Raw genomic sequence first — 1153433 nt, 5'->3', positions numbered from 1 at the left:
TTCAATTAAGCTTAAGGCTAAAGTCATGTTTTCCTGTAGCCTAGCAGTTACCAAAAGAAAGTAGCCATTATTTTTTGTAGCTATCAGTAAAAAAAACAGCTCTTAATTTTCTCTTTTAATAAAAATCATTTTCTTTACTGGAAAGCATGGAAAATAGAACTGGTTCATAGCTGTTGTGGATTGACCTTGGCTGGCCACCAGGTGCCCACCAAACTGCTCTATCACTCCTCCTTCTCAACAGGATACAGAGAGAAAATACGACAATAAACTTATGGGTCAAGATAAAGACAGGGAGATCAGGAGATCACTTTCCAATTACCTTCATGGCCAAACAGACTTGACTTGAGGAAATTAATTTAATTTATTGCCAATTAAACAAAGTAGGATAATGAGAAATAACAAATCTAAAACCACCTTCCCTCCACCCTTCCCTTCTTCCTAAGCTCAACTTCACTCCCAACTCTTTTACCTCTTCCCCTGAGGCAGCACAAAGGGGTGGGTACCAGGGATATTGGTCAGTCCATGACATGTTGTGTCTGCCATTCCTTCTTTTCTCCTGCTCTAGTGTAGGGTCCCTCCCATAGGATACAGTCCTTTATTAAATTCTCCAATGTGTGTCTTTCCCATGGGGCTGCAGTTCTTCATTAACTGCTCCAGGATGGGTCCTTTCCATGGGATAAAGTCCTTCAGGAACAGACTGCTCCAGTGTTGGTCCCCCATGGTGTTACAGGTCCTGCCAGAAAACCTGCTCCTGCATGGGCTCCTCTCCATGGGCCACAGTTCCCGCCAGAAGCCTGCCAGAAGCCTGCGCCTTCCATGGGCTGCAGCTTCCTTCAGGGCACATCCACCTACTCCAGCACGGGGTCTTCCATGGACTGCAAGACTTGACACTGTCCCACACGATATCCTGGTCTCTAAATTGAAGAGACATGGATTCGACAAATGGACCACATGGTGGATAAAGAACTGGCTGGACGGTCACACTCAAAGAGTTGCAGTCAACAGCTCGATGTCCAAGTGGAGAGCAGTGACGAGTGGCGTTCCTCAGGGGTCGATACTGGGGCCTGTGCTGTTCAACATCTTTGTTGGCGACATGGAGAGTGGGGTCGAGTGCACCCTCAGCAAGTTTGCAGATGATACCAAGCTCTTTGGTGAGGTAGACACGCTGGAGGGGAGGGATACCATCCAGAGGGACCTGGACAGGCTGCAGAGGTGGGCGCAAGCCAACCTCATGCAGTTCAACAAGGCCTAGTGCAAGGTCTTACATCTGGGTCAGGGCATTCCCAAGCACAAACACAGGCTTGTCAGGGAATGGCTGGAGAGCAGCCCTGAGGAGAAGGACCTGGGTGTGCTGATTGACGAGAAGCTCAACATGAGCCAGCAATGTACGATCGCAGCCCAGTAGGCCAACCGTATCCTGGGCTGCATCAAAAGAAGTGTGGCCAGCAGGTCAAAGGAGGAGATTCTACCCCTCTACTCTGCTCTCGTGAGACCCCACCTGGAGTACTGCATCCAGCTCTGGAGTCCCGCATCCAGCTCTGGAGTCCCCAACATAAGAAGGACATGGACCTGCTGGAGCGTGTCCAGAGGAGAGCCACGAGGATGATCCGAGGGCTAGAGCACCTCTCCTATGAGGAGAGGCTGAAAGAGTTGGGGCTGTTCAGCCTGGAGAAGAGAAGGCTCCGGGGAGATCTTATTGTGGCCTTCCAGTACGTAAAGGGGGCCTACAGGATAGCTGGGGAAGGACTTTTTACTAGGGCATGTAGGGATAGGATGAGGGGGAATGGCTTTAAACTAGAAGAGGGCAGGTTCAGATTGAACATTAGGAAGAAGTTTTTCACTTTGAGGGTGGTAAGGCACTGCAACAGGTTGCGCAGAGATGTTGAGGCCCCATCCCTGGAGGTGTTCAAGGCCAGTCTGGACGTGGCCTTGGGCACCCTGGTCTAGTGGGAGGTGTCCCTGCCTATGGCAAGGGGGTTGGAACTTGATGATCTTCAAGGTCCTTTCCAACCGAAACCATTCTATGATTCTGTAATTCTGTGAAACCCTTCCTATTGGCCTTGATATCCCTCGCCATGTTCAAAGCCACAATCATTATCGTGAATGAACTATATATACATTAAATGCATTATGAATTTATAAAAACCAGTTCAGTTCGAAACTAAAATTATTTTCCTCACAATCAGCTCATGCAAAAAAAGAGACTATAGCTACACAGATGGTGCAAATATATCATAAGAAACTTATTCATAAGCATCTGCAGAGAAAAAGTTAACCAAATAAATCTGATGAAATATGAAAAAAAAATGTGGATTTTGGACACTTTTTGTTGGTTTATTTGAATTAAATATTTTATTACCCTGTGGTATTTCTAGACAGTGGCAAAATTACCCATTAATTAGAGAGCCTGGAAATATTCAAGTAAAAGTGTCAAAAATATAGGATTCATCCCTTGTCTCATATTTCATAACAATTTTGTTGTTAAAGCCAGAAGAGTAACAATATTTTAACATCCTTTTTTTACTATATATATAACATATGTATATATGACAAGAATGAGCAAACTGTGGTTTTGACATATGGATGTCTAGAACATGTATCTTCCCTAATAAAAGATTTGGGCAATGATTCTCAATCAAATATTCATAACTTTATAAAATAAATATCTGGTACAGATTTACATGATTCACATAGTGATAATCTTTTATTTTCAGGGTTATAGTTAAAAAAAATCAAATTACTAAATAGCGAATTTTGCCATCTTCTTTTCTGGGCTTTTTACTGATTACCTCAATGCAGTATTTCGGTGTCACGGGTAGTTCTTTTAATAACAGTGATTTCTAGCTGGTCCTTAGAACATTCTTTTCATGTGCGAAACAGCATTTAGTGACAGTATTTCCTTCTTCAAAATAATGGCTGTAGTATTTAGCCTAGAAATTATAAGACACAGTGTGATATCATTGTATTACTGATTTGCAGTGTAAGTTATTAGAGTGAATGACAAGATACTTCTATATAACAAAGGCAGAAAAAGAGTTTATGTGTGAAGAGTGACATATCTATAAATTATCCGGTTACTTCTAACCTTATCCCAATCCTGATAAATTTGACCTTAGTGAAGGCTGTTAGTTACTTGAAGATTTTAAAAATTAAAGTTGAAAATAGGCTTTCTTCATGTGCCTAAATATAGATTTAGAAGTATGTCTGGGCAGACACTGGTGTTTGCCTTCTACCCACGAATTGAATAAGAACCGTCTCAGTTCTGAAAAGTATTTGGATCCATAAAATGTGACTGTACTCATTTATAAGTCCTCCTTATTCTTAAAAGTCCATAACACTAGTGGTCACTACTATGGCTAAACAGATTCAGATTTACGTAATTTTTTCTTTAATTGAAGTTAAAAATAAAAATATCAAAAATCTGAAAAATTTAGAATCATAGAATAATTTAGGTTAGAGTAGATATTCAGAGATTATTTCATCCAACACTTGCTCAAAGCTGACCCAACTAAAGCAGCCTGCTCAGAGCCATGTCCAGCTGAGTTTTGAATACTTCCAGAGATAGAGACTCCACAACCTCTCTGGGCAACCTGCTCCAGTGTTTGACCACTCTCATGATGAAAAGGGGTTTCCTAATATGGTTTTTGTAATTGTCTGTGTTCCAACTGGTGTTTGTTGCCTCTTGTCCTATCACTATGCACTCTTGAGTAGAGCCTCACTTTATCTTCTCTGTACCCTTCTATTAGATAGCTGTAGGCAACAATAAACAACAATAAGATCCCATCTCAGCCTTCTGTTTCCCAGGTTGAACAGACACAGTTCCTTCAGCTTCCTTATACATTATTGTTAGATTATGCTGAATTTTTTAATGTAATTTCTAAAAATATATAAAGAAAATTGTATATGATGTTTGATATTTTTTTATTAAACTTCATATGCCTTTCAGTATATGTTGTTGAGTTAAGCAGATTAAAATGATCTCTCAGCTTTCAGAATGATTCTCTAATTAATGCTTATGTTGAGAATTGTACTATCATTACCAAATTACTTAATGAGTAAAAATTTGGTATGCCAGCTTATATCTTCAATGGAATGACAAAATCAGACAGTAACTAGTAAATAGTTAATGTAGATTTTGCTCTCTTTCAATAAGTTTTTCTAATAAATTTTGTTATTTTGGGTTTTGTGAAATCTATTTTAATAATTCTGATGCAGAATAATTCTAATTTAAGAGATACATAAACTGAATTTTTATTAATATTCTTTAAGCTTCTGATCATTGGCCATAAAGATTTACTGGTTATACATTTGAGAATGGCCTGCATGCAGGAAATGTTGATTAGGACACTTATAAACATATCAATTTTCCTCTTGTATTGCAGATTTTGCATCACAAACATTGTTTCATACCTACATATTTATATGAAGGAGTGTTTGAACTGAATGCACTCAAACTTTCAAGCACGTTTGAGGTAATAGTTCTCTAACCTTAATATTTTAAAATGTAAAGCCCTCATGTTAGATACTGAACATTAACATAATGCTATTGACCACAGAAATAGATAAAAGGTTACCAGTTCATCTACTGGGCCCTGCATTACCTGGCAGTCTTTATCTTTCATTCAAATGTTAATTATAATATTTTGGCCAATTTTCAGACGTGAACCACTCAGATGATACAATTTGGTAGAAGCCCATCAACCAAAAAAAAAGAATTCTTAAAGTAGCAGTGTATTTTATATGAACTTTTGTAAATATAACCTACGATAACATTGCCTTGCTTATTGCAAGGATTTCAGAACCTTTTTTCTTTCTAAGGATTTGCAAGTTCCTCTGAAACATACACAGTGAATAAGTGGAGAAATGAGAAGAGGGAGGCAGTTTTCCTGACATATTAGTACATAGCCCTGCCTGAGCCATAACAGTAGGAGAAGCAACTTTAACTGTCATTAATACAGTTTCATAGTTGTTCCCATACTAGAATGTCCAGTGTTTTCCTGTGCTATCCGAAAAGCAATTATTCTGTGAACAACTCGGTAACCAGTTAAAACGTTATCAATGAAAAAGGCAGCCAATGACATAATTCAAATTTTATCTTTTTAAAACTCTTTACTGGAAACAAATTTAAAACTTTTTTTTTAAGTTAAAAGTTATTTACTTTTAATTGAAATAGTTCAGTGAGCTCATGAAAATGGCCTAGAGCATCAATAAGGTTTGTACATCTGGTACTAGTTTTCTGTGAGTTTTGTGAAATTCATTTTATGAAAGTAATAATGAGACATCTAGGCTGAGTTTATCACTCACATTCCACATAGAGGTAAGAGACAGGGATGGACACACTGTGGAAGAACCTGTCACTTGGTAAGATGGCAGTCAATCCAGACTGGCAGTTCGTACTACATTGCTCATATATGTCCAAATGAGGGACATGACAGTTTTTTTTTCCTCCAACAAAAAGGATGAGACGTTGTTGATCTTTGAAAACAACTTACTTTTTTTTTTTTACATTACATTATTTAGATTAAACCAAATATTCTGTTAAGTCAAAAAGTTTCAATCAATCATCTTCACTCCTTATTTTGATGCCCAAGTGAACCTATGTCCACATGTTCAATAAGCAGTATGTCATGAAGAAATTTATATCAGGAGAAATATCCATTATTTGTGGAAACCTCCTTATGAGGTTTGTTTTATGATGTTATATAGAGAATACTGGATCAAAGAACACAACTGCCCAAGTATGACAATTATTGAATACCAAAAGGATAAAGAAAGCATATATAATGTGTTTATGCAGATAAATTGTTGTGAACAGATTTTCTTTTTTTTTTTCATTTTTTTCCCCAGAACATTTCATTTATTTCTGAAGAGCTCTGACTAACATTGAAATACATAAGTGGCATTACAAGTCAGTGAGTGTCAAAGGATTTTTATAAAGCTTTGAAACTTTAGGATGCTTGAATATTCCTTCTGGGAAAATTTCTGTAAATAACAGATTGTAAAATTAAGGTCACTTCATTCCAAAGAGCAATAGCAAACAGTGTGATGATTTATATATCATCAAATGTAGTTTTGTTTAATAAACTACTGCTTTGTATATTAAATACACAATAGTTAACAACAGCAGGCAAAAGTGTTGTTTACGCAGGTAGTCCTTACTGAAACTTTAATGTTTTGACTAAGAAAGGCATAAAGAGATGACATGGCTGCTGAACTCTTAGACAATAGTTAAACTTTTGGTCTGTCTGATGGAGAATATGTTCAGTTACAATGCTGGGCTTTCTATTATGACTGTGGGTAAATAAAAGTATATTGTTTGATTAGGATAATTTATTTGCAATCAAAGATATTAATAGCAGCTCATTAGGAAAGCAGGTTGAGTAGTGAGAAAAGCACGTGATCAAGGATAACTAAAAATTCAGACATCACCTCAGAAAATGCCTAGAGAGGTTGCAGATGCCCCATCCCTGGCAGTGTTCAAGGCCAGGTTGGATGGGGCTTTGAGCAACCTGGTCTAGTGGGAGGTGTTTCTGCCCGGGGCAGGGGGTTGGAACTAGATGATCTTTAAGGTCCCTTCTAACCTAAACCATTCTATGATTCTATGAAAATGTAAGTAAAATTTATGGATAAAATTCAATAATATTTTTCAGTTGACCAGTGCTTCAAGCTTATGTTTTAATTAAGGAATGGTCCATATTTTTCACAACTTTCCTGTTAACATAGTGATAAAGAAATCAGTGATGTTTCATTTTGCTATAAATCAAGGTGAATTTCATGTTTATCCTTCCCCCGCCTCCCCTCATTTTTTCTGTTCCCTGCCTGTTATCTCCCAGGAAAAAACAACCGTTTTATATCTTGAATACTTTTAGGTTGCCTGGTACAAGTCATATCGATAGGATATTGAATCTATGTGTCAAAACAGGATTTAAGTTTTTTATTGCAGTTAGGTGGGATGCTTTTTTTGTTTCCTTAAATCATATTTATGGAGGGCCGTGGTGGCCCCTTCCTGCAGGGTTCCCTGATAGTGCTGCTGGGGGACCAGAGCCAGGGCTGACCCCACTCCAGCCTCGTCCTTGTTCTCCAGGAGCTGCTTTCTGCTGGACTCCACCATGGGCCCAGCCTGAACTGCCAGCCCCACCACAACCCAGCAAGCCCATGAGCCAACATCCTAGCCTGTTCCACTGTCCCCTGGCTGCCCTGCTCCTGGCTGGGGTGGTGGGACAGGCCCTGGCTGCCAGAACCTGCCCTGACAGACCCCTCCATGGGGAGCCCCTCCTGCTCCTGGCCCCTGACCCCCAGTTGTTGCTGGCCACTGCTGCGCCCTGACTATACATAGCAAGGCAGCTTTCACTGAGGTAAACCAATGAGGCTGTAGCAAATTATGTTTTATCTGAAGAGCCCTCTAAAAGAAAGGAATAAAACACTTTGAATGATTTGTGGGTAGTTGCAGTGTGGTACGGGACCATTACCTCCTTCATCAGAATCACAAAGAACAAGGGAGGCATCTTCGCCACTGGCAAAGAATGGAACTCTAGGAAAAAAAAAATCATTAAAAGTTATTCATTGTGTACAAAGGTTAAATACCACACATCAAAGAGCTAATTAACGTGTTACAGTTTTTAACCAAAATTTGCCAGCTTTAGAGAGAATATTGAGAAATCTAGTGTAGAAATCATTCTTCCACATTGAGAAACCAGCATTCAGTGGCACTGGAAAAGCAAAAAAAAATATAAAAATCCAAGAAGACCAAATATAAATCAAGTAGAAATGAAAATATTAACATTATAGTGTATCTTCCCTAATGCACGTACAGGAAAACCAGGTTGCAAATCATTGTTTGAGCATTTGTGAGCAGTGATTTATATAATTACACTATTCACTCCACTGAGCTGCCCCTCCTCCTAGCATGAGTGAAAGGTTTATAACACAGCCTCTAATTATTACTTGAAAGACTTTTATCTTTTAAAGGTCAAAGTCAGGATTACAGGGTAGAAAAGATTATCCCAATTTTATTGTATTAGTGAATCATAGTAAAGTCGGCATAAGAACAAAACATATTAAACCTCGTTCTCCAAAAAATAAAACAAACTGAAGAAAAGAAGAATGGATAAAAGAACTGAGAGGGAGAATGAAACTGTAGAATGAAAATCAGATTATAAGAATGCCTTTTCACAGCATTAGTTCATTGGCTTTGTAAAATTACCGATTCACTATCTTATGTAAAATGATGCAAATCAGAATTAGCTTTCCTGGAATCAATGCATTTACAGTATCATTAACTCAATGAAAAGTGACCATTAAAGTCAATATCTTACTTTGGTGTTCAAATATACATTATAAAGGATATTTCAGCATCGTTTCCCTTTGGGAAGAGTAAAATTTTCACTTGCAATTTCCTGGTTCACTTTTACAACCGTGTACGTAGCTGTCTGCCTGCCATATTTGCAGTCTGGAACTTAAATCTCCAAGTATTACAATGACTACCTTTAGCAATAGGGAAAAAAAAAGATTACATTTGTAATACTAAAAAGATGTTAGGGTAGGAACAATATGTTTATGCTAGGCTGAAGAAAATATAACTAAACAAAGTATGTGAAACTTAAACTTCAAAAAGTTTGGTTTTGCTTTTTTTAATTTACAGATGAAACCTTGACTGTGTAAAGATTTGAAGAAATTTGGAAATTATTCCAATCAAGTCACAACTGCACCTGGAAAAAAAAAAATAGCCTCTTTTTATTAAATACAAAAAGCTATTTAATTTGCTATGTTACAACCAAGATCTGAAATTATTTTACTGAAAGTTCTACTTTGCATCATGCTTACAACTATTGCAGATCATGAATAAAGAGTATAAATAATTTATTTTTAAAAAAGAAAAATTAAGAAGTATTACATAAAACTTCAGAAGACATGTTTAATGCTGTCCTGTAAAGGGATACCTTTCCCAGACTGAGGTAATAACAATGCATCCAGTCCACTAAGCTTGATAATTGATTCAATATTTTTAAGAGCACAGAGAAAAGGTCAAAACCTATTTATTGTGTTATTTACTGCGACCTATTTTCAGTTCTAAACCTAACCTCCAACATATTAAATATCATAATTAAACTTCTAATTATCTAGGTGCAGGGAGAGGGCAGTTATAGAATACACAGCAGTTAATGTAACTGCAAAATTTAAGTGAAGAATAAAAATCCAAATACCATGTCATTAAATAGTTCAAATTAGCTCATACTCAAAGTTCAGTGGGATACTGTTAGTCAAACAGCACCCCCTTTTAAAAAAAAAAAAATTTTGCAAACGCAAGCATATTCTATTATTTATAACAAAACAGCATAAATGATAAGTTTCTCTATTGCCCTCTGGTGAAGTGAATTTAAGACCTGCACATACGTTCTAATGTCTGACTTACTACATGGACTATAACATAGATAAAAGAAAAATACATTATCTAATAGAGGTTTTCCAAATAATGTTTAGGTTACCATTGATCAGATATTTGGTCATCAGAGCCTGACTTTCAACAAGATGTTTATGGGCATTACAATTAAATCTTCCAATAGACATAAATTTATTCTTCTAAAAAAAAAAAAAAATAAAAAATCAGGAGTTCTTTTAGGTCCAGGTAAAAGGTGTTCTTTTCTTAGAAGGAAAATATTGAAATATTTTCCAATTTCAAATATTCCAACTTCATCATTCTGAATTTTTAATATTCTATATTATGGGGCAAAAGTTTGCATCAAGGAATAAACCCTAAGACATTCTAAAAATAGTAACATTGTAAATGCTGATGATTTTCAAAAGACTTCATTGTTCTCTAAACAAAAGTTTAAAAAAACCCAACAAAAAGATATAAATTCCAATTCAAGAAAATTATTCTATTGTATATCTAAGTTGAAAATCAACAACGAATCAAAGACTAAAATTACAGCTATGCTGTAATTCTGTTGTGCTTCTCGAAGAGCACTTCTTTGGTATTCTACAGGGGTCATTTTCAGCTATGGCTGGTGAAATAGTTGAAATATATATCAGTGAACACATTGACTCAGATATGTTTCGTCAGAAGATATACTAGAGATCAGCAATGCTGCGATAACCTGCACTATAACACAGAGCTAAGAAATCCCAAGTTCCAGTCCATGTTTAAATGCATAACTCCTACGTGATATGGCGTAAATGATTCCATTCTAGATCCTTCAGTCTGCTTAGGCACTCGCTTTCTAGGGGAGCTGTTGTTACCTTGCCTGTCTTTGAAATGAAGAAAATGAAAACAACAAAGTTCTGCATTATAGGAGAAAAGGTTACAAAGAACGTCTTTAAAACGTCTGTGAGAGATTTTAAAACTATTAACAGATGCCTGGGTAACAATTAAAACATGGACATTTTTTACTTTCTCTACTTCTCTAGCTTTCTGTAGATGTCCATGTACCTCTGACCTTTTAAACATTTACTACAACCAACTAACTGTAAAACAGATTAAGCCTTCAGCTAATGTGAATGAGTTTTGTCAAAAATTAGGACCTAATCAGATCCAGTTCAATATGTTCCTCTGAAATGTAATATACATGATTCACTAGGTTTTTCTTTCCTACAAGATCTTTCTTCAAGGAAACATTTCTTCACTGAAAGCATTGTCAAACATTGGGACGGGATGCCCAGGGAAGTGATTGAGTTACCATGCCTGAAAGTACTTAAAAGATGTGTATACATGGTGCTTAGGGACATGGTTTAGTGGTGGACTTGGTAAAGTTAGGTTAACTGTTGCACTCAATGATCTTAAGGATTTCTTCCAACCTAAATGATTCTATGATTCACTTATTATTTCATTTTATCTACATCCACCTTTTTTCTTTTCTCCTTTTTGTTTCCTTTCTTTTTCAAAGTATCGGAATTGTGTTCCTTTCTTTTATTTCTTCTGTAATTTTCTCTTTAAAACACTCTCGTAATGTAATTTACATACTTTTTTCTTTATATCCAGTGTCTTTAATACAGCTCGCCAGTTTACATGTTAACTAGTGAATAGACATAAAAAATCAGAATTCAACTTCTAAGTTAGTATTTTCCATTTCTCAATGTACTTTATCAGTGTGTAATACCAGCTGCATTACAGATAGTGTAACTAAAATCCCCCCCCTTTTTTTTTAGTTCTTCTCCAGGGTATGTTTTTTGTTTCCTTTCTCAATATACAGTTGAATTCTTTTCTCTGTTTCTGCGTAAAAGTCAGTAAGTTAAAATATTTCAGTTTCCATGCTGAAAACAAAGGTCTGAACAACGTAGGCAAGACTGTTATTCACTGTCACTCCCTGAAGCTCTGGGAAACTATGAACAACAGTAGAAGCATTGTAGCTATCCACTTTGTTTGTTTCTTTCTCACAGGAAACAGGAACCATTACTATTAAGATGAATAGTTATCATTTTAAGACTAGAGCAGCGTAAGTAACAAGCTGACCTTGGATACAGAAAAACAGTTCAAAACTGTATGAAATTATTGTTTATTTCCCAGAAATGTATATATATATATATATTTTTTTTTTTTTTTCCCAGGAATTTGAAACTGCAAAGAACTTTAATGAACAATAAAATCGACCTGGACAGGATGGAGAGTTAGGCAGAGAGGAACCTAATGAAATTCAACAAGGGCAAATGTAGGGTACTGCACCTGGGGAGGAATAACCCCACGCATCAGTACAGGTTGGGAGCTGACCTCCTGCAGAGCAGCTCTGTGGAAAGGGACCTGGGAGTCCTGGTGGACAACAGGATGACCATGAGCCAGCAATGTGCCCTGGTGGCCAAGAGGGCCAATGGCCTCCTGGGGTGCATCAAAAAGAGTGTGGCCAGCAGATGGAGGGAGGTCATCCTCCCCCTCTACTCTGCCCTGGTGAGGCCGCACCTGGAGTACTGCGTCCAGTTCTGGGCTCCCCAGTTCAAGAAAGACAGGGATCTGCTGGAGAGGGTCCAGCAAAGGGCTACGAAGATGATTAGGGGATTAGAACATCTTTCATATGAGGAAAGTCTGAGGAACTTGGGTCTCTTTAGTCTAGAGAAAGGAATACTGAGGGGGGTACTTATTAATGCTTTCAAATACTTACAGGGAGGGTGCCAGGGGGATGGGAACAGTCTATTTTCAGTGGTGCCCATTGATAGGACGAGGGGTAATGGGCACAAGCTTGAACATAGGAAGTTCCATCTTCCACATGAGGAGGAACTTCTTCACTTTGAGGGTGGCAGAGCACTGGAACAGGCTGCCCAGAGAGGTTGTGGAGACTCCCACATTGGAGACATTCAAAACCCGCCTGGATGCCGTCCTGTGCAACCTGCTGTAGGTGACCCTGCTCTGGCAGGGGAGTTGGACTAGATGATCTCCAGAGGTCCCTTCCAACCCTGACTATTCTGTGATTCTGTGATTCTGTGAAATTGTTTTAGTTCCACTTCTGAGAATGGTTATACTGATTTTAATAATAAATAATCAATCAAGTCAATCTTCTGAGTGCTAAAAGCACCTATTTAAAAAAATCAATAAATGTAATGAACTATGGAAAAATGCCATAGAAGTTAATGATTACTTACTTGCGTATTTTCTTAAATAAGCAATATTTATTTTCATCAGTAACAGTCTTTAGTCTTCATTAATTTAATACTGAATGTTGAGCTTCCAGAGAGAAGTAAACATATTTCTAACTGCAAATTTCTAACAGAATCAAAGAACCCTGTTAATTAAATATCTTTTTGCCACCTTGTCAATTACAAAAGTAAGTACCCTTGGAGAGTGCAAAAGAGAAGAGAACAGGTTAAGTAAGCTTTGGGTATTCGGAAAGTACTCCAAACCAAATTAATCTGAATAATGCTTCTTACAAAACAAGCAAACAACCACCAAGCTGGCTTCTATCATTTTATCTTTTCACTCTTGTGATCCTATAGTCTTATAAAGAACATTCCAAATTTGGACCAAAATTAAACATGTGCAAATAAACGTACATCTAATATGTAGGCATACTATGGATTCAGTCACAAAAGTATTTAAGTAACTGAGGTAAATCTTGCTAAATAGCATAGTCCTTAAGTTAAACTCGATGAAAGAAAAACACTGATTTGTTTGCACTAGGGTTTAAAATATGGTGAAAACTCGTTCATATTTCCAAATATATAAGTGTATTTAACAAAGCACATACAAACGCAGGAATACATCGAGTACCTTTGTGTGACACGTTTTGACTGTATACAACAAGACAAAGTTAGAATCAGTATTGTAGAGATGAGTTATCCAAAAATGTAATTACTGTAATACAAAGAGAAGACTAATAGGATAAGCCATCTGTACACAAAATATGCTTTAAGGATGGGGGTTGTAAAAGTATTATTGTCATTATTATATTTTTAGATATATATATTTCTGACTGAGTGCTTAGTGATAAACAAACTTCTAACATAGCTCTGGATAAAAAGGAAAGAGAATATTAACAAGCTAATGGGAAAATTTTATTGAGTCAAGATCCTACCTGAGGTAACTCCATGTGCCAAACAATAATACTGAGCATTAACGTAGTGCTTAAGTTTCCCACATATCATGTTGCATTCAAAATTATACTATAGGTAAAAGGGGACAGCCTTATATATGTATCCAGGAACTTACTGTTAATCTGACTAATATTTGAGCAATCAACAAAATACTAGTTAAAATATAACATTACAGTTATTAGTCCTATTACAATGATGTTAATACAGTCTGAATTATACCATTAATGAACTAATGTCCCTTAAGCAAAGTTTATCATTGTAGTACATAAGCAACCCTTTTCCTCTATCTACCCCTTTTTTCTCTGGTGCTACATTCCTTCCACTGCCTGTCTGAGTCCTGAGGTTGATGGTGCCAGTCTTACTACAGCTGAATACAATGGGTTGCAAAGGGTTGGAGATGCCAGAGGTTCGTCACTGAGAGAACACAGGATTGATGGAGGGGGATTTATTCATTCTCTGTCTTTGGTTTGCTTAAGGTTACTTTAATATGTTTGCTAATGCAGAGTGCTTACTTGCTCTTTCTTCACTGATCCCCTACACAGATTTGTTAAATTTTTAGCATTTACAGTATTCATGAAGATAACCAAAACCTCAAGATTGTCAATCATTACCTGACCATTAAATAATTGTTACAACAGCTTAAACAACCTAAAGTCAGCTCAGGTCAAGGCAAGTTTAGACGATCCTTCAGTCTCCAATGGTGGCAAAAGCCTTTGTCTTTTGAGTCATAGCAATGATATTTCTTGGGCTACAGTACTAAAATTTCAAATATTAATTAATCCTTTAAAACACCCTTTTTTGTTCATCAAGAAACATTATGAGAAAAAGAAAATACAGTACTAAATAGCCCACATCCACAGAGCAGTGCTTAGTATTTGGCAGGTTATGTTTTATACAGACAGTGCAAAAGAGTAACAGACCTTTGAAGTCACCTTGTTTATAGCACTATTTAGAGGTGATCTGGTGAATTAAGTCTGTATGAAGTGCTTTCAACTGAAAGTTCGTCTTATCAAACTTGACCTTCCTCACAACTGTCCCTGAAGTTTTCAGGTTTCTGGTAACAGATTCATGTGAGAACTAAAACTGAAGTTTTTGTCATAGTCTAGCAGTGATGGGATCATATTTTTAGGTATGCAAATACACATAAAATTTTTACTAACCAGAGAGAATGACTTATCAATCCTATCTCATCTTCCATGTCTTTTAATCTGTGGACTACAGTAAGAAATTAATCATTAGAGATAATAGTCTATCTTATTCTGTGCACAGAAAATTTATTGGGGAAGATAGAAGTTTTATGATGGCATCTAAGGAATGGTCCTTTAGGAGTGAATTACACTTTATTTTCAGTCTCTTTCTTTTACTATCACAGTTTCAATGCTGTGATTACAATTAGCCTTCTTTTTACTCTTGACAAATTATAGACCATATGAAATCTGATCTCCAGATCAGATAAAAAAAAATCCTACATCTCTTAAGAGTAAAACTTTTTACGCACAATTTTATATGATTAAATTCTCATGACTGATTGTGAGAAATCAAATTTAAGTTAGTCCCAGAATAAAGCTGTCCTGGGAGTAACAGGAATTTAAGAATAAGCAGACTTTTGTGGGTTTAGAAGCCTCTAGATTTATTTTTGCAATAACCTCAGAATTTTTGACCTCTGTGGTTTTTGTTCTGTAAGTTACATAGTCATGAGTAAACCATTATTATTTTTTTCCATAGTTTTATTTATCTGGATAATTAAGAAAAGATGAATTATTGTTGATTTAGTATTGGGTTATATATATATACTTCTATGAATCAGTGGTGATTATTTCAGAGTGGAGAAAAACTGATGTATATAAATAGTGAACTTAAGACTGAGTCTGAGTGCAATAAATCTGTTACATACAAAACACTAGTCCTACATTCAGCATGTTTAGCCTGTTTTTTTGTTGTGTTTTTTTTTTTTTTTATAATTAATGTAGTAGAGAAAAAAAAAAAAACTTGTTACGTGCAATAAAGATCCACAGAAGTGTATTATAATCAGCGGAGTTGATGGGCAATGAATCCTTCCCTACAAAAGAAGATACAGTGTATCAATACATGACAAAAATTGTATAAGATCATGTAAAGACATCAGCCTCATATTGTCTATATTCCATGACTTTTTATGAGAAATCTTCCCTCTTTTGTAGAACTAATGGATTTTTGATCTATTTTTAAAAGTACAACAGACCCATCTCTGTGTTTAGTCTATAGAACTACGTATTCTGGTGTTCTATGTGAGACATAGTGTGACATTGTCTCAATAACATGACCCTGAATTGTGGAAGCTGTTATCATCAGTGGATGATAACAAGCTATTGTGTTACAGTATCCAAGTATAAGACAAATTCAAGCATAAAACAAGTAAGAAACATTTTCCTTTTTCTATTTTTTTGTGTTCAGACCAATTGCCATCCTTAATAATTATGACAAAGTGAAAGAAAGATCTTATACATGATAGTAATCAAAATTGGTGTATTCAATCTCGTAAGGATAGTACTGATGTAAGTGACTGAAACTTGTTTCATGAAGCAAGAATGGAGAAAATACCTTTACCTGTTGCAGGACTTTGAACATTTATGGGTTAAAATTCTACATAATGCATTGGATAGAAAATTATTAGATTTTACTGGAAGATAAGATAAACTATTCCTTAAATATCTGTCCATGATATGTGACAATAATAACAGTAGTGAGATTTAATCTACTTCATGTAAATACATATCTTCTCCTGTCAGTCAATGAAGAGACTATAATGTCTTTGAAAGCTTTCAGAACTGGACTATATGGGGAATCATACAGGTGTTATTTAAAGAATATATTAACTGCAAATAAAGCATATAAACGTAGGAAAATTCTGCCCTTGTTTATGACTATTAGTTCACTAGGACTGAGATTTAGTGCCTAACTTAGACACTTAACTAGAGTGTTGACATGTTGCCCCTGCTTTCAGTTGGTATTTGTACTAAAGGTTCTTCTGAAGTCCATTCCAACTTGAATTATTCTATGAACCTGCAATTTTACTGTGCAGATTATGACCCATATTATAGGTACCTAAACCCTCATCATAGTCCATAAAATTCAGTCATTTCAGTCATTGGAGTCTAAAAGCTACTTATCTAAACCTAAATTAAATATCTACATTTGGTCAGCTTAATAATCTCTTGAACTCCATTGATGATATTGATTAGATCTCCACTGACCATAATAGGCAGATAAGGCTTCCAGATCCTTTATAGACATCTACATCTATACTTACATGTCTGCATGTGGAAATGAAACCCAATGGACTAAAAGGGATTAAGTTCTAAAGTTGAGTTAAGTTCTTAAGTTTTAAAAAGATTCTGCAGTAATCAGGTGTTGCTGGGATAGGATTTACTATGTTTCTTTGATAGTAGAGTTTGCAGACAGGGACAGATGAAAAACAACTAAAGAAAATGAGTATCAGTTACTGTTGTAAACAAAAGTTTCTTGGTTAAATGATCATAAACAAGCAACAGTGTGCTTTATCACAATTACATATGAGATAGAACAGGGTGAAGGGGGCATACAGTAGGGAACTGTATTGTGAAGTCGAGAGTCAGGGAAACTTGCTCTTGGAGTTTGAAACAGGAATACTCAGTGTAGAGCTATATATTTGACTCAGTGTGGAATTAATTAACAAAAATTATATTGTTGGATAGTCATATGAAACATTTACTATGGAATAGGAATAGCTGTTCAGAAACAATGAAACTAGCATATTTTGTTTCATAAATTTGTGTGTTTCCAAGAAATTCTAAGTAAGATACAGGATATTAATATTAAAGGAAAGAAAAGAGAGTAGCTTATCAAAGTCTCTCTCAGTGTGAACATATTTTCATAAGTATTACCCTACAGACATGAAAACCAGAAATCATACTGAGAGTAAGTCACCTGTGTACAGAAGGTTAACGAAGTACATGATCTAAGCATCTATTTCTGTGAAATTTGTGCATTTCTTTTACTTTATGGGTTACTGAAGGGTAACTCCTGGTAAAGGAAATACTAAAAATGGTAAGCATCTACAGAATAAAATTTTTTATGATCATTTAGCTTCAATAATAATTAAAACAGATGAACACATGCATTCTTGAAGACTCTGTTACTCTGAAAGCCCCAAATATTTGAGAATTTTTCATATATTTCTAGATGTACGTGAAATCCAGATCACTGTAAAAAAAAAAATCTTTCTTACTGCCATTGTGGAAAAGAGAAGAATTTATTCTCCCTGACAATGTGTAAAGAAAAACACTAAGATTGTGATCTGGTATGTAATCCAGCACAACTGTGAGAGCTTTTTTTTTTTTTTCACATTATTTCAATAACTTTGGCATTAGTTAAGGGAAAATTCCCTGTAGTTGTCACTGACATTCATGAGGGACATAAAAAATAAAAATTAATCTGATATTCAGTATGAAAATCCCACCAACACCCTCCAAAATGGAGGTCTTGGATTAACAAAACTAAGGAATACTAGTTAAGAAAATAGTAAGTAAAAGATGAAGCTCAATTCAGTAACAATAAATTACAGACAGATGCTGAATTGGTTGGAATTAAACTGAAATAAAAATATTTTAGAAGTAGTGAAATAAGAAGAGAAAAAATAAAATAAATAAGCAAGCAAAATTCTCTTGGTGTGAGACTCGATGACCTAGAGGACAGGTAAAATAGAAGTGATATTTAATTGCTAAGTATTTCTTAGGCCTCAAAATCTGTGTCCTTCCTAAAGGACATCTTATACTATGAAATGAAATGTAATAAAGTGAAGTGAAATGAAATGAACAAAATAAGAAGAAAAGAAGAACAACTGTGTCCTGGGACATTTCCTGCTCTACTTACTCTGACCCTGGTCCAGGGTAATTAAAAAAAAAAAAGAAAAAAAAACACCAAAAAAACCCACAGGCCTCTTGGTTGGTTGCTTTGATATTAGCTTTTCAAAGAAGCCTTTTGAAAAAGTCCTAGTTATATTTCAGGGAAAAAAAATAATCTCTAACAAAATTCGGTGTAATTTTAAAATATGCATTATAAAAAATTTAATAATAATTCTTAATATCATCAGCTAATTATGTCATGTCCTTTTAAAATCATTGCAAGGAATGGAAGAAGTCTTGTCCATAACCTCATTACAACGTCCAAATTTAGTTTAAATGTTTAAATATCTTGTTTCAATATAGATTAATATTGAAGAAGATGCCCCAGAACTATGTGGGTGGGTTTTGACATAAATAAAGCCTTTGACTATATAGAATTGATCCACTACTTAGAAATTCCATTCCAATAAGTATTTGAGATATTTACAGGATGCAGAGATTATCAGGACTCAGCTTGATCATTTATGTGATTAAAAACTTTTCTCCATACCCATTAGAAGGTGTCCAGTGGCACAATGGCAGGCAGGGGCACCCTGATGCCCCAGTCAGGGTCCATGGCATGCGTGCACATGATGTGACTGCTTCTGTCAGTATGTGAGCCTTAGGAACCATCAGACTGGAGTATCCAGTGAGCAAGATAAAAGACTTGGGAGCCAGAGTTGTGGTCAACAGCTCGATATCCAAGTGGAGACCAGTGATGATTCATTCCTCAGGGGTCAATACTGGGACTGGTGCTGTTTAACATCTTCATTGGTGACATGGATGTTGGGGTGCAGTGCACCCTCAGCAAGTTTGTTGGCAACACAAAGCTGTGTGGTGCAGTCGACACGCTGGAAGGGAGGGATGCCATCCAGAGGGACCTGGGAAGGCTTGAGAGGCGGGCCTGTACAAACCTCATGAAATTCAACAAGGCCAAGTGCAAGGTCTTGCACGTGGGTTGCTGCAATCCCAAGCACAAACACAGGCTGGGTGAGAGACTTGGGGTTTTTCAGCCTGGAGAAGAGAAGGCTGCAGAGAAAGCTGGCCTTCCAGTATCTGAACGGGGCCTACAAGAAAGCTGTAGTGGCACTTTTCACAAGGGCATGTAGTGACAGGACAAGGGGCAATGGATTCAAACTGGGAGAGGGTAAATTTAGATCAGATATCAGGAAGAAATTCTTTACTCCAAGGATGGTGAGGCACTGGAACAGGTTGCCCAGAGAAGTTGTGGATGCCCCATCCTTGGAAGCATTCAAGGCCATGTTGTACAGGGCTTTGAGCAACCTGAGAGCTGTCCCTGCTCGTGGCAGGGGGGTTGGAACTCAATGACCTTCAATGTGCCTTCCAACCTAAAGTATTCTATGATTCTATTATAATTCTGGGCTGGATACTGGAGAGACTAGAAGGCCTGCTTGTGGGCTATTAGAGGGACCAGGAGGTCCACACGACTGGCTAGGAAGACCATGGAGTCTGGCATTCAGAGGCCAGCTACTAGGTAGGCTGGCTGTCCTGGCTGTGTGTGTGCACGTGTGTGTGCCTACTGGAGCATATGCTCAACCTCATTGCTTTCTGAATGTGAGGACATGGAGCTGTGGCAACCTCATATCTGTCATGTTCCTGGGTTTGATATCTCCTAACACCACTGACCGGTGAAGTGACATAGAAAAAAATACTGTTTAAATCTTTATGAAATTCAAAATCTTTAGCTGATATCATCGTAAAAACGTACAATGAGCCTATGTTATTACACAGTAAAATATAGAGTACAATTTAGAACAAACTATTCTAATTCCTCTTTGGAGTTATAAAATCATACCCATTCAAAATTTTATTCAGGAATGGCTCCTTTACTGTGCTGTGCTGTTCTTTTGGAAAATTTTTAAGTCCATTTTTATTTTACGAATATGAACATAAGCACCTACAAGCTACAGCTAAAAGGACAGTGATAAGCTCTTGTCTTAACTCATCCACAGCTCGTGCATACATGTCCCATTTCAAAGCGTTTTATAAATAAGGAATCTCCATATTGCAACTGGGGACCTGTGTAAGTTCATTCTGCGATCAATAAAAAGTGAAACTAGAATATGGACTTTCAGAGTCTCTGTACATACTCAACTATCCTTTTAATCCTTAGGGTCATAGAAAACACAGCTGGCAGAGGTCTTAAGAAAACATATTATTAATTTACTTATTTTTTGCCAGTAAGCTAACATATCAAGAATTTGTATTCAACAAGCACAAAGGTCAGACCAGGAACTGAAAGCTAAATGTTTGGAAAGCAGCTGAGCAGTGTACTGTAAAGATATAGCAGGGATATTTAAGACTTTATTTATCAATAGAAGACATAAGCTGTTTGGCTTAAATTGGTGTATCTGTTATGCAAGACATAAAGACTGCTGCACATCAGACAATAGGTCCATAGGGACCAATATAGTCTCTCTGACAATGACCACCGAGATGGGTTAGAAAATGCCATAAAAGACAGAAATGTGATACATCATCAGAAAGTTTTCTCACTCTTAGCACTTTGTGGCTCATGAACATCAAGGACATCTTCTCTTTCTACCTGGGAATGATAAAAGGCTTTTCTTCTGTGTATTTGTCCAGCAGTTTTTTCAGAATTAATTGAAATTGCCTGATATTTTGGGGGATTTTGTTGTTGTTGTTATTTTTTTTTTTTTACATATAATAAAACATAAATGAAATAAGAAATGTGATTTTAAAATATCTCATGTTATTGCAATAGAATATCTCTGCTAAAACATGCTGGGAAGTTTTATGATGTTTGTTACGGGCAGCCCAGTTGGATACTTCTTTGGCTGCTTTAATAAACTCATGGGAGAACGAAGCTACTGAAAGAGTAATCTTCAAAGTGAAGAAAAAAAATCAGCGCTGTACAAACCCAATGAAATTAGTGTTACATTAATGAATGTGAGAAAGTTGCACTGCAGAACTGCTGGCATCAGTGGATGGGTTTGTGACTATAACTTCCTATATTTCCTTCATGTAGATCAGCTATATTTGGTGATGTGAATGGTTTAAGTGGAGACAACAAATGCTTCAGAAAATCTCTCCCTAAATCCTTCAGTGAAATCTTCTGTGCCTGTCTTGAATGAAGGCTGCATAATTTCTCTTTACAGAGGCAGAGAGCAAACATTCACAGCATCACAGAATAGCAGAGACTCAAAGAGGTCTCTAGAGACTGTCTGGTTCAATTCCTCATGCTGAAAGCAGGGTCAGCTACAGTAGGTTGCCCAGGAACATGTTCAGCTGGGGTTTGATTATCTCCAACAATGGGGACTCAACAACATATTCCTGGACAACCTGTTCCAGTGCTCAACCAACCTCACAGTAAAAAAAGCACCTTCTTAATTTAAACGGACTTTCTTGTGTTTCAGTTTGCGTCCATTGCCTCTTGTCCTGTCACTGAATACCACTGAGAGGAGTCTGTCTCCGTCTTCCTTACCCTCCCATCAGGTATTTATACACATTTTTCCATGCTTCTGTAAATCATTTTCTAATCATAAAAAAAAATTTAAGAACCTTGTTGCTTAGTGCTTTTGCAGGTTATTTTGTTGTTATTTTAAATAAAAAACATATGGTTTATTTAAACAGCTCTCTCCTGTTCAGCTCAGGGACTGTTTAGAATATTTAACAAGTGCCATGAGAAAATTATACTGGTCCCAGGATTATGTCCTATAGATTCTTCACTGAAGCTTTATTTCTATACTTACTATGCATTTATGTACATTTATTGATGTTTTAATTGGTGAAATATTTGCTATAATAATAAGTTATAAACATTAAAAGAAACTGTAATTTCTGCGGAATACCTCTGCCACATAAGGCTGAAAAACCCACATCCAGTTCAAAACAACCATGTTATTTCATTCATTTTATTTTGAAAGAAATTTAACATTGAATTATTCCAATTAAACAGATCAACCTTAAAAAATAGTAAAGTGAAGATGACTGACAGACTATTAAAATCCACAGGCTTTTCAAAATTTATATAATTATTTTTTGTGCTTGGGAAAGTTAAAGAATGCTTAAAATTGATTATAGCAATTTGAAGGTGCCATTTTGAAAGCTTCCATTTTGCAGTTTTTAGCATTTCATTTGTCTGAAGTGCACTAGAGTGCTGTCGTTGACATGAATGATGGAGTCATTTATTTAAATGTATTAGAAAGTGTATGCAAGTCAACTATATACATACGCAGATTCTTACCTATCACCCTCCCTCCACTGAAGTTTCTTTCTATTTACATTTGTATGAATAAGAGCAGAAGGCACTCTAAGAGGTGGAAAAAACAAACAGGTTCATATTTAACTATATACAATAAGTATTTATTTTTATTACAGAAAAATATGAGCCACGTTTGATTGTTGTTTCTTCATCTTAAAGCAAATACACAATGCATTTTTCGTGCCAGTGCTATTTTTTTCTAGACCCTCACTGTCTGGCACAATCTCATTAATTAAAATGTACAGCAAGGTGTGCTACAAATCGCTGCTCACCTTGCATTGCTTGCCAGATAATCACTAGCAAATATTTTTTATTTTTTTTAAAGGGCAAGCGGGGGAAGGGGTAGCCTTTCTAGTATTCACAGAAGGTAAAGTAGGCTTTAATGAGTCACAGTAAGGAACAAAATCTAACAGATGACATCCTGTCAGTAATTGCCTCCCACTTAAAACTAGAAACACCATCTCAGAAGTTGCCACTGGCATCAACTGCAATATTATGCTCATGAGAGAATGAGCAAAACAGTGGAGCTGAGACATAATATGTATATTATAGGTTAATACAAAGACTCCGCATAGCCTGCAGAAGCTTTTTGAAAGCCATTACTTTTCAGAAAGTGATGTGATGTAATCACAACATGAAACTGCAGTTAACAAGCACGATCCACATATTATATTGCTTCATTCTCCGAGTAGCCTCAAGGTGGTGACCAACGTATATTTCATTACACCTGTATACTAAAAGGATAACAAGGGCCTGGGAGCATGTAACAGGGTCTCAAATGGACAAGATGCATTCTTGTCACTGTACACAGATTAGAAGTTTGGGCTTGGCTACAGTTATTTGATCATGAAGGGGATGTCCTGAGTACCTCTTAAGGTACTACTTCATGATCAGCTTCAGTCAAAATAAGAATGTATTTTTGCCAAAATAACCCTCTTGCCTTTCTCAGCTACAGTGTTTGCTGCCTCCCTTCAGCAAGTCAAGATTCGCTATGAGTGAAAACTAATTGTGGGGAAAAAAATCCAGCACCAAAACTAAATGATCTGACTCACCTGATGGCAAGTGCCAATGCAAGAATGAGAAAAGGAAAGAGGCCTTTTCAGCAGCAGGCAGAGCTAATTTAGCTTAAACCAATTAGAAAACAGTAAGTAGCCTTTAAAATGGTATACTGTTAAAAATCTACCAACTCTTCCACCTGTTTTTCCCAAACTACCCCCACAATATCTCTGTTATTTCGAAACAGCTTTGTAGGTCTCTGGGAAGTTCATACAGTGTCAGGAAAGAATTCATAGTTACCTGAACTAAGTTGAATGAAGAACTGTCTAAGATATCTAAGTATAAATACTGAACAGAATACCTAAAAGGAACACATTTGTCTAACTCTTCAACAGGAAAAGGCATAAACCCAGATCAACATTATATATAAGCTAAGATAGCTATATGCCACAGAAAAAGAAAGAAAACAAAACATAAATGCATTCCACTATATATGCAGTGATTACAGAATAAAAATAAACACCTATTTTAAAATCCCCTTTTGTAGAATAGACATAAATTTAAGTCTCCTACATTCCAGGAAACAGTACTAAATATCAAATTTTGAGACTTTCATTCCTATCAGTCTTTCCTGAGGAACCCGTTTTACCTGAAGCGTGTATTTATAAAACTTGAATATGTGCACTTGCTAACTGTCCAACTTCTATGGGTGACAGCCCTGAGCGCTGAGCTACGGAGATGGCGTGTCAACTCTCTCTCTCACTCATCCTTCATCTTCCAGAGCAGTGAGCAGAAGTTTGAACTCTGCTACTATCAAGACCTAAGCAATTTTGCCTGTGTCGGCTGACATAGGTCCTCAGATCTGACATGCAGAAGTACTCTGCCATCTGACGCCAGGCAGCGAAGAATTGCATCCAGACAAATTTCTAGTCAAGGCCAACCTGTGCAGAGTCAAAACAAATCCATCAATATCCATTTTTAGCTGAACAGCAAACTGGTATAATTTACACAAGCCAATATAATGCTCACAACAATAATAAATTAACTATGCAAATTATTACATTATGTACACATATCAATTCACTTCATAAACAACCAATCTGTCATACAAACCTTGAGTTCCTTAGCTTTAATTGACCTGTCACAAGCCATTAAATTTGACACATAGGCAGTAGCAGAATGATGTGGGCTGATCAGGCCATGAATTCCACTTTTCTCTAAGCCACTAATTCTCAGTGGGGTCTCAGACATGACACTAAGGTCAAAACATAGAACTTTTGAACAAAATTGAATCCATATACAAGCATCTAAATGAATCTGTCAACTTTTCAAAGAAATTCCAGAGGTTCTACAAACTTGACTGATTTTGGTTTGAGTTTCTCATATAACTGTTAACCACTGGAAGCTCTTGGTATTCAAAAAGTTTCAAAAATAAAGCTGTTTCATGATATGATATGGATTTTAGTGGCTGAAATGAGATAATTGTAAGAATACTGATCTTATTTTTAAATCAGTATATGTATACACTACATACATTAAAAATTAATTTTAAAAATCCTTGTTTATTTGTAATTAATTTATTTTATCAGTATTTCATCTGTATTTCATTTATACATTGATTTATATCTGTATTTCATTTATGTTATCTGTATTTCTGAGGAACCTGTACATACACAGGTCCACAGGACTCAATGAGATGCATTCCAAGGTCTTAAGGGAACTGGCTGATGTAGTTGCCAAGCTACTCTCTATGCTATTCAAAAAGTCATAGCAGTCAGGCAAAGTCCCCAGTGACTGGGAAAATGGAAACAATACACTGATTTTTAAAAAGGGCAAAAGCGAGGACCCTGGAAACTATCAACCAGCCAGCCTCACCTCCATGCCCTGTAAGAACATGGAATGGATCCTCCTGGAAGCTATGTCAAGGCATATGCATGACAGGGAAGTGATTAGAAACAGCCAACATGGCTTTTGACGACTAACTAATTGCTTCCCACAAAATTTGTGCAATAAAGTAGTCACAGGACTGCATATATTTAATTTGTTAGTAGTATTTTTTTCCTCTTCTACAAATATACATAATAGATAAACTTTTGTTTAATGTCAAGGTATCAAACGCAATCTATAATCTAGCAGAAATCTTCTGCGCATCATGCACCTGAACAAAATTTTTTATTAATTTCTTCAGTATCACAGACAACTCATGTTTGAACTAAAACAGAAATAGGAACACTCAGGAGAAAACCAAAACATTTCACAGACTGTTCTGTATAACCTATATGCTTACAATTGAAGGCCTCACTGATGTAGTAAGCAACCAATGGGTTTATGTTAAATCTTTTTTTTTAAAGTTTCCTGTTTCATCCTTCTCTGCAAAAGTGTTTGCATTTATTAAATGGATTTTCTTATTTCTTTGCCTGCAATTTTAGATTTGTAAATTATTTGCTTCTATAAGGGCTATAGGCTGAGCAATTTAGGGAGTTAAATCATTGTTGCATCCCATTGAAAGATATATTCCCCCAGAGGCTGAAACCCTTTTGTACATTTTGGGTATGTGCAAATATGAAAGACTTTAAACTAGACAGAGAACACTTACAGAAGTTCTTTGTAGAGAGAGAAAACAGTTACAAAGCAATAGGTGGTTCAGTGGAGGGAAATTTCATCTCTCTCAGCTATCAGAGCTCTTCAAGTGTTCCCTTGGTACCAGCGCTCATTCATCAACTTCATTAATGACCGGAGGAAGACAGTGTGCAACAAAATCTCCAAGTTGACAAATGATATTAAGGGTCTTTTGGGAATTCACATTTTATATTGACGAGAGGTAAATGCACAGGACCTCGTGAAATGGAATGAAGAAAGGAAAGGTAGTGAATCATTTTTCATGAGTTTTCTAGGGGAAAATAATTTAAACCATGCTTACATGATGCTGGAGTTTCAGCTAGCAGTTGAAAAAGATTTTAGGAATGCTCTCGACAGTTCTCTGAAATCATCCCTTTAAAACACCACCACCACAAAGTCCAGCAAACATTGTACTTCATTAAAAATGATACGAAAATAGAGGCAGGATATAATCTGACCACATATAAGGCCTTTGCAAGACTGTGTAGTGCACTATGTGCACTTTTTAGCATCTCAAGAAACACAAGGCAGAGATAAAGGAGATACCACTACAATAGTTAAAGAGGAGTCACAGCTGCCTTATGAGGAAAGACAAAAAGTTTGGAACTTTACAATTTTGATAAGAGAAAGCTGAGGGATATGATAGAATTTTAGAAAATTGTGTGATAGTGGATAGGATGAAAACAAAACTGTTAATTTCCAGATCCCTCCATATTCAAGATAAATGGAATTCGCTGAAACTAGTAGGAGATTAATAATGAATTTAAAACAGAAAAATAAAGTACTTCTTTCCCCAGTGTATTTCTGGAACGTGGTGCCACAAAACGTTGTGGAGGCCAATAATATCAGTAGGTTTAAAAAAAAAAAAAAAGATTACTGTACAGCATATTCATACACAGTTACTAAGAAGTAGCAGGAATATCCTCAGAAAACAACTGTGAGTATTGGAGGAATACATGGGTAAAGAACTGCAGAAGGCAGCCATGCTCACATGCGCTTCCTAAAGGACATATACAAGTGCCAGTGTCAGAAACAGGATACTCAGCTAAATACTAGACAACTAGTTCAACCCAGCTGGACATTTGAAGGCTAGATTACTGAATATAAAAATGTGGACAAAGATGAAAGTGAAAGCTATTTCTTAAGTCACTTCTTGCTTCCCCTCCCTCTACAACTGCCATCAATAATTATATCAGTTTATTTTTTCATTGGACTTTCTATCTTAAATTTATCCCCATCGTATTTAAAATATATTTTATGTGCAGTCAAGAGCATTTCCACCTATGCTTTTAATGCTTTTCTTGTGCTTCTAGTGGTTTTAATGCTTCTTGTGCTCCCTCTCTCCTTTCCCAGGGAGAAATCAGAGAAAGGAAATAAGAAAACCTTAAAGATTAATAACCCAGAAGTTACCTATATTATATTTCTGTTACTGATTTTCTTATGCATCAAGACACGATTTTCTGTTTAATTCCTAACAAATATATTCACATCAATCAGATGTAGAATATAGAAGCCAAAATTTACTGTATGTTAGCAAGCACTGGAATCTGAGTTACTGCAGCTGTTTCAGATACCTGTATGTGTTTGTTAACCTGTGTCAGATATCATTGACTTTTTAGTGACAGCAGCATATATTTCAGAGAATAGGTCAAGCTTAAAATTTCAAATTGGCATTCTGTTTTGCATTTTGCAAGGCTTGGAAGGGTTAAAATGCAAGATATGGCCTTGGCAGATTATAAGGATGGTGTTCAAACACAGTAGCACAAGTAATCCATAAATTGAATAACTGGCTTTGGAACACTCTAGACAAATGTTGAATGATCCCTGTTGACTTACGCCTGTTGCTGAATCCCTTGTTGAAGCTGAAGACAAAGATTTTAAGATTGTTGTTGTTATTTTAATTACTAGGTTCCTCTTGGAGAAACCAGTTAAATTCAACCTAATCCAAAATTTTCTGGTCCTGTTCATAACAGAGTAAGTAATCCCTTATTCCAGAGACCGTTAACAGAGTTTCACTGCTGAGAGTAGGCTTGGATTTCTTATTTCTCTTCTCAGACTTATTAAGAGCTATGGTATTTATAGAAAATAACAGGTGAGTAAGAAGGAGACTTTCTGGCAGTGTGAGTTATGCATAGGATATGTTAAATTTGAAGTCACTCAAGTCTTGTTGGTAATAACAACAACAAAAAATCATTTTACAATACTTTTTTGTATTGTTTTTCAGATATAATTTTAAGTTGATGACCAACAAGTATCCTTTATCTAGGATATTGGAAAGGCCATGAAATAAAAGAATTTGTCATACCTGCTTCTCTGGTACATGACTGAGAAGATGTGGGCCCAGGTTGAATCCAAAAAAGTATCAATGTTTTTACCACTATATAAAGACTAAATAAACAGCAGTGGTCTTCTGATGAGCAAACTCTTCTTGCACCTTTCTGCAATGTCTGTGGTGGTAGTCCTCACCTCCACGCAAAATTGTTGTGGCTGTTTCCTGACGATTCTTGCTCATACAACTTAAGAGAAGGCTTTTTAGGAAAGAAAGATTTTGAGATTTTTATTAATCTTTTGCAGTGATCTGTGTCTCAATTTGTTTAAAGTACCTACAGCAAAATATATAGTTAAACAATATCCACTGCTGTTTTGCTTCTGCAAGGATTGCTTCCTTATCATGCCATAATGCACGATACTATTTAATTTACCATCCTGAGGAAATTATTATAACTTTTCTGTGATGAGTATAGATTACATATGGAAAATTAAGAATTTTAGCATGGTTGGGAGAACTTGCTCACGCAAGCCTGTGGGCAATACAGTGATACTATACAATGACACTCTGCATTTAATCATCATATTTTCTAACCTGTCATAATGACAGTTTTCATAGAAGTGTAGTATGTCCTAAAATCACAAAGAACTACAGGCAGAATATTATGAAACATTTTAAATAATTTAGGTTCAATGCTCCTTTACAAATTTAGGTTGCCAGGTTTGAAGGTTGAGCTTAAGGAGAGCTGATTCTTACAATACATCTACTGTATGCACAAACATATAGAGTATGAACAAATTACATTATTGCAAGTGCATTTTGATATAGGTCTGTTAAATATGCAGGAGTATTTTGTTATCCTTACCTCCAGCTCTGATTATACCTGCAAATGTTGATTTTTTTTAAAACTTAATATAATCAAAATACTATAAATGGATTTTCCATATATTTTTCTGACTTTTTACTAAAAAAAAAAAGCATTAGTGCAAACATACAATTATTGAACAAATTTTGATTCCCTCTACCCCCCTCTACAGAATATCTTGCTATAACTTGGCTGGTCATTAAAACTGTGCATGTGTGAAAGTGAATCTGTGAATCTTCTGAAATATATTGGCTGAAAAATGCAAACACAAACCAAAGGTAGCAGTCCCTAAACATAAAGCTGGCATTGAAAAATTAATAGTTGCAACCGAAACTGCATGAAGCCATTTAATATTGTACTGGACTACATGTAACTGAGGATGCAAAGATACAACAGGAAGGATTGATTTATAAGTTGAGAGCTTATGGGCAAGGATTAAGGGACAGGGTAATACGAGAGACACTGTTGTGGGTGTCTATTACAGGCCACCTGATCAGGATAGGGAAGTTGATGAGGCCTTCTACAGACAGGTGAGAATCACCTCACAATAGCAGGCCTTTATTCTCATGAGGGACTTCAATTACCCTGATGTCTGCTGGGAAGGCCACACAGCTGGGCATGTACTGGACTGGAGGTTCCTCCAGTGCATTGATGATAACTTTTTGACTCAGGTGGTGGAGGAGCCCACAAGGAGAAGTGTACTACTGGACCTAGTACTGAGAAACAAAGAGGGACTGGTGGAGGATGTTAAGGTTGGGGGCAGACTGGGCTGCAGTGATCATGAGAAGATTCAGTTCAGGATTAAGTGCAGTATACACAAGATGACAAGTAGTGTTGAAACCTTAAATTTCAGGAGGGTTAACTTTGCTTCGAGGAATTGCTTGGACAAATCCCATGGGAGAGGGCTCTAGAAGGTAAGGGGGCTCAAGAGAACTGGCTGCTCTTTAAGCATCACTTCCTTCAATCTCAGGATCAGTACATCCCGAAGAGCAAGACATCAGGCAATGGAAGAAGACCTGCACATCTGAGCAGCGACCTTCTGAAAAAGCTCAGGTGGAATAAGGGAGTTTACAGTAGGTGGAAGAAGGGGCTGACCACTTGGGAAGAGTATAAGAATGCTGTCAGGGTATGCAGGGAGGAAACAAGGAAAGCCAAGGCAGCCTTGGAATTGAACCTGGCTCCAGTGTGTCTACATTGCCAAAGAGCTTGGTATCATCGGCAAGCTTGCTGAGTATGCACTCAACCCCAATGTCCATGTCACCGACAAAGATGTTGAACAGTAAAGGCCCCAGTACCGACCCCTGAGGAATGCCACTCATCACTGTTCTCCACTTGGACATCGAGCCATTGACTGCAACTCTTTGAGTGCGACCATCCAGCCAGTTCTTTATCTACCGAGTGGTCCATTTGTCGAATCCATGTCTCTTCAATTTAGAGACCAGGATATTGCGTGGGACAGTGTCAAACGCTTTGCACAAATCCAAGTAGATGACATTGGTTGATCTTCCCTTGTCCACTGCCACTGTAACCCCTTCGTAGAAGGCCACCAAATTTGTCAGGCATGACTTGCCCTTGCTGAAGCCATGCTGGCTGCCACCAATCATCTCCTTGTTTTCTAGTTTCCAGGAGGATCTTCTCCATGATCTTTCCAGGCACAGAGGTGAGACTGACTGGCCTGTAGTTCCCTGGGTCTTCATTATTTCCCTTTTTTGAAAATAGGGGTTATGTTTCCCCTTTTCCAGTCGGCAGGAACCTTGCCAGACTGCCACAACTTCTCAAATATGATGGATAGTGGCTTAGCGACCTCATCTGCTAGCTCCCTCAGGACCTGTGGACGTATCTCATCAGGTCTCATGGACTTGTGCACCTTCAGATTCCTCAGGTGGTCTCATACATGATCTTCACCTGCAGTGGGTGGTTCTCCATTTTCCCAATCCTTGTCTTTGCATTCTGTGTCAAGGGCAGTGTGGCTGCAGTCCTTGCCAGTGAAGACTGAGGCAAAAAAGTCATTGAGTACCTCAGCTCTGTCTCTGTCCCGGGTAACCAGTCCTTGCGTTTCCTTCCGGAGAGGGCCCACATTTTCCCTAGTCTTTCTTTTCTCGCTGACATACTTAAAGAAGGATTTTTTGTTTGTCTTAATGTCGCTGGCCAGATTTAGTTCTATCTGGGCTTTAGCTTGTCTAACCTAATCCCTGGCTGCTTGAATGATTCCTCTGTATACCTCCCATGCTACCCGCCCCTGTTTCCACTCCCTATAGGCCTCCTTTTTCCTTTTGGTCATGTCCAGGAGCTCCTTATTCATCCATGCAGGCCTCCTGGCTTTTCTGCCTGCCTTCCTCTTTGTAGGGATGCATTGCTCCTGAGCGTGGAGGAGGTGGTCCTTGAATATTAACCAACTTTCTTGGACCCCCCTTCCCTCCAGCGCTTCATCCCATGGCAGCACACCAAGCATATTCTTCAAGAGGCCAAAGTCAGCTCCCCCAAAGTCAAGGGTGGTCAGCCTGCTGCGCACCTTCCTCGCTACCTTGAGGACCTCAAGCTTGACCATTTCATGGTCACTACAGCCCAGGCTACCCTTGAGTTTGACACTGTCTAACAGACCCTCCTTGTTGGTAAGAACAAGGTCCAGCATAGCTCCTCTCCTCATTGGCTCCCCAACCACTTGGAGAAGGAAGTTGTCCTCAATGCAATCCAAGAACCTCCTGGATTGCCTATGCCTGGCTGTGTTACCCTTCCAACAGATGTTGGGGTGGTTGAAGTCACCCATAAGAACCAGGGTTTGTGAACGTGATGCTACTCCTATCTGTCTATAGGGGGCTTCATCCACTCCGTCTTCTTGGTCAGGTGGCCTGTAGCAGACCCCCACAGTAATGTCCCCTGCTCCCGATTTCCCTTTAATCCTGACCCATAGGCTCTCAGTGGGCTTTTTATCCATCCCTAGGCTGAGCTCCATGCATTCCAGCTGCTCCTTCACACATAAGGCAACACCACCTCTTCGTTTCCCTTGCCTGTCTCTCCTGAAGAGCCTGTAGCCTTCCATGGCAATGCTCCAGTCATAGGAGTCATCCCACCAAGTTTCTACAATGCCAATGAGATCGTAGCCTTGGAGGCATGCACACATCTCTAGCTCCTCCTGTTTGTTTCCCATGCTCTGTGCGTTTGCATAGAGGCACTTGAGCTGTGTCTTCATTGAGGCTGACTTGGCTGGAGCAGCTGTAATTACTTTGCACTGCTCTCCAGGTGGCATTACTATGCCATGTATTAACGGTGCCTCCCCATTGGCTCCTATTGGTCCAGGAGGTCCTGGCTTTTCTGTGTAAGTCTTTGAGCATGCTGCAGCGTACCAGCACGTTTTGGAGTGAATGGCTGCAGGCCCTCACCAGCACCCTGTTCTTCTGTCCTTGGTACAATATCCCTTGGTTGGTCATGGGCAAACCTGATAATACCCCCTTCCCCCATCGAATCTAGTTTAAAGTTTCTTTAAGTATATAGGATACAAAAGGAAAACTAGGGAAAATGTGGGCCTGCTATTGAATGAGACAGGTGCTGTGGTGACAGGTGATGCAGAGGAGGCGGAGTTACTGAATGCTTTCTTTGCTTCTGTCTTCACTGCTTGGGCCAGTCCTCGGGAAACACAGACTTTGTGGGTAACAGAGAAAGTCTGGAAGAAGCAAGACTTTCCCTTAGTTGATGAGGAGCAAGTTAGAGATCAGTTAGATAAAATGGATATCCACAAGTCTATGGGGCCTGATGGGGTGCACCCACGAGTGCTGAGGGAGCTGGGGGAAGTCATTGCTGGGCCACTCTCCACTATCTTTGAAAGGTCCTGGAGAACAGGTGAGGTGCCTGAGGACTGGAGGGAAGCCAATGTCACTCCAGTCTTCAAAAAGGGCAAGAAGGATGACCTGGGAAACTACAGGTCGGTCAGCCTTACCTCCATCCCTGGAAAGATGATGGAATAGCTTGTTCTGGGTGTCATCTCCAAGCTCCTGGAAGAAAAGAAGGTTATCAGAAGTAGTCAACACGAACTCACCAAGGGGAAGTCATGTCTGACTAATCTGATAGCCTTCTATGATGGGGTGACTGGATGGGTGGATGAGGGGAGGGCAGTGGATGTTGTATACCTTGACTTTAGCAAGGCTTTCAACATTGTCTCCCACATAATCCTCATAGGCAAGCTTAGGAAGTGTGGGTTAGATGAATGGACAGTGGGGTGGATTGAGAACTGGCTGACAGATAGAGCTCAGAGGGTTGTGGTTAGTGGTGCAGAGTCTAGTTGGAGGTCAGTGACAAATGGTGTCCCTCAGGGGTCAGTACTGGGTCCAGTCCGGTTCAATATATTCATCAATGACCTGGGTGAAAGGATAGAGTGTACAATCAGCAAGTTTGATGATGACACAACACTGGGAGGGGTGGCTGACATGCCAGAAGGCTGTGCTGCCATACAGAGAGACCTGGACAGGCTGGACAGTTGGGCAGAGAGAAACCTTATGAAATTCAACAAGGGCAAGTGTAGGGTACTGCACCTGGGGAGGAATAACCCCACGCATCAGTACAGGTTGGGGGCTGACCTGCTGGAGAGCAGCTCTGGGGAAAGGGATCTGGGAGTCCTGGTGGACAACAGGATGACCAGTAGCCAGCAATGTGCCCTTGTGGCCAAGAAGGCCAATGGCATCCTGGGGTGCATCAAAAAGAGTGTGGCCAGCAGGTGGAGGGAGGTCATCCTTCCCCTGTACTCTGCCCTGGTGAGGCCACATCTGGAGTACTGTGTCCAGTTCTGGGCTCCCTGGTTCAAGAAGGACAGGGAACTGCTGGAGAGGGTCCAGCAAAGGGCTACAAAGATGATTAGGGGACTGGAGCATCTTTCTTATGAGGAAAGGCTGAGGGACTTGGGTCTCTTTAGTCTAGAGAAAAGACAACTGAGGGGGGATCTTATCAATACTTATAAATACTTAAAGGGAGGGTGCCAGGGGGATGGGAACAGTCTTTTTCCAGTGGTGTCCAGTGATAGGACAAGAGGTAACGGGCACAGACTTGAACATAGGAAGTTCCATCATAACATGAGGAGGAACTTCTTTACTTTGAGGGTGGCAGAGCACTGGAACAGGCTGCCCAGAGAGGTTGTGGAGTCTTCTACTCTGGAGACATTCAAAACCCACCTGGATGCCATCCTGTGCAACTTGCTGTAGGTGACCCTGCTCTGACAGAGAGGTTGGACTAGATGATCTCCAGAGGTCCCTTCCAACCCTGACCATTCTGTGATTCTGTGATTCTGGGATACCATTTTCTACACAAAACCAAATGCCACAATGCTATGAAGAACTTGTTTGATATAGTTACCAATGCAATCTTCCACTCCATATATTTATTTATTTTTTTGCATACAAGTATTAATTAATCCTTACTGTAATGAGTTAGCAATAAATGGAGAAATTTATGTTTATGCATTTTTGAAGCACAGTAAGTTTTCATTCTGGGTAGGTAATTATATATATATGTATGCATTCATTTAGTCATCTTTCTGGGACACAAAGAAATTAGACAGTTGAGACAATAGCAAAATATGGATTATATCCTCCATTCAGAACTCAGTGGGGCTTCACATAAGTGACAAAATCTGTGCAAGCGGGCCTGGTGAAAGGTCTAGGCCAAATTAAAAACAGTACAACCTAATAATATTGATTCAGTAATTCAGCAATGCCAAGTGCTCAACTGCTAAGGCTGGACATATAAATAAGACACTGACTCATGTATATATCTTAGGCAGCTATCAGCCACTGGCAATATAAATATCTGAATTAAAATGCTCTCTAGCAGTTGAATACCTATAATTTTCAAAGAAATTCAAGTCCCTGTGTAATATAGATATACATACATCTCACAAGAGAATCTTTCTTACCAAGACATCTAGAAGAATCTGTTTGGAAAGAAAATGACAAATTTTGCTCAAAAGGTATCCGCTATGTCCATTGTAGTCATATGGAATCCCTTTTGCAAGAATTTTATTAACAATATTAGTCTCTGTTATATTATATATATATATAGGATAGGGAAATTGCCCTTTTCACAGTCGTAAGATCAGAATCATTAGAAACTGCTTAACCTCTTGTGTCTTTTCTAGAGGAACAAGCTGTCAGACTACATATGTATGAATTTAATCACGGTCTCTAAAGATTGTATGTTCTATGACACAACATTAAAACAGAAAACCTTAGTACAGAACTGGTAATGTGAAATAGAAGTTTTTCCTGCAAGAGGCATCGGGAGAGGTGCATTATTACTGAATTTTTTATAATCTTGTTCGTTAGAAAAAAGGACAAAATTCTTCAGATCTGTGAAACATGATCTGAACCGTCCCTTTACTGACATTAAGAAAAAGAAAATGACCAAAGTTTTCAAAGAGATACGGGAGTTTTTCCATTGCTTGTATCATCTGCAATAAATACATCTACAGCTGTAGTTGAATCTCTGTCTGCCATCGTTGCCTTTCAGGGTTTGTTCTCGTTGCAGTGATTTGATAGACTGTGAGGATCTTTGTAATAGAGTAATGTACAAAGGAAGAAAGCCTCAAATCATCTTGGAAAGATAAAAGGCAAAAAAGAAAAAAAAAAAGGAAAATCAGCATGCAAATTAAAACCCCTGCATTTATTACTAGCAGATCGTTTTTACTTAGGAGCACAGTTCTGCAGGGAATATTGAATGACTGCGGTCTGCCAAACATGCTAAAATCACAATAAACGTTAGATAAAAGTTAAACTAAAAGTAAGAATTTATTTATTCATTCATTTATTTATTTTACTACAACATAAAATTTAAGAACATGGAAGATATATTGAATCATTCCCATCTCCTGTACACTGTTTAATTGTGGTAGTCCAACTGTTTATGAACTGTGCTGAGAAAAGGAGCAAGGAATAAGTGTGGTGAAAAACTGTTTTCCCCTTTTCTTGCAGAGTTTGTGGGTATACTTTTTAAGCTAAACACTCCTTTTTTGGGGGTTAGTATTCTAGTCTACAGGTGGAAGGTAGGCAATCTATGCATATGAGAGAAGTCATTTCAGCTTTTTGAGTTTCATTGAACACTGTAAATTGTTCACACATTTATTGATGTTGGGAAGTTCTCCAGAGGGGTGGAACTTCAGGCTTTCAGCTCCCTTTGGTGTTTCCTACAGTCTGTCTGCCTTGGGGAACCCCATGATCCTTTCACTTTCCTACTATTCCTGTTGGGAAGGCCCACCTAAGTGTTCATGCTCTTACAATTAGGTGCCAAAGGCAGCACTAATTTTTGTTGGTGGAGCTGAATGCTTTATTTTTATATATTCCACAGCTGAGCATCACCTTTCTTAGCCTTCTGTTTTAAATTCCTCTTTAATGTCTATTTAACTGGTTCTAGCTCCTGATACCAAATGGGAGAATAGGAATAGGGAGGTTCCATCCTGTTCTCCTTGTGAAATGAAAACAAATGGGGTGAGCCACTTTACCTGTAAGGGAAAAGACATAGGAGCCTTCACTGTGAGTTTAGGGTTAAAATTGTGCCTTGCTCTTCCATAGCACAGGCCACTGCTTGTAGACAGTGAGCTCATAATTTGTACACACTTATTTTTTCCCCTGCTAGTTTTAAAGTACCAGTTTACTCAATATCCATCTTATCATATAAGGCATAATTCTGCTAAAAGGCTGACATGGCAAAGGGTAGAGCAAATATCTGATGAAACTATTCTGTAGTGTACTCATCTCAGAGCCACCTGTAGAAGACTGTCCTCACAAAGCTTGTTAATGAATCAGACTGACCTCTCTGATAAAGAAATTTGTTCCATGTCCTCCCTGTAGCCTTCAGTTATTGGATTTTTTTTTCCTCCATATCAGCTGGTACCTCTCCTTTGGCAGAGTACATCGTGAATCTAAACACTGTACAGTAATTTATGTAAGTTATGTAACTTACATTTTTTTCTGGTTAGCACTTCATGTTCAAGGTCATTTGACTACTAGGAACTTTCTTAATGTCAGCAACAGCCTCAGCTGACAGCACAAATTGTACCAAGTGTGCGGTTTTTTTCAACATCTTAGCAGCAGAAATAACAGTGAACTTTTCTTGTCGTCAGACAAAGTAAACAAATAAACAAAACCAAGAAAAGGAACCTGGAGATGTCAGTCCCACCTCCCAACAGACACATTTGTTACCTGAATGTCCAAGATCCACCTGAAATTCTGCCTTGAGATTGGCAACACTTCACAAGTCTAAACAGCCCCTAAGATTTGTGAAGCAAATTCCCTCTCAGGGGAATCACCCTTTTCTTCACCTCATCACTATTAGCTGAGCGTTTATGGTATCAGAATAAGATGTCATTGTAGTCCAAATCCCAACCAACATAGAACTATGATTTGAACTCATGCGCCAGGCACAGAGGTTAAATTTCCCAGCACAACATTGCATGTAACTCTGGATATTAAAACAATTTAATTTCTTAAACTAAAAGTGATAGATTTTTTAAAACCCAAATTTTTGAGCTGACCCTTAATAAAAGCAAATCAGTATCTTACGGCTTAGAATGTACTATTATAGTGCAGGATCTTACAGAACAGCAAGCCTCCCCTGCTAGAATTCAGCCTTCATAAATTTTCCCTATTATGTGAAAGAGAGAAATTCTAGCAATACAAAATACATTAAGGAAGAAATTCTAATTTAATTTTGGTTGAGAAAAAAACCAAGGAATTAAGAATGTTTATAGTGATAAGTCCTTATGGATTTTAATTTTATGATTGACAAAAGTTTTTAGTCAAGAATCATTGCTACTAAAGTGACTGCAGCTGAACATTTGTATTATACAAAATGATTAACCAAAACAGAGTTTCATGATCAGTTTATCTGCTTCTGGAGTACTGTAAAGACATACCCTAAGGACATAGCTTCTTAGCTGGAGAGACACAGAAAACCACCTGTGAATACTTGATTAAATGCTTGCCTTACCCATAAATGCTATATATCTCAGTGTTTGAAAACATATATGTATCTGATATGACTATGCATGTAAAATAAACCTTTGTTTACACTAAATCAAATAAGACAGCACTAAAAATTACAAAACAATCAAAGCTACTTTTCCATCAGCTAACTAACAAGTGACGCTTTCCCCCAGCTGTTTTCTATTACATTAAATGCTTGTTGCCATCTGAGCATGATAGTATGTAATACTGAGGTGTCCTTACTCTTCTGTGATTTTTCTCAGTCATGCAAGGGGACAGGAGCAATTAGAAACACAAAGGACTAGACATCCTTATCATGCGTGTGATTGAAACCTTGTAGAAGGTAGGCTGTCCCACAAATCTCTAATTCCCCACCTGCAGCCTTGTCTGTGAACCCCATAGGAAAGGATGCCCAGATATCATACTGCATTACTGTCTTGCCACCATCAACTATGAAATGCCCCTCATCCAAGAAGATGAAACAGTCTTCCTATTTGTTTTCTAATCTTATTTCAGGGTTTGCTGCTCGAAACCACTTCTAATTCTGAGCTGGTCAACATCCATATGAAGATGCCACTGTTAGAGGAATGGTGGATTCTTGGAGAATACCCCAGGTACACAGATTCCGGTCATCTTAAACTGCCTTTCCTTGAGGATAAAAACAGACAATTATGTTACGGAAGTTCTTACTTCTGTGAGAGCTTTGCAGATGGTAAAGAGGGCTTCGGGTGTAGCATACAAATTCAGGTTGGTAAGATTGCATCAGAGTGGGAGAGGCCCCTGTAGTCATCAAACAGTTGGGACCCTTCTGCAGTATTATTTTCTCTCACACCATCTTCATCCCTACAGAGGATCTCTGTGAAGCAGGAACATGAAAAAGCCCCTGAGTAGACAGGACAGAGGTCTACCCTCAGGTTTGGGTCAAACTTCTTCCATATCTTCTTCTGGCTCCCCTGCGCCAGGGCCCACAGGTGCTGCCTGGAGGCATAGTTTGGCAGCTCTAAACACAGTCATTTGTGAATAGTTCACATTCATGTTCGGTACACACTGAAAGGCTTCATTTTGTTATGGATCACTCAGTTTTTCAGACTGTTCTGTCAAGGACTGACAGTACATTTGATGAAAATTGAAAGAATCTAACTTCTGTGCGTGAGAACTTCATGAATCAAGAGAAGTCTCTAAAAAAGGCAACTCAGGGAGTCACTTTAAAAATCTCCAAAACAGAACATAGATGTGGATAAACAATGAGAAAATGTTTTGGGTGGGCTTTTTTTTTTTTCTTTTTTTTTCTCTGAAGATGGAGTATTTATCTTCAGTAGTAAAAAATGCATACAATAATAAGCAGCTCTGTAAAGTTCTGTGAAACAATTCTGGTAAATTGAGGGTGAGATCACAGAATCATAGAATGATAGAATCATCAAATGGTTTAAGTTGGAAGGGACTTTAAAGATCATATAGTTCCAACCTCCCCTGACATACACAGGGACACCTCCCACTGGACCAGGTTGCTCAAAGCCCCATCCAACCTGGCCTTGAACACTTCCAGGGATGGTACAAGCACAGCTTCTCAGGGTAACCAGTTCCAGTGTCTCACCACCCTCACAGTAAAGAATTTCTTCCTAATATTTAATCTAAATCTACCCTCTTTCAGTTTAAAAGTGTTACCCCTCATCCTATCGCAACAGGACCTGCTAAAAAGTTTGTCCCCATCTTTCTTATAAGCCCCCTTTAAGTACTGAAAGGCCACAATAAGGTCTCCCTGGAACCTTCTCTTCTCCAGGCTGAACCGCAGCTTTCTCAGCCTGTCTTCATAGGAGAGGTGTTACAGTCTTCTGATCATCTTCATGGCCATCCTCTGGACTCGCTCGAACAAGTCTATGTCCTTCTTATGTTCAGGGCTCCAAGGCTGGACATGATACTCCAGATGAGGTCTGATGAGAGTGGAGTAGAGGGGCAGAATCACCTCCCTCGACTTGCTGGCCATGCTTCTCCTGATGCAGCTCAGGATATGGTTGGCTTTCTGGGCTGCGAGCACACATTGCCAGGTCATGTTGAGTTTCTCATCCACCAACACCCCCAAGTCCTTCTCTGCAGGGCTGCTCTCAATCCATTCCCCACCCAGCCTGTATTTGTGCATGGGATTGCCCCAGCCCATATGCATGACCTTGCACTAGGCCTTGTTGAGCTTCATAAGGTTCACATGGGCCCACCTCTCCAGCCTGTCTAGGTCCCTCTGGATGGCATCCCTTTCCTCCAGCTTGTCAACTGCTCCACACAGCTTGATTTCTTCAGCAAACTTGCTGAGTGTGCACTCAACCCCAACATCCACATCATGGGCAAAGATGTTAAACAGCACCAGTCCCACTACTGACCCCTGAGGAATGCCACTTGTCACTGGTTGCCACTTAGGCATCAAGATGTTGAACCACAACACTTTGAGTGTGGCCACCCATCCTTATCCACCAAGTGGGTAGGGTGGCTGACACCCCAGAGGGCCGTGCTGCCATCCAGCGTGACCTGGACAGGCTGGAGAGCTGGGCAGAGAAGAACCTAATGAGGTGCAACAAAACCAAGTGCAAGGTCCTGCACCTGGGGAGGAAGAATGCTAGGCACCAGTATAGGTTAGGGGCGGACCTGCTGGGAAGTAGCTCAGAGGAGAAGGATCTGGGGGTCATGGTAGACAGTAAATTATCCATGGCCCAGCAATGTGCCCTTGTTGCCAAAAAGACCAATGGAATCCTGGGCTGCATAGGGAAGAGTGTGGCCAGTAGGTCAAGGGAGGTCATTCTCCCCCTCTACTCTGCACTGGTGAGGCCACAACTGGAATACTGAGTCCAGTTTTGGGCTCCCCAGTTCAAGAGGGACAGGCAACTGCTGGAGCAGTTCAGACTTCTCTGTCACTTGGAGAAGGAAGTTATCATCAAGGCATACCAGGAACCTCCTGGATTCCTTGCGTTGCTTATGCGAGGTGCGTTAGAATGCTATATATCATTTAAAAATGTGGGAAGAAACAAGAAAAGTTGGAGCTTTTCAGAATTGTACTGTAAAGTATTTCCATTAAAAATCATCAAGTGGAAATAATAAGTAAGCATGTTCTGTCCTTATTTTCTTCTTCCTTCTTTCCTTTTTCTATAGTTTTTACTACTTGCAGTTTATGTATTATTTTCAGCACTGTCTGCTAAGGTATATTTCTATGTATGTCTTAGTTTCAAGTTTAATGAGTATTTCTGCGCTGTCACGATAACTTTATGGTCTAGATAACTTTTCAGTGATGCTTGTAAAATAGCCTAGGATTTGCCTTCACTTCAGTTGCATGAACATGCTGATAAAAATCCTTTAACCAAAATCAATAGCGAGACTGAAAAAAAAAATTACCAACAGTACAAATAGTTGACTTTTTAATTTGTTAATGTAGTTCCAAGAAACTCTCATCCCAAATAAGTATCCTCTTTATCATCCAGAACAAAAATTTTGTTACCTTGAAAAGACTGTATATTATGCATATTGATTGTGTACAATGAGAAGCAGCTGTATGGGAAAATACAGAAAAATAAAGAGAGTACATTGGTGAATGTGAATAGTGGTATCAATGAAGAAATTCACTAAATATTCTTTGTTTCTCTAAATACTGTTGCAATGGAAAATGTTGAAGAGAGATTTGTAAGAGGATACTGGATGCCTTTTTAAGTGTCTTCCAGAAATTCCACACAACTGCAAGATTCAGTATGAATCAAAGAACAACAGCATTTGAAATTAAAAAAAAGTGATAATTTAAACTAGAGCTCAGGCTCAATTGAAATAAAGTGATAAAGTATAATTAATACCAAATTATTTGAACATAAACCTTAAAAAAGATCTAGAAATCATAGAATCATAGAATATCTCAAGTTGGAAGGGACCCATGAGGATCATTGGGTCCAACTCCCTGCTGCTCACAGGACTACCTAAAACTAAACCATATGACTAAGACCATTGTCCAGACACTCCTTGAACTCTGACAGCCTTGGTGTGACCACTTCCCTGGGGAGCCTGTTCCAGTGGCCAACCACCCTCTCAGTGAAGAACCTTTTCCTAATGTCCAATCTGAAATTCCCCTGACTCAGCTTCATTCCATTGCCTCATATCGTATTGCTGGTCACCAGAGAGAGGAGATCAGTGCCCCCCCTCTGCTGCTCCTCTTGAGCAAGTGGTAGGCTGTGATGAGATCACCCCTCAGCCTTCTCTTCTACAAGCTGAAAAAAACAAGTGACCTCAGCCACTCCTCCTAAGGCTTGCCTTTGATACCTTTCACCATCTTGGTCGCCCTCCTCCGGACACACTCTGATAGTTTGCTGTCCTTATATTGAGGCACTCAAAACTATACACAGTACTCAAAGTGGAGACGTACCAGTGGTGTACAGAATGGGACAATCACCTCCCTCGACCAGCTAGCTAAGCTGTGCTTGATGCACCGCAGGACATGGTTGGCCTTTTTGGCTACCAAGGCACGCTGTTGACTCATATTCAAGTCACCATTGACCCAAAGCCCCAGATCTTTTTCCACAGGCCTGTTCTTCAACGTCTCATTGCCCAGTTTGTACATATAACAAGGATTATCCCATGGCAGGAGAAAAATCTGGCACTTGTTAAATTTCATATGGTTGGTGATTGTCCAGCTCTCTAGTCTATCCAGATCTCTCTGTAAGGTCCCTCTCTCTTGAAGCAGTACACAGATCCTCCTAATTTAGTATTATCAACAAACTTACTGTACATTCTATTCCTGTGTCCAGATAATTTATAAAAGCACTCAAGAGATATGGCCCTAAAATTGAGCCCTGGGGAACCCCACTGGTGTCTGGTCTCCAGCCTGATGTAACCTCATTTACTACAACTTTTTGAGCCCAACCTGTCAGCCAATTGCTCACCCAGAGTATTATGGACTTGTCTAGCTGTGTACTGGACATTTTGTCCAGAAGAATACTGAGAGAGACAGTATCAAAAGCTGTGCTAAAATCCAAAACCACCACATCTACCGGCTATCTAGGGTTGGTATTTTTTTAATTTTCGAGGAAAGTTAACACTTTTAAACATCCTTAACACTTTTGAAAATGTAGCTTTACCTAGATACCTTCCTGTACATCAACATCTTTCTTGTTCTGAGGAACCCAAAACTGGACACAGCACTCCAGGTGTGGTCTCACAAGTGTGAAATAGAGGGGAAGGATCACTTTCCTGGACTCACTGGCTTCTTGCTAATGCAACCCAGGATGTCACTGGCCTTCTTTGCTGCACGGGCATGTCCAACTTCATGTCCATCAGGACCCCCAGCTCCTTTTTTGCAAAGCTGCTTTCCAGCTAGTCACCCCCAGCCTGTACTGCTGTATGGGGTTATTCCTCTTCAGGTGCAAGACTCTGCTTTTGTCTTTTTTTATTTTATTTTATTTTATTTTTATTTCATAAGGTTCCTGTCAGCCCATTTTTTCAGTCTGTTCAGGTCCCTCTAGATGGCAAACCTGCCCTTCAGTGCACCAACCATTGTTCCCAGCCTCTCCACTCCCCTTCTCAGTTTTGTCTCAGCCACACACCTGCTAAAAGTGAACTCTATTTCACCATCCTAGTCATTAATAAAGACACTTAGTAGTATCGTCCCCAGTATTGGCACCAGTATCAATCCCTGAAGGACACCATTAGTAACTAGTTGGTGCTAGAGGATTTTGTAGCACTGATGACCATGGTCTGAACCAAGCAGTCCCACCACTTTTCCACCAATTTTATCATCCACTTATACAGTTCATGCCTTACCAACACAGCTATAAGGACACTATAGGAGACTGTGTCCAAGACCTTGCAAAAACTGAGGACTGCAACATCTACTGCCCTCCTTCTGACCACACAGCCAGCCAGGTCATCATAGAAAACAATCTGGATGATCACGCACAATTTCCTTTGGTTGCCCCATGCTGGCTGTTCTCATTCCAGTTTAGGCAATTCAGGTCTTTTGTGAATACCCTCCTCTAGATTTTACTGTGGACTCCTTCCTGGATCTACAATACTCTCTAGTTTAATGATTATAAATGTCTCATTCCCCTTTTAGAAGTGCAAATGTAATTTCTATACTTTATTCAGTATCCCTGTTGAAGGGCACCAGGCAAGTGATAGAATTTAAAGACAAAAGAGTTGTTTCCCTAGGCTAGAATATGACTATGCAGACATAGGTATAAAAAAAAAAAGTTTCAAGACAAAGAGCGATCAAGAGATGCAGTGAAAAACAAGTTTGCTTAGAGATTATCAAAATCATGTAAAAAGAAATGTAAGACATTAAAATGAGCTTTATATTGCTGTGCAATGTACAGTATTCATGGAGGTAGCAGAATCTTCAAACAGGTTTAGTCATGTGTTCATGTTAAGCCATGACAATTGGACACTTTTGTTTTAATTTTAGTCACTGAAGCATCCCAAAATTCCCTCTACAGTCAAAGAAAAAAAAATACTTCCAGAGGCTGTCTCAGATCTAGATTAGACCGATCATATTAAAGGTATTGGCAAAATTCTGTGACATGATTTCACTTAAACAGTCTATGAGACTACACAGGTTATCTGGGATGAAGGTTTTGTAAGGATCTGGAAGGTTGTGAAAATACTTCTGTGAACAAATGATGACTTTAAAGCAGTCCTTTATCTGAAAACGTGCTATTTTTTAATCAATCATATGTCCTTTTGCAACGTAAATTTGCTCCCTTCCAGTTTAGCAACAATTTAACTGCCATATTAATATATACTTAAAGAGAAGAGGAAGAGAGAGAGAGAAACCTATATGTAGGACTAAGAACTGGAACTGTGAGTGTGCTTATAAATCATAAAAATACGGTTACCATAGCACATTTTTTTTTCCTATTTATTCCTAGTTTTGTTCTGTATAGGAGCACACTGTCTACCTTAATCTGTCTATAAAGTTACTATTATAATAATGAAACTGGGCTACTCTTTCTATTTGTCTCTACGTGATCTATCCATAGTTACTGTATTAACACTTTCTGGGGCAAGCCTCTGTTGAATAAAAAGATGATTATAAAACAGCTTCCTATTTGCAGCTTCCCAAATAAGCCATAAAGGAAAGAAATTCACAATGACTTCATTCGTGGAGCTGCTGCTGAAATATATGGAAAACAAAGAAAAAAATTGACATTTAAAATTATTATATTCTATGTCTGCTTCTTAAATAATATTTTTATCACTATTTCACAATGAAATTGAGGGGGGATCTTATTAACGCTTACAAATACTTAAAGGGAGGGTGCCAGGGGTATAGGAACAGTCTTTTTTCAGTGGTGCCCAGTGATAGGACAAGAGGTAACGGGCACAAATTTGAACATAGGAAGTTCCATCATAACATGAGGAGGGACTTCTTTACTTTGAGGGTGGCAGAGCACTGGAACAGGCTGCCCAGAGAGGTTGTGGAGACTCCCACACTGGACATTCAAAACCCACCTGGATGCCATCCTGTGCAACTTGCTGTAGGTGACCCTGCTCTGGCAGGGAGGTTGGACTAGATGATCTCCTGAGGTCCCTACCAACCCTGACCATTCTGTGATTCTGTGATTCTGTAATTAGTAAATGTGCCAAAATATAACCAATCATAAGTTTTCCCTTTTGATAAGTTCAGTAATAAAAAATAGTCTCTTGTATAAAGCTGGTGCTGCATGTATGTGGTACGCATCACAGCAAACTTTGCTATAGTAAAAATTCAAATCCATACTAAAATAATAAAATCAACTAAATATTTTTGCTTTTTTTTTCAATATGCTGCAGACATATTTCACTTTTTCTAAACCGTTAAAATAAACACACACATATACATTCTCACAGCTATGACTATAGACTACAGAACTCCTGCATACTCTTGGGATGAGTGTGAAATAATACATCTCATCATTTTCCGTTGTTTTCATCTTTAAAATTTGTCATGTATGCCTTACCAAGAGCAAAAGAGAATGTATGAGTTTTCTTTGAGAGAAAACAATGAAGAAAAGTGGGCGGAGCATTTATTTTAACTAGCACAAATAGATTATTCCTACCACTGTCCCTGCAAAATATTTAGAAATCTCTTCCTCTTTTGTACGTGGAGTAATGAATGATTGTGCACATACTGAGTGATTGTAACGTAGGTCACTATAGCTGTGGCTATGTGGTTTGCATGTATTTTTTAAGGCGGCTAAAAATTATTCCTGTATTAAAAATTGTTTAGGTATATTTCTGCATTCCTTTTTTTTTGAGATGAATGCATATTTTTCAAAATAAAAGCATCTACCCAATGCAAAAAAAGTGAAGAGGAAAATTTCTTTAACAGCTATTGGGAGTTAAATAAGTTAGGACTAAAAATTTGATAAGAAGCTGGAGAGAAGAATTGAGGAGAAACAGAAACCCCAAACAAGGTTTCTTTCCACCCGTTAGAAATATAGCCAAGACAAACAAGCCATCGCAGTACACAGTACAGTAACACAGAGGAGTAGAGATCATCAGGAACTTGTTTTTTTCTCATCCTAGAGAGGACATCAAACAATTAATCACCACACTGCAGTACTAGTGAGGTCCTCGGGGAAGATGTGAGACTGCTGACTCATGTGTTCTGCTTCCAGGAGCAGCTTGGAGGACTCTGGTATAAACATTGGTCACACCAGCTCATGTAGCTCATGGTTCTTCCTGGCAAAACTTGTCAGATATAGACTGAACCAAATTCTATTCCAGCCACTGTATTGTCAATATTTCTATGAAGTTGCCTAAATCATATGTAAAGACGCTGACGTCTGTGATACTCTTTTTAAAATATATTTTGGGTTTATCTCTTTTCCTTGGTGGTCAGGTTATTGAATGCCAGCAGGCGGTCTGATATATGCATTGCCAGAAAATAACAGCCTTTGAAGGAGATGAGAGCTCACTACTTTATATTTTGCCAGCTTGCAACATATTTGGGATCTTCTTACCAGAACTCAGTAAACATTGTGTGAATCACTGCATTTTTTAAATTTGATAAAACCTCTCAAAAGCTGCTCCCCCCCCCCCCCCAAAAAAAAAAAAAGAAAGGAAATGTCTTCTGACAAATAGATATTTCTTTCAGCCCATGCTAAATGTACCATATATAGAGACTTCTTATTTGTCTTCCTTGGCAACATTGCCAATTTAATGATATCATTGTTTATTTTGCTTTGAGAATTATTTCCTCCCTAGAATAAATATTGAGGTATAAAATGCTGATGTCACTATAAAGCATGAAAGACATACAGCAGATCTGGGAAAAAATCCAAAGTGCTTCAGACTGACTTTTCTGCCAAGCTCAGGATTTTTTATCCAAAGTTCTCAGTCCTCAAAAACACAGAGTCATCTTTAAAGATAATGCAGGTCTAGTCTGAAAATATTAGACTTGTGTGATTGGAATGCAAGATGTCATCTCCTTTCATCACAATGGAAAAAAAAATCTTTCCAAAATCCACTGCTTAATAATCATGCAGCCATCTAGAAACATAATTTTGGGTTGTTTGTGTTTTCTTTTTCCCCATCAATACTAGATATTTATAAGTCTCACTGTGCATATTTCAGCGAAGGTGTGTATGGGGAGGGAGCAGGAACACATTTTAACAAGTGCTTTCTCTTTAGGAAACAGTTTCAAAGTGCAATCAGCAAAACTGAATGAAGAAAGCAGTCAGACATTTAAATTCTACCATTAGCAATAAAAGGGATGTCAAGTAGGTGTCTTCTGAGAGAATGGATGGCCTGCTGGATTTCAGTACTTTCGTTGTAAGTTATGTAGCCAGAGAGGACTTCAGATTTTAGGCTAACCTGTAGAAAACTGATGCAGAAAATGAGGAAAGGGTTGAATTGATTCTGAAGCAAGTACTTATTTTTCTAGCTTCATTGAACAAATGAAGAGAAAAAAAAATCCCTACTTAACTGTGAAATTAGGAAATTGCCTAACAAATGAAAAAAAAAAGCAAACAAAAAAAAAAAAACAACAAACCAAAACCAAACCAAAACAAACCACTACAAGTTCCATAAGGAGAAAAAATGGAAAAAGAAGGTTGAGACAAATATGTTCCTTTGGAGCGCAGTTCTGAACAGTGGATTTACAGCAGGTTTGGAGGTATTTGTATCTGTCGCTAACTTTCTTCTAAGGTATTCTGCTCAGAGATGTCTAACAGCCTACCAGGAACTCATGGGAAGCACTGCTGAAACCTGCCTCAGGTTAGCCTTAGTAGTCACGCCTTGAAGTGGTAGCATTTATTTTGCGTGCATCTGAAAACCACTTTCCGGATGAAGCTTGTTGTATTTGTAGTCAGAAAGGATTTCCTTTCTCATCCAGTAGCAGATTGGGTCAGGACATTTGTTTAATGTGAAACACACCGTAGCTTATAGACAGGGGACAGGGAGGAGCTCAAGCCACCCCTCTGCCTGTGGCAGTGCCACCATCACTCTAGCTTTTGCGTCCAGAGGGATTTCATCCATGTTTGGGAGGCATCTCCTGCTGGAACAAGGCTCCATGTTCTGAAATCCCGGGTGCGCAGTGGGCACTTCCTAGATTCAAATATACCAGTGTTCCTTGTATTTTGTGTTGACTGGCTTAAGTGGCTGAAAGTGTAGGCTTCCAAGACAGTTCCCAGAAAGAGTACAGTGCCTTTTTTATGCTGAATTGATCTACCAAGGCCCCTATATAAGCTTAGTTTACAAAGAACCACTAAACAAATGTGAGAACCTAGAGCAGGCTGCCTGCCTGGGCCAGGTACTTATTTTCTGGCATTGCAAAATCTGAGGTACTTAATTCATCTGGCCTCTGACCCCTCCAGCCATAAAATCTAGGGGTGTTTTCTATGTTCCTTGCTTCAGTTAAATAGTTCAGTGGTGAAAAAAAAAAATAGTGATGGGTGCATTTTAAAAGGTGCAGAGGTCTGGTTTAATTCCACAAAACTATCAAAAGTATACATCTTTCTTTGCACAATGAGCCTGTGCACGGTGAATAAGTATTTGGGAAGATGATATCTGAAGGGGAAAGGTTAGATTTGTTCTTTTTTTGCATCTTTATGATGGATAACAGAAAAATACAGGAATTTTCTTACCTTCTATTTGACTTTTAAATTAGAAAATCATGTATTTTATAGTTAGGCAACTAGCCAACCAGTGAAGTAACAATATCATAACAGCAAGAGAGTAGAATTTGAATTGCAAAGTGAAAAAGCTCTGGTGAGGAAGTTAAAAAGCAGATTTGTTTGTTTGGTTGGTTGGTTTAGCTGCCCTTAAATAAATTTTGGAAATAAAAAACTTCAGGAAAAGGTTTAGTACTCCAACTATTAACTTAAACAGGTAAAACTTGAGGTTTACTATTCTGAAGCTCTTAAGAAATTCTAAGGATAGAAGGGAATAGCAGAGCTGATTGGCATTCCTGATATATTTTAAGGATTAAAATATGAAAAAAAGTAATTTCTTCTTTAAAAATATCAAGTTTCCCAAATGTGATATAGAGAACTTTTAAAGGAAAAGACCTAGTTATAGCTATAAACTTTTGAGAGTTGACTTTCATATTCCTTGTCTGTAAAATCAGATTGGAAAACTTCCTTCAAGAGATTGTCATTGGACAAGCTGCAGTGATCAGACTGGTCAGACAAGGATGTTAACCAGCAGCCTGGTTATACCTGACTCGCCTTTTTATCCTCCCCCTCCCCCCCCCCTTCTTTTTCCCATGCTTTTTTTTCCCTCATCCACCCATCTTTCTCTGTCCTCATCTTTTCCTAGATATAGAAACCACCTCCAATTACTTTTTTTTTTGCCATTTGTACATGTTTTGATACATGCGTACCTGAATTTGATGCTTCTGTTGTGATTACTTAGGTAATCTCCTTTTGTGGTATTGCTGGTAGGTAATTCTGGTCTTATCAGATTCACCTCTCCAAAATGTCCCTAAGGTTCCATTTTATTATGTGTGTACTTTTGCCATCCCTCATAACTCCCCTGAACCATCTGTGAAACCGGCCATACCTCATGGCATTATCTGCAACTTCTGTGAGCTTCTCCCCCTGTTATACCCACCAGTTTCTTATACCAAATCCAGTAGTTTCTCATGGTCTTTTCACTTATCTGAGCCTCAGCCCAGGGTCATCTCTCTGTGTACCTGAAAAGTTTTCACAAAAGGGAACTACAAGACTGATTCTGACCCTTTCTGAAATGCAACCCAAACCCCATCACAAATATATCTATACAATGGGTCGACGTGTTTTTCTTCCTTTACAGTATTTGCATCCTCAATGGTGACAGAAACAATAACTGAAGAGGGGGTACTTTCATGTCCCGTACCCTCAACTGAACAGGAAGGGAAGGTTAGTTATACCTGTACACACAGAATGATCTGCAAACAAATCAAAACAATAAATATCTTGGCATACCTTGTGTGAAATTCAGGAGCCCAAATCAGAAGCCTTAATAAGAAGCCCTAAACAAGTACTTTGCTTAAGCGGAGGTATTACAGCGCTATATGATAACTACATTTTCTAAGATAACTAGCAGATACAAAGCAGGAAGGAAAGCCAGAACATCTCAAATGATACTATGTGTAGTCAACTGAATCAAGACTTGGTTATGTGGTGACTATACTGGTGGAGTTTAGACACTCCACTAACATGAAGGTATCTAAATCAGGGGCTGAAACCTTACCCTTAGCAGCTGACGGCTGAACTGCCCAATGACTGTAGTGGTATGTTACAGTTTCCACTAATTATAAAATAGTACATATGTAGACATCTCCATTTGGAGTCTTCCTCTCAAATTGAATTTCACCCCTTGAAGCATTATCTGAAGGTCTCTAGCACGCTTACCACCTTGGCCTCTTCCTCTGGAAATACTGAAGGAGTGAACAAATCCAGAGTCCTGGAAGGCTCCATATACCACATTGGTACAAAAGATCATGAGCAGATTCAGTTCTTAATCACACTGTATTTATATGAAGCTCAGTCCTAGAAGGCAAACTTCCATCAACCCATTTCAACCCACACTGTTCAGTTTTACACATAGAGGCTATTTTTTTCATCTGCCTTTCTCTAACCTCTATCTCTTGAGATCAGGCTTCTCATCATCTACTTTTTCAGAAGTACAAGAACTCTCTGACCAAAACCTCCTTTCCTCAAGTGAGCCCACAGACTACCTTTAGAGCAGTAAATTAAATGTTCCAGGTTATGTTCCCAGGCACTGAGTGCAGCCTGTATCTACGTCAGTAAAATGGTTTAGCCTCCAGAAGAGCGTGACTGCATGATAAATGCATTGGAAATGGTCTGGAAAGTATTCTATCTCCAAAACTATGTCCAGGAATCATTTTGGAGAGTTCTGGTTTGCACAGACTGTAAACATTGGACATCCTTAGCAGTTTAGCAGCAGAGACGATTGAGTTTCAGCACTCAGGAATATTTCAGGCAGTGCTTAATCCACAAGTAGAACCACAGCCATATGGTCTCCAACAAGAACTAGCACCTCATCATTCGTTCTCGTAAAACTGACATGTAAATCTGCTTAAACTGACCAGAAAAACCTGGAGCTTCTACCCTCATGTTTCAGAGTAGTCTTTGGAAGAGTAGGATAATCTTCGGCACCTGTACATGACTAGATAGACCTAAAAAGGCAATACAAATGTAGCACAGGAAGAAGACAAAAGGAAAGGGGTCATTTTTTCTACATATGATTTAAAAAAAAAAAAAAAAAAAAAAAAAAAGATTGCTCTGAAACTAATCTCCTGAACTGACTAGGAAAACTAGAAGATATTTTTCCCTTTCCTTGCTTAGCTGAACTTAGTATTTCACTGAGCTCATTAGAGGAATACAAAAATGCTTTGCAGTCTAAAAATTCACTGGCAATTTGTTTAGCTTTAACACACACATACAAAACAGCATATCTGAAAATGGAAAGTAAGCTTTCTATTTTTCAAAGGAAGAACATGGCATACGTATCCATACATAGTCAAAGGCTGTACTTTAAGCAGTTACATACCTGCCACCAGTTTGTCTGTCATATAGTTCACTTCAAATAAGCAGTACAGTTTAAGTGGATATTGGCATCATAAATTTGCTAATTGGTAAGCTCCATGCTAATGTGGTATTGGCTTCTAGTATCTAATAGAACTTATTTTGCTTTAAACATGTGCTACAGTTGTATAATAACTTAGTTTCTCAGGTCACCCCTGGGTCCCTGGGTGTCTGAAGTACATGTCTTTTCATTTACAAAAAGAAGACTTCTGCAATGAATTAATTAGTTCCCTACACAATGTGCGATCCTGGGACAATTAACTGCTTGCAACAGAAGTACGGACATAATCCTTCCAACTTTATCTCTCTCTGCTCTAGTCTTTCAACATAGGGGATGCAACATATATCTCTTTTTATGCTACAGAAATACTCCTCTTGTGAACAATAGTCTATTGTCATATTGACCAGGAAATCCCCTACACAGAATAGTAATTGCATTTTGGGGAACAGCACATAGGCTCTACAGGAAATCTGGATCAAGTGCTGTGCAGACTTCCTTAGTGCTATTCACTAGCCACATTTTAACATATGGAACTAAGAACCCCAAGATATCAACCCCTAGAATATAAATGTAGCCACAATATTGTAAAGTAGAATATAGATGGTTTACTTTCAGTAACGATGAAAGAAATTGTTCCTAATTCTCTGCCAGGCTGGTATTTATGGTCTAATAAGATACTAAATTTGCAATTTTTTTTTTCTTAGTTGTAATAAGACCTGTATTTTAAATGGCTGGTTCCAATCTGCTTTTCTATCAAAAACTTTTATCCAAATATGTATCAGACTGTTAACTTAAAAAAAAAAAAAAAAAAACAACAAAAAACAACAAACAACAAAACAAAACAATTGCAAGATATGTACTTTAAAAAGTTCAATTACTATCCTGACAATTTTAAAAGCAAATATTTAGGATATTTTTCATGAGACTGAGCATTTAATGAAACTCATTTTCATTACCCCTTTACAAAATACTGGTTACATTAGTTTTTTGAAATGCTGTATGATTTACAAAACCAATATTCCTTTTTGTTTTCTTTTCAGGTAATGCACGTATTTTTTTTGAAAGATCAAAATACATATTTTCTTTAAGACTATATCACTGAGTTGGGTTTGGGTTTATTTTTCATCATTATATGGATTTTTACACATTATTCATATTATGTAAAATTACCATATGCAGTAACAACACTAGTCACTAAGAAAGTCTCCTACCCTACAGGAAAAAATATCTCTTCTGATGTTGAACAACATGAGGTGACTACTGATGGAAAGGCAGTGTTTGGTTACCAGTGGCATTGCAAATCCAAGTAAATATGAGCAAGCAGAATTCCAAGTAACTTGCACTTTTAATAATAGTAATATTATAAAGTTATTTTGTGTTGGTTAGATATTTTTCTTGTGTAAAATCAAGCCTATCAAGGCTCTGTTCTCCTAACACATTTGTAATTTGAAAGGGAGAGCCAAATCCTAAACAAAGTATGTTGGCTTTTTGTTCTCATCCAATACAGGTGATTTGTTCTGATAGTTCATTGGAAGCCAGGAAGCAGAAGGTTGCCATTACCAGCATTTGAAGTAACCTTGGAGAAGCAGTCTTTACACTTTCCTAAATGCAGGGACTTCAAACGTGCTTCAGCCTATGGAGGAAGAACATGGAGAATTGAAGTCTTCCTCTCCTACACCCTGTTATGCCATACATGACGTTTTAGCCTCAACCTGTTTCTTTCCTACTAATCTACCTTGCAACTGACCAATACTTTTTACTTTATTTTTTTTGTGATACTCTTTTCTCTGACAAAAAGTTTATTGGTTTTTAGAATGTTCATACTTATGTAATTATTATTTACTTACTTTTAAGTAACATGAAGCACCCATCTAAATATTTTAGGCAACCTCCGAACAAAACTCAGAAATACAGTTTGTTTAGATGTATTTCTTAAGCCATAAGTTGATGGCACTGATTCATAAGGTTGATCTTGATAGAACAGCAGAAATACATCAGACAGATTATCAAGACTAAAAGGTTCTGTAGAATCTGTTGCCTGTTCCAAGTGAGAAATTCCAAAGACAGATTGTGGCATAGCATCCAAAACATGAATGTGGAGTGAAACTATATTTGTATAGACTTCAGTCTATATTCTTTATTTCAATCAGAGTATGTGAGAGATGAAGTTGACTCACAGTTTATGCCTTCGAATATATGAGCATAGATGAATTCTTGTACCAAGTGAAAGGAAAGCCATTCAAATGCATGTTGGCATTTCTCATATTGCAAAAGAGAAGATATGCCAAAGCGTAGAGACAAATACTCCTGGTTCAAAATTCATCTTAATTTTCAAAGCCTATCTGATCCTGTTTATTAATCAGAAATTATTCCACACATTGTCAACAATTTATTGTAGAGATGTACAGCCAGCTGATACGTGGGAACACTCATCACATAGATATTCTCTCTTAAATGCTATGTAGGTGCCTCAGTCCAGTCTATTAAAAAATTGTTGTACTGTATGCCTACCTTTCCCTACAGTTATATACCCTGAAAATAGTGTAAAGGAGCCCTTATTATCTTATTTTTCTCCATCTCATTGAAACTTTAATTTTCTTTGGAAAGACTTTTTTTGTGTGGTAAACAATGTCTGTTTTGACAGATTCTTATACATCATGGTTTCAGCTTCTTTTGGAATTTTCAACAACACAATGGAAAGTATCAAATGTCTCTTTAATGTTTCCTTGTTCTTATACCATACCTAATATCCCTGACATTTTGAAATGGATGCATGGTTTTGGTTTCCAATGTCTTTTTGTTCCTGGTAAATATTTTAACTTGTAAGATTTTCATACAGTGGATTTGATTGACTTATAGTCTTTAAAATATATATATATATATATGTTGAGGTTTGGGCCTCAAACCAGGACAATATATATGTAAAATATATTTTTAAAAAAATCCAGAAAAATAGCCATGTGTTGTAAGCATAAGAGAGTAGGTTCATAATATTGAAAGCATTTTAATAACTGACTTTATGAAGATTATTCATTTATCCTCTGACAAATATCACTGCGTTGGAAGACAGTATTTGCACTGTCTTCATAACTATACATAAGTGATAGAATCCTGTACCACTGCACCTCAAGAGAGATGGCAGAGAGTACACGAAAGTCATGCCGACAGTAGTACAACATCTGGGATAAATATGTTGGTGCTAGTGAAATGATACAGTTAGCAATGTGAAGAGGCAGCTAGCTCTATGTCCTGGTGCATGGGTAGTCCTCAAAGGAAAATCTGCAAGTTGAATCTCTCAGCATTTTCCTAATTCTCTCTCTGCATTTCTGTAATGCTGGGGAATAAATTGTGCCCAGTGGCTTGGCATTATCCATCATCCAGACGGTGTATAGTTGGGAATGACATGGATTTGGTGCCCAAAACCACTGTCTGACTAGAATAGAACCTGGTTTCCATTCATCAAATTCTTACAGCATTATCTCCCACTTACTGAGCAGGTGGGTGAAGTATAAAAAAAACATGGCACAATTTCTGTGGTAGTTGTATTTTTTGTTGTATTATAAATCCATATAAATCACTTTCATCTCTCAGTGTGGCAGGAACAGGTGATGGTGAGATAAATTGCCAGCACAGCTATTTGCACTTAAAATACAGCTTTACCACCATTCAATAAGCACTATAGGAGTTCAGTTAGAAACAAAAACAGAAGTGGGAGAACAGGTATAGGAAACAGCAAATTCTTCTTAAAATTTGTCTTCAAAAAAACAGGAAACTATTAGCGCATTTTTTGTGGGTAGGGAAACTATCTAAACCAATAATATACCAACAATGTTTAATCACTTCTTGATTTGGAATATCCAAGATGGAGGTTATTTTACCCTAAAGTAGCATAAAATGATATAATCATAGAATAGTTTGGGTTGGAAAGGACCTTTAAAGGTCAGCTAGTCCAAACCCCCTGCAATTAGCAGGGGCATCTTCAACTAGATCAGTTTACTCAGAGCCCCATCCAACCTGACCTGGAATGTTTCCAGGGCTGAGGCATCTACCACCTCTCTGGGCTATCGGTTCCAGTGTTTCACCACCCTCATAGTAAAAAATGTCTTCCTTACATCTAGTCTGAATTTTCCCTCTTTTAGTTAAAAACATTACTCCTTGTCCTATTGCAGCAGGTCCTACTATAAAGTTTGTCTCCGTCTTTCTTATAAGTGTCCTTTAAGTACAGGAAGCCACAATACAGTCTCCCTGGAGCCTTCTCTTCTCTAGGATGAACGCCACCAATTCTCTTAGCCTGTCATCATAGGAGAGGTGTTCCCACCCCCTGATCATTTCTGTGGCCCTCCTCCAGACCCTCTCTGACAGGTCCATGCCCTTAACTTGAGAGCTCCAGAGCTGGATGCAGTACTCCAGGTGGAGTCTTGGAAAAGCTGAGTAGAGGGGCAGAATCACCTCCCTTGACCTGCTGGCCACAATACTTTTGATGCAGCCCAGGATATGTTTGGCTTTCTGGGCTGTGAGCACACATTGTCAGTTCATGTTCAGCTTTTCATCCACCAATACCCCCAAGTCCTTGTCAACAAGGCTCCTCTCCATCCCTTCATCCCCCAGCCTGTATTGCTACTGGGTGTTGCTCCGACCCATGTGCAGGGCATTGACCTTATCATCTTTGCTGGACTTGCTCCAGTACATCCGCATCTCTCCTGTACCGGGGAGCCCAGACTTGGACCTGGCTTTTCTTTGCAAAGCTGCTTTCCAGATGGTTGGTCCCCAGCCTGTACTGGTGCATGGTGTTATTTCTCCCAGGTGCAGAACTCAGCACTTTCCCCTGCTGAACTTCATGAAGTTCCTATCAGACCATTTCTCCAGCTTATCCAGGTCCCTCTGAATGGCAGCACAGCCCTCTGGTGTTACCAACAACTCCTCACTATTTTGTATCATGAAAATTTTAAAACTAATTCCTATAAATATTCCTGTGTACAAGTTAATTTTTATTTTTTTTTACATGAATAGTCACAATCATAAAACTGAGTAACACTCATATCCCCCAGCGGGCAACAGAAAAGGAGCATAGGGAAACAACTTTTTAAAAATTCTGACAGACAGCAACGATGGAAAGTGCCTTGTTCTCCTGTGTTAACCATTAAACACCAAGCTGTGAGATGTTCTACCATGTTATCTCTCTCTGATAATTCAGCAGGAGTATTTGCATCAGCTATAAAGCTGTCACATTCTGGCTGAATTCACTCCAGTGTCTATAAACATCCACAGTGCTCTTGGTATGTGCTTGTTCTAGACATACAGGACTGTATAAAATCTGTATCCAAGTACATTAAAAACATGAAAATGGCACACAAGGTGAACATTTTTTCTTTTCTCATTTTTGTACTAAATAAAAGTAGGTTATCTACTTGAATAGGCTGAGGAACTTGGGTCTCTTTAGTCTAGAGAAAAGAAGAATGAGGGGGGATCTTATTAATGCTTTCAAATACTTAAAGGGAGGATGCCAGAGGGATGGGAGGAGTCTTTTTTCAGTGGTGCCCATTGATAGGACGAGGGGTAATGGGCACAAGCTTGAACATAGGAAGTTCCATCTTCCACATGAGGAGGAACTTCTTTACTTTGAGGGTAGTGGAGCACTGGCACAGGCTGCCCAGAGAGGTTGTGGAGTCTCCCACTCTGGAGACATTCAAAACCCTCTTGGATGCTGTCCTGTGCAACCTGCTGTAGGTGACCCTGCTCTGGCAGGGGGGTTGGACTAGGTGATTTCCTGAGGTCCCTTCCAACCCTGACTATTCTGTGATTCTGTAAAAGCTTGGAAAAATAAAAGCCACATAATTTACATTTCATATTGTCTTTGAGTAGAAGTCACCTATGTACAGAGGATTACCTCCAGGCCTATGCAGAAGTTCTTAAGCAAGGCATATAAGTGAAGTTGGTCATGCTCTGTGTCTGATCCATTAGTTATTTTGGTATCATATTCTTGGTGGTGATTCTTTGTTGTACTGTCCTGTTCTGTAGAGAGAACCTTGCTTTCCCATCACTTCCACAGTACAGAGAAGATGTAATTGCAGAGATTTCAGTAAAGGTACTTCTGATTTATCCTGCCACCGATAATTGTAGTTAAGCTTTTAATTTCCCTTACAAGTAAACAGTTGTCATGAGTTTTTTATCTACTAAATCACGGCTACTCAAGCTAAAAAGCAAATTGCAGTAGATCAAAAGGGTAGAGAGGATTCTTAAATGATGTTTGTATTTCTTCCCCTTTTTTCTTTCCAGAAAGGGCATGGGTTAGAGTAGTTCGTACTTCAGTAGGGAAATAGCAAGTATGAGAATAAAAGCTAAACATAATTTCCAACATAAAAATGCTGTAGTCTTTTTTTTTCTCAGTAAGCAATTTTAATGTAATAAACGCTTTCGGTTTTGTCACCTAAGTATGTAAAATGGTGGCGTATTAATTCATAACTTCAGCAAATGTTTTACAGTTTTGTGCCTTATAGTCATGACTTGCTGTTTATATTTCAAAATGTAGAATACCATTTATATATCTAGCAATATCACTGCTGACATTGAATGATATTAAGAAAGCTGGCATATAGAAAACCAACTGATGTTGCTGATAATTTGCTGATAATTTAGCAGAGCTTGATCCACAATAGCTTTTAACAAGAATCTAACTTGGAGTAATCTGACAGATCATATGCTTAATGTTAAGCATGTGTATAAGAGCTTTTCTGGAGGTGGTCGATACAACACTTCTGTACTCATACCCTGAAAGTTATTAGAATTACTTTTTTTTCCTTTTTTTTTTTCTTTCTAGAAACAAAACCTATCTCCTTTCAAAGTGTTTTCTTTTAAACCATTTTTGTAAACTGTAGCTTTTAATAAGCAAGGCAATATTATTCCTTTCTGAAGCAGGAATGGTTACAATTGAACATTTTTTTTTCTAGTGAAAAAGAAACAAATCTGTGAAATATCAAGTAATCAAATGACATCTCTGCATATTTAATATGCTGGATCTAAATATCAAAAGTACAAATATCTTTAGAAAAGTTTGCAACAGGCATACTGACTTAGGTATATGGAAGCCATTAGATACTACTAGAAATTGCATATATTAAAAATAGATATTGGAAAGTTTGTTTCTGGTATCCTTCTGACTTATCCTTGTGATTATATAATTTTTTGCAGCTTTCTTGCGTATCTTAAGAAGTCAATCAATGTAAGTTGAATGTAAGAAATCATAAATGTACTTGTTTCAAATTTTATTGTCGTTTATAATGTTTTGCAACCTAGTTTTCCCCCTGAAGCATATCCTAGACATCAAAGGGTGAACTGACAATGTGAAGTGTAGGAAATCACACCGCCATTCCCATTAACAGCAGTGGCAGTTGCACATTTAATTCCTCATTCACCACACTGAAAATTTCCCCCTCAAGAGTCATGAAAGCCAAGAAACTTACCGTGGGGGTGAAACCCTTGTATTGGACTACTTAACTAGATTTTGATACCTGGAGAGAAAAGAAAATGAAATTTCAGGAGCTGTATTTAACTGATAACATACTACATTCCAAAGAAGGCTATACAAGGAAAAGCAGTAATGTTAGAAAAATGGTGCTAGAAGCAGTGGTTGTACAGGCAGATAAAATATAAGGGATAAAAGGAACACGTTGTTACCCTTGGGACTGGAAAGGAACATTAAACTGCTGAGGGCAAAACGTAAGAGCAGCTATTCTTGGATCCCTATTCAAGACAGGAGGGTCTTCTAAAGGAGCTTACTTATAAAAAGACACGGAAAAGATGGAAAGCTAGGGAAGGAGGCATAGCAGCCTGTAATGATGATCCACAAAGAGGAGGAATATGAAATGATTCTGCCATTCTATTATAGGTACGTGTAGGAAGGAAAAGGGTAAGTGGCAGTGAAGGGCCTCACCTGCAAGTAAATGTGTTAGGATGGGTAATGGGAACCCACAATGATGTCTCCTGCTTTTACAGAGTTTGGGTGGAATGCTAGTCCTGTGAAGGTGAAAAGGCACTTTTGTAGGCAGGATTTCATCCCATCATTTCTTCTAAATATTTCCTTTGTCTACATGCTCGCTGCGTATTCACCTTGCGCTTTTGCAGCCATATCGGCACAAGGACCTCTCCTTTGCAGTCACATTTTTATGTATCATTTCTACCTTATCTCAATTTTTTACTGAGTTTCACTCATTTAAAATGGTGGTGGAAATATTCTTCCTTAGTCTTTGATTGTCTCTTCTATTGTATCGATATTGTTTTACATTTATTTATGATGCTTATGCTAATAAAGATTTTTATACACAGCGATCTGAAAGTTACTATAAAAATAAGTATAGATGTTCTCATGCATATATAGACATAATTTATTAAAATATATAATTAAGTTTAGGGTCCAAGACCCATGTTTAACCCACTGAAGTATGTTCTTTAAATCTTGAAGATCCTTGGAGTTAGATCCTTGGTAATATTTAATAAGGGCCTTAATAACCAGATTAAAGGTCATTTAAAATAAAGAAAGTACCCAAAATTGAAATTATGTAATCCATTTAAAAAAGAGAAATATCAAGTCATGAATATAGAAACTTCTGATTAACTCCTGGTTTATTTTCAATGTAGTGAAAGGTGATGATTACGATATTGTTTTTCTTTTGAAGTTTCCTCTAACGTAAGGTTTTAAATTTCCAGAGCAGTATGAGTATTTAAGGTAGAATCACAATCAAGAAAACATACAGATGGATATTTCCCTGTGGACTCTTAGCAAGTTAATCACATCACGTAATTTAAGGCATCTAATTTAGCTGCTTGGAGTCACCTACTGATTCTATAAGAAACAAGGACTTTTTATTTTAGGTATTCTTCATCACACCAGAGTGAAACACCTGAGGTGGGTGATAAGAATAACCTCACTCTTGAGCTCGATTCAGCTGCTTTTAAGAAGTCAGTGACATTCAATAAGATAATTAGCTGGCTTCAATCACACGTGCCCATTTCTGTAACAAAGCTTACTTCTTGAATTATCCTAATTGTGAAAATATATAGAATTATCTGTGTTACTTTTGGTGTTTTCTTTTTTTTTCTTTTTCTTTTGGGGAGCTCTTTTGGGTTTTAAAAGGAGAAAATCCAGTATTATATACAGTAATTATATACAGTATAATATTGTATATATATGATATATATATACAGTATAATATGTATATATATAATATATACAATACAATATAATAACAGTATTATATACAAGTAAGCAACCTCTTTAACACTTGTTCAACAGTGAGATTTTTTTTCTTCCTAAGAGTATGCAGCTCTTCTAAGTTTCTCCAAAGACAGGTATCTCACTTGAGGCCAGGATGGATTGGTTTATTTCCTGTTTTAGGTGATAAGTTACATGTTTTGTTTTTTCTGAATAAAATTCTGATTCCACTGAAGCCTCATGATTTTTGTCATTGATTTCACCTTCTGTGTTGAGCTTTGCTCTCAGTTCAGGTGTAAATACTTCCATTTAATTCCTCTGAGATCAAGATGGAGCTCAATATCTAATTCTTTCCCTGATATTAAAATATATTACTCAGACAATGGAGTTTTCATCAGCAAACCATAAAGAATTCAGCTGAGCCGCATGGGAATAAAAATGTTATTTTTTATTTTGGCACGTACTGTACAATCAGTTCCACTATTTTTGTCACAGACAGAGGGAAGAATCCCTGTATGGATACAAAATAAATCATCTCCATTAGGTAATCAAGATGGGGAGCTGATGCTGTTGCTTGTTTTAATCAATCCATGAAATGAAAGCGATTATAAACCACACCAGCACAATGTATCCCCATGAGCCTCTTGTAATTGGGATGATCATTTAATTGGCACATTCTGCTTCCACTGGGATGTGTCTTTTAAGAGGGATCTAGTTTACTCTGCAGTTACAGGGCTTGTTATGTGATCTCCTTAGCCAATATTATTCGTATTGTAAAGAAAAATGAAAAAGATGTATAGACTTTTCATCTTTATTTTGTCAACTGCACGAACTACAGAAGCTTTAGTTCTCACAATGAGCTGAGAGAAAAAAAAAAAAAAAAGACAATTATGCTGTTGGGAAGGAATGTACATTTTTCCACTGTGTTAAAAGGATCAAAGAAAAAGTCTTCAGTAGCTGCACTCTTGTGCAGTACAATTGACGTAGCTTTATGACAAAGACATGAACAGGGTGAAACAGAAAGAAAGCGTAATATAAGAGCAAAAATGACTGAAAAAGAACTCATTTAAAGTAAGTATTGATTTTGTGCATAAGTTTGGATTTATTTATTTATTAACAATATAAATTTAAATTTATAGAAATAGCAGAATCTATTTTAAGTATATTCCAATAATCACGATGAAGGCATAGTATTAGATTACTTGTTCTTGTTCTCCTAGTACGACGGGTAAGGAGGTATTAGTATAAACAAATTCATCTCACACATCAGCTTTCAACCCCCATTAAAGGTACAAGGACTTGTATAGCTGCTGTAACTCCAGGTATTCAGATTATCTTCCAAGAAGCTTCCAGTTGACAAAACAAAGAAGTAGCAGACATACATTTTCTGTTCTCTAACTTACAGATTAATTGCAAAATTAAAAAAAAAAACAAAAAACAAAAAACAACCCAAACAACAAACAAACAACCAAACCAAACAAATAAACAGAAAAAAAAATAATAGAAAACAACAAACAAACAAAAAAACTTCTTCAAGAACTTTTTTTCAAGGAACATCTTTCATTATATTCCCAAAGGTATAACTTTCTATAAAACTGGGTAACTTAACATTCTATTTGTGGTGGAAGCAAATTACAGTTAATAAGGGCTGGAATTTGGCTTATAGAAAAGGTAATTTACAAATAAGGGAAATAATCACACGGCTGTCTATGTTTCCTTTATGGATAAATTTTCATATTCCTTCAACTATTTCATTTTTAATTAGTGTTTTCTACACTTTTAGTTTGACAAATTAAAAGACACCTTTTCCAGAGCTCCAGTGTGAATTGGAAGTACTCCACAACAGTTTATTTTATCTGCAATCTGGATAACCTGTTTTCAGGAGTACTAATGGAAAATAGCTTAGAGGGATTTTTGGTAGGGCAAAATTTTAAAAATATGCTTATTTGACTGAGTAAAAATGCAAATTTCAGCTCAAATACAAGTTCAAATCAACTCTGGAAGAAACAGAAACTTAATAGAATTAATATGGTACTGCCAAACAGACTGTGAATTCCGGTTTATGAAAGGATAGATGTATCTTACAAATACATGTTTCATATACACATTTTAAATTTACTTGCTAGCATTTTCCAATGAAATTCAGTCCCTAATTGTCCCTGAAGCCTATTTATTACCAGGCTCTCACCAGAGCAACACTGTGTCAGTTGTGGCCACCGAGTTTCAGTGGCTCCCCGTAAGCCAGACTGCATGTCTCTTCCACTCTGACGATACGCTGGTAAAGAATCTGATTGCCCACACCTCCAGTAGCATCCTCTGCCCACATTTTTAAGCCAAGAAGATAAACCTACTTCACTTCTCAGTGTTGGCTTCTACCTACATATCAGTCACAGAGAGGACTTTTGCATTCCTTCTCCAGTAGATGTAAACCCCATTATATGGATTTTGTGTCATAGCAGCCTAGAGCCTTAAGTGTCATGTTTATGCAGAGGTAGGTGATATCTTAGCAACATATATTTAGTGGACGTTATTCACATGATTTTTACCTTCTTTGTCTAATTCTTACTTAACTGCAGAAGTCTCTTCTTTGTTGCCTTGTCACTTTCACCTTCCCTTGTTTCAGCTTCTCACTGCCATTTCCCATTCAGAGGCACTGCCTCTTGCTTTTTGCTTTGTTTTCCTTTCATTTAACTTGCTTCACTACACAGATGCTTTCCCAACTATCAGTCATTTTGCCTGCTCCTGACATTCATTAGTAAAGAAAACATATCTATCAAGGTCAGACTCTCACAATCTATGCAATCTAAAATTCCCAGTGCTTTAACAAGAATGTCATTTCAGAAATGTTGAATAGCAACACTGAAGTCGATAACATCTATGTCTACTCAGTAGCCAAAAATCAAGCATTGGAGGTAGATTTATGAGAATAATACTGTGTATATGGCCTTGTAAACAAAGAAACAAACAAGAAGACCAGAAAAATGTAAGATGAAAGCACAGAAAACCATCATTATTGTGTCAGCCTTCATTTATTTCTCAAAGTTATGCTACATGTTTGTTTTCTAAATGTTTTCTTTCTGACTGTCTTTAATTTCAATCTAATTTTTTCCTGGAGAATGATGACATCAATTGCCATTTGGAGAATGGTAGTTTACTGCTAGATTAGTAGCAATGTCAATATTATAAAAAAAAAAAAAAAAAAAAAATTTGGATTGGTCACATGAAATGTTGGGTATCTTAGAGATAGTGAATACAAAATATTTTCTCAGTTCATTTACATTAAAATAAGAAATACTTTTTTATTACTTAAATCAGGTATACCAATATTTTATTAAATAATTAAAAATAATTTATCTTTTGAGCTGGAATATTATTTCAGTTGTGGTTAGTTTGGATTGGCAGGAATTAAGTGGAGTCATGATGGTAAATACATCACATAAAAGACCTAATGAGATTGTTATAGAGCTATTGATTCAACAGTGATGTTCACGCTGATACTGGAAGGAACAATTTCCTTCGTGTTTTTGCATCTATTCCAAGGTACGGTGCCTGTTAGCAAGCAAATATTTTGCATTTTACATGTGGATACATGTGGATACATGTGATGTTTACCATTTCTCAATCTGTTATACACAGATGAGTACATTTATATCTGTACAATAATTTTTGTATAGCTAGACTTTCATTTAAATCTATGCTCAATTTTATTAGATAGCTGTTACAAAGTTTTATTAACTTTGACTGAACCTCATTATTTCTCCATCAGAAGCTGTCCATTGTTTTTATTTACTCAAACTCACTCTCAACTGTTCATGTAATTTAACTTTTTATTTATATATATGCAAAAAATACTGGCTGGCTGTGCCGTTCCTTCTTGTACTGCCTAACATACACATTGCAAATTGCAGAGGCCAATCAAAGAAATAGAAGAAAAAAATGAAATATTGAACTAGAGATTGCTTCAGAAAGTCCCCGCCCAGGGAGGGGCAGTTATTAATGCCTTAAAAACAATTCTGGCACCCTTAAATATCTGAGATAGACTTTGTAGCTGATAATATTCTTTCAATATACTTCTTTTTTTTTGTAAATTCCTAGGGCAATTTGCTTAAGGAAAAATAGAAAAAAGCAGATTCCATCCCACAGACTTATCCTGACAGCTCCTTTACTGTGCAGGTCATCAACAAGTTTTAAAGTTAAGCTTTCAATATGATCTTTTCCTTGTCAACTGCAACAAAGTTTTACTCATTCTTAATTATTGAGTAGACTGAAAAAGATTTTCCATCCAAATAATGCAAGGGTATGAGCAGTTTAGAAAAAAGACTGTCAATTGTCCGTCACTAGTCATACCAGCAAGCCAAAAACTTAGTCTCCTCCAGGATTTCCAATATAACACACCATTCTGCAAGCTGAATACCTAGCTGTTAACTGCTATAACTCTGCTGGAACTCAGGGGTAGCAATGGTTGAGAGCACGCCCTGTTCTGGTGAAAGTCAGTGAAGCCAGAATTTGCTCAACTGACTGAATTATCAGATAATTTGATTACACTTTTCTTGTGGAACACATGCAAGAAACAATTTTCAGACATCACTAACTGAAGGAAATTGGGTAGGTGTGCCATGGAGGGATATATTCTTTGCACTGGAGATATCCAGTGCCACATTCCAGATAAAAAACACAGATGTGCCAGAACTCCATGTATAGAGGTAAGAAATTTAATACTGGGAATCAACATATGTTTATGTGTTTTTCTTCTTACTTCATGAGCTTATAGGATGAAGAAATGTTTTGATTTTTTTTTCTTTCTTTTTTTTTTTTTTTTCCCTGTAACAGTGTGTGCTAGAGAAATAACATGGAAAATGTCAGCTCAAATTATTAAATTCTGGCAAAATAATAAGCAAATCAAAATGCATCTTACAGTTTGAAGTGGGACCCTTCTTAGTCAGTTATCATCTCAATTACAGAGTATATACTATTATTTGTTTAAGAAAAGAGGAAGTCATAGTTATGATTTCATAAATGTTTCAGTTGTTGGTGAAATTATTGAAGTTCAACCTATCAAAATTATTCAACAGCAAAGTGAGAATCTGGAAGCACTGAAGAGGTTAATATGAAACCTGAAGCTTTGAAGTCTGTTGCATTCTGGAAGGAAAAGTTTATTTAACTCAGGCATTGCTTCCTCTATGTTGAATATCCTTTAAGTAACAGACACATTTTAGATTTCATGCAGTTTTACCAAAGATCAGCATTAGTTGTAAAGCAACCTTTTACACTGTTGCTAAAATCACTTGAGCATAATTTTTATTGTTCTTGTTTTTTACATTTTTCGAAAATCAAGCTGTAGCTCAGAACTATTGTTGACTACCAAAAAAATCATTCCTAACTTTAAGAAAATTCATGAGGAAAGCATAGGCAAGCTGTAAGTTATGATCAGTATTGCTAAATAATAACTGTAGTGTGTAATAAAACCTTGCAAAAGAAGTATCTATATTTTATATTAAGTTTGTCTTGTTAGAAGCCATGGTTTAATATCCCTCAGAATAAATATGACCAAATAACTATGTTTAGTTTGCTTCTCCACAGGATCTGAATAAGCTGAACTTTCCTTTAAAATAACCACTAGAGATAACAGAGTTTCATTTATATACTTATCATATATATTCGTACATATTTATGCTCAGTTAAAATTCAGAGCTTCATTAGGCTTTCAGATCATGGAATAACAGTAAGAGAGGGTCTAAATTTAATGGACATTAAAGATCTTTATATGTGTCATCACCTATTAATTCATGGACATGTATCACTTTCATCTTCACCAACTAATGTGCGTGCCTTGCACTTTGGCCTTGTCCCTCATATTTTTCTTACCATAGTCCTTTTGATTACTTTTTAATGGGAAAGGACACTTCCTTCCATGGCAGCTTTGGCTGAGGTCATACACAGAGGGGAAAAGGAAGAATTAGCACTTAGAAATTCTTTTATTTTCTTTTCAGCATCTCGGCTCAAAGGCTGGGTTCACGGAATTGTGGAATTTTCAGAGTTGGAAGGGACCTCTAGAGATCATCTAGTCCAACTCCCCTGCTAAAGCAGGATTGCCAGAGCACATTACTCAGGACTGCATCCAGGCGCGTCTTGAAAATCTCCAGAGAAGGGGACTCCACAACCTCCCTGGGCAGCCTGTGCCAGTGCTCTGTCACCCTCACCGGAAAGAAGTTTTTCCGTGTATTTGAATGGAACTTCCTGTGTTCTAACTTGTGCCCATCACCCCTCGTCCTGTTACTGGGAACCATTGAAAAGAGCCTGGCTCCATCCTCCTTCAACCCACCCTTTAGATACTTGTATGCCATAATAAGGTCTCCCCTCAGCCTTCTCTTCTCCAGGCTAAAGAGTCCCAGCTCTCTCAGCCTTTCCTCATAAGGGAGATGCTCCAATCCCTTAATCATCTTAGTTGTCCTTGGCTGGACTCACTCCAGCATTTCCCTGTCCCTCTTGAACTGGGGAGCCCAAAACTGGACACAGTATTCCAGTTGTGGCCTCACCAGTGCCGAGCAGAGGGGGAGAATGACCTCTCTCGACCTACTGGCCACACTCTTCCCTATGCAGCCCAGGATTCCATTGGCCTTTTTGGCAACAAGGGCACATTGCTGGGCCATGGATAATTTACTGTCTACCACGACACCCAGATCCTTCTCCTCTGAGCTACTTCCCAGCAGGTGCAGGGTTCTCATCACTTATGAAGCAGTCTGTGAAAACACAGTAGAACTGCCTATAATATGGTGTTTACTAAGAGCACTTCCTTAGATGCCAACCTATTTAATTTTGGTTATGCTATTTATCCCCATAACACTAACATTTTTATCTCTCATTTATTGAGTTCCATAAGTAAATGGCTTTCTTTGCAGCTCTGGTGTGTGGGATCAGAGAAAATGGGAGAGAAAAAGTGGTATCTCTCCATCGCTTTTTTTTTTTTTTTTTTAATAATGAAGGATTCACCTGACATGGACAACTAATTTCAAGAACGGTTATTCACAGAACTGTGGTCCTCTTTTTTCCTTACAGAGTGCTTGTTACCAGTTTGGTAGCTAAACCTTGCAGAGATGTGATCTTTAAAACCAGCCATCTCCTTGATGTTTCCTATTTGTTAATTAATACAAAACTGGGAGGAGTGGCTGACATGCTATAGGGCTGTGCTGCTATCAAGGGGGACCTTGGCATGCCGGAGAAATGGGCTGACAGGAACCTCATGAAGTTCAACAAAGGGGAAGTGTAAACACTTACATCTGAGGAGGAACAACCCCTTGCCCACTATATGCTGGGGATCAACAATCTGGAAAGCACCTTTGCAGAAAAGGAGCTAGGGATCCTGATGGAACACGATCCAGCAATGTACCCTTGAGGCAAAGAAGGCCAACGGTATCCTGGGCTGCATTAGGAAGAGTTTTGTTGGCAGGTCAAGGGAGGTAATCACCTCACCCTCTACTCAGCACTAGTAGGGCCACAGGTTGTGTCCTGTTCTGGACTCCCCAGCACAAAAGAGATATGGACATACTGGACAGAATCCAACGAAGTGCCATGAAGATGATGCAGGGACTGGAGCATCTTTCCTATGACAAAAGAGAGCTCGGAGTCTTTAGCCTGGAGAAGATAGCAGAAGGCTCAGGGAGGATCTTATCAAAGGAAATAAATACCTGAAGAGAGGGTGCAAAGAAGACAGACACAGGCTCTGGCACCCAGTGACAGAGGTGATGGGCATAAAATGAAACACAGGAGGTCCTGTCTGAACATCAGGGAGCACTATTTTTACTGTGAGGGTGCCTGAGTATTTGAACAAGTTGCCCAGGGAGGTTGTAGAGTGTCCATTCTTGGAGGTATTCAAAAGTGATCTGCACATGATCCAGGGCAATCAGCTCTAGGTGACCCTGTTCGAGGCGGAAGGTTGGACCAGATGACCTCCAGAGATTCCTTCCAGCATCAACCATTCTGTGGTTCTGTGATTCTATAAGTACGAGGCTCCCTGATAAGTTTACTGTATATGTTATTGCTATAGTAGGGACCCAATTCTTTCCATGCATTGTATATGGAATTTCAAATGTGTATTTACCATGGTGGAGAGTATGTAAGGAAGATCTGATTTTCCATGAATTACCATCTTCTACCTGCTTAGTCTAGTTCTAGAAACTCATGTTTTTTTCCACCAGATCAGTGTGATTCCTTCTGACTGACCAACCTGCTTTTCAGATGTAGTGGACTGGTTCCATTCTAACAAAAAGTGTATTCAAGAGCTAATTACAAATGATTCCATGGAGGAAAATCAAATAAGGACAGCAAGAAAGACTGTCTTGGAAGGCAGACACTGAGACCTAACAATCTTAGCATAAGCTTCTACTTCAACGTTATGAGGGTTAATGAGATTCCTGGATATAGAAAGTAGGAGTAAAATTTACACACAGGGAAATACTCATTGGTCATTTTGTTGCAAAGCTATTGTACCCCCTGGCATATCAAGTTGTGTCTATTTTTTATGCCCAGTCTTTAAAGGAAATACAGAATAAGAATGTCAGAACAATTTACAAATATCATGAAAGAAAAGGCCCTTGAACTGGAAAATAGATCTTGTAATATGTCTTAAAAAGTTTGACTTTAGCAAAGAGAACTTCAAGAGGTGACTCAATAACTAAACAAAGGAACACATGGCAAAAAATATCTGTGAACAGAGGTTCTTCATGGCTGATGAAAAACACATAACAAGATCCGGGGACTGAAAACTAAAATTAGACAAACTCAACCTTGAAATAAGATGTAATTTCCAAGCTGTGAGGTAATTAGATATTAAATAGAGTGCTAGGGAGCTGGTATTACTTTCAGCTGAAATCTTCCTAGGAGAGATTAGATTTCTTTATCAAAGAGTAAGATTACTCTAGTTTGGGAAATAAAATCTTTAAAGGTCCAAAGGATCTAAAAGAATATTAAATTCACCTTAGGAACTGAACAAACAAAATTCTATGGGACCTGATGAGATGCATCCCAGAGTCTTGAGGGAATTGGCTGATGTAGTTGCCAAGCCACTCTCCATGATATTTGAAAATTTATGGCAGTCAGGTGAAGTCTCCAGTGACCAGAAAAAGGGAAACATTGCACCTGTTTTTAAGAAGGGTAGAAAGGAGAACCCTGGGAGCTACCAACCTGTCAGCCTTACCTCCGTACCTGGGAACATCATGACACAGATCCTCCTAGAAGCTATGCCAAGGCACATGGAGGACAGCAAGGTGATTTGAGACAGCCAGCATGGCTTCAGCAAGGGTAAGTCCTGCCTAACCAAACTTGTGGACTTCTGTGAAGAAGTGACTATATCAGTGGGCAAGGGAAGAGCTATGGATATCATCTATCTGAACTTCTTTAACACCTTTGACACAGTCCCCCACAATATCCTTCTCTCAAAATTGAAGACGTATGGATTTGAGGGGTGGACTGTTTGGTGGATAAGGAATTGGTTGGATAGTTGCATCTAGAGGGCAGTGGTCAATGGCTCTATGTCGTGATGGAGATCAGTGACAAGTGGTGTCCCTCAGGGGTCCATATTGGGGGGACCAGCTCTGTTTAGTATCTTAATCAATGAAATAGACAGTGGGATTGGGTGCACCCTCAGCAAGTTTGCAGATGACACCAAGCTGAGTGGTACAGTTGACATGCCTGAGAGATAAGATGCCAACCAGAGGGACCTGGATGAGCTCAAGAAGTGGATCCATGTGAACCTCATGAGGTTCAACAAGGTCAAGTGCAGAGTTCTACACCTGGGTCAGAGAGCCCCCTGGTATCAATACAGGTTGGGGGATGAAGGGATTGAGAACAGCCCAGTTGACAAGGACTTGGGGGTACTGGTGGATGAAAAGCTGAACATGAACTGACAATGTGTGCTCACAGCCCAGAAGGCCTACCATATCCTGGGCTGCATCAAAAGAATTGTGGCCAGCAGGTCAAGGGAGGTGATTCTGCCCCTCTGCTCAGCTCTCCTGAGACCCTGCCTGGAGTACTGCATCCAGCTCTGGAGCCCCCCACATAAGAAGGACATGGACCTGTTGGAGCAGCCCAGAGAGGGGCCACAAAAATTATCAGAGGGCTGAAACACTTCTCCTAGGTGGACAGGCTGAGAGCGTTGGTGGTGTTCATCCTGGTGAAGAGAAGGCTCTGAGGAGACCATATTGTGGCCTTTCAGTACTTAAAGGGGGCTTATAAGAAAGATGGGGACAAATTTTATAATTGTCACCTGTTGCGATAAGACAAGGGGTAATAGTTATAAACTGAAAGAAGATACATTTAGACTAGATGTAAGCAAGAATTTTTTTTACAATGAAGGTGGTGAAACACTGGAACAGGTTGCTCAGAGAGATAGTAGATGCTCCATGCCTAGAAATATTCAAGGTCAGTTTGTATGGGGCTCTGGGCAACCCGATTGAGTTGAAGATGTCCCTGCTCATTGCAGGGGAGGTTGGACTAGATGATCTTTAAAGGTGCCTTCCAACCCAAACAATTTTATGTTTCTATGCTTCTATGATTCTGATTCTATGATTCTATGATTCAGGTCCTTGGTTGTGATCATCCCCTGGTCTTCAGCTGTGTATGTCTGTACCTATGAATCAGATATTCATTGATTTTTATAAACATAATTACTGTGAATGAGTTTCCTGTTTAAAGGCTTCTTCTAGTTTTCCATAAGTTTGAGAAATTAGTTTTCTCTTGATGCAAAGTTGGTCAAATAGATCTTATTTTAAGACATTTTCTCCATCCTCTTTCATATCAGAGCCTAGTCATTGTCAGAGAGAAAACATGCTGGAGGTAACTTGTATATGAGATTAGGTAGACAATCCAGTTTCTCAGAAACCTAATCATGCTTACGTACTAAAGCTCATGTTAATTAGTTTATGGTTACGAAGAGATCTTTTGGTCATGATTAAGAACTTGTCTGCAACAAAGAATGTTTGTTGCAGGTTGGAATCATTTTGGCAGATCTCATATAAATGAAACCCTACCAAGAAAGATTCTGGGTGATTGGTGGCACCTTGATCTTTCATTTGGTGCTATTTTTTTTCTAAAAAGAATTTAAATTAAAATGGCTGGTCAAATGTGAGCACATTAGGGATCTTAGTATATAGGAAGTCAATTGGACTTTGATACATAGGGCATCAGCTTAGCTGATCTATAAATGCATTGTATTGAAGTTTTATGAACTATAAATTTATGAATTATATTGCTTGAATGGATTAAATATTAATATTAAAATATTAATACACTGAAGACCCAACATTAGTACAATGATTATATATATATAGTATATTGAAAGAATAAAAATGCACACATTTTCTAATAGAAAATTATGCAGAAGCTATCAAAACAATAATGGAAATATGTCTGATTCCATTAATTAAAATATTATTTTTTTATTCTGGGGGTAGCGGTGGTGGTTAAAAGTAAAGGACAGAAACAATAATTGGAAAGAAAGAGTGGAAATTAAAGGATAATTGCTCTAGATTTATGCAAGGATTTTTTGAATCTGTTAAGAATTTTTTTTGAAATGAACTTCTGACTCTTTAAAAGACTGTAAAATATGCCAGAAAGATCTTACTGGGTTTGATCCAAAATATAGTTAAGCCTTTACAAATGTCTTTTGTATTGACATTGACTTTTAATGGGTAACTGTTGGTTCACCATAGTTCTAAATGATGGCATGCATGCACTTCACAGTGTGCTAATTTTAGCTCACAAGCTTGCTGCCGCTAGGCCCTCAGGCTTACTTTTCATCTGGATTTTGAAGTGTTCTGTTAGCACTGTTATAAACAATCTGAAAAATGTAAAAAACATCAAAGCACTCAAGTGGCTGAAAATATAACTGCATAGAAGCGCTGCGCATATATATTATCAATGAGAGCTCTTTTTAAATGAGTATTTTTTTCTTTAGATTCTCAATTTGTGGCTATTGAGGCAAAATTGCATATTATCACATAGGAAACAATGCAAGAGAAGAGGAAACAGTGTACATCAACTGGTACAGAACTGCATCCTTTCACCTCATAGAGGTGTGCAGTAGAGAATTTGGAATTACTCGTTACAGAAACTTCAGGGATTACTTCAGACACAGGATTTAGAGTTATCTAAATTATATTTTACATACCATTTCGGGGTCGCAAAAGTGAAGAGTGTAGCAAATTGTTTTATCAGGAGCTGTAAGCTCCTTCTGTTCAGTCACTCTAAAGTGAGAGCAGAAGGAAAGAAAAGAGCTGAAATTAGTCCTTCTGATGTTTACAATAGGAAATTCTGACCACCTTTGATCTATCTATATCAGAATCTTTTTTTTTGAGTGAACATTTGAACCCTGTAAAGTAGATTACCTTTCTTCCATCATCAAGGAATTGACTACATTCTTATACAGGGATTCTCACAACAAGAAATAAAAAAAGGATGAAAAGACATAATGAAGGGATGTACCCTAACAAAGATTGAGAACTTTCTAACAGAAATATATAAAAAATAACATTGAATTTAAAAGCATGGAAAAGAAGGGAAAACATGAATTTTAACCTGGAAGCATTCACCAATATTCTAATATCTTCAAGTGAATAAGATAGTGTATTTCAAATGAGATATTCTCATTTTGAGAAAGAAAGAGGGAAGAAAAAAGGTACCAAACAATTTGTTGAAATTCCATACTCTCACTGTCAGGTAAGTATACTGAAGAAGGCAAAAGGAGGACTGGACTTGTTTCTAATTCCTCGAAAGGAACTAGGAGATCAACAATATTTGGAATATTAAACACAAATTTCATGGTACATCTCCCAGGGTTTAAAAATTTAGGAATTCTCTCTTTCCTCCTCTGTCCCCTATCAGAATGACATCTTCAGTTTAGTGTATTGACAGTAATAGCTACAGAACAGTAAAAGTTACCTCATCAAAAGCAGCAAGGGAGAAATATGCCTGACCTAAAAGCAATAGACAGCCAAGAGACTGCATAAATTCTACACCTAAAAAAAGACAGCAACAACTTACGAACACAGGTGATAAAACCCAAGAGCACGGTGTAACCACATCCGCAGCAAGGAAAGATGAAGGGACTACAAAGTGGCAAATATATCCCACCTCTGGTGGCAGCTGTGTGGGCTGTCAACCAGGAAAGAGGAATGCAAGGGGTGTCACTTAGAGATGCTCACCCTGACAGACACTTAACTCTTCCTTTCCCTTTGCAAATCCCTGGGTCCTGTCCGAGTGAAACAAATTTCCCCTTATCTACAGGTAAGTATGTGAAGAAGTTTACAAGCTTCTGTACATTTGTGGTATGTACCCAGTACTGACTGGAAAGGGAAGCCCTTTCAAATCAGTCACTCACTAAGGATAAGGTTATTTCATAGCCAAGGTATAGATTCAGCTCAGAGAGACACCACCTAACAGCTCAGCACTCAACCGAGCTATGTGACCTTAGGATTATAAGGAAAGGTTGTGCTTCTCCAAAGAGAAATGGTAATAGAGTTGCTCTCAGGAGGAAGCTGATAAAAGTGTGCTAGAGAACTAATAAAGCAGTGCTGTGCAGAGACTTTCTGTTGTAGAAATCATCCTTAAAAAAATCCTTTTTTTGGAAAGTCTGAAGAGAATATAGCTATGTATTCTCATTGCAATAATTTCATGAAAGGAAAATGTAGGGTGGGTCTCAAGGGCTATTCAATCATGACTTTTTTTAATATGCACTGAAATTGTCACACTTGGTGTAAGCTCATAAAATAATGTATACGTTTGGGATTGATGGTGCATTGTACTTGGGATGTAGGTTATTTGCCCGTGTCTCAGAGGGATCAGACGACGATTAAAGAATCCCTTGAGCATCTAAGCATCTCAGACGGCTTGGAGCTTTCTCTTAAATTTTCTTTATACACAATGAGCGGTTTGAGCCTGAATTATTTACACTGGATAGAGAAACAACAGGAAGGATATACAAGAAAGAAGTTTTTGTATACACATGGATTCTTGAACTGCACTGAGAAGACTATATTCACCTGGAGAGACTTCATTATCATGAAGATGGCAGAAAATTGATCAAATAGGTGTGCATTCTCTTACAAAGGCAAGTCCTCTTATTTCTGAGGTCAAATAGCTGCTGATCTCAAGCTCCATACAAAGCTCTGACAAATTAAAATTGTAAGTATACATTGCTGCAATGAGGCCTCATTTTAACTGATTGTTTGAATGCTGTCTTCAAAAATGAGTCTTCCCAAGACAAATACCCACTCACCCTAAGGAATCTTAGTCTGATCAATGATAGGACATATACACTCTGTCTTCCTCAATCACCGATGTCTACATTGACACCTCCAAAGGAAAACTTAACTACTAAATATCTTTATGGACTGGGCCCCTGGAGACTTAACATCTTGCTTTAAATCTAAAACCCCTCTTCCTGTTTGTATGTGCATTTCGGCCAGCTATAAATTGCCTCAAGGTCTCTGAAGTCATTATTTACAAAAGAGATTTTCTGGTTAAGCAGAGGTTTCTCAGCATCCACATAAAACCAATTTACAAGAAATTCTTCTGGTTTTTCTTGGAAGGAAGGTAATAACATTTAAATTGTACATTTGTCCCATGGGTCTTAACTGTTAGAAGTTGCTGAATCTGGTACTCCAACAGAGGCAAGGCTGCTGCAGCTCCATGTCCCCAGGTGCAGCTAGCAGTAAAGCTCAGTGTGTGTTCCCAACAGGCACAGGTACACATACACACAGTACATACACACATGGTTGGCTGCACAGATCAACACAGACAGAAAACACAGCACTTGCTTCAATGCAGACAGCACCAATGCGTTCATACTGAACAGCTGAGCAGCTTCATGCTGTTCCCTTCTCTCAGCGTAAAAGCCCATTAGCAGAATGGTATACAGATATATAAATATATCCAATGTGGATGTCTTCAGTAACTGGCCTTAAAGACCCAGCAGCTGGCCCTGGCTCCCCTGATCTCCCAGTTGAATGAACACATGTAAACAGGCCTCTCCAGTAGCTGGCCCAGAACTACGGCTACACCAGGACCTGAACCCCAGACCCAGTGGACTCCCCAGTCACTGGCTTGAACCTCCCGGTCCTTCCAGTAGCCAACAACCAGACCTTCTGGTCTCTCCATCACCCAGCTCAGAATTAGGGCACCTCCGATACCTGGGTCCCGAGTCTCTTGCTGAATATGCCAGTCTGATGTTTCCTAGTGTTCACACACTGACATAAGCACCCACACCACGCACTGGTATCTCCAGTTGCTGACACCCAGATAGGTGGCCCCTCTGACTCATGGTCCCATGCTAGCTCTCAGATCTACGCGCACACACACTGGCACAGAACAGAGTCCCTTACCCAGGAAATTACTTAGAAATGGTGTTTAATAAGAAGAGAGGACAGACTACATTGATCAGCTTCAGGACACAGCCAGGCACACATACTGACCAACAACTGTTAACATGTGACCAGCCCCGTTCATCCCCTTATCCCTTTATTTTACTCTTCCTGTTCTTTTCCAAATGAACTTGATCCCTCCCTTCCTCCACCTTCAGTTTCTCCCTAAACATCTCATGACCAGTCTTGTTCAATCTCCCAGTGCTGTTCCCTGTAGCCATAGGCAGTGACCCCACACAGACTTTGAGATGCCTTTGAAAGCTGTCTGTCGTGGTTTAGGCCAAATCCACCACTGGGGACCCGAGGGACCCCAGACGGGACCGACAGATGCTCCCCTCTACCCCTCTACAAAGAGAGAGGCAGAGGAGGAAAAAGAGACTTACGAGTTTAGAAGAAACTAAACTACTTTAATGAAATATTAATAATAAAATAAAAAAGAAATAATGAAAAATATATACAAAACCGTATCAAGCTCCCGAGATGACAATCACGTCACCGGCTGGCACTGGGGCAGTCCCAGGCTGGACTCAGTGGCGGACGGGAACTGGATTCCGGATCTGGAGTCAGGATTGGGATCACAGGCAGAGAGAGTCCTCCTCAGACGTCGGCCATTGAAGGAAGAGCCCGTGACCCTTTGATCCCTCAGCTTTTATACTGAGCATGAGGCAGATGGGATGGAATACCCTGTTGGTCAGTTTTGGGTCACCTGTCCTGTCCGCTCCTCCCTCCAGGTGGGACCCCACTATGCTTTTCCGCTTCCGACCCTCCAACGTGGCAAATAACAAAGTTGGTTGGCCTTGGCTGTTATGGCAATAAGTATAAGCAAGAGCCTCACTGCATACCATGCCTGGGCATCAGCTGTAAACATTGGTCTTATCACTCTGAGAGAGTGAACACTGTCTGCACAATATGCAGTTAATTTCAGTTGTTAGAAGAGGCCCAGCTAAGAAGCGAAGTTACTGAACAAAATTGGTTTTGTTTTACTTCAAACCAGGACATTGTCCCTGCTGACCCCTGATGTGGGGTGTCCCCCAGTCCACAGGGCTGAGGGTCCCCTAGGATAGACTTGGAGGTCCAAGGTAGGGGTTCATATCTCTGACTGTGGCATTGGGATGACCCTGCCCACCATTGGGACTGTGTTCTCCTTTGTGTGTGTGGAGAGAAGCCCTTTATGACATAACATATCATTAAACATGATGATGGCACAAGTAACCCGTTTGTTAAGGTCCCTAAATAACATGGCTAAAAAAAAATAAATAAAGCTCTTTTACTCTTATGGTATCTGACTTGCTCTGGATTCAGGATAGATTGTTAGCTGGCATATTATAATCACCATTCCCTTGCCTGCTATGTATTTTTTTCCTTATAAGTATAATAAATTAATTGAACATTCTATCTTTGAGTGGTTTTGGGGATTCCATTCAAGCTTTTGTGGTTCTGGAATAAAGATTTTTTTTTTTTTTAACATTGAAACGTTAACATTGAAAATTCTGAAAATTTTCAGAGGCAAATGTTCTTTTTTCCTTATACTATAAAGCTAAGACAGTATTTCTAGTGTGGGTTTTTAATATATTGTTTCCTACATTTGTCTTTCAATAGTCTAGAGATTAAAGCCCACACCACGATTAAGATGTGATCACAAAACTGAGACTACAAAAGGACCTTCTAAAAGTTTTGGGGAGGCTGAAAACACATCTGAATATTCTTACTAGCTGCAAAAAAATATTTTTGTACAAGAAGGTATTTTTGCACAGATTGTTGCTTCTCAGTGAGGCTGATACACTGTGTCACATTTCAGCTTCAGAAATGCATATACAGATGAAAGACTGGTAATGGCACCATCTCTGTCTCTGCAAAGCCTGCAATAAAGCCCAGAATAAAGGCTTCACTTCCATCCCAAAGAGAAAGATTGATTTAGAATTTCTGAATATGGTACATACGCAGAACAAAGTTTTATGTCTTCAGGAGCATGCATTTCAGATTATGTGACATTTCCATAGGCTGATCTATAATCTACCCATTGGGAGACAACACTGCCTTTAAATATCTTAGGAGACCCACACACACCAACAAGGACCACTTGACAGCTGTGTATAAGATACAGAAAGTTCTTTCCTTCCATATGTAGTGTATATAAAATGTTGTGCAACATTCCCACTATAATAAATCGATTAACATTCATCTGAAAAATATGTAACTCTAACAATCTGAGAGAATAGATCAGGTCAAAGGTTCAGCAACAAACACTCTATTGAATGGTAACCAATACAAACTACTTTAAAGGAAGTTGCAAGAAAGTAAAATTATTAGTTATGGAATAACATGTTCCCAGGGAATTTTAATGTAATCTCCAAGGTTTACATAACCATGAAGTTGAGCTGTAAAATATAAGCAAAATATTCAACATAAAAAGAGGCTTTAAAATATCTTACTTTTGTTTGTTTGAAAAACAAATCAAATATTCTAATCAAAATTAAATTATAATCAGGTTTCTTCATGTATTTAATTGACAGGATTACTAGATACTACCTTTGTTTTTCTATCACTGGGAGAAGGTAGAGGGCAAAACTAAGTCCAGTGCAGGAATGTTAATGTAGACACCTATCTCTGAAAATCAAGCAAGTGCAAGTTGAACCTACTTATCTATTAGGATCAGCAAAATCTTTGCATGCATTTCACTGAAATGCATTTTTCAGATCTTAGCTGCATAAAATCATGATTCATGCAGTTCTTATTAAAGATGCATATTTTCCACCATCTGAGAAGATTAAAAGGAGAGAATTGCACAAAAACACTTCAGCATAAGGATTTACTCTCTCTGTAGGACCACAGAGGATCTCAACAAAACCATTACCACTTAAACCTTCTCTTAAATCACTGCTACCTTTTTCTCCAACATTTATAGCGCAGTATCAATTAACAATAAATTGAATTAGGAATTGTTCTTTAGCTTCATTATCAAGTTGAAGCAGTTGTTAATTTTGTGTCGGTTTCTCTGTTTCATGGCAAAGACTTTTAAAAGGTTCGCAATAAACTCTTAAAGATAATGAATCTGAAGTACTGAAGCAGCTCTTTCCAGCAATCATGTTCATGATACTTGGAGGCATAAACTCCTAAAAATTGCTTGGTCTTTTGTATTTTCGTTGTCCCCTCAGTATAACACATTTAGGATTCACCACTAAGACGTTCTTATTTACCAGTTGTTACCATGGAGTTACTATAGTTACTTTTCGTTCATGAACTGCTACAGGGAAAAAAAACCACAAAACCAGAACTCCCTCAAAAAAAAATCCCCCCAAAAACCCACCCACAAAGACAACTTACAAGAACAAATGTGAGGAAATGTTGGCTTTTTAGCAGTGATGTTAAATGTTGCCTTTTTAAACAGTATTTAGTGGCTTCCAGAGGTCCTTGTTGGATTGGGCTGCATGTGTGGTGCTACGCGGGGGCAATCTGAGGAGTGCTCTTGAGTCACCTTCTTTCTGACACTTCCCAAAGCAGCACTAAGAACTAAAAAAGCAGGTGTTTTCTGTTCACTACCGCTTTCTGATACTCACCTAATAAGCACGGACAATTGATTTCCTCTTTTTTTTGGATGATACTCTAGATCTTAAAGAACAGCATCATAATGTCATCAATCAAATCGATTTTCTTACTGTGTAATTATTAGTTAATAATTACTACTTGTGTGGTTTTTAAATCACTTCCTTTATAAATCACACTTTTTTTATTTTTTTTCATTGACAATTTGATTTTGCTTTCCAACATGCACAAAAAAATCTTCTTCTAGGCCATCCTGTTTGTGGACAACTCTAGCTATTCCTGGTAAGGATTTGGGGATTTTGGAAATCAACATGTTGCGCGTGGGCCTCTCTCTCTCAGCTAGAAGAGGAAGTGATGCCTCAGCCGTTTTCCTTATCACTGACAATGCAGTCCGTGGACTGTGCCACCGAATTAATCAATACATATTTAATGCTGTGTACACTCCACAGTGGGCTATCGGCAGTCGGAGCCTGAGGTGCAAGCCAATGACTTGGCAGATTTCCCCTTTGCTCCCATGTTAGTCTGTCAGCCCCCTCATTCAAAGAGAGATACTAATAAATTATACTACTACTGACAGCTCCTTCTGCCTACTGCTAGGCATGTCAGACTCTGTTATATCATTGACAGATAAAAGAACTCTACAGTTTTCCAAATAGTTTCCTCCAAATAGAAACCAACCACCGCCACCCACTCGTCCTTCCTGATTTCTCGTCACCCTCCCCTTTGCAAACTAAGCAAGTGGGCAGAAATGCAAGGCAGTGCAATGACAGCTATGTTGAAGCACGCCCTTTTTGAGTCATTTAGCGCTGTGGGTAAAAAGAAAACGTACCGTTCTTATAAAATGGTGGATTTTGGAACAAGACTATCTGTCATTTAAGCCTTCAAGAGCAGGCAGGAGTGTGCATGTGCGTGAAAGTGCACGTGGCTTTGTGTCTGTATGCGTGAGAGAGAAAAAAAAGGGCACAACACAGACATGAGGGAAAAGACACCACATTTTACAAAATATCATTCTTCAGGAGGACTAATACATTTAGTGAAAAATTACTTTAGTGCAAAGAGGAGAAAAACCATACTTCTTTGTATAAACCTTCTCAAAAACATAATAATAATGCATCACTACAGTTGACAACTGCTTCTTTTTTACTCTTCAAATTTTTTTATATCAAAATGTAAGTGGAACAGCTAATATTTAAAGTGTCTGTTTTTCTTGAAAACCAGCCGAAATAATCCTAGCCAGGAATTCCCCAAAAGGAGCAATTTTTCACTGGAAAATATTGATTTGTCAAACAGAAAAGTGTTGTGAGAATGCTCTGGAGTCCATTAAATTCTGTAAAAGTAAAAACTGTAGACAAACCTATCCTGCTTTTCTCGATGTTTTCCTGACAGCTTTCTTGGGATGCTAGGCAGTTTCTTGGTCTCCTCCCTACAGGTGCCTCCCAGGTCCTCTGACTCTCAACAAGCCACCCTGAGAATTTTCTAGCCACAGTCACAGGAGATATGAGTGCAGATGTCTCATGCTGTGGAACAGACCTATGACACCTGAAGTGTGCTGAGGTTTCAAGAGTCCTGCTGTTTCAGTGGTACTACCTCATGATGGTACTTAACTTACGGTATTATTTATGATTTGGTAAATACTCTCCTCACTTACTGTTTTTATTTTATGAAGTCTTCATTTTTTTTTTTTCTCTAGTCAACTTGAATTTCCTGTTATGCTGATATTCTTTCATTCAGTGAGATGCAAAACAGATGGTTGGCTTAATTTTTCTTCCCTTTCCATGTCTATGTTCTTGCTGTAGCCGTTTATATTCCCTGCTTTGCTTGAGGGGAAGGTAGACATTAAGAACAGCCTCAGCCAGTTAATAACTTCTGTCTTGATTTTTAGTTTCGCATACTCTTTGACAATGTGGTCCATCTCCTAGGAGACAGTGAGCACTAGCAAGAAAACAAAGCGTACCAGTTCAAAAGCTGGTACTAGAAAAACTGTTGTAAGTTTTCTTATTATTATTTCCTGCAAAGCAGGAAAGATCTATCTTATTTGTGTTTCATCACCTAAATAAAAAAAAGACACCACTTCCTCTGAGAAATTATATTATAAAATGTTAGTGATACCACAGATTTTGAATCAGACCTTTTCTTTTCTTTCTTTTTTTTTTTTTCTAAAAGAATATTGTGTTAGTGGTTTTAGTGAACACCAAGTTCTGCTAAATATAAAATTTTCAAGCATTTTGACAATACTTGTAAGAAAAAGCAGAAAAACATATTGAAAATGCAGAGAAAAAAAAGAATTCTGGTAGCACAGACTTTTGGGAAAAAAATATATTTCTGAAATAGAAATTTTTGTTAAGATAGTTTGTTAAAAAATTCATAGAGTTGTTAATGATATTCATGTCTTTTTTTCACTTGCTTCAAGTTGCAGCAGGAATTCTAAAATGAAAATACAGAGTTATAGCCATCTCTCTTTTTCTTTCAGTATCTGGCTAGCAGATATTGACCAGACCCCTCATTGACAAGAAGTTTCATTAAAAAGGCATATTAGGACAACATTTTGGAGTCATGGTTATAAAGGCCACAAAGTATTTGCACTCCTACAATGTGAATGTTTCTACAAATAAGAAAATGAGGTTTCATTGCTTGCGAAGTAATTAGCAGCTGGAAAAAATGTCCCCAAGTTTTATCACCACAAAACCTACTTAAACTTTGTGGACCATTGTTCTGTGATTTTTGTTACCTAAGCAGCAGGGTAATAATAAAAATTAGAGAAAATTATGTTCAAACAGGGGAAAAAAAAAAAAAATCCTTTTAGTAATCAGGAAGGCTCATTCACGTAAGAAAATGCAGTACAGTTCTGTCTTGGATGGAATCAAACGTGTTATGAAACACTAAATATTTTAGGGGAGAGTTTGTAATCGGAAATGTACGTCAACCACAGAGGTTTACATAGATGTGTAATAACTAAAAATTATGGTTACTGTGTTCTCATGTACATGAAAATAATAACTTAGAGTTACAAGGTTGCACGGGGAAAATTTGTGTCTGTAGTATAATATAAAAGTTTACTTTTAAGAAATTAAAATCTTTTTTATGTCTCTTCCCTTCATAAGATACTGCAACTTAAATTGAAGATTCATTTATTGGTGTATTTTATAGCTGCCTTCTCAAATACTCAAATATTTTGGCAAGTACTTGAACATATTGAGCATATTCATTGCTATATGTAGAAAATACATAATGATGTGAAATGGCATACTGGGAGGCTTGTGGGATGAGTTCTGTACCGGTTTCTGTCTACAACATCTCACCATTTCAGAGTAAGCATTAGAATAGTAATAAGCACAGTAGTCTATAGCTTTCAGAATGGACTTGTGTAAATGGATGAAGGGTACCTGGATGAAGGGATAGAGTGTACCATCAGCAAGTTTGCTGATGACACAAAACTGGGAGGAGTGGCTGACACACCAGAAGACTGTGCTGCTTTACAGCGTGACCTGGACAGACTGGACAGTTGGGCAGAGAGAAACCTTATGAAATTCAACAAGGGCAAGTGTAGGGTACTGCACCTGGGGAGGAATAACCCCACACATCAGTACAGGTTGGGGGCTGACCTCCTGCAGAGCAGCTCTGGGGAAAGGGACTTGGGAGTCCTGGTGGACAACAGGATGACCATGAGCCAGCAATGTGCGTTGGTGGCCAAGAAGGCCAATGGCATCCTGGGGTGCATCAAAAAGAGTGTGGCCAGCAGGTCGAGGGAGGTCAGCCTTCCCCTGTACTCTGCCCTGGTGAGGCCGCATCTGGAGTACTGCGTCCAGTTCTGGGCTCCCTGGTTCAAGAAGGACAGGGAACTGCTGGAGAGCAGCAAAGGGCTACGAAGATGATTAGGGGACTGGAGCATCTTTCTTATGAGGAAAGGCTGAGGGACTTGGGTCTCTTTAGTTTAGAGAAAAGAAGACTGAGGGGGGATCTTATCAATACTTATAAATACTTAAAGGGAGGGTGCCAGGGGGATGGGAACAGTCTTTTTTTCAGTGGTGCCCAGTGATAGGACAAGAGGTAACAGGCACAAACTTGAACATAGGAAGTTCCATCATAACATGAGGAGGAACTTCTTTACTTTGAGGGTGGCAGAGCACTGGAACAGGCTGCCCAGAGAGGTTGTGGAGTCTCCCGCTCTGGAGACATTCAAAACCCACCTGGATGCCATCCTGTGCAACTTCCTGTAGGTGACCCTGCTCTGGCCGGGGGGTTGGACTAGATGATCTCCAGGGGTCCCTTCCAACCCTGACCATTCTGTGATTCTGTAAATGGTTACAGAAAATGCAGAGGTGTTTACAGTGGGAATTTTATGATTTTGCCACTGTTCACAAGCACTGAAGACAATAACAAAACATTAGAAAGTATAAATAAAAAATCCATCATAATCTTTGAAATTTTAAGTAGTTTAATATTTAGATGATGTAATTCGACAGTTCTGTATAATACAGGTCACAGAATGTAAAAGAATTATTTTATTTGAATAATATAAAAGAATCCTAGACTTGGATTTAGAAATTTAGAAAGGAAGAATATTCTATGGCCAGCTATTTTACTGGTCTGCTGTACTCATTGTTTAAAATGACTCTATTTTTAGTCTGAGATTATGTATTTCCTACCCGCAAAACTTCAGTCTTGGTGTGACAGGCTGTTTGACTTCTCAGATGAATGTTGTATCATTTCTTTAACACTGCTAACAATCAGGAAGGACAAGAGGTTGCGCCTGGTCCCCAGGGAGTGACTGAGCCTGCTTAGTAGGGAAATACTTCCAGACTGCACCACGGAACTTGACGATCTTCAAGGTCCTTTCCAACCTAAACCATTCTATGATTCTATGATTCTTACTGCAACTGATAGCTTCCTTAAGGATTAAACTACTGGTCTTGGGCATAATAAAGAATAAGGAACTCATGTTTAGTTGGTTGGCTTCAGACTGCCAAGTTCTTTTCGGAGTCTGTAACTCATTGGTAAAGCTGTAAGCACACAGTTAGGTACTAAACATTCTCCGATTGTGTTCTGTACTTTTTTTCTGAGGTTATGGCTTTCTGTTTGGCTGAACTGAAATTCATTTTCCTTCCTTTAGTTCATGCAAACAGGCAAACCACGTGTTTGTGTATTAGAACTAACAAAGAAAGGGGAAAAATTATATTATTAGGAAAGTTAAGTTCTACCTGGGAGAAGAAGTCTAAATAAAGTTTAGTTAGATTTACATTGTTTTTATCTTTCCAAAATAGTTTGACACAATTCCCAGTGTGTTTTTTCCAGATATGCTAACATGCTATCTTCTATATAACATTAAAATAAAGAATATAGCACAGAATCTGAAAATGGACTAAATAATTCACCAACACAGTTGTAATAAAGAAATCTTCTCACCAAACTCTTACATTTCTATTACACCTTCTTCTATGTATCTTCATAGAAAGTGTAAAGCTCATGTAGTTGAGCTCGTTCTAATCCAAAAGCCACCATATAAAATTTATTTTCTTAAAAACACCCACGATAAATGAAAGGTGGTGTTGTGTTCAGGCAGTCATGTAACATCATAACTTCAAAATTTGGTAGAACTGTCTGGTGTGCACTATTTAGTGTGACATCTGCTTTTCTCAACTACAAAGTACCTTTGTGGAATAAAAAAGAAAACCAAAACCTAAGCAATATCACAAAGTCTATTTAGGACTTTCAAATAACCATTTGACATTCTTAAAAATGGCTTTTATTTCTTTCAGAGGGAGAAAAAGCTCCAGATCATTTAAATTTACTTTAACAATAAGATATGGATAAATGTAGAGGCTATTCCAGGAAGGGAAATTTCACTCCTACCCTTTTAACCCATCTCACAGACTTTACTGCCAGATTTCACAACTAGCCCATAAAGGGTCCACTGTCTGCTTTGTGAAAAAGGCAGGGTCAAGACTTTAAATGATTCATTGTGAAACAACATTGCAAATATTCATCTTCCATTTCTCAAAGGAATATTTTCTCATTTATTCAACTAGTATGAAAGAGGAAAGGTTGATGAACCAGTCTTAAGATTTTTAGAAACTTTTTTGTATATGTCTAGGAATTTTCTCATAGTTTATATTTAGATAAATATAGCTCCCTCTGATATTATTCCAATACCCATTCTGTGCCATACATAAATCAGAAAATTTCAATTGATTTTAATAGACTAGTACCAGTTAAAACCAGGAACATTTTTTCTCAGTTTTGTTTAAGAATTGTTTCCTTAGAGTCTTAACTGCCACCATCCTCTCCTTACACCTGTCTCTAGGGTTCTTTTAAGTGGAATAGCTTTAGATTCAGAAGTTTGCAATTATCTAAATGAATTCTTCACTTTTTTAAAGGTTTTCAGAAGGAAACTGATCTTATAAATAGATAACCAACCAAAAGTCAATTATTTCATATATTCCACCCAGTTTTAGATTTAGCAATACCACCAAGGGGGATCTCAATGGGGTTTGTAATGACTTGACGCCACATGCTGGGACTGTTACTCATGCGGCTTTGATTCTTCTGCTCTCTTACTGCATTGACTTCCATGAGGCACTGAAGACAATTTAGTCTTGTTCATTTTTAAAGTTCTCTCCAAATGCACCTAGAGTTAATCATATTTTTAATATATATTTTAATTGTGAAACTGTCTATGTGTGATGTTCTTAATTCTCTGCTCTCTGTAGTACTGGATAGTACAAATTATCTCTTTCAAACACAGTAATACAGTTTATACAGGCGCATGTTGTTGCTCATGGTTTCTTTTATGAACAAAATTTTATTGTTTAATATCATGTATCCTGGGTGCTATACTAAATCATACTTGATATCTTAATAAATGGTCATGTTTCAACTTCCGTTTTCTCACTATAATACTGTTTATAAGTGCCAACTTCTGTTTGTATGCATACATTTCTGTCCACTGTTTTGCCATTTCTCAATATTTTTCAAAATGGATATGTGTATTTTTCTCCCCTTTTAATGCAGATAAAGTCAGTTAAATAAAATACCTCCCTGGAATATGTACAGGATTTATCCCTTAATATTCTCTGTGTCAGCTAACCTCAGTCCACATGAAGTATTTGCTGTTGCTAAGACAGTGAGAAAAAAGCTTGATATAACAAATGAGATAAATATGATAAAATAATTTCTTCTTCCTTGTTTAATCCCTCTCAGATTGTGTTATTATTGGTAAGTAATTATAGTGACCACAGCTATCTTGTTGGTGTGGGAATGGGGAACAGTTAAGGTATGTTGATATCCAGCCAGAAGCCTGATTATGGATTTGTCCTAAGGCCTACCATCAAATGACATAAAGAGAAATCCAGTCTTTCACTTACATATCACTAATTTATTTCTACTATTTGCGTTATTTATGTAAAGCCTTATGTTATACTCTGACTAAATTTATTGACACACTAAGAGATTTTTTGGGGCCACTTTTGGTTTTGATTTTTTTTTTTTCTTCTGGAAAAAGAAACAACTTTCTGCCCCTTTCTGACTCACTTTGACCATGGAACCTTGGAATTTGATTATTATGACCACTTTTCAATTTGAATTTCATTACAATCTATAAACTATTCTTGACTGTTATTTTTAGATGATAGCCTGACTGCTATGTGACACAGAATTTCTTGCCTGTCAGAGCTGGATTCAGGGTGCTTTATTTACCTTGCATAATTCTCATATACAATACGAAGCTGCTCCCTCAAGCAGCCTTTGGTGGGACATCTTGTCCCCCTAAAAACCACAATGAAATTATCCACAAAGCAGACAGAATGCAGAATGCAATGAGGCTCCAAGGAGCTCCTCAGTGACATCTAGTCTACCTACATGGGTGTCTGTGTCTCACCCCAACTGCAAGCATTAAGAAGTATTACAAGTCTTGAGAAAGCTTCTCTGCTAATGTTAATATTAAAAAAGCAGATCAAATTACAGTTATTTAAACAGTATAACAAGATGTAGTGACAGCATATATCAAATATATCATGGAGCAATGTCCAGTAAGTTTTATTGATTTTATTATGCAAAATCAACATAATATCAAGGCAATCAATGCATAATAAACTAATAAGAAAGGGACGAAAAATACTATACTATAACATAATATACTATAATAAGCTAGTGCAATAAAAATGTTCAGGACCAGGCATCATAACAATGTAAATACTGGAAAAGGAGATTCAACTTATTTTCTTTATCTTTTCCTTTTTTTTCTGTATAGCCATCAACCCACAAGATTGTTTCCCAGTCAACTCACTGTTTTACCTAACGGCATTCTTATAAACTTGTTCAAGGCTTGCTTTGTGGTTTAACCCCAGCCAGCAACTAAGCACCACACAGCTGCTTACTCCCTTCCCCCCTCAGTGGCCTGAGGGAGAATATCAGAAGAGTCAAAATAAGAAAACCCATGGGTTGTGATAAAGACAGTTTAATAGGTAAAGCAAAAGCCACACACACAAAAATAAGGAATACATTCGCTATGTCCCATTGGCAGGCAGGTGTTCAGCCATCTCTAGGAAAGCAGGGCTCCATCACACATAACAGTTACATGGGAAGACAAATGCCATAACTCTGAACATCCCCCCATTCCTTCTTCTTCCCTCAGCTTTTTATTGCTGAGCGTGACATCATATGGTATGGGATTTCCCTTTGGTCTTCTGGGGTCAGCTGTCCTGGCTGTGTCCCCTCCCAACTTGTGCACCCCCAACCTACTCATTGGCAAGGTGTTGTGAGAAGCAGAAAAACCCTTGACTCTGTGTAAGCACTGCTCAGCAATAGCGGAAACATCCCTGTATTACCAACACTGTTTTTAGCACAAATCCAAAACATAGCTTCATACAAGCTACTATGGAAAACATTAACTCTATCCTAGTCAAAACCGGCACAGTTCACCAGAATTAGCAGTGTTCTATTGTCCACCATTCTCCTATAAATTACTAGTATTGCTAATTGGGCTAGGTGCAAATTGTAAATAATTTAAGCAAAGAACATTTTATCATTTATCACCACCTGTAAGTTTGAACAAAACATTTCTATTTCCATGGAAGACTATATCTGTATGTAATAAGAACTGTAGGGTTTCTATCTCATATTCTGCTGACTTTTGCTGTTTCTGAGAAATAGCTGAGAACTGCAAAGACAAATCTGTCTTTCTATGGTTTGCATGTAAAGTTCCAAGCAATAATTGATTCACTTAGTAGTCCTTTGTTATTGAAACATAATCTTGAAATTCTGTTCTCTAAACTGACTGGAAATTAAGGTTAAATGTTTGTTTTTTTCTTTGCTTTTTCCCCTCCCCCCCCCTTGTATTATGGCACTGTAACCATTTCATATATCAAGACTACATCCAATAGCACTGTTTTATAGCTCTGTCTGTAAGGTAATCTGTGAAGTACAGCAAGACAGAAAAAATAGTAAGAGAAATCTTCTCTTCTGATCCGTTGATTTATACGGAGCCGCACAGAAGTAAATCATCATGCAGCTTAGTCTCTACTCATGATTAAATCAAGTAATATAGATTGACTGTAGTAATTAGAGTACTCTAGGTTCATTCCTGATATTAAAGAAGGAACAATATCTGGAAAGACAACCATTGAGAGGTTGTGGAAGGAAATTATGCTTTTCTCAGCTCACTGTTAGCAGTATCCAGAAATAAATATTTTATTAATAACTTAACTATGAACCAGGATGGGACTGTGGAGGCTGATGAGAAAGTTTGAATCAGTCATGTGAGCTACATCAGAAAGAGCATAAATTAATTTTGCAGATCAGATACAGATGAAAATCTGAATATAGTGTAGAGATACAATATATCACTACTGTGAAAGCAAAGAATAGAGAGGTATAGAGAGTTAAATATAATATAATGGCAGATTAGAGACTAGTAGAGGAGTTTTAATAGAAGATAGTATCATTCAAACTGACTGGCATGAGGTCTTCTGATGAGATCATTAGGTGGGGATAAGCTTAACTTTAAACACGGGTGAGATAAGCAAGATAGAATTTCCATTCACATTTTGATGATGTGAATAAACTGTGATGATTGTATCTTCAGATCTCAACACGGAAAAAGGCTTGCTCAATCCTCCCAGACTGAGTAGTCTGTCTTTTTAACCCACTTCACTCTTAACCTATGCAAATGAGAATAGAGTTTATATAAATTATCCAAATCATTCACTGTAAGTTTCTCCAGTTTATTTATAAAGGTAATGTTACCAAAAAAACCCCATGAAAACAAACAAAAAAGCAAACCAAAACAAACCAGGAAAAAAGAGAAGTGTCATAGAAGGAATTTTAAAAGAGTTCCTCAAAATCTTTAAGACCAGCCCTGACAATTCAATACAGCTGGTTTTGATAAGTGATACATAAGTCCTAGGGCTCTGTAACACTTTTTTTTTTTTCCTCTAGTTTAAGAAGTTATATAGATAGCAAGAAATAAATCTAATCTGTGACATAAGAAGAAATTTTGTGTATGATTTATATATACCTTGGAAAATCCCGATCGCCGGGATGGTCCCCTTTCCAGTAACACTTTTTGTCCTTCTCCTCCATTACATAGTGATTGAAATATAAGTATTGCTTTATATTTGAGCACTGGTTAGCTTTACACAGAGAAATACATCCTATCAATTATGACAAATCTACCTGTCAGTGAAATTCACTATTAATCCACAAAAGCAGACATATTCTAAATTATACATACCTTTTCTTGATAAATACCATGTGATTTTTTTTTTGTTTCTGACATCAATTTATTGTTTCATGTGTTATTGCTAATATACTATGTATAAAAATGTTCATTATTTGAAATTATATGAATTTTAAGTTTTTATATTTTAGTGACATATTGCTATCAACTGTCTACCAAATCTGATTTATTTCTTGACCGGAAAAAAATGACATGAACTTAGTGAATTCTAAACTGTCTTTTTTTGCAAAAGCATTTCATATACAGTATAGATGAAGAATAAATTGACAAAATTTTGTTGAGCATTATGAACTCAGCTAAAAGAAAAGGAAATTAGGCACATCAAAAAGTAGCTGTCTACCTTGTTCTTGAAACTCTTTCTTCATACAGAGGATTTTCTATTATCCTTTGTAAGGAAAGAAAAGAAAAAAACCCAACAGCTTACCAAAGATATGTGTATATAAAATAAATTCAATAAATGCAATTAATTTCTTCTTCCTTCTTCCATCTAATAATAGTCAAGGTAGACTTGAATGAAACTTCTTTTACAGCTCCTTTCAGCCTATGAATGGGCAGTAAGACAGGTATTTTTATTTTTTTTTTCTCCTAGTAGCTGTAGTTTACATTATGCCTGACATACAAAACTTATTTGTTTATTAGTCCAGGGAAACTAAAATATAATTATTCTTTGGTATATGAACATATTGCTGCATTTTCCTGAGTTTGTCCTTAAAGACATTGTTCTGCTATTTTATGAATTCCTAGTTGGTCTAAAAAAAAAAGAAAAAGAGAGAATTAAGGCTCCACAGACAGTTCTATAGTTGAGGAATTCCCTTTAAAAACACATTTACAAAAGTAAACACAATCCATTATGGTTATTTTGCCAGGGTAGGGTCATCTCATTTCTACTTTTTCTGGGAATTTGGCATGAATGGGTTCCTCTCTGGAATGTGTGTACACTAACACATGCAGCATGGGGAGCAAACAGGAGGCATTAGAGGTCAGAGTGTCGTGGCAGGGCTACAATTTCTTGGGATCATGGAGATGTGGTCGTACAGTTCACATTATTGGAGTGCTGCCATGGATGGGTATGAGCTTTGAAGGAAGGAGAGTCCAGGATGCAAGGAAGGGAGCTGCCCTTTATGTGAGAGAGCAGTGGGGATGCGTGGGCCTTTGCCCAGAGACGGATGATGAGCCAACTGAGAGCTTAGGGGTGGGTAATAAAGGGCAAACCAAGGTCTGGGTGTGTGCTATGGACTGCAGGCAGAAAAAATTGGATGAGGCCTTCTTCAGACAACTGTAAGAAGCCTCACGTTTGCAGGTCCTGGTCCTCACTGGGACTTGTACCACTCTCGTATCTGCTCAAAGGACAACACAGCAGGGCACAAGCAGTCCAGGTTTCTAGTGTACATTGGTGGCAGGTTCCTAATACAGCTGATAGAAGAGATGACAAGGGGACACTCGCTGCCGAACCTCATGCTTACAAATGAGGAAAAACTGATCAGGGATGTGAAGGTGAGAGGCAGTGTAGTCTGCAGTGATCAAGAGATCGTGGAGTTGAGGCTTCTGAGAGGAGGGAACAAGGCAAAACGCAGCATGACAGTCTTAGATGTAAGGATACAGACTTCGGCCTTTTCAAAGATCTGCTTGGATGAATCCCAGTTAGAAGAATTTTGTCTCTGACTGGGTTACAGAGGTTCCTCCGCCTGCCATTGTGCTTCTTGCCCCTGGTGTTTGTGGAGAGCAGTCTTTAAACACATAACTAACTCTATTTCCTTTTTGATAGGAAAAGTGATGTTCTTACACCTATTTTTTGTGGTAGAGAGACAGAAGAAATTCAAAGAGATTCCTCTCATTGCCTATCTCAGTTTTGTCTTTTTCTTCCTACCACGCTTTTAGGATTGTATGTTAAGAGAAAGAGTATTTCCCTGGCATATTTCAAGCCTTTCTGGATCAGCATCACATTTTATTGCTATCATTAATTGCTGTGCCAGGTTTCTGATGCTCTTATTTCCAGCAGTCTTGCCCAGCCAAAGAATGTATGAAGACAAATGTATGCCTTATTGAAAGGGTTTTCCCATCCTCAAATTTATCTCACTATTACTGTCTTTCCCAAGTTTGCGGTATAACTATTACCAGTCTTGTCTTTTCCATGAAACCTGTAGAAAATCAGTGCAGGCACTTCTACATTGTCTCCACCATGCTACACAGTGATCACACCTATTGCATGATGCCATGGCAAATGAATTCGTTCACTGGGGACATTGACCTTCACCAGAACTTACTCAATTACTGCTTCAGCTGTTCTTCATCTTCACCAGTAAAAATGGTGTGCAGGCATCCGAAAACAGTGTTTTTTCTGTCAGCCTTGAGGTTGGTTCTGTTAATTTGTTTTTTCCTGCAGAACAAAGGGAAGCAGCAGGCAGAAAACTGGGAGCAGGAAGTTCTTCTGAAACTACAACCTCAACCAGGGTCTGCTGTCACTCATTCTTGTGCCTAGAAGAACCAGCAGGGCCAAATTGTACTTAAGTCTCTGGCACATTATTGCATGTAAGATCCCTGAATATGGCTACATATTTTTTTGATTTGTAAGGAATCTTGATTTTTGACTGCTTTCTAGACTGTTCCCAGGGGTTTTTTTAGCCTAGCTCTGCAGATCTGTATTCATTACTTTCCTGCCCGTAACGATATCCTCCCTGCACAGCAGATCAGCCCCATAAACCTTTCATTCACTTAGATGTGTTAAAGGAAATTTATCTGATGGACAAAAGAAAAGTGCAAGCTTTTACAAATAAAAACAAAATGAAAAAAAAAAAAAACTGCCAAAAATGAATCTTATTTTCAAGGAACACTCTATTTAGAGGTATTTGCAGATGGTTGCAAATGTGCAGTGGATTAAAAATCACTGAGGGCTGGGGAGGAGGATATTTGAAGTCAAATCCTGCAGAAATATGTCAAGTTTTCCCATCACCTGCTATCATCTACATTATCTCTTGTATATTTTTCTTTATGCTCAATGCAAATATGCATTAGTTCTACTTCGGCATCTGAGGACTTCTGCTTTCTTCCTGTTTGCTATGACCTACTCTGCCCATTGTTTGATTGCATGTATTCACTGGATAGGTAGGAATAGCCACCAAGCCTAAGGCACAGTACTGGATATATTGTCAGCAAGAAAAATATACTGGAGAATAAAACGGCCATGTGGAGCAAGCCAAAGCCATGGGAAGGAATTCAGAGGAATTCAACTTTTGGGGCTGGTCAGAGTTTTCAAGGTGCCATTCAGTTGCTCTTCAAATCTCATCTGGTGCCACCTGTGTACCCTGCCACCACCCATGCATATCCTGCCTGGCCTCCATCCGATATTCCGAAATGGTTTAGGTCATGTACAGGTTATGTATCATATTTGCCAGTGGATGACTTGGATAATTTAAAGGGCCTATAAATGGTAATGGATGTTTACCTAAATACCAAAATCTATTTTGTACATGCAAAAATATTTGTAAATGGGACATCCTACAAGGTCTCATCTATTCTGTTGGGGGTAACCTGCTCAGTTTCTGGAATGTGGGCATCTTTTCAAGTTGTCTGCATTTCAATAAATTAGGGAAGATCATCAGCAGACTGTTACAATTTTTTAATATTTTTTTCCAAGCTAAAAACTGAAGGACTTTGGAGGCTGGGTCCACAATGGGAATGCTCATGCCATCACATCCAACTGGGGAATAAGCCAGGCCAACCAAAGCAGCGACAAATGTTCCTCAGCAGACTCCCAAGATGAGATCCAGAAGGCCAACCACGTCAAGGGTGTGTCTGGCTATGGTGGATCCTCTTGCACCCCTCCAGGGAAACCTGCGTGCTCGATCACCTCTCTGAAATGCCTGTACACCAACGCACACAGCATGGGGAATAAACAAGAAGAACTAGAGATCTGTGTGTGGTTGCAGGGCTGTGATCTCATTTCAATTACAGAGACATGGTGGAACAGCTCACATGACTGGAACACTGTCATGGATGGCTACGTACAAGACAGCAAGGCAAGGTGACACTGTTGTGGGTGTTTACTACAGGCCACCTGATCAGGAAGAGGAAGTCAATGAGGCCTTCTACAGACACCTGAAAGTAGCCTCACATCACAGGCCCTGGTTCTCATGGGGGACTTCAATCACCCTGACATTTGCTGGAAAGGCAACACAGCCAGGCACACACAGTCCGGGAGGTTTCTGCAGAGCATTGATGATAACTTTTTGACATAGGCGGTGGAGGAGCCAATGAGGAGAGGTGTGCTGCTGGACCTTGTACTAACAAGTTGGACTGGTTGGGGATGTGAAGTCTGGGGGCAGCCTTGGCTTCAATGACCATGAAATGGTGGAGTTCAGGATGCTGCATGGAAGAAGCAGGGCAATAAGTAGGATTACAACCCTGGACTTCAGGAGAGCTAGTTTTGGCCTCTTCAAAGACCTGCTTGGAGGAATCCCATGGGCTAAGGCTCTAGCAGGTGTACGGGTCCAAGAGAGCTAGTTAATATTCAAGCACCACTTCCTCCCAGTTCAAGACTGATGCATCCCTAGAAGTAAGATATCAAGCAAAGGAGGCAGGAGACCTCCGTGGAAGAGCAAGGAGCTTCTCGAAAAAATCAAACAGAAGAAAGAAGTTTACAGAAAGTGGAAAAAGGGACTGGCCACTTGAGAGTAATATAGGAACGTTGTCAGAGTATGCAGGGATGCAACAAAGAAGGCTAAGGCCCACTTGGAATTAAACCTGGCAAGGGATGTCAAGGACAACAAGAAGGGCTTCTTCGTGTACATCAGTAGCAAAAAGGAAGACTAGGGAAAATGTGGGTCTGCTGCTGAATGAGGTGGGTGCCCTGGTGACGGAGGATACAGAGAACAGAGTTACTGAACGCCTTCTTTGCTTCAGTCTTTACTGCTAAAGTCAGTCCCCAGGAATCCTAGATCCTAGAGGTAAAAGTCTGGACAAAGGAAGACTTTCCCTTGGTTGAGAAGGATCAGATTAGAGATCATTTAGGCAAACTTGATGCTCACAAATCCATGGGCCCTGATGGGATGCACCCATGAGTGCTGAGGGAGCTGACAGTTACTCTCTATCATCTTTGAAAGGCCATAGAGAACAGGAGAGGTGCCTGAGAACTGGAGGAAAGCCAATTTCACTCCAGTCTTCAAAAAGGGCAAGAAAGAAGACCCAGGAAACTACAGAATATTCAGCCTCACCTCCATCCCTGGAAAGGTGATGGAACTGCTCATTCTAGATGTCATCTCTAAGCATGTGGAGGAAAACAAGGTTATCGGAAATGGTCAATATGGATTCACCAAGGGGAAGTCATGCTTGACCAATCTGATAGCCTTCTACGATGGCATGACTGGCTGGGTTGATGAAGGGAGGGCAGTGAACATTGTCTACCTTGATTTTAGCAAGCCTTTTGACACTGTCTCCTATAACATCCTCGGGTAAGCTGAGGAAGTGTGGGTTAAATGAATGGACAGTGAGACGGATTGAGAACTGGCTGAATGGCAGAGCTCAGCAGCACAGAGTCTAGTTGGAGGCCTGTAGCTAGCAGTGTTCCCCAGGGATCAGTACTGGGTCTTGTCTTGTTCAATATATTCATCAATAACCTGCTTGAGGAGACAAAGTGTACCCTCAGCAAGTCTGCTGATGATACAAAACTGGCAGGAGTGGCTGATACACCAGAAGGCTGTGCTGCCGTACAGAGAGACCTGGACAGGCTGGAGAGATTGGCAGAGAGGAACCTAATGAAACTAAACAAGGACAAGTGTAGGGTACTGCATCTGGGAATGAATAACCCCGTACACTGGTACAGGTTAGGGGTTGACCTGCTGGAAAGCAGCTCTGCAGAGAAGGACCTGGGAGTCCTGGTGGACAAGAAGTTGACCATGAGGCAGCAATGTGCCCTGGTGGCCAAGAAGGCCAATGACATCCTGGGGTCCATCAAGAAGAGTGTGGCCAGCAGGTGGAGGAAGGTTATCCTGCCCGTCTACTCTGCCCTGGTGAGGTCACACCTGGAGTACTGTGTCCAGTTCTGGGCCCCCCGGTTCAAGAAAGACAAGGAACTACTGGAGAGAGTCCAGCAGAGGGCTACAAAGATGATCAAGGGACTGGAACATCTCTCTTATGATGAAAGGCTGAGAGACCCGGGTCTGTGTAGCCTGGAGAAGAGAAGACTGAGAGGGGATCATATCTACACTTATAAATATCTAAAGGGCAGGTGTCAAGAGGATGTGGCCAGACTCTTTTCAGTGGTGCCCAGCAACAGGACAAGGAGCAATGAGCACAAACTAGAACACAGGAAGGTCTGTCTGAACAGGAGGAAAAACTTTCCTTTGAGGGTGACAGAGAACTGGAACAGGCTGCCCAGAGAGGTTGTGGAGTCTCCTCCTCTGTAGATATTCAAAACCTGCCTGGACATGATCCTGTCCAATCTGCTTTAGGTGACCCTGCTTTGGCAGGGGGCTTGGACTAGATGATCTCCAGAGGTCCCTTCCAATCCTGACCATTATGTGATTCTGTGATTCTGGAACTAAACAGAAATCTATATTGAGGTTCCCACCTGCAGGGGTTAAGAGTCTTTTGCACCTTCCCAAGTAACATCTGCTGGGTAGACAAGCTTTAGCTCTAAGAGGACAATTACCTATTCATGTTTCTTAATATTTGTAATTCAGTATTAAGACCTTTTTTTTCTTTTTAATGTCTTTTAAAGTCAGAGCTATTTCTTTCGTACAATATTTCTGGTTGTTTTGTTTCACTGAATGACTTACAGAATAAATATGGTCCATAAAGTTATTTTTAAATCTTTTTTTAAATTATTTTTGTTTGTTTCTCTTCCTGGTAATAGTTCCTCAAACTCTTGGTTCCTGGCTCAGGTCATAAGGTCAGCAATCTGCATACCAACAGGGAATGTTCTTGCAATACAGACACAACATCCTAGCAGTCCTGATCTGTCAAATCTCTATTGTAATAACAGTGTATAGAGATGGCATAATATATTATCCCATCCTTCAAATTCTAAGAAGTTGTTGTCTTCAAGGAGGTTTTCTTCTGGCACCTGAGAAGATCTAATACTTGAGTCTAGTTGGAATTATAACAGCACACAAATCATTAAGTAGGCAATTTCTGTTCTGGATGATTCTGGTTGTTCATCTTGGCAAATCGAAAGTAGTATTATGTCTTTAGGTTATAGAGACATATAGGTCTGGCTGTTGAACTCTGAAGTAACAGGCGTCGAGACAGCTTAGAGAAGATAAAACATCATGCAACAGAAGGAAAGAACTGGACCTGAGCGAATGTACAGATGGGATATGTTCTCAGAAATGAGGGCAGCAATACCTTGCCGACTTTAGAGGACTAGACTTTTGACAAAAGACTAGGAAGTTGTGATGCAAAAGGCCTGCAGCGTACCAGAGAAGGTTCTCATTACAAATTAGGATAAGCACATAATGAAAAGGGTGTTGAACAAATCAACCCTTCAAAAATTTTGTATCAGTTTTGATTGATCAGAATGCTTTTGCCTATTTGCTTTTGTATCAGTGCTTTGATCAAATAGTCTGATGCCATGACAGTATAAATTGCAAAGTGAACTTAACAGCACATGGAACTATGACCTTACCGTAAATAATACAAAAGCCCCTCCTTTTTGCAGCTTGTATAATATTGATTTCTGACCAGTTAACACCTTAATTTCATTTCCAGGAACCTCTGAAATCATACTGTATGCTGCATAGGTTTTATTCACATATATTTTAGCTTCATATTTATTTATTCCTTCTCTACTTTAAAGAAAAATAACGCAACTAATACAGCATAATTTGTCTAAACTTCCATTATTAAGCATGTGGATAAGGTTTAAAATGACGGTTTTATTTTAGTTTTCAGTTATAAGGACTGATCTCATGGACTGGGTCAAATAAAGGCATATTGCAATTTAATTGGAAAAAAGCTTCCCTCACACCTCCTGTGACCTCAGAGTAAGTTGATTTTATTGCACTCATTAAAACCTGAGTACAAATTCAGTTAAGATTATGAAGCTATTGAAAATCCTGGATGAATACGGATGGATGCACCTAAACCCATGTTTTACTCTGAAATACTTGTGAGGAAAAGAAAATTAGGTTTTGTGGGTTTTTTTTTTCCATTTTTTCACCTTTGTTTTCCCTCTGTATAGTGATCAAAACATGCAGTGGTCCTAGGAAGAGTAGTTAAACATGTTGGAACACAGCTCTTCTAAAAACCCCAGCAGGGATTTATAGATGGAAAACACCAAGAATCACTTTCTTCCCACCCTTAGTAACCTCAGCAGCCTTCCCCACGTGCGTCTTAGCAAGTCTTCAGCGTTGTCTAGTTCTTACTAAGGGCATAAGCCATGTTCTGTGTAAAAACCTGTAATCTCATCTTAGTGACACTACTATAAACTGCTTTAGATGTTTTTTCAGTTGTTTCTGTCACACATTAATACATCTTCAGCCCCTCTTTAATTACCTGTGTCATCTGCGGAGCAGACCCTTGATCTAGTTTTTATCTGTCAGTCTAAGAAGGAACAGGGATCCACCCTGCTACCCTGGAAAGCCTACCAAAGCAGCAACCTGAAGGAAGTAGTTCCTTTCATCTCCTGCTTAAACAAGACAAAAATTAAATGAAAAATTACTTAAATACAGAAAATCTGACAATTGGAAAAGACTCATAAGGAAAGCAAAGGGAGCAGGAAGGAGAGATCTATAAAAAGCTTCAGGCAAACCCTGGAAGACTGGCAAAGCTCCAATCCTCTGAAATAGAAAAATCGATTAGATACACCAAGCAGAGATATGATGCACCAGGGGGGAAAGGGAAAAAAATCCTGTTCTACACAGAGACAGAGGCAGAGGCAGAGGCAGAGACAGAGAGAAGTAAATATGCACCCACATCTTTCTCATCAGAAGCAGTTTGAAGCAAATCCACACTAATCACTCCAAAAAACACAATCAGGTCTTTGTGGACTTCTGTGTGAGTCTCAATAAATTCATGGCTCAAGATTTCAAACCCCGAAATAAAGGCATTCCTCGGAGCCATCAAATGCTTACGTTCTTGAATCCACAAAAAGACAAGCTAAACTCTTTATTTGTGGAGGAGGTGGTAATAAAGGTAATTAGATCAGGCAGACAGAAAAATCACCCAGCTGGATAACTTGTATACCATGCAGAATTCTCTTTAACTCTTTCTCTACTCAGAAGCTTTACAGAACTGTGTTAGATCCATTATTCCCTGAAACTTACACAATAACAGAAACTTGGACAAAAACTTAGTAACAAGCGTTACTGACAATTGTTCAGTCAGATATCACAAAGAACTGAATGAAGAATTTGATATTAATAATTGACTCACTGAATTTAGCCCCCTTCTACATATTTAGAACAGCTGCAAATAAATGTTTTAACACTTTATATTCAATAAAGGGACTAGAAATGGAATAGATATGTGTAACCTTAGGAGGAACTCGGGGATAGAGTAGTGTCTGCTTATGGCTGTGGATAGTAACCTATTACAGATTTGAAACATCTAATGCATTCTGAAACTCCTTGGGTATAGTGAGTATTCATCCTTCAAGTAGTACGGAAATCTGCATAGAGATGCTACCAGTTCTTTATGAGGACTCTCTATGGAAGAAACAAATGCAAAAATTAAGATATAAATGCAGCACCTAAGTTTCCTGGGCAGAACACAGCTGCCTACAGTCTCCCATGGTGCTAAGCGGGTCAGATGTTCCTAAGAAGCATTCTTGTTAGGTGTCAAAGCTCTACATCAGCAGAAAACCTACCACACAAAAAATTGATGCAACTGTCTTCTCCATGGGGCTGTTTGACATTCATGGTTTAGGCATTGTTAGTGCTACGTTCCCTCATGGGCCCCATTGACCAGGCATGCTCTGAGCGAAGCTAACATGTATTGACAACACTGAGTTCAGGAGAAAATGCAAGTCACAGCCCATTTTATTCAAAAGTAGGGAGAGACGTCCTTGTGGTACAGGTCTTCCTGCCTTGTGAACAGAAGCAGTTTCTGAAATGAATTTAGTAGGAGAGCAAGGCACAGCAAAACAGTCCAGTTTTGCGGTATAAGCACTTTTTTGAGAAGGAGATAGTTCATCTCGTGCCTGTGTTATGGACTCTATCTGGTTTTATCTAGTATTTGCCTAACGTAAAATATAAAACCAGACACAAAAAAAAAACATTTACCACTTTTAACTAGATACGTTAACTTTTAGGTTTCTTTATCAAGCTTCCTTTTTCTGTCTGTGGCAGGTTGAACGTGACTGGCCTCCAGGGGCCCACCAAGACACTCTATCACTCCCCTTCCTCAGCTGGACAAAGGGAGAGACAATATGACAAAAAGCTCATGGGTCGAAATAAGGCCAAGCAGATCACTCAGCAATTACCGTCACGAGCAAAACAGACTAGACTCAGGGAAATTAATTTAATGCATTGCCAATTAAACAGAATAGGATCTTGAGAAGTAAAAACAAATCTTAAAACACCTTCCCCTTGCCCCTTCCTTCTTCCCGGGCTCAACTTCACTCCCGATATCTCTACCTACACAGCCTCCTCCCAGTCCTTGATGGACTTCTGCAATGCGGGTCCTTCCCAAAGGCTGTTGTTCTTCATTAACTGCTTCAGTGCGGGTCCTGTCCATGGAGTACAGTCCTTCAGCAACAGACCGCTCCCCCATGGGGTCACAGGTCCTGATAGAAATCCTGCTCCTTTTTATCTGTTTCTGGTTTTTGTTTGGTTTTTTTTTTTTTCTTCCCAATGTCCTAACTCACAGTTTGCAACTGTTGTTGAGAACTGTATTCAGTCTGGGGGGAAGTCAGGCATCCAGCTGAGGGCTGTGAGCTCTGTTACCAGTCCTGGAGAACTAATTAATAGTTTAGGTGAAAACAAGCATAGCGACATCTAAATCCCCTTTTATATTTGGCTCAAGGCATTGAGGCAAAGCAAAGTGTCTTGCTCCCTTTTGTAACTTCTGAAATTCACCCCTTAGTGTCTTAAGATAAAATGAAATAGCAGCAGGAATGCACTTTTGAACTCAATAGCATATAGAAAAAAAAAGCAGGAAACATTTCAAGGAACACTCTACTAGGCCTAACAGGCTGCCTAACATTCCCAGTCCTCCTCATTTTCCATTTGCATGTTAATATCATCCACAAGATGTACAAAATTATATATTTTCTGTCAGCTTTGTGCACTTTGCTGTTTAAGTGGCTTCTAGTACTAATGAGTGTATGATTCTTAAGCATGGTGGTAACTTTTAGCTTTTATTGTATGTATGGCATAATATTTTGCAACACTTTGCAAACAGTTAATTAAGAATTACACAAAATGAAATTCATTGTCTTGGGAGATGTAATGCTGAAACAATTTCCTATTTCTTTTTCTTTGTTATGCCTGTATAGATTCCAAACATATTTATTATATTTATAACTGAATATCTACACAACTATGTGCAGTGTTTGAATTCATTTAATTGGCATGTAAAATGTAAACTAAATATCTGTCAATTAACTCACCAAGCACCTTTCAGGATAAGGCCTGACTGGGGCATAAACCACTAAAGCTTTTGTCTTCCCACTTTTAATTTTCCCTTAATATCATATACTGTTTCTTTGTAGGTTTTTTTTCTTTTTTTTTTTCCACCCAAATAAATAACTGAAGTGAACTTTTTTGCAGGTAATTTGAGTTGACCCACCAGCTGTGAATAAATATTTACTGTCTGCTGTACAGAAATAGGTATATCTACACCTGCCCATCTGTAGTTTTATAGAATAAGTCCTTACTCATAAATGCGGCAGCTGGCTTGAGTAGCTAAGGTATGATTTTTTTATGACTTGCTAGGCAAGACAGAACATAAAACCTCCACATAAGTCACCAAGAGATTAGTTACTTCAGCTTCAGGCTCCAGCAACTTTTGTTACTAACTTTTGTCACTAACTTTTGTCACTAACTTTTGTCAGAATCTTCCCCCTCTTCCCCGTCTTCCCCACACACATACACATTTTATGTGGGAAGGAAGATGCATCTATTATTGATATCTTTCAATCTTGAGCATTAAATTTGAGCAGTGAATACATGATTTACATGAGTGTTGAAGACAATTATTTTGTGCACTGTGATAGATGAGGGGATCAAAATATGATTTTAATGAGTCATATTTTAGACCTCGTTCAAGGATGATTCACCAAAACTTCGTAATTAAATTAAATGTTTACAACGTTACAATGGCACTGCACGAGACATCCTCCCAGTCTGCCTGCCGTAGCCTCTTGCTTCATTGAAGACAAATTATATCTGTTGTCAAAATACATTTACATTGAATTGCCATAAAAGGAAAAACACAAAGCCATAATACTATGATCGGTGCAAACATACACTTGAATTAAGGACGCTATTTGCCCTTTAATAGCTAGTAAGGAATACTTTCAGGGAATAGAAGGTGTTAATTGATGATTTGGAATTATACTGCTGAATTACCATCAGAAAATGTGAAGTTTCCTTTTGCAAAGTTTGCACTAGTAGTTTGTCCTTTGCTGCTTTACATTGAATGATGTGGAGAGTGGAAAATGACTTTTCTTTTGCTGTTACCTGGCTCCCATTTAGCATCATCTCACACTCTTAATTTTAATTGCTCCCAATACAAGTTTAAAAGTTTGTTTCTAGGGAGGAATAAAATATTCTAGAGATTTTTTTTTTTTTTTAGGAAGAAGCTCTACAAAAAAGAAGCAAGCTAATCAGTTCATTTCTATCTTCTTTTCCATTATATTGGCAGATAGATTAAAAAGCTATACCAGCAAAAGCTTAGCAGTGGACTGCTTTTAGTTAAGATGGAGTCCATGTTTTCCCTGCTTCCTACACCACTGAATAAATGGTCCAGCAGTGCCTAGAAGTCTCTGCCTTTACTTCTGAACAGAATATTGTTTTAGCTAAGATTTCAGCACTTTTTTCTACCTGCTGTATAATACAGCATGTTATTACATCACAGCATTTTAAATAAAGCCATTAGAATATAGGGTACACACTTTCCTCATTAGCACTGTTTTTTTCCTCACATTCTTCTCTTTTTGCACCCTTTCACACCTTCCCTCCAACTTTATGATTATTTTCCCATTCATTTCATTACTTCTAACCAAAGACACGTATTCCTCAGGCATTTCCTTTCTAGGGTCTCCCAGTCAACTAAAAAGTAATACAGCCCCAAACAAATATCATACATCTCTTCAGTACTTTTTTCGTTAGTAAACTTCTGTTCTTGACAGCACTGAGCCTTCTCTGTGCTGTTAAGAAGAGTCTTCCAGCTGATTGGTCCAAATCCAGTTTTTCCTCTCTCCTCCCTTTTTGCACACAGTCTGTCCTTTTTCTCTGCCCTGCTTTGATTTGTTTAGGCTCTTATCAGGCTTCATATCTACTGTAGATGAACCTGTTTCCTCTCTGTCTTTCTTCAACTCCACTGTATATTATCTTTATGCACTGGGAGAAATCTTCCTACATAAATCAGTCTAAATAAGTCAGAATACTTTTTGGATCCATTCACTGACTTCCCCTTCACTACAGTCCATAATTTAAAGATTTCTTTGCTTGATTTCCAATGTTTAACTGTACCTCCTCCTGTCCAAGCCACTGTGCCCTTCATCTTGCCTCTTGCATGTTATTTGCTCTTTAGGGAACACAGCACTAAATTCTGGTAATCATTTTCTTCACCACGTATGCCAAAATTTTATTCAATATGGAATGCAGCTCTGTCATGCTGAACCCTAGATGGGTTGCTGATCACCTAGACCATGGTAGGGTGAGCTGATATTCTTCACTAACACCTCCCCTTCTCACCCCAGAGGAGGTATTTATTTTCTTTGTGTTTCATTTCTCCATCTATAAAAGAGGGATTAAATTTGTCCTCTGTATCAACATATATATACAGTATAAATATATATAGATTTATACATACATAGTATAGATATACTAATATGTATAAATATCATAAAAGAGGTCATACAGATATATTAGAATTCAGTTAAAATCTTTCCTTAACACCACATCTGACCCATTTTTTGGTCGGTGTCATGGCAACAAAAAGATTAAATTCTATATTTCTGTATTTCGAAGTAGAAAATAGCAGCATGTCATCCATTAATCTTCGGTTCTATAGAGGAGGATGGGATGTGTAAAATAAAAGAACCCCACTCAAGATTTCACCTTCTTTTCCCTTCTTCCCTGTTTGGAAAGTATCGATTTACTAACTCTTGCCCCTTTATGGAAACATAGCAATTAAATATTTATCAAGAATGCATTTTAGAAAGAGAAACTCATCAACAAACTAGTCTGTGGCCCTTTAGAGATCATTTGGATCATTCTGGATTAACCAATATTTATTAATTAAACCAGAGAGGGAATCTCAGTGTGTATCTCACATCCTAATTAACTGCTCTAACAGATCTATTGGACTTGGTTGGATTAAAGGGACAAAGAAAGGAAGAGATCTGTTTATTATTTGGGAACAGTGCTTGCTCATGTCAGAATCCTACCACAAAGTCTGAAAGATCTTGTGCATTTCAATGTCTTCTGTAGAGGAGTTCCTGTGTTCTTACCCTTCCCAAGGGTAACCTCAACGCTGGTGCATGCTTTAAACTTTTTCTGGTTCTTTTGTACTTCAAAATAGTATTTCTCCAAGGATATTTAAGGGAAATGACTGGATAAGTTATTGCCCCTGGAATTTTCACTTCAATATTTTATATAATTATTCTGACATTTGGTCTTTACACTCTGGCTGCTTAAAAGAAGTGACTTACAATTTTCCACTTCTTCCTGTTCTTAGTCATAGTCATAAATGAATGAGTTTATTCACTGAAAATTCAAAAATTTAGATAATTATTTACAATATCCAACAAAGTATAAAAAAGAAAGCAATAAAATACACCCAGTATGTTATTGGATGAGAGAAAACATTCCTGGAGTTACCATCATAAGACATAACTATTACACTCTCACTACTTTTGAGTTCTAGTACGTCCACATAAATCACGCTAGCACCAACAGCTTCAAGAGCAAACCTGAACTGCATTAGGAAAAAGGAGGTCTTGGATTTCCTAGAGGTGTCATTTTCTTTTTAATATATCAGCTGTTTTATTAAAAAAAAACAACAAAACAAACAAACAAACAAGAAAATAAACAAGAGGCGTGTCTAGATCTTTTCCCCTCTGCAGTAACCAACATCATAGAATTAAAAATACCCATTTTAATTCATTGCCAGGCTAATCAGCAATCCTTACTTCTTCTCTTGCCTCTAAGTCTACCCTGTAACTCACTCAAGCCTCTCTAGAGCTCAGAAACACTGTTTTTCCAAGCAGCGTTCAAAAAATAAGCAGGAAGAAAACAAACAAAGAGACAGGGAGAGAATGAGATTTATGGTAGTTCCTGAGACAGAATTTAGACACTCTATACTATACTTATGTCCACCTGAGTGATTTTAGTTCAACATAGAGCTGGTGAAAATTTGATATTAAACTGATTTATTTGGAGAATTGTGGTGAAACATTAGACCACTCTGTCGTTTTTGTTCATGTTTTTAGACTGTGACTGTCTTAAATGAGGGTCTATGTATGTTTCTAAGTCATACAAAGTGCAGAACATGTTTTTGGTCCTCAGAGACTTACAGCTGGAAAGGTACTCTAACCCTTCAGTTCTGGCATCAAGATTTTTCATCTATAATGCACTCCTGATAAGAATGTCTATATAAATGATAAACTTGCCTTAAGAACCCAACAATCAAGTGAAAATAACCACTTTTCATAGGTCTTCATTTTGGTCAAACTAGCAGGAGCTGTGGTATTTTAATAACTGGATGACATTTAGAACACAAGTTTACTTTTGCAGTGATATATGATTGTGTAATATCTTCTCATCTGAACTACAGTAGCCTAATGGCTTCAGAACACTTATCAAAAATCTGCCTGTGAGTGTTTCTATAATGTGTGTTGAACATTAAGCTGTGAAGCTTTTAAAAATCATTTTTATTCCCTAGGTGGAGAAAAAGAAGACAAAAAAAGGATAACACTGCTGTTATGCCCAGAAAGATTTGTGCTTTTGTAACGGAAAGAAAAAAGAAACATAAAACGGCTTTTCCATAAGGGAGTACTTTTTAAAATGAATTTTTAAATTCATTTGAGTAGATCTACACCTGTTATTAAGTAAAATGTTATTCCAGTATACAGTATGAAACTGGATTTGTTTTACTTAATCTCTATTGGTATATAGCCAGGGTTTTTTGGGGGTGGGGTGGGGTTTTCTCCCCCATTCTGTTCTTTGTCTTCACTTCAGTCTGTCAGAGGGTGTCAGAATCCACTCTGATGACCTGTTTCCAGATGGTCCTCTGCTTGGCAGATTTGATATGCCATGTCACATAAAAAGCTTATAAAACTGAAGTGGCATTCACTCCATACAATGCTTTGATTATCAGCATACATACAGGGAATGGCACAGCATCCCACTGCCAAGCACTTAGTGCCCACTGGTTCCATCATCCAAGCCGAGCACAACACAGTTTAACATTTTAAGCCTTTTTTGTCACACTTGTATCTGCTTGGGTTTTTTTGGAGTCTAAGAACAGATATGTGCAAATAAATGTTGGGCACATGAAAAAAAAAAGAAAGAAAAAATATATTCAAAAGAAATATCAGCTTAAACAATATTATTTAAAACATAGAAACTATGAAATTTCAAATATTATCTCCATTTTGATTTTTTTCTAATCTCTATTGTAATGTTTGGTTATACCTACATAGTCCAGTTTGGGCAGAACAGAATTCTGCAAACTTTGATAGAGGGCAGGGCTACTTTATTAAAGAACTTATTATTTTTACAGCTGAAACTTGAATTAATGTTTCAATGAACAGTATCAGTAAGGCAGTTTTTTGTTGACTTTAGTTAAGCACTATCAGCAGTAGTTGAATACAGCAGCACAGAATTGTTTAAGTAGTATAACTCACTACAGATATTTTTAAAATATAAGCTGATTCTTTATTTGCGAAATATACATTCTGAATTACCTTCTGCTGCTGGAACAATAGCAGGTTTACCCTTTTGTAGATTTAACATCACTGCTGGCCTTGTCAAAGCAAACAAGAATTAAAACAACAATGAAGAGCTGGCTTTCCCAGTGAATATAATACGTTCATAAGTTTTAATTTATCTGGCTTTTCTTCTTGTTTTATAGGTCTGACCTGGAAAGCAAGATGTTTCAATGATATAAGAGTGTCCCTTCCAAGAAACACATAGATTAGTAGCCCTAAAAACTTGGATACCTGCCTGCTTCTTTCTCTTTCCACCCTTCTCTTTAGGCCATGAGCAATAGCTCTAAAAATAATGTCTCAATTTAGTGGCTTTTTAGTGTTTCTGTCATTTTACCTTGGAAACAGACATAAACACCTAATCTGAGGAGATGGCCTACAGTTCCCCTGGAATCAACAGAGGAAGAGAAATTCTCTCGAATATTATTCAACTCCTAGGAAGTCACCCACATCTTTGTTTTTGTCTTGACTGTGCACAGCAACCGGGTTTCTAACTGGGGTATTTCAATAAAATGCATAAAGTTAGAAGCAATAAATCCAAGTCATGGAATGCGAAAGTTTAAGCAAAATTCTGTTGTTCTTAATCTTATTGTAATGTGAAACAGTCTGAAGAGGGAGAAAAATATTCAGTGTCATTGAAATTATGTCAGGTTCATGTTTATATAACTAAGAAGAACTAATAATTATTTATTTATTTAGCTATTTATTTTGAAAGGACCTACAGGGGATGACTTCTGAGTTCAAAACTAATCAATTGAGAGGTAGGGAAAATATGAAAAAGAGAAATTAAGGCTCTCAGATTCCTGCCTATTATGAATATTGGTATACTCACTTTTTTAGTTTCATGTTCTAAATTCATTTGTTTTCTCACCTATGAAAATATGAAGGTTGTTCATAGTAATTTAAGGGTTTTTTTAAAATAGAAAAAATAAGAATTTTATGTATACCCAGTCCCTTTTTAAACAGATGGATCCCAAAACATTAAGCATACATTGCTAAATTATTTTTGTTTGTTTCTGTTATTAGTGTTGTAATGATCACTCTTTCTTTCTCCTTCAGCACCCATTGCTGTAGCATTTGAAAATTCTATCAATGAAGTTAAAGCATATGGCATTTACGGGAACAGATCTACCAATCATTACTTCTATAGATCAATCAGCTGTTTTGTATATCAAAGAAGCTCTCATAGAGCCACAGTGAAACAGTTTACAAATAAGCGCTATATTTTGCCCAAATCCATCACAGTATTTTGAAAAACGTTCATGGTGAGTACTTCAAAGAAAATTTCTCCTGCTAGTTTAGAAAGCTCCTTAAAAAAAGTGAAATAATGACTGGGACAATAGGAAAAAAGAAAAAGCAGAGTCTTAAAAGACACTGAGAAATAATATGTGAGCGAGAAGCCAAACGCAAGACTAAATCTCTGAGTTCTCAGTTAAATGTATGTTCTTTTGAAATCACACAAGAAATTTTTATTGTAGTTACTGCACAGAACTGAGTGAAAAACTTTGACTGGTTAAAGTGGAAGGATTATGCGATTTCACTGAAAAAATAAGAAATCTGTAACTCCACAAGAGGTGGTGTCGGCAATGTTTAGAGCTCTATGCGCAATGAAGGCACCGTGTAGATATGAATCAATGCCTCATCCTAATACCTGTGTTGCTGTTATTACCATCTGAATGACTCTAATTCCAAAGTTCTGAAATCTATGTAGAGGTACCAAATTACATAATAAATTTCTGTCGTTAAAGATGAACTACCGATTTCTCCTCCCCTTCTTAGGTAATTTGATGAACTGAAAAAGAGCCATATTTGTTACATGAACAAAAAATAAAAATAAAACAATACACAGCTAGCAGTACCATCTGTGTCCATCAATTTTAAGGCAATCTAGTCTTTTCCCGAAAAGTCTCCAGTTGTGGATGATAGAAGGCAATCTGATGGTAGCTCAGTTATAAGCAGAGTAAGAGCTGTGGCCTTGGCTTGAGTGCTTAGGCTCTTACTGGGAAGAAACATTACAGCTACTGCCTACAGAAATGACGTTATTTCTGTCTGCATCAGCTCTCACTTGAAAATTTGGCCGTGTAAAAAACTTAAAATCAACCAGATAGGCACAACTATGTGTGCCACTGCTGATCCATCTGTATATTGTTCCTTCTGCCAGTAGTTTTTTATAAGCTGGGTTTGGTATCAAGAGACATAATAGGAATATTCTAATGAACAATTAAGAAACACAATTATTTCTCTTCTTTTATCCATAAATTCTTAATTTAACAATGGGTGTTTAAGCTGACTGGTATGCTTTAACTCCCTGTGCTGATAATTCCAGATGTAAGAAATACCTGTGGTTATTAATAAACCATTATGTGTGGGGGATTTTCCCTTCATCCTCTCTTTTTCTTCTTATTTCCTACAAGAACCATTTAGCATTAATGATGGTTGCCTCAAGAATTTTGGCAGAGAATACCCTACTTTATCAAATGTATATATAAGAGAAATCTTATGTTCCTGCCAAAGATAACCATCAGCAAAATAAAAAGCTTAAACAGGTCTATAGTAGTTTATTTGGCTGTTAGGAGGCAGGCAGCCATGCTTTAACTCTGGCTCATTATAGTTCCCACTTGACATTACCTATCTTTAGTATATCCCTTGTCTTGCATCAGTAATGACTGTCTTCAGATGCCTCAGGCTTTTCTTAGACTGCTTTAAACTCCCTTTTTTCTTTTTTCACTTCTTTTTTTATTTCTCTCTCTTCTCAATTTTTCATGACTTTCAAATTATCTATTGACTGTAATTTACATGACTTCAGGCCTTTTAGCCTGTTTTACCTGGAAAGACTTGTGAGAGTATACAACTACTTTACTTCGTTAGGTATTTTATAAGTTATAATGTATCGTCATAGATACCTGTCAACACAGCAGTTATTATTAACTTCACAAACAGAAAAAAAAAAAATGCAGTAGGATCTAAGGCCCTATATATAGTGAGTGACTTTTAGATACAGAATAAGAAATGTGCAAGCCAAATGCCCCAAATTTAAAAAGCAAGCCCAAAAAGCTGAGGGAAGGACTTCACAATTCAATGTTTCACTATAGAATATTTCACTCATGAACGTGAAATGCAAGGTAAATTAGTAAAAATAGTTCCATGTTTGTCATGCCTATCTAATGAATAATCTAAAAGAAATGCAATTGTGTCAGGGGGTAACCAGTAATATTTGAAAATTACATCAAAATTTTTTTCAGAAAAAAAAGTATATATATATATATATAAACCTGTGTATTTAATAAAAAGAATGACTGCAAACACTGAGAAAGTATCGAGTCATATCTATAAAGTCTATCACTTTTAAAAACCCAGTCTAGCTGCAGCGTTTTTTACCAACTCTTATAATTAAACTTTTGTGATGCAAGCATCACTGTATAACAGACTATGTTATGCATTGTTTGGAATTGACACCGACACAGATATGTTTTTTTCTCTTTTAAATCTGTGGAGATTATCTTCATTTTGTTTTGCTCTGTACCTGCGGAAAATGCTTCAGATTTTGAAGTGATGGGTCATTGTCTGATTATTATTGCTATTAATTGATTTTATGGAAAGACTGAAAGCATTTAGCAACATATCAAAGCCTGTTTGTGCTACACCCTATATATCATTGTCATTTAAATATATCCCTTGCCCCAAGAAGTTATGAACTAAGACTAAAACTGTAAAACTGGTGGATACAAGAAACAGATGAGGAGAGCACAAGGTAACAGTGCGACAATTATGAAAAGAGTAAGAAGCAGAGGTCACAGAACTCCAACTGGCTAGACATAGTTATACATATCTTCTTTCCCCAGGTTTCTTCCTCTGTCTTTTAATTAAAAAAAAGTGGCCCGATTTTCAAAGGTCTTGAACACCCAAAACCTGCACTGATTTCACAGGCAGCTGTGGGTGTCAACACATTAGAAAATTAGGCCAAAAGTATTTTTACCTTTGGAAACTTCATAAGATTTATCCTTTAAATGTGAGTGACTAAGGGAAAACCTTGATAGCTGTCACTTAAAAGAGTGGAATAGTACAGGCTTCTAAAAAGCCTAATAACCTTACTATGATACAGATATCATTTTTCTCAGGCCTCTCTTTCTTTCCTGGTGTTGCATCTCATGCTTGCCACCTTTCTTATCCATTTTGATTGAGGAAAGGGTCTAATAATTGTGGGCAATGTTTTATATTGTTCTCTCCCTATGTCAGGACAATGTGGTGCTAGGCTTGGAAATCTACCTCCAAATTGGGAATTTCAAGTAAATGTCAGGCAAACAGCATAGAAGTATCTACACTGTCCTTAGATTTCTTTTCTTTTGTATACCACATTTCTTTAATAATAAGATAGATAGGGGATCACAACCATTACAATGTGACTCACTTGCTTTGGTATATTGGAATTAAGAGTAACAAGAATTAAGGATGCTAAGCTTTATATAAAAAGCTATGTGAAATTTACATTCTTTTTATTATTATTATTATTATTATTTTTAGGAAAGGTTTTTTATAGGGTATTAAAAACCCATTTGCATTTAACTGCAGGAAAAACTACTACACTAGTGGTAACAACGAACGTTCAAAGATCTGTGAAGACCAGTAATAATGAAGTAAACAGTAATAGGTATCTGTACTCTCATTGAAACAAACCCAAAAGTGGCAAGCAAACTTTTGTATTTGAACTGAAATTATTTGTCTTCATAAAAAGATTAAGTTAATGTATCATGTCCTAGCTTCTTAGAAGGTTTTTGCATACCTATGCACTTACAGTTCTGGTTTCTTTTGACATAAATATTTAGAGATGTTCTACCAATTTCATCATAAAATCTTCCAAAAATGACCAATACTGTGAGTTTTCATATCAGACACTTCACACTGTGGGGCTGAATTCCCTGTTAGACTGTTGCATAGCCTTATTTCAGTAGTACTTTGTCCAGGAAGGGGGAAGAGCCATCACTATGACAAATCACTTTGTTTTACTCCTTTCTGTTTTCCAATGTTTTGTACTTAGGTGTGTATGACTTCTGGAACCTCCTTTTCTTAACTGACTTCGGTATTGACACTAATAGTGATAATACACTTCACTCATAGTCTACTGCATTAGTGTAGTCATCTTCATAGATTTTTAGGCTAGGATGTCTTCAATTCCTATAGCCCAGCTTGAAGCAACTCATCTGGTGGGCTGCAATAGGAACAGAGATCCCCAAGGGTCATCATATACATTTTCTAACTAGTAGAATGCACTGAACACTGACAATCAATGTTCATGAATATTCATGCAAGTAAAACAAATTAATTCATTTCAGCTGCACTTGAGTCCCTTTTGTGTTCACTTTCTCTAAACGTTGAAGTGACTAGTCATTGATTAATTTATGGCTGAGAAGATTACGGATAACCTGTCTAAACCGAAAAAGAGATGCATATTTACATTTCAGCATTATGCCATGTATTTTTACATTTTCATGTGCATTGATTATAAAGTACCTATTTTGCCTTCTTATTTCAGATACATAACAGTTAATTTAGTAACTTAAATAAATAATAATTGTTTGTTTATCGGCCTGGGAAATGCATGTGGCTTGTTTCTCTAATGTCTGTAATTAAGAAAGGAGCAGGTATTTCCCAGAACTGAAGATGACAAACACAAGTCTCTGTCTACAAAGTCTAATTCTGTGATGTTATTCAAAGTTATAAATGTGATTATTTTAAATATAAATTCTCTTGGCCTAATGGGAAATATGTTTTGCAAAGAATTTTTAATGTTGACATAAAATCTGTTGAACTCAGGCAAATAAACAGAACTTTGGCTTTAATTACCATCAAACTTTTTACATTGTTCTCTATTCAGTTATTAAATGTCATAATATGCCAGTACTCATTACACATTTGAATTTTTCTTTTTTCATCTTAACTATGAACAGGATATGTTGAAAGGTCACAGAAACCATCTGATCAGCATTACCAAAGGCCAATGTAACTCCTTTTGCAAGCAAAAGAACTTAGAAAAGGATGGTATTTAAAGCCTATAACCATTTATGATTCTCTGTCCATCCAAAATGAGCATCGACTATTTCCAATCAAAAAAAATGCAGAAGTCTAAACCACAATTTAAAAAATCTTGATACAACATGTAATATAGTGCTTTGAACAAAATATCAGAAAACTAGACAAAGTTACGAACATATTGATGAAATTTATATGTTCTGTGTCACAACTTTTGTAAAATAAGAATAAAGGGGTCACAAAGTTTGTTTTGATTCAGAAATCCTGTAGAATGGCTTAACATTGGAATGTCAAAAGCAGGTGGTGTATTCATGACATTAGTATAGAACTAATATTGTTTTCACTGAATTAGAACTATTTAGATATTTTTGTTTTGTTTGCCTCTTAATCTCCAGTCTGTCTGGAGAATGAAATGCAGATTAACAAACCGGAGCTAATGATGGATATTATATTGCCTTGTGCTTTGGCCATTTCCTCAGAGCAAAATGTTAAATTAATTTAATTAAAATGAAAAAAAACACCAAACCTCCTCTAGAAAAAGAGCCATGGATTCAATATCCCAAAACAATGAAAAGAGGATAGATTTAGAAAGAGGATAGATTTAGATTAGATATTATGAAGAAATTATTTGCTGTCGGGGTGGTGAGACACTGGAACAGGCTGCCCAGAGAAGTTGTGGAGACCCCATGCCTGGAGGTGTTCAAGGCCAGGTTGGACAGTGATTTGAGTAACCTGGTCTGGTGGAAGTTGTCTTTGCCCGTGGCAGAGGAGTTGGAACTAGATGATCTTTAAGGTCCCCCAAGCCATTCTATGATTGGGATTACTCACTTAGATATAAATCATTTACAATTAATGTATATAATCATTTGATTATATATGTCACTGACTTAGAGTCAAGCAATTCTTCAGTGGATATGATTGTCAGAACCCATTCTAAGTAGGTTCAGGAACTTAGACATTAAATGTGCATTCTAATAAACCATGTATTTTTCAAGAGCAGCTGAAATTCAAGCTATGTCACAGATATTTAGATCTACCCCTAGAACAAAGTTCAGGAAAAGTACTTTAACAGAAACTTGGACATTACAGTCCAACATAAAAAATGATTCCCTACATAAATAAGCTATTTCTGAAGATCCATTCTGTGCATAGTGCATATGTTGTGCATCCATTTAACAGGTACTCAAGATTCAGCAGGTTGTCTTTTTTCTCTACAATAGGTCGGAACCAAATAGCTCAGGTCTTCATGCAGATACTGAAAATATCCATTTTGACATTGTACAATAAAAACCTGTTTTCACTCTAAAAACAAACAGAAAAAAAAAAAAACCAACAAAAAACCAAACCAAATTTCATGTTTATAAGAAATATTAAGAATCAGAAAGCAAGTAAGCAACACAAAATTGCAGCAAAGCAGTGTCATATCATGATATCAGAAATCATTTGCATGTTTTTCTAGAATGTTCCTTCGGAGAGTAATTTGGCACATTAAAGTATTGCTCTTCGTTGCAACAAGAAATTTTGATTTTCCATGCAGATGCAAAGAATATTGCAATAAGGGAAAACAAAAATAAATAATAATTTTGCAAGCATCTTCTTTTCATTAACTGGTGTTCACGTAGCATTTAGTTCAGACACATAATTTAAATAGATTCTAATGTGTATTTTCAAATCTACTGTTACTTTTTTCATGGAAACTATCAGTAAAACTTCCATCCAGCAGTATTCCTAAAATTTAAGTTTTTAAGATGCCAACATGGGATTAGTTTGATTGCACTCAAAAGCCTGGATGCACTGAACTAAATAATTTTTAAACAAATAAAGGACCAAGAAGAAACCAAAGATTACTTTGTTCCTGTCTCAAGCACCTTTCTTAGCTGCTTGAAGAAGAGGTAGGATAAACTTTCACCTGATTTCTTGTAGTACCTGAAATTCCTCCTTTTTAAGTCTTGGCCTTATTTAAATGTTTTGTACTCTCCTCCTTTGATTTATCTGCTGTTAAATGCTGTCATTCTTAAATATATCTTTCCAATATCAGCTACTCCATCATAGTTACACCAGGATATCTTCCCACATTTCTTCACACATATATTGCTTGAGTACTGTTTTTATAGAAAAGGAGAAGCAGTAGATCTACTAAGTGCAGTAAGACATTTATTCAATTCTTTAAATAACACAGGATATTATAAGAATAAATGCAGTGATTTGTAATCTCCATAGTACTTCTGTTTTATGCCACAAGTTTGCACAAGTCATTATATACTTAAAGTTAGAGGAAAGAGAAATTGTCTGTTCTATGGCTATTTTTGTCCTTATACTAAGAGGACTGTGACAAAGTTACCGAGCAGCACCTGTATGTTACTGAGAGACAGTAAACAAAAAGTAACATCTTACACTGTCATAATTTGGATTAATATATGAATGTAAAAAATTGTGATACAGATCCAAAATACTCAGAAAACATATAAAAGGATCACTTTAATACGACTTCTTTTGGTTCGATTTTTTCCCATTTTTCCATTACATTGAACTGAATGACACTATTCTGAGGTTTTGTCTCATTAGTGTCACCATCAATATCCAGATCACTTTCTCAAGAAGAATAATTCTCACTGGTGCCTTTTAAATTAATGCAGGACTTCAGGAATATGCTTGAATGGTGTGTATTTCATCAGCAATAGATGCCTTTGGACTTCTCTCTTGGATCTTTAACTATGAGAATCAGACTAGTATTAAAAATGACATGGTGATTTATTCATGTTGCTCGATTAACTTTCTACCATCAAACTTGTGACAACTAGAAAATGTTTCAGCTTTGATGAAGATAATGATGAATCATTATGAGGTGGCAGGGATCCAATAAAAATGATACTATGAGTTTGTATTGATTTTCTTATACGTACTGGCTTGTGTTGTTCTACTTACTAATTTCTGCATGTTGGTCTGTGTCAATGTCTTCTACATTTTTATTTCTCCCCATGTTCCTATTCTAGCCAGAAAAGATTCTTGTAAAATATCACCCTTATATAACTCAGTAGCTGCTGAAATTATGGTTCCTGGTTCTTTGCAGGTGCTTGTCAAATCAATTACTTGAATTTATCTGTAAAGCCTACAGTCAGAAAGTGTGACATTTGGCAATAAATACTATACCCTCATTTCACAGTAGACAAGGTCGAGGAGGTGATTCTGCCCCTCTACTCTGCTGTCATCAGACCCCACCTGGAGTACTGCATCCAGCTCTGGAGCCTCCAACATAAGAAGGACATGGACCTGTTGGAGTGAGTCCAGAGGAAGGCCACGAAGATGACCAGAGGGCTGGAGCACCTCTCCTATGAAGACAAGCTGAGACAGTTGGGGTTGTTCAGCCTGGAGAAGAGAAGGCTCCAGGGAGACCTTACAGCACCCTTCCAGTACTTAAAGGGGGCCTACAGGAAAGATGTGGAGGGACTCTTTATCATGGAGTGTAGCAATAGGACAAGGGGCAACAGTTTTAAACGGAAAGAGGGTAAGTTTAGATTAGATATTAGGAAGAAGTTGTTTACTGTGAGGGTGGTGAGACATTGGAAGAGGTTGCCCAGAGAAGTTGTTGAGGCCCCATCCCTGGAGGTGTTCAAGACCAGGGGGTATTAAGTAACCTCGTCTAGTGGGAGTGTAGTTGGAACTATGTGATCTTCAATTTCTCTTCCAACCCAAACCATTCAATGATTCTATGATTCTATAATTCTATGTGATTCAGCTGCGTAGCCTCTAGATGCTTGGTTCAGTTGCTTGCATATTGATGTCTAACGCCATTTGAGCTACCCTAGACTGCCTGAGATATCACATAGGACAGTTAGATATGACACAGGGCCTGTGAGAGACTCATGTCCTTCTGAGGTTCTACCAAAGGCCAGGCAACATGCCTACAGTATTTCAAATGATACTAGACGCCTACACATGGGCAAATGAATTCCTCTATACTTGAGGGTCAGCAGAAATACTGTCTGGACTCCTCTGAGTTTATTGACTAAATGTCTCTTGACTATGACAGTATATTAAACACCTATGCATCTGTAAACCCCTATACAGAATTAAAAACTGCTTTATGGGTTATCTGTCTTTCAGTCATCATCCTAGTAACATTTTAATCTGCTTGTGTTGTTTTAATAGTCTGGATAGAGAGTGAATTCTTGAAAATTTAGAAAAAAATAGGTAGTTGGCTGAAAAAGAAAGATCCTATTACTTCACTACTGAAGAAAAAGCTTCTGTGTGCTTTCAAATCTTATTTGACATCGGAAAATCCTCACACTAAAGCACAATTCCACAGGAAACTGAGCTTTACTGGTTGTGCTACTTGTGGTCCTACTTACTTTCCACATAGTTCTGGAAGTGTTATACTGCACCTAGTTTTGTTTTACTGCTGTGTCTGCCTTGCAATCACTTCTTTAATGCTAGCTTCCCTACCACACAGCATAATGAATGGTGTCTCCAAGGCTTGTTGCCTTATTTGCAAAATGTTTGCAACCGTTGAAACTTCTTTGGATTTCTATGGTTTTCACGATAACAGTCTCACTTCAAATAAGTAAACCAAGAGCAATCGTTATTATGCAGCATGAAGAATAACAACTGATTTTTCTGTCACAGAGAACAGAGTGATGGATTAGTGCTCCTTCTTGGGTGTTTTGAAGAGTTCGTTCAACATGATGAAATGATTTTTGCACAACTTCTAAAATATCCAACTGTGTGTATTATTGAATCCCAGAGCTAAAACACTTTGCACAATTTTCCTGTATGAAAAACACTCAAGTGTTCTTTTATCCATTGTCTCACTTTAATACTTTTCAGAGTACAAACACTCTGCTAACTGGCTCTGCCGTTTCACAGAGAATTAATATGAAGATATTAAAAATCCTAATCAACCCACTAAAACACTAAGGTTTTTGAATAATGTCTGGCATTAATGCACACAGTAAGATGTGTCTAAATATTCTAAAACATGTATAGTCTGTGAGAATTTTTTTTCATAGGTCTGGTTACAGTAGTTATTAGAGTGATTCTCATCAGTGCTGCTATAACAGATTGGTTTCCTGTTTCCACCATGATGCCAGTTTTTTGAAAGTTTATGACCTGGCTTTTTTTTCCCCTGATTTCACACATATTGTCAGCTCCTTTCAAAACTAAGTGATAATCAGTTAAATAATTCCATAGGCAAAGAATATTAAAAAAAATTTATTGGTTTAAAATGTCTTTAAAGAAAAGAGATAACATTATTATATCGAAAAGCTTATTTTCAGATTTCAATAATTTCTTCTGAACCTCTGATTTTAACAGGTGAAAAGAATCAAGATGGTTGTTATTTAGTGTTGAAAATAGCTCCTGGGCATACCAAGAACATATGCTTTACCTACTGCTTTAATAGCTGTAATAAATCAGAATGGAACTGAAATAATTCCATTGACATTTGATTATCCTAAAGTCACCCACTTATTCTAAGTCTCAATGGGAAACATGTTTTCATTTTAAATTGCCATTATACAACTAGATGTACAAGAAATAATTGCCAATTATTCTGACAATATATGAACATCATATTGACTTTTTGGTTGAAGAGGGGTCATTATGTTAACAGTAAGAGAAAGCAGTTTTTTAATTGACACGTGAACATTATCACTTCAAAAGCTTTACTCTGAAACAGTTGTCTTACTTCCTTGTGTGTTTCATACTTTGGTATCATTAAGAAAATGAATAATAAAAGTTACTGCATAAAGTAAGATTGGACGTGACTTAGAGTGAAACAAATAAAAACACTCAGCGTAAAACTCTACTTTATCTATGATGCTTCCTTGCCCCAAATATACCTGTGCTCATGGTGACTGACTGCTAGAAAAAAAAGCAATACTGAGGTATTTTAACATATTTCTTAAGGTGGGGGTTAGGACAGTGTGTGTGTCAATTTTCAGTCTTTTCCCACCAGTCTTTTCTGTCAATTGAAAATTAAAAAAAAAAACAAAACACAACCCTTTTCTGAGGATAGGCCATATACTATTCTCAGCTCATTACAGTGTTCTACCTCCTTATCTTTTGCAGCAGAGATGTCAAACTGTGCAGATATTTTTCCTCAGCAAATGCTTTTGGTTTCCTGGCAGAATTCTCAGGCATCTGGGCTGGCAGCTTTGGTTTTGTCACTTGGACTGTCATGTAGATATGCTGCTGATTAGTTCTTCTTGCTGCTGTATTCACCTTATTGTCATTGTCATTTGTCTTGTTGATGTCATTTTTCTTTTACTATAACTTGAGCTCTTCCATTTTGTGATTGAGGCTTCCTTGCAACGACCTCCTCATAAGATCTGTGTGTGAGATAATTGTTATGTCAGCTTTTTAATAGCCTCTTACCAGCAAAACATAAGTAAAGGGGTCATTTGCTCACCTAGTTTCCTCAGAGTCAGGAATGCAGTCTTCCACTGTACAGTGAAATGCCTATGTCATGTATTGTGCGAGAAAAATCCATTTTGCTATGAGTAGAGGCCCAACTTTTAATAGATGTTATGTATTAAAATTCACTTTTGGGCCTGGATGAATAGTTTAATGTGCTTCCAAGATCCTCTGAAATTTGAAAAAAAAAGTTATTTGTAATGATCATTTGCAGGGAAAAACAGATAATACTACAAAACGTAAATAATGTAAGTTTACGAGTATGGCTGTTAAGTGAAACTGTACACGTCTGTGTTGTACAGACATGATGGAAAAGAAAATCTTAAGGGAAATATGGAAAGCTGTAGGTGTTTTCTTACCATGACTTAGAAGGTTCAGTCATCTTCATAATCGTCTCTAGATTTTATTCTTAAATATGTAAATTCTGTTCTTCTCTGCTTTAATAAATATATTTGATTGCTACATTAGATTGTTATTGCATTAGATCATTATTTACAGTTAAACTTGGCAATAAGAGGTAAATTGATGTGTGAATCCAGGAGAATAATAAAAAATTCTAAATAGTTGACTCACAACCCTTTCCACATCTTCTTTCTTAAACACAAGAAATGTCTTGTTAAAGGTTCGAGTAATAGCACATTCTGATGTCATAATCTGATTCAGATGACAGAAAACCATGTAAAAAAGATGATGACGATTAAATCTGCTACACAAAGTATTTTAAAAATGACAGTGAGGTAAACCAGACTTTTATTCTTCTGCTAGAGCTTGTCCTTCCTGTTTTCTCTGATTTACATAAATAAATTTTACTGAGAATGGCAAACCAGTTAAAGACAGTTAAAATTCTGTGGTAAATTCTGAAGTTTTGATATAAATCAGTATTTGGCTGAAGGGAAATATCTGAGACCATATCTGACGAGAAAGACAAATCATGGTAAGGTCTTCCTAGGAGAATCACTGAAGCTTATTAGAGAGGCTTTTAGCCAGCTGGTCCACAGGATTAGAGCAAAAGAACAATAACATTAAAAAAAGAAAAAAAAAGTATGGTCTCTGCAACAAAGTGAAGAGGTATAACAAGGACAGTAGATCTAAAAGGCTATGGAGGAATTAATATAAAGGATAAGGAGACTGCGACTATAGGTCACATATAGTTTACTCAGGAAAAAATTGTCAAAACAGTATTGTCTGACTGTGAGGTCCTAACACAAGGTTAAAAACGAGTATTCCTGCTACAAAACAGAAGGACTGCTTGATGCAAAGGAGAGATTGTAGAAAGGATTTGGAAATCTAGTAAAACAAAAGAAGACAGGGAATAGAGGGCAGATTAAAAGACAACACTAAGCATGAGCTCCAAAACTAATGCTATGAGCAAAAGATGAATTTAACTTTTTTAGGTATTGATGAGAAAGCAGCGTTTAGAAAGCAGGTCTTTTTGCTCATGTACAGCACTTCTGAGTTGAAATGGAAACTCTTTTAAGATCAACAGCAAAAAAATTGAAAAACCTGTGCTGCCACTAAGCAAGTCCATGAAGAAAAAAATTACAGGTACACTTCAGGGGGTAGAGGAAAATCCTTAATGTTGAGGAATTAAAAGAAATTAATCAGTTTATTTTTTAATAAGCACAATGTTTAGAAACATGATAGCATTAAAAGAAAAAAAAAAGAAACTAAAAAAATCCAGCAGTCAAAATCTATACAAAGTATTTCAATATTGTTTCTTACATTGTGTAGTGCAATTGTATTTGCTGTTTGTTTACATTTCAGACTCGGATGAAATTATTCTCCAGAATTTTTCAAAATTACAAAAACTTCTGTGAGATAAGAAAAAGAATTTCCCTGCCAGGTCCAATTATGATGCATAAGTACTTTCATGGGTAGAAAGCACTAAAGCTTTTATGAATGAAACAGAGAAAAGTGTAACAAGAATCAAGGGCTGGAAACTGAAGCCAGACAAATTCAAAAACGTGATCAAATACAGATTTTTAAGTAAGGATCATTGACTGCTGAAATAATCAACCAGCGGAAGCAGAATATTTTCCATCACTGAAAATTTTTTAAAATTATAATTGAGGGCCCAATTCAGTCTGCCTGCTTTGGTTTCCAAGCCTGTAAAGATGCCTGCCTCGTGCACCGTTTCAAAACACGCAGCTGATTGTCCTTTCTATAAAGAACATAAGGACAGAAATACTACGGCTTGGTATGATTTGATGGAGTTGACACAAGCCTTCATGTGTCAGTCTCATGAACCAGTGCGATATTCAACAGGAATATGTAGTATGCTGCATGACTTAGCTGAGTAACACAGTACTGATATGAAGTTTAATTTTCCCCATACTGAGAGGAGCTTTCAACAGAAAACACAGGGGAGCTTGTGAATGTCTTGCCAAACTGCAAGATTTTCCATCAATTTCAGATTCAGAAGACCAAAACCGGTCCTGAACATAGCCAACTAAATGATCATTATCCAGTTGTGGAGACTACTGCTGTATATGCGAACTCAATACTGTAACGAGGAGGTCAGTAGCCCAGAATGTGGGAACTTTGCGCTGAGCATGAGCTCTGCTTGATGTTTTTATTGGGTTTTTCTAAGTACAAATGCCTTATATGATATGCATAAATAGCTCTGGGAAACAAAGACCAGAACTAGAGATATCTTTAAGAGTGTTTTTAGCATGAAAACACAGCGCTACTTCTTTGCCTCCTGCCTAACACTTTTCCTTCCTGCCTAAATTAATTGGTAGGCCACTTACTGAACAACTTTTAAGTTTCACCTAACTAATTTTAGTGCCTTTTCTTTTTTTGTATCTCTGTTTTGATATGATTTTCTCTTGAGGCAAACACCTTCCGTCTTTCTTTAAAATTTATTCACTGATAGCATAACACTTTGATGTAGCTGAGGCCAGGTCAGCCTTCTGCATTCCTTTAACTACCTGAGCATTGTACTCCAAATTTTTGTCAGCTAAGTCCGCTGATCTGAGTATGTATCAAAATGCCTGTGCAATACCTTTAAGTTGTGTGTTACTGTGAATTAAAGGTTAGAAAGTGGAGTTTTTCAAAGAAAGTATAGGAAGCCCCAGTGAAGAAAAAAAGGTTAAATACTGCTTTTCTTTTTTTGCTAAATTATCGCTGTTTAAAAAAAAAAAAAAACAAAACCAAAAACAAACTGAATTGAAAAGTAGTCATCTTTGGATCATTCCAGTGAGGGCCTTCCACACCCAAAAGTTCAAAAACAATTCCAAACGTCTAAAACGAAAACTACCTTCAACAGAAAGGATGGCTCGGAAGCTCAGGCCTGACCTGCACTGCATATTCCTTTAATTTTTCAAACATAGCTTTTCTTTGTTGTTACCAATGAACATGATTACTGTAGGATGGTAGTGCCCAAAGTCCCCAGTGAGGATAGCGCTGCGTGCTGTACAAACACAGATAAATAGAGAGCTCTCGCCCAGCAGAGCTTAGGATCTGAAAGGCACAAAGGGTTTGAGGGTTGGGAATGGAGATATAACTTCCAAGCAAATGAAAACAGTGATGACTAGCAGAGGTTTGGTAGCTGAATCCTTTCTTGTTCATTTGTCTTTTCTAATAGGAGTAGAGGTCAAATAGAGGGAGTGGCCGGAATGTTGAAGTTAATAAGAAGAGAACAAAATACGAAATGGGAGGAATAATCACAGCTTGCTGTCTGTCCGGTTCTTTCTTACCTACAGGATTAGGTAGGCATGATATTAGAGGGAGTTTTAAGAGATTTAAAGAACTTCTCAAGTTGCTTTTCAGATGTGAGCAGCTTCTTTCTTTAATATTATGGAGGAAACGTGGGAACAGGCTATCCTGGGCCACCAAGTCTCTATGCAAATATTTCCTTAAATATATAACTTAGTAAAACAATGGATAAAAGAATGTGTCTAGCCAAACCCTCAAACTCTAAATATCGATTTGCCATACAGCTGAATAATATACTTCTCTTCAGGAAGCCATATACTACAACCCAGTCTATAACTAAAGTCGAAACCAGAATAAAATTTAGAACAGATGTAATTTTAATATGCTTGAAAAGGCAGAAACTATTCGCTTAAAAACACTGAACAAGGGGAAAACCTTCTAGAGTTAATTTAGAAACCTGTGGATGCCAGGAGAGATTGCCTTCTCTTCTGCCTTACCATCTGGGGTCTATTATAATTCCTTTAAAGACTCCCCTTCTGTTAAATTGCGGATGTGGATTGAAATTTGTAAAACAAGTACATCAGAAGTGGGAGAGCACAGTGCACTACAACCCACCTGGCATTCAGAGGAGAAAACTGGTTAGAGCTAGCCAGCAGAAAATGCTTAGAGACCACTTCCTTTCAGCACGTAGGTGCCTCCTTCTATTCAAGTGACAGTAGTGATCTTGTCCTTAGTAAAGGTCTATAATCCCCAAAAGTGCAGTTTATAATTTTTCAGAAGCTATCCATGCCTATCCTTTTAATGTGATAGTGGCCGCAGTACCCTTTTTTTTCCAGTGCTTAGAGTACCTGTTTAGGATTCAGTGCACAAGAGCTTAAGCCCCTCTTGTGTTTGAAGGGATTCAAACACACCATCCCTTCTTTAAAGAAAATACTGTAAATTGTCATAAAATTGGTTAGACTAATGTGATGAGAAGGTGATCTCAATACTTACTGCTAAACCTTCTTTATCATGCAAAAAATACTGTTTACTGGGACTGAAACTAGCCCCTGGTGCAAAATTTCAGGAGTCATTTCAATAGGTACACTATTAAAAAATAGATGACATACATTTTGAAAAATTATCTATGTCTTTCTTATACCTTAATGCAAACAATGAGCACATTGATTTATTATACCAAATAGCAATAATAGCATATTAGCTGTCTTGCCTAAGGTTCTGGCTTCAATTGTTAATAAAAATACGCAGTATACTAAAATATGTCAATGTCTGAAGTGTAAGCAGTTGCTCAATCACTATAACAGAGTTGGGGTACACTGAATTCCTAAACAAATTACTAAAAAAACCTTTCAAAAATATCACACTCAAACCTGAAGTAACACGTATTTCTGTATTTTTTCGGCTTTGGTACTTGAGTAATGGTAGCAGAGGAATGAATTAGGAGCTCCACTCTATACTAAAATTGTCTTTAAAAGGGATCTATTTCCAGAACAAATAAACAAAGAACTCTACCATCTTTTGTACACATTCCTGTGAAAATATATAGCATGTTCTGACACTTTTGAAACTTTTGTCATTGTAAGGTATTTCCTTATAGTCTTCCTCTCTCCATAGATACCACAAGCAGCAGGAAAACAGTTAAAAATTGTGCTACAGATACAAGGAAGAAGGCTTAGAGACAATAAAGATGTTAAGGGACTTGGACATATATCATGTTAAGTGCTGGAGAGTCTGAAAGTAGACATCCAGCTTAGGAAGTGAAATGCATAAACCTGAATTAAGAGCCTAAGGGTGGTGTTCATTGATACTTTCCTCTAGTGGCAAAAGCTGTAGGAACTTTCTGCTCCCTCCTCTCTCCCAGTTACTTATTCTTAGCCTACACAGCAGTATGCTGTTTTCTCAATCTGTTCTGATGCAGCTGTGTCCAGAGAATATTTTAAATGGTTTCACTGGATTTAAAAAAAAAAAAAAATCTTAACAGCAGCAACAACAGTAAAGAGCATTTTTTTTTTCAACCTAGCCCAGGCCACTTCAATGATCCAATTTATAATATAGATCCCATTTATAATATAGATCCCATTTACAATATAGCTCCACAAACCTTAGCTCATCTGGCAAGACAGTGAACTATGGTGTCAGGATGCATGGCATTTTTACTTTCTGAGCTGCCAGATAAAGTATGTTCCTGAATCCACACCTGAGAATAGGATTTAAAAGAGGCAGATCTATGAAAGTGTGGTCATGTAGTCATCTGTGTTATGTCATTTCATAATAATTTCATACTACATCTATTGCTGGATCACAAAGCACTGCAGATCAGCTTGGAGCATAGGATTGTATTTCTGTCCAGGTAATCAGAGCAGATGATGTGAATTTTATGCTGACTTCATACTTTTAACCAAGGTTTATGCTTGCTGTAAGTCGGTAGATGACACCTGAAGCAGCATAAAAACAGAGTGGTACAGACAGGTTATATTTTATCTAGCATAAGGCCAAAAAAAAAAAAAAAAAAAAAAGTTATTCCTTCAAAGGTTTATAAACCGGCTTGGTGAAACAGTCGTGTGGCTGAAGTCTTGATCCAGTAGCAGGTAGTCTAAAACCATACTTATTATTGCATCAAAACGCAGCATGAAATGGCTTAAGTTAACACTTAGCTCAGACAGTCCAACGTGTTAAAGAGGGATCTGGTCAACTTTTCCACACACAGCAAGATCAGTCTGCCCTTCGACTGTGAAGAATTTTCTCACTGTTTTCTTTATAAAAGTATCCATCAATGATATGCTGTTTCTCTGTTTTGTGTATTAGCCTAGCTGGTAAATGATTGGATTTGAAACTTGAAACTCTGTGCTCCAGTTTATCCTGGTGCTAAAGTACTAAAACTCTTTGGCTAAATGTTTACCTATTGCCCTAACCAAGATGCTACTGAGTATTCTGAGTGGACTGTTTCAGAGTGGGACAACTGGGTGGTCAGAAATTATTCATTCAACCGGAGACAAAAGCAGATGACATAACATGCATCCATAGCCTCAAGATTAAGGAACTCTCAGGAGCCACTTGGGAGTTCTTGTCCTTGCTCCTAACAGACTTTGTGACTTTTAATCCAGTGATTTTTAGAAGCATAAGGCAGTCTCTGGATTCCCAGCTTTCCTTTTCTGCAGTGTGTGAACTGCTAGTAAACCGGTATTCTCTGTACAGGAATCACAAACTCATACTGTGCCTGTTTTCTCCAGAAAAAAAAAGAATGACAAACTAAACCAAAAACCTTCCCCCACCCAAGAAAACAAACAAACAAAAAGCACAAAACTAAAACTAAACTAAACTAAACTAAACAAAAAATACCCAACAACCAAACACTTTTTTAAAAATTATTATTATTGGGGAGGTCCCTGCAGGACAAATGACTTACCACAAGGCAAACAGAACAAAAAACAATGATCTATTCTTTGTACAGAAAAAATTGCTATCCCAAATTGTATTCAGTGTTCCTCTGGACACAGTAAGGGTGGATACAGCCCCACATGCTTCATTTTCCTGGATAATCCCTTTCACAAAACTACAGACCAGCACAGTTATTTCAGCGAGAGCCAGAGGTGACTCCTTCCAGACCTCATTAGTGCCGTTCATAGGTTGGACAGGGATGATCAATAGCAATACATAGTGCTTATTTCTCACACAGACAATACAAAGATAACCCTTTTTCTTCAACAGGTGATTTATGACTGCCTAGAGTCACTATCTGAGACAGCCCACCAGGGCATTTGTAATATGATATGAAAGTTCTTTATTGACAGGATAAGAAAAACTTTATTCTACCTAATGTACTTACCTGGTCCCCACTACAGGAGTACAAGGGCCTCTCTCAACCTCACAAAATGTTTACCTACCCAGCTTTCTGGGGCAAGGAAATACAGTTAGCCCAGTTTACAGCTGGGGAATGCATATTTATCTCTGTTCCTACTAGAGTGAAATCCATAGCCTTGAGTCAAGTACCTAGGCTCCCTGCTGCCATAGTTAGATGCTCAAGATTAAATTTAAACATTAGCTTTGTACCTTGCATAGTAAACAGGAAGACATACAGGAGGAGGATAGGTCAGACAGGTCATGGATATTTGACTTTAGCATTAGCATGAACCCCAGTAACACGATATTCCTAATAAATTCATTTTACATTCAGAACATAACTGGATGAATGACTATTTTGTTTTAGAATAGAAGTAGTTGGTGTTCTTAACCATAAATTCAATGATCTGAATATGCATATAGTTTAAAAGAAAACTTGAGTCCATTGGTTTCCTCTACTGAGTATACAACTTTCATTTCCCAAAAAATAATGCATATCTTCAAAATGAGACATGTTCACCAAAAATGAGTTTAAATCTTCTCAGGTTTCAGTGAATGAATCTATGGTCAATGTCTTCTACTCACTAAAGGCTCTAAACAGTAGGTTATTATATATAGCTGTATTTCATTGTCTTCATTTCAACCTAAGTGTTAAACTGTCACAACCATAATACCATAATTTGCACTGTTCTCAGAGTAATCAGTATGCTTACTAGACATACATAACGTTAACATATGATAATAAAATGTCAATTCCATACTTTCTTGATCCCCTTCAGACATGCTTAAGAACTAATTGTCTAACTTCTTGGGTTGGGGTATTTTGGGATACACCTAGAATACAAAACATCAGAAACCAGATCATCTTCCAGGCAGGATTCATCCAGGAACCAGTAAAAAGGAAGCAACTGTGATAGAAAAATCTGTAAAGAGAAATGCAAGTGGACCCCAAGACACAGGAAGAAACTCCCACCATGAACATCATAAACCTCTTGGCAAACACCTCCAGCTATTGACCACTCATAGTAAACACCCTGCATCTCTTTTTTTTTTTTTTTTTTTTTTTTTTCAGGAAGATTAAAGAGCACCCAAACGGACAGTGTAAGGGTGAACATAACAGCAAATAAAATGGTAGAAACTATAAAGCAGTTTTGTTTGGTTGGTTGATTTTCTATAACTTTAGGAGTATTATTCAGTATCTGAGAATAGTATTTGTAACAGTCTACCAGAAAAGACTAGAAATAACCACTGGGAAACACTGAGAAGAGGGTCTAGGATTTAGGAACACTGTATAACCCTAAATTGAGCATGTGTCTTACAACTCACAACCCTCTCCATGTTCTCTTTGTTTAGTTAAAGGGGATTAAGTGGTTTAGCAAGTCACTTTAGAACAAGTATAGGGTACTAACATGGGCAGTTACCACATTGTAGCTTCTAGATGACAACTTGTTACGCTAGCTAAGCTCAATTGCTTTTGACCCTGTGTCCATAACTCACATCTTTTTGAAATAAAATTTCAGTTTACTCTTTAAGGAAGAGTAGGTAATGCTCCTTCAGTGAAACTTTTACCAGATGGCTAGAAGACTGTCCCAGGGAGTAGGATAAGGAAATATTGCTGAGAAAGCTGAATTGAGATTGAACTCCAGTTACTGAATTTCTGGACCAGGTCTTTCCAGAAATTTGAGCAAGAATATTCCCAGTCCTGTAGATCTCAAATGGACTTTGATGTTAGCTGCTGTCAGGGTTTAGGCTGGGCTGGCCACTAAACAAATGACAGATGCTCTCTTTAAACTCTCTCACTCCCTTCCCAGAAGAGAAGGGAGAGAGAATATGAGAGACAGAGACATGGGTTGAAAAGAAACTAAGTTACATGAATGAAATATTAATAATATAAAGAAAAATTAATAATATTAATAAGAAAATAATGAAATATATACAACATATATAAAATCCCTATCGAGCTCCCAGGATGATGATCGTGTCACCAGCAGGCACTGGGAATGTCCCAGACTGGACTCAGTCACAGACGGGAACTGGATTCTGGTTTGGATTCAGGAATGCACGGATCGGGATCAAAGGCAGATGAACAGACAGAGTCTTCCTTGGAAGGAAGCCACTGAAGAAAGATGCTAACCCCTTTGATCCTTCAGCTTTTATACTGAGCATGAGGCAGATGGGATACCCTGTTCGTCAGTTTTGGGTCACCTGTCCACTCCTCCCCACAGATGCGACCCCTCTACGCTTTTATGCTTCCAACCCTCCAAGTTGGTGCATAACAAAGTCAGCTGGCCTTGGTTGTTACAGCAATAAGTATAAGCAAGAGGCTCTCTGCATACCCTTCCTTGGTATCAACTATACACATCAGATGTTATCACTGGAAGAAGCAGACATTGTCTGAAAAATATGCCATTAATTTCAGTCAGTGCAGTTAGTTAGAAGAGACTTAACTGAAAAGTAAAATTACTGAACATAAAATTGGTTCTGTTTTGCTTCAAACCAGGGCAGCGACTCATGATAGGACAGTTCATACCTGGATTTCCATCTTTTCCTGCTTCCTGCAGCCACCCTTATTTCCTTGGTTTGATTCTCATATAACAAAACTATGTAATGTCCCAAACTTACATTAATGTGGGTGTGAAGAAGACATGCAATTTCTACTTCTGTGGACTTTTCACATCTTTATGGAGTGCTTCTAATGGAGTTAAGAATGCTTTCCCAGCTCTCAGACAGTTAAGTCGTGATACAGGACCCAAATTTTCCTGTCTGAAGGAAAGCCATTAACAGCGTGATAAGTTCATATGCATCTAGCTCCCTACTTATCTGCTTGTTTTACCTTAAAAACAAATTGGATATAATAAATGGCAAATTGTATCAGATTATCTGAAAATACACATTTCTTTCTGCTGTGGGTCAGTCTGCTCCCCCCCAACAGGGAAAGCTGCAACTAAGTCCAAAATACAATTTATCAGTCATTTTTAGGACTCCAGTTAGAATTTGTTCTGTAAGAGATACCCCTACAGAGGCAGAATTTAGTGAAAAGGGATGTAAAATCTGTTGGCCATGGGTGGATGAACGGAATAGCACCGGTAATAAAAAACCTGATCTGCAGTTGTTTATCTGTATGGTTGACTTACAAGTCACTTCAGGAGGAGCAGTGTCAGGCATGGGATGTTTATTATGGTTTCATACGTGTTTAAAAAGTCTTGCAAAATGAAGTAAATATGTTTCTTATCTAATGATTTACCAACTAAATGTTCTTGCAAGCAGCATGGTCTGACAACGCTTCTTCTGACAGAGACATATCCTTCCAGGGTGTGTTCATATGAAAGAGTGTATGTTCATGTCCAGTGCTAATTTTCACATACTGTAAAATTTATAGCACAATGCTTAGGTTTTGTACAATTAACCAAACACTCTTGTTAAAAATGGTTTTTAATTTTCACTAATTCTCTCATTTATTTTTTGTCTGCTTTACGATTTTACAGTGAATAAATAGTAGCTTAACCTTGTTGAAATAAAAACATCAGATTGTGGTTCTCGTGATATCCATGCTCCAGATGAGCTTTCTGTAACGTTTTAAGGAAACATTTAGAACAATACTAAGAGGGCAGGTGATATTCCCTTTATGAAAAAAGATTCACTATTTAAGATGTAAAACTATAACTGTTTAGAGTGCCCTAATTAATTTACAAAGGCTAAGGACTAGTAAATTCCACGTCATAAGGATTTGAGGTTAATTTGGCTTATAGTGCCCTATATACTTTAACCCAGTGTTTAATTTAATTCTAAAGAAAGCTATAATTGTATTTCCAACTAATTTTCTAATCTCAAATTTAATAGTCCAAAGTTTTATTCAAGGCCTGTTATCAAAATTAGAGTGCCTGTATGACACTGTGTTTATAAGCTGGACATCAAGGCCACATGTTCACATATGCGCATGAAATATATGAATACATGCATTTGGTTTAGTTTCTGTTCTCAATATGACTTCTATGTACAATGGAGAAGCATGGTTAAATTGTAGAATTTAATATTTTCTCAATGTCAATAATTAGTGTTCATTACCATTATAGTTTATTGATACTTATTTTATTGATATATTTATTTATTGATGCCAATAAATGAAATGAAGTATAATCTAAAGCAGAAATTAAAATGACTAACAGGACATATGAAACGCAAATAACAAAAGGCACAGAATGTGGAATCTGTCTGGGCAAACATAGATTCCTATAGTCACCTTAGACTATTTGCAGCAGTGGAGAGAAATTAGTACTTTCAAGTAAGTTTCATCTCATAATTACCACATACATGTAAAATACCACAGGTGATTCATCTTTTTACTGTGAGTCTAATGTGATTGGATCAGGTGTAGATGCCATCACTGTAGACATCTAAATTTAGCTGATAAGAATCATATGCAAAAGTTAATTGAAAAAGCACCATATCTTCTACTATTTCTAGTATAACTGATAACATATTATGTAAACATAACAGGATATTAAAAGATTGGCTGTTCACTTAGGCTACCGGAGAGAAAAATAAATAAGGAAAACACAGGAACACTACAGAGAATATAATATTGGAAATATGTAACACCTCAAATTACTCTTAGCAGGTAAAAAAAAAGTGGGCATTATTGAATATTGAATCAGCAAAAAATATTTACTGAGAGACATTTTCATTCATTTTTAATCATGATGTTGATGCAATTAATGAATTAGTCAGCACTGCTGATGTTGATAAATGACCTCCCTGGGCAACGATCATCCTTTTACGTGCCTAACGGGTTGCTGACTGGGGCAGAATCCCACTGTAGAATGAGGCTTGACAACTTTTCCAGAAAAATTCCAAAGAGGTTTGAGTGTCTGAAGAATGTGGATATATACACTTTTTTGTCTGTCACAAAAATGATTTCACAAAATTGTGGGAAAAAAAAGAACCAAGCTGGAATTTAATTACATCAGCATGCAGAAAAAAACAGAAGACAGAAACTTTATCTAGATAATTTCCAGAGCCTGACCATTTCCCACCACTTGGGTTTCACAGAGTAGAGCCACCTTCTAAAAGTATGTACTTTTGACATTTCTTTCAAATGAAAACCAAACAGTATTTGCTGGTGAGGTAGAATGGTAGATGGACCTGACATTAATGCTTTTATTTTTTTTTCCCCACACTAACTGAAGAATAACATTCTATTTTAGCTCAAGGAAATGTTGACTTAATATCTATCTTTACCTTATTGGATTCAAATCCAGTAACTCAAAAAGTACTTTGGCCACCAGCTTTGACTGTACTCTGGAAGAACAACCAGGGCATTCTTTGCACTTCCTTTGGAATTGATACAAAAGAATTTCAAAGAATAGCTTATTTTTTGGTGCTGGCTTTAAGGGTTGCTTGTACATTTTACCTTCTAATAGCCCTGATAAAATATTAAAAATTTGTGATGAACTGGAACCCATTAGTCCTCAGATGAACATACCGAACAATCATTAGACAAGACTGACAGGTTTATATACATCAACTCTGGTTCCAACGCATTCTTCTTTATCATATAGAAAAGAGAACAGAGTTGTTGGTGGTTTTTTTTTTGTTGTTGTTGTTGTTGACTAAATAGTATTGCCACCTTAGAATAAGACATTTGCAGATATGGAACATAAAGATTTGAACATCTATTCACAGGCACAAATTTTGCTCAGGCTTCTAATCTGATCATAGGGCCATGGTAAAAAAGGAGACCGCCATATCTTTGCCTTAAAAAGACAAGTTTACACCTCATCCACAGGGAAAAATATCTGCTTATCCTTTGAGAAAGGAAGAGAAATGCTTAGTTTAAACGAGTCTGGCAGAACTTACTTTTGATACAGCCAAGTTACTCTCTGTTGTCAAGACCATGGTATTTATATATGTAGAAGCAGTATTTCTGGAACCTAAGCAACTTCAATGTAAAACTGTGAGAACTTATGCACCTACCATATCTCTAGCCATCTGCGCAAAGACTCCTAACATAGTTTGAAATGCTTTGGTATCTTGAAATCAAGAAACGTAAACTTGAGTGACTATGTGTAGCCGCCTATTGTTTCACTGGATGTCTCAGTTTTTACTGATGCCCTTTTTCCATAATTGTAAATGTGTGATTAATGTAACTTCTTGCTCTGCTGGGAATTTTGCTCATGAGCTTTTCTTGGACAGAAACGCTAGTGTAGCAGTGTCGTTTCTCCAAAAGGGAGAGATCATCACCCTGTGTGTCCAGTCCGGTTTGTGAAGCTATACATCATATGTGAGGATACAAAAATGAATCTCTCATGGCCTTGCAAGCTGTTTTTTAACAGACTCAACCAGCTCCTAACTGAAATGCTCTCAAACTGCATTTGCTAAAACAGAGTGGGAAGAAGTCCTAGTAGATAGTCCTCAACCTCTTCACCCGTTGTTTACACGAGTCTTTTTTTCTTCCAGTGTTCACAGTGCACTTCAAAGATAGACAAATGAGCAGGGGTAGACTGAGGATGGGAGTGCTCCTCAGCCCACCCTGCAAGGAAAGCATAGCTGCAGTCTATAAAACTTCTCTTTTTTTCCCCACCTAATTTGTGTGGTGGTCTATTAATTTTTCCACACTGACGTACACTTCAGTAAGCCACTTAGGCTCAGTGTATTTCTATCCCCAAAGCTGTCGCGTTTAATGGGAAATAATTCATTTCATTCCAGACAGCCACACCAAATGGAAGTAAACTACCCAACATGCTTGCTGCTAAGTTTTTCATCTCAGCGTATTGATTTTAAAGCTTGCACCGATTTCTCCCAAATTAACCTTTTATTTTCTTGAGTTATATAAATAAATAATGTGAAGGAAAGCAAGCGAAACTGAAGAGAGAAAAATCAACAGCACTGCTTTAAGATCCTGAGCAAACCACTCTGAGCTTTCTTCAAGGAAAAACACTTCTAATTCTCTCATCTCGTTTTGCTGTTAGATGTGCCAGTATTACTGATTCCAATAACATTAACCCGATCAAAATTTAACAAAGATAAGTACAGAAATCACATACATAATACATAAAATAAAAATGCATGCACTAGTCTGCTGGAAATCTGTTATTTTGGTATAATTCTCTGATATTCCTTAAGATGCTTATTTCAAATGCAAAACAGATAAAGAATTTATGATCAAAACTCTAAACTTTGCCTCCTGTGTCTTCTGATATACCCTTAAAGAACTGATTAGCAACAGTTTAAGTAGTCACTGAAATGTAAACAATCAACGCTGTATTGTGTCCTGGTGGTGCTGGAAAGTCTAGCTATGAAAGAAATGGAGATTACAATCAGAAATGCTCTATGGCATGCCTTCTAGGAAAAAAAAAGTCACATACTCTGGCCAAATTAGTCTAACCTCTTACATTTAACTCAGTGGTGGATCCAAAGTTTCTGCCATTTCTTATAGAATTCCAAGGTCCCTTATCTTGCCTTTTCCCATAAAAGAGCCACAGCGTCAGCTGTCAGCATCTTTTTTCTCTTTCTTTGAAGTGAGTTTTTTCACTGCAGGGCAGTATGGTGCCTGACCTGAGATGGCCTGTATTGCCCTATGAAAACACGGCTTAGTAGAGAAGTGGGTAGGCAGTTTAATAGCTGGCAGTGTATCAGCAGAAGATACTGGACTGTTTGAAAGGCAAGCTCCCTCCCACACCATCCAACCTTGTTTTTCTTCACAAAGATATGGAGAAAAGCTGCAACCTGGGAGGGCAGAGAGAGAAGAACATTTGAAAGCTTGAAGTACTTAGTGATAATTTTGAGAGGGAGCAAGAGTTCAAGAAGAAAGTGAAGGCAGAAAAAAAAATGGGATTTACTTGACTGGCCAAGAATCTCTCGTATTTTATTATTTTTGTTCTCCAAATTACCTCATTTTTTCCCGCTTGTTTGTATCATCTGACAGTTCTGTCTTGTTCTTATAATTATTCCCCTGTAGAGTCTGCAACACTTTGCAGAATAGGGTTGGATACATATATTTTACCCTTTGGCTAATGTTCTGAAAACTTTTCTGCTTCTGGCTCCACTTCATGGCTTACAATCCCCATTTCCATTCTCATTTCTAGGGTCATTTCCAGACTTGCAACCACACTTCTGTTTACACTGTTGTACTCATTACCCTAAGTGGGATCACGACTCCTTGTGTTTGAGAAACCCTGTTCTAGGAACTACTGCGATATAAAGCGTAAGTAATAATGAGGCGAAAAAAGGGACTGAGAAAAATGTCATTGAGAAAAGCAAGGTCATATCAGAACAGAGAGAAGAAAATGACCAAATGAACAGAAAATGCAAGGAAGATGAACAAAAAAGAAAAATCAGATAGAAATTATATGGAGGAAGCTAAGTAATGTTTTTAAAAGAGTGCTTTGAAAATGTGTCTCGTAATGGAAAAGCCTTTATAATTAGTATCCAAAATGAAGAATTGCGTATCAACATCCATTAATATAAAAATTCTTTCATATTATTTATAAAGAAATAAAAAATAAACTGCATGACCTTGAATGAGCTTGATTCTTGCTCTGGAAATTGCTTTGTTCCATAAGTAAAATGCCTGTAATCCATCTTAATTCCATATCATATCACTTTTAAGAACAAATATTTTGAGTTTTATTCATTCTTTATTAACTGACACATACTTTATTGACATGTTTACAGTATGTTCCTGATTCTGAACAATGTCTAAAACACCCCTGGAATGTGTCCCCATACTAAATGCCTCCGTGTTCTCAATCATCTTCAAATACTGTTAAATGATAACCATAACTGAAAAAAAGCCATATCAGATTTCAGATCTTTTATTTGTTAGCATGCAGAGTCAAAAAAATATCACATTAATGTAAAAAAATCTGAAATATTTCCAACATAAAAGATTACTTCAGGTATGTCAGGGTTGAATTTGGTAGTAAAAATCATGTTAGAATGATCATAGAAAAGAAGCCCACACATTAATGATTTCTGCTATTACCAGATTTAATTGGTTTCTTAGTACCACATGCTATTTCAAACTGGTAGATAGTGGCTGTATAGCAGAAAGTAATAACAAATAAAATAAAATAAAATAAAATAAAATAAAATAAAATAAAATAAAATAAAATAAAATATCCCTTGCTCCTATTAATTCTGATGACACAAACAATAATAACTGAAAGCAAGAAATCTTTAAAATATTGCCTATCTAGTTAAAACAATGTTTCACTCCAACAAAAACCAAATCTCGTCCTGTAAAGGAAGAGTCTAATTTCCTCAGATATCCTGAAAGAAATAGCCCCTTAGCATCTTAATCTGCACCCTGTAAAAATGTATGTTGGTTCCTTTGTTTTGTTCATATGCATTTCATGCTGGACAGTGTGTTAGTTCTGAAAGCTGAGGTTCAGTATCTTAGATTGACTTTCTCTCAGAAACTGAAAGTTCAAGAACCTTGAAAAGGAGAAAAAGGATCCCATCAATGGTGTAGAGTAGAATTTCTAAATGAATTGTGGTGACTGTTCTCCCGACAGTACTAAATAACTTTCCAAAAGTGTGTGCGGGTAAGATTTTAAGCCTCTGTTTTTAGCAAAAGAACAGCTAGCTAAGGCAGTAGAAGGAAATGCTAACTGAAGGAAATCTTGCCACATCTTCCAAAGTTAGTTGAGCCTGTGTGATCCCACTAAGTAGCCCTATGCTTTATTTAAGGCACAACCAAAACAGCAGGGGAGCAAGAGCTGATACTATGAATAAATCTGTCATTCCTGCAAGCAGTTACAAGAAAGCCATATTCCATCCTCTGCTAATTCTATCAACAGCTACCAGCCAGCTCACGAGTCTGTCCCCATCCTCTATTTAACAGCCTTGGAAGAGAAGTCTGACTGTCCCTGTTGTGCACTGACCTGCAGAGTTGGATCCTAAATGCTAAGAATATTAGACAGGAAGCAAAAGGCTGAGATAATACATAAAGATAAAGAATTTTGTTTATGCTGGGAAAAGCTAGTCCTATTATCCATGCTGCTTCAGTTAGCAAAGCAAGAGAAATCATGATAAAAGCCCTGTCCAGCCTACAAATGAGACTTCTCAGATTAAGAGGTGAAAAATATCATGTCCAAGCCAAGCACGATAATTAAAAATTCTAGTCAAAGTATTGCAATAAGCACAATTTACAACATTATATGCAGCTCTCTCCATCTTCAAGTATTCAGATACTATTTAATTAATTCTTCTGGCAATCATCCCAACTAGACAAACAGCTCTGTGCTACATAAAGGGAAACTGGTGGACACAGAAATGGGGTACGATCAACCAGATACAAGTGACTGAGGTTTTGTAGTTTAAGAAGCTGTTGACACCCTCATCTCAGAAGAGATACTTTTCTTCAAGCACATTCCTCATCCATTACAAGTCATATAGTTTAGCTCTAACTCTCACGAAACTAAGATGATAGACTGCTGAACATGGTGGATTATTCACAATGCCAATAAACACATCTTAACTGCAGGGTAATAATTTCCATTTGAGGGACACTAACCCCCTGAAATAGTTCTAACCTGTTCCTTTAAATTCATTATGTATAACCTGTATCAGACTTTAGTAGTAAAAATAACTGCTATCCTTTCCTTTCACTATTAGACTATTTAAACAACAAATGTAGTTTTATAAATTATAACATAAATAAATAAATATAAATATAAATATAAATATAAATATAAATATAAATATAAAAAATAAATATAAATATATAAATATAAATATATAAATATATATAAATAAATATATAGAATGTATACATGCAAACATAATCTGAATACAAAACAAACCAATGCAGAGCTAAAATCTGTTCAATTGCATGTACATCATACACTAGGAAAGCTTCCAGAAAATCTTGGAAATTATGAGTTATGAAAGGGTATGGAGTATGCAGTATGAAATTAGAAATCACACTTAATTTCTATTGCGCAGTGTGTATTTCCATATTTACAGAAAAGGGCACTGTGCCTTGCAGCGTGGGTCATACAAAGCCAACTGTTTAATTTGGGGTTAAGCACTGTTGATTTAAAACTAAGAATGTGTTAAAGTACTTTCCTGTCCAGAGCGGAAACACATCTCTGTTATTTCAGCCAACAAGTGCAAAATCTCAGAGATTAGTAATCTCTTCTGTTATCTTTTTATGCCTTTCGAAACAAGCTCCCAGAGTGGTTCAGTGGCTAAACAGAGCCAAAGAGAGCTAAACAGGGTTTTACTTTGGGGACCGGTGTTAATACACAAAAATTATATTCACCTATGTTATGGTCAAAATCAGTACTGACCTACATAACACCTCAGCATTGTGCTATTGGTGACTGCTCCCCTGCAGGTAATTTATTTTGGAACAAGCACAAGGAGAAGCTTGGCATGCCTTGCTGTTTTGCCTAAGACGGAGTGTATTACTCATCGGTTCTAAGAACATTCTTGTTCAGAATAACCCCAAATATCTTCTTGATATTATGTCCCTGATTCAGCTGAGCAGAAGAAATCTGCCACATTTAACCTACATTTGGCTATACTTCAACTGCAAGTGAAGTGAAACTTAGATATTCTTTATGCAACCCAGAGGGATAATTTAAATCTCAATTAACAGATGCTAGTATGTGACTTTGAGAACATTAGGAACTATTACTCTACAGATGAAGAAATAATGACTAATTTTCCATAACAGCTTTAAATACAAAGGAATAATATGTTAAATATATAATTTTGATCCATATATCAAGACACTTGCAAGTAATTTATTTGAAGACACAAATTATATGTTGTGATACGTGTTCACCTACATTTTTAGTTATATATTAAAAACAAAACCAACCAAAAAAGCAAACCCCAAAACTTTGCAGCTATGTGCACAAAGTCAAAATTGCATTAGTAAGTACAGAATATGCAATCTATCTTTTTTTCTGCATACAGACATAGACTTTGCTACTATAATATTTGAGTGCTTTATATTAATGAACAAATGCCTTCTAATATTTTTTTCTAAGGAAAGAATGCTTCATTCTCACTGTTATAGACAGAGGAGACCAATGCTCTGAAAGAAATTGAAGAATGTCTCAGTCTTAACTATGGAAAAAGTCATGTTGACTACACTTGACTATCCAGATATGCAAAGTATGGATGCTCAAGAATCTTCATAAGTCACAGCCACGTTCATGTAACATGGTGTTTAGAGAAGGGCTTATTAATGTGGGCACATCTACACGGCTATATTGTTTCAAAGTCCAGAGTCATTGTTGCTGGTCTGATTTCAGTATTTGCCAATTGTCCTCATGACCAAATGGCAACCACACATTTAACTTTGCACTAGTGACTTTGCCACCCACTAATAGGAAAAAAAAAATCTGTATAGGTATAACAACCTTTGACATATTTTCTAGTGCCAAAGTCTTGTGATTTCTTGCTACTTATAGGCTTAAACCTCTTTAAGAAATACCACTAAAATACTTACCAAGTTTGGTGACCCACTGATGTGTTTTGCTCTCTGCTTGATAGGAAAATGTTACCTAAGGAAGACAGTGTAAGCTGTTTAGAATCATAGAATAGTTTGGGTTGGAAAAGGCCTTTAAAGGTCATCTAGTCCAATTTGCCTGCAATGAGAAGGGATATCTTCAACTAGACCAGGTTGCTCAGAGCTCCATCCAACCTGAACTTGAATGTTTCCAGGGATGGAACACCTACCTCCTCTCTGGGCTATCAGTTCCAGTGTTTCACCACCCTCATAGTAAAAAATTTCTTCCTTCTATCTAGTCTAAATCTCCCCCATTTTGGTTTAAAACCATTGCCCCTTGTCCTATCACAACAGGCCCTGCTAAAAAGTTTGTCCCTGTCTTTCCTGTAGGCCCCTGTAATAAGGTCTCCCTGGAGCCTTCTCTTCTCCAGACTGAACATCACCAATTCTCTCAGCCTCTCATGATAGGAGAGGTGCTCCATCACTCTGATCATTTTGTTTACTTTAGTATTGTCTTGTATCAATAACATTTCATTAAATAAAATTATTTGAAGGGGGTGTCAATGTTCTGATGCCTAGACGGCTACCATTTCTCCTTTATATAATTTTCTGCTTTTCTCCTTTATATGATTTTCTGTTGTGAATAGGTGAAAGACTCATTGAATTGAGAATTTGCCAAAAGACATACAACACATTCCAGCCTCTGGAAAATATATAAAATTTTAGGGAGTAATAATAGATTCTTCAGCCTCTGGAACAGGAGGTCCTGATTCTCTTTTCACTTGTGCTGATGTAATTAATAAACAGTTTAATTTTAAGGGAATTTAATTAAGCATTAATAAAAGGAGAGGAGACTGGCACACTTTTTCCCAGTTCCTTCTTTAGCCTATATACTTTCCCCTTCACTTTAAGACATGTAATATAGCTTACAATGTGTCGATTCCAAAGACCTAAGGCTATCTGGAAAATAAACCTTTTATTTCCTGTCTGATCTTGAAGTTCATTTTTATTCCACCTCAGAACAAAGTGAAGTCCCTTTGTAATTTTCTAAAAAGAAGGCACAGAGAGTATAAAATGGATATTCATACAGCAGCTCAGCAGATGTGGTGCTCTGAGATAATAAGGAATGTTTCACTGAAAACTCCTCTTCCAAAGTAAGTAGTATGGATTAATATCATCAGTTTGTTGAATAAGTCTTTGTCGCTCCGTGAGCATTTTAACTGTAGACCTGTAGCTGGTTTTGATTCATTGTCATTTGCCAGCACACATTTTTCAAAGAGGTCTCAGTGAGGATTTAAACTCTTCAAACTTCCCTCACAGTTAAAAGAATTTACTCACATTACAAAAGCTTTTAAGTAAGTATAATGATAACTTTCTCCTTAAATATCTCGTCTCTACAGTATGATGAGAAGGTAATTATTTATAATAATTATTTTATAATAATTTGAATTATTACTATATTTACATATTATAGTGTCAGATTAATAATCAGGGTTTTGTTTTGGGGGTTTTTGCTATTCTATATATAAATCCTAGGAGCTTTTTTTGCATTTCCCTCTGGTTTCCTCTGCAAATATATTCATTGGTTGCTTTGAAACATTTTGCTGCAGCAAAATAATACTCTTCAGTTCATGAATGAGATTCTATCAATGATGATGTTAAAAGACCTGAAAACTAATTTTGTGGTGGAAATGCATGGCATTCAGAAATGTCTCCTTTATAAAAGCTTTGTAGCTAAGCATATCTAGAAGAGCTATCCCTTTTGCTGGGAGTCAGTGTAATGCCAGCATGCTGCATTTACATGTGCTGCTCCAGCTTTTATGCAATAGCCTTTGGCGGGTTTGCTGTAGATAGCCAAACGATGCTCCAGGTCAGAAACAGAAAATTCAGAAGACATGTAGCCACCGTGTATTAAAAAAATACTCAAAAACATCCCAAATTCATTTTAGAATACCAATATTTAGAGTTGAGCAGATGAGTTAAATGAACTTAACACCTTAAGAAATTCTTTTGAGGCTTCTTTTATGGCTACATAAGAGAAGGTCTCCATACAGGGAGGAAGGTACAGGATATCACAGCTAAGACTGACTCAACACTACTTATTAAATAAACTACCCACATGTAAAAATATATGTTTCTAAATGGCACTTAAAAGATACAGAATATGATACAGACCATTAATTCCCTCCCCTGCACGGGCACTGTTCATTTGTGAAGCGGTTGTTTTTTTATGTGAGAAATACAAAACATTTTTAAGGATTTGCTTGTATTTATAAGCAATTAAATGATAAGGAATTGATTAATGATTTTCTGATTTATTTTTGTCTGAATGACCACACTGCCTTTGTCTATGACTGCCTTAAAAATATACTAAGAAGTGAAACATCTCCTTTTATTGTATGGAGATTTTGTTTTTGAGTCTTGTTTACCATCTGCTGCAGCAAGACCAGAAAAGTCAGAAAAAAAGGGAAAATTTAGAAAGAGAAGTATTGTTTCAATATTTTTGTTGCACTTTTTAATTCATGCTTAAGTGAAAGTGCCACTGGGCTCCAGTAAGATACTACGACTATTTATTTTGGTAGAAAAAAAACATTATGTTGCCATCTTAAAGATGGATGAATGCATAAACTGGAAGATTGATATGTCTGAGCCTTCATGATAGAGAAAATGATGGCCTGATGGTAGTTCCACCCCCACGCCAAATCGTATAATCTGAATAGTACATGTTGTAGCTCCTAGAGTCAGGCTGCAGGTCTTTAAGTACGCTGGTACACATACAGCTTGTAAAACTTGAACTTGAGAGGCACGAAGTGGGGAAAAAAAAAAAAAAGTTTAAACCAGCATACACTGAGATGTTCGATGCTATGCTATAGCCTTGTTTAGGGTAAGTTCAGTGATTCAGTGAGAGTAAAGTATCCAGAAAATACCAGTCAAACCTGTAATTGCAATTACGAAACAGTAAACTTAGAGAGAAAAAGAAAGGAAAGGGGAGATGTGTATCTGCATGATGATATGAATCTAATTTAAAATTTCCCAGAAAAATGAATACTTATTTTAAATATGCATCTTCTTATGCGTCTTTATTCATATTTTGACAATAACTTACAAGCCATAAAATCACCCAACCCAAACTCTTTGTTCCCCAGTCAACTTTGAACAAAACAGTAGTATCAGAAAATACTTTAAAAATCCTATATATTCTTTTGCTGATGTTTATAGGTTTATCAGCTAGCTTACAGTCTGATCTGTGCTTTGAACAGAGGATGAACATAAAGTTTGGAGGGGAAGAACAAGTGTTGGCAGCCTTATTTAAAGGGCAGAATTTATCTATTATGTAGTAATTGATCACTTGATATATAGCCTTTTAAATAAAGTGTTAAGGTGCTTCTCAGTCTTTCCATATAGAATGTGTTCTAGGAAAATATGGAAACACAAAACAAAACTACTGAAGTAATTCTATCGAATCAAAAGAATCTGGAATAGCACAGAGTCTAAAGGGCAATCAAATCTAAGTAAAAAACTCTTGATATACTCACGTTAGTTTTGATTTTTTGGGGGGTAAATGTGTAATTCAGGATATTTTTAAACTTCATAAGGAAGTAAACAAGCTCTCTCTGCTCCATTGATTTAGAAACAAACAAAAAACAAGTAAACAAACAAAGCAAAAGAATGAAACAACAAAACCAGAAAACAGTACAAAGACCTAAATAAGAATCCTGGTGTTAAGAATGGAGATTTACCAAATACATAATTATTTTTTCCCATTTTACAACTTTAGACAATGCAATTTATACGTTCTGTGTATCTCCATGGCTTTTCTTTGGCACTTCAAATAGATATGGCAGAAGTAGTTGATCTCCTTTCCAACCATCTGCATCCACAACCATGTGCGCTCCTGGAAGAGGACAGAGATGCTTCTCCATCATGCGACATGATCATGGTAGTGATCACATCCCTTCACCTGCTCTATTGCAATTTTGCTGCATCTGCTCGTTAGTATGGCACACTGTGAAATTGGCATTAAGCCAGCAGACAGAGAATGACACTGTATGAACTGGAAGTTATCTGCCAACCGGTTTGTACACACATTTATTATTAATATTGCTGTCAGTGATCCTACAGACAACTCTTCCAGCATAAGCAATCTTACTGATTGTCAGTAGGTGATCTAAAACTTGAAAATCTGGCTTCTATCTAAATAAATACATGGAATTTATTAAGCTATACTTGTTTGTACCAAATTTTACAGATCTATCTTTTTATATGCACACATATTAATATCTCTCTGGAATAAGTAGGGAAAGATATCACTTATTAGCTTAACTTCAGATGAACAGAGGTTTTCTGAAAGAGTGAAGGACTACTACAACAGAAATCTCCTTTTCTTCATGCTATGATCCAATAGATGATTTTCTTTTATTGTTTGGGATTTCAATAGAAGTCACTGGCACAAGTACCTGAAAGAGCTACATTAGATCAAGAACTTTTAAAATTATGATTGGCAAAACTCCCTAAGTAAATATTTACCATATGTGGCCATTTGGAACACAAAATAACAAATGACAAAAAAAAATCTTTTAATTTCATGCAACTTTTATAAGTTATTTTAGCAGAAGAACATCTTTAGCATTATAACTTTTATTCATAAAGGACAAGGGCTCATAACTTCAGTGTACAATCATATTTGTGCAAGCAAATTTTTTCTCATATAAACCTGGACTTAGAGCTCAGCCTTGAAAACACCTACATGCACAAGTAACTTTATTCTAGTTTTCATACTGCTGAACTCAGTATGACTGATCATGCTTTTCTTTTTTTTTTTTTTCCTGACTGAATATTTGGTGGAATCAAGCTTCAGTGCTTTTTTAATTATATCAGTATCTTAACCTGGGGAGAAGGGTGAAAAGTGAATTAAATTCTAATAAGTAATTTTGTTACTGGCACAAGTTATATATTTCAGTAAAAAATTTCCTCAGGAACAAATCAAAGAAACAAAACAGAACTAGATTAAACAAACAGACACATATTTTTTTAAGATTAATACTTAGATATTTTAAATAAATGACCTACTTATTATTCCTGAGGTTGTATCAGGCAGTATCTGAACCCCAGAGTGATCACATGGATGAATCTGCCCTTGTTGAAGTGTTGAAGTTTGAAGTGGCAATAATTTCCATATTTCTAGAATTAAACACTGAGAATAATTACAAAAGTGTTTTTCAATTCTGATTTTGTCAGTGTTCAATCTTTTTACTGTTACACATTTGCTAATGGGTGAAATGAGATAATTTTACCTTATTGAGAATGCATATTTCATGGATAGAAGGTGGACTTCTTTTATCTTTTACTTTGTAAAAAAATATTATTTCTTGATGAATAATTTTGCCAGCTTGTCATAGTTGACCTTTTTTTTCTTTTTCTTTTAATGTAGACCTCAACAATATAGATCCTAATTTGTATTGCATGATATATAATTAATGTTTCAAAGCTGTGAAGTGCATTGACTTGTAATAGTATGTTACTTATTAAATGACATTTTGTGAATATTCTTAGCACAACTATGATTAGGAAAATATACTTTACAATGTCACTATGTCCAATATAAACCCATAAAATTGTTCAATGAAAGCCAGAAGTACTACTTCCATTTGCTCATCCTCTGTGTTCCTAAGTAATACAGAAGCTTCCTGATTCTTCTAACAAATTTACATGCCAGCTGTATTACCTTATGTAAATATATCAGAAAAAAAAAAAAGAAGAAAAATAGTTAATGTGCATTAATATGTAGTAGGAAGGAATGATAATTACAAAACGATGTGAAATGAAACTGGCTGCGTACTTGTGTCAAGTGACATGGAGAAAAGGCCAGAAAGCCTAACCTCTTAACCTCTGGTGCTTGGAGATTAATGTGAAACAAGTGCTACATCTCTGTAGATCTGTGGACATCTGCTCTCTGCGTACCCTATTTGTCTCCTTCTCTCTCTGAAAGAGTGGTTGGCTCTGTGGCTACAGTGCTGTGGTTTCCAGTTCATATGGTATTCAACAGCAGGCAAGAGTTCAAAATCACCTCGTTTGACTCTGGTGTTCTGACTGTATTGCATTGCTGTGGCACAACAGAAATGTTTGAAATACTTAATACATGCAGTCGGACAAACTCCTGAGTATTATGTCAGCTGAGATATTCCTGGGTGAGGAAGAAAAACAAACAAAAAAAAAGCATCTGTTTCCCCTGTTAAAATCATCAATAAAACGTGAATGCTGCAAGAAGAAAAAAATGAAAATGAAAAACAATATTGGTTGATGTGTCTGGCAAAAATAATTAAAATGTGGGACTATTCCAGAACAAATAAACAGCAATATATTGCATTTTATTATTCAGGAAAAAAGTCAGTATATGTAGTACTGAGACTGAACTTTGAATTAGTTCGTCAGTATTATCCCTTGTGAATAAGTTAGACAGCTCCCTGAAATGTTTTTTGCCTTTGGTTGATTTAAAGTCCTAAACTGACATTTCAAGTATTTAATGTGTTCTGGATTTTAAGCACAAAGAGTACCGCAGATTTTAACATGTCAGTTAGGCATGTGTTTAGGTGTTTTATTGGATCAAAACTTCACATTCTGTGGCTCCATCGAGAAATTTCACCGGTTTCCTTCGAAGCACATTCAACTATGTTATTCAGTGTCAGACTTTTTTGCTCTAAGACCTATCAAACCAAACTTTTATTTTTAAATTACCATGAAGGTGAGTTATTTTCTCTTTGTCTAAGTGTTCAGTTGCTCACTTCACAGTTATGCTTCCCAGGCAGAGCAAATGGGGTACATTTAACATCCCGACCTTTTCATAAGGACTCCTTTAAGAATGCAAATTTCTAAATTGATGGTAGCTTTGTTCATACAGAGTCTCTGTTTCAAGTGCTGGTTTTGTGTATTGGAATCCCCCGGCCCCTCATCCTTGAGGAGTATTCACAAAAAAATAACGCTGGCCTCTTAATGCTAATTTCCCTGGATTTCTTCTTCAAGCAAGGGAAAAAGACATGTTTTCCAGAGGACAATTAATAGTCGTTGATTTAGATGCCTCCTCTGAATCACTCTTCCAAGGACCTATCTTTGTCCATGGATAATCAAGGAAGCCAAGGGAGATTTGCCTCATGAGGCCAGTTAGCCTTTACGATTACTGCCTGTAGCCTTATATTTTATCTATACATCATGAATCACGGCTGAGCCAGAGTTGCCAGATGATAAGACTTGGACCATTAGGTCAGGAGACAGTAAAATACTTCTACCTCAGATCACTTTCTTTATACGTTTTTATGAATGATTGCTAAGTAAAAAAAAAAAACAAACCACACATTTCTTTTATTAAAATAAATATATATTTTGTTACAGTTTACTCAGTAATTATAGTAATATACATTCTATGTCATATATTTGCAGTCCTGCATACCCACGCAGAGTATGCTAATAATGTAAATCTACTGAAAACATACAAGTTTGAATTTACAGCCACAAGCATGAAGGCAGTAGTCTTTTCTATTTAAAAGGCATGAGGATTTGGAGCATAGTCAAAAGCGGCAAGTGGCTTATCATCTTTGGAATGCGACAAGAAAAATTTTGCAATGATGACTAGTAAAATTGTGGGTATGGAATAAGCAGTACTATAGTAGGAGCATATAATTATTCTGTTATTTTAAACCTATTCAGTTTACCAAAATTATACATATATATTATTTGGACTAGATGATCTCTAGAGGTCCCTTCCAACTCTGAAATTACGTGATTATAAACATAGTCTTTTCCCTAAGCTTCATCCTTAAACAAGGGCGAAAAAAAACACCCTCATTTCAAAGGGGCAATTCATCATTGCTAAACCAGACACTTTTTCTGAAACGCCCTTCCCCAAAAACATGATTACTGAAGAAGCCCATCGATGGTAATCACAAACTTATTATATATGTAGCATTTTCTGTTTTCAGGTAGGTGTTTCACGTGGATCCAATGAAAAAGACTACATGCAGATATTTTGAATATAATTAACTAGACTACATTTTCCAAAACAAAATCAATATAATATATACAAAGTATAATTTAGATACAGAAGAATCTACCAACTATCAATTAGAAAAAATAACAACAGAAAATTCCCTTCTCATGTGTATAAGATCCTGATTCAGCAACACATTTCTAATATTAAGGTGCAGAGCAATCGGGAGAATTTTTACTGACTTTTTTGTCTTATCCTCTAAAGACAGCTCTTCTCTTTGAAACAAAACAAAACGGAACTAATCACAACAAAAGAAAACACAACAAACAGAACTTTCTTCCTCATTCTGTGTACACCTGCATTAGAGTTAGCAGTGCAAATTCATTGCCCAAAGACATATTAAGCTTTATCTACCATGTTTAAGCACCATTATTAGCTTGGTCATGGGACCTTACATTCGAGCATGGGCCAGAAAAGTGATTAGGAATCTTTGGCCCTGCACTTGCATTAAGCTTCATATCGCCATGGGTACGTTACGGGTTTCCAAATAAGGTAGTTTTACATGAAACTAAAAAATATCCTGTCCTTAAATATACATGTGCTGAGAACCTCACAGCAGTTGGTGAATATAAGAAATCTACATTCAACTAGAATATCTATTTTTCATAGATTGTGTTTAATTTAAGGGATAAAAACTTTATAAAAAAATGTTCCTTTGGTATTTGTCACTAGCCCTACAAAAATAAACTAATGATCCTACTAGAATCCTGCCAACCTACAGAACTAATGGAAGGAAAACCAAATAATGCAAAACCAAACAAGAAAACAAACTGCCCTTTGTTTCTTGCAGAGTCTTGGAAAGTACAATTTTTCATGCCATGACACAGATAGAATATCTTTATTTTTAGATGTTGTGTTGCAGCAACAAGCCACAAATGTGAAAAGTATTTATCCTATTTGGTTACCTGCAGGTTTGATTCAGATAGCTACTGACACAGGTCAGGCAATGTTGTCAATCAGTGTCATGTTGCCCATGCTGCCCAATGCTGATCTCTTTCTTACCCTCGTAAACTCGGGAAATAAGAGCCAGTGGAGACCATACTGTATGGTGACAGAAATAATAATAATGCACTGTAGTTACAAGATATTGCAGAAATAGGTACATCATTCACTCCTAGAAATATATCTTTCTTTTTTTTTCCACACAGCAAAGTTTCCTTTAATAACAATGTCCACATTCACCTTGATGTCCCTGTACTTCACACATCACACTGCTGCAATATTAATTTGGTATCAGAAAATATCAGCACATTGAAAAACAGTGTCTGAAAAAAAAAGATCAAATCATAGAATGATTTAGGTTGGAAGGGACCTTAAAGATCATCTAGTTCCAAACCCCCTGCCATGGGCAGGGACACCTCCCACTACATCAGGTTGCTCAAAGCATCAACCAACCTGGCCTTGAATGGTTCCAGGAATGGGGCATCCACAACTTCCCTGGGCAACCTGTTCCAGTTCCTTACCACTCTCAGAGTGAAAAATTTCTTCCAAATATCTATTCTAAATGTACCCTCTTCCAGTTTGAAGCAATTCCCCTTCACCCTGTCACTACATGCCCTTGTAAAAAGTCCCTCTCCAGCCTTCTTGTAGACCCCCTTCAGATACTGGAAAGCTGCTATAAGGTCTCCCTGGAGACTTCTCTTCTCCAGGATGAAGAACCCCAACTCTTTCAGCCTCTCTTCATAGGAGAGATGCTCCAGCCCTCGGATCATCTTCGTGACGCTCCTCTGGACCTGCTTCACCAGGTCCATGTCCTTCTTATGTTGGCGACTCCAGAGCTGGACACAGTACTGTGTGGGGTCTCACCAGAGTGGAGTAGAGGGACAGAAACACCTCCCTCAACCTGCTGGCCATGCTTCTTTCCATGCAGCCCAGGATATGGTTGGCCATCTGGGCTGCAAGTGCACATTGCTGGCTCATGTTGAGCTTCTCAACAACCAACACCCCCAAGTCCTTCTCCTCAAGGCTGTCCTCAATCCATTCTCGACCCAGCCTGTATTTGTTCTTGGGATTGCCCTGAACCAGGTGCAGGACCCTGCACTTAGCCATATTGAATTTCATTAAGTTGGTACAGGCCCACTTTTCAAGCCTGTCCAGGTTCCTCTGGATGTCATCTCTTCCCCCCAAGCGTGTTGAGTGCTACACACAGCTTGGTGTCATTAGCAAACTTGCTGAGAGTGCACTCAATCCCAACATCCATGTCACCAACAAAGATGTTAAATAGTACTGGTCCCAGCACCAACCCCTGAGGAATACCACTTGTCGCTGTTAACTGCAACCCTTTGAGTGTGACCATTCATCCAGTTCCTTATCCACCAAGTTGCCCATACATCAAATCCATGTCTCTCCAATTTAGAGACAAGGATGTTGTGTGGGACAGTGTCAAATGTATTGCACAACTCCAGGTAGATCACAGAATCACGGAGTTTTCAGAGTTGGAAGGGACCTCTAGAGATCGCCTAGTCCAAATCCCCTGCTAAAGCAGGATTGCCAGAGCACATTACTCAGGACTGCATCCAGGCGCGTCTTGAAAATCTCCAGAGAAGGGGACTCCACAACCTCCCTGGGCAGCCTGTTCCAGCGCTCTGTCACCCTCACCGTAAAGAAGTTTTTCCGTGTATTTGAACGGAACTTCCTGTGTTCTAACTTGTGCCCATTGCCTCTCGTCCTGTCACTGGGAACCATTGAAAAGAGCCTGGCTCCATCCTCCTTCAACCCACCCTCTAGATACTTGTACGCCATAATAAGGTCTCCCCTCAGCCTTCTCTTCTCCAGACTAAAGAGTCCCAGCTCTCTCAGCCTTTCCTCATAAGGGAGGTGCTCCAATCCCTTAATCATCTTAGTTGCCCTTGGCTGGACTCACTCCAGCAGTTCCCTGTCCCTCTTGAACTGGGGAGCCCAAAACTGGACACAGTATTCCAGTTGTGGCCTGACCAGTGCCGAGTAGAGGGGGAGATTGACCTCCTTCGACCTAATGGCCACACTCTTCCCTATGCAGCCCAGGATTCCATTGGCCTTTTTGGCAACAAGGGCACATTGCTGGCTCATGGATAATTTACTGTCTACAATGTCAGTTGCTCTTCTCTTATCCACCAATGCTGTAATGCCATCATAGAAGGCCATCAAATTCATATTCTTATCTGCAGGTAACATCAAATATCATCCCTCATCCTTTGAATTTGAGATATTAGTGAAAAGGAAGATTGTAATTAATTATTTCTTAATTTTATGCAATGCAAGTGCAATAAAAAATCATGTTCTGTACAAATTGAATTAACATGAACAAACTCGCTAGAACTATACTTGCAAAGCATCCAGTTAAAGTTTTTGCATTGTCACATTGATTAATGTCCAACATCTGTGCCAAGTAGGCTGCAAAACTGTTTTTTGTTTAAGTCCTGTTGATATGCTGATGTTCAGGATAAGAAAAAAGGTGCCATCTTATTCCCTGAAGAATAGCTTTATACACGGTCACTTGAACTGGAGTTTATTTCCTCACAGACTCTAGAAGTTGATGATAATGTTCCATATTACAATTCCAGATGGAACTTCACAAGTGGGAGTAGTAAAAACATTTTTTCTTCAACATGATCTGATAGCCTGACCTTTATTTAAGATGAAATTTACATGAATGACCTTAATATTTTGGGATTTCACTTTATTCCCGCAGCTTCTGTGCATATTTTAAAATCTAACTAATTCATTTTCTATTTCAAGTTATTTTGTCACATCTTGTAACTCTATAGGAAAAATGATTTATTTAAACATAAGCAAAAGGTAAACAAATTATTTGCAAGAATTACAATGATAAGAGTTTTAAATAACAAACTGTAGAAACTGTGGTTATATTTAATGGTCAACTCTGTAGGATGCAATTCAGTAAGTTACACAACTGTGTTTTAAGTTCCAGAAGTTTCTAAATGATTTAAAACTAAATGAAATAGAAGTAATAATTAACACTACAATTAGCATTTCCTTTGAAACACTAATATCCTTTGCAATTAATGTAAGTGTAGTGTTAGCCTAGCTTTTAAATTATCAATTATGCTGTTTGGTAAATGGTTACTCATTTCATATTAAATTACCGGTACTTTAGAAATATAGAAATTAAATTTGTGCATACAAAGAAGAGGTTTGCCTGTAAGAGAAAATTTAATTAAAAATAAGAGAATGATTTTGCTTTTAAGTCCTCTTTTGGACATTAAGACTGAATTTGCCTAGAATCTGCCAAGTACTTGCAGATCTATTTTATTTGCATTTGAATTTTTTTTTTCATACCAACAAGAGAAACCTGCTGAGTCATCTCCTCTTCTGTTTGCATTTGGATTTCTGCAGAATTGAATCCTGACCCTGCAAAAATTTCTAAGTTTAATAGAAGCGGTCACATTGATGACAGTGGAACCATTCACTCAGAAAGACCAGCATGTGCATAAACATCTGTAGATTTAGTGCTGTAAAAGGTCAAAATCAATCCCTCTTTAATTTATCAGCATTTTGCCTAGCAGACAATCAAACACTCAGACAGAACAAGATACAAAGCGTGATGCTGAAAAAAACAGAAAAGGCTGATTGCAGAATGTTTTAAAACCCTACACTAAAATAAATTTATATTCATAGCAACAGAAAATTACTTGAGAATAAAGAACCTATGCGATATGTTTGAAGAATCAAAAAGTAATGCTTTATTTAGACATCATCATGAATTTTACAGGAGTGTTGAAGTTGTTTTTTCTTGATCATATGAACTTGTTCCATGCTGGATGATATGAATTCATCTGTTAGCTGCCAAAAACTACATCAAATAAAAACACCTCTGAAGAACACACTTTTTTTCCCTTTGTGCTATCTTGCACAGAGTGAGACATTTCTAAAAACATAATGTGTTCTTCGTGCAGCGTCAGTATCATGATATATTACCAGTGTGTATGGAATAACTTAGAGTAATAAAATTTAGAAATTATCTGCAAATGGTCTTCATACCACTTCATTTTGCAAGTAATTCCACTTCCCACCTTAAGAAAAATAAAAATAAAAATAAAAATACTTGTAAGGACAACATTCAATTCAGCCCTGTAACCCTTGTTTGCCTAAATTTGCATCAGTAATATACAAAAGCATTACCAAATATTTAATTTATTTGTTATTTTTATGAGAACCTGTGTTGTATTTAAAATGCACTCAAGCCTCAAGGGTGGAAGGTTAAACCACAGGCATTAAAGATATTTCCCTTTAATGATAGTTAAATACCTAACATTAATTTCACATAACCAATTCTCGAGCAGTTATACCTGTATAATTAATTGTTGTTGTTGTCTTAAATATTTCCAACTATGCTATCAGCTATGGGCAGCTTCATTAGGTTGTTACATCATTTTGTATCAATAACTGACCACTCATATATATAGACCTGAGACCTCTGGCACCATTCTGTGCCTGTGTACTTGCAACGTCTCTGTTATTTTACATTCTGACTCCTCCACTACAGTCTTGAGACGGTTCACCTTCCCATACATTCTTCTGAGTCTTTGACTCCAGTTTCATTCTATACATTAGAGGTTTCTAAACTTATCTGTATGTGCATCTGTAGCCCTTTCTCAACTACTTCTTGTTGATACCTAATTACAGCAATATTAATGGCAATCATTAAAGTTGTTCATATAAATTCATTTGATACTTTTCAAGTTACAATACCCTTTATAAAAACATTGAATTCACAGTACTAATGAAAGAAATTATAATGATCCTATAGGAGTGAACATTAAACAATGAATACTGAAGCAGCTGCTATTTGTAATATTATACAACTAATGTCCAAAAGCTGCTGTTTCTCCATTCTCAAATGATTAGACTTATTCTCATTTCCAGATGATGAAACAAGAATTACATGACAAGCTAATGACACTTAAAGCTTCATATTTTAAAATTATAAAAAGAAGAAGTATCTCTGGTAAAAAAAAAAAAAAATAAAGGAAAACAAACATTAGCTAGATTTTATTTCACTTTTGCTACAGGACTACTCCAGTCCCTAAAGGGGGCCTACAGGAGAGCTGGGGAAGGACTTTTTTCTAGGGCATGTAGTGATAGGATGTGGGGGAATGGCTTTAAACTGAAGAGAGGAGATTTCGATTAAATATTAGGGAGAAATTTTTCACTTTAATGGTAGTAAGGTATTGAAACATGTTGCCCAGAGAAGTTGTGGAAGCTCTGTCCCTGGAGGTGTTTAAGGCCAGGCTGGATGGGGCTTTGAGTAACCTGGTCTAGTTGGCGGTGTGCCTGCCTATGGCAGGGGGGTTGGAACTCAATGATCTTCAAGGTCCCTTCCAACCTAAACCATTCTATGATTCTATGACTACCCCAAAGCATCCAGGATAGGCATTTGTGCTACATAACCATTCTAAGATATATTTTAAGAAATATGAGCAATATAATCACCTGACTAAATCCACAGGCTTTGCTTCTTTTCTTCATATCTGCATCACTTGTTTTGTGAAATAAGTGACCATAAAGTGCATGAGCTGTTGGTTCTACTTAGAAATGTGATTCAGTCCCTCCAAGGTTAGGAAGACCTATAGGTATTTGCTGCATAATTCTTGCTTTCTACAAGATGAAGCAACCTGAAGGTCAATTAGCTTCTGAATCTTATTTTATAGGACCACTATATACTGTATATTAGAACATATAACCTGCTTATCATAGGTCTAGTACTACTCCCACTGAAATAGCTAGGCATTTACCCATCAACTCCAGTGGGAGTTCAATGAGACTCTTAAAATCATTTCTATTCTATTTTCTTAATTTTTCTGTCCTCCTCTTAGGTCAGATCATCCTCCCTGCATAATGAGAAACTGAAATACCTACTGAAGTGTAGGAGAGACACTACTGATATTGCATAATTTAAACACTACAGTCCTCTAATTTTACATTAAAACTTAAGACAATGTCAAGTACTTATTGAAAAGAAGTAATTTTTACTCTTGTTTGTTTGAAGACATTAAGTTGACTAAGCAAAGATTTTATCATGTTTTTTTCCTGCTTTTCTGTTTTGTAAGCGTTAGTTCTTTTATATGAATTTGAAAAGAGTTTAAAATTAGGGTGCTTGCAATGTTTTCTGTTCACTTGAATCATTGTTAATTACAATACTGATGTAGAGACTACGCTGGTAGTCATTATCCCTTACACTGAATCTGATCATCATTTACATCATTTGCAATGATTCTGATCTCAGGGAAGCAGCTTTTCCATCTTTCCTGTCTACCAAAGTTTTTATATGGCACACCCCATTCCTGTTCTAGTTCTGCAGTATGACCTAGACATGGAGCGGTGGTTAGTAGAGGCCCAAGTGGTGAGCTGGATGCAGGTGCCTGTTTTGAAGGACTGGAGTTTAACTCACTGCCTGAAAGTAGCGTAGTGCCATTTGGTCTCACCATCAGCGAGCAGTACCTGAACCATTTTATGTAATAATTCAAATGCATCCTTTCGTACAACCTTTAAACAGAAGAGAAGAAATAACCTAAAGAGAGGGAAGAAATTCCCAAAAGATTTCCCCCAAAATACCTAAGACTTTTAAACATGGAAAGATGTGTCCAAGTCAAAAACCTGGTTCACTAAGTTGTCTAACTGTAGCTCTGAAGTAAGCTGTCTTGCTCACTGCAGACACCGTGTATCAGACACATCTTCAGAGTGCTTTTTTTAGCTGATTTAAGAATTGCAGGTTCTAAAGTGGGTTGTTTAGATAAGATTCCAAAAATTCTTGGTAAATTCTATAGAAAATTCTGCATCTTTGGTAGGATTCACTGTGATCTGCGGTGTAGTTGTCACATTTGAGAGTTGATTCTGGGCTTTATTTGTAGTAAGAAAAAGAGGGACATTTAATGGCATGAGCCATCTAATGTCTAGATTTGGATGTGTTGAATTGTACCCTAGAAATTCTGCTTTTGCTTGACTGGTTATAAATGGAACTTAGATTATCAGCTCAGGAATCAGTATCTACATCAATTGTAACTTAAGCTTTTGAAGCTAAGAACCTATATTCTAAATTTTACATGTCTTCTGTTACTTGTTGACTTTGTTCCACAAAGTTGACAAGAATCATCAATAAGGTCATGCACAGACCTTGGCTGTGACCATACCCATGTACTGTGAGTTGTGAAAATGTGAAAATAGTAATACATTTCTAGAATTTAAAAGAGTTTGCCATTTAAATTGAAATAATGTGCTTAGGAACAGAATTGGAATATTGGAATATTGGAACCTAACTGAAAATAAGAATACACAAGTTATATCTTCCATATACCGTCAAAAACAGAGCTGCTTAAAAAAAAAAAAAAAGCATTTTTATGAAAGTGTCAAATTTCATTAAAATTTTTTACCAAAGGTGGAGGAGGAGAAGAACCTATCTTGGGAATAAGAATGTTTTGAATAAAGTGTCCTGCTGGAAGTACATGCTGGTTTTAGTAAGAGAAGAAAGATTTAATTTTGGTGTTTGTATGACAATTTACTTAAAGCAGTGACAGGAAAATTTACACGTCTAATGTTTGAATTATGGGCGCTTTTTCCACTATATCAACCATATTATAATTCAGTGGTTTCAATTGTTTGGAGCAGCATTTTAAATTTTCAGATAATTGTATTTTGCATTGCATAGGTTATTTCATTTTTGAAAGGTCTGTTTCTGAGAATTAAAGTTGCTCATAAAGCCAATATCCATAAAGCACTGGTGCCAGTCATTCAGTCTTCTTGCAGAAGGATGCTTTCTTTACAAGGCATAAGAAAAATAGGAGACATTCGTTTGCATTACTTTTTTCTTTGCATTCTGTGGAGTATTTTGCCTCTTTCCCTTTGTGGCTCAGTTTTTACACATAACACAATTCACTGCTTTGGAGTCTACATTATCACCTTTGTTTCTTTTTAATGAGATTAATGTAAATGGGTTCATGCACGACTTGTCAATCTCCTGTCTCTTGTCCATCATTTGAATGGAAGATAAACCCTTGCATACATTTTATACTTTAGCTGAAATGGAAATATTATTGAGAATTCTGATTTTCACTTTTAATCCCTAGTAAATTACTGGTCTCTTTGGAAGACAAAATGGTCTGATAATCACCCTACAGTCTCATTAGACTACTGCACAATTTCCACAAGACTGGAAATTCACAGTTGCTTTCACTAATGAGCATCTTTGAAGTAGGCGAATGTATGCACCGTATTCTGTTATGAGGAAAACAATAGAATAAAAAGAACCCTTTGCTCATTCAAGAAATCCCCAGACAAGCTGGAGCCATGTTTTAAAAATACGTTGACTGAGACACAACTGCGAAGGACTAACAGAGCACTACATCTTTGCAGGGGGAATATAAAAAGGAAGTTTCACAACTTCATTTTGGAAACAGTGATGTTTTGGATGTGTTTCCAAAATGAAATCACTCAACCTTCTGCAGCTTTCTGTCATCCTGCGGCATGGCTATAGCCTCAAATACGGCCAATACTCATTTCACATCATTTTTATTTTCATTGCCCTACATAATTTCTGTTGGGATGATTAGCAAACAACAAATTTAGTCCTTCTCAGTCCCAGATCCTGTTTAAATTCTGTCTGAATATTTACAACGCACTTGAAAATCCAGAGGAAAAATTGTATTTACATAAGGAAAATGCCAATACAATAGAACTATAGCAATAGCAATACAGTAAATATGGCTATTAATAATGACACACTAAAGCCAGTTGTTAGCTTTGCCTATGAATTCTTTCAGTTAACTCACTTTTATTGGGCAATACGTTTTACCAACAATATCTTATCTAAAAGCTATGGTCATATTGTGGCATGGCATTTAATACTTCTAACCCCATGCTTGTTACATGTTACTTTGATAGCCAACACCATATCATTCAGAGATAAGTCCAAAAAATATCTTTCTCCAAAGCTTAATGTCTTTTTGAAGAATATAGCCTCTCCTTGATGCACACATTTATCTCCTAATAATGTTAATGGTATTTTATGCATTCATTGACAGAGAACATAATTTGAGGACACTAAATGTTTCCATACTGTATATATACAACAACCATATCTCAAAGTGTTCTGATTCCAACTTTATTTACAAGGCGGTTTTGAGCTTAGGGTAGTGTGACATTAAGATTCATTATTCAGCTACAGAGGGAAAAATACCAGCTCACATGCTAGGCAATCCACAGAAATTATCAGCCAGCTTGATTATAGAATCATAGAATTGTCTAGGTAGGAAGGAATCTTTAAGATCATTGAGTCCAACCATCAACCTAACACTGCCAAAACCACCACTAAACCATCACCTCCAGCACACCCATCTTTCAGCCACATTCTTAGTTTCATAAAACTGGGACATAACCTTAGCTTAGGTAAATCAAATTATTTTTCAACATAACACATTTCTCATGAGAATATAAAGGAGGGAAAAGGGAATCCAAAATATGGTAGTGTCTCATGTTTTCAATCCTTCTCAAATTGTTTCTACATTCAAAACTTTGGGTTTAGGTGCATGGATATTATTCCTGCTGAAGTCAATTAATTATACCTCTGCTGATGTAGCTCTGTTGAAATCATTGGAATTAAATCAGGAAAAAAATGGGCTCAATAGAAGCCTCAGCATGTGTCCTGGAGCAGAATATCCATCTTCTAGTGAACCCATCACTGCTGCATTTGTGTGCCAATTTCACCCAAAGGCTTATTTCACGTGTGCATATGAGTAAAAAAATTGGAATTGCAATCATAGTTCATTGTGTATTGAAATAAGTGATTCAGCAGGTGCTGCGTACCTATTTTGCCAGGTGGAAATACATGTATATCAATAAGGAACATAAAAATCTGAGAAAATGCTTACAGTCAATTACTTTGTTTAGCCACAAGGCTAAATCCTCTGTGGTTTATTTCATCTTCACAAACCCTGAGGAGCTCCCTTTGCTTTTTGTCTTATCTTCACTTCTCCAACTTTTTCTCTTCATATTACTGGATCTTTTTCATGCTTTTTACAATATTCCTTCTCCTATCCCCGAAACAGGAATTCCACTTCAATATTATTTAAAATAACACAACTTAAATACTGCAGGTAGCTTAGGAGAATTCCTTTGGAGGATCCATAATATACCTGTGCATGACTGTGCATGTGTGTGTGTCTCTGGTTGAGGGGAGCCTGCAACTGGAGTGGAACTGTGGGTCTTGTGGACTCATAATATTCAAGAGAAAACGACTGGGGAGTCCTGGCATCCAGGGGCCATTTACTGGGCAGACAGGAGGTATCCACATTGTAGACACAGATAGGTACTTCCCACAAAGGGACCTTCATTCTGATCAGCTAGAGAGGAGAACAGAATGAGGCCATTGGTGCTGTTTGTGTCTGAGTGCTTGGTGTGCCATCTGTGTTAATCCGTGTGCCCAGCCACCGGTACCTGGACTGCGTGCATGTGTGCATGTGTGCCTATTAGGAACATGACCAGTCTCACTACTGGCTGGACCTGGGGACATGGAGCCATGGAAGCCTCAGCTTTGTCATCCTACTGGATTCAACAACACCTGACACTTTGATTACTGATCTTGCTCTATTTCTGCATAAGCACCTGTAGCTCCCATCATCCAATCCTAAAGAGTTAAGATTTATCAATTAACCTTTGCAAGAACTGCAGCAACTTTTGCATTTGAATACCAAGCACTTTTCAGTTACCATTGGTTATTTCTTCTTCAGAAATAGCCATGAAGTATATCAAGAAGATTGCTTTTCCTTAAATTATTTTTCCTTTAAGTAACAGTTTTAAATTGATCTCATAACTCTGAACCTCCTGTAGTTATTTACGTCAATACAGTTTGAATGTGACGTGGATTATACGTGATGCTAGATCAGAATAGCAGCAGTCTACACTTATTTTGCACAGCAGAGGCAGAAAAATGGAAAACAGTATCTGCGTGTTCATATTTTGTATCATAATTATGAATCCAATTTACCGTTTATTTTAATAGTAGCAAGCAGTTTACTTAGCTATTGTAGCCTAATAGTAGTTACAAAAGAGACCTCTAACAGCATCTGTAAATATTTATGCATCTAGAATGAACTTGTGTTTGATGTAAACAGCAGTATCTCAAGACAGCCATGCATATTTGCTTCTGAAATAACATATTGTTTCACTAGTGTTTATAGCACTCTTGCAGTGAAAGCAGGAGCTCTTCTGAAAATACATTAAATTAACATTAAATCATAAGTATTTTTAGTAATGAATTGTATGGTAGCTCCCTACATAAATTTTACAGTGCGGTGAATTCTGTGGCTATGGCTGCTGTAAAAAGAACCACAAAACAAACAAAAAAACCCAACCGAGCAAACACAGAAACATAGAGATGTTGGGAGGAGAGCATACTCCTTTGAAACACTCTATACTGCTCTCTGGGAAAGTATGAGAAAGGTAAAGGACACATTCTTGAAATCTAATGTATTCAGGTAATATTTAAAGTGTCAATCCATTTGTAATACTTCTGCAAGCTTGCTGATATAAAGTGTTTATGTGGTTTCAGTAAGGTAGTACAGAAAGATAGAAACATGCTGTCACGGTTACTTAAAATATATGTTTGCCTTCTACATGACTTTTTTGCATCCATACCTATGTCTGCAAAGTACCAGCTTTTGCACCAAGCAGACAGGAACTTATGAGAAAACGTTCTAACTTCTCACAGTGTTCCAGAAACATGAAAGAGGATAGAGTCTCTCCCCACCAGTGAAGGCATACTAAGCCAGGAGACTGGTCTCAGAAACCTTAATGACATAAACTGTAGTTTCTCACGGCTGACTGGTGTATGCTGCTAGCAAGATCAAATAAAGAGCTAAGGCTTATACTGCTCGTTGTTCAGAAGACAAAAAGGAATATATATGCAGCTTGTTGAGACTTAAGACAGTTCAGGAAAATTCTGATTTCTTGCCTGTCCTGGAGAGTATTTGATGAAAAGACTGGACAACCTTACTTATTGTGAAAAATTCTGCCATAGAAAATCAGTTTCCATTGATTCCTGAAAAACATCAAACCTTTAGGAAGAGCCATTTTATTAAAAAGTTTCAAGACAAAACCAGCTATCTTCTCAATTATCTATTTGTTTGTTTGATTATTTATTTTTTACCATTGTAACTTCTGGATTTTTGGGAGACTGGCAAAGCCATTAGCTCACAGGTCTGTCCTGTGCCCTCTTACATTCCCTTAAAGTGTCCAGAAATTTCTATCTGTCCGTACTACAGTTGCAGAACTACAGACCTACAGCTTTTATGGACCCCCATTCCCCACCCCCCTGTGCTGCCTGGGGAGATGGGGTGAGGTAGAAGGAGTGAAGTTGAACATGGAAAAAAGGGGGCTGGGAATAAGGAAGAGGACGTGCTCCATGGTGGATCAGGCACAGCTCTTCCCCCTTGAAGGGACTGAAGCCTGTGAAGGACCAACACCAGAGCAGAACAGAGCATGAAGGATGGAGCAGCAGAGAGAAACATCTATGTCCTGCCCACAACCACCCGCCACACTGCCTATTGTCTCACTGAAAGCACTGAGCGTCACTTGCAGCAGTAACAAGCAGGGAGGAGAGGTGTCTGAAGTGAAGCTGAGCCCAGGAAAGCAGGAGGAAAAGCTGTTTTCCCTAAGTGTGCGAATGTTTGTTTCTGGGCTTTTTGTTTTTGTTTCCCACTAACTGAATCACTAATTAAATATTTATTTTAATTGGCAATAAGTTAAGTAAATTCTTCCAAGTTAAATCTGTTTTGTCTGCAAGAGTAACTGTAGAGTAATCTCCCCTTCTTTGTCTCAACTCACAAATTTTCTCACTCCGGTTCTTCCTATGTTCTCCCCTTGTCCAGCTGACGGGGAAGTAAGAGAGCAGCTGGATGGGTCCTTGGCTTCCAGCCAATGCTAACCCACCACAAAGTAAAATTTTGTTGTAGAGGAGGTATCATTTAAAAAGCAGATGTTGAAAACATCTTTCTGTTTTGATCGCCTGCTGAAATAAATTCAGCTACAAAACGCAAAGCACATGAGATCCTCTGACTGGGGAGCAAGTATTTTTCTTTGGCTACTTAAACTAATCAAAGTATTCTTACAATGATAAGGAATAGAAGAAAAAGAATCAAACATAAAAAAAAATATCTTTACACAATGGAGGAGAAGTGATACAAAATACAAATGAAACTTACTGAGATCCAGCTTCTGATTAGCATACAGTTATTAGACTGCCCCCAAATGTATACAAAACTCCAGTATCTTTGGACAGACTGAGAAAGCCTTCAGGTTTGGTCCTATAGATATGGATACAGGAAATAATGAGAACAGAAAGCACTCCAAATAACATCACCAATTACTAATTTAATTATGAGCACCTGGAAGATGGACCTTGCCATAAGTAGCCACAATATAAATGTTGCTTATATATACCAATGACACAGGAAAAGTGCATAGCTTTGCTGTAGTGGGATTTCCTATTGGTTTTGTTGCCCAGCTTATGCCTCCCGTCAGTCTTCACTGCTTCAAATAAAAGAAATCTGTTTTTAACCATGAAAAATATAACTATTGTACACATTTCTTTTATGAACAATTCTTGTAATGAATAAGTCTTCTATATTGTATCACCTGGCTGACTGAAGTTACAAGAAGAAAGACTCATCAGAAAGACCACAAGAAAAGCTGAGAAGATCGGTAAGGATATTTCCCTTAGGTTGCTGATGTTTTGCATTTTCCTTCAGTATTCAAAGCTGAGCTTCTTGATTCTTGTTAGTACATTAGAATAACCAAGTTTTGAAGCTAAATGCATAGTTTTCGATTGTCGTTGTATCTTCACTGGATAGTCTACCACTTTCCTTTTTTCCTTTTCGTTTATAGTTGATTATCTTGATAGCAACCCCTCAAAAAACTAATGTGTCCCATAAGACTCCCCCTTGACTCCTATGTGTACCTCATAACTCTTCTATATATAAATTTGAAAAAGAATGTTGTATAAGCCTTCAAATATATTGCACTAAATAATTGTATCAGTGAGACCAAGTCTTCAAATCTATTCAAAGATATGAGCGTTTTCCCAAGATTTTACTTGAGAAGTACCCTGTATGCCTTTCTTTTTACAAAACACACTATTAGAAAAGTGAGAATTTTTTCATGCTTTACTAATGAAAGAGTAGCCAAGGGAAGAACTATGGATGTCATCTATCTGGACTTCTGTAATGCTTTTGACACGGTCCCCCACAACATCCTTCTTTCTAAATTGGAGAGATATGGATTTGATGGGTGGACTGTTCAGTGGATAAGGAATTGGTTGGATGGTGACATCCAGAGAGTAGTGATCAATGGCTCTATGTCCTGATGGAGATTAGTGATGAGTGGTGTCCCTCAGGGGTCTGTACTGTGGACAATACTGTTTAATATATTCATCAATGACGTAGACAGTGGGATTGAGTGCACCCTTGGCAAGTTTGCAGATGACACCGAGCTGAGTGATATAGCTGACACCCCTGAGGGATAAGATGCCATCCAGAGGGATCTGGACCGGCTGGAAAGGTGGGCACATGTGAACCTCAGGAGGTTCAACAAGGCCAAGTGCAAGGTCCTGCACCTGGGTTAGGGTAACCCAGGGATGCAAGCTAGGGGATGAAGGGATTAAGAGAGCAGCCCTGCTGAGAAGGACTTGGGGATATTGGTGGATGAATAGCTGGATGTGAGGCAGCAATGCATGCTCACAGCCCAGAAGATCAATCATATCCAGGGCTGCATCAAAAGAAGCATGGCCAGTAGGTTGAGGGAGGTGATTCTGCCCCTTTACTCCTCTCTGTTGAGATCCCACCTGGAGTACTGTGTCTAGCTCTGGAGTCCTCAGCACAGCAAAGACTTGGGCCTCTTGGAGCAGGTCCAGATGAGGGCTGCAAAAATGATCAGAGGGCTGGAGCACCTCTCCTATGATGACAGGCTGAGAGAATTGGAGTTCTTCAGCCTGGAGAAGAGAACACTCTGCAGAGACCTTACTGTGACCTTTCAATACTGAAAGAGGCTTATCAGAAAGATGGTGACAGACTTTTTAATAAAGCCTGTTGTGATAGGACAAAGGGTAATGCCTAGATAAAAGGAAGAATTTTTGTATGATAAGGTTGGGAAACACTGTAACAGGTTGCCCAGAGAGGTGGTAGATGCCTTATCCCTGGAAACATTCAAGGTCAGGTTGGATGGGAGTCTGAGGAACCTGATCTAGTTGAAGATGACCCCACTCATTGCAGGAGAGTTAGACTAGATGACCTTTAAAGGTCCCTTCCAACCCAAACTATTCTATGATTCTATGAAATAGCTCAGGAAATACTCACTTTCACTCAATGTATTGTTCTTACCTGCTATATGTTCAGTTCTCTACTCACTATATTATTGCTCATGTTTATGATGTTATAGTACAGACTGATAAAAAAACTAGTTCTCCAAAATAAAAAGGTGTATATCCACCTGGTTTTGGAAGATAGCCTTCACAGACTGTGATTCTGAGCACAAATACCAGAAAACACACATGATCTCATCAAAAAGCGTACATTTTAAGTTTGCAAAGCAGAAACGTCTCTTTTCTAAGATGCAAAGCATCAAGCTATGAATACCAGGGAAATATGAAACATATGCTTAGACCCTCATCCTGCCAACAGTTCTGCATAAACTTAATGTTAAAATTGTGCATAGTTCAATGTATTGATTAATAGATTATTTTTTTACAGAACTGAGACCTTCTATTCCACTGCCTACATCATTTGTACACAGTGCTTTCCCTCCAATAATTATTCCATTTTTAAAAATTTACCATCTAGCACTTCTCTAAACAAAGAATTAGTCTGATTGTATTTTTACATTACATTCATTTACAGCAATAGACTTATTGCCAGCACCTAAAGCGATCTTTAAAGATAAGGTTTGTAGAAGAGTAGGTCTTTAAGGTTATTCTTTTTTCTCAGTACAGAAATCAAATTGTCCTCCCACTTACTATTCTTTTTAATACCCCAATGAGAGAATTACTATTAATTATGGGATGTAGTGATAGAAACAATGTAAAATGTAAATGTGTAACACAAATCATTATTATCCATAGATCAAACTGTTAGTCAGGATTTATGTTAATCAATAGATGTGCTTTATATAGTACCTTCCAATGTAAAATTGAGCATATTGCAATACATCACACTCTTTGTTAATTACAGGATTTTAAAGTTTTCTTCTGAGGCATTCGTCTCCGCAGAATGTTATCTTTATCATTTTGGTATCCATTAGTGCTGCCATTTCCCATGTATTATGATGCTGTTTTAAGCCAACATTCTTCATGGGGTTTATGAGTCAGCTAGACAAATTCAGTTCAAGTTAAAACCTACCACCAGAGTCATTCACCTGCTAGGTTATCTATTGTGCTTGTTGATTTTTGCTGAAATTGGCTTAAAATGTAAAATTCAGGAGCCAATCCTGACTGCATTTATCTCATACAATAGACCCTTCATATGTCAGTAGTTGTGGTTTAGGCCAAATCGGCTACTGGGGATGTGGGGGACCCCAGATGGGACCAACAGATGCTCCCCTCTACCCCTCTTCAACGAGAGAGGAAGAGGATGGAAAAAGAGACTTATGAGTTTAGAAGGTACTAAACTACTTTAATGAAATATTAATAGTAAAATAAAAGGAAATAATGAAATATATACAAAACCGTATCAAGCTCCCAGGATGACAATCACGACACCAGCCCACACTGGGGAAGTCCCAGACTGGACTTAGTGACGGACAGGAACTAGATTCCAGGTCTGCATTCAGGATCAGGATCAAAGGCAGATGAACTTCAGACAGTCCTTGGATGCCAGCCATTGAAGAGAGAGAGAGGGCTGACCCTGTGATCCCTCAGCTTTTATACTAAGCATGAGGCAGATGGGATGGAATACCTTTGTTGGTCAGTTTTGGGTCACCTAGCCTGTCTGTTCCTCCCCACAGGTGGGACCCCACTGTGCTATTTCCACTTCCGGCCCTCCAACAGGGCAAGAAACAAAGTTATCTGGCCTTGGGTGTTGTAGCAATAAGTATAAGCAAGAGCCTCTCTGCACCCCACGCCTGGGCATCAGCTATAAACATTGGTCTTATCACTCTGAGAGAGCGAACGTTGTCTGCACAATATGCTGTTAATTTCAGTAGTTAGAAGAGGCCCAGCTAAGAAGCAAAGTTACTGAACAAATTTGGTCCTGTTTTACTTCAAACCAGGACAGCAATCCATCTGATTTCAACCTACATTTTAAAACGTTAGAAGTAATTAATTCTCTTTTTTCTAGCTTTTCTTTCAATGCTTTTCAAATGTGAAAATGACAGATATGAAACATGGTATATTGTTGGACTTTTTTATAACATCACCATAAATAGGTTGTCATTTGGGGATTTTTCCTTTTTGTCTTCAGTAATACTGAACTTCAATGATAAACAGAAAATACCTGTCATTAGGAGTTCGTGAAACAGACTAGACAGGCTGTATAAAGAACTGAAAGGAGATCACATAGAAAGGATATAGTAAAAGTCTACAAATATGAGTGGCGTACTGGGCATGGAGGAACTATTCAGCTCTTTATTCTCTTCCATCGCTCAAGCTTGTGACCTTCATTTGAAGCAACTAGAAGCCAGATTCAGAATAATCAAAAGCAGCTGATTCTCCATGTCGTAGGAAGCAGATCTGTAGTACTCTTTGCCAAGGAATGCTGTGGATAAAAAAAGTGTATGTAAGTTCAAGGGGAGACTGAGCAAGTATTTAAGAAACACTGAAGAGTGCCGGCTGTCCCATTATAGCTGTACGTTTTCCAAATTTATGCAGGAAAAAACAATGCAAAGTCAATTGTCTTGGTTCAAGTGCGTTTTGAATAAATTTTCTCCATTATATCATAGCTGACTGCCATTTCACAAGCAATATCTGTTGTTGTATAATTTAAACATGGTATTTATAAGCTCTTCTTACTCTGAAATAGAGTAAGTAGATACATATTACTTTTAAAAAACATTAATGCTCTCAGGTTGTGACAGTTGGCTTATCTTATAAAGAATTATAATTTCCATGTTTAGCATACTGACACTACAACTACAGTTTGTAGTTGACTACTTCTTTCCCTTTGAAACCTGTGATTCATTTACAATCTAAAAGTTTTAAAGGGAACTCTATCAAAGCTTGAAAAGAGTAACCTTTCAAATCTGAAATTTTAAGGTTTTATTTTCAAATGTGAGTCACATTTTTCTGTATCATCATCTTGAATCACTTTCATCTGTAACAATTTTCATGTGGTCACCTATATATTCTTAACTGATTTGGAGGTTAAATTTGTTTTCCATTTCCATCTTCCATTTTCCTGTTATCCATTAATATTATTAACTAGGAAAATTATTTTTTCTGCATTGTGTCTTCTGAAATGCATAAATATAACAATCAGATTTTATTTTTTTTAATTTGGTAATCTGTACTTACTTTCTGAATAAATTTTTAAACATATTTATGTTAAATAATTCTGATTCATTGCTCAGGTTCTTTAAATTGATCATTTCTGGTTGTTTACTTCCCTTTGGTCTATTTACTTGTGACCAGTTCTGATTCTGCCTTTTTTCATTGGTAGTATTCTGTAGAATAGCCAGATAAAGACTTTTCTTATTGTCAAACCAAGACCTCTGTTTACAAAATCCAAACTTGTTTGACTCAGAATAGGGCTAGTCCAGTGTAATCATATAACCAGCACAAAATAAGCAAACTCTACAGCCTCTCTCCAAATCAGTTTTACTTTCCTCTTTATGTACCTGTTACCTGCTTTCTACCTTTCCTGTTGCCTCTGTGCTATAAGATTATTCTTTGTCCCATACCAGATTCATACACTACTGATTTCCTTCTGTTACATAGTATGTAAAATAGTGGTCTCCTAGGTTTTCTTTTTCCCTGGACTCTATAAACTTCTTGTCTTTGTAAATTTCTTAACAAAATCATGAAAAGAGCAGACATGGCAAAGGTCAGAATAATAATTTTCCTGACACTTTCTATTCATGTTTAGTGAGGGGTAATTAACAGAGTGTCTTAAAATTATCAAGATAACTATGATCAGAATGAGCTGGATATTTAATACACCCTAAATATAATCCTCAAGTACTTGAAACAGCAAGAACTAGGGCTTTTGCTAACCACCCACATCAGCCAAGGAACAGATTTCCTGATATTATCTACAAATCTTAGCCTGTGTTAGAATATGAAAGTCAACTAAAGGATTATACATTTGCTATTTCACTTAAGTATTCTTGATCACAAGCAATTCATACTACACTGTTCTCCAAAGCATTTTATGAGTGGCACTTTCAGAGATCAGAGCTGTTATTATTGTATGTCATGACCAGATTGTGATTTGTAAAAAATGTAGTCCATCCAACAGTATCAGTGATTGTCAAAAAATTGATTTCCTGCAATGTCAAAAAGGTAGATCAGCCTACTTCAGTTCTGTTAAATTCTGCGACTTCTGGCTGAGAGGCTGGAAAGGATGAGAAGTATATGAGATATAGCAAGAGACACTAATTACAGGCAGCAGACATTTCACATGGAGACTGCATAGTAAAAGGGGAAAAGTTGTAGGATATTTGATTATTGACTTCAGATTAAGTAAAAAAATTGGAAGACACAACATATAAGGGAAGAATCAATAAAGATGCAGATGTGAATCCTAGGTTGTGGTGCACTAAATGAACTGAAACAAAGCTAAGAATCTTTGGAAAAAATGGTTTCTAAACATCCTACAAAATTATATTTGATACTGTAGCAAGAAAGCATTGGGGATGTATTTTGACAGCTAAAGAAAAGATAGATGACAATTTCTTAGTTCAGGCTAGCTATACAGAAGAAAGCAAAACCAAAACCAAAACCATTGTTTATTTAATATGCAGAAAACTCTTTTTTTACCAAGAGGAAAAAAACCCTACAATTCTATTTGTTTATTTTTTTATTCCTTTATTTATAATTTTATTTATTCACTTTTACAATTTTTTTTCTGACACTGATAGAGAATATCTAGACTCTGTCTTTATTGATAACTTATGAGTGATCGTAGAAATCACATAGGGTTTTTCCCTATTTGAAATACCACCCTTAATGGTATTTCAGTCTTATTGCTAATAACTATCTCTCCAATCCCTAGTAAAACGTCAATCCACAGTCTACATCCAAAGAGATACATGCACTATGTCCTGCCCCCAACATAGATCCATATTTGTCTTGTGTCAGTCCCTTCTGTCTACTTGTTCTTTTATTTTAGTGTTGAGAATAGGTCATCTGCTGGCTGGTCCATCCCTATGAATACTTCCATACAGCTTCATATATCCTCTGAGAATATTTTGCAGCTGCTTTCAACTGCTGTTGCTTGTGTTGCTGCTAAACCCTTCTTTCCATCCAGTCTCTAAGGTAAGCTAAAATACATGTTTTCTGCTGTCCTCTGAGCTCCTTTTAGAGGGCCAAAGTGAAACAGTGATAGATATGGATATCAAAGCATTATAAAAAATCTACTGACGTATCATGTCAATATAGTATCATATTACATACATATATAGCCTCATATTATCTATTGAATGCCCTTACACTAACAACTAAAATTTGTGCATATGTGTAATTTATTATTTGTTGCAAAGAGATTATGTGTCACAAGCTTATTAAGATAACAGGATGAAAAATAGAATCTAGTCACATTTACTGGGCAGTCTGTTTATATGAGTTATCATTTTTAACTGCCAAGATTTTCTGAGCAATGAGAAGGATCACACTTGCACACATTGACAAAGAGTATCTCTTTTCATTGGTTGCACTTTCTAAGTTCAACCATTTGCTCCATAGATGTTAGGGGTGAATACTGAAAAATTCCAACCAAAAGATTTTATATACCATACATCTCAGTGTGATACATCACTCCGCCTCTTTCTTTCTTTATGTACTCAGTAGACTGCAAACTATCTGAATTTCTACAGCAACCCTAAGAATGTCCTTCTAGTTAACCAGTTTTAAGAGGATGATAATCTGTTTAGATATTCTGGACATGATTCTGTTTGTTTTTTTGTTGTTGTCCGCATGTCGTCTCCCCCCCAGGATATTCTGGAGCAACATAAGTGAAGCTAGAGAGGAAAATCAGTTGAAATAAGAATCAGCACAACTGGCGATATCCTTTTCTCTAAGAGCACGCATACATTCAATATAGCTTAGCTGACAAGTAACTGTTAACTTACAGTAGTGCAAGTAAACATCTGAGCTTTAAGGGGTAACAGTCAAAAAGGTTTATTTTTAAAATTAAGTCATATTACTTAGTTTCTAATAAAAGAAACAAATTAGTGACCTGAAACGTTGTTCCAATGAAGCATATGGCTTCAAGTGTGCATATATGCATACGTATAATCACACAAAACATGTGTGTCCGAAAGAGTCAATAATAGGTCAGCTGGTTCAACCCATTAGCCTGAAAAGATCAGCTAGTCTGTATTATTCCTATTTTCTTAAAAAAATCTTGTAGTGATAGAGGTCATATAGCTTCTTTAGCAAATCTATTTTAATGCTCAACTATTCTTACAGTTTTAAAAAAATAATCCTGACATAGTGTTTGATGTAATGCAAGTCTCTTACTTCCTAAGCTATCTACAGGCAAGATAGAGAAAATAGTTTATTACCTTTCTCTTGGCAGGTATCTTCTATATATAAAGGCTGTTATATGATCTCCATTCTTTCTTCTTTTGGTCTCTATAAAATAACCCAATTTCTTCAATAACTTAGCCAATTATTCTCCATCCTCATTTCATGCAGCTGATTATTTCCACCTTGCAAATGCCCTTGAAGAATTGCCTCTCTTTTTTTCTGATCGTTTCTGCATTTTCTCAAAATTATTCTGAATTCAACTCCAATGTGCTTACAGACTCCAGAAGGTTGATGTCATCTGTAAATTTAATCAGTGTACTTGCCATTCCATCAACCAGGCTGTTAATAAAACTGCTGAACATTACTAGAGCCATCACAAACTCCCTTGGAATTCTGCTCAGTCCATTCTTCAAGTTTTGCAGTAAACCTTTAATAACTGTTCTTTTTGTACAGCTTTACAGTCAGCTTTTTGCTCACCTGATAGGAATCCCGAGGGGAAAATATTGTAGGCACTATCAAAAGAATTGCAAAAATGAAGCTATATGGTGTCTCCTACTTCTCACCTGCAATTACTACCTTCTTCATCCTTTGAAAGAAAATAGGCAGAGTGTGAACAGTTCTTGACAAAGGAAAGTTAATGGCTGTCTTAGCCTGTCTTCACCTGGTCATCTTTGGAATGATCAAAAAGTTTCATTATTTTGGGTTTTTTTGCAATCATAGGCACAACACAATGACCCAAAACATTATTGTACTAAATATATTCCTCTAACTTAAAGTTATAACTCATAACATCCTTGTTAAGTAAATATACAGCTTCCAAGTATATATCTCAATAATATACTTCCAATAAGATAACTGTCCCATTCCTTTTTTAAAAATTTATTTCCTTTTAATGACATGCATTATGAATGCCTTTTCCAGTTTCTGCAGTTTTGCTAATCTTCCACATTACCATAGGTAACCATTAAGAAATATCTTATAAAGTAGCCTGTCAACACAATATGTCATATTTGACTCTTAATAGTGTGCTGTTATAATTCTATAATTAGAATTTATACTGCCAGAATTACAAATGCAGCAAATCTACTTAGCTTACGTATTATGTCATTATATGTCATTATCTTCTCTTTGTTGGTCTGTGTATAAAGCATAGAAATAAATTAAAAAATCAACTACATTAAATAATTAATATGACATAAATTTTATACAGACAGAATGTTCAATTTTTTGCAAAATTCAGTCTCGCAAAGTTAAAACCTCTTTTGGAAAATTCCAAGTTTTTTCAACTCTGTGATACCACGGACAATGTTGAGGTGGTATTTAGTCTTTTAAAAACATATTTATTTTTTTAAGCAGAGAAGCTAATAATTTATTTCTGTTTAATTTCTGGAGAATCAATGTAAAAATGACATAAAAATACACTATAATGTAAACATTAAAAAAAAAGCATTAGAATAAAGAAAATTGTTGAAAGTTATTGATGCAATGTTTGCAAGACTAAGAATAGATGTGTTTCTTTAGGAATTACTTGTGTGACTTAAATGCTTTTCACCTCATTAATGTAGCTTCTCCAGACTGGACTGAAGTTGTGTCCTGGTTTGAGGTAAAAGAGAACCAATTTTCTGTTCAGTAATTTTACTTTGCAGCTAAGCCTCTTCTAACTAACTGAACTCTCTGAAATTAACAGCGTATTGTGGAGACACTGTTCTCAGAGTGATAAGACCTATGTTTGTAATTTATTCCAAGGAATGGTATGCAGAGAGGCTCTTGCTTATACTTATTGCCGTAACAATGAGGGCCAGCTAACTTTGTTACTTGCCCTGTTGGAGGGTCGGAAGCAGAAGAGCATAAAGGGGTCCCACCTGTGGGTAGAAGGAGACAGGCCAGGTGACCCAAAACTGACCAACAGGGTATTCCATCCCATCTGCCTCATGCTCAGTATAAAAGCTGAGGGATCAAAGAGTCAGCCCTCTTTCTTCAGTGACCAGCATCCAAGGAGGGCTCTGTCTGTTTGGCTGTCTTTGATCCTGATCAATGCATTCTGGAATCCAGATCAGGAATCCAGTTCCCATCCATTGCTGAGTCCAGTCTGGGTTTTCCCCAGTCCCTGCCCGTGACATAACCATCATCCAGGGAGCTTGATACAGTTTTGTATATATTGTATATATTTCACTATTTTCTTTTTTTACTGTTTTATAAATTTATTAATATTTTCATTAAAGTAGTTTAGTTTTTCTTCTGAACTCATAAGTCTCTCCCTCCTCTCCTTGGAGAAAGAGATGGGGGGAGAGCATCTGTTGTTTGTTTCAGTGGCCAGTCCAGCCCAAACCATGGCAAGCTGCTAAATCAATTTGATTAAATCTTTCATTTGGGGTGGGGCAGGGAGGGAAAGGTTAAGGTCAATATGGGAATTCTTCACGCTATGGTTTAATAAAATTATTTTGTGCAATAAGTGACTAAGGAAGTGAACAGTAGATAATATGTTTCATAAATGGGGATTCACTTAATGTACTTTACAAGAAATAAGTTAATTGAAATATTAGCTTCAGATTTATACCAAACAGTCATGCTGCATAAAACAATAAATCTCAATCTCTGATAAGAAAAATGTCATTCATCAAGTCTGTCAAAGGTTTTTCAATATATTTTGCCTCTGTAGGGAGAAAATGCATGCTGCCAAACCTCGATTGGAGTTCAAGCTGGCCAGCACTGTGAAGGACAACAAAAAAGGCTTTTTAAAATATGTCAACAGAAAAAGGAAAATCAGACATAATGTTGGCCCGTTACTTGATGAGGTTGGTTACCTCACAAATACGAAAGTAGACAAAGCAGAGACAATTAATGGCTTCTTTGCCTCTGTCTTCAAGACTGATGATGGGCCCTGGGACCCCCAGAGCCATTTGTTGGAAGACCATGACTGGGGGGATGATAGACTCCCAGCTGACTCTGAACTTGTTCAAGACTTGCTGTTCCAGCTGGATGCGTATAGATCTATGGGGTCTGATGGGATTCATCCCAAGGGTACTGAAAGAGCTGGCCTATGTCATCATGGGACCTCTCGCCATTATTTTTCAATGGTCTTGGGAGTCTGGTGAGGTCCTAGTTGACTGGAAGATGGCAAATGTTGTCCCAGTTTTCAAGACAAATAAGAAGGAAGACTTTTGTAATTACAGGCCTGTCAGTCTCACCTCAGTGCTTGGTTAAATTATGGAGAAGGTTATTCTGGTAGTTCTTGAAAAACACTTGAGAGACAACATAGTCCTTGGTCATAACCAACTCTGATTCATGAGGGGAAAGTCCTGCTAACTAACTTAATTTTTTTTTAGGACACGGTTGCCGTGATTGAGAGACGGGAGGCAGCTTGATGCAAGCAGAAAGTCGTTTATTCTAAAACTTTCAGGGGCTATATAGAGATCGCATCACAATCTGGTTGGTTCTTTCAAACATGTACAACTAACCCTACTACTTCTAATTGACTAAAGATAACATCAGAAGGCCGTTGTTAGGGGCTTTCCTGGCACTTCTAACAGCCCATTGTTATCACCCCCGTAGGTGCATGTCCCAATTAAGACCTTAGGTGGCGCCTTCCTGCAACCTCTTAACCTCTTAGCAAGGTCTATGGCCCACAAGCTCCAGCAGATCTCCGCTTATCAGATGTGTAGAGCTTGGGTTTTGTTCTCTAACCCTTCTCTTCCCAAATCACCTCGCAATTCTTGTGCCACACACAGTCACGTGTTTAGTTCACCAAGGGAAACCAGTAGATGTGGGGTTTTAAGATTTTAGCAAAGCTTTTGAAACTGTCTCTCACAGTATCCTTCTGGACAAAATGTCCAGCACACAGCTAAACAAGTCCATAATACGTTGGGTGAGCAACTGGCTGACAGATTGGGCTCAAAAAGTTGTAGTAAATGGGGTTACGTCAGGCTGGTGACCAGTCACCAGTGGGGTTCCCCAGGGCTTGGTTTTAGGGCCAGTTCTCTTCAGTGTTTTTATAAATGATCTGGACATAGGAATCAAAAGTACAGTAAGTTTGCTGATAATACCAAATTAGGAGGAGCTGTGGACTCTTTCAAGGGGATAGAGGCCTTACAGAGAGATCTGGATGTCTAGAGAGCTGGACAATCACCAAGTGTATGAAATTTAACAAGAACAAATGCCAGATTCTCCCCGTGCCGTGGGATAATCCTGGCTATACGTACAAACTAAGTGACAAGAGCCTGAAGAACAGGCTTGTGGAAAGAGATTTGGAGGTTTGGATATGAGTTGAATATGAGTCAACAGTGTGTCCTGGTAGCCAAAAGGGTCAGCTGTGTCCTGGGGTGCATCAAGCACAGCATAGCTAGCCAGTCGAGGGAGGTGATTGTCCCACTCTACATTGCGCTGGTATGACTCCAGGTCAAGTACTGTGTGCAGTTTCGGGTGCCTCAATATAAGAAGGACATCAAACTATTAGAGTGTGTCCAGGGGAGGGTGACCAAGATGGTGAAAGGTCTCAAGGGCAAGCCTTAGGAGGAGTGGCTGTGGTCACTTAGTTTGTTCAGCTTGAAGAAGAGAAGGCTGAGGTGTGTCCTCATCACAGTCTATATCTTCGTCAAGGGGGCAGCAGAGGGGGAAGCGCTGATCTCTCGCCGGTGACCAGCAATAAGATACAAAAGTATGGGATGAAGTTGTGTCAGTGGAAGTTGAGATTGGACATTAGGAAAAGGTTCTTCACCGAGAAGGTGGCCAGTCATTGGAACAGGCTCCCCAGGGAAGTGGTCATGACACCAAGGCTGTCAGAGTTCAAGGAGCATCTGGACAATGCTTTTAGTCATGTGGTTCAGTTTTAGGTAGTCTTGCAAGGAGCAGGGGGTTGGACTTGATGGTCCTTATGGGTCCTTTCCAACTTGAGATATTCTATGATTCTATTTCCAAATTTTTTAGGGACAATTTGGAATGACTATCATTTAGGCATAAAATAAAAAGAAAAATCATTTTGCATAATGCATATTCCATAAGTCAGCTCATTGACAAGGTCCCCAATTTCACTACATGTAACACTGCTTACACCCCAAAAGTCTAACACAAGGAGTTGATCTGCTTTTGTGATGTTCCAGCTCTCAGGTATTTTCCACATTATACTATAGGCTTTCAAATTGCCTCGCAGTATTTTCTCTCTTCATCTGAACTCTACACCAAAATGAGTTCTGTAACTGGATTTCCACTGGTGTCTTCTCCTTTCCTTGTTCTAAAATTATTAACTTCTGTCAGAGAAACTGTAGGAAAAATAAGTTATTAGATAGCCTACTATTTAGTAAAATTGGATGTTTATTTGTTATATCCTTCAGAGAGCCTCACTGTAGATCTGAGAGCAGAAACAGCCCTTGAATTAAAGTCATCCAGGCACAGGGCAAAGGATTAACGAAAGAGGTGAAAACCTCTGCACTGGTCTGTGGCAAGTAATAGAATGTCTGAAAAAATGTAGTGTTCATGAGTCATGCTGGATAATAACCTTTACAACTTTCTGCATGAGATCAACTTCGCATTAGAACCTAAGTTAGGTTAAAATAAGGAAGCTGGATTATGGTAAATTATCAGTCCCTTCATTGCTTATTAAGGAAGCAGCTATTCACATCACCATCCTTGGTAAGGCTTGACTTTTTGATCAATATAATTCTTTCTAGTTTACTTGTATTGAGAATTTGTATGAAACAGACCTTTGTGATACAATTTTTTTATTGGTCAAGCAGGTTATAAATCCTTCCTGAATTATATGAAAGCCATTTTCTCTTAGACTAAGACAGAAACAAAAGTTCAAAGTCTTGCTTTCCTGTTTTCTTGAATAGTACTAATGCAGTCTTCTTAAAATAAAATCATGTCCATTAACTGATTATTCAAGATTTTTTCCTTCTTCCTAACTGTTTTTTGCCACCAGACCCTTTTAATAATATAATTCTTATAATACCAACACAAAGACTTACAGAAAAAAGTAACTAAAACAGTGTAACTCTCATAGTAAGTGCTTGAGATTTCTAACGCACGCTAAACTCTGTACAAACAGCAAATGTCAGTGAGAGTGTTAAATCTACTGAAACTCTTCAGGCATGCTGATATGCTCTAAAATTAAAGATATGGAGAATATAAAGAAAGTCTGAGGACTATAAGGACTGGAATAGACTGTGATGAAAGTCATTTTGCAAATGAGCTGACTCCAGTCAGACAACTCTCATTATATAGGATTATTCATTGTGAGCCAAAGCATCATAATGTGTTCAAAAGACAATGCACTGGATTTATAAAGGAACATTTTAAGCACTTCATAGCTAAATATAGAGAATAGCTTGTTGATACTAAATCATACAGGACTAATTTGGTCATGTCTCACAGGGCATCTGTATGAGGCATTAAATACACTCTTTACACGCTATTCAGAAGCCAGTGGAAAAAAATTAAAAGTCTGGAGTAACAAGAGATCCTATTCACTGACTTCCCACTGGTCAAAATATGTTATTGTCTGAGCATCACTTTAATTCCACTACTCCTATGCACTTGACAGTACAGCTACCCCAAAATTTAAGTGTGCATTAGATTAGACACAAATCTGTCAAAAAAAAGACTCCATCCAACAGGAGAAAGACCTCAATCTCCCTGAGTTAGCACTGCAAAAAATATGGTGGCCCTTACATGGAACACATAATAATCTTTCAGTCTAGCTAACGAATTGTAGAGGAATAGATCTGGGCATATATTCAGTGCTTTCTTCTGTGTGTATTGGCATGTGTTTTTAAACGTGTTCATTGCAACTGTTTTCCTGCCTCTGCCTGCAGAAATATTTGAATAATTAGTGAATGTTGAGCAAATATCAATACCATGAAAGAAGCAGACAAGTGATTTCATGAAATTGCCTGGTTGATAGCTCTTCCACTCAAGAAATTACTCTCATTAAACCTGAGAGCAAAATGATGTCATATGACCTAAATTATTGAATCAAAATTAGACAACATAAAACAATGTATGCAGTTAATAAATGAGACAGTACTAAAGACGTAACAGAAAAATACCTTATTGTTAAAAAAAAAAAAAAGGGGGAACAAGAAAAAAGAGCAAGAGAGCCATATGAGAGAAATGGACTTCCTGCACATAATGGGATCAAGTCCGTCAATGGGCCATGAAGACAATTAAGGATCTGGAGCATCTGTCATATGAGGAGGGGCTGACTGAGTTGGAAATCTTGAGCCTGGAGAAAAGAATGCTTGTGAGGAGTAAAGGAGTCAGAGCCAGACATTCCTCAGTAGTGCTCAGTGATAAAACAAGAGGCAAGGAACACAAATTGAAATATAGGAAATTCCACTTAAACTTAGGAACAAACTTTTTTACTGTAAGGGTGGTAAAACATTGGAACAAGTTGCCCAGACATATTCAAAACCCACCTGGACAATATGCTTTGCAAGCTGCTGTAGCTGACCCTGCTTGAACATAGGAGTGGGATGAGAGGATCTCTGGATGAACCATCCAACTTCAGTGATTCTGTAAGTGCAATTGCATCAGAGCTACCAAATTTACTGAAACAACAAAGAAAATAGGCCGGAAGTGGAAAACAGATATATTGTTGAAAATAAATGTCAATGAATAACTGTATTAACAGGTGCATATCTGTAACAAGAAGCAATATATAGCCTGCTCTGTTGTGTTGTACTGAAAACACAGTGACCCAGGTGGGCCACCACATTGTATAAGCCTAATGTATGGTTGAGAATCTCATAAGAGGTGGTGACTAAACATAGATCATCTAGATCTCAGGAATTATCCAGAGGGGTTGTTTTATGAAAAATTATATGTCACAAGAATTCTTTGGGCTTATTGTAGTTTATTTCAACTGAAACAATACCTGAAGAAGGATCTGGTTTTGTACAGTTCTCATCTCCAGCTCCTCACTAAGTTGTTTCAAAAAGAGGTACGCCACTTTCATATTTTCAAAACCTAATATTCCTTTTTCTGTTCAATAGTTCCCAAATTCAAAAAAACTGAATAGAAATAAGAAATAATTAAAACAGTAAAAAACAAAAGGATAATTTAACAGCTATCATTTCCAAATAAGTAGTATTTTAATGTATGTATTTATATTCGTTGTTGCCTGCTGCAGCTTACATTGCAGTTTTCATATAACTTTATTACATAAAAAAATGATATTGCAGAAAATCTATTTCACAGAATCACAGAATCACAGAATCACAGAATCACAGAATCACAGAATTACAGAATTACAGATTCTCTGAGGTTGCAAGGAACCCCATGAGATTCTGTAGGCCAAAACTCCAGCTCAAGCAGAGTCAGCTACAGCAGGTCACCCAGGGCTACAGGCAGTCAGGTCTTTAATCTCTCTTAAATGTGGAGACTCCACAACCTCTCTGGGTGGTTTGTGCCAGAGTTTGACCACTCCTATAGCAAAAAAAAAAAAAGTGTTTCCTTGTGTTCAGACTGAATTTCATGTGTTTTAATTTGTGCCCTTTGATGAGATCCCCCCAAGCCTTCTCCAGGCTGAACAGTCCCAGCCCTCTCAGTCCTTCCTCAAATTGAAGATGCTTCAGTCCCTTTATCATTTTAGTGGCCTTTTGCTAGACTCATTCCAGTCCATCCATGTCTCTATTGTACTGGGGAGTCCAGGCCTGGACCAAGCCCTCCAGATGTATCTCAGCATTGCTGAGTAGAGATGGAGGATCACATCACTTGACCTGCAGGTGATGTTCACCCTTATGCAGCCCAGGATGTTGTTGACCTTCTTCGCCATGAGGGCACGTTGCTGGCTCATAGCTTTTGTTTACCAGGACCCTCAAGTCCTTTACTGCAGAGTGGCTCTCCAGCCAGTTAACCTCTTGTCTGTTCTAGTGCCTGAGGTTATTCCTCTGCAGGAGCAGAACTTTTCATTTTCCCTTGTTGAATTTTGTGAGATTACTCTTCAATTTCCCAGCCTGCCCAGGCAGCAGATCTATTTGGTATATCAATCATAGAATCATAGAATAACGGAATCATAGAATTCCTGAGGTTGGAAGGGACCTTTAAGATCATCAAGTCCAACCATTAACCTACCCTGACAAAACCACTTCTAAACCATGGCCCTAAGTACCACATTTACCCTTTTTTTAAATACCTCCAGGGATGGCGAATCCACCACCTCCCTGGGCAGCCTATTCCAATGCTTAATAACCCTTTCAGTGAAAAAGTATTTCCTAATATCCAATCTAAACCTTCCCTGACATAACTTGAACCTATTTCCTCTCATCCTATCACTTGTCACCAGGGAGAAGAGGTCAGACCCCACCTCTCTACAACCTCCTTTCAGGTACTTGTAGAGGATGATAAGGTCTCCCCTCAGCATCCTCTTCTCCAGGCTAAACAACCCCAGATCCCTCAGTCGTTCCTCATAAGATTTGTCCTCCAGACCCCTCACCAGCTTTGCAGCCCTTCTCTGGACATGCTCCAACACCTCAATGTCCTTCTTGTAGTGAGGGGCCCAAAACTGAACGCAATACTGGAGGTGGGGCCTCACTAGTGCCAAGTACAGGGGGATGATCACTTCCCTAGTCCTACTGGCCACACTATTTCTGATACAGGCTAGGATGCTGTTGGCCTTCTTGGCCACCTGGGCACACTGCCAGCTCATATTCAGCCGGCTGTCCACCAACACCCCCAGGTCCTTTTCTGCCAGGCAGCTTTCAAGCCACTCCGCCCCCAGTCTGTAGCGCCGCATGGGGTTGTTGTGACCCAAGTGCAGGACCCAGCACTTGGCCTTGTTGAACCTCATACCATTGGCCTCAGCCCATCTGTCCAGCCTGTCCAGATCTCTCTGCACAGCCATCCTACCCTCAAGCAGATCAACATGCCCGCCTAGCTTAGTCATCTGTGAACTTACTGAGGGTGCATTCAATCCCTTCATTCAGATCATTGATAAAGATATTAAACAGAACTGACCCCAGCACCAAGCCCTGAGGGACACCACTTGTGACCGGACACCAACTGGATTTAACTCCATTCACCACCACTCTCTGGGCACAGCCATCCAGCCAGTTTTTTACCCAGTGAAAAGTACACCTGTCCAGGCCATGAGCAGCCAGGAGAATGCTCTGGGAAATGGTGTCAAAAGCTTTGCAAAAATCCAGGTAGATAACATCCACAGCTTTTCTCTCATCCACTAAGCGGGTCACCTTGTCATAGAAGGAGAGCTGGGGAAGGACTTTTTACTAGGGCATGTAGCGATAGGACGAAGGGGAATGGCTTTAAAGTGGAAGAGGGAAGGTTCAAATTAAACATTAGGAAGAAGTTTTTCACTTTGAGGGTGGTAAGGCACTGGAACGGGTTGCCCAGAGAGGTTGTTGAGGCCCCATCCCTGGAGGTGTTTTAGGCTAGTCTGGACGTGGCCTTGGGCACCCTGGTCTAGTGGGAGGTGTCCCTGCCTATGGCAGGGGGGTTGGAACTCGATGATCTTCAAGGTACTTTCCAACCTAAACCATTCTATGATTCTATAATAATGCTGTTGGGTTTTTTTCCACTTAACTTTCCATCTTAAGTTTTAAACAAAAATTTATTATTCAGCCAGATATCATCAGTTTCAATGCATTCCTGCCCAAAAATTCTGGAAGTTATTGTTCTATAAAGACTGCTGAAAATATAATCCCATACAAACAAATATTGCTAAAAGAGAAGTATTTTGAATTAAAAAATTTGGGCATTCCAGCTGGAAACATGGTGTGTAAAATATTCAGGTGAGGCAAAATTTTATTTTAAAAGGAATAAATCAATTCAAGGAATACGGGAACAATGAAAATAACAATATAAAACAAAACACACACCCCCCAAAAAACCCCAAAAACTCATAACCCCCAAAAAAGTAACAAACTCAAAACAAATAAACCCACAATGGGTTGTGGAACTCTAAATGGCTCTGGTGAGTTGACGCTTGCTGGACCTCAGGTGCCCACAAAAGCCACTCTATTGCTCCCCTCCTCAGCTGGACAAGGGAGAGAAAATATAATGAAAGGCTCATGGCTGTAGTTAGAGACAGGGAGATCACTCAACAATTACTGTCACAGGCAAAACAGACACAACTCAGGGAAATTAATTTGATTTATTGCCAATTAAAAGTCAAAGTAAGGTAATGAAAAATAAAACCCAAATCTTAAAACGCCTTCCCCCACCCCCCCTCCTTCTTTCTGGGCTTAATTTCTCTCCAGATTTTCTCTATCTTCACTCCCCCGAGTGGCGCAAGAGGATGGTTGTGGTCTGTTCATCACATGTTGTCTCTGCCACTCCTCTCTCCTCAGGGGGAAGACTCCTCACACTCTTCCCTTGCCTCAGCATGGGGTCCCTCTCATTGGAAAGAGTCCTCCACTAACTGCTCCAATGTGAGTCCTTCCCATGGGCTACAGTTCTTCACAAACTGCTCTAGTGTGGGTCCTTTCCATGGGGTGCAGTCCTTCAGGAACAGACTGCTCCAGCATGTGTCCCCCATAGGGTCACAGGTCCTGCCACAAAACCTGCTCCAACAGGGACTCCTGTCTCCACGTGGTCATAAGTCCTGCCAAGAGCCTGCTCAAGTGCAGGCTTTCCATGGGGTGACAGCCTCCTTCAGGCATCCATCTACTCCAGCGTGGGGCCCTCCACAGGCTGCAGGTGGATATCTGTTCCACTGTTAATCTCCATGGGCTGCAGGGGGACAGCCTGCCTCACCATGGTCTTCACCACAGACTGCAGGGGAATCTGTGCTCTGATGCCTGGAGTACCTGCTCCCCCTCCTTTTTCACAGTTGTTCCTCTCACTGCTCTCTCCTGGTTGCTGTTGCACAGGGTTTTTTTACTTCCTTCTTAAATATGTTATTGCAGAGGCACTACCACTGTCTCTGATGGGCTCAGCCTTGGCCAGCGGTGGGTCTGTCGTGGAGCTGGCTGGCATTTGCTCTGCCAGACATAGGGGAAGCTTCTAACAGTTTCTCACAGAAGACACTCGTGTAGCCCCACCGCTACCAAATCCTTGCCACACAAAACCAATACAATGGCAAATTAAAGCATAGGAAGAAAAATAAATATGATTATAATTATATAAAGGTCGTTCAGTGATTGGGGTAATTTACAATTGAATTATTGTCTATAGATATGTACACTTGAAGTTTGCTGTAAATTAAAGTAATATAAATCTGAAGAAACTTTCATACTGAACCAATATCTTCAGTGACAGATGGTGTCTGAGAAAAGAACATGCCCCACAGATTCATTTCAATGCATTTTTAGACTTGTGGCACACTGAAATGAAAGTATACTTTTTCAGAATTTAAACAAGATCTATAAAAAATCTTACTTTTTTATAGTATAAAATATTGGGTGTAAATGTTTCCCCAGATATGTACATTGTAAATGCTCTAAATTTAATGTTTTGATTTTTAAAAGGAACATGTCGTAGAAGATTTTTTGTTTTGGCTGAAATCTTAGAAGACTTTATCATACAGGTGGCAAGATAAGCTCAGATGAGTGATTATCACTGCCTAGTGAGTACCAGTGCTTATCAGTCACTTCTAATTCATGGTAAAATGTAAATTTGAAATAATTTAGCTTGATATGATCTTTTTTTAGGATTGTTTCTAAAGAGTTTGTCAAAGAAGTTATTTAAAGCTGGTTTAAGCATAACTTGGTGTTATTTTTTTTCTCTTCAGGATGACTTCAGATGACATGATAGCCTAGCACATTTCTATTTATAAGCACAGGTTTTCACATATCTAAGATCCACGGTATAATCTAATTTTGTTTACTTCAAATAAAAAAGAAAAAAATACAACAGAAACTCTCTTCTGCATCTTTTTTTTTTTTCATTTCCAAACATAATGTCAAAGAATTAAAACAATCTGTTACCAAAAAAAATAAGTCATATCATATTTCTATATCAATCACAAGTGGCAAGCAGTGACAAGTGGTGTTCCTCAGGGGTCGGTACTGGGACCAGTGTTATTTAACAACTTTGTTGGTGACATGGATGTTGGGATGGAGTGCACACTCAGCAAGTCTGCCGATGACACCAAGCTGTGTGGAGCAGCCAACACGCTGGATAGGAGTGATGTCATCCAGAGGGACCTGGACAGGCTTGAGCAGTGGGACTGTGCAAACCTCATGAAGTTCAACAAAGCCAAGTGCAAGGTCGTGCATATGGGCTGGGGCAATCCCATGCACAAATACAGGCTGAGTGGAGAATGGATTGAGGACAGCCCTGAGGAGAAGGACTTGGGGGTGTTGGTTGTTGAGAAGCTCAACAAGAGCCAGCAATGTGCCCTCGCAGCCCAGAAACCCAACCACATCCTGGGCTGCATGGAAAGAAGCATGGCCAGCAGGTTGAGGGAGGTGATTCTGTCCCTATTCTCTGCTCTCGTGAGACCCCCGACTTGGAATATTGCGTCTAGCTCTGGAGCCTCCAACATAAGAAGGACATGAACCTGGTGAAGCAGGTCCAGAGGAGCACCACGAAGATGATCCGAGGGCTGGAGCACCTCTCTTATGAAGACAGGCTGAAAGAGTTGGGGTTCTTCATCCTGGAGAAGAGAAGGCTCCGGGGAGATCTTATTGCGGCCTTCCAGTACCCAAAGGGGGCCTACAGGAGAGCTGGGGAAGGACATTTTACTAAGGCATGTAGCGATAGGACGAGGGGGAATGGCTTTAAAGTGGAAGAGGGCAGGTTCAAATTAAACATTAGGAAGAAGTTTTTCATTTTGAGCGTGGTAAGGCACTGGACCAGGTTGCCCAGAGAGGTTGTTGAGGCCCCATCCCTGGAGGTGTTTTAGGCCAGTCTGGACGTGGCCTTGGGCACCCTGGTCTAGTGGGAGGTGTCCCTGCCTATGGCAGGGGGGTTGGAACTCAATGATCTTCAGGGTCTTTTCCAACCTAAACCATTCTGTGATTCTATGATTCTATAAGATAGAAAAGACCTACCACATTGACCTTGATATCAATTGCACAGAGAAGAACAGGCATTTTGTCATAGGAATAAAGTGAGGTGGTGGTTTTTTCTAAATTTCTCTTCTAAGTGTATATAATTATTTTAATGGCAAAGGCAATCAAAGCCTACTTTCATCTGTGAAGATAAGTCCCCTCTCTTCATCTTCTCTGATTGTTTACTGTCCACCTTTAGATATGGATGTAGCATTCTGAAAATGTGATTAATGGTAGGAATGTATTTCTTCTTATTTTGACCCATTTGGAAACTAAATTGGCCCAAAGAGCACCACAACTGAACAAAAGCAGAGAGATACAAGAAGTCAGCTGATGAACCTGAGTAGCAAAATTAGTAACAAAACAGAAGCAAAAAGCATACTGGCTGCAGGGCTCAACAAATGATCAACCTTTGTTGAATTTTTATTTTCACTTGAGTTTATAGGACATATTGGACAAATGCCTGTGATTATTCTTTTTTTCAGCATCTCATCTGGTACCTCATTCTGGTGTCAAAGCTCTGTTCTTGTCTCTGATCCACTGAGTATCCAGTATAGCACACTGAAGTCACTGTCAACAGCTAGCAGATAAGCAGGTAGCCATCAAATGCTCTTTCTGCTCAAATGTCCATCTGGATTCTCTGTTTCCAGACTCTGGAAAACACTTAGCCTTATATTTTTCTGTGGGAAAAAGAAAGAGTGGAATTAGGAAGCCATAGGAGTTACATTTCTCAAGAAGAAGACGTCATGGAGAAAACATAAGGATAGAATGAGATATACAAGACAAAAGGGGAAAAATTTGAAAGGCAAAATGACTATCCAAATAGGAACAGGGCCCAAGATCTCATGGGAACAGCAACATAATATTTCTTTACATATTGATGTCTTCTCTGTTACAAAACAATTATAACATAGATATCAGTCAAGATTTCAGATATAAAAGTCGTTAAAGTTTTTGATATAGTACATGTAAAACATTTGAAAGACAGCACTGCCCACAAGCACAGCAGGCAACAGAAAGGATGGCAAAGAAAAAAGAAACCACAAACATTTTTGCTGTCCAGTACTGGGCTCTTTGTTTCCATATGAGCTACATTGATTCACTGCTATCTCTGCCCAATTTCATGGTTCATTGTCCTTGCTAAAAGGAGACTGGTTCCAACTTCATTGTCTTATACAAAAGAACAGTCCATCTTTCCAAAGATAACAAATGGCCATTAGCCCTTACTGTAAGTACAAATGCTAAAGATACTGGCAGGTGCACTGTTGTAGAGCAATTCAAATCTGTTACAGTCATCCTCTAACAGGGTGGTCAGTAGTTGCTAAATGTATATTTACTATCACTGTCAATCCTAGCTCTCTTAAGCAAATGATGACCAGACTTAGCCTGAAAGCAAGCCAACATTATTTTAGAGTTTCTCCTCTGTCTGTTTCTCTTCTACTACTACATCTTCTGCTACACAGTATGTATTTTGGGATAGAGATAATGGTTGGTGTGGGGATAGTATAAAATTTGGTTGTCTGAGGCTGGGTCACCATTATTATCATCATAGAACAGAACGGTGTCAGGGATAGCATGTCTGAAAGGGGTTCAGATAACACATGAAGAATGTAAGATCTTGGCCTATTTTAAGAAATACAAGAAAACAGAGACTACTGTTGCCTGGGAAATCCTTTTTCCTTTCTCATTCCTAAAAGAAACAGATAGACAGCATTACAGAATTGAAGCAAGGCTGGAAAGAAGAAATAAGAGTAGTAACACCACAGTGTGCACAGGAGAGGTACTGGAACCTGTCTCCACACACATGTGTTATTTCAATGAATAATCTGTTCCTTTCTCTCCAATTTGCATAGGACTTTCCAACATGACTAATCACCTGTATCCTGATTCTGCCCCTCTACTCTGCTCTCGTGAGACCCCACCTGGAGTACTGCATCCAGCTCTGGAGTCCCCAACATAAGGAGGACATGGACCTGCTGGGGCGTGTCCAGAGGAGAGCCACGAGGATGATCCGAGGGCTGGAGCACCTCTCCTATGAGGAGAGGCTGAAAGAGTTGGGGCTGTTCAGCCTGAAGAGAAGGCTCCGAGGAGATCTTAGTGTGGCCTTCCAGTACCTAAAGGGGGCCTACAGGAGAGCTGGGGAAGGACTTTTTACTAGGGCATGTAGCTATAGGATGAGGGGGAATGGCGTTAAAGTGGAAGAGGTCAGGTTCAGATTGAACATTAGGAAGAAGTTTTTCACTTTGAGGGTGGTGAGGCACTGGACCAGGTTGCCCAGAGAGGTTGTTGAGGCCCCATCCCTGGAGGTGTTTTAGGCCAGTCTGGACATGGCCTTGGGCACCCTGGTCTAGTGGGAGGTGTTCCTGCCTAAGGCAGGGGGGTTGGAACTCAATGATCTTCAGGGTCCTTTCCAACCTAAACCGTTCTATGATTCTATGATTCTATGATGATCCTAGAAAAATTCTCAGGCAGTATTGTATCCTGTCTCCCACCCTCTCATCTGTTATCTTGTATAATTAAATAACTTTGCGTGTGAGGGATAAATTAAGTATATTACTACCAAAAAAAAAAAAAAAAAGCAGAAGAGTAATGTCAGAGTTGCTTTTCTGAGGAGAGAGCAAAAAAAATTCATATTAGTAAAAATGAAAGAGTGTTTCAATAATATCAGATTCTTGCACTGAAGTGTCATTTTTTCTCATTGCATCAATATATTGCCTTCAAATCTCTGGCGTGCTAAGATTCCAAAAAGTTAATCCACACCAAAAAAAATGTAGAAAATGTAGAATAAAAAGGAGACTGCTTCTTCTTGGCTTCTAAAGAAAACCAAATAACTTTTTTAAACTCAATGATGCTAAGCATTGTCACTTGGCACCAATCTCTACACATAAAATGCATCGGATTTAGTAGAATCTTAATGAAAAAAAAAAGACTTCTGATCTTTGGGTCTGGTTAGGGTTTTTTCTTCTGAAAAGGAAAGAAGATCCAGTCTATGGTACAAGAGAACTCAGTCTCTGGTTTCAGGAAAGCAACTAATTCAATTATTTGTTGGGTAAACAAGGAGAAGAAAGGGAATGACTCTACAAAACATTTTAAAAATATCAGTCTTGAGGGAGATGTTCTGCATTTCAGTACTTGCTCTACTGAATACTTGATAATACTGGTAAAAGAAGAAGACATTCATTCCTCTTCTGGGAAGAGCTAATATCCAACAGTTGTGAAGTGAGGTGGAACTCCTTGGACATATGAATTTGCCTGCTTAGGAAATAGAATGATTTTATATGTGAGTCCCACACATCAGGCAAACGTTCTCATAATAGTTAAGTCAGTGAAAGAACTTGAGCTGAGATAGAGAATCACATTCATGTACCTCTATATTATGTGTGATTAGGTAGGTTGTGATGAGGCTTCAGAAGTAAAATAGGTGAAGGAAGTGTACATACCTACCAGAGAAATTTAGGTGTCGCTGGAATGATAGGGGCAGCTTTTTCAATAAGCAACTTTGAGATGTATGCTGTAGTTTGAGTAGGGGAAAATAATAAATCTAAACAGTGCCAGGGCTACACTCTGACTCACAAGCCTAGAAACAACGTGCAGATATGCTATTAAACTTCTTTACCCTCCAGATCAGGATGGCCATATGCAAACTACCTTTTGTGAATGATCTGTAGATCCAACTAACTCGCAAACCATACCCAGATTTCTTTGGAAGAGCACAAGTCAACCTAGGCTGAAACTGCATAAGGAACCAGCCTAAAAACTGATCGATTAGATGATTAAGGTGCAGCCCTGTCCCAAATCCTCTCACTGCTTAACTAATAAGGATGAAGACTAAGTGCCTACTTTCCCTTCATCAATATAACACTGCCTTTTTTAAATGTGTGTACGTAACACCAGTGAAAGAAGAATTGAATCAGAAATAAAAACGCAACACTGAGATTGCTTTTTAAAATTTTATTTTAAGCAAGGGAAAGAGTATAAACAGGAAGATATGAATAAGAAAGACGACAAATAGAAAAGATGGATGAACCACAGCAGAGATGAAAAGTTTCAGACTTAGTGTTTCCATTAACCTAAAAGAACCCCAACTCAGTAGCTCAGAAAATCAAATATTTTATGTTTTTTTCTCATCTGTAAGGATATATCAGAGATATTATCCTAAACAGTGAAGTGTAGAATGTATTTGCTCCCTACTGCATAGTACTACAACCTAATATATTCCCTGTAAAGGCAAGATCTGTGCCTAAACCAATGAAACAGAGTAAAAAATAATCCTACCCACGTTGGTGAGGTAGTTTCAGGTCCCCAAACAGATTCAGGTCTTATCTAATGAAAGAAATGAAGACTGCATAAGGAATTCTGGAAAGACAATATGATTCTTTAAGGAGTACGTAGTATGAGGAAAAGGAACAGGTGACACAGCAGTTGGCACAGTACTGGAAAAATCTGGAAAAATGCTGCAACATGATAATTACTTTGAATTTGAAATTGAAATACTTATTCTGACTTTGTCCTCTTTCACGTTAATTCTTTTGTAAACCCTTAAAGAAAACATTCACTTTCTCTGTGCGCTTAGATAAACAGTCCTTTTACATTACTATTTACTAGAATGGACCAATTGCTTGTCTTAGAATCATAAATATATTATTATACAATCAATAAAATAACATTTAAAATTTTAACTATTTTTTTATTTTATTTCCATTTTGTGGTCTCAAAAAGCAAAGAAGTGTTCTAACTCACAAGCTGGAGTGTCCAAACATGAAAATATGAGAACAAAGTTTTCCTGTTGCTGTTATTTTCATAATGTAATGCATACATCTCTACTGAAATAAGCACATCATTAAAAGAGGTGAGCTGCAAATATTTCTTCAACCTATTAACACTTTGGCTTGATATTGCAAGTAGAGGCACCATTGTTCAAAGACAGGATAGATTAATAAAGAAATAAAAATTTCTCTAGGTTTAAAGTTTCTACGTTGGTTAGTAGTGTATGTTAACTGCTGAACAGCCAAGGTAGTGACACAATCTTGCAAGCAGATATGTCACACTGGACTGGACAAGGGGAAGAGATGGTTATCTATGTCCCCTGTGGGTAAGGTAAAAGATATTTTAATTTGCCTTATAGAAGGTTTTAGTTAGAACTTCCAGTCACTGGCTGGAAGGACTGGTAATCTGTGGAGAAAGCTGCGTGAGGAATCACTAGGACAGGATACTTTTTAAGATTAGACAAATATCAGGCAGGAATTTATATCCAATGTGTTTGAATAAAGAGAAAGGTTTATGAAAAACACTCTAAGATCAAATGATGGGTCAGCCATCTCCTGAAATATTTTGCACAAGTTTGATAATCTAGGTTCATGGAACATGCATGAAGATCTACGGGGAGGATACAGTGAATAGACTGTTTCTTTTAAGAAGAAAGATTAAAATATCTTTGCTTGTTTAGCGCAACAAACAAATTCTGAGACGGGAGAAATCATCTCTACAAAGACAGGCAAAGTATACATCTTTCTCACTAGAGAAGAGAAGGATTGGGGGGATCTTATAAATGCATATAAATACCTAAAGGGAGGGAGTTAAAAGATGGAGCCATGCTCTTTTCAGTGGTGTCCAGTGACAGGACAAGAGGCAATGGGCATAAAGTAAAACACAGGAGGTGCCATCTGAACATAAGGAAACACATTTTTACTGTGAGGGTGACTCAGGACAGGAACAGGTTGCCCAGAGAGGCTGAGGAGTCTCCATCCTTGGAGATATTCAAAAGTCATCTGGACATGATCCTGAATAATCTGCTTTAGGTGGCGCTGACTGAGTAGAGGGGTTGGACAAAACAATTTCCAGAGGTTCGTTCCAGCATTCTGTGATTCTGTGATATAGATCAAAGACGAAAAGGAACTATTTAAATTAAAGAATTGTATATTAATATTCTTATAAGATCAAGCAAATAGCTATAAGAAAATGCACACTGAAAATAGTTGCCTAACAAAAAAAAAGAAAAAAAGAGCTCTGGAACGATCTTCCTTACTGAGCAGTACAAGCAAATGATCCATGTTAATTTTAAATGGAGTTCAACAAGCTTGGGAAAGAAACTATATAAAAAAGGAGCATTCTTTGGATTAGAAATTAAGATATCCACTATATGAGTATTATCAAAGGAATCTGTTGGGTTTAGCCATATTTATACTGCATTAAACCATTATTTGGGATTTTTATTAATCATGTATGGAGGTTAGAAAAGACTTTATTCCCCCTCCATAGTTTTTCCTGTATCTTTCAGCTTTCTCTGACATCTAAAGAAAGAATGTATGGACAGTTGCATGAGTATTTGCCATAGCATTTAAATTTCTAAAGTCTTTCTCTCCCACTAATATACGCAGGTTAAAATGTATCATTCTTTTGGGGTAAATTTTTGCCTCCCAGACAAAATTGACAGAGTACAATAGACTGTTTTGAGCTATTGTGCATTGCTGGACATGGTGTTCTTTAAGACCAAACTGCTCAGGATTCTTTAACATCTTTCTGGCATTTTACAGTTTGGTCTTGTACTATAGTTCTTAATGTTGCTAAAGGACCATAATCAACATTTTATGGTCTGTAATATATCTAGTAGCTATCAACACCTTCATAATGATCATCTATTTTGTATTGGATCTAATGGCAAAATCCCCTGACAGTCTTGTTGTTCCCTCCCAGTATTATGTTCCAAGGAATAGTTGCTCCTTCTCTGAAATATGAGGACTGGAGTAAATGCCCTCTGTTAGTCATCTCGAGCCTTAGTTTCTATGACTTCAAGGACATAAATGAATTTCAACAAAACCAAATTTTGGTCCTCATTCTGCAGAGTACTGCTTTGTGCTCTTCTTTTACATTTCCTTGAACATTAAATACCCGGGACAATCCTTCATTATTTCTGAATAGCATATGGAATACTGAGGCTTAGACTAAATGAGACATGTTCATTAAAAAAGACGTATCTCTGACCAGTTTGGAAACTCATATGCAAGTTTCTGTTGTACCAAACTCTACTGACATTACAACACCCCCACATATTTTTTATTTCTCCCTGGTCAAGATTATACAGCCGCTGTATCATACGTTGTACAAAAAAAAAAAAAAAAAAAAAAAAAAAAGGCACAAAATACAATTATGTCTGGATAAGTGAAATATTGAGCAATCAACATTAAAATGGTGCAATATCATCTTCCCACCAAACTCTACTCCCATACAGAACACTTCTGATGCATCCACAAGTGTTATTCAGTTAATGAATTTCAAATGAATGATTACTAACTGCCAGATTTAGCTGTATTTGTCAGCCTATTATTTTATAATCAGATTACAGCTACCATACTGACTCTTATGGCTGTATAAATGTTACTGGTTTTCAGTAACACAAAACTTACTTTGTGTCTATGATGTACCAAAGTACAACTAAGCTCAATTTTAAATGTGAACTACCTCATATTATCTTTCAGTATAAGCCATTAGCGTCATTCAGGAAGTATCACACTTTAGTGCTCAACACGATATCTGTAAAATGCTATCATCTAGTGAGCATAAAGCCAATATTGATTTACAGGTCATTGAGCTCACTGTGGGTCAGTGACGGTAAAACAATTTACATCTACCATGATTGTGTTTGGATACATATTTATATCCAACAGTTTATTGTTACAGTTATATAGCAGCTTTAAAGTTATGTTGACTTTAAAATAGCCTGTGTTAAGAAAATTCGGTTTAAAGGTGAAGGGATATCCTATCAGAATCTTACAGCAAGAACCTGTTATTATCCAATACTGTGTTGCTCCACAAAAAAAATGAAATCCATGTTTTAATCAATACTTTGTTTATTGACTAAACAAAGCTTAAAACTGAATTGACTGCTGTTGAAACCCCTGGATGATGGAGCATATTTTACAGGACTGACCTCTCACATACATTAAAGCAACCCCACAAAAGTCTAAATTCTGCAGGTTCTCATTGGTTTCTAAAAGTCCTTTTGTAAGCCAAATTAATGCACTAGAATAATAGGATTTGTATGTGCATCAGTGCTATATTTCTAGTTGCAAAAGACATTTGTGTGAGGAAAACTTAAAATATTCATTTATTTATTTGATAGGATTTTATATCACTACATAAAGTAAAGCTATTAGTTTACATATAGTTACACACAAAACTTACCCCAAATTTCAATAAGGTAGAGAAACAAAGACTACCTTCAAAGACTAATCCAGATAAAGTGTAATGGCCTTAGGAAGTGAAAATCAGTTAGATATGTAGAAAGAAATTATAAGGTTATCTCAACTGTGAAAATACTTTTTTTTTTTTCAGTTTCACCATCTATTTTATGAACCAATAATGCTTGGCTTTACTGATAGAGCTAATTCCAATCTATCAGCTGCCAAATCACAACATGAAAAATACTTTAATCTCAAAAGCTGTGTTTTCAAACTTTGGAGGGGTAAAAAAGGTAAAGCTTTAGCAGTGAGAAGCCTCACTTTGTTACTACACAGTTAGTCTGTACAAATGGACTGACTCAAATGTCTGACTCAGTACAAAAGTTATATATCCTTATAATTAACAAATGCAGGACCTGAATTCAACTCTCCTAAATTTAGTTGCTTCACTTAGGCATTTAAGTAAAATCCCTAATCTTACCTGGGATGAATCTAAGTTTGGTACACATCTTTAGGTATGTCTGGAAATTGAATGCAGATGAGTTTTACTTTCTCCTGTCTGTGCTTGATGGATTTTTATGTGTAAACTTACATAACTCATGTAACACTTACATATAGATTAAATGTATATGTACTACCATGCCCTTTTTCACCTCCTTTTCTTCAGTCAAGATGATCAAGAACAGTTGTCATGCCAATTCACTGAAAAACTGTAAACTGTGAAACTATAAAAGTGTATTCTAAACAAAAGAAGTAGACCTTTTTTGGATTTGTGGGTCCTCAAAATTCAGTGGAAGTCACTCAAAATTCATAGATTCACTCATGGAATTTTCCCTGGAAAAGGGCCATGGAAAACGTCCATGGTTCTCTATTCCTGCACTCATCCTCTGCCACAGAATAAAAATGACAATATAATTTGTCAAAATTTCAAAGTCTTAAGCTTTTTCCCTCATTTGAATGTCCTTGTATGTGTACCCATTCCAGTTTAAAGGCATAGTCTCATTTCCACAATTACAGCTTTGTATCAGTCTGTCCCTCCTAGATGGTTCCAGAAAACTTAATGGTCTGACTGAATCCTGAGCCATCTTTTCTCCAGCTCATCATTTATTTTCAATCTCACACCTGGTTGTTTACAAGCAGATATCTAACTGAGGGATAAAGCTGTATCATCATTACTACATCTCCCAGTAGGAGGTTTAAGCATCTCATCATAGCTGTCTCCCTACTGTCTGTGTAGCAGTCCAAAAAAAGGATTTTGATCAACCTCCAATGTTTAAAAAAAAAATTCTGGCAGAAAATAAAAATATCAATTTCTTGTTCCTTCTCCTGAGCTTTATAGATAAAAGTAATATTAGCGTTCTTCACTGAAGCTCTCTTTTCAAAGGTTTATTCTTTTAGAGAAAATTCCCCTCTAAGCTATAACTTGTCTCACAAGTTTCCAGTACAGATAGGAAATTATTCTTTAAAATCTAAACTATCGCTACATATTAGAAGTGAGTCTACTGTTGTTTTTTTTTTAAATGCCCAAAATCCACATAACAGAAAGAAAGAGTTGTTTCGATAAACTCCGTACATGCAGAACCTCATTCTATGCTCTTGCATTTTCAGTATTATAAAATCAGTTCTAAGGATGATAATAAGCTCAAGTTGGCATAGTGGCTAGTAAGTACCCATCACTGACCACTAGTTAAGAATTCTTTTTCTGTTGTCCTCATACCGTTTCTGCTGATTTTAATAAATACTGTTTCGATCACGGTACAGATCATAGATTAGACCGAAGCACAAGTCCTGCTGCTAACAGAATGCTTTCGGCTCTATGATTGAACATATTACCTTTTTTCAAGCAAGTTCTGACCTGCCTTGTCATGCCATGCTTTTCATTCACATTAATTCAGGGATTGAAATGTAGCATTTACACTCCCCATTGTCTGCCAATTGAATCTTCCTGCACTAGACTGTAAGAGCCTTGCACAGGTAAGTATTTTCTCTTGACTTCATTCATACCACTGAATCTTTCACAACTCACCGAGGTAATGAAAATTTTCACAGTCTAACACTGCTGAAATATTTTAAAGTTTGCTCATTTTCATGGTTCCATCTCATTCTACTCAATTTAGTCCATTCCTTAAAAAGAGGGGAAAAAAGTTCATTCATACTCCATCACAAAAACTGAGTTAAGTGGAATTATTGTCGCAGCAACTGTGCTAGGCACACAAGTATCAAAGAAAAAGACAGGCATATTGATAAACCATATTCATACTTATCCTTTATTTAACAGTGAAAAATTTTTCAATTCATAGCTGTTGACAATATTTGCATATTTAAACGTATGAATGTATTATGATGTGTATTTTTCTCAAGCACAGTGGACTTTCCTCAAATAAAAAAATCTATCTTGTTCTTTTTGCTTTGTATTTTTTCTTTATTAACTTTAAGGTCTTAAGCTTTTGATTATAGACAATAATTTGTAAAATCAGTAACTTATTTAATATAATCTTTCTTGGGTTTCTCTCTTTTTAAAATACACTTATATTTGCTTTGAAAATAGATCATGAATACAATTAAACATTTCAATGGAAGATGAAGATGTATAAAGCAATCTTTAGATTTTCTCAAATTTTTAGCATTTGCTCCTATAAAAGTGTAAAACATTAATAGGTTATTTATTTCGATGTATTTCTATTTGTAATTTTTATGGTTCTATAGTGATCTATATATTTCCATTTCAAATCTTTTTTTTTAATTCAAATTTTCAAGTGTCTTTCATATTGATCTTTAAGATCTATACAATTAGAAAATTAGTATTATTACTTCTGTATTGTAAATTAGTTGATATACACAAAGAAAATTGTGATTGGTTTGTATATATTTTAAGTTATAAATTGGTTAATATCATCCTGTTTCCGGTCACAGATTTCAAAATCCGGCACTGGATTACACAATCCTAACTAATGAAAGACTCAGTTAAGCAAGCAACATTTTGTAACTAATAGGTAATTTGAAACATGAGATCTGGCTGTTCTCCAAATTATCACCATATTCACCGTTTCCTCTTTGTGAAATAACTGATGGACTCCTTACTATATTGTCTAATGTTACGATTTGCCTCTTACTTTTGTCATTTGGACTTAGATATGGTTTGTAATAAGCAGAACCAGCCCAATTCAGTTAAAGGATTTTTAATGATTAAAATAATCCAAAGATTTTGTTGGGTTTTCTTTTTTTCTTTTATCCAGGTGAAAGAAAAGAATTTTGTCATATTATCTAAAAAATCTAATACATGTTAAGTAACTTATGGTAGGTAATGTAGAATTCTTACCTTTTGACCTCCACAAAAGTAGGTAAAATTCATTAATGCTATTTTATAAATACAGAGATTGTGACACAAAGTAAAGTGACTCATATAGAAAATGCACTCTAAAAATAGAATACACACTCCCACTCCTACTTACTGTATCACAGGGGACTTTTACTAAATAGTGTCAAAATATCCAGTCAGCAGGATTGTTTTAACATGATTTAAATGGTAATGATAAATATATTTAAATCATGATGAGCAGCTAACTTTTAAATCAAAAATCAGACCACTGAAAGCAACAGAAACAAAGTGCAGGCATGTTTTGCTGTTCACACATCACAGGAAGGACACAAGACACTCTAAAACCAATGAACATTTTATTTTCACACTGGCTTCAGTGCTACCAAAATTATGGAATGTGCTAATATATGGAATTATGGTGAAATGACTGAGGTCAAGACTTTCTGAGTTTTTGTTAGGACATGGTTTGGCATTGGTAGAGTGAGTACTGACACAGCAACCTAACAGCTGAAGTTTGTCTCCCATGTATCCTTTTTATTGTATTCTCTCATTACAGAGGGTTTACATTTGGGTTATATTGATTGGCACTATCCAAGTAGAGTTTTCTGACCTCTAATTATCTTCATCTTTCTGCTGTTACTGGTTTCTTTTCTTATGTCTATATTAGAAGTGTTTTGCTCAACTTAGCTTTTGAAAGCTCAAATACAAGATGTGTGCCACCTGTTCAGACAGGCTGTTTTACAGTCTGAAAGAGTGCCCTGTCTTCTGGGATGTTTCGTTATAGTCAGTATACTCTTTCCTTTGCTCAAGATTATCCATCTTAACCCTAAATAATCTCTTCTCTTTTCCACTGTTGTGTTTATACCCTTCAATTATATGCCAGTCTTGCTTCATTGATCACTGAGGTTTCACAGTGCAGGTGTTGTGATATAGTAAAATTGACCCCTATTCTGAAAATTCGCTCTGAATAATAAGTAACTCCAAGGCACAATAAAAATATTAATGGATTATTTCTTGAAACACTTTTGGAGGTTTGTAAATAAATATTATCATTGTTACTTTACCAAAAGAAAAGCTAAGACAGCAAGGGTCAGATGTTTGTTGAGTTCATCGAACAGAATTATTCATAACTGTGGATGGTGTGAACAAGACCAAAATCTGGCCCCAGGATCTTCAGTTACTGGCTCAAAGCAGTCAGTGACATAGACAAGTTGAGAATACTTATTCTGCGGCTAATTCACAGTCCATTTTATCATGCTGTCTCCAAAATGACTCACCAGCAAGAAAGCAATTTTAAAAGAGTAGGAAGAAGTGGAAAAAAGAGTCACCAACAACCAGTGTTGCTTTATCTTTGCAAAATATGCCTCTATCAGCACATTTTTGGACCCCCAAAAAATCTGAGATTTCTAAAATTGAGCATGTGAAGGGAGTTTGCTTATTTGTTTGTTTTCCTTTTTTGTTCTTATCTATTCTCATTGCATTATGGAAAGTATAGCAAATGTAATTTAAGTGATCTTTGGTTAGTTTGAAATATTTAATGAACTGACTCAAAGCAAGAGATTAAGGAGCATGCGTAGAGCTGCATAATCTGTTTATTTGCTTTTATTATATTTTTGATCAAGGCTTTGAGGTCCAGAACTTCTCCCTTGAAGAACAATTAGGTAGCTAGCTGTGGCAATTCAATGAAGACTAAATTTTGCATATAGACGGTGTCAGGAGAGGGCATTAAATTCAAGAATCTCCAGATTACTCTTCTCAAAGCAGAATTGAATTATTTGTTTGTCTGCAAACTATGGAGTTTCTGTACAATACTGTGGCATTATAGCACTTCGTAAGATTATTTTGTAGTTCCTAATAATGAAAGTTTATGTGCAGAGAGGTATTGAGGTAAAGCAGAAGAGGAGGAAACAAAGTAAGTGTGATCTTAACATATTACTAGTATTTTCCTTTGCAATAGTCTTGCTACTGTTACTATCTGCAGATCCTAACAAATTGTGTTACGTTAATGTGTTACACTTGTAAAGTAGGAGACCAAAATATGTAAAGCATTGTTATATTTTATGTTTGGATTGAAACAATCTACTTGGAAATTGTCGAGGTTTGGGATGGACTGGCCACTGAGAAGAATGACAGCTGCTCTCCCCCACCTTTCTCCAAGAAGAGAAGGGAGAGAGAGAAAGAGACTACGAGTTCAGAAACAAAACAAAACAAAACAAAACAACCCTAAACTACTTTAATGGAAATATTAACAAATTAATTGAAAGAAAATAATGAAATATATACAAAGCCATATCAAGCTACCAGGATGATGATCGTGTCATCAGCAGGCACTAGGAAAGTCCCAGACTGGACTCAGTGACAGATGGGAGCTGGATTCCAGATCTGGATTCAGAAATGCATGGATTGGGATCAAAGGCAAACAAACAAAGTCCTCCTCAGATGTCGGCCATAGAAGAAAGAGGGCTGACCCTTTGATCCTTCAGCTTTTATACTGAGCATGAGGTAGACAGGATGGAATACCCTGTTGGTCAGTTTTGGGTCACCTGTCCTGTCTACTCCTCCCCCCAGGAGGGACCCCTCTATGTTCTTCTGCTTCTGTAATCTAATCTATAAGCATCACAGTGGACGCAATTACTTTGTCATTCCATGAGCCTGATTGATGACTGTTGAAGTTTGCATTGGTGACAGAACTACTGAAATATTGAATGATTTTCTTTGAATTAGGACTCATACAGGTACATGTTGAAACTCTGTGCCAGTCTAAACTAGAAGACCTTGACAATAGCAGAAATTACTTTTGTGGACATTTTTATCCAGACAGAAGCAAGTATTCCTCCAAAGAAATTAGATGTCTTTCAATTATACAATTTCCTGTCACCTATGAATCTGTTGCACCAACAAAGTCAAGATAATAAAGAGGGTTTTTTTTTCCACTTAAGTACATATTTTCTTTTACAATCTTCTGTAATGCAAGAGAAGTACTATGAAAGACCAGGAATGTTGCCAGAAAACTCATAAATTGAGGATGAACTCATCTGTGATGACTCGGCAGCCTACACACAGTTGTCTAATGCCACTTGAGATGGCTAAGGTACTGTGCCTGGCCTTCAGGTTCTGCTTCACAAAGGAACAGTTCTCCCATCAGTTCCAAGTCATGTTTGTTAGCACTCCTGATACCTCTAATGTCCTATGACACCTCAAATCCCAATTAACACCAACATTTGGGTAAATGAATCAAGCTTGTCCTGTAGCCTGGACAAAAATTCCTGGGCTGAATGCTAAGTGCAATTTTGACTTCACGTTAGCACTAGTGTGATCATCATTGACTCAGGTTGAGACACAGTGATCAGCTCAGAACACATCATTTTGTATGTAAAGTGATATTTTTTTATTTATGTATGTTGTTTTACATCTGTTTATAATGAGTTTCACTTATTAATTAATTGCACACCACTATTGTAGGGACTTTTCATGACTTTTCACAGACAACCCTTGTGCCCTATCATGAATAACACAGTATCATGAGCAAATTTGTCATTTCACTGTTGTCAAAGGTGAAATTAGCATATCTCACACAGATTGTTGTGGACCTCCCCTGTGAACTTCCCCACTATGAAAATTGATCATTTATCCATATGTTCTATTTTCTATCTTGTAACCATGCAGGGACCGTCATTCTCATCTAAAGCCTGCTAAAGTTTTTCTAAGATTTTTTCCTTGTCAAAAGCCTTTTGGTAAACTAACAATACATTTCAATGGGATTGACCTTATTCTCAAGCTTGCTGACTGCTTGACAATGTGAGCGAGGCAAGAATTTATTTTCCAAAAGCTGTACTGATTTCTTCCAGTATTCTATATTTATGCACATAACTATTTCTGTTCTTCATCTACTAATTCACCTCATACACATTAGTTTTACAGACCTGTAGGTTATTGCATGTCTTATCAAACCTTTTCTCAGGGGAGCTGCATTTGTATTTGAATATTTCATTTCTTACATATAAAGAAAGAAATATTCTTAACTTTATAAGTGGAGCAAGCAAGCTGCAAAATAGCTACAATTAAACAAAGTTTAATATATAACATAAGATTATGAGATGAAGAGGAACCTTAATGGAGCCTTCAAGAGCCTCAGTGCAGAAACATAATTTGAACCACTGACTAGACAGAATCAAATTTACATTTAATATCTTAGTACTTTCTAGTTGAGAATTTTTACCCAAACATTTTAGCTGTTTTAGATTTCTAGTATGTTTTAGATTTAGATTCTAGTATGTTTTAGGTTTAGATTTCTAATATGCAATGTATTATTAATCTATAGGTAAATGAATCATCACTAGTGGTTTTACAAATACATGTTTTCCTCTCTGATGTCAAAGTAAAACACAGACCATTGCTCTGGATCAATTTTGCTCTAATCTTGTAAGGAGCAAAGCCAAGTTAATTGTACTCTACAAGGAAGAAGGAGAAGGACAAAAAAGAAACCAGGCTTGACATGCAGGGTAGCATATGCTAAATGTCCTCTGGTTCATTAAAAAAAGTCACAGTGTCTCCAGGAGGTGTTAAACTATACATATAATTAAATCTTGACCAGTTCATTTTTGTTTAGAAATAACAGAACGAGAATTCAGCTGTCTGGTGTGTTGTAGAACTTCTTGTTAATCCAGACTTGCATTTTGAACATGTACCTTTTGGTGGGCTATTTGGTAACTCAAAAGCTAACCTCTTTTAACATTCATGTTTACATTTGGTTAATTACTCTTACTCTTGGTTGTGCACCAAGGTCCTTATCAAGATTGAGACCTGATTCTTCCATGTTCTGTGCTATTACACAATAAGATGGACTTTGTCTTAAAGAGATGGTAGTATAAAGAGGAAGGACAGTATAAGGACAGGATAGGAAACTGAAGCTCAAACTAATGAAGAAGGGAATTAACTTCCTGTATCTTGAGATACCTACAAACTGAGCATCTACATATGATTCATACCACTTAGCTTTAGTCCCCCTGAAGTCATCTAACTTAATGAATCCATTAACTACCAGTAAAGAAGGATCAACCTTATTCTAGATCCATACTTACCGCATTTTCCCAAGGCTATGTTCACCAGGAGCAACTGAGTGTGCACTACTGTTTACCTCCAGGTACTACTTGCCTGGCCATTTAGTTTGGGGCATAAACTGGATTTACCAGAACTGTCAGACTTTTCCTTTCATAGGAACCTAGGTTTGCCCATAGAGAAGAAGAAGATGAAAGGGAATTTATGCATGTCCAAACCTATTCCAAATGTAGGATAAGGACATGGTTACAGAACATTCTTAGATTTATAGAATCATAGAATCATAGAATTGTCTAGGTTGGAAGAGACCCTTGGGATCATGGAGTCCAACCATCTACCCTACTCTACAAAGTTCTCCCCTACACCATATCCCCCAACACCACATCTAAACAGCTCTTAAACACATCCAGGGATGGTGACTCAACCACCTCCCTGGGCACTCTATTCCAATGCCCGACCACTCTTTCTGTGAAAAATTCTTTCCTAATGTTCAGTCTAAATCTACCTTGTTGGAGCTTGAAGCCATTCCCGCTTGTTCTGTCATTAATTACCTGTGAGAAGAGACCAGCACCAATCTCTCTACAGTGTCCTTTCAAATAGTTGTAGAGAGTGATGAGGTCTCCCCTCAGCCTCCTCCTCCTCAAACTAAACAGTCCCAGCTCCTTCAACCGCTCTTCATATGATTTGTCTGCTACGCCCTTCACCAGCTTCGTTGCCCTCCTCTGCACTCACTCCAGCACCTCGATATCTCTCTTGTATTGAGGTGCCCAAAACTGGACACAATACTCGAGGTGTGGCCTCACCAGTGCTGAGTACAGGGGCACAATCACCTCCCTACTTCTGCTGGCCACGCTATTTCTAATACAAGCCAGGATGCCGTTGGCTTTCTTGGACACTTGGGTACACTGCTGGCTCATATTCAGCCGCTTGTCAATTAGAACCCCCTTATTTAGTTTGATAATATTTGAGATTTCAACAGATTAGATGCAACCACTGCATATTTCAGCTTCAAACTCCTGTACTTCAGTGGTTTGTCTTAAAAAATCAATCTTGCCTGTCCATAGCTTCTAAAAGTCATCATTTCACAACCAGACAAATTCTTAACACAAATTGGCTGATTATATGTTATATGCTTATTTTTGGGTGTATTTTTATTTTCTTGAACAGCTTAAGGGAAAGATAAGTTTCCTGTTAGTTTGCTCATTAGTCATTGAAGTACTAAGTGACCACTGGAAAAGGGTGCAAAACTACACATTTTCAGTTTGATAGTTAAACTGAAATAAGTAAACCAAGGTACCTAATTCTGGAAAGAAAAAATACAAAAAGATTATTTCAGTTTAAAGTAAATTCTTTTAATCATTATGAAGCATTTAAAATATATATCCTTTACAAGTTAGGCAATTTTAAAATGGAAAAAAAATAATGAAAATATAAAATGTATTTAATGATATCTAAATGATTTGCTGCTTATTGAGTGAAACAGTATTTTGACTTGGAAAAAAAAACAGATAAATATTCATTAAGCCTATTCTTAGACATAATGTTTTGAACACACAATAGAGCTATTGAGTAGAATGATCATATGTGAAGAAAGTAAAATATATTTCTATATGCCTGAGGAAAAAATCACATTTCAGCTCACTGTGAAGCCAGACCAACTCAATTGACAGTAGATCAGAATTTGGCACTTAGTTTGGACTTTTTCAACCCCCAGTGGCATTTTTTATTTTTATTTTTAATTACAATTCTGATGAAAAATTTAATTCAGGAAAGTAATTATTTTGCTTGTTCCCTTGCCATCTGAATCTGTCATCTGACAATGGCTCAGCATATTCATCACAAGAGGTCAAGCGTGGGTAATGAAGCAGTTACGAGCTCGCTGGCAACTACTTTGCCAGCATTGTTACTGAAATGTAGTCCAATCCTCTGATGATAATTGTCTATATTAGGGCACTGAATTTGTTCAGAGCTGCTGTCTTAGCTGCATCATCATCATTCTCAATACTGCTACAAATGTTTTTCCTCAAATCAAACTATGAAGCCTTACTTTGTCTACCTGTCAAGATAAAGTCTTTGCCTCAAAGAGCATAAAGATACAGGACAGAAAGAAAAATGGTTGACCTACTCATGCAATACTGAGGCATATTCAGTTTCAACTTTTTGTCATTTCAGAATCACTCAGTCTTTTAATAATCAAAATTGTTTTCAGATCATTTACACTTATCTTCCTGAGTAATCTAATTAAAATAAACTTTTCATTCTGCAGAAAGCAGGGAAAGATTAAAGCAGGACATTTTTTTTTTTTTCTTGTGGGTTGAGTAGCAGGTTGAGACAGTCTATGTAAGATATAGATTCAGCAATCATCTCCTCTGAGCTGAGGACAGTACAGAAAGGTAGCCTTTTTATTCCCTAACACTACTATTCTTCTGAATGCTTTTTTTTGTTGAAACAGTTGTGGGGGACACGTTACTTTTACGGAGACTTTGTAGTCTAAAGCTTATGAATCCTATATATGTAGCTGTGTAACAGTATTTACGAGCATTCAAATTTTCTTTTGAACTTCTCCAAAAATTGAGGAATTTTTAAATGAAGTTCATAGATTCTCCTATAATATTAGCTATATTCTTGGAGGGGAAAAGACCATTTGAAAGACAGAGATAGATCATCTTTAGTGCCTCATCTGAGACGGCATCTGAGTTACCAGTTTTACTTAATCTTTTGTGAATAGTGATATATTTATTGTGTAAGTACTACAATATGACAATTCTACATTAATGCCGATTCTAATAATAATGGGTTTATTTTTATTTCATTATTTGTTTATCAGAGAATAAATGTATTTTATTTCATATTATGTATATAGTAATGGGTCTTGTTTTGGTTGCAACTAGTATTCTACGCAGATGATCAAGATGCTTAGAGCATGAAATATATTCTTTTAGTGGTTTCATTGTCTCTTCACCTTTGCATAATATAAAAAAAATACCCTTCATGGGAGATAAAAAATTATCTAATACAGTTCCTCTTTGAGTTCAGTGACAAACTCTCATAGATTTCAATGAAGGCAGAAAAGGTATAAAAAAATTTGTCTTTTGTTAAAGGTTTATACATCTTCAAAATCTTATGTGCTATAGTCTACTACCCTTCAAGAAAGCAGTGTTAGGAGTTATGGTTATCAGGCATGACAATGTGGTATTTCCCTATTCTTGATGAGTGCAAGCCATTATCCTTTGCGTTTCATGATGCTTCAACTACACTATTAGCTTCCTCAGAGGACTGAAATAACTAGTCTCCTTCAATGAAGGATTCCTAAAGGAGACAGAATACGAGTTTCTCTTCTTCTGGGAAACTGATTATATAACAGTGAAAATGTCAGACATAATTAAGATGAATGATTGTGTACCCAACTAAATGAATTTTATCTTCGCAAATTTGACATTTTTCCTATACTGTTCATGAGTCTAATAGGAAAAAATCAAATGCACATCTTCTTAGCAGGATTCAGAGACAGAATAAAGTACACAACATTGTTAAATAACTGCTAAAATTGCAGAAGTCTGCAAACCTCCTTCAGATATAATCTTTTCCTTCCAGTCTTTTCAACATAAATTTTGAAGGAACAAATTTTATATTTTGTGACTGAAATGTGATTTATATGAGAAATTTTGTCAGATTTCCTCATTTAGAGAAGATAGTAAAAAAATTACATAGACTCTCAGTCACATTAACAACTCATTAAAAAGTCCAACAAAGCATAATCTGATATTTTGTTCATTTTAGAGATAAGTGAATAAGACAAAAAATAATACCTACTGCTATTCTTTATTTTATCTTTTCACCACTTTGTCCCAGCAACCTTCAAAGTTTTTTTGTGGCTTTTTCTTTTTTAAGAACAAGCAGCTAATCCACAGAATCGCATAGAATCACAGAGAATGGTCAGGGTTGGAAGGGACCTCTGGAGATCATCTAGTTCAGCCCCCCTGCCAGAGCAGGTTCACCTACAGCAGGTTGCACAGGAAGGCATCCAGGTGGGTTTTGAATGTCTCCAGGGTGGGAGACTCCACAACCTCTCAGGACAGCCTGTTCCAATGCTCTGACACCCTCACAGGAAAGAAGTCCCTCCTCATGTTATGATGGAACTTCCTATGTTCAAGTCTGTGCCTGTTATCTCTTGTCCTGTTATTGGACATCACTGAAAAAAGACTGTTCCCATCCCCCTGGCACCCTCCTTTTAAGTATTTATAAGTATTGATAAGATCCCCCCTCAGTCTTCCTTTAAACTAAAAAGGCCCAAGTGCCTTAGCCTTTCCTCATAAGAAAGATGTGCCAATCCTCTAATCATCTTAGTAGCTCTTTGCTGGACCCTGTCCAGCAGTTCCCTGTCCTTCCTGAACCAGGGAGTCCAGAACCGGACACAATACTCCTGATGTGGCCTCATCAGGGCAGAGTTGAGGGGGAGGACAACCTCCCTTCACCTGCTTGCCACACTCTTCTTGGTGCACCCCAGGATGCCATTGGCCTTCTTGGCCACAAGGCAACATTGCTGACTCATGGTCATCCTCTTGTCCACCAAGACTCCCAGTTCCCTTTCCACAGAGCTGCTCTCCAGCAGGTCAGCCCCCAACCTGTACTGATGCGTGGGGTTATTCCTCCCCAGGTGCAGTACCCTACACTTGCCCTTGTTGAATTTCATTAGGTTCTGCTCTGCCCAACTCTCCAGCCAGTCCAGGTCATGCTGTATTTCGGCACAGCCTTTCGGCGTGTCAGTCACTCCTCCCAGTTTTGTGTCATCAGCAAACTTGCTGATGGTACACTCTATCCCTTCAACCAGGTCATTGATGGTTATTGAACAGGACTGGACCCAGTACTGAACCCTGAGGGTTTAGTGGTGAACTTGGCAGTGTTAAGTTTACAGTTGGACTCGATGACCTTAAAAATGGTCTTTAAAATGATCACAGTATGACTGACAGACTCAACTGGAGAAGTTGCTCCCCATAATAAGTATTTAAATTCTACTCTTTAAATTTTTAATGTAGAAATCTTCATTGCACTTAATGAAACCCAAGTTGTTATTCAAGAAACAAACACAAATGCCACAGCAAAGAGTCAGTATTTGCTGGGTGTTCTGTGGTACTGGCACAGGTATTCAACCTTGGCATGTGGTCTCATGGAGGTAACTGATGTGAACCTTTCTTTGCTTCAGTGGAAGATTCCATGACTCTGATGATCCATGGTGGGTAGTTATATGATACCAACTCATGTGTCTGGACCATAGAGGTCTTTTGGCTTTTTTTGTTTAATATCTAGCATTAAGTTAAAGTGGTCACACAACATCATTTTGGGCTCTGTCCAGTGGTCAGGAAGGGAAGACACATACAGAGATTTTGCAATTTAATAATGCTTTCAAGTGGATATAGCTAAGAATGTGATTCAGATTCTAACAGCTCTTTCTGTTAGATTCAGAGGCTCTAGTTCCTGCACATGGTCCAGCAAGGACCAGTTGTATTCATAAAAGTACCTCAGAATTAGCATACTGCTCAATACTGAAAACTTTTACAGTAAAAAACATTGGTAGATGACAATATAAAATATTTATAGTCAGCTGTCATTTTGATTTCAGTGGGACAGTTTGCATCAAATAGATCTCGTAAGTGTTTAGGATCAGCCCCAGGCTCTGTCTCTAAACTTTTGTTAGGAATAATCAGTGTCTCACACGCAGAAACATTAAGAGGTTTTTCAATTGCAGTAATGCGTGAAGTAGCATACATTATTTTTTAATCTTGTTTCTAAGAAGATTATAAAGGCAAGGTTATAAAGCTAAAATTCAAATAAGCGTTGAACAGACTGCTCAAGGAGGTTATGGGACCTCCATGACCGAATGCTATTAAGAATAGGTAACACAAACAAGCTTTGGTACAGCTGATTTTACCCTGGGACAAGAGGATGGACTACCTAGCTTCTTGAAGTCCTTTCAAAAGCTAATCATTATGATTCTGACATGTCATGTAGAGAAGCCAAGAAATATAAAGCACTTCTTGATTCCCTGACAGGCCTGCAAACCTGCAGACTTCAGGGCATTGAGGAGAACAATGTCTCTGGGTCAGCAAGTTGTTGTGAAGAAGCAAATAACTATCACAGCTATAATTCAGTTGCAGGCTGCTTCCTCCCTAAAGCAGGAAAGAAACAGAAAATTTATTGCGATTCTGAATCAGCACTAGTCCCCTAGCCCAGGCCTGAGCTCTAGACATAACTTCATTGCCGAAAGAAACTTTGATGTTGCAACCTATCCCCTAGAGTGAGTATAAGGGGATTGAGGATACATTAAACAATGGCTATATATGGCCTTATAAAAGATGAGAGTAGATATTTGATTACATCTGAAATCAGATTTATGACGATGGATGATTAGGAATTAGGATATGTACAGACTGTGTCAGGTATGGTTATGATAAGGTGAAATGGCTTTTAAAATTGATAGGGCCATGACCAAGCAGTGTATGTCCAAAAGGGTTAAGAAAGTAAGGAGAGAAATTGAAGAAGCTTTGGCAGACATTTTTTATATACTTCTGCTCTTCAAAATAGATCAAGTGGAATCTGAGAGGACTGGAGATTAGCCAACATAATGCCATTATTTTAAAATGACCTAAGGAGAGACAAGGGAGGTAAAGACTCACTAACTCATTGGAATTCTCACAGGATATGGCTGTCAACTGAGACAAAGGAGATATGCACATAGCATGCACTTTCAGAAAACGTTCAGCAAAATTCTGCATTGTAGCTGCTCTCTCAGTTGCAAAGTCAAGAAATGAATTAAAAGCAGACATATGAAACTGAATGGAGTAAACCAGCTATAATAAATGCATGCTGAAAATAGAAAATAAAGTTAATGAGGATGTTTTTGACCAAGAAGGCTGGTTTTAAAAAAATGTATAAATGAGAAGTGACACAGCTCGACTGCTAACAGCACTTCTCCTTTCAAAGAGTCTTCCCAAAGGATGTTACTTGCTTGAGATTGACTTGTTAATATAGCTCCTTTCAAGTTTGACATGTTTGTAACACTATTGTTCTACCCGCTGCTGTCAGAGCTCCCTCCACCATACCGCCCTTCCTCACTCTGTTAAAACAGGTGAATTTTCATGCTCATGAAAACATTTTCCTGTCATCCCCAGAAAAGAATTACTCTTTGTTTGCACCATGGGGAGCTGCAGCACAAGGTTCCCACACTGTCCTGTAAGACTGGGGAGAAAAAAAATAATTCTTTATCTACAGCCATTCAGTCCATGACAACTTTATTGAGACTACTAGCAGCTGAACAATTTTATAGGTGAGGACTGTGTCATAGGCTGAGGTCACAAATAAGTGTTACAAATAAGTATATTCCATTGAATTGTTATCTAGCAACAACCTTTGGTAACAAGTCAAGCTAGATTTAGATTAGTAGGAAAGAAAGAAAAGGCTCTGAATATGATTACTAATTCCCTGAGCCATCGACTCTTACTACGATTGTTATTTATGTTTCTAGGCTGCTTTTAAAGATGGAAGAGATGAGTAAAAAACTCCAGAGGGATATATCAAAAGCTTTTATACCTAGAGTTGGTATCACCAGCCTTGCTTTCCAAATGTAATAGCAACAAAGGAAGGAATTTATTATTTACTCAGTATCTTCTATAAAATTAACACGGGACTGTATAAAATAATGTTAATAACATCTGAGATTAACATGGGAATTAGTTGGGGATATTTTGTGATGTTAGTACAGTCAAAAAATACTAAGAAATATTTTTACATACTTAAAAACTTTTATTTGTTTTCAGTCTTGTTTTACTAAGTGGAAGATATCTTCAGCAGTGTCCTCTTTTCCTACTGATACTTGACATTTTAGAAGTGATTTTAAATACTTTAGCTGGCTTTGTGTTTTGAGACGGCTATCTGTGCTTTATACTGGTAACATCCTTTTTGAGGATGAGTGTAAACTGGTCAGAGAAGCGTGGTTTTGTGCAGGTCTTCTTTTAATAAGCAACAGGTACCTTTTCATGTTCTAGTCTCCATCTTTGTGAATTCTAGCATTCTGTTTCTATCAGAAACTCTAACAAGGTCAAATAACAATATAATATAATATAATATAATATAATATAATATAATATAATATAATATAATATAATAATAATATAATATAATATAATGTTATATAATATATAACATAATATAAATCAATTCCCATTTTAATGATAATTGATATGTTCTTCCATTCTATCTGAAGAAACCATATTAGTGGCACCAGCTTTGTTGATCAGTAGAGATGCATGAATTGTTTCTCTTGGTGCCCCACTCTCCTTAGTGTTTTCAGCATAGCAGACCTGTGTTAAGTAAGAAATTCTTTGATTCATTGGATGCATCCAAAAAATTTTAGGAATATTGTCTAGCTAAAATTAAATATTTCAAATATTTTACCAAAATTAACTCCTAACCAAAAAGTCATTTTAAACTTAACAGGAATATTTAGTTTCAACAGAAATGAACTCCTGTGTTAGTTTGACATAGTTTCTTTCTTTCACATTTTGCAATATTTTCAATCAAATTAGAACCTTAAATCCAGAAGAATATCAAGAATCCAGTCCACCTAACTTATAGAGTGCCTAGAGTAGGAGATTCCCTATATAGATTGCAGAGAGTGCTAAATACTGTGAACTATATAAGGAAGTCCAATCCATCTTAGGGACCTCAAAGGAAATATGTATTTGCAGGTCTGGATTTCCCAGTACACTCAATCCAAGGCCTGAAACACAAACTACAGTGCAGAAGATGTGAGTTCACATCTTACTTGTTATTGGATCTGTGTGTACATTTTTATTAAACCTCCAGAAGGTGATAATATTCTATTATCAGGTATTGTTACCAGTACTGTCTTTCACATTTTATACCATTGAGCACTAACCATTTAAGAGACTCAGTATCTGTAGTAAGTGATCTTATGGTCACATTTTTCCCAGAAGAAACTACTGGCTACTGTCAGATTGTCTTTAAGAATTTGGTTATTCATCTGGCGTTCAAATAAAAGCAGGTCTCTGTACTAAAATTTGGTCTAAGGTACATGTTCTTACCCTTAAAAACTGAGTTCTGAGTTCTCAACACTGACTGTTTAAACAATCCAAGGACAATTAATTTAAGAAAAAATAGTAATATTTAAATCAATAAAAATAAAACCATTAGGAAAACACAACTCAAAACTGAGAACAATCACCTACATGCAAAATAAATGTATGGGACAAAACTTTTAATTTGGCTTGAATCAGTTTCTTGTGGGGCTGTGTATGTGCTATACACATGCAAGTATAGTTCTGTGGTCCTAAAAAGTCCTCTCCACAAAAAACACCCCATCTCCTAGTCACGTTACCATCAAGACACGATGTTATACTGGGCATAGTTGGCAAGGCCCTGGCAGTGGGGAGCTACATGGCGGCCTCTGTGAGGAGAGGCCGGGGCTGCCCTGTGCCAAACACAGCCAGTCCCAGCCAGCTCCGACCGACCCACTGCAGGGCACAGATGGGCCCCGCAGCCAAAATCGTGGTACCTCTGAGAAAATGTATTTAAGAAAGGGAGAAAATACTACAGAGAGAGGAGGAGGGAACAAAAAGTGTGAGAAACAGCCCTGCAGACAACAAACTCAGAGAAGAAGGAGGGGCAGGAGGTGCTCCTGGCGCTGAAGCAGAGATTTTCCTGCAGCCTGTGGAGAAGACCACAATGGAGCAGATATCCATCCACACTGCAGCCTGTGGAGTACCCCACACCAGAGCAGGTAGATTTCCTGAAGGACAGTGGCCAATGGAGACCCCACTCAAGAGCTGGGGAAAAGTGTGAGGAGAAGGAAGCAGCAGAGAGGACTCCTTGTTATGCATCATTTGGGGTGGGGAAGGATGTAGAGAAGTTGAGAATGAAAGAGTGAAGCTGATCCTGGGAAAAAGGGTGAGGAGCGAATTGTTGTTCTAATTTGTCTTTGCCTTTCACTATCCAAATCTATTTTAACTGAGAAGAAATTAAATTAATTTTCCCTAATTTGAGACTGATTTGCCCAGGACAGTAATTGGTAAGTTATCTCCCTGCACTTATCTCAAGCTTTTGCACCTTATTTTTGCCCCAGTCCTCTTTGAGAGGGGTGGGGGTCTGGCAGCCAGCCAGGTTGACCCACCGCATACATACATAGCTTAAAGCAAACGTCCTCTCCTGTCAAGAGAGAAGCAACTCTGACCACATGAACAGACAGACAAAATGACTCCCTGAAGCATTTCTATCTCTTTTCATTGTCCCTAGAGGGAGCTAAGATTAAACAATCAATTTATAAAGTCTAAGGGCAGGTGAGATGAATTCTTCTGTGCTTGGCACAATGAGGGTTAGAAAGGGAACAGAGACAGAATTAGAGAAAAAAAAAAGTGCTTCAGATTTACCTGGCTAGATATGGTGTTATTTTCCTATATCTGACAAATATCATAAAATTAAATTAAGTAAACTGTGTGCCAGGTTTTGCATTGAGAAACGTTAAAAGTAGTAATAAATAAATCAGCAGATGAGACCTTCAGTCAGAGAACATATGCTGCATACAAGACATTGGGGAACCTTGACCAACAACTGAAAGGTAAAAGGGCCCTCAACTCCAAGCTACTGCATTGAATAGTAAAAATAAGAGTAGCTTGTGCTTTTTAAAATAGACACATCAAATACTGAAGTTAATGTTGCACTAAAACAGAGGATTCTGCTAAAAATGGAAAATGCAGACTCACTTCCATTTCAGTCTGTCTTTGTCATTAACTCCTCTCATTAAGTACAGGTGTTTTAGGAGTCTCACACAACCACTCATGTAGTTATTTATGTTTTGACCACCAGTATCCCAACACCCAACCCCAAATGAGAAAGGTCATAAAGGAAGTTATGTTGCTTTGCTTTTTTTTTTTTCCTTCGTTTGTTTAAAAGAGTTTCTCAAGGGATAATTTGTAATACTTTCTGACCCAAGTTATTATGTCTGCTTCCTTTCTTCTAATTAACTGAGATAGCCCTGTGTTTTTGCACCCAGTTTTCAGATCTGTCATCCCCTGAAGATCAATTCCCCAGCCATGAACTTTACTAATAGGAAATCCTAATTCAGTAATGTTGCAATACCAAAATGAAAACAACGGAAGAAATGAAGATGCTTTATAAAGAAGCTCATATTTCAAATAGTGTACTTCTTCACTGTTACACACAGCTTCTAAGGTCTGACTATTAAAAAAAATGTTTCTTTTTAAAGGATGTATTTTGGGTATTTACCCCGAAAGAGCTAGAATAACAGAATTTTCTCTCTTTACAGTTTTTCTTCGATGTGTTAATATTTGTTTATAACTTATTCATAAACATGAACTGTGAGTACACAACACAGAAAAAAATACAGAAAACCTCTTCAGCCATAAATATATATATTGTAAATCATTAATTCCCAAATGGTAGTCTTTCAGTGCTTGTAAGCTTAAAAATGTATCTGAACTTCAAACATGCACTCTACAGAATTAGAACCCTTGGGAAAAATATACTGACTTTTCATTTTGATAAGATATTGAATATTATAATTAAAGTAATGGCATAATGATATCAACTTTATTGAAATGAAAGCACTGAGCTGCAAAAAAGGAATTAGAAGACAGCAATCACCGTGGGGATTTATGTCAGGTATTTGTTTTGTTTTGTTTTCAGCTGCGAAAGAAAAAAATATAAATACTTGTGGTGTTGAATTGCTTAGGAAGAACCAATAAAGGGACTTGATGTAATATAAAACAAACATCGCAGATTTTTCATAACCTATAAATTACAATGAGACATATGAAAAATAAAAGCACTTTCTGGCCAGAATGATTAGAAAGCATCCTGAACAATGTTAATCTTCTGTCAGTGGCTGTCATCCAGCCCCTTCTCGGTCCTAAAGTACGGACTTCATACATCTTGACTGTGCCCCTGAATATTTTCAGTTGGAGCTTTGACTTCTCAGTTATTTGAATAGCAGGTATAAGGGTTATTCTCCACCAAACTAAAAGGTCCATGTGAGCTATAAGGAACTTCTGTATCCTAATAACACTCGTGAATTATTAGAAGACACCAGACAACATCCCATAAGGCAACTGGGTATCAAGGTGAGTCAGCAACCAGCTAAGCATTATGTATTTTATTTTTTTTTTCAGTGATGATAGTAAAAGAAATTGACTTAATCCTTTTTTCAGGAAGCTACTGAAGCTCTATGGCACTCACATTGAAAACAGAACTCAAGAAAGCCTATAAGCTGTTCTGGATTTTGTTAGCCATTAAATAATTTTACTAATCTTGCCTCCAATTAAATGAATCAATTCCTCCTTTATTTATACACTGCACATTTAAACTTTAAAAACTTTTTTTGAAAGCTCATAAAGTTTGCCCAAAAAAGACTGCACTAAAGAAATACTGTACTTGAAGTGAATTTCTGTAGAATATAGAACCCATTGCTTCATTTGTCCAAAATGCTTAACGAAACTAGTAATGTCCTATATTAAAAGTACACTGATATTCATTATATCCTTACAAAATAAGTGTTTCCTACATAGCTATAAAGTACAGAAACCAACCAAACAAACCAAAATCCACAAAAAAAAACAACTAACCCCCCAAAAAACCAAACCGGTTTAGGTACTTCTAGCCGTTATATAGATAGAACTAACTTTATTTCAGAGCTTGTTATATCTCTAATAGGTGAGTTTTGGACAACTAAAGACATTCATGCAGTCATTTCACGAAGATACAATTTTTTCCAAAACTTATGCATTTTTCTTCTTATTGCTCTTATTGCTGTCATATTTGTCTGTGCTTATCATAAAGCTTTTGTAAAAAGTGAGTCATTTATAGTTCATTGTAAATAGCCACGTCAGTATTTTCTGCTATAGCAGGCTGTTCTACAATGTCAAGTCACCCTCTCCTATAACCTTTCGTAAATCTTATCTTTGGTATACCTTAGCTGTCTACGTAAATCATCCTGAACATCAGCAATTACATACAAGGCCAGTCCATCGTCTGAATGTGAAGCTGAGCATATCCCACAGAGTCTTACACGTCTCAGATGTGAATGACAGAGGAAGTGGGAGATGTAACTGTTGTCTCTTTCAAGCCTTTCAACTCTTGCTCTAGCAGTGCAATTCAAAGGTTTGGCTCATCATCTGCTAGTCATACTTAGCTCCTCCAGAGTACATCCACCTCTTCAAAATATTCACATGCCTTGACAGAAGATTCATCCTTTATTTAAGCGAACAACAAATAAAAGTACTGGCACGCAACTAATCAAATGGAAAGATAAAGAGTTCAGTCATCCAGCAGCTTGAATCCAAAGATCACTACCGATGGCTTTCCTTATATACAATTAGTCATACATATCCTCTTAGATGAGTTTTCTACTACAGATTTTCATCTTTTTCATCTGTCTTCCAACATTTTGCTTCAATTACATGCATGGAAAACTTCTTACCTTCATCATTACTTGTTGCTTTTAAAAACTCCAGCTGCAAGCAGCTGGTTGGTTAAATGGATTTATAAGGAGTTCATCATATTTGTCATTCATGTCCTATCAGCATATACACCTCATGTTTCACAGACTATTAGAGGACAGCTTTTGATTTATTTTTTTTTTAACTTAGACAAAAAATGAAACAGCCTTCTTGTCTTTCAAGCACAGGTTTCTATAGCACAGGTGTCATATTAATACATCAATTTGTAATACATTTGGACTACACTAAGACTGTAACCACATCAATATGAAAATTTTATTCATATTCTTGTGACTGCTCTTTTTCTATTGTGGGCACAGCTATCAAACAACATTCTGTAACCAAGTAAGCTTTATCAAGTAAAAACATATACACTCACTTAAGATCAGTAATACATGAGAAGATTAACTAGTAAAAAAGAAATTCATTGAACAATAATGTGGTTGCCCTGAAGAGGAGAAACGGGCAGACACAAGATACATAATAGTGTGGAAGAGAAAGAAATCACCTGGAAAACTCTGGGAAAAGCTGGAGCGATTTCCCAGTTAAGCTTAATAAGTTGCTTTTAAATTTAAACCTATTTTTAATTAAACTTCAAATTGAGAAATATTTTCAATAATTGCCTACATATTCAGAGACAATAGAGCCTACACATTTCTTCAGCAAATAATCACTGAAAAAAAAACAACCCTGTCTTTCTTTTAGAGACAGTACAGAATTGAAGGGGTAATTAGTGAAAATGAATTTGTATTAAAGTGGTGGGTTGACTTTGGCTGGACATAAGGTGCCCACCAAGCTGTTCTATCACTCCCCTCCTCAGCAGGATGGTGGAGGCAGAAAATAAGATGGAAAAGAAACCCATGGGCCAAGATAAAGGCAGTTTAATAAAGCAAAACCAAAGGCAACACACAGAAGCAAAGGAAAACAAAAGATTTTATTCTCTACTTCCTATCAGCAGGTGATGTCCAGCCACTTCCCAGGAAGCAGGGCTTCAGTATGCGTAGCGGTTGCTCCAGAAGACAAATGCTGTAAATAACAAATACCCCCCTTCCTCCTTTCTCCTAGTTTTTATTGCTGAGCATATATCGTATGGTATGGAATATGCCTTTGGTCCCTTGGAGTCAGCTGTCCCAGCTATGTCCCCTCCCAAGATCTTGCCCACCCCCAGCCTACTGGCGAGGCCAGGCAATGTTGGAGGGACAGCATTGATGCTGTGCAAACACTGCTTGGTGGTAGCCAAAACACTGGTGTGTTATCAACACCATTCTAGCTACCAATACAAAGCACAGCAATATGAAGGCTTCTATGGGGAAAATTAACTCCACCTCAGCCAGATCCAATACAATTAAGAACACTGGAAAAAATTAAAATAAAGCCAAACCCAAGATGTTCAAACTTAAAAGAGAAAATGTTTGATAACCTGATATGGTAATTAAAATAATTGAGAATATGGAGCAACAGAGCTTGACTTTTCAAGGATGCTTTGAGTTTCCTAAAGATAAATGTCATAATATTACCAAGTATCTGTATTGCAGTGGGATGGATTTGTCTTATTTCTTCCTTATCAGCTTCTATGTTCCATTCTTTTAAAAGCAGGAGTTACTTGATAAAGTGAACTTTTCTGGAGTCGGGGGAGATTGATTCTGCTGGAAAAGAAATATATGTCCTGGGGAAAAAAAGGACCAGAACTAGCAAGATGTGTTCAAGTGAAAGGATCACAGCAATAGCAAGAGCAACTCACTTGCAAACAGAGATTGCCGAGAGGAGCGGAGAAAAAACACCTCGGTCTTAAAGGTGACAGAAAACAGGAATTTCAGGGTTGATGGCAAATGATTTATGTCATTTCATGATGTCAGGAAGGTATTATAAGATGGAGAAACTGAAAACTTTGTACCTTCCCTTGCAATCAGGAAAATTATGATCTGAGCCATTATATGTCTTTAAATTTAATCTCAGTAAGATTCAAAATCCTGGACTATAGAGAAGATTTTAAAGAGGAAGGTAATACATGGAGGTATACAGAAACTGGAAGAAAGTGCAACAGAAGTTTAGAAAGGTGAATTATGACAGATTAATGTCATAAAATTCTTCAATAAAATTATTTTTTCTGGAGGAAAAAAAAGGCAGGTGATAAACACCATCAACCGGAATTTCAGTAATTTTTTTAATGTGGCAAGACATGGGATATATTATTTTTATATGGAGAAAAAGGCCAGAGATTAATAGAGGAATTATAGAGTGAATAAACAGCTTTTAACAGACAGGATGTAAACAGGTAATACTAAACAGAAAAAGTATCACACTGGTTACAGTGATCAAAGATCAGCACAGGGATCAATCTTATTTCATAATTTCAGTAGTGATCTTGGCATGGATATTAGAAACATAATAATGAAGTTTGCCAAAGATCCTGTGTTGGAAACATCATCAAGCAGCAGTTAAGGATATTGTGGAATAAACTTGATGACCTTGAGAACTGTGGTAATAGAAATGAAATGAGATGTGTGTAGCATAGATGCAAAGTCACACACTTTGTGCTTAATAAGCAGAAGGTTTTGTCAGCAGAGTTATCAGCTGGAAATTGAGAAGGAAGACAAGGACAAGAGTTCGATCATAGAATGACTGTGAACTGCCAGTATTTTCCATCTGTGAAAGAGAAATGCAAGTGTAAGACACATAAATTTTTCGGTAGAATTAAAGAAATGTTCCTTCTATCAACTATATTCACCAGGGTACAGTACTGGTCATCCAGGTTTGAGAAAAAAAAGATGTCAAAGCAGAATCAAGCAGAGGAAAGAAATAATGCAACCAAGGAAATGGAAAGTGTGTTTTACAACACAAGAGAAGAGAAACTTGGCTTATTTAACCTCGTAAATGAAATCTAAGCGTTTAAGGTATGCCACACAGAGGTAAGATAATCATTTCAGCCGAAATAAAACAGTGCCAAAACCAACCATAAAAAAAAAGAAATCAAAACCCAGCTGCTTTTAACACAGAGATTTCTGTGTTTATGGAAAGGATAATAGTTTTTAATGCTAGATCAAGGATCTAGACTCAATGAATTAAGCTATTTCTTCCAGATCTGAGTTTTCAAATGGAGAGTCTGTAGAAATTTGAAACTATTAAATAAAACCATGCTGGATATATGCATTTACCCACAACTGTACAGTAAGAATGATAATCAGTTTTATATACTGAGTATGTGGAAGTTCTAAGTATATTTTAAGTCATGGTTTAAGCCTTAAGTAATAGTAATATCCATCTAGAGAACGTAAGTAAGAGATAGAAATGCACAGACTTTTGACAACCCTCTACAATGAATTCCAATCACACCAGACATATTAAACAAGCTTCAATTGAAAAAGCTTTTTTAGATTGTGTTCCATGAACACCTTCAAACTTTTCATTGAGGAATGCACCTTTTTAATTCACTTCATTTTTCTTTATATTTTCTATAAGAAGAAAGCTAGAGAGGTAAGTCAACAAGATATGTAATGATTTTATGAGCAGAGCCATAAAGAAGGTCTGTGGGGGAAAGAGTCATCTCAAATAAGTTTATAGTACTAAAACTATTCCTTTGTTAAAATTATTCAAAATGCTAAGCAATGCATTAACTGTATTCTGCTGGGTGCTACAAAAAAACCCACATGCTTCTAGTAGAAATAATGTTACCCACAACACACCAGTCTATAAATTGCAACCAGCTTTGTGAATGGTTATATGATTTGGGAAACATGAATCCATGCTGCAGTGAGTGAGTTATTTTTTGTTTTTATGGGTTTGCTGAAAAATGACTGCATGAAAAATACAGGTGGAAATAAATTGAGTCATAATGGCTTAATCTTATGGGATTGTCACGACAGCCAAAAAAGCTATGGGAGGGGAAGACAAGGTCGGAATACAACATTCTGCTAAATTTGCCAAATATTTAAGTAAGTCAGGAAATCTCAGTGTAGGTTTTACTGGAATACCAAATACATTCAAGTTATTTGTGTGATAGTCTCCTGCTTGAATGTACGGAGCACATCTAGCTCATTTAGGTGCCAGTTTACCTCCTTTGATCCTTAAAGGAAAGGCAAAACTAGTGTGGGAATAAGGTATCCTTGGTTCAACTCTATTTCCTATTTGGTTTCATTCTGTAAAAATAGCTTTCTATCACTTTCCAGAATCAGGACCTTTGATATGTCCTTCTGGTCTAAACAGAACAGATACCTCTAAGAGCCTGAAGTCTGAAAGAGAGCATTCGACAAAGGATTTGAGGGAAAGCGGAATGTATGTTAAAGGCAGTAGGCTGGGACTGCAAAAAAAAAAGGCATGGTAAACTTGCCTTATAGATGATCCCAAGTAGATATGGTACCACAGATATTTTTTTAACAGATACATTTTTAAAAAAAGAGCCAGGAACAAGAATAATATGCACACGATTCTGTTGATTTAACTCTTTGTTTTATGTGTTCTCCATCTTTTGAGTGACATAATAGATATAGTTTTGTTTTGAAGATATTGCTACACATTTTTGAATGCATAATCCTAGCAGGAGACAAGAACAGTACTTTGTCCAATAAATATCATCTAACCTTCAGGGAAGATCACTGCAAGGTGAGATCTGGGACTAGGAATCTCCTGTGCCAGGGACTTCTGAGAGTGAGCTCGAGTTGTTGGAGGAGTGAAGAAAAAGAGGAGCAGGAACAAGCCTGTTTTAGATTTATTTTATTTTTTTTAATAATCAGTCCTACTGTCCAAGATCAAACCACATTCAGTAGCTATAATTTGGCACCTATATATGTTAATACATGTATTTTAAACATATTTATCTGACTGAATGTATATCGTTCATCTCTGAGCTAGTCAGCATAGGCTCTTTTCTATATATATAGTGGTACTTCTACCTGAAAGCAGAGATCTAAATTGTATTAATCACATCTTAAAAGCAGTTACTTTTTACTTGACTACAAAAGGACTGTAGAGAGATGGACTGAAATATAAGTATTTATGTTTAGTCATATCAGTCCCACTGTTGTAGACCTTTGTGTTCAAATCTTGAAAAGTCCAGTATTTTTCTGACACACCTTTATTCAATCATATTTCTCCGTTAATACTGTGAAGATTTATGCTCTTAGTTCTAACAATCCCTGCCTCAGCCGACCCCTGGTGTGGACTTGGTTAAAAAGCTTTTTACATAAAACAGTGTAAATGGCATTTTATTTAGTAATCTCAGTGTGGCAATTTAAAAAAACAAATCATATTTTTAATGTCTGTCAATATTGGGATGGAGTTAGCAATGCCGTGGTTATAAACTTGGAATAAGCATGTGCATGGTGTTCCACTTACTCATATTCGTATCTGTATTTGTATTCGTATTTGTATCCGTATTCATATAAATAAAGTAGTAACAAAGCCTACACAATTTATTATATGTTGATGTTTTATGTATTTAAAACCCTAAACTTGAAAAATGTTTCCATGCATTCTTCCTTTTCAGTTCTTTCAATATGGCACACACTGGCTTTTCTTGTAGTAGAACTTGAAACAACTCATGATAGTTTTTTATCCTTTAGCTTGTTCACCTGAAAAACTGCCCATGCTACTATTGCTTCAAGCTCTTTAAAAGGAATGGTTAAGGGCCAGAAGAGCAAAGACAAGGACAAAGCACTATTGCTTCAGGGCCCTATTCAATTCTCTTTAATCAGGCAGAGCTGCCATTGAAATCAGTGACAGCTTTGCTTGAATAAGAAGGGCCGAATAGGGATTTCAGAACTTCTAGTGTGTAACTTAATAATCTGTCCTACATGGCAGGAAAGGACTACCACTAGGAGCAAAGGAAGAACAAACAGTTTCTCTCTTTTAAAAAATACTCTTTGTATCCCTTGTCTCTGGAACTGAAATAAAATTGTGTATTTTTTTTTGTGGAACATATTCTTTTCTTTCTTACTCCTCTCTACACACACAAGCATCCCATACGGTTCACCATATACTGTAACTCAGCCAAAACCCCTCATCCCTATCTCCATACATCTTTTACCCAATGCTATGCCCACTTTTGCATAGGTGAGTTGTCCCATCTAAGCAACAGTCCTGTCATGGCCAAAATGGGAACAAAGAGGAACTTAAGTGCGCTAATAACATGACCTAAGTAAGCAACTCTAAATTAACCAAAGTACTCTGATAATGTACACCATAAAATTATGCAGAAGACAGTTTTAATCTTTCATTTAAACAGAAAAATAAAAAGCCATTGAGTCATTATATTAGAGTCACTTAATTAGAACATTCCTAACTAGTACCATGGGAATAAAATGCCGATGATTTATTGTCAGAAAATATAAATAGATAGCAACTTGGTGCTTTCCTGGGTTTAATATATATATTTCTGGTATCCTTATATTTAGTCAGGTGTATCAGATTTTGGTGGAAAATACAGTAGCTGTAAAACACTGAAAAAGACCCTCAAGTGTGAATTTCCATGCTTCTAAATATATTGTCCTCATTTACTGACATGAAGAGTCACTTGGCACTCTCTGGTGCAATAGAATTACAGATTACACAATTCTTAATCAGCTGTGTAATGCACAAGCCTTCCTCACCCAATTGTACAAATTCAATTTAGGTCATTAAAACTGCCACAAGGCAGCTTTCCTCCTCTGGCATTGACTGACTGGAAAGCCGTGATTTTCTAGCAGTACAAGTCAGCAGTCACCTGCTGAGAGAGCTGGTGTGGTTTTTAAAAGCTGGTTCAGCACAAGAAGAAAAAGAGAGCTGACACTAACTGTGATTGTCAGAAACTCAAGCACTGTGCTTTTAAACATCTGAGAAAGCCAAACTGGAAAGGAGAAGAGAAAAAAAAAATTTGGAGAATAGAAAAAAATGAAAAAAAAAATGCTTAAAGAAGAAGGGAAAAAATAATAAAACAGGAAACAAAGAAAAAAGAAAGTCCGAACCTTAACTCCTTTATAGGAAGGTATTGAAAAAGAAAGCAGCAAAAAGAAAAAAAATGTTCATATTTTAATGAGTGCCAAAGCTTAGAGTAGTTGGTAATACATGTAAAGTAAAGTATATGTTTTAGGGTTAACATTATATGGAATTGATCTAAGTCCACTGAAATCATACTAATTTCTCTGCTTACCTCAGTCTGTATCAATTGCAGTCTCCAGTGAGCACAGAATTAGAACAGTATGACAAAAAAAAAAAAAGAAAAGAAAAAGAAGAAAAAAGAACAGTAGATGAGGAAGTGTAAATTTTTGTGATGTATATATAATTACATGAGTTTTCTAAGGATGCTTTTGCATCACTTTGCTTCAATTCTGGTTTCATATGTAATATGCACACTTGTTTAACCAGTGTATGGTGGCAAAAATTAATTTAACAGTACGCAAAGAGATGAAACTCATTTTACCAAAGAACCTACACACAATATGCTAACATTGTGCTTGAAAGTACAACTACAGCACCAAAGTACTTAATAACATCCATGAGTACTTGGCATTAATTGGAGCTAACATTTATTTGCCTAGACAAACTAAAAGTATTAGTAAATGTGAACTGCTTGTTTGGATATGTTGTTGATGGATTTGAGAGGAAAAGAAAAAGGAAGAACAGGCAACCATGGAGGGCAGCAGGGGGGGAGAGGAAGAAAGATTTAGGTTTGAAAATTCAGCCTCTGAAGTTAAAACACAAATTCTACATATCAAAGATAGTGGATGAGTTCATAATTAGTCTGGATTTCATTTTTTTGACTAATAATATCATAATAAGCACTAGAAAAGTTATCTTGCAAATCAATCTACTGAAATTATTTTTTAACGTAAGAATTAGGTCAAATGAATGGTTTGTGGGACATTGGTTTTCAGTGAGCAAGTTGTCCTGCCTCAAGGCTGATATTTTAATTGCATCTGTGTACTGTGGTAGTTTTCCATGATGGAAAAAAGTGTGAAGTTCTTGAGATCTCCTCTGAAACACAACATCCTAGAATAATGTTAATTACTAAAGGTAAAATGGATCTGAAGAGAGAATGGATTTTTTAATCTCATGCAGAACATTTGTGATAAATAGAAATAGGTAAACATGGAATACAGGTAGTATATCAGAAATTGGAATCAAAAAATCTAGTGATAACTGCTTTAGAGGAAGACTAGGGAGGGTGAAAGAATAACAGGAATTCTCAGTTTCTCATTCATTCTGGTGTACAGGTTTAAATATTTAAATGAACAGCTTATTCAATACTCTGGCTTTAGATCAAGGGCTTTCAGAAGCATGGTATGGGTAGACAGCAAAATAACTGACTAGAAATCATTGCATTTACAAGTGATCTGAGGTAAGCTTATGTCTGAAGTCAGAAATAATAGTGAACAGAAGTTATTATTAAAGGAGGCAACTTACCAGAGACAAATTGGTGACAGTATAATTTCTATAGGCAAGAGAAAGCTGACAATAAGCAGAAATTTTCAGTCTTCCACACTTCTAAAATGTGCAGAATTCTCAGGATTCTATATGGGTATCTTTTTCTCCCATTCTAGATAATTTGGAGTTTGGGTGAGAAATGAAAAGCAGTTCTGTCAACAAGATGCAACTTGTTTGTTTCAGACTGTGAAAATTCCTGCCTCAACTGACCTATTTTCAAACTTCCTTTCACAATGGACACCCATGTAATTCTAGCAAAGGACTTCAGAGGATGGTGGCTTCCTACAGCAAAATGTTTATGTTCCAGAGTCAAGTTTCATTATCCAAAGGGAGCCTCTGACTAGAAAGTTCATACTGCGCCAGGCCTAAGACCGTTCTTGACCCTATCTTGTGCACTGGCCAATACAAATTGTCACACTAGGAATGGTCTATTTGGTGCCACAGCTTGGTTTTTCTGTATTTGTCATTTTCAACAGTGTAACACTCACTCTCCTCCCAATTTTTTCATTTATTGTCCTTTTTTTTATAATTTGGTTTCCCCCAAGTCTCTTTTTCTGCTCTTCATTTGGGGACAGAAGACATTTAATATTTTGATGAGTTGATCGATTGTGTGTTGCTGCTTGGCATCAGAAAGATCTCTGGCCATTAGTAGTGGGGACTGTCAAGGGTGCTCTGCCTAGCTCCCTATCTGGCACCTTTTTGGGCGGGGAGGGTCGACCTTTTTTGTTCTCCTGTGCTCATTGCTTCCTCAGCCCTAAGGGCAAAATCAACGGGAACCCTGGGAGATGAAGGTGTCTAGGTGAATAAAACAGCACTATAACAAGGGTAGATGGATACAACTCTGGGCCTGTCCCTCCCTCTTTGCAAAGTCTGTGGCTTAGGGTCCTCCACCAACAATATCCACAATTTATGTTTAATAACCTGTATCAGGCTTCTCTCCTACCACCTTCCAAAAGTTTTAGATTTGGAGAGTGTTTGCATCCAACATTTATAGGAGAAAACTTCTCAAAACTTACACTAGCTTTTTCATTCAAGAATATTGAACAACAACATGCAAAGAAGTTCAAACAAACCTGTAAAGTTACAATTCTGTAATCATCCAGGAGACTTGGAAATGTACAGCATCTGATGTTTGCAGACAATGCACTAAGCTGAAGAGAATGGACTGGAGTACCCAAAGGAATTGAGCACATATATAAACTGTTCTCTTTGTTCTCCTGTTTGTAATTCATCCTGGTTCGTCCAGTGGATCAGTAGACATAGATTTGCTGCAGTGGGCTAGAGATAATAGAAGCTTCCCAGCGATGAGATCTTTTATTTAGAATAAAGTGCAATTGTAAGATCTATGTACTGTGGCAACTCACAGAATCACCATGGTAGCATTTTGATTGCAATAGATAAAAACCCTAATTACCATGTAGAAGATATTAAAAACAGACTTTGATAAGTACCAGTGTCTACTGCAAGGAATTCTCAGGTGATGCCATTTCTCAATATGTTCAACCAAATTAATACAATCACAGAGAAATGGAGAAAATTTCTCTACAATTAGATATTGTCTCCCTATATGTATACATACAGACAATTTTACCCAGAGAAGAATGCAGCAGTATCTTGTGTAACTAATAGAGTGCATTGCAGTCCATATGTTGCAACTTTTGCCTGAGAAGACAGCAACTTTTGTTGTAGTCAAATTTGTTGTTTCACAAAATGGCCTGCAGTTTACTTACTGACTAACAATCATGTCAATAGCAGCAGTTTAACGGATGAATTCGTCACCAGTTATGGGTTGTGAGATAATCAAGGAGAAATTTGGAGTCAAAGTAATTTGTTGGGATTCTAAAGAACAACACACTTACGCTATCCAGGAGGTAAAAATATTTAGCTGGACGTTGTGGTTTAACCCAATAGACAGATAGGCACCACACAGCCGCTCGCTCACTCTCCTGCAGAGGGATGAGGAAAGGAATCAGAAGGGTAAAACTGAGAAAACTCAAGAGTTGAGATAAAGAGTGGTTAATAGGGAACGCAAAAGCTGTACGCTCAAGCAAAGCAAAACAAGGAATTCGTTCACTACTTCCCATCAGCGGGCAGGTGTTCTGCCATCTCCAGGAAAGCAGGGGTCCATCATACATAATGGTGGCTTGGGAAGACAAGCCTTCGCTCCAAATGTTCCCCCCTTCCTCCCTCTTTCCCCAGCTTTAGTTGCTGAGCATGACACCATATGGTTTGGGATATCCCTTTGGGCAGTTGGGGTCAGCTGTACCAGCTTTGTCCCCTCCCAATTTCTTGTGCACCCCCAGCCCGCTCACTGGTGGGGCAGCATGAGAAGCAGAAAAGGCCTTGACACTGTGCCAGCACTGCTCAGCAATAGCTAAACCATCAGTGTGAAATCAACGTTGTTTTGGTGCAAAAACCAAAACATAGCACTGTGCAAGCTATTATGAAGAAAATTAACTCTATCCCAGCCAAAACCAGTATACTGGACTACAGGTTCATCCAAGTGCCTTTGTAGGACAGTACCAAAAACACTGGCTCCAACATCTCCCATCCCTACTAGTGATTTACAGAATACCAATAAATAACACTGAGTTTCTGAAGTTTTGGCTGTAAACTAATTCTATCAGATATTGGGAAAGACATAAAAGTTTCAGACCCCTGAGACTGTATAGGAATCCTTTAAAAAAAAAAAAAAAACAACAAAAATTAGAACAACCACTAATGTGGTAATATAATGTTGTCCTATAAAAAAATGTTGTCCTCCAGAACAGGCAACTGGCCTGACTCGTGACTAATCAGAACCCTTTCCTAGATAAACCATGCCAGTTATCTGGTACCCTACTGAGCTGAATAATTTGTGACTATGTTACACCTCTATTCATCACTGACTGCAACAGTTAACCAAGAAAACAGTCTAAGAAATTGCTAGATGGATGGAGCACCAACTTCTGAACTTGAGCTTGAATGACCTAAAAACTGTTATATTTCCTATTCTGACTAGAATGGATGAGATTTGTCTTATATAGATCACACAGAAACTGACATTTCTAGAAGCTTATTAAATTTTTCTCTTAGTCTTTGAAAACAGATTAGGAGGAGGAAAACATACAAAAAAAATTTTGTTTCCCAAGTGTTGACAGAGAAATGTTTTGGTAGAAAAAAAAATAAATAAATAGAGAAGATAGTATAACAGGTAAATCAAACACTTCTCTTTATCTATTCTAAGTTATTGAGGCTTATGTAATTTTAAACTCCAAAATCAGCAGATCTGTCATGATTGGTAACTGTCTATGGGTATATCTTTGGTATGTCCGATATACCTTTGATATTAAATAAACAGTCCTCTTCACAGTTAACTGAAGATATTGCAACTTTTTGTTCACTTTACACAGAAGAAGCAAAAATACATAAGCTATCCGGGGACTATATACACTTTTCTGGGGACTGTAAGAGACACTACCCTACACAACACATGATTTAGCCAATGAGGAACACAACAGGTTTCTCCACAAACTGGTTTTAAATGTAAGCCATACAGTTGTGACTGATTATATCTGAGGATATTAAAAGTAAAAAGCAACCAGCAACCCAAGACAATCAATCATGACCGGGGTACTGAAAAAAAGAAGAGCTCCTTGGTAAATTTGCTGGTAAAGTGTGTATGGAAATCATTAGGTGGGAATTGTTTGCTGTTTGTTCATGCAAATTCAAGGAAAAAGTACCTCTGGTGCAACACTGTTCTTTCACAAAGAAGGTGTAACAAAGACATGCCCAGCTCAAACAATTTCTTCCATTAAGAGAAAACTGGCAGTGATTCAAAGCTCTCTAATCACATTGGGCACAAGCAACAATTGTTTTGTTTTTTTTTAATTGCGCCATGGAAGAAAAATTTTAAACTTAAACTTCCTAAAGTTCAAAACAGGCATACAAATTTATACACGTAATATATATATAACCATAAAACTTGCTGATGGTTGAATGTGCTCATCAGGAATTGTAATTCAGCAGCACTACTTTCAAAAACAGAAAGCTGTGTTAATATGCAGACTTCAGCTGAATAAATAAATCAAATAAATCAAATATTTAGCTTGATACGTGTAGTCATTTTTCTATCTATGTAATATATTTTCAAATCACAGCTTCTTCAGATTTATTAATTATTCCAACATATTCCCCAAATGCTTTATGAAATTGTATATTATATGAAATAAAAAAAAAAAAGACTCAGAAGCCAGGCATATCTGGATCATAGATAATCTACGCATATGAAAGCTTTTGTCAAGAGAGCTGTCCCAACTCACTCATTCAAAATGAGGTTAATGGGGAAACCAGCATCAATACACCAGCAAAATCCCTTTTATACTCTTCTAGAATGTTCAACACCTCTGAACAACATAATTCGTTGTGGACAAAGAATGTCAGCCTGCTGATATCAATAGCTAGGCTGGCAGAGGAAAATATCCATAGAACGCCCAGTGGATTAGAACTGGTTATATTAATCTCTGGGTGCATACAGATAATCCAGTGAAACAGATTTAATGCTTTATATTTAAATTATCCTACTGACAATAATATAATTTAAAATAATATTAGGGGCATGGCAGCTGGGGAGGTAACAAAGTTAGAAGTCCTATCTGTGTAATTTACTTGCATTTACAAAGCTCTCAGTCTGCACTTTACTTATAATTGGTCACTCGCATTTGCTATCTAGGACACTTTCCCTGTGCTTCCTGTCAAAATATCTACTGATAAGTCAAGCACTCAGGAGCTTGATACTGTAACTGCAAGGCTTGTATTTTCGGTTTTACATTAAGGCATTGCAGACTCCTGTGTTCAGAGATTTCTTACTTTTGAGAAGACTCAAACTCAAAATGAAGGGAAGTAATTTAAAATTGTGGATAAAAACACACGGGTAAGTTTAACCCTGTGCAAACTACCCTGGAGTATTGAGCAATAGCATGTTGGCCCATCATGCTACACATTTTGGAGCAGGATTCTCTGTTAAGGTATTCCATTGGGAAGTTCTGTGAAAAAAATAAGCAGTGCAGAACATTTCAAGGTGGTCTCAGCAAGGAAGTTCAAGATTGTTACAGTGTAAGTGTATGCAATGTAATTCCATTATTTCCATGTAAATCAACTCATGATAATGAATGAAGGACTGTGCTGCAGCCTCCCATCTCCACCCTCCTCCTCCCCGTATAACTACCGTATGATGAGTTATGCTGTAACATCAGCTGCTGTAACAAGATTAGGTTTCATGAGGGATCAAGATCTTTCACAGAAATCAGATTCTTAAACTGTAAAGACTCTGTTATTCAATCGCTCTGTCCCAACAAATTTATTTCCTCCATATCAACCTCTACACAATCTGATCTATTGTGACTGCCTTTTCTTATTAGTAACCTGCATTTAAATATTGTGTTCTCTCAACGTCCTGAAAAATGTAAATTACCCTATGAAGAAAAGGAGAACAGAGACTGAAAACATGGTGGATTTGAAAGAAAAGACCTCTCCTACTTACATTGCTTTGATAAATGGTTTGCATTTAAGCTATTAGTTTCATCTTTAATAATCTCCTGTTTTCTTTCCCTAAAGAAAAGTTCAGTTACTGTGTCCCCCCTGCTAGTCAAATGCAGATTTAGTGTTCTCAAACAGTTAAGAGGACATAAGAGAATGTTGAACTTTTAGTTTCATAATGCTAATTTCTGTACAGGAACATTATCCTTCCCAGACATTAGTACAAATATAAACCAGCTCTCAGGCTACATTAAAATTTTAAGCCTTTATCTATTTCATTAGTAAGGGAGAAAGCTGTTTATGAACAGACTGCATTGCACAAGTTAAGGCATTTGTAGATAATACAGCAAACATTTCTCTTTTTGGTAAAAAGAAGCCATCTTCATAAAAAGTTGGCTCTATTTACTGAAAAAAGTCTCAAAAGATTATTAGAAGGAAATAAAGCCAACATTTCTGTTTACAGACCTTGTGGGGTACTAAGCATAAATCAAAACAAAATATTTTGTATAGATGTTCTAGTTGGTGCACTGAAACAACTCAAAAGGAGCTCTAACCAATAATGTCCAAATGGAAACATATATTTTGTGTAAAGAAACATTGACAATTAAAATAGAGCTTAAATAAAAGAAATCAGTTGTGACGCTTGCAAAATGCTCCCCAGGTGAGTGTTCTTCAGGACAAACTGTAGCAACCCTATGTTTCCAGGAGGGACCTTGATTCAGAGGAAATGGCTTTGAAAATGAAGAATTCTGGGGGTGAGACAACATCTAATGAGACTGTAAGGTCTACATTTTAAATCTCTTTCAAGTTTCGTTTCACTGCAACTGTGACAGGCTGTCTTGGAGTAAAGAAATACATACCTAGAGCCAAAAACCCCCTTAATAGCAGCAAGACAGAAAGAAATTGAAGAGGAACTACTGATTGCACAGCCACTCTGTGACTTGGAGACACTCTCTGAGAACGTCCTGTGCCAAGCACCTCTGGAATTACTCCAGTGGGAAACACTAACCCCTTCTCTGCACATGGACATGTTTGAGTCATCCTAGATATATTTTGTGATACACCATGGACTTAATTTTGTCAGATGACCAAATTTGAAAACACTTCCAAAAGAGAGAAACCTCAGACCATAACCACGTGTCTTAACTGCCTTATTTTTGTTCACTGACTGCATGACTTTGAACCTGCAACACTTCTTTTATGCTCCACAGAAGCTCCTTACCAGCAGGGTCGAAAAAGGTAGGTCCTTAAGTAGACTTCTGTGCTTAAATCAGGTATCAGTACATGGTTGCTGTGTTGCCCCAACCTTTCAGTGGGTAAGCAAACATGCATAAAAATAATAAATGATACTTGGTTATACAAATAATTTCGTCTAACTCTTCTCTGCCCTTTCACCTAAATTAGATCCTCCTGGGTTTTGTGGTCATTACATTTTCAAGCCGAAATGCATATCTATGTTTAAATAACAATGTTAACATTTAAAGAAGTTTACCAACATTACATTACAAATGTGTACAACACTGCAATGCAGCAAGTTTAAGCACGTACAAAGACAAGAGGACAGTTCTGAATCAAAGTATATTTATGTAAGAACTAGACCCTGCAACACACTTTAAGAAGAAATACTGCTGCATGGTGCTTTATTTTTATAAAAAAAAAATATTTCAAAGTTTTGTTACAGTGGTTTGTTATGGGTTTGGGTCATTTTTCAGACTTTTTAAATGATTTCTCATTTCATCCATTTTTGGATTCGTAAAAATCCCCACGGAATAGTTATAGGAAGGCAGCCTTGCAAGTGGTTCTTCTTCAGTCCCTATTAAAAATATATATGAGACCAGGAACCTGCAGATACTACCAGCTTTACAGCCTGGAATCAAATGAGTCTTCACTAATTTTTTATGAAGGATCCTCTTCTGTGATGCCAAGTCCCTCATGATTTCAGGAGCTTCTGAAATACATGCTACTAGTCCAAAAGGCATCACAAGCACAAAGCTAAAAACAAGGACCTTAAGACCCACCTTGGGAGTCTCAGCTTTATTGAGTGTATTATATGGATCAAGAGGCTTCTCTAGTATCCATGAATTTCCCGGGTGGTTTTTTGCTGTCTTAAGCCAAAGCCTTTTAGCTGATTCCTACTTATTAATTACAAAAATTTCACAACAACAAAACCCCCCACAATCTTTGGAAAGTTGATGAGAAAAACACAGTATTCTCTTCTGCACCTTTTCTGTTGGACTAGATCCAAACTAAGTCAAATGGCAGTTAAATAGTGGAATCTGTTTCTATTAAAAACATCAATATAGCAACTAAAACTATTAAACGTACTCATTAAGTTTTCATTGTATATAATCCTCAACCCTATTGTCAAGAGTATTAAAAGATTGTTAACCCCACATATGCATGTTTAAGAAACAATCCAGGACCGTAAGCTTGGAAGCAACACATAAGATTATTTATTTATTTATTTTGTTTATTTTGCAGAATCTCCTTTTTTTCAAGGACTTTAACACAGCTTATTCTTATAATGATGCTTTCAAGTAAGCTGTCAGTATGTAACTACTCAGTCAACACAGAGGCTCATTGTTTGCTTAAATTTAACGGATTGGAATAATGAAGAACCAGTAGTCCGACAATGATTTTATCTGTATGACCCTTTTTCTTGTCTGTTCTTCCATTTCGTGCCTTTCTATCGTTCATTTGTTTCCTGTGACTTGTGAGAGGTCAGACTGTAATCTTTTCAAGATGCAAACTAATTATTGTTGCCATTGCTACTCTTACAGAACTTAACCTCCAGTAACTGCATTATCTTAAACGTGTAGGCAAAAATTACAGAAGTTATTCATCATTCATTTCCTTTTCCATAACTGAATACATTTTCCATTAATATTGATAAGTATAAATTGTGTTAAACCTTCACATATGTACACAAAGACCTGTAGTGAATTTTAAAATTTAAGGTTCATTTTATTTTGTTTAGCTTTTTCTAAAAGATATTATCATCCTCGGTTGCAGGCTTAATGTAGGAATTTCTTATGTCACATTGTTTATATAACTTTATATATAGACCAGACAAGGTAACTTGTAACAAGGATCTTTTCTGGCTTTTAAAATCGGCCTTATGTTATATATTGTACATATATCAGAGATACTGATATATTTGCTTGCAGCACTGTATTTTATCCTGGAAGACTTCGGATATAGACATCTGTAAGAGTCTCTTGAATTCACCAGTTCTTGGCAAACCAACAAATAAAGACTGAAATTCACGTTCTCTCCCTGTGCTACAGGTAACTAGACTGAGTAATGGTAGACACGCTGTTATCATCAGTGATGCTAAAGTCCTAACAAAAAAATAAAATTATCCCAATAGACATTGTTTTTATATAGGAATGTTACCCCTGCAGAATCCATTCTTTATGTATATGTAATATTCCTGAACTTCAGAAAAAAATCAGATTAACATTTGAAGGCGGTCTCATTTATCTGACTGTATGTATTCAGTCAGCATTCCATGGCAACACCATATCCAAAAGCTAAATAATGAATTGCCCTGGTATCTGGAAATCAGGATGAATATAATCATCAGAAAATTTTTTTGACAAGAACGCCAATTAAAAAAATCCATAAGGATGGCGATAGGACATGTAATGCTCTCCATATGTTTGTACATATTGGGCAGGAAAAAACCTCCAATATGTATTCATGCTTAACAAATGTAAAGGAAAAAAAAAAGTGTGACTCAAAACTTAAAAATGGCAACCTAAAAATTTGCAGCTGTGGTGAAGCCTATATTTAAACTATGTTCTTTGTTTAGATACCATAATAATAACTGCTTGCTATTTACTAGAAACATTATTTTCATCCTTTCTTTTATATGCCATAACTAATCTCTTTGTTCTGGTTTTCTATATAAATAATTCATAGTTCTTTTAAATTCCAATATTTTATTTGTAATATTCCAAATTTTTTGTGGTTGATTTTGGAGTTTCCATTTGAGAGGTCACTACTGACTTGCTTTATGCAAAATATTCCCAAAATATGACAGGACATACTGTGACCAATTTCTTTCAAAAAATACAGACATTGAGTAAGGGGATTCAGTAAATAAAGAACTGAAACAGAAATGTGGGCCCAGTTCTTAACTAGTACAGACTGGCAGAACTTAATTGACTGCTGTCTCTATGTGTTAGAGGTGTCAAATACTTCATTAATCATAGAATCATAGAATCATAGAATTGTCTAGGTTGGAAGGGATCCTTGTGATCACCGAGTCCAACCATCTACCCTACTCTACAAAGTTCTCCCCTACACCATATCCCCCAACACCACATCTAAACAGCTCTTAAACACATCCAGGGATGGTGACTCAACTACCTCCCTGGGCAGTCTATTCCAATGCCCGACCACTCTTTCTGTGAAAAATTCTTTCCTAATGTTCAGTCTAAATCTACCTTGTTGGAGCTTGAAGCCATTCCCTCTTGTTCTGTCATTAATTACCTGCGAGAAGAGACCAGCACCAACCTCTCTACAGTGTCCTTTCAAATAGTTGTAGAGAGTGATGGGTCTCCTCTCAGCCTCCTCCTCCTCAAACTAAAAAGTCCCAGCTCCTTCAACCGCTCTTCATATGATTTGTTTGCTAGTCTTCAGCACACTTTATTTCTTTACCTGTGAAAGTATTTGGGAGTTCATTTCTACTTCAATGGCTAGTTCCCTGGATCACAGCAGCGTACTGCATATGAATTTGCTTTATGTAGCAGCATTTCATACATGTGACTGGACAACGGGCATAATGGCCCATGCAGCTGGAAACTGAATGAAATCTCTGCATAGTAATGGAGTAACAACACTCAAGGTGTTGTTGTCAATTGAACAGTCTGCAGAAGGTTGAAGAAGTGAACCCTGCAGTTTTGAATTCGTCAAGCCATTTCTCTCTCCATGCCTGGCTGTCTCATATTCTGTCCTCCTATGGAATCTCTTCTATTCATAGCACTCAGAGATGGAACTCAGTACTTTGGCACAAGTAATTCCTTCTGTAGACTAAAAATGTATGAATTGTATTCTTTTTTGAGGGTAAAATCCCAAACCACAACAATAAATAAACCTTGCGCAAACAGTGCTCCCTAGAGTAATAATTGCGATTACACATGTACACCAAAAGAGCAACTCAACTTTGGGAATAGAGGCAGAGCAGCTCAACTTTGGGAATAAAGGCTTCCATTTTTCTCTTAATATTTTCTATTTATGTTAATAGAAACTTACATGACGCATTAGGATGGAAAATGCATTGTATAAAACTGAAAGTAGAGTTGTAATAAACTGCAACTTTTGAAAAATACTTGCCATCATGCAATTTTCTTTATTGAACTTGTTACCCAACATATTCCACAAGCAACAAGTGCTTGATTAAAGGGAAAACAAAAGTTAAAAACAGCAAGCACAAAAGCACAGATCTGCAAAACGCTATTTAGGCACTTAATTCTGTTTGTTTTGACAGGTGTTAAGTGCTTTAACACTTGTGTGGATCTGAGTCTTAGTGTTTACTTTGCACTTTACGTGTTCAAAAAGTACCTCAGAATTTTCACCTAATTGATCCACGAAACACATGTATAATTCCCACTTGATAGACAGGTAAACTGTAGCACAAAAAATTACTTGCAACATACACAGGTAAGGAGTAGGTGCAGAATTAGGGCTCAAGACCCGGTTACACATCACCAAGCACATATTCTCCCACTCCACATAAATTCCTTGTAATTGAAAGAGACACCAATAAAACTTACAAACAACACTACGACACCTTCCCTGCTTCGACCAATATCTAAGCACAGCAGACTGCCATGTTAATGAATTTCATAATGTGTCTAATGACACTTACAAGTTAGAAGACATACAGAGCGTTTCATTCATAACTGTATTTCCTTGGGTTTGGGTTTGGTTTTGATTTGTTTTTCTGGCACTTGGCTTTAAAAGTCTCCCTCTGTGTTTTTTTTTGTGTGTGAATGTAATTACAGCCAGTTTCTGTTCTCTGGGACTTTATATTTCATGTTCTGTAATGCAATTCAATTTACAGTTCCTAACAGCAAGGGGTGAGTTTTCTCAGTGACTAAGTAAAGAGGCTGATAGACATGATTACTCCTAAAGAGAAGAAGGAAAGAGAGAAGTGATTCTGGGAGTGCAATTCTGTTTGTTTCTAAACAAGGGGAGTCATGATCAATAAAACTCATCAAACAAAATACTGTTATGAAGGAAATAGTTTTGATCATGTTCATGAAGAGTTTGCTTTAAAATTTAGAGCACCAACAGACAGAATCTCATAAAGCAGGAAACCAAGTTAATTGCAGCAAAGAGAATAAAAGTCTTCCTTGAACAACAAACGCCAGGAAATGGAAGTGGCATTTCCAGGCGCCAAGAGATTTGCCTACTCTGCAGTGTAAAGCAGAAATATCTCAGCTGGTAGAATACCTAGCACAGATTCCAGGGTTAGTACAGCCAGAACTACGCTAAGGTCAGAACAGGTTGCAAAACCTGCCTGTAAAGTAAGTATATCAATCCACACCCAGCTCCCTAATGCTGTGCATCTTATGTTTGAGACCACCAAGATATGTGGCTTCAGATGTCATCGTTACACTGATCTTATTGCTATGTAGTAAGGGTCTGCATGCCCCTTTTTCTAATATAAACAACCTTCTTTTCTTGCAGTTGAATTATTGGCAACAAACCATATAGTATCTACGGCATCATTAAATGACTGAGCCAAAAACATACTGAGAAAATATCATGGAAATCATCCATATTTTTTAGATCCTTCTGAATATTGCATCAATTATACTGAAAATTTAGAATTGCCGTCTTTTGTTTGTTGGTTGTTTTTTTTTTTTTCACAATAACAGCAATGCTGATCTGAAGAAGGATAAGGGGTGATCTGTGAGTGATACGGCTAAGCTGGCAGAAATTTTTAGAGAAGATAAAATAGTACCACCAAACTACACTTCACAAGGAGATCTTCTTCTATTTGAAGTGGTATGATTAACAATCACAGGGCAACATGAAGGTTTCCTAATAGAATTTTATCTATTTTAATATATAAAATTATTTATACTAAAAAGAGACTCCTTTTCTTGTATCACACACTGGTGTGCTACGACGCATTTCTAGTGTAGGGCTGTCCAATGACAGCAGATTCTGAAGAATGTAGTGGCTGTGAGGAGAAAGTATCAGAATACGGAAAAAAATAAGGTTTTCATTTTTGTAGTCCACTATTTCACGGTCCAGACAAACCACGTAAGCAGTAGTGATGATCTTATTCAAAAGGTATTATATATAATAATATAGAATACGTATAAATATATTATTATATATAATATATAATAGTTATAATAATATCCAACAATAACATATAATATTATAATGTATATATTTTATATTTTTATATATAAAATATATTTCATATATATAATATTTATATATTTTTTATATTGTGTGCATCCCTTACAGCACTTTTGTGAGAAAAGATCATGAGTGCAGTAACAGATTAAAGTCCTGATCCAAACAGGCCCAGTAGCTATCTTAAATGGGATTAATGATAATGTAAGTAAAAACACTTCATAAAAGCTTAAGAAGAGTGTGTCTATCCCAAAGTAAAGTCTTCTCTCTGACAGTGGCCAGTAGCAGATGCTTTGGGGAAGAAAAATGATACAGTGTAAGTAGAAACACATTAGTTTCGCTAAATGGTCTCCTTAGGAGTGGGCAGAAGGAACTTGTAAGGGTTCTAAAATGCAAACTCGAAGAAGAACTCTTTGCATGAGTGGTACTTCTACTAGACTGGTATAATGTATGCTGCCAAGTGAAGAGAAAAGCCTTATCTTATAAAATTTTGTAAAATATTTAGTAAATTAGGGACTACCTGTCTTTTTGAAAATATTTAAGATTCTATTTACTTAAAAAATTAAAGTCTTTAGTGCTAATTTTTAATATTTTATTTTAAAAATCGTGTAAAATACGATGTGCTCTGTACAAACTGCATATTGTAAATCAGCATCTATCTTATCGCATACTCATACAAGAATGATTAGTTCAAAGGAGCAAAAATGGTTGGACAAGGTGACTTCTCAGTCATTTGCATTTTAGTCCTTCTGCCACAAAAGCTAGGATTTCTTGCATTGGAAATAAATGGGGGAAAACACATGATCAACCCACTCTATTCACGTGTACTGCAGTTCAGAAAGAACCCAGTGTTCCCTGGGGCAAATTAATTGCTGTCAGCAATATGTGCTGCTGTTGTTGGTACAAAGGGCAAGGTAATGTAGTAATATTTTACTAGTGTCAGATAGTGCTGTGCAGTAAGAGGCCGGGACAATTTAATGCAATGCCATTTATTTATAATGGAAGCCTGAATCTCCATCCACTGCGCTATAAACTTGCATTTTGCTGGGTATAGAGTCTATTTCCCTAGATCACTGAAGCTATTAAAATCTGAAGACTAAGTTATTGATATGGAAACCTGTTGCTGAGTTCTTTAGATCTATCTAGTTCTCTAGCACATATATTTTGGAGGTCTTAGATGTTTGTTTCTTTTTTAGGCTTTATGGTATACTTAAGCCTGCCATATAGTCACTATTTATCTTATTGATGATGTAATAGAAAATATAGCTTTAATAGCCAAATGGAACAGTTCTTACATGGTATAAACTGATTTATTTTCAAAATCAGTATGTTCTCACTGACCCTGAATGTTTTAAGAACAAGGTTAGATACAATTTTGCATGACAAATTTTCAGTGTCAGAGTCATACTTGTATTCTACAGTGGAAATTGGCATATAATTGTCATCAGTAAATTGAAAAGTTTCATAGAATGAATAAAGACAGTCACATTTTGTTCTTGCAATTTGTAATAATTTAAGCTATGCAACATGTATTGTAACACTCTCTCTCTCTCCAAAACACATTGTTACAGAGCATTATTATCTGGATGTCATCTCCAAACACGCTGAGGAACAGGAAGTTATTGGAAGTGGTCAACATGGATTTACCAAGGGTAAATCATGCTTGACCAATCTGATAGATTTCTATGATGTTATAACTGGTTGGCTGGATGAGGGGAGAGTCGTACATGTCATCTACCTTGACTTCAGCAAGGCTTTTGACACTGTCTCCCATGACATCCTCATTAGGAAGCTGAGGAAGTATGGGCTAGATGAGGTGACAGTGAGGTGGATTGAGAGTTGGCTGCGGGACAGAACTCAGAGGGTTGTGATCAGCGGCACAGAGTCTCGTTGGAGGCCTGTAACCAGTGGTGTCCCCCAGGGGTCAATACTCGGTCCGATTTTGTTTAATATATTCATTAATGACCTGGATGAGGGGTCAGAGTGTATCCTCAGCAAGTTCGCTGATGATACCAAACTGGGTGGGGTGGCTGACACCCCAGAGGGCTGTGCTGCCATCCAGCGTGACCTGGACAGGCTGGAGAGCTGGGCAGAGAAGAACCTAATGAGGTTCAACAAAAGCAAGTGCAAGGTCCTGCACCTGGGGAGGAAGAATGCTAGGCACCAGTACAGGTTAGGGGTGGACTTGCTGGGAAGTAGCTCAGAGGAGAAGGATCTGGGGGTCGCAGTAGACAGTAAATTATCCATGAGCCAGCAATGTGCCCTTGTCGCCAAAAAGGCCAATGGAATCCTGGGCTGCATAGGGAAGAGTGTGGCCAGTAGGTCGAGGGAGGTCATTCTCCCCCTCTACTCTGCACTGGTGAGGCCACAACTGGAATACTGTGTCCAGTTTTGGGCTCCCCAGTTCAAGAGGGACAGGGAACTGCTGGAGCGAGTCCAGTGAAGGGCAACTAAGATGATTAAGGGCTTGAAGCATCTGCCTTATGAGGAAAGGCTGAGAGAGCTGGGACTCTTGAGCCTGGAGAAGAGAAGGCTGAGGGGAGACCTTATTATGGCGTACAAGTATCTAAAGGGTGGGTTGAAGGAGGATGGAGCCAGGCTCTTTTCAATGGTTCCAAGTGACAGGACAAAGGGTAATGGGCACAATGTAGAACATAGGAAGTTCCGTTCAAATACACGGAAAAACTTCTTTACGGTGAGGGTGACAGAGCACTGGCACAGGCTGCCCAGGGAGGTTGTGGAGTCCCCTTCTCTGGAGATTTTCAAGACGCGCCTGGATGCAGTCCTGAGTAATGTGCTGTAGGCAATCCTGCTTTAGCAGGGGAGTTGGACTAGATGATCTCTAGAGGTCCCTTCCAACTCTGAAAATTCTGTGATTCTGTGATTATCCAAGATCTCTGTTTTCTATGGATCTAATGTACTCATGCCCACTGGACGGTAAACTGTGGTTACAGTAAATCATATCCTGATATGATTAACTAAAAGAGTTCTTCTTTCACCAGAGCCTTAGCAATACCTACTGCTTTAATAATTTTTCTTTCTCACTGCCAAAGATACTGCTCCATCAGGTCAATTTTTTTTTTTTTTTTTTTACTCTAGGCAGGGTACACTTATTTAAAACTGCCTATATGAAACAGAATCTGTAACACAGTATCTAACAGGTAAAGCTTTTACTGAAATGGGTTTAATTCACAGAAATATTAAATATACCAAGGACACCAAATTTCAAAGAATGGTAGTAACACACACACGTATGGTGTGAGAACAAAATAATCCAAGATACTTTTCCTAGGGATAGTACAAAGGTTGTTCCAACAATCCCAGGCATATCATAGACAACAATGCTTTTTTGGATATTCTCCCACTAGTTCTGCTAACAGCTAGATAGAATTCATTCAAAATCTGCCAACAATCTTAAATTTAAAAAATCTGGCTCAAATTCCATCATGGCAAGACCAGAGGATACACTGAAAACTGAGCCAAAACTATCAATTATGACTACCTCTGATGAGCAGGTGGCAGATAGTCCTCAGATCCTATTGTAGTCTACACTGCTTCTCTGCACAAAGTAAGTGTGGATTAGAAGTGAAAACAAATACATACAGTGTATATAAATTCTCTTTTTTTTTTTCTCTAGTTACAAACTTTTTCCTATTGAAGACATGGAATCGGTAGGATCAAATTAATTTTTGGTCTAGGACCGTTAAAATCAATACAACTGAAAAAAAAAATAATTTGATGAAACTTTAGAAGCCTCTTAGTGTTGTGCCTAAGGCTGAATAAGTCAGTTGTTACAAGAGAAAACAGAGCTCCTATATTTATCATCCTTGGCTTTCAGCCAACACTATACACAACTGCCTGTTCCCCCAAATATTGGTTAATGGGCTTTTGTTTTCGCCAGGACTTTCCACGTCTGCATATCACATGTCAATGGTTACAGCTCAGGCAAATTGCCTAAAAGGCAGCAACATACACTGCTGGGTAATACGAACCTATGTAAACTATGGACAAGAGCATTAAAGGGGACAAATCATATCTGTGCAACTATGCCTTTTAATATCAGATAAGACCTAGTTTTATGTGCAATGATACTCCTAAAGGTGATTACTGACTGTGAATTAAGAATGTATATTCTGTTCAAGCAGCTCTTTGCTCCTTCAAGCAAAATTTGGGCTAACTGTGTTTTAAATACCTTTTTAATTGTTCATGGCAATTACAGTAACAGTGTTATTGACAAAAAGAAAAGCAAACGGAAATGTTATGACATCCAAGTGCAAATTATACAGGGAAGTAAAAGGACTAGAGATACCTTTCATAGAATCATAGAATCATAGGTTTGGAAGGGACCTCTGGAGATCATCTAGTCCAACCCCCCTGCCAGAGCAGGGACACCTTAGAGCAGGTTGCACAGGAACGCGTCCAGGCGGGTTTTGAATGTTTCAAGTTAACTTGAAACTTGAAAAACTCAATTTTGTGCCCTTTACCTCTTGTCCTGTCACTGGGCACCACTGAAAAGAGCCTGGCCCCATCCTCCTGGCACCCACCCTTTAAGTATTTATAAGCATTGATCAGGTCCCCCTTCAACAGTCTTTTTTCCAGACTAAAGAGACCCAATTCCCTCAGTCTTTCTTCATAAGAGAGGTGTTCCAGTCCCCTAATCATCTTGGTAGCCCTATGCTGCACCCTCTCCAGCAGTTCCCTGTCCTTCTTGAGCTGGGGAGCCCAGAACTGGACACAGTACTCCAGGTGCAGCCTCACCAAGGCAGAGTAGAGGGGAAGGATGACCTCCCTCGACCTGCTGGCCACACTCTTCTTGATGCACCCCAGGATGCCATTGGCCTTCTTGGCCACAAGGGCACATTGCTGGCTCATGGTCATCCTGTTATCCACCAGGACTCCCAGGTCTATTTCTACAGAGCTGCTCTCCAGCAGGTCTGCCCTCAACCTGTACTGCTGCATGGGGTTATTCCTCCCCAGATGCAGCACCCTACACTTGCCCTTATTGAATTTCATAAGATTCCTCTCCACCCAACTCTCCAGCCTGTCCAGGTCTCTCTGTATGGCGGCACAGCCTTCTGGTGTGTCAGCCACCCCTCCCAGCTTTGTATCATCAGCAAACTCGCTGAGGGTGGACTCTATCCCCTCATCCAAGTCGTTGATGAATATATTGAACAGGACTGGACCCAGTACGGACCCCTGGGGAACACCACTCGTCACTGACCTCCAACTAGACTCTGCGCCCCTAACCACAACCCTCTGAGCTCTGTCTTGCAACCAGTTTTCTATCCACCTTACTGTCCATTCATCTAACCCACTCTTCCTAAGCTTCCCTATGAGGATGCTGTGGGAGACCTTGTCGAACGCCTTGCTGAAGTCAAGGTAGACCACACCTACAGCTCTTCCCTCATCTATCCATCCAGTCACACCATCATAGAAGGCTATTAGAGTAGTCAGGCATGATTTCCCCTTGGTGAATCCATGCTGAGTACTTCTGATGGCCTTCTTTTGCTCCACATGCCTTGAGATGACACCCAGAACAAGCTATTCCATCATCTTTCCAGGGATGGAGGTGAGGCTGACCGGCCTGTAGTTCCCCAGGTCCTGCTTCTTGCCCTTTTTGAAGACCGGAGTGACATTGGCTTTCCTCCAGTCCTCAAGCACCTCGCCTGTTCTCCAGGACCTTTCAAAGATGGTGGAGAGTGGCCCAGCAATGACCTCTGCCAGCTCCCTCAGCACTCTCGGGTGCATCCCGTCAGGGCCCATGGACTTGTGAATATCTAATTGACCTAACTGGTCCCTCACTTGATCCTCCTCAACACAGGGGAAGTCTCCCTCTTTCCCTGTTACTTTCTCCAAGGCCTGGGACTCCTGAGGGCTCGGCTGGGTAGTAAAGACCGACGCAAAGAAGGCATTCAATAACTCCGCCTTCTCCGCATCCTCCATCACCATGGCTCCTGTCTCATTCAACAGTGGGCCCACAGCTTCTCTGGTCTTCCTTTTGCCTCCAATATACTTGAAGAAGCCCTTCCTGTTGAGCTTGACATCCCTTGCCAGGTTTAGTTCCAAGGCCTTGGCTTTCCTTGTTTCATCCCTGCACACTCTGGCAACATTCCTGTAATCTTCCCAAGGGGTTAGGCCATTCTTCCACTGAGTGTAAACTTCCTTCTTCCACTTGAGCTTGTTCAGAAGCTCCCTGCTCAACCAGGCAGGCCTCCTGCATCCCTTGGCCGGTTTCTTGCTCTTTGGGATGCACCGATCCTGAGCTTGGAGGAAGTGGTCTTTGAATACCAACCAGCTTTCTTGAGCTCCTTTGCCTTCCAGAGCCCTAGTCCACATGATCTCCCCAAGCACTTTCTTCAAGAGATCAAAGTTAGCCCTCCTGCAGTCTAAGGTTGTGATTTTGCTTCCTGTTGTTTTGTGTGTAGTACCCATGATCCTGAACTCTATCTTTTCATGATCGCTACAGCCTAGGGTGCCCCCAACCTTAATGTCCTCCACCAGTCCCTCTGTGTTGGTTAATACTAGGTCCAGGAATGCTCCTCTCCTTGTTGGCTCCTGCACCACCTGTGTTAAAAAGTTATCCTCAATACACTGAAGGAGCCTCCTGGACTGTGCATGACAGGCCATGTGGTCTACCCAGCAGATATCTGGGTGATTGAAGTCCCCCATAAGAACCAAGGCCTGCAATTGGGAGGCTATCTTTAGCTGTCTGTAGAAAGCCTCGTCAGCTACCTCATCCTGATCAGGTGGTCTGTAATAAACTCCCACAACAGTGTCTCTCATATTTGCCTGGCCCTTAATCCTTACCCATAAGCTTTCAACCCTCTCTACATCTGCCCCCAGTGAGAGCTCGATGCATTCTAGGTGCTTTCTCACATAGAGTGCAACTCCACCACCACGTCTTGTTGGCCTGTCTTTCCTGAAAAGGACATAGCCATCCATGACAGTATTCCAGTCATGTGAGCTGTCCCACCACTTCTCAGTAACTTCAATGAGATCGTGGCCTTGCGATCGTGCACAGATGTCCAGCTCCTCCTGCTTATTCCCCATGTTGCGTGCATTGGTGTATAAGCATTTCAGAGCGGGAGTCGTGTGTGTGGTTTGGACCCTGGAGATGTGGTGGGCCTTCTGGCTCTTAGGAATACTGGCAGACTTTGCCACAAGTGCGGAGCGACTACGCCCTGGCACCTCACCAGCTAGCCCAGTACCATCCCCAGCCCCCTTCAAATCTAGTTTAAAGACCTATTAATGAGCCCTGATAACGCTTGCCCTAGATTCCTTTTCCCCCCACGAGACAAGGTATGTCCGCCTGTTGCCAGCAGGCCTGGCACTTTGTAAATCGGGCCATGGTCAAAGAACCCGAAGTCCTGCCGGCGGCAACAGGCTCGAAGCCAGTCGTTGACCTGCTGGCTCCTCTTGTTTGCCCCCTCATCATTCCCCACAGCTGGGGGGATAGAGGAAAACACAACTTGCACTCCTGATCTCTTGACCAGCTGTCCCAGGTTCTTGAAGTCTTTCTTCATTACCCTTGGATTTCTTTTTGCTACCTGGATTTCTTTTTGCTTTCCTCTACTCTTAGTAACAATCATATCAATATTAGTGCTCTCAGAAATGTATTGTGGCTGTACCCACCAAGTTTTGCAGCTTTCCTTTTCTTGTATATATTACACCTTCATGTGCCCTATTATAAATCATAAAAATCATAAGTCACAGCCATGCCACCTATCAGGTACACAGACTTCAATTTGATAAGATCCAAGCTGTGAACCAGACCGTGTGGTCATCATGCCCTGCACTTTCCTAAAACTACCAAAGTTGAAAACTTTTCTGTTGTTAGCCTTGCAGTTTCCTTGGTGTCTGAAGTTAAGCACAATTCTCCAAAAGTGACAGTGGTAAAACGTTCGGGTTTCGTATGTGATTAGCACTTGTCTGAAGAGAAGGCGGCCTGACTTCTTCCTATCAATGGAGCTGAGACAACAGATATCGTACCTTGACAGGATGAAAAAGTATGAACACTGAGGGTATGTTAAAATGGAATAGTTACAACTACTCTGATTAAGTTAGACCATCAGGTGATCATCCATGCAGGGAGCATAGGGTGAGATGGAGAAAGGCAAAGAAAAGGCAAAAAGGAGCAGGGACTCATCCCTGTGAGTTAACTCCTTCAGTTGAACAATAAAGGTTCCAGTACCTTCTCCCTTTATGAGAAGGATGAATAGACGATCATGTTGTGGGGTTTTGTTTCTTTCTTCAGTGGTCACAGCCAAAAATCCAGGATTCCTGCCTTTTGGGCCTCTAGACATTCTAGGAAGATATGACTTAATATGGATATTATGAATATTATATCACATGGGGCAGACCTACTGTGTATTCAGACCTCTAAAAATCAAAAGCGCTTCATCTCTGTAATGAAGACTGTGAGGCATGATATAAATGATGCAAGTAACAAGTATTCAGCATTACACATTCATTCAGAAATAAAAAAAATCCCAATCATGTTCAGAGTTTTTTATTTGAGACACTTCTACAGATGAAGGCATATTCTCACAGGATCAAGAAGTTAAAGCCATTTTTGTTCATGCTTAACTGAAAATGAATCAGTTCATGCATTCTTAATTTTATTGGCAGAATGTAATAACTCTGTAATTTTAAAATTTACAAAACGTAATAATGCCAACTATTTAATAATAAACATCTCAATTGGCATTACAAATTTAAAGGCCAGAGAGCGGTATTCCATCAAATTTCATTTTGTATACAAAGAAAGATGTTAATAAAGAAGAAGAAGAAAAAAAAACAGTTTAAAATCAATGCCTGTCTAATTTTGTGAAACTATTGGGATCTCTCAGTACTTTGATACTTTATGCATTAAGTCACTCTAAAAGATTGCAATGCTGTGTGAGAAGTTTCAAGGACACAGTGAAGGAGAATTAAATTATCGAGTAACGTTACTGCTTGTTCTTATATTTACATTTATCCTGGATGAAGGTAATTTATTGGGGGGGTGGGGGCAAAGAGAACCATACATCACACTAAAGCAAAGTCCATGAAAAATTTGTCCTTCATGCTGTAACTGGACACTGTCAAGCAAGGTTTACAACCATTTCATCTGTATCTAAGCAGAGCTGCAGTACTTAGTTACCTCAGTTGTCACTAGTTACAATATTTTCCCCCTGTTTATATTTATGAGGAAAAGGAGGAAAACAATTCATCTGCTAAAAAGAAATAACCTCCAAAGCATAACCTCCAGAATCTGAGGTATTGATTCTCTTATGTTTCCCCAGATGGCAAAGTGGTGAAACAGAACCAAGAACACCCAGAGGCAGTTGCTGAGGCTGCTCTGTGGAGGATTTCAGGAAGCAGAAGCTTACGCTTTCATTGTCCATAATATTGCTAGGGTTCCTTTTACATTACGTGCATACAAATTCCACTGTGAAAGCTGTGAGAAATGAGATTTAAAATAGACTGCAGTCATGACTGAAGAGCTGTCGGTGAAACCCCTGGTCTTAGTGCAATGCTGTAGAGCGGGTACTCAGACTCAGATTGAAATCTCACCGAGGTAGAACAGAACTGCACTGTAGAACAGACTGCTGGACAATAAGATTAAGACAAATCCATGATGTTTTATTTTTGCAACAAGGAGTTAATTTAAATTCAATTTCAAGAAAATTTCCTGTGCGAAAAGGTAATCTTATTTTCACTGATATTCTACCTATTGTAGAAAAGGCCTAGAATAGAAGGTTTCCTCCTGAGGATTTACATTGTATTCTAAAACATATGAATAATCATACATTATTTGTCTTCTTGAAATTAAGAAAGTATTTTTAAGATAGTGTTTACATACTCCAGTATTCTAGATTGCAAAAGGAATTTAGGAAGGAACCAAAGTGAAATGAAACCAGAGGGGAAAAAAAACCCAAACCAACCCTTTGCAAAGACAGTGAAGTGTACAGTTATAGTTAATTCTGCCTCTAGCCACATTATTTCCCACTGTTTTTTTCCAGCAGTATTTCCATCTCTGTCATTTCATCTCAATTGTTCTGTCTGTTTCAAAGGCAGAGATGCTGTTTTATGCCTGCTGCACCACAGAACTCTCGGCCATATGGATTGTCCCACAGAGACCCCTATGGGCTCCTAGAAAGGCTTTGCAGCCCACATATGGTCCTTTTAAAGTTATTCTGATCCTTTCTAGACCCATAAACCTCATAGGTAATATGAGGAGAGGACTCAAAAAAAAATCCCAGTGCTGTTACAGACCATAAATTGAATATAAACAGACTGTCTTCATGAACATCCTGCTTATTAAGAGATATAGAATCAATAGGATCAGTGCATCTGAAAATTAACCTGGAAGCTTTGTTTTTTCTTCCCTCTAACACGATAAAGAGGATAGTAGCAATATTGAAAACATTTAGATATTATGCACTGGATATTTTTTTCTGGCCAGAATTATTACAAAGCTCTAAGCAAAAACTATTAAAATGTGGGAAAAGGACCAAAACTATACAATATGTCTTGTGAAAACACCCTAGGGAATTTATACTTTTAAAAAGGTTTTTCATTAAGATAGGATCACCTTTAATTGAAACATCAATGTTTAGTATATTTTCATATCTAAGTTTTATTTTGGCACATCGCTTTTGGAAATGGAGCATGTAAATGCAGCCAGATATCAAATGGGTGATACAGGGAGCTGCTCAAGTTGATAATTAGCTATAGAACTTGACAGAACCTGGCACCTCTGAAGTTTAGCTGATTCTCCCTTACCTTTGCTGGCTTACTGGTGAGGCAGAAGTACTATCATCTTTTCCAGGGGTTGCATACTTCTCTTACTAATTCCTTTCAGTTTCCTTCTTGAGTCAACATTTGGGTTCCTACTCCCTAATGGATGCAATACCTTTTATCCCAGCTTAATAAAATTTTATAACAGACTGTAGAGGTTCTCTGTGCAATTATACTTAAAAAAAAAACAAACAAACAAACTAACAAACAAAAAAAAACAACACACCACCCTGAAATTGTACCCTTATATTTCATGGTGTAAAGGCTTTCATAGGTATTTCAGTAAACTATACAAAAGAATAAAATGTTGGTCTTTTATCACTTTAAGTAACACTTATCTAACTTTAGATTACAAGTAATCTATCTATAAAACTCAAAATAACAATTGTACTGGCCAGAACAGATACATAGAAGTCTTGTGTCAGGAATGCTGGAGCAATTCTGCAAGAAGTATCAATAACCATCCATCACCCTTCTGGACAGACACGACACACACACGCAAATGTACATCACAATCTTCCGAGCAGTGCAGAACAACCTCATTGTCTCATGTGGCAGCAGCAGTAAAACCATAGGAAAGTATCAGAGTACAGACTTATCAAAGGGAAGCCATTCTCTGATCCTTCCTTGACCAAATTTCTTATTGTAAGAGTTTTATATCAGCAATGGCATCAAGAAATTCTGTTGCTGTAAAAGTAAATTCACCAGACTTTGAAAGTCTTTTTATGGATGTAGACCTACTATAAATTCAGAATATTCAGTCCAAGTTCTGCATTTACTTTTAATGCAACAGTACCACTGAAATCTTAGCTTGATATTGTTGCTGTCCATCACCTTTCAACAAAGTCCTGATTTGCTCTGCATCGCTTTATGTAGAGCACCGTTCTTTTATGGCCTATGTGCAGAATTACGTTAATAGAACGCATTCACTACTATCAAGAGAAAGTCCCCTTATAGAAGCTAATGCCATAAATGAATGATTGAAGAGTTTTGTCATCAAAATACTGGATAGGACATACAACAGTATACTATAATACTGCAAAAGTGTACTGTGCCATATGTAAGCAACGTTTTGTATAGTTAGCTGTCATAAAATTTGCATGTTTAAATGTAATTTTCTCATTGTGTTGGATTTTAAACTTGTGCTCTTCTGTGGTCTTCACGTATTCCCTTCTCAGATATGTGTTGAGAAAGTAATAGATAAGCAGATCTGGTTATTCCACGCCAGAACACAGATCTAAACCTAAACCAAGGTAGGTTTTTTAGTGTCCTGTTCTGTAACACCAAATTATTCTCCCTCTCTGTAATTTTGAACCTCGGATTTCAAGTAGGGTCTGCATGAATTAATTAGCTGAAAAATTGCCTCTGAGTCTCACTTTGTGGTTTGATTTTTTCTCTAATTACCCTTCAGGAAGAGGTATATTCAGATTAAAATTCCAATTTTTACAGATTGTTTTGGTCTTATTAATAATATAAGAATGATCTCTAAAATGAAGATGTAAATGATGATTGCATTGCAATATAATTTTACAAACCCCTAAAATATACTACATTGTTTCCAAAGTGTCATAGTGAGATCATATAGGGTTACAAGAGAAACCTTCAATGCTGTATCAGCAACTGAAGCAAAAATAGGCACTTTTTTCTCATAAATGTATGGTGGAATCCCATTTGGTATATCTAACCAGTCTGAGAATTATAACACGACCTTTTCCAACCTTATTAGATCTTTGTTAATAACTTTGGTAAAATTTCTCTATTCACAGTGCAATAGGTATGTCGGAACTTACATGCAAGCCATGTGAAGAGCCATGCAAAGTGATTTTTATGCAGGTATGTGGGTAACAATTTCAAAATGCAATTTATACTTCTCTGTAAAAAATAAGAGATAGATGCCTGATTATATAAACTCGTGTGATTACACAGTCAAGGTGAAGTTTTATCTATTGCTGTAAAATGCCAAAATAACTGCAGAAAATTTTTTCGTCATTCGCTCTATATGGACAGTGGTTAACTGCAGCCAGGAGGATATTACTTCTTCAGTTTGACACATTGTGCATTTCCATCAGAAATGAGAGAGCACATGTTAGCACAGGTTTCAGGGGAGCATCATTAGGTCTTTCACTGATGAGTGATCAATTGTCATGCCCATCTCTCTCATGTCTGCTAAATTAAAACATTCTAAACCCATTCTGACATAAATTTCATCATTAACTTGTTTAGATAAACAGAATCCTGGATATCCAGCAACCATCCAAACACTAAATACTATCAGAGCAAACAGCAAAATAATTCTGTATGGGTTTATGCTGTGCCTAACGCTACCTGTAACAAGGCCGCACTAGTGGGATCAGATAAGAGGAGGAAAACTTCAGAATTGTCAGTTTGACCTGATCGTCTCTTCTGAATTTCTTGTTCTCTCATTATTATGTAGATCTGAAGAGGAATTAACTATATTAACTATGTTCTTTGCTATATAATCCCAAAATATTGTTCAGGAATGTACACAGCTAAATAATTTCTACTACTGGTACTGAATGAGCATATAAACCAAGCAGAGCAAACATATCCTCACTGATTTACTATTGTACATCACATAATGCTGATGAATTTAACAGAAAGTATGAAAATAATTATTTGAAAACTACTATAGGGAAACATCATTTTATCTGAGACAGCTATACCGTGTGACTGTTACATTCCCACAGCTGCGCTGAGAATGCCAAAATGCCCTGACTTCATTGTGCTAAATACACAAGTACAGGACAATAATGACTCACACAGACAGGACAGGATTTATTTGTAAAACACAGGTGCCTAGAGCTATAAGGGAGCCTCTAAGTATCCAAAGTATCCATATGGGGCTGACAGATAAGATATGGGACCTGGGAATGACCCATACTTTTCAAGAGCGGCTGCTGGAATTGACTTTGGCTGCCCTAGAATACCTAAAATGGCATTGTATGTCCACATCTAGGCACCTGAATGATGCACAAGGTGTATGAAACGACTGGACAAGCTCGTCTACTAATAAAGTTCTTTATACATATAGCGGTTTGAAAATTTGAAATAATTCTATACAATTGCCTGAAATGTATCTTTACAGCTTCTTGACATCGTTACAAAAATAAACTTATTTCACCATACCTTTAGGAAAATATTTGACGCCTTTTTTACTTTTATAGCGGTTTAACTAATGAAAGTGAATACCAGACTTCAAATGCCAGAAAATCCCAAATTTCTCACTGAAAATAAAAAACAAAGTGGAGGGTTTATGGGATTTCTGTTTCACATAATTTCCTTGATGTTTCCACTTTTCGCACAACATAACTATTATTTTTGTGCACAGTTTACACAAAACCTGAATGTATTTCATCTCTGCTATGAAAGAAATATCTAAAATCTAAAACGCTCTATATCTAAATCTGCCAAACATTTAGTATTTATACCCCAGTTTGGTATCTATACGCCAATTCTAATTTTATTCAGAAATTCAGAATGTGATACCTTTTGCAAAGTATTAACTGAAGAAAAAGAATTTAATCTCCTAGTTGCAGACTGGAATAATTTCTTTTGCTCTCCTAATGGCACACAGACTCTCTCTGAACCTTTTTTTTTCTTTGGTAAAGTCTGACAAAACTCACAGTATGAAGACAGGGAATTAATGGTGCATCTACTAGCTCAGTTCCAAGTCTAGTTATTGTATTTATCTTAGATATATTTAATCATTGAACTCATTATGAAGACCTATTTAAAACTGTCATAATGGATATATAAGGACTGAATTTTCTTTCTGTATTATCCTGGTGTTTACAATAAAGAAAGAAGTTACATTTATTTGCTATTGCGTGCCCTATTTAATTTGTGCTGGTTATTATATATCTTTATTCATATACAATTATTAGGGAACATTTTCTGTTTCCCCAGCATAAATTGAGTTTAACTCCTCTTGCTTTAATAGATTTTTGCCTCACATACCATGGTAGCACAGAGAACAGTGCTTTGCTCAGTGACACTCTGCAGATGCTTTCAAATCTCTTCCTGTGTGGAATCAGGACACAGGAAGAACGTGCAGTCTGCATTTGGGGCTGGAAAGCTTTTGTGGTTTCTCCAGGAGAGAAAGCTTGAGTGCTCCAGTTGAACCCACAATCCTGACTGGCTTCAAGAGTGGCACGCCACTTAGAGGTCAGGGGTCCTGACACACTGAAAATGTCCAAAATATTACATAGAGTATGATATGCACAAAGACTAACCCTTGGAGATTTCTTTAGAAAAGAGTAAGACATGGGTTTATTCCAAAAGAGGAGTAAATTTTTTATAGGCCGTTTTCATTGATATAAAATGGAATTCAAATCGAAACAGGAATATCAGAGCTTCTTCCAGAAACTGAAGAGGAGCAAGTTACCAGAAGAGATTAAAAGGCCCTTAAACAATTGCAAAACGGCTACCTGCTCCGTAGGAAGGTGACCTCTTGAGATTTCAAAATGGTCGTGAAAAATGCAGCTCATGCTAAACAAATTTGAACTGAAACATTAATTTTCTAGTAGAATGCAAATAAACAAATTTAAAATAAATAAGAAAATAACTTAGTTACTGCAAACTTCTACATTAGCTTTAGGATTACTCTGGTTTTGTTGCTTAGTTGAAGGAAAGGGTACTTATGCTGCTTATGTTTATGGGATGACAAGAAACAAAAACAAAAACTAAAACACCTTAACGCCACCTTCCTTCTTCCCAGACTCAGCTTCACTCACTTCACACCTCCTCCCCACCCCAGGATGGGGAATGGGGGTTGTGGTCAGTCCATAACAGCTCCTCTCTTCCCCTTCTTCCCTCTCACACTTTTCCCCAGCTCAAGCGTAGGCTCTCCATGGGCCACAATTCCTTCAGGAGATATCCACCGTCATGGGGTCCTCCACAGGCTCACCATGATCTCTCCATGGGTTGTGGGAGAATCTCGGCTCCAGTGCCTGGTGCTCCTCCTCCCCCCTCCTTCTTCTCTGGCCTTGGTGTCTGCAGGGTTGTTTCTCTCACATATTCTCACTCCTCTCTCTCAAAACTCCATGGCATCATTTTTTCCCTTTCCTAAACACATTTACCCCGAGGTGCCCCCACCATGGCTGTGAGGCTCAGCCGTGCCCTGCATTGGGTCAGTCGGAGCCGGCTGGAACGGGCTGTGTCCGGCATGGGGCAGCCCTGACCTCTCCTCACAGAGGCCGCCATGCAGCCCTCCCCGCCAGCTCCTGGGCATCCGCACCCAGTACAACCCACAAAAACGTGCTTGATTTCCTCTGATAAAAAGGAAAGTGTTTTTTCAATGGACTCCTACTTAATAAGAACCAGCTTTAGATCTGTTCCTACCGTCAATGGAACCTCTTAGTAATCTTACCAAAATTAGGGATGACTTGAGCACCCAAATTGACATATAAAGCTGCTTCATAAAAACTACTTAAGTTTTGACTGCTGTAAAAAAGATTATACCCATTACAGTGAGCAAAGGAATCTCATGGAACTATGCATGTTTCTTGTAAGTCTCTCAACGGAGACCTGATTTATCAAGGTCCTTCATCCCATCAGCTGAGTCATAACTGATTGATAAGACAGAGTCAGGGAACCCTGTGAATCCCTTAGATACCTGGGATAATTGGAAAGTTCTTGTATTTGCTGATTAATTCCAGAAATGCATCATTACATGCAAAATTTTTTATTACAACCATAAAGTATAATGTTGACCTGTCATCAGAGATGAAGAAATATATTAAGTACAACCGGACAATCTTATTCTCCCTAGAAGTATCTTCTTCTTCTTCTGACATGTCTTCATTATACTTTATGGAATTAATTAGAGACACAATATAGAAAAATATTTCAACTGTCTCAGATACTAGACAAAAGCAATGCAATTTTCCAGCAATGTGAGCTAGCCTCTATATTGAAAGTGCCACTGGTGCGTATGAGAATACTCCCTGGACTGCCTATGCTCCTAACTATACAATACAGTACAGGATGTCACTGTTTTACTGGATGGATGTCTTGTATTGTGGAGCAACAACCAACAATATTTTGTATTGTAGATTATTGTAGATGGTTGAGTCACTATCCCTGGATGTGTTTAAAAGACGTTTAGATGTGGTGTTGGGGGATATGGTGTAGGGGAGAACTTTGTAGACTAGGGTAGATGGTTGGACTCGATGATCCCAAGGGTCTCTTCCAACCTAGACAATTCTATGATTCTATGATTCAATGATTACGGAGGAAGTCGGAATTGTTTTGGTTGAACTTAGCGTCTTTAATAACAATAGACTCCTCAAAACACTTATTAACAATAAATTGATTAAAAGTATTTTGAGACCAAGTTTGCTTGTCTTGCTCTGACTTGTGGAGACAGGGGAGTTACAGGTAAGTCAGAACAAGATAATGCACAGTTACCTAGGTGAGCTAATCAAACCTTCACATACAATACTCTTTCCCTTTAAAAAATAATTGGTCTCTAACTGTGTATCACACTGTTAATTGTCTGGCAACTAAGGTGAAAATACCCACAGGGCCAAAGAACTCTCTGCAATGAATGCTTCAGCTTTTTGCAGCTCTCCCCAGGCTATACCTGCAGAATAACACAACTAACAGCCATAGTCCAAGTGACCTTGATGTTGAATAGACTCAGCCAGCCATAATTGCTCTTTTGCAGCTGGAAGGCTTGGCTCACTTTTTGCTAGAAAACATTCAGTTATTTGTGTGGCAGATTTTAGGTGAAAATCAGCCTTCAGATGATCCGGACTGTATTGCACAGACACACACAAAGGGTGTGTTTGTTAAAAAGAAAATAGTCATTTTTGTGATCTTGGCACCAGACAACTTCTGCACAGGGAATGAGACTCTCAAACAGGACAATCAGTTGCTCTACAGGTGGAAGTGGGAATCTCTGTTGCATGCATCCTTGCAATGGTGTTTTCAGCTGGATCATATAAGTCTTCCCAAATTCCTGTTCTGCTCAGTTCATAAATTCCAGATGTCCCGTGGTCATAACTGACCTTTCCAGCTATTGGCTGTCTTAACTACACATAAAATCTCTCCTAACTGTCTTCCATATGTATAAAAGACTGGCCTACATGACTATTTCTGCATCTGCTGCAACAGTCTCTATTGACCATTTACGAGCGCCTTATCTATGTAAAATTTGGTTAGTTCTACAGCAGGAAACACCCAAGGGAATCTCTGGAAGGGCCAGATTCTCCACTTGGGATTTTAATCAACATATTTAGGCAGATGAAATTAGTACAGCCAGAGCAGGAGCTGCCTGGGGGAAATACTCTTGAAAACCTTCTTGAAAGCACCTTGAAACCTTCTGCAGCAATTACTCAAATACTTTGTTGTGAAGGATGTGGGATCTCAGTCAATCACCTTGTTTCATGTTCAGTGTGTTGTCCCTGCAGAAGAATAGCTGGGGGAGTTTCTCATTCCCCAGGAAGTTAATGATCCAAGTTAACTGCACATGTAAGAGGTACCACTCTGATACCCAGCTACGCAGCAATCACAACACATAAACTTGGAAGTTTGTGCTTTTAACTTAAATTCTATAGTGTTTGCCATAATTGCAATACCTCATAAAATAGACTTGAAATACCACCAGTAATTTAAGTTGGTTTATAAACTACACTGTAACTGCTTTTCCAGCAGAACTAGAAATAAGGATGTTCAGAATTAATTCTCTGTGCCATGTCCTAGAAACATTTAGCTTTCAATTGTAGCAGATTCGTAAAGTTCCCCAATCCAGTCATCATGTACCTCCACAGAGCCCATACATGGAGTCACTGCATAAAAATAGACACGTAGGAGACTTTGCAGAAGACGATGGACATGAAAGCAGTTTTAGCCCATACTTCGATCCCAGAAAACTTGGTACATGCACAACATTTCTAGAGGGACATGGTCACAACTCTGCAGGTCTTTTACTTCATGTCTTTTACTTCAGGTTGGTTCTTTGACCTAACAGTACTACTGCATGCTAACACAAATTTTGAACAATTTTAGTCCCAGTGCTAGTCAGGTACATATATAACTACATAAAGCATGGAAAAAGCAATTGAATTCCCTTTGTTAAGATGAGGAACTCTTAGATTATGGGAAGCTCTTCTCTATGAAATGGTATTTCCAGCCTGGAAGTATCTTCTGATCCTAACGCCAAATGCTTTGCCTCTCCCCAAAGGGATCTCTGGTCTCCTCACACAGAGAAGGTAGATCCAAGCTGGCTATTGAGAACAATCCTTCTCATACCATATCACTAGACTGTGCATGGGCATTGTCTCAAAAAGTGTGAATTAATACAACAAAACAGTACCAGGGACCATTTAACAGCTGAACATACACAGAAGTAACAATAAAAGAAAAAGAGATGGTAGTTTTTAGAAGACTGATAAATTAGGCCAGTTTTAAACTTTCCTGGACTAGCACTCATTAATAACACCGTTCCTACTAATGGCTAGTTCTTATTATCAGTCATTATCACTATTACTATGTATTCAGATTAGTCAATCCTTAACAAACACAGCCAACATTAGCTGCCAAAATGCAATACCAAGGACCTGATGCCACCTAATTAGCACTGATGGCTACAGTCTTAGGTGATCTTAGTCTCCACAATGAAGGTAAGATGGGTCTGAAGTAGATGTCTTTTCCCCACCTGCCAAATTTGATATCTTTTATGAGCCTAGTCAATTCCCAGCCCTCAGTCTCTACCACAGGCTACACACTACCTGGTGCTGGGGAGAATGTTGCTTTGCCAGGCTGTGGCAGGTACCTTATCCTGCTGTTCATCTGTTTCGTTCCTTGCTCATCTGCTCCTGCTTTTTCTAAAGTGAAAGAAGTCTCTTCTTTCTAGGCTTTCTAGGTCGCATCTTTCCAATGAGCAGTAACTGCCCATCAGTGTATTGTTAATAGCTGTGGGGGTGCTGCTCTCAACCCAGTGTTCATATTTTCAAGATCTTTGAGGTTAACCCACACTCAAACTGTGCATCATAACAAGAGACACCTGGCACCAAACTGACTTCACCTCACAATTTCTCATAGCAAATTGATAACAAGCCTGGCAGGACAGTACAGGAACTTCACTCAGTTTGCACGAGGCACAATAGGCGTAAGGCCTGTTGCAATGACAGTACTGTTTTTACTGGGCTATTTGGTAAAAAAAAAAAAAATTTAAAATGTTTGCACAGTCATGTTATATTTTGGGTTCAAAACAAGCTACTATTAAAGTATACTTTGTGGGTTTCTACATTTATTGGTGCAATATGCCTCTGCTTTAGCTACAGCTGTTTTATTAACTAGTATAACTAGCATCAGGGACTAAATACTACATAAGGCCAGGCAGTTTTGTTAAATTTATAGCTAGATAAGCTCCCTTAGGAAAATGAGCAGCCTCCCAGGCTGTGTTTTCTAGCAGGGGATCCCTCGCACATATTGATGGCATATTCTCAGCGTTGACTAGGTCAGTTTTGGAAATAAAGCCAATCTAATTTCATGTCTCCAGAAAATCCTGAAAAAATTAACTCTCAGTCCAAAAAACAACACTCTCCTCTAGGTGCTGTACCTTTACTAAGCAGCTACCTTCTGCCTCTCCTGTTACTCTCTATTAGGCAGAGAAGCTACCACAGTCATCCATGTACCCGTTAGTCTGCTTCACGGTACATTTCTGACTCCTCTGCCATGTTTTAGTGCCATAACCAAAGCCTGCACTGTACATACACTTTTGGTGACTGAAATTGTCAATAGATATTGAAGAAGAGACTAATGAGCTGCTATTCTTGTTTTTTTGAGCTACGTATACTTCATGACGGTTCTATCACTTAAATTTCAAGTATTCACTGGTTGGATCCAAGAATTTTCTCAGCCTCATATATTTAAAACTCTGTGGAATGGCTTAACAGTGTGCAGCTGCTTAGGACAAAATCCAAAACATCTATTTAGGGTTCTAAAAATAGGCATTTAAATTTACCTAATTATACAGTACTAGAAACCCCACAGTACTGCAGCTATGTAACCCTGAAGGCAACACAAATTCCCTATGCAGGTTAATTTGAATTCCCTCATCAGATCACCCAGGCACAAAGTATCTAGAGGAGCCCAGGTCATTGAACTCTTTCCTCTTGCTTACTTGTAGGCTCTCTTTTGCTCTTGACTGATTTCTACTTTCACACAAAACAACCACCTGGCTTTCGTACCCAAGACTGAGAGCATTTTTATACGCAGAGTCTTCTATTGCTTACTCACCTACATCCTGTGTACTGCCTCATCACTGAATTACTACATAATACTTGATTCTTTTGTTTTGTTTTACATAAAGGACATGGGGTTTCATCTAGTTAAAGTTCAGGACTTCAGGAGAAGACCTCCCCCATGCTGGCTTCCCAATAGACAGAAGTTATCTCCTGACAGTTTTTAAATCTAGGGTTCAGGCTCTGAAGTTCCATTTCTCTAAGTTCAATCACCCCCTGCTCTTAGTGGTCTTGGCTCACCTGGGGAGCTCACATATCAAGAGGGACAATTAATCTCTTAGAGGTATCTAATTGTCTCCATCAGCTATACCGGGAACTCAGCCACCTTATTTAATCGTTTCGCCCAGCCAAGATGGTGGGTTAACACTGCAATGCTAAATATAGATGTAGGGGGTACTCATTTTACAAGTTACATCATCAAACAGGGTACATGATCCCACTAAACGCAAGAACAGCCACAGAAATAACATGCTGCAAGCAGTCTTCCCATTAATCAAAGAATAGTGTACTGCATGTTTTCCTTTGCTAATTGTCGTGGTTCAGGATGCAGAGTCCAACTTCATTCCCTCCTAATGAGTGTTAATAGGGATATCTTCTTCACTATTTTATCTGCACTCTCCATTAAATAACACACCTTGGAAAACAACTATTCTGATTTTGATTAAACTCATGTATATAAAAATTATCTTGATTTAGAGTGGCAGTCCAGGAGAGACGTTAGAAGTTTAAGAGAACGAAAGGTGACGTTCAGCAAAAGTAATCCTTTCACTCACATATTTCACTGGAATTAAACCTATTTCCTTTGTGATCAGGATTGTATCAGAATCCTTTTCTTCTGGTTTTGTTCTGGCTCATCTTAATCAGGCAGTCTTTTTAGTATTCGCAGAGATCTAGTGTCAATGTTTAGTTCACGCCAGATGAAAGTAAATGGATTTCAGTTAGCTTCTCAGATGCCAATCTAATTAAACACTTACTGTAGAAAATGAAAGTGACATATGTAACAGAGCATAGAGGTGTTTATGTAGTTTACATAGCAGTTTTCAGGTGTAAAACAACAATGATTAAAGCACTACATTGTTTATTTACTCATTATAAAGCAACTGGGCTCAGTTTTATGCAAAGCAAAAGCAGAATTTCAGTTTAAATTACTCTTATGGGAGTTAAGTATCACTCAATAATGAGAGTAGGGGAAAAAAAATCTGCTAAAACAATCCAGCTGCAAATTAAACAATTCAATTATCCTTTACAATAGCTGGGGTAAGACCAAGTGCTAATGGGCACTAAATGAGAAGGTGACTTTTTTTCATTGGCTTTGTTGGTCATATTCCATTGCTCTTGTGCTTTGTCATTGTTAAGGGAGACTGAGGTTGATTGCTAGCAGGTAGTTAAGAGTTTAGGCAGAAAGGAGAGTATCTGGAGTCTCAGAGTTAGGTCACAAGCTGCCCAGCATGTCAAGTGGCCTGGGATGATCTAGCTATTTACTGGTTGTAAAGGAAGTAGAAACAGGAAGCCAGAAGAGACTAATAAAGTCTGTTTAGAAAGGAGTAGACTGGTTCTAGTTCACTACCATCTGGGTCTCCCACTCTTTTCAACTCACAAAATCTTTTGCATATCCAGTAAAATCCAAGCCGGTTAAGAAGCAGGCCACACTTCTGCATCTGTCAAACATCTTCTTTCCTCTTGCCTTCTCTGAAGCATGCTTTTTGTGCATCTCTATTAGGAATCCTACCTGTCTCCAGTGCAGCCTCTCGCTCTCCAGGAATGCATTGGGTTCGCTTCCACTTTCTAATCAGAAGAAGCTGTTCAGGACATCTGTTATTCTCTTCAACCTGTGTAACAATGCTTTGCTAGTTAATTTATTCTTTTCCTTTAGGGCTAAACATGCAACTCTATTCATACTTTTGTTTTCTGGATTATCTTAAATTCTGAATGTCATTGTGACCAGTTGTCCCAGAAAATTCACGTCTTGCACTCTGCAGTCTTCAAACAAAATCAAATGGTCTACATACAAACCTGACCTAGAACCCTCCATTAACCTTTCATATGAGCTATGGATGTCATCTATTTGGACTTCTGTAAGGCCTTTGTGTGTGTTGTCCCCCACAGCATCTTTTTCTTTAAATTAGAGAGATATAGATTTGATGGGTGGACTGTTTGGTGAATAAGGAATTGGTTGGATGGTCACATCCAGAGAGTGGTGATCAATGTCTCAATGTCCAGATGGAGGTCAGTGACAAGTGGTGTCCCTCAGGAGTCCATACTGGGGTAAGTACTGTTATATATATTTATCAATGACATAAACTGTGGGATCAAGTGTACCCTCAGCAAATTTCCAGACAACACCAAGGTGAGTGGTGCAGTTGACACATCTGAGGGATGGGATGCCATCCAGAGGGATGTGGATGAGCTTGAGAAATGGGCCCATGTGAACCTCATGAAGTTCAACAAGGCAAAATGCAGGGTTCTGCACATGTGCTGTTCAGCCTGGAGAAGAGAAGGCTCTGGGGAGACCTTATTGAGGCCTTTCAGTACTTAAAGGAGGCTTATAAGAAAGATAGGGTAATGGCTTCAAACTAAAAGAGGGAAAATTTAGACTAGATAGAAGGAAGACATTTTTTAAAATGAGGGTGGTGGCACACTGGATCAGGTTGCCCAGAAAAGTTGTGGAGGCCCCATCCCTGGAAATATTCAAGGTTGGGTTGGACAGGGCTCTGAGCAACCTGATCCACTTGAAGATGTCCCTGCTCCTTGCAGGGGGGTTGGACTAGATGACCTTTAAAGGTCCTTTCCAACCCAAACCATTTTATGATTCTGCGATTCCATGAGTGCTTTTTTTCTGCTGTAGCTTGTCCCTGTAGAAACAATTTTACATTTACATCTGTTGCTTCTTTCCTTTTAGAAAAACTGTTCCCATGCTGATCCTGAAATATTTGAGTTGGGCTATGCACACAGCCAACAAATCTGGGCTCTGAAGCCCTGTATTCACAGATGGTTATCTTCATTGCCTGGCAGGTCTGGCTTATCCATTTCTCGAGATCACCTTCAGTTTGACTGATAAACACATTAAATGTAGGAAAGTTAAGAATAAATTTTCCACACATTCTTATTTATTAATAGCTTCTTGCAGCAAACTGTCTAGCATAGTTTGGACTTTTAAACATTAGCATCCCTTCTTTTAGCATAAAATACCGCTGAAATTTGGTTTTATTCCTCTGTATATCAGCCTAAATTAAATATAGTCTCTGATCTGTTGGAGCACTTCCTCCTGATGTTCTAGATGCTTCTTTCAAGTAGTGCTAGTCACTAATCACTAAAATATGCATCTGTATACCTTTCATATCTCTTCAAAGGATATCCATTAATCAATGAAACATTATTGGAGTGCCTTGTAGTCCAAACGAGAGGACAGTAAATAAATAGTGCCCTTTCTTAAATCTCCAAGTTTTAAATGCTACATTAATTTGACGCTTGAGAGAAAGTAACCTACAAGTAATCTACCTCTAAATTCAGAGTTCAGGACCTCCAATCTATTCACTTATTTGTCTATAAAATGACATTCTATTTGAGGGTCTCTTCACCATCATAGTACATTTATATGTAAGCTATGCTTTTTAGGTTTTTTGAAACACAACTTTCTCATCCTTTAGTGCTCCATACCCCTCCAGGTTTTCATAATGCAATTGCTGTTTAAGTTTGCTTTCTTGACATGGTATGGCAGCATGTCAAGTTAACAAATGCTTCAAAATAATTTCTGATCCTTCAGGAATATTTCCTATGATTTTAGAGCTCTAACTGTCTAGTCCCTACAAAATGGTATTGTACCTGCTTCAGCTCCAGGTTCCTAACCTTGGACTAGATCTCCTTCATGACTTCTACTACACATTACAGCCTCCTGGAGCTTTACTTCCCTGGATACAGACAAACAGAAGAAGCAAAGAAACAGTATCTCCCTCCTTCCAGAAGGCTACGCATAGCCCCATCATTGTTAAGGAATATAATCTCTAACATGCTCGTAAAAAAGATGTCATTTACTACTGATGGGCATAGTGATGTTAATTAAATGTTCATTCTACTCATCTGGCCTTAGCCTCCAATTTTTTTCCTTAATCTTTCTCTTTTTTTTTTTTTTTTATTAATGATACCAAATAGGGTTGACACTTGCAAGCCAAAGATAAGTTCAAATAATGAAAAGCATGAGCATGCTTACACCTATTCTTATATATAACAGCCAGAAATAGCTTCTGCTTGTATAAGTTGATCCTGCGTAAAAAGAAAGTTTAGTAATTTTAATTGATTTACATTTCTACGTATGTTTCTGCTTGAAGAAAAATTAGATGATCTTTATGGGTTTTGGGGACACAAAGAGGCTCAGAACAGAGGTGGGGGGTTAGGTTCCCAAAATGCCTATACCATGAAAGTTTTCCATCTGATTTTTTTTTTTTTTTCATCATGCTGCCATCCAGCGTGACCTGGACAGGCTGGAGAGCTGGGCAGAGAAGAACCTAATGAGGTTCAACAAAAGCAAGTGCAAGGTCCTGCACCTGGGGAGGAAGAATGCAAAGCACCAGTACAGGTTAGGGGCGGACTTGCTGGGAAATAGTTCTGAGGAGAAGTATCTGGGGGTCCTAGTAGACAATAAATTGTCCATGAGCCAGCAGTGTGCCCTTGTCACCAAAAAGGCCAATGGAATCCTGGGCTGCATAGGGAAGAGTGTGGCCAGTAGGTCGAGGGAGGTCATTCTCCCCCTCTACTCGGCACTGGTGAGGCCACAACTGGAATACTGTGTCCAGTTTTGGGCTCCCCAGTTCAAGAGGGACAGGGAACTGCTGGAGCAAGTCCAGCGAAGAGCAACTAAGATGATTAAGGGATTGGAGCATCTCCCTTATGAGGAAAGGCTGAGAGAGCTGGGACTCTTTAGCCTGGAGAAGAGAAGGCTGAGGGGAGACCTTATTATGGCGTACAAGTATCTAAAGGGTGGGTTGAAGGAGGATGGAACCAGGCTCTTTTCAATGGTTCCCAGTGACAGGACGAGGGGCAATGGGCACAAGTTAGAACACAGGAAGTTACGTTCAAATACACGGAAAAACTTCTTTATGGTTTGGGTGACAGAGCACTGGCACAGGCTGCCCAGGGAGGTTGTGGAGTCCCCTTCTCTGGAGATTTTCAAGACGCGCCTGGATGCAGTCCTGAGTAATGTGCTGTAGGCAATCCTGCTTTAGCAGGGGAGTTGGACTAGATGATCTCTAGAGGTCCCTTCCAACTCTGAGACTCTGTGATTCCGTGATTCCGTGATTACTTAGAACATTCTCTGGTGCTCCAATCTGGTTAAGACTACCTCAACCTATTGGCAATCTGCCTCTCTCATAGGGTGTTCTTCTGAGTGTCAAATAATACAGGATCAGGAAGAGAATGGACAGGATGGCCTTTCAAGCTCACTTTTAGCCATATATGCTACAGATTATAGTCTCCATTTTCACACTGCGGTAACAGTTCTGTCTGAAACTTCTAAGAGAAGAATAGTGGAATAAGTTTTGCTTTCTGGGGCTGCTTTCTGATGCTCAAAATAATTTCCAAAGATCTATTAGTACAGGTATGTGGTGGGCCATGAAATCTTATATTTGAATCAGTTTCCTTTTTTCTCTATGTATTGCAAACAGAGAAGTGTATGTCCTCCTTTTTGTTTCTTTTGATTGTTTCTTTATGTATTTTTGTATGTTGCCATTGTGATGATGTTACATTAAATCATGCTACTTGTAGAACAGATTCTGGTTTTATAGCCTCATTTTTTATAGATTTTATTCATGGTATGAATATTTGTATTTTCATCACTTTGAACTGTTACAGGTTGAAGGGAGTAACCTTGACCTTAAAACCCTTCTGCTTGTAGTATCCGATTCCACAGAAATTCTGCTTCTATGTTTTTTACCTTAAAAAGCTTTTATTTATGTCCTTTTTCCTGTATCTTACTCTTTACCAGCTGTTCCCATATTCCCTCAAATGATGCTGGTTTAATTTGGTTTGAGCTTTATTTCTGTCACCATACAAAGACAATTTCTCTACTAAATGGAGGAAAATAATGTCCTAAAAAACAAGTCCTGTGGGAGATCTGTAAATTACAATCATCTGCTTAAAATATCACAGACTTTGAATGCAAAGTATTTTGGAAGTGAATAATGTACTCCAATCTTTAAGCATGCAACACAATTTCTTATTTCTCTCTTGTTTTAAGTCATTCTCAGGAATCCACTAACAGAACTCTGTTTCTACTAACTTGTCATTCAATTATAAGAGAAATGTCATTATTGTATTTGTGTAAACCAATATCTTCTTGGGTTGTGCCTTAAAACCTTTGATTTCTTAATAAAAATATCATTCCCTACATACAGCAAGAGCAACTAAACAATGCAATAAAAAACCTGTAGGTGCTTCAGTATACTGTGGTGTTAACAATGTTACTGAATATTTGAGAAAAATATTATAGGGCCTCATTTCTGACTTTAAGAGTGACTTTTTTGTGAAAAAAGTGTTAGACTGACATTATACAGATGGGCTACTACAAAGCAAAACTGATCAGGTGTATGTCTTTATAGAATGACTTTCTCATGGTGCCCACAACATAATTAAAGAATTTGTGATGGTGTCTGGTTACTGGCAGCTGCCTTCTCTTCCTTCCTTTTCTCCGTTGTTCTCTCTGACTTACCCCAAGGCTGTACAATTACTGATCTATTTTTCCATCACCAATCATTATCTATTTCTTATTAACAACTTTTTTGGCCATTACAACACTGCAGATGTCATAATATCACACAATCCTTGTTACTGAATTTCTTCCTGAAAGTTTCTTAGATTGAAATGGGTACTGAAGTAATTTAGGTTAAGGCAGTAACAAAATGTAAGAGAAGGTGAAAAGATATCATGAAGAGATAAATGAGTAATCCAGGGTCAGATTTATTAAAACTTAATTAAATATCCCAATAGACAGCAAAGAAACTTGGGCAAAACTCAACTTTTATTTGTGTTCTTTCTTAATTATCCTTGTATTGAATATTAAAATTTTCATAACATAAACCCTGAAGAGAATTTAATTAAATACACACATATTTATACATATTTAAATACACACATATTTATACATATTTATTTACATGTGCATTTATGTGTGTGTGTATCTACCTTGTTACTAAAGAAATCTATGTGCTTAAAAATAGTTGTCTGTTTCTCTGTCAAGTTTAATTCCTCTTGTCTTGAGTGAGACTTCATTCAAGATGTTCACCAGTGACTCTGTTGACTAAGTACAGAATGTTCTTATTAACCATTCCCAAAAGCTTAAGCCAACAGGGATAGCCTATATGCTGCTGGTTTGAAAGAAAATATAGACTCATTTTTAGAATTTGAAGAAACAATTGGATGAAATTCAACACAAGCAAGTGCCAAGTGATTAATTATCTGCATAAACTTGTTTCAAAGGCACCTGGTTAGGTAATAGTTCTATGTAAAAGGATGTAGGGGTTGTAGCAGCTTGTGATCAGCACATGCATCAAAATGCTGCCAAAAAAAGACCAACGAAAACAAACCACAACAAAAAAACCCCAAGAGATTATCATGAGATATATAAAGAGCAGCATTTCCTGTAAGATACATGTAGTAATTTTTTCCCTCTACTTGTTATTGGTAGGCCTCAGGGCCGAAACACTGGGTCCAGACAGTATAGGTGAGAGCAATGAGAATGATAAGAGGTCTAGAAAACATGACCTATGAGAAAACATTGAAAAAATTGGAATTGTTTAGCCTGAGGAGGACTGGGGTGGGTTGAACTACCCTTCAAAAATATAAAAGGCTGTTGTTGGAAAGAAAGGAATACTCTATTTATGACCACAGAGGAAAGAATAAATGATAACAGGTTTAAGTTTCAAAAAATTATAAATTTAAATTTTGGAAAAAAATGTTTTACAGTAATATTAGTAAAGATTTCTTGTGAGACCGTGGCATCTCATCACTTTTTTTTTTCTTGTGAGCTGAACTAACACTTGTTAGAAATAACTGAGGGAAAATTGCTGCTGTTTGGGGTATTAAAAGGACTAAGTGACCTACCGAAGTTCCTTCCAGCACTATGAATACATGATTACAGGATGATTATTTTTCTTTTTACACATTTGTTATGTTATTTCTGTGATTATGATAGAAATAGCACGCAGAGATGTTTTTAGTAGAGCAGCAGAGCCTTTAAAAAGTACTGCTGTGGGACAGGTAAATGACAGCAGTATTTAAATGTTTTTGCCAGATCGATATGGGTGAGTTTTACTTTGTGTCATACCTCTTATAAATCAAAAACATCAGGTTGCATCCACAAGGCTGGATAGTTCAGACATTAATGCACAGCACTAGAGCACGTAAAACTTTAAATAAAACAGAATTGACAGGAAAGAAGTATCAAGTCAATCCTTCCCTATCTCATGAATTTTCAAGCTTTTTTGAACTTCTTGAAAAGTTCACAAGTCTTCGAGCCAGGCTTACATGGCTTCAGTTAAGTCCCTGCTGTGTTGAGCATGTCAAAATCCATTGAACTGCTGACTGCAGCTGGCTTGATAAACTGAGCTGTTTATTTGTAGGAATTTTATGCATTTGACCAGTTTTGCATTTTTAATGAAATGCCTATGGCTTAACACAGCAGAAAACAATAAAGTAAATGGCACTGATTCTCACACTGTTTACATCAATTTGTGTTTGAATTAAGTTCACAAATGTCAGTGGAATTTCTTCTGGATTACACTAATGAAACCAACACAGAATCAGGCAAACTTTTTATAATAACATCAACCTATGTTTATTTAAAAAAAAATTCTTCATCTCCAAATGCTTTAAATACATAGTTAAACACCAAGTTAATAGCACACAGCATTGTTCTCCCAAGACCTGGCTCAATTTTCTCCCTCTGATTAGCTAGCAATTTCTACAATTACACCTAAATGGATGCAATGCTGATTTCACTGCTTATTTTATTATAGCACTAAAACAGGTACAGAACTATGTGCAATGCTTGTTTACAATATTACTCATAAACAATTTTTTTACACACTCTATTTCAATTTCCCAGCTTGATTAGCTACCAATCTGCACTAAAACACTCAAGTTAAAAGGAAAAGCTAATTGCTCTTGGTTTTTCAGATCATTTACACGCAACAGGATTTATTGGTGCTAATGAAGCTCCAGAACAGGATGGCTTCTCTCTCACAGCCTTTTTCTGCTTTTCTACTTAATAGTAAAATACATTAAAAAATATCAGTATGAGAAAGTGTTTTTAGACCTGTAGAGTAACTGATCAGTCTGACAATATCTTTAAGTCTGTAAAAAAACCCACTGAAAACAGTGGAACTGTAGGAACTCTAAATGGAAAACATATTTCAGGACTCATTATTTAAAAAATATATGCAGTCACAGAAAAAATATCCTCTCCTAATTCCAACACGAGGTTGCTCTTCCTAGCAAAATTCATCTGCAAATCAGACTTATTAATTTACGAGCTTACTGGCTCACGGCTCAATTTTACAGTGGTATCAACAAGTTTGGGGGTTACATTGTTTTTTCGTTTTCTTTCTCTTCTTTTTTTTTTTTTTAATACAGGGGAAAACAAAGTTGGAAGTGTTAAAAGAAGAGTTCATGAATATAATTTTTGCATAATTTAGTTGCTGTAGTTTGAAATATCCCCTGGTAATATTACGTTCACTTCAACACAGGCTAATTTTCACTGCTCAATGGTTCTTTTTTTTCCTCTGCCTTGCCTGATGTGCAATGTCCTGCAATGTGCAACATATTTCTCCTGCTGTGCAATTTCATATTTATTCAAGAGAAAGGACATAAGCCTCCTGCCAACCACAGCACAGCTCATGGCTTGAACAGGCAAGGCTTCTGAGACTGGAAAGGCAGAGGACGGGGAAACCACAAAAATCAGGTGTTGGACAAATAGCCTAATCACTGAGAAAGTGTGCTAAAACCTTGTACTGCTCAGTCTTGCGACACTCAACTCTATCTGTGAATCCACAGTCCAAAACCGACATAAAACCTAGTCATGTTTCTAAATGTTTCAGCTTGCCAGAGCAATGCACATCTCCAATAAGCAGTCCTGACGTAATGAGAGAGAAAAATGACAACAAAGTCCAAAACATGAAGGGGCTGATCTGCCTCTGAGGTGCTCCTCAAGGGAATGAGGAGGCCACCATTAGCCTGGTACCTATAGCACTTGCCTGAGAAATGTGAGACCTGACAACAGTCATCTTGGGCTGATGAAGTTAAAGGCCATAACTGCCTGAAAACTGTCTCAGCTATCAGTTATCGCTACCTTTACCTTTCCTACTGGAGATGGAATGATATGGATCAAAATTTTTAATAATCAGGCCCAGAAAATACAAGAGGGAATTTTGACTTTTTGACCTGGACCTGGCTGGGATGGAGTTAATTTTCTTCACAGAAGCCCTTATGGTGCTGTGATTTGGATCTGTGACCAAAACGGTGCTAACACACCAGTGTTTTGGCTATTGATGAGCACAACTTGCACAGTATCAAGGGCTTTTCTGCTTCTCACACTGTCCCGCCGAGAAAACCCATTGAGGTTATCTTTTTTTTTTTTTTCTTCCTTTTTTCCACTCTTCCCCCCAGGCAAATAGGCTGGGGGTGAGCAAGAGATTGGGAGGGGAAACAGCTGGGAGAGCTGAACTAAATTGACCAAAGGGATATGCCATACCATGTCATGTCATGCTAATCCATAAGAGCTGGGGAAAGAAGGAAGAAGGGGGTGATGTTTGGAGTTATGGCCTTGTCTTCCCAAGTAGCCACTACGTGTAATGAAATCCTGCTTTCCTGGAAATGGCTAAACACCTGCCTGCTGATGGCAACTAGTGAATGAATTCTTTATTTTGCTTTGCTCGCACATGCAGCTTTTGCTTTCCCTATTAAACTGTCTTTAACTCAACCCACAAGATTTTTCTCACTTTTGCTCTTCTGATTCCTTTCCCCATCGTGCTGGTGGAGAGGTGCGTGGGCAGCTGTGTGGGGGCTTAGCTGCCAGCTAGGGTCAATCCACCATAACTTTATAGCCAAGTCATGAGGGCTGAGCTGAATTTGAAAAGCATGAAATACTCCTCCACACTGGCATGAAGCAGATAAATTCCTTAAGGATCACACAGATCACTGACAGTGTTTTAAGTCCAAGAAAAAAGAAAACAGGATCGTTATAACAGAAATTTTAAGAGCTTTAGGCTATTGGCCAGATACCAACTAGCTCTGTAAAACACTTGCACTCACCAAGCTGAAAGTTGTTCTTCAAATAGAGAGGCTAGAGGTTTTTTTTCACTGATTTATTCATAAGTAGACTATGTCCCTGACATGTCAAAGTCACTGGAGAACAGTAAATAGAAATTCATAGGTGACATTTTTCAGAATTAGAATACAGAAGTTATAATCTTAAAATTGTCAGGGATATTTCTCAGAAAATGTATGAGATGGGATGCATGTATGAGGAAAGAAGCATCCTTTGGTATGTAGCTGATAACAAATGTTCATTAAGAGTTCATTGAACTCAACAATGTTACTCGTACATTGGCAGGAATAATCCTATCAGTAACTAAATACATGTTATGATACCTAAACCCTAGAAAAAAATATCACAGATGAAGCCCTGTCAGTTTATTTTGATATGAGCTCAGAAATATCTTACTTCACTCAGACAGACCAAATGTCAGTGGTTTACCAAACTGTTAAAGCTTTTCAAAAGAAATACTGTGATGGCATTAGAAATTAATGTGGTAAGCAAGTGGTTTCAGTAAATGCCATCCTGTTAAAATGTCAACAGCTAGGCAAGCAAGACCAAACTATACATGTTCTAACATGAATTTGTACCCAGAATGAAACTTTACAGTTTAAAAATATTGTAGAATAATTCTTTTCAAGCAAAGGAAATGAAATTCTATTTGACTGTTGAGAGAGACTCACATTGAGTCTTTCTCAATGTGAGACTGTTGTCAGGTCTCACATTTCTCAGGCAAGTGCTATAGGTACCAGGCTAATGGTGGCCTCCTCATTCCCTTGCAGAGCACATCAGAATTATCTATAGATAATTCTATATCTTTTTTTTTTTCCTATTTGTCAGACTTTTTTACTTATGTTAAAAGATGATTACTCTTTTAAAACTCCATAATAAAACTAAATAGTGATAAATATTCTAAGCAGAGACTAGTTACAGATGCTGTGAAAAAGAATTATATTACAAGAAATGGGCTATGGCCTCTGTTACAGAGGACATCAAAATAGATATTCTAATTATCCATCCAACCTTAAAAAAATCATGATTTTCTAAATCTCTTAGACAATGTAAAAGGAACTTAAAGTTCCAACATGTGATGTACACAGACAATTGTACAAGAAAACATTGGAAGCTGGTACTCTTTGTCAAGTAGTTCATCACAAGTTGTACAAAGCAACAAACTCAGTCTGCCAGTTATTTGAAAACTAGAGTCAGATGTAAGTACAACACAATAATACAAACACAATAAGTGTCAATAAGAAAAGCTGAAGAGAAGAAAAAAATATAAATAGAGTACTTGACTCTCTGTGATACTACCTGATGTTAGTCATATAGGGATTTGAACTCCCTGGGATCTGAGCTTTGTTCACTAAATGTAGAATTAAGACTTGGAAAATAAATACCTGCAATTCCCCCACCCCACCCCAAACCAGGGAAAATAATTATCATGTGTTCATAAAAAAAAAAAAAAGAAGACTATAATGAAAATAACTAATAATATTGAAGATTCTTGAATTTTTCATTTCCAAATAGAAAGTGATTATGAGAAAGCATGTTTATACGAGGAGAAGCAAAAGTCTAACAGGGAATATTATCAAAAGGCCTGTGTAAATTAACTGATGGCAAGCTCATATAAGTTTAGGAAGGAAAAGCTGGAACACATCACAGGACTGGGTGTGACAAAAGAACTAGATATTGTAATAGCAGTTTACAAGCATCTTGGTCAAACGGCACACATTTAGAAGCAGGGTTTTGTTTGATGACAGGCATTGTGGCATATTTCACAGACTAAGTTAAAGTTTGTAAATGAGAATCACAGAATCACAGAATTTTCAGAGTTGGAAGGGACCTCTAGAGATCATCTAGTCCAACTCCCCTGCTAAAGCAGGATTGCCTACAGCACATTACTCAGGACTGCATCCAGGCGCGTCTTGAAAATCTCCAGAGAAGGGGACTCCACAACCTCCCTGGGCAGCCTGTGCCAGTGCTCTGTCACCCTCACGGTAAAGAACTGTTTCCGTGTATTTGAACGTAACTTCCTGTGTTCTAACTTGTGCCCATTACCCCTCATCCTGTCACTGGGAACCATTGAAAAGAGCCTGGCTCCATTCTCCTTCAACCCACCCTTTAGATACTTGTACGCCATAATACGGTCTCCCCTCAGCCTTCTCTTCTCCAGGCTCAAGAGTCCCAGCTCTCTCAGCCTTTCCTCATAAGGGAGGTGCTCCAAGCCCTTAATCATCTTAGTTGCCCTTCACTGGACTCGCTCCAGCAGTTCCCTGTCCCTCTTGAACTGGGGAGCCCAAAACTGGACACAGTATTCCAGTTGTGGCCTCACCAGTGCAGAGTAGAGGGGGAGAATGACCTCCCTCGACCTACTGGCCACACTCTTCCCTATGCAGCCCAGGATTCCATTGGCCTTTTTGGCAACAAGGGCACATTGCTGGGCCATGGATAATTTACTGTCTACCACGACCCCCAGATCCTTCTCCTCAGAGCTACTTCCCAGCAGGTCCGCCCCTAACCTATACTGGTGCTTTGCATTCTTCCTCCCCAGGTGCAGGACCTTGCACTTGCTTTTGTTGAACCTCATTAGGTTGTTCTCTGCCCAGCTCTCCAGCCTGTCCAGGTCACGCTGGATGGCAGCACGGCCCTCTGGGGTGTCAGCCACCCCACCCAGTTTGGTATCATCAGCAAACTTGCTGAGGATACACTCTGTCCCCTCATCCAGGTCATTAAAGAATATATTAAACAAAATTGGACCGAGTATTGACCCCTGGGGGACACCACTGGTTACAGGCCTCCAACTAGACTCTGTGCCACTGATCACAACCCTCTGAGTTCTGTCCCGCAGCCAACTCTCAATCCACCTCACTGTCACCTCATCTAGCCCATACTTCCTCAGCTTCCTAATGAGGATGTCATGGGAGACAGTGTCAAAAGCCTTGCTAAAGTCAAGGTAGATGACATCCACGACTCTCCCCTCATCCAGCCAACCAGTTATAACATCATAGAAATCTATCAGATTGGTCAAGCATGATCTACCCTTGGTAAATCCATGTTGACCACTTCCAATAACTTCTTGTTCCTCAGTGTGTTTGGAGATGACATCCAGAATGAGTCGCTCCATTACCTTCCCAGGGACAGAGGTGAGACTAACTGGTCTGTAGTTCCCTGGGTCCTCATTCTTGCCTTTTTTGAAGATCGGCGTGATGTCAGCCTTCCTCCAGTCCTCACGCACCTCTCCTGTTCTCCATGACCGTTCAAAGACGATGGAGAGTGGTCTAGCAATAACATCCGCCAGCTCTCTCAGCACTCGCGGATGCATGCCATCAGGGCCCATGGACTTATGAATGTCCAGCTTGGCCAAGTGGTCTCTGACATGGTCCTCCTCAACTGAGGGAAAATCTTCCTCTCTCCAGACCTTCCCCTTTGCCTTCAGAGTATGGGATTCATGAGGGACAGCTTTAGCAGTGAAGACCGAAGAAAAGAAGGCATTCAGTAACTCTGCCTTCTCTGTGTCTTCCACCACTAGGGCACCTGTCTCATTCACCAGTGGGCCTACGTTTTCCCTAGTCTTCCTTTTTCTATTGATATACTCAAAGAATCTCTTCTTATTGTCTTTAACTGCAGTGGCCAAGCTGAGTTCTGATTGAGCTTTGGCCCTTCTCATTTTCCCCCTACATAGCTTGGTTATATCTTGATAGTCCTCATAAGTTGCCAACCCCCTTTTCCAGAGAATGTAAACTTTCCTTTTTTTCCTGAGGTCCAGCCAAAGTTCTCTGTTTAACCAGGCTGGTCTTCTTCCCCGTCTGCTCGTTTTTCGAGACAAAAGGATGGCCTTCTCCTGCGCTTTTAAGAGCACCTGCTTGAAGTATGCCCAGGCTTCCTGGGCACCTTTGCTTTTCAAAACTGCCTCCCAAGGGACACTCTCAACCATGCTCCTAAACAGGCTAAAGTCTACCCTTTGGAAGTCCAAGGTGGCAGTTTTGCTGGCTCCCCGCCTTAATTGATCAAGAATTGAAAATTCTATCATTTCGTGATCACTCTGCCCAAGGTGACCTCCAACCTTTACATCCCCCACAAGACCTTCTCTGTTAACAAACAGTAGGTCCAGTAGGGCACTTCCCCTAGTTGGTTCCTTCACCAGCTGCGTTAGGAAGTTGTCTTCCACACACTCCAGGAACCTCCATGACTGTTCCCTCTCTGCTGCGTAGTATTTCCAGCAGACGTCTGGGAAGTTGAAGTCCCCCACAAGAATAAGGGCAGATGATTGTGAGACCTCTGCCAGCTGCTTATAGAATACTTCATCGGCTCCTGCATCCTGATTGGGAGGTCTATAACAAACTCCCATCACGATGTCTGCCTTATTGGCCTTCCCCTTAATTCTTATCCATACACACTCAGTGTTGTCATCCACACTGTTAAGTTCCAGACATTCAAAGCTGCCCCTAACATAGAGGGCCACCCCACCACCTCTCCTTCCTTGCCTGTCCTTTTTGAAGAGTTGGTAGCCATCAATTACAGCACTCCACTTGTGTATGTCCTCCCACCACGTTTCTGTGATGGCAACTATATCATAGTTGAAATAATATTTTTTCTATTAATAACCCAAATAGTGTAGAAGACTATATGAATGTTGTTGGGCTATTTATTTCAGCACCCCAGGATAGAAATAGTGTTATTCTAGAATCTGTTTCAGGGCCTTTGTTTCAAGATCCAATTTATTCTTCAAACAGAAAGAATCCAGAAGGAATACAAATCAATGCAGTTTCCTTACAAAACAAGCAAACAAAAAAAAAGGCTGTAGTCTCTGCAAGGACTTTTCCACTTGTTTGTTTTTCATACATCGTCTCAAAATAATACCTCTTACTTTAAGATTTTATAGCATCCTCTGACAGACAGGGAGTACTTAATCTTTTTTTTGGGCTATTTTACTCTGCCCAAAAAGTATGTCCACACTGCAAACAAATGAAAAGGTGTGTTTTTAACTTTCAGTGTCTTATCTGTATTATGTAGCTTAAGCTAAATTAGGAAAGAAATATTATTTCAAGCTTACAGTATCCTCAAGTATTAAAGAAAGAATCTAAAAATAGAAAAGATAATTTAAATTAACTCTAGCCCTCAACCCCAGTAGATCATTCTCTAGTGAACATTTTCTCCCTGTTTGTCCATTTTAATTCGTACAGTCCAAAACACAATGTTTTTCCATTAAAACAAAGATACTATAAAAAATGTAGAGTTGTCCTCCTTTCTTAGTATACACCAATAGATGGTGAATTGCATCTCCATGTATTTCAGAGGCAGGTGGCTACAGATCCATGTACAGAATCTAATACCACTGAGAGGCCCAGTTCAGTTGGTCAAAGAGGCTCTTAGGCACTTGATTCTCTTGGACTTATTTGAACTTATATCACAATTTTTCCCAACTTTACAAAGAATTTATCTGATTTTCTCTCAGTACCTCCCCACCATTCACTTAGTACAAAATCAACAGAATCTGTCTGTGCAATGCACCTAGACACTGATGTGGAACTACACTATGCTCTGACTGAAGATCGTCTTTTTGGAGAAAGGGTATGCCAGTTCTTAAAATTATTGTGTGGACTAAGTTCTTGAAAACTTTGTCTAGCTACAGCTCACTGAAAAGTAGCAGGAACTCTAATGTGCTTGGCAATGAGCTGTCAGAGACTTCTTGGCATGATTCAGTGCACCGGGCACACAAAACATGTGCCTGTTAAGAGCCTGGTGCTGCTTGTCTGGTATTAGATGCCATTGAATATGATTAATGTGGGAACCTTATAAATGGGGAAACAAACACTTGGAAGATCTTGTCCAATTTATCGACACCCAGTCAATTAGCTCACTCCTAAAAATCTATCTAAAGATGGAAAAAGACACAGCAGAAATATCCAGAAGTTATATTATATTCTTTGCATTTTTAATCTGGAAAAAATAAAAGCTTTCAGGATGTGATGCAATATTATTCTGCAGAAACAGGGCAGTTGTTCAAAAGAAACATAACAACTTCCTTTTTGATCTTTGTCATTGTTATTACAGTGAAGGAGAGGGAGCAAAAGAATATGAAGTTTCTAGTTGTTTAAAAATAAATGCTTTTAATCATCTTTTAAAATGTTGAAATTCTAAATGATGTTGAAAAATAATGATCCAAAAAAATGCAAAATGTACACTGGGGAATAATTCTAAAAAACTGTTGACTGTTTTGTCAAGAAAATCAGTCACGCCAACATAGACAGGATAGTAGCAGAAACTACAGGAAATATAAGGCTGTAGATATATTTTTCCCCCCATTCAGACACATGAAATTTAAGCTTTGCATCCTCTGAAGCAAGCTGGACCTGCATTGTTTGGCCTAATCATGCTAAAATAATTGAAAAAAATTGCTAAAATAATTGAAAACTTCAGCATTATTTTCTTTTAAGAAGAGAACAGAAGGTTAGGAGTGGTCTTGTCTTTTAATAAATCTCGTGTGTAATGGAATGATACAACTACTATAGAAACCAAGCCATTTCTTTTGACATTCAATGCAACATATTTGTATTAATTTCATATTTACAGTTTGCTGATTATATTTCATATTTACAGTCCACTAATCTGTAGGTTTTATATTGACAATAAACCATTACATAAGAAAGCTTTTTTTAAAACTGGAAAACTGGAGATCTGGCAATGAAGTAGAAGAGTGATGGATTTTATGAAATTATGATTGTGTTATCCCAATGATAGTCTCAAAAAAATTGGCAGTAATTGAAAGTCTCAGCAATACAAGCCAGTACTGTCAAAGGTGGCACTTGGATTAGGCTCCAAGTTCCTACTGATACCCATATGTCAATTTTTTTCAACTTTTTTTGAAATTTTTATTATTTACAGTCAACTTTATGCAACAAATAACTGAAATAAATGAAGCATTCCATGAATAAATTTCAGGAAGGTGGCATTCCATTGATTTTTTTTCTTTTTTAATTACCATTTTTAATATTCTTTATACAACCAGAAAGAATTATGATTACAAAGGGGTTACAGTGGCAGTGGACAAAGGAAGACCAACTTATGTCATCTACTTGGATTTGTGCACAGCATTTGACACTGTCCCACACGATATCCTGGTCTCTAAATTGAAGAGACATGCATTTGAATAATGGACCACTCGGTAGATAAAGAACTGGCTGGACGGTCACACTCAAAGAGTTGTGGTCAACGGTTCGATGTCCAAGTGGAGCGTAGTGACAAGTGGCATTCCTCAGGGGTCAGTACTGGGACCTGTACTGTTCAACATCTTTGTCGGCGATATGGACAGTGGGGTCGAGTGCACCCTCAGCAAGTTTGCCAATGATACCAAGCTGTTTGGTGAGGTAGACATGCTGGAGGGGAGGGATGCCGTCCAGAGGGACCTGGACAGGCTGCAGAGGTGGGCCCAAGCCAACCTCATGCAGTTCAACAAGGCCCTGTGCAAGGTCTTACATCTGGGTCAGGGCAATCCCAAGCACAAATACAAGCTCGGCAGGGAATGGCTGGAGAGCAGCCCTGAGGAGAAGGACCTGGGGGTGCTGATTGACAAGAAGCTCAACAAGAGCCAGCAGTGTGCGATCACAACCCAGAAGGCCAACTGTATCCTGGGCTGCATCAAAAGAAGTGTGGCCAGCAGGTCAAAGGAGGTGATTCTGCCCCTCTACTCCACTCTTGTGAGACCCCACCTGGAGTACTGCATCCAGCTCTGGAGCCCCTGATATAAGAAGAACATGGACCTGTTGGAGTGAGTCAAGAGAAGGGCCATGAAGATGACCAGAGGGCTGGAGCACCTCTCCTATGAAGACAGGCTGAGACAGTTGGGGTTGTTCAGCCTGGAGAAGAGGAGGCTCCAGGGAGATCTTACAGCAGCCTTCCAGTACTTAAAGGGTGCCTACAGGATAGATGGGAAGGGACTTTTTGTCATGGAGTATAGTGATAGGATGAGGCATAATGGTTTTAACCTGAAAGGGGATAGGTTTAGATTAGATATTAGGAAGAAATTTTTCACTATGAGGGTGGTGAGACAGCAGAACAGATCACCCAGAGAAATTGTGGATGCTCCATCCCTGGGAGGGTTCAAAATCAGGTTGGATGGGGCTTTTAGTAACCTGGTCTAGCGGAAGGTGTCCCTGCCTATGGCAGTGGGGATGATCTTTAACGTCTTTTCCAACCCAAAACATTCTATGATTCTATGAAAATCATCCTAAAACTGCATAACAACAAAGGTTTCCATTTCCCAGTCACTTGCATACCCAACTAAGTCATTTCACTCAGGTGGTTTCAATGAAGTTAATGGAACTGTTAGCAGAAGTCGGTCTAGGAGACTGGGGCCATAGAGGGCAATTCTATTTTCTCTAATAGGCAAAGGGAGAACAATTTTATCACACAAGCAGGAACTGGTTCAGAAACAAGCAGGGCAGACTAATCTTCAGTTGCCGCCAATCAACATGTTATAAAGCATGTTGCAAGACTGATTTTATTTCCCTTTTTTCTTTTTGTAAATATTCTGTAGTTACTGTTTGAGATTTTCGAAGGCCAAACTCAGAATTTTTAGTCATGATAATTGTTGCAGAAAAGCATAAGGAGATTCAGTTCAAAGAGCGCACAGTCCTATAAAATGAAGAATGAAACAGAAGGAAAAAAGTACAAACATATGGGATGATACAAAATTGCCACTGCCTGCACTTAATAGAATAAAAACAATAAGTGACTAAATGAGTATGATTGAACAAAATATTTCTACTGGAATAAATATTTATTAACAATATTAAAAAAATCCAGAATTGATGCTAGAAATGGTTTGTTGCAGGATAAGCTGTAGGAACATATGATTAATTTACAGTAAGTACTTTTTTTCAGAAAATTTATGAAGGAAAGCATTAGAAGAGCCTTTATAAACAGTTTCTTTACTGGTCAATAAATAAAGTTGAGTTAATTCTACCATTATCTCCTGGTTTCCCTTTCCAGAGGGAAAACTGAATTCATCTCATTTAACTCGGTCATTTTGAATGATGAACATCAAAACCCAAGGCTTTAGTCATTCTGTCCTTTCAAGGTAGAGGAGGTAGAAAGCCAGGCCATGAGTAGCTAGTGCCATCTTTTGCTGAATTCTCTGCTTCCTAAAAAGATTAACAGTGCTAATTTCCAACAAACATCGAATTTTTGCTGGGGGAGTAAACAGTTTTTCTAAAGTAAGGGTCACAGAAAGGGTGAGTGTCACAGCCGTACCTTCTTAGTCCTGGTGAAAGTTCATTCCTCTGTGGAAGGTGTAGCAAACTGCCTGGGAAGTCACTGGGCCTGCTCCTCCTGGGTCTGAAGCCTGGAAAATGAAAAGCTGTGTCTACTGTTTTATAATGGAGATGAAGTTGTGCAGTGTACATAACTGTTTGGTAGTGCCGGAATGCAGCATGAGGACATATCATTGCTGCTTGAGTGCTCAGCAATTCACTGCCAAAAGTGTTTTTTTGTGAGAGCTCAGAAGGAGTGCTTCTCACTGTAGGTTATTCAACAAGGACACACAGATGTCCAGGACGGGTACTCGAGGTGTTACTCCCTGACATAACAGTAATGGTGTTTCTATGGGTATAGAATACAGCAAACATATAATTTGTCTGCAGACCCAGAAGCACCTTTGAAACTGTTCCTATAGGACAGACGGGAACAACCCTTAGGCCTAAATTCCAAAATCAGAAGATAAACCAGAGGGAAAACTGAATTTCTGAATTTTTTTGAAAACAATCTTCCCCTAAAGCTACAAATCACTTGAGAAAATCTTGACTCCCATCTTTTTTTTCCTGGGAATCCCAGGAAGCAGTATCCTGGCTTTGACACAGTTAAGCTATCTCTAATGCTCCCTAACCTCCAGGGTCTCTCTTGGCTTTTCCAGCTGTTCTCCGATTATTCTCAATGCTTGACTGCTGCTCTCAACTACTCACCCTCATCCTTTGTGACAGACCCTCTACCTTTGATGCTGTGATTTTCTACCATGTATTTTTTCACCTTTGTACCTTTCTCACCACTCTGAGTCTCAAGGACTAAACTCCTCTCTCAGATTTTATCAGCAGGGATTTAAGGTTTGGCTTCAAAGAAAATTATGCTCAGATGAAGCTGATGCATCACTTAACACAGTCTTAACACAGACTAAAGCCTACATATGTATAAAAAGATGCTTTTAGTAAGCACTGAAATGGGTAAGATTAATAGGTAACATAAGTAAAGCAGTAGAAATTATATGCTTTTGTTTCAAAAGTGCCATACAGCAATGGCAAGCTAATCTTTAATGAATTGTCAAAAAAACCTCAAAATCTCCTAGAAGACGTATCTTCCATCGGTTGTAAAATTTTTTAGTGTTTCTCTCTTTTGCAAACTTCTTCATCCAAGAGAGGAATCAATATCTCCTTCTCTTTACCCCTTCTTTCCAAATTCTCTACGTTGTCATGATCAGGTTGTTTCCTAAGATGCAGCCTTCAAATATTGATGAGCAAAGGCTGTCCCACAAAATGGTTATTACTGTGCAACAAACTAGGCCTAGGGTTACCTTAAAAATACTGTAGGGGATTGGGTTTGTTTTTTCAAGAAAACATAAGTAATTGTAGCATTGTTTACTGTGGCAGTTGCCACGTGCAATCAGTGTCAAAGGGAATTTTAGGGCTGCTACAAAGAAGAAGGATTGCTTACACTTGTGTATCCTTATAGCTGCTAGATAGAAGTTCAGTTTATGAGCCTTGTAAGTAACTACTGTACCTGTGCATGAAATTTCTTCATAAAAGAAGCAGATTTTTTTTTTTTTGTCTTGACCTACTTTAACTCTTAAGGAAAATGAGTAACTTCTCTAAACGCCCCTATTGCCTGTCTCCTGACAAACTGTTCTTGCATCTGCTAATCTTCAGCGAAACTTTTTTTTTCTGTGCCTTGGATGACTGCTTAAGTTTGTGTTTGAGAGATCAAATGAAGTCCTCCACAGCTGCACAGTATTCTTTTTTTGTTGTTTTTTCTTATTTGGTAGGTGTTTGTAGTACTGTATTACATACTTACAATTGACAGTTGTAGTGTACACAGGAACATAAAAGGTAACAGTGGCTCCCTTTTAGCCATTTTTTTTAGATTTAATTACTTCTTCTTAAAAAACAATACATTTGAGAGGCTTTTTTAGGTTTTGAACGTGACAGCACAGTGCTGCGGTTTTCATCCTTGCATCCAAAATTTCCTCCAGCTGCCATGGGAATTCTTAATTTACCATGTTAGCCAATGTCAGCAGTAGTAAAGAAAGGACCACACAGAGTCAAAATTTAATTTAAAATATGCACTCACTAGAGATTCAAGCTCTGCCAGACATCTGGGGAAAATAAACTATCCCTGGGCATGGTGAGCAGGCAACAGGTTCTCCTCGTCCTGGCACCATGGACCTTCTGTAGCGTACAAGCCATCACCATCAGAGATGTACTCTTTCAAGCAATGCACATGGGTTTCCTTATCCCTTCTTGTTTGCTTGATTCTTTTTTAAGCTTCATTTATCCACTTATACATGACTAAACTTCAATTATAGAGCATGTTAATTAGAGCGCAGTTGCCTTTTAGTAGGTATTGTAATATTTCAGGATCTCTATGGTCAGAAGCTACACTTGTTTTAGCCCAGATGCTCCCCTGTATAGTAGATCTTGCTCCTTTAAATGAAAATGGTCTAGTTAATGTATGGTTATAGATTGCTTTTTTCTATAAGAACTTTGGGTCACAAGATTACACAAGGAACGCAGATTAAACCACAAAAGTTATCACAGGTACTTCAAGAAAAAATACCATTAACATAACGGTATAGGAAAATGTTATTTTTAAAATGGAAATGAACTATAATTGCTAAAAGAGTAGGTAAGATGATCGGTGCAAAAACGTAGCAGAATTTCTGATCCAGAATAATTTAGTTCACTTTATCTTACTGCCTTGGGCCCTATTAAATAACATCACACGTTGTTAAAATTGGCCATTTTAGGATAGTTACATATTGGAAGAACTGAAAAAGGCAAAGAACTGAAAAAGGCAAAGACTGTGTAAATAACAGTGTCCTGGCTTCAGCTGGGATAGAGTTAATTTTCTTCCTAGTAGCTGCGTTGTTTTGGATTTAGTATGAGAATAATATTGATAACATATAATATTTTAGTTGTTGCTAAGCAATGTTTATATCAAGTCAAAGACTTTTTCGGCTTCCAGTAGAAACTCAGAGGGAGCACTGACACGACAAGCTGGCCAAAGGAATATTCCATACCATAGATGTCATGCTCAGTATATAAATGGGGGTTGGCTGGGGGGAAGGAATCCGCAATCACTGCTCAGGACGAGCTGGGCAGTCAATCATCAGGTGGTGAACAATCACATTGCATCACTTATTTTGTACATTCTTTTATCATTATTGTTATTATTATCTTCTCTTCCATTACTGTTCTATTAAACTGTCTTTATCTCAACACGCAAGGTTTCCTTTTTTTCTGTTTCTCCTCCCCTATCCCACTGGGGGAGGGGGGAATGAGTGAACAGCTGCTGGTTGCTGGTTAGGGTTAAACCACGACAAACAGCCATTGCTAAGTCTTCAGCAAAGTCCACAAAACTGATGAAGACATGTTTTTTTCCTGAACCCGTTTCTGTCTTCACTGCTCACAGATTTAGTCTCCTTCACGTTCATTGTTTCCTTTCTCAGATTTTTCCCCAACATTTGTCTTAGAAGATCATCTTGAATGAGCTACCCTCAAAATTCATTCTTGTTTTTTCTGTCTTGTGTTAACTTCAGTCTGTCCACAAACGTAAGTACAGTTCTGGACCTTAGAAATTTTCAATTTCCTTTGTTAATTTAATTCTGTCTTCTTGTGTGTACTGAAAATAATTTATTTCCTTCAGATTTTCCTCTGTGATATTCTTCCTCAGTTATTTGACTATGCTGTAAAGGTTGAATCTAATTATGAAGCAATATTTATCTATGCATCCAGTCTAATTTATAATCCCTATTTATGCAAATATTCCACTCATTGTCTTAAACATCCAAACCTGAGAGAGTAAGAAAAAAATATACAAAGAAAAGTCCAGAGTTTATGACCTTTACTTGAATTATAAATAAGCATTAAGAGTCTTTGATAGTATTTTTTTCATTTAAATGACACAATAGAATCTGAGCCAAGAAGCAAGCAAGGCATAAACAAAGAAGGAAAGCAGTATAGCTCTTAATTCTGGTAGCTAAGGGAAAGGAATACAAAATATTTGCCATTTTTTTCAGATAACTGTGGATTTTTACCCCATTCTGGAATAAGAAAGGAGACTGAGTGTAGACAGCGTATATTTCTACATCCATGGGCTTTGGGTTTGTGTACAGCATTGGTAAGAAGTTAAATATGAGAATGTGGTTGCAAGTCAAACAGAAAACAGGCAAATTTTCAATCCCCAGTTTTGTACGCCTTTCTTGCCATGAGTTTATATTCTCAGATATTGCCCTTGCTGTCTCCCTGCTTTGCAATAGGCTACAGGTGACCAGTCCCCCATGGAGGTGAAGACCCCTGTCGTGGTTTGGGCCAAACTGGCCACTGGGCAGAACAACAGATGCTCTCCCCTACCTCTCTTCAAAGAGGGGCAGGGAGGAGAGAGAGACTTATGAGTTTAGAAGGAACTAAGCTATTTTAATGAAATACTAATAGTAAAATAAAGGGAAATAATGAAATATATACAAAATCATATCAAGCTCCCAGGATGACAGTTATGTCACCATCTGGCACTGGGAAATCCCAAACTGGATTCAGTGATGGATGGAAACTGGATTCTGGATCTGGATTCAGGATCACGATCAAAGGCAGACGAATAGACAGAGTCCTTCTCTGACGCCGACCATTAAAAGAGAGGGCTGACCCTGTGATCCCTCAGCTTTTATACTGAGCATGAGGCAGATGGGATGGAATACCCTGTTGGTCAGTTTTGGGTCACCTGGCCTGTCCACTCCTTTTCACAGGTGGGACCCCTCTACGCTTTTCTGCTTCCGACCCTCCAATGTGGCAAATAACCAAGTTATGGCAATAAGTATAAGCAAGAGCCTCTCTGCATACCATTTCTTGGCATCAACTACAAACATAGGTCTTATCACTCTGAGAGAGCGAATAATTTCTGCACAGTATGCTGCTAATTTCAGTAGTTAGAAGAGGCTTAGCTAAAAAGGGAAGTTACTGCACAGAAAATCTATTGTTTTACCTCAAACCAGGACAACCTCACTGACTACGGGGAAGCACTTTCATTTTCTCCTGAAAATAACAAAGGAAAAAAAAAAAGGCAGAGTTCTTCAGAACAGCTAAACACATATACCAAATGATTTAAAAATGAAGAATAACTGCTATCACTGATTATGATTTGTAAAAGTTGCACATGTGATAAATATTGTGATGTTAACACAATAACCTAGTGATACTGGCATAGCTTACACCATTATCAAAGTTCAGCTTCTCAGATGTAAGAGTTTACTGGGGAGCTTCAGGTAATTAAAACAACATGTACACGCATGCCCACACAATCAAAACCATGCACACACGTGCATATACCCATTCCTTTCACTTTCCCGTCTATTCCTGTTTTCTGAGGAAACACGACTTACGTTTTGTCATGGAAAGAAGAAAACAATACTTTTGCAGGCTGACATGAGCCTTAAACGACTTATCAACAGTGACAGCAATATGTGTAGAGGAGATTCTAATGTGAGCCTGAAAGCAAGACGAGTGTGGGTTTAGCTGTTGGCTGAGTAAAAAGGAAACCGGGAGGCTGTGGCCCAGTGGCCTGCCAAATACAAGGCACGTGTACCACTAGGAAAAGAGAGCCAAATGTGGTTGACCTACTTATATCTGATCTGCTTTAATAATGCCTTATATCCAGTTCTTGAAAGCATTAGATGTTTTTCAGGGCCCTGCGTGCCTTTCCTGCAGCCCCCAGGGTTCGGCTGCTTGGGCTCGGGGCCAACTTTGAAGATGCTCCTCTCTGGCCGTGAGAAACCTCAGCGGTGACCTGCCCCGCTGTGTCTAGGAGCTGCTTTTAAGCTCAGGCTCCTGCCCTTGATCTCTGTCTGAACAATGCTGCAGGTATGCTTGTGCCCAGCCCTGTGCCTCCCAGACTCCAACCCAGAGCCTAACTTACCGATGTGACTTTGTGACTTTTTAGCTTGACCTCGGACCTGCCTCATCACTACGGACCTGTCTGACCTGTTGGACTCTTGGCTGAACCCAATGACCACTGCCAGAGCTGCTCGCCTGTGTTTATCCTGTGTGGCACCTACACTGCCACCACTGCCTGCCTCCAGGTCACCTGCAAGGGTGCTGCCTGCTCTTGCTGCTTCCTGGCAGCTCTAGTAGCCAGAGCAGCATAAGCATCTGATTAGCAAGTGCAACCACTTATAGTGCATAAATATCCTATAAATGCCAGGTGGAAGGTTAATAATAAATAAGCACACACAAAAATTAACCCTGTCTAATATAAGGAGAGCACTAGATGATTTGAACTCCTCTATACCTACTCTGTGGCTGCCTAGTCATTAGGAAAAGGGTTGGGTTGGTCTGATTTTGCTTCATTTTCTACTTGTTATTCTGCCTTGATAAAGGAGCCCGAGTGACAACGCCAGCATGGAAGTCATCTGGTAACTGGATGCTTTGGTGTCCCTGAAAGAGATGGGAGGACCCCGAAGCCGTTGGCCATTGCCCGGTATATGAACAGCTGTGCCCTGGAGTAGTCTGCAAACAGAGAGGTCCCTGCAAGATGCTGAAGGGAGCAGAAACAGCTTTCATATTAGAAAGGCCATATGTTGCTATGCATGGCACATTCTGCACCATGCACTTATATCACAACTAGAAAAAATTCGGAGATTCTGGCAGCCTCAACATTTGCAGTATCGGAGAGCTTATGACTAGAGAATTTATATGAAAACAGAAAAAGGAAATTTTTTTTTCCCCAAAGTGTGTAAGTCTGGAACACCCAGTGGCTGATTTGTCTCATTACGGTTGTATCCTTGATCCAGCTGTATAAAACTATTTAATTCTCAGGGAATTCCCTGCAGTTCTCTGCAAGCTCAAAGACTTTCAACTCGCGGGTCTTCTGCCAGCATACTGACCTGAGTTGTCTAGCCTGAATCTGAGCATTAGTCTTCATTAAGTTGCGATCACTGGCTGCGATCTCTGCTGCTGCACAACCACAGTGAGGAGTTCAGTGAGAGTGACAACCAGTTCTATGTTCAGCCTAAAAAGGAGAAAATATGAAAGAATCATCATAATGGGAAAAGAGTAGAGAAATCTAGGTAGGTGAAGCCTACAAGGGAAGGATTTTTGTTTCTATATTCTGTTCAGGGCTATCGTTTGGGAGAGAAGAGGATTTTTTTCTGCCTTTGGACAATGTTACAGTGCTGACTTATTAAAAAGAAAATTTAGTCATTCTCATGGTAGCGATTCTGCCTAGCAGGCTGACAGGTTGAGCACACATATATAATGCAGCCGCTGAAAAACAATCCTACTGATGTCAGATTACATGAATGAGTCATGAGTATTTATCAGTGTGTCTGAATATTTATAGTAGAAAAACAAGGTTTGTTTTATATGGTACTGTGCTCTGTGTCAAATAAACTTAAGAAACTAGTAGACGGTCTAATACTGTCATTGCTGTAGATACCTAATTTTACACACCATCTACGTGTTATATGTAGTACATTAAAAATAGCGTTCTATTGTCTTGCTTTAGATACAACTTCTGCTGTAGCCTGTAATGGATCTGTAGGAATTCTGAATGTCACTTCCTTTATTCCAGTAGTAATCATAAATTACCTCATGTCAAGTACGTTGAGAGTCCTCTATGGGTTTCACTTCATTATTTGGCTGTGTATATACCTGCAGCACAAGCGGTGTTCAGTTACCTGGGGTCATTTTCATTCATAGGTATTCTGTAGACCTGTCATTTATAAATACCTAGGGTCCTTGTACACTCAAGCATAAACTGTTCATTATAGCTCCGATCATTTCACACTTATTAAAGTCAATAAAATACTGTATAAAAGATATTGCCTAAGAAACATGTACACCACTAAAATACTTAAACTTATTTATAACCTCTTTTTAAACATTCATATAAGCACTCAGTGTCTGAATTAGATATATCTCGTAAAGTCTTCTGAGATTTTTAAATGCCTTCATATGAAAACCAGAAAATTCTTAGTTCAAATTTATTTATGCAGAAGTTCTCTAGGCTTGCCTTTGAGATTTAAAGTCATAATCTACTAAATTATGTTCAGAAAGTTCCATTCAAAGAGAAAAGAAATCAGCTGTAACAATTAAAAACTTCATAAGACCTTGCCATTTTTCCAATGCTAAAAGAAAAAAAAAAAAAAACAAAACTGAAAATCAAATATGCTGAGGGAAATATCAGAATTAGGGTAGATATGTTCAGCTCTTGCTTTGATCATTGAATTGTTTGTAAACATTATCCAAAACTCCCACATTTTATATCACTATTCCATCTACTATTATTTGCCTTAAAAAAATAAGAAAAGAACCTGAATCTTAAAGCAAAATAAAGTTTAAGTAGAAAAATATGTGAACAGCTTTATTTATTAAGCTTTAGACATACTGTCTCCAAGGTATCTGAAAACACGTGCTTTTGCAGGCTTTCTACAAATGCCTAAACAGATTACTAAAAAAATAAATAATCCCCATACTTTTATACTATATTCATATCTTTCTTTGGCTTAAGATAAACATTTCATACTACTCAAGTTTTATCCATGACCAACTGCTGATAACAGCCTATTCAACCTCCCCATAGATTTATCCTTAACATTTTTCTTACATAAAGGATTATCTGGCACATAAAATTTCAGTGTTTCTGGTTTTGTCTTAGTTTACTCCTTTTGATTTATAGGAAATAACCATGGTAAAGGGACATGGACACTTATGACTGCAAAGGTCCACCTGGTAAATAATAATTTAGTTGTTATAAGGACCATTTTAGGACATCTCATTTCTTCCACAGTAACAGAATTTTCTTATCTTGCTAACAACTGCTTTGCTACTACTATAAACAAGATACTTATCTTCTTCAAATATCAAGCTTAATTCTGCCTGAACACACATGTCCAAACCCTGTGTTCGGATGGGAAATGATAAATTAAACTCTAGATTTCTAAACATAATTTTTAGCATAATTTTGTTACATCTGTAAAAGCCTTGTCACAGCCAATTGCCCTTTATTTTATTTTCTTGGTTGTGGGGTTTGGGATTTTTTTTGTGTGTGTTTTTTTATTTAATGTGTCTGTCAGAAAATGAGAAAATGTGGGTGCGAAATGGAACACGTTTCTGGATTACCTTATGAATCATAAGGAAGACCTTATATCTTAACTTTCTGTGTGGGTGGTCAGTCACAAACATAATTCTTCTTGATCATGGCCTACCACAGCTCACATACTGATTTTTCTCTCAGTTCAAGTGACATTTTTCTAAATGTTCAGTTTGCCTTTGGCTATAGAGAATTAACATGCAGATGTTCAATATTTTTTGCAGGGCCTCATGCAATGTGACGATAACAACAAGAGAGGTTGTTGCAAAATCTTAAACACCTACTGCAAAAGTACACAATGATATAGCCTCTTCTAGGTTCCTAGAAAACCAGGAGTTATTGGTAAAGGACAGAAGTTGAGAGGAGTGAAAAATTCTGTTTCAAGATAAGAAGAAAAAAATAATATGCACACCAAAGAGACCGTGTCTACTATGTGTCTAGCAGCAGCTGCTAAACAGTGAAAAATTTGTTTGTGTTCTTAGCCGAGATATCAGATGTGTTTGTCTGACAAAATGTGGATGTTCCACTTTCAGGCTTGGTCTCCCTCTCTGATGTGAATTAAAATGAAATATTGTTGCTGTTTGTTGAAATGTCTCAAGGCATCTCTTAACTCTGTGTATTATAATTTGAAGAATCTTGCCATGGTTTCTTATTTTTGCTCTATTATTTTTCCTCTGTCTGCATCTCCTCTGATGTTATGTATCTCATTCTGTCCACACTTTAATTGTAAAAGCAGCTGTCACCATTAGCTTAAGAGTGTAGGTCAAAATAAAGTAAAACCTGTAATGATTAAATTAATACTGTAGATAATATCTGTGATTTGAACAATAGAAGCTGAGCATAAAGAATAACTAATCCGTCTTCCTCTGGCATTGCCTACTATGAAACAATAGAATTTTATATGTGGTATATGTGCAGGGCAGAAATTATTAAATTCTCTTCCATTGACACAAGGTCACCTGTTATTGTCGAACACAGAAAGGAAAGGAGTATGTTTAAATACCTGTGAACCCTCTCACACATACACACGCATTCCGAAAGGCAAATGTACCCATCTCCCGTCACAGCCTTCTCTTCAACTACTGAATCACTGTGTTTGCCTATAGGACCATTTTGATCCTTCTCTGTTCTCCATCCTAGTCAAGACCATGAATTGTTTTCCCCAAGAAAGAACTTTATTGTCCAGATTCACTGTATGACAACCTCGTTTTTAGGTGAGTTCCTTCACTGGTAAAGGAAACAACTCAGCTGTTACAAGAACAGAGACTGAAGCTGCTTTCAGACACTTCTCTGCAGAGAAGTAAGCAGCAAAACCAAGAAATCTGTCAGTACTGCTTCTAAGTGCATCATACAGAGATGTCTCAGTAAATATTGGAGTGTTCCAAAAGAGAATTAGATCGGAAAATCTATTAGATCTGTTTAGCTGCCTCTCAAAGACATCGCTTTTGTGGTTTCTCCAACTTCTTCTTTGATTGCAAGCTACAATTAATAAACAGTTCCTGTGTATTGTGTTGTTCATCCTACATGATTGTAACTGTACAGAAAGAAGATTCAGGGATCTTGTGACATCATATGAACAGCAGTTGGTGATTTCCAGTTTAAGAAGAATTTTTTTTTTTTCTTTCCTAATTAGAGTTATTTGAAAATGAAGTTCCAGTTGCTTATTTTGTCCAGTGTGCTGGATGTCAGTTGAGAGTCTGCCTCTGGCTATTCCTTGCTCCTTGACTGGTAGTCATCACTGGACAGTATTGAGGCCAGAAGGGTAACAGTTACTTATAGTGTGGCTCTGGATCAAGCTCAATTTATACAGACTATGTTTGAATTATGATGGTCTTCCTGAATGCATCACTACTGTTGGGGTCTTCCGTATTTTATTACTATGCACACACTATCAAACAAAGTAAAAGAGAATGAGGTATCAGCTAGACACTGAAATTGTCAATATTTTTTGGACATTTTTAAATTATTTGGAGATGCATACTTTTTTGGATTTGTTTTCATTAATATTGTGATTTTAATTATGAAAACGTTCGTGTCAGCTTTACACTGAAAGTAGCTTCCATTAAAACATGCTGCATGTTACAGAGGAACACACACAATGGTTTCTTCTTCTGTAGCTTCTCTGTCACTAGATAATAATCCATTAAAATAATATGGCATAGGTAGAAGTAATTAATATGTACAGTTATATTTTATGTTTAGGAAGAAGACTGAAGAAAAAAAGCCACAGCAAAGACATCTGTTAGATGCTGATGAGGGAAAAAAAAGTTCAGAATTTATATAATATGTATGTAAGAGCTAGGGACTAGAATTAAACTTTTCACTTTTAAGTTGTATCATCTAAAACACCCATAGGAGCAGATGATTAACAACTAAACTTCATAAAGCATCTCTGTTCTTTACATGGGTATCTGGCCATGCTCCACCCTAATAATTTATTTCTAAGTTTAGTCTATTAGGAGTTTATGTTACAACTGTGTCTGAAGATGGTTTTCAGAAACAGAACTCTTCATTTCTGCCTCCTACAGTTTCTTATCTGTGCAAGAAAATTCATGTTTTCAGGAAACGTTCACAATATTTCTGTAAACCAATGAAGAGCAAAGTAATTTTTCTTTCAATTGACTTTAGTGTCATTAGCTTAAATTTCAGTATATCTCTTTCGACAAAAAGAATGCAGTAATTTATTTTGTCGTTATTCCCTCTTTTTCTGCTAAATATGTGACTATTATCACATATTCTTATTAACGTTTTCCTCAAAAGTGCACAGGTCTTCCTATAAAGTAACCTATACAGTAACATATACATGTCTTTTCCTTCTTTGATGCTTGAAACTGGATTAAGTCATTGAAACTGGTGGGACTAATGGCTGCCCATGACTGAGGCTAAAAGCAGGGGGGAAAGCTTATGGAAATGGTGGTTAGCTTCAAAATGCTGGATACTATCCGCTGGAGCTGGTACTGTTTGTAAAAAAAAAAAAAAAAAGAGAAAAGCACAAAGGACACACATGGATAGAAATGCTGGATACAAATGCATGCCGACTTGAATAGTATCCTGAGAAAAGACCTTTGGGATAAGTGCTGGCTAGAAAGTGTCTTGGAATCTGAGCAAAGCAATGGTCTCCAGTTGTTTGATTCTTCTTATGTAGAAAGAAAAAGGATTTTGTATGTATTTTTTGCAAATATAATAAGCGCCAAAGACCTACCTACTTTTAGCCATTTGCTCCCAAAACAAGAGCAATGGGCAGAACCAAACACAGGTAACCCACCTGGATGGGCAAATAAGAAATCTTGAAGATAAATGCCACGTGTTCTTGTGCATTTTTTTTTGTTCTTTTTTGTTTGTGGTTTGTTTGGGTTTTTTTTTTTTTTTTTTTTTTTTTTTTTTTATCTGGTTTACTTTAAACTGTATTTAGTAATTAATCACATCTTACCAAAGACAAATTTAAGTACTGATTAAATGCAGTTGTACAGAAAATACTGTGATGATAGATTGCCAATGTCATCATGACTACTCCGAAAGTAAAGTCTAAGGGAACTGCAAGTGAGAGTGCTCTATCAATTTTCAGTGTACCTTCAACCCAAAGACTGATGGCTTGACCAAGACCGAAACAATAAACAAGGATCAAAGCTACGATCAAAATTCAGGAACCCCTGTTATTTTCATACTTGAGCAGAAAACTATAAAGGAAAGGAGATAAAAATAATAATTGCGAGTTTAACTAGGGTCTTATATATATTATGCACTGAATCTCTAATAAGTGGAATTATACTTCACATTCCAGATTGTAAAGCTTCATATGGCAATGGCAAAATCTTATTTCTAATTACATAAACAGTTTTACAGCTTTGTATGATACAGAAATAACTTTAGAAAGTCTATCATCTCATATATTTTTGATTATTCTGGACATCCAGTATCTATTGGACTGATTTGAGCTGCAAGTCTGACACTTTTAAATGGTTTACAATTCACACAGAAATTATGGATGCCTCTCAGATGCCTTGTTGTTGCTCTTTAGGTGGCCTGACTTCACAGATGTTTTTTGCTACCTCAGAAAAAACAGGGAATGATAGGGATTTTGAAGCAAGTGCTCAGAAGTTAATAGAATATTTTAGACCAGAGAAAAAATATTTCCTGTTAGAAACATGTGTTCAGGTCAGATAGCTGAACAACAGAACAAGACTACTGATTTCTTCGGGTATGCATTTCATCTCTGTGCTATTTAAGAGCACCATGCTCTATCACAGATTTGCACTAAAAAAAAAAAAAACCCTTAGATTTTGCTCTAATTAATCTTTCTGGAACAACGTTTCTGAATTTTAGCTATATTTTGTGAAACATAGGCCACACCTGATAGGAAAGAAAAAAGTAATATTTAAGTAGAATCATTGTGTCAGCGTATCATCCAATTACTTTCACCCAAAGTTTTCTGTCATGACTATGATGAATGGACAAGCATTAAGAAAATTAAAGGTGCAAGGTTGAATTTTGAAAGGCAAAAGTTTAAGTAAGTCCAGCATACCAGAAATGGCACTAGTTATTGTGTATCTTTTATAAAATGTGACATCAGAACAGAAAAGTTCAAGGTGGATGTATTAAGAAATGTTGAATAGCTGATGTTTTAAAAATGTGTATGATACAAGAGAAAAATATATCATAGTCCATTAAGAAAAACAGAAAATAAATTTGCGACTCTTAAAGAATATTACAGAATGCGTTTCAATTTGCCAGTTAACTCCTGTGTCTTTTTCAGCTCTGTAACTGATACTAACTTTTAGGAAATTCTATAAAGCAAGGTTTAACAGAATAAAGGAATGAGCTTTGGTGCCATTTCTTGTTCTCTTTCCCTTAGTTCCCTCTCTATCCTTTGTATCAAGTTCAATTTTCTTTTCCCTTCATTCAGATCACCCCACCAGGCTACTCTAGGCTGTCTATCTATCTGATGTGTTTCATTGTGTTCTTCTCCTCCTTCTTTTCCCATGAATCCAGGCTTGACTTCTCCTCTATTTTTTTTTTTACATTAGTAAGTTCACTGTAGCTTTTAGGCCATGGTCCTAATTTTGTGGTTCACAGGTCTTAAATTCTAGTTCCCCTAGCCAACATCTTCTCTTGATACAAATACATCCTAAAAATGGCTTTCTAAGTTATTCTTCAGTTAAATGACCAAAAAATAATACAATTAACTTTAACAGGATGATCAAGATGTGTACATAATATAAAGGTGCAATTGTCCTTTCCCCCTGGTTCCAAAATCCCTGGACCGCACTGATTCTTCCTCTGGACAGGACTGATTCTTCCTCTCGAAGGGAGATTGGCAGCTTCCTACATGTGATGCTGATACTATTACCTTCTTCGTCTGAATCTGTTTAAATTTCATCAGTGCAGATATGCATACATTTTCTAAGGAAACAAAATTTGGTAAGAAAATGATTCTTTGTTAGAAAATAATAGTTGATTTATTGCCTGCTATATTACAGTGAGAATACCTCGGCCCCAGAAAGTGTCCCCACATTCAGTTCAAGGTCCGAAGTTTAATATACCAGATGAGTATAGCTCAAAATGGGGAACTACCTCACCTCCTCAGCTATATATTTTCAGCTGATTAAATTTCATTTTCCTCAGCTCTTGAGTATTTGCTGCATCAAGTTATCATCTGCTGGAAGAGCAATTAGAGTGTCAGATGATGTAGCACAACTGGAGAGTCACGTGTGGTTACATGGTAAGAGAGGTTTTAAGACACACAGCAGCCAAACAGTATGTCTTCCAAGGGATCTTTTCATCATAAACCCTTCCCTGAAAAGCAGTGTCCCAGCTGTTGTGCAGAGCCCTGGTTTCTTGTCCATCCCTTGACCCGTGCGCAAGGAGCAGCTGGTTACCAGATTAACAAATCACCAACTAACTCTGTCTGGCGTGTGAAGTCATGGAAAAGGAGAAAGGCCAAGGTACCATGCTAGAAATTCACGAGGCAATTATGAGAATGGAGTCAACACTGTGCATCTTACAATCAATGCATGCAGTTTGACAGGTTTTGCGTTCTTGCCAGTATCACAGCTCAGAGCTCATTTCACTGAGCAGCTGCAAAGTTTGGGAAGCTTCCAGCTCACAGGAAATTCTAAATTTTTTTTTTATTTGTTCATTTTAGGGTGATTCAGAACAAAAATAAACTTTTTTTTTTTTTTAAAGAAATTTTCTGGAAACTGTAATGCTATTTTTTAGCCAGCTCTGCTTCACAAACTACTACATGGCAGCATGGTACACAAATTACTGACACTCTCAGTTTGGCTTGAAAGTAGAATCTAAATGCTGATGGGTATAAATGTCACTCTGAGGAAACATTGCCCAAATAAAATTATCCAAACATGAACTATCTAGGCTGTCCACTCAGTTTTCATAAATTTTAATAGGTGTTTTCTCTTGCTGATTAAAAAAAATACATTGTAGGGTGACAAAATGGAAAAAAAAATAATTATTTTTGAAATAACGCTCCTAACCTCTTTGATAAAAGAAAGACAGTAGTCTACACCTACAAATTTGGCTTTGCTGTAACTGGATTAGATATTTATAAGTACAATAAAAAATTGTATTTGGCTTAGATTCTTCAGCAATTTTGTCCAGGCCACACGGAAATCCAAAGCAGAAATGGAGAACTTTCTGGTATATCACCTTAAAATTTTGCAGGATTTGCACTGGAACTCTTTTTCTGCAATTCCATGCTTTACTGGCTTATAAGAGTAGATATGTTAATCAATACTTCCCACGTACAGGGTAAATTTAGTGTGTTTCATCACAAATTTAAAACAGCTCAGTTTACCTTTCTTCTGAAAAGTTAGTGGTGCTTGTAGCACCTATGTCATATATTACCATGAAAAATATTTTAAAAACCATGCATTATAGCCCCAAAGAACCACCACTACCATAACACATTGAAACTGTCAAAAGATTTTGACATGTTCACAAAAGTTGAATGAGCTAGTAATTTTCAACACAGCTCAGATGAACACAACTGAAGCAACAATTCTGAGGGTATGTCCTACAAATGGAAAGGAGAATCACAGAATAGTTGAGGTTGGACACCGTCTCTGGAGATCATCTAGTCCAGCCCTTTTGCTCAAGTAGGGTCAGCTACCACAGGTTGACCAGGACCATGCCCAGTTGGTTTTGAATATCTCCATGGATGGAGATTCCTTAGCCTCTTGGGAAAACCAGTTTCAGTGTTTGGCCACACTTACAGAGAAAAAGGTTTTTCTTATGTTTAAGTGGAATTTTCTGTATTTCAGGTTGTGCCTGTTGCCTCTTGTCCTATCACTGGCCACCTGCAAGGAGAGTCTCTGTCTTCTTTACTCCTCCCATCAGTTATTTATACACATTGACAAGATTCTCCTGAGCCCTCTTTTCTCCAGGATGAATAGTCCCATATCTACCCTCCTATGTCAGCTGCTCCAGTTCTTAAATACTTTAGCAGCCCTTTGCTGGACTCATTCCACTCTCTTGGACTCCACTGTTCATACCTCTCTTGTACTGGAGAGCTCAGAATTGGACACAGCACTCCAGATGCGTCTCACCAGTGTTGAGCAGAGGTAAAGGATCACCCCTCTAAAAGTGCAGCCAACAGTCTTCTGGTAGTTATCACAGTAGCATGTGTACCTCAGTTTGGAAACCTCTACTATTTCCTTTGTTGTAAAGATGTTCCTACAGCAGAAGTTTTCAGCACCAACTGGTATATAGTATTTTCATTAACTTTAATAAGAATTCAATGCCTATGAAAAGTAGGACTAAATACAATGCAACTAAACACGTAATTTTTGGAGTCTGGGCAGATCTAGAAAACTCATGTTTGTAGAGCTGCCCAATCCTCCAAACTCTGCCAGCTAATATTGGCTTTATTTTAGATTGAAAAATGAAGAGTTAGCTTCGAGCTCATGTAAGTCTATAAATTTAAATCAAATTTTGAAGTTAAAGTTTCATCCTTTTCTTCTCATCAAATAAAGCTATTCCTTCCACAATCTTTGAGGCATAGGAAATCTGCTCATTAGTTCTTCTGTTTTGACTGGAGAATGACCTCAGACTATTCACATCACTTGAAAAGTAAGGTCCAAGTAGCCGTGGGTCACACTACAGCCATAATACCACGGCCACTACTCTCTCCTGACATTGTCCCGGTCCCAGTCCCAAGTGTACACATGATCTCAGTCATCTCCTGACTTGCTGTTACTAAATCTAAATTGCTACATCAACAAGCACACGTCCTACATGCAAGGCAGAATTGACACTAAGCAGAGATGACATGTGAGTAATTTTTTAAACTTCTACTCAATTATCCTATCCTAAACTTGCCTGTGTGTATTAGAAATGCTTACATTATTAGACACATATCTGCATAGCTCAACATTATGTAGCAGATAAGGGGTGAGATGCTGAACCTGCCTCAGTCGTACTGAAGATGGAGAACATCTCAGCCTGTTGCAAAATCAAGTAGGTTTGCTTAAACTGATGAAGGTTTTTCTTCATCTGCCTTCAAAATATTAGATATTTCCTCTTCTACCCATTAGCTCTCAGGGAGCTGATGTTGTCTACCTTGACTTTGGCAAGGCTTTCGACACTGTCTCCCACATCATCCTCACATGCAAGCTTAGGAAGTGCGGGCTAGATGAATGGACAGTGGGGCGGATTGAGAACTGGCTGACAGATAGAGCTCAGAGGGTTGTGGTTAGTGGTGCAGAGTCTAGTTGGAGGTCAGTAACAAGTGGTGTCCCTCAAAGGTCAGTACTGGGTCCAGTCCTGTTCAATATATTCATCGATGATCTGGATGAAGGGATAGAATGTACCATCAGCAAGTTTGATGATGACACTAAACTGGGAGGAGTGGCTGACACGCCAGAAGGCTGTGCTGCTTTACAGAGAGACCTGGACAGGCTGGAGAGTTGGGCAGGGAGGAACCTAATGAAATTCAACAAGGGTAAATGTAGGGTACTGCATCTGGGGAGGAATAACCGCACGCATCAGTACAGGTTGGAGGCTGACCTCCTGGAGAGCAGCTCTGTGGAAAGGGACCTGGGAGTCCTGGTGGACAACAGGATGACCAGGAGCCAGCAATATGCCCTGGTGGCCAAGAGGGCCAATGGCATCCTGGGGTGCATCAAAAAGAGTGTGGCCAGCAGATGGAGGGAGGTCATCCTCCCCCTCTACTCTGCCCTGGTGAGGCCACATCTGGAGTACTGTGGCCAGTTCTGGGCTCCCCAGTTCAAGAAAGACAGGGATCTGCTGGAGAGGGTCCAGCAAAGGGCTACGAAGATGATTAGGGGATTAGAACATCTTTCATATGAGGAAAGGCTGAGGAACTTGGGTCTCTTTAGTCTAGAGAAAAGAAGAATGAGGGGGAATCTTATTAATGCTTTCAAATACTTAAAGGGAGGATGCCAGAGGGATGGGAGGAGTCTTTTTTCAGTAGTGCCCATTGATAGGACAAGGGGTAATGGGCACAAGCTTGAACATAGGAAGTTCCATCTTAACATGAGGAGGAACTTCTTCACTTTGAGGGTAGTGGAGCACTGGAACAGGCTGCCCAGAGAGGTTGTGGAGTCTCCCACTCTGGAGACATTCAAAACCCGCCTGGATGCTGTCCTGTGCGACCTGTTGCAGGTGGCCCTGCTCTGGCAGGGGGGTTGGACTAGATGATCTCCAGAGGTCCCTTCCAACCCTGACAATTCTGTGATTCTCTGATTCTGTGAGCTGCAAAACCATACATAGTCTTTCCTAGTGAAAACCTGGTTTCAGCGTAGTTTTGAGAGATGACATTTTCCTGTAGATTGGAATGACAAATGTGAGGTTTAGACTTGTTTTGTTTTCAAATTTTTGCTATGAATTATCAGATATAATGGTCAACATCATTAATAGCATCTATAAAGACACATCGACTTAAAGACACACGACTTGAAGACTTAAATTTGCTTATCACAACTCAACAAAAAGACCTGGATAGTTGCATGAAATCATCAGCTTTGTGTTCAGTAGCAGCCAAGGCAGCAAAGACAAAATACTAAGATTTTTAGGAAAAAAAATAACAACAACAAAACAGAGGCAAACAACAAAGAGAAGAAAAGATTAAGCACCACTACACTGTTTCAGCTCTTTCTATAGCAATATCTTGTATGTAGTTTTCTTTCTGTCCCAAAAGTAAACTCCAGGAGATGCAGAGAAATATTACACAGAGGATCAATGTTTTGATTAAGTTTTGATTGAATAAATTAGGATGCATTGTTCTGTAAAAAAAAATATTGGAAGGTATTTTATGAAAGGTGGCCACATTACGACCACAAGTGAAAAAAAAAATTGAATAGGGAGTAACTATTCTCTAAGGGTATCCAAGGGATGACAGATACAAAAAAAAAATTATTTTAAAGGAACAAAGGGAGAGCTTTCATACACAGGACACTCCTGAACAACAAAATTTGTTTCCACAGAATAGAAAGGAAAAAAAATATATACATAAAATTTATTTTAAAGGAATTAGTTGTAGTAACAAAAATCAGTTAAGTGCAACAAAAAATCAGTTAAGGGTTATCATTTAATGCTGCACCCAGACCCCTAAAAAAAAACCCTAATCTATAAGTTGATGGGTAATGTGAGAATTACCATTGTTTCTGTACCCATTTCACAAGTTTCAACAGGACAACAAGCCACTGTCAGACACAGGATATGTGAAAACAGTATGTCTAATCTTATGTTCCTGTGATTATAACCCTCCCTCCAGTCGAATCCACCAATGGCCATTGTCATATCAAAATAGTCAAGTGAATCTTTTATGCGATACATATTGACTATGATTTGTGCAGAACAAGGGGAAAAAAAAACACCTTAAAATAGCTCATCATGCTTCTGTTCAGATTTCAGACATCTTAGTGTTCTTTTTCCCCTTCCCCCCAAATGATTTTTCTTAAGTTTAAACAATGTTTGACAGACTTCATAGAAGCCTTTCTTTCCTTTTTTTTTTTTTCTTAATATATAAAGATTTAGTAAGGCACAGAAACATTTCAAATACTATCTTACCAACTACATGTGATAGAATATATTAAGTAGCTTCTAGAAATGCCATCTACAAAAATGAGGGGAAAAATTTTGTGGCCAGAACAAAAGTAATGAGATGAAAATGTATGGGTTGTGTCACCATCGCTCACCCTTTGCCAAACAGGCAGTGGAGAATGACTGTAAGAAAAGATTCCTTCACTTTTTGTGGCATGTGTTATTATCAGTGTAAATTGCAGCTTTATGGACTACTTGAATGTCAAATTCTCAAATCTGTTGTTACCAAAGGATTTGTATTCAACCCTACTTTATTTGGTTTCATTATTATGGTGAACTAAATCATGATTTCTCAGGCATGGGCTATTCTATTTGTAATGTTAGAAATACTTAAAATGCAACGAACACATTTTACTTTATCAAAGCACAGAATTTGAATTTTGGTTATATAATTGGAAACAAGTCACACAAAGCAGAAGTTAAGAAGGTACAAACTAAAAATATATCTGAGATCAAGTTTTCTTTTTTTTTTCTTGCTGACACACAAAGATCTCTAAGATTTTTCTCAGCTATGGAAGCCAAGGAACCAGCTGAATAGTATATCGCTACCAAAGTATTGCCTTTCAGAGTGGGATATGTTTGGGATTTAATAGGTAAGAGACAATTGAGTAGTACCTCAGACTTAGCATTTAAACTAACTGGGAGCCTAGCTAAGCTCACTACACCAAAAAATACCAGAATACATTGCCTGAAGAGGCCATGACTTTCCATAAATGAAGCTTTTTAAGAATATATAATAAGAAACATTTATCTATAATTAATCTCAAGTTGTGATAAGGGGAGGGGCTGTATAGCAGCTTAGATTCCCTTCCAAACCTGTTTTTCTATGAACTATTATTTTATCTGTGTTTTGCTGACACCCATGAGTAGCCGTTTGTGAGACCCAGACAAAGAAAAGGGAAATCTTTCCCCACATTTACAGTTTTTATCACCAGAAATACATAAGAGATTACTACTTCCTCTGGAAGATCTAAGAAATTGTTGTGACATAAAAAGTACAGTGGGAAATAATTTCTTGGTTGAAATTTGAAAAATTCATACCATGACTGTAATACTTTTTTGTGTGCGTGTGTGTCAGTGTGACTTGCCCACAATGAAAATGTTAGCTGAATCACAGTAATTACGTCCGATAAGCTTGACATGTGAAATATATTGTTCAACATTGTTCTTTGGATTCTCCCTAATTAATTACAGTGCTTTTCTTTCAGAATAATTACAAATTCTACAACATGAAACAAAATACACTCCAGATTTAATTTTTTACAGCAAAAAGCAGAAATAACCCCTTTTTTGTTTGTTCTGTTTTTCTAACGAATATAGTGATTTTTCACAAGTAAAATCACAGGAGTTCAGAGAGGTCAGTTTTATTTAATGGATTCTTATTTTATCACTGATAAGAAAGGAAATAAACAATTTTGATTTAGTTCAATTGTATTCCCATTGATTCTAGACTACACTCAAATAATTTCAATAAGCTTTTGTGTTGTTTTCTGGAAATCAAATGTTAAAAAAAAATTAACATATCTTTATAAGACCATAAGAAATAATACACCAGAGAAGAACCACAGTCAACTAATATAGTTGTTTGTTTATTCATGATAGAAAAAATAGTACTTTAAACCTTAAAAAGCCAAATTAAAAATACTAGTAAATTCTCAATGTGGTGCAAAATTACTGCTTTTCCAACGTTTTAATGCAAGAAGACTTGATCCAGAAATTTCTCTTATCTGATCTGACAGTTTTCAATACTGTTATAAATATTTATGTAAAGAAAAACAGGCTGATTTTTATAGTATTTTAATTGATCTAATGACTTCCAAAGTCTGATTAGACATTTTGTGAAAGACAAAAATATAGCAAAAATCCTGGTTTATTTTATAAATTTTATCTTTATTGCCTTTTATTTCCTTTGAGTGTACTCTTTAGTTCATACTTTACAAGAATAAATATCCAATTTGCTTCTCTGTATTTTGTGCATCAGCACTGTTATGTCCCAATTTATACATAAAATAAACAAGCTCTGATTTTTATGAGTCAGAGAGTAAAAACATTAAAATACTACTTGTCTTTATTTTAAAATGCCACATACATCCTTCTATATGCTAGTTGAGGACAACTTGGATGTGCTTTAATACAAGGTCAGAATTTTTAATTTTCTTGTCTTAAAGCAGCTTTCCATTACCATATGGTGTACAACTCAGAATGCAATAATTTTGGTAAAGAGTCAGAAAAAAAAAAGTCTTCAGCTCTGAAACTGAGTATTTAACACAATGAACCTAATTGGTAGAAATTAACTGAAGCAGTATTCCTATCTTAGGTTGTTAGCAGAACATTCTTGTTTAGAAATTTGCTAGTATTTCATTTCCTAGTATTTCAAATTCTGGGTGAACAAGCATTTGCACTAGACATGACTTTACCTAGTAAGGAAACAAGCCCCACTTCTTTGCCTTTAAATAGACAGATTTGTGCTACTGCTTGTTTCCCTGAAAAAAAAAAAAATCCCAGAAACACTGATAAAACCCCTGAAGCATTCACGTTTTAAGTGTACTACAATAAAATGTCCAAGTTCTCTTTTTTCATTTGTCAAATAAAAGCATATTTTAGTTTTTTTATTGTGCTTGCAGTAAAACAATAATTGATAAACACCAGAAGGGCTTTCTGGGGCATATTACACATTTGACAAAGTCTAAGTAAGCAGAAGAAGAAACCACAAAGGATATTGATTTTCTGTGAAAGAGAAAGACTGATATTTTTTCATTTGAAGGTTTTGCTTTTCCACTGAATGCCACAAAGAAAATCCAGCGTATAAAGAAAGAACTTAAGAAAACAGTATATCATAGAAAAAAATGAATTATTTCAGAACTAAACCACTTCACATGCCATCCTTCTTTCCATAATGGGAAGAAGCCCATTATGTACTTCAAAAAATACATTTAATACAGAAAAATAAAGTTATTTCACATGTGTAAAAATATTAATCCATTCTTCTCTGCTGCATACCCTTTCTCTGATTGTGCTTGGCTTGACACGCAAGAAGATGCTGCCGAAGTGTCCAGAAGTATTTTTTCCTTTGATGAAGCGAGCATCAGAATTTGCCAGAACACCTGTGTTGAACGGCAACTTTAACACCTCTAGTGTGTATCCCAGAGATGTACTTATTTCCTGGTAAAGGTTTCACAGGTACGGTAGAATGTCAGTGAAAAGAGAGAAATAACAAGACTGTCATATGTGATGGCTAGGGTATAAACATATGGAAGGCTGAAGATCAAATTCTTATCCTGCCCAGTTCAAAACAATTCAAAATCCCTCAAACACAAGGGGACAAGAGCACTCACCCCACACTGAAAGCCCTGGACTTGTCCTGAACATCAATATAATATCGTGCTCCACAAAGACTTCTGTTTTCCTTCCAGTGGAGAACAAAAGCAAATTTCAGAATCTAAGAGGTCACCATGCAACAGAATAGTCACCCTGCCATCAGCTGCACAGGGAACAGATTTTCAAAGTCAAAAAGTGGGACACCTTATGCCATTTCCTTTTATAGTAATGAAATACTTCCGTGCTTCGTCTTCTGGCTCTTTACTTTGACTCAGTTAAGGAAATCTCCTTCAGAGCAGCAAAGGCATCAAAAAAGTCTTAGCTCTACCATTTTTCCAACTTTTTTTCCTGTGTCCCTGTTGTATATGGGCTTCTCAGTCACAGGGAAGAAGAAAATAGAGGGCATGGAGACCTCTGTGTCTCTCTCTAGTCTAGTTCTTCCTTTTCCTTGCTCAAAGCCAAATCAGGAATTCTGCAGTGATTAAACTGAGCTGCATCACCATTCTCAAATGCTAATGGTTCCTGATAGGTATGAAAATTGTTGACCATAAGCTGGTGCAAAACTTAGACTTGTTACATGAAGAGTTGTTGCTGCAGCAGTGCGATAACACCATGGACAATAACCACAGCTAATTTTTAGGAAAAGTAAAATCAGATGGGAAGAAATAGAAACCTGGAACAATTTAGATAGCCTTTATTTATCATGACCTCATATGAAAAATGAAAGTGACCGTAATAAAAGTAGGACTTCTACACCTATAAATAAAGTTTCATATTTTCATTACTATTTATCATCAAAATGGCCTTTAAGATACAGATTAGGCTTTTTTGAAATATACAGCTCTGGCCTGTAAGTGTATAAAACACTTTCTTTAGTATGAGATCAAACAAGCAAAATAAGTTGATAGGGATATGGTGAAGAGTCACTTCTAGGTAGTCAAAGAGAATCATACTAATTCTTTTGTACCTGGCAAAACAGTGCATTATTTAAGACACATCTGAACGGTATCCATAGCACACTGAGTTGGTGTCTTTAACGAAAAGCGTGCTTTTGAAGTGAATCTCCAAATCTCCACTTACTGGGGTTGAAGACCATATCACCCTGTAGTCCTGAAATGCATGAACTGGATTCTTTTCAGATTAAACTAACCTACATACTCTAGCAGTGCACCACTAGTGCACTGAGTGGAAATCAGTCCATATGTACAGATTAGAGCTAGTATAAGCAAGACTGCTGGAACATATGCACACCATGGGTGTTGGCTACCCAGTCCCAAATATTTCACTCAGCAAATCAACTTCCACTGCATAGCCCAACTCCCTACTGCAGATATAGCCAGAGGCATTATTTCCTTATTTTCATGTCCATCTTAATGCAGCATCCTTTCCACAGCTTAAATCTCCATTGATCACAAGTGTGTTATGGGAATATTCCTTTATAAAAACATCCAAAGTATTTTTATACTATAGCACACGCTAGATTATGAAACATAAGAGTTTGGGAAAATGGTTTGCAAGCTAAACCTTGTCCTCTGTCTGTTGCTCTGTCATGACTCCCGTGGAAGATCATTTGATGTATCATTTTGACATATCATTTTTTTCATGACACCAAAAACCTTTTTATAAACCTTATTATGTGGAATTCCTGCATTATTTAAATTTTAATACATGGGGAAAAAGTTATGATCTGTATAAGTTTTAAGTTGTACATTTACCTGAAACTAGAAAAAAAAGTAATATAAAAAGAAAGAAGTCATTAAAATGCCATGCACTAACTTGTTTTCAGAACTGAAGAACATACTGCAGTTCACGCTGGTATAATGTTTACAGGTTTTTCTGTAAAACTCAGTAGCATCTGCTGAGTGCTTATAAGGATTTTCAAATCTACGCTCAGCAATATAAATTAAATATCACCAACTTTATCTTTAATAGCATTTTTTTTCAGACAGGTTCTATATATAACTCTATCATGTATGTATGTACATTTTTGTGTACACATAGAACATTGTAGCTCAAAATACTAGGTTATTTTTATGCAAGTCGTTTTGAAAAAGTTCATAATGTAAGTTACAAAAGTAATTACAAAGCAATACAGTATTTATTCCACTTCAAGGATTATATGATTTGAGACAAAAAATGTTTGACAAAATTAAAATATTTTTCTGCTTTGTCTATGTAAGTACTAACAGTTAACTACATTTCAAAATAGCATTTCATATCTCAGAATTCTCTTGGACAGTTTTAAATCTGAATTTAATTTTACTTAAAATTTAACAAGCTACATAGGTAGAAGGCAACTTCATGACCTTTCACTGTTGTAACAGCTAGCTTCAGTACTTCATTTTCATCATTGTTTATTAATATTACACTGATTTAACCTACAAGCACATCTCACTTCTCATGCCATATTTGCATGCGATGAGGTGCTTTGAGTCACCATCCCTGGAGGTATTTAAAGCACATGTAGACGTGGCGATCAGGGACATGGTTTAGTGGTGGACATGGCAGTATTAAGTTAACAGCTGGACTTGATGATCTTAAGGGTCTTTTCCAATTTAAATGATTCTATGATTTGATGAGCAAACTCACCTCATAATAAGGAAGAAAGGGAAGGAAATCTCTGTGAAGTCTTCAAGATTTCTACAATTCTTACCCTACTTTGTTTAAGAGTGCAGAGATTTCATGAGTTTTCAAAGTTTCTGCAAAAGACCCAGAAAAGTCTAAGGGTGTGGCACCTAACTTACTGTGCAAACTTATTTTGATGCTGTTGACATCACACTCACTTATCCCTATTACTGATTTATTACACACAGACGTGTACCACTATGTAACTATGTACATCTACAATAAAGTAATTGTGCTGATCCTCAACGAGCCCTTTCTTAAGGCTGCTTCTACATGTAGAAAGTACAAAGGTAACCTTACTTTTGCCTATAGGAATCGAAGAGATCTTCTACAAGTAGTAGTACTAAAAATCCCCATGACACTTAGAATTACAAAATTTACATGAAACAGAATTGGTTGTATTCCCTCCAGAGGAAGAGTTACTCACACTTAATATCAACATCCAGAAATGCATTGACTTGTGTTTACCTGGCTCTAAAGCACATAAAATTAAGGTAAGTATGTAGGACTGGTACCAGGACTGGAGAAAGTTGGACTAAAAAGAATCTCATTCAAAATGGCAAAAAAACGGAGTAAGATTTCACAGAAGTCTAGTATCAGACACCAGGAAAAGACATGACCTGAGACTCTACTTCATGTACAGAAATGACAAGAGGTTCTTAGAGCAGTCTAGAAGTAGATGCTATTGTATTTTGGGGTACGTAGACTATATATCACAAGAAACTGAGCAGTTTGACAACAGACCCTCCAAAATAATAAGCAAACTTATAATTACTCATATCCCAAGATGCAATTTGAAAGCAAAGAAAATTCTGCATGCCCAGCGCTCATAATTTGAAGTACTGCAAAACTGAAATAAAGAAATCAGATATGAAGTTCATAAAGTGAGTGAATAGTAAGATTCACAAGTCGAGCAGGTAAACTTGTGCAAAGCAAAGGCATGAACCTGAACTCACTGGGCTTATGACAACTTACATCAGATATTATCTTTTCTATATTTGGTTGTTATGGCTTAGACTGAGAACAGATTTTTTTTTCAACACAGAATAATGACAAATTTAGGGAAGACAATATGTACCCACTATTTTTGCTTAGTTTCATGCAGCATTTACGTCATAGGTTTTGATGGATTCATACTTGATAAATAAATTTCTTTCCTGGATAGACGGATGGATGGGGGGGGGGGGGGATGTATAGATGGATGTTTCTCTGTGAGCATGTGTGTGTTTTCATAAAGAAACTTAATACACTGCAATAGGCAGGTCTACTTAATGTGTTACATATAAAATATGCATACGAAAGTAGACATTATCTAAGAATGACAGTCAACTCATTAAATGGGGTTTTGACAAAAAATGTTAAGTCCTTTTAAAATTTACCACTAATACTCTTGTTATTTTCAGTTAAGCTTTGAAAATGTGTGATTATATTTGAAAACAATTTTTGCTGAGATTTTAAGTAGCATATAGGATTTGTGTGGATTTTTTTACATACTTAGGAAGAAATACGATCATTTTTAATAATAAATAATTCATGATAATGAACATCTCTTTAATCCAAATGAAGAGGGATTCTTTACTTAGGGAGAATGCCAGTATTTGGTATTATGTATTTTTTATATATATTCCCATTTTTTTTTACCAACTCTTATATCTGAATTCAAAAAAGACTTAGGTCTGAAGAAGCTACAGTGCATTGATCTTACCTTTCCCCTTTTTATGTATTATGGATATAGAATCCAGCATCATAGCTGATGGAAGTTCTTTTAAGTCAAGTACTTCATTGAAACTGTCAACCTGTTCAGGAATGAGTAATAGTTTACTTTGACTTCAGATTCTAGTAAACAGACATCAGGCAACTTATAAGTTGGAATAATTTTTATGCTCCTCTCAGTTCTTCCTCCAGCTACAACTGCTGGAGCTTTAAGTCACGGTAAAAGAAAGTAACTCTATTTCTGAAGAATTATGAACTGCTACTATTACTATGTGTACTGCAGCTACATATGTTGGGTTTTTAATGCTAATGACTACTTATATGCTCCATATTTTTCCTTACTTTTTTTTACATCTGAAAAATAGGAATTAGCAGAAACATTAGGATCCTTGCATTCTCTCATCTGTAATTGTATGGCTCAGCTGATAATTTTTTCTGCATATAAATTAGTGTATTGTGTCTTAAGCATTTATTAATTTCCTATATGTTCATTTTCCTCCAAGCACCTATGAATTATAAAATCATAGATTGGTGAAACAATTTTGGTTTGAAGCAACTTTCAGAAATCATCCAATTTCTGAGCGTAAAGTTCTCATTTTGAAATTGATTCTATTTCTCAGTATTAATTAGTATTTCAATATGTATACGTTTATGCTGTATATTGGGATGTTTTGTTGTATAATGCTATTTATTATAAAGTACCTGTAGGAAGAAGATATGCTTTCTCCTGATGATTATGCAATGTTTTATAAATATTCATACAAATAAATATGACAAAATCCCAAATCTGTCTTTGCCCTCTCTAGAATAATTTTTGTTTACAGACATTGTGCAAATATAAGATAAATCATTTTTTTAGAGTAAACTTAAGCATTTTAGACTTTTTTTGCTCCTAAGTATACATATACAGTTCTTTACACTTTACAGGTTAAATATGTGTTCCAGATTCACATGACAAACAGCAGAACTCAGACCTAAAATGTGTTGTGTCATTTTATTATACCTGTACTAATGATTTGGACTATTAGACAGTTAAAACACTAATTAGTAGAGTTAAAAAAAAATATCTTAGGCATGCTCATATTTTAGGTGTAACAAATATATTTGACCAAGTAAAATTTAGGCCTCTACTCTAGATTAGTCACCCCCTCACTTCTAGGTAACAGGAATTTTATCTGCAGGGTAAATATTTTTCACCAAACTTGGCATCTTTTGAGGTTGTTACTATTCAGTCAATGAACTCTTAATGGTACGCAGTGATATCATACCTGCTTAGCAATTTTAGAAATGTCATAGTGCGTCATGTCTTTGAAACAAAGAGGAAGACAAATTCATCATGTAGAAAAGTAAGTCTATTATTATCCATTTACAAGGAGTATATTGGCTTCATAGGGATTTTCCACAATATTGTTTTCAATAAGTTCTAATTACACCTGTTTATGTTTCTTATCACTGCCTCATCTTTACACATCAAAGACATTTGTAGATTTTTTTTCCTCAGTGGATTGTTTAAAGCAGCTGTTAAAGAAGTAGTAGTTAGTAAATCCACTTTTTCAGACAGGGAGCAAAAGTACTGGGTAAAACAGACACTTAGTCCAAAGCTGCTCTCATGTCTGTGGTTCAGCTGGGTATGAAACCTCATTTTTCTAAAGTCAGTAGTAAATACATTAATTTGCAAATGTCCCACTCTTTCTCCCAGGAGTTGAAAACACCATTGACAGTAATATCAAAGCAGGCTAAAACATGTTCTCATTTTAAGTCCTTCCAACACTTCAGAAGCCAAAGTAGAGAGAGCTACAAGGACGAGGCAGAAGATAGGCGCCTGTGAGTAAAGGAGGAAATTTCTGTGTGGATCAGTAGAGCATAGGAGACTCTGTTTATTTTTTAACATGTTAGAAGGTATTGGTTTCAAATTGAGTAAATCCTTCTTAGTTCATGGATCATTGACTGGGTAGATTGTAACAGCTCCTTTGGAGCCATTATGGTATGTCATTTCAATCCAGCCATTGAAAGTGTGTACTCAGCCTCTCTGTTCCAACTCCAAACAAAATGTCAATGAAATCATTGGTCTGTATGCTCAGCACATTGTTTTTAAACCTTCACCTAATAGGAATTTATTTTTTTTAAATATCATAAGCAGTTAGGCCACACTGTAAACGAACTCTTCGAAATGTATGCTTTAAAAGCAAAAGTAATGGTATAAGTGCAAAAAAATCCCTCCAGAAGTCAAACAAAAATTATCCAGAAACCTTTTAAAATTGATATGTAAATTAAAAAAAGATTATTACCGAAATAGAAACACCTTCTTAGACTAGACCACTTTGCCAGGCTACATGGGTATGGAGCTGGTTGCCATTAGCATGCTGAGCGTGCCATAGCTCTGACCTGTTTGCTAAACCTGCAAATAAAGTCATGATCAGATTCAACAGAGGAAGCTTAAAGTACATGAGAGAGGCCTCAGAGTTGATGAGCATTTGGGAAATCTTAAAAAAGGAACTGAACCGTGTAAAGCAATTCCATCTTTGCCTTTTAGGTGTAGTAGATGCGTTATCAGTCTTCAAGGTGAACAACAGCGGACAAAAATAATCATTAATGCTGAAAGCCAGATGCTTTTCTGGTGCCAAGCAGATCAGTGGAGCTGTAGCTGTTTACCACCCTCTGAAAAGACAGTTCCTTAACTTTCTCTTTAATCTGAAGGTGCTCTTTGACAAATACATATTTGCTATATATTTATACGCTATAACAAAGGATTAAATAATATTAAATAGAACAAGATGGCAATGGACTATGGAAGGCAATAACATTCATTGCCTTTTCAAATAACAAAAGTTACAGCATAGGGCAATTGCTAACACTAACAATCCACCTGCAATGCATAAGACATCAAAATAAATTCTTTAAATCTTCCAGTAATTCAGGTAGAAATAATGCCCCACTTGCAAGCAGTGAAGACTGTCCACCAAAGACAGTAATTCAGTCTAAACTAGGGAAACAATATGTGTTAAGTATATTGCATGTAATGATAATTTCCAATTTTAAATTTCTCTTCTAGAACACCTATCTCAGGGAACCTTTCTGTGGTTCAAGTTATATCACAGTATAGCAAATTTCCTGTTATGACACAAAAATCAATTACAGTCCAGAATTTAAATTAATATTTCCAAGTTTTAGCATATGTTATTTTAGGATCCTTTCATAGAATTTGAGTTTAAATTAATTTTCCTCTCTAAAGAAAAGGAAAAGAAAGAAAGAAAGAGCATTAACACTAGAAAATATGTGATAATTATGTTCTGCCCTGCATGTGTTGATTTTTTCAGCTGCAGCTAGATTCTGATTTCTGACTGACAAATATATCCAGTACCAAAAGAGAATATAAAATGATGTTTTATAATGTGAATGAATGTTTTCTCATAAAATCTGACAGCAAATGACAGAAAGTGTTGTCTTCAATGAGGCCAAAATAAAGAGAATTATGGAAAAAAAATCTGATTTAAAATTTTACAGCTTTTGAAAAACAACGCACCTCAACCAAAACACAGTTCAAATTCAACTTTGAAATAGTTCATATTTTCCATTAGCTTCCTCCTCTTTTTATAACCATAAGAATTGGCTTTGTGATGTGGTTCTAAACTGTTGTATTTACAAATGAATCATGTGTTTTTCTATTGATTACAGAAAAAACTCCTAATAGAACACAAGCTGAGACACAAAAAAGCAGCTGGCATAAGTGGTGTATGACCTGTCTGCTTCCTCTCTTCCTCCTGAACTTCCAGCCCCTGCAGCCTTTCACTGAACAAAGGCAACCCCATTAGATTCCTATTCAAAAGGGTTAACAGTGTACAAAATGTTATGCTCTCAAAAAAAAAAAAAAAAAAAAACAAAAACCAAAAAACAAACAGGGCTTTTACTTGTCTAGAATTTAGAACAACATTATAAATGTGGCTGCTTTTCTGAAGCTGTTAAGGATACAACTTCTAATATTCCTTTGAGACTACTGTATTATTTCTGCTAGATCTTAGAGCAGAAGCCCAGAGTCATTCATCATCTCTCAATATGACATCGCTCTGACCAACAAGTCACTTAGCAAAATCTCCCAGCTGGTTGACAGCATTATATGCAAAGAGAGCAGCAAATCCCAGGGGAGAAACAGATCCTTTCCTCTGCCTTTCCTCTTGTCTAAAGAGCATAGATCGCCTGGAAAACAGTTTTGAGGCATCTGTAATTGAATGTGAGATGAACTTCTACAAGCTTTAATGAGGAGTAATATTACTGCCCAGGCAGCAGAAGTTAGCGCGCTGCTCCATGTCCCAAATTATTTCATTAATATTAACCAAGGTTTCCAACTCTCCCCAGGCAACAATGCTGTAGCAGGGAAGAGAGATGCAAATAACTCTCACAGCCGCCCAACTAATCACTAGAACGTGCAGGAATAACAAGCATATGGAAGTGATGTTTGTCAGGTAAGGGAAATAGGGAAATTTTGTTACTGTAGTTACATGTAAAATCCTTTTGTACAGAATTTTAGCATTAAAAGCGTACTTTTCTTTTGTTGCCTTTGGCACTTTTAGGAATAAAAATAATTCCAAATAACAAGAAGGCATTAATATTACAAACTTTGTATTAGAGAGTATAAACAATAAGAAAATCCTTTGTCATGGCCTGACGAAGTACTCTGTTCAATGATAGATTAGTGCAACTTAATTCCAAAAGTAAATTTGAATGCAAGTATAAATGTATATAAGGAAGACAGGAAGTGTCATGAAGATCATTTTGAAGGGCAGGCAAGTGAGCTCTCAAGGGCAGTGGAAGACCTTAATTTGTAAAGTAGCTGTGCAAGTTGTTGAACATGGGGTTGAGACATCATAAGATTGTGAGGGCTCAAACATTCACTGGTACCATATCTGATTCATAGCAGCCTTTGAATACTTCCATACTAATCTTTGTGTGCATCAAAGTGGATCTAGAGACCCCCAGTAATTTATTAGTATAATTTCATACGCGTACTTCTTTAAAGGTCTCTTTCTCTTTTATCACCCTACCTAAACCAGGTGTTTGTATTTAGATAACAATATCACTGCAGAACATTTTTTGTGAAAGCTCTTAATATTTTACAATTTTGAATCAACATATTTAACGCTACTGGTCACCAACAATCATATGTTTGTAATGAAAAGGCTCAGCATGACAGCTGAAGCGTATCTATCCATAGCACATGGCTATATGCAAAATATATATTATTTGTATAGTGAAAGTTTGCATACATTACCAAAATCTGAGAATAACAGACTAATGTTTGTTCCATCCTGGTCATAGAGGGCTAATTTTCTTTGGTATTGTTATCTAATTATTTCCACTGTTTCAGGAGACTTCAGAAAGTTGTCTGGTGTCCCATAGGTAAGGATTTTTTAAATTATTTTCTTTTACCCAATTTGCCTGCCTTGGAGGAAGGAAGAGGTGACCCTGAACAGTAGTTGGCCTGATCCACAGGATATTTCCAAGCACAGAGCCTATTTCTTCAGCCATAAACTAAAACAAGACCTTCTTCCACCAGTTCCTGATGACTGTCCAAGTATGCAAAAAAAAAACCAAACTTTTTTTTTCTTTTCCCCAAAAAAAACCTGCAGGATTTCTCACAGCAGGCTTTTTTTTTTTTTTTTTTTTTTTCTAGCTTAATGCAATTGATGCCATGGTCAGAAGTTAAAAGTTTTACATTTTTTCCTGCAGTAATTTTTATTCTTAATTTATTATGAAGTTTAGCAATAATTTATAGGAATGGGTAACAAACTATTCTGTACTCCTACCCACAATTCCCATCTTCCAGGAAAATAGACTAGGTTTAAGAATAAGCAGGAAGGGGAAGGATTTATCCCCCAAAAGTTCTTCAAAATGGATTGTCAGATATATTAGATATATTGTCAGTTACTGTGGGGCCATGGTATATAACTAAAAGACTCTTGGCTGGAGCAGAAGCAGCAGGAAGTTGTTAAATTTGCATCTCATCTAGGGACAGTTGTGTGGTCTCCCACTGCTGTGACTGTCTCCCAATTTCCCCTTGACCCTTTGATTCCTACTCCCTTCTGAACACCCTTCACTTCCTTCTCTTCATCCTGTCCTAGCCACATTTTCATCATTGCCTCTCCCAGTCAATTTCTAGGTGCTCCCTGGCAGCATGTCACCCTTGTACAATTAATTTCTTCTCAATTTCTTAATGTCTGAAAACCTCCTTCTCGGAATACATTTAATAAAATCATTTCTTAAAACACAGACACATGCACATTAGAAAGGATAAATATGCGAGCAATAAAGAACATAATTTTTAGCTTAAAGCTATACAGGTTAGTGACTTGGTCGCTGCGACGCTGTTGTAATGCCTAACCTCTAGGATCTTCCCTCAGCATCTGAATCACCAGCTTTGAGTCAGGTGCAGAGACACGAAGCGTGAAAAGCATCTAGAGGAAAACTCTGTGCTAAGCTGGAAGCCAACAGTGAGGAAAAGCGTAAAGGAAAATCCTTTCCTCTTTGTGCCATAGGTGACTGTTCTTTCAAAGATAGGCTCCCCTCTCCCCCCAGTGGTACATCTTTCTCCCTCCCCCTGTATTTTTAACAGAATCAACCAAACAAATCGCCTCTGTTGTTCTTTTAAAGATCCTCTCACCTGGGGAGGGGACTGGAGGGCTGGGACACTAACTATCTTCTCTGCAGAAAGCTGCACAAGGCTCAGTGTGATAAAACTTGCCCAGGCTATGCTCTCTTCTTTCTGCAAGGCAAAACAGCTCTGATCCAAAGACCTGGAAATGTTCCCATTTCCTGAGCGGCCTGTAATTTGGTAGTTGGACTGCTCTCCAGAGGGTTAAAAGAAATAGAGATTTTCTTGCACATAAGACTTAAGCAAGGGACTTTTTTTTCCCCCTTGTCCTTTCATTCAGATTTTGGGTTGAGTATTTCCTCCTCTATGATCAAGCTAGCATCCTTGTCCTGTTTCATCCCACAAAATCTTCATTCTAAACCTAAGACGAAGCTGTTTCTGCAATACCCTTAACAGCTTTAAATCTATTATTTATTATTAAACCACATAATTGTATTATTTATAGCTTTTCTTGTAAAGTATCTTGGGATGCATTTGTATGAAATGCTATTCAAAATAAAATTGTATTGCACCAAAGAACAGATCTCATTTATTTTTTAATAATTATTTGATCTTGCCTTGATTTACTGAGTCACTAAGGCATCTTATTCCTGGTGATTTAAAGGATGCCGTGAAGTTAAAACTCATATAAACTCAGATCCTCAGCTAATGTAATCGGCAAAGTTCCAATGCAATCAATGGAGGTCTGCCAATTCACACTAGCTCTGTCCTACAGTAGTTTTTAAAAATCTCTCCTCATCTATGTTTTAAATGACACTTTAGATGCCAAAGAATTTCTTTTAATCTACATTACTTGTCACAATATACAGTTTATTTTTTCTATTTCATCTTACTTCGACAGGTAAATCAGACTGGTTTATTTCTAAAAGCCTTCCAGTTCTGCCTCTGATATAATACTACAATTTTGAAATGTTTTCACTGCTAACTCTGCAGGGAAATGTAATAAAATTGAAGCTATATGTTTTGCAAGTTTTATGGAAACCCTTTTGTCAAACTGTAGTCACTGAGAACTTCCTTGCTAATATAACATTATAGCAATCATTCTCAAATGCTATAGCAAGAATATCAAATAATATATACCTATGGCAACCTAAATTTTTGCATGAATGAGTGATTTTAGATGCCTTTATTTTCAGGCATGCAGATTGAGAAATCATGGGGACGCCTGATTCAGCAAGATTCTGGAAAGTGACATAAATTGTGCATGCAAAGAGAGACTCTCAGAGTGAGAAAAATACAGTGAGAAAGCCCTTCTTCTGTGTATGAAAAACAAGGTAGGTACAATTTCATTTTTTTTCACCTAAATTGGTTTCACATTTCTGTATTAATATAGGCAGTAAGCTGTCACTAGTAGAGATAGAAGAACAGAAATCCAAAGAATCAAGAACATCTAGTGATGTGAAGTACAGTTTTGCATCTTGACAAGCTACATAGCTACTTCAGCTGAGATCTACTTATCTCTCACTCCACTATTAATCCTTCACCTTCAGTAGGATTCCTAATTTTATCCTCTCGCACATGACTGTCTGTTCATAGTTTCAGGTGATATTTTTTTAATAGTTCCCTTGAATCACAAATAAACAATTTAGTTCAGGTACAGAATACATACTTCTCATGAAGATAATAAAAATTCCTCAGTAACAAAGTTGCTTCCTGGATGGCATTATTTTCAAACTTTTTACTATACTGAAGTACCACAGCCAAGTATAATAGGAGTTGGTGTTTCAATTTAATATAAGGCAGGACAGAAACTAAATTGCACCATATGTCTTCAGACTAACATCAATACAAAGATCTGAGGACTTTTTGCTTCATAGAAGGCATATTCTTGTCTTGAATTGTTATTATTTTTGTTATAGATCTGGAAATGTAATTTTAAAAACATTTTGAAAGTTTTCACACATTTCTTTGGGGATTTGCTTTTTTAAAACAAGGTTAATTTTCAGTTGGAAATGTGATCAATAGTGCATTTTTGGTTTTTGTTGCTTTTGTGGAGAAGGTTGATTGCTGGTACAATTTTGACAATTGGTTAACATCAAATATAAAAATCTGGTAAAAATCTCAGTAGGTCATTTTTCAAGTAAGAAAAACAGTAGACGGCAGAAACAGTAGCTCCTTTTGGTCTTGAAAGTTCTGTGGCAAGAAAAAAATATTTTAACTTCTCTTATTCTGCTTCCTAGCATACTAGTGCATTTGAGAATATTACTACATTTAAGATTGTGAACAATTCTAACAATAAAGAAACTGGGCAAACCACTAACATGGTAAATTTCAGGAACTAGTAGATATTAATGGCTGAGCTAGTCACCCCAGGGTCCCTTTCCAGTAAAAAGAGAGAAACAGGTACTTCTGGCACGCACTTCATCTAATCAAAAGCCGAACTCTAAAATGGATCTAAAATTTCCATTACTATAAAAGACCCGGGGGTGACTAGCTCAGCTGTTAACATCTAAGAGTAAATATCTAGGGCAGGACACAGTTCAAGATTAAAACATTTATATTTAGGTGTCTACATTAAAGTGTCTACAGATATATAAGGTTGACATTGTAGACAATGGAGATCTAATGAATGCAGCTGAGGGATCCAAGAGAGCAAGCTAAGCAGTAATATGGTGTTTACGTCAGGATCACTTTTATAGTGAGCCAAACTGTTCTCCACGCTCTACCAGCTACACTCTGCTGTCTGATATGGGAGCCTAGTTAACTAACTTACATAACTACCCACCATCACACAGGTACTTGCATATACATTACTTCAGACTGAATCTTGTATCTTGGAATAATGTTCAGTTACCTAAAGACAAATTTTTCGTGGCGTTAAAGCACCCTGGAATATACCTGTTGCTTCTGCTGGGCTGCAAGATGCAACACAGGAACTCTGGGGACCTATGCCCATTGGGAGCTGCAGCTGGAAGCCAAGGAGATACCCAACGGCATGTCAAATGATACTAGACATCTGTGTTTAGGCAAACCCTTCAGGTCTTTCACTTAACCTCATGCTGGATCATTATGTATTATTGATCCCCATATATTGTTGGATGACTGTAGTAAAGGATGACAGTCCCACTTCTGAAATCCAGTGGTATCGCTTCCCTAGGGAGAAACCTGAGTCTCAGTGAATCTAGCCTAGTCTATGGAAAGGGTTGAGCTGTATGGCTCACAACTGACCTTCAGTATTATGCAAATGGGTTTATATATATATACATATTTTCATAAATTTTCAATGATTTTTTTTCCAGCAAACTGTGGCTAAGTTTCTGCTGTCTGTGTACAGAAGACTGAAAGAATGAATGAATGCAAATGAGAGCTGTGCAAGGCAGCCACACACATGTAAAACCCAGCATATTAGGGTGGCTTTTTTTCCTAATGTATATCATAGCATATTATTTCCATATTTGAAGTGGGTTTATATCTCATCAACTAAGTCAAATATATTTTAGCTCTTCTGTCTCTTGAGAGGCAGCTAATTATAATTTCTAGAAGGAGGCAATAATGGAAAATCAAGTAAAAGTTTGCACTGCTAGTATATTTCAGAATTTTTTATTTAAAATTCATAGTAAGTGGGCATAGCCAGTTGTGCTGCAGAAGCAAAATGTCCAGTTGTATTGAGTACTGGACAGGAACTTTTCACTCTAGGCTTTTGTCGTGGTTTACGCCAAAACCCACTGCTGGGGACCTGGGGGATCCCAGATGGGACCGACAGATGCTCCCTTCTACCCCTCTTCAAAGACAGAGGCAGAGGAGGAAAAAGAGATTTATGAGTTTAGAAGGAACTAAGTAAGTTACCTCAAACCAGGACAGCTCTGTTTCTGCCTTTTCCTAAAGTGCTGAACAAACATTAACAGATTTACAAGGATCTTAAGCTTTTTTTCATACAATAGCATAACCTCTAGAGTAATCTTGAAGTATGTATGTGTATAAACCATGACAATACATAAAACATAGCCAGGGTTCCTTAGAAACTTACAGCTGAGTTGTTATCAGCTTACAACTAAACACTCTGTGTGATGAAGTCTAAATCCGTGATCCATAAAAATTAGCTTACTGAATATAGAGTTGTTAATCTGCAGAAAATATGGATGAGAAAGAGTGTTCCTTGCCCAGTTTTGCCTCTACCTGTTCTGATTTCCATGAAACAAATAACTGTCTTTCAGTATTCTCTACAAACAGAGGTGCAAGTCGGAGCCCTTGCAGACATGCCTGAGCTAACTTTCAATCAGCTAATCCAGGTACCAATTAGTATCAATGCAGCATAGTAAAACGAAATTTGGCAGACTTTTAGTGGGACTCCAGTTTGGTTTTTAGGTAATTATCTCATGACAAGTTCTTTGCTGATAGGCAAGACTGTATCTTGTACCCAGACCAATAAAAAACTAACTCAAGGTTCAGGCACACATTTGACTGGATCATAAATACACTTTTAATGTTTTCCACTGAATATGTTCCACTTCGCATGAAGTAATTGAACAATCTTTCAGCCACAGAAAGAGAACAAGTGTGAACTATTTCTCATTCCTTTAGAACAGCCGGCTGGCAGACAGAGGCACGGATCCCAGTCCCTGCCTGACAGGCGGGTTAGGCTGTGGGAAGCTTACTTTGTGGACAGGGTAGAAGTAAACACCCTGGTGCTCAAAATTTAACATCTAGTTATTCAGTTTGGCACAAGCTTAGGAGCATATAGTTAAGTGCTATAGCAACTCTCCCTTCCAAGGAAAAGAGAATGGCATACAACCTGTTAAGGTCTAGAGAGCACTTGGATGATGATTTTAAAGATCTAAATTTTGGACTTAGAAGCCCAGTTTGTACCACATGGGTACCTCCACTTCTCTCCCCCCTTTCATTCTCTGTCTAAACTATTTAAAAAGTAAAATCTCTTATTTAGTTAATCCTCATCATATCAATAGATATTACTGTAGTAGCTAAAACAGTAAGAGTTGCATTTATCTCTGGTAGTGCTCTAAGCTTGGTCCAAAGTGACCCCAAGGATGACTGCAGTCTGAAATCTCAAAACAATGTTATCAAAAAAAATAAGTGTCTACTAACTCCTAATTAATCTTTGATTAAAGTAGAACATCTAAAGAGATACATGTGGGAGCGCCATTAATACAAAATTAGTTCAGTCAGATCAGTTATTTTGCTATGCATATAAAATGAATTCATCATGACAGGACACTTAACTTGTTACCAAAATATTTCTGAACCTGATTAAATATATCAAGTAAACAAACGAGGCCACCTATAGTCTAAGAAGTAATTTAAGGTTTATCACCTAAAGAAAAAAAAAAAAAAAGAACAAAGGACCAACATCTGCTTTCAGTGATATCAGAATAAACCCACAGTAGTTACACCAACTGTATGGGTGCTATAGCTCTATTGCAGTAATGATTATAGTCTTCATTTTCTTATCATAGCAATGCAAGCAACACTTTAGTGTGTATCAGTTGGAGCACTGAGACACTCCATTGGGGTCCTTACCAGGACCTTCCAGGTCCCCTTTCCAATTTAGAAGGCTGGACTACTTCAAGAGGACTGAGTCTGCCCATCCGTAGTCCAGAGATGGCGTGAGCTGCACAAACTTCCATTGCTCGCTCACGCATGATGTCCATCTTCTAAAAAGTTTGTGGTGGAGATAGGATCAATGACATTAAATTATTTCTCCCATTACTTCAGGCAGGACTTGTTTTTTGTCCCAAAAAGGAGCAGATTATATTTCAACTAATTTTTTCCAGCTATTTTCCAAAGTTTTAATATGAAGGGGACATTGTTTCATTGTTTTTCCCTCTTCTTTTCTTCAAGAATGTATGTTTTCAGGTCAAGAAGTCTAAAGTTTCTTTTTCCAAGCCATTTGTACATCAAAAAACTGAGTGGGTACACTTTTATTTGTTTACTTCAGAAGAAAATTGTTTATGAATCAAAAGAAAGCTTGTTCAGAAATTACTCAGTGTTCACTGTAGAGTTATAATCCTCTGATAACAAGGAATAACAAAGCTAACTGACAAAATTTTAATTATAACAGCACTGCAAAACCCCCCACATATTTCACTAATGATCGTAATTGAAACAGTGTTTACTTTGCTCTCACTATAATTGTACTTCTAAATCCCAAGGAGCAACAGTCATTTGGCTTGTGAAGATGCGTTTTAATACCAAGAGAACATAATGTCAGAAAAATGAGTAATAAATTTGGCTTTGGATGGATAAGCTATGCTCAAAGAGCTGCCCAAGCCCAGGTTTAGCTTGGGTATTACAAGTGAAAATCTGCTGGGCCTAAAATATGTATACTTTTCTCAGTGCTCTGTTTTTAAAGCAACTGACTCCACCAATAGCTTATTTTACAGGCATGTTTGTAAAGTAAACTTGGTATGATGGAAGAGTGTATACTTTGCAATTTTGCCGTAAAATCATATGTTAGTAATATGTTTCAAACAATTTTGTACTCCTAAAACTCTCGGATTCCAACACCTCTATCATGTTCAAGACATTTGTAGATAAAGACAATGCCATTTGCTGATGTGAATTTAAGGGATTGTCCTAGTTTGAGTGACGCCAGACTAATTTAGCTTCTAATGCTTGGGAAAACAGCACTTTTGGAAAACTCCAGTGTCTGAATTTGTGAAAATATTTACTTAATAGCCAGCTATGGTATGTGGGTTTCAAGGTCTCAGTGGTTTTGAGTTAACCGGGTGGAAGGATGAGGAGGAGTGATCCCATCCGGTCGCATAGACTTGTGTTTGTCTAAATGTCGTAGCAGGTCGCTAACCATTTCCCTACTTAGATATTTATGAAAATGTATGTAGACAACATTTATGACTACAAAAATGCATGTCTTATTTTCAGAGTCTTTGAGAAGGTAGCATATAAGTACAAAAATACCAAAATGCAAAACTGTGGGGTTTTGCCTCCCCAGTCTATTCTTTATTTGGGATACAATTGCTGCTTCAATCTGTAATTCAGGCAGTCTTGATGGAAATACGTATCCGCCCAAAAATTCATTGCTGCTTTCTAGATACTAATGTATATCTTAAAGGCTGGCTTTTAAGAAACAGAGCAGCTAATTATGAAACGGTGGCTCCAAAACACTGATGACCGTACTACTCAATGGAAAGGTGTTTTTTAAGATCTCAAAATTATGATTACTACAGGATTGCAGACCTAGTCCTTGTCTCATCTGAAATAAGTATCAAAATTCTGCTGACAGTTAATGGGAGTCTAATCAGGTCCTAAGTCTGCAGCTTAGGAGATTGGTTGGGTCCAGAAAGTGCTTTTACGGAAGAGATAACAAAGCAAAGTGATTTTCAGAGACTTCAAGGAGTTAAATTCTAAATCACTTAGAAAATTCTGCCTTTTGGCATGGAACATTTTGTACTGGTTTGTAAAGGAGACCAAATCTCTAGTAAAAAAATGGATATTTCTGAAAACCAAACAAAAATGATAAATGCATACATGGAAAAAAATTGAAACTAGAGTTCTTTGTTCAGTAGCTTAGTGACTTACTGGCTCCCGTATGGTTCTCCTCATGTTTTTTTCTTCTCTCTTTCTTTTCAATTCTGCTAGAAGATAAACTCTTAAACAAAAATCCTTCTGTTCAGATTTTCTAGATAGTAATTTGCATCTGTCACTTTTTTTTTTAACAGAAAATAATATCTTACAGGCATTCTGGTTTTTGAAGAAGCCAAAATACCAGTGAACATATGTTGTGCAGTGCATCTAACTCAGTATTTCTTAAAATAAGGTGAAGTTTCTGCTTTTTCCTCTGTAGAAAAGCTTTCAGTGTTTCTAGCTTTTTTTGACTTTATAAAAAGCAGTTCATGTATTTTGCCATATTATTCTTGCACAAGGGATTTGATCTTTACACTTGTAAGGAACCTTTGAGCAAAAACGGAAGTCAAGATGAAAATAAGAGCAAGCTGGAATTCCTTGTAGGTGCAATTTTTGGTTTTCCTTATGACAAATTAAAGAAAAGAGTAGTGTAAATTGAAATAATACATATGCATGTTTGCTGATGTGCTACCAAAACAAGCAAAGTATCCTATAAATATACTTTAATTCTTGTACAATTTGTTCATTCATAACACCTTAAATTTCTTGCAATTGATTAAGAAATGTTAGGCAGACTAGATTTTAAGTTTAAGGAGGAAGAAAGACAAGCCCAACCTGCTGTTGAACTAATATTTTTAGACGCTATTTGCAAGCAAAGAAATACTATTTCTTTATGAGATACTATTTCTGTTGTTTTCCCTCTATGTCAGTTCTGTCTGTTACACAAACACATGCACATATGCGCTTACAAAGTCGCTTCATATAGTCCACCTTTCCTCAATATATTAATAGGATTTAGGGGTGATAAAATGTAACAGTTTTGTGTTCAGGTGAGGAAAATTGTATTAAAAAATGTAGAATAGATATCTATTTTACATATTGTATATTATCACTGAAAAAGGCTTTCACTTATTTTAGCCCATTTAAGTGGAAATTCACATATCTCGTTTCATCAAAAACTAACTGAAAAAGCCCTGCAGAGGTTATACCACTAATACCACTTGGCTCCAATCAGCCATGAGTACCATATTTCTTCACCCCACTCATAGTGAGACCCTTCCCCCCAGTTACCACTTCAGGCTTTTTTTCTAGTCATAAGGGCATTATTCACCTTGCTTTGTTCTTATACCAATTTATTGGTTTGTTTTATGCAACTACTATGTGGTGTATTGCCATTCTTATTTCACATTCCTCCTTGAAAGTCAGTTCTAGTTTTTATTTTCATTGCATCCTTATCAGGGCCCAGCATCAGACTAGGAGATGCAATGGAAAGCATCAAGGAAAGTCACATTATACTTTTCTTCATAAAGGTTTTAAAAAATACATGTGTGTGCTGAAGTTCAAGTTCTAGTCCTCCAAGTAAAGGCCAGTTTAAAGCAAAATCAGGTTTTATTATATTAATTTATTCTTATGCTTTCTTTGTCAATCATGACAATATTCCCACTGCTCATGAAATTGCTATTTTATTAAAACAAAAATACTCAGGTTCTCTCCAGGGGCATCTTTAATTAAAGATTTCCTGTATAACTACAATAGTAACGTATTGATTAATCACTTAAGCATAGTAACAGTATCCTTTTTTTTTATTTAATCTATTTCTAAATATGTTAACTTTTGGAATTGCTCATTTGTGATTTACTCTCAGAGCTGAAACTTCAGAAAGCTCCTCAAAGACAGGCACTTGATCTATTGATATTAAACCCTTCATCTGTAAGGGCTCAGAATTTGCATAAATTTGATTCCTGATGCTCAATGACAATAAAATATTTCCTGAATACAAATTTCAGATGACGATATTTTTCACTCCTTATGAATTGCCATTAAATTAAATCCACAATAGAATGGAATATGAGCTGTGCTGTCACATCAAAGTGAAAAGAGCCCAGGAAACAAAAAAAAGGGTATGAGATGGGAGACTGACATGTCTGATAACCCGAGTGACTAATTTTCAATTTATACTGCTTGCAATATCTCCTGGCAATAACACGAAATTATGCTCAAAATAAGAAGTGTAAATATAGTACAAATCAATGCAAATTCTCTGGTTTCATTACATTGTCCTATACTTCAGGAACTGTGCTAGTGAAATGGATGGAACTATTTGCTTAAGCAAAAAAGTGGAACTTAGCTTATAATACATACATTTCTGGCAGTGTGGGCTCTCAAGCAGCTTTGAAAAGAAAAAAGCTGGGGAAAAATAGAACAAATACAACCTGTGAATATACTCTGTATATCAAATACACTGTTATCCAAGAAGCCATCACAGCTGGAATGCATGACAAAGTACTTTGGAAAGATTGTTCCTCTACAAAAAAAAACAGTACAAGGGTTTATAAAAAATACTAAACATTGTTTCAGCGATATTAATTTCATTCAGTGTTGAGAGAAGTGTTCAGATTCTTGTCTTATAGGGTCATAATTCTTCACCCTTGTACAACACTAGAAAATAAGATTACAAAAGTGGAGTTCCATTATAGACAAGAAGATAATGAATCTCAGAAAGTTCTGCTTCTTAGTTAAAAATGTTGAGTTCATAAACTTTTTCCGTTTCCACACTTCCCTTCTGACACGCAACAGGTAGCTGATTGTCCACCCTCTGCAAGTGTATGAGGGAAGAACATCAGACTACAAGGGGAATAGCAATAATTTTTTTTTACCCCCATAACTCATCTTTCAAAATTATTTCCAGAGTTGAAGGTGGCCCTATAGCTGCAATGTAGATTGAAGAGTGCAAATTAGGAAAGTTTATGAAGTAAGGAGGTACTCAGTCACACAGACTGCTCCAAGCCTGTTATATCTGCCATATCATTGAGAAATATTGTGTTTTCCAAGCAAACCATTGTTGAGAAGCTGGATCGGCCATGTAAGTTGTGCTCATGACCACTTGCCGTGCTCCTGCCTCTGCACCACAGGTAACAGGCATATCTGAGAAGAAGGGAGCACACAGTGAGTATAGGACAAATATGGATGAAAAATGCCTGTCATGGTGCCCACTAAATCTCTCTAAAGCTCTGAGAGACTGTGAGACTAAATATAGAGGCTGTTCTCACTCCTTCCCTAGCAACTTCCCCTGTTCATGTATCTTCAGAAAAGGACTTGTGAAATCAAGCAATAACAATGCAAGGAGAGCTCTGTAGGAACATTACTGACTAATAAAGCAAAATGTTTTATCAGTTAAGAATTTAGAACAGGAATTTGAAGCATTGATATATAGGGAAAAAGGAGGAAAAGCTTTTGTTCTTTCAGAAGTGGAGAAGCTGTTTACTATAGAGATTTGTTTGTTTAACCTACTAAGTGACTCATTGCAGCAGAGAATTGAGACCTTAACCTTAAACCATCTGCAGTGTAATAGAGTGTAAGAATTAATAGCTGGGTGCTGTGATCCAAAGCGATACTTTTCTCTCTAGTGCCAATATATAGGAAAGTTTTTTAAGAGAATGGGTTTTAAAATAGCTGAAATTCTCACATCACAAAGTCTCCACATAAAAGAAATTTAGTGAGTACCCTAAGCACAGAATAGATAAAGGATATTCGAGCATTGCTTGAATATCATTTCTTGTCAAAAAAGAGCAAAGAATATAGAGGAAGGTAAGGCAAAACCAAAACCTAATCCTAATCTGTATGTTCTAAAGAAATGATCAAGATTTTTTTTTTTCAAAGATTGTGTCCATTTACAAAAAAAAAAAAAAGACAAAAGGAAAGCTTAATTTTAAGCTTATTTTTTAATTTCTCTTTTATTTCAAGCAACTATACACTTCATATAGAAAGTATACAAACAGTATACAAACATATACATTACAGGGAAAAAATGAAAAAAACTTATTTTGACTGTCAAATATATACAGCGTATCATTCTTTTTGTTTAAAGTTGTTGATTAAGTTAATTATTGCAACATTCTCAGTAAAATGTTTAACTTTTTTTCTCAGAATAGGAGCATTAGCCTGATGTTTTATCTCTCTATTTATTATATAGTTTGTATTTAATAAGAGTATCATGTAATAAGATTGTATCATTAACAAAAATAATATCCAGAGTAACATTCCTTCTTCAAAAAGTATTTCCATCTTCAGATGTTGATTGCTTTCCCCAAATTTGTCATTTTCTTACATATACTTACCTGTGTATTCTACTTTGTTCTAATGTGCTCTTCAGACATTGTCATTGTTAATTTCATCATTCACTCCTAGCAGTAAACTAGGAACTTTTACATGCAGAGAACTTGGAAATTTTCCTCAGCATGAAATCCAGTCTTAAAATACAATTGAGAAAGTCTCCTGTCTTTTGCCAATGATCATCAACTAACAAATTCTACTCTATGTTTTACCTGACTCAAAAACCACTGTAGCATTGCCTTTACAAAGGAAAAAAATGATCCAAAAACCTTAAAATGTAAAAAGAATAAATTCTGAATGTTTTATGTTTTTAACATAAGGATTGTGGCAGGCCTACTCCCCTTTCTGTTTCAGTGAAGGCCTAAACTTTTTCTCAAAATTAAATTTGATATAATTTATGGGAAGTCAGCTAAAAGAAGAGTTATTCATGATTTATGTACACACTTATAAGGATAATATACTTCCTCTTATGGACATGAACATATATGGACAGTAGGAAACAATATGAGCAATAATAATTCAACTGAAATTACTAAATCACCTAAGTTTTCAGAAAATAATGTTCTTACCCTGAACATCTGACACAGATCTTGTAGGAATATCACAATCAGGAACTGAACTGTCCTGGTGAAAAATCCGAAGGTTTTCTCCCAAAACATCTGAAACAGCTACCTAAATTTCCATACCTGTTCCACAGAAAATAACCTTTGGTTTCATTGTCTGTGATTGCGTAAAATAGATCAATAATTTAAGTTAAAAGGTTTATCTGATGTCTGGGTTGTCTGATTTTATCTGACTGAGACGGACTTTTCTGATGGAGGGTATAGATTTGCTGAACAGCCCTTGGAGAACTGGACAGATATGCAATGAGAACTGTAGTTAATACACAAACAAAAGGAAAAGTTTTAGTGGTATTAATTAACTCTTGAGAGACATAGCAACCAAACTTATAGAGGTGTACCTCTACAGTTGTCGCTTAGAGTCCCTATCCACCCATTCTAAATCAATCAACTCCTATTCTCTTCCAGGAGGGTGTGGCACTGTAATTTGGCCTTTATTATCGAAGGTTTCTACACATTACTGATGAGCTGTAGCTATACTGCTGTTAGGATATTACAAAACTGGCAGTTATTAGAGTCCAGGACTGTCTTGTCTAATGTATTGGGTGTAGGTGTCAAGGTTCTGGCAGTGGGGGGTGGAGAGCCCATGCTGGAGCAGGGGGAAGGCATGAAGAAGTAGCAAAGAAGCGCTGTTATGAACTGACCAGAGCTCCCGTTCTCCTGTGTTGCATGGTGGAGGGAGGAGGTAGAGGAGTCAGCAATGAGACTGAAGTTGAGCCTGGGAAGAGAGGGATGGAGAGAAGGTGGTTAGATTTTTGTCTGTTTCTCATCATATAAATCTATTTGAATTGGCAATAAATTAATCTTCCCCAAGTCAAGTATGCTTTGCCCATGGAAGCAATTGGTAGGTGATCTCTCTGTCTTTATGTTGACCCAGGAGCTTTTCCATCTCATTTTCTCCTCCTGTCTTGTTTGAGGAGGGAGAGTAAGAGAGCAGCTAGGTAGGCGTCTGGCAGCCAGCCGCAGTTAACCCACCAAAACTGCACAGCCAGCAAAAGCTGTGAACAGTTGACATGGGTGCTAAGTCAGCTGCCCGGCACTATGGCAATCACAGGAACTTTCTGGCATTACACTGTGATGACAGAGACACATCACAGACCCACAGGATGCCTAACGAACAGTCATGCCCCAAGGAAATTGCTGCCATTTCCTGTGACGCATGACTTCTCAGGCTGAAGATCCATTATACCACCTCTGACTCCTATTCTGAAAAATCTCTCAGCTTTGAGACCCTACAACCTCCCTAGATAGTCATCAAGCTACTTGGTAAATCCGTGCTAATATTAAAACAAACTAATGAAATAATTTTGTTGAGAAATAAGCGTATTATTTCTTGTTCTACCGTTAGTAGACATGAAGTATACTTAATCACCCCCTCTTTTCCTTTGCATTTGACATTTCAAGCCCAGTATCACTGCGCTGCCTCAGTTTCTTCTTTCCCTTGATGTTTTTCTTTCACATCCCTAATAATTTGTATTGCTGTCCTCTAAACTCTCTCCTATTAGTCTTTTTTTTTTTTTTTTCAAGTCCACTGCCCAATCCTAGCGGCATTATGCCAGATGTGTCCCATGCCAAACAAAGCATTATAATTACCTTCTATGTCTTACATGCATTATTCTGCTTAATGAAGCAGAGGTTGTAGGGAAAGGTAAGATGTTTTATTAGCCCCATGAATATAATTTAGATTATCACAGCTGCAATAGTACCATTATGCACTTTTGTAACGCACCGCAGATTTTTCCCCTATAAAGGAATTATTCCTGATTTATTTGGGCAGAAACATAAATAATGCTGCTAATTTACAGTAAGTTTGCAGTCCATTGTAACACCCAGTTCTTTTCTGCCATAATGCTGCCTCTCTAGTTAGTCCCCACTTTTTATTTTACCATTGTATTGTGCGTTTTTCCCTTTCATTGTTTTTTATGGTTTTGGTTTTTCTAAATCTTTTTAGTATTACCCCCCCGCCCCGCCCCCAGCTGTGTTACTCTTCCTTAATAATCTTTGCTTTCTTTTTATTTACAGGTCATTAAGAGGTCCTAATGCACGATTTATTCTCTCATTATCCTTCTTCCATGTCAGCATACTTTTCTAAGTTTTCAAATTTCTGAAACTTATTTTTTTTTCTGTAGTATTTGCTGATTTGTTTCTTCTAGATCACTTACAAGCAAATTCTCTTCAGACTAGATTTTAACCTGTTCTCCCTTCAATTTCAGGTAATTATTCTGCTTTCTGAAGTAAAGTTATCTCATATACAGTGCAAGAACTTGCTGGATAATCTTTTATTTATGCATAATGTAAAATTTTAGGAAACTAGCATAGGTCCTTGAGTTGTCTTTTGTAGCCAGTACAGTGAGTTTAGTTGCCATTATGCCTTCTGATTCATCTCTATGGTGAGTATCAATAGTGGAGTAAAATGTGTTAAATTCCATTCCTATTGGGCTACATTACTTTCATAACAAATATCCGTAAGTAACAGGTCCTGTCCTTTGGAGCTTCTGTTAAAAAGAAAAAAAGAAAAAGAAAAAGAAAAAGAAAAAGAAAAAGAAAAAGAAAAAGAAAAAGAAAAAGAAAAAGAAAAAGAAAAAGAAAAAGAAAAAGAAAAAGAAAAAGAAAAAGAAAAAGAAAAAGAAAAAGAAAAAGAAAAAGAAAATAATCATCACAAAGATTTTAGAATATCTTCTCCTGCATAGTTTTGTACTCAGAGGCATTTTGGTACCAGCAGCTTGGAGAATTTGGGAGGGAATACGGAAAAAAAAAAAAAAAAAAAGAAAAAAGGGAAAGCAAGCTTTAAAAAAAACCCTTGACAATGTGTCCGTCATGTCCTCTTCCATAAAAAAACCCACAATATTGGGTCCTTATTGTTTATATTTTATCCTTATTATGCTAAGCCATTACATGCCTTTTATTTTCCAATTCTTTTGCACATTTATTCTAACAGAAATGATGGGGGAAAGACATACCTTTTCAGCAGTGTGAACATAGGTGGATTCCACTGTGACTTTATTGTGGCCCAACCATTAGAGCAATAGTTTTCAGTAGTTTTCAAACTATCAGTGAAATGTCACAGAGCTATTTTCAGACATTCCTACTCTATACAGGCAAAAGCTTTCTTTGGCTTCAATTATTCGAGTACCAAAGGCAGATGTTTGCCTTTCTCATTGAATCTGGTATTTACAAAATTGTCCTTCTATGATCTCTTACATCCACTTTGACTCATCTCTATTGAAATTAATCTTTAAATATTTCTGTATCAGTATATAGTTAAAAATTCAGTAGGTATGACAAGCTTTCCAGGAACAGGCAAGACATTGTAAACTTCATCAAAATGACAACAGCTGTTTATAATTTTTCGCCTTTGAAATAGACTCCTTTGTGTCCTACTAGAGATACAGATAGTCACAGACAATTTATTGACTGTTATTTGGAAGTTAGTTTCCCTCAGTAAAACATGAGTGCTCCCAAGCATAATTTTATTTCCCTTTTCAATCCCAGTAGGAAAAAAAAACCCACCGCACCACACAGTTGTATTTCTCCTTCAACCTGAAGTATGGTACTTTTAGGGTAAAGAACACTAATCATTCTGACAGTCGTCTGTGGATGTCTTACCAAACCTTAAGTCTGTTCAAAGCAGTTAATGCTTCTTGGGTAGAGATACCATTTTGCAATACCCGTATGCTCTAGCATTACAGATACATGAAGCATTTACATCCGCAACTTTAAGCTTTAGTGGTTTTGTTCCGGAAGTACACTGCAAGCTTTTGGGTTCAGCTATAAATGTACCTGGAGAAAATAATTGAATATATATCCAATTTATTTTGAATGACTCATAATCTGGACCTATACATATTTTTCCTGTTGGAATAATTTAGCTATAAATTTATAGCAACCAATCTATTTCAAGCTTTCCTTCTCTTTAATACATATCTTAAAGTTTCTCATATTATAACTGTAAGATAATTAGTGTTATGCGTTTGCAATTTTTTTTAGAATGTTCAATCTGTTATGGATTATTCCTAGTCTAAGAACAGTTTGTCCTACTTGAAGCTTATGTTAAAGTCTCTCTTTTTAAAATTGTGATGTTTCTTTAATAAAGTCATGTTTTCAGAGATGCTTTCATATAACAAGCACTTACTACATTCATTTTGTTGGCATTAACTTTATATTAGATAACACATGTTTCAAGTAATATATTTATGATAATTTATACCAAAAATGCTGCTAAATAATATATATATATATATTAATTAACTATAGCACATCACTTTTCAGGGAATAGAAGTGCAGCCTGCCATCTTGTTGAGCTGTGACTCTTCCACTATTGTTGTGCTATTCCATTCAAAATTGTAGCTGCACAGATATGAATATACTAGGTTTATCAGCACTTGTATGTGCTTATTTCATCTAAACATGTGTATATTTTGGAGCATATTTTGAGAAATACATGCATTGTGAGGATTTTTTAAAAACATTTTAAAAACATTTTTAAATGTCAGCAAATGAACGGTTTTTGGATGCTTCACTATTATTATTTTAAAGGCAAATATTTAATCTGGTGGTAAAATTCCCTCGTTTCTATCGACTATTAATTTTTTTTATTATATTAGTATTTTTGTTTTCTCTTCTCATATAATTGTGATGTGCATCCACTTTTCATTTTTAATTGAAATGCTTTGAAAACAGACCTCTTCTCTGCTGAAAATTCTGACTCGTTGCACTTTCTGAAAGACAGCAAATTAATAAATTGCCTTGATAAAGTGCTAGGTTACAGCTACTGTATTCTGAATTTTGTCTGCCCAGAAACTGAACTTCAGTTCAAGGAATAACAAGGTAATCCTTAATTTCACCTTGCTCCAGGACAGAGAATAATGGGAGCTTGACATTTACCTAGCAGAGGTTGTTTCCCTACCTGTGCTGGCATCTGAGCTGTCTGGGGCACCTACAGCAGGGTGGAAGCAAATCCTAACTGTCCTCGTTCTTTCAGCTGCAAAAGAAGAGGAGCCCCACCATCACAGGAGCTGTAACTCACTGCAGAGCCTACAGCAGGGGCTGCGCTCAGAGCACCAAGACAACTCAGCGTCTCTGGCGTGCATCGTCCATTGGAGGAGTGCTTCTTACACAATCTTTTTGGTAACACATACAATCCTTCTCCAATGAGATGAAAACACTGGCCAGTAATTCAGTTGTAAATTCAGAGTGATGCCAGTAAAATGAGGACAGGATTTTTAATATTAACATGATCTGGCTGTATCTAATACAAAATTGTATCAATTTTAGTAAAAGCAGGATTACGCTCAACATCCACAGTTGCAAAGTCGCGCTGGCAAAATACAAGAACTTCAACTAGGAAGGTTAGTATAAAAATAGATTTTACATAAGCAAAAGATTCTATAATCTTATTTTTGATGCAGCCATTTTGTTGTTAATAAATATTGAAGTGAAAAAAATTCAAAAGTTCTGCTTTTTCATAACACTGTGCTATATTTAGACTCCATAAAATTTGGGACATATGAGAAATATGACATAGTTATATACAGTCATGTGGAGGCACAGAGATTTATATACATAATCTGAATGAGATGTAATATAACAAGAGTTAAATTTGTTAAACTCTGACCCACTAAACTTAGACTGATACATGTTACAGATTTTTCTATTAAGCTTAATTAAAAAAAAAATGAAAATAAGAATAGGATATTGATAAAATCTGCTACAAATGTTCAGACGTAGTTTTCTCTCTACTAACTTTAAAGATCTCATATTGTCCAAACCCAGAGATATAATCCTTTGTTCCGATAATGGATTTTGTAATCATTCTTCTCTCTTGCCTTACCTAGCTATAGAAAACAAATTCCAGTCTCCTAGACAATTGACAAAAGATCATATTTCCATATTTCACAAAGAAAAACCCTAAAACAAAACCCCCAAAACATGTAACATGGATCAACCATAAAACACAGCAACTGGGCTTTCTTCCATTTAAAAGCTCAGATAGTAATGCCTGTATTTTATATAAACAATGCTACCTGAAAAGAAAGCAGACCGCATAGCACACCCTCCCGAGCTTCAGTAGACTCAAATACATACGTTTGCCTTTTCAAGAGCGTTTTTCAACCACAAGATACAGGATAACACCACGTTTTCCATTTCTCCATTGGGACATCAGTCCTCTAGCTCTTGCCTCATTGTTTGTTAGACTACTTAGCTGACAACAGAAATCTCTAGTTTGAGAGCTCTTCTCATTACGTGGCAAAACTTGCCTATATAATCAGGGGATAGGACGTGGGAACACTCACTGGACTACAGTGTCACGCTCGCCGTTGGTTGTCCTTTCTCAGTCCTAAAGTACATCTTGAAGTACAAAACTATCCAACTGGAGAAGACGATTTTCAAATACCAAGAGTGACATTGTCTTTCCTTTCCAAAACTGGTATGACCTAGCAGGTAGTCTGCAGATTTTTCTTGTCTCTTCTTTTTCCTGTTTGTTCTCTGACCACACATATTTGTATTTCCTGCTGCATATTGACATATCATGTTCAGTTGATGGGTCATAGAGTTTATTCCACTGTGTAAGACAGACAGTAGATAGGAGAGAGTTTTTTGGACCTAAAATATATGAGGTTTACTGTTCTTCAATAAAAGAAGTAAGTGCTTGTCTACCAACTCCTGAGTAAAGGCTTTAACAAGCACATCATCATATAAAAATATATGCTCACAGAAATTTTTTTATTGATAAAAAAATGCAGTACAACTGTAATAGTAGACCAAATTTTATCAATGTATGTGAAACAGATAGTTTAATGGATTTACCCCTCTGGAAATTTAGGTTAAGAATAAACACTATGCCCGTTGAAAACAGTGCCACACAATGAGGATGTGCAGCACCCACAGTGGGGGGTGATTTAAAGATTCCTCAATTTACACATATTAGGATCTTGCAGGACAAAGAAAAATGTATCTCAGGTGTAAAGCAAGCAGCAGTGATAGTCTTGCTGGACTGAGAGAGCACGTAGGCACTTGAAACATGCTTCAAGTAGCACAGTATGAGCTCTGGATCTCTTCTTCAGTAGTTGTACTACAGAAAGGAAATTGACAGTAATATAGTTACAAAACTCTAGAATATGAGTTCACACCATGACTCCTTTCCCATGCAGAGCTGACCTGGGAGTACTGTGATTTCTCTGCTATGAAAGACGTAATTACAGAACTGTAGGTCCTAAGTGGACCAAGGATGCATCTGGAATATCTGTTGGAGCTTCTAGTGCGCTTGCCCCAACCCCCCCATCCTCCCCTAGCCACTGAAATCAAACTCACAATCATTCCTCTATAGACTCAGGCTCAAGCTGTCTTTAAATGGGAATAGGAATGCAGAGAGGGAAGAGGGAAGAGGAAAAACAAAAAGGCACTCAAAAATCAAATAGTCAGGACCTAGATAACTGCAAGCATTCTTGTTTCTCTCTAGTGCCTGGACGCTGCCTCTGTGCTGCACTTGACAAAGCTTGTGGGCAAAGCAGAATTAAAAATATTTCCCTTAAATTTACCCCCTTGCCTCTTTATTTTCTTCCTGAATAGTATCTGACAGCTGCATGTGGTACACTGATTTAAGGACTGAATTCACTTGCTCATACATAGATGTCTCGTGCTGTCAGAGATACTTTATGGTACCCCATCTGCTCCCCAACTGCTACTCCAATAGATCATAGGTTTTCACACAGGTGTCACTCTGGGGTACCCTAGTGTACCTCAAACAGCACTTACTCGTTTTCATTCCAAAGTGAAAATGTGAGCAACTGAGTAGAGCCTTAAACTACTTTCTTTAGGGGCTGATGGATAAATTGGATCCCATTCTGGTGATTCCAAAATACTCCCTATTTGTCCAGTGAGGAAAAGCCAGCTGAAAGTTACCCATGTAGTAGTTAGTCTTCTATATCCCTAGCAATAAATACAACAATTATAATTTGTAAACATATATAGGATTATCAACTTTACCATGTTAGTTATAAACCATAAACATGTCTTAGACTATAACTTAAATTAGGCAAGGTTCAGAAGATATTTAGTAATATGGTTTTGGTCTTAAAAAAGATAAACAATAGCTGAGCCTAACTGTTCTTGTACGTACATGAGAAACCAAGAAGCATATGAAAAATGTGTATAGTGAGAAGCAAATACAACATATTGAATTCATTATAGTTTTATGCATATATGTGTGTGAGCTATATCTTAAAAAGATAAGTGTAAAGTGTGTGATCAAGTAGTATTACTGTTTACGAGTATGTTTACCATATTATACAGAATATAGTTTTCAGAACAGTATCACTTTATTGTTGCCGCACAGGTTTCTCTGTGCTTTTAAAGAAATGTTAGTGTGCTAGCAAATTCTGTATAGTACTATTTATATCCTAACTAAGTGGAAAAATATCAGTATTTTTCTGTAGAACTCTTGGTTTATCAAGAGTATTTTAATTGCTCTTTTCAGAAAATGGGAGCATTTGCATATCTATGGCAAAGTGTCAGTTTAAGGCATATCAAATCAAGCTATGTGAGTCACACCGTGTCAGAATACAAAGCACAAAGTAACTTTAAGAAAATGCTGCAACCTGACATTATATGTCAGAATCAGATACATCATTACCAAGGTAATCCAATCTATGACAACTTCATTATCTAAAATTTTCAATGCAGAAAAACCATATTAACTATGGATTGCAAAGGTCTCTTCTAGTCTTAAAGGCTCCATTTCTTTGGTGCAATATTGTAAGTGATTTATATGTCATGCTCAGAACTACCCTTATTCAGAGGGAGGTAAATTTTTCTTTACACAAATAAACTTGGTAAAACCAAATTGACATAACATTGAGATAACATAACATTTGTCATACATGAAAAATCCTCAGGATCAGCAATGCAACACAAGGACAGAAGTCACTTCCGTGCTTGGCAAGATCATGGAATTTTCCTCCTGGAAACTACGCTAAGGCACATGGAAAAAAGGAGATGATTGGTGACCGCCAACGTGTCTTCAGTGAGGGCAAATCATGTCTGACTAATTTGGTAGCCTTCTATGATAGAGTTACAACATTGGTGGATAAGGGAAGAGCAACTGATGTCGTCTACCTGGACTTGTGCAAAGCATTTGACGCTGTCCTCCACAACATCCTTGTCTCTGAATCGGGGAGACATAGATTCGACAGATGGACAGCTCGGTGGATAAGGAATTGGGTGAATGGCTACACTCAAAGGGTGGCGGTCAACAGCTCAATGTCCAAGTAGAGACCAGTGATGAGTGGCGTTCCTCGGAGGTGAGTATTGGGACTGGCGCTGTTTAACATCTTTGTCGGCAAAATGAACAGTGTGATTGAGTGCACCCTCAGCACATTTATCGATGACACCAAACTGTGAGGTGCAGTTGACAAGCTGGAGGGAAGGGGTACCATCCAGAGGGACCTGGACAGGCTTGAGAGGTGGGCCTGTGCAAACCTCATGAAGTTCAACAAGGCCAAGTGCAAGGTCTTGTATGTGGGTCAGGGCAGTCCCAAGCACAAGTACAGGATGGGCAGAGTATGGATTGAGAACAGCCCTGAGGAGAAGGACTTGGGGGTGTTGGTTGATGACAAGCTCAACTCAACCCAGCAATGTGCGCCCACAGTCCAGAAAGCCAACTGTACCCTGGGCTGCATGGAAAGAAGCATGGCCAGCAGATCAAGGGAGGTGATTCTGCCCCTCTACTCTGCTCTCATGAGACACGACCTCAAGTATTGTGTCCAGCTCTGGGGCTCCCCAACATGAGAAGGTTGTGAACCTGTTGGAGTGAGTTCAGAGGAGGGCCACAAAGAAGATTAGAAGGCTGGAGCACCTTTCCTACGAAGACAAGCTGAAACAGGTGAGGTTGCTCAGCTTGGAGAAGAGAAGGCTCCGGAGAGACCTTACAGCAGCCTTCCACTACTTAAAGGGGGCCTACAGGAAAGATCGGGGGAGGGGGGGACGCTATTTATCAGGGACTGTAGTGATAGGACAAGGGGTAATGGTTTGTGTCTAAAGAAATTTCCACTCTCTATGAGGATGACAAGTTTAGAAATTTCAGCATGGCCAAACTCTTTGAACGTTAAACTGTTTAAGTATAGTGCTTCCCAACACTGAGGAAATTAGCATTAGGCAGAGAATCATAGAATCATAGGATACCTGGTTGGAAGGGACCTCAAGGATCATCTGGTCCAAACTTTCATGGCAAAAGCACAGTCTATAGAAATGCAGGAAAGAAAGTGCTGCTTGGGGGAGCTGCAGTGACTGGTTTGACAATGCTGGAGTTCCTGGGAAAAGGTGGAAGAATCTTAAAGGGCTAAAGCTAGCTGCTTTTTTTTAGGAGAGATACTTACAGGTGGCAATTATAATAGATCATTTTCGTTCATTATTTAGGCTATTGTTAGGTTCTTGATCCCCTCAGTATGACTATCAATGAACATGCCTCAAACCCCATCACAGACTGCATTGTTATATTCATGTGCCTTTTTAACACTTTAAAAGTTAACTGACCTTTTTATCTGGGTACATTTGGTACATGTGCCTATATCTTGTATAAACTGGTTGTCCTGTTGAGTGATGCTTACTCCCACTGACGTCTGCTGTGATAAGATGGAATGAGTCACACTAGGTGTTTGTAAAGGTTAATAAGTAATATATTCAGAGCTACAGATAAATCATGATGCCCTTCTATGTGGCAGATGCTACAGAGCAAATTGCTAAGAAATGCCTAAAAGTAGGTAAATAAATAGGTAGAATCAGCAGCTCTAAAATAACTTCAAAGGTGCACTTTCAGAAAGCTGAGCATTATCTCTACAAAAAATAGTGACACTGTGAATGACCACTGAATATTACTTTGCTGTTAAGGATCTGGATACATCATAGAAAAACCACTTTTTTAGTGTCTTGTCACTGCGTGCTGACAATGTTCAATGCTGTTCACATCCTGATTTTGCAGCTTTTACATCACGACAGATGTGCCCCCTCTCTAGAGGATTTGCTAGCCAAGACAAAGGAGCATAACAGTTCTGTTCTAGCTCCCAGTCCCTCTGCTACCAGAGTCAGAGACAGTCAAAATCCACTGTTGTTTTTTTTTTTTTTTTCTTTTTTTCCTCTTTAACTCTTCCTTTCTATATCAAAGGAGCCAAGGAAATCATTGATCATTCCATGAAGGATTTGGTAACTGAAGTGTGTGGTATCTCTCCTTTGAAGCACCGCTGAAGAAAGGCTTCAGCACAACCTGGAGAGGCACTATCATGTTTAGTTAGGCTAATTTTCACAAGTCATGCAAAAGTGATGTTCTTGTTGCAGTCACTACAGATGACAGCACAGAATCAAACTGAAGGTATTTCCAAGCCAAATTCTAGTTCTTCCCATTTCATTCTGTCAACCAAACGTTTTTATCAGGTTTCTACAAGTATGTTACCGGGTGCCCTTCCTGCAAGAAATCATATAGTTCTACCACTAAAGTACAAGTTGTTACATTCTGTCCTTGTGTTGGCTCTATGCATTAATGAAGTTCTAGCTCTAACCCTCCTCCATTCTTTCCTGACGTGGGAGTAAAACATATATAGTCAAGGCTCTGTATTTTCTATGCTGATGTAATGGCCCATAGAAAATTATTGCAAACTGGTAGGCATCTGTTCTCCAAGGCAAGGTCACCAGTAAATTCTGAGTGGAAGGAGGAATATTTACTCCATAAATTAATTCTAATATACTCAATACCTTGTGTTTCCTATGGGCTGGATCTAGACAGGTCCCTGTGCCGTCTATAAAAGTATTATATCACTCTGTGGATGTTTCTATCACTGAGACTGTCTAAAATTGTTCTTCAGAGGCACCTACTTTCTCTACTGATTGAGCAGGGAGTCCATCTGTTTAACTCAGGTGCTGTGAATCAGGCTGCCAAGCCTGCAGTCCATTCATCAGACAGTGTAGTATTTCCTTCAGGTGAAGATTTTACATTTCAAAATGCTGACTACTTATGCTGTATATAAAAGCTTTTACCTGTACAGTTATAGTATTGTTTATTGCAGTGAAACAGTCTAGCTCAAGCGATCATTACAGATCTGTACATGAACTCCACTGAATCAACTGATATATATATTTGTGGAAATTGTTGAAGCCACAGCTGGGCACCAGTGTTTAACTTAAAATGAGTTTCAGTGGATCAGGATAAAAGGCTGCAGTTTCGATAGTCGTCTTTAGGACAGTTTTGTTGCTAGGCACTGTTGGTGCTTCATGTTTCAAGTTGTTTCTGTTCAGTCTTTATAACTTTAGCCAATTTATGTTGGACAGCTTATCTTGTGTTTTAGTTCCTCATTGGTAGCCTGTCAATAATGTAATACCATTTTAATACAACATAGGTGAATTTATGTAAAATAGATATGAGCAACACAGATAATATTTCTAGATAAAAAACTGTATTTTTCTAAATTATTATTACATAAAATTACAGAATACAACTGAGCTAAAATTGTAAGAGTACAGTTCAACATAACAGTTGTATTGCTTTATATACAGCATAGTTCTTACAGAACACAAATAATTTTTCAGAAATGTATTCATGTTTCACTTTTTTTAGTATCGTTTTCTTAGTGTTCAGAATAGATATTTAAGAAATTTTATCCTGATAATGCAACCGAGTCATCTATGGCAAGTATAAATTAAATAAATAATTGTTTGATCATTCTTAAGAAGGCAAATATAACTGGGTTACTGCCCCATTGTAAAACGATGGGGTGCTAAAGTACTTATATTCTCTTATAAATCATTGACATGGTCCCTTCTCCTTACATGGAATTGTCCAATCTCTTCCATTTTCAAGCACTTTCTTGCTATTAAATGCCACCTGGTGCTGTTCCCCCAAAGCTCAGACTCTGAGAAAGATGAATTGTTCTAATGAACTAGAATCGTCCAAAAAAAGGGAACTCTGCTCGATTACAGTTAAAAGGGTCATCTTTTGGTCTATTTTTTGAGATACATGTTGCTGAAATCTTGGAGAACATGCTAGAAAAGCATCTCCAAAGGCCTGTCCCAGTCACACTCTTCCTGAGCCATCATAGACAAGATCCTTGAATAGATGGATCTTTATCTTTTTTAAAATCAAACCTTTCAAACTTGCCTTGTTTTAAGAAAACTTTGTCTTGCGTGTATGTTTGACATTTCCAGAAGTATCTAAGCCCTACTTTCAAAAACGACTTAGATATATTAGTCCTTAGTGGCATGCAGGTATCTAGGTGTTTCTACACAAGATAAACACTTTTGATTTTTGAAAAAAAAAAGAGTTTCAAAAAAATAGTTGCAAGTGCTCTATATGGGCAGAAATCTACCAAGTGGAGATAAATGAGCAAAAGGAAGGAAATCTAGAGCTAACTAACCTACTGCTTTGCTAGAAAAGCAATAGATTGTAAGAGATATTTGTTTTTCTTTGCTTTTCATATATGAGGAAAAAAAAGCAAAATCAGATAGATATGTAGTGGTTAAACGATTCTCTAAAGTTGAGCTGTGTCACTGAAAATACAGTCTGTATTTTGAAATCACGTCATTAATATATCCCATTTGTTATGACAATAAACAAATACGCCCAGGTAGATTTGTTAACTGCTAACTTAAGGCTAAACAAAAATTAAAGCTTTTTACCAAGAACTGTATTCTAGCGCCAGGTGTGAGCTTGCTCCCACATTATGTCCAGCAGTGCTTTACAGTATACCAGAAGAGGCACTGTCTTGCACACTTCATGCCCTATTTAAAGTAAAGGTGATCATGCTCAGGTTTACATTCCTTCTTCAGCAGGGGCAATCAGAGTTGCCACATAAGGGTCACAGTGTCTGCTGGAGATAAGCACCTGAGGAAAAAGTCATCTCAGCCAGGAAGGGTCTAAGTGTTACAATAAGAGATCCGCTTTTCAGGGAAGCTGTATAGATCTTGAGACTACTTCCTCTTCATCTCAACTCTCCTTCCTTCCCACCGTTCTCTATCACATCACATTTAATCCCGTGCCCCTGCTTAATGCCCATTTATAACAACAATGTCAGGTCACAGAATACAGTTAAAACTGTCTTGGCCCCTAAAATCAAGGCTACAATAAAGATTCTTCCCCTGTTAGAGAGGGTGATGAACTCTTCTAACAACAGAAGTTAACAGACAAAATGCTTGCATCTGCTCATAAAACTGTACCCAAAGCTATCATCAAGGCCAGTCAGAAAATCAAGTTTCTCCAGCATTGCAGATATCTGCCACTTCAGAGCAGAACAGGACACACCGTCAGAGAGTCATTTAGACCTTCTGGATCTAATGAAAATGTACAACACAAAAAGTCATCAAGGGCAACAAAGAAAGAAGTCAAAATTTACATTTCAGAAACCTGACTTCACTTGCTGTTAGAGTGAGCAAGGAGAACATCACTTTTTCCTGTCTGGGAGCAGAAGTCTCAATATAAAAAAAACCCCACACTTCCAAATTCATTACTGAATAGACAATACTATTACAGGCATTAGAAGGCTGTTAGCAGTACAGTCAGAGAGGATAAGTGATGAAGGCAAAACCAGATCAAACTATTGTGACAGAGTGGTTTTGGACTTTTGTAGACACAAACATGGGCTTGCCTATTTGAGGAAGCAGCTGATTCCACAAAAGAAAAAAAAAAAAAAAAAAAAATTGACACTCGAACACCAAGTCTGAAGGAAGAGGGGTAAAACAAATGCTATATCTTTTAAAAACTGCTGTCTCTCATTCTTGTCCCCATCATAGATGCCTTGAGCAGGTCATTTTGGGCTATCCTTTTACTCCTTTTGACCCAAGATATTTTTGGTGTTATGCTGTCATGCTTCTGTCATGCTTCAATTTGTACCCTGGAAATACCAGTCGCAGAGCTTGCTCCATTACCTTGATCCTGCGGATAGATGAACAGGACTAAAACAACCACAGATCATTCTGTAAATTAAATATTCACCTGACTATCTGACTTTAATCTCTGAAACAAAATTAATAAATTTTCTTTCTGGAGCATCTAGGGGCCTCATTCAAGGACTAAGTCCCAGGGCTCACACAAGCATAAAAATATTTAAATCTAAATAACATTAAAAACTTCTAAATCTATAATTTTCACAAAATAGTAAAAAAAGGAAATATATGAAGATGAAAAATAGTTTCAGTAGTCTCAGTCCATCATTACTAGCTCATCACCTTTTCTTCTTGGGAAATTTTTGGTCATGGATTTCTCTGTAGCTGTACTTTAAGACATAACTCTCAATAAGTATCAGTACCATTATCGCTACTTTTGACACTATCATCTGCTCCTCTCTCTGTTTTCTTTTTCTTCAATCCCTGAATATAGATCTATAGAAAATGGGTCAACAGAATGCCTCATTGCTCTGCCTTCATGGGACATGTTCTGAGCAGCTCTAAATGCTAAATTTAATACCATTTTTAATTTTCAGTAGTTAGGTATGAAGAATAGTATCTATTAATGTACTTATATTTTGATTTGTGTCACCCTTTTTACTCAAGCATGTATTTTAAAAAATATTCAGAATGTATATGATCTCTTAGAGAGGCAATTGTTCTCTTTACTTAAACCTAACAAACACATGTTTAATTCACAACATTATTATTTCAATGCACCTATAATAAAGCTGCCTATAATAATTAAAAAAAAAATCCTACAAGAAATCATTGGTTTTCCTTTATTTGGTGTACTTCATGGCAAGGAAAGCATTCACACTACACTGATTTGTATGAGTATTCATTAACAAAATATAGTAACTTGCAAAAATGGTCATCAGGCTTTGGACTTCATTTTAAATAAGGCAGTGACCATACTTCCATAACATTTCACTACTTTCCATTTAAAAGCCTTTCTAAAAAGTGTATTCTCTGCTTTGAATAATGGTGTACAAAAGCAATCTACCTCAGCAGTTTAACATTCTAAGTGAAACAATCAATTTGAATGACAATCTGTTATTCATCCATAAAATGTATTAACTAATGAAAAACAGACGTTTCTCCACAATATTACAGTCACATTTCAGTAAGAGACTTAAAACAACTGGGACCTCACAACCTTTAGATACAATTAAATATTTGTATGGCTAAATCAGCAGTAAGTGAAGTGTTTGAAGTCTATCAGGGTTGAGTGAAATAGCTGCATAACTAGAAGCTATGAATAAAATGAAAAAAGACGAAGACTTAATCACTAGTCAATTCCTTTGTGGGTAGAGAGAAAAGAATCTACTTATTTGACAGCTTTTATTTATCCAAAGGCAAGAATTAAGAAATATATGTTTTATAGAAATATTCTTTGAACAGATCAGGGAACCTATTCCTTCGTATAGATACATATGCTACAAAGCAGTAGTCATAAAACATGGCCCATGATAATGAAAATGGAAAAGCAAATATTGTGTGTAAAAGCAGAGTCAGAGCCCATTTACTGTTCCAGGAAACAATTTTACTGTATTTGGTTCAGAATTGGATAAACAATTTCCATCCCCACTGCACTAGGGAATTTTCATGGCTATTTTGCGAGTTACAAAATCCCTACATTAAGACCTTAAAAAGGCTGTGGTAAAAATAAAAATATCCAGATATAATTGATGCAATAAAAAGCTTTCAGCTTCATGATGTTTTAAAACCAATATTGCAACACACTTTAATTAAAGTTTTGTTTGCTCTTCTGAGAGACAAGTCAAGCACTGAAGGAAGAAATTGCATGAATCTGTATGTCATATTCACAAAAGAAGCAGCGCAGTAAGACAGAATACCTGTAGAAGCATCTGCGTACCCAACAGCCCAGATAAATAGTATTGCCATTGCTAATTACCGGCCACAGGGCTTATGCTAACTGTGCCTCCTGTCAACTCTGCAGGCACCCAGTCCAACCTGTTATTTTTATCAGCTTGCTGGGTGGACTGAGCACAGCACCACGTGTCTTTTTACTGTTCAAGGCTGAGATAACAGCAAAGGCCTTGAAAATATGGGCACTGGTCAAGGAAAGAAGTCACAGAACAACTAACAATGCACTGATAAGCAATTACTCATTGTAGAAAAAAAACCACACCTGCAAAAAGACTGCTTCTGCTTTAGAAAAGGGAGCAGCAGCCAAGGAACAGAGTGAGGCATCTGATGCAGCCTGGAAAATAATTTTTCTCCAGGTTCAGGCAGTGTGTAGCTCAGGGTGGAGGTCAAGGGCTGGGAAATGCCTTGAAACTCAATCTCCTTATAAAAGAGCAAGATCCTGACCTTGGAGATGGGTAAGAGTAAGATGTTTACTTCAACTCTGGCTCTTGTTGAAGAGCTCTTGGGCCTCATCATCTGCACTGTGGTGACTGAGGACAATGAGGGACTGTTAACGTCACTGCTGGTTACACAGGTCAGCTCTGCGGTGTCGGTACTCACAGCTGATGTTGGGTGTGATTGCTAAGTAGTGCTAGTCAGTGAGCATGTAATGATAATGGCTGATAATGAGAACTAACCATTTGCATGAAACGTGTTGTTGATGAGTATCAGTCTAGAAAAGCTTTGTTTTACAGTTACAGGCATGATTTATCAGCCTTTTAAACATGGCTATTACAGTGATACCTGATACCCTAACTCTAAATGTTGTGTGTACGGTACATGTATGTATGTGTGTGCGTACATGCACACATGTTTAGGTGCAACAAATGTTTCATCCCTAAAAGTAAGGTGTATGGACAGCGAAGTGAAGGAAAGCTGATCCATGTTGTGTTCCTATATGGTAAAGAGTGAGTGAGCTTTAAAAAAGCCTCTCATTTGCTGTATGTGAAAAAGCAATTTTTTTAATTCTCATGGATGTTTAAGAAAAAATTTGATTTTAAGAAAAACTTGGATCAGTTATGAAATCGGTTGTGCAACTCTTCTGTAGAACAAGACTCTTGTCATTTTAAAGTATTTCTAACTGACTCTTCTCTGAGAAGCCAGGAGCTTCTTAATATTTGAAGGGTACTGTGCATATGAACTGTATCTATCATGAGAGAACAGAATCATTATTGGGCAGACTTCAGCTACCATAAATCTGTGCATCCTCACTGATTTCAGAGCAGCTACGGCAGTTTACCATAGTTATGAGTAGGGCCTAATGATTATAGGACTAAGCCTAGACCAAGAAGCTTGCAAGGAATTTGACAAAAAAGGATATGTCTGTAGGCAATGATCAGACAGCATTAAAGTGCTTATATTTTGGAATATACTTTCTAGTGCATTTTGTATGAGGTTTTATGATACTCCTTTATAATTAACCATCAGCCTTTCAAAAGTCAACACATAAGTAGTCCTGCACTGCAGTCCCTCCTGATCCTCCTCATGTTAACCTGAAACAGTTTATACTGAACAACTTGAGATCAGCAATGGGTTTATGTTTGCAATAAAAAAATTTAACACAGTCACACAATAAAAATAATATATAAATGCTAATAGCCTTAACACCTCTTCCCCTGAGTTAGCTTTTTACCCACATCAAAATTATTTGACTAATTCTATCTTCTGTAATTTAATATTTTCCCATAGTTAGCCCCTTCAAGTACTTTACTGAATGAAAGATAAGCTAGATCTTCCACTTCTCTCATATCTAAAGAGTCAGTTATTTTATCAAACAAAGATACCAAGTTATCTTGGTATTACCTAGCTCTTAAAACAAACAAACAAACAAACAAAAAAAGGTCATGTTGCTGATTTTCCATTCATTTCTATTTCCATAACTAATTTCTCCATAATCTATTCCAAAGGTTTCCATTCTATTGACATCAAGAGAGAGGCTCCTATTCCTCTGTGTTATGTTTTTCTTTCTATTAATTATAGTACAATATTTATTATTTTACAGACATAGTTATACTCCCAATTTGATAAATCAGCTACTCTTATCAAAATTTAAAAGTGTGCCAGTTTCTTCATTACTCTGCAATGACAATCATTAACTGTCTTGATCTGAGCACATTAAACTGAGTTCTGTTTCCTCCTCAGATGTGGTAATTTCCATTTCTATTCTGTCATTGCCATTAGCCATCCTATCTCTGCTTCTGGATATACTTTGCTCTTACTAAAAGTGATGCAAAGCATTAATAACTTTGATTATTAATAACTTGAATAATTTTAATCTCCTTCCAAACTTCTTTGGGTCTCAAACCCATATCTTCCCTTTTTATATCCGTATCTAAAAGAACTTCAACACTAAACAGACACCAACGACATCTCTAAATAGTAACTCACCCCAGCTAAGATCATCAGTGACATGCCCCTTGGAGGCACTTAACTTTCTCTACTAATTATTGGGTGTCATGGTTTAGGCCAAAATCCACCACTGGGGACCCGAGGGACCCCAGACGGGACCGACAGATGCTCCCCTCTACCCCTCTTCAAAGAGAGAGGCAGAGGAGGAAAAAGAGACTTACGAGTTTAGAAGGAACTAAACTACTTTAATGAAATATTAATAATAAAATAAAAAGAAATAACGAAATATATACAAAACCGTATCAAGCTCCCGAGATGACAATCACGACACTGGCTGGCACTGGGGCAGTCCCAGGCTGGACTCAGTGGTGGACAGTAACTGGATTCCGGATCTGGATTCAGAATCAGGATCACAGGCAGACGAACAGAGTCCTCCTCAGACGTCGGCCATTGAAGGAAGAGAGCTGATCCTTTGATCCCTCAGCTTTTATACTGAGCATGAGGCAGATGGGATGGAATACCCTGTTGGTCAGTTTTGGGTCACCTGTCCTGTCCACTCCTCCCTGCAGGTGGGACCCCACTATGCTTTTCCGCTTCCGACCCTCCAACGGGGCAAATAACAAAGTTGGTTGGCCTTGGCTGTTAGAGCAATAAGTGTAAGTGAGAGCCTCTCTGCACCCCACGCCTGGGCATCAGCTGTAAACATTGGTCTTATCACTCTGAGAGAGTGAACACTGTCTGCACAATATGCAGTTAATTTCAGTAGTTAGAAGAGGCCCAGCTAAGAAGCGAAGTTGCTGAACAAAATTGGTTGTTTTACCTCAAACCAGGACATTGGGCCAACCTGATGGCTGCTTAATTTAACTGTTAACTGACATAAATTTGTCTGAAAGGGTTGACAGTTGAATAAGAACATGGAGAAGAATTATTTACTTATACATTTACAGTTCTTGCTACTAGTGTTTCCGTCCTATATGTCACAGGCTCAGCCCAGGTACCACTGGGTTCAGCGACAAATTTTTTTTATGATCTGCACTAGCCAGCAAATTGGGATGGAAAATAGGCGTAAATTTCCCCGTGTTCCAGGTAGATTGCTATGCATTCAAGGAGCTAAATGGCAGAAAAAATTCATTTAGAGTGTGATATAATTCATCATTTGAAGTAACAATTCCCTGCTGAATTTCACATGGTGCTACGTAGGTACTTAGAAGATTGAATCATATATTTTGAACAAAGGATATTCATTTCTTTATTGTCATTCATGTATTATATAATAGTTTAGTTGCTGCCAGAAAAGAAAAGGTGTTTGGGGAGTAGTATAGGAATGGTAAATGGATTTGCAGTTATTAGCTATATGAATTGTATTTCTAGTGTTGACATCAGTAAATGTTGGCAGTGAAAGTGGTACTAATGTGAATACTGTAAGCAACTCTCCTAAACATTCAAAGATTATTTTTCTTTTCACAGAGAATATTGATCACTATATACAGTGACGGAAACATTTGAGTAGAAGTTGAGATTGCTTATACTATGGTTTGATTTGGTATTTAAAGCTGAATCAGGAGAAGGGTTCAGAATGAGGGAAAGCATCTATAGTATGGAAACTATTAGAGCTTTTCTTCTAACGTTTTGACCCAAAATTGCAGGAGGCAAAATGAGATCTGTTGTTCTGGTCAGCACATTGTGATTCTCACAAATGGAGGGCTCATAGGGTTAGCTTTCTTGAAAAACTACTACCGCTGTAGGCCAAAGTTTTGTTACTAGTTTTTCAGAGCTTGTCTAAATTAATTTCATTCTGAAGGAGACAGTTTCATCTCCTCAGCCTCATATTATAGCCACTAACCTGTGTTTTCCAATGCAGCCACTGAATCCTTATAATCTGATCATTGTGATCTACTAGATAGATACATTATGGGTTAATTAATGCATATTTGTATACATTCCACTCAGAGCAGCGCTCAAGGAAATAGTTGATTTTATCAGATCAAAAGCAGCTTAACCCATCAGCTGCTTAAGTAATGATTGCAGAAGCCCCAGTTTTCATCTAAACTAATTACAGTAGAGAGGTAGGAAACAAGAAGATCAATGGAAGAAAACAGAAAATAGGTCAGCTGCACTAAAACAGCCAATTCCTATATTCTTTCTTATCTGCCCAGCTGCAAGGTGTTGAGTTTGAACAATTTTCCAGCTGGTGGGGAAAGAAACACCCCTTTAAGTGTGATGTCTGTTAGATCCACCTCATACTACTGTTGGAAGCACAATGCATTCATCCTAACTACCCTTAAAGAAAAATGGAGTGCCACTGGAATAGACAAATGCAATTAGGACATTTTAATATACACCTCCTGTTATTTTCAGCACATTTATACACATAGATAAAATCTGTCCCATTCATCAAAGGTCATTTGGGGGGGTTGGGGGGTGGGTTCTTAGCATTTTCAACTCTTTCTTGCAAACTAGATGATCACTGACAGATTTCCTCATAGGTTTATGCAAAATGTTTGAGTGGAACATGTGTATCTAAGGTGACTGTTTGAAAACAACAATTAGGTGTGTTGACAGGGAGCGGGAAAAAGAATAAATTAACTAGAGAGTAAAGTGTACCTGCCACCTTGTGCACCATAAATTTTCTTCTGTGTACGCTTTAAGTGAAAAACTTATGAGAATTTAGGCAATGAAAATTGAAAAGCACTGTTAGATAGAAATTTGCAGTTGGATAAATAGCTCAGCAGGAGATCATACTAAAGTTAACGCTAAAAAGTGAATATGACGCATCAAAATGTTGACTGTAGCAATTAGATCTTAAAATCCATTTGATTTTATTGTCAGCACTTATCTAGCAGCCTCTCAAGAAGTTATCTTGCATGTGCTGATGTAAAAAACATTCTGTTGTACTCATAATTATACAAACTGTAAGCATAATCAAACTAGATTGGGCATAGCAAATCAAACAGAAAACATGAACAAAGCCCTATAATTTTATAGGGCCATGTGTCATAAAGATCATATGGTATATACGCAAACAGTCACTGCAACAAACAGCCTATAGCTAAAGCTATACACCTAGAAATGGTTATAATTATATAAATATCAGTACAAATAAGAATATTCTTTAAAAATTCCCAAGAAAACATAATATCCTAACTAAAACCACAAGAATAAAATAAATTTTATTTGGTTTAAGAGTAGCCAGAGCTCCATCTACAATCAAATAAATTAGTTATCTTTTTATTAATAATAATTGTCCTTACATTTACTTTTACTGCAGCAAACAGACTCATTCTTTCTCTTGACTTCACACACTTACTGAGAGACATAAATTAGAGGAAAAAAAGTAATCCCATAATCTGGGAAGTAAAACCCAGATTATGACTATGTTAAAGTCGGACTGAATTGCTCACTTTACTGTCCAGTTAGTACTAGAAAGCATTCATACCTTATTCACACGTCTGTACTAAACAGAAGAGTATCTCTTGTCCCATGCAGTGTATCTCAATGACTTATTTATTGTAGAGAATGTTGGACCTCATATTGTTTATTCAGATACCACAATAATCAGGGTTAAATAAATTCCTATTTCTATTTAGAGTACATAGTAGCTGTGCTGGAACCAGTCACTTTCCATGTTGAAACATCAGCATTGCAGACACCAGTTTTCAGGGATGAATAAAGAATATTTTTTTTCTTATATGTATACCATTGGGCATAATTTAAAGTACACATGAGCATACACACACACATATACCTTAGCACATTTTGCTAGCCACGAATGACTCTTGCAAGTAAATTCTGGTGAATCCATGTTATACCACTAATTGAGGTAATCAAGGTACTCAGCATCATAAAATTGTGTCTATTGCTTTCAGAAATGATCTTCTGATTTCATTAGCTTTTAGAATTAGTACTCATCTTTGACTTTAAATAGACTACAAGCTCTGTACCTTGCATATAAATGTTCAGTCTGTCTGTTTAATCATTCAGTTTCAGTATTTTGCATGATGCCATATGTTCCTGTGACTAAACAATCTGCAGTTGCTATTCAGCTGGCTTTTATTTTTGAGATCTCTGGGATATAAAATTTCTCTACCAGGAGTACCATTCCCTCTATACCCTGATCTGCCTTTCAGCTTTACAATCAACAATCCATTTTTATATTCCCTGAATGAGAACAAGAATGGCGTCATTTCTCCACATGATGCTCTTAATTACTGCCACCCCATCACAGTCATTTGGTCATAACAGAACCTGCAGGGATATGTCTGATTAACTTGTTCCTCTTCTGTATACCTATTCCAAATCCAAGCAGATTTATTTATTACTGATCTCATCTTGGTGTAAATATATTTACAGTATTTCAAAGAGAGCTATTAAAATGTGGAGTGCCTTTTTCATTTTCATAAAATGTATTTTTATTTAGCTTCCTTTTTTTTTTTTGTAAATCAAAATTACATGATCACTTTAAAAAATTATGGGGTCACTCCACTGTAGACAAATTACAATCAAATATTAATTGTTAGAAATACAGTTTCTACCACATAAAAATAACCCACTAACAATAATTACATACAACAATTGAGATGGCACAGGATTTCTTCACGCTATGCTTGAAACGAGAAATAATTGAACTAAATTGGACACCACAGCCTTACTGCTGTTAAAGGTATCATTACAAATTCAAGGCATCCATAGGTTAATGACAGATCATAGTGGCTTTCACCTACTCCAGTCTTGATTTGGGTAGGAAATCGACCTGTCCATCAGAATGAGAGAGAGAGAGAGTGGGGGAGAGATGTCTAAAGAAGTAGCCAGCTTCACACTATTTTAGTTCGCATTCTGGAAGCAAAATGAACTATACCTGGACCATATTTTTTCTTATAATCCCATTTAAGGCAGTAACTGTAGCCAGTTGTCTAAATCACTGCAAATAATCAGTACCCACACTTCTTAAAATAAAATGTGTCTTAGTGTGAAGATTATTGAAAACATTTCCAAAAATACTCCCCTCCAAAATTTGGCCTTCTATGTTTTACATTTTTACACAGATAAAATCAAAGGCAGGTTTATGGGCCTTAAAAGGAAACAATTGACTCATGTTCCAAGGTAGTTTACTCACCAAAGGCAAAATTTACACATTTTCTTTTATGATGGAAGTCAAGAACACATTACACTGGCAGCTTCTAAGGCTCATTAGATCAACTAATCTGATGCCTTTCTAAATTAAGTTAGCACTGATTATTTCTTAATAACTTTCTTTTTTAACTTTTTAAAAATCTTTTTTTTGCTTTCATTGTCCTCTGAAATCAGCTCCTGGTTTCTGGCAGTACTTAATTCCGCAATGCTGTTTTCTGAAGCGTACCTTTAGTCCTTGTGTCAGATTTAACAGCTTCACTTAGTGTTTTAGCTAACTTCTACGCTCAGCTGCTTTGCTGTTTATAGTTTCATCTGTCTCCATCTGCTCTGAATAAAGTTGCAGTAAATCTGGCCCCTTACCTTTTCAGTCAAGTTTCAAGTGGAAAGAAAGTCTAGAGGGCAGCAGCCCCAGACTTGGAAGGCTTAGTGGAAATCCTTGCTCCCTCACAGATGCGTGTTACATTGAATATAGCAAAAACAGTCCAGACTTAGGATCCTTAAACTTTGTGATATCTGGTGAGGAGCTGGGGAAGAGAGAAAAAGAACTTGGAAAAGAAATTCTATGAGAATAGGAAATTATCTTCTACATATGAACACAAAAAAATCATTAATTTTAGATACATTAACCTTTCTAATTTGCTGCCTTCTACAACTTTATAATAACAGATGTTCCTCTCATTGATACATCGCAGTAAAAGTTTAGACCTGGCTGCTAGAACTAGCTTCTGAAAACTTGAATTGAATTTTTCTGAAAATTCAAATTAAAAAAAAATAAATAAGGAAACTTTAATTATTGATTTCTCTTAGAATGTACATAAACAAAACATTCTTGTCTTGAGCTGGCCTAGGAAGGGAATCATATATTGCTTATATGGTCTATTTACTGAAATGTGGTCTGATGAAAGCAGGTAAGTGTTTGTTTAATTAAAACATTATTTTATTTAATCAAGAATGGGCACTACTAGTGTCTCAGGATGAAAGGGAAAGAGAGGAAAAGGGAAATGTCTGCTTTCAACAGTGAAACTTTTTTTTTTATTGAATGATTGTACTAGTTACTTTACATTCTCTCCACATCTCTCTGAGGGGGAGTAAACAAGTATCTGTGTGGTGCTTCACAGCCTACCAGGGTTAACCCACAGCAATATTAGAAAAAAAGCTCACAGACTGAACAGATCAACTCTACAGAGTAAATAGCTAAAAATAGAAAATTTAAAAAATCCACCTCCTATAACTTTTTGGTCCAATACATTTCTGTAGCAGAAAAATAATATATTTGTCTCACTAATTGTGACGTGGCACAGTATTCAGGCAGCATTTATACTAACTTTGAGATACTACTTTTGTTTAGTTGCAAGCTCCCAAATTTCCACTCAGCCAGTAGAGATCTGTTGCAAGCCAGTATTAGTTTTATATTAGGAAGCTGGATGAGTCATTACAGTGACAGCATGAAAAGCTGAATTATGCCTTGAAAGCATTACATAGCCTCTTAAGGAGGCTGTTTAAACAGCTAACAAACAATATACCAGTAGAAAACTCTTCTAGCATTGCCTAATAGGGGAACGGCTTCCATTGAATCATAGAATCATAGCGTCGTTATGGCTGGAAAAGACCTTTAAGATCATCAAGTCCGACCATTGAGGAAAGCTGGCAAGAGGAATTGGATGTGAGATGCTGTGATTCGAGTGAGCACCAGAAAATTCTGTTCTCTTCCTGCTTTCAAAATTCCTTCATGCAGGGCAGAGCACTCATCCTGACCTTCTGTTTTCATCTCAAAATCATGTGTATAACCTAGTCATGCTCCATGTTGGGCCACGTCAGACCTAGTGAGATCTTAGTCACCACTGACGCACCCCACTTTCCTTTGAAATAGTCCTAAGAAAGGAAGAGAGAGGCTTCTGTTCACTCTAGTAGGTCCCCAAGGGTGGACAATAAAAGCATCACAGTTGTGGAGCACACGATAGACCACATCCACCTAGCAGTATATATATGATTATTCACTGAGCAGCCTTATTTTTTCCTCTTTTTAACCAATGTCTTCCTTACATAGAAAATTGAGGTAATTATACTTAGGCTTTCCTGCAAGAAAACATAACATTCCTTTAACATTAAGAAAACATAACCTGAAAGTACTAAGTATTCCTACGCAGGAGAGAGAAGAGCATGAAAAAAATATGGAGGTCTGGATGAAGAAAAAGCAAAAAAGAAAAAATCACATGGATATTAATTTATTAAAAAATATATATGGGCATTGATATATGGGAAAATATGTTTAAAAATGCAAATAATAACTCCTTATATGCAGTACCAAAGAAACTTTCAAAAAATAGGAGGTAACATTATAGATCACGAGAAAATGTAGTAGATACCTGAATCTTGCTGAAAAGACATTTGATATGTTAGACTGAGACCAGGTGGAGAAGGGATACCCCTCCCTCTCTCTCATGGCAGTGGGATATGCTTTTCTCCTACGCATGTGAAAGAGGGGACTTTAGAGAAAAAACTGTTCAGAACTGCAATTAAGACATCTTCTAAGATGCTCCATTATAATGTAATAAAGCAACATATGCAACTGAAATAGAGCAAATAACTCATAGCACATTTCTTACAGGGAGACAAATACACTGGAGATTATATAGAATTATTCTTTTAATAGATGAATGAGAGAATTTAAATGCTACAACCACATTATTAAATTGTAGTCGCTAGTCAAATTTTTGAGGACTTTTCCACACTGCAAACTACAGAACAAAGCACAACCACTTTTTTGTCACTTGCATGCCCCAGCTGGATCTTAGAGAAATCATTCACAGATGTAAAAAGGAAAACACATCTGTCTGGCCAAAAAGTCAAGTGCTCAGAACAGGGGGAAAACATTTCGCAAATCTTAGAATTACAAGACTTCTCATGGAAACATGATGCAAACTAGTGTATAGAAAAATACAAGGGTTCTGCAAAGTTTCATCTTCGAGACACGTTTTTAGCCACAATGAATCTCTGCACCACTTTGATGAATCTTCACGAGTAAAGTTTTAGGGCTATGTTTCACAGCTGAAGACTCTGGTGCTTTGTATACCTCACCTGTGTGAGGTTTGAATAGAGTTCAGCACCCTGCAAACAAAACATTTGGATAAATCTTTGTGAGGAGATTATTTTTTATTTTTTCTTCTTAGACCTGTCATTTAGTGTTTTCATGATCTTACTTACAGATCGCAAAAGATAAGCGGAAGAAATCGGCTGAATCTTTATTCATAGAACTAGTGTGGGATTATTTTTATCTCAGTAGGCACATCATAAGCTCAGAAGTAAAGTATCTACTTTTAAATTGGATAACACTGAGGAAATAAACTTCAGGGAACATGAAGATACCAAAGAGCAAAGAATTTTTAAACGTTGATTTTTTCCTTTTAAAAAAGAGTAGCTAGTGGAAAAAAAATCAAAAAGCAAAGTTTATAGATGGTAGTCATATTGAGTCAGTTTGTTTAAGGGAAAAAATGAAGTTTTAGTAAAAAAATAAAATAAAATTGAGATAGTGAGTGGTAGTAAGCAAGGTCAGATCTCTGAATATAATAAAAGAAAATTTGGTTTACCTGTGATAAGCATAACCCTAGGAAGGGGACAAACACATCTTCAATTAGTGTAACATTTTACGTTTGTACATGTAGTTATCCAGAAAAGATGGTGACATTACACTACAACTGTTCTTTTTTGACATCTAGCTGCATTACTGGCTCCAGGCTACTATTAGCTTTTAAATGACTCAGGTCTGAGAGGTGTTCTCAGTCAGTACTTATTAATTATTTTAAATTTGATAAATGTATGTGTACAGTCTGTTTCTTACTGTTGAATATCCAGCATGTGAAATTTAAGTCATGATTCTTAGCTGTAACCATCCACAGAAATTAAATTCAAAGGGAAAATGAACAGGGACACAACTAATTATCACTTACAGTGAATTGAACATTCATGGATTTTTTTCTAATTGTATTAGTTTGGTTTTCTGTTGGCATCACTCAATAAGCTTTTGCCACAGCCAAAGACAAAGCTCATGATCCAAAAATAAATTCCACAAGCTCTGACATGCTTTTTTAAAATGAAATGTGCACACCTGATGAAAAATACTCATGCTGACAACTGAATAGTCAAAACTGAGGGAAATAGATCCAGGTATCTTGAAGAACAACCTTTAAGAAATGCACAAATTCGTTGCTACAGAAAAGAATGTGTCACAGAATACTGAAAAAAAAGAAAAGGAGAAGATCTAGTCGCCATTTACAGCCTATGCAGATATAGCTACGTGAGAAAGCTGCACGGTATTTGCTGTAATAATAGATGGCACAGTTTTAGTAAGTTGTGTTAGATGCTTACCTTCAGAGTGGAAAAAAAAATAAAGAAAAAAAGAAAGAAAAGGACAATTTTTATGTAACATTATTTCTACAGATAAAGCACAACAAAATCTCAGAGGAGGAAAGTTTGAAGATAAGGTTTAAAAAGTAGAAATTTATTCAATGTCTTGTGGTAGAAAAGGAAGAATTTCAGAGAAATGGGGCAGTAGAACTTAAAAGGTGATACTCAACTGTGATTTGTCAATGAATAAGATGCCAAGAGTGCATAAACAAGGTAAGTAGTTATGGGAGAAGGTTTATTATGTAAGATCAGAAAAGTGGATAACAATTCTGGAAAGAAATTATGAACTTTTTCTTCAGAGGTTAGAAAGGATAAGAAGCCTAAAAAAATAAGCAGAAAACAGCACTGAGGCAGTTTCACTCTTTAAGTGATCAATCAGTCTGAACTTGGCAACCTAGATTTGCTGAAATTTCTTTAAGAAGTGTTTTTCAGAAAAAGTTATGGTGATGTCTTCAGGAAGGAAGACTACAGTGGAGGATGCTATTGCACTGGAAGGAAAATGCCAGAGAAATATGTACATAAATATCTTAAAAATGAAAGCAGAGGAATGGGAAATATGTACTAGATAATGATGCAAACTCTAAGGGTGCACTGAAACTACTCATCATTATCTGCAAGCTAAAGTAGTCTGTGTTTTTACAGACAGAGGCAAGGTTAGTGCTGCTGGAGGAAAAAAGAAAGTAATGACACTGAGCGGCAATAATGAATGAAGGAGTATGAGAGACAGAGTTTGACATCATAAATATTACTTTGCAACAGCATTCACTGTTAGAAACACTATTAGAAGAGAAAAATAAATGCAATGTGTTTTTTTTTCACAGAAATGTCTCTACAGTCATGACCTTCAAACTATGTTGTTTGCTACATGTCACTATTTCTCTTTAAAAAGAAATGGAAGGACTGGCCATTGTTTAATTTAATATTTTCTTAATTTAACAGCTTTGTCTCCAAAGTAATATTATTTTATCATAATATACACACATATAAAACCAAACACACATACAAATGGCATATAATTTTCTGATATTATTTGTATCAAAACAGCCATTGTCAAGACTTTTCTGAACACAGGCGCCCCACTTGGTTATTCTGTTAATTTTTTGAAGATTTTTTAAATGCTATTTTATGCGTGTTTCAAAGCCACTAACTATTTCTATTTCCAGCTTAAAAGAGTTTTAAGTCTACCTTCGTACTATTCATTCTTCTGTACTGCTTTTAATATTTGCTAATTCTTCTTTGTAGGACCAAAATATGAATGTAAGCAAGAGATAAAAGTATATTAAAATATGTGTACTGAGATAAATATATAACCTGAGCTCATAATAAATTTTAAATTAAAATTTTCTTCACTGAGGTATGATTACAGTTCTGGGACACAATTTCAGAAAAAATGGAATTAGGAAAAGTTAGTTTCTAGGGTTCCAGGCAGAATTTCTAAACAAAACCAGATCAAGAGTGTTAAAATATCCTGTAGTCTGACAGAGTATTGAAGATTCAGCAGTAGTTTGATGGAGTAGAGGAAAAATTAGAAGGGAACAGTTAAATCCTTTCTTTGTTTGATTTGGACAAGGAACATGAATTTCAATCTTCTATATCCAGTTAGTATTCCAAGTATTGGATATTTTTGTGTTAATATCTGTTTACCCCCACAGAAATGAAGGCATTAAAATTAATTTAAGAAGGAAAGAAAATATTTCTTGCCAGGCCATGCAAACCATTTTGTACCATCTGTCAAATCCCACAGCTTGTTTACTACAATTTTTTCCTTGTTGTTGACTAAATTCTACCTACCTGACTGGCATTCTTCCCAGTCTGAAATGAAGGGTTTTGTAGTCTACTTCCTACTTGTATTAACTTTCACTTGCTCTTTCTTGTACAAAGCAAAAAAGTCTGTGAAACTTTTTTTTATTATAGTTTTTAAATTCAAATAAAATTAAACTCTGACACTATGTACCCACAAAGGATGCTGGTAAGGCCTCTAGGCTGTCGTTCTGGGTGTTCAAATTTCCAAAATTGTGTTTTTCAGGAAAGTCACCTGTTGGTTTTGTTATTGTATTGACTTCCCAAATGCTTATACACGTGGGTAAACATACAATCAAATGCTCAGCCTCTACCAAAGGACGACAAGCCATCCCTCCCTCCCAGGTAATGTAAATATAATTTAATTTTTCCAATTTCAGTTGAAGAAATAAGAGCTAGAACTAGAGTTATCTTCAGTATTTCTAGGACATACCTTTACGTAGACCTTCTATAGAAATGTTTCTCTAGAGATACTCATTATGAGACCGAAAATGGAATCCGGGACTTGGGTCCACTGAAGCTACGCTTACACTAGCAGGGTGTGCAGCCTGGCAAAAGCGGACAAGCAGAGTGGAAATGATGGTACCAAGAACTATACGTGCTTTGAGGAGTTAACTTCTGACGAACCCTATTCTGTTCTCATTGACTGATACCTATGTCACCTAAGTTGGACTACATTAGGTACACTCCTGCAATACACCTTCCACTTTAGCTTTGTCCAAAAGGAGTTCAACTTGTGTTCTCCAACAGCAGTCTGCAAAGCGTACAAAAGCATGTCACTGGTGACAATCAGGAAATTCAAGTCAGTAGTGCTTTTCTGATCCAAACCGAAGCAAAAGTGTTGTTAGCCCATGACTTTGAATGTATTAATGTTTTACATAGCACAGGCTTTGAAACTATGAATGTCCAAAGATATAACACATAACAATTTTTATGACACTAATATTGTACTGTCTGAATGAAAAGTACCTGTGTGACATTTTGACATCAATTTACAAAAGGTTTGGCACAAAGCTGAAAGTTTGATATTTTCGGGTTTTTTTTCGCGCTAGGCTTTCCAGTCACAACAGCATGTTAATGCTTTTTACAATCTTGATTCGTCTATGTTTTTCTTCTTTGTTTAAGAATGCTGTTTAAATTTGTAGGTATATACCTGGCAACATAAGTATATCATAAAAATGCCTATATAAATATATAACTATGATAAGAGAAATGCCTCATGCTCTTCCTATTTAATCAGTGGAAGAAAAGTTTTAAGATGTGAATCTCCCTTTATGGAGGTGAAACAGCTGCCTGTGAAAGATTTCCCTACAGATTGTATCACTCAACTAAAGAAATCACAGTATAAGATGGGGTTACTTATGCTGCATGAAAATAAAATAGTAATAAAAAAACCCACAACATCCCAATCCCCCCGCAAGCATATCATGTTTATGTTTGGGGTTCCCTCCACCTCTTTCTTTCAGTGGAGTAGGATGGAAACAAGAAAAAATTTGGAGGAAACTGAACTGATCTTCATCCCTTTTTGAGACGTTTTTCAGATGCAGCATAGCTCCAAAGACATCAGAAAAATGTAAGTCAGAGACTTGAGTGAAACTAGTCAAAAACCTTGATGTAGTTTGAGGACTGATGATATCTGTTGTTGTTTATTTCAAGACCTAATTAATTGCGCTAATAGTGGCCTTAAATGAAAATACCTTCCAGAACAATTAAACAAACTAATTGTAATGTGTCAGTGACAAATCATGGATAAAGAATTAAATAAAATAACTTTTAATGGAAAAGGCAACATTGCATCTTGTAACAAAACAAATATATTATAAACTATATATAGTGACTTTACTGCAAACTTAAGTTGTTTAATCAGCTATTAAACAGATTCATATATTTTGAGCTCTGAGCATGTACAATTACATACAATAACTCTTTGTAATACTCACATATATTTGCTTTCCAGGTGGAATCAGTCCAAGTAACTGTTCAAATGACAACCCATTTAGAAAGTCAATAATAATTAGGTATCAAAATCATATACACAATGTTTCTTTTCAAAGTACTATGAATGCCACCAGGTACGGTACAATTGTGGTTAAAGCTGGGAATCAGCAAAGATTGGTTATATTCTTATACTACTAACTTCCCCTCAATTAACCTTTAATTGACTCCGTTACCCAGTCTGAGAAATCAGGACAACAATTCTTGGCTACATTTGTAATGTACTTTGACATCAGTAAGGGAAAAAGTCCAGGTAAGTACAAGACTGTTCTATATCACAGAACTACCACAAATGCACACAGCTCCAGAGACACACAGCGTGAGATATGTGACTGCTCTGCTTACTTCAGCCAAGTATTTTTTAAAACTTTTTACCCATCTTAAATTATGGGCTCTTATAAAATATGACTCGGAGGAACCTCATAGGGTTAATTAGTCAAAAGTTCTGCCCCAAGCCAGGATCAGCTGACATTTGAGCTTATGACTTTCTGTCTTTTTTTCCCAGTAGACACAGAGAATTTATTACCTTTCTCTCTTTGCCAGAATGATCGAAATAGGCACCAGCACCAAACAACTTTTTGCTAATGATATTTTGTAATTACTAAAATTATTATGTTGCTGGAAAAAATGACAGATCATTTTTCCTGTGTATCTCGCATCAAGTCTTTCATGTGAACTTCTTTAGCAAGAAGCTTAATTTACATGAACAACCAATTAGTCCTGATTTATGTAAAATGTTCTTCCCTGTTGTTTGGCATTACTTTCGCCCTTAATCATTTTTTGTTAATAATAGGTAATATTACCATGAACTCACACAGCAAATGCTAAATAAGGCAAAGCTATTAATTTCTTTATCTCCTTGTCTCCTCTTTTTTTTTTTTTTTTTAATTTGCATTTTTGCATATTACAATTTGTTGTGAAAAACAACATATTCTATTTGGGTGCCTTTTTTCAAGTAGTTACATGCATTATGGCCCTGTGTGATGACTTTTTAGCAACTAAATTTTAGATTTTAGATCCTTTGTGCAAAAAAATCCCAGCTGGCCACGGTGGTATTTTTACACATAGAACAGCAATAGTACTTATGTAAGATTACTTAAATATTTTTTAAACTCAATGGTTACTCAAGAAGCATTTCTTAAAAGAGACAGCATTTGCCATGAACTTTCATAGATTGATGTACTATTTGTCCTTCCTATAACTTGATGCTGAATGATTTTCCTGGAAAAAGGAGTTACAGTAAGGGTGAACAGTCACTTTATTAGATACTCTTAATTCTTAAATTACTTGCAGTAACTTAGGTTACTGCAAAACATTAAATGATAACGTTTACAAAGTTGAACTGCAGCTTTATTAATCAGTTCTCTGCAGTCTGTTTACGCTTCTAGAGGGGACATTCAATGATGGCCTCTATTAACACTAGCACAGATGATAGATCTGTTGCTGATTATAGCAACCTATAAGAAAGTCATAACCATTTTCAAAGATATATATATATATAAATCCACAACTATAGGTCTCCTTGTTATTTTCCTTTAAGTGGATCACTACAAGTCTCAAACTGTTGCAGTAAATTTCTTCACAAATGCAATAAAAAGTATTTTTGCCTCTAGTAAAAATAAAGCACTGATTAAACAGTGCAAACCATGTAAGTATCTCAAAGTACTCCATAATAGTTAAATAATTTTGCTACGCACCAACACTGATAAATATTATTAAATTTGCATCACATATAGGGAATTTGAAGCAAATGTTCTAATGTGATTCATCTGCAGAATTCAGAAAGGAAATCAAATATCTAGAGGATTTCAAAGTTCCATCTCTAACTGTTAGGTCATCCTCAAAATAAACCATAAATATTTCTGTTTCATATGCATCAAAATTATGTAACAATTAAAATTCCAAACAAGTACTGCATCTAACCAAAGTACATACAAGTTACAAGAAAGTTCTTATAACCATGTATAATGCTAATTATGTAAGTGTAATGAAAAAAAAAACAACAAACCCAAACCAAAAACTTAAGTATATTATTATTATTTACACTTTAATTAGAAAAAAAAAAAAGTAATTTTTTAAAGAAATACACATATTCCATGAATGGTTTACACAGATAAGGATACTTTTTCCGGGAATTTTCAGGGATTATCCTGATGTCTTCTGCTAATGTTGGCCATTTAATGCATATTTTGCAGGTACTCACAAAAGGCTGAATGACCTAATGAGAATTATTTCACGAGATTTCTTTCCATGGGGTTGGAAAATGTAGAATTTGGGTAAATTGTTATCGCTATGTACAGACTATTAGCCGGATAAGTATTGTTTACATAAGCAGAAATTTTACAACTGTTTAACAGCTGAAAAATAGCACTAAGCCATAGAAGTAAACTTACGTGCTGACAGTAGTAACTACATGGAACTTGCCTTTAGAAGTTTCATTCATAGCATGTAACCTGAAAGAATCTCGAAAGTCTAGGGGTTAATTCTGCTGAAATCTGTCACACCTCCAGCTGTATAATATTATTGAACATACAAAAGATATAGCGCCACCAGCATTTTTTCTTCTTTCAGCTGATTGCTGGTCAATGGTTCTTATACTGATGATTGTTCACATTCAGAAAGAATCTCATACATTTCAATACTTCATTTAGTTAGCATCTCCATGGAATACTCTAGGCTTGGCTTTCAAACGGAGATTACCTGTGACCACCTGTTCTTTACTCTTCTGGCAAAATGTTCACCAATAGGAGACATCTTAAAACTGTTGTGAACAATATAACGAGGTAATGACCTGCATCTAAAAAAAAAAAAAAAAACAGGAGAAAATCCAGGCTAGTCATTCAGAAACTATTAAATCAAAGAAGGCAAGTTTACAACAGATAACTTTCTGAACATTTAAATAATTCACAAACATTAGAGTCATTTGAAAGCTACAATAATAATGTAGTTCAGAAATTATACCAACAAATATGATTCCCAGTTTTTTAATTTCTAGTGAGGTCTTTCCCCCCCCCCCCCCTTCATTTTTCACCACTTTATTTTGTTGGTGCTTAAATGTTAACAATACATCTTACTTCTTTCCCTTTAACCACTTTGTGTCTATGGGGAGGGGGGGAGGGGGGTGTACACAAGTCCCTATACATAGATGTATAGAAACATATGTGAGTTTCTGCATGTCTGTGTATGTTTAGAAAAGTTTTACATTAATTTTTTGACATTTTTCTTTGCCATTCCTCATTTGCATTCCTGTAACTATGTTTGGGAACCTACTATATTAGGGAAACCTGTACCCACTATGTTTGCAGAAATAAGCAGATCCACAGAAAATTATTAAAAACTTTCAAAAAAATTGCTTTCAGTTACTCCAGAGTTTGCGACATAAAATACAAAACTCAGTCTTCCTATGAGATGTCTCACTACAGAGACATCACTAGGTGCTATGTATGTGCATCCCTAATGCTGCTGTGTGTCATGCAGGTCACCAAGTGTGATCACAATGAAGATCCAGCCAGACAAGCCAGCGAGCAGGTGACATGGCCTGTGAGCTGGAGGGGAGGGGATGTCTCCAAGGGCAACATCACGGGAGAGGATGGCTTTGGGGGACCAGGGGAGTGTCAGCAGCTGCTGGAGAGACCATAGGGTCTGGAGTCCCTCAGGGTGAGACCTGCTGGTGTGTATGTATGAGTGAGATGGTCTGCACCAGCAACTGGAGAGATGCTACAGCCTCAGGGGCTTGTATGCCCAGGTCCCAGCAACCAGGGAGACTGGGATGCAGGCACAAGCTACTGGGCAAACAGTGTCTGAGCACAGCTATTGGAGCAGGTCCATGTTGTACATATGTATATATATTCATATATGTGTGTATCTATGTGTATATGTTCTCACCAGCAAACCTCCACCCTGCTCAGCTAGACAAGGGAGCAGGATGGAGCTGTTGATGCTGTCTGTGTTTGTGTGAGTGGTCTGTGTGCCTGTGGTCTGTATGGCTGACTATGTCTGTATGTATATATGTGGTGCATACACGTGATCTGTGTGCATGTGCCTACTGGAAACACAAGCTCAGCTTCACTACTGGTTGCACCTGGGGCATGGAGCTGCAGCACCCTCAGCACTCTCTTGGGCTATTGGATCCAGCATGATGTATTTTCCTGTAACAGTAACCTTTTTTAAAAAAATCATTTTTTACATATTCCACATAGTATCCTGCTCACTAGAATTAATTTATTCAATGTTTCCTTTCAGATCATGTTTTCTAGATCTATGATCTGTACCTGGGATTGCTTTAATTTGAAATGCCTCTCTTTGGAAGACATATTTTTTGAAGGTGACCTGCCCAGACAGTACTCTACCTGTTGCCTCACTAATGAGTAAAGTAAGTAGGCTTTTTTAGTATGCCTTGCAGACTACGCTTGTGATTATACTTTGAGTATGGTGTTTGATTTTTTTCACAACAGAATGATTTTGCAGATTCAAGTTCAGTTTATGATCCACTATAATCCCTGAAAAGGCGGGGAATGAATTTCTTTGCAACCGTTTGTTTTTCTTCCAACTTACTCTGTTCATTATATCTGCCTAAATGTAGTTCCTTGCACCCATCTCTGTTGAACTACATCTGTTTTTTTTCCAGACCATTTCTCCAATTTGTCTAGATCATTTTGAATTCTCATCCTGTCCTCCAGTATGCCTACAGTCCCTCCCACCTATGTGTTGTCTGAAAACTTAATCATATGCTCTTGATTCCACCATCCCAGTTGTTAATGAAAAAACTGAATGAATCTCCTCTCTGTACATCTTTACATTCTGGCAGTGAACCACAAATAACAATTCTCTGGGTACAGTTGCTCAACCAGTGTTTAAGATCTCTGTAGAAGACTCAACAAAAATCTATTTCCTTAACTTGATTATTAAAAAGAAAAACCAGAAAAAGTTATAAAGGTTAAAACCATACTAAATTCAAAATACCATAGACTTACATCCAGATTTCTCTATATTCCCAGGGTCTCTGATCTTGTAATGGAAAAAAATTAGGTGGGTTGTACCAGATTTTTTTTTTTGTAAACCCAGATTAATTCATCTGGCCCTTATCCTTCAGAAGCTTAAAATAGTCTATTAATCCAGAAGTTTTTATTTATCTGTATAATTCTATGTCCCTCTCCTGTACACCCCTCCTGCCCACAAATTCTATGATCACCACTGCATGTTGTCTTTCCTTGTCTTTCAAGGCAGAATATATTTCAATTCTAAGTTTATGAGGGTATATTAACGTGTCTTCATGTCTACATATGAATTTCCACAGGTATCCAAGGTACCTAAGGTCTCGTTACCAGGAAAATAGAAACCCAGTTTGTGTTACCTGCACAAATGTCTAGTATCATTTGAGATCACGCAGGGTCTCCAAAACAGCCACCAGGGTTATAACATCAGATCAGTGAGACCCATGTCCTCGTTTGCTAGCCTGAAGATCTCAAATGGTACTAGATGTCTGTGTTTAAGCAACTGAAATGCACTTTAAGTTCCATTGGCTACAGTGGGAATTTTTTGCTATTTCAGATGCTGTAGTGTGTTCTCACCCTGCCCCAGTAACTGTTTAAAAAGGACCTGGGCCATTCAGAGGTCCAGTATCATATCTGGAAGGCATATAGGGAAGTCTGGATACTGAAGAACACTTCAAGTGGCACCAGATGCCTAATTGCGGGTATTTTAATCAAGTACATGGCACACCTTCAAACGCCTACATACAGAAATCTGAATTTAAAGGGTTTTAATCTCAAATTGAATCCCATCCTCGGTCATTGATCCTCCTTGAGATGAAAATGAATTGCACTGAGATGATTTCAAAACTTGTGAGTTATGTAAACAGTCTCTAGTCTAAATTCCCTATTGTCAGCTGATGCCTTCACCTACATTCAGCTCAAACACCCAGTTCTTGTTCAGATTAAGCATTAAGTACCTATTGCCAGTAAGATACTTCTAGGTGTTCTGACTGACCTCCAGATGTTACTCCAGGAGGGCTTGTATCATAACCGCTAGGTCCATGAAGATATCACAGATATTCTAAAGCTTATCAAACAACTTTTTAATCTATATTTGGGTAATGGAACTGATTGTCTAATTCTGCCTCCAATGGCACTGATTAGTCTAGTCAGTAGCTCAAGTTAACTTTTTGCGGAAGACAGAAGCAAAAAAACTGCATTAAACATTTCATCCTTCTTGGTGTCGTCTGTTTACAGTTCACCCTCCCCAGTGAACAGTAGACCCTCCATTTCTTATTAATCTACTTACAAAGTTATGACTACCATTTTTGATGTCTCACACTATTTTGCGTCTTGTTTTGTGTCTTAGCCTTCCTAGCTCAAATCCCTACATGCTTGTGTTACTTTTGTATAAACTTCATTGATACTTGGAACTAGTTTCTACTTTCTATATGATTTCTTATGTTTGAGTTTAATGAAGAAGTTATGACTTAGGCACATTGATCTCTTTCTTACCTGTGCTTCCTCTTCCCCCTCTGTATTGGGATAGTTTGACTCATGCTTTTTCACTGTTCCTTTGAGACACTTAGCTCTTTCTACACTTAAAAACTCATTTACCTAGACAATTTTTCTGGCAGTTTCTTTTACAGAATTGTTAAAACATGCCTTTTTTCAAATCCCCCCCCGGCTGTAAATTAGGTGAAACAAACAGCTAATTTGAAGCTGGTTTAACAGTTAATATTTTATTTTAAATACTTCTCATTTACTTCATTCATAAAATGGTACAGAGCTAGTCTGTTCTGGAGTGAAACCTGAGAAAGCCTTCCAGACTTGTCTCTCTGGAAGGAAAATCTTCCATGTGTTATTAATGAAGACTGAAGAAGAAGAGGTTCTCGCATGCACGTAGGTAGACATGGGTTAAGACATTAATTACAGGCTCTTATAGCAAGGGATACTCCTCAATGACTGAAAGCCAAAACTCCTTCAGTAAACAGTAAGTAAATATTGTCTTGAATGATTGATCACTAGACAACTCCAAGAGGGCTTCCTCTGTCTCAATGACAGATTCCTGGCAAAGATAGATACAAAGGGTTGTTGATCACATTGATCAACACTTATATTCTCAAAAAAATTTTGAAGTGTCTAAGGGGACCTGGCAGATAGCAAACCATTATCGGCTTCATTGTTTCAAGTTCAAGCCTACTTTATTTGCCCAAACTCTACCACAAAGTGAATTATCTGCAAATGTTTCCAGTCAGCTTCCTTTTTTAGGAAGCTATTTCAAACCATCAGTCAAGGTGGGGTTCAATATGAGATTAAGATACCTAAATACCCAAGTATGTAGGTATCTACAAGCATACTATGTGTCCAAGCTCTGTCATGATTTGGGCCAGACTGGCCACTGAAACAAACGACAGATGTCCTCCCAAACCTGTCCCCGAAGGGGAGGAGGAAAAGGGAGAGAGACACTTATGAGTTTAGAAAAGAAACTAAATTGCTTTAATGAAAATGTTAATAAAATAACAAAATATATACAATTTATACAAAACCATATAAAGCTCCCAGGATGATGATCATGTCACTGGCAGGCACTGGGAAAGTCCCACACTGGACTCAGCAACGGACAGGAACTGTATTCCGGATCTGGATTCAGGAATGCACGGTTCGGGATTAAAGGCACATGAACAGACAGAGTCCTCCTTGGATGCCGGCCATTGAAGAAAGAGGGTTGACCATTTAAACTCTCAGCTTTTATAATGAGCATGATGCAGATGGGATGGAATACCCTGTTGGTCAGTTTTGGGTCACCTGTCCTGTCCGATCCTCCCCACAGGTGGGACTCCTCTATGCTTTTCCACTTCTGACCATCCAACAGGGCAAATAACAAAGTTAGCTGCCCTTGGGTGTTATAACAATCAGTATAAGCAAGAGCCTCTTTGCATACCATTCCTTGGCATAAATTAGAAACAATCAGGTCTTATCAGTCTCTGGAAGTCGACAGTGTCTGAAAGATATGCTGTTAATTTCAGAGAGTTCAGAGGCTTAGCTGAAAAGCAAAATTACTGAACAGAAAATTGGTTCTGTTTTACCTCAAACTACGACAAGATCTCACTATAGGCAATGGAGATATAGGGCTTAGTTCATTTTCTCAAGGTAGGTCTCTACTGTAATAAGAGATACTACAGGGTATGCTGCCTGGCATTCTTCTGTTAGGTCAGTAAATGCTTTTGTCCATAACCTTTCATAGGCCCTTTGTCATAATTGGCAACACATGCAGACGCCAAGATCCTCTTGGTAATCTCAGATGACAATGTTTAGGCACTTGACGTGAGCCCCTAGTGGCTGAAAGTTGGATAAAGAACAGCTCAAGCAAACATGAAATAAATGCAATTTTCAGGAGCATCAGGATTTTTCCACAAGACGGCTTAATCCCATTTCTCTACAAAACTTATAAAACAGTCTTGAATTCAAGGAACAAAATATTAAGTTTATTCTTTCTACAGCACTTTTAGAACACTCTTTAGTCTTTATATGTTTCACTTAGGAAGCCCTAAAACTCCTCTTCTAGATTTTTTTAAAATCTCTGTTGCTTTCCAACACCTCCGAGTTCTGTTGCTAAATCAATCTGCTCACTATAGCCCTTTTTTAATATACAGTGTTTTCTTATTATCTTCTCCTGAAATGAACTGCTAAATACAGCATCCTATAGCTTCCCATCAAGAAAGCAGCTTGCAATGGCAAGTGGTCAAGCTGAATTAAATGTATTTCTAGACTCAGTGAATTACAAGTGTTTTGGGGTCACATTTTAAGCGGTTCTGTTATTGGCAGTTCTTAGCAATGCATCAAGTAACTTTATCACTGGGCACAAATAACTTTAGCAGTGGACAATAAAATCCATTATAGCAGAGTTGCAAATCTCTCCCCATGTATAGTGGAACATCTAGATGCATCGGGAAGAATAAGCATTTATTTATCTCACTGTGTTTATATTTAGCAATTAGCCAGGAAACGTAAGAAGCCGTTAGTCCTTTTGCAAGGTTTGTTGTTTGTTTGCCCATAAAATCCTGTGACTTTAATTTCTCATTCTAACCATTGAAAAATCTCTGTTGTCTTATTAGCCTGTGTGGTGCTTTTGCCTTTTGAGGTTTCCTGCTCAGAATGGTTTCCATAATACCAGATTAAATACAGTTTATGTACCCTTCATCAAGCCACACACTATATATCCTTCTTGATATTTCTTTCTCCAACTTTATGCTGCAACACAGCGTTAACCATTCCCCTTCACTGTTTGTGTGGGGTTTTTTTCTGAGTATCTTCTACCAATTCCTCACATGGGCGTGAAGCGCCTTCACTGACTTTTGTCTTTATCATTTATGTTGTTTCATTACCTACTGCAAGAACATGCCAGTAATCCATTTTAATAAGAGAAATCTCTAATCTCAAACTGAACAACAACTAGATAATACTGAAACTTTTGTGTCTTCTAATAGGCCTGGAAATCTGTGAAATAGTGAGCCTTACTGCAATGACCCACGTTAATTTGATAGCTATTATTATTATTAATAGGAATCCATATGAATTTAGTCTAATTTAGTTTCTGGCTAAATTTGTCTCTCCCACATTCTTAAGTTCATTTAGAAGATTTAAAATGCATCTTCATAACAAGAGTGCCTCCCAAATATATATAATGAATACTTATTTTGAAGTTTGGTGCCACCCCCACTTGAATCAAGGTCATTCGATAGCGATGATGGATATTTTAAAACACCATAAATAGAAATTTAAGCTTGTTTGAACAAGTTTCACTGGCTGATGGAGCCAAGATACAAAAAGAATTTTTTTGGAGAAACTATTGCTTTCCTGACAAAGAGAAACATGGATTTGCTTATCATAAACCCACCAAAATCATATCTTTCTGTTCTCTGCTAAGGCAGGGCCTCAGCATTCTGTTCTTACCCCTTCCATGCTGAGCTTCCTTCTCTCACCTGAGCGCCTTTAGTCCACCATCACCAACTGTCTTACACACTAATACATCTTTCTCCCCTTAATCTCCAATCTACACTTCCACCAGTGAGGAGCATCACTCTCTCCACTTTCACATATGAATTTCTCTACACCATCCCTTACATACTGTTACCATTGCAATTTGGTTCTGGGAAAAAGGGAGCACAACATGTATGTGTGGAGCCAATAATCTATTTTTAGCCTAATTAAAGCCTTAACAGTCTCATCAAAATACAAGAAACAGTTATTATTACTCCATTTATGAGAATACTAATACTCACAGTCTATATAAAGGCACAAAAGCCTCAATGATACCCTTACAATTGTTATACAGGGAAACGCATGAGCGTTTACCCACAAAATCAAAGGATAATGCCAGTTGAAAGGGACCTTAGGAGGCCATCTAGCAGACCAATCTGCTACTGAAAAGAGGGTAGGACTGTAAGATCAGACCAGGTTGCTCAGGGGTTTATCTGGATGGCTCTTCAAAAATCTCTGGTTATGCTAACTCTTTCACCATCCCTGTGGTGCCCAAGGTCGACCATTGCAGCCACCTTAAAGAAGGATGGTGGGAGAGGATATTTAGCAGAAATCATCAGCATCCTTAAGGTCTTCACCAGGAGAAGTTCATGTTCTCAGTGGGTATTCCTTCCTTCTCAATCCTGGGCCTTTCTTGGACTCCTTTTTATACACTTTCTTAATGTACTCTACTTTCTTCTCATCAGCTGGGGGTGGTCCCCAGCTTCACCCTCACAAAGGGCTATGGTTTGTCATGCAGTGACTGAGGGGCAGGGAGTGACGCCCTCCCCAGTGGGGCCATCCCCAGAGCTGAAGCTGTAGCAGGAGAGGCAGCATCACTGGCCCCAGTGCAGGGGTTAAACCAGTGAAACCCAACTAAGTCCATGGTAAGGCTGAGTCCCTGTACTGCTGGGTCAGCACACAGCCTCTGACAGAGGAAGAATCAGTTTTTCAGCTATAATTTGCCAATTGAACTCCCTTTGTCTTGACTTTCTTCACTCCTCTAGAAATGTCAATCCCAAAACCATCTCATGCTCTCCCTCCTTCTCTTCTCCCCAACAGCTGATAGAGTTGACCTACCAGAGCCTCCCCAGAAACACCTCAGGGCAAACACTAATCCCTGCTTTCTGAATAGTCCCGTTACCTTACTGCAGCACATAGTCAGGTGAGAGAATCTGAAATAAAATTATTAAAGTACCTGAGGAACAATTCAGACACCCAAATGCAAGTTTCTATCTCTAGGGTTTTTCAGAAACCTTAGGGTATCTGAGTTGTCTGCATGGGACTTCTACATATGAAGTGTCACCTGCAGGAAGTATCTTCTAAACAGTGGGAAGCTAGGTGGAATTTTATATTTATTGTGAAAAATGCTCCTAAAAGTCTACATTTAAGCAACCTGATCTCCTTCTGCTTTCCAATATGTTTCTACCTAGGCATCAACTAACCTCAGCCAGGCACATCTAAATTCTTACCTACTGCCCTCAGGATATCCCCTTTGATTCTGCACCTCTCTACCCTCCCTTGAGAATTGCTCACGTTTGCAGTATCAGGTAAAGCTTAGAAAAGGTTTTAACTTATTATTACTCAGTGTGATGCCAGACAGAACATTACAACTGGATAAAACAAATGATGTAAGAAAGAGGACAAGTAGGTGGTAAAACAATTAGCAGTGTTCAGCAAAGAAGTGGAAATTTAAGTTTGCTATTTATAGTACCAGACAATAGTGATTTGCTGACATTCTAATCCTCTTACATCTAAAATATATACAGCTATAATATCCATAATGTTACAAAAAGCCAGATTGTTTGGAAATACAGGGAAGTTTTCCTTCTCACAATCATTCAGGGTCTACTTGAACCTAGAGCAGCTCAGTACACCAAAACACAGGGTTACTCCATGTAAAATTATTCAGTGTCATACCAACAGTACCTAAGCTAAAGCTCCAGGCTAAGTAACCTATTTCCCACTGAAAGATGGATTGCCTTTTTTTGTATTACCCAGTGAGTGGTGTCTAATCCTATGGGAGCAATGCATCAATAACAGATCCTGTACAGGTACTCTAGCAAAGTGACAGAGTATGTTTTGTTTATGCCACTGGGTAGAAGTCTGAAGTGCTGGATTTAATTTTTGACTCTAATACTTGTGTGATTTCCAGTGAGCTATTCAGTGATCTTTCTGTCACTGCTGTTCATATATAAAATTATAAACTTGTGTTGTAGTTTAGGCCAAATCCACCACTGGGGACCCGAGGGACCCCAGACGGGACCGACAGATGCTCCCCTCTACCCCTCTTCAAAGAGAGAGGCGGAGGAGGAAAAAGAGACTTACAAGTTTAGAAGGAACTAAACTACTTTAATGAAATATTAATAATAAAATAAAAAGAAATAATGAAAAATATATACAAAACCGTATCAAGATCCCGAGATGACAATCACGACACCGGCTGGCACTGGGGCAGTCCCAGGCTGGACTCAGTGACGGACGGGAACTGGATTCCGGATCTGGATTCAGATGAACAGATGAATAGATGAACAGAGTCCTCCTCAGACATCGGCCATTGAAGGAAGAGCCCGTGACCCTTTGATCCCTCAGCTTTTATACTGAGCATGAGGCAGATGGGATGGAATACCCTGTTGGTCAGTTTTGGGTCACCTGTCCTGTCCACTCCTCCCTGCAGGTGGGACCCCACTATGCTTTTCCGCTTCCAACCCTCCAACGGGGCAAATAACAAAGTTGGTTGGCCTCGGGGGTTATAGCAATAATTATAAGCAGGAGCCTCTCTGCATCCCATGCCTGGGCATCAGCTATAAACCATTGGTTTTATCACTCTGAGAGAGTGAACACTGTCTGCACAATATGCAGTTAATTTCAGTAGTTAGAAGAGGCCCAGCTAAGAAGCGAAGTTACTGAACAAAATTGGTTCTGTTTTACCTCAAACCAGGACAACTTGTTATTCTGAGTTATAGGTATCCTTAATCATAGCAATTACTTTCCTTCCTTACACCCTATAACTAGTTTCTGTATTTCTTACAAATGTATGAACTCTCTAGAACAAATACTTCCTTCAGCTTTACCTAAGTACCACTTATGAAAGAATGAGGTCTCATTTTGGTTTGGGACCTGTAAATACTAATGTAATACAAATGTAAAGATCACATGTCTATGTTTTACTTCATGACTTTATCAATAATGATGAGATTTTCATTTTGATCTGTTTTTTGTTTCTATTGCTGCTTCATTTATTTCACCCAATCTCCACATAAATTATCAGCACTACATCGCTAACTTCAAGATGTATAAACAGATGAAGCAAAAAAACCCAAAGCAACAGAAAGTAAAAGAAGTGTTATACCATTCTGCATTGTGCCTGTCACTAGACCTGTATCACTTTCTGTAGCCATGTGTACTACTGTGAGTTAGGTGTGCTCCTTGATGTCTCTTGATGCATACCATCTGTCCAAACCCAAGGGGTGCACTAGAGTATGCTCCTTGTTTTCCTGCACACCCTAGTTGCCTGGCATACACAATGCCGGTCTCTTTCCATAAGAAAATGGCTTTACAGGGGAACAATGAACATTCTTATTGCTCCATGGAAGTAGACCACAGTCAGACTTCAGCATCTACAACCTATAAACCCCTCAGTGATCATCTGCCATACAATGCAGACATAGATTGCTGCACTCCAAATCTCATTATGGACAACAGGAAACACACTATATATTGTAGAGCCAAGAATTTTAATTAGTTAGCCTAATTAAAATCTTGTCAGTCTCATCAAAATACAAAAAAACAATTATTTTTAGCACAATTAGAAGAATACTGTCACTTATAACCCAAATCAATAAAGAAAAGCTTCCAAATATCCTTACATTTATAATATAATAAAACATATAAGTATCTACCTCTTTTCTTTGGTGTTATACCCACCCTTACACCATCCCTCTGGACCTCAAAGTCAACTCTTACAGTCATCCTAAAGAAGGATGATGGGAGAGGATATTTACAAGAAGTCACCAGCATCCTTGTGGTCTTCACCGGAGGATTATCATGTCACAGTGGCTACCTCTTCCTTCTCAGTCCTGGGGCTTGTTTGGATTTCTTTTTATACACTTTCTTCATGCACTCTGCTTTCTTCTCAGTGGGTGTCATGGCCCCCAGACACACCAGCTCCAGGCACACAAAGGGCTATGGTTTGTCAGTCAGTGATAGCATGTGGGGGGTGTCCCCCCCTCTCCAGTGAGACCACCTCCAGAGATGAAGCTGGAGCAGGAGAGGCAGCAGCCACTGGGGCTGGTGCAAGGCCAAAAAAAATTGTAGAATCTTTTTTCACTGAATGGGACAGCTTAGATTATAAATTTCTGAATGTGTCCTTGCTAGGAGCTCAAGGCCCTCTGTAATATTTTAATGATATTTTGCTCTTCTGATTGTCTTATATTTCGAGAGATATGGGGCAGAGTCAGTCCACCTGTTGGAGGTTTTAAGGTTTTGTAGTTCCCAAGATCTGTTAGTATTTTGTTTGTATGTACTTTGTTTATTTGGCTATTATTTTTGCTGTGCTTGCATTTCTCTGTCTTTTTTCCTAGAAAATGAGAATTCAATATCATTGTTCTTCACCTGAGAGATACCATTCTTGCTAGGAATGCCAGGGACACTTTGGAAAATTGGAGGCGCTCTAATGTCCTATCAGCTTCTCATTTTATGGCCTTTGTAGGATATTTCCTTCATAACTGTTTACTTGTTATTGTACCTCAAAGCTTGACCCTGTAGACGCAGTAGAAAGCTTATGAAGGAATCGGATCTCTATTAACTCCTTATTCCATTGTCATGGCAACTGCTATTACCATGATAAACTGCAGGCAGTCCTGAAGTAAAACCAGTCAAATTTTTTTACACTTTTCTTGCTTCTCTTTTTCTGCTTAAATTTTTTTATGGCAGAAAGCAAACATGCATTATATGTAAACCTGAGATTTTACTTGTAGTATAAGTGAAACCTTAATAGTCCAGTCAAAGAGTTATTATTAAAGTAGGCCTATTTTTTACAGAAAAAGAAACTGGGTGCAGGTGTCAAGGAATTAGTCGGGGGGCTGCATGGTGGCCTCTGTGAGGAGAGGCCCAGGCTGCCCTGTGCCGGACACAGCCGGTTCCAGCCAGCTCCCAACGACCCACCACAGGGCACGACTGGGCCCCACAGCCACTGTGGGGGCACCTTGGGGGAAAATGTATTTAAGAAAGGGGAGAAAACACTAAAGAGGGAGGAACCAAAAGAGTGAGAAACAGCAGAGGAAACACCAAGGTGAGAGAAGAAGGAGGGGAAGGAGGTGCTCCAGGTGCTGTAGATTCCCCTGCAGCCTGTGGAAACACCACAGTGAGCAGATATCCACACTGCAGCCTGGGGAGGACCCCACTCTGCAGCATGTGGGTATCTCTTGAAGGAACTGTGGCCCATGGAGAGCCCACGCTGGAGGAGGGGAAAAGCGTGAAGAGGAAGGAGTGGCAGAGATCTGTTATGGACTGACCACAACCCCCTGTTCGCCATCCGCCTGTGCCCCTTGGGGTGGGAGGAGATAGAAGACTCATGAATGAAGGAGTGAAGTTGAGCCTGGGAAAATGGAGATGGTGTTGTAGATTTTGCCTTTGTTTCTTATCATCTAACTCTGCTTTAATTGGAAATAAATTAGATCAGTTTTCCTCAAGTCGAGTCTGTTTTGCCTGTGATGATACTTGGTAATGGATCTTGCTGTCTTTATCTCAACCCATGATCTATTTCATCATATTTTTTCTTATTTTCACCACCTTTCCAGTTGAGGAGGGGAACGAGAGAGCAGCTGGGTGGGAGAGGTGTAAAATTTTCTTGTTTTGCTTTTAAAGGTATAGACTACAAAAAATTCAAAGCGCTGTGAGGAGCGATTGCATCTTGGAGGCAGGTGGCTTTTGGGATGGAGGTGTGTTATGGTATTATAATGACATTATAATGAGCAAAGTTCACCCAAAGGATAGCATTTTGTCAAAAATGACAGATCGTTGGCTCAGGGTAACAATTAGGCAGCTTATCATATATCATTTCCATAAGGCCTTCAAGGGTTCCATGAGACCTTCAAGTTCCCATTTTATCACAGAGTTTGGCCACAGTGTCTCCACTCTGCTCTGTCCCCTGTGCTGTTTCTCTTAGAGTTAGCACACCAGACTCCTCTGATGTCACCAACATCTAAGGTTGCCTAGGGAACCTCTGTGGAATGTACTCCTTGCACACCAGCTGCACTCTGCCCTGAAAGTTTCGTCAATGCTGTATCTTTACTTAAAATATGAATATAAATTTAATTTCTAAGGACACGAGAGGAAAATTTTTCACAATGAGAACAATCAGCCATTGGAAAATGACAGACTCCTCAACATAGGACACTTTTAAGATTCAGCTCGACAGGGTGCTGGGCCACCTTGTCTAGACTGTGCTTTTGCCAAGAGAGGTTGTACCAGATGATCCTTGAGGTCCCTTCCAACCTGCTATGCCATGATTCTATGATTAAAATTTTACATAGATTAACAATTTGCTCTTTGTTCTCCTTGTTAGCTCTCAAACTGTTTTTGTCAAGTTCCAGGTCTGCACTTCTTTAACTGACCACTGGTGAGTTGTTTATAACCGTGGGATTATAACCAGTGCCAAACCGGTGCCCCATCTCTTATCATCCCATGCCTGCGCTCACCTATGCTGCATCCTATACTCCCATTCTCAAGGCCTCTGCCGGGATATGAGGCATATATTTCTCCACACTACATTATTAAGTTACAGTCATAAATTTTTCATTTTACACAGCATAACTGCTTGTTACTGTTATCTATATAAAAGCTATGGTAGTACCACACAAAGACAATCAAAGTAAAACAGCTTAGACATAGGCATCTGCTCACAAAAAAAGTTGATGTTATAGCTAAACCAAGTAAAAACAAGGCTCCAGGCAGGTCAAAACGAGTTCAGAGTGAGCCTGACAAGCCTCAGTCCTAAGGTCTTGCAAAGTCCATACTGTGGCCTGTGGCTGACAATGGCAATACGGTATTACTGGTCTGCAGGGCTACACTCCAGAGAGATACCACAATAAAACTTTGAACAGAAGACAGAATTTTCTAAGATTCTGAAGTTATTAATATTTATTGAGCTCTTAGAATTAAATCGCCTGGCTCTCTTTATACTAAATAAGCAGAAACAAGACACTTGCAGTCTGTACACACCCACTCCCCTTATCCACTCTTCCAATTGTGATTGTGGAATGGACATAACTGGTTCTGCTTTTAGATGCTTTGCCCAGACAGGCAATTTCTTGCCCACACAGGAAATTTATAAGACTAAATCTGTTTCAGATGCTAATGTGTGAGTGAAAACAATAGCTTCTCAGAGACACTAGTCTGAAGTTGAAGGGCATATACATTGCCTCATCATCAGGACCTGTGGCCCACTTGGTGATTTGCTTTCTCTAAGCTTTCCTTTGCCCAAACTGAACACAAGATATGTATCACACTGTTTTCACGAAGGCAAAATCATGTGAAAAGAGGAAAAAAAAAAAAAACCAAAAAACCAGAACAGAGCTGCACAACTGCAAAACTTGTCTTTATATCATTAGAATAATCTTTGTCAGATAACGGATTTTTATCATTTTAGTATATGCGAAGACTGATTAGGCCACATAGCCCACGAAATTATAAAAAGGAGCATATGCAGATCTCAAAATATAAATACTTATTTTTTGTTCCAGAGGAGCTTTACCTGTATTTTGTTGGCCTTTGATTGATTGTTCAGGTATTTATACAAGCCAATAAACTGACTATGCTTTTTATCTCATTAATGAGAGAGGACACAAGTGGAAAAAATAAAGTTTTTATTACCAAATGAATAGCACAGCAGGGTACGATTTGATAAATAGAACATTTCATTTTACCGCATGGGCCTTCCTACTGCAGACCACATCTCCTGAGTAATTTAATGAACTGTGATGGTTGAACCAGTGCCAGTTTTAATACTCAACATTTTAATCAGCTAGCAAAATAAGTTATAACTGAGCAACATTTGAATAGCACTTGGATGTGTAAAGGAATGTGTTGCTAAGAATGCTGCTAGTGACTCTGGATAAATTAGAGAAATTGCTGTCTCTGCTGGACTTAACTAGTTGGACATTTGGGGTCGTTATTTTTCCCCTTGTGTCAGTCATTTTAATTTTGTTCTTTATGATCTAATCAGGATTACTCTGCTGTTCACTTTGCCTTCCTCTATGCTTATTATCTCCCCGTGATTTTCTTAAATGTTGACTGCATTGCTGAGCATGCAGTGTGGGTCTGGAACTGCAAAGATCACATTCATACACATATGTGTCTATATGTCTGTTGGCGTGTGTGCTCATTACTTGCAGTAATCCAGGCTTCTAACTGCCACAGTAGCAGAAGCAAAAGCATGGTCCAAGAATGCCTCCAGAGTAGGAGACGTTCTTCTGAAGGAATATTTTTTCTGTTATGTTTTGCTCATACTCTTAGTTTTCTGTAACTTGAGCCCACAGTGTCCTCCATCCTTACTGGGATAGGTTGGAGAAAGGTGGTTTCATTGTTCCCTAATGGACATCTCCAGTTCCCACAGTGAACCAAGCTGCTGGATAGAGGTACTGCAGAGAATCATAGAATCATAGAATGGTTTAGGTTGGAAGAGGACCTTGAAGATCATCGAGTTCCAACACCCCTGCCATAGGCAGGGACACCTCCCACTAGACCAGGGTGCCCAAGGCCATGTCCAGACTGGCCTTGAACACCTCCAGGGATGGGGCCTCAACAACCTCTCTGGGCAACCTGTTCCAGTGCCTGACCACCCTCAAAGTGAAAAACTTCTTCCTAATGTTTAATCTGAACCTGCCCTCTTCCAGTTTAAAGCCATTCCCCCTCGTCCTATCACTACATGCCCTAGTAAAAAGTCCTTCCCCAGCTCTCTTGTAGGCCCCCTTTAGGGACTGGAAAGCAACAATAAGATCTCCCCAGAGCCTTCTCCGGGCTGTGTGTGGCTAGTGTTCACATATGTCTTCTTAACTACAAGTGGAAAGAGCAGCAGAACTAAGATGCTGAAAGCCAGTGGTCTTCCATAAAATTAGACAATAGATGTTGGTTTTCTGGTCTCAACCATTCACTCAGCCAAATGATGGAAATTGCCATCAAAGTGGTCCAAGGCGTGTTAAATGTGGCATAATAATTTTTCAAAAGACTGTCCTACTTTTCCTTCTACTTGTTTTAGATAATAATATTTAAGGCGAAAAAAATAACTCTGAGAAGACTGTCTGTCTGCCCAAGTAGCAAATGAACAGAATCCATTTACACAGCTAATTTCTTCTTTATGTCTTAGTCACTCCAAGAAAAGGGAGAAGTGAGGAGGAAAAGTGGGAGAGTTTTCATTCAAATTAAGTTGAAGGGATTATAGTAAATGTATCCATTATATTTGTAATGGGAAACCGATAGGTCCACATTTGCTATTTAACAAATCCTATAGCACTAGGCATCAGGTTTTCCCTGATGAATAGCATTAATGTATGTCAGATACTCATGCACTTGCTGCCAATTTTGATAAATCTCACATTTCAATTCTAAACATTTGCATTGATCAAATACTATTCAATCAATTATTTTGGGGATTTATTTCATTGTTACTTTCAATAATTATTTCTGACACAAAATTACAAAATCAATGGAATTGTATGTTCGGACACCTGTCTGACAGCTGTAGTAGCATGTCACGTATGTATTTCCTTTGTAAAAGATTATGCAACTTTATTAATTCATTTCAAAGATGTATTTTTAAAAATTTAGAAATTCGTGTCATATTCACAATAGGTCCTTCATGAACAGCCTTTTGGTGTAATATTGAAACCTTCATACACATAGTAATTGTACTGTAGCCAAATCAGCCATATATAATAATATATTTATTCTGAATTTTCTCCTCCACTGCTTCCTCCTACCCTATTATTTGTCACTTTATTTAATTTCTATGTTTGATACAATGCCTGTTGTTCTAATGGAAGGATTCTAATAGCTTTCAATGGGTGTTGGATTGCACTCTGAGCCTTTGTGTCTGAACGAAAATACACATGACAAGTTAATCTGTAAATCAATTACTTCAGAAAAAAAAAACCAACCCCAAACCTGAAATTAAAATAATACTTGTTATAGATGCATAAATGATCATACTGTCCTTATTCAATTGTTAATCTATGATTTAGTCAAAGAAAAATAGTCTATTTTTTGAGTATTTGCTTTGTAATTTTCAATCTAATTTAAAATCCTTTTCTTAAAATTTATTTGTGTGTCAGTACTCTTAAAAAATATATTTAGCGGGGATTCTACTGTTGACTCAACTGTATTGAAATGCTTAACCTAAAAATTAGTCAATTTCTTCAAGATATTTTATTGTAGATAGGTAAGGTATTGTGATGAGACCATTGCTTCTCATGGTTTGATTATGTTTAATACCACCAGGAACTATTAGCTCATGTATATTATAGGCTATTAAATTTCACACAGTTACTGCCTAACTGCATCCAATTTCTTCAGCTTACCTATTGTAAATCGCATGTTTAGCTAAAGCATTTCTCTTGGAAAACTCTGTTTTGACAGAGAGAGAACCCATCGCTTTCAGAATTTCTCCATATTTTCAGTCTTTGTTAAAAATGTGCCTACATTCTTATTTTGCTTTATCAGGCTTCCCATTCATAGATTGTTTTATGTCTTTCTCCAAAAAAATTAATTAGTCCTTTTGCACCTATATCTACTTTTATCCTTGTGAAGATACTTACCGTTGCAATTAACTTTGTCTTGGATAGGCAACAAGAATGCATATCAGGAATACATGCTATACTTAAAAATCAGTCTCATCAAGGTCAAATACAGCAATGAAACCAGTCCTGTGGTTTTCTTGCTTATCCATTAACAGAAGTCTTAAATATATTGCTAATATCCAGTCAATTTTACAATTTCATCAGATTTGCGTGACAAAATTTTTTTCCTATAAAGACCTACTGACTCACTTTAGCACAATGCTTGTTGCCTGGCTCCTCATCAGCCCAGTCCCACATTTAGCATATCCGTTTTCTTTGCTTGTTTTTTTATGTTTGTGTGTTTTAAAGTATTATCTAGTATACTGGCCTGTACTAGAGCTGATCATCTGGTTTGTTCTCTCTCAGTACTTATTCAAACATTAGGAACTTTCCAATATTTCAGATGCATGTTGCAAGACGCATTAAAAACTGATCTTAACAGACGGATGTCTGTGAAAGATAGGTGTAAATTACCAGGAGCTGTCAATGTATAACTGTAATGCTGTTGTCCGGCATTTTACCCAGGTTACTAATTGTCTTGAAAGTACATCATTATGTCTTAGCTATTACTAGCAAGTAAACCAATATTACATACTTTCTTGCTTGTGATCACAATTCTGTTTTAATGTTATCACTGCTGCTGTATTTTTATATTTTATTGTAAATAATTTTTTACTGGAAATAAATTTTATTCAGAGAGTGCCTAACTTAAAGCTTAATTGGAGAACACAAATTTCACCATAATATAAAAAATAAATAATGGCAGAACAAGCAAACAAATAATAGAATAGAACTGATTTTCAAAGCTTTTGTAATGTGACTATTGTAGGCACCTATGTCCCCCAAACTTTTAATTGCCTTCCGTTCACATACCCACTCAGGTAAATATCTGAATAGCATTATTTCATTTGTAATGTGTCTATTTAAGGGAATATGAAACACTATATAAAAGAATGTTCCAAATATATTTCAAAAGGATGTTGTTGTATTCTGAGAAATTATGGTTTTCAAGGGTTATCTCTGAGGTAGATATCTCCTGATTGTCTATCTAGTGTGAGCACAAAAAGAAGACTGCGTACAATTAGTATGATCAGACAATTATCTTACTTCTGACCTAAGACATTATTTTAATAGTAAATATTTAATAGTAACTGCTTTTTAAAAAAATCAGATTTTATTCAAAAGAAGTAATATATATTTTTTTATTCAAAAGAAATCATATATTTTCCCCTAATATTGTACAAACTTGGCAGAGCAAAATGCATGTATACATCATCTGCTGAAGTGTGAAAACATTGTGGCAAGAACTGTGATTTATCCTGAGACAGAAAGCATGGAAGACAGATCAACAGAAATGATTGTAAAATTCTTTGCAGATCCTTTGTCTGATATAATTTATAAGCTGTTTACTAAAATATTAAACCTTTTTATCTTAGAAGATTAAAGACACTCAAATTAAATTCTGGCACATGGAACTGTAGAAGAATTAGATAGCTTTGTTATTGTAATGAGGTCAGAAATAATGTTTCTTGGTTTTTGTGAATTGCTAATTTATTTCTTGACAGCAATTTACATTTGGGAATATTCTGTAGTTCCATTTTTTAGTGAAAAAAAAATCAATATCTTATTCTCTTTCCTTAAAATATTGCTTTCAAAATATACAACTAGTTGGCTTAGAAGTAACAGCCTTCACTGGGGTTACCTGACAGCTGTCAGGTTTGGATGAGGAAATATGATCAATAATTTAGAAATGAAACACCATAATATTGCTATGAGAACTTACCATTAAGCCTAATTTTGAAAGCTTTTTTGTCTATAAAACTGACCAAACTTGCTAGACAAGTAAAACATAAGCCAGTCATTGAAACACGATCTCTGCATTATTTTTTTCTGATACAAGCTATATGTTTACGTTGCTATCAAAAGGTTGTTTCTGAAATGAACATATATCCACTTGTCCCACCCATAACTATAATCAGGCAAAAGAACTCTATCTACAGTGGAGCACTAGGGAAAAGACAAATGAATAACCATTTATTTGAGGTGTTTCCTTCAAATTCTACTGTGAAAGAAAAGTCACCATCATAATGTGATAACATTACCACACAGCTACCCAGTCTCTTTTGGTTACCCTGAGGCTTTGTTCTTGGAAGAGGTTTTTATAGGGGCGTGTATATGGAGATGTATATTTGTGAATGTAAAGGAATTACATCACCTGTATACAGCTTTAACTATACTGATACTTCTGAAATCTTCTCACAAAGGTGTCAAGAAGATTGTGCATTTGGTTTGTCTTGCCTTATGAAGAGTTTGTAATGTGTGTGGCAGTACCACAGAAAGAAACCATACAATCATATGCTCCTTTTGTGCACAAATCTCCAAGGAACAATTAGGACTGCAGGGAGCGGTTGGACTAGATGACCTTTAGAGATCCCTTCCAACCCAAACTATTCTATGATTCTATAGCTTAAATTTCTTATACATTTACGCACACCCCAAAAAGTACAGGACAATAAAAAAAAAAAAAAAAAAAAAAAAAGAAAGAAAAAAAGAGGAAGCAGGAAACTGTGGAAAGGGAAAGATAAAATAATAAAAATGCATTAGTATTTTTTGGTTCTTTTTAGAATGTAATTGGATGGGGGTTTTTCAAATTAGTGTAGAAATGAAAGATGTTTGCTTTCCTGCAGATGCATTAAAAGAAAGTAGGAACTTTCTTGTCTGTCTCCTCCCAGAAACCTCAGAGCTAATAACCATTGTGAAAATATGAGCTAAGGTGCTCAAAATATTCATCCAGAGCTAGCAGATGTGACAAAATGCATGCTACCTTTTGCAACTAAAGAATAAGTAAGATATTCTAGATTGTGTTTCATGGCACAAAAACACATGAGTTCGGGCACTGAATCAGTCTTTTCAGCTGCTAAATCCTGAGATTACTGAGAATAAGAACAATCGACAAATAACCATTGCTTTCTATATATATGTTGAATAATTAATTGAAGTCAGTGCAGCCTTAGTTGGTTGATGTCAATAGAAAATATAATACCAATGATACAAAAACACTTCAAGCAAATAAGCTTTTCTATATGGTACGGGCTGGGGTCTCAACTTATATGGATATAGATCACTTGTTGATCACTTTTTTTTTTTTTTAAAAAAAAGGTTAAATGAAACATCACATTAAAAATGAAAAATGAAATATCACAGATAGAAAAGTCACTTTAAACTGCTTAGTTTACTGGCAAGACAGTCTTACTCTCTAAATTAAGTCTCCTGGGCAGAGATTCAGCTGTGTAAATACCTAGCAACCTGCACTTAGCATGCACTGAGGCACCTGAAACACTGAGGTGTGTGGTTCCCCAAGGGGTTAGAAAGTGTGACAGGAGATGTGCGGGAAGACCCCTGCTCTTCTGGGATGGCAGCTGGGGGTCAGGCAGGATACAGTCAGTGTTTACACACCAGACAGCTTCCTCTAGTGTTTTGTTCATTCTCACTTAAGCACCTCAGATGGTGATCTGTGAGCTTGGTCTGTCAGCTAATATAGAACTTCTGCGAATCAATCTGATTTTACAAACTCTGTCTGATCATTCTTTTCCCATGTTCTTACATCTTATTTTTTCAGAATAAGTTTAATTCTCTTCTCTGCCTTAGACTGGAATGAATACAAAAGACTACACAAAAGACTATTAGCAGCTGATCAGAACTTTCATAACAGCTCAAGGAGCCAGCCAAAGTCTGCAAAATATAGGTTCTCCTTAGCCACGTTAACCCCTGTAGGGAGAATTTTTACTTCCTGCTCTCAACATGTTTTCACATTTTTAGTTGTCTTATATAGTCTGTGTCTCAGCCTCACTGAGATGAAATCTACTTTTTCTTTTACCTTCAGGCATGCATCATCAAGGTTATAATATTCTCTTTGACCTCAGATCTTGGTTAGAGAACAGTGTACCTAACCAGGTCAACTGGGACCATGCCAGGATATTTTCCTCAATTAGTGATTTCACCTTTGTTTCCTCAAAAGACTTTTGATATGCTTTAGAACAACTTTTCTTTCTCTTATTTTTTTTTCTTATGCTGTCTCCCTTACAGCGTATTTTCATTTAATTCAAAGTGTTCAAACAAGTTCTCACACAGATAACCTCAACAACATATGGTATTTATCTAAATTCTACAGAAAAAAAATGCTGCATGTTTCATTTATTCTAAATTGTTGTTTCTATAATATTACCCCATTAACTTTACATATATTGTCTAATAAAATGTCTTTACCGCCCACCTTTAACCCATTCAATTTGCTGTCTTTCTACAGCTGTAAGAATTATCTTGAGTTTGTGCACATTTGTTTTTTAGAACCACAAATTGTATATGAGGAATGGGAGATGTAGCTCTAAAGAAAAAAAAAAAAAAAGGTGATCTGTACTGGTTTTGGCTGGGATTGACATTGGGAGTTACAGCATTTGCTTTCCCAAGTAACTGCTGTGTTTTCCCGAAAAATAGGGGGAGTAAACAGTTTGAGAATATATCTGTGATGTATTCACTTTTATATGCCCTGTTGCCAATGGGTGTGGGCAAAACCATGTGAAAGGAAGGGGCAAATCCATAAGAAATGTGCCCTTTCCTGGAAGAGAAAAATAAACCTCCTTTATTTCATTTCTGAGAAAAGTCCAGATAATTTCTGAAGAAAAAAATTACGGTTAATCTGCATTGCATCTTTCACAGAATTATGCCTTGACGCTGCTATAAGAAGTTGTGTAGAAGAAGCGGAGCGTATGTTTTCATACAGCCATCACAGTAATTTCCACACTGCTGAATGCAAGACGTCAAGGAAGAGGCCCTGGTCCATAGGTCAAATGGCTTAGACTGGCTCCCACCCATGCTGTTTAGGATTAGCCATGCTCTAGAGCAAACTGGGATAAAGCCCATGGCAATTGGCTCGCCTTTGGTGCCTTATGGTGCCCCCTAAAGTTTCCTATGCTTTTTCAGTTCAAAGTGCTTGAAACAACATGAAAAGTGTGTCACAAGCCACCAGAGCTGTGCTTTTGTAGCACAGAACAATGCCCGCGCTGGGTGCTTTAACATGTTATGGGGGTACTGTAGCAGCACTACGGAAGGAAGGAGCAGCCAAAACTAGTGCAGACTCTTCTTCTGTGCTAGCTTTTTCCTTTTTTTTTTTTTTTTTTTTTTGTTTTGTTTTGTTTTAAGAGGAAAGAGAGAAACATGACTAGCCCTTGTCTGGCAGCAAGCTAATTGTAGTGATCTGGATGACAGCCGGGAAGCAAGCTGACAATTAAGCAGTATGGACGGACAAGGGTTCAGTGCTTCAGTTTGCTCCCTGGTGAATGTAATTGTCATTGTAGATATACCCATCTACCTCTATCAAAATCAGCCATGTGGCATGTGCCACCTAAATGCAGCATACCTGCAGAGGCGGGTGTGCAGGCATCAATTCAAAAGTACATTTCCTATACTAAAACTGTTTCCATATAAAGTCTGAACCTAGAAGAATGCTGTCATTTAATCTATACACACTATACCTGTCATTCTTCAATAGCTTTGTACCTATTGATGTAAGTTATGCCCAACTTAATCATCTGGAACAGCTGGTGCTAAGGTACACTTTGTTTCCACGTGATTTCTGAAATGTGGAAACCTTTCCGTATGTCTATCACTTAGTAACTTCCTTTGAATTCCTTTGCCCTCTTCACTTTAACCAGGAGGACAACAGTGCTAGGAAATATTTTAAGAATTTCATCTTTTTTCAGGTGACTATCAGTAACAGCTTTAGGTGTAAGAAGTGTTCCCAGGTTTTGATTCAAGACCTCAATGGTTTTTGTTCTTCCCTTGACAAAAATGCACTCTACAAGCAGCAGGCTACATTTATTTATGCTATAGCACCCTTGGGTTGCACAGGGGTCAAATTTATGCCACATATGTAAGCTCCCATGAGGATCTTCGCTGACATTGTAATAAGACCAATTTCACTCTGAATTGCAAGCATGATTAAAATGTGTACTATGACCACCTTTCACTGTTAGCCACTCATCCGTCATCAACTTGAACACAAAAGGGTGGAAAATCAGAGAAACAGACTTAAGCATATTGGATCACACAGACTTTTAATGAAAGGACATTAATCTGTAGCAAGCTTAAAGTGAGGTGAGGAAGCAGTTGAGTTTTATTAAATCAAAATTCAAACACTTCTCTGTCATGGTGAAGCTGTAATAAGCAATGTTATGTGAATTTACCACATACCAGAAGGACAAAATGCATTTAAAAAAATGTGTTAATAATTACTCAACAGTGATTTTTAAAGTGTTAAGTTAAATAACTCTACAAGTGTAGTGTTTATTCAGTTAAGATTCTATCTACTCATTGTAGAATTTTTTCCGCATATTTTTAGTAAATATTATGGGTATGATCATGTGATCAAATGCAGTTGTATTTCCATGGCTTAACAAGCTACTGCCTAGCAACTGAGACAGCTGACCACATTCTTGTTCTTAATCGGTGCCGATTATAAGTCACATATATTGGCTTCCATTTTGTTTCATTATATAATCTAGGGGCAAAAGAAGTTTTGAGATTGCAAATGCGCTTGCAATAAAAAAAAGAAAAAAAGGCCTTTTCTTATGAAAGAGGCAGAGCTATTTACTTGGCTAAGCTGAATACCCGGCTTAAAAATCTACGTTTTACATCTAATAGTAGCTTTTGTTTATTTAAACAGTTAAAAATGTTTGAGCAGCATTTCTTTCAAAAGCTCTGCAAAGTAGTGTGGTTTATTATTAGGTAAGAAGGAGGGTCTAACCTTTGTAAAGAGTTTGCTTCACTTCCACGAGTTCTAATTAATAATTTTTTAATGAGGTCGTATACCCACATGAATATAGGAAGGATCAGAGCATGGAAAAATAGTATGTGATTGTTCTATTATTTTTCCAAGGCAACAAAATAATGTAATGTAATGAGTGATAATGAGAAAATAGTATTTCTCTCATATTTAAGCTTAAAAATTATTCTCTGGTATCATACCCCAAAACTAAGGAAAAGTGTGCATACGAAAACATATCTTGACTATATTTCATGTTTAACTGAAACCAATAAAACCCCCTGCCTGCCAGCTTCAAACATCTATTCAAAGAGTTGTGATTTTCTCCAGTAAGTGGTGAATAACTACCAGCATTTTAAAACGTGATATCTAAGGCAAATATGTACTTGTATATTTTATTTATGAAAACATTTCATCTGACATTTAGGGATATGTTAGTACAATGATTGTAGAGCATGGAAGGCAAGTAATCACTGCTCCTGGAGGTTTTTCTATCAGGAACACCAAAACTTTGAACACAAATTCAAAGGTCTTCACTTTGCAGAAAAGATTCTCAAGTATTTTAATAAAAAAGCCCTTAGCCATACAGATTTTACACCACTTATAGGATTATTACATCTGTGACTTACATGAAATGCATTACACAACATACATTTTATTTTTATCTTAAAATTGCTATTGATCGACAATATTTTCAGCACGATGTAGCACATTCAACCCAAAGCCAGATGCAAGAACGAGGGGAGGCAACAGGGCAAATGTATGCTAAAGGAAAAGTTATCTGTGTAAAAGGAAGCTCTTATCAAACCAGGAGGCTGAGTCCTCATTGTACCTGCACTAGCCCTTCAGCTTCTGACATACGCATCTTCAAATCGCATTCATTTTTCTTTACAGTGTAACATGTAGGCTTCGTTTTGCATCAGTTGTATCAGAATATTAGTCAACCTTTTTTTTATTCCTTTAATACAGCTTTTTTAATTATTCCTTTAACATAGGCTTTTAAATATCATTTTTTCTGCAGTTCAAAATGTTCTTCCTTCTGTGTTGCTGTCTTCTTTTTTTAAGGTCTTTTTTCTCTACAGGGACACCAAATGCACCTTACTCAGTATTTTGTTATTATGCTTGTTTTCCATCCATTCTCTCAAGCTACATCACTAATATTACTCTACAATTTCACTGCTTTAAATCTTGAAAGTTGACCTGTGTCAAAACCAAGTTTTCATAAACACACTTGGAGAGCAATTTTTATGGTTTGTACAGGATGTCCACTGCATTCTGTGACGGTCCCTCTGAAGCAGAACTCTGCTTCTGGTACTGACTGCTTTTAGGATCTTCAAGAGAATCTGTAAAGTCAGTCTACATCATTCCATTTCTGTCACGTTATGTTACAGTAAGGGAAATGAAAATGGCAAAATAAAGGGAGTAATAAGTGCTATAACTTGTGGCATCCAGATCATTGGGGCTTCAGCAGGTCTTTTACCTTCTATCTGACAGCCAGTTTAAAGGGCTTAAATACAATTTTTTAAAAGATGACATCGTGTTCAAGGAATTTTAGTCACATATTTTGGCCAGCCAAAGAGGAGGAATATTGCGAATGTTCACTAACATGTTTAATTAATCAAGTCTTCACATCGCCAATAACCACTAATTTCAATAAACTTAGCAGCATCCAGTTACACTTTGCTACTACTGATACCATAACTATCCATCTATATAATGAGCTCTCAGAAGAAGAAATATAGGCAGCTTTGATGAACAAATCTGTAAAAAATAGTCCTAGAGAAATGTGACTTATTTAAGTACTGTACATCAATGCCTTTAAATTAAGTAATCTCTCAGGTCATAAGTATTCTGATATTTCAAAATTACTCTCTTGGCAAAAGACACTTTCTTTCCAATTCAAACAAGACAAAATTCTACTGACTCTAAATATATTGGCATAATCAATGAAGTAATCTTTAAGAGTATGGGCATATTTAGCTACTTTTTGGAGGATACAATTTGAATATAGCTTATGTTTTCTCCATAAAACCATTCAATGTTAATGTAGGTACACCTGTAAGCTACTTTGTAGAGTTCTGCAACTAATATTTAAGGGGCTTTTCCCCTTAAGGAGTTTTGAAACTGTCCCTTTCTTCCCACCTGTAATTTTGTTCTCTGTTTTTGCTTTGGAAATTCACAAAGAATATAAAGATATGACAAGGGGGTTAATTGTGCATTTCCTTTATGAGAATTCCTATGGCATGGGTCATCATCAGAGAAGGTGAAAGGGAGAAAGACAGGATCTTCTCTGAGACTCAACAGCTTGAAAACCCCCACTATCATGGTAAGTGCAACCTCTGGAGTTAGTGAAAGACGGAAGCTGGTGACTTCTGGCACCAAGAGGAAGGCTCCTGCCCCAACTAAGGGCTTACAAATGCAAAATAGGTTCACACTCCTCAAAGTCGAAGAGAAACCAAATGTGCCTACAAGCAAAGAACCTGGTTCACCTAACCCTAAACCATGCAAGACTAACAGGAAGAAATGGTGAGTCACCCATAATGAGTGACTCCCTGCTGCAGGGGACAGAGGCACACATTTGTCAATGCAACCAATCATAGACTCATAGAATGGTTTAGGTTGGAAGCAACCTTGAAGATCATCTAGTTCCAAACCCCCTGCCTTAGGCAGGGACACCTCCCACTAGACCAGGTTGCTCAAAGCCCCATCCAGCCTGGCCTTGAACACCTCCAGGGATGGAGCTTCCACAGCTTCTCTGGGCAACCTGTTCCAGTGCTTTACCACCTTTATAGTGAAATCTTTCTTCCTGATATCTAATCTAAATCTACCTTCTTCCTGTTTAAAGCCATTACCCCTCATCCTATTGCTACATGCCCTTATAAAAAGTCTTTCCCCAGCTTTCCTGTAGGCCCCCTTTAGGAACCGGAAGGCTGGTATAAGGCCTTCCCAGAGCCTTCTCTTCTCTAGGCTGAACAATCGCAACCCTCTCAGCCTGTCCTTGTAGGAGAGGTACTCCAGCCCTCTGATCATCTTTGTGGCCCTCCTCTGGACTCGCTCCAACAGGTCCATGCCTTTCCTGTGTTGGGGACTCCAGAGCTGGATGCAGTACTTCAGGTGGGGTCTCACGAGAGCAGAGTAGAGGGGAAGAATCACATCCCTTGACCTGCTGGACACACTTCTTGTCATGCAGCCCAGGATATGGTCAACATTGCCCACTTGTGTTGATATTCTCATCAGTTAGCACCCCCAGGTCCTCAGGGCTGCTCTCAATCCATTCTCCACCCAGCCTGTATTTGTGCTTGGGATTGCCCCGACCCAGGTGTAGGACCTTGCACGTCATCTAGAGAGGTTTGCTGCTTTCCAGGGGCTAGGATTCACAATGTTGTGGAAAGACTGCCAAAGCTTGTCTAGCCTTCTGACTACTCCAGGAGTAGTTCCTTCTCAAGGAACTCAACATGCAGCGCTGCCTCTCTAAAGTGTCTTTATACTACTGAACACAGTTCTGGGGAAGAAAAATGATGAGTTAAAGATCTGTGTGCAGTTGCAGGGCTATGGTCCTGTTGGGATCAGGGAAACATGGTGGGATGGCACTCATGACTGGAGTGTTGCAAAGGAGGATACAGGTTTTTTAGGAAGGACAGGCCCTGGTCCGCAAGGGGACTTGGACCACCCTGATATCTGCTGGAGGTTCAATGCAGCTGGACATAATCAATCCAGGAGGTTCCTGGAGGACATCAATGATAACTTCTTCCTCCAAGTGACAGAGGAGCCAATGAGGAGAAGTGCTTTGCTGGACCTCATACTCACCAACAAGGAGCGGCTTTTTGGGGATGTGAAGATCAACAACAAACTTGGCTGCAATGGCTATGAGATCGTAGAGTTCAGCATCCTCAGGGCAGAGACGAGGGTGAAAAGCAAGCTCACAACCTTGGACTTCAAGAGAGCAGAATTTGGACCTTTCAAAGATCTGTTTGGAAGACAGCAGTGGGATAAGGCTCTGGAGAGAAGAGGGGCTCAAGCAAGCTGGTTAATATTCAAGGATCATCTCCTCCAAGCTCAAGAGAATTCTATTCCAACAGACACAACGTCAGGCAAAATGCCAGGAGGCCTGTGTGGATGAACAAAGAGCTCCTACCCAAACTCAAACACAAAAAGAAAGCATTCGATGGGGGGAATACAGAAAGACTGTCCGAGCACCCAGGGATGAAGTTAGGAAAGCTAAAGCCCACATGAAAGTGAATCTAGCCAGGGATGTCAAAGACATACAAGAAGGGCTTCTATAAGTACGTAGGTGACAAAAGGTCAACAGGGGAAAATGTGGGCCTATTGCTGAACAAGACAGGGAGCTTGGTGACATAGGACACGGAAAAAGCAGAAGTACTGAATGCCTTCTTTGCCTCTGTCTTTACTAGCAAGACTGGCCTTCAGGAATCCCAAGTCCCAGAGACCACAGGGAAAAGCTGGAGCGAGGAAGATGTACCCTTGGCGGAAGAGGATAAAGTCAAGGAATATTTAAGCAAACTGAATATATGTAAGTCCATGGGCCCTGATGGAATGCACCCACAAGTGCTGAGGAAGCTGGCAGATGTCATTGCAAGGCCACTCTTGATAATCTTTTTATCAATTGTGACAATTAGGAGTGGTGTCTGGAGACTGGAGGAAAGCAAATGTCACTCCTATCTCTAAGAAGGGCAAGGAGGCCAAGGGAACTACAGGTCAGTCAGCTTCACCTTGGTGTCTGGGAAGGTGATGGAGCAACTAATTCTGGAAACCATTTCCAGGCACATCAAGGACAAAAAAATCATCAGGAGTAGTCAGGAATTCACTACGCGGAAGTCATGCTTGACCAACTTGATAAACTTCTATGATGAAATGACTGGCCTGGTAGTGAAAGGGAGAGCAGTGGATATGGTATACCTGGACTTCAGTAAGACCTTTGACACCATCTCCCATAAGATCCTCATAGAGTAGCTGTTGACATATGGGCTGGATACAGAGACAGTGAGGTGAGTTAAAAACTGGTTGAATGGCCAGGCCCAGAAAGTGGTCACCAGTGGCATGAATTCTCATTGGAGTCCAGTTAATAGATGTGTACCCCAGGGGTAAATACCCAGTCCAATTTTGTTCAAAACCTTTATTAATGATCTGGATGAGGGAGCAGAGTGTATCCTCAGCAAGTCTGCTGATGACAAAGATGGGAGGAGTGGCTGGTATGCCAGAGGGTTGTGCTGCCATCCAGAGAGATCTCGACAGGCTGGAGAAATGGGCTGAGAGGAACCTCATGAATTTTAACAAGGAGAAGTGAGAAGTCCTGTACCTGGGGAGGAACAACCCCACGTCACCCAGCTGGAAAGCAGCTTTCCAGAAAAGGACCCAGGGGTCCTGGGGTACACCAAAGTGATCATGAGCCAGCAATATGCCCTTGGAGCAAACAAGGCTATCCTGGGCTTCATTAGACAAAGTATTGCCAGTAGGTCAAGGGAGGTGATTCTTCAGAGATGCTTTTCCACAGACAAATTCTAATTCACTGGACATCTGTCTTCTGGTAAGTCAAAGCAGCACATACTCTACTTTCTGTGCTACTTTGCCAGGTCTTGACAATGGATAACACTTTTGTCCATAAACATGGTCTCAGCAGGAAGGGACAAATCTACATCTCCCTGCTAAGTATACAGCTCACCTGAGCTTATCCAGTCAGTTCTTCCTTAATCTATCAACCAAAAAAGTGAGATTACTCTTAACTGGGGCACAGTCATTTCTTCTTAGCAAAATCTTCTGCCATTTAGGGTATTCCTCTTATTTACTCACATTATAGCTTTATCATAAATCATCCCAATTAAGAGACCTATTCTCTTCTTTTTGTTATTTAAAGCAGAGAGGTTTTTGCTATAATGACTTGCAACATAGATTCATCTTTTTTACTTTTTCTTTCTTTTCAGTTCCTTGATACTCCTCCTGGGTACTGTTTCCTCCTGCAGGACTTCTCCTGAAAACAATACAGCAAAAGGTTGGCATGTGCAGTCCCATAGGGCACCTGAGATTACAAAGAACTCCTGCTTTATACTAAAACATAGGAATACAGTTTTATAGTGGGAAAAATCCGTGACATAGTTTTCCACCTTTGGAAGCATAAAGACTTTCTTGACAGTCACAATTTGGCCCTGTCATTAGGACAAACACATGTTTACAGCTGGCCATGGCAATATATCACTGTCATTACATCTAACATTTCTAGTGCTTCTTACTCTGTACCTTTGCAAATATTCTGTGAATTGAGCCTTACAACATCCTCATAAATCATGTTAATATCTCATTTGAAAGATGAACAACCTTAGGCATAAAGCTCTCACATGATTTGCCCACAGTCACAAGGTAAGTGTCAGAGAATAAAACTGAGGAATATTGATTCTCAATTCTATATTCTAGCCACTAAACTCACTCATTTATTTTGATGCACCCAAACTCAAACACAGTAAGACTGTTGACCTGATTAAATTTGAAAACTCTCACGTTAGATTTATTTTCTTCTTTATGTGTAATTTTGATCCTTCTATATGCATACAAAACATCTACTAGATTGCTGTTTATTAGCAATGTATTTATGTCCTAATATGCTACTTTTTCAGAATGTTAATGTTACATAAAAGTGGTTGCCAGTAGAGTCCTGCTGTAACATACATGTTACCTTAAGCATGAAAGCAACAGTATGTTCAATTTTTCAAAGCAAATAAATTTGCAAAAGATATAGGTTAACTTTTGAGAGCCATTTGTCTGCCACAAAAAAAAACAAAAACAAAACCAAAAACTAAATACTTCCATTGTGTGCTGTGTGGAGAAGCATTCCATACTTCTCCCAGTAGTAACAGTGTATCAGTGTGAACATTCAGACAGTTATTATTTTGAAGGCATTTATTTTCTTCCTACACATTGGAAGCTTATGGTCATTGTCTTCCAACCTTATCTTCAGTATAACAGGCTTTATTTTTACCAGTCATTACTGATGTTTGAGCCAAGAGTTTTTAGGATGAAACTCAGCATCAGAACATTTTGGAGAACTGTAGCAAAATCCAAGTTTATTGGCATACCTAAATAGATGGCTTTCTGAGATTTTACCTTAAGTTTATTGGCATACCTAAATAGATGGCTTTCTGAGATTTTACCTTTTTTTTTTTGCTTATTGAGCAGCAATAACAAAAAATGACTGCTTCCCATTGTGAATGTCTGAGTTAGCAGTGTTCTACTTTCTACAGTATCTCACCCCTCGGAATGGAACATCTAGATTTGACATCAGCTACAGCAGGAGGAATTGGCTGCTCTGAAAAGCAGTAGAGATTATAGAAGTAACTAAATGACACCGGTTTTGGTGATTTTCAAATCACATCATGAATGGCTCAGTCCTGTGTAGTTTTTCATTTCTCAGAACTGCTGGCATAATAACAAATTAAATGTGTCACTTTCTGTTCACATTAAAAATCTTAAGAGTTTGCTGACTATAAAAACAATACACTATGTGAACTAGAGTAATGCTTTGTGGCAATTTTTTTTTTTTTTTTAGCTTTTCATTATATTGCTTTTCATTTACTTTCTCATTTACTCTATTCCCACATGGCTGAAAGGCAGGGAATAGAAAGGTAACCATCTGCAAAACGAAAGATATTTTTAGGCAGAGATAATATTTTCTTTAACTTCCTTTTTATTGAGATTTTCATGTAAATGCTACCTAGTTTGTTTTTTGCTTATTTTTACCATAAAGCAGAAGCACACATTTTATACCTCCATAGTAGTTTTAATTATTTCCCTGCTTCTGTTTTGTTTCCAGGCATCTTATCACTCATGACCTCAGGAGAGTATTGTTCTTTCTTAATTCAAAGAGTGTTGTTATCACAGAAAATGTGGAGGTGAGCATGGTTCCTGTATTTATGAAGCTCTGATTTTTAAACTCTTAATTTAACACCCATTTCACAGCTCAACTAACTTTCAAGACCTGCAAAGCTTTGGCATTCCTCACCAGTAGAACTCAAGAAGAAAAAGCTTTTTTTTTTTTTTTATTTGACCTGGGATTAACTTTGATTTGGCAGGAAAAACCTGTAAGCTTCCATTGGTCCCACAGCTATGTTGGTAAAGTGTTGTTATCTTTCTGCCTCTCAGACAAATAGTATGGCCATTGACGCATTTAAGGACAAATCCTGAGAAAGCAGGTGTTGCAATCATGTATGCCAGCAGATGCATTCTCTGTTTCACTAACATTGCCAACTACAGTAAAATTCTACCAAAGGGAACCTGGGGAATTTGCACTGAGTGGTGCATAATTTAACCCTGCCACTGATAATTCATTATGCGTGTAAGCTCAGCATGTGGAGTCTTTGGATAAAGGACTGTGAGATATGGACCAGTGTTATAAACAAGAACCATTATCCCTTAAGCGCTATCGAAAGAGATTCACGGATCCTTTGCAAGATTCATAAACCTTCATTTCTCTTTAGACTCTCTCGCCTTCCTTTCTAACACAGTTAAGAGAGGATCTGTGGTTTTGTTTACGGTTGTTATTTTGTTCTTCGTTTCTATAAAAAAGGTATCACATCCAGCCAGAAATAAAGTATGAAATGTTTTGAACAAGCTATTCTAGTCTATCCTTCTATTAGAGTCCACTGCAGAAGAAACTTGTATGTGCATGTGGATTAAGTTGGCTGGCATTTTCTTATTTCTTTCCAAGGTGTGGAGAATGTTGAAACATAAACCTCTGAAACCCAGGGAATAAAGTCTGAAGGAAATGGAGGTAGCTGTAACATAAATGGTGCATTTTTCTGTAGTACAGCCACAACTGCTGAGTCTCAGTCATCCCTACATCTTCTCATTAAACCTCACTAAGATACGTGCAATTCTCCTGACTCAGGTTTAGTTGAAGCAGATGTCTGGTACTCACAGAGTGTCCTCTCATAGGGCTTTCAGTCGGATGAAAACCAGGCTTAAAGTTTCCAGGGCTGTTTTATGGGAGAGGTCAGAGTAAACAGTCACGCTAGTTTCTTTTGACCATAAAGTCTATGAAGCTTTCAACTGCTGCTGAACATTTCCCAGCAGCTCTCTTCTTCATTTTCCCAGCATATCCTCCACAGTATAGGGAGTGCTATAATATTATGGTCTCCCCGAGGAACATCATAGCCTAATGATCAAAGGAGGGCAAAATCAGAGGGAAATGTTAGAAACTATAGGAAGAGTGTGAAAATGAGTTAAGATGTGTAAAGTATTTAAAAGATTCCACTGCACTAGCCTTCCCGTCATTTCTTTTACTTTGTTGGAAAACTCCATTTCTGTGGTCTGCCACAGGGAGTCATTGGGGTATCGCCGGAAAGTTTCTGCCTTCCTGCCTCCTCAATAATAAATGCAACGGGTTTCTCTCATTGCTCTTCTCTGAAGTTATCTATACAAATTTGCTCACATATTCCACAGGTAAATAACCACATTCTAACTAATGCTGGAAAAATCGGCATTACAGGAGCAACAGTGCTAATCAAAACACAGATGCACACACACACAAAAATAATTAACCCAGATTATTTTCATAAGAAGAGACCTGAAAAAATTAACAACACACAAAAAGTCGCAAAGATATGTAGAATTGCTATTATGTTTTATATCAATTCTTCTTTTACCTATGAAATATTCAAATAAGGCTCAAAGTATGGTCTTATGAGATTTCTGCTATTCTGTGAGGTTAAAATGAACTGAATAAAGATCTAAAACTCCTACCTAACCAAAATTTAAAGTTCCATCTCACGATAACCATAGCACAAGTTATTTAAAGTCTTGATAAAGGCGAATATTTTCCACAACTTTTTACAGAACAAGAAGGTAGAAGAGAATCCATATGATACAGAGAATGTAAAATTACAATAAGGATCTTAATATAACATTAACAACGTTTTTATCAATGTTCTCCCTGTATCTGGAGAACAAGAACAGGTTTTTTACCTGCTTACTTTCCACCTATCTATTCCTCTTCACTGTTGCTTTATTGCCAGCGGCATTCCTCCACTCTGCTGCCCTGGCTCTCTCCTTACCTTGTCAGAGGAGGGTTAGATCTAATTATCAATTCAGTCATCTGCCAGTTAGATGCCAGCATACCACAGGTGGTGGAATGGTTTCCAAACCCAAGAATTAGGCACCCAGACTCTTATCTGGTGCATGCCCTGTTGCAAGCTGTGCCCCTGGGCAGAGCGGAAAGACCCTGTTCAGTGGAAGGACAGAGTGCACAAGGAGGCATCCCGCCCTCCTTGAGGAGTGCCAAAAAGTTTTCAGGTTGAAATTTTGGCACCGTGTCTTTGTCTTTTCAAACATCCAGAGAAAATACACATCCTGTGAAAATCATTTCCACAGAACACTCTTCATCAGTTTAAATAGCTCTCTATAAACAATTTACTATGGGGAATTTTCTAAGAGAAGAACTTCCATTTTCCCTTCTTATTACATTACTATAAAAATGCAGACTTAAAAAAAAACCAAAAAAAAACGCAACCTAGGTTATATGAAAATTTATTTGTTGCAAAAGCCTTATCAAGGACATTTTGCATAAAAAAGGAATGATGAAGTTAGAGAAACTGTATGGAGAATTAAGTCTATTTGAAGTATTCTGGACACTAACCCTTTGAAAAAAAACTCATCGTAAAAGGAAGCTGTTGCTAGGATACTATAGCTACTGTCATCAGGATAATGTGGTGGGTTTTGGGTTTTTTTTAATATTTTAAACAAGAACTGTTGATTGATGAACACAGCAGATTATGAAGACTGGTATCAAAGCTACCTGGTATATTAAAGACTGAGTGGAACATTCAATTTCATGTTGAAAAGCCAAAGTGAAGTTAAAGTCTTCAAAGAGAAACCCATCAAAGAGTGCCACAAGAAATGAATGACCACGATGCTTGTTAGCTGCTTGAATAGAAGAGCACAGACACGTAGCTCAGAAGTGAGCTGAGAACATAAACCAGAGAGACTAAAGAAAAAGAGTTAATGGATGCTGCTGCAGAGGTGAAGGAAGTGTGCAGCCATTTCATTCTGCTGGAGTCAAAGTCAACTAAAACCATAAGGAACAAAAGTGACCACAAATGGGTACTGAATTAATCTTCTGACTGTAAATGGCTAGCTAGCTGAAATAACAAAAATAGAAGATCAACAGAGTACGAAAACTGTACAGACCTGAAGTCAAATTAGGTTTATGGGCAAAATTATGACTGTTAATTCATCAGTAAACCCCCCCTGAACTAGAAGAGACCCTTTGATAGTCTTCTCTGCATTTTCCTGTCAAAGACAGTGTCCAAGACTCTCCAGTTTATTCAGGTATATACACTATTGATTTCAGTGCAGTTTTGACTTGGAAAGTCCGGGCCTACAATCAGAGCAGAACAGTTCACAAAGAAAATCAGCTTGCATGACAAATTTCCTACTCTGCCTGAGGAAGAGTGCAAAGGTATTTGCTCCTAATTAAAATATGAATGCTGTCATCTGATAATCTTCCTTGTGAGAAATAACAGGCTCGCTAATTAAATGTGTGATTTCTTGACATTTAAACAGGTCAATTTTTTTTTCTATGTGTCTGATCATTTATTTGAGGAGCTTCTTGCAGGCATGTTTATTATACCAGCCATAATTAATAACCAGCACAACAGACCCTTCTAAAACAGAAGGGTGAGTAATGTAGTTTTGTCCTTTTGCTCAACTGAAGTTATTTTAAAATAGACAATAACAATAATTAAATAGAAGATAGAGGTTTTATTCTAAATAAGTCCTCATCATCTTTCTGTGTTTCCCAAGTCTGTCTTCTGATATCTATCTTTCATAAAGTCAACTCATTATTCCTTTTGGCTTTAATGAATAAAATATTATTGCATAAAACTCCAAGAAGATGGCAAGAAAGTCCATCTTTATGGATATTATACCTGAAAAGGGTGCTGCTGCAGGTAGATTGTAAGTTGTGGTATGGATAGAGTGGAAGTCCCATGGGCACAGACTTTTACTTTTGAGAGCTTATGTGATTCCCACAACTGGAATAACTAAAAACAGATCTCATTTTTAGCACAATCATGAGAACATGGTAAATCATATTTTAATTGTAGCTTTCAACAAGTTAGTCCAAAATTAAATTTTTTTTCACAGAAAATTCAAATCTTTTTGAAACTTCCTTTAGTCTGAATGGGATTAAAGTGTACAAGTTTCCAAACATTCTGTGAATCAAAATTTTCAAATTATTCTCTTTTGGAAAGAGCAAGCCCAGTCCCGGTGAACTTACCAAGTTATTTATGAAATCTAAACTCCGTATTTCAAGGAGCTATCAAGACATATGAGAAAATTACATGACTTACAGATTTAAATTGTTTGAACTAGCAAATGACCTTTCTCACCAGCTTTCAAAAGACAATCTGCAATTTATTACCATCTGTTTTGTTATTCCACAGTATGAAGTTAATTTATGTGATCCTTCTGTTAAAAAAAAAAAAAAAGTATGCCACTTTGTTGCTTTGATATGGCTTGCAGTTTTTTGGTTGTTTTTTATACCCCAAGTGAGATGTCTGCCAGGGGGTTGACCTTTTATCTTTATATTTATGCTGCAATTTACTAAGAGGTTACAATACTCAAGTGTTTGTTACCCTACTGCAGGGACACAGAATAGGCAACGTGTCTATTACGTGGCATTGCAGTTCTCAGACCAGGTTGATAATTGCAATCAGCGGTCATCTGAGTTTATATTCTAGGTTAAGAACTGCAGTTGTGAGAAACAGATATACTGCCTGCCTATGACAGAGAGCAAGAGCAATAACCTCATACGCTGCACCGGCAGGAAATGGCAAAACATGTCAGAGCTCTCAGAATTTATAATTTTCTATGTGTATCTAAGGTCAACAGTTGACTTTAGTATAGTGAAGAATGAATTGCTCAGAATCAAAATAATGCTTTCTCTTGATTTTTAATTCTTCTTTTTTTTTAATGTGTGATAAGAGACTGAACACTTTACTATCTCTGATATGTTTCAGAACAGCATCCAGAAGGTAGCTCTGCTCTTTTGACAGTGTCAGTGATTTAGCCGCTAGAAGAGTAGACTTTTTTCATCCAACAGTCTTGGCATTAAAGTGTCTATTATAAAATTACAATTTTTTGCTTGAGATGCTTAGCTTATAGAAGTCTTTCATTATAACTAGGAGGGGGAAATGGCTTTTCTTTTGGGGAAGCATTTTCTTTTTGCCAGAGAAGAAAGGGGAAAAAAAGGATTTATTGAGATGAAAATTTTGCCAAAAAAAAAACTTTGAAAGAAAGCTCTTTGCATCTTAGACAATTATAACATTTGCATTTAATTTTTAAATTTACTGATGATAAATCACTACAAGTAATGCTACTGTCTTTTCTAACCACAAAAGGAATAGTCAGAAAATGTGAATTTATCTTATCTTTCTTAAATTATCTAAGTATTTTGCTTTAAACTCTTAAATTTAACTTAAACTTTTAAGGTTTGGAGAAGTCTTAATTATATAGGCTTTCTCCATACTCTGGTGACTCCAGAAAGAGTTAACAACAGCCTAAGGCAGATATCTAAATTGAGCGGAATGAACCCTATAGGTAAATAAGCACTGGCACATGCTGAATTGCACTTAAGTCTCTATCAACTACGTTTCATTAAGAATCTCGGCAACTGAATTGGCAAAAGCAATTGCCAAAATGACACCTATTGCCATTTGAATGCCCTAAATTGTCTGAGATATCTGCACAGGAATGATACATATGCCACATGACAGAGGTAGATACCTAATTCAGGTGTCAACATTGAATTGAATCCTTCCCCTATCTTTCTGATGGCTAAAGTTAAATGTCATAAAATCTACTAAAAAAAAGACAATATAGCTGACTAAACACAGATCTCTAACGCCACTTGCAATATCCTAGGATCTCCAAGACATCTGCATGGGGTTGTTAGATGTGCACAGAACCTATAAACCAACTCAAATTTTGGGCCAGTAGCTGAAAATCTCAAAGAAACCTTTCACAAAGAAGTCTTAAACATATTCTTGAACCACCCTAAGCCACCTCAGATGACACTCTGTCTAAACTACCACATCAGAGAAAGTATAAATGCTGGTTAAAAGAGCAATGAAATCTCTGTGTTTATTATGTCTCAATATCGTGTCCATATTAAATTTGCTTTACTTTGTTTCACTAAGCTGTAATCCTAGAAGAATTCAAGATTCTGTAAAAAAATGTTTCTTCTGGGACACCATGTGCAGTTTCAAATTTTCATGCTTTTTAACCTCTTTAGAATTAGGTTTAATTGACATTTCAGTTTTGATAGATTCCAAGTGTTGCCTATGTTATACACTGGAATTCATGATAAAATAAGGTTTGGTGTTTCCTTACATGCAAATTCACCTCTTTCAAAATCCATAAAAGGCAAAGCATGCTGTTAATCTATATATATCAAATCACTTTCCTCTATATCTAGGAAATCCTATCTTGTACAAGGTTAAAAAAAAGATTTATGGATATCCGAGCATTTTATTGTGTTCTTGGTCACTCATTCCCATATTTAATATAATTTATTAATGATAAATTTTCCTGTCCAATATTTCTGTTCACTGTAGAAAGATTACCAGAAAAGGAAGAGTCATAGAATCTCGCTGAAACATGCATATCATTAGTAGCTAAGAAACATAGTCTTAAAAAAGTTAATATGATATGGAATGCACAGGAATGTATTCTTCCTGGACTTTGTTGACCACACTGCTCCTACAGAGCACAGTCAGTCTCACAGGTAATGAAAACAAATGTGGTCTTTAAGATAACTATGATTCAGCACACTGAATATTTGAAAAACAAATTGGACACAGAACTGACGTGATCGCAATATGCATTGGTCATTTGTTGGAATATGCAAAGGAACTGTATTAAAATCTAAGACAAAAATCAAGATAATGTCAAAATTAGAGATAGATTCTATATGCGTGCATCCACATACAGTCATATGTATATACATATCTACACATACATAAGTATTTGGAAAAAAAAATAAAATCAAATTAATAGCTACATGTCTGTTTTCCTTTCTCATCTGAAAGGAAAAGTATGTGCCTCCAAACTAAGTCTGTGCTTTTTATCACTAAGGGTCCTTTGTTAATCTTGATTTGTAATTTCCAAATATTTAAAATTGGGAATGATTAATTTTGTTGGATTATGTTTTGAGCCAAATACTGGTAATAGATAATTAGCTTTTGTAAAAAATAAAAATATGCTTAACTATGTTAACCCACCTTCCTAAGTATGTTGTTTTTATTTTTAAGTTATGGCCTTTTTTACAGACTGTGATACTTCTTACTTTCTCTGCTGATCAGCTAGCGCATAGTAATGATGGAAGTACATTTCAGTCACAACAGTAATACAAAGAATTACTGTCACCTTTGGACCGTGCTACATTGTGTGGAGGTGCACATCCAGGGATGCACACAAGTGACAGTTTGTGCGTACAAATCCTTCTAGAAATTTAGTTCAATCTCTTCAGTGGTGAAGTGACATTCATCTATTCCACTCCAAAAAAGCAATTCAGATACGTTATTCCTGGAAAAACAGCTACTCTCCCTATTTACTTCCTGTTGAATATAAAAATGGAAAAGTAACTGAAAGCAGTTGAATTATGTGAGTAAGATGACAATCCATTGAGCTACATTCAGATACTGCCAGACTTTGCTTACTAACCAATACCTGAATTTAAATCACTAGACTGTTAATATACAAAAAATATGAGTTATTTGCTAGTTGTGTTGTTTGTGCGCTAGAAAGGGTTGCAGGAAATGGGCAGTGTAAATGAAAGTGTACACAGCTGCAGGGATGCTCATCTCCCAGATGAAAAGGAGTCAGGCAGTGCTGTGCCAGGGCTCTGATTCCACTACCAGATTTTGAGGCTAAGCTAATCCTCCATTTACTTGTTATTGTCAGTATTTCGACATTACTGACATTCGCGTGTGTCGCTGCACATTGAACGAGATCCTAGAGCAGTGTTTAGAGGGACTATCCAACATACTCATAGAAACACTGCCCATATGGGTGGTTCCTGAACTTTCTAGCTGGAGGGGTGAAAAGTGCTAGTGGTGGGGGATTCTTTCCTTCCAAGGGTTACTGCATGGGTGCAGAGCACTTCCTCCAGTCAGCTGCAGCACTGGGCTTGGTGCTAGCATTGGGGCTGCTGCTGTGGCACTGAGTGAAGGGGGAAGCACGACTCAAAGAGTTTTTACCCAGAGTTACAAAATTCAGTGGGGAATGGACCCCCACAAAACCCAAAGTCAGAGTTGGCCCTGCATGTGTCAGTTCTCTAAGTGTGTGTGCATGGACACATAGGTATGTGCAGGCTGGAAAACCTTACAAAATTATAAAACACATTTATGAGGTCTGATGCAATATGCAGTTTTGCCAATGGATAAAAGATTTAAAAATAAAACACGTTTGGCAAGTTCCAGTTCGTACTTGCCAACTTGGAAGGGAGCAGGGTGATCAGGGTAAAGTAATTAAACATTTTTAGCCTTCATCTTCCATGTTATTGTCTTCATTTTATTGCTCTGTGTTAAGCTAGCCTAAATATTGCTTCAAAACATGAGCTCTGAGGTCCTCCCCTTCTTGCACTCACACTGAGGGTTCTCAGCCACAGTCTCTTGTCACCATTCGTGAGTAATCACGGACTGGCACAACTGCCATTAAAACACAACAGAGCACAAATCTGGTTAGTAGAAAAGACTGCACTTTATAGCCTTTAGCTCAGCAATAAGATGTTTTTGAGATTCCTCCTTGTACAGGGCATTGTAATGGGTTGTGTGATTAACAAGCACCACTGCCAATGGAGTCAGACACCAGAGCAAAACACTTCCCTGTTCTTGCCAAGCAACAAATTTAGGGCCCAATTCAGTTAGAGTACAGCCAGTTTCCTTGCTACAGAAGCTGGCCATGATTTTTACTGAAATAAGTCCTTTGCTTTCAGAATGCAGATGAGTATTCAAGACAACCTAATTAAAAACATTAATGATTTTTTTTTTCAATTGGTGTTTGCTTCTGCTTGACATGATTTAATGTAAGACTGCTCTGAGCATCAGAGCTCTTCTATATGTATGGCTGCAGCAAAGGATTCTTCATCCATCCCAGGATGTACCTCCTGCTAGATAAAATTCCTTTTTTTTTTTTTTTAATTCTACAAATGTAAATTACTTCTTCCGGGATCATGTTCCTTTCCTGTTATGCTGTTACTTTCTTAAATATGCACTTTGGCTTCCCAGCATAATAATAAAATCACCTCTTAACCTCTAAAAAATATTTTTATAGTCAGTTTGTTTGGGCATCATTAGCCATCAAAAAGAATCTGCAAGCGGAATACAGGTAACTCATAAGTGCAAAGCAATTATTTTATTGGTCAATGCACATAAAAGACCTCTAGTATTTAGTTGCAGATTGGCAGTCCTACCACTCTCTGCAAGTTTTACCTTTCTTACCTGTCTACAGACAGTCAGTCCGACAGCTCTGTCTCAGCGGTCTGAGTCAAGGTTACACAGCTGGGGCATATCAAAGCTGGACCACTTACACAAGCAGCTGAAACCCCAGCAGTGAGGGGTGAACTGACAGCAAGGGTTACAGAGAGAGGGTTACAGTGTGCCATGACATCATCCGTGTTTCTTTCTTGGACACCATTTTATTCCACTCAAGCCTCATTCCTGATTACTTCGCTGATCCTTCTGACTCCACTTTCTGTTTTTCTCCCCTGCTACGGAGTTCTGAAGGAACAAGTCTAACTACTAGCTTCCTTCACAATTTCTCCAGTTTTTTAACACTTGCTATCAAGAGTTGCCGCCAACTATTGTGTTTCGGGTGTCTGGTACTAACTTGTGATCTACTATTCATAAACCCTTGCAACAGAAACAATGTTTGGCACAAGTTTCTCACTGTAGGGTTACAATGGTCTGTCAGTAGGGAAAGGATTTTATCCTGGACTTTTTCCTGTACAAGTGAGAAGGATTTTAGCAAAGGAAATATGTTTTCTTCTCCTTTAATCCTCTTCACAGCAAAAATCAAGAGGAATGTCCAGAATGGATACCATATGCTTGAGAATATGCCATCATATACTTTGTGAGCCCTGTAGTTGCTCCTGCCCTTTAGCCATTAAAACTGCAAGCAGCTGTGTAGGTAGGTAGCCAGATCATGTTTATTACAGTACATAAATCCTGTGCATCCAAACTACCTGGTCATGAAGCGCAGCAATCATTTCTCTGGGGCTTCCTCAAATCTTCAGCAAGTCATCAAATTCCTCTTTCCTGGGCATAAAAAAAAAAAAAAAAAAAAAAAAAAAAAGACATGATGATTTAAACCCAAATTATATATTTCCTTAGGTGATAAATGGGTATTTGTTCTTGAATCTATTCGTAGGAGAGCTTCCAACCTGTGTTGTGTAGTCAGCCAGGATATGACGTATATTCAGACAGGGTAATAATAATCTGTAGTGGCAATCCAGAAAATTGTAGCTTGCTTCCAACATTTCAAACATAGAACTACATAAGGAAAATATAACTTATATTCAGATGCTTAACTCAAGAGTCCAAAAATATTCTGGATAGAAACTATATGGAAATCAACCAACCGATTTACTGTTCTTCCTCAATTTCACAATATTGTCTCCGTGCACTCTTTATACAGAATGCAAAAAGAGCATTTACAATAGAAATATTAAGATTAATTTATGCCAAAAATTAACACATAGCGCAAAAACATCAAGACCAATCTGACTGCTTTGCTCACCTAAGCAGAGCAAAGCAGTTGGTAACATCTTTCAGGAACAACATCCATCGAGTGACACAGCACACAGCTATCCCCAGGGTCTAATCTGAAGGTCATCTTCACCTGATTTAAGACACAAAATCCCCATTTTCACGTCCACTATTTTGGGGCCACCCTACGCTCTGCTCCTCAGAGTCCTTTTAGAACAGACCTTCTTTCCCCTTCCTACTTGCTCTAATCATGAGAGGAAAAAAAAGAATTAAAAGTTTGTAGAAGGCTAGAAATGTTGGACCAAGAAACTGCAGAATCACTGTTCCTGGATTTACTACGTTTACAACTTTCAATATATGGTTACACTCCATACACAGCAGGAAGAGCCAGTAGTCATCACTATCTTGCACTTGGACATTCCACATAATGCTGAATTTGAGGTATGTCCAGCTGTTGGGGGTTGATCTAAGGTGTTTTTGTTTCACAAGATCAGCTCTTATAGGCGTAAAAGTAAATTTGCAATTAACCCTAACATTCAGTATAGATGTAACTAGAGACATACAGATGAGTATGGTCTTGCATTGGGGAAGAATTTCTTTTTCAACAGCATAATCATTGAAAAAACCCTACTCTTTTCTCACCAAATTACTTCTCAATTTAATCCAAATTTTCCACACAATTGTAGGTGGAAGACATGAGAAGAAAAACTAATCAGAGTAATAAAATTTTAGAGGACATTATGCTCTTTGCTTGTTCTGTGAGCAGAGCACACTTTCAGGAGCAACAAAAAATTTCAGTTCCTTTTTCCAGTTGAGGGAATCTGAAACCACATGTCACACTAGTTATATTAATTCCCTAAACACCAACTCATTGCTCAATCATTGGTCAGTGCTGGAAGATGAGCCAGAAGTTCCTACCTCTGCCCTGAATGTGCTTACAAGAAAACTATTTACCATTACGTGGCTTCCTCAGACATTGAAGTGAAAATTGGTATTTAAAAAATACCTAAAAATTCTTGAGATAGAAGGCAAATATTATATTATAGCCCAACACTTAGAAAGTTCACCTGGAGTTCAAAGTTACATCAAGTAGTTAATTATATCAGGACATGCAGAGGAAACAAGTTCTAATTTTCATCAAACATTTAGCAAGCCTAAGGAAATTTCTTCATGTTTAGAACTGCTCACTAAAAGTTAGCACATTCAAAAAACAGTTCTATATAATTTGGCTCTACATATTATTTATGTGTATTAATGTCAGTGTAAGAGAGTGCTGACTGTAGTATTAATTTCAAAATACTAATTTCAGCATTTCAAAATGAAATATTAAAAATGTACATACTTCACTTTTTCTTAAAGAAGAGTTTAACATTTTATTTGGATTTCAACAGAAATAAGAATCCTCTGGGTTTTTTAACAGATATTCTGCCAAAATAATCCATGTATGCATGTATTCTAGGCTAATAGATGACAATGAAATAAATGAAAATTTAAACAGTACTGTTTTGTGATTTCATTGCTGTGTAAAGAGCTGATGAAATTGAACTGTTGTGTACCATGTCATTTTGCCTGCATAATGTAATAACTGTTTTATGGAAAATAAGTTGAGAATCTCATTACTTGACCTAGATTTATGATGGAACTTGTAAATGTATTTGCTTTCAATAAATCTGACAGAGATTGACCACCATCCTTGTTAACATTTTGATAGACAGCTTCTTTTAATGGCACCTAATTACAAAACAGCCACTGCAATACGCAACTAAGATCAAAATTCAGTCTAGAAATAGTAATAACTGCCAGATTTAACTCATACATTTCTTTTATGGAGATCAGAAATAGCACTTCTCTTTTCTGACATTCATATTAGAAAAGCTACTCAAAAAAGATCAGAAAAATTTTCTGAAAAAGGATAAAATCCATCTCATCTATCTGTCTGAAGTATTCCTAAAGCACCTACTTCCATGATGTCAAAGCATGAAGAGCTCCCCTGCCTGCCTCCTAAGGAAATCATACTCTTCCTGTTACTGGGTGGTGCAGATTAGTATGGTCTGCAAGTGAGCCATCCCTGGAAGAGGCAAAAAAGTGCAGGGGATATGTTGCCTGTAATACAAGACATTGCATTCAATATTATATATTCTGTAGATCAACCTATTTTACTTCATTTCCTCAAAATGATTTTCCTCAATTTGTTTCACAGTATGGAGGTGGAGTTAGAGCATATCCCCATTCCTCATTGAAGCTGTGATTTCTGTTAATGGGACTGGTGAGCAAAGATCAAAGCCATGAAATTGCCTTTAGAATTTAAACTTTTTCCTAGTAAATCCTCAGTTTTATCCATACTTAGGATGCCAGACAGACAAAATTCCAAACCGGTAAACCAGGTAATAAATGTTGTATTATAAATTTATTTCAGCAAGTGCCCAACAAAGCAGCATTAAGACAAAGTAAAATACATTTGAAAGTTGTACATAAAGTTGTTGAAATAACAGCCTTTAAAATGCACTCCAATGGCATATTTTTAAAATTCCTTACTGCATCAGTTCACAGGGGAAACGGATCAGTTCAGTAACTGACAAGTGTTTCTGCAAGGGGGAGTCTAATTCAGATGTTCCAATTTCTTTATTCAAATGTTACAGTCACGTCTACCCTGGCTCACACAGACTGAATGATCAGGAGTTGTAGAGTACTCCAGGTGAATATAGAAGTAATGAAGAACGAGAGGTTTTAAAATGTGAAAAAATACAGAGATAAACACAGACATTTTTGACTGAACAACTTCTTATGAAATTTATCAAGAAAACCTTCTTTATCTTGCACTGTTTAAGGAACGGGTTTACATTAGTCTGAAATTCATCATCTGTGCCATCAAGTTGTACTGGATTGTCTTCACTTTTATCTTAGCTAAATTAGTGTATCGCATGTACAGACATTTTTATGCAAGTTTAAACCTGGTTTTATGAGGACAGATTCAGATTGTTAACTAAACCATGATTAATCATACATCTAATCACACTGCTGTAGCCTTGTGCATAGATGAGACATTAGTATTTTGGAGACTTTGTTCCCATCCCCCATAAGTTAGTTTTCTGTCTCCTGCCTGACATCTATTTTACACAGTCTTGGGTTCAGGAAACAATTTCTTTATTATTTTGTGGTGGGGTTGATCTGGCCTGCTGCCAGGTGCCCACCAAGCCACCCTATCACCCCTTCTCCTCAACAGGACAGAAGGAGACAATATGATGTAGAACTCATGGGTCGAGATAAGGACAGAGACATCACTTACCAATTACTGTCACAGGGAAAACAGACTGGACTTGGGAAAAAAAAAATTATTGCATATTAGGTTATTAAGAAATAAGAACAAATCTAAGAAATAACACCTTCCCCCCACCCCTCCTTTCTTCCCAGGTTCAGCTTCACTCCCAACTCTTCTACCTCCTCAAGCGGTGCAGTCAGATTGGGAATGGGGTCAGTTGCAATCAGTTCATAATATTTTGTCTCTGTTGCTCCTTCCTTCTCATGTGCTTCTCCTGCTCTGTTGTGGGTCTCACCCATGGAAGACAGTCCTTCACAAACTTCTTCAACATGGGTCCTTCCCACAGGGCTGCAGTTCTTCAAGAACTGCTTCAGCATAGGTCATTTCAACAGTGTATTGTCCTTTCAAAACAGACTGCTCCAGAGTGGGTCCCCCATGGGGTCACAGGTCTGCCAGTAAACCTGCTCCTGTTTGAGTTTCTTTCCATGGGCCGCAGTTCCAGCCAGGAGTTCCAGCACGGGCTCTTCAGTGGTCACAGCTTCGTTCAAGGGACATTCACCTGCTCTGGCATGGGGTCCTCTACATGTTGCAGGTGGATATCTGCTCCACAGTGGATGTCCATGAGCTGCAAGGAACAATCTACATCACCATAGTCCTCTCCAAAGGCTGCAAGGGAATCTCTGTTCCAGTGTCTGGAGCATCTCCTTCCCTTCCTTCTTCACCAACCTTGGTGTCTGCAGAATTGTTTCTCTCACCTATTGTCACTCCTCTCTCCCAGCTGCTGTTGCACAGCAGTTTTTTCCCTTTCTTAAATATGTTATCACAGAGGTGCTCCTGCTGTTGCTGAATGGCTTGACCTTGGCCGGTGGTGGGTCCGTCTTCAAGCCATCTGGATTTGGCTGTCTGACATGGGGGCAGCTCCTGGTGTCTTCTCACAGATGCCACACCTGCGCCCCCCCCTACTACCAAAACCTTGCCACATAAACCCAATACCAATTTGTTTCTTCAATTTGTTTCTCCTTACATACTAAGGCTATAGAATGTAATAAAACTGTTTAGAAACATCTAAAATACACAAATTCATAGTCTGTAACACCAAACAGTACTATTGTTTCATGCAGTCTGACTGCTAGTAAAAATGCTCATATAATTTCATCCTTTGCTGTGAAAGCTCACACCTAGTTCCTGACTTAATCCATTTGCAACTCAGACTTATCAGCTTTTTCATGATTCACTGTACTTAAACATATTGAACTATTCCCAGTGACTTCTGACAGCAGCCAAAGCTCTCAGATTCCTCTGCAAGCATGAGGAATGCTTCCCGTCTTGAGGGATCTGAAGGTCTGCTGTAGCTGCCCTCCATACTACGGATGAGATTAGTCTCATGTAACTTTAGCTGACTAGTCTAGTTCTGGACAGAGACAGGAGCTTTCAGGCAGGAGTTTATCTGTCTTAGATGCTGTGGGCTTTAGATACTTTTCCTTATCTTATGAAACAGTCTGTGAGAATAGCTTAGATACGATGACTAAATTCTAAAGCTCTAAGATTAAATCCATACTATGGATGGGAAAAAGCATTACTCACTTGTAAGTGAACACTAGCAAATCAGTGGTCCAGAAAACAAAATCTTTAAAATCTCCCAAGAAATATAATATTGCATATGTATTTAAGTTCATATGTTATTATAGAAAATGTCATGTCAAAGTCCTATGGTGAAGGCAGAAATATTTTTAATACATCAAGAATAACCTATAACTCCCAAGTGGAAGTCTGGTCTACTTACAGTGTAAGAGGGCTACACAGTATTACAGCAGATATGCATACCATATGGTATGTGGACTACCCAGGCACAGAACACAGCCTCAGAACTGTCCAGAAATACCACTGGAGATACTGCTGACTGTAGAAAAACATGGGTATTTTTGGTCAACATTTTTTCATTGTAAAACTTTGAATATAAACCAGTAGAGCTGCAGGTTTGTAAGGCCCTGGATCTCTATTATGTATACCTTAGAAGTGTTAGACCTAATGTCAGCATGGGTCTACCGCGTGTTTGATCACTAAAACCCTTTAAGAGTATTAGGCATAATTCCACAATTCATCTAATCTGTGCTGGAGTTTAATGTAAAGCCTGTTATGTTCAAAACATCTATCTTTTTCCAGTGCTTTGCACATTAGGATGACTAATTTAAAAGTTAGCACTTCCATCTAACATGCAGCATAAGTAAGAAAGTTGAAATATGAAAGTGCACATATCATTTAGAAAGGGTTTATACTGGAAGTGGTAGGAAAGAGAGAAACTTACTTTCTGGCACTTTACCCTTAGGATGTTCACAGACATTATGAAGATTTCCTTAGTGTTCTATTTTTATCATTTAGGCTAAAGGTTAAAGACTAAAATCAACAAAACCATTTTGATAGCTAAATGAGCAGAAATTATGTGCTAAAGGGGTACTAGGTATTCAAATGCCTTGCAGATGAAACTATGCCCACAATGTAAGAGAAAACAATTTCCCCAATTCCCTGAACCTCGGAGTTGCTTTGAAAAAAACATAATTTTTATTCCTGCTTTCACATCATCTATCTATCCACTGCGAGTGGTGTTAGGTATCTCAAGACAGTCCCATTGTCCTTAGCCCTCATTCTCATTTCCTGTCTTCTTCTCCATGAATTAAACAAGATAAAATAACTCACGAAAGAACAAAATACTGTGGAGTTAAACTGCTTCTAATATTTTTAATGGTTGCTTCCCCATGCTTGTCGCTTTGCTGTGCCAGCCAAGGTGCTAGGTGCTCCTGGAGGTGCCTGATGGTCTCACTCTGCAGGGCTTGAACTCTTTCAGAATGGAGTCGGTCATACATAGGACTCTCACAAGTTATTGATGAAAAAGGTAGACTTCTCAAACAGAGAGTTTTCCCTTTCTTTCAAGAAGACAACAGAAAACTGAGGACTCTTTTTAGTTGAGGCACCTTCATCACCCCATGAGAGGCGGTAAGGTTGGGTTAGTAGTCCAGCACTCACAGTATGGAAAGGTGTTCTTGAAAGTTCTAGCAAAAAAAAGAGTGATCAGTGCAGAAATGTTCTCGTTTCCATTTTTAATAGCACTCCCAGAGTCCTTTTTTTTTTTCATTTACCTGAAGAGAATTTAAATTAGCTTATTTTTCATGCAGCTAATCTTCAGTAAAAAGAATTGATCATGAAAATTTTGAAAATATCTTGTTTGGAAGTAAGTTAACACTGGAATTCCTCGGTCTATTTAAACTTGTCACCTTCAATTGTTCCTAGTGACAGATTTCCTAATGCTCACCAGGCACTCACGCATTTTATGTTTGTTGGAGTGTGCATCTTGTAATGTTCACAGCTGCACTGATTTGATCATTCCTATTTTTGCTACTGATTCGGAAAGACTTCACAGTATGGGGGAGAATGAGGGGAGTGAATCGGTAATGTTGATTTCATCCAAGCATTCTTTCAGAATTCATAAACATACAGAAAGCTTAATCTCACCATTTTCCTGAAAGTGATTTAATTTTCATCCATTCCTTGTTTTTTTACCAGATTTCCTTTTATTATTATAGAGCATTGAGTTAAAAAAAAAAAAATAAAAAGAATACAACAGCTTCAAAGCTCTAGATAAGCATCTGTTCAAGCTGTTCAACTTTGTCTAAGTAGTTCCATACCTATTTTTTGCAGAGACTTCAAAGACAAGGGCATTATCAGCCTTTGCCCCTGCCCCTTCAGTGAATACATAATACATAATCCTTCCGATTATGTGAAACAGTTTCACCAAGAAAACACGAGAGTTTCAAAACAGCATGAGAACTAAGACACCATTGAGAGTGACTTGCTAAAATTTCACTTTTTCAATTTGTTTACCTGCATAAATTTCCCAAAGGAGATATGGACCCCTTCAGAAATTTCACATCTGGACAGTTCTATGGCATATGTGGACTTGCCTTTTTATTTGCTGTTTTGCAAACCACAGGGGTCTAACGGAGCAAAGGCTGAAAATCACTGTTCTTGCCTAAATCAGGCATAGCAGAGATGCGAATATGTATTTCCCCATTTACACAGCAGCACCTTCCTCATCAAATGTTCACGGAGTACTTAGTGCATGAGGACAAAATTGTAAATCAAATACTCAATGGGTAGGAAGGAAACTGTGGCTTATGCAACAACCATGAGGGGAGAAAAAAGTCCTTGCAGTTTTATTTTCCTAAAAAATTCCGAAGGTTGTAATTTCATATAATCCACGATGGGACAATGTTTGTATCTTTATAACACGTGGATAGAAACCTGTTTGTCATTCAGATCTAGTTATGATCTTGTCACATAATTTGATCTGCTGAGGACTGAGAAACTCAGATGTCTCCAAGGACAAGAAATGCATGGACCACATTGTGTTCACAATGTAATTATAAGTATTCCCAGAACTTCTTTGGAGTCTCTTCCATTTTTTAACTATTTAATTATTCTACTTACAGTTCTTTCTTGGTTGGGAAAGGGAGAGAAATGCAGATCTGCAATTGCATCCAAAAGTGACGGTGACTTCCAAAACTAATGCAACTAAATAAAGACATGCAAGCCTCACCAGCACATTTTATCAATGCAGTGTTCAGGTTCTGACTGCAAACTTAAACAAATTTTTTAACTTAAGTTGATTATATATGTCATTCTTTCAGCTGAAAACACCCATTATGGTCTATCTTTTTTTCTTTACATTACCACACAATACACATAGACATATGGGCCATATCTTGGAATGGAGCTATGAGGAAAATGTTTTGACTCCATTAACAGGAATCTTAGAGGAGATTCTAGTGACAGCAGCAGCTGTATTACCTATTTTGAGGTCTCCTTGTGAAGTCTTTACTTTTTACCATTGCACATATAGGTTCTTTTAGAATTCAGGTGAAACATAAGGCCATAGAGCTGTCTAAGATCCACTTAGAATCATGGAAGTCATTTTTTCTGTGTCTTAAGTGCTCAATATAAGAATAAGTTTCTTTCATACACACAAACACCACTAACACATCTCCTATCTAATTGCATAAAACTCAATAGAAATAAATCTGATCAAGAACTCACATATCTCAAAAACACACACATGCTCACAGTACCAGACTAATAAGAATAAATCAACAAAAGAATAATAAATAATGCTACCAAATGTACCATAGAATGTCAAATGATCATAATGCAAAACCTGTATTATGCACAAGGCAGTGCAAATATGCGTAATAAATTAGCGATTGTCAAATCAAAATCAATAGATGGTTTTCTCTTATTGAAGAAAGTTTAAGTGAAAGGAGAGAAATATACCTTAAATAAAACTATGGTGTTTAAAAAAGTAAGCTTGTTATTCCCAATATGCTCAAACAATATTTTTTTCCCCATATTCTTTTTGTGCATAAATCATTAGAAGAGTTAAATGTAAAACCACCTTTAAGGGAGCAGAACTCAGCCAAGGAGTTAATAAAAAAGTGCCAAGTAGTTAGCAAACAGGAGAGCAGTAAAATGGAAAGATTCATCAGGGATCTTACCTAATGAAGACAGAAAAGACCTTGGAGTACCAGGAATAGCTGTTATTCGAGGCTTTCAAGGACAGGTTAGTAAGTGTCAGCATTTGTCATCAATGACTGAGGTATACGCGATTCTGCTTTCTATATGGAGTTTGTATTAGGTTGTCTCCCACAGCCCCTTCCAGACCTCTTTCTCTAGGAATCTATGAATTTGGACTGGAAAATGACCGAAGAGCCTTCACGCCATAATGAATGCTGAAAAATATTTCAACAATGTTGTTCTTTTTGTGTCTGTTACTGCATTGAACAGGGTATTGGAGCACTTGAGAGCCTGATTTCTCACCCACATTCAAGCAGGTCTCAAGAGAAAAGAACTATGTCAGGAAACCAATTGTGGTTCTGTGATCCCAGACCACCACCAATGAACAACATAGGACTGGACTGAGTTTCTAGATTCAAGATATGTGTTGACCTTGAGAGAGTATACAAGGGTAGAATCACAGGTTACAAAGTCCCTCCTCCGTGGTGGCCATTGGACAAAGTAGGGCCCCTGCATTCTTTGTCCCCAACAGAGGAGGGCAAGAGGTAGGAGAAAAAATGAGCTACACTGCCCTCTACTTCAATGTTTTCTATGAATGAATATAAACTCTTTCTATTTCCTGATATTTATTTTAATTTATATTTACTTTAGAAGTACTCCCCCATTTCCAACCCCATTTTCCCCAGGCATTTGAATATTTATGAAGCTATATAAATAAGAATATATGGAGATTGAGCATTCTTTTATACAAAAGCACTGGTAGAATTGACAGAATATTTGTACCTTTCAGTGACTGATGTTGAGAATTGCAAATATATTTTTCCCAGAGGGGCCATGTGACTCCTGAAAAACCTGCTAGTTTTATCCTTCATATTTGAGGAAAAAGGTACTAAATAAATAAAGAAAGAAAACCAAGATGCAGGGAGGAAAGCACCAGGTACTTTGTGAGGCTGCAGTTAGGACTTGCCCTTTCCCAAGCGCCTTCCCTGCTGCCATTTGAGAAGCAGAGGCTGCACTGCCTAACGAGTCACAAAGTTACAACAATCACCATCAGTGTCAGGCTTTTTAAGATGACAGCCTCACACATCCTTTCATGTCGTCCTTGTTAGTAATAATCCAGCGGTACAGCACTGCATGGTACAGCTATGTGTGTGGCAACAAAACTATGATTTTACTTCTTTTTTTCTTTGTGTTGCACCTTTAAATATCTACAACTTCCCTGCAACTATCTTCCAGTTCTCCACAGTGCTGTGTAAGCACCATGTAAAGAGTTCAGCTGCCATTTCATTCTCAGAGTTGCTGCTGCCAGAAATTAAAGGACACAAATCGTGCTCACTCTTGAGCTGCTAATTTAGTGCTGGTACAATGCTAACAACAGGGTAAGTTCCCCTGTAGTTAGGACTCAGGAATTTTTGCACTGTGCTATGAAAACTCTGTTCTTTTCCAGGGAGCGCCACCATTTAGGCTTTTGCTAATAACAGCGCTGAAAATTTGGCACAAGATTTGTTCATGCAGATGCAGCCACGGAGACCTTGCTTTGGTGCTTCATTATTGCTATTTTCCTTAATTCAAAAATAAGTCATTTTACATCAAACGTAAATGTTTTATTGTCTGACTATGGAAACAATGAGATGATAATCCAAGACTAATCACATTTTCAGCAACAATAACTGAATAGGTTTACTCAGCATGCATACATTTTAAAAGACAGTTTTGTAACCGCATTTTACTAGAGGGCAGTAAAACCTTCTGCTTCACTGAGCAGATCCTCTGTCCAAATCTTCATTTACATCCCTGTGTGGGCTGTAACACTGCAAACTTGGATTTGAGTGCACTTTCCTCCCACCTTCATCTTCTCCCAGCCATTAAAGTTTATCTGAAGAATAGCACTAGATAACATTAAGCTAAAAGCAATATTGCTACTTGTGGGCATCTTCTGTTTTCTTGCAGTCTAAGTTAATCTGCGTACGTGAATGCATTTATTTTTTTCTCTGACTGTTGGTGGATTGTTTGGGGATTTTTTGTTCTGAAGATCTTTGTGCTGAAACACCGTTTCATGAAATTCACTTCATTTCTGAAAGCAAAAATATCTGTGAGCCTGCTTTAAATATCATATATTAAGGAGAGGCATCAGTTCTCTTATTCTGCACCATATGATGTAGCTAAAGAAACAAGGGAGCCCCTTTTTACAAAGGCAGCTTACTGCCATTTGCATCTTGCTTCTAAAATGTTGGGCAGTTTTATTCAAATACAGATTTTCTGATTAAGTGACTTGTAATATGCTCCCCACATGAATGAGACATCCTCAGTTATGCATAATAATCTTCTATTGTTAAGATATTTTTCCCATTGTGCAATATCCAGTGTTGCTTTTCCAATGTAAGTACATTCATTAGCAGAAAAAAAAAAAAAAAAAAAAAAAAAACAACCACCAACAAAACCAGTTCTATTAGCAAGAAAGATATATTTTGGAAGCATTTGGTTACTTAGCAACAGTTTCAGGTATTAAAACTTCTTTTACTAACACTCAAAGAAAAAGGATACTGCTTACTACAGTATATTAGATCATCATGCTTTGTGTAAAAGATTTTAACAGTCAAGAGATGTGACTGTGTTTAAGATTCCTTTTTCCAGTCACTAGTTCATTGTCAGCAGCAGCTACAGAGCAGCTTTATGTGCATTCAGAGACAGCCAGGAAATTAGTTCTGCATGACTGACTCAGCACTGTAGCACTGAGAACAACTCTCACCCATTTCCTTAAACAATTGTTTATTTCTTGGTGTGATAACAATGTTAAATATCACAATTCTAGAGGAAAAAGATGAGAGACTTCATTTGCATTCAAGGTAAAAAAGTACTAGCACTAGCAAAGTGAAGTCCTAGCTTATTTCTGGCATTACAAGGGCTAGGCTTTTTTAAAAATTATTATTGAAATTTCAGAATAACTCCTGATAGCTTGTTTAGTGTCTTCTTTGATGCTAAATGGAACTGAGAGGCAAAATGCCAGCAAACCGAAATCAAGTGAAATTAATAGAGCATTTTTAAAGTAAGAAATCTGAAATGAAATAAAGTCCTTGAATCAAAAAGAAGGTTTATTAGGCTTTTTATGACGGGAAGAGAAGTCAGATCTTTTTAAGGCCGCTATGCATTGAGAATTAAGATGATTCATGGCAAAAGCAAAGACTTAGGGTTCAGAAGATAGATATTTAACAGATTCTTTTTAAGTTACCTTTTGCTTAAGCTGCTTGGTATTCCCCAACCCTGGCATTTAGCCACGTGCCCCAGGGTAAGCACTGAAAGTCCTACGCAAGAGTTTGGCACCTTTGAACAGGCCCTGGGAAGGCAGTTTGCTGCTCCCAGTTTGCTGCAGCATGTAACAGAGTGGTCTCTAAGAAAACACCAAGAACAGAGTGCATCCAGCACCTCGTTCCTCTACCCACACGAATTTATGAAGACACATGAAGTACTCAACATTCATAATATTGAACACTTCCCTGAAAATACAAACTTCATCCTTGATCCTTGAACACTGTCAGGGCTCACTCATTTATTTCAAAACCCATCCAGAAGAAACCTTTCATTTTCCACTATCAGGATAGGGGTTACAGTCCTTATTCAAGAAGGTGCAAAGGTGTAACTCTTAAGTATGGGAAAGCTTAAAGGAAAAAACTGCATGCAAAGCTTATGAAATTCCAGAGCTAAGCAGCAACTGAGTGGTTCCGCAGCAACACCGTTTTGGATTTAGGCAATACATTCTCTCTAAGACCTGCTGAAAGGGCATGAACCCTCTTATTGGATCCTAATAATTTCTGCTTCCTTTAAGTCTATGAAGTCAAACTGAAAACAATGTCTCTCGGTCTTTTGTATTCCTCTTCTCTTAAAATGGAGAGTTCTTCAACCAGGGGTTTGCTTACTATTACGTTTCCATAATGTGTTTGTGGATAGTGAGGAAGGACCACTAAAAGCAGTGTGATTTCTAGTAAAGCTCACTATTACTAATATAGTTTGGCTCCAGCCACATACAGAATATTTTTCAGTTTGCTTCTTAGCTAAAGCAAAAAGTCCACTCTTATTTATGGATTTATCTATTCAGTTGGGTACATTTGTTTCCTGTAGCAACGTGCACTGTTTATTATTAGAGAATGAAAGAATATTGCTTGCTGTTGTGATAATTCTGCATTTTCTTTGATGTCTGATAAGAGACTTTTTTTCTTATTAACCTCTGGGACAGCAAGACAATTTCATGCTGTCAGTAAAATAGTGACAAGATTTGGCTCAGAGTTTCCTTTTTTCTACCTTCTTTCAAAAAAATAAAAGCAAAATAAAATAAATCTCTGATCCATAAATATAGATTTCATGAAACATAGAGGGCATTCGATATTGTCTATATGCAGGGAAGAAGGATAATGACATTTTAGTTTGGTTTTACAGTATGTTTTACTAGTATGAGTAGCTGAGTAACTTCAGTTTTCAATCTTGAATGGGTCAGTAAGGAATTCCCAAGTGATGGAATAAGAGTGATATGTGAAAGATAAAGAAATGTTTTCATGTAAGAAAGATGTGTTATGTGGCAGGAGTGAAGCTATCAATTTGAAATTTATATCACTCTGTCCAGTCCAAAATGTTTCTTCTGAAATGTTTCTGTAGCGTGCCTTCCTTCAGCAAGGAAGACATGTCATTACAACCAACGTGACCACCACCACAGTTATTGCAGGTAAATGCACCTATCCAGCAACATGTCAATAAAAAGTCAGATGGAGAAATAAAAAATTTGTCAGTTCATTGTATTAAACATTAAAGCTAAAACCTGTATGCCATGCATAGTTCACTAAGATCATGCATGCTATATAATTCCCCTAACACTGCAGCATCTTTTAGAAACTTTAAAACAGGCAACCCTGGAAAAAAATACAGTTGATTGTAAACATAGTAATAGATACCTCTCAGAGCGCTCATGGCAATTTCGGAGAAAAATATAAGAATGTTTTTTATGAGTTTTTTCACCAATTACTAAGACACCTAAGACACCACATTTAAATAAATTAAACTCTTGACTAAGCATCCCAATGTAATACAAAATGAATAAAATGAGTCAGCAGTGTGCTCTGAAGGAAGGAAGGTCAACAGCATCCTGGGCTGCATTAGGAAGAACACTGCCAGTGGGTTGAGGGTGGTGATCATTTACCTCTGCTCATCACTTCACTCACATCTGGAGTACTGCGCCCACTTCTGGACTCCACAGTACAACAGAGGTATGGACATAATACAGCAAAACTAATGAAGGGCCATGGCGATGATTAAGGACTGGAACATCAAAGATGATCAGAGGGCTGGAGTACTTCTCCTACAAGGACAGGCTAAGACAGTTGGGTTGTTCAGCCTGGAGAAGAGAAGGTTCTGGGGAGACCTTATAGCAGCCTTCCAGTATTTGAAGGGGGTCTACAAGAAAGCTGGAGAGGGACTTTTTACAAGAGCACATAGTGATAGGACAAGGGAGAATGGCTTCAAACTGGAAGAGGGTAGATTTAGATTAGATATGAGGAAGAAACATTTCACTCTGAGGGTGGTGAAACACTGGAACAGGTTGCCCAGGGAAGTTGTGGATGCCCCATCCCTGGAAGTGTTCAAGGCCAGGTTGGATGGGGCTTTGAGCAACCTGGTCTAGTGGGAGGTGTCCCTGCCCATGTCAGGGGGTTTGGAACTAGGTGATCTTTAAGGTGCCTTCCAACTCTAACCATTCTATGATTTGATGTATGAGGGTAGGGTAAAAGAGCTGGGACTGTTCAGCCTGGAGAAGTCTCGGGGGGGATTTCATTAATGTTTATAAATACCTGATCAGAGGGAGTGAAGATGAGGGAATCAGACTCTTCTCCCTGGTACCCGGTGACAGGACAGGGGACACTGGACACAAATTGAAATACAATAAATTATATTTAAACTTTTTTTTTGGTTTTGGGTTTGGGTTTTTTTCTTTTGAGAAGGTGATTGAATTCTAGAATAGGTTTCCCAGAGAAGTTGTGGAGTCTCCATCCTTGGAGATATTCAGAAAACAATTGGACATCCTGCTATAGCTGACACTGGCTGTGTGCAGAGCGTTTGGACTAGGTGATCTCCAGAGATGCTGCCCAACCCAGTGGAGACAGACTTTTTAGCAGGGCCTATATTCACAGGACAAGGAATAATGCCTTTAAACTAAAAGAGGGTAGATTTAGACTAGATAGAAGGAAGACATTTTTTACAATGTGGGTGGTGAAACACTGGAACAGGTTGCCCCGAGAGGCTGTAGATACCCTGTCCTTGGAAACACTCAAGGTCAGGTTCAATAGGACTCTGAGCAACCTGATATAGTTGAAGATGTCTCTGCTCATTGCAGGGGGGTTGGACTAGGTGACCTTTAAAGGTGCATTTCCAACCCAAACCAACCCAAACCATTCTGATTCTATGAGTCTGTGATCTTGTGGAACCACAGCTTAGGGCTGTACCTAGATTTCGTCAATCAGTTTGAAAGTTAATAACCAACACAAGAAAACATGCAAATCATAGAACACATGAATGATTTCTATAAAGTACTAATTGTACTAACCTAAGGAGTTGTTCTCTGATACAGGAATTAGACCCTGCAAATCTGCAATTTATTGGCTGACTGATATTTAAACCTTTGTCTTCCTGTTTTAATTTAGAGATAGAATGATTATACTTATTAGTTTTACCTAGTTCTGAGCTGGTGTTGCACATGCCCTTTTACAATTCAGGGTGATCTGAGGTTGCATTTGCATATGCCATTACATAAAAGTATAGTCATTCATAGTTTTAAAAGTGTTATTAAAAAACGAGCACTTATTTTGCAGTGTGCTGCGGGGTCAAGTTACTGATTCCTATTCAGATCTAGGAAATTCTCTAAAGGCATACAGAATCAAACCACAGACAGAGGCAGGCATCCCCTTAGGATGCTTGGCCTAGAGGGGGTCAGCAAAAGGAGCCTTTCAGAGAGCAAGAAAAGCAAAGAGTCGATAATGTAGCAAAATTCCACATTTATATGTGCATCCAATTGTGCAGTAAGGGGTTATATAGGGCAGTGGCCTCAGGCCAGACGCTGGTTTCATCTGTAAATACAGGACCCCAGCCGTTCACACAGTAGTATGACAATTTTGGGGGAGACATGAATTACTCAAAAGGTAACACTTAGGGCACTTATTTCTAGGGAGTAGAGCAGTTTAATGAATATAAAATGGTCCAAACCCCAGGCTTACCAGCTATCACAAGAGCAACTTTTGTGGAAACAGTTAATCAAGCAACAACAGCAAACCAAATGGGAGGTAATGGGCTTTGTAGTAACTCAGAGTGTGGTCCAGATGGGAAGCTGAATGAATTCAACCCCAGGAAAACACAAGCAGCTTGACTACACCACAAATAACAATAGACAATGATCTTGAAATGGTTTTGAAGCATAAAATGCTTTAGGTTGCAAGAACTATCTCTAAGTCATTTAGTCTATGTGCTTCTTAAAGCAAGATCAACAACAAAGTTAGGTCAGGTAGTTTAGGGCTATGTCCAATCAAGTTTCAGATATCTCCAAGGATGGAGTTCTCACAATCTCTCTGGGCAGTCTGCTTTACCGCTTTAATCACCCTTACTGTGATTTTTTATTTTTTTCTTTATGCATCCAACTGGAAGGTCTCTTGCTGCAATTTGTGTCTATTGCCTCCTGTTCTTTCACTATGCATGGCTCACAGAAGTCACGTTCTTTTCTATAAAACCCTTCAACTTTTGGTAGACTGCAGTTAGATGTCCTTGATCTTCTCTTCTCCAACCTGAATAACTCCTAGTCAGTCATCGTCACCTCCTGCATCATATGTTCCAGCCCCCAATCATCTTGGTAGTTAATTAATGGACCTTCTGAAGCTTGTCAAGCTCTCTTTTGTATAGGAGGGGGCGATACTGGACATAGTATCATATATATGGCTTCAAAGTATCAAAGAGAAAAGAATAATTGACTTCCTGACTACCCTTCTACTAACATAGCATGCAGTTAGCTTTCATTTCTGCAAGGGTGTTTTGTCCACCAGGGCTGCACGATCCTTTTCTGCAGTGCATCTTCTATAGCTGGCAGGCTGAAATGTTCCATGAGTTTATTCCATCTCAGATGGCAAGACTTTTTCTTTGTCTTTGATGAATTCTTGAGTTTCTGTCAGCCTCTACCACCATCTTGTCAAGGTCTTTCTGAATTGCAACCCTGCCATCCAGTGTATCAAGCAGTCCTCTCAGACTGAGGTCTCTCATCGTCTTAATGAAGAAATATTCTGTCCCCTAACCAGGCTGTTGATTAAGATGTTAAACAGCATCAGCTTCACTACCACCCAAGTAACACCACTCATAACTGGTTGCCAGTTAGGTTGTGAACCATTAAGCCTAATACTCCATCCAATATTTTTCTTGTTTGTAGTTTACCCAACCAGTCCATATCCCTCCAGCTTGGATACAACAATGCTACGGGAGACATTGTCAGAAGCACAGACGCTGCTAAAGCAAATGTAATTCACTGCTCTCCCCAGTGCCAGTGATCTTCTCAAAGAAGGCATAACCATTGGTGTGGCACAGTTTGCCTTTATTAGACCTATGCTAGTTGTTCCAAACCACCTGCTTGGCCTTTATGTGTCTTGAACTGGCTTCTAGGAGGATTTGCTCCCTAACCTCCCAGGGACTGAGGTGAAGCTGACTACCTTGTTGTTCCCTAGGTCCTTCCTTTTGTTCTTTTTGAAGATGTCTTTTTATAGCCAGCAGGAAAAATCTACTACTCACAGTGACCTTTCAAAGACCACAGAAGAAGGCCTCAGAATTACATTGGCCAGCTCCCTCGGCACTCTCAGATGCATCCCACCTGGTTACATGGACTTGTACATATCCAGCTGGATAGTACCTAACTCATATCATTCTCTACTGTGGATAGCGCCTCTCTCCCTCAAGCTCAACTACTAGGCGCAGAGATCTAGGAGGCCCAGTACAAGTCCTTACCAGAAAAAATGGGACAAAGAAGGTAGCATGTACTTCAGACTTTTCAGTGTCCTCCATCAGTGACAGACCACCCCATCCAGCAGGCAAAAATTTCTCTTTGGCCTTTCTTTTGTTTCTGTCTTTAGCAGCCCATCTTCTGCTGCTTCCGATCTTATTCTCCTTCCTATCTCTCTCCATTTTTAACTCCATCTGAATTTTCAGCCTTCTAATTCCATTTCAGCATGTCAGAGCATGATTTTATATCCCTCCCTGGTATCCCATCTATAGTTCCATTCTCCATATATACTTCCACTTCCTGTATGCATAGGCAAGTATATATTGTGGCTGATGATCACCTTCTTTCAGACTAGCCTTAGGATAAGAAGATCTCAGATTATGGATCTTCTTTATAGTAGTCGTGAGAAGTATGATGTCTTATCTACCACTTTATTTTTGATTCTAGGTTGTTTTTTTAATGTTAACTCTCTGAAGAACTTCTGAACAAATGGAACAGAACATGTAATTCTCTGTCAAACCATGTTTAAATCTAGGCTGAAGGATCAAACTTTATCTGCAGTCACTGTAAAATGAAAAGAACAATCAGATCTTTCTCCAGCAATTCTGACATAATATCCTTTCTAACTGTAACAGAAGTGGTTTAAACATATCATGAGAGAAAAGAAGCAAAGTTTCACAAGTGAAGTTTCATTTTCCTTCATCCTCACTGAGAAACAGCTGGAATGCAAATAATGTACACTCTTTTTGTTTCCTATACACTGTCATTATGGTTAATGACCTAGTCAGTACAATTCTTAACTTCATCTATACTTTGCACATATCTAGCCGTGTCTTCATTTTCCCATCATTTCCTAAAATATTTTTTATCTCTTTTACTTGCAAATAAATCCTTATCTGGTCACAGAAAGATCACTTCTCAAAACCAGTCCTGTCTAGTTCCATTACGACAAAAATTATTTAGGGTAAAGAAATTAGGATATTTCAAAACAAGTAAATTGAAGCTTATATGTACAAGGCTTAATTTAAATAACCTGTTTTCTTCACATCATTAGTCTCACCTTGATATCGTTGTCAGAGAGCAATGATTCAAATGGTATGGAAGAGAAACATGAGATGCATATTGAAATAGAGATGCTGGCCCAGATATAGGCAGAGAAACTTTCTGGTTCATGATGTTTCCTACTTATGGATTTCTGAACAAACATAAACATTTGATTCTATGGAACAAAGTTTTTCTGATTCCCTTCCAGCTTCTTTGAGGCAATTTATAGCTGCAGGGTATACTGAAGGGAAAATTCAGTGAACTGGCCAAATGCATAATTGAAACTGCATAACCACAGGGTCCCCATGGAGATGAGATATTTTACCACTCGGATCTTAAGTGCTTCATTGGTTTAGATGTTATATAGAATGCAAATATAGAAAAAAAAATGGTAAAAAGAGGGAGTTACAATTACTGTGACAGGAAGTTCAATCTTTTGACAGTGATCCAGAAGTGGCAAATTAGATGTACTTATAAGCAAAACCAAGATGGTTCAGCATTAAATATCAGAAAGCTGATCTGGAAGCAATGTAGAGGTCAAGATCAAGAAAAGTCCTAATGGAATTAATTTCATACCCAGAAAGACTTTATCCTGAAGAACCAAACAGGAATGTTAGGTGCAGTCGAACAATGAAAATGGATGAGGTGAAAATTTCTTGTGAAAATGCAAGAGACTAATTAGAATTGATTGTAAAGATGCTTGACTTCCATACTGACAGCCTGTTCTCCGTCATAAAACAACCAAGACTGAAATGAACAAAAGAAGATGTTTTACAGTAGGAAGCATTGTGGTGTAGTGTAGACGAGAAAATATTGTAAAGTCACCCTTACATTTAAAAATAGTAATAAAAAAAGATCAGCATAAAATCAAAATTCAAAGTAGGAAATTGTCATCTTTTGAAAATATGCAAAGAGAGAAAACTAGCTTTAAATTCAAAAGTTTTAAACAAATCAATTATTCTGAATATCTGTTCAACAAAATCAGAAGACCTATGTTTCATGAAAACCCAGTAGTCACATTCAAAACAGCTCAGAAGGCTATCTCAAAGCGCATATGAAGACAAGGAATGGTATTATCTATGGTAATTCTATAAACTTGCTTGAAAACGATAGTTTAGCAATGGGATGATCTCAGCAGAAAAACTACAAAGATTAAAATGTGTTTGCTCAGAAGGCATTTGAATGAAGCTAATAAATAGTTAGATATGTTATTGCGACAAGCCAAAGGAAAAGTGGGTAGAGACAGAACTATTGAGTGTGGGACCCTTACCTGTTATTCCAAAGGGAATCAGTGATTTGCTAAACAAGATTCAGAGGCCAGATGCCTAAGGAAGTGTCTGAGGGATCAGACAGAATCACGGAACGGTTTAGCAAAAGGAAAGTTGAGTTAAAGAGGAGAATGATCATTAAATGAGATACTCGGAAATTAAGTCAATGAACTAAGTTGAAATACCAGGAGTGAGGGAAGAAAACATATGGACTGTGAGATACTGATGAATTCTTGCTGTATCAACTTACTGCCAGCCGAGCATTTTAACTATATACATCCAGCACAGTTTTCAGCTATTTTGCTCACACACCAAAATTGCCTCTTTATGATAGCATTGACGTATTCTACAGGAGTATTGAGTATAAACTTAAATTAATTTTTTCCCTTGGAAAAATAATTAAACTTCTTATTCATTTTAGAGTATATCATGGTGCATTTTAATTTGGAAAGGAAAAAGGATAACACCAAATTACACTAATAACCAAAGTAATACTAATAATTTTGAAATGAAAAAGATAAGAGTCCACTGATTGTGAGCAATTAGTCTGTAACAGCAGGTAGCATGAGATTTCATTTCACTGAAGAATTTCTATTTTGCGCCTTCAAGGGATTTAGCTTTTTATGTTTAAATGAATTTAAAAAAAAGATAATCCTGAAGCATCATAGCATGTACATACATAATGTCATAGTGCACCTTGTCCTTTCCCTGTCTAGTCTCCACTGCCTGCGTGACCCTGACTGCATATGGCACTCAGCCTGTACGGTTCCCAAGCAAGCATCTAACTCCTTTTCCCTAAAACAGTTAGTGCTCATTCATGATTAGACAGTGTTCCTGGACCTGATTCCCATACATGTGCACCAGGAGTTGCCACCACCTACAGAGGGTAGAGGGTTGACCTTGGGTGGCCGCAGACCCCCACCAGCCTCTCTGTCAACCACCCCCACTCCTCAGCAGGACAGGGAAGAGAAAATAATATGAAAAGCTCACGGGTCGAGGTAAGGACAGGGGAGGCCACTTACCAGTTGCCGTCATGGGCAAAACAGACCCGACTTGGGGAAAAATAATTCAATTTCTTGCCAATTAGAGTAAGATAGTGAGAAATAAAGACAAAACCTAAACCACCTTCCCCTCATCCCCACCTCCTCCTTCTCTGATCTTGGCATTCACAGGCCTGTTTCCTAATTTTTTTTATTTTTTTTTACTCACTGGTCTCTGTTGTGCAGAATTTTGCCCTTTCTTAAATACCTTTCCCCCGAGGTGCCTCCACGGTGGCTGTGGGGCCCAGCCTTGCCCTGCGGTGGGTCGGTCGGAGCCGGCTGGGACCGGCTGTGTCTGGCCCAGGGCAGCCCCGGCCTCTCCTCACAGAGGCCGCCATGCAGCAGCCCCCCCCCCCCCCCGTCCTGCCAGTGCCTTACCCCACTCTCCCAAAACAGGTGCAAAATCAAGCACGACTAAAACATGATGTCCTGGTTTGAGGTAAAACAGAACTAATTTCTAGTTTGTGGTCCAGGATTTCCGGGGGCGTGATGGAGAGCAGCACCCCGCAGTCTGTCAACAACAGGCTTTGATTAGTCACAGTATTTACATTTAGTCAGTGGTCACATACTCCTTTCCAGTTGCTTCTGTGGTGCAAGACACAGATGCACCAGTACAGCCTGAGAAGCTGCTTTGGAATTTTGTTATTTGAACTAATCCAGACACTTTGTGAGATGTTTTAACAAAATATATTTGTCTTTCCTAAGGATGCCCACAGCAATGCATTTAGCCAGTCCACCTGAGACACTCCCAGCTCAGCGTACTTCTTTCTTTGAATCCAGCCTGTATCAAGCTGCAGGACTGGCACACCTGGTGTACTCTTCCTATTCGTGGTTCAGAAGCTATTTTAGCAGGATGTTGGAAAATGCTGAGGAAGATGTAGAATATCTCAGTGGTATTTTCTACTTCCAGGTCTTTAAGAAGAATTCATTCATGCTTAGGCTAAAACCATGCCATGGCTTCCCGTAAGCAAACTGGAATGCTTGAAGCACAAGCCCTGCACAGACGGGTGAGTGTGGATTGCCATAACGACTGCATGGGGTCACTCACGCTAGAGGGGCATTTATTTGACACCCACCTCCAAAAGCTTCCTTGAGATATTTTAATGCCTGAAAACTTCAAATGCTTCTCTCTAAACCCTCCTGCTGCAGAACTTGCAAAGGCCAGCAAAATCCTGCTGTACTCTTCTGTGAGGCAAAGTGGCATCTTCTAATAGTTGCTCGGCTCATCTCAGCAACCCAAATGATGGCTGCATTTTCATTACAAGGTGGACAGAAAAAAAGCCTTCTTTAAAGCAAAATCATGTTTCCTTCCATACCTCCAGCAATTGTAATACTTCTGCCAATATCTCAAGCAGTTGAGTCCGGAGTCGAAGCACATACGCATTGGACATAAGGGTTTTACATGGAGGCAGTTAAGAGGAAGCAAAGAATAAAACAGGTTAGAGCTGAGGATAAGCTTTTATGGGATATATGCCTGAGCATGACAACACTATAGCAATAGTGAGGAGAATGACAGATGTACTGCAGTGGCTGGGAAAGAAAATTAGCTTCCTCAGGATCTAATTTGAGTATGCTTGTTTGTTTTACCAGAGCTGTGTTATAAATATATTCTGAAGAGTGCCAATCACTTGTAAAGCAATCTCAGAATGATCTGCATTCAATTACAGAACAGTGTCCTGGTGTGAAATCTGGAAGACGTTTTCTTAAACCATTTAAAACTGGACTATATAAATACCTCCTAGACAGCACTTTGTAGAGAGAATCAAACCCTGAGAAAAGCATTACCTTAACGACCCAGTAGATGTTTTGATTTTCTAATTTGTATGACAGAGACATCTCATAGTGTATATAACTAGAGGGCTGTAACAAATACATGCATTTTACTTACTATATTTAGTAACAGCCTCTCAGGAACCTGAAAGTACTAATTTCCTTATTCTTCTGTGCTTCTAAAATGTTTGTCATGAGATTTCAAGGGCTGTATTTACAAATGAATTATCTAGATCTAATCTACATTATTCCAGTGAGAAATGAATTCCTCTTTTACTAATAGCAGCATTCAAATGTTTATGGAACTGCTACTCTTTAACCAGTGATCACGATCCCTAAATTCTCATAGTAAAAACTGGGAAACATAGACCCACGGTCCAGGCCGTACAGAAAACCAGGCTAAGGCTACAGTTACAAGGAATTTGCTTCCTCCTTTTGCACAGCAATACTGCTGGCAGTTTCATCAGACTTGTGTATTTTTTGGTGGTACAATAGCCACTGCTGGAGGACAGTTCACTGTCTCTACAATTACAAGTAGTGCTGCATAGTAGGGGTAGGTTGGTAGAGCTAAATGGTCAATGCTGAGAACCTGATGTTGATGCTGTATAAATTTCAGAGATTGCTATGCTAAAACTAGTTTGGTCCCATGAACTGGAGGCTTTTAAGCAGCTGGAATGCCTGGGAGCACATGGTTAGGTTAGTTTCATCTGAAAGCAGTTTCACTTGTGTGAGGAGTGACTGCTCCATGACACCAACAAATGTCTCCGTGACACCAACAAGTGCAGTAACGGAGCTGATTGGGACATTCACCTCAAAAACACTTCTCTGATCTTAACTAAAAACTGAACGTGAACACGTCCTGTCAGAGGTTCCTCACAAAGAGTTTTGGACTTCTTTTTGTTTCTGTGTGACAATATCATATGGTGACTTGTGAACTCTGTATTTAGTTTCTTGGAAACATAATGATAGTTAGGGAGTAACAAGATTCTTCATATAAAAGAATATATAAAATAATTTTATTAGCAGAGCATGATTGATGTTTATACTATGATCAAAGCAATAAAAAAGCAGTATCAGATGGCATCAGCTCCTTGCATATCAAGCTTAACACACAAAAAAAATCTTCTTAGGTCAAAGCAATCCTCATTCTAACCTGCATTGCACATTTTACTGAAACTCAGACTGCAACAGTGTCAGCAACTGCTTGAAGGGAAGCATTAACAAGTGGATTCTGCCTCTAATACTCCTTCAAAGGTCTGTTGTGCAGGGAATTTCTGTGAAGTTGTGAAGCTGATCTGGAAGGGGCAAGGAGATGAACCGCATAACCTTAATAACCCTTAAACTACTAGACTGAACAACTCTAGTTTGGCGAGTGTTTCCATAAGGTGGAAACAAGGGTAAGATTTGCCCCTGAAGTAATAAAATAATATGGAAAGTTACTTCAGTATGTCAAAGGCTAGATAATGAAGCAAGGAAGAGAGCAAAAGAGGAGAGGTGAATTAATTTGTTTATTTGTTTTTATATTCTATGTAAACAAAAAGAAGCATTTTTCATGTTCTCTGCAGCCAGCACTGAAAAGGCATACAAATGCTATTAAAACCAAGAATTTCCATAGGAATTATCACCTCAGTGTTTGCATGTTTTTCATATTTAGAGTGAAAGCAATAGGACTTTCCTGCCCAAATCAGTAAATACAAAGAAATATATGGAAAGTAAAATGTCTTAAAATTTGACATATATAGATACCTTTGACCTATTGCCATCCTATAAGATTATCTCTATTGCATACTGTTATACATACCTATATAAATACACAACCATGTAGTACAGAACTATGCAATATTTTGTTCCTGCATTACAGTTTAATGCCTACAAGATATGCCCATTCAAAAATGTTTAGGAGTTCAAAAGTTCCAAACCCAGTCCACTTTCCTGCAGACTCTATTTCTCATGTGGAATGTCAGTTCAGTTCTCAGCCAATACAGGAATGACCTGTGGGAAAAATTCCTTTTTTTTGTCTTTGATAAAGACCCCAATGGACGTGTAGTAAACATTTAACTCTTACCAGAGGGGGTGTGAGAACGTGCCTTTCTAGAAAGACAGATACTGCATAACTCTGCTCTCCTGTTAATCCCAATACCTAGGTAATACCTAGGTTTGCCATGTCACACAATAAAGCTCTTTTCTAAAAAAATTCTGGTTTGCATTATTAATTGTCAATTTAAAACAGAATTTTAAGATTCCATGTATGCCATTTAGTCAGTAAAATAGGAGTTGCAATATGTGCATAAATTCTTTAATGTTTGTGGTTGTTTATCCGGCTTATCCATTTAGCATAAGGGATATAGATAATTGTGAAAAGGAGTTAGTTAGCAGTGGGCTGAGAGGCTGTAAATATTTTGCCTACATATAGTCTATATATGAAAAGATTGCCAAAAAGGAAACATAATATACAAGCATCTCTCTTATTACATATAGTTGCAAGCTTTCATTCTGAAGGCACGATGTTTTTAAATTGTTAACTATAATTCCCTTTAATTCTTCATAGAATAATGGAGAGCAATAAAAAGATAGTTCTGAGAAATATTTTAATTTACGTACATTTTATAAACCAATTTGGTAAATGAGAAATTGCAAGACATCTTTTTCAACATACTTTCCAACATCTCCAGGGCAAGTCTGATGCTGTTCATCATCAGCATTATAATTTGACACTTACTCTCTCCAACTTTTTCCATATTTTACTGTTTTGTGTATGTACAGAATCTAAGTATGTCTTATATTTGCTTCTTTTTCACCGATGTCATTAGTCATTGCAATGGACTTATTCATGACAATAACACCACAGCATTTTCAGTCCTGTTGCAATTATTTCAATTGGATCTGCAAGGAAAGAATTAGAGGTCAACTTTAACAAGCTTTAACAGCTTGTTTTAAAAAATAGGGAGAGACAAAACATGGAGAAAATATAGAAACTGATCTTGCAGCACAGAAGTCAATGAGAAATTTTACTTTGAGTGTCTGGCATTCAACGTATCGATTCCAGGAAAAATGTTTAGGACAAATCATCTTAAAAGAGGAAGAAATATTTTTGAAAAACATGCTATAATGAGTTGGAGAGCTTGAGGTAGAGAAAAAAAAAAAGAAGAACTGTGCTCTTTATCTGCAACAAGATTGTGAAAAGACAGCAAGAGAATTTGGATCACCTGATGAAAAGTCTTCACCTACAAATCACATAGAAGATCAAAGGTGCTCAAATCACTTCTTGAAAGAGGCATGGTACTTTTCTCAGCCTTTGTTTTGTAAAAATTCAGACAAAGACTTAAGTTCATTTAATCATCATCAAAGGTAAAATGAATCAGAAAACAGAAAATGCAGAAAAAAAATAGTAAGCACTGCAACTATTTGTCTTCCAATATTATGCATGTTGCCATTTTAGATTTGGCTTGCAGATAGATAGAAAATAAGCAGATTTCCCATTAGACTTTTTTATTACAAGAATTAAACAATAAGTACTTATCTTTCAGTGCTTAAATACTTGAAAATGGACATTGAAATTTCTGGTTTCAGCTAATTTAAAAAAAAAATATGGGGAAACCCCCCAAAATTTTCATAGAATTGTACTCACTTTTGAAGGCAATTAATTTGATCTAAAAATTTTCATTAAATCAAATTTGCATTACATTTGAAAAATACATATTTGTAGAATTTCACTAATTAATCCTTTCTGACCCTGCTCTAATATGAATTACCCTACCACCTTTTGCCCATCTCAAGTTAGCACATAGTAACCCATCAAAAACTCCAGTAGATTTTGCAGTAGCAGAAGTTTCATTCAGTTCTCTATTAAACAAAAAAAAAATATGAAAAATGTGCTGCTTTGACATAAAGTTCTGAAAATTACCATAGTTAACACGGTATCATTTACAACTCTTATTAATGTTGTTAGGTAGTTTTTTATATTTCTGAAGCACCAAAAATATGCTAAGTGTTTCCCAGTCAATTAGCAATCGCTAATTCATCTCTCTGTGATGTGTCACTATACACATTCAGATAAATTGACAGAATTATGGAAAATTATATCAAAAAAGAATGCATAGAAACACCTATGCATATACCTATCATAACCTTGCCAACCCACTATATAGTTTAAATAGAACCTGCAGTTTTTCTGCATGGAAATGTCGTGGTTTGGGCCAGACTGGCCACTGCAATGAACAACAGATGCTCTCCCTGACTTCTCTCTCCAAGGAGAGGAAGAAGAGGGAAAAATAGACATGAGTTTGAAAAAGAAACTAAACTACTCTAATAAAAATATTAATAAAATAATAAAAAAAGAAAATAATTAAATATATATAATATACACAAAACCTTATCAAGCGCCCAGGATGATGATCACATCACAAGCAGGCACAGGGAAAGTCCCAGACTGGACTCAGCAATGGACGGGAACTGGATTCTGGATCTGGATTCAGGAATGCACGGATCGGGATCAAAGGCAGATGAACAGACAGAGTCCTCCTCGGATGTCGGCCATTGAAGAAAGAGGGCTGACCCTTTGATCCCTCAGCTTTTATACTGAGCATGAAGCAGATGGGATGGAATACCCTGTCGGTCAGTTTTGGATCACCTGTCCTGTCCACTTCTCCCCACAGGTAGGACCCATCTACGCTTTTCCGCTCCGACCCTCCAATGGGGCAAATAACAAAGTTAGCTGACTTTGGTTGTTATAGCAATAAGTATAACCAAGAGCCTCTTTGCATACTATTCCTTTGTACCAACTATAAACTATCAGGTCTTACCACTCTGGGAGCAGACTACAGTCTTAAAAATATGCCGTTAATTTCAGAGATTTCAGTTAGAAGAGGCGTAGCTGCAAAGTAAAATTACTGAACAGAAAATTGGTTCTGTTCTACCTCAAACCAGAAAAGGAAAAAAACATTTCAATATGTAAAATTAAAACCAGTAGTTCTTCCTACTGACTGTCCAAAAGAATTCATATAAATTAGTTGTACAACAGAATAATCTGACATCATGCTCTAGAAATTTCAGCAGCTGACCCGATTTGCATGCTATTTTCGAGCTGTTTCTTTTTCGCTATTCAAAAGTTCCAGTATTTGGTTTTATTTTCTTGTAAGTCTATATGAAATGTTCACTACTTAAGAACAAGGACACAAATCCATTACCATTTTCTTTCAGGGAACAAATGCTTCACTACTATATTAATGTTTTGATTTAGAACTTGGGTTTGCATGTTATTTATTTGTTTATTTATTTAAAGCAAGAAAAGCAATAAACACTAGCATTTAAATGCCTTTTTGAGCAGGAAAAAAGCTAATTTATGGTTTTCTGAAAACATCTTGAAGGGAAAACTAAAACAGTAATATGTAAATAGGCACTATTCTTATATTTTACATGAACACAAATACAGAATGGAGAATGTTTTACATTTGAACTGTAACTCCACCTGATATCTTCAGAGAGCAATAGATAGCCTATGTATACATATAAAGAAGCAGTAGGATCAATTTTGGTTTAGATGAAGGGGTCTTACACACCGATCTGTCCAATAGAATTGATGTACTTCTGAAGAGCACAATGAAGCAGCACTTCAACAAACAAAGGTATAGCTACAAAGCTGTGATATGAACAAAAAGACAAATACATGGAAATTAATACTTTTCAAGTGCAAAAAAGGGGCAAAAATATTATAGTCTAGCAATAAGTCTTACAACCTGTTGTGAGAGAAAAGAGAAAAAGCTTCTACAAACATATCTTTGCCAGTAACCAGGAAAACGGTGCAAAGTTCATTCGTATTCACTTAGATTAAGGAAATAGAGTCCATAAATACTGAGATCAATGAATACAGTTGGATCTTGCATATTTTCAAGCTTTCCAAAAATTAAAAAAATAAGCAAATAATAAAGGTCAAAAGTGGAGATATTACAGTCAGCTAAACTCACTTTGCGCCATGAAAATGAGAACTTCCTCAAGTGACATAAAGCCAACAGAAACAATAAAGATACTACCTGTATCAGCCACCTGATGCTTTACTTTATACAAAGGGATAGGGACAGCAGAGATTTTTATGTCCAATACTTCATTGATTTCAGGTCACAGAGTATGCTTGTACATGATGTACAAGATGTTGTTGACCTCAGCCTGCAACTGCAAGTTTGAGTCAAGCAGCTGGTGCCTATGGTCCTCTTTAATGCATTTTCAGTGAAAGTAATTCATTTTTCTTTCAAATAATAGAATGTATAGAGATACAGCCAACTTCACAGCAGCATTTTTCTCTCAGACATACATATGCACAAACATAAGTACCACTGTCAACCGAACAAAGCACATTTTCCCTCCTTTCTCCTAAAATTACATCCATTCATAATCACAGAGCTAGTGAAATTCAAAATGTAAAAGAGCTATTACATTATTTAAACTATCCTTTTGCAAGTGCTGGGTTGTACCTTATAAATTATTTCCTTTTTTGTTTCAAGGTTTAATTTTTTTTTGTTTTATAGTTTCAAGTCTAATTGATAGCACCATGAGAAAAATATTTCTCTTCTTTCAGTCTAAATTTTAATTTTCTTAATTTCACACTTTCACATCCATTTATCATTTCTGTTGTTATTCTTTTTAGTCACTTCTTTCTATGAATTTACAACTTGCGGACAGACAAGCTGTCTTTCTTCACATCTGCCTTTAAAGCAATGCTGGACTAAATTAATCAATTTTGTAACAAACTATTATTCAGTACAGCTGTTAAACAGCAAAGGACTTTAGACTCTACATAGGACTAGTTCTTCATAGCAAGGCCTGACTATTAGAAGACTTAATTTTCACTTTGGTCACAAATTGTAAATTACTGTACCTCTCTACAGAGACCTTGTGGTCCGTACCAAATAGAGGACTTATTAATGCATTAGGAATGATACATGCCATGATTTTGTCATGAATCCAGAACCCTCTTTTTCAAAACATTGGAAAAAAGGATGATTTGATTTGATTTGATTTGATTTGATTTGATTTGATCAAAACATAGCTTGTATATGAACTGTTGATCCATCACATTCTGTCACGCTCTGGAGAGCAAGGGAGTCTCTTTATCTCCATATCATCTGCATTTGTGACAGCAAATCTCTTAAAAGTAATACACATTGACAAAATATAAGGGAATTTCACATGAAATCTTGTCCTTGTGATATCATCTGAAACAGGCGGATCTGGAACCAATTTATTGAGTGTAAATTACTGCCAACTTTGCTTTGAATAACAAAATGCTCCAGAGATTTCTGAGATACGTAGCCATAGGGAGCTGTCTGGCTACGTGAGGATTTTTATATGTTTTTTAACACATCTTTCAACTTAATCAGATACACAAACACACAACCTAGAACTCAGGGAAATTATGTGGATTTGTCACACTGCCTGAAGGACTTTGAGATCCGTGAACCAATGAATGGATTACGCTGAACCACAAACTTAATTTGTTTGTGTGTAACAGATAAAATACGGATATTTGCTATATTAATGTCAAAGAATCTCAGAATAATAAATAATTCTAATGGAATTTAGTTTAAGTTATTAATTTAAAATTAATAATATTCTCTTTATTTGCCAAATCCGAGTAAGATAATATAAATTGTGATCGTGTGTATATGAGAAGGACTGTAACAAGCAGAGATGGTGAATTGTACTGCTGAATTATTATGCATCTCCTAATTCAAAACGTAGGCTGTAACATAAAGGAAAATGCTTTATGTGTTAGAATGCCTGGTAAAAAACGCCTTGATAAACCTCTTTAGTCCCTGCAGTCCACACTTGGTATTGTTTATAACTGATACAATACTAATCATAGTTATATGGTGGTCTATGGTATCAAGGATTAAAAAAAAAAAAAGGAGCGGAAAGAGGGAAGGGAAGGGAAGGGAAGGGAAGGGAAGGGAAGGGAAGGGAAGGGAAGGGAAGGGAAGGGAAGGGAAGGGAAGGGAAGGGAAGGGAAGGGAAGGGAAGGGAAGGGAAGGGAAGGGAAGGGAAGGGAAGGGAAGGGAAGGGAAGGGAAGGGAAGGGAAGGGAAGGGAAGGGAAAAGAGAAATGAAGTAACAGTTCTCAAGCTATGATCACATTCTTGAGGGATAAATGATCAACTTTTTTCTAGTCTGTCTTTTTCTCTTGTCCCTAACTTTTTCAGAGTTGGTTTACCAGAATTCCTTCTGCATGGGGATTTAGGGAAGATTCTGCTTTATGATAATATTTTGAAAATTTGGTGGGGGAATTAATACAACTGCATGTTACCGATGTGGATTGTGGTTTGTTTTTTTCATGTCTTTTTGTTTTCCCCTATGCTGGCTGATGATTTCTTCAGATAATTTTCTTCAAATGTTTTTAAGAATTATCCACTGAATATTTTGGATGGTTTTTTTTGTTTTTAGACTGGCTGTCTGTATATTTATTTACACTATTGCTACTTGTAACTTAAGTGACCTACCACAAGCACTTTGACTGACATTTTCCAAATTAAAAAAAAAAACAAAAACCAACATTACTTTTTGCAGATCTGTAATCTCTGTTTCTCCTTTATTGTTATTTTCAAACTTTGCTTGCAGAAGAAATAAGTCAAGAATACTAGTATGAAGTTAAGCACATTCTGGATAACTGCATTTTCATAACATGAGGCTCCTTATATTCAGCTAGTGGAGTTACATCTTTCTTTACCTTTTTACAGTTTACAGTACATCAGATTTGTCCTTACTAGCTAAAAAATAGACCTCATTTCACCCCTACTTTTGTAAAGCAAGTTGATCATCACTGAAACTGGCAGAGCTAGAACACTGTAAATAAGAATAATTGACATCAGAATCAGACCCATCAGTAAAGCTGACAAGGAACTTTCAGAGTATTTTTCCATCATTCACAATATCAGTCAATTCAAAGTAAAATGGTGAATAGAAACATCGCTTTTCATCGTAAGGTAAATGAAAACTGAAAAAATCCATTTTGGTGATAATGTTGTAATGACTTTTGAATTTTAATTTTCAAAAATGCTTTCATTTCCATTTGTTTCAATACTATTTGCAAAATACTGAAATTGGAATAAACTGTGATTTTTTTCAGAATTAAAAGTTACAGCTGAAAAAGAGTCAAAACTGAAAAAAAATCCACAGAGAAATTCCAAATAATTTGAATTTGCTTTGTTCTAGAAAAGCAGAGATTTACATTTTCTAAACTCCCAACTAAGATAAAAAATATGCTTTCCACAATGATATACCAACAAGCTTTTTACATCGTTTTCTTCTCTGGAATAATGAAATTTCTTTGTTTTTCCCAGAGGTTTTTATCAGTAGTTCAATTTTAACTGTTAACTAATATTCCTGAGATACACTGAAAATTGATCCATCACATTCTGTTATTGCTTGTTTTCTATTGCACAGGGAAGAAAAAAACCCTCTCTTCAGTGAATTATGGGAAATCTTTGGATTACTACATTGGTTCAAGTAGTATAGAAATCCTTTTCAGACCACCCTTGAGGACTTCTGTTTCACAATATACTTTTGTGTCACAGTCACTACATTTATTTTTGATCAAGGCTGTCAAAGCACACATAAATTGAAGCTGAATCTCCAATATATTTTCTTACAGACATAAACCACCACACCTTCACACAAAACCACAGATGCCAGTTTTAAAACAAAATATAAAATGTAAGACTTAGAAAATAAATACTATTTTCCTAATCTAGAAAAGATTTCACATCATATTTCAATAGTGTCTGCACATGCTCAGGTATATGTATGACGCATATATTCATATTTCTAAAGTGAAAAATTAACTATTTCTTAACTTACAAAAAAGACTCTTTGTTGTACAAAAGCATTACAGCCTAGGAGACTCTTTGTCAATCTCCAGGCTGCAACCTTGGAAGATAAAGTCATGAGAGCTGAAGGTATATTGACGTTACTAACGTGTTGGGCTTGCTGCAGATCTGAGCATCAGGATCAGGCTACAGCTGTGACTGGACTCCCTTCTTTTTTTTTTTTTTTTTTTTTGTAAGGGATCCTGTAAGCCCTCCCACTTCTGAGCAGCCACAGATGTGTGATGATGAATTTTGAAGAGGTCATGGCAGTTCAACTGAATATTTTAGGATCCCAGAAAGTTCTTATGAGTTTATACAGTTAAGATAGTAATTAGGACAACTAGATTTGTTTATAATTATATTGTTTATCTAGACACTGGCACCAAAAATTGTATACAAATTTCTTCCTGTCTGAGGCAAAGTATCTATCAGCATCTTTCAGGATGTGCAGTTCTGGTTTATATTTTTCTTTAAAATAAGCTAAACAGGCATCTCTGGCCAAAGATAACAGGTAAAGACGTAGGAAATGAACATATCCAAGAATAATACCAAGGATTGTACCATTTCCATTTAAAAAACAAAGTATAGTAAGTTCCAGCAAAATACTTCAGCAAATAAAAACAGCAGTCCTCACATCAGAGGAAGAAAAGAAGGAATAAATGTATAACACATCTAAAATATCAAAACCACAAAAAGGCAATAAACCTCACAAAGCCTAGAATTTCATCAAAAATAATTGACTGCTCATTTTTCTTCTCTTTGATCTGGAAATAATGAACATGTAGAACGCAAGCAACAACAAAAAAAAATTATAAGATTAGCTCTCAGATGCCATAAATAAGCAAACCTCGCTAAATATTGATCTGAATCATTAGAGTTTGTTGAAAAAACAAAGCTCTCTCAAACATGTCAGTGAACACAATGTCACCTCCCTTGGGCAGTCAGCAGGTCTTAGTGGGTCTAAAGTATGCCATGCAATAAATGAGACACCAGCCAAAATTTTGTACAGCATACCAGATCCACTTGTTTATTTCATCAAAGTTAACAGTCCATGTATCGGGTTTACATAAAGAAAGATGTTTTCTAAAGGTTTATGCTAAAAGGTGACACATAATACATTGAATTGTATTCAATGTATCCGATTTTAAAAGCATAAGAGCCTGAAATGACCTCAAGGACTTAAACTTCTTGGCCCTGGTATCTTAAATATGAGACATAGCTTCTTTAAGGAACCCTCCAGCAATTCATACAATATTAAAACCTCACTGCCAAAAGCTGGTTAATGGTAATGTAACACAGAAAATCACCTAATCTGTCTTTCAGTAAATCTAAGATACCATACAGAAAGAAAAAGATGCTACAATTTTTGGGTGGTACTATTTGTTTTAACTTAATCGCTTCTGTGTAAGAGTCAAACTATTGACTGGTTCTGGGCAGCAAACACGGGACAGCATCAGATGAGGTGCTCAAGCTCCGAGGCCATGTCCAAGAAACTGGAGGAGACGGAGTGACCTCCTTAGAGGTGAATTGCAGAGAGGTGGGATTGGAAGAGCTTCAGCTGAAGTCAGAGCTCCAACGCCATCGACATGGAGAGGAACCCCAGCCAGTGCAGAGACGGGGATGGGGAGGTAACGGAGTGGAAACAATTAACTGAACTTGATTTTTCCAGAAATCACACATTTAAAAAAGTAGGATATTTTGTGAATTCAGTGTCAAATCAATGAAGCCTTAAATACAGAAACGTGTAATTTATGGTTCCTTATATTAATGTTACAGGTGTTTTATCACAGTCTTCTCTCTCTTCACCTGGAACAATATTCAGTTCAGGATTTTTCACCCTGCTGTCACCAGAAGAAAAGAATAATTAATCCTACAGAAGCAAGAAACACGTTGCCTCTGGAAGTTCCTGCAGAGCTTAGAGCTTGACAGGAGCCTGGACCCAGAAGCTCTGCCTCTTACAGGAGCGAGTGTGTTATTTCTGTAAGAGTAAGAAATTCATGGCCTTCAGCTACCAATGACTTCAACACTTATAGACCCCATGCCTCTGTCTTAGCCAGGATTATGTGAAAGCAGGTGTCTTGGCTCTCAGCTCCTTCTGACTGCATTGGTAGCCAATTCCTGCTGAGTTTGGAGCCATACCTGCCTTTTTTTTAACTTCAAGCCCTGAAGATGATGCAAAATTTCATTAAACCCAGCCAAAATCGCTATAAAAATACCCAAAACAAATTATGTATCAGAGCATATTTTTCTGTACAAAGGAGGCAACCATACCATAACACCGTTCCTTCTTTGATTTATGAGCCTGAATTACAGAGGATGGGCTATGCAGTCCTAGTTAACGTATCGCTCATCTTAATCGTGTAAACAATGTCAGCTAGGTGGTAAGTAGGAGGCCTCACTCCTCCTGCTCTTAAACCTTTGTGTAATCATAATGACAAGGCAGCCATCAGTACATTCTAAGAATAGTGCTCACCTCCTCAAAAGCGGTTAGGTAACTATGGCCCTGTCTCCACTGTATCACAGTTAAAATAAGAGCAAGGGAAAGAATTTTATTTTTACCTGTGAGCTGTGAATATTTTTTACCCACGTATTTTACCTGTATATTTAACTTAGAGATGTATATTTTTACCTGTGAGATGGGCTGTGGGGAAAAGACGGTGTTTAACACAGTCTCAGCTAATTAGAGATCCAGCAAACTATTTGTGTGTTGAACTCAACACTTGCAACGCTTTGGGGATAGGCTACAGATTTTTATTTCTGCAACGAGTAGCAGTTAATCATCGATCCAACAGAGAGAAGGCTGCTATTTGGGGAAATGCTAAACCATTTGCTGACAGAATTCTGAAATTGTTTGGAAGAGGGCTGAGATGATGCCTTACTCATGTATCCAGATGACATATACCATATATAAGGGTTGCTTTTTAAAGACCGAATCACATCCTTAAAAAATCTGACAGACAAATGTGCTTGTATATGTGTTCATAAACACACACATGCGCATGTGGGTTGAAGTCTATAGATTATATTGAGACATTATGTATGGATAGATACAAAAACAGAGCAGAGAAACCTGTGGAAGGAGAACTGACAAACTTTAGGCATAACTTATCTCACCTCTTTTCAGCCATCTAAAACGATGGCACCTGATCCAAGCTAGTTGACTGGGCTGCCATGGCGGTGAATGGACAAAGAAAGGAGCCCAGGGAAGGGACATATCCTGCGGTGGAGTGGTACCTACGGGAGATAGGGTGAAAGAATGAATGTGGGTGACTAAGTGACACCAGGCACCCAATTTTGCCTGGAGTCAGCCAAGGTGATTCCCACCTTCTTTGTTCACCTTATTGCTAGCACTGTTTGTTATCTCGGTGCCACTGTCATGTTTTCTGAACACACCAAATATTTACTCATTTATAAAAGTTGCCTTGGAACTATTAACAGCCGTTTATCAGTTTTTTACATATACAGTATCACACCAATACTTACTTATGCAGGACATACCCAAATGCTGAACCACTGAACAACGTTGTTGCTGCAACAGGGGGTTAGGCTGGCATGCAGGAAGAAAAAAGTGTTAATATTGCCTAATATTAATATGCCCAATACCTAATATTGCCTCAGCAGCCCCCTGTCTCATTGCACACAACTTTAGCCTCTCTACCAGAATGCGCTATTCTCAGAATGGATGAAGGCCTCCATCTTTCAGCTCCTGGAGTGTTCTCCCTTTATCCTCCTGTCAGCTTGTCTCCCAAAGCAGTTTGTAACAACTGACCCTCACTTTCCTAGAAATCAAAACAAATAAAGATATTTACTAACTGTTCTATCTCTTTGAAGACTATGTCTGTCAAACTAAAGTTCGCACCTTGTCAAAACCAGAATCGCTGACACTAAGAAATTGCAATACTGTCCTTCACTTGTGTCTTGGGAGTGCTGACAGGGATGGATTGTGTACTTTGCTTAGTTATTTATTTATGCTTATTTTGCACATAGCTTCCTATTAAGTTAATCAGTATAATACTACAGGGACTGTTCATTACTCACCATAGATATAAGCAAAAGGATTTCAGTGACCAAGGCAACTTGATCAAATAATGCAAAAATAATATGAAATGTCACCAATAAATGCAATGTCCAATAAATTTTCATTAGTATTTCAGATTAATACAATAATACATAGTAATTTCATATCTGTCATAACTTTCAGTATGCTTCCAAGTCACTCATAAAAAGTGAGCTTATAAAAATCCCAGCCAACCTCCTCCAAAATCCAATTTTGCCTATCTTTCATTATTATAGGTATTTATTAATAAGGTAACCTGATTGATAGACAAAATGCTGAGTGACTTCTATCAGTTCTTATCCCCTCAAGTACTATTAATCCCCTCAAATACTGCTATAGTGTGTGTCTTACAAAAATCCCTTCTACATCTCACCAGGGGTCATAACAGATATTCAAAATTATGGCACTTATTTACAAAATTAATCATAATCAGCAGTTTGAACTGACTTGTTAATTTAAGTTTTTATGTTAATTTAATCGCATATGAATGTTGTCATGTAATATTTTCATGGGCTTTTTTAATAACCATGTACCAGATGGTGTTCCCTTAAAACTACTCATTTCAAACCACTTACATTAAATCTTTTCAAAGGTAAACTTAGTTATACCAATTTTTACCTTGAAAAATGGCTGGCAAAATATATGAAAGTAGTAAAAACAGAGAAATTAGCACAACGATGTGAATGAGAGCTCTGCAAAAAGGCTGAGTATTTATTTTTACTGAAACTAAGACTTATTCTTTATATGGATTCCAGCAAAGGCTTTGATGTCTTATTTAACTGTAAGCTGTAAGTTCCCCATATTCATGGATTTCCATAGTGCATGTTGATTTTCATCTCACTCTGTCTGTTTTCATCTGTTTCAAACCAAATTGCATTCAGCTAGTACAGAAGACAAGGACTAGTTGTCCTCTTATCTTGTAACAGTTCTTTATGAAGGACAGCCAACAACAACAACAAAAAATTACAATCAAATGTCAAGAGTATGGGCTCAGAAAGAAAACAGAAAACAACTCTGAAAATGTTAATGTTATCCACAATAAGTTCACATCCTGAAGGCACTTAAATCTCTGTTTCACTTTATGCACCAAATGAGTAATCCCATTGAGTTCTGAGAAATTACTCCTATGAATAAAATTAAAATTGTGCATAAATGTATAAAGGGGTCAAGGCATTCATTTCCTTTCTATTACACAAGATTTTAATTTTCTTAAATGTTTTCTGTGAACACATCCCAGCTTTTTTGCATCCAGTGTCATGGTTCTGCACTAAGAGCATCACAGGTTGTAGTTGAAAGATAGAGGAAGGAAAAGGTTCTGTTCTCATTTTTATTATTGTTCCCTCCTTAGTTACCTTGGCAAAGTAATTTAACGTCTTTGTGTCTATAGAATAAAGATAGTTACTGTGACATCTTTTGAAACACTTAAAATCTGTAGTAGAAAAAGATATGATTATTCAATGTGGTATCATAAATATATTACATAAGTGAAGAGTGAAATGGAAAAAAGGAAAACTGTTTAAAAATAGGCAGTTATAATAAAAAATTGTGTGTGTGTGTGTGTAAAATAATGCAAGTTTGCTTCTTTCACAGTGTCTGGAGGTTCCCTCACTCATGAAATCAAACTACAGGGAATTGCTTCCACGCCCCATCCCTCATTCCCATGAAATACATGCACATAACACAAAAATACAACAGAGCACAAAGTGACACTTTTGTTGGCAGCGGTAGGGATATGCCAAATACTGAAAAAATAAGGAAAAGGAACTCTTAGTTCAAACTGAATGGCAACTCTCCCAGAGAAAGAGCACGCATACATTCATTACTCAAGCAACATAGCCCATTGTGCATTATCCCTATCCGTGTATAACCCCTGATTAGAGTTTATTGTACAGAACAGTACATCACCCGGGTTGTCTGTGACTATGTCGATAGCATGCTTTAAGACATTTCTAAAAAACAGTCCCACAAGGTGTGTTCATTCTCTTCAGGCCTTCGTGGTCTCACCAGCATAACCCAGGCACATCCACAGAGCATAACAAACAAGGAATCTTCGGACATCATACCTCTCCCACAAGCTCTCACAGTGTGCCTGCAAAACACTGTTCTGGGTTATATCATAGAACCATAGAATGGTTTAGGTTTAGATCATCTAGTTCCAACCCCCCTGCCATGGGCAGGGACACCACCCATTAGACCAAGTTACTCAAAGCCTCAGCCAACCTGGCCTTGAACACCTCCAGGGATGGGGTCTCCACAACTTCCCTGGGCAACCTGTTCCAGTTCCTCACCACCCTCATAGTGAAAAATTTCTTCCTAATATCTAGTCTATATCTCCCCTCTTCCAGTTTGAAGCCATTGCCCCTCGCCTTATCACCACACGCCATTGTAAAAAGTCCCTCTCCAGCCTTCTTGTAGGTGCCCTTCAGATACTGGAAGGCTGCTATAAGGTCTCCCCGGAGCCTTCTATTCTCCAGGCTGAACAATCCCAACTCTCTCAGCCTGTTTTCATAGGAGAGGTGTTCCAGCCTGACCTACTGACTGACCTACTCTCTGTCACTAGATGGGAGCCACTATTTCACTTTGTACCAACTTCTTTGAAGCAATTTGGCAACAGAGGAAGAAACCTGGGCTGGTGACTTTTGCCTGTCCCTTCCTGCTGGATCCAAAAACCTGTTGGTGGTGATGTCTGAAACTGAAGATATGCTTATATCTACCAACTGCAGATTTATCTCCTCTGAACTCTTGAACAGAGTAGCTCAGCCTCCACTCTCCAATCTTACATGACCAGGACACATCAGTATGTCCTGTGGTTCCCTTCATTATCTCCTCTGAATCAAGACTAGGAAACTGCTCAGTCTACAAACACCCAGAGACACAGCACAGACCCTACAGAGGAAAGAATGAGGACGAAGAAAGTCCTCTTGGGTCATGTGAATGAAGTGTGTGTGTGCATGTGTTTCTAGATATGCAGGAAGCAAAAGATGGGAATTGAGGCATTCCTTCATGGTGTCAGAATAAAATACCTTTGCTGTTTTCACTCATGGAGCTCATGGCCAAAGAACAGGCCTGAACTGACAGACAAAGAGCTACTTGGACCCAGTGTCCAGATCCTCAGGGCCCTGTGGTTCTTCACAGCAGCTACTCAAGGCATCGTGCAAAGGACTCCATTGACTTACCAAGCTTCAGCTCTGAAGTGAGCACTGACTGCTGAGTCAGCAGGGAAGAAGAAGAGTGAAAGAAAGCCAACATCATCAAGGAACAGGCTTCTAGAAGTCCCTTGAATTAATTTGTAGCAATAGTATATGGCCGTAAGCTTAGAGACAATCAACCAAAGAATGTCATAACCCAATCTGCTCCTCCAGGTAATGCTGCAAATGAAGACAAGATTTGTCTACTCAGGTTTTTACATGACTAATCATTGAGAAGACTGCACAGGGCAGCATACTTTCTTTAAGGAAAGACAAACAAACAGAAAAAGCCTTTCCCTTGTGCTTAGAAGTTCTTTTCCTGCATCCCTGGTTCTTACCTCACAGTACGTCCTGTAGCTTAGCTCCTCGCTCATCGCAGGACTGGGCCTCTCAGGAGTTCACTTTAACATTGGTCCAAGACAAACCTGCAAAAGCGTGTATTTCAAATGTGTACCTGAGGCAGAATGAAATTCACAGCCACCTCAGTTACGTACTGACTTGGTGAACACAGGTGGTTGTAGGCTAGCTGTGATACTTCTCAGTCCAGAGACAATTCTTTTCAATTTCCATTCCTTAAAGTCATCTTACTTGGAAGACAGATAGAGCTGAGGCAAAGCCAAGAATATTTCACTTTTCTCCTCCCTGCTATAGAAACATAAAGAATGGAAATCTTCAGACTGGAAAAGTCTGGAACAGGAACCTAGCTGCTGTCCTAGAAGATAGCCTGGTTGATTCGTTAAGTGGGAAGGGACAGAGGAGGGTCCTACAGTGCGGTGGACAGTAGCCACAATCCTGCTGTTGCTCAGTGTTCCACAAGGTCCTCTTTTCTGTTTACATACGCCCTACACTCATATCTTTGACACTGCATTTGAAAATGCTAAAGAGAGGAACACTGTAATAAGACAGTGCATCTGCAGCTGTGGGGAATACTTAAGGAGTCAAACATTGTTTGGTGTGATCAGGGTAGGGTGAAATGCCTGATACTAAGTAGTTGCCAAGACTGCTAATCCAGTGCTTTCCAGACACTTTATTTGTGCATAAGTATACTCAATTCTTTGAAAATACTTGTCTTCATTGGTGCTTTATAGATTGTTACTGGAAAATACACCAGAGCACTGCACTTCAGTTTTATTTCTGACTAAAGACACCTGTGCCATTTTGCCTTTTATGTCTTTCAGTACAGGAACTCCATGAATCAATCCAATGGTCATCAATTTATTTGTCCACTGCTATGGCTTAGTCAAGGAGCAACTGTCAAATCAACCAGTGAAGTACAATACCTGCTAACTTTGTGGCATGGGCTGAATGTGCAATGTTCTCTTCAACTGCAAAATGCTTTTGGAACAAAAGAATAAAAATAATCTGACATTCCTACTTAGGCGAAATATTTTTGAACTACTCCTTTTCCCTTTCCATTCCAGACAACTGTGTCCCCTTTCTTCTTCACTTATTCCTTCATCTGATTTGCCTGGAAACATATAGAAATAGTGTATGTTCCACAGCCACCTCTTTATTCTGAACTCCCAGATTTTACATTTATGTTTACCTCACTTCCAAACAGCTGGAATAAAAAGCAAGGGAGCAACTGTTTTAGCTTATCAAGCAATAAGTCAAGATAAAAATGGGGAAAATGCCTTTCTTTAATATGACAAAGCAAGTATATTAAAATGTAGTCTGGCAAAAATAAATATTTCACGAAAAATTGAACTGAAGTGTACTGAAGCATGCTATGACATTCTTTAAAAGGATCAAAATGCATGAGTGCCTTATTCCTCATCTGCTTTATTAAATGGCTCAATAATAGAAGTATTAGCAATTTTATTGTAAATAAATGCATGTGATTCATAACTAGAGCTTTAAAATTATTTTCATTTTGAGCCTATAAAAAAGGTTGAGATTTCTTATGTACTAAACTTCCTTCTATTCACCTTTCTTTGCACCAAGTAGAATTTAAAAGTTTTCTAATTAACATCCTGTGTCCAAAAATACAACAGGAAGAAAAATCTATATGAACATTTAAAAAAATATGTTTTCATAAGACTTGGCTTCTATATTAAAACCACAGAGGTAGTAGGACAGTGCAAAAATTCAACCTCATAATTAATGCCAGTTGGTACCTCACAAGACATGCCACCCACATCCTCAAATCTAAGTGCCAAATATCAGTTACTCTATTAGAGCTAATTGGTCAAAAGAGTTTTGCATAATAAAGATCAGATTGAAGAAAAATGTGCAAATTCAGAATCATAAAGTATAAAGAGTTAATTAATAAACCATTTAGACCAGTATCCATCACTGCATCACAAACCAAGCCTTTCAAACTACTGAAAAATGAATTTATGATGAAGTTTCTCCTTTCTGTCAGTTACATTTAAACTGTGTAGATTATTACTGATTATAAAATGTGTAGTTAGTGAGCCAGAGCTTTGTGGCCAGTGCAGTTTATTCTGCAAGTATCAGTCTGTTCTACTCTCAGCTGGACATTTCCAACTGTGGCCATGTATGTGAGTGCAGAGCTTTATCGTCTCTCATGAATATTTTTAAATTTTATTCTAGCGTGGTAAAAATCATTTCTACAGCACTTCTTAAATTTTAACAAGGCATGTCCCTGGCCCCAAAGGGTTCATAGCTTAAAAGAAACTTGTCAAGACATGTTGGAAGACAGCAACTGAGGAAAGGAGAGAAAGGCAAGAGAGCAAGTCACTAATGAAGACGAGCAGAGAGAAGAGAGTGAACCCAGAATATCATCAAGGTTTTCTCTGGACCAGCAGGGAAAAAAAGACATCGACTCCTGCAAGTCCTTTTACATCAACAGTTGGGAGGGTAGATATCAGAAGGCTTCATATGACTTGGTATGTGATTTCCTGACAAGGTACGCCACATACCTCCTGAATTCAGGAATGTTTGTAAAGGCTTATCTTAAATCATAATAACTCACCTTACCAAGCAGGTGATCAATTGCCAGTCATCCACACTTATGATTTTTGACAATTTATGGGCAGGGCCGCAGTGGCGGATTTCATCCAGGCATGGAAGATCCCAGAGCACAGACTGGGCTTACCTATACCGTGCCAAGCCTGTGGCTGACACCAGCTACTTGCAGGAACCGCGTAGTGGTTTTCAGCCACGAACCGTTGCCTTGCTGGAAGAATGGGGCTACAAGCACTGCAGCAACACGGAGATCCTACCTGAGCCTCAGAACCCCCGCGGGTTTCTGCCAGGCACGAAGCCAGTGTGCATCCCCCTGCCTGCCTCCGTCGGCTCCCTGGGGACAGCAGGAGTCAGAGCACTCAGCCTGCCCTTGGACACTCAGACAGCAGCTTGCAGGAGGGCATGGGACAGTGACCCCACTGCTGCAGTGACGCCCTGCTCCAACTTGGTGTGAGGCCTCTGGAAACACCAAGACGTACAGAGCAGAAAGAGAAGATGGAAACAGGGTGAGGGAAACTGTGCTGCTAAAAGGACACGATACAGAGACAGATGTGAACATTTTTCTGATTGCTTACTAGGACTTCAGAAGATTTTTCCTCTCTCCCAGACTGACAAGACTGGATCCCGTACCAGGTCATAAACCTTCCTGAAGAGGTTCAAAGGCACGGTTTAAGTATGTCTTACTACAAGTGACAGGTCTCCAGCAGAGAAATTTTATAAAAGGTCTGACTGCCATTCAAATTAGAGACAGAAACAGATTTAGGGAAGGGGATACCCAAAGAAACTGGGGAGTGAAACAGAGAATTACTTCTAACAGTCCACTATCCACTACAGGACAGAGCAGAAATAAGGTTCATCACACATAACTTCAGACATTTACATTTGAACAGGAAAAAGGGCATATGAATCATCTAACTTCAGAGATCCACAGCAAGATTAAATGAAAAATGTTATAGAAGCACCTGTTTCTACTTCTTGACCATACCAGGAGACTAAGCAGCCCAGATACAGACATCAACATTTAAGACATCTTCCGTCTTTCTACATTTTAGCAATATGTCCAAAATTGGATAGATTAATTACAACTCATATACCATTGATGGGGCAGTTTTCTGAGGAATGGCGGGGAGAAGGGGACGGAGAAACACCTCCATCTTGTAGAAATAGTCAAGGAAGTAACCTTGTTCTTCACTGTCTGATGTTTTCAGGTAAGTTAAGGAAGTTGCTCTTTAAATAAACAATATCCTTCACTTCTCTGTATTTCCACATAGCTGAAACAATACTGTGGGGTTAGAATTCAAGGAGCAATTAATAGAGTGTAAAATTAAAATATGGAAAATACTCTGATAGTATAGATGCTTATGAGAAGCCAGTAACACAGGAGCAAGAGAAGCAAACCAGATGAGAAGAAATACTGAGCAATGGAAATACATGGTTGAGAGAGAAAAATGAGTGCAAGAACTATATAAGAAAAAAGATTAGGCAAGGCTCTTTAAATGGGATGAAAGGATTGTAATAAATATACTAAGAGGGAAGAAGCCAGCAGAAGCATATAAAAGAAAGGAAGAGATGAGATTAGAACAGCTTTTTGTCAGTATATTTGAATATCGTATTTTAGTATTGTCATGAAATATTTCTCCGTCTCTTTCTCTCACATTTAAAATGGGTATAGAATAGAAATATAATCATATCTAAGCATTTTACTGAAAACAAGCTACTGATTTTTTTTTTTTCAACCCTGTGTCACTTTGGAACATACAGCATGATTTAAGTGTTTGAAACTATTTACATTTGACGGCTTCCTTTTTGCATGGTGACCTACTTACTTTTAAAAGCCATAAACAAAAAATAAAGCACAAACAAAAATGTAATGCTAAAAACCAAAAATATTTTATGAAGAATAACATTATAAATACCTTTTTTTTGTTTATGGATGAGTTAAATACATGTATGGGCCTCCTACTTTTGATATCACCGTAAAACCTCTAATCTCATGTTCTAATGAGCTACAGATATTGATAAACCAATTTCTTCCTGAGACAGAACGTAAGCATTCAGTTAATGCTATTCCTTGTTTACATGTATTTATATACCACATACAGGTACTATACGTATTCATACATACATGGATGTTTACTTCAATAAGCACAAACACCCATGTATTCTTGAGTGGCTAAAATATGAAATTATAAGAGCTAAAAATTTTTTGTGCGGATTCAAACATCTTATACTCTCCATGTAGACACACCTATATTAGGAAATCCTATGTGTGCATGCAGGCAGCTAAATCAATATATAAATTGCCAGTGAAAGAAGCCAAGTTCCAGTACAGGTACCACTGGAATATCTGAGACTATGCTAAACTGATGGGAGAACAGACAATCATTCTAATATCTATGCATTGGAAACTCAAAATTTCATGTGGAATCTAATATTAAATTTTACCTTGATTAGCTATCACATCACAGAGACCAAGACCAAGTAAATTTTGAAGCTGAGTCACTCTGTGTGAAGGTGATGCTCTCTAAAATGAACGAAATGTGCAGTCAGGCCAGTCTGAATGAAAATATACTGAACCATCCATTCAGGATCTGTTGCAAGCACACAAACGACTTTATCATTTATGACTCTTAGGGCTGAATTCCATACTGATTCATTCAGCATAGATCTGCTGACTTCAGTGGTGCTACTTCAATTTACTGTGATAACACTCAGCAATGTTCATAGAGAACAGTAGTTTTTTGCAATACCAATAAATCATTCACCCGTAATTTTTAGTCATATCACTTCACTAAAAGATCTAGGATTCACTGATTAACAATAGTGAAATAACAGATTCAAGCGTACATATAGGAAGAAAGGAAGGAAGGAAGGAAGGAAGGAAGGAAGGAAGGAAGGAAGGAAGGAAGGAAGGAAGGAAGGAAGGAAGGAAAGAAGGAAGGGAGGGAGGGAGGGAGGAAGGAAGGGAGGGAGGGAGGAAGGAAGGAAGGAAGGAAAAGAGAGGGAGAGGGGGAGAAAGCAAGAAATAGAGGAGGGGGGGAAATGTCAGTGCAACTAGACATTATTGGCAGGAGAGTATCAGGAACATTGCCAGAATTTAGTACAGAGAAAACCCTATTGCTCTTAGCAGTAGATACAATACATTTAGTGTAGTCGCTATATACTGTGTTGGGGTTAATTCCCTTTATTTATTGTCCATTTTTGATCCAGCAGTAGATAGCTATATAAACTAGTGCATCTCTGTCATTTCATTCCTCTCACCCACCCAAACATAGTTTTTCATCTTTAAAAAAATCCAAAACAACAACAAAAAAAACACCCTGCTAAAACTCTTCTCTTATGCCTGACAATTTGGGAACTCACTTTCTTGCACTCTCTCATATTTTGGATAGTGTAGTCAGAATGTGTCTCTCAGAATGATGACAGCCACCCGCAGCTCTTTACAGTAATACCCCACATTTTCACAGAGTATTCTGCCCGTTGGTAATATAAATGTATTCCTCTCCTCTCACTCTTCAGTTTGAGCACACAGTACATATCAGGAGCGTGATTCTATTCTCACATACATTTTACACTGGTACAAAGCTATTGATATAAGCTGAGTTAATGCCAGGATACACCTCTGACTCAGGTTTTACATTTCTTAAGAATATTAAGTAAACTCAGCTATTTCTCAAAAATTACGTGCCAGGAATATTTCAGAAGACTAATACAATGACCTGAAACACATATTTCAACACATGCAAAAAACTGCATTTCTTAAACTTCGAATTATATATTCACATTTGTTTTTACCAGGTAGTTCAGCTTCACAGCACCTCATTGTACAACTGTGGACTATGAACCACTTACCGATGGTCACTGAGAAGTCCTATCCGTTTCAGTGAGCAGCGTTTGACATTCATGCCTGAGGCTATTAGTGTGTGATGTTCTCTCTTTTTTCAGATATTTTTATAATTTTCATAATATGATGTCAAAAGTGTGTATGACATACATAAACTTATGAATAAACTGTTTGAATGAAACAGTTTATTCTGGACATCCACCAGGCAGCCAAAGAGTGACCTGGTCAAAAGAGTATATTTTTTTCTTCTTCCTGTATCTTCTTGGGAAATCATAAGGTATGTCACTCTGACCCATATGCATTTATTCCCAATTCTAAAACATTCCTTTAGCTGAAGATAGCCCTTGCCATGTTCAATCAAATTTTAGATACTAGACAATTTTAGAAAAGGACATAGCTCCTTCGTTTTTTAAAACTTCAGGGGAAATGCAGGTAATGCTAAGTATATGTTGTATTCACATTTCATTATTACATTTATAAAACCAATGGAGATAGAGAAAAAAAGACCTTGAGAATTTCCTTCCTGGGTATCAACTTGATCTGAATCTTGACTATATCCTTGAATTTTTTAAATTTTAAAACTATAAGCAGTCAGCCAATGTTTTCTAACTGAAATACTGATGTCTTGACATTCTGAACATTGACATCCAGTGCTCAACTCCAAAATCCAACTGATTGCACAATCTGCACCTCTGAAAATCTACCTCTGCTTTTCTGTATTAAAACACCCAAAAAGAGTGAAGATGAAAATGGTCATACTAGACCAAACTAAAGGTTTATGCAGCCTCGCATTCTGTTTCAGAAGTGACTGCAAGTACATGCTGAAGGAGGAGTAAGAACATGGCAAGATTCTCCCCTAATACGTTCCCAACCTCCAATTATTTTCAGCTCAGGGAAATTCCTGAAGTGGATATGATTTTGCACAGTTATTGATACCCCCTCACCACCACTACCATTGGATTTCTCTTTCATATGCTTGCCCAGCCTCCCCGTGAGTCTATGAAAATTTTTAATTATCTACAACATCCTTTGGCAAAGAGTTTCAAAGGTCGATGACCTGCTGCATGAAAATCGCCTCTTCTGTTTTGAGCATGACTCCTTCCAGCTTTATTTGATGCCTGCTGTTCCTTTTGCTAGAAAAGACAGTGAATAATCAATCCCTATTCAGTCTTTCCTTGACACTCATGAGTCTGTAGTACCATAGTCGCATAGCCGCTCCTTTTTTTCCTCCCAGACTGAATTTTCCTGGCTGACTCAACTAATCCTTGAATGGCCTTTCCATGGAAATGTTGGATATTTGAGAAAATACTGTCCTTAAACACACAGCATACTGATTTATTTTTATAAAAATGTATGCATTTGGATCAAAGAAGCACGCAGAGGAGGACTATGGTGAGACTTCAATTCCCATTCCTTAGCACAGAATTTGGAAGTCTGAGCTAGGATGAAGTTTTTCCTTACAGTAAGGTTCTTGGAAGAGTTACATGCCTCAGAAAGTCAGAGTGCTTAGCAAGGGGTGAGTTAAAGCCCCAGATAACTGGGGATATTGCTACAAAATATCTGCCTGAAACCTCCGAAAAATTAATGTCAAACTACCACTTCCGGATGCTCAGGGGACACAGTCCAGAATCCTCCCAGCAAATCAGGATCACGGAAACTTTCTTTCAAGGAAATGGGCAGGCCATACTTTGTCAACAGCAGTAATGGCAGTAACGGTGCCACCACACTCTTTTTGCCTCCACTCACTAGAACCAAAACCATAAGGGAAGAGAGAGTCATTTGTATTCTGGCCCTAATTTAGAAAAATCCTTTTGTATTTTGTGCTGAATAGACATTGTGGACTGTGTCTCCCCGAATGAGGCCTAAGACAAACAACAGAAACGGAGGACACCCTTGTTAGCCCTAACCAAATGCTGCTACCCTTTTTGCTGGCTTAACAAGTTACGAGAAGGAAAAAAAAAAAAAAGTTTCAAACTCTCAAAAAGGGAATTTGAACGCAAGTCTTCCACTAAGATCTTATCTAAACAAGATTCTGTACTGCTAATTTGACCAACATCTTAAAACAGGAGTCACAGCTGAACTTTGTAGGGAAGATACAGCATGTTTTGTGCATTTTTAAATACTAAACCCTTACTAACAGCAGAAAGTTAAGCTCTAGACAGGATTATCAGTCTTTCATTTTCACTAATGCAAGGAAAAACTCAACACAAGATACCATCTTTTAACACTGCCGTCTGTGATTAGTGATTTCAACGACACACAAAGTACATAAAATCACTCTTGTCCAGACTACATAAGCAAAGTGAAGGACATTAAAGATGGATTCAGCATTAACTCCAAATTTCTTTCTTTTTAGTACAGCGAGCCAAAACAACACAGGGGTTTTGTATTTATCACAGTTCAATTTGATTAATGACTAGGCAATATTCTAGAGTAGATTAATAACATCAGAGATGAAAGGGCATTTTAAAAATATTTGTCCTCCTCCCGGTATAAAGAGGATTTCAGTGCATTTAGATAATTAACATGAAAACAGTGGCCTTGTTTTTATTTTGATCTTTGCATAAATAGTCTCCAATTAATTTGGTAAAGCTTATGATATAGTCCACATGTAGGGACTGCAATGAGTTCTTCCTAGATCTACAGCCATACAACAGTACAACTAGCTAGAGTCTCACCACCAAAGTATATGCAACCATGAATTAGTGACAAGTTTGTTTTCAAATCACAACCATTATATATGCAAAATATAAAGAACTGAAAATATAGATTTAATACACTGAAAAACTAGAAAAAAGTATTCCGATCACTTCATAAACAAGAGCCAAAGAACACCAAGTCATCTACGAATGTTATTGTTAATACAAATACTTCTGAGTATCCATGAAAACTGTAACTGAAGAAGCACAAATTCAGGAAGGATGCCATAGAATGACATCTGGTCAAAATAAAGAACTGCAAATGTTTATGTGAAATTACAATTTAAAATCAAAATAAGTTAAATAGAAGGCCTTCCAATAGAGAAGGCTTTATGTTATTGAACATTACACAATTGTTACACATTGTTACACAATGGAAGTGTGATAGCATAGGGAAATTACTGGACAAATACTATAAAAAATAAATTTAAAAAAGCCCTACAGTGCTTTGTTGTAAACTATCCCACAGTGACAGAATAAACCAGTTCTGCAAGGAATTTTGCTCTGTACGTAAAAGATTCAATAAATTCCAGTGTGAAAAAAACGTCTAAGTGAAGAGGGCAGTACTTGGGAATGGAAACCCAGGAAGGCATGTGCCAAAGAATGCCGGTCACAACTAGGATAATAAGTGTGAAGCATTGAAAAGGAAAAAGGCAAGACAAAGTAACGAAACGGGATAATCATAGATCTTAGACCCCAACTGAAAAAAAAAATCTGTAAATGGCGAAGCTTAAAGATATAATTTCTCAGAACAATAGGTAGTTACTTGAAACAGCACATAATTGAGAGAAGACTATTCTGAGAAATTACTGTCACCTTGGAAGACATAAGATAGCCTTAAATCAACCAGCTCAGCTTGAAAGCTGTAGACCCATATTCAAGCACAGTTTAAATATACCTTTAGACTTCAATCACAATGAGCAGAAAGAAGTCAAGGATTAAGAATATCCAAACTAATGTGTAAAGTGATCCTAAAATAATGAGGTTAAATGCATCTAGCATGACATAACATATTAAAAAAAATGTCATGGCACTAACCTTTCGACAAAGTTACTCAAGAAAATGGATGTTAGCCAAAAAAACCCCAACCCTAGTATCAAAATTAAAGGCACCGGGGTACTTAGATGTGGCATTCATATTGCTCCCAAAACCAAGAAAATTTCCATTGATAACTGCACATATGGGGAAGGGGAGGAGATAAACAAGGAAGGGAAGTTGCAAACCAGTGGAGTGAAATGAAAGGATTTGAGATGCTACTTGAGCTAAGCAGGGAACTGTCAAAATCTGCAAAGGCTGCATTCGTGAAATGAGGAAAATGATCACAAGCTATAAGAGTAAAGAGGTAAGAAGGAAAATTGTACAGCAAAGATAACTGCTGAAAAGCAAACAGTTAAAATATAATAACAAATTTAAAGGAACTCCTTAAATATATCAAAAGCAAGAAGCTTACAAGAGTCACTATGTCTGCTGGGAACTTCAGAGAACAAAGACAGCAATTAAGGAAGAGAAGGATGTTGCTAGGAAGATAGAAGATTTATTTGCATCAATCGTCACAATAGAGGATGTTAGGGAGATATCTACTCTTGGGTAATAAAAATGAGGTACTATCAGATGAAGAGGTGCTGGAACAAATCAATCATTTAAAAAGCAGGAAGCCACGAGGACGGAAAATCTTGAACAAGAAGCAGTTGAGCTATGCAACCTCTAATTAGAAAACAACTCCTGTACTGGAAGGTTAGAGAGTAGCAAATGTTTCACATATATCATGTGTGGCTTCGGATGATTCAGGGAATCAAAGATTCATAAATCTTACATCTGTACCTGGCAAATTAAAAATAAGAAAATAAAACACTCAGAAGACCATGAGATGATAGATCTGTGCAAAGGAAGATGATGCCTCACTCATCTGTTAGAATGTTTTCAACGCATCAGTAAACTACCATAGTGGTCAAAGGAGAACCAATCGTCATCATTTATTTAAACTTCCTAAAGGCCTTAACAAAGTTTCTCACAGGACACTGACAAAAAGAAGAGACATAGACAGCTAACTGAAGACTTCAGTGTAGCAGCTATCAGAAGCAAGAAGCAAGATATTAAAATTAATCAAGAACAGGACTGAGATGATAAACAATGTTATATAAATCAGTGCTGCAGCCTGATCTGAACTACCGCGCGCAGTACTGGTTTCTACATCTCAGAAAGATATCAGAAAACTAGAGGGTGTTTAAGAGAAAAGTGACGAGAGTGATAGAAGTTCCTTAAAAAGCATGGTTTTGTGGAAATAGATTGGAATAACTGCAATTATCTTAAAAAGGAAATTAAAAAGAGGCATGATAAAAATATGTGAAATAATTGCAAGTAGTGTGCCAGAATCACATTTCTGCCTGCCTTAATGCAAGACTATGGTGACACACAATTAAATCAAAAGGCAGCAAATTTAACAGAAGCGATACACATCAGTTTTCATATAGTACACATTTATGCTGTGGGACTTGTTATTTGATAATGCTGAGCCAGAAAAAGGTTGAAAAGAACTAAATGCTTATGTTGATAACAAAAATATATGGAGTTAAACTAGCTAAACGAGTATTGCAGAGGAACTGAAACTTCTTTGGAGACTTAAAGAGATCTCTAAATATTGCAGACTAGGTGAGACTTTATGAAGCCAAATTGTCAAAAATATTCCTACTCTGGGTTTCCTGCACCGTCTTCTGGAGGTTCAAGGGCCACTGTCTGAGGTAAGATGCCGCAGAGACCTCAGATGTGCTTAAGACCCCCTTTGCCCATGCTCCTAGTGTCACCTGTTGCATGAATTTCACTGTTTCTAGCCCAATAATTGTGATTGAATAACAACATCAAAATACTTAAACTGAATAACAGAATTTAAAAGTTTTTGTAAAAATCTTCACTGAAGAAGCCGTACAAAGAATGAAAACAAACAAACAAGCAAGCAAATCACTGACCTTTTCAACTTGAAAATTGTCAACCAACCAAAAGTTTGCTTGAAATTTGTAAGGAGATACTGTTTTCTGATGAAAAATCAACTTCTCAAAAGAAAGCCAACACTTTCCCTGAAACTTTTCAATTTTAAAATAGACATTTTTAATCACCCCTATCGCTCAGTTACGCTATATATTCTTGAGCACCATCTACTGGTGCTGCATTATTAATTAGCTATTTATGAAAATACAAATCACTTCTCTAATAAAATTCAAATAGAATCCTATAATCTTTCAAAATATATTTAAAATTGAGGAGGCAGAATATAACCTATTATTTATTAAATTCATATTTTCTCTTGATGACAGAGAGAAAATGAGTACTCACAGTATCATAGAATAGTTTGGGTTGGAAGGGACCTTTAACGGTCATCTAGCCCAACCTCCCCTGCAATGAGCAGAGATCTCTTCAACTAGATCAGGTTGCTCAGAGCCCCATCCAATCTGGCCTTGAACGTTTCCCGGGATGGGGGCAAGTACAGGGCAACCTGTTCCAGTGTGCCACCACTCTCATTGTGAAAAATTTCTTCCTTACATCTAGTCTAAATTTGCCCTCTTTTAGTTTATAACCATTACCCATTGTCCTATCTCAACAGGCCCTGCAAAAAAGTTTTTCCCCAGCTTTCTTAAATTAATTTTGAATCTGAACTCACTAAAGAAATGTGACATTTCTTAACGGTTTGTAACATACCTGACCAGAAAATGTATGCAAGCCTCTGAAATTATTCCCAATTTACACTTGCTCTCAACTTGTTAGAGCAACAAAAGATTTTTCTTCTTTCCGTATTTAGGTATTTATTTAATTTTATAATATCTGTAATATGGCCAGCATCTTCCATTTTGTTTCTTCATTTCAGGCTAAATTAAATAACATTTCTGTTGAGATGGTCACACCAGCTTTGGATTTAAAATTTTCCCTTACTTACAGCAAAGAAATACTTTTCTTGTAGAAATTCGGTGTTAATGCAGCAGAATCTGTGATGTAGACTAGAAAATCTGTGTTTACCAAAGAGCATTTTGAAGAGCTTTACATGTCTGAGTAGAGTCGGATGTGGGGAACAGACCAGTGCCACTCCTACATAAGCTAAGAGGCTCAGTAAAAATAGCACTTGTCTCTTACCTGTAAGTTGGCTCTGTAACCACTACTTCCGTTATTGTGCATATTAAGGTGACATATCTAAGCGTCTGTAACTCTGTAGTCAGTTAAACGTGATGATAATAACAGAGAATTAAGAATATAGTATGAAAGTCTTTGTTGAAAACCCTTTTAATGATTTTTTTTTTTTAATGTATGCCTTCAGTGTTGGAGACATACTGTCTTTTATTTGCTCAAAGGAGTGATGCTGAGGGCTGCAACAGTGACCTTGGCTTGAAAAGAGTCCCCCTAAGGGTGACAGGTGATTGAGTGAGAGAACAGTCCATTCTCCAAAGTCACTTGCTTTAAACTGTGGCCTCCCGTTTAAAATTTGCACCAAAAATGTCAGTGAATTATAATTACAATTACAACTGTGTTAAATTTTGTGCTGTGTTCACTAAAACCCGGACTGAAATCATCTAGCTGTTGTCACCGAGATACCAAAGATCTCAAAGTGCTACTGTAGATTGGAAGGGAAAAAAAAAAAAAAGGCAACTATACAAACCCTTTAATTTATTCCATCCAGCATATTAAATTGGGTAAGCCTCATTTTTCTCGGTAATACAGAAATTACTTAAAAATATTACTCTCCTCCCTCTTTCCTAGTTTGGATCAAGCCCAACCTTGCTGAAACAATCGCATCGAGTCTAGAAAGCAGCACTATAAATTTAGCATTCACTATGTTGTGCCTATCCCTACCACACTACTACTGAGCGACATAACACTTCTTTCAGTGCCTTGATACTTTCTTTGTAGTACAGATGGCACCACATGTGCCACGCAGTTCTGACAGCCCTCCCGTGAAACAGTGTGGGATTGTATTAATACCTTATTCCTCGGTTTTAACAGAGGTACTCAAACAAGACTTAATATTTCTGGATGATGTGCACAGGTTCACTTTACATCTGCCCTTCAGACTGCAATTTAGCACTAAACGTACATAAAAAATAGCGCCATTCCAAGCACAAACGATCTGTGTGCCCAATTTAAACTAATATATTGGTACATTTCTATTTATTTATATTTTGTAGACTTAAACATATCCTGACTCTCACTTCTAGACTATCAAAAGACCAGGTTTTTGTTACCTCAGTTGCAGCTGCATGATACCTGGCAAACAAATTAGTTCTGAAGTTGGCCTCAGTTCAAGTAGAAAGGCACCTACAAGTGGATCATGGATATTTGTGTACTTACAAATGGTATAGCTTATTTCAGTTAGTTCCAGGGATGAAAAACTGCATTGTTTCACTCTGCAACAAATCTTGAGAAGACATCTACAGAGTGCTGTGCTGCCATCCCATCCCCTCCCCTCCCCTCCCCTCCCCTCCACTCCCCTCCCATCCCATCCCATCCCATCCCATCCCATCCCATCCCATCCCATCCCATCCCATCCCATCTCATCTCTCTGTTCTTCAGCTCCCATAGTTAACCTAAGTATGACTTCTGCAACTTCCATCATTTCCTTCAGTTTGTAGACAAGAGGCCAAGGAATCTTCGCTCCCAGATTCCCCTCCAGCACTGCCATGTCTTCACAAAATTGAAAAGTGGAACTTGATCACCAAGTTGGGATACGTAGGAGATTGTTAAAGATAATGGTTTACCATACATTGTGCATTTATTAATTTTTATTTCCACTCGCAATTAAAAGAGCTACAGCTTGCCAATGCCATAGGAAACAAGTGAAAGAGTTCAGTCATCATGTTTTTTTCTGTGACTGACCCTCAAGTTCTTCATTTAACATAAAAGGGGGTGAAAAGGGTAGTTGCATTGTATGTACTCCTTTGATTTGTTCTTCTCATATCAACCCGTCAATGAACCGAACTTCCCTTGAAGTATTTCAAGCAACATAATAATCATAAACAGATCATACCGAGTGTCACCAAATGTGAGAGAATATGATTATCTCTAAGCCAGTAACAGTTCAGTTTTCATCGCATTGTATTTGCTGGGCGTAGATCATGCACGTGTCTCACATTTTCCTTGGTTTAGGTAGATTTTTTTGTGTGTGTGTTTTATTTTGACAACAGGGGCATAAAATATTTATGTTTGTAAAAGCTAGCAGGGATGCGGTTTACAGCTTGTACCTATGGAAAATACAGTAAAAAGCTATAACCGTGCTTTCGTTTTCTTTGGTCAGAAGCGGTTTGTGACCAGCAATACCTCCGATCAGAATTTGTGCGGCGTGTAATTGTAATCATAAAAGCTTTTTTATTACTGGAATTCAAACCTTGCCGGGGCAAGGGCTGGAGGAAGGGGGGGAGGAGGGTCGGGGTGTAGGGGAGAAAACTGCTCGCTTTGAGGACTGCCCGGTTTGGAGGTTGCCCAGGAGGTTCAAACTCTCGTTTCATGGGGGTGGGTGGGAGGGCGCGTTGAAAACCCACCCAAGCCACGTTTCCCGTGAACTTTTTGAAAGCGGCGGAAGGGCTGCGAGCGGGAGCCCGGGACCACACAGCCCCGGCGCGGCTTTGTTCTCCGCGCCGAACGGCAGCCAGGCTGCGAGCTGGTGACTGACAGCCCTATTTATTAAAATGTCATCTCCTAATTTTCACGCCGGATATCTGCTGTCGCCTCGCCTGCCCCCGATCTCCCGCGCCAGCGGGAAGGGCCGAGAGGACAACCCAGCCCTCCCTGGGGAGCAGGGGGGGGGACACCTTCGGAGGGGAGGGAGAAAACGCGTATCCTGCCCTACCTAGCTGTAATAAAATAATAATAATTTTTAAAAACCAACCAAACAAACAAAAAAACAGGGGTGGGGTGGATAAGATGGGGGAAGCTGCCTTCTTTGTGGCAAGGCTTCTCCCGCCAAAGTCCCCCATCTTTCGGGCCCCACCCGCCGCTAACGGTGCTACTTCAGCCGCTGTCGCCTCGCCAACTCCGCTGGCGACCCGGCGGTGACAGCCCCCACCACACCACCACCACCCGGGGCGGGGGCACCCCATCACACCCCCTCCCCCCCCCTTCCTCCCCGCAGCCACCGGCTCCCCATCCCTGCCCGTGGTAGAGCAGCCGCGATCCGGGCACAGCCTTATCTCTGGCAGGGAACAAACACGGCGTTAATTGCGAGCCTCGCTGAGAAAATTGCTATTGTTTCCCGTCAAAGGCAGGCGGCAGTTTGAAAGGGTTTATCCTCGGAGCCCCGCATCAGTTAATCTGCATCGCGGTGCCCAACTGACAGCTCTTGGGGCTGCCACGGCGGGGGAGGGAAAGGGGGGTTATGCTACAGAAGAAAGAACAAGAGGAAGGAGATCAAGTACGGGCTTCCCGCCCTCCCCCCCGTTCCCCCGTCCCTGTCCCCGTTTCCTTCGCTCCCCCCCCCCCCCTCCCCCGCCAGTTTCTCTCCCGCCGGGGCGCAGTCGGCCCCGGCGCTGGGAACCGAGGACAAGAAAAAAAACAAAAAACACCAAAAAAAACCCCACCACCAAAAAACCTCCCGGACGCAGAAAACAACGTTTCTGGGCCGTGCTCGGTGCCGAGCAGCCGTGACGTGGGAAACGCACCGCGGGCCGGGAGGAGCGCCTCGCACACACGCGCGCACACGGGCGCGCACACGCGCGGAGCCGGGCGCAGCGGCGCGCACGCCGGTCCCCGGCAGATCGGGGCGCGCTGCCGCCCCCCTCCCCCCCCCCCCCCCCCCGCGCCCAGCGGGCGGCGGAGGGGCGCGCGGGGGGGTGGGGTGGGTGTGGGGGGGACGGACGCGCACGGGGCGCGGACACGCGCGCACGCACACAGCGGCCCCCACGGAGGCTGGCTGGATCGCGCGCACACACGCGCGCACACACACACACACACACACACGCACACACGCAGCGGCAGAGACGCGCTCTCGCTCCCTCCGTACTCCCTGCGCGCCCGGCGTTCGCACCGCTTCCCGACATCGGCAGCCAAAGGACCCCCACCTCCCTCCCCCCCGCCGCCGCCGCCGCCGCCGCCGCTGTCCGGCCATTAGTGCCTGAGGGGGGAGGAGGAGGAGGAGGAGGAGAGAGGAAAGAGGAATAAGTCTATTAGTAATAACAACAACAACAAAACCCACCAACAAATCTGCACTAGCGCCTTAGTCCTCCTCTCAGACCGTCGCCTGCCTGGCATCGCCGCTCATCGGGCTGCTGTGCTGAGACTTTGTTTCAAGTTTAAAAAAAAAAAAACAACAACAAAAAACCAAAAACCAACCAAAAAAAAAAAAAAAACCAACCAAACAACCCTTCGCTTGCTCAGCCACTTCCATTTTTTCCCCCCTGCGGTCTCGCTGGTTTGAGGTGGTCTTTTTTTTTTTTTTTTTTTTTCCTCTCTCTCCTTTTCTTTCCCTTCATGTGGTTGGATTTGGTGGATCCGGAGCCAAAGCTGCTTTTTTTCCTCGGTGGGGTGTGCGTGTGGCGTGCGGGGGTTTTCTCGCCGCGTTTTTTATCTTCTGCTGCTTTTTTTAATCTTGGTTTTGAACCTGAGCCGGGGAAAATGGGAAACGGTGCTTCCGACAGAAGGGGAATCTCTCCATCACTGTTGTTGGGACGTGTGCCTGTGGTGCTAGTGTTTTAGAGAAATAGCCTGACAGCTTTCGGAGTGGAAGGTAAGGGTGCCCGGGGCATTTCCATTTCCCATTTCCAGGGATTACGACTGGAGAGCTTTTAGCTTGGGATTCCGGGGAGGAGGCGGCGGAGGAGGGGGGACAGGCTGTTGCTGAAGGATAGAGAGAGAGAGAGACAGCACATACAAAATGATCTCCGCATTTACTTCAGTGCTGCAGTTTAAAAGTTAGAGAAGTCCCTTTTGCGACAGGTCTGCTTCCCTGAGAGTAATTTCCAGCGAGACCGAGAAGACCTGAGGTTTGTGCACGATTGGGGTAATTTGGGGGGGGGGGGGGGGGATGTTAGGTTAATAGGAAGTTAAAATAAGAGAAGTCAGTGGGTCTTGTGTTGGGGGGAAAAATAAGTGGAGTGATGGCGCCGTCTATGTTCGGCTAAACTACAGTGTCACCTAGAAAATCAGTTTGGGGAATATCCAAACTAAACGCCCGTTTGCTTTTCAGCAGAAGAGGGTTCTCCCCCTTCCCAAATGGGCAACCTTAAGCCTCTGTGGCCGTTCTTTAACTCCTTCCTCCATGGGAAAGAAAGATCTTTTTAATCTGAGTGCCTAATCCTTTCAGTGAGCGGATTCACTTTTGTATTTAGCAATATTGCAAACTAAACGAAATGCTGCCGGCACACTCAATTTGGGTGTGTGTGTGCCTGTGTGCGTGTATAATGCACACGGGGAGAGAGAGATTAAGACAAGGTTGTGTTTCGGTAGCCTTGCATGAACAAACGCACAACTAAAATGAGGGCTATTTGATTACGTTTCTTCATAGAAAACAGCCTAGCACTGCAGACGTCTTTATTTTTCTAGTGCAAATATTACATAGGATGGGAAAAGTCAGAGGCTTTTTTCCTTTTCAGACAGAAAAGCAAATAAGCCCCCTTTTTGCTCTCCAGATTATAAAATTAATCCCTTTTCATGGGTGGAATTCCTAATTTAGACACTTATTGTCACATTGGCTTTCAACGCCTACACCATCCTGAATAACACTGCGCAGAACTGCATTGCCTGCAAAGTGCTTCAGCAAAGGGGAAATTGTTTCCAGAATTCCCGATAAGTTTCTCGTTTTTAAAACCTTAAATGCTCTGCCGACCCTATTTGGAGAAGGAGGACCGTGGTATTCATTGAGATGGACGCTCAGAAAGGAGAAAATCCAACCGTGTGGATAGACTCAGCAGCAGCTCTGCTTTTTTTTTTTTTTTTTTTTCCTAAACCTCCGCTATAAAGAGGGTTAGAGTTGGTGCTGCTTTGCCCATTTCAAGATTCAGAGTTTGAATTATAATCTAGGCGATACGAAAATCTCTTCAAGGGAGCTTAATCCGGTGATTTGCTGCGTGTTACGCAATGGGAGACAGAAGATGCCTTGCTGTTTGGTGAGGAGATGAAAAGCTAGGCAAAGACACACATCAAAACTCAGTAACGGTGCCTGTGTGTGTATGTCTGCCTCTGCTTACAGAGCAACGGTGGAAGAGACTGCAATCTAGAGTTTTGAAATTAGCTTGGCACCACTTCTGTCTGCTTGCAGTTAAGAGCAGAAGGCGAAAAGCTACTCATTTGTCAGAGATAAGCAACTTCTCAAAGGTTAATGCTGAAAACGTTCCGATTGAATTTTTTGGATAACGTTACGGAGGTAAATATAACTAAGGTTCGCTTTATTAACCTGGGCCACTGTTAAGAGAACAGAGCATGTGGAGGCTGTAACGGTTGACAGGTGCAGTAAAACAGCTTTATTTGGAGATACTAGCCGAGAAAATATAATATGTCTTTCATCATTCAAGCGCACATCTGCAAAACACAGGAGCTAATCAGACAGTACAAGATATTCGTAATAAGAGGGCAAGTGCAGTCCAATAGGTGCAGAGATCCTGCTGTAGCACTGCCAGCTATATAGAGCTACTGGTTGTAGACACTAATAGTGATCTGTTTTATATATCCCGAGAGGCTGAAGCGCATTGAAATTATTATCTTAAAAAGCTGGCACTTCGTGGTAGCGTCAGACCAGCCCTAGTTTCATCTGTCTGTCTTTGTTTCTTTCTCCAATAGTCTCAAAATTTTATTAACACGTTAAGCTCTGTATTTCTTGCCCGTGTTTTCTTTTTATAGAGACCTCTGTATACCAGGTGGCCAGGGCGAAGGCATGTAGGCATATGGGAGATAATGTTCCATCTGCAGCAAATAATAATTTGCGCGTTTTTAAATAATGGCTGTAATTCTTCACAGTTGCTTCTCAGACTTAATAGAAAGATAATATATAACAACAGACGCTGCTAGCTTTCTTGTTCTATTCCGGTGAAATGCTGCATGTGCGTGTTGTATATGCACCTATATGACTATAGCAGACTACTTATTTACTTTTCGAATAAGTAAATAAATAAGTTGTCCTTTTCTTGGTCTGCCGGGTAAGGCGTCTAGGTTTTTACCTAAGTTGAGCAGTTCTAGTCCACGCCATGATGACTACATCCTAGACAGGAGAGGACAGTCCTATTAATAATCTAATAGATGTTGTTTTTTAATTTGGCTGTGGAAGACTTGGCTGTCGCGATGGCCACGTGATGGCGCTGTGCACACAGCAGCAAACCCGTCCCCTGCGTTATAAAATAAAAATTACCTGCCCTTCTTTCTGAAAGGGGCTCTAACGGCAAGCTTGAAAACAGCTGGCTCGGATATTGGAAGGAGTTTGGTTTTCAATGCGTGGAGAATTCTACTTGCATTTTTATTTCGTTTCATCTCCTGCAGGCCAAATGACATAGGATGAAGGCTGTTCGTAATTTGCTGATTTATATATTTTCCACCTATCTACTGGTTATGTTTGGATTTAATGCTGCCCAAGACTTCTGGTGTTCCACGTTGGTGAAGGGGGTCATTTATGGATCGTATTCTGTAAGTGAAATGTTTCCTAAAAACTTCACAAACTGCACTTGGACGCTGGAAAATCCAGATCCGACCAAATATAGTATTTACCTGAAATTTTCCAAAAAGGACTTCAGCTGCTCCAACTTTTCCCTCTTGGCTTATCAGTTTGATCATTTTTCCCATGAAAAAATAAAGGATCTTTTAAAAAATAACCATTCTATAATGCAGCTCTGCGATTCCAAGAATGCTTTTGTATTTCTGCAGTATGATAAGAATTTTATTCAGATACGCCGCGTCTATCCTATCGATTTCCCAGGATTACACAAAAAAGAAGACGACCAAAAATCCTTCTTTGAGTTTTTGGTGTTGAACAAGGTGAGCCCAAGCCAGTTCGGGTGCCATGTGCTATGCACTTGGTTGGAGAGCTGCTTGAAATCCGAGAACGGGAGAACCGAGTCCTGTGGGATCATGTATACAAAATGCACCTGCCCTCAGCATTTGGGAGAATGGGGAATAGACGACCAGTCCCTCGTGTTGCTCAATAACGTGGTGCTGCCCCTCAACGAGCAGACGGAGGGCTGCCTGACCCAGGAGCTGCAAACCACCCAGGTCTGCAACCTCACCAGAGAAGCCAAACGGCCGCCAAAAGAAGGTAGGTGCTTCTTGGAGGGGGGGGGTGGGGTGGTGAATCCCACACTGGTATGTAGGTCCTGCTGCCGGCTCTTCTTGATACTCACGTTCATTTGACTTGCTCTCCACTCCAGCTCTCCTCTAGATGAGGCAAAAGGGCTGGAGAAGATGCACACTCCCTGAGGGCAGGGAGGGCTGCGTTTTCCTTTCTAAACTGGCCTAACCTTCAGCGTATAGTTCTGCTGAGCACTGTTGAAACTCCTTGTAAGTTGGATCCATCTGTTTTCAGCCCCCACTTACAGTAATGCCCACAGGTGGCAAGCCAGGAATCGCTCTCCCCCTCATCACCTCTTTACTGCAACCACCTGACTGCAAAATCTTGGCCCTTTTGATACAATCCCTTGACTTTGCAAGGAAAACGTTTCCAAAGGCATGCGGGCAACCTGACTAAGACACCAGGAGATTTCCCACGGTCAGGACACCTGATCTCAACTGGGCCAGACCTCAACAACCTAAAAACAAACCACAAGCAAATGCAGTTCTTCAGGGTGAACCCTCTGCCTGCAGTACCTAAAGATGTGAGGCACCACGCAGAGTCAGGACATGCTGTTTCGACTTGCTGGGAGCTCTGGCTCCCGGAGATGAAGGCTCCGAATCTCACGGCAATATTAGTGAGGGGGTGGTTGATATGATAGTCCCGGCAGCTGCTTCGTGTCCCTGCTGGAAAAGCAGGGGAGGGGGGGAGGGGGCTTGTGGAAGGGGGGGAAGACAGAGGTCCAGCAATTAGAGTGGCAGCCTCTGCCTAGCCCTTCTGCTTCATACCTCCTTTTTTTTGCCTCCTGACATTTTGGGAAGTACATCGGGGGGGGATGAGAGGCAAAGAAAGCATAGTCTGAACCTAGATGGGGGCTTCTGGCTGCAATCTATGGGCGAGGGGGTCCTTCAGAGCAGCCGTGCGGGAGCTGGGGAGGGAGGAGATGTGCCCCTGCGGCAAGGGATAAATCATGAAGCCCAGGGTATTGCATTTTAATGCAGGAAATGTTCCCTCTCTCCTTGTTTTCTGCATAGCCACAAAGCTCCCAGTCTGTGGCGAGGCAGCGCCAAGCTCCCAGCCCCCCCCTAATAGAAGTTGCTTTGTGGAGGAATGTAACATTGACACGTTGTTAGGAGAGGATTTTCTTTAAGGGCAGCCAAGCCCCAGTGCTGTGGGAGAAGAAAAGCTGAACTTGCTCCAGCTGCCGCGGTGCCAGCGGCCGCGGGCAGGGCCGGGGGATGGGGGGGAGGCAAGGGATGGAGGGACACTTTTGGTGTCCTGCGGGTCAGCGCCTCACCCTGCAGCTCGGAGCCCAGGAAAGGATCTTAAATGACGGCGAAGCTCCTCTCCTGTAAGAAAAAAAAAAAAAAAAAAAAAAAGAAAAACAACAAAAAAGCAACCAAAACAAAACACCTCCCAGAAAAGCCTGTGCAGCGGCAGGGATGGTATTTAACATCGTTTTAGAGCTAATTAGTGCGCTGGGAGGTTGAGGCAGCCCGGGGGGGCAGCAGGCAGAGCCGGGGCCGGGACAAGAGTCGCCTCAGCCCTCCGCGCAGGGCGCTGCGCGGGTGCGCAAGGGGCTCGCAGCGCCCCTAATAAGCGGGCCGTACAAGTTGCGGGAGGGGGGGGACGCGCTGCTTGCGCCCCTTCCGCCGTGCATGTCACGGGTCAGGGCAGGGGGGAACCACGGCGCCCATTAGGAAATGCAAACGCCGCAGATCCGAAGGCGCGTAGGAGCCGCAGCCGCGGTGTGGCGGCCGCCCCCCGCTTTCTCAGCCCCGCGCAAGTCTAGCGGGGCCCCGCGGGCGGGCAGCGCTTTTCCCCGCGGCTTCAGCGCCGCCGGAGTCACTCCCACGGGTGGGAGAAAGGCTCATCCGCACCCGGCCCTGATGTCCATCCCAGGGTACCGCCTCCTCGGTGGGGCTGGGGGAGAAGGAGTGCGCGCACGGAGGGGTCCGCCGGGGGCCCTTCACACCGATCGCAAAAATCCGCTAAATTCCAGGGGGATGCGTGTCTCCCATATAAAACACCTATTTCTGAAACGCGCGTAGCGGAAAGCACAGAGGAAGATTAGGGCAAACAATTCTTACCACTCCCCCCCCGCCTTTCCCTCCCCTCTTACATTTTGAAACACGTTTCCAACTTATTTAGCTTTCAGTTTCAGACGTATTTTAATTCCTGCCCCTACTTCCCGGTTTTCCTGGATATTAGCTTGAGAAACGGCATTGTTAAGAGGGGGCTGGAAATTTTGTTTGGTAGGTGGAAGGTTTCCTTCACTTGTTTTTCGCTGAACTCGTACGGTGTTGGTTTTTTTTTTATGTGTTGCTGAGAATTTTAACAGTAATACAATTATTTCAATGTTTTATTTAATTACTTTAATGCACTTAGAAATTGTTCATCAGATTGTTACAAAAAGTTGTAATCAGTTAGCAAATTAAGCCTCACAGTACTTCTCAGTAGTAGTACGCTCTTTGTCTTCCACCCGGTGTTTAAAGCATTTTCCCCCTTTCCTCAGAAGCCTAAAAATCTGCGAGAGGTGTGTTGAATCTTTGTTTTCTGTAGATATAGTCGCATATATCAAGCACATCCATCAGTGTATTTGTATGTATAAAGCTGTTTTTGTAGTTCAGAGGCTTTGTTGAGGGATCAAAATGTAGAATATTCCTTCCTCAAACGTAACACAATTCATCACTTGTGTCAGCGAACATTTAGGCAAGAAATGCAAATTTTGTTTTCACAGGCAGTCTGGGTCGAGTTATATCAGCACAGTTAGCAAAAGTAAGGTTGACCAATAACTAAGAGAATGGTTTCTTGTTGTTAGAGTTCATAGTGGCAACTGAAAGTACAGTTTCGTTAGTGTAATTTGAGTCTTAAGGGGAATGGCGGTTGCAGAGTGAGAGTGCTCTGGACGTGGTAAGACTGTGTTTTATGAATTTGTGTATTACTTTGAGGTTTGTACTGACATTGCCTAGCAATGACTTTCAGGAAGGAATTGCACAGACCTGACAGCTTTCTACGGGATTATGCATACCCTCCCATCCTTCAGATTTGCTTTCATCAGGCTTGACTGTACAAAGTGCAAACTCTTTTCCAAAAACTACTTCCAGTCACATTTTAGAACCATAATGTAAGTAGAGAGCATTTAGATTAAAGCCTACTGTTTCTTTTTTTGAACCTCTGAAGATTTTTACAGTTTTGAATATGATAAATGGCTTAGGAAAATGGATGAAAGTCAGTATTTTTCCTTTTTTATAAAGTGTTGCATTTTACAAAAGATGTGACAAGTGCACAATGGATGATTGTGTTTCTAAAAGTGCTGAAGAGTGTTGAACAATAAAAGGAACTAGGTCAAAAAAGGAAGCTGTAACTGTTATTTCTTGAAGAAAATGGTTTGGAAATACGTAGTTTAATCAGCATTTCTTCCGTAGGCAGATCATCTTTGGTGTCACTGATTAAAGCAATATTGAAAATGGCCACATTTGCACTAAGACCCAGTTTCATTGTATCTTGATCCTTTTCCGCAGCCTTCCATCAGAGGTGCTTAGCCTGGATCAAAGCACGAGCAAATAGATCTCAATGAACGCTCTGGCAGGGGCTGGAATTTAAGGGCTCGGGGGAATTTGTCCTCTTGATCTTCGGTGCTGTGACTGAAGTATCTCATGAAGTTTCTGTCAGTAAAACAGGGCTCAGTTCCAACATTTGTGGACCTGTAAAGCCTTCGCATGTAGTCAATCCACAGAATTTTATGAATGATGATACTAAGAATGCAAAAATATATTTTCTTTTTGTGACCGCTACAAAGCCAAAATATGATTGTGGGGTTTTATAATAGTTACTTAGAAACTAAGAGAGAGGTTTCCTCTGTGTTTTACTGCCATGTCTGAACTGTCATAGAACAAGGAAGGTAATTCTTTCGTCTTCTTACTTTCAGCCAACAGAAGGAAAAAATATATTCACATTAATGAAGTCTTGGCATTTGGAGTTCCAGGCTTGTGTATCTTGTTCAGCCAGTCTAAAATAATTTTAGTAGGGATTTTTAATATGCTAGAAATGTAGCATTGGTCTACTTTGTCACAAATTCAAACAGCTCACTGTGCACCAGCATTTCACTATTCAGCAATTGATTTCTTTCCCCCCCCCCCGATTTCAGATCTGACAACAACAGGGGCATCTTAACTGAGGATTTGCTATAATAGATGTCTCTTTAAAACAATAATTTACGACACATTGTTGAATAATAGGGTATAGGATGCAGATAGTTTTGTGAAGCTTTCATGGCATGTATGCATTTATTTATATGTTGTTCCATGAATGGCCACCTCCTGTTGTACACATTTAAGATGAATTCATAATATTCATTACATACCCAGAGTTCACTGCCTGGCTGAGTAGGCTGGACCTCCCTAGTCAGAAAGTCATAGGCAGTAATAACATGTCATAACATGGCTCCATCAGAGGATTTAAACTGTTAAATCAGTGCGGGATTTGTCTAGGAAGATCAAAAATTACAAAATGGAGTCTAACAACCTTACATTTCTACAGGGATATTTGATATTTAGTATGCAACAACTATTTGAGACTAAAGCAGAATATAGAAAATCCAAAATAAATAAATCTGTTGTCCAGAGTATTGAATTAGTGCAGTAACATACTTGGAAGACTCTCAATTTTTTATATCCTGCTGCTTGCAGTGGTTCTTTTATCCATGAGTGCAAGGGGACAAAAGAAGGTGAGCACTGATGGAAGAACAGGCTTTTTAATTTTGCGTGAAAGGTATTTTTCATTATGATGTATAAAATATTATTTAAAAACTTAAAACTATATACTAAAATAACCTGTTACCATACAGGTTACGAGCAGTTATGAGCAGTTTGATCTCAGTGAAAATCTAGAATGTAAGGAAAAATTATTTCACTTTAAATATTTTTTACATTAATATTATTTCTCCTCAAATGTTTGTTTCCAAAATCATCATGTAAACTTTCATAAAGTCAGTTGGAGACATTGTGTTTCTTCTTTAAGTGTCTGGTTTTCAGTTGAAGGGAGTGTTTCACAATCTCCTGTTGATTCCAGTGTGCTTCGTATAATGCCCTCTTTGACTTACTTTGCTAAAAGAAAATGATGACCTTAAACATTTACGTTCTTCATACATATTTGGGTCACTCTGGACCACATATAATAGGATGCTTTATTAGAGCCATGCAAGTTTGATTTCAGATTCTTTTTTTTTTTTTAAGGGATGCACTATAGAGAAAGCATTAATGATCAGAAACTCTTTTAATCAATAAGCACTACCTTTGTTTTCAAGGATTATATGCTATTATCACTAATGATTGTACTTCAGCTCGTGGTGTATTGATCATTTCCCCCTGATTTACTTCAGTACACTGTGAAACTTCTTGGTTTGATGTAAAGTTTAGAAGTTTGTGTACAAGAAAAATCAGCACTTCACATATGTGTACTGCATTTGGTGGGATTTGGATCAATCTGTAAGTGAATTTTCTGATGCCTTCAAAAAGGAAAATACCAAGACAATTTCCTTTATGGTACGAAAAGGCTATATAAATGGCTTTGCTTCCAGATATTTAAATGCTTTATTGGTAGATATAATTGGCACTATATATATGGATATATATATGTCTGGTAATTTCTTTGGTATCACAGATTCTATCAGTATTTTGTTCAGCACTTCTCACACTAACAAGATGGCATATTACTTATTTTGTGGGAAAGGTCAGCCTGCTGCCGTCAAGCGTTTGCCCTGCCTTCAGCAAGATCACAAATGTACTGTATAGGATCTGAGTACCAGTTTTCAGTGAGCTCATTACTTGCTTAAAACATTCATGGCTTCAACGAAATAGTATGTTGGAAGCTGTGTTATGACCCAAACCAGGATTTTGGTTCCCCAGACAGCCATTTTTTTGTGCACTATTGCACATCAGACGTTGTGGAGACCTGCTCTCAGCTGGGGACAAATGCCGCCAGAGACCTCCACTCTAAAGAGCACAGAACCTACATAGAAAACAGTGATCAAGAATGGGGGAGTTATGTAATGAAATTAAGTGTACAGACTGAAGTCAAAGAATATCCAAATTAGGAACAAAACTCTGACTCTCCGGTGACTGGTTCCAGTGGACAAGTACTTGATAGTACCGAGTCCTGTACCATCGAATATATCGGACCAGTCATACCTTCTTTGTTTACCTTTCTCATATGAGTAAGCTGTGCCGTTTGTCTTCAGATACTTCTACTACGCTTTGTCTGGGTGGACAGAGTATACGATATGTTTACTGTATTTAAGACCTTGCCCTCTGATTTGCCTGTGCTCTTGACAAATGTGGAAGTGTTCACGTGTAGAACAGCCATTAACAGAAGTTAATGGTGATTCTGTTTACATAGTGGGATTCCAGTTATTAGGTCTCAGTGACATTACACGGAATTATGTTATGACATAATGCAGGTACTGCATTTCTTGTTATTATGCAGTGTTTTATACCTACATATTTATATTTCATGCATTTATATAATACAGTGATTATATGATCTATTACATTTAATAGGTTCTCCTGCGCTCCTTTTAAAGTAATTTATCCTCTTCTGCTCAAATCTATCCATATTGCTGTTTTGTTTAGTTTTCTGTTTGCAAAAGCATGGAAAAATCTGCTTTGTGTGTTGGTATACACAGAGGAATTTTCAGAGGAGACTTTCTTTTTCTCTTCTTAGGGAATTAATTTTATGAAGTTTATTCAGTTGTGTTTTATCAAAGGATTCCAACTCAAAGTTGTTGTAGTTCTCAAATTGAAGTTTAGCTGTTCATTTATAAATATGCAGTAATTGTAATAAAACAAAGGTCACTGCAGAATTCCATTGAGCATTATTTGCATTCACTGTTAACAAGAAATATAAAATGCTCTTTAGGATAGAGAAAGTTGTACATGATATAAAGTACAAATTTACAAATTATGCATCACTGATTTATGAATATTTCAGAGTTTGAGCCCTTTCTGGTGCTAGTTAAATCTCAAGAGGCAGACAGTCAAATTTTTCAAAGTCGTTCTCAGGTTTGGTAATCTCTTAGAGAAGTTATAAACAAAGGTTTTGTCGAATTACTGACACGTTTCTGATGGACTAGCCAACATCAGAATTAATAAAAACGATCTATAATAACAGTGTGTGAGACCAGTGTTGTTACTTTACTCTGCAAAGGCCAAATTATTGTCCTTACTCAAGGCAAATTCCCCAGGCTATCGATATAATTTGGTCTAAATGAAGATTAGATTAGAGCCCACAAAAGAGATGTGAAACAGTGATAGCATGTGTTCCTTCTACCAAAAGCAAATTATTTCATAATTTGTATTAAATCTATCCTTTCAAGCTTCTTAAGATTTTTTGTCCTTTGTAGTTTTACTTTTGAAACCGTGCTTGACATTTGGTAGAGTGAAGCAGATGCACTTTAAAAAAGCAATTTTGTAACTGCTTGTTGCGTTTCTTTCTCTTTTAGCTGGTTAGCCTGTCTCTTTACGAGCCGTACTTCAGCTTCTGGTTTTTGTTCTTCTTCATTATCTGAAGGGGAAACAAGGCATATGACATACTCAAATTAGTATTTCTTTGACGGTGCTGCAAATGAAGATTTTCAGCACCATGAGGTGCAACTGAAATTTGGAAGCAAACTATTTTCAGTTATTCAGTTCAAATTTTATTTATGTCTCCTTGAAATGGCAAAACCACAACAACAATATAAACTTTGAATACTATCCACGTTTTGGTAGCTTGATAGAAAAATGGGGCCAACAGGGAGAACAATGTGTCATCCCCTTTTGGCCAATTTTCACCAATTTGCTCTTTTATTCTTCAGGAGATGTAAAACACATGGGGAGCTGACTTTGGTTCCTGTTTTTCTTCTTTGTGTGCTGATTGCTCATTCATCAGTTATGCAGAGACAATGTTTGTTTATAGCATGGTTTATAACTTTCAGCTGTAGCTGATAGTTGTGTGCTATTGGGCAGCTTTGCTGAGGGATGATGTGGGGGATGAGGGATCAACAGAGTAATTCTCCAGCTCTTAGCTGGGTAAAAATGATTAGCAGGACTTCCAACCTTGATGGTTGGTAACCAGTGTCATCAACTTGGTATGTTATCACAAGTTGCTTGTGAGGATCTGAGATCGCATCGCTGCTGAGATGGTTCTGGTTTCACCCCTTTGCTGAGCTAAGTCAGCACTCCAAACAAGCAGAAAACCGTTCACCTTGGATTTTTTAAGTTGGGTGATCTTGATGTTGGGTGAGCGTGCTATGATGGCTCAGCTGAGCCTCCATCAGTACCAAAAAGTGGCAGAAGAAAGAGCTGGAGAGGAACAGTGGTGCTGGTTCAGCCAGGTTTAGCTTTGCTTAGGCAAAAAAACCCAAAACCAAAAGTGGCCAGTACATGTTACCCTTGCCTGCACTTTTTCCATATGCTAGCAGCCAGTTACATCATATTGTATTTCTAGGCAGCTCTACCGGGTTTGGTTACAGTATTACTGGCGGTTCCTTCAAAATAGAGTCCAAGATACACATTTATCCAGGGCTTCCTGCTGACCGTTAAAGAGTGGTACACGTTGCTGTGAAGGTACGCACAGAGTGCTCGGGGATGAGTCTGCAGAGCCCTTGGAACTCATTCCTGAAGTGCAGCTAGAAAGGGCTTAAACTGATGATTAGAAAATGAGGGAATTGAATTCATGCTGTTTATCGGTTGTGAGGAATAATATTGTACACGCTTCAGGCAAGAACACTTTTTCCTGAAAGGGTTTTGGAAAACTGTAACTCTGAAGAGTTTGTGCGGAATATTTCTTTGAATCCTAAATGGTTCACTATTTCTCATACATTGCTTGCTTCTCTATCCTATGAATGTAACCTTTGCAGTCCCCTCCGTACTGTATACGTAGACGTCAATTGTCTGCAAAGCTGGGCACTTCAGCTGGAATTATAACGAGCTATGTTTTTATCCTTGGAAGTGTTTTGTTTGTTCTGTGGCGTTGGCTGATATCTGCAGTGATTGGCACACATACAGATGCTCCTTACGGGTCGGTTTGAAGGTTGATAGATGTGCTTCATACTGACAAAGGAGAGGAGGAAAAATGTTCAGCGCTGCAGGTGTAATGTGAGTACAGAGCCTGGTCCAGCTGGTCCCATCTGCACCAAATGTCTAGGAAGTCACTAATGATACAGAGGGTATCATGAAGGTTCACTCTCCTTGGAAGGGAGGAGGGTGCCCAGGCTAGGATATCAGTCAGTCCCAACAACTGATAAAGTTGTGGGAGTTACGTATAGGGCCAGAGGGCTACAGCGGATTGTGCTATTATTTGGGTTCGTAAATGCAATAGATATGAGTTTCACCTCTTGAAGCAGAATTATGATCGGAAGAAAAGCTGGATAGCTATTGTGCTGGGATAATGTAATATACTTAAAAATAGTTGGAGCTGGGCCTGGAACCGATATGTTTTCCTGTCTTGTAAATGAGTGTTCAAGTTATTACATATTCGTTCTTGTTGATCCACTGAATTTTTAATTTATCCGCAAAAATTGGGGCGGCTTCAAATTCAGGAAAAATCAAGAATATTCCTATTCCTTGACCAGACAGAACCTTTTGAGAAGCAGAGCTACCGAGTCCAGGTTGCCCCGGGTGCTGCGGTTGTTTACAGGTCTGGGTTGGCAGTATGTACACAGAAAATTATAAAAGGAGAATGCCATCTCTGGCTTGTTGTTCATGCAAAGCTTGGTCAAGCAGGTGTGATCCAAGACCACCTTTTGGATTAGGCTTTGCTGGTAGACAGGTGCAAGTGACTCTCAGGAGTTTGCTTCTTCTCACAGCTAAGACAATGCCCAGACCCTTGCGTGCATCTCCTGCGTGTCGCTTATGGCTCTTAGACACCAGCAGGTGTGGTCTGCCCTGTGGTGAACATTTTGGAGGTTTGGGTTTTGGATGTAGGCCTTGGAAGTGGTGATGAGGCATATACATTTATTTGATTTCTTTTGTAAATACAGTTTCCGTGCATCACTTCCTTTCCCCGTGCTATTGTTATAATCATAGAATCATAGAATGGTTTAGGTTGGAAAGCACCTTGAAGATCATCAAGTTCCAACCCCCCTGCCATAGGCAGGGACACCTCCCACTAGACCAGGTTGCCCAAGGCCACGTCCAGCCTGGCCTTGAACACCTCCAGGAATAATAGTAGTGCCTTGCTTTCTGGTGATGTGATGAGAATAAATACGTCAAAGTGTGTAGTTTGCTCAGTGATCACTATCATACAGGTACTTAAAATATATAGATTATGCCATCGCTGCTAAATCGGAAACATTTTTTTGTCCCCCCAAAGTTCTGATGGAAAACAAATCCGCTTTGTCTTCAGGTATTTTCTGGTGCTTGAAGCGAAAGTGTGATTTTATTGGCTGTTTTGCAGATGAAACATATGAAAGGAATGAAGGACTCTTACATTTTTCTCCTATTCCATGCTTTTAAGGTTATCATAATGGATTTTTGTCCATGTGAAATCTGAAGTGTTGCGAAAAGATAGATTTTAGTCTGATAACATAACGCATACAGTAACTTTACAATAAAATAATTTCTATCATAAATAAGACATGAAGGGGAACCCAAGCGTGCCAGGGTGTAGCATATAAATATTTTTCAGACATGACTGAATCCCTGCTTTTGTGTTTACTTGTATATAATTAATCTCATCGGATCAACAAGATTATTCATGTAAACGGGGTATAATTAGAAGCAGGTTTGTCAGTAAATATCCTCAATTGAAAATGTGTGTACCTTAAATATATCTAATCAATATTGGAACAGAAAGCCTTTATTTTATTATTAACAATAATTTCTCTAAATATTATTCATAAAAGTAATTATAAAATAATAATAAATTACTATCAAATCAATATTAATAATGAATTAATAATGAATTTTCTATATATGGACTGTCTTATATAAGTTGGGTAAATATTCTTTGTTCTTGTTGTCCTAGAACCTAGTTTTGTCCAGTTCCCAGGTCTGCACTGCTTTAATTGATCGTCAGTGTATTCTTTATTAGCTCTGGGATCCTCAGTGTCATCTTCTGCCCCTCACTCACCCTGCCAGACCCGTATTCCCCTGCACTGCATCCAGTGTCTCCTGCTTGGAGACCTCTGCTCTCAAACCATTCTCTCATTGCCATGACTGTGTTCTTCTGCATTGCATCATTGTTCTGTGGTAATAAGTACATCATTCTGTACAGAATAACTTTCACTACCATCTATAAAAATAATGTGGTTCTACAAAGCTAAGCAAAAGTTAAAGAAATCAGGAGATAGCTGGTTGCTCATTAAAGAAGCTAAACAAAGCTCCAGGAAGAACAGGAAAAAGTTCAGACAATACTTGACATATCCCAAGGGTTTTAATGGAAACGGTGGTGATTTATTTATTGGGATACAGGGCTGCACTAAAAAACATTTAGAATTAATTAGGACGAACGGCAGTGGTTCTCATCATTGTACTTTTTTTTTTTTTCCTTTCTGTTGAATGTGTCCAGGAGATACCATGGAATTTGTTACAAAATTTTAGCGTTCTAAAGTCTGTATCTTTTTTTCATTAGGTGAAAGAAAAAATAGTATCACCTTATTGATTTATATTTGATAAATCTTATCACAGCAGACACATCTGGATAAAAAACAGGAATCACTTTCGGAGCAGTTGGCCAATGTTTGGCTATGACTGACACAACCACTGTAGGAATAGATGCTTTTTAAGTCTTGGTTTTGTGTAAATTTGGGTTTGTATTTATCTCTAAATTTTTCCTTTCACCAAACATTTTAAACGAATGATATGTGTTTGAACACAAAATTGACAGTCATTTAAGATGACAGCCACTGTCAGGGGGTTTCTTCCTAAGAAGGAGAAGGCATTAAATTATGAAGTATTGGAAGATAATATTCTACCGAGACAGTGTCCAGCAATTATTAGATTCTTAAATCTAATAATTGATAACTGCCATTTTTTAAAATCCTAACTGAATATCTTACACTAATACTGTGGCATAGGGTCAAAGGATTTTTTACATTTCTGAGGTTTTCTATTGCGCGTATACTTCAACCATGATATTTCACTTCCAGCGGTTGTGTATGGAAGATCTGAGAGAATCATTTTGCATTAAAATCATTGTGGATCTTTCCAGTGATCTGGTTGCTATTTTTCTGGCTAAGAGAGAACTCAATTAAAAAATACAAGTTATTTTGCTAGCAGCACCGAATGTTGTGAATTGCATAGCCCAATTTACATGGATCTTTGTTGCATGTCTGATACCAACCAAGGATTTAAAAGTCTTGTCCGTTCAGTCTTTCCTCACAGCTTAATTATCATTACAAGTTTTGAGCTTGTGTTTCTTGACTGCTTAATGTCTTTGTACATTTTAAGGGTGAATACTGTTAACTAAAAGGTGATCTTTTTTGGCAAATTAAGGAGAGTCACTGTGGTATTCTGAAGAGAAGTCTATGCAGACCTTTACACAGGGAGAAAATTAGATTCCAAATCATTTGAAAAGATGATCATTTAGAAAGTATTTATGTCTGTTATGTGGATTAATTCAAAATACATGAGTAAATGAAATCATGGAGACTAGGCATAGGGTAGACTGGAGATTTCTTGAGGAAAAAGATACTGGGGATGCTAAATCTCTTCTATTGAAATACACTATTATGATGAGACACCAAGATGGTGTCTGGTCCTGTGATATAGTCAGGAATCCTGCCATTTCAAGACAGGGATCCCTTTGGCATGCAGGCAAAAAGACCCCCAGTATTCTTCTTTGTTCCTCTGGCAGATACCCATTGCTCATGGTAGTAGCGATGCGCTGGCAAAGGCACAAAGTGCTGTGTTGATCAGAGAATACATTATGTGCATGCTAACTTGAAGGGTGATCACACACTGTTCCTCTCATAAGACAGACCCTCAGGCCACAAAGTCCATTTCAGCATATTTGGTATTTGTAACTTGTAGCTCTCTGTTAGAAATTGTCACGTTGCCCTGATGGAGCTCTCAGCTAAATACAGAGCAAGCTTCTTGGTCTGCAGCTCATAACACAAGGTTTATACATACTTAAGCTTCCCTTGAAATTATACTGGCTCTAAGCATGGTTTTTTTGTTTTGTTTTGTTTTGTTTTTTTCTTCTTTTTTTTTCCCTTGGTCTCCCTGTGCTTTGTCTTGTCTCTAGGTTGTTAGCTCTTTACATTACTCTTTCAGCTAAACCCTCAGATTTCCCAGAAGCTTGCGCTTTCACAGAACTCCAGTCTTATTAGTACTCTAAGCTTACAGTTTATCCCTTCTGGGGCATAAAATAGGTGAAGTAAACAAACACAGAAGCTTTGTAGGAATTACAAGTGAAAAAAAAAACGAAACCAAAACAAAAGAAAAAACAGTCTTTATTTCAGCTAGCCCAAGAAATGCACAGGCTTGGACAAAGAAATAGAACCCCTGTATTTAATTCTCTGGTTTTGTTTCCTCATCACTCCAGTCACACAACCATTTGAAGTCTGTGAAGAGTCCAGTATTCCCAGTTTTACGCTCTACTTTGCACATGATTCCTCTGTGCTACGAATTCTCTTCAAATCTGTTGCTTTTCTCCCATTGCTCTGTGCCATCAGTATCCACTGGTCTTCTCCGTTGGTTTTATGCACATAAAAGGTCTCAGTCATAAAAGGCGGGATATGCCTTCCAGCCCATTCCTCATTCATTTCTGCAATTCCCATTACTGCTATGATGGCAGAGCGTAGGCAGGCAACCAAATCGCGGTGGGTTAAGCTAGGATGTGAGTTAAATGCGTACGTTGCCCAGAGCCTAGTCTTCTCTCAGTCAGGAGGCACTTCAACCACCAACACTGAGTGGGGTTTCCTCTGAGTTGGTTCTGCAGACCCCATAAATCTTTCTTATTTCTTGCAGTGCTGTAGTTTCACAGGAATATCAGAATGTACCAACACTTAATGTGAGCCCTTTGCCTGTTAGTGAGGGCAGTATCCCAGGAAAGAGAAAATATGGGCTTAAGTTTCCTCAGGCTAAGGATGACCATGAACTTTTATCTCCTTCTCCTTAAAAGATACTTAATTCAAGTAGCATATTTATATGTGAAAGGCATATTCCATCTTTTTCCATAGCTGGTATTTTTGAATAAAAGTGAGCAAAAAGTCTTTGGGTTCAGCTCGGTACTCTCTCGGATATATAGCATTGTCCAAGAACACGTAGAGGTTTGGCCATCAGCAGGTTAGATGCCTTCTGGCAGACAGTAGACTTACATGTTCACCTAGGTGCTCAACCAGCCTCAAAGAGGAAACAAAGTATAGTGTGCACTCCTGGAGGCCTTTGTTTAGGCCCATTGGGAACAGGGATGTCCTCACATAGGTACTATGTGAGGAGCTAATTCCCGTCTATCTGCACCACTTGCTTGAAATGAATATGCCAATTCTGTTCAGTCCCCTTTTAGACACCAAAGCAGGTACGTAGACCATGTACAAATATTGTGATTTAATCTCTTCACAGTAACTTCAAAGATTTTGGTGATGTTGCCTGTCGAGCTTTGCTTACGTTAGTATTTAATTTCTACCGATGTCAGTAGGACTGAAGGGGAGAAGGTGAGCCAGGCAGTCTTTCATGTTCTCTGGTTTTGGGTTTTTGTCAGTTTAAGGACAAGAACTACTAGAAAGAGCCACACGTGCTCTTAAAAATAAAATTCTCAGTGAAATTTCTAGATTTTATTTATAGGAAACATTATTTTTTCTGCTTATATAAAAGCACAATTACAAGTTAGTTACTCATTAGTGTAAGAAAGATGAAGGTACAGGTGTTATTTAATCAAGATTTTATTTTTATTGCAGTGCTTTCACTGTCACAAATGATTACCACATTTTAATAGATCTACTGTGTGTAAATGCACCGGTTTACTGAAATGTGACAATACCTTAATCTAAACCACGTAAGAAGTCTTTAAAATCACAAACAACATTGTTTTATAAACATTATATATAAATAACATTGAAATACTTTCATTTATGAGTACAAATGTGTAACAGATTAAATTATTAAAATAAATAGTTCAATGTATGTTCTACATTTTCTTGTTTAAATTATTTATAATAAACCACACTATAAACTCAGAGAAATGGAAATAATTGTCTACATAGAGACAATTGAATCTAATGATATCATAAATCATTTACACTTTCATTTGGAGGGTCTAGCTTATCAGAAACTGTTGAAATCAGTGCTTTTTACTGCAGAATAATGTCTGTGTTCCTTCTAGCCCATTGTGTCTGCAATAGCATAGAAATGCTTTAGATTGTCCCCTGGATATTTATGCGATTGTCTCTGTTTGGTCTGAGGATTATCGAATGTTAAATACTGTTAGGAGAGAGTAATCCATGTAGGCTTGTTGTCACCTCTGCCAAAGAAACAGATGGACTGATGACCTTTTCAGGACAATGTTAGATCTATGTGCTCTTGAGTGGCAATGATGCTGGGAGCACTCTTCCTCTCTGAGCTGTCTTTATTGAGTTAATCTTCATTTCTACCACTGAATAGCTTTAACGACCAATCACTGCATTATTTTACTTTTTTGTTTGTTTTGTGTTCAAGAAAATGCTATAAATTACCCCCTCCTTCTTTTAGTCACCTTATTTCTGGCACGTTTGCCATAGCTGCATTCCTCCTCCTTCTCCCAGGTGAACATTTAGTAGCATGAATTTTGATCTCTGGCCAGATATCATACATAAATGTCTTTGTCCACACAGGTGTCCCCTGCAGCCTGTGAGCACAGATTTCTATTTTTCAAGAAGTTTCTTTTTTGTGTACGCCACTCATTAGTCACATGACAAGCACAACCACACAGCACTGTTTTATGGTACTAGCAATTCTGTGTTCCATTCATGTATAAATCCATGGTAATCTAGAACAAATCAATGCCACCTCACCGAGACATATGCAATTAGGATGGTTAAACAAATTTCCTAATGACATTAAACGGCATCTTCTGAATTTATTATTTTTTACTAAATTTGCATAGATGGTGTCTTTCTTATTCCTTTATGCATGCATTAGATTATTTCCTATATTTTTGCAGAATTTGTTGATATACAGCTATCAAAAGGCAATTTATGCCTCCACAAGTATGTCTGGGAAGTTTATGAGAACAACAGTATCCTGGTTTCTGAGGCTACCCTCAACCATTTCGACACTAATAAAATAAATTAACAAAGTGCTTGTGTTCTTTGTAGCAGTCCTTATATATTTCTGCATTCAGAAAAAATGTTCGTAGACATATGAGCTTTACTTTTTTTTTTTAGATTTTGCTCTGAATGGGTAGTTAGTATTTGTAAAGTGAATAGTTAGTAATTGTAAAGGGAACTGGGAAACCTCTGGAAAACATTGGTAACTGAGATTGGAAGCTTGACTCGTTTACAACATCAGCTGGGTGAGACCAGTTAGCTGGATGACTATTTTCTTGCAATTTAGCTTCTAGAACTGATGGTGGTCCCTGGAAGATCATTTAAGTTAGGAGGCCATACTCATGGTGTGGTTATATTTTAGCATTCCCCTGGTGTGATGTGATGTGCGGGATTCAGATGTTGAGCAGTCCCAGGACACCAGAGCTCAAGCTTTCCAACTTAACTTATGATTGAAATATATGCATTTTGATGTATAAATCTATATCACTATTTTGGGGTTCTTTCATATTTGAGAGTAGTTCATTGTGTTCACGTAACCAGATGTAATAATAAATTCAAGAGATTTTAAGGGTGGTGCCTTAAGGCTAACATTTTACGTTCAGACCAATTTTTGTGAATAGATTCCAAAATACTTTTGAAATTATGTGAAATAGACTCGTAGATAAATTTAGGTTTGGAGGGACTTCTGAAGGTCATATAGTCCAATGCCGTGCTCAGGGTAAAACTAATTGAGTTGTGTATTTTATTTCAGTCTTCTATTTGGTTCATAGTGAGGGTTTCTCCATCCCTAATAGTTTGTACATATGTCAGTATTCAGCAAATAGCTAAACCCATAATCGGAACTAGTGTATATGTTGTCTGTGAGTTTTGTTATTTCTGTCAGTCACTGTAATGGTCCATGTTTTTTTAGTTATTCTTTAACATGCTTCAGGTCGTAGTATTCTAATTAGGAGTAAAATGATCTAAAACACACTGGCAGTGCACAGAATGGCCAAAATAGTTAATCTGAAGAATAGCTAAAAAATAATTCTAGAGAAAGTTTTCCAAAAATGATTATGGCTATGTCAGCCTCGATCTATAGATTTTAAAACAGTTTGACATGTAGCAAGTCGCGTTCAGTGTCACCAAGATGTTGTATTAAAAAACAATTAATAGTTTCCTACGGTATTTTACGTCACTCACCTACACAAAGTGAGAGCGTGTTTGCATGCCTTCCCTTTTCCTTGTGATATGTCACAGCTGCACCATGCTGTTGGTAGCTTCTGGCACTGAAAGACAAGATAAGGAATCACTATTGAATAGTGTTCTGGAAAGGGGAAAGAGAAGAGGCAGCCAGACAAGAATATTCGTGGTTAAAGCTTGTAAGGGAAAGATAAGGCAGTATAAAAAGAGAAATAGATTAATGCTAGCCAAAGGGGTTAAGATAATAAGGATTTTCTTACAACATCATAGGGAAAAAACAAATACCGGAAGGACTGAAGGGGATGATATTAATCTTATTTAAAATATCAGAGTTAAAAAGCTTCTTTTTAGGAATAAGAAATAAAGGGCGATTCTAGAACAATTAAAAAGTAAGAACAACTTGGCAAACTTGGGAAATCTGAGTATGCAGAAATCCAATGGCACGGGGAATATGCATTTTAGACTATTAAACTAAGTAAATCACGCAGGATTGTGTAATAATTTTTTAAATTTAGCAAGGAATTAGTTAACTTTAGCATTCTGAGAAACTAATTTCTAGACTAGTAAAGCTATGAAAAGAAGCTGAAATATGACTGGAAATAACAAAATGTTAATAATTATCATGACTTTCTGTATTATTAAATTTAGTCTAATACTATAAATGTAACTCAGCTTTTTCGGTATTGTAAAATGGGTGAATGAAAGGAAAGTATTGAATGAGAGTGTATGTGCATATATATGGATTTAATTCAGACTTCTATTATATCCCTTCAAAACTTAATTCAGAATTGTTTAGTTTTTCACACAGTTTCTCAAAGTGGACTGTGGGCTATACAAAATACCATAAATTAATAGCAACGAGGCACTGACGTCTGCATGAATTAATATTTGGACTTATATTTTCAGTAGTGGTTTAAGAAAGGAAATAATGTACTTGATGAAACTTGCAGTTCAGCAATAAATTAGGAGGTAATGCAAGTACTGGTGGGGATTGCGAGAAAGCAAAAAAGGCTTCTGACAATTAGAAATGCGGGAATGACATAAGATAATAGAATTCAGAATACTGTAAACTAATGGTCTGTATTGGGAATAAATTGAAACAAAATGGGAAGGGGAAATCCTGAAAGCAGTAATAGCGAGTGACGCTTGGAGGTGATTGCAGAAAGGAAGAGATGTTTGATAGTGATTTGGAACTCAAAACAAAAGGTCCCTACGTAAACAAAGACTGAAAATGCGGCTTCCAACCTAGATTTATTGTTCTTCATGAACTGGATATGCAGTTACAAGTCTTTAATTTTTATACCAAAAAGATCATAGTGCATCACAGATTTCGTAGAAGAGCAGCCACCATGCAGACAGTGAAGTAAATGGTTTAAGACAGAAGATTAAAAGCAATAAAAAATATCTAACTAAAAGATGCCTAGGCACATTTAGCAGTATATCCCCAAATATTTGAAGGGTATTAAAATACTATTTCAAGTCAAGGAGAAGAGTTATTTACGAAAACTCCAAGACACAGAATCAAAAGTAATTAGTTGAATGAAAAAAGTAGAAAATCTAGGCTGAATATTAGAACTAACTGCAACACCTGTTTAGATGCAGTATAATTTTCAAAGCCGTGCGCATGAGCATCATCAAAAGATATAAATTAATTAATTACAAATAAAATGAATTATTCCTAGTATGCTAGCGGGGGCTGAAGCACTTGGGAAGGGAGGGTTAGAAGACAAAAAGCACACTTTCTGAAGTTTATTGTCTGAGTGTGCAGGCTTGAAGAGACAGCCGTAAACGTGAGCAAAAGAGAAGGGTATTAAATTAGAATCATAGAATTATGCAAAGTATGGTAAAGTTCCATGCAGCACTTCTCTTGTTTTCCCAATCCATTATACAGAGGCCTTCTTTGCTCAGCAAATATATTATAATTAATTGCATTATATATAAGAGACTATAATTTGTATATTATATATACACATTTATATGTACTTACTGTATGCTTTTTCCATTCAAAACACTATGATCGGATAGTAAAGGATTTGTATATTCTCATAAACAGATGTGTTGATAAAAGAAAGGAAACTTTTGTCCTCCTGAAAATGAAATACTTGAGACATGGTAGGCAAAGTAGGCTAATTTAACTTCTAAATTAATTTGGTATTTTTAATGACAGATAAGGATGACCCATGAATGATAGCAGGACCAGTGGGCGTGAATGACACGAACCTAAGTGTGGGTAGGAAGGTTTAATAGCTCATGGGATAGCAATTTGGACCAACTATCACCATTGCCCCAGGCTGAGCCTTTCTGTTCATTGAGTTTTCTGGGTATGAAACTGTCATTTATTTCAGAATAGAAAAGCAGCTCAAGAATTACGTATTTCAGTGCTTACATCAAGACTGAAATGGAACCTAACTGGCGCATAGCATTTTTCCTGACTCTCTGTTTTAAGGTCGATTCTCTCCTAAATATCTCCAGAAAACATTTTGGACCTGTAAAACAAACCTAGCCTTTCCAGGGATCACTGTTTTCTCATTTGAAAAGCACGCTTACTTCATCCTGGAGGGGTTCTTAAGGGGTCACAGGGTATACAGAAATCCAGTTTTCTTTTGCAGGGGTTTCTTCGCTGCTATTAAGGTAAAAGCAGTCTTTCAGCCAGCCTCCAGCACTTTTTCTTGTTTGTCTTCTCAATTTCTCATTGCAGGATTGATTCCTTCAAGACTAGAGAAGAATATACTCTGGGGAAAGCCTGCGATGATTTCCTATGTCACCACTAGGTTGTCTTAGGGCTAAATACACCAAGCATGTCACACCAAAGCAAAGAATTAATTCCCTGAGACCGAGATCTTGGTAAAAAGGATTAGACAGCTATAGGAATAAAAGAGAACATCCCCAGTTATACAAGAGAGGAGCTTAATTCTTTTCTTACAGCACAAAATAATTACTTTTTAGATGTTTGGAAAGAGCCTGTCTGGTTTGGATTTCTTTTACAGTCATAAGGCTTATCTTCAATTTAAAAGTGTGTTTAGGAGGTATGTTTTTATATGTTCCAAAAATCAACGCTAAAGAAAACTTTAGATTCTGACGTGCATCAGTTGAGTTGTATTGAACTCTAGAAGGCTCTCTTTCTTAGCATATAGAAAGTTCAAAAACTGTAATGCATGCTTTATTAGTTTGGAGCCACCCTTAACATGTTTTAAATCCTTGTGAAGACACTTCTAGTAAGAGGACACTAAATTAGATATAACCTTGTTAGACCCAGTATGGTATTTCCTACGCGCCTATGAACAGATGCACGGCGAGGTATTTGAAGAAAGAAGAAATGTTTATTAGAAAATACATTACAATAGATTAAGGTCATGTATTTGTTCACAAAAATGTGGCTTTAAAAGGTATACGTATTTTTCCCCCAAGGGAATGCAAAATGCCATTTATAAGGACACAATGGCCTCTGAAATGAAAGGCATATAAAAGATGGAAGAATGAGTCCTGGAAACAATCTACTTTGATATTGTAAGCACACAGAGAGCTGTTTTCTATAGAAAATTGTAACTTTTCTTCTATTTTTACAGTACCTCATTCAAAGGACCTGCATATTTTTCAGCTCTTCTCATACACAAGAAATAAACAAACAATACCCGTTTTCTTTCAAAAAAAGCTGGAGTCTTTTGCACAGTAGTTTGCTGGGGAGACATAAAAATAAACTTTGTGCCTGGAGGAATGTGCTAGAGTTTGCAAAATGTCAAGGAAATTTCTTTTAATTTTTTTTTTTAGCATGCTGTTTTCAATACAGAAGAACCCTATAGAAATTTCTTAATTTAAGAGAAAATAGATCTTTCTGAAGTCTTTGCTACAGATAAATGCCAGATCTCATCTTTTTAGCAGATGTCATTGCAAAACTCTTTCCAGAGAGAATTATACTTTATATTGAGTACCTCATTTACATACGTAGCTAATTAGACCAGCAGAGAAACATTGAAACAGCGTTTTGTGTATATTCTTGGTTTGCACAAGACAAGTTACCTTGCATTGTTTGTTCTATGTTTATTCTTCTATAGCTCAAGAGAACAAGGAAAGAATGAAAAAAATATCCATGAATGTTAATACAGAACACGGGTAAATGGAAAGAAATAAACAAAACCCCAACATTATCTTTGAGAAAAAGCAGTAAATGTGTTCTTTCCAGACTTAGACATCATTCGAGTTCTTTTTTTCCTGTGTATCTTGGTGATTGTCCATAACTAGAAATCCACTTCTGCATTGTCAATGTATTCTCAGATATATCCTATCTTGGGCTTTTGAGTATGAATTACATTTCTTCAATGATTTGTCTGCAGTAAAATTCTGCCTTTCACTTTAGATTCCATCAGATCCACAAAACCAGCAGAATAACAGACTTTTGTACCTTAACAAGCTCAAGACTTTATGTCAAATATTATCCTCTCTCTATATATAACTCTATTTAATCTAAAACCATCAGTATATTTATTAATTTTTATATCAATTTCAGCCTCTAGAATGTAAACCTCCTATAAAAGGTCTGATTTCAATCTATGCTGCCGTTCATGATACTCAGTCTAAGAGAACCAGGCTTTGAAACAGAGCAGGAATATGACATTGGTTTTATACGACAGAGTATAGATGGATTTCTTAACCTTTTTATTGAAGAACATATATTAAAAACACAGTAAGTAAATAAAATTAATCATTGGAATAGTGCACAAGCTGTAAGCTTACATAATACTAAGTCTGCTGGCATATTTTATTTCTGGATGCAGTTTTTATCAAATGTATTTCTAAACAAGCATCTTATGCCATCATTTGATTGATTCATAAACAATTTATAATACAAGTCTCGGCAATTTATGAATCACATTTTTTATTCTGAAAGGTTTTGCAACCTCCAGAAGCATTACATAATCATTTTTTTAATAAATCCCAATGCTATTGTTAACTGTTCATTCCTCTTTTTCTTCCCAGTGAAGAAAACAATAGTGGATTTGATACAGTGAAGTGCCAATAAAATAATTTAACTTCTTACAGATAATATTTATTAGCACAATTCAGGGAATACTCTTTAATGAGCAAGTTAATTGATAAGTTTAATCCATACTTCCCAAAGCAAACTTGTGACCCAGTCAGGATTTTATTAAATGTATTCTTTTGTAAATGCTGTATTATGATTTTTATTATCTGTTAATCTTTGATTTGAGCCATTTGCCCATTTGTGTTTGCTTACATAACAAACATATCATTTTTTCTCTTCCTCACTTGAAAGAATTTAAAACTGTTTGAAAAATAAAATCAAGTCAGTTCAACCAAACGCCTTAAAATCCCGAACCAAGAATGTGTGAATTGCAGTATCTGTGTAGAAGACAAGTGTATTTTCATTTCACAATCTAAATCTTCATTTCTGTGTTTGTGCAACTTGTCTTCTTGGAAAATCCTGAGACATATGAATTTTCATGGCTGTCATTCCGTCTATCTAACTCTGACTTCTAAATAAGCAGTAGTAGAAGAAAATCTTCAGCTCAACCTTGAGTCTCATAGAAGGAAATTGCACTATGCCTTACTTTCTTCAAAACACCAATCCCTTAAATTTAAGAGTGTCAGTACATTGAGCTTTGGATCCGTATCAAAAATTATCGTAAAAATGTGGCCGGTCCTTTTAAAAGCAACATGGGTATCTCTACTCTTGCACCTATGGAAATCCCCTAGTTATTCTATACATAGTGACACTTGTCTGTGTTCAGCAGATTTCTAATTCCGAGGTTTTTAGAAAATAAAATGTGAAGCTATTTTTGGACCAGATTTTATGTTGCACTTTTTTTTTTTTTTTGTTACATGCCTATCTTTTATTTTATAACAATAAAGGCATTTATCTTAAGGAGCTGCTCACTAGAACGGTTAGATATTTTTCAGTAAAATATTTCCTTGAAAAATGGTAATTTATTTAAACAGGAAGTTTTGGGGACTGTCTAAGTTTCTGTCACAAGGGTTGGAGTCCTCTTTGGAACTGGACAGAGAAAGAATGAGATGTCTTAAATAGTCAGGGAAAGCAACTGGGATGTGGGATGCCCATGTTCAAGGACATGAACCTTAATCTGTCCTGTCCAAAAGGCACTAGATTTCTGGTAAACTCCTTTCAATTTTTACTGTTAAAACTATATTCTTTTGTAAACAGAGATTACTTGTAGGGGAAAGACAATAACCCCGTAGTCCAATAATTGCGCATCTCACTTATGGTGAAAAATATTAGCAATTTAAGGATGTGAATGTGGTCTCCCATATTACCCAGGAGTACTACAACCAAATGTAGCAAATCCTATATTGTCTGTCTTCTATGGAAAATCTGGGGATGTACAGGTCAGTCTTGTCCTCATGTACAAGTTGGAACAAAAAATTTAAAAAGTTTTAATTTAGTTCTTTGTGTACATAATGCTCTGAATTCAGATTATGATTTCATAATATTGAGTGAAATTTCTCATAAAGTTGTTTGAATCAATCAGTTGATTTTCCGAGATCTGTTAGATACAGTTTACAGACCACAGAGTAAGGGTAAAAAATAGGCGTATTACAATGCTTGTGTTCTAAATTCCTGTTGCTATTTGTTGGTTGGTTTCTAAACAGTGTATCAAGGCATGTTATGGGATGAAAAATTTTACCCCCTTCATCCTAATTAATACTTGTATTTCATAGAAGTTTCAGGAGAGAGGTGTTCATGGTGTATCAGAACAAACTGTACTTCTTTCCTTTAAACGGTCATGTTTGCAGTTCTGACTTACCAGCTATCATGATACATTTTTAAGGTCTGGCTGTACTACAGGTCAATAAAGTTTTTAATTTAAACTAACTTAGAATGGAATAAAAGAAGCATGTCTGCAGTTGTTTGTATTTTTAAAAAAGATAGAATACCTTGTACGTCTGATATTTAGTACTTTACATTATAATACCTGAAGTGCTTTCACTACCTGAGAGAGTTGGTTTAAACTGGATTGTTGAAAACTGTCTTTGATTAATAAAAGAGCTTGAGAGGACCTTGGGAAGTCATTGCATCTTTCCTCCTTCCCCCCCCCAAAAATTCTAAACTATATCTAGATCATTCCTGAGAGATGTGACTAACCTGTTCTTAGTTACTGCCATGAAAAGCCACGCATGAAAAGGTATTTTACTAGCTGTCCTTAAGAAAAGATTTGGTTTGGTTTGGTTTTTTATTTATTTCTAACAAAATGTTTCTTGTTAACTAGTTCTTTTATTAATCTTTGTGGTTATGAAGAAAAAAAACACATTCCCTTCTTAGTAGGTACCTTTTATGTAATTGAAGACTCTGATCACCCTGGCCAGAACCTTGCAAAAACCTGTTTAATAAATCTTTCCATCTGTAACTCTTCCTTTTTTGAATTATCGCCAATTTCTGCAGCATTTCCATGTAGATCACTTGCTACAGCTTTAAAATTCCTCTTTTTCTCGTCTGGATTACTTCCAAGTGAACCACCTTCTGCAAGAGCAATTCTCAAAGCAAGATGCAGAACTTAAACCAGCTGTTAGTTCAAACAGATTTACTCCTCGTGTCTCACAGATGACACAGATGACAGGTATAACATTTAGCTTTCTGAGAACTACTGGGTATTGCCGAGTCCGGTTTAGTTAGGATTCCAACATGACCTCCAGATTTCCTCCTGAAGAACTGCTATCTAATAAGTTGTTCCTCTAATGTCTGCATAGCTGTTGCTTAAATGAAGAAAACTGTACTCACCCTTACTCACCTCAAGAAAATTGTGAGTTCTTACTGTTTTCTACCAACTTAGAATTATTGCATGTAATCTTTAGAGTATTGTTATCCAGTGTTATTAAAAATATTAATAGAACCAGAGCCCAGACAGGACCCTGCAGAATTCTGCTTAATAAATCCTTCTATTCTGAAAATGATCCTCTAATCCACTGAGTGCTTTTTCTATTCATTAGGTTTTACATTTATTTTACCATATGTTAGTTTTATCTGGACCTTTTTCTTTCTCCAGCTAATTTATAGAATCACAGAATCATAGAATGGTTTTGGTTGGAAGCGACCTTAAAGATCATCTAGTCCATCCCGCCCTGCTGTGGACAGGGATGTCTTTTGCTAGATCAGTTTGATCAAAGCCCCATCCAACCCGGCCTTGGGGCATCCACAACCTCTCTGGGTAGCCTGTTACAGTGCCTCACCAACCTCATAATAAAAAATGTCTTCCTTATGTCCAATCTAAATCTACTTTCAGTTTAAAACCACTGCCCCTTGTCCTGTCACTACACTCCCTGATAAACAGAGTCCCTCCCCATCTTTCCTGTAGGCCCCCTTTAAGTACTGGAAGACTGCAACAAGGTCTCCCCAGAGCCTTCTCTTCTCGGGGCTGAACAACCCTAGCTCTCCCAGCCTTCATTCACAGGAGGGGTGTCCCAACCTTCTGATCGTTTTCATGGCCCTCCTCTGGACCTGCTTTAACAGGTCCATGTCCTTCATGTACCAGGGACCCCAGAGCTGGATGCAGTACTCCAGGTGGGGTCTCAAGAGAGCAGAGTAGAGAGGGTGAATTGCCTCCCTCAACCTCCTGGACATTCATCATTTTATGCAGCCCAGGGTACAATTGGTTTTCTGGGCTGAAGGTGTCCGTTGCCAGCTCACATCTAATTTTTCATCCACTGATATCACCAAGTCCTTTTCTGCAGGGCTGGTCTCAGTCCGTTCATCCCCCAGTCTGTATTGACATTGGGGATTGCCTTAACACAGGTGCAGGGCCTTGCACTTGGCCTTGTTGAACTTCATGAGGTTCACATGGGCCCGCTTCTCTAGCCTGCCAAGATCCCACTGAAAAGCATCCCTTCCCTTAACTGAATCAACTGCACCACTGAGCTTGGCATCATGCACAAACTTTCCGAAAGTGCAAGTTTTATCTTAATTAAGATATTGAACTTGGTCCCTGGGTGGACCCCTGGGGGACACCACTTATTACTGATCTCCATTTGAACACTGAGCCATTGATTGCAACCAAATACCAAATAGTTTTGAATGCCAAATACGTTTTTTGGCCAGAATGAAGGTAATTGAAAATTTTATTTTCTTACTGCAGATGTTGAAGGCAGCTTTCTTGATACATGTTTGGGTTGTTTTTTGGTGGTTTGCTGTTTGGTTTTTTTTCATTTTTTCCTACCTAGTAAGCATTACAAGTTAACATATAAATCCACAGACTGCATTTTACCCCGTCCCTATTTGTACATCAGCAGAAGGAAACTCTGTCTTAGAGAATGATATGTAATTTTCTACCAAGTTCTGCAGTTGTTCTACTGGTATTAGCCAACTGGTGGCTTTCTCCTTCTTTCACCTTAAGGTACTTAACTACCGTGCAGAGAGGTGGCTGAGATTTGGCAGTCCTAACTGCTGGCAAACACCTTGCCCAATTTCCTCATTCTTACAGTTAGTGTGGCAAAACAAACAACATTTAGAACAGCATACAAATTTAAAAAAAAAAAAAAGTATGCAATTTAATAATATAGTTTGAACTTTAAGAAAGGAGCAATATCCTCATCAGTTGTATAATTTTCATGTAATGGGTATCCGTTTGTCATGGTACCCCTGTTGATATGTAATAATTAATATGTGATTGATTAAGTAACAGTTATACAGCCCTGAATACACTGCAATGTATGTGTTGTTTAAGCTTTTAAAGTTAATTCCTAATTTCAGTGAAACCAATTATACTATAATTTAGGAGCTGTTAGTGTATAGAATGTGTACTGACCCTCTGCACTAGAGTTTTACTGTACCCTGATGGCTGTCTTGTGAAAACCATCACAGTTGTACTGTCAAAGAGCAGAAACAATGCCATGCGACTTCAGGCGCATCCGCATGAATGGGTGCGGGGGGACCTGAGCTCCTCTGCGTACACTCGGAGCTCTCTGGGTATGAGCCAGCTCTGATGCAGAAACGATGTAACCACGTTAGCGAATTTCTCTGCCTTTTTGTAAAGTCCCTTTGCTGGAATGTGGCACTGTTCTAATGTGACTAAAATTACTTCTGGCCCAAAATGGGCTCATGCCTGACTATATGGAGTGTGAATGGCATTCTGTCTGCATCCATCCGTACAGACAAGACCTTAGGTAACCAACCACATACGTCAAGTAGCAAACTGGGAACTGAGCAAATAGTTTCCAGAACCTATTAATCTGAATGTAATGAGCATAAAGCAGTTAATTGATTCCTATGAACAAAAGTGAAGCTCGAAAACAAAGTGTGATGGTTTTCTATCCCCTCTCATAAAATGCATTTTTTTCTTCTGTTTGTCACAAAAGCATCTTTTAGTAGGTTGCATAGATATTCAGAATATAATCAAACATGATTTTTTGCTCCATTGATATTTCTGGGCATGGTTATGATCAGGCTTTGACTGTGCTTGTTTATTCAAGTAAGCTGTTTGCGTTTGATTTCTATATACATAGGAAGAGCTGAGCTAGAGCAGTGGAAGTGGAAAATATTGGTATTTTTAAGTGCTCAGAAAGCAATTTCTCTAACTTACAGTCTTGATCACCACTGTACCTCTTCTTAGTAGGGATAGTTAACAATACTGACAGTTGAAATATCTAAACTGAGTTTTGGAATTAGCAACTTAAAGGAATACACAAGGTCATCTGAAGGTACTTTTGGATTTGTTTCCCCCTTATTCCCTAGATTGTCTGGACAGAGAGTTAGACATGCTATATTTGTTACATTTGATTTCACTTCTTCATGATTTCTTTGCAGCCACAGCACTTAAAGTCTCAGGGCTTAGTGCTCATTCGCTTTACAGCTGATGGGAGTTGTTTAATATGTAATTGCTCGCTGGCTGCCTATTAGCATTGGCTAGCTAGAGGTTATTGCTTCGGCAGAAAAATGGAATGAGTGATCAGTCTCACGTGGGTTTTTTTGCCCGTTAAGGTGTGAAGATGGTACTGTCCTGTTAGTGGGCAGTGACAAACAGATGAGAGTAGTAACCTCTTCAGTGGCTTTGGGAAGATCCAGAAGAAGATGCCAAGCCTTTCCCTTCTGCTATTTAAATGAATGCTTTGATGGGGTTGGGGCAGGAGGAAGCAAGTGCAGGGAAACGCTGGTGTGTCTTAGCAGCATATATCTATCCAATATAGCCCAGGTTTATGAAGAGTGAATAAGGCTTAAAAACAAAACCCCAAATCAGTGTTGGTTTAGAGAGACTGGTGTACAGCAACAAACACAACCCTACATTTGTACTAAATAATATTAATCATAAAAACTTTGGTAGAAAGGGAAGATTATGGCACTGCAACATGCAATAGTTTCCATATTACATAAGCTTGTGCCCTGTAACCTTGTCTCTTTGTGACCTCTGCCTAATGTTATCTCCCTGCTCACAGGGGTTCAGTTCCCTGCAATGCTTGGGTCCAAGGGCCAGCTTTGACGTGGCCCTGCTCCATGACTTTGGCTCAGACAGTTTGGGGAAATTGTGAAGTGGTGAGAGAGAGGCCTGAAAAAGTCTGTAGAAAGGTAACGTAAAGTTACAGTCGGAGGCAGGATTTTTTTGACCGGGTTCTTAGAAGTTCAAGGGTTCAGGAGTCAAAACACCAATACAATGTTGCAACTGAATATATGCATACATATATATATGAGAGATCACTGCAATGGGAACATTCAGAAGACTGACAAGTCAGGACAACTTTCAGCTGTAAAACTGGACTTTACTAAATTCATTAATTAGCAACACACTTCTTGCTAATGGTCAGTTCTTACACAATGTTAAACCATCTAATCACTGGATATACCAAACTGTTAGTCTTTAACGCTTGTATCCTAATTCATCTGTGAACATACAATGCCATGGAGCTGCAGCTGTTTAATTAGGGTTGATGTCTATGGTCGTTGGTGATTGTTAGTCACAGAGGCCCAAGAGATCGCTCTTGAGACCTCATTGACAATAGAAGTCATAACTAAGGTGGGCTTGCCTTCTTTCTCCTCTGTTTTTCCTTGCTTAAACATGATATTCTTATGCTATTGCCCTCTTCCCAAAAGATCGCCTAGTCCAACTCCCCTGCTAAAGCAGGATTGCCAGAGCACATTACTCAGGACTGCATCCAGGCGCGTCTTGAAAATCTCCAGAGAAGGGGACTCCACAACCTCCCTGGGCAGCCTGTGCCAGTGCTCTGTCACCCTCACCGGAAAGAAGTGTTTCCGTGTATTTGAATGGAACTTCCTGTGTTCTAACTTGTGCCCATTGCCCCTCGTCCTGTTACTTGGAACCATTGAAAAGAGCCTGGCTCCATCCTCCTTCAACCCACCCTTTAGATACTTGTAAGCATTAATAAGGTTATCTTGAGGTTTCTTTTTTGTCTTGCCAGTCATCCTCCTTATGTCTATAGGAGCATATCCCACCTATTTGCAGTCCCTTGTGCTTATTTTGTCCTCTCTCTAGCAACATTTGTTACTTGGATGCCTCCTACCTGCAGCTACACCTATCTTTGTTTTCCTCTCTAGTGATCACACTGCTCACATACTGTCTGGCTACGCCATCACAAAATACCTACATACCACTATTAGTTGCACTGGTTTAGTATGCTGATATTCAGAACCAAGGCAAGCGAATATGAATTATGTCCTGATTAGTAGACTTATAATTAACTGTTGCCACAGGCCTCTGTGTCTGCAGTAGTGGAAAAAAAACAGGCAATTGTGTCATCAGTCTGATCACCAATGTCATTGCTGTGGACTGGATGGGGTGGATGATGCAGCGTAGCGATACTGAGGATTTGTCTCTGAGATCAGCAGAAACCATCCTTTTTTCCTCCAACTGATGCCTGCCATGCCAGCGAAGACTCTTGAGGTCTTTTGTTGGGTGTGGTGAGCATACTAATGCTTAGCTTGATAGCTTATTAAATCCGAGCTCTCTTTTGCGTCTGTTAGGCAATAAATAATTATTTTATACTTTCAAGCTGTATGTATCCTGCTTGCCAATTTCATTGCATATGGTTAAAGATGTCTGACCAAGCTGATCCAAGCAGGGATCATAACACATCTCAGGGAAAAGAAAGCTCTGAAGAATTTAGCCGACAAAAAAATGTGAATATAATGGCTTTCATTTGCTGCTATATATAAATGAGGGAACAAATAATTTTTTTCTAACGATCACCTGTGATTTTTATATAACTTAACCAGTTCTTAAAGTTGCTTTTTCCTCTTTATTCATGAAGGCCTAGGTATAACAAATTCATTTTTTTGCAGCATTCACAATGGAATTTGTGGACCATTACATTGAATTTATAAAAAAGGAGGACTGAAAACATCCTTCTTTTAATAACTGAAATCTTTTCAACCTAATTGATGAAAATAATACTGTAGTCTAATTGTTATTGCTTAATAGTGTGTAAAGGATGCTGAAGGTTTTATGGCAAATGAATTATTAACTTATTAAAACAAGGAAACCAGAAATAAACCCCTCAGATTTTCAAAGTTTCATAAAATCAACTAACTTTTCTATGTTAATTAAAAAAACACCACAAAAACCCCTGTCAGTCTTCCAAGAACTCATACACAGAAAAAGTGATGTAAAAAACTGAGAAAATGAGTGGAGGAGGTAAAAAACGGTGTTGGTGGTTTGTGCTCTATCCAGGGGAATCTGTCTCTTCCTGAGATGTGATCGCCTGCATGTCAGCAACTCACCAAAAGTGTCCATGGCAGAATTGGGCAGGGACAAAGTCATGGGACAAGATGGCCGACTGATTGGTAAAATGCTGTTGAAGTTGAGTGGCACTGCTTTAAAATAACAATTAAAAAAAAAAAAAAACAACCAAAAAACAAACAAACCACATTGAAACCCTAAAATTCCATTTCAGTGCAATTTACCTTATGTGAATATCTGTTCAACAGCTAGAGAAACTGTGTTAGCATATTAAGAACTGCCACTTTTTTGAACCTGAAGAGCCAAATAGTAGAAGGGAGACAACTTGGGTTTCATTGCTCATTCCAATCTTGTTTGGTTTGTCTGCGTACTGGTTAATAACCAACATAGCCCTCTTCCTAATACCTAATTCCACGTTCCTTCCCTTGTTTATATATAAAAAAGAGACTTTCAGTCAATTCTTCTTGTTACTAGAACTATCAAAAGCCCTATCATGAAATACACTCAGCCTTACAGGTATGAGTATGCGGCGGAGCTACTCTTCAGTAGCTTGGTGAGTGGAGCTGTGTCTTAGTGGAGCTTTTGACCTTCCGTTGCTCTCACTTCTGTCATCGTCGCGACCCCCTGATTCTGCAGGAGATCATCCCTGCTCCCCACTCCTGAATTTAATCTCTGAGAAACTGGTAGCACTTTAGACAAGGGCCTGGTTCGAAGCTCTTTTATGTTTTCCTGGGATAAATATGAAAATTGTCAGGTATATGCTAGCTATATCTTGCAGGATGATCCAGACAGCTGAGTGGTTGCTTAAGGATCTGAATGACAACTGGGGACAGCTTAATGGATGTTGACGTTACCGCTTCCAGCTCTTTTCACCACCTGCACTGCACAGATACTGGACTGCCTGTCAGTCAGCTGATGAACTGTCACTGCTTCCATCACAGTATTTTATGCTGAGCCACTGCTGTAAACCACTGGGGTTCAGGATGTGACTGCTAAACGGCTTGGAGACCCCAAGAAAACACAGGCTGAAACCTCACCAGTCACCGCAAGTTAAGCTGTCCCTAATTGTCACTCAGTCCTCAGTCCTGGTCATCAGCGAAAATGGTTGTTCTAGACTGAGAGAGGTGTCTCGGAGGACAAATAGGTATTTCTGCCTTGCTTTTTCAGCAAAGCAATAGAGGCAAAAGGGTGACTTTCATAGGAGCCGCTTTACCTCTTAAGAAGCTTTTAACTCATCCAAAATGGAAATCAGAAATCAAGCTAATGCCCGAATTTAATGTGCATTTAGAAACTTCATTGATAAATCTATAAATTATAAGTAAGTAACAAAATGTAGAAAGATTTTGGAGTACTGTGAACTATTTTATCTACTATACCTAATAATTTTTTATAAATTGCAAGGTACTCAGAATAAAACATCTGCAGTAGGGAGGTTTCAGTGCAGTTTAATTTTCCCTAAAAGCACAAGAGTCAATACCAAAATTGCGCTGTCAGTAAATTTCACTTGAAAATCCTTTCAAGAGATAAAAGGATTGTAGAGAAACTAAGCAAAACTAATGGAAGATTTGGGGAGGGGTAAGAATGTTAGTTATGTGACCTAATTTGGTGAGGTACAATCACACAAAGAAAATGTTCAATAATGAAATGCATTGTTTTGACTGTTCAGTCTGTTCTAAGATTAACTTAGGTGGTGTCAGTAATTTCCATTCATCGAAGAAAACAGGCCAGTCTCACACAGACTAAGCTTTAAACTAAGCGTGGTTCGTTAGCTTCTCTAAAAATTACGCATTTTTCTCTCTTTTATTAAAAAAAAACCAAGAGATAGCAGTAATCTATCAGATGTTGGACTGGGGTAATGGTTGGGAGACATTGACTTTTTAATAGTCGCGTCTTTACAGAATAAAAAGCAGTTAGGTGAAAGATTTTAACCTTTTTTTGTACTGTTGTTTTCTTCCCTTTATCAGGTTTAGACTACCCGTAGGCTATTCCAGGATAATTTTTAATCCTCTATTTTTCTCTTGTGGAAGAGCAGTGCAGCAGTTAATAATACCATAGCCTTAATTAGAAAGCTGTGTTTAATTGGGGGACATTTTATCCCTATTAACAGCAGTGACAGAGTCACAGAAGGTGGTATTTTAACATATTTCTGTAAAGGTAACTGCCGAGTTGCAGAATCTTCTGAATTTTTGTAGAAGTGCAAATGGATGTATGAAAAAGGCTTGAACCCATGCCAGAAATTGAGTGGCTTTTGTGGTATTCCTGGCAATTTGTCCTAATGTGTGGCTGCTAGCTTTGAAAGAGAAAACAGGAACAGGCCATAGTTAGGTGATTTATATACTTTTAGATTTTATCACAACAACAGAAGCTTCTACCAAAGAAGTAAATAGTCAGGAAGAGCATGAGAGTCAAAAAAAGGCCAGGAGTGGTAACTCAGCACCATGAGCTTACTGACAGTGTCTCCATTAACTGAGGTTACTATTTCTTTATAAGAGACACTGTTTATGATCAGATTTACATCTTTTCACTGAGAGAAATCCCAGCTAAAAGGCTTTCATATCTAAGACCCAAAATCATAAGGGGAGTAAAATGCTCCCATTACCTTTGATGGCAGTTGCACATTCTCCTGTCTCTCCAGAAGTATTGGCTAATTCATCATTTACTTGCTTTCCCTCTGAATTCTGCTTTCCGAGTAGGTAGATTGTTTTATTTGGGAATGAGATCAAGCATACTCTTAGAAAACTGAGAAAATCAATTTGTGTTAAGAGTGATCTACAAGGTAATTACTGTGCCTAGAGCAAATCGGGATATACAGTAGATTTAATCTTAAAATACATTGTGCATCTATACAATTTTTTTTTTTCAAAGAAGAAGATTCTTGGTATTATGAAATTAGGAAGAGCTAGTGAAGTCTTTAATCCTAACTACCTGTTATTCTTAGCATAAGTTGCCTTTTAAAACAGATGAAGTTTTAGGGCTTTTCCTGAAGAGCTGAGAGGAAAGGTATCTCTCTCTATATAACAACAAACAAAAGATGGTTCCATTAAGGCATCCAGTGGGTCCATTTAAGCATGATTACCGTCATGGCATTGCTGAGGTTACCTGTGTCAATGTGACTGCAAGCTATGCTGCCTGGATTGTAGAATAAAATCAGAAAAACAAGAAGTACATTTTCTCCTTTAAATGACACAGGACTTTCTTTTCTTGTCTTTATGTGCTACATAAGAAAGTAGGATTTCAACTTCCTTGATGTGAGGTGAGAGGCAAAGACCAATCTACCGAAAAGTGGGTAAGCAGGAAAAGGGAGAGTAAAGAAGAAAAAGTGAGCAGTGGGCTTTATAATGCTTTGAGATTTTTATCGGAGACCAGGAAAAGGGAATGAGCAAATCTGTAGATAACCTTTTGTGATCACCTGTCTCCAGGAGATTCCCCAAATGTATTTGTCAGCTTTGGATTCTCAAGTGAGCATAGGAAGGTTAAAGACAATGTAAAAAAAGACAGAAGACGTTATCAAAAATAAGACTTTTTCTTGTCCCTCTCTAAACATACCTTGTAAATCTCATCAGCTATTGAACCACTGAATGAAGAACACAGATGAGACTAATTTATTATGGAACTAGTCAGTGTAGGAACAAGAAGGATGAGTGAAATGCTCCCTCCAGGCAGGAGAGAGATAGGACCTATACCAGCTATTGTCATTTAGCAACAAGGACTCCCTGTGTGTCTGGCATGAGAAAATCAGTTTATCCAAATAGGCACCAGTTAGGATGTTTGATCTTCTGGAACTCTGTTGCTATAAATTTCCTTTGACGGCATACACAGCCACAGCAAGTAATTGTTTGTGAACTACGAACCCTATGAGTGTAGGAACCTTTGTCCTTCTGCCAGAGCTCAGGGGAAGATACTGCTATTCTGGGAGGTGGGGTACGAAAAGGTTTAGTAAAAGGTCAGTGGGAAATTTTGGAAGTAATTGCTGTTGAGAGAGGAAAGATATCATGCAGACGTGAGGGTGATGATGAGTCTGTGCTATAGAATTTTTTTTAATTTAACAAGGAAAAAAAGGGGAAATAAAGGCTTTGGGAAGCAGAGAGGCAATAATTACTCAGAATTTTTTAAGAGCATGTCTTCTAGTTCAAAATGTAGAAATATTAGCTATAAAATAAGATTTGATAAAGAGGAACTTTATTATCTTTCTACAAACTTGTGAGAAGGTTTAGGTTGTGCTTGGAGGCTTGAATTTTGGTAGTCAAGGTGTTACATATATAATACATTTTTTGTCAGCCATTCAAATGAAGCCATTGTGTCAGAGATGCTGTACCTTTCCAGGCCCAGGTGATGCAATAGCTTGACTTAGTCTGGAAGAGAGAACAGTGAGAAACTTCAGTGGGAAACAAAACATCTCAATGTCTAAGTGGAGACCACTGAGGAGTGGCTGTCCTCAGGGGTCAGTATAGGGACCGGCGCTGTTTAACGTCTTTGTTGGCGACATGGATGGTGGGATTGAGTGCACACTCAGCAAGTTTGCCAATAACACCAAGCTGTGTGGTGTGGTCAACATGCTGGAGTGAATGGATGCCATCCAGAGGGACCTGGACAGGCTTGAGAGGTGGGCTTGTGCAAACCTCATGAAGTTCAACACGGCCAAATGCAAGGTCCTGGACATGGGTCGGGGCAATCCCAAGCGCAAGTGCAGGCTGGGTGGAGAATGGATTGATAGCAGCCCTGAGGAGAAGGACTTGGGGGTGTTGGTTGATGACAAGCTCAACATGAGCCAGCAATGTGTGCTTGCAGCCCAGAAAGCCAACTGTGTCCTGGGCTGCATGACAAGAAGTGTGGCCAGCAGGTCAAGGAAGGTGATTCTGCCCCTCTGCTCCACTCTGGTGAGACCCCACCTGGAGTACTGTGTCCAGCTCTGGGGCGCCCAACATAAGAAGGAAATGGACCTATTGGAGTGAGTCCAGAGGAGGGCCACGAAGATGATCCGAGGGCTGGAAATACCTCTCCTACGAAGACAGGCTGAGAGAGTTAGGGCTGTTCAGCCTGGAGAAGAGAAGGCTCTGGCGAGACCTTATAGCAGTCTTCCAGTACTTAAAGAGTTCCTACAGGAAAGATGGAGAGGGACTCTTTATCAGGCAGTGTAGCGATAGGACAAGTGATAACGGTTTTAAAATGAAAGAGGGTAGGTTTAGATTAGGTATTAGGAAGAAGTTGTTTACCGTGAGGGTGGTGAGACACTGGCACCAGTTGCCCAGGGAAGCTGTGGATGCCCCATGCCTGGAAGTGTTCAAAGCCAGGTTGGATGGGTCTTTGAGTAACCTGGTCTAGTGGGAGGTGTCTGTGCACATGGCAGGGATGTTGGAACTAGATGGTCTTAAAGGTCCCCTCCAACTCTGACCGTTCAATGATTCTATGATTCTAAATATTTTGACAGTTAGTTAATGCTGGTGTTTATAGACACATGCTAATGTAGGTTGGGAAGAGCAACTTGAAATGCTGTTTTAGTTTATTACATTCTAAATGGACTGTATCTGCTCAGAATAGAAAAGAAAACAAACAAGTAGTTTACAGTAAGGGTTACTTCTTTAAGAAATGAGGGGTTTTGGAGTTATGTTAAACTGAAAAAAATGAGATGTAAGCCTTTCTGCTTTAGTACTTCAGCAAACTGCTGACTGAAGGAGACCAGGAGTGAGTACTGGGAGCTTCTGACATTTTCATTCTGAAGCACAGAGTCAGAATATTGGACTAAAAGGATACTTATCTGTGTCCAGAACATTTACCTTGCTCTCCAATACTTTATTCCAAGCAAATCCTGAGCTCTTAGGCATGCTGTGACTCTCTATTGGCAGATTGTCTCGCATCACTTTCGAAGCCGTGGTCACGCTTTTCCTGCTTCTCCCTTGATCCCTTCAGTTTCTGAGAACTGTTTTACTGGGGCAGAGCATGCCTTAGTCCATTCAGAAAGGCAAGCAGACAGATGGATGTTACCTGCCACGTTATCATCATCCTCTGTTTGTCAGCGCTCCAGAGAGGAGCAGTGCGATGTGCTTTAAGCAGCTGAACGTGTCAAATGCAGGCAAGCTCCCGACTCGTTACAGGCATGTGTTCCTCTTTTGGGTCCTTTGCGGAGTCTCACCCCTTTCCCTACTATGATTTCACGCTCCTGATGTGACAGACCATGGTGGTGTGAGGCTACAGAGAGAGCGTTTGTTCCTTCTTCTGTATTTGTTCCTCTCAAATGCTCTAAGTAGCTGGGGGTTAAGTAGAATATCAAACATTAGGAGATGTTGTAGTGCCACGATAGTCTCCAGACAGCAGGGGAATCGCAGGAGTACAAGGCATCATGTTTGTAATTCACAATAGGAGGCTACATCTCTTTTGATCGCCATCTTCAGGAAAAAAAAAAAATTAAGATAAGAGCTCTCTCTGGTTGACAGCTGCAGCTCAGTGACAGGCAGGGACAGAAACCTCCTCCTCCTGGAGTAAGAGAAACCTTTTGTAGACTCGCAGAGTTTGCATTTACTGAGCTACTCTAAAATTCACCGTGCATTCCCGTTAGCTGTACTCTTGTCCTTATATTTAGTGTTTCGATAACAAATACATGTGAAATGATTACACCAGAATTTATTTAATGTTGTAAAATTAGATACATTTTTAACTGATTAGCTTCTAGACAAGTGTATGATTAAGTGGTACTTCAAATACATTTCAGTTTCCACATCGCATCTGATATTTAAACATCACATTTGTACTGTATACTGTTGTGTTTTTTTTTTTCTTTGTTTAAAAGCTTCCATTATCTTCAACAGTTTAGGAATTTACAAAGCCTTTTCTCCTAAGGGGCATATTGTTGTGTTGCACTTATTAATGAATCCTGCTTACAACAGGTTGGGTTTTTTTTGAAAGGATAATTTTGTACATTTGCCAACCAATGTAAGAGGACCTCCTCAACTAATAATTAAAATGATTATTTTGTTATGCAGTCATTAGGAATGTGTGCTCTCCAGGGGTATTCTAATTTTATGTGTGACAGATTTTCATGTTTCTGTTTAAATTTCTTTTGATGGCATTTGTTTGTTCTTAGCATTTTGCGTCTGTTTACTTTTCTAGTTTCTAATTATTTCTATCTATATTTTTTTCAGTGTGGCCTACCTATGTTTCTTTTTCTTACTTTAATCTTTCTACTGTTTGATGAATTGCAACATCTAACATTACATAAAAGTTATATTATTAACAGATGATAAAAGCTTATGTGATGAAAGAATATCAAATATTAATCCTTGATCTTCCTGATTAAAAATAACTTCAGTTATATGGATGATGAAATCTTATACACTTGCAAATTATATACTGAGGTAAAATAATATGCTGTCAAACCTTTTTTCTATTTTTCATCTTAGTCAAAGTTTTCTGACCTTCGAATTCTTATACTGTATGCCTCGTGTAAAGTAGCTGAGCACATTAAACCTATGACGGTAAATAGAATTTTTTATACAGTTCATAGTACTGGTGTCTGAGGATATGAAATACATCCTGAGAATATAAAACCCAAGAAATATGGTTTTGCAGAAGTTAATTTAAATATAATATATTCATAACAAGTTCCTTAATGAAGAACACTGGGTCTAACCTCTTGATAACAGGTTAAATTCTCAAAAAAAATGTGAAGTAACTGGCTGAGCTTATACTCACTCAATGCCTAGCAACACTGTTGGTCCTGTGCAAGGAACACTGATGTCAGATTTACCATTGCCTCATTCTTATTCAAACTAGTGATGCTTCTGTTTTAGTTTGAATGTTTTTGTAATGCACATGTATTTCAAGTATAAAGATGAGAGCATGGGTTTATTTTCAGTTATTAATTTATAAGCAGCACTTAAGTTCTATGGACTTTTAAACTAATTTTAAAAGCCTTCTTAATGTAAATTTTTAATTTGAGGGAAACAAAGTATTGTTCCCTTTAGTGTGTGAGTAGATGGAGATAGATTAAAGATACGCATTCTAGGTACATTTCTAATTAGCTAGGTCCACATGTCCGTCAGTGGGACTGAGGCACCTCAGTGACTAATACCCTTTTGAGTTTGCACTTAGAAGCTTTTGAAAGTTCTTCCTAGTGTAAACCCATTGTTTTCTTTTGGAAGGACTCACATAAATCACTATGAGCTAAATTTACAGTGCTGCTCCTGTTGCAATACTAGAAGGCGACTTGCCTGGTAGCACTGTGACATCCCTGAAAGGGCAGACATGTAGCAGCAATCTCCAGCACGGCAGGCCACTGGCTGTCAGCGCGAGGGCACGGGAGGGCTATTGTTCCGCATCCCTTTATCGTTCCCGGTTTGTATGTCGTTCTTGAGTAGAGAGCTTGGCAGCAGTTCATATATTCCCTTGAGCGCTGGCCAGGACTGCTGCAAATTTTGTATTGCATTTGCAGAGGCCTTGGAAAAAAGAGGAGACTCCTTATTCCCTTCCCACTTGCAGTTGTTTGAGGATCGACCGGGTTCCAGACACACAAAACTCGTAGTGGTGGTTGTTCAACTAATGAAGCTCATGTAGTACTTCACGTGTGTTTGGGGTTTGGTATAATGCTTGAAATCATCTTGACTGTGACACAACAAAAATGCTAAGTATTTTTCTTCAGATTCGGAATAAATACTTTCTTCAGCCAAGTGATTGTTAAAGACAAGGGCTGAAATGAATTGAGACTATTAGGTCTGAAGTAGTACCTGATTCCGAACCAAAAGTGCTACACCACTACGCAATAGAAAGTGGGTAGGGTAGGAACTTGCTGCAAACTTTTTAGACCTGAATTCTGTGTGGTTCGGTTCATAAGGAAATAGAACATATTAATGCAGCAAATCTGAACAGACTGGATTTATTTGTCTAAAAAGGACCTTCTATAGTAGCTCCTGTGCCCAAATCCATGGGTCTTCCAATACCTTTTTGTCTTGTTGTTTGTAGGTCCTTTTGGGGTACTTGAAAACAATAAATGCAGTGAACTGTGTTTACGGCAGAGCCTATTAACTTTCCAAATACAGATATATCTGCTGAACATAGAGCAAAACTAATTTTTTCTTAGCGCGTCTGATTAGTTCTGTCTCTGATTTGCTCTGCTTTTGACTTTTGCTTTATGCTCCATGAAGGAGACAATCTGGCTCCTTTCATAACTTTTACTTTCTTTTTAAATGCTTCAGTTTCAAGTGTAGCAGAGCTATTGATGAGAGCATCAAAAGGTTTTAATTGACTCCATTTCAGCACTGTCCAAAAATATTGTTCTAGTGATTGAAAACAAAAAAGAAATTCTTTTCCTGACCATTTGAGAAGTGAAAATTAACATTGTTGATCCTGGGAAAACGTGATAGCACTGCAGCATGTTGCCTTTTGCTCTAGATATACCCAAGCCTTTGCAGGTGTTTCAAATTCTGATACAACTTTGTAGATACGTGTGGGTGTTTTGTCAGAGAGGTGGGTTTGGTGGATGTGTGTAGTGTAACGGAAGTGGCTACACAACTAATGACTGAAGAAGCCATATGCAACTCTGACAGACTGCTGCAAACACTAGTACTTCTCCCACTTTATGTATTCCATGTACGATATTTATGCAAAGATAACTGTTTTTAAAAAAAAATTAAAACATTATTTGTTGTCCATTATTACTCTGTAATGCTTCAGATGCCTTAGTTTTCAAATATACAGCTGCAGACATCTAAGAGGGACACGTAAAAATCATTGTGTAGTTGTGTAATGTGTTTATAATGCTTTATCTCACAGACTAAAGGCTGAATTTATGACTATTTTTAATACTGGAAGTAGGTATTGTATAACATGCTGAGACTGGGATGTTCCTCTTAAGGATAAAAATTTCACCTTGAAAAGTTTGTCACAAGATTTCAAACCTGTCATTTTATAAGCAGTATATATTGAACATTTCTGCATTTTTAGTTGAGGTGTGGTTTTTTTTTTTTTTTTTCATTTATTTTGATTGCATGTTTGAAGACTGGAGTCCCAGGCTAGGAAAAAGAGAAAACCTGTGTCAGCGCGACTATTTTCCCTAACAGAGTGTATTTGCAGGACATCCCCAGATGATTAGAATATCAGACACCGTACCTACAAGGAGCGGGCAGATTTCAGATAAGATAGCCAGGGATGAATGCGAGATGTTCCACGAAAATACCATGCGCATTATAAAATGTGTGTATAGACTCTGTAATTTTCTTGTTGGCAGAGACAATACTCCACCTATAATATGTAAGAGATAGTTTGTCTGTCTTATTGTAGTACTTTGTGCCACAGTCTGACACAGGAATCCAGTAAATATTTGAAAGGAAAGGTGTTATAGCTCAGAGATGACAAGTCTCTGGGCTATAACACCTTTAAAACATTTAAAACTGTAGGTAGAACAGGCAAGGAAAATTATATCTAACCTTAGGGGTTCTTCCCAAGTTTTATTTTGGGTTCATTGGATTTTTCCATAAAAGACATATCCAAATTACATATTCATTCTATCGTAGCTTTTCACAGTGGGTACCTGTAGAGTGAGTGGTAAAAGTCTCCCACAGCATGTTCATTTTTAATGAGAACAGAGCACTCACATTGTGTATCACAATCAAATCACTTGTCATTCTGTAATAGGACAACTACCAACTGAGCCATTCTCACAGAATGCCTCTTTCCTTTGGGCTAAGAGGTAATCTGTGCAAATCACTCATCAGGTCTTGGTTATTCCCTATGTACAAATTGCAGGTCTAGAAAAGAACCATACCATCAAGCTGGTGTTCACTTTGCCTATTACTTAGAGTTGTCTAAATAGAAATTAACGTTCTCCTGTCATTTTTCCAGCATTAATCACTTCAGTTTCTCTTACATACATGGATTGTGATTGAGTGCTTCTTGTGACTGATATTAGCTCATGCTCTAATTGTACAATTAGGGCCAGCCTTTCGCTGGTCTAAATTGGTATAGTTCTCTTGAGGTAGCACAGCAAGTTGGTATTGGTAGAGCAAGTTGGTATCAACTGAAAAATCTGAATCTACGTAGTTTCACGGAATCACGGAATTTTCAGAGTTGGAAGGGATCTCTAGAGATCATCTAGTCCAACTCCCCTGCTAAAGCAGGATTGCCAGAGCACATTACTCAGGACTGCATCCAGGCGCGTCTTGAAAATCTCCAGAGAAGGGGACTCCACAACCTCCCTGGGCAGCCTGTGCCAGTGCTCTGTCACCCTCACCGTAAAGAAGTTTTTCCGTGTATTTGAATGGAACTTCCTGTGTTCTAACTTGTGCCCATTGCCCCTCGTCCTGTCACTGGGAACCACTGAAAAGAGCCTGGCTCCATCCTCCTTCAACCCACCCTCTAGATACTTGTACGCCATAATAAGGTCTCCCCTCAGCCTTCTCTTCTCCAGGCTAAAGAGTCCCAGCTCTCTTAGCCTGTCCTCATAAGGGAGATGCTCCAAGCCCTTAATCATCTTAGTTGCTCTTCGCTGGACTTGCTCCAGCAGTTCCCTGTCCCTCTTGAACTGGGGAGCCCAAAACTGGACACAGTATTCCAGTTGTGGCCTCACCAGTGCAGAGTAGAGGGGGAGAATGACCTCCCTCGACCTCTTGGCCACACTCTTCCCTGTTCACCAGTGCAGAGTAGAGGGGGAGAATGACCTCCCTCGACCTCTTGGCCACACTCTTCCCTATGCAGTTCAGGATTCCATTGGCCTTTTTGGCAACAAGTGCACATTGCTGGGCCATGGATAATTTACTGTCTGCTAGGACCCCCAGATCCTTCTCCTCAGAGCTACTTCCCAGCAGGTCCGCCCCTAACCTGTACTGGTGCTTTGCATTCTTCCTCCCCAGGTGCAGGACCTTGCACTTGCTCTTGTTGAACCTCATTAGGTTCTTCTCTGCCCAGCTCTCCAGTCTGTCCAGGTCACGCTGGATGGCAGCACGGCCCTCTGGGGTGTCAGCCACCCCACCCAGTTTGGTATCATCAGCAAACTTGCTGAGGATACACTCTGTCCCCTCATCCAGGTCATTAATGAATATATTAAACAAAATCGGACCGAGTATTGACCCCTGGGGGACACCACTGGTTACAGGCCTCCAACTAGACTCTGTGCCGCTGATCACAACCCTCTGAGTTCTGTCCCGCAGCCAGCTCTCAATCCACCTCACTGTTACCTCATCTAGCCCATACTTCCTCAGCTTCCTAATGAGGATGTCATGGGAGACAGTGTCAAAAGCCTTGCTAAAGTCAAGGTAGATGACATGTACGACTCTCCCCTCATCCAGCCAACCAGTTATAACATCATAGAAAGCTATCAGATTGTTTTGTAAGATTGTAGAGCCACGAAGGGATGAGACACAGCTGCATAGTGCTGTAGCATCTAATTCATAACCTGCTGACATCTAAATCTATGTTACTAAAATACAAAGGTTTCCTGTACAACGCATATCAGAGTTTGGTGTCTCAGAAAAGGGCTTAGAAAAAGCAGCATGCTGAGCAGGGAGCCTCTAAGTTAGCCAGCAGGAAATGCTGAACGCAGAAATACATCTTAAACTACATGTCTCTGTGAGATTTACGTACCTTACTCAGCACTACTGGGAAGCATTACCATCCTCTTGGGATTTTAGTCCTGAGTCATTTTCTGACCTAAGTGTTTCTTCAGTATATTTAATAAATAAATAAATAAATAAATAGGCTTAACGCCTTCTTTCTGGGAACCACCCTCACGCCTTCCCAACTTTCTTCAATAGCCTAATGTTTAGTTTGTTCAGAAAGAAAAGGAATTCAAACCCATGTTCCCATTTTCCAGGAGAATGGCCTAATGATCAGGCAGCAGGTGTGTCTGGGATTGAGCTGAATTGTGTGTTCGTTGCCCCTCCTGATGAAGCTGATGCGTTCCACATGCAGGAATTAAAGATCTGTTGGTCAAAAGAAAACTGCTGGGCGACTCAGTAAGGGTATGGAAGACCTGCAATCTGAGAAGACCTTTCCGTCATCTGCATGAACTAAAGTTTCATTACTTTAGGTTTAAATATTTCTGATTAAGTTACTGAATTGAATAAATAGTAGTGGCAATGCCAGTATTTTTCAATCTACTTTTACTCTTTATATAATAAAATCAGTATAATATGTAGAGAAAAAAAATATCTCCTATAATATTTCTAAACCCATTTTATATTCCCTTTACTCGTTTTTAATCAGTGCAATGCAAATCCTTGTAGTATAGACTTTGGATAACCCCCCCCCCCCTTGTCTCTTCCATCCCAAACATGCAGAATTGTTCTGTACATTTTCTTTTCTAACGTATTGTGCAGCAGCAGTAGGTTATTAAAACTTTTTCAGTCATCTTCTTAGCCCTACTTTTATTTACTCATGGAAAGAAGTTGTCAAAATGACCACAGGAAAGCAGTTTTCTGCTCAGGACAATAGAATGAGAGTTAATGGATCTGTCACATAAATCCTATGTAAAGGTATTTTGAATACTTTTTTCCTTGGTGTCCTGACTGCAAAATTGGATGCTTGCTAAAAAGCTGTGACAATAAATGCTTAGACAATTAAGGAACTGCTCTCTTCTCAGGAGGTCACAACTATGCAAACAGATGTGCCAAAGAAAGCCCCCCCCCCAAAAAAAAAAAAAAAAAATCACCTTTTTATACAAAAGACTTTCTTATATGCCTTCTAACACATATTCCATTATCAATATAATTCTTCCAGAGTTTGGAAGTAAAAAGATTTTGAAAATTAACATTATGGAGATTATTAAAATTAGCATACAAGAAGAGTTCAGCCTCAATTTACATAATGAACAATGATTTTTTTTTTTGTCATGAGAGCTGTGCTGCATTATTCTGTAACCTGGCTGGTGGTCATGGTTGTGCCAAGGTCATTGATGTCTCTTGTTTTGGCTGAGCTGGTCCTTTCCTACTGCTTCCTTAGACAAAGAAAACTTATAGCTGATACTTTACTAAGGCAGTTTTATCTGGAGGACCCACGATTTGCCCATTACAACTGAAGAGATCATAAAAGCCTAAAATCAGAATGAATTTGCCACCTTAGTTTGCTTTGTTTTTCTTTTTAATGTTGCTCACAATGTAGTTTTGAAGACACAGTTTTTATGACAGTTGTAATTTACAAGGGAAGATATTTTCAGCCATTTAGGAGTGAGCAGACCAAACTAAATTATTACCATTTTCTGAGTCATTACTTTCTTGCTTATCAAATGGTGCATAATACACTAATGCAGGGATCTTGAGGCTCCTTAGCCAGGCAAAATTCCATGAAATTTAGAGGAAGTTTTTCTGTGTAAGAAGTAAGCAAATTTTTTAGGATATGAACTTAAATAAAAACCCATTTGATGGACCTTGAACCACTACTCACTGAAGAAAACTATAACAAGGGTTTTCAAAAATACCATTTTGCAAAACCTTTTTTTTTGGGGGGGGGGGGCAACATAGGAGTTTCAGCAATTACCTATATCGATTAATTTTAAGGCACTGTTGGGTTTTTTTTAACAGGGTATCAGTTATAGCTGTGAATTGGAACGTGATTTTTTAAGTCAAAATAGTCTTACTATTGCTCAATGTGTTACTAATTTAATGATACACTTTTTGTTTGTGTGGCTTATTCCTACCATGATGTTTCAGCAATGTAATATCTCAAATAGTAGGATGTTAAAAGGATGATCCTTGAGCCAGATAGACCTAATCTCAGTAAAGCAAATGAAAAAATGCTGGAGGAAATTATGGCAATTGGTAACTTAGCGTATATTTTCTCAATAAAATTCAATTCAAGAGATTTTTAGAAGAACATATCTACAAATATTTTTACATTAATTTTAATTATACACAGATGATTAATTTCTTACATATACCAAAAATGCACTAATATTTCATACATTAGTATGATATAAGAAATAAGATGTACTTATTCAAGAGAGGTATCAATTTTGCATCAGTTTTACAGGTTAAGAAGCAGTTACTGACAGCAACTAATTGTAAATCTATTATTGAGAGCTCAGCTACAAATTATAATGAATTTTCAAAAAGTCAGTAGACATTTTGGCTTGTAAAGAAATATCTTTTCCTATAAAAAGTGGTTTAGCATATATTATAGTAACAATCGGGATTCAGCCAAGAAACAAGACAACATTTGTAGACCTCTCAAAGTAAGAATAGTTTTCTGTCGTCTTTTTAGAGAGCGGTTTGCTTTGAAGATTTAATCCCATTGCTTTAGCTTCATGAAGCATCCCTAGTTCTGTGTTCTGACAAAACAGCCATCTTTTAACATGAAAATGATTTCTTTCAAATAACTTCTTTCCATTTTGTCCTTGTTGGTGAGCAATCTTGGGGAAAAAAAAATGTCTGCCGGGGTCACTGTCTCAAAGTATGGAAGATTCCTTTCAAAAGAAGTAATACAACTCTTGAATTACATTTCTCTTTGAGTAGAGAAACTTCATTATGAAAGTGGTAGTCAGGTCAAACCTCTTCTGTCATCCTGTCAGTCATTAGGTTATATCATGCTTTCAAAAAAAGCTGAAGTAAAGCAGCTACTGAATCCTTATGTAGGTGCAGCCTGTGGGAAATCAGTGAAAATAATGAAATTGATTTTATTTTACCAAATTAACAGAAATATAGCAATAAGTGTTAGATTATATTTATTTGTTTGATATATGATTTCCATTTATTTTTGTTTTCTTGATGCATAAACTAGCTGGGGATTGATTTGATGTCATGAACACCTCATCTGTATTTGGTTTGTTTTATAGCGAATTCATAATTATAGAGTGTTTGTAAAAGGTGTGCTTAAAAAGTGCTTCTTTTAATGTGCTTCTGATGGCTTGCACCCTGTTCTGGTTTTTATGGTATTTCCAGCTCAGGATTTAACTTGTAGAACAGATGGAATTTCCGACAACAGCAACATTTGGAAAGTGTATTTCAACTTAATTTTGCCAGTCCCAGAGGTAAATTTTATTCCTATATATATGTAAATTGGATTGTTTCCCCATTGCTTACCAAAGAAAGTCAGATGCTACTTTTTTTTTTTTTAAACTGCCCTTTCTTGGGAGAAATACAATACTGACAATTCCAGTAGGACTTTTTCCAGAACCCACCATGCAACTGGCTACGGGCTGTGTTGAGGCCTTAACTTAGAGGAAATGAGTCTCCGGTGAGATCCTCGCTCATACCTGGCTTTACTGGAACTCCAACAGCAATACATCACAGACCTCATATTAAACTTTCCATTCAATGCTCAGTTGTTCGCGGGGTTTGAAAACCTCTCATGTCTTACCTTTCTCTTCTGGTGCAGGTAGACACTCTGAGCCAGCACCAGGTTAAGACTGTTTCTGAGAAATGTTAAGCAGGACTTCTGCGGCATCCTGCCTCCTGCCAGCGCTATGGCAAGAGCAACCTTCATGCATGATTTGTGGAGTTATGAGTCACCGGTTATAGAATGACCATTCCTGCCGTGAGGACTGGGAGGGGAGAGCAGCTGTTGAAAATCAGGCAGCCTCCTGCATAGCATTAAATCCCCAGCTGGAAGTTGCACTGGAGTTATTCCTGCTTTAGGAAAAAAGCAGGGCAAAAAGCAAGTGTTCTTCTTGGCCTCAGTCACAATGAACAGGTTGAAATTTGTGATATTTCTTTTTTTTTTTTTTTTTTAAACAAAGTTTTAACTTCTGACTGTCTACTGAAATTATGGCATAAAATACCTGCAAAAAAAAGCTATGGCAGAAATTCTCCCTGTCCTCCTCTCACTCTTAGTTCCGTTTTCCAGATCTTCTCTAGATCTAGGCATGGGCTGAATTACTTACCTAGAACAGAACAGCCACAGTCAGATCACTGCTGCTTCCTCTTCGTGTGTTGAAGTGAGTAGCATAATGACCTTTTCCCTTTTGCTGTTATTTATTACTGGATGGAAACAGTAAACAAGCTATGCCCAGGTTGTAAGTGAGGGTCAGCTCTTCAGCCCTGGAGAATGCTGTAAGAGGGAGCAGGGTGGCAGAGTACTCAAGGGTTTTCCTTGGGATGGAGGGAAGGAGGAAGGGAGGAACAACTTTGAGTGCAAACGCAGTGAAAATTCAGGACACTGGGATACCATCATAAAAATGGAGGTGCTGTGTTGAGTTTTGGGTTGTCCATGCCGCTGCTGTCCCCTACTGGTGGACCTGCAAGTGGTTTGAGCAGCAGCCATGATGCCACTGTTCAAGTCCATGACAGCCCGTGGCTACAACGTCCTGATTTCTGCCAGTTTGAAACGTCTCAGAGCTGTATGGCACATCTGTGCAAGAAATACTGCTTGTGTTTGCATTTCCCTCTCTGAAGCACCATTTTGACCACTGCTGATGTCACTGCAGCAACAGTAACAGTTTCCATAGCAGTTAATACTGCAGCTAATACTGTTAAAAATCCGATACAAAGGGAGAGACTTTAAAAAGGCTGTAATACTTCTGCAGAAATCCCGTTCAGTACGTTTGAGGGTTTCGTTCGTTTTCTGAGGAAAACAAAACAACAAACCATTAGGGAGATGATTGGGCTCTTTGCTTCCTGCGTAGCTGCATCATTGAGAACTGGTGTATGCTAAAACCCCATTGAAATTTGCATGAATTACTTAAATAATTTTACGCTCAAAATCTTGTCTTGGGGAGAAGGAAACGTGTCATACGTATGTGGTGACAAGGATTTATTTTAGCCTAACTGAAAACTGAACAATCGCATTGAAATACACCAAATGGATGTTTTGTCCAATTATAATAATGCAAATGCTTTTAGTACCCAAGTAATACGGTACAGCTTTATTAGGAATAATACCCTCAAAATTATTATACAGTAGGACTTATGAATACTTACCCTTTCTCTGAGCTGCTCTGCTGGTCCTTCTAAAGTCCCCCTGGGTGCCAAGGTTGGGAGCACCAGTGCTGCTGGAGGGGGATGCTGGGGCATCTTAGGGATATGGGTCTTCCCCAGGAGGAGCTCAGCAGCCCCTTCCCTTCCAGCCTTGCATCCCCCTGCAGCTATTTTTATGTTTCCCTGTCACAGCCTGCACACACAAAGGGGTATTGTTTGTCAGGCAGTGACTGCCAGGGGACTGAGGATACCACTGTCTTCTTAAGACCTCCTGAGATGATAGAAAGAAGATAAAATTATATGTGGGCAGTCTGATAGAATTGGCAGCTTTTGCTCAAGTGCTCCTGGACAGCTGTAAATCAAAAACCTGGGATATTGGCAGCAAAATAGAGAAACGAGTATGGCATCCCTTTGCAGTTTTGACATGCATTTCTGCCAGATTTACCCCATTCTGATCCTATTATTCTGGACAATTTAGGTTTGTATTTGTCGGATATGGGTATATCTGATCCACTGTACTGCTTCTACTTGCTAAGCAAATCAAAGGTATTCACATCATCTATTCTTTTAGAACTCTTGTTTAGGTATTCTGATTCACTGTTCTACAGGGCTTCTGCCTTACTGTGTGAGGGTGCAGGGAATTTAAATTCCTAATTTCTCTTAATACAGTCTGCAGTGAGCCACATGAATGCCCCGTCGCTCTCCTCCTATGAGTGATTCACACAGTTTGATGGAAGTTGCTGAGTTAAGGTTGCTAACACCTTATCAATTTTGTCAAATAAGTTTTCCATAATTCATTTCTTACACAACCATCCTGTACAATTTTAAACCGTGATATTACCGTCTGAAACAGTGTGATGGGCCTATGCATTTTTGCAGAGGTTCACTGACTTCAGAATGAGTTGGAAAGTGTACAAATGAATAAAAGTCCATCTTCATGGATCCAATTGGAAAATTTGAATGAAATTCCTTAAATATTGATTACTTTTAATTCCTTGTGAAACTCAGAAATGGTATTAGCAACCTGGGATGGAATATGGGTGTTTAGAATGTCTCATTATTTTGGATTCTACCAAAATCAAAATTAAGGTAAATTATTAGTGTGACACATGAACTAGTATGTGGCTGTAGCCCCCCCCCCCCCCCTTTTTTTTTTCCAGAAGGATATTGCAAAACAACCTGGAAAAAAAAAAAAAAAGAGGTAAATTAGTTATAATGTGGAGAATTTGTTTCTTGGTCTTTCAAAATCAGAAGCTGTATGAAATATTGTTTCAACTAGTAGCAGAAGGGACGAATAATTGCCCAAAAGATTATCCTTATATGCTGAGTGAAAGAAAGGGGAAAAAGAAAATTAAAGATAAAAGGAAAAGATTGCTTAAAAAAAAAAAAAAGCTGGACAGTGTTTCTGACAACATGAAAAAGATAACACCTCTTGTAATGATGTCACCTTTGGGGAATCAACACATCAGTATGCAATGTCTAACAAACTGTGGAGGAGACATTCATCCAAGAGAAATGTCATGCCCAGAGGTGCTGCGGTTCTGACAGGCTGAGAAAAACATTGTAAGTCAGACAGGAATGCTCACTATTATGGAGCAAGAAACTTCTAACTTTTGAGCTCCTCTTCTTTATACCTAATAAGTAATATTAACAATATTTAAATATTTAGAATGTTATGCATTCATTATTTCTAGCTGTTATTGCAAATTATGGTTGGAAGTAAAAATATGTTACTTACTGAGATTAAATGGTTGTGTCCTGATAGATTGCTGCTATTCATGAAGGAAAATGAAATTTTGCTTTAGGCAGGCAGAAAAAAAGGTGAAAGAGTCAGCACTTTTTAAAGTCAGCCCATGTGTCTTTACTGAAAGCCATGCCACAGAGTTTTTAATGTGAGCAGTGGTTCCTCACAATGGAGTTGTTTTGTTGTAACAACTACATTCAGCTATTCACAAAACAAACTTTTTTGACAGTTTTTTTTTCCTCAAAAGAGTTTTGAAAAGGTCAAAGCTTTTTGACCTTTTCAAAATGAAAGACCTCACTTTTTTTCACCAGGAAATGACATTTTGAAAAATAAGCTAATCCTAGTGAAACAATTGTCTTAAAGGTCATAACCAAATGACCTAGACAAAATTAAAAAAAAAAAAAGTTTGTGAAAATTTTAAATGTTTTCTCTTTTACATTCTGTTAAAAGATGGGAAAAATATTTGAGATTTTTGAAACATTCATAGGATGACAAGAGAATACCTTTTCCAGCTGCACTGTAAACTGTTGAAAATTCAGGGTTTAGATATGTTAAACATTTATTGTTTCCCCACCCAAGGAGACCAATTTTATCAAGTTGCTCAGGGACTTTTTCAGCTGAGTTTTTAATATCTCCATGGGCGTATCTCCACCACCTGTCTGGATAAGGTGTTCCATTGTTTGAGTACCCACATGGTGAATTTGTATATAAAGTTGGAATATGACATGTTTCCTATGTAGAAAAGCTGAAAGAGTTGGGGTTGTTCAGCCTGGAGAAGAGAATGCTCTGGGGACACCGTATAGTGGCTTATAAGAAAGATAAAGACTTTTTGCCAAGGTCTGTAGTGGCAGGGCAAGGGACAATGGTTTTAAATGGAAATAAGGTAGATTTAAATTGGATAAAAGGAAAAAAAAATATTATGGGGGTGATAAGGTGCTGGTTGTCCAAGAAAATTGCCCAGAGCAATTTTGGATTTCTTAGGTATGGAATGCCCAGAGAAACTGTGGGTGCCCCATCCCTGGAAGTGTTCAAGGTCAGGTTGGATGGGGCTTTTGAGCAACCTGATCTAGTGAAAGATGTCCCGGCCCATGGCAGGGTGGTTGGACTAGATGATTTTTGAAGGTCCCTTACAACCTAAAGCATTCGAGGATTCTATGATTCTATGTTGCCACCCGTGTCTGTTGTCTCTTATCATACCACTGTCTACCTCTAAGTCTGTCTCTTTATTAGGTGTTGTCTGTAAACTTTTCAAGAGAAAGCTCTGACCCATCATTTGGGTTCTTAAAAAAGCTTTAATTACTCTTGGCCCTACTGTAAATCCCAGGGATGCCTCTAGTTAACCAGCTGCCAGCTGTCCTTTGTGCCACTAATTGCAACCCTATGAGGCCAACATTCCAGCCAGTTTTCTACACAACTTTTTACCCCCTTATCAAATCCCTATTTCAATTATTTGGCTACAGAGATATTATGGAAGAGAGTGTCAAAGGGTGCCTTGTTAACATCAAGGCATGGGACATACATTCTCCTCCCGTACATGTATCATGGACCACATGATACAGTCTGTGTTCAAGAGTGTGATAGAATATTATATCTCTTATGGTGTCACAGAATCACAGAATGGTATGGTTTGGAAGGGACCTTCAGAGATCCTCTAGTTCAACACCCCTGCCAAAGCAGGTTCACCTAGAGCAGGTTGGACAGGAATGCATCCAGGCAGGTTTTGAATATATCCGTAGAACGAGACTCCACAACCTCTCTGGGCAGCCTGTTCCAGTGCTTCGTCACTCCCAAAGTAAATAAGTTTTTCCTCATATTGAGATGGAGTTTCCTGTCTTCCAGTTTGTGCCTGTAGCCCTTTGTCCTGTTGCTGGGCTCCACTGAAAAGAGTCTGGCCCCATGCTCTTGACACCTGCCCTTTAGATATTTATAAGCATTGACCAGATACCCTCTCTCTTCTCCAGGCTAAACAGACCTGGGTTTCTCAGCTTTTCCTCATGAGAGGTGCTCCTTCCCTTGATCATCTTCGTAGCCCTCAGCTGGACTCTCTCCAATAGTTCCCAGTGTTTCATGAACTGGGGAGCCCAGAACTGGACAAAGTACTCCAGATGTGACCTCACCAGGGCAGAGTAGATGGGGAGGATAACCTCCCTTGACCTGCTCGTCCTGCTCTTTTTAATGCACCCCGAGATACCATTGGCCTTCTTGGCCGCAAGGGCATATTGCTGGCTCATGATCAACTTGTTGTCCACCAGGACTCCCAGGTCTCTCTCTGCAGAGCTGCTTTCCAGCAGATCAACCCCTAACCTGGTGCATGGGGTTATTCCTCCCCAGGTGCAGGACCCTACACTTGCCCTTGTTGAACTTCATTAAGTTCCTTTCCGCCTAACTCTCTAGCCTGTCCAGGTCTCTCTGTATGGCAACACAGCCTTCTGGTGTGTTAGACACTTGTCCCAGTTTTTTGTTATCGGCAAACTTGCTGAGGGTACACTCTGTCCCCTCATCTAGGTTGTTGATGAATATGTTGAACAAGACTGGACCCAGTACTGACCTCTGTGGAACACCGCTAGTTACAGGCCTCCAACTAGACTCTGCACTGCTGATCACAACCCTCTGAGCTCTGCCATTCAGCCAGATCCAATCCACCTCACTGTTAACTCATCTAACCCACACTTCCTAAGCTTACCTATGAGGATGTTATGGGAGACAGTGTCAAAAGCCTTGGTGAATTCAAGGTAGACAAGGACCACTGCTCTCCCCTCATCTATCCAGCCAGTCATGCCATCATAGAAAGCTATCAGTTTGCTCAAGCATGATTTCCCCCTGGTGAATCCATACTGACCACTCCCGATACCTTGTCTTCCTCCATACACTTTGAGATGACATTCAGAATGAGCTGTTCCATCACCTTTCCAGGGATGGAGGTGAGGCTGAATGGCCTGTAGTTTCCTGGGTCCTCATTCTTGCCCTTTTTGAAGACTGGAGTGACATTAGCTTTCCTCCAGTCCTCAGACACCTTGCCTGTTCTCCATGGCCTTTCAAAGATGATGGAGAGTGGCCCAGCAATGACTTCTGCCAGCTCCCTCAGCACTCGCGGGTGCATCCCATCAGGGCCCATGGATTTGTGGCTGTCGAGTTTGCCTAAATGATCTCTAACCCTATCTTCCTCAATCAAGGGAGAGTCTTCCTTACTCCAGGCCCTCTCTCTTACCTCCAGGGTCTGGGATTCCTGAGGGCCAGTCATAGCAGTAAAGACTGTAGCAAAGAAGGCATTCAGTAACTCTACCTTCTCTGCATCCTTTGTCACCAGGGCACCTACCTTGTTCAGCAGCGGGCCCATATCTTCCCTAGTCTTCCTTTTGCTACTGGTGTACTGGAAGAAGCCCTCCTTATTGTCCTTGACATCGCTTGCCAGGTTTAATCCCAAGGTGGCTTTAGCCTTCCTTGTTGCATCCCTGCATACACTGACAACATTCCTATATTCCTCCCAAGTGGCCAGTCCCTTTTTCTGCATTCTATAAACTTCCTTCTTCTGTTTGAGTTTTTCCAGAAGCAACTTGCTCATCCATGCAGGTCTCTTGCCACCTTTGCTTGATTTCTTACTCATAGGGATGCACTAGTCTTGAGCTTGGAGGAAGTGGTGCTTGAATATTAACCAGCTCTCTTGGACCCGTGTACCTTCTAGAGCCTTAGCCCATGGGATTCCTCCAAGTAGGTCTCTGAAGAGGCCAAAGTTAGCTCTCCTGAAGCCCAGGGTTGTAATCCTACTTATTGCCCTGCTTCTTCCACGCAGCATCCTGAACTCCACAATCTCATGGTCACTGCCCCCAACCTTCACATCCCCAACCAGTCCTTCTTTCTTTGTTAGTACAAGGTCCAGCAGCACAGCTCTCCTCATTGGCTCCTCTGCCACCTATGTCAAAAAGTTATCATCAATACTCTGCAAAAACCTCCTGGACTGTGCGTGCCTGGCTGTGTTGCATTTCCAGCAAATGTCAGGGTGATTGAAGTCCCCCATGAGAACCAGGGCCTGTGATGTGAGGCTACTTTCAGTTGTCTGTAGGCGGCCTCATCAACTTCCTCTTCCGGATCAGGTGGCCTGTAGTAAACACCCACAACTGTGTCACCCATATTAGCTGCCCCTTAATTCTTACCCATAAGCTCCCAACACCTTCTTCATCCACCCCTAGGCAGAGCTTGATACTTTCCAGTTGCTCTCTCACGTAAAGAGCGACTCTACCACCTTGCCCTGATGGCCTGTCTTTCCTGAAAAGTATGTAGCCATCCATGGCAGCGTTCCAGTCATGTGAGCTATCCCCATGTCTCTGTAATTGCAATGAGATCATGGCCCTGCGACTGCACACAGATCTCTAGTTCTTCCTGATTATTCCCCATGCTGCATACGTTGGTGTACAGGCATTTCAGAGAGGTAATTGAGCATGCAGGTTTCCCTGGAGGGGTGCAAGAGGATCCACCATAGCCATACACACCCTTGAGGTGGTTGGCCTTCTGGATCTCATCTTGGGAGTTAGCTAAGGAACATTTGTTGCTACTCTGGTTGGCCTGGTTTATTCCCCAGTTGGATGTGATGGCATGACCATTGCTGTCTTGGATACCACCCCCTGAGTCCTTCAGTTTAAAGCCCGCCTCACCAAGTTGGCCAGCCTTCTGCTAAAGATTCCCTTGGCCTTCTAGACAGGTGGATCCCATCCCTCTCTAACAGGCCATATTCATCAAAGAATGTCTCTTTGTCATAAAGGCCAAAACCCTCACACGTGGCACCAGCCATGAGCCAGGAGTTGATATGCATTATCCATCCATTTCTGGCTGATCCCTTTCCTCTAACTGGTAAGATGGGGAAAATGTAACTTGGGCACCAAGTTTTTCACTTGCACCCCCAGGGCTTTATAGCCTTCCTTAATTCTGCCCAGGTTCCATCTTGCAGTGTCATTCATGCCCACATGAAAGAGTAACAGTGTGTAGTAGTCTGTAGTCCTGACAAGTTGTGGCACCCTCTGAGCAACATCTCGAACCTTAGCTCCCAGAAGGCAGTGACTCCCTGTCAGGATGGCAGATGGGTGCCTTTGTGCACTTTATCAGAGAGTCACCTACTACTAGCACTCGCTGTTTTTTAAGATACCTATTGTGTGCTGCTGGTGCAGTTCCTCCTGGCAGACCTTGCTCCTGGGTGTCTGTAGCTGTTAAAGTTTCATACCTGTTTTTTGTTGTGATGCCAGATGGTGGGGGCTGAAGTGGAGTCCTGCTTTTGTGGGTCACCAGTGTCCAAGGTGCCTCATTGTTAGTGGTATCTGCTACAGGAACATGGTTATGAAACCACCTATCTATCTCTGTCTCAGATCCTCTGATACTGTGCAAGCTTTTAACTGCTTCTTGCAACTTGGCCACCTGAGGTAACAGATCATCAACCTGTGGACGCTGCGTGCAAGTACTTACCTTTCCACCAGTAGTTTTGAATGCATAGTGCCGCACTGAAGTAGTTTGGTGAAAGGCAATTAAAATTTTTCTATGTAAATCTTTATAACTCATTTCAGCTCTCTAAAATATATTTTTTTAATACAATCCATTTAAAATGGGACCTCAAAGAAATAACCTTTCAATATTTAATTAAGCTGCTTCTGAGGATAAGTGAGCATTGGAATTACAATGAAAGTTTGTAAATTTGTGAGATGTGTATCAGTTTTATAACTGACTTCTTAAAGAAGGATAGCAAAATCTATTTCTACTGCACTGAGAACTATTATATTACCAGAATTGTAGCAATAGTTTTAGTGTTCGGGGCAATTAAACTCCAAGTCTATATGGCTTCTGTGTTAGACTCCAGTAGTGGCAGTGTTCATTATGATCTCAGTAAGAAATGCACTCAGACTCCATAAGGTGTTGCTAGGAATACCATTTATTGGAGCTAACAGAAAAAAATGAAAAAGAGGGTAGGTAATTTTATGGTCCTTCACGTGTGAGAACCCCACATTGTGCAGTGTCATTGGATGGGCCTCCAGTCTGGGCACCGCACACAGTGCAGATCCTGCCATGGAGAGGTTCACCAGCATTGTAGTTCTTAGAATTCTTCTAGTATTTTGTTGGAGGAAAAATACTCTATTCATCATTTCTACCGTGAAAGAAATGGATGTCCACGTAAGAACTAGCTGTTTCACTTTAAGGCAAAGACAAGGACACACAGATGATGGAATCACCAGTACGAAGCGTGAGCTTCCTGCAGCCTCCTGTGTTACAATTAGCCGTCTAAGTTTATCCTGCAGCCAGGGGGATGAGCACAATGCAACACAACACAGGCCTGAAAGCTGTGCTGTGTATGCAGTGTAGTACAGACCAGCACAGGCCTGTGGCTACTCATGTTGCCTCTTACGTGGATCACTAACTCCTCAATGTACAATAGTCTTCTGGGTAGGGTCACTACACCTCCCACACTCCACTTCATGTTCTTTGGGCTACTTCCAGCCATTGCTATGAAATAGGTGGCCTTCTTCCAACTTGAGACCAATAGGAGAAGCACCAAATGCAACTGAAGTACAGACGATTTGTAATCTTGAGCCCTCTCCTTAGAGAATGTTCTTACATCATTGCTGTGTCTTGTCTTTATGTGAAATGCTAAATAGATGTCTGTAATCCAGAACAGGGTGTTTTTCACCTGTATGGAGAAGAAATGAATACCGAATGAATGCCACAACTGGTTTTGGCACTCCACTGCCTACAGAGAGGAATGGATACACACTGAATGGCTTCTCCAAAGAATAAACAATGTTAAAATGAGAAAAAAGGAATTGGAAAAGTTCTGTCATTTTCTAGTCTGTAACAACAGGGTAGTTATCAAAAAATCCAATAAACAGACACAGATTAAATTCAATAAAGCAGAAAAAGTGTGGGCTAAATTTTTATTCTTTTGGCGTTACCGTGAATCTGCTCCTGTCAGGTTAGTCACTGTAATTTACACACTATGGAGAACAGAAGAAAGAATAGTTGGAATCAAGTTTAGTTGGTAGCAGGTTTATTTTTCTATCTTCTCTCTTGCTCCTTCCAATACACTTTTTACTTTCCCAGTAATTAACTTCCATGGGTATTTAATTTAATTCTCTCAGCATCAGCCTTTCTAGATTATTGTTTTTCCAATATTTATTCCCTGTATGATGGCAGTCCTGGCTTGTTCAATTATCCTTAAGGGTGTTTCAGTTTTTCTTACTTTTTTTGTAGTGCTTTACAGCCAAGTACTACAAGTTTGATTAAAGTGGTAGTTTGGTCTGACTCATTTATGGGCTTTATGTGCCTTTTTTTCCAAGTGCTACAACTGAAAGCTTTTTGTGGAGGGTGGAAGGGGGGGAGTTGTCTATTTATTTTGAAGTGTATGGACGAAATTTAGTCTTTATGCAAACAATCTTTAACTGAGATTGATGAGTAAAGACTGCGGTATTTGTATCCAAATTAATGGATTTTTCATGTTTGTGCCATCGGTAGTTATTAAGAACAGTGAAATAAAGTGTGCTGCAAACGAAAAAATATATGAAATATTTCAACTTCCATCCTTATGGGTTTGATATCTTAGGATGCCATAAATTCCTGTCAGAGGTACCTAAGAGGGAGAAATCCAGGACAGGATTAGGCTGGAGCAACAGAAAGTAGCTGCAGAAAGAACAGGAAGACAAAGGCTAGCGTGAGATTCAGGAGATCGCAGCCTCTCCTCAGCCGTTTTTGGTGACAGATATCCTGCATTGTTCATACTGCAGTGAAAGCTATCTCCTTCCGTACAGTAGGCCTATGGATGGCAATCCCTCTGAAAAAAAAAAAAAAAAAGTGAATTGTTAATATATCTCTGCCCTAGATCTTCCAAATCAAGAACACTGTGCTCAAATGAAAAAGAAAGGCTCTAATTCTCTTCTCTTTTAAACAATGGTAAATGAGGAACAATTTTGAAGAAGGAACTGGAAATGCAGAAATGCCTGTGAGAAAACAGAAGAGTTTTAGCTATTCAACTTAGTAATACATATACATTTAAAGCTTAAACTCATCCTCATCTCAGCATGTACTTTCATTTGTTCAAGTCTCATCTTTTATTACGGACAAGTTTTTTTAATATGTTTGTTAATTTCCCATTTTTGTCTTCTTTCTTAAAAGCCTATCTATTGTGCAATAAATGCTGAGAATAGTCTCATTCTTAGTATCTGAAAAATGCTACTTATTTTGTGAAGGAACAAAATCACATCTGCATATTGAGTCCAGAGGCTTAAAGTAATGACTTGGCTTTTGGTTGATTGGTGGACAAATGTTGAATGACTGAATCATTGGCCCTTAAGTTAAATACAGAAATGCTGCAGATGTAGCTTTTGCCGGTTATGACTTTCAGATATTCCTTGGGACTCCTGTGCCTCCAAATGCAATTGTGAACTGACCCAGAAATATCATGGCTGTTTATGTAATTAGGCAGTTCACTCATGATGGTATAACTGCCAGCAAATACAATAGCACACGGAATGATTTTGTTTAGTTTGTAGTTTTAGCAAGGGGTCGTTTGAGTAGCATATAAGAGTAGGGACGTTTTCACTTATCCATAATTTTTTTCCATGACAGATCCTCTCACAAGACATGTATGAGCTAAGCGACATTTTGGACAGAAGCTCTCCAAGCAGAGCTTTTTGGAGAATAAAAGTTAAATGCCATGAATTTTCTTGTGACTTTAGAGTTTGTTTGAAATGAGGAAGAAAAAACACATTTTCTGTGAGAAAAATACTGAAAAAAATCTTTTGACAGTTTGAAAAGTGTAGTTGTACTTTGACCTTGATTAAAAATCTGGGCAGAAGGTGATTAAAAATCTGGGCAGAAGGTAATTAAAATAAAATTGAAAAACTTGATTTAAAAAATTACTTCAAAAAGAATGTTTCAGAGTTGTTCATATGCCTCTCTCATTCTGAAAAACATTTCAGTTATATTGCAAATCATGACTATTCTGAAGAGAATTACTTATTATTAACTGCAATTCTGACTTTCTTATGAAGAAAAAACAGGTAAAGGAAATGTTATAAAAAGTTTTTTTAAAAAAGATGGCTTCTTTATTTACCCACAGTGGGAAATATAATTAATATAAAGCAAAATAAATACAGCATTTGAGATGATAAAGAAAGCTTAAGAAGTAATCATTCTAAAGGATGGGGAAGCTTATATATGTTGAAGTGCTTCCTCATCAAACAGAGAACATTAGTCTTAAAAGTGTATTGCCAGACGTGAGATCTGAGCGAGGTATGATCTGCACCTTAAGCTGTATGTTCAAATCTCTCCCACCTCACCCAGGGAATAGTCTTTCATCAGATGTTATATGTGTAATTGTAAAAAATGTTACTGATCAACTGTGCTCTCAAACCAGAGAGTATTGAGGAGGTTCTTGTGTCAGGTGGACTTGGACGGTAAACTAAGGTACCTTGGAAATACGTGGGACTTCCATGGCCATGCCACTGCATAACTGAAGCTTGTGGGACCAAGGAGGACCAGCACTGGTAGCTACACATATTCATATTTAAAAACTGATGATATGTCTTTAGGTAATGAATATGTCTTCCATCACTTCCATTTTGCAGTGTGTATTGTTCATACTTTCGTATTGTTTTCCATACCTAAAATTATTCTTTGAAGAGAATTATAAGATGTTGATGGGTTTAAGCGAACACAAAAAGTGGAGCTTTAAAAAAGAAAATATCATGTGAGACTCCCTGTAAAATTGCAGGAGTTTGGAAAACAGCAGGATTAATGAATAGCCTAATTCTAATTTGTGATCGGAGGATCTATAAAAATGAATGGCACTTTTATATTTGTTAGGGGATTTTCTGGGCTAAAGAGAATATGTTACAGAATTACTGATGCGGGTTTTTCAAAATGATGATCAACGGGATAGCAGTAGACCCTGGACTTGCTCTCCAGGCTCCGCTGCCTGTACTAGCTTCCCAAGGGCTATAATCAGAGCTTAGACACATCACTCAAAAGTAGACACTTAGATTTGCATGTCCTAATTTGGAGCTGAGCCCTACACAAAAGTGCTGAGGAATTCTAACTGCTTTTTTTTCTTGTTTTCAACGTTAGAACATGTGTGACGCCATTCACTGTTTCAATGTGGGACCCAACCTTGCTGTTCTCCTTTGCCAATGGGCTTAGATCATGCATATTTTGCAACCACTTCTAAAGCAAAAATTGCCTTCTGCAGTATATGAGGAAGGGATATTTTTTTTTCCCTATTCCAATTTTTAGAGGTATTTTAGCCATGGAGATGGATCAAGCTCTTCCTGTTTTCTTTTGTTAGTTTTTGTCAAGTCTGCTTTTGTGGTTTTCAGCTGTCTAAGGTTACTCAACCAGAATGGCCCCTTACACAAAAGAATTGTTTCCTAGGGCTATGAATAGCAGGACACAGACCTTGAACTGGACTCTGAATTCAGAGGGAACTAACACAAAGAGAATGCAAAAGTGACACGTCTGTGACAATCCGCTTTGCCAAAGCAAAATGGATTGCAGTTAAACCGTAATGTTTTGTACTAAATGGAGGATTTTAAGGAGCTTGTCTGCATTTCTGAGTATGAGGTGCAGTAATCAAATCTACAAACCAAGAATGAGTGGATCAGCCTGTGAGATATTATTTCTGGGTCAAGAAAACTGAGCAGAGTTCTGTATAACATGTGCCTTTTTCTCTCCATCGTGTCATCTTGTCGTCTCATCTTTGGTAGGCTCAGGTTTTTTAAGAAGATGAAATGTGTTGGAACAATGGAGTAGCTCTACATATGTTTGACATTTTAGCTTGTGTTATCTCATCATCTTTATTGGCTCCTGCACTTATCCTACCCATCCTCCTAGCCATGAGATACACTGATCTAATTACAAACTTGAACTATCACCAGGAAAAGAAGTAAGTTCTTCTTGTTAACATAGGAGTTTGAGTGCCTGCTTCAGAGAAGCTTATTGGGTTTGTGTTTAAATTTTAGGCACATTCATGGTAATGAGCATTTTAAGATCTTTCTTTCATTTTTTATTAGGTTAATACATTTTATGTATGGAATGATTTATTTTTTGTTTGTCTATAGTACCAGCATGCGTGATATCTATGTTCAGTTTAATGGTATTCATCCAAAATGTAACAGACTTAATCAGTGGGTAGTGAGCAGAAACTGTTTGAATTAATTAGGAAATAGGTATCTAACCCTCGTGATGCTGCCACTTCTGCTGCCTGAAGCATACTACCTGCCTATTTTCTGCTGCTGTATCTCAGAAGTGGGAGGAAAAGGGGCACGCAGTGGATCTTCACATGCTGATTTGATGATAATTAATCAAAATCTTGTAAGAAACGCAGCTTATGTTGACTAACATAGTGATGAGTAGCAATGGCCTGCTAAGTGTCCCAAAATACTGCTAAAATCGCAAGATGTTAATAGAATACAGTGAGGTAATGTCCAGAGAGGGAAATATTCAAATTTCTGAAACAGTCAAATTTCAACGGAGAGTACTACGCAGAGCCTTACTGCACCTGGAATTGTGTTTGCCAAAGAAAAGAAAAATCTGAAGAAAGAAAATGCCTGTGTATAGCCTGAGTCTGACTGAAGAAACTGCATTTCAGTGACCCTCAGAATGCTGCCAAGGTCATCCAGCCATCCAGCCCTCCGCTTCTGTGCTAGAGCCATTCAGGCAAATTAAAGCCGCCTGCAGGCCTGCTGCAACTTGCAATACGCACATAGCTCTTCAAAGATTTCTGAATATGCGCAAGTAGATTATTTGGGTTAACTTTCTTTTCCGGTTCTTCTTTCATTTGCCATTTTAAGATTCGCGTTACCTCTACCCTTCTTCATCTCGTACCATGCATCCAATTTGCACATTCTACAAGAAAGAATGACTTTTTTTTTTTGATGCAAAGTGAGATGTGGTCAAAGGGAAAAATTACATCAAGGGAGGAAGAAAGCCTAGAGAAAGCACTAGGATGCGGCTGCCACAAAAACCTAGCGTGTATTCTAGTTTGTTTGCTTGAATGGTTTCGGTGTTTGTTGTTGCTCTCATAATTTTGTTATCACTGCAAGCAGCAATGTAAGCAGCATTTTGAATTTCACTTGTTATGAGCTATGTTATAATTGTGTTGTTGCTCATTTGTGGTTGCGTAGTGACTGAAACAGATGTGGCTTTTTGGGGTGAGCAGTGCTCAGGGGCTTATATATTTGTGATTGCCCCGGGGGCTAATGGATTCGAAGGAAGTGGCTCAATGTTGCGGTAAAAAAATCTTAAGCAAGAGTGAGGGCAAAGAAAGAACACTATAGCTCTGAGTGCTGGGGCTGTCTTCTTAATATGTGCTCTTTACTCTTTAATCCGTATGTGTATTCATTTCCTCATGTCCCTGTAGAGCTTCACACGCAGCAGAAATCATAATACAGCTGCGTTCCACAACAGCGCTGTCAGGCAGCCGACCTCAGCTTTTTGTGCCATTTCAGGAAACTTTTGGAGCAAGCTGTCAATGAGTTAATCAAATCTTACCTTCCACAGAGGGCAAGGTAACCTTAAGGGCACTCTGTGCTTTTTTATAGGTGAATGAGCTTTCATTTTTTGGCTAAATCATACAGTTATGAAAACTTACAAAGCAAAAGTCACTCTTCTGTCACCATCCCCTTTTCCCTTTTTGAAAAGCTGGGAAGCTAAACAGTGTGAAAGAAAATGAATACCAAAGAATGGCTAAAACCAGATACATCCAGTTAAGAAAACAGATTCTTGGATGGAGGTCAAGGTTAGACAATCTTAACTCTCTTGAGAGAGAAGAGGATTAATTTGTTTCTGACTGGACATCTGCTTTGAGATTCCTCTGTAGCTCATCCATCTAAGCCTTAGTATCTCAGGGCATCATAAGGTGGAGTCACCTTCTGTTTCCCATTTGGGCCTGTGATAAAAGCACTACTCCAAGCCCTATTTCCTTTAGAGTCCTCTCCTGCAGCGAGCTTCTTGTAACTGATGCAAAGACATTTCTGAAAACATTATAAGCTGTTCTTGTGGTACTTTGCCCAAGTAATTTCCAGTGGATCTTGGCATATCTCTGGATAAAGTGATCACTCCTTATAAACATAGTCAAGAAAATGCCAGCATAACTTCACAATCTGAGCATTGCTTCTTGGGGGTTTTGTCAGTGTTTTGGAAACAAGCTTTTCTGCCTTTGCCAGGCAAGAAGGCAGCTCCTGCATCCTGGGAACATGTGCCTGGTTCCTTGCCTGCTCCCCTTCTTGGAACTTGAGGTTTCAGGTAGTCTCCTTTCCTCAGATTTTGCCAAAAATTAACTTGGTTTCTGACTGCTTGTAATACAAACTGTAGCAGATAAGGAGACTGGAAGAAAGTATATCCTTGTTTCTTGGCTGTATTCCTGTTTTCTTTTCAAGCTCGACGAATGTCAATCTCTAAACTGGTTGAGAATTTTATGTGTAGTCTTCAAACGCAGAAAGTAGAGCTTGGGCAAAACTAGGTTTCCAGGAGGAAAAAATTGATTTGTTTTTCATGAATTAAAAAAAAAAAAATCATTAAAAAACACTTCAAGTCAGATGGAAGGCAAGTTAAATTTTGACCTGATGTACCAAACGGAAATGTTTTCCTTTAGATCAGTTGGTCAGTTATTTATTTCTGTTTGAGCAAGAGTTTCATGAGAGCTAGAGCTGCGGTGCCTTCTATCCCTGGACTTTATCTGTCAAAATCCATTGTAGTTTTTGAGCTGGTTGAGTCACCTCTATGCATTAAGGGCAGGCTATGCCTGATGCAGCACAGCTTTTGCACTTCTGAGATCAGAAGTGTAAATGGTTCTCAGACTGCTTCTGCACCATTGTTAGTAACCCCCTGGTTCATAGTGTTTGTTGTAGGAAGTCTGAAGACCATCAGTGACGTGAAAGTGATCTAAGTGGTTTAAGAGTTTTGTCTGTTGGAGGGAATAAATGTATAAAGAATCATGGTAATTGGGGCTGACTTGAGCCTTTACCAGTTGAAATGAAATATTTTAAACTAGAAAAAAAAATCGTTCAACCAAAAAATGTCAAAGTGGGATACTTTGTCATATCTATACTGTCATTAAAAAAAAAAGTTTTAGATTAAATGAAATGTTCCATTACCAGGATTTCCTACAGGATGGCAGCTCTTACTCTTTATAGATTCCAATTGCATACTTCAGCTCAACTGGCTAATACTAAAGGAATCTGATCTTGGGAATAATAGTCAATTACTAAGTACTTAATTATTGTCACTGGTGTAGGCTTTCTTGATCAGATGGTTTTCATACATAACATTTGAAATTATTTCAGAAAATAATTAAATCTGCTGTACCTTACATTTGCTACTGTTGTATGATGTCAAAAATACTGCCAATTGAAACAACACACAAAATTATACATACCAAAAGTTTTTTAAAAATTAATTGTGTGGGTTTTTTGTGTGTGTTATTGATCTCCCTGTCTTGGGGATTCTCTTTAGTTGACCAAGGGGAGCCAGTATCACTCAGGTCCCTAATCCTGCAAATGCAACAGATTGTTTGAGTAGGTGTTTTAGGTCCTCTACTGCATTCCTGCTAGTCTGTACAAATAATACAGGTGTTATGGAAGACACTGTCTTCTCTTAACAAAAAAAAATTCAAAAAATGACTTGACTGTTTACATTTTCAGGTTCATTTTAAAGAATTGTATGCAGTAAGGTGTGCACACCCTTCAGACTAATCTGTTTGCTTTTCTATTTTTAGCGAAGAGTGAGACTTTAAATATCACGCTAGGGCAAGAGGGAGAGATGCTCAATTGTCCTGACCTGGTAAGAAGTGTTAGGCTAACGAAGTCTAGCAACTTCACTTGTGCTTTGTTAATGTAATTCTAAAAACAAGCTAATATAGACAATCTGTTTAAAATAAATGTAACATCACACTTTTGTTTAAATGACATTTTTTTATATTTAGACCATAAATTTTATCTTTTAAAATTTAAGGCTTTCCTATACAGCGGATAAGATGTACCTGCTTTGTTGACAGGTGCATCATTCTTTCTGCTACTTCAGCACACCTTGTAATTTAGCACCCTCCCCAAACATGTGCTTGCATCATCAGTGATGTTTTATTCACGAAATTTAATGGAGATTTCCTATTAAGGTACAAAAACCTTTTAGATTTTTTTCGTCTACACTCATACTGCCAGATCAAGTACAATACACCCACAGCCTTTTTACACAGAGAGGAGAATTTGGCTTATCATGAAAAGCAGAAAAAAAACCCACAAAGCCAGAGCAGTGCAGTGAGGGGGAGTGCTGGAGCTGTCCGGAAGAGAACTCCGGCAAATAAATGCTTCCCACGCTCAGTCTGCTGCACCCCGTCTGCTCACTCCAGTGGGGAGAGGCAGCGATGGGACAGCTCTGGCCAGGAGGGGGAATGGTAATGTAGAAGAAAAAGTATCTTACTGCAATATCAGAGAAGGAGCAAAGATAACTGAAATGCTTTGTATTAAATATTAAGATAGTGTCCAAAATCAAATAACAGATGGAAAAAATGGAGAGTACCTTTTTCCCAGTCTGCAAGCAAACATATATTCCTGCTCTGATGATACTCTACTTGTCCATTAGTACACTTGTGCCAGAGTTCCCATGTTGCCTAGGGCGCTAAATGAGTCCTGCAGAAGTTTTCTTCGCTGTTTCATTGAGCTTCCTTTGTGAGGAGAAACCGCCTATACTCCACAAGGCAAAATACAATCTTTCTACCCGTTCAGGAAGAAAAAGAAGGAAAAAAAAGAAGCTTGATGTGTAGGAAGTAAATGATATAATCCATTTCTGCCCTCTAATTTGAAGCTGTTAGGAGGAAAAAAAAAAAAAGACTCTGATGTAGCCAGTGACAATCAACCGTCTCTGCAACAAAATGGCCATGCACTTACTAACCTGTGGGCTTATTGTCAGATTTCCAGTTACGCCTTGAGGTAAAAAATTTTCAATTTCTGGCCACATTTCTATTATAAAAAGCAGTAAACTAACTAGGCAGAGGACAGTGAGTGTAGGTAGCCGGTTCCCATCTTCCTTAGTTGCATGGTTGAATAAGCATGCACACATTCAGCAAATAACAGTGCTGGAGCCATAAGGGTCTAAGGATAGAAATGGGGGAAGATTTGTAGGAAAAGGTTATGTCTTCTGTTGTACGAGCTGAGGAGACCGAGGGGGTGGGGGAGATAGAGTCGAGCTTTCAGGCAGAGACAGGTCTAAGTGAAGATGGGAAGCATTGCTGTAAGCTCAATTTAATTAGATCGATCAATGAGGCAAGTTAGCGTGCATTTAGGTGATCATTTTAGTGCAGGTTGGGTGTACGCTTTTGAATAGGATCTCCCAATCACCTCCACTTACTGTGCTTGATCCACGGCAAGGGACGAGCTCAGAATTCATGCCAGGTATTCCTACGGAATAAAAGCAAACCAGAAGATGAGCTCCAGGAGTGCATACTTCGGGCCCTCTGTTTTCTGGATCATACTAAAACTAATCCAAAGTAGTCCCTCAAAATGCATATAGTGTGGACTCTGCTGTTTCCAACTACATCAAAATCCTCATCAGCTGAGTCCTTTGTGCTAATTATTTTGTTCAATAGATCAGCTTCTACTAAACTACTTCTTAAGACAGACATAAACTTACCATTTAAGTAGTTGTTCACAAGGTGTATTTTACTTTTAAGCTTAATGCCTCTGATTCCAGACAAGGTTTACATGCCCCAAAACCTAAAGTTAGGGAAAAAACAGACATCAGTTTGCATAATAATTGTAACAATAAGAATAATATCTGCCTACAAACTTTGTCTAGCATTTCTGACTGGTTAAAAGGCACTCTTTCAAACGCTAATGAAGAGCAGTGGTGGAGGGGTTAAATATGTACTTTCACAAAAACATTGGCATTCTTCACTCTGTGTTCTGAGATGTGCCAAGGTAAAGAAATGTGTGAATTATCTTTCACTAGTGTGAAACTAGCAAGAAAAAAGGAGACAATATGTTCAAAAAATCAGTTTAACAAGATTTGGAATCATGAGCTCTGAAAATCTTAACAGAAACCAAATGGTTTCTTTGTGGTGTTACTACAGTACAAGAATTTAGATTGCATGGGGATTATGCTGTGTGTTCCTCTCTTAACATACTTGAATTTCTTTTCAGTTTAACCTTCACGTTGACTTCTGGGGATATTGAAACAATTGTAGTTTTTCTGTCATGTGCTTTATCCTGTTTCTGATATGCACTCTCAGATGTAACTGACTTTTTCTCTTTTTTTTTTTTTTTTTTCTGAGGGAAAGATAACAAAGGTTATAGCAGAATTGAAAAATGAACAGTTTTCACGAAGGACGTATATTAGTGTGGACTAAGGGCATAATTGAAGTTGGTTTTGATGTAGTTGGAAACAGCAGAGTCTGAGCATGCTGTATGCACATGAAAGCTCTGTTTCTTACAGTTGTGCTTACTGCAGCACTATTCATTGCAGCACTGAAGTACTGGCGTGTCTGAAGTACCGAGATGTCTGAATTTTACAGCAGAGAGAGAAACTGGAACAGAGATTCAGTGGCCATGGGAGCCTGAGGTCATAGATCTCGCTATACAACAAATATGATTATAAGGGGAAAGTGGGTGTGTTTCTCTAAAGCTTGCCTTTGCTTCAGTATTGGGAACTGAGAGCTTAAAGTACTTTTACAGATCCTTAAAAGACTTCAATGCAAGTACGAAGGAATAGACCTTCTGTACATTGTGAATAGTTCTTGTCACGTAATGCGGGCATTTTAAGGAAACTCGTGTAGGAGACACCATTCAAAAGACCATCTGGTCTGAAAAAGGAATCTAATCTTACATCAGTTTTAACATACAAATATGTAGAAAGGGAAGAATGAAAATCCTGGAAAGATAAGTAACCAAGACTAGTCAAGTGTTAGCTTCCCCCCAACCCCTCCACCCCAGTATGTACAAATGACAGTCAGGAGAACATGCTTGTAGGAGTTACATTTACTGAGACAGAGGATATGAAGGCATGGAAGTGCCTTGCTGCAGTGAGAACTACAGTAGCCTCAGATGCAACAGACAAGCCAGGGAAGGATTTCACCAAGATTTTACGTGGAAAGGGTGAGGTATCAGAGAATGGCCTCAGGTTGTAGAGAGGTGGGGGTCGATCTCTTCTCCCAAGTAACAAGTGATAGGACAAGAGGAAATGGCCTCCAGTTGCACCAGGGGAGGTTTAGACTGGATATTAAGAAAAAATTTTTCACAAAAAGGATTATCAAACATTGGAACAGGATGCCCAGGGAAGTGATGGAATCACCGTCCCTCGAGGTATTTAAAAGTCGGGTAGACGTGGTGCTTAGGGACATGGTTTAGTGGTGACTTTGGCAGTGTTAGGTTAATGGTTGGACTTGATGATCTTAAAGGTCCCTTCCAACCTAGACTATTCTATGATTCTACATAAAGACTAAATAATCTGAACAGGAAAACATCTGGATATGATGTCAAAATTAAAGCAAGAGCAGTAGCAGTAAGACACCATCAAGTTGTGCTTCAAGTAGACAATCCAGTGTGACTCCTCAAGGGTGAATTAGGACCAGATACGATTATTTAAAAAATATTGTAAATCCAATCCAAAAAAGAAAAAAAAAAAAAAGCGGGCAAAAAAAGAAAGAAAAAAAAAGCTTTCTTACAGTGAGTAACAGCCCAGCAGTAATTAACAGCAAATTCTAGAGAACTCCAATGGGAAATGAATCCTGTAAACTAGAGATTGGAGACAACTCATGAACTTCATATTTAAAGTACAAGATATCAACTCTATACAACCAGGAATAAGAAGCCATTTTCAAAGGAGATTGCTCTTTCATGGCAAAGCTGTGATTTGAAGTCTATGAAAGACCATTACTGTAGAATCAGAAGATAATGTTACTGCATATTGGCTAATCATTATGGCGGTTGTAAAACAACTGCACAGCAAATTATAGATCTACAAACAACTGAAGGTACCGAAATGGACACTGTTGTCACTGTCTGCTTCATATATTGATGATAATCTTGCGTGACCTTTCCAGAGAGGGAATATTTATATCCTGTGGAGTCGTAAACCTGGCACCTGACATTTGGCTTTTGCACATAGAGCTAGATGAAATGTTCAGTACAGTGATGACTTTTGCAGTGCTATTTTGTCACTACAGATGTCTCTGCACAAGCACAGAGGAAAAGAAAAATTCTGGTATGTTTATGAGAGTACCCATATCCACGCAGGAGAGGTTCAGTGGGATGAAAACTAACATCTTCCCTGGACATGGCGTAAACCATGACAGTGAGGCAGAAAACAGAAAAGGACAGTAGTGCTTACAAAGAAGGAAGGACAAAGAACTAAAATTAGAGAACCCTTCTTTCCAAGGTAATAGGATTTGGTAGCCTATTTATCAGAATGAAGAAAGCGAAGGCTGATTCTAGTGGGTTAGGGCAGATAAAAATAATGCCTGCCCCAGAAGTGGAAGCGGAGAACAATAGTGTAGCGATATTATGACACCTGTCTAAATTTTGGCCTCATTTGCAGGCAGAGGAATGTAAACCAGTTTCTGGGCAGGAATAAGGAATAACAGACCCCAGTAGTAGAGCGTGGATCATTTGAAACTGCAAGATATGTGTCTGATCCCATGATATTCCTGCTCTGAACTCCTGGACAGGTTAAGACACGGAAAGAAGTAATATTGATGGCAGGAAAGGTAAAGGAATAGTCAGATGTTTATGGAAGTGTACTGTTTAGTTGGATTCAATGCCCCTATGGCTGTACCCAAATACAGAAAGGTCTTTTGGCATAATTGTTTGGGTTGAAGTTGTACTGCCAGCATAGCAGTGGTTATCCTGCTGTTAAAATTGAACCCTCAAATTACAAATGTTCATTAATGACAACTATCAGCAAGACCTCCAAAGGGATGACATAGTATGCTGCTATATCTCAGCGCTGGGAGATTTGGATGAGGTGATACCTGGTGTCCTTATGATAGTTGCTCCACAGCCTGAACATTTCTGGACAATGGTAAGTTGCTGAAAAGGTTACCGTGCATCATCCTGATTGAATCAATTTTTCAGTTTTAAAAAATAAGCAATAAGAACTCAAAATAGCTGTTGAGTGACATGACTGATTAGCACAGCAGGCATAAGTCATGTAGAGCAGAATATGCAAAAAGAGTATTATATTTTCCGAACACAGAGCTGTAACTCTGGGACATCTTAATCAGGAGGTACTGCAAAATCATATGTGTCCCACTGGGATTTGCTATTGCTGGTAAGATTCAAGAGGGTTAGCATGAGTGCGTGCAACAGTTTTTGATAGGTTTTTTAAAAAAAAAAAAAAAGAAAAAAGCAAGTTTTTTGGTAGTCAGGTGGGAGCAAGGAAAGCCAAAGAAGGGCAAATATATTAGAGATTTGAAGAGGATCTGTTATAGCTAAATGCTTTAGGAAACTGCAAACCAGAGCTAGCCAATAATCACTAGAAATACAGAAGTGATTGCAAGCAGTCTACCAACATTTAGTTGTGTTAAGGTCAGAGAAAGACACAAGTTTGAATAAAAGAGTTGGGAACTGTGTTGTGGTATCAGCATATTAGATTTGTACAAAATAATCTGTGTGAGACCATCTCCTCCACAGATTAACTTTGATGCAAAATCTGCAAGTTTGGAAGAGAAAACAGCGAAGTTTGATGTGGTTAGAAAGAATGCAGCTGAAGTTAGCTTTAAAGTAAACTGAAGTAAAAGAAAACTTTATTCTGACAAGAATTCTGTGGCCTGTAATCACTTTGTTGGGTTGAAAATAAAAAATGAGGAAAGGATGACAGCGATGAAGTCAGAGGAAAAAAACCTCAGGTTTCAGAAGGAGAAGTATTTGCAGCAAGGTCAAAAGTCAAAATGTAAACTGGGTAGGAGAAAAATAATGTGATCATTTAATGGTAACTTCACCGTATTTTGTAAAAAAATATTATTTAAACCATCTGTCTGTGACTGTTCCCTGATGCTCAGGGAACAAAGCACTTTTGCTGTAGTCCTACGTCGTCTTAAATTCTGTGTCCAATATGTGGAAAAAAAAAAGAAAAAAAAAGAAAAAAAGAAAACTTTCAAAATTTAAAATGCTGTCAGTCTCTAATGGCCAAATAGAAATTGTCAACTTGAAAAATAACAAATGTTTCTGGCTTCTACAGGCAGCAGAAATGACTTAGCAAGTGGTACCAATCAGTTGCAATGTCTCAAAGTAATCCTTAGGGAAATAACTAGTGTAGGCTGAGGTGCTTATAATAGGTTACTTAATAATGACAAAATATTGTCAATGACATAAAAAAAAAATAATTACTTTCTTAGGGAACATCTTATCCTGGGTTATGGATATGAGTGTTTCAGGGCTGTAACATAGTTATGCAGGAACATCTTCATGAGCTTTGGGGGAATTTAAAATTGCAAATCTGAATAATAATCATTTATTTCAAAGTTTCCAGAGAACACTTTATAATTCAAAATCAATTATAAACCATTTAAAGAGTATTATTTTTTAAATAATATATGTTGAAGGCATATAATCCAATAGCTATTAGTTAGGAAATAAAATGTTAATGTTTGTACACAACATTATTGAAGGAATGGTTTTTGCCATCTAGATAAATTATAAATGGACCAGAATACTTTCATTAATGTGCAAGAGAACGGAAAGCTTGCTGTGACAGACTTTTCTTCTTTCTTTGTCTTCAAATTAAGTGAACATTTACATTTTAAATCATGGCCAGATACAGTCTAAATGGCCAAATGCAGCAGAAGAACTCTTAATTAATGCTTGCATTTATTACCAATTTTTAACTTAAAACCACTGCAATTTGTAAAAATTATTATAAATCACTTGAGTGTATACTCTGCATTTGGCAGAATGAAAATGCATTTAACTTTCAGTGATGATCAATTTTTAAAATAGTTTGTTGTACTTTAAAGCCCAATGCTATGGACATTTTCAACCTATTGCCTCATTAACTGCATTCATATTAAAATACCACTCCATTTAAATGAGAAGATAATTATAATACCTTGAAGCAAATGAGATGTTATTGCAATAATTAAATCTGAAATGAGATGCAGATAGTTTGGACCTGCTGTTTTCCTGGCTATTTAGTACTGAATTCCATTTCCATTGGTCACACTGAATTACAATATTGCATACCAATAACAGTGTAATACCTGTTAGATTAAAATTGCTCCCACAGACTATAGGATGAGAATTTATTGACCTCTGGATATTTTGTTAACCATTTCCAATACGTCACTTTTTTTCTTATGTAGATTTTGAGTTGTACGCTCCCTTCCTATATAGAAGAGGGAAAAGAAGCAAGATGTTGAAAAGTTTATCCTCTTTCTTTCATTTCTATAATCATGGTGATGCACCTCCGCCTTGAATGGCTAAGGGTGAGACTGTAGGAAGAGTCAAGGAAAAACTCACTTTCTATAGGTTGTTCCCTCCATATTGTCTCAAAACAAATCACGTCTAGCTCAAGCGGCATTTTTTCCTGCATTTTTTTTCCCAGCTCTTAGACACAGCAACGTGGGGTTCAGAGTCAGGGCCGTTTCTATGGACGAGCAATAATCCACACATTTTTACAAACAATTGGTCTCGTACACCATAAATTTGGCAGTTTCTTTTGTCTGTATTCTATCCGTAAATGGTTCCTGTCTTCAGGAGAGGAAGCAACAGAAGATGTTTTTGCAACTGGACATGAGGAAGGGAATTTATCATTAGCAAAACCTGCAGCCACCTTTTTTTATGCTGTTTCTTATAAAGCATACAGTTATACTAAAAGGAACAGGCAGATAGATTATATTCTATACATTTGTTGTTGATCGTAATTTTAGTGCAACTGATCAACATTGAATAAAGACACTATCAGAAAATTTTGCCATCTTATTGCACACATATCCTCATAGAAGTAGTTTGTAAATCAAAATCCTGTCAGATTATAATACCAAACATTACAATAGCTTGCAATAGATAATCATAACCTGATTTTTTATATGACTGGTTGTCTAACTTGTACCACATATAGGGCAAACACATTAGATATAGAAAAAAAACCCCAAACATATTTCATATTTCTTGTATTGTATATACCCTATTGCTGGATGTCTGCCAGCATTATCTTTTGATGCTCAGAGCATTATTGTTTAGCATGAAAGGTAAAAAAAAAAAAACAAAGCCACAAAAATTACAAGCAGAGATTAAATGGACAACGCAGAAGGGGATTTTCAGAGACGTGATTTCCATTCGGCAGAAGGCTATTGCCTTAACAAAAGATGTGATTTTCCCCAGAGGCAGTCTGCTATAAAATCAATGTTTGTAAAAGTTTTATCATTTCGCAGTTCATGGCAGAACTGTGAATATGCAGGTGGTATATAAACCACGTGTACTACATTTATACTGCTTTAACTAATAGGCAATCTGGTAGCTATCAAAGGAGAATTCATATCAGGTAGGCAAGTGCGGCACGTCTGAGTTCCCTGGTGGCACAGCATAAATGGCACATTGAGACATCATAGAGAATTAGCTTTCACGTTAGAAGCCAGTTACTCTCGCTTTAAGGCTGTATCTAGGCAATCCAAACGCCCCCTGCTCAGCAGCTGTCTAACCTGGGAAGTGCTTAAAACTCATTACGTGTCTTTCTGGTTGGCATTAAAATTCCCCAGCAGTCAGTCTGCAGCTGTGCTCTGCTGCCCAGCCGAATTTCATCGCCAGGCACAGCCAGGTATTCTCCTCCTGCCCAAGTTTCAGTAGGGTCCAGCTCATGCTGGAACAAAAGGATAAAAATCACAGTGATTAAAGGGCTCCAAGGCCAAGGAGAGCTTCGAGTGGGGCTGAAGACGCATCCCAGAGGAATCTGGTCACGGCAGCATGGAGCTTAGTGTGCCGTGGGTTTCCCCCCACCCGGTGGAACAAGGCTGCTTTCCAGAGTGGCTGCAGCATTACTGGAAGGAGGAGGACAGGAGAAAGCACAGGACTTCGTGCCTGGTGGTTCAGGACGTGCTTGAAAATACCCACACACCATTTTGTCTTCTGCTGCTGTTGGTGACTGGAGAGTATTTGTTTAGGAAATCCCACTTTTTTTTTCCATTTACACACCGATAATTGAAATCGTTCTAATCAAAGCCAAGAGCATGCAGTGACACGTGCCAGTTACACGGGAATATGTGCTTAGATGTCATTTGTTTTAGTGATTGCAGTAATTACATGGAGTCTCTTCTGCTTTCTTTCGGACCAATTGCACATATATGACAGATTTCATGATACTGAACAAGGCTACAGAATTTGTTTCCTTGTTTCACTTTTTACTTCTACAAATCTCATACTCCTTTCACCGTGTTGCTACAGCTTTAACAGAAAAAAACCAAGAACATGCTCTCCTGTGCCAAAAACCTTAGGATCACTTGGTTGAAAGTCAATGCACCCAAGCAAGGAGGAGCACAAGCAGGAGATCAGAAACACCTGCAGTTGCCATTTTTTACTGGCTGGTGGAGCGGAGTCCTCTCTGCAGTGTGCTGGTTTTTTTTTCCAATAAACTCTTCTGAAGCTTTTAGGTCTCCCCTACCACTTGTGGAGATGCTCGGCAGGTAGCTTTGGAAGCTCAAACCCACTTCACAGTGTCAGTGTCTGAGCGATTTTGCAGTTTCAGACATGCGAGAACCTTTCATTAGATCTACCTGTGTGTTTCAAGACAGGGTCAACAAAGCTTTCTTTCATGTACGGGAGAGCTTAATTGGATAATCCTTTAATGAAGAAATACATAACAGACTGAGAGGGCTCTCTGAAGTCAACTGTCATTATTTTATCCTGTGCTATGGTGTGAGGATTAAAATTTCAGATTTTAGGGTGCATTTAAAATTATAGGACTCTCCCAGAGAGCCGTACTCCTTTATTTGCAGGGTACGAGTAACCTGTATTGATTAGAAAGGGATGGTAGAAAATCTCTGCATGTTGTCTTTTGATTCAGATTTTTTTGAAACTGCTTCTTCTTGGACCTTAAAAACCTCAAGATCTCAAACTTTGATGCCTGTCACCTTTCATTTTTGATGTGAATAAAAACAATTTGTTTTGGACACAGAGCTAAGTAAATGTGTTTGTAGTGAACAATTAAACTTTCAGTTGCTTTTAGTATTTTTCTCTCCAAATTATTTTTTAAAAGTTTAAAAATAGTACAGTGTGAGTCCACTGTAAAACTCTAAAGATATTTACATTAGTTATAAGAAAAAAATTAAAATGGGAATGTTTTATCATTGTAGTGGAGGCCTTGTGAGGTAATTCTGCCTAAAAGAGAACATTTGCAAAATTGCCACTTCTCAGGTTATTTCTTAGAGTTGTTTCTTTGGCCCAAACATACACAGCCAGGTAGACGGCATATAAAAGAAGGAAAATGCATTTTCTGAAACTAAAAAACGGATACTAAAATTTTAGAAGCTCAAAGCACACAAAATATACATTTTATAATATACTTTTCATAATTTCATAGCATATAGTGGGAAGATGAAGATCAGAACCGAGCTCTTAAGGGAGTTCTGGGTGTGATAATTGGTCTTTTAGTGAGAAATGGTTATGAGAATCAGGCATCTTGTATTTATTTTGGTGTGTCACACATGATAATTCATGTATCTGTTTATGCTATTTCTTTAACTCACAGTTGGCTCATCTGTGTGTTTCCAGAATTTATGTTTTAAACAGCTCATGAAATTACAATCTCTGAACATTACCTCAGTGAAAAATCAAAAGTAAACGATTATTACTTTTTAAAGCAGGATTTACGTCTGTTATGATAAACCTGATACCCGCAGAAAGTAACCCCAAGAGGAGCCTATTAATTGTAAATCAGCCTTTCCTCTTCCCTTTTCCTCCTCCTCATCTTCATTTGAGCATCCTTATGTTACTCAGCTGGCAGAGAAATACTACAATAAAATGAGATGTCAAAGGTAGTTACGGTTGGACTGAAATGCATTAGTTATTGATGCCAGGAAAGGTGCTTGGACTGAATTATACTTCCTAGCTTGTACCTGTATTGTGTGACGGTCCAGACTTTGGCAGGGACCATTAGCACCAAGGCTCCCCCACAGAAGATATTTGCCCTGGGTCCGAATGGGCAAACAAACAAGAATCCATGTAGTGTGAGCGACAGAAGCGTCAAAACCCCACTGCAGCAGTGTAGACCCTGACCTCACAGTGTGGAGGCACCTAACAAAGACTTATTGAGTCGCTTAATAGACCTTCAGAGGCTCAATAAGTGCCTTCTTGTTGCTGTGTGTTCACAATGTCAATTTTCATTTTAATTATTTTTAAAACTTTTGGAAATTAATAATTAATCACAGTTAACCTTCTGCGATTGTTAAGTGAACAGAATTCTTTTACTTTGGGCTCTGAATATCAGCCGTAGCTTCATGGCTGCAAAAATGTGGGAAAAATGTTACGCAGAGCTTCGTGTCTTGGGATACCACATGAAGCAAGAAATAACCTAATTTTTGCTTATAGGTTTGAAAGATAGCCTATTTCCCGTTGTGCATCTTTACCTTTTGAAGACTATCCTGCACAAAGCAGCTGCCCTTTATGTGAAAAATAGATGTTTCATATTGGGTTTCTCATGGGACTTTTTTTCTTTTTTGTAATAGTTTTTTCCCCTTAAATTGAAATCAGTAATTCAGATGTGAAAGTATATACCTACCCTTGCTCTGTAGATATGGCCAAAAAAAAAAAAAAAAGAAAAAGAAAGGAAAATCCCTCTTCTTTTCACATATCAAATGCCCCTTGGCCATTGATAATTGATTATTTTATTGCAGTCTCAGTCCTTTCTACTCAAGTCTGCTTTCACTAGCTATTTCATCAACTGGTTTTTACTGTCACCCTTTGTTCTTGTTTCAGCGACTTCGTTTTTTGCAGCTGAACCTCTTACTGTTCAGGATATAGCTGCCTTTTTGTTTGTTTGTTTTTAATTCTGAGACTGATAAAAGCATATTAAGGTTAATGAATGCAAAAATTCTCCATCAGATTTCAGAGATGAGAATGTCAGAGGTTCAAATTGGGTAAGCTCCCTAGTAACAGAGGCATAATAAACAACATTCAGAATAATATAATCTGAGGTTGAAGTCAGTAATGATAAATTCATTGCAGTGCTCTAAAGTGCAGTCCTTGCCTTTCCACTAGCTTGGATTTCTTTCCTTTCTCCGTCCTATTTCCAGCTATTTGTACTTCCCTATTCACTACTAAATTGTGACAGTACCAGTTATTATTGCTACCTCTGCATTAATGTGATCTGAAGCTTTTTTTTTTTTCCTGAGCCATTGTCATCTCTGAACAGATTGTTCTGGAACATCCTAATACCAAAAAACTGAAACCTTGACGGCCATAGCTGCTGCAAATTTTGAATGGATCATATTAGACCTGCTCCCTGACTGGCTCATGGTTCTGTGGCCCCTATATACAAGCATGCAGTAGCATGGGGTATTTTGAATAACATAAAGCCGTAGGGGCTAGTTCTGGGAGGTTTTAGTCATAGGTTCTAGTCACTGAAGCAATGTTGTAGCAGTGCGGTTATGTGGAATACGTATTGATATGTTTAGACCTATCAGCCTCAGTTAAAAACTTCATTTAAAAGTAAAAGCTTTCTTAATTGTCCTAGTTGATATACTCCATCGCTGTCTATATATGTGTCTGATGCCATTATCCCTGCTTTTCCTGCCCTAGTATTTAATAATTAATATTGCTCAGTTTTCAGAAACGTAGAGCTCTAATTAAAATTAGAAACTCATAAAATAACAGTTCAGGAAGGCAGGAATCAGAGGATGAGCTAGATGCCTCAGTGTACTTCTGTGTCCTGCTAGTGGTGAGCTACTGGTAAAACTGTAGTGATGTAAAACTAATTTAGCGAACTCAGAACGGTTTACACCATAAAACCACTGAAGGCTCTATACTTCCCAGATTACCTTTAGCACCACAAGGCTACAGCTTTACTACTGGGGTGCTTTTTCTTTCATTGTGTTACGACCCTCAAGTCTGTTCCTCACAGTTTGCACTGTGGGATTCAGAGGTTAGCGTTCAGTGGGACCCGGCAGAATCATCTGTTGGCCAAAGTCCTGAAATTTAGGAAGCCTTTTTACATCGGTGGAAGCCTTTTAACTAATATACGGCTGCTGGAATAGGAGTGAAAATGTTAATTCCTGTGTCAGTGTAACCCATGAAAACAGCTTTTTCTTAAATGGTACATTACACTTCTGGCCGAGCTGGAAGTAGTGAGAGTTGAGGCTCACTTCTCATCCTAGGACATACCAGAAGATCTCTTTGAAGACAAAGATGAAATTAAGACTTAAAATGTACAGCTGTGCACAGTGAAATAGTCATAGGTTTCCACTTAAAAGAGAGAAAATGATTGGCTTTACTTTAAGCAAAGATTTCAGCATGGAAAAATAAAGGCTTACTTTTACTGATTTTATTTGTCTTTTACATTACGATTAACAGCTGCACTGTACCTTGTTTGTTTGTTTGTTTTAGTATACATACACTGTGAAGACATATGTCTCACAGTAAAGACCTGTCATTAATTGTCTAATTTCACTCATGTTTACATAGTAATCCCAGTTAAACAAATGATGCATGGAAGGCTTTTCCTTTCACTTTACTTTCAGGCTGCTCCTGTTATGAATGATAGGAGACACATCCCATTTGTCGTCCCGTTGTCCAGGCTGACAGCTTTACCTATCTAACTTTCTAACAAACCTCTTTGTCTAGATAACCAATAATTCTTTTCCGTACATACAGGTTTCATTTATTAGAGATGTAATGCACGGACATAAAAATATTTTTGAAGAAGGCATCAGAGGCCTAGTAGTTTAAACCAGGAAAGAAAAACTTAGTTCTCAGTGTTTTTATTTTATTTAAAATGAAGATAAGCAAAATCACCTTCTTATGACTAAGGCTGTTCTTCATCATTTAAGGCATTTTCAAGATAAGCCAATTCAGGTATCCCTCATCCATTGTGACTCAAGTATGACACCCTAACCTTAAACTGGAAGAAATTTTAAGCCTGAAAAAAATGTTGTACCACATCAGAATAGGCTAAAGAAATTAAATTGAATTCTGTATCAAAGCCTGTACATTGGTCCAGAACCGGGTCAAGGCCAGATCAGCTCTCCACCTCTTTGTGACCTGCGGTCACAGAAAAGGCATGCCCAATTCTGAAAGGTTGTTGAATCCACTGGCCATGTATGCGCCAGTCTTTGGGTCTTTTACTGCAGTGCTTGTAATTGTCAAATACAGTCGATTGAAGTAAGAAGAAAAACAGAATGTCTTACCGTGTTTTATCAATAAAATTTAATGGATAAGATTGCTTTTGTCTGGTTGAGAGGCACACCTGAATAGCCAGAGTTAGGTTTATTTGATTTAGCTTTTTTGTGTTATTGTGTGACAGTGTGACAGCAGTGTCAGTGCACCCTGACAAGCACATGGGGCTTCAAGAATTCAAGACATGCAATAAATGTGTCAGTGGCACCTCAAAAATAAGCGTCACATGGCTAGTTGTGGCTGTCAAACAAAAAATCTAACTGGATAGCGTTTAGAAGCGATGATGTTTGGTTTGAATTCTCAAGAGTTTGGATGGTGAGAATAAACAAAAATAATAAAAGAACAAATATATAGTACATAATATTTAACTATGATGTATCTATATTTGTAACTGCATTATTTACATTTTAACCAACATGTTCACTGAAAACATTCAAGGTCAGGCTGAACCGGGCTCTGAGCAAGCTGATCTAGTTGAAGATGCCCCTGCTCATTGCAGTAGAGTTGGACTAGCTGACCTTTAAAGGTCCCTTCCAGACCAAACTATTCTATGATTCTATGTTTTCTTTGTTAAGAATTTTTTCAGTAGAAATATAACAACTTAGACAACTCCAATGGGAAGAAGTTATATCATACTGATTCAATTTTGTTGCTTTTGGTTGGTCATGTTATGTGGCAGGCTGTCGGACTCCTTCCAAAGAAAAACATTAAGATGTAAAAGACCACCAAGAGCCCTGAGTACTTACATAGCATCATTTTTTTTTTTTTTTCTGTATAACACTTCAGGCAAAGGTCAAGATAGGTATGAACTGTAAAATATTTAAGCTGTCCCATTCGTTGAAACATTACTTCATTTCTTTCTCCACACACAGAAAGAGAAATACTTCATAACAGTGTTACTCAATATTCATGATAGTAATATCCACGGTATTCCTTGACACCTTTCAAACTAATGAAAGACTTTTCCTTTCAATAATATAAGGAGGATTATGAAAAGCAAAATGATCTAAAAAAAAATATATGCAATTTAATTCTCTCAGATACTGTCTTGTAGTTCCTGCATAGTGCCATGACTCAGGATTAAAACGATTTCAATCTTCCGTATGCATTTCTGTGTCTTGATGTGTTTAGATTTCTGTAAGTATAATTATTATTCTGCTTTGTAATGGTGGGTACTTGAGTAATTACAACATAATATTTTTTTTCCCCCTCTAAATTACTGATACTCTTAAACATTATTTCATGCAAATACATGTTTTTCCTGGGAATATATTACAAGCATGAGTAGGTAGATCAGTAATCATCTCATTGCTAATGATTATAGCTTTGTGTATTGTATTGGGTCTGGCTGCGATGGAGTTAATTTTCCTCATAGCAGCCGGTATGTTGCTGTGCTTTGGTTTGCGACTGAAACAGTATTGGTAACACACAAGTGTTTTGGCTATTGCTGGGAAGTGCTTGCACAGTGTGAAGGCTTTCTCTTTTCCCACTCTGTTCCCCAGCGAGTAGGCTGGGTGTGCGCAAGAAGTTGGGAAGGGACACATCCGGGATGGCGACCCAAACTGACCAGTGGGATATTCCATCTCTCGCCCAGCAATAAAAACTGAAGGGAGAGGGTTTTGGGGAGGTAGCCATTGCTCAGAGGCTAGCTGGGTATCAGTCTCCTTGTGAGAGGTGGTGAGTGATTGCCTTTGCATCGCTTGCTTTACTTTTGGGCTTTCTTCCTTTTTTTCTTTCACCCATTATACTGTTTATCCAGACCATTGAGTCTTCTCACTTTTGCTCATCTTATTCTCTCCTGTGTCCTGCTGCGGTGGGAGGGAATGAGCAAGCAGCTGTGTCATTGTATTTCAGGTTGTATGTTACATCCATCTTTACACAAGCATAGAAAACACAGAAATCTACCAAAAAATAGATAAAAGAAAAGCAGGTTGCTATCTCAGAGTTCTTCAGGTATGACTTAATTAATTTGATGTATCACAGCTACATTATTGATGGTTCCCATCAGTTGCACCAACAGACAGAGGTTTAAAGGATTCTGTTACAGATACTTTCCAGCAGGAGGTTTAAAGAAGAAAGCAAATTTAGGGGAAACAAAAGAAGTATTGTAAAATAAAGAATGGTCTACAGATGTTGAGAATAATATTGACACTTTTCTGTGAAAGCAATTAAATAGAAAAATAAATGTCGAATATGAAAGATATGGGAATAAGGAAAATTTTGCAAACTGCTGTCAGTCCAAAGCTAATCAAGATGCTACAAAAGAAGATAATTAATCTGGAGCATAAATTCAGATGTTTGCTACTGAAAATGCTTGAACAGTAGGGGAAGAAATCCATCTGAGCCTCTGATGTTAAAAGTCCATTGGTTCATTGGATTTTTCCTCAAATTAAGTTATGAGATTGATTTACAGAAGCGGTTTTGAGGTTTTTTAGCTTAACTACAAATACACAAAAATAAAGAATACATATTTGTGATTGCATTAAAGTACTTATACCCTGATAAATCTATATAAATAGTGATAATATTCCAATACATTCAATTGCCTATATAAGTATCTTTTTTAAATCCCCCTAAAATTTAAAAGAAGTTGATATCTCAAGATAGATGAGAAATATTTAAATTAAAATGATGTCAAGAATTTTGTTCCATGACACTGTCTTGATTTTAAATAGAACAATTTATAGCATTTTAAGAAAACTAAACAACTGAAGATATAAACAATGGGATGGTTGTTAAAAGTTCTTAATTGAAAGGTGATTTACTGTTTTTATTTTAATATTATCTTTTTATTTTAAATTTCTGCTTGATACTATTTTCAACCTAAATGGATGCTAAGTGTTCAGCAGAAGAAACAAAACTGCATTCTGCCACAGTGTTTTTCAACTCAACTGTGGTGTGATCTCAGACACCAAACAGATCACGGCTCTGCAAAATTATCCTGAAACACGGTCTTGTTGAGTTATAATTTTTCATTAAACTTCTATTGCTAGCTGAGGTTCTTTTGATATGTTTTATAGCATAATGGATGGAGGCTGATGCCTTTTCTTTTGTATTGCATATATATGAATTCAGCGTTTTGTGCACTTTCTGCAACTTAAAGATAACTACTGAAGCATTAGATAGTTTAGCTGAACTTTTGCTGTATCTTAAGACCAAAGTTACCAAGGTCATGGTAACAGATGCAGGAGACACTATACTAGCCATGTGTCATGCTTCCTACTTGTTCATCTTTATAGCACCTGATGGCGTTCTTGTTTTATGAACTGTGAGGGAAAGTTCCTTTATAGGGCTGTATCTATACTACCACGTGGGGCAGGAGGTGTTCTCTGATCCCAAGGCTGACTGGCGTGGTACTCCTCATGTTCATATAGGTAAGTCTCTTCAACTGCAAAATGTGGTGGATGTTACAACACTACGCAATGAGAACGTCTCCTCATCCAAGATGGGCCATGCTTTGGGTTGAACCGGAACAGTACCGGGGTTGGTGCTGTCAGTATAGTTGATCATGGGAATGAGCATTTTATTCTGTTTAATTTACTTCTGTAGATGCTTTCTAGAAGTCCGAAGTAGCCGCAGTGGTTTACATAGCAGTGGCCACTCCTCTGTTGTCTTGCGGCACCTTTCTTTATTATGATTATCCTCTTTCCAGTCAAAGTAAAGAGAAGTCTTTGCTACTGACAGCATTAAACCCAAAAAGTATCAAGCTTAAAGCACAGATATTCTTTCTCCTACTGAATTAGACAGTCAGTCTCAAGACTTACTTTTGTTGCCATGGTCTCAGACTGAATAAAGGAAGTAATGAATATGGATTCATGTCAACTTAAGCTAGATCATGTCAACTAGATAAGCTCCTTCTTTAAATCACATGGAAAAAACCAGCTCTTAACATGCATCATTAACTGGATTCCTAATTGAGGGTTGGCTGTATATTATGGTTTTAATTGGTTCAAATACAAAATGACTTGTTTACATAGTTGCCTTTAGGATTGTTATCTTCTTACACCATTAGATTTAGATTTTTTTCTTACACATTAGATTTAGATTTTTCTCTAAAAAGAATAATTGTTTAGCTTTTACCTATTATACATAATAAAAATTAAGCCTTCTTGCAATGATAGGCTAAATTCTGTTTCTGTTACACTTACCAAATTTTTTTTTCTAAATTTTATCCCGCTTGTGAGACTGATCGTGAACTCAGCTATTCACTGCCATATTGGTATTAAATTAGATCCTCAATAAATAGTCTCACTCCGTCTTTCATGCTTTATTGGTGCACACTGACCGTCAGGTACAGAAAATAATGGCACTAATATCCTTTTTTATGATTACAAGTTCTGAGGCCTGTATGGACTTTTCTCCCTCAGAAAAGAGGCATTACTTATGAATGAAGGTCAACAATTACTCGCCTCGCTAATCTCCTTCTCTGTGACCTGAAATCTAAACCCATTCCCCTCTTCTCTTGACTTTCTAATCGAGTAATGATATGGTATTACTCTCTAATCCTTTCTATTATCCTTATCTCCATTCTTCCATCAGGTTCCCTTTGGGCAGCATGTAAAGCTTTTTTCATTGCCTGTAATGCAGAAGATAGAAACTTTGTTTTGGTACTTTTTAACAAAAAATCTGTGATGTTAATATGAATAGATGGTCTTGAATTACAGTCCTGCCCTTCAGCTTGTATTGGCATTAGCTGACGTGCAGTCTACCTAAATCCTGCTGACAACTTCAAAATCCAAGACACCAGCCTATCTGCCCAGTTTTCAGGGCTGTGAATTGCATGTATACATAGAATCGATTGATACATCTCTACTCTGAGAAAATGCTTCTCCCAGGTCTGTTTTTTGGTTTGTATTTAATATTGTGCAATATATAACCTTTTGGAGAACAGAAGATCTGAAGGTATGTGTTCCCTTGGTGATTACTCTTACCACTAGATGAAGATGCAGGCCAGCTTGTGGCATACTGTGTCTGGACCTATGATTCTTGTATTCTCGGTTGCACATTGCTTTAGTTTCAACAAGAAAGAAGGGGAGAGAGAGGTCTAATGAAGGATTCCCATGGGCTTGTGTTTAGGTACTAAAACAAACAAAAAAAGGAATATAACTGATTAATCTACAATTATAGACAGACCCCTGGGCATCCAGCGCCATAGGTCAGGCTAGGATCAGACAGACTGGATTTCAAGAGGCTGGAAAACCTCCTATTGACTATTTTTACTCTTGCTTGAGTAAAGTGGCCCCTCACTTCAGTGGGCTGGGCTTATCTCTGGAGATACCTGAATAGTGTTTGAATCTTAAATCTACAATTATAAATTTTCTGGGCTTCTCTGACTGCCTAAAGAAATAAGACCATTGGGTTAGGCAAACAGAATACCCTCTTTTATAACCCTTAAGTCAAATCATTTAAGATATAGCTGAAGCGCCAGCTGAATTAGATACCACCTAGTTTCTTCAGGGAAAGATTTGAAAGAAGAATGCAGGATTTGATCCATAAGGTCACCATTGCTATTCTAAAATACACAAATTTTTGTATTCCAAAAATAATAAAATGAATACTCTTTGGTGTGAAAGTAATAATTCAATTTCTTCTAAATTAAAAATGCTGACAAAGACAGTTCTTGCCTGACTGAGCATTACTTCACAAATTAATTTTAAAGGAAATGCCTAGGTGACAATTCCATTCAGTCCATACTGCTTTACCTTTAAATTACCCTGAAATTCAGCAATTAAGGAAAGTTTTAATAGCTACAGCAGTCTACACTACAGTACTGTCTGGTACCTTTCATAGAAAAAGCTGAGTTAATGAGAGCTCATGACATAGAAATCGCTTGCTTTGAGCTACTCTTTCTTTTCCCTTCCTTTGAAGAATCATACTGACAGTTTGACTCAATAGGTCAACTTGGTGTGGAACTAGCTTTTCACTAAAGATCTGAAAATCCCATAAATATGGGGATGGATTTGACCTCGAACTATGATTGCCTGTAATTCTTAAAATATACTTGGTCACACAGCTGAACAGGAGGAAAATCGGTACGTACAAGTTATGGTGTAATGGCAATGGTTTCTAAATAATTTATACAAACTTTTTTTTTTAAAAGGGAAGAAAGCTTTTTAGGCTGATATGAATGTGTGTCAGTAAGTGGAGCCCACTGGCTAAAAAAAAAAAAAAAAAAGTGAATCAAAGCAGTGAATCATGTAGACCATTCCTTTTCTCTGACTCAGGCTCTTGGTCTTTCTGAGAATACTATAGGTAATAACTTTAAACAAGACAAGAGATACATATTCAAGAGATCATCAGATAATTATTTGAAATATATATACAGCAACTCAAGCTTGAACATGAAGTTTCTGCTTATTACAGGGTAAAACAAAAATGTTTGCTTTTTAGAGATCCGTTTCCATTGTTGCTTGCAGAATGAAAGCTGTATGCAACATGCAGACTTGTCCTGTGATTTACTACATATGAATCAGATTCCAGTGGCCATTAATTACTGGGACCAGTAATTTATTCCAGTGGCCATTAATTACTTCGTTCCACAAATACTCAGAGCCTTTTTCTCAGATGACAAGATTTCAAGTAAATTAGAATGTTAAATATCTAGGTAACCAAATAACTATTTGTAAGCTGCACCAGCAATGATATATTGTGTAGTAGTTTTCTAGTATAAAGATGTTTCTGTGGGTAATGAGTACTCTACTTAAACTACAATTTGTTTATTTGGTGGGGTTGGAGAGGAGGAAAACTGCCTCTTTCTATAGGAAATCTTTATAGTAATATAGGAAGGTTCTTCTCAGTTGTCTGTATTAAAAATGCAGATTATTTAGTAAATCTTTTGCCAAGAAGACAAATTTGCTAAATAATAAGAAGGCAAGGCCCTTCCTTTCTCTTATTCTTTCAGATTAGGTTTTTTGGGGGTTGGGTGAGGGGGCTGTCTTGTTTTGTTTTGTTTTGGTTTGTTTTGGTTTGGTTTGGTTTTTAATTGCACTTCTGTGATGCATTTTCAGTGGTTTCTATACCTGTTCCTCTCTTCCTTCCTTTCTTTCTTGCTTTTAATAATGTTGATGGCATACATCTTTATTTCAAAATGAGCTGAAACTATTTTATTTTAAGGAGATTTTCAAGAGAAAAGCGTCTTTATAAGCTTTCAATCCATAACTATTCAGTTTTGGTAACATATATGCATGCTATTTTCTTCAAGGCACGTATTTTACTTTTGTACTTACAGTGTTTGTTTAGTTTTTATCTATCTGAAATAAATAAAACCAAAACCAACACCAAACAAATTCCAGAAGACACCACCCCATAGTTCTAAACTTCTGCGTCCATATTTGTTTTGAATCTATGATTTCAGTCCATGTTATCCAAAACCTTTTGAAAATGAAATGTGAATAAACATGAATTGTGATTTTCCTTAAACATTTCAGACATGTAAGTTTAGAAGCTTACTGGCAAAATTGGCAAAAGACTGAGCAGTGTACACAGTAGGATTGTGCACAGAAGCCTTTCCAACCATTCTATTCCGTTCAGCACTTTTGGAAACAGATCACTGGAATATTCAGCAGTGTAAAATCTCTCTCCAATCTGTTAAATATTAGTGTTATGATGGTACTGTGAAGACTGACTAGCTGCAAACAGGGAACTAGATTAACCATAATTTCTTGAATGGGAGTATTCACCTAGCTATACCTTAGCTGGGATCGACAGTAGTATTTATGGATCTTGGGTATGCCATGACCCTTCTTATAAATCAGCAGCCTTTTTTATCTGTTTTTCAAGTGATGTGTATGTGATTGTGACAAAGCAAAGCAAAGGAGGGAATGCCACCGTTGAGTAATTCAGCTTCACCAAAGGAACCAAATCTGTCCATATCACAAACGTGCAACTTTACTCAGCACAGGAGTGCATGGATCAAGATAAGAACAATACCAACTGGGAAAGTCCAGATACAATATACTAGAGGGAAAAAAAAAGGATCACAGGATCACAGGGGTAGGAAGGGACCTCTGGAGATCATCTAGTCCAGCCCCCCTGCCAGAGCAGGGTCACCTACAGCAGGTTGCACAGGACAGCGTCCAAGTGGGTTTTTAATGTCTCCAGAGCCAGAGACTTTACGACCTCTCTGGGCAGCCTGTTCCAGTGCTTTGCCACCCTCAAAGTAGAGAAGTTCTGCCTCATGTTTAGGTGGAACTTCCTATGTTCAAGTTTGTGCCTGTTACCTCTTGTCCTATCACTGGGCACCAATGAAAAAAGACTGTTCCCACCTACCTGGCACCCTCCCTTTCAGAATTTGTAAGCATTGATAAGATCCCCCCTCAGTCTTCTTTTCTCTAGACTAAAAAGACCCAAGTCCCTCAGCCTTTCCTCATAAGAAAGATGTTCCAGTCCCCTAATCATCTTTGTAGCCCTTTGCTGTACCCTCTCCATCAGTTCCTTGTCCTTCTTGAATCAGGGAGCCCAGAACTGGACACACTACTCCAGATGTGGCCTCACCAGGGCAGAAGAGAGGGGGAGGATAACCTCCCTTGACCTGCTGGCCACACTCTTCTTGATGCAGCCCAGGATGCCATTGGCCTTCTTGGCCACAAGGCCACATTGCTGGCTCATGGTCATCCCGTTGTCCACCAGGACTCCCAGGTCCCTTTCCGCAGAGCTGCTATCCAGGAGGTCAGCCCCTAACGTCTATTGATGCATGCATTTTCCTCCAGATGTTTTGAGATGACACCCAGAATAAGCATTTCCATCATCTTTCCAGGGATGGAGGTGAGGCTGAATGGCCTGTAGTTTCCTGGGTCTTCCTTCTTGCCCGTTTTGAAGACTGGAGTGACATTGGCTTTCCTCCAGTCCTCAGACACCTTGCCTGTTCTCAAGGATCTTTCACAGATGATGGAGAGTGGCCCAGCAATGACTTCTGCCAGCTCCCTCATCACTTGTGGGTGCATCCCATCAGGACCCATGGACTTGTGGATATCCAGTTTACTTAACTGATCTCTAACTTGATCCTCTTCAACCAAAGGAAAGTCTTCTTTCTTCCAGACTTTCTCTGTTACCTGCAAAATCTGGGACTCCCGAGGGCTGGTCTGAGCAGTAAAGACTGAAGCATAGAAGGCATTCAGTAACTCCGCCTTCTCTGCATCATCTGTCACCATGGCACCTGTGTCATTCAACAGCAGGCCCACATTTTCTCTAGTTTTCCTTTTACCTCCGATGTACTTGAAGAAACCCTTCCTATTGACCTTGACATCCCTTGCCAGATTTAATTCCAAAGAGGCCTTGGCTTTCCTTGTTTCATCCCTGCATGCTCTGATGCCATTCTTGTAATATTCCCAAGTGGTCAGTCCCTTCTTCCACATACTGTAAACTTCCTTCTTCCACTTAAGCTTTTTCAGAATATCCTGCTCAACCATACAGGTCTCTTGCTTCCCTTGCCTGATTTCTTGCTCTTAGGGATGCACCGACCCTGAGCTTGGAGGAAGTGATACTTGAATACGTGAATATGAACAAGTGCTGGGCTCCTACAGCCAGGCGCCTCTCTAGCGAGCCCAGTTATGTCTCCGTCCCCCTTTGAATCTAGTTTAAAGCTCTCTCAATGAGCCCTGCTAACTCTTGTCCTAGAACCCTTTTCCCCCTGTGAGATAGGCTTTTCCCTATACTTAGCAAAAGATAAAAATCACATCCTCAGTCTGAAGAATAGAATCTGTGTTTCCGATTTTAGCATTGAGTCACTAACCTTACCCTAAATAATCTCATGGGGACTCTAGTGTCATGTCAAGAACTCATTTGAATTACATTCAAGCCATTAAATAGTTCATGTCATCCTGAAACTCTTGAGAGAAGAATCTGCAAACAACAGTAATCACCTCATTGAAAGAAGAATTCCCTGAAGGCACTGAGAACTCAAGAGACAAAGACATTTAGGGTGAAGAGCAAGGTTGAAGCTGAGACTCCAGAAGCAGATACTGAAGGAACTGCTATACCCATCTTGGAGATCACTGATGTCATCAAGCTATCATCTTGTTATTCTTTCCCCTTGAACATGCTTGTTACCTGCCAACTAGCTATTCCTTCTGATTGAAAAGCCTGTTACTCCAAACCAACTCCTCCTTTCATAGTTTACTTTTCCTTCTTTCCTTCCTCATTCCTTTTATCTATGTCTTTGCAGTCTTTCAGAAACTCATAGAATTATTTAGGTTAAAAGGCAGCTGTGAAGGTCACCCATTACACACACCCCCCACGCTCAAAGCAAGGCTAAGATCAAAGTTAGATCAATAAGCTCCAATACAACTTTTAATTTATTCTGTCCTTGAAAATCAGCTTTGATGGACAGTCCACACCTACTGACTGTAGCAATACCCTCAGCCTTCCTGTCTTGTAGGAAATTGTCTTATTATATTCAAAATGAATGACTACTCACATGGCAATGTCCTACTTTTGTTTCTTTTGCTTCTTATCTTTTCATATAACATTTATTAGACAATTTTCTCAAATCTGTCAGTGATAAATGTATTCAATAGAAGAAAGTTTGAATGGTCTAAATAAATGTATTCAATAGAAGACAGTTTAAATGGTCTAAATGCTGAAGATTTTGTCATATTTTTGAAAGCCTGTAAAATATAAAAAGATCAATATTTGCTGAAAGACTTGCCACAAGCTGCAATGACAATTTAAGCACTTGAAGCTTTTGCTGCCATTTTGTAAAATTTGCATTTTTTAGTTTTACATTTTTAGTGGTGCTCTTGTACCCACATTTGTGAATAACTAATGCTGAAATAGTCTTTTAAAATGAAAACATTATATACTTCGGAAGAATGTCTATTTGGCTAATTCAGCTGTGATAGTCAAGGAAAAAAGTCATACCGCAGAAGTATCAGAATTCATTGTAATGTAATCATTGCAATAAGATAACATAGTCCTTTGTAAGAAGCTTCTGTGTGCTTTACAGAGATGGAAATTTTTGCTCAGTCTCCAACGTGCTGTTAAGACTTATTTGAAATGTAATGAAGCATCTAAGGATCATGACTAAACATAGTAGTATAACATTGAACTGAATGGTGGATCAACTTGGTTTGTCTCAATAGAATGATGTGGATACAGATGCAAAGTTAGTATATGTATACACCATTTATAATGACCAAAACCCAAGATATTCATCCACTGATCAAGCTAACAGTCAGTTCCAGGAGGAACTCCCTGAACAGGAGCAACAGGAAGAAGGAAGAGCCATTTACCTGCACAGCTGCAGAAAAGCATTTTTCCAATTCCCATTCCTGCCAAAAAAATATCTATATGCTGTTCAGTCAGAATTGTCCCTGGTGTTCCTGTTACTTACATAAATAGGGTCTTTGGAGAGCTTCATATTTTGCCTCAGATATTGCTGCTGTGATTGGCCATATTGTCTGTCCCTACCAGCACAGAAGGTGCTGAGATGGGAGGAAAGACTTCGTAATAGCAATTTTGAAAAAGTTCGTTGGCTTCCACCTTTATCCTAGGGTAGTCTGTCTTTTCTGTCGTTAACAGGAGACATGGGTATTCTAAGGCAGGAAACAGAGTATTTTAAGAAAATACAGGAAGAAGTATTAATGACTGGAGTTAAAATATTTTTCATGCCAGCAGCAGTTCCTTCAGCCCTGTCAGTGGGAGACAAGAGGCAGGGGAGAGAGAGCAGTAATGATCTTCTGCATAACAGAAGGAAGAGCTCGTAAGCCCTTCTGACAGTCCAGGTGCTACATTCGTCTTCAGAACCATATGAGGAAAAAGTGGTATTTCTCTCAGACTGGGAAGCAGATATGGCTGGTTTAACTGTCTGGAAAACTGAGAGGTTGATGAAGGCAGCTAAGTGAATGGACAATTGTACCCGATAACAGCCGTCTAGTGTAGTGGTTTGCTTATTACACCCTGACCGCCTGATGCTGAATTTAGGGAAAAGGATGACTTTCCAACAGCTGCTGCTTTTCCATGTAATGAAGAAGGTACTCCTTTTTCCCTGAACCATCACACAAAGTAAGAGCAGGAGAGCCTCGCGCTGGCTGAGGCCAGTTGTGGCTGATGACAGCTTATAATGGAGAGGATTGATGATTTGCACTGTACAAGTTATTGCTTGCTAACCCCTAGATGAATTAAGTTAATAAGGTTGTGAACCCAGCTAAACCACATCTGTATAGGGTGTCTGTACTTTGTGTGTCAGGCTCAGTGATTAAGATGCCTCTAGCATTTCATGGATTGGGATAGCCTTTCATTTTCAGATGCCCTGTTTCCCATCAGCTGCTACACAGTGATAGGTCTCAACATGCAACATGCAACGTGCAGGGTAATGAATGAATGAATGCATGATAACCCCGTATTTATTACTGTGGTTTGTAAGTAAAAGATTAATGAGTGAAATTCACTGGTGATGCAGAGACGACTGTGCCAGGCCTTTGTTCCACTAAGATCTACAGCATATGCAGAGCTTTACGTCGGTCTTGATCTGCTGAGGAGTATCTATGCTTTTAGTCTGGAAATTCAGCTGTTAAAATGCTCAGCTATTTGTTTTTGCCTAGCTTAGTGACTACTCCCCATCATGAATAAGGAGCCTTACATATTTATAATCTTTCTCTGTTTGAAAATATGTAAAGACACTATGGAAAGGATTTCAGAATTCAGAACAATATTGTTTAAATGAATTTGAGTTGTATTTCACACTGGATTTCTGCATTTAAATTGTTTTAATAATGTGTATTCATACAAGTATAAATTTTCACTGTCTGGGACACTCATTTCTTTTTTGCTCCTGTTTGTTGACAAAAAAGAAATGGACCAAATACAATTTGTGTTATTGTAAGGAAGTGTCTACTTGCGCTTAGAAAACTGTCCAACATATGCAATTGCAGCCTACCGCTTCAACATAGACATTCACTCAACTGTCAGATGTCTTCCCATTCTAAAAAATCATACATCCAACGCCAAGAATGCCGATGTACTTGGTAAAACAATGTCAGAGATGACAAGTGTGTGAGAAACTGAGCCCTCCACTGCAGACCTCCTACACCAACCCCAGAGAGCCATGTCTTCTCCCCCATCCCACCGGAGATGCGTAAGGGACTCACAAACAGTTCTTGCAGTATATGCTGAATGCAAAATTATCAGGCTTTGGTAAATCAGCAAAGCAAGCAAATCCTGAAATTGAAGAACATTCTCCTTGTAGCACCCTCCCAGTAGAGCCAAAGGGCTTAGAAGGTTTTTGCTTCTCTGACTTGATCCCCGCACTGAGCCCTGCTTCAGCAGCATCCTTTGTACCGCCAGTGAAAACCTTTCTGTGATTCATTACTGAGCTACTGCTGCAGTTCATAATGAGGTGCTGTTCTTTTTGTATTACCTATCCTGATGTACTAGTTCATAAATTTTATTCACATTTATATTTATTTAAAGCACTGCAAAACAGAAAAGAAACTTTTGTAACCTGTACTCCCATAGCTCCCTTGCAAAACAGTTACTTGCAACATATTTGTTTGTACTGTGCACAAAAAATAATTACAGCTCATACATACATTTCTTAAAATTCATCCACATAAAAAACTCCTCAGGGGAAAAAAGTATGATTATCATGTCAAAGAAGGAAATTATATTTTCCATTGCATATAATATCATGACTGTTGCTGTTGTTGAACTAAAGCATGTATTGGAAAATGGACTAATTCACCTTTTCTTCCCTTCGTACTCCAGTGTATCTGGCTGTCAGGTGGATAGCAACGTGGCCTTTTAAATTGTTGCAGTATCTTAACATATTATAGAAATCTCTTAAAGCTTATATGGTGTATTGTGTCACTAGTTATAAATAGTTCAGGACTCATTACACCATCAAAGTTGAGGGGATAAGCCGAGACACATGTATTAAGTTTCCTTGACTCTTTTATGAAGCTGCTTGTTTAACGTGAAAATCTCAAGGACATGCATCCCCAGGGGTGGTTGTCTTATGTTCCAGTAATGGAGATTAAATTCGTGGTAGTTAGCTAGCTAGCTCTTTTTCTAACAAGGAAACTAAAATTCATTAAAAACTAATTAGGAATGTATAGGAGGTTAATACTCCATGTTAAGCCTTATTAATGTGAGATAAGTAATTCATAAAGTATCAAAGGACTGCAATGGACAGAATTAAGAAGAATTATACCACCAAAAACTACATTAAAGTAACATTAAGGGTCTTGTTTAAGCCTGAGAAAGCCAGGAAATTCAGAGTTAAAGCTAAATCCCTGTCGTTAACTCACTTCTTTATGCTGGGGTAATGCACACGATGGTCCTCCATTAAGAAGACTCAGAGTACATCATTAGGTGTTCTTTTTCTACAACTGAAGCTTCAGTATTAATTAAAAGAGAAATAAATCTTATAGAATATGGATTATTGACCAAATGGTTTCACGTTCTTAGGATGCTTAACATGCAAATTATTGGCTAGATCTGAGAAATGTATCTTCAGATCATGCTATTACAGCTGCTTTCTAAGCCACGGTGACTTGCAGTTTTAGCAGTCAAAGAAGCTATTAGGCTGTAATACTCATTTTCTGAAGCATAGTCTTTTGAATCTCAACAAATTTCTAAATTAAAGAATTAATTATTGTAATTTGTTTTGAATGTTGTTTTGTTTAATAATAAGCTGCTTTCAGTCTGACTTTACTGAAGAATTTAAAGTGAACAACATTTCACAAAATCATACAATAATGCCTAGAAAATTCTTTTCATTGTGGTGCTCCAACCTCTACCCGTACCCAACCCCAGCTGCAACTGCAACTTCAGCCCTACAGCTGCAGTGGGGGCACATATGCTAATGCCCACCCCCTCCCCTCCCCCACCAAGCACTTCTGCCCCCTTTTAAATCACAGAAGGTGCTGACATAAATGTCAGCCACAGTCCCATCACACTAAAGCACTTAACTAGAAAGTCTTGTACAAGCTTTCTTCCGCAATGTAAGAAATACTGAAATGGCATTTGGGTGAAGGATTAGAAAACGGCATTTGCAGCATCCTATACTTAGTGAAACCTTGCAGAGTGGGAGGAGAGCGAGGAGGAACAGGGGAAGGAAAGTATGTGCATAACGAACCCTTGCATATGTTCATTATCATTCTGGTGGCAAATCCTGAAGAAGCAAAGCAGACAAATCCAAATGTTTTTTTGACCCCAGCCAAAGGATTTTTAGATCATGAGCCAGTCAAAAGAACTGCTTGCTCCGGCACATGGCTAGAAATGCCAAGGAAAGCTGGCCCACCACAGCGTATTGCATCAGGAAGATTCAAGGGGGTTTTCTACCCAAGCACCTGCCTTCATTAAAAATGATGTGCAGGCAATAGATTTTTTAATTGAAGTGAATTAGCGTTTGTGGGTTTCACTGCAAAAGTGAATTTTAAAGCTGATGTGAATGATAAGAAAGTAAGAAGATTTGACAACTTAAACACATAAGAAATACTAATACCTTACATTTTTAAGTGCTTTTTGTCCCAAAGGAACCCTAAGTGCTTTATAAGCTACACAGATGAATTGCTTCATGCATCACAGAAATGCAGCTACCTCTCCCAGTAGAAAACAGGAGCGGCTCTACAGTGCACAGCATTCGGATGCAGTTTTGCTAAACAGGCAAAGGAGGATGCAGTAATGGCTCTGATTTATTTCAGTTCTCCTCTTTCTACTCAGACAAGAACATCTTTCACGCCTCTGTTTTTGTTTCCATCTCCCAAACAAAAATGTCCAAGGCATTTTTTTCGATACCGAGAGTGATGTCTGCGCCAATAGATGGCACATGCCTGAGGAGAGAAAATTCAAAACTGTATGTCATTAAGAACCTGAGTGGCAGCTGCCTGTGGATATAGTCTCTTTTACCAGAAAGAGTACATGAAGTTGTCTGAACTTATGTAGATGGACCAGAGCCTTGGTTAGAGGCAGTCCTGACCTCCCCTGAAAATTATTGTAAATATAAAGATCCTTGGGAAAGTCGGTAGCTTTTTTGATAGTATAGAGGGCAGGTGAGATGAGATGTAGGGAGTTTCTCAGGGGGACTTCTTTTCCATTTTTTTTTTTCTTTGTACTGTGAAGCATTTTAGCGTTTTACACATATTGCTTAATTTTATTTGGAAAATATTTCAGTATATTGACAGTACGCTGTGTGAAAGGTAGAAAAATGAGATGTCTTCAGACTTATGAGTAGGGAGATCAAAATCCAGATCATTATAGCTTAAAATTAGCATATTTATAGCCATTATAACATGTATAGGTGCTACATATACTAAAGAAACAGGATTTCTTTTGCCACTGAATAGAAAAATCAAATTCAGAGAATTTAAAGTGGCCAAATGGATTTCTGTTTCAAAAGGATTCAAGAATGTTGACAAATCATTACAGAATTTGCCTTTTAATTATTACAAGGATAACAACATATAATATTCTTTATGTTGTTATTAATATATACACCACACCCTGTTAGTTGTTTGATGTTGAACTGAATTGCTCCCAGTGTTTATTAGGAAGCCAGAAGGGATGCACAGGTTCATTTTGCGTAACTTTTGTGGAGGAAAGGGAAAAGTGTTTATCTGTTGCTCCTGCATAAAATCTAATAATTAGATGTTTAACTAAGTATGCTTTAGAGAAAAGAAAAAAAAAAAAACAAAACCAAACAAACCCAGACAAACAAAAATCACATCATCCTCCTTCAAAAATCCCCCATGATACAGAACCCACTTCATCACACGGTGATAAACTACAGTCTCTACTCCAGGTATACACTTCATGTCTAGACAAAATTAGTCTCTCATGGCTTTCAAAGACCACAGAGACTTCTACTTTATTCTCCTATAGGGCATGATCAAGTCATCTTTTAGATGACATTCCTCAACATTTTAATCTGATTTTCTTTTTTAAAGATCTGAAGTCATTCTTGTGGCATTTCTCTGAACCCTGTCCAAGTTTTCAATATTTTACAGATCAGACCTCAAAGCAGCATACAATATATCAGATATGAGCTCACTAATTATGCACATAGTAGTCTCTTTCCTTATTGCTTTAGCTCTTTCAGCTTGTTTTACACAAAGTGATGCATTTTACACAAAGAGATATGCACATAATACATATGCACAAACTTCTGTTGACAGTAGTCTTTTTGCTCATCTTCTGGAAACACAGATATTGAAAACAAAGCCGAGGAGCAACTCTTAGTTTTACAAACAATTGAGGTGCTTGATTAACGACCTCCCTAAACCTGTAGGTTTCTCCTGCAATTCAGAACTTGGCTGAAAGTTTTTCCAGAATATTGAGGAACTCTCATGACCAAAAAATAGTATACCCATTTTCCTCAGCTACACAGAGAGTTATCTTGAAGTATGGCTAAAGGATACAGCACTTTAAGATGCCTCAGAGGATCCGCCACCTTAAAAGCTATTAGGTTGGTATTCATGGGATATTGTAGGGGTGTCTGTGGAGTAGGGTAAGTCAGACCTGGCTACAGAAAACATTCTTCTTCCAAAGATACTTGTCTTCAAAAAGCAACAAAGGATTGACTACTTCATCATACTGAACAGGTTCACCATCTGTATCCACTACGTATCAGAATACTTATAGAAACAGGTGATCCTAAATTTGTAGCTTTGGGCATAAAAAATTAAATGTTTTATTTTTTATTCTATTCTGAAAGGAATTTAAATTCCATTTGTGTTGTGGAATGTCCAAGTAAAAAAATAACTATCATTTGTTTACATTATTTTCATAGATTTTTACTGTAAACAGTACAGAAACTCAGCAAAAAGAGAGAGAGCACCCCCCCTGAAGAACGAAGATAAACATGAGCTGCTTTGTTTCCATTATTTGTGCCATTTGCAAGTAGACTCATAAAATGCATTGTGGCACATAGACAGCGCATAGTACTGCGTAGCTACCTGAGAAACACATGAAGCAAAATACACTTGAAGTCTAAAAAAGAGGGCTAGTTTACAAATATGTAGAAGTCAGATGCTTAAGGATGCAGATAAGCACTTTTCTCAGGCTTGTTGGGTACAGTATTGAAATAGAAACTCAGACTGTTCAAGGACATTTTTCAATCCCACTGTGGTCTATGGGCATTTTCAAACGCCTCAATAACTTTGAAAAACAATTCCAGAATAAGTAAAGCTATTGGGTTAATAAACCAGAAATTTATGAGGATTTCTGCTCCAGACTTTAAGTACCCACAAGACACATCTCATTCAGTCACTGAAATGAAGGATTTTTAGGCAGTATAATATGAGGAGAATATTCCAAATAAAATTTAATCTCTCCCTTGGCTCACAGAAAGCAGACAAATCAATACTTTTCTCAAATTTCAGTAAGATATAGACTTCAAATTAGGTAGAACAACTCACTGGCTCTTTGAAATCCTTGTGAAGAGCAGAAGATGGGATAAATATACTTTCAGAAAAAAAAAAATCCCACCTTAAATTCTTTCTTTTTACCATAGAAGCTGTGCCCAAAGTCACATTCTCAGAAAAAAAGATAAGCTGCCACAAGAGTTATTGGCTGGATACAAAGTTTGAAATTAATTTTCTGTCATGACATTCGCACAAAGTATTGTGTGGGGGTGAGCGGTTCTTACTGCGAAGGGTGTTGGCAGAGCCTTGACTGTCTCATTTAATTGCCTCTGCATCAAGGGCTTTTGGTAACCCTGTCATCAAGTTGCTTTCTATCTTATATGAAATATATCACCATTCAGTGCAACAACTCAAATTCCAAGTCTAACATGATTTCTTTGACATGTCTTTGACTAAAACTTATTTGCTCAAAATTTGAGCAACACTGCAGAATTCCTTGAGTGAGTATCTCTAGAATTTTTTTTTTTTTTAATTAATTTTAAGCTGCACTAAAAGTATTTTGTTGGTAAGCAAACAGTGATATGCTTAGAAGTTAGGCATCTGCCTTTTGAATGGAAATCAGAGTACTGACTAAGGAGGATTTAGAGTAGAAATTGCATAAACTTGGCTTGAGGAGTTGACCTGTTAGCCAGAATATTCAGAATAAAGTTATCTTACACGAGGTAAGGCAGTTAGAACAGCTCACTTCTGGCAAAAGGGAAATTGTCCTTTTCTCCTGGTCTTTTCTCCATTCTTGACATCCATGTTCTGTCTGCTCTGTAGCTTATCAGGCTCCTCTGAGAGCCAATTTCATTCGCTATCCTGGAAGGAAACTAACCCAGGAAGAAAATAAGGGCACTTTTCCTTGAATTCAGTGAGTTGAAGTAGCCAACAATGGACTTAAGTGAAAACCAGAGCTGGTGTGAGGGAGGAGGTCTGTCAGCATGGCTAGGAGCAGAGAAGGAGGAATAGGAAGATGAGCTGATGTGTTTTGGGAACAGCCAAAGAGACACATTGCTGCCTTTCACAGACTTGGGTTTCCCAGTCAGGGCTGCAGGTACTTGCTTTTGTCAAAACCTGTCCAGGTCTTAGCTACTACATCACTTTTATTTTTCTCTTGAGATACAGCCAAGAAGGAGGATAGAGTAGCTGTGATCTTGATGTACTTGGGTAAGTCAGCTCTTTCACCAGATACAGGAATACCTCCCTGCACAGTCCTGAACAGTTTTAGGGAATAACTAGACTCTCTAGATAGCAGTACTTCCAGACAGTAATGTAGTTTTAACTGCTTATAAAAGATTATGTCAGCTAATGTCAGATACCAAAGGATTTCAGGTTCCTAAGCAGGTTATACTTTTCCACATCCCCCCCGCCCCCCTTTTTTTTTTTAATAATTTTCCTAAACATTCCACCTAAATTTCACTTTAGCTGCATCCACTATTTGGGTCTTGTCCTTTGCTCTATTTATAACTCTCCTGAATTGTAGCATAACAGAATGTAAATCATACTGCAGAGCCCTTTGGAAGGTGGAAAAACGGTTCCCTATTTAGGAAGCATCCACCTAGCCTAGAACATGGGGCCTCATGATAGCACCTGACTGAGCAGCTCCTGCTCGTTACCCTTTAAATAGCTGCTGGGGAATCTAGTCACTGATAACATGGAAGTTTCCTATGTGAGCAGGATTGAGTACTTCACAATAAGAGGTAGTCAGATTTCTTGGGATCAGGAACCTAGAGTTTTAGGTGTACAAAGCACAGCCTAGCATTTACCCCTCTCCCCTTAGAGCATCAGTAAAGATCACAGCCTTTTGAGTTACTCTCTAGCATCAAAATATGCATTTTAGGTATTGCACAGGGTTTCTAAACTCATAATTGCTTTTGCTTGAGAAAAAAAGCAGAAGAGACCACAGAGCAGTAGGAAACTGGAAGGTGCCTCATGTGGTTCCCAAAGCGGCCCAGGAGTCACCAGGACAGCCCCTGGAGGCCCTCCACAGAGCTCCAGAGTCCTCTAGCTCAGTCATTTCCCTGCAAGTTGCTGTAAAAAGAGAATTTTCTCCCTCTAAACTGAGAAAAAAATAGAGTTACCTCTTATCTCAGTAGGCACTTGCTGTATTAGATCCTTCTACTTGAGCCATAAGGGCAAATTGCTGTTCTTTTATTATGATCCAATCTTCTTCAGCCTGACTCCCTGATCAGCTTTCATCAAATGATAACAGGCACCTGCCAAACGCCTGTTACCAGGCAACCTCCGCGCTAATAAACCACCTCTCCTCGGTTGAGGCTTCTTTATTATCTGGGGTGATTATATTTCAATGGCCTAACACGTAAGTCAATGCCTTTCCTTTGTTAGCCCTGTACTGAGACTGTGTATTAATTTTAGTCCAGAGTGGAGAGCAGGCACCACTAGGAAGGATTGATTTTGCACTCCAGGTAGAGGTGACTGTTTGCACCAGGATGGTGTCCATAGGCTGCTCTTCGCAATGGCCAAGGTAACAATAAATGAAACTAATGTGATTAGTTCAAGCTAGTTTTGATGCCCGCTCTGGTTTAACAGAAAGCGTCGATTAGATTCACATGCGGTTGTAGAGCAGAGCATATGTTTATGCAGCTGACCTCCACATTTGTCGCCTTTGGTACCTGGAACCACTCTTTGCCTGTGGTACTTTTCTCATAGACAGAGACAATTATCATATCATTTGGAGGACTCCAGGGATAACCAATGTTATTTATATTAGATTAGGGAGTAATTAGAATTAAGAATAATTCATGCAAAAAAGCAACAGAAAACCTGATTAAAAATCACTAATAGTCCATGTGACTCATGTTTCTACAGGCATTGTATTTTGTTTAGCTGGCTATCAGGGAAACTACATGGCAGGCTGGAAGCTCATTTTGGGGCTCGCTAGCTGTCTGACAGTTATAAATGCATGAACTCTGTGCAGGTCTGTGTTGCCTCAGCCTGATCATTTCCGTATCCATTCAGCCTCTCAGCTGAAAAAAGCTAACGAGTACCACTTGCAAAGGATTTGTGTGTCATTTGTGAAAACTTGTTTCCTAGGGCCTGAGACCACAGTCGAAATTCACAATCTGAACTGCCTTCTGATAAGCAATAACTTTTGATGATTACTTATGAAACTACCTTGGGGAAAGGGAAAAAAAAAAGTAACGCATCATCAATCCAGTCAAATCTGAGTGAAAAATTATTTTTTTTAATTCTTTTTTTCGGGCACAAAATTAGACAAACAAATATAATTTAAGCAAAAATGTTCCTGATTCCGAAAAGAATATATGAAGAATTTATAAAAAAAGTCTAATTAGGGAGTTCTGATCTAAGCAAAGCCAAAGGGAGGAGAGAGTAAGTTTCAATTCTTCCTTTCAGCTCTGCCAGAGTAACAAAGACCACTTTATCCGTGATGGTAGTGCAGGGGCTGAGCTTTAGTTGCTGATTTAAAAGATGGCCAACTAAGTCTGAAATTTGTGCCAGCAAACACTTCTTTTTTACAAGAAAAGCGGTTCCCTGGATTATGTATGCATGTTTGGAAGACTGCCAAAGCATTAGATGTCTATGAACAGATAATAAAGAGAGTGCCTGTATACTCTACCAACTGTAGATCTCTGTCTTTTCTGTAACTTTTGCGTTGTTCTCAGGGAAGGGCGGAAAAGTAAGCTGAATTGTTCCCACTGCCAGTTATCCACTTTCTCAGCAAGTGCTTTTATTGTTAAGAAATACTTGTACCCTCTTGCTTGCAGCCAGCTAAACAATAAACCTCAGACATGTGGGATGCTGCAAAAATGGGGAGACGGAGTGAGAGGGAGAAGGGGAGAGATGGAGGATTTGGATCACCATCCAAATGGTGACCGTGGTATATAAGCAAGGACCAAAAGCAAGCTGAAAAATGTAGCTTCAGCTTTATCAATCTCACGTGTTTGTCCTTAACGTGGGAGAGAGATTCAGGCTTTTTCTTCTCCTTTCTCAGTTATTTTTGTGCACATATAAACAGTTCTTGTGAAAGCCTAAGTGCCTGAGTATGCACAGCCTATATTCCCACAGTTGATCACCGATTCTGTTGCATCTTCTGGTTTGTGAATAAAGTGATTAATAAATCACTCCACAGAGATAAGGCAGTTTCTTCTTAGCAACACAAAAGTATTCAACTGAAAAGTAAATTAGGAAAATGTTCAAAGTTCACTCTATTATTTTGATCAAAACAGAACTTTTGTTTCTATTATATGTGCATTTTTTAGGAAGGGGTTCTAAATGCTTGACATTTCTGTAGTCTTTTGCACTCAATACTGGAGTGTGAGTAGTTCAAATAAAATATCCTGGTAAAGTTATTACTTATTTATTATACGCTGTATTTGTTTTTAGTCTGTCAGCATATTGATATAGGTAGAAACGCAGCGAAGCATAATAAAAATATGTAAAACATAGAGTTCTTTAATTTGGTGACTCAGTGTCATCAATTTTGACAACAGCATTGCCCTGTTTTCACTTGTTTCCACAACTGCTTACATGTTGCTAAAGCTATAATTCAGACTTTTCTAAAGAATAGATTTAAGAAGTGGAAAAATTGCCACATGTATCTGTAAGCCCTCCTACAAGGATTTCTTATGATTATATTACTTTATATTGAGGAAGAAAAGGATTGGATGACATGATCAGAATCCTATGTTGCCTAGGCAGTTACATTGTATCTGACATTTATTTTTCTTGCTTGATCTCTCTTTTTTAATTACCATTGTGATTCTAAGCATGAACTGGTACATTTGTTTACCTACATGTAGATTTTTCTTATCTTAACAATTGGTACACTATACTACAGTGAAACTCTACGAGTTGCTTGAAGGCGTACTCAGGCTTAAAATAAAATATATTTTAAAAACACGTATAGATTATGTATGAAATAGCAAAACCAAAGCAAAATAAAAATGCTTCCTCTAGCTTCGTTGTGTAATGCTAGAAAATAGAATTGTTGAGCACATCAGTCGTCTGTCTCTCTCACCAGCCATCTGCCAGAGCTGAGATAACAAGCTGTAAATTCTGATTAAGTGGAGTATGGAAAGTGACCATCTCTAGGTAGAATACCTGATTTTTTTTTTTTTTTTAAATCTACTTATTCATGTATTGCACAAAACAAAAACAGAGCTCAAGGCTTGTGTTAAGGCAGATATCTGTATGAGTGATAACTGAGACAGCTCCTCACCAAAATAAAATAGAAAATAAAAAAATTAATTTAAAGTGACACCCACAGTTATCAAGTGTCCGTTTTATAGTGAGGGAGGTCAGTTTGGTAAGAGACAGCTTTTTTTCCTGATCCTCAGTTATGTATTACAACTGGGAAGAAACAGCGGTAAAACAAAACAGTGAACCACACCCCTACCAAAAAGGGAAAGTTAAAACGTCAGGAATGTAGCACCAGGAGGACAACAGCTGCTACCTAAAAGTGTTTTGTCTGCCTATCTGTTGCCTGGGAAAATTTGCATTCCTTCTTCCTTTCTCCGCCATATGTAAGATACCACTGGAGGAAAACCAAGAGAGACTGTAGATCTTTTCATTCAAAGTCATGGCAGACAAAGATAATGTTTTTCTTCTGAAAAGAATTTTTCCTTTTAGCATGAAAATGTTTTAGGCAGGACATGTGTCCAATGTAGGAAATATCCACACGGGACATTTCAAGCGCCTTTACAAGCAGCTTCACATTCCTGTAAAACGCTTGATTGCATCTGTTTGAGGATAGTGTCCTTGGATGCTTTCCTCCCCTTTATCCCTCATGCCATCAATCCTTGACTTCTATCCAGTTTTCCTTTTAAAATATGACAAAATAGAAGTATATAAATATATAAAATATGACAATATAATGTGCAGCTTGTTCTCCTGATTATAAAAGAAACTTTGCCACACAAAAGCAAAACAAGAATTATTTGATTCAAAGCAGAAGATTCTAGTGCATATATATATACTCAAGTGTTTTCTATATTTGAACAGCATATTCATGAGTTATTCTGAATTCTCTAGAAGTCAAAAATCCCTCATATCTAGACCAAAAGGCCTCCAGCTGAAAAACTTCAAAGGTGCAAACTGCTAACTAACAAAGACTTGGGGAACGTGAATTTCTGGACTGTTTTATACTTGTCGAATGCATGGGCAATCATTGATTTTATTGTTTTCATTAAGTCCTATATTTTCCTCCCTGAAATGCAGGTGATTTCTATCACTAAAACTTACAGATGTAGTCAATTTTTAGGAGCAGAAAATTAAAATTATTTTAAATTCTTTCCAAGAGTACCAGCAAATAAAAAATGAATAGCATTTTTTTCTTCAGGAGTAAGACAATAACTCTTGATTCATACAAGATTTTAAAAATGTGGAAACGTTAACACACAAATTGCGCAAATCAAGACAGAAGTTTGGAAATCACGCTCTTAACTCCCTGTAAACTTGAAAGATTGTAATTGTTCGAGTCTTGAATCTTGAACTGATTGAACTACTCAATGGTATAAGAAACAATTTGGTTTCTGATTATAGAATTCTGACTACAACTGAAGGAAATTCTAAATTAGAGACATATATCACATCCATGGAATAGCACCTACATCAAGAGCTTTTATTATGCAACCTAACTGGCTTCTTGTAGGACTTCTAGAAGTATTTATTTTGAAATAATTTCTTGGACACATTGATTAGAATCAGGAATGCCTCCATAAATTGCCAATTTATAGTATAATTCATAGGAGCGTCACCAAGACTAGAGAAAGTGCAACATTTCTGTAACTGAGAGATTAGGAATTCCATCCTTTCAATCAGTCAGTGGAACTTCTTCATATTATTGCTGGATTTGGATCTTCTGGAGATATTCTTGATTACAAAGCTCTAAAGATATCAAAATTTAATCTGACGAATTCCGTCCCAAGAGAATTAGTGCTGTTACATAAACCCCCCGGTTTGTTATGGAGTGAATAGAAGAGGTGGGAATCTTAGGCCTTCAGGCAGAAATTCTGTCTAATTTTGGTAAAAACTTATGTTGCTGCCTGATGCGAGAGATTTCAGCATTGATTTATGTTACTTTTAATGTGAGGCCTTGACACCTGCTTGTGATTATACGCCATTTAATGGCAGTTCCATAGTGAGCACAGTGAAAAAGGGATAAAAGTTAACACGTATAAATTTCTTAAAGATGTAGCTGATGCCTTTAGGTTTACACATTATGATTTAGCTCCTAAAGGATCAAAGAAGACAGAACTTGAATTTAACATTCTGCCTGAACTGTATTCCTACCATGTCATGTATTTGGACACTTTGCTCAATACTTCTTAGAAAGGATGGTGTTCACAACTGAATCCCAGTATCAGATTTTGAAGATTGAATGTAAGTTATCACAAGGGCTTAGCTTGGTCTCCTGGTTGCTCTTGAAATTTAAAAATATCCATGCATGCAGTGAAATGGTTACCCTTGTGTAGTAATATAGCTCTTGAAGTGATCATCTCTAATGTCTCACCATCACCTTCACTGAACACTGGATCTTTTTCTTACTGATGTTTCCTTTTTTTCCTAAGCACAAACAATAAACATTGCTATAGGAAAGATTCTGTACTTTTCATCTTTCTCTCCATCTGCTAATGCTCTAGTTTTGAATGTTTTTTTTTCAAAAAGTAAATATAATAGAACTATTTGAATTCCGCAGCTTTACATTGCTTCATCTTCATTACAATTCCTTATTTGGTCTATAATCTTGTCTTTGTTGTTTATTGGTACAATTTGTGGAATAGATGGGTATATACTAACAGCTTTAAGCAGTGACATTTACTGGTTGAACTTCGGTGTAAGAGATGACACATTTAGTAAATAGTTGTTGCTAATGCTTTAAGAAATGTACGTGTTTTCAGTTCTTTCTGTTCTTAAAAATATTACAGTTGAAAACACAATGTTTTCCTCTTTTCTTAATGTACTATTTCTCTGCACTAGTTTAAAGAAATGTTCAGATCCATGGACATATATACTTTCAGACAATACTGTAGCTTAATTTTAGCCCCGCTCTTCTCTCTTCCTCATGCAGTATTATTCTTTAATTCAGTAAATAGCTGAGTTAGCTTGCTTGCTGTTACTGTCTTATTCCTCAAACACAAAAATCCATGTGTGCATATTGGAAGGATTAGAAAACTGTGTTCTAAAACCTAAGCCAAGCAAGTGCGGTATGCTTTCAGGTAACTTACAGTTTCAGGAGAAATTTGGTTTGCTCTTACAGTAGTGATGTCTCACTTCATTTTTCATGTATAGGCACAAAAATAATTTTATAACACAGTTTTTTAGGTAGGGTAATCGCTACAGTTTTAATTATGTGTACGCCAATGTATTTTACCTTTAATCCAGAAATTCTTTACTGTCGTTTAAAACTGACATCCTTTGGGTTAAGATTTTACTTCTGACAGGAATTGCACTCTTCACGCAGATCCCTGTTCTTGTCTTCGAGCGTGAGGGTGTTTGTTGGTAACATCACCGATCTGGAGATAGGAATATATCCTGCTTTTATTTCTTCATACGCTGTGGAGGATAGAAAAAGTGAATTGTCCCTGGCAGCTGTAGTTCCAGGAAACGGACGTCTTTTTGGAGTTAGGTATTTATAATGGTGTGTCAACTGGCCAGAGAGCCTGTAACTCATGTTTGTTCCTGTGGTCTGATCCCACTCCCATGAAAATGTACAGAAAGGCTCGTATTGATTTGGGAAGGAGTTAGCTTGCTGCCGTAATGACACTGCTGACTAAACGGCTGCAGTTAAATTATCAGCAGTAATTTTAAAGAATGAAGGAGGGAAAAAAAAACTGGGAAAACGTGATCCAGTGTGGCAATGAGAACTCTCCTACAAAGTACGTACCCCATTTGTAAAAGTTATGCTGAGTGCCAGAGCTCTCAGAGGTACATTGATTTGCCCGTGAACTCCAATGGTTTCTAATCACAAAGAAATTATTCAGCTTTCCTCTGCAACTAACATAAATATGTGGGAATAAGATTAAAGCGCTATATACAGAGATAAAATTCAGTCAAATTTTTAAATTGCCCTGGGGCCAGTAAACTAATAAGATATAGTGACCCACTTAATCAGCTTGTATGAGAAAAAATCCTGCATAAAGTCAGCAAAACCCCCTTTCTTTGCTGAGATGGTAGTTGTAGCGTGCTAAGCCAGCTTCTTTTCAGCAGCACTGACTTCTTTAAATGCATGGTTTGGCAGGCTCTTGCACAGAATTTATAGAGTTAAGCCACCTTAAGCTATGAAAATGTTTCATTGGAAGATTTGACTAAATTTGGACAGTTTCTATTCAAATGCTGAACAAAGAATATATTTTTTTTTTTTTTTAAGTACGATATACGAAGTGTATACTTCAAAATACAAGATTATGAGCTTTCTGTGTTTAGGATGAGTGAGATCTATGGCTAATGTAAATCTCAAAGACAAATACATTTTCAAATAAAATTCAATGTTTGCCAATACTTCCTACTTTGTGGCACCAGAGAAATTACAGCTGTGGAACTGTTACAGCTATCATTAATACACACTGCAAAAATCCATGATGAGCTGGACTTATGGCTGGACTCTGAGCATGGCTGTGGAAATAGTAAGTGATACAGTGTGATAGCAGGGGAGAAAATGAAAAAAAAAAACAAAAAAACCACAACAGAAAAGTGTTGCATGGGTAAAAAACCAAAACATCACTCTGAGGTGAAATAAATACTACTTCTCTCCTCCTATAACCATAGTTTAAGGATGATTAGGATTAATTGTCAAGGTAACTTTTTCTGAATACCAATGCAGCTAAATGTTGTAGTGCAGATGTTAAACATATAGACAGATGTTAAAACTGTTTAACAGTAGGCAGCTAAGGTGATTGCTGAAGGGCCTGAGCTTTACATACGTTGTAAACTTTGAACTTTACAACAGAGATAGGTTGAAACCTCGAGAGCACATGCCAGTGCGATACCAGTAGGACCTTAATCCTTACAGTGGACAGACAAGTGACGAGTGGTGCGCTATGGGTTGTATCCGTGGATCAGATGAGATGCTACCTCAGTGAATTTAAGAGGGTAACTGTTATCCAGCATCTTGTCTTTTGTGGAGGATCTGTACAAGGAGGAGGGGAGATCTCTGCTAGGAGTTCAGGTGCCTTAAGTAAGCACTGCGGTATCTGAGCTTGCCAGTGAGAAAGAATCTCTCCTTTGTATTCATACAGTAAAAGTGATCCAGAAAAAATGCCCACAAAGACATTTTAAATGCAGCGGTGCCTTCCAGATGGTAAATTACAAGCTGAGATGACCCAAGAACTACACAAGGATTTTGAAGAAGAGTGACATACACACAACTTCATTAAAGTTCATTGAAGTAATAATACACGAGATAAGCTGCTGATGTTTCTAGAACACACATATCCTCTCAAAAATTATATCTTGTTCTGCAGTGTGCAATTTGGCAGCACCTTCGTTAAACAATGTCTTTAGGGTTTTATCTTTTACTTGGTGCATAGAGAATGTAGCATGAAAATTCCATTAACAGTAATAGGAGCTGTGTGCCTAATTCCTCATTAACACTTCTGGTTAGTGTACACTTTTTAATACTAAGGTATGGGTTAGTGTATTTGTCTTTAATTACAAAATGCTTTCCAAACCAATAAAACCTTTACAACCATTACAACCATTAAGTCCTGTACTTCTAAAATTAATTCACCTGTAGATAATATAATTTATAAAATTTTCCTTGACTGGCATTAAATTATAGCTTTAGATACGGCAAATGTGTAGTGTAAGGACTGATTTAGAGGGTGGCCATGTTGAAAAGCTTTGGTTCACTTTCTTGCATCTTAAGCACAAATTAATTTGTTACAATCTGTTTTCATTTAAGAATTTTCTAAACTTAATGTAGTCATTTAAAATTCTGTGTTTCATATGAAACAAAGACAAAAATCTTTGAAGCGCAATTGCAAACCTCTGTGTGTACATAAAGGTATACATGTACTGTATCTATATCCCCTTGCCTTCAGCTATGTGCTGGAAAAATATTCATCCTTTCTGGAAGAGGAAGGAGTACTTGCAGCTCTAATACAGTCTTCTTTAGTCACCTATTATTTATGAGACCACTTTAGGCAACTGTTTTCAGACATAGCTACCCAGAGCTAGTCATATTTTCTGTATGTAGGCAACTTGACAGCAACCTTGCTTAGAAAAGGGACTGCAGTATCCATTGCACGTGTTGCTTTTGATGCAGGAGAAAGTAATAATTGTTGTGTCAGAGGACTTCATGCACAGACCCAGGGCTTCTAGGTCCCATAGGGCAGTTTATATGTTTAAATATGCCTGGAAACTTTACTTTCCTTGTTAAATTCATTCCACAGCTTGTTACAAGCATTTGAAATAGGGACTCTTATTTCAAACTACTATCCTATCTTTTTATGTCTGACAATTTTATTTTAATATGGATCCCTGAAATGGTGATGATTATGAAAGGGAGAGCATCCAACTGAAAGTTAACCAGTCAATAAAAATATAAGTGATGGGACTGAACTTTCCTAAGACAAGGGGTACATAACACTGCATCACAATAATGCCTTATTTTTATTACATCCTCCAATATCTTTTCAGATAAAAGGCTGAGGAAAGAATTAATGTGTCAAAAGACTATGTTTTGCAGCCCATAAAGCAACAAAGCATTTATTCCAAGGGTCAACCTTATCCTATACTGTGGATAAAATTGCACTGACCTTTTATCTATATTGACAAAGATTTCATTCAGCAGAACTGATTTCTGACTTTCATACTTGAAAAAGTTGTATACTTTGACACCATGGCAATCAGACCTTTTCAGCCCAGACAAAATACACAGGCTACTGAGGGAAGACGTTAGATGCTCTCTTTGAAGATCAACAGAGAAAGGCACTTTAGAATATTGACAGACTTCTAAGCTTTTCATACCGCTGTGGTTTTATTCTGATTGTTCTTTCCAATACATTTTTTCTTGTGTTTTGGTTTTGGCTTTGTTTGGTTTGGTTTCATTTCTTTTTCAAATAGGGCATAAATATGCTAGGATTATCAAGATTTATGTACAACGGTGAAATCTGAAGTTGATCTGATTTTTTTTTTTTTTTAATCTGTATGATAATGGCTAAACATTTTTGTTTCTTATTCCTTAGACTTCTTTCTCAGGTTTTCAGCTATTCTAACTGTATCAAAAGCATAATTAAATTGTGAACCAGAGAACAGGCAGATATTATTATCCATCAACTTGTCACTAGATACCAAGCAGAGTTGAAGCATAATTTACTTTACGTGCTGCTAGCTTGTCTGTTGTCAATCCAGTGCCTACGTGCCTTATATTAATGAGTCAGATGAAGCCCTTCCTTCTGTGATACCTGGTAACCTGTATTTTCACTTTCTATAGACTTTAAAAATGTATTTTAATAGTACATGGATTGTTCAGTTTCCTGGAAAACTGTTTAGTACCTGTCATTATATGTACTGGTTTAACAGCCAGGAAAAGGTTTCTATGTCTGCCTTCATCACTCATTCACACTGTTACCTTAGATATAGAACCGAACTACTAAATGTTTCACTTTCCCATCTTTAAAAAAACAAGAATACTTTTGAAAAATGTTAGCTAGAGTAATTTAAAGTCTATAGATTGGATCTCCCAAAAAAGTGCTAGATATTAAGCATGGTTAGTTTCACCTCATGGAAACTAGACTGGGGCAAATGCCTATTGTGAATATTGTTTTAAGCGAAGTGCTGCAATGACAGACTGCTGAATTGTAAAAGTGGTTTTGGTCACTTGAGTGGAGGCTTTTTTCCCCACTCTCTCCTGCCTTATTTAGTCAAACAATAACGGCTACTGAGTTTCTGAAAGTCTTGCAGTAAAATCTAATCTGTTCTCATGATTCCCTCATTTGAAATGTTGACAAATTAATTTGGAAAAAAAAGAATTTTGAATTACATAAATGTTTAGTATCTCAAATGACAGTGATAATTCTGTAATTTGTCTGGGTTTACATCCTTCAATACTTATGTCCATAGTTAGTGATTGATGAAGAATACTCTAGGATGCAACTTAATTTGACGTATGTAATGGAAAGTTGTGTTAAAAACATATTATTAAGCTAGGTCTTTTTTAGAGTCAGATCCTCAGCATAAGAATATTATGTAAATCAGGTCAATTCTTTCCAAGCAGTGAAATCTAATGTCAGAAAATACATATTTTAGCATAAATTATTTAGTGAAAAGTTCAGTTCCTTTATAGTAGTGTGCCTGAAGCATTTGAATATGGGCATTTTGTCTGGCCATTGTTAACCCATGCCATAGGAGATTTCACTTCCTTCCAGATATTAGTTTCAAGACTTTTGCCATTTGACAATTTTTTTGGTAACACAACTTTTCTTCTATTATATTTTCCTTCTCTGTCAACATTAACGTATTGTCATCTTGCAACATGTATCACCAAGTGTATTGGCAATTGCATTTTAAATTGTTCAGACATTTGAAAGTCTGTTGCAAAAGCACTGTAAGTCTTTCTGGGAGAACAGAAGGAGAAGAGTGAAGGAAGGGATCGCTGAGGGGTTGCAGGGATAGTTTGTGTCCTTTCTACTGTTTCCAACAGGAAACAGTCTTAGCTATGTACCGAGTTCTTAGTTTTTAAGAAAAAAAAAATTAAAAAAATTACATTTTTATTTCCTCTACATAAGTAACTCCTGAATTTCTAAAGTGCTCAGACACTTCTATCTGGGAAGTTATTTTTAGTTACAGCTGAAGAATTCAGTTGACAATTTCAGCCTACCTGCAAACTTTAAAAATAAAACTTTGGGGAAAAAAAGCCCTCAAATTCTTAGTAATTTTGTCCCTGAGAAAAAAAAAAAATCCCCCAAAACAAAACAAAACAAAAAAAATCAAAACAACATCTTGTATTCAAAATATCAGGACTGGAAGAGATCATAATATGGGGACTGGAAGAGATGCTGCAAAGCCATCTAGTCTACTTCTCTACTCCAGGCTAGAATTTGCTATGAGTCTCCCGCTTGACAGGTGTTTCCTGAACCTGTCTCTAAGATCACCACTACCACGACCCCTTTTAAGCATCCACGGGCAATATATTCCAGTGCTTCACTACCCTTATCATCAGCACGCTTTTACTAGTTTTTAGCTTGAGTCCTTGATTTCGCCTTGTAATATCAATTCCTTCTTCTATCAGCTATGGACAAAGGAGAAATATTTCCTCCTTTTTGCCAAGAATTTTTTACATCCTTGAGCACTGCTGCCCTGCCCTCCTCTTCCCACAGCTGAGTAAATTCAGTTGTTTCAGACTTTGTCACCAGATTCTTCTGGTCATTCTCATTATCATCCTTTAGCTGGTATGTGACTCTTTTTTGAATTGCAGTGCCTGAAACTGGACACAGTACTGCATTTGAGGTTTTACCCATCTTGAGACTATCAACAAGATGATTTCATATGATGTACAAGATATATTCCACTCTAAACAACCCATTATGGTGTATGTATTCTTCACAACAGTGTGATATTTTTTATCCAGCAGAAGACCTATTTAGCCATTTTTTCTCTGTCTTGTGGTGACATAGTTGATTTTTCCCCACATAAATCATCCTGCATTTCTCTCTTTTGAATGTTATCCTTTTAAAAAATTCCTCCAATTTTTCCATATGCTTTTGAATTCTAATCCTGTCTTCCAGTGTATCTGCGATCTCTACACACCTGGTGTCATCTGCTGTCTTAATGAGCTTTTTCACTTATTTCATTTTCAATGCTGTTAATGAAAATATTTTAAAAAGCAGGCCTACACTGAAGTGCATCAGGACCCCTTTGATAATTCCTTCCATGTTGATAACACTTAGTGTGTATGGTTATCTCATCAGTTTTGTATCCACCCATACAGCTACCTTTTTTTCTGTCTGTCTCCCATTAATCTGTTATTTATTCATTTCTAGACACACGTCTTTGTTCATGAGCATCTCTTACTTCGGTTTAGTCATTATCTTTATCATTCTTATAATTTGTTAAGATTTCCTGTTCATGTTTTTTCTGCATTTGCATGCCAGCATCTAAGGCATTGGAAGAATCACTGCTGTCTTCTTGACAAGGTCTTTTATTCTGTCCTCCTCTAGCTTGTTTCTAGGTCCATTTCCAAGTTCACATACCTTAAGAGAGGGAGGAGAGAATATAGCATATAGTTATGCCTGGTGAGTTGTAGGTACATACTCAGTACGTTCAAAGTATATTTGGGCAATATGGAACTGTAAAATCACTGTAACACAGAAAAGCTGCTTGGAAGGGACCTCTAAAGATCATCTAATATATCGAACTGCTCAAAGCAGGAGCATCCCTACATTCAGATCCGTTACGGCTTTGTTTACCTGAGTCTTGGAAACCACCAAAGGTGGAGGTTCCACAGCCATTGTGGGTTGTCTGTTCCACAGATTTTAATGTGGGGGCTTTTTTATTCCCCTCCTAATGTCCAACCTGAGACTCTCAGGTTTCAATTTTTTGGCATTGTCCCTAGCATCAAAATGAGTTTGGCTCCAGCATCCTCCTTACTATGTTTTGGGTAGCATAGGCAACTATCTCTGAAAATACTGGCATTTCTACTAGCGGGAAGAACACACTGAAATAAAATCAATCACAGTTCCATATGTTAGAATGGAATTGTATTTTAAAGTCCCATAAATCCACAGTTTACAGTTTAGATGTCCCTCCCATTGTATAAACCCAAAGCATTTAACAAACTGGACAATATTTCTTGTACTTCCTTGACAAAGAGACAATTAAAAGTTTGGCTGAAAAATAATAATGTAAAAATAATTGGGTGTGAAGAAGCTCCACCCATCACTGAAAATGATGCTTAATTTTGTGACTTTTTATTTAAAAACTACAAAGGTTGTAAGTCATTAATTTGAATTTAATTCCTTTCTTTCTGGTGATCAGAATATATTTTTTAAAGTAGGAACAGGTTAAATTTAATTTTACAAACATACATGAGACTTTGTCAATATAGCTGTAGCTAAGCTGTAAAAAGACTGAAGTAAAAATAATGCAGTATTTAGATCTCTGAAAAACTTTCTGAAATTGTGACAAAAACATCATAAAATACATTATGATAAACAGCACAGGGGATTTTACCAGGCTAAAATAGTACAGTTTAAAACTGCCTATCTGCAAGGTAGTGATAAAACTGAGCTAAAAATTAAATTCTAAAAATATAGCTAGTACAATATTAATATTTATATTGAACTTGATGGCAGAAAAAATGCCCTGAGCAAATTTCCTGCTTAAACTTTTATGTCATAAAATACCTTCAAGGTAGGGTCTCAGACAGTACTTTGAGTCCACACTTAATGATATTAAATGTAACAGAATAAATTATGTACAAATCTGTAAAAATATAGAAATACTGAGTATATTGTAGCTCTCTGTCTGATGTAAATCAGAAGAGATTCCACAGAAAGGAGCAGACATACATCAGTATAACAAGAGTGACGAAAAATCAGAACCATTTTTTGAATGTAGATGGTAAATATTTTTGCTACGCCTTGCAGAAAATTTGCTCTGACGTACTTCTTTAAACAGAATATTAAAGAAAAAAGAAAAAAAAAAATTCTCAATTGACACTTTTGTGTTTCTCTGAATGCTTCGTATACTGCCTGCATACAAAAGGACCGCATCACTTAATTTAGAGATAAGCCGATGGTGAAGCAAAAGATTTTCAGGGGTACACAGCAATGCTAGGCAATGTGAAGTGTGAAATACTTAAATTGCATTGTGGGAAAGAAGCTGATGGTGGCTATTTTAACTTTGGAAAGCTACTACAAGATCTTTAGCCATGGTAAAAAGAATGTATAGCAAATGAAAAACTATTGTGAAAAATTACAGAGGATGAGCAGAAATTTTGGTCCTGGCAGATAGAGCTGCATGAATGAAGTATGAGGTCTAAAGTCTGATGATAGAAGTTAGGTGAAGTGAAATTAGTAATAAATCACACCTTCTTAGAGTGAGAGTAATTAATCATTGCAATAGTTTATTGAACAAAGTAGTAAATTCATTACTTGGAGTCTTTACCTGTAATACAATTTATTTCTAAAACTATGACCCAAGAAGTTGGGCTTGATAGTATTTACTTAGGTAGCAGAGAAGAGTATTTCTCTCCTATGCAAAATTTATGAACTAGAAATGTGTTGTGTAAGAAGAAGTAAGTCTAAATGACTCCAGGAGATTTCCATTTAAATTCTGTTATTCAGAGTGGTTTTGTCTAAGGAGATTAAGATAAAACTACAAAGCTGGGGGTTTTTAATTGCCCATTTGAGTCTTTCCTTGGAGTTACACTTACTTATGAATACTCAGATATTTTATTTTCTTATATATTGTATGCCTTAAGTACGTATGTACCGTGTTTTTCCATGATGATAATATTAATTGCTTATATTCTTATGGATGTTTGTCCAAACAGTGAGTCATCTAACTGCTGTACCTGCAGTTTCTGTGTCCATATATATTTGAGCATGCACACGCACATTTTTTTCTATTATAAAAGCTAAGGGAATAAAAATGATAAGGGCTTATGATTCCTTGCCCCTTTGTTGGGTTTCAGATCAATGACATCTCTGTCTTCCTGAAATAATTAAAATTTGTGCTTGCCTTGGTGTATGACTCAATTCTTCCATGCTTTGTAATTAGATAAAGCCTTTTATGATTGTATTGGATCATGGATAATACTATTTACAGTCTGTGAAGGAATCTGGCAACTTTCTGTATGATTTGGAATGAAAATTGAAGATATTGATATTTAACCATGTGTCCTGTCAGTTTTTTTTTTTTCCAGTTTAGAGCTGTGACAAATTCTGTTACTGTTCCATAGTGAAAGACCATATATACATTCACAGAGAGGTTGCTCATTTGCCTTGTCACTCAAATGCAAACTTTTACTTTTCAACTTTGTCATATGTGTAGGGGATCCCTCACTTCCTCGAGCTTGCACCCTGAACAAGTTAAGCCAAGCGCACAAAGTGGCATGACAGATCCTATCAACCACCTAACTGAAGCAGAGTTCTGCATGATCGGTCCTTATGGGGACCCAAAAATATTTTGTGGTGGTGTTGTTTTTCCATCTAAAAATTCCTGTTAAAAAGGTCCTTCACTATTCTTCTTTCCACCTCCTGTTTTTCTTTTGGTCCTCTGTTCTTTTTCTTATCCAGCACTACAGCCTCTTTTGTCCGGGTTTTTCATCTGCAGTGTACAGCGTACCTTGTCTTCAAACAACAGAATAATAAGAAAAAGCTGTAGAGCCCTAAAAAATAGCACTTGAAAAAAACCTGAGAGTTTCTTAGACCCCAGTAGCTATTCAAACATAAAATAGTGCTGAGAGTCTCCGTCAGATATGTTCCTGGCTTTGTGATGAAGCAGACAAGTCTAATTTTCCTTTGACACCTCTGTGTCTAAAGGTCCGGTATGACCTGGCACTGGTGATCCTATGTAGCTGAAGGCATTTTTGTATCTGAGCCTTTGACAATCAATGAGGAATCAAGGGACTCAGTTTTATTTCCCATACCTTCTAATGCAGGCTACTTCACTATCCAAATTAGTCTTGCTCTATAGCATGGTACAGATGTAGATATTTGGATAGATCTTACTAGTGGAAAATACTGATCTCTTGCAGAAAGGTCCCTATTAGACTCAGCAGGAGCCGTACATCTACCTGGCTAAATAAGCCATGTTCTTTGCCTTATCTTTCCACAAACCATTTTCTCACCAACCTTAAGTTAGTGGTATCCTCCACTAAAGCAATATGGATTTCTTCACTTTGATTAGAATCCATATATCCACCTGTCATGAGCCTTAAGTTATAATTTCTATCCTCAAGTCTCAAAGGGTACTGGTTAACCTGTTACCCCAACAGCAACTCTGTGCTCCTGCAGAATTAGCCCCCAGAGCTCCCAGCATCTCCCTCTTTGGGTTGCTGGCACTTGGTGTTCGTTACTCTTCTCACTGAAGGTATCCTTTCTTGTTGCCGTTACTGCTGCTAAAAAGATGACAGAAATACAATCGTATGATTGAACCTTGCTGAAAAAAGTTATCTGAAGATAGGAAATTCTTAAAAGATCATCCAAAATTTTTCACAATGGGGATTTTTTTAGTTCCACATTAAGGAAGATGTCAATATACCTGTTTTTTCATGAAACTTCTTCAGCTAAGACTGTTGTTCACACCCTCAATATCAAGTGATTCTTGATATCTAATTATAATTTTCATACAAGAAGTATGGACTGAGGTCTGTAATGAAACTCATATAATAAGCAAATGACAGTTAGGTATCTCTTTGTATTTCAAGCTATGTCTATGGCTTTCCTGGGAAATGTTTTGAAGACTACTGTTTGTCTAGCAGATATGTGGATCTCTGTCTATATCTCAACCTTGCATTATGCCTGTCTCTGGTACACAGAGCTGATGCAGCACTTGCTAAATTGATCCCATAGTTGTGACTTACATGAAGAATCAGAAACTCCATAATTACTGGATATATGGGAAGTACTGCTGGGAATTTCACAGAGTCTGAAAGGACCTGTGGGATGGTGGTGGCCAAAAGACAGAAAGGACATTGTATTCACCTGCTACACCACAATAGATGTTGATCATGTGTTGATTCATTTCTTATAAACTTCCTCCCACCCTTCGGAGATCTGTTCAGAATTTCGCTCGTACATTTTGCATTTGAGAGGCAACTGAAGTGCTGGTGGCCATGCTTTGCCTTACGTGGCTGTATGCATTCAGAGAGGGCCATGAGGGCTGGGACCAATCTGCTCTAGTTACTGGTCAGTAATCTTTCTTTAGATTACATCAGCCTGCGGTTTATATTTTGCAATGCATTTGTAAATGCTGAGATGAAAATTTATACTACGCTCTGAATTTTGGAAAAAAGATTGGAGTCTCTGTGAATAACGTGCACCTGAATTCTTTAGATAGCTTCGAAAAATAGTGTGCGTGAATCCTGTTGTATCATTAAAATTTTAAGTGTTAAGGCCAGATACTGCAATGCTGTCTAATATTTCTTCAGCAAGCAATCAGCTGGTTCTGGCAGGATTGAGGGATCTGGCCTACAGTGATAAAACATCTCTATCGTGCAATGATACTGTTAACTTAAGAGTTATTAGAAAATATTGCTGAGGATATTAATATCTAATTACACTAAACTGATTTGTAATTAACTCCACAGGAGCACAAAGAATAACGCTTGCAGAATTAATTAGGACAACATTAAATAGAAGACATTTTTCTATTCTATTTGTTTGGTTTAAGAAATCAATATAGTTATTTTGGATGGTTTCGATGTTTTTATGTCTTTAAGCTCCACAGACATGCAGGTTTCTATGGAAGAATCTATTTCTTTTCTTCTTCTTTTAGTCTACCCGTTTTACTTATGCTCCAATTTGGAACCAAACAAGTATAAAGACTGCAAGACAGGATTTATTCTTCACCTTAATTAAAGATTCTCCTAGTCCCTCAATAAATGTCCCTTAATTTGTCCTATGTAAGATAATGACCGTTTAGGACCTTGGCAAACCTAAAGGGTTTTTTGAGCTGTTCTTTCGGGCTGCTTAGCTTGATATAAATGCAGTTAGGCATGACCTCATTTACCTCTTGTGGAAATAGATAATAATGGCAAGATGTCAGTCCTTTATTTAGCTGTTTTTATGCCAAGTTTTACTTTTTTTTTTCCCTTCACTGCTGACCTTCAGGATATGCTGCAAAGCCCTACCTATTTGCCAGGTTTTCCATAAGCGTTGGAGAGAGAACATTTAAGAAAGGAGTGGGAAGGATCTCCATTTCTGTGTATTAAGGAAGGGTTTAATTGGTGGTGTCTGAGGCCCTTAGCTGCAGCTGGAGGGATCGCAGCGTGCAGAAGAGGATACATAGTTAAGAGGTACTTCAAGACACCTCTGTGTTTTTGTAATCCCTTATTAGTTCATGTAATTTTTCTCAGGCCCCACGAGTTTCAAGGAATGTGCACAGTGCACACAGATGTCCTGATCGTCTTCCAGGGCCGCCAGTAAATGCTCACTTTAGGGTTGCTCAGTTCCAGCTGTACATAGAAAGTAGTTGTAGGCTATCCCAAGGTCTTTGCCATATGATTAATTTACATACACTTCATTTTGTAAAATGTGTTTTAACACCCATTAATTAACGCAAGTCATTTCGATACAGCGTTGCCTATAAAAATTATTTATCTCTATTGCTATAGTGCACAGAGGCCTAATCTTCATGGGGCCTCACTGCAATAAGTTGCTCTATATGTACAGAGTTAGGCGTAAGCCTTGCGTGAAAGATTACCCTCTCAAATAAACAACGCTTGTATTTAAATGGGAACAACCTTTCTCATATCTCAGCATGAATCCTCTCTATGTTCCTTTGCTATTTGGCAGCAGACTTTGTGTTCCCACTTCTGTGTTTGAGAGGTGCACAGATCAGATGTTTTCTTGGGCTCTGCTTTCTTCACTAGGAAAGAGAGAGCAGTTGTTTCCAGTCTCCACAGCTCTGCACTGAGATACAGCTGCCTCCAACTAATTTTAGCCACTTAGAAACACTTTGTCCGTTTTTGTCTGAAGGCCCCTGCAATTTGAAACCTGCTATCTCCATAGTCCCAGGCTGTTTGCCTCGCTTGCTTGCCTAGAAAAGGTAGCCATTAAATCTAGTTTTAATGCAAATTGCTCAGCAAGAAGAAGGAAGCTCAGAAAAATGCAGTAGACCAGATGAAGTGTGATTGTTGTGTCATGTCTTCATGAGCTTTTGAAGGTGTTTCCTGCTTGCTGTCTTCAGCTCATCTTATGGAGAACTTCATCCTTGGTGCTTATGAGTGACTGTTTTTAATGTACAACCATATTTCCATTCTTCTTAAGGGTATTTGCATTCCCAAGTTGATCACGCCCCAGTTAGAAAATCGCACAACTGCCTTGAACTGAATGTTGAGAAGTAGATTATGAAGCATCCGTAGCAGCCTGCGGCAGAGAGTTCTCAGGGTACAGCTTCGTCACTTTACCAACTCTAGCACTGACTACAGGACCCACCACTACAGCTTGAACTGGGTAATGTAGTACATTTGTAATGCCCCCAAAGTGAAAGTTTTTAGATGCCAGGTACAGCACTTAAAAAGAATAGTTGCTTTCTATAATCGAATGCTCATTTATTCCTCCATTAGTAGCACTACTGCTTATGTGACATTGCATTCTATGTGATATTAACAGGGTTGGGAGTGCGACAGAGGTAAGCGTGCACACATGTGTGAAAACACATATATGTACACAAAGGTCCTCTATATGTATGAGGGTAGAAGGTGGGAGTCGAGAGAGAGTAAAAGGTATTCTGAGTGCTCAATATGTACAGAAAAAAGCCCTTCTCTTGCCCAAGAAAACCCCATCTTGCTGCCCATCTGCAGTACCTTAGAGCTGCACTACTGCCAGAGAACACATTTGTTCTAGATGAGAGATGAAGCACCCAGTCCAGTGAGGGGCCACAAAGATAACTGAGGGACTGGAGCATCTCTCCTATGAGGAAGGGCTGAGAGAATGGAGCTGTTCAGTATAGAGACAAGAAGGCTCAGGGAGCATCTTATCAATTTATATAAATGCCCGAAGGTAGCGCACAAAGACAGAGCCAGGCTTTTTTCAGTGGTGCACAGTGGCAGGACCAGAGCTAATGGGCACAAAGTGAAACACAGGAGGTACCATCTGAACATCAGGAAACGCTCTTTCACTGTGAGGGTGACTGAGCACTGGCACCAGTTGCCCAAGGAGGTTGTGGAGTCTCCCTCCTTGGAGATATTCAAAAGCCATCTGGACATGGTCCTGGGAAACTGGGTCTAGGTGACCCTGCTTGACCTGGGAGGTTGGGCCAGATGACCTCCAGGGGTCCTTTTCAACATCAACCATTCTGTGATTCTGTAATTTTTGTCATCTGGAGTAAAGGTAAATTTTAGCAGACTAATTATTAAATGGAAGGCTGATTCTTCAGGTAACATCTTTTTAGTTGAATACAACCATTCATATGACTGTAGCTTATGTAGTTTTTAATTTTTATTTTTGTATACATTTTATTATGTTTTTATATAGTTTATGTGTTATCTCTTGAAGCAAGGAACTCTAGAACTGTTGGTGGTGCCAGCTGCAGTGTAGCGATACCTGAGGTAATTTTGACTAGCTCAAGTTCTGGAAGTGGTCTCACTTCTGACCAGAACAGAATAATTCAGGATAGACCCCGTGTTGCTTTGCCTAGACTGCTTTTGGTACTTAGATTATCACGTTGAGTGTTGTTTGAAAGATAACTGTATTTTGCACCGCACTTAGTGGTGCTGGCATGTGGTATGCTTGGCTACTAATTATTTTTTTTCTTGCTGATGTGTAGTATGATATGCCCTTTCATTTTTCTGGACAGTGTTCATCTTTTGTCCTTGCTCAGGTTTGTTATTTATTTTGCTTACCTTCTCTAAGATGGCTGTTGTGTTCCTTGGAATTATTTTACCCTGCAAATCTAAAAATAGTTTGAAACTGGAGGAGATTTGAGATCTACAATAAGTAGCAAATTACAGGATAGATGCTCTGTGGCCTATTTCTAGTTTAAAATGCTATTGCACAGTTGCATAACTGAAGTAGTGAATTCAATTCTTTTGTCCAGTTGTTTCCTCTGAGGCCTATGCCCATATACTCATATAGGAAAAAAAAATTACACTTATTTAATATCCTAATAGTTTTCATATACTGAAAAATGGATTATGACAAGAACTTTGAAATAAAGTTATAATTAAATTCTAAGTATCATTCTGGAGGTTTCAGTCAAGAAATTGTTTAGAAAAATGTAGAAACCATTTTATTATTGCAGCAGCTGTGGAGTTTCACAATTCAATTTTTTTCTCATCTTTCAGTAGCCAAATTGCAATGTGCTGGCTGAAATTAAGCAGCTATAAATCATGGAAAGTAGAATCAGATCTGAGTGAAATGTGACCAAAATACCACCCAGGTAAATGAAAGAAGGAAGTGTACACAAAATATTTGGAATATGTATAAGCCATTATTTCAATTAATATAAAATCTATCTTTGGCCTCTAATAGTTACCCCCCTTTGAAAAAAATCTTTAAAACACTGCCAGAAGTCCCATGATGTTTTGCTTTCTTTTCCAGTCCCTTTATTCTGTATATTGTTTAGCACTTTCATATATTTTTTGAATTGCTTTTTATTTTCTGTAAATGTTTCCACCCTTTCAGCTGGGTCCTCTGTGGCTACTCTTCCTCTAATCACAGTGCCTCTTGCCTTCTGCTGTTCCTGCTAAAACCCACGCTATACAGACAGCAGTCTGCGTTGTTAACGTTCTCCATAGCACTCTTCCTCAATCTTTTTTTAATCAAACGACCATTCTTCCAAAATGCTATTTTTTAAACCGAGATTCAAGTCTTACTGGTAAAAGTGAAGTCAAGGGGCACCGGGTCAAGAAAAGGGCTAATAGAGTTTTGTATTATTTTCTGCAGCGTTAAGAGAAGGGTTGATGCTTTAGAGAAGAGTATAAAATCGCAGACCATTGCTTGTGGCTGCTGGAGATGAGAAAGTTAAATCTGAGGGTGACGGGGAAAGGAAAGCATGATGTTGCCTGCCGTGTATAAGTACATTGGTATTTTTCTTCACAGGAAGTTGGAGGCACTCCTCTAAAGGCTTATCTGATAATGGCAACTGTCAGCTACAGACTATCAATTTACAGGGACCTCTTATCTGGTGTAAGGCAATTCTTAACATTCAAGTTTCTAAGCACTTCATTCTCTGTGTTGCAATTTCTTAGGTGCCGAAATATGAACTATCTGATTCCGGAATTTAAAAAGTGATGGTACCAGGGAGGGAGCGGAGAACAAGGCTGAAACCAGATGCCAATAAATTTTGTATTATGTACTACAGAACAGGTCAGATTTATTGACGGCACACTCAGCAAAATCAATGAGGAATTCTGAGGAATTTAGGTTAATATGTTTCTCATCTATAAATGAGGTTGCTAACATGTGCTAGAATTCCTGCACATTCTGGGATGTAAATATTTCTCTCAAAACTCCCATGTATTCTTTATTTGAAATGCTTGGTTCATTAAGTGAGTTTCTAAATTTTGAAGCTGATAGTTATTTATTGATCTCAGCCTGGATTGCCAGCAAATAGTGAGTTTCTTCTGCTCCCTTAACCATTCCCTCATGGTCCTCACGGAGCTGAACATGGTAGCAGTATCCACAGGGTCCTTAATGCAGCCACAGCAATTTACTTCTAACTTAGGAAATAATTCTATTTGGGTGACGTTTTGATTGTTTGTTTGTTATTTTTAAAATAACAACAATAGTACTTTTGTATCTGTTAGGTTTTTGTCAGTCTTCATAGAACAAAACAAAGAAACGCAAAATCGCGCATTTTTTGATCCAGCAAGAAATTTCAGCAAATTTTAAGATCTATTTCAAGAAAATAATCAAATACATAATTTAAATAGACAATAGGAAATATTTTCTCATGAAGTCTTTCTTAGTAGTTGCTAAATTTGTTGAGGGAAGTAACTGGTTTAAGAATAGCTTTTTTTTTTAAAAGTATTTTAGTTTCCTTGGCTATGTGCGTGCTAGTAAATGACATGGGCAAGGGACCACTCTCTGTACAACTGGTAAAGAACAGCTCAAATCTGTACAGTTGATCTCACTCCCCCAAACAAAGAGGTCACATCAAAAATGCCTACTAGAAATGGACCCTGGCCCAAGATGTCTCCCAAGACGTGCTCTGGGCTCTCTGAAAAGTTCTTCTAGTAGACCCAAGCCACATCTGCACCAGAGAGTGTGCAGGGATGGCTATATTACAGAGCTTGAGCCTGGGTTAAGTTATTGGTGTAGACTGACTCCATGGCACACACAACTTTCAGCAAGGACAACTACGAATAGCTATTTCCCACCTTTTATTCAGTATCTTTTATCCTTCCAAACCAGCATGGTAATGATATGGAGCTATTCTTTTCAGTATCAGTTGTCTCAGTCCTGTTTCCAAAACACTGTGATTATAAATTAATGGTATGGAGGCCATAAGAAGACTTAATCCATTTCATCTGAAAGGCTATCCTAGTTCTCTTTAAAATAAATATACACATCATTGGTCTAACAGTACAAAGCAGTATTACAGCCTAAATGATAATTTTTCACAATGCTTCTCAGGTACAGATTGCAAATGTAAAAAATCAGGGCACTGTTTGTCTGGCTTGTATGCTGTCTTGTCATTATCAAAATTACTACTGGGCTGCAGAGAAGTACTCATACAGTGATACGCTTATTTTTTTTCAATACTGTGATTTCCTGAAATAAAAACAAATTTCTTAGGTTTTTGTCCATGTGCCTGAGGACCAACTATGCTTAATAGAATTGTTTTCTGTACAGAATGTACAATCTAGACAGATGCTAGACTTTTACTCTGCTATTTCGGAACCTTAATACACATTTTCAAAACCATTAGATGGATTGAGAACTCAGGTACATCTATAGCCAATTGCTTTAACCCCTGTTTTTCAGAGTGTATGTTCACCCAGACATCCCAGATGATAAATTCAAAATGAGTGAGAACCAAAAAAAAAGTAGCTAGCACTCGATGGGAGAATGATTACTTTGTAAGCTTATTGTGTGAGCAAAGGGTTGGAAGGAACCTCTGGAGGTCGTCAAATTCAATCACTATCTCCAGGCAAGGCCAACTTCAAAGTTACAGCAGGTTGTTCAGGGTCTTATCCTGTCAACGTTTTAAATTCTCCAAGAACTGATGTCCCACAGCATCTCTGAGCCATCTGTTCCTGGGCTTCACTAATCCCGCTGTACAAGGTTTTTTCTCACGTCGTCACAGATTCCCTTGTTGCTGGTGACCATTGCCTCTTGTCCTTTCACCGTGCATCTCTGAGGTCTGCCTCCATCTCTTCTATAAACACCTTTTAAGTAAGAAGAAATCTATTATAGATTGTACTTTACCCCTGCTTTATCCTGGTTAGGTTAGCAGAAAAACGGCAAGTGGATGGATTTTATTTATTTATTTTTTAATACATTGTCAAAAAATGAAAATGTCAAAGCAGCCAGGATATTATAGAAAACCCTAGGGTATACCCTACTCATATATGGAATAATAATAATGATGATTATATGAATAATAATTAGGAACAAGAAAAATATTTTAAGAGAAAAATAGGAATGTGGGGAGAACATTGAAGCAAGAAATAACCTTGATCACTACAGTCTGAGGTGGAGAGACTGGATTATTATGGATTGTGACAGAACTAAGATGCAGTCAAGATTAATTTATCATTTTACCAAATGTACAAATATTTGAATTATAGAGAAAAATCAAATGCTGCTTAAGTTTCAGAATGTTCCTAAATTAAAAATTATTTTAATCTGTAGTCCAGCTGGTTTAGATCAACCAGTAAGTTCTGCATTTCGCATATGTTTGCTGTTCAAGAATTTTCTCGCCCTGTCTTTCTTCTTTGTGGATGTATTTCTAACACCAGAATGTGGGAGCTGAAGGGTTCTTACTATGGCATTACCAGTATTTTCTTCACTTTTCTTTTTACCTAGAAGCTTTCATTATTTTTTTTTCTCTCATCAGTTTCTAGTCTTCCAAGTGATTCTTATTTTGAACTCAGTGCAATTTGGTTTTCTTTTTATGGGTCAGGCTTTCCAGCTGCATGTCAGACCCTGGAATAACTCACAGTTATACAGCTACTAATTTACAGGGTTGGTTGTGCACCAAGGGAGGCAAAGTCTGTCCCAAAAGATCTCTTCACAGACACTGAGGTACTCAGTTGTCAAAAATTTTCGGTTAATGTCTACACTTTTTTATTTTTCCACCAAAAAAATAAACATTTTCATAGGGCAAACAATTTTTTATTGTGATAAACTTAAGCCATTACATCACACTGATGGCAATGATATTCATATCTATGAACGAAGATGTTTTGCTTTATATTTATTTGTATTAGAATTAGGCGCAGTGCAGGTAATTAAAAAAGAAGAGTACTTCATTCAAAGAGAATGTACTGTTAAGTTTCTCTCTCTTTCAAGGGTTTTTTAAGAGAAAGAATAAAACTCATCTCTTTTTTTTTCCTCCTTAATGTAGGGTTAATATCAAATGGTGATAATGTAGAAAGAACATTTATATTTTTAGAAACCATTCCACACTACCTTCCAGACACAGGCAGCATGACTCACGGTGCCAATTTCTCTATAAACAAGCTTAAGAAAAATTTATGAGAAAAGTACTTCCATATTAAAAAAAAAAAATCAACATAATTTTCAGATACAGCCGAAATTACATTGAACTGTTCAGCTTTGTAATAGACTTCTGGTAAAATTGTTTAAGCCATTAATTGTCATTAAATTTATATTTTCTTGGTTTACTCTTTATAAATTCCTCTGCCAGGTGCATCATATTGTTAGCATCTTCCAGTAGTATATTGTGTTGAATACATTCTGACATTTGGTGTTTCTGTAGAATAACCATTCAATAACTCTTTTGTATTTTATATGTCATATATTCACATATGCCTGAAATATATATAATGTTTATATTCATATATACATGTTCATGTTAGAGATAGCAAGTTCAGAAGGTCATAGAGGGTTTTTTGTCGGGTTTTGGGGTGTTTTTTTGTTTTTGTTTTTGTTTTTTGTTTTCTTTCTGTGGGAAGTGCCACCCACAACTTTAGGGTGGGCCTCCAAAAAGGCTCTGTTGTAGAAGCTTCTATGCTGTCATCCCTATTTCCTTTGTATGATCAGTTTTAACTAGGTGTTGATGAAACAGTACTTTTATTTTTAAAAAAGACACAGAATCTCTGAACAAGATTGACCATAAGTGAAAGCTGAGGCAAAATTTTGTTGGAAGTAGTACTGCTTGCTGTCTTTAATTAGACTGGAACACAAAAGTTCTATTATACTTTGTCCGAAACATAAAAACACTCGGGGAAAAAATTTACCTTGCTGAAGGTCAAGAAATAAGCAGTACAGTAAGTGCCAAGAAGCACACTGAAGAAATAGATGTGTTTAAAAGCACTTAAATGCTGACCTTCAGAAAGAATAGTGGCAGATGATGCTTTTATTTAAAACAAAAGGCTTAATCCTTTTATGAATCAGGTGCATTATCATAATCAGCATCAGTTAGCAGTCTTCACTGACAAATATTATTTTTGACGTTCCTAGACTTAGCCTAGTTTCAGCACATAAAGAAAAGACCGTGCCCTGCACTGCCTTTGGAAGAAAAAAATTTCAAAGGAAAAATATGTATGAAAAGTTACTTAATAAACAAATGACTTAACTTTGAATGTAGTTCCTCTTAAAGCAGTTCTTTAACATTTGGTGCAATTCATACTACTGTTCGGTGTAAAGACCAGCTCTGTCAGTACAGGTCTGTGAACTGCAGTCGCTCAAATGTAACTAATGGGCTTTAAGATGCAATTTTTCTCTCTGTGGCAAGTTCAGGTGTGTGACTATGTGCCGCTTCCAAACAGCAGTTAATCACTTTGATTTCTAAGAGTACACGCTTTTTTTTTTTTTTTTTTGTTATATATCTCCTCAGTGAAGCTTGGTCTCTTTCTTTTTTAAAGTTTGCTAACTCCCAGTTTATAGTCCAGTCACACTTTTTCCCAATTGGATGACAGTGTTAAAATGCAAAAAGTGAAATACAAAAGTTAGAGATCAGGTTGTTCTGCCCACTCAGACAAAAAGACAGTAATGACAGCTGACAGGTTTGTACCTTTCTTTTTTCATGTAAAGTGTAATTGAGTGCCTTAACTGATAAATTGAATAAAATTATGTTTCTCTGCCTTTCTTTGGTTATTCTCTTAATATAGGTAATTTGTACTAGGAAAAGTGGATACAGTCTGAATATTGCAAAGTTATGACCGTTTAGTTGTGACATGGATGTTATAAATCCTTCCTTTCTTCTTCATCTGCTTGCTGCTACTTCTCTATTTCCAAAGTCATAAATGCAAGCAGAATCTTGTACCATATGTGTTCTTGCAGCTCCATTAGCAAATATGGTACAATTACCAGATTGGCTTGTCAAAGGTGATTTTGCTGGAATTTTAAGAGAATATTAAAAGGAACCATCTTTTATCTTTAAGGAGCTGGAAAAGAGCAACAAATACACAGAACAACATTCATAGGTTGATTAACAAAATGTTTCTCCTGTATGTGCGCTACATTTTCCTGACTAAATCACAGTAGTCTCCTGGTGTGGCATCAAAGAGATGTTCTGGAGAAACAATTCTTACTCATCATAGATCTACAGATTTATTCTATCATCTTTTAGCTTCCTGCATAGAACTTTTTCATATCATCCTGGACTTTCAATGAGGAAGGGAAGGGAAGGGAAAACGGTACCCCTAAAGGAAAAGCTTTATTGAAAATTCAACCTGGAATCTGTTAAATTCTAGCGATGCTGCTTAACAGACCCTGTAGAAGCAAAGACATGTCTTTCTCTTCTGTCATGGTAAATACTTTATCACAACGAGCAGGACTCTTCACAGTGGTAAACTGCAACTTCAGCTCTTATTTCTTTTATATTTCGCATGATGACATTATATACGAAGAACTGTCAGGCCTGTGTAGAATATAGCATCGCTCAAATATAGAGAGACCTCCCCCGACAGCATAAATTACAAATTAACCCCAGAACCACAGTCACGTCTTTCTCAATCTCTTGCCTATTTCTAAAGGGAAAAAGAAAAGTGTAATTGGACAAGAGCCGCTGTGAAGTATTACCTCCCCCCCAAAAGTTGATTTTAGCCTCTATCATTTTAGTGATGCAGGTTGGGGCACAGCTCCAGAAACAACTGTACAAATGTGGAAGAAGAAAATTTAATCACTGGAGCAGGAAAAAGAAGATTGGGACAGGATGTAATGCAGAAACATTAATGTGTTTGTCCAGCTTCACTGCCAAATCCAGTATCTGTTTAAGCTACGCTCTCAGAGAATTGTAACATTTAAGACTTCTCCGAATAGCTCTTGGGCTTCACGCGTACCCTCTGACACCTCACTTGGGAAGCTTTTCTCATCTCAAAAATGAGCTGGTCCGGACTATCTGGTAACTGAGTGTAAACCAGCTGGATAAGGGACCAAGCTTTCTATCAAACTTTAAATGTCTGAGGACAGAACTACTTGTCCTTCCTAGCACCGAGACACTGCAGGGAAGAAACAATTCCTTCCTTTTTTTTTTTTTTTTCCCCCCTCTAAATTCTATCACTACATAAGAATTTAGAACTGAAATGGCGTTTAAAGGACCACCCCTGTCAGCCAGAGTGACCCGGAGTGACAGGAACTACACAGCTGGTCTTTTGGACATGGGAGATGGTTTTTGCCCTGTGCGAGGTAGCATCATTTATTTTCAAAGCACAACATCTGATCTACCCTCCACATGGCTTGCTGATCGACAGACTGTTTTAGAGAGCAGAGTCAAGCCCACAGAATACAAATCCAGCCAAGAAACCACATACATTCTTTTCTCAGCTCTGAGAACTTTCCTATTAGAAAGATGTCGCTAGAGTAATTTCTGTTTATTGTTTTCCCTGTTTCTAGCTGTTCAGCTTGCCAGATGAACATAATTACTGACAGAAAATTACATTTATTTAAAAGTAAAATTGAATTACCCTTACCATCCTCTCCCAATCTGTATCTGAAAGGAGTAGAAGGGTGTAGATTACAGACCACTGTACCATCATCATAGAAAATCCCATATTCTTCCTTCTACCTCTTCTTGCATATTCCCCCTTCCAAACGTAATAAAGTGTTTCCATTCATTGACTGGTCAGTCTAACCGTTCCTAAATATAATTATACTGCTTTCACCATTAAGGGATGTTAAATTGTGCATTCTTGGCAAACCCGTTTTTAGCATCTGCCAAACGCACATCTCGTTTGAAAAACAGCTAGATACTGCTAGGTGCAGCACTCACCTACATTATGAATCTGATGATGCCCGACTTATTATGCTCTGCACATCTGTCCACAAAGGACAGATAATAAATAATTTCCTGATAGGGTACTTATTTTTTGTACTTCTTGATCTCAGTAACCTTCTCTATGTAAAATGTTTTTTGCAATTCCTTTATCTTAAGTTTGCTGGTATTGACTTTATTACATTATCAGGAGATGTTTGTATAGATAATGGGTAGTTTTGGAATGCAAGCTGATGTGGAGCATTCTTCCAAAAGAAATGAACTGGTTGAACTAGCAGATTTCTCTGGTGGACGTTTGTATCAATTATTCCTACAGTGAATAAGATGAAGCTCCACCAACATACCTCCATCTACACACTAGGGATACAGCTGAGATTTACAGACATCTCATGGAGCATGACAACTAAGATTTTAAAAAAGTAAATTGGAAGATTAAAACAAATCAATGAATCTTTTCACATTTGTGTAGAATAATGTATACCTTTGTTTTTAAGAAAGGGTTAGAAACAAATTAAATGAAACAGATTTTAAGAATGAGCATCTGTAGCACAGTTCTTTTTCCTTTTACTGTCACTCACAGTCTTTGACTAAAGTATGGAGCCTCTCCAGCCACTGTCCAGATAAGAAAACATCCTCTTCCATGCAATGTGGCATCAACATACTGAGTGAAGCCATCATAAGATGTTTAGAGATACTATGAAACAGAAAACGTGTAAAACAGTGCTATGAGAAGTTGGGTTTGGCTCTCCTGCTGTTATTTTACATCTGTACCCTACACATAAGCATCCTGACTTCTGAAGTTTTCCTAATAGGATAACTCTGATTCCTGATTCACTAATTCTAGCCTTTGGCACTCAGTTTAGTACAACCATGACTGCAGTGGAGGTTAGATCTAGAGAACCTCTGTTTACTAATAAAGAACAAATAGTTTATCTAGGTTACTATAATTTACATCCACCATAAGCTAGTGGTTACAAGGCTGAGGCATAAGATGGATGCAGTTGCCAAAACATTTTTTTTTGTTCCATTTTACATTGCTTTGGGTACCATGTCTGGTCTCACACTTTCTCTGCAACCTTGTATACACATATACAAGTATGTATGTAGATGTATATACCTATATTGTATATATATTACACATATTTTTAAATGCAGCCTAAGATTTTCTGTGGAATGATAGTTCATGTAAACAGAGTGCACAGTGATCCATTTGTGCGGGTAATGGATACAGAGTCATTGAGGTAGGTGTTCCCGGTGCTAATGTAGAGGCAACTCTTTTTCATTTGATAACATCAACTTTGGTCTTCTTATAGGCATTACTTTTTTTTTCCAGTTTTCAATTTTTTAATGCAGTTTGGGTGAATAAAGAAGTACATCTATTTATTTTTAAATAAAATCACTTCAAGAATTAACACAGTAGGCAGTGTGTATGAGTTCAAAACCAATGTTGAGGCACTACTAAACAAAGGCAAAAAGTAGAACAGCAGGTCCCTTTTGTAATCATAAGTAAAGCTTTACAGTGATATTCTAAAGAAAGTGCTTTACGCTGAACTGCTATAAATCTGAGAGCTGACAGCAAATGGAGATTTCCTTATACCTTATTTTTGAAGAGGATATTGAAAGCCTCTTTTTGCATTTTTTTTCATCACAGAATCTTCAGTGTGTAGCTCTTAGGAGGCAGAGGAAGACAAGGCTTTCTTGCTCCATCTACTCACATTAGGAACAAAGTTCTCTTTTTACTGTCTTCTGCCTATTCCTTCCTTGAAATTTATAAAGTACTGCCATATTCATGCTTTCCAGACTGAACTTCTCATGCTTCTGCTTTACCAGGAAGCCTTTGAGGGATTCTGCAGTTCCCAAAAGCTTCTCATTCTCAAAAGGTGTTTTTATAAGCCAAGCAAGTTTTCAATACGGTGGGTCCCATGGAAGTTCTCCTCTCAAATATGTCCAGGATTCCCCCTTCCTCTCCATTAGGCTTTTGGATCAAGTGTGGTTACAGGCAGTGGGGATGATACCTGGACTTTCTACCCTGCAATTTCCAGAGTATCCAGGTTCATAGTTTTGGTTCTAATAGCTTAAACATTTCTCCTTTGAAGTGGAACAAACTGTAATGTTGACCATCAGCTAAAAAGTTCTCTGTCAAACTGATTTGTAGTGTTCAAACCTGGAAATGGAAGAACAGAGATCTTGGTCCAGACATGTCATGAAAGACTGAACCGTGGAGAATAATGTCAGGCCAGCCACGATTATTGGATTCTGCTTCTTGTTTGGGTATAACAATGGAAAGGTACTACGCTCTGAGAAGTCTTTAGTCTTGTTCTGCTTACATGTCAAATTAAGGGTGTAAGGCAAACCTTTCTACTTTGGATTGATTTTTTTTCTCCTTTTCTGAAATTAATTTTTCATATCAGAAATTATTCATTCATGGGTCCAGCGCAAAGCAAATGTGAATGCCTTGGAGCCAAGAAAATGAGTTAAAGGTGTCCCATAATTAACTTGTTTTTTTAAAGTGACGTTTCAAATATTTTTAAAGAAATCAGATTCACAGAAGTAATCTCACCATATTCTTAAAATAAGTTATATGCATACTTGAAACGACAGGATGGAAATCAGTTTTCCATCGCAACAGCATCTCAATTTGGAAAACACTAAAACATGGGCATGTGGTCCTGCATACTCGACACTTGACTTGAGTGAGGTTGCTCACGTCCTTGAGTTCAGGCAAAGGTGTGATTGCAGGATTAGGGCCTATAAATTTGCCTTGACAACGAGTTCAAGCTGACTAAAAACAATGACCTTTCAAGATTAAGACCTTATTTAATAAAGATACGTCTATTTGTATAGGCTGTTTAACATAATGCATATTGCATATGTTCAAAATAAGTATGCAGTAGCTAGACTCAATGCAGAACTACAGCAGCATACTTATTGTCTTTTTATTCTCTTTACCTATAGTTTGAAGCAATCAATTCAAATTAAAATCCTGGTCTGAAAGTGGCTGAACCATTTTTTTTTTTTTCCAAAGCAGTTGTCAAAAGACAGCACAATGTAGTGGTTAAAAATATTAACTGAATGTAAATGTGCTTATCCCAAGAACATCTCAGTACTGCAATAATTTAAGTGATGCTTTGATTAGACTTCTTTCTACTGAAAATAATTAAATTCATAGAGGGAGGATATATTAAACAAAAATAGCCATTAACAAAGGTAGAGAAGAGGTGATGGCATCAGATAGCTGTGTAGTTAATCAGAAGAATATAAGATTGTACACTTTAGATGGGTAAGGCGAAAACATTACCAGAGAAAAATGTGAATTCCTAGTAATAAAGCTATATAACTAATAAAACATGTGAGTTAGGGTGATCCTGCAAAAAAAAATATGCGCAGAAAGAAAGGTCCATCTGAAAGCAATAGAATTTTGTAATGTACCCACAAGATTTAATTTACTCCTGTCGCTATTGCCCTCTGTATTTTATGAGTTTTTTTCTCTCCTTTCTTACAATGGAAAGCTACCATGCTTTGAGAAGTCTATAATATTGTTGCGATTACATGTCAAACTAAGGGGTTAAGAAGGTAAACTTTTCTACTTTGGATTGATTTTTTTTCTCCTTTTCTGAAATTAATTTTTGATATCAGAAATTATTCATTCATGGGTCCAGGGCAAAGCAAATGTAAATGCCTTGGAGCTGAGACAATGAGTTAAAATGTCCCTGTAAAAATCACCACATGCTACAAGAAGTTAAGTTATTGTAAAGTATGCTAATAACCTACTTTTCATTTGTGGTGCTGAAAATATTATAGTAACATCACTATAAGCATAGGAAATGTTTATGTTTAGATTAAACATGGTGCACATTCCCTGTAACAGAAAAAATTCGTCTTCCCTACATAGATTTTTACAGAAACAGATAAATTTGCTCAGGTGAATACATTCAATACATTTCCTGCATAAATTATTTGAATTTTAACTGAGAGTTTTTGATTCTTAAATGATTGCTAGAGCTAATAAACATTAAATGTTCTTTTGAAATACCAGGCAGAGCTAAAGTGTTTGGGTCTGGATTTACCTGTACAGGAAATTGCCTCCATCCATTTTGAAGTGGCATTTGTCATCTATTTTTCATCAAGGTCTGTTCATTTCTGTTGTGCTGATAGTATTCTTCTGGAAAGGCTAGTGGAGAAAAATAAATTAACGATGCTGAATTGGTACTTTAAAACTGCAACAACTGTGGAATCAATGTGGTTGATCTGCTGCAGATATGTACCAATGCTTTCTAGTCCATTCAGTCACAGGTTTTATTTATACTCTTTGTTTAATCACATAACCTCTTTGTGCTCATTCTTTAAGCTGTTGCTCTAGAAAATTTGTGTGTGAGTGAACGTTACTTAATTGGATATGTTGTGTTTCACTCCCCATATTTAAAATGTGGTAATGAAGTCTACAGAAAATCTAGGTGCCCTAGTTCATTCATACTTGTAAGGCCTTTAGGCATCTTTAGGCTTTTAGTTTTGCTGAAGTGGTATTATTAGGAAGAAAATTTTTATTTTCTTGAGCGTACCTGTAGGACTGCAACACTAAAGGTTAACAGTCTATATAACACAGGAACATACTTGATTTAGTAGCACCAGGAGCGTGAACACTGACTCGGACTTAGCAAATGAAAGTTACTTCTGTGTATAGGCTAGGACTATACCCATTGTCACATGAAATAGATAATTTATCTTAAGAATACTTTGCATCATATCTGAAACTAATATTGTAGTACTGTTGGCAAAGCCACTCCCTATTTGACATTGTCCTTTATCTCACAATCTGCAATCTTGACATATGAGGCAGTACACATATGACAGCAGTGATTGTTTAGAGAGAGAAACTATTATAAAAATGATTTTTCAAAAGAAATTACATAATTCTAAATTATTAAATAATTCTGCTTATTTCTAAATAATTTTCTATCTTTGTGATTTGAGTTTTGCTTCTAGAATACCGATTTTTTTTCCAAAAGATATTTTTTAAAGTTTCTACCAAGGTCATATATCTTTGAAGTCATAAATAGAAACCTTCCTGAAACTACAACTGAAAATAGGAGTTTAGACTAAAAAATACCACAAATATTGCAACAGATGCTTATTGACAAAATTATCATGGTACATTCCTTCTCCTTCGTTCTGCATTTTGAAATGAAAAGTAAGCATTTCATATATAGGAGGCACATCAGAGTTAAATATGTTAACATGGAAAAAAGAAAACTCTTCACGATTCACTTTTCTCTTCAAAACAGTCAAGATTAAGTTAAATCACTCACTTTCCATCTACTGATACAAGATACATCTTGTCTGTGTTGCAGTGCAATACAGATGAGCGACAACTGTCTAGACATTTACTAGTCCGTCAATAGGAGACCATTCAGTGCATCAGAGTCCAGGTCTCTGATTTGGCTCCCCAGTAACGGAGAAGGGCATCATTGAAACCTGTGGGGAATCTGAGAAGAAAATACGATGGATTTCTGTCTAACGTTATTGATGAAAGTTAAATGTCCGCTCAGAACCATAATCAAGCTCAGGAGGTGACAAAAAATGTGTGTGAGCTGTTTAAGTACAAGTGAGGTGAAAAGGAGCCCTGTTGTGAAAAAACGGGCTATTTGGGGGTTTGGATCTGACAAATACCTGGTACTTGAGAAAAGGAGAGACTGGAAATCATTGAATGCTTTAAATAAATTAACTTCTTCCAGCAGGGGTGCCTTGTAATTGCTTTTTTTCTCTTCCACGTATCTAGCATCGGCTGTAAAGGTTTTTAACCCAGGGTTCAAGAGACTAGCCATCATAATGAACCTATCCGTGGAAGCACAGCTGAGTTTTTCAACTTTGGTAGTTTCCACGATTCCAGCAGGCCATAATGTAATACTCACTTTTGTTTGTTTGTTTGTTTTGTGTTTTTTTTTTTAATAACAGTTTTTCAGATTGAATGGTTAAAGCCATAACATCATAATTTTTTGCTTCTCGGGGATGACTTCCTTATAGGACAGACTGGAATTATATGTTCCTTTCTGATGGTTCACTTTCAGCCAGATGGGACAGCCTCTCCTCCCATGACTGAGCCAGATGTTGATTTGCATCAAGTTTTTGGCAAAGAGTTCATATAAGCTTTGTACTGATTCATCTGTATATCAGCCTCATTAACAATGTATAGTCTCACTTCAGTGAATAGCCATCACCATGTTTTCTGTATAATTAATTCATATAGGCTCACCACTGCCCTAGATAAGCGTATACCTACAGGTAATGCCATTTGTGATCTGCTAAAATTAGACTGTAAGAACTTTTGAGCAACCTGGTCTAGAGGAAGGTGTCCCTGCGTGTGGCAGGGGGGTTGGAACTAGATAATCTTTAAGGTCCCTTGCAACCTAAACCGTTCTATGATTCTATGATTCTGTGATAATGTGAATCATGTGTTATTTTAAGCCTTTAGAAACTAAAATCCAGAGTATCCTGATTTAAAAGACATGCACCTGCATGAGATATGTCCATCCCTGGGAACAGAGGAACCCAAGGCTTGAATTACATTATTTAGTCAGAAAACAGCTGCATAGTACATTTTACAGTCTTAATTTTCTCCTCTCTTGTGTTCTCCAAGACAAATATGGGAAGGTATATTTTAGTGAAGTTCTTCTGGAGCATTGAGAAGAAATGGTGCTGTTTGCCAGACTGAAAATCCATTATGAGTCAGATGGAGGAGTTTGGATAAACCACACATCAGGACTGCTGTTACCCCCAGGCTTTTGAGCTATCTGCTGGGCATCATATATCATGATATTGGCTTGAATGTTGTGCATTTTGGTTTGGTTACTTTTTAAAATAATACAGTGTTATTCTGCCTCTGGGTTCTGAAATTTAGAGTGTGCATCTAATTTTAAGGCTTTCCTCTATATCAGTGTGGGCTAGAAACGTAATCCTTTTAATGATAACTAAGATTTTGACAGGGACATAAGTCTCCATGAGCTTAAAAAAACCTCACAAGTGCACTCATACACAAAATAAAAATAAAAACTGTTGATAATGCTGCTAAGGAAGAGGCTCTGTAATGTACCCAAATCTTGAAAGGTTCAGTTAGCCCATGAAATGAGCTTATATGCATATTTCCGTTTGGAAGATGCAAGTCTGCCTTGGAAGCTTGCCAGAGGTATATTCCATGTCAAAAAATGATTTTATTTTTTTTTTTAAAGAATAGAACTGTTTTATTTGATGTGAGACCTACATTACTAAGTGTTGTTATGTTTCATAACTTTCTAGACTATGGTTATTGAAATTATTTTAAATAATAGATTTATCTCCCTGATAGTGTCAGTGGATATGTCCAGTTTTCAGGGAAGATGTGTTTTACTGCACATGCAGTCCTGAGCTCCTGATTGTTCAGATCAGGAAATACTTTTCATTTTCTTCCAGGTTTGTTTTCCTTTCCTCCTTTACGGGAGATCCTGGGAGAGCAGGAGCATTGGTGCATACTGATGTCTTGTCCCGTTGTTTAGTTGGGAACATGGCTAATGAATCATAGAATCACAGAATCATGCCAACATAGAATGGTTTAGGTTGGAAGGGACCTTAAAGACCATCTAGTTCCACCTGCCCTGCCATGGCCAGGGACACTTTCCACTAGACCAGGTTACTCAAAGCCCCATCCAACTTGGCTTTGAACACTCCAGGCATGGGGCACCCACAACTTCTCTGGGCAACCGGTGCCATTGTCTCACCACCCTCACAGTAAAAAACTTCTTCCTAATATCTAATCTAAACCTACCCTCTTTCAGTTTAAAACCATTATTGCTCATCCTATCACTACACTCCCTCATAAAGAGTCCCTCCCCATCTTTCCTGTAGGAACCCTTTAACTACTGGAAAGCTGCTTATAAGGTCTCCCCGGAATCTTCTCTTCTCCAGGCTGAACAACCCCAACTCGCAGCCTCTCTTCATAGGAGAGGTGCTCCAGCCCTCAGATCATCTTCAGACCCTCCTCCGCATTCACTCCAACAGGTCTTTTCCTTCTTATGTTGGGGGCCCCAGAGCTGGACACAGTACTCCAGGTGGGGTCTCATAAGAATGGAGTAGAGGGGCAGAATCACCTCCCTTGACCTCTTGGACACGCTTCTTTTGTTGCAACCCAGGATACGGTTGGCTTTCTGGGCTGAAAGTGGCCATTGCCAGGTCATGTTGAGCTTGTCATCAACCAACACCCCCAAGTCCTTCTCCTCAGGGCTGATATCAATCCATTCTCCACCCAGCCTGTACTTGTGCTTGGGATTGCCCCAACCCATGTGCAGGACTTTGCATTTGGCCCTGTTGAACTTCATGATGTTTGCACAGGCTCAGCTCTCCAGCCTGTCCAGGTTCCTCTGGATGGCATCCCTCCCCTCCAGCATGTTGACCGCTCCACACAGCTTGGTGTCATTGGTAAACTTGCAGAGTGTGCACTCAATCCCACTGCCCATGTTGCCAATAAGGATGCTAAACACCAGTCCCAATACTGACCCCTGAGGAATGTCACTCATAACCAACATCGAGCTGTTGACTGCAACACTTTGAGTGAGGCCATCCAGCCAATTCCTTATCCACCAAGTGGTCCGTCCCTCAAATCCATGCCTCTCCAATTTAGAGACAAGGATGTCATGTGGGACAGCGTCAAAGTCAAATGAAGTCAATACAGATCTGAGAACTGAGAATTATGGATATAACGTGTCTGTCTACGATTAACAGTCTCCATGTTAGATTGGCTGGAAACTAGACTTGCCAAAGTGTAGTTGCTTGCAAAAGTCTAGGGCTTGCAACATGCCTTCGTGATCAATTACTCCAAAACTAGAAGCCCATAATTATCTTACGGCATAGTGGCCATAAACTAGGAAAAAAAAAATACTGTAATACTCATTTAATAAACCTGACACACAGCTCACAGGAAAGATATTGTCCGTAAAACCCTACCACACTACCCAGATCCACAAGAAATTAAATGGGAGAATAAAGTATGATTTTGTCTACAGCCTGTGTGGATGAGCTGCCTATGAGGTAGCCAGGCTGGTAATTGGTGCTGTAACAGGAGGTAGTTTCCTGGGGAGTAATAAGCGTTGTTTTCTTCTTCACACAAACTGTTAAAATATTGTCTCTCGGTCGCATAAAGTTCAGACTGAACTTTTTTTTCTGACATGATTCCAGCAACGTACTTTTAATGAAGGGTTAAAACTAGAAGCTTTTGTATAATCTGAGAAATTGGAAGTTCAGTTTCTAATTGTATTCATTCTGGATTGCTACTAAAATGTTCTATAGCATCAGATGAGTAAATTAACCCCTTGCTTCAAGTTCCTTGTCTAAAGACTGGAATAGTAACTTCACAGGAATGTTTAGGGATATGATTAATTAGCCAATGCTGAAGTGTGAGCATGAATTCTCCTGTCCCCATCTCCAATAGCTGAATAATTCCTCCAAAGAAATAAAAATTGCATTATTCAAGATACAGGACGAATTTAGATTTACAGATGTTCCCACATTAAAATTTAGTCAAGACACTATGAATAACACCCCTATTTCTGTGAAAAGTACATATGAAATTGTAATAAAGGACCTTTGTTTTCTTATAACTTGGCTCCATTTCACATAACACAGACACATTTCACATATGATATACAATTCTGGCCTATCAGTGTATTATTAAATATGAATCTACAGATAAAAATGTGAACACATTTCTTTTACTTCATATCCTAGGACAGAAGTTGCTTTGTTCGTAAGACATAATGAGAAAACGTAGATAAAAGCAATTTGTATAGAATTTTTATTTAGATTACCCAGGCAACTTTTCTTCAGATAGGGATCTTATCTTCAGTGAGGTCTTGTGTATTTTTGCCTTTTCCACTAAATTGACTGGAATTTAATAGAATAAAGTGTAATAAGAACTGCAGGACTTTTAGGTTTAGAGTTTTTTGTTGTGGTTGGGTTTTTTTGTTTTGTTTTGTGGGGTTTGGAATGTGTTTGGGGTTTTTTTGCATTTGGATTGTATTGTTGTTTTGTTTTGTTTTAAAAGTGAATAACCTGTCCAGTAAATTCTCAGTTTAAATAACTGTATCTTCTAGTGGGAGAACTCTAATTTTACTTTTCAGATACTTTGTCCACTCAGGAAGGTATCGCTGAATTTGCTAAATTGCTACCTTTATAGTTTATATTTCTACAATGGACCCACAAGTTGCAATTTTCCTCCTTCTCTTTTGATCATTGCTTAAATGTTTTCACTATTGTAGACCTTCATTTAAGCAATGATCAAAAGAGAAGTTGAAAATAGTTTATAAAGATATTTAGTAAAAAAATGCAAATGATATTTGGATTATATTGGAGGAAAGGTATATGTATAAAGTTAGTTATGTGAGTTGATGAAATTAGTATTCGTTTTCAGATAGGGTCTCTGCGTCCATTGTTTCTCAAGTTTTGATTTAATTTGGGATAAAGTTTTACAAGAGAAAAAATGTAATTTGTCATATGGTTGCCAAAAGTATTTCACAATAGCTATAGGGAATTACATTTCAATGAAGTTAAATAAATATATTTAAGCTTTCCTTAGACCTGAGTGGTATGGATTTTCTTTTAATAAAATTTGAAATGTAGATACAATTCACTTGTGCTAGGGCAAATGCCAAAAAAGGAACTGTGACATCTTTTTAAAGTACCCTGCTCTGCTCATAATGCTGTCTGTGCATATTTCAATAGTAAAAAACAAAATACACTCCCTGCTTTTTTTTTTTTTTTTTTTGAGAGTACTCTTGCCTGCAGCACTGCACATAGAAACAATATAGGCTGTCAAAAACTAGATAACCAATTTACTTGGAAAAGGAATTAATGGTTTCCTCATCTGACATTAATTTTGTTGGAATTGTGTCTCAAGTGGAAAATGTTGGCTTTGAGTGCGGAATAATAACAGTTACTTCTTTAGACTCAACAGGCTGAAATGCCAGGAATGGGAAGCCATGTCCCCAGTGTGACTGGAATATCAAGTGACAACCTTGGTGGGGTGTTTTACTCGCGCTCCTGCGAGTTCCCCCTGCGTGGGAAAGAATGAACGAACTCATCAGGATTAAAATTTGTGGTGCATTAACAAAATTTAATGATGAAGGAATCCGTATTTCCATATATTTGCATGCCGCTTCATAGAACCTAGGACATACTCACTAGACTGTCACTAATATTTTGTGGTAGGTCTCTGATTTGCATGAAGACACTTCTTATTCGTGTGTGAGCAGCTACTGCTAGCTCTATAATGTTGCAGCTAGGGAACTCGGTAATTGGTTCGTTTTGTGCTGTCTGTTCTCTTGTGAATAGTGCAGCAGCAGTGAGTGTGGGGCAGTTTGTCTCTACTTGCATGCACCTCTGCTGGAGAGATATTCGTTTACGACTGGAAACGTGCATTTGAATCATCCTTTAATACGCATTTTCATCTGCAAAAATGTTCTACCTATTTTTCAGTTTAGCCCTTGAAATCTCATTTTTACGCAGACTGGCTTTTTCAATACCAAATGCTCCTCAAGTTTTTACTGTCGCATCCTTTTTTATGAATACTGGCAATATTTCTGGTGCTGCTTAGCAATGTGAAAGATGACAGTATTTCAGACGGGCAAATTGGAAGTGGAAAGCTTCATGCAGCAAAAAGAAACAAAGACAGAACTGCAAATTTGTATTTATGACATCATCCGACTCTTTTTATGTAGGTAAAGGATAACTGACTTCCTAGTTGAACAAGCCAGTTCTTCGGAGAACTTATTCTGCATGTAGGGCTTTTCTTCCGACTTTGACTGTTAACGGCTGTGCTCATCCAGCACATTGGTGCAGCCAACAAGGTCGATGAGGGTGGGTGTCAGAGGAACCACTGGAGGAATTTAGGATCTAGTTTGAGTGGGCCAGAAAGCTTAGGGTGTAAATAAGAGAATGACTGGAACTTTCTCTGGAAAATTCTTGCAATTCTATTCATTTATTATCTTAGTGTAGTCATTAAAATTATACTATTATAATTCTTACATTATAACTTGTGTCATGGCAAAGTTTAAGAAAATTCCTAGGGATTTTTTAAATGGTAAAATAGTGTATAGTTTCATTGAGTGATTTTCTCCGAATGCCTTAGAGCATTGTATAATTGCAAAGCATAATAAATTAATTTTGGACAAAATGGTAATTAAACTGCAACAGATTCAATTTGACTTATGTAAGAATAAACTGGTATCTTTTTTTTTCCTAATAGTTTATTTGAAAAATGTATGGTTTATAGTCATCTGTAAACTAAAAATAATTCACAGAAGAATTCCAAGGAAAAAAAAAAGGTATCCAAATGAAAGAGTTGGTGTTTCTCTTCTTACTCTATAGCTTATAGATTAGAAAATTCTTTCCTTCCTTGTTAATGGATTTAACATATTATTCAGAATTACAGTAACAGAGTAGAAGCTATGTAATACCATAACTGTTATTATAGTCTAATAGACTTTAAGTAAAACAGTGACATATACATCTATGTAAACATAATAATCTATAACATATGTCAGTTGTCTATGTGCTAGAATTTAGATTTACACTTAAGGCCTCCAGCAGACTTTTTTGATGATGTGTGGTTTGCTTTTCTCAACACAAAGTGAATCACAAGATGAATCAGGTCCTAAAAATGCCTATTTCTCTCCATTGATTACTAAATGAGACTAGTCGTCTAGCTCATTTATAGATATCTACTTTATGTAGGTAATCCACGTTTAATAGATGAGTCTTACTCTTGTTTCAAGATCAAAAAAATAACATATTATATTAGTACATCTAGGTTAAAGTATCAGCATACTCAGTTTGCTGATCAGACATTTTTCCATCACTGGGATGTTGCCTCAGCAAATTGCTTCAGTTATTAAAACGGTCTTGCAACTGAAAAAGAGTTCAAATTCTTGAGTTTAAGCAGTCTGGATGCTTGCATTTATGCTGTTATCACCTTCTTGATTTGTTGTTTCTCAGAGTTCCTTCTTGTTTTCTGGGAACCTTCAGGCACAATAAGTAACTTGTAATTTTTTGTATTTTTTTTAAATGTACCTAAGTAAAAAAAGATGAAGTATGCAGCAGCGTTTTCAGTAGAACTCGCTATTTCTTAGAAACTGAACTGTCTACTTTATTGTAGTTGAATTTCAACTTACGACTGCTTAACGGTTTGTTCTGTATTTGCAACAGCAGGGTGTTATAATTGGAAGTGATGAGACAACCAAGCTATTCTTAACTCCTCAAAATGACATAGAGATCTTTTTAGAAATTGGGAGGGGGCATTTTTATTTTTCATTCATACCATAGTGACTAAGGTCAACAAAGAAAAAAAGTGATTCCATAGTATTTGAAGGCATGATTTTTTTTTTTTTAAGTGTGTTTAACATCAAAGCAAGGTGTGAGGCGGACACCACTGGAAATGAAAGACTTGCATGGCATTTATCACTGCAGCAGGCTGCACAGCAATGCAAATAACGATAAACTTCCCTAACACGGCATCTCAGCCATGCCCTTGAAAGACTATCATGTAAGAGAAAATAATTATCTTTGTCAATTGAAACATTAGACCTTGTAGGAGAGTGGCTGTTTAAATGTGGTTTTTACCGACCTGGTTATCAAATAATTTCAGATGATAACATGACCTATTCAGAAACATACTTAAATAATGTGCTTAATTTCAGGCATATGTTTCAATCCTTGGCTCTTTCACGGGAAGTAATCATATGCTTGAACATTTTAGTAAAATGAGATTTTCTCATTATTGACCTCATCCAGCCATCGCTCAGCAATCAAAAACGGGGAAGGTGCCCTCTCACCTGGTCCTTTAGCTCCTCACCCGCTGTTGCAGAACACACTCTGTGCTTCTGTTATCTCCACTGGGAACTGGGTGAGCGCAACTGAAGGTGAAGGCACAGGGAAAATGAGGGCAGGGAGTGGACCTTTTTCATAACTTTTAACCTATTTTTTTAATTATTACCTGCAGTACTTTCCAGACTGCTTGAAAATGATGCCTATTGCCTTAGCAGACACCACATTCTTTCACTATGGGAAGCCATGGAGCTTATAGTCTTATGTTTTTTTAATGATTATGGAACTATTGCTTAATAAAATCTGCAACTGTAAAATAGACTTTGCAAATAAAGCTGAACGTAGGTGGTTTCACAAGTCTATAAAGGGTTCTAGTGGTTATAGGTTAGTTTGGGCAGCAGGGGAGCCTCACTTCCCTCATCTCCTAAATATTTTGACATTTTGCAAGATACGTTATTTAAGCCACTGTTTAGGAGTCATGGTCATACTTGTGTGTTCTATTCTGGCCTCACAAATTATTATATGCAAAGTGGAATAGCCTCAGCAGTTAAGGAATGCTTCTTTTTTCTTTTTTTTTTCTTTTTTCCCCCTATTAATATATAGCTACTGTGTAAAAAAAACTTCTATAGGAGATAAGAGTTCAAAGTCCCTCTGACAAGTATAGAAAAGAAAGCTTTTGAATACTCTGTTGTCACTGAATGCTTTAACCCTTCAAATCCCACCTCTGATATTCAACTTCATGAGAAGAACAGCGCACAACGGGTCTGCTCTTGTAGGGCTTAACAGATTGAGTCCTTTCTGCAAATATAGCAGAGAAAAATCTAGTTTGTGAAGCCTGATAGGGCTTAGTCTAAGATCAGTGCTTCACTCGTTAGCAAATCCCAAAGCAGAACTTTAGGTACCATGAGAGCTTTAATTTTGGAAACTTAGAGCTCTGCAGACTTCAGACATGAGTAGGCAGCAGCAAAGTAGATATTTCAAGCATCTGTGCTTTGTATTTCAGTTCCTAAATCCTGGTTATGTCCCACTTTAGATGCCTATGCCCTTTTTACAATGTCGTCTGTAAAACCCAGATCTCAAAGGCATAGCTCTGCGAGAGTATCAGTCTCTCACTGGGTTCAATAGAAATTTGCTATCTGTTTCTTTCAGCAGCACGGTTTTAGGATGCTAAATTTTAGTGAAAAGCATGAGACCGAAAGCTTAATTGTGCAAGAAATTTGGGGTGATTCTACATTTTTGTAGGTATCCCACTGGCTAGCAGAATCAAATCATTAGAACTGAATTAGATGCCCAGAGTCCCTGTACAATACCTCACAGGAGGGAAAGGTATGTCTATATTGTGTTTGTGCGCTACAGAGATTTCCAGTGTAGAAATACCTTGCCTGGGTACTGAAACAGTCCACTCTACGGCATGTTGTGCAGACTAATGTACCTTGAGAATATAGGCTCCCGGCAGGAGGAAGCTAGATCATTTAAAGTGGACTTTGATATCTTCACACAGCACTGTCAGACTCCGCAGTAAAGCCGGAGACTGACAACTGGCCTGACAAAACTCAACGTGGTTCTGAGTAAGAACCTGGTTAATCTGCTCTATAGAAAACATCATGAAGGGAAGTGGGCAAAAACTCTGCCCCGTGAAGGTCAGAGTAAGGCATGTGTCTCTGCTCAGGGCTTTTGGATTACATGTGGAAGTCAGGTCAGGTCTTTCCTGAGAAAAAAGGTAGTTCCTACCTGTTGTACTCAGGGGTAAAAGACGTTGGTTTTCAAATCCTTCACTGGCCTGATTTCAAACAGGTTTGTAGCCACTGTTCAGTTCCGTGGTCACCTTTTCTCAGTCTGTCTCATTTTTACTGCTGTTTCTTCTTGCACAATTAACTATTCATTGAAGCAAAACTTTGATTCTGATTTTCATCCCCCCAGCTGCGCCGTTTAACAGGTGGATTAGAGAGTCAGGCAGCAGCGCGATATTAAAATTTCTGTAGAGGGGAATGTGTTTTAGGAGGTTATCACAACTCACCTCTTTTAGCCATGTTTTCTCACCAGGCTTCCCAGCTCACCCTCTCAGTTCTGTCTTTGCAACTTTTGCGTGGCGGTGCTGCAAACAGGAGCAGTGGAGCACTCCAAAACCCCGCGCTTTTAACTCCTGCAATTTTAGCTCCAATGTACTTCGCAATGTCATCCCAGAAAAAGTTACATCAGGGTAAAGGAGGGTGGGGAACTGTACGGGGGTGCAGAGCAGAGCTCAGTGAATGCCCCGAGCAGGGGAATAGAGACCCCTTAAACTGGATTGACCACGAAAGACGTACTAATGTAGGATTAAATCAAGCCTGTCCCTGCTCCCTTGCCTTTTTGCTCTATTAGTGGTAAAAATACAGAATTGAATCCACACTAAAAAGTTGCAAGAGTTCAACTGCACCGCTACGGTCAAAACGGTATGAGGTTTCCATACAGACTAGCCCTAAAAATTTATAGGCTTGTTCCTTTAACAGGGTCCTTACAGGACTGTTGCCCATATTCCAAAATCTTTGCTGTAGGCCATCCTGGCAGACTGACCAAGAACTGAGTGGATATGGAAAATGAATTGGCTCGATACTACAAGGACTGGTTTCTCCAGGGTCAAGATTTGAAGTACATTAGTGGAGAAGTGTATGCTTCCACTGTTTTCTGCTGATGAATAAGACTTTGCTGCCCAAGGCTGTCAGTTCAGCAATTTTCCATGAAATAAAAGGAAAAAAAAAACCTCAACACTGATCCTTCTAACCTTAATGGTGTTCCCTTCCAGATATACTAACTGATTTTCAGTTTGTTGGTTTTTTGTTTTTTTTTTTTTTTTAAAAAAACAAAGAATGCTTGGAGCTATATTGGTATCAGCGTAAGCAATGAAATTGAAAGCTGTGCTTTCATGTTAGCATCTTTTATATTTTTCTGTTATTGCTCCACAATGAGTGTCTGCAGACACCTAAATCACTACTATACACTTCTTGTGAATAAATTTTGTATATGAAGTGGATACAGTTCAGCGAAGAGGAATGTGAAGTTCCGCATGCAGGCAGGATTCATCAGCTATTTAGTGCAAGACAGGAAACAACTAAGCGGGTAGAAGTTCTGCAGAAAAAGATCTCAGATTTGGAGTGGATGACAAATTCTGTATGAGTCAATGTTATTAAGCTACTGCAAACAAGGCAAATATCCTACTGGGATATGTCAACAGGAATATAACCTGTGGGAGTAATCCCTCCATTCTGCTTAATGCAGGTAAGACTTCAGCTCAAGTACTCCATCAAGCTTCAAGAAAGATGTAAAGCAATTACACAGAGTCCAGAGGAAAGCAATGAAACAGGTCAGAGGTCTAGAAAATATGGCCTCTGAGGAAGGTATTTAAGGTTGTTAAGTCTTGGAAAAAAGCGGACGAGATATCGTAGTAGTCTTTGAATAGGTAAATAGATGCTATGATGAGAGAGGTGGTACACTGTTCTCAAATAACAAGCTTCAAGGGCAGCATGGGACACTGGGAAAAACATTGTAAAAGAAAGATTGATTAGGTGTTTGAGTGGAGTGCAGTGATGTAGAATTTCTGTTAACGGATGTTTTTAGAAAAAGGCTAGACAAATACCTGTCAGGAAGTATTTTGGTCACTAGGATAGACAGAAGAATGACTTTTTCAGTTGCTTTTTACAACTATGATCTATATTTTTTTAAGTAGATATGTGACTTCTGTTTCTCACACAATAGATTCTTTGGGTATACACCTCACGAATAAAATAAACTAATACAATTTCTGCATTGGGACAAAATACGTATATTTCTGACACAGTATTAAATAACAAATTGAAATCTCATAATGACTGTCAGGTGCGTTGAATAAATAATAAGGTGAGAAAAAACATACTCAAATGAGTCATTCCGTATGCACCAGAATTCTGGGAAGGCAGAGTCAGTTCTTAGTGTACCAAAAATCTAAACTTAATTACTGGCATTGCATTAAATCTGCAAGAGGATTTTTTATTGGATGCGTTTGATAAAATCAATTTTCTAATAAAGAAAAATTAAGAGAATAATAAAGGGAGACAAAGTCATAAAGCATGATACAGTTATAACTGAAGACTTTAAAATTATCTTTATAATGGGATAAGAACAACTATTTACTACTTGTGTAAAGAAATATTTGGAAAAAGCTTAGCAGGGTGGTACAGTCCCTGGAGAAGAAAAAAAAATAAATTAGGTGAATACAAAGAAATTGCCTAGGACTTGAAAGCCAAGACCTAGTACTATGCAGTGCAAGAGACTGAGTGAATGGGCAATTGTGCATAGCAATTCATACTCAAGTACTATCAGCAATATGACTAAGGGAAGAATTATATTTCATAATTTGTAGTCTTGAAATATTTACTGAAATACCGGGGCTTTTTGTTTGTTAAGCCTGAAAAACTGAGCTTTTTTATTTTAATTTTGAGAAAAATAAATACAACTCATCATTGTGAAACTGAACATCACCCTAGGGTATAACCTTCTGCAGTTTGATTATATCCTGCTGCATTTGGTCTCACATCACTTTGTACTGAAAAACAAAGCAGAAGAAGTTATAAAGGAAACACTGAAAAATAAACAAAGATCTATTTCAACTTTAATTTATTCAGAGCCATGAGGTAGTGTTTATGAATGAGGATTTAAGATGTTAAGCTGCATATGACAGCGCAGTCCTAAGCTGCCTGTTTCATTTTTGTGTCAAACGAAAGAAGGAAGCAGGAAGAACCCCTGTGTCACACCTCCAAAATCAGTAGGTTGGTTGTCAGACAGCTGCCTGGGATTCTTGTTTTCTTGGTCAGTGCCCGGCTGTTTCAAAACTTAATGAATGTTTTCAAGACACTGGATTCTTCTTATGTAATATGCATATTTATATGTATATCAAATTATTTATTTTTATAGCAATGACCTAACTCCTCAGGCATGCCTGGAAGAGGGAAAATACTCATGTTTTAAACCCATTACATAAGACTTTTCAGCTAACATAAATTTAAGTAGAGAGTGATTTTAGGGTATACAAGTCAAAATATTAAGAATATATTAGCCAGTCACTGTGATTATGTCTGTACCAGCAAACTCTAAAAATCAGGGTCTGCCCTGGCCCTGACCCTGAGGGAAAGTGGCATGGGAGTTTTCATCCATTTGGCTAAATGCTCTTCCCTATAAAACTGGGACCAATGGAAACAGCAGTGGGAAAACCCACCGGGCACCAGAGGGCCATTGAGCTGGAGGAGTTCGTGGCCCTGCTCAGGTGTGTATATTAGAGGCACCAGCAACTGGGGAGCCATGCCACACCACAGGGGTACGCACACCCCCAGGGACGGCGGCTGTGGGCGACGCGCGCCGGGACAGGGACAGCAGGAATGGAGCATCAGGAAACCATGAAGTACAGGGCAGTAAGCACAGCGTGAAAGGCTGGGCCACAGGGTGGCAGAAAAATATTTTGCCCAGAGCAGCAGAAAACTGTTACGCATATATCACCACAGTCTCCCCGCTACCTGTGCCCTCCCTGGTGAAATTTGGAGGACTGAGTGTAACTGGTGGAGAAAATATAGAAAGCTGAGATTGTGGTGGTGGGAGGATAAGAGGTTTAAGTGCTCGTTTAGTTGTTTGTGCTCTTCTTTTTCCTGATACCTAAAAAGGTGATCAGCAGTTTGTGTTGGTTGGCAATTGATTAACTTGAGTAAAATTCCCCAGCTGGTGCCTGGTTTCCCCTTGGCACCCACGTTATTCTTACGGCACGCCCAGGAAGCAACAGGGATAGCATCCTCCAGCTCTGGCCAGAGACGTCTCAAGCTCTGTGCAGTATGAATGTTCACAGGACAGTGCTTGATCCTGTGCTTTGGCCCTTTTTGGTTGATTAGGATAGCCTCCAATTAATCCTGGCAGCTGCAAATCCAAGCATAATACTAACACAGTTGTATTTTGGTAGTACTTCCATATGTAGCACATCTTCGCTGAAATGGAGTTTCTGTTTTCATCCCACTTGTCCCTCGCCTTAGTTGCTTCAGATGTAGTTTTATCCGAGAAGAGACTGAGCAGTGAAAAATGAGAGTCACAGCCCTATCTTCGAGCAAAAGCCTCAGACCGAGTGAGTAGTGTGGCAGATTCAGCTACTTGTGATATGCAAATTCCCAGTTACCAACAGGGAAAGTAAGAACTGGGGACTGAGTTTTCCCCAGCTACTGGAAGCTCTGGAAGACAGTGTCCACTTTACTTCTGCCCCTTGAGGACATGACTAAGAGATGTATTTTCATCAACCATTTCAGAATGCTTTGCCCTTTTGTCAGGACAAGTTGTAGCTACAGCTCAGTGGAAATTTAGTTTAGGCTTTCTGTTAAAAAGGAAATGTTTAAAACCTCCTAAAACCATAACAGTGTAAACATTTCAATCATTGGGATATTTTGGTATCTTTCAAGATCGTGCCTTAAGTATTCCCCTCGCGCAATTCTTCTTTGTTTACCACTCAAGTATTGCTGAGTTTTTATTTTAAATTGAGAACTTGTGATGTTGCTTTCCATTCTGCACGCCTTCTTTCTCCTCATCACTGCACTGAAATTTCTCATCAGTTTTCTGTGTACACGGCCTCTCTGGACTTTCCTTCTTGTACTTACTCTTCTTGAAAAACAATTTAGCTAGTGTCTCCCTGGCATTATTATAGATAAAAAAAAAAAAAAATATTTCTATATAGAGAAAGTCTCAATAATAGTAATAATATAGTTTAAATTGTAATACACACCCTTCTCAGTTTCAACCCTTTTCCTGGCATTATGCACGTCCTTCCACTCCTCCTCTGGGTCTTAAGGCCAGTACCTAAAGTGTGGTGTGTCTGTGGGAAAGGAATAACTGCTTGTTACTATTTTCTGTATGAAAAAATGTCTGTGCCATAGAAAGATAAACAAAACTAAAAAAAATATATATATATATAAAATAGCCATCTCCTCCTGGTCTGCTAGAAAAATTGCTGTAGGGAAAAAACCTGCTGCAGGCAAATCAGGAATGTTCAGACAGGGTAAGCCCGAGGCCTTGCAAACTCACTACAAAGCTTATGGTCTCCTACTAGCGACAGCAATACTGTGTTCCAGGGCTTCAAGGTAAGAGTAGTATCTAGTTCCTGAATCCTAATTCTGTTCTGGCTCTTTCTTAAATGTAGTTTCTTCCTTGTACATTCTAGTGAAAGTGTTCTTACCAGAAGTCCTTAATTGTCTCTCGTAGAAAAAATATCAGAGCCTGTGACATGCTTTCTTTTCTAATCTCCCCACCTCCATTTCAACACATCCTTCATACTGATTTTTTTTGTCATCTGTTGTCTTCCTAGCTCCACTATCACTTGATTCATCCTCGGCTATGATCATTCTTTTACATTTAATAAAATCTCAAATTTTAAAAAAATAAAAATAAGAGGTCTTCTAGCCATGTGTATGCAAAAGTTGGAAATAAGTATCTTTCACAATTGCTTTTAAACAAATTTTTATTCCTGGAAATCGTATTAATGATTCAAATAATTGAATATGAGTTTCAAAGTAATATTTCTTATAAACATGCTAAAATAAAATGCTGCAGTTAGTAGATTTGGTTTCTAAAATACATGATTAGGACAGGACACCTGAAAGCCAGCTTGTATTTTTATGATTGCAAATTTTATCACAGGAATTGTATTAAAATTTATATTAAGGAATTGCACTCATGCAGTGACAGCTGTGGTCATAGAGGCTTTTAAGCTACATCTTTTTCACAACTCCTATGTAAAATCTTGTAAGAGTTTTGGGGTCAAGGGACAGTATAAATTAGCAAAACCTTTTGCATATGCTAAGGACTACATTTAATTCTGAATATTCTTTCTGTATCCTTTGTAAACATCAGCTGTCATGCTATTAACACTTTGGAAGTTAACGAAGTATTAAATTAATCGTGGGCCAAATTCTACAGTAAGGACACCACCCAGACCCTCAGCCCAGAATTGGATCTTTACCAGGACTGCTGTCACTCAAACTAAAGTTGTGGCACCGGAACACTGAGATGCTCTAAAATTGAAGCCGGGCTCGGAAGAGAAACATCTAGAACTCACTGGAGCGTGCTGACTTAGAAATAACTGTCTTGGCTCGTATTTAAAATTAATAAATAAATAAATCCAGGTGTGAGTTTTTCAGGCCATAACCCTCTAATTATGAAACAGCAGACAGTATTTCGCTCTCCAGCTGCTATGGGCACGAGTGCTCCAAAAACGGGAGGTGAGACGGAGGGATGCCGAGTAGCGTCCCCCTCCCCTGCCAGGCGGGGGGGGGGGGGGGGGGGCAGGCAGAAGGGCAGGCAGAGGCAGGCAGGCAGAAGGGCAGGCAGAAGGGCAGGCAGAGGCCGCCGCTGCCCCGCGGAAGGCGGCGGCCGTGCGCGGTCTCCCGGCTCCCACTAGCGGCGGCCGGGGCGGCGGGTCGGGACGCGCCGGTCCCGTCCGGGGCGATCGCCGCCAGCGGTGCGGTTCTACCGCCAGCGGTGCGGTGCTGCCGCCAGCCGTGCCTGGCTCCGCGTTTGCCAGCAGAGCTGGCGGCGGCTGCTTTCCAAAGAGCCGAGAGCCCTTTTCTGTGTCCGAATCCTCTGTGAGCAGGTTGCGTGGTGTTTTGTTTTTTTTTGTTTTTTTTTTTTTTTTTTAATCAGACTGGTCTGAATTACTTGGTAGATTGAGTGCATACAGATGTTTTAGATTGTGTGCACACAGCTGATTATTTAGTTTGTGTTACGTATTTCTCAGAATGATTTCCGTGAGCCATGTGGTGTAGTTGCTCTCTCTGGTTGGATGGTCTGAGCTTTCCGAGTAAAAGAGGGATCCCTCTATTTCTCATTGAACAGAATGTTCTTAATCAGTTAATACATTTATTGTACAAATAATAAAAGAGCTTTTTAATGTGCTTGCATACTAGTGCAAACATTCATACATTCACTAGCTTACAGAGATTTTGGTAACCATGAATATTCTGCTGAAGAAAAGTTGTTTACTGAATATTATGAAGAGTTGAAGGAAAAAGAGGTCATGAAGATGAACAAGTTTAATTTGGTGGGGTTCCTTTGCAAAGAAAAAGGCAGGCATTCTATTTTGCTGTTGCAACTTTATTTTTTCCACTTATAATGACATTCACATTTAATTCAGCAACTATAAGGTTTACTGGAAAACTGAAACTCAGGTATTTAACTTTTTAGTAAATTATCAGTATTTCTCTACTGAAGGCTCAGCATATATACAGCATCGTGCTGTCTTTTCAGGGAAGTGTGCACAGTATTGTCCATAATTCCTTCAATCTGTGACTAAAAATGAGTCAGTTATTTAAACACAACAAAAAAATTGCACAGAACTCCTTCTTGCTTAAATGTGTTCACTTTTATGATGAAAGATACGAGGAGAAATTTTGATCAGAACTTTGTCCCTTTTCCTTAAAGATCAGCAGGCTACAGCTGGGGAAAAAAATGTTTAGAAGCTTTGTTTGGGGTTTTAATTTGCTGCCAGTTAAAGAAAATAACTTGATTTTATGCTTATTTTAAAAAAAAAATTTTTTCTTTCCTCTAGAAGATATGATACTTTTCATGGTTACAGATATCTATAATTTATGATACTTTTGGAAAAGTTGGAACAACATAAATATCCAACTGATTTAAAATTCAAGTACAGTATGTAGAGGTACAGTGAGAGAAAGGAATGAGTTAAAAATACCCCATGCATTAAAGAAGGTTATCCCAGTCAAACTTGGGCATAATATAATTTGGATGTTTTTAAAGCTCTCAAATAAAGATATTTTAAATAATAGGGAAGACATTTAAAATGATAAATGGCATCACTATTTACATCACTAAGTCCTACTCACTTTCCATGGCTACTGGATGCCCATGTGTGATTTTTAAAATGTCTGCCAATCTGTTTAATTATTTTTAGCAATTAAGGTTGTAATTTGTGGATGTTGCTTCAGCTTCTTGCCATGTTGACTGATGTCTCAATGTGTACAATCTATGTCATGCCATATGTTCCTTGCTAGCTCCTATTAGGCAGAATGATTTTTTTCTTCCTAATCAGGTTTTTGCTGGCACATGTTTCAGGAGAAAACAGAAAATCAAAATGTACTAGGTCCGTTTCTCCACTGCTCTGCTCCCTGTATCTCTTCTCCTAAATGTGGCAAGTGAATACGAGTTGCCAATGAACCGGGAACTCTTGTTTGCATGTTTTTCTATGCTCACTTTGTCCAGGTGAAAATAGTTCAGAAAGTAAGAAGCCACTGAAAGACCAGACCTTTGTGGATCGAGCAGCTTCGACAGATTACGCCCAAATTACAAGCACAACCCCCTAACTTTACTGAGTCCATAGAAGAAATAAGAACATCTTTATGCTTTTTATACCCACTTTATGACTAAACTCGTCCATTTTTCAAGGTGGTATGCAGTCTTTTTTTTGACAGTAAAATAGAAACAATTGAAACCACAAGATGTGTGCCTACCTGCCTGTGGTGTTTGCTGTGGATAAATAAGTGCTCTGGAGCAGAAGCGCATTAGGAGGAGAGTGGGTTTTGGAAGTTTGCAGTTCTATTAGTCCAGGATCCTTTTTGTCAGTGGAATATGTTATCTGGTTCCTGTTTTCAGCGTGTTTATATAAGAACGGAAAAGGTGAATTTAAACTTGTCTCAGGGGGGTTGTTTTTATTTTTCTGGTGAAGACTGACTGTATCTTTACATGTTGATACAGTATCTGCTACAGATGGTTGCTAAATTAATTTTACGTAACGGACTGCTGGTTTTATTTGTATAGTGGTGCATTGGATCAAAGATACAAAAAGATAGTACACGTGATAATTTTGATTGGTGAAATATAGGAGGCACTTCCAAATGTTTTTCAAGCACCGTTTGAAAAAGAAAAAAACCCACAAACACATTAGCAGCACTAATTAGTAGTGGGGAGCCTTGGATTTTCTTGGGTGGAAAACATTTTCATCATTTGTTCAGAAGCTTCGAAGCTCAATTTTAAGTGCTTAACTTATGGTGACAGGAACTGAAAGGTGACAGTGACAAAGAGTAAACAACATTTGCATAGCAAAACCAATTTGACAACTAAATTTTTAAATATTGCAAATGAGGGGGAAAGCTTATTTCATTTTTAATGCAAGATCTCCTCCAGAATTTCGTTCTTTTTTCTCCTAGGCTTCTACCAAGGCAATTTTATACTGTCCTTTCATATGAATATTATTTCATATGAGCTTTATTTGAAAAGCAAGCTTAGGTATTGAACTGTAACACAGATCCATGTTTGGTAATTCTTAGTGCCAAGAGCTGCTAAGGACAAATACATATTTTCAGTTTCACACTACAAATCTTTTTATCATTAGTCCATATCTCTTAAGTATTTTCTACACCTGTGTACATGCAGACCTCCCACAGATTTTGATTAAAAATCCAAATCGGACTAAAAGATCTACAGTGAAGACCAAAGAGGGCAGCGTTGCTGTGTTCTAGCAATTCCTTTGGCTCATTGCGGGCAAGATAACCCTGAAGTAGAGGAGTTTGTTCTTGTTAATTCAAGTTGCTGTTAATTCAACACCTGTAAGCAGATAGAAGCTTTACGTATTTTTCAGAAGTAATTTAAAATCCCAACTTTAGAGTTACAGATATGTTGCAATTTGAACAATAAGAATTATAATAGAAGAACTATAGATATAAATATAAACATAAACATTCCAAGGGATCGCAGTTGGTTTTGATCTGAAACACACTTAAGACATTATACAGAAGCAGTCTAGAAATCCCCAGCCTAACTAGTCTTACATACAAGGTCATATTTCCCGACCTATAACTAAGCCTATACTATTGAAGTCAGCCCGACACAAGAGTTAGCTTCGAGACGGCACTGACATTCACGCATAAAAAAGCTCTTGATGACAGTTTTGACAACAACTTCATCGCTGATAATACTTAAAATACAAAATACTGGGGTTGCCTTTCTACTGCCTCTTGATTAACGGGTATGTTTGATGCCATCTCAGACCACAGCCTGCTATTTTTGATGTGTGGGCTGAGTTTCAGTGGTGTCCTTAGGCTAGCGTGAACTATAACGTTTCTATTTCTGACACTGCTCCACTAAATCAGAATTACTTGGGTAGCTATAAAATGAGCCTAACGTGTACTGTGCTAATGATTAACTATTAATCAAGTGGATTGTGGTAGCGCCTAGGGACAACCGAGATTCAAGCCCCATTATGTAAGGCAATGTGCAGTACTTAAAGAAGGCCATAGAAGGATTTTCCCTCTCTAAACCCAGCTGTGCTGTTACTACATCCAGGCTAGTTCCGCTTTTTACCCTTCTACCCATCCTTACAACTCCAACACCTTTGGCACTCGACCTGCTAAATTAATTTTGTGTGGCTCCATCTGCTGTTTGTTTCCCGAAGGGGGAGAGGTGCTGCTGCAGGATGCACGTGACTTCAACCTAGCTGAGAAGTGTTAAAACGCAAAATTCTGATCCACTCGAAATCAGGTATTTTACTGGAGTTTTAAGCAACCAGCTTCCCCTATGTTACTGAATTTTTTCAAACAATAAAAAGTTGTAACCTGATGTCTGCTAGGTATATTCCTTTGTGGTGCATTTTGGCAGCTGGTATCATCGTCAGCAGGAGGGATGCTGCCACAAAAGATACCATGCTCAATACATTTTTGGCACAGTCAGGTGGCCGTCGTGAGTCACTGAGGCACCTGCTGTAAATCAGCCTGTTACATTGGCATTCTCAATTGCCTATGAATTCCAGATCTCACTTTCTTATGTTACCGGTTTTTGGCAGATAACTATCAACAGGTGATAATCAGTCATAGGGAGCATGTAGTGATGATGGTTAAAGGCTTTCACAAAGTCCTTAAAAGGACTTTTTTCAAAGAGGGTGAGATATTTTATGGTTAACAGTTGTTTTTTATTAGAATCAGACACTTTCCTCCTGCTGCTACCCTTCCCACTCATCCGGAATCTGAAAAATAAGATGAAAACTGCTGGAAGAATACTGACTCTGATGTTATTTTCATGAAATACTGTGGGAACAGTTCCATAATAGAGCAAGTGACAAACAGCCACATTCCAGCTGGCAGAAGGAAAAAAAAAAAAAAGATGGACGAGAAGGGAGGGTGATTGGCTTCAGAAGGAAATATTAAATGAAGAGGGGGTAGGAGAATAAGAAGCAAATAACGTGTGAAACATCAGAGGGAAGCTGAGAAACATAGCGTATTGAGAAAGGAGAGAAAAAGTTACAGGAGAAACGGAGAGAGAAGTGAGACAGATAATGGTGGAGTTTTTTGTGGTGATAGTCTAAGCAATTCAACAGAATCTCGGAAGATAAAGCAAAATTAGATGTCCAGAAGTAGAGGAAGATCAGCAAGTATACTTCACACAAAGTACTTAAAAATTGAGGAGAAAATGTGAAAAAGCAACAAAAACTCTTAGGAAATTATACGTAACCCGAGTTTGAATATAATCTATATGTAAAATAATAATAAATTTAGAAAGTGGTTATGTATTTTGGGGAACTGTCATAACTGCTAACTTAAACTAGCATAGCAGACAAGAGAAACTCTTCAGTTCTTATTCACCACTTTGGAAATGTTTCCCTTCTAAACAGATCGTTCCCTGGCATCTAAGCAGTCACCTTTCATTGCTTGACACCTATATCCCCAGGGAAGGGTTTGATGAACTTGTAAACAAGCACTATGCTTTGAAGTTGAGATGAGCATGAGGGCAGACAGCAGACATCACATATGTGCACTGACTGTAAGAGTTCATAATAGGACTCCTGTCCAAAAATGTGAGTGACTGTTTGCAAGGATGTGCCACTTGTACTTTTGCTTTCAGCTGCATCAGCTTTGGAAAAAAAAAAAAAACCTAACAGACAAAACCACAAACCTACACTGTGAAGCTGGTCAGAGCTTCGTTTAGCTCCGTTTCTTTAGGGAGGTGTCAGGTGTACCCGTATACTTTTGCTTCAAAAAGGTGGATCCGTTGCCTGACCCTCAGCAGTGCCTGAGGTATGCCTGAACACACAGATGATGACCAGTGCTCGTCTACATAATCCTGGGGCCACGTGAAAAAAAAGCTATGACAGACACTTCTGACACCTCAGCCTGGATCCCTTCGCCAAAAAAAAAAAAAACAAACCCAAACCCCAAACTTATAAGAATTTGTTTTCCAAGCCTGGAATGTAAATGCAAATCTGCTTGAAACCTTTCCATCAAAAAGTACCAGGGTCTGAACTTCCCTGTGAATGTATGGATTCATTCTCATCATGTGAATCAGTAGGTAATCTTACAGAGAGAAGCAAAAGCTAGTCAACGTGCTTTGGTGGCTTCAGTTCCTGGTGGCTTCAGTTCCTGAAGGCCCACGTGCATTACTTGCATGAGTTACAAAACGTTACAAAATTTTCAGGGTTTTATGAAGCTCACGCCAAGGTTTTTCTGAAACAGTATTGAAGTATAATGAGAATAGATTTCTTTGTAAAGTTTGCGATGCTCTCCACGATCAGCATAGCTTCCCTCGTGGGTTTTCTTCTTGCTTTAGGTTATGGCTGAAATTAGTAAGATAAAAGACAGATGATAATTTTGAAAATTTAATTGAAGTTTAATGAAGTTCAGAAGTTTCAAGTGAAGCTGAAATTATATGCAGAATTTTCTAGTTGCTTTGCAGTTTCTTTTGAATTGCTTGTCATTCAGCAATAGGTGAATACCTGCACAAAGTATTTGGTAAATGCCTATTGCAGACATAATAAGCTGAGACATCTTTAACTTTAAAAAGCGCTGTTTGTGTTAGCCTTCCCTTCTCTCTCATTCTCACCTTAGTTGCCAGGGACTGTAAGTCCACACTCTACGATACGACTGAGTTTCTACGAGTATGAATGAGAGAGTACATCGTTCCACTCTCTCATTTTATCGTAGTTAATACTTGCTAAGTTTCCATCTGCCACCAAATACTAAAAGGTGTCTTTCAAAAATGAGAACACCTCCTTTCATGGTGAAAAGACACAACTGAGTAAATCTTTATATAGTTACAGAGAATCTTTTAAAGAGACTTATTTTGGGAGCTGTCCAAGGCCTTGCTGTGAGAGACCAACTCTGGCAGTCCTTTTAATGCATCTAATGACAAGATGGGAAATACCGGGGTAAATATATGCATTGCTTTGAGAATTGTAAATAAAGAGGAAGTACTTTAAAGAAAAAAATCAGGGTTTAGGGTTTTACAAGTCACTTTCTTTTGTTTACATGCTTTCATCAAAACTTTACTCTTGAAAAACTGTCAAGGGAAATAAGGTGATGTTATAAATGTTGTCAGCAGATTTTTGCAGTTTGATTTCTCACAATATTATAACTTGAGAGGAATTCAAACCACAGCGTTTCGGTATTGTTCCCAACATCACTGCAGTTTGGAGTATTTGGTTGCAAAGCTTCATCTGGTGTCTAAAAGTGCTACAGCTTATCTCCACACCTATATCTTTGCAAAACTCCTCTAGAAATTTGAGCACAATTGTATACTACCAGAGTAAGCTTCTCTGTCTCAACTGGGACAAGACCCAGTCAGTTTTATCAGAATTACTTGGGGATGAAATCAGGGCAGCAACTGAAAGATGTCCAAAGCCAATTCCCCAAATGATTCTTTCATCAAATTGCACAAGAAGCAGTTTCAACTAAAACACTTTAAAGGATTTTTTTTTTTTTCTCAATGGAGAACTTGGAAATTTGTTGCTTTCCATTCTGACTTTGATTGAAGTCAGACTTTGAAATCTCCAGAGTAGTACTGTAAGATGAAAAGAAACCTGAAGGAACTGGAAATATTTCCTGGATCATTGAGCCATTGCCCTGTCTTCTCAGGCTGTACATCTGATAATGCTATGTGAAATAAAATTTCCATCCTTCACACAGCTCTGCCCAGGAGCAGCTCTGGGTTCTGGCTCACTTCTAATAAAATGTGGTTGGGAATTGTAAGAGAGTGATTAATCCTTCAGGTCCCTGCTCAATACCAAAAAGGCTATAAACTATGAGAAAAACATAAAAAAGAATGACTAAACCGGTGACTAGACTAGTATTGTAGTGAGCTATCACCTTTATGCTGTTAGTTTGGATGAGACGTTGATGTTCTGCTGCTTCTGCTGCTGAGAGTATTCTGAATGGTAACGCTTTTGGTCCCCGAGGGACAGAGTAGAGCAGCTGAGACAACATTTAATCCAGCAGATGAAGGTACAGTAAATGCCACAGGCAGCGTTCAATTTTGTGTGTTAGCAGCGAGGGACAGACATTTAAAAAGTGGAGAAATGGCAACCTTGTGTGATGGGATGTGATGGGAAAACATTGCATTTGTCCTGAATTGGCCTCTTATGCAATTAACTGCGCTTTTTTTTTCTGCTTCTTTGTGATGGAAACAGCTAATGAGTAGAAAAAAAAATAAATTGACAGTGTAAGCGTGTTTCCCACAAAACATAATTAGAAGGGTACCATATGACACTTGAAAAAGGTATATGAAATAAGTCTACGGGAATCAGACAGAAATTCATCTTTAGTGCTAAGGGCCTAAAGGACATTCCTTCTAAGCCAGAAGGAGGGTTGCAGAATAAGGCTACAAGAATGCTTATCAGTCTTTCACAGTACGTTATTGAAACAATCCAGGTTTTACAGAAAAAAGCTTATGGGATAAGATCTCCAGCTGCAACGTAGTAGAGAACGCTTACTTTTTAGTTTTGCTTTGTTTTCCTTAGTCCTCTGTTAGCTTTAGGAACTTGAAACACCTGAAATCTCACAGCGGTTATCATGAGAAGGAATCAAATCATAACTATTTCAATTGTACTTTTCCCGAAGAAGAGATTAAGTCTTCTTATTCTTTCCATTAAATACATATACACACAGCACACACTCTGAAATCAGTGTTCTGTGCTCGATGCTACTTGCTGTGTTTTGAGCAGAAGTGTCCAAATAATTCTTCCTGAACACCCTCAGTATCAGAATCAGTACAGCAGCATTCATAAAGCACCCCAACTATTTAGCCTTGCAGAAGCAAAATTTCTTTAATTACATCTAGACCCACGTTATTGTGTCTGCATGCAGCTGTGCTCTATTGTGCCAGTTTACTGAGCTGGACTGCTGTTAGATTGAGGATCTACGTGGTGCACACCGTTACAGACTGCAGAAATGTTCTGTGCTGCACAGCATTATTAATTGATTGTTACTAAGATCCTTGAAAGAAATTCTGGCCAAATGAAAACAATGGAAAATAATGCCATTAACAAAAATAATGAGTGTCATATATAACCGAAACTTTTTTTCTTGTCTGGATCAATTGCCCAAAAAATCCCATGTTCTAGGAAACAGCATGAATCATTAATTTCTCTGAATAACATTTAAAAAAATCTGATTGTTTTCCCAAGTTGCCAGAGTAATGAGTCCTTTTTTTTTGATACTGCTCAATTCTGTCCAAACTATTGGAACCTGGGAGCAGATTCTAGTTCCTGTGTCCAGATTTGTTCTCTCTCAAGAGCCCAACCCCTCAGGGGAGGGAAGCAGGCACACAAGCCAGAAGAAAGTACAGAGACTTCCCAGACAGGAACTGTCAGTGATGGCTATGTTGGTGTCAGTGATGTCATGTTGGGTATCCAACAGGGATGGGTATCCTGTCAGTGATGTCATGCTGGGTATCCTCCCATACCTGCTTTATCACCAGTCATGTCAACAGCATTGTGGGCCAGCCCCGTCAACTACCTGAAAGGACAGCTTCTAAACCTACTGTTTTCTTTTCGTGGGGAATCTTAGCTTGGGTGATGTCCCAGGAGAGAAAACTGGAACTGGAATAAAAATAAAACACGTATTCCTTGGCAACTGAAGGACACCAGGGAGTTCATATACAGAATCTCAGTCCTGTAAAGGCTGTTATCGCTGCAGTGATTTAATATGGATATTCCCTAGATATGATAAAATATTAACATCTTCTGCTAATGAACAAAGTTTTTCATAAATTTTCATGAAACTCTTTGGTTTCCATTGATTGTCTGTATGACACGTTTTTGGTGGGGTTTTTTTATGGCATTGACTGGTCTTTTGATTTTAAAGTGTTTACTGGAAATAACTTGCTAAAATCAAGGCCAAAACAAGGAAATAAAGCCAATTAAATCTTATGTCAGCCTTCCTTCATACAAAGTGAAATTGAAATTTCATTTACCCGACAAGTAAATAAATCTGGATACTCTTACTCCTAAATTAATTTTTTACGCATCAGAAAATTTGCAATTGAAGTGGCACAGTTACACATATTTGGCATATTCTTCAATATCAGTGCAACTGCTTGGTCGCAATTTAAAACAAAAAAATAATTTTGTTTCCCTCTGATTTTGTTTTGCCTTGCTCATAGTCAAGCGTCCCACTGTGAAACAGGAAGACACTGACAAGTCGGGATGCAAGTCAGGGACGGGGAATCTGCTACTATGAATATCAAATATACTCGTCTAAATGTATTGCCTGCACTAAGTGCATCAAGGTTTTGTAAGAAAAGGTATTAAACCAACTTACAAAACTGGGGGAAAAGATGTTTTCAGTGGAAAATCCCAGAATTGTATTTATTTTTTCTAACTTAATTTGTTGGTATAACATGAGATATTGCCTCTTACCTGCAGAACTTGCTTTGCTTTTATTCTCAAACCATGAGGGCTACATTGATACATGAACTCTACACTTTCAAACTTCTCATCCATTCATTTCTTCCAACTCTAGAGTATAGTTTTCTTCCATTCATACAAAGTCTAGTGATCACATACTTAACAACTAAATGGTTAAAATCTGCAAATTATTAGATATGTTGATAATAGCATTCTATTATTTGATTTTAAGATAGTTTAAAGTATTGCAAAGATGGCACATGTAAATTACTTTAAGAGTAAGTTAAGTTTAGTTATGTTTCCTATGACATCATAGAATACATTTCCTATGACATAAACTGCCTTTTATCATGGTAATTAAAAGATCCACTTAATTTTAGTGACTGTTTAAAAGCCTCTCTCTTAAGAACTACTTTATATGAGAAATCTATCTAGCTCTAACAAAAAATGTTAGGCGGGATTTGGGGATTTTGGGGTTTTTTTTGTTTGTTTGTTTGTTTTTTTTAATTACTAAATCTTTAACTTCAAAACATTTAGAGCCAAATGCTCATTTTCCACTGCTTAGGATGTTTTTCTGAATATTTCAGAGATAATCAGAATTACAAAGGTTCAAATCTATTGTGCATTATTTTTTTAAGGAGTTGAATTGCATTACATGTTCAAATTAGAGAAAACATATTTTTAAGTACAAAGCAAGTTTGGAGATTTTCAGTGGTGCCATAATTCTGAGCCATTCAGCTCATAGAAATAATTTTGGGTTTACTGTTTAGTTTTGTTTAATTGATTTAGAAATGTAATATGACTGCTGAAGACACAAACCTCAGTGTTGACCTGTCCTTTGAAAAAAACTACATCCCCAAAGTATTTTCGGGTAATTATCTATATGGGATTAAACATGAGTGTGTTTGGTACGTGACATCCAAGCAACGAGTCTGCAATGTTGCATTTTACTTCCCACTGTCGCACCGTTGTGAACCATTTCCCAGTTGCTCATTTTTGCCGGTTTTGGCTGTATGAACACATCTCTATAGCTGTACTTCATTTTAGCCTTTAGGTGGCAGCATTTGAGAAGAGTTGTAGTTGTGGGCTTGCCGCCATCTAGACCGCAACTCATAGGCAGGAATTATAAATAGACAGGACCAGGGATGTAGGTACTCTGCTCAGTATGCAAGTCACAGCAAAGTGTGTTCAGAAGCATTCAAAACGTAAAAACTATAGGTATACGGGACCACTTCCTTCTTAACGCTTCTGCTGTCATTTATGCTTTATATAGAAAGACATGTGCTTAAACTCATGTATGTATATGTATAGTTTTTGAAAATGCTTTGAATCAAAATGGATTTTTTTTTCTGATTAACTGAATGTGAAACCCTTTAGTCCATTCCTGCAGTCTCTCTTTTGTTTGCCTTTTTAAAACAAAACAAAACAAAACAAAACTTTTTTCCTAAAAAGCAACTTTTATCTAGGAAAGGAATGAGAGATAAAGGTATTGAGTTTAACTCTCTTTTCAATTATCTTTGAGTCACTTTAGGATGCCTAAATCCTGATCATCTGAATCAGGTGTGATCAGCAAGAGTGTTTTAAAACAGAGTGTATCCTCAGCAAGTTTGCTGATGATACCAAACTGGGTGGGGTGGCTGACACCCCAGAGGGCCGTGCTGCCATCCAGCGTGACCTGGACAGACTGGAGAGCTGGGCAGAGAAGAACCTAATGAGGTTCAACAAAACCAAGTGCAAGGTCCTGCACCTGGGGAGGAAGAATGCTAGGCACCAGTACAGGTTAGGGGCGGACCTGCTGGGAAGCAGCTCGGAGGAGAAGGATCTGGGGGTCGTGGTAGACAGTAAATTATCCATGGCCCAGCAATGTGCCCTTGTTGCCAAAAAGGCCAATGGAATCCTGGGCTGCATAGGGAAGAGTGTGGCCAGTAGGTCGAGGGAGGTCATTCTCCTCCTCTACTCTGCACTGGTGAGGCCACAACTGGAATACTGTGTCCAGTTTTGGGCTCCCCAGTTCAAGAGGGACAGGGAACTGCTGGAGCGAGTCCAGCGAAGAGCAACTAAGATGATTAAGGGCTTGGAGCATCTCCCTTATGAGGACAGGCTGAGAGAGCTGGGACTCTTTAGCCTGGAGAAGAGAAGGCTGAGGGGAGACCTTATTATGGCATACAAGTATCTAAAGGGTGGGTTGAAGGAGGATGGAGCCAGGCTCTTTTCAGTGGTTCCCAGTGACAGGACGAGGGGCAATGGGCACAAGTTAGAACACAGGAAGTTCCGTTCAAATACACGGAAAAACTTCTTTACGGTGAGGGTGACAGAGCACTGGCACAGGCTGCCCAGGGAGGTTGTGGAGTCCCCTTCCCTGGAGATTTTCAAGACCCGCCTGGATGCAGTCCTGAGTAATGTGCTGTAGGCAATCCTGCTTTAGCAGGGGAGTTGGACTAGATGATCTCTAGAGGTCCCTTCCAACTCTGATGATTCTGTGATTCTGTGATTCTGTGAAAACACATACACAAAATTTTCTCAGTTTTAATTTACTGAAAAACGAACCAACAATGTATGTCTGATGTGGGATTGTGTATTCCCTATGTCTATAAGATTTATTTATTATTTCTCATATGTATTTTATTTCATGGCATTAGGTAATCAAAAAAGATACATCCTGGGCTTTATGGAGATTGGGATGTCTGTGTGTGGAGGACAGGTATGGTGGGAAGGGTAAAGCGAGCATCAGTACTGCTACCTTTCATTCTACAGACATATTTTGTAATAAATATAATAGAGAAATTTTGTGTCCATACACCAGTAGAAAAAGAACTCCTGTTCCAGTATTTACACTTCTTCCTAATATCTATGCTAAGTCTGACATGTTCTAAGCTAAAATGCATTAAATTTCTTCTTGTTCGATACTTGGTAAGCATGGAGTCAACTGACCACTGTCCTCTCTATACTAAGTTTGTAAGCTTTTGAGGGCAACCCAGCTAGACTAAACAAAACCAGTTCTTTGCTGTAAGTCGAGTTAATTCAAGGACCACATGATCACAGCACAACCATGCAGTATTCAAATTAATCACATTTGCAAATAATCCTGCAGATGCTGAAAGTCAGAAACCTGGCTGAATAGATGCAAAAATAGCAATAGAAGCTTTTATTCTAAGTTTCTTAACACTCCGTTGTTTTGTTGTTGTTTTTTTTTTTTTTCATTTTGCGGGAGGTCCAAGGACTCTACCTCATAATTCATTTTAATAAATAAGGCTAATACTAAATTATGAAGCTAAATGCATCTATGCTAGAATTTGCTGACTGAACTCCACCATGAAAAAAAATTCCAACAAGATTCTGAAGCTCTGTGTCACAGTGTGTAGAACACCACTGACCAAACACTGGAACCTTTCTGAGAACAACATAGCTATTCCATATAGGGACAGGAGAAGAGGAGAGTCAAGTCAATCTGTCAGGATTTAGGATCCAAAAAAAAAATGAAGCCATCCTGATAATTTGAGGTAGGGTTGTTTCAGTCTGTTCTATTGATATACTTTGGCTTAAAAGAGAAAGGCTGAAAACAGACTTTTTTCTTCATAATCTTTGGCTTACTAATATTTTCTGTCTTTGTGTCTGTGCTACTTCGGGTCATGTTGAAAGGCTATCAGTAACTGATCAGCTTCTTTATTTGGATCTCAGAAGAGAAATTTTGTGACCATGACAAAATTACATGATTGATATAGTCAAGGTTTGATCTTTTTCCTTTCTCCTAACTCCCGTTCCCCATTTTACGTGGGAACCTGCTGCTGAAAAAAAGTGAATTTTAAAGGTAAGCATTCAGTTTATTGTTCTCATGGGAACCACATCAGCATTCTGCAGAAGTTTCATGGCAAAAAAAACCCAGAGGTTGCATGGAACAAAGAAAAGTAAACAGATAGACAGGTTGCCCGCTAGTCGTTGAATGTCTACGGCTGTTACTGCTTTGCAAAGAAGTTTAAAGTCTGTCATTCAGATGTCCAATACATCCAAGAGAGAAGGAAGAGATTAGAAGAAAAAAACTAAATGTCTAGTTGGAATAAATAAGAACTCTGTGCAGTGATATGGGGAGACAGATTCCAGGGCTGTCTTTGTGGGAATACCATAGAAAATTCAGAATCGGCTGAAGGTGTGACCCTGAAGTAAATTACTTCCTCTACTTTGTGGACTATCCTCATTCAGAGTTAAAGTGGGTTTAATTCTTTTTAGCTTAATTTACCAAGTAAGCTAAAATGAATTAGGGCCACTTTAATTCTGAATGAATAATTTAGTCCACCAATTTAAGTAAAGTGCTTTGGTAGTTACTCATGAGCTACCCCAAGCCTAGGATCTAGACTGTTTAATGGCCAGTGGCTTTAGGTAACAAGAGACACAGCGTACTTGTCCCTTTCAATTGCATTTACAACCACAAAAGCAATCTAAATGAAGTTGAAAAGTTATCTCTTCTGAATTATTTTTTCACCAGTGGTTAATATATGATATCCTAGATATGTGCTTAAATAAGTCTATCATGCATCGAGGACCCTGCTACACACAAATGAATAATTAATAAATGTTTAAGAGCCAACATTTTATGCCATTAAATATAGTACTTCACATTCTCTCTAATTTCATACTCAGTATCAGCATATATTATTACTACAAGAGAACGCATAATTACGTATTTAGACAGAAAGCTGGGATGATAAGTCAAATGGAGTTACGAGAATGAGTAGTGAGACACGGAGGATCAGAGCTGCATACATATTGGAATGACAGTATACAACCTTTTTACCCACTTGGTCATACTGAGATGCACAAATAAGTATATCAATATGCATGTTAGATGTTTTCTCTTTAATTTAGATGATAGCTGCTCAGAGAATGAGATTGACGTTGATGGCTTCATTGTGATGTAGAACATGCAGTGTCTTGACTTCTCTGGCAATTTTAAAGACAGAGTAACATAGATTAAATACAGAAAACTCTCCTATGAAGTAGTAAAGGTTGCTAAAGAATTTAGCTGCAGTATTTGCATTTCTTTTAATTACTTACGTATTTATAACACTGTCAGTCAGGCCTGGCATCACTGGAATGAATGTAGTTATATTGCCAAGTATGATATAGGGCCATGTATAACGGGGTAAAAAAAATGTGATTATGGTTATTATTATATCTTAGTCTTTAATGTGAGAGACAACTCCAGTGCATGAAGAAAAAATCTCTAATATGTTTACACACCAAGTCAAAGTTCTGTGTTCATCACCTACACAGCTACTGTGCTGTAGTTTTTGTTAATCTGTCAGCTCTGGCTCACACTGTGGCACGTGCATTTTGACGAGCCTTAAATACTTAGTGTACTTGATGATCCATAACATCATGTGAAGCTTATTTAGAATATGATGTCTTTGTATTACAGAAAGTGGCCCTGAAAGAACAAAACTTTTGACTCAAAACCACTTCAAAATATATTGTAACATTACAAGCTTTTTAATTGAAATGATGTTTCAGGTTCTTAAAATCTAAGTCATGTTAGGCATATTTCTCTGTAATACTAAAATAAAGTATGGTCCTGGAAGAAACATATAATGAATAAGACAAAATACGTAAAAATTCTCATAAGTATGTTCTGTTTTTATAAAACAGGAACAAAAGACATGTGACTTGAAGTTATAAAAACTGTTTATATACTTCCCAAATATAAATGCACTATGGTTTTGTGTGAAGGGGAGTCATGAGGCGACCAAACGTACATAGAAGGTCATGAAGAGAAAACCTGAAGAACGCATAGAAACACATCATCTTTGTAAACTGACAGCTATTTTCCCATGAGATTACTCCTTTTTCTTTTAGTCATCTGGGTATAATGATCTTGACTAAGGCAGGCTGAGACTGGGCAACAGAAAAGAAAGGCTAAAGAGCTATGGCACGGTCAATGTTACGTTCCAACCAGCTGCACTTATCCACTTTAAATGGCCTATGTGGGGAAAAATCACTGCAAATACAGCACAAACTGATTTGCATTGCTTTTAGTGTTTCAAAATGATCCTGGTTGTCCACCCTTTACAGTTCTTTGTCTGCTTCATAAGAACTTCCTGTTCTCCATTTTTGTTATCTTACTTTTTTCGCTCTATTTATGTAGTGCGTTTAGGTCTTCATAGTTTGGAGTAACACAAGAGCAGAGACGATACTTCGTCCTTCTTTGGGACACAGCTCTACATAGCAACAGAGCAGGAAATACTCCACAAATTAAATTCTTCCTATCTGAGATATGCTTCTGTCCCCTAGCTTTACTGATGACTGTGTGCATGTGCTTCAGTATGTGTATTTTTTTGGTCAGTGAGCAGCCGAAGGTAAAGTTACAGCTCTGTCTAACTTTCCTATACTGACTGCTTTTCTATTTCTGCCTATTCTTGGTGTACATTACTGTGCCAAAGTTGCAGTGTGTCACCTCTGTATCATATGAAGGAATTATTTAGATGAACTAAGCAGGACTAGTTAGTATACCTTAAAATAAAATACAAATAAAATAAATAAAACCAAATTGATTTCAGAAGAAAATAAAGAATCCCCCAAATGTGTCTGTAGATACGGGATGTGTTGATATGGGTAGAAAACTAGGGCTATTTAAAATGTATGGATATATGCTTTTGAAAGTTTACAAGAACAAAGTCCTGTAACTGAGATCTATGTGTCATGTGCTAAACGGAAGTGTGGAGCTTTCCTTTGTTTTTCTGAAACCTAATGAAGTTAGGTAGGCAAGCAACTGTCAGCTGCTTCCCTACAAGGAGGTTACAGAAAGACTTTGTGGAAACGGAACTGACAGAACAAGAATTAATTTTGGCTTAATGTCTAACGAGGATGTGTCCTAATTCTTATTTATAGATTGCTAGATGAGAAATACGTGCCATTAAAAACTATATTGAAAATGCTACCATTGCTAACATAAAATTTATGGAGTAAGTAGTAACTTGAGACCGAACTGTATTTCATGGATTCTAGCATGGAAGATTAATTGTATGTGCATATGCAGTAAAAATAATCGTCTTTATTAACTCCCTTTTCCTTCTTATTGATACTGAACTTCTCCTCTCATCCTCTTCTTACATAGCCTAAGTAGTTAATAAATATATGATTGCCCCTTCTCCATTTAGTGCTCTGGTACAGTGACACTTCTTATTCTTTTCAGATAGGCTGTGCATTCCAACTAGTTAATTTCTTACATTTTGGCTGACTTCTTGTAACAGTAACACAATAGTTTATACTGTTTAATACACTGTGCTGACTTAAACATTCAGATTTTGCATCATCATCCCTACCTAAAGTAATTTTGGTATTTTTCACACAAGTATTGAATTTCAGTATCATACATAATTTCCATCTAATACTTTATTCTAATCCTGACTTATATTTTAGCACATGTACTTGCTTCCAGTCTAAAAGACCTTCAATTAACAAAAACTTTTTTAAATAAAAGAATATTTCAAAGAAGAATGCAGAATATGTAAATAATGGAATACTAAAACCTTGGCAGTGATACTAGAGAAAACATCTGGAACAAATCTGATGAAAAAAGGAATTTTATATTACTCTTTTTTTCTTAAAAAATTTTCATGCTTTACCAACCAAGATTTTGTAAGCCCAAGTGTCTATCTGGACATGTTAAGGAGGTTTAAATTTCTGAAATACTATATGTATTTCCCAAGGAAAATGTAGAAATAAATATTTTCATAGAATCATGAATCATAGAATCACAGAATGGTTTAGGTTGGAAAGGACCTTGAAGATAATCGAGTTCCAACCCCCTGCCACAGGCAGGGATGCCTCCCACTAGACCAGGTTGCCCAAGGCCACGTCCAGCCTGGCCTTGAACACCTCCAGGGATGGGGCCTCAACAACCTCTCTGGGCAACCTGTTCCAGTGCCTTACCACCCTCAAGCTGAAAAGCTTCTTTCTAATGTTTAATCTGAACCTGTCCTCTTCCAGTTTAAAGCCATTCCCCCTCATCCTATCCCTACATGCCCTAGTAAAAAGTCCTTCCCCAGCATTTTACTGTGGAGTTTCTAATACTGCTTTCCATACAGGAGTACAACTAATGCCATTCAATAAACAGAATACGAGATGCAAAACTTTTCCTTTTGTTGTTATCTATCTTGAGTTATTTTATATGTTGTCGATAAAGATAAGTGTGTAGATACATTAAAGTTAAATGAAACACAACTTGACTCACCAGCAGATCTTAAAGTTTTATGATTAACAGTGGGTTTCTGCAGTGTTTCGTATCAAGTCTGAGTCTTTTCAGTATGTCATAAGGAGTAAATATAAAGCCACAGCTCACCAAAACAATTATTTATTAGAGTGGTAAGTAATTCTAAGGATGGGACAGTCTTGCTGGATGACTTCAGTATCTTGGTGTGCTCTGCTTTACTTTAATAAGATTAAAAATCTACACCCCCTGCTTGTAGATGTGCTCTGAGAATTTAGAGAGATTAATAAATTAATGAATTAGATTAATAGATTTAGAGAGATTAACATGAATACAGGGTAATGGTGGTACATGAAAGGGGGAAACAGACTTTAGATGTACAAATAGCAAGTTGGGGGGCAGATAGAAAGTCACATCTGGAGGATGTGAAGTATTTTTGCAACCACATCTAGTACTGTGGAAAACTGTACAGCCCAGAGGCCCTTCCAAAGAAACCTGAAAACTTAAGAGGAAGCAGAGAAAAGCCTCAGGAATTCAGTGCTTTTAGAAGGCAATAACAATAAAGAAGAAACAAATATCAGCAGGTGGGAAAGTAAAGTTGAAGAATTCAAATATAAAATTAAGGTCCCCAAATTCACTGTAATCTACGTAGCCTGAGTTGGCTGGGCAACAATTTTCCGATGAAACAGTCACATGAATACGTGCAATGCATTTATCAAGAGGAAAGATTTCTAAATGACGCTAATGAACCTCAAGCACTACCACTGGGATAATTTTCTTCTAAAAGAAAGAAAAATATATAAGTAGAAGAAAACAGGCCTCCTCTTGTTCTTAAGAAAAAAACCATCCACCTCTATTTTAAAAAATATCTCTCTCTTTCTGAGGTCCATCTTCTACATCAGATGCCATATTTCTAAACCAATATTCCCTTGTGTTTGTTGACCTATGCAAACAGCATGCAGTAGCTTTATATTTTGTCTTTCCTAACACCCCAGGGCCATAGCAGTGGCAGCTTCCTGCACAATCAGATCTGCCTCCCTGACTTTAGTCGTCTTGGTCCAAATGAGATTGTACTTATTCATAAGGGAGACAGTGCTCTTCTCCAGAGCTTGGGCGGTCTTGCAGTCTCTAGGTGAAGACTACTGGATTCACCAGACTCTTTATAAGCAGGAGCATAAGCCCCTGTTCAAAATTTGAGGATTCAGTGGCTGAAGAAGAAAAGGTCTTGTTATGGTTGTACAGTGACGCGTACAGATCTCCAGAACCTTGCTGTGCTGCGATTGATCAGGCTTCGAATAAAATGTCTACCACTGGTTCTCTAACAAGCGCCCCACAGGCCTCATCTGTCACCAGTTATTTATATCAAAGTGACCTTAGAGTGATGTACAAGCAGAAGATGCTTAAAGAGCATTATATTGATGATCAAGGAAAATGTCCTACCAGGCTGTCAGTGGCTGCAGAACAGGCTCCTTGAGGGCAGCCTGGCACTCAGCCATCAGTCTCCCCATGCAGAGCACTGCAGAAAGTCCCACGGCCCGGCAGGACCACAGGTCAGGTCTCGCTCAAGTCACCGAAGGAGGCAAGAGCAGTGGAGACAATCACACGCTATTCACCCCTTCCGTTATAAAACCATTCCAAAAACAGTATTCAGAGAGATCCTATTGGAAGGGTTATGAAGATGCAGAGCTCCTGGTTAGGAGCAAAAACTGAAGAGCTGGATTGTTGTTCTGCCCTGGACCAGGTCAGAAAAAATATGACATATTTAATTTGATAGATTCTATTCTTTAATTAACATGTCGAGTGATCATGCTTTATAGTATAATAGCTCTGCTTTCATGTGGGTTCAGAAACACAGCTAATACGTCTGCTTTTAGTTCATTACAGCAGTTTTGAACAGTAGCAGAATATTTATGAACTCCTACAAACCCTACCATCAGCTGCAACTCCTTTTTCCTAATGAAAAGTGCAGCTGACAAGCAGCAGCATCAATAGATCGGACATGATGAGAATTCACAGCCACGAAGCGGTATGCCAAGTCTGAAGCAGAATAAGATGACTGGTTTTAGGTACTCACTTTCCTGGTGGCTCAGTTTATTCATCCTCAGCACATGCAGAAAATATCAGCAAATTTTGCATCCCTGAGTAAGTATGTGAAATAGGAAATATAAACAGATACATGGGTTTCAAAGATCCTTAAGTACTTTTTCATATTTGGTATGAATGTAGAAATGTTCATTTCTTAACAACCTTATGGGGTGGACTGAACAGGTTTCAGAGTTGCTTATCGTTTGGTTATTGCCTTTAACATTTTATCCCTGTATATGCTCAATGTAATTATGATTCTTGGATTACATCCCCTGTAATTATGATTCTTTTATTTCTTTTTCACTAGGTAAAGTTGTTCTTATTTTTACTATGAAGAAGCCTAATGTAGGAAGTAATAATTTACTTTTAATGTAAAACCTAGTGCGCTTGAGTAGATGCAATAATTTTTTTTTTTTATTTCTGTTTTTCCACATTCATTCACTGGTATAATAATAATTTTTTGCTTCATGAGACAGACAGAAATATTTGGGGCTGGATTAAATGTTTAACTCAGAAAGGCCTTTTGTTTAATTTTCAGGGTTTTTTTTAATTAGAATTCAAAATCGATCTGTAGCTATAATTAAAAAAAAGCTATTTCAGCTTTTACAGAATGCTATTCTTGCTTTTGCCTTTCTTTTGTCTGAAACTCTTAGCTTAGTTCAGATTAATCAATGAGTCTGGCCTTGAAACAGCTTTTTTATGAAATAATCTCTTCATGTGAAAAATATCACCTGCTGCCCACTGGAATGCACTGGTATAGTATTAGTACAGTCAGTTCTGAATTAGGTTTAATATGTTTACCTGTTCATTTGCTGCATATTGTCACAGTGAACCAATATAATCCCCTGCAATTGTTTGTGACATTTTTCTTCTAACAGGAGTTACTTAGCCTAGAGGTAATAGTAAATATTGATGTAAGTGGAATTAAATATATATATACAAAACATGCAAAAATTTTAGATAAGCAGAGCAGTTAAAAAAGAAGAGTACCTCAGCTTATATATTCTGAGGATGCTCTGAATTAAGTTCAGACACAGCCAATGAAAACAGAAGCCCTGATGATTAAATGATCCTGTCTTCCTCAACCCTATAGATTCCCCCTGCCATGAGCAGAGCCAGACTGACCTTGATCAGACATGTATGCATATGTGACTTTCTTCCTTCTGAAGAGATATGCCTTTGTTTTCCTTTTATTTCTTTTCCCTTTTCCTTTTTTTTTTTTTTTTTTTTTTTTTGCTTGGCTGACATTCTTGTTTAGATATGATTTAGTTAAGAATCAGGAGTCCTGCTTTTCCTGGTGCCCTGAAGGTTGCAGCAGTCTCCTTTCTGCTACTCCAAATTCTGTGTCCTACAACTAACTTTCTAAGTTTTCCAAGATATGAAGATATGAGAGACATTCTACTCATTGCAGAGGGCATGAGAAGAACCAGAAGAAACTCCCAACAATTTACACCTAGAAGCAGCGGTGTTTACACAGACCTTTTACAACTTGGCCAGAAGCCCTCCCTAGATCCTCAATTTTTAGGTCTTTTTATTTAGAATGCCTAAGGTGTGTTTTGACTACCAGATTTAGGAAGCTAAGTGGCCACAGAAATACTGCAGCTCTCCAACTATTAGTCCCAATTCTGGATCTACAGCTAGTTGGTGGAACTAGTGTGGGACCCACAATTTGCTTCAGCTGTAAATACCAGCTAAGGGATTTGTCTTCCCTCACACAAAGAAAGAGTTATCTCTAGGGCTACCAAGAATTAGCTTATTTAACAATTTATTTCTATCTATATACTTCAAAAAGCATCTTCTCTTCAGACTAAAATTCGTGTACTTCTTGATTGCTGCAGGCATTTGTCAGGAAGAGCACTTGTAGTCCAGTAATCGCATATAATAATTTTTCTCTCCACAAGTGTTTACTATTTTTAATCAATTTTAATCAACTTTAATCACTTTTTTTTTAGGAAACTGCCCAGGCCCTGCCACAGGCAGGTAACAAAGGTATAGTGGCTGACATTCCTAACTTCAGTTTAGTATGTACCCAGTGCACGCAACCATAACATTTCAGGTCAATAACAGTGATGGGCCTTGGGGCAGTAAAAGAAAAGCAGCGGGCAATAACAATAACAAATGACGTTCTCCCAACAGGCACTTCTTCTCCTAGATTATTGTACTGTCCTATTCTTAATACTGGGAATAATTTATTGTCATTTCCTTTTAAAAGACTGCCACTTAGAGGCAAATCCAAGCTGACCTCATCATGGATAAGGATTTAGTGAAATCACACTTTAACTAGCTGTATTTGTTCCTATAATCTAAGGGATTAAACTGTATGGATATGCATAAGCATCCACGTGGTCAAACAGAACATAGAGAAAGGAGCTAGAAAATCCTGACATATTATTGTAGGTCTGTCAGTCCTGTGTGCTGCTCATAAACACAGAAATTAGTCTGTCTGGAGCCAATTCTGCTCATGCAGCAGTTATACGCATATTTAATTCCATTATTTCATGACTTTTGATTTATACTGGTGGAGGTGAAAGTATTGTCATTTGTAGGTGATGTTACTGTGATGTTCAGTATTAAGACTGCAACATGAGGCAGAATGAGACTTGTCTATTCTTTTGATAGCGGGAAAGAATAATTGAAAGGCACCATATGAAGTAATCAAAACGATATATAAGTGCTAACTGTGATTACCAATACAGGAGTTTGTATATTAGCATTAATGACTTATTTTTGGACAGAGTCTGTTACATAAAAAATTGCTTCTTCGTGTCTTTTGGGAACTTGTAATGACTTTTTAAAAAATATAAATTACATGGAAGTAAGAAATGGGAACATCTGTTCTATCGCCTAAACTCTCTACATGTGCTGTCATGTGGCGCCAAGCCCTTTTCCCAGAGGTAGATCTTGTGCACCCAGACTATCCTTTTGAGATGTTTTACATATGTTAGCATGTGGGCATTTGTATAACCATGTCTTGCATCAATGGGTTCTGCAGTTATCCTGGGAAATAAACTGCTCTGACTGTAGTCATAACTACCTCAGGGCTCCAGAGTCAGTTCTGGCACAGAGCACTCCAGTTCAGTCAGGCTTTGCAGACCCATTGCTGCAGCACTTTCAAAACCTTCATTAAAACTAATGGAACGTTACTTTTGAAACCTAGGATTCCTTGAATAGATTTTTTTGAAGTTCACTACTTATATATCAAGCAAATCATGATTTTTAAAAACCAGAATGTTATTCTCATTTGCCAAAAGTTGTTTCTAAAATTGTAAGACTTTAGGTTTTAGAAGTACTTTATTTAATCTGAGAGGTGAATCAATAGCAAATTGAAGTAACCTTTTTTTTTTTTTTTAATAAATAGAAAAGCAAACTTAAATGTATCCTGGAAAATGTAAAAATTATTCCACAAGATCAATACAGAATGAATAGTCTCTTCATTAGGTCTAAAGCTAGGATTCCTTTCCTGTGGTCTTCTGAGAACTGGTACCTTGTGCGTTTCAACATTAGCTTTTCAGGCTACTTAACATATTCTTGATGACTAGGTTGAAGCAAATAATACATGCTGTATAATTTTTGTGGTCAACATAGGCAACGGGTTTTTTTCCAAATTTTCTGCTTATAATCTCTTTTGCTTATTCAGTTTTTGAAGTTAACTGTTAACCACTTAACAGATTAGACATATTTCACATTCATTTCATTGTGGTGGTAGTGTTGGGGTCGTGGTAGTTTAAGTACATAAGCAAGGCAAGGTTGGTAAGCGGCAGTAATGAAACACCGAGGAGCTTTTAAGTTTGATGCTTCTACTTCAGAGCTGAAAGCTTGTGTACCCTAAATCTGTGTATTTGCCCCCAATACTTCAGCTATTCTCAAAAAATGCATTATTTCCACCCACAAACACATCCTCTGTTCCTCATTACTCACTGGTTTTTATTTTCACCTTAGATTGCATATTGGCTAGCTTTGACTAGACATACTGCTTTTATAGTTCTTACTCTGATTCTTGTTTGGACAGTCAGCATATATACTATTAAGTCTCTACTGAGCATAATTTAATTTATTGATTCAGATTTTACTTACCATAATATGCCACTACGCATGCTTACAGTAGACTATATTTGTCAACACTTCTTTCACGTAACTAAATCATTAGAATATTTTGAGAGCCAACACACAAGAGGCAAAAACATAATTTGAAGCAAATTCATTTTTTTGTTTGAAAATATCTTTGTATAAAAGATATTTTTGTAGCTACTTTACTGAGCTCCCTGGTGAGCCCATTCTTTTCCAGCCCTTTCTAGACAGCAGAATAGAGGCAATGGGAGAGATTTATAGGATATTTTTGGGCAGATGTGCAAGTAGCTCTGGAGAGAATTCAAAAAAGGTTCATAGTTAGGAGCGGCATAATGTGATTCCAGTCTTAAGCCTCTCTTAGAGAGCCATGATATACATCCCAGTTGGAGGTCTCCAGCTGTTAATAGACAGTCTGTTTGCACTACGTAAAACACCACTAACTGCAGAATTCTCCATGAAAGAGATACTAGTTTATCTATGTCCATAAGCAATAGGTCATTCTTAGAATGCATTTACATAACTTACAGTCAGACTTCCCAGCTTAATGAGTATCGTAGTCTCTATATTTCTAAGTCCAGAACTGGACATCTTCACTGAAAAAAACTCTGCTTGCAACCTTCAGATATTCATTTATGTTGACTATTGGCACCATTTCTTCAAATGATGGGCCATGATGAGCTAAGACAGATTTTAGGTAATCACGTTGCATGTTATGCTGACAAGCTGAAATGAGTTACATGAGGTATATCTTGTGCAGCCATCAGGGAATAGATTTTTTTTAATGATCCTTATTATTGACATCTGTAGGGGAAGCAGCCACAATTCTCCATAGAGTACACTGATATTAATCATTCTGGAGGTCAAAAGGTATAAATGGTTGCAGTGTATTTGCAGGAGATACGTGAGAATTTTGAAAGCGATTCAAGTGTCTGACATCATGTAGGGATGTAGAAACAATGAGAGTACTAAAATCAGTTACTTTGATGCTTATTGATGAAAGACAGGCATGCCCTTCCACCTCTGAGGATGATACTGCTTCAATAGTGTCATTCCCATCGTTCTCCCTAATATGAGTATCAATGTCACGTTGACTAGATTGTGTTTCATATTGCTTTCTAATCTAATCAGAGAACTGGACCAGGAGGCACTTTGTCATGATTGAGTAGAAATCTCTGTCACAGCTACAGAACACCATTTTAAAAAGTATAAAAAAAAATGTATACTGTAAAAAAGCAAGTATACTAATGGCTTTCAGAGTAATCTCTGTATTTTTTGAGACCTGTAGAGCATCATTGTCATAGTGTCACTAATTCTAATGGATTCATTTTCTCAGCCCTGTAAAATGCTGTTGTTCCTGTGTTAAGTGTAGTACATTATGATCAGATAGATTATGCCCATCGAATACGTCTGCTTTTAGGTCAATTTAGGTCAATTTTTCTGCTATAATTTTTAATATGTTGGCATTAGGTATTTGATCTGGTATTAAGGAGGAGAGAAATCTTGCACCTCTGCTGTTCTCTAATGCAGGCTTCAGTGTGAACTTCCCTAAGAGGAGGTCGATAAACTATGCATTGCTTAGCTTAGATCTGCAGTTGAACAGTTCATTGCTTTTATAGAGGCATTGCATGGACAACACCTGTTGAATAAGCCAACCTTGTGGTCATCTCTGACACTATGGGCCATAGAGTTAGGAAGGATGTGTTAGGACATGAGCTCATATATTTTTTCTAATTGTGGACTATGCAGTAACAGTGAAGAACACTACTTTTTAGCCTCAGTGTGGTACCTGGGTCCTTAAAGCCATTAAATGAATTTTTTGAGCCTGACCCTGAAGTGAGAATCTCGGAGACCTAATGTCCTGGTTTGAGTTGCGTTTAGTGGACAGCCCAGCCTAAACTGTGATGCCTAGAAAAGTGTGCTTTTACTAAAACCAGTGAAAAAATCTAATGGGTTTTCTTAATTCCTGAAAGATCTAGGTCCAAGTGATTTTCATTGATAGTTTGAAGGTAAATCTCTTATGTGCTTTCCTACTTCAAATCCCATGCTTGTATTTCTGAAGGAAGGATTTAGTTATTGTGAAAATCTGTTCTGAGGTTTAAATTTTGAATCACTGATTTTCCTTTCATTTATGTTGTGCCTTCCCATTAAGGTAATTTTTTGACTACAGAAGAGTTATTTATGAGTCATATTTGTTAAGGCCATAGGTGTCACTGTAAGAGTTCAAACCTTTTAGGAGGTTGCAGGTCCATTCTGGAAGCCATTGCAAGATTCTACACATCAAGGGGCTGTGCCATACACATCTCCCTGGCTGAACTGGGTGGTATAGTATGTTTGAAATTGCATGCATGTGATCGTTAACCTGCCAGTGATGGTTAGTAAAGGCTATGTATCCTTGTGAACAGGTTATATAAACATTTTAGCTCAAAGTAGATCTATGGTTTTGGAAAAGACCTTCTAGACCACATCCTCAGCTGACAGAATTTGGCCTGGCTGGGTAGAATCAGGCCAGCTTACAGCAGCCAAGGGTCTCCTCTCCTCTCCTCTCCTCTGCTCTCCTCTCCTCTCCTCTCCTCTCCTCTCCTCTCCTCTCCTCTCCTCTCCTCTCCTCTCCTCTCCTCTCCTCTCCTCTCCTCTCCTCTCCTCTCCTCTCCTCTCCTCTCCTCTCCTCTCCTCTCCTCTCCTCTCCTCTCCTCTCCTCTCCTCTCCTCTCCTCTCCTCTCCTCTCCTCTCCTCTCCTCTCCTCTCCTCTCCTAAAATCCAGCAGCTACCCACGATGCCTGTATATGAACAGCCAGCTTTGTCATACCACAAACGATAAAAATGTAGTGTGCAAAATTCACATCCATTGATACTTCCTCTGTTTTTTATTATTCTTTTGTAAAAACAATTTAGGAGTTTTAAATAAGGACAAGAAAATGCTCTTAAAAATGCATGCAATATCATCTAGCTTCACCTAGAAGCTTTACCATTTGGAAAAAAAAAGCCTACATTCAGTTTAAAAGTGCTTAGTGAGTAGAGTTTGCAGTACCTATTATTTAAAACATTGATTCTTGTTTCTTCTTCATACAGCTTCAGAATCTTTCACAGTCTTTAAACTTCCCTGTCATAAATTCATAGATAATTCATCTCAAATTTTAATGAATGCCGCTATCATTTAGAAAAGATTAAGCAACCATCTGCAGAAATGTCTGTGATAAATAGTTGCAGGGCAAGGAAGTAGTCTAGATGTCCTTGTGAGTCCTGCTTTATACAATTACCCTTGCTTACTTTTCAGTGTTTCTAGAACAAAAAAGAAAGAGAATGAAGTTACTGAAATCAAGAATAGCTTAGAAAATTACAGTCCTTGAGTTGTAAATATACAGAGCAATAAAGAGGCACATACTAGCTTGTGTGTAATATCTAGGTAGGTTGCTGCAGTGTTCAGTAAAAATGCTACTATTCAGAAATAACTACTGTGCTGGTTAAACATATCAATAATTCAATTAATTAAATTTATGAAAAAGGCAAAATACTTAATACAGAAGTAAAATAGTATGAAATGTAAAAAAGCAATGAAGATACCAAAGTATTACTATGATACCATGATTTAAATTTTTAAAGGCTACACATGAATAAGTTATTATAGTAGAAACATTAAAATGATGAGAATAGTACAAGAGAATGCATTTAAGGTCTTTCATTTAAAAAGCAAAAATAAATAAAAGTAAACCCCTGTATTTTCATTCTTTAATGTGTTATTACATCCATGAATCTCTTGAGAGAACAATAGGGAATATAAGAGAATATTGTACTGCTGAATTTAGAGGATTTTAATGTTAAACTCAATAATGTAAACTTCCTTTATCAGTTTTATTATTTTTATTTGAATACAGACATTTTGGGATGGATTGCTAGCAAAATATTTGAATGGCAAAAATGTGAATTACAGAGCACCTTCTGCATGCTGGCCTTGATCATTATAAAATATGATTTAGTAGAGATTTAGTAGAGCTATAAATGGGTAAAGCTGCAGTTTGGGCTTTCGTTCACCCCTCCTTTTCCTCTTTGCCTCGTTATAATTCTGCAAAGCACATGTGAAAACACCGTACCTGCTGTGGTGACATTTTACATTCATTTTGAACAGGTATGAGTCACTTCACCAGATTCACATGCTCAGTTTCTCCCGCCTAGGTGTAAGATGATGAGCAATTGGGCCCAGGAAGGCAAGTAATAGAGCTTGCATGGTTTCAATATTCTGTGCACACGTGAAGTGAATAAATATTAGATCTTTATGATATTCTTTGCTGACCGAATCTGTAGCCATGAATAAACAGGTTCAGATCCCACTGAAGATAATGGCTGGCCAAGGGAGTCACTGCAGGGATGCACAGAGAGACGGCAGATTGCATTGCCACCAGAAAGTCTAGCTCATCACGATTTGTGCTATAATTTATATTTTAATTCAGTAGTATTTCTTTTCTTATGTCATGAAAAATAGCAGCAATAGTATTAATCTGACATTATTTCTTAGGAGCAAATGGGTCTCCCTAGAGACAAACACAAACTAATTACCTATGTAGAATATGTTGACTGTTTAGAATACATAATTATTTTCCCTAATTTTCTGAAAGATGAAAGAGTGCACATATGTATGTATTAGTATATCTCCGTGTGTGAGAAAAAGGAAATCTTGTATCTAATTTCCTACAAATGTTAACCTATCTTTTACTTGATAAATGCAAGAAGGTATTATAGTAAAAAAATCACTTTGTTAGTACAAATACTATTTCCTTTCATATTTCCACTACTATTAAAATCCCTTCTGTGTTTTCATGAGTAATAGGGTATCTTTCTCACTATGTTCATGAATACAGCTCAGTTCAGATCTTAATTCACTCTGGTAAAAGAAATTATTCCATTCAGTTTTAAACTGGTCAAAGCTCTTCTATACTGATTTGGAGAGCCAAAAGAGGACTTTTTATGGGACCAGGATCTACATAGGAAGTAGGCAAAGACTGTTTTAAGAATGTTTTCCACATTTGCTAACAGGAGGTTCCCATGGAAATCTAATTCAGCTAATAGCTATGTTACCATTTTGGCAACTTGCCCATCTGGTGAGGAAATAACATTTTAAGGGGTTCCCATAGAAAGCCATAGCTTAAGTCTGTACTGCAGAGTGACGATATTCACTGATGCCCTGAAGCTCTGTGTCCTGTCAATGCCGCATTTGAGAACAAGTGCTTCCTTGTGGGGCTGGGGTGCCGGGCTACAGTGAAGCAGGGCTGGAGACAAGGAAGGGAGCGCTCCTGGGATTTTCTTTTCTTTTTTCATGGGGTTTACTGTAAGGGAAAACAACCTGCAGCTCATGTTTCTTTTTGTTTTGGGTGTTTTGTTTTTGTTTTTTTTTTTAACTCCAGCCCTACAAAAGAAGAACTGAAAAAAAGCACACAAAACCCCTTCAGTCCTTTGGAATGTAATGATTTTTCTTGTTATATACGGGAGATAATTTTATGGTGAAAAAGACACAGAAAGTCCTGGCTTCACAATTAAATGTGAAATTGTGCTTCTAAGTCAACACACATTCTGCCATCTAGTGACCAGAATAAATGGTACTGACCAGCTGCAAGTGTGACAAGAAACCCCAAGTACTGCTACTACGGCATATTGCACTAGGATCTTTGTGGGAGAAACTTTAGAATGGGCTGCAAGGACATTAAATGTGCAGGAAACTTTTTCAAGCTCCTGGATGTCTGCAATTAATCACATCTATTGAAATCATTCAATAGCTCCATCCAAAAATTAATTGAAACAAACTGGTTCTTTATATATTTCTATAGGTCTCTTTCTTCCGTTCCCCCTCTGCATCCCCTTCTTCCCCTTCACCTGGGACTTACACCATCATTTTGCATAATTTCTGGGAAAAACGTTTGTGTGCTGGCACAGAGAGGATGCCACGCTACTGCACGTGAGACAGTTTGCATTAATGCATGTTCTGGCTGCAAGGCCTTTAATATTCATTCCGCAGTCAAGAGTAATTGAAAACACTCATTTGACTATTTACAGTTCAGGAGTGGGTAGGTTAGTATGAAGTACGCTGCCGGAGCGCTGTGGGTGAGAGAAGAAAATGACAGTCACGTTGGGGACTCAGTTGCCTCTTCTTGCTTTTAAGGTTCTGATCAGCCTTAGGGAGCTGCTCACCATCTCACCTTCCAGGCGGTTCAGTACAATCAGAGGATGCTCAGCAACTCCCAGAGGTTCCTTTACATTTTACGTGCCCTAAAGGGATAATCCTAAAGGTCTCAGAATCACTTTTTTTAGATCAGCAGTTCATTTATGCAGTTGTCACCAAGTACTATGCTGAAGAAGGCTTTTTTTGTTAATGCCAGTGTGTTCTGCGCCATTAATAGCACAATTCATAGTTGATGGTACACCTATAACCGGATCAATACATTTACACTGAGAAGTTCCCATGAAGTGTGACATAAAAATAACCATAGAGCCAAACCAACATGGTTTGTAATGTCATCTGATGACTAGGATATATATGTAACAGGCTTACAAATATTATTAAACAGCCTAGGCATAAAATCTGTTTGCCATGACCCTAACTTTAATGATTATCCACTTGTCAAAAAGCAAAGACTAGCCATTGGTGAGTAGAACCTTGCAAAGCCGGTATTTTTCTTTTGTATTGCTCAGTCTTCCTATTTTGCGTTTTTATACTGTTAACAGATGTTTTTTCTTCTTTGTTCCTACAGAGAGCACATGGCACCTCTCTTCTCTCCTAAAAATGTACACCTACATTGTCCGCAAGATTTTAGCTTCTCCTTTAAAAACTAAAAAGGTTACTCAATAGGAATAAAAATTCCCATAACATAACATAACATAAAAATAAAGGTAAAGCCAATGTGACTACAGATAAAAGTTGTTGTAAACAATACTCAATTGTAAACTTTGGAATTTCAGAAATCGCTGTTATTTTATTTTCACTTCTGGAAGGAAGTACTTTAGAGTTGTATGTAAAATGATATGATAAATCACATCCATATTAAGATACATACATTGCTAAAATACTTGCAAGTATTGATCCATTGTGTACAGCTGAGGAGAGAAAGAACATGCGTCCTATTGCAGGAATTTATTGTACTTCCATAGCCACCAAAGGACCGCTGACAGAAGGATAAATTCTTTTATCAGATAACTAAACCTCATATTTTCTGCCACAGATGTTTGGAATATGTTAAGATTTGTTGTAAGCCATGGTCTGGTTAAAATGATCCGTTCAAGGTTCTCCATAATGCTATTTGTAACTTACATTTTGAGGTATTTCTTTATGAGTTTTATTCTCATGCAGGTAGATTATAGCATTAACAATATTATAAAAAGCATTAAAACCATTTCATGTTTCCAGGCCTAAGCTAGAGTCACACTGGTGGTTTCTGGAACCGGCCACGTATCCATCTGCTGCTGAAAATATTCATTGTCCCTCTTTATTTTACGAAACAATATCTGATTAATATCAATGTTTGAGGTAAAAGAAGAGAAGGACTGTCCTGTTCCACCTAAGGGAAAATCAGGACAGACATCACCAAAAAATTCTGTACAGAAACTGATAGCTGCAAAAATACCTTCTTGTGGGTTAGAAAACTTTTTTTTTCACTAGCAAGAACTAGGTAAGAAGAGTGATAAAAATTCCTTTACTCAGAATCTCAATTCAAATATCCAATATTATGTCCCAGACATCAGGTGTTGAATCATGCAGGACACCTCTACGCCAGATACTGTCTAGAGTAAGATGGCTCCTATCACCTTTCCCACACAAACAGGTCCTTGAAACTACTGTGCCATTTAGTCATACTTCAGGCTGACTTGGTTTAAAATGCTTTCCCAGCCCAGAAAACATTTAAATACTTCTCCTCTGTGAAGTATTGAGTGAAAACAAATGCATATCTGGTTCATCTGCTACATTCGTTATTTAGCTAGGATCTGAAAATGGAGGAAAGTTTTATTCTATTTAGTATTTACTGTAAACTACGGCAGTCACTTAAGTAAGGTATTTTATTATAAAATGCTTCACAAAAAATACATTAGTGTTGAGTTTCTTAGATTAAACAATTTTGAAAGTGCTGTTTGTACTTATACGCAGAAACTGGACACTTCTGATCCCATTACGAAAAGGCACTTGACCCTTATTTTTCTTTCCTTATGAGGCCTGAATTTTAATGAGGCCTTGAAGTCCTCACGCATGCCAGTACACTGCATTTCCTGTTACCGCTTTTGTTCTCATGTGGCATTTCGTTAAAAACTTCAGCTGAATATGAAAATGAGAGCACTGCATAAGTCTGGTTCCATTTTTTGGCAAAACTTGTAAAGAAATATTTTTGTCTTTGTTATGAAACATTTCTCTTTAATATATATTTATACACTTACTATAAAAATGCTTAATATATCAAAAAGCAGATGAGTTGAAAAGTGCATCTCCAAGACCATCAGCAATAGCTGAAGTGAATTGAACGCGTAAATTAAAAATGTGTTGTTGCTAAGTGGAAAAATGAAAACGTCGAGGCCCTGATTAGATCCTGCATCAACGACTTGTATTTTATTTTGCTTGGCGATATTCATGAGTAACTCCATCGTTGTGAATGGAGCTACACTGGGTGTAAACCATAACCCTGAAAACTCATCCCCCAGAATTTCCTTTGCCTCTTTGCCAGAGGTCTCTGTCCGGTGGGACACTGCATGTGCCTGCGCCCAGCACGGGATGCTGCGGGACTGGGACCGGAGCATTCACCACCTCCCTGTATGCCTCTGGAAAGCCTTCCTCTAGCAAAGCTCTCCCATTTTTGCACTCCGTAACTTAAAAAATAGAATTAAGTCTTCTGCAAGAATGGTGCCATATCCTCTAAACTGCCTGACAAGCAGGCGACGCGCAGGCAGCAATCTCGGAGCAAACACGCCTTGCTTTCACAGGCTCTTCAGGGGAAAAACGATGCGAAGTCTCTTGTCCTACACCATGTTGTTAATTACAGTTTAAATGGTCATCTGGACTGCACCTTGTAAAAACTGTAAACATATCATCCTAATTTTAATTTGCATTAGAGGTTTGATTGTAAAACTTTAATTATAGTAAGACGTTTCCCACAGAATAAAAAGCTATCTTAAATCAGAGGAGCTGTAGAAGAGGTGTATTTCGTAAAAAATATATTCATAAATTTTATAGCACACATATGTATGTATTTATATACATATATGTACATATATATGTATGTATATATAATTTAATTATCCTTTAATTATCTTTTATATGTATTTCTGGGATGTATTAAAAATGTTGAATGTTTAATACTCAAAATATATTTTATTAATTACATTTTCAAATATTCTCTTTAGAATGCAAACTGCATTGCTGTTCTCAAATGAATAATTAAATTTATATTTTAAATGGTGCCATTAATGAATATTTACAAAAAGAAACACTAATTGGAGAAATATATTAATAATTTACTAGAAAGGAAAAAACCCCTCTCTCTGCTCATTGACCCCTTAAACTATATTTAACTCTTATTATTTCTTTACTCTTAATAGAAATTTAAATATGTTTGCTTTAATGATTTATCAAAATAATGTGTTTGCAAATAATATTTATTAGTAGCATTTACATATCTTATATAATGTTTTGCATCTTTTGAGGCAGGAAGGTAAGTTTCATTATCTTCATGACTTCACAAGTTGGGGAGCATTTTGAATTTTGCATTTGCAAGGTAACCTTCCAGCAGAAAGGTATTTTTTGATGTGCATATTCCTAGTGCTTCAGGCACCTTCTGCCTCATCAGAACCTTCATGTGGTTGTAGCTGAAGTAGTTTCAATGTTAACCCACAGTTGCCAGCACACGCTGCCTAAATTTGAGTCCCAACAGAGGCTGAATATGTGGCACCAAGCTGCGGACAGCTGTGTGTGTCTGGGAGGAGCAAAGGGAACTGTGCGGAAGATGCAGCGTTCCCCCTCTAAGCACAAAGAACCCTCCACAATTCATCAGAAAAAGGAAATATGGAGTCTGAGGTAGATGGCTTGGAGGTTTGCGCAGGATCAGAGAGGGAAAATGACAGCAGGGATAGGATGAAATATGAAGCACTCGTCTCCCGCACTCTGTGTCATTGATTTTTACATGGATTTCCCTATTAAAATCAATGGGGACTTCTTTTTAAATACTGAGGGCAAGATATAACCTATAGTCTGTATAACTTAGAGGTTTCAAAAAGGAAACCGTTCGCAAGCACTTGTTCTGCTGGATTCAGCCTAAAAATTAAGCAGTTTGTTGACTAAATTATTATTATTTCGCATTGCCACCATTCCCAAAGACGACTCATTATCTCTGTTGAAGGCTTCTTCAGCCTGAAAGATGAGGCAGAAATAGAAGTCCTCTGGAGGAGCAGCAGTCTGTGGTGTAGAACAGCAATGCCTAACACCGTCACAATCGTTTTCTGGTGTGGTTTGCACTGGTTAAAAATATAGGATAAAAATTGCTTTTGAATAATTGTTTTTGTCCCGTGTCATAGAGCTGGTTTATAGTATGTGTCACTACACTGAATGTTGGTTCATACAATAAAATCATGTGAAAATCTGCAGAAACAAATTTAAGTATTTATTAAAAGCTGAGTGTAGCAAAGTTAAGTTGATGTTAACTGCCATGATCACTTGCCTGATTCTTACCAGCAACTTCCAGGTATGTTTAGGAACATATTGCATGAGACAGTATGTGACTTTTGAGAAATGTCTACACACAAGCTTTCATAAACCTTTATTCTGTCTTTAGAATTTGGAATGATGGGAGATCATACAATTAAAAGTCAGCGACCTCGATCTGTTCATGAGAAAAGGGTCCCTCAGGAACAAGCTGATGCTGCTAAATTTATGGCACAAACTGGTAATACATCAGTTACATTTTTCTATTTACTGTTGTTAATTTTAGCAAAACCACTGCATGTTTCCATAATCTTTTGCTGCATATTTGTCAGTTTTCTAAGCTGATACTTTTTTTGAATCATTTTTTTTTTTTCACCAGTTAAAGTCCATAAATAAAGTAGCTGAGAATTGGGTAGATCATACAAAAACATGCACTGTGAATGTGGATACTGAGTCATTTGGTGTAAGCATGAATTTCTTTAGTAGTAAAAGCAGTCTCACACGTACAAGACACAGGACAGCTTACTGTGACAATACTAACTTTTTTTCAAAGAAGATGTTAAGAACATGCTTCAGAATTTCTTTATAAATAGACTGAGGCCTAATCCCAGCTTTAGGCGTTTATCAAATTAATTAATTACTAGGGTGACTCTAATGTGCATACATTCAGCATTTGCTATCTTTGGCCCAGCACAACGCTCTATTCTCCAGTTTCCAGATTCATAATTGCTAAGTGAAATTGGCTGTAAGTAGTTTTTAATTGGATGTGCAAATTATCTAACAGTTTTTCATCTAAACATATTTTCTAATTTTGTTTGAGCAACTTCATCTTCTTTAGATAAAGATACCAAAATGATATTACAAACCTAGAGCTGAAGTAATTTAAAAAAAAAAAAAAAAAAAAAAAAAAAAGAAGCCTGTTTACCAACAGTTACCACAGCTGCCTTTGAGGTCAATGATAAAATTTCAGTGGTGATTTGAATTAAGCTCTCATACACCAAAACTGCTGTCCATTTTGGCATCAGTAATGATCTGTGTATCTGTTGGTAAAATCTAACTCTTTAATGGTCCCCTACACACTCCATTCCAGTAAGTTACTGCGTGGAAAAGCCTTGTGCCCCGTAATTATTGTATGGATTTGAAAAAACTTACTCTGTATTCCATAGTTACTAACATCATAGAAAATATGCCTGCATCAGTCATACATAATGCTTCCAGTTTTTATTCACTTTAGTAAAAGAGCTATAATTGCTTCTAGTTATGTTGCATGTTGACTTCCTTAGTAGTAGGGTGCTTTACTTAACAGATTTGCAGAAATCAATATATTAAGTAATCTAAATACATGTCTAGCCAATCTGTGTAGATCTGTTTGGTAAAGAATTTAGAAGGGGAAAAAGTCTATTTCCCTCCTATTAATCTATAGGACTACTTTTATGGCTAACTCCCAGTTGAGGCTACTGTAAGCAAATGTAGTGGAAGAAGGGAGCCTAGAACCCTCTTGGTCTCCATGCAGTTTCTGTTTAGGCAAGTAGAACTTATTACTTACATATCTAGCTCAGACTTATAATGTTAGTTGCTTACTACATAGAATAACACCTTTGCTTTTATGCTGCTTCTTGAATTCATACAATTACTCCAAAAAATAAGTAAGATGATCTGTTTTATTTCCTGATGTAAATCCCCAAAACTTTCATATTATCAGGTAAAACTTGTATTTGATAATTTATAGTCATGCATTGCAGTGCATCTATTATGGGTGTTAGAGAACTGCATTATAAATACAGCTCTTATACCATCACCTTCTGATAGACTGTGTGTGTGGAGTGGGATATGAACGTTCAAAATTACACAAGCTTGGTTTTCAAGGTCCTGTTCTGAAAGCATGTGAGATGTATCAGCACAGCATATAAATTTACATGCCCAGCTTTGAGGAAATCTGTATTTTACATACTGTAGGTTAACACATGTTAAGTAATACTGCGCTCTTTTTGGACATACTTACTAATTTTCATCTCTTCTTCATTTTGATTTTCCTTTGTAGTGATCATTGCATATTTTCTTCACCTCTAATGCATTCATTTTCTTGTAATATAATTAATGTGATATCTTCTTAAACTGATTCATAAGGTTTTTTCTAACATGTCTGTCTCATTAATTTACCCATGTACTAAGAATCCTAATAGCCTTTAAAGTAAATGCATACTGAGTTTATGAGGTTTCTTCTATTTTAACCTTGTTTAATATTTTATTTTGTGTAATAATAAAACAGATGCAAAAGTGCAACGAAATGTTTGTCTGGTTTAAAAAGGCAGAGAGACCGGAATAGAAAATTGTCCTGGAAAAGATTTTTGAAAAGCATTTAACACTGTTAGAATAGTGGACCTAATCCACTCAGTTTTGATGGCAATGGAAGAGTTTTAAACGTGGTATTAAAATATGCATTTTCCTGTTTGTTTGCGAGATGAGGCAGTAAAACATTTTATTTAAAAAAGTACTGTCTGAATAATTTATTGTCCTATATTTGTCATTTTATGTGTTTGGACTGATCCTTCCCTTAGGTGTTATGGGATTTAGAGAGTATAACACAGGTAAGTGTTACACAGATCAATGAGGCCTTCTGTACAGTAAGTTATGTTTCCTCTTACACGTCAAGCAGCAAGGGAGAATTAGGGCTTGGTAGCTTGCCAATAATTAATTTGAGATTGTAGGTTTAATATGGCAGATGATATAAAAATTTAAGAGTTCTCAAGTAACTGAAAACTAAAAGGAGAATAAAAAGTAGCCCTTTCGAAATTTTCATTTCAGGAAAGAAAAAAATGTGAAAGACATAAAGAAAACAATGGAAGATGTATTTGCAAGTTATGTAAGCAATCTAAGTTTATTCAAGAAAATAGAATAGTCTTTATTTGCTTAAATTAAAAATGGTTAACTATGGTATGATACCTCTGTGAAGGTGTTTTCCTCCTTTGAAATATTTTAAAATAAGTAATATTCATACTGACAGCAGTAGAAAGTACTCTAAAAAATTACCAAAAAGTCATAATGCATTGTGCAAAAGGAAGTAAAGCAGTTGGTGAGATAAATTTGTTCTTTATTTTCTCTGATTTCACTCTTTTTGCACCATACATCATGTTAGTGCGGAGGATCTTGCTCCAGCAAATGTCTAAGACTTCTATGCTTTATGTATGTTGAAGTATATCAGTAGATTCTGCCTTCTGTGAATGGACAGTACATATATGCTCAGAACTTTTAATAATTAATATTAATTTCATAATTCACTCAAGAAAATCACACTTCTTAATATCATGATATCTTAATATCATATTCCGAGGGTTATGAGCAACTTTTAATCACTTTGGGATATCCAAAATATTATTTTTTTAATACTTAATTTCTGTATTTTATTAGCTATGCACTGTAACCATGTCTGTTGGATAATAGATAATTTATACTGAGTATATATGACTGTTTTATATAATGAGGAACATCTTGAGAAACATAGCTTTGACATTTTGTGCTGTTTGACCTTTCATCTAAACCATATTAACAGAGGCAAATTCAAACTTCACACATGTAGGAAAAGACAAAATATATTAGCCTAGAAACCCATAGTAATACAGGTATTTTTAACATGTACATAGGGCTTATAGTACATATTTTATAATTGTTACTGTCTCCCTAGATATTAGCTATATTTACCATATTATATTGTCCGACCTGAACCCAATCCATGTAACGACCTAATCAAAATGCTAAATTCATATCAGAAAAATGATTAAAATAATAATCAGTAATTATATTTCCCTTATTTTCACCTAAAAAATAAAGAAAATGACTACAAAAACCACTGGTGATTTTTTTTATGTAAAAAATCTCATCATTTTGTTCTTGTCCATATAAGTTGTTAGAAATGTATATAATTTTATGAAAAGCGGCGGGGTGTGTTGCTAATTATAAAGCATTCTGTCTTCTTATTGAATAAGTACATTTTTTTAAAAAGCATTGAATAGCCTTAGAATTGCTTCTTAGAGGACTAGCAGAGACAAGTATTTTGCAAAGGTTTCATGCTTGGCCTCTGGAAACAAAAAAGAGAGCTTGGACAGATGCTTGCTATAAAAGCACAATTTCAAGAAATAGTGTATAATTTACTGCATTCTTGGAAGATAGCACCAGAGTCTTCCTGGTTTGGAGACATTCCCTTGATTGCGACCAATATCAAAACTTTTGGAAGACTAGAGGTATATTGAGATAACTGAAATTTTAAGCAAGCTATTCCAGAGGGAAAGTTGAATCATACCACTGATTTTAAAGCAGAAAATCCAATTTGTTTCAAAAAGGACTTAGGTTTAAAAATCAAGGGTGTAATAAAGGCTTCAGCGTGCCGTTTTATACCAATTTTTAATGGAAGAATGTGAACGTGAATCCACAAGTATTTACTCAAATTGTTCAGTGATGCATATTCACATTATTTTTGCATTTGCTTTCTGAGAATACTCAAGGGAACCAGTTTTCTGAACATGAATGCCTTTGGGAAAGGAATTCCAGAATTGTGTGTATGGCTGTTCATGCATACTAAATTTAGGCATTCTTCCCTGAACATCCATGCAGAAGACTTTATGCACTACTTGCTTTCAAAAAAACCAGAAAAAAATATAATGTGCTATCTCTCAACAATAAAAAAAAATTGCATTATTCAAATATATGGTATTAGTAAATGACATCTGACAATTTTGAACATAGTGGTATGTATTATACACAGTAATGAGGTCTAGCACATCCAAGAGTTTAGCACACCTGTAGGTCAAAAGCAAGGAGCAGATCTTTGCAGTAAATGATCCAACCAAAGTTCCCATCCCACCGTTCAGGTTAAAATTTGGTCAGCAAAGTGCTTCTCTTTTCGAGGAACTTCTCTCAAATGCTAGATGACACTCCTTCACTGAAGAAAAGATAAGCAATTAGGGGGCTGGGGTTTTTTTTTTTTTTATTCAGAATTCCCTTAATGATAGAGTTCCTTAAACTATTGCCTAGCCTTCATTCTAGAGTGATAAATATAAACATCGAAGATAAATCCTTTGCTATTATATAAAAAGAGTTGTCTATGTTCTTTTAGCATCCTGAGGGCAGTGTTGTTTCTAGAATGTTGAAGGGCAGTAGTTCTCATGAAGTTGTAAATGATGCTATGCGATCAAAGTGTTTCCCTCTGACAGGCGCTATGTGACTGCAGCTTTCTAGGTGTCTTTATTTTCTATTCATTTTCACAGCTGCTTTACTCCATGAACTTTTAAATATTTATTTTGGTGTGGTATTTTTTTTTCTTTGATTTATAAGAGCAGACGATAATGAGCTTCAGAAAAAAAAAAGTCTCATTAATACTTATGTCTATATTCATGTTTGTTTGTTGTCTTGAATACAGGTGAATCTGGTGTTGAAGAGTGGGCCCAGTGGAGTACGTGTTCAGTTACTTGTGGTCAAGGGTCGCAGGTGCGAACCAGAACTTGTGTATCACCTTACGGGACACACTGCAGCGGCCCTTTAAGAGAATCAAGGGTTTGCAATAACACTGCCCTCTGTCCAGGTAGTGTTAGCAGCCAATAAATAAAATTGTGGATGTTTTTTGAACTGTATAATGATAAGAATTTGAAACTATATATATATTTATTATTATTATTACTATTAACATTAATTTTATAAGGGCGTTTCAGTTAGAGCAGAGAAGTGTAATTCTATTCAGCTGTGCAATTTTGTCATGTAGATTGTTCTCTTTACTTTCAGAACAGTCAAGATATGGAACAAAATTCCCTTTTTCTGTATTGTCTGTATTCTCTGATTTTCACTCAGAAAAGAGAAGGCATAGTGTGAGTACAAAATACAAGTTAGGGAAGAAATCCAGATCATCAATACATTAAGAAGCAGAGACTGATTAACAGGGTGGCTTAAGTTTAACATATATTATTCAACACTGCAGTTGTTTCGCCGTTTAGAGTAGTGTCTTCTAGGCAATGGGCCAGACAATGTTCTCTGCACAGTAATGCCTTCATGGACTTTCCTTTACACTGTTCTGGCAAGAAAGGGCAACAGCTACCCATCAAAGGAAGAAAGATCAGACAAAAAAGTAACTCATATCTGACACAAGGTAAAGGTCATCAGTATCTTGCATTACAGTTTTCCTACTCCTTTTGTCTCAGAAATCTGGACATAGTTGGAGTTCAGCGGTAGTGATACACTAAGGAGAAGAGACAGGCATGTTCGAGTTACTTGCTGAAAGGGCACATCTCCTTTCTTTAAACTCTACCTGTGGATCTGATTAATCTGGGATGGGAAGGAAAAGGGAAGGCATACGCCCTGCGACTACATTCATTTTCCTCTGCTGTGTCTGAAATGCAAAAAAACTGTATACCTCCCTTCAGATGCAGAAATTCCTCAGCAGTTTGTAACATCTGAACCCAAGAGGGTGGTGAGCCATCTTCAGGTTCTGGGAAAGCTCACTCCATTTTTGAAGTAAACTAGACTGTCATATGCAGAGAATCCCCTGGACTTTATCTCAAAGAGTAGTAGTAATATATACATTCAGAGTCTCACATTGTTACTGTGTGCTGAAAAATATCCAATGGGAAGTGCATACGTGATCCCGTCAGAGTTTGCATATCAGCATTATAAGCATTTAGGGAACCTCCGTAATGGAAAGCAACTTAAGAGATTGTATCTAGATAGGCCACCATTGTAATAAGAACTGTTGTCAGCACCTAATGTTTTACTACTATGCTTTAGATAAGAATTTTGCATGGAAGTTTCTAATATTTCATGGTAGAAACCTCCAGGCAGGGTCGAATTCGATCACTTGAAGTGTTTCCATACAGAAATGGCAGGTATTTCTAAAGAGGTTAGGCTAGCTTACATTCTGCCAGAGGTGGGATACATTGCAAAAGAACTTTTAACTTGAAAGTATAAAAACGAGAAGTGAAAAAAGGGAACTATAAAAGAACAAACCTTCCAAACAATCAAAGATAAATATTCCTTTGAAACTGCATGAAGTATGAACATGAAAACACAAAGTCCAGCATTCGCAATGGGATGCAGTTCTGCCTGCTTTCTTGCTCAGTTTCTATTACCTAAGAAGAGGCAAGGCGTTTAAATCATGTAATTTTACAGAATTTTTTCTTCATTCTCTCCAGTAAGGAATGAGAACTTTTCACATGAAACAAACAACCAAAAAAAAAAATCCATGTAATAAAAAAGCCAAGGTAATTAATTTGCTGTCAGGGTAAACCGGAAAAAGTTAATTCCTAAAAATCATATTGTCTAGCAAACTTCTAAACAAGGGTCACAGAAAAAGACTGCTCCATATTTCTCAGGTCCCAAAGGAGCTCTTTCCTTGCACATGAATTCCCACTTCAGGGCACAGCTTTTGTGTCCAGATACCCAGTATGAGCAATGGCTACCAATTCTTACTGGCTAACAGTGATACTGCCAAGATATTTTTCTTTTCAGGTCACCAGAGCTGATTCTGATAATCTTTATGTATCTTGAGTTACCTTTCCTAAATAATTAGTCTTCTGGGCTTAATCTTGCATGTTGTTTCACATAATTATAATAACCTTATTAATTTATGTTGGTCTCTGTCTGGCTACAGGGTCACTACTGTGTGGCAGTGTGCAAGATTAGCAATTTAGAAATGTGCTTTTCCTAGTCACAGCTCCATTAATTTTTCAAACCTCTTTTAATTATTAGCCTAAATATCCTCTGTCCTCATTATATTATGTATCTTGACTCAGAGAGTTGCATAGTTCAGGATTATCCCTGGTCCATGCATAACAAAATGCATAGTTTGTACACTGGTATAATTAAAACACAAGTTTAACAAAACAATCCGAGCGTATGCATATATAGTTGGGATCCGACCTGTGTGCCCAGCCCTGTACCACTCATTCCATACGGCTTTTGGACTCTGTTAACACAGCAAGATTTTACATCTTGGAGAATAAACTAGAAGGAATAAACATACAAAGATAACACAGGTCTCTCCTTTTAACCCACAAACACAAAATCCGCTGGGGCATATTCATGATATGTTTGCATGATTAGCAAAAAGGGGAGGGGGGGCATTTTGAGAGCTGGAACAATGCTTCCTAATCAAAAAAGTTGTCCCTTCAAAATAAAAAACATATGCAGACTGGCCTACTGGACTATATTTTAAGCATCTATCCACAAGCTTCAAGAGAACCTGATAAACTTGAAAATATTAATGCAAGTTTTCCAGATTATTTTCATCTATTGCCTTCATACTCTCTTTTGTGTCCGAGATCCTCACTGGGATGTTAAGCAATACATCTCTCTGTGATCGCACTGTCCTGGAAAATTGTGAGCTTCACCATTATGCAACAGTGAGACTACAGAGTCTTTTATATAAGTACATGAAAGCTATTTGGTCCATAATTGCCAGATGTTTTCATTATTTATTTTTGTCCTGCTGAATATATATATGTATGTATGCATATATATTAGTATTGAACTAAAAGTTTAAATTTCAAAATAGAGCTCCTGATAATTAAAGTAAAAGCATGAAGGTTTATTTATATTTGTTCCAGACCAATAATATTTCAGGGACAGGAGTCCATTAGGTAATTCAGTGTCTTGGAATCAAGAACCTTCTGGAAAACTGCAGCATAAGTAGGCAACAAAACCAGTGGTTCAGGTAACTGCTGTTGTTACTGGTTCTTATTTGAGCAAGGACAACTCAGAATCCAGTATTGCAGTGCCACTGATTCATTTCAGCTTAGTGGATAATTTCTAACACAGCTAAAACTTCAAGGAGAAAGAACATGGAATTTCCAAGCCTGTAGATCATCGCAATTAGTTTCTGTTTCTCCTTCCCCATTATCTCCAATCACTTTTACCACACAATTTAGCTGAAAGCTCAGCATTTTCAAGCTTACAGATAAAACAAAACATGGCAGGAGCAGGAATACCTTAAACCATTTCAAACATTTGTATGCTCAAAAGCTACATTTTGGCTGGTGTGATATGCTAAGACTGCTTTACTTATCTCCTTTTTTTCTCAGGGCTCATCTCGATGAAGTTTAGCCATATTGCTGAGACGTACATTTTGATTTATTCTGTGCCTACATGGTACACTAACAAAATCCTTACAGAGAAATTATCACTATCTTTTTTAACTCCTGTAGCTTCATTGCTAGTAGTCTATGCTCTGGAAGTGCAGGCCTTCCCTTGAGAGGAAAACTTAAGTTTATAATTAGAAAGAGACAGAGCAGAAGTAGAGTAGATGCATGGCTTCAACATGAAGGTTAGAGGGCAGGTGTCAGAAAGTTTGCTGAGTTTATGTATTAAGAATTTATGAAAGATTTTTGAAAGGACAACTTACGGTATACTAAAGGAAACTACACTGCTTGTCGGTTTAAATTTGTGTATACAAACCCTCTAATTTCATTTTAAAAATTCCTTTAAGGTAGCATCTGCTTAGATGCAGTTATTCAGCCATATTAAACTATGATACCACTTACAATGAAACGTCAGTGGCCATAATAGCTTTCCAATATCTGTTCAGTTTAAGGCTGAAAAAATCTACAGCATTTAAACCCTAATAAAAATCTCCCAAAATATGCTTGTAGGATGAAGGCCAGTATGGCCTCACGCCTCCTCCCACTTCACAGCAGTCGCGTATTGTGAACACTGTGGGTGTTCACTTCAACATGATTAGGTTCACAGAGTGGCAGAGAGAAGGGAAAGATGCTCTGCAGTAATCCAAACTCATTGTACTAGCAATGTTTTTGACAGATAAGTTGGCAATAATCTGAATATTTTTGTCCCAAATAATGAATCTTGCATCTGAAACTGTGTTATAGAAAACAGTACCTCCTCTGTGGACCAGGTCTCCATCTGGTGTAATTTGGCATAGCTCATCTGGCTATAATTCATTAGATGTTATAGCATGTTTTCCATTTAGAAAATGGTATTAAACAAAACGTAAATGAAATAAAACAAAAATATTCAAAGGTAAGAAATTTTAAATTAATATGTTCTTTTAAAGCTGATCTGGATAATACTGGACACTTCTGTGATGCACTGAACAGATTAATTCTCCTTAATATTTGTTTGCTGACACTAGTTGTTTTCTCATCCTTTTCCATCCTTGACTTTTTTAGTTATCTACCGGTTTCAAATATACAAGTCTATACATAGAAGAAGGTACTGTGAAATTTTTCCTTAATGAGCTAAAATTTGTCAAGGAAGATGATTTTGAACACAGCTTACCTCAAAACACAAACAGATAGAGGCTGCTGTAAGTTTTAGTCCACCCAAAGTGAAACATTTTATTTTGGCTTATGTTCAGATCCAAAATCACAAAAGAATTCTTCTGTATTGCTGCTAACATGCAGTCACTCTTACCAGAAGAGATATACAACTTTTTGGCTCAAGACAGTATCTTGAAAAAGCCCCTCAGCACACGTTTCTGTCACTATTAAATGAAGACAACTAATAAGATTTTGACAGCATCAAAACTCCAAATTAAACAATAGACTTAAACTCATCTGTACCCTGAGAAACCTCAGCCTGTGTCGCACAGTGTCAAGACCTTCTTAGATTATTATTTTTTATAGCATAATCGTTTTCTAATTTGGATTATTTTTTATTTGCTGTTTTGTACTTTTTGAAGTTCTTCTTGCACCTGAGCATCTTAATCAACCACTGTGGTATCAGGAGATGAAATTACATCATTGTTATTACTGACTACTGGAATCTTATCTGACAAATTGGTTTCTCATTAATTTTTCCCATATGCTAAAAAATTTGGAATCTTAGAGATATGTTTGGATTCAGAATCTAATACTTTGCCAATGAGAAAAAAAAATGCAGATCACATGGATGGATCAGAGTATCTGTCCTAGTACCTGTTGAGAAAAGATGAAACATAAGGGCTTACATGCAGATATAGCCATCAATTAACTAGTTTTAGAAGAGTTAGGTTTCCTGGTTTTGGCCAAAATGTCACAATTAATCAAGGTTTCTAAAATAACTAGACTAAAACCTGTCACTTTAACATTAATTTGGAATATTCCTGAGGGTTTGGGGTTTTGGGTTTGTTTTTTTTTTTTTTTTTTTGGCTAATATAATGCAGATTGATAAGATAATTTTAATAAAGCTAGCTGTGTAGGACATGGAATAATTATTGTGCTTTTTGACCACTTGTATGTGAACAACTAAAAACCATTCATCAATTGATCTGTTATCTAGTGGGTTAAAATCTTCCCTGAATGATGCTTGACACTTTCTGTCAGCTAGGATTTCTCAGAAGTTAGCTAACAAACTTTTTACTTCAACATAGCATCTGAAATGACAATTTTCCTTACTTTTCATGAAATGCACTAGAACTTAACCTACATGCAGAATTCCCCTTGATCTTACTGATGATTTTGTGATAATATGCCAGGGAGCTGAACCTCCTTCCGCACCCTTGGCAACTGAATTTCACCTCAGGAAATGTTATTCTGATCCCTACAAGAAAAGGGTTTTATTTGTAGAGACTGGGCAGGTGATACATGTTTTCAAAAGGCAAAGGAAACCTGTACATGAGAAGTTCTTACACAGTGATGAAAAAAAGTAAGGACAAACCAGAAAATGTATTCCTTCTGTAATGTTGTGAACCGTTACGAAATGATACACTGAGATGTTGCACACCATTTCACCCTCCAGACACCCTTCAAACAAGCAGGGTTGCAGAGACGCAGAGTTATATGGTACCTAGCGTGGTGCTAAGTCAAAGTACCAAGTCTCAGGATTTTTTCTTAAATGACTAGTATTACTGCAGTTCTCATTACTACATTCATCATCTCACACAGCCTAATTTAAACCTGTGCAACTGCTTTTTATTTAAGCAGAAGAAAAATAACTAAAGCTTGTTTTGCAGTATTTTTCAATTTATAAAGAGCTGTTTTGCCAATGCTTGTGGGGAGTTGTGTTACCAGCACCTGCTTGACTATATTAGAGAACTTTTGGAAAATTCAACTCAAATTGTTTCTGAAAAGGGAATGCATGTGGTATATGAGCTCGTAATATTGTATAGTTTCTCCTACAGTGAAAAAAAATTATAGTAAAGATGCATCTTCTGTGATTCTTTACATTAATTTTATGAAATACTTGTATATAAAAATATTGGTATGTGTTTGTAATTTATTGTGTACTCTGAAGGTGTTTGAAGTTTGTTGAGTGAATATTTTTTAAGATAGTGATGCATGTATTACTGTGTATGTTAAATCAATGAACATGTAAGGAAATAGTGCAAATCTCTTTTGCTTATTGGTCTTGGAATTTTCGAGGAAGATAATCAAGCACATGTGCTGCCCTGTTTCCACCAGCATTTAAACAAGTGAAACAATTGTAAGATAACAGCCCCAATTTATAATGGTGATACAGTAAGAAAGTATTGCATCTATTCCTATATTTTCAAAAGGAAGCTTAATTTTGATTGCTTCAAGTTTTTAGAGTTGCCTTGAGACCTAATGTATATGCCTGATTTTCACAAAGACTAGTATCCTGAAAATCAGGGCTATTAAAGATATCTCAAGTCGGGCACGAAAAGTATCATAACTAACTTTTGAAAAGAGAAGCCATCTTTCTTAAAAGAATGAAAGAAAAGAAATCGCGGTAGTGAGATTAGTTTAAAGGTTAGAGAAAATGGTTCAAAGTTAAATATATTTTAGAGAAAATATAATTTTAAAATTGAAATTAACTAAATTTTATAAAGGATTTATTTGCCAATGCTAAAGATTACCTATGTACTGATTTCCTTGAAATTGGCAAAATAATTCCCATTTAAAATATTGATCTTGCTTATTTTGAAATCCTTCTGTTACTTATGTGTCTGTTTCTGGTTAAAATCTGTTTGGTTTGTTGCAGTACATGGCGTTTGGGAGGAATGGTCACCTTGGAGTTTGTGTTCATTCACATGTGGTCGAGGCCAAAGAACTAGGACAAGGTCATGTATACCTCCCCAGTATGGGGGAAGATCATGTGATGGACCTGAAACACAACATAAACCTTGCAATATTGCACTCTGCCCTGGTGAGCTCATATAGCAACTCTCTGCTTTGTTACAGTACATTCGATGTGGGTTGTTTGTGATTTCTTTAATTGCCCTTTGCATACAGAAAAAAAATGTTAAACAAAGTGAGTAGGCTGGGTAATGTTCATAATTCTGACTGTAGTGATTAAAGGATATAATCAGGATTGTAACTGTTCAAGATTCTACACAAGCAAATTCTTAATTTCTTTAAGATATCCTCTCTGTAGGGCACGGTATGTTGTATAGGAAATCTTGATTCAGGATGGGTCTTGGAGAACCAAAAGGCAAACAGCTTTCCGAGCGTGGCACAAAGGGAGACATTCAGAGGTCATAAAGTTTGTGTCCACCATTTCTGTTTGCATTATGTTTGCTTGGAAGTTCACAGTAATTATTGATTCATCATACAACAAACATATTTGAGAAACCATCAATTGTTAATTGTTATTAATTTTTTCAAAATGCTTATTATTTACATGTGTGCAGAGAGAAAGGCTGACACAAGCTAGGGAATTATTTGAATCCCAGTTAAACCCTTATGGTAAGAATTTTAAGTGCATCGCTTCTGGAAGTTAGTTGCTAAACCACTTTCAAAAAAACACCCCTAACCAAGTAAACAATGTGTGGGCTTCATGTTAAACCTTCCATCCACTGAAATTAAAACTAACTCAAAAAAATAATCTGTTCTTTTAAAATTTTTGTCCATAGGTTACGATTAATTTTGACCAAAATTTTCAATATGTGTATGTATTTACACACATATATACACACACATATATATGTATATAAAACTAAGTGTTACAATGAGTTCAATAACCATGAGAAGTTTATATATATAATTATTGAACTCACTGTAATACTTAGGTATTAAAAAGGTGTCAGGTAGCTGTAATGTGAGAAGTTTTTTTCATGAGTTCTGCCTGACAGTGTGAAGGTTGCCCTTGCAGTATGTTTATTGAATATCCACAGTTCACAATACTGCTGCAAATAGATTCTCCATGACCAGAGCTCCTTCTGAAAAGGGTCGATGGCCATTTCATTAGCAAATGGTTGGTTGATGATTTTAAAACAGAGATGATGGAAAAAAAGGGAACTTGCTGCCTCACAGAATTAAAAACAAATTTCTTAGATTTTTATGAAACCGGATCCTTGCTTTTCCTCTGGTCAGCAAAGCATACTCCAGCTTCAGGACAAAATTTGTGTAAAAGTTTTAGACTGGTATGAAGCTGCAAAAATTTTAAATTAATCCAGTTTTTGGCCAAGTTGGCAGCTGCACAATTTTACATGTGCCTACACAAAAGTAATTAACATGATATATGAGCATGAAGCAGAGTTGACAACAAGACAAATGCCAAATAAAAATAGCAGTGAAGAAATTAATGCATTCAGTTCACTTCAGTATTGCAAAGGAACACAAAAGATATTATACCTAATCTGTCAAAATAAGCAGTTATTTGAGAATTCTGGATTTGGAACAGTCATTTGTACCTAAATGACTTTCACCAGAGGAAGTTATATACTGGTTATATTTAAAAGTAACAGTTTAAATCTTCTCTGAATGTTAAGATTTGCTGCAACTTGAATGTTCAATTTTATAAGGGAATCTTCACGTTGAATTCTTTAGTCTTTTAACAGTATTTCTGAGATAGAAAATTCACATGCTATTTGCTCCTAAAGATAAAGAAGGGAGATGTATGAAATATATATGAGAAGCCACGAAATGAGTTTTCTCCAAAGACACTATAATAATTGATTCGATCTTTCCTACCCTAAATAATACTATATAGCAATGAATAAAACTGAAGAGGGTGCATTGAAATGTAATTTCCATAATGTTTTCCTCTTCACATAAAGCTTTTATGATTAATGAATGCAACTAGCTTCCATGTTTGGAAAGATTTCCATTTTCTGCTGAATAAATTATCAGGGCACAGCTTCATAGCTTGAGAGGCATATGCATTGAGAAGTGGTTCACAATCAGGCATTACATAGAATATTTAATATAGAACTTTAGGAACAAGCCTCAAACCCTCTCTTCCTTTAATTCACTGGTTGCTGAGATCCTGGGTATTAGAGATACAGATAGTGTCTTTGAACGGTTAGAAATCTTCTGTCGTTACTGTCAGACAACAGTGAAATAGTTCATCTCCACATTTCACTGAGCAGTGGTGCACCCATACATACACAGTATGTTAAATCACTAACTTACAGATTCTGCTTCCTATTGTAATTATTAACACCATCAACTTAGGAAGCTGCTATTCCAACCCTCCTTTAGACGAATCCTGAAATCAGGCGTTGACAAGTGCACCAAGTGAAGCCATTAATTTTCAGTGGTGGTGCTTTTATGACATTAGTAGTCATAAAACCAGGTTTTCAAGGATGAGTATTAATCAAAATTATATTACATCCTACATTTTGAGTTTATATTGGGTAACTGCAGGTGTGATGAGGAACTGATGATTGCTTGTCTGTATGAACGCAGGATCCTGCATTAGCACAATCAGTAATAATACATTTCATAATGCTTACCCATTTTCAAAAATACTGTCTAGTCCTATTATCTATTATAGACCATATAATTTTTCACTTGCATGAGAACTTAATTGCTTTATATTTTTTTTTTAATATTTTCATTTGCCTCAAGAAGCTTTCTGAGATACAAAATTAAAAATAACAGTCCTAAACCTTTTCTCATGGGAATATTCATCCAAACTCAAATGTATGGGCTAATACAAAATACTAAATACAAAACTGGTCACTGTATCTATATTGTTTGAAAATTCAGTTTGAAAACTCAGAAGGAAGATTATGCAATATGCAAATACAGAAGCAGATCCGAGGAGGAAGGCAGGCCGTTTCTGTCCTCCTACATTTTATCTCAAAAAAACGTCTAAGAACTGGGATCATTTACCTTACAGGGAGGATGAATGATAAAAGTATATTCAGCATTATAAGTATAGAGAACAGAGACTGTATGTGAGGCAAAGTGGTAACTACTGTTTTCCTTTTCCTGTTCAGCTAAAGAGACCTAATTTCACAGTCAGGACCAATAATCTTATAAACTGACTCATCTGAGTGGTCGCCACAGCTGTAATAAAACACTTTGAAGGGCTCAGTGTTTACATCATACAAGACTGGCCCCCATTTTTTGCTAAAAAGGCAAGACCAGTCTTTTCAATAAGGCCTTTCAAATAGTATGGTATGCGAGCAAAATTGTAATTTATGTTTTGTTACGCCAGTGTATAATGAGAGGAGGTGAAAAGTTCTTTACTTGAAGAAAAAGGAAAACAGTTTTAAACAATTTTAAAGTAGCTCATAACAGTGGTTTCTGGTGTTTGATTGCTGTAAGAAGCCAAGCGTCTTCAGGCCAGGCCCAGGCCGAAGGGCTGCATTCAGGCCTGTGTTGAAACCCCCTAACCTAGAAGGAAGCCGCGAGGCCCTGCCCGGCTCAGGTGGTAACTCTGCTGTGTCCATCTCTTTTGTGCCTGCCGCGGCAGTCGACGGACAGTGGCAGGAGTGGAGCTCGTGGAGCCAGTGCTCGGTGACCTGCTCCAACGGCACCCAGCAGCGGAGCCGGCAGTGCACGGCGGCGGCCCACGGCGGCTCCGAGTGCAGAGGGCCCTGGGCTGAGAGCCGGGAGTGCTATAACCCCGAGTGCACCGGTGAGTACCGACCCACGCGGGGAACCGCAGCTCTACCTCTCCTGCTCCGGAGAGACTTGGGGGCCCGTCCTGCCGGTAGCTCTGAGCAGGGACCTGGGGGAATGCCGGCAGGCTGCCGGGGGGCCACCGCAGGCCTCAGCGGGCTGCAAAGGGGCAGAGCAGCCGCCTCCAGAGGGAGGCCTGGGGCCTCGCTTTCTTTTATTCGGTGAGCCACCTGGAGATAAAAAGCTAAAGAATGCAACGGGAAAGACTGCACAATGCACTGCGTATCAGGTTTTTTGGTTTTATCACCATTTAAAAGACATTCAGCAGTTTTAGAAAGATAGGTTCGAGGCCTAAAAAACTTGATGAAGTGTCTCACAAACCTAAAAAGTGAACAAGTATGTACGATTCCCTTTTACACTGAGACTACTTCATGATCCTCTGGCAGTATAAAAGCAGCCTTCCAGGTTGGGTAAATTACATTTATACCGACTTTTAAGCCTCATTTGCACTGTCAGAGCATGTTAAAATCAAGCTCCTAAAATAACACATGCAAAAATGTTTTTATTTAGTTTTTTAAAGGGTTGTTATGCACATTGTAAATAGTATCATTGCTATACATCAGCACTATACAACTATATAGAAAAAAATACAAAAGCAACAATATCAGTTTTGCAGTCTAAATGTAAGTTAATGTATGCCAATTCCTTTTCTTTTATCTCAAGATGCAAGTCATTTAGACATCAATTCCATATTTAGGAGCCAAGTAGAGACTTCCCCGTCTTCCATGCGCCTCCATCTACCACTTCTGTCACTGTTAGTTATACCTGGGGGGCTTTCTTCTTTTACCTAAGTAAAGAATAACCTATATATCCTCCTTTATGACTTTGATTATGTCACCACTGTAACTATATTTTTCCAAACAGCAAATGGCCAGTGGAACCAGTGGGGCCATTGGAGTGGCTGTTCCAAATCCTGCGATGGTGGCTGGGAGAGACGGATAAGGATCTGTCAAGGTGCTGCCATGACTGGACAACAGTGTGAAGGAACGGGAGAGGAAGTTAGACGATGCAGTGAACAGAGGTGTCCCGGTGAGATGCAAATATAATTGTTGTTATTATCTATACAGTATGGCTTACTTTAATGGTCATCTTCAGTAGAGACAAAATCAATGTCTATAGAGGAGTAGCCATAAAGAGACATATCTGGCCTTGCTTTAGACAAGTCATGGCTGTTTTTCTCAGTAGTTTTTTTTATGTAGCTAGGTGTCGACTAGCCCTATTGGATATATAAGCAATGCATCATGTTTTAAATAAATCAAAATACCATACTGTAGAAAGTTATCAGAAAAATATTTCATTGCCAGGGTATGTGTGCATTATTTGGAGCGGTGATGATTTGCTACAGAAATTCTCTCTGAATGCACCGTGTCTCAGAATATCAGGGCTGGTTTTGTAAATCATGGAATTCCTTTTATCCAGTGTACAAGAGACATCTTTGTAATATATTTAGGGTGAATTTCAGTGAAGTAAAGATAAAGGAAAAAGTGAAACTTACTATACTCTGTAGAACAAATGAATACATGAGCAACATTTGATAAAAATGGAAATAATTTAAAATGAAAAAGGCACATCTTTCCTGTTTTAATATAATGCTTAAATATATTTCTTTGCAGCACTTTTTACTTTTCCCTCCCAACAAATTTAAGTCTTTCCTATTGAAAGCTGATGAAAGTGTACTTCTGAGCTTCTTCAAAAGTGATGCATAAACAAGAACAGCTGGTGAATCTAACAATATTTATCTGTAAAGATACATTGTCCTAAAGTCAAAGAATGCATTGTTGGATAGGTGTAAGATAACAAAATAAGGTGTAAGCAATGTAGGATGTCTTAGCCGTTCACTTGGGAAATTACGTGTTCTGAACTGCAAAACAGGAGGCAGCAAAAATCAATCTAGCAATCTCTCTGACTTCTGGACATTTCGATGGCTATGTTCTCTGCTAGTTAGAGAAAGGACTTAAATGGCAGGGATGCTTTGGGTGAGGAAATGGGAAATATATCAGATGTGAATTTTATGTTGTCAAGCCCATATTTTCATAGGCAGTGTGTTTATCCCTTGACAGCCATTAAAGAAGAGTTTTCAAGGTATTTGCAGTACAGTAGAACAATGAATCTCATTGCATTTGAAGAACAACAAAAGGACTATTTGTAGTTATAAAGTTATAATACTATGCTGGAGAAGTTAAGCAAATTTTACTTCTCAAATGATCTCTTTAATTTTAATAAAACATTCATTATCTGAAAAGCAGTACAAAACAGTATTTGTATTGGATTCCTAAGCAAATTATAATTTCTGTAGTTAATGCAGACTTCCTCTATAAAAGCACAGCACTAAGAGAAGGTTAATGTGAATCTTCTCAATAAGCAGACACTCAGATCAACCAGCTTCGGCTTATAAAACCATTCTTGAAATAATTTGCATTTATATATATGTAAAAGTGAAACCTTGCTGCTGCAGTCCAATTTTCAAAGGTTGCCACCTGCTGTTAATAAAATATTTTACAGATGTATTTACAAGTCAAATGCACACAGAGCTTTATTTGCCATTTGGTAAGTTTATTTATTTACTTGATTAATTCCAGATTAGGATCAGTATGCTCATAGAAACCATAATGCAAAACACCTTTTAACAAGCTATACTGATGCAGAAGATTATACATGAGTATCAGATTTAGTTTACATATTTCCAGACTGACATTTACTAAAACATCACAGATTTAAATATAGACAGTGGATAATTTACCAAACTTTTATAATGTGATATAAAGATTTACATTTTATAAACACCAAGAAAAATTGAAAAGTACTATACAGAGATATCATTCAAAGCATAAGCAAATTTCTTGATTTGTATGCTTTTCTTCTGTAGCCCTAAAATAGTTCAGAAAAGCTGTTTTTGTTTCAGTGGTTTCTTTTTCTGTGTAAGTCATTGAGAAACAGGACAGACTAAAATGTTAGTTTTTTTCTTATATTAGCATTCCTTTGCCATTAGTGTACGACCAGATCCTCAGCTCAGTAGATGTGCATAACATATTTGTAAAGTGGATGAATCTGCACCTATTTGTATCACCCAGAGGTCTGTAGACTTACAGAAAGTTTAACTATAGCTGACTTTAAACAGTGGAAGCAAAAGGAGAATAAAAGCTTTTTCTATCATGTTGGCTGCTGTTAAAAAGATACTTTGCAAACAGAATTGTTCACTTGACTGACTGAAAATCTTGACTGGATTTTTTGTAGTTTGAGTTCTGCCTTATCTGAACATTATACAAGATTTTCTTCATAGTGGATCAGTGATTCTCTTCAAATTGTTCGGGCAGGGACTGAATTACATCAGATACTCCTAGAAGATGAATATACGCAACACTAAGAAAGGCAGGCTCAGAACTATTATCTGAAAGTCAGTTTATCAAAAAGCTTGGTTTCTGGACAAATGTTGAGTATCTTTCTTTGTGATTTATTTCTATTCACAATTAGAAATTTTAAAACTATGATTGTTTCCTTTCATTGTGTAATATTCTTAGAACGAAAAACAAAGATCTGAAGAGACTTTGTCTTCAGTCATTGCTCCTTTGTTGTATTCCAAATGTCTAAAGTTAGATTTAACTCCTAGATGGTCAGTAGTTTTAGGAATTTAGTACTCTTCACTCAAAGTATCCTTTTGTGAAGGATAACTTCAGAAAATTGGAAACAAATCAGAGACAGGAAAAAACCTTCTAGATTTGCTAAGCAGCTAGTCACGCAGGAATCACTGCAGAGAACATACAGAGGATGAACGAACAATAGCTCTGTCCCGTAGGAATAAAGGAGACAGCTAGGTAACAAAAGAAGTTGCAACCCATGACTGATAAGGAGTTACATGGCAAGCTGATCAGAAACTTTTAGAGAAATGTATGAAAGGAATAAGGTAAGAAGACTTCTGTAAATTTATTTTTATAAAAATAGGACCATGTCCTTATCACAGTTTTAAGAATATCCAATAATATAGTATTGGTTTCCAGAAATTCTTAATTCTGTAATAATTAATTCTGTAATAATTACAGAATACAATCATAAAATGTCTAGAGTTGGAAGGGACCCCAAAGATCATGTAGCTCCAACCCCCCTACCATGGGCAGGGATGCCCTCCACTACACCAGGTTACTCAAAGCCCCATCCAGCCTGGCCTTGAACATTCCCAGGGATGGGACATCCACAGCTTCTCTGGGCAATTAATGCCATTGTCTCACCACCCTGTGAAGTAAACAACTTCTTCCTAATACCTAATCTAAATCTTCCCTCTTCCAGTTTAAAACCATTATTGCTCATCCTATTGCTACACTCCGTGATAAAGAGTCCCTCCCCATCTTTCCTGTAGGCCCCCTTTAAATACTGGAAGGCTGCTATAAGGTCTCCTTGGAGACTTCTCTTGTCCAGGATGACGAACCCCAATTCTTTCAGCCTCTCTTCATAGGAGAGGTACTCCAACCCTGGAGCCATGGACCTCCTCTGGACTTGCTCCAACAGGTCCATGTCCTTCTTATGTCCTTCTTACGTTGAGTGCTCCACAGCTGGACACAATATTTCAGGTGAGGTCTCACTAGAGCAGAGTAGAGGTGCAGAATGAGCTCCCTAAACCTGCTGCCCATGCTTCTTTTGATGCAGCCCAGGATGCAGTTGGCTTTTTGGTCCACGAGCGCACATTTCTGGCTCATGTTGAGCTTGTTATCAACCAACACCCTCAAGTTCTTCTCCTCAGGGCTGCTTTCAATACATTCTCTGTCCAGCCTGTACCTGTGCTTGGGATTGCCCCGACCCATGTACAGGACCCTGCACTTTGCCTTGTTGAACTTCATGAGATTTGCACGGGCCCACCCCTCAAGCCTTTCAAGGTCCCTCTGTCCGGCATCCCTTCCCTCCAGCATGTCGACTGCTCCACACAGCTCGGTGTCATCAGCAAACTTGCTGAGGTTGCACTCAATCCCACTGCCCGTGTCACCAATAAAGATGTTAAACAGCACCAGTCCCAGTACTGATCCCTGAGGAATGCCCTCGTCACTGGTCTCCACTTGGACATCGAGCTGTTGACCGCAACTCTTTGAGTGCAACTATCCAGCCAATTCCTTATCCACCGACTAGTCCATCCACAAAATCCATGTCTCTCCAATTTAGATACCAGAATATCATGTAGGACAGTGTCAAATGCTTTGCACAAGTCCATGTAGATAGTGTCAGTTTCTCTTCCCATATCCACCAATGCTGTAACCCCATGATAAAAGGCCACCAAATTTCTCAGGCACGATCTGGTCTTAGTCAAACAGACAACCTTGGCTGTCACCAACAATCCTATACATGTTCCAATATTTATGCTTTACCCATATTTTACTCAAAAGAGCTCCTCAATATTCTTCTCATAAGCCTAGTGTCAGTGGTAGAAAACATAATATAGGATTTTTTTTTGACCAAAATATTACTGAAAACAATGATAGACCGTCTTGTTTGCTAACAAAAAGATAACAGCACAACTGCTGCCAAAGACTAGCTAATGATTTCCCACTGGAGGTAAAATGTTTCTTCAGAGGCAATACTAGCTACATAAGAGGGTAGGATGGCTCTGCAGAGGGATCTGGACAGGCTGGACCGATGGGCCGAGGCCAATGGTATGAGGTTCAACAAGTCTAAGTGCCAGGTGCTCCACATGGGTCACAATAACCCCATACAGTGCTACAGGCTTGGGGTGGAGTGGCTTGAAAGCTGCCTGGCAGAAAAGGACCTGGGGGTGTTGGTGGACAGCCGGCTGAATATGAGCTGGCAATGTGCCCAGGTGGCCAAAAAGGCCAATGGCATCCTAGCCTATATCAGGAATAGTGTGGTGAGCAGGACTAGGGAAGTGATCATCCCCCTGTACTTGGCACTGGTGAGGCCCCACCTTGAGTACTGTGTTCAGTTTCGGGCCCCTCACTACAAGAAGGACATTGAGGTGTTGGAGCATGTCCAGAGAAGGGCTACAAAGCTGCTGAGGGGTCTGGAGGACAAATCTTATGAGGAACGACTGAGGGAACTGGGGCTGTTTAGCCTGGAGAAGAGGAGGCTGAGGGGAGACCTTATCACTCTCTACAACTACCTGAAAGGAGGTTGTAGAGAGGTGGGGTCTGACCTCTTCTCCCTGGTGACAAGTGATAGGACGAGAGGAAATGGGTTCAAGTTATGTCAGACGAGGTTTAGATTGGATATTAGGAAACATTTTTATAACTGAAAGTGTTATTAAACATTGGAATAGGCTGCCCAGGGAGGTGGTGGATTCACCATCCCTGGAGGTGTTTAAAAAAAGGGTAGATGTGGTACTTAGGGACATGGTTTAGAAGTGGTTTTGTCAGGGTAGGTTAATGGTTGGACTTGATGATCTTAAATGTCCGTTCCAACCTCAGCAATTCTGTGATTCTATAAAGATAGAATATGAGAAGTGTGAAGATTCAAATAATTTTGAACAACTAAATAATAAAATTAAACTTTTGGGTTTTGTTTTGTCTCTGATTACAATGCTATTCTACAAGACATTCAAAAACTTTTTTCTACTGCCTTTGTTTAAGATAATTTTGCCTGTGGCACTGAATTAGGATTCAAGAGAGGAGCAGTAGTTGTACCTCTGTTTGTGAGGTACCGTGTGCCATTGGCTAACTTCCTTCACCCTTTCATTACCCTTTCCAATATTTATTAGCTCCCTAGGTAGATCATAAACTCTGTGAGGTTGTGAATGTCTCTTGCTTTGTCCGTGTGCTGTACACAGCTTCCTCAGATCCTAGGAATCTTGAAGATGCTTGTCCTCTCAGCAGTAATCTCAGAGGAAGACTGTGCTAGAAGACCACTGACTTTGTTGAGTGTTTGTGCTTAGATGGGATTAATTCAGGCCTATCATTGCAGCGGTATAACACGGTAAACTTGACATGCTCTGTGTGGGAAGATATTGCTGAATCACATTGTCAGTGAAAGAGACATCTGCTTTTTATTTGCCAATTTTAGCGAATTTACTTCAGTGTTTGCTGTTTGCTTCTAAATTTTAGCAATTCTCTACGATTTTGTGCAGCTAACTCACATTTATCTGTGGGTGTGTTATGAATTAATTGTGCCATGGTTATAGAAATGCTTGAACTGGTCCTGAGCAGAGCCAGCAGGGCCAGCGAGGCCTTTTAATTCTGATATAATACCACTCCAGCGTGACTGTAAAGTCTCCATGGGCGACATGGGTTGGAGCCTCACAGATGCTTTAATGTGGGTGGGTGCCTGATTAGTAAGCTCTGCCAGATATACTTTAGCTTTGGGAAGAACTGATTTGTTTTTTTATGCATAGCATTCCTTGATCCAAGGTATTTGTACGATGCCTTGAAAGGCACATAGGTGCACTGCACAGAATGAGCCAGGTATCAGGAAAACTTGTTTGCCGGGGCTAAGTGATACCTCTTCCAAACTCTGACTCACTCCCGCACCTCTTTCCTGATAACTCTGGGTCTTGGGAATGCCTTTTACTTTGAATGTAACATACAGGTGCACAGATTATCTCTGTCACTAAGCTAAACTTAAAATGTAGTTTTGAGTTCTAAAAAGTGTGATGCAAAAACACACAAGTAGTACCCTTCCAAATAGATGGGAAATCTCTGATATTACCTGAGTTTTGCTAACTTAAAGGAGAAAATATGGTGAATATAAGTATGGATATATATGCATGTTTTGTTTTTTGTTTTGTTTTTTGTTTTTCCGAAAAAAAAAAACAGATTTAACATTCAGTATTTGGAGGGAAGTAAGGGGTTTAGTGCTGAGAATCAACACCTAAAGTTTTGATTAGTGAACCTAACACATTTGAAATGGCCACAGCTTCATGACAAATACACTTCTCAAAGAGCTCTAAGATTTATCAAATTTATGTAATTTATAATATCACCTCTGTTAATTTATGTTCCCAAAATCAGAACATTTCTTTTCTTTTTAAGGTCATAATATGATGGTAATTGCATCTGCTTATGTCACCAGATGGCTTATGTTTGTCGATACCTGAATTTTTCCCTTGTAACACTAGCCTGATACATTTTTGGGAGTGTCTGAAGAAGTGTTAGTATTCTAGATTATGGATATAACTAACTTTCTTTGGGTTTTGCCATTAATGGATCTCTTGCTTTCTTAGCAGCACCAACTGCCTTGATTTGTGATGCAGGAATGCTGATGGTGAGGCAAATTTAACAAGCAGTTTTTCTGCCCAACTCTGATTCATATCAGTATTACTGAGCCATCTGCAAGGTATTCTGTGTCCTCCACAAAGAGAGGTTACAGCTTTGTGTTAAAGTCTGCTCAGTTGCCTTACTCACCTCAGTCTTCCACCAGCAGAAGTGAAATACAGGGAAGATGGACAGTTTTATGAGTTAGGTAATGGGATGGGCAAAATCTGTAGTCTGTTCCTGCCTCTGCTAGAGATTTCCCATGCAACCATGGGTGAATCACTGAATTGCTTTCTGCCTCATCACCCCATCTGCTATAGTGATAGAATTTCCTTTCTCTTTTCGTTTTTCTTGTTTTGTAACTGCTTTGCTGTAATACAGAGGGTTATAATTTTCCTGAAATACATATAACCTTTAAACAACTCAGAGCTTTTCTCTGCTGAACTTGGAATGAATTAAACTTCAGTAACTACCATTTGTCAATGCTTTAAGTTGTAAGATGACTTCAGCCAGATGTTTGCTGTGTTAATCTAATTTACTCAAAAATCATAAACTGGGAATCCACAGTAAAAAATACAAAGAGTGAAAGGAATCTGTAAGTCATGACCACGTGAAAATAAAACATGAAGCATTTGCAGAAGCTTCTTTTCCCCATGCAGTTGTTACTACGGAATTGTGAAAATATTTTTTCCATTTAAATGGCATTGCAATAACCAGTAAAAAGGCCATTTTGTTTTATAGCCACTCAGTCCCACATTATTGACTATACTTGCTTAATTCCCAACTTGTACTGAAACACATTTCAAAGAAATAACATGCTTTTTGGTTTTCAGGATATACAGCTCTCATTTGATACCTTTAGCACATTTAATATTTCAACGGTGGTTTCAGAACTGATTCTTTCACATACAGTTTAAGTTTTAGAAAAATCTTTAAAAACTTTAGTGTAAGATAACATCATAGCTTATAACATTTTAAGTATCATCTGATAGATACTTAGTTATTGATCAAAAAAGAGCAACCAGAAAAGATTCAAACCTATTAACATTTCAGCTACAACCTAAAGACTGTTTGTTTGCTGAAGAGAATAAAGACACAGACTATATGAAATAAATACCATCACAAAGACAGATACTATACAAAAATTACAGGGTTTGCATTTTTGTACTTCATTCTTAAAATTAAAGCAAATGAAGTTAACTTGTACATCTCAGGAAAAACTAGGACAAGATTGATGACTTTTCTGATGCAAAATGTCTGCTTTACAGTAATATTTTTATTTAAATTCTCATTTCTAAATGGCAGCACCTTATGAAATATGTCCTGAAGACTATTTGATGTCAATGGTGTGGAAAAGGACCCCAGCTGGGGACATGGCATTCAATCGATGTCCTCTCAATGCCACAGGTACAGTATTACTTTGAAATCATATGATGATAAAAAAGGGGAGAAATCTCTTACATTGTGTTCTAGGTATCATCATTACTGGACTTGTATACATATGTATATATGTGAATATATCTATATAAACCCCACATATTTACATATGCATATACGTACAGTATACTGTGTCTCTTCTAGCTTACATTTCTGCATGGGTCTGTGATGTATATATATGTATACACATACATATATGCATTATAGCCAGAGAGAAAAAGCTGAGAAGAAATCAGTTTGACAGGACCTATCAGGCAAAGTGATGAAAATGAAGCAAAACATAAAAATCTTTTTAAACAAGAAAACACTGCTAAAAACCCACCAAGTGAACATTGAAATGTCTTTCAGAATCTTATATTACTCTCTATATACTGAAGATCATTGCGTGAAATTGTTTTTGTGTGTGCTTTTAAAATAGCATGGAATGTATTTTAAATAAGGTTCATTCTTTCCACTTGCTCTCACTTATATAATTATTTTCTGTCTTCTTTGTGACTTACAGGCACCACTAGCAGACGCTGCTCTCTCAGTGTTCATGGAGTGGCCTTCTGGGAACAGCCAAGCTTTGCTAGATGCATATCAAATGAGTACAGACACTTGCAGCATTCAGTAGGTGCAAAGCCAGCTTTAGTACTTGCTCTGTTTATTCATTACTAATCACGGGTGTGACAAAAAACCTTATTTAGTCTCAAGTCAGATTTCTGATAAGAAATGCCAGGAGAAAAATAGACCTCAGAAAGTATAATTTATATTCATGTATATTATTCTGATCTTGTATATTGGTGGTGTTTGAGTGAAAGAAGCGTTGTCTTACTGTAGAAATGGAAAAATGAATCAGATTCCCTTTTTTCCTGTCCAGTGTGTGAAATTTTTATAGGGGTCAGAGGTAAGATGCTTATTTTGGTTTATTAGAAAATGAGATGTGAATAAATGAGATTTACTGGAAGAGTGACCTGCAGAGTAATTTTACAATACCTTGAATTCTTTAACTGCACACTATGAAGTAAGAAACGATATTTTTTTTGCTATCAAATTTAGAACTTTACCTTCAGGCCAGGCTGGATGTGGCCTTGGGCAACCTGGCCTAGTGGGAGGTGTCCCTGCCCATGGCAGGGGGGTTGGAACTCGATGATCTTCAAGGTCCTTTCCAACCTAAACCATTCTATGATTCTATTATTCAAATGTAACAATAGGAAATTATTATAGGGTAAAGCTATTGCAGTGTCTTGGAAAAGTAAAGTAACTCTAGATGAAGAATATTATGGGATTTTTTTAGTATGCTTAAAAAAAGTTTATTTGCAAAGCATATGCATTATACATTTGTCTACTGCCTCAATATGTTTATATGGATAGATGTAATACATTGTATATATTGCATTGTACATACAGTTCCATGGTATATGCTAGGTATATTGATTACATTCTATTTCCATAGCCAAAGCATTCAGCCAGGTTAATACTATTGTGGGAAGAACTCATTTAAAGATTCTCATGGACAATGTTTTTTGCCTGCATGTATTGGGTTTGAGTGGCAAGGCTTCGGTAGTGGGAGGTACTATAGTGGCGGCTTCTGTGAAAAACTGCTAGAAGCTTCCCCCATGTCCAATAGAGCCAATGCCAAACGGCTCCAATACGGACCTAGTGCTAAGCAAGGCCAAGCCAATCAGTGACAGTTGGTAGTGCCTCTGTGATAACATATTTAAGAAGGGGAAAAAATAAAACCAACTGCGCAATTGCAGCCAGACATATGTGACAGAGACAACTGCAGATGCCAAGGTCAGCAAAGAAGGAGTGGGACCTTCGTATTACTCTGCCTCCTTTTCCAAAGGCCACTTCTCCATTAATCATTCAGCAGAGGGGCACTAATACAGCTGTGTCTTTCATAACCTCCCAGCCTCTCAACCAAGTTCAGCACTTCTGTAGCACCTTTAAAAATCTTTGGAAGCTTGAAAAGTAGTAGCCTGGCTGTAATTCCTTAAATCTGGCTTCCCACTTAGAGGAAGTTCCTTGATGAATTCCTTTGAGCTGAGTTTCTGTTTCATTAGATTCCAACTTAATTGAGGCCTGGGATTCAGTTTCAGGGTAAGCCAAAGCAAGCATTATTTTTAAAATAACACAGAAAAAATTGTCAAAGCAATTTTCCCCACTACAGAGAAACTTTCCTATTTTATATAGCTGTCTGCATGATGCTCTATCCCTTTAGCGTTCATGCTGGAAAAAAAAAACACATTAAGTTGGCTGTAACTGTTTTGCATTTTATATTTTTGATTTTTTTTTTTTTTCAAAAGCTGCATGTAGTATGTCTAAATGTACTTTATGGTCATGGACAGCAATACACTTGTATTTCATTTGCTTAGAATCTATATTTTGGTAAACAGTGCAATAAAGGCAATGACTAGGTAATATACATACAGTTTTGAATACTAATAATGTCATTGCAGAACAAAAAATTAATATTTTGTGATTGAAAACATTGAGATATTTCAAATTAAAGTCAATTAGTTTGCTTTTATTTGCTATTTTTGCATTTAAATATTACAATCTTCAGAAATATTTAAAGGATTTTTAAATATTTTAAAGGATTGGCTCACCTGACCAGAAGACCACTCTTTAGACTTTTGTTCCTCTGCTCTTACCTTTTTACATTTCATATCAACATTTATTCATAGCCTTGATGCTCATGCCACTGAGTCTGTAGTGATATTCAGCCTTTTCTTTTTATGTTATTGCTAGAAGTCATTCATAAGCAACTCAAACAGTGGGAAATGATCTTTCAAGTTTTTCAGTGTTTTGACTCACCTGGCTAACTTTTGGTGAGGCACTGATCTTTTTTGACGAGCTGCAAGTCTGCCTGGCAGGAAGGGGTCATTGTTGGACAAAAGAAGGCATTTCTAACCCAGATCAGATTTATCTATTCTTCTATATTTCCTTTTTCAAAATATTAAATATGATAGACCTGACTGGTGAAATAATCTGTTTCCGAAGAACATTTAAAAATAGCTAAAGCTTCTTTAAAATTACATAAGCATCTAAACATCGTCTTATTGCTGCAAAAAACTTCAGTCTAGTTTATATGCATACGAACTAAAGGAGAAAAGTGGATTTCTTTTACTCTTGGGAGCTGTTCACAAAGAAAATCATCTTGTCTTACATCTTACTGCTTCTCAAAGTGAGCAACACAGCATATTTAAAGAATCATAGAAAACAGAGGTAAAGACCTATAAGGTCATCGCCCTGCAAATGTAGGCTTGTCCCCCCACGATACATATGTCAGCTCTATAAATCCCTGAAAATAGGGCTTTATAAGGAAGCTGCTGACAGACGGTGTTGCTATAATAAATATGTGTGCTTACGAAAGCATTTATGACATGCCTCAGTGTGCTTAATTTACCAATAATGTTGTTTTACCAACTCAGACCAGGAGTAGTGGGGGGTATCATTCAGTTCTGTGAATGTTCCCGTAAAATCTGAGTCTAGGCTGAATCCCTTTCATGTCTTACCTGAAACCCATAAAACAAAAGTAGGTGTATAGTCTTCAAAAATTATATTTCTGAAATTGATTTAAGGCAGTTGATATACATAAAATACTTAATACATTAAAGCATGTCTGGCTGGAGGAATACAGACAGGTCCCTTTCTCTTTGCCCTCCAAACAAGCCACATATCATAGAATCATAGTCTAGGTTGGGAGGGACCTTTAAGATCATCAAGTTCAACCATCAACCTAACATTGCCAAAACCACCACTAAAACATGTCCCTAAGCACCACACCTACCCATCTTTTAAATACCTCAAGGGTATTAAATATTAAATATCTCTACCTGCCTGGTGTAGCCTGTTCCAATGCTTAACAACCCTTTCTGTGAAGAACTCTTTCCTAATAACCATCCTAAACCTACCCTGGACTAATTAAAGGCCATTTCCTCTTGTCCTATTGCTTGTTACTAGCGAGAAGAAGTCGACCCCCACCTCTCTACAACCTCTTTTCAGGTAGTCGTAGAGAGCAATAATGTCTCCCCTGAGCCTCCTTTTCTCCAGGCTAAACAATCTCAGTTCCCTCAGCTGCTTCTCATGACTTATTCTCCAGACCTCTCACCAGATTCTATGGCCTTCACTCCAGCACCTCAGTGTCTTTCTTGTAGTGAGAGGCCCAAAACTGAACACAGTATTTGAGTTGGGGTCTCACCAGTGCCGAGTACAGGGGAACGATTACTTCCCTAGTCCTGCTGGTCACACTATTCCTGATACAGGCCAGGATGCCATTGGCCTTCTTGGCCACCTGGTCACACTGCGCTTATATTCAGCTGGCTCTCGACCAACACCCCCAGGTCCTTTTCCTTTGGGCAGCTTTCCAGCCATTCCCCCCCAAGCCTGTAGCACTGCATGTAGTTGTTATGACCTTAGTGCAGAACACGGCACTTGACCTTGCTGAGTTTCATACCATTGGCCTCAGTCCATCCATCTAACCTGTCTAGATCCCTCTGTAGGGCTATCTACTCAAGCAGATCGACACTCCCACCTAACTTAGTGTCATCTGTGAACTTGCTGAGGGTGCACTCGATCCCCTCATCCAGGTCATTGATAAAGATATTAAAGAGAACCGGCCCCAGTGGTACTGAGCCCTGGGGAACACCACTTGTGACCAGCTCCTGACTGGATTTAACTCCATTCACCACTACTGTCTGGGCCCAGCCATCCAGCCAGTTTTTTACCCAGTGAAGAGTACACCCCCCAGTGAAGAGTACACCCATCCAAGCCATGAGCAGCCATATGATCCAGAACCAGCCCAAAGGCATGTGGTTTAATTCACATGGCGTTGTGCCCAAGCAGATACTCCCTAAAGAAAAGTGTTTCATATGCTGGGAGCCAGAGAATACTGCCTTAGCCACAGACCCTGCTAGCCTGGCTACACTGGAAGCTTACAGTTCTACTAGTAAATAAACTAGACATGGTTACTGCCCAAGCTTAAACACTGTCTTTACAGTCATCTACACTAACTGTTTATCTGTTAGCATACTCCCTGACATGATTTAAGACCGTGCCCGTAAGCACTCTCCCAAACAATGCCTAGCACCCTTCTTTAGAGGATAGCATGGCAGAGAGATCATTCCCAGCAGGCAATAAAGCCATTGTTTTCTGCAACAGAGGACGGAAAGAAAGTTTAGCTTGAAGGATACAAGTTATCTGTGTTTCTTTGCCTCAAGGCTAGGCAATATTCCTGTGGCTATTTTATTTACCTGTATTTACTATTTATATAGCAAAAAGACCTTATGTTTTGGTAGCTTGGACTGTGAGTAGAGAAGTTCAGGGCTCCATGTGTCTATCAGTGATATTACACCTGGAGTACTGTGTCCAATACTGGGTTCCCCAGTACAAGAGGGATATGGTGTTACTGGAGGAAGTCCAGCAAAGGGCCACTAAGATGATAAAGGGACTGGAGCGTCTCTCCTATGAGGAAAGGCTGAGATATCTGGAGCTGTTCAGTCTAGAGAAGAGAAGGCTAAGAGGGGATCTTATTAATGTATACAAGTACTGGAAGGGAGGGTAGAAGGAAGACAGAGCCAGGCTCTTTCCAGTGGTGCCCAGTGGCAGGACAAGAGGCAATGGGTACAAACTAAAACACAGGAGGTCCTATCTGAACATCAGGAAACAGTTTCTCACTGTGAGGGTGACTGAGCACTGACACAAGTTACTTGGGGAGCTTGTGGAGTCTCCATCCCTGGAGACATTCAAAAGCCATTTGGACATGGTCCTGGGCAACCTGTTCTAGGTGACCCTGTTTGAGCTGAGGGGTTGGACCAGATGACCTCCAGAGGTCCCTTACAGTCTTGACCATCCATGATTCTGGGATTCTGTGACTCCCATGACTCCAGAAAATTGGAAATTCACACAAGGCAGAAATTCTGAAAAGTTAATTCATAGATTTCCACTCTAATACCAGTATGATTTTTACTTTCTTACTAAAGATAACCTTTTCCTACAAAAGTTAACACAGATTTTCAGCAGATGTCCACATTAAGCCAGAATTCTATGCTATGTAGTACTGTAGAATTTTATCACATAACCACAGGTGATTGAACCCTGAAGGCTGTTTCCTTACTAGATGTAGCTACAGTAGGATCACTGCCTTTTATTAATAAAAAAAGGCCTTTTTTATTTTTAGTTTTCTCTATTATGTTATTACTTTCTCTATTATGATTATATTTTTATTAATATTATTGTATTATATTTTCTCTATTGTTATTATGTTATTATTACTGTTTTCTCTATTATTATTATTATATTTCTCTATTATTCACATGGAAGTGACATGGGACAAATTTCAACCCTTAGTAAGCAGTATTAAAGTAGCAGAAACGCAGCTAGTGCTGGCTGTTCTTCAGCTTGATTCAAGACTTGTATGGAGAACAATATGGTAGCTATGTAAATCATGCTAAAATGGCACTGTCTTTTCATTTCAAAATCCATTTGGAAGTCTATTTGCAAAAGGTGAAGAGTCAGTAAAGTTAAAAACACACTCGTAATGCTGAAGATAATATACTTTGCTCATAACCTCCAGCACCATGAATAATTTAGTTCTTTTTCCAGCCACTTACAGAATGTGCCAGGCAGAATTATTGTCTCTACTTAGGATAGGCATGTACTAGCACTTCAGATGCAGGGCACTGGCACCTCAGAAGAAAGCAGAGTTTTACGTTGGTTAAATGTTATTGTCTAGATATGTGGACCACTTTTTGGTACATATAGATCAATAACGTACTTAATATTCTATTAAAACAGTTTCAGAGTAATTCACAATCTTTAATTAATACATGTCCTCAACATATGCTTGAGATCAGGCTCTACTACATGTCCATTTTTTTGCTGATGGGGAACTGAGGGAGACCAATTAAGCAGGAAATTTATCTCTGGTCTTCTGAATTAGTGCCTAGCCACTCTTCCTTCTTAATGTTCATACCTTTCCATATGACAGCACAGAAAATCTCTGGCATGGTAAAAATATAATAACTACAGGGCCTCTGAAGAGACTATACACTGGAACATGATGAAACAGTGAAGGGGAATGGTTTGGCTTGTGGAGTGGAGATTGGCAGTCAGCTTGCATCTTCTGAGGGCACAGTGCCCTACACGATTCATATGTAGGAGCTTGAGTAAAAGCAGTTAAGAGGATGATGCACTTCAACTATGCCACTAATGTACAGCCTGTACTTTCATTAGTTTATTTTACCTTGTGCACTATGAAATACAGGTCCCTTTTAAAACTAGGGTTGATAATTAGATCTCTTTGAATAATGGAACCAATTAGTCATTAATAATTTATCCAACATTTCATACAAATCAGTCATCAAATGAATTCAACAAATACTGTTTGACCAGCTTATACAGCTGGTTGACTAATATGAAAAATTATTCACTGAACAAATTAAGGGACAAAAATGCCAAAATCCATGAAATAAACCCTTGGGAAATTATTTGGTTAGCTCTAATAATAATACTTAACCTAATTAGCATTATTCTTACTAAATCAGTATAAGTGGAAAATGAAAAGTGATAAATAGGTATGCTTTGCCTTCTGGAATCATGACCTATGGTATCAAGCAATAACTTGATGAACAGAAAATAACTTCAGGAAGTTATTGGAAGTGGTCAACATGGATTTACCAAGGGTAAATCATGCTTGACCAATCTGATAGCTTTCTATGATGTTATAACTGGTTGGCTGGATGAGGGGAGAGTCGTACATGTCATCTACCTTGACATTAGCAAGGCTTTTGACACTGTATCCCGTAACATCCTCATTAGGAAGCTAAGGAAGTATGGGCTAGATGAGGTGACAGGGAGGTAGACTGAGAGCTGGCTGTGTGGCAGAACTCAGAGGGTTGTGATCAGCGGCACAGAGTCTGGTTGGAGGCCTGTAACCAGTGGTGTTTCCCAGGGGTCAATACTTGGTCCAATTTTGTTTAATATATTCATTAATGACCTGGATGAGGAGACAGAGTGTATCCTCAGCAAGTTTGCTGATGATACCAAACTGGGTGGGGTGGTTGACACCCCAGAGGGCCGTGCTGCCATCCAGCGTGACCTGGACAGGCTGGAGAGCTGGGCAGAGAAGAACCTAATGAGGTTCAACAAGAGCAAGTGCAAGGTCCTGCACCTGGGGAGGAAGAATGTAAAGCACCAGTATAGGTTAGGGGTGGACCTGCTGGGAAGTAGTTCTGAGGAGAAGGATCTGGGGGTCCTGGTAGACAGTAGATTATCCATGAGCCAGCAATGTGCCCTTGTTGCCAAAAAGGCCAATGGAATCCTGGGCTGCATAGGGAAGAGTGTGGCTTAGTAGGTCGAGGCAACTAAGAGCAACTAAGATGATTAAGGGATTGGAGCATCTCCCTTATGAGGAAAGGCTGAGAGAGCTGAGACTCTTTAGCCTGGAGAAGAGAAGGCTGAGGGGAGAACTTATTATGGCATACAAGTATCTAGAGGGTGGGTTGAACAAGGATGGAGCCAGGCTCTTTTCAATGGTTCCCAGTGACAGGACGAGGGGCAATGGGCACAAGTTAGAACATAGGAAGTTCTGTTCGAATACACGGAAAAACTTCTTTATGGTGAGGGTGACAGAGCACTGGAACAGGCTGCCCAGGGAGGTTGTGGAGTCCCCTTCCCTGGAGATTTTCAAGACGCGCCTGGATGCAGTCCTGAGTAATGTGCTCTAGGCAATCCTGCTTTAGCAGGGGAGTTGGACTAGATGATCTCCAGAGGTCCCTGCCAACCCTGAAACTCCGTTATTCCGTGATCCCGTGAAAAATATACACCACAGATTATATATCAGGTTTTGTTCTGGATTTCTTGTATTGCCCTAACGTGTTTGCAGTACCTGCAGTTTTGCATTAAGAAAATGCTCTTAGTCAAGCATGGTGTTTCAGGACTGTTACCAGTCATCTTTGATGCTAAGAAGGAATATTTTGCCCAATGATGCACAATTTGTTAAATGTGTTCTTGAGAAAGAGGTTACAGCAAAGAAAGTCTTCCAAGTACCTGTTTTATTGTGGATGGAGATAAAGTAAAGTCATAAGGTTGAATAAGATCTAGTGGCAGGGGATATCCTTTCGTCAGTTCCTTCTGGGTAGTTCTTGGTCACATAGTGATCACCAGATTTCAGTTAATAGGGAGGAATTTCCCTGCTTTATCTAATTCCAGATTATATTCTCAGAATTCAAATGTGCTTTCCCCTCTGTGGTTTAGACATGGTTTGGGTCTTTGGACCATTTTACCAAATCAGTTAGTGCTATAGCAGAAGTTATGGACCTTGTTAAAATCTATTCTCTCTTTCTACTGTTGGCAAGTAGTTTCATTTTCTGAAAACTGAACTCCGTTGGTCTAACTAGCATATTTTAATCTCTTTAAAGTGTATCTGTTGGTAGCTTAATGGACTGTTACATACAGAAAGGCAGATTAGATGATGACCTAATGACCCAAACTTAGACTGTATAGTACTATGAAGTATTCTCCTCATTGCTTATTATCTTCTTTTGATCTGGAAGCAGAAAATGGCCTGCCTAATTATTTTACCTAAAATTATTTACATGAGCTAGTACTTGGTTAATTTGGCGTAATATTTTCCAAGATACCTTTTCATAAAAGAAAGATATCTCCAAAATATTCTAAAGTATTATTCTGCATTTTTTTTAAGTAGAAATTTTATAAGTAGATTGGACATTACACATTCCACTGACTGAATACACTGTCAAGTTTGGTTTAATATCACTGTGAGAGATTACATACTGAATCTTGTGGCACAAAGAAATTAAAGCAGACAACATACCACATGTATGTGTATTGGCTGCCACAATCAAGCCTACTGGGCTGTGTAACTGATACTTTGAGACAGATCAAATTTCAAATTTAGTCTTTTGCACTTATTTAATTTCTAGGATTTCAAGTGTATGTTAGTAAGCTATTAACTGTTCTCGCTGCGACAATTGTTTAGTATATAACGTGATATCTAATTTCTGGTTTGCTCTTTATTACTTTCTAGATGTTAAATCTAGAAAGGGACCGTCATGATTAATTACCATGACTTCCTGAATGACCTCTTCTTGAAATAGAATATCTCTTATAGGAAGACATCTGGTCTTCACCGTAAGAAGTAATGCAACAGAGAATGCATCCTCGAAGAATTTTTTTTTTTTTCAGTTGTCATGTTCTTGCAAGTTTCAACCAGCACACCTCAAGTGGGTTGGATGTGCTGAGAAATTTCATGCTTTGATGCTTTGATTTTTTTTTAATTTTTTTTTTTTTTACTTCATTCATTTGGATAAACAGCGTAAAATATTTCCTGAGAATAAGAAATTCAACTATTGGTATTGGATGTGAAAGTGACTGCAGGACCAAGAACAAAATCAGTGACTAGAAGCCCACAGGCCTACCTCAGATGGTATCTGAGAAAAAAACAGTCACTGGAATGACTCAAATAAGACTTAATTTCATTTTCATACTCTCTTGAAGCCTATCAAATTTGGTACACTATAAGCAAGAAGACTAAGAAGCAAGACCCAGCATTAGGAATATCCTACATCATTCTTCGTATGAACAACTGGTTCTGAGAGGCGTATCTTAAGACTTCATCTATTCTTAATCCATTCTATGGATGACAGCCACCTAAATTTGGAAAAAAAACAACAAACAAAACCAAACAAAAAACCCAAACCAAAACAAATAAACCACTCACCCCCTTTCCCAACCCCCCCCCCAAAAAAACCCCAAAACAAGAAAAAAAAGACTTGAATTGGAGCTAATGCAGAAAATGAAAATGAGATTAAAATAGTTTGGTACGGAAGAGCAATGAGTTTTCATATCTTATGAGTTCTTTATGAAATTAATATCTGAAGCCTGTATGACCATTTTCAGTAAGATCTTAGTGAATAAGACCTTACCACAGAGTATTAGAAACTGATTTTGTGTAAATGGAGAAAATACTTGAATATGTACGGCTATTTCTATTTTCTACTCTGTTATGCATGCATTCTAAATTATAGGATTTATTGAATCAGAAAAAAAGATAATTTTGTGAGGGATCTGTTAAAATAGTGGTAATATGCCACTGACTCACCACACACAGGAATAGGCCTTTTGGCTAAAGACTTTTGACTAATGGCTTTTGGATACTCTAGTTTGAAAGAGATTTGTTCTATGCTCATAAATAGTGAGGAAGACTAAAGCCTGTCATCAAGACACTGTTTCTGAAGGTCATCTCCAATATTATCAGAAAATCTCTACTAATACAGATCATTTTCTAAACCTCTGTAGCACAGTTTTCAAACCTGGATGATGAAATTCTACATTTAGTTGCTTCGATAAAAATAAGGTACTAATTTGTGCCAATTTGAGTGATCTGACACCTAAATCAAATATGCATTCATGCAAACTGGGCTGCTTTTCTATTAGAAAGAGGAAGTTGGGAAATCGAAAAACCTCTTAACTCTTCAGAGTTAGGAAGGAAAAATCTGCATATGAAACATCACATTGGTGTCAAGATATTAGCACTTATGCAGGAGCATGGGAACTTATGCAGGTGAATCTTTTCATATCAAACTGATAATATAGCCATAAAAATGCATTTCTGCTGCTTCTAGTTGATACTATAATTTTGTTTCCCCTTTTTCCACAGCGGTGTTATTCACAATTTTGCAAGTGCTTGGATAAAATATAATTTGATAAAAAGAACTCTGGGGTGAATAATGATTTGCTCAGCTGCAGCTCGTTAGAGATGATTTTGTTTTTCCAAATTATATTACAAGGGCAGCATATCAGCCTGTCCGTGTCCTCCTCAGTGAAACGACTGCTGTACTCTGGGGAATGAAAGGCTTCCTCCTAAAAATTTTACTGCTCCTTTTTTGCTAGTTTAGTGCTTCATTTCTTTTTATATAGCTGCAGAGCAAAGCAGCCAGGCTTAGTTTTCTAGATTTGAATGTACAGGCCTCAATGACAACATTTTTCTTCTTCCTCAGTCTATCCTTATATTGGTATACACCGGCTCTTCTTCTTCACCTTCGCAGACTTTGATAGGCAGGGGAGTTATATGACCTGCTTTCCTTGCCTTGCCTCCACTGTAAGCCTGGAATCTGCAGGAGTCAGCTCTGTTTTGTCTCCTCTGTATCTTGACAGGGGGATGGCAAACTGTTTTCTCTCATCACAAAGCAACTGATCAAGAGATTGTGGCAGGCAACAGGTTTCCCCTGCCTCACTAACATTTTCCTATTCTGAATGGGAGGACTTTTATGAACTTTTAATGCTCAGAAAAAAGCTAATGACTTCAGTATTGCTGTTTGCTTGGTGGTGGTGGCACTCATTTGGTTGTGAGAAAGCTCTGCCTGCTCTGCCCTGCAAAATCAGTTGCACAGACCGAAATGTTGGGGGTCTGAGTGCTTTTAACACCATGTTATAAAGTTAGTATGGCTTTCTAAGTCTCCTAACAGATCCACTTCACTCTCTGTAAATAAATATGCACTTTGCCAAAGAGAGGAAATAACCCAATACTTCAGCCACTCATGAAATACGTAGGCTAGAAACCAACTGCCCCATCCCAAGTGAATGGCTGGTTTTTTCATGACTGTCTGTATTACAATAGGCACCAGAAATGAGCAGTTCAGGATTAGGAGAATGACATTTGTTTAAAGCTACTGTGGTACCTTCTCCATTCATGAAATTATAGTGCTTGATCTCACCAACATATACACGCACTCCGATCTTAGAGATGCTGCACAGGGGGAAGAGACATTTACCTGCTATTCTGCATAAGCACATCAAAAGTTAATTCAACTGGATAAGTTGCTTTTCTTTCTTTCTCATTTTGAATATCTGCTTTTTAATAGCCAACCAATCCCACTTGTTAAATTCAAAGAAAAGTCCCCACTGTCATCTCGGCATCCATAATCATCTTTCCATGTCTGGTTTACCAAAGAGTAATCTGTGTGCTAAGTGAAATGCACTCCTTTCTGCTGCTGTGTCTGCTGCAGCAGTGAGCAGCTGAGTGTTCCCCGATCACATTGATATTCCAAACCAACCAACACTGCAGCCAACAGGTGAACTCCACTAGGGTATGGCCAGAGGGAAAACAAAAGATGAAGGCCATTTAAGAACTCAAGAAAGAAAGAATTCATCTAATCTTCCCTTAAAATCTACCAGCACTGCAGGAACCTTCACTCCAACACGGCTACAGAATGACTGCAGGAATTTGGCTAGGCAGCTAGCTGCAAAGCAATGGCCACACCATCTTACCCTTGCAGTCATCCCCCTGCTTTTTTGTCCAATACTTCATTTCCTGCAGTTCCCCACCATGTTTAAACTCAGATTTGTTAAGTATGTGAGGCACAAAGGATTTTTCTCTTGCTTATTACTTAATGCAGTACTCCCATGCAGTAATTAGGGCTCCCCAGTAATGCTAATTTATTTGAGGAAACCATTCTGGTTTGTCCTGCAAACAGAAGTGAGTGTCATTGGACTGACTGTATAGAAACATAAAATCAAATAAATAGAGGAATTGGTTAAATCAGGTAAACATATAAATTGAAGCACTAATCAGAGCTTTATGTTTTAGGGACACATACTTACCAGGATGATCATGTACTATAAAAAAAGAAAGAACTCATTCATAGCATGTCCCTTTGTGACCCCCAGCCTCAGCCATTCAGTCAGTATGGAAAGCCAGGAGACTTTACCTCAAGCAATGGTATGTCTGTCACAGAATGAAAACAACCCTCACAGAGTTGTCATTCTCTTTTTCCTCTCAACTCTTGCTCTTGTCATGTTGCATTATACATAGATAACGCAAATCTTGAAGACATGCCCTCTGGTTAAAAAAGGAAACAACAATAACAACAACAAGATCTCTCGAACAGCATGCCAACATGATCAGGATTTAATCACAGATAATTGGAGTATTAAATAGCAGTACTTAATAAAAGAGTAATAAAAATCCTGGTCAACAAACACAGTTATAAATATATGAAGAAAATAAAACAAAACACCACAATCCCAAAAGAAGTGACCTGTTTAATGATTATTCATTTCTCATCCCTAGAGACATTTGTTACTCTACTGAAGAGCAGTCTTATCTAGTCAAAATATCTATTAAGATATTTTGTTGAATACATGCAGAAATCAAAACACCGAAACTTTATAATGACTTTCTCTGACACCTATTTGGTGGTTATATCTCAAGGACTAGAATAAGTGACAATATTGATGATGATAAAAGAAAAAGAATTATGGAATGGGTTAAAGTGGCAAAAAGAAATCTCTTGAGCTAAATAATCGGACTTTTCTTGTGAAAGAGCGTAGAGAAAGAGGGTACAGAAGAGCCAAGCATCCCTCTGAGCTGTTCACATTCTTCTTCTAGAAACATGTTAGACTTCCACACATACTAGATGATTTTTTTCAAATATTCTCCAGTACACCTCATCACATAGAGAAGAGCATGTACAATTTCTCTGGCATCTGTGCAGAGATTCAGTTTGCCTGAGGTGAATGTCTATAACAGCAGAGGATTCTGTGTGATTAAGCTGGCTTCTTTTCTCTAAAAACAAATCCCTGTTTTGAGAAATATCTTGCCTAACAAAATGTAGTATATGACAGTGGGAGGACTGTTTGTATACAGTGAAACAATCCTAATTTTTCTTTTCATCAATGTAAATTTAGAATAAGTTCCATAAAGCACAGGGTTGCAGTGATTTCAACTGAGTGCACAGAGGCAGACTGAGGCAAGGTATCTGCAGAAACTTGGCGCAGCAGATTGCACACCATGACAGAGGATAAATGCAGGAAGGTAAAAGTTCAGTTTCAGGGTACTCCTTAAACTTTGACGTTTCTGGTTGGAGTGAATTATAGGAGGCTTTTGTGTGGTTTCAGAATATTTGTAGGGATCTGTTACTGAATTATAGAACTGAAAGAAAACTAATGAGATCATCCAGCCCAAACTTCTGTCTGTCAGAATCAGCTGTACTTGCATTACTCCGGCATTTTGTTTTTCTTGGCTGTTATTAAGACCTCCAATATGGAAGACTGCATAGTCTCTTCAGGTACATCACTTCCTTTACAGTTGAAAAGTTTTCCTTAATATATATCCTTAATCTTCCTTGGCACAATGTTTACCAATTACTTTTTCCCTTTTCTATTATAAACAAAGGGAATATATGAATTCCTTCCTCTCTGCAGAAACTGTTTAATTATTAGTATGTTATCATGACCTAGATTGAGACTACTCACTACTTTCACTGATGACAAAGTGGAAAATTATTTTTTATTGCTTTAGCAATCTCCTTCATAAAATGTTTAATGTATAGGAAAGGAAGAAGACTTTTACATGACATTAGGTTATAAATATTCAGATGCATACCTGAAGATGTGTAGCTGTATCTTTAGACCCTACTCTGTTTCTTTTAAAAGATGGATGAAATAATATTCTTGAACATTGAAACAGCCTGCAAATAAACAAATAAATTGTAAATAATTAATTGTGTTAAGGGAAAGTAAATGAAACTTCTAGATTCTGTGCTGAAGTAAAGAACTGTCTGCGGATAATCAGAAAACACAGCTTGTAATGAAGTTTTTTCTCAAATCTGAAAGAGCTTTCTCACAATGACATCACATAATAATTTAAACATCAGCATGCTGCATGAGTTCAGTTCAGTGCAGGATTATACCTATGGGAATATTTCAGCTGCCAAAAATATATTCTCTGCCTTTTTAAGTTATGTGCCTAACTTTAAGCACACAGGCTTCAGCATTTTGGTTCCAACCTTTCTGGACCTCAATGCTCATAACTATAAAAGTGAGTTTAATGCAAAATCATTAATTAATAATTATTGAGGGGGTATTATCAATTCCAGCCTCAAGATTAGAAGCCACAGAGGTCAGATAATATGATTCAGAGCATTCAAGATAAGATTCTAGGTGCTCTGGATGAACCAACATGCTCAAGAGCTTTTCTAGTTTCTAGTACAGGTGTGTAATTCAAGTGACTATTCCAGGTGATGTGAATATTCATTTCTGTTCTTCATTTTAAGAGCATTATGAAAAATATTTTACAAAATATTAGTGTTGGGTCATGGAGGTGCACAGCAAAGTAGTTTGCAGATTATGAGACGTTTCAGGATATATTTTTTTATTTCAAACTATCTTTCCTTACTTCTATCAAAGGCTTCCTAATTCGGGTTCTTATAGTCCCCACTACCATAAAATGTATTAATGACATCTTTAGTAATACCTAGCCAGGAATCCTAAAAAATAATGAAAAAAGGATGATGGTGTAGTTACTCTTCAAATTAATCATTCTTTTCAATCTTTTATAGGTTTCTTGAGGGTTCATTGTTTTCTGTCCTTTTAAGCCATGTCTAGCTGTTAAGTTTGCAGTAATTATTATGCAGTAATAAATTTGTACTCCAATGCCAGAGGCCTAGGAGCTTTGACTTTGTAAAGAGTCATTTTTATTATATCATACTTTCTGATAAATTGAGGGACAGAGGCAGTTGGACACTGAGTCAAAGTCCAGTTAAACATTTCAGTAATTTTTCAAGTATGCAGCCATATAGCGCAGGCAGCTAGAGGTTGGTCTGACAACTGAAGTGTCACTTTAACAGCTGCTTCATTTCACTACCTCTCGGCTCATAAACTTTATTTTTAATGAGCCTGCCTGTAAGAGCACTAAAAACTGACCTTCACAGAGAACTACAAGGACCTACAGTGGTAACCAAAATAGAATTCTTGGACAGGGCATAATATCACAGTGACCATAGCACAGAAAATAAGCAGTATGGTGAGAAAGACATTATACTAACTACTGATGAGAGTATTCTGTATTTTCACACTGAAAGATTCTTGTGGTAGCTGTGCAAGTAGTCCACTGCCTTCAACTCATACTAATCTAGACATCTTCATTGGCTTTAATAGTGTTGCACCAGTTTATAGCGACTGAGTGAATGGCCTGTGATGTTAACGTTGTGTTTAGGAGCTGTAGGCTGTCTTACAACAAGAAAATACATTATGTAATAAACTGATAATGAAGATGCTGCTAATTCTAGCCCTGTCCTGCACGTTGCTTGCCTGTCTATAGTCAAGACTTTCTACTAATTAACTCTAATTTTCACCTACTTTCCTTACCTAACGCACATTGCAACCTTCTGGTTTCTTATGCTACTTCTAAGGGTATGCTGCTAGTCTAACTCAAGGCAGTGTGGGCCTGGAGGGGCAGCTAAGGATGAAGGAAAGGAACTTCTGGGTTGTAGCTTAAGAGGGTGAAGAAAAGGCGCTCACCAAGCTGTTGTAGGAGTGGTGTGTCCCAAGGGAGAAAGGGTACTTGTGCTGGGAAGCTGAGCTATCTGGGTATGCCATTTTTTTAAAAAAATAGTTCCAAATTGAGCTGTAATTTTAGGAGCCAATAATTCTGAGGTACTTTAAACCACCTGCACCACATCCCTGGCTACTTCTGAAGTAGGTGTAAGAATTTAGTCCTGTGGTATTGTGGGCACTTGCTAGATGTTTTTTTATCAGTGTGTCCAAAAGCAATCAAAATGTCTTGCTGAAAGCACTGTAGGGTACACTACAGCTCCCACTTCTGCTGCTATAGATCTGTGAAATTTTTCACTGAAAACAGAGCTTTACTAGCTCAAAAGCCTAAAAAACAGTCAAAAATGGGATAATTTTATTATTTGCATTCCAAAAGCAGATGAGACCAAGACTTCTGTGTGCTATGCATGGTCCAAGCCCAACAACAAATTTGCCCCTGCCATCTTTAAAATGTGAGTTTAAAGTCTAGCAAGAGCATGAAAAAACAATTTGGGAGGGTGAACATACAGATGGAGCAAAAGGAAGCAAAATAATCCAATATAAAATAACATGCTAAATAGTTCAACAGCTTTCCTACCAGTCCTTTATACAAGCATAAGAGTGCAGTAGAGTTTTTATGAGGACTGATCATTTTGCTGTTGTCATTGGAATTAAAAGAATCTCTTTCTTCTCTCTTAAGCTCTGCCTTCAAATTGTGTGATGCCTTTCCCACAGTACATCCTGAGGCACGTGTTAGATTTGGGAGTTCAGCTTTATGGACTGTCTTTTATGTTGTATGTCTTTTGGGCTTGATTAAAGACACACTGAACATTATTAATCCTCAAAATCTGGAAATATGCTCTGGGGTCAATGAACAGCTGGATGAGTTCCAGCAAAAGTTCTACAATTCTGTGTCACTGTGCTAGCTGGTGCTCTTTTAATTTGCTACCCAGAAACAGCGTGTGACCAGATAAGGCAAATAGCTACATTTCACAGGAAAAGACACAAATCGAGTTCTTGTTTGCTTTCGCTTGTTCCCAAGAAAGTAGTTCATAATGTTATGTACACAATACCCGATCCCTAAATTTACTTAAATGAGTTTTCTTCCATTTCACACCTTTTTCTCCACTATTGTTTTCCTACAAGATTACTTTCAAAGCCTCCTTCTAAAATGAATAGAAACTGCACAAAAGGATTTCTGCAAGCAGGCATCTTAACTAATTATTTATTACAGTATTCTGAAGATTGAGGGAGGCATTTCTGCTGAAATATTTGTTAAAAAGATCAATTAACTGCCTCAGTTCTCCTCACTAAAATTTTTGTTGAAAATATTTGATTGTACAATTATGCTTGTACCTTTGCACTTCTGGTATAGAGTAGATTCATTCCCTGTCCATGCTGCTGCCAGCAGGTATTCTCCCAAGTCTTAAGTATTTCTAGGGTTTGGGCGAGCCTCTTGTGGTCCATAACAATCCACAGCTGCTACAAAGATGACTTAAGGCCATAGGCATAACTTGAAGCAGCCACTTTACCCAGCCCCAGCTGTGTTACATATATCTAGTTTATCTCAAGACCGCTTGAGAATGCGACCAAAGTATGATCCAACAGCATGAAAAAAAAGTATTTAGATAGTGGATGTCACAGGATGATTGCATTTTTTAGATTGCTTTTATGAAAGTTATTTTGAACCTTTTAATCACTGTACTATTTTTACTACATATTGTATCATTTTATTTATTGTGGGGTTTTTTGTTTTGGTTTTGTTTGTGTTCTTGCTTGGTTGTGGTTTTGTTTTTTGTTTTTTGTTTTTTTTTTTTAATGAAGCCCCACACATCCACACAAAGTGGCTGGGGAGATCTGGAAATGACAAAAGGTATATTTACACTCTTCCACTTCACCACTAAATTATGTTCCATTAGTCATCCTTCCCTCTGTATGTCAGTAATCCAAATTAAAAAGCAATTGAAGGTACATTTACAGAGATGGTGTCAGCATTTTGGTTGCCAATTGCACAGGATTTTCTCTTCATCCCTCCTCCTTAGAGTGAGATCTATCTCAGGTCATTTATCTTTAATTTAGCTTCCATTTGGAAGAAATTGTGTTTGTATACTTAGATTCATATGCATATTTAAAAATAGGCTGTTTAAACCATGCACTCTTTTTTAGTGGTGGCTCGCCTTGTGACACCTTTGTGATACACTATGCATCTTCCTGGGATGCTGAGTCAGCTTTGAGAATTAATCAGATTCACAAGTTCAGCTTCTTATCAGGATGGTTATTCTACCAGCATATACATTTCGGATTACCTTTATCACTGGCCCTGTACAGATCTACTGGGAGAACTACTACTAAAGTATGCTCTCTTGGCTGATACACGGGAGAAATTAATAATTTAATTTGCATTTCTTGAAAAAACAAACAGGATTGTTCAAAGTTAGCACCTTTGTGTTGTTCGTACCACAGAAGAGAGCACCATAATCAGCTTCAACCTAAACCATCACTTTTATATGGACTAACCAAGCTGGGCTGGCAGAGATGAAGGTTATAGTTCCCTATAGTAAACTAGATTGTAACAAGGACTGCCTTGGCATTTACTCATTTCAGAGCTCTCAGTGTTTTAATGAGCAGCAACAGTGGTTGTACAGCTATTCCTCTGAGGAAGATCAGTTCCCTGCTGCATCATGGCAGTAGATGCCATCGAGCCCATGGAGTTCCTTTGGGAACATGGATGTTGAGAAATTATATGTGTCCAAAGAGAAGCAAATGGGTGAAATGTGACAATTTCAGCATCTTTTAGAATAAAATCTGTGATTCTCTGATAAACTTAATAATTCTGTCGTAGTCTACTATTTTGTCTTCTCTTTAACAGGATGAACTTTGTTATAATGGCTTTAATACTTACTATTAGAATAGCTTTAATATTTTTGGCTGAGTTTAGAATTTATACCACCTTTTTCTCAGTAAAATAGGTTCTGATATTCATTTTGTTCTTCTGGTACAGATTAAAGAACACCTTGCCAAGGGACAGAGGATGTTGGCTGGTGATGGCATGTCCCAAGTAACCAAGACACTCTTGGATTTAACTCAGAGGAAAAACTTTTATGCAGGGGACCTTCTTATTTCTGTGGAAATTCTCAGAAATGTTACAGACACATTTAAAAGAGCAAGTTATATCCCCGCATCTGATGGGGTGCAGGTAAGAGAAATATTGTAAGGGTGTTTCAACTGATGGAGTTTATGTTAGTATGCTGCATGTATCCTATTTTACCCTTGAGGAACCTAAATCTTCTGAACGATATATATAAACATTGTTCACATAAAACTATGATACAGGTGTAAAATAGGAAAAGACTCACCTGCATTTAATGAGACAACTATCCAAAACAAGGCAGCAAGTGAAGAATGTAAAATCCTTTCTTTGTAAAATTTTCAGTATCTTTCTCTTTCAGGGTTTTTTTTTGATTGATAGGGATGTGTTGGCACTTTTTTGCGCTAAGCAATTCACTAGTGTTGTTTGTTCTAGTTAATTCCAGTTCAAAAGTTTATCCACAGTTTATCCACACTGTTTAGTTTATCCACAGTTTATCCACACTGTTTAGTTATGTAATTCTGGCATTGCTTCTTCGGTCCAAATAAATAAAGCTCATTAAAAGTGCACAGGAGTGATGGATAGTACATCTGATATGAATTTGCTATTTCACATGTTAAATTAACTCTTCTTGTGCAATAGGCCAATTAAAATACTATCAGACATAAAAACACTGTAATTATTTCTACATAATGGGCTGCACAACTCATTGTGTAATGTTCATTAAAATAAATATTTCACAGGACTTCCAGATCAGGATATTCATTTCATCTATATCTGACAATTTTAGACACTTTTCAAAGACTGTAGAGGTACCGAAAAAGAATACAAAGAAGGTAGATGTGTATATATTATTTAAGAAAAAGAGAGTTTAGTGATCCTTCATAAATTAATATTGAAGTTAATGCAATTCATGTATGTATTTGCTTGTGTAAAGGTAAGCATAGATTATAAATACATTTTGAATATCTACATGCAGATAAATTGACATGACCTGGAAAAGGTGATTTTTCCCGAGTTAAGTTTTCAAGAGCTTGCTGTTATATTTTCAGTTTTCTTGTTTTCCTATGCACAAAAAAAAATTAACTTCCATATAAAACCGTTTGTTGTATTGACCTACTGTAGCCAGCTGAAAGTAATATTTTTTGAACAGCACTTTTCAAAAGCATTTTGGCTGGACAATTTTTATTTTTATTTTAAATTGTATGAGAGTTAATATCTTTTCCTACTTTCAGTAAATTTTATTATTAAACAGGGTGTTATTTACTGAAAATTTTTCATGCATTCAACAGTCTGACAGCCCTATGTGACTTCTTCATGGTTCACAGGCACTACAGAAATCTGTGGTAGAACCAGCCTGAAGAAAATGCTTGGCACAAGTGATTTTGTTCATGGGCTTAGCAGATCAGGTCATTTGCAGTTTACATACATTAGAGAGAATTTGATTCTTTTCCCACTAATGACAATGCCAAAAGTTCTGTTCCTTTCAGCAATGTGGAGCTGTTTCCAAAATGCATAATAGTGTTCTGGCAGAACTTGGGAAAATGATTAGTACTATTTTAATAATTTTTGATTAATCATTTTGAAATGAAGAAATGAAAATATGCAAAAATTGGTAAACCATATCTTGAAGGAAATAAGGAAGCATTTCTCAAACCAAAGTAATATCTGTATTTCAGGATTTAGATACCTAAATACCAAGAACTCTTATATCCCACTGAATAAAAGGCACTGAAACTCAAAAAAAAAAAAAAAAAAAAGAAAAGCTTAACACATTTCAAGCTAAGGTAAAATCCAAACACCAATGCATAGTGTTCAGGAAAGTATGTGAAATCAGAATGAAGCATGTATTTTGCATAGGGGATATATTAAGCAATCTTCCTGCTACTGAATTCTGATGATATAAAATGAAATCCTGGCTCAGTAACGTCAGTTTAAATTTTACTGTCAATTTCTGAGAAACCAGGATTTTCCCATATGTAAACATATATCATATGCTACCATACTCTGGAGGACTGTATTTAATTTTTATTTTCACTTTCACATATTCTCATACTTTCTAGTCCATCAGCAAAGTAAGTGACAAAATGTGAAATGAAATTAATTTGCACAAAAATACTTTCTGAGGAAGCTCTGTGTGCTGTTGTAATTCCATTCTGGTTTTTGCACTAGATAAAGAGTAGAATTTCTTAGGTGTTGGGGTTTTGTTTCAAAGTAGCTCTCAGAAAAGTTTGAGTGAGGTTTAAAATCCCTGAAAGTCATAATTTATCATTTCCCATGATGTCAGAAAAGTAAATTATGAATTATAGGTAATAGTATTTTTAAAGGTCCATACAAAAATGGCACTTCCACTTCCACTAAAACTGAGATATGAAAAGTGGATATGTTTGAGTATATTTGTTTGTTATACATTCCATCTATTGGGATAGTTCCTCTACTGTCTACAATCTCTGGCTTATATCCAGTATTAATATTCATGAATAGTGTGAAATATGTGATTCAGAGACTCCGTAACAAAAAGAATGAACAGAAAAGTGAGATTAAATTTGAAAATTTCAGGCTAATTATTCAGGAAGAAGATGCCACTACCTGATATGTTGCATAGAAAATGTCACTTGTTTAGGCAGACAGATGCCAAGAGCAAAACAAAGCTTCTAAAGAATGCATGTCTAGTGCCGATTTATTTATTACATGACTGTTTTTCTTTTTTGCATATTTTAATCTTTTTTGCAACAATATTTATGTATGCGTTGCATAGGTAGTGTCAGGAAGAAAAATAACTGTGTCTGAGGCAGTTAAACAATATGGAAGGTATCCTGCATCAGTGACTGAAAACAGCAGTACAGTAGCAGAAACAGCAGAAGACAAGAGTCTGGCAATTACTCTACAAGCAAGGTCTTTCTCTTAATATGGGAATTACTTTAAAATACACTGTGCAGTCACACTGAGGCTATCAGATGACTTGTGTGAGAAGGATGCTACCTGGAATATAATTAAAATTTTAAATAAGCATAATGTAAGCAACATTGTGGAACACTTTCCAAAACTGGCCTAAGACTGCTTGAACTACATTCTAAGGACAGGATGGCAGGAAAGAAACTACCTTTCAGGACAGGATGGCAAAGTGAGTTGTACAATCCCCTGATCCAGTGACCAACAGGAAACAAGGTTTCTCCTCAAAGAAGTTAGAGCAATATAATCTCATTGGTATTAGCCACAGGGACCCTTGCTGTCAGTCAGGGATTAACAGGATTGCCCAATGCTTTTTTCCCCCCACCTTCCCCCTCCCACACACGCACTCCCTATGCTGAAGTCCAAAAGTGGAGGTGACTTAAGGCTATCTATTAATTCCTCCTAGGGGGGAATTCTTCTCTAGCTGTATAAAAGGATTTATGACAGCTTCATTCCTGCAGAGAGGGTCAAAGAACTTGGACTGAAACAGAGAACTGCAGCCATTGTGTTACAGAATAAAAAGAGTGAAAGGAAGGAAATTAAATTAGAAAAACATAATTGTCCATTCCTGACTGTAACTGGCATTATCCTCAGAAAAGCCTGGGCAAAAATAAAGGACTTCAAAATTTGGCTCTGGCTATCACAACATTTTCTATTGTGGCCAGTTCAGTAATACATAAACCCTGCCATGAAAGGAAGGAGCTTGATTCTACAGGGAGGTCCATTGTTTACTGCAGTAATACCATCAGATCACATCCATAATTATTCTAAAATTTAGCCTTTGTACCTGTCAATGTTGTTTCTTGCAGCATTAATGCAATGAGCAAGAGAATAGTTGAAGTAGGGGAAAGATATTTCAACCCCTATTTGCTTGTCACATTTTTGGAGTGCCCCTCATATCTATTCGTTACTGAAACAGCAAGGCCATTTAATCGTCACTCTGTTTAATTCACAAAACAACAGTATTGACGACTGAAAAAACTTCATACATCTCAGCCTCCACTGCTACCATAAATATGACATCAATCAGGTATAGAAATAGAGAAAAAAAAGAACTCAACAAGCCTGATATTCTTGTCACTATGTTCACATACATCATTTATGGATTATTGGCAAGTACCAAGTATGTATTAAATCAGTTATAGCTCATCTTTTGTTTGTGCTTGAGTCTAGGATTGTTCATAAGCTTTTTCATGTATATTTCTATTAATTATTGGTAATTTTAATGCTTTCATGTAACTAAAATAAACATAAAATTTAATGAGCACATAACATTATTAGTAAAACCGTGTAATTTATCATCTGCAAGAAACGTTTATACCTCCTGAGTGTTTTTCAGGCAATCTAGGCTACTCTCAGATAGATCTCATTACACAGACATGGATACTTTAGCAATTAAGGCTTAGACGTTTTCTGCAGGGGAATCACTGGCTGCAATGTAGTGGAAAACTAGCTTTGAACCAGCCCCTTAGTATGGTAATTTATCCCACGCTGAGCTCCACACTGCTGCAGCTAGACTGCTGCTGGCACCCTAGCAAATTAAAGTTCGCTAAAATTTCTGTCCACTGCATCTCCATGGTATTACACTGGAAAAGCACAGAACTATCATGCTTTAAAAAGTGTTTTCCTCAGGCAAAATTCCCCTACGGCTGACTCTACCTAATAGAACTCTTTGCCAAAATCATAATGTCCTGGAGTAGATGGGGTTATAGTGCCATGAAACTGCTTTGGCCAGTATAGTTTATTTTACTTGGGGGACCAATAAAGCTGTACATTTTTCCTAGCTGAAGTTGCATTTACACAGTTATGATTTGCCAACCTGGTTAAAGTGGCAAATCCTTTGCAATGAATACTAGAAGTAACTCTTTTCAGTATGCTTTATTTTGCTACTCAATATCTGAAAAAGATGAAAAGTATTCTCGGTATATAAGCAATATGTAGCTACATTTTCCTCTTCTTATCTTCAGCTTGACTGGAAATTTCCCTTTTGTATCACTGCAAATTGGATGAAACTATGAGAATGTTTTTCTTTTATGTCTTGTCTTTAATCCCCATCATCCCATCCCAGTGCATACTTGTCATTTTCACAGGAGCTCACTGAGCCATTTCCTTTCTTTTTGTGAAGCTCTGTGTTACTGAAGCTTACCGATATTTTGCTACTGACTTCATTGAGCAAAGAATTGTGCCCTCATTAATGTACGCGATTATTTTGCCCAAGTTCACCAAGGTGTCAGTCACTTCTATAATAAATTTGCCAAGTTAAAGTAATTTTTATCCACGTAAATTTTATTTAGTAAAATTAACTTCCTAATGATGAGGCAAAGATGGATCCTTTTGCTTGTCAAGTAGTTAGTGTTAGGACTCAATTAAACTGGCAAAAATGTTTTTATGTAAAAATAGTTTCCATGTAAAAATAGGTTTCAAAATTTTTATTCAATTTTGTACCCTACAAAATTGAATTTTGGTTTTGAGACACCAAAAATGTCTGTGACATTTCATATTTTGATATTAATGTCTTTTCAGGCACAACCACAATATCCATAGTACACTAAGGTTGGAAGTTATTTCTGCTCTCATTTTAGTCGTTTTGCCTCGAATGCTTTGTACTTTAATTAACAGTGAGTTAAAGTTACTTCTTACTTAAACTTTATTTAAGCCCTATCTATCCACCCAAAATGGCTAAAAAGTAAGTTCCAATATTGCTATTCCACTCAAAGATTCTTTAGAGGTTGTGAGGATCTTAATTGCACTCTTCAGCTAAGGTCAGTGGAAAGTAAATGTATCTTTTATGAAGGAACAGATAAATTATAATTGGCAGGCTGTAGACAAAATTGACATTCTGCACAAAAAGTGATACAGAGCTAAGAAGAACAGACTGCACAAATTCTTAGCTTTTAAAGGTGAAGAAGTTGGGAATACAAATTGGTACAGATAGCAGACAAAATCAGAAAGGAAAGTTCTCCACAAACACTTGGAAGAAAGTGATTTTTAAAATGTGTGGTTTGAAAACCAAAAGCCCTGGCTTTTATTTGTTTTGGTTTGGTTTGTTTTTTCCCCTTATAGTTAAACGAATAAGAGAATCAGATAAAGAAATTAACAGTTTAAGGTCAAAGAAATAGAAATTAATTATTCCTTTTCTGTTGAAATTACTAAAAGGACAGAGGCAAATGTAACTTTTTAAAAGTAAGATGCACCTGGTTTCACACAGTATTTACCAATGAAATATTATGCCTTGTTTATGGCAATTAAGGATCATTTTCTTATTTTGAATAGAAACTATTGACCCTGACCCTGGTGTTTTCTTAGTGTACTCTGCTTATTTGCAAAATAAATAGTTTTCTGGTTTCTGGAATGAGAGCAATTTGAAAATAGAACACTGTCACGTTTAGAAGTTTAGCAAGTTTAAAACAGTTCTTATTTTATACAAAGCAGGAGCATGGAACCTAATTTTATGGCCAGAAATGAACAATTAACCATGAAATGTATAGGCTGTTTTATCAGTCTAATATATTATTTTGTTATCTCTTCCACTGACAAAAAATAGGCTGCAAAACTGCATCCTTGATAAAGGAAAACTTTTTTAATGTTAACTTAAGAATATGACTGTTTATGTCCTTGAAAGTCATTTTACATTGTCTTTTATTTAATTGATTTTCCAGAACTTCTTTCAAATCATTAGTAACCTCTTAGATGAAGAAAACAAAGATAAATGGGAAGATGCACAACAGGTAAGATTTGCATTTTGTAACTCATTGTCATGGTTTAACCCAGCCAGCAACTAGGAACATGCAGCTGCTCCCTCACTCCCCACCCTCCGCCCAGTAGGGTAGGGAGAACTGGGAGAAAAGGACAGGGAAAAATCTTGTAGACTGAGATAAAGACAGTTTAATAGAACAGTAACAGAAAATAATGATAATAATGATAACGATAATAATAATGGTAAAAGAATATACAAAATAAAGTGATGCAACACATGTTGCTCTCACCACCCGATGATCAGTTGCCCAGCCCATCCCGAGCAGCAATCGCAGATTCCTCCCCCCCAGCCAACCCCGATTTACATACTGATCATGACATCTGTGGTATGGAATATTCCTTTGGTCAGCTTTTCCTGTCTATGCTCCCTCTCAGCTTCTATGGGAAGCTGAAAAAGTCCTTGACTAATGTAAACATCACTTAGCAACAACTGAAATAATATGTGTTATCAACACACACTAAATCCAAAACACAGCAGCAACTAGAAAGAAAATTATCACAGTTGAAAACAGGACACTCATCTATTTAAAAAATTGGAAACTATCTGTATTATAACATTCACTGTATCAGAAGCCATGCATTATTTCAGTGAGTGATGACAAAGTGGAATGTATGGTTTCAAAAATCAGGTTAAACATACACTCTGCTGTAGGTGAAAGGAAATCCTGAGTGAGACAGTGTTTTGGAAATAACTGATCCTTTTCAAAAAGGAGTAATTCAAGGACCCATTGGCTAATTTCTTAGATTAAAATTATATTAAGACTATAACATGCTTCTCTTGATGAACAGATTTTCATTATATTCCATGGGATTATTCATTATGTCTTTTGTTTCAATGTCGTAATGAAGTACAATCAAAAGCAGAAAATGCTACAAAAGGCTAGCTGCAATGATTCTTTTATTAAACAGAACACATCGGAACTCACCTAAAGAACTCACACGACCCCATCAAACAGCTTACAGAAATTTAAACTGTAGACCTTTTTTAAAAGATTGTGTTTAGGAGAACAGCTATGATCCTTAACACTGACAAATTTCAGAACTAAGTTAGATATTATGATAACACTTTATAAAACAGTAAAGTAAGAAAAATCATTAATTTATAATAAAAGAGTCTAAAATTCAAATGAAAACCATTCTTTTGCTGGGATATATGTATTTCCTACATGCTTATACCACAAACATTATAGGACAATTTTAATATTTATGTTCATGAACGTGACCATAGAACTATCAAATTTATTCAGATAGAAATAACAGTGATGGTGGGAATGAACAGATAATTATGTACAAAGAAAAAATTGTGGAAGTAGTTAAAGGCAGGGAAACATTTCTATATGAAGAATGATTAAACAAAGCAAGATATTTCAGTATGAAAAAGTCAACTGCACACATGTGCAATAGGAGCTTTTAAAATCAGGAGTGGATTGGAGAATGGGATGCTGGAATGATTAATCTATTCACTTGTGCTTCTTGTAAAATAACTAAAGGACATCAAATAGTGGCAGATTCAGAATGAATACTAGAAGATACTTTTTCTACAGAAAGTCAGGTTGCAGGACTTCCTGGAGCTGAAAGTACACAAGTTATAAAAGTAAATAGGCAAATTAATGGAAGAAAAGTCAGTGTAGGACTGTTGGTGGAAAGATCCTGGTTTTGGTTAAGGAAATCCTTTGGCAAAGAAGTGTTAAAGCCTGGGCAAGAATTCCAGAAGTATCACTATGTGCATACCCCGCTATACTCTTCCTTAGACATCTGCTATTTGCCACTGTGAAAGGCATGAAAACAGCTTACATTGATCTTTGGTCTGCTCTTGTACAGTCATTGCCACTGCGTTGTATAGGAACTTGAAATTTGTTCACTTTTAATTTGGTTCTTAATAAATCAATAGGTTTTTAATTGTCTTTGAAGCTATTTAACTTCATTTTTATAAGTTCATTCTTATAATATGACTAAGAAAGGGAAGATCAGGACTTTTCGCTACCATTCAAGCCTTGCAGTAGACATATGATGCTGCAGCTGACCCATTGTAATTTAGCCAGAAATTGTATTTTTCTTTTGTTTTCTTTTTTTTTTCCCCTGTTCCTCTGTGTAAGAGACAGATACAAAAATAGACGAAATATGTCATTTTCTTTAGTGGTGGTGGATGGAAGCAGCAAAATCACATGCGTGTGGGCAGTTTCCATAAACAGCACCAAGATTAAGGAACCAATATTAAGCAACTACTTCATCCCCACTAATGAACAGACAGGATACAACTCCTTATGTTGTCAGCCTTGTCGTCTTCTACCTCCACCCCTCCTGCTTGCCTGTGCCATGTCCACCATCTGTCCCACAAGGATCAGGGGGTGACAGCACCTACGAAGAGATGGTGAGAACATGGAGATAAAAGAAATTTCCAGTTCTCTCCCCTCATTGCTGTTGGTAGAAGAAGCAGTGTTGAAAAAGGGAGAAGAGAGAAGTTATTTCTTCTTTTCTGTAGCTCCTTCTCTCTGCCTGGTAATTCATTGTCTCACAGGACTGAGTACAGCACTGGTAGGCAGGCAGGAACCCAAACAAGCACCAAGATGAGCTGAACGCAAGAATAGCAGGGCCATAGCTACCTGGTGACAAAGCTGGGGAATTCACTAAATCTTAGAATCCTGAACTATGTCACCCAAAGAAACCATACCACTGGTCTTGTTCTCGTTCTTGGGCAGTTACACAAACTGTCTCAAAGAAACTATTGAAGCAAGTACCAGCTGGGAAGGATGAGCTGGAATACTAAGTCCTCCTAAGATTCTTTTTTTCCTTCAATATTGAAAAGAAATAAAGGTTACCTATACAAAACCCAAAATATTACTATACAAAATATTATTTTCTATCATATTTTGGATAAAAACCTGAAACATTATGGTTAAATAGAAATGGCTTTTAAAACAGAACCAGTATTATTTGAAATTACTACAACCCATGCAAAGACTTTTTTCGTTTTTGTGTCAAAATCAAGATAAGAATTGAACTTGGAAAGAATGTGCACAAGTCATTATGTGCTGTGAAGGTCCTGCACCTGGGGAGGAAGAATGTAAAGCACCAGTATAGGTTAGGGGTGGACCTGCTGGGAAGTAGCTCTGAGGAGAAGGATCTGGGGGTCCTAGTAGACAGTAGATTATCCATGAGCCAGCAATGTGCCCTTGTTGCCAAAAAGGCCAATGGAATCCTGGGCTGCATAGGGAAGAGTGTGGCCAGTAGGTCGAGGGAAGTCATTCTCCCCCTCTACTCTGCACTGGTGAGGCCACAACTGGAATACTGTGTCCAGTTTTGGGCTCCCCAGTTCAAGAGGGACAGGGAACTGCTGGAGCGAGTCCAGCAAAGAGCAACTAAGATGATTAAGGTCTTGGAGCATCTGCCTTATGAGGAAAGGCTGAGAGAGCTGGGACTCTTTAGCCTGGAGAAGAGAAGGCTGAGGGGAGACCTTATTATGGCGTACAAGTATCTAAAGGGTGGGTTGAAGGAGGATGGAGCCAGGCTCTTTTCAATGGTTCCCAGTGACAGGACGAGGGGTAATGGGCACAAGTTAGAACATAGGAAGTTCCGTTCAAATACACGGAAAAACTTCTTTATGGTGAGGGTGACAGAGCACTGGCACAGGCTGCCCAGGGAGGTTGTGGAGTCCCCTTCCCTGGAGATTTTCAAGACCCGCCTGGATGCAGTCCTGAGTAATGTGCTGTAGGCAATCCTGCTTTAGCAGGGGAGTTGGACTAGATGATCTCTAGAGGTCCCTTCCAACTCTGAAAACTACATAATTCCGTAATTCCATGAATGCAATATAGTGCAAACACTGTTGACTCATTAAAAAAAGAGTAAAGGTGACTCTGTTTCCGGTTCAGCCACTCAGCTGACTTTTTTTTGTAATGAAACATTGCAAACCAAGGGGCAGTCTAACCAACTTTTTTGCCAGCTTGCATGGTTTTCTTGAATTCCACAGCTACTGTTAGCATAGATCTCTTACCCTGTTTTCTGGATTCTTTGCTGGAAAGGAAATCTTACTCACTGTCAGCAAATTGTTGACTTTCTACCAAGTATACAGCTGCAATGCCTCAGCACATCCTTTTTTCTATATTAAATGCCAGCAGTTGATACCATTAATTACAGGTTATACAGCATTCAGATAAGCAGCACTCCTTTAATACTTGCTTTTTGTTAAGAGCTGATGTAAAGCACTGCACACAGGAAACCACTTCAAGTCCACAGCGCGTAAGTTTATACTGGTGTTTCAAAACACAAGAGCTGTTCTGCATATTCTTCATCACCATCTGCTGGCATCCTATTGATTAACCAGTACTTCAGATATATAAAAATGAAGAGTACCTCTGTAACATTGACTGTTCAACAGTTTCTGCTGGTTATTGCGGTAAAATTTTATGTGCAAGAACTAGGGTCAAAAAAATCTTTTCACTGAAATGTATCCTTAGTACATAATCTGTGTGTGTGTGTGCTATGAATGAGATGGATGCAAAAACCACACTACTACCTCAGTAACTCATCATTAGGAAAATGGAAGTTAAGTCTCCTTCCCCTGAAGCAGCATTTGCAACCTCTTTGGATCATAAATGTCACAACATATTCTTCATAAAAATTGCTGCCCTATATTTATAAAAAGATCCGTGTAGAAAACAAAGCATAACGTGAAATTCTCTATCCTGAACCAAGCAGCTATGGATCTAGACAGATAAAGCAAAATGAACATGGAGTGCAGCATGCTGGAATTTATAGTCTCTGTAGGCATTTTTTAGACGCTGTAGTCCCAGTAATGGAAAGAATGGGTTGAATGTTTCTCATAAAGTGAAATTTGGACATCTCACTGACATGAAGAAAAAAGCACCACGAACAGGTGCATTCTTTTGCTAGTGCAGAATACTGTATTACTGAAAATTGTCCTGTTCATAACACACCATAACAGCCAAAAATGATTTTTTAATATATGTGCTGTAAACAGAATTTTTAGGCTTATTGATAACTGTTTTGAACTTTAATGCAGTTTTGATGATGCATCATTATTGTTGAATACAATGATTTTTAATGTTTTTGTGGTCATGGTAGCTTACAGCTTTGCAAATAAACTGTATTTCTTAGAAATGTGCTAGTTCTTAGCATTTTGAAAGTTATATTGAGAGGCTGCATTAGCAATGCAAAGACTACTTCAATTTATTTTAGTTTACTGTGTCCAGTTCTGGGCTCCCCAGTTCATGGATGTAATGGAATGAGCCAAGTGAAGAGCCATGAAGATGTTTAGGGGACTGGAGCACCTGGTATGCAAGGAGAAGCTGAAAGAGTGGACACTATTTTCCTTGGAAAAGAGAAACGCCAGTGGGGATCCTGTCAATGTTAAAAATTCCTGAGGGGAGGGAGTAAAGAAGACTGAGCCAGACTCTTCTCAGTGGTGTCAAGTGACAGGACAAGAAGCAAGGGGCAAAAATTAAAATTCCATTTAAATTTAAGAAATACCTGTTCACCATGAGAGTGATTGCATGCTAAAAAATGTTGCGCAGACAGGCTCTGTGGTCTCCATCCTGGGAGATGTTAAAAATCCAAATGGATGCAGTCCCGGGCAACCTGCTGGAGCTGATCTTGCTCTGAGCAGGGGGTTGAACTAGATGATCTCCTGAGGCCCCTTCCAACTTCAGCTATTCTATGATTCTACTACTCCACATCAGCAATGAAAATAGTATTACCATTAACAGTTTATATTACTTAAATATTGATCAAAGCAACAAAGGATTATCATGCTGGAGAGGCCATCGTAAGATTTGCATTCAGCTGTTCGTATCAATAGTTCTGAAGTTACTTAAGATATCTTGCAGAGGAAGGAAGAATATTTTAATTTGAATTATTCTGGAATATGAAACGATTTAACCGTTAATGAAAGTAATGGACAGTAATTTTTTTTATAAGTGCAGTGACTTAGAGCAAACATTCCATAGTTTCAGTGCAAAGCTGATTTCACTTAGCTATTTGGGAAGTAGTGTCCACTCACATGATGACCTAATGACAAAGTTGTTATTTTCCAGTGACAAAAGATGTTGGGTATTGAAACACGGGAAGAGCAGTTTGACTGTTAAGTCTCACATTTCATTTGATGGCATTTAAATTTTGTTTGAATTTGCTGCTGTAGAGATTTTGATATTATAGTTAACAGCATGTCTGACCTTCCATTGTTAGATCTATCCAGGCTCGGTGGAGTTAATGCAGGTGATTGAAGATTTTATACACATTGTTGGAATGGGAATGATGGACTTTCAGAATTCATACCTAATGACTGGAAATGTAGGTAAGAAATAGGAATTTCTTCTATCAAATTTATGACCTATTGAAAATCAGAAATTGCAAGTATGTACTATAGAGTTGCTGCTTCTATCACAATCCAGATTGGGCTGCTCCTCCTCCTCCAGATATCTCTGTTGCTTGGTTATCTACTCTCTGGCTTAACACACTCAGTATGCCTTACACATTGGATTTCTCCATGATCGTATCTCAAGATCTAAATGCAAATTTCAAACTTTAAATAAAATTCAGAAAATAGTCATCAGAATACTATGAGCTGTAGGTATATGTTTGAGCATTTCCAGGACATACAGTGTTTCAAACAGTAATTTAGAAAATCATTCTAATTAAGATAATAATGATATACTCAATAGTTTGAGAAATGTAAATTCTGTTTGCATTATCTCTTTTAATATTCTATTATCCAAAGAAACAGTCTTTGCACATATTATGGTGTGATAATAATCAGCATAAACAGATAGGCAATAAGGAAAAAAAAATCTGTTAGTTGCCAAAATAATTTAAGCCTGTAGTTTCTTACATCAGTTTTTTCTATGATGTGTAATAGTTTCAAAATTTTATTCATATTTATTTTGCGAACTTTGTTTTCAGCACTGGAGAGTTGCCAAACAATATAATCAAATAATAACAAACATCAAATATGAAGATTCTTAGCAACTGAGTTCCACTTATAGTAGCCATAAATGCTTCTGCAATGTAGCAGCCTTTTATTAAAAATTCAACAAAAATAATTAGTTTGAAAAGCTATTTTCTAAGTATTTTGTCTTTGCTAAGTATCTTCCTTCTTCGATTAACTTTCTATACCTGCCCTTTAATAATGCCAGGAAAATATTAAGTAGTTGTATGTAAAGAACAAATTCAAATTGTAAGTTCTGTAGCAAAACTTGCAGTGTCAATACATCCTTTCAGATTTTCAGTTAGCATATTCCTGCATCTGTATGTCGGTCAGTTCTTCAGCAACTCATTAGAATTAGTTAGAGAATATGGTCATTTAGAAATTAGCTGGCAGAATAAAACAGGGAAATTGTTGGAATGTCCCTATTGAATATCTAATTTGCTGTGCAGTAGTAAATGTTTATTATCGTTGTCCAGTTCATATTTAGATTGACAGGGCTGTAAACACTAGACCCTCTAAGGCACGGCCTTGTATTGGAGCCATGTCAAAGAACTCACGAAAAAGAACTCTGGCAGTCTTAAAATGTTTAAAACATTTCAGTAGGCAATATGGGGAACTTTAGCTTTTAGCCAGTGTTTTATTATTTCTGTTGTATACTGTTTGCAGTAGTACTGTAGTACCACTTAAAGCTTCTTCCAGTTGTCAGTCCTTTGTTATGCTATACTCTGCACAAATTTATAAAGCAAAGACAGTATCTTTCTTGAAATGCTTGTTCCATGGCATTTTTATGACTAAATAAAACGATGATCTTATTTAAAGAGCACAGCCTGTGCTGCATGGTGTGTTGTACTGCATTCTGATCTGTTTGCCCTCTGAAAAATGTGTAAAAAACACTGGAAAATGTTTTAAGAAGATGCATTCAAATAATCCATGTCTCTACATATTCATGGCTTCAAATGGGAAATAGCAACAACTTTCCAATTGAATCAGAAACTGTGCTGTGCACTGAGTAGTCTAGATAACTGCATAATCTTAACAGTCTCTTTTGATTATCTTTCTCTTCCCACATGTAAGATATTTTTAGGCACTCAGGAGTAGGTCTGTTCTTAACTACATAACCATCAAAGGAATAGAAAGAAACTGAGAAAAGTAAAACGAATTTATAAGTTTCTTCTGACTGCCTAGCTCTGTGCCTTGACATATTGTCATGAGTTTATCGTCTCTTTGCTCAGTCAACTGTCATAAAAGGACAGGGTCACTGCTGTGCAACTCATTGACCGGAATACTTCAGCTTAGGTGGCACAGTGAGATGTGGACTGCAGGTTGTTATCAGCAAGGAGTAATTTCTTATTCTCATAAACAAGGAAGGAATGTATTTGGAATAATTCAGGTTTAGTGTAGTTATCCTCAGAGAGTTGGGGTAACCGTGACTGACTGGGAACTTAGGGAATATTTGTGTTGATCTCAACTGAGAGGAATGAACTATGCAGTTGTTGTTTTGTCTTAGCATTAATTCTGCTGTACCAACAAGAGCTGAAAAATGTGTGAGGTCTTATTTATAATTTGTAATAACATTCTTGTCATTTAAGTCAGCAAATACATTCCATGGAGAAAGTAGATATATGCAGAAAGGAGGCCCAACTGTTATATATTAATCTTTAAACAGGACTATACAATAGTTATTCCATAATTATTTACCATAAAAATATTCCCTCAGCCTCAGCATTTTAAAGGCCTTTTGGTGTGTTTTCATTTTAGAATCACTCTACAGTTCAGATATATGAGAAAAAGGATTCAGTACTAAAGATAAACTGCTGCCTTGTGTGAAAAAAAAAACAACACAATTCTGTAGCAAATTTCAGAGTACTGCACTGAGTTCTTGGTTTTCTACTAACTTCAGTTTACAAGTTCATTTCTAATAGAATGGCACTATAGTGGTCCATGCGCAATTTGAACATCTAATTCTGTTTGACAGATATGTGTCATGGTTTCATCCCGGCTGGGAACTAAGCACCGTACAGCTGCTCGCTCATTTCCCCCTGGTGGGATGAGGGAGAGAATCAGAAGAATAAAAGTGAGAAAACTCCTGGGTTGAGATAAAGACAGTTTAATAGGTAAAACAAAAGGCATGTACACAAGCAAAGCAAAACAAGGAATTCATTCACTGCTTCCCATCGGCAGGCAGGTGTTCAGCCATCTCCAGGAAAGCAGGGCTCCTTCATGTGTAACAGTTAATTGGGAAGACAAACGCCATCACTCCAAATGCTCCCCCCACCCCCTTCCTTCTTCCCAAGATTTATATACTGAGCATGACGTCATATGGTATGGAATATCCTTTTGGGCAGCTGGGGTCAGAAAAGGCCTTGACTCTGTGTAAAGACTGTTCAGCAATAATGAAAACATCCCTGTATCATTAACACAGTTTTCAGCACAGATCTGGAGCACAGTCTCATACTAGCTACTGTGAAGAAAATTAACTCTATCCCAGCCAAAGCCAGCACAATATGCTAATCTCCTGAGATCCTCCACAGGTGGAATTTTATTTTCTCTTTTTTCAAGACACACAAGCAAGTAACTGTGGCTTAACAAGTTACTACACAGCAGCCACACTGCAATGACCATCCAGTGCACATTCTCAGTTCATGACACATGGGGAGTGATGAAGGTCACCTTAACTATACGGTAGGCTATACCAAGCCTCATTATTATACATTTGGATATAGTTAAGAAAGGCTATAAGGACAGTTGCCATGCCACTGTTAAACTTTTCAGTGTGGTGGCTTTTAGGTCCAATTCTTCATTGCTACTGAACAAAGCATCAGAGGCTGGTTCCAAATCCGGGTGATCCAATATCTGTGCTTTGGGGTTTATTTGGGCAGCTCAGTCAAAGCAAGTGCATTTCCATTGATGCAAGGCCCATCTCCTCTTAGCTCTTCTCTCAAGGATACAGAATATGCTATAAAAAACTTAAATGTAAAAGCATCAGTTTGCTTTGCTCATGCATGGCTGGGACAGATGGTATTTGTTTTATTTGTATGCTCTCAGTTTTATATTATATTCCTTTAAGAAATGATTAGGTGAAATAAAAGCCTCAGATAGGAGGTGGAAGGCTCCTTCTTCATCCTGCTCCTTCTCTTCTTCTTCCTCCTCCTCCACCTCCTCCTCCTCAGGACCAGCTGGGCAGGCACAGGAAAAGGACAGTGTGAAAAAAAACAGGAGCTTCTGGTACCACTCGGAGTCCCTGAATTAGCTGAAAGCACAGACCCACCTGCAAGGATACAACATGCAGTGGGAGAAAAGCTTTTAAACCATATTACCATTCTGTGTTAACTACTTGCTTTCTGTTTTCTGTTTTAAAAGATGAGCTCCTGATTTTAGATCGAAGAATTAATCTTGGCTTTTAACAGCCTTTTGAACTTTTTTTGAGAGCTAAAGGCCTAAGCAGATCCACCTCAGGGCTTTGGCTGATTTGGGGTCCCGTCACAATAAACCATTAAGAGTTCTGAAGAAATGAGCTAAAAGCTGGATGAACTGCTATCAGGAAATATTTGTCCTTTAATTTAAAAAAAATAGCTAGACTGGAATATTGAAGTGCCACAAGCTAACTGTCTTTAAAGGTATAGGTGGAATGATCTTCAAGGCCCTTTCCAACCTAAACCATTCTATGATTCTATGATTCTATGATTCTATGAATGTGGAACCGAAAACAGAGAGCAGCATTAGGTGATACATATTTCTATGGCAGACCAGGATTCTTTTGTAATGGAAAATTTTCCCTCTCCTGTCAAATTTCGTTAAGAGCAGCAGCCAAAAAATGGTTAAAGGACACTCTTTGTCAAAAATATTGTCAAAAATCAAGCTTATAGCTCTTAGAAGATGTTTATGAGAACACCAAATGATCTTGAAGTGCAGTGTGTTGTCACGGATGTTATTTGGAACTGACAGAGAATAAACAGAATTTTCATCATGAGAAAAGCCACTTTTTGTTAATGTTAATTTCATGAATACTGATGTTTGAGTGATCAGTAATGTTCTAAAATATGCAGATATCACAAATTTATTTAGACTAGTCAAAGACAGGAAAAACTGAAGATCTCCAGGGGGTATAGCAAAATGAAAAGAAGGAGATATCCACTGGCAGATAAAATTCAGTATTGACAGAGCATGTAAAAGGGAGTAGTTGAAACCATACATAATGTAGGCATCTAAAAGAATTCAGTAAATCCCATGGTCACTTTTCAGCAGAGCTCAGAGAAAGGAACATCATTAGTGTGCAAAAAGAGCAGTCTAAACAATTTTTATTTTTTTTTAATTTTCAGTAGCTATCACTTGCAATGCTTTTTTCAATTGAGATAATGTGGTTGGGATTCATTTTACTTACTTTAAGCATCACAAAGTTTGCCAAAGTCACCCTAAGCTTCCTTTATGGTTAAGGGAAACTACTGCCTAGAAGAGCAGTTCATACCATCTCAGATATCTAAAGGCATGTGTTACCTTCTGGAAGTTCTTCTACTGTCTATAAAGACAGCCTAGTGACTAGCTTAGACTTGAATGATTCATGTCATCTAAAGCAAAGAAGGGTGCTACTTTGTGAGTAAATAAAACCTGTGTACACAGAGAGGTTCAGAGCTGCATGATAAAAAAAAAAAAAAAAGATTGAGAACTGGAATGATTAGAATAGATATTTGAGAACAGATTGTTAAAAGGGACTAGATGTACACAACTGAAAAGTGAATGAAAAGAGAAACTAGGCTGACATCTCTGTTTAATCTTGGTCACAGGAAAAACAAAGATTCTTAACTAAACTATACATTAGCACGTTTAATTTTGAATGAGCATGAGGCCAAGCTCTTAAGAGGAATAAAATAAAAACAAGTAGCTGTCTATGTGGTGAATGCAGCTAGCTATGATATTGTATGAAAAATGAAGAGGTGTAAGCCATGCTTCCATGCATAAATCATCTTCTAACTAACAGTCTGTTATCTCTCTACTTAAAAATGGCTACTGTGACACTGGTACTCTGATGAGTAATCTGATCCAGTACAGTAATTAACATACAATTTTTCATTTAAGAGTTCATACTGAGCTGCTTAGATAAACTTTATAAATATTGGCAGAGACAAAGGTCTGATTTCTGCCTTCACAGACAGTCCAGGATGCCATAGAGCAGAAAAATATTTTAAAACAGTGTCCGTTGTCTTGCGTCTTTGCATACTTTCTTGTTTCCCCTTCAATCTTCCATTCCATATCCATATCCATGAAATTTGTACCAAAAAGTTCAATAATCCTGTAAGGCTTGTCAAGTATATCTTAAAATTTTCCAGTCCTAGCTAGACATATGTAGAAACATTAGTGACCACAGGAGCTTTCAGAAGATGTACCTACTGTAGCTGTAAGACACAAACAATAGTACACCTGCTGAGCTTTGGGAATCCTAAAAAATGAGCAAGCTGGATTTCTGTCTTTACTCTGGGTTCATTCACCTTTTCCCAAGGTAAGATTTTTAGGTCTTGTAAGTTGTAGATCCTGTTTATACTCTCTAGAAACCTCTCCACATTATATGGCTCGTTTGCTTATCCTAATGGCATCTGCCTACTCTTCTTGTGTTTTTTTTGTATCAGAGTTAGTGCTGTGTATCTTAAATGCAGCACTCAAGATCCTCTGACTCATACATCATAAATACCGTACTGGCCTAAAATATAGCAAGAGACTGAATTGTTTTTAATGTTTGAAAGGTTCTTTTTTTCAAATATATTAAAGACAACAGAAAAAAAATGCACAGCATTGATATTAACTTGTCCAAAGTTGTAAAGAAAATGTCTAAAATTTTCAGTCAGGAAACAACTACTTTAATAATTACAAACACATACACTCAGAATTAATTTGTAATGAAATTACTGCTTGGTCTAAGGCTGTGTAGTGCTAAAGCACAATATTGTGAATTTTAAAGTGGATATTTGTGGTTAATAAAAATTCATCTGGTAAAATGTCAATATTTTCTCCCAGTGGAAAGAAAGTCAGACCTGTCAGACAAATGAAAATGCAAATTCCATAGAATGGCCCAAACCAGCTATTCAGATCTCCCTCCTGCTTCCATCAAGTTATTGCAGAATAACCCATGTTTTCACAAAGCAAAATTTAAGGGTAAAGCCTTTCAGGAACCACTGTGTGGATTGCGCTTCTTATTTATAAGAAGGTGAACAGGAATCATTCCTCGTAATGTGTCATAATTCATGTGTAAGTATCTGTCATGGTTTAGGCCAGACTGGCCACTGGGCGGAACAAGAGATGCTCTCTCCTGCCTCTATTTGAAGAACCTAGAAAGTAAAGTTAGTGAACAAAATTGGTCCTGTTTTACCTCAAACCAGGATATTATCTCTGTAATGATTAATATAATTATGTTTTGTTTTGTCAAGAATAAATTTTCACAAGGCAAAAATAAAGTGCAACTTGCATGGTTTTGCAATAAAATGCGTTCCTAATGGATGTAAAAAAATAAGTCCCCTTTAATTCAAGGAGTATTTGTATTCTTTTCAGATTTCTACCTAGCTTTTGAATAACTACTAAAATACACACCAAAGTAAGCAATATTTAGCTAACGATCACAGAATCATAGAATGGTTTAGGTTGGAAAGGACCTTGAAGATCATCGAGTTCCAACCCCCCTGCCATAGAGGGGTTGGAACAATCTTTTCTTATATTTCATTACATGATTTTGCTATATAGAATTTTCCAGTTTCCATTGTCTAATATCCCATTTCTTCTCAAAACAGCCTAAAAGAGTCAGTGCCTGCCATCTTTCCATTTCAGGCTAAGATCTAGCTTTTATGACTGTGTCTATAAACATGAATCAAAAAGCACCAAATGCAGGCTTGAGAACTGTCCCACAGTTTTTCATACTGTTTAATTCCTGGCACCTGCCCAAACAATGTCAAGGCATGGTTCAGAGGACAGTCCAGGTGAGAAACCAGTCCTGGTAGGCGTAATTAATGATTTTCTCATTGCACTGTGGTGTATAGTTGGTCACACTCTGTTCTTGGATACATGGTGCCTTCTGCCCCCTGTTCTTTTCATTCATGACTTTGGCTCCTGGTCCTAATCCTCTTTGTTTCACACTCAGACATAGCCCACCAGTCTTTCCTGCCCCAAACCTGTACGCTGTCAGATGAGCAGATGCTCTGTTATGTGAAAGTGGGCATCTGTCACATTTCTTTCTTCACTCCTCAAAAAATCCTTCAACTCCCAAGATTTATACACAGCCAGTATCACTTTCCTGTTTCGCTAGTCTCTGTTTGCTCAAACAGATGTAACAATCTTCTGGTGGCTAAAGTCTACCAGAAGAGACAGCATTCAGAGAAAAATAGACAAAAGAATAGGAAAACTACAGAGAAAGGCTAATTGTGTTTTTTTTATACCCTTATATACTTCTGCTCCATATATATTCATATAATTTCCTTTGCTGCAGTCTCAGCAATTCCTTGATCAGATCGATATGTTGGCTTTCAGAAGACTCAAGCTTTCTCCACTGATTAAAAGGGAAAAACTTCCCGCACACTTTAAAAGTCTAGCTCATTGCAGCATCTGACTTAATGCGTGAAGTAAATGATCAAGAGCTCGTATTTCTTTCTCAATATCAGATAAACTTATTAAATGATTCATGTTCCCTGAAAACTTAGTTGTGAACAGTGCATAAAAGAGTAGATTTTTTTTCTCTTTTTTCTAAAACTGTGTACTCAGTTGTCCTAAGGAAATACAGCTCTCAGTTACTTAAGGTTAAAAATTACTAATATCAAGGGAATGCCTATACGAATCTTTATCAAACAATCTTCACAAATTTGGACAAAAATCTAAATTAATTCTAACTACTAGTCATAACTCAGTAGTTAGTTTTATGTATCTAATTTATTAATTATCCTTAAAGGTAAAGCTAAATAAATTAACCATTCAGTATTTTTCAATGGGTGCTATAGGAAACTGACATAATACAAGGTGTTTCCCTTTGTTACCTTATATTAAGTAAGATACAGTGGAGTAAAAGCTTCTAAAGAAATGGAAACTATAAAACACGCAGACATCCAGGCTTCAGTCTAATTAAAGAAAATCATAGAATCATAGAGTGGTTTGGATTGGAAAGGACCTTGAAGATCATCGAGTTCCAACCCTCCTGCCATAGGCAGGGACACCTCCCACTAGACCAGGGTGCCCAAGGCCACGTCCAGCCTGGCCTTGAACACCTCCAGGAATGGGGCCTCAACAACCTCTCTGGGCAACCTGGTCCAGTGCCTCACCACCCTCAAAGTGAAAAACTTCTTTCTAATGTTTAATCTGAACCTGCCCTCTTCCACTTTAAAGCCATTCCCCCTTGTCCTATCACTACATGCCCTAGTAAAAAGCCCTTCCCCAGCTCTCCTGTAGGCCCCCTTTAGGTACTGGAAGACTGCAATAAGATCTCTCCTGAGCCTTCTCTTCTCCAGGCTCAAGAGTCCCAGCTCTCTCAGCCTTTCCTCATAAGGGAGATGCTCCAATCCCTTAATCATCTTAGTTGCTCTCTGCTGGACTCGCTCCAGCAGTTGCCTGTCCCTCTTGAACTGGGGAGCCCAAAACTGGACACAGTATTCCAGTTGTGGCCTCACCAGTGCAGAGTAGAGGGGGAGAATGACCTCCCTCGACCTACTGGCCACACTCTTCCCTATGCAGCCCAGGATTCCATTGGCCTTTTTGGCAACAAGGGCACATTTCTGGGCCATGGATAATTTACTGTCTACCACGACACCCAGATCCTTGTCCTCTGAGCTACTTCCCAGTAGGTCCACCCCTAACCTATACTGGTGCCTAGCATTCTTCCTCCCCAGGTGCAGGACCTTGCACTTGCTCTTGTTGAACCTCATTAGGTTCTTCTCTGCCCAGCTCTCCAGCCTGTCCAGGTCACGCTAGATGGCAGCATGGCCCTCTGGGGTGTCAGCCACCCCACCCAGTTTGGTATCATCAGCAAACTTGCTGAGGATACACTCTGTCTCCTCATCCAGGTCATTAATGAATATATTAAACAAAATTGGACCGAGTATTGACCCCTGGGGGACACCACTGGTTACAGGCCTCCAACTAGACTCTGTGCCGCTGATCACAACCCTCTGAGTTCTGTCCCGCAGCCAACTCTCAATCCACCTCGCTGTCACCTCATCTAGCCCATACTTCCTCAGCTTCCTAATGAGGATGTTAGGAAAGGAGAAGAAATGCTTAAATTGCCCTATACTGGTGCCAAATAGCTTGATATTGTTGTGGTTGTTTTTCTTTTTTTTTTGTTTTAACAAACACTCTCCACATACACAGAGACATGTAATCAGCATTAGGCAGCATTCCTCTGTAAATCTTTTAAGAATATAGTTTGGGAAATGGTCTTCTAAAAAACGTATTTGATCTTATTACATGAATGACTTTTCATATAATCTGTGATTCAAAGCTTATGCTGTTCTTTAATGACTGTTATTTTGTGGATTTTTTTTTCTAACTTATAACGTCTGCCACTTTTAGTGCCAGTTAAATTAGTTAATAATAGTGTTAGTTATATGCTATTTTTTGTAATGCATTGTTATTAAAATCTTATGGCCTCATACTATCTTCCATTACTCAGTAGTCAAGTGTCTTGAAAGGCAGATTTCAAGTAAATCTATGGGAAAACAGTGTATTAGTATAGTAACTTGTTCAGAAAATCCTGTCTCTGGTCCTGTTGTAGAGCAGCATAGCTAGAATGTGAGCTGATCTCAAAGGCAAATACTTGGAAAACCATTCGTATGTGTATAAACGGTGCCCTTTGGTGAAACATATTTCGTCTCTCTATTGGCACCAAAACCTCATCTCCAATAAAGCAGAAGAATGAAAATAGATTGCCCTGCCCAAAGGGAAGAAACTGTGGAACAGTCACCAGGATGCTTGGATCTTCAGGGACTGGCAGTCAGGCAGGCTACTGCATCTGCACATAGAAGACCTCTCCCATTTCTGAGGGAAACATTTATCAAAAATACAGCAAGCTTATCCCCTCCTTTCTCATTTTTACCTCAAGAGGGTACAATATGTTCATAAAGATTAAAGGGAATGTCTTGTTTTGCCATTAGGTATTTTAGATTGTTCATTGCAGAGGCATACAATGAATGTTTTTAATGCTCATTTAGCTTTGAAAATTGCATCACTATCTAGGCAATGAAAAATAATGGTCTCAATTCACAGTCAACAATGCACAAAGAAAAGTTAATTTCTGCAAACTGACTATCATTTAACTTTGCCAAATTGAACTTATACCTGTTTCTTGGATGAATAGTTCCACTACTGGAAAACATGGCTGGTAATTTTATACCACATCATCTATTTTGCATTCCTGGTTGTACTCAGAAATAATTTTCAGAAGTTAAAATTATAGATATCCAAACTTCTCATAAACTGAAATGATAGAGGCTGCACATCAATAGGGTAAGAGATTCAAATATGGCACTAGTTCATCTACTTAGAAATGGTATTCAACAGCAGAGCTCAGAGGAGTTTGAAGTGTTTATGTTTATACTGTTTATCATTTTATTTGACAAGATATTAGGGGGGTTTTCTGAATATATGTGTTTTCTCTTTCAATGTACTTGAAGCATGCATTTAGGAATTTTCTTTTAAAGCTTTGAAAATAAGGAGGCAAGTAAATGTGTAGTAATTTGGTCATTTTTCCTTCCTGTAGGGATTTGTTAGAATATTTTCTTATGTTCATAAGTTTGCAAATCTTTAAATTATCTAACATTGTATTTGTTCATGAGCTTTTTAATGTCTGGTTTGAGGGAGTCTCTGTCTAGTGAGTCACATGCGTGCTTTTTATGGATTTTTTTGTCCTATGGATATAATTTCTATAGATAGCACCAGCTGCTGGATCCAAATTATTACCTGTCACTCATGTGATCATAGCGTCACTCATGTGAGCATTCTCTATGCTCACAATCTGCACTCTCACTGGTTTTAGCAATGTTTCAAGTCTCTCCTAGTTATAGCTGGGCCTGAAATGGGATTTTTCAACCTGCAATTTTTTATTTTTTTTTTAAGATTTTTTTTTAGATTTAGTGCTTCACTGGAATAAAGCCAAGCCTTCCATTAAAACAGCTTAAATAAAGTTATCTTACCTCCCAGCTGTGGTGGACAGTTATCAAAGGCTGTCTGACAAGCTAAGAATTGCTAAATTGCCAAAACACTATTTTGTTTCTTCACAGGATTTGAACCTCTTGGTGGTATAAAACAATATGACTGAGTGTTTATGTTGCCATCTTAATATTTCACGTTGAAGTAGTTTCATTTAGTAGAACTATCTAAATGGGTAGGATTTTTTTCATTCAGATCAAGTCTATGGTATATTGAGGTTTGGACTAAAGGAGAAAATGATTCTGTAGTCGGTGGACAGGGTTTTCTCAGGAATGTAAGAAAAGCAAGGTCAAGTTACTGTTCCAGTGAGGTTTCTTTGTTTTCAGTTTAATCATTTGGGCCCATTTAATCTGTGACAGGAAGAACTAAAAAGGAAAGAAGGCAAAATATAAAAATTCCATAAACACAACCTAAATATAGCAGGTCATTCTTACAAAGCCCAAGGAATTACTTATTAAAACATACTTGCAGGTTTTGTTTACGGGCTTCCATCCCTCTCTTTTCCTATCTTGTATATAATTTCCAATCTTATATACCTCTGTGAATAGTAAAGTTGCCTTATTCCTATTAATGTGATTAAATTAACTGTTTCACTTAACTGATTCTACTTCTTGTATTGCTTATACTAAATTCTCATCAGTTCCATTTTTAATGTTTATGTGAATGTTGGTGCAAGTTTTGGGAAAAAAAATTCTTTCATGTCCAATTAATTTCTTGCTCCAAGCAGTGCAACCAGTATGTTGTTTCAGCACATGCACTGAAAGTCTCATTTGCTGAATGATGACTTTGAGCACCTTTTGAAAATGCTTCATTACCATTCAAATGTCCCTTTGCAATAAGCATAGTGTAACTGTAGAACTCAACGTGAGTTTAAACTCTTGATGTTTAAATCAAAATTTAATTAATAGTCACAGTTCATATCAAGATAGGTCCAGATTATGCTGTCCACATCTGTGCTTCTGCAAAAAACTTTCTACTTTGAAATATGATCAAATAACTGAGCATCCTTACACTGACCCTTAACTTTGTTCTTCTTTCCTTCAGTTTAGAAATTTTGTTATGAATGTTTGCCACCAGAGTACAGTTAGTTTGGTTTCCAATAAAGCACCATTTAGATGTTTTGGGATTAGGGACAGAAAACCCATTTAGTACATCAAAAATATTCTATAAAAGAAACGGCACTATAAAAACTACACAGACAGGGGAAAACAACTAAAGGGAAAAAAAGTAGAATTTTCTTTCTAGCATCCTGGAAAATACTCTTTGTTAGGTAACAATGCTATAATCAGGATGCAGTGGGGAAAAAGGATAATATAATATAAAATGGCACTTTTTGATTGTCCAGTTCTCCAGGGAATGATTTATACTAGGAAAGCCACTTTGACTGTGGATTATAATTTGTAAGTGGTCAAATACTATTGGAAATATTTTTTTTCTGGCTATCTCCTAGATCTGACTGTGGAGATAATGACATCCCAAATATGGTGTGGCAGTAACAGCAAAACTGGAGTCGGATGTAGAATACATGATGCTGAATGATTTTTGCAAGACTAAAAGTATAGATTATTTTTGAACAGGACTTGCAGAAATATTCAGTAAATTAATAGCTTCTCTGGCATGTAAATTCAGTCACTCTGTGTTAGTGCATTCAGGTATAGGAAACTATTCGAAGCAATTATGTTGTGTTGTTGGGTCCCGAAAACTATAGTTCAGTAGAAAACAAAAATTCCACCTCTGCTTCTTATTTCCATATTTCATGTTCATGATATTCCATTTAAAAAGAATTCACCATGATTTTTTATGAAATAACATGAGCAAACAGTCTGGAGTAAACTCTTCCTTTCTGCTTTATATCACAGATATAATTGTGTTTTCTGGAGCATTGCACATTGTAGAATCGGATTTTAACTCTGTAGAGCTTCTACCTACAGGCAATATTTCCAGGAAATAAGGGATAGTTAGCCAAACCAGTATAGCTTCAGTTTGGAGCACTTCTATTCTGAATACATATTTCATAAACATACTTCAATGAACAGCACAAGACATTAAAGAAATAACAATAGCAATAAACCCAAAATTTGTATTGGAATAACTGTAGCAGAAAATAGGTTGCAGATAGGATGTAGGGCCAAAGAGATAGCAGAGTCATATCAGGTGTATATGTTAGTAATGCAAATGTTGCAGAGCCAGGCATGGTGATGGCTCCTTTTGATGGCATTTGTCATGCCTCAGGAAAACTAGAGATGTTTTCGTATTCATGGTAGTTTCCACAGATTAGCTGTCCAAAGTAGTAGTTCTCTACTGCATTTAAAGCAAAACTGAAGGCACTGTAAGGGCATCTGAAAAGTCAGTCTGAATCCAACAGACTTTTTAAGAATTAGAAACCTATCTGCTACAGGTACAACGCTATGTTATATCTTGAGTTAAATATTTTGACCAGATTCTATGATTAACTTTGGCTAACGGAATAACGTGCTTGCATTTTATGTCCACTGTCACAGGCAGGGGTTAATCCAGTATTCTTAAAATGCAGTTTGAGATCGCTCTGCAGTATATATAAAATTCAGATTATTTTTTGAAACCCTGAGAAGGCAACGCAAGCAACCCTAATTAGGCATCTCTATCTTTCTCTGCCAACTGCACTCAAAATTAATGGACATGTAAGGCAACTGAATTCAGACAAGGGAAACAGTAATGTGTATAACATTTTACTTAGTGGACTAGTTGACTGTTGGTTTTCATTCCTTTCTTAGCTGCTTGGATCTTTTTGATTCCTCCTCCCACAACTTCAATAAACATGAAAAGCTTTTTGTTTAGAGGGAGTGGGAGGGAAAAAGCAGGGGATGCTGGAGATGGGATGACCAGAATTGGATAACAAGAGCTGAGCACAAGGTCCACATGCCATAGTGATTCATGTGATTGTGTTAAAACAGCTCAGAATAACCAAGCTCTGTCATTCTTTATAGGCCCAATTTTCTAGTTAGATTTTTTTTAAAGCATCTCCTCATTGTGCAGTTGTTTTATTGAAATGGCCATAATAACTCTGAGATATTTCTCCTGAGTTATTAAAGTTAATTTAGAATTCAACAATGTGAACAAGTAAATCAAACTCAGTCTAATTAGTATTACTTAGTACTTATATTGGATAGTGTCTATATGTCCCACTGAGGTACTGAGTTTTCGTTGTGCCATACATGATGTAAACAATCTAAATAAAGCATGTATGCATTATCCTGACAATTAGATTTCACAGTGCCCCAGGACAACTTTTTACAATCCCTTAAGCAAATCTTAATCCACTTTATCTCCTCCATGGAGAACATTCAAGTTGAATTAGACATGCCTCTAGAAAACAAAGCCTAGTTATGAATTCCTGTGAGGAAGGTTAGAGTCATGGCTTGAACATGAAACTGAGACACAGGAGACCTGTGTTTCTGTAACAGTTCTGTTTCAGATTTTCTGTATGACTCTTCTCAAGCCTGTCTTGAAAGCATTTACTGTGTAGATGTTGCAGCACCTGCTTATCAGACGCTGGGTTCAGGGAGAAGCAAGAGTGGGCTGATCCAGGAGACAGCAGGGCATGCACGTGGCTTCTCTGGCTAAAGCAAGGTCCCACAACACCCAAACAAGAAGAGAAGAGGAGGTCTGTGATGGTAGCCAGGCCCGGCTAATATTCCAGATCACCAGGCAAGTCCACAGTAATGACACAGATCTGACATCAAGCCAGGAATTCAAGTCATAGTGTCAGGAGCAGGATCTGGTCCAGTGGTGGTGTTCAGCTAACAGTCTAGTGCTCTACAGGCAAGCCCATAGTGAAAAGGCAGGTCCAAGGTTGCTTGACTTTCACACCAAATCTGCAGGTCAAGGTTCAGACAACCAAAATACATGGCCATGCACAGTCACAGCTGATTCAGCTCAAGAGTAGCTCCTGAGTGAAGGGACATGGACCCCCACTTCTCACAGCCCTTTTCACAATAGTCTGACCTAAGTTATCAGAGCTGGTTTTGAGCATGGACAGCTAAAGCTGTAGAGGTGTGTGTGTGGTGGAGGTGCACTGGCTTATGACAGCTTGGTCTCCAGGTGGAATACAAAACTGAGAATGGAAGATGTCCACTAGACAAGTAATTTGGTGCTGACGAGGAAATACTAAGCTTATGACTAAATTCTTGCTCTCTGCTAAGTTAGTAGAGTCAATAATTTCATAAAGCACTAATCTGAGAGATCTCTCAGTTATCTGGGATTAATTAGGCAAACCTGCCTTTCTTCTGAAAACTTAGCTTATGCATTGTGCCTGTTCTGAAATGAGTATTTAAACATGGCTTTGCTCCTCCTTTCCTCCTAAATAGCTCAGGTTTTGGTGGTGATAGCCTTGAATCCTAATGAATATTCTCATCCAAGGGAGGAAGCTATGGTTTATAATTCCTTCAGATGGGGATCCCCTCTGAAAAGGAGGACCCAATTGCATGCAGATCTTCCTAACTCAAGTGCTCAAAACGTGAGACCAGTAGTCTAACAGACAGTGTTGGACACCAGCAATGATTTCTCTGACTTGGCCAGGTTTCAAGAGAGAAAGCAACTGCAGATGCATTAGATGACACAAGCAGTCTGGTCAGGAAACATAGGTACAGACTTGAGCTTTTGAGCGTCTTACCTGCTGCTCTGTCTAGTTTTTCAATCTTAATGGAGCCAAAGTTTAAAGAAAGGACTGAGGCGCACTGATTGGAACACTTCTGGGAAGGCACATGGAGAAATTGGTATATGCCTGCTGAATTGCTGTAAAAATGAGGGCCACTTGCAAGTATTTCTTCCATATCTAACTGTTTTGCAGGATATGGCTTTTAATCAAGCTCTACTTTTTATGATTCGCTAGCCACTTCCATACTATTAATGCTTTGAGAATCCATACCAGAGTAATTTACAGCTCTCTCAATTTTATTTTGCTTATAGTGATATCTGAAAAATCTTCAAACTTCCATTTTGTATGATTAAAAAAACTGTTCAATAATAAAATATAATAGAGATCTGCTTCTAGTCTGCGACAAAAAGCTGTGATTAGGAACGTATTTACATGCTTTGTTTCCTCTGTGTCTGGCCTTTATACATCAAATCTTCTATTTCCATGCCTGAGAATTCACTTCTTATATCACCTTTCAATATCCTGCATAACTTAGTTCACATCTTTCTAGATTTCTCAATGATAGGATTTAGTTGTCGCTTCCCTAGAGGTAAGACAATGGCCATCTCTCCTTTGCTTGAATTTACTACTTCTGGGAAGCAATCATTCTACCTCTGCTCTTCATCTCCCCAAGCAGTGTAATTTTGAGAGAATATTTTTATCAATTCCCTGCTAAAGATTTTCACGTCTGTTTGCCCCCTTACTGATCTCTTGTCCTCTGTCAAGCCCTCTCTGTCTATCTTTTTAATAGTTCTTAGTGGATACCTAATCATCAGTAAATCTGATAAGGAAACATATAAATGACCTCTCTCTCTCAGCTTTTCTTCTTTCTCCCTTTCTCTGATGACAGCTTCATCATCATTCCCATCTTCTGAGCTGAATACCTGAACATTATCTTCAGTCTCACTCTCTTTTTCTCTCATTATCAGCTAGAATCACCAGCATAGACACTTTTTCCAGTCGCCTTAGTGATTGAAAAATGCTTGGTTTCTGCACCTTCCCTGCGCAGTCAATCTAAAGTAATGTTGCGGTTGGCCTTGCCCCCTCAGTATTACCATGGTTTTCACCTTTATGTCTGTAACATTAAAACTCACGCACTTAAATGCCAACTTATTCTATCTCCTGCATCAGCCTCTATCTTCTGTCTTGCTTTATGCTGAGTCTCTTTTCCTTGAGAAGTGCTTTATGAGATGGCAAAAGTTGCTAAGGGAGACCTTAATCTTAGTAGTATGAATGCATAGTAATACTAAGATGACAGGAAAAAACAAAACTCTCTCAGAAACACAGAGTACCTTGCATGTGGCTCTGGGTCTCTGGCTGCTTTTGTCTTCCTCTTCAATGTAATTCGCAGAAGATGGAGTTGTCTTCCAGTTATTGAAGTACAGCCTCCTACTATGTTTTTTTAAAGCATTTTTCTGAATAACCACATATTTCAGGAAGCATTCTATTTTTCGTGAGAACACGTTTTCTTCTGACTGCTCATAAAAAAATTGTTTACATCTTCACTCGTTCAATTGGGTTTTCTTCAAACTTGTGATTCAGTTTTGCAAATTTAAAAGTGATTTTTTTCCTTACGTTCCACATTGGCCAGCTGCAAATAGCCATATTCATCTTATAGTACACATTAATAGTAAGTAAATCGTAACAATGTTTAAAAATTATAAAAATGCTAAGTTTATTATTTTTTTCCACTCGGGGGACAAACAGAAGTAGCATCTGGAACATGGACAAATTCTATGATGCTCTGGTCATTTTTATACACTAACTCTTTCTCAGGGAGTAAGCTTTAATAGTTTCCTTTTTTTTTTTTTTTTGAAGAAAGCTGTTATTGTCCATAACAACAATCCTTAATGCTCTAATTACTGTTTGAGCTTTTAATTTTTTATTTTCCATTTTTATTCTATAACTGGAACAAGGAAAGGTTTGGAAAAAGAAGAATTGTAATCTTATGCTTTACCTATTTTAATTTTATCAAGCCACACTTTTTGTCATAACAAGCGTGCAATCAGAAACCACTCAAGAGAATGCATATGCATATGTGATATTTCATGAGTCTTTGAAATTATTATATTCCTGAGTTGTTCCTGAAATACAGAATTTGGTACTGAACAACAAAAGTACACAAACCCAAAAGGGAACACTTGCCTGCTGCCTATGAATATTTTTTTAATTATGTAAGTAGCAGAAGAGATCTAGAGATCTGAGTGTTTATTAAATGCATCCTGATCATTGCCTGAAGCCATGCTGCTTTCTAACTCATCCTAAATATTATACTGGTCATATTATTGCTATGGTAGTATATTGTTGGCATTTGTTGCAGGCTTTTGGGAGCATATTCAGACATCATACAGTTATGTGATGGTTTTCATGTGTTTACTTATTCTTCATATTGTTTAAAGGACTGGAGTGGCTTGCAAGCTCAAGTTATAAATGAGTTCATTAATTCCCTAAGGTGCTTATTACTGATAAATGTATTATTTTATAATAAGAAGGGTAACGGGTACTTCTCTTCCCCATTCCATTGTCTGTGGAATACAGAAGAGAAATACTCAGAGATCACTGTTAAGGTAGCTTCTTGATTAACGCAAAGCATTATTCTTAACCTACAAACAACGAGCCCATTTAAGGTACAGTTTGCTTGACACCAAAGGAAGGACTCATGCAGAACTCATGCCTGATTACTGAAAATATCTATGAAATGTCTACTTCTACTTCTGCCTATATCAGTAGCATGTCTTGCTGCCTAAAGCTTGAATAGTCAGAGGGCAGCTGCTATGGGCTGATGAGCTTTAGGGATGCAAGTGCACAGCAGGCCTCTAGGGACATCCCTCTCTTGCCTGCTCATAGAGCAGTAGGGCATAACAATAATTTAAGAAGACATAATTTCTGTGTTGATGTTCATAAGGAACACTAGGTCTGTTAAATTATAATTTCTTAGGAGTGTTTTTCTGACCATTGTTTGATGTTGGTTCACTGCAGGGATATTTCATGAATATTACTGGCAGAGGGAAAATTACCTGATTGCTCTTCTTATGTTCATATAAGAGGATGTCACTTCACCACAGTCCTTCTGTTATACATAGTCTTGTGGGTAGTAAGAGGTGGATTTATCTTTGTACTGAAAGAAGGATTTTAAAGGAGATTGTCAAGCCCTCTCAGATGCAGAGTTCTGTAGCAAATCTGGAGATCCACAAATTGGTCTCCTGGAAAAGGGGGTTTCACCGTTTGTTTGTTGCAGATTGTCTTTAAAATGATGGGGTTTAAGTGGATAGAGCAAATCTGTTATGAATATCATCTTTAATATGTCCATCTGGCTCTTTGATGATGAGCCAGGCAAGACTTTGTTCCCTGTGTATCCAACATAAGCTGACTTAAATAAGCTTATCTATTCAATAAAAACCCAAAGTTTTTACATTTAGGATCAACAGAATAATTCTAAAATGTATAAAGATGATTCTATTTGGGTCTTCTTAACAGAGATGTTTGCAGAAATATTCAGTATTCTGAATTTTAACACAAAAGTCCTTTCATATTTTTTATTCTGAACAATTGTGACAATGGCAGTTCTGTTCATGACTATTTTACCCAGAAATAAATTTAGCAGTAGCTGTCCCAGAAGGGCAGTATAATATTCTCTGTCTGAAAAATCAAAACCTGTTGTGTGAGGAACTCAGGTTTACTAAATGCTGAATAATATATGTCTAGCATGCTGTCAATGGACAAGTCAAAATAGGACAAGAAAAGAGCAAATGATGCTGCTAATATGCATAGCCATTCTCTGTTGTCTGTGACTGAAATTCAATCACATTCAGAGTTCTACTTTCTTGCTCTGACAGGGAGGGTTAAGCAGGAGTTGACATTTCATGCTAATCCCATAGATTTCTCTATCTGGTTTTCCAATTCACTCAAGGCACTGATGCCTTTTAAAACAATTAATTCCCATTCCTCTGTATCTTAAGTGATTGTAAATTAGGGATCAACATAGTTACTGTGCTGTAAAGCACAACAAACCCAGAATGTTATCACTTACAAGAAAGGAGAATCAGAATCAGTATTGTATCCTCTTTTGTAAGTACATGAATGCTACAGAATTCAGACTCAGTTTTTGAGCATCTTCTCTAAAGGTTTTGGTTCAATCTTTGATAAGGATAGGGATCAACTGTTTAATTCAGCTTGCGTTGTAATTTTAAAACCTAAATCTCTACTGTGAGAGATGAAGTTGTGTTTAGCCCATGGGCAAACATCCAGTCATTTTTCTGTCATGGCTTTCAGTGAATCTGATTTCCCGTTCTAAAGTGATAACATTTTTCAAGGGGCTGATTCTGAAATCTTCCCAATTTTTGTTCAACACGAGGCTAATGGGTAGATAGTAAAGAGAAGGGGAAGGTGATTCATGCCACTTGTTTGGTTGCTTTACCTTTTATTATTTAGCAACCTAGATCAATCAGAGAGCTACTGGAAGTTGCACTAGGCAGCTTACAACTCATGCAGGGTTCTAGGGATCATAGCAATACATTTCAGCTTTTCTATTTTAGGCCATGATCTACAAGGGCTAGCACAGGAGAACTATACAATTTTTATTTCACTCAGAATTTTCTTGACACATTAATTAACCACTTTTGGGCTGCTCCAAAAAAACTGCTTAAATGTCATTCACATATTACTGAGTAATCCGCTCATTTGAATAGTCATGGAGAATTCTCCATTCCTATGAGTTTGGAGTTAATCAATTCCAAAGATATTTGATTTTACTCGGTAAGTAAGAACAGTTAGTAGCTGCCAATTCTGAAATTTTGAGTACAGCAGTATTGAACAGGTTGTCTGGAACTGCAGCATGAAAATGAAATAAAGGCAAAAGGAGATGTATTTCTAAAGGATATTAAAATGAATCCATTAGGGGTCAAAGCAATCACTAAATTGATTAGACTAGACTACTTAAATAGATTTTTCTGAATCAGTAATTATTATGGAGTCATCGAATATGTATGTGTTCTGATGTGTAATTGAACCACTGTCTTATAATTTATACCAGTGTGCATCAACAGAATGCTCAAAGAATTCTAAAAAGAAGAGGTTTTTCTCCTATGTTCCAGTGTATAGCTAAGCAATAGACTTGTTTGATTGTGAGTAGAAGAAAAACTTGTCTGAGCCAGGAATAGGAATATATATTTATATTTATTGCATATAAGCCATAAGTCTTACGTTTAGGTTTTATGTTTAAGTTTTGTGTTATTCTTCACCTAAATATTAAAAAATATTTTGGAATCTTTGGTTCTAAGTAGCATTTAGGTATCATGATGGATGTCCCTATTTAAAATACAGAGATAGAGAGAGTCCAGGGAGGTACTATCCTAGACCCTCACCATTTATCCAGTCCTAAAGTGGTTTTCTGTTTTGCAGAGTGAATTCCATTGAATGACATTGATTTCCTATTTCAATAAAGGGAACTGTCATCCGAAAGGTGGATGAAATATTAAGGCTCTACTAGCTAATTAGATAGATAGATAGGTAGATACACCAATAAATACTGTGCAGATAAAAAACTGTCTTTTACAGGCTGTATTTAATTTTGAAAACTAAATAACTGTGGGTTTAATTTTATTTATATAGAGAATAAAATAAAATTCTTTTTAGATTTTGAGAACTATGGAAAAAATCCATTTTTACAATGTTGACATATCCTGCATAACCACTGATTGCATGTGAAAACACGCAATCCATTTTCTGCCCCAGTAATTCTGAAACACCTGAACTCCACACACCACCTGAAAATTCACAAGACTAAGCATCCCTTTAGGGCTGGGAATGTACTTGCCAATTTCAGCCCAGAGGGGATTGTAACTAGCATTGTAAAGCCCTGATGATAGTTTTATAATGGAAAGCCTGAAATAACCTCAAATACTACCTCACTAATGTGATTTTATAATACATAACTAGTCTAATTTGAAACAAAGAGTCAGTTATCAAGGAATACGTCTGTGGAGTTAATATTGTTAACCTCTTAATTGTCCTCTTCTCTTGGATTTGAATTACAGTTTCCTTTGAAATAAAAACCACTGATGAGACACCTAATGGTTTGCTACTGTAATTTTGCTGTTCTGGTTGCTTTTACAGCTGTCCCCCATTGTCTTTATATTTAAGCCCCTTGCAGAGTCCTTGCAGTGAAATTGTTATGCAGATCAAAGAATAGTCCTGATGTCCGAACTCTTCCAACTACATTAGCCTCTTCTTAAATTGATTAGGAAGAGCACTGCACAGGAAATGGCTATCAACATGGCTTACATTAAGAACAGAGCTAGTGTTCCAAATGTGTTGTTTGTCATCTCTCTGAGTGTACGTAAACACTTGCAGCCCTGTCAGTTCCTTAAAAGTACTTTGAGTCTTACTAGACACTGACAGTGTTGCCATGGAGTCATACTTAGATTTCACAGCAAAGCTGAAACTGATTTCCAGATAATAGTTGAGTTAGAAAACAGAGAGAAAATGAGAATGAGTAAACAAAATTCCAAACTGCCTATTATTAGATTTGATACCTATTTCTTCTGTCTTTCTGTAACTGTTAGAGATATAATAGTGATGTTTTTGGGGGGTTGGGAGATTTTTTTAGATGGAAAACTTATAATTAAGAATTCAGAATGGGGATTATTCTTTCAAGGAAAAGAAATCAAGTGCTATACCGCATTATCCTCATTTGTGTGGAAACAATGAGGTCTTTTAATATGTGAATCTCCATAATGGGTCTATCTTGAAATTGTGCCTGTATAGGGGAAAAAAGCTCTGTGATTGCTTCATTAGCCTGCATCTAGCAGTTATGTTTCCCAAAGCAATTTGCAGCATCCTCTTCCTTTCATTGTCACATTTGATCATTTTAGAATTTGCTCTGAAGACACAATGATGTTCTTCTGTGTGAATTTCAGGGTATAAGACAGTACATTCAATAATCCCTGTTAAGAAACTTAATCAGAATCTGACTGACAAATGATACGATCAATGCCACACAATTAATCCATAGTAGAACTGCATAATAAACAGAAGATTACACTTTCTGTGCCAGTTAGTGTCCTATAAATTCCTGCTTTACTTGAAATGTATTATTAAACACTTTTGTTATTGCTGTACTGTTACCATCGTGTGACGCTTTAGAGTATGAAACACAATTTTATTTGATTTTGTGATTTCTCTTGCTAGTGGCTAGCATTCAGAAGCTTCCTGCTGCATCTGTTTTAACCGACATCAATTTCCCCATGAAAGGAAGAAAAGGAATGGTTGATTGGGCACGAAACTCAGAAGACAGGGTTGTTATTCCAAAAAATATCTTCACCCCTATGTCAACAGGTAAAGAAGCATATCAGCATGTTAATTTTGTGTTAGCTTTAACAAGGGAACTCAGAATCTTTGTCTTATAGGACCACTATACGATATAGAATTGGTTATTTTATCCATCTTCAAAAGAAGTCCAGTACCCACAGCTTATCTCAGAGGGAAATGATGGGGCTTAATTTCAGCATCTTGAACAAAAAGTGCTACAGAAATCCTAGATGTTATTTTCTATGCTGAAGAACCAATGCTTAGTTATTGTGCACGGGATTGTACCTGTGGTGGTATGAGGTGACCCGAAGTGCAGCTCTACCGAATCGCTTGAAGCTGCTCCACTCCAACAGACTGGATCATTCCAACAGGTGACCTAACTTCTACCAAAGGATGTTCAGCAGGCAAATTAACCTGGCTTTAGATACAATTTAAAAATACTGTTGTGGTGCAGATCTCTGACATTAGAGAATTTACTTGCTAGGCATTAAACTCTAAAGACAGTCTTTCAGGATACTTAATTATAAAGGTAAATGAACTAGCATGGATGTCGGTAAACAACGATGGATTTTTTGAAAATGTGATTTTAAGTGGTTTAAATCTTTTGATATATTCCTGACAGTGCTACATCTTTATGACAGGCTTCCAGGATATAATTCAAAATTATGATGGTTTATTTAAAATAAAATTTCTACTAGAAAGATAAATGGTAGTCACAGTTTTTTATGCTGATGAAGACTTGGGAAAGAGTTTAAAAATCTTTTTTTTTCCTTACTCTTTTCAGAACTAGATGAATCAACTGTATTTGTACTTGGAGCAGTGCTATACAAAAATTTAGAACTCATTTTGCCCACTTTGAGGTAAGTAATTTCATAAACACAATATGAATTAGACTATTTTAGGATCATAAGTACACTACGTGTCAGAATAAATGCAGACAATCAAGACTGATTTTTTTTTCCTGTAATTTAGAATATATATGTGTATATTTGTCTTTCCTTCATGCTTAGTCATTTGTATGATGGAAATAACCTTTTCATCAAATTGGCTTAATTTATATTTTATGTACTCTACATTAAGCCTAATTACAGAAATGTTCAATTAGAAGTATGCATGCTGATGTACTTTAATGGTTCAGGACACTTGCACTTCAAACTACTGTTTGTCCAGTTAGTACAAGGGATTAGTAATGACATCATAACCTGATGTGCTAAGGCTTTCTGCTGTACCTCTACAGAGGTCTTTAGTAATAGTTTTCCAAGTGCTTTTACAGTGCAAGTTGTATTCAACAGGGACAGCAGAGCTATAGAGAGGGTCCATTTTAGAAACAAGACATGCATGTGCCAGAACAACTGTGGTATGTCAGTCATGACGGCCATACACATTCATAAAGAAATAGAAGGGTCTCTTGTTTCACTTTTTCTTTTCTGTGCTTGATAACAGGCAATTTGGAAATAAACAATTCCCCCCTTCCTTCTCAAATTACCGGTTAAGATCATTTCATGGTCCATTAATACTTACCTTATTTCACATGATACTGTGCACCCTTGGTCTACTAATGTCCTTTTATGGTAAAAGAAATGGGTGCAGATTGTATCACAATAGCTGCTAATGAATTCATTATAATTAGAAATTATACTAATTAGGAAGACACCAGATCACCTTTCCCTAGTCTATTTAACCAAAACTTCAGGATTTGAAACAAAGGATGAAAAAACAAGTTTCTTGCCAAAATCCATTTGAAAACAAAAAAGAGTCAGTCCTAAGAAAAAAAAAGCAAACACTTCCCAGTAAAGTAGCAATGCACTGTGCAGTGAATAGCTGCAATGTTGGGGACAGAAATCTCTGAGGCAGAGTGCAATTCAAACAGTGATGTCCTGACAGAGCACCCGAAAGCCTGGGGAGTGCTGGTGAGAGTAGTCTATGCTTAAGGCATGGTATAAATAACAGCTCATCCACTCCTGAAACGTCACTAAGCAGTTTCCATTTGTTTTTCCAGTTCCTGAAATTAGCCAGGAAGAGATGTTTGTGAGAGATACTTTTTCTTCTCTTCTCCCATATTCAAAGAGACAGAGCCAAATGGCTATTATAGTTAGTCCTTTTTGGCAGACCTTAGAGAGAATGTGCCAGTCCTAGGAAGGCATTGAGGTGGCCATGTACCTGTCAGACCTTTATATTGTAAACCACAACCTATGATCATGCCTTTTCAGTTCTCAAAGGTCTATAGTTTTAATTTACAAAAAACAAGTATGAACCTTGAATACTGTATATTTGCTTACATGAGAAGCCTTTCAGGGCTTTTACTTCATCCATTAGAAAAGAGAAATTTATAGGTCTTACTAGATTTTCGCTAGAATCAATAACATCCCAGGTAGCAGGAACAGGGGCAGAATAGGGACATGAAAGTATAGCAACTTAAGTACTATGGACTGTGAGAAAGTGCATCTCAGTGCCTAAATGTTTTGCTTTTATCTGTTCTACTTTCAGCTGGTTACTGATTTACATAGCAAATTTGATCATTGCTCTGTACAGTTCAGTTCATAGGAAGGTTTTGTGAGCTTCTAAAGCAAAACGGTCTAATAATCTATGTATATCTATTCATAAATGAAATCTTTAGAAATTCAAATACAAAGATATCCCACTTTGCCTCTGAATATGTTCAGTATTATTTGATTCCCATTCTCAGCTGCCCAAGAAAAGGAAATGAGCACTATTACTTTTTCTCATGTATGTGAATAAGGAATAAAAGTCCTTATTAATCTGTGATATAAAAATATAACGCATATTCCCAGGTACCTCTAGTCTCTTCTTTGTTCAGAGTATAGCACCTCAGAACTTCCCTGCACTTCTTTAATATTTATAATGAAGTTATACTGAAACTTTTACAGCTTACATCTCTTACCTCATCAGGAAGTGTATCATGCTGGATTTCTTTGCCCATGGCAGTCATATTCAAAATTTGATCTCATGACCTTAAAATAGTACCTCAAAGGTGGCACAATTTCAAACTGGTTTCATAGAATCATAGAATCATTGAACAGTTTGTGTTGGAATGGACCTTCAAAGACTATCTAGTCCACACCCCCCTGCCATGGGCTGGGACATCTTCAGCTGTATCAGGTTGCTCAAAGCTCCATCCAAGCTGACCTTGAACACTTCCAATGATGGGACATTCACAGCTCGTCTGGGCAAACTGTTCCAATGTCTTATCATCCTCACTGTAAAGAATTTCTTCCCTAGGTCCAATCTACCTTACTTCTGTTTAAAACCATTGTACCTTGTCCTGTCATAGCAGGCCTTGGTAAAAAGTCTCTCTCCATCTCTCTTATGAGCCCCCTTTAAGTATTAAAAGCCTGCAATAAGGTCTCCCCGGAGCCTTCTCTTCTCCAAGTGAACAATCCTAGCTCTCTCAGGTGTTCCAGCCCTCTGATCATTTCCATGGCCCTCCTCTGGACCTGCTCTAACAGGTCAACCCCACAACTGGATGCAGTACTCCAAGTGGGATTTCACAAGAGCAGAGAGGGAGAATTGTCTCCCTCGACCTGCTGGTCATGTTTTTTTTTATGTGGCCCAGGATATATGGTTGGCTCTCTGAGCAGCAAGCACACATTGCTGGCTCATGTCCAGTTTTTCATCCACTAGTACCCCTAAGTCCTTCTCAGAAGGGCTGCTCTCAATTGCTTCATCCCCCAGTCTGTATTGATATTGGGAATTGCTTCACCCCAGGTCCAGGACCTTGCACTTGGCCATGTTGAACTTTATGAGGTTGACATGGGCCCACTCCTCAAGCCTGCTCAGGTCCCTCTGGATGGAATCCCTTCTCTCTAGCATATCAACTGCACCACTGAGCTTGGTGTCATCTGCAAACTTGCTGAGCGTGCACTCGATCCCACTGTCTATGTCACTGATGAAGTTATTAAATGCTATTTTATGCATTTTGATGCATTCAAACGTTCACTCAGATGGAATTCTGGATCGGAAAAAAGCTGCAACTGTGGTTAGTGCTGAATTTGTTGAGTTATTATACTCTGCAAAAAATTAGAACTACAATGCAGGTTTTAAAGGAATCTTTATTATGGGGTGGTTTATCATTTCACACTTGTTCAGGTATATGAATTGAAGGTTTCTGGACATCCCACTGCATTTGGAAAAAGTTTATTTTTATTTGCTTACATTTTGCAATGAAAAACTATCACCTTACATGGGTTTATATTAATTACTGTTGATACTAATCTTATTTAACTGTAATAAGTGTTATAGAATCAAAGAATCATAGAATCATTATGGCTGGAAAAGACCGTTAAGATCATCAAGTCCAACCATTATCTAACTCCACTGGCCCACTTCTAAACCATGTCCCAGAGCACCATATCTGGATGGCTTTTAAATACATCCAAGGATAGTGATTCAACCACTTCACTGGGCAGCCTGTTCCAGTCTTTGATAACCCTTTCAGTGTAGAAGTTTTTCCTAATGTCTAACCTAAACCTTTTCTGGCGCAGCCTGATGCCTTTTCCTCTTGTCCTGTCAGTTGTAACGTGCGAGAAGAGACCAATGCCCACCTCGCTACAACCTCCATTCAGGTAGTTGTGGAGAGCAATAAGGTCTCCCCTCAGCCTCCTTTTCTTCAGACTAAACAACCCTAAGTTCCTCATCTGCATTCCTTAATAGCAGTACTGTAAGGTATGCAAGCTGCTGCGTAACACAAGGAGCTTCTTTGTTTAAAATAAACAAACAAATAAAGAAATAATATCTCAGTATATCTTTAGGGAAAATCTTTCTAAGCACCTAACCACATCATCCCCATCTGGAACATCACAGGTGTTCTGTGAGTAAAATGAAGATTTCATTATCCAGGACAGTCTATACAATATCACAAACTCCAAAACTAGCTGCATTTTACCATATGGGCTTGATTTTTCTTGTTTTTGCTGGCATAGAGTCTGTTAAAAGGAAGTCTTGTAAACACAGTGTGAGATGAGAACTTGGCAATTACATTAATATGGAACTTTTTGGACAATGTGTACATGTGTACATGTATTTTATTCAGAGAATTTTGCCAGAACTGTTTAAACAAGAGGTTAGGGAAAAGAAAAGTACTTTATTCTTCCTTATAAAATAGAATAACTATTTTTTTTCCACGCACAAATAAATAAACTTAATCTGAATCTATTTCCTAATATACTTTGCTGCATTGCACTGTCATATGGATTTTTTAAAAATCATATATTGAAATATTGAATATTTTCAGCACTAGAGATTGAATATTATTTCCATAACTCTTGCATCCCTGAGCACATTTACATCATTGTTAGGTTCATAGAAAATTGATTCTCAGTATAATACTCATCTAAAAGATATTATATATAATTCCTCTCCTGGGCACTCTGAAGGAATGCATCACATATTGCCATACTGAAGATGATAGTTTTTAACTTTTCCTTTAACAAATACAAACAAATAAAAATCAGTGATTTTGCTGTAGCAAGCCTTTTTTCCCATCGCTTAAACAACAACCATACTTTTCCTGTTATCATTTCCTGCACTGAAATGTTCTCTTTCCCCATTTGAAACATCATTCCTAACCCTCTCTTTTGGGTGCTGTCCAGCCAAACAAGCCGTTAGACTTCCTTAAGTCAGCTTTGTTAGACTGAGGATGGAGTACGTCAGACAGTACTGCATAGCATTACTGCTATAGCATCTGCAATTCTTCTGTAATGTATACAGACAGTATCTACACATTGAACTATAACTTCTTTTATGCTGCCTTGACATAGCAACATGCCTTATTCATCAGTTCATTTTTCTTGAGCAACAGTCATTCTAAAAAGAAAAGAAAACCTGAATTTCATCACATAGAATCAATATGTATACCCTTATATAAAAGAATACCCTCAAAATGTGTACCCAGATAGAAAAAGAACTCTGTAAAATAACTTTATTTTATTAATATTGTTATTAACTCAGATCAGAAAAAACACTAGGACCGCAGCTCTGGAAGTTCTTCTCAAGCTTTCTCAATTGAACTTTGTTATCTTGAATTTTCAAGGATTTATTCAACCATAGTTCCCAAAGAATTTGATGTATTTTTTGAGTAATTGATTTCAGAATTTGACCCTGATGTGCATTTTTCTGGACAGTCAGCAGAGCACCATCCTGTATGAGTTCATTTCTTATTAAAGACAAATTTTAGTTTTTTTCTGGTGGAGAAAGAGGTAATGGTGAAGTTGGTCTCCACCTATCATAAAAAAGCTATAAAATAATGCACTTGCCCGAAAGTGTGAGATAGGTCATTCCCAATATGAGAGAGACTGAAACCCACATATTCCACCTCCCAGGATGTTTTGTAAAAGCTGGTTACTTAAATTCCTGAATAAATGTTCTCAGCACTATGCTGCTGTTTCAAAAATTATCTTCAACAAAGATATCAATGGCACTGCGCCAGTGGTTTTGATGTAAATTCTTGTGACTACAATGCTTTGAGCTTTAATTCAGTGGCATCTTAACATTTTATGTGAGTTCAGAATATATGTGCCACGCTGCATTCTTCCAGAGACTATCTAAACAGTTAAATATGAGCTATTCAACTAGGCATTCACCCAGACAGGACAGCAATGAGTGATGCAGATTTCATTTCACAGTGATATAGCCAGTTACATTTATTTTCTTGTGAAAGAGTCTGCTAGGGGCTTTTGAGAACGTAAGTTGATTGGTAGGGTTTTAATGAGACCGCGGTAAATTAGATGTACTGAGGTTATAGTCTAGGCACCTTAAGTGCTCTTTTGAATCTCACCCTAGAACCATCAGAATGGTGCCAAAATTAGATACAGCAAGGAAACATTTCTCAATCACAAAGACTGACTGTGGTCAAGAACTGATGTATCAGTATTTACATTGGCTTATGTGAATTTCCAAAATGGACAAAATCTTTTAATAGCTAGTAAGCCACCTGTCATGATCTGTTAGAGAAAACAGTTTTATATTTATTTATGGGTTTTTTTAATTTTTTTTTTTATTATGCCTTGCTTGGGAACATTTATATATATATGTTCAGTTACTGTGCGTACAGTAAGGTGCTGTCATTACTCCCCTTCTTCAGAACACACTGAAAGTTTATTGAACATTAAATTTTAGTCTGAAAGACAGATATGTTTTCGTCAACAGGGTGAGACTTTAAAGTGCAACCAAAGGGAAGAAATAGGAATTAAGTAAAATAGAAAGCCACTTCCATTACATTTCCATTATATGATTTGCCTGAGTAAAATTGGACCAGAATTCATACCTTGCCCCAGAAGAATAATTTCATTCCTTGAGCTGAGTAAAGTGCCCACTGAGTTGAGTTTGTGTTACTGTAGCCATGACAATTCCTGTTTCAATGATCCAGCAAAATGGAATCCTCTCCTAAATACCATTTCCCTAGAGAACATAAGCAATTAAAGAACAACAACAAAAGAATATTTATACTGTCTATTATAATTACATCTAAGCTGCTTAGTTTCTTCTTTGATAACGTCTACTTGTGAATGTTTCTTTATGTGCGATCAGCAGAAGGTGTTGAAAGCATCATTACATATGAAAGAAATACCGTAATGTTCATCAGAAACAGTCAGGCTGATAGCTGATAGTTGTTCTAACCCTGACGGGGCCATAAGAAGCAAGGATGTCAGACAAGGACGTCATGTCAATGTGTCTTTATGCCTGTATTAGCATAACCTTGGCAATACTAGTCCTAGAAAGGTAGCTACAAAACATAATGACCCGTGTTTTACTTTTAAAGAGAGGTTGATGATGAATTAAATAAATTAACAGAAAATTATTATTTTGAGTAACCTGGTACAATAACATAAGACCAAATCTAGTCTCACATATATGAGAAAAAAATGATTGGTTTTGGTGGGATTTCAGTCAGGGCATAACTATGGATTATATTTTAAAAGTATTTATATGATGAATGAACTCATATACCAAATGCAGTGTTTTTTCAAAAATTGAAAACAGGTAGGTTTTTTCATGAGCACAGAATCAACAGAACTGTAGACTCTCCCATTGCACTCATCCATCTTCACAATTTTACAGTTAAAAGTCAGAAAAAAGTCCAACACAGCACTTTGGAAGAAAAATGACTGTCTCTTATAGAACATAGCTAGTGGCTCTGTGTTGAGAGAAGCAAATGGTATGCATTCAAACATTGACAGAATGTTTGTGTCATCAATAAACCCTTCTAATTAGTGAGTTGTAGTTTAAGGAGTGGCAGTTCTGTCACCATTATTGCTCTGCAGTCTTTAATGTGTTGGGTACAGTTGGTTACGAGTGAATGTTTTCACCACTTCCAAAAAAAAAAAATTCTCCCTGATGATTTGTCAACTAAAGCCATGGAAAATACCCATGAGATACTTCTTTAAAGGTGATATCAGAAGCCTCATTTAACCTCATACTAAGTTAAATCTTTCATTTTTACTTTTCTTTTTCACCAGGAATTTTACAGTTGTTAATTCAAAAATCATCGTTGTTACTATACGACCTGAGCCCAAAACTACAGATTCTTTCCTGGAGATAGAACTGGCCCATCTGTCTAATGTAAGTACAAGGATAGTTGATATGCCCTTCCAAGAGTATTTATCAGATCATATGAGAGAAAGTTGTTTTAAATATCAGGTAACAAAACCCAGTTTAACTGCTAAAACTTGAACCCAGGAACAGTCTAACATACTTTGAAGGGAATGTGTACTTGTTTATTGCATGTGTATATGCAAAACAAAATTAATTCTTTTTCTGTGAGTTTTGAGGTTTTCATTAAAATAGCGATTTCTACTAAAAAAATTTCTATTAACTGCTTTGATGGATGCAACTGAAAATGTAGTATTGTGCTGAATGCTTAACCTTTTGCTCCCTGCATAGGTCATAGAGCTACGTAGTTCTTCGGGCTTTTTCTTCTTTTCTTTCATTATTTTCTTCTGAAAAGCCAGGTTTTCCTTAACCTGTTGTAGCAGACACTGAAAAAAATGCTCTGCTTTCAATTTAGCTTAAAATTCTTATAAGTGTTTGATATTTTTTTTTGCAATTATTTTTATTATTGTACTTTTCAGCCTTTAATCTCACATTAAAAAGCTTCAAGTCTGAAAAAAAGTGATTTTATGTCTAACTATATAAAAAATATTAACAGTTTTTCTTTCTGCTGTCAGCAATCTTGCAGCAGCCACAGGGAGAATAAAATATATCTTTTGTGGGAAATTTTTGTCACGTATGATATCAGGGAAATAATGTTAAATAACAAGCATGGGAGTAATTTATGTGAAGGCATGGTATATAAACTTTGTTTATGTTACTAAGAGTTAGAATTTAAATAGTTATAAAAATAGTTATAAAGACACAATTAGAAAAGATGTAGTTACTAGAGTTTAGTAAACAGTATTGTTATGCAAAAGACTGTAAAGCTGTGATTTTCTGTTATAAACAGTTGCTGAAGTGGTCATATAGGCACAATTCAGCTGGAGGAGTTCCAAAGATATCAGTCAGTAGCAAATTTGGATTAGTGTCTCTGGACAAAAGTATGAAGAAAACTCTTTGAACTCTAGATCTTTGATTTACATTTTACTCAAGGTTAGGAGAAACTATTTTGCCATCAGTAGTCATTCAATTCCCACAAAAACTGATAATACAAAGAACATCTCAGTGAAATTTACTGCCAAGTCAAGCAGGAAAAAAAGAAAATAGAGGAACATAAACTGAGCTGACTCCTTACCTTTCAGTAAGTTTAGAAGTTTATTGATGAAGAATTGTCGAAATTTTGGGATTTTATGGTTCTCTGTTTCAATTTTAAGATGGTTTAGGGTGGGTAGATTTGGTTTTTTGTTCTTTTTTCTAACCCAAGTTACATCATATATATTAAAAGAAAATATAAATATCAGTCTTTAACATAACTTTTGTTCCTGTCACAGATTTCACAAAAAATGGAACAGAGTATTTGCTGAAGTAGACCACAAGTTAATCATATATATTGGGGGGGGGGGGGGCGGGGGAAACCCACCTTTGAAATAAAATACTTGTTTTGATCTTACTAAGATCATTACTAAGAAGATTTTATGGTATTTCTCAATGCTAGATTTTCATTTCCATTATTTTAACAATGATTGTGGGGTCAATTACACGAGTTGTAGATAAGGAATATTGGAGTATGACTTCTATGTTTTGAAATTGTAATTACTACTTGCAAAAATGTGGAGTAGTGGGTATGGAAAAAAAAGATTGTAATTGCTTTGGTCACTTATGCTAGAAAAGAAATAAAAAAAAAATAATAATACTAGTAACCAACATATCAGCATTGAAAATGCTTATAAGCCAAATAAAAGCTATTATTACTTAGCACAACACAAACAAGTCTAGACTAACGAAAGGTTGTACTGCTGTGCCCACAAGCTGAAATTCTAGGAAATTTGTAGAGAGGGATTTTTTTCTTCTTTTTTTTTATCTATCCCTTTGAGTAATTTATAGAGCAAGTTTTTGCCAAGTTTCAAAATCTTGGAAATGAAATGAAACTTCATTGTTACAAAAGGTCATATTAGAGGCACTGATTGTCACCTTGCTTTGTCAAACTTTCAGTAACAGAATATTAATGACTGTTGCATTACCTCATGTCTTGAAAAGGCAAAAAGACAATAACCTTGCCAATAGATATCAGAGATGATTTTTTTTTCCTTTGGGTCAGTTTTTGTCCTAGAATTTAATCTAGAGAAGTATCAAGTGCTTGAAACAAATTTCTAGTCCTTAAATTTGCCATACATACCTAGTACATTTATATAGGATCTCAGTCTACCTTAATAGGAGTGTTGGATGGACAGATACAATGACTAAATATTGCTCTAGAAGATCTGGAAATGGAAACCAGTTTTACAATTTTATGATTTTAATATCTTTAAATGTTAAACGTCCATAATGGGACTTTCATTTAAAGAACTGTAGATGTATAGAAATCTTATTTTGTAATTTTGGGTGTTTCTTTTCTTCAGACTGAATGTAATTCTAATCCTCTTTGCTACTATTTTCTCAGGAGAAAACAATAATTTATTTAATTATAATGTAGTATGATAGAACAAGCTTTATATGTCACATACAGAAAGATAAAACTGGTATTAATGTATCTTCAGTGTTTGAACATTATATATTAATGACTCACAGATTAATCATGTTGTCCGTTAAATAGACTAATTATTAAACAGAAAATAAAATACAGACATTCTCTTTCATCTGATTTTTGAAATGGCTCTTCTTGTTGTTATTTTTGCTCTTTACAAACCTTTGTTCTTGAAATACTGTTCATTATTCAGAACAGTTTGTTTCCAAATTGATTTAATGACTAATTTTCAAGCAACCTCTGGAGCATGCCTACTGATATATAGGACTATACCCACACTTTTGTTCTTTTACCTACTCATCCACTGACTAAATTAGGTAGATAAGAGATTATGAAAAATGATAGGCAAATGTGATCATTTAATAAATTAATATGTTTAATTCAAATTAGCCTTAAAATATTCATTTATTCAAAAATTATCATCATTTCTTCTTTTCATATCAAAATTAGCCCGTTTATTAATAAAAACAAGGGATTATTTTGTGGAGGAAATGTAAATCACAATTACATGTGCTGTTTGAAATATAGCATGGCATTTGGATTTGCAGATAAATTAAAATGTAATAGATGACCATAGTGAGAATGTGGGTTGCAATGCATTATGTAGAGAACATATTTGGTCTTATGCACTGTGAATGTGTTGATGAATGTCATCACATTTTTCCAGTGGTTTGATTAAAGAGACACCGAAGTAATCTTTTAAAAACTGCACAACTCCAACAAAATTCTGTTTGCTCTCCAGAGAATATGAACTCTCACCTTCTGACAGCACAGAATTTTACTCCAGGGACACTAAAGTAATGAGCCAGCAGTAGCATAGGACATCAAGCTCTCAATGAGGCTGAAAACCCTGGCTACAAAACACAGTTGGCATTGTGCTGCATAGCTGTCAAAATTGCCAATCACATCTCGAAAGTTCAGTTTTATATGCCAGGCAAAGATACATATACATACACACTCACACATATGTATCTAGTTTTGATATATCCAAGTACTTTACTGTACTGTAGTCTATAAATCAGTACTGCAACAGTCGTAAACATTAATTGACACAGTAACTGCTTCCTTAGCTGCAGCTAAGTAATTAACTGGCAAGAGCTGTGATGAAGATTGCTGCCCTCACAGAGAGCAATGGTTGTTGGAGACAGCTCAGCAACAGCAGTGTGAGGAGACGTTGCAGGAGGTGAGACTCAGAAAGACTGTAAAAAAGGAAGCAACAGGTTAAGGGTGAAGAAGAAATTGGGACGATAGGCTTCTTGTGGTCCTTGCAGTGCTTGAAGGGCGTTTGATCAGGGTATCACAAGAAGAAGTTCTGAAAGGCTACTGTGCCCCTGCGAGCTGCCACGCCTGGCAGGGCAAACCCTCACACAAGACCTTCTTAAGGAACAGGAGTAATATTTCTCTTGCTTTCCATGTTTCTGCTTAATCTCTCATTAGTAACTGCAATGGCCAAATATACTCTTTTTTTTTTTTTATATATTTGAATGCATTTCAAAGAGAGTGAAGCATCTGATCTGACAGCAGCAGTTTTATTGTGTTTCAGCTTTCTTCAAAGGATTTTATTTCCCTCTATTTTGTAGATTTTTTTTATAATGGAAATTTTTTCTGAAAGTGTTTTTGTATTCTTTCTACTTGCACTGTGGGAATAGCAAGCATAAACTGTATAGTGTCTGCTGCTAGAAAAGACGGGTCTCAGATATGCAATGTCTTGTTACAATTCAGCTAGAGGAGTACTTTTTAAATATGCATATAGTTATATCAGATTGCAAGTAGCATTTCTTCACCCAGTCTTAGGATACAAATTAATACTCTTTATAAACTGAAATTTTAAAACACGGTTAATTCTGCACCATCATTCCATTGTTCTTAATTCTTATTCTTCTGTACTCTCTTCTATCAATGTATCTGAAAGCTTTTGGCTAATGATGTAGGACCTGGTCTCTGAATCTCAGTGGGCCTGTTATCCTGTGCTTTGTCCTGTGCTCTCTTCCCCGTCCTCTTCTTTATATTATAAATACTTCAGGGAATGTAACATCCTTTATTTATGTTTGTATAGTGTTGCGTTAATATCAAGTGCCATAAGTATATGTTGGTTTTAAATATTTATACTCTACTCATAAAATTCAATGCAGTCAGCAAAACACTGAAGTAGAGTATCAACATTTCCCTAAATGCCTCTCTCACAAACATCTTCAGAAGGACTATCTTTGACAAAAAGGTGGATGGAAGAATTTAAATATTGAATAGATTTTTACTTCACAGGTTGCCATGCTTTTTCTATAAATAAAACATTTTCAGAATGAAATATCAATGTGTGTTTTGTCTATATGAAACTATATTTATATCTACTGCACCAACACTGTTCATGAGAGAACTACACTAATACTGACATAAGAAAATAGTGTATTCCACCTGTTTCTTTAATTTACTTGTCATTTTGTTAAAAAAAAAATATTCTGTATTTTAGATCTAATTTATATATAAAGTACTGACTTCTGGGAATAGCCAATGTTTCTGATGAACAGGAATACAATTTTGCAGTTTTTAGCCAGCTAAGTACTTCTAAGTCAACCTGAGTTTTGATAAAGGAAGATTTACAAGATTAGGGACAAAACTTGAATTTTAATTTTGTCTCAGTTCATCCTAGGCAGCAAAATAAACATGAGTAATAAGAAAGACATTTCAATTTCCCAAAACATTACCCACAGTTTAATGAAGTGTAAGAAAACTAGATTCCTGTCCTGTTTTAAATCAAGTCAGAAATCTTCATCTGACTTCAAAGAGGTTGAGATGGGATTGTAAAGCTCAAGATATAAATTATTTTGAGCAAAGAACTCTGCTGATTTAGGACCTAATTGACAAAAGGACTTGGGTATTGAATGTGAGGTCATCTGAAATCCCAGTCTCCAGATATTTTGCCCAACATATGCTTAAAATTTTAACGGCATTACTGGTTTTGACATCCAATTTCCTGAAGGGCCTACAGTTCTGCTTCTAAACACACCCAAAAATGTTTAGTCAAGTCTCTTAACAGATTAACTCATCTCATAATTCAATTCTATTAGGATATACCAAATAGACAACTTTATGCTTACCTTACCTAAGTGAGAGAATACAGCAAATGCTCTGCTTTGAGGTTCAAGTGCTTTTTAAATACTCCATAAGAATTAACCTTAAGCTTTTGCTATTTCAGTGGCATCAATTTGTCAGAGTATAAGGGTGGTCTTGTAGGAGGAGACCCAACTAAATATTAAGGTCAAGCATGACATATTTTGTGTATAGCAGTAACTAATAGGTTTGTTTGTTTTCTTCTTAGGGTACATTGAATCCCTACTGCGTGCTGTGGGATGATTCAAGAACGTAAGTGATGGATGTTTGCTTCTTTTGCTATGGCTCATATATTACAAAGTACCTAACAATATTTAAGTAGTTGGTCAGTAAATGAGTTGGTACAAGGGCAGGGAAAATGAACCTTTCAGAGTGAAAGTACGGCATTCTCCAGTCACTTGGCTTCTTTTCTGCAGCTATGTAAATTGAAAGAATATAATATCACACCAGGAAGAGATTACTCACATAGTAATTTGAATCTCTTTTTCAAGATTAAAATGAGGATGTCTAAGAACTGTAGTTCCTTGATGGTAGTTGCTGGGCAACAAGCAAGTGGGTAAATGATCAGACAGATAAGTAAGGAAGGCTCCCATTTCTGTTGCTGCAAGGAGAAATATAATTTTCAAGTGTGATACCCACAGCAATCTTCATTTTAGTTGGTGCAAATTTTCATTTTAGTTTAGCAAAGTAATAGCGGTATTCTAAATAGTGAAAGCTTACTAGCAGTCTTCTGCTACTTTTTTCAGTGTGTGTCTCTTCTGTAGCAAAACAGAAAACGTCACAGTAAAGAACTAAAGCAGTAAAGTCAGTGTGGTTTAAAAAGAACTCCAAGTTTACGCAGTTGTAATTTGCTGCATTATTCTTTCACAGTAAATCTCCCATTAAAGTTAGGGTGAACTTTGCCTAAATACAGATTAAGAGTTTCAAGAAGAATCCCTATGTGGTTTCCATATTAATTTTTTTTTTAAGATGATGTTGTACTTCTTGTCCAGGTATATTATGTATGTCTTGTACTACAGACTCATCTAAAGTGTTAGAAATGGTATGGCTGTGGCTTTGTGAGTGCTGTTATCTTGAGTCTGGGTTTACATCAGTACTCTGATGGCTGAGAAACATGGTAGTATAGAAATGAGAAACTTTGGACATGATACTAGAAATCATTCCAAACACAGCTAGTACTGTGGTCTATGCCTCTACAAAAGAATCGTAACGCAGTTATTTGCCAGCAACATCATAATGTTCCGTTTCTGTAAAATGTGTGGAATAAAGTACGTGAAAGACTTGATATTATGTATTATTATGTGCCCATGGAATGCAAAACATTTGGAACATGTTCTTTGTTTCCTTTTCACAATGTTTTGCTTACACAGTAGTAGTACAGTGCTTTATTTACCATTTTTTCCTGCATTACTTTAAGCATTGTCTATTTCGAGCACACGCTCTGATTTCACTGCTCCAGTCCAGAATATCAAAGACATATTTCCATGGAATTAGACTACCAAAAAAATAAAAAGCATACTGTGGATTTAACAATGTGATTAAAAGATTTCATGCAGATATTCAGGATGAATGTGCAAGGCAATCTCAAATGTGTTTTACGCTTATAATTTGTTTTGCATGCATTTCTCTTAGTATTGTTTATAGAGAAGTTTAGTGCTACATATAACTATTGGTTTCACTATGCTTCAGAATGTGGATGGAAAAGTGAACTTTCGAAACATATAAGATTTACATTAAGGCTTACATAAAATAGTCTGAGGTTTTAAGGGAGAAACCCATAATTTTGTATTCTGAAGCGTATCTTTTCCAGTGATATTATTTAATAGTAGCTATTGAAGATGTTAAAATAATTGAAGATTAGGGGTATTCTTGGAGATTTATCCATTTTGAAAAGTTATATGAGCCATGAAATATTCACAATAAGATATGATGTATCAGTAAGTTTTGCACAGATACCATTGTCATTTGTTTTACACATGTATGTGTATTATTTTATATAGAAAATTCTACTTTTTTTCCTCCATCCCTTAGGAAAAGGTCCCTAATGTTAGCTGTGGGAGCATTAGTTGATTCATAATTTTATTTTTGTAATGCTGTTTCTTTTTATTTTGGAGCATTTTATTTGTATTTACTCAGGAATACTTCAGGATTCGTATTCTGACACCATGAGTTTTGAATTATCATGAAAGCTCTATAATGCTGAATCCATTCCTGTAACTTTAAATAGGAATAAATAAATATGTAGAGGACTATACAATTGGTTAGGTGCCCATCATGATGGGTTCTTGGTGGCTTGTTTTTCTTTTGTTTTTTTCCACTTTTTTTCTAAGTCTTGGGCATTAGCCACTCTCTGCAGCAGGCAACTGGATTTGATGAATTAATAGCCTCATCCCCATTGCAAATCCTACAGAGCTGTGCTCATGTCCTTCCAAAACTGGGTAATTTTTGCATTACCAGGATTTGGCAAGTATTTTGGAAAAAAACCAACAAAAAGTAGTCTGCTTTTAATTGAAGGTGCTTAACTACTCAGTAGTCTATGCTGAGACGGGTGTTTTAAATTATGTGCTTTTCAGATGAAAACTGTGTTCACTTTTATCATTGGCATACAGCCAGCAGTACCATCTAATGGGTTTTGCGACCTTTTTAGCCACTTCTCCCACATCTTTGACGCATGCATTGCAAGTTCACATTTGGTAAATGGCACTTCCTCCACTGATCTTGTCAGTTTAATACTTCTCCAACAGCAGGGGAAGCTTTGTGTATCTGGGTTTTGGGCAGGCTTCTCAGGAGGTTGATCAGTGATCAACAGTTCTCTGTCATCCATCCTTGAAGGAAATTCTGGATCTGTGAGCTGTTTATAATCACACCAGATCATTAAAACTATCCTATCTCCGTTGCTATCTGTGACAATTTAGTCAGACTAACTTTGGCAAAAGCAGTTTTAATCCATTATTTCTATGACATTCCGTGATTCTTCCCTGTGATGATATTTTATAACATTTTCTATTTATCAAGCTGGTAGGCTTGTGCCCTCTCCATAGGCAACTAGTCAAATGTGTGTACAATATTGAGACAGTACAACTAAAGAATAAATTATTATGTCATGTATTATAAAGGGCAAACTCAAATACAATAATTCAGCATTTTATTTCAGTTTCTTTTCCCAAAATATAGAACATGTCTGTCTGTGTTGGTTAAAACTAGGCTGTTTATGAGTGCTGGTGCTTCCTTTGATATTTCCAGTTTCCCTGCACAAAGCTGGTAGCATCAATGGTATGAAAGTGATGATTTTTTCTCCCTCAGAAATCTGACTGATATCTTTGTCCATTCATTTCAGAAAATGTATTCGAAAAGCTTCCTTCAGTAAAGTCTTAGGATACTGAATGCCTCTCCTTTCAGTGCATGGGAAAATGTGTGGAATATTTGCAACTGACAATCTGAGGTTAAACAATTTAGTTCCTTAAACCAAACAAGCAAAAACTCAAAAAAGAATTGTATCTTTTCTGCTTGGCATTGTCTGGCATGAACAAACGATCCCTGCTGTCAGGAACTGTTTGTGATACATTAATGCCAGTGTCACAGTCCACAAAGAGAATGGAAAGAAGTTGGTCAGGTACTAGGATTGACTTTCCCACCCCACAGCAGCGATTTTAAAGATTTTAAGAGGAAGCCAAACTTCTGAAAGTTTTTCTCCTGTCCCTCCTACCTTTCTGGAAAGGAAGAGAAGAATGGAGAGGGTGACAGCAGAGACAGTCTCAACCAGCAAGTAATCCAATGGTTAGTGCATTTACTTGGGGACCTCAGGGACCAGCCCTTCAATTTTTTCTTTACAGGAGTTACTTGAGGAGTATGAAATACACTTTTCAGCCTCACAGGAGCAACCCGTGCCCACTGAGCTGTCGGCTCCTCTGGAGTGTGTTACTTACAATGTGTCCTGCTGGAACTCTGCCATATTATTTAGAAAAATATTCATGGGACAGGGATCTGATTCCCAGCACCTCTATATTTAATTTTACCACTCTTTCCATGTGTTTGTCACTATGCCACACCTAAATCTTAGCCATATCACTGTCAGTATTTTTTTTTTCTAGCACTGTTTTGCTTTATGTAAGTCTGGGCAAGGCTGTGTAAGCCTGGGGGATCAAAGAATCCTTATATGCATGCATACATTTCCATTTTAAAAATGCCATTTACTGTGGCAGCTTTGTAGGCTGTCTGAACAGTTCTCTTGAACTTTGTTTCCTTCTCTGATATTTATATCTGTGATAGGTGCCCTAACAGACAGTCCGTATGGAGCTCTAGGATCCATGAAAGAAAGTTAGTCACTTGTCTTAGCGGACCCTGACCCTGGTCTCGTGAACCAGGGTGCAGAATTCAAAACACAGTAAGAGGCTGGAAGCTAGGTGCCAGAGTACCGAGCATCGCGAGTACCACCCTCACATGCAACCCTCATCTACCACCATGACAATGAGGGTGTGGAAAATGGGGTGGACGTGGTGGGTCACTGGAAGAAGGTGCCATCTCACATGGGAGTTTCAATAGTCACCAACTGATTAGCAAAACGACGCAGCTGGAGTTCATTCTTTTAGAAATGTGTCGGATGCAATGTGGGCACATGTGCTCTCCGCAGGACAGTGTCAGTTGTTGCTGGCATGCTCCACAGCTGTACATGGTGCAACATGACATCTCACAGCACTGGGTAAGAAAAGGGCTTTAGCATTCTGGGTCTCTTTTCTGCCAGTTGCTGCAGAAGGATGTCATAACAGTATGACAGCCTTTTTTTAATCCATATGTGTGCTCATAGCAGTTTGTGCCTGCTGAATATATAGTTGGCAGAAATACAATGCAATTAACTAAAAATTTTAATACTGCAAGGATTTTGACCTGGTTCAGTTTTTGTTCAAGGCAAGGTGTAGGTCTGCTCTATTTTTTTTTCCATTGCCATAAATATTTACAGACAGCGGTTTAGATTTTCTACTGTGAAGTTATGTGAAACTATGAATAACTATATATGAGAAATTAGAAATTTTATACATTTATGTAATTTCAGGATTTCACTCCAGACATATGATAACATCCTCCAAAGTTTACAATTACTTTTTTAATTGTCCCCTAGAGCTTTTAATTATTTTTCTCCCATTGTCCCTGGATACAATTATGGTGAAATAGTCCATAAAGGAATTCGTTCAATGCAAATAAAGAAGAGTCTACCAGTTAATTGTGATTTTCTCACAGATTTGCTTAGAGGGCAGAATGCCACTCAGCTTTAGGATATAAACTTGCATGCATACCAGTAAAACAACTTTTGCGTTTTGTTGTCTTGTGATAAAATTGACAGGGAACACTGATCTGCTGTGTCCCTCTCCTCTCCACTTTGTTTTTTAAAACTACCGTGATGGACCATTACAGTTATTCTTTGTTTGACCTAGCCTGGCAAGCCTTTGAAAATATGTCCAAGAAGACTCTTTTTGACTCACATCAAAATGTCTCAAGCTAATCATCAAATAATTAAAATATCCTAAATCAGAACTCGCTTCTGGAATTATGAGTGGTAGCCTCTCCTAACTTTACTTTATTACTTTATTCATATTGTTTCTGTCACCAGGGAAATACAGAGGAAATATAGAATTTTCAATAAGTAGAATAGAAATTGAATGAGAGTAAATCATGTAAGTACAGTTTGGCAATATGTGCCAGCTGAAACTTTGCTTGTTCCATCAGACTTGTTGCTCCAGCTTTGCAGTCAGACTTTGCTTCTTTCGTATTTTTCAAGGCAGAAAATTTGCTTACCATGTTAGCTTCTATGCTCATGTTTTTGAATGTAATGGAAGAGTTAGTGTTAATGAACTTAATCAAAACATAAAAGCCTCCTAGAGTACCTACTTTTATGAAGAACTTTCCATAATCGAACCTGTGTAATAGCATACTACATAATCTTCTATTCCTGGTAGTCTTGCACAAAGAATTGAAAGACTCTATAAAATCATATTCTTTTTCAATAAAACAGTGGGGACAGAAAAACCTGATCCAAACTCCCTTTCAGACAACCAAAAGGCTTTGACTGATTTGAATCACATCAAGTGGCAAACCACTGCTTAAGCTATGCAAGAGCTAAATTTAAAAATTTTTAAATTTACAAACTGCTAAGATTATACTGTAATGCAGGAGTACTTAGTTCTGAAATATGTATGTATAGTACAATATAAAATGGAGGATCTTTATGTTGAAAAGAGTCAGACCAAAATTTTCTTTGCTTAAGTCATACACAAAATGAATCAGTATATATGGGAGGAATTTATAATTTAGTTCTTTTTTATAACACTGCTCTTCCTTAACACCTACACGGCCATGAACAGAGCTTGTATGGCCTGCTGAGATTTATAGCAAAAAAAGGAAATCAAATTAATTCTTGCTAAGAAGTTTGCTTTCTTTTTAATTTTTACTGGGTGATTAATCAACTCCATTTGTTGAGAACTCAATTGCTATTTATTGCCTTTATGCAAATGTAGATTTTCAGAAACTAAAAATAGTGATTTCTTGTAATATCAGGCCATTATAATTCTGAAATATGAATAAAAAGAACTAGTGGTTTTATCTTCCTAATCAAATTTAAAGATTTGAATTGGACTTTTGACAGATTTTTTAGTGTATGGTGAGGGCAGAAGATAATTAAGCCATTTGAATCAACTTTAGAACAGAAAACAAATTGGTCATAATTTGTTTTTGTATCTATGTTTCCAGAAAAAAAATCATGGATATTAACAAGTCAAATAAAATGTGGTTGTTGTTTTCCCTAGTAATACCTCACCAAGAAATGCAGCAGATGGGATCTGTGAATCCAACATAATGCTGGACTTGGACTGACTCTTGTGGGGAAAAACAGTGTTCACCAAATGCAATATAACTTCCAAAAGTACAATATAGCACAATTACAACTGCAGAATTTTATCAACCTTTCTCATTTATATCATGTAACTCTTAAAGTGTGTTAGACCTGTGAATTTAAAAGCAATTTACCACAGAGGTTGGTATTGTCCTCCTTTATTTACAGATAGGGGAAAATAGGGCATAATGAAAGCAAAGCTGTTTGTCCAAGGTCACTCATCAAACCCCAGTAGAGCTAGAGCTCCAAATTCCTGAATCCTAATTGAGAATGCTCTCTAGCTGTTCTCAAAGCCAGTACCATTTCCCTGCCAAGTTGCAAAACACTAAAGGTTAAATAGTTTTATAATGGTATTTCTAGGGTTTTTTTCTCATTCATTCTGATGAACTCATGACTGTTACCAGTCCCAGAGAATTTAGCTTTGTTTATCCAACAGAAGTAGTGCAGCAACACTAAAGGTCCTTGTGTTATGCCATCCTTACACAAAAATGAAATCTATTTGTATCGCTCAAGTAATGAAAAATCTGGGTAATATTGCTTATCCATGTGAGAAGGAGCTGTGGGAAGTACCCCGCTGTCATTCTCTCCTATTCCTTTGGCAATAGGGGCACAGATCATGTGCGTAAATTGCTTATAAGTAAATCATGGCGTGTGGTTTTGTGCAGACATATATTTGTTTCTTTTAAAATTATTTGTAGTCAGTACAAAACAGAACTACAACTGGTATAAATACAGCTACTTTTAGTAATATTATGAATAGAATGTAATATAAGGCATTTTTGACCATTTGCAGAGTATAGGTTTGCTTGTCTTTGCTTCCAAATGCATGGATCTATATCTGTCTTCTGAATTAATAACTATTCTCTCTGTTAACTCAAACATCATGTAATTCATCAAATTCTGGTCTCTCTTTCTAGAAGAAAGCTGTTTGTATGGCAAAATGACCTTGAAAGAATTGTTTGGAATACTGTTTTGGAATGCATGTTAAAGAGTGTCCCGCAGTTCTTCCTGAATTGTCAACACTGAAATCATATCTCTGCCTGATAAAACTGTAAAACTCCACCAAAACCAGTCAAACACATGTCCAGTTTAAAATCTGCAGTATTTTATCAAGTGCTGTCACAAGTATATACCTTTAATGCTTTATCAGCATCTCACTGACTTCACAGGTACTTAATTTTCTCAACATAATTAATGCTTTGCTGAGTCTCCGTGCCATAGTTGAGCAACACGAGCAGATTCAGTTAAATCTCTTCCTGTACCAGTCACTAGAGGGAAGCAGAGACCTTTACGTGCCTATCCATGACGTCAGTCAATGTCTTTATGTGCTCACTGACAAAATCTGGTCAGTATTCAATCTAAAATTTGGAAAAGGCCAATTTAGTGGAAAGCCACCCTTCGGGAAAAAAAAAAAATTCTATATGGTTGGCTTCCAGAGGCCATTGTCATGAAAAAATACAGTTATTTTCATGAATGATGTTTTGATAATTTGATAATATTAATTTAGACAAGACTCTCAGTGCAGAGTGGATAAAGAAGATGATTTTAAGACTTTAATTCTTTGAAGCATCGCAATATTCAGAAAAATGCATTGAAATGTTCGTAGCATAGTAGCTATGCACTTGCATCATTCGTGTGTGGCAAATCCTAAGATAAATGATACCAGTTTCTTGATATCTTTTTGTTGGTCCTCTCTTAGTTATCCACGCTTCCATTCTATAGAGTTTTGTCTGTGGTACTCAGAATCTTGTCCTGCATAAACAGTTCTTCTGTGTATACCAGGTAAACAGATCAAGAGAACATCAGGCCATTAAATGAGGATTAGTTCATCATGAACTCTATTTCAGGACAGAAAAATCATAAAGTGTAGATGAGTCTTCCAGATTATGAGGGTTGTATGTGGGGTAGGTTACCATGTACTATGTTTTTACTGTATTTAATTCAGCCCTGTTCTGCTTATTAAGAGTACAACTCAATTTACCATTCTGTCCTATGAGCTAGGCTGGTTGAATTATTTTAAAACAGAAACAGTAAAGGCCAACATTACATTTTTCTGACCTTTGCTTGAAGGAATATACCTGGCATGAACTGGATTTTCCGTAAAATTGAAATGCCCAGAAACATGGATAAAATATTAAAACTAATGTTTTGGGTTTTATCAGTTAAAATCCTAAATGTTTTAAAGATTGTAAGGACAATATTTCTACTACTTACCACTTCATTTGAATAGAAGATCTTTCATTAAGCTTGAGCTATGCAGGATGGCCAGACCTTAATGAGAATAATACAAATGTATATCAGGATTTAAACAAGTTTAAATGGAAGGTAATATGCTAGATGAACAGCTCCAAGCAAGGCAATTTCACAAAAAATAAAACCCAAACCTGTTGTGTTGAATAGCTGCTAAATTATGGCTGAATAGATTTTTAGCTGAAAGCAAGGTGTATTTGTGATGATTTTTAAGGTTATCATCATCTTGTCTGATAATGTTGGGTAAGAGATTTCTTGCCTAGCTAGTTAACTAAATATAATATACATATGCATTCAAGTGCATGTGCTGGGGATAACATCCTGCAATCCATACTATTATTCTGAGCAATGGAGAATATAATACAATTCTAAATTTCACAGGCTATGGTTATGATTCCCAATGCTACATGTTATCCTAGTGATGCAATTTCTACTAGTTGTCTTCTCTGTTCCATCTCCCCATAACTCTGTGGAAGCAGAACAAAATGTTTGACTTTCCAATGACAGAAATATCTTTGCGTGTATCAAAAGCATGAATTAAAATGCCATCATGTTACTATCAGTTCATCACTTAACATAAACATGTTCCTGATGTCGTTTACCGATAAAACCATTGAAGGCCCAGGCTTAAACTGCACGCCGGATCGGGACCATAGAACCGGCATCATTACATAGGTATTGGCACAAACCCGGGAGTTATTGCATCAACTTGGATGGCAGTAATTAAGGGATTGCATATACTGACATATAGAGCAATACAGAACCAGACAAACAGAATCACTCCTTATAATGAATTTGATATATTTGTGTACTTAGCCTGTAAAGAGTATATTCTTTTGACCAGACTTAAAACAAAGTCCCTTAGTTTTATACTACTTTACGATTGCAATTTTGGCTGCAATATAGATCTATTCAATGTCTCTTTAAAACGTCAGTGATTACTTTCTTTGATACCTGCTCAGTTTTAAATGGTTATTCACACAAAGAAGCTATCGTTTTAATATAATATCAAAATAGCTTAAAATGTACATAGGTTAAATATTAGATAATAAAACAAAAAAAAAAGATTTATTTAAGACAAAAAAAAGAACTATTTCATTTTAACAACTTCTGATTGCATTTAACCAACATAGTGCCATGCAGATAGTACAGGAATTCCAAAAAGAGAGACAGTCAGCAGTATTCAGGATCGTCTAATCACTTTTTAAGCAGAATATACTTTAAAAGTTGTAGCACGGAGAGGAAAAAGTCAATATCTTTCTTCTATGCACATCACTCATCTTCAGCCCATTTTTCCCCTCCCTTCTTCTTTTTCTTGTAAGTGGACGGTCAAACATCTGATGTTTTAGGTACACAAATTGTGTGTGTACTCACACACATATTTCATAATTTCATGTACACACAGAGATTAGAATCTTTGAGGACTAAAGCATGTAAAACATATTTACCATCTCCCCAAGAAGTACAATTGAAAAGATGCAACATAATTTTCTTTATTGTACTACACAGTAAAGGCATACTCTGCATGCTCTGCATAGTGCAGTATATATCTATCTGATGTCAGATTCTACATGCTCTTAATGTTATTTATATTAGATAGCATATATTGATCTTGAAATAACACACATTAATTTGAATTGCATTTTATCTTCTACATTGTAAATGCAGGAGAAAAACTATGCTGAATTTACCAAAACCATATGTTTTTTTGTATATATATTTCTCTATACTATCTCCTTACTTACTTTCCCTGTACAATCCCCTACTAGGAATATGTTTTATTTTTGTTTTTATCTCAGCAGACCATTCTGTTCTTGTATTTTTGTAATTGATTTACACAAGAAAACTCTGATCAGACACAACCTTCTTTTCCTCTGAGGTTTTTCCAGTAAATAGAAAAAATTTCATCATGGTCAAGTATATATACAGTGCCGAAACATCATACTGAGTCAGTGTTTCAGCCAAAATTAGAGCACAAAGTGCTTTTAGGTCCACAACCCTGTGACTTAGCCACTAGAATTACCCATCTTTCTTTAGTCTAGAAAATGTCTAGCACTTGTAAAAGAACCCACGTGGTTCTGCCTTCACTCTCACCTTCCTGCAAGAATAGCAACCTCTCTTGTGTGTCATTTTAAGGAACCACAAAAGGCTAGTGTGTAGGCACACGGCTATCTAAGAGTGATGATACGGGCTGAAATCCCAGACAAAAAGCATCACTATTTCATCACTTAACCTCAGGAGAACAAAGCAGCTGCTTGTTCAGACAGTTGTGGGGAAGAACCAGGGAGGACAGGGATTGACGTGAGAAGGTATTTTCTAGTGCATTCTGCTGTGTATGGAGTTTCTATATATACTGGGCATGCTATTTTTGAGACACTCTTTTACAACCTCCCAGCTCAAACTATTACCCAAATGTCATTTTATAACCTATACAACTATTTGTCCTTTTGGTTTGTCTAGACCTTTACATTTTCAGTTTATTTTGATGAATGTGATTGCTTCTGAAAAAACATATATCACAAAAACCGAGAATCACTCAGGTCAGTGTTCTGGGTACGTGGATAAGTTTTTGATATAATTTCTGTTTGATTTTGAAGTATAGATAATCAGTAAACAGTTTTTAATACTTTCCCTTCTGGTTTGGGGGTTTTTTGTTTGTTTGCTTGTTTAGTTTTGCTAAGAGGAGGTACTTTACAAATGCAAGCTGATACAAATGTGAGAATAACATCTTGTTAATAGGAGAAAAGATTCAAGCACTTTTTTTGCCAGATTTACTGCATTTCAAATGTCCAAGTGTAGAAGTCTAACACATAGGCCACTGAATGCAGCAGGATGATTTATTTTCCTTAAACTTAGTGCCAAAATGTCCTGGACAGCTAAATAGAGGTAATAACTGCAACAAGTGATTCACAGCAGCTGAACAAGACACCTACCCTTTTCTGTTTATCAGACTGAGCCAGAAATCTACATAGAGCTAGGAAGCTGGAAATAATTGATACGTAAATATCTTTGAATAGACCCTTGGATTAAGGTTTAATATTAAAGGCTTAATTTAGATACCTTAATACAAGTGTGTAGAACAATTTCAGGATATATCTACAGGAGACAGGAGAAATCTAGGCCCTTCAGAGCAAGTGAAGGCAAAGACATCATAAGAGATCTTTAGCAGTACTGTATGTAGGCGATGAAATCAATTGCTAGCAGCAGAATTAACTGCAAAATTAAGAAAATAAAAACACAAAAATGTGTATGTCTGCCAGTGCCATAGTCATCACATACCGACTACACAGAAACTGTCCTATAGACTGTACTGACAAGATCTCCATTGACTATAATGGAAGCTGAGACACCTTGCATTGGTAACTAAATTTAGAAGTTTCAATATCAAACTGAATCCTGCCCTATGTGTCCATTTCCACCTCAGGATACGGATTGACCAATTATGTTATTGGGGTAAACACATACTTATTAAAGAGATGAGGGTGACCTTTTGCAAAATAACCTAAGGTTAAACTCTTTGTGCAGTACTAGGGATTCTAAGATCTCTTCAGTCTGAGGGGGTTTAAACTCACAGCTTCTTCTTTCCAGAGATAGCCCTGACCATCAGACTATAAGCAATGATCTTGCAGAGCTGCTTGCCTTGCAAGGAAAAGCAAAATTATTAAGCATAATTAAAAGTATTTAAAATATGCTGTTGACATGGAACTCACAGAATTGGATGTAGAAGAATTAAGTTCAGAAGTATTAATTTACAGATATAAAGTCTGTAGTTTTTAGAGGTGGGCGTTTTTCAACTTTGTAAATTCATCATGAAGTTCATAGTAACAACCGGTGACTCTACAGAGAAAACATCCTCCAATGGCAAGATACAAGGTATCAGTATCTTGTCAGAGGGCAGGCAGTGCATTCAATAAAATTAATACTGGAAATATAAAATTAAATTGATAGACATTTTTACATGAAATAAAATGAGAAATTAGCCCACATTGGGACTCAGATGTGTTCTGAGACAGAATAATTAGTTTCTAACAAAAAGTTTGTAGTGAGAATCAGGGGTTAACAAAGTAATGTTTTAGCTTATCTCCACTCATGATGGGTAATAAAATAATGGGTATTCATGATCATACAAGGTTGATTATGTTCCCAAAAGCACTTTTGAGGTATTTTCTGCCCTTGTTACTTATGAAGTAAAAGAACTTTAATATGTTATATCAGCCTTCCATTGTATTATCATTGTTACCAAGCAGAGATTATAATGAAGGTAGGAAGTGGTACACAGTCAATCCGTTTTCATGACAACAGCTGTAATGAGAACACAGAATGGTTTAATATTTAACTTTTATGGCATTTTGAAAACCATAATCTTGCATAAATTTGTGAATGCCATAGTTGGTGTTGAACAGACTTTTCAATATGTATTTAAAAGCAGTATAGATTCTATATTAGCAATGTACAAACAGGCCCGGGCTTTCCTATATGTGATGACTCTTCAATTTGTTTATTTATTTATTTATTTATTTATTTATTTATTTTACTGCAGCATAACATTTTGTGTGACTCTAAGCAGTTCTGATTTTCAGATTTCAATTCCTGTCATAAAATGCGTGTACCATTTATCAGTTTATACAGGCAAAGAATCAATCAGGCTAACTCTTCTGGCTATATCATTCCTCTGTCATATTTTCTTAATAATGAGAAAGTCTGAAATTTGTGAAGCGGAAAATCTAGTCTCATTCTGCTTAGTGACACAAATAAAGAACACAAACCTCTCGTGATTTATTAATACCAATTGTATCTCAGTATTTTTGATTGCCTCTTAAATCAGTTCATAAAGGCAAAAAACCCAGAAATAACCTTTTCGCTATCTTTCTTAATTGAAGTGGGCGATGTACTCTAAAACTTAAAAACTAGACCTGAATGGCTTACATCACACTCCCCCTTTCCCTACCCACTGATCTGGCACCTTTATTTTCTCATGTATTGAAATTAATTTAACAAGACAGATAGCACTCACACATACGAAGTAAAACCCATTTAGGTGCAAACATCCTGGTTGCAGGGATTACCTGTGTCAGCAGACAGGACTACATAGCAAGAAAACTAATTAACAATAAAACATTATCAGAAGCATTATAACAAGACTTTCATGAATTGTGTCTTATAAATATTCAAAACCTGGTTTTCTGTACAGTGCACTGAGTAATTCCACATGCTATCAAGTTTGGGTTTTGCTTGCTCTCAGTGCTCCTTTAAACCTCATATTTTAGCCTCTTCTTCAGTATGCTGTACAGGACATAAATTCTGATCATCGTTAAATCACATTTTTTTATTATATTTTACGCAGTCTTTCCAGAAGGACGTGTAAAAATAATGAAATTTTAGTTTGAGGGATATTTTGCCCTTTACAATAATGTAATCAGTGAAACACGTGGAAACTCCCAAGCAGTTATTTGAGTGGTAAAAAGGCAATGAATAACATAAGGATTGTATTTATTTCCAGAAAAAAAATGTTCCGGTTAACAAATAAATCAATATTTACTTACTTTGCTCTTGTGCACACAATCAGTTAACTTAGAAATACCCATCTAAAGTTAATTTTACTTCAGCCTGTGTAATTTTTTCTCAATCTTTTGGGATATTTACATACAAAGTAATTTTTAAATATCAAAGTTAATGTACCTTGTGTTTTCAACTTGTTCTCCAACTGGGTGAAAATGCTAGAATTCGTACAATATATGACGTCAATGACACTTGCAATTTTTTTGTCATCACCTATGAGAAGTACAGATTAGCCCTTATTGCTAATTTTAGTGGAAAAAAATGTAAAACAAAACCATAGTATAGCAAAATGCTGTATAGCATGTGTTCAACTTGATTATATAAGTAGGTCCATTAACTTCAATCTATGTGAGTTTAGTTTGATATCTGCACATTAAATGAGCATGTCTGTCAAATTATTGGCACTGTTTGTCTCCCTGAATTTAAGTTCTTGCTTTGCTGAACTGAAGGTCTCTTTATTATTTATCTGCTGAAAGAAAACTTCAGTAGGTGGTTAAAAAGATCATAATATAACTGCAGAAAAAAATAGATATATTTAATACCAAAAGTACTGCTGTCTTAAAAAACACATCTCAAGTAAGGACGGAGAACAATGATGCCGTGTGAAAGTTTGGGAATCTCAACAGAAATAAGCAGGCCCATTTATGGTTATAAAGAAATAGTTTAATTTTGGATATTGTCATAACCGAGAATTTTTGCAGGAAAAAAAATATCGCTAATAGTCTTACTGACCATCAAAGGCTTCATTTTCTGTTTTACTTGTACACTTCCTTCCTCAGTACAACTACAGAAGAGGCATCTAGAAGCCTTTGAACAAAACCTAAATTCATCAACAGACACAATGGAGAATTTAATACGCTGAAACCCTCAGTGCTCAAATAAGGGCCGTAGAAGTACAGCACTTTTCTGAAAAGAAACTGCATCAGAATGGCATCATGGAGTTTCATATTTTCTTTCAGTGACTTTCATTTAACTTTGGATGTGTTAATGAATAAAAACAAACAAAACCAGACAAACAGCCTACTGTCGCTGTAAAAGCTCAGTCAGAGACCTGAAAGTCAAGCAGTGTCCTTTCCGCCTATCAGTAATTCTTCCTGTTGGAGTGAACTGCCAGTACAGATATAAATGCACCAGAAGTGTACACCATGAGATGATTCCTTGGGTACTGAAGTTGCACATTTTGTCTAATTCATTCTCCCTGTTTAAAGATGCCTGCGATGCTAAAAGAAGTACTGCTGCTACTGAGATGATACTGGTATCCTAGCCCTTGTCAGTGTAGTTTTAAAAAGGCAAATAATTACCAATAATTACCAGAAATCTGAAGCCCATATGTGCTTGTTTGACTTCCACAGTGGTCAAAAAGTCAGGAGAGGGCAGAGGTGGATGTTGAACCCACAATTTCTGAGTCTACATGAACTCCCAGGGATTTTTTAGTGCCAAATATACAAGAAGTTCCTGAAACAAGATTCCTACATCCTTCAGGGAAGAGGCATCATGATTTGGTTAGGATCAGTCTCTATTTTTAATTTGCTGGCCCTTTGAATTATATCTTTGTACACAGACTGTGGCACAATTCAACAGGTTGTAAAGACAACCTTCTTTGGGGTAGAAGGTGTTTGGGACAGCACTGCTTCTCTCTGTCAATCCCCGTAGATGCCAACAAAGCAGAATTTTAAATATTTCATTTACTAGTTTTCTGTTGATTGTTTTATGCATGCTTTACTCAAGGCTCCTGTGAATACTGCCCTCAAGCACCTAGGAAAGACCTTATCACTCTCCACAGCTCCCTGAAAGGAGGTTGTAGCGAGGGGGAGGTCAGTCTCTTCTCCCAAGTAACAGGCAATAGGACAAGAAGAAATGGCCTCCAGTTGTGCCAGGGCAGGTTTAGATTGGATATTTGGGAAAATTTCTTCACCAAAAGGGTTGTCAAGCATTACAGCAGGCTTCTTAGGGAAGTGGTTGAGTCACCGTCCCTGGAGGTATTTAAAAGATGGGTAGATGTGGTGCTGAGGGACATGGTTTAGTGTGGACTTGGCAGTGCTATGTTAACAGTTGGACTTGATGATCTTAGAGGTCTTTTCCAACCTAAATGATTCTATGATTCTAGTCTACGATTCACTGTTCAAAGAAACTTGAATACTTGACTTTCAGGATTCTGAATTTTATTCCCAATGCCACAATTACCATGTTATTTAAATGCATGGCTTTTTTATACCTATCCTCTAGGAACAGTTTCTCTGGTCCCTGAGCTGGACCCAGTGCAAATCTGAACTAAATCAGGCCTTTTTCTGCTAGTCATTTGGTGCCCCTTAGAAATCAGATGGAACTCAAAAAGATTTAGTTGTTTTAGTTCACCAAGAAACAGTTCTCAAATGTGCTTGTCCTGTTTCGCAGTATTTCCTGAGACCCAAATCTCACCAAAGTATTGGATTAAGATAGTTTAAACACTCATCCTGTGAATAGTCTAGCTGAAATCTACAGGGGTCAATATTCAAGAACATCTGTAATTTGCATAATCTTCTTCAATTTAGGACTAGAAATTTTGAGATGTTGTGTTAAAAACTAGACTAGAAGAATTTCCAAAAGATTATTTAAAATACTACATCCTATATCCTCAAACCTTCCAGATTCTCACATATGTGTACAGAGAAAGGCAAATTTTCTGAGTATATTTGCTGATATATATTGTGTTGTTTTCCCATTCTTTATGGTTTTCAAAGTAAGGAGGAAAACCCTCCCTTGGAGAAGGGAAAATACTAATATCAAAATGATGGGTTTTACGTTGGAAGATAGTTTTCTCCTCATTTTTAAGTCTTTCTTGTGTGCATAAAAACAGCAACAAGTTTATGTGACTAATGGCAATACTTCAGTGTTGTACTTGTGATGAACTGCAAAATAACACCTACCAAGGAGCAGCCCACATTTTGCTATTTCTAGTTTCCTTGATTTTCCTATCCAGTCCTCTGTAACGTTGATCACAATATTTCAAGTATCACTGCAGATGCCAACTATCTCCAATGACATCTAGATGCAAAGGGAAAAATAACATTCACGAACTATTTCTACACCTAGTTGCTGCAGGGTACTGCAGTGTAGAGTCAATATAGAATCATAGAATCATAAAATAGTTTGGATTGCAAAGGACATTTAAAGGTCATCTAATCCACCCCCCCTGCAATGAGCAGGGACATCTTCAACTAGACCAGGTTGCTCAGAGCCCCATCCAACCCGACCTTGAATGTTTCCAGGGATGGGGCATCAACCACCTCTCTGGGCAATCTGTGCCAGTGTTTCACCGCCTTCATTGTAAAAAATTGCTTCCTTATCTCTAGTCTAAATCTTCCCTCTTTTAGTTTAAGAGCATTACCCCTTGTCCTATCGCAACAAGCCCTGCTAACAAGTTTGTCCCCATCTTTCTTATAAGCTCCCTCTAAATATTGAAAGACTCCCCAGAGCCTTCTCTTCTCCAGGCTGAATAGGATATATCTACACTGCCTTCATCTACCTGGTTTGGATACTGGTAGTAGCCTAGCTGTGCTAGAAACATCTCAGCATGGGCAGGATAGTTTTCTCTGGTTCTGTAAACTGGAATAAATTATTTCAGGAACTAAAATAAATCACTACTGTATCATGGCAAAGGAACATTCTCCCTCGGACTAACATGAAAATACTTTGGGGGGACACGGTAATTTCTAAACTATACCTCTTTATGGCATATGTGATTAAGACTGTGATATATGATTAAGATTATTTAAGTGCACATTCACATAAATTCTTTTAATTCAATATTAAAGACTGAAATAACAGCAACTTTTGTCTTGCTTACTGCTCAAATTATTTACACACTCAAATATTTACATACTCAAATATTTACACACTATACCCTTGTATTAGACACCTGGTATATGACTACTTGCTTTTTTGATTGTTGTCGGGGGAGGGTTCCCAGTCAGAAAGCCAGTGGTCCTGGTCAGTGTTTAAATGCAGAGGTCAGACACGCTAAAGGAAGAATCTGACTGAAGGTGCTACACGCGGCCAATAAAATCACCTGCCTTCCCTCAGTCCTTGATACAGAGTTGTAGAAGTGGAAGCACTGTATGAAATGTTGATATGAATTAAGACCCAGAAGTAAGAAATGAATTATGCCATACAACTTACCCGTCTTCCACTTAAAATGAGTAGGAGTGATGAGCAAATGTTTTCCAGACTATCAACAGTGATGTCAGAGATAAATTTGGCGGTAAAAAAGTTACTTAAACATTGCAGTTTATTTCCATGTTCATATTGTAAGCATTCAAAAAAACCCTCTTAAGAGTAACCCTTAGGTGGAATTGGACAGATTAGATTTTATATAGAGAGACTTTCAGGCAAGAAAACATAGAAAACTTCTTGACTCAGCAATTCTTTAAAAAGTCATCAGTTTCAGTCCACTGCTAGTACAAAATATACATTTGCTTTTTTCTGGTCAGCAAAAGTTCCTGTAAGCAATATTTTTTCCTGATATTTCAGTTCACGTTGCATTTCTTAAATCTTCTTAAATTTCAAGAAAATACACAGATCTCATCTCTCTAGTTGCATATTTTTCCTCTCATACTTTAACCATTTGTATAATTGAATTTCACAGTTTGACTGAAAGACAGAGCTTACCAAAAAAAATTATAGCTAGACATATACATAATAAAGAACATTGTTATAGGCCCCTTCTGTCCCCTGTGTTTTATATGAATATACTAAATCTAATTCATTCATTAGGAATAGAAAGCATTTGTGTCACTATATTTTCTAATAGATTATACAAATACTAATATTTTTCTGTTTGCTGTTACATTCTAGAAAGGGTCATGTAAAAATCTGAGACAAGACTGTGATTCAAGCAACTGTATGTAATTTTCTTTCTCTGAGGAAAGCTCATATTTCTCGTTTTCTTAGCTTTTCTGTAGCAATCTTTAGGTTACATCTTCCTTATATTCCTCCACAGCAGATGAATGCTTATTTTTTATCTTTGTCTTTTTATGGTGATGCTTTGAGAATTCAAATCTTTGAACTATAGTTTGTGATCTAGTTTAAGAATGTGTTAATGTCAACAAGACATGCTAAACATAAGTGCCCTGGTGCTCAGGAAACATGTTCTGTACTTCTGTTGTGGTTCAGCCAGCAACTAGGACCATGCAGCCTCTCCCTCGCTTCCCTGCCTCCTCCCCCAGCAGGGCAGGGATAAGAGGGAGAAAAAGGAAAAAAAAAACCACAAACCTGTGGGCTGAGATAAAGACAGTTTAATAGAACAGTAATGGGAAAAAATAATGATAATAACAACAACAACAACAACAACAACAACAACAACAACAACAACAACAACAACAATAATAATAATAATAATAATAATAATGGTAAAAGAATATACAAACTAAAGTGATGCAACACATGTTGCTCTCACCACCTGATGATCGGTTGCCCAGCCCATCCCGAGCAGCAATCGCAGATCCCTGCCCCCACAGCTAATCCCCCTGTATATACTGAGCGTGGTGTGGTATATTCTTTTGGTCAGCTTGTCCTGTCTATGCTCCCTCTCAGCTTCTATGAGAAGTTGAAAAAGTCCTTTACTTAATGTAAACATTACCTAGAAACAAATAAAACAATATGTGTTATCCTTATTCTCATACTAAATCCAAAACACAGCAGCAACTAGAAAGAAAATTAACTCTATCCCAGCTGAAATCAGGACAACTTCCTATCATGAAAAAAAGGAGTTAGAGAGTTATTTGACTTCTTAAATATTCCTGAAGCTACTCTAAACTTTGTCCATTTTATTACCTGAGCGAGGCATATTATTCATCTACCAGATTTTCATGTTGATGAACAATACATTTAGTCAGAATGTCAGTGCCTCTAAAATATGCAAATACCTAAAACAAATACACTGTTCTTATTGCATGGCCGCATCATGCCTTTTTGTTGTGGTGGGTCAAAGACATGCCAATGAAAAAACTGGGCTAAGAGTCACTTACGGTTCTGAGTGATTCCAGTAGCTGAATGTATTCTCCTAGCTAGGACTTTTGTCAGTCCCACTGGAATGAATTTATTTTTTTTCCATTATTATGCCATATGCAAACTTAGTATAAAAATTGAAAATAACCAAGCAAAAAACTTCATCAGGCAACCTGCCAGTGGGTTTTGGGTTTGTTATTGATTGATAGAAAGAATGCGGGAAGAGAACCAACTGCAAAAATATCACTATGACTTACAAGGTCTTAAGTAGACATGTAATGTTAGGACAGAGTGCATAATTTCCAACCGAGCAAGGTAGAGTTAAGTAAATATAAGTATTTCCATTACTGATGCACTATATAAGGTACCCAGTGTATATTTTTTAGTCAGGGAAGATTCACCCTTTATAAATGCAGGAGAGAGATATTAAATCAGACAGTTATGTAGCCATAGCACAGTTTTTCTCCTAATATATCTTCCCACCCAGCCATGCTCCCCAAATGCCAAACTCTCAGATATATAGAGATGAGATGTAGGCATATCTATTATGTAACAGGAGGTAAAGCTGGGTAAAAAATGGGTGGAAGCCACTTTCCTTTAATAGGAACTACTCCAAAAAATTTTCTGCTCTCCATGCTTGAAAGTGAAATACCTTTATCTGGACTTTTGCTACCACAGTAAGAATAATTAGTAGAAAAATTCAGAGAAATTAAAGTACTGGTTAGTTTTCTTCTTGCCATGCCCCCGCCCCCCCCCCCCCCTTTTAAATTTATTTTTAATTTTAAGTCTATTTACAAGACAACTAAAAAAACTTGGCTAAAGTACTGTGAACATCAGTAAGGTGGGATTTTGATGGGTTTCATCTACATTTTAGAAAACATTATGTGTTCATGCTGGCAGGCTAAGATAATGTCTCCATGTAGGTCATCCTTTCTCCATTACTTCCTAAGTGCATTTAAAAAATTTCCAAACACATAAACATCTTTTCTACACTTTGCAGGCAAGTGAAGGCAGAATCAACATTTGTCTGCTTGTATCCTATGCTGTAGCACTTACAATTGAGGAACAAACCCTCATGCTGCCTCCTTCACCCAAAACCTCTCCCATGCTTACAAATTCACATGCAAAACGTGACTGAAAATTCATGACCCAAAGGCAATAATTCAAAATATATCTCTTCTAGCTGTTTTAAAAGCATCCGGTTCTGTGGCTGTCTCCTCCATTGATTGATGTGCTGGTAGTTATGACACTGTCTCTGGCACTGTTTCAGGATCAATCTGCTACAGAATTGCTCAGGCAGTGTTACATTTCCATGTACCACTTTCTTTAAATCGCCCTTGGAACTTTACAGGTGCATACAATATATTGTAATTAAATATACATCCATTCCAAATGGAAGCCAAAGACATTTTCACTGTGACAAATATGCAGCTTTCACTTTTCATTTTCTTCATACACTTTTATGAAAATATGTGTGCCATGCCCAACTACCTTCAGGTGTCAGAACAGAATCCTAACATTAAATTGCAACATATATATTTCTGTTGCAAGGGTACCAGTGAAATGAATTTTGAATCATTTTGAATCCAGATGTTCTGAGTCTCTTTAATAGAGAGCTTTCCCTATGATAGATTATTTTAAAAATGTCTAATATTTTTTCATGAATTTAACTTCAAATGTAAGCAATTTGAAATAAGTTTTAAACTTCATTACAATTAAAAATTAAGTTATTTATTACATAAAGTATGTGCAGTTGATATGAGGACAAGGAGACTTCAGGATGGACTGATTTGGATTTTAAGGTCATATGGAACAGCATAATACGGTTTCCTTTCAGGTAACTGTTCCTTAGAAATTCAGAGACATCTCTGAACCACCTAACATTTGTTTTACTAAAGTAAATTGCTAAAAAGTTTCCTACATATATGGTTCATCAATTAAGTTTTTTTTAAACTTTGAAGAAATTAAACCCAGAAAAGAATTAATGCATACAACAGCTGTCTTTCCAAAATAATGTGGGAGAAAGTTGTACTGGAAATTCAAAGTACCAGTGCGAAGTAGAAGACTCTAATTGCAAAAAAACCCATTATTGCAATATTTTCTTGCTCTGTGTCAAGCAGGACTGGACAGGGCCTCCTGGGTCACTGCGCACAGGAACCGTCTTTGGCAGGCAATCACATCATGAGATTCTGTTATTAAAGCATTATCACAAAACCTGTTAGACTGTGACTTGTCCAGGCACCAAAGTTGTCCAGGTTAAACTGCTCTTTTTCCTCATTATCTTCCTGGTGGATATAACTGCTGTTCTCAAATATCTCTCAGTCTTTGTTTTACTAGATTTAACAATTTAAGGTCTTTTAAACTTCTCTTTCAGAATGGATAGTCACTTTCAATCTGAATTCATCATTCTTGAGCATGAGTGACAAAAGTAGGGCACATAGATGTAATATTGCACATTAATGATGTGGAGGAGGACAAAGAAGTAAGTGGTAATCTATTTGAGTCAAAATTGATTTGGGAAAAGCTGGTAAAGTAGCTTCTAATGAAATAGAATTAGATGTCCTTCTTAAATACAAATGTCAGATTTGACCTTCGATGAGGCTATTTTAAAGTTAGTAGGGAGATAAATATGACTTAAAACTGTACAGTACAAATGGTAGGACCTCATTATTTCAACATACTAAAGCTGATAGAAATTTTTATTTTCATGAACTAAATGCTATGTATTATCATTTCAAAAGTTGGTTTTGGTAAGCAATAAACACACTGATTGCAAAAGAGCTACTTGCATGAAACAACCTTGGATTCAGTGATCATAAATTGACTCAAAATCAAACTAAATGGAAAGAAGAGTTCTATTATTTTCTTGACATTTCTCCTGTTGAAATTGAAGTTATGAAAGACTGTTACCTGATCCGAAAGATTATTCACCTGAGCAAATAGTTGGATTTGAGTGAAAGGTTTTCTCCGGGAGAAAACTTTCACCAGAAGTTTCTGGAACAGCTGTTCTACGTTTGCTGAGGGTACAAACACTAAAGTATGAAGAGTCAAGTCTTAAAAGTATTGAATTACCTCTTGGCCCTCCAATTTCCACAGGAAATATCTCTACAGAAGACTAATATCTAATAAAAGAGATATGAAATAACACAAATATAAGCAACCAATGTGTTTTCATGCAGAAATTGCTTTTTTTCATATTTATTGACTAGTCTTCAATAATGATGCTTGTCTTAATGAATTTTAATACACATATAGGAAGATTCTCATCTGCTATAATTAAGTGTAGCTTGAAATCTGTCAAGCAGCACCAGACCATATCAGATGAGAATGTGACCTATAACCTTTTTGCTGAATGTGTCTGAAGTGTAATCACGTGTGTGTGAACTTCAGCACTGAGTATTCATTTCCAAGTACATTTGGTGTCTCATAACATGATTGAGTATCATTAAGATAACATTCAAAAGAGCATTATAATGGTTATGGTATGTGTGGATGTTAATACTGGAAAACCAGGAGTCGTAAAATAAATTAGTGTTTTTCAAAGGCTTAAGAAATTACTCACAAAAATGGTTTATCATTGTAACATTTTCCTTTCCGGTAGCTTTACCACATAATCCAGAGTTCTCTGTAGATATAGGAGAAAAGAAACCCTCAACCAAAACACTCTGAAGGTGTATTTTAGCAGACATTTTAAGATACACATCTTTCGGTTTGACCAAAGTGACCTTGGGAAATGGGACTCATGTTCACTCATGTTTTTCAATCTGTTCAAGTATATATGTATCTGGATGTGTCGCCATCCTGAACTAGTTGGCTTATTTCCTACAAACTTCATGTAAGTAAGTGACTGGGTAATAAGAGTGGTGCAACCACGGGAAGGGCTGCAGCTCAGCTCCGATGTTTCACACAGAGGAGGATCTGCCCAGGAGCAGACTTAGAAATGTATTTAACACAGGAAAAGCTTCAGCTGGATCTGAGAATCAGCCACCAACACACAAATTCATAAAATTCATAATTTTGTGCTTCCGCACTTTTCATATTTTTTCCCTGTGACCAGAAGAGCTGCCACATCTCCCCTGCCCCCTCATAGTCCTTATGTACATTTTGAGTGTTCGTGCTGCTGTTGTGCGCTTGTGCCTCTAGGTGGAACTGAAGGGACTGAGAAGATTTTTTGGTAGGACCTGTACAAACACACATCTAGCGTCTCACAAGTAGGATAACCTCTGCCTTGAAGAGTTTCTTTCTAAACAACCAAGGCAGATTGTTGAAAGAGAAACAAGGCAGTAAGTCAAACGGCTTGCTCTAAGTAGTAAAGCAGGGATTTATACAGACTTGAAGGTGCATTCATTAAGCAATCGTTGACTCATTTCTTCAGTACCCACCACTAGCAGCTCCTCCTGAAAATGACAGCACTGTTTTGTGTCACTTTCTAGCACTTCTCTTGAACAGAAGTCCTGTTAAATCTTCAGTATATATGCAAAAATGTTTGATAGTTAAATTAAATAGCTTTTGTTTTCTGCATAATTGCCATGATTTAGAAGTGGTAACAGAACTTTTAAATAAATTGCAAGAGAATGGACAATAATTTTAAAGTACGTGGACTGACCATGACATTTTATCTTTGTTGGCTCTTTCCCATTCAATGGGGATTTAAAATTAATTTAGAAACACTAGTGTTACAGATACCTTCTAACAAATGCGAAGTAATAAGCTATACTCTAAATATTTCAGAGCTACTAAGATAATTCTTATTATTGTTCATCATTTCCATCACTCTGTTTAGAAATAAACTCAACTATATCCAGATTTAGTGTATTATTTTTTTATTTGTGATACCACTCAGAAAAGGCAAAAATATTGCTACTTTTTGCCATGGTCTGCAGGAGGAATCCAGTGAATTATTTAGTATTGCTTCATAGTTGTCTACAAGAGAGATTTTTATGATCTTTTTCTATTGCATATTTTGTGTGAGAGAGGGACAGAAAACAAGATGGCTTAACTTTGTCTTTTTTATAGAATACATTTATCTTCCAGCATGTCAACATTTTTCATGGAAGTGAAATTCACTTGCTGGCCATTTCTCCTGTCTTTTTTTAGTATTTGCTTCCCAAAAAATCCAAGAAAACAAATCTTTGGTGCAGAATTTTGTGTAACATCTACAACATGACAAAGAGAATTGTACAGGCTCATTTAGTTTCTCTCTCAAGTGTGCTAAAGGCACACAGGCTTATTCTGCTGCTTATGTACTGTGGTGGTTTACCAGTGGTGCTTCTTTAATTTCTGATTGAGTGGGTCATAGAAAAAAATCATCTGTTCCGTCATGTGTCTGAGATTTTTCTCATAATATGTCAGGAGTGGGAGGTGGAGAATAGGAGTGGGAGTAGAAGGAAAAAGTCCCTAAGTATTTTTTCTGAAATCAGGAGTGTTATTAACTACAGCATGTTGAGATCGGGCCCTTACAGTGTACTTCTTCAGCTCCCAGCCATGCCATATGTTTGTCTGCGTTGTCCTAGAGGTTCTCGGTTGTCAGGTGAAAGCTATCTGTCTGAGTTGCTACAGATTTAATTCTTTCTCTTTCATCGTTAGCTCAGAAAAGTCAGTAATGATCAGTCCTGGTGAGGTTTAAAACTCTGTTCTCCACTCCTAGTTTCTTCAAAGGGGAAGTGGCATTTCCATTCTTCTTGTCAATCTTACTTTATTAAGGGCATCTTTCCACTGCAATCAGGAACTTGAAAGTGTGACATGGGCCTCTTGTAACAAATATAGGCTGTGCTGAGAGGCAGGAGCAAATATGGCAGTTGCCTGTGGCCCTGGGTAAACGAGTAAAAACCTGGCTGTGATAGTGGGTGTCAGTGTGAGCTGCTCTAACCAGCTGGGGTTATTCCTGAGCAAGTGGACCATACTGGCAGCCGTGTTATATTCCTATGTTAGGCTAAGGTAAAGACTGTCATGGACTGCTATTTCATAGTTGCAAGGTAGACATATTCTGATGATTCCAAAAGCTTGTTTGGAAATAATATTTCAAGCAAGCTGTGGTTCTAATTTGATCCTTCTTCTCTGAGAAATGCTCACTATAGATTTGAGATCCTCTGTGTCTATAAATGCAGTTCACAGCTTCTTACCAGTTACTTACACCAGTTACCACTGAGACAGCAGAACCAGAAAGCTGAATAAAATACTATTCTTCCCTCTCCACTTCTCTTTTATTTCTCTCTGCCATAATAACTGTATAAGCTATTGAAGATAGGAAAATACAAAATCTGTCTTCCTTGCTACAAGAAATAGACGCATACTTTTTGCAATGATTCAGACTACAGTCAGCTTAGATTATTTGTATTTTTTGTATTAAGCATGAAGTCTTGATAACTAACATTTTTTTCAGCTATCAGGACTTTTGAGGAAATAATTTACTGTCTATTCATCAGCCCATTGCCAGCTTCCCTCCTGAGGGGTCCCTAGTAGCATGATTATCCTCCCTGTCCAGAAAGCAATAAATACTCTGCATTACCATTTAGAAGGTGCTGCTGTGTATCTGGAAGAAAAAACAGTTAAATTAGATTTATTTATGAATACCAGAGAAATCACAAAAAAATAACCTTTACATTACATATTAAACAAAATTACTTTAAAAGTCAGACTGGAATTAGAAAAAAAGTGTGTTTGTGTTATGTGTGAATGTGAGGATGTATTTTACACATTTGACTAAGATCCACAAAATACACATATATTCAGAGTGCTTTAGAACTACTTTCTATTTTTTCCTGAAATCCAGATATTAAAAACAACATAAATGATGCATTGCATTGGCCTTCTCCTTATTATTTATTATGTTCTATTTATGTCAGGAACAGGAAAATAAGCATCTTGTCCAAGGACATCATGGTAATTATCCGTAAGAAGCTTTCCAATGACTTCTTGCACTTATGAGTTTCTAATATTTCCCTTTTATCACCCAAGCCTAGTAAACTCATTATTTCTGCATCATCCATACCATTCCTCAGCACATGAAATGCACGAGGCAGACTGTGTCTTTTTCTCTTGCTTTTCTAACCTTTCTGAGAACGTTAAGGCTGTAAAGAAAACAACTCTTACAAGCTCTGATTTGTTTCCAACAGAATACAATAAGATTGGCCTTGCTGCTCCCTAAAGTTTCAGGCTTTCATCAACAAAGCAAAGGGTGCGGGCAGTCCTTCTGCACTTGGTCTCAGGGCCCAGCAGGGGCCTGTGGCTCCCTGAGGTTGGGGGCCAGGAGCAGTGGGGGCTCCCCATGGAGCGGTCCATCATGGCAACGACTGGCAGCCAGGGCCCATCCCACCACCCCAGCCAGAAGCAGGGCAGCCGGGGGGCACCGGAGCAGCCCCAACCCTGGGCATTGGGCATGTCCATGGGGAGAAGGACGGGCTGAGGACAGGCCGGGATGTGGGCCCATGGGTGGGCCCAGGTCAGCATGGCCCATGGCCCGGCAGGGCAGGGCTGTGGAGAGATGAAGGTTGGCCCTGCTGTAGTGATACTGGGGCAGGGGCTGATGGCCCTGTGGGGCTGACATGGGGTCCTGGGCCATGGGCAGGAAGGGGGTAGTCCCAGGGCAGGGAGCTGGGCAGGGACATGATGTCCTAGCAGTGCCCTCAGGGCCCTGGCTCTTACCGTTCTCTGCCTCAGATATGATTTTGCCACAGATCTTCTTTCTTTTCAGTAAGAGAAGCCAGTCCTTCAGAGACGGGAATTTGTATCTCAACGAACTGGCACTTTTCTGCAGTACCTGGAAGGGACTCAGGAGAGGGGTGTTTTTAGCACTGCTGACCTCTGATTCAGCCTCCAGCTCCCAAGGAATTTTTGGGTGTTTGTGCAGGGGCAGGAGGGAAAAGTCATGCAGAAACCTGCAGAAGTTAACACAATGTGGGCAGGGATGAACATCCACACATTATGGGGCACAGACAGCAGAAAACTGATTTTAAAATTATCTTCTAATTTCTGTTATAAAACCAAGTTTTGATTTGTTTACAACTTTGTCGAAATATGACTGGACTGATAATTGTAGGTGCATCAAGTATTGGTCTCTGCCTGAAATGTAAAGGGGGGAAAATTTCAGCTAAATTAGCAGACATTTCTTAGTGTAGAATTTATAGTTATTTTTTTCCTGGTACCTAAACTTGCCTCTTTGCAAAGATTTAGGTCTCGCATGCTATGGAGCAGGATATGCGGTGGCATCACTGTCAAATACATGTGTGTAGGCACCTCTGTGAAAAAAATATCCCATACAGAGCCGAGATAAGAATTTCTGAAAAATCTCAGATTCTATATATTATGTTGCGTTTTATTAGTGGTTTGTTGCTAAAATTTTTTGAAGACTGACTCTGTTCTAGACATTTCAGGTGTCCTTGAAATGATCTCTGATAGCACCAAAATGTGTGGAGCTTGACCGTAGGAAATCAAAACAGCAATACTTCTCTGTCTTGATGCCCAAGGAAAAAAGTAGCCTAGTTGCAAAGCCTGAGAGTGAAAAGGAAGGCTTGGGGGAGTTGTAAAGAGGGAATATTGGCATGATGAGTAGGAGAGTGAAAGATGCTGGCAAGAGAAACCAAGTGGGCAGATTTGAAGCAGTAAAGGGGGAGGGAGTAAAAGGTGTTTAAGGGAGGGAGACTGCAACAGAAGAGGGGAGATAAGAGAGGGGATAAACAAGTGCCGTGAAAATAAAACAATGTAAAATGAAAAGGCTGTGACTACTGCTCCTCTCAGAACCTGAGGGGGGAAAAAACATGATTCCTGAATTTTAGAGGGTTGTCAGTAAAATATAGTGGGATTTCAAAGTGGGAGGTTGGGAAGGAATCTTGCTTGTTTATCTTTTAAACCTAATAAGCTACATAAACCCAGTGCTAGGACAAAAGAACGGTGTTACTTCATTTGCCCACGTGAGTTCTAGAGAGTTGGAAAATGCCAGGACTGAAGTTGTCTATCTAATCTTAATTCAGTTGTTTTGCACGTGTGCTTTGGTGCAGTTTTAAATTACATACTCTCGTACTTCTTGCTTACTGTAAGACACCTACTTTACTCAGTGCATAGAGTATGTGTTCTCTGAAAATCAGTCAAGAGTTTTAGGACATCACTTTACTTATTCCAGGAATTGGAGGGTGTACATCTATTGGGGCATTCCCAGGAAAGAACTAAAATACTTCTTACAGGCTCCATGAGCTTACAGAGCCAGAAGTCAAGTTAACAAAAGGGTCCAAAAGGCGACAAAGAGCAAAGGAAAAAAATGCAAGGGGCTCTGAGGGGAATATAGAACAGAGTGCTGCTGACTGCCAAGAGGAGCAGTAAGTGCTGCCCAGGAGCTGGGTAGTGGCTGTGGACAGAAATATTTTGCACAGAGAAGGAAGCGATCACAGAAAATATCACATGATTTCAGCAGAGGAAAGAATAGCTTCATATCTAAGGGAGTCGAAGGTTGCTATGGAGAACTGGATTCTTATCCTCCCTCTGTCCTCCCCGTGCTGAGACATTGCAGTCAAAGTCTTCACAGGTGGTGTTACTTGTATGGTCCTCGACCGTTGCTCATTGCAACTCATCCTCAAATCTTTGAAATAATTGACTCTTACTTTTGCTTGCCAGTCATGTGTTCCAAAACTCATGCTATTAGTATGATTAATTATAATTATTAATAAGTATCACAGAAGTTCCTGGAGACTAGCGTAGGCTCCATTGCATTAAGAATTTAAAAAGTTATAAAATTATCTCCCTACTCCAGAGAGAGACCGTCACTATCTAAATACCTAAGACAGACGGACCACAGGAGCGGAGGCAACCAGGGCAGTGGGATCAGGAATGATTTGCTCAAGGTCACTCAGGAGGCATTTAATGGCAGTGCTGGAATGAGATACTTTTAGAATCACGGGAGTTCTGCTGCTAGGAGTCATTTGTTTAAAAAGATTGCCATGCATTTAAATAAAATGGTCTGTAATGGAAGCCTGTCACCTGTGATCTGAGCAAAGTAATTTATTATGCAAGAACCATACAGATAATTTACAATAGTTCTTCTGTGCCCTTAATGTATAGTAACTGTAATCATGGAATTGCTTCTGAAATCTCTTTTATGCTACTTGGCACTCCATATGGTAGTTGGATACCGCAGGAAAAAATATCCTCCAGGAATCATTGAGCCAGGCTTTAAGCCAGGCAATCTCCTCTAACACTTTCAGAGCAAGCTATACTATAAAAATGTAAATGTGGTAGCAATACTTCTTCTTCACACCATTTTTCAAAAGGTAAACGTAAGTGTTGTTCAAACCATGGTGCAGCTTGAGAGCATTTGTAAAGGATATAAAAAATCTGAGTTACTCTGCGTAGGTGGCTTTACACACCTGTGACTGTGAAGGCTCTCTGATTCAGACATATATCATCCAACCACATCAGTAGAAAGACTTACAGTAATTGCAGCTCCGCACAATTTTCTTTCCTTTTTCTCCTCTCCTCCTACTTCTATTTTAGACATCTTTTGTTGCAAGCACTCAGGCATTCTCCCTTCCTGAGGCATTTGGGTAAACGTTACCTACTGAGAGGTGTGGTTTTCTAGTGTGTTCACTGGCATAAATGAAGCAGATTACAACAAACAAGTAGCAGATGAGATAACAGAGAGGGAGGGGGATGGAGAAACAGAAAGGAAGGGCAAAAATAGGATAATAGATGAGCAAGAAGATATACAAGTACTGGGAAGGAAAAAATCAAATGACAGAAGTAAAATGAGAAGGAAAATTAGGGGGAAAAATTTATCTTTCCTGTGTTGTGGAGGGATTGGAAAATTACCACCAAATACATTAGCCAACACTGAAAGATTATATGCTTATGTGCAATCTAGAAAAGGAGGAAAGAGAAGAAGGGAAATCAAAAGGGAGGCAAGAAAGAAAAACTAAGAATCGAAAAGAGCAGACAGCCTGTTGAACAAGCAAGAGATAGGTAGAAAAGGGAAGAGTAAACAGAAGGGGAAAGACAAGATGCAAGGCCACCAGCCCTTCCCCGAAGGGGATATGAAGACTAGAAGGACTCTTCTCTCAGAAAGCAGAAATGGAGAGTGGGAGTCTTGCAGGAAGAAGGTGGTAGAAAGAAACTAAATTTTCCCCTTCTAAATTTCAAACCTCCAGTTTAGTCATTTGAATGGGTTTGACATGGGTGAAGCCAGAGCTTTTTTCTTTTTTGCCTCCTGCAAACTGCAATTTACACATGAAGCATTGAGAGGAATCAGTACCTAGTTTTAGACCCTATAGCCTAAATTAAAATATAGTATTATTAGCTAATCACTGCATTTTCTCAAGTACACAAATTCTATTCAAGAGCTGGAACTGGCAAGGTAAAAGATTAAGGAATCTGCCCCTGCCCTATGCTATCCCTGATCCCCTTCCCTCCCTGTCCCTCACCCTTCTTCTGGACTCTTATGCTCTAGTTCCCCTGCTTGCTTCCAAAAGTCTTCATTGTATGTAGATACGTACCAAATGAACATGCCACTTTTCTTTTTTTATCTTCTCATTCTGGTTAATTGCTTCTTAATATCATGTGAGAATTTGTTGTATCCATGAGCATCTTTATTCTGAAATAACCTTTAAATAAAGGAATACATAACAATTTACAATCCTAGTAATCAACATAAATACATTTTAAATGCCCTATATATTTCTTTGGAGTCAAACAATCTAATTTGGTTTGATTTACTAATGGAGGCACATAGCAGGAGTGCTATACCCTCCATATATTCTCTGATCAGTTCAGGATAAAATTCAAATTCAAGCTCAAACTGACAGAGGTCAGAAAGAAAAAAAAAAGGGGGGGGGGGCAGGAGGCAGGGAGCAGGTGTGTATTTACAAATTTTTTTAACATCGTGGCCTCTGTTGAAACCAAAGGGTCTGAGCAGCACAAGCTGTTCTAATGGTATCACCCTGCTTAATTTTTGTTCCGTAGCCAAGGAAACTGTCAAGTAGTAAGGCTCATTTAAGTAAAGTTATCCTGCTCAGGTTTCAACTAAACCATTTTTGGTGCAGGGTACGTCTAGGTTTCAGGGGCAGTACCAGTTCTGAGTTCCCAGCTGTTTCCACGTGTGTTTCAAAGCATGTTTCCAGCTCATGTCCTTTATCAAAGCCAGATAAGGCCATGCACACACCATCTACACATGCTGCTCCTTATGGTGGAAACCATGCAAATTCCAGAAAGGAGCCATCTTACAAGTATTAGATTCCCAGTCTGGATCATCAAGGTACCCAAGCACCGGGGTATGCCAAGACTCTCCTCCACAGCAGAGCATAGGTGCTGATTCACGGACTTCATAGAATCATAGAATACCAGTTTGGAAGGCACCTCAAGGATCATCTGGTCCAAACTTTCTTGGGAAAATCATGGTCTAGACAAGATGGCCCAGCATCCTGTCCAGCTGAATCTTAAAAGTGTCCAGTGTTGAGGAATCCACCACTGCCCTGGGGAGATGATTCCAATGGCTGATTGTTCTCATTGTGAAACATTTTCCTCTTGTGCCCAGTCAGAATCTCCCCAGGAGTAACTTGTACCCATTATTCCTCGTCTTTTTCATGTGCCTCCTTGTAAAAAGGCAATCTCCATCTTCTTTGTAGCCACCCTTTAAATACTGGAACATGGACATAAGGTCTCCCCTAAGACTTCTTTCCTCAAGGTTGAACAAACCCACTTCTCTCAGCCTTTCCTCATACAGCAGGCTTCCCAGTCCTTTGATCATCTTGGTGGCCGTTCTCTGGACCCTCCCCAGCCTGTCCACATCTTTTTGGTATGGCAGGGACCACAACTGAAGACAGTATTCTAGGTGTGGTCTGTCAAGCACTGAGTAGAGTGGGATAATGGCTTCTTTTTCTCTGCTGGTGATGTCCTTGTTGAGGTAACCCAGCATCTTGTTGGCTTTCTTCGCTGCTGCAGCCCACTGTTCACTCATATTGAGCTTGTTGTCCACCAAGGACTCCAGGTCCCTTTCCACAGAGCTGCTTCCCAGCCAGGTAGATCCCAGTCTGTGCTGCACTCCTGGATTATGTTTTCCCAGGTGCAAGACACTTGTCCTTGTAGAACTTCATAAGGTTCTTGTTAGCCCACTCTTCCAGCCTATCCAACTCTTCCTGCAGGGTGGCTCTCCCTTCTGAAGTGTCCGCTTCCCCACTCAGTTTGGTATCATCAGCAAACTTCATCAGAGTACACTTGATCCCAGCATCCAGATCACTTATGAAGATATCAAACAGCATTGGGCCCAGTATTGATCACTGGGGACCCCACCTGTGACAGGACTTGTGTACTTTAGCCAAGTGGGACGTGACAGTTTTGCATACTGCAGCCTTCACCACTGTGGCTCTGCCTGGATTTCTAAGCTGAAATTTAATGTGCAGAATCTGTCTCAATGCTTCTTTATTAACTGCTGGGACCTTAAGGTTTTTAATTTTTTCTGCAGAGAGTACGAAATGCCAGAATCACTGTTAGAATTCATGTGTCGGACACTTTAGGTATTTTGAAAGCTGCAGAGTGGAGCTTAAGTGTTGGAAAAGTTTTTTAAGTGTTGTGTACTACAGCAGCACTTCACAGTCCTGAAGTCAGTCTCTGGTATGTTTCAAAAGATGAGTTGCATTTAAGCTGAAGGACATTCATTTAGTAATTTACTTCCTTAATTTATTTTGTACCTAAATACACGTTTCTCTGAAATATTACCTGTAGTGTGAAATACTACCTTTGAAATATACCTCACAAAGTACATTTTTCAGAAATTTTCACTGTACAAGTCCAATAAAACCCTTAGCACTGGTAGGTTTGCCCAGACATAATGAATTTTGTTTTATTTATAAATTAAGAATGGAATTGTTGGGTAATATAAAGCCTGTCTGGAAACAGATTAGGTTTGGTATTTAATAAATACCCTAATCCATTGTTGTGCATAATTCTGCTGCTTTGTTGTAAGCCTCATTGTGCTGTAATTTTTTCCACATACAGGTACTGAAAATTCATATATTGAGAAGCACTTCTATTAGTTATACCTGAAATAAAATGTACAGCAGTTAAAAAAAATTAAAAGGACTCCATAGAATAAAGTCGTAGAGTTTCATGTCTGTTGCTAACGTTTCATGTCAACTTTGCTCAGTCCACAAGTTCAGTGAATTCTTGTAGCCTAAGAGAGGGTCCAATAAATATTCAACCTAGTTTCTTAGAGAGAATATCTTATTTTTCTTTTAAAATATATTTCTACGGATCTTAAAATTTCCACAGACTCAATTATGCTATCAGAAATAATTATGTTGTTAATTAAACGGCATATGAAAATGCTAAAAATAGAGAGGATTCAGTAATAAGCAGTCAGATGCAATACATATACTATAATTTTTTGCAGTGACTTTTCAGGACAGAACCATGCTTTAAGGATTCTGGTTGGTTAATTAATTATTGCATTGGGGAAAATATTCAGCTATAATTTTGCAGTCTTAGTTCTCTAGGGATGCTACAGTGATCTTTTGTGTCAATACAATACCTTTACTCCTTTCTCCTTTTAAAACTTTAATTCCACTGATATTCCCATGGATCAAAGGAATCCTGATGTTATTGTAATGGACAGGTAATTTTGTTTCAAATAATATTTGGCCTGTAATGAGTAACCAATACACATTTTATTCTTCAAGCATCATAGCTAATATTTTAGGAAACTCATAGGACTAGCTATTAATTTGTATATCCAATCAAAGCAGTTTTGATGGCAGGTGCATTTCTGAATGTCAAACAGAGATTCTCTACAGATGTATAAAAGGGGCTGTTTTAATATGTTCTTTTATCCATGCTTACATAGCTGAGTTCTAAAGAGTCTGCAAATCTCTCCCTAGGCATAGAACTACCTGGCTTGCTAGACAAGCATTTTAAGCTATTATACACTGAATTCAATGATTTGTACTCACAACTAGATGCATAAAATGAAGTCACAAAGTTGATTGTAGGCACAAATTAGAAGTCAGTTCTAAAGGATGGGTAATAAATGTTTTTCTAAAATAAATTGCAAATTTCCTTTCAAAATTTAAACCTCTCATAAATGTGTTACAAAATGAAAGAAACAATTGCAGATATATTTAGAATTGCAGTAAATGTAGTGAGAGGGAAATAGCTGCTGTTGGGATGAGGAATATAGTATCAAATTTAAAGATAACTTCATGTATACTCCAGCGGGCCTGGTTTTCTTTCAGAGTACGTGGTATAGAGCTAACAGTGCTAAGTTCTCATCTGATTTAAATTTGAGCAAATGTCTCATATCAAGTGCACATACTTGCAATAGATAAAACTCGAGCCCAACGCTTATTTAACTGTTTAGCTCTATTCTTCTACAACATATTCTTCTATAACATATTCTAGATTTTGAAATCTGTTAATGGGCAGAGATAATGGTTATTCAGGGAGAGATCAAGATATTAAGTAGAGAGTTGGTCTATCGTCAGTTCCAGTGAAAATATTTGGAACAATTTGGCACTGTCTGGTGGCACAATCTGGCTGGGAACAACAGCACAGGACAGTACTACTTACTAAAGTTATGGATTTGTATTACAAATGCTGCTGAGTGAAGAAGCTTTACTTTGTTTCTAAGAGCTTTTGATTGCCCTACCCATCTACAGTTACAGTTGGCTTGGAAACCAAGGAGACCAGTAGCCTGTCACTTCAGCAAGACAAGATTCTCTGTCTAAAGGGTTTTCTTCTAACTCATTATTCTGATTTGTGGATCAAATCATACTTGATCGTCAGATAGAAATCCATTTGAGAACTGATGCAATATGCCACAAATATGTTTTTTCTCACACTTCAAAGAAAGGATGTAACTGAGCCAGCTGTTGATTCAAAGTCATGCTCCCAAAATGTATAATATAGTTAAGAATATCTTTAGAAACAATTGGTATATTCAAATCCAATTTATGCACACCTTAGATCTCTAAGTGCATAATGATGCACAAAATTAGATGGGAATATATAATATCAGCAAGTTTCAATTTGCCACATTTGGATATTGTATACTCAGGTTCATATTGTATTCTTTTTAGCCCATGTTCTCCACCAATAGTCAGTGATTGAAAGTGGTTGATACAGTTTTTTAAGAGAAAAAATATTGAGGAAAAAAGGCATAGAAAAGAGATAAAATTAATAATGTCTAAAAAACTGAAACAGCAAACACCTTTTTAAAAACCTGTTGTCACAGAAAATATATATAAACCAAGGATGAAATTCTCTCTCTCACTTTATATTTATAATGGGGAGTAAATGTCAGGAAAGGAGTAGCATGAGTAACACTGACACAAGAACAGATGACTATAGGAAGTTCATTAACATTTCAGATTGAAAATTAAGCATTCAGTAAATTATGTTCATAAAATCACAGAATCATTTAAGTTGGAAGACACCTCCAGAGGTCATCTAGTCCAACACCTTGCTCAAAGAGGTCCAGTTAAAGCATGTTTTTCAGGGCTATGTACAGTCAGGTTTTGAATAGCCCTAAGGCTCAAAACTCCACAGCCTTTCTCGGCAACCTGGTCCGATCCTTGGTCACACTCATGCTCTGGAAAAGCCATCAAATGTCAGTGATTGTGGGGCAATTAAGAGTGACAATTAGCATACTTCGTTTCAAGAGAGCATTGATACTTTTGTAAACAGGACTAAATGTCCATGGATTAATGTTCAGAATTTTCCACCTGACCCTGCATCCTATATAACTATGAAGAAGGCCCTCTAAAAGCTCTGTTCATGAAGTTGTTAATGATATACTCCAAACACAGGCAAGAATGACATGCTGTCTTTGAGATCAAAAGAATTACTGACTTCAGTAAGCCTATGAATGCTCATTTCTAAAAACTTATAGATGAAGGAGAATGTACTAGATGGATAGAGAAAAATAAATGTGGTACAGATTTCCAGAAAATAAAAGATTGATAATGACAACCAAGATGGCATAAATATTATTTGAATGCCTTGTAAAGCAATGAAATAAATATTCCATCATTAATAGCTTGTATAAGAGAGCCATGAACAGTAGGCAGTGAGGCTTTAGAAGAGCTGTATCTCATCAGTCAAACTTCATTGCTTGTTTTGATGCAATTACAAAATTAATGGGCAATGGGAATGAACTAGATCATATATATTCAGATTCTAGTGAAGCATTTGATATGGCATCTTAGAATTTTCAGTTTTAAAATTTTATTCAGTACTGCCTTCAATAAGATCATGACCATGCAGGCTGTAAACTGCCTAAATGAGTACAAAAAGTAGAAATAATAAACAGCAACATATTAAGAGGAGGAATCAAAAAGAGTTGGCATTTGTTAGCAAGAGTTGGCAAGAGATAGATTTGTTTAATGTCTATATTAGTAAGCTGAAAGAAAAAGTAAAGAGCACACTAATGAAATCTGAAGATAGTATTAAATAGGAGAGAGTGTGCACATCATTAAAGAAAAAGATAAAGTGGAATTTGAGAAATTACAGATGTAATAAAACTGAAAAATGCTATTCATCTTAGAAATATGAAAGCCTGTTCACCTTGAGGAAATAATCTGAATCACTGGTATGTGGGAAGATACTGGTATTTGTAAGTCACAAGAAAGCAGATAAATTCAGAAGATTCCGTGATGTGTTACCATTGGTACATGTAAAAGTGATTTTATGGGACAATAACACTGGTTTCTCCATATGAGCATGAAAACAAGTTTCAACTCAGGTGATGGAACTAGTCTGGAAGAAATATTGCCAAACTAGATGTATTCAAAGGAAAGGGTAAGTAAGGAGGCTGAGAGGAATGATGTACAAGCAGTGACTAAAACGGGACAGAGTTCAGCTGGTTCACTGAAAACTCTTAAAATGAGAAGATGGTAGAACATACTTAGGACAGACTTGCCACATTGTATGTATTTTCCAGTGATGAGAGCATCCCTTGAATGGACATTGGATCCCTTGACTGGACATTGCCTAAGACATTTTCTGGTTATAGGGACCCGTTCTTTTATTGTTCTTAGAAAACATGGGGTCTCAAAAAGGCAGATTCAGGAAGAGCAGTTATAAATCAATTACCAATCTTGTGCTCTAATCAATGAAAGTATCTACCATCAGCAAGGGGAGTAAAGTAAAAGAGAAATATCATCTATGATATTAAGCAATGCACGAAATTTAAAAAAAATAAAATTAAAAAAGAAAGGGAAAAGAGAAAGGCAAATGCTCCCTTACAGCAAACTAATTCCTGCTGGGTCCCTCGTCCCTAGGAAAAGTTCTTTCTAAAAAGTGACCTCAGAGTCTTAACTGTGTGTCTGTTCCTCCTCTTTTCAAGAGTCTGTAAATACCCAATCTTGTTTCAGGCTGTCTGCTAGCTGAGCTCTCACACTGTCTGTAGCACCGTAGAAGTCTTCGCTGTGGATGCCCATATGCGGATGGGCAATACGTGATCATCCTTCTCTTCAGAGACTCTCTTTCCACCTTGATTGTTAGGACAAAGCAAACTCACATTTCTGCCAACTGATGTGCCCCATTCTCATAAAGAAACATAGCATATAATAAGCTGCAAATAAAAATGAAACAAAGTCCATCCATCAAAATGACAAGCCTATTCTCATCTGCATTTTCTACAATTATACTGTGTGACTGACTCAGAAGTATGCATATCTTCAGCCAGCTACTTAGAATATTCCTTTCCCCTGCAAGTACTAATATTCTGAAATTTAGTCTGTGGGTAATACCAGGAGGGGGCCTTTGGAAACTTCTCCCATTCCCATTTTGGTATCTATAGTAACACTCAAAATCTTGTTACTGGCAAAAGGAACAAACATATGTAGAGCTAAGGGGGTTTTGTTAGTCTATTTGAAATCTTACCAGGCTAATCGAAAGACAAGTATATATTGTTAGTTCAGTTACAAACGCTACCAACAATCACTAAACCAAATTAATACAGAAAAGCTTCATTAATAATAAAGGCAAAATTGTTATACAAAGGCTTCCACTATCTGCCTCTTTTCTCTGGTATTGCACTCCCACTTCCTGTGGGTCCTAAGCTGATGGTTTCTATCTTCCTCAAGCAGAAAGGGGGGATGGATTACGGTGAGACATTGGTGTCCTGGGGCATCAACAGGAAAAGTGCAATGTTCAGGGTGGGGGCTGCTGCCTCCTTGGTGTTGAGTACACTTGGTTTTATTTTTAAATGTGTTATAACACAGTCAGCTGCCATGCCCTTTCTTTTCTTTTGTTCCCGATCAATCAGTTTTCTGTTAGCTCCGCAGCTGATTTTACTTGATTTACGAGGTCACAAGCATGTAGCGATCACTGATTGTGATTTGTTGTGATTGTGATTTGCGTTTGTATTAACTGCAGTTTGTGCTTCTAATGTGGGACCTCTGGTATTTTCCTGTGCCTGCACTCTCCCACATTGCATTTTATTCTGCAACAAGAAAGTTCAGTTCACACACAGAATAACTGCATTTTTTTACTAAACTGAAGCTAAACTAAAACGCATTTAGGCTGCTATATAACTGCTGTCACAACTGAAACAAATCAGTGCGGGGAGACAAGTCCTGAGTCCCCACACTGTCAGGTCAACACAAACCTTGTGGCCTTTACTAGTAATGGCATATTTACTGAAAAATATCATTGACACAGAAGATTATGCCTTCCATACTTCAGCCTAAAACACTGCAGCCAGGGTTACCAGGCAGATTTTGCTTGTTTGCTCTGCCTGACAAATAAATGACAGCACTTCTTGGAGAGCTTTCTTAGCTTTGCATAAGATGCAGTAACTGATATTATGCTGTCACTAAGTTCCATAAATATATCTGCTTTATAAAAAAAAAACCCTGCTATATAAAAGTGCTTTATAAACTCTGCATCATAAAGAACAGTAAGCTGCCACTTTATTAAGGAAGAGACACTAAAGGCGAAAGAAAAATTGAAACATTACTGAACTGTGAGTGTAGAGATGTTTCTATCCATCTTATACAGTCAGTCTAATGCTAGTATCTAAAAGGAAAACAACTTTCATGAACTCTGAAGACAACAATGCTTTCTCATCTGATACTCCTAAGTACCATTTAGGATCTGATACTTCATAAGACCTGGCTCTTCACCTCTTTCTTTCAGTCATATGTACTATCTAGTGGACGAGGTGATTCACAAAATACAAATTTTGAGTTTCAAAAATGAGAAAGGAAGATATATGTTTATATACCATCTCATTCTTGTCCATCATACATCTGTAAAATTTGGTTATATTAGCTATGGTTTAATTGACAGCTCCACTATGGTCAAAAGGATTATTTCAAGGACATATTTATTTATGTGTTTTTTTTTAATTTTAACACTATTCATCTCATCTAAAGGTATATTCAAAGAAATTCTTCCTTGTTAGTCTTGTAGTTATTGAAGTGCAGTTGCAAGTGGCAATAGCTAGGAATCACTTAATGTATGCGTGCAAGTGATCATTGTCACAAGACAGTGGGCTTGAGGATAATAAACAGATATGATTCCATGTAAATTTTAAATAAAGAAAAACATTCTGCTTTTAATTTTAAGTTAAAAAAAATTAAAACATTTTTTCAAACGTAAGTGTTCTCCTTGACACATTTATCTGACTGAGGGAAGCCCATTGGTGAAAATTATTAAAGTGGACAATTGCAACCAAAAATGCAAAAAAAAAATAAAAAGAAAAAAGAAAGAAGAAAGAAAACAAATACCTAAATACCTTGTTGTAATGAAGGACTCCTAAGAATCTTTATTTCTTCCAAATATGCACTAATATTTCTTCTTCTCAGCCAATCACGCTGCGCCTAGCAGCCCTTTCTCTGGCTATAAGTGATTGAGTTACATAGGAACATCAACTCTAACATCACTGCAGCTCAGTTAGATCCTTATCTTGTGGGACCTACTCAGTCAAAATTCAATGGAACTGAATCAGTCTTTTGATTAATAGACTCACCATAAATGGAAAACCCATATTGCCTCTTTCACTTCCTTAGAACACTCTTAGGAGTGTTCTCCTAGGAGGATGTTGTAAAATGTTGGAAAATTACTTTTCTTTCTTGTCCTACATGCTTAATGCTTCCAGCTATCAGATACTGAAGTGTGATAATGAAGCATCCAACAGAGCATTGGACTTTTTGAGCATCTCAATATGATCGAAAGAAGTAGAGTTATTGATCATAAAAAAGTAAAATCTCACACACAAGGAGGAAAAAAGGCAGTTAGTTGATTTTTAATCCATATTAGTAAAAGAAAAAAACAGAATAACTTCTCTCCATTTCAAGAGAGTGTCTTCCAAAGCTGTTGAAACCACTGAGGAAACATAAAAAAAATATGATTTTCTTTCTTGTCATAAACCATTTTTGGTGGTGCTGGAGAGAATGACATAAATTTAATACCTTTCTCCCAAAGCTGTTTGAAGACATTGTATTTCTTTTGCTTCTGAACTGTTGTTCTGAAAATACTTTGAAGGTGATGGAGAGCATACAACCACCTTCAGGATGAATTTGTTGCTTTCACTGATGAGAAGAGTGGAATATTATACGTAACACGTTTTAGATAAATAACAATTGGTATAACATACAGTTTAGAATAGACAGTATAGTTTGAAAACTGAGTGAAAGATTTACAAAAAAATGATTCTGCATATTTTTGTATTATGTGCTCTTGAATTAAAAGTAATTCATTGAGCCTCTCCCCTCCTGACTGTTCTAGCCTTTATTTGAGGGCCACCACAGTCACTGCCCTTACCCTTGTACAATCATCAGATAAACCACGATATCAAACTAACAGTTTACAGTTTTCTTCTATGGCAGGCATCAGTGTTCAAAATATAAGTTGATAGTGAATCAAGCCTGAGATCACAGCAATGCAATGTTTTTCACTATTGTACAAAAATATGCTTTCAAACTATAGTATGTTTGTGTGTGCGTGCTTGCGTATATGTGCATATTTCTAAATAAGGTGAACAAATATTATAGTACTTGTGGCAGACAATTTGGTCCTCAGAAACAGAGAGCAAAAAGATTCAGAGAAGTAGGTAAGTAAATCTTTGAAAAACATCAGTGAAAAGGCTGTATTCCAATGTAACAGTCTCAAGGTCATTAAAGAAGAAGAAAATCCTGCAGCATGTGGAGTTAATGATAATATGGTCCTATAGAAGGGCTCCCATGGAGGATCCTTAGACTAAGGAAGGCCTCTATATTTTTACACCTTCCATATGCCATACTGATTAGAACAGATAGGCTGTAAAATTAGGTTATCAGATTATCTATATCAGTGACATAGACAGTTGGTTTGAGTTTCCAGTGAGGACAATGTGGCTGACTTCTGGACTAAATGACGATGTGCTGAAGCATCCAAAGTATTTAGACATGATCTTTACAAGAAAATGATCACTGTAGTGAGTATGATGTGTATGGGTATTGGACATAGAAAAAGAGTAAAAGACCGAACAGTAAAATGTTAACTAAATGTAGGCATAAGATTAGAATTTCCTTTGTAACAAGGTTTGAAATTCAGTTCATTCACATGATGTAGGAAACCATATCACAGATAGGGAATAATCCACATTTGCTGTAGGAAGATTTAGGAACTGTGACAACATTTAGACTGAACCCATCCAAAAGACATGGGCTTCAGAAACCTGAATAGGTTAGGCTACTTAAACTTCAAATTCAAACATTATAGGGAAGGTTAAAATGTATGGGAAATTACCAGATATAGAAGAGCATATATTTAATAATGACATATACCTGAAAAGTAAAGTTAAACCTTTCTATCCTAGGAAAAAAGAATAGCAGTGAAGAACTACCCAAACAAATGTAATCCCAATGAAGAAAATGAAATTAAATATGTAGTAAAACAACAGCAGAGGTATCAGTGATTATATACATGTATATTGAAACTCTGAAAAGTAAGTTGCAAGAATTGAATTGCAAGTTTCAGTATAATAAATATGTCAAAAATCTGATGAGTGAATGATAATTAGTGAGGTAATGTAATAGCGGTGTTCACCATACCTTAAAATGCAGCACAGAATGAGTTAATTTTGCTGTATCAAACTGTAGCATAGAATCTCATGTTGTCATGTTGCCAGTTAACCAAACGAGATGGTGGCAGTAGCTCTGGAGCATTGTAAATAACTAGAAATAGTGCAAAGGCAGAAAACATAACAGTAATGAAAGATGAGGATGCACTTAATGAAAATATCAGGTAAGAGGTTTAAAATAAACAAAGCACTTTTTCACTTAGTATGTAATTAAATTGTGGAGCTGAATGTTCTGGATGTTCTGGAAGCCAAAAATCTAAATGGATTTCAAAACCTCTTAGGCATGTTCACTGATGGCAGGTCTATAAATGCCATTAAGTATAGTGGTCCAAATGCAACCTCCAGGTCAGAAGTCCCTAAGTCCCTGATGCCTCAAAGGATATCCAGAGATGTATCACTGTAGGCTTTACTTGTTCCTGTGCTCTTTTCCACATCAGAGACAATGCTGAGCCAAATGAGGCATTTTTCTGCTCCACTGTGGTAGTGTTATGTTCTTAAAAGTGTTGTATAAGATTCCTTCCGGAGTGGTTCCTATCTGCAGTATTTTATCTTTCTTCTTTCATTTAAAAATTACTTTGTCTTAATAAAGAACAAACAAACAAACAACAAACAAAAAAGCAGACACTAGTGAGGGGTTTCCCACTATGGTAATAGTCACAGAGAACGTGTTCTTATTTCATCCTAATGATGTGAAAGTATTGGTAAAAAAGTAATTCTTTTATCATTTAGTTATTGAGGGAGTGGTAGTTTGATTTGGAGGGAGGGAAGGGGGTCTTCAAATTGTTTAACCATTTTACTGTGTGCACAACCAGTCTAGCAAATGCCTGTTACATTCACGCTGATAGCCAGTGAAACAGATAAGGGCTGTTAGGGGTCCTCTGTAGTTTTTCCAGATTGAAAATATGAATCAGATGAGTGCTCCTTCCAGCAAGAGAAAAACTACCAAGCAGAAAAGATACTTTTTTAACCCTCATGAAATATATACCCTAATTGTAGCTTCAGAGTTCAGTTCACTGATAAGCTGTGGCTGTGTTGCATTGTCTCAGCATTGGAGAACACCCGTAAACCTAGCTGCATTGTACAGTCAGATCTGTGCAAAGCACGTGGAGTGAATCTCATCTGGTGTGCCCTGAGTCTATAGAGCACATTTGCATTTTTAAACTGCTCAAGAGCAACTTCAGTTCCGTGAATGGAGATACTGCATTTGGCTCCAGACCACTGCAGTACAGCGGTACACTTACTTCCATGTACCAGATCCAAGCAAAGTTGTTGGCTTTATGCTCAGGGATGCATGGAAACCACTCTGTTCTCTAAAGGTGTCAAGTAACCTCAAGAAGAGATTGCTCTAAATTTTATCTCCTCAAAGTCTGTAACAGCAACTGCACCCCTGCTATCCAGTCCAATGCATCCAATGCTTTTCAGGAAGCGACACATCTTGGAGTTGTCTCTACAATGGAGAGCACAGTATGAAATAGCCTAAGAAATGACGAACTAGCTCGTCTGCTTACATGAGTGTGATTATTATATGGGAAAGTAACTCTCATGCACAATGATGTGGGCAAGTAAGAGACTGCATTCCACTCTGTTAAATTTGTCAGCACAGTTATATTAGATGTACACATCACTGGAGTTGCTTCAGCTGTAAATGTTTTTTGACAGAGAATATGGTCAATTCCCTTGAAATCAGATTAGATTTGGCTGACACTGGTTTAAATTGTTCCAAACTTATTGAAGTCTAAAATAAAATCAAGATAATTCATGCTGAAGTCTGTCAATCTTAAAAATACACCATCTAGTAAGAATTTATCAAAGCAAATATCAATTGAGGAACTGATACAGTATCTATTTAAAGCCTTTTTAATAACTAGATGAATGCAAAAAACAAAAAAAAGAGGCGGTAACAAATATAACCATTTGTTACTGCAGAACTGTTTATAGCATATTTCAGCAAAAGCATTTCCTTGGTGTCCCGAGTACAAGGGAGCAGGCAGAATGCCTCCTGCAACACTATTGCATTACTGTGCTCTCCCTCAAACTTCCTCATGCAGGTTTCTAACTAAAAGTTAGAACAGGGGCCTAATCAGTAGCTCCTGTAGAAGGAGATGACAAAGATCTTCAGTTTGCATAGGAGCAGGAGAATTGTTTCAGACTTCTTGTGGTTTAGGCCAAATCCTCTAATGGGGACCTGAGGGGCCCCAGACAGGACCGACAGATGCTCCCCTCTATGCCTCTTCAAAGAGAGAGGCAGAGGAGGAAAGAGAGACTTATGAGTTTAGAAGGAACTAAACTACTTTAATGAAATAATAATAATAAAATAAAAAGAAATAATGAAATATATGCAAAACCGTATCAAGTTCCCGAGATAACAATCACGTCACCGGCTGGCACGGGGGCAGTCCCAGGCTGGACTCAGTGAGAGACGGGAACTGGATTCCGTATCTGGATTCAGGATCGGGATCACAGGCAGACGAACAGAGTCCTCCACAGACGTCAGCCATTGAAGGAAGAGAGAGTGACCCTTTGATCCCTCAGCTTTTATACTGAGCATGAGGCAGTCAGAGATGAGCATGGCGGGTAGAGGGAGCGCCACGGGGTAAACCCCCTAAGAAGGGGTTGGGCTGACCCCCAGTGTGGACCTGGTTAAAGAGGCCCAGCTAAGAAGTGAAGTTACTGAACAAAATTGGTTCTGTTTTACTTCAAACCAGGACAAAAGTCATGATTTCCGTTAACTGGTTCTTCTCTAGCCCTGAATAGGAACATCAGAGAGATCAAATATGTGGTTTCATTTACATCCATTATCTGTCTGTTTTGTTTGAGTCACAGTGTGCTTATAACTAGTAAATTAAGTGCAGTTCCAAATGTAAGAGAGCTACAGTAAACTTGTTCTGAGCACAGGAGAAAAAGCAATCTGAATGCAAGAAAATTTGGATAAAGTACTGCCGTGGTATCTATAACTAAAGATAGGTTATGTTCATATTTTTGCAGTCCAGCCAGATTTCTATTACAAAATACCAGAAAATGGAAGGACAAAATACAGCTTGTGTGAATTTTTCATTAAAAGTTTGTATCTTTAGATATGGGTATCTTTAGACTGTGCTATTTCACCACGGACATAAAGTGAAATAGCTTGCTCTTTTTGCCTTTGTGCGAAGGAAACCTTTTTCTCCTTCTGTAGAGTGTACATCACTGTCAGAAACGTGGATTCTGCTGCACTGAGTCTGAATTCTGCAGATTCCCAGAGCTTAAGAGCCACTTTGTCAATGGATTAAATTGCAGCCAGTCACAGTGGAATGATAACCAATTACAGCTTTCTGATAAATGCATAATGTTACGCAGACATATCACAAAACTACCATGTATCAGTGCTAGTTTCACTCAGAAGTGTGGAAATGCAATGTCAGGATATCAGTCCATGATTATTTTGTTATATTGTTTCACACAATCTTTCTTGTGGACAGAAAAGGTTCACAAATATCTCCACAGTTAAAGAAAAAAAAAAAAAAAAAGAGCAAAGTCCACAAATTACACTAACCATGGAGTACCATGAAGGAATGCATGCTGCTGCAAAGTGACAAGCACCTTTGTATTTAAAATAACCACACTTCCTGGGTGATCTTGTAAACGCCAGGAGTCTGCTCCCCAAAAGCTCTACATCTCAATTGCACAATGGTGAGTCAAATTAGGACCATGAATACATTTTGCAGGTGGAGAAGGGAGAAGAGCTAGTTATGTAAATGGAAAAGGCAAAATGATGAGTTTGGAAATATAAACAACTCTTACTGAACCAGATTAATGGAATGGAAGTGGGAGGGGAGACCTTATCACTCTCTACAACTACCTGAAAGGAGGTTGTGGTGAGGTGGGGGTCACTCTCTTCTCCCAAGTAACAGGCAATAGAACAAGAGGAAATGGCCTCAGGTTGCAGCAGGGGAGGTTTAGATTGGGTATTAGGAAAATTTCTGCACTGAAGGGGTTGTCAAGCATCAGAACAGGCTGCCCAGGGAAGCAGTTGAGTCACCATCCCTGGAGGTATTTAAAAGACACGTAGGCATAGTGCTGAGGGACGTGGTTAAAAGGTCTCTTCTAACCAAAATAATTCTATGATTCTGTGATTCCAAGATGAGCTCAGTGTCAGTAGTGGTATAGCCCTGTTTCATAGCGATAATTAAAGTTTCACCCAAGAATAGACTGTAAGACTCCGCCCTTTAACATGAGAAATTACATACCTCCAAATGTCCAGGTAAAAGTGCCTGTGAAACATCCCTGTTCTCTCTGTCACTGACTGCTGATGTATTTTGCTTCACCCTGAGGGGCTAAGAGGTTTTGCTTTATAATTCCCTTTCAGAATAATAAGGTACTCTGCTGGGAAGTAGGGCATATGAATTCATATTCCTCCAGAAATATGGAGGAATGGGACCCAAGGCCTTCTGTATCCTATGGGAGTGCTTTGACCCAGGGGATAGAAAAAAAGGGAACCGCATCTCTTTGACTATCATTTTTGTGAATTTTCCCCAAACTACTTTTTCCAAATAGATCTATTCAGTAAATTCAACCTGCCTTTGCAAATAGTTTCAGGATGTTTTTACTGGCTTTACAGCATAAAAGAAAAGAAAAAAACGTTCATACTAATCTAAATGCATATCTCCAAGCATCATTAATTTCAACCTACCTCTCTGCTTATTTGACAAAACTGTGCAGATAGTGCAGTAATGGCCACATGAGAAAAGTCTATTTGAAGTTAATAGAATGTTTGTATAGTGTTCGGTGTTCTAAGACTTTTACTTTAATAGGTGTAATTTTGGTCATCTAACTTAGGGGAAAATATGCTCAAGCTGGAGATGATCCAGAAAACCTCGATATAGTTAATACAAAGATAGAGGGAATAATGAAAAAGGTGAAGAACTGCATGTGAAAATTTTAATATTTTCCAAACACTCTTAAGTTCAGTATATTTTCATTTTGATCAGCTATTTCTTTTCCTCAATCACAAGCCTGTTTATATAAATCATTGTGATTTTAGTAAGGACCTAGTATACTGTCTATAGTAATTCTACAGAATCTATCCTTAGCAAGAGTTTGGATTGTCTTTTATTATATTTCTTTGAAATCACTTAGAATACCTATAATCATTCAGTTTCCTGTGACCATTTTTCTGCTGCTAGCACTGAGCTAGTCCAATGACTCCATCACCTCTAAGCTATTGATCTGTCTGACATCTGATTCAACCTGTTCATAGTTATCTGGAGTGCTCCAAAGAGAGATCAGAATGATTCATTACCGACTTCTCCATCACAAATTGTCTGGAAGAATAACACTTTTCCCCAGTCAACAGGCAAGTTAATTTTTGGAGATTAGGGAATTATTATTTTTTTTAATTATAAAAAAAAAAAAAGTATTCACTTGAATAGCAGTATGGTAGCAAAATACTTACAAAAATGAATGATGTAAATAGAACTCTCCATGATGGGGCCATGGCTCAATAGGGGCTCCTGTGCACTTCTCTAGCTAAGTTAGATGCTTAAAATGAAGTTGAATCACCTTTGAACAAAAGGTGACTAGAGTCTTAATGCAAATAAAAAATAAATATATTGTACACAACAAAAGAATGTATTTTGTAAAATTACCTCTCATTTTTATGAGTACTGAACTGTTCGTACATATTTCAACACATGGATTCATTACTCCAATGTGTGTAAGTGAGTATTTACAGACACGAATGGAAAGGTTACTGATGACTGCTGTGGAATTTTGCTCTGATCTTCAGTGGATTTGTGTTATAATACACTTGTAAATTCGATTTACAACAACTTTGAGATAGGCAGAATTTGTGCAGAAGGTTAACTTACAAGAATTCTTGAAAATCCAGATGGTATATCTGCATTAAAAATGAGGAAAATTAAATTACTCTGTGTCTCTTCCTTCAGAATCATATTTAGGTCACCTGGAAATACTAGACTAGTTCCAAAGGGGCAGGAGCACAAAAGAAGTCATAACCAGCATATGTAAATCTTCGAATGGGTCTTGAGATGAATTTAAACAGCCAAGTGAAATACAAGTTTCAGGTAACTCAAAAGCCAACAGAACTGGAATTTGTGAAGGTCTAAATACCTAATTCCTTGTAGGGATTATCTGGTGGACAAGGATTTGATTCTGGTGTACAGATGTGTCTATTACTGACTTTAGAGGGGTCAGGCATACGTTATGTCTTCATAGTCAAATTCTCCATACACTTTTAAAATTAACTGAAATTATGCTGTCGTTGACAAAACTGTACCTACATTTTTTTACTACTTCTATTGTATTGCTACAAGATTCGTAATATATGTGTTGATCTTCTTAAAAAGATCTTAACCGTCTTAACCACACATAAATTGCATGCATTATAAAGAAAATAAGGGTGTTTTTATGTGGGAGTCGAGGAGAAACTACTCAGGGGGAAAAGTTGAGTCATCAGTATTTAGGTCAATAGAAATACAAGCAGAACTCATGATGTCAGACAGACAGGAGGAAAGGAGGAGAGGGGGTGGGTGAGGCTGAAGGCAGACTCAGACAAGACAACAGGCTGGACTGGCTCCAGACACAGCATGGAAATCACCAAGTGTAACACTGACAAGATGCAGCGTAATGTGTGCTGATGTGCTAGAGGCAAGACTGAGCACCTGTCTCTGTGGGAAAAATGTCTTACACTGTAATTAACCAGGAAGTAGTCAGGAAAAAAAAGTATTCAAAAAAGGGCTGAACTTCTGTGGAAAAAACAGAATCTGCTAGCTAGACATCTAAATTAACATGCTGCGAGCAAATTTAAAACAGTATCAATTTAATTACTTTTAAGATGTTGACCCAGAGAGGCGATATTTTGTCTCTCTCTTATACCGTAAGATTATGGAAGCAAGACTATTTTTCTTTCTCAAGCACCAAGAGATTCTTTAGTAATATATTCAAGAAGTGCTCAAAGTATATGACAGAGACTTTCCTTCTTAGTATATATGGGTCATACAAAGGGTCATAGATGGGGGACACCTAAGTTTGAAATGAAAGTGACTCAAAGTAAATGAAAAGACATTTCCAGATCGGTGGGACAGAAGTGAAAGCTTCACCACCTACTCAAAGATATGCAGAAGGGAGAGACCTGGAAAAGAAGTGTTAATTGAATGAATGACAGCAAGAGCGAAAAGCAAGTCCACAGTTAGCCATTGTAGTTAGAAACTGGAATTAGGAAAGGGAATAAAAACAGAATATGGTAATGAATTTTGGCCTGATCCTGGAGCCTTTGCCATCTGGAAAATGTGTTATAACATACGTAATAAGGGAAATGTAATTTTTTTAGAAGTGTAACTTTGTTAGTGAACTATAGTTTCTGAAAGGCGCAAAATCAATAGTTTATTATATCTATCAAGTCCTTCATTAATATACTGCAGTCCTTTTCTGAATCCATTTCCCCCAGCATCATGAAAATGAGGTCAGAATTACCATTCTGGTTTTGGCCCTTCCCTTGAGCCTTCTTGAGCATCTCAGGAATTCACTGTTGAATGCAGTGAATACTTATACACTGCATGTTATTCCTGTCTCTGCTTCCTCTGAAGCCTGTACTTTTGCAGGTGATCCTGATAGATTGCAATGAGAAAGGGGGAAACTGGAAGCAGACTTGCTGAGCAAAGAGGTCAATTGGCTGGGAATGCGCTTTATATTCCCAGCAATACTGAATGACCCTGGGAAAATCACTTCTCTTTTCTGTACAAAACCTTTCCCACCTCTGACATAAAAATAATGTTGACCTCACTTGCAAAATTCTTTTGAGATAAACTGTTACTCAACTGTGTGTTATTTTCCCTCATTTTTAGTGACTTCAGTGACGTGTTGATGACCAGTTTGGCTTAAGCTCTCAATTCCTTTCAATAGCAACTTTTTAATTAGCTACAAACTAACTCCACTCAGTGATCAATTCCTTCAGGTCGATTTTGTCTGTAGTGCACTTTTCCTGCTTTGTCTCTGTTACTTTTTCCAAATCTTTCTCTCACCATCTGTAATGGGAAAAGAAACTTAGTTGAAAGAGGTGCAAAGTCTGTGTGACCCAAATGAATGTGATATTCAGAACTATGCATGCACATGCGACAAAAAAGAGGAGAGCTTTCAAAATGTTCATAATCGATGAGGCAAAGAAAACAGGAACTCCAAAGAAACTGCTGAAAGAACAGTTAGGTGGGGCTCAAAAGAGATGAAAAGGCTGTGGATATTGACCTTCTTCTTGAGATACTCAAGAAGGATCGATAATATTGAGAGCTACACAGAGATCACACACGGTGGAAGGAAAAAAAAAAACACAGAAAACTATAATCAGAGTCACGTGGTACATCATAAAGAACCTGTAAAACAAAAGTGAGGACTGAAACTGAGGTTTAACAATCATCAAGGAATCTGTGCTGCAAAAGCTAGTCAGGGAAGAGGGAAGATAAGATCATTGGTTTTACACAAAAAGAGGTTAGAGACCATGAGGTCAAACGTGTATGGTTTCCCAAACTAGGGAAATAGTGGCAGTTCTGTATAGAGAGGAAAAAGGTCAAGTGGAAGTTGAATGATTAATTAATAATGAATTATATAGTTTCATATGGCAAGATAATAACATACAAAATAGAAAATATAATCATGCTGATTGAAAGATGGTGTTTTCCAAACAAAGCTAACCCAGAACTAATTCCAGCAGATGCAAGGCAGGATCAGAGTGATAGAACAGAGTTGTCACTTTGCCACTGAAGCTAAATCAGATCTTAGACTACAGTATTGGGACTATTTTATCTTTCTGTGCCCACCATGAGCTGTCTTTGATCCATGATCACGTCACTGACTTAGTGTTGCTCAAACACGTATAGACTTTTTTCCTCACGCCTTGTATTATCAGTGAGGACCACTATACTTTGCTTCTGTCCCAACAGTGAAGTAAAAAGTGCTTTTGTTTATACACATGTATGTATAAATGTGCAGGTAAAATTAAACACAGATGCATTTTCTTAGATGAAAAAAACATCATTGAATAGGGTCATCTATTGAACTGATTTTATATATAATACAAAAAATGATAAATGAGCAAACTTATAAATCAGGAAAAGCTAAGCTATCAGCTGTATTCACAGATAAACAGGTGGGTTTTTGTAGTTGCATCTGAAATGTTTATGCACTCTTTCTTAATATGTGTGTTGCTTGTCTCAAATTGGTTCAGTGTGTCTTCAGTTTTGCAGAGAAGAAACTCTTTGACTTGCTTATATTTTTAAGATTGAAGGTCTTCCATAAAAGAAAGTGTAGCACTTCAGTGCCTTAGGATCGCTCTACAGCATACTCACTGATTTGAAATTATTGCAGCACTTTACTTTTTTGTTATAAGTGTCTGTCTTTGTAAATGTTAGGGGTTCTGGGCTTGCAAACTAGAAAATAATATAAAATTATTGGTGTGCTTCGCATTTTTAGGAGACCTTCATTCTTCCAAATTAGAACTCCAATTTGTGAAGCGCACCAATAACTTTAAATTGCTGTGTACTCTAGATCCAAACCCTAATCTTTCCAAAGTGAAGAGCTTATAAAACTGTTGAAGCCCTTTAATAATTCTGAATTAGATTACAGATACATGACTACAATTTCAATTTAGTTCTATTTAAAGTACTTAATTAAAAAAAACTAACCTGGACCAACCATGTAAATATAAACACACATCATGTCTTCAGTTTTTGATGTTAGCTCTTGAACCTTTAACAGTATCGCGATAAAAACCTTCTGTTTAATTATTGTCAATGACTAAGTATTGTTCGGAAAAAAATGGGCTTTGCTCTGAAGTCTTTAGTAGCCTTTTGAAAGGGACACTGTTCTTCATTTTGTATCACGCACCAAATATGTATAGACCGTGGACTACTTGTGGTTTATTAACCTTTTCAATATATGGCCCACAAAAAACCAGCTGTAGTTATCATTCATAGAACTGGCTGATGATCTGCTCTGCTTAGCTGGGAAAGCCAGAGGCAGCAGCTGATCAGCATTTGGAGAGCCAGCTGTTTCCCCAATTCTTCCTTTGATCTTGTACGTCAGCAGGAATATATTTTGCAGATTTGTTTTTAAGGCTTTACAGTGCAAGACCTGGTAGTGTATGTGCATTATTTCTGCTGTCCATACACAACTTACCCTGAGTTATGAAGGCCTAATGTGTAGTGTAACAGTGTTTATGCATAAAACAAATATAAAGTCAGATAATACAGTTTATCTGCTATTCAGATACAATCTGCTGGATGCTTAGCCCAATTATACATATTTTTTGTGTAAAACCATTGACCCAAAATTTTGTGGACATTTGCAAACTAGACATTGGAACAGCATCCCAACCAAAGCCAAAATTTTATGCATAACACCTCTGTAATTCCATACCAAACCATCTGAATGCTCACTAATGTGATGGAACAGTAGTGAAATCTGTATGCACAATTTGTTGAATTGATGTATTGACATCTGAATTTGATATATATACACAAAAATATAAAAAATTTGACATAAATATGTCAAATTGCCCAAAATTTTATTCAAGTACAAACATATTTCCATATACACAAAAAAAAAACCACGAACAGATCTGTGAGCTTCTTTAGATTTAAAATTAAGAACAACATATTTTTTCTTTAGCCTGCTAAAGAGTTAGAGGGGAGCTCAGCACTTGACATTGATTTTTTAAACAAGGGCCACATTTACTGGTACATTCTGTCTCGCAGTGCTCCATTGATGCCAATCAACTTAATCAGCTGGCTAAACTCAGTTCATGCCTGCTGTGCATAACTGAAGAGGTACAAACAAGCAAAGCTAAGCATGCCAGTGAAACTGGCTCAATGTGTTACGAACAAAATTAACAAGCATTAGGTTTAACAGCAAAGCAAATAGAATCAAAAGTGTAGAGATATGCAGGTATCCTGGTATTGAATTTTATTTGACCCTGCCTAAAGATGGATTCTTTTTACAAGAAGTACTTGGAACGAAGAGATTATTCATTCTTCTGTTAAATCTTCTTTTACATGAATATATAAATATATTTTCTTCATTACCTTTAAAAAATATGCTAAAATAAACCCCCAAAGTTGCTAAAATCTCAGGTCAGAGTTTTAATCTGAATAAGTGATCCAAATGTAGTGAAATATTTTCCTCTTGGAGTATGGGGGAAAGCCCCTTTCTCAGCTGTCTGCCCACCCTTTCAAGCCTAAACTCTAAAGCAGCTCTGAACTGCCTGTTGTTAACTTAAGACTGTAGGTGACTAAAAAATCATGTAAAGACATTTTTTACAATGCCGAAACTGCTACAGGTTTCTGTTATGAATAAATTCAAAGCATATCTATGCATAACCTGAGTGTTTTTAGAGTTTTCATGGAAAGTTTATGGTCTAGGTCTACTACATGAGAGCAACATGTACTCAGTGATGCTTCTTCACACAAAAGGCACCTCCAAAACACAGTTCATCCTGGAAGTGGAGATGACTCTCTCCTTTTGCACCACATCTATAAGCAGATAGGGTTATTTAGTTCCCAGCTTTCTTAGTTCCACCTCTCTTTTCTGGACAGTCCACCTTCGGTCAATAACCCCATTACTCACATCGTCTGCTGGCTTTAACCCAAAGTCTTACAGTCAAGGATCATGTTATAGCTGTGGATTTGTCCCAGAGAATCTTCCCGATGAGATCCCGAGCCAGTTGCCATCTTTATCACCTCTGGAAAAGAAGGGCAGCATCTGTATTTTTTTAAACTCCCACTTTGCTGACCCACCAGTGTGAGTTCACAGCCCAGCTGTAGGCTGGCATTCTGCCACCATCACAGAATTATAGAGTCACAGAATACCAGTTTGGAAGGCACCTCAAGGATCATCTGGTCCAAACTTTCTTGGGAAAATCATGGTCTAGACAAGATGGCCCAGCATCCTGTCCAGCTGAATCTTAAAAGTGTCCAGTGTTGAGGAATCCACCACTGCCCTGGGGAGATGATTGCAGGCTGATTGTTCTCATTGTGAAACATTTTCCTCTTGTGCCCAATCAGAATCTCCCCAGGAGTAACTTGTACCCATTATTCCTCGTCTTTTTCATGTGCCTCCTTGTAAAAAGGCAGTCTCCATCTTCTTTGTAGCCACCCTTTAAATACTGGAACATGGACATAAGGTCTCCCCTAAGCCTTCTTTCCTCAAGGTTGAACAAACCCACTTCTCTCAGCCTTTCCTCATACAGCAGGCTTCCCAGTCCTTTGATCATCTTGGTGGCCGTTCTCTGGACCCTCTCCAACCTGTCCACATCTTTTTGGTATGGCAGGGACCAAAACTGAAGACAGTATTCCAGGTGTGGCCTGACAAGCGCTGAGTAGAGTCGGATAATGGCTTCTTTGTCTCTGCTGGTGATGTCCTTGTTGAGGTAACCCAGCATCCTGTTGGCTTTCTTTGCTGCTGCAGCCCACTGTTCACTCATATTGAGCTTGTTGTCCACCAAGGCCTCCAGGTCCCTTTTCTACAGAGCTGCTTCCCAGCCAGGTAGATCCCAGTCTGTGCTGCACTCCTGGATTATGTTTTCCCAGGTGCAAGACACTTGTCCTTGTAGAACTTCATAAGGTTCTTGTTAGCCCACTCTTCCAGCCTATCCAACTCTTCCTGCAGGGTGGCTCTCCCTTCTGAAGTGTCCGCTTCCCCACTCAGTTTGGTATCATCAGCAAACTTCATCAGGGTATACTTGATCCCATCATCCAGATCACTTATGAAGATATTAGCGTTCAGTCCAGTATTGATCCCTGGGGGACCCCACTTGTGACAGGTTGCTGGTTTGAAAAAGAGCTATTCACCAGAACCCTCTGTAGCCTGTCAGCCAGTTCCCTACCCACCACATAGACCACTTGTCTAGACTGTAAGACATCCGTTTCTGTAGGAGGAGGCTGTGGAGAACCATGTCAAAAGCCTTGGAGAAATCCGGGTAGACAATGTCCACCACTCGCCCCTTGTCCACCAAGCTGGTTACTTTGTCATGGGAGGAGATCAGGTTTGTCAAGCACTGTTTGCCCTTGGTGAATCTGTGCTGGCTTTTCCCAATCACATGCCTCATTTTACTTGTGATAACCCCCAGGAGGATTCATTCCATAATGTTCCCAGGGACTGAAGTAAGTCTGATGGTCCTATAATTTCCTGGATCCTCCTTTAAGCCCTTCTTGTAGGTGGGGGTGACGTTAGCCATCTTGCAGTCTTCTGGGACATCCCCCGATCTCCACAACTTCTCAAAGATTATGGAAAGCAGCCTTGCAACCATGTCAGCCAGCTCTCTTGACACCCTCAGGCAAATAATGTCAGGGCCCATCGATTTGTAGGGGTCAAGTTCCTGTAATACTCCACATACCAACTCTTCCTTCACTGGTGGTGCGTCAGTTTACATCAACCTGGATTGTTGTTTCCAAGGCCTGGGGCCCAACAGTGCCGGTAAAGACAGAGGTGAAGAAAGTGTTGAGAATCTCTGCCTTCACAGCGTTGTTAGTCACTAACTCACCTCTCCTGTTTAACAGCGGTCAATATTTTCCTTCTGTTTCTGCTTATTGTTTATGTACCTGAAGAACCCTGTCTTGCAGTTTTTGGCATCTTTAGCCAATTTCCATTCGAGCTCAAATTTTGCTTTTGTAACTTCATCTCTGCACACCCTGGCAATGCCCTTGTAGTTCTCAATAGGTATTCATCTGCTTTTCCATCTCTGGTATGCTTCTCTTTCGGTTTTGAGCAGACTCAGAAACTCGCAGTTAAGCCAAGGGGGTCTCTTGCTCCACCTACTTCCCTTACCTTTAAAGGGGATAAAGTGTTTTTGTGCTTCCAGGAAAGCATTGTTGAAAAACACCCAGCACTTGCTATCTCCTTTATCCTCCATGGAAGCTTCCCACAGAACCCCTCCCAACTGAGCTCAGTTCTGTTTGAACAGAAAACTCTGCATTTGACACAGAGATTGATGCATTAAGCAATGTGATGTGAGAAATCACATGCAGGCAGTATAGTTATTCCAGGGATTTTTTTCCCCCTGTATTTTCTAGACATCATTTTCCTTATTCCCAGCTACAAAGAGAAGCATTAAGAAAATGAACAAAAGGAACTGGGAGACCAGCGGGAGAAACAAGCGCTTACAACAAAAAATTTGTTCTTAAAACATTCCTATAGAACTTTTGTCTTTGAAAGTTTGAATAAATTTATTTTCCTATACATATTTATAGAGCTTAAAGGCAATGAATAGCATCATATAACTAGAGAATTTTGGCCTGGTTTTGGCTATATTCAGGAATTTTAGGTCTGAAAGGAAAAGACAGATTTCTCTTAAATGCCTGTGATTTGAAGTTAGAAAAGAGAAGAATACCTCTGTCATGCTAACAAAGAGGAAATCACCTAATATACCTAAAAAACTCCTGTCCAGAAAGCCATAAGGGGAATCTTCTTATATTTTCAGTAAACCTTATGTGAGAATGCTAGAAACCTGTTACATGAAAAATACATGTTGTATTTATTCATAGCAGACCATCTGAACACGCTGTTCTTGTCCTAACATGTGAGATGAGAGCCTATAATCGGCTGACCTCCTTTCATCTAGAACTAAAAGACTACTTTTATGAATTTTCATATATTGCTTTTAGAAGGCTGGAAATGAAGACTGTGCAAATTTTCTGCAAACTTTCAGTCTGCTTTGAATTCCAGACCCTATTGAAAGAAACATTGATTTTCAAATTTAAGTTAAACTAAAATTCGTGAGGGTTTGGATGGTTTAATATTTTGTATATGAACTGAGTTTCACCTTACTTTGAAAAAGTTGGCCCTGCTTTTTGTCAAAACTACGTGACTGTTCGTTCAAGAAGCCAATTTCAACAGATGAAAGTGATTGCTTTGTGTTTCAGATTCAGATAAAACACAAAACCAGAAAAGATTAACCTGTCTTCAGATTTCACTGCAGGTTTTTCAAAGAGCTCTACTAGAAATCTAGTTGTCTGTTTGAGAGACAGTCTTCACTGCATATTCTCTCCGATTACATCTGAGTTTGGCCTTGATGCCATCAGATCCCGTTAATCTAAGTATTGTGTAAAGGTCATCCTAAGAACACTGAAAGTCTCCGAGTAATTTTTAAAATGCTCCAAAAGTCTCCATCTATACTTACATAAAATTAAGATACTCTGAAAAGTGTGCCCAAGTAGTTGTGTAATTTAAATTCCATTTCTCTAGTTCAAAATTGCCAGTGGCTATGCTGACCATTGGTACTGGGTGCTTATGATACTGGTTTGGAACTCTACTGCCTTATGCTTGCCACCAGTTTTTGACGTATAAAAATACACAACTGATTTTAGTGCTAGAAGATCAGAAGACTCAGTCCTCACTATTACAGAATTCTTTACAGTGAGCTGACAATGACAGATTTACAAAATAATAGTATTTTTTAAAGTAGTCTGTTCCCCTTGAAGTAATGTGTATTTTGGAGGCATTAAATTGTATGAAATTTCTAAACATCCAAACCTTGTCATCAGCTTGGCAAGCAGGCAGCACAGATGTGGCAGAAGGAATATTAAGGGCTAATTTTATAACATCAATCAGTTTGTCATCAGCATATAAATGAAATTTAGGCCCACATTGGCAGATCAGATTATTGAAGAGAAGAGGTACAGATTAAAAATCAGGCCTTTGAGAAGAGAAACCTGTGTGACACCTGCAGAGAAGATTTTGTGGAGCTGATCAAGCCACAGGAGGTAGGCCAACCTCATTTGGATAGAACGAAGCAGAACCAAGAAATAACACAACACTTCAAAATGACTCTTACAAAGCTTTTGAGGAGAATTGAGTGTCTACTTATGTGAAAGACAGCTATTATAGGTAGGAGGCTAACTAGAGCAAATTCTGCTTGGGTTCACAAGGAATTGCTGATGGCTGTAATGATGATATTTTGGCACTCTATTGTGGTCTGAAAACAAACTAGTCTTAGAAGAACAAGTGCTCATCAGAAGGCAGACAGAACAACTATCAGTTCAAGAGCAAAAAAATCCCAACCAGTCAAATAAATAAATAAATCCAACTGTAAGAGAAATGAAAGGTAAAATTAATTTCAGGGCCCTATATCAATTTTTACAGGGGCTGGCATGAGACATCTAATCTTATCATATCAAATTGATAATTGTGTGTGAGGAGACTTGACATAGTGACTATTTCCCAGTTTTTGAAGTGCTGTTTAGTTTAACTGTCAGCTTAAGTTTGATTACAATAAACAGGAAAAACAGAAACATGTGAGGAGTAATGGGGACATGATCACCTCCTACTTTGAACAGAAAAAGGACCAAATCCTAGCCAGAAAAACAGGAACATCAGTGATCACGTTACTTTGCTACTAAAAGAATCCAAGAGATTTGTCACGGATGCCAGAAAGCACTCCCAGGTTGCCTTCAAGTTTTTACAACAGTAGCAGAGGAATCAATCAATCCAAGCAAGTGTATGCCCAAAAGTGAAAGCATTTTACCATGCTGTAATTAGTATAATGACTGATAAATATCCAGTGGTAACACATTGATCATAGATAATAAAGGGCTGATTATTGAACCCTGGGGATGCCTCAAGTCTGACTCCACATGGATGATTAAAAGTTGTCCGCAGGATGTTAAATCTATTAGAAGCATTCAAGTGTAATACAAGTAATTCCCAGACATGTTTCAGGAGTGGAAAGCAGAATTTCATGGTCTGTATTATCAAATGTTGCAGCAAACTCTCAGAGAAAGGAAAGGAAAACCCCTGCCACAGTTTGCCAGCAGACCATTTTTCATTCTATAGCTGCTAGGAAGGACCTGAAAGCAAGCTTGAAATAGTCTTTGCCAGCTTTGTTCTAGTTGAGCAAAACCCAAGCAGCAACCTCATGCATGAGAACTTTAATGAAAATTAGGGAATTTGAAGTTAATTTGTGTTACAAAAAAAAAAACAAAACTATTTCCTAGCCCTGTGAATTAAAGGAAAGGGTTGTTGGTGTGTTTTGGGGCTTGTTCTCTTTTTTTCTTTTCAGAACACAGCTAATTGCAATCTTAAAAAAATCAGCTGCAGCATCTGTGATAGTGAGAAAAGGAAAATATTTGTGTATTATTTACAGAATATTAAGTCTAAAAATTAAAAAAAAAGCAGTTCTAGACAGGTTCTTTGAAGTGAATAGTCTTAATAAGTACCCTTGCTTTCTTTGTTCTTGGGAGAATGTTTTTAAAAGCATGATTTTCTTGGGCTTTTCTTGTTTTCTATTTAAAGCGTTTATACATTTAAAACTAACTAAAATACTGGACCTCTGACTATTGTATCACACAGGCTTTATTCTATGCCCATAGTGAATTTTAATACTGGAGTCAGCACAAGCAGTTGTGACAATTTAGAGTACATTTGCCCCAGGTGAATAAAGGAAAAGGAGTATGCTCTGTCTCCCTCAGTGTGTCATTGATCTACAGAAAAGGGAGAGAACTAGGTTCCTCAGAATGTGATTTATAACAGGCAATGCAGTGGACAGATAGACAACTACATCAGACAATAGGAAGTATTAAAGAAGGATACCTGAAATATTTTCTTTCTTCAGTTTTGGGTACCTAATTAGAAATAGACATGAAGAATTAGACATCTCAATGAAGCTGTAATTTGATACTTTCCAGTTGTAGATGACGTCTGTGTGTTTATGGACAAATGCCTCGTTGCTTTCATTGAGGAGGATCAGTGAGGCACCCATCCATTACAGTGATTTACATGATGACATTTTATATCATGACTTATATGGCCTTCAAGATCACTTGCTTTTGAAGTTATAATCATACCCTAATTCTCCTCCTGAACATCTGGAGCTTTATACCACCTTTTCCATCTCAGAGAGGAAAGTTTCAACCACAACCTTATTCACTGTTGTTGAAGTTGGATCATTCTAAAGAAAGAAATGAAACTTCATAGGGGTAAAGGGATCAAATCAAAGAAAGCCTGTTTCTGTAGCCAAATTGATTTCCAAAAGAACAGAAGGAGGGGAATATTTTGTATTTGGGGCATGTTTGCATGTTTGCATTCTGGGTATCATCTTCTGCATCAGCAATTTTCAGATAACCCTGAAAGCGGGCCACAGCCCAAGATTGTTCCACGTTGCAAGGAAGGGCTCTACTTATCTTTCTACAGACAACCATCATCTACTTTACTTACTGGTTCCATAATTCTTGTGTTCTGTCTATGGCTCATTTCAGCCTGAAACGTGCATAGTACTTAATGTCTGTGGCCTTACTTGCAACCTGGTGCTGCAAGGCTCGCCATCCTGGCAGATGAGATACAGGCAGCTCATTGCCCTTACAGAGCACCAGCCTGAGTGGTTTCTCTATCTCCCTCCCTCCACCCAATACCCATTTATGTTCTAAAACATTACTATTTGTGCTAATGCCAGTGCAGGGTCTCTGGGACACAGCAGGATACACACACAACCCCCAAAAACTTTATGACCTTCTGTGTTTGCTTTCCTTCCTGTGCTCAGCACAGCAGCAGATGTGCCAGGACATACACTGTGTCCACACAGTGGTCCTGGATCAACCAGGATTCATCCGAGCCAAAAGGCCATAGATCTGCCGCAGCAAGCTGAGGGTTCTAAGTGCTCTCCAAGCATGCTCAGGGGGCTAAACCAGAGGTATCTACATTGCAGTCCCATGGTGTTTTTATAGGGAGAAAAGGGAAAATTTCTGATGTTCATTTCAGCTCCGTTAGTTCTTTTCTACTAATGGTGAAGCTATCACTGGGATTGCCAGGAAATAGGATCATGTTGGAGCTCTGTATTTATGGACCTGCCTTAAACCAGCATTCGGGAGAGAGGTACAAAGTATGAGTGATAGGGAGGATTCTTCTCAAATGAAGAAGAAGAAACTTAGCGGTACAAATACAAATTTTTAAATTACTCTGGGGTCAGCTTACAGAATAAAATTCTTTGGGAAAAGATCATTGTGCTGGTAGTATGCAAATCTGTAAAGCTCTTTCATCAGCCTAGGGTGAAGGCACCATGTCCTGGCTGCCTGGCCAAGATTTCAAAGAAAGTCAAGCAGGACTTGAATGTTTCTTGTGAGATAGGAGAGGAACTGTAATTAATGTAATTAGTTAATGGACATTTGTAAGCCATTTTTGCAATACCATAGCAAAAGACATCTCAAGGTCCTTCCTTGTTCAATGTGTTGTACTAATTCACAGTGCATTCTGTCTCTGTACTAGATAATACGTTTTTTCCCAAAGCTGGTTAATAAGGTTCACAGCCTTTTCAGAAAGGTGCTGAAACTTTTGATTGCCCTCAGAGGACTGAGACAAAAGTAAAAACTTTCATTCAGGGTCCCTATAACTAGACTTGTCCCCTATCAATATGTTCCTGAGTTATGGTATGGCACTTTGGCATCGGGGAACAGCAGGAGTGGGCAGCTCCAGAGAGGAAGGTGAGCTGGGAGCTGAGGCTGACAGCAAGACTTTAGATGAAGAGTGCAGTCCCACAGTACGTAAGGAAAAGAAGAATGGACTTAGAGTCAGCCACAGCCCACTCGTCACCAGACAACCTGTAGTGATGTGGCAGGTCTGAGATCAGGCTGGGAAGTCAAGTCAGCAAGAAAAAGTCAGGACTGGCATGATGGAAGGCCAAGCATAGCATAACTAAAGCATAGCACAGGCATGGACCAAAGGCAGGGGCCTGAGCTTAAATACAACCCCTGAGACAACAGATGAAACATATGTGCATGGAGGTCCCAGATTTTCACACCTTTTTTCATAGAATCATAGAATGGTTTAGGTTGGAAAGGACCTTGAAGATAATCGAGTTCCAACACCCCTGCCATAAGCAGGGACACCTCCCACTAGACCAGGTTGCCCAAGGCCACGTCCAGCCTGGCCTTGAACACCTCCAGGGATGGGGCCTCAACAACCTCTCTGGGCAACCTGTTCCAGTGCCTTACCACCCTCAAAGTGAAAAATTTCTTCCTAATGTTCAATCTGAACCTGCCTTCTTCCACTTTAAAGCCATTCCCCCTCGTCCTATCACTACATGCCCTAGTAAAAAGTCTTTCCTGTTAGGCCCCCTTTAGGTACTGGAAGGCCACAATAAGATCTCCTTGGAGCCTTCTCTTCTCCGGGCTGAACAGCCCCAGCTCTTTCAGCCTCTCCTCATAGGAGAGGTGCTCCAGCCTTCAGATCATCCTCCTGGCTCTCCTCTGGACACGGTCCAGCAGGTCCATGTCCTTCTTATGCTGGGGACTCCAGAGCTGGATGCAGTACTCCAGGTGGGGTCTCATGAGAGCCGAGTAGAGGGCAGAATCACCTCCTTTGACCTGCTGGCCACACTTCTGATGCAGCCCAGGAGATGGTTGGCCTTCTGGGCTGCGATCGCACATTGCTGGCTCATGTTGAGCTTCTCATCAATCAGCACCCCCAGGTCCTTCTCCTCAGGGCTGCTCTCCAGACATTCCCCACCGAGCCTGTATTTGTGCTTGGGATTGCCCCCACCCAGAAGTCTTCCCTAGTAGCCTCTGCTTCAGTCGAAGCACAGCACCTTTTTTTCCTGTCTCTGGTAGGACCTTGCACTTGACCTTGTTGAACTGCATGAGGTTGGCTTGGGCCCACCTCTGCAGCCTGTCCAGGTCCCTCTGGATGGCATCCTTCCCCTCCAGTGTGTCTACCTCGCCAAAGAGCTTGGTGTCATTGGCAAACTTGCTGAGGGTGCACTCGACCCCACTGTCCATGTTGCCGACAAAGATGTTGAACGGTACAGGTCCCAGTACCTACCCCTGAGGAATGCCACTCATCACTGCTCTCCACTTGGACATTGAGCCATTGACCACAACTCTTTGAGTGCGACCGTCCAGCCAGTTCTTTATCCACCAAGTGGTCCATTTGTTGAATCCATGTCTCTTCAATTTAGAGACCGGGATATTGTGTGGGACAGTGTCAAACGCTTTGCACAAGTCCAGGTAGATGACATCAGTTGATCTTCCCTTGTTCACAGCCACTGTAACCCCTTCATAGAAGGCCACCAAATTTGTCAGGCTTGACTTGCCCTTGCTGAAGCCATGCTGGCTGCCACCAATCACCTCCTTGTTTTCTACGTGCCTCAAAAGAGTTTCCAGGAGGATCTGCTCCATGATCTTGCCAGGCACAGAGGTGAGACTGACTGGCCTGTAGTTCCCTGGGTCTTCCTTGTTTCCCTTTTTGAAAATAGGGCTTATGTTTCCCCTTTTCCAGTCAGCAGGAACCTCGCCAGACTGCCACGACTTGTCAAATATGATGGCTAGTGGCTTAGCAACTTGATCTGCCAGTTTCCTCAGGACCCACGGATGTATCTCATCAGGTCCCATGGACTTGTGCACCTTCAGGTTCCTGAGGTGATCTTGCACTTGATCTTCACCTCCAGTGGTCAGTTTTCCATTTTCCCAATCCTTGTCTTTACATTCTGCGTCATGGGCAGTGTGGCTGCAGTCCTTTGCCAGTGAAGACTGAGGCAAAAAAGTCACTGAGTACCTTCAGCTCTGTCTCTGTCCCGGGTAATCAGTTCATGCGTTTCCTTCCAGAGAGGGTCCACATTTTCCCTAGTCTTTCTTCTCTCGCTGACATACTTAAAAAAGGATTTTTTGTTTGTCTTGATGTCCCTGGCCAGATTTATTTCTATCTGGGCTTTAGCTTGTCTAACCCGATCCCTGGCTGCTCGAACAATTCCTCTGTATACCTCCCAGGCTCCCCACCCCTGTTTCCACTCCCTATAGGCCTCCTTTTTCCTTTTGCTCATGTCCAGGAGTTCCTTATTCATCCATGCAGGCCTCCTGGCTTTTCTGCCTGCCACCTTCTTTGTAGGGATGCATCGCTCCTGAGCTTGGAGGAGGTGGTCCTTGAATATTAACCAACTTTCTTGGGCCCCTCTTCCCTCCAGTGCTTCATCCCGTGGCACCATATCAAACAGATTCTTCAAGAGGCCAAAGTCAGCTCTCCCAAAGTCCAGAGTGGCCAGCCTGCTGCGCACCTTCCTCGCTGCCTCGAGGATCTCAAACTCGACCATTTCATGGTCACTACAGCCCAGGCTACCACTGAGTTTGACACAGTCTACCAGCCCTTCCTTGTTGGTAAGAACAAGGTCCAGCATAGCTCCTCTCCTTGTTGGCTCCTCCACCTCTTGGAGAAGGAAGTTGTCCTCAATGCAATCCATGAACCTCCTGGATTGCCTGTGACTGGCTGTGTTACCCTTCCAACAGATGTCGGGGTGGTTGAAATCACCCATGAGAACCAGGGTCTGTGAATGTAATGCCACCCCTATCTGTCTATAGAGGGCTTCATCCACTCGGTCTTCTTGGTTGGGTGGCCTGTAGCAGACTCCCACAGTAATGTCCCCTGCTCCCGATTTCTCTTTAATCCTGACCCAGAGGCTCTCAGTGGGCTCTTTATCCATCCCTAGGCTGAGCTCCATGCATTCCAGCTGCTCCTTCACACATAAGGCAACACCACCTCTTCATTTCCCTTGCCTGTCTCTCCTGAAAAGCCTGTAGCCTTCCATGGCAATGCTCCAGTCATAAGAGTCATCCCACCAAGTTTCTACAATGCCAATGAGATCGTAGTCTTGGAGGCGTGTACACATCTCTAGGTCCTCCTGTTTGTTCCCCATGCTACGTGCATTTGCATAGAGGCACTTGAGCCGTGTCTTCATTGAGGCTGACTTGGCTGGAGCAGCTATACTTTGTGCTGCTCTCCAGGTGGCATTCCTATGCCATGTATTAACGGTGCCTCCCCATTGCCGTGTATTAACAGTGCCTCCCCATATAGCATAGGTGCCTCCCTCATATAGCATAGGTGTTTTCCAGCAGGCAGGTAAACAGTTACACAGTTGTGGCAGACCAGAAGTGACCCTGAACACGGGAAGCCAAGCCTCTGGGAAGGGGTGGGAAAAGAGATTGTAGAGGAGGATTATGCAGAAAGATGGTTATAGGCTTGTCAGGATGGTCAGAGCCTGTTGGCAAAATCAGGGCCCTGTGTCGTGGTTTAGGCCAAATCTACCACTGGGGACCCCAGGGACCCCAGACAGGACTGACAGATGTTCCCCTCTACCCCTCTTCAAAGAGAGAGACAGAGGAGGAAAAAGAGACTTAGGAGTTTAGAAGGAACTAAACTACTTTAATGAAATATTAATAATAAAATAAAAAGAAATAATGAAATATATACAAAACCGTATTAAGCTTCCAAGATGACAATCATGTCACCGGCTGGCACTGGAGCAGTCCCAGGCTGGACTCAGTGACGGACGGGAACTGGATTTGATAAGAAAACACAACGTATATAAAAGGTGTCCTTCTTATTGCCAGGCTTTGTTTTTTTAATTGTTTATATATAATATATTGAGATATTAGTATGTACTTTCTTTTGTCCACAAAGTTTCTATTTAACTCAACAGGAGTTGTCCGCATAGATCAATGATAATAAAAAAAGCCAAAATGTTTTTTGCAGAATTATAAAATGTACAATATAGGGCCTTATCCACCTTCTGGGAGGCAGATACGGCTTGTCAACTCTAAATAACTTCACAGAGAACATTGTGCCTCACAGGAGGCCATTGTGTAAGAAACTCAGGGGTTGGATCACTGACCCACTTCACGGTTCAGTTTAACAGCCTGAGTTTAACTCTGGGAGGGAAAGAACTTTGCTAATATTGCTTGAACTATTTATTAGTTCTTTTTAAAAATCTCATTGGTTTCCAATATGATGAATACGATGCTTAACAGGGGAACTTTTCCACAGAAAATCAATTTTCTACAATATTATTCTGTCCCTGTACGGAACAATAAAACACTGAAAAAAATCATCAAAACTATTTCTTATTATCATTGATTTGACTATGGTATTCTTTATAGCTTGGATTTCTCAGTGTGTCAACTAATTAGCTTCACAAATTGCTAAGAAAATTCCACTGCTTCCAATTGACTGTAATGAACATATAAAATAGTTTCTTCATCATCTAAAAATGAAATATGACCTTTTAAATGTTTTAACTTTACTTCCCTTTTTTGTGAGTCATGATACTCTGGTTTATGTTCTATATTATGTTCCTGTTGAAGCAGTACTCAGGCACTTAAGATAAGCCAAGTGCTTAAAAACATGCTCAATTTGATTGTAAAGTATATATGCAGATTATAATAACAGTTTCATATAAACATAGAGATTAAGTCTCTTCACTGGCATATGGGGAGCCCGTCCACTCCAGAGATTAGGCAGTTTCACTTTTTTTGTCTCGAGCCTAAATGCCACAGTAATTTCAACTCCTAAGTTAGGCAGTTTGAATACATCCCTGAGTCAATTACCCAAAACCAACATTTCAGAGTCAGGGTAAGTGGCTGTACAAATGTCTCCTTCCTCCTCTCCCCAGCACACGCACACAGACACACGTATGACCTTGGGGACACACAGGCACACCTCAGACCTGCTTCAAAGTCATCAAAGCCCGCTGAAACTCTTCTGCTTACCTCAGCTGGCTTTGGATCTTACCTTTGCATTTGCATAGCAGTTCTGCTCAGGTTACACCTGTACAAATCCTGAAACAAGCATACCACAATTAAAAAAAAAAAAATATAAGGCATACAGCTCTCTAAGCCATGCTGAGAAACGGACAAGCATTTACCTTGTCTGGTTCCCAATTTTGTGCTCAAATGTATAAAGTGCAGCAGAGTCCTATGACAGCAGTTGGTAGTGGAAGGCACTTCAGCATTTTCAGGAGCGTTCAGCAAGCACAGCTCCCTTTAGAAGAAATCACTGGCTTGTAGCACGTAGCAATGGAGGTTGCTCCAGGTCACTTCTGGCCCCTTGCCCATTCCCAGCAGACTGTTCTGTAAGCTGCTTTTGAAAACTTGAGATGATGGGAGATTCCATGGCTCCCCGAGAAGTCTTCTCTAGTAGCCCCTGCTTCAGTCGAAGCTCGGCATTTTTTTTCCTGTCTCTGGTGGGAAAGGAGAACAGGACAGTACTTTCTCTCCATGGCATCCTCTTATATATGAGGAGACTGTTGTCATGTTCCCTCACAGGATTCCTTATCCATCAATTAAATATGCCAGTTCTTACAGCCTTTCTCACCAGTCACATTTTCCAGATCTTCGTTACTCTTCTGTACTCTCTCCAATTGCTTTGCTTTTTCATCAAGCATTGTTAAACTGGACATTGCCCTGATGCCTGGTTTAGTAGAGTGGGAGGATTAAACTACCAAAATACTCTCTAGACACAGATATATTTCTATTTTCATTGGACTTTCACAGGAAGGGGAATATTTAATGTCTCATTTCTTAGGACACTAAAAGGAATAGGAAATACTAAGTCTAAACATCAGATCACAGAGTTTGTCAACCATATATAACCAAATGCCAGGTATTTAGCTAGGTCTGCTTTGGCATCATAAGATCCCAGTAACCCAGTTTAGGCTGTGCTTGGTTGTCCTTCAAGAGTTAATTTCTTTTGCATCTCCTCCAACTGTCCTATCTGTTGGAAGCTTGATTTTACACATCTGTCAGTCAGATGAGTTTGAAATCTGTGTAGTTTTCTATTTTTCATATTAGTCTTGAATTAAAATACCTACTACCTTGTGACACAGAAGAGAAGGTGGGAAGGAATAGATCTTTTCTTAGCATTAAATATTTAAAATATGTTAGAGGAAGTGAGTGCAAAAATGATCTTGCTTTCATATGTTGCAGGGTTGACTCATAAGCTGACGAAGGTGGTTGAGAAATATGATCAAACAATGTTTTAGTGGCCTATTAATCTAATGAGATTCCAAAGAGGAGCTGCAGAGATGAAAGATTAGCTGGAAAGAGGAGCAATTGTGGTTGATAGTGAATACAAAATGAAATACGTATGTGGCTATAACTACATAGCTTGAGTCATAAAAATATACACATTCTGTTTGCATGAGCTTTTCATATAATCCCCTTGGGAGGTAGTGAGAAATTTGCTTTTCCAAAAGAAAGCTTTGGTAATTTTATATGCTGTCTCTTCTTTTATGCACCAACCTTCTTTCATTTACCCAGAAGAAAAAAGGGACAATTAAAACAATGATTATAGCCCTCCAGCATATAAAGCGTGCTGTGCATTCATGAAAGGACCCAAGACTGGTAAAAGTTAAAATGTAGGAGTCACAAAATAGCTGGAGGCCTCTTCCCTTCATTGATATGATGACTTACTTGTCATGGAAAGCAGTGCTCACAGTACATGCACTTACGGCACTGTTTGATATGTTGCCTCATGGACACAGGGGCAGCATATCCAGAAACGCCTTCACAAAAATTTAGTGTGACCTTTGTAGTTTCTGGCAGCAATTTCATGGGAAATCTGTAAACACGAGTACAGATAAAGAAGCAGACGTGTGTGCTGTCTACATTAGCAAACACTCAGATAAATTTTTACATAAATTCTATGACACTATCCACAGGAGTAGCAACCCACAACCAGGTTGCTATTGTCGTTTGCATTTCAGCTGGCAAAGCCACAATTTTATATACACAGTAGTAACAGAACCAGATTCTTCAATGACTTATATGTGTAGAGATGGGACTATCTACGTGTATGACATTGCATGCACAACTGCGCATGAAGTTGTATGAACAGTGATGTGTCTTGTATATCAAGGTATGTTTGTGAGTTTAAGGAACAAAAATAATATGTAAACAATTTCAAGAGCAAATCACAAGATTTAATGGCAGACTTTTTTGAAGCACTGATGAAGTCTAATGTTGCAGCTATTTTTTGAGTCTACATTTATCTCTAAAGTAATTTTTACATAGTTGATAGTTCTCTTTAATATCATAGTCATAGTTCTCTTTAATATCATAGTCATAGTTCTCTTTAATATCTTTATCAACGATCTGGATGAGGGGATCGAGTGCTCCCTCAGTAAGTTCGCAGACGACACTAAACTGGGGGGGCGTGTTGATCTGCTTGAGGGTAGATTGGCTCTGCAGAGGGATCTGGACAGGCTGGACAGATGGGCTGAGGCTAATGGTATGAGGTTCAACAAGGCCAAGTGTCGGGTCCTGCACTTGGGTCACAACAACCCCATGCAGCGCTACAGACTGGGGGCGGAGTGGCTCGAAAGCTGCCTGGCAGAAAAGGACCTGGGGGTGTTGGTGGACAACCGGCTGAGCATGAGCCAGCAGTGTGCCCAGGCAGCCAAGAAGGCCAACACCATCCTGGCCTGCATCAGGAATAGTGTGGTGAGCCGGACTAGGGAAGTAATCATCCCCCTGTACTCGGCACTGGTGAGGCCTCACCTCGAGTACTGTGTTCAGTTTTGGGCCCCTCACTACAAGAAGGACATTGAGGTGTTGGAGCGTGTCCAGAGAAGGGCTACAAAGCTGGTGAAGGGTCTGGAGGACAAACCTTATGAGGAACGACTGAGGGATCTGGGGTTGTTTAGCCTGGAGAAGAGGAGGCTGAGGGGAGACCTTATCACCCTCTACAACTACCTGAAAGGAGGTTTTAGAGAGATGGGAGCTGACCTCTTCTCCCTGGCAACAAGTGATAGGACGAGAGGAAATGGGTTCAAGTTATGTCAGGGCAGGTTTAGATTAGATGTTAGGAAGCATTTTTTCACTGAAAGGGTTATTAAACATTGGAATAAGCTGCCCAGAGAGGTGGTGGATTCACCATCCCTGGAGGTGTTTAAGAAAAGGGTAGATGAGGTGCTTAGGGACATGGTTTAGGAGTGGTGGTGTTTTTATCAGGGTAGGTTAATGGTTGGACTTGATGATCTTAAAGGTCCCTTCCAACCTCACTGATTCTATGATTCTATGATTCTATGATTCTATGATAAAAAGTCTCCTTCAATTTATATTTAAATCAGAAATTAAGTGTTTTGAGGAAAATGTGCTTACAAACACACCTGTTTTCCATAATTTGAGATAAATTCCTATTTACGTAATTTTGTTGTTTTTTCTAATTTAATTAAAAAAACAAACAAACAAAAAAACAAACCTCTTTCTTTAATATTTGTTTTTCTGCTGGAAGAAATCTACCAAAAAAAAAAAATTGGCTCCAGACAAAACCAGCACATATCTCTATAACTCATTCTAGAAATTATTTGACCTTGTGGAGAAGGAACTGTTTGCTGCCTGTTTTCACTCTGTGTGTGAACACTTTTTTTTTTCTTAAATTGTTTTAAGGGGAAGAAAATCAAATACACTAAGATGTTGCATTCCTTACTGAAAATATTAAAATCAGCAGCATCCACAGCTCTTTTAAAAATATTTCCTAATGTAGTAGATGAAGCAATATGTCTTACCGCAACATAAACTTGTAGTGCATTTACAAGCAAAAATTGGTATTAACCATATTTATCATTAAAACCTAAATATATTCTTCATGTCCAAGACAATTTTCCCTCATGTTCTTATCCCATTCCTCAGTTTTGCCATCACACTTTTTATATACCACAGTCACTATAGGCTTGACCAAAACATATATTAAGATCATGCAGGTGGTGCTGGCTTCTCCCTTCATTCATGCAGCAGATGCTCCCATGCATCATTGTTAAATAAGGGTAAAATATTTGAAAACCTGTTAATTTGCAGGGGGAGGTACATAAATATGCTGAACACAGAAATCACAAAGATGTTTTGGGAAAGTTTACAGAACCTTTAATTAAAGTGCCATCTGCCTTGTACAGACATAAAAGAATGTGTTGGACAGAATATACACGAAGCATTATGCAATAAGCTTCCCTTTTTCCTGATACCCAGCTCAAGTACTGCAATGTTTTTTTTCCTCCTGGCTGCTCCAGTATGCTGGCCGTGGTCCTTCTTGAGCTGCATCCCCATCCTTGTATCCCCAGCAATGCCCTGTCAATAAGACCTCCCTTTCATGCCATGCTTCTCACTTTTACACCGTGAGTAACACAAGAGCAGCTTCATCAATAATATTTTCTCTCAAATGTAAGTGTCCCTTTTTCTAGTAGCTACTTCCATGGAACTCTCTCCAGTTGAACGATTTCACGTGGGCAGTGAAACGTTTCATGAGTTTCACATGGTTTCACTCATGGAAGAGCTACAGTATCCAGGTAGAAAGTGCTGCAGAATGGTCTCTCTTGCAATCTGCTGACTTCTTCCAGGGCTTGTGCTGGGATTTCTCTCAATAAACATACCTTTCCCAATGACATTGAAAAGTAATGACTGACAATTAAGTGGGACAATGTTAGCATGAACTTTGCTTAACAAAGAAACTTTTTTTTTGCAATGACAAGCAAATATTTAATTACTTATTGATGTTGTCAACAAATAAATAAAGGGGAATCTTTTCCTGGATATTCAGCACAAGCAGTACTCATGACCTTGTACAGGTACTCTGGACTTCTAGTGACTTCTCTTGGGAACTGTAGTATTTGACAAACATCAAGCCAAATAGTTTTAAATCACGGTACAAGATTTATTATCAGTCACTTTTCTTTTAGAAATTGGAGGGCAGGGGCTGACAAGGGAAAGGAATTATATTATATGTACAGAGGGACCTTTAAAACATGATTTGATAGAGAAGTATGTTTCTGTGATTATGAATATTATTTGCATTTGAGTTGGAACTGATTTCTAATTCTGCTAAGTGTTGCAAAAAGATATTCAATTAACATAAATATGTTTACAGTTTTTATTTGATGTAGTATGAGTTTATTCATGAATAATAATTTATATTATTAATACAAATTATACTGATGCCATAATCATCAATTGTTTGAAAGAGAAAGATCTTCCATAGCCTAGGTTAAAATGTAGTATGTATAGTCTTTACATTTTTTAAAGATTGTTATGATTTAAAGGAAAGAAGAATCTGCTCTGATTACCTAGTACAGCAGCATAGAATTTCACTACCTGGAATATATGACCAGTGATCCTTACTTACTTTAAAGGCCTATTTTGAAGCTTAATTCATGGACATTTTGTGTTACTGAGATGGAAATTGCTGTGATTTCACAAGAAAGTTGAGCATGTGACTAGCTTTGAGTGTATGAGTAAATCTGCTGAAATCACTGGGATATGAAGTTATAGACATATTTAAATATTATGTTGAACCATGGTCTTAGAGAAGCAATGGATTATGTTTTTTTTTTTCCATTTCCTACACTAAAAAACTGAATTTTAAAATAATCTTGTCACAGAAAGTTATTTCAGAGTTAAAATTGCCAAAGTTAAAAACAAACCAAACTTACAAGGAAATTAGTTCACTAGAAGTGGAATTAATTCTGTTTAAAAATTAAAGTACTGGTACTAGTATTGTTATAACTCTTTTATAGGAATCTGTAAGATATTCCAATTTGCATTGTACTACATACTGGTATTAATTAACATATAATTGAAAATGAGGGATGGCTTAATTCAGCTAATGCTGCAATCATTTTAATTGATTTTAATATGAGATGGTCTGAAAGATAAAAAGATACTAGACATTAAAACACAACTATAAGAAAAGTTACAGCTGAGGCCACTGTTTCTGTATTTCTGACCTTGAGTGTTTTATTCCTCCATTTTCCCACAAGTGCTAAAGTCTTTGCATGAATTTATATCATATAACCTTTAGAATAAGTTAGACTCTTTAAAGCATTTACTAGTACTATTTTCATATGCATCCACCTGTAAAACTAGATATCTTATTCATTGAAAGCATAGGGCAAAACAAGAGCAATAAAAACTTTCTAAAGTAAGCTAAAAATGGTTTTCTGTTCCTACAAAATAACTCCTCCGTACATTTTCTTTCAAATGTCATGACTTCAAAGTTTGATAGCTGACAACCCTGCAGGGTTAGAAGCAAGGTCTGTGTGTCCAATTGGAAAGTTGAGACTTTTTCCCTTTACAAGTTATTGCCTCTAGCCCTGCAGGACTACTAGGTATTGGACTTAAAAGCAGTGACATTTTTAAATACAGAATAGATGTTACTGGCTTGGGATTAAAAGCTGACCATTCGAAGGGTCAGGAGGTATAATTTTATATAGAGCAGGGCAACATTGTGAAGAAAAGAAGCAAATATTTTCATAAGTGCTTAACAGTTAAGATCATGCACAGAATAAAAAGAGTGAAGCCATCGTTAGGGTAAATCTAAAACCTTATGAAGTGTATCAAAACCAGATGAGATACAATAACAATTATCACAATTAACACCTATTATCTATCTTTAATATCTATGTACACACACATATATATATTCTATCTATCTCAATTGAATGCTAGGAAATATTTCAGGATGTGAGTACACTTGTAAAATCCCAATTCTATACTATAAAATTAAGGAAATAAGAAAATCTCTCTCATATGAGATAAAATGTTAATGCAAAGCAATAAAAATTTAATTCTGTTCAATGTCCACTTATGTGGTGCCAAGAAGTCAATTTGTAAATTCAGGATGTCATAGTACCTTAACATTATACTGAGGCTCGGCTATGATACTGCTGTCTCAGCAGGATGGTTTGGGTTTAATATGCCTATGCAAGGTGGAACAACCAGCAAACTGAGATGTGATTAAACTGAAAGCAAAACTTTTAAACCAGGAATAATAGTTAAAGTATAAGCTGGGCTGAACAGGCAAAAGATTAGTCTAGCCCCAGCATTCTACCTGCCACAATGGCTGTTAACAGATGCCTAGAAGGGTGCTTAAGAGCAAGGTACTCATTCACTAGAAATTCCCCTGGTATGCCTTCCAAATTCCAACAGGTTTGTGACGAAGAGTTAGATTTTTTTATCTTTGTGTGCTGTAGCCTTAAAAGACTTTTTTGTCTGTGAATTTATCTAATTACTCTTTCAGTTCACATAATCTTCTGTCATTTATAACCTCCCGCGGCAATGATTTCCACAGTTTAACTACGCCCTGTGAGAAAAAATGCCTCCTATTGTTTGTTTTGAATATACAGCCTAATAATTTCTTTAATGCCCTTAGATCTTATGTTACAAGGAATAACAAACAATCATTTCTGGTTCATTTTGACTGTGGCACTCTTACAGACCTTTATCAGACCTCCCTTGACCGTCTCTTACCCAGACCAGAGAGACTTACCTTACGGAAGCTGTCCCGTATCTTCTGTCACCTCATCCCCTTTCCCTACAGCTTTCCTAGTTCCACTAGATCTGTTTGAGTTAGGAAGCGATCAGAACCGCATACTGCATTCAAAATGTGGGCATACTGTAGACTTTTTTAGAGTGGCATAGTCATATTTTCTGTTTTGCTATTTCCAAACCCCTGCCGAAAACTATTATAACTGAAGAACACATCATGCGCTTGACATGCTCTAGCATCTTTGAATTAAAATACACACATAAGTTTTCTCCAGTGCACAGTCAATAAAAAGTTGTTTGCTTATATGTAATTTTAGATAACATTTAGTTGTCTGAGATATCAAAATATAGTGCCAGGTTCTGATGTGAGTTGTACTGAGAATACTTCATTGAAGTTGACAGGTCCAATCAATATACGGCATGCACTGGCATGAAGTGGATTCATGACATTCCCTGAGTACTATATATGCACAGACAATGATTGCAATTGCACTCATCATTATGTAATTTCTAGGAGATATATTCTAGCTAATAAGCTTCATGTACTAAGTAGTCTGTATATAATTCAGATCAAGTAGTGTAATCTACATTAATTGTATTCTTTATTTATTGCACTTTAAAAACATCGAGTAGCGTGAGAACATAACAGAATGCAAATTGCTTTGAAGTGTAAGAAGACGCTGTAGCAGTTTCTACTTGCAACGCGATGTCTGACGGAAGGGAAAGGCCTTTCAGATCTGGAGTTTTCAACTAAAGCATGACACCTCTATGTGACACGTCACAGACAGACAGATAGACATCTTGTGGTATGCCTTTCATGCCACTGCAAGTTGATTCCATTCTGCAAAATCTGCAACATTAGCTGAATAATGTTACTGTATATGTTTTTAGAGAGGTATACTTTCAATATTCCATATGATACAACGTTTGTAAATATCAAAAATAGGGTATGAGACCTCCATATAGAGATGGAAGGGAATAAATATAGCACTGTATTTGGTTGCATTTTCTTTTGAGCCTAGAAGTAATTTACCTTCACATTTTTATTTTGGCCTCAGGTCCTAGGGATATCTCTTAATTTTCCTGTGCCTCATGTTGAGATTCAGGATGACACTGTCTGTCTCTGTTTTAAGGCTTAATCCACCATCAGGATTTCTTCTTGTGTTGTTTCCCACAAGGAAGCCACACACAAACAAAAAAATATTCTTGGGAGATGGAAGAAAATAGATAGGCTATTAAGCTTTTTTTATTTGTCCAGACAGGCTCTTTTTGGCATCTAGTTAAGGCACGTTCTTCCCCACACCTCCCTTATCCCTTTTTGGTTTAGACTGTGAAATAAAAGCACTTATCCAACCTCTTAACCAATTTATATAGTTTTTAATGCCAGCAGTCACATTTGTCTGAACACACAATCTAGCTGACACATGACTAGCTGAAATGGACTTACTGAAGGAGTAAGAGGACTTATATTCTGTACTGCCACTGTTAAGTGCAGTGATTTTTTCTGGGACTTCCAGATATATGGTTATCACAAATGCAACTTGTCTGTTGGATTGTGGATGCATCAGATATATTGCACATATGCAGATCAGATTCAGAGCACGTCCACAGACTGGACTTTGAGCACCACAGTGGCCCCCTCTGCAAAACGTGCCCTTATCCTATTGAGTTAGCACTATCCCTGGTACGTAAAGTCTACTGTCCACACGTGGCACAGTGCAGACCCTCATTCTTTTCCCAGCATTTTCCAGATAAAATGTGAAAGCATCTTTTTTCATGTGTTGTGATGCAGTGTGATGCACACCTCATTCTTCTACCTCTGTACTAGACATTGTAGTAAAAACCACAATGGAACAGTTTAGATGTTATCTCCGGAGATTATCACTATCAGCTGACTTTGGTTTAGGCAACACTAGCATTGCGCAGGTTTGAAGTGGTATTAAAAACATGTCAGTTTGGTGTAATTTACTTTACTGGGCAGTTGGTCGCTAAATACATCTGCTTAGGAAGATTCAGATGAGCAGAACCTCACATAACTGCACTCCAAAGTGGCTACATTCAAACCATTTTGAGTCTGGAAGCTGAGCAGACACATTAATAAGTCCTAAGGTAATAAGCCTTACTGAAAGGCAAGAAAATCAGGGCTAAGACCAGCTTAGAAGAGTCCAAAATATAAATTAAGGAGGTGTCTCTTACATCTTCTTTTTCTTTTAACAAGAGAGCCTCCATTTCCTAAATCTCTACTTTATTTGACTCTGTAATCACAACGATTTTCCCACATCTTAAAAAAAAAAAAGAAAATTATGAAGAGAAAAAGATGCATTACTTTATAATGTCAAGATGCATTACTTTATAATGTCATAGAATATAGTTCTGTGAATTATAGTTTTCAATGTACAGCTTACATCCATCAGCTTTAGCAACATCTGGGTTGTTTAGTTTTTGTTTTTAATCAGGTCGTAAACAATGCTGTAAGAAAGCTTTGTGTATAGCTCTATTGCATTACATTTGCTATCAGCTGGGCGTATACAAAGTCACTGCATCTCAACGGCTTGCACAGATTAGTTGCATTGCCCCATATTAATAGTCTCAGTTATTACATGAGATAGTGTCATGGTGGCAGATACCTGCCACCATAGGTACCTCAATCCTTAATGGATCTTGTCAGACCTCCTTTCCAGTCACCGTATAACTCTGAAGAATCCTAAGTCCAGAGGTTCTTACACAGTTCCTTGGCTACCAAGTCTTCATTCTAATATGATCAGAAGTGCCTCAGCATTAACTCTCATCAAGATATGTAGACAGGTCATCTCTATGTCATTCTTGACTGTGACCTTGACTTAGCAGTGAATTGGCTGCTACATAATACGTGGACAGCACATGTATGAAGAACTTTACTATAGTTCTTTTGTCCGATATTTCAATGGTTAGAAAATTCATCCAGGACAGGAGAGACTTACCCAAGGTGGGGTCTCATCTGTGCCTGCAAAATTCAGAATCTTTTCAGGGGGAATGACCAAACCTCCAGGCTGTAGGGCATTTTGGAATACAGAAGCTTTTCTAATTCCCTCTGTTCACCATTAGTCCTATTCTTTCATATTATAACTAAATATTGATTGAAAGTTAAAGATTAGTCACATTTAGAATTTGTAGTTCAGGCTTTCACTGAAGAAAAGATATCCAACCAAAGATGCTAAGCATCAGTCGCTACAAACCCCTTGTCGCCTCAAACTGACTAATTACTATGTGTCTGATCTCTATCAACAGCCAATAGCGAGCCATATGCCTTTGTCCTCTTGAGGGATTTGTATCAAATGTTGTTTTAATGTGCAGTCTGATAACCAATAAAAGATTTGGTGCAGGTTCAGTCAAGGTGCACTCTGACTCACCAAAGAGAGAATAGGGAGATAAGCATTACTCTTATTGAAGCAGTTGTTAATTGGCCGGTCAGGTACACAAGATAACATCTGATCTAACAAAGAGACATCTCTGAGGAAGAAAAAAAATACTTATTTTAATTAAGAGGGATGGCCAGACTACCCCCCAAATAAGAAAGAAATCAATCCATTTGAGGAAAAGAGATTAGATCTGTTTAGATTCCTGGGGAGGACTTACAAAAAAGGATAGGTTATAAAAAGCAAGTGTCTTACACAAGGAAAAGGACGTAACCTGAGGCCTAATGTATACAGAAAATAGAACTCTTTATAAACTGAATGTTTAGGAAATCTTGCTGGATAAAAGGAGAGGCATACTGCTGACATAATTCCCATGTTAGTAGAGCAAATGTCACTTTTATTTTATTTCTTTGTTTGTGCTTTATAAACATTTGCAACTGTGTCCTGTTTTTTGTTTGTTTGTTTGTTTTATCTCAGCCTGGCTTAAGTTTGTTTTCAAAGTGTAAGGTCTTTACTTCTTTCTTTAAAATTGGACACAGACAACTTAGCTCCGGTTGTCTCCAGCTGCTGTAGCTCCACAACCTTCCATAGCTCCATAGCTTCTTCAGAGAACCCAGCAGGTAACAGAGTTGTAGGATACACAGTAGGATTGTGTAGGAGCAGCAAGTGGTATCACAAGATCCAGGGGAGGAGAAGCTGATAACCAGGAGGGTTCTTAGTCATGCAGCTAAGATAGGAGAGAGCACGTGTGAAGCCTGAGGTTCTTCAGAGAACTTGTAACACTGATCTTTGAAAGCTCAATCTGCTGAATAAGTACTACTGAGTGGAGAGGGAACTGGAATGCAGGTGCCAATCCCTGTCTTCCTGCGGTTCAGTTACTCACAACCACTGAGTTGTTAGATAAAAGGGAGACTCTCCACCGGACATCTTTGATGTGAAACCTAACTTCAGACTTTGAAAGGTAGCGTGTACATACCTAGCTCCGAAAGAGACCTCAGCTCTCTTTTGCATCCCCAGAGCAATGAGCATCATTTTGGTGCCTGACAGCTTAACGCGTTTACTTCTGCCATTCTCGTTTTATGCCTTAACTTTCTTCCTACATTATGGTTGGCATCTCTGGAGCCTAATTCAAAGCGCACTCTGAGGAGGCTGGACATGTACTGTTTTTAGTTTTATCTTGTGTTTCAGTCTGGAATAGCAAAGGATGTTTTAACAGTAACAGTGGTGAAAGCCCAGCCTCTGTTCTTCCCCTCATCAATTCCCTTTCACACTTGTTCCTCTCCCTGATGGTCATAGCTGGCCTTGAAACTTGAACTCATGATACTATGCTTTATTGTTAATCTTGTCATTTGAAAGAAACATTAATGATAGCTTGACATTCTTGACCTTTGACATTCTTAATTTCCAGGACAAACTTCTGAGCCCCTAATCTTTTCCAGCCCCTAGCAAAATACAGTTTGGAAGGATCGTTTTTGCTAGGAGTCCCTGTGAATAATAGTACAGTGTGAAAGATTTCACGAGTTGATCATTGGGAAAACACTACATGACAAAGTTTCCTTTGATCACCATAAATCTACATAAATATTTATAGTCTGAAAAAAAATATAAAAGATTTTACTGATTTTGTGAGGAGTGGAAGCTAATAAAATATTTGTTGAACTCTATTTTTCCTACTAAATATACGATAAAGTTTTCCTATAAAATTAACCTAGTTGAAATTGAGCAATTTTAGATATATCCAAAATGATAGTAAACTCACTACTGCAAATTTTGAGAATAGTCATTTTAATGTAGCCAGTCTCTGTGTGACTTTGCCCCAAGAAACCAAATATGCCATACAGCAACTTAAATGAAGAGCGTAAACATATGCACAGATAAGTAATACATGCTTGCGAAATGTAACGTGATCCTTGTTGTTTTGGTCATTCAGCATTATCAGGTCTCTCCCTTTCACACTGAACAAACTTAGCAAAATTGTATGGAAATGTAGGACAAAATTAGCGTACAGACTGATACTAAATAAATGAGACCTCATCAGGAAGGAAGGGAGACAGCAATTCATTGTAGAATTTGAAGAAGAGTTGACCAGTTTGTTTCAATTTTTATTGTTTTTATGAAAATAAGAAATATCCCTCTGTTGCTTCCTGTAATTTCTAGGAAATCACCATCTTGGGACAAGATATCCTGGAAGGGAAGTGTGGCCTCTTGTCTGCTCTATTCCTTCTGGAGGTCCATGGGGAAAGAAGTTATAGTTCTAATAAACCCTTAGCAGATACCTGCATTCTTTCCCAGCATGTACATAGCAGGAATGCCCAGTACTTATATCTATGCGACTTTCTCTGAGAACACCAAGAGGGTCAGATAGAGATGAAGCTATGGAAAGTGATTGTTTTCCCTCAATATTTTTTTTTTTTTTCATGCACCAATACTCATCCTTTTAGGAGATTTTATCTACAATCTAGGGAAAGGTGGGAGAATGCTTTTACGCAAACGTCCATCCATTAGGCTCCTTATAATATAGAAGTAAAGCTGAATAACTAGTTTGTCTGATGTTATTAAAAAACAGGAATGGATCCTCTAACTCCAATAATGATAAGTCTGCATTATAGCAGTAGTACAGAGCACTAGTAATCAAGAACTATGCAGTAGAAGACGAGAAAGTCCTAGTATTTGTCTTATGCCATTTTTGTCATATCAGTTCTTTAGATTTTCTTTTCCTTTTCACTTTGGTACACTTGCAGTATGCTAATGACAGAGCAACTATTAATTATAGCTCAGCTTATACACACTGCATGTGGGATCACGCCCTAAACTGTATGGACAGGAAAGTTATAAAGAGTAACAAAATACTCCCCGAAGCATTAATACTCATTTCCATAGCTCCCCTTTTGATGAATCACTTGTATATAGTAGTCAAACTGATAACCAAGGCAATTTTTGATCCTACCTTGGACCTATCTGTGAGTTGCACATTATTAGAAGGTTAATGTAACGGTGTATGCTTATAACTACAATGGCTCTGTTATAAAACCTACTTTTTAGGGTTTAATATCTCATCTGGTTTAAATCACATTGGAATAAAACTTGGTTTCCAGCCCAGTTGCACATTTGTTTTACAAAAAAATTATTCAAATAGGATTTATTTTTGATATAAAGATCAGCAAGAAAATTAATTTTTCAAGGAATTCTACTTTCTTTGGCAAAAAAAAATAAATTCACAAGTATGTCGTTGAGGAAAAATAAGCAATTCAATGCCTGAATTGGAAAAGTGGCCTTATTCTTTAGGAAAATGAACTCCCCATAATATTCTGGTTGGACATCAAGATATTCTTGGACAGAAAGATATTCTTCATCCAGCTTTTTCTTCTGATACCACACAGACATCCTTTTTGGGACATTTGTGGTATTTTAGACATGTAGTCATAAGGCAGTTATTTTTGTCCATTCTACTTCATTTAATTTCCACAATTTTATGTATTAGTTTTTCTAAACTGTGTGAGAGGGAAAAAAAAAACCTAAATCATGAAGACATAATGTTAATCATATTAACAATTTCAGGGTCAACAATACTTTGGTAAACTACAGCTTTATGTGTGATATTATTAAGTGAAGTAAGTTTGCATCCACCTTTTCTTTGTGTTGTTATTTTTTTTCCTTTTTTTTTTTTTTAACTTTAGGGAAAAGTGGAGGTACACCAGATGTTGCCATATACTCCTAGCAGGGATAAGATTGATCACAGTAGAAATTATGCATACTAAGACTTAGGTCATGTCTCAGACATATGGACAAGCACAACTGAAAGGAGACTCCTGCAGTTGAACCTTCCCTATGGCTTCCCTGGGATTTTAGGTCCAGGTGCAAAGAAGTAAGCAGGTGTTAGAAGGACTTTATCTTCACTAATGTGCCAGCCAGCACATCTGAACAGGCACAATGATGTACATAATCTGCTGCTCATACGGGCCATGAGCTTATTTCCTGTCTTTTACTAGGCTAAAATATTCTTGTCTGCATTTTCCCTGTGCTTCTCATCATTATATGTCATTGTTTACTGAGAACAGAGTTGGAATACCAAAGTCTGTCCTAAAGGAAAAACAGCACCTAGTTGAACAGAAAAGAAATGTAAAATAATGTACACACCCAAGAAGTGGGGAGAACTAAAATTATCTCAGGAGAAATAATAATATAATTTCTTAACTTCTGTGTAGTTTGCTGTTATTTAAGTGATGTAACTCAACGGTGGAAAAGGTTTCTCATCCTACTCTAACCACAGATATTAATTACAGAATCACAGAATCACAGAATCACAGAATCATCAGAGTTGGAAGGGACCTCTAGAGATCATCTAGTCCAACTCTCCTGCTAAAGCAGGATTGCCTAGAGCACATTACTCAGGACTGCATCCAGGCGGGTCTTGAAAATCTCCAGGGAAGGGGACTCCACAACCTCCCTGGGCAGCCTGTTCCAGTGCTCTGTCACCCTCACCGTAAAGAACTGTTTCCGTGTATTTGAACGGAACTTCCTGTGTTCTAACTTGTGCCCATTGCCCCTCGTCCTGTCACTTGGAACCAATGAAAAGAGCCTGGCTCCATCCTCCTTCAACCCACCCTTTAGATACTTGTATGCCATAATAAGGTCTCCCCTCAGCCTTCTCTTCTCCAGGCTAAAGAGTCCCAGCTCTCTCAGCCTTTCCTCATAAGGGAGGTGCTCCAAGCCCTTAATCATCTTAGTTGCCCTTCGCTGGACTCGCTCCAGTAGTTCCCTGTCCCTCTTGAACTGGGGAGCCCAAAACTGGACACAGTATTCCAGTTGTGGCCTCACCAGTGCCGAGTAGAGGGGGAGAATGACCTCCCTCGACCTACTGGCCACACTCTTCCCTATGCAGCCCAGGATTCCATTGGCCTTTTTGGCGACAAGGGCACATTGCTGGGCCATGGATAATTTACTGTCTACAATTATGAGAGAAATTACTAAAGGAAGCTACTGTCATATATGTATAGCCTAGATGTTAAGTCTTTGTTCACGATGATCAAATCCCAGGCAACTACTTGGATCACTAGTTGCCAGTATGAAGAAAATAGTTAACAGTATCACTAACTTCCTTTTTCTACATGTCACAGCATCTCCCTCCAAAAAAAAAAAAAAAAAAATCTTTAATTTTGAAAAAAATCTTCAAAATAAAGTAATAAGGTAGTAGTAATAAGGTAGTAGTAATAAGGTAGAGAGTGTACATTATGAGGTGAAGTCCTTTACTAAGTGAGTGGTTTTGACAGCAATGTCATAGCTGATTCTTATTCATCAATATGTTAAAGTAGACAATACAATGCAATTAGTAAGACGTACATTATTAAATTTTACAAAATATGTCAATAGTAAGTCATAAACCCTGTCATGAGACCAGGGAAAATACCACAAAATAAGGGAAACGTAGCTGCTCACATATCAAATGTGGCTGGATCATCAGTCTGTGTCAGATTGGCAGTTGTGTCTGTGAATGAATCTTTTATTCTACAGAAATGCTCCTATCCTATAAACTAAATTTCCATTTCAATATCTGAGACAGTCATTGTTTTCAGTAGTGAGCATCACTTATATATCATGCAATATTGTATAATACATTATTAAAGAGTAAAAATCACATTATTTCTGCTATATCATACACGATTAAAATACATTTCTGTAAATCATTTGGCCATCATTTTCATTGCACAGTATGTTCCCAATTCTTGATTAGAACTAAAAAGTTGAAATTAAACTTTGAAAGGGTTTTGAAAAGACACTCCAGCATTCCTGTAACTGTAAGACTACTCTGAGAAGGACACACTCATAGGCAAATGTTGGAGCCGAGTTCTTTTTGGTGCTTATGCTCTATTAGCCATAGATCCACGAGCCCAAATTACATCCTACTTAGACTTTTTCCCCTGCTTCCCTGCTTCCCCTGCTTCTTCCCCTGCCTCAGCTGCAGGATGACACAGGATCTGCAATGGTGAATCTATGCTTCTTGGGAATTCCTTTGCTTATATCATGGGAATTCTGCCAGGTTGATTAAATCATCTGCAGCTCAGTGGAACAGAACAAAATTGCCAATAATGGTCATGAACCTACATCTATATTTGCTACGTATTTTCAATTTGATAATTTTCCTTGATATAAATAGAACATGTGTTAATAGTACCTGTCACTCCTTTATAGCTTTCTGCATAATAAGAAAGATCCACAGGAATAATAGGTGTCCTCTTGCATATTCATATGATAACTCTAAACGGTAGACACATAGTCAAAGAAAATCAGACCAATAAGGAATGAAACCTCCAAATATGGGACAGATTCTGATTGGCCCAGAAGTTTTGCATTATGAGAGGGACAGATCATAGATGGAGGACTTCATAAAAAGTGTAGCATTGAGATGCACTAAATATAATACATCTGTTTTAACTCCGTATTTCCTTTCCTTATTTACTTTATATCTAAAACCAAATACTGATTTTATGTTGGCAAGTCAAAATGTCCAGCGTCTCTGAGTGAGTTAATAATTATACATTTACTGTTCTGCAGGCATGAGCATCATGCAACAAATTGCAGTTACACTTTTCTATTGGATTCTGCTCATTATTCTGTCTCCTTCATGGACTTAGCATAACATTCTGCACAGCTTCTGTCAGCCATCATTTCAACAGGCTACAAATATACTTATTAATGAGGCTTTTTTTTTTCTAACTGCATTGGTTATAAGAGAGAGATAGACCATATTTAATCACTGGATTTTCATCTGTTACATATTCAAATATAATGCTGGTAGGCAAGAAATTGAAGTGTATCACTGAAAAATGAACAATGAAATGTAAAAAGTGTCCACATTAGACTGACTCTGCTCCTGCCATGTCAGTGGATGTCTTATTGTTAAATTCAATTAGAGCACTTTCTTCATTGTAGAGTGCTTTTGGAAATTCCACTAAAATTGTATTCAAGAATTTTTGCAAAATAGGTAAGTGTACTTATAATACCTGGTGGTATAGTACAACAGTGAACTGCTCAGCTCATGTATGACTGGAATTTTGTATTTGCGTAAGTGACTTGAAGAACAGAATGACCCCCTCTAACCTCGTGGACTGCCCATGATTTATACTAATTTAAATACAATTATAATTGTAACAGATGTTTTGTTTTAAATTAAATTGGTCTCTGTGGTTGTCTACCTTCTATAATTAGGACTTGTCTAACTCTGTGCATTGGACACCATCTGCAAGGATTTAGTGCTAACTATACGTACTGTGCATCCAGTGCTTTTCAGCATAGGGCGAATTCAATATATTAAATCTTATTCTCAGGATGAATAATACCATCCTTTTGTTTTAAAACATGTCAATTTCTCTTAAGCTATCATTCTTTAATATTTAATCAGCACAGATAAATGCATTTCATTTGGCCTTAACTATGTGTTACAATAAGATAAGAGACAGGAAAGCTAATAAAATAAATTGGTTAAGTTATCCAGAAGATAATGCTTCAGAATTTAGAATACGTTACTATATTTTTCAAAATGGATGTTGATTTAGCCTGTGGCTCTCTGAAAGACACAATTTGTGAAGGAAAGCTAATAGACAGCTTTAGTGGCTTGAAGAATTGGTGATTTTCCCTCAATTGTTCCCCTCAGTTGCTGTTTTTTTTGTTTATTACAGGATACTGTTCTGAAGACAATAGTGTGTAAGGGTTACATCTGGTGTGCGTTCAAAAACTAGCGGCACAAAATGCTGAGGTGGGCTAGGGTGAACTGCGCTCCGAGAGCAGGCTTGGGATAACAAATTGCCTTTGCATGAGGGTCCTGGCATATAGAATCACTCACAAAGGTGGGTTGTCGAGGCAGAAGAGGTGAAACAAGGGTGATCACAGGGACTGGAAATTATTATTCCCCCACCTTGTTTCTTCCACCTTCGTTTTTCTTTCTTCAAGTCATTTAGTGACCTGAGGTGAGATGGACAGGAATTGACAGTGCTCACGCTGCTGCTGGCAGCAGAGTCGCTGCAGTTGCTTCCTGGACATGAAAGGAGGGGAAAAAAAAAAAAAAAGAAGAAAGAAACCCAATTGTTGTTCTCTAAACATAACATATATAAAGAGAATAGGTTTGATTTAGCTGAAAACACCCCCTTTTTGCTGTAGAAATTATTTCCCCTTCCACTGCAGTTCAGGAAAAGGGAGAGATGATTTTTTGTCTCTCCCTCTCCCTCTCCTTGCCCACACAAAGAAAACGTGGGTTGATACCATTTTTATTGTTCTGCTGGGGTGGGTTTCAGACCTTGCATTAGCATATTGAATGTCTAATTGAATTCGGGGGCTGTGTTAATCATCTTGTTTTGTTTAGGGGAGGTTGGTGAAAGGTGCCAACGAATGGTCGCTTTGGCTTGGGGTTAGCATGGTGCTGCCACCCCAAGAAAAAGAGATTGAGAAGGGGGAGGGAGCTAGGGAAAGGCGAGTTGACTGAGTGATGTCTGGAGGGCGAACTCGTGTGTCTCTTTGGTGATGTTGTGTGCTGCTGTACTGAAATCCACCCCTCTGCTGGAGCTAAGGCAAGAGTTGGAGGCATCTGATGCTGCCGTTTCCAGGGTGAAATTTCTAAGGCTGATCACTAAAAGCAACAACCAAAAAAAAAAAAAAAAAAAAATCCAAAAATCCTCAGCAAAAATAGCCATCAGAACAGAAGATCTGGCATCTCCCGATCTAACTGGCATAACCCAGATAGGCGTTTGAGAACCGTCTGCCTTTAAACTAGCCACACACACGAGGAAAAAAAAAAAAAAAAAAGACACTACAACTACCGACTACCACATTTTTTTACAAAAGGGCCAGAAACAGAGCCGGTAGGAAAAGGAAAAAAAAAAAAAAAAAGAGAGAGAGAGAGAGAGAAAGCCTCCCCCTCTTCCCCCGATGAGTTTTTCGCAGTGCTCTGGTGAGGCTCGGAGGTGGCTGGCAGCGCAGGGGGCGGCTGCTGCCGCGGCTGGCGGGGCTCCGCGCAGCGCAGCGCAGCTCAGCGCAACGCAGCGCCGCGCAGCGCAGCGCGGCGCAGCGCAGGGCGCCGCCGGGCTCCGGTCAGCACCACCGCGGCGGACAGCTCCACACCGTTCCGCTCCTCTCTCCGCGCTTCTCCGCGCAGCGCAGCGCCGTACCCCGCTCCCCGCCCGGCCCCGGGGGCGCCGCCGGGGCCGGTCCTGCCCCACAACAAGTACCTCTCCGCTGTCCGGGAACTACACTACACTCTCCTCGCGATTAAACTGCATTGTCTTCTCACGGAATTGGCCGTCAGGCGTAATTATCCCGATATTTCCCCCCCTCCCCACCCCACCCCCCCCCCCCCCGACCCCCCTTTCCTTCTCTCTCTCCTTTGCAGGAACGACTCTTTGGGAACCTGGTCCACCCAGGGATGTAAAACTGTGCTTACCGATGCATCCCATACGAAATGCTTATGTGATCGTCTCTCTACCTTCGCCATTTTGGCTCAGCAACCTAGAGAAATAGTAAGTAACAAAAGGGGGGGGGGGGGGGGGATCCAGTTTTAATGCAAAAGGCAATGGGGGGGGCTGCGGGGGGGCGGGGGGGGAGCTGGTCGAGCTTTGCTCTCAGGTATATTTCAGACGTTGCATTGAGGAATTGTTTAATACTGCAGGTAGGCAAATGTTAGTCTCCTGGTGTCTACAGTGGCTCAGAGCAATGAATTCTGGATTCTGTCATACAACTAAATCCTGGTGAAATGTGCACGGTTCTCCAACTCCGAATTTTTCAGAGAAAGCCTTCTAATTGTGATGCAAATGTGTTGTAAACTTTTGTCTTGAACAATTATCAACTTAACAAGCTTTTTAAAGGTTGCAAGCCTTTCCAGGGGAATGTACAGGGCTTTATTACTGCTCTTGGTAGGAAACCCTAGATACTGTAGTTAAACAGATTGCAGATCTGCATTGGACATTTTCAGCACAGATTTTCTATGTAGTCTGTTGATATGATGTAAGAAAAATAATCAAGTTTTCATGAGAAAGAGGGGACATTAAGTGTATAAGCAGACACTCGCAGTATTATTGAGTGTAAAAATAGCTAAAAAGCAAATATTTGTGAAGTTATCCTGCTAAGGCATAATTTCATTTTCCTGGTTTTGGAAGCGTATGATCAGACTTTTTTTAATAGCAAAGTAGATCAGTTTTGAACAAAGTGGTCAAAATAAAATGCTACTTTCTGCCTCAGATCTGGCCTAAAAGTACATCAGTCTTATCTCCTATTTGGGTGACACAAGATATTTTGATAAAATGTAATTCACAATCCCTGAGGCTTTAAAAAGCATTTTGATAAACCAGGCAAACTTTTAGATCTACATTTTTTTCCATTTCTATTAGCAAATACCATGTCTGTTTCAGAACACGAGCACATATGCACACAGAAGGAAAACCTTACCTGATATTTGATGATAATAGTTTCTTTTACAGCATGGAAAACTAGTTTGTTTTCAAGGTCATTTATTTATTTTCATTTTTTATTAACACACAGAGTACAAATGAAATAATTCTAAATTTCCAGCTTCTTTACAGAAGGCTTATCATATTGTTGCCATAAATATCTTGCCATTCTTTCTAGACAATCTGAGGCCCAAGGAAATTAAGTGTGTGAGAATAGTGGATTGAAGTCAAAGTTATTAAAAGTCAGAAAGTTTGGTAATTCTGCAACAAGCATGAACCAAATTCTGGGAAAAACTGCTGGATGTTCTTTAACATATTACAGTGCAACTAAGCTGCTTGTTTAATACACAATTCTAAATATTGCCGTTTCTCAAGAGAAATATATGTTTTAATGAATTTTAATTGGGCTGTAGTTGAAACTTGTGCTAACATCATAGTCTCCTATTACATTGTAATATTACTACTTTATTTTTCAAAATATCATGCAGGTATTATAAGGCTTTTTAAAGCTCAAAGGCCTCTGAGGAATGTAGCAGTAATTAAACAGATCTCAGAGTTATGTACGGATCAGTTTCGGAATTAAGTTGATTTCTGCTTCATAAGGAATATTGCTGAAGCTATCTGTGACAGCATGGCTGCTTTTATCATTTTGATTTTATTCGTTTTTTTTTGTCTTTGACTTGTTGTTTTAATTGCTGGAGGATGGTTTCCTTCATGGTTGTCTGTTGTATCCTACAGATCATGGAATCATCTGGTACACCCTCAGTGACCTTAATAGTAGGCAGTGGTCTTTCATGTTTGGCCTTGATCACCCTAGCAGTTGTCTATGCAGCGCTATGGAGGTATGTAATGGATTGATAAAGCGGAATGTGAATACATAGTTGTATTTAGTTGATTTAAAGAGTGTGTTAGATGCAACATTTATTATTCGGAAAAGAAAAAAAGAAAAAAAAAAAGAAAAACGTAGTGCATGTTTTGACTCCTAAATTTGTTGATGTGATTGATTAGTTTCACTATCTTGGCCTACTGGTGATGGTATAGCCCACTCTTCTCTTTCCCCTCTTGAATGTGAATGGTATTGCTCTTTTGGGACATTCATAGTGCTAATAAACATTTCACAGGATTCTTCTATATGATATGTTTCATGTGAGGCTTCTGGCCTATACCTTGGAATGCTTTTCCTCCATTTACATTTGAAAACAAAACTTCTATGTGATAAAGATGACAGATCAAGTGCCATATGAGAAACTGCAGATTTAGGGAGGTTCAGTCAACTGACTTTGAGTTTATCCACTTCTGTTAGAAGTTTCAATGAAGACCACAACATGAAGTAGTCTCAAATAGTGTGGTGGTACATTCCAGTAACAGACTTTCTTTCCATCCTGAGTTTACTATATTAAAATACTAGATTGACTGAAAAGTGCAATAGATTTTTATGGAGTAAATTAATTTGAGAGGTGATGGGAAATAGCATGATGTATTATTTTAGAAGAAATAGAAAGGCAGAAAAGTCACGTGAAGTAATAATATTTTTTAAAGTGAACTTGGGTTCTCATTTAACGTTTTTCCATAATAAAAGAAAAATAGGTTCTTGAGCAAGTAAGAAGAAACACAGGGAGAAAATAACAATTTTTAGAGTAATGTAAAATCAACCAATAGAATTTTAATTTTGAAGCAGCTCGATAATTTTACACGCTTTTCTCTTGCACTTTCTTATGCAGCCACAGAAACAGGATTAGACATACATAAAATAAATATAGAATATCTAGTTACATAAGTTATAATAAAGACAGTATAAGAATTATCAGTTCTTGTCTTGTCAAAACTAAGAATGAGAGTATTTCAGGATATAATTCCCATCTGAAGAATTATAGTGTTATTTTTGTACTCCCTGATATATTTAGCACTTGGATAGAAATACTGTCATGCTCAGTGGAACTGGTCTTCTCCATTATTTAGATTAAATATAAGGAAAAAAAAATTACGATGAGGGTAGTGAGATACTGGAACAGGTTGCCCAGAGAAGTTGTGGAAGTGTTCAAGGCCAGGTTGGATGGGACTTTGAGGAACCTGGTCTAGTGGAAGGTGTCCCTGGCCATGGCAGGGGGGTTGAAATAGATGATATTTAAAGGTCCCTTCTGACCCAAACCAGTCTATGATGCTATGATGCCATGATGCTATGATGCCATGATTCTACGATTCTGTGATTCTATGATCCTATGATTATGGTAATTTCCAAACTGAGAAAAAAAATATATGTGTTATGGACCTAATGTGGGTTCTGTATCCAGCTGAAGAAAAAATAACTCATATAGATCTCTGTGTTCTATCAGTGAGATATTTTGAAAGTATTATGACAAGTGAGTGGCCTGTCATTTGTACTGTTAAAATTTGCCTTCAACACGTTTCGCAAGAGTATGTAGTAATCAACTATGGGGGGAAGACAGACACTGAAACTTATATGTATATATGCTTATTTTTATAAACCTAGGAGCAGGGAGAAATTCGTTATTTTGACCCTATGTCTGTATTTACATTTTGGAACACCCACCTTCCCTTTGAATGTCAGGGCCTGTTTATAAGTGATACAAGGTAGAGGTATTCTGGTCTGAAGTAGGCCTGTGTGAACATTCTTTTATGGTTGATTGATTTGATCCCCCTGACTGAAAACTCCAACTGAAAAATAAATTCAGTGTCAGTCAAATATTCAGCCTTGCCTTGCCTTGCCTTGCCTTGCCTTGCCTTGCCTTGCCTTGCCTTGCCTTGCCTTGCCTTCCCTTCCCTTCCCTTCCCTTCCCTTCCCTTCCCTTCCCTTCCCTTCCCTTCCCTTCCCTTCCCTTCATCGATAGTGACCTGGCAGAAAAACTAAAACCTTCTTAGCTTAAGTCAATGCTATGAGCTGCTGCACTGTATTTACTCAGCCGCTAAGATCCCTTATAGACCATAGATACTCAGTGTTGGGAACTGGCCCAGGTGAATCAATAGCTAACAAGTTAGAAAGTAGCAGCGTACTGACTGTTTAGACAAAGGGACTAGACTTTCTGTCTCAACTTTTTGGTTTGCAAACACATAGAACTAGCCTGAACAACATTGTTACGTTTTAAGGAAATATGTGGTTTGTGATATCAGGATTGTTCTGTCTTCTCAACGCAAAAATGTAATGCTGTATTACTTAATTGCTAGCTGAGCAAAAGGGACTACAAATCATTTCATGTCCGAAGCTCAGCATTTCTCATGGGTTCAGCACTCTCTCATATGACCTCCCGAGAGTGTCAGCTATAGGTGTACAGCTCAGGAGGAGACACCAATATTAACTAAGCTCCAGTGAGAAGCACATAGTCATAAAACTTATAAACATATAGCATGGTCTTCAGAGGAACTGGGCACCCTTAACTTTCATTTACTTTAGTAGTCAACATTTACTCTGTTAACGCCTCTGAAAATTAGGTCAGTAAGGTACTTCACTTGAAACTGTAATCATTCTCTTTCTGTCCTATAGCATATAAAAGGCTGTAAATAGAAAAATAAGAACATTTGCACCTTGTAAGGAAATAACTGATAAGAGTATTTGACTTTTTCATCCTAAACATACTTGTAAAATGAATATGGTAAGTTTTCAAGAGAGACTGTGTGATGCTCACTGCTATAATTTAATCTTTCAGTACTAGCTATTTTTCGGCATAAGGTCTTATGAAGATGAAGATATTACAGTATTGTTGTTTCTTCATACAAATTATCTTGTCAATGCGGTGGAACTTCAAGATTAATGTTATTGTTATCCCAATAACGTCTTTCAAAATGTACCGTCATCAACCAACCTGCATCTTATTTATGCATCATGGACCGGTTTTTCTGTTTATGTAAATCACTGTTTTTTTGCTGAAGTTAGTTATTGCGAGTGGTCTGTGCCAGCTGTGGATATTCCCAGGGATGAGCAGAGAGCATAAGAAGTTCCTGACATGAATTCCTGCAAGCCCGTTATTGTCAGTATGGTGTTAGAACAGTGCTGCCAGCAGTTTTCAAAAGAAGCATCGATAGATTATTTTTAAAATATAGCAAGATGCTAAGAGGGAATTGCAGAGTATCTATCAAAATCACAGTTCCTATGCTTGCAATGTGGTAGCTCCCCGATACTCTTTTTGAGCACTTGAAAGAGAGCTCTTACCTTTCTGAGTATCTCCAATATTTAATGCAAGAATTGCAGCAAAGCTTTGTATGACTTACCAGTTGTTTTCCTTTTAGAAAAGCTGTACCTTCTCTTTGTTTATTTGAACAGGTACATCAGATCTGAGAGGTCAATAATTCTAATCAATTTCTGCCTGTCTATTATCTCATCAAATATCCTTATCCTGGTTGGACAAACTCAGACGCATAACAAGGTATGATGATGGGTTGTATTAAATTTGCACTTAAATATTGATATCTTTGTTTTATTTGTGTTTAGCTTAAAATAATTACATCCATTTAGTCCTATACTCATAGGACTTAGCATTTTTGGTAAAATATTAACAGACAAGGGAAAATGTTTACTGTCTTTCGTAGTGGTTTTTTCCCCTCCAAAAATCCCTTTTGGTATTGTTCCCTCTGGATAAGATGTGTTCTCTGTGGTAGACTTGTATGTTTTATAACTAAATTTCAAAGCAAAAAAGTTCAAAGACTCAACATCAAAAGCACAATTTCTGGTTCATTATAATAGTTGTAATAGGATAGTGCTACAGTGTTTTTGTCTTTTTATTAACACACTGGTACTCGAAAGGCAAGTAGAAATTGCTTAGAAGTTAGAGTACTACTCTTGAAAATGTGCAGAAACAGACATCATAACAAGCTATAGAACTGTTAAATCTCTGACTGATGTAGCTATAAGAAAGTAATAACCCTGCATACCTTACTTAGTGATATATTGCTGATTTATTACTAATGTGTTCTCAGACTCTTTCTGAACATAGTCGCTATTTGTCCCTCTCCTGCAGAGCAGGGCTGTGTCAGTGTTCTGCAGCAAGACCCAGTGCCTAGTGATGCTAGGCAACTTTCAGAAGTGACAATAAATGGTTGTTTAAAATTAATTATAGCTACATGATAGCTTGGAATAGGAAATAGGATGTAATTGGTGAAGAGGGCAGTACGTGAGAGAATGCTGTTAAGTTTTGCAGTGAGCAAGTATCTGTAAAGTAATTCTTTATCCCCCTGTGTTAAACTACTTAATGTTCTGCTCATCTTAAATTTTCCCATATCTAATGAAATATGTTCATCATCTGCTAAAGGATAACCGGTGCTTCTAGGACACACCTATAATTAATCATTTATTCTTTTCAAATGAATGCTTAGAAATTTAGCTGCCAGAAGTCTCATAAATTCAATGCAAGTCACATAGCTGTACTTTGTAAAACATACCCAAACTAAACATAGTCATTTCCAACACATAATTTAACAAAAACATTAAAATTAAGGTATTAGTATGCTTTAAAGTTTTGAAAGTATGTAGAGCTTCGAACAAACAAAATATGGATTTGCAGAAGAAACCCACGTGACTCTTGCAGGTTTTGTTCAGGGGCGAAAAGAGTCAGAAATGGGCAAGCAACATCAGAGTACCAGAGTGCAGAAGAAGGATTAAACCTCTCTAGAATTTCAGCACTAACATGCATAGTCATATATACTATTTTGTTACGTATTTCAAGAAGATAAATGGCTGAGTAGCTGAAAAGTTCCTGTGTATATTGCCACTGTGGAATCAGGGTTTGAGGGCATCAGAACGACTGTGTTTGATAACATGCTCCCTAGGTGTGCTGGCAGCCTTTCTCTGATGCTCGACTCGGGGAACTTTGAACTAAAACACACCCTTAATCCAGTTCCTTTCTTTGGATCTTAATCTCCTTGAGCTCCCTCACTTCTGCTTCCCGAACTCCTGAAAGTACAGATATTGACTGATTTCTGAGAACAGCAGATCCTAAAAATGGAGATGTTCAGAGGAAATAGTTGACAGAAAAAACAACACATCCCAAAGTTTACATTGTGAATATATGGCCTGAAAAATGACTCTAAAGTATCGCTTTTTACTACACCTGTCTTCTTTTTGAGTCCACATCTTGCTTTTGATACATGTACCACCCGGGAGCTTCTAGCCAGGGAGTACTTCTAATGGATCAAAGGCAGAATACATTTTTTGTACCGAGGAAGATATTCCTTGTTACAGACCCAAAGTCTTTTTATGCGAATATATTGTAGCTCCAAGAGGCTGCTAAAGACAGTGTTTAGCAAAAGCTTATTCAAATTAAAGCAGTCAGATCCAGGTATGTCTTCAGATATTTGTAGGTAGGGATGTGTTTTAACATCAGATGTGTTTGAATCCAAATTCTGAATTTTTTATTTTCGAAGATCATGTATGACCAGAAGAAGCCAGTGTTTGATTTTTAGTCCATAGATCTGGGTTACAATACTGTCAGCTGTAGGAAAAATCATGTTTTCATTTTGCTGAGCAGGAAAACTAAATCTGTAAATGGGAACTTTAGAAAGAAAATCAGGTTCCTCCCTATGGTTGAAGATGAAAAACATTTTAAACTTGTTCCTGAGATCTTACTATTTACTAGAAATCAAACCGTTTGAGTTTTTAGTGTTTATTTGAAAATTTTGGGAGAAATCTTGGGAGTATTTTATCAAGACAATGTAATATTCAACTCAGCAGAAATTGTTTCATGAATAAAGGTTGAGATGGTGTTTTATAGCAAGGTCGGTTTTTTTACTGTATTGGAGAAAATTTGAGAAATACGACATGCCAAGTTTGGGGGTTTATTAACTGTGTTTCATTCTCATCCTTATGTCCATACTATTTCATATCATTGGAGCACCCAGTTAATTTCCATATGATGCTGCTGGTATTCACAACATTGAAGAGTGCCACTTTAATTGGTTTCTCATGCTTTAGTTTGGTTTTGCTTCTGGGTTTAAATTGTCCCAAGCTCTATATTTGTATATTCCCTTTGAGAATAGGTGCTTGTAAATGTCGTCAAAGCTGAATTCCAGTTTAAAGTTGAACAGTGTGTAAATTAAGCATACCGAAGGCATATTTATAACAAACAGCATATTGTCAGTCTGTTTGCAGTTTGCAGTTTTCTCTGCCTGTATTAAACACTGCACTAACTACTTGTATTCATTTCAATGCTATTGAATCTCCAGGAAATTTCTGTGGTTCATTTTAGTACACCCATTGACATCTGTGTCAAAGAAAAAAATATTGAGTCTCTGGGTCTGGATAAGTGCAGGTTTTCTGTTATTTTCTTTCTGGTTTATGTAAATTTAGATACTTAGCATGTTAGGTTTAGCTCTACTCTTTGAAGGTTGAGTATATCCTTGATGTTTTTACAAAAGCTTCTTTTAGTGAAGTCTAAGTGAGTTTTAGTATCGCACTCTCTAAGTTCTGCCTTTTTTCAGTAAAAATGATCATGGTATTTCCCACAGGCAGAAATGGACTAAATATTTACGAGGACACGTAGAAGTAGTTTAAATTCTTTCAAGCTACCATAGCTTTTCCATTATAGTATTCTCTGGTTAAAAATGAATTTTTCTCCTGTTTCAGTAACTTGAGTATACCAACATTAGACCAGAGGTCTAGGTCATGGGGCTTTTTGGCTTGTTTTAGAATAGCTCGTGATAGGGGGCATGGAGGGGACTATGGTTTCTCTTGGAAGGTTTGGATTGGGATAGCAGAAAAAGTCTTTTGTCAACAGAAAAGCCTTGCTCCTTTATTCCTTCTTAGCCAAACGCGTTGTGCATTTTATTGAAGGACACAGCTGAGAAATGTTCTGCTTTTTTCAGGATGTTTCCCCAAATCTCTCAAAATGCAGAACTTTATTCAAAGCCTTCTTAATGTTTGACTGTGTAAGAGATTTCTGTTTTGTCAGATCCTGTTTTGAAATACAGGTCACTGAAGGCTGAATTTACAAGAATATTACGGAATTAATTATGTATCTTGTTTAAATATGCTCGGTGTTATACTAGGTATGAGAAGCATATTAATTTACTTTGGTATTTCTTTCTGTCTCTTGTTTTCATTTCAGTATTAAATGTTAGGCCCATAATCATATTTAAATTTGAGGATATGCAATTGATACACTGGAGATAGCCCTTTAACAGCCAAAATTAGTTGTAACATTGAAATTAAGTCTCCTAATTAAGAAAGGGTAACACTTGTCATGTATAACCTAACTGCTTAAATATCTGTTATTTCACAAATACTATGAGATGTCCCTAACATCTACAAAAGCATTACGTATTTACTTTGAAGAGACTGACAGTTTTCTTTGAGGAAATATCCATCAGTGATTTGTAGGTTTCACTGTAATGTAACTCTTGCTATATTATGTTTCCTAATGTTCTTCTTGCCATCAAGAAAAATGGTTGCATTTCTTCTTTATGTGGACCTTTAACGCTTAAGCTATAAATCTTTACTATGCTTCTGATCCCATTTAATGAATAGATTCTCTACCCCAAATAAGTTATTGATTAATATTATGTGTATTTTTCATAAATTGTCTTTCCTTTTGCATACATTCAAGAAAATACTTTGGGTTTTTTTCACAGTTCTGCCTAAATAAAAACACACTAACTGTTTGATGTAAACAATTCTTGTTTACCTATTTTTCCTGTGAAGAAAACAAAACAATACAAATTAAAATAAATTATACATATGGGCAAAAGTTAATTATTTTCTATATTAGCTGTTTCCGAGTGTACTTAAGAGTTAGTTGCTGGAGTTTGGGTCACTTGTGAGAAATTTTAGAATTTTTAGAGATGTCATAAACCCAGGTACATTTTGTTAGCCCTAATCAGGTTTGTGTGTGCCTACCAAGGGAAGACTAGGGAAGATATTGGAGCACCAGGCAAGATTTAGCAATGCTGACATTCTGTGGCATTCCTGTTTAGTTGCAATGTCCAGTTTATTAAGCTTACCATTACATTTTGGAATTGGTAACTTATACCATACCTGAAAGGATATGAAAAAGGCATGTCCAGACCATCTAAAGCACATAACGTAAACAATCACTAGTTTTGCTAAATGCATTGTGAACAAGCAGAAAACCTGTACAGTTTTTTTACATAATAAGATTAAAATGTTCACTAAATAGACTGACTGGACAAAACCAACCCTGTTTTAGTCTTTTCTTTTTTTTTTTTTTAATAGAGTTTCTAGGGTAGAAGAAGCAAATAGAAGTGGAAAGGAGTTGAGAAGCCACAACACCCCTTTCCCACAGCACTCTGAAGCAGCTGACTGAGGAACTAGAGCTCCCTCGGGTTTTGAGAAATGGTGGGTGGCGGGATCCCCTGAGAACCCTGCGAACATTCAGGTGATACTAATGCCGCTAACCATGCGGCTCTTGCCCCATATCTGCCACTGCCTTACAGATGCAGGCATCATGGCAATATATCTCCTAGGAAACAGCGGGGGAGACTTAAGAGCAGATGGAACGAACAGAGAAATGATGCTAACACAGCATTAAGGTTGTGTTAGAAAATCAGTGAGGAAGTAGGGAATTTAGTATCTCAGACAGTAGCACTCTGTTTTTCGGGTCTTGCCCAGAGAACTTCAGGTGAATATCCCCCATTTAAGCAACTGAAGCCCAGGAAAATGTGTCCTACCATTTTTGCCAGTACCCAACATCCAAATTAACACCTACTCTGCTGAATGTCACCTCTTTCTTTGTGTAACAGCTTTGTGAACAGCTGAGCCACAGAGCCTCTGCTATGGGTCAGCCATCACAGAAACGCACCAATAAATAGATCAGCAGTCAGAGTGCACTGCACCACACACATCTGCCTGCTGTGTATTTGGGAACTCAGAAACAATTAACTGGAGAAGAGCCCACTTAACTTAGTAACTATTACAGGAGTAGGTCTGTTTAAGCAACACTCTTTTACCGTGCCAAATTCTGACAAAACCCGTTAACATCAGCTGAATTAACTACCTGCTTTTAGATTCTGAAGAGAACCTCTGGGAGCAGATCTTTCTTACCCAAGATCAGTAAACATTGTCATTCATGCTACTGTTACCTGCCTCAGAGGAGAAGGTAACATTCTTCTCAAAAGTGCCTGCCAGTCTGTTTCTCAAAATACATCAACTTTATCATTCAGTTTGCTATTTCTAAACAAAACAGACATTTTGATTGTAAGTGGGTTACAGGGAAGAAATTGGGTAGGTAATAGCAGCATGTGTTGTCTGCCTCCAATCCCCAGAAACTTTTTAAGACCTCTGCGAGCTATTTTAGAATCACAGAATTGCTCAGGTTGGAAGATCATCTGGTCCAACCTCATTCTCAAGGCAGGGTCAGCTGCAGGGTCAGAACGGGTTGCTCTGGGCTTTATATAGTGAAGTCTTGAAAACCTACAGGTGTGGAAACTGCACAACCTCCTTGGGAAACTTGCTCCATTGCTTGACTGTCCTCATGGCTAAAAAGTTTTTCCATAGTCTGGAAGTTTTCCAATTTTTCCAAGAGTCTGGACCTCTTGTTTCAATTTATGCCCATTGTCCGTTGTCATCCCACCACACATCAGTGTGAAGAGCTTGCTTTCATCTACACAATAACCTCTCTATAGACACTGACAGGCTGCTGTTAGATGCCTCTGAAGCCATATCTTCTCCAGACTGAAGAAGCCCACCTTCCTTAGCCTTTCTTCACAAGGCAAGTGTTCCAGTCTCCAAGCATCTTGGTGGCATCTGCTAAACTCACTCTAGTTTCCATGTCTTCCTTGCATTGGGCAACTCAGTTGAACTGGACACAGTATTCTAGATATGGTCCAATGAGGGCTGAGCAGAGGAGGATAATCCATCTCTCAACCTACTGGCTGTGCTTCTCTTGATGCCAGCCCCAGATGTTGTCAGCTGTTTGTGCTGCCAGGGAACACTGATGACTCATATTCAGCTCATTGCCCATCCCTCCAACCAGTATAGATCTCTCTAGATTGCAGACATGCCCTTGATCATATATTCTGGTCCTCCCAGTTTGGTGTTATCTACAAACTATATGAACAAGCACTCCGCTCCCTACTCCAGGTCATTGACATTAAACATGGGTTCCTGGATAGACCCGTGTAGTATTCTGCTTGTTATCTGCTTCTGGGTAAATTGCCGCCCATTAGTCATTACACTCTAAGCCAACCATTCAACTAGTTTTTGTCCACTCAACAATATTCTCACAAGAATATTGTGAGAGACTTTGTTGGAGCTCATTTTAATGAGCTTCATTTTGAAAAGTAAAAGTGATGTTGGTTTGGGAATCCAAAATTCACGAAGGTTTATGCGTGAAAGACTTTGTGTCTGACCCATGACTCACACTGGTGCCAGCTCTAGTGTCTCTCAGCTGGTGAGGGTCTTCTGCCACCCACCCACCCACTCACGCATCGCATGCATGTGCTGAGGAATGTTGCACAGGTGTAGTCTACTCCCTCCTCCCTGGTTGTGGTGCTGGACATGGTGCTGGCATGTGTGCCTCCACTCTCCTGCCTTAGCGCAAAAGAAAAATAGCTCAGACTTTCCTGAGGTAACCCTCTGCTGTCCTACTCTTCCCAAAATGATGGGTTTTTCCCTCCTTGTTCTTCAGGACCCATTTAGAGTAGTTTTTTCTCTTCTAGAATTCACCCCCACAGCCCTGAGGAAAATAGCTCATTCTCTCACAAACACCTGTTTGAATCATTCCAGACAATCTGTTGATGACTCAAGCAGCTATTTTGGGCTTCACACCTTTTTTCTACTTCTCTTTTGCTTATTTGTTGAATTTCAGTGGAAATAGAAAAGCAGTCAGTGGGAAGTAGATCAACCTACAGTTAAATGTGCATGTCTCTCATTTACATAATCTTAGTTTTAAGAAAGAGGAAGCCATATAAATTTCTAAGTATAATGGTAAAAAGGATTTTTAAATGAAGATACAATAAGACTAAACTTCACGAGACTAAAAAGTTTACGCAATAATGATAAGAAAAGCAACACCAAAAATCAGCATTCAGCTACTTGGTTGTTTTCATTCTAGTATGAAAGTTGAATTTCCTACATGGATTTTCTTGTGTGGATTACCATTTTTAAGAATGTAGACATAGAATCCATTTGTCACATAAACCAAAATAGCTACAGAAACACAGTAAGGTATTTTTGATATAGCTATCTGGTAAAATAATACATTAAAAAATACAACTCTGAGAAAAATGCACTGTGAATCTTATGCCCTACTACAATAATTATTACATCATTACCCTTTCTGTATAACAAAATGAAACATGTTAGAGAACACAAAATCTTTTAGAAGATGATAATTTAAGGAAAAATAGTGTAAATTTTGTGTGAAAGATTATCTACCTATTGTACTGGATTTTATTTATACTTCCCTACAATTCCCTGTTGTGTCTGAGTATTTTCAGGAACATATGGTATGGTTTAACCTTGACATGCACTGTGAAGTTCATTTGTACAGTTTTACTTTTTTTTTCTTGTATTCTCCTAGGTCAGAGTTTTTAGGCCCTTATATCTTGCAGTCAAGTCAATGAGAGCATTAGAAGGGAAATGACTATTGAATTGGTCTGATTCTCAGACTGGTCTTATCAGAAGCTGTAAAATAGGTATTCTTGCCTTAACACTACGTACTTCATTCTGTAAAATCTGTGGGGCTCAGTCCTGTGATCTTTATACATGAAAGTGTTCTCTAGCCCTACGTTTATTTTTATTTTAAAGTATTAGAAATATATCACATAGAAGTTGGGAAAATCAGGCTTAGATTTAAGAGTCAGTATGAAAATTAATTGTGAGGTTTGTGTTTGTTACTTATGGATGAAGTACACTCAGTTCTGAAAACAGATCTTGAAAGTGATTCAGTTCCCTTTTTATGCTGGAGTCCCTCTTGCTTTTGCAGCAACTGAAAAAAAAAAAACCAAACGTGAATGCTGTTTTGCTAGATTCAATCAATCTCATCCAGGATGCTGTTTGAACAGCAGCCAAAACCAACCACTCCAGAAGTACAAGATGCTCTGCCCTGGGCAACTGTGAGTTAACCTACCCTGTACCCTATTAGATTGTTTAATTTGTGGTTGATTTTCAGTCATGGCCAAAATAAACCTCCCATAAAATGATAATTGTTCTCAGGTGCTAAGATTAACGTCTGGGTTCCAGTGCCTATGTCCAGACCTGTTTATTCATTTTATATTTGTCTGTCTTTGGAGAAAAAAAAACAAGTGGGATGAGATGGATCTCAAGTTTCTTTCTTTCATTCTCTATGAATCTTGTTTGCATTTCAACAGGAAAAACATAAGAGTGTCTTTCCCATTTCCACATTCTAGCTCTTCTACAGGGTGGTGGTAGGTGAAAGTTCATGGGAAGTCGGACAAGTAGGATGCAAATCTCTGTTCTAGGTAGAGATCAAAAATCGGATGGAAAGCCAAGGATGATCAAACAAATTCTGATCTTTCCCGCTTTTTCTTTCTGAGAAAAAAAACTGTGGTTGCTGTGTGCTGAACACATTGAAGTCAGCATTCACTAAGTGTGATATGAACATATTTATTATATCATGAGAAAAAGCAATGTCAGGTGTTCTGGATTGCAGCAGGACTTTGTCATGAGAGGGGTGCCAAGCTTGTCAAATAAAGGAACTCCTAGGTATGGTAAGGGACCCAAAATTATGTACCCTGAGATCCTTTTGGTGCTAGTGTAAAATGCATGTAGTTCCAGTTGGACCAGATGATCCTTGAGGTCCCTTCCAACCTGGTGTTCTAGGATAGTGCCACTAATTTTAGACCGCTGCTGAAACATGATCTTCTTATATTTGTTTTCATGGACATACATGGTTATTATGTTGAGTCTCAGTGAGTCACACCATAGACATCAAACCTGGTACTGGAAAATTTGACAGTAACGGTGTTTTTCTCTTTTCATGGTTTTGTCAAAATTTATATAAAACTGACATTGTGGATGAATAAGTAGGTATTTTGTGGAATTTAATAGAAGATTATGCTCAGAATAATTGTTGAAAGAAAACTGTAAAGGTAAATTTACAAAGCATGCATTTGGCTATAATCATGGACATTTTTAATGAATGTAATTGTAAGATTTCCAGAACCCTGCAGGGAAATGTACATGTTTGTAATAAAAAGGCCTCAAGCTGTTAAAACTGATAGAATTTCTGAAATGTCAAGAAAGTTCAGTTTGCACTAGACTTCTGGGTTTAAAAACAGGATGGAAAACATGTTAGTATCTCTCTCTTCTGAAGAAAACTGAAATATATCTGGCACAAGGAGTCCAGCAGTTGGAAGGAAGTATGAATAAGGTTGGCACAAAATGTTGTTCCATTAGTAAGTGATTACATATCTGTCTCTAATTAGTAGCATGGCATATAATTTGTGCTCTGTGCTCTTTATTTCACAAAACGTAACATCTTCAACCTATCTTATATTTGTTAAATAATTTCTTTAAGCTAGGAAATCTAAATGGATTTATTATTATTTAAATACCACTTAAAGTTAGGTGAAGGCTTAGAATAATAATGGCTTCCTTAACAAGCTTAGCTGAACCGTACAGGACAACAAAGCCCAATGTGTCAGAACCTACAGCTATTGAAACGTGGGTTTGAAAAAGAAGGGATTAATTGTAAAGCTGTTGTTATTTGCATTGAGATTTTACACTTCTTATGTTTGAGGGCTTTCAACTCTCTGTCTTTTACTGTATATCCTCTTATGTCCAGTCAATCAGAATTCGGGCTTGAGTGTTAGCAATGTAATTATTGCTATAAGACCTTCATTTTGGCACTGCTTATCTTTTAAAGTAAATACAGAATAGTAATAACGTTTCACTGAACTGAGTGATCCCACAAGGCACTGCAGTTGTACTACAATGGAAGAAAAATTGTTTTGCTAGGAATCATAGTTAGACCTCAGTATCAAGGCAGCATTAATGATGGACAAGAACGGCTGCTGGACTCAGTTTGTCTCTTGTAGCTATTCATAAACCTCATGCCATAAAATCTCTCCAGAAACCAATTTGTAAGAGTTTAAACCCCATCAAGTGTCTGTTCCCATTCGTTTCTAAAGGATTCTTTGTTTTGGAAAGAAGATTCAACAACAGGAACTAACACCAGTGAAAATATGCTCTAGTCATATTTAAACCTTAGTGAGAAAACTCAGTCACATTCCATAACTAACTAAAGAACCTGCCTGTCCTAGTTAAGTGATAACCACTAAACAATCAAACCTCTTTTTAATTGTAGGGAATTGTTTGTCAGTTACAGATAGGAAGCTTTCAAGACTTCGAGTTGTGGCATTAATCCCTGTTCACACGTTTTGCCAGTAGCAAATACACAGCCTGAAATGAATCAAAACTAAGCCTAGCTGTTGCCATGACTAGGAAAGTGCACACAAGTTATTGAAGTAGCTCAGCTGACACTTGTTATGCCATGATGACTCGATTGTGTGTTTGAGCCCCTGGAGATCTCAGTTCGTTGAAGTTTCAATACTTCAGTGAATAGGTATGGTAAGCAAAGCAGAGCCAAAGCAGCACTTTGAGGTTTCTTTGACAAAGCAGCACTTTGCAGGGTTTCCAATTAGGTTATGTGTATACTGCACCCAGCACAGCTGGCCCGTGGTATGTCTCAGTGTTACGCGATATTAGTGTTAAATAATACAAATTCATATGGGATTTGCTAATCTCGGCTCATGGTCCTTCTGTTCTCTATATTTAAACCTGTCATCATGTGTCACCTAGAAGGACTGGTTTGGGTCACTTGGATTCTCTTGTCTCCCCTAGAAACTGGTGAACAGAAATCTGCTAGTGTGCTATGAAAGCTTAAACTCTGGAAGGAATTTGTCTAAGTGGTGCTGAAGAAAAGGGAATAAAAAATGGATAGTTATGAATGCACAAAACAAGTAGCCTTTTAGTACAGTCCCCAGCTTATTTCTTCTCCAAATTTCTTGTTAGGCTTATATGCACAATACTCCTCTCTGACAGTCTGGTTCTCTCACCATGGCCACCAGAAACTTTTGTTTTAAGTAGCTTTTAAAGTATAAGAATAGATCAATAATAAACCATTACCCAGTTTCTAAATACAGTAAAAAAAAAAATACCTTGTGCCTTCTGGCATCTGGAAGGGAAGATTGCGACCCCACAATGATCTAAACCTGTCAGTACAATTGGTTTAGAGACGCTGCTGTGTGTACAGAGGATGGCACTGATTTCAGTCGTAGGCTCTGCAGGCAAAGTTATCTGATCATGCAGGTCACAGAGCATCCACTAAGGGAATTCCCAACAGAGGAGCAGAGAGAATACAGATAAACTTTCCAAAAATAATTTGGCTATATCATGTCATCCAGGGCATGATGGACATGGATATAGTCTGGGAGATTTTGTAGGAGGAGACATCCACACTAAGTATATAATTTAAAACTTAACATTTTATACTTGCTAATTTGAGTTGCCAAGATGCGTCTGAGAGACATGTAGCATTAATTATTAATTATTGTTGTTGTTGATAAAAATAAACCTATCATTAAGGCTCTGGGAGTATTTCCAACATCAACAAATTTTCAATTTGATTTAACAGATATAAACATCTATTTTTTTATTTCTCCCTCCAGTCAGAGCCTCAACTTATTTCACACTCGCCCCTCCCATAGGGAAAAGCTTGAGTAAATGTCTCAGCCTTGTGCTATGGTCTCAATGTCAGCACATCGAGATCCACCAGCTCTACTGCAGAAGCATGGAGCGGGGAAAAGAGGTGAGGACACCTTCAGCTGTAGTGAGACAGTTCAGCCTCCATTTCTGAGCATTTTAACCTTAGAAATGTTAATTGATACGTAGAAGCAATGGATTTTATGAAGAAGGCTGGACATGAAATTCTGTAAGGTAAAATGGGGCACGAAAAAGTTCTGTTTCCACCCAGCAGCAAAAGTGAGAGTAATAAAGACTACAGGGAAGACGTGTACTAGAAGCAGTAGTGCTGTGAAGGGGACAAACTGTGCTCTTATTTATTACAGTAACACACGAGTGGAACCAAAGAATTAATGTAATTTTTGCATTAGCAGTAGCTTCCGACTGGTCTGGAAGTATCACCCATCGAGCATTCCACATGTTGAGCAGGTTAGGCTGGTTAAACATGTAGGCCTCAAAAGTTGGTATACCAGTCAAACACATACCAGAAGAGAAAGGTTACAACTTCTACTCCGTATACAGAGGGGTTCAAATAACAGTATTATTATCAAAGACAATGTCTGAGAATTCAGGGACTTCTACGCAGGCCTCTTCCATTTTCAAACAGAGAGGACAGCTTACAGGATGCAAGCTTTACTTTCCGATCATGTAGGTTTCCTTCAGTATTTGAATTTCAATGCAGAACAATTTTCTGGTGATGGCAAGGCACTGAAACTCATAAGAAAATCACGGAATCATGGAATTTTCAGAGTTGGAAGGGACCTCTAGAGATCATCTGGTCCAACTCCCCTGCTAAAGCAGGATTGCCTAGAGCACATTACTCAGGACTGCATCCAGGCGCGTCTTGAAAATCTCCAGAGAAGGGGACTCCACAACTTCCCTGGGCAGCCTGTGCCAGCGCTCTGTCACCCTCACCGTAAAGAAGTTTCTCCTTGTATTTGAATGGAACTTCCTATGTTCCAACTTGTGCCCATTGCCCCTCATCCTGTCACTGGGAACCACTGAAAAGAGCCTGGCTCCATCCTCCTTCAACCCACCCTTTAGATAGTTGTAAGCAATAATAAGGTCTCCCCTCAGCCTTCTCTTCTCCAGGCTCAAGAGTCCCAGCTCTCTCAGCCTGTCCTCATAAGGGAGATGCTCCAATCCCTTAATCATATTAGTTGCCCTATGCTGGACTTGCTCCAGCAGTTCCCTGTCCCTCTTGAACTGGGGAGCCCAAAACTGGACACAGTATTCCAGTTGTGGCCTCACCAGTGCAAAGTAGAGGGGGAGAATGACGTCCCTTGACCTACTGGCCACACTCTAATCTATGCAGCCCAGGATTTCATTGGCCTTTTTGGCGACAAGGGCACATTGCTGTCTCATGGATAATTTACTGTCTACCACAACCCCCAGATCCTTCTCCTCAGAACTACTTCCCAGCAGGTCCGCCCCTAACCTATTCTGGTGCTGTGCATTCTTCCTCCCCAGGTGCAGGACCTTGCACTTGCTCTTGTTGAACCTCATTAGGTTCTTCTCTGCCCAGCTCTCCAGCCTGTCCAGGTCATGCTGGATGGCAGCATGGCCCTCTGGGGTGTCAACCACCCCTCCCAGTCTCGTATCATCAGCAAACTTGCTGAGGATACACTCTGTCCCCTCATCCAGGTCATTGATGAATATATTGAACAAGATTGGACTGAGTATTGACCCCTGGGGGACACCACTGGTTACAGGCCTCCAACTTGACACGGCTCCATTAATCACAACCCTCTGAGTTCTGTCACACAGCCAGCTCTCAATCCACCTCGCTGTCACCTCATCTAGCCCATACTTCCTCAGCTTCCTAATGAGGATGTTATGGGAGACAGTGTCAAAAGCCTTGCTGAAGTCAAGAAGAAGCAGCACCCAACTACAGTACTCAAATCTTTCATGGGTCTGGCCAGTTGGGCAGGTTTTGTTTCCAGATCATTTCTTATATAGGAGCCCACCATGTTCCTGGACCATTGGAGGGTTTGCCCAAATGCTGCAACCTGGAGTCTGACAGAAACAACTTCCTGGAGGATTTACAAGTTAGAAGTCAGGAGTTACAAGTTAGAAGGCCATGCAATGTGGTCACAATGAGTGGAGCACATTTCTTACTTTCCCTAAGATACTCCTTGCTCTGTCTTAGATGTTCACTGATTTCAGTGCATTCCACGCAGATAGCTATGTGCCAGATAACAATCCATCTCCTCCCACTGAAATACTATTTTTTTTCTGCATAGTCTCTTAGTACATACTGTTTTACATGGGAACTGTTTGCATCCCATATACATTAAATTTTTAATATGAGACTCAGTGAGACACAAAGCCAGGGGTTAATCATGTGGTTAGCGTTTGGTTAATGATTTAAAATAACTGAAGGGATTTTATTTCCTTTAAAATGCTACTAATGCATTATTTAATAAGTCATAATTTGTATATAATAAAATGCCTAGTCGCAGTCAATGATAATTATGTTACTTAGGAACAATTTGTAGTCACGCATGCTGAAAACAATACAGTAGCATTTCCTTTCAATCTGAAGCTGTATGGTAAACATCTATGTTTCTTTGAGCTTTATGTCCAATGTTGCATTTTACTTAATATTTTTATGGTTATTTGCCTTTCAAAATAACCAAATCTAAATTGGAACAGAGCTCAAAGCACTTTGGCAAAAGAATGTTTATATATGCTAATGATTTCTAATTAGGAAGACAGAAATTGCTAAAAACTAAGACAATGTGTTACCAGCAAGACAGTTACTCTGTCTTTAATTATATGCAGTGCCTTTCAGAGCACAGAGAGTTTGAGTGGAGAACAGCAGACCAAGACATTCAGTAGATAAGGCAGCTACCCATTCTTCTCTTGTTGAATACCAGATCTTGGTCCAAGGCAAAATTCTCCTTGTGAAAACAGAGCTGTGGTACTGCTGGCTTTGTGGAGAAGAGGCTCACACTGAAGCTATTTCACTTCCTAATTACTGTGAAAAATGCAGGTTACTTGTTGGGCAGGAGTAAGGTGCATCTTGAGCTCCATAGTCATTATTTCTGCCACTGACTGTCAGAAAGGAGGTGAGATGGAGAATCTTCTGGCCAGGCTGTCTTCAAGTGGGAGCCAAGAACTGCTTTACACAGCCTTTGCTGTTTGGCATGGGGAGGGAAAGGTCCTAGTTATGAAAGCTGCATTTTACTTTTCTATCTCCTTCTTGCAAGAAGTCTTATTGAGTAGAGATTTCCCCTTCAGGCCTTCATGTGGAAAAAAAAATAATCTGTTTTCAAATTAAAAATTAAGAAAGGGGAAACATTATTGGTCTCTACAACTACCTGAAAGGAGGGTGTAGTGAGATGAGGGTTGGTCTTTTCTCCCAAGTAACAAGCGATGGGATAAGAGGAAATGGCCTCAAGTTGCTCAAGTGTAGATGTGGTACTTAGGGACATGGTTTAGTGGTGAACTTGGCAGTGCTAGGTTAACAGTTTGACATGATGACCTTAGAGGTCTTTTCCAACCTAAACTATTCTATCATTCTATGAAAGTATAATGTTCATTGCATAGTCTCCTCTTTCATCAGTTCCCCTTTCTTTTTCTTTTCTTCCCTTCATTTCTTTTCTCTTCCTTCTTCATTCATTGTTTGCCTTGCTTTCATGATTTGTGATCATCTAACTTTTGGTCTGGCTTTCCTCACCTTTGCCTTTGTTTGGCTTCCCTGATATTGTTTCCTTGTGTCTTTGTCATCCAATATTATGATCAAAGCCAATGTTTGACAATTCGGGGACTTCTACACAGGTTTTCTTCATTTTCAAATAGAGAAGACAGCTTGCAGGATGCAGACATTACTTTCTGATCATGTAGGTTTTCTTCAGTATTTGAATTTCAATGCAGAGCAATTTCCTGGTGATGGCAAGGCACTGAAACTTATAAGAAAGCGGAGCAGCATCCAACTACAGTACTCAGATCTTTCGTGGCTCTGGCCAGTCAGGCAGGTTTTGTTTCCAGATCATTTCTTACAGAGGAACCCACCATGTTCCTGGACTGTTAGAGGGTTTGCCCAAATGCACCAACCTGGAGTCTGACAGAAACAACTTCCTCAATGATTTACGTGTTAGAAGGAAAGGTCCTTCTCTGATCTATTTTTTCCCCCTTCTCTTCTGCCTCTCTTTTGTTTCCTGAGAGGCAGAGATCTTCCTGCTCCCTTTGGCCCTCTACACTTCATGTCCACTTTTTCACCCTGTTGAAATTCTCTGCCTGGATTGTCAAGCTTCTCAACAGATAATCTCTTTACAGTAATGGCTATCCTCTATTCTGTTGTTGCCTTCAAATTATCAAATTCCCTTTCTCGTGGAAGATAAACTGAACATTTCAAGCTCAGTTATAAGACTTGAAGGCAGTAACTCTGCCTTATAGATAGAGAAAAAGAGAAATGAAGGAAAATGTGGTTATGAGATGCGATAGCTCAGTAAGACTCTCATACTCTCATCATGTACCAGTGGGACATACATTGTGTGCAAGCAGTTCTTCATTGCAGTGCTTCTCAATAAGAAATGTTTTGGTTTTCTTTGTTATTGAACTATAGTTCAAAAGACAGTAGGGAGTAGAAATTATACTACTATATATTTCTTATAGAATTATACTATGCAATGATGCTGTATATAGTATTTTTTACATACTGTGGAGTTATGAGTAAAGAGGCTTCCACTCAAAATTCAGTAGCCCTAGCTGGGGGGTTATATACTAAACCAGACAGCAATCTAATGCATCATTGACACTCTGGCAGCCCCATGGCACAGAGGAGGACTGAGAAACTGCCTCGTGCAGGGGTGCAAGAGAGCCCAATGGGCTGAAGTCCCTTCACAAAACCATCCGTTCTGTCATGGGATTGCCCTCATCCTGTGTCGCTTTATGCTATTACAGGAAATCACACTATGTAGCTTTTTTTTTCCTTTAAGCAATCTGAACGTCACTATCTCCCATGCTATCCTCGTATCTTGAGCTACTCTGTCATCTCTTAAAGTAGGCCAGGCATTTTTTGATTAATTTATGGCTAAAATTACCTTTTAAAAATCAAATCTACCTTTATAAAACTGTTATTTTTGTCCATTAAAGAAATTAAACATTTTAAACCCAGAAAATTGAACTCAGTAAATAAATAAACAGATTATTACACACCCACCTTCCAGGCTGATCTTAGGCCTTTTTTTATCTCTGTGCTGTCAGAGATTGAGAACATTAGATTGATGCTCAGAACATCATGTCACTTCCCTGTATCTAGCACTGTATCTATGTTTACTAAAATCTGCCTTTTAAAATTCATGTTAAAATATGGGCTAGGTGAAAAACATTAAGCAGGGCTGGGTTGTCAATCGGCTCGTACCTGCAGCCAGGAAACCCTCGCAAAATGGCAGGCGTAGCATAACAGCAAAACTACTTGAAAAACATCACACTCAGCACACAGAGTCACTAGGTAAAGTTAAAAAGAGTGAAAATCAAGCCTGAAGTCTGATTCGGCTCCTTTGCATTCCTTTCAAAATGCAAACAGGCCACAAACCCTCTGCTGCCTGGTTAAGCAGTTAGTTTACAATTGCTTTGTGTCAAGTGCTGAGCACAAAGTAGCTCAAATATGCCAGCAAATATATCCCTCTTCGTTTCTTCTAGCTGCTTGTCAAAGAGCAATAGAATGGGTGCTGTTCTTTTGGTTTCTGTAATTCCAAATACGGGATTCATTCCCTCCCAACCCTCATTTAGGGCTAGATTTTTCATACAGGGCTTTCTAAGCTGCACAATGCCCCCAGATTATAATGGGGGCTGTGCAGCCTAAAATCCTGCAGCGCTTTGAAATTAAGCTTAAAACCCTGCAGTGCTTTGGAAATGATGGATTTTTATTCAGCAGTATGTGTTGGCACCAGAGTGGAGAAAGGCCCCAGGAGTTTCACAAATATTGCTGGGATAGGACTAAGGCGTTTCACATAGTTCACATAGGTGTTCCTATCCAAGGAACACCATTTTGTATTGACTGTGCCTGCAAAACGACAACATACCATGCATTCAAAATGCTTTTAGATAATGTCATCAAAGACTAATTGTGGTAGATCCAACACAGAAGCAAAATTTCTATTTTTCGTAGTATTAACCTGTTTACTTCTGGGATACCCTTCTTTGCCTTGCATATAGCAATCCCTATCATTTTTCTTTTAATTATTATTAAGCCATCTTTTCTGATGGGGCAGTTTTCAAGATATTGAGTTGCAGAGTGGATTTGAAATGAAAAGATTATACAGTTATACAGCTGTAGTAAACAGGACATTTAATCAACAGAATTTGATAGATGATAGTGCCTGCAACTGAATTAGACCCTACTTCTGAGGTCAGTTCTTTGGAGTCCCACCAAAGCTCTGGGACCTGTGCAGTAATTCCCTTTAAGACAGGCCTTTTGTTATAATGGTTGTGGCATTGTAAAAAAGCTAAAGTAACCATTATCACCCAGCTCTGTGGGTCAGTTAGCTTTTAAATAATTGTCCCTGAACAATAACTCATGATTCAAATACTAAACACCCTGATGGAAAAGTCCTGTATATTTCATTCAAATACTGTACCTTTGGTTTAGATTTTTGGAGAATATTCAATGCATCTCTTGAAAATACAGAATTCCAGAGCAGTTTGGAATAAATTCTAAAGAACTCTATGAAGTTCTGTAGGACCTTTCTTTGTGCATGTATGTGTGAGAGTGTGCATGCATGCATGTGTGTGTGTATGCCAATAAGTGCAGGATTTTTCAAATAGGAATCAATCATATATTAATTTTGACTTTCAAATGCACAACTTTATGATGGGATCTATGAGTATGTATGAGAGTAGAATACAGCCCATTAGTGATTTAATCTACCAGTTTCAAAATTTGTAAGTCAATATGCAACATCCTATTGACACATTTGCAATATAAGCAAACGATGAAAATAAAGGCAATGTGATAGATGCATAGATAATGAAATTCAGGAGAATGTCTGAGCTCAAAGACATGAGGAACCCACAAGGTATGCCGCTGAATCAAAAGGTAATGTGCTATTTTTGATTTTTTCTTTAATTGAAGGTATGGTCGAAAAATATGTAAGTGACTATATTCTTTTGAAAACCAAAAAATACATCCAACCTCCTTTTTTTATATTACAATATTCTAATACAGATCGGTGCATAATATCCTTTATATACACTTTAATCTCATTTTAGGTAAGTTAATATTTATCAGTTTGAACAATTCAATTAATTATAAGCCTTCCTTCTGAAATATTTCAGAGTTCAAAATAATATTTAGCCTTTTAATGAGGCTGACAGCGATAGGTGAAGTCTTTACTATGAAAGCACATTGGATATTTTTTTGCATATTTGACATCTGGTTCTTTACATCATGTGATTTCCTGTATCGCTTGCTTCACATTTGTGGCATTTTAGTTTTTGTTAGAAGTAAGTATCAGCAGCTTTTATGGCAATAAGAAGCTGTGAACGTGTTATGGGTCCATGAGCAAGCTGCTTGAATTGGATCTTATTTTGCGCAGTGATACAGTTGCTTTTCAGTGAGCTAAGAATCAAGTCGTCTTATGTTAAGTAGTCATGACATTATATCCAGCTGAATTTATTACTCTTTCTATTAAGTTTTTCTGTGAGCAATCACAATACTGACAAGGCTGCCATGTTAACATTTTTAAGCAGCTAGTGGGGTTGATTTGCCTACAGGCTCCCAGGGGACAGTGGGTGTTCCAATCATTTTACAAAGAGAAGTGACAGGCTGTGCTCTCACAAGTGACTGTGCCACTTTCTTTATGCCTCTAGATTCTTCCATCTCAGCACGAAACTTAATATTTGATCAGAAACATTAGAATAAATTTGCAATGTAATATTAAACTGATTTAACTTTAACCTTGCAGCTCTTCAGGTACCGATCTTGCCATGTATAAGCACAAGTTCTTGTGCCATAGAGGACTTAAATCAACCTGATTTTCAGTACCTTCTCTGTCTTTAGGGTAGAAAGAATTGATTTATTTCTTAATCTAACTATGGCATTTAGGACGATATTTAGCATTTAACCAGAGGCTTCTGCTAATAAGACAGCACTAATATTCTTTTCTTGAAAATACTAATATGCAAGCACATTAGTCATCACTACGTTGTAGCAGCTTAATTTAAAGCAGCTGAGGATATTACAGATGCATAGACTTTTGGCTTTAAAATTGTTTATATTTTAATCATTAAGCACATTTCCATGGGGTGTCCCCCCAGTGATACGTGTGAAATATCATTCAAAATGCTGTATTCTAGACTTAATGAAGTCAGTGCAAATTCTGTGCCCACTCTGGTAGCTTCATGGTTTTGCTCTTCGTGGGAGGACTCAAGCACTTCAAGTTACTGCAGTATATTTAGAAGTGAAATCCAGATACCTTCAGGGTTTGTTTGTTGTCTGGTTGTGGGTTTTTTTTTAAAGATACTTTAAATCTCAAGACTTCCAGAATACAATTTCAGACTTGCTGCAAAGTGCACCCATCTCTTTGAAGCTCAACTGCTCAGCATGTCACTTGCCTCCAAACCCGTGTGTAATACAGAAACCAGATATTCCCCCAAGTACCATCTCAGAAGGGCCTGATCTGTTTTGTGTTCTGAGAGCACATCTAACCTACAATGACAGAGCCAACCTCCTAACAAAAGATGCCTAACACTGCATTTTTTTCCCTCTGGGAGCCAGGCTCTGGGTGACGAAGGGATAAATTCATAAGTTCCCACTCTCAAGTTTTTTACTACAGGTCTTCAGGTTCAAATGTGGTTAGGAGTCTTCTGCTTTCCTGAAACCAGTGGAAGGTAAAACCCGGGACTAATTTATAAAAGCAACATCTGTGGAATTCAAATGCTGTCTTGAGATAATTTAAATTTTAAAAAATGTTTTCCCTTTCTGATCCTGTGTGAAACCAAACTGCCTGTCAGTAACACCTTCTTAAACAAATATTCTAACATACCAAGCATTTGTGCATGAAAGTGTTGATATTAATTATCATTCCATAGCAGGAATGTGCTGTTGATTGTAATAGGATGTAATCATACGTTTAGAGAATTTTCAAGCCTACCTAAATAGTCATCAGCTGCACTCCTTCCGCAACAGTTAGGCTGGTCCTGGGTCAAAGACTTCGGTAGATGGTGGGAGTGCAGCGCTTCTACGGCCTCACTGCTCCCAGTGATGGGGTGGCACATCCAGGGATGCCCTGGGATGAGTGCACAGCACTGCTCCCTGCCACGTGGAGGAACTAACTGCAGGTGCGTCATTTTTCATACTGACTGGTCTGCATACTTATCTTAAGAGGGCTATTTTTTAATACTGGTCTCTATATACATTTTATAACAAAATACGACCTCTGAAATCATACATTTAACATACATATCAGATTTGTTTGGATTATTAACCACAGTGTAAAGTTTCCTTTAAATGAAAAAGAAGAGGTCACACTGATAAAGCTGGCTACATTCAGATTCTCACTAATATTTTTTGTCATTATACTCTTCCCTTGTGATATACTTACGACATACTGTGCGGTGAAGAAATATACTTAGAAAATGGGAATTTTCAGAGTTGCATTTTAAGCCAGAGGTCTTATAGATTTCCAGTCACTTAAATAGTTGAAAAGTATCATTTAATTCACAGAAAGATAAAGCTTGGCTATACAATTAAGCAGATGAAAGCTGTTAGCCTTATTAAGCCTCATTTTCATATACCACATAGCATGAAAGGCAACATTTTTCATTTTTGTATGGTCTCACATTGATTCCAGGGTTACGGGCAAGATTATAGCAGATTTTGAAAGTTTGTGATGGATTTATTACATTTAATGAGCATGCAATATACGGCTCCTCAGCCTTGGCTGACATTTTGAAATTAGACTTCCAGCAGTGAAATCTTGTCAGGGATGGGTTTTAGATTACTCAAGCTTTCATGATTAGAGCTTTTCGTACATAATGTCAAGTACAATCGTCAGTTAAATGCTAAATGAGCATACCATTGTTAATGCAGTAGCAGCACAGAGAATAGACTCGAGAGAGTTTAATTTTTTGCTGACTTGGAACTTAACTTTATTATGAACTTTATTCACAGTTTATTCACAGTGAATGTATATGGAGACACAGAGGAGAAAGATCTCTGAATACATTTAAAAATCGTTTTTTAAAATGTTTACAGTGTGTATGGTATTAGAACAAGTTATTTGAGTTACAAAGAAAACAAAATATTATTTATATCTTAATTTCTGCCAGATTATTCATCATGCATACATGTGCCTTCTATATGGTAGATATATATTTCTACATAAGTGAACTGTAACTATCATAGTCTTTTTAAAAACATGGCTTTTTAATACTTCTGCCTTGCACAGCAACATTAAACTTGAGAATTTAAAATTACAACCAACCTGAAAACCAACTATATATTTTAGAGTAACTGACATACACAGACTAATGAAACGACATATGCATAATATTTTTTCTCATGTTACGCTCATTAATTTGTACTGAATCAATTCAATGGCTGTCTAAAATCCCAGTTGATTCTTTTATACGGATAAAGCAGTGTTTGAGCTAGCTAAGTTATCTCAGGCCCAGATCCACAGTAAGAATTTAGGTAATATGGAAGATTTTAGTCAGGAAAGCCGTAAAATGTAATGCCATCTGTGCCCTTACATAAGATGGCTAGACTCCACCGTTCGAAGTGCAGAAAAAGTTGAGATACCTGAAAAAAGGCGTGCACAGAGATAAGTGTGCTGAGTCAGCAATGCCTACACTAAAACTGAGAACCCATTGAGGAGAGGTTTGCAGCTCACCAGTGCAAGCTTAGCACTTCTACCTGCTCGAGATTCATAATCAGAGCGCCCTCTCCTCATTCAGGTCAGCTCTCCCTCCATTTTTACATGCTGTCTGAGAGTTAAAGTACTTAGGTGGGATGTGTAAAAGGGATTCTCGTCCCTCCTCTTCTCATTTAGGAGCCATAAACGCATGTTCATGTGCTGAGGAATGATAAAACAGCTTATTGTTGGGTGTTTTGAAAGGGTTTCTGCTCAGTCAGTTCTGTGGAAGAAGTTTCCCTTTATGTAAAATATTTAAGTATTAGTTGGAACAGAGGCTAGAAAACCCAGTATCATGGGTAAATATCCTGTTAACAATCTTATAGTCACTCTCCTTCCCTTCCTTCTCATTATCAGTCTAAAAACTTCCTTTTGTCTCACTGAGTAATTACTATTCTCAACAGAGGAAAAGTCTCCATAGAAAGAGGGAGAGAGGCAAAGTGTCTGCCAATTCTGGCAGTTATTGACGTACTGCTATCTCCCCACTGGTATGACAACTTTTCCCTGCCATTGCTAGGATGTTGGGCAAGCACAGTGTACAATCTATAAGGCTTATTCCAAAATTTTAGGAAGAGGAACTTCAAATATATGAAGTCTCCCATTCACATGGAAAGATGGGGAGGGACTCTTATCAGGGAGTGTAGTGATAGGACGAGAGGTAACGGATTTAACAGAAAGAGGGTAGACTTAGATTAGATATTACAAAGAAATTCTCCACTGTGAGGGTGATGAGACACTGGAAACAGGTTGCCCAGAGAAGCTGTGGGTGCCTCATCCCTGGAGGTGTTCAAGGCCAGGTTGGGTGGGGCTTTGAGCAACCTGGTCTAGTGGGAGGTGTCCCTGCCCATGGCAGGAGCTTGGACCTCGATGATCTTCAAGGCCCCTTCCAGCTCAGACCATTCTATGATTTTATGAATTTCTGGCCAACGTCAGAGCTTATGGGGTTCTGTACATTCCTCCTGGCAGAAATCAGTGTTCCTTGAGAACCATCCTGGCAGAAAATAAGTGCCTTCTAAATCAGGCAGTGGCAAAGCAGGGAATGCGAAGACGTGTATTTTGGCACCTGAAGTGATAGGGACCTAAGTACCTTTATAAATATGAGTTTAGACTGCCTGTGTTGTGGCAGCTATTCATACAATATCTATAAGCTTTATCCTACTGATATTAAAATTAGATCAATCTAAAATAATTGTATGTACTCCTTCTTGGATATACTATACAAATGAAAAGTCAAATGTAGGTAATTTTTTATGACTGCCATACTGATGGCATATGTGAAAAGGAAGAGCAAGGCTGGGTGTGCAGACAAACACACTACTGCAAAACTGAATCCTCCTGCCATTTAGGAAGCAAGCAAACAAACAAACCGGACTTTAGAACTGTGTTAGTTTTAAGCTGGTTTCTTGTTTTTCACTAGTTTGCAAAGTGCATTTTTCTGTCCTTGGCTCTCATCTTGCCTTGCTATCACTGTCAGCAAGGTTTGAGCTCCAATCAGACAAAACATGGTTTTCCAACTAAAAGATTGGTCTTTGGTTTAGCTGTTACAGCTCCACTATCCCAGCACCAGTAAGTTTGTTTTGTTTCTTTTTTGGTTGATTAATTCCACGGTACAGTAGAAACTAATTAATAGTTTAAGTATTTTGGTACTGGTTAATGTTTCTTCAAAGCAAAAATCCTCAGTATTTTTCTATCAATGGGAGACCGTTATCCTGCAACAACATTTTAATCCACTGAAATTTTTTCTTAATTGCCATGAATCTTAATATATGTTTGATTTTACCAACTATTATCATTCAATGTAAATATTCTTTCTCTGTTCTTTTCTGCGCCATTTGTTGACAACATGTTTTCAGCAATATGTATTTTCTGCTTTTGTATTTGACCACTGTTCTTTAAACTGTAGCAATTTTTAGTGCTACGAGTGCCCCGTGAGGCAAGACCACAAGGCACTGAGCCAGATATATTACTGGAATAAGCAGGCCAACTTCCATTGACTTTGCCAGCATCAGGCCAATTTATACTAGTGTCAGATTTGGTTTATCTCATTTCATCTGACAGGGAACATCCCATCAGTCTACATACTTTGTTTTTGATTTAGCAATTTTAAGTTAGCAACTGACTGTGGCAGCTCATGCTTTTTTTTTTTTTTTTTTCTGAAATGGTGCAGGCCTCTAACGTCAGGCTGTAGAGATAAAATGGCCCGAAGACTGTTTCAAGTAGTCCGTGGAAGATCATTTCAGTACAATCATCTTCTCAGCCCAGGGTAGTAACATTGCGGTAACGTAAGACCAATATCAAAGCCAACAACTGGACTGGCTGAGACTATAGCAATAAAAAAATGGAGACATCATTCTGCATTCCTCCCTCGCCCCCATCCAGTGGTGACCAAAGGCTCCAGGTGGGGCCCATTGGAATACACCAGTTCCCAGGATATTCCCACAACACGCGTGCGTAGACCAGCACCAAACTTTTTACAGTGAAAAGATTTGTGTGTGTGTGTGCATCTGGTGCATATCACTTCCTGAACTGTGCTCTATACGCTGTTGCCACACGCAAAGACCTACCCTGGAACATCTGAGGTTTACTAAACTAGACTCATGATGAAGTAAAGGCCACTAAATATTCACAGGAGAATTAAAACACAGTGATAGAGTTTCACCTTGTGTGAAAAAAGTTAACTCTATTCACTTCGAGACAGTTACATAGACCGAGTCTAGGCTGGTCTGCACTTAAAGTGAGACAGAATCCTGAAAAAGAGAGAAAACACACCAGTTTTCCACTTTGCTGAAAAAGTGCAGGGAAACATTTGCAAAGCTTGTAATTACACAAGGGCACAGAGGGCAGGCATCGTCAGGGTACTGTGTCCGCCGTAAGATTAAACCACTGTTCAGATTTTGAAAATATAGTCACAAGCAGAGGAATGGAAGTGTGCAGGTACAACCAGCATGCGACTCATTAATGTGTCAGAGCATTTTTGTCATCTTTAGTTTGAGTTTTGAACAAATGGCATTGTGTTTTAGGGTAATCGGTGACTTTATGGTGCCTCTTTGTACTGATGGAAACTGCAGAGTTAAAGCCTTAGAGAACACAATTAACCTATGAGGAAAATATAATTTAAAATCTCTAAAAATCAAAAAAAGATATTAAAGGCAGTGATAAATTCAGGTTCTGAACAGAAGTGTCCTCAAAGTGTCAACATGGGCCATTCTGGATCAGAATTCATCCATTACTGGAAAGTTGTGTTAGCAGGAAGTTAAACAGAAGTGAACAATGAACTCCAGCTCATTCCATCTCCCTGTTCTTCTGGCTGCATTCTCAGATATCTGAGAAAAACTGCCTTTCTTACCTCCTTTGGAGAGAGCTAACAAATTCCCTGCCAAGGCGAGCCAGCGAGGCTCAGTCAGTATCTCAGTTAGTCTCCCAAGAGTCACAGCAGAATAAAACAGTCACCCTCTTGCAAGAGCAATTAACAATAGAGTTGTATTAAAATTTTGATTTAAATCATTAAGGTTAGTAAAAGAGAAGTAAAACTAGAAAACCGTCTTGCAGGAAGCACAATATTGTATCTCCTGTGTTCTAGGTTGATTTCAAGATTCCCCGCACTCCAAGTTGATCAGTAAAAATATCAATCATTGTGTTCTCTGAGGTTTCCAATATCTCTTCCAGGTATAAAAGTATTAAAGATTAAAACATTCTGGCATTTGAACAGGGGGAGGGGGAAAGGGGACATGAAACACGACACATGACTCAACACCCTGAAAGGATCTCTTTCTCCAAATCAAAATTATTCAGTTATTGCCTGAATATTTTCCATAAATGTCAAGTTTATTCTCAAATTACCTTCAAGACAAGTCTGAGCATAAAATACTGAAAACTTAGGAAGAATATTGCTTTTACTGCAAATCTTCCCAGCCACTTATGACTAAATCAGATCAATGGCATCAAGTTCCTTTCAGGACAGTCTTCAGAATCCTCTATGTGTCTTTAAAACTTTCTTGAGTCTCCAGCAATTAATTGAAATTACACTCAGGCATTTATTTGTATTCATCCCTTCCAACATATAAACTAACACAATAATGGACAGAAGTTACGAATTTTTACCCAATTAACTAAGAAAATTGGAAAGCCAGAACATAGTAATGTCAGAACCAGATACCATAATATTTCAGAATGGACTTGTGCAGTGAGTTTTAAATATCCGGTTCTGCCCAGGCAGAAAGGCTTTTCTGTTTGCTTAGTTCAGCATTGCAATGGCAGGAGATACCTTCCTCTTCCATCCCATCGGAAAACATTTAGATGATGCAACTAGCATGACTCTAGTACATCGCTAGCTTTTCTTGCTCTGCTCTTTTCCTGCCCTCATCCTTTGTCAAGCCAAGCAGGAGAAACTCATTTAGTGACCTGTCCTGTGGAGTATAGATGCACCATACACAGATTTGTGAAAACGCCTATTTTGGGATTGGTTTACAAATTTTGTGCTCTTATCTATCCTACTACCCTGCTGTAATATAGTAGATTTTCAAGCTGCATCCCCAAAAAAACACTTTTTAGTCTTCCCCATTGAGAAAAGACCCAGGTGTGAAATATTCACTGAAGAAACATAGCTGCAGACTGTGGGTAAGGGCACATCCCTGACAAAGGAGGAGCAGTATTTCTGAGACACCTGGCCCCATGGAGCCCCCTGGGAAGAGGGAGCCTCCCCAAACCCAAAACCCAAATGCAGTCAGAGCCCCCATTCTGGACCACTAGCTTTTAACAGCTACTGGCTAAGCCTGCTGATAAAAGAGGGTTTGAAACTCCTCCCTCTTACACCTGAACCATTAGCAGTGTCTTGGTTTAAGGGAAGAATGCATAGCAAGCTGCTGGTATTCTGTCAGCTACACTCGATTATGCTCCATCAACTGCTGGCAATTTTTTTACAGCCGTAGTCTGTCTCTTGATTTTCTCTTTGATCGACTGGCAAAGACAACTTATTGTGATAGAAGAGAGTTCCCATGGATGTGAGACTTGCAGAGGAATCTCTCTGTAACAAATCTCTCTGAACTAGCACCAGGCACTGACAATTTCTGAAAGCACTAACAGCTTCTTTTTTAAATCAAAATTATCTTATTTATACATTATATAGCTTAGCGATGAGAGCCCGCTATCAGCTTGGCTGTGTTTCTTTCATATACCAAAGTCATCCTTTCCAAAGTAGAGGATGGCAGTTGATTTTTACATGCTGAAAGACTAATGACAGCAACTCAGAGAGAAGCATCTGCTAATACTGAGAATATTGAGTTCTCTCTCATACCTACAAATCACCACTTGTAACAGTCTTTGTCCTTATCTTGGCAATATTGTACAAGCTTTTCCAATTCAGAATTCAGACTTTCAGTTTTCTCTCTGCTTGCCCACATATGCTGTACAAGTAATATCCCTTGTATCTCTGTCATCATAAAAAAAAAATCAGATCATTCACATAAGTAACATATAAGTTAAAACTGGTAAACTCAATCCTTAAAATATGGTCTTTTGGAAATTATGACATTTTCCAGGCTGGCCTTCCAAGTTCAGGTTTCATTTGCTGAGGGAAAAGTAAGCCTCATTTATAAGGCTTACTCATCATTTATAAGGACTAAGTAGTAAATGTGGGGTTTCTTTTGGGGTTACAGGGGGTTTGCAAGATTTTTGTTCCATACACTTGCAAAAGATATAATCAATTATTATTTTAAGGACTTGATCATACCTGCCTCTGAAGTTTTACCACGTTAAGTACTTTTTCTTAGAGTTATCATTTGAATGGTGGGAGCAACTGAAGGGCCTTACAACACCAACGCCAAAATTTGTCAGAAGTGATCAGTGTGAAATAGGATGTGTCTTTTTTGTTCAAGTCTCTCTGAACCCTGTTTGCCCACCTCTCTTTGTACAAAGCAAAAGGAGAGTCTGCTGTCTCTCCACATTTGCTTGGATAAGTTGCTATGTAAAGAACACAATACGATGTATTCCATTTTTTCACCTCTCATTTGCCCATTTATCTTATAGCATATGAGTCACATCACTACAAAATGTTGTCTAGACTCTTTGTTGTATAAAAAAGACTATTCTGATCAATAAGAAAACTTAAGTTTTTCAAACTTTTTAAAGAAATAAGATACAAATGTATTGCGTTAAGATGAAAAAGCTCTTTATTCATTTCATTATAATTCCATATAACTAAAGAGTCCGACAAGGAGTTCTTTGGAAGAAAAAAAAAGTTTCTCACATTTGTGTAAATTTATTAATTAACCTGCATAAGTAGAGTGAGGAGCAACTTAACCTCAGAACAGTATAATTAATTGATTAGACAAAAGTCCACTTATGTCTATAGAGTTTTCTAATATATTATGCAAGTTTTCTAACTCTGAGGCAAGGTCATGGCATCATTATGCTTTCATCCTTTTTTTGATCAACGTCAGCACATCACACATTTAAGCTACAAAGCAAGCCAATACTTAGGAAACAATCAAAACCAGATGAATGGAAGCAGCCTAAATTCCTACCTAAGTAGCAAGGTAATCATCGTAATTGAAAGGAGTCTAACATGGCACAATGACAGCAGTATTCACTGAGAATGCAGAAGAGAGACTCAAGAGTTTCTAGTGAAAGTTGGGAATGGAATGTAAAGTAGAATGGGCCTACCATTAAAATAATAGAAGGAGTCCCAACACACCGACTAGCTGACTTGGCACCCGGTGCAATGATGTGTTATCCATCATTCATGAAACCTGGTTTCTGGAGCGAGTACAATAACACACGTAGAACAAGTAGCAGCTAGCAGCAGAATATGCAAGCCTTAGGCTTTTTGGACAGAATATTAGAGTGACTGGGTATTGCCCTTCTTCAGTGATTACAGGACTGGATTGCTCATGGTCATATCTCCTGCATGATAAAAGATAAGTTCTTTGTATAGGACATGAATCGTAAATCCATCTTCCCAGAATGAAGCTTTAGATAAATATCCAAACACACCCTTTCTTTGCTATCTCCCTCACTCGTTAAGGATCTGAGAGTTCCTTGATGCATACTAAGGTTGGTTTTGTATGACAGAGGAATATGCCTGGGGCAAATGAGGCTAAAAGGATAATACAGAAAAAAAGGAGAGTGGCAATACTGAAGAATCTATTCAGAGGAGATTGATAGCTGTAACAGAAATAAAGGAAAGAATACAACAATAAAAGTTAAATAAAACCTAGAAAGATTAAAAGAAAGGTAATTAAAAATATAGAAAAAAGCATAAAATTCCATTTAAAAGTTAATGTTGATGTAAAAAGCACATAGAATTATGTTAGTGCTTTAAACCGTTATTAAATCCCTGAGAACATACAGGTATCAAAAGTGCCCAAAGGCAGACATCAATTTTTATTGTCTTCAAAGCAAGCCTATATTTTTCTATATGCAGTGGAGAATAAAGAATATAAAATTCTAGACATGAGAGATAGAAATGTCAGCTGAAATAGTAGTGGAACAGTATTTGCATAAAATAACCAATAATGATAACAATAATAGCCAAGAGACTTTGATTAGTGTATACATTTTAGTGTTGAGTAAGCCATTTTGCACAATATATTTAATAAATATTTTCAATTACTGTACATGAAAGTTTTACATTAACAGAGTATAATGTAAGTTGAAATGTGAAGTTGGTAGACCAGCAACCAAGTTAATGCAAAACCAACTAATGTAGAAGAGAAAGAAGTGATGTTCCTGTTGTGTTAACAGAGCTCTCTGACATACAACTGTGGTCCATCCACCAGGATGGAGAAACAAGTTTGTAGCAAACCCAAAAGTAACACCCACACCCACACGCATACCCACACCCTCCAGAAAGAAGCAGATTTACGTGTGTAATTCAGGAGGGCACACCGGATTTTCCGAAGTTATTGCCATATTATTAGAGGTGCTTAAACATCTAGATGCGCAGAGCAGTATCAGTGAAAAGTTCAGCCTATAGGTTCAGACTTGGTCTTCTCATCTTTACTTTGATTTGCTTACTTTCTTGCGTATTTGTGAGTTCTTACTGATACTGGTCATCCATTTCAAATATAGAGAGCAGCTTCCAAACAAGGAGAATATTGCAGAATTTAAGACTGTTATACATGCAACTGCTTACATAAAGGCTTTAATAATAATTCTTCGATTTTTTTGTTTGACATCATCTTATTCATCATATTGCACCTGAATTTACTTTATTAGTCCTGAATCATCACCTGTAGAAACCATGCCTATTTTTGAATATTGACGCTTCTATTATTGCCCATGGAATGTGTTATATTACCAAAAGCTTTTTCCTATTAGATGACCTCATTTTTTTCCTGCTATCATATATGCTTTTTTGTTCTGTCTACAGTGAATAAAGAGAATAATTGATCCCTGATATTTTAACAGGAAAGGTCAAAGCACTTTTGCATAGTGTCCCAGCTTAATTGCTTCTCTACTAGTACCTTAATACATTTTGTATAGTATCAGTAGTTATGAAGAGTAATAAACTGCAAGAATTCAGACTGTGAGTTTTGCTGTATTCCCAACTCCTAGTTAATTCTGTAGTAATCTCACACAATTGTGCAGGGGTGAAAAAAAAGTTTTGTTAAACTATGGGGATCTGCCAAATACATTGCAGACATCGGAAACGTTTTAGTTGAAAGTACTACATTGTGACTAATTTAACATAGAGTCATTTGGAAGCCTTAAATAAAAGGCTCGACTGTTAACTGCCAAGGACTCCATGTAACCTTTGCAAATAGGGTCTAAGTGCCACAAACCCAGAACAACAGTATTTGCTCCCACTTTGCACTCGTATTAAGCAAGTGTAAAAAAAACCCACATATGTATATACAAATGCATTTAGTGCTTATTCATCAAGTGGGTGGATGAGTACTAAGGCATGAAAGGGCCGGAGACCTTCAAGTAATAGAAAATGTGGAAAAAGTCCAGCTTTGGTTGAAATACACACAGGTAATGCAAAGCCCGGGTAAGGGGTGAAGTAGAAATGTTAGTATTGCTGAATCTGTAAAACTGAAAAAGAATCTGAGTCTTTTACTATAAAAACTATTTATTAAATTATGTAAATGTAATATATAGATAAATTATTTTATGACAACTTGTCTGTGGAAGAGGACAAAGCCAGCTGTCTGTTTTTACAACATTTTCCATGAAGATATTAATGATAATTAAGAAATGCATTTAGTTTGGTCTTTGTCTTACAAGTCCATGTAATTCTCAGACTTAATCACAGTTATGTGTGCTTCTCATAATTCAGTGTCTGAAAGTTTCACATCCACCGTTGTATTTGTCCTGGCAGTGCTTCTGGAAGGAGGTATTATTTTTCCCACTTCACAAATGGGGCAGGGAGTGAGAGGGACCACCAATAATATTTCATATAATAGTTACCCAGGCATGTTTGAGCAAAAAGATATAATAGCAACTTTTCCACATTTTTTTACATCTAAATTAAGCTTTGAGGCAGTAACGGAAGCATTCGTCAAACATTTTCAGAGAAAGAAAATGAGATCTGTGTTTTGTTACAACAGTTTCAGAAACTCCATGGCTTTGTCTGTATATCCATAATGAATTAAACGTGCCAGGAAACGTTCTCTGGCCCTGAGGACAATTGATGTTGCACAGCTTACCCATACAAACTCTTGCCTTCCACAAGAGGCAGGCTGCATCCTGTTGGCCTGTGCTGTCCCATGGAGTGTTATGGGTATTACAGAGGGGGGTGTTGCTTGGCAGAGACCATGGCATGGGTCATGCTAGCAGTTCAGGAGTATGGATAATCATCTGCCAGGTGCTTAGACCCATAGCCTGGCCCTGCTTAGTTTGCTAGTGTAGGTATGGCCTGCGTTTTGCAAATATTGCCTTGGGTTTTGTATGAGGTCTGATGAGGTCTTAAAACTGTAATCAACTTGATATATCTAGCAAAGTGACTGCTACGGGAACTTTCATATGTTCTTCTTAGGGAAAAAAAAAACAACCAAAACCCCAAAAAAAAAACCCCAAAATACCCACAATAAACCTGAAAACAAAGTCTAAACTAACAACACTAAAATGACTACAAACCACTTGTCAAAGAGTTTTCTAGACTCTGGTAAAGTTTATTTTTTATTTGCTTACATTAATAGAATCATAGAATGGTTTAGGTTGGAAGGGACCTTGAAGATCACCAAGTTCCAACCCCCCTGCCATAGGCAGGTACACCTCCCACTAGACCAGGTTGCTCGAAGCCCCATCCAGCCTGGCTTAAAACACCTCCAGGGATGGAGCTACCACAGCTTCTCTGGGCAACCTGTTCCACTGCTTTACCAACCTCGGAGTGAAAAATTTCTTCTTAATATCTAATCTAAATCTACCCTCTTTCAGTTTAAAGCCATTACCCATCATTCTATCACTACATGTCCTTGTAAAAAGTCCCTCCCCAGCTCTCCTGTAGGCCCCCTTTAGGTACTGGGAGGCCATAATAAGGTCTCCCTGGAGCCTTCTCTTCTCCAGGCTGAACAACCCCAACTCTTTCAGCCTCTCCTCATAGGAGAGGTGCTCCAGCCTTCAGATCATCCTCGTGGCCCTCCTCTGGACATACTCCAACAGGTCCATGTCCTTCTTCTGTTGGGGACTCCAGAGCTGGATGCAGTACTCCAGGTGGGGTCTCACGAGAGTGGAGTAGAGGGGCAGAATCACCTCCCTTGACCTGCTGGCCACACTTCTTCTGATGCAGCCGAGGATACAGTTGGCCTCCTGGGCTGCGATCTCACATTGCTGGCTCATGTTGAGCTTCTCGTCAATCAGCACCCCCAGGTCCTTCTCCTCAGGGCTGCTCTCCAGCCATTCCCTGCCAAGCCTGTATGTGTGCTTGGGATTGCCCCGACCCAGATGTAGGACCTTGCACTTGGCCTTGTTGAACTGCATGAGGTTGGCTTGGGCCCACCTCTGCAGCCTGTCCAGGTCCCTCTGGATGGCATCACTCCCCTCCAGCGTGTCTACCTCACCAAAGAGCTTGGTATCATCGGCAAACTTGCTGAGGGTGCACTCGATCCCACTGTCCATGTTGCTGACAAAGACGTTGAACGGTACAGGTCCCAGTACCGACCCCTGAGGAACGCCACTCGTCACTGCTCTCCACTTGGACATCGAGCCGTTGACTGCAACTCTTTGAGTGCGACCGTCCAGCCAGTTCTTTATCCACCAAGTGGTCCATTTGTTGAATCCATGTCTCTTCAATTTAGAGACCAGGATATTGTGTGGGACAGTGTCAAACGCTTTGCACAAGTCCAGGTAGATGACATCAGCTGATCTTCCCTTGTCCACTGACACTGTAACTCCTTCATGGAAGGCCACCAAATTTGTCAGGCATGACTTGCCCTTGGTGAAGCCATGCTGGCTGTCACCAATCACCTCCTTGTTTTCTACGTGCCTCAAAAGAGTTTCCAGGAGGATCTGCTCCATGATCTTGCCAGGCACAGAGGTGAGACTGACTGGCCTGTAGTTCCCTGGGTCTTCCTTGTTTCCCTTTTTGAAAATAGGGCTTATGTTTCCCCTTTTCCAGTTGGCAGGAACCTCGCCAGACCGCCACGACTTCTCAAATATGATGGCTAGTGGCTTAGCAACTTGATCTGCCAGTTCCCTCAGGACCCACGGATGTATCTCATCAGGTCCCATGGACTTGTGCAACTTATCAGTTGCATGTAAATCAGTTCAGTCCTTCCAATACAATAGTAAGTTTGTTAGATGCTGACTTCACTAATACCTCCCTCTCTGGCAGAGCTGGACAGGTTTCTGGCAAGTCTAGTTCATTAGTTATTCATCTCTAATTTGTTAAAATTAACTGTCAGATACTGGGATTGTTGCCAGGACAAGGTTAATGTAGACCTGAAAATCTTTCTTTAAAGCCTTTTATTCTTTTGTTGGTAGCTGCTTAATTTAAGCAGTGGCTACTGGGTGCTGCCATTAGTTCTTTTGATTTTGCATTCAGTGCTGAAAAAAATTAGTCAAAATCTTGAAGTCTAACATAGAATTTCATGCAAGAATTTTGTACCCAAGAATTCTACCAGGTGTTTATGGCTTTTTCAATGTTAAAATACAAGAGGAAAAAATTGACTGCTAATGTCTGCTTTTCCCCGTGACATTATAAGTCAATTTCTCTAAAGGCTTTTCATACGGCCACAATTGTGGCCTGGTCTTCTTCCAGCTGTTTGGTGTTTGTCCATGGCATGCTGACCACAAGAAGCTATGTCCAACATTGCTGTTATGGAATGACTCCATAAAAATCCATAAAGAGTCTTAGAACGGTTCTTTTATTTTGTATTTTCTTGTGACTTTTTAGAGTCATGAATGTGACTCTACGAATGTAAGAATTAAAAATAGTCTGTAAATATTTCTCCATTTATTTGTCATAGCCAGGTATTGTCTTAAATTAGAAACACCCTGGATAGTAGATGTTTGTCTAGAAGTGGCTGAATTTCCTGTTTACTCATCTCAGGCTTATGAATTTCCCAAATCATAATTGTCATTTAGAGAGATGTCAGCTTGCTAGACCTCAAAACTGCATTTATAAATCTACCATAGTTATCTCTGCTGTACACGTACACACATCCTGTTCATATATTCCAATATTTAGAACTTGAGATGAAACTGCCTCTGAGCCACAACTAGTTCTTTTTTAAGAACAGAAAGACACTGGCAATTTGATAGTCTGAATGACTCTTTTGGAGGTGATCAGATGGTGAAGATCCATAAACAACATCCATTAGATGCACATCTTCCTGACAGAGGCTTTGATGCAGGTGTACAATGAAACATTCTTCAGCTAGGTGGATTTGCCAGGAACCTACACTGACATCTGATTGTGATAATGTTTTGGCCAATGGCATTCAAATTAATGCCCAGGGAGCTACAAGCAGCACATGTTCTTGTCTGTGTGTCCTTACAAATGCGCAACTTCCCTGACGGCCTTCAGTTAATTCTTTCACAGTTGTGACTTCCTCTTTTCCTCAATATTGCCTGATAAAATCCCTCTTACGCTCCTAACATGTAAACTATGTTGCTATTTTTTAAGGCTTCGTGAGACCTCACTTTTCCTACTGTTAGATCTGTGTCTAAATAAAGCTTTGCTGGCAAACTAGTATCTCTGACGCTATCAGCTGTCTTGTCTTTTACTTCTGTCTTCTTTTAACATCCTGTATTTGCAGGGTTCAGCAAGACTGAACTGCAGCAGCTAAAAGCTTCTTCCCCTGCCTCCCCACCCCTCTGGCTCCTAGAACCTTCCAATAAGTTTGTCCTTATTGTATCTAACATTCTTTCTGCCTAGCCCGTTAATAAAAGTCCCTTGTGTTTTGTTGCATCCTTTATTCCACTGTTACTCTGGGAAGGGACACATAGGGTCTTCAGCAATGTCACCTGTGGCATACATCAGAACACTTGCCTGATATTGCCAACTACGCTACAAGCCGCTGGTGCTGCTGAAGTCGTGAGATGGAGCAAGGCCCTCGCAATGGCCTTTATCATACAGCGATTTGTGATCTTGTCTTCATTACTGCAGAGAAGTGGAGCTGAGTTTCCTTCAGAAGTTTCCTCTTCCCCTGTTAATTCACACCTGCAGCAGCGTTGCAAGGTCTCTTTTTCTTTATACCTCCTTTAGACAACATGCTTCTTTCCACTCCTTGTGTCATGTTGGTGGACCCCATAAGCAAAGATGCCCAATAATTGAGCTTCAACTGAAAAATTCTCCAATGAGGACATTCTTCCTGCTTATTGTCTTCACCGTTCTGCAATTTGGAGTCCTCTCCTCTGGACAACTGCACAGACTACTGCCCAACCCACCATTTCAGCTGTGGATATAAAGACACAGCTCATTTCTGGTGGTCAAACCCACATGTTCCAACACCAGAAATATCAGTCAAAACAGATCTGTTGCCCAGACAAAACAGGTGAAAACTGCCTGTCAGGGTGAGCTTTGCCCTCAAACCCATCTGTAAGGTAACGAGCAGGAATCTCTAACCCAGGCCCCACTCCAGGGCCTTATGGGCCTTGCGGGCCTTGCAAACCTGACAGCCAAACTTCAACACTATGGGGAAAGGGTATGAAATGTCTGTCAGTATTATGGCTTTAGAATTTCCTATGGCAAACAACTCCCTTGCCAGTACAAAAAGGCAGACAGAGAGCAAAGATCTGGCCCATTCAGCTCCGGTTGCGCTAGGAAGATTATTTTATTAAAATCTATCACCATGTTTTGGCAGATATCATTCCATTAATTCTAGCTGCTTTGCTAACGCAACAAAATAAATGTCTCAAATCCCACATCTCTGGAATAAGTGATGTATAAGTATGCGTGTCATATCAATTTCAAACTGGATACTAGAAAAATAGGATTGGAACAAGGTGAACCAGTCCAATGGCAAGAATAAACTAAACAAGAGCAAGGCTTACATGGTCCTATTTAGTGGGGTTAAGCCACAAGAAGAGTGGGAAGCAGTGCAGCAATTAGTCTCAGATGTGCTTTTTTATTACAGACATATTTATCTCTACTCCTTTTTATTTGTATCAAAATTGTTTTTTTCTGAAGATGTTTATTTCAGTGACTGAAGCATTCCTTTCCCAAACCCTTTTGATTTTACAAATGAAATAAAAAGAAATACTTTTTTCAAAGTAGATTTCTGAGAAATTTGTCTAGCATATACAAAAAAGATTGGGCAATGATGTACCAAAATTGAGTGGAAAACTCATTTTTTCTGTTAATAGAAAATTAATCCTAAATTAATATCATGATCATCAATTTTTTAAGCTCCCATTGCTAAAAAAAAAAAAAAAACAACCAAAAAAAAAACCAACCTCCAGATAGATTTTACTGGCTATAAATGTGTAATAAGACTATAAAATATATGTATCTCCAGACAGCAATTTCAAGAAAGCCACTTATTTTTAACTCACAAAAAAGCCCCAAAATAAAACAAAAAATCCATAAGCACATAAAAAAAAACAGTTTTAAAACAAGATCATAGCAACTTTGCCCCTAAAAAAGACTCCAGTGATTATGAAGGGACAGAAGAGTGATTTTCCTGGTTTTCTTTTTCATTTTAAAAGAAGAGAATTTCTACAATTGTTGGGAAATTGCTACACAACAAAACAACTGTAAAGAGCCAAATTCCTTGGCCTGGTTTCGAGGAGCAATGTTACTAGATTTTGAATCAAGTAATTTAACCCAAATTTGCGGATAGACACAGATTCAAAATAACCTGGGAGATCCTCCATGAACTTGCTACTTTGCTTTTGATGACTCTGGGTATCTTGCTGAGGTTTTCTGCTGTAGTCAGGTAGAATACCAGAAAGCAAAATAACGATATCAACAATACACAGAGCTATTTTTGTAATGGCTGAATCAGTCTCTATGGCAACATTTTTTTTAGCCTATTTAGATTTTTTTTTTTAAATCTCTGTCTCTCCCTCCCTCTTCTTGCATTATTCTGTTGTGTGACAGATACTGATAGATAAAACATAATGTCCACATACAAACGTCTGTAGAGTTTGCAAGAGTTGGTGGTTGTTTGCATTATATTTGACCTTTCCATTTAACAGATATTTCAAAGACATTCCACTAAACTTCTTTGCTTTTCTTTGAGAAATAGTTACTAAGAAAAAAAGAAAGATACATTCAACTCGAAATCCAATTACTCCAAATATGCATATATATATAATTTTTCCTCTTTGAATGTTTTATAAGAGGGGGGGGGGGGGGGTGTCATCATCTGTTTTAGAGTTGGAGGGAGGTGAGTACAGACAGGAAAAGAAAAAAAATTATCTGAGGTCAGTCAGTCAGCTAACAGTTTCACTGACTGTAGTAGCAGATTTACAAAGTTTTAGTACCTTAACAAGTGGTTTCTGATACTACACTTTATACCTAAGCTTCCTTATTCGGAAGGTTTACAGTAGAGCGTTTCTGGTTCATTATGTCCTTGCCTCTTTCTTCTATTGCTGTATGAAAAATGCCCACAAACAAGCAGGAAATAGGGCTATACCCTGAGAAGTGCAAAACTGACTGCCTCAGAAAGCCATTAAATTCACAGAGAAAAACAAACCTGTATGAAAGTAGAGGAAATTTGTTTTTATAAAATCCTGTTAAGTCATATTAAATCAAAGCATTTCAGGTAAGAATAGTAGGTCTGAAACTTATGTTCTGTATTGGAGGAAAAAAATATAAGACTGAAGAATGATGGCTATAATGAAGTGTGGATGATATTCCTGGGCAATATAGGAGTGAAAGCAGCTGGTGCTGGTTTGGGCTACCTGCAGAGAAGAATTTTACTGAGGATCTTGGACCTTTGTGTAAACAGACCAGCAGAGGACTGCCTGTTCTTCTTCACAACTATGTAGATGAAAGGGATTTTCTTCACGCAGGCAGAATTCTTATCTCTCATGATTTGACCTAATTCTTAAAATTATCTGATATAATTTTGCTACCTGCCAGCTTTAGAACATAAGAACAGCAGTATCCGATCAGCTCAGTGATCTGTCTTATTCACTGTGCTGTCTACATTAACCAGACATATAGGGAAGAGTATAGGAACAGGGAATGAATGATCCTATCTCTGATATGCCTTTCCTGGCTTTTTGCAGTCAGCAATTTAAAGATTTTCTGAGCCAGGACTGCATCCGAAGCATCCAGCAGTCAGCCTATTCTCTCATCCATTTTAAACTCATTTATATCTTTGGCTACCTTCAAATCCTAAAGCAGAGAGTTCCACATTTCAATTTTGCAATGTATCAGTGACATAAAAAAAGTAATATGTTGAGCATCCTACGTCTAACATTTACAATTTTGTATGAATGCAAATCACATTATTTGTATCCTGAGCAGAGTTGTTTGTTTTTACAGTCACTCACAATAACTGGAAGTAAATTTTAAAAAGCACCACAGATGAGACTGATTCATATGTATCCAACACTCAGACAAAATTGCAGATGATCTGCTGCATCCTGTTGGCTGTTAAGTTTCACGCAAAAACCAGAGTGCTGTGATACAAGCCAAAGTGTCATCATTTCAGCTTCATCAGAATGTGCTTATATTTTTAAGCGCCAGCAATTTTCTTATAAATATTATAAACTCTGCAATTTCTTTAATTGAAAATTTAATATTAGATGATTTGTGATTTTGAATACGAAACTGTAAGAGGAAGTTTTGAAATGTATATGGTGATGGTTTATTGAGATCAATTGAGTAATTAGAATGAGTGTTCTCACCAGAAAATTTAAAAAAAAAATAAAAAATCCATTAGTAAGATCAACCAATGCTTTTGTGCCACATATAGACAGAAAGTTGTCTTACAATTGTCCAACTAAATGCAGAATAAAATAGTGAAAAATATTCTTAAAAATTATTTTTAGTGGCTAAAAATAGGAGAGTTATTTAGATGAGAGGGAGTGAGAGGGGAAAAAAAGCCACAAAATATCTGCCTCATCCAGATGAAGTTGATTCAACAGTAGTTCTAAAGTAATTAATAGCAAGCACTTACCATAAAGCCGTCACAGCATTACCACCTTCAAGGGCTGAAAACAATTTATCTTTAGAAACTGTGTGCCTAGCATGGATTGAGAAGGTAATATTAATGAAGGAAGGAACCAGGAAATAGCAGCACACTTAAAGCTAACTAGAGCTAAAATCAATGATGAGAGGCAGTCAGAAACACATGAGTAATTTATTAAGCAATGATAGATTTGGATAAGTAGCACTGCAAAATCAGTCCTTCTTCTGATATGTGGTGTGAAGATAAATTAGCAGTTTTGTAAACTGAGCAGTTCTGTTTGCCCTTTGACTAATATATAAAACAAGACTTCAAGAAATGCATTTGCTCTTTTCCTACCTGGCTTTCACTGCTGTACTTATCCCCAAATTTCCTGGGCTAAAGACACCACTAAAATTAAACTTCTCTCAAGGCATCGCCCTGAGTGATTACGTTATTAGCAATCGTGTTTATCAGGTCTCCCGCAGCGCTTGGCTCTGCACCAACACTGAGGGAGAGCACCCGGGGCTCCTCTCTTGAGGAGATTGCAGTCTGAGTCAGGCACAGAGCAGATAAAATTCAAAACACTAAGCCCAAAACTATAAAGACATAATTTTATTTAATTCTCTCCTCTCTTTGGTAAAATTTATGTTCATTCATACAATGATCTCACACACTGTTAGGGAATACAAATCACCTTCTTAAGAAGCATTAATATCTTTCCTGTGCATGTGCATGTGTCCACTGTTCTGTTAGGAGTACAGCAGAAGAATAAATAACCCAAATAAATATGGGAATCTCAGACCATCTTCTTTGATATGAAAACTATACAGATACAAGAACAGTACATTTTGTTCATAATGGAGGCTTTGTACGCTGCTTGCTTCCTCTTGTTGCTGCATATATGTCCACAGCTCAGAAAGTGATAGGACCTTCTTCAAACTGATTGTGTAGTCTTTCTGCTTCCCTTCTCCTTGGAATAGCAAAATTTGAGACAGTGTAACTCTTTTACTGCTGTGGGCATCTTTAATGGGAAGGTTTTCAGATTGCTCGGCAAGCATTATCTAAGAGCATAGCTAAAGCCCACCTGGAGAAAGCTGTCATGTTGCTAGGCCCTGGCTCACTCTGTGGTTTACCTTGCTGAAATCTCTGTGCATTATCTCCAGTGCCCCTCTACAAAATTTTTCCTTCTTCATTTGGAAACCCTTCTTTTCTCCATCAGGAAGTTCATGTTCTTTAGAGTCCCTGGGAGTTAAGCAAAGGTGAGGCCAGTAGACATGAGGCTTTGCAGAGAGTTTTGGGGTCCTAACAAGACTCCTTATAGTGATTCCCATAGGAAGAATATAGTTAGAGCATATAGGAGGAAGAACCTTGTATGCACTGGTATCTGTGAGGAATCAATGCAATCCTAATAGTAATGATGTCCCAGTTCCTTCTCCAGCTTGCATTGACACGAGTGGATTCACCTCACCTTACATCCCAAGTACGGTCTCACTCAGCTAACACTTTTCTGTGGCTCCATGGGAAGAAACAGATGAAAGTGGAATACAGGCAAGCCAGGCCCAATACACAGACTGATATTCTCTTTCATCAAGAAAACTGGCTTGAAGTAATATGATACAGGAGCTATTACTTGTTGCTGCCCTATGACTAGCTATTACTCCTCCTGCTGAATCTGATCTGATACAAAACTACTTCATTCTTTGCTCCTTTAAAACACACAGGTTGCTATAGTGGTCTTGTTTAGTAATCATAACTTCACTAATTTTTATTATTGCACTAAAGAAATCATTGTGAAAAATTCCACACTGCTTTGTCATAAATATTGTTTTGTCATTACCACAAACCTTTTATCCTGCTGGTTTAACATAGCAGATAAAGAGAACTGAACGAATGTGATACCTCACAGAATTTCCTCCTTGCTGGAAGACAATGCCGGGGTGTAAGCAGCATAAGTGTTTTCACCTTTTATTAAAAAAAATCTTGACACTTTGCTTCTTGTGCAAATGATGAATAGAAGCTAATGTCAAAATATTAACTGAGTGGAGACATTGACTTTTTTACCTATTGTTCTCCTTCCCATTCTTAGTCAATTTTCCATATACATCTATGGTCACAACCCCTTCTTTTCTCTGATTATGGATTCTGTTGCTTTTTTCTTTCAGCTTCCATAAATTATCTAATTACCCATCATGCCAGTAGCCATGGTATACAATGCCCAGGACTGATGGTCAATGGAGATGCAAGTATACTGAGGAACTGTGTCCTTGAATTCCTCAGTGTGCACATCCATCCATTGATATACAATCTTTCTTGCATGTGAAAATTGTTGAGATTTTATTAACATCTTTAGAAACCCATTATTACTCAATATGTTCCCTCTCCTGTATTTAGAGGGAGTCTAAATTCATAGCCGAATTTTTTAAGTTATGTTCTCCATAAAATAGAGCCCTCTATTAGGAATTTCTTTCTTCCAGCTGAAATTTCATCCTGTAGATGAGGCAACTTCATTGCCATTTCATGTATCTCTACATGAAGTGAAAAAAGAGAGAGCTCTCCTCTGAAACAACCTATGGCTAATGCATTAAAGGCATTACAAATTAATATCATGACCATAAGAAGAATTAATGTGATTCATGTTGCTCTTGTATAATAAGTCTGCATTGACTGTGTTGTACATGAACTAGGGCACTGTCAGTTGCCCAGATTGGAGATTCTGTTCTTCACTCTTGGGTACACAGGTTGACAGGATCCAATATAGAGTTGTAAAGCAATCTCCTCCGTCTTCTGTCATCTGCTGAAAATTTTGCTTTGCAATGCATAAACCATCCAAGGCTCTCTCTCTCTCCACTTGCTTTTCTGGTGTGAAAATGTGTGCTCTGCTTCTAATACTACAGGGCAAGAGTACATATTTCTGAAAAAAAAATATTCAGGTTGTCAATTAAATGAAACAGTAAAAACTGGTAGCCCATGTGTGTACAGATATGTATCCCATTAGCAACTTTCAGATGCTCTTACATCAATGTTTTAAAAAGTGCCTGCCTCTGTGTGCGTATCTATATGTTATATGAACACTGCTTGATTCAAAAGCCTCTCTTCTCCTCTCTTCATAAGCACACGCGCATACACGTGCACACATACACGTTCCACTTGGGTTCAGTGTTAGGTTCCTGTACTGGAACTGGCTGGGATGGAGTTCATTTTCTTCACAGGAGCCTGTTTAGTGTTGTGTTTTGGATTTGTGACTAAAACAGTGTTGCTAATGCTGATGCTTTAGGTATTGCTGAGCAGCGCTTACACAGTGTCAAGACCTTCTCCATTTCTCCGCTGCCCTGCCAGCAACTAGGCTGGGGGATGGAGAATTTGGGAGAGGACACAGCCAGGACAGCTGACCCCAGCTGACCAAAGAGATATTCCATATCATATGAAAACCTGCTCTGCAGCATAACTGAGGGTTGTCTTTCCAAGGTAGCTGTTGCTTGGAGACAGGCTGGGCAACAGTCTGCTGGTGGGAGGTGGTAAGTGATTGCCTTTGCATCACTTGGTGCAGTTTTTTTTCCTTCACTTATTAAACTGTCTTTATGTCGACCCACAAGTTTTTCTCACTTTTGCTTTTCCGATTCTCTCCCCCATCTTGCTGGGGAACTGAGCAAACAATTAGGTGGGTGCTTAGCTGCTGGTCAAAGTCAGCCCACCACATTTGCTCAAGCCCACCACATGTTTTACTGGATAAGAGAAAAAAGCCAAAATGTTCTAAATGTCTCTGTAGGTGGGCATGACCCCAAGCGTTGGCATGAAGTCATCCATAATCTTGAAGCATTAGCATGCCTCCTGGCACAATTTTGTCCCACACTAACTAGCATTATCCCAGTCAATGCCTTGAGTTCGGGAGAGTTGGAATTGGCAGGGACCAGTGACAGCAGGCTGTTTGGATGTGTCCACCTTATTTTAGAGCACAAAAAAATTTACTAATATAGACACATTCTGTATCATTCCAGCTGGCTGCAGGATGAGTGAATGCTTTCTAACCCATTTTGTTTGCAAGTACAAATAGATGTAGCCATAATATATCTTTAAAAAATTGACTTTATGAGTTATTTTTGAAAAATAAACTGAAGTTATGTGGTATGAGAAGACTTTGGATGACCACAGTAATGTAGGTGCTATCTGTCTTTCCTGGATTATTTCTAATTTGGATTTAAACTACTTCTCTGAAAAGGGACAATCTCTCATCTCTCCCCATACTGCTAATCCTGTAAGACGCTGTCCTTTGAGGAAAACTGGGAATGCTTGAAACTGAGGGTGCTCTTAGGGGCAAAAGCATCCTTTTCCTGTTTACATTATTCTTATATAAAGACTCTCAAGACCTATATATACAGCTGTGATTAAAAAATAAACATAAAAACAATAAGGGTAGGTGACATGGTAATGTAATAACATTGCAAAGCTCTTGCTCCAATAGTTTCAGTCAATAATGTAAAGAGGTGGAACTCTTACAGTTATGTAGAGAAGTAATATTTGCTGACACCAATACACCAGACAAGAAGATGGACCGTTTTCATATGGCAGGATTATAATCATCACAGTCAGACTAAGTGAAAGGCAACTGCAGGCTTTGTTGTTGAACTTCTCATTCTAGTCATCATTTTGATTGCTGTGGGAACTCCCTAAAATTACAGCAATTTTATTGTTAGTAAATGGGATCAAAATTTAAAATACAGCAAACAGATGATCTAATTTAAGAGCAGAGATACTCAAGTATGTGACAATCACATTTTCCTAAGAGAAAAAATTCTTTGACAAGAAGTTTTCACCCATGTAGCATTGAAGAGCATCACAAGGCATTATTTTCTGTCTACCCAATGAGGGCTTTTCCTGGTAGTTTTTCCATTGGGACATCAGTGTGCACTGGCTGTACTTGGATCCTCCTGTAGGAATTCGAAGTCTCGTGTATCAGGCTCCAATGTCTTGAACATATCAGTATCCATTCTGTAAACCCTCTTATATTATGTCGCCTCTTCAAGGAAGCTCCTTCAATTCCTTGCATTTGTCAGTGCCTGGACACCTCCTCTTCTTTTTCTCAGATCTCCATAAGGAACTCCCTCTCAACTGTGCTCTGAACTACTCTTTTCTTCAGCTGCAGTCATTGCTGACTCATGTGCAACCCTTGTGCTTAGCTTAGCCACCCCTTCATTATCAATCCTTGCTCATTGCCCCTAGCTGCTCACACAACCCTTACAGTGAACTTTTAAATAAATTAAAGTTAGGAAGACCCAGGACCTTTGGAACACTCTCACATGGGTCGCTCATCACTCTAATTGACTGTTGGCTCTTGTATCCTTCATTCTTCTGCAAACAGGTATAGCCATTAGTATGATAATGCAACCAAATATTTCTACTTGCAACCACCCAAAGGGAGGTCTAAAAATCTGGATATATTTATGTAATAAGTTGAAATAAACATAAAGCACATTGTTGTATGTTATAACCAAACAGCTTTTGCTTCATTGTTAATGCAGTTGTCTCATTATTATATCTCTTCAAACCTGCCAAGAGCATTTGTCTTCATTTAAAGAGAGCACACTGCACATTCCATATTTTAACATAAAACGAGTATGGAATTCTTAGAGTCTAAAAACAACTCCTGAAAAACAACTGTCCTGAAAACCAAAGTGTAATAACATCAGTGAAGCCTGTTTACTGTTTATCCATAATCTCCGTCTTAATTTGCGTAGTTCCCAAAAAAATAGAATCATTTCTGACAGCCCAGTAGAACCATTCTGACAGCCAGCATGCATTGTCTTTTTTCCTATGTCACAGCCAGTTTCAGAGACTTTTCAGGCCAAATTGCACTTTTATTGATATCAATCCAGTCCGTTATGTTCACACTGCACCCTCAGTTCTGCTTACCCTCAGTGATGTTCAAGAACATAAGAACTTCAATTCTCCAAGGGTTTTCAGAGACCAGGTTGAATTTCCTTGCCCATAAATAAAAAAAAAAAACAACTATATTTTATCCACAAATCTTTATTTTATTCATCTTTAAATATAAAATCTTTCAGACTTGGTAATGTAAAACCTCACAAAGATATTTATATGGAGTAAGTTTTCAGGATAGCATCACCTTCAATTTAATTTTTTAATTGTCATTCCTCAATAGCTCAGTAATGAAGAGGTTTTTTAACAAAGCATGCCAGTGATTTCCTCTTTTTTTGTTGAAGTGAGCATTATCACTTTACACTCAAAAGGGTCAGTTTTTCGGAAAAAGAAAGCGCCCAAGTACAAGAAAAAGAAGAGAACTAGGAAATGGTGTTCTCTGGCACAGTGAAACATCACTGTTACAAAACAGTGATAGCAAATAGAGATTAATCAGTCAGGAAGAAGTTGAAAAACTTGTATTTAAAATGATGTTATGCTTCAGTGTTTAAAGGGCTTCTTATTTTCTTTTATGTTTGCCTGAAAACCTGCCTTTCTGAGCTTCATAAACTTCACAACACATTCATGTGAGGACAGTTAAAATACTAAGTTATTTTGTCCTGACAGAGTTGACATTTACCTTGTTTAAAGTGTTTAACATCAAAGCCAACAGAATAAAATCGTGATGTGAAGTAGGCCACATTCACTTACCAGAAAAATATTCATCCAATACTTTGTAAACATTTAAAACACTTAGGATAAGAAGCAAGATCACAAGTCTCTGCTCGTGCACCTTTCATCCTCTATTCTGTAGGTGTAATGCCCAATAAAAAATCCACTTAAATTAATGGGAGTCTTTCCACTGACTTTTGAATTAATCCTCTAAACAATTCGAGGATCCTTTTCCTTCATTTCCTGCCTGCACAGAAAAACATACAAGTTCACAGCATAAAGGTAAAAAGGGAAGAGCTTCCCTTGCCAGGTTTTGTAATCGAAGAAATTAAATTGCCTCTGAGTAACCTGTTCTATGATGCTGCTTGTTCTGAGCCCATTTACTTGAATATAACCTAGCAATAACAATCCAAAACCTGGAGGAAGACTAAAATGAGTGTAAGCGTAGGGAAACTGTATGAAAACTGTCTTCCAGCTGGCTTTCAATTTACAATAGGCATGGCACCAAGAAAGCAGTTCGGAGTTAACACATTACAAACCTGTGCACTGCACTGACAATCTCCAGAGAATGCTGTAAACAACACGGAATTAATTCCACTGTCGCATATTTTAGTAATAGCTGAGCATATTATGAATTATCCAGCTGGACTTCTTGCCTCTATCCCAACCAATAACCAAAACGAGCCACAAATGTTTCAATAGCCCCAAGGCAAACTAGCACAGGGCTCGCAACCACTACAACTGAGCCCTCCAAGGCAGGAGGGTAGTTGTGTGCAAGCTGATGGTCAGGCAGAGTTCCTGGCCCAGGCTCTCCTTCAGTCTGGGGCTGGGCTGGGAGAGCATTCTTTGGCCCAGGTCTAAATTGTGCCGAGGAATTAAATAGCAATTTAGTAGCATGGAACACATGCCAGTGCATAAAGGATGCCTTTACTGTTACTAGTGTAGACAGATTCTGCCATACGACAGAGCAAGGAAGGTTTGCAAATGCAGCAAGAAGCTTCCATGCATTCTCTTCCATCCCCAAACCAGAAGATTATCCCTTCACATCAAGTTATTAGAAATATTTTGTACTATGTGCATTACAAGGTCTGAAGGAGAATAATGGCTAGCGGAGGAATTAGTTTGGATAAAAACCATCAGGTCTTTATAGAAATAAGTGAGGGATGTAAAGTACAACTATATAGTATAAAATTTAAATGCAGAGGTTATTGATAGGAGTGACAGAGATGACAACTAGCAAAGGAGAACTTTTAAGAAAAAGAACTGCAAAGGGCAGAAGCTGAAAAGAAGGCGCCATACACTGTTTGTGGATCAGATATGAACAGCACCTCTATTGCTGGACTCAGCACCGGGGAAAAAATGGGGGGCATTCTAACTGGTCTTCTTTGTAAGTAAGCGTCAATAAAGATTGTGAATACTTTACTCACAGAGAGGTAATTTTCAGAAATATCTTTGAGGTAAACGTTGAAAAAAGAGGAGCGGGAATTGAATCTGTCAGTAAAACATCTAGAGGAACTTTAGATGAAAATAAAAAAACAGATATTTAAAGTGTGTCTGGAAAGCATAAATGCAGAGAAAACTTACAGTTTAAAGTATGTTTTCTTTCAGCCACACTTAGAGCACTGCAGTATGATCACTGGGGTTATACTGTCAGATAAGAGGACAGACTCCAGAAGAGAAGACAAGATGTGACAGACAAAGAAACCTTAAATGAAAATAGCTGAAGAAATTACACTGCAGCCTGAGACTGGGCACATGTAGTGGCCCCAAAGTTTAGCAACTGCTGTGATAATTTGCACATGATACCAAAAAAAAAAAAAACCAAAACAACAAAAATTGATACTGAAAATATCTTCCAGTGGCATTGCAGTGCTGTTGATGATATAGATGTCCTTTGTGAGACTGTAGTCGCAAAGTAAACCAAAGGAATTACAGAAACAGCTGGGTCATTTACAGCCAGCTTATAAGCTATTTATCAGAACCTAGAAAGGCATCTTGCTTGTTGCGGGTAAACAAAAATGATTGAGTAGAAGGACAAAAAATTGAGTGTCCTTAGTTATCCCTCATTATCTTTGTGAGGAGTTCCCATAACTACTCAAAACGCATTAAAGGTGCACTAAAAATAAGCTTGCTCTAAAAATTCAAGTAAAGGTTACTGTTCACATTGTCTTGTACCACATATAAAATCCTGCAGTATAATAATTAACTGTGCATATCTCTTCACATAAATGCTCATGAAGTCAAATGCTAATTATTTTGGGTTATCATGTCAGATATCAGAACACACTCTAATGAAGTTAAACCACTTGAGCCTTCAACTTTTAAGGACGATGGAGAAGATTTTTAGATCTAAAAGTTTTTCTGTAAGCTAATTAAAGTAAATCGTTTCATAGCTGTTGGGTTAAAATATGAATAACATTCTTTTAGAACAATTCCTTCCACCATACTGCTATTTTCAATATGGGTACCAGATTTCCTGAATTCTTTGCTTGAACAAGTTGTGTTAGCAGTACTTGAGCCTGGCAAAAGAAAAGAACGTGGGATTTTTTAAATGAAATGGTGCCTTCAAAGCTTTATAGTGCCAGTAATATTAATGATCCTGGAAGAGAAACCTGAAAGTCTTACAGCTATGATTTCTCAGGCATTTAATATACTAACAGTTTCAAATATGTTTACAACTGAAGAGACAGCCTTCCTTGCCATACTTTTTTGTCACTGAAAAATCTGTCCCCCTTCCAGGAAAACACTCCTGAAATGCAAGCCCTTACTTCTTTGTTCCACAGCCTCTGAAAATCTATATACTATTTCATGGCAGTATACTCTAGAAATTAGTATTAGTCTAGAATTCAGTATTATCTGATGAGTATACTGTATCCCTGTATTCTGACAGTCTGCTGTTCCTGAAAAAAAGGTACTGTAATGTGTGAATCGGTTTAAAAATAAATAATAATTTTTAAAAAATCAAATTAAGAATAATAAGCAGTATTTTCCTTTATGAAGTTGTATTCTTAATTTAAAGAATGAAAAGATAAACTGTTTTATAGCTGCGGACTTGAGAGTAACAAAAAACCAATAAAATATATCAGTTTTGGCATAGAATTATATTTCTGCCCTTTGCTACGTCCTTTGCATTCTCTTTGTTTTATTTGTTCTTTGTTTCATTTATTCTTTATTGTGGTCTTAAAGGGCTCTTTGTTTGTGTATTCAGTGCATGGTCAGAACTTCATAAGAATAAAATTAGCACTCATTTAATTTATCTCTTTAGGCTTATGTCCTCAGAGCAAAGGGGAAGATTTCAGTTAATCTGCAAGAAATTTTATTATTTAAATGATTTTCTACTGGTTTTCATTCCTATTTCATGACATAATCCAGTTTACTGGATTTTAGCCCTAACCATTTTGCTATCACCAACACAGATTTCAGTTTTCATGTTTGTTTTCCAGTAGCTTTGATTCTTATACTATTTATCAGAACCCAGAGACAGGCAACTAGTTTGTTGAAGGAAAAAGAACGTGTTTCAGGGCAAGAAAACAAATCAGGTGTCCTTACTGATCCCTCTGTCTTTGTGTGGAAGATCTGTTCCCACCGCTATTAAAAGAAACACTATTATGTTAAAAAAAAAAAAAAACAAAACAACAAAAACCAAAACACAACACAACAACAAGATGCTTCAAAAATAATGATAAATGATTATTCTGAGGTTGCATTTATGACCTGCTTTTTGTAGGCCATAAAAATGGACAAATACGCTCTATATTATTCATCATTATTACATTTAAAATATTAATTCCTAGAATAAATAGCTTTGAATTTCCACTGTTTTTTACATTTCTCAGCTGTGTACTCTCATTCAGAGTGGGTTTCCTACAAGCATGAAAGAAGGAAATAATTTGATACCTGATGTGAGCTCTTGCTTTCAATGATATATTGTTTATTAAAAAGAGATGAATGGTCTTACTTAGATATTCAAGGTAGTTAAACACTTGAAGCTCAATTAACCCTCATGAAATTGTGTATTCTGAGGACAGAAAAGCTCCCTTCCCCCACTTGTAATCGGAATTAAATATGGGGAGCTGAGAACAACAGCAATAGGAGGAAGAGGAGGTTAGAGTAACAGAGTTGACTTAATTTCAGAAGCTTGAAGAAATAGTGAATAAATTAGGCTGTTGAAATTAATTTTGTTGCAAGTTGACAGGTGCTCAGCACAGGTAATTAATTCAGTGAGTTTTAATAAACTAGAGTTAGGAACAAGTAAGAAACATCCTCTCCTAAAGCAAAGGGGAAGGTGCGTACCACGATCTCTTGGTGCAGACAGGTTAACAGACTGCGGCTTTCTGTGAGTGATAGGCCACAAGGTTTCAGCGATGCTGCTGGATGAGCAGCAAGGTGAGGGGAGGTGGTGGTCCCTTGGCGAGGGAGAAGAGGAGAGGGAGAAGGAGAGATTGGGAGTAGTTCATGGCCTGGTGAGAAAGAACAAACCACTCATAAAGTACTTGCTGAAATTATGGCTCCCTGGCTAGAGATACACAATGCTCCACTTAACAACAGCCTTTGGTGAAAATGAATTTTGGTTCCAATTTGGAAATAGACTTCCCAGATATAGCACTTTCCCAGACAGCGCAGCATTGCTTGTTTATTTTTTTATCAAAGGGGAGGAATACAGAAGTACATAAAAACCAGATTTCTGGGGGGGGGGTATTGGTCAACTGTGCTGAGCCCATGGCGTTACCTGGGAGAGTGGAGATTCATTTGCCAGGAGTGCTTCTCTGGCTGGGGAAGGAGGGAGGCTGAATTCACTTCAAGCACTGCCTGAACATGATTCTGTCATCACAATCCCACATCGGTTGTTAGGTGGTGCGTTGAGGCTGATTTGCATCTTCCTGATGGTATGTGATGCAAATACGCTGTTATATCAGTGATACAGACTTGCCATCGGTGTTCATTAAAGACCCCTGTCTGCCATACAGAAGAGTTAGTTATAATCAGCAGTCATGTATTCCAGCCAGAGCACAGATCGCTTCTTACAAAACTTGCTTCTGTCTTCTCATTTTGTGATCAACGTGATTAATATTTCCATCACAGTTCTTCCTTCCACAACAGCCGTGTCAACATTTGTCTCAGATTATCATCATCTATCATTCTTTTGGTACAGGGGATAAATTATGAACTAAATCCTACAGTCTGTACTGAGTCAGCCATAAGACTTAGCAATGTTTTCACCAAAAAGATCAGGATTTGTTTGTATTTGCGTTATTTATAAGGGAAATAGTATATTCACATTTTTTTCAGGGTAATACTGTGTTTTACCTATGCAGTTTTTCCCTAACAGGTTCTGTACTATTCCTCAAAAGCAATTTTATTGCCAGATTCTCAGTCCAACAGAACATGCTAGCTTTACAAAAACATTGATGGGAAAGCAAATTAAAGTTGCATAGTGGGAATTCATAACATATAAGGCAGCTAGTAAAAAAGAGGACATTTCTGTGTTTTCTATTCTATTTATTGTGTGTTTCACTGCATAGCTTTCATTTTAAATAAGTATTTCTTTCTCATATACAGGAAATACTGCTATCAGTTCGGCTTAACAGGGTAGATTTTATGAATCCACATACTTCAGGGACATTTAAACATAAGAATTAATGGCAAAATCTAGGATGAAATGAATAGTGCATTTTCAGGACCTGCTGTTGTTTTCCAGTTTATATTCTTCTCTTTTAAAAAATAAACAATAGTTCTCTTGCATATAATTATATAGAACCCCTTTCCCTAGATTTAAACAGACAATTTGACCCAAGGTTAGAAAGCAAGGTGTTTGTTACATCTGTAACTTGGTAGAAGGAAATGACTCTTCAAGTGCATAACTTTTTGAAAGTTCAGAGGTTGATATCAACTAATGCTGATATCAGCTGATATCAGCTATCAGCTATGTATTTGAGACAATTATTGGAGTGAACCAACACAATTGAGTTCAGATAACAATCTGGGAAAAGTAACACAGGAGAAAATTTGAAATAAAAAGAACTGAAAGAAAATAGGAGCATGAAATGAACTAAAAAACCTCTGTTGTGTCATATATATCTTATCCTTCCCAAATTTTTGTAGCTACCCGCCTTGATTCAACAACATATGCAAGCATCTATATATAATTAGGAACTTGCATATTTTCTCCCAAAATAGTTTGCTGAACTAGGTTTTTAGTAAAAAAAAAAAAAAAAAGACTAGCCTTTTATTACATGCATGTAAGTAGCTATTATATGTATGCTGCGTAAAGAATTAATCCTAAAAATGATATCTACATTTCTCAACTAGTACCTTGTATTGTTAATATTGGGGGTGTGAAATATTTATTTTTTAACCTTGATAGAATTTTGACACTTCAAATTGTGATAAGGATAAATTGTGAAAAGGATATTCTCAACATGACTGGTGTGGTTTTAGTTCTGGGGTACAATGCACACTGCATTTTATAGCTTGCAACTGGCATTTTAAGCAACACAGTGGAGGGTAGATCATCATTTATGCCAATAAGCTCATTTATATAAGCTACAATGTCAAGTTTAATTAAAGGCTACAGTGACAAAAGAAAGCCAATTGCATGTGCTCAAAATACTTTTCACATGACAAATGACTGACACTCATAAAAACAATATCCAGGGTAATTGTTAAGGTTATGATACTTAAACCTGACTAAAAAGATCTCAGATGGTATATTCTCATAGGTTAACGTTCTATAAGATTTAAATTAAAATAAATAAATAAATCAAACTTAATCTGTTGCCTAAGATTCAGATTTACAGTCTGGATCTTCCTGCATTGAGGAAAAAAAAAAGGCAATTGGGAGCTTTGTATCCCCACATTTTCTTTATTCACCTCTGTGAGATTTTATAATCAGTAACTTTGTAACTTTGCTTACCACAATGGTGTTATGATGATCCATGGTCAAAGTAAATGTGTAGAGAAAATCTGGTGGCATGATTTATTTTGTGTTCTTTTTCCTTCTCTGCACACTCTGTGTTGTGAAAACGGTGAAGACCTCTTCTACCTAATCCCCATCATCATCTCTTTCTTTCTCTCTCTCTTTCTGGCCATCACATCATAAAGGGGGAATTGATGCTAAGGATAAAGGTCAAGATGATAGAATATGACAACTCTTTGAATTGAAAAGAGAAATGAGTGTCCCTAAGTATTCAGAATGAGCTTCTCTTTGCTCCCTGCAGGGCATCTGCACCACAACCACCGCATTTTTACACTTCTTCTTCTTAGCTTCATTCTGTTGGGTTTTGACAGAAGCGTGGCAGTCATATATGGCTGTTACTGGAAAAATTAGGACACGGCTCATAAGGAAGCGTTTCCTGTGCCTTGGATGGGGTAAGTCCGTAAATTCATTTCCTCAGAATCCTAGGAATGAAATGTTTAATGCAGCGACAGTGTCAGGGATATCATCATTTTCTTCAGCAAACCTGAAAGATAGTAGACAGCACGTTACTAAAAAGAAAACTAGGTTAGGAGCCTTTCCACTTTATCTCAAGCTCAAGCTATGCTGGTGCATATTTTAGCATTCTTTTATAAATACGATTTAACAAAATTTTAGATTTTCAACAAAGTGGTGTAATATCAAGAAATCAAAATAAAACAAGAAAAAAAATTTACTGAATATTCATGAATCCTCTTCCTAGTTCACTTTAAGACCTGTCAAATGTACCAGTAATTTAGCTACATGAAAGTGGTACACCGTGGGCAGAAAACAGTGTCCTCCTCCCTGCCAGTGCTTCAGAAAAACAAATCCTGCAATAGCACTGTGCTTCATTAAATGATTCATTCCATGTAAAATTGGCCGTTTTGCATTATCATGCCCTGTCGCTTTTTGTCCAGGCAGAACAGCAATATTTTGCTCAGCAGCTAATGGTTATTACCGTTTTGGGTTTTTTTTTTCAGGTTTACCAGCACTAGTGGTTGCAATATCAATAGGCTTTACCAAGACAAAAGGATATGGAACAGCCCACTAGTAAGTCAATCTGAAATGATAAATTATGTTTTTAATTAACAGGACTGTCATACCCATCAGGAATTACATAGCGTAGTCGAAAGACTCTACAGGTATCGATTCACACTTGGAACTGCCCTAAGAGTCACTGAGGGGTCCACAAAAGAACAAAGAGAAAACCATATGCCAGTCTTGGACTGAGCTCAATGAAGCACCAGGGATCCTGTGTTTCTTGTGAGGGTTTGAAGCAGCAAGCCTTTTAGAAACACTGAGGATTAGGTCCACTTAGACCCCTAACATTTATATACGTTTACCCAAGAGAATGTTAAATGTTAAGGCAACCTCTAAACGTGTCTAAAACTGTAGTGTACAAAGAGCAAGAGGCTCTTTGGCATCCAGGTTTCTGCCCACCCAACATGTACCTCGGCTTTAATGCCCCTGAGCGGCTGGGAGCCAAGCCACCCAGAAATCTCAAAACAGCTCATCCATCCATCCCCTCTCTCCTGGAGTGCCTGATCCAGCCCATTCCCTGGACTGGACTGTACTTGAGAGACAGCAAAGAGGAGATCTGTGTACTTCATTTGCATTTTATCAACGCAGTTCCTGTTTAGCCACCTGGCTGGTTCCACCCTGGAAAATTCACTCTTCAGTGAGGCTGCCCTTCGGTTGTCTCCCGCTGAAGAAGGAGCTTGGGCTGAGCCTCCTGCTCCCCTCTGCCAGCAGAGCGCTCCAACCACCGAGACGTTATATATGCGAGAGTGCGCTTCCTTCAGTCATCCTGTTTGGAGCTCTCCTCACGTTGCCTAAAAAATTAAGTATGCATCTGGACAGAAAGAGAGGAAATATGACTCTGTAGTCTGGTAATGAGGGCATTCATCAGAGATGTGGATGAGTTAGGTCAAGTCCTCACTTCAATGAATATTTGATTATTCTCCTTAGCATCAACGCTAGGGGAGATCAGGAATCCCCCTCCTTGCCCTGTGTGTCCCACTGTCCTGGCACATGGCGGGGGAGGCTCCAGCTCTGGGTGGGTAAGGATTCAAAAACAAATCTCCTACTGAATACCAGCTCTAACCACTGATCTCTTTAGTTTCAAATTGTGATGACGTGCGTCTTGCATTTCTTTAATGAGGAATGGCTTACCTAACTGAAGTGATTAACTGCGGGCCAGCACTTATAGCTGGCAATCATTAGTGAAACAACGGTCTTAGCCATCTTTTGGGAGTTATATTGAGGACCTGCTCCTTTGACATTTTTTCTAACTAATAGGTGCTCGTCTTGCTGGCTTTTTTATTATTTAGTCCTTGAACCAGGACTGGAGAACCCTTTAGGCTGTGAGAATTACATATCTCAAGATTACGATGTCCTGACCCCACTAGGGATTTAGCTCTGTCCCTTGCAGGATCAATCCCATTGCATTTACTCTACTGAAATTATTCATGTGTGACTACTTACTTTAGTTAGTGTTGCTTCCTGCTTCCTTCCTGGGCTGAATGCATTTTTAAAAGAGGATATGCTGAAATATTCAAACAAAGCAACAAATCATTTATTAAGGGTAACCTGGAAAGTAAAAAAGAGCAGGTCTCTGTACACGTAACAGCTCCTCTCCCAGGACCGAAATTCAGCTGACACGGTGCTGTGGGACAAAAGCACAAAAGGATGTGTACAGGGAACAAACAGAACCATAACGAAGCTTTCTCATCTTATTTGAAAATACATTTTCTTGACATTTGACATAAGAATTACATGAGGAAAACAGGGAATGCAAGGAATGGAGATTCCTCCTCCATCACCAGCTGATGTGCTGTCCCACTTTAGAAGCCAGCAAAGAATTACGTCCTATAACAACTCTTAGACGGTGTAAAAGCAGAGCTCCTGTCCTGCTCCTGCTCTCATAACTAAGGCACTTGTGTAAGTTTTTTAACTGCTTACATTATATTTGGCCTGTTTGGCTGCAATCAATTACACACGCTGCCATCAGAAACGCATTCTGTGGCAAGCTATTCCTGGCCTTTAAGATGCTATTTTTGAAAATGACAGTTTCAAATGGAGAAAATTAAGAGCGAAAGTGAAGGAATTGATTCTAGTCTCATAGTCCCACACATGAAGAGATTGATGGAAATGGAGAACACCCAAGGATCTTTGAAAGAGATCTCAGTTTCGTATGGTGTATGAGTGATGGGGGTGGCTTGAATTGTCCACACTCCAACCAATGCTGTGATCAAGTCTCTGGTTTCTGTCTTTTTCCTTCAGTCCTAATTATTAGGCAATTATATTAGTGGACATTTAAAACTACGTATGAAAAATATTTCACACAGACACTTGTACTGATATAGATACAGAAGCTGAAAAGCTTTCCTAAAAATAATTTAAGAACACAGTGACAAGTTTTTACATATTTCACGGTATCTGAAAAAGATTTGTCTGTCTGAAAGTTTGATTGTTTCTTCCAACTATTTCTGTGAGTCTAATAGAGCTATAAAAGCACTACTACTACAAGTAATAATTAATAAACCTGTGTGACCTACTTATGTTTACGTACAGTGCTATTAATGAGCATATTAATGAGCAGTGCAGGTAACTTCCAGGAATTGGTTATATCAGCGTAAATTAAAATTCTGTCATAGTCATGCTCTCCTAAGAGAAAGAACCGTTCTCCTGGAGACCATCAAACAACTTACAAAATGTACAAGACACAGGAAAAAGTCTACAGATACTTCATCACTCAGCAGAATTTTATGACCGTGTAACATGGTCCCGTAAAAGCACCAGTAGATGTTCTTAATACTAATCAATTTATATGGCTTTCTGCTATGTGGGGATCAGCAAGAAAGAAGACAGAACAGGAGAACAAAATAAAAACAACTATAAAGCATAGAAAAAAGCTATCAGAACAAAGAAAAAGAAGAGAAGAAGGAAAAAATAGTAAAAAGTTGTCAACAATTGCCTTATGGTACAAGAAGGCATCTGAGAATCTGTCTTCAGAAAGTCTTCAGCAGAAAATGATTGGGAAAAAGCCCATTTCAGAGTCATCAACTGGCAAATATTGAATACATTGCAATAATCATGTCACACATTGTTGAAAATCCAGATTATTGAAAATAGAGATTGTGTAAAGAGGACAACCTCTAAATTTTTTCCAGCTCTGCCTCTAAATAGAAGTCACACATTTGAACAACCTTTGTACTTGAGGGCATGGGAAAGGGAGGGAACAATTATCCCATGGTCTTAAAGATTTTCTTGGTAGAAACGGTTTTCTTTTTGTTTTAAAAAAAGCTTTTGGAGCCTTTTTTTCAGCACAAGTAACTGAAATTGTGTTTCAAATACAATAAGTCAACGATTTTTATTTTCTATCTCCCAATAAACATGAAAATTTTTAATTACATGTCTTAGTTATGCAGAGTGGTCATCTTCACTAAGTTTAAAAGTTTATAGTGGTAGCGAAATTTACTGTGAATACTTTCCTCCTTCCCAGAAGCCCATGTTCTCAGTTTCTCATGATAAATAACCTAGCTTTTGGAAAAAAAAGCAAGAAAAATTGGAGAAAATTTTGAAAACATATTTCTTTGACATTACAAAAATAAATTGAACATTATTGCTGTAGTTATTTTTTGAGGTAGGATGTAGAATAGCCTGACATCTATTAACAGTGAAGCAGGTATGAACTATTTGCATCAATTTGTCATTCCAGAATTTAGCACTCTGATGCAGTTGGATTCATGTGGCAGATTTCACATCACTTCATTGCAACGGGAAACACTTTTATTCTTTGCAGTTAGAATTCCAGCCGTAACAGACCATTAATATTATGATGTGCTTGCATTTAATTTACTTGGATTTCAAAAGTACAAAAACAACACTGGGAAATAAAGAAGATATGTATGAATCTGATGTGAATGTTTCTGTATGCGAGATCCAAGTAAATTATTTGAATGCATATACTTGAGTTTTCTTATAGGTAGGTGTGATCCTGCATTCAAATAAACATGCAGTTCTTTGAATGTGTAATCACTGGGAAAATAGCACAGCTGCATTTACTTCAGTGAGTGCAGCTCCTGATCTTTTGCAGATATGGAAAGCTTTACATCATGGTGTATCAAATATTTAGAATTTGATTCTGTAAGCGCTCTGTGTTTGGAAATCTGGTGGTTCGCAGTGAAAGCCCTGATGCAGTATGACAAACTGTGCAATATTAGCAGCTCACCAGAAAATACAGTTTTCAGATGCTTTAAAATATACATTTAAATTGTTTGCAAAATATTCCAGAGAACACAGAGCAGTTAGATCATACATGATTTTTCTTTAATGAGAGTATTGTCTGTAAGACCTAGTTCTAATAAAGATTACTCTCATACGAGAAGATTTGTCGAAGCCCGTTTTTTCTTAAGTACTGTGTTACGGGTACTTGATCTTTCATTGCTTTAAGTATAGAACTGTCAGACATTGTAAGCTGGAAATGTTTCTAGATACCTACCTGGCAAGTCCTGTTCAGTTAACTCATCATACATGATTAGAGCAGATTTAATAAAGGTTTGCAAACATTTTCTATTGTGCTTTTAAAACATTTTAGGCATTTCAGTATGCGTATAATTCGCATTAAAAAAATCGAAACATTAGCTATTGGTAATGGAAATAACTTTCAACTCTCAGCGTCATCATATCAACAAAGTAATTATTTTTCTTGTGTGCATGTGAATCTCTATGTAGGATTGAACATACACCAGAAGAATCTCATGTTGTAGCTATTATTAATGCTTTCTTGGTAATGTGCTATACTTATTTTTAATTTGTGTTAGTTTTTCTCTAATGTTCTTTCCAGCTGTTGGCTGTCTCTTGAAGGAGGGCTGCTTTATGCTTTCGTTGGACCTGCAGCTGCTGTCGTCTTGGTAAACATTAATATAATTTCCAGTATTTTCATAGAAAATGATGGAATGTGCTATTTAAATTATAAAAGCTTAGCTATACAGTAGCATTGCATTTTGCTATAAATACTGAGCTCATTATTGTTTAACATACCTTCAGTATTTTGAATGCATGATTCATTTGATTGTATCACTTCTTTATACCAATTATCTCTCTGTGTTTACACAGTAAGCTGTGAAAGAATAATGTACTGATTGGTGGCACAGAAAACTTGTTGCAGGCATCACTGAGTTATTATCAGTAGCATCTACACAATTGTTGCTGCCTTGTGAAGTTCAGTGACAGCCCTGATAGAGTGCTGCTTGGCAGCGTATCGCTGTGCCAGCAAAAGCAACAGGAGGAGTGGAACCAGCCAGCAAGTTCTCCATGGCTACTGCTTTTGAAGGCAAAGAAAAAAATCATCGTAGCTGGGAAATGTTACTTGTTTGTGTATTAATCTTCCACGTCTCTGGGAATGCATTTAGGTGTAGGATTCACTTTGCCTAATTGTAGGCATCTGCAATGTAGATATCTCCATCTAAGCTAGTTATACCAGCCATATTTCATTGCCAGTGGAGAAAAATATGCACTTTTAGGGCTCAAACTGGCAGAATTATTTCAGGTGTCTACTTTAGGGTAAGATGAATTGCACCCTACATGTGCCATCGGCTATCAGTCATCTGTTCTGCGATCTGTATGGATTTTTAAAATAATTTGTTTAGCATCTTTCCCTAACAGATTTTGAATCTAATTCGTTTTTCCACTCCACCAATTTTATATGAGGATAGGTCTGTCAACACTGGTTATTTCTGATTTTCCCTTGCAAGAGGGAATCGGTCTTAGTAGTCATCAAAGATCTAGCCGTTTAGCTACACAGATTTTCCTGAAATGGATGTTTACTACTCCCGTAGAGTTTGTCTCATCATTGCCTGGAGCCAAGCCAGGATCCTTTTGTAGAACTCACAGTCCGTGTCATGATATAGGAGCCAAGGATGTTTACAAAAAGCCAGTCGTAATTTTCACATGGAACTGTATGTTCTCGGTGTAATTGGCAAGCTTTGTTCAGAGATTGCTGAAGTTCACAGCCGCAGTTTGCCCTGCCATTAGCTGGTAGCTGGGGAAGGAGCTGTTCCATGCAGCCACTTAAGCCTAAGTGTACGAAGCAAAAGAATTATGTAACATCGGCTGAAAAATGTAAATGCTGAAAATAAAGTGATAATAAGAAAAGCTGGAAAAGACTTGGCAGGACAGACTGGCAACAATTAGGTATTTTGGCACAGGTCTTGAAAAATCTGTTTGAAAGGAAAAAAGGATTACCCTTTTAAAATAATAATAACTTAAAAAAAGGAACTTTTATTTAATAGATTCAAAACTTGGTATTACCTCTTTGCATGCAGAGGCAGGTTCATGGAGTTCAGTTCAATAATACAAATAGATAATAACAGTCATTAAGTTGTCCATTAAATGCCATTAGTATGTCCATTGAGTGCCAAAGTCTGACTGCTGAAACACTTGAATTTTTTTTAGCTTAGGTCTTCAGCCCATGTATGTGATCATAACACCATTTACTTTAATGGAGCAACGCAGGCTTATCCCAGGCATTCATCTGGCACACACCAAAAAAAAAAAAAAAAGGAAACCGCAGTCAAATGAGGCTCAAGACTGGCATTTTCATGAATGACATGGACAATGACTAATGTGCAGGAGGATATGGGAAACCACAGGCTGGTTCTGCATAAGCGGGAGCACCCACGCGGGCCCCGAATGCTTAAAAAGGAACACGGTTACGGTCATCGTGTGCTCTGACTAGCTCTTCCCTCTGCGCACAGCTCAAATGCAGTGGTTTTCCTGGAATAGGATATATCATTGCAATTAAAACTGAGGAAATATTAAAGCTGTATTACGCAAGCTTCTGGCCGGCAGACACGTTCGCATATAACTTGATACCAGGCGTAATTCGAGATTCAAAAATAAGCCTGTTGCGGTGTGCATGTGTATTACCCATTTGAGAATACGCACTTTTGGTGTGTTCAGCCAGAGTGTTACACAATTTCTGATGGAATACTCAGAAATGTAACAGGAGGTATTTTGCAGGCCTGTAAAAACTTTTTTCTGAAGTAATAGGATAAAGTGTTTTCTTTCAGGCAATGAAAGATCAACTGTTTGTTTTCTGTTTGGCAGGTCAACATGGTGATTGGCATTTTGGTATTTAATAAACTTGTTTCCAGAGATGGAATCCTAGATAAAAAGCTCAAACACAGAGCGGGGTAAGCAACAACTGGGTTATTTTAAAGCATATCGAAATTGTATCACCAATTTTCAATTTCAGATATTCACCAAAAATGCTTTTGATTGTACTTTGAACTTTTATTTCAGTGTAACAGTATGTCTAACAGATTCCATTCATCTCAAAAGCCGCTGTTGCATTATCCTGAGGGAATGCAACTAAACAAACTAAACATAATAAAACACAAGTACAACAGTATTAAGTTAAGAATAATGAGGATTAAACAAATCGGAGCGAATGTTTCACAAGAATGTCACACACGCAAAGTTGTTGCAGTCAGAAAACAGTTTTATGAACTGTGTGTACTGAAGGAACCGATTATTTTCGTCTAGCTCCCAACTTTAATTACTATGGTGGGAAATGTTACTCGTTTGTGTAAAATGTTATAAAATATGTTTTACAGCAATATATGCCTTACTGAGGTCAATCCTATTCTGCCATTCTGACTACGTGAAGAATTTCTCTTAGTTCTTACATCTGTATCTACATAGGTGTATGTTTTGAATTAGTGTAACAAAATTTCAAAGTAAAAAAATGTTTTAAAAGAAAAAAAAGAAAAAAGGTAAATGGAAATTCTGTGTTATTGATTATTTCCTTGCATTTGCATTCAAATTCTGTTTGTTGTCATCAGAAGAAAGGATTATGACAGTGGTGGTATCAGGAACTGTTTTTCAGTGGATGACAATGATTTGAAGTAGTACAGCAGCAAACTTACATTCATTCCGTATTGGAAAAAAATATTTCACAAGTGCATCATAAGCTTCTTAATGCTTATGAAAGTATATTTAAACTTTGCGTAATTGTTTTTTACAGCTTCATGTTCTAGTATTGTCTTTTGGGCCAGCTTGTAGTTAACACCACCAATATTTGCATTTCTAGCAATGATAAGCAATGATATCTTTATTTTACTGTGTATTACTGCTATGGGTAAATTTATTACAGTTTCATTTTTTCACTACCAGTAGCATTCCTAATAAGTTCGATGCATTGGTTAGATGAGCAAATTTGTGACATGTACTTCAGCTGGTGTGATTTACATTTAATGTTAATTCAATTAATTCTTTCTGGTTTTCAGCTCTTTCACCGTTATTCTGACAAATATGTACCAAAAGCTTTTATTTTGTTTCTTCCCTTTTCCTCTTTTTTTTTTTAATTAGAAAGCATTAATTTCTTAACCTTACCTTTGTCTACATTGCTTCATCAACGTTCTTAACTGTGTAATAACACTGATGAAATCTAGAATTTTATAAAACTACCCAAATTATTTCAAGAGTAGTAATAACTTAGTAATCACCAATTCAAATTCACATCTCCTCTAATTACAGTGATTTAAGCAGTTGGAGCAGCCACAGGTTTGCTTTGTACATTTTCTAAGGGTATCCAAGCTGTGAGTTAACTGCATCATTTTTTTTTTCAGCTACTCAATTGTCAGCTATAGAAATCTATTTGCTTATTGTATATTTTCCTGATGAAACAAATAACTTGCTTTCTAACAGTGGGCAACTTAGTAAAGAGGTCTTTTATTTTAAAGTAAATGGATAAAGAACTAGAAATGATTCTGTCAGAAACAATCCAGCTGTTCTGGAAAAGCATGTAGATGCCCTGATCAAGAAACAAGTTTAATTTTTGTGATAGTATGAGATGGTGGCTTGACAACAGCATTCCTTGATACTACTTGGCAGATAAAGAGTCTTGAGTCATTCTTTGGGGCATAGAAATTGGTGCAGCGTTTGACCTCCAGTAGAAAGGGGATTGTCACTCGTTTCTCAAATAGGCCTTGCCGGTCATGCTTGGGAAGGCAACTTCATTCTTTCTGGCAACCATTGGACTTGTATCTGTCAAAAGTTCAGTCAAAAGTTCAGCTGTAGAAATCATTTGTGTAGGATTTGAAGTCGTGAATGGGGCAAAATACATGAACTCCGTATGTTTTTTTCCCACCTTAATAAGCACATGGAGAACCAACAAGTGTCTTGATGGATATCGATCATTATCCTGATATAAGGGGTAGCACACATATATACCCAGCCAGAAAGATTGTATTTGGTCTATATATACATCAAGTTCTATTATTTGCAAGATCCGGAACAAATCTAGGGAGGTAAAAAGAATAATCCAGTCTGATAATGATGAAGTATTGCTGAGAAAAGACAGAAAGTATTTTCCCAAGCTTAGGTTAAGCTTACCCAAGGCATTTTTCTAGTTCGTTCATTAATGTAAATCTTTAATTGGTGTAAACGGATGTGCAGTCGCTGAGTTCTTTTCACCCCCCACAATCACCTTATACAAGGTTGTGGTTCTCACTGTTTTTTTAATGGGAAAAACTGCATTTTTATGGAAAATATACTGCACTTTTTTATGGAAAGTCATCACTTGGTTTATCAAAATGGAAACCGCTGGAGTTCAATGTTGTTTTGGGCAGTATGTTAAAAATCTTGTGAATGCTGGGTTTGGTGATAAAAAGGAGTTCCGTTGGTTGAAATAACTGGGGAAAAACTGAATATTACCTCTCTTCATCATGTTGACCACTTTCCAGCTGGGAATAGGTAAAGCACCCTTCCTGTCGCATCTCAGTCAGCTGTGGTTATTCCTGGTTCTGATAGCAGAAAGGGAAGGGATAGCAAACGTCTTTATTTAGTCGACTCAGGAAGTTGAATGCATGCTGTATGTAAAAGAAAATTTAAATTCCAGGTTTTGCCCTTTAACTCTTCTGACAGGTGCCGAGGTACAATTGTCCATACAAAATGCTTTGAGCTTAATGCTTGTGTACTGTGTTTTATTAAAATGCAAACCAGGTCACCCTTTTTTTAGTACTGACTGATATTTATTTCATCAGATTCCATACATTTCAAGCCCTGTATTCAGACCTTCATATGGCATGAATAAAGTCACTCCAGATGTTAGCGGGCCGTTCAGACCACTAGTGCAAATCTGACTACACCGTACGCCCGTACTGATTTGATGCTTGAATACAATTTGTAGGTTTCTTTCCTTATTAATGTTCTGTAATTATACATATTTCATACTCTTCCTTTAAGTGTCCTATACTGTTTCTCAAGCAAGTTTGGATTCAACAGCCTTTTAACAGGTCTGAATAGAGGGATTTCACTTTGTGTGTCTATCCTAGCACGTGCTTATGTTTACTTCAGTGTACTGAGCAGTTTTGATCACTGGACATTTGGGGCCTTTTTTAGCTTAAACGGAAGAACTAGAGTCTGCATGAAACGAAGCCCCATAGCATTAACATTTAAAGCTAACAATAATGTAAAGTACAAAGTAGAGTTTTGCAACAACGTAGAGCATTCATCCTGAATAAGTCTACTTACTTTTTCTGCATGACGTCATATTTAAAAGCTAAATTTCAGTAGCAACGTTTTTTGGTGACAATTCAATATTTTGTTCTTTTTGTGGGTGTTCTGTTTGTTTGCAGTCAGATGAGTGAGCCTCATAGCGGTTTGACGCTCAAATGTGCCAAGTGTGGAGTAGTTTCAACAACAGCTTTGTCAGCCACCACCGCCAGTAATGCCATGTTAGTCCTGATCATTTACATCTTCTTGTTACAAATCTTATACAGTGCATGTGAGACAATAGTTTGATGATTTCAACTGTGTTTGCTAACACTGTATAGAGTGCTGAGCACGTTTAAATACTTTTTAACAACAACAAAAAAAATTGCAACTGTGCTTATTAACTGAATACAGGATATTCTTTAGAACATAAAGTACCGACACTGTTACATTCTTGTCTGTGATTTTCAAGTTAGCTTGATAAATTGCAATCCTTAAATATGTTTATTTTAATAGTGAGTTTTTAATATTATTTTTTTTTACAATATTACAGTGCCGCTTTTCTCTTTTTTTTCAATAGGGCATCCCTTTGGAGTTCCTGTGTGGTGTTGCCACTTCTGGCGCTGACTTGGATGTCTGCAGTTCTGGCCATGACAGACAAAAGATCAATATTATTTCAGATACTTTTTGCAGTATTTGATTCATTACAAGGCTTTGTTATTGTCATGGTCCATTGTATTCTGCGAAGGGAGGTGAGGAATGGCTTCCCAGTTTTCTAAAGAGCTGTGCTCCTGTTAATCTCTCAACTGCTCTTTAATGTTATATACAGCTTGCTCTGCGGAAATCTTTCATAGCTAAAGTATTTTATGGTGAGATGTAGAGGAACAAGTGAAAGAGAGAGGGGGAAGATCAGTTAATTCCAGGTGCAGAATGTCAGTTTCAGTATAAAACTGTACCTACTTAATGGTGGCTTTTAATCATTCCCAAGTTCAGTTTATTGAAGAAGTGTTAGGCTTTCCCAATATTGTGAGTATAGGGAAATGCTAACGTGAGTGCCCTTTTCCTGAAGACCAAAAGCTATAGATCTTTACAGTCTCTAAAAATGATTCAAACACAAAATTATTTCTACTTATACTGTCCCTGAAAGACGACACAAGCAGATGAGGTGTTACGTTGGTGAAGATCTACCCTTTCAGTTCTACAAACTCAGGTACATACTTAAGGTAGCATATTTAAGTTATGGGGATGGTGAGGATGAAGGCAGATGAACGCTTTCAGAACAGTGAGGAAAACCTAGTGCCCCAGCCTGTCCATGACTGCTCGGTGCCACCCACCGCAGAATTCATCACCACTGAAGTCTGATGTCAAATCCACCACACAAGTTCTCTTTAACCTGGCTCTGGTGACAGCTTCTCTAACCTATCTAACCTGCTAACTAACCCTACATTTTTATTGAGATAGGTTTGAGAGCAGTAACACAACGGCTTTGCTGGCCGATCTGTGGTAGTGGGACCTTCTATCAAAAGTGATCAGGCTGAGCTGGACTGCAGAGCAGTAACCTGGTCCACCGGCATACCTATGAGTGAGCCATTTATCAACTTCAGGATAGTTACCACACCAATAAACCAAATTACACTGTCTAGCATGGTTCCTTGTGATCGGCAAGAGTTATTCAAAAGCACTTCAGGACTAAAAAAACAGGAAGATGCTTCAAGAAATGTTTATTGTCAATGCTGAGTGAGAGATCTTACACGGTGATTTCCCTTTTCACCACTCACGCCCTTTAAACATTGAAACTTACTATATTAATGAAAAATAATTATGAATGACATAATTTATTTCAACTTTCAGTAGTGTACCACTTTGCATGAACTTTATATCACTATCCTACGCAGTATTCATATGTTATTATCCTATCAAATAATTAAGTTTGGGGTTTTTAAGGAAAAAGCTTATCAATATCTTGCAGAAATTAGCACATTCCATTGTTCTGACTCCTTCCCATGTTATTCAAGCTGTTAGAGACGATGAACTTTTGTTTTTCTTAGTTTATCGGCTTTCATAGTAGAAGGGGCTTACCTCCTTTAATACCTTGTCTTTCTTCTTTTTTCTTTTTTTTTTCTTTTTTGTCTTTTTTCTTTTTCTTTTTCTTTTTTTTTTTTTTTGATTCAGGATAAAAATATGTGCAGAATAAGAGATAATACTCGAGACAAATCTATTTTATGTAGAAATGTCTGGCTATCCCCTTATTTTCTACAGCATTTTTCCCCCATATGATTTATGTCTGTGAAAGAGGGTATTCTCATCTGTAGAACTGAAAGCCATAATTTCACATATTCTTTTAGTAAAACAGTAAGACACTGCAACTATTTTCAGTAGACAAAATGGCAGTTCCATACTGGCTTTCTTGTCTATGAAATTTCTATTTCCATTGGGATATATTAATTAGCCTGGAAAGGCATACCACCTCCCATTTACTGTCCCGAGGAAAAAGTTTTATTTTAAAATATATATCTTTACCTCAAGGTTGCAGATGAAACCTTCAAAAACAAAATAGCATAAACAGCATTATCTTTCATAGAATCATAGAATATCTCAAATTGGAAGGGACCTATAAGGATTACCGAGTCCAACTCCCTGCTCCTCTCAGGACTACCTAGAACCAAACCATATGACTGAGACCATCATCCAAATGCTCCTTGAACTCTGACAGGCTGGGTGCCATGATCACTTCCCTCTTCCCTGAGAAACCTGTTCCAGTGACCGACCACACTCTCACTAACATTTTCCTAATGTCCAATCTGAACTTCCCCTGAGCAGCTTCATTCCATTTCCTTGTGTCCTAATTCCATTTCCTTATGTCCTTTGCGAGGATGCAGAGACATTGCAACACATACCTGGTTATTGGTCATTGATTTCATCAAAAACCAGGCCAAAATCCATGAGAAACTCCAAAAGCAACATAGCACGGCATTGTATAAAATCAGAAAAATTCAGACATTAAACCTGCCTCAATGCAGTGGTGCAGGAGTTTATCTTGAAAAAAAATATTTTGACTGCTTAAGATGAAGTTGGACAGGCATCTTCTCACAATGCCCCGATCCTTGAGTTCAAGACAGGTTCCCTGCTCTAATGACAGCTGTATTTGCTGCGAATTCTTTGTTCCCAGGGAATGCTTTGATATTGCTGAACATCTCATGGAAACGTTCTTGTCTGATCCTACTCACAGGTAGGACTGTTGTGGTAGAGGTGGAATTAGTCTTTTCTATAAGTGAAATCAGTTTTCAAATTTGTAGGGTACCTTGACTTGAACCACTTCTAACTCATTGGTTCTAGTGCACTAATGGTGTAAACAAGGTGTAAACAATATGCAAAAATATCTGCTCATAAAAATGTTTATACAGGGATTTAGAATCCTCATTTTTTGTGAGTAGGCAATCAGCTAGTTATGGTTTATTTTATTCACTGCTTTTTTAGCAAATTGCATATACATATCTCATCTAACTGCAAAGTATCATTATTTCATTAAAGGAGTTGTTCATGAAAGCCAGACTTGGCCGTTACACCTCCCGGTCCTAACACTGACATTCTAGAAGAAAGGCATTTGATAAAACAGCTAATCAATCTATCTACATGGCATTTTAAAAAATGACCTCATGAAAAAATTTCCCAGTGAGGCCCAGAAAGCACCTAGGTTTGATAAGGTTGTCCCTTATCAATGAGGGGAAGGAGTTTTTTCTTCACTCGTGACAACTTAGGCAAAAGTAAATGTACAGAGATGATATTCACTAATCCAGTCAAGACGATGACAGTGCTGATGGTGGAAGACAAAGAACCGTAGGCGTATTGCTGTTTGGACTCTATTTGACAGAACACGCTGAATCTTCTTTAGTCCTCCAGATATAAATTGTAAACTGGGGAGCACTTGAGGAACTAATTAAGGTGATTTTTTCATATGGGAAACAGAAATGAATAGAAAGTTCTTCAAGAACAACAAAGAATTAAAAGTTCATGCACTTGAAACAATTTTTGTTTCAAAAATGTGTATGGACTGCACTTGTATGGACCAATTGGCAGCAGAAGATGTAATTGTTTACTGCAACAAGTTCCTACACAGAAAGAAACATAACTCCGGTAAGTTATGTTTCAGTCAGCCTCTGGCGAGTCTGGCTTTCTAGCTCCAGAGACCCTTAGGTGAGTAGAAGCCAAGATAGCGGCGGTGAGGCACAGGGTGCAATGCAGTCTGTGCACTGCACAGGGTACCTCCCTGGCTGAAAGAATAGTCTCTTACTTTCTGTCGTCTGCAAAAGCATTCTGCTCTGCCAGTGCCTGTCAGGGAAACCCTGCCAACATATTTGTCACTCTTGATGACAGCTACAAAGCTATCTCAGTTATAGCCTATAGGATTGATCTAATATTTATAGCATGCCAGCACTGGCAAAACAATAATTCTGACTGTCAGGAAACAAAATATGGGGTGGAATATATCACCATAAAATTCAACAAAGAAGAGGACAGCCCTGCTTTACTATGCCTTTATTGTTTTTACATTACGAAAAGACAGAGACTTTTACAATTATATATATAACCCCCCGTTTTTCCTCTTAGTTTTATTGATATAAAGACAAATGATGGAATGATTTTTTATTTTCTCTAGTATGCTATATCAAAGATCTTGTGTGAGAAGGGCTGCATTATTAAGCCAGGGATGTTCACTGAGTAAGACATACAACTAGAAGAGAACTAAGTGACGTGTTGTGTCTATTTCTGCCCTCCATCAATTCAGCATCTTTTGAAAAGATTTCCATTTCCTAACTTCTAAGATAAGTATAACGCTTCTTAAGCATGAGGCCTCTTATAGACTATTAGGAAATTAGGAAAGGAAAATGCAAAGTAAGAGTTAGGTATTATTGCTTTAGGTTGCCTTCTTAGCCCAGAAAGCCTAGGGTTTTTTCTTCTTCTTCTTGCTGTTTAAATACCTAATTGGGCATTGGAAGACGGTGAAGTATGTGTCACAGAACAGAGAATGATAGGAGACATTAGTGCTGAAGCTTCTCCACCAGAGCAAAACAGTTTGCCTGACCTTTTTGAACACAAGATGCTGTAAAGCTAATTTGAATCACACTGAGTAACTCTTGTTAATGCTAGTGATGGGAGAAACCCACACGTATTTTCCTCTTTTGCTGTGCTCTGCTGACTAGAGAGCATTTGGATTAAATGCATCGTTGGCGTCTAAAGCCCACATTTCTGTATTGCAGGAGAAAAATAAAAGAGTGCATGAGTAGGAAGAGGGTAAGTTATAAATGCCTGGAGTTGGTTACTGTTGCTAAGGAAACCACTTCCCTGGTATCCACACGTTCACCACATCTGTCTCTCCTGCTCTGCCTTGCTCTAAGAAAATCTTATATCTTGATGTTGAAAGGGAGGGAGAAGCAAGATTATGTTTCAAAGTAAAACATAAAGACAGCACGGTCTTTACATACTCAAACAACAAGTTTAAACAAGCCATTTAGAAAAATAAGCTGGTATTTAGAAAGTTCAACCTTTTTGTTTCCGATTTGTGTGAGGACACCTAGAAGTTACAACATATCCGTCGGTACGACGGATGCAGCTACATTTGACATTCTCTTAACATGTTCAAATCATATGCTGCTTGCACTTCAGAAACATTGTAAGAAACGTGCACATTTAAGAGGATCCTAACATCAAGATTCATCACTTTAAAACAGAAAGTAGTGTAAGTAGGACATGAGATTCGTGAGATCTCTGGAACTATCTGAACTGGGGAAGCTTCATGAACACAGGGTCCCAAAAATAAGGAGGGCCACTGCACAGAGTGAGAAATCACACAGTATGTTCTGAAGTAATAATGCTTTGGGGTCAAGGCTTGAGATGAGATCCAGCACAACTAAGGATGCTTTGGAGGAAGGGATTTTTTTTTTTTTTTTTTTTTGTACAATCACTGTGCCAGTGCTTAGCCAAAAGCATAAAACTCTGAAGTGTCACCTGACTTCGGCATTGATAAAGTGAGAGAAGACTTGGCTTAAATTTGCAACAACTGGGAGATGCCAAATTAAATTAATGTCAAACACATGGAAAACCACAGCAAGTGTCGTCTCTAAAATCAGAATCTGAGTCATGATACAGGTCAAGCACACCTTACATTACCCTACCACGTGGGAAGCCTTGGTGTTTTGAAATCAATCCAAACCTTCCCACCTTGCTTCATTCTTCTTTCTACCCTATATCAGTCTTCCTCCACCTGTAACAGTCACTCATCAAGACTGCAGAGCGCTCTTACTCATTTAGCAGTTAAGCATTTTAAAATAATGCTTCCAAATTACAAAAATAAATGTTTTCTATTTCATTTTGCCTTTTGTGAAACCTCTTAAACAGCTTGCAGTAGAATACTGTGTTTTGAAGGGGGGCGGCTTTTCATCAGCAACAATTAATGAGTTATCCTCTTCTGCTGTTCACAAAATGTCCATGACTAGAATACGATTTTCTCCCTTTTAATTATTCTGAATAAGACATCAAGTAATTTCTACAGATAATAAATGGAATGTAGGTTTTTGTAGGCATTTCATTGAGAGTATTTTCATATTCAAACAAGAAATTATACGAGTTTGTTTTGATTGGAGGTCATCCAACTAAGTTCCTGTTTTCCAAGTCACATCTTGCAGTCAGGTTGCTAATATGGATACTTGCATTTCTGGAACCAAAATTCACATTTTAAAACTTTCCACCCCAAAAGTTGCCTTGCTGTTCTTACTGTGGTACACGTGAGAAAACAGCAAAGCGTGTTTGCATTCTACTGTCAGCGGACAGGAACTGTATTTTTCTTTTGAATATGCCTCTCTGTTGAACCACATCTTTCTGAAAGAAGTGTTGTGTAATAATATTTCTTTAGACATATATTCTGCCCAAAATCAAAGTAAAAATAACCTTTCCTATAAAAAGATAATTCCTTAAATATACTTGTGTTTTAGGGACAAGTCTTCTAATCTACTTTGTGGATCATCTTAGTAAACAGAAGTTCTTTTTTTTTTTTTAGTTTCAAGAAACTAGTCTTTGTGCAAACAGTCCACTTTTCTTCTTCTTGTCTTCACACTGAAGATATTAACCTGGTCTGAAGAGTTTTACTCCTACAAGAAATGCATAAGATTCCCTATACATGGAGTTAGAGCTTATGATTGGAATAAGTAACATGATTCAAATTGACTTACTCTTTAAACTATAAGCAGGAGAGCACTATGTGACTGTTAAGAACTGTCTTTCAAGTATCTTACATTTATCGAGCAGAAGATGATACGTTTTATTTTGCAATGGTTAATAGTTTATCTATTACTCCTGCTTCCAAGCCTGTACCAAACGGAATGAGAAGACACAGTCAAATACTATCCCCCAAGACAGATTTGGCTTGAGTACCAGATCATCACTGACTCCTAGATAATTCTGTCCATAGGCAAATCTATTTCTGTAGACTTGGAGTGACAGAGTGACAGATTTTGCAGCAGCCACAAAATATAGCAAAAGTATGAAATGGCAGAAATAAACATTTATGTTTACTGCCTCTGATTTATTAAGTATGCTCAAGTTATGTATTCTGTATTCCATACAGTTTAATTTAATAGGAGTAGAGTATATGATGTTGCACAAGAATCAGTATAAGATATTGTTTTCACAGGTTCAAGATGCATTCAGATGTCGACTGAGAAATTGCCAGGATCCAATCAATGCAGATTCTTCAAGTTCTTTTCCTAACGGACATGCTCAAATCATGGTTAGCTTTTATTTTTTCCTTTGACTCTTAATTTAGTGTTCCTATCCAAAAGAAAAAAACTTACAGTACTGTACATGGCAAGTATGCACAGCTGAAATATAAACAAGATTTTTAAGCACAAGTCGGTTTTGGTCATTGTCTGCTTGCTTAAATCTCTTAGCAAGTTTTAAATTATTGGTGTGATCATTTAATGGAGCACAGTGAATTAGTATCTTTCACCAGTGTTCTTTATGACAAAAGATTCTTACATAAGAAAACGAGAAATTAATCTAATAATATATGACTTTTCCTACTGTTGGTGTAAAGAGCACTGATGCATTTGAGAGTCTTCCCTTCATTAGGCCTTGAAAAATGTTCCTCTCAGACTAATTCAGACAAGGAGAAAGTCCTAGAGATTCTAGAGGGGGAATCTATTTAGTGGCTTTAATTAAGGAGATAGTGAATGGCTTAGTATGCCCATTTGGATTTACTATATTGTTAGGCAGTATATTAAGATGAAATATTGGTCCCTTCACTTTCAATGAGAGTTTTTCATTGATTATAATGGGGACAGGATCAGGCCCTAAAAACATGAAAGGCTCAGCAATGTCCATCAAAAGATTGGATCATGCTCAAAAAATGATGAATCAAAAAGAATGCAAAGTTTGGACTTCACTGGCAAGAAGGAGGTCAGCTTTATTAAACATTTTTCATTTAATAAACTTTTTGTAGCAATAAAAACATACTTTAAAATTAATTGAATTCTGCAACAGGATAAATAGTTTTGCTTAACTGGGAAAACTATGCTTGGATTTTCAACTGCTAAAATTCCTTCTTAGCTCTTGCAATTCAGTTTTGCCCAATGAAATAAATAATAGTCGTTTTTAGGGACTACAAACTTTATGGGATTACATTACTAGCAAGGATGGACACACTGTTACATAACAAATAATCGCTTCATAACAAAATAATGAAGTTTCAGACAGGGTGGAATAATTGGATTACACTTATTCACAGTAATTTGTATTGCAGGCTATTTTCCATACTTCTGTTTATAAAATTACTATGAAAATCTTCCTTAAAGATGATCCTTCCGTGAGATGTAGAAATTATTCTTCCATATACATAAAAAACCTATACACTGTATCATTTTATTAAAATTATATACTCCAAAATTATATACTTCCACCTATTTTATTTTATTTTTTCTGGTCAGGCAGCATACTTTGAAAACCACCCAGTTATACTTTAGGAAACTTTGTAAAGCTCTGCTGTTGTAAAACAGTACACTTCACCTTCTCAGCAACAAGAAACCACTTTTAAGAGACTGTGACTCCGTAAGTAGGACATTTTGGAAGTGCTAGTTGGCAAAAAAGGTATTGCAGTTTAGTTTTCAATTAATAACGGTTGTTCCGTTTCATTGTTTCTTGTTACAGACTGATTTTGAAAAGGACGTGGACATTGCTTGTCGGTCAGGTAAGAACACTGAGAAAGTATTTACCCAACAAAAAGAAGTCTTGTGCTAGTTCCTTGTGAAATGAAAACCAGAAAAATATCAGGGTTTAGTTGTTCACAATGCATATTTATAAATATAAACAAAAAAAGTGATGCCACTGTACAAATTCATTTATTTCATTTTCTTACAAAAGCCTTTTACTAGAATTCAGCAATTGGGAGGCAACCAAAGGTATGCTTGTCTATTAGAGGCAAATGGTTTTGAAAAGAATGTCAGTCTTAGAAAATATTCTTTGCCCTAGTACACAAGCAAATGTCAGTCATTTTGCTATAGAAAAAAAATTAATATAGTGTATCTTAAAAGCTATGTATGTGAAGGACGCATCAATTGGTTTACTTTTAAAGAGGGCAACTTTTTAGGTCTTTAAGTGAAATCAACAGTAGCTTAAGCAACATGGTATCAGGAAAATTAAATTTTATTCCATTTTATTGGAACAGGTTGGGTTTTTTAAGACATTTCAGTAATGTGATCTGTAGTGAGTCAGCTATGTCTGTTTCCACATATTAAAAATAACACTTTTTAAGCAATTTATTTACAAACCTTGCTTAAATAAAGCACAGTACAAAATAAATGACCCTTTAAACCCTATAGAAATTTTTAAATTTAGGAGATATTCCCAAAGGACAATTTTACCTAGGGAAGCAATCCTGCCTAGAGAGCCTTTGTTTTCAGTGAAGTCAGAAAGAAAGAGAGAGCGGGTGTTCTCCGCACAGGGTGGGACAATGCAGAAGCCTGACTTAGCTGTTCTGCACCACCCACCTGGAGGACACCGTCTCTCTTCACTCTCTATATGGGGAGCCAAGAAAGCTGATCTCATTCAGGTAAAGTTTGAGTTTCCAGTCACTCACCTTTAAAAATCTGCCAGTTCAGTTTCTTGCAATATGGTAATAGTCCTTCCATATAGATTTGGTTTCATACGCACATGTATTTTAAAGGGAGCAGGATAGTATACTGTAACCCAAATGCATGTCTGTCGGATACAAGTCCAGCATTGGTCCACGTAGCTCCTACTTCTTACCTTTCCCAACATAGCTCTGCAGTATGGAGAGCATCCTTAAGGAGATGGACTTCGAATACAGTTATGAACAAGCTTTACTAGATAAACATTTAAACTCAGTTTCTTTTAATGAAAGATTTAAGAATAGGTAACTGGTTGAAGTGTCTTAACAAGTGTGACTGGAAACAATGAAGCAGCCACACTGAAGTCAGGTGTTTGTCCACTGTTGTTCAAAGGCAAATTGTTCTTTTCATAATGGAAAAATGAGATGCAGTTTTGTGTAAGGCGGGAGAGTGGGATGCCTTATGAGCTGCTTGCTGTGGAACATGGCAGCTACTGGGGGATCTGGGTCATCAGAGCCCTCAGGCTACTGAAATGAATGTAAATGTGACACCTGAGATACCTCAGGTTGTCTAACAGTCTCAGCCCATGAGCTGGATTTTATTGAACAAACTAGCACTGGTGTGAATTAAAATATCTTCTGCTGGGACAAGAAAATCCTTGCACCCAGCTGGAATAAGCCTAGTAATAGGTTACTTTAATTTTTATTTTTTTTTTCATACTAGCTGTCCTTCTTTAAATACAAATGTTGAGTTATGGACTTCTGTTTATTTTTTAAGATCAAAAATTGTGATTGAATAGATGTTTTGCTTTCAAACGCATCCTTCAGTGCTCCTGGAAATTTTGTATTCTAAGACAGGATTAATAACTTTTACATGTGGCGTTTCCCCCAATAAAAGTCACTGGATGTTGCTACAAGTTTGACCAGGAAGGCCTAAGCCTACACCAAAAGTGGATTATGACTGTTTTATGAGACATGTTTTTACTCTTTATAACCTTTTCAAACGCAGCAAAATATGTCTTTCTGATACCAATGGAATTTCTTCCCAAGGTAGTTACTTTTTTGTCATTTTTATTTAAAAAATTATTTAACACAGCAGTTTTAAAAAGTCAGTGAAAAGGAACGTTTAGGAGCTCAGGAACACATGTTCATAGTTATAATCTTATGGTAGGTCATTACAATGGATTGACAAAATGATTCTTCATTACAATCTGTTTGACATTTCCCAGGAGTTTATGTGGAGTTAATAATGGTAGTACAGATGTCATAGTGTATTTTTTGGATAACCCTTAATTGAGTTCCACATGGCAGGCTTTTGCTTAAGCTGTCGGCCACCTAAGATCTATGTAAGGCAGTAGGAATAAATGAAGGAGTGGTTTTAATTTATATAAATGACGGAGGCTTAGTCAGAGATCTGTGTCAGTTATACATGGTAGATTGAGATGTTGATTTTTTTTTAAAAAAGTCTTACCAAAACAATATTTATAAGACCAAAAGTCTTACCAAAAACTTACCAAAACAATATTTATAGAATAAAAGTTATTAAATAGATAGAAAAAGAGTTAAGAAGATGCACTGGTAAAGGGAGCACTGCTAAATAAAGCCACAAGAAAAAGCAGCGTTAGGCAGACATGGTTTCATGTTGTAAGAATTCTGTTCTCTGACCCACAGTTCTGCATAAAGACATTGGACCTTGCAGAGCAGCTACTATAACAGGAACACTTTCTAGAATTTCACTAAACGATGAAGAGGAGGAGAAAGGACCAAACCCTGAAGGAATGAGCTATTCTACCTTGCCTGGAAACATCATCTCCAAAGTCATCATCCAGCAACCAACAGGTCTCCACATGCCTATGAGTATGAGTGAATTGGCCAATCAGTGCTTGAAAAAAGACAACAGTGAGTTGCGGAGGACTGTGTATTTATGCACTGATGATAATTTGAGAGGCGCAGATATGGACATAGTCCATCCTCAAGAACGGATGATAGAAAGCGACTACATAGTCATGCCCCGGGGCTCAGTAAATACCCAGCCATCACTGAAAGATGAGAGCAAAATGAATATAGGCATGGATACATTGCCTCATGAAAGGCTGTTGCACTACAAAGTTAATCCAGAGTTCAACATGAATCCTTCTGTAATGGACCAATTTAATATCAGTTTAGACCAGCATCTTCCCACCCAAGAACATATGCAGAGTTTACCATTTGAGCCCCGCACAGCAGTGAAGAATTTCATTGCCTCAGAGCTGGATGACAATGCAGGATTATCAAGAAGTGAAACTGGATCCACAATATCAATGAGCTCTTTAGAGGTCAGTGGTGCATAAACAAATTGCATGCTCTGTTGTTCTAATTATGTGATAAGACAATAAATTGTGCCTTGTGTCTAAGGGGTGAGACGAATGTTTTATTTCAGTATAAATTATTGTTTGGGATCATACACTGCTGTTCATATTTCTCTTATTATCAGAAGTGTTTATACCTAGAAAACAAGACTAAAGTTTCAGAGCCAGTCTGTATGAAACTGTATAGTTCTGGAGATTTAACATTCCACACGACTGCAAAGGATTTCGTGACCTACCAGGTAAAGTCCGCCATGTTGCTATGAGAAGAAAAACTATTCCTGCAAGATAATCATTGTCCCTACCTGCAAGCACATGCAGTTGAAAATATTTGCCATTTTGTCGCTGACAATCATATCTGTCTCAGATATGATAGGTCTGATTCTGCTCTCACTAGTGTAAATCTTGGATTCTTTCACCCGGTAGTTCACCGTTTACTGATTTAGTTTTGTTTGCATGTGTGTGCGGGCATTGGTACAACTGATGTGTGCAATAGGTACAGGTGGACATCATGCGGAGTACGCTAGATTCCCGTCAGATTGCAAAAGTGAACTGAAAAGCCTTTAAAAGGGATTCAGTTCATTGCTACAATCTGTCTGTGGGATTTAAACATTTTAAAAGTAAAAAGTATTTACATTATTTCTTAAGACCTAAGTGTCTGATACTGCCATTCCTATTAAGCTTTAATTTATGCAAAACCGCCTGTGAGGTGGAGTTAATTTCATACTTGGGCCTCCTTAAGAATTGGAAATACAGCTCGCCGGCATTTCAAATGTTATGAAATATAGCATTTGGTGGGAAAGAAAAAGACAAATGAGAAAAATATGGTACTTACTCATTCTCTGAAAGAAGTTATAGATGGAAGGCAAAAATCTACTGTATATGTAAACTTGAAGCTATCTGCTATTACTCTACAATATTTGGACCCGTCTGTGTAGGGAAGCAGTAACTTTACCTGATTTTTCAATTGTTAGACACAGAACTGTAGCCCACGCTTCATAGAATAGGGGGTACTTATGCATATTTCTTTGAAAATGGAGTTGAAGTTTCATGTGTGAATCAACTGGAGAGTTTGGGCAGAAGAGCAGAACTTAGTTCCTTTTCAAGAGATGCCTTTACAAGCTTTCCAAGTGAAATATTTCCCTTGGTGTTTATATTGTGTGTGTACTATCATAAGTTTTTACAAGACATAATTTAACTGGAAAAAAAAAAAACAACCAGTTGAAAAATGAAGTGGGGGGGTTTGCAAGTAATCAAATATGGTCCACTTTTTGTTTGTTGTCAAAGTCAATATGTATAATCTTGGGACAAATTTTCCAAATTGTTTCTAAAAGATAGTGTAAGTGCTTGCCCATGAAATGCTCAGACAGACAGGCTCTTTCAAAGCAAGTTTGCATTGTTAAAGATGTTACTGCTCTCAGCTCAGGTATACTAGTTGATAGATCCTAGGTGGTGCACAGGGGTTCCTCTCCAATTTGATGCAACTCCAGAAGCAGGACAGCTAAAGTCACCTTCCAGTAGTATCCTCTCCTACCTAGCTACAATACTGTCTTTCAGATACTTTTTCGCAGATATAGACTCAAATCCAGCCTGGTTAAGATTAGGCATGTGGGTGAGATATCTAGGGGAGGTTCACAGTTCCATGAGAAAATAGACCTGCCTGCCACCATACCATCCACTCCATTTGAGGTCTAAATTGTTCTCTGGTGATGCCTCTTTCTTTCCATTGGCGATAAAGGCCATTTAGGACACCTAAATAAAGGAGACCTTAGTTAAGTTGTAAAAACTGGGACAATAATTACTCCATCTTACACAGAGTTTAAATTCCTGAGGCCACTTTGTAAAAATGAGCCTGAAAATCTATAAACATGTTGTACTGCTCCTTTAGAGTTATTTTTTTTAACTGTATTTGTATCATATTTTAAGCTTATCTGGAAGATGGGATATAGACACCAAATCTGTATCACCATTCTGTATATCATTTTTATGCTCGGAAGAGACTTCAAAGTATGTAGTAGAAAATGCAGTAAAATATAATCAAATATGGTAGAAAATATTTAGTCTCTTCTAACTTGGTAAACATATTAGGTTTAGAAAGCTGCAAACAATTATATTATTAAACCTAACCAAACCCAGCATAATTCCATGCATTAGGAAAAAAACAGATATTAGGGCAGATCAGAAATGAAAGGAACTGTTTTGGCTTTTGTGTCTGCCTTTGTGGTTCCCAACACTACTTGATTATATAGCATTACTTCATCTTTTCATAAGGATGTGCTGCAATGAATTGAAGAAAGGAACATGAAAAAAATTGTACATAGAAGAAAATTAGAGTTTCAGCAGATCCAGATAAGCAGATCCAGCCAGATAAAGGATGTGATTGTGGTCTTATGTATGCAGTGTGTAAGAAGCACGGGTTGAGGTAAAGTCCCAAAATGCTATTGGCTAGAACAGACCAGCTGGATTAACTTGCATTGCTGCCATCAACAACATAAAAAGGGAGGGCAAGGGATTTTTTTCAAGATATTTTTGACGTCCAGTACAATATAATTTTAGAAGATTTCAAGACCTTCTGAAAAACAGGGCTTAGTCAGACGCTATGGAGCAGCAAAACCTGCAGCATGGTATTCAGCATCATTCTGTCCACATTTTTCCAGCCAGAGCATGACTAGACCATTCCTAAAGGAGAAGATCCTAAGCAGCAGGAAGCCTCCTTCTCCTATCAGCTCATACTGCTGTCCCACCCGAAATCAAACATAAAAGCACATGGATTTCTGCTGTATAGGGGCAGTTCCCCTTTCGCTTCTCTGAAGAAACAGAGGTGTCCCCAGGCAGGTGGTGGAGGCCTCCTATTGTGTCTTCTGCATAGTACAGGGAGTTGGGTTCCTCCCATTTTCCGCTTTATGTTTCCAGGTGCTTTATCTGGAATTGGGATACCACACTTTTACCAAGTAATTAAAAACTAATTATGAACTATCATGTAAGTAAAATGCACTTAGGCAGGTAGGCAGGTATGACCTGTGTTAACAAAATTCTTTCTTTTTTTTTTTTTTTAATTGAATTCAGTAATTATCAAGAACACAAAAATGGGAATAGCTTGACATCAGTTAGAGTCTTTATCATCTTATCACAATACCTTAAGAAGCTGTGTGATGCATTTTCAGCCAAGATCCAACCCAGCTTCTGGTTTCACAAGTGTAATTAGGAACCCACAAATACCTCTAGCCACAAAAATACTGCAGGCATAACTGTTTGCAACTGGACACCCAGTAAAATACAACATATTAACGTACATGCAATAGTTCTTATTTGTGGACTCATTTTATGGTAGATGCTAGTCTTTATGGCCATAGAACTGAACCAGCAGAATTAGAGGACACTTTGGGAAATATAAACCCTAAGGTTTATCACATCCTGAAATAAAATTATTTCTTTTAAATTTCATTTCAATCTTACCAGTGAAACAGTAGAGTATTGTGTTTCAAGGAGCCGGTTTGCAGAAATATATGCATTATCATCCAAAGAATTCAGTAAGTTTGGAAAATTTAGCTTTTGAGTAACATCTTTACCTTCCTAAGTTCATGAAATCAATTATTTTTGAATTTTCCACATTTGAAGAGATGATCAATATGTGACTATTCAAATAATTTAAAAGTGTGTATAGAGATAAACAGCAAAAAACCCCAAAGCTATTAAAAGTGAAGGCTGAAACTTCAGGTCTTTTTCATGTTCTCTTTTATTTAGACTTTATATTCATTACAATCATTGGAGATGGATGTTTTGGAACACAACTATAGTATCAGCACAAGTGCATATATCCTGACTTCTAACTCTGCAAGGAGGATCCATCACCTGTACTATTAGATATCTAGATGTAGGCATTTCCCTTCTAATATGGAAAAAGAGTTTTTCACATTTGGCTCCCCTTTAGTGTCAATGGACAGAAATAAACACTTTTAGGCGACTTTTAGACAGCGGCTCCAGGATGAAGAAAATCACATGCCCTCAGTGCAGGGTTTCCCTTCAGGTGCAGGGTTTCCCTTCAGGTGCCACAGAGGAAGCCAGAACGAGTAGTTCAGACATCAACATCAAAACTGTTGGCATCCTAAATTTAGTGAGATGAATTCTACAGTGTGTCACAAACTTTCTTCTAGTTTTTATATCTACTTTTTTTTTTTTTTTTTTTCTTGAGAAAATGCATGGTTAGGAACAATCAGGTGCTTTCTTGTCTATGGAAGAATTTGAGCTTTCAAAAGTCTATGAATGCCACAATATTTACATACAAGTATTGCCCAAATAAGTATAAATTTAAGGATCTGTAGATTCCCAATGTGCAAGCCAGTGATTTTTTATTTTACTTGGTATGTACCCAACAGTACTCATACGATCACAGGCACAGGCAGATATATTAGTACATCACAGTTTCTTAGGAGGAGTAATTGAACATCTGGCTAATCTCCTGCACATCCCTTATATGCATGGATTAAAACTGGCTTTGCTACCTTGGCATCAAAGTGGCTTGGAGTGTGCTCCTTCAGCTCAAAGTGTTTTGATTTTAATGAAGACAGCACTCTTGATACCCTCTTTTGGAATGTTTTTTTGTTTTGAAAATGTACACTCAGAGTAGTGTGCTCATTAAAATTAAATTACTTTGAAGTGAAGTAGTGCATTCCCAGCCACTTAGATGCAAGCAAAGGTTAGGGGGTTTAAATGCAGAGGAAGAAGCTGATCTGTGCAACATATCTCCAGGATAAGTAATTATTTTCTTTTTATTGTGCAAAATAAATGCAAAAGGGAGTAGATACCCGCTGCCCGACTATACGAGCAGACTTGCATCGTTACCTTTGTAGAAAAAGAATGACGGATTCTTTCAAGGGAACTATGGTTAGTGTAGTGTGAGCAGAAATGGAACGGAGCTGAAAGAGGCAAAGACTTTTAACTATTACAAGAGGAAGGGCATGCAAAGACAGACACTAGAAACATTTATTAAAAGGAAAAAAGAGCATCTTCTTTATAAGAACAGGAAGAAAAGGACTCCCCAAACTGTTTGTCATGTAAAGGACCAGAATTCTCTTTCCAGTCTCCTACTTTCCTTCTTTATTTTTCTGTCTCAGTTTCTGCAATGACATCTCTATGTGGAGAAAGACATAAAGCTCTTAGATGGGAAGTTGATTGTGTGACCAAAATAATTCTTCTGTGTTAATTCATGAGAGCTGTTAATACGTTCAAAGAAGGTCAACTCCAGAGCTCCTTGGCCAAATAGCTGATGTGGGACTACAGGAGGAAAAAAGTGTTACAGCTGAGAAAATAAAGGGATCTATTAAAGATAGTGAGGTGCAAACTAGAAGTAAAGGTATAGATAAAGAGAAGTGAAAAGAAAGACAGATAAGCCAAAAAAAGGCAAAAGAAGGATGGCAGAAATGAAGAAGAAGCTTAAAATGAAAGTGTTAGGAAGAATGAAATAAACGCATGAGGAAAAGAGCAAGAACAAGAAAGGAGAGAAGAAATATGCAGTTAAAACAATCAATCTTGTCAATAAAGTACCAGAGCATCAGGCAGAACAAAAGCAAAATATTGTGAAGTCATTTTGATTTGCGATATGAGAAGCAAAAAAGAGAGAGAGAGAGAGAGAACTAAAATAGAGAGATGAGCAGCACAGGAATTTCCTCTTTATCATGTTTCCACATTGCATTTGTTTTCAGGCGTTCTGTTTCTCAGATTTCTCTCCCTCCCATTCCTCATTTCATTCTTCAATAAGCTGTGGAGACAGTTCTTGCCAATTTTGTGACTCTCAGTGAAATGAAGTCTAGCCCTATAACAACCCTCTCTGTCCTTCACTTGAGTGAGTAGGTCTCAGATTCCTCCAATTTCAGAAATTGATGCTGCTTAATTTTAGCAGGAGTGGGGGTAGAATCAGGCAGAGGATTCAAGTAACTAAAGACGTAAAGAACCAAAATTTTAGTCTAGAGTATATTTCAAACTTTATATTATATGCATCTATCTTAACTACATATGATTCTTAAGAAACATATTTTCAATTGTTCATCCCTTTAAGAAATGTTACATTTCCCCCCAAAGCCTTCAGAAACACAAAACAAGTGGGTTTTGTTGATAGAGTAAATACACAGGTTACCCTATTAAAAAAACGGAGCAACAAACCAGAATAATTTGCCAGAACAGTTATAAATTGAAGTTATCTCTAAAGTTATGTTTGTGCTGTGTGTTGATGTGCTAAATTTGCTAGTGTATTTTAAAAACTTAAAATTCCCACATTAAAAAGCTAATCCACTTTTTCGTGAAAATTTGCTTGCTTTATGTCTAGCTTATGTTATGAACTAATAGCCAACATAATCTTCGACTCAGAAGCTAAGGGTTTTTTTCAGTTACATACACACAAAAGGCATTTTAAATCAAAACTCTCTATCCCCATTCCACTTTCATAACTCTGAGGGCAAAAAAAGATTTTCCTTTAATTTTGGTCAGGGAAAAAATCCTCCCCAGCCTAGGATCTTGTATGTCAAATCTAATCTCAGAGTGAATTATAAACTGCTGATAATAAGGCTTTATATTAATGGAAGCATGGTTATAGCCCTCACCATAATACGGTATCTCTGGTTTCAATTATACTTTGCACAATGCGATATATCTTCAGGAGTATCTCATGTAATTAATCAGGTAGCGGTGTAATGCGGACTAGAATAAGGAGAAAACCAGGCATTTGTCGTTTTACAGAGATGGAGAGGGATTTTATTAGTCATTTAGTGAGAGCAGCTCTTTCCTGGTGCCAGCGGATTAGCGCATGCTGGTGTATGGAAATTGTTCTTCAGTATTCTATTTTTGTCCCCCAGCGCGCAGAGTTTAAAGTTGCTCTGGAATTACACAGAGAAGCTATACATGATTAGCACAAAGTAAAATTGATTTAAAATAAATTACTACTGCAGACCTCTTTTCACTGAGTTTCACTTTGGCCCTGTTGTGGACGTAGTGGGGGGGGTGGCGGTGCTGTAAAATGGATTTTATCACTTAAGATCAAAGAGCTGTAGAAATCAGAGATGGAAAAAACCTTGTCAGGTCATCTCTTCTGTCAATGCAAGAACATTTTCTACAGTGTATTTCTCTAATACATAGTCAAACTTCACTTTCAAGACACAAGTGAAGGGCTTCCACGGTTTCCCTTAGAAGATTATTTCATAGTTACATAAACTTTCTTTATTCCCGACAGCATCTCTGAAATTTCCTTTTTTTTTTTATTTTTTCTGAATTACAACTTTTCAGATTTTTCTCACACCAGCTTTATCAGTGTTTATATCTTTCTAAGGTTTCTTGACAAGCTTCTGTGTTTGCCTCTTCCGGAGCTAAAGTTTAAACAAACTGTATCACTCTTTTATTCTTTCCTCTTGACCCAGTGTTATTAACTTTTTAAAAGTACTTTTTGCTGCTTTTCTCTGAAATTTCCCTAGTTTACAGCCGTGATTTGGCTTCTGTCAGTGTAGAGCACCAATGCAACTCACTGGAGTTGTTCAGAAAGGGCTATTCACACCTTTGCCCATTTAAATGGAGATTCGACCTTTTTTTTTTTTTTGTAGCATTGCTAATTGTGCATGGATTGCAGTTCACTAGTTACCCATACCCCTCAGCTTTTTCAGAATTATCCCAGCTAACTCCCTGATGCTGAATAATTGCATGTGGCTTCAGCTTTTTAGGCAGTCCCTTTATTAGTTAACCTCACAGGTCTCCAGCATTAGGGCTCTTCAGCTTGGAGAACAGATGACCGAGTAGTGAACAGGGAATGGTTATTTGTATTTCCTATAACATAAAAAACGGGAGCATCAAATGAAATGGCAAAGGGATAAACAACATGATTTCCTGTGGCATATTATGCATATTTAAATTGTTGAATTCACTACCTCAGCACGTTTTGGATGTGAAAATTAGGAATCATTCTAAAACATGATTAGACTAATGGAATAATGTAAAGAAGTGTTAATAAGGTCAACAGAGTAAGGTCCTCCCAAGGAAATTCCTAAACTACTGAAGAACTAGGGAGGGTATTGCAGCAGAAATGTCACTTTATACTTGCCCTTCTCTATATTATTTCTGAAGCATCGCTGCAGAACCTGGTCAAATACAAAATACTAAATGAGGCAAACCATAGATATTATCCTTTACAGTCACTGGTTATTTATATTCTACTAACATTAATACTCAAGCAGATCTCATAATGATCCTTGAAAAAACCACCAGCTTCCAGTCTAATTTTTTTGTTGGCTAAAATCATTCTCAGTTTTGCAGGTGGGTAAAAGGAACAGCTTTTTGAAAAGAAACATACTGGTGTGACCAGTTCAGCAGCTTATTTGATGCAAGAGATTTCCGCTCCCCCCCCCCCCCCGCAACTCCACTTCACCCAGCTGCTGGCTTTCATTAATTCAAATTGTAGAAAGAGCGAGATGGTTGATTTTTTGAAAGCATTTACGTATGTGTGGGAAACCCCATTTTTCTCAGACAAAAGGGACACAAGAAGTAAACTTCATTTAAGAAAAAGAGTATATATACAATCACAATTAAAGTGTTGATTTGCATGTTTTAAGCTTGTTGTATATCACACGGAAACTAGGAGAGGAATTTAGTAAAATGACAACTCTCAATTGGGACCAAAGGAAAACTTCCGTCCTCATAAATCAAGATTCCCAATGACTTCATGCTTCTGAATATGTTCCTGCTCTCAAAAAATAACACCGCAGTTGTTTCAAGGCAATGATGTAGTAGCCGGGAGGACCTGATGGTGTACCTAGCGGTGTCAGTGACAATATTGCAGATGACTTTAGTTGGTGAAGGATCACATTCATACCCAGCACCCTTTGTTTTTCAGAAACTTGCAGAACTTTGCTGCTACTGTTCAGACCTGTGGCAGTTACATACTTTTTATGTCTTAGGAGAATAAGTTCTGGCAGCACTTGTGCTGTATTTCACCATATGCAGCCACAGAAAAAAGTGAAGCACCAGCACAGAACAAATGTTCCTTACTATATAAGTTTAAAATAAATATGTTTGTGATATGTTCTTGTTAAGCCCTAGAAAGATCCTCACTGAGATAAACCTGTGGTATGACCTGTTTGGTCATAACTGCTGCGATGTAACAGCAAAATTGCAATAGTTGCCTCTTTCTGACAACAGCACGGTTAAATATTTCGCAGTCTGTTAGATATGTCTTTTTACCATGCAAACAGTGATAGAGTTGTCTGGTTGCAAAATCTAATAATCCAGCTATGCCAGGGATATTTTCACTGTGCTCAAGCAGACTTAAGGCAAAATACAAATGCTCCAATTTTATAAATCACAGTATCTAGCAAATTACACATTTCTTCCTAAATTTTCCATGTTTTCACTTAGGGTTCTCAGTCAGATGGTTCAATGATATCAGGTTTATTACTGAACTGTAGCTTAAAAATAGCTTAAAAAGCATTACTACTGTAAACTTCACCTCATTATCTGCTGTACATATTTCTTCTTTTGTAACCACAGAGCCTTCACAGTGGTACATGTGCTTTAATTGCACCTTAAAAAATAGATCCTTCCTCATTAGAAATACATAGATTTCTTCAGGTGCCGATTTACTGTGGAATGATGAAGGCCTATGTCAAAGGTACCATCACCCCCTTAATATGAGTGAGAAGTAAGAACTTAGTTACTTTCAGAATTTGAGCATAATGTTCTCATATTATTCTTACCTTCAAGACCTTTATTGCTTCCATGTTTTCATGATAGTTATTTTTGCAGAATTTTTTATTTTTAAATACTCTTTATAAGGTGTGCTAGGTTAAATCAAGCCTTGCTGATTAAAGCTAGCTTCTCCAAAGCTTGGTGGTGGTGGTTGTTTTAATTGTATTATAGACTGTTCTTTTATACTGTCTCCCAGCTCTTTAGCCATCAGAGTGTGTCGACAGTGCTACAGCGATATTCTTAAGGTCATTGTGGATTGGAGCATCAAAACTTTACTACAAAACCAGACAATATGTCGCAAAGTGGTATTATCAAGGGCTCGGAGACCAAACATTTTCCACTTTCTACAACTGAAAGACTTGTAAAATTCTTTCTTTCAATTGTACAAAACCAAAATATCTTACTAAAACCTGCATGTTGGTAAAACCAAATAAAATCAAAGGCTAATGAAGACAGTAACATTATTCATCTTCACTTAATGGGTTTGATTTATACCTCACTGCAGAAATTGGGTGCAATTTGAAAAGGTTCATTCACCATGACTTAAAGCCATCCTATCCTACCACAAAAATTAGGGTTAAATTGTAGCAGCAAACCTTTTTCTTTTTTGGGGGGTCCTTTTCCTTTCCTTTAACTCTCCTTCCTGAAGGGGAATGTATCTTTTCTTTCCATTCATATGTTCTTTGCACTCTTTTTTTCAGCTCTTCCAGCCGCTATTTCTACATCTCTTTAGTCTATTGCAAGCCATTCAGACTAAGAGAATTTTGTAGCATTCATTTAGGAGAAAAGAGATATTTTTATCTCTTCTTTATAATATTTCTTCTTCTTTCTGATATAGTTTAAGTTTATAATTGGTTTCTTTTAGAATTTGTAAAAAAATCTGTGCTAAATTATTTGTGATATGTCTAAGCAATCATATTCTGTTGCATTTTATGAGTGATTGCTTCACTAGTAAATCATTCTTGCTTTATATCAGATGCTTTGACTCAGAGTTGTCATAAGTGTAAAACAAAATCATTGCTTTCTCCATCCAAATCGTCATTGCAAACAAACAAGCTGAAGCTATGGAGAGCATAGATGGCTTCGGCTTGATTTTGCTATCAGTGATTCCATTAAAATCAATGGAGTTGTACCAATGTAAGCCTGATGTAGGAAAGAATGAATTTCTGTATGCCTATACAAATCTAAATCGTAGATACATATAGACAGCTGTGTAAAAGTATAAATATGATTATAATTTGCAAATACCACAGAAAGTATAGAAATAGATATATTTTATACACCGACAAGTTCAACTGCATGCAAATAACATGCACATTATGCATCCCAGTAAAATGCAGTCTTTTTTATTTCAGAGAAAAGAATATGATACTGGTCTAATAAACAGTATGCAAAGTCATGCATTAATCTTAAATTATCAAGATAAAATCTACAACCTCTCACAGAATACCTAATATATATCTGATAGGAAAACAAGAATGTTATTTAGACTCATTAATATGATTTGGTGAATAGTCCCCTTGTTAATACAACCTCTTTTTTCTTTCTTTTTTTACTGCTTAATAGAGAAGAAAATCACGTTATTCGGACCTTGACTTTGAAGTAAGTTTTACCGAATTATTCCTGATTATTAAAAGTACTTTCCTAAAAGTAAATGTGAAGTGTTCATTTAACGGATTTTAGCCTTCTGACACAGTAGATGTCACAGGGTTGTTAAATTGGTAGTGTACAGAACGTGATGAGCAATTAATTAAAACTACTTTGGTGCAACTTGTTTGTAAAATATTCTGAGATCAAACTGCCATATTGCAATATTAACCATCATTATTTCAGTTTTTTAATTCTCTGCCTCTTCATTTTCATCTTTTTTTTGTTGTTTTGTTTTGCTGGCTATCTATCTATTGAAAAAGTGTGACACTCCTGTAGGACAGGCCACGTTGTTGCAGAAGGTTGCTTTGTTCAAGAGATTCTCAATCATTTGTTCTATCTCTCTTTCTTCAATACTAATTTACTGGCATATGAGTTTCACATCCAAATAGTGATTATGAATGTGTCAAATTTTGAACAATGAAGTGCTGCAGTTGCCAAAGCTTATGGATCACTTGCGATATGAAAAATCAAGTTCATGTAAGGTTCTTTAGGTTGGATATCTATCATTTCAGACTAAGACCCCGTTGAATCAGAAGGTTTGGTTGTGTTAGTTAATGATCATTTTGTTCTACCTCAGTCTGTTCTCTTAAAATTTTGTTTATTTGAGTTTTTTTTTCTCTAATCTCTACCAGAAACAATGCAGCAGTTAGTTTTCTAGGGAATGTTAATAATTTATGGATTTGGGGTTTTTGCATAGGTTGTCCGTTTATGCATGTTAATAGTTTGATATAATTCATTATGTCTGTCTCCAGAGAAGTTGAGCAATCATAGCATTCACGTGGAACCTACAGATCTGAACTTTAACGTCCAGTGATCAGTATATATCAACCATAACTTTAAAAATCACCCTCTCTCTTTGCATGTGCAAAGAAAAGAATTTTTTATTATGTCCTGGGCTGTAAGCACAACTGTATTTTCAGAGCTTTCAGATTCCAGATTCTTGTCCATAGAAACAAAAGAGAGAGAACTAGCAAAATACAGCCATAGCGGTGGTTACAGAAGCCTTGAAATGAGAAAAGGGTTTGCTTTGGTGACCTGCTTTTGCTGAAATGCTGACCTTCTGTGTCCAATTGTGGTTTCTTGGTAGTTTAACATCATGCCTTAATCTCTTATGTCATTTTCCCCCAGCGACTATAACTACCTTAAGCAGTCATGTAACATCTCAAATAAAGCACCAAAGACTCATAGTAAGTTTAAGGAAAATAAAAAGAAAATATTATCCTAAATACGCTTTAGGATAAATGACTAGACAGGGAGAAAAAAAACATGAATCAACAACAAAATTCTGATGAGCAGGCAATTCTAAAATTAAATACAAGCAATATGAACAGAAGTTTTATAATGATATAAAGAATTCTGAATTATATTTTTTTCTTTATTGGAAGGTAGGAATACCATGCCATGCACAGTGAGAATGTTCTCTGTGGCAACAGATACTAAAACATTCTTCTTAGCACTCAGGAGAACATAATCCAACACCAAATAAACACCAACAATGCTGTACACATTCTGCTCAAGAATAAGGCCTCGCATTACGTATTTCCTTTTGACTCACATAGCGTATTTAAGATGCGTACATCTTTTTCTTGTCTTGTTTGCATTAGTGTTGCTCCACGGCCTAATGCTTTTAGAAGTATGACTATAATGCAGGAAAAGATATTTGTTTTTAAAAAGGGAAGGATGGGGCCGTTGGGAGCGACTGCTGAGGAAGCGAGAGCGGTGACAATACTGTGCCAGTTGCTGCTGTGTTATAGAAGTACTGACTCAGACCAACCCCATCTCACCTCCTTGTTTTATGGTTCCTCTGATTAAGTCTGTGGGCTTTCCTGTGTTCTAAAAATGTAGTGTGGCTGGCTGTCTGAGGTAAAGCAAAAAAAAAAAAGCCGTAAAATGTTCAAATAGCCACCCAGATTCCTTCACTCAGCAAGGCATACTGATGAAGGGAATTGAGATAGTGGTGTGTGGCCAAAACACTGCTATTCTGATATTTCATACCAGCGTGACTGCAAAATAGTATAGAGCCTGGAGGTGAGGTTGAGCTAGAATGATTGGGCGTACTACTTAAACGTTTAACACTTTCTCTGCTTTGTCTGTGACCAGTGTCAGCTGGCACTCTCTGAAACAATGTCTTTCCACAGTTCTAATGATAACAAATGCTATGGATGTGGCTCTGAGGATAACAAATGCTAAATACTCAGCATGGACAAGACTATGTCAAGCTTGGCTCCCTCTGTCCTTTTCCTTTTAATACTCTCCCAACAGTCTCTACACCCTCAACCTCTCATGCGTCTCTCTATATCCATACAAGGCAAACCCTCAGGCTATGCCTATCTTACTTAAGACATTTGGGGGAATATTCCTGGGTGCCAAAATTCCAGGTTTTATATGGATTAATTTTTAGAATGATCTTTACTATTTCAGTCTGGATCACCCTTGTCTCTCCAAACAGTTCCAAAAATGTCCTTAGGGAACCAGTGCAACCTAGGTACCATTCGCAACAGGCAATTTGGTTGTAGACTTCTTATGTTGAAGACCAAGAGAATTTTGTAGCATTTATGGAGAACATACCATGCTAGATGGTGCCAGAGAATGGTCTTGGACATGTTTGACTTACTACAGTAGAGTCACAGTTTCACTGTTAAAAAAAAAACACAAACAAACAAACAAACAAAAAAAAACCAAAACCCCAAACACTGTACTAGTGGGCTGCAATGCAACACTTACCATAATATAGACATTTGAAGTAAGAACAAAAAACGCATGACGAGCAATTTTTTTTCTGAGGGCCACAGTTAAAACTCAAAGCCAGCTGCTATGTAGTGTGAATACAGGCAGACCAGGGCTGTGCTCAATGCCATAAAACAGTCTCTGTCCCTGTTATCTCCTATATATGTAGAAATACAGGTGTAATTTTAAAGGGCCTTTGCAGTGGACTATAAATAATAAAAGTCCCGTGACCGTGCCGGTTAGTGTATACAAAGCTTATGTCTCTAGTCAAAGGAAAGGAAGAGAGAAAAAAGGTGACATCCAAACTGGCCAGCCCTTATCGAAGATCTTAGAGAGGAGTCTCTCAAGACCTGAGCCACCTGTATCTTGATTTCCTTTTTTAAATAGTTTACCATTACAGTCTTAAATTATCCCTTTACGTAGAAAAAAAGAAGACAGACTGTAACATACTGTGTTTAGTCTGTCGGCAGAAAGCATAAATGCTAAATAATATACTGTCCACTATTAGATTTTGCAAAACATTGACTAAGCTACTTGAACTTTGAAGTTTGCTAAAATGAACAGACAACATGCAACAGCTTTACAGCTCTTCTCTTGCTATTACCAAGGTTTAGTTTAGACTCATTCATGCAGTCCACTACACAAAACATGACCAAAATTCATAGGTCTGGGAGGTTTGGATCCTTGCTGCTGCTGGCTGTGGTAACCCCAGCTAAGTGCCCTCCAACCCCAGTCATTATGTTCCGGTTTTCCCTGAAGCTGGACAGGCAGCTTTTTCGTGAAGGCTCAGCACTAATACTTAGCTGTCAGATCAAATAAAATTCATTCTAATTATGTTGAACAGAAATACAGATGCTCTGGAAATTCCCAGGAGGACTTTATAATAGGTGTGCACTGACACTTACAAAAACATACAGGAGAGTTAAATAGTATTATTGACATGCATTTTAGGATGCAAGAGCACAATTACCTTTAAATTCTATGGGAGGGTCTGACTCAGCCACCCACCCCACTCTCCCCTTTTTATAAGGCATTCATTGGATCGCTTCTGATAATAACATTTATACCAAAAAAATCCAAAAAGTGCCTTATTATCCTGTTCCCTGGGATTCAAGTTATCTCTGTCTCTTTTTGAGCTCCACCCATGAGGGAGAGCAAGGATACACAGTCAAAGTGTGAATACTGGAATGTCTTCTTTTCTATCCACAGACCGGTAGGCTCTCACCAGCAATAATGCTGAATTGATCATTAATTGCTGGAGCTGCATTCTTTCGGCATTTTTTCTGCAATAGCTATTCATTATAACAACATTACAAACTCACACAAAAGTTTAAAATTGTTCTCTTACTAACCTGAAGACATCTCTTGAAGACAAAAGCGAAAAAAATTTGCCTGCAGGCAAAAATCCTTTCCCATTCCTAAGTTTGGCAACATACCTATAACATCTTGAAAACACAGCATGTTTCCATTGTAGGGCTGGGAAGGCATTCCCCCATCTGTTCTTTTCACTTAGCTGTTTTGTACAATATTTGAGAGAGAGTATTTTTACCTGTGACAATACAGAAAATCTCCAAGGCAAATTGAATGACACTACTGTTGTTGTTATTATTATTAACATTACTGTTATTCGTAAGATTGACCACAAATCTTCATGAGAATGTTTGTGCTTGAGACAGAGTTCAGCTAAAACCCTGTCATAAATGAAAAAGGGAGCTGGGTACAGAGTTATGTTTGAAGTCCTTCTCATCTTGATGATAGCTATCCACACTCTGAATCCTCTTCTGAGAGTAGATGGTCATCAGAGTAAGGCTTAGTCTTCTCAAAACACATCCTTGACGTTACTTGTGAGAAGGTGTAAAAATGTGGAAGGGGTGTCAGTGCAATCTGTCCCTCTTTAGGGTGTGAGGCACAAGAGTTAGGGAGCCAGCAGGAAAGGCAACAAGAAGATCATAGAATTCATAGAATTGCTGAGGTTAGAAGGGACCTTTAAGATCATCAAGTCCAACCATTAACCAACCCCAACAAAAAACACTTCTAAACCATGTCCCTAAGTACCCCATCTACCCTTTTTTTAAACACCTCCAAGGATGGTGAATCCACCACCTCCCTGGGCAGCCTATCCCAATGTTTAATAACCCTTTCAGTGAAAAAATGTTTCCTAATATCCAATCTAAACCTCCCCTGACATAACTTGAACCCATTTCCTCTCATCCTGTCACTTGTCACCAGGGAGAAGAGGTCAGCCCCCACCTCTCTAAAATCCCCTTTCAGGTAGTTGTAGAGAGTGATAATGTCTCCCCTCAGCCTCCTCTTCTCCAGGCTAAACAACCCCAGTTCCCTCAGTCATTCTTCATAAGATTTGTCCTCCAGACCCCTCACCAGCTTTGTAGCCCTTCTCTGGACACGCTCCAACACCTCAGTGTAGTGAGGGGCTCAAAACTGAACGCAGTACTCGAGGTGGGGTCTCACCAGTGCCGAGTACAGGGGGATGGATGATCACTTCCCTAGTTCTTGTACAGACACACAAGATGTGTGTCTGTAGCCCGGTGGCTACCTCAGGTGCTTCTGGAGGGGATGCGGCAATAATGGACAAATCCCCAGCTGCACCTAAATAAAGTGTGCTTTAAAAGGGCACCATGAGAACCTCCTTTTCCATCCTGTTTTCATCCTGCTACTACAATCATCCTAGTATATATACTGGTCAAGATCTCCAGCTTTGTATTGATAAAACTTATGTACGTCTCAGATTGATAAAACTGTGTTTTCCACATTCCCCATTTACTAGAGAAAACAGATTAAACCCCCACAAATGCTTTGTGGGTTATTTTCTCATAAAAGAGAAGGAGTTACACAACAGAGCATATTTTCTAGAAAGGAGATAAGATGGTACTTTCTGACAAGGAATTTAAAAGAAGTCTAGAAAAGAAGGGTTAAAGTTGGAAATTTAAGTTACTGTACCTTCAGTTCAGATTGTTCTTTATAAGCAGTGGGGAGGAGCGGGTGTCAGTGGGTAGGAATTATGGAGTGGAAGCCAGGAAAACATGAAGCAATGAAAAGATCCATAGGTACATGTGCATACCAGTCATTCTGCTATTAAGAATAAAATTTAAAGCCTTTTTTCTGGCAGACTTCCCACTGCAAGTGTTTAATTTCTCCTCCCACCTGCTTCTCCTCAGGAATAATGTAATGAACTAAGACATTTGCATTATTCATATTTGCTATTTAACGAATTCCTGGGTACACGATTCAGAAAAATATCAGGAAGTAAGGTTCTTTATATCCCTAGCCTTCTATTAAAAAGTTTCCAACTGGAGATACTTGTTTCACAGTCATGTGTTATTTCCTGCTTTTAGAGGCAGTATTTTAACCTACCAAATCTGTTTTATTCCTGTGAGCTTGTCTCCTTATTTCAGCCAATTGTAATCTTCAAGGCTGGACCTTTCTTTCTTAAATTCTATGTATATGAAATTTGCCACATATCCCTGTCTACCATAACAGCAGTCGCTTAAAAGAATGCCTAGGAAGTCACTTAAGTGAAACTCCCCTCATAAATTTAGATCAGCTATCTCTAGCTAAATTACATTTTGCAAGGAGTTCCTCACCAAATCCTGAAAAATTGTTTCCCTTATTCACCCCACAACTCGTGTTAACTTAATAGATCTTTAATTGCTTGCTGTATCTCATGTCTCTTTTGTGAATAATGTTGCCAATTTCCTGTTCTCAGAAGTGAAACGAGTTCTCAAGCTACGGTGCAGCTATATTAAGGATGATTTGCTTATTACAGCATAGCGGTAGAAATGCGTGATCAAGAGAGCAGCCACATTTCACGAAATTTATAAACACGGAATGCAAGTGAAAGATAAAAGTTAAAATGGGTATTGGTAAAGCATTATTTAGGTTCAGATACTGCCACTCCGTTTTAAAAGGTACGAACCCAGACTTGGCAGAAGTGTTACTTGCTGGGAAGGGTCATGCTCAGGCACTGCGTACTTAAGTTCGCAGGGTTTGTCATGTACAACAGCAGGGAAAATCAGGCTTGACAATTAGTGGGTGTGCATAGAGGCTAGTGTCCTGCTCCTTTTCCATCAACATTATTGGCTGCTGCCACGGCTGCAACTCAGGTTCAGGCAGTTACAAAAGCCTAAGAAAAGCCACGCTGAGCCCATCTGCTATTGGACTGAGGTCAGTCCCTCCTGTCCCGTGTCCAACCAGACCACAGAACCATGAGATTGGTTGAACGGTAAGCAGCCTTCAGCTTTGCTTCAGTGGCCAGTCTGAATCCATACCTGAGCGTGAACTTGTTTGGAGTCAATGCAGATGGTGGGCTTTACAGCCGAGGCTTGAAACCAGGCTTCGCTCTCCATGTAGCTGCCGAGGCAGATGATACATGGACAATGGTCTCCTGCAACTGTGAGGGCTGTTTGGGGTCCCCACCTCTTGCACAGGAATGACCTGTAATTAGTTTATGTGGAAGAGTGCCCTGTGGGTAGGCTGGAGGAAGAGTGGTTTCCAATTGCCCAGTGCATGACAGAAGAAAGCAAGTAAGATTGAAAAACTGTGCCTACTTTTCTTAATATGAATGCCATTTCAACTGCAATTTATGAAGATCTGAATGACAAGAAGACGTCTAATAAAACAGACATAATATTTGGGGCTTTTCCATCTGGGCCAAGATTTCTGAGTTCAGTGTTCTCATAAAAACTATTCCGATAGGGACCGTTACAAACTGCTGTTGCATTCCTATAGAAATTAAAATATTAGCATCCATACTGAAAACAGAAATTATAGAAAATATTCCTAAAGTGCAAGAGAAATATCCTTCTAAGAAACTGCCATCACTTTCAAAATACTTCTAGGCAAGGACAAAACCAATGTCCCTTAATTTCAGCAACTCAAAAAATGTGGGGTAAAACCAGTCTCTTGTACACAGGAAAAACATTAAACAGAGCAGAGAGAATGCTCAGTGCAATTCACTTCCATTGGTCGACTATAGGGAAAAGATGGCCCTGCCAAATTCAATTTACTTTGTTATGTTGGGGAAAATAATGCTTTTCTTAAAAAAGCCCAGATTCAATTATAAATATAAGCAATTATGTTCCATTTTGCAGAAGGTCATGCATACAAGAAAGAGGCACATGGAATTGTTTCAAGAGTTAAATCAGAAATTTCAGACGCTGGACAGATTTCGGGATGTACCAAAATCAGGCAGTATGGTAAGTTTTCCTTCTTAGATGTTTAAAATATGATGGATCCTTAACAACAACAATGAAACAGGACTCCCTTGAATTCAGTATATTTCTTGATAAGACCTCAGTCGGCACTACCTTTAGATGCCCTGAGAAATTAGAACAAAAGATATTTTCAGTAATCTAACCTACGACGAGACTCATTAGGTTTTACAACTAGACCATAACTAACTCACTGACATCATTATAGATGACAAGTAATTGAACTGTAGGGAACACATTTCAAATCTGCATGTGCCCACCAAGTATAAAGGAATTTATATAGAGAAAGCAGCTCACTAGTGTGATTTGGCCAATAGGGCTTTTCCTCTCGATAGCTAAGCAGGTATTAAATTAGTCACTACCAACAAGTCCAGCTAGATTCACCTATACGTGAGACGGTCCAGAAAGCACACAGGGTCTCTGTAATGCCATGTCTTTTCCATAATAGGTTTATAAATATTTACCATGGGAAAAGCAAAAATTAAATTATCCCGAGTTGACTCTGCTATCATCATAATTCAAATTTATACACACAGACTCATACACACAAGCATAACACCGTGACTACATCTGATAATGAGAGCAAGGAAATAGTTGATTCTGCCTAATTAAAACAGCTAATTTAGTGTGACATATTTGTTAGCAGTAATATTATGATTAGTAATAATTTTATATATCATTTTATAATGTGAAAATTGTATATGAAATGGAACTAAGCTAGAATCATTGTATTTATAACTTTTTCAGAAGAGCTGCTCTCAGACATGAAGAAGAGGTATTAAGCAGATGTGAGGCCAATGGATTTACATCATTTACATCATCTTAATCCAGCAGAAATTTGGCCCTGATTCTTTGATGAATCTTTAGTTGTGATATGTGTTATTTTGCACCCAGTTCTCACTCACTCCCCCTTCTGAGATTTGCTGACATGTAAAATTTGCATTCACCTCCCTATTTGAGATTTTCTGTCCACATAAAGCTTGACTTAATTCAAAATCTCAAAGGGAATCTCAGTGGAAGAGTTGTCTTTACTGTTTCGCATCGGCACTGTGTTTTTGAAAGGTCTGCTACAAAAGCTGCCTAGACGAATGGTCTATCTGTGATACAGTCAGAGAGTGATCCAGGTACCTAAACATAGGCATCTCAGGCTATTTTCGAGAGCCTCAGGTGTCAGTCCACAGCGTGGTACGGGCAGTGATGACACAGGACTCAAAGGAGACCCACACCTCTCATGAAAGATAGTTGGGGACCAGGCAGAAAATCCAAAGACATCTAAAATGGTGCAAAAACGTTAGGGTTTGGCAATTAAATCCCACCCAATGTTACAGCAGAAATCACTAATTAAATTGGTCTTAGTCCATAATGTCTTTTACTCTATAAAACTTAGCAGTAAAAAAAAAAAAAAAATAATCATTCCGTAGAAATTAACCAGCTTTCAGCCTGTTAATCCTGATATCCACAAGCTCATCAGCCTGTAAAGGAAGGGAGCTCTCACAGCATTTTCAAGGACTAGGTTGCGGTGGTTCTGTCATGCACCTGCCCCAGTTTAAAGTCCAGCTGGCAATCTCTGTTTCAAACCACTCCATATTTCAGGCAGCAAGCTCTTCTCAATCACCTTCCCTTCTCTTATCCCACTTTCCTACACAACCGCTATTAAAAAGATGGCTATTGGTACTGGATCACTCGGCCATTCCTCATGTACGTTGGTTCCTGTGAAAGAAAGGGCTTAGCTGGCAGCTCAGGTGAGGAGCCTGCCAAAGTGTTGATTGTTCACAGAGAAAGAGTCGCAACAGCGCTGAACACCTGCCAGCCTGGCTCCCTGCAAAGTCATTTCCACTCTCCGGCTTCTCCGTCTCATGAGAGCACATTAACAATCAGCCTTATAAACAGAAAACACATTAATTTGTTCTTGGTTGGGTTTGTGTTGTTTTTTTTTTTTAATTCTTCTTTCTTCTCTGGTCTTCAGGAGAACTCGGCACCAAACAAGGCTCCGTGGGACAGTTACAAAACCACAGGCGACTACCAACACTATACAACGATAAACGTATTAGACACAGAGGCAAAAGATGCTTTAGAACTCAGACCAGCAGAATGGGAGAAGTGTCTGAACTTGCCTTTAGATGTGCAAGAAGGTGACTTTCAAACGGAAGTTTAACAAAAATGAAAACAAACTGAACAAAACAAAAACAAAAGCAAAATGATTCATCGCACTGACAATAAAGAGACTTTGGGAATCCTGACGCTCCTGTCTGAACATTGAGACTACTTTATGTCAGGCTCTTCCTGTGCCAAATGTCAGTGGTTTTTTTTCGTACAGTATATTCCCACTAGTGCGGCTAGTGGAGAACCAGGTGTACAATTCTTACCATCGTGTGTTGTAAGTACCCGTGGAATGGATTTGTAAGGTAATCTTTATAGATAAACCTCAAGCAACGATTCATGTTGTAACGGCTTCATTTGGTTTAGTTTTCAAAAAACTTCACCATGAAGCACAATGTACATATTTATGCAGTTTTTAAAGTTTATAACAGTCTGTTTGGCCATTACTACACTTTTTACTTTATAATATAAAAGCAAAGTTTTTGTCATTAAATGAATGTCTGTTGAGCTACATTCTTCATTGCTTTAAATGCAATAAAGTAATAATCTCACTTTTATATGAATAATATATTTCACATCTTTATTATTGCAGTTTTCTCTGGAAAGCTCAGAGTAGCTTTCTCTGCTGCAGCTGTGTATAAAATATTTAAAATGTTGTATGGTGTAAATAAACCTTTGTCTACATATCAGTTTCTTAGTGCATTTTATTCTGTATTTGTTTATCTTCAATTTGCATATTTATAAAGTTTTCTTTAAAAACACACATACTGAATATGTATTTGGAGTTTTAATAGTATGTTGATTTAGCTCCTGCAAAGAGTTTCTAAAGCATATTTGTAGGTTCGTATAGCCATTCTTAGGTATTCTTTTGTGGCAATGTACCATATATATCAGACTTGTCAGAATGCTACAACAATTGTTCTGTTCTATAAGAATTTTTGTCTTGTTGCAGAAAGACAAATAATGGAAAATAAGTTGAGTTTCAATGCACAGCACCCAAAGAAAATGTTGATTCAGAATCATTACATCTTGTGCGTGGTCTTGTTGCTGTATAACAACAAGAAAGACTTTAAAGATAAAAAATTCTGAAGTATTTTAGACAAAACAAAATGGAGTGTGTGTCATATTATAAAACTAGAGCAGAGCATGATTTATGTTGAAAATATAGTTAAACAATTAGGAACAGAAAGACTATATCCCCTTTTCCATGCTTAGAAGAAAAAGCAAATCTTCAAAATCTCTCCTCATCTACAGCATATCTGAGGGGTGGGGCTGGGAGAAGAGGAGGATATCTCAAATCTTCAGATGCCATTATTTCTAGAAAAAGAGTTTCCAAAACTACTTTAGTTCCTGTTGTGTGGAATTGAATATGTTGCATCATAGTAGCTGCAGAGCTGTAAGAGAGGAAGAAAACATGACCACCAATCTGTTTAGGAAGAAAAAAAGACTAGAATAGAGGCTTATCAGCGAGAACTTATCCCACAGCGTTTGTAGGAGGAGATTGTCATTCATCTGCTGAAAGAAAAGTACTTAGAGCCAACCTTAGGACCAACCCTCAGGAAAGTGTTTCAGTTTGTAAATCCTTTCTCCAGGCCATAATAAGGTACTTAAGTCATGAAAAGGAGCCTGACTTTGCCTACTTTGAGTGAGCATCTTGTGCAGACTTCTCTAATCTAATGCTTCAACACAAATACAAAATAACTAGCTACCAACCTGCTATCAAGTCCATTAACTGCTTTAGGTGCCTAGAAGTTAGATGATGTAGTACCCAATATTGCAATACATCAGTCAGTCCTATCAAGAGGCTGATGCAGAAGGAGGCAGCTGGCAAGGCTGGCTGTGCAGCCGACTGACATCACAGCACTAAGATCAGGCAGTGTACCAGAAAACTCCCTCTCTTGTTTTGTATCAAGTTCTGTTCTAAAAGGGGGTTACTTTCCCTTTAGATACGTCACAGACTGATCAGAATCACAGAATGGTCAGGGTTGGAAGTGACCTCTGGAGATGATCTAGTAGTCATCTAAAGATACAACAGCAACTGCACATTTTTTAAGGATTTCATCCAGTATGGTAGGCATCTCTCATGCAGAGCACGTTTTACAGAATTTCTAATTTTTGAGACTGCATCAGGATGCTTAGGCCTCTGAATCCAGATATAAGCCTCAGCGTCCTCCTTGATTGATCTAAACATAATAGAAATCTAGAGCACCTTTGCATCTCAATAACTCTAGTGCAGAGATTATTTGCATAAGCTTTACATCACCTAAAACACTCCTGTTCAATACTGGTCTACTTACAACTGCAGAAAGCTTAGGGTTGGCTGCAAACTTATCCAAGAAACATGACAAATTGGTCTACACTCAATATACACTGCTGACCTAGTTGTGCTGTTATTAATAACCCAGTAGATTCAAGTTTAGCGTTAGCCTGCGTGTTTGTGTACCGCACGGCAGTCACCAATGTACGAGCAGCAATGTTCAGCGCCACTTTATTTAGAGCTTGTGCTGCCCTGCCCAGAATGTGCTAGTCTTTTTTATTTTCCGATATATTTCATATTCAGAAATATTAAGGACATGCCGAAACCCAGTCTATTTGCCTGCTGATTTGACTGCTTCATATTAAAGCAGAGTTTGCTTTCCGCGAGCAAGACGCTGCACGTACTTACGGTTTGCTGCTCAACGCCTCTGAAATGGTGCAGGTCAGACTGCACCCAGCAGGAGCGTAGAAACTTGTATGAGCTGGCTTAAATGGTGGTAGAGCTCTGATGAGATGTTTGGCATTATATTATACGCAAATAAAAATTGAGTCAGAACTCCCTACATTATACGAGGCGCGGAGATGACAGGGGGCTCTGCTTTTGCCTGCCGGGGTGGGCTGGGGCCACCCGACGTGCCCTGGGCTACCTCACCTGCATTCCAGCTGCAGTTGTTCAGGTGTTTGAGGTCTCCGCTAACCAGCCTTGCTGCAGCTGGCACTAGAGTATATTGAGGCAGTTGAGCTCAGCCTAGAGTTTGCCATGACCCTTGAAGTATATATTCCCTAGACGTATATAGAAAAAACAAATACATTTTTAGGAAAGGCCTCATTTTCTCAGCAGTTTCAGTACACCTTAGTAATTGTATAAAACCATATGCAGTTTCTCTGTCTCTGTCTTCCTCTTACATACATATACAGAGGAAGATTTTTTTTTCTGGCAAGTCAATGCTAAACAAAATGTGGCCCGGACTTTTCAGTGTAGGGAAGCAGTGCGTACAGGAAACCTAGCTGAGCAGCCATCCATCACTCAGACAGCCGTTCAAGATAGCCATGATTTCACATCCAAGGCTGTGTAAAGGAGTTTGGTGTTGCTGGCATAAAAGTGCTAACCAAGTTATTTGCTACACAGACTCTTGCCAATGCCGTGTTATTTAACCCAGAATTTTCTGAGGAGGTAAACTCTGAATTAGTCACTATTGAACTTCAGCTCATACTCTGCAATGTCTGAAGAAGAAGAAGAAGAAGAAGAAGAAGAAGAAGAAGAAGAAGAAGAAGAAGAAGAAGAAGAAGAAGAAGAAGAAGGAAAGAGACACTAAGTGCTGCTACAAGGGATGAGAGAAAGAGTAGCAGTGCTGCCATGCTGATGCCCCTTTGGAGTGCCATGGGCTTAATGGCATATATGGAACACTAATAACTCCTTATGATGAAGATTTAGGACAAAGCTGTAACAAAATACACAAACAGATAAGGGTCTTTTCCGTTTCATTCATTACCGGGTCTGAATTTCTTCATAATCACTGAAACAGTGCTCTTCTCTGGGAAATGTTATCCTGAGACTCCTCCTGTCAGAACATCATTTGCTTCTATGGTGATAAGACATAAATGACCTAATATTGTTTTACACGGGATTAAACTGGGGTATTTTCTTTTAAAAACTAACATGGCCCCGACCAAACAAAAAACCCCAAGGCCTGAGCTGCACCAGGTGAAATGTTCTCTGATGCTTTGCCTTGTCTCTGTTTCCCACAGTTGCTAGGCAATGCTGTACTTAGAGACCAGATTTAACAAAAGGTCTGCTTCCCGCTTGGAAGCAGGCACCCATCTGTCACAGCACCAGCAGTGTGCGTTCCATCGGGTTATGCAAAAGGCTATGGAAATCTCTGTTACCAATCAGCAGATGGAGACATTGTGTATTGGTAGTAGACTTTCAGTTCCTTAGGCATTATCTCGAGGCTGTGCTATATCTCTGGATTAGCCACAAGAAGCAGTTTCTATGAGAAAACATTATTTCCCTCTCTTGAAAAGTGTTATAGAACTCTCTCGTGCAATCAAGCCCATTCTCATGCGCTGAGGGAAGTAAACAGACATATGGAGTTGAATATGTGTTTGGGGAGCTGTGATTCATTTTGAGACAGGTCTCAACCAGAGCAACGCTATAATCTTTTCTACTGACTCTTCTAGAAACATCTTTCTTTGCAAGGAAAGCCAAAGAGGCCTCACTAAGAGAAATTCAATTGCTGATAAGATAGGCATGACTACTAAACCTAGCACTCCCCCTGAAATGTTCTGTCCGTTAATTACAATTGTAAGGTAAAGAAAGAGCCATTTATCTGGTTTTGACAAAATTTTCTCTTACATAGGCTGGTTTGGACCATCCTGTGGCGATGACTTACTCATCAGCTACACTACAGTACTGCTTCTTTTGCTTGTTCTGAACTAGTTTCATTTTATACCTCGTTATTTCTTATGAGGAACAGTTAATAACTTCCACCAATTCAGCTTCCTCTCTTGACTATGAAGGCTTCTGCAATAAGCCCCACAGTTACCTCTTTTTCAGGATTACAAACCCACACCCAGTTAGTGCTCAGGTGGAAGCCCTTCCCTGATTTCTACCACCCTTGTGTCCTTTACAGCTTTTCCAGGTCTGCTAAAGTTCTTAAATAACTCTCAGTAAATCCTGAACTCATTAGAGCAGGTTTGATCCCTGCAGAAAAAAGGCAAAACTCAACCAGAAAGCTTCTAAAATGTCTTTTCATTCAGTAGGGGGAAAAGAAAACCAAAACTACAAATGAAAAAATACCTGAATTTTAACATTTTTATGTTTGTTTTTTCTTTTAATGGACAATACATCTCTTTGAGCAAGAAATGGGCATCAGGCAGCTTCTCTTAAGTAATGGTCTTGATGAATGGACTTCAGTAATTTCTTTTCTGATGCTCCTTCTGTCTGCTGCTGTGAATGTAGACTTTCTTTCGTCAGTAGCAGTGCTGCAGCAAGACTGGTAGAGAGTTATCTACAGCCCATTGGATGGGTTTTGTAGCCAGAAAGTGGACAAGGACTATGTGAATCCTTTCAGATAGAACAGTAATTGTTTCCCACATCCTGAACGTGTGCTGAATTCTGAGCTTCTTTCAGTTTTTGTAACCCCCCTTCCTCTATCTGTGTGTTGAAAAAGTGACGTCCGCTCACTTGGTGACTCTCCTTTAAAATTCAGAATGGGCACCTGAGCCAGGGAAGGGGTTGGGAGCTGCTGGTCATGACTGTTCATCCTTGTGGCTAAGAGTTAAGCACCTGTATCTCAAGAGAGGTGGGATTTAAGAAACAGCTCTAGTCTCAGTGTTTTCTTGTTGATTAGCTTAGGCAGCTATCAGGAAGCCCAGCTGGAGATGTCTACTTTTTTGCACACATTGTATAAGCAGATAATGTGCCTTGTTCAACATATGCAGTCAACCTTAGGAAATAGGCATCTAACCCTTACATGATGCAATGCTGACCATCAAAAAATCTGTGTCCTTTTGTGGATCAAACCCTTAGGAGTTGAAATACTTTTAAAAATCTGGTTCTCGGAATCCAATTTTAAGAACAGCAACAAGCTCATGGTTTTTCCTATCATCAATCCAATGATTTATTGCATTATGTCCCTAGGCTGTTGACTCAGGAAATTGCAAAAGGTGATGCCTGAAGGACCTCATATTATAAAAAAAGAAACTGGAACTGATTAGTATGTATGTTCAATTTCTTATTTGGTGTCTCCTTGGACCTAACCACTTTATTTCCTGCTCTTCTCAAGAACTGTGTTAAGAAAAGATTTTCAGAGCTCTGTTTTTAGTAATTAGGTTCTTAAATCAAGCAAGAATTAGCTACAGTTTCGAAAAACAGATAGGTGGAATCCTTTCTATTTAATTTAGAATTCTAACTAAAACACTTTCTTGCCAATATTTCAAGCACAGAACTCTGCAGGGCAATCTAACTCTGCTTATCACAGCTGTCTAGGTTTTTTCTGTAATCTAAAGGTAGGCACCTCTGAAGCCCAGCTAGACCCAGGCAGTTCTCTAAGCGCTAACATCTTTCCATTGATTGCATAGAGAATTTAAAAGCCCCCTAAAGGCAATAAAATTCTTCTAAATTAAGCACCAGATTTAGCTAGGTTTAGTCACCCAACATGTGAGCTAACGTCTAAGCTCCCATTATAATTGGTGGAGAACAGGTCAATACAGTCAATAGAGCCTAAAGACCAATGCAGCTTACCCATTACTAGAGGAAGGATGCAGTTGATATGAGATGCCCTGTAGCTTTTGAAACATTTGCATGGGGATTGCAGATGTGAAAGGCAACTTAAGGGAGACCTACACTCTTCTGGTCTAAGCAATACCCCCCCCCCCCCCCCCCCCCCCCCCCCCCCCCCCCCAAATCATAGTAGACACTTGTGTTTGGACAGGTGAATCCAGCTCCAGAGGAAGATTTTCCAAGATGCTCTGGGATATCCATCCTTCAGCTATCACTCCAGAGAGGAATGTGGTTATGGGTCTTATGTCAGGTTTGCCAACTTGGTATGAATGCCATAGGTATCCTCACTATCACACATCGCCACTCCTTACTCAGAGTCCACCTTGCGCATTCACCTTCTGAATACTTACATCTGTTCAAGTAGAGGTTTCATCTTCTCTATAATTTTATTGTTAGACCTCTAAAATCTGGATGTGGATTTTCCAGGTTCTCATCCTCATGAGAGATAAAGGATGCATGACCCGGGACAATCTAATCTGCCAAGTATCAATGGACTGTGAAAAAGCACGTTTTGGAAGATCATACATGGGTCAGCTGGGCATGCAGGAGTCATGGAGCCAGGAAAATTACAGTATTATGCTTTGAGCTGGTACTAGATTTCAACTGCAAATGTCTGATGTAGAATACAAATGCTTGCCATACTGACCCGGCACTACGGTCTTACTTTCTCACTGGAAGACATTCTCCTAACTATGGCACAACAGTCAAGCTACTTCTTTTTTGTGTTCTTCTGGCCTTCTGGTGTTCATATTTCTGGTGACAAAGGTCAGACAGAGAAGATGACGACAAGTGTTCTTACCTGGGATGCTGTCTGATCCCTTCCAGCCTTTTCCTGAAAGTTAGAAGGTTCAAATCTTTCTAAGATGAGTAGGACAGGAAAGCTTTCCAGCTTACTCATTCTGGCTTCTGACTGGCAGATAATTATGCAAATAAGGAAATACACTCCCACCCTCAGGGCAGATAAAGTCAGTAGCAGTCAGTGGGTAGACTCAGGCCATGCTTTCTGGGAACAAATATATGCACCATTTTTGCCACAGAAACATTACAATGGTCTCTTGACCACTCCCTTAACAAATCAATTAGGGCTTGAAATGCCACAAAAAAAACCCCGATCGTGTCCCAAGGGACATTATTCAGAAGCAGAAAAAATAACTGCTTACACCATAAAAAACAATCAATCATAACATGAGAAAGGAGGGAAAAGAGTTCTGTTTTATAGCCTAATCGTAACTGCATTGTAAATTGTGGCTTTCAGGTACTATATAGAAAACTAGATAAAAAAAAAAAGATTTTCATTATCTCATAACTAAGAAAATGAGAGAAAATTCAAAACATTTAATAGCATTCTAAAAGATTTTTTTAGCTTTTTTCTGTTAGGCCTGCAAAGCCAAGAAACACCCACAATGAATTCTTAGTCTGAAATAACTCTACATAATTCCATCACACATAATTTCCAAAAAAATAAAGGGTCAGAATCATCTGCCTCAGCACCATCCTCTATCCTTTGGCATAACCTGATGACTATCTTTTGGGGTGAATTAGCCCACTGACAAACCGGTATTATAAAATTTATATATATTCAATGTGAAAAGAGAATATTTAACTTTGACTTCCAAATTTATATGGAAATTTAATTTTCTAAAAAAGCTCATTACAAAGATATGTGTATTGAATTAAGAGAAGATTTGAAGTAGGGTTTTTTTTTAATTTACCATTTCCACTTAAGACCTTATGTTCTTCTAAAACTGGGACAGCAATAAAGAAATTGATTCATTTTGGTAGGGGAAAGCAAGATCATCCTCTTCCCAGCAATTAATGTTTTCCTAGCAAGAGGTCCCCTATTTTAATAAAGAAACCTATTTGAGGATGACAGCCTTAGTAGCATACATCAGAACTCCAGATCTTAAGAACTCAGCATAACAGATCTCCAAAAGCTAGAAAGAAAATGTCCTTTCTTCATCACAGAACGAACTCCAAAGACAGGGTCCAGTTTTTGCCTCTGGATAGAAGGTTGGAACCTCTGTTAGAGAACCAGGTCTGAAGACCTCTTGTTCCATTTTAAGTCCACCTGAACTCACAAAGTGCTGGAGAGCTTTGGAAACTTCGATGATCTGAAGACACCAGAGAGCTCACTGCAGTGCCAAATCAATAGCATATTTTGTGTTGAGTATTAGCTGGTAGGTACCAGCTAATCCTGGGCTCTCAGGTAATTTTTTATGTTTTTATGGTTTTGAAAGTTCGTGTTCACAGCATTTACTTCCACTCTTGACCAGCTATGTGCCACAGCTATTGTATCAGCAAGCAAAGACATAAGCAGAAGACTTTATGGAAGGGTATAGTTTCCTAAAGCTAGTCCCTGAGGACTTTTTTTTTCTCAGGATAAGCTCTCTAACTGATTTGGAATAATTTAGATTAAAAGGTATCAAACTAAGGTTACTAATTTGAAAAAAAAAAAAAGTTTTACAAGAAAATCTGGGAAGCTTGCTATCCGTCTTTCCCTCTGATCCCTTCTGAAAAATAAGGACAAAGGAGCAAATCTGACTCTGATTACCCAGCCATAGGATCATAGGCTAATCATAAGATGATAGGGAGATCCAGGCTGGAATGACCTGGGATGGCTGTTGGGTGTTTCCCACCCCCAAGCCACCTCTTCTCCAGGGTGAACAAGCCCAGTTCCCTCACTCACCCCACCCCCAATACAAGTGCTCCATACCCCAACCATCTTGGCAGACATATCCTGCACTTGGTCCAGTTTATCATTGCTGACAAGCCCAAAACTGGACATAGTACCCTAAATGTGATCTAACAAAGAACCCTTCCCTCAGTCTGCTGGCTGTGCTGCTGATACAGCCCAAGATGCTGTTGGACATCTCTGCTGCACACTGCTGTTTGCCCATCTCTCCTGTCTCTCTGTATGGCAGTCCTGCTTGGACATACTAACCGGTTGCCTGAGTTTGGTGTCATCTGCAAACCTGGTGAGCACGCACCACCTTGCACCTTTGACAAATGTAATTAGTATCTGCCTCTAAACCCACAACCCCTCTAAGCCCAACCATTCAACCATTTGTTTACCCACCTGGTTGTCCATCCATCCCATTAGCATCCTAGCTTGGTTACAGTCCTTCTAACAAGACCAAAACCTACCAGCTCCTGCAGCTGTGTCGCCTTCAAACTATTTCAGTTCTGAAAGGGTGCAAAAATATTGAGCAAGTGCGATTACTTGAGGAAACTGTCTGAATGGAAGTATGTATTTCAGGTAATTAAGTGGCTGTTGCCATACCAGCTGCTGTGTCAGGAAATACTTGTCAGCTTGTGTCCGCATTTGACTTTATCACGTGGACCAAACACAACAGAACATATTTATCTTTCTTTAATGACTCTGTTTTGACTACTTGTGACCTATGCTGTGACTTAGATATTGATTTTAGTCTCTAATGGGGTAAATATTGATACAGTTACAACTTTTATCAAACTTCCAGTTTGCCTTTCTACATGTTTTGTGACCTGTAGCTAGATGACTGGTTTTAGCACTGTTGACTAAGAAAGATATCTTTTTTACAGTGAGAGTGAATAATTAAAGTATTCTTCATTCTTCCAAAATCTCTCTGTCATCGTTTAACCCCAGCCAGCAGCTAGGACCATGCAGCTGCTCACTCACGCCCCTTTTTCCCCCCAGAAAGGTAGGGAGAAGAGGGAGAAAAGGAGGGGAAAGACAAAAAAACCCCTTGCAGTTTGAGATAAAGGCAGTTTAATACAACACTAATGGAAAAAGAAAATAACAATAATAATAATAATGGTAAAAGACTATACAATACACGAGTCACTCTCGCCACCCAGTAATTGGTTGCCGAACCTGATCTGAGCAGAGATGGCAGATTCTGGCCCCCCGGCGCACCCCCATTTATATACTGAACATGACATCTATGGCACAGAATATTCCTTTGGCCATTCCATTGTTCTGTTTAGGCTTCTTCTCAGCCTCTATAGGAAGCTGAAAAAAGTCCTTGAATGGTATAAACATTGACTGGCAACAACTAAAACAATACACGTTATTGACATTCCTTTCATACCAAATCTGAAGACACAGCTACCACTAGAAAAAAAAAATTAAATTTGTCAGCTGAAATCAGGACAATCTTTTTTAAAAAAAAGTTAACCACTTATTAAAAATTATTAATAAAAACCTGTATGAATTATATTTCAGGATAATGGTATATTTACTTTCAAATACAGATGATGAACATTTTGGAAAATTATTTTAACAAAATAACTGTGTTATATCATATTTTTATCAGCCATAACTGGCTATTGGGTTAGCTAAAATGAAGGTAATGACACATTAATTCATTTTACTTGCTTTCTTGTTTCTGAGGGGGAGGGTGAGCACATCTCCTACCGTCCCCCTACTCGGGTGTATCAATGGCTTCACAGCAAGACTCCTGCCCTGGGGCTGCTGCAGCCTCTTGATGCCCGCTGACAGCAGCCAAAGGCGAACAGTTAGGCTGCCGTGGGAAATGTGAAGGCTGGGCAGAGAAAGCTTTTGCTCGATGTCCCCAAAGCCTGTTCTGGGACAGAGCAAGTGAGGACTTCAGATGCTCTGTCCACCACTCACATCAAACACGTGCAGGTCTTAGGCGTACAAACATGCCAACTGCTCGGCCTTTTTTTCCCTTGACTGACAGCAGAAGAGAGCACAGTGTTTTTTTCATTTCATAGCAGGATGCCAGGCCAGAGCAGGTGAGGGAAGGCCAAGGCAGAAGCAGTATCATACAGAAGGGATGGTCCAGCAGCAACACAACTGTCCATTGCCAGCAGGTTTTTTGTTCATTTTTCTAGAAACTGACTTTTTCTCACAGCTGCTGAGGAGCTGTACCCTGCTGCCCTCCCATAATCAAACTCCACCAGGAATACAGCCTAAGCCAGAGAAGAGTTCAGGAGGAATCTGTCAACATGTCCTTATCCACCTGTATTGAAGTACTTTCCCCACCAACTCTAAATTCCTGTCCTCAGCGTGGCCTAACTCCATCGCCTTCTTCCTCTGCAGGCTCATTTAGAAATGAGGTAAGTAGCCACACTGTAATTCCCTTTGATCAGAGAAGAGGAAAAAAATCTCAGTGCCCGCATATTCTACCGTTGTGCACCCTCATTCTTCTGAGCCTGAAAGAGAGATGCCCGGCTACCATTGCTGCACTTCAGCATGAAGATCGTGTTAGTGCTAGTCCTTAATCTAAGGCATGAGAGAAGGGAAGGCTCTACTCCTCCATCCTTCTCGTGAGGCCTAAGACTGATGAAGGCTGCATGTTACCCTTTGCCTGGCACCGTTGCTTCTCTGTGATGTGTAGAAGAAAATTGATGGTTCTACCTCTGCCATTGACCTTCCTGCCATACCTTCCTGACAGTGGTACCGATTATCTAGATGCAAGAAGGATGAGAAAACAAAGTGAATTGTCTCAGCCATTTAGCGGCAAAAAGGAGTTAAATATCCCATCCTCCCTTCTGAAGAATTAAGAATGATGAAATTGCCAAGGGCTTTGTTGTAGACTCTTATTTGCTGGCCTGCTGCCTGTGGAAAGGTACTGAGAAGATTGAGAGGACTGTAAGAGAAAACAGTCTAAAATAGATTGGAGAGAAACAGGAGGACTTAAGTAAGGCTGCTAAAATTGCTGTTTTGTCTCAAGAGCCATTTAGGCATTCAAGTCATCAAAGGAATTTCACGGGGATCAGAAACCAAATGATTACAATTCATTGATTTCTTAGCTCAAGGAGTGACTATTGTAAAGTTTACCACCATTTCAAAGGGATGCCTCATCTCAGCAGTTGCTTTTTGTGTCCCAGATGTCTATATCTGCCCTGCCTGTGAACTGAGAGACAGCGGTATGCTGGTTAGTCCCACTGCCACATCAAAGCTAGTAAAATCAACGCACATTTCTCTCCAGGATGTGAAAGTTTTATGAAACACCAGTCACCAACCTTGATTGACAACTCCTCCTGCAATTTGCAGCATCTATTTGTGAAGCCGGTGGTCTTAGCTTCATGCTACACAACCACAGCGTCAGAGTCAAACCTCATGAAAACTGAATTAACCTGGATAAGAAAAAGACAAGCCAGTGAGTTCTTCTTGCCAGGGAATGCTTCGGCTTTATTGAAGCCATGTTGTGATCTGTGTGTCACCACAGATGGACGCGAACCAGAAAAATGTATCCCCTGTTGCCTAAGGAATTCTGGGCAGGCGGAAAGGCTGGTGGAGAATTTATTTTGGTGACAGCTGGAGGGGCCTGGAAAGCTGTCAGCTCTCATATAGTCAGGTTGAGGATTAATTCCCACATGCAAGACGCAGGTATAGGCATGCAAAATTTGGAACCTACTCAATCAGGGGAGCAGCAACGTCTGCTCTGGTCGGCAGGGGATGTGACATTTGCTACTGTACTCTCTAAAATACACTGGTTCAGGGACTGCACTTCAGCAGAGTATTCTTGGAGCCATGCATAACCTGACAGTTTCAAGTTCCTGGGTACTGGAAAATACTTCTCTTTTGCATGTGAACAATAGAGATTTATTCTCAAATAAAAAAGAAAGATTACAAATGAAATTACTTTAAGTGCGGGTAAATCACCTTACTTGAAGAGATAAGCAACTCGGGTCAGGTTTTGTTCTTTGTTATAACACCATAAATCTGGAATAAATCCATGGGTCTCATCAGAGCTATCTCTTATTCATACCAGTGTAAGCAAAGCAAAAATGGTCAGGCTAGTTTTTTCCACATGCTAGTGTAAACATAGATTTACATATCTGATGTGTATGTAAAGTGATTAAATTTCTTCTGTCATTCTGTATATGTGTATAGTTCTCCCACATAACTCAGGAAAACACATCTATACATTTCTTTTCTCTTCCGCTTTTTGAGGAATGCTCTGGTACGGACAGGTCGTTGGCAAGAGACGGAAGCTGAACTCCAGCTATCATTATCAATGTCCCAGGTGCTTTATGAAACCTTCCAGAAACACTGAGAGTTTCAACCTTGTTTGGAACTTTTCTACAAGCTGCACTTTCAGGCAACATCAAAAAAATAATTTGCATTACCTGTACTTCGGGCTTTAGCAATTCCTCACACTTATTAAGAAGAGGAGATTGGTTTTTAACAACTAGTCATAAGATGTTCATAATTGCAGTGTTTCCTAGATACATTATGTCACAGATACACATCTGATCTTTTATTATATGCATTCAGTCTGTCTTTAAAATCCAGAGGATGGAAAAATAACACCTTCTGCACAGCAAAGCTGTTACACTGAGTGCCAAGCATTAGGCTTCTCACAACCCATGAACCTGTACAGGTAAGAGCAAGATTATGTGTAGTCTGATCCTGAATACAATCACTCAGCCCTCAACTGGTTACATTTTCAAGAGCTTGAGCACAGAGAGACAAAAACAGTTTTTCACCTGAATTTCTGCACATTTGAGATATCTTGATTTGAATCAGAATTTGCTAGATGTCAAGTTGAGATGATTTTAGCTCAATTTGGGGTTCTGCTTGAGAGGACGGATCAGTGCATGTATCATCTGAAAAGTCTGAAGGGAATATCTAATGGGCTCTTCCAGTTCCACAGAAGGACCACAGAACAGAAGTTAACCCAACATGCCTCCAGCACACCAATACTCCAGGTATGAGATGTTCTGAGGAGGAGAAAGTTTCCCTAGTATCCTGTTCCTTGCTTCATACCAATCTTGGCAGATTCTTTAGCTCCCCAGGACAAGTCTGACCAACTTGAAACTATGCCATCCTAACAGATTGGTACAAGTATAAGGACATGAGACAATATACAATGTGTGTATGAAATGTAGCAATCCTCAGATAAGCTATGAAATGATTCTCTGCCTGGAGCTTCCATAACTCTTAGAGACAGGATAAGTGCTCAGGAATTGCAGTAAATTAAAAAAGAAAAAAAAAAAAAAAAAGATAGTGAAGCAAAGAAAATTAACTTCCATAGTTGCTGGAGGCTTAACTCTTAACTCTGACCTTTATATGTGTGTGTGTTTGTGAGTGTATGTCTCTCCAGAAAGACATTAGGGAAGAAACTAAAATGTGCTTTCTTAGCCCTTCCATATCTGACAGCAATTTCATTATTTTTCTATGAAAAGCTGTTTCATACCCTTTGTAACCTTGTGAATGAAGAACAGACGCATTTATTGTAAGTGGGGTTTTCAATGGCTAAGAAATAAATCACTTTTCTTCTGTAAAATCAAACTTCAAGTGTATCCATACCAAGCGAGTTAGTCTTTCAAAAGAAATTCATTAGTGCATGATCAATGGAAGAAAAGGAGAAACACGCCTTTATAAGTGAACAATTTTGCTTGACAAGTAGCTCCAGAAAGCCAGATTCTGGTACACTGTCACTAGGGCTCTTCACCATCCTCAAGTTATAAAAAAGAGCATCAGGCGTCCCGCAACCAGCTACTCCTAGACCACTTCAAGCAAAACTGTGAACACTAAGCAAGACAGAATCCTCCCTGCTGCTGCGCAAGATACCACTGCTGAAATTCTCCTGCGTTTTTCTTTTCCTTACCAGTAAATCACCACGATGCTTTTAGCAATAAATACATCTAGGGTCTGCCTCTAAAAATCAGTTTTGCACCGCCGCAGTAAATTACACTTAAAGATATGCAAACGAAAATATTTACTTTCAACATCATTCTTAAAAAATATTTTTGTTTTGTCTTTATTTAGCTTTGGTCATCTTTGTGGTTTTTTTTTCAATAAAAGTGGACCTAGGTGAAACTAAAGACTTCGAGAAATCTGTATCGTATAATGAAAAGCAATTTACCATTCTGCCTGGAGAGAGAGGTTTTCAATCAGTGTGTCCTTCCTGCAGTGACTTATGTATTAGGAGCACAGAGGCCCTTAAAAAAAAAAAAAAAAAAAAGAAGAAAAAAAATGCAACTAAGTGAAGATGAATATAATAAGGTGTCGGCTGAGAATAGCACATACAGACAAGAAAACAAACTCAATAGAAAATAGAAAGAGAATAGTCCTAGACCAGACACTCTGCAAGACAACATCATAAAAGTTATAGCAGATGAGGTACATGACAGAGCAAGATGTAGAGGCAAAAATAATGGAGAGTTGAAGAAGGAGAACAGGGGTAGCCAGTAACAGATAGGTCTGCAAAGGACTAGGATACTGCCTGACTGACAATGTATGCTTGATTCCTGTTGGAATACCTAAAATGTCCATGACGTATTTCTTGACATCTTAAAATTATTAAAAACAGGTGATGCTCCAGGAAAACCATGAATTTTTATAAAGTATTTCACCACATATATATAAATAATAAATATCTTAATTGTATTTTTTTATGATATAAATCACAAAACTTGCTATAAAAATACATGATTGCTAACTGGAAAAGAGATGACCTAATGTTTGAGGCATTTTGCAATGGAGGATCACCAGCCTGTAACCCAAAAGCTCAGGGTGCTGAAGAACTCTCCATTCACTCAGCATTCAATTAATATAAATGTATACACTGCCTGCAGCCTGAGCACATACAGAAATTTCTTCCTACTTTTAACACTACACTGGAGACTTACCTTAGTTAAGCTAATGTAACATGGATGCCCACGCTGAGACTAAGAACTGCATCCTATGGGCCTGCTATTACACTGCAAGTTCATATTGTGTTCAGTTGCGTTAGGCATTGTGATGGTGTGCTCCACTGCCAACCTGACTTTTACCTCCTCTAACCCTGCCCAAGCGATAACCACCTGTGGTGGTCATAATGGGTGCACGTAGTCATGATGGTTGCATTCAGCTCAATGTGGTTTCAGGGAGACTGATAACGACGCAGTAGCCAAGGGCTAACTTGTGCAACGTGCCCACCTAACCACAGTGCTGGTACTGTGGTCGATATGCAAATATGACTATAAGTTAATCATCTTACTCCCATAAATAGTGAATAGCCCAAGAGTCCTTTGAGCCCTCCTGCACGGCAATGGGCTGCACACCCTCTCCCCTCGAGTAGGGACACCTCCCTAGGTTACTTCTCAAGATTCAGAGATCCCTTACCGCAACAGATTCTCGGTGACTAATAGCATGCTAAACTTTGAAATCTTAGCTAAGTGATATAAAGGATTGATTGTGCATATACAGTCCTTTAGACATAAGCCATCAATGAAGTCTGGGACTAGGACTGGATCCAGCCGCACCTGGACTCCTCTCAGAGGAGTTTAGAAAGCAAGAGGGTTCAGTCTGAACTTTGACTCAATGAAAGGGTCTCCCTGACAGTTCTCCATGCAGTAAATAACCAAGTGTGCCTTGCCATCGAATCTTGTTAAAACACTGTTGCATTTACTATCAAACTTTGTTAAATCCCTGTTTTATATCAATAAATGTATTGCTGCTTCTGTACGAGTGAAGTGCATCACTCCACCTGCAGCAGGCATAAAGACTTAAGGACATTCAATTGGGTAAGAGAAGACTTTGGTTCATAAAATCACTGCAGTCTTATCTGCTTGCCCCTGGTAACTCTGAGCACACTCATTAGAAGTTCAATTAGTGCCACGTAGTCATGTTCTTTTCAATATCCAACCTTCATCTCAGGTGATGCTGAGGCACAACTCACCTGCAGTAACAGTGGCCTGGCCCCACCAGTTGAATAAAGCAGCTCACATTCTGCTGGGGTTTTCCAGAAATTACTCGCTGCCATGCAAGTAAGGTGGCCGGAAGCCAAAGACAGAGGAAATAGAGCTTAAAGTAAGATCTCATAAATACATGTGAAGACAGTTCCTGCAGCCTCTCATACCAAAAGCAGTCCTGTTTGCTGATGACTGTTCCTGACCTACCTCCCAAGCACACAGCAATAAGAATATATTGTCATGAGACCATAGAAATATTGGTCCTGCTCAAAAGTTTTTGGAATAAAGTCTGGAGTAGTCACGGGGCAGAAAGAAATTCATAACATGAAGATAAGGAAAATCAATACCAACCTTGAAGAATATTTCTGTCACCCTCTGGACCTCAGACCTGTGAATAATCAGTGTGGAGTGCGCACATTAATCATGGGTACAGCAGGAAAGACTATTGCCAGACAGTTATTGTTACGCAGCATCCCTCTTGAACCAGAAGGGACCAAAACTAAGCACTTGAAACCTAGCACAATACAATACAGTACAATACAATACAACATAATACTTAGCATCTTTCAGCAAAACAGCTTCCTCAGCTCTCTTAGAGCTGCTACTCATGACACATGAATTCTTGTTGGATTGAGTTATTTTGGATGACCCTGACTACCCTCTATTATCAACAGGTTTAGAAGGCTTAGCACGATGATCACCAGTCTGAAAGACATTATTCAGCCCCATTCTCTCCAGGTGCCGCCCTGCAGAAAAAGACGCTTGTAGTACACTTAAAGCAAGACAATACTGTTTACCAAATCTGCTGGGGCTGGTGTGTTTAACAGCACTAACTGTAGAAGGACATGCTGACTTACACATGATTTGTGAGGGACATGGTTTCTGAAAGCTATGGCTATTAGAGCCCCTGAATGCTTTGGGAGCACAAGTCAGGGTAACAGGCTGATATTCTTGAATACAGTGTATTAAAAATGTGACTGCAGTTGCTGCTGAGCCATGCACATGAAGAAAGTAGTCTACATGAAATTAAGGAAAAGACACCTTAACCTTTGGTGTAGTAAGTCTTTATGCGCACATTGCAGAGAAAAAAAGCATCATTTCAAATTAACTTTATTTTCAACAATTTTTCCCAGTCCTACCACAGAACATAGGCTGACTTCTTCAGTACAGATCCATCATGTAATTGTTACCAAATCTATCTCCCATGTGTTTGCTTGTCCTCTTCTGAGTTTGTTCTGAAAACCTTTGGAAAGGTGAGGTGAGAGGGAGGGTATTCACAAAGATGATACACTTTAGCCTCTTTAAACTTGTCTCCCCTACTGAGTTTAGACTCAATAGGTGATAATCAACCTTTATAATACGCTCTTGATTGCATTAAGAAATGCTATATGTTTTGTGATTTAATGGCATTAGTTTTGTTCCTCTCCACCGTTCTCCCCTCCTGTAACAGAAGAAAGTCAGCCTAAATTTGCCTGCTATATGAGCAGCGGATATCCACATATTACTCCATGAAGACTTTGGCACTTCTCTTGGAGCTTATACATTTTCACAGGATTTGGCTTTATTTCCATCTAAGAAAGCAACAGGCCTAAAAAGCAGCATATTCTTCCTATTTTCCTGCAAGAGTATTCTGTCTTTTTTTTTTTCCTAGCTCCCACAGAGTTAATAAACCACATGTAATAAAAACATGTGTAGGATGATAATCTCTAATGACAAACTCTTCTACCCAGGTTTTGAAGGCAAGAGGCACTGTTAGCTGTTCCCCTAACTGCTTTCATAAAACTGGACACAGAATTTCAGCCAGAAGTTCCTGCATACGTTTGATGAGTTCTGGTTGAGATAGAGCAATATGAGTTATCCAAGCCCACTGTAAAAATTTCAAGCAATAATAAAAACGGACCATCCATATGGAAAATTTAGTTTTCTGTCTTTATGGTATGAGTATTGAAACAAAAAAAAAAAAATGCAGTCACTTTATTTTTGCTATGTTTTCAAACACATAATCAGCATTTTGGCGCTTTTTCATCCTTCAAAAAGAAGTCCTCAAACAACCTGTGGCCTCAGTAATCTGCAGCTGAAGATAACCTGCACAAAATCAGAGGCAGAAGGGAATTGTAGCTGAGGACTAAAAAAAAAAAAAGAGCAGTACTAAGCTCAGGGGTGAAGAGAGTGAAGACACAACTAGGGAAGAAAAAATGAACTTGGGGGATGGGGTATCAGGGACATAGGGCTACTCTCTAGGAGTGTTTCCCCTGGGGGCTACTGGGGGCACCAAGGTCAAAAGTATGCTCTTCTTACAAATAGAACAATTCATATAGCAGGTTACGTTAGGAGAAGCATGGCTAGCAGATCAAGCGAAATTATAGTCCATCTACTCAGCACTGACAAAATGCATCTGCAATAGTTTCTAACGCCTGGCGTTGGCACCCCGAATTCAAGAGGGATGTGGAGAAAGTGGAGATGCTCTGGCAGAGGGTCTCCAAGACAGTCAGGGGATCTAGGGCACGTGACCTACCTCTGCGGGGCAAGTTGACCTCCAGAGGTCCTTTCCTATCAAACTTCATGGCAACCTCATGTGAGTATAATCCATGCTGCTTCTGAATCATGAGAGTGTGAGAAAATTATGGAGGCGTAGGACAGAGGGAGTTGTTTCATTGTTTTGACAGATAAGCCAGGGTTTATAAAGATGAGAGTGTGATAAATGTGGGACAGAGTCAAAAGATGCTTTGAAAGGCATTTGGGATTAAAGCTTTAACCTCTAGATGTTTTTAAAAAGGTTCAAAATGAATTCCATGAAGTCAAAAGTCAAACATATTCTATGAATAAGAATAATGCAGAAGTGTCAGCAGAAAGCTGGAAATCATTCCGTGAAGAATAAAAGCACACTCCAAGAAAGCTAAAGAGTGAGAGAAGTTCATTACAAAGAGGTACAAAAAGATAATGTACCTGTGTTCTGTAAATATGAAAGTACATGAAGAGTTGGAGTTTGAAACGGAAAGAAGTGATAGTGGAAAGAGTGATTTCTACACAATATTTCTCTTTGTATTTCTTCATAATGGAACCCTTGACCAAAATTCAAATAAGTAATGAAAATGCTCTCTTTATTTCACACAGGCTTGAAGCTTCTGCTGCTTTAACCAAAATGTTAAATCAAACCCTTCTGGATGAAAGTAGAAGTAAGTGACTCTGGCCATTTATGTTATTGACATTTTTTCTAAAGACTAGTTTGAAAATTAAGGTTGCTGTTATATTATGGTTTTAGGCACCTATCTACCTCTCATCTAAGCAGAGGGGCAAAGGATGACGAGTTACCACACCTGAACAAAATGCTATAATTTCCTCTGCATTCCCCTAAGTTTTTAAATATTTTTAGGAATTATAGAAGATAACTGTAATTCATAAAGGGAGATAGGTCATACTACGGAATTATTTGCTGCAGTAAGCATGATAAAACACTTCTCAATACATGTATAAAACAAATGATCCCTTGACAAATCCCAGATGTCTGATACTTCAACCATTGCGGTTCCACAAATATATATAGTAAATACATTTTGCAATGTTTAAAGAGGTAAGAGAATCCATAGATATGCATTTTCTATTTCTCCCTGAAGTCATTAACATTCAGAAAAAACTTCAATTTTTCCCAAATCAGAGAATTTTCATAGAACAGAAGACTTGGGTTCTTGATAAGAACTAACACAACTTGGAAAATATTTTACAGTTTTTACTTTCTACTGAATATGAGTATGAGGGATTAGCAAGGAGCAGATGTATTTGTGTATGAAGGGAAATCAGAACTGTGATTACAAATTTGTAGTAGTACATCTCCAACAGATTATACTAGGACTGTTGCCATTTACTTATGACTGCTAGAAAAATGATTCAAAGTATAGTAAGTTCAATGGACATGAAATAAGATTCATACTAATCCATCTGCCAATATGATGTTGGTCAGTTTTCTTTGGGCAAAAAGGATAACTTCCATATCAATCCTCTACAATCCAGAAACGATACACAGTTTCACTGACAGCCTCAGCTGTCATACAATCGTCACTATGTAAGAGAAATCTACTTTTTTTCTTAGTGCAAGTAATTGATTTTTCCTCAATATCTTTTGCTAATTTCAGCAGCCAAAAGCTTCTCAGAAGACTCCCCAAACCTCTACGGTCCATTTCTGTTCTTTTTTATTCATCTGACACATGCTGATTGCCAATGAGCAAATCAATGGCATTTTTCAAATTGAAACAAAATTGTAACTGGTTCTCCTGTATGAAACAGAATTGAAACATCCAGTTAGCATGACTCGTTTTGATTCTTGTTTCCATGACCCCCCACCAAGATGTGAAGCCACTAGGTAATGACCTCACCAAAATCAGAAAAGAAACTGGTCAAATTTGTCCTCCAACTACATTACTGAATTTTATGCTAGCCACATTTCCAGTGGCTTACTGAGTTATTCTACCAAAATAAAAAGATCGACTTGATCTCTTTAAAAAGAGCACTTTCTCAGAAGATGAGATTTATTGTTTACTTTAGTTGGGAACACAGAGGTGCGTATCCCGATTAGTTGATCCTGAACTGGCAAAGTAATAAGAGAAATGCCACCTCCAGTTGCAAGCTTCCGTCTCAGATACTGTGAATGACCTTTGAAAATGTTCTCTTGCCATCTAATCTTGAGTCTATTGAAATAGCTTCAATTTGCTTGCTGCAGAATGAGAATGCAGCTCTTTTATGCATCCTAGACTTTTACAGGATTTCTAGAAAGACTTGCAGAGATAGTGTAATGGAACAAATACTATCCTAAACTGTTCTTTAAATCCACACAGCTGAAGAGACTGAATCCACTTTTTAAAACAGCAATTAAATGAGTTCAGGCTGGTGTTCAGGTAGTATGACAATAACATCTGTTGCTGTGGACTCAGGTAAATATGAAAAGATATGTATTGTCATAATGCAGCTTAGTTTGCAGCTATTTTCTGTACCATAATGTCACAGCAAGATTATTTAAACACAAAATGGTTTAGTTCCAGCACGTATTTTCTCATCAAATTAAAATAAGTATTGGGAAATAGGTGAATATCTCATCTACTTTACGACAGCCAAAGACGATTGAGAACCATTAGCCTGATAATCACTTTTTCAGGAAATTTTATGTAAACTAACACATTTTTAAACTGTTTCTCGTTTAAGAAGGTGTAGCACTCCCTACCAATGAATGTTTGGGAAACCAGGTATGAGTACCTGTTAATGTTGAGCAAGAAGGACTGGCACTTAAGTCACACTTAAATGACTGTCTGGAGGAGTTAATGGTCTGAGGCAGTGTTCAGTGCTCAGACAGTCATTAAGTATAAGAATCTACCTGACCTGGAGGTCATTACTGCTTACATTAATTACTGCAATGACGAATACTCCAGGTGACACTCTATCACATCTCCCTAAAGACATTTCCGCATCAAAACCTCCCTCAGATCTGAGATCTATGGTGACATCTGGCAGACAGGAACAGCACATATAAACGCATTTATTTTATAAAAGATAAAATGCCAAACGTTTGAACTGACCAGAACCACCAGCTAGTTGGCAGGCTCAGCCTGTAATTTTGTCATGACCCTAAACATCCCTTCCCACATAGTCACTTATTATTAGCTATAGATTGCCATACTTACATTGTTCAGGAAGTCTTACATGTGCCTAAGCCTTTGTGCTTGCCCAGCCTAAACACAGTTTTCCAACCAGATATAGGTCTGCTAGGAGCTACATTAAATAGTTTAAGGTGAAATGGCTCAGTGCTTACTTGAAATGAAGTACATCAGGAACAACTTGAATTACTATTGGTTATCTGACAGTAGATGCTGGGAATATCCGCTGTACCTGCAACTCATACATCTGCAATAACTGCACCTCATAAGAGGTTTCTGCTCTGACAATATTTGAGTCCTCATAGGTAACACAGAAAAAGGACGGCAATAAAACAAGGTCAGCATTTAAATGTCTTTAAAAAATTTGACCTAAAGAGCCATGCTCAATATTAAGTCTAAGGTGAGAGAGACCTGAAACCCATGCAACCTCCGAGGACTTCCTCAATCGCTCACACTGCTGGTGCAGTAACAGTGGAGTTACACTATTCTAAAAATATTTTATGAAACACCGCAGTCATGGTCAGAGGACTTTCTCACAGCTAGAACTCTTTCTAACTGGTCTTTATTCAGTAGGTTTGCACTGTATTTTGAATCATTTACGATATTACTCCTCAGACAAACTGGAAGTTTATGACCTCCTCATGTCCTTAGTCACTTGTGGGGACCAGCTATTTGCTTATTATCACTGGCTGAAGTTAGAAAGTCTACTCCAGTAAGCAGCTGCCCCCCAGTACACAGAAGGGTGGACAGCCTGGCAGTAGGTGGCAGACATCTGAGCCCTTCGCAACAACTCACTTCTGTTTTACAATGCCGTGCATTGCAGTACTACTACATAAAACAAAAATAAGGTCTGCTTTCCTTCAGATTAGTTAAAACCATTTGTATCTTTGGATTATGGCACTCCAGAACTAAAAGAAGAGTGTAAAGATAACCATTATCAATACATTAATTTTGATAGCTTCCATTTATCTGTTTCCAAGACTGTAGAAGTCAATGCAAACAAGGTCTCTTTATTGGATACAATCGATCAAGTGGACAGTTTCTGCAAGAAAATATATGGAAGAATGTAAAAACCTCTCTAAAGGATCATTAATAAAAGGGTGAATATTCTTTCAATATATCCATGTTTTTATAGTAGTCTTCTGCACCACTTGCTGCGTGTACCCTAATGCAAAATTTGTAATGCGAGGTCTCTCTGTTCTCGATGTGTTGTATTATAAATGATAATACACATCTCCAGCGCTGTTGGTAACAGTGTGAGCTGCTTTCCTGAGGTATTTACTGTGGACACTTAAAAAGTGCTACATGACTTAAGGGCTTGACTTTATCACCATGGTGGCTTTTACAGGAGTATGACAAGGTGTTTTATTAGTGTACTTTCAAATGTTTAGTAATTCAACAACAGTGGTTTGTGCTGATGGGCTGTAAAGTCCCAGCAAATTACTGAGGTTTTAAAAGACACAAAGGGGAATAGTATTTGATACAAAATCCTAAAAGGAATTGTCTCTCTACATTTCTAGTAATAGCATCTAATATTTTTGCAGGTAAGAGGGCCTAACTGGATCATTAATTATATCTTTTCTCCCGTTTCATGCAAACAAAAAAGCAACACCTTATAGTCAGTCCTAACTTTTGTGCTTTGCCCAGAAAAATACAATAGCTTTAATGAGGAGCATCTTCAGCTGTTTGAAAACCTCCAGACCTCTTAGACAAGGTAGAAAGATGAATGTAAGCAAGAATTTCATCTTGACCTTTTTGCTTTGAAATATGAATGTAAATGACAATGGGCATCTCCATTTTAAATGAAGGAAAAACTAGGATCCACTTAAGAAATATATACTCCTGAATCTAAATACTTGGCTACTCCTTAAATTATTTCCTTGATATAAGAAACTCATCTGTCAGATAAACAAAGTGCAGTTTCTGTACACAGTGCTTTTTTTAGAAGGCAGAAAATTAAGATATGCTAGTGTAAACGTCTAGCAGGTAAGTCCAAGTGTAAAAACGGAGATTTTCAGGCACAGAAAGAGGTAATTAGATAAAGTAAGGTGAAAACAAAATGACAGAGCAAGGTATCTAAAACTGCACATTGGCTTTAGGGACTTGAAAGTATGTCACGTCTGATAGTATCAGAAGTCATCCAAAATGCCTGGAGGATGACAATAAAAGAGTCAGGGTCAGACAAGGAAAGATTATCCCTATCAAATTATGTAGGAGCAGTAGGAGAACCTGAGCCTGGCTAGAAACCAAAAGGTGAGGTGGAGCAGAGATGGAGATGGCATGTGTTTACCCCTCACATCTTAAGGCTTTGTGCTAGATGCCTGGGTGAGAGGCATTACCTCAGAGGGAAAAACTAACGACTGTCTAGAAAGGAATTCCTGAAAGACAGACTGTAGCAAAAAATCTTAAGATCTTCAGGAATGAGGCTAGAGAACAAGAAAGAAGTGTGTTTCAGAGCTTTGTTGCACAGTTCCGTCTCAAACTAAGCAACACAATTGAGACAAATCCACAAAGGTATTTGAAATGTCACACACATTGGAGACCTACTTGTCCTGTAGTAGGAAAAACTTAACCTGCTGTAACCTTTCAGAACACTAACTTTATTCAGCTAGAAAAACATTCTAGGTGAGTTGTCCTCTGTATTTATTCTCGTCTTATTTTGAAGTTATATGAGTAGAACAAGCCCTTTAAGAACTGCATATTAAGATGTATATTATTTTAAGGTCCTTTATATCTTATTCAAGTTCGAAGAGCTTTAGACTTTATGACCATAAATATTTCATGCTACTTTTAAATGAAAAATATTTTTAAAAAATATAAGCAAAGTATAGGGGTTTATTCTTTAATTTTGCCATCCACATTTAATTACAAATTGTAGGGGTTAGACAAAGAGAATTACATTACCTTAGAAGGATTTCACAGACAAATCTTATTTCACAGTTATGGTAAGTAGTATCTTTTTCTTTGTTGTTTGTAATATGTTTTCATGTTATGCTTTTTTTTAGAGAAGAATATGTTTGGGCAGGACAGTACTGGCTGCTGGACCGTGGGTCAGGCAAAATGAGGAGATGGAGACTGAGCCTGACTTGTGAGCATCAAGCAAGAGCAGCATTAACATCTTCTGTAACTCGGGAAAATTGTGAAATCTCAGCAAACAAGAGGCTTGTAAAATGAGTCAAAGACAGCAGACTGGTGAGAAAAGCAAAGAGCAGACATACAAACAAAGCTCAGAGGGGACTGTCGTTCAGGAAGTCATTGAGAGGCTGTTGGCCTCAGAGAATGCCCAAAGAAAAAGACCGGTCCCTGTCTGCTTGTGGGCAGGGGTCTTCTTACTGAGCCGCTTTATTTCTGTTATTTCTTACTCCACGTTTTCCTTAGTGTATGCATTCTGATAAAACTTAGTTTCAGAAATGCAAATCCTACTGGTGTTTTCAGAGGAAACACATTAAGAAATGGATCTCCCTCTATACAGTAGCTAAGCTCAGGGTCCACACTCACAGGTATGGTTTAAACTTAAAACTCCACAGGAATTATTTTCAAATATACATTACCTGAGTAAGGAAGATATATTTTATTTCCTAGGCACATTTCTCATCCTTTCAGGAGAATGTTTAGAATTTGAAATAAAATCCTTTTTATCTCATCTATATATTCCTAAATTTTTCACGTGAGATGAATCCACACGCTTCCAGTGTCTCACAGTGGTTCAGTCAACAAAGACACTTTATACTGGCAAAACCAGGGCCAGCCACTGTACTCCACTCCATGCTGTTTGACAGCAAAACAAATAAAGATTTTTTCATAAGCATGTCTGAGAGAGGAATAAATCATTATGGATAACTCTCATTCTCACACATAGCCTTCACTCTTCCACCAGACCTCTTTTCTGGTTGCCCACTTCCTTCCCCTTGCTAGGATGCTACCTAATTCTGACCATAACTGCTCATGTCATTCATTGTATATTAAGTGCCTGCCTATTTTTTCTACATTTCATGCCTAACATACCCCATCTCTCAGCTCTTAATAAGGTTCTTGGTAAGGTCAGTGACAGCAGTGAGAGCTAAGCTCTTCTCTGGTGTGTCAGGAAGGTATGGCAGATGGTTCATTGATGTGTTAATTAACTGGCTGCTTTGCCTGTGATCTTCCTATTGCTCACCTCCTGCTGTTAAGAGCTGAGAAATAATGGAAGGGGTTAATGAGACAGAAAGTTGCCCAGGTGGTCAAAACTTCATCGCAGCTCCTGAACACGAAGTGCCATCTCAACATTCAACAGCAAAAGGGATGAAAGTGACTTCCATCATTGCATGCTATGTACTCTACAAAACTCTGCAGATTGCTGCAGACTCAGGTTTCCTTGCAAATTTTATAGAAGAGAGGCAGGCTAATGTTGAAGGAGAAATATTGTCAAGCTGATATTGCCAAAAACCAAAGGGGAGAAATGGTAGTAGTGCAACAGCTGAAAAGATGGGGACGAAACCAGTCTTTGACCAAGTAGTCAGCCCCACTGCTTTCCATCTTTTCCTGGAGTACAGAAAAGAACTGTCCCAGATTAATTGCTCACACACCTAACTTTCCTATCCACTGCAGTTTCAACACATTTACTTTTACAGAGACATCCACGGGTAGCCTCAGCTTCCTCCCTTCCAAACAAAAGTCCTTTCACCTCCAGCTAGAAGAGCTTTACACCAGCCAGCAAGGAAACTTAGAGATAATTTTAACACTACCTTACTGTGTTGTCCCTAAAACCTTGCACTGTCGCATGGGAGTCCCGTGATGGGTGCCCTGTGGTCAGCTTATGCTCAACATAGGTGATGTAAAGCTGTTATTCTTTCTTCTCAGACCTTACTTCAATCCCGTTTTTCTACCACAAAGAAGAATCCTACTCCTACTGCTCATCCTTCTAATCAATGTCATAGAATCATAGAATAGTTAGAGTTGGAAGGGAACTTAAAGATCATCTAGTTCCAATCCCCCTGCCTTGAGCAGGGACACCTCCCACTAGACCAGGTTGCTCAAAGCCTCATCCAACCTGGCCTGGAACATTTCCAGTGATGGGGCATCCACAACTTCTCTGGGCAACCAGTGCCAGTGTCTCACCACCCTCAGACTGACAAATTTCTTCCTAATATCTAATCTAAATCTAGCCCTTGTAATTTAAAACCACTACCCCTTGTCGTATCACTACACTCCCTGATAAAGAGTCCCTCCTCATTTTTCCTGTAGGCCCCTTTAAGATACTAGAAAGCTGCTATAGGTCTCCTCGGAACCTTTTCTTCTCCAGGCTGAACAACCCCAACTCTCTCAGCCTCTCTTCATAGGAGAGGTGCTCCAGCCCTCTGGTCATCTTCATGGCCTTCCTCTGGACTCGATCCATCAGGTCCATGTCCTTCTTATGTTGGGGGCCCCAGATCTGGACACAGTACTCCAGGTGGGCTCTAATCAGAGCAGGGTAGAGGGGCAAAATCACCTCCCTCGACCTGCTGGACACTGGTTATTTTACAGTTTCTTGTACTCCCCCTTGTGTTTATACCCATCTGCTTTCTCTTTCCTTATTCTTATGCTGAACACCGGCTGGACCAGAGATTATTGCTTTGTTCTGCATTTGAACAGTGTATGGAGTTGAAGTAGGTCCTCTGGTTAATGACTGCAGCTCCCAATGGCAACATAAAAAAATTAAACAATGTTAATCATAACCTTAGTCACTTCATTCTAGCAGTTGAACAATATCCAAAGACTGTGCACTACGTCTGCGTTATTTCTGAAATTCTGGGGATATTTATAGGATTTTAAATGTTAACAACCTGTGTGCAAACCCACAAATATCCAGGCTGAAACAAGCCTTTCAAGCACAGTAAAGCAAGTCTCTGGTGGATTCATTAATGAAATCATTAATACTTGGCAGGCCATCAGTCATTGTACGTCCTTCCAAACAAACCTTTATGCACATCCTTGTTTCACACACAACCCCCTGAGCTTCAATACATTTTAATCCACATCCATATACTTTTTGTTTCATAAGCAGTTGCATTGGATCTGAAGCTATATGCTTCACTCTATGACCTTGTAAGTGAAAGCCTGCCTGGGAGTCAGTAGGAAGCAGGTCAAGATTATACTGGATAGTTAAAGAAGCTGCTAGGTGCCTGGGTAATTTTTTAAATCTCTCTAATCTCCTCTCTCTCTCTTTTGGCTCCTAAATTCCTTGGAAAATACAACTAATAACTATTTTGATTGGCTTTGGGCAAACTACTCAATCTTTGTATCTGGATCAGATTTTTAAAGATACTCAGGTACAGAAGGGCATAAAGGTACTAAGGGCAGAAGGGATAAATCTGATGTTGAAGAGGGTCCAGTATAAGGTTACCGACATAGGCAAAGGCTAAGAGCACATGGCCTACAAGGAGAGGTGGAAGGAGCTGAGCTGGTTTAATTTGACTGAAAAGAGGGTAAGAGGTGAGTTAATTACCTGCCTATCACTCCTTGAAACAACTACAGAAATTATGGAGCTAAGCCTTACTAGGAAGTGGCAAGTGATATAAAAATTGGCAACCGTCACAAGCTGTGGTTTAGGAAGTTTAAATTGAATACTAGAGGGGAAAAATCACAAGAAGATCAATGGAGTACTGACTTAGGCTGCCTGAAGAGGTAGTGGAGTCTCCCTGCTTGCAGGTTTTCAGGACTTGATTGGACAAACCCATGGCTGTTGTGTTCTGGTACCAGTCATAGTCCTGCTTCAGGCAGGGGGGTGGACTCAAGACCTTCAGAGGTGCCTACCAGGCAACATTTCTATGGTTCTGCAATTCTATGATGCAATTTTTTGAAAGCATCAAGACACTGGACATTTTAGAAACGTCAGTGTTTTTAAAAATCATCCCCTTGTACCTTAGTTGATTATCTGTAAAATGAATAGCGTACCTCCCTACTTCCCAAGGGGACTATCTGCATGAATCAGTTAATTAATTATGTGAAGCTGCCATCTACTTCAGTTACGAATGCCAGAGTGAAAAAAAAAAAAAAACCAAAAAAAACCCCACAACCTAAATAAAAACGTGTGACAAAACCCTCCACTGGTCTAAACTGCTATAGCTCTAGTGACTGAAACAATATTACACTAATTTACTCCAGCTGAGCTACCAGCCCATGTTGTTTATTCATCCAAATGAGCAGTTGTTAAGTTGAATGCTGCTCAGTATGAATTATTAAAGTGAGGAATTTTTGCACTCTAAATATCGCCTCTCTAAAAAGCGATGTTTGCCTCAATTTAGTGTCACCATTGGGGAAACTTTAGAGAGTTGTGAAGGACTCCGGAAAGAACTATGTTTAAAGGACTAGACTTACTGAAGGCAAGCTATAGTAATGGACTGCTAAGGACTAAATAATCATGCATACTTTTCAGGAAGAGAGACTGTTTATCACATTCTGTTAAAAGTGTAGCAAAACTTAATATCTGGAAATACCAAACCATTTCTATTTTGAAACTGCAGTCTCTTGTGCAAATCTGAAGGACAAATAAAGGACTCTTACCATATTTAATTGGCCTCTGTGTTTGCCTGAGAAAACATTGCACTGTCAAGCAAAGCACCATAAATTTAAACAGTTTTCAAACACACCTCCCAGGAGACGGAAGAAAAGTTCATGAAAAGGTCAGGACTGCAGTCATCAAAGTAGTGGAATCAGTGCCTGAGGAGAGGACTATCATTCATGGGGAATGGAAGGGTGCCAGATAAAGATGCTGCTGCCCAGACCTCTTCTACCCTTCCTTCTGAAGAGGGCTGATTTCTTAAGGAGCCGTTAGAGAATTATGCTGTCTCCTTGAAAATGGGGCATCACTCAAAAAATCACTTCCAAGGAAGGAGGAAGTCTTTTCTGAGAAGCCAGGTCAACCTCACAGTATTCTAGTAGAGAGTGAAAGCGATAAGCATTGTAAAAGGGTTTAGATTAAGTTAAGTAACTCTTAATTGCTATAGAAAGCCAGCTGAGCTTTGAAGAAAGAGCAGGTGATTAATTTAGCAGGGTACAAGATACTGCTAGGACTGGTCAGTAATTAATGAAATTGGAGACTGCTCAGGTAAAAGACTGAGCAAAATCCAATAGACTTAAGAGCATGTACTAGTGAATTAGCCACTGGCAGTTCGAACAAACTTCTGCGCTGTCATGTACAAACCTTATTTGCTAGATGATCTTTGCGTGCTGGTAGAGCTCAAGAAGCAGGAGGTGATAGTGCTGTTATCCATACGTACTTGTCATTTGGAATCCGAGGGAAGACAGTAAAAATACAGTCTCTTCTTTAATAGTAATAAACTGTATTTGTAGCGTAAGAAATATAGGATAATGTATCATTAATTAAGGTAAAAGACTGCACAAAATACAAACCTCTGTGTCAGCTGTAGCTCCTCCATAGGAGGCTATGTAAGGCGAGACAGCCTCACTCTTTGCAGGCCACCTGACTCTGTTCTCTTCACACCCCAGCAATAAGAAGGGAAAAGCAGAAGGGAGCACATGCAGAGCGTGGTTCTGCTGCCGAACTGACAAGCCCACACTGACCACTTCCTTCAGAGCTGCTGTGAATGTTTCTACAGGGACAGCCACCGCCGGCCTCATGTTCATGTTGCCTTTGTAAGCCAGTGAGGAGCCCAAACAGCAGCTGCCCTTAGAGTTTACTGTCCAGTGAACACCCTTGCATCCAGGTGGGCTTGCAGCTTCTAGCCCCTGCACCTAGCCCTCCTGGACACCAGCAAACTGAGTACGTCAGTGTCTACCGTATGCATATTAATATACTCAGTATAACTCTGATTGCTCTTTGGTTCCGTTAATACATAACCTCTTCCTCTGTTTGAGTTTCATAATTTTCCCTAAACAGGTCTAACAAAATAACATCTTCAGTTGATTTCCAGTACAGTCAGCAAAAAAGACTGATGTGCTTGGACTGTAATAGAAGCTACTTGCTAGCAGACACTGTGATGGCTATCCACATATTAAGAAACCGAGGCTATTTTCCGTATGCACCGAGTGAGGAAAGTGTCCCGGGAAAAACAGCATGCAATTATGTGGTTGAAGGCTATCTTAATGTATATGCATCAGAAGTACTCTGGTATTTTCAAATTTTTTGAAAGCTTGATTCTGCAGCCTTGGTAATGCTCTTTTAGCATAATTTCTTATATTTCCTCATGAACTTTTTTCTGTGGCATAAATTCAGCTATCACATGAATCAAGAGGAAAACTATTATGAAGTGAAAAAAAGCACACGCAGCCTGAACTGGATAACTGATAGCAGTAGCAAGTTAGCATCATTCAAGACTGTGTCCACAGTAGTAAACTCAAGTGTTTCAGGGACATAGGCACTGACCCTGAAACTTGTTCACCCATACATTATGCTTCTAAATTGTTAGAATAGCCCCCGCCATGTTTTGATCTGCGCCAGCTAGCTTTCCCCCAGATCAGCTGCTGGAAAGGTCCACGAGTGCCCAGAGATAGGCAAAAATCAAATCTGGCGCAGCCACTGTGTTCTGAAGCACGGATGCATGAAATAGTTTAGATGTGGCCAGACAGTACTGGCTGGCTTCACAGCTGAAGCTTGGGCACTAGGTCTTTCTGGCTCAATAGTAGAAGGGTAGCTTATTAGCTCTTCCTTCACAAGCTGGTTCCACCTCAAGTGACATTTTTCCTCACTTTTCTCCTCTGCACTCCAGTTCCACCAGGTTTTCCGAATTGGTCTCCCAGCTCAGTCCCAGTTTCCCTTCTTATCCATTCACCACCAAGCTCACCGCCCAGTTTTCTCTACAGTATCCATGTCCCAGGTGACAACAGCTGACACGATGCAAGGCTTAAAGCGAGTACTGAACATGTGAGCAGTTCAAGTGCGGGTTCAAAAACTCTTGGAGCCCAGTCAGGAATGCTGCCCATGGTGGACGACTCAGTCTACATCATACACCAGCCCACAGTATTTTCACATAGCAGTTACCAGCATTCTAAGCACCTCCTTTGGCAACTGCAATAGCTGCTGTAGCTCTGGCAGCTCTTCTAATCACCAATCAGAATAAACCTGCTTTCTAAGGAACCCCAGATTTTTCAGTTCTTGACAGCATTAGTTTTGAAATCAAAATGGGAAAAAGCCGCAGAATACATTGCAAAGTTTTCATTCAGGTCTGCCATAATATTGACAATATCCTTCTCGTTTGTGCTGAAGCTGCATTCATCAGCAGATTAACAGTTAGAGGAGCCGGACAGTGCACAGAGCTGTATTTGCTCTGTTGTGTGTTGCGGCCAGGTGGAGGGGAGCAAACACACCGATACGATGTATGTTAGCGTCAATCTCCGCTAAGCTCCGTTTATTGTTAACACTCGGGTTACATATATAGTCATTCATATCTTGTACACGCGATCACGCATTGTTTGATTGGCTGTCTCGCTTTGTGCATGCGGCGAGCACGCAGGGTTATTTCACCCATGATTGGTTAACATTAGCATATTGTTTAGTCTTGCTCAAGTGTTATTTTTCTTGCGGACACCTGCTCTTGTTTTACTCTTTCTGCCAACTTTCCTGTTATCTAGTCTCAAGGTTAAGGCGTTCTTCACAATTTGCTATACACACGGTCTATTTTCCAAGGACTGGCTCCCACAGTTGTGGAAGGCAGGACCACAGTTCTCATATGAGACAGCGAGTCCATGGTCATATGTGTTCCTGCATATGACAGTTCTGGCACTAATAAGTATTATGATAGTTTTATTCATTCACACACAGGCTGATGAAAAAAGTTATGCATTATAACCTTAAAAGGATGTGAAAATACAAGATCATTTAATTGTCTCTGTCTACCCTTGGTTTTTAATTTAGAGTTGAATGGAGAGATGTGTCCCTAGCTACCTATTTTATAATGTGTTAAACATTTCTTGTTGTTTTTCAACAATTCTCATTTAATTTGTGAAAGTTTAGAAAGCTTAGAAAATGGATGAACAGTAAAACAAGAGTTATATTTCATGGCAAAATATTTCAGTACAACCATTTTAAACTATTGGGATACCACTGTCATTTCTTTGGATGAAAGAATTCCTTTCAGTTCTGTTTTCGGTTATCAGAGACTCTGGTAATAGATATAACATTTCTCTGAGTACTGAAGGCAGCAGAGAAACATCTCTATCTGCTCCTAGAGGAGACTGATATGACAAGGAGTAGTTGATGTGTCACGGTGGGGACAAAAAGGAATTACTATATAAAATTGTGTATCTATAAATGTAATTTTCAATGAAGACTTGCTGGGTTATGCAGAGTGCTGTCCTCATCTCAGAGGGATTCATAGGAATAAGTCAGATACCCGCATTGTAAATGCCTCTTTTGGCAACTGCAATAGCTATTCTAGCTCTGGCAGTAACTTACATGAAGTTTTAGGCTTTAAAGTCACTTTTATTGGCAGACGGAGCACAGGCCAGGAAAGCTGTATTTTCCTCTTCTCTCTTCAAAAAGCACTGAGGGATCTTTTAATTTCCACTTGAATAATCACCAGAAACAGGCAAAAGTCTGGGTTTGGCTTTTTTCTCGTGCCTATTTTTAAGTGGGTCATTTTCTCGGATAGCTTTTGAAAACTTATCTATTTGAAATGTGTCCTGATAACATAGTTGATGCCAATTATGCACTCTCTGCCCTCTCCTCAGCAATTCTGTTCATTTCTTAATTTGTTCTAAAGTGGCTAATACATTGTGCCCTTAATGGCCGAGAGCTGCAGCAGCGGTCTGTAAACTGCTGAGTGTTATATTCCACTCTATTCAAGATCCCTGTCTTCAGCTGAGGCACCATCTGGGCCACCCACCTTATCTAGTTTTGAAAGCTCCCTCAAGACCAAGAACAGAGCATTTCTAACAAGCAGGTGACAGCTGAATTAAAACAAACAAACAAACAACAACAAAAACACAAACAAAAAAAACCCCACCACCTACTCAAATCCCTCTGTTTAGCTTAAAGGCCTGTGAGAAATAAACACCGTGTATACAACAGGCAAAGATGGCAGGCTTTGGCACTGACACATCCCAAAAAGCTGGAGAGTGTCAGACCAGCACATACCACAACGCTAGGCTGCAGCAGGTTTTGACTGTAGCGTTCAAAGAGAAGGCCACTGTGTTTGGCACTTAAATTAGCACAGCAAGAGGGAAAGAAGACAGAGGACCAGGAAATGGACGGACATTCTATTCCCTTGTCTCTCCGAAACTGACCAGAAATGCAATAATCTCTGAAATAAAACGTTTTACTTAGCATGAAATGACAGCTGTCACCCTTTAGAAACTACTAACTGCTAGGTAAAATGACCATAGGTCATACAAGCCATTTTTAAGTTAGAGAACAAAAGTTATCCCACAGCACATCACCAATCTCAATGACACGAGCAGGGACACCAGCCCCAGCAGCAGCACACGTGAACAGGAACCAGCCATGCTCGACCCAGCTGAGCTTCCTCTGACCAGTGGCAGTTGGTTCCACAGAAGCGCCTGTCCTGTTCCTGCCATCCCAGTGTCTAGTACCAGCAGCCACCAGTGCACGAGGTGACATGAGTAATGTTGGTGAAATTTAAAGCTTTACTCATTTGACTTCTCTGAAGAGGGAGAATTTTACAGGCAGAATAGACTTCCAGATTGACAAATTTTGGAAGTATATTTTGTTGAGAAATATAAATGTCATGTACTTATTCTGAAAAACCGAGGGCACTAAAGCAGTCGCTATAAAGGTGATTCCTTGTTTCTAACAGATCTTGTTCAAAACAACCTCTGAGAAACCTCCATCTTTTGAACAGATGGGTTGCTGAGATCGCTTGTACCTGAGGAAGGGTACTAGTAAGTTGGTCTTCACAGACTGGCAGGAGACCTTTTAAACTGTGCCTACTTGGACCAAAGCTGTGAGGCCTCTCTCTGCAGGAGCTGATATGCATCCATGCTGGGGCATGCGCCCATGCTGATATCCTGAAAATGAAATCTGTCATCTTCATAGAATAATAGAATCATACAATGGTTTAGGTTGGAAAGGACCTTGAAGATCATTGAATTCCAACCCCCCTGCCATAGGCAGGGACACCTCCCACTAGACCAGGTTGCCTAAGGCCACGTCCAGACTGGCCTTGAACACCTCCAGGAATGGGGCCTCAACAACTTCTCTGGGCAACCTGTTCCAGTGCCTTACCATCCTCAAAGTGAAAAACTTCTTCCTAATGTTCAATCTGAACCTGCCCTCTTCCAGTTTAAAGCCATTCCCCCTCATCCTATCGCTACATGCCCTAGTAAAAAGTCCTTCCCCAGCTCTCCTGTAGGCCCCCTTTAGGTACTGGAAGGCCGCGGTACGATCTCCCCGGAGCCTTCGCTTCTCCAGGTTGAACAGCCCCAACTCTTTCAGCCTCTCCTCATAGGAGAGGTGCTCCAGCCCTCGGATCATCCTCATGGCTCTCCTCTGGACACGCTCCAGCAGGTCCATGTCCCATAACATCCTCATTAGGAAGCTGAGGAAGTATGGGCTAGATGAGGTGACAGCGAGGTGGATTGAGAGTTGGCTGTGTGACAGAACTCAGAGGGTTGTGATCAGCGGCACAGAGTCTCGTTGGAGGCCTGTAACCAGTGGTGTCCCCCAGGGGTCAATACTCGGTCCGATTTTGTTCAATATATTCATCAATGACCTGGATGAGGGGACAGAGTGTATCCTCAGCAAGTTCGCTGATGATACCAAACTGGGTGGGGTGGCTGACACCCCAGAGGGCCGTGCTGCCATCCAGCGTGACCTGGACAGGCTGGAGAGCTGGGCAGAGAAGAACCTAATGAGGTTTAACAAAAGCAAGTGCAAGGTCCTGCACCTGGGGAGGAAGAATGCAAAGCACCAGTATAGGTTAGGGGCGGACCTGCTGGGAAGTAGCTCTGAGGAGAAGGATCTGGGGGTCCTAGCAGACAGTAAATTATCCATGGCCCAGCAATGTGCCCTTGTTGCCAAAAAGACCAATGGAATCCTGGGCTGCATAGGGAAGAGCGTGGCCAGTAGGTCGAGGAAGGTCATTTTCCCCCTCTACTCTGCACTGGTGAGACCACAACTGGAATACTGTGTCCAGTTTTGGGCTCCCCAGTTCAAGAGGGACAGGGAACTGCTGGAGCAAGTCCAGCAAAGAGCACCTAAGATGATTAAGGGCTTGGAGCATCTCCCTTATGAGGACAGGCTGAGAGAGCTGGGACTCTTGAGCCTGGAGAAGAGAAGGCTGAGGGGAGACCTTATTAATGCTTACAAGTATCTAGAGGGTGGGTTGAAGGAGGATGGAGCCAGGCTCTTTTCAGTGGTTCCCAGTGACAGGACGAGGGGCAATGGGCACAGGTTAGAACACAGGAAGTTCCGTTCAAATACACGGAAAAAATTCTTTACAGTGAGGGTGACAGAGCACTGGAACAGGCTGCCCAGGGAGGTTGTGGAGTCCCCTTCTCTGGAGATTTTCAAGACCCACCTGGATGCAGTCCTGAGTAATGTGCTCTGGGCAATCCTGCTTTAGCAGGGGAGTTGGACTAGATGATCTCTAGAGGTCCCTTCCAACCTGAAAACTCCGTGATTCCGTGATTCCATGATTCTTATGTTGGGGACTCCAGAGCTGGATGCAGTACTCCAGGTGGGGTCTCATGAGATCAGAGTAGAGGGGCTGAATCACCTCCTTTGACCTGCTGGCCACACTTCTTTTGATGCAGCCCAGGAGACGGTTGGCCTTCTGGGCTGCAATCACACATTGCTGGCTCATGTTGAGCTTCTCGTCAATCAGCACCCCCAGGTCCTTCTCCTCAGGGCTGCTCTCCAGCCATTCCCCGCCAAGCCTGTATGTGTGCTTGGGATTGCCCCCACACAGAAGTCTTCCCTAGTAGCCTCTGCTTCAGTCAAAGCTCAGCACCTTTTTTTCCCCATCTCTGGTAGGACCTTGCTCTTGGCCTTGTTGAACTGCATGAGGTTGGCTTGGGCCCACCTCTGCAGCCTGTCCAGGTCCCTCTGGATGGCATCCCTCCCCTCCAGCGTGTCTACCTCGCCAAACAGCTTGGTATCATTGGAAAACTTGCTGAGGGTGCACTGGACCCCACTGTCCATGTCACCGACATACTGTCATATTACCAAATCTATTTTCCACCCCTCTGCTAGCTTCTTCGGTGCAAGCTGTGGAACCGCTGCACTGAAATCTGCTATGCAATGCTGATGTACCTTCAGGTCGTCTGGGCTCAGACCAACAAAGGCTTTGTAGGCAGGGATCGGGATACTGGACTTGACTTAATATTATGAGAAGCTTGTAGGACCAACATTGGTAACGTGTTAGTAAATACATGCACCACGATGCTCCATATCAACAAGAAGTTCCTAAATGCTGATGGCGAATGTGTTGTCTTACCATAGGTCACATTCAGTAAATAACAAAGGATGGTTTTAGAAGGCCTGCTCACCTCCACCCGGATGGGACAGATGGTTCGAGCCACCCAGGCACAGCAGAAAGCATTAATCATGGACAGAAACGTCATGACCAAAGTCTATCAGGAGAGAATAGTCAGAGGAGAAAACAAATGGGCTGTGACATTCACGTATTATATCCAACATATGACCGAAAAGAAAGCAAAATCAGTTGGGGATCCACTGTCTAACAGGTTTAATTTTGATTAACCAGCACAGCAATTGATAATACTGTCTTCTCCTCCTGTTTCTCGAGACCGGTACTACAAGCATTTTCACTTTCTTCTGTGTGGACTTCTCAGCATTCAAGAATATCTGTTCATATTTTAGAAATTTCTTAAGAAAGCACAGCTAAACTGCATGTACACTAAGGTAACTAATGGAACATGGCATTGACCTAGAGGTATTCAGTGCTTTTGAAAGGAAAACATTGTTGTCACTTTTCACATCTTTATGCAGTAGCTAATAACACATGAATGTAAGGAGACTTGGTATTCTCTCTCACATAGAGTGTAAAGACTGACACCACAGAAACATGCAAATTTATGTCAGTACCTAAATAATGAATCGTGTCAAAATACTAAATCAATTTCAGTTCTTATAAATGATAACAGATGTGATTTAAAATGTCTCTCCCTTGAAGTACTAAAGGGATTGCTATAATTAATCATCTGAAATCAAATACACCATTTGCAAACTTGTTGAAGTCAGACAACCAAATATAAAGTTTTTATGATCATTTCCCAAAGGTTTATAGCCTATTTTAAACAGCTCCACTGTTTTTTGTTAAAAGAGTTGCCACTCTTGACTCCAGAGATGATAATCTTCCAGGGGAGAGAGTGAAGCCATTACTAAGTGTTGTGTTTGTTGCCCGCCCACAGCTACCAGTGCAGGCACAGTAGCTGCATTCAGGTGCAGTGGTGTAATTCTGGCACCACCGTTAAAATCCAGGCAGTTATTGTGAATTGACACCAGTGTAAGCAGAATTTGGTCACAGTGCATATTCCTTTTCATTAGAAGTCTAAAGCATTTTGAGAGCCCTCAGGTAAGAAGTACTGAAAGAAATGTAAAGTATATTAAGTTATTGATGCGCACGCTTTAACACACAGCAAGTCTGAGTATAAGCTGTAAAGGGCTATGGGAAGAGAAGTCTGGAGCCTCTGAGAGACACAGCACAACTCAGTTCAAATGCTGTGGAACAAAAACACGCTCTGTCCTCCCACACCTGCTCTAACATACACTGTGTGCCCGGCCCGGCTCCCGCTCCCTCACTGGCTGTGTACATCTAGACTGGAGCTGAAAGTCTGGTAGTCCTGTGCGAATTTAAAGCATGTGATGAGTGACTTGTGATCTCAAAGGAGTGCACATTGACAGCTACTGATATGGCCTTTGTTTTCATGTTTATTTAAATTTGCATGAATATTCAAGAGCGTCAAATTTACAGAGCATGGAGAAACGCTCTCTAAATTGTTTTACCCCTCCTATGCTCTTCCCATCCTAGAGTGGTGGAGAGGGATACAGGCCAGTAAAGCATGTCCAGCTAATGGCTGGGTGTCTGCTCTGCAGAGGCAGCTTCCAGCTCCCTCTCGAGTCCACACAAGGGTGTGAGTGAACAAGTGAGGGGACAACCGCACTTTAGGTTGTGCAAATGCACATACCCAAATCTTTCCTATTCATGGAGCTTCACATCTACCGTGCAAAATTGTTTCCTGTAATTGCTTAGGGATGAACATTAATCATATTTTCTGGCCAGAGTAACTGTCTGAATGGAGTCCTAATCATCTTTTTTTTTTTTTTTTTCCTATCTTGTTTTTCCCTTTACTTCTGTTTCTTACCTTTTGTTATTTCTTTTCTTTCGTGGGACCCACCGTCCCTCTCATCATGAAGGTCATCCCACCCTCTCTATCAGCAATTTTGGGGTTTTGTCATCCCTTTTTTCCAGCTGTTTGCCAGAGCTGCCGGCTAGGGTGACTCTGTCACTCGTCTGCAGATGCCTTGTCAATTTGAATGGTCTCCAGCAGTCGCTCCAGCTCTGTATCACGTTGCTAAGCAACACATTTATTGGAAGGGATTATTATTATTATTATTATTATTATTATTATTATTATTATTATTATTATTATTATTATTATTTGGAGAGGTAAACTTTTTGTTACATTGCAACCGTTTCAAACATACTTTCATGACATAATTCCCTTCAGTTTAAAATACAGGAAAACGTTGCTCAGGGGAGGGAAGGAGTAAAGCAAATGAATCCTCCTGTGGTGCAGAGATAATGTGACATTTGTCTGCATGGGTACTGCTATACAAAAAAAAAAATTGACAGGTATAACAACACAGCCTTATGTTTTGTGACTCAGAAAGCTTTGCATACAGAACCTCATCCTGATACTGTCTTCACATTCTTTGCCAAGTGACTGGAGGGAGAAGAATTAAAATTAGTCTTGGTTAGAAGCTAAGGAAACAGTGGGAATATTAATGTTCTAATTAAAAGGGAAGAATCTTGTATGCCCAGTGAAGCCTCTCTGTAGACCAAGTCCTTGAAAGGAGAATAAAAGGAAGTTTCAATAGATGAGTACTAAAGGTGGTTTTTTTTTCTAATATTATTAGATCAAAACAGTAACTCTATTTCAAAGAAGGCAATTTTACTATAAGTAGTTATTTATATTGGGGAAGACTAGCTATACAAAGCATTGTGAGTTAGGAGCCTGGTTTTTAATCCTGGTCCTTCAGAGACTTTCTGTGTAACCTTAGAGAAGTCATTTATCCTCTGTGTTTGATTCTTCTGATACAAATTTTAGGCATTTTCTTCCTACCTCATAAGATTCATGACAGCAGAATCAATTAGCGTTTCTACAAAACCTGGACATCTTTCAGTGGAAGGTGCTACACAAATATAAAGCAATATTTTAAAGGACTCAGAACTTCCCACAAAAATAGTCTCTGGCTTGTACAAGGCTCATTTACTCTCCACAAGAGAGATTATTTTTGTAATCATTTCTGCCCTCCCCCCCCAGCGTATGACTGAAATTCAAAGTAAGTACACGAATTTTGTGTTTATGAGAGATGCCAGTTTGAAAGGTACAAAGATGGAAGCAATCTAACCACAGGAGAGATACAAAGTTAGTGTTAAAAAGGCACAAAGTCGGTTATTATGCCTAACAGACAATGTCGCTCCTAATCTCAACACAGTAGTTTTTCTCCCGATGTTTGTGTGGTTATCTCTATTAATCCAGACATTTAGACACTTGCCTTATTTGAAGGTAAATAGTCTTATGCATCTCAAAGGGACTGTTTCTCTGCTTAGATTTAGGCATGTAAGAAGGAGGAAGGATGAAGAAGATTACAGTCCGTCAAATAGGATTTATTTAATCTAGGAATAAAATACATTTCTACAAATACTAAAGAAAGTCCCTTGCTCTAAAAAGTTAGAGGACCGGGAAAAAGAGCAATAACAAGCGATGCAGAAAATTTGTTTATATTTCTGGGCTTCACTCCTCCCAAAATTAGTTTGCTGAGGCTTAACAAAAATTAAATTTAACAATCAGCAGGAAAGTGAGCCAAAAAAAAGAGGTTCAATATTTAGTAAATTAATGTATTCAATTCAGCAGGGTCTTATGACTTTCACCATATGAAGTAGGGAAAAGGAATTAGGACAAACCATTTTTATCCCTTTGGGCTCAAGAACATTCTCAGAAATCTACCGAGTTTCAACCAGAGAAGACCCAAAGGACTGGAAAAGGGAATCTTTAAAAAGGGGGTGGGGTGGAGGGTGGGGGGAGGGATCCAGAGAATTACAGAGCAGTTGACTTCAGTTCCCAGAAAGATTCTGGAACAAACTCTTAAACAATCAATTCAAAAGCAGCAGAAGACAGTAAGATAAAAGACAGCCCACTTGAGTGTGTTAAGAACTGATGATGTCAAACAATCTAATGTCCTTGTCTGCCAATATAATTGGCATAATGGATTAAAGGGAAGCAGTAGATATAATGTATCTTGCCTTTGCAAGGACTCAGAGACTGTCTTGAGAGACATTCTTCTAAAAAGGCTGAAGAAATATTACCTAGATCAATTGTTCTTACACCGTAAATACAAATATCAGCAGTGCTGCGTGAACCACTTCAAAGTGATATGCAGCAGCAGCTGCATCTGCGCCAACAGCAGTTGGGGTGAGACGTGCACTTTAGGCTTAGCTGCAAGAGCAGGGTGAGACAGAAGATGTGGCTGCAGAGGTCAGGCGGGTTTAAGCGAGTGAAAGAAAGGGAAATGGGAAGTGAAGTGCGATAAAAGGAAACGGGGGAGGTGAAAATTATGGGTAGGGTCCTGATTTAAGTACTTAAAGCATACCTAGAGGAATACGGCAGGAAGGGAGCATCGGGTTGGAGAGGCAGAGACGGTCAGTGGATTACAGGTTACAAATCTGGACTGGTAAATTAGAGTGTACATGAACGTATTTTAGTTTGGGCAGTAGACTCACCGTAGTGGACTGTGCATCCACTGTAACATTGATCTGTGCCGACGTTTTCAAGAGGTTTAGAATTTGGCAACTGATCTGTGTTGGAGCTAGTGCACTATTGCTCTGTCGGAGCTGCCCACAGTCCAGAAAACCTGGACAAGCATATAAAAATCCTAAACTTCAGAGGTGAAAACGAGCCTGACTATTGTGACAAACTCTTTAATGGACACAGAAAAGTGAAATGCCACCTAGGAGAGTTGTAGAAATACTTTCTTTCAAGGCTTCTGATGACTCTGACATTCATCTGTGAATGAATCTTTATGCTGCTTCAGAAAAGAGGATTATTCTGGATAATCCTGTGAGGTCTTCTCCAGCCCTGCATTTCCATGGGGACATGCTTTTATTGGCAGTTTAAAGTCTGAAGGGGCACTACACTATCTGGACAAGGTCCAGTGAAACAAAGGACAATCCTGCCACCAAAGCCCAGACTTGCAGGAGACAGGCAAGCTGAAAAAGCTGACCTCTGTTCCTCGGAGCCTCACCTGACAAGTGCACCAGCGGGAAGTCTGCCTATTATCTGCCCTCCTTTGTTATTCTCAAAAAATTTTGTTAAGAGAAAAAGGAAACACCATAAATATGAGGAGCTGAAAATTTACTGCCAAGCCAGTAAGTGCTTTAACAGTCAAATAAAAGTAAAACAGTTACTGTTAGTCCAGTTGCAGCAATACCGACACTCATTGTCCAAATTGATTTTTTAGAAAAGCCTGCTTAACGCCCTTAAAATTGTTATACCGGAAAGCCTACAAATACGGACCCCTTTTCTTGGATGTCACGCGCGTCCTTCCAAGGCAGGCTGACAGCTCCCTGCTCCTCGAGCAGTAGAAGCAGGAGGCGTTATGACAAACCATCATCATCCTGCTGTCCCCACTGGGAAGACCATGATGCTCATGGCGGGACTTTCCTCTCCTCAGTCCTGGGACTGCTCACTTTCCTCCTCCTGGGCTGCCAGCTGCAGCCTGGCAGTGGTCCCCAACCCCAGGCACACAAAAGGCGATGGTTTGTCAGGCAGCAACTGGGGGACTGTGGAGGGAAGGGTGTCACCCCCTCCCCAGCGGGGCCACCCCAGAGCTGAAGCAGGAGCAGGGGAGGCAGCCGACACTGTCCCCAGGGCAGGGGTTAAACCAGTGACATCCAGCTCAGGCCACGGCTGAGCCCTTCGCTGCCGGGTCAGCACTCGGCTGGGGGCCTTATGCAAGCAGGCAAAACAGTCTGAACTTGTGGAGTTTTACTTAATTTAGTTTAGTGCCAATTTATACAAACTTTTAACTGGTGATTCAGCCATTTAGGAATAAGGAAAAGATGGCAACATACCAGGGGAAACAATTTTCTTCTTTCCCCAGGCTCAGCTTCTGCCCAACACCTCTCCTCCCTCCAGCACCTCTCATCCACCCTTCCTCGTCCCAGCTCCCGTGTTCTCAGTCTGCGTCACACTCAGTCCGTCCTAATCCCTTGGGTGAGGTGATGGGTGGCACAGGAGTTGGAGTCTGGCTGTAATGGTTTCTCCCTGCCACTCTTTGCTTCTTACTGATTTTCCTCCACAGCTCCTTGTTTCTTACTGCTCTTCTGCTCATCCAGAGGCCTCAGCACCTTTGGGGATGGCCCTGTCCCAGTGTGGATTACCCACAGGTGGAGTCCCTCAGGAGTGTCCCTGCTCTGGCATTGGTCACCCATGGACCACAGTCCCCTCAGAGGTGCTCTTGCTCCGTGGCAGAGCACCTTTTCCCAAGAGCGCATCTCCAGCTGCGTTCCCAGCAAGCGTCCCCTACCACATGTCCCCTCCAGCGTGTCCTCAGGTGTTGTCGTGGTTTAGGCTAAATTGGCTACTGGGGATGTGGGACACCCCAGATGAGACTGACAGATGCTCCCGCCTACCCCTCTTCTGAGAGAGAGGCAGAGGAGGGAAAGAGAGACTTATGAGTTTAGAAGGAACTAAGCTACTTTAATGAAATACAAATAATAAAATAAAAAGAAAATAATGAAATATATATGTTCGTGTAACTCCTTGGGTGAGTCAACACGTATCTCTTGCCTCTGGCAGCTTCCACCCTTTCTTAACCACATCCGAGGACCATGTGCTCCTCTGACCAGCTGCAGTTTTGGGGCACAGTGTGGTGCTCCCAGCTGCTGCCGAGCCACCAGGAACTGGCCATGACCTCCCCAGGCAGTTCCTGCCTACTCCTACACAAGTCACCCTGTGGCCCCCACCAGGTATGCCCAACGCAAGCTTTAATAGGAAAACTAATATTGAAGACAAAACTTCATGTCCTAAGAAAAAGAAATAAGCTTCATGAAACATTGTGGGCTAGGGATTGTCTTTGAGGTAGGGAAAGGGTCCTCTGTGTTGAGACCCTGAGCCTGCTCCAAACATAGAAATTAAATGGTTCCCAAACAAAATTGCACAGGATTTCAGCTCTGAAGATGAAGGATTGAGGGCTGAAAGTGAGGTTAAGGCTGGTTAAGAGTGACAGAGCAAAGTTCCTTTAGCAACCTCGGATTTACATTTTTTACTGTTCTTTAAAGCTTTGGGAGACATCCCACGGTTACAGTGAACGCTCTGTGAATTCCTTCGTCAAATATTGCAAATATTTGGCATGACATCTTTAATTAGTCAGTCTTTATAGACTGAGAAGTACATCCATTTGAAACTGGCAACAGCATAACTTATTATTGAAAAAAATGTATCTGCTGCTAATGCCCATGTACATTCCTTAAAAGAAGATTAATCCTTTAGAATAGTAAGAGTCTACATAATTAGGGGTAATGGAATCCAATTAGGAGAAAAAATTCAAGGAATCAGCAAATATCCCTGACACTGACATCCATTTGGCTGGGGAATGGCATCTCAAGGAAAAGGGCGAGCACTCCATTTTTTGTTCAGTTCATATTTAAATGCCCAGAAATTCAATAAATGTTCAGTATAAAGTAACCCTGCACTGCCAGAGCGTGTTACAGCCTTACTTCATCTAACTTCTGTTTTTATACCGTACTTCTTGAATTCAAAAAAGAGAGATTTTCACATAAACAATACAAGCCATTATTTATATTCTCAATATAGATTAGACTACAGTCAGACAGAAATAGTTATAGATATCTACAGCAATTTAGGGCCCTTTTGCATTGATTTATTGACGGCTACTGCTCCAGATTTCAACTGCACTAAAAAGATGCAAATTTCCACCTAATGTTGCAGTTATTGCTTTCAAATCACCAGGTATGTTCCATCAATATTTACGGATATTGCCTCCAGAAGAATAGAAAGTACAATGTAAGCATCAAATGGTCCAAATCCAAAGCTGCAGTAGAATACGCCTTCCTTTTGGCATCCACTGAAATAATCATTTGTTGATGCTACAAATTAAAGCTGTGTCAGTCAATCAGTTTCTTCAATGACTGCCTCTGACCTGCTGGCAATTTTTTAGAAATGGGTTGCTTCAGCCACTCACGAGGGACAATCTGTGCTCAGTTTCTCACCAGTTTATTCTTACCCATAGCCAATGAAGCAAGGGATTTTTCTCAGGGGTAATTGTGATATTCCTACAGTTTCGCTAGCCTGGATGCACAGCATACATTGGTCCGGTGCAGATGCTGTCAAGATAAGGAAGCCAGGTTATAGTCAGCATTTGTTTTGGTGAAAAGAAACTAGCATATTTTAAAGGGGAATAACAAGAGGAAACACACCACTTATAAAGTGCTGTTGAAGAAGAGCACTATTTTAATAGAAAAGATGGTCTTCAAATGTCAAGTCCTCCCATGCTAACATAAGTAGGCTGCAGTGCAGCAGCACAGAACGCTGTCTACCATCTCTGCAGGTTGACAGTGGGTTCCCCCTCCTTGACCCTGCTTTGCTTCTGTGCAGACCTATAGCTTTGCAGGGACAAGTATTTCACCATAAACAGAAGAAAATTAAAAAAAAAAAAAAAAAGAACCTATATCATGAATCAATTAGTCTGGTAAAATTAAACTCTGAACTTCAGATTTTATAGCCATTTTATATTTCCCATAGCCTCGTTTGAGCAGAGGAAATCCATTTTGGTTGAAAACTCGTGAAGAAGAACAAAGTTATTTGAAAGTCATTGATCAGCATTAAAATCCTTTCTTAGTCTGAAAATGAGGACTTATTTCCAATAAGAATACCTTTAATTTTATCAAGAGACCATTTTGCAGAATCTGTGGCAAATGCAACATGATTGATTAAGAAAGACCTTGAAATCTAAAGGCACGTATATAAGTCAACAGGCTTCAGTTCAAAATCTGTTATAATTAGAGCTGATTGAGGAAGACATTTCATATTTATAGGCTGAGACTTATTAAGATTAGTATTTTCACACCTTGGTTCAATAACCAGTTCCGTAAGCCAAATTGAAACACCTTGGAAAATATGCTATACGCGTCAAATTGCAATAGAAATAATGGTATGTTTACTTACAAAAAAAATGCAGTGGTTCTCAGGGACTTATCGGGCACTTCCGAAAAACAGGAGACTGTTTCTATGCAACCACAGTAAATTATCATCTTTATTGTTCCACCAGCACTTTTTCCCCTTTACCTGGTCTTAATCCAGCCTGTGTATTAATTAATCACCATTATATAAATCTTAAACCACATTGCAGGGTACTTAGGATTCAGTCCATTGGTTAGTAATTAACCTACCTTGCCTTTAGTCATAAACCTTTACGCAGCAGCCCTGCTTTTGATATATGAATCAACAAGTCTGAAAGACTGAAACTCATTCAGATTAATAGCTGACCGAATATGAGACAGATTTTTCCATTTAAAGACACCCCTTACCTTCTGAAACTTACTGCTTTCTCAAAGGTGGGTTAACGTGACACAAAACTGTGACTTAATGCACCATGAAATGTAAGATTTCACACACAAATGACAGTGATAAGATTCCTATTGATTTGCCACCTCTTGCAAGTCGGTATGTTCGGTATATTCCTGCCAGGAATGCTCTGCAGGTTTCTGCTGATCTGTTGGGGTAACTCAAGGCAACCATCTGCATCTCCTATTTGCAGCCATGGGTACAACCTGTCAGTTTAAGAAAGAAAGAAGCACTGCGCATGCCCGTTACATCCTTTCAGGTAAACAGGGGACTCAGAGTCTCACTCACGACAAGTCTCGACCATCTCTCTGTACTCTGGGCACCTCTGGGACCACCTTTGGGCCTGCAGGGTGGAGGCATTAGTGAGACCTATGCCAAGTAACGTTCAGATTGGACCATTTTCATTCTGCCTTGCCACGTATCTAGTTAACTGCATTTGCACCGTTCCCTCCACCTAGGAAAGAGCTGGCTAGATGCTCTTACCAAGCTATGGTTTCTTATGTCCTTTCCAGAAACCTCTCACTTCTGGTGGCACCAAAAGGAGTTTTTCCTTGTTTCCTTCCTTTCCCACATGAGGTTGACCTTCCCCAAGCCAGGCTGAGCCTTTCCGCTGTTCAGTTATACTCACTTCGTAGACTGGGCAGCGCGCAAGCAGCGCCTGGCAGATTTAGGTAAGGCAGTGGGGGAAGCAGACAGAGCTGCATACGGAACTACTAACAACTGATGTAAGGAATAATCATACTCGTTTATGCAGTAGGGGCCAGAACTGAAATGGAAACAATTATTTTCCTTAGGCCACCTCTTTTTTCCCCTCCCTTTGCTACAGGATAGGATTCTGAGAAGCACTGATTGAACAAAAGAGGAGGAAAAAGTAAAGATACACGGAGGAGCGAGGGAGGGAGAGAGGGGATTGGGAAAAGAAATGGAGCTTCAGCTCAAGGCATTCGATAGATGTCACAGTAACAAGCCCTAAACAAGGCAAAATAAAACCATAATCACCAATATTTGAATGACATTTCTGAAACAAGAAATTCTGGGGACCTACCAGATCTGGATGAAACACTCATGTCTTTCCTGATCAGCCAAACCCCAGAAAGAGATCTGAGATCCATTTAAACTACTAATAGCTGAATTACATTTAATTCCCAGTTGACTACAAGCAATTGATTTGGTTTCATCACAATGAAATTACTAAGATTGCTTAAAAAAAAATTAAAGAAAGAGTATGGGAAGATTTCTTGGCTTCTGCACAGACATTAGGAGGAAATTAGGACATAACTGCCTATAAGCAGTTACTATCATACAAAATTTCTCCTAAAGTGAAATATTTTAAGAAAAAAATAAATGCTTGTACAACTAGGGACATTTTCACAAGATTAGAATGACCTTAAAACAAGATCATGTCTAAGTGTATTTATTTGACTACGTCCCTTTAAAAGAAAAAAGTCTGATGCTATGAAATAGGACCTCATTAAATCATTGCTTAGATCAGCTTTTTTGGACTCTTTATTGATATTTTCCACCTCCCACAGCCTCATTATCAGACTGGCAATGTTCTTGCTTATTTTTTCTCATTCCTTGTGGAATATATAGATTTCAGATCATTTTTATCCTGTACTTAACTTTCTTCCCATGCTGGAATTAATCATTCTTTTTACACACTTGAAAAAGTAGAAAAATGCACCACCTCAGATTTACCCATTTAAGTAATTACCTGCAGTATGATTAATAAATGAGTACATTACTGACATGTGGAGGTGGTTCTGTTTATTTGATATTCTTTGCCTGACCAGCAGTAGCATAATAGCAGGAATATTAAAAAGCAACAGGGAGCTAACATCACCCTACTTTTACAGGACAAGCAAGTATTCTTATGGAAAAAAAAGAAACTTTCCCTGGAGGAAAAGCATGTTGCTGGCAAGGCATTGCGCTGTGACTCAGGGTATCAAAAGTCATTTTTCTGTTCTGCCACAGATTTCCTCTGTTATCTTGTACGAGACTGCTTAGGCTGTGTGCCTGAGCAAAAGATAAAAATATCTTCCTTCCTTTGACGGCTGTCATGACTATTTAGCATATATTTTTCAAGGAAGAAAACACTTCATCTCTTTGCGCATGTCTGTGAAGGGAGAGACTGAGCTGCCAGGCGGGCAGACATAGCCCATAGTTCTCCCTCTGCTCATCACAAGGGGAACGTGAGATCTGAAATTCACTGCTCGACTGCGTCGCACTCAGTGAGCACTAGCCAGTCCCCCAGGCTTTTTGACCAGGCATGTTAGATGCCCACAGCGTACTCACTACAGAGTGTTATGGCAGGTTTTGAAGCAGAGTTCAGATTTCTGCCGTTTGGAATACTTAACCAACAAACTGACGATTCTTGTAAAGAAGTTATTTTTTTGATATTGCCACAATCAAGCCTAATAGCATATTTTGCCAAAATACCACGGGGAAAAATAACAACGATTAATTATTAGGAAGCCATGTATTTTACTATGTATTTTTTCTCTAATTACACATAGATACAGCTTTAGCTACGGATACACATATACTTCTCAAATGCAGGCTTATTGTTGCTGTTCATTTCAAAGATTGAAGTGAAGGCTTGCTTCTCTAATAGTTAAGCTTACGTTCAGAATGTTCCAATTCAAATTATATTTAAACTAAAAATACATGCAGATACTTTAGCAATTAGTCAGAAGTACTATTTTTGGTTTATTTTCTTATGGTGCCCACTGAAGGAGGTGTCTTTACAGAATGTATGGGATTTCACATGACACCAGACATTCTAAACCTGGAACTGAAAAATAAGCTTATGAAAAATAGTTTCAGCTGAAAAGCCTTTCTTTTTTTTTGCTAGCGGTCAGCCTCTGCTGGATCCAACAATGTCAGAATATGATCCAGAAAGGCAAAGTGAGATTCAACTCCAGACTAAGACTTCTACCTTTAGATGTCTACGTGAGAGTGTCTACAGGTATAATAGGTGTCTAAGTTCCTACTATAATCAATGAATCATAGAATAATAGAATTGTCTATGTTGGAAGGGACCTTTAAGATCATCAGGTCCAACCATCAACCTAACACTGCCAAAAACACTACTAAACCATGTCCCTAAGCACCAAATGAAGATCTACCCAGTACAGTCAGCAGTGATTCAGGTTTAGTTCAAATCACTTAAAGTAGACATCTCAATTTGGTTAGCTAAACTGCATTTTAAAATTTATTAGCTGTATTGATTAGATTTCCAATAATCTGGGCTGAATCCTGCTTTTTTTATCTCCAGTCGACTACTTCCAAACAATGTGTTCTGTTAGTGAAAACGGATGTCTTGCAATCATTTGGAAACCACCAAACAGTTTGTGTAGCCTTGTAATAAGCAGCCCTGCAAGGTTCTGCTTCATGTATGGGCTGCACCTGTCATAGTTGTTTGTATTTTGAACAACTTATATTTGTAGTTACACCTCCAGGGCTAATGAAGCCTTGAAATGGTAGATTCACAGCTCATGGGGCAAGGTCTACACGCAGAAAACGCTTACTATGTTGCCCATAAAATCATGCCCAGAATGATGCAAAATGATTGCCTAAGAGAAAATAGGGATTCAGTGTCACAGCCAGCTGCAACATCAAATCACAAGTCTTGATCAAAAAGTGTCACAAGAGTCATTCCAGCCTTTCCTCCCTGACTGATGCTTTCTCCAGCTCATTAGCATCAGCACAGTATGGTCCCTAACTAGCTAGCTCTCAAATGCATCTTGGTCACCTCTGACCAAGTACTTATTGTTGTAGGTTGACACGGTGATAGAAAGCTGAATGTCAGTAGAATGATAAAATCACTGCAGCCCTTTCCACATTGTTACCCTCTCTTGTGGCCCAATACAGAGCTCAGCACGTAGCTTGACATGAAGTAAAGTAGGTAAAATATAGGTGAAACTGCTGGTGACATTCATAAACTGTGCTTGTGAATAAAGTAGCACCAATGATGCAAACTGGTGTTCACAGTCTCCATACAGTTCGAGGCTTTCACATGAAACGTCTTCAGCCAAACAAGATGACATGAAGTTGACATTTTTAAAAGTGACGTAAGAAACTGAGAGCTTCCACTTGTTCTGGGGTGAGTTTTGCCACTGCTTTTAATGGGAAAGATTGTGAAGGCCAAATAATCAGATGAACATGAAGGAAGGTATCGATTAGCATGTCTACGGACTGAAGAGTCTAGGAGACTGCAAGCCTAATAATTATTTCTTCTAACTTGGTGTTTTCTTTGGCATGCTTAGAGGATTACTGTGGTCTCCTACTGAAGATTCAAAGCTGGAGAACTCCCCATCTGTTGCTGTTAGCTGTGGTCCCAACTGTTCACATTTTCAGGAGTGTGCCAAAGCATTGAGTCACTCATTTATTATCTCCAGCATACTGTTTTCACAAACATTTCGGGAGCTCAGTCTCACAAAGTCATTGCTGAGGCAAATCCTTGATACTAGTGAAGACTTTAAAATGAAAGTTTGGAATTTTTTGTTGTTATTTATCTCTGTAGGAGGTGACGGAGCTATGTTTAAGTCAGGTTCACAAAAATTATGTTTTCATCCTTTATAATGAATTTATTTTATCTTGGCAAGCAACTCATTTGGAACTTGTCTTCTCATTTTAGTTACTTGTCCTCAGCAAATGGTCTTTTAGGACTGACATAGACTATCATGAATTGTAATTTATATTCATTATATGTTTATGATATTGCCAACAGATGCGAAGTATGAGACACTGTGCAAACAATTATAAGATGCAACACCAAAGGGTCGCAAACTAAATAGACCATTGATTTGTTGTTTGTTTTTCAAGTACATTACTTAATATCTTACAGCATTTTTTTGATCTGTTCATTAGAGTTCTCGTTGAACTCCAGCTTCTTTAAGCCTGGCGCTTACTAACAGGTCACTGATCTAAAGTGTATACTGTGTCTGACAAGTGTGCCTGTGAGTTCCAATATCCTTACCCAATACAGAGGCATGTAATCCAAGGAGACATGTAAATGTATGGGTTTAATATTCAAATTCACTCATGTAGCCAGGTATCAATAACTCAAAAATAATTGGAATCAAAATAACACATATGTGATGGGATAAAACAAACAGCATCTTTCAGGAATCTTTTTTCATTTCAGAAGAGATCAAAATCTATTCCCTTCCAATCCAGTCTGAGCTGGGCTTGATATATATAACAGCATTTCACTTGCTTTCATCCGTGAAGAGTGCCGTAAAAATCCCCGTACCAAGGAAGACCAAGGCTGTAAGTCTATATGGAACCATTCAAATATAATAAGGACATCCAGCCAAGATCTGAAGGCAGAACATGCCATCTGACATTTTATCCAAGTCAATAGGCCATCTCAGGATGTGCTTTGTGCAAAAAAAAAAATAATACAGGGCTTCTAGATCCCACCTGGCTCATGCAGAGCCAATTTGGATTTGCCTTTACTGCACTTCAGGTTACTGTGTACACATATCCTTGGAGAGTGGGGTGGGAATACCTTAATAATATTTATGTCTCATTACGACAGGATGTCCAGACTTAAGTCTTTAATTATGCAAATACTTTCACCTGCTTTTCTGTAACTGAAGAACTAAGGCACTGAGTGGTTCTGTGACTTTTCCTCAGTCCAGCAGGTCTGAAGTAAGTGCATAACATCAGCTACTCACCTTTCACATGATACTTGTCGTCCCCATATACCTTTACAAGAAGAAATCAAATTTGCATGAAAACATAAAGCATTCCAGGTAGCTTGGCAAAGGCTGTCAAGTATGATTTCTTTTGCCTGTGAAACTTTTCCAATCATTAAAACCAAAGGAACCATTTCATCCATGTAACATGGTCCTTAGACCATCAAGTACTTACAAATTTGCTTAATATTTTATATGAGAGTAACAGCATTAAAGCCAATAAAGTTATCAGAAATACACCATTATGCACACTTGCAGGATTTGTCACAAACTCTACAAGCAATAAATCTGACTCTTCTCCAAAATATTCCATTGGCAATCACAATTAGTGCCAATAGCTTCGTGTCACAGTCCTGCTTCAGTCCATTGCCACAAACACCATGCCACATGTCCTTGTCTGACACGGTTGGTACCTGTCTAAATGACACGATGGTGGCCTCCCTGTCTCCCATTTACATCAGGATACATCTAGTCCATGTGATCCATGAGAAAAAAAAAATAGTCAAAAGATTCAGGACTATAACAGTAAAGCCCAGAGAGTGTGGTGAGCTTGGAAACAATGGGCATGTATCTAAACCAGTTACTGTTGTAGCATGATGTGAACAGCTATGGAACATGCAAGATGTGGATAAAATAACAGCCTATCCCTCCCCTCAATGGTAGGATGTAGAGCCCAAAGGCTGCTTCCACAAGTTGCAGGCAAAAGAATAACTTGATTTAACTTGTTGCCATTACCGTATTTCTTTCACATCACTACCCTATCAGCCTTAAGTTGCACAAAATCAACTGACGGGGCAGCACAAATAAAGCATTAGCCTGAGTAATAAACTGTAATTTTGGTACTGATTGTTATCACCCAAAGCAAAAAAAAAAAAATTATCTATATTAGCTTAGTTGCTTCTATTACCTTAGTTTCCTAAATAAAATAGTAAAGAATATCCCTCTGCGGATTGTTTTTCATTTCTAGGTAGAGCATATTTCTATGCATGATTCAAAATGACATGGCAGAAATTTTGCTAGGACCTTGCACTAAAATGTTATTGTCTCGACTCTTTAGTCAAATAGTGATACGGTCAAAATCTTCTGGATGAGATGCTTTCCTGAGCAAAGAGTGGGAACTGTGGGATGAGGGAACAGGGAAGTCTGCCATCCGGCAGTGAGGGAGAAAGGCTCCCCAAAAGCAGGTCTCTCCACTCCATGCCACAGAGGGGTCGTTGCCCTCCGTACTAGGTAATCACCTACTTTCAATTGCTCCTAATCCATCAAGATCTTCAGCTGGTGCGTGAACACAGCTCTGTTGGATTCAGAGACAAGGCAAGTTATCCAGCTAAGGATCTGGTTTAAATTCAGCCAAAGAAAAACAGGGGGGTTTAAACAAATTCTCTGATGACATAACTGGATAGCACATAACTGGAAGAGATGAGTCCTTCACTCTGAACTCACACTGTGCTTCTGCGCAGGGGATTGAGAATACTGCCTTGGTTCCAGGACAGATACAGGCCTGCGTGCAGAAGCTCCCGTAGCAAGGCTTGTATTTTCTAGCATTGTAATTCTAACTTGTTTCTTACACGTTTCTCATTTTGGAGGTCACATATAATTGCCAACCTCATCTGTGTGTAAGGGAGAGATACTTCAGTCATAATTAGCATAAATAATTACAGGTACATAAAAAGGAGAAAAACAAAAATGCCTCATAAGAAAGTCTTCTTTGTGCCATGTGTTCCAAATTGATTTTCAGTTCACACAACCTCTTTCATTTCTCCAATTACCAAACTCAGCTTAATTTGGAGCAAACATACACAGCAGGTAAAGATGAGAAAAGGGCACTTGCTTCTGACAAACATTGTGAATCTTCCTTTTTTTTTTAATACTGAACCGTAATCTGCACAGATGATCAGGTAATTAAAGCATAATGGAATGTAGGGTAAATTATAATGACTGGTATGGCTTAGGAAAAAGATGCTTCTGAGCAATGTATTAACGACTGAGAACAGGAGACAGTTATTATGCCTTACCAGGCCACTGACAGATGGCTACAAATTATAAACCATTAAGGAATTTTAAAACTGAATTGGGCATAGTAATCTTCATAAAAGAACCACCAAGAAATTTTTTTATTCTAATTGAAACAAAGGCAGACTTGTGCCTCAAACTGCAAGATGTAATTGTCTAGTCATGGGGAAAAATGTATTATTCATCTTCTCCTAAGGCACCGAATCCCTTCCTAAATATGATCCTCTGTATACTGAAGAATATACCGGTTGCTTTAGGTTAATCCCTGTCATGGTGGCCATTAAATTTCCAATTAGTCTTAAACAGCCATCCTTTTCCTCAGCTGTACAATGATCCAGAGCAAATAGCCTGTGACAAGCCAAAACTGCGTAAGACAAAACAGGGGCAGCCGATGTGTGTATGGTGGCATTGCTGTTGCTGTCTCAAGCCCTTGTGCAGACTGATAGGTGACCACATCAAACTCCGAATCCATCCTCTGAGAGGAGGTCTTTAGAATAAGCACAAAAGATTTCAGTTTAGCAAACCTAATGGTGGAATAAAGGCTTAGGAAGCGGATAAGGGAGTTAATGCATCTGTCTGTTCTTACTCATGTAAAAGCTATGGCTAAATGAAGAGCTCCACAAAATGGTTTCAGATATGCATAATTGAATCTAATAAATGTTTTAGTGTTTTATTAGTAATTCTTAGAGTAGGACTTCACTGCAATGTAATATTACTGAGAATCTTTATTATATAATCTCTCTTAGTAAAATTTGGCTGGCAATCCTATTGCATTTCTTCCTTTGGCACCTTGTTTAGATTTCCATCTTACACAGGACCTTAAGATACACTTTGGCAGAAAGCTTCTGTGCTTGGAACGTCCCGTTTTAAAATTAATACCTTGCTGCCTCTGCTAATCAAAGCTGGAAGAGTTCACAATAGTGTTTTAAGACCGGAGTGCATGGTTCATTAAAACCCAGCTTCACTGGACTTAAATCAGAGGTGAATGCAAATGGGTGCATGGGAGACTGAGCTACTATTAACTTTATTTCTTTCTACTCCCACAGAATCTGATTCATCTACATTGCAACCTTTACACATGACCTTCATAGTTTGGCCCACTACATGTAAGAAAAAAGTTCGCTGTGTTGTGGCTTAACCCCAGCCAACAAGTAGGACCCCATAGCCATTCTCTCACTCCCTCCTGGTGTGATTTGGGAGAGTATCAGAAAAGCAAAAGGGAGAAAAATCGCGGGTTGAGATAAAGACAGTTAAATAAGTAAAGCAAAAGCCGTGCATGCAAGCAAAGCGAAACAAGGAATTCATTCACTACTCCCCATTGGCAGGCAGGTGTTCAGCCATCTCCAGCACAGCAGGGCTCCATCACGCGTAATGGTTACTTGGGAAGATAAAACACCATAACTGCAAACATCCCCCCACTTCCTTCTTCTCCCCCCAGCTTTATATGCTGAACGTGATGTCACATGGTATGAAATATCCCTTCGGCCAGTTTGGGTCAGCTGTCCCGGCTGTGACACCTCCCAGTTTCATGGGTGCCTCCCGCCTTCTTGTTGGCAGGCCAGTATGAGAAGATGAAAAGTCCTTGACTGCTTATCAACAACTAAAATATTAGTGTGTTATTAACGTTATTCTCATCCTAAATCCAAAACATAGCACTGTACCAGCTGCTAGTAAGAGAATTAAGTCTATCCCAGATGAAACCAGGACATGATCTTATATATTTTATAAGAGCCCACGTTAAAGGAGAATACAAGAAATTCAGGGACCATTATTTTAAATTAATATAATTCTGCTTTGACTATCTCACACCTTTCTGATAGACCCTGAACGAGTAAATTCTAAAACCCTAGCGTAAGCACAGTGATGCAATTTCAAAAATGTTATAAAACAAGGTGGTAACATATATAGCCTAAGAGATGTGGATTATATACTAGAGAATGTTATGAAAATGTAAATTCCCCTACTTAAACTTCCACAGATCATCTCTGAATTTGTCTTATGAGTCCAGAAAAATCACTCTCGTAATGTATAGATCTATCATACTACTTTCACCACTGTAGATTATCATGATGCTTCTTCCTCATATTTCACCGCATGAAACTCCAGTCTACGTACACTAAAGCTGAAATTCTTTGCAGGTTTGTTGTTGGCATCAAAAAAAGCCAAACACGCTCAGTTGAACTATCTAGAGATTTCCTCAGAAAACAAAATCAGCTCAAACCATGACTATTTAGGACTCTAATTTACCTCTGTCAGTAGTGTTATTTACTACACAGTCCTTCCTGCAAGCATTGCACCCCCCTAAGGCAAATTCAATTTCCTAAGCACGGGTCTCGGATCAAGTCACCTGTACACTGTTCAGCACCTCAGAGCTGCCTCCATATCCAATTTGTCACCACCCTGTAGCTGCCTTGGGTCTGCAGATTTACTTATGAGACTTACAAAACTCCTTCAGAATAGGAGGAGACTCCCTCAGGAGAGAGGAACCTCTTTCGCTGCTGTTCTCCAACCAGAATGAGATTAGACAGGGCTCACAGAACATCTGTTACACCAGATGGATTTGTCACTGACCAGGCAGAATAAAGTTATTGCAAAAACTGCAGGAATCAAGTAGTGCCTTTAATACTCAGAGGCTAGATCTGCCTTCCTAGTTTACCTTGACGTGCCCTAGCAGAAAGAATTCAAGAGGTCCAGTAGCACTGGTAATGGAAAAACTCCTCAAAACCACCATATTTTGCAGAGGCTTTCATCTTAATTTGTCTACTGAAGGTTAATTTTCTAAACAACTCTTAATTTTATTAGTTAATGCATTGATTCTGATTAAAATAATTGAAGAATTTTATGATTAATTATAGAAATTGTATTCACCATGCAAATGCCAACACATTAACTAGTTGCCATGTCAATATCCACCCTGCACTTTTCTATATGCAAACAATTCTAACAAAATTAAACACAAATATATTGGGTTTATTTGTCTTTAAATAAGGCTGCCACCGTATTCTAGAAGACAAGGTGAATTCTGTGTCACCGTACCTAGTACGCAACTCATTTATATCAGGTATGTTTCTTAGGATGAAGTATTTCCTGGTTGCATTTCTGTAAAGTTAAGATTTGAGTTTCTTGTTTAAGCTCCCAAATTCAAGTGGACAGATTGTGATATAGATTAGAAAGACCCTTTGCCAGATGAACATTTGATGCTTTTGGTAACCAGCACAAATGAAAATATATTTTTACTCCAAAAGCAAAACAATTCCTTACCTAAAATGTTCCAAACCTTACATAACTATTGCAAATACATGGTGGATATCTGCTCCACCATGGAGCACCTCCACATGCCCTGCTGTGGGTCAGTTGGAGCCAGCTGGAACCGGCTGTGTCTGGCATGAGGCAGCCCTGGCCTCTCCTCCATGAGGCCACCATGCAGCCCCCCTGCCCCCCCCTCCTCCAGCGCTGGGGCACCGGCACCCAACACAGCCTGGCATAATCTACCTCATTTTGGAAAACTACGTTACATTTTACCCCTTTTCACCTCCAACTCTTCAATTACTGATTTCATCAGAATTACTCCTAAAGCAGAGCACACTGCTGAATCCAGACATCAGGGTTTGTAGCTGCCTGGTTTATTTGTTTTCCCTTTCTTCACTGCTAAAAGTGCAAAAGCACGAGATAAATAGTTATGGAACAGCTGTAAGTGACAAGGCACAGACAGAAGTTACAAGAGGAAAGTGTTATGAAGCTCAGATACCAGTCATGGTACCATCTTGAGAAGGTAGGATAGACTGTCACTGTGTAAGCACTGAGGTCCAGCACTGGTTATCATTAGACATGGTCCTATAGGTGTATAAGCAAGTCTTAAATAATCCCATGCAGATAAAACAACCCGTTAGAAATGGGTGTTGATTAACCGTACAATACAGGAGGAGAAAGGACAGTTCTCTGTTGCAGGAAGAGATTAATTCTTGGGTAACTAACAGCTATTATTATTGAATGCCTTAGTTTCACTTTACAGGAGTCTTGCAAATGTCAATAGAACTATTTGCTCAGAAAAATGAGCAAATTTTGTCATTAAATCTCATTTGCTGGTTCATGTCTCACTCATTTTTTTTATCTGTCAGTACAGTTTTTTTTTTTTTTTTCCAAAATACAGAATTGCAGGGCTCTGAACCTTCTACTAGTTACCAAAATCATTAATCTGCTTTAGTGAGATTAGCAGTGAAGACAAATTAGTAAATGAAATAACCTCTTTTCCTCTTAATCCCTTTTTACTTGGTCACATGAAACTGTTGATTGAAGAGTGCACTAGAACACATGTACTTTATGAGAACGATATCATGTAAATAAAGACAAAATTGTGGAGGTTGTTTTCCACACCATACATATATGACATTTCCATTGATTCAGATTTGTGATTTCTGATGGTTATTACCTATTTCAAATAAGCATACTAAAAATAAAGATCTCTTTAGGTCTCCAAAGGTCTCTTTATTAATTTCAACCAATTAATGTTTCATAAATGTATTACCGATCAAGGAGCAGAAGTCAAAGTTAGGCCCTCTCTCACCTAAGGAGCTGTGAAAGCCAGGTAGGATGTACAGTCATGCCACACTTAGAGGCACAAGGAGTCTTGAATTACTTCATGACAGTGACAGAGCTTCACGGGCAGAGAAATGAGCTCTTTTTTCTCCCTACTATTCATCCTCGAGCAGTTTAGTGGTGAGACTTTCTCCGTGGAGATGGGAGATAGGAGTGGAGAGTGGGAGATAGGAGCATGCGACTGAAACCCTTTTGGTTGAGAAAGAGAAATGAAACTGTCTCCTACATACCTTACATGCAAAGTTGAACTATACAAGGGAGAAAACCTAGCTAGGTCCTTCTGTGCCACGAAACAAACAAAAAAGTGACCCTACTTTCGTTATTGGGAAGAAACCATTTAAGCACCTGTCTTCAGGACACAATTTCCAAGTCAGTGGAGTTTCCAGTAGAGCGTAATTCAAGATGCACGTTGTTACCTTCAAAATCTTCTTGAGGGTACAAAAGAACACACCATATATATGGAGCTAAAAGTTTCTTCTTAGGCCAGGAGGAGCAAACAAAGAGAGAATTTTGAATGTTATGGTATAAAAGGCTGTGTCTACCCTGTTGTGGAAAACAGGTGGAAGGGTGAGTTCAGGTGACAGTACTTGCTGGCAGGAGTGCTCTTTGGGCCGTCTGATGGTGTCCCTGGTGTTGGTGTGTGGGGTTGGACCCTCAGGAGCTGCACTGGCCAATGCTTCTCATCAGGCCCAGTGATCTGAGCAGCCTCTTAGTCTCTCGTCTTCCTGCACTGGGACAGCAGAGCTCAAAGATAACCAGGGCCTTCCCCTTGCAGGTCACCTGCTGCAAGAGCAGGTAAGACTTTTAGGCTCTACAATTGTCAGTTTTAGTGGCCTGCTATCCAGCCTGACTCCTCGGAATACACCCAACTGTCAAATGAAAACTTCCTGAAATGTTTTGGATTATACTGAATTTTCCCCTAGAGGAAGGACATGACCACTACCTGTAAGCAACTTTTAGAGGGTGACAGGAACTAGACAGTTCATGTTAGAAACATGACCTTTAGGTTTTATGTTATGGACATCACTTGTCATGTATTGTGAACTATCTAAGCAGTGCTTGTGTTTCTTGACAAAGTTTTGACAATATTTAAATCAGACAATGAAACAAACGTTGCTGTTGCCAAACTACAGACTGACCAGAAATATAAGCCTAGATCAGCAAAAGCTGAATTAATCAGAAATGTGTGGCTCAGGACCAAATCTGCTGGTGAAAAGCTAACTAGAGAATAACATAAAATAGAGAGAAAGGAAGAAGGAGAAGAACCAGAGCTGGATGTTGCTGGTTTAACCCCTGCGCTGGGGACAGTGTCTGCTTCCTCCCCTGCTCCTGCTTCAGCTCTGGGGTGGCCCTGCTGGGGAGGGGGTGACACCCTTCCCTCCACAGTCCCCCAGTTGCTGCCTGACAAACCATTGCCTTTTGTGTGCCTGGGGTTGGGGACCACTGCCAGGCTGCAGCTGGCAGCCCAGGAGGAGGAAAACATTGAGGAGAAAAAAGCCCCACCATGAGTATCACTCTCTTGACACTGAGGACAGTGGGATGCTGATGGTTTGTCATTCATAAGACCTTCTGCCCCTCGGCTCCAGGAAGCAGGGAGCCGTCAGCCTGCGTTGTCCAAGCTACGTTGGAAGGACAAGCATGATACCCAAGAAAAGAGGTCTATATTTCTAGGCCTTTTTTGTGCAAAAAGTATTAAAGAGGCATTTCTTTTTCTTTTTTAATCAATGTGGACAATGAGCATTGGTTTTCCTGCAAATGGACTAACAATAAATGTTTGCTGTATCTTGATTAGACTGTTAAAGTATTCACTGGCCTGACAATAAATTCTTTGTTCCATATATATCTATATATATGTATGTATGTACATATAAAGTGTTCCCTTTTGGCCATAAAAATATTTTGAATGCATCATCTGCTGCGTCTTGCCTGGCAGAGCTTTCTGTCAGCTTTTTGGCCATAAGGGAGCTTATTTCAGCTTCCTGACTGCTTCTGTGAAGCACACCTTCACAAGGGCAGTGGTCTGCTACAAGGGCCAGACAAAAAAAAACCAAAAAAAAACAAAAACAAAAAAAAAACACCCAAGCCTAAATAAATTACCTGTAACTACTTGGGAAGGGTCCAAAAGAAGCAGGAATTGAACTGAGATCATGTCTGCACTCAACATAAATTCACCTTAACTGTCAGAGCAGTACTTCTGCATGGTACTTTTCATCCCTGGGGCTTCCAAGGCACTTTACCTATGAAATTTGTGTGTTAATTATTCATTAAATTCTGGATTCATCTCCCTGATCTTTGAAACACAGTAGTTATTCTACAGGACACAGCAGCAGCCAACAGAGGGCAGGGGTAGAGAAGTAAATTGTTAATTACATGAAAAGTGAATCATAAGGCAGAACACAGTTACACAGATGAATGTATTTCCCAGCTCAAGAACAGCACCTTCAGCAACATAATGCCTGTGAAATTGTCCCATCTATCAATTTGTTAATAAAAAAGTGTGTCCTATTGAATCACTGACACTTTTTACAGCACATTGTACTTGATGGCCATAAAGCTTTTAAGGGGCATGACCTACCAGTAAAACCCTTGCAAAGAAAATAATCTTTCCCTTAGATTAATTCATAATGAAACTCTTCTATTTTGATATTTTGAAGTCATTTTGATACCTGGAATTGGGAACTAACTGAAACTTTCTCAGAGGCCACAAATTTCTATTAGAGAGACAAATTTTCAAGAACAGTAATGAGTCCTTGGCATTTAGTGCAACAGCATTTTAGTATGATTGGACATGCCCTGGGAGAAGAAAAATATCATTTCCCTCTCCTCAGTTGGAAGAAAAATGACGAAGGAGAAAGCTGCAAAAGAAGCCACAACGCCAGCTTTGTCAGGGAAAATTTACATCTCTACAGTTTTAATGCAGAAGGCTTTCTGCATTCTTCCATTTGCAGATTTTCATGTCTGAGCTGGCAATTTGCCTGGAGGACCGATCCTCTGACAGAATTATTGTCGGGGAGGTCAGCTGTAAATTTCAATCAGTCAGTGTGGGGCACAAGGAAAACATTGTCAGGAATATTTCCCTGCAGCTTGGCAGCAGGTATAAACACAGAATGTATGGCTCCAAGCATAAATCTTCAAATCATAATTCACCCTGGAAATTGATAATTTTAAATTCTCACTACAACCTGCTACTTAGGTACAAATTCTCCACTGGTAGCTGCTTTTCTCAGCTATGAAGAAAAATTTTGCCACACTTACTGAAGCCAATGAACTTCTTAGAAAAGCGAAAGCAAACATTATTTTATTACAGATAATAAACCTCATGAATTAGTGTGATAATCACTTGCTAAGCAGTCAATTAAGAGGAACTATGATTATAGACATAAGAATTATATTGTACATCCATATAAATTATATCTAAGACTAAATTACAATATTTGCATCCCATTTTTGGTGTTGCCAGCTCAGATTTAATCATGGCCCTTTATCTTAAAAATTTTAGATTTGACATTGTCTGAACACCCCAGAACATTACTACCAATTTAAATTAAGTTTAAAAAGCAAAGCTAGCAAAGAATCAGGAAAAAAAAAAAACAAAACACTTTGTATTCCTAATCCTTCTGGTTACAGGCAAAATCTTGAAAATGGGCCACAAAGCCGGAAGGGTCAAAAGGGTATTGTCAGAAGGCATATATCTGAATGTGTTATGACACATCTAAATGTATCATCGTAAGTAACTCCTATTACCAAACTCACATCATGATTTTCTGAGTCCTGACTCGGAGCTTTTAAGGCCTTGAAGGAGCAGTTTGGGAATTTCAGTCCCCACAAGGCTTAGCAGTATTCAGCCCTAAAATATTCTTTCAGGCCCGTCCTTTCCTATCAGCTTCCAAATTACAACCACAGCCAAACTGAGATACGTAGGCAAATGGAGAAATGGCAGCGTTTCCTGTAAAACCCCGCCTTGTTGCAAACATCCTCCCAGAGATCCCACTTTGCTTTGGAGGTGGGAAGCAGCTTTCGAAATTCAAAAGTGAGACAGTGGGGTGGGAAGTGTAAAACGGAAGAGTGGAGGCCATTGCAAGGGTAGGAGTAGTGGCTGTCACCTCACTCAGCAATCAAGCCTGTCATCTGTGCATCTCAAGACACAGCTCAATAGCAATTCAAGACAATGCAAGCTCCGCTGAACTCGCTCCAGTTTATGGATGTCTTTCTCGTACTGGGGTGCACAAAACTGCCCACAGTACTTCAGATGTGACGTAACAAGTGCTGAGTAGAGGAAGACAATCCACCGCTCTACATGATGGCTGTGCTCCTACAGATGCAGCCCCGGCTGCTGTTGGCCCTCACTGCTGCCCGGGTCACTGCTGGCTCACGCTCAGCTCTCTGATCACCAGTGCCCACAGGGCCTTTCCCACACAGCTGCTCCCCAGCCAGTCAGCCCCAGGCTGCATCATGGCAAGAAGCACTTCCTTCTCGGGGGCAGGACTTGGCATTTGCCTTTGCTGAATTTCACTGTTGTGAAGTTAGTGCTGAAGAATAATGCTGAAGTCACTATTGACCCATTCCTGCAGCCTGTCTACAGCCCTCTGGATGGCAGCTATGCCCTTAAGCATATCCACTGATGCCACCCAAGTCTGATGTCATCTATAAACTTTATGAGCAAGCACTCAGTTGCTTCCTCCAGGGTGATAGATAAAGGTATCGAGGAGGCACTTCTTTACTTTGAGGGTGGCAGAGCACTGGAATAGGCTGCCCAGAGGGGTTGCAGAGCCTCCCACACTGGAGACATTCAAAACACGCCTGGACGCCGTCCTGTGCAACCTGCTCTGGCAGGGGGATTGGACTAGATGATCTCCAAAGGTCCCTTCCAACCCTGACCATCCTGTGATTCTGCAGGTTTCCAGACGACACCTGCAGTGCAAACCACTGGGTGTGCTGGCTACGCTGGGACTTTGGTTCAGCCATGTAAGGTCTTCTGTATGTCCCTTTGGGAAGATACAACCTCAAACAGGGGAAGTGGAATTAACAACTCTGAGTGGAGCTGGGAGAGAATTTGTGACAAAACTTTCTCGGCTGTTCTCCCATGACAGTTACGCAAGCCCTGAATTATGGTGTGAGGACAGAACAAGGCCTCAATCCATAGCACAGCCCCCACTACAGGCAGCAATATATCACTCTATCTCCGAGGGTACAGCCATCAGCTTTTATCCACCTTTGCACATTCTCACTTAAAGACTGAAAGGGCGAGCATCTCAGGCAGAAAGCTAAAGGCAGCACATGTAAATCCTTACAGATAGGTTCAAACACAGCCCTCCCAGCGCAAGGGAGCTCAGAAACAGGTTCACACAAGGTCTGAATGTGAATGATTGGAAGAAGTTCTCGTAGCGCTGTGTAGTTAACTCCAGCCCTGCTCTGCTGACACAAACCCAAGGCTTACGCTAACAGGATAAGCCAAACTGTTTTCACTTCTACTTACCACTTCAAACAAAAATAACTTCTGTGGATCATTCTGTCCTCTGGGTACAAAAGTCCTGTCTTGCTTGGTGGTTTGAGAATTCAGAAAACACAAACTGAAAGAGAAAGGTGGTTGCTACGGTATTAAAAGGTTTTCATGCCCTTCTATGCTTCTCCCTAAAAAATAATCAGTTATTGTTGAATATATACAAGAGCTGGGACAAAAGCTCAGGACCAAAGTTTCCCTACACCAACAAAGGCTGGTCTGTCCAGACAGGGTGGAAAACAGGAAGTATCTTCTTTAAGGATCAGCTTCCTCCTTCAGGGCTGGGGACATGGAGGGGACTTTGCAGTATTGGGGCAGAATCTTCAATTGGTGAAAGCCTTGAAGTTAAATTCTGCCCCTTCTTCCACTGTGCACCTGCTGTAAGACACAAAAGACCTCATTATGACATAATTAACAGAAATCATATAACTCTATTAATAACAAAAATTCATCTACAGAGGGAAAAAAAGATTTTCTTAAGACTGTTATCAAGCACATTCCCTGCCAGCAACATATTTACATTGGAGAGCACGAACTACAGGGTCCCCACACAGTCTCTCTCAACCCCTCCTGCACTCCAGCACGTTCCCTGTGAGCACATGGATCAACCTATTCTTGAGAAAGGCACATGCTGCCTCTTCTCCCCTTTTTAGGGTTCCCATTTGAAGCAGGCTGCAGCAGAAAAATGTCTTTTTTCTGCCTCAAGTATATAATTTTTTTTTTCTTTAAACAAAATATATAGGAATTCTTGCCATCACAAGACAACATGCAGAAAAGGGAAGAGCTGGCACCTCTCACACCAGGAGGAGCTGGGCAGGGGAGACAGAGAGGTCCCAAATAATTACGGTTTCATGCTAGGTCCCAGCCTCTGGACATTTTTAAAGCAGAGCAAGAGTCCGTTTTTTACAGCAGGGTGCTATGGATTGCTAGTGAGAATATTGTTGTATGCAGTACTTGAATTAGGAACTAGAAATAAATTAAACAGCTTCACACTTGGTATGACAGAGTTCATGAAAAATCACTGAAAAAGCTAGCAGAAAACAGGCAAATTTTTGAAGAGTGTTTTCCCTGTGCTTGCGAGGTGGAAGCAAACTTGATAACGAAATAATGTTTGTATTGTTTTCTTTCTGCTAAAGAGCTCAATTATTAAAGTTGTGCTAATAAAACCCACTTCAACCATCCGAATAGTCTCCTAATAAATCAATTAAGGCACCAATTTACCACAGTGTAATTTTGCCATTTGGCCAATAGTCAAGAGGAAACAAAAAACGTTAGTCAATAACAGGAAAAATCTATAGCATCGACTTCTTTTTGTTTCCTTTGCACCACTATAAATAAGACTTCATGTATTTTGCATAAGATTAATTTTAAACAATTTTCCCTCTTCTCCCTACGTTAAGTGTTAAGCAGTTGTGATGATGGTCTGCTGTTAAACTTGTGCACTTAAGTGCATATCTTATATCTCAGATCTTAAGTATTATGCACTTAAGACTCTAAATTTAGTTTGAATTTGTCTTAATCTTGTCATCTGTAGGTCTTACAACCAATCCACAGAGTAAAGATATAACGAAATTTTCTGTAGCTTGACCTAATAGAGAAGACTCCTATACATGGGTCTGTCAGTGAGGCCCCTTCTTCCTTTCTCTCCTCCCTACTGCTATGCCAAAAACAGTGGTGTCTCTTTCTGAGAACCTCTTTTCATGCACAGTTCCTACAGATGTTGGGTTATACAGGAACAGGATTTGGTGCAGAATTTTATAATCACTTTAGCTTACCCAACACTCATGGATATATCAAGAATATGATTTTGAGGTTACCACATTCACATTTCAATGATTTGCATGTGCTTCCTCCATTTCTTTTTAATCCATAAGAAACTGGGGAGTTTCAACCACTGAAGGTCATCAAGAATGAAAACGGCAAACATCCTTGAGAAATAATCATCTAAATGACCCTCAAAGCAGAGGATAGATAAGGTGACCCCTCAAGTTTGTTTCCAGCACAGTTTCTATGGTCATTACAGATATGCACTGAATACTCAGTTCTGGAAAAGTTGCCATTATTTTGATCTTATTAATACATGTCTAGGGGGACTTTAATTATTACTCAATAGTGAACGACTTGTGTCCTAAACAGCTGGCAAGAGAGAGACCAGAATTTCTTTTGTTCATTAGAAGGTAATGAACCACTACATTTTTTTTAATTCATGTATTTTATCGTATCACATTTTTTAGCCTTTTTCTAGAGATATATTGGCTAGATTGGTAGCTTAAAAGGAAGCTATTTGCAAATACAAAGAAAGATACATCTGCAACTATTTCTTCTCAATCACACTGATGACGTATTTCATTTGGAATTTGTGAACATTTTATACATCAAATTTGTTGCTCATATGAAGACTTAAGAAAAATCTTGAAGCATACATTTGTTCATTAAAAGAATAAAACAGTAAAAGAACAAAGCTATATAAAAAAAACCCTTATCACCATGGTAACTAAACACAGGCTAATTTTGTAACCAGATTTTACTGGGAGGGCAGAATAGATCATTACCTCTATGTCACCTAATCAAACATTCAAAAAACTCTCAAACAATAGGTGACAATTTTTCGGTAACAACGACCTGAATATAGAATTCTCAAAAAAGTCATGAAAAGCCATAGTTTCAAACATGTTTATATGAGGTCATCAAACATTTTCAGACAGGCACCTTTGTTTTACACCTTTCACAGACTATTTGTGAAGAAGAAAAAACATGAAGTTAATGATTACATAACTTTCAAATAACAGTGTAATGTCTAAAGGCTAACTACCTGCGCTATATAAAACATTCCCCCAAAATTGTTTATAAGGGGTCAAAATTGTACTCAGTGTTTTGTACTAAGATGCGTTGGATTGGCAGAACTGCATATTGAGTTATTAGGTGCTCGCCTTACCTTCGCACCACCTACCAGCGCTCCAAATGTATGAGAAGTCACAGTGGATGTGAATTTTTTAAAATGCCACAGAGTGCAAATGCCTCAGATCAGTAAAGGGGGGGAAAGATCCATCAGACTAATTGCTACTAACAGGAAAGAAGGAGATGCTAGATTAATTTCTTTGTCCGTTTAGGATTTGACCTTTCAGCCTAAGCCACCAGCAAAGGCTTCCATCTAATGGCAATTTTGGTGGCAGTTTCTGTGACATGCCCATCCATCTACGGCCTTCTACTACTTGCATCTTCCCATTAACCGAATACCCACTTTATTTTAGGACCTGGATTGAACTGAACTACACATTATCCTAAGTTACCACCTATTCAGCACTGACAAAAAGCCTGGACTTCTCTACTTCACCGTAATATTTTGTCTGCTCTCTTGTACTTTATGCATCAAAATATTAATGTGCAGTATAACTATTTCTCCACAAAAATAAATGAGTTTGGCGCTCATCACTTCATGGCACACTGAAAATGTCATTATTACTTTTAGAAAAGATGACAATTAGGTGATATTTAATATGCAGACTCTCTTTTTTAGTTCTGGTGCTGACCAAGCTGTTATGAATGAAAACTTTTCTTTTTTTTTTTTTTTTTTATTTTTTGGTATGGTCCCACCAGGCCTAATAGAACGGAAATAAGTTATACATCTTACATAATGACAAACATGCATTTTTTTAAATTCCTAATAAAACCCCAGAAAGATATTTCTCAATAGCACTGGTGGCAAGTTTTCTTTCAGCACTTCCTAACAACCAGCAAATAGTACATCATGTCAGATGTTGGACCTTTTTCCTCAGGCTTATTGTAGGATTGCCTTCATTTTAACTTCACACAACCTAAGATGTTACTTCGTATGTGGTCAGATACCATTTCCACTTACTGATGAATATTTCAGTATTTCTTATTAAGTATTCATTGGAGCAGGAAACAAAATGATGGTGCTTTGCTTCCCTAGTGGGTGCCCTAACCACTGGCCTGTATGGCCCCAGTCTGTTCTGCTTTCTGTCTTTCGCCCAATGAATATTTAAGTAGCATGTACAAAGTGGATTTATTACAAGACAATAGAACTTAAGGAGTAGTAGAAAAACACCACACATCCCGATTCTTAAATCAATGGTCTCTAAAGAGAGGAAGGGGAGGGAAGGCATACTCTTAACTGTGTTTGATAACATCTAAATATGTATCAGAACCTCTTTTCCAAAAGCAAATGTCTGTTTTGTCAATTCTGCCAGTAATTTTATATAAGATAGGAAGTAAGTGACTAAGCTACCAGAATTTAGGCAGTGATGAGTCAAAATTTGTTGCCGAGTCAGCTTCAGCGACTGCAAGTCTAATGGATATTCTGTGAACATTAGCAGGAGCTAAATGTTATACTGAAGCACTTAGAGGAGCATATGAATTCATCTTCTTTTTGATGTATCCACAACAGGGTATCTAGACTCAACAGGATTTATCTGATTGCTACAGAGACAGCAAATGGATTTCTGTTTCTTACCAATCCTCAGTATAAAAGTCATCCTCAGGAGCTCTGTGGAATTAATTTTCACATTTCACTCATTCTTTATGGGCGATTTCCAACTCCAGATGATGTGCAAGTGAATGAGGGCTAAGGAAATATTTTGAAGGAAGCGGTCTGAGCTCTTGAATGGAAAAGAATTTTCTCTGGTTTTAATTATTTCTAATTCTCATGACAAAAATAATGTCAATTGAAGCATGTTAAGAACTCAAAATCATTTAGTCAGAATGTGCTATCATAACTCAAATCCGCACTATCCATGAAACAATGCCAACATAATCTCAGGCTACAACATCAAGATATTTTAGCACAGAATTTCAGAGGTTCTATGATGACCTCCAAGAAGCAGTAAACATCTTGAAGCGAATTTCATTAAGATTTTGTTTTCATAAGTGCGAAAGGAAACAAAGCTTTGTGTAGACAGGCTGACTGATGTATCTATGACATCAGGAAATTGAAGACCTGAATTTGTTCTGCCACTGCAGCCTCACCGGATAAGGGTAAAGCAACACAGTCAGTGTAGGGAACACTCCACTTTCTTCAGTGCACGACTAAAATGTAGAGCTGGGAGAAACTGTCCAGAGTCAAAACTACTCTATATGATAAGGAGAGAGCGAGGCAGGTGAAGTACCTTGGTTTTACAAGCTCAGACTCCTGAGAAAGGGGAAGCATCTATGGAATTACCACGTAAATCTGCTGAGGCCTGACATGGGACTGAGTACCTGCTCAAAAAAAAAAAAGTCTGCTTGGTTGCCCAACTGCCATAAGGAGTATCAGATGATGGACAGGTAAAACTTGATGGACAGAAGATCATGGAAAAACCTTCAGATATTTGAAAAGGTAGTTCTGCAAGAAGTCGGTCCTGCTCAGTACCGGTTTTACAATGAGAAATTACTCTGTGAAATATCACTATCAATAGCCAAGAGGCAGGCCTCTGGAGAAGTGGAAAATAATGAACATCTTATTCTCTGCCTCTATACAAAACTATTCATGTGGGAAGTGTTCACTCATTAACAGAAAAGATGGCACTAGTAATAAAATGGACAAAAGACAGCCTCAGATAGAGCTCACTCACCAAGTAAACAACTTCCATTAAAAATTGACCTTTTCCTGATTGAACAATAGAGAAAACAAGAATATGCATTCCAAATGCAAATCTCTGGCATTCTAATACCATTGAGTTTTATGAGGAAAAAGAAGAAAAGACAACCTGAAGTAGTTTTCCTTCCTAGAAATCAAAATAACTGGGTCTGAAAAGGAAGCTGCAGGTCTAAGCAAGTGTCAGGAAAGAGAAGAAGAGATGGCCATTGAGTAGATTCAGTTCTCAGCTGCTGTGAAAGGAAAAGATTAAATGGTGTCTCATCAACTCAGAGCATCCATGCCTGGAATGTCTGATTAACCTGGCTGGAACAAACAGCATCCAGAAAGACACATGATGGGGAGGGAGTCTTGCGGAAAAGAACTAGACACCGTACACTGTTCTTTCTTTTCATAGACACAGAGGCAAACTTTCCCTGTGAGGAACATGTCAAAATATAAAGTGCAATCTCTGCACTCTCAGGTAAAAGAGAAAAGGTTAGTTGTGCCATGTATTCCTTCATTCCTGACAGTCAAGGACTGAAGAGGTTGTCTTGGATCTCTACCAGGCTTCTAGTGCACCTTTTGCCTGGCTGCAAGAATATGGCACTTCTATTAGAACATTAAAAACTCCACTTGTGGATTATTCTGGCTATATTAGACTGAAGACATATTAGTTGAATCATAAAGTTACCACCACAATTGATCTACTCCTACAAATCATTTAAAAACAGTGTAGCCACCTTCTAAAATATTCAGCCAAATAAGTTCTGCCTTTACTGCTGTTGGTTAAGTTCTGTAGCTGGGATTCATAACTAAATTATTGCTTTGGTTAACTCACAACCTAAAAGCCACTTAAATGTTCCTGCATAAATTTGAGTTTTTATATGACTGAAAGACCTTTCTCATTCCCTTTCCCACTCAGGTATCCTTCTCTAATCAAGAATTCAAAAAAGTAATCAAACAATCCTTACAGAAAAATGTACAGGTGACAGCTTTCCTTAGATTTCTATACAGATAGGAAAAAGATATATTTTGATTTTCAAAAATGTACTTAATTGAAAGGAATTTTCTTTCTGGCACCTTCCTCATCTGGACTATCCAAGTATTCCTAAAAGTGTATACCCATGCAGACAACCAAAGATTTTTTTTTCTCTTTTGAATGTCAGTAAATTAAACAGAAGACAAAAAATGGAGATGAAGGAGTAATTATTATGTAAGATAAAAGGATGTGCAAACTCTTCAAATCTTTCTCATTTTGTACTTGTGAATTAGAATGACTCCTACAAGTAGTGCAGTTAATACAAGACTTTAAGCTGATGAGATTAGGGGGCAAACAGAAAATATTTGAAGGTTGATAGAGCTCATAGTGACGGTGGTACCTTTCTTCCTCAGGATAGTTTGTGCCAGGGCTTGAATCTTCCTTCTAATTACTTGCTGACCCAGTGAACAAAACACATTGGTCACACACCCAAGTCTTACACGTTGTGATTTACTCTGCTTTGGAGCACTACGCTGGGCCATTAGACAAATCATCCATAGCACTTTCTAAGACCATGAGTCAATGAGTTGGATTACTGCCAATTCAGAAAAGTCCTGCTAAAATTAGCTGTTAAAAGTTATTCAGTGGAGCTCCTGAATTTTCTAAAATTATCAGGACCAGAATTTAAAGGTTCCACTTCATTTCCAATGCCCTTTGGTTCTCTTTTTGAAAACCAAAAAAAAAAAAAATAAAAAAAAATCAGAGTTTTAAATAACTGACTGCAAAAACCTTTATACGAAATGTTTGCTCCATATGAGGCATCTCCCTTCTCATGACAGAAGTTACCATTTTTACTTGCAAACAAGGACCATCTGCAACTCTAGACATTAAGACCAGCCAATAAGTGATAGTTTAGCTCTTTGGAGAGGTCATCTTATCAAAGTTTTCTTAAATTTTATTTATTTTAATGAGTTTAACTTTCTGCAGATACCCAAATTAAAAATCTGATTTCTCAAAGTAGACGATACCTTATTGTTCCCTCAAGAGTCAGAGGTGCTGATTGGTTCTGCATATACATATACTGGCAGGGATCCCTCAGTGTCAGCCAGCCAATTAAAAAAAACAAACATCAGCAGCAGGAAATGGTAAAATAAAAATACTGAACTCTACTGATTTGTGTTTTAGATGCCACCATGACACTGTCAGCTGTGACCCCACGCACTGTAACACGAACTTTCTAGGCTGTGTCAGCCTCATATGTTGCTGGGGTGGGTACGTGCAGTAGTTCCATTTGGGACATACAAGACTTGCAAATTTTGCAGCTCCTTAAACCAGTAGCTTTGAACAATATAGAAATTTTTCCAGTATTAAATATAAAATCAAAGAAGAGAAATGTTGTAGAAGACAGTATTAGAGATTCTTCTGTTCCTCAGGGGAAAAAAAAAAAAAAAAGCTTTCTCAGGGCTCCTAAGAAAAAAGTATAGGAGTCAGATTTTGAGAAGTGAACTTCAAAACGGAAGACTTGTTTTTTCTCTGAACAAGACGACATTTCACCTTCCACATTGAAAAGTAATTTTTAACATGAAATTTAAGCCAGGCAGCTGAGTACCAAATTAGAAATTACAAACATCTTGTGCCCAGAATTGGAACAGCTGAAGAATAAGCAATTGTCTTCCTAAATACGTAGCAAATTGAATATACAATTGCCATGCCGATATTATTTCAACTTCAATTCTTGCTGGCCTCACATTTCTAATTTTATTTCTCAATCAGGACTTTACAGAAAAATTATGGAAATCTATGGACAGAGCCATAATCTCAAACATCCTGCTGACTGATTAAATAGCCACAGATTCTCCAAGCCAGACATTACTGAAAAGTGGAAGTTCTTTTCTTTTGTACAGGTGGTTTACTCAGACGCGGTAAAGTGATGCCACTCACTTCAGATAAGAGAATGTTGTGTTCTGATTAATGAACTTCCAAAAGAAATTCCAAGGGAGAAAACAGCCAAGGAATTTCTAGAATTTTTAAGAAAAAACATAACAAATATTTCTTCCTGGTTAATTATCTTCACTTTTTTGGCCTGTTTGATTGCTATCAGAAGGAAGGAGGCAGCTAATTTAAATGTGCTTGCATAAACTACCAAGGCTATAAAAGGAAATCTTGGATTATTTAATATGGCTTGATCATTGCAAGTGTTCAAATAGTCTTTTGAGAAGAAAAAGGATTAATTTATAAGTATCACTTATTTCAATTAAAAAAAAAAATCCAGAACTTTTAAAATCTCAAGTGGTATTCAGTGAAAAGAAGGATTAGTTCCTCAGAGAGTTAATACTTTTTCTAACAGTCAGAAGTTCTGGTGCAATAATGGAGATACGAGGTATGGCTGAAGGCACAAAGAGCCAAACCTGTGAAAGAAAAACAAATCCAAGCTATCCTTTTTTTTTTTTTTTCATGTGAGCAGGAGTTTAGACTGCAACTATACTCTCAATACAAAAGCAAGCACCGGAGAGAATTCTTTAAATCAATATTCAGGTAGAGTTCTACAGCATGACAATAGTCCTCTCATACATGGCTTCTGAGGAGCTGTTACAAATGGATTTTTGCAAAGTACCACATTTTTGTATCACTTCCGCTGAGTACCTTAAAAACCCAATTGTATCATTAAAACCTTAATCTAAAGCCTATAAAGCCCATGATAAGCTATAACAATGAAGAATGTGAGCAAGGTAGGAAAAAAAAAAAAACACGTTTAAATAACAAGTGTGTCATTTACTTAATAGTGGGCAAATATAAATGGGCTTTGGTTTAATTTCTACTTGAAAAAAATAAAAGTCCCTGCACTGTGGGGCTGAGCAATATAGGAGCAGAAACCATTTGTCTATGCTACAGGAATCCTGAGAGATGTAGATCGTGATTGGATTCCGTTATTGCTGACATTTCACAAAGCCATTAAAAGAGAGAGCTCTCATTCCTAGCACTTACAGTCAACTATCAAGTAAACCTAGTCACAGGTGAAGCGTACAAATTTAGAATGAGATGAGGACAGGAAAGCTGTAGGGGCATTTGGGCCAGCATATAAGCATTTATAGCAGTTTACATATACAGGAATGTATATGTATAAATGCATACATACACATGTATCCAAGCATAAAGGCACTTGCCCTGAGCACTTAGCTAACCATGGGTTCCTCACTTATTTCACCAAGGTCACTAAGGAAGGACTGACATTGAGCATGAAGATATTAACACCTAAGGACACCATTTGTCTCAAGTACAGGATGAAACATGAGACTGACCAGGTGATGAACAAAGACCAAAGTAAAAATTGACTGAGAATGTGAGGAGAGAACAACAACAAGAAAAAAAAGAGTTTTCAAGAGCCTTACTGCTAAGCAGAAAAGGATGGGACATATGAAAATAATAGCCATTTTCTGTGAAATGGGTTTGTGGATTCTAGCAATTGTGGACTAACTTTCACAGAATGACTGAGGTAGAAAGGGACCTCTGGAGGTCATCTGGTTCAAAACACATGCTCAAGCAGGGCCACCCAGATACAGTTGCCCAGGACCACGTCCAGATGCCTCTTGAGTATCTCCAAGGTGGAGAATCCACAACCTCCCTGGGCAAGCTGTGCCAGTGCTCAGTCACCCTCACAGTGAAAAAGTGGTCCCTGATGCTTAGAGGGAACCTCCTGTGTTTCAGTTTGTGCCCATTTGTCACGGTACCAATTGGTCGTGGTTTTGGCTGGCATGGAGCTGAATTTCTTGCTGGCAGCTGGTGTGGTGCTGTGTTTTGGATCCGGTATTAGAGTGGTGTTGATGGCACACTGGTGTTTTGGTTGTTGCTAAGCAGCCAAGGACTTTTCTACTCCTCACATCTCCCTGCCAGCGAGTCGGCTGAAAGTGCACAAAAAGTTGGGAGGGGACACAGTCAGGACAGCTGACCCCAACTGACCAAAGGGATTTTCCATACTGTGTGACGACATGCTCAGTATATGAAGCTGGGGGAAGAAGGAGGAATTTGGAGGGGGGGCATTTGGAGTTATGGCGTTTGTCTTCCCAAATAACCATTATGTGTGATGGAGCCCTGCTGTCCTGGAGATGGCTGAACACCTGCCTGACAATGGGAAGTAGTGAATTAATTCCTTGTTTTGCTTTGCTTGCATGCATGGCTTTTCCTTTACTTGTTAAATTGTCTTTATCTCAATCCAGGAGCTTCCCTTATTTTTTCCAATTCTTCTCCCCATCCCACTGGGGAGGGTGGGGGAGAGAAGTGAGCTGCAAGGTCCTGCTTGCCGAATTGGGGTTAAACCACAACACCATTGCCTCTGGTCCTGTCACTGGGCACCACTGAAAAAAGCCTGGCTCTGCTTTCTTTGCACCCTCCCTTCAGGTACTTATACCCACTGATGAGATCCCCCCCGAACCTTTTTGTTCTCCGGGCTGAACAGTCCCAGCTCTCTCAGCCCTTCCTTGTATGAAAGGCACTCCAGTTCCTTAATCATTTTTGTGGTCCTTCAGCCATGTGGCCACTTCAGTCATCAGTGTTTATTGTAAAGTATTCCTGTATTCTTTTTCTTTTCATCTTTCTCCTTTTGAAGACTGAAGCTTTTTGGCCAGTGAAAGTGCTATGCTATTTTCCAGTTATATGGTCAAGGAAAACTATCTTAAATTACAGATGTTCTGATGATTTGTTGCTTTGTGATATACAACATCCCTTCCCAAGCTGATTTGAAATAGACTATGAAATACCGTTATTCCACGGTCTTCCTACTTCAAAGCCCCTACGTGCACATGAGCTCAAGCACATTCTGTTTCCAAGTTCTACGAGGAGGAGCTGGGGGCTCACTTTTCCATCTAGAAACTAGAGCAGAAACAGCTGACGGGAGTTGCATTTCATTGGTAGCAGGTTTCCACATGAGCTTTGTGTAGAATAATGCTGCATGACATTTTAAAATCATTTGAAAATCACTATGAATCTTTGAATTAGACCAGAGCCTTCAGGAAAATAACTGACAATCAGGAGACACAAAAGCCTGCCTTATTTTCTCTTGCAATAGTGATAATTTTGTATTGTCATTACCACTTTTTAAAAGAAATGAGGCTGGCCTGTTGTCCTGATCCTTCAGTCAATATTTTCTGGAATTACATTAAAAACATTATCTTGCTACCTATTTCAATAAAATGGGATTCCGAGAAGAAACAATTTATTTTTTTTTTAAATTATAAAAGTCTTCTGCTGCTCATGAATTCCTACAGTAACAGGAATTGAGCACTTTTGACAGTTTTTCAGTATAATGTATTTCACCTAAGAGTGCAAAAATTTTAGCTGTAACACCCATTCAAACAAAGCAAGTAATACCAGCCTTCAGAGTGAATCTTCGCAGAATGAAAAAGAAGATTTAATGAGAATGCTATTAGTCATCCTGCACAAATACTTCAAAAGGCTCAAGGAACAGAACTTACAAAGAAAGTGCTGTGTATAAGCCATGGCTTTGAAAAGAACAGTCGAATCCACATTTACAGTAATGAAAATCAGTACAAATAGAAGAAAGTGTGACAACTACTGTCTTTCATCCCTCGTAGCTTCAGCAACTCAGAATAAAGAGTTAAATGGTTCTGCAGCACCCAGCAGCACTTGAGACAAAGGGACGGTCAGGCTGCTGTGGCAAAACAGGCTGCTTTTTGTCTGGTATTTAATTTCTGCATTGTTGATTCTGACCCTCAGTAAATGATGCTCTGAAATTAAGAGTACTGGGAGCTGCAACAAAAGGATGTGGCCACTCGTCTGTTTCTTCACAAACTAGTAAAATTCTTAATGGCGCAGTCCAGAGATTTCAGGCATGATATTCAAGCATTCCCGCACCAAATACAAGGTGCAGATTTACATGGGGTTGAATTATGTATTTCAGCTCCTCGCGAAGTGAATAGGGATAGTAACTGAAGAATGGGACACAGCTGCCTGCTTTTGGACTAGGGTCAAGGAATGATTACTAAAAATGATCAATAATACAGCATTGGTCGCACATTAGAATCAAAAGGCTCCCAAAATACAGCCACAGCTGGTATGTGAAGAATCCACTACATCTGCGATTCCCTGTACAATATTGCTTGCAAAGCAACACAGGGAATGGAGTGGGGTGGAGACTCCAAGGCCAAACCCTGTGATAATCCAGAAAACGTAGGAACGAGATGGCACCACGGAAGAAAAACAGTGCAAAGGATGGAGCCCTCGAAGGTCTTACAGAACAGATTAACTGCCCACTTGTTACCCTGAGTCAACAATCTGTCTTTTTTTTTGCTGAAATGCTGTCCGTTAGTGAACTTTGCTCATTATAGTGTCATTGTAATACCAAAACACACCTCCATCCCAAAAGCTACCCACCTCCTAGGTGCGACCACTCCTCCTTGAGAATGCGCCCTGAATTTTTTTTGTAAACTATACCTTTAAATGCGAGGCGAAAAAATTTTACACCAATCATAATGAAAGTATTTATGACTACAGTCACTCAAACTCCACCTTGAAGATAAAAAATAGTATAAAAATAGCCCAAGAAAGGGGGGGATGTGAGGAAAGACACCATCGTGGACTTCTGGGACCAGTCAACGGGCTGAGCCTCTCTTCCCCCCCCCCCCCCCCCAAGGATGCTTGTGGGTAAGATTCGAACACTTGGCTATACCAAGTGCTTCCCTGGGAAACTTCGAAATCTCTATACAGAGCGGTTTTATAACTTAGCGCTTTTGTAACCGAGCTATATCGCTAGCATCTTTAGTACTCGCACGTGCTTTGCAGGCAGTCACTATCACCAGCAATCCAAAAAAACTTGTGTATCTGTTGTTTAAATATACTGCACTGTGTAGGCAGCCAGTCGTTTGGGTTTTCTCATTGAAGATGACCGAAGCAAGGCTGTGTTAGCTCATGAGCGCGACTGGGCTGAAGGTGCAGTCTGCTATAAGTGTATCCAGAACCGTAACAGTTAAATATATTAAACGCGCCTGGGCTGAGAGTGGTGAACTGGGCATCACTCAGAACTTAAATCTAGGCGCACCCGGCCTCCCACCTCGGTGAGGAGTGTTAGTTTTTTCTGCCAAAACTACTTTGCCCCTTTAACGCAACAGGAAGGCATCCATAAGAAGGGTCAAAGTCATACACAATGTGTCATTTCTTCCAGTAATCTCAGGGCACCCACGGGAAAGTTTCAGAACCTGCCGCACTTCAATTAAAGGCACATAAAAATATTTTAGCCACATACAACCCGGGGCAAAAGAGAAACTATACACATCACCATCATAAGGTAATAAATCGATGCAGGCAGGATACAGCAGACAAGGGGTCAGTTCTCTCCTCGGCCCGACAGCTTTCCCCGACATATCGCTTCCTGGGCAGTTGTCTAAACTGCAGCATAACTGATCAGGGCTGAAGGGAGAAGCACTTTTTGTCCCTCCTCTTGGCAGTAGGATACCATGCAGCAAAACGTTAGATACAGGAAGCTAACAAAACAGCTTACAGGTGCTTTTAAGTACTCTATGGATTGTTGGAACCTGATCCCAGAGAGGTTCAGAACAGGTCAAACACCAATTGTTTCACCCCACTGGTGAAACGGCCAAGGGATGTTTTATTACCAGCATAAGTTTTATCAGAGTCATTGCGCTGTATGTTCTATTGCCAGCCGGGTCAATATATTTGCACCAACACCCTTTAGGTCTTTCACACACATCAGACCGCTCGGAAACAAACAACTTATTTTTATCATCGATTCACACTGCAGAGCAGTCTTACTGCTTACAAACTGGGATTTTTTTCGAATGAAACAAAACCAGAAGATGCACATCCAGAGTGAACGTCATGAACTGCAATCACAAACGATCTGCAAGATCGGAACTACCTTAAACAAACCCTTCCAAAATGCATGTAGCATTAGCACAAAGGTCTTCACACCAGGCGATTTGTTCTGTAGATCTACTCTTAACTGAATCGCAGTAGCCACTAATGCAGACAGTCAAAAAAGGAGGACTCAGTGGTTTGGTTCATCAATAAAGATTAAAACAGAGTTAGCTTTGCTATGGAAGCATCTGATCTGAACTTTTTCTTTCAACGGAGTTCAGTAAAAATTAGATTGGAATGGAAACTTCAGGGATGCACTTGTGAATCTTGGAGGGAATTTGATGCTGCCAGAAATTTGAAAGAAAATATAGTCAAAGCCTGAATTGAAGCAATAGAAAATGGTACTCAGTTCTTCTCTCATACTTTCTTTATACCTTCACTTTTGTTTAAGGATGGTAATACATAACTTTTTAGGTAATTAATCACTCTTCAACCTCTTACAAAATGCCCATAGTCTCCACCCAAGACATGCACAATTGCATGATATTCACAGGCAACAGAGCTACACCGATCTAACATAGGTGGCAACTGAGGAGGAGGAAAGGTCCATTTAAGTACTCATTAGTGTACTGAGTCTGGCTGGGATGGAGTTAACTTTCTTAATAGCAGCCAATATGATGCTTTGTTTTGGATTTGTGACTAAAACAGCATTAACAGCACCCCAATGTTTTGGCTATTGCAGAGCAGTCCTTGCACAGCATCAAGGCCATCTCTGTTCCTCATGCTACTCCCAGTGAGTAGGCTGGGAGCGGGCAAGAATTTGGGAGAGGATAGCCAGGACAGCTGACCCCAACTGACCAAACAGACTCCCAATATCATATGATGTTGTGCTCAACAATAAACACTCAGGACTAGGAGGAGGCAGGGAGGACAGTCACAGTTACGGCATTTGTCTTCCTAAGTCACCGTTACGCATGACGAGGCTCTGCTTTCTAGGAAGCAGCTGAACATCTGCCTGCTGATAGGAAGTAATGAATAAATTCCTTCTTTTGCTTTGCTTGGGTGCACAGATTTGTTTCACCTATTAAACCGGCTTTATCTCAGGCCACAAGTTTTCTTGGTTTTGTTCTTCTGATTCTCTCTGCCATCCCACGGGGGGGGGTGGGGGGGGAGGGGAGTAAATGAGCAGCTGGGCAGGTGCTTAGTTGCTGGCCATGGTCAACCCACTACAGCTAGGCTAGAAAAAGTGATATTCACTATATGTAAGTGACCAGGGGCACTACCAAAAGAGGGAGGTGTAAATCCCTCCTTTAGTAACTATTTATTTTAATACAGTAGAACAACTTCAGACAGCAGAGGCTGAAACTCTGGCTTAGGCTGCCACCAGCCTGAAAGACAGAAGACACAAAGGGCATATCTGAGGACAAGGGTATGGTTTAAATAAGACCAAAAGGAAATCCAAAACCAAATCTTCCAGGTGAGGACTTCACCTACTGTCATACATAATCCACATCATTGTACGTCTCTTTCTCCAGTTACTATTACTCATGTCCAAACAGTAGATGAGGTTATAATAACAATTCTCTGTCTAGGCTATAAACCAACCAAATACCAGATGGCTGCATTGGGATGGGATTGAGTCCAAGCCAATAAAACCAGGGGAGGTGCAGTGAAGGAAAAAAAAAAAAAAAAAAAAAAAAAAAGAGAAAAAGCAAGCCCTCCATCATGGTGTAGGGACTACTTTAGAGCACCAAACTGGGCAGATGGGAGGAATAAGGATTATTTATTTTTTTTTTAATACTTATTGAAATATTCTGAAGTGCTCAACCTTGTGATAAATTGGTACCGAGACCTCTGTTGTGGAAAAAACTACAATAGAATACAGATTCTTCATCCATGTCTTAGAGTAAAAAAATAGTAGACCACCTCTTACAAGTTGGAAAAACACAAAGAGGAAGATTTTCCTATAGCTGATTCACATAAATTGGAAAAACATTTAGTTGAAAGGGTGGGTAAGAGGCAAGTTTGTATGGAAGTGATTATGGAATGATACTGCTAATGCACCTTTAGTTAGGCAAAGAAAGAGAAGCACAGATTTTAAGAATGCAGTCTTCAAAACAAATTTGCTAGCTAGGATATCTGGGAGACGAGGATAAGCTTATAGTGGAGAAAAGAGAGATTTTCCAATTCTTAAAGAATGATAGTAAGGTCACAGAGAAAAGGAATCCCTGAGCAGGTAAAGGACAAGAACTCATGAGCTGTTCAGCAGCTTAAAAATTGAAAAAAGCAGTATATGAAATGAAAATAGGTTCAAATTACTAAGTGTAAGAGAGTCAAATGAGAAAGTTCAGGGCAAAGTGAGATAGATGTTCCTTGCTAATATTCACAAAGAATTTTCCATACATGACAATGACAAGAAGAAAAGCAAAGAAAATGAAAAGACAAACAAGGCAAGAATTCTGGCTGGAAACAGAGAGAAAAGCCAAGAGCCCAGTGAATCACTGGATATTGAGAAGATATTTTGGAAAGCATCACTACACGTTTGCCGTATTTTTATCTCCTTCCCTAAGCTTTCAGAATCCTGGGATAGACAGATGTTTGGTCTGACCCACACTACAGCTACCCTTGTGTTCTTTATCTATTCTCATATATTAGAACTGCTGAAGATCAGGACCATGAAGAGAAGCAATTCCAGAAATGATGGAAAAGATTATCTGCCTTTTATAGGGGTACAACAAGGAGTCAAAAAAAATTATAAAATAGCTTAAATTCAATTCTCAAGAAAAAACTGGAACATATAAGCAAGCTTATTTCTAAGCAATGTACAGACAGCAAAAATGAATGTTTAACCTGTCAAGAGTTAGTCATCAAATAAGTCACATTTTCTTCTACAACATTTTTAATATTTTTTGTTGTTGTTGTTTGGTTTTTTTTTTTTTTTTTCACATTCTTCTAGGGATAGCATTTTCTTGCTGTCCTTAACTGAATACCTCGTTATCAGTGTCCCAGTGTGAAAACAGGAACACAGGTGATCTTTAACAGGGGGATGGGAAGGGAGAAGGAAAGTATATCACTTAACTGCAGCATATTATCATATTTTGATTTTCTCTATAGTATTTGCTTAGCTTTCAGAAATTGTGTCCCCAATCAGCCTGTTTCCATTAGTGATTTTATGTCACTAAAATTGATTTACAACTTTTCAAAGATCTATTTTTCGTCCCAATTTATCTTCATTGCTCAGCAGTCACCATCAGTGGATATTCAGCTTTGGTCTTCCTTCTTAAAGAGATATCAGCTGAGGTCAGAGTTATAAAATTTTTCTTCATCTGCTCCTTGCCAATATTTGATAAAATGTGAATTAGTTCTTGTACAAACCACGATAATGGGGAATTAATGTCAGATGGGCCACTTCTTTCTATAGTGCAAATTCAGCCTCTGGAATACCTATAACTGCTTTAAATCAACATGGAAACACCACTAGACTATAGAGCCCAACACTCCTGCCTTCAGTCTCCTCACTGACTCTCACTTGTGCAAAGTAATAGACAGACTAACAGAAAATCTTGAACAGCAAGTTAGAAGCATTGTCCACCAACAAGAAGCCTTCACAAGACAGATGTTAATTAGAGATACGGGCTAATGTTTGCTGGTTAGCATGACTGCAAGCCTTTTTTTAGCAGCTTAAGCATTTGGAAGCACAATGCAGGACCTTGCAATTCCTTGACACATTAAAGATAAGCATCTGTTTGAAGAACAATGCCTAAGAACAGGTTAGACAAAGTTCTTCCATGATGGACTTCATAACTTTCCTAAAAACAAGTTCCAGTAGTTCACTGTGCTTCCTCTGAGAAGGGTTTGCCCGGAAGTTCATCCAACCTGTCCCTATAAGTCATATTTTGACACCTAATCATTCCTGTTACCCTCCTGAGAATTTTCTCCCAATTGCTTACAGGCTTCCGAAATGCAGTACCAAGCACAGCAGGAAGTATTCCGGGTCAAGCCTTAAGACTGTTAAGCGGAACAATGATTTCACAGTTCTTGGAAGTCAGCTACTCATTTATGTGTTCCCATCAATTTGTTAAGGGATGAAAAAGACAGTAGCCACAAGCTCTACTTTTTTAGCTTGTAATGCACTCTAATTTCCAGAGCCTTTTCTAAGCTAGAACTGGTAGCCACTTGTTCTTCATTTTGGCTTTCTGCTTGATCACATCGCCTATTCCTGTAACTTGTCAGAACATTTTAGATTTTATTCTTTTATTCCACAGTGCTTGCACTCCTCCCCAGACTTAAACTATTTGCAAGTTTATTAAATCTACTCTCCATTCCACCATCCAGGTCCATCCATAATGTCACTGTTGTATAACACTGGATCCAGGACAGACAGCGATACCCAATTTGACACATTTTTCCTACTTTATTAATGATCAGTAAAGATCTTCTGAGTGCAGTTCTCCAATCACCTTTGCATTTATCCACTAGTCGGTTTCCTGAAATCACTTATCAGAATGCCATCAGGACTGTCAAAATGCTTTCTAAAGCCAGAACTTTCTTCCCTGTCCACAATGCCCATACCTTTCTCAGGGTAGAAAAGTGATTTCAGTAAGTCTCTTATCAATTATCGCTTATCTGCTGTCAAGCTTCCACGTCTTTACCAATTAGTCAACTATTTTTCTTGGAAGTTGACTGGGCTAGACTTTTCTGACAACTACTTTCAGCTCTCCAAGTGAAAGAAACACTAGACTTGCTCTTTTTTTTCAGTGTTCTGACACATCACCAAATTCCCCAAAATAACTGAAAGGGTCTGACGACTCATCAGCCTTTGGTTTTTTTTGGCAGGGCGTGAGGGTGGAGAGGCCGTGGTCAGAAGCAGGGAGGGATGTTTGATCTTGGGTTAAGCCTGTTGACATTTATCCTATCTTAAAGTATCTTACTGAAGTACCCTCTTATTCTGTTCCATCTTTATTCAAAGCTATATTTTCCTGTTTCACCACTGGATTAAATCTTTCAGCCACCAGCCCACAGGAATCAGCCACATGACCCTTTCAGTGAAGGCTGACAATAAAAGCATAGTAAATCCTCTGATGGTCTTAGCAAGGCATGCTGAGACTCACTCTGGGTCACAGAGGAGTCCTTCCCTATTTTCTTAGTACTGTTTGTAGGATTACCTTTTACTGTAATAAAGCTCTTCCCCTTTCACCTTTGTCTCAAATATGATTCTGGGCTCCTCTCTGGGGCGTGCAATCCAGCCTGGCTTACTCCGTAGCTAGCTGTAAGCCCACCTCCTCAAGCAGTGCAAATGCACTTACCTGCTAAGGAACAGGCAGGTGATGATGAGCCCACTCATCTCCATCTGATCGGTTCCTTGGGGAGCCTCAAGTAGCAAGCGTGCACTGCAATGCCTCAGCACCATCCAAGAACCCTTTTGTGGTGACCTGCCAAAAAAAGCTTGGCTTCTCTCCCCGCAGGTGACAGCTGTTCCCTAGTCCATGCAAGTCCGTTGCCCTTTGCGTACTCCAGCCACACGCAAGGGAGCTGGGCATTGCTAAGGCATATCAGAGATCTCCCACAGCTTTGTGTGAAAAATGCCACGTTATCAACTTGCTGCTTACAGCACATTTAATTCAAGTCATACTACAGTAAAACACTCCAAAAAATATTTTTTTATTTATTTTAAAAAAAGACATTACACACTGCCTGTTGAGAAGTCAAGATTAAATAAGATTAGGACGTGAAGGGAGAAGTAGAAAAAAGGGAAGAGATGAGAAAAGAAGTAGCCCTTAGTGACCAGAATTCCCTGGGACACAGCTTCACAGCAACAAGACTGATCAGAAAGGTTTCCCTTAGCCAGATAAGTGTCCTCCAGAGTGGCTAAGAGAGCATCAGATCCACCTTCATATCCGAGTATGCAGCCCTGACAGGGACCTCCTTCCGCACCTGCTAGAGCGTGTTAGTTCTTACAGACATCTTCCTGGAGTCTTCCAAGGATGGACAAGCTTTCTTCCAGAGACTTCTGATGCGATCCTGTGAGCAACTTGCTGGCTGCCCTGAGAAGAGCACTCACAATCCTTCTGCAGCCCCATTCCCCCCACCCGTCATGCAGTCCTTCTCCCTCCTTTGCACCTCCTAGTCTGTTTACTTTTGCTATTACAGTAGCAAACTGAATCAGCTCACAAGCAGATTAAGCACGCACGAGATGCAGCAGGAATACACAGAGAGGGGCAGGAAAAGGGAGCAGAATTGCCCCTTTTGGCAGCAAACTGTTAAAGCGGTTCAGGACAACTCAGTCTCATTGTCATCCTACTCCCTATTTAAGGAACAATGCAATTGTTCTTAATTAAAATGGGCACTCTTTCACTTCTATAGATACATACTTTTGAATTTCTTTGGTTAAAAAAAGTAAAATAAAATCTTATTCAAGAATGAGAACTCCTGCTCTCATTTTGATAACTTTCACTTCTGATAACTCAAAGTATGCTTAAATACAACATAATTTACACTAAACTATATGCTTCATCAAACTATACATTAATAAAATGTTATAAACGTGTACACATAATGACAATTATAATTAACATTCCTATCTCTGGGGTGAGAGAAGCCATAACAAAAGTAATTTTACTACTTTGGGGCAACGTGACACCCTAGGAACTTTTTAAAATCAAACTTACATCATTGCTGTAGAAGAGGATTTTTTATGTAAGAACTAATCACTTGGACAAGCTCAAGAAGTGGGCCTGTGTGGATCACGAGGTTCAACAAGGCCAAATGCGGGGTCCTGCACAGGGGTTGGGATAGCCCCCAGTATCAATACAGGCTGGGGGATAAAGCAATTGAGAGCAGCCCTGCCAAAAAGGACTTGGGGGTACTGGTGGATGAAAAGCTGGACATGAGATAACAATGTGCACTTGCAGCCCAGAAGACCAACCATATCCTGGGCTGCATGGAAAGAAGTGTGGCCAGCAGGTCAAAGGAGGTCATTCTGCCCCTCTACTCCGTTCTTGTGAGACCCCACCTGGAGTACCGTGCCCAGCTCTGGAGCCCTCAGCACAGCACAGACATGGACCTGTTGGAGCAGGACCAGAGGAGTGCCGCCAAAATGATCAGAGGGTTGGAGCACCTCTGCTATGAGGACAGGCTGAGAGAGTTGGGGCTGTTCAGCCTGGAGAAGAGAAGGCTTCTTGGAGGCCTTATTGCAGCCTTTTGATACTTAAAGGGGGCCTACAGGAAAGATGGGGACAAACTTTTTAGGAGGGCCTGTTGCAATAGGACAAGAGCTGATGGTTTTAAACTAAAAGGGGGTAGGTTTAGACTAGATATAAGGAAGACATTTTCTGTGATGAGGGTGGTGAAACAGTGGAACAGTTTGCCCAGAGGTCGTACATGCTCCATTCCTGAAAACATTCATGGTCAGGTTGGACGAGACTCCAAGCAACCTGATTGAGTTGAAGATGTCCCAGCTCATTGGAGGGGAGGTTGGACTAGGTGACCCTTAAAGGTCCCTTCCAACCCAAACTATTCTATGAATATATAAGATACAAACAATATGAGTCATTACCAGCTCTTGAGAGAGACTAACACAACAGCAAACAAATATAAGTGCTTTAAGGACAGTTAAAGACTGGATATGACTTGCATGGGCTGGACAACTCCAGAGACACTCTGCCAAATCCCCCACTGGAGCACATTAAATAGGTTTTTCTCCTTTATATTGATGACAGCCACCATAGGTGACTACAAAGCAGGATCCTCTTCAGAACAGCGGGAACAAGAGCAGCTAGCTGAATCCATTACAGTGTGGAGAACCGCTCTCATCCAGCATGCAGTTTAATAATAAAGTCTGATCTGTAAAGTTTTATAACTGCAATTGCTCACACAGGAGCATTACAGATATGGGCATACAGTACTGGCATGTTTCAAAAAAAAATAATGATGCTGTATGAGTTGTGATAAAATGTAAGGGAAATAAAGTACATCTGCCAACTTGCAACATAATCCTTGCAGTTAAAGAGCTGAGGATTTGCAAAATAATCACTGAGAACAGATTTGGAAAGAGCCCACACAATATACCTGTATCAGAGAGCAACAACAGGGCACTAGGTACAGTGAGAGAATGTAGTTTCTTTTATCCATGAGAGGGTCGTCACTTAGAACTCAGGTAAGCAACCCGATTACTTAAATGCAACTCCCACACTACTTGAGGATAAATTTTGCAACATTATTGTAACATAATGAGTGGATTCCTCAAAGCGTTTGGAGATGATATGCCCACAGGACTGGATGACAATCCTGCAAAAGCATCTTAAAAAAATAAGTTGAAAAACAAAGGCAAAGTCACAAAGCCTAAAAAATTGTCATTGGAGAACAGTGAGTTAAGCCCTGTTTTTCATTTAAGATGAATAGGTAAGTCTATATAAGGCCCCTTCAGAAACAGATGGAGTAAGATTAAAAGTAACACTACGAGGAGTGATATGCTAGCATTTCTGAGCTCTTCAGTTCAAAACATCCCCATCGTATCAGACAACTCAGAGTTGCTGCTACAAAGATTTGTTCAGGCACTAGCCTCAAACAGAACACTAATATGGAAACATTTCTATTTAGAGCACATTCCTCAAGACAGAAATTCACGTACGTGAAGAGCAGCCCTTCTCCACATTACTCATCCAGCCCAATCGCAGATTTGCCAACTCTGAATGACGTACTTATCACTGTGTCTTTGGCAGGGGACCTGGGAGCCTTACTGGGAACTGTGAAGACACATCCAGCAAGCCTGTCAAAACAGGGGCTGTTCACACGTAGCTGAGAGGATGAGACAGAACCATCCTCACATGACTTCTGCAGTTGCACCGGAAACCTGCGGAAACACTTGAAAGGCACTAAAACAGCTCCCTGCTCCACTGTAGGAGGATGCCAGCTTGTCAGGATGCTGATCTTCAGCTTCTTCTAAAGCAAAAAGTAGACGTGCTTTCATCAGTGAAAGAGGGCAGCATTCCCATTGGTGGGATGCAGATTTCTACTGTTACCCCTTAGAGCTGGCACCATTTGTCTGCTCAGCAAGTCTTGCACATCACAAGTTCCATATACATCACATGGCTAGAACAGGTTCCACAGCGTGATAAATCCTTTGTTCAGCAGGGCAACGCGGTAGGATGAGGGATGAAAGAGTGCTCTTTTGCTTGATTATGTTACGATGCAGCTTTTTTGAAGCTTGTAGGACCAATCTATCTATTCTTGGAACACCTCCAAGGCCCCCAAAACTATAATTTGCTGCCAGCCAGGCACACCACCATCAGACTTGGCTTGTAGATGCACTGCTGAGCAATTGTCTATAGAAGCTGGTTCTTCTGCTTTTCTGTATTTGATGTGAAAAGATGTTTAGAAGTCTGCAACAGACCCAGTTCAACAGCAGGGATATTGAGTGCTCCCTCAGAGAATGGTGATGAGAATTCTTCTCCAGGTGCGAAAACAAGTTTGTTCCACTCAAATTGAGGATAGTGTCATGATCCACCAATACTGGGCAGGTATTGCTGGTTGTCCACATGAAGTGGGTAGTCTCAGCTGCATTTCAAACAGGACAAGTTGGACATTAAGCATGTCTTGCAGAGAAAAACATCTCTGAAAATACAAGGGACTTTAATTACAGATCTTCAAGGTCCTTTCCAACCTAAACCATTCTATGATTAAACAGATATCTAGGAAGCCTGGTAGCCCAAATCATGCATTAGTAGTTTTTAAATATCTGGGATTAGTCTGCTTAAAATTAGATGGCTCAGGATTTAGATGGGACTTGCTCAGACTAAGTTCTGCCCATAACTTTTCATCAATCTTTACTCTGAACACAAAAGAATTCAGCTGCTAGGTCTGAAAATCTAGGTTCAGCCCCCGCCCAGCTCCCACCAAATGTTTATGTCTTGCTTATGAAAGATGCAAAGCCACATTCCCAAATAGATCTCAATAGCTATACTGCCTAACTCATCAAGAGAGCAGTTCTACAACTTTATGAAGAGAATCATAGAACGGCTTGGGTTGGAAGGGACATTTAAAGGTCATTTAGCCCACCCCCCCTGCAATAAGCAGGGACAACTTCAATGAGGTCAGGTTGCTCAGAGTCTCATCCAACCTGACCATGTATGCTTTCAGGGATGGAGCATGTACCACCTCTCTAGGCAAACTGTTCCACTGTTTCACCACCCTCATCACAGAAAATGTCTTCCTTATATCTAGTCTAAACCTACCCCCTTTTAGTTTAAAACCATCAGCTCTTGTCCTATTGCAACAGGCCCTCCTAAAAAGTTTGTCCCCATCTTTCCTGTAGGCCCCCTTTAAGTACCAAAAGGCTGTAATAAGGCCTCCAAGAAGCCTTCTCTTCTCCAGGCTGAACAACCCCAACTCTCTCAGCCTGTCCTCATAGCAGAGGTGCTGTGGCACAAGGATTGCGAGGTGATTCGGCAAGAGAAGGGTTAAAGAACAAAACCCCAAGCTGTACACATCTGATAAGCAGAGACCTGCTGGAGCTTGTGGGCCATAGACCTTGCTAAAAGGTTGAGAGGTTGCAGGAAGGCGGCCACCTTATGAATAGGTCTTAAACGGTTCACGCACCTACAGAGGTGATAACAATGGGCTGTGAGAAGTGCCAGAAAAGCCCCTAAAAACGGCCTTCTGATGTTATCTTTAGCCAATTAGAAGCAGTAGGGTTAGTTGTACGTTTGAAAGAACCAACCGGATTGTAACACAATCTCTATATAAGCCCTGAAAGTTTTTGAATAAATGACTTTCTACTTGCATCAAGCTGCGGCCCATCTCTCAATCGCGGCAAGGTGCTCCATCCCTCTGATCGTTTTTGCGGCCCTCTTCTGGACCCGCTCCAACAGGTCCATGTCTTTGCTGTGCTGAGGGCTCCAGAGCTGGGCACAGTACTCCAGGTGGGGTCTCATGAGAGCGCAGTAGAGGGGCAGAATGACCTCCTTTGATGTGCTAGCCAGACTTCTGATGCAGGCCAGGATACGGTTGGTTTTCTGGGCTGCAAGCGCACATTGCCAGTTCATGTCCAGCTTTTCATCCACCAGTACCCCCAAATGCTTCTCAACAGGGCTGCTCTCAATTGCTTTATCCCCCACCCTGAATTGATAGTGGGGGGTGTCCTGACCCACGTGCAGGATCTCACATTTGGCCTTGTTGAACCTCATGTGGTCCATGCAGGCCCACTTCTTGAGCTTGTCCAGGTCCCTTTGGATGACACCCTGTCCCTCAGGCACGTCAACTGCACCACTCAGCTTGGTGTTGTCCACAAATTTGAGGGTGCATTTGATCCCACTATGTCATTGATGAAGATATTAAACAGTACTGGTCCCAGTATGGATCCGTGAGGGACACCACTTGTTACTGATCTCCATACGGACACTGAGCTCTTGACCAATAGTCTCTGGATGCGACCATCCAGCCAATTTCTTATCCACCAAACAGTCCACCCATCAAATCCATACCTCTCCAATTAAGAGAGAATGATGTTGGGGGGACCATGTTTAAGGCTTTACAAAAATCCAGAGAGATGACATCTGTACCTCTTCCCTTTTTGACTGATGTAGCAGAAAAATCTGATTCCCTGTCGGCAATGAAAGCCTTTTTATAGATCAAAACTTCGGAACCTACACACCAGGTTTAGGTCCTGGACATCTGCAAGCAGCAAGCTCCTTTCTTAGCACTCTAGTTTTGCACACACCATCCTGTAGCATTAACTCTCTCCATCACAAGAATTAGCCTAGAGTGAAGCGGCATCTAACTGTCAGATACCAGATTGTCTAAAATTTAAGTTGTGTTGGGCTCTACAGTGCAAGCTGCAAGTTCTTCTGTAGATCTAGGACACGGAAGAGTCTTTTCTCTCAACCTTTGTCTCGTCTATGAAAAATTGCTTCTTCAAACACAACTCTCTTCCTAAAGATGTCAGCATCTTCCAGCGTATTGTCAGGTAGCGTTTGGATAGGCTTTAAATAGCACAGGGCTAAGAGTCACATATTAAAAATAGTATCTACAAAAAAAAAAAAAAAAAGTTCTCTATCATTACGTGTCCTAACACTGTGCTCAAAGCTAGGTCAGGAAAGACGCAACACAGCTTCTTACAGTACCCTTCTGCTCCCTATCAGAAGTAGGGACATGACTAGTTAAGCCTGAAAACTGTTCTACAACAATTGCATTAGTCAAGTATTGGTTTTTCAGGAATGTATTTTCAAATACAGAAAAACTGCTAGCATGCACAGCTCCATTCATTTAAAGGACATATACATACATAATGTTAATTCCTTCATGAATTGGGAAGGGAAACAGTTTGGTTTATATTTTCCTTAAGTACATCAAGCACAAAAGCAGCATATTCCACATGACCTAGGATCTGAACTCCCAGAGGTTTTCACTAGGAGCTGCACCCCTCATTTTTGAAAATCCTACACTAAAATAATGTTATCAGTGTCTGCACAACTCCAACGCATATTTTTCTAGTTAAGGATATTAATAAAACTATCATTATTTCTTCAAAAGTCAATTTCTGAAAAGGACAAAGTACCCACTTCATATTTGGGAAAATGAGTGTTTCTCTGGAGTTCATGTTTTATAATTGTGATTTTTTTCTCCATGCACGAGAAAGTTATGTCTGTTATTAAGAACTTAACTTTCAGGTTTGTCCTGGTTTGAGGTAAAACAGAACCAAGGAGCTGACCTCTTCTTCTTCCTCCTGGTTACCGGGGCAGCTTGTACCGATTTTGATGGAGTTTGAGTAGTTTTGGTACTGGTTGTAGTGGCTGCAGTAGCTTGTGCCGGGACAGGCGGCGGCGTGGCGTGTGCCGCTGCAGGGGGGGGGGGCACGGCTTGTGCCGGGACGGGCGGCGGAGGGGCCGGTGTTGTTGCAGCGGGGGGGGGGGGGGGGGGGGGGAGGCGGCTGCCGGTGGTGCCGGTGCCGTTGCTCTGGGGGTGGGGGGGGGCAGCTGCGGCCGGGCCGGGCGGGGCCGCGGTTCGCGCCGCTGCAGATCGCCGAGCGGCTGCGCGGGTCTGAGTGGCAGCAGCGCACGGTACCCTACGGCTCCCCCTGCACAGATGTTTCACATGAAACCACCTCTGCACCACATTCAGGAGCATCAACAAAATAATCACGATCTTCAGAAGGTAACAATCCTTATCCTCAGAGCCCAGAAGGTTTCCATGCCCCAGCTCTGAGGGTGTCACATTAGCATAATTATCAAAGGGCGAAGTAAACATTCCCCAGGTAGAACTGAAAGTATGACTAATAACAGAATCCATCACCTGATGCCCGAGATATACAGGTAGAGCCGTTACCCAACTCATCATGTTATACATCTGAATTGCGAACCACACCAAAACAGCACCTTTAAACCTTCGCATAAAAAGACAAAGAATAAATGAAATTTGCAACACATTTGGCAGGTTAAACCAAGTTGACTGCATTAAGGTCCAACAAAGCCGTTTAAAGGCATGATACGCAATTTCGTCTAAGAACAACATGATGCAAGCTGTCTGTTCTAATCTCTGAGCAAGCTGGAATTCAAACTATTTGGACAATTTATCACAGCTCTGGTGGAGCACTGTTCGTGCCCCACGTTGGGCACCAACTAATCTGTCGTGGTTTAGGCCAAATCCACCACTGGGGACCCGAGGGACCCCAAACAGGACCGACAGATGCTCCTCTCTACCCCTTTTCAAAGAGAGAGGCAGAGGAGGAAAAAAGAGACTTATGAGTTTAGAAGGAACTAAACTACTTTGATGAAATATTAATAATAAAATAAAAAGAAATAATGAAAAATATATACAAAACCGTATCAAGCTCCCGAGATGACATTCAGGTCACCAGCTGGCACTGGGGCAGTCCCAGGCTGGACTCAGTGACAGACGGGAACTGGATTCTGGATCTGGATTCAGGATCAGGATCACAGGCAGACAGAGTCCTCCTCAGATGTCGGCCATTGAAGGAAGAGCCCTGACCCTTTGATCCCTCAGCTTTTATACTGAGCATGAGGCAGATGGGATGGAATACTCTGTTGGTCAGTTTTGGGTCACCTGTCCTGTCCGCTCCTCCCTGCGGGTGTCAGTAAGAATTCAGATTTACGCTAACTTTAAAGTTTAGACAACAAGTACAACTCAGAGACATTTAGGACATAAGTGATACTTACTGTGTAATTTAAAGGTATCAGAATTAAACATTTCAGTCCCAGGATATTCCTTCAAGTGTTCAATGCAATAATAAGTTCATAAGATGTGAGGTTGGGAGTGGGTGGGGGGGAAATATCATAGACATTCACATTAATAAAAATCCTTCTTGCTGTCCTGACTCCAAAGTACTCTCAGATGAAGTGATACACTTACTTCATGTGGGAGAATTTTCAAACTCTATATAGCTCACAGTAACATCATGACTTATGTTTAAGCAGCTTAGCAGAAGCTGAGGCGCTATTAAATCAATCTGTATTTCGCTTCCTTACAGGAAGTTTGATACATTCTGGTGAAGAGCCCCATATCCAGACTTGAATTTCAGTAGGAAGCACACACATGTTCATCTTCACATTTGCTTTGAATGTTCTCACAGTCTCTACCTTTATGCAAGATATTTGGATTCTCATGATAAGGATTTTGACATCATTCTTCAAAATTGTTCAAAAAAATTTAAGTTGCATGTTTTACAGGCAACCTGCGTATTTTCTCTGGGGAAAAAGCAGGTATGTTTATAACAAGCAAAATTAAAACTCAGCCTTAATCAGCCCCACATGTATTTCTGGGTGGTGAACACAGGAGGATAGGAAGCTTACCAGATCTGTGTGGCTTACCTCCAAGATCAGCCCTCCAGAAATCAAACTTCTAAATATATCACTCTTTTCCTAGAGGTAAATCTGGAAGAAAGCTCTAAATACGTTTGTTAAATGTGCTTAAATTGTCTGTTTATTTCAAAGAAATAATCCTCTTTACAGCTATAAAATTGATTGAAGTGCTATCACTCATGCAATTTCTCTGAATAGGAGGATGTTAAAATTAGTCCAACTTCCAGATAATTCCTGTAACAACCACATCTCACTGAAGCTGGTCAAGAACACTAGAATTTTATTCATTTAATTATCCAGAATTGGCAAGTACCTTAATTTAGAAACAAAGTTTGTTTTAAAATTTAGACTATTAACAGAAATTTATATCCTACTGCAATCAAAACAAGGCTTTTATTTCTTCTGAGAAGTATAGTCAAAATACACATTTACAGGAAAAAAAGCGATTCTCAGTTTCATTTCTTTACCTGCAAGAAAGCTGACTTTGCAGAAGGTTGTAAGAGAACAGATCTACACTAATGTAAGAAGATGTATTATCTATACTAACTATAATCTTCAACCTAAGAGCCTGAAAAGTGTTACAGCTTGAGTATTTCAAATTATTTTAGTCGACTTTAGAAAGGGATGAATCTTTTTCCTTTGCTTAATCTCACAAGCCGCTCTATTATTTCCCTACCTGTAACCAGAACTGTTTCAGTGCTGTCACATAACGGGTTGAACATCTACTTACTTAGATGGAGACAAGTTACATTCTACACTTAATTAGTTTTCTTAAATACTTCAACTGTAACTCTCTGCCCACCAGTAGTTTAGTTAGTATTTTCAGATAAACCACTTAATAGTTTCTACAGGGGGTAATGTTTTTCAAAATGCTCTTGTGGGCCAGTGTCCGATTTGGGAACCTGTTTTGAGAAAGTCAAATAAAACAGCTGTGAGCCCAAGAAATACAATTTCTAAGCAGTAGAAAACATCTCAAAAAAATCTGAAGAGTTATGTCTACACCAATTATTCAGAAGCAAAACATGAGAATTGAAAGAGTTCATTAGTTTTTAGCTTAAGTCATCACATTACCCGAGCATGAAATTAGTGTTCTATCTGGCATGACTCTAGCACAGGTACACTCTACCTAGAAGCAGGTTACTGTTTTTACTCCAAAAACCTCCAGTCCACCCTGAAATCATGTCCTGAAGTCAAAGCAGAAATTACAAAGAGGCAGCAGATGTTTCTTTCCACTCTTTACCAGGAAAGGCTTTTCACTCCTTTCTGACAATCAGCAGGAAATGGGCAGCACACCGTCAGCTTTCAGCTGGGAAACAAACCAGACTATCACAGGCTTTATTGCATTTATGATTTGTAACTCCAAAAAAAAAAAAAAAAATAATGACCAATCACTATAAAACAAGCAGCAAGATGAGGACCCATTTGGCACATTGCTGCTGCATTGTATTAAACATTCCTGGTGACTATGATTTATGCTTGATGTGTAAGCAAGATTTAAGGCTCACAAGTTTCTATATGTTCATGAGCCTCCAACATGGTAGAAGCTGCCCAGAAAAGTACAAGAACAACAACAACAACAACAACAAAAATAATCTAACTTAAGCCAGGTCTGACAGTAGCACTGCACCTAGTCAGAAGTTTTGAAAGCTCACACTACAGAGACAGATTTGGAATATCATTCATATAATCAAAGCAGTGAAATAATTCTGATGCCTTTAAGTGACTTTAGTCCAGAAAATTGAGATCACTGAAGAGTCGGTTGAGGGTGTTACATGTTTGCTTACCAGGTAGAACACTATTGTAACATGACTGGAAAGTTCAAATTTGCTCCAAAACCTGCAGAAAACTCTAGACTATCATTTCATAGCTAACAGCTAAATGAGTGAACTATTTCAATGCTACTACAAGTGCTGCCACAGCAGGGATAACTTTGTGTAAGAAAAGTAAATTAATCGTTTTACTTGCAAGTATCTTATCGAAGACAGCAAAAAGCCTAGGAAGTAATATACTGGAAGTTCTGTTTCTTGAAGTTTCAGCAAGTATTAATCAGAGCCAAGTATCTTAAACCAGGGCTATCTTAAATTTCACTGCTAGTTTTCTTCATCTGGTGATACTGGATGTACAAAACCTGTTGGTGAGTTCATCACACAGTAAACTTCAAAACCACCTCTAGTTTATTTTAAAGGCACAGTGCAGTTAAAAATGCAGTTTCCATCACATGAAGTGTTGATTTGAGATGAGTTCCCGAGTGCATATTCATTACAATTACACTAGTGCATACAAAGTCTTTCAAAACCTTGTCAGTCAAATGGTTCATTGAACTCCTGAGAAACTTGGAGGACATGGTTTAGAAGTGGTTTTTCAGGTTAGGTTAATGGTTGGACTTGATGATCTTAAAGGTCCCTTCCAACCTCAACAATTCTATGGTTCTATGAACTTCAGTAAGGATGTCACAGGTGAAGAATAGTTCTGATTATAAATCCTTACAGTTATTTATTGCTTGTATGACAGCAAGTGTCTGAAACTACTTTTGAACTCTCATGCAGAAGCCTGCTCCTTGCTAGCTGCAATTAGCAATGCGCTAGTTGTAAATCTGGTTAACACCTGGATTAAAGTGGTACTTACTGAATCCTCCAATTAAAGAGAGACAAGAGACATAGCTGCCAGTTCAAGGGCAAATCAACGTATTTCTGCATATAAACTATTTAGACAAGAAACAGGACTGGATTAGGAAGAACCTGGACATGAAGAAAAGCCTGGAAGCAGGGGAGACCTATAGGAACATATACCGAGGGACTGGCCAGGCATCCTGGCTAATGACCCCTAGGCCTGCACGCAACACACAAGCAGCTACATGGCATGAAACCAACACCTTCCTGCAAATTTTCCCCAGACACACAGCAATCTCTCCAGTGAGAAGTTAAGACAGAATGGATACAATTCTGCAAAACTGGATACTGCAGCTGTCTTGCACGCAGAAAGATTAACAAAGAAATCTGTACATGATACAGCCAAAGAAGGAAGTGATAATTATCATTGATTAAAGCTGAAGATTAAATACGAACAAAACCCACAAAAAAGGAGCAGTTAACTTTATTTAATTTAGCTCATGTAAGTTTTCCACCAGGGCATCGACAAAGAAGAATACTCTAACTTCTTGATATCCCCTGGATGCAGCATCCAGACAGTCAACATCAGGTTCTACCTTCTGTTTGAGTTACTTGAACTTCTTATAAATAATTCCTTGCAAGTTTCCCCAATGGTCACGTTCAGTGTTCAGCTAATTCTAGTTGAAGGGAGCTCAGACTGCCTAGTCAAGTTTCACTACCTTCTATCAGTGTTTGAATATATTTCTGTCCTTCCAAATGTCTCATTGGAAGCAACCAGATTGACTGTTATCAGCTGAGCAGACTTGACTGCACATTTGCAGCTAGTGATCAAGCTACATTGTCAGACATTCTTCCAGGTTGCCACAACTTGTGTGTTATCAGAGCAGCTGGCACAGAGGGTTTGTTAAAAGACTTCAGGTTTTTGTTTTGCTGTAAGAGTCCAAACATCCATTCCCTGTGTTCATGCAATAACTAAGGAACTCACCTAAGACTTCTTGAAATGCTGACACTAAATTAAAATTCAGAAGTTCCCGAAGTCTGCTTTTCTGAAGTAATGCAGGAAGAGGCAAACTGTTTTGGAAATAACTGAACAGAAACCTCTCAGTTTAAAGAGTTTGCAAACATCTAAGAAGGGCATTATATTAATAATTCCCCTACATTTCAATAACTATTTAACAATCAGTCTTATAAAAAGATTACCTAAGTTAAATTTCCATGTGCTTGCATGGACCCTAATTTCCCTCAGGCAGTATTAGAAGTTTAAAAACTTGTACTTGTAAACATTTTCTTTCAGACTCTGTCAAAGGATACCTGAAGATATTTTTCAGCCTTAAAAATATAGCTCGGTAACTATATAGCGAAAATAACATTACTTTACAAAGACAACAGGAATGACAAAAATATTTATGAATTGTGTTTATATAAACATATTGGCTTGTAAACAAGTTGACAACATTTACATTAAATATTTAAAGAAAACTTCAAAGTAGACAATTTGCATTAAAGAGAAAAATAAGTTAAAAATTAATCACATCTTAATTACTCCATTGGTTATTACTAAGTCAGGCACCTGGCAATTTCAGAACTGAACTGTACTAAAACACTGCAACAATGCTGAATATTGCTATTTACACTAATGATTTCCTTTGATAGAGCAAAAGCCACCTCATAGTTACCTGAGGATTCCCATGGTAACTCAGTGTGGATAACAATACAAAAATGACTTACTCTTCACAAACTGCGAACTCACCACTTAAGTGGATTTTTTTTTTGCATACTTTTAGGACAGTCTTTTGTTTGCTATAGTTTTATATGGGAATCCCAGAAACGACAGCAAAACTAAATACAAAAGTTGTCACATCCTTCTGAAAGTGTAAACCTCATCCAAATCTTTCTAGCAATGTTTGCACCAGCTGTTTTGCAGGATTTTAGCTAGTTTTATTTATGAGCTTGAATAAAAAAGTCCTAGAAGTTAGGCATGAAAGTATTTAAGAAACCTCAAGTTAACGGAACAGCATCATGAATTATGAAATAGTTACAACAGTTCATCAAATTATACATCAGAAAGTTACATATACATTTAATCATAAAACAGTATTTTTTATATATTATTCAAACCCAGCTTCAATATTTGTTCTGATATAACAGTGATACTCAAAAAGCAATATTCAGTTTTTTACCCCTTTAAGTGAGTACACTTATTTCCTCCATTTTTACAGGTGCAAGGATGCTTATTTGGATACCAATTTCATATGGGTATCACTTTCAACATTACTTTTAATTACATTTTTCCATCTTGAATGCAAAAGGCTATCAATGGTAATAAGACGACAGTTCATCATCACTCATGTCTGAATCATCTTCATCCACTTCACCTTCAATGACAGATTTCTTGCCTTTGCAGCATGAAACGATTAATCCAATTAAAAAGACCTGCAAATTTAAAATAAGTAGTAAAAGTTACTGTTATTCAATTGAGTGGCATACAAGCGCAATATATGTAAAACAAAATGGCAGTTTAGTGATGCAAATGATTCAGTGACAGCTACTGTAAATTATCCAACTTGATTCAGTGATCTCTATAATCAAAGTACTTACTGCAATGAACGCCCAGTTCCCAAAGTAATAGGCAGCACTGAAGAACCAAAATTTATGAAGAAAGAGGTATGTCCGAGTAACAATACACTGATCTAAAAGGAAAGCAAATAGTACTGATTAACACAGAACAAGTTAAAGTCAGCTAATTCCAATTCATAGGATAATTCATCAGTTTTGGAGAGTGTTAAGCTCTGAAGAACAATTACAGTCCATTAAATAAAATTTACTCTCCTCTACCAAGAAGGTATACAAGAGGAATATTTGTTATTGTGGGAGACAAGGTGAAAAAAGGTAACACGAAGAGTTGTACAGGTAACCCCATTACTAGTGGGTACTATTTCTCCTACAGATGTGTCAATTATTGCTTGTTCTGACAGATTCTAGTTACTCACTTCCCATTTTAGATAAACTGTAGCCATAAGGAGGAGATACAAAGCAGATTCTGTATTAAAACCACATTTCCGTACTTCGAAAAAAAAGTCTCTCTACCAGGATTGCACAAGTTTTGTAAAACTGGAAGTCAATTACAGTGTTGAGTCATGTAAGCAGAAAACACCCTACCACATACTGGGCCTTATAGATAGAGGGCTTATTTGTACCCAAGACCTGACAATACCAGTTAAATCCTACTCCTTTTCAAGCACCATAAATACAGCCGCATCTACAAGTACTCCTTAAGTATTCTTCTCCACTGCGAAGCAGCAGATTTTAACAGAATTAAGAATCAAATTGTCAGGGCATTTTTAAGACTGCAGACAGGCAGCATAGAGGCTTGTATGAGACACTGAGCCTGTAACATTCAAAGGCCACATCAGAGGGCAGCCGGCAGGACACACGCATCAGCTGACAAATCTCCCCAGTGCAAGGAAAGGAGTGCAGAGAGGTCATGGTAAGGTATAACGTGATCTCCTGTTTTTCTCGATTACCATGCTTCATACCCTACCTAAACCCCATTGCAGAGCAGAAATCAGTAGCTAAATTTGAACGCTAGAGACAGTAAGCAACCCAAGATTTGCCTGTTCTTCCCTCAGTTCTGAGCCCCAGTTCAGAAATACCCTCTAGGTGCTGCTGAAGTAGAGGAGGTGGGAAGTCTAAGCAGCAGCGCATCGCTCACCACTTCGTATAGTTTAACTTTTAGCAGCCTTCTAACCAGCTAGCAAGCTGACAATCATCAGGTTCTGAAAGTATTTTATTTAAAGATTCAACTTCCACATTAGATAACGAGCTCGTTAACAATAGCTCACAATTTCCTGGGGAAAGAAGTTAGGAGTTGAGGATAGGTCTTTTTCAGGAAGGTCTGCTGCTTGACCTTGCCAGTATGATCCCCCCAAACCAAATCCGTACACTCTCTAGAATGATTGTACCTAAATAGAGAAACAACTCCATTCCTTCAAACAGATCCCCAACAATTTATGCTTTATAACACTAACAGAATAATCTAAAATACTAAGTTACTACTACTTTATGCAGCAGACCAGTTTCTGGAATCTATTACACAGTATCAGCAAAGAAGTGAAACCTACTAGCCACAAGGGATACAACACACAAATAGGCACACTCTGCAGATAATTAAAGTGCAAAACAGCTTAATTAGAGAAAGCATGCTTCTCCACAAACACAGAGTGAAGTACAAAGAATTTGGCTGAACTAATCCTTCCTGGTTTTCCAGACTAAATCTCAGTTATGCAGAGAAAACTGATCCCCCCTCCCCATTAACACCAGTCAGTAGAACTTACCCTACAAAAGAGGGAAAAAAAAAATTGTCGAGTAGCACACCACTCACAACATTCCATTATTTGCTAGCATGACTTGTCCATAGAAAAGGTGAAGTTTCTGACAAAGTAAGAAATGCTGTTAAAGCAAAGATTCTTCATAATTGCAGATAGTATTGTCAACACCATCTGCAGCTCTCCAGCTGGTTACTTGACTTTCAGATGGCTCTCTACAGTAATTGGATTAAATAGATGATGGTAAATATTTTAGAACAGTTTGACCTTGAGAAAAACATTTCTATGGAATGCGTCACAAGTTCAGCTAACTAAATTTTAGTTATTCCTTCTGAACAAAGATATTAAGTAGGATGGCACAACATGACTTTTTAATCAACTTATTCCTCCATGTTACATAAATTATCTAAATTATAACAACCTGAATTAAGAACACTACTTGTTATCCGAATGATCATGGTCAATATTACTGACATATCTTGATCATTTGGAAAAAAAGTACAAATGGAAAGCTACCAAGTCTTCAATAGGTTACTGCCACCACTTTAAGAATACAGCACATTATGTAGTGCTGACCAAGCAAAAACGCCAAAAAGCCAGGATTCAAGACAAAACAATTTTTAAGCAAGGGATGACAAGTGCTAATAGTCACACTACCTAAAGAGTCAATTATATTTTATTTCAGGTCCGCTGATGAAGCTTTTCATTCTGGTGAATTAGAAAACCCTTAGGCTCAACGTACTAATATTTTCAAACAAAAGCTTCTCCCAAAAAGTGAATTAGCTAGTTTAAGATGAATTACAAGGATAAACAAATCTGTTGATAAACAAATCTTAAAGTCATTTCATGCACTGAAAACTCAAATTATGAGAACTTATTTACCGATTAAGTCTGTCTTTTCTGCATCTCAAAATACAGCCAGCTTTCACAAATGCATATAGAAGGAAACAGTTTCTTAGGGAAGAGTTACACATTGTCATGAAAAACAATTTAAAAACATTGGCATTCTTTGAGAATCAATACTGATGTGCACACTTGTTTTATCTCTTCATTAATCAACTGGACAATGAAACAGATTATATCACCTGTAAATCTGTACATCAAACTGGGGAGAAGTGGCAAGCAGAGGCCTAACACATTTAACGGTAAGATTCAGAGGGATCCAATTTTTCCAGTGCCTTGCAATATTCCTCAAAGTTTAACAGAGACAGAAGTCCTACACCTGGAACAAAGTGACACCATGCAACAGCGCAGGCTGAGGGTTGATCAGATACAATACAAATTTGCAGACAGTGACCTCATGTCCCAGTAGGCAAACAGAACACGTAGTTACCAGTGTTCATCTGCAATTCAAAACTCTAACTGAATACCAGGCTTCACTAACAGGACTACAGCCAGTGGGTCCAGGGGAGTGATCGCTTCCTTCTACTCTGACTGGAACTGCATCTGCAACAGTGCCATTTTGGGCTCCCCAGTAAGAAAGAAGCATTGATGTGCTGGAGCAAGTTCAGCAGAGAACCACTGCAACAGCTAGAACAAGTAGCACACAATGAAGTGTTTGTTTAGCTTGAAGTAAAGCTATTGGCAGGTGGGTCTTACAGCTACCTCTGCTATCTAGTGGGGACCTATAAAATACAGGGCAAGATTCTTCCTAGACCTGTACAAAAGGACAACAGATGACAGAGCTGCAGCAAGAAATATTCCTATTAGGTAACAGGAGAAGCTTCACCATCAGCATAAACACTGAAGGAGGCTACCCAAAGAGGCTTCAGAATCTACATCTGTGGAGGCATTTGCAACTGGGTGGACCTGAACAACTTGCTCTCCTTGACCCTGCTGTGGGGTTGGATCAGACTACCTCTTGAGGTCCTCTGTGTGCTCAAAATCATTACAATTCATATTACATGAAGGTACAGAGACAACATGAATAGATCTAACACTAAACATGGTATTTTGGATGGAAAACCCAGACTGAGAATGTCATCCACAGTCAGATGAAGTTTACATTCCCAATTTCAAGCAGAACCTAATTTTGATTAAGATACGCTCAAAACCACTTCCAAAGGAAAACCTAAAGCTTTACTGTGCTAGAACATATAAGCATTGCATATTCCAAATCATAAAAGCATTGAAGGAATGGCTTCAGGTATCCAAGAACACGCTGTTTCACACAACCCTGCCTCCAATCGTTCAAAAGCTGTGTTGCAAGCAGCAGCTGCTGCTTGCAGTCCAACTTGCAACTCAAGCTTCAAGAAAGGGTTTGATGCGTTTCTAAACTTGATATATAATTTAAGTTCCAAAAGAGATTTCACTAGGGAAAGTGTAATTAAGGGGAAGCCTGCATTTCTTCCTTACAGGCATTACTTCTGGGCTTGCATCTGGCCTCACAGTTTAAATCATCTAACTCTGATAGGAACATTTATATGGGTTGATGGTCAACGCACATCTCTGGTACCTCAGATGCAGCAGCACTTGAACACCTATGACATCTTAAACACATTCTTTCTAGGGTTTTGTTAATTTCCAGGTATTCTTTCTCATTGTGCTACTGAGATACCATGACATACCTATTTTCCTATTTACCGCCACTCCTGTATGCTTCACTTTAGTTACATGACTTATGACAAGCAACCTCTTATATCACAGAACAAACAACATACCTATAGGCCAAGTCAGTTCTATATCACAATAAAAAAAGTCAAATGCTTCTAAGTTGTTTTTAAAGATGCTCATATTTGCTTACTATGGCTTTCTTGCAAAGCTAAGATGCATTTTTGACAACCAACCAACCAGAGCAAGAACAGCTGGCTTCGGATGCTGTAGCTTCTGGAACACAGCTGGGTAGGCCACTCCTAAACATCATCTTAGATGTTATCTGGCACCTACAAGTAGTATCAATATTAATGTTTTTCTCTGCCACAGTGTATCAGTATTTAAGGGAGAAAAACACTAGAATTCCTACAAACTAAGCGGGTACAGGGCAAAGATTTCAGCTTGAAAATGGCCTCAGAGAAGAAACATGCCTTTTCTTACCAGAAATGAAGCAATAGCAGAAGATGAAGCAGCCTTTGGGTTATTGTACTTGAAAGACCTATGACAATAAATGTTTTACTGGATGGTAGAATGATTCCGAGATAGGTATGTCCCTTAAGCAACTCACTAAGGTAAACTAAAGGCTCTGGCAAAGCTTTGCTATTTTCACAACAGCAACATTTTCTTTGCGCAATATATACAATACTTTCTCAAACTTCAAAATAAAAGGAATTTCTTAATTGGATATCTCATCTTATCTTGTGTAAGTGTGTTGTAACTCAGACTACTCATGAAAAACTATGGAAACGTGTAAGACCTATGAATTGGCTATATGTAGCTATAGAGTACACAGAATAAGAGTCCTATTATTTAATTTTGTTTTGCAATTCAACATTTCACTAGCGAAATCATGCAAAGAGTTGTAGTCAATTTATAGTAATCAAACTGACCAAAAAAATTAGGTTACTTTGACCATACAAAGAAACTGCACCAGGAAGTTAGTGGCCACAAAAAAACATGACACTTCAACTAGGTAAGAAACCAAGTAACATCTAACAGCATAAGACCCATACAACCATATTCATCACTGCATAATGTCCAATTAATTTTTCTTGAGAGAAACAGCGACACTTCCACTTGTAGCATAAACACCCATTGAGTGATCAGAATCCCTTTTGACAATTGGAGGGAAGGAGCACTACACTACTGTAAATAATCCTGACACACACGTACTGGTTTTCCCGTTTAATAAAAAAAGTCAAACAAACCAGTGGAAATAAGCAGCAAGTAATAAAATTTAGAAAGACGTACTCTGCTAAAGATTGAAACATCAAGAGACAACATGGACTTGTTTCTCGTTCTTGCTTTGGTCACAGACCAAACTGTTCAGACAGACAAGACAAAATAAGCTTCAGGATTCTTCAGTATATCAAAAGTTTTGTAATTACAAGCTTCCCCTTTGCTCCTGTACCTATCATCTCACAACGTCTTCATCCAGATTTCTTTAAGGTCACACAAGGACTTACAATCTTAAACATAAACTTCTGTGGAAACTGGATTTCATGTATCACTCTTCACAGGTTTCTCCTGAAACAGATTCATGGAGTGGCAGTAGCAGCTGCCCCCAGCCACAAATGCAATATTTCTTTCTTTTTTTCTTGGTTAAACAGGGGAAAAATGACTATGTTCTTAGTTGCCCATTACTCAGCAGTTTCTACAAAAGCATTTTTTTTGCATATTCTATTTGAGCACATGCCCACCTATTCCATATTCTTCTTTGCTGTGATATATATACACACACATATATATATACACACACAAAATTAATACTAGCCTCATTCAGCTGTTGAACCTGTCTTTGTAGTTCACAATCCAGCCCCTCCGCTGCTGCTTCTCTGGTTTCACTAGCTAAAACCCAATCTGCTACACAAAGCTTTTACAAGTTTTAGTTTGTGACATCCCATACCAGTTATCTCTCTCCCTCAGCTACCTTTTTCCAAAAACTGCTTAAACCTTCAAGTTGTCACTCTTTCAGCTTTCACAATAGCGCACATATTACAGAGCTTCAGCACCACTTGCCTCAAGGTTAACTTTGTAACAAATTTACACCTTTGATCCCTTATCAGACTGAAAAGCATGTTGGGAAACACACTACTGGAATTGGTTCATTCACACATAGCAAAGATCTGAAAACATTTCTCAACTGGTTGTATGCAGCTACAATAGCTCCACATTTAAAGAGATGTGAATCACTAAGCTTCCAACATTGCAAGCTGACAGCACTTTGAAGGGCTACAGTGCACTACAGAAGCATGAGTATCAAATCAGATGTTAAACTACAAGTCTGCAGCTATCAACAATCTTTTATTATAGATCTAACATGCAAGCACAAAAAGCTGCTTGCTGTTTTGACCCAGTTCTTTGTTTTGGCCTTTTTTGTTATTGTTGTTTTGCTTAGCTGCAAGTAGTAGTGAGATGGCACCTAAAAGACCTGTAGACCAGAAGCCTAGCTGGATAGTGGCTAGTCCAAAAACCTACCTTATTCAGTAAGAGCTGCTCAGAATCTAATCCTGCCAAAGGAAGAGATTTAGCAGACTAAGGAGGAGCCAAGAACTTGGAAACCAGGACTAGCAAGGAACCTGGAAAAAACTATTTGGGACAAGCTACCATTTAGAATGCAAACTCCGCTTTTTTCAGCAACCCAAGCTACAGGTAAGTCGCATCCAATACCTCATATTGCATATCTGCAAATCAAACCCAACCTGATATAAACCTAGACAACCAGAAAGTGATGTAATCCACGTGAATCAGTCCGGTTTTATAACAAATAGATCTGATTTTGTACCAAAAGTTACAAGTCTGGATCACCAATAGCTATTTGCAGTTACTTTGCCATACATTGCAGCAGTCATACAACTCCTTGATGATAATCACACACTATGAATGTTTACATTAAACAGCTCAAGAAGCTGTAAGTCCCATCAGTGCTAGCAGGACTCCATAGCATAACCAGGCTTCCAGTAAGATACTCCAAGATTTTGTGCTGAAAGGAGAAGAAAAAAAAGACACTAGCCAAAGTTTCTCAATGGTAAATAATGAGAGCTAAGTCCTGCTGAGCGATATGGGTCACAACGGTTTTATCCAACGGTCAAATTTAAACAAAGCAGCATTTATGAACAGGAAATGCAGGATTTAGCTGCAGAAAGAGGGTACTAGATCTTACAAACAAGCAAGCACAGACAAGCTTTAGCTAAACATAGGCAAGAGTTCTCACCACTTCCCTCTACACATTCAATGAGCCCATCAGTCCTCTTTTTACCATTTTAGATTTGGAGCTCATCCTAGCACAGCTATGCTATTACAATGGAAAACTGCACGCAGCTATAAGGTTTCTATTTTAGTTTGGTTACAGAGAATCTGTGAGGGTGCTGAGATTTGCATATATTAACAGACTAGAGGAAAACCATTTAACAAGATTCAGAGAGCTAAACCTGTTAATCTCATTTTTCATAAGTTTAAAGGATGACTTGATTTTCAGGTTTATTAAATACCTTCAAGAGAAGAAAATAGTAATGCTACAAGGCCATGTGCATAGTGAAAAGGTACAGCATTAGCTGACAACTGAAATCTGAAGGCATGTTAATTCCAAACAGAGATAATGTCCTTTTTCTACAGGGAAGCAATAAGCCATTGGATCTACCTGCAGCGGGAAGTGTTCTCTGTATTTCTGTTGAAACTAGATACCTTTTGCAACACTATGTACAGCTTAGGTTAATTACAAACACTGGCCAGATGTGTTTGGACACAAGCCATGTAATTGCTATTTCTTGCCTTTAAATCGCTGACTTAAATTCAAACTTCTGCAAGAGGTGTTTTCTGAGTCTCCCTTGAGCATCTTATTTTTAAGTAAACTAAAGGCAAACAATTCTTAAAGACATAGCTATTGATAAACTTTGAAGGCAATACCCTAGGGACAAACATGAATGCAAGATTCCAGAAAGCAGGCAGTCAACAGACAGCATAACCTATCATTTTCATTCTAATCAAAACAATTTCCGTTAGTTACCTACTACGTTTTCCAGTATCAGCTTGGTACAAGCTTAAACTTACACTAGTTCAGACTTCTCCTTGAAACTACATTACGCCACTTGACCTTCTATGTTAACCTAATTTTTGCCATGTCCTTTCTACTTGCCTCATACTGTCTTTTGCTGACCACTTCAGAAGGATGTCTGTCCTGTGTGAGAAGGATTCATTGTTTTCCCCATCCTGAGATCATGTTACACAGAAAAGAATTTGGAGGATGGGGAGAAAGAAAATATTTTAAAAGATTGATCTTGACCTCTTAATATCCTTACACAGAGTACCTCATATTCTGTCCGCAGACAGAAGTATTTATAGTCAGCTAACACTCAAAGATGCATTTGAGAAAGTAAGGCAACTTACAGTGCTGGAATGCCTTGCTTATTCTCTGAAGAACAAAGACAGTTACAGCTATCATTAAGAGTCAAACTTAAAACACTTAATGCCAAATTCTTTTAAAAGAGTTGGATATGAATTAGTGATTTTTCCTCATTAATGATGGTCTGAAAACAATGGCTTCCTTCCTATCCTTTACCATTTTCTTCCTCCTTCAAACACATAATTTATGATGCATTTGACTGTAATCCAGTCAGGTTTCTCTCACAGTTCAGATAAGATTTGTCCAGTCCAGTGTCATTCATCCAATCCAGCCACAGGACACATCTTAAGCAGTGAAAAAGACCATCGTTGTTAATTGATCTTTTCTAATTCTATAGGACAAGTCATATTAGAAGATGGGCAGGAGACATCTGTATGTTGTTTCACCAGCTGTAGTTACAGGTTGTTGTTTAAGTTTTCTGCATGGCTGTTCTTGAGCATGTTATACAGTGAATTCATCAGCTGTCTGTACCAGGATAAAAAGATGATTTGATTACACCAGCAGAAGCAGCTCCCAACATTTCATTGAAAATATTTCCAATACATATTGTAATTAATATTTCTCAGTGATTAAATGACTTGGTGGCATTGCTACTTAGAGAGAGACCAAAAGAAAAGCATCGTATTTGACAAGAGAATTGCCTTTATTAAAAATCCATTATCCATTTTGTAGACAAAGTGTTGGTAGGTTTCTTACTCAAAGGGGTTCTTACACTGGGTTCATTACTTTCTTTTTAGAATGGGTGCATACTCCTTAAACCTGTGTAAGCAGCTTCAACTGTTATTCCAAAGTACTGATAATATCAGAGCATCTCACTTTACTGTTGGCTTAAATCCAACAGGCAATAAAAATAGGATGCTGATCCAAGAAGAGAATATGCAACTGCTGTACTGCTAAACTCCATTTAACATTTCAGAGTATTTAGTAAATGTAGCCTCTTCCCTCTCCAGTTACAATCTCTTGGAGGGAAAAGAGGGATGGCTCAGAGCAGCTCATATCTGTCCACAGTGGTGGGGTGAAGAAAAAAGTGTAGGAATTTGTGTTTCTACAACTGCACATCCACAAACAATGTACTGTAGAAAAAGACTTATGGCACCCTTAGCTACTTATATTATTTACAGCTGCCAAACAGGGCTTTCTGCAGTGAAATATGCACCATTGTGCTTATTTATAGAGTATTCGTGATTGCAGAGGACTTCAAAAGTGTTAGGTATATGTAGAGATTCAGGGTAAAGTACTAGTAAGGTCATTCAGTAAAGTAATAGGAAAATGGATAAATTCCTCACCAAAATCCTCATTTAGGCTTTTTGTGAAGCATTTTATAACTCTGCAAATTAATTCAATTAAAGCAACCATTTGGAAGTGGTAATCTAGCATCATAAAGTACTTAATTCAAAATTACTAATATTGAAGGTTCTGAGCAACTTGCTTTGGCTTTCACTTCGCATGCCTCCTGGATTTCTCTGAAGGAGAAACAAGGAATATGCTCCTGTTTTGGCATTCATACCTGGGGTTCCTTTCCAGTTTGAATAGTGTCTATATCTAGTCTTTATTCAGACTAAAATAAAGCCCGAGGTCTTACACTTGCTGACTTCCAGCTGACAGAACCCTATAAGGCAGCACAGATCTAATTAGCACAGCAATTCCTGCTCAGTTCAAAGCCTTAGAAATGGAAATAAACTTTTTTCTTTTCCACTTTACACGCTGTTAAGAGTCAGTGCAGGTCTATGCAAGAAGCCCAGCAGATAGATTGTACCCAGCATTTAGCAGGCCTCGGGTAAGGCTCATTTCCTCAGTTAAGGAAATGAGAGAATCCAAGGGACATTCATAGCATGTTATGGATTTAAAGTGAGTGATGGTTAAAAAACCACCTTTGTGTTTTTCTGATCTAGAAAGAGGCCGATAATGTTTATCGGATCTCATCATTACAGTTGGAAAAAGTCTTATGTACAGGCTTGCAGCTGACTCATTGCTCACTTACATTAAATCTCATTAACCTGTTTAGCCAGACCTATACCAAGTTTTCAGTGCATTAGTCCATCTGCAAGAGTCTTAATCACATAATTGAGCTCCTTTGCTTGACCTTATACTCAACCGAACTGTGGACCCAACAGTTCAGCTGGCATCAGTCCTTGAAGACGATCAAATGAAGTCTTTGCCGAACCGTATCGAACACTGAAAACTAACACTTGTTTTGCCTATAACAAATATATTAAATTTGCTGCTCCAAAAGACTATTTAAAAAGCTTTAAAAAAAGCCTATGTTAACCAGAACGCAAGCCTTTCATACAAGATTTTTAAATGTAACTAACACAAGGTACTTTGAGTTATAAGATGCAGTCAGCTCTATTACTTTTGGGCTTCTGTTCTGTTTTATGTAGTTATGCTATTACAGCCTTTATGGTATAAAGCAGACTCAAGTCCTGCATACCAGGAGTCAACAGAGACAAGCCTTACTGCATGAAAGCAGACAATACAATGCTAAAACCCCACAAATCTGACATTTAACTGTAAATACTTAAGAGTGTGGTTTTTATAACACTGTATTTTAGCTGCCTTATGTTTCTCCAGAAAGTGTTATTGTCATTTCATCAAGCCAAACACTGGTTTGAAACACATATATAGAAAATACTGTCATTAAACCTGAAGTTTTAACAATGTTGAAGTTTTTGATAATACTAGTTGCTATGACAACAAGATCAGATAAGGTCTCTCCCGCCATCTCAGAAAGAAAAACCCCTACTTAGTTACAGTAAGTAGAGATCATACCTACAACAACTGAGTATTGAATAACACAGAGCAGACTGCTATAAGCTTGATTGTCAGCACAGCCATTAAAAGGTCACAGTTTGTTTTACATTTAAGGAAAAACACCTGTTAGAATTAAATCAGTTTAAATAAAACAAAGTGCTGAGAAGACAAATCAATATTCACATTTAGTTCCAGTTCAGTGGTTTACATAAGATGAAACCCTAGTACCAGAGAAGTCAATAAAATCTACAAGTGCTTGGCCAACCTTTATCTTCACCTGAAGTCAGTTGCATCTATTTGGGCTCTGTGTCTAGTATCCTCAAAAACAAGAGGAGAAATGGTGTTTAAAAACCTAGTTCCTACCCTTGAAATAAGTTTCACTTGTCAACATATTCTGCCTGATCACAGAGCATAACATTAGCATTTACAATAGCTATTTTCATTAGTTTTCATTAGCAGGTATTAAAAATGGCAGGTATTCCAATGCAAGCATTACATCTCCGCTTTCTAAAACTGACTGGATGAAACAGCGAATTAAGTGGGTTTGTTTTTTTTTTTTTTTTTTTTTTAAATTGTGTTAAAGTTAAGCATCACATTTATAAAACCACTTTAGTAGTGGCCTGACCATATCTGTAGTTAGCAGAACTCCACCATAGCCTTTTGGTCACGTTCAGGTACACCCTTAAGTATCTATCCATCTTCTACTTACAGTAGGCTAGCATAGGACAGCCTATCAATACCTTCTCTACCTCTTTCCTACTAAGGAAGGAGAACGTGACCCAAAGACACCCACTGCAACAACACATGTTAATGATGGCAAACCAAAGCCATCATTTACACAGGCCAAGCCTTGTGTTTAGCACATCAGAACACCAATTTTAAGCATTAGCTATATATCATTCGCATCAATCAAAGCAAATTAGTAAAAAATCATATGAAGTACTCAAATAGTATCATCAAGAATGGGTGGAATTTAGAAAGTTTTTTCAGTCCAACCCCAGTTTCTGTGATTAAGCAACAAAGTCTGAGGAAATCAGACTATTTGAATTTCTCCCAGAAACGTCAAGACTAATGAGCTTTTTAATGCCAGTGAGTATATTCTCCCAGCAAATACTTGCCAAGCTGAGAAGCTGTTTACAAGAAACAGATCCATACAACTTGCTCAAAGTGATGTCATTTTGAAAGACTACAGATTTTGCTCTTCTAAACTCTGCCACAAAAGAGTTTCTACTTTTAATCACAAAATATGGCAGCTTAAATATGAGTTGAACAATTACACTTGACAAAATACCAACACACTTAAAACTGCATTAAGTCAAAAATAGCCATTAAAAGTAAAAGGTAGATGAATGATGTACTTGAAGTACAGGGGAGACAGGAGACAAATACACCCCCCCTTGGGAAATGATATAAACCACCAGGAGTAAGACTAACACCTACATACTAAATTTGAAGATGAGTTTAAACACAAGGGAACTACCTTGTGAAAGAGACCCCAACTTGATAGACTGGGAACAAAGAACTAATGCTGCAGTTAATTTTAAACAATTTTTGTACTAGTGGAGGTAAATATCTTTTCTAATAACACAAGTAGGAAGAAAACCTGAGGAGCTGCTAACATCTTCTAGCAGCAGTCAGAATTCAGTAGTTACAGAATACTGATAATGAGATGAGAATGCAGGACAACTATTATCTTTTCTATCCATTAACAAACACTGTTGAGCCTTTTTGTAAGTATATAAATGCATACATAATTCAACTCCTCTTTATACATAGGAGCTGAAAGTTTGCCAGAGTGAGAACAATTGAGAGCTTGAGCCTGAAAAAAAAGTCTGGACCATTCTGAAGGTCATAAATCCTTTGCTGAGATCAATTTTTTAAACAAGAGACTAAAGCAATCAGTAAAGTTGACAGTGACCTTAAACAGCAGTACCACAATTGCAATGGCTAGAGCAATTCAAACAGTGCAAAAATTCTTTATATGCAGAGGGAAAGGAAGGGAAAAGACAACATTATAAAGAAATCCAGCATGATTTCAGTTAGCTTGGTTAACCCAGGTTAAAACTCATTCCCAGCTTTAGCCAAGTTTCACAGAGGAATAAAGACTAAAACATTACCATTCTCTCTCTCAAAAAAAAAAAAAAAAAAAATCAACATTAAGGCCTGCATAGATGGAAAGTCAAGGAGAGCTCCACAATTATCCATCTGCTTGCTAATCACTACTCACAGCTCCAGAAGACATACAATGAATCTTCTGCCCAAATAACTGGTCAAAAAGGAATGGTTAATAACACAGATAAGCAAGGGTTATACTGGATTTTACAGGGAATGACAAATTAAGAGTGAAAGGATTACAGGAAAATAGCCTAAGATGTCAAGTTCCACTGGTATTGTTGCCGAATTGCAGAACTCTTATCTGTAAAGTTGCTCCAAGAAGTTCAGATCTTAGTTATCCTGAGTTCATTCCAAAATTTAATAGAATACTTCTTTGCATGTCTGTATGATAAACATATACACTGAAGTCACACTTCAGATGCTAAACTATTAACCAGCTAGGGTTTATATTTAAGGTCTTCTACATACATGTTAAAGCAAATGGGAGATTGTCAAGTTAACTAGAAAGCATTGTTACACATTGTTCCTACTAAAAATAGTTATTTCTTCAAATGCATTAAATAAGCTGTAACAAGCTGTTTTCTGGACATAGGTATGCATCAAAGCTTCATATTGGACCAAAGCAAATCAAAGCCATGAAGAGACTGAGCTGCTTATTACAGCTGGGCACACATATAACATAAGAAATACAAGAAATTAATCTATCTTACCTTCAGGTGCATCTGCATCACAGTCTTTAGATACAAATGTTGTCACATTCCTTGGCTGGCCATCAATTGTCTTATTACTCTGCATTATAAATATGGAAAATTAGTACACTAGTCTACCAGCAGTGTTCTTCCATACACGATAGTCCCTGAAACAAACACATCTCCCAATAAATCGTTAATTTTATAAAAAAAGGCTTTGACAAATCTCTTACAATATTCAAAACAATTAAGATTGTTTTTGAACAGTATATGCAGAGTAAGCTACAAGTGGTACAACATGAACATTCCTAAATATGCCTGGTTAGACAGTATCACCCATGTTGATCTGCCCTCTAATACTAACCCAAAGGCACTTTGATGGCTTATCCACCCAAGGCAAAACTCCACATGTTCCCACTGCTCCCTCGTGATAAAGGCCAACTCTCCCCATTAACCATCCCAGCCTGTCACCCTTACAGACCCCACACCTAGCCATGGCAGCACTCCAGTTGTGTGAGCTATTTCACATCTCTGATCCCAGTGAGACTCTAGACCTGCAACTGCATGCAACCTTCCAACTCCTCTGTTTCCCCTGCTGCACATATTTGCTTCAGGCATTTCAGAGGCACCCAAATTGTGCTGATTTCCCCGAAAATGTATGAGAGCTTTGCCCTTAATGCTGTCATCTCAGCACTTTTGTATGAACATACATACACTGGAGGTAGAGCCCCTTTTGCCCCACAGGGCACAGGGAAAATGACTGGACATGGAAGAGATGCGTAAGTGACAGCAGAGATGTGTCCACAGAACAATTTCTCAAAAAATCCTACTTAGCAGTACGAAGAACACTCAAGTCTCAGACTTTTTTAGTATGAGTATTGTTGAAGTAAACCTCTAGTGTTCCAGTTATCACATCCAGTCCAACACTGAAAGCAGGATGCCTCAAGGACAAGTAGGAGACAAAACCAAGTACAGTAACTCCATGTGTGTGCTTCAAGAGCTGACATATTTTTGACACTTAAGAAAATAGCAGGCTATCATATAAAGGGTTAGGTTACAGCCTGTTACACTTATATAATTTATTCCTGCTGATGTTCAGGATCAGGAACTTAAGATCTGTTTGCACAGTTGGCCATCTAAGGGATACTTCCAGATTCCTGCTGATGACCAGGAAGACACTCAGTATCCTACAGCTTAGCTCCACTCCTCCGAATTATCTACATGAAGGCTGAGGAAGGAAAGTGACTGCTTCTGCTCCAGCCCTCAAACAGGGAAAAGTATCAGTGTCACCTATGGCAAATGCTAGCCTTAATTCCTGTCTGGGCCAGTCAAGTCTTACATGTCCACTAGTTAGAAACATCAGCAAGCAGTGGTCAGTTTTTCAGAAAAAAATGGAAAAAACTTGGCCCTGTTGAACAGAAACAGCAATTACACTTCAAGTATGAGCAAACTTATGGTTTTGCTATAAAGCTGAAAAGGCCTGGATGTAGACGAACTCTTTATCTTTGTGAAAGGCTATAAAGAGACTCGTGGCTGTTTAGCAGATGTTACAAAAGCTGTCTGAAGAGCTAAAGCCAAGCATTCCTTAGAGCTATGCAAGCTGACCAAAGCCCTATACAGGGCCTCAGTTGGTAAGGGTAATGTATCCAAAAGAAACTTTCAAAAGGTTTCCTACAGACATCATAGCTGAAGACACTTCCAATTAACTGGGGACACATGCTTTGAACACCCCAATGGTCAAAGAATTAAACTAAAGCAAGTAGCCCGGGTCTAGCTAACTTTAGTTGCCCGGGTCTAGCTAACTTTAGATGCCTTGCAAGAGCTCCATTTTTCTACACATATTCAATTACCAGGAAAAGCTGACAGCACTTCAAAGTTAAAAGGTCTTGACAAGAGTAACAGTCTCCAAAGGAAATAGTTCAAGATTTAAACAGAATTTTAACCTGTCTAATGCATCACTGTAGATTTTGGTTACAAATTAGTTTGACAGGTTACTAGATTGGGAATTACTGTAGAGCAAAGGAAAGTGGGAAGCACTCATTTTACACCACTGTCTTTTTGTGAGCCGGATTCTGACATATATGTTTATCAGCCTACTCATTCACTAAGCTGACTTGGAATATTGCTCATTTATTGCTTAGTTCTGTACAGTGTTGGTTACCAGTGGTGTTACTTTAAGTGATGAAATTGACTGTGGCATGTGTCAGCAATGAAAGTCTAGACTCTAAGCAACCCAGTGCACACAGTTTCCATCACTGGGAAGCTTGCCATATGCACAAAATGTATTCACTTGCCCAGATCCTGCATGTTTCTGACCAGTCCTCAGTTCTATAATAACCAATTCATGACCTTTAAGAGCCTCTCCATTGCTAATATCCACAGAAAAATCTGTCACTCCTTCATTCCTAGTCACCATCTCTCCTCATTTCAAAATACCAATATTTAACATAAATTTATCAGGGTACTCAGACACAGAAAGTGTGTCTAGTACATTCTGAAAGATTCTTTGAGAGGATATTGTCTGAAAACATTGCATTTACTTGGTATGCCAGAAAAGTCCAGATGTAGTTTATCAGCATATACTTTATGCTTCATGTTATTTTAAACATAAAACTAATTTCTACCCAAGTTACTTAATGCACTTCAAACTCAGCTCTTTGAAATGGGGCAGAAGCTAAAGACCCAGGATGGCTGTCTTTATCGTAATGTTTTTTTAATCCTTTAAATGAAGAGTTGTAGCTCTATTCAACCATTCCAGCTAATCCTTCTTGCAGTGCTGACCAAGATTTTATTTCAATTTCTGTTTGAATGACATAAGAGCTTCCCTACTGCTATGCTCCACTCTCTTGACCCTTTTCATTACAAATTATATATCTATGTTCAGATACTATTTGTCATAACAAACATTTGATGTTAGCTGTTTAAGTCCCAATCCTTCTGCCCTCCTCTATATACACACATTTTATTTTACTGAAACATCACCCTTTTTTGTCATAAAGCAAAACAAAACTGCTAGCTACAGTCTTATTTGCTTTTCTCTTCAATCTTCCATGTTATCTGCAAGCTTTATCATGAAGGATTCTTTTCTCAGGTCACTGAAAGGCTTAAAGACAAGCTTGATAGGAACCTTAATGAAATTGTCCTTCCTACCCTTACACCCACAATGGTTCTGTACTGTAATTAGAGACATACAATCAGTCTAGAGTATTAAAAAAACACTAACAAGTTGTCTTTTGCAGGGACTTGAGCTCAGAAATAATTCAGATATGGTTATATGACGTTCTAGGCCACACACAGAGTAAGTATTCATGCCAGGAGTTCTATGTAAACTTACCATAGAAACCGCTTTCATAAACTGATTCTCAGCTTAGTTTCTTGCTCCTACTACCCTAATTCTGACAAGTTGAGCCTCAGCATGTTTATTTAGTACTAGTTATATCTAGCATAAAATCTAATAAAAATGCATTAAACTTCCTATATACGAAATATTCAAGTCCCATACAGTGATTATATTATTGTGCTTGCATTGATACCAGGATGACCAACCTCCTATTACCAGGCACAATTTAAATGTTAAGACAGCAGAAAAGTAGCATTTATTGAATGCTTCACCTCCTGCAGTGACAATTCTACCACATCCACTCAGCCCATAAGCGGATCAGGTTCCTCTTCTCTAGCATGTTTAACACCACTTCCACTTCAATTTCTCCTTATAATCCTTTTGCTCAAAGTATTCTGCATCTACTCTGTTTAAACTGAAAGAATCGATAGCAATAAGTTACACATTATACTAAATATTTTCAGCTGAAGGTTGGTGGAAAATTGATTTTGTATTTTTTTTTTAAAGCAGTGTGTTCTCCCAGAGAAGCAGCCTTCTGGAAAACTAACTGAAGTATTCCAAACGCTCAAAGCAGCACCCAGTTACTTCAGTCTCATTTAAATCCCTTCTCCCAACCACTCTGGCTCAATTGTTTTGTCTTTGCAAAACTTCTATATAAACCTCAAACAGCACACCAAGAGATCTGGATTTCATTTTGCCTGAATACGAGTAACCAGTTCACGACCCACTTAGTTGTCTGCATTTACAAGATCCAATCTAACAAAGCTTACCCCTGTAGGATACCAGATATTGGTAAATAGCTTTCCATAAACCTTTCAAGATGTTTATGATGTGTAACTTCAAACTTCCCCATAAATATGCAGGCCTCCATTCAAACTAAGATGAAATACAAGAATTAAAGCCTTCAGGTACAGAAGGCAAAAGACTTAAAAAAACCTAAAACCTAAAACCTTGAAGTACATAAAAGTGCGATAACAAAAGTAGAGACTAATGTTAACCACTTAATTCTGTAGATTTAAATCGAACAAAAACTGCAACAAGTTTCATGGAGTTTGAGAGTCTAAAGTGTCTGAAATATGAATTATCAGCATCTACTCAGCTTTGTTCTGATTATTATCCTCTACTGTACCAAGTTATCTTTGCGATTTCTCACAAATACACACAGAAAAACTATCAACTGTGGAACAACATTGCTTTCAGTCTATAGACAGCCTTACACACTAAAAATAAATCTCATTGCAGTCACTTAGCAACCTAAGCATACCAGTACAAGATCTAGTGGAAGCTAGCAGCTGTCATATCAAAAGTAGTAAAGCAATATTCAAAGTTTTACATTGCCTGAAGACAATCTAGGAATTAAGTTGTTTTAGATATAGTACAACCAGTTTCTGGCTTGTGTATCATCACAAAAACTATTAGTAGTTTAAAAAACTGCCTACAAAAGTCTTCAAAACTAAGAATGGGCCTGGCTTTAAAAGTCGCTGTAAACAGTACATTTTTCATACAGGAGGTAAAATTATATAAAAAAAATTATTATATCTCACCTGTACCAAGTATTTTTGGCTTCCATACATTACATACTGAGGGGCAAGACTGTAGATCATGTAACTTGTATGAAGAACTATCAACAGAAGTATCATACAGAGAAACAGGAGTGCTTGAGGTCGAGTTTTTCCTCGCCTGATTTTATAAAGCTAAAAACCAGAAAACATACAAATATTAACATAGTATTTTTTTTTTCCCCTGAAGACATTTTATATCCTCTTTAATTCAAGTAACAGCTTTAATTCTACTGGCAGAAGTGAGAGGCTGCTAAAATTATGCTCTGGCAACTTAATTCCAATGAGTCCAAGCAGGTTTTGAGATTTACCTGAATTTCAAAGCACAGCTATTGAACAAAATTAACTGTTGTTTGTATTAATGACCCAGAACACTTATAAACAAGCAGTTAGTCGCAAAATTTAAATGATGTTGCCTGTCCCTGATAAACTGTGCCTTCAGTCAAGGTGAGGTGTCATGTATCACTACACCTCTAATGAGGTCTAGAAACAGAGGAGGGAGTTATAAGAGCGTATTCCCAGGCTCTGAGAAAACTTGCGCACCACTTTACTCTGCAGGGAATAATATAATCCCTCACTGTCACCCTATAGATACCACTCTATTCTGTAATCCCCAAAGGATCAGCAAGAGAACCATATTAGGGTAAAGAAGCTAGCAGCTGAGGAGTAAGCAAAGGAAGACCAAAACCAAGAGCCAATGTCACAACTCACTGCAAGGACTCAGGGTCACTATTGACAATTGTGTGGTGTCACCACATGAAAGAGTGACAGTATTAAATGGAAAGTAGGCACAGAAGCAGGGAAATATTTAACCAAGCACCACAGACATGAATGGCATACTGTTGGATACAAAGCTGCTTTTTCTAATACAGTAATATAGTATTTGCATCATTTAGATATGCCATATCATCACTGTATGTTTTTATCTCTCATTAAGCTAAAAAAAAACTTGCCACATAAAAAAAAAAACCAAGTCAAGCACTACTGACTGCATGCACATTTCAGATTTTGACCATAAAATTCACTAATACTTCCAGTATATCAGAATCATATGGCTTTAACTTAAAGTCAGAAGCCACAAGTGCCACTGATTAAACACTGAGTCAGCTGACTATACTACTTAAACATCAGTTTTGTTCTGATAACTTAGCAAAACGGAACACCTTTCAAACACAGTGAAAATTCTACAATAGGCTTTTAACACTCAGACATACATATTTGCAACATCCAGTATTTATGAAGCAGTACAAAAATAACAACCATATATTAAATATATTCAATATCACATATTTGTCAAACACCAGTATTACAAACTAAACTCTTAAGTCATATTTACCCTTATCCAGAAGAACCATATACCCATATTTCGAATCCCTGCCATTGAAGTGAAGATAAAGTACATAACAATTGTTGTAATAAGAATATAATCAAGTGGAAAAACCTAAAACAAGAACAAAACCAGTTAAAAAGACAAGACAACATTTAAATTAGAAAACAAGTTCTTCCCCCACTTTAAGCTTAATGAGTAGTTTCTACTTAGAGCATCTGAGGTAGTAAGAGCACTTCCAATTAAAGGTTTTACATAGCTGGCTCCAAATACTGCTAATATAGCTTGCTGCTAATAAAGCCTATACAATTAGCTTGGGAAAGCAACCGAGCATATTTCTCTTAATTTAAAGCTTCCCTTAATTTTGAAGTGTTGTACATTTTTAGGCCAAGAAATACTCAATTCTGTTCTGAAAGCACACTTAAAAGAAAGTCCGGAGTGGCAACAGTCATTTTAGGACCTTAGAGGCGTTCTATTTGTGAATATTTCTGAACATATTTGCATATAAAACTTATTTTTATATTTACATTAATAACAGCTTGAGATAATACTGCTGCTAGACACTTTTTCCTCAGTAAGCTGCAAGTTTAGGTGTTCAATAGTTTATGAAACCACGGGGACGCAGTGCATTGTGCCAACCCACTACACCAAGAATATGGAAAGAACTCCACTAGGGGAGAGTAAAGCACTATCTTACATTAAGGCTTTTTTTCTTAGCTTACCCATCATTGATTGCCAAATTCATATGTGGCCTTGTTACCTTCCAACCTACTGAAGTTAACAGACACTTGTTCTCATGTAGGGTTTGTTTCAAAGACTAATGCCTTACTGTAACATATGTAACTGCACAGAGTATAATATCTCTCAAGGTGCAATAAGCATTAAAAAGTGAAAAAATGCATTTACTTCACTTAAGGGGGATAAACTGTCAAGTACACCAACTAGAATGTAGGTAGAGCATGGGAGAAGGTGGCTTTTATTCTGTGCGTGATAACTACAAGTGATGTTATTCTTCATTGCCACTGTGTTCTCAGAGGAAAGTTGGTTTCAAGCACCACCGTCCTCCAGCAACTGGCTTTTATCCACCCAAGATTTTCATATCAGTATCTAATAACTAAAAGACTTAACAGGGAAGTTGCCTTGCTTTCACAGAACACACATCTAGACAATTTTGTTTTAATTAATTACTTGGGGAGAAGCGTAGTTTGCCTTTTGACAGCTTACCAGAAGAGAGAGAAACACCTTTACAGGCGTAAAACACCCATCTTTTTTACTTACTGTTTGAAGAACAGGTAACAGCATATTCAATGGATTGGTCAGATTAGTTCCTAAAATTATAAATCCTGAGTCGAAGCCAGCTGAATGTAAAGCTTTGTCCAAACTGCAGTAATTAAGAAAAATTGATTAAGTAGCTTCATTCTCCCAGAGCTTTGTCTTCAGTTTAATTTAAAAGGGTAGCTCGAAAAAGCTGAAATAAGCCCAGAGACTGGCAGTTTTTTCATATCTATATAGACACATGCTTTGTTTTATCACAGTCATTGCACTTGTCTTATGAAAAGGTATATTGATATCTGCATCTCTTTGGCATTCTAGGGTTTCCCTAGTTTGAGTCATAGAGCTTATTTGCTCAGCCTGAAAAATTAAAAACGCCAACATTTGAAACCTCAGGTTAGTGTCAATCTTCATGGAAATCCAGATTTGCAGCTGGCTATACTGCTTTCAATGCCATGAAACAACTACAATGTAATGCACGTCATAATGGATTATACATGTAATTTGCAGCAAGAATTTAAGCACCTGTTACCCAGCCCAAGAAGCACCTACATGCATTAAGATTCATTCAAGCAATCAGAGTATTTCTGCAGTCTGAATTAAGCTTCCTTAACATAAATGCCTTATTTCTCTGCTGAATCAGAACTGTTTCCAGCAGCATACAGTCAAATTGAACCATGTCCTTTTTTGAATCTGTTTTAGCACTTTTTGCTCAGTTTCAGTATATAGTATTACAATGAGAAATGCAGCTGTAGTTACAGAAATGTAGCATAGAAAAGAAGTGGTCTGACTCTTGAAGCAAGCCACCCGATTTCAACATTAGAGCAGAAACTATGCCATTTAAGCGGTTAAGAAAAATGCTGAAATGTACTTACTTTGACAAGAACAGAGAGACAGTGAAGAGCAGTGCCACAATGATGAAGAATACTCCCCACACAATCTAGAAGTAAGATTTATTACAATTTAACTGAAGGTGCTTGTAATTGACAGAAGTGAAGATGTATCTAAGTTTCAATAAAGCTCTAGTAATCTTAGACCATCTCAGAGCTCAAACACACTTGAAACAGTAACTTTTTGGTAAATACTTGAGAGAAGTGCTAACAAAATGTTTACTCTGTTAAATGTTTGACATAAACCCTGTTTAAGAAGTTGATCATCTAAGATAACCACCTCTTCACCTGGTGAATACACTAAGCTCAGAATCAAGTCATTAAAGTACATCACATGCAGTGCGATACAGGAGCCTACCTGTAAGTCAAAAGTGTCATTAGAAGCACAGATAAAATGTTATATTAAATGAACACAGCATTTAGCAGAATGCACAATTGGTACTTGCTATATCAAGTGGAAAACTTGAACTATATACATGCATTTGACTTTAATTAAGGAAAATAAGAGTTTGTTTCCATTTGTTTGTGTGCTCACCTTCCAACAGGAGGCAACCTGGGCACAGCTTACAAGGAACATCTCACCTTTCTCAAGTGACAGCTTCCTTCTGTAACACTACTCAGAAACACTCCATGACCAAATCACTTGGAGGGAGTGATGTATAGAACTCAAGTAACCAAGCCCAAATACAAGGTCTACTTTTTTTCTTGCTTCTGCCTGCAAGTTCTCTCAGTCACTCATCAGTATTGAGTATTTCACAGTGGTTTTCAAGGTTCAAGTTATAGAAAACATCAACTACAAAGTAATTGACTCAAAAAGGTTTAAGTCACCTAGAAATTTAATTTTGAAGTAATGTGAAGACTTGAGAATGGCCAAAACAACCTGATGCTTCTAAATACTAAGCTAGTAGGAAAAACACCTGAGTTTCAAGAAAACACAGATAAGTGCTACTTAAATAACATTATTCAAAAACACTATCTATCTATCCACAAATGATTAAAATAAAATGAGATTACTCTGACAGCATCACAACCACCAGATACAGGTCTCTTCTGGAGAAGGTTCTAGAAAAGCTTCCATACCACTGTAGCTGCTCTAGGTGAGTCATTTGCCCCACAATCTTCCTTTGGAGTACATACCCTATTCAATTTTGCAAGCTTTTGCACACTAAGATGGAACCACCTGATGTACAAAATAAGAACAGAAATTCTTGGCTAAGCCAAGGTGGCATATGAAACACTAAACTAAGTTTACCAGGAGCATATGAAGACATCAGCAGTTAAGCTGGGATTGTATATTCAGATTTTTCAGGTTTTAAGGGCTAGATTAAAATAAGGAAACAGCTTAACAAGCTAGAAAATTTAGTCCCTGCATATAGTCCAAGTATGAAAAGTTTATTTTAACAGGAATAATTCAGGCACTTTAGCAATACGTTCACAGAACTGAAAGTAATATTCTGATACCTGTACATTCTGTTTTCCCCATTTCCTTCTCATTTTTACCTTTAGAGATTTCTTTCAGGTCTTTGATGAATGGTCTGAATCAAGTTGATTCAGAGAAATAAGGTTGTTTCTTAAGATCTTAATTAAAACACAGGGAGGTGTTTTTACTGTGCCCATCAAATATGGCACTCGAGCCAGGGACTTTGTTCTTTAAGCTGTCCTCAATTAGAACACTTCCTATTGTTTTCCCTAGGCTATAAGATAATTCAGTAAATCATTCTCCACTCCTTTGGTAGGTTTTCTCCTTTACAAACTTTTCTTTGGGGGATGGGTTAGGGGATGGTGCACAAAAGTGAGCCTAGATAGCAAACCCATTCCGTTACAGCTCCAACAGGTTCACTTTATTTCCCTAGAAACCCTAGTCACAGAATGCGCTCCGATAAGCATGCTGAACTTTCCAAAACAATAATATCTTCATATGGCTAGACTTGAGACAACTTAGACTTATTTCCAAATTCTATATGCAAGAACACAATGCATAGTCTTCCACATCAATGAGGGAGTTTCATGGTTACTCTTAAATTATTTTATTAACCTTAAAACTTGGCACACAGCCATCTTGAAAAGGTTAACAACTTTATTATAGCTGCTTATTAAAGATATTCAGAGTTATAATGCTATTATTGTTCATTAAATTGTGAAGATAAGCTTCCATCTGCAAACTCAAACACAATATTAAAACATAGCTTATAAAACTCCTCCAATTATGTAGGCCTTGTTAGGTATAGATTTAGAGACTAATATCAAGGTAGGTATTAACTTCTGTATTTCCACATATTTAAATGTGCTAAGATTTTTACCTCTCCACAGCAAACTCCCCCTAGATATTAGCCATAAAAGAAATAGATATTTAAAAACAATTTAGACCAAGAGTCTGAAGCTTGCATTACCTCATTACCTTCTGCCAACCAAGGCCAATAGAAAGGTATCCATATCTCCTCTGGAATATGTGTCTAAGTGTGTTATGCATCACTTCAGATGTAGATAAGTGGTTGAAAACACACTCCTTTTCCCAATTCAACCTTGACTCCAGTCCCATTAAATATGAGATTGAAACTACTAATATTAAAGACCTTTATTCTATCTTAGTTCATCCTGTATTTCCACAGTGCTATTAAGAGTACTGAACCATAAATGATTTGCAATTAACATCAACCTATATTTACACAATTTCAGAAAATCAGTTGACTCAGGCCTTTCACAGAAAGGATCCTTGTATTCTTACCTAGATTTTCCTTGTACCTCAGCTGATTACAGAATCATTTCTAGTCTATTAACCAGCACTTGGCCAATGATTAGGAGAATACCAACACTCAGCCCAGTAGTTGAGCTCACAACTTACACAGTCCAGCTGAGCTTTATCAAGTGGTATCAACCTAACTTAAATTAAAAGCATGCCTCCAGTTGGGCATCATTTGGTATCTGGGTAAGAGAACAACTAAGTACTTCCTTTCCCCCCTGCATCAAGCCTAAAACAGGCTAGGAAAATATTGCAGCTGGAGCTATACACTCACTGTTGCCTTTTATTTGTCACCTATAGCAAAGGACAAATGTGTCATCCACAATCTTATTGGGACACTTCTGTACTGCTATTTACTAGCTTTAAACCAATTATAATATCTTCAAAGATTCTAGATACACTTAGCCATGAAAACTTACAAAATTTTGCTTTGTGTCACAGCATAAATGAGAAGGAATCCAAGCCCCTGAGAACATGAATACATGTTCAGCTTCAGAGCAGAGAACAGCGCTTAATCAAAAGCTCTTCTTCTCATAGCAGGACTATTTATCAACTGATGCTGAAAAGCTTTTAGTACTAGAACAGGGGAAAACAAAAAGCCTGGGTTTCAGCCAAACAACACACAGAGGAATTTAGTAAGGTCATTACCAAAAAAAAAAGCAACCCTTGATCTATATTAAGCGAGGTCTAACTTTCAGTGCAAGACAATCTTATTTCCTACTCCCTAGTCCTTTTGAAAGCAGGACCTCAATGCAACCATACCTCAAGCTATGTTACCTCCTCCACTACAATCACTTTGAACTGTTCCATTGCCAGGTGACTTCCTCATATCCCTCAGCTACAAAACATAGATCCCATATCGACCTGTACTCAATCATTTGCTACAGTACAGGTTTCAGAGCTACTGCCTTGCACTTACATCACTTTGATCACCTCCAAGCGTCTGTTTGGGTCTTCTGATCTACAATGTGTTGTACAAGCTAGTATGCACACAAGTTACTGCCAAAAACCAGTGAACTATGTTTTTATGCAAGACTGCAGATATTACAAAAATAGTAAATCGAAATAATACTTACCAATACAACTTACACTGCCTGAAAGTAGTTCCTTTAACATCTTAATAGAAAGCCTCTACACAGGCAAGTAAGGAAGCAGCTAAAGCAGAAGACAGTAACAACTGGTTTACTTAAAGCTTTGTTTTACATTTGAACATATGGGATTAAAAGACTTGGCTAAGCAAAAAACAAAAAGTGTCAATACAGGCATTTCTCAATAGCAAAAATGGAAGCACACCACTTCTAGGCCATAGTGGAAAGTTGAATTGCATTTCGGTTTAACAAGTCAGGAAAAATAATTTAGAAATATTCAATTGATTAGTGTATTTTTCAACTGCTACTGCACATAATCAAGTCACAAGTTAGCAAGTCTTTTCTGACATTATTTGTGTTCTGCTTACATAATTTTCTCTGGTACCTCGCTTCAACTTCCTAAGCCTTTCCCTGACCCCTCCATCATCATTTGAGTTATTCAGAGAGCTCTTTGCCTCCTATCCCTGCTCCCCGATCTTGGTCAAGTTATTTCATCTATGGATAATTCCAAAGTGTTACTAAGACAATCATGGAATTTAGGACTTTATGTATTCTGAGCAGGAATGACCACATGATCCACAACCTTAGATGGTACTTGAAAAAGCTTCAAAATTAACTTCCAACAGTCATTAACAGTCACCTCTCCAAAAAGCTAAAAGAAAACTCACCTGGCCTAATTGTTTCCTACAGTGGTACTCATGTACCAACAGAAGAAGAAACTGAATATGCTTAGGACAGCTATTCCATGACTTTGAACCAACACTGAAGCAACACAAATTTATAAATAAGGGTAGTCATGCTCTCAGGGCTGGTATCCATTAACAGAGTAAAGAAAAGTGGTGGCACATTATTAAACTGTCATACTGACCAAGAAGCCAAAGCTGGATTCCTCACGGGAAAGACTTACTATTAGTATTGGGTTTACATGGTGAAATTTTGGTAGCAGGGGGCTGCACAGGTGTCCCCTCTGAGAGGAGGCCAGCAGCTGCCCTGTGCTGGACAGGGCCATTTCCAGTTGGCCCAACTGGCCCACTGCTGGCCAAAGTTGAGCCCAGCAGCCAAGCTGGTGGCCCCTCTGGGAAAACTTATCTAAGTAAGGGCAAAATACAAGGCAGTAGGGAGGAGTGATAGGAAAGAGTGAGAAAACCCTGGAGACACCAAGCTCTGAGAAGGAGGTGCTGCTCCAGGCATTGAAGTAGACATCCCCCCTTTGCCCTTTAAGAGGACCATGCTGGAGCACATAACCACGCTCAGCCCATGGAGGGCCCCACACCAGAACAAGTGGATATTTTGTGAAGGAAGCTGCAGCCCATAGAGATCCCACATGCTGAAGCAGGTTCTTCTGACAGGGACTACAGCCCATGGAGTAGACCCATGCTGGAACAGGGACAAAGTGTAAGGAGGAAGCATCAGCAGAGAAGAGTTATGGACTGATGGCAACCCCCTATTCCCCATCCTCACTATGCTGCTCCAGAGTCAGGACTAAAGGAGTGAAGTTGAGCATGGGAAAGAGTGGATGTGGGGCAGGAAAGCATATTAAGTGGTCTTCACTTTTTACTATTCAAATCAATTTTAATTCAAGTCTGCTTTGCCCATGATGGTAACTGGCAAGTGATTGCCCTGTCTATTTCAACCCACACATTTTTTCCATCTTGCTTCCTCCCCCATCCTGTTGATGGGGAATGAGAGCGCAGCTAGACAGGCATTTAGCAGCCAGCCAGGTCAATCCACCACATTATTGCATGACATGACCTACTTCCCAGGAAGTTTCAGGTAACCTGGCAAACATGGGTTAAAAACAATTGTTAGATGAAGCAACACACTTAGTATTAAGTTATCACTATGTAAACTTAGGACATAAAATATTCACACCTCTCACTTGTCATGCTGCCAACCTCCCTGATGCAGAAGATGCAGCTGCAAGTACAGGGAGAAAGCCTGTCAGTTAAGCCACACCACCTCTATGGAGGCAGCTAAACTGATTCCTGACAGAACCTACAGTCTGCACTAACACTGTCAGCATGGCTGTTATCCAAGCAATTGCCTACAGTTTCCCCTCTTTCAGCTCTTTCCAGAGAAGGAGGGGGGAGGGGAAGAAATCAAAAGCCCATATTAAAAAAAAAAATAATACCCTAGCCTTCCACCCTCAAGGCAGCATTAACTATAACTATGCTTCTCTAAAGGCCTTCAGCAGCAGGTGGAAAGACTGACACATCTATACAAAGTCCTCATTATCCTTAAGATTAGATAGAACAGTTTTCTCCCTTGCTAGAGTTCAAGCGTACCACTATTTATTAAGAGAACATTGTTCTCTTTGTAGCATCTTCTATGTACTTGGACTGATGTCAATGCCTTTAAATACCTGCTTAAGCTAAGCCACATGAGCATGGTCTGTTCGCACAGGTCTCCATCTTCAAACTGGAGCACTTAGTTTTCTTATATTACTCACCTTAGGCATCAAAACAATTGTGAACCAACTGAGGAAAAATAACTCATGAAAAATTGATGCAGTACTCCAAACTTACCACTGTTGAGTAGACTTCCATGTTTCACAACCTATAGTCTTGTTTGCATATTAAGCAAACGTAACTGTGTTCTGGAGTTTTTTTCCCCTAAACAGTTTTTATACCTATCCTTAGAATATACCAAATTTCTCTTGCTGCTCAGAGTATCAAATGAAAGCATGAGAAACCATAATAAAGAAAGGAGAAGCAGTAGATTTGGTATCTACAGGAAAGGCTACGTTTTGTAGAAATAAGTTAGACTAGTTTGACATCACTTGACAACCCTATGCTGACAATCACTCATTTACTTGGGATCTTTCAGGTGTTGCTTTTGACTAAATTGAAAAATTAACAGCTTCATCTTCAAGTTTGATTTAGCTTTAAGTAAAACAAGTCTTCTCAAAATTTACTTTATTCCATCTCCATGTCAAAGAATGCTTACTCTTCAGAGAAAAACATTTTGGCTTTACCAACAAATCACATGCTAATAGGTATTTAGCAGTAGCAAAATAATTAAAGCAAGAATATAGGAGGACACTACGCAAAGACAATATGACTATGGAAGTCTGAATGTACACACTAAGTTAACACTGTAAAATATCTCCAAGACTGTTACTCCCAAACACATTATTCTGTTCTGTCAGTCCCAGTAAAAGTCTGCAACTCCCATAAACCCAACCATCCCAAACAAAGCAGAAATAGTTTTCTCCATATCTAGAGCTTGCCTCACAACAAATGGAATTTCCCTTGAAGTTTGAGAAATAGACAGATTCTTGAACAATAATATAGAAGTTGCACTAAAGATAGAATTCAAGTGTTGCAAAAGCAATCAGCAAAGCTCCAAGATATTTTCTTTATTTTTACATTGACCAGAAGTATTATATATGGATATAAAAAGATTTTTCTTCCCATGAAAGCCACTAATTGAACAATTGACAAGTTATGTCAATTATGACAACTCAAATGCTATTGAAGTAACAGTAAAATAGTCCTGCAAGAGTTATGTTATTAATTAAATGATGGACATTAGGACCTTCACAGGACAGGAAAAGTCAAAGTAAACTAGTTTTGTAACATGCTTCATAGCACAATCCTATTCTAAGTGAAAAACTGTCAGGAAAAATTATCCACTTGCAACTCCCTTTTAGTCTGCGATTCTTAAGTCAACAACTCCCTGTGACTGTCACAGTTACTGAGAATAAAAAGCATTCAAATCTCAAGAACAAAGAGGCACTGGAGTACCATCTTGACCATAAGTGACAGTTTAAGTAACTCATGATATTGTACACTGTCCCATAAGAACACAATGAACTGTTAAGTCCTACAGACAATAGATATGGCCAATGAATTTATCAAAGTTAAAGAAACTAGACAGGCTATTTTGAATCAAAGGAAGCATCCACACTGTTAAAGTGAATAATTAGGGATATTTGTCCTTTAAATGAATGGGCTAAGTCTAGACTTCTACTGTGTCATAGAAAGATAACTCCACTAAGAATTTCCAACTGCAAGTTTTTGTTCAACTGCAATTTCAACCTGTTCCCATTGGTAGTCAGCATTTACAGTAGCAACAATGCTAGAGGAAATTGCTTATAGCTGCCCCACGCTCAGGTTTTCAAAGTGCAGGCTACAGTTTAAAGTAATGTAGGAAGGAATTTTAGCATTACATCTAGCTGGCAAAAAATACTTTAAATGGGACTACTGTTCCCTAGAACTACTGGGTTTTAAAACCAGGTATCTACTGAAATCAAAGTCCTAAGATCAAAAAGAGACCAAGATCAAAGCTCTTCCCCAGTAACAGTTTCCTCTGCACTGGTTAAGTATCAAGATGCAAGTTCTACACAGCTAGCTTACTATTGATCAAGTAATTACCTGGCAAGATGCTCATTCCAAATGCATATATTCTCAAAGTATCTCTCACTTCTGCTGGATACATGTAATTTAGATTAACTTAAGCTACCTGACAGCTATAGAATTCTTCCTTCTTATTTCTAATATGCCCGAGAAGCTACGATATTCAGATTTTCTCTGGCAGTCACACTACAGTAGATCAGCTAGGACTTGCTCCTTTTCAATCAATCATATTTTAGGCAAAGTAAAAGGTTTTCCAAGAGTTCAAACAGAGCTTGATATTGGGCTGTCATTGTGCAGTACAATAATAATTTAATGACTTAGCAGTGGATATTCAGGATGGTAATTGATAAACTTGACCTACAATTTACATAGGAAGAAGAAACTTGGAAGTTATTCCAATCTAAGTCTCAAAAAGTGAGAAAAACACTTACCTTTAGAGGTCGGATAGCTTCACAGAACTTCGTCCACCAGCTTTTCTCAATAGACTCCAGATGCCTCTCTCTTCTTCGAAGTGTCCTTAGTCTCTCTTCTAGTTGTTGTACAGTTCGTCTATCCCTTGATGACAGAGGCCGACCATCCCTGCACTGGTTATCAAATAGTGCAAGAGATCAAGGGATCAAGAAACTGAATCAAGAAACTAGACTTGATATCTAGTTTAATGAGTTACAACTGTAAAGACTTTGTAGTATATAATTCACACTCTTTCTATGTATAGCAAGAGGATGAAGTGCAAGAGTCACAAGCTGTAACAAGGGGAATTCCTATTAGGTAGTAGAAAACACTCTTCAGAACAAGGATGGTCAAAAATTAACAGGTTGGGCAGTCTCCATGGCTAGAAACAATTAAAATGCCCAGATGTGATCTGTATAACCTGATCTAACCTGAAAGCGGTCCTTGCTTCGTGTAGAGGGTTGAACCTGACGACTTTCAGAGTTCTCTTCACTTCAAATTCCATAGCTAAGTCAACATATTAAGTTTGGCATCTGTATTTTCTTTCCAGCATTCCACTACAGATACTCAGCTATGTTTCTTATACTTGCAAGAACAATATGACTTGACGCTCCAAAAATTAGCCTTACCTAAATCCAAACAAGAGGCACCGTTGCCTCAAGAATTAGTTGAGTGTACTAGATAAATATAATCAAACCAACAATTAAGAATGTACTTTGATTCCGAGCCTCATACTGATCAGGTGCCATTGCACTCTGTAAATTGAGTAGCACATCCTTAAACCACAGTTATACACTAATAAGCAAAAGCAACAAGATAGGCATTAGGTAACTGAACCAGAATTTTTTCTAACATTGATGCTACTGTATAAAAAACCTGATCCTTAGATAAAAAAAAAAAAAAAGAGAGATTCTTGTAGTTTTAGAGTATCTCCCAATATATTTTTAATTATGAAATTCTGTATTAATTTTTTTCTGCTTATTTTAAAAGAGCCTTCCTGCAAATATTGAAACACTTCACACCAGATGAAGTTAAAGCAAATCTATTCTAGATAAATTTCTCAAAAAGGTTACAAGATTAAGACCACATTCTAGGCACACGTAACAAATTTGAGATTACAATGTACTTTTAACAGGAACACATTCTCCATACCCTGTATAGCACCTCAGGGACTTGAAAAAGACTTTTTGAAAACAGTCCAAGCTCCCAAGCTGCAAGTTCAAGCTTTGATTATTTAAGACTAATGAAATAAAGCTACCAGGTGTACTAATAGCAGAAGACCATACTACATACTGAGTCTTTTCATTAGATTAAGTAGCATACTTTCATACTTCTGGTTTTTACTGTACATTACCCTCAGTAACACCCACTTTCTTCAGTACTTCATGCAAATGTAACTGAAGATCTAAGATTTTAATTACACACCGAGGTAGAATCCTGACCATAATCCATAAACCAAGGAAAATTAGTTTATGCTAATGGTCACATTAAAATATAGATATAATTAAAGACTTTCTACTTTTCGAGCCTATTTGTTAGCTAGATCGAACAACAAGACCAGTTGCTTGCAAACTCTCATAACCCAACATAGTCTTCTGTAATAAGTAATGGTCCATTTTTCAGGGATTTCTCATTTTTCTCATATTGATTTCCGTAATACAGATGCCTTTGTCAAAGTAGTACTCTGTATAAAACCAAAACTTCACAATTTAAAGTGGGGGAGACTACTTTTTAAGGTTTCATTATGCAACAAGATTTCTAGAACACTGAAGGTGCCCACACTGTGTGGAGGCAGCCAAGTATCACAAGGGAGGACTGTTGGAACTGTTTCAGCACTGCTGAGGTCTACTATCACAGAGCACACAACAGCACAGATGGACTACCAGGACAGAGATGTATCTTAATGCCCCTTCCCCCCACTCAGGGCTGGAAAAACACTGGTCAAATCATTATCTGAAATGGGTTGTGAAAAGAGTAGGAGATTATCCCTAACATCTTGTATGTAAAGGAGAAATCTTACCCTCCCTCAGCTTGTGCTCTTTGGCTGTTAAGTATCCTGCTTAAACTAGGCACAGCATTTCAGTGAGCTACAAAGCCATCACGGGTTTACAAATGGTGTTAACATCCTAGGGATATTTAGGATTCAGAACTTCCATAGATATGCTTTTCATAAAGAAATTATTTATAACAGCAAGGTACATTACCCAGGAAGCAAGAATATCTAGGGCTGTTATTTATTCATAAAGATGATTAATAGTTTGATGAATCTAACTCATGACAGCTCCATGTGGCAAGTATCTAGTGTTGATAACTACATTGAGCAAGGATCAGCAAATTGGATGCCATATCTGGTAGCAGACTCAGTGAAGTTAAGAATATTAACTTCTACAAAGTACCTCTTGCATATATCCAAGGACTGGAGAAGTTTGAGTTTAGCTCATCAGCACCATTATTAGCCAGAAAGAAATAACTGCTACTGCAGGACTGATAAAGAAAACCTGATCTCTACTACGCAAGTGACCAGATTTGTTTCCAAATAACACAAATAACTGCAAGCTAGTCACTTCTGATTTGCTATTCTTATTGGAACAAGAACTCTCTACACCATGACCATAAACTAGTAAGCAAGCAATAAAAAAAAATTCATTAAGAAAGTGTGAACAGTGAAGACCATACCTTTGATTTAATCCTTAATAAATGTTGTTCCACTTCTTCAATGTCTTCAGTGTTCTCTAAACGTTCATAAGCTGCACTAGTAGTTCCCTTAATCAAGTTTAGAGGCAAAGCTGACATACCATAAGCCTAAAATAAAAAGGAAACATACGTACTCAAATTTTCTGCCATACATTTTCATCTGATACAGCTATAATATACAGCAGCCTTAAGGTATCACTGCTGTTCTGCAGCCCCGTCGTCCCCCCCCAGCCTCCCCCACAGACTAAGGCAATCCTTTCAATTTTTTGAGCAAAACATAACAAACATGTTATGCAGATTCCAGTGTTCTGCATTGTCCCAACAGTACTTAAACATCTCGTGATAATGGGAAGAACAGCTTGTGTTAAGACATCACATACACATAGCCCACTGAAGATTTATCAAGCTAGCCCTCAGGTTTTTTTGTCAAATTGTTTAGCTTCCCAAAACCTTAACTTTCCCACTTCAGACTGTAATCAAAACATGGTGAGATACAGGAATTTCTAGATATTGAACTTAAATAGTTTTAGAAGCAATACACAATTTCTTCATAGCTAGTAGTCTTCAGCTTTTAAAGTGAAATTATGTAGAGAGTATGTGATTTATTAAAAAAAATTTCTGCAGTAAAAAGATACAGCAGAAGCTAGGCGAACACCTAAATTCAGTAACACTCAAAGACTGCTTAGATACCCATTCACAATCATAAGTTTTGTTGGCATTTACCCCTAGTTATAAATCCTATACCATTGAAAGTATTTGCCAGCTTCTACATCAGCACTGTGCTTAGATTTTCCATGGCAAAAATCTGTAAGGTTTCCTCCCTGCTACCCTATGAGTCTTATAGATATAGGCCAAGGTCAGAAGTTTCTTCAAGCAGCTTAGAGACATTAGCCATAGGCTTTTTATTTATTTTACTGTGTGGGGGAGGCTGTTGGTGATAAGAGCCTTTTGGTGCGGAGCTCAGCAGGAAGGTTTTTCTTTTCTTTCTTTTAATCACAATTAACACATGCAGTTTTACTAGAGTGCTTCATACCTGAATATTCACTAGCTTCAGAAATAAGCAGTTTTATAGATTTCCACAGGAATGACACCCCCCCTCTTTGAGCACAGCTTTACACTTCATAACAAGAATAGATTTAACACAAATGCTGGTGTGTTATGTCACCATACATGCTGTCAGATCACATGAGCTTTCTGTACACAAGACTTGAGTTGACCTGCTTAAGAACCTACTTAGACATACTAATGTCTCATACGGTGTACCCAAAGCAAGACACTGTCCATCTTTTTGGCCTATTTTTCAAGATACCATATACCCTGCCAACAGCACCCATTTCTAAGCCCCTTTAACAAAAGGGTCTTATTTACTATTATTGTAGTTCAAAACCACATTAACTATTTAAATTAATAACCATTTCAATATAAACATCTGACAGAGCCCACAAACTTCAGTTTCAATCTGCAAACGACAATATACCATGACTTCAGGAAACATTCCTCCAAGTATTAGGCTACAAAAGCATGAAACAGAAGTTTAGCAGTCTGACAACCTTGTTCGCTTACTGTGGAATTAGGTTTATGTTTAGAGTAACAATTACCAGTAAACCATTGGAACAGTGCCAGTTAAGTTCAACAGGCAGACAGTGTATGTCTCTCTCTACAGACTTCAAAACCAAGGAAACAGTGGTACCTGTTAAATTACTTTAAAGCATTTAAGTAAGGGTAGGTAGGAGAAAAGTATTTTCCTTTAAATATTTCTCGAAGTATATATTAGCAAAGAACACATTCAGCTAGATTGTTGACAACTTGCACTACATGACATTTTTTGCATAGCTATGACATATTAGAATTGGTTTTACCATAGACTAGAGAATAAGGTAGGTTATTAGCTATCTGATCTGCTCAGCATTTCAGGCCTTCACAGACTCATTTGCCACCCAAAAAAAAAAAAAGAGTTATCTGCAGCACTGTTTACAGATTGTTCCAAATAAAGTTAAACTCCATTTTTTTTAGCTACAAAAGGTAACTGGCAATTTCAGTCCCTACGTTAGAGTTTTTGCTGTAAAAGCTATACAAGGGAAAGACATCTCACCACAGGCTGGAGAGTGCAACAAAATTTCCAAGACTTTCTAGAAGTTCTGGTTTGAACACAGCTACACAGCCAAAGACAGGCCTACCTACAAGATTAAGTATTTTAGGTAAGGAAAAAAAAAATTTAACTTAGGCTGGACTTTACAACTCTCTTCGTAAATATGGCTCGGTTCTCCTTTTAGAGTATCTCCTTGAAAAGTATCAAGCTGCTTTGCTACCTATAGGAGCTAAAAAGCAGTCTCCCACAATCCTCCTCTTTTCTAGGCTGAAGAAAACTCCTTCAACCTTTCTGTATGGGTTGTGTTCTCCAGCTCTCTAATTGCTTTCACAAGCCTTTACTGGAGCCTCTACAGTCTTCCAGTTTCTTAAACTGGGGGACCAAAACCAGACACAGTATTCTCATGAGTGGCTTTGGAAGCACCAAGTAGAGAGAAACAATCATGTCCCTTATCTACTGGCTATGCTTTTGCTGATGCAGCCCAGGACACTGTTTGCCTTTCTGCTGCAGGGCACATGGCTGGCTCACGCTCAGCTTGCTGTCTGCTAGAACTTCCTGGTCCTTTTCAGCAGAGCCATCCACCAGCAGGTCAGATGCCAGCATGAACATGAACTGTTGCTTGGAATGAATCCATTCCAAGAGAAGGCCTTAACATCTGCTAAACCTGATGCCACTCTTTGTTGGCCTAATCTTCCCACCTGCCAATGTCTCTACAGTGGCTCTTCATTCTGTTGTATCTACTTGTCCCAGTTTGATATCTTTCTCAAACTTGATGACTATACACTCAACCCTACCGTTCAGATCATTTTTGAAGACTGAGGAATATTTAGCCCATATTGACCCTGAAGAGCTCACTCAGGTCTGGCTTTTCGTAGCCTAACTCCAGAAGTTAGGTGAAAGTATAAACACCACCCAACTTCATAACTAGAATGCAGGCTGAAATCCTAATCAGAGTTCCTCTGTGGAACCCAAAACATTTCCAGCCAGAGTCAAAGACATTCAGTATGTAGAAATAAATATAATAATACAATTTCTACAACAATAGGCCTACACAATTTTACTACCCTAAGCTTTGAAACAATTACGATTTCACCATTAGGCAGAGGTTTCCACCTGTTTGCTTCAAACAGCTACCATCAACTAACAGATAGTAAGTATTTACTCAGAAATAGTTAAGGAACAAGATTGAGAGTTCCAAGTCTTCTAAATCTGTGTTTCTACACAGCAAACTGCAACTCTTAAAGTGATGCATTGTTTTCCTGTTTTTGCAGACGTGAATTACATACTTGAATATCAAGCTTGCTCTAGTGATAAAGGCAGCTTAAGTTCCTTCCTTGAATACAAAAGATGCTAGTGAGATGATTATGCAAGTAAGTCTCCCATCATCAGTGGGAGAAAAAAATCCACATTGGTCCTTCAAGACATCAATATAGAATGAAGGACAGAAAGATGAGTCATCTCATGTGATGTGTCACAAGTCTGAACAGAAACTCTATTTGCTCAGTTTCAGGGTTGCATTTGCCTTCAGGCTGATGTAGAAATTTGAGGCTGCCCTGAACAAAGTTTTAATCCTCTGTGTTAGCGCAAGTTATTAATGGGCTATTATTTTGGGCATTTGCAACTCAACAAGCAACCAACACATCGAAGATAACACAGGAAAACCAAAGCTGTACAATAAAGCCAAAACAGAGGGGTCAGTCCTGAAACAAATTGTTGTTCAAAGTTTGGAATATGAATAAAAACAGATCAGAAGAGCCTTTAAAGTAGTTAAGACAAGTTAATCTATATGCGTGAATTTTGATAAAACAAGTAATTAAGTCTTAACATATTTACACCAGCAAAACAACATTTCTAGGCAAAAGTTATCTAAAAATAAGTCCTGGAAACTGTTAAGTCAGATAAGAGGAACCACACTAAAGAGTAAAAACTCATCTAAATGTAACAAGCAATTATAGCATACATGGTTATTTTTTCCACATAGGTTCTTCAAGGTGATTTAATTAACACTAACTGTTGAGGCTGGTATCTGATAATACATGCTGCAAGGTTAGGTCTTTAAAGTCTCAGACTGCTATCACTGCATGCCTGATCAGCTTCACTGAAACCCCATTTTTGCAGTAGGGGAAAAAAAATATCTAAATTTATAGTCAAAATTTAGAGAAGAGTCCCCTTTCTTGAGCCCCCACAGATGATCCATACAAGATATCACCCTCTATCAGTTAGCTTAAGGGCTGGAAAGCAAACCTGAAGAGCTCACTACATAGTAAGTACAAATTAGACTGCATCATCCTTGAGCAAGTTGTCTCATTCTGATTTGAGAGTCTGCCCACAGGCAATATAGATGATATCTCTGGATGGATGAAGTTCATATTTATACTTCATAGATTTCTTGAAGTAGGTGATTTCCTGCTCTGAAGGAGAAAAGGAAAAAAAACCCAACATAACTCAAGCAAAGCAACAGAAAACCCAGCTTACCTATCCTATAAAAAAAACCATCAGTGTAAACAAAGCTCTTAACACTTCTTCCTTATTTGTTGTTCACAGAAGCAGTAGCTAGGCCTGAGACAAGAATTTGCCAAGAAATCCATCATTAGTAAAGCAGGAGCCTGTAACTCACATGAAAGCAACAATTAGTTCAATACTGTTTATGCAGTATCAGTAGGCACTGAAGAACAGTGAGCAGCATTCTCTACCTGTTCTCTCAGCATGCCATTGAGCCTAAATACACTCTGTGCTCCAAAGAGCGCACTAAAATACCTCAATAGAGATTATATCAGCATTGCTTCCAGTTTGCTTGATCTTCACTTCTCCTGTGCCCCTTTCCTTCCCACCCTGTCTGCAGCAGATCCAACTATTCTCCTTTCATTCCACAGTTGAGATTCAGAAGGAATCACGGAATCACAGAATTTTCAGAGCTGGAAGGGACCCCTAGAGATCATCTAGTCCAACTCCCCTGCTAAAGCAGGATTGCCCAGAGCACATTACTCAGGATTGCATCCAGGCGGGTCTTGAAAATCTCCAGAGAAGAGGACTCCACAACCTCCCTGGGCAGCCTGTTCCGGTGCTCTGTCACCCAAACCGTAAAGAAGTGTTTCCATGTATTTGAACAGAACTTCCTATGTTCCAACTTGTGCCCATTACCCCTCATCCTGTCACTGGGAACCATTGAAAAGAGCCTGGCTCCATCCTCCTTCAACCCACCCTCTAGATACTTGTAAGCATTAATAAGGTCTCCCCTCAGCCTTCTCTTCTCCAGGCTCAAGAGTCCCAGCTCTCTCAGCCTTTCCTCATAAGGGAGGTGCTCCAAGCCCTTAATCATCTTAGTTGCCCTTCGCTGGACTCGCTCCAGCAGTTCCCTGTCCCTCTTGAACTGGGGAGCCCAAAACTGGACACAGTATTCCAGTTGTGGCCTCACCAGTGCAGAGTAGAGGGGGAGAACGACCTCCCTCGACCTACTGGCCACACTCTTCCCTATGCAGCTCAGGATTCCATTGGCCTTTTTTGGCAACAAGGGCACATTGCTGCCTCATGGATAGTTTACTGTCTACCACGACACCCAGATCCCTCTCCTCAGAGCTACTTCCCAGCAGGTCCACCCCTAACCTGTACTGGTGCCTAGCATTCTTCCTCCTCAGGTGCAGGACCTTGCACTTGCTCCTGTTGAACCTCATTAGGTTCTTCTCTGCCCAGCTCTCCAGCCTGTCCAGGTCACGCTGGATGGCAGCACGGCCCTCTGCGGTGTCAGCCACCCCACCCGGTTTGGTATCATCAGCAAACTTGCTGAGGATACACTCTGTCCCCTCATCCAGGTCATTGATGAATATATTGAACAAAATTGGACCAAGTATTGACCCCTGGGGGACACCACTGGTTACAGGCCTCCAACTAGACTCTGTGCCCTGATCACAGCCCTCTGAGTTCTGTCCCACAGCCAGCTCTCAATCCACCTCACTGTCACCTCATCTAGCCCATACTTCCTCAGCTTCCTAATCAGGATGTTATGGGAGACAGTGTCAAAAGCCTTGCTAAAGTCAAGGTAGATGACATCTACGACTCTCCCCTCATCCAGCCAACCACTTATAACATCATAGAAAGCTATCAGATTGGTTAAGCATGATTTACCCTTGGTAAATCCATGTTGACCACTTCCAATAACTTCCTGTTCCTCAGCATGTTTGGAGATGACATCCAGAACGAGTCACTCCATTACCTTCCCAGGGACAGAGGTGAGACTAACCAGTCTGTAGTTCCTTCTTGCCTTTTTTGAAGATTGGAGTGATGTCAGCCTTCCTCCAGTCCTCGGGCACCTCTCCTGTTCTCCATGACCATTCAAAGACTATGGAGAGTGGTCTAGCAATGACATCTGCCAGCTCTCTCAGCGCTCAAGGGTGCATCCTGTCAGGGCCCATGGACTTATGAATGTCCAGCTTGGCCAAGTGGTCTCTGACCCAATTCTCCTCAACTGAGGGAAAATCTTCCTCTCTCCAGACCTTCCCCTTTGCCTTCAGGGTATGGGATTCGTGAGGGACAGCTTTAGCAGTGAAGACCGAAGAAAAGAAGGCATTCAGTAACTCTGCCTTCTCTGTGTCTTCCACCACTAGGGCACCTGTCTCATTCACCAGTGGGCTTACATTTTCCCTAGTCTTCCTTTTTCTATTGATATACTCAAAGAATCTCTTCTTACTGTGTCTTTAACTGCAGTGGCCAAGCTGAGTTCTGATTGAGCTTTGGCCCTTCTCGTTTTCCCCCTACATAGCTTTGTTATATCTTGATAGTCCTCATAAATTGCCAACCCCCTTTTCCAGAGAATGTAAGCTTTCCTTTTTTTCCTGAGGTCCAGCCAAAGTTCTCTATTTAGCCAGGCTGGTCATCTTTCCTGTCTGCTCGTTTTTCGAGACAAGGGGATGGCATTCTCCTGCGCTTTTAAGAGCGCCTGCTTGAAGTATGCCCAGCCTTCCTGGGCACCTTTGCTCTTCAAAACTGCCTCCCAAGGGATACTCTCGACCATGCTCCTAAACAGGCTAAAGTCTGCCCTTCGGAAGTCCAAGGTGGCAGTTTTGCTGGCTCCCCACCTTACTTGATCAAGAATTGGCAACCTCCAACCTTTACATCCCCCACAAGACCTTCTCTGTTAACAAACAGTAGGTCCAGTAGGGCACTTCCTAACACAGCTGGTAAAGGAACCAACTAGAGGAAGTTGTCTTCCACATACTCCAGGAACCTCTATGACTGTTCCCTCTCTGCTGCGTAGTATTTCCAGCAGACGTCTGGGAAGTTGAAGTCCCCCACAAGAATAAGGGCAGATGATCGTGAGACCTCTGCCAGCTGCTTATAGAATACTTCATCGGCTTCTGCATCCTTATTGGGAGGTCTATAATAAACTCCTATCACGATGTCTGCCTTATTGGCCTTCCCCTTAATTCTTATCCATACACACTCAACGCTGTCATCCACACTGTTAAGTTCCAGACATTCAAAACTGCCCCTAACATAGAGGGCCACCCCACCAGCTCTCCTTCCTTGCCTATCCTTTTTGAAGAGTTGGTAGCCATCAATTACAGCACTTCACTTGTGTATGTCCTCCCACCACGTTTCTGTGATGGCAACTATATCATAGTTTCCGTGCTGTACAATGGCCTCCAGCTCCTCCTGTTTATTTCCCATGCTGCGTGTATTAGTATAGATGCACTTCAGCTGGGCTAATTGCCCTGCCACTTTCTTGGGGGGACAAGCCCTAATTCGCACCTGATCATACTCAGACTCTACTGTAGCTACCAAATTATCAATACCCCTCATGTCTTTGCTGTCACACAATTCACCATCCCCCACCATCACTGGGACAGACTGCAAGACCTTGCTAACACTTTTACCCAGAAGCACTGGTACGCTTCTCCCAGGCACCACTTTTGTAATCCTGGTTTCATCCCCACCCCCCTTCAAACCTAGTTTAAAGCCCTATAGATGAGCCCTGCTAACTCTTGTCCCAGGAAGAGTTGCTGTTCTGATCCTTTGGTCTCTTGTAGACTCCACATCTTAGAACATTTCAGACTTGCCAAACTCACATAGCCCATGGCTAGATAAGGGAATAGTCATTCTTATTAGTTGCCCAGTATGTTAATAGTCACTCATAAGCACAAGTTATAAAACAGGTAAAGTGGAAATGAGTTGTAAAATCAAATATTGCAGAAGTTGCAGCAAGCAACTACTTCAGGAATAAACATTTGAGTATTAAGAAGATTGAAAAAGGTTTTCCATTGGGAACCATAACCGCTAGTTTAACATTTTAAAATCACACAAGCTACCAAAGATTTCTACTGAAAAAGGTGTATTAAGGTGGGAACACCTAATAAGCAACCAGATCAGTGATAAATACACAGAAGAATGTGAGCGCAGAAAAAAACACATTGAAATAAATATAGCAAATGCCTTTAACAAAGATTTAAATGAATTAAAGCTAACTTTGAACACCTACTATAAAAAGCCTGAAACCACCAGCCATCACAGTTTAGTTAGAAACTGATTGTTTCCCTTTTCTACATTTGTTATGTTCAACTAATACAATATAGTCTAATGATTAACTTGTGGCCCAAACAGGAAAATCTTGTTAAAGATCAAATAGAAGAGATAATTTCTTCTGATCACTTTAGTGTACAATCAGCACTGCAACTGAAGGCAGTCTACTAACTTTTTCTAGTTTAAGATATTTTTAAGAATTAAGCTTGTGATTTCAAGAAATTATCAGGAAGTACTTGTATAGCATAGCAGAAAGACTCCCTATTCCATTTATTTTTTTACAGGGCCATATATCAAGTAGATATGGCTTTTAAATGCTCTCATCGAGGTGTTTTAAAACATATATATAATTTTGTGCAAAAAGTGTAGAAATTAATTCTGACAAACATTTCTTGCATAGCACTGCCCTCTAGCGAAGTCACATGAAACAACCAAATAAAAAATGACAAGGGAACTCCATTTGTTATTATATTACTCTAAGAGGCATAAGAAGAAATGCTTATTACTTTATACAAGTATTACAATTACTGTTTTCTTTTAACAGCTTGTTTCAAGATTTCATCTGAAAGTGTGACCATGAAAGACAAAATGTTCAATTCTACCAACTAGAATCTGATAAAAAAATGCATCTATTCAAGTTTAAAAACAACTAATCTCTAGTTTAGGATATTCAGTAAAGAAATACAAGTCAAACACAATTTAGTTTGTTTCAATATGAATGTACCATAAGAGAATCCTCCATTTCAAGAATATTTTGGTATAGAATAGATTTTATTCATTTATAGCCTAATTAGCTCTTTATTTGAATTACAGTAAGCACAAGGGAAGTCACATTCCAATACCTTTTATCCCTCCCAGCAACTGATATAGCTCAGTTGCCTGTACTGAGCACTGTTTCATAAGGATACAGCACACCCTTGTCAGCATTGCTTCTGTTGGAGCAGGTAAGCTAGTACGATTAAGTAGCCTCAAGTGTCGTACGCTCAATGTCTCGCACCAATACACAAACTCAGAAGTGTTTCCTACAAGAGGCAGTAGGACTCCACCTTTTTTGTCAAAATTGCACCTTTCTTCCCTGTGCACCTAGACTGCACAGTTTTCCTGAAAAGTCATCTGACTCCACAAGTAACTGTCATCTACTTTCTCACATTAAAGGAATTTGTTTCCATCTCTGGCTATCTACACATACTACCATTCTAAAGATAAAAACCTGGAATTCAAGACTCTTATTTCCAGAACATCATTAAGCATGGCAAAGAGGAACAGTGGTTCACACATCCACCCTAAATTGTGAAGGGTAAAAGAGAAAGCCTCCTAAACACATCTAAAGATGGCAGACCATCTTGTGGACAGTTGGTTGTTTTATAGCTTTTTTTTTTTTTTTTTGAAAAGCACATCCCATGCAGCATGGAAAAAAATCACTCCATTTGTTAACTAGTAAAATTTCAGTTCTTTCATGGTAAGTTTTAGTATCCAATCTTCAGTTGTTAAAAGATTATGTAAATTTTTTAATAATATTTATTAAAAAAATCTCAAAGCAAGGAACAGATGGACCAAACTGGACTGCTATGTTCAGTATGGCATTTCCTGCATAATCTGTTGTACACATGAACAGTCCACCAAGTACCTGTTTACCCATTTCCATCACTCATCAGAACAGTATCCTGCTACACATTCACCTTCATTTTTCACATTAATCTTTTCTCTCCACCATACAGATTCAAAGACTGCCTCATTTATCAATGTTTAAGCAGACGAAAAAAATGCAATCAAGGTTTGTAAGATGCAAAAACCAAGTACGACAGCCTCTATACTACAGTATGTTGGTCTACTATGCACAGTAAGCTTGTGCTTGCTGGGCATATCTGTAAAAAAGTTAACTCTGACTCAGTTGTAATACTGAACATAACTATTACACGCAGTTGCCATCTTCTGCGCTGCTCCATTAAGCTTAGAAAAGCATTAACAACTAAAAGATTAGCCTCCTTTCAAGCTGCAACTCTAAACACAGTAGAAAACTATCATTGACTCAGCAGCTTAATATCTACAGTTCTCCAAGACTGGAGTAGCAATCAGGCTGTTAAAACAAAGAATACTCAAATTGGTTTGCTATTTCTGTTATTTATCACTTCATAGAGAAGTGAACATAATCAAATAACTACATTTCTTTTATATTTAAGAATTGACATTGAAGTGAGTAAGCGGTAATGACGATGAATGCTACTAGCTTGTAGATTTCTCAATAACTGTTTGATGTCTATTTAAAAGAAAATCTTTAGCAAATGATTGTTTTCAAGGTTAGACAGATTATAGAAGGCTTTAAACTTTTTGGCTGTTAATAAGCCAACTGCAAGAGAAGTAAATCATACTCTGGACAAAAATCAGGTATGAAAAGGTCATTAAATTTGTAAGCAGGCAAACTGAGCTTTAACACCTCTTTCAGAATGGAGGAAAGAGGATCACTTTACAGTTTTATAAGAAATCAAACTATGCTTATTAAATGTTTTGGAAAAATTACAGAGCCAATTATAATCATCCTTCAAGGACATGCTAAATGAGATGCACAAGATCACTCAAAAGTTAATCTGCTATCATTGTGTGAGTAATATGTTATTCTGCCTTGAATTCAAATAGCAATCTGCAGCTGACAACAACTATTGTATTAATACCTAAGGCAATGTAAAACCATTTCAATGCAAAATACATTAATGAAAGAATAGATGCAAACTACATCATCTGTGAAACTGTTTCAAACCAAGTACTGCAGCCCTAATTTATCATTTTCTTGTTATATTCCACATTTATAGACATTGAAAGCTGTCAGTATAAATCATCAAGGTCATGGATTTGCAGAGCCCCCCGAGGATAACTTGTTCACATTTGTTAGAAAACTATTTTAAATATCAAGTGCTGTATTCCACTATTACACATTACAAAATAAAGTCTACGTTTTTGGCATTAAAGCTTTGAAACAGAAAAGCAACTATCAATTCAAGATTATGTTGAAAATTGTGCCATACCAAGAAATAAGTTTAAATGGTGTTACTCATTTAAATGTTGCACACACTCAAGAAAAGTGACATGTATATTTATGCGCGTCAGTTATATGGACTTCTCTATCATGTGAAGATTTCTAACAGAATTCATCTACACTTTTGATAAAACCACTATTTTGTGTATTCTAAATTTTTAACTTTTGTGGGGGAAATCATATCTTCCATAGTTGCATCTTCCCCTTCCGAGTTTTCCGAAGTGTTAATTAATGTCAAGAAAAGACTATTCTTCAGTGTATTCAGCAAGAAAATGCAACATGAAGTGTGAGTTTTAGTATTATGCTCTACAATAGAATTATGTTCTAGAATATGCTAATAAGGATCAGCTCAAAGTTAGCCAAAAGAAACATAACTGCAACTTCCACAGCTAAACAATACTTTTATATTTTTACATCCATTTTCAGAAGCATGCAAGTTTGCTTCTTGTACAACCAAGCTATTAAAGTTAAAAATTGATGGAAAAGGTAATTTGTATTGCTTAGGTTAAAAATGTTTGCTTTTTTCCCCAGAACAGACATATTCTCCCCTCCACTTACACAAGGAGCTTCTAAAAATTGCCACCTATCAATTTAAAAGTTATTCTATACTCTGACATAGAATAATCTTCCAATAGTTAATAGTTACTAAAACATGGAACCACCTACTTTTCTGAACATACTGTGTACTGTTTTTCAGTGTCCACTTCACTTTTTTGAACATTAGTTGTACTGAGGTGAGTAAATAATAGTAAGAATCTAATAAATCATTTTCTCACAAAACAGCTGTGATGGAACAAAAAGTTGTCCATCATAAATTAAATGAGATTATAACAGTAAAACTAGTATTGTGGAATTAAATTAATCCAATAAAGGACCAACCTTATTGTCAATCACTGTCCCCCTCAAAATTTTCATAGGCTATAGCCAAGTTTAAACAGAGAGGACGTCTTACACCATGAGGTACAACACAGTAAGTGCCATCCATCAGTATCACTGCTAAATCCTGCAGGTCCACATAATGGATAGACTGCAGAACCCCTGAGGCTGGAAGGGAACCTCTGGAGGTTATCTAGTCCAACACTGCTCAAGCAGGGTCACCTAGAGCTGCTTGCCCAGGACTGTGTCCATACAGCTCTTTAGTATCTTCAAGGAGAGAGACCAATCTGTGCCAGCAATCTGTCACCCTCACAGTCAAAGAGTTTCCTGATGTCCAGAAGGAACAACTTTGTGTCCTTTGCCTCTAGTCCTGTCACTGGGCATCACTGAAAAAAAGCCCGTCTTTATATTCTTTGCACTCTCCTTTCAGATATTTGTACACATTGATAAGATTTCCCCTGGGCCTTCCTCTTCTCTGGGCTAAACAGTGCCAGCTCTCAGCATTTCCTCACAGGAGGAAAGTCCCTTAATCATCTTAGTGGCCCTTCACTGGACCCCTTCTGTAGCTCCATCTCTCTTGTACTGAGGAGCCCAGAACTGCACACAGCACTCCAGATTTGCCCTCACAAGTACAGAGTAAAGGGGAATGATCACTTCCAACAACCTGCTGGCGATGCTCCTAATGGAGACCAGGATACCATTAGCCTTCTTTGCCGCAAGGGAATATTGCTGGCTCATGGTTAACTTGGTCTCCATCAGAAACCCCAGGTCCTTCTGCTTCAAAGCAGCTTTTTTGCTTTGAAGGTACCTGTATTTGTTCTTCCACAGCTGCAGGACTTCACACTTCCCCTTGCTGAACTTCATCAGTTTCCTGTCAGCCCATTTCTCCAGCCTGTCAAGATCCCTCTGGATGGTACCACAACCCTCTGAAGTATCAGCCACTCCTCCCAGTTCTGTCTCACCTGCAGTCTTGCTGAGGTTACACTCTGCCCCACCATCCTGATCATTAATTAACGTGTTGAACAGGACGAGACCCAGCATTGATCCCTGGCATGTACCACTACTGACTGGGCTCCAACTAGACTTCATGCCACTGACCACCATCCACTGGGCCCAGCCATTCGGCCAGTTTTCAATCCACCTCACTGTCTGCTCATCCAGTCCATATTTCATAGAATGGTTTAGGTTAGAAGGGACCTTAAAGATCGAGTTCCAACCCTCCTGCCATGGGCCGCAACACCTATTTTATAAGCTTCTCTATAAGGATCTTCTGGAGACCCTCAATGTGGGCTAGGTTTGGCTTCCCAATGGGAATTTGGAAAATGCACATCACTGACAAGATGTTAGCATGTTGTAACACTATACTAGTATGTCAAGAGCTGAAGGCTGAAGTGGGAAGAATTACTCTGACAACAGTTTAGTTCAAAAGTGTTCTTCAGAACACTCTTGAAATTTCAAAAGTCACCAAGTGCTATGCATACCTGTTCATAAACTTGCTTTCAGAATTTTTACTTTTTAAACAATGGTACTGTAGCAATATGAATAAGGTATAGAAACAGTACTCACCTAAACTGTTATACTTAATTTCAAACAAATCATGCCATTAAAACAACAGTATTCTGCTCTACCCCACATCTGACTGATTTTTTTATTTGGTTCTAACCTGCAAGTTCACTACACTGTCAAAAGTTTTAAGTTTTTGGAAAATTTAGACAATTTAGTTCTGTGCCCACCTCCTAATTAAACAAGCACCTTAGAAAGAGAAACTGCTCATTAGAATGGCTACAGTAAAAACTATAAACAAAGCTCATAGAACAAAAGTTTACAGGGCATAAGAGGCAATTTGAGAATTTACTGTCATGGACTTTTTAATAAGGTGAAAGACTTGTCAAATACAAAGATGTCTGCTCTAGCTTATTCTTATACACCATCTTCAAAGTGTTCAGCCTCATGCTAGACATCTTTCATCTCCCTTTGCAATCAAGTATTAGAGAAGCTCTTTTTCCTACAGAAGGCTAACACTATTGAAAGCGATTCAGAATCAAGAGCCACAGCCAGACACCATTATCAGTCCAGAGAAGCCACAGTTGCCACATTCTGCAGGACTGTCCTAAATGTCATCACATGGAAGACTATACAGAACAAACCAATTTATTTTCCACTTAAAGTGTGGAATTCAGGTCCTCTCTCTGAACACTCCTTTTACTCTTCCTCAATCACCTTCCTTGCCTCTCATTTCTATTCTCATTTGAATTACATGGTGTTAAGAAATACTATAAGATATTTAATTTGCTCCTTTATTCAAATATTAGCTGTTGACTCCTGAAGATATTTCCCAGCAAGCATAAAGCTTGAATTCAAATCAAATTCTTACAATAACTCTCGCTTTTAACCAAGAGCATCAGCAGAAATATATACCATCTTCTGTACTGTCATACTGAAAATAGTTTTGTGGAAGCCCTGACCTTCTCTCGGAGAAGCAACTTTTACTTTAACTCCTTAAGCTAGTAATTTCTATGTTATTACCCTCCCAGTGATTTACACCTTCAGGGATGAGATGCTTTCAGGTTCAATTACTAATCCCTCCCCAAATTTATAGCTAGTATTTCACAGAAATTGAGGAACTTGGGAATTTTCCATACCAAATAAGTTTCAGCTCTTTAGCATCTTCAGCTTTAACAGTGTATTTCATGCTACCCCATTCGGAAGCTGCAGAGAAGCTCACAACTCTACAGCAAAATTCTGCATTTTTCCTCAAACCATGAGAAAAGCTCGTCCTGTTCTGTACATATCATTAGGTCAAATTTAGTGAACTGATTTTGATGTTTGAAGCTATAAAAAATGAAAACTAACAGGCTAATAGAATAACAACTACATTGAACTGCAGTGTTATCTACCTTTCCACCATACTCAGTAACACAAGTCCTCAGTTGTCAGCAACTCTGGTCCAGTGTGATGCTTCCATTTGTATCATCCCTGTTCCACACCCTCCCCCCCACCCCATACCAGATGTTACAATATTGTGTGGTCTGATAAGAAGTCGGTTCTTTGTTGCATGAATAGCTTACCATGTACTTCATTAAATCAACCTGGGCCTTAAAAAAGGCCCAGAACATTGGATCTATGCTGATAGTACTTCTTTAAAAAAAAAAAAAAAGATTTTAACTAGATTAGTCATTGGGGTAAATTTGTTAGTTCCATAATTTAAACTGTAATCATTTACAACCTAAAGAACACCACCCCCCTGCATTCTTCCTCCTCTGGAAGCAGGAGAATATGCTTTCATAGAGAAAACCTAGGAGAACACTCACACAGAACGAGCTTTTGCTCTCAGTATCTACTCAAATTTGAGGCTGCCTGCTGCCAGTGCCAAAGCCTCTTTTCCCCAACATCTCACAGCATTGTATATTACCACAAAGAAGTACAATTTTAGAACAGCCATAATCTAATTCTTCACACTGAAGACCAGAAAAAGCAGTACTGTTAACACACATTTGACTAATTGTAGAATGGATAAACTGTACTCCAAGCAACTTAAATAGAATCACTTGATTCATCTGTTTCATTGTACTCTTCCACAAATAACACTTTAAGATTAAATCAGTCAATTGCAGTCACTGCAGGCACAGCATTCCTCTTTGCTTTCAGTATTTTGTGTTGAGGTGGTAGGCATTCAATGTAAAACCAGTCTTAATTAGGTATGAAAGTATTTGCTAACATATCTCTTATTACAGTACAACCTTCATTAGATTTTCCTTTAGAATTGATTTTTTTTTTCTTTAGACTAAGAAGGTGAATATGATATACAGAAGACCAAATACACCTGTTCTTAGCTTTGCTTTAACAATACAATTGCCACACTGGCACTGGAACAGACTGAGGACTTTCAGAAGTCAGCGGAACATCAAAAAAATATTCAGTTACATCAAGAGTTAAGGATTTGTAGTACAAACTAGTATAAACCAAAGATCTGATATCACCTCTGTTCAGAGACAAGGGAATCCAGATACCACACGTTGTGTCCCCATCTATTCTCTCTACCCTTTCTTCCCCCATCATCTAAGCATTTGTGGAAAATCTGGAAGTAGGTGTCTTTTTTCTTGTGTTTGCCCTTATATAAAAGTATTCTCTTTTCATGCTTAAAAAAAATAATGTACCACCGATTATCAAACAGTGCTTTGATGACTAAGCACAAAGGCCTCCCACCTTTAAAAACTGGGACAAACAATTTGATAGACATGCAGAAGGATGAAAAATACAGAAGCCTAACTACTTGACAGATGTCTGAAGTCAAGAGGCAAGCACTACAGACTATGCAGACTTGCCTGTGCACCAATGCCTTTGGTTTATCTAGATGTGGTTTATTTTTTTTTTTTAATACAGGTCTAACATAGCAAAAAAAAAAAAAAGTTCCACAATGCAAAGAACTGGGAAGCTACCAAGAGAAAAATAGTCCTTCCAGAATCAAGCTTCTCTTCTCAAGTGGAGGGACTGCAGTACTCCAAGCTGGTCGAGACTGAGAGGCTATGTTCTGGGCCAACTTCTCCCTGAGGCTTAGAAGTGTGACAGCAGAAGAACTTTTCACTACCGAAGTAACTTTTGCATTAAGTCATACCACTGGAAAAGCCTAGCCCCCAATATAAATTGGAATGCAGGCACATGTCATCCACATGCTGCCGAGGTCACACTTCCAATTCAGTCTTCAGACCATGAGAACAGCACTGCTCATGCTGTCACAGGAGGAAATTGCTTACATATGGAAGCCTGACCATTGCTAGCAGTAGGCAAAGTGTTATGAAGCATCAGAGCTTAAACAAAAAATAAATCTATTCCTGCTCCGACTTTGAGAACGCAAACCTTCTAATAAGGTGTTTACACAGTCCGTGACACATCTGTACCTCAGTCCATGCATGTATCAAAGCCAGCTCATTGTATCAGCCTAAGATTCTACAGTCACCTTCAAACAGTGACAAAAACATTCTCATATCAGAGGTGGACAACCACCACTTCCTGTGTGAGCTCATGACTAAAACTTCTGTGGAATAGCTCCTCTTTTTTTCCCACCCTGCCTTAACACCTGCTGTAAAACAGAAAGGATAGTTTCAGAAGTATCAAATTCAGAAGTATTCAATTCAGAAGTATTAAAACCAAAGGAAATAGTAAGTCCATGCTCTGGGCATTTGCATGGACAGGTTGGTTCAAGTTTTTCAAGCAACAAATTAGTCTAAAAGCTTAGTAATTAAGACATTCAGAGAAGACTATTTTAGCTCTCATGTTTCCTGTTTCCCCTCATTTACCACCCACTGTATAAGTCCCAAATACAGTAAGACTAAGGCAACAACATTGAGGACAGAGGTATCGTCTTCATCTGATAACCCACAGTCACAGCACACTGAAGTTTTGAACATAAAGTGGAAGTCGTATTTCCAGGTTCAGCTAGTTTTGAGGGCTGAAGCATATTGCGATACTCAGGCTGAACTGTGTCTACAAACAGTCTGTGCTCAAAAGTAAATAGGGAAATAACATCAGAAGTAGGGAAATATCAGCAATAAATTAAAAAAATTCCAAATGCTTTTTGTAAACAGTGTTTTATTTTGCACAAATTTATTGCTGACTGAATTGTTAACAATCTTGCATTTTAGATGCTTACAGATGTTCACTAACAGTTATAAAAGCCATACTTGGGTAGCTGTTTGGAAAAACACTGAGGACATTCTCCCATCTAATGAGTTCTTAATGTTAGTCTCTTGGATGTTAAAAAAAACAACATGTGCTCTCCAGTAATGTAATTGAACAAGCAATCAATCTTTTCTTCCACAATTAAGGAAAATAAATTTAAAAGGTGACATGTTATTACAGGCTAAGCGAAGGTCTGGATCTTTTTTTGACCAGCATATGATGCAGATGTCAGCAATATAGCCTGAATGATTTAGTGACCCACATCAGTCAGGAAAGTCTTAAAGTAATAAAATTTATGATTCAGGTCAACTTAAAGCACTTAAATGAGCTGAACTGCTCTCAGCCACATTGACTGAGGTTCCTACTAGCTGATCTGCCAAAATGCTCTCCTACCTACTGCATAGAGCCTGATGACCACCAAGCTATCAGTGTTCTGACACTTACGTGTAAAAACCTGTACTAAATTACCTCCCATAATCCTGCTGTAATGTATGCCAGCTGAAGTCACTAGTATAAAGAGACAGAAAATCATTAGCTATGCTTGTCACCCAATTTAGATTTGTTTAAGAGTCTAAAGGTAGTATTTAGCAGGTACTTTACCCCCTTACCCAGTTACAGCTAGAACACTCTTCCCTCCTTCATATATCCTTGTTGTATAAGAATTTATCCATTTCTTGCTTGCCTGACAACAAGCTACCACAAGGCATCTCTTTGGCTAGCAACGCTTCAAAATAGCTTACCGCATGAGCTATTGTTACAGACGCACTTAGAATTCACTAGCAAAGCTATGTGGAAACAACTTTACTATGTTAGAGCCAGGCTGCAATGGAAGAGAAAGCTATTTTATAGCAAGGACATGAACTTAAAGATTAAAACATATCAGAAAAACACTGACTTCTGAGAAGTTTTAAAGCTTTATCTGTAGTTAACATCAGCTTTAGAGCTTCATCTTTGTTGCAAAATTTCACCTTGATGACAAGTTCATACATTACAAACAGGCTGATAATTCAGAGACTGAAGATATAGAACAGATGGGAAAAGCAAGTGACCACATGAACATCAAATGTTGGCCAAACTATCCAACTGCCACTTTCCATATAAGAAATGCATAGAATAAACCATCAGATAAAGATGAGTTGCAAGCAATAAAAAAAGCTAATGTTAAAATGGTTCCTTTCCTTTGCATATAAAAATCAAGAGTCAAGCAGTTGACCTTACATAGCCTTAATCATACAATCAGTTACAGAATGAACACTTCTGAATCCTTCTAAGCTACAGAACTGCAGTAGTTTAGTTGCATGTCTAGGACTAACAAGAATATTCCCTAGGCTTTAGAAAAACAAGCCTCTACACAGTTACAAATTCTATTTGCTTTTAACTTTTTAGCTATTCTTGATTTAAGGCACACATCACAGAAGATGCTACAGATTCTTCATACCTAAAACTGAATCCTGACAGGCATAGATATTTACCTTTACTTACATTCTAGAAACACAGAACTGTGAAGCAATGCTCTGTTAAAGACATTGCTTTTTCATTTATTGAACTAAGAACAGTCTTGTACAAAAAGAGACAGTTACAATTAAGAACATTTTCCATATTTCTTTACAAATATTCTGCCAAACTTTTCATTGTAAAGCTCTGTACAGATAAAAACATCAACGTAGAAAAGTTGTAGTAAAGGTTATATCCAGTATTATAGACTGACCAGACTAGGTCTAAGTTATGCTGTAGTTCAATGAATTGGAAAAAAAAAAAAAAAAAAACACACACACCAACAACAAAAAGCCATATTTAGTTCTCCACTGCTGGATGGAGAAAGAGACAGGCCTAAAAACAGGAGGAGCCAGTGAATGTGTTACAAACCATAAGGAATAAAGTGACCTCCCCTTGCAGAAACACATAGGAATTAAGTCTGATCTGTGCTCAAGTACTGAAATAGTGGTTCTTAAGTGTGCAGTAAAAATTTATTCCTCTCATTCCAAGAACTTAGTAGTAGTGTTGAAGCCATGAAAATCCAAAGCTAGAAGACACAGCTGAAGCTACTTAGCATGATGACAGTTTTCCATACAGGTTTAGTTCACAGTAACCACAAGTATCATGAATGTAAAGAGCTGAAACATTTGCATAAGAACTTACTGTGTAAGTGATAGCTGCCAACATTCCAATCACCGTCAGGGAACTAATGGAAAATGAAAGAGCAGTCAAGCCATCTGCAAAAAAAAAAAAGCCTATTGAAAATTCCTACAGTAGAGGTATAAGAACATTATTTCTTCCTGAATTGGGTTCCTGAAGACATTTAAATTCATTAGATTGAAGAACAAAAAAAAAAAAAAAAAGATGAGCCATAGTAACCAGCCATATCAACTCAAAAAAAGAAAATAAAATCACCTAATATAGCTTTTTGTCAGCAGTAGATTCTCCTCCAATACTGCAAGAAGCAGGACAGCCATCTCTCCATTGCCGCAAGCTCACAGATGTTGCATTCACTCAAAAGGTTGAATAGCCACCAATGAATTTGCTCCCATGGCTGTTTAATGCCTCCACAGGGTGCTGTGGTAATTTTCACAATTTACACATGCATTCTGGATGGTTCATCTTTGTTTTGTTTGTTATCTCCTGATTTCTCATAATAAAGCACTATCCAGAGAATCAGACAAGCAGGGATCCTCCAAACAACCAAACAAGCCAGACTGTGGCCTTCAGCTTCACTCAGACCATGTACATCCAGATGTACAAACTTGAAAGAGGTCAGGGGACTAAGGAGTTACTGTCACCTTACTATCACTCTAGAAATGAAAAGGGATAGTAGAAGAAAAGCATTACTAAACTCATCACCCAAAGGCAAAATCCCTCCTGCATATTTTTTCCCCAATAGCCCTGTCCTTAACCTCACCGTGCAGGACAAAATGGCAAGCCTTTTTTTCTTAAATAGTAGCATGGAAGCATAAAGTTAACTTCTGTAAAAGCTACTATAAGGAATCAATTTCATGTTTGTACCCACTTATAATAACTGAGCTATTATTTAATGCTCTCTCCTCTCTCTAGTTAATTCCAGAATGTAAAGCACAATAACTTTTATTCCTACTCACACAGATTAGCCAGTTTCCATTCTTTTCCTGAATATAGTGTCAAGCATTCACAAACTGAAAAATCCTATTATAGTTATTCTCTGAGAAACTGCATCTTTCTTCTGACCAACCCTACAGGTCTACCTTCCAAAACCACCAAAAAACAATCCAACAACAAAATCCAACTTTACAGCTTGAATCTTTCCTTTGCTATATTTGCTAGATAACATCAAACAACTTTCCCAAAGGTAACAGCAATATGTTAATGAATTTCAAATACCACAGCTATGTTTAAAACCAGACAAGACTCCAGCACTATTTCCCCTTCAGTATTTGTGAAAATTTTAGCTGTATTCTGAAGGTTAGGGGGGGGAAAAAAAATCCTCACACAAGTGACCTCTGTTTCTGATGTATCACACAATACCGTATTTGATGATACTCCTGTACATAAATTTGAAACCAACATTTAATATCAGTTTTTAAAAGTTTGAACTATGTTTAATGGAACGTTAAGAAACTAACTGGCTGAAAAATTGATAGTTGTATACCGGAAGTATATTATCAGGCTCTGCCTCAGCAGCTGAGTCTGCATTCCTTTCATAGTCCCACTACAAACTGAATGCACATAGAACAAGTATCCAAAATTAAGATCTCTGTATTTCTTAGGTTAACTGCAGATAGAAAAAGGAAAAGGATAAGTTAATATAAAGATAGGTACAACTAAAGACAACAGGCAAGAATTTTGTCTTTATTTCTCCAGCATCTGAAACATCAAAGAACCTTTTGCAACAATACCAACTGGGACTTGCTGGCTGTAGAGTAGCTCTACAAAAACCCTGCAGGGTCTTGGCAGACAGCAAGCTGAAGCTAAGCCAGCAGTGTGCCCTGGCAGAATGGAAGTCCAACAGCATCACAGGCTGTATCAACCAGAGCATGTCCATCTATTAAGGGGACCACACAGGAAATAATGCAACCAGTTTTGAGGCCCCCACTACAGGCAAGCTAGATACATCTGAGCATGTTAAGGGCAGAGCTAAGTTGGTCAGAGGTTGGAGCACATGCTGTGCAGAGAAGCTGAGAGCTTGTTCAGCCTGGAACAGAGATAGCTTTGGAGAGACCTAATATAGCCTGCTTGCTTATCAAAGAGGTGGAGCCCAGGCTCTTCAGTGCTATATAGTAGTTGCATGCAAGACAGTGGGTGACAGTGTGTATACCCACACTTGATAAGAAGATTTTTTTTTCCCCACCTTGAGATGAAAGAGTCTCCATCCCTACGGGTTTTTCAAGAGCTAGTTGATAAAGCCCTGTGCAACCTTAGAGCTTCCAACCCAGTATCTTAATGATTAAGCCTTCCTGGAAATAAACATTAGATATACTATGCTTTCATAGCAAGGAAGTGTACAGAGCTGAATATTTAATTGACAGCCATATCATGGCAGCTTAGAAAAATTAGCTTACATCTCAGCTCAACCAGTCACTACCTGTATAAACAGATTAAGAAGCATTTTATTCTATGCTGTCAGTTAGAATCTTCGTGAAATAAGAGAAACAAGTTGGCAGCCAAAATTATGGAAAAAAAAATAAAATAAAATATGGTCTTGTCCTCCCTATCTCCTATGCTTGCAAGCACAGCATGTATCATAACGAAAGACTGCAAGAATATCAAAGGCGACAAGAAGGGCTTCTTCATGTACAGAAGTGGCAGGAGGAAGACTAGGGAAAATATGGGCCTGGTGCTGAGTTGGGGCAGGGGCCCTGGTGACACCGGCCATGGAAAAGGCTGAGGTACTGAATGCCTTCTTTGCCTCAGTCTTTACTGGCAAGAGCAGACTTCAGGAAACCCAGGCCCAAGACATCAAGGGGAAAGGCAGGAAGACATACCCTTCATGGAAGAGGATCAGGTTAGAAAATACTTAAGCAAACCAGACAGAGTTGATGGGCTCTGAAGGGATGCACCAAGTGCTGACAGAGCTGGCAAATGTCATTGCAGGGAACTTTTAGTCAGTACAAAGTGTCTAGAATAATGCAGAATACAGCTTGACCAAGGGTCATAGCATTATATTCTAAAACATTCAGACAGATGACAATACTCTGATACATAGCAAGAATGAGGCACAAATATTAGAGTACTTATGCATTTGGATTAATGATTGTTAGATGACTTTTAGTTACCATTTTTCTGGATACATCTGGAAAGTGATATCAAGTCTGTCTTGGCTCACCTATAAAACACTTTCTTCACACCTTTGCTCTGAAAACACCCTGGCTAAATCGTGAACTGCAAAACCTAAAGGTTAAATACAACATCATGGAATTTGGCCTTCACAATAGTTCTTTATACGCCTAGCATAAAGTAGTAAAACAAATGCTAACAAAAAAAATTTAAAAGGTAAATACTAGGAGAACAAAGGGGAAAATTGTAACCCTCAAAGGATTTTTTTGTCTAAATAGACAAAGCTACTTATAGTCTCATTCTTACAGTGAACAGCAGTATCACATTTAATTAGGTAAGCACTCAAACTGTCATACAGGATACACACTCACCATACTGAAGTTCACTGATTTTAAGGCATTGAAGTAACATTTAAAAGCTGTTAAGTGAAGACCCCATGGAAGAATGTATGTTTCCCTCTCCACCGTTAATACCATAAGACACAACATTGGAGTCCCTACTCTCAAATGAGGACTGTACTGAAAGCAGACACTGCCAGTGTCTTCTCTCTGTACTTTAAAGATGGTTCTGATTTTCTTTCATCTGAACAGAAAGAGAACCATCTTATTGCAAAGATTTAGAGTAGGTGAGCAGTTACAGTCAAGTTAGAAAGATGTCACCAAGAAAGTTAGTAGTCTTGTTCAGTCAATGATGAGTATGCCAAAATAAGTTACTGACAGGTTATGCAAAGCTCAGAACAAATCTCAAACTTACGACTACTTCCAAATTCTTCAAACAGGAGCTTCACTTTCTCCCATTCTGTGGAATTCTTCTTGTTGGGGATATCCAAAGGAACAAAAGCACTATAACAAAGCAAAAGAGTAATCTCACTCACCCCATTTAGTCAAATATCAAAATACTACTTCCAAGTTAAGAACATAGAAATCCATTTATTCCTGAAGAAAAATTTTATGTTAGGTATAAAAAAAATGAAGGCAATGTTTCATTTTATTCACATTCCTCTCAAATGCTGTATTTACATTCTCAGAATAGGTATGAGTGTGTGTACAGTCAGGTCTGAAGTCAATGAACAAACGATTTTCCATTTACCAGTCCTAACAGAGATAAGGACCCTACAATCAAGCATCATTAAAAGATGCGTTAACCTGATTTACTATCCTGGTTTGACTCATGTGAAGAGGAGCAAAAAGACTTTAGGCATCGAGACAAATTCTCTTAGAAATCCACACTTCTGGAAGCCAGAATAAAACAATTAACAATTCCCACACCAAGCATTAAAGAGACATGTTTATCTTCCATTGTTACAACACATCTTCTGCATTCCATTCCTTGTTCTGTAATTGGTCCAGAGAACTGAACTGCAGAAAAGTTAAATATTTTTGATCTTCCAATAGGCACAGAGTAGCAAAGAGTGCTCATAAGAATGTCAGGTATAACAGGTGCCTAGCTGAAAACTTCATGCTGTCCGTCTCCCCATCTAAAGGCCAATAATAAGAGTAATTCTTCAGCATCTCCACAGACAAAACAGCTAGTTTTGTAACAGCTGGAAAACCAGTACCCCCACAGCAATCTGAAACCATAGCTTCCAGACATAAAACAGAATGCCTACAATTCACAAGGAAGTCAGATTTGGAGGGAAACTTTAGGTGAAGAATGTGAGAACCCAAACCAACCTCCATAAACGATGGTCACAAGTACCTCTTGGGCTCTTGTAAGAAAGTACATAATTAGGATAATTATAACTTGCTTGCCTCCTCCCCTCCCCCAAGAGCAATAGGGTAATTTTTTTTTTTTTTTTGAGTTTACCCACAACCAGCATGTCAAAGGACACTAATCGGAGCAGAAGCCACAGTACCCATTATACACGCTTCAGTTAGTACTCAGCTAAGTCTTGACTGAAGGAGATGGACATCTGATTCTGCTCCTGCTCAAGTACCATGCACCAAGGGCCTCAGGAAGGAATGCAGGAGCTATAAATTCACATGCTTGAGTCCCAAGCAAGTAGGAATCTTCCTTCCCCTCCTGAACAGAGTCCCTCAACTAGTAGCAAACGAGCCAGAAGGCTAGGTAGCCCACTTGAACAGACTTTTGGCCTCTAGCTTAACAGGCCACAGGAAGAACAAGACAAGAGTTAGGACGCCTACCCATCTACAGACCTACAGCCAGTCCCCTTTCCCAAAGGATCTCTAAAACAGAGCCCATCTGTTGCACCAGCATACAGCAGTTTAGACCTATTCTTCACACACACTAAGCAAGAAGAAATTTGACAAGTATCTTGGTTATTTTGCTGTGTTGACTAAATGGTTAGTGCAGCCTGAGGGCCATAGTAGCCATCAACAGAATGAGAAGCTTCCATGCTAAATAACTCCATTCACCTATCACTGTGATGCAGTACAAGTCAGTCCACTGACAGTAAGTGAACAGAGTACAAGTGCCAGTACGTGGTTTCTCCAGTGTAGCTGAGAATTCAGTTAATGCAAGCAAACAGAGCAGCTCAGATGTGATGTCTTACACTTGGACTTCTGGACACAAATTAAATTATTAGCTGCAGTAATTTTCAGAACAGAAGCAAACTGCTGTGCTGTTTAAAACACATTCTGGGAATATAATGATTAAGATCGAGATCAGTATCTAGGCTGCAGAACAAGGAAAGTAAATGCAAGACAAGCAGTTTAAAATTACTAGCTTTTGGCAGGGCTAATAACACAGGTGTAGATAGGTCAAGTTTAATCCCTAAATCAGAATGTCTTTAACTGCCATCCCTAGGAACACACATCCTTCTAACACACTAGATTTAAATTCATTTCCTTAAAGTGAGTTCTGCTATAGTATAATTTGCATAATTATTTATAGAGTATTTAGACATATATTCATAGCTTTTTAAAAGATAATGCTTCTAGAAAATTCAACATAACCTTGAATATTCATATAAAGTTTAATTCCAAACACTGACAGGGAAACATTCCTTTTAGAGCAAAACATTCATTAGCCTCCAAAGCAACTATTTTAGTTCAAACTAGACTGCTATATAAGGGTGCCTTAACACAGATTGTAGTATCTCAAGCCCCTTGGCTCCAGCACATGACATTTAGAGTAAATAAACTATATTCAAGGAAAGCAGGTAATTTCTGAGAAGGGAAAGGCATCACAAGTAAGTATTAGTTCCAAGTATCCCAGTATAAATTTGTTCTATACTTTGCTTTTAATGATACTCTGCATCAAGTTATTTGTGTACAGAGCATTTAAGTGCTATTGCAGACATACACATTTTTACCACAGCAAGAGACTTTAACAGACAGCTAGAATAAGAGGTATAAATACTATTCCTGCTAACAATTTAGACAATGGAATCCTGCTCATTGAGCTGTGCTATCAACTTAGAAAAAAACTCCAAGATCATCTGGCATAAAATAGATGTTTCCCAAAACATTTAAATAGATCTCTAACAGAGCAAGGTAAGAATAAGATATTCTTAAGCTTCAAGCTTAATCCAGCTTTTATGGTTCCTTTGAGGACTGCTGACCAGGAAAGAGGTAGGGACTTCTTGTGTAGACCTATCTTTAAAGGAACCAAGCTATTTGACTTGTTTAAATTATACAGATTACTTGCTAAATCAATCATAACAGAGGTTGTCTCAATTTGAGACACTAGTCATGTTAGCACATAAAAATGACAGACTATTTGCTAGGAACTTAACAGGAAATATTCCAATCCCTCTTGCTCTTGTAACTTGTGTGCGTGACTATTCTAGTCCATTAAGCCTAGCCTCCTAAAATTAAATCCAGTACATAAAATTCCAGTCTGTTTTAAAGTTGGTCTGATCCTGACCACTTGTGAGAAAAGCTCCTCCTACTGCCAGGCATAGGCAGTATTGTAAGACTGGTCTTCAATACCACATTCAGTTGAGCCCTTCAGGCAGTCTTCAGCTCCAACACTGTTTTATCTCCTTCCTATCACACTGGGACTGATGAGGCTGCCATTTGCCCTTGCTATGTAGGCAGCAAACTAAGACAAATAACTACTCTGTAACAAGCATGTACATATAAACATTCAGACACCCACTTTTTTAATACATATATAAAAATATAACTATACTAGAACCAAAGTTCACATTTTCTTTTCAGCAGTTACCTCATTTGCTTCCCAAACTGATTGTACTTTTCCTTAAAGGGACAGACAAGAACTACATTCTTCTGCAGCATCACCTTAAGTAGCAAGGGTGCTTCTCCACTCCAAGAGCATTAGGACAATGCTGCTATTTAATTATCATCTTAAAAGAAAGCAAGCAGCCTCATACATATAACAGCAGAAAAATTGTTCTGATTGGAACCCAGAAATATTAAAATCCCTATCAATATCTAAAGGAGTCCTGCCTCCCTGCAGCAGATACTCCTGCTATTTAGATCAGTGGGTTCCAAATCTGTACCTATGGAAAAGCACTGCTCAGTAACTTAGTCTCAGCCCAAGTGCTACAGCTGTCTGCTTTGCAAGTCAGTATCACTGTCCTATGACAGAGTATCAGAGGGGACCATGGAAGCTGCTGTAATTTACAAGTTGTGAAGACTTTAAAGAGAAAACCTAAGAACCCAGAGGACAATTAGAAAGTCAAGAACCAAGTTCCATCTTCCTGGAAGAGAGGAACAAACACGCTTACAGTGACCTGTGATTCAGCTGACAGCTACTAGAGGTACTGCAAAACTTTCTAAACTGGATATATTACACAGAACATACATGTATGCCTATTATGTAAGCCAACAGTCAGAGAAACAGCTTTGTCAGAAGCTTTTGTAATATTTCTAGACCATGATTAAGCTAACTCAAACTCCTTTAGTCTCTCATAATAGCAAATGTTACTAATTGAAAGGACAATAGTCTTCTTAGAAATGGACCTTAAGTGTTTATCAAAACTAGAAACAATATTCCAATAAGCTAATACACAATTAAAATCATTAATTTCACTCTAGTTTCACTTTATACTCCAGTACTTCGATATCATTTTAGCATACATTTTGTAAAATTTATCACCTTTACTGCTGCAGTCAAAATGCTGAAAAGCTTATGACATAGCATACACTAGAAACATTCAATATTGGTGTGCATGTCATGCTCAACAGTGATCTTCAAGCAGTATTACAAATTCAATTTGAGTTTCAGAGTAATAGCACTTGTGGCAAACAAGTTACCCACTTCAGTAATGTCTGGCTTTCAAACAAATACCAGCAAAACCTTTATCACACAAAGCACAAGTAAGTACAACCCCACACTATACTTATGACCTTCACAGAACACTTCCATTTAGGAAAGTACTGAGCACTTAACACCTACTTGTATTCCTAAAAGCTGTTTTGGGATGTCCATGAAAGCATTTTACAGAGGCAGAAAACAGTAAGAGCACAAATATTTTAGTCCCTGTTGTACACAGAGATACCAATTCAGTTGTAAATAAATGTCATAACCATCATGTCCTTAATGGACATTCACGCTGCACAAACAGACAGAACTTGAAGCACATGTACCTCCACAGTTAAGAAAACCATTCTAACTTCTAGTTAAACCAACTTTTCAAGTACCTAATTCTCAGGATATTTAAGACCTATCAGATATTAAGCTAGATATTCATTACACAGATTGAGTGCACCATAATCCACCTTTTTAATCTTGCACAGAACAAAGTTCTGTTTGGGGCCTATTTAGTATAACCTGCTAATGTTCAATACATAAATACTTACCCAATTAAGAGAAGAACTGCACAAATTGTGACGAATCCCAGAGTATATTTGAGTGCAGTTTTAACCTGCTGTATATTAAAGAGAAAGTTAATATATTAACATAAAATAAATTCAAAGGGATTTGTCCAACAAGTTACGGCAAAGCATACTTAGCGTAACAGGTCTTCTACAAAAGAACCTCCACAGAAAATGAGTCATTTTAGATACAAGTCAGAAGAGTCTTGAAGAGTCTTCTTGAAGAATCTTACGGCTTGAGAACTAGGAACAGTGACACTGAATTATGCTTCCATTGAACTATGCACTTGAGCACCCATGACCAGAAGACAGGGTACATTCGTTCTGTGCAAATAAAAATTTTCTTTGAGTGTATTACCAATGCTTTATATAATGGCTAAGCATGAGAAAAAAGACTTCTAAGCAAAGGTTACAACTGCACAGAGGGGAAAGCACTTATGATCAACAATTAGAAGATTCTTCTTAAATGAAAATATTTTTCTTAAAGATAGAACCTTACTGGCATGCATTTATTGTATTCCCTGGAATGCTATGCATGTCAAAAATATTCAGTACATTACAAAAATAACCAAGTGCTAGCTTCAGGTAAATTACTGCCCACTTCAAGAATAAAATGCAAATTCTACATGAAGGAAGGTAGTAAATTTTAGTTTCTATCTCAGAATCAGTATAATCTTCCCATCTTTAAAACATGTTCAGACATGTTTTCTATTCTAAGGAAAAATCTCACATAAGAAGTTTTAACTTCCTGTATATGAAATCAGGTTCAAAGGAATTTGTACAAAGCTTAAAGAATTCGTGGCAATACAGATTAATTACTTATCTCACTAAAGTTTCATTTCATGCAAGACCACAGTGCTTAGAGTAAACTACGTCAGACTAAGTATTATTAAGAGCTGCCTCAGTATCTTAAAGGAATCGTAGTAATAGACTTAGAAATGCTATTAACATTGTATTCAAGTCAGACAATCATTCTTGCCTGTGTTCATTTGTCTTTTCACTGCTTGATGCATTTGCTAGAGTGAACTTACTGAGCATGTGTTGCCATCATCATCTTCTTTCTCCTCATAATAGAAATAGACAAATGGAATCCACAGAAAGACGCAGAACAGTATGATGGAGTACAAAGCTAGGAGAAAGAATTTAATTAAGTGAAGAGACAAAGTTATATTGGCACTTCATTTACTGCACAGTAATTCAAAGGAAAAAAATCAAATATTAATTTCCTCTTCTTCTAGCTCTTACTAATTTCAAGCATTGAAAAGTGTCATGGAATTTACTAGCCAGTATATGAACTATTACTGTTTTGTGAACTCCAGAGGACTTGTAGAATTAACCCTTTCAGACTAAGGATTTCAGATTCACCTTATTCAGCAATGATAAAAAACACTAAAAGTAGTCATCTGCATGCAAGTGATATACAGGACTAACACACTGGGGAAGAGGTAGCATAGAGGAGAGCAAACAAAAGCAAGCTATGCCACCTAATAAGAGGAGTTGTTCACAGAAAAGGTATATACAAAAAAAATATAACAAATTTTAAGCTATTTTAATGACTGGACTCCATTTCGGGGGATGTTCTACTATTAATGTAAGCACATTATAGATGGAAGGCATGATTCTATTATTGATGACTTCAAGTCACAAAATAGAAAAGTGTATTATCATCACATACCATCCCTTTTTTAAAGGGGGGACTAATTGGCGATTGCAACAGCCAGTTATCTGAGTAGCCACTAAATTGAAACAGTCACACTGTCATATTACCTTGATACATACATGATCTTAAGACACTTTAAACCAGTTTAATGTAAGCGAAGGGTTAAACTAACATGAAATTCTTGATATTTGTGAAGACTTACAAGTTTAATCTTCACCTCTCTGTATGAGGGATTACATCCACTTAGGGACATTTAGTAAATTCCTTCAATACTTCAAAATATCTTATACCATGAACCTTTCAGAAATATATTAGGAAACCAAAACCGGTCAAACAGTATGTTACAGCATTTGCACCCCACGAGAAAGATATCCTAGAAGAGTTAACCAAGCCCTCAAAACAAAATGTTAGAAGTACCACACAACCAAGACTGCTTGTACAAGCACAAAATCACCCCTTTCAGTGCATAAAGATACCCAGGACCACACAAATCCTGCGATCTTCAGCTATTTTCAATCTTTATCTCATTTTGCATAACTAATTTGTGCCGTCCCACCACTAACCAATATAATAATTCCTAACTTAAGTTTATGGCCTCTGATCTTGGCTAGTGTACCCCTTAAAGTATCCACGTGCTTCATAGACATCTACCTCAGCATTTTCACTGAAGGTGGTATAGAAGCCAAATAAAGTATCAACACCTAGAACCTAAATATGAGTGAGGAATTATTTCTAAACAGAATTCATCCTTTTGAAAAATATTTCAAGGTATTAGAGGTATCTGCTGTTCAGAGCACTGATTTAGTATGACAGTGTAACAAACAGTACAAGTTCTTGGTTAGTTTATAAACTTCCTCACATTTTTCAAGAGCATAAAATTCAGGGCTCTAACACTTCAAAACTTCAAACTCTGAAATGCAGCATTCTTAGACCTTCTAGAGCAGTACTCTTTTTGCAGCATTGGAATGCTTTCAGAAATCAAGACTCTAACTTTTAGATTAGTCCTAAATGCACGCTACAGTGTGCCAGTAAATAAGGCAAGTTACATGCATCATTAATCAAAGATCACAATAAGTAGCCCATAGAGGTCACTGCAAGCACAGAAAACATTCTCACTTCCAAGGTTTACTATATTAACTTCAGCATACCTTACTTATGAGGTACACTCATAGGTCATTAGATAATGGCACTGATCCACTTTTCTTCCAAAGGGATAAAGGAAGAGAGACTCAAATCCAAGAAAATCTGACCTGTGTGAAGCAAGGCTACCATTTACCACTACACCAACGAAACATTGGTACTGCCTAAGTGCAGTTGCTGCAGTAACTTAATACAATTTTAAGAGAACAGATCAAGCTTCTGACACTAAACTTAAGTTTTGCCTTTTTTTTTTTTTAATTTAAATGACAGGTGTTCAGTTACTGAATACATAGCCAATCTAGATCTTGAATTTGTTTTACATAGTATGTTTTATCATTATATTATAGAAGTATAAATCCTATCCATTCTGAAAACTGTTTCCTGACACTTTCCTGTAATCCTTCATACTAATGGCCAGTTTTCCAAGTTCTTCTGATCTGCTGTGGTGTATTAGCAGAGGACTATTTTCAAAGGCTACTGACAATCTGCTACACTTATCAACTGAACTGTTTTTGTTGAATGGTCTTGTTTAATACTTGATTGAGGCTGTTGAATTGATGTATAGCTTGTCCAGCCTTCACCAGGTTTTGAAAAACCATTCATAGCACAAGCACCTGAGCAGCACACAATAAGTCAAGTAAGCAAAGTTTTCAATTATTGAATACTTTGTTCAGTTTTGGGCCCCCTCACTACAAGACACTGAGGTGCTGAAGCATGTCCAGAGAAGGACAACAAAGCTGGTGAGGGGTCTTGAGAATAATTGTTATGAGGAGCAACTGAGGGAACTGGGGTTGTTTAGTCTGAAGAAAAGGAGGCTGAGGGGAGACCTTATCACTCTACAACTACCTGAAAAGAGATTGTAGAGAGGTGAGTGTTGGTCTCTTCCCACAAGTTACAACCAATAGGACAAGAGGAAATGGCATCAAGTTGCGCCGGGGGGGGGGGGGTGGGGGGGGGGGGTGGGGGGGGGTGGTTAGGTTAGACATTATCAAAGACTGGAACAGGCTGCCCAGGGAAGTGGTTGAATTGCCATCCTTGGATGTATTTAAAAGCAATCCAGATATGGTGCTCAGGGACATGGTTTAGAAGTGAGCCTGGTAAAGTTAGATAACTGTTGGACTTTATGATCTTAACGGTCTTCTCCAGCCATAATGATTCTATGATCAGATCCAACTTTCACTGTAAAGGCAGACAGAAAAATGACTACCCACCATTTCAGTAATACATTGCATATGCAAAGTTCATGTAAAACCAGATCAAAGACACATCAAAACAATGTTAATTCTTAGTGAATTAAACTACATCTATTGAACTAGGCATTTTTACCAATAGCTCTATTCCAATTTTTTCAAACTCATTTCCATTTCCACACGAATGTCTCGCAGGAAAACGATGTTTAGCATAGTGGTTGCATTCTGGAATATTTAAATCAAGTTTAGATGCAAGTCTAAGTAGCTCTAAATAGAATATTGCATAAAGCTCTTGACATCCTCCCTAAGTTACATACTTTTGAAAGTTAACATCTATAACCTTCTCTTCATTGTCAATGTAAACAAAGTAAATGACTATCCAGGTTAGCTTTACCAAAAGGATAAATTGGACTTTCCTTGAAATCATAGTTAACTCAATCCAATCCCCAGCTTCTTGCCAGTGTTATCAAATCCCCAAGTTCTCACCAGGAATTTACCAAATTAACAAGAAATCCATACTAATTTAACAACATGTCATGTCAGCAGGAAAACAATATGGAAGAGTTTAGCCTAGCTTTCTTGCAACCCAATGTAGTAGAGTATTGAATCCTCTGGAAAATGGAGTAAAGCAGGGCATGATGAAAGTTACCTTTTAAAGATCCCACTAAGGCCTCTTATGCCAAGCCAGCTCCTTAGTAATTTGAAGATAATTATTATCCACCTCCTTTTGTATACTCTTCCCTCAACTAACAAACTAAACTGCTTCAACTCACTGAAAGCTCACTTGGTAGCAATGGAGTTAGTTTTCAGAAATCGCCCAAGTAGCCAAAATCAACTCAGAAGGAAAGTAAAGTCAGTCAAGTATTAGTAAATGCCACTCAACTTCTTGAGGAGAACAAGAGGTCTTTATTTCAAAAAGCCAAGCCGTATCTGACCAAAAATATATTTATTTTCAAATTAGCAAGATAAAGTAAAGGGTAGTTTCAGGTAATACTGCTAAACTAATAAAAACTTTTAGATAAGAGTTGATTAGAGCAAGCTACAAGAAATACCTATGTAGCCAGTCCCACAATATCTATAGAAGCATGTTAGAAAGATTGATTCCTATGGTTTAGTCTCATTCCAGATAACATCAAATTAATGTCTTCCACAGAGAACTCCTTCAACTCAAGCCCTACACCTTCTTAAAAAAAAAAAACAAAACCAAACACCACTGTATTGGCTATTAATAAACTAGGAATCTAGTAAGAATCTAATAAAGTGTATTTCTGCAAGCCTTTGCTAATAAAACAGCCTTCCATTTCTGCAATTCTCAATATAAATTTGGAAAAAAATAATCCTGTAAAAATCAATGCAGAATGCAAAAGTGGAGTCAGACCAATGGTTCATCAAGCCCAGTACTGCCCTCTCAATGGTGGCCAGAGGAAATATTTAGAGAAAGCATGCGAGACTGGTCACTTCCGGCAGTTTCAGCCTTTAGGATTCCTCAGACAGGCATCACTGGAGCATCATGGCCCATTTCCTTTTCCTACTCAAAATGAGTCCATCTCAAGCAGGCAAGTGACATCAAAAAGCCAGCACCAAGGCTGATGCTGTTGTAGTACTGATAAGCAACTACAGTATACTTAAAGTAGTAAGTGTAACTGGATACTGAAGATTCTGATCTGATCTTGTTCAGTCAGTTATTTCTGTCAAAAAACTTTCAATTTTCACCCTCATTTAAGAAATATGATTAGGTCAGATTTTTCTTTACTACATTTGGCTTGGTCTTTAGTTAAACTAAATCCCTTCAGCTGAAACTCTGCTTGTGAAATATACCACAGGATTACTTCTAGATTCAAGTCTCCTCTGCCCCACAGTGCATTCTTGACTCAAGTCATGGGCAAAAGCCACACTACAGAGCTAGATCTTGTTTCCAAGCTAGAGATTAAATACATGGTTTTTACCCATGAGTTCAAGACTGCGTAAGTGTACCTAAAATATTCAGAAGTAACTATTCACTTTTGAGCATAAACACCCTAGAAGCAGACCATAAAGCACAATAGCATTCTACACCAACAACAAAAGAAAAAACAGAATCCTCTGCTGAACTAACTAGCAGTTAGATGCTGAAATGCCTTCCTCAGTAAGCATTAAGAGGCAAGTCATACCTGATCCACCATCCACCTGTCATATTAAAACTCTTCTTTGCACCAGCTCTGGTGTTTGCTAGACCTTGTGCTGGATCACCTTAACTCACCACATTGGTGGAAAAGAGCCACAAAACCAGCACTCTTGCAGCATAGGTGGCCAACAGCACCTTGGGCTGCATTAGGAAGAGTGTCACCACCAGATGGAAGAAGGTGATTATTCACCTTGATTCAATGTGGTCTCAACAGCACTTAAAGAATCGAAGTGCTATGTCCAGTTCTGAGCTCCCCAGTACATGACACACATACTGGAGAGTCCAGCAAAGAGTGACAACAATTAAGGGCTTGAGCATCTGAGAAAGCTGGGACTGTTCAGCCTGGAGAAAAGGCAGCTTTGGGAGGGATATTATCCATGTGTATAAATACTTGTGCGGTACTCAAGACTGACAGACTTCTCAGTGCCCTGGGAAAGGATAAAAAGGAAGCAAGCACAAACTGAAATACAGGAATTTCCATTTAAACAAGAACTTTTATTCTACCTGCAGTCAGAAACTAGAACAGGCTACCCAAAGACATAGTAGAGTCTCCATTCCTGGAGATATTCAGAATCCAGCTGGAGACTGGCATAAGTGAACTGCTGTGAATAGGGAGTATATTGAACTAGATCATCTCCAGAGTTCCCTTTCCAATCTCAGCACTTTGATGAGTCAAAATTAATTTCTAACAATTTTGAAATTTGGGTTAGCACACCACAAGCATGTACCAAATCCCAACGATGGCTTGAGCAGGGGGGCAAAAAGCACACTAGCATGTTGCTTGAAATAGGACCCATTCTTGCACAAACAGTACACTTCCATTTCAAGAGAGCATCCAGATTTAATACTTAAGTGATACTTCTCACTCTATTTAAACTACTGACTACAAAAATTGAGCCAAGCTAATTCCAGGTGCAGCTAAAGCTTTGCCTTGCCAACTCAATTGCAAAAGTCAGCAGACCTGTAGAGCTATAATGGAGCTCTCTCCTTGGAGGTTTTCAGTGAAAGCCTTGCGATATCCCCAAGTAGAGACTAATACCTTCAGACAGTTCACAAGCCTGTCACGTAGTCACCTCTAACTAAAATGAGGTACAATCAACTTTGGTTGCAGTTTTCTCTCCCACAGACATTTGAAGCTATTAAATAGTCACACTTCCTTCAAATTTATGCTTTACTAAAAGAATGGAAGTTCTTAGCCAATGCTGACTTGTAATAGATGCTTTGTATTAAAAACCTTAAGCTCTAATAGCATACTCTGTATCAACTATGAGACAGGATCTGCATACACAACAAGATTCAGCACAAGACTCATTCCAAAATTTTCCATCCATCATGAATGCTCTGCTGATACTCAGTCCTTAAGTTCACTTTAAATGTGCTCTCTAGAAGTTATGGGCTTTCAGTGCATCTCAAGACAAGATTTAGTATTACAACTGAGGGTAACTTTATTACACATAGTAGCATAAACTCCAACTTACACTTACTATTGCAACACCTCTGCTATTTACTCAGTTGAAAAACCTTGTTACAATAGTAATTTTATACGACTGTAACAGAAAAAAAAACAAAACAAATTTAAGAGTAGCTTTGAATTTGCTTTTCCTAAGCAAAATCATTCTAAGACAGACCTTTTTATTCATCCATCAGGTGAATTCTTAAGCTTGCCTGTGAGAATTTTTTAGTTAAAACCAAAAATTAGATTTATAGCTCACAGTTATAGTAGTAAGACATTGTTCTTCCTATTATACTACATAGGAAACTTTAAAAGATTTGACAGAGTTCCTACCAACAAGACAGGAGACTGATCATCTTTTTTTTAATTTTATTTTTCAGAACTTATGAAAAAGGAAGAGCAGGACTTTTTATCAGCTCATACAAGTTAGTTACCCAAGGGCAAGCATCTAATTGCCTGTTGTTCTGCCCACTAAAAGGGCTGTTTATTCCCTGGAAAGCTAACCTTCAAGCTCAAAGGTCTTGCAGCAGCAAACAGCTAGTCAAATGACAAAGATACTCCCTTCCCCCTAACTCCCTTATGGCATGACAGGCTGTCTCAGCTTTCATTATTGCACTTCTGTGGACTTCAGTTTTCCATCAGGGACTGCTCTTTGCTCTGGTTCAGAGCTCCAACTTTTGTTTCAAGACATTTGTCTGGGTTGTATCAGAAGCTTGAAACACTACCACTGGAAAAGTGCTTCACTGTATAGCCAGTACAATGGCTCTTGCCACAGAGTCTAAGCAATCTTCAGCAAGAATTCCTTGGTAGGGACTGTTTGTTTTAATGATTTTTTTCAGAGGGCGATTCTTATCTCAAATCAAAATGACTCATTTTCTGTTGTTTTGTACCACATCAATACAAAGACACCTTAACTACAAGGAAGTTAGACCTGGTAGTAGGCCTCAAGCAAATCATAGCAATGGTACCTTCACTACATTTTGACTTGGCTTTTTTTCCACCTTGAAATATGCAAGGGCAACTAGGAACAACACCAGGAACAACAAAGAATAGCAAAACACAGTCAGTAGAAGGAACCAAAATATCTTCATGAACTGGGAAGATTTCAAGCAAAGTATTGAGATCAATATAGTCCCTCAAATCCCTCTGAGACTACAGGATGCTCAAGAATATTATATGATCCAAAGTCTCTTCCATCACATAAAACTTCTGCTCTTCCGGATGGTATCATATACTGGTGCATTGCATAACATCAATACTACTAAGTTGCTTAAAACAATGCTTTGTTAGGTACTGCCTCACTTCTGATGAGAAGTCACAAGCTATTTCAGAAAACTTAAGATGAGTATTTCTCCCCAAATATATTATTTTCACATCTAATAATTCCTAAAACCAATTTTTCATCAAGACTACAAGAACAGACATCTTTTCTTCTCCAGTGAAAGTTAAAAAATACAAAAAAGTAGTGAATTTCAGTCATCACCACACGCTTGTTTGAAGCAAGACAGTTAAAGCAGTATTGACACTTACTGTGTTGAACTACGGCAGACTTTCAATTTATGTTCTGGCACATTGCTTCTCAAAAATCACACTTATTAGGAGAGTGTTTCTGTAGACATAACTTCACAATATTTGTCAAGTCCAACTATGCAAGTCTGCCACAGTATTTAGCACATCTCCTAGGAGCAGACCATGAAAACAAGTAGCCACATTTGACTTGCACGTACTAATTCCTAGAAGTCCAAATCCTTGTGTCACAGACTTGGTATCAAACACTTGCAGTAAGTAGACAAAACTCCATGCAAAAATCATCTAAGTTATGCCAAGTATTACCTTGGATAAATTCTTACTCAAGAACTTTTTTAACCTAGGAACCACCATACAGTAACTACTGTTGACTTAAGAAAATACTTCTATTTAAGAAAAAAAAAAGGAATGGAAAAATCAGAAGTTTAGCTTTAGATTTTAAAGAACATCTAAAGAGATGCCCATAGAATTTAGCAGACATTCCTTGCCAAACTATAGTTGGGAGACATTTAACTGACACAGGTCAAGATACCTCAGTCTACCTCACAGGAAGACTAGGATCTCCCAATGGTATCCTTTCACCATTTACAAAACTTTACCAAAGAACACTGAACATCAAGTTGACTCCAACAGGTAGGATTTACTTACTAGAAGAGGAGCTGCAGAGCACAGCTCCAGGTTAGTGTCAATTGTTTCAGCCTGATTCTTTGTGGTACAGACGAAACTGCCATTGGACAGTTTCCAATTGTATCCCTTTCTGAAAAGGGTTTTCCATCCAAACACAAGCTGACATGATGTTTTAAAGAATCTGCCAACTACTGATCATTCTTCAATCACTCAAGTACTGGCAGACATATTCTACTACAGTTGGTTTTATGAGGAATAACACACTAAGGCACTATGGCTTCAAAGCAATCAGTAGACTGGTTTCCTAAAGGCTTTTAGGCTACTGAAGTCCCACTTTAAAATACAGTTATTTCAAGCTTCATTCTGAAAGTTACCTCATTTATCATTCTACTAGTACTAAGTCATTCTACTTCTGTATCAGTTTAGCCAAGAAACCAGCTGGGTACGAGAGAGAACATTGTTCATGGGGACTAATGACTTTGTAAAAAAAAAAAAAAAAAGCTTTTATACATTTTCTGACAGCTTTCTCAGTAAATTTCACTACAGGTAGTAAAGCAATCCTTAATATTCTAAAACATCAGTTAAACCACAGTCTCCAAATTCTTGCTACAATTAGAAGTGAATTGGATTGAAGGGTAGTGACCTAAGTGTACCAATTATTCATGCTATACAGCTACAGGAGGCAAATAAGATATATAGTTATCACTGCACTTACAAAAGAGATAAGAAAGTACTGGTATTCACGTCCTTAAGTGCAAAAGGAGATTTCAGTTCTGCTTATCCTGTTTATAAAAAAAAAGCCAAGACCAAATACTTTTATAAGAGGATACATGTAGAAAAAAATGGAATAGTATTAAAAGACTGGAAGACTTGTTTAACTTATTCCTTCTCAGCTTTCATGTCACTATGCTGTGCAACAACAGCAGGGGACTAGACTTAATGATGCAGGAGAGGCATTAAGTTGTATTTTTATACAGGAATGATGGAGACTTCTGAAAAATAAGTTGCCTATTACTGCTCACTTCAATGTAGCTCTAGTTATAAAAATGTGCATCAATTCCTCAAATTAAGATCACAAAAGAAAAATATTTTTAAAGCCATCTTTAAATCTCTACCACCATCTGGAGGTTATGCTATGAAATAAAACATTAGTTCTACAATATTTCAAGTAGACCTGTCCAGAGAGGCCAAAACCAAAAGCAGGTTTGAGTTTAAGCTCAAATCTATTCCAAGAATTAGTTCAGGATTTACCAAGTGACATATTGCATTAAAAAGAGACTCAGCCCAAATATCTTACAGAAATTCATCCAGTCTCACAAATCTATAGAAAATGGTTGACAGAAGATTTTGTAGATGGTTCCATGTCAGGAGTTGTGAAGTGTTTGGGCTGTTAAAAAAGACCTTAGCAACCTCACAAGAGTAGAAAGCAAATACAAAGCAATCACACTATTCTACAATGAAGAATCTTTATGGAAGATAAGCTAGTATTTTAAGAGTTCCTTCTTGAAAACAGCAGTTTCTTACTACTTTTGGCTTTAGGCTTCACTCAGCATGAAACTGCACATTCTAATTTATGTCACTATCACTGGCAGGCAGTAAGAATTCTGTTACTTGACAAGAAAAAAACCCCACTATTTAGAACCAATTATTTCCCAATCTAAAAAAATATATTTAAAAGAGCCAACCCATAGTCTTCCAAAAGAAAAAACTTCAAGTCTTAGGAAACATGACCAAAAGCAGGCAACTACCTCTGAGTTTATATCATTGACCAAGGCAAGCATTTCACTCAAACAGCAATAAGCATCACTCTTCTATAGCTACCTTTTACATGCATATTTTCATAAGTAGTAGAGCTTTCCATAAGGACAACTAAAAAACTGATCTAAAACTACACAGAGGTTTGGTGAACAGTTATTTTATTTCAGTTATTTTTGCTTTAGTTTTGTTTAGGATTACCATTCTTGAATCAACTCCTTTATGCTCCTTTATAGTAGCTCTCACTTTGAATATGGTAATTACTGAATCTAAACAGTTAAACACAAGTGTTGCACTCATAGTTGCACAAACTTTATACATAGTACGCAAGTTTCACATTGCTGCATACATTAAGTGCCATAAAAGTTAAAGCAAAGCCTTGTGTTTCCCTTAATGGACCTCTAAATACATACACAGGAAATACGTTAACAGTAGATTATGACAAAAGTCATTAGCCTTTTCACAGATTCACCTTCAGTATATCAGCATTTTTAGGAGGCTCCTGAATGTTCAAAATTTCACTGAAGGGCAATAAGTGTAATACTAATGTTTAACCAAAAAGGGATAATGCAGTACGATCCCTAAAAACTTCATGCCTTCACTTAAAGGTGTTATTAACTGAAGAAAAAAATTAGATGTTAAAAATACTTACTGTAGTATCCATAAAGTACAGTATCTTCAATTTGTCTTGAAACATTAGCATCAGCCCAGTCCTAGTAATAAAGGATAGAAGCATTTAACATCAAATGAAACAAAAGAACACTTCATTCAATAGCATTATTACAGAACTGAAGAAAAACTCCTATTAAATGCCTAAAGAAAAGCATTAAGCACCCAGTTTGCCTATTTTAAGGGCTGGAAATTAAGTTAGAGCTAACAAAGTCACCTAACAAAGATGATTAAGGAATGTGCTGCATTTCAGGGGACAGACACTACAGAAGTATCCCCACTGCTTATACTCACTTTGGCTGTTAGTCTCACACTTAAAGCTCTTTTTTTCCTCCAGATTAAGAATCTTTAGTTACCATACATTATATGGTCAATGCACAATTGAAATAAAATTATTAGTAAATATCACTTTTAGCAGCTACCAGTTTAGTATATTTACTTTTGTTCTCTTTTTCAGTGGCACTCAGAATACCTATTTTTATGAAACTGATACATATCAGACAATGAGCTTTAGACTCAGTAGGTGCAATCTGAAGAGTTTTTCAAGATGTTTTATAAAAGACAACTGGACATATGCTATTTGCAGTTCTAGTCCTTTTTTTCTGGACTATAAGCACTGCAGTAGGCATGAAGCTTCCAAGTTGAGTCATTGTAGGGACAAAGCTGCCCTCAGGATGAGTTTTCTGCAAAATCCAACATATGACAGGCTTGGAAACAGTCTGATACATTAGAAAAAACTGTAGATGACTAAGCTGTATGAGTTGCCCAGCCCAGTAGTTAGATGCATTTGATTTAATTTTATCATTAACACATTTATATCTGCTTTGCAAGTCTTCAGAAAACATGCACGTGCAAAGCATTAATGGAGGGCTCCAATCAAGTCAAGGATGCACTCATTTTGAAGTCAATAACTCTCAATCAAAAAAGCACAAGTTCTGTATCAGTAAGGCTGACACACTGGGATTGCTAAAAAAGCAGCCCCAAAATCCCACTTGAGGCCAATATCCAATTACTGAATTTCAGTCACAGAAATAGCAAAACAAACTAGAGGTTGGGAACACTTTCTAGAAAGAAAAGTCAGATAATCAAGGTAATGTTTTCTAGACGCAACGCAATAGAAAGGGCAGAATTTGCTTTGTTAGGACTTCAAACTACAAAGAAAAAAATTAATTCTGTACAGATGGCCCTTTCTAAGGTATGAAACACCTATTTTTCAAGCATGTAAGTCCAGATATGAATAGTATATAAGGACCCATATTCTTCTGAGAATGTCTATAGTACTTCACTTCCTGTCACTACTGTACTTGGCAACACTACAAGAGAATACCTCATTAAAGAGTAGAAATACATAGAGATAGATATAAAAAACAGTACTTCTAAAAGAGTGCTAGCAAAGGTGTAAATGACTGGGCATACAGGAATAAGCATAGGACAATTCTACAAAGGGAAGATTTTACAGATCAGAAAGAACATCAAGTAGTCTGGGGAGCTCTCAAATGCGTTGTGCTAATTCCCACAGTATCTTGATAACAGGGTCTCAAGATCATCATAGAACAGTTTGGGTTGGAAGGGACATTTAAAGGTCATCTAGTCCAACTCCCCCAGCCATGGGCAGGGACACCTTCCAACAGGATAAGGTTGCTCAAAGCCTTATCCAACCTGGTCCTGAACACTTCCAGGGACAGGGCATTCACAGCTTCCCTGGGCAACCTGTTCCAGTGCCTCACCGTTAATTTCTTCTTTATGTTCAATCTAAATCTACCCTCTTTCAGTTTAAAACTGTTGCCCCTTGTCCTGTCACTACAAACCCTGCTAAAAAGTTTGTCCCCATCTTTCCTGTAAGCTCCCTTTAAGTACTGGAATGCTGCAATAAGGTCTCCCCAGAGCCTTCTGTTCTGCAGGTTGAACAACCCCAACTCTCAGCCTTTCTTCATAAGAGAAGTGCTCCAGCCCTCTGACCATTTTTGTGACCCTGCTCCAACAGCTCCATGTCTGTCTTGTACTGTAGGCCACAGAGCTGGACACAGTACACACAATGCATGCAGTCTTTATATCACAGAATAGCTATGAATAAAATATATATACAGATGCAACAGTACTCAGACACAAGAATGGCACATTGCTTTATTATGCTTGGTTGTACCTTATAAACTTTTATTTTTAATTAGTTATCCACCCAGTTTAAGCCATCATCTCCTTTTTCAGAAGTATAAGCCTTTACCTTTTAGTTTGACCAAGACTCAAATCGCATGAACATTCAAGTTAACTTCAGAAAATAGTACCCTAAACCAGGTATTAGAAAAAAAATTAGATTACTTAATACTATGCCCACTAGCAGACCTTAGACACTAAATGTATGCCAGTCTTGAGTTTCTGGCCTAAGCACTGAAGCTCTTTACATTATACCAAAGGGCAGATTGGATAGGAACTTTGGGAAAACAAAAAGTCACATACTGATCAAGAAGCCATAATTCTCAACAGAAATCATTAGAGTAATATATTTCAAATCTTACCACTGAACTGCAGGAGACCCATCCATCTGTGCTAGGATTTAGATCCTACTACTCCCCAAATGTAACAGCATTGATATCACTTATTTGAACAAAAGCAAAAGTTGATCTTTTTCAGAACACGTTACTTAGTCCTAGGAAACTGTCCAGAGAATGGAAGTGAAAATAAAACTCTAGCTACATCGGTAACCGCACCAAGACAGAAGGCCAAAGTCACATTCTTGACCTCATCCTTTTCCTCTTCTCCTTGAAGAGAACTATTGGTTTAAGGAAGCTAAATGTTTTGTAACTTGATCGGAGGTCCAAGCCTGCCTATACAGTTTAAACATATTCCAGAATTGTTCTGATCATGTGGGATCCACTCTATGTGTAGGCAAGATCAAGTAGTTATCCAGAAGCAAGATTCTTCAAAAGCTAGTGATTTTGGAGACATACCAACATAACTGAACTGGTGAGAAAAGAAAAGATCCGGTACTGTCAAAGCTCCTTCCAATTTCTATGCAGAGGCTTTTTTTCAAACTCATAAGCTCAAGCCCTTTAAGTTGTTGTTCAGACGCAGGCACTAATACAGAGCATATGAAAAATGCAAGTGAGCATACACCTTAAAGACTACACATGGTAAGACCTCAAGTAATTTAACACTTGCTTTATCAGTTTTCTCTGAACTGCCTAAACTCTCATAGAATACAGGTTTGATGACATACCATAAACAATTCATTTCTGTCTCAGAACATCAGCACCACCGTCCTTCATGTTACTATATTAAGACTGACAGTAGGCCACTTTGTATTGAGCTGTCTGAAATTAGATTCTCATCCAACTGGAATTTCAGTAGAAAGTTATACATGCATTTTGTCATCTAATCAGCAAAAAGAAAGGATAAAAAGTATTTTAACAGAAGGGACAGCAGCAACACCTTAAGTTAAGTGTCTGTCAAGTACACAGTAAACCCAATCTTAGAAGACTGTTGGGCTCAAGCCCAAGCCCAGCATTTCAAGAGGAAAAAATTCTATGCATTTATATGAAAATACACCACAAAAGAATTTGATAGTCTGTGTATGTATTCTTAACTTATTACTATTACAGTGTTTAAATAGCCTAGTGTTAAAAATTAAGTACATGCATTACTTCAATTATACCCAAGGGAAAAGCAGGACTGAACTGAATTGGTGGCACTATTTACTTCCAAGTAAGTATTTGAAAAAGGTGTCTCCTATGAGCAATGGAGACACTCAAAAGCCACACCAACCAAAAATAAGCAACAAAAGCAACAGCAAGATCCAAAGTTTAAGAGGCACAGCCACTTTACAGAAAGAGGTAGATAGTAATTGAAATACAACAGGTCTTAACTGCCAAAAAACCTGCTTCTCCTCCAACTCCAGAAAAGCATTTATAATAGGATATTATAATGTAGAACTTTAAAACATTGTAATTGCTTTTCATTTTGTTGCTCAAATTAAGTTGTGTACACAACCAGAGTAATATACTAGGAAACATACATTACAGCATATCAAAATATTGAGATGTTACCTTGCATTAAAAGGTGTAAAGATGCAAAGCTGTGCACATTTCACCATTGTGTACATGTGCCTGAACTTACAAACTTTGCATTGCTCTGCACAAGAAGCAGCTATAATGCAAGCTGATTTAACAGCATATCATATCTATTATGTCAGCTTTCAGTCAGCTGCTGAAGCCTCACAGTTACAGAAACTACAGAGGTAAAAATCCTTATTCTTACTGGCAAGTTATCCATATGCACACACCATCAGCAACTCAAAAGAAGCAACCAGTTCATCTGAACCATTTCAAAAAGCTAGTGACAGCAGCACTGTGCTGTCAAAAGCAAGGAGCACTGCTAGCTAGTGAGGGCCAGAGTTCTAACATTCTGAGCAGCAATGCTAATATATCAAGCAGCAGTGCTAATATATCAAGCTGACAGGCATACAAGTTCACTGGATGAGCACATCCAAGACTTAGTTAAGAACTCATCTGGACAGCCTCTAGATCTAGTCTGTTTTCTGCTCCATCCATTATGGCCCAAGCTTACAATGTATACAGCAAATACCTTAGAAGCACAACAGATTAGGAAGGTGAGAATTCATTACTACTTTCAACAGCAGTTTAAGATGTGAAAATGTGACCACAAATTCTCTTAAGACCTAAAGAATTCAGGTATTCCGCACTGTTCTGCTGTACTTCATTCTGTTCCATGCAGTTAGGAAGCATGCATCGTAGCACCTTTAAAATACCTGTAACAATGTGTTGTTTTGATAAAGGAATCAACAAGTTGCAAGGATATGTGCAATGAGCATGATGGCTTACATTAAGCTATTATGCTTAAGTATTCCTTAATACAGTTACAAGCATAGAAAGTGAATTGATTGGTAAAGTGTTGCGATATAAATAAGGATATAAAAATGCAGTTTAAGACACTTCCAGTTTACCTAAATGCTAAAACCAAAGAAAGTGCACTCAAAAGATTCATTTTATAATTACATTCATAAAAAATTAGTTACAAAGATCACTCACTTCCCCCAGTAATCATTGAGTGGAGTCTTCCTTCTCCCAGCAACTGTGTCCACTTGGTAACTTACAATGTCAACAGAACAGTACTATTCAAACTCTACCAATAACTTCGCCAAATGAAAGCAATACAAGCTAATCTGACATTTTTGGCCTCCCCTGCTTTTTGGTGGGGGAACAGCCATAAATTTTATACTTTTGTCCCTGTTAAAAGGGACATTTCTACTGTGTCCTGGTTCCAGCAAGGATGGGGTTAATTTCCCCAAGGAGCCGGTAGGGAAGGCAGGTATTCCATACCAGGTGACCCATGCCCAGCTATAAAAGGCACTAGCCGGGGAGGGGGCAGTCGCCACTCGGGGGCAGGCTGCGGCCGGTGTGGGTCCGGTTGGTGCGCTGGGCAGTAGTACTGTAATCGCGTCCTTATACTCCTTTATCAGTGTTATTGTTTTTCTTTCTTCTTCCCTTTGGCTATTCTGTTAAATTACACTATTTCAACCCACGAGTTTTGCCCTTTTCTGCCGATTTTTCCCACAGCTGTGGGAGTCAAACGAGCAGCCACATGGTTCTTTCTTGCTGGCTGAGGCCAAACCACAACATACTGTCACTGCTGGGCCCTGCAAGAATTTCAAGAGTACCCAGTGAAGATAGCTCCCATTCTCCACAAATGTACCTTAATAGAGTTTAAAGTGGTATAACGTTCCAGATTTCAGTACTTGTGATGTTTCAAATGTAGATGAAGCCATCATTCTGCTGATTAGCCTCTCCTAAAGCCTATCCAAAAAAACAAAGATGCAATAACAAAGACTGGAGAGTGGATCATAGCATGCTTAAAGACATTTCTTATCCAGGTCTCAGATCTTTCAGCCTGTTACCTCCAAAATGGGACAGAGCCAGGATTTTGACTGCCATAAGGAGAGTAACATCCAGAAACATGCATACATCAGCCACATCTGGCTACCATGAAGATTTCAGCCAAGTACTGTTATTTCACAAGTAGTAATTCCTACTCAGAACAGGAAGCATGGTCTCAGTTGATAATGATTTCTCAGCTAACACCTTTCTAGAAATAAAAAATCCAGCATTTCTAGGGGTTCTGTATTCTCAGCAGCTACACAGTGAGTTTCCCACAAGATGCAAAAAATTCTTAACAGAATGGTCTGCAAAAAGGATCTCCCATTAAACAGACACTACTCATTGAATCATTAAGGAAACAATTGGCTTTTAAAAGCTCAGGCAGAGACCCAAGGTTTGTGAGGTGTTGGGTCTAACCAGAAAGAAATAAAAGCCAGTGGCTTTTAAGTTCATATCGTAGCAAGAATCCATGCATTTCAAAAACAAAAGTTCTCATCACCTCCCCTGCCTTCTGCTGCATCAATAATAGAATAAAAAAAGACAGTGTGGTGATGATAATGTCCTTGTTTCAAGCAGTCTTCCTGCTGCAAGACAGCATCAGCTAGGTTTTAAATATTTATGAGACTTGTAGGTCAGACCCAGAGGTCTTGGGTTCCAGCAGCAATCTTTTAAGTCTTTAAGCTAGGGTGAGGTTTTCTGTTTCTAAGTACTTGTTATAAATCAAACAAGCTTTCAGATCAAACAGATCAGATCCAACTGGATGTATTTGAAGTCCACTGCACAAACTAAAGCACTGTCAATGCAAACACCCAAAACCTTCAAAAGTGGTGCTGGTGAATATTATAAGGACTCCACTTACAAGGTAATACTCAAATTCTTTTGATTAGTACTAGAACCAAAAGCCTGCTTCCCAACTTAACAGCACTATGAATCAAAGTAATCCCAGCCTCCAGAAAAGGTGTTGCTCCAACAAATTCTATTGTACATGGGAATAACTACCACCCAAGTCCATGCACCACTGCTCCTTTCCTAAAGGACTAAACTACTGTGCAAAACCTTCCAATACCAAAACTGCTCAATTCACTCACTACAAAAGCTTCAAGATAATATTCGATAAGTCTCACAAAATACAAGGAGAAACACCAACAGGTACCAAATGCCACAAGCCACTTGTTTATAGTAAAGAACAACTTGGCTTAATTAAAAGATGTATAACAGTCCTGTCAAAACGGACAACACCACAAGGTTAACAAGGGCTGTCAGGGAGGACAAGTCAGAACACATGATGGAAATGGACTACAGAGCACTGTTTTAAGTTAATTCATCCAGAAAGCAGCATCATTTTGACAGCCTTCAGAGAAGGGTAATCTGCCTGGGTACTACACTTCAATTAAGCCAATCCTTGTAGCCAGGACACATACCTTCACTTGCTACTGAATACACAATTCATATTGAGAACTCTGAACCATCAGACTATGCCTTCATTTTACCTCTGCTACCAGTGTAAAATGCTTCTCTCAGTTTGCTACAAGTCTGTTCACAGAAAAACCTCAAGAATATCTACAAGTTGATAGCAGGGTCAGACGCATTAAAAATGAACTGAAAGTCTACAGAGTACCTCTTTGTTGTAAGTTGCGCATCCTTTTGACTTTCTCCTATGAGGACAGGCTGGGAGAGTTGGGGCTGTTCAGCCTGGAGAAGAGAAGGCTCCGGGGAGACCTTATTGCAGCCTTTCAGTATTTAAACAGGGCTGATAAGAAAGATTGGGACAAACCTTTTAGTAGGGCCTGTTGCAATAGGACAAGGGCTAACTGTTTTAAATTAAGCAGGAAGATTTAGACTGGATATAAGGAAATTTATTTTTTTTTTTTAAACGCGAGGGTGGTAAAACACTGGCAAAGGTTGCCCAGAGAGGTGGTAGACACCCCATCCCTGGAAGCATTCAAGGTCAGGTTGGACAGGGCTCTGAGCAAGCTGATCCACTTGAAGATGTCCCTGCTCATTGCAGGTGAGGTTGGACTAGATGACCTTTTAAGGTCCCTTCCAACCCAAACTATTCTATGATTCATTTCTCTAACACTGATACTGGGAATTACAGTTGGGAGGTAGAGAAAAAGAGTACATACAGCAAAACTGTTTACCTAGGATCTGGATAACTGCCACTACTCTTTTGGCATAAACTCTGAAATCATCTAGTTGGAAGTGTTTTTTTTTTTTTTTTTTCTTATGAACTAATGATTTATCTACAGAGATTATTATTATCTACATCGGCTACCTGATCCACCTCAAAAAATGCACTGAGAAGAAGAATCTAGTGATTTAACTCACTCTGGCCATCCAAAACAAAGGATCCTTGCAAGAGTCACAGTCCTTCAGACACCAGCATCAGATATAGTGCTTTGGAAGTGCTGGGTTTGAAAGAATCATTCAGAGGAATGACAGTAGTCTCTTGGAAAAATTCTGAGCCAAATCCAGTCTGTCCTACTTGTGAAGCAGCAGTAAGAAGCACGTGTTACCCAGGACATAATTAAAAGCTTTAACTGTTCATGAAGATCTCATATTAAGTTGCTGTCAACCTCCTAATTTGCCATTAATCCTAAATTGAAATTACCAAATCAATAAAGCTGTGTGTTTATGTATAGGTTTGTATGTTCTGACTGACTTTAGATCCACTCAACTTTATCAGGAAGGCCACATTAATATTTCTATACCACAAGTTCAACACTTACGTTGGATCAAATGCATTAATATCAGATCATCATGTTATTGCTGCAAAGCTAGACTCATTCAGATGAGCCTTCAAAGAGGAGGAAGAATTCTTCTGCCCGGCAGCATTCAGCAATTTTATTTCAACAGGCCAGAAGCAGCATCTACAAACACTAGGAACTAGGCAGGACCAAGAAGACTCAGAAGTAGAGGCACAGGTACTTCGAAGAAATAAAAGTTTTATCACAAGCATGATAGCTTGCTTTCAGGTACAGTTTTTAAACAGAACCTACCCAGCCCATCATACCACAACATGTGGCCATTAACAAAAATCTAGCTCAACAAAAACAGTATTTTAAGTACAGTAATTATCCTTCTATTAATATACTTCCTTAAATAAGACTAGTGAATGCATGACTACGTTTGGCCTCCTACTCTCCTCAAAAATTTGTTTCTCAAGTCAGGGAATGAATACATTAACAAAATAGGTCTCCTTTGCAACAGGAAATTCTGTTTAGTTCCCAGCAGACGTGCATTTTTCAGCTAGGCCTAGTTACATCACTTATTTCTCTAGCTAGTCAGGCTCAATATATTTCTTAATACTCAGTATTATTCTCATTGAACTGCCAGTATCATGACATATGAAAGGTCTCTTTCATCTTCTATATCCATTTTAATTCTGAACAAACAAGGTCTGAAGACACAAACTTTTAACAATAACATTGAACAACATCTTAATTTATTCCGTATTACCACTCAGCAATAAACATGACAAAAACTGTGTCACAGCCTAATTCTTAAGGCTTCTTATGACTTGCATTTACATGAGCACCAGCCAAAAGGCACTGTATTGGCTGCAAGCTAGTTCTGAAGCATTACCAAGGATCTGGAAGGACCTAAGTTTTCCTGTGGAAGTATGGCTGGAAGGGAATATAGTCTTGGAGCCCAGTGTGCAGGCATTTACCATCTGCCCACTCCCTCATTTGTTTCAGAATAATCTCTTTTACTATAGATCCAGATAGGCTCCAAACCAAATTATTAATATGCTCCAGTTTGACCTGGTTTTAATTATAGTATCCTCACAAAAACACTGGGTCATTACCTTCAAGGACCCTTTTTACCAAAGGTTAAAGAGGCCAATGCATTAAGCATTTGGAAGAACTCTTACTTACAGTAATGCTTAGAGCAGACTACAGTGAGTACTCATCTCATTAAGATCTCATTTCACACAGCAACCCCCTACAGTTGTATATAAAAAGTGTATAAAAATAGTAGTTCAGTTAAGGCAGTTTCAGCTAAGAAGAGATACTACCCCTTCCCCTAAGGGTTTTTCTAGTTTTCTCTCTAAAAAAGTGCTTATTAACTCAGGGTCTGCATTATAGGTAGATTAACACAGTAAGTCTTTATAAGTCTTAATGTCTCAGTAACAGAATAAAAGAATGCTGGCAAAAAAAGAAAATCAAAATCTTAAACTGTAAGTGTACTGGTTTTGAACAAAGGGGCTACTAATTTCATTCTGTAATGCCCCATTATAATGTACTAAAAAGCAACATTTAAGAGATATAAATATATCTTCTGGATGGTAGACACACTCCTTTTCACACAACAGAAGGAATAAGCGTTTGGAAACAAGTAGAATATTGAATAGAAATAACTGAAATGAAAATTGAAATCCAGTTCAAATAACAAACAGAGCTCAATGTTGTATTCACATTACTAGATCATAGCTTTCTGAAAAACTCAGGCTCTAGAACAGGTATTAGCATTGGTTTTAAACACTTTGACAACTCTTTCAACACAAGCGCTTCCCCCGAAGAGGCAATTAAGATGTTTTTTAAAGACCATACCTTAAATGTACCATTTTGGTTTTTCATATATGAAACCAAGAAGATGTCCACTGGTAGTAGCGCTGATGAAATAAGAGCAACCGCCAACGCAAAGATCGCTGTTATGGTAGAAATCACTTCACTTTCCCGCCGACTCTGATACTTGCGCACATAAACCCAGCAGAAAATTAGAATAGCCTGAAATGCACAGGGAAAGATAATTAGGAGTTGCATAACAAGGATGCCAGAAAGCAGGTACAGAAGTTAGACCCCATATCTTGGTATTAGGACTGGTACATACCGTCAACACACTTTCTACCTGAGCCTCACACACCAGTGGTACACTCACCCCACACACCTCACTCTTTGTACCTTCCCTACGACCAGCCTGAGCAACAACAAGAACACCACCACCACACACGAAAAACAAGCTACAACGCAGACGAGCATCGCTGCTACCCCAGGCAGGAAGGCAAGGCAGCCCCGCACCCTCAGCCCTGGGCTCTGCCCCGCCGCTGCCGCCATCGCCGAGGCACCGGCAGGACCTGCAGGGGAACCGGGCCAGGCTGGGGGCGAGGGGAGACACAGGCCGAGCGCGGCGGCCAGGCGGGAAGCGCGGAGCTGGGGCAGCGACGGGCCGAGGAAGGAGGAGGAGAGGCCGGGGCGGGCGGAGGGGAAGGCGGGAGAGTCCCGCCGGCCCCGGGAAGGAAAGGGGGTGGGTTGGGGTGTTGAGGGGTGCGCCTGGGCCGCGGGAGAGCCGCCTCTCACCAGCAGCGCCAGGCCGAAGAGGCACCATCCCGTCAGCAGCTCCGAAGCGGCCGCCGCCATCTTCGCTTCCGTCAGCAACGCCAAGCCCGCCCCCTCCGTGAGGCGGGGACTTTTAAGGGGGCGGGCATCGCGTTACCATGGGGACCGGGCCTGGCGGCTGCCGGGAGCGCCGCGCAGCGTGACGTCATGTGCCTGTGGACGGTGACAGCTTTCGCTTTAGTTAGTCAGCGGTCTGCCACCGCGTCCGTTGGTGACGCGGGAGGGGGGAAAGGTGGCGAGAAGCGGCAGTGAGGGTCGGGGGTCGCCGCCGGGAACGGGAGAAGGGGGTGTGGGGAGGTGGTTAAGGCACATCAGGGCGATCCACCCCCTCGCCCCGGCGGGCGGAGGCAGGGCCGCGCTCGGTCCCTGGGCACTCCCGCTGAACGGGCAGCGGGAGAGGAAAGGGAGGGGTGGAGGGGGGGAGCAGAGCGTTTAGAGATGCACTAGGAGTTATCAAGCAATTTCAATTTTTTTTTTCCCCCTCTGTAAAGTGGCTGAAATGCTGTCCTGCGTCACTGCTGGCGCAGCGTGTGGCGCCGCGTGTAGGCTCGTGGCCTCGGGAGAAGCCGGGGGGGGGGGGGGGGGTGGGGGAGCGAAGGGCTGGCAGGAGGGCTGCCTTTGGGGGGGGAGGGGGGTGTCGGTGTGGGGTCAGGGGGTGCTGTGGGGAGCCGGTGCGGGCCTGGCGGGACGGGGAGCGGGAGAGGCTCAGCACCACCATGGGCAGGTTGAGCCTTCTTCATTCGCTGCGAGCGCTGCGTGTGGGGGTCGGGGGCAGAGGAGCCTCTGAGTGCCCCAGGGGCTGGATGGGGAGCCGTGTTCAGCAGCACAGGCTGCTGTGCTGGGTTTCTGCTTGGTGTGCAGGTGGCTCGGGGGCGAAAATGTGCGTGAGCTTTCTTTGGTTTTGTTGTTTTGTTTTGTTATGTTTTTCCCTGGGTAGAAGGGGACTTGTAGAGCTGCGGGAAGGGACCTGCCAGTGTGCAGGAGCGGCCACATTCTCCTACTGCAGCAGCAGATATCTTTGCTATGGTTCCATTTGCTGTGAGCAAATCATAGAATCATAGAATCATTTAGGTTGGAAAAGATGCTTAAGGTCATTGAGTCCAACCGTAAATCTAACACTGCCAGGTTACCACTAAACCGTGTCCCTCAGCACCATGGTTACCCATCTTTTAAATACCTCCAGGGATGGTGACTCAACCACTTCCCTGGGCAGCCTGTTCCAATGCTTGACAACCCTTTCTGTGAAGAAATTTCTCCTAATATCCAATCTAAACCTCCCCTAGCACAATGTGAGGCTGTTTGCTCTCATCCTGTCGCTGGTTACTTGGGAGAAGATATGACACCCGCCTCACTACCATCTCCTTTCAGGTAGCTGTAGAGAGTGATAAGGTCTACCCTGACCCTCCTTTTCTCCAGGCTGAACAACCCCAGTTCCCTCAGCTACTTCTCATAAGACTTGTGCTCTAGACCCCTCACCAGCTTCATTGCTCTTCTTTGGAGATGGTTCCGAACCTCAGTGTCTTTCTTGTAGTGAGGGCCCCAAAACTGAACACAGTATTAGAGGTGGGGCTTCACCAGTGCCGAGTACAGGGGGCCAGTCGCTCCCCTAGTCCTGCTGGTCACATTGTTCCTGATACAGGCCAGGATGCTCTTGGCCTTCTTGGCCACCTGGGCACACTTCTGGCTCCTATTCAGCTGTCTGTCAACCAATACTGCCAGGTCCTTTTCCTCCAGGCAGCTTTCCAGCCGCTTTTTCCCAAGGCTGTGCATAGAGTTGTTTTGATGCAACCACAGGACCAGGCACTTAGTCTTGTTGAATCTCAGCAAAGGCACCCATGAGCCAAGAGAGAGGTCGTTTAGATTCAGGCCATTCTGTAGCCTTGTGAGAAGAAATGATTTGGGGCAGGGGGAGCTTGGCCCTGGAGTGGTGAGCTTCCAGTTGCTGTGAGGCCAGTGTGGGTGCCAGGAACTTGTAGCGGCAACAGTGATCATGAACTAGGTGTGAGGTCATGTGAGAGATGGGACTCATAGCCTTGACAGGGGGTATTTGTTGGTGAAGGGACTGCGAGAGCCTCACCTCAGACTGGTTTTTGCCTTTGCTGAGCCTTAACTTGTAAGGGCTATATATGAGACAGCAGTGTGTGATGGTGCTTGTGAGCTATATCCAGGGCATCTGAGGTGGGTGCTCAGATGGACTCATTCTCTCAGGAGAAGGTACCTGGTGGTGTGCGTGGTGGAACAGCCTTGCCATGAAGTGGCTGACATCTTTGCTGAGCTTCAGTTTACTCTGAGAGTGTTGTGATGGCATTCTCCAGCTATATGTGGGGTGGTTGGGGGCAGCAGGGTTTCAGATGGGCTTGCAGCTTTACAAGAAGGAACCTGCGTTTGGGGGGACTGGAGAATTGGAAGCTTCGCCCCGGAGCAGTGGACACATGCTGTACTTCTGTTTGTTGTCAGGTCAGTGTGGAGGGCACTGGTGTGTGGCAGCATTCATGAACCAGGCGATAATGGGGTTGAGGAGGTTCTGGAGAGCTTGTAAACCTTGCAGGGGGTGTGTTGGCTAGTAGAGAAAAATGTTTCCTGCAGGGGCAAATACCTGTACCGTGTGTTAACTTACTGTGAGGGCAGTGCAGGTGGAATCAGAGTGCAGGGGCGTTCGCAAGCTGCTTGGATGGTTCGTCATGGGTGCTGTTTTCAAGTGAGCTTGTAGCCTTGGAAGAAAGGGCTTCCTGCTGGTGGTGGCATTTGGGAGGCTCATTCTGGAGAGGCAGGTGCTTGCGCTGGGTTTCCATTTGGTGTGAGGGCACAGGCAGTAGGCAGGTGTGTGCGGTGGCTGTGGTGAGCAGAGTGAAGGGTAGTTCATGGCAATCCAGGTGGGCTCATGGTCTGATGAGAAGAGCAGCAGAGGGCTTGAGGCGTGCCAAGGAGAGGCTGTCACCTGTGTCTGGTTTTCTCTTGCTTTGAGAGTAGTGCAGGCAGCAACAGCATGTGACACTGCTCATGAGCTGAGTTATAGACAGATGGGGGATTTTGGTTGGGCTTTTCACAAAGGGGAAAAGGGACATGTTGAGGAAGGGAGCCTTGGAGCCGCAGATGCTGGTGCTTGGTGTCTGTTTGCTGCAAGGGGGTGTCAGTGATGGCACTCAGGAGCCAAGTAATGAGGCAACCAAGTAATGTTTTGAGGCAACTGAACAGCAGTCTGCCAGTGCCCGCAGGGAGGCCATTGGAAAGATGGAGCCAGGCACTTCCCCACGGTGGAAGGAGGAGGGACAACAGACATAAACTGAAACAAGAATATGTCAGACATGGTGTAAGAACATTTTCACTGTACAGACAGTTCAGCAATGGAACATGTTGCCTGGAGAGGTTGCTCATTCTCGGATGTTTTCAAACCCATTGGGGTAATAATGCTCTGAGCAACCTGGTTTCAAGTTATAGTTGACCGTGCTTTGAACTAGATGAATTCCTGGGGCCCCTTTCAGCCTGAATTATTCTATGGTCCAGTGATACATACTTTGAATATTAATTTAGGAACCCAAGAGCTCTCTGTAGTGGAAATTGAGGGACTTCAGAAAGAGTTCTACTGAGTGAATATAGAAGTCCTGGGTGGTTTTGCTATGTTGTTTTGTTTTTTTTTTTTTAATAGAGACTCTTCAGGATGAAGGGGATTAAAGGCAAAAGGGCATTTCCCATCTTTTTATACATATGGTCTGAGTGTTGTGGAAGCAGAACATGAAACAGTGCTGCAGATACTAACAAGCTAAGTATCTCCTGTTCAGGCCCTTAGGTTTATGAATGCTGAATGATGTGCACATAGACAGTTCTTCTCAAAGAATATCTAGTTACTACCAAATAACCTTCCTTTTTCAGCAAATGACACTGAAATACTTGACTTGTGAATAATTGAAATATTTATCATAGAATCATAGAATGGTCAGAGTTGGAAAGGACCTTGAAGATTATCTACTTCCAACCCCCCTCCCACTAGACCAGGTTACTCAAAACCCCATCCAGCCTGGCCTTGAACACTTCCAGGGATGGGGCATCCACAGCTTCCCTGGGCAACCTCTTCCAGTGCCTCACCACCCTCACAGTAAAGAATTTCTTCCTAATATCTAATCTAAATCTACCCTTTTACAGTTTAATATCATTTATGATTTAAAGAAATGAAGTTTACTTGAAGTGGAAAATCAATCCTTCATCCTTTTAAACTGTGAAAACACCTGGAAGGAAAACACTGCCCTGAATAATGTCTCACTGCCTGTTTAGGGTTAAATGAGAACTATGTTGTGTACATTCTCTTAGTTTTTTTTTTTTTTTTAATATATTACTATTAATGTGTATATATTATCTCCACCACAGAAAATATTTCCCTGGATGTCATTACTATTAAATATGTATGTTATAATTCAAAATTGCTTTAGAACCCATGAAGAATTAACAACTTAAAGAACAACATTAAAAATAAACTATCCCCAGGTGGAAAAGGAAGTAATTTGCCCTTGGAGTATATAAAGATTTTATATTTTGTACAGCACTGCGTACCTTTATCAATAAAATATTGAAATACCGAACATCAGAGATCTGTAACTAGTTAAGAATTAAGGCTTCTGTAAAAAAAAATAAATGCTATAGCTGTATCTTACCACCAATCTTTTTGTTTTGAATGAAATGTTTACATAAATATTTAACTTGCTTTAGTAAATAAGCCATAAGAGTAACTTCAGCGTGATCAAAAAGTCTTTTCCATTCTAAACAGCTAAGAGTTTATGTAGTTTAACAAACAGTAAAAAAAACCACAAACACAAACAAACCCAAAATTATGTGCTTCCCACTAACAGAAAAATACAATTTATCTTTGCGTCTTTTGTTAAGATTTTCCTATATTTTTTCAGTAAATGATAATTTTGAAGAAGTTAGCATCGCTCTGTGAGATCCATTCCTATTTGGTAAATATGGCTGCTAAACTTGTCTTAATTGGGTAACAAGGAAGGTTTTCAAGGTTTCAGTGAAAAATTTTTCACATCCCTGTGTGTAAAATGATTACATAGTTTAAAGGAAGAGTTTTTGTGAGAATGGAAGTAATGATTTTATGTACAGTTAGGCAAAATGGAAGTTCAATGCCACATTACCACTAGCTATCTTTTTTTTTTTCCTTATTCCCTAATATTCAAAGGACTTTATCCCTTATTCTAATGAATTCAGCAGATCTTAATCTGAAGAATGGTCTACAAACAGAATTCAGAGTATCAACTTCAATTTTTTTTTAACTGGTGGGTGGGACACTGCAGGTGTCAAGTACCTGCAAAGATGTAAAAACCCCCACAGTTTAATAGCAAAGTTAATGTTTTTTTAATTATTCAAATAGTGACCTTTCTCCTGTGCCTTGTGCCAACATAAGTCCTATAAATTTCAATTTTTAAAATGGTGTTCAGTTGATGTGTTGACTTTTGTGATATCTTTTGGAGACAGAAATTTCAACATAGATCGTAGAATGGTTAGAGTTGGAAGGGACCTTAAAGATCATAGAATCATAGAATGGTTTAGTGTTGGAAAGGACCTTGAAGATCATTGAGTTCCAACCCCCCTGCCATGGGCAGGGACACCTTCCACTCGCAGGTTACTCAAAGGTTACTCAAAGTCTCATCCAACCTGGCTTTGAACACTTCCAAGGATGAGGCATCCACAACTTCTCTGGGCAACCTGTTCCACTGTCTCACTACCCTCACAGTAAAGAATTTCTTCCTAATATCTAATCTAAATCTACCCTCTTTTAACTTAAAACTGTTACCCCTTGTCCTATTGCTAGACTCCCTGATAAAGAGTCCCTCCCCATCTTTCCTGTAGGCCCCCTTTAACTACTGGAAGACTGCAACAAGGTCACCCTGGAGCCTTCTCTTCCCCAGGCTGAACAGCCCCAACTCTCTCAGCCTGCCTCTGGTCGTCTTTGTGGCCCTCCTCTGGACTCCTCCAACAGGTCCATGTCCTTCTTATGTTGGGGGCCCCAGAGCTGGATGCAGCACTCCAGGTGGGCTCTTAACCAGAGCAGAGTATAGGGGCAGAATCACCTCCCTTGACCTGCTGGCCACACTTTTTTTTTATGCAGCCCAGGATGTGGTTGGCTTTCTGGGCTGCAAGCACACATTGCTGGGTCATGTTGAGCTCATCAACCAACACCCGAAGTCCTTCTCCTCAGTGCTGCTCTCAATCCATTCTCCACCCAGCTTGTATTTGTGCGTGGGATTGCTCCATCCCTTGTTTAGTAGTCCTGGGAAACCTGAGATTAACATTCTTTATGGCTCTATTCACACAGCTCCGTAAGAGGGTGCTCATGGATAAATTTGAGGTCAGATTTCTGAGTATTCACAATGTCTGTTGACAGGACCACCCTTGAGGATATGTTGGTTAGACGTTTCTTGGCATACCAGGGCTGTGTTTGTCTTTCACAGTCACTGTCGACAAGTTCTAGGACAGCTACTGGTTGTTGTGTCCCAAGTCTACCTGTACTTTACTCCAGAAGTCTGCACAGCAGTCTTCACCACTATACCCTTCTGCTGTGCTGCTGCATTGACAGATAGTATGCTTACGTATGCATAGCACCTTAATTTTATAGGGTTTTGTCCCGTAGACTGTCACAAACCTAATTAGAGTTGCAACCTGTCAGGTAGCCCACAGGATTCAAAACGTATATCTAAGCAGTGAGGACAGGTAACTTGGTTTTGTTTGTTAAGGTTCTGTTGGCACACCTGGTTTTGTGAGACCAAAACAGAGTATGGGCACGATTTTTTTTGTACTTCTTTATTTTGCGGAATACAAATTTTAAGATCCCAGCTAGGAGAGGGGGACACATTCATTTGTTCCCACTCAACTCCAACTAAAAAAGATTAGATCATCCAAGACCACTAGCTTTCTCCTTTACTTATTTCTGTCCCCAGATTGCCCATTCAGTTGTGCAGACAAAGCTATCCCTAGGGCTGTGCTCAGGATGGTGCCAGTAAAGACTGGAAAACCCTACTGGGTTGTTGTGTTATGAGGTGAACACGTGCAACCACAGAACAAAACTCCATAAGGCACATTGGTCACTAAGAGTATTTAATGAGAGACCGTGAGTCAAGAAATAAGAGATAAGGTCACCAGTGGAGAAGAAACATCTCCACTCCACACAAATAAAAGAAGAATGGGTGTAGAGAGAGATTTTGTAGAGAGAGATTGCTTGAGAGAAGGTGGAGGATTGTGGTATGGGTCAGCCAGTGAAGTGGCCAAAGTTACTGATCACCTTCCAACTGAAAGATAATGTGGTGCCATGTGTGTGCTTGGGATCCTCGTGATCAGTAGATACAGTCTTGGCTGCAGTGGTGTACATCAGTGCTGTGTTTCCAACCACCAGGTTAAGCCAGCACGGCTTATAAGTTGTTTCCAACTGCCAGGTTAAACTAGCATGGCTTATAAGATGAGCCTAGTAGTTGTCCCCATGGTGCTGTTCTTCTCTACACTCCAGTAGTGGATGCGCCTCTTTTTCTGCCTAGACTCAGAGATTTGTCTTGTCCTGTTTCACGCTTCCTTGCTCTTGCGAGTAAAAGCTTATCATCAAGATGCCACGACGTGCAGCAAGATCAGTGAATGCGCTGAAGAGCAGCAGTGGATCGAAGTACTTGTGTGGGGCATAGTAGATGGAATCACAGGGTGAGAACAGTACAAAAACTGAGCCTGTAAAAAAGTTAAATGATTTCTGAAAAGGTTTTGTTGGACGTTTGTAGCTAGGGTTGATAAATCCATGTGGGCTTTCCACTCTAACCGCAAGGTAATAATTAACTGACTTTTAAAAAATTCTCATTGTATGTACTAAAAAAAACTAAATTAGGGATATTTACAGATCAGTGAGAGAATGTGTGAATGAAAATAGAATTAATAAGTCTGAGGGGAAAGCTGTTACCATATTCCTCAAAAAACCTGACATGCATTGTGGCGCTAGCAGTCGTGGTGTGAAAAAATGCTTATGTAAGTTGCCTTCCCTAAATACCATCCTCACTTCCCCAGGCAAGACAGTTGCACAGTACCAAAAAAAAAAAAAAAGACTGCAAAAATTTTGTGTTACAAAGAAAAGAAATTTAAAAATAAATTTAAAATCTGTTTTCTTTACAAAATAAAATCTTTCTCTAAAAAGAAACATTATAGTAACAATTCTTATATATAGTTGGAAATAAGTCAAAACTAGGAAAAATGTCTTAGATGCTACTTTAAAGGAAATTCCATAAGTTTGTTATTAATAAAGTATTTGTGGTAAAAAGACACAGAAAGAAGAGGAGCGATATTGTAGAAATTAAATATATGAAACAAGATACAGTCTTCATTTTGACCAGGACAAGGGATTAGTATCATACTTGAACTGGATAGTGTACATACCAACAGGGAGCAGGTGCACCTTCTCGCCTGACTGAGCTGCTCTTCTCGCCACTTGATAATACCACAAGCCTCAAGAGGGCTGAAAGCATGTGGGCCAATGGCAATACCATATTTTAAATTTCTCTGATTAACTGTATTTTTTTATATATATATATTTTTTTTCTCATGTTAGAAGTAGTGAAACATGTCATGGCACTATTTGGCAGAACATATCATGGTATTGTACTTGAAGGTGTGGTTATTCTTTGTGCTACGTGGCTTAGAATCCAGTAGAACCTCTAAGCACTATGGCACAGAACACAGTGGACCTGGTACTGTGCAAGTACATGCAATTAACCATTGGCAGTAATAACTAATTTGGTTTTTTTTAATGTCTTCAGATTTGTGTGAAGAAAATTGACTGTAACTTCTTGAAATTTCTTCTCTTCGATTTAATGCCTTAGTTCATTTACCATTACTGCGGACCAAACTAGGTTTCTGAGTATGGTTTGTCATACAGTATTATGTCAATGCAGGCATCTTTCCTTCCGTCAGTGTACTTCAGTACTTACTTAACCTTATTTAAACAGTAGAACAACTTTGGTTTTGTTCTTAAACACTATTCAGAGTTAATTTTCATTCTATGAATAAGACTTCCCACTGTATCACGCATGGCCAAAAAATAAAATAAAAGGACAAGATTGGAATCTATCAGTCTGCATGATCATTAACAAATATTTTAGAAGGCATTCACAAAATTAACTGAGATGTTATTTATTGCTAGGTTAATAGAGAACATTGTGATGCTTCCTTTATGTCTTTGCTGCTTGTATTGTTTTCTTTTCCTAAAATGTTACCTTGTTTCAAGCTCTTCGGTCATGCTGATGTCTTGAGAGTGCTTGGCTTTAGTGCAGTCTAACATTCCTTTTCACTGACAAAAAAACTCATTTTCCCTTTAAGCCTTCATTCAATATCAGTATTTTGTACTGTTGTATCACTGGCTCAACATTAACATGAAAAATAGGGACAAGGCATAGTTTTATGAACCTCATGGAAATTCTAGTTTGACCTTGACTGAGTTTAAGTCAGCTCAGTTCTTATTTTGGGTAAGCATAGGGAAGAGAACAGTTTTTAAAAGAAGTAATGATGTCACACTGAGGAAAAAATAATGGTCCTATTGGGGTGGGAAAAGGGTTTTCTCAATATTTAGTGGAAATTGGGGAAAGTATATATAAAGCATATAAGCATACAGTGGTGCTCCTCCCAGTACCCATCCGCACTGGCAGGCTGTTCTTAGGGGAACCCAAGCCAAAGGTCGAGTCATCTTTTTTGGAGGCTAAAGATAGGCTTTCTCTGCCATCAGTTTGTCAAATCACTTTTTGTGTCTATTTATCATGTCATTCTTAACAATATTTTTTGATAATAAATGCCACAAAATAATGTATATGCATCATATTGATATGCATAATAATGGATATACATAAATAGATCATTGTCCTAGGCAAAGCCAAGTCCCCAGAATGTGAGAGTTTCTAACATACAAAGAAAAACCCGACATAGTTTGGGACTAGTAAACTCTTTATCAAAACATAGAACTGTCACAAGGTGTAGAGGAATAGCTAATCTGTGTATTAAGATGTGTGTGTCTTTTATTGCTGTGGTAATATTAAGGTAGGGGAAGTTTTTTTGTTGTTTTGGTTTTCTTTTTTTTTATTTTGGAGCAGAGATCATCCTTGAAAAGGTTGCAAAATGCTAAGTGAAAATAAATAGTTGAGTTAGAAATTTAGAACTAACCTATGGAAGAATTTAGAGTGGTTGTTCTATTAATATATTGCCAACAACTGCATAATAGCATTTATGTTCCTTGTTCTGTTCCTTGCTTTGTTTACTTTAACAAAAACAGAATTAAAAAAAAAAAATCTTAGGGCAGAAGTGATTCATTTCTCCAGGAGATAGAGGGTGTAGGTCAGTAACATTTTCCTTAATGAGGGCTATAAAAACAATTAGGAGCCTTCAAGGTCAATTTATTTCTAAAACTTTTTCAAAAAAACAATAATTAAAAGCTGTTCTGTATGCAAATTACAGTTCTGTATGAGCTGATAAGAATGAAAACAATGTGAACTTACACAATAGAAATGTGTGAACATTCCCACAACAAAAATGAGGTGAACTGCTGTATTTCCCTGAAACGTTCTGCCTGATGTTTTCAGTCAGAATAAATAGAGATTTCCCCAGTCTTTTTCTCATGGTACCAGTCAAATAATGAACTGACTGCCTGCTCATATTAGAACATCCAAGCTACAGTTTTCTGCACATTTGTCCTAAATGATTAGAGATACTTCTAGTCTTTTGTACATGGGAAAACTGTGACCAAGGCATAAACTTGGAAGGAACACATTTGGAGATCTTCCCAGGATGGGCTAAGGAAACTAGATGGGGTAAGTAAGAAAAACAATAGATTAAATTCTGACCCCATGAATTTAATGGCAAAGCTGCCAGTAAGTTTGGCTTTTGAAAAAAGTTAATGTTCAGCGGTAGTCAAAAAGGCAAATAACAATAGTAACAGGAAGGGGATAGACAACCAAATTGTTATTATACTTCATGAGCAGTGAGCTGTTTTTATGTTCATGTCAAAAAAAGATATAGAATTCGAGGTAGTTTAGAGGAGAACGAGCATGAACAAAGTAAGGAATAGCTTCCGTGCACAGAAAAAGTAAACAATTTGGAACCTTCGTCTTGGAAAAGATGCTAATCAAGGAGAAATGATAGAAATTTCAAAAGTTCTGACTGGCAGGAGGAACAGTGAATAGAGAATAATTAGTTGTATAAAGAAATCAGGCACAAAATAGATTAACAAGCAGCAGACTCAGACTGCTTCATGCAGTTAAAAAAGTAGATATCCTTACCTTAGGATGATTTCAATGCCAGGAGTATGCATACATTAAAAATTAATAGAGAAAATCATGGATGAGAGGTCTGTCAGGCAGTATTAAGCACTCTGATAGAGAAGCAACCTCAAGCTCAGAAGGTGCCTAAGCAGGGGGGTGCCAGAAACGGGCAGGATTTGAAAGGGAAGCTTCGGCAGCATTCCCTGTCTTCCAAAGGGTTTGCTGTTGGCACTGAAGGGTCCATACAGGAACCTGCACAGCCTGTCGACCTTTCCAGTTCCAATCTTTCCGTTAGTCCAGCTCAGTATACCTGTTCTTAAGACTTCAACAAAGGCCAGGGTTTTGGTCATTTGATACCGTTAGAGGACAATCTTCATGGTAAAGGTGAATTTCTTCTGGCTCAGAAGACTGACTCAAAGCCATTTACATTATTTAAACCTAGCATATGGCCCGCATAAAGAATCCTCAACATTAAGGGCTGTCTAGCAGCACAGGGAGCGGTGATTTTGTATTGCAGTGAATGGTTGAGCCTCATCTCTAACCAACAAAATAGGCTTTAAACCCATATCCAGCAGCACAGAAGCTCCCTTTTGTTTCAAAATGAGAAAAAGGGTAGGCTTAATGCTTCTATGTGGGAAGAAAGAGTTGATGAATCTAATTTTCCCCAGTTCAGGAAATACACTGATGAACTGGAACAAGTTCAGTGGAGGGTCACCAGGATGACTGGGTCTGGAGCGCTTGCGCTGTGAGGAAAGGTGCGGGAGCTGGGCTTGTTCAGCCCAGGGAAGAAGTGGCTGTGGGGGCTGTCCTGGTTTGAGTGACACAGGACTCACTTCTCTTCTAATGCTTGGGAAAGCTGCACTTTTAGAAGACTCCAGTGTCTGAATTTGGGAAAATATTTGCTTTATAGCCAGCTATGGCGTGTGGGTTTCAAGGTCTCAGCGTTTTCGAGCTTGCCAGGTACAGGGACAAGGGGGAGCGAGACCCGGGCACTTGACCCAAGCTGGCCAACAGGATTATTTCATACCATGAGTGTTAACATTCAATAGAAATTAGAAAGTTTGCTGCAAAGTGCTCTCTCTTCCTTGATGGCAGTGATCCAGAGAACTCGTTGCCCTGGTGTCGGACCCCTGAGCCCTTCCCTTCCTCCCGAAGCTGTAGCTCTCGCAGTGTCCCACATTTGCTGTCACTGCTGGGAGTGCACAGCTTCCTACTGATAGAGTTGGCTGAGTGTAATCCTTGTATATTTTACATTGGTATCGGGATCAATATTGGTTTGTTAGGGCTGTTAATGCTAATTATCTAGTCTTACTCTATTGAATCTGTTTATATTTCAACCCCTGGGTTTCCTTGTTTCTTCCCAATTCGTCTTCCCGGGTGGGGAGGGGTCATTGAGTGATAAAATAATTGTCTAAGCAACAATAAACCGTTGTGGGTTTTCTCAAACTGTAACAGGGGCCCTAACAGCAAGCTGTCAGTGCTGGCAGGGAGGTTGTCTCGATAATGGAGTCAGTGGTGCATGGTGGGCAGCAGACATACATTGAAGTAGGAGGATTTGACTGGACACTGCGAGCGCTATGGCTTCGGGCGGAAGGGAAGGGCTCAGGGGTCCGGCACCAGGGCAACAAGTTCTCTGGATCACTGCCATGAAGGAAGAGAGAAAATAATAAAAAAAAAAAATGTAAGGATAATTAAGCGGTGGGACAGGTAGCCCAGGAAGGTTTTGTAACCTCCATTCTTGGAGATTTACAAGACTTGACGGGTTAAACCTTGAGCAATGTGGTCTGTATTCGTTGCGATCCTGCTTTGAGCAGGAGGTTGGACAAGAAAGGTCCCAAGAGTCACTTCCTACCTGAACAAGTCAGTCATTAATGCCACTCACGGGGCAACTGTATTTAGATAGAAGCTAACATTTGGGAGAATGCAAAGGAAATTGCGATTCTCAGCAATTGCACCAGGAATTGAAGAGTAGGGCAGTAACGCAAAGCAGTATCACAGAGAGGAGGAATGGCGTGAAGTTATGGCTGCTGACTGAAGTTTCATCATTTAGGCCTTTTTAATCAGTAGCAGCATAGCAGGAGTTACATCTGTAGTTTTGACTTCACAGAAGAGCAAATAATTTTACTTTCTGCTATTTCTATCCTTTCTTAAATGTGTGATCTTTAACTATGTGGATGATGTATCACTTGGTTGTCAGTGCATATGGATACAACCGAATACCGATCTCTCTGCCTGTATCCCGAGACAGAAAATTTTTAAACATATGGAGTCAAAAGGTACTGAGTATATGCAAACCGTGCAGAGCCAGGCCTGTGTATGTACATAGTGAGGAGCAATCTCAGTCTTTATTCAGTATTGAAATTTTGGGGGTGTATAATGTTTATTTTATATGACCCAAAAGGAATGCTAGGGCTTCAAGCTACTTCTAAGACTAAGACTAAGATGTTCCCTGTCCCTGGTAATAGAAACAGCAGAGATGGATACATGGTACAGTAACACTTTTTCTTCTGTGTTGTTGACAAGGATTTCATTTAACATACTATTTCTGTTTCATTTATTTTCTGCGAGTGAACTGCTTTTCTCTTTGGGTTGCAGTCAAATAATCATTAGAGTAATGGGGGGAAAAACACAGAGGGTAATTATAGAGGAGGAGTCGTGTTGAAACTCACCATTTTGTAATAGGTTTTCAAATAAATAAATTTTAATTAATTAATAATTACAAAACACTGCAATCTCTAGATGTAAAAATCCAGTTTAAGTGGCAGGAGTCTTTCTTGGCGATTGGCATTTCGGGGGCATTTTCTTCTTTCACCCACCAGAGGGCTCCCATTGTGTAGTTCTCCAAAATCGTTTCCATGCCTGATGCAGTCAATAGCAGGTTTGCCAGAGATCTCAGTAGAAGCCAAATCTTCAAGTCCTTGCTTTGAGAAATTTCTCATTTCTCAGAAGTTTTAGCATAGAAATAACTTCCAGAGTTGGTTCGTAATATATGAGTGATTTTTTACTTAAGTATATATCAACTTTGAAGTAAATCCAGTTTTTCAAAACTAAAACGGGTTGTTCCAAATCTTAATCTTTGGCTGTCAAGCTCTGTCACTATTGATGGCACCATTGCTTTCCAAAGCAGTCAAGCCTGTAATTCCATTTCTTTAGATATACACAACTAGAGCATACATAAATTTTGCTATTTCTTCACTGTTATATATTCAAGAATTAATCCTTGTCTATTCTTATATGACTAACTTATCTAAAACATTCTTTCCCATATTTGCAACTGTAGCATTTCCATTCTGAACCCTGATGAACTTTGTAATTCAAAAAGAGGTGGAACATCATATTAAATATGGTCATGTTGATCTTTTTACCTTCATCTTCCAGTCTCTGTTGATCTCTTATTTGTTGCATGACAGACAAGCTAGTAAGCGTTTGTACAATCCCGTCTCTCTTTTCTGTACTGACAGACCTCAGTGTCTGCTTGCATTCTTTTATTCCAGCAACCATCTTGTTTTGTCATTGGAGTGCTCAGTTCATTTGCCAAAATCTGCCCCCTTTTTGATACTGCCTATTAAAATATGGAATATCCTTCATAAGCCAGTCCACAGAGCCTTCGTTCATGTCTTAAAGTACTCCTTACTACTAATTTTTGGTTTAATACCTAAAGTGCCATGCGACTGGTTAATGGCCACGAAAGTCATAATTTCTGAATTTTTTTTCTACAGCTTATTCATATCTACCTTTTATAGAAAGAGTTAGTGCATATATATATTAGTGTAGTTCTCATTTATCTTGTTTTATTTTTTCATATATTTTACATTGTGTTTTAATTAGATTAAAAAGTCTTCTGTAGCAAAATTGGTTTTTTGCTTCTTACCACACACGGTCTTCAACACAGTAATACAGTGCATGCTAGCAATTTAATGTTTTATCTAATAAACAAATGCAAAACAAGTTCTACTGTTTTGGATGATTAAATCTTGCGATCCTTTCTAACATTTACTAAAAAGTGATACAGATAGTATTTATTGGTGCAAAATACTAGAAATGTGCAGATTTTGTGTAAAATTATGCAAAGCAGGTAGTCACATAATTACGTGCTTGTTTTTATTTTGTGTCCATGTTTGCTTTTATATTAAAAATAAACTTTCCACTCCTGCTTCTTCACTGTATTATCATTTGCATTACAGTCACCAAAGAAAAAAGGACCATGAGAAATTCTGCCCTGTTTGAAGTAACTGGTTGCTATAATGCGCTCGGTGTCTGACGTTTTAACCAGAGGAAAGAGGCAGTGCACAAAAGAATCAGGTGCACAGGTCATACCTGTTGGTAGAGGTGAAGTCCATAAAGACATTTCACAATGCATGTTTCAGTCACGTGGAGAAGAAAAACACTGGTGGGAATCTGGTGAAGAATACGGAGGAGAGTTGAAAATATGTACCCAGATGAGTTGGTAGCCAAATTATCATTTCTTCCATGTTGGCTACATAAAAGATGTACAGCAAATACAGTTTGCAAAGAATTTGCTTTCTGTGTCAGTATACTTATTATTACAGAAGGGCATTCTATGGTGTGGAACTGGTCTTTGATCAGCATGGAGGAGAAGTCTTCAGGACACCTAATAGCAACCTTCCAACACATAGGAGGAGGTCATCAAGAAGATGAAGCCAAGCTGTTCAGAAGTATGTGATGGGAGAATGACAGTAGGCACAAGCAAAATGAGAGAGGTTCTGACTGGATATGAGGAGAAACGTCTTCACCATGAGGACAGTCAAGCAGTGGAGCAGGTTACATGGAGAGGTTCCAGTCTCCCTCCTTGGAGACTTTCAAGACCTGACTTGATGCAGCTACACTACTATTTCGGTAACATACCATAACAGTACTCTTTCACCGGTAAAGTAATTCTATCGTAGATGTTGCTTAAATTGCTCCCTCCCTTACCTGGTTTCATCAGTTATTTATTTTCAGGTTTTTTGTTATATTATGTATCAGTTCAACTTTGTCATGTTGTGCACAGTGTCCACTGGTCATCCAGCAGGTATGTATGTTTTACCTTGTTTTCTCCAGCATCAACTTACACTTGCTAATATTTCAGAAATTAGTTCAGTTTTATTTCTATGCATTTTTAAACAGCATACTCAGTGTGTGATATTTTCTAGCATTTTATAGTTTTGTTAAAAAAAATCTCCAATGTATGAGCATTTATATTGTGATTGTTATTATGTTCACCACCTTCTTTGCTCAGGTGCAGTTTTACGCAGATCATTACTGAAGCCTTAGCCATTGCAGATGACATTGGACGGGTTTTATTCCATTTGGGTTTTGCTGACTTTTGGCATCATTCAAACAAATGACACACCACACCAATGTGTGAAAAATATGAGCACTTTCTTTAAACACACCTGACATCCATAGGATAGACTTTTAAATAAATCTAAAGCATTAATATTTTTGTTGTTACTATTTTCACCTTCACAACAAGGGCTCTATAGCTATGTCTGTATTGGTTTTTGAGGCCTCCATTTGACCGCTGTTGGAATCTGAATGTTTCTGTGCATAAAGAAGGTCTGTAAGCACAGCCTTGGTACACCTTCTTGTATGACAGGGAGCAGGTCTGAATGATACTAATGACTGATCAAATGGTTTTTGAAATATAAGCAGTTACAAGTTAGGCAAAGCATTGCTAAGCAACTTCAAAATTCATATCAGTCTTTTCCCATTCCATTTTTTCCAGTTTTCAAAAAAATAATGTTCTTACATGTACTTAGAACATTCCCTTAAAATTTGGAGATTGCTCAGCTGGCTTGCTGTAAAACTATCACATTGCCTCTAGATACTCTCTACAACTATTTGAAAGGACGCTGTAGAGAGGTTGGTGCTGGTCTCTTCTCACAGGTAATTAATGACAGAACAAGAGGGAATGGCTTCAAGCTCCAACAGGGTAGATTTAGACTGAACATTAGGAAAGAATTTTTCACAGAAAGGGTGATCGGGCGTTGGAATAGACTGCCCAGGGAGGTGGTTGAGTCACCATCCCTGGATGTGTTTAAGAGACGTTTAGATGTGGTGTTGGGGGATATGGTGTAGGGGAGAACTTTGTAGAGTAGGGTAGATGGTTGGACTCGATGATCCCAAGGGTCTCTTCCAACCTTGACAATTCTATGATTCTATGATTCTATGATAAAAATCATTAAACTGAGCACAGGGCTTTCCTTTACCCAGCTAGAAAACATTGTGAATAGCTTGCTGTTGACATGAAAATGATCGAGTAGGAAATAATTATTTGTCCATTTTTGTAGGGTGATTTAGATTGCCCAGGAAAGAAGGTGATACAGTGAAATCCAATGTAAGGTTACATTTACAGGAGCAAATACTGCAGGGCTAAGCTTACTGAGCGGTACACAGCATTTTGGAAAGTTGTAACTCTTTAAGAGAAGTAATGATAGCTTCATGCACGTTCTGATGGCTTAAAAAAAATGTGGTCTAACAGAAAGCAAGAGCAAGTAGCAGTAATGTAGCTGTGGTACTATTTTATATGGTATTGGTGGTATAACTATGCCATTATGTTAGCTTCTGGCATCCAAGCGATCTGCTTTCTAATTGATGTCAGTGAGCAGGAATGGTTCCAGGAAAAAAAAATCAAAACAAACAAACAAACAAACAAAAACTCCACCACCAAACTACACTGCATTGTAGTGAAAAACAGATAAAACAAAACAAAAGCCCCTCGATCTATCTTTTTTATTCAGAAGAGAATAAGTTTGTACACAGAAATAAGACTTGTGATACCATAAGGATATTTAGCAGACAAAGACATATAATAATCCAAAGGCTGAAGCCTGAAGCTAGATAAATTGAGAAAAATGAGGCATATGGGGGGAAAAAGAATTTAAAAAAATCACATAAATGTGGTTACATATGCAACTATTAGCATGTGGTAGAATCATTATAATTTCATGTATTTAAAACTGGGTGATGTATTTTTCAAAAAGAGGATAAATTATGAATTTGTCAGAAATGACTGAATATCATTTTATGGTTTAGATTATGAAAAAAATCATGCAAAATAGTTATGATGGGTATTATAATATCAGGAAGGAAAGAAGCTGCCAAGACAGGACCCTCTGCTCTCCCCTGAGGGAGAACAGAATTTTCTCTGGAAGTACTTTTGTGTGCCCAGCTAGAAAAAGTTTCCTCTGGGCAACCAGCTCTAGGCAGCCCAGCTTGAGCAGAGGGGTTGGACGAGATGATCTCCAGAGGTCCCTTCTAACCTTAGCCATTCTATGAGAAGCTTCAACAGTATCAGGCTGCAAGAGGCAGAGAAAAAAAAAAAGCAACAAGCATGAAGCTGGAGTCAAGGAAGACTTCTTGCATTAAAGGTAATACCCTCACCGGAGTCTCAGTGATGGCAGTTATGAAGACTTTTGAGATACCTGGAAGACCACGAAACCTAAGTAAGAACTGAAAGCTGCAATTTTTTCAGGACAATGGGATGGAAAGACCTATCCTGCAAAGGTACCGTGGACTGTGAGTAGATTTGTTTTCAAACCTTTTTATTTAATGTTACACCTAATAGAGGTGAGCTGCTTCTATTTAAGCAGTTTCTTTGTTAAAGGTTCTATTAAGTCTACTTTTAGATATGAGGAATCTTTTGGCTTGATAAATTCCAGAATAACATGCAGGTAGCTCCACTTCAAGAATCATAGAATCATGGAATGGTTTAGCTTGGAAGAGACCTTAAAGATCATCTAGTTCCAACCCCGCTGCCATGGGCAGGGACACCTTCCACCGGACCAGGTTGCTCAAAGCCTCATCCAACCTGGCCTTGAACACTTCCAGGGATGGGGTCTCCACAGCTTCCCTGGGCAACATGCAGTTGGCCAAGAACTTGGCCAGCATGCAGTTCAGTGAAAAGACCATGGCTTTGAAAATACATTGACAATATCAAAACCTCATTCAAAACCTGCTGAAAAAAGGGCAAACGTTTCCTCTCATTAATTTGCTTTTTCATGCAATTTAGCTGTCTTTCTGTTGCAGCTGGAAAAAAGCATACTGTAGATAGCTGGCTAGATCACCAGTGGTCGGTCTGTAAGTCCCAGATCAGGAACTCCAGCAACCCCTGCAGGAGAGTAAAATAAGGAATCTACACACAATGAGGGCTGGAAAGGGATGAGAAAGCAAACCAGAAGGAAGAACCTCAACCATACTAAGAAAAAATATCGTGTTAACTTCAGCATACCATTACTGACTCTATTATAATCCAGACAAGAAGTTTGCAAAATCTCAGGTTCTAAATAATATTTTTCCAGTCTCTGGGTCTCAAAGGTTTGTCATCTTTGTTATTGTCTAAGTTACGCTGTAACTACTAAATACAGGACAGCCTAGGATCCACAAAAGCCTTTCTGGCAAGCAGTATCATTCTGGTATATTTATTTCTTAATTGTCTTCTCCCTGAAGGTGACAGGAAGTGTTGGTAATAAGGTCATAGAAAGCAAGTGTGAAATTCTAGCCCAGCTGAAGTTTATAACAAAGCATACCCTGAATTCAGCAAAGCCAAAATTTCACTCTAAAATAACTTACAACACTTCCTGCGATCTGCAGAAAGACAGAAGCTTTTCACTTGCACTACGTAGTTCCCTTTTGCTCATTCTTTCCAGTGGGGGTCTAGAGTGGAGTTATATAGTAGTGGTCTCCCACAGGTAACAGGGGAGAGAATGACTCCATGCCAAGAAAGCAAATCTGAAAGCAGAGGGCAAGGTCATCAGTGGAACCGTGACCAGTCCTGTAGGAGAAAGGGTTTTTTGGGGAGAAACAGTAAGAGAAGGAATGACAAAAATTCATTTCTGGCTAAGGATTATAGAAGATGTTGTAAAACGTTTCAGTTTTTTAGTTAACCATAGTGACTTCTTTTTGTTTTCAGGGTTTTTTAATTAGAAATAAAGTAGATAAAGCTGTTTTCAGGTTTTTTTTTTTATTGTATTGTTTTAATAGCAAAGTATATTTCTTTTATTTTCATTTTTTACTTTCTTGTGGTGTTCTTGTTCTTAACGTTGATAGGTTTTCAGTAAATCGTTGTTAAAGGCACTTCTCACCTGTCTTACAGGCATGAAGAATTTTTAATAAATATGTTAACTTCAGCGAAAGAAGGTAAATACAACTGAAATATGGGGGAGGGGGTGGAACTATGGATTGTTATCTGTTTCTCAGAAAAAGCATATCACTTGGCTACATCAGAAAAGTAAGATCAAATCCTTAATTCACTCTAATACGAAGTCTTTTTTTAACGTCCATGCCCACTTACCCATGTGGAATTAACCATATAATGATATTTCACTGTTATCTCAATTTATTGTTAAACAGAAGAACTTACAAGACTCTAAAATTGATGACATCTAAAATAAAACTGTCTTCTGTGATAATCTATGCCAGAAATAATTAAGTGCATCTGATTTCATCAAGATTAGCTTGTAATTCTATAACAAAGAGGTGAAAAGGAATCCAGCCCAATCCAGAAAGCTACTTTATGTCAAAGGATACCCTCATATCTTAATTTTAGCTTTTATTTCTTTCATTTTATCTTATTGCCTCAGCTCCTCACTGTCATACCAATAAGTAGTTCAAAGACAGAGTAGAAATAAATTACTAAATTAATTGGATGTTTTATTTTTTAGATATTTTTAGCTGTATATTAGATAGTATGTAATATTTAAATAATGTAGATTAAAAAAAAAAAAAAAACACAACCAAAAAACCTGTGGAAGTAATACAAAAATGAAGAACGAACTGCACATAGGTGAGTAGTGAGAGCCTCCCTTGGGCTAAATATCAAAGAATTTTTGCTGTCTCCTGCCCCTTTTCCTTGTCTGAGTTTCCTTGCCGTGTCGGTTTGCTCCAGTCTAGAGACAAACTGTCACCATGCAGGCAAGGCAAAGGACCGGGGAGTTTGGTGGGACCATGTGTTTGAACTCAACATGATGGCAATGGCATAGACTGAGAAGTATTCAAAACTTCTGAAAAACTTATGACGTGAAGGAAAGTATAGGAAGGTGGGGATCTGAGCAGTTACGACTACTTGTCCGTACTCCCTGAGACCATCTGGCATATAAGCGAACTCTTTTTCTTCAAATTTATCTTTAATATTCTGATAAAATCACAGGAGTGGAAGTCGTCCACTAAAAATACTATGCAAAATTTTGTCATGTAAGAGTGCTAGTTGAGGATTATATTTTAAAAGGATAGACACACCTTTACTGTAGACCAAGGTAAGTTTGTCTTAGTAGAACTGCTGAGGGCAGCCGCTCTGCAAATGGGAAGTTTTTGCATGGAGGTAACTGCAAATGCTTATTTAATCATGTCTGCTACAGTCAATGTGGAATGTTCATTTAAGTCCTCTGTACGTAAAATTTGACCCATTTAATTAAAAATGCAAACTCACATTGATTTAAGTCAGTCCCATTTACTCTGTGAACAATTTACATAATTTTAAAAATGTGTTATAGTAGTGTAGGTCATTTTTTAGTCAATTTTTACCCATAAAAAAGATACTTCCAAGTATATAAGACTACCTTTTCTATATGTGAAAGTTGTGCTGTTCTCAATAAACAAGTTTAAATAAACTTGCGTTGGATGTCCACAGATTCTATAAAACCTTTAACAAAGCACAGAGTCAGCTTGCCGAAGTTCAGAAACTTATCAGTCAGGTTGAAGTTAGG

General features: G+C 38.2%; 2 protein-coding genes across 2 annotated transcripts; one reads left to right on the top strand and one right to left on the bottom strand.

Moving 5' to 3' along the window:
* Nucleotides 1-465093: 465093 nt before the first annotated feature.
* Nucleotides 465094-945132, top strand: ADGRB3 (adhesion G protein-coupled receptor B3; the record flags this gene model as incomplete). Its single annotated transcript, XM_082480895.1, has 30 exons — nucleotides 465094-465847; nucleotides 653809-653919; nucleotides 659092-659253; nucleotides 666591-666755; nucleotides 670254-670418; nucleotides 671327-671491; nucleotides 679948-680049; nucleotides 680582-680688; nucleotides 700400-700594; nucleotides 707098-707166; nucleotides 713396-713504; nucleotides 737164-737310; nucleotides 738068-738143; nucleotides 745758-745860; nucleotides 751731-751774; nucleotides 840060-840186; nucleotides 841852-841955; nucleotides 845390-845492; nucleotides 899951-900101; nucleotides 900669-900738; nucleotides 905537-905603; nucleotides 907801-907886; nucleotides 911334-911432; nucleotides 911771-911942; nucleotides 918878-918973; nucleotides 920389-920428; nucleotides 922979-923622; nucleotides 934939-934974; nucleotides 942858-942962; nucleotides 944944-945132. 30 exons carry the CDS (start codon nucleotides 465094-465096, stop codon nucleotides 945130-945132), a joined length of 4563 nt encoding a protein of 1520 aa, XP_082337021.1.
* A 98537-nt stretch (nucleotides 945133-1043669) lies between these two features.
* On the bottom strand, nucleotides 1043670-1130817 carry LMBRD1 (LMBR1 domain containing 1). Its single transcript, XM_082480814.1, has 15 exons — nucleotides 1130672-1130817; nucleotides 1120214-1120274; nucleotides 1109077-1109174; nucleotides 1108031-1108098; nucleotides 1103055-1103143; nucleotides 1099197-1099270; nucleotides 1078852-1078977; nucleotides 1076157-1076309; nucleotides 1067525-1067589; nucleotides 1066656-1066758; nucleotides 1065387-1065491; nucleotides 1064036-1064185; nucleotides 1059173-1059251; nucleotides 1044876-1044967; nucleotides 1043670-1044710 (listed from the first exon to the last, which is right to left on the bottom strand). Exons 1-15 carry the CDS (start codon nucleotides 1130696-1130698, stop codon nucleotides 1044591-1044593), a joined length of 1410 nt encoding a protein of 469 aa, XP_082336940.1. The 5' UTR covers nucleotides 1130699-1130817; the 3' UTR covers nucleotides 1043670-1044590.
* Nucleotides 1130818-1153433: the final 22616 nt, after the last annotated feature.

The sequence above is a fragment of the Vanellus vanellus genome (assembly GCF_965231255.1).
Source record: "Vanellus vanellus genome assembly, chromosome: 3".
NCBI lineage: Eukaryota > Metazoa > Chordata > Aves > Charadriiformes > Charadriidae > Vanellus > Vanellus vanellus.
Note: the sequence above shows the minus strand (reverse complement) of the source record. Positions and strands in the feature narration are given on the sequence as shown.

Excerpts from the sequence above, each read along its gene's own strand:
- LMBRD1 (XM_082480814.1), bottom strand. The coding sequence starts at position 1,130,698 with ATGAAAAACCAAAATGGTACATTTAAG. Across the intron at positions 1,065,492-1,066,655 it reads TGTTACCTGTTCTTCAAACA|GTTTTTCCACTTGATTATAT; the intron begins GTAAGTAAAAAA and ends TTCTTGTTTTAG. Across the intron at positions 1,044,968-1,059,172 it reads TGATGCAGATGCACCTGAAG|ATCAGTGTATTGTTACTCGG; the intron begins GTAAGATAGATT and ends CTTTCCTTTTAG.